The 1029664-nt window shown below is 37.4% G+C and overlaps 6 protein-coding genes and 1 non-coding gene across 11 annotated transcripts; 3 read left to right on the forward strand and 4 right to left on the reverse strand.

The window, feature by feature from the left end:
• Positions 1-114000: 114000 nt before the first annotated feature.
• On the forward strand, positions 114001-114834 carry LOC125227995. The gene has a single exon (XM_048132432.1). It carries the CDS (start codon positions 114001-114003, stop codon positions 114832-114834), a length of 834 nt encoding a protein of 277 aa, XP_047988389.1.
• A 29498-nt stretch (positions 114835-144332) lies between these two features.
• Positions 144333-144407, reverse strand: Trnap-cgg. Its single transcript has one exon. It is a non-coding gene; the product is annotated as a tRNA-Pro (tRNA).
• A 131919-nt stretch (positions 144408-276326) lies between these two features.
• LOC125227776 (disintegrin and metalloproteinase domain-containing protein 22) lies at positions 276327-947192 on the forward strand. The gene is made up of 27 exons (XM_048132103.1): positions 276327-276408; positions 504467-504517; positions 557226-557374; positions 571260-571310; positions 629234-629313; positions 697581-697650; positions 747138-747284; positions 854212-854354; positions 875099-875312; positions 890013-890185; positions 902700-902848; positions 903761-903945; positions 905740-905907; positions 907055-907181; positions 909025-909199; positions 909883-910002; positions 910250-910427; positions 932926-933079; positions 935189-935327; positions 936949-937098; positions 937295-937306; positions 937833-937907; positions 938498-938556; positions 939095-939303; positions 940020-940390; positions 940867-941070; positions 942224-947192. Exons 1-27 carry the CDS (start codon positions 276333-276335, stop codon positions 942429-942431), a joined length of 3837 nt encoding a protein of 1278 aa, XP_047988060.1. The 5' UTR covers positions 276327-276332; the 3' UTR covers positions 942432-947192.
• On the forward strand, positions 724822-725709 carry LOC125227775. The gene is made up of 2 exons (XM_048132102.1): positions 724822-725183; positions 725274-725709. Exons 1-2 carry the CDS (start codon positions 725181-725183, stop codon positions 725706-725708), a joined length of 438 nt encoding a protein of 145 aa, XP_047988059.1. The 5' UTR covers positions 724822-725180; the 3' UTR covers position 725709.
• A 25-nt stretch (positions 947193-947217) lies between the features above and the next one.
• On the reverse strand, positions 947218-948917 carry LOC125227773 (dynein axonemal assembly factor 3 homolog). Its single transcript, XM_048132101.1, has one exon. The coding sequence runs from the start codon at positions 948915-948917 to the stop codon at positions 947514-947516; it is 1404 nt and encodes a 467-aa protein (XP_047988058.1). The 3' UTR covers positions 947218-947513.
• A 596-nt stretch (positions 948918-949513) lies between these two features.
• Positions 949514-956704, reverse strand: LOC125227772 (adhesion G-protein coupled receptor G2-like). 4 transcript variants are annotated; one of them, XM_048132098.1, is made up of 7 exons: positions 956665-956704; positions 953953-954294; positions 953521-953673; positions 953160-953261; positions 952593-952827; positions 951549-951757; positions 949514-951089 (listed from the first exon to the last, which is right to left on the reverse strand). In XM_048132098.1, exons 2-7 carry the CDS (start codon positions 954292-954294, stop codon positions 949530-949532), a joined length of 2601 nt encoding a protein of 866 aa, XP_047988055.1. In that variant the 5' UTR covers positions 956665-956704; the 3' UTR covers positions 949514-949529. The 4 variants fall into 4 exon arrangements, with proteins under 4 accessions (XP_047988055.1, XP_047988054.1, XP_047988056.1 ...); XM_048132097.1 differs by lacking the exon at positions 956665-956704 and adding an exon at positions 956016-956426; XM_048132099.1 differs by lacking the exons at positions 953521-953673; positions 956665-956704 and adding an exon at positions 956016-956426.
• A 12140-nt stretch (positions 956705-968844) lies between these two features.
• On the reverse strand, positions 968845-1019479 carry LOC125227986 (adhesion G-protein coupled receptor G2-like). 2 transcript variants are annotated; one of them, XM_048132421.1, is made up of 12 exons: positions 1019311-1019479; positions 987864-988009; positions 984436-985206; positions 983492-983667; positions 981739-981939; positions 980978-981428; positions 976791-976972; positions 974329-974604; positions 973628-973726; positions 972516-972756; positions 971908-972113; positions 968845-971728 (listed from the first exon to the last, which is right to left on the reverse strand). In XM_048132421.1, the coding sequence occupies exons 5-12, from the start codon at positions 981793-981795 to the stop codon at positions 970547-970549; spliced, it is 2694 nt and encodes an 897-aa protein (XP_047988378.1). In that variant the 5' UTR covers positions 981796-981939; positions 983492-983667; positions 984436-985206; positions 987864-988009; positions 1019311-1019479; the 3' UTR covers positions 968845-970546. The 2 variants fall into 2 exon arrangements, with proteins under 2 accessions (XP_047988378.1, XP_047988379.1); XM_048132422.1 differs by lacking the exon at positions 974329-974604.
• Positions 1019480-1029664: the final 10185 nt, after the last annotated feature.

Here is a 1029664-nt window from a genome sequence, read left to right on the forward strand (position 1 = left end):
CCTTCCGTCACCAGCACACCGCATCTTCGTTGAGCTCTGGCAGCCTTACTCACCGGCAGGAACACAACACTATGAGTCGGGTCTAGTGCTATTTGGCTGCAGTCTTCTGTAAGGTGGAGGTATTTCCCCAGTTGGGCTCTGCTCTAGATTCGAGCGAGAAGATATCCGCTGTGCTGTGCCCTACCACACAAAGCGGAATAGCATTCGCTATGCCATACCTTCTACACTACGCTCTTCCGTATTGGCGCGATAGAGCCAGACTGCGTTTTGATCGGCGTCTAGCGTCACTGTCATTCGGCTAGGCCGTCTAAGCCTTAAGGCTTCGCGAGAGAGTCCAATTATGATTGGGCTTTAAGACCAAGTGTAAGCCACTATGGCCTACTATAAGCCAGCGAACGAGGCAGTCGATGCAAATTTAGAAGGCGAGTTTCAGTGAGAGTTTTAGCGAAATAAAAATGGGAAGCGTTTAAAATAGGTTGGTTTAAAATAGGAAAATCATCGTGATAAGTTTGTAGTAAGGTGTACTCGGGTAATTCCGAACGTCGAAAACTGTCGGAAAATTCCGAAATTCAAATGATAATCACCCGTGATTCCATAGTAATAAGGGTCCCTTTTCGGAATTTGCCGACGGTTTTCGACGTTCGGAATTAACCGAGTACACCTTACTTGGTAGCATTTTTCGGTCGACTAGGACATTTATAAACGAGTTTAAAACCATGACCAAATCGGGAAAATGTTGCAAGAAGGCCAAGTATAAGAAACGTTATGAAAGTCTGTGAAGCGAAAGTGGTTTGTCAGGATCGTAGTAATTGGAAATCCGTGATCTTTGCCTACCCCTCTGGGAAACAGGCGTGATTGTATGTATGTATGAATGTATGTTACAGCATATTTAAAAGCACGCAATGTTTTTATATCCATGATAAAAGACTGCAACAAAACTCAAATGGCAACATCGAGACGAGACAATTATACGCTACTACACAGTAAAATAAACATTCGTCTAAAATACCTAGATAAAGTGTCGTCACTCGGCAATTTGAATATAAAACCGAAATTATTCCAAAGCTCAAAGGTCCCACCAAAAGCGAGTAACAACGGCTCAGCCACGACATTGGTCTAAGCGCGACAGCGGCGAGCGGCGGCCATTTTTTTTTTATACTACGTCGGTGGCAAACAAGTATACGGCCCGCCTGATGTAGAGCGGTCACCGTAACCTATGGACGCCTGCAACTCAAACAGTGTCACATGCGCGTTGCCACCCCATTAGAAACTTGTACATTCCCTTTTGCTGTGTTAAGTACACAGCAAAAAGGAGTGTACAAGCTCTAAGGAGGGTTCGGGTTGCCGACGACTCAAAGGACAATAAACGGAACAAGTTAGTTCCGTAAGTCCTCCCGTCATCAGCACACCGCACCCTCGTTGAGCTCTGGCAGCCTTACTCACCGACAGGAACACAACACTATGAGTACCTAGGGTCTAGTGCTATTTGGCTGCGGTCTTCTGTAAGGCGGAGGTACTAAATACCCCAGTTGGGCTCTGCTCTAGATTCGAGCGAAACGATATCCGCTGTGCTGTGCCCTACCACACAAAGCGGAATATCATTCGCTATGCCCTACCTCCTGTGATATATCATACATTGAAGCGAGACACAGCGATGGGACTTTTCATTCGCACATATGGTTGCCGCTCACCGCTGTCGCGCTTAGACCAATGTCGTGGCTGGGCCGTAAGCCATGAGCTATCGGCGATAGAAACTGTTTTTAACCCCCGACGCAAAAACTGTCCGTCTGTCTGTCTGTCTGTCTGTCTGTTTGTCTGTCTGTGTGTGTGTCTGTCTGTGGCATCGTAGCTCTTGAACGGATGAACCGATTTCGATTTAGTTTTTTTTATTTGAAAGCTGTGTTAGTCGGGAGTGTTCTTAGCCATGTTTCATGAAAATCGGTCCACTAGGTCGCGGTCGGGGATTTTTCAAAATTTTAATTTTGTGGTTAGGTTATTATTGAATTCCGTTACCTTTAAAGGGAAGGTTCTTTAGATCAAATAGAATAAATTTATCTACGAAACTAGATTCTTAACTCTTACGGTTATTGAGTTATTGAAAAAATAAAAATAATTACTGGACACGTGTGTGACAACCTTTACCACTTCCTAATGTTATTTCTTTTGACATGTGCCGTCAATCACTTTAAATATTGGGGACACCTTACACAGATCAACTTAGCCCCAAACTAAGCAAAGCTTGTACTATGAGTGCTAAGCGACGATATACATACTTAAATAGATAAATACATACTTATATATAGAAAACATCCATGTCTCAGGAGCAAATATCTGTGTTCATCACACAAATAAATGCCCTTACCGGGATTTGAACCCGGGACCGCTACGCGCTACGCGCTAGGCCAGATCGGTCGTCGAATTTTTAATTCATTTATTAATGTATGAAAACGATTAATTAAAAGTGATATACAGGGTGGTTCCTGATAACGAACCTAACGACGTGTTGAATTTATTGGAAAACACGGTGTAGAGAGAGAGATGATATCGCGAGTTATAATTCGTCGCCAAGGGATGAAGTATAAATCGCTTGCTCTCTTTTATACTTACTCGGGAGCGACTGTCTTTTGTTCGTTTCTATCGCCGATATTAGCTCATCGCTAATCGCTTTTGTTGGGATTAGTGCCTTAAACTGTTCAAAGTTTATATTCCTTCGAATTCTCTTAGTTTTTGTAAAACTAATAAGTATTTTCTATAAAAGTTTGTGCAAATTCAATCAACGTTTAGCACTTGAGATGATTATGTTGCAGTTTGCGCGCTCTGCACTCAGCGTTCGGACGTGTGTGCTCTGTTAGATAACATAGGTTGTGGAACAATAGTAATAATAATGGTGCAGTGTAAAAAATGCAAGCAATACTTGTCGACGGACAGGGGAGATGTGATAAAGTGTAAGGGTTCATGTGAAGGCGTATATCACAAAAAGTGTATAAATGTGAAACAATTCCAGCAAAGAAATGATGTGTGTGAGAGTTGTTTCCAGATCCAAGAACACACTAAGACACAGTCACCTAAAATAAACATACAAAACGTGAGTGCAGCATCTGCTGAGACGGTTTTGGCCGAAGTAAATAAGAAACTTGAAATACTGTACAAAGTGGAGAAACAAATCGAAGAAATGACGAATACTGTGGATTTTTACGCAGAAAAATACCAGGAACTGATAAGCTTTAAAGAAAGTGCAGAAAAGAAAATAAGTGCTTTGGAAAACAAGAATGTTTACCTCCAGAAAGAAAATGAAGCGCTAGAAGAGAGAGTGGCTCAGCTTGAGCTTAAAGAAGTAGAAAAAAATATAGAGATTATTGGCCTGGAAGAAATCCGACAGGAGAGTACATCAAAAGTAGTAAAAGAAATCGCAGAAAAGCTAAATTTGGATCCTAATAGTATTGAAAGTGCAAAGAGGGTAGGAAGAGAGAAAAAAGATAACGGCAAGCAGAGGCCCGTTGTTGTCACGCTGTGCAACAAGGCCGCAAGGGACGAATGGATCTCAAAGAGAAAGACGCAAATAATCAATACAGATATCTTAAAAAATGGAAATATCAACCGCATATATATAAATGAATGCCTACCTAGACAGATGAGAATATTACTTTGGAATGCCAAGACATTACTGAAAAGCCAATATAAGTATATCTGGGTACAAAACCTTAAAATCTTAGCTAGGAAAACTGACGACTCTAAAATAATAAACATTCGCTCTGAGGCCGACATAGATAAACTTAGCGAATAGCAGCGTCAGGGTATTGCGATAAGCGCGTGAACACAGTGGGCGGTTTTCATCACATTTAAAAAATTCAACGATCCTACATTAAGCATTGTCGATGACGTAGAATATGACAAATTTACTCAAGTGGAAAAATGGTTGGAGTATATAAAAAATACTGAACAAGAAATACAAATTATATATTTAAATATTAGGTCGATAAGGAAGAATTTTAGTGAGGTACTGGTACTATTGAAAAGATGTGAATTCAGAATAGATATTTTGATTCTTAGCGAAATAAACATTAAAAAGTCGGAGGTCACATTATACAATCTAGACGGATACGAAATGATTTATTACACAAGAGAAAAAATAAGAGGAGGGGGACTGATTATGTACACTAAAACCAAACTATGCACGAAAACTATCAAAGTACAAACAAATGCGATGGAGATTTTATATTGTCAATTCGATATAACGAGTCAGACTAAAAACCAACGAAAAAATTGCATGTTATAGCTATATACAGACCACCAAATACCAATAAAGTTGGTTTTATTGAGGAGCTTAGTACTTTGCTTAAGCAAATACCCGATACCCATGAAATTGTTGTTATTGGGGACACAAACATAAATATATTGGAAAATAATAGTATTGTTGAGAGGTACAAAAACACCTTGTGTGGACACGGGCTTCAATGCGCTATCAGTGAGTGTACGAGAGAAGAGGTGGTCGCCGGAGTATTAACTAAGTCCTGCATCGATCATGTGTGGGTGCGCACCCAGGAGCGCGCTACGGCACACATGCTTACCTGTAAGATCTCAGACCATTATATAGTGGGGGCAAATATCATGGACGGTGCGTGTCGGTCAGTGCGCGATGTGACAAATCAAAACAAACTTTGTGTATTAAGTGATAAAGCCGTAAGGTCGGAGTTGTGCAAAGTAAAATGGAGCGAATTATCAGCGACGGACTGCCCCATTATGCTGTATGACCAGATGCATAATGTGTTTGACAAGATATACAATACATGTAAAGTTACCATAACAAGAAAAGGACGTGAAACTCAAGGTTGGGTTACTAATAGGTTAAAAATTATGATAAATCGTAGGGATGAATTGTTTAGAAAATGGAAGGCATCTCCAAAAAATATGTGTTATAGGCTCGAATATACGAAGCATAGAAATAGGACAAATAAGTTAATAAATAAAGCCAGAAATAAATACAGAAAAGAACAAATTTCAGAATGTAAAGGTGATTATAGAAAGATATGGGCAACTTTAAATGGCTGGCTGGGCAATACAAAAGAAAATTTGGACAGTGTAATTATGAAGTATCTAGGAAAAACCGACAATGTAAAAAACATATGTACAAACTTCTCCAACATCTTTACAACGGAAATCAATTCAATTAAACACGACTGCGATCAAAAATTTTTAGATCGTGCCGATTATGTAAAGGAAAGTGTCGTTTCAATAAGATTTCAAAAAGTTTCAGCACAAGAGATAGAAAAAACCATAGAACAATTAAATACACGGAAGGCCCCGGGTATCGACGGTATTCGAGTGCAAGACCTTAAATTCATAAAAAAAGAAATAAGTCCGGTGCTGGCGAAGTTTGTGAATATGTGTGTTGAAAAGGAAATTTACCCAGATACATTAAAAAAGGCTATAATACGACCCATATATAAGCAGGGAAGCCACCTGGAGTACTCTAATTATAGACCCATAGCCATATTATCTGCCATTAACAAGATAGTTGAAAAGGTGATAATTAAGCGCATACACTTATTTTTGGATAGCCATAACATAATATCTCCTGTTCAACATGGCTTTAGGAAAGGAAAAAGTACGTCTACCGCACTAGTACAATTTGCTGATGACATTAATGAAAAACTGGATAGTCGTAAGTATGTGGTTATATTGTTCCTAGATTTCAAAAAAGCTTTTGATACTTTGGATCACGATTTGCTGCTGAATGCCATGCAAGAGTGCGGAATTCGTGGTCCAATGAATCAATGGTTCCGTAGCTATCTTAAAAGCCGAACCTTACGTACCATGGTGAACGGAGAGACAGGGGTCGAGGCAAACATTGTATATGGGGTACCAACTGGCTCTGTGTATGGCCCTGTCGGGTACATCATGCACGTGAACAGCATGAGTAACGTGGTGGAACACTGCTCCACGTATATGTACGCGGACGACACGTGCCTGGTGTGCGCCGACAGGGACATGGCCGTTATTCAACAAAAACTGCAAAGCGACTTCGATAATATCTTAAAGTGGGCCCATGACAATGGCATTATCCTTAACGTGGCTAAAACGAAGTGTATGCTCATACATTCTCCTCAAATGAAGTTACCTGAGCAACGAGTACAAATAATCGGACATACGTATGAATGCCTACACAGGCAACAAGCCCCATGTACATGTATACCCTTGGAATTTGTTAGTAAGTATAAGTACCTAGGGCTCACGATTGACCCTAATTTTAATTGGAAACTCCATGTTGAAGAAGTGTGCAATAAGCTCAGAGTCATATTATGTAAACTCAAAAACATAAATAAAGCACTTAATAGACGCATTTTATACATCCTATACCACGCATTAGCAGATTCAGTATTAAGCTATGGGCTAATTGCATACGGCCGCACTTTCCAGACATATTTAAATAAGATTTATAAATTACAACTTAGGCTTCTAAAAACAATAGTGGATAAGAAAATAAAACAACGCTGTAAAGGAAACTACCACCTCCTATTTAAAACGTGTAAAGTGTTACCAGTATATTCAAAGCTTAAATACCTGCTTGCTATAGAACAATATAAGTGTCCCATATTTAAAATACCTAAAACTTATAATCGTAATTTTAGACTAGCAACTCGCAAATTATACTTGGAACCAAAATCTACTAATTATTATGGTGAAAGGACAAGAAAGTACCTTATACCTAGAATCTATAATAATATAATACCAGAAAACGAGTGCAAAAATTTAAATGTGTTTAAATCTAAAGTTAAAGACTGTTTAATGAATAGCTTCTTAAAAGAATTTTCCTCGTAAACCATGCTCTTGACCCAGTTATTTCTGCTGATTGTTAACTGTTTTTTTTGTGGCACACATGCGACGCAAAAACTAAACGGTCCTTACTTGCAACGCCGTGCATTCTTTGCTTATCGGACAGCTGTTGCTATTCATCGCCGCCGGTGTCGCTAACAGGAAAACCGGCCATAATTACCTACATTTAATAATATTTATTATTTCTTTAGTTTTTGCCTGACGTCTGTGTGTGTAGGAGTTTGTGTACTATCTTTAAAATAGTTTAGTCATTAAGGTCACACACTAACATAGCATAATTAAAACCTAAATGTTACTAACAATAGCTATACCTAAGTTACTTAAAATATGTAAAAAGAGTGTCTCTTTTCGCCAACAAACTGCTGTGCAGTTTGGCGAAGATTTAAATTTAAATTTGTGTTATGTGTTTTCTGTAATAAAATAATAAAAAAAAAAAAAAAAAAAAAAAAAAAAAATGTAAAACACACTTCGGAGTTTACTTTGCGAATTTAAGTGACGCCCTTTAAATTTTATTAAGAGTTCGAAAATTATTATTAAAGTTGATTTCTGTGTGCTGACAGTCTTGTTTTATTTCTACTGTCAGAATTGTCAATATTGTTGCTGACAGATTATAACATTTATAACAACAACAAATTAAGATTAAATTAAATAGGTAAAGTAATTAATACAAAGCCGTGGCGAGTGGCGGAAAACAGGGGAGGCCTTTGTCCAGCAGTGGGACACATAATTATAATAGACTATAAAAAAATTGGGCAAGTCCACTCTCGTAAATTTTTTTTTTTTTGCTAAAAACCCATGGAGTCACCACGAAAACAAATATTTTGTCTTCAGAGTGGAATCGATACACAAACAGTTGTGAACTTCTGGCATATAGATATATTTTTATTCTCTTCCCTTCGTTGTAAGGTTAATTAAATATGTAGCTCTTGAATAAAATTACTCTACTGTTAACTACTCATACAATACATCGCTAAATTATTTGATGCTTCTTGCGAAATGCTCTAAAAAACTACATCTATTATTTGTATTGTCTCCGGTCAACACGATAATTACACAATTATTACAATTAAATATGGAAACTGAAATGAAAATATAACACTAAGTTCTCGTTTTGTACACATTTTTTAAAGAAACACACGGGTCGATCGCGATAAAATAACAACAACAACATACAATCACGCCTGTATCCCATAAAAGGGTAGACAGAACACATGAAACTACTAAAGCTTCAGTGCCACTCTTGGTAAATAAGGGGTTGAAAGAAAACGAAACTGTGACATTGCAGTACAGGTTGCCAAAGCCACAATTTAACCCATGTCCCATAGTCGCCTTCTACGACACCCACGGGAAGAAAGGGGGTGGTGAAATTCTTAACCCGTCACCACACAGGCTAACATTTTTACCTTTTATCCAACGTTTCGGTCAGGTTGCACTAGCCGTGGTCGCGGAAGACTGACGTCCCAGCGCAATTTCAATGGAGATGTAAACAACACCAAACTATACAATATTCGTTTTCATAATCTTTATAAATGTTCGGAGTAGACCAATAAAAGCTCGGCCACACATGCGCGTTTTGATAGCGTATGCGGAGCGGTAGCGGAGCGTCCGCGGAGCGCAACGATAGCGGTGCGCCGGACGAACGCTACGGACGGCGCACCGCTATCATTGCGCTCCGCTATCAAAACGCTTTATGTGTGGCGGAGTTTTAAACGACGACCACGGCTAGTGCAACCTGGCCGAAACGTTGGATAAAGGTAAAAATGTTATTTTATCGCGTTCGACCCGTGTGCGTCTGAAATAAAAATACTTACTCGTACATCACACATCCATACTTACATTTGTTCGATGTCAATGTGTTTTATCACATGCCAGTACGCCCTCACGTAAACCTGTCTCATGAGCCTCAGGATTTGATGTCGACACTTATAGGCTTACTAAACAAAACAGTTTGCCGGAAAAAGGTATTGAGATATCTCGGGCTGTAGGAGGTAAACTTATGTAGAACGAAGAATTGTTGACAAATATTTATGTGAGAATCCGTAATGTTTGCCTGAAAAGAAATATGTGACTACTTACGTTATGTTTCGGAATTTCATTATAACTATTTTCTTCATTCATACTAATCTGAGCTTGACAATATAGTCCAGTTTTGTCGAGCTCCCAATAAGAATAATTAAGAATAAAACTATGGAAACGGATTAAATCGCGTATAATGAATTTAAAATACATCCCGACGTTTCGAACTCTTTACATGCCAGGCAGGCGCTGTTGGCGAACGAGCTCAAGATACCGCGTGTCAAGCAGAAGGCCCGTTTGAAGATCCCTACAGTCGAGCGCCGGCCTGCAATTCTCCCTTTTGTTAGAGGGGTCACAGATAGGATCAGCCACATCTTGAAACGGGCTTCTATTAAAACTTATTTCAAGCCTATGAAGAAGATGTCCCAATTCCTGAGGCCTGTGAAATGTCAAACTCCTCTACAAAGCGCGGGAGTGTACAGGCTAGACTGTGAGTGCGGCCTGTCATCACGAAACGCGACGCGAACGCTGTAAAGAGTTCGAAACGTCGGGATGTATTTTAAATTCACTATACGCGATTTAATCCGTTTCCATAGTTTTATTTCATGAGTAACTATCGCGGTAACCGAAGACAATATTAATTAAGAATAATTTATTGAAAGAATATAAGAATAATTTATTGAAAAAAAACCTTATTGCTAATATTACATTTATGCGTTTACTTATCTTACTTGCAGTGATACGTGCGCCCGAACTAGGAAAAAAAAACCCTGTATCTCGGGCAAAGAGGTAATGTCCTAGTTTAAAACACAAATTAAAATCATATTATATTTTAACTCAGTGTGTATAAGTATGTAAAATATATGTCTGTTTCGAAAAACTCAACCCACTTCAGACGAGCTTAATCTTAAAGTCGCTCTAAAAACCATGATTGACAAATATTACCTACATAAATCATAACTATGGCAACGCGCCCAACCTTCTGCAGTCCTAATTATAAAAGTTAAATGATAGTCTGCTTTGTAAACTCGATTTTCTTCAGAGTCTCATATCTTAAAGTCGCTCTAAAAACCATAACCGACAAATATTACATAAATCATAACCATGGTAACGCGCCCAACCTTCTGCAGTCCTAATTATAAAAGTAAAATGATAGTCTGCTTTAGTAAACTGGATTCTCTTCAGAGTCAAATCTTAAAGTCGCTCTATAAACCATCATTGACAAATATTACATAAAACCGTAACCACGGCAACGCGCCCATCCCTCGCTGACGTCACGCCGACGTCACGACGAAACTGGGCCGCGGCGGGTGTGTGCGTGGCGTGACGTCATCGCCTGTGCACCGTCACCTGGTATTGGTGTTGCATGCCCGTTGATTGCACAAGCTCTTGAGTCTGACTTTTCATAGGGAATGGGACTACTAATCAAATCAGCTTCTTTTTTAGAACTGTCATAATGATTTGTTACTTCAAATCAACGATTTGACCGCCAGTTTCAAGTGTTTTTTTTTAAATAAATGCATTATATTATTACACACCTATTGTCCCGGATTTGTAAGTTCACATTTTTGACACATTTGTTTTGAAGTATGTTGCGATGTGGCTAAGACGTATTGTTTGCCAAATCTAGCGATTAAAATCGAATTGGTTGAATCGATTAGGCCCTATGTATAAGGAGGCGCTTAAACAAATATACGATTTCTATCAACTTACTGAAATGTCATTTTAATCGAAATGACAGACTGCCACAGCACTCGTTTAAAAATAAAAATGAATGATAAATGACATACTTACTTAATAAGTAAATCCTGCGTGATAACTTAATATCGTAAAATACTCACTAACGAAGATCTGCAAAAATGTAACATGTGCTAGATTATGTTTAAAGTAAGCGAAATATTGTTTTTAAGTACTTGATTTTTAGGGTTCCGTACCAAAAAGGTACAACAGGAACCCTTATGGTGCGACTCTGTCCGTCTGTCTGTCCGTCTGTCACATTCCTAAATATCTCGAGAACTACTAATGATATCAACTTGAAATTTGGAATAGTTGTGAAAATTGTGAACCTCTACAAATAGAAGGTATAATTTTTTTAAATTTATTAATTTTAATTGTAGAAAATGGCCAAAATGAAAGGGGGGCAAACTGTAAATTTCAAGTTACTAGGTCAAGTGGGATATCGTTAGAAAGAGCTCAAATTGAACGTAAATAAACTATTTTTTATAATTTTTTTGTTGTGGAAAAAAAAATAATTTTGAAGGAAAATGTAAAAAAAAATACCGTTCCCCCCCTTATCTCCGAAGTTTACCAACGAAAAATTATGAAAATTTTATGAAACATTGATTTTATGCTAAATATTACAGGAAAAATATAATCGTGTTTGTAACTTGAAAACTTTTTTTTAATTCACAAAAAACTTTTCAGATTTTTACTTTAATTTACCCACCTTTGCGGATGTATATTGTACTTCAAATTAATACGAGATGTTACGTAAAATCATCTTCTTTCTAATAAAGTAAAAATTGTTTAAATCGGTTAACATTATAAAGAATAATCCCTGAAAAACCAACGTACTATGGTCGCGCTAATTAGTTAGCGAATTCACCGAGAGATGGCGCTATACACAATAATGCTCATTAGTACCTATACTTTTGTCTTCTAGTCAAGTCGTTAGAGTTATGTGAAAACATGAGATTATTTTAACTGGGGAGTTTGAAAGTTTGTACGGAACCCTCGGTGGGCGAGTCCGACTCGCACTTGACCGGTTTTTTATATATATTATTACAGGATTTTATTTATAATTTCATTAGGTTGCGCGTGTTTACGTATTGTGGACACTGTCATGTGTCAAAAAGAGGTTCTTACAAATCTGGGACAATATGTTTCTTGCCAAACTGTATTGCAGTCTATTGGTGAGATACCGCTTATTTTTAACTTTTACGTATATATATTTGTTAGGCACTTAATACTTAAGTACGTAATTTTAGCGTTATTCAAAATGTATCTTAATGGCAAGGATGATAAATAAAAACTAGAGTAGTTCCATGTGCTCTGTCTATCCCTTTATGGGATACAGGCATCATTGTATGTATGTATGTACCCATAATTAAGTCAGGGTCGACTGTACGATATGGGTTCAATCGTAGTGTGTGCAATGGGCTGGCAATCTGTGGCTGCTATATAACAATTTAGTTGTCATTCAAGCCCTTAAATGTTGCACTGAAGCTTCAGTAGTTTCATGTGCTCTGCTTACCCCATTTAGAAATAAAGGAGAACGAGAGTTTGTTTATGTTCTATGCTATTGAGGCCAATTAAGCCAAAATAGGTACATGAGATCTACTAATAAAAAGCATTATAAACATAAGAGTTTTGAATGATTTACGGTTATTTTCATTAAGTGAACGCAGCCGACGCGCGCGAAGGAGGGTAGATCGCGCGCTGTCTACGCAGCTTTAACATCCACCCGCCTTCATCAGTTTTCCGTGATCATGATGCATGCAACTGCGTCGAAATATCGGGAGCTCGACAAAAATCAAAAAGGTAATCACGGTCTATATCCCGGTCAATATAAGTCATTATAAACAATAAACATACTCTTATTTGTTTTAGAGATAACTAGTTCTTACGAGGATTTATTTAAAGCCGTTACACACAGCTGTCGTCGTCTAGACACAGCCATAAGACTTGCTTTTAATAAACTATCCGGAGAATATGATGCGACTTTGGTACTTTATAGCTTTTTATATTACGTCTGTTTTATTTAGCTATTTGTAGGGAGTTAACTTGCTCTTTAAAAGATAATCCTTAATTTTACCTACACTAATATTAATAGTATTAGATATTTAGATATTAAGTATTATCAAAGACATATACCTCTATAACTCCGTATAGACAGATAAAGTCTAAGAAAAAAACGAACCGCAGTACCATACAGAAAAAGGTACGGTAACCTAGATGGCATTACACCTTTGGGGTACGCTCAGCTAGATGGCGCTAATATTAACATTTGACATTTTTAAACATATCAAGCTAAGAATGTGGGCCAAATTGTCAAAACTAAGATTCAAAAGTTTCAAGCCTGTATCAAGAAATGGCAGTCTATTCACTATGATTACACATTTTACTTCGACAGTAACTCTTTATAATACTCGATCCTCTTTGGTAGAGTCTGGCTATTACTAATTTTTATGTCGTTATTCATTATTATTTATAGATTTCGCTGTTAACTTTCACCTAAATTTGTTAAAGTGACAGTCACACTGACAGATGACAATCTAAATATATAAAAGAAGAAGCTGACTGACTGACTGACTGACTGACTGACTGACTGACTGACATATCAACGCACAGCCGAAACCGCTGGTCCTAGAGATTTCAAATTTGGCACGTAGGTTCCTTATATAGTGTAGAGGAGCACTAAGAAAGGATTTTCCAAAATTCACCTCCTAAGGGGGTCAAATGGGGGTTCAAAGTTTGTATGGGGAAACAAGATTAGTTTGACTATTTTATTCGAAACTTCACAGGAAGATTCCTTAAGACATATGACTGAATACGTGTTTCAGGTTTTTTGAAAATTTAACCCCTAAAAGGGTGAAAAGGGGGTGATAAAGTCAAAAAATCAATATGGGTATCGTTTTTATGGTTTATCGGGTCGCTGATCACGATAAATACAACGTTTTTAAAATCTAATGAGGCGGAAGTGAAATACCTTCTCCCCTGTTGTGGTGCAATGGGGTTTCAATATCAAAAAAATATATAAAAGAAGATATTGACTGACTGACTAACATATCAACGCACAGCCGAAGCCGCTGGTCCTAGAGATATCAAATTTGGCACGTAGGTTCCTTATATTGTGTAGAGGAGCACTAAGAAAGGATTTTCCAAAATTCACCTCCTAAGGGGGTCAAATGGGGGTTCAAAGTTTGTATGGGGAAACAAGATTAGTTTGACTATTTTATTCGAAACTTCACAGGAAGATTCCTTAAGACATATGACTGAATACGTGTTTCAGGTTTTTTGAAAATTTAACCCCTAAAAGGGTGAAAAGGGGGTGATAAAGTCAAAAAACTAATATGGGTATCGTTTTTACGGTTTATTGGGTCGCTGATCACGATAAATACAACGTTTTTAAAATCTAACGAGGCGGAAGTGAAATACCTTCTCCCCTGTTGTAGTTCAATGGGGGTTTAAATATCAAAAAATATATAAAAGAAGAAACTGACTGACTGACTAACTGACATAATATATCAACACAGCCGAAACCGCTGGTCCTAGAGATTTCAAATTTGGCACATAGGTTCCTTATATGGCGTAGAGGAGCACTAAGAAAGGATTATTCAAAATTCTCCTCTTAAAAGGGTGAAATGGGGGTTCAAAGTTTGTATGGGGAAACAAGATTAGTTTGACTATTTTATTCGAAACTTCATAGGAGGATTCCTAAAGACATGACTAAATACATGTTTCAGGTTTTTTGAAAATTTGACCCCTAAAGGGATGCAAAGGGGGTAAAGTCAAAAACACAATATGGGTATCGTTTTTATGGTTTATTTCGTTTCGCTGAACACGATAAATACAACGATTTTAAAATCTAATGAGGTGGAAAAGAAATTTTCTCCCCTGTTGTTGTGCAATGGGGTTAAAATATCCAAAATAGCCATAAGTATAGGTTTAGTTTTTATATTTACTTCTGGTTCAAGAGATTTCAAATTGACACGGATGTTCCTTAGAGGACCACTAAGAAAGGATTTTTCAAAGTTCACCTCCTAGCATGATAATTTGACAGGGACAGGTACAGGGACAGGAACGGGATAGGGTTAGGGTTAGGGATAGGGATAGGGATAGGGATAGGGATAGGGATAGGGAAAGTATAGGGATAGGGATAGGGATAGGGATAGGGATAGGGATAGGGATAGGGATAGGGATAGGGATAGGGATAGGGATAGGGATAGGGATAGGGATAGGGATAGGGATAGGGATAGGGATAGGGATAGGGATAGGGATAGGGATAGGGATAGGGATAGGGATAGGGATAGGGATAGGGATAGGGATAGGGATAGGGATAGGGATAGGGATAGGGATAGGGATAGGGATAGGGATAGGGATAGGGATAGGGATAGGGATAGGGATAGGGATAGGGATAGGGATAGGGATAGGGATAGGGATAGGGATAGGGGGATAGGGATAGGGATAGGATAGGGATAGGGATAGGGATAGGGATAGGGATAGGGATAGGGATAGGGATAGGGATAGGGATAGGGATAGGGGATAGGGATAGGATAGGGATAGGGATAGGGATAGGGATAGGGATAGGGATAGGGGGATAGGGATAGGGATAGGGATAGGGATAGGGATAGGGATAGGGATAGGGATAGGGATAGGGATAGGGATAGGGATAGGGATAGGGATAGGGATAGGGATAGGGGGATAGGGATAGGGATAGGGATAGGGATAGGGATAGGGATAGGGATAGGGATAGGGGGGATAGGGATAGGGATAGGGAGGGATGGGACAGGGGGGACGGGGGGGACAAGGATAGAGATAGGGACGGGGATAAGAATAGGGATTGGGGTCGGACTAATCGGTCGGCAATCGATATCTAGGCAGTGTAAAATGCAGGTGGCTCAGTGCGAAGGGATTAGTAAGTAGGCATCGGCGAGTATCCTGCATCCGTAATAACTATTACATTCAATGTGCTGTAAGAAGATCGTTGTTTGCTTGCCTTTTATATGTTTACGTTTGCAATAAGTATAAGCAAAATGGAAAAAATTGTAAGCGATAATGCAAGGAAGTACTTTTTACCCTACCGACAATAGCGTCGAGATACTGGCTATGTGGGTTGTATGAAGTTTCCCCAGTATAAATATTTATATAGGTAAAATACAAACATATTCGTACCTACTACCTACGCTGTGGTCGCTGTGTAACAATTCTACAATCATTGCAAGAATTTCTTTTAAAACAATAGTAATATGTGTAAGTACTACAGTCAGCCAAAAAAGTGGTTTACCACTTTTCGATCAATAGAGTCGAAAAGTGGTAAACCACTTTCTTGGCTGACCGTACAGCAAATAGATCAGTTACAATGGCCCCCCAGTCGAGAATTGCCCCGCTTTACCTTAATCGAAGTAATCGCGGACAGATGTAGGTACCTACAAAGAAACCTACGGATCCAAATGAAAATCTTATTTTTTGTAAACGTTTCAATAAGAATACTTTTATTACGCGGGCGAAGCCGCGGGTAAAAGCTAGATTAATTAACCCCCGACGCAAAAACGACGGGGTGTTATAAGTTTAAGGTGTATGTCTGTCTGTGTACTGAGGTACGTTTTTTTCGGTTCCCCTTGTTTTGGCATAATTTTACAATCACGAATTCTTTTTGGCATAATCTATATTGGCATAATTCACCTTTCGCATAATCTGTTATGGCATAGTATAGTTACGCATAATAAGTTTAGGCATATTTTTGTTTGTCCGAATATATTTCGTGCATAAAGGTTATTCGCCGAATGGTTTTTATGCATAAATTATTTCTGCATAACATGGCTTAGTCTAAATTTACCACGCAGAACTTTTATCATAGGTACTTTATTAATGTGGCAGTTCTAACCTTTGTCAAGAATTTGTCTTTGAAATTCTTGTCAAGATGTTGTATTTCTTGAGGTCGCAGTACTCGCAGTTCTAACCTAACCAAACCGACTCTCTTGACATCATTTAGTATGGGCCGATATTCTGATTTTAATAAATATGCCAAATGCAATTATGTGAATTAATTTTATTCATTAAAACAATCGGCGTAAACTGAATTATGCGAACTTATTTTCGGACAAAGTAATATTCGTATTATTTTAGATTATGACAAATACGTTTTGTGCCAGATTAACATTCGGCGAAAATCGATTATGCGAAGTCTGTTATGCGAAAATTGTTTCGGACAATTAAAGTTATGCCAAATAGAGGGAACCCGTTTTTTTCTTAGACTTTATCTGTCTAGATGGAGTAATAAATGTCTTTGACTAAGCTGAACTAAACTTCGTGTGCTACACCCCTTTTGAAAAAACTCCCATTAAATATAACCAGCAGGTCCTAAGACGTAATTAGCCAAATGGCCCGCATGATGCATAGACTAATTTATTGGTAAATAAATTATGGCCGCTGAACCCGCGGCAAATTTAGGGGCTCATAAAACACGGTGCCACTGGAAATGCGTCTTCATTTGAGGCTGGAGTAATGACCGGTGAGGTAAAGAGGTATTGATTGTGGGCAGGAAAAAACCTTCAAGTTTTTTTTGTATACTTTTATGCGGTTACAGTATCTGCTAAGTGGATTTAACAATTTGAATTCTCGCTTTTTACCCCCGACGCAAAAACGAAGGCGTGTTATAAGTTTGACGTGTATGTCTGTCTGTTTGTCTATCTGTGTGTGTGTCTGTCTGTGGCATCGTTGCTTCCGAACAGATGAACCGATTTATATTTAGTTTTTTTTTGTCTGAAAGCTGAGTTAGTCGGGAGTGTTATTAGTCATGTTTCATGATAAACGGTCTACTATGTTTTTTTTTTAATTTTAATTTTGTGGTTAGTTTATGGACTTAGATAATGGCTAGTTTAACATTAGGGTGGAGCGAAAAAACACTTTTCTGGAATTAGCAAACCTAATAGTTATCAATCAATGCCACTTAGTCTATGAAGCCTTTGTGCAAATTTTCAGCTTTTTAAATCAACGTCTTCTGCCTCCGCATTAGGGTTGAAATTTTTAAAATCTCATACAAACCTGAAAATTCAACTTTTAGATAAAAAATGTTTTTCGGCAGTATTATGTTCAGTATACATTATTGATACATATTATTACAAGAAACTACCAAAAATTGCGAAAATAGCGTTAAAAATCGCCAATTTTCAGTATTTTAGCGGCTATTTTGGCGAATGTACTGAAACTAGACAAACTTTGGCGATTCTTGACGCTATTTTCGCAACTTTTTGTAGTTTCTCATAATTATATGTATCAATAACATATACTAAACATAATACTGCCGAATTTTTTTTTTATCTGAAAGTTGAATTGTATGAGATTGGTTTGTATGAGATTTTAAAAATTTCAACCCTAATGCGGAGGCAGAAGATGTTGATTTAAAAAGCTGAAAATTTGCAAAAAGGCTTCATAGAGTAAGGGGCATTGATTGATAACTATTAGGTTTGCTAATTCCAGAAAAGTGTTTTTTCGCTCCACCCTATTTAACATACCATGTTCATGTTCATACATCATGAGGGCTGTTTAACTAACTGCGCCATCTTTGTCGGACAGCCCTACGATTAACACTGAAGACGAATAGTATACTATGTTGACATGGCCATTTATAAACTTAATTAAGGTCAAGATTTTTTTTTTTATTGTAAACTGGCCAGTGAATCCAGTGATTGACCTTAATCGCACCTGATGGAAAGTGACGACAAGGCCGAGGTTGTAGCTCACTGGTTCAGTAATACTAGCCTCTTCACTCTTGACTTGAATACACCCAGATTGTATTCGCCCGAGAATATAGATGAGGACTTAAGAGGAGATGAGGAATTAAGGTACAGCGGGACAAATCTTCACTGTAACTAGTCCATTTTTTCCATGTTTTACAATGTTAGCATTATTAAATAGAGTGTCCACCGGTTATATTCTGGTAGGCGTGGTCAGTGGATACATGTAGAGCTCAATATCATAGTGTAATAATGGAAAAAATGGATCAGTTACAATGCCCCCAAGTCGAGGTTTGCCTCGCTGTACCTTAGGTCAAAGATTACAAATTATGACGTTTATGACTTTTTTCTGTCGACAATTTAACTTTGCTTACTTATTTACTAACTGCGCCCCTAAACAGTTACCAACTAGAAATGATAAAGCCATACTTTAATAATATAAAAGCTCTCCAAACGGCCTCTACGTTTTGATCTATATCTCCACGCACGCCTGATAAACGACCGGGCTCAAAAAACCCTAGAATTTTAATTTATACCAGAAGTAATACCTACAAAGGCTGATAATCTCAAAACAAAAAATGTAACTTTGAAATGGCCCCATGAATAAAACTGAGGCGGAGCCGAGGCCTACAAACATGAGTTCAGAAGCTTTCTTATTTACCAGCCAAGTTCTGTATACTATTTTTCTATTCGATGGATCCGGGAAGTGGTAATTCCATTTAGCGCAAGGGCCTGAAATTGGAAAGGGAAGACAAAAAACACAAAATAATATTACTTACTTTAATATAATATTTCATTGCAATGACATTAAATTTGGCGCACGACAAATGTTAATGACATTGCGAGCGTGCCCGTAGCATTGGTAGCGGGCTCCGCGCGCTCGTAGCGCTACGAATGCCGCAGGCCGTAGCCGATTCACACACGCCAGGAATGCGCCGTTCAGTTTTTATGCGTTGCCTGTTTTTTTTTTCGAGATCTTTTGCCTTTTGTGAAGATTTTTCGAGTTATCCCTCAGTCACTGCAGGTGGAAATGAATAAATCTGAATAGATTTAAACTGTAACTAAAGCGTCTTTTGTAATACCTATATCTATCTATAATATCTATATATTAGTATGACTGAAAAGTTAACAAAAACGTATTCGTTAATAGCAGATTTCTAGTTTTAGTCCGTCTTAGAAAACTAGACTAACATTAAAACACTTCGGGTAAGTAGCTGTAAAATTGAACGCACTCTTTTCACGCACTAGTTCGTGAAATTCAACTTCTCGCACGCTAAACAGGCAAAAAAAGGGCAGTTTTGAGCAACTATATTAGAAACTATTATTCTTTGGTACATTTCATTACAATAACCTTAAATTTGGCGCACGACAAATGTAAATGACATTGCGAGCGTGCTCGTAGCATTGGTAGCGGGCTCCGCGCGCTCGTAGCGCTACGAATGCCGCAGCCCGTAGCCGATTCGCACACGCCAGGAATGCGCCGTTCTGTTTTTGCGCGTTGCCTGTTTTCTTTTTTTGAGATTTTTTGCCTTGTGATTGCTCGGTGTGAAGATTTTTCGAGTTATCCCTCAGTCACTGCAGGTGGAAATGAATAAATCTAAATAGATTTAAACTGTAACTAAAGCGTCTTTTAATTGTAATACCTATATCTATTTATAATGAAGAGTTAACAAAAACGTATTCGTTAATAGCAGATTTCTAGTTTTAGTCCGTCTTAGAAAACTAGACTAACATTAAAACACTTCGGTAAGTAGCTGTAAAATTGAACGCACTCTTTTCGCGCACTAGTTCGTGAAATTCAACTTCTCGCACGCTAAACAGCCAAAAAAAGGGCAGTTTTTGAGCAACTATATTAGAAACTATTATTCTTTGGTACATTTCATTGCAATGACATTAAATTTGGCGCACGACAAATGTAAATGACATTGCGAGCGTGCCCGTAGCATTGGGAGCGGGCTCCGCGCGCTCGTAGCGCTACGAATGCCGCAGCCCGTAGCCGATGCACACACGCCAGGAATGCGCCGTTCAGTTTTTGCGCGTTGCCTCTTTTCTTTTTTTGAGATTTTTTGCCTTGTGATTGCTCGGTGTGAAGATTTTTAGAGTCCCTAAGTCACCGTAGGTGGAAACGAATATGCAAACATTGTTTTGTCTTAGCTTACTTATTATATTAAGATAATAATATCTGGAACGTATTTTCTTTCAAATAAAAGAAATAATTAAAATACTTATTTTATTAAAAGCGGTTCACGCAATTTAAAATTACCACCAAAAACCTACATAACACGTCTAGTTTGTATAAATTAGTAACCTAATTTCCCGAGAGATGGCGTTGTACTTTGGACTACTTCGCGCTTTTAAGATTTTTCCTGAGGTGATGGGGTCAGTCAGGACGGGTACGCGTATAAGGTATTAAATTGTCGAATTTTTCGGTTGGTCTCTCATTGTCATTGGTGGTATTTTGTTCTTGGTCGTTGTGTATCGTTCATTGTAACTCTTTATGTGGGGACGGAAAACTACGGAACCCTACACTGAGCGTGGCTCGACACGCTTTTGGCCGGTTATTTTTTTTTTATAAGAATATCTCACCTATTTTTATTTCATTGTAAGACAAATAATTTTTTAAACAAACAAAAAAACCTAAATCAATCAAAATGTAAATCCAATTTCGCTCACATAATTTCCGAAACACGTTTACAAAATACTCGGCCGTCAGGTATCAAGTATTTGATTGTAGCGGCGCCGACGGGCGATAAATCTTAATATAAACAATATTAGCGAGCAGCCGCTACCTGCCGGCGCGATTACCTGGTATGGAACAGGGATAAATACCTACTAGCTAGTATTAGTAAGTTTACCTAAGCTAGCTAATAATAATACCAAGCATAGGTAGTACAGTCAGCAGCAGAAGTTCCGTAACGAGCAACTTGACACGATCTTATTTTTAAGACAATAAGAGCGTGTTAGGATCATTGTAAACACCTTGCCCGTTACGGAACTTCTGCTGCTGACTGTACATATAAGTATTTATATTTGGTAGTATTTGCATCATTTTTAGGGTTCCGTAGTCAACTAGGAACCCTTATAGTTTCGCCATGTCTGTCTGTCCGTCCGTCCGTCCGTCCGCGGATAATCTCAGTAACCGTAAGCACTAGAAAGCTGAAAATTGGTACCAATATGTATATCAATCACGCCAACAAAGTGCAAAAATAAAAAATAGAAAAAAATGTTTTATTAGGCTACCCCCCTACATGTAAAGTGGGGGCTGATATTTTTTTTCATTCCAACCCCAACGTGTGATATATTGTTGGATAGGTATTTAAAAATGAATAAGGGTTTACTAAAATCGTTTTTTGATAATATTGATAGTTTTGAAAATAATCGCTCCTAAAGGAAAAAAAAGTGCGTCCCCCCCCTCTAACTTTTGAACCATATATTTAAAAATTATAAAAAAAAATCACAAAAGTAGAACTTTACAAAGACTTTCTAGGAAAATTGTTTTGAACTTGATAGGTTCAGTAGTTTTTGAGAAAAATACGGAAAACTACGGAACCCTACACTGAGCGTGGCCCGACACGCTCTTGGCCGTTTTTTTTTGTAACACATCCCTACACCGTAACAGCATGAAGGTACAGATACTACAGATGTAGTGCGAAAAGATTTGCCTTCGTATTTTTCCGGAAACGTACGAACGTGTCATGCTATTCCAGTCAGTCTCAGTGCAAGATGTACTGACATTGACTGAACTAGCATGACAAATACGATCGTTTCCGGAAAAATACGAAGGAAACCCTTTTCGCACTACATCTGTAAATATTTAATACATTTTGTTGTCAATTTCAGCTTAGATTACTCTTATGCTAAGTCGCTGTCTGCCATGTTGATTACGTACAGTCACCGGCATAAATATGTGATGATTACTGTACCTTGTCATATTAACGTTTTGTTTGAAATGTCATACGAAATTGTCTATTTACTGTTTAAACTTTATGCACCGAGTTAGTATGAAACAGTTGTATACAATATTTCAGTGTTCTTTGAAGCATTAGAAATATACTGCTAAAATATTATACGAATATTCGCTTGGTGCATGACAAGTACTGTTCTTATTTTTTAATGTTTTTTAAAATTAAATTCAACCAATGGCTGCCGCTAGCATTAGTATTCCATTCACATACCATCAGATTACGTGGATTGGTAACAATAAGGTTACGGTGACCGCTTTCCATCAGGCGGACCATATACCTATTTGCCACAGAGGTGGTATATAAAAAAAATGCGCTATTCTTTTAGGCACCTTAAATACTTATTCATATTCATATTCATATTTATTTATTTCGTAAATGCACAGATACATTACACGTCAACAGTTACAGTTCATATATTAAAATTTAGAATAAATTCATTTTCCGATCTGTTGCATGTTCAGTTAAATACCTAGTATGGATCCGGTATAAATACTAGGCAATAAAAATAACATTGTGTAAATTTTATTTAAGTTGATTGACTATTTGAACTCTGGCACGTGGATCTGAAATCAAAGTTTTATATATAATTTACTTCTGTCTTTATTATTGATTCAGGCCTGTTCTCATTGCCGAAGAAAACTAAAAGCAAAATTTTCCCACAAAATCCATACTAATATTATAAATGGGAAAGTCTTGTGTGTCTGTTTGTTTGTCCGTCTTTCACGGCAAAACGGAACGACGAATTGACGTGATTTTTTAAGTGGAGGTAGTTGAAGGGATGGAGAGTGATGTAGGCTACTTTTTGTCTCTTTCTAACGCAAGCGAAGCCGCGGGCAAAAGCTAGTACTTAAATAATGCTGTACTCAAGTTGTCTGATAAATAAACTAGTAAGAAAAGAGACGCGATGATAGCGTGAGCGAGTTATAAGTAGTTCGTCGCCGTAAATCGCTCGCTCTCTCTTTTATTTACACGGGAACGACTATCTTTTGTTTCTTTTCTATCGCGAATAGCTCATAGTTTAAATACACGCTTTTGGTGGGACCAGCGCCTAACTATTATGTCGTGGCCAATAAAGTCAAGCAGTAACAATTAAAGAGTGTTATCATTTTAGTCGTACATCAAGTAAGTCGCCTTGTAAAGATTTCTACTCTTTTTTGCTCGGCTGTAAAATCGACCTCACAGTAACAATTTGGACACCTAGGGCGGTTACTAAAGAGTTTAGTTTTGGATGAGAGAAAGGGACACAGGTATAGCAGTTACATAGTTCCGTCTCTCTCTTACCCTAAACTTCATGGTAGCCCTCCTGATTATACCAAATAGTTCTCAAGCACGCGCCATCGCCAAACAGTTAATAAACAATTACCCGAACAGCTCGCGATATAAATCAACCAAATCGAATTAATTCGCCCGAATTTATTCCATTCGATTCATCGTCATTTGTCCGATTTGAAAGTTCGATGAACTTCTACCACCGATTAGGAGTTTATCCTAGCTTTTACTATGTCGTATATCAACGTTGTTGCAATTTTAACTAAATTTCCCTTTGGATAGAATTCATTTTGCATTGGATGAGTGGAGATACTGTTGAGGTTATCAAATGCTAGTGGAGTTGTAATGGATTTAAGTTATTGCTTTGTGCAGACAAGGTATAAATATAGATGCGGACTATGTATACAAGACTTTATTGCTTATAATATATTATATGTTAAGGTTGGGGATACGTATTTTTGGCAAATTTTTGTGGCGCCATCTATTTATTTATTTATTTATTTATTATTCAAATAAGTTACACAGCATAACAGTAAAACCAAAGCACTGTGAAACTAAAAAATAAAAACAATAGGTATAGCACATAAATCAGTAAAAATCAGACAAAAAAAAAACAATATTCTATTTATTCTATTTAGGCGACGTCGTAACAGCGTGGCTCCGTTGCGTCGTCTGACACGGCGTAGGGTTCGGCAGGTTGCCCCGGAACCGCCGAAACAGCACGCCCTTCGGCCAGAAGTCTGCACTCGCGATGGTGTCCTGCAGCGGCCGCGGCACTCGCAACACAAACGAACTGAAGTGCACGTAGTGGCGCGACTGTAGCTGGAACACTCTCAGCGTGTAGCCAGTCTTCTGGCGAACGTACTCCACCACCTCATCAGCCCCGGCGGAGTAGTGCAAGCGCGACACGTAGAGCGCCCTACTCGGCGTAGCAATCCGTAGACCTGAATTCACAGGTTCCGCATTGCCACACATAGTCTTACGAGGCACCCTGCGCGCCTTGCTCTTCTTTTGCACCAATGTGAATCCCTCCTCATCCACTTTGGTGCGGGCAGACTTTTCCACAGAGCCCGTGATACCTTTACAGGTGCATTTACCCGGTTCGTTGCGACGGACTCACCGACAACGTCAGCATATGCACGCTGACGCGAGTTCGTTGGGACATGTGGCGGCCGGACGCGCGGGGGGCGCGCGGGCGGCGGATCGGCGCGTGCGACACATTTTACTGCGCCGGCAACAGGCAAACAAACCGACTTGTCAGCAGGTCGATTATCAGACTTGAAATTTGAAGCCGCTGTCTGAGTTGGGGCAATTCGCAAACATTTTATTTCTTCACGTAACTCAGAAATAGTAATTAGGCTAGCTTCAAACTTCGTATTCATTTCGGCTAAACTTGTTCTTAGGGCCACGATTTCCTTAAACAAGCATCTGACGTCGACGTCTATGTGTGGTGTAGTGTATGCGCGTTCTTAGGCGGTCGCATTTTAATGTATGGGATGGTTGATCTTCTTCTATTTAATCTATGCATGGCATGGCCATGCATTGGGGTAATTCCGAAAGTCACATAAAAATCACCATTATTTCTATCATATCAAGATTCCCCTTTCGGCTACTCATCCTATAATTTGTAAAATAAAATAAAAACAAATATTATTTAAACTCCCGTATGTTCTGATTTTCCCAAACTTAATAAGCTCATGTTTATGCGATGACCACTCAGTAATAAAATACAGTAATCTCATTTCGCGCGAAATGTTAAATGAACCGTATTTCAAGCAAAATGTTCGGTTTCCAAAAAAGACAATATAATAAAATGTAATTTCTGCTTGTATACAACCTGTTTTTATTGATTTTCGTTAACTTTAAGGGAAGGTTCTTTAAATGAGTTACAATTAATTTCTCTAAGTTATTAAAAAAAAAAGTAACGGTTCTATGTATAAGTTTTGTGCAACCTATATAACTTCCTAGTATTATTTTTATTTATTATGACATTCAGATACTAGACACTAACTTAAATATTATTCTTAAGGGTCTCTCACATTTAATTTATTATGTATGAAAACGGTTGCAAAAGATTTTTTTCGAATTTTAAAAGGTGTCGAATTTAACGTTAAACAAAAAGAACACGGTGTATAATAAAATATAAGGGCGCCATTTGTAATTTGTGCTTGTTTATAAACACGTCCGTTTTGTATTCTGACGCTAACTCGAGGTTAATACTCTCTGATCTCGCGTTATGACCCTTAACACACAGATTACTTAGCAGATACACCATGAAAGACGAATAAAATGGTCTTGGTACTACGCTTCACATTTTTAAAATACAGGTTAACTCATAGTAACTAGGCAAAGATTACTCTGTGCACTATGGACAATATACAACTTAGATACTTAAATAAAATACAATAAAAGACAATTTTCATAACACAAAATTTTTATAACACAACAAATGCTATTTCCAGGGTTCTAACCCGGGTCCTTAATCTGTTATGTACGCAGGGTTATTAAGCGCTTGGCTAGGACGCCTTTAAAGAACTTTAGGGTTAATATTTCAAGCTTTTATTCAACTTGCCTTGTTAGTATCTTAGTTTGGGTCAAAACGTAGAAGCTAAATTTGACCCACTTTCCGGTTTCCGATTGAGCTGGAATAATAATAATAATAAATCACGTGATAATGCAATATCATGGTACCATGGAGCTGATCTGATGATGGAGCACAAAGGTGGTCATAGGAACTCTGTTATGAAGCGTCGTATCCCCATCGAGTAAGGGGTTTTTAGAAACGTCTCGGAGAGCAGTAGAGCCAGTAGATGACTGTAGAAAGAAAGGTACACCAGCAATAAATGCTTGTTTGCTTGCTTGCAAAAAAAAGTTTTTTTTTTAACCGACTTCAAAAAAGGAGGAGGTTCTCAATTCGACTGAATGTTTTTTTTTTTATTTTTTTGTATGTATGTTCCTCGATATCTCCGAGAATTGTGGACCGATTTTCAAAATTTTTTTTTTGATCGAACGGGTATAACCCCGAGATGGTCCCATTGGCACCAAGTCAGGGTCTGATGATGGGATCCTGAAGAAATCGAGGGAACTCTTCAAATGTTATAGGCACATGTAATGTTTTCAGTGTATTTTTCAAAGGTAAACCAGTATTTACGCCTGATGGTAATAATTTTATGTGGCTGAGCTGATGATGGAAGGTCAACTCCTCAATGGTTAGGAGTTAAAGGATAATTCTTTCACTAGTGTACATGTATTCGGACTGATATATATAATATCAATAGGAACCACTAAAAATCAACAAATAAATAAACTTTTTTAACAAAAAATAAAACCGCCTTCAAAAATAAGCGCGTTACAAAACACGGAGAAACTAAAAAGCAAAAAATAATAAACCTTTGAATTCAGATTTCTTATCGTATTGCAATAATCTAAACATCCAAATTATAAACAAATCAATTATTTTTGGAGTCGGTGCCAGCCTGCGTATGGTTGGGTGGGGCAAACAGGCAATAGCAAGGCGACGAACAGGTCTGGTACCGACTGCAAAAATAATTGATTTGTTTATAATTTGGATGTTTAGATTATTGCAATACGATAAGAAATCTGAATTCAAAGGTTTATTATTTTTTGCTTTTTAGTTTCTCCGTGTTTTGTAACGCGCTTATTTTTGAAGGCGGTTTTTTTAACTTATTTTACCATTAAGCGAAACCTATTGCGTGTATTATAATTTGATAGGTATTTTATGGGAATTTAGTGCATCGTTTTGACAAAGATTTTTACCAATACACACCAAGGCATACATATAAAAAAATTCAACACCATCAAAGGTGTATCTGAAGACTTTGGCAATTGTAATTAGAATTACACATATTATATACTTAATGCTTCAAATCTGACCCTAAGCTGGAATTCCCTCTCTGCATACACATAGTACGGTGTCCTAAAGAGATAATCTATGCTCTAACGTACGAGCTAACATAATCCTTACCATACAGCCTTAAGGTCGGAATCACACCGTGCAAGTGTCATACTAAATGTGATTTTTGTCGTTATAGGTCCACTTAATGTTATGAAAAGGCGTGATTTGCGACGTTTGAGTTCAGGCGATGCTTTGAGCAATAAGCATTGATTTACAAGGTCTAAGTATGTTGAACTTGCGAAAATAAAAGTTTATGTTGATGAAGTAGGTGACAAATTAAATTATTTCAATAAATATTTTTTTGGCACGTCAGCCGCGATATTTGGAGATCCGGGTTCGATTCCAGGCTTCGCCACTAGTGGGCTTGATTGTTTTTTAACCCCCGACGCAAAAACGACGGGGTGTTATAAGTTTGACGTGTCTGTCTGTCTGTCTGTGTGTGTGTGTCTGTCTGTGTCATCGTAGCTCCCGATTTCAATGTTCACTTTCCTTACTTTGTAAATAAAAAGGTATCATAAAAGAAATAGAATATTCAAATAAACTTCTTATCCTTTTTAACTCCCGACGCAAAAACGACGGGGTGTTATAAGTTTGACGTGTCTGTCTGTCTGTCTGTGTGTGTGTGTCTGTCTGTGTCATCGTAGCTCCCGATTTCAATGTTCACTTTCCTTACTTTGTAAATAAAAAGGTATCATAAAAGAAATAGAATATTCAAATAAACTTCTTATCCTTTTTAACTCCCGACGCAAAAACGACGGGGTGTTATAAGTTTGACGTGGCTGTATGTGTGTGTGTCTGTCTTTCTGTCTGTCTGTCTGTCTGTTTGTCTGTCTGTCTGTGTGTGTATCTGTCTGTGGCATCATAGCTCCCGAACGGATGAACAGATTTGGATTTAGTTTTTATTGTCTGAAAGCTGAGTAAGTCGGGAGTGTTCTTAGCCATGTTTCATTAAAATCGCTACTATGGTCGCGGTCCGGGGGTTTTTTCAAAATTTTAATTTTGTGGTTAGGTTAGTTTACCAATGTATAGGTATGCAGACAGTGAATCTCATTTTATTTAATCAAATAAAATTTATAGATGTCAATATTAATAATTAGCATTATTTATATTACTTTTTACCGGAAACGGCGGCAAGAAAAACAGGCCTATATATAACTGTAACTACCGAAAAATATTTTCCACTAGAGTATGAAAGTCAAATTACTCGATATTACCTGTGAAATTTAAAGATATCTAAAAATACCTATAATATCTGTTTCATGTTTGAAGTATTTCCAAAGCTCAGTTCGTATTCGTATGACGGATATCAGTGGGAATCTTTTATTTCTATTTTTGCCCGTTATCCATCAATCCGCGAGTTAACTTGTCAGGCGGGGAGCAAAAACTGGGCCTCCGGAGACCACATTACGGTACCTCGGGTTATTTTACGCGCAGTATTGTGATGTACAAAAATACTACCTATACTACCTACTGCGTGCGTATCATGAATCTGGAAAAAAAGTAACGACGCAAAAACGACGGGGTGTTATAAGTTTGACGTGTCTGTCTGTCTGTTTGTCTGTCTGTCTGTGTGTGTCTGTCTGTGGCATCGTAGCTCCCGAACGGATGAACCGATTTAAATTTAGTTTTTTTTTGTCTGAAAGCTGAGTTAGTCGGGAGTGTTCTTAGCCATGTTTCATCAAAATCGGTCTACTATATCACGGTCGGGGGTTTTTACAAAATTTCAATTTTGTGGTTATTCTCTTAAAATTAATGAAAACAAAAAAAATCACACCTCCGGCAGGACTCGAATCTGCGACTTACTGGATTGCCCGTCCAGTTGCTCTGTTCCCGTGACTCTGTCCGTCCTCATTTGTGAATAAATAACCTATTGCAGCTCTGACCGACTTACCCACGGAGGCCAGCTGGTTTTGTGCGATTTTTCCATGCCTTCCCTTAATTTTTAAACGGCTTGGGGTGGCGTATAGCGACATCTAAAAATAAAACTAAATATAATATTTATTACTAGCATTTACCCGCAGCTTCGCTCGCGTTAGAAAGAGACAAAAAGTAGCCTATGTCACTCTCCATCCCTTAATAATATAAGGAACATAACTTTACAAGTATCTTTTATTGGGTCTTATTTCCATTTGGCATTAAGTCAAAGACTAGAAACCACCATTATTAAACATACATTACGTCGAATTGGCAACTTTATTCGTCTACAAAACTTTTACAATCCCCGTAAATATCCGCGAAACCTATGAAGTAAAATATATCGACAATATCGGGGACCGGAGAAACTAAAATCGTTCCGCAGATACGCAAATTGAATCAATTTTTCGTACGAAATTTTATCCGCGGAGGCCCGGAACGTAAGCACTTTGGAAACGCAGCCGTGATGGAGATGATTCTATTTAACAATTTTGATATGGTTTCGATTACAATACAAAATATGATTTTTGAAAAAAAAAAAACCCTGACTTCGTGGATCGATTTCCATCAAATATTGGCTAAAAACACTCCCGACTGATTGAGCTTTCAAACAAAAAAAACCAAGGGCCAGTTGCATCAAACCATCTGTCACCGTTTAAGCGTTCATTAAATTTTATTATAATATGGGAAGTTCCATAGACGTCTGCTGCTTGACGATGAAGTGTCTGTCAAATGTGGTTGATGCAATTGGCTCGTAATGTAAATCGGTTCATTCATTCAGGAGCTTACGAGCATACAGACACGTCAAACTTATAAAACCCTGTCGTTATTGTGTCGAGGGTTAAAAAATAGTGGAAAGTAAAAAGTATAACATTATAGTGTCGTCCCTTTCAAATCACTTTTAACGAGACGATAATTTTGCCACTTTTTAATTTCTACTCTTTTTTGCCAAGCAGGGAAGCGATTTTTGAATCTCGCATACGGGATTCTGTCACTAAAATACCCGTTGAAAACGGTGACTTGCTTATTATTTTCAGTGACAATTTTCTGAATTCGAACGCGTGAGACTCAAAAATCGCCCCCCTGTATTCGAGCATAGGTCTAATCCAAGGACGAATAGGTGAGACGACTAAAAAAAACTAATTCTAGTCCGTCAGTTAGATTATGAAATAATTTTAGACACGTATTTTTTATTTTTTCTCGTAAACGAAAAATGACGAGGGTACAGTGCGTTGAAGTTTCGCGTGACGTCACGACTCGATAAAATATCGGCCGTCCCTATCGCACTACAAATAGTGCGATGGGGACGGCCTGACGTCATCACGCGACCATGCTTCCCGTGTAGGTACAATTTTTACTTAGAAGTGACGTCACAAGCCCCCACTCTGGAACTTTGATGCTCTATATCTTTGTATTTTTTCATTAATTAGAAAAAGCGAAAAATATTTGTTCAGTATTTTTGGATAATCTAACTGACGGACTAAACAGAATGCCATTTTTTATGTAGTCGTCATCCCTCCGCCAAGGCCGCGGAGCAACATAGACTCACGTTTGTATTAATAAAGTTCGAATTCAGTTTTGGCTGAAGCTGAATCACAGCGTTTTGTGTTTGAAACGGAGTTGAAAAGGTTAATTTCCTGTACGGAAACTGTTATGGATTTAATCTATCAGCTGTCACCATTGATTGTAAAGATTTCAAATAACGGGAAGGTTGGGTGTTTCATTGTATTTTTTCAAGCATTGTGACATTTCTGAACCTCATCAAAGATTGAAATTAGAATATGGTTTCAGTCTCAGAGTCTCAGAGACAAGCCGCCGGAGGACGCGTCGCAGTTTGTTTGTTTGCGTGTTGACACGAGTCGCTTGTCGAAATGATGCGCGTGTATTGCACAATAGCCTATGCATTGCCGATCTCCTTCCTTCCGAATATCTGTGGTTATCTCTTGCATACAACACAGTATAATAAAGAGTACCTACTACCGTACAGTATGGTCACTCCCTGCTTTCCGCTGAAAGTGCCGCCCATCCGCTCTCGGCTACCTCCTGTCATGAACGCGACCTGCCACATCTCACTCATACAATCATGTTACGCGTTCGCGTACACGGGTTTAGACCGTGTGCGTAGGAACGCGCTTCTTTCATATAATTATTTGATCATTATTGTCCGAGGTGTGACACTAGTGTTACTATTAGGCCACATATGTCGAAACAATAATTAAATTTATAAATTTGTAAAAACCCAATCAGCCTCCATGTCGAAATCGAAGGACGGTTTTTAGGGTTCCGTAGTCAACTAGGAACCCTTATAGTTTCGCCATGTCTGTCTGTCCGTCCGTCCGTCCGTCCGTCCGTCCGCGGATAATCTCAGTAACCGTAAGCACTAGAAAGCTGAAATTTGGTACCAATATGTATATCAATCACGCCAACAAAGTGCAAAAATAAAAAATGGAAAAAAATGTTTTATTAGGGTACCCCCCCTACATGTAAAGTGGGGGCTGATTTTTTTTTTCATTCCAACCCCAACGTGTGATATATTGTTGGATAGGTATTTAAAAATGAATAAGGGTTTACTAAGATCGTTTTTTGATAATATTTTTTTTTTTTTTTTTTTTTATGGGATAGGAGGCAAACGAGCAGACAGGTCGCCTGATGGTAATATATATTTTTTTGGTATGGTATTTAAAAATGAATAAGGGTTTACTAAGATCGTTTTTTGATAATATTTTTTTTTTTTTTTTTTTTTTATGGGATAGGAGGCAAACGAGCAGACAGGTCGCCTGATGGTAATATTAATATTTTCGGAAATAATCGCTCCTAAAGGAAAAAAAAGTGCGTCCCCCCCCCTCTAACTTGTGAACCATATATTAAAAAAATATGAAAAAAATCACAAAAGTAGAACTTTATAAAGACTTTCTAGGAAAATTGTTTTGATCTTGATAGGTTCAGTAGTTTTTGAGTAAATTACGGAAAACTACGGAACCCTACACTGAGCGTGGTCCGACACGCTCTTGGCCGGTTTTTAAAGGAGTGACATTGGTTTTTTTTGCGGTTTTTGTTTGCCACGGTCAACGAGCGTCCACGGTTTTCGTCACCGAAATGTATTGGCTGTGTTTGTGTTGGCGCTACGTCTTCTACGTCACGGAATAAAGCATTTTATGTACAGAATTCGTACTTTTAAATGAAATCGTATTTAACCTTTTAAACCCTTTGCCTCTCGCGTCAAAATGTGGTCTACACGCCAATACCTCTACTAATAAATAATGAGAATAATTATTATCTGTCAGCGGGACGATTGCTTTGACAGCGTCCGCCATAGCAAGTTTACTAGCGTCGTGGGCACGACAGCAAATGATGCCTTTAGGGTCTTGGATCCACAACAAAAGTCTTCTTGAGCTTACCATGGGACTCAGTCAATCTGTGTAAGAACGTTCTATTATATTTATTCATTTAAATATGTCGCTGAACATTTCCATCTTCACGGCAGCCCTCAGCCGTACGTACAAACTTCCTGCCTTGCGCAGCTAAACTGTCGGCTACGTTATTTCCGGACCGAGACTGCCTTCAAGGCTTCTAAAAAAGAGCTTACTCCCATCTTAACCATTGGACCGTTTGAAATATCTTTGCAGCTCAATTTCGAAACGTCATTTTAACTCAATGCCTACGCAAACTCGTCCGATCTATTCTAATTAACGTCTACTTAACTAACGCGATACGCTTACGGAAAACCTTAGCCGCTTAAGTCCTTCTTGACGCGCACGATGCAGTGAGATAAGGAATGCAATGCACGGTCGGTTGTGTATCTACTTGAGTGGGTGCTATTTCATTTTTACCCGCTAATTTTGTAGTGTAAGTTATTGATTTGTAATTTTAATTTATCCTATGTATCACAATAAATTAAATGTAAAATGTATCCACGAATCGAGTGTCAACACAAACCTGATAGGGTTTCATGGCACTCTGGTGTATGAACAAATGTAAGATTTTTAATATAAAAAAAAAAAAAAAAAAACCTGTAACCTCCTCGAGTACAATTATTTGTACATATTAAAAAATCTTGAGCTTTTATCGAGTAGCAAAAGGTTCCAAATTCAAATGCTACCGGGACTTCTACAGATTAGTTTTTGTTTTATTTTAAATAGCCCACCATACCTACCATATGTTGTAGATGGATCTTAATCTTTATGTACATGCTGTATAAAATTATGTGACTTGTAATTTGTATTATTAATAAATATTTATGATTATGATTAGGTATGTGGTCGCTAATGGACTGAAATGTTAAAGGCTAATGTGAAAAGAGTGCAGACTATAACCCGATGCGTGAGAGGAGGTCTGTGCCTAGCAGTGGGACGTCCCTATACACCGTGTTTTTTTTTCGTCAAATTCGATACCCAGTTAGGCTCATCGTCAGGAACCATCCTGTGTATCGATTTTCGATAAATTCGAAAAAAAAAAAATTATTTTCCTTTAACAAAGTCAGCGGCAAATGTCAAAACAAATAACATAAGGACATTGTAAGGGATGCCATACCCGTGTTCAGTATTTTTTTTTAATAATTCGATAATCGTAAGTGTTATAATGCTAGTTTCTTAGAGAAATTAATAGTATTTAACCTAAAGAATCTTCCCTTAAAGTTAACGGAATTCAATAAAAACACGGTGTATATGCCCCATCCTTTATTTAATCGTACTTATTTCAGTCCTGTTCAGCCGTAACCTCATTACCAAGTCTGAATACAGTGGACTAGCTGCAATTATCAGCTGTAGCAGTGCAAAGAGAATTAGCCGTATTCTGTATTCGGAGCAAACGTAGGGTAATAGGATTTAGGTCCGAGCTAAGAATACTGTTTTAGCAAAGGGTAGCTTAGTGGTAAGAGCCGTGTGATTTTAAGTTTGAAGGTCGCGGGTTCAAATCCTAGGTAAGAACCTACTGGGGCTATATTTTTAACCCCCGACGCAAAAACGACGGGGTGTTATAAGTTTGACGTGTCTGTCTGTCTGTCCGTCTGTCTGTCTGTCTGTCTGTCTGTCTGTCTGTCTGTTTGTCTGTGTATGTGTGTGTCTGTCTGTGGCATCGTAGCTCCTAAACGGATGAACCGATTTCGATTTAGTTTTTTTTATTTAAAAGCTGTGTTAGTCGGGAGTAGGGATTGCAATCCGGTCTGATTTCCAATCCGGCCGGATCCGGCCGGATTTTGGTCCCAATCCGGCGGATCCGGCCGGATCCGGCCGGATTGGCCTTGAGGATAATTCAATTCAATTCATTTATTTCAAGGACCAACTGAGATCATTGTTGTTAGTACGCAATTACATAATAATTAAATATATGGTTAGTATTCTACAAAACTAAATTTTCTATCAATGTCATTACAAAATTAGAATAAATAAATTAATTGAAAACCATGGAAGCGAAATTAAATCAAATATAACTAAAATAAATGTCAGTAAAACAATATTAGTAAATTAATTCACGTAGAATAAAATAAAATATATTAAAAATAATAATAAGTTCCGAGATATAAAAATGTAAAATGTCAAATTTGATAAAATCTCACTTCCTCCTTTCATACATCACCTTAAAATTTTACGGATGTCAGTGTAGATATTTGACATCGCGGTTTAGATGTATATTACAACATCGGTTCAGATAAACACAGTCTGTCCGTTCAGATATCATCCTCAGAATGCCGTTGGTACTGGCGCGAATCCGGCGCACCAGGGATGTACATCGTTTTCGCATAGTCGCGTAAAAACAATCCACCTGCGCCTCAGCAAACATCCCTGATGCACTGCAGTATGGCGACAGCCCCATCAGCATCCTGAAGGCGTTATTGAACTGAACACGAAGAGCACTGTACCTTGTTACTGCAAAATTCGCCCATAGGCCACATGTATATAATGAGGTACAGTAAGCCCTGAAAAGAGTAACCTTAACTTGTTTAGAGCATTTAGCAAACCTCCGTGCGATCATGTTTGCTCTAACAGACAATGCTCTCCGTTCCCGCTCAATGTCTGTATCGTCCTTAAGATCAGATGTCACAATATGCCCGAGATATTTGAACTGTGACACTACATTGAGTACTTCCCCGTTTAGCTTTAGTGGTGGGATATCGCATGGGCAACTGTTTCTAACCTTAAAGACCATACATTCACTTTTTTGACGTTGTATTTCAAACCGTGACTGTTAGCATACCGCTCACAAATACCTATCAGCCTAGTAAGCCCACAGGGAGAGGCACTCAGCAGCACCATATCGTCGGCGTAGCTGATATTGTTTACGCACACCCCATCTATATGGCACCCGATGCGAGCGCTACTAAGCTCCTCTAGCAGTGCATTGACATACAGATTGAAGAGCTTAGGCGATGTTAGTCCGCCCTGCCGCACTCCGCACTTCAATCTGTATTCCTCCGAGAATGCTCCCGCCCACCTAACGACATTCGACTGATTTTGATACCAGTACTTCAAAACTTTACTTAAGTCTGGTGGCATGTTAATTTCATTCAGTTTTTGCCAGAGAATATCATAATTAACCATGTCGAATGCCTTCGATAGGTCAAGGTAGCATGCGTATACATTTGTTTGTCGGTCTGTGTAGTATTTGACAGTATGCTTTAAACTCAAAATTGCAGCTTCCGTGGACAAACCTGATCGAAAACCGAATTGATTATCGTGTAACTTTAGATATCTGTCAATATGAGAACCAAGCAGACTGTCAAACACTTTGGCTACTATGGTCGCAAGCGAAATCGGCCTATAGTTGTTTCTGTCGCTAATGTCACCGGTTTTGTTTTTTACTATTGGCACCACCACAGTCTTCATCATGTTGTCTGGCAGGAAAGCGTGTCCTATACAAAAAGTGTACAGCATGGCCAGTACTCGAGGAAGATGCGGCCCAGCATGCAGAAGGTGCTCAATACTGAGGCCATCATGACCAGGAGACTTACCCCTCGTCATAGTCTTAATGGCTTTCTTAATATCATTAGCCGTAAACTTGGTAGTAGTCCCCCGGCCATGAGTACCAGCATCCGGCACCCCTGGCGACTGTGTTGATGCCAAAGGTGACTCAACCTGAAAAAAGCTTCTAAACATGTTGGCAATATCTTCATTGTCACTGACACCCTCGACGCTCACCGGAAGGCCCGGCTTGGAATTGAGTCTATTTGTGGACTTCCAGAAACTCTTAAAATCCCGATTAGAATGGTGCTTACATAAAATATCTAACTTAATTTGTTCTTCATTCTTTTGACACCACTTTAAACGGGATCTAAAGATTCTTTTGCTTTCACGCATTTCCTCAAATACTTTCCCTTCTTTCGGTTTAGAGTACCATAACCAAACCTGAAACTTAAAACGGGCCGTCCTATGAGCTTCACTCACGTACTTGTTCCATCCAGCTATAGGTTTTTTCCTTTTAACGACCTTCGGCTGTCCACTTACAATTGCTGATTCAGTTAAGGCACTAATTATCTTATCGTAAAATTCCACAATAACTTTATTATGACTAGGTTCCGTACAGGTGTGATCACAACACTGAAGCAACTCCTGAGGGAAATCAATTGTACTTAATCTTTTATTGCATTCGCTGTTGTAGATTGCGACTTGCTCATAGTTTCGTTCGCCCCATACTGCCATATTTGACTCATTAGTTATATCCACACGACTTATTTTAGGCTTTATTGTTTGCAAGTCGCATTCCACCACCAGCGGAAAATGGTCTGACCAGACAACGTCATGACGTACATACACGTTCGTAACCGACCCCATTGCCGACACGCTAGTAAGACAGTGGTCCAGCCAGCTCGTCGACCCATGAGCATCACTTATAAACGTGTACATACTGGATTGTAAGCCCAACTTTTCAATGTCCGCACAAATCCATCCCTGGTCTACACAAAAACAACAAAGTTCATTATAAAACAATCCCCCGGGATGCGCGTTAAAGTCACCGAGTATGTACACTGACTCTGTAGTATTATTGTTTACTATGGCACTTACTGTACTCAGGCAATCCGTGAAATCCGTTAAGTTTTCGACCTTATCTGTAGGCATGTACACACTGAACACTAAGAATGACCTTTGACCTATAGCAATTCTTACGGCACATATACGCGGGTTACTGCACTTCACAACCGACACGTCACGAAATACACTTTTGTTCCACAATACGGCTACACCGCCGTACGGCCTGCCTCGCAGCATCCCCGCCGCCGTATCCACTGCCGAAGTTCCCGTGTAACCGAAATTCTCGTCGATACTACCAAGGAAACAAATATCGTCAGGCAATAGCCACGTTTCTTGTAGACTTATTACATCACACGTTTTACATAACTGACGTATATCATCCTTAGAGCGCTTAACATTCTTACAATTAAAAGTAGCAAATTTATATATGGATTTATCCTGCATTCAGTGCGTTATTTATGCCGCTTACACTCTGACTAAAACCGGTTATCTGGTTAGTCCGGTAGTTCACAAAACGCCGAAAAATAATCCCTTTTGGCCAAAGTGCATCGTTCAAAAACGTTTCGACTTTGCGCTCTAACACAAAGAACTTGTACGCGTTGTACCCTTTATCCTTCTTAAATCGGATTTTCTCTAGACTTACACACTCCTTAGTTTTGGATCGTATATAATTAGAGATATCCTCCACCGACGCTGCCTTGTCCACATTAGTGATAAAAATTGGTACCTGCGGTTCTGCCGCCTTAAACTTGCAGTCGATTGGATTATTACAGCCAGTTTTACCGGCATAGCGATACGCGTTTTTGTTTTTATTTCTAGACTTTCGTTTCTGGACTATTTTAAACTCACCACTATTATTTACCAGTGTATCCCTAAAAGACGGTCGGCTGGGCATAATATTATCACTTATTTCCTTGTCGTTTGTTGTACTTGGATTTATTTTAGGCATCGACAACAGCTGATCCGCCGCCGCTCGACCGCTATCGCTCAGCTGTGGCGGTGACGTCACCGCGGCCGTTGCTACCTGCCCGTCCGTTACGGTACAAACATCGACACTTGTTTTTGGCGAGCCCAGTGGGTATTCCTGAACCGATTCCTCACTATTTTGCTTAGGAGATGATGCACTTATTTCATTATAGGTATTGTAATTTTTGGTCGCATCTAGTTGTGAAAGTCCAGTAGGCCCGCTGTCCATATAACCGCCTCGCTTTGTGTTTACATTCATAAAACTACGAAAACGACTGGGCACTGATAACGGATCAGGTACTGTAGGTGTAGGTGTCAGCTTTAAAATTTCGCTATTGAGTTGATCTATTGTAACATATCTTTCTTTTATGTCCCTTATCTCCGTCTGCATAAGCACCAAGTCCTTTAACAACTTCGTAACATCCAGGTGATCGAACGTAACAGGGGGCAATTTTTCTAAGCTTCGCGCGACAAATATTGGTATCAGTTCCTGTTTCGTTCCTTTAAGTAGCGAAATTATGTCATTAAGGTCTCTGTTTTCCTTTCCTGTGTTTTTACGAGTGATCATCCTTTTTTCCGTTGGGAGCGATTCAAATAACAGCTGTTTCGATCGTTTAATTTCCTCGCTTTTAAATGCCGACACACATATTCGCGTCAAACTGTCCTCGTCAATAATAGACAGTTTATTTTGCAAAAACGCTAACAATTCGTCTATAACAATATTACACTTATTGCACTTAACAAACGACATCGTGTCGCGCGGTCGATATTGCACATCCGGTACGAGTGAATGCGTGCGCGCAACTCAATTAAGAACGGACATTATAATTGTGTTATTTTACAGTTAACTTTTCTCACACGCAAAGAAGAACTAAAAAAACTACAGTAGCAAAATTAAAGTCATCAAGAGTAATTGACCTTAGTATTATTTGCTATTGCTGAAACCACAATCTTACTGGATACCTATTAAAAATGTTCATATTTAAGCTTTGAACTTCTTATATCATGCTGAAAACGTTGTTGTTCTTGTAGTCCTACGTCACCACAGAGACGCAAAGCTCGCGCCATGCCTTCCTATCTTCAGCTACCCTCGTGGCCTTCGACCTCAGTGACATGTTAACGAAAAGTTTTGTCGTATGTCGTATGGCCCTTTGTCACTCTCCACTATTCCACATTTTGCATCCAAGCAAACAATTGCACAGATTTCATTACAGATTCAAAGACGGAAATTTTGACGCGTCACTTGAGCACATTATTTTACTTCCAAACGGCCTAGTAATGCAAAAAACGTACGTATTAAATTATTAGTCGGGAGTGTTCTTAGCCATGTTTCATGAAAATCGGTCCACTAGGTCGCGGTCGGGGGTTTTTTCAAAATTTTAATTTTGTGGTTAGGTTATATAGAACGATCACGATATTATAGTTATCGTAGTTAATCTATCTCTATCGCTCCAGGTGCCGTAGCCGAATGGCATTTCTGCGACGCGAAACGAAAATGAAGCGCCGCGAAAGGTAGTATGGCTCTGTCGCGCCAATACACAAGAGCGATAGAGATAGATATCTACGAGCGTTTCGTTTCGTGAGCGTTTTGTGAGCGTTTGTGCCATTCGGCTACGCACCCTGTTTAGATAAATCAGATATTATAGAAAAAAATGCCACGCCAGATCTTGGCTATTATGGCATTACTTATTATTCTTATTAATAAGCTGCCATATTAGCAGGGGCGGCTCACTCCGCGATTCTATCGCCGCGCTACAAGTACATTCTGGCGGCCGCGAGTTCGCGGCCTAATCAGGGGTGGCACGCGTTCTCACAGAACGTACGTTCGCACTTTCTGTTGTTACTTTACGCCACGAGTTTTTTTTTTCAAGTTAGCTTAGTTAAATATACATGATGAATAAAAAAGGACAATCTTATACAGATCTACTAGTGATTAAGTCCCACGGAAATGTTCAATAAGGTTTGTGATGCTGGGACTTAAACAAAAATATATAAATACTGTAATATATACCTAGGAAGTACCCAATACTGGAATATAATAGTATAACATTTTATCTGAGTATTAATTCGTTTTAATCCTCAGGCAACCCTATCGTCCGACGCTGCGCACGTGCAGCTCGTTTCTTTGTCAGAATTTTGTAGGCATTTAAAAGGCGGCATTTCGTGAACATCAAAGCAGTGGGCCTTCTGTACTTGTACTATTATATATTCTGTGATATTAGTGGCAAAAGCCAGTAATTAATTTGCCTGTTCACAAATATCATCATTATCATCATTTCAGCCATTAATCGTCCACTGCTGAGCGTAGGCCTCCCTTTGTGTACGCCACTTATCCCGGTCCTGGGCTAATCTCATCAAGAAGTGTCCCGCAGTTTTTCGAATGTCGTCCACCCAACGAGCCAACGGATGCCAGGCGCTTTAACATACTATAGCGGCCACCATTCGGTCAACATTTTGGTCCACCTGCCATCACCCTGCCTGGCAACATTCACAAATCTAATATTCAATATGTAAAGTGAATTTCCATCGATGACCCCTATTTACCGTATACTTACTGGCGGTTAAAGTTTACCGCGGCCGAGTCAGTATAAGTTCGGTAAGGGTTGGGTGCACTTGGAGTTATTATGTAATATCGGGGACAAGTAAATATTAAAGACTGACAAGCCGGTCGACAAACATTCCCAGTGACAAACGTGTCTAATGGTAGTTGTTATTCTTTTTTTTATGGGATAGGAGGCAAACGAGCGGACAGGTCGCCTGACGGTAAGCGATCACCGCCGCCCATGGACACCCAAAACACCAGAGGTGTTGGAGTAGCGTTGCCGATCTACTCGGAAAGGACCATTTTTAATGGATTTTTTCATTTTTATCAACCGCCGTTAGTATTCTTTTCTATTTTTATCAACCGCCGACGCAAAAACGACGGGGTGTTATAAGTTTGACGTGTCTGTCTGTCTGTCTGTCTGTTTGTTTGTCTGTTTGTCTGCCTGTCTGTGGCATCGTAGCTCCCGAACGGATGAACCGATTTAGATTTAGTTTTTTTTGTCTGAAAGTTGAGTTAGTCAGGAGTATTCTTAGCCATGTTTCATGAAAATCGGTCTACTTTGTCACGGTCGGGGGTTTTTTCAAAATTTTAATTTTGTGGTTAGGTTATAAACGAATTGAACAATTGCATTAAAAATGTGTAATTTGGTGAGATAGAACTCTGATGTCTGATTAAGACTAAAGAAAAACTCTTGTGATTCTTCTCAACTCGGTTTTAAATTGCTTGTTGGTTCTCTGTACAGACAAATAGCAAGCATATTCAATTGAAGCCTTCAGTGATAGGATATTAGGTTTGAGAATTGCGTTTATTTTATAGTCGTTAATATAATTGTATTATCTGTTAAATTTACATAGAGCGTAGCATCGTATAACCACATAAATAATAACCTAACCACAAAATTAAAATTTTGAAAAAACCCCCGACCACGACATAGTGGACCGATTTTCATGAAATATAGCTAAGAACACTCCCGATTAACTCAGCTTTCAGACAAAAAAACGAAATCTAAATCGGTTCATCCGTTCGGGAGCTACGATGCCACAGACAGACACACACACAGACAGACAGACAAACAGACAGACAGACAGACAGAAAGACAGACACACACACATACATCCACGTCAAACTTATAACACCCCGTCGTTTTTCAATAGTCGGGATTACGACATGTCGCGAACGTTTATTTGAATATTCTATTTCTTTTATGATACCTTTTTTATTTACAAAGTAAGGAAAGTGAACATTGAAATCGGGAGCTACGATGACACAGACAGACACACACACACACAGACAGACAGACAGACACGTAAAACTTATAACACCCCGTCGTTTTTGCGTTGGGGGTTAAAAATGTAAAACATTGAGTTTAGCGCCATCTATACTACAATGCTGAACATCATTAACAGGTCTCATGAGCATTGCCAGTCTTTTCTGTTTATTGTCTGTACCGTATAAGTTTAGTGTTGTGTAAGGGGTTATTAATATCTACTTGAGAGTTCATGGGTACTGAAAGGGGCGTTGGTTTTAAAGTGACTGACAGCTCGATTGATATTAACGATTCATAGCTCGGTAATATAATGTAGAAAGTACATAACTATTATATATGTTACTGTACACAAATAAACACATGACACATTTTCCGTAGAAAACTCCAATTTTCCGAGAAAGTTTTTATAAAGATCTACTTTTGTGATTTTTTTCACAATTTATAAACTTATGGTTCAAAAGTTAGAGGGGGGAGGACACATTTTTTTTTTACTTTAGGAGCGATTATTTCCGAAAATATGAGCTTTATCAAAAAATAGTTTCAGTAAACTGCTATTCATTTTTAAATACCTATCCAACAATATATCACACGTTAGGGTTGAAATGAAAAAAAAAAACACTCCCAAAGTGGGTGTAGGTACCCTAATAAAACAATTTTTTTCCACTTTTTATTTTGGCCCTTTGTCGGCGTGATTGGTATTCATATTGGTACCAAATTTCAGCTTATCCGCGGACGGACGGACGGACGGACAGACAGACATGGCGAAACTATAAGGGTTCCTAGTTGACTACGGAACCCTAAAAACCTAACTTAGAGTGCTGCCAGCAGCGGGGCAGGGTCCAAACTGCCGGTGGTTAGGGCTGCAGAGAGAGAAACCGTCGCGCGTCGGAAATTAATAGGCTCGCTCTTAGCCACAGACTAGCCAAAGGCAAAGACGTGGATCGTGGCTCACGATGGAGTGAGCTCGCCCAGAAGATGCCATTCCACTCTTGATTTGAAGGTTGCCGGTTAACACAATAATAAGATTATACTAATAATAAGAAAAAAACCGGCCAAGAGCGTGTCGGGCCACGCTCAGTGTAGGGTTCCGTAGTTTTCCGTATTTTTCTCAAAAACTACTGAACCTATCAAGTTCAAAACAATTTTCCTAGAAAGTCTTTATAAAGTTCTACTTTTGTGATTTTTTCAAATTTTTTAAACATATGGTTCAAAAGTTAGAGGGGGGGGGGACGCATTTTTTTTCCTTTAGGAGCGATTATTTCCGAAAATATTAATATTATCAAAAAACGATCTTAGTAAACCCTTATTCATTTTTAAATACCTATCCAACAATATGTCATACGTTGGGGTTAGAATGAAAAAAATATCAGCCCCCACTTTACATGTAGGGGGGGGTACCCTAATAAAACATTTTTTTCCATTTCTTATTTTTGCACTTTGTTGGCGTGATTGATATACATATTGGTACCAAATTTCAGCTTTCTAGTGCTTACGGTTACTGAGATTATCCGCGGACGGACGGACGGACGGACGGACGGACGGACAGACAGATATGGCGAAACTATAAGGGTTCCTAGTTGACTACGGAACCCTAAAAAGGAGTATATTGCCACTCAAATTTGAGTCGCATTGCGGACATAATAAATCGGATCGATTTAAATCTTATTAAAAATGGGATTTAGGCCACTAAGCCCAAGCACCAAGGACAGTTTTATCAGCATGCTAAACTTAATTTTCTACTGTCAGATAAGATAAAAAAGAGATAGCAAAAGAAAAAACTTGAATCCGGATGAGAGACAACGACATATTTAAAAACTTTATTACTAAGGCCCACTTGCACCAACCACTTAACTCAAGGTTAGTGGGCTGTCAACTGTCAAATTCCATATAAAGTGGTGGGTTAACCCTCCATTTTTGTTGGTACAAGTGGCCCTTATTAGTATTACTAAACGACTTCTTTATCTAGAACGAGGAGTTCTTGTAAACAAGTTTTTAAATTAATATTTAACGTTTACTCCGACAGCCACGGTCCAATTTTAATGATTCTTCTTGAATAAGGACGTTACCACATCAAAAGCGCGTATTGTAAAGTGGTGATGTGATGTACATTAAAGAGATAAGATCAGTATTATATGTTCCCGCAAATCGATCGGCTCAGCGATTGTGCCTTGTCGGCGCCTGTTGGCACATCAAGCTACTCGTCATGGATAAGACCTTCAATATAAACACGACAAGTCACGATTCGGAGAATACAATTTGATATGTGATCAACTATTTAATCATAGGATACCTTACTCGTATAACCTCTAAAAATCTGTGGAAATAAATAAATAAATAAATAAAAATAAATAAGTATTATTGGACATTCTTACACAGATTGACTGAGGCCCACGGTAAGCTCAAGAAGGCTTGTGTTGTGGGTCTCAGACAACGATATATATAATATATAAATACTTATATACATACATAGAAAATATACATGACTCAGGAACAAATATCTGTGGTCATCACACTAATAAATGCTCTTACCGGGATTCGAACCCGGGACCGCGGCGTAGCAGGCAGGGTCACTACCCTACTACTAGGGGAAATAATTCGTCTAGTTTTGTTTTGTAAACTGACACAGTTTATACCTACTTAGTAGTGTCCATGGCATTTCTACGACGCGAAACGAAAACGAAACGTCGCGAAAGGTAGTCTGGCTCTGTCACGCCAATTCGTAAGCGCGATAGAGACAGATATCTACGAGCGTTTCGTTTCGTGAGCGTTTGTGCCATTCGGTTACACACCCTGATAAACATACAAGTCCGTAGGGTACGCGTTGTGCTGGGATAATAGAAAGGGATTGTAAGACCGGCCTGGTGTAGTTGGTAGTGACCCTGCCTGCTAAGCTGCGGTCCTGGGTTCGAATCCCGGTAAGGGCATTTATTTGTGTGACGAACACTGATATTTGTTCCTGAGTCATGGATGTTTTTTATGTATATAAGATTTTTTTTTTCTACTTTAGTCATTTATTTATCTATATGAATTTATGAACTACAGTATGGGGCTCTTCAAAAAAGGAGTGTACAAGTTTCTAATGGGTCGGCAACGCGCACGTGACACCCCTTGAGTTGCAGGCGTCCATAGGTTACGGTGACCGCTTTCCATCAGGCGGGCCGTATACCTGTTTGCCACCGACGTGGTATAAAAAAAATCTATATAATTAATATGTATATTGTCGCCTAGCACCATTGAGGTATCCTAGCACACATAGTACAAGCTTTGCTTAGTTTGGGGCTGGGTAGATCTGTGTAAGGTGTCCCCCAATATTTATTTATTATTATTATTTATTTTACACGTTATTTCAAAAGCACCAACCAGTGTGATTGCTCGCTTTTTGCTAACTAAAAAACCGGCCAAGAGCGTGTCGGGCCACGCTCAGTGTAGGGTTCCGTAGTTTTCCGTGTTTTTCTCAAAAACTACTGAACCTATCAAGTTCAAAATAATTTTCCTAGAAAGTCTTTATAAAGTTCTACTTTTGTGATTTTTTTCTTATTTTTTAAACATATGGTTCAAAAGTTAGAGGGGGGGGACGCACTTTTTTTCCTTTAGGAGTGATTATTTCCAAAAATATTAATATTATCAAAAAACGATCTGAGTAAACCCTTATTCATTTTTAAATACCTATCCAACAATATATCACACGTTGGGGTTGGAATGAAAAAAAAAATATCAGCCCCCACTTTACATGTAGGGGGGGTACCCTAATAAAACATTTTTTTCCATTTTTTATTTTTGCACTTTGTTGGCGTGATTGATATACATATTGGTACCAAATTTCAGCTTTCTAGTGCTAACGGTTACTGAGATTATCCGCGGACGGACGGACGGACAGACAATCATGGCGAAACTATAAGGGTTCCTAGTTGACTACGGATCCCTAAAAAAGAACCCTTACAAGTGCCTTGTGTTGCTGTACTATCATATCCTTCATAGTTTCTCAAATCAGAATCCAGCTTGATGCCGTATCCATTAAACCAGGCTCCTGGCCGCGTGCCACGGAAACAATCAATCAGCCTCCAGTCGGCGCTGAAAACAATATACTGCCGTACATTACCGCTATAATGTACCACTATAGCTAATGCTGTCGGATAGCTGCTTAGCATCTAGGAAGTAGGTATATTAAAGCAAAAAACATATTTTCTCAAACATGCAATGAAATATTGTCTTTACGTTCCTTAAAATGGGCTGGGAAGTATCGCTTTTTGGGCGCAACAACTCGAGAGGACTGTAAAGGGATTTCATATTATTTTTCAGGCCTAGGCCTGCAAAGTAACTTTTTTTTATAAAATATTGTCCTTTAGAGCATTTTTTTTTATTTCATTGTATGTTTGAGAAAAGCACTATACATGCCTCGGCGTGAAAATGGATTCCCGGCCTCGTATCCCTATCCGGCCTATATACCCACTTGGCCGGAAATCCTCATTTTCCCGGCCCCTGATGTAATGTACTATTACAGCCAAGAAAATATAAAATTTCTAGAGCGTCGAAAACATCTTATAGCAGGTAGGGCATAGCGAATGATATTCCGCTTTCTGTGGTAGGGCACAGCACAGCGGATATCGTCTCGCTCGAATCTAGAGCAGAGCCCAACTGGGGAAGTACCTCCGCCTTACAGAAGACCACCGCTGCCAAATAACATTAGACCCTACTCATAGTGTTGTGTTCCTGCCGGTGAGTAAAGCTGCCAGAGCTCAACGAGGGTGCGGTGTGCTGACGACGAGAGGACTTACGGAACTAATTTGTTCCGCCTATTGTACTTTGAGTCGTCGGCAACCCGAACCCTCCTTGGAACTTGTACACTCCTTTTTGCTGTGTACTTACACTTAACACAGCAAAAGGGAGTGTACAAATTTCTAATGGGGTGGCGCATGTGAAACTCTTTGAGTTGCAGGCGTCCATAGGTTACGGTGACCGCTTTTCATCAGAATCAGAATCAGAATCAGAATATTTTTATTCGTTAAACATAGGTAGTACAAAAATTTGGTCTTATAAATAAATATGTCAGTAACACTATGTTTTGCCTGCTGGCGTACGACTATTTCCTTATATTAATCATGCGTAATTACAAGATATAATTCATGCTTAACAAAATACTATACAACCAGAAATTTATGCAAACGATATTGAAGTGCTAATACAAAAAATAATTGCTTCGTCAAATAGAGTATTCAAAATTAATAAATATATGTATATTATATAAAAAAAAAAAAAAAAAACAAGCATACGGTCAGGCGGACCGTATGCTTGTTTGCCACCGACGTAGTATTAAAAAAAAAATTGGGATCCCTTTGGGAGCGTAGATTCGGATCCTACCGGCTGCGCCATTCGGCACTGCACCCACCGCGAGCTAGTAAGCTATGAGCTATCGCCTATAATAACGAACAAAAGATAAGCACTCCCGTGCAAATAACACGCACGGCACGGCAGAGACACGGCGATTTTGATAGCTCACCGCTGGGCGAGTAGCATCGCCGTGTCTCTTTTATTTACACGGGAGTGATTATCTTTTGTTCGGTTTTATAGCCGATAGCTCAAAGCTTACTAGCTCGCGGTGGGACCATGCAGTGCTTTAGAGTATGTTAGGGCCGTTACAAGCGCACTGTAAGTTGCAACCCAAATATATATAACAACTCTTACGTAATAATATATCTACATGACATGTACAGTCAACCAATTGGAACCCTAGGCCACTCTACAACCATGTCAAAATGACAAGCAGTAAGAGATTTCTTACAATCTGATTTATAAAGTCACTGTGACATAGTTCTACAGTGGCCTATGGTTCCAATTGGTTGTATGTACCAAAGAGGTTCGAGTATTATACCGGGTGCCCGGTAATTAATGGACAACCTTTTAACCACCAAGAGGGCACCTGATAGTGGTCCAGAAAACCGACATTAAGGTTTAGTAAAAGTCGCCTGGTTTTCGAGATTTTCACAATTTTTTAAATTTTAGGTAAGTAGTATTAAAATTTATTTTGTATTTTTATTTTTGTATTTTGATATGTGTTAAAATGTCAAATATTAATATTAGCGCCATCTAGCTGAGCGTACCCCAAAGGTGTAATGCCATCTAGGCCACCGTACCTTTTTCTGTATGGTACTGAGGTACGTTTTTTTCTTAGACTCTATCTGTCTATACGGAGTTATATGTCTTTGTCTGTACATATAAGTGCATGTTTTATTTGCATGGATATTTTGTAAGCTAGGTGCTAACAAAAATCTCTACTTGTATTTTTCCAGAACCTCAGATCTACTCGTTAAAAAGACGAAAAACGGCCCTTAGCTATGTTACCCAAATATGTAAACTATTCTATGCTTTATATCCAGACTAATTAGTAGTTGTATTCGTCTGTAATACAAATTGGACATGGGTTTTGGCTCGGAGAACGTTACAAACAAACAGGTTTTCGGCCTTTTCGCTTCAACGCCTATACAAAAGCGGGAGTTGAAAACTCTCATTTGCTTTTTATTAGGGTTCCGCGAACATACGAAAGTTATGAGAATTATAATGCTTATTTCAAAGACAAAGAGTATTATTTTGTATCTTTTTGCGTTGAATCAAGTCAATGATCTCAGCGTAGGCACACCTCGGACACTGGCCATCAAATATACGAAAGACGCGCGTTCCTAGCAACAGTCTAAGCTGGTGTAGGTGAACGCGTACTATGCTTGTTGAGAGAAATATGTCAGGTCGACTGTTCGCGTTTTTGACAGGTGGTAACTGTTAGGTAACCGAGAGGGGGTGGGCGGCACTTTCAGCGGGAGCGGGAGTGGCCATACTATATCATAATACTCTTTATTATACTGTGGCGTAGGTTTGGTCCATGGGGTCCAAGCGCGCACAAGTTTTTCCCAGAAATAGCGAATCGTCTGGTTGACGTAACTGGGTACCGTAACGCTATTGGGAACGTATTTGGCTACGTAGCCAAATGCACAAACGCTTACGATAATATCGTTATCGTATTGGCGCGACAGAGCCAGACGGCGTTTCAATCGGCGTCCAGCGTCAACGATTGTCAATTCGGTTAAGCCGGCTGGTGACCGAAAAGCTTGGCTGTTTCCTCGCACAATATATCAGCATAAGTTTCAAGACGTATTGGTTTAATGTACGTCAAAGCAAAGACATATGTAATTCCGTATAGACAGCTACAGTCTAAGAAAAAAACGTACGTCAGAACCATATAGAAAAAACTTGCCAAGAGCGTGTCGGGACACGCTCAGTGTAGGGTTCCGTAGTTTTCCGTATTTTTCTCAAAAACTACTGAACCTATCAAGTTCAAAATATATTTCCTAGAAAGTCTTTATAAAGTTCTACTTTTGTGATTTTTTTCATATTTTTTAAACATATGGTTCAAAAGTTAGAGGGGGGGGACGCACTTTTTTTTCCTTTAGGAGCGATTATTTCCGAAAATATTAATATTATCAAACAACTATCTTAGTAAACCCTTATTCATTTATAAATACCTATCCAACAATATATCACACGTTGGGGTTAGAATGAAAAAAAATATCAACCCCCACTTTACATGTAGGGGGGGGGGGGCGGGGTACCCTAATAAAACATTTTTTTCCATTTTTTATTTTTGCACTTTGTTGGCGTGATTGATATACATATTGGTACCAAATTTCAGCTGTCTACTGCTTACGGTTACTGAGATTATCCGCGGACGGACGGACGGACGGACGGACTGATGGATGGACGGATGGACGGATGGACGGATGGACGGATGGACGGATGGACGGATGGACGGATGGACGGATGGACGGATGGACAGACAGACATGGCGAAACTATAAGGGTTCCTAGTTGACTACGGAACCCTAAAAAGGTACGGTGGCCTAGATGGCGTTACACCTTTGGGGTACGCTCGGCTAGATGGCGCTAATATTAATATTTGACATTTTAACACATATCAAGCTAAGAATATGGGCCAAATTGTCAAAACTGAGGTTTAAAAGTTTTAAGCCTGTGTCGAGAGATGGTAGTCTATGCACTGTGATTACATATTTTACTTTGACAGTAACTCTCTATTATAATTATAGTTAGAAACAAATTCATATATTTGTATAGGGGCCGAGCGTGTCAAATTTTGTACTGAAGTTGATTCTTGCCTGTAATTTTAAATATGTCTCAGGCTCTTGATTGTTCATAATTTTTGTGTTGTTGCAATTGAATATCACGTAACGAGGCATTTTTTATGTTTTGGTTGACTTCAACTTACAAAAATTAACGCCCGAAAGCTGCAAGCTGCGAGTAAAGACGGACAACTCAGTGGATTTTACTGAATTCATTTGACACGCTAAGTAGATACGTTTGCTTGATCTATGGTATATATGACATCTGTGTTCTTGATCCTCTTTGGTCAAAATTATGGGCTGAACAGTTTTATTTTTTGAGTCACCTTTAAGTAATTGAATACATAAGTATCTCTTTTTTTACCTGTGTGTCAAAATAATAAACTACAAATAAGCTGTAAGTGCATTTTTTTTGAAACTACATCGAAAATTCTGTACTTTTATACTAGTTATTATTATTTCTTTCTATTAACTATTTAGTTTTCACGGAATCTCTTAAGATGTAACTGTATATAATGGAGCAACATTAAATCGCTTTGTCACTTAGTCATTTCCATTTACTTGGAAAATAGTTAAAAATAAGAGCAGGAGCTCAGAACCCTTTCCAGTTGGAATCTTTTTTTTTCAGCATGCCCGTTGGCTCTTTGCTTTTTTTTTCTCTTTTTTTTTCTCTTTGCGCACAACACCGTGCTAATGTCGCTATGTTACATATTTAATTTCCTCGGAGTACGTTGTACTTGGGTTTGATTAAATTAGCTAATTGTTTTAGCCTTTTTAATAGAATAAGATAATTGCTGCCTATCTTGTCTGTGAAACAGTTTTTATACCGAATTTGGGAGTTAAAAACCGGCCAAGAGCGTGTCGGGCCACGCTCAGTGTAGGGTTCCGTAGTTTTACGTGTTTTTCTCAAAAATTACTGAACCTATCAAGTTCAAAACAATTTTCCTAGAAAGTCTTTATAAAGTTCTACTTTTGTGATTTTTTCCATATTTTTTAAACCTATGGTTCAAAAGTTAGAGGGGGGGGGGGGGGCGCACTTTTTTTTCCTTTAGGAGCGATTATTTCCGAAAATATAAATATTATCAAAAAACGATCTTAGTAAACCCGTATTCATTTTTAAATACCTATCCAACAATATATCACACGTTGGGGTTGGAATGAAAAAAAATATCAGCCCCCACTTTACATGTAGGAAGGGGGGGGGGGTACCCTAATAAAACATTTTTTTCCATTTTTTATTTTTGCACTTTGTTGGCGTGATTCATATACATACTGGTACCAAATTTCAGCTTTCTAGTGCTAACGGTTACTGAGATTATCCGCGGACGGACGGACGGACGGACGGACAGACAGACATGGCGAAACTATAAGAGTTCCTAGTTGACTACGGAACCCTAAAAACTGGACTGAACCGACTGAAAACTGAATCGAGCAACGTATAGTTAAAAAAACTCATGATAATGGCTCTAGTAGTAGTCTGAAAAATATGAGAAGGTAACAACATAGCTTACATGAAATGAAATGAAATGAAATATTTATTTTCCAAGTAGGCATATTACAATGCGCTTATGAACGTCAAATAAAGCTACGCAGGCTCTAATCCTACGCCTCAGCCTCGAGAAGATTTCAGTCCCCCCTCAGTTGGAGGGGGTATCCACTATGGGACCGGCAATAAACTCGGCGGGCTACTTCTTTTCAAAACATTACATCTTATAAATTAACATGCATTAAAAACGAGATACAATTTAATCAGCAAAAGTATTCATCAAAAAAAGAAATAATAACAGTCTAGGAACCTACTCTATGGAAATTCATTTCAGTAAATTATACAAAGTACAAAGCTACTATGATTAATAAGAGATGTTAGAGATGTATAGAGTCTCTAAGTGTTAAAGTACATCTAAAAAAAAAAAAATTATACATGATGAAGAAAAAAAAACGAACTGGTACAATTAAAAGATAACTAAAATAACTTGTAAAAGACTCTTGATGTCTCAACTAAAGAAAAAAAATAGATATACTTAATCTACTTTTTTCCTTGGAGATGTATAGGTATGGTCTCCAAGAGTCAGAAAGAAAATAAACAAACAAGGACCGAACAGAGAACATCTGCAATATGCTAGTTTCCTACTAGTCAAATCAGCTTCTTTTAAGAACTGTCAAAACGATTTTCTAATATGGAATTCATATGAACTACAGAGGAGTGACGTCACGGTCAATTCATTTACTTTATATCTTTCTCTTTGACTTCTAAATATAAATTATGTTTAAACATGACCACTGTCCATATTTTTCTTCTAAATATATAGTGCTTTATGTCGTGCACTGCATAAAATATTTTATTTTAATTATAGGAAAATAGCCTATTCTGCATTCAAAGTGCGTTTTTCGCGCGGACTGGCTGGTAATAAAAAAATATGTTTTTTTTTCTGGTCTTTGTTTTTTTTTCGATTGAAGTGCTAAATCGCAGAACTCTGATTATTTTATTAAATATAGTTGCATTTTTTTCTACCTTATAGTTCTAATTATATTATTTAATGAGTTGTAAGAGTGAGTTAGAGTGAGAAGAGACAAAAAGTAGCCTATGTCACTCTCCATCCCGTCAACTATCTCCACTTAAAAAACACGTCAATTCGTCGCTCCTTTTTACCGTGAAAGACGGACAAACAAACAGACACACACACTTTCCCATTTATAAAATTAGTATGGATTTTTCTTTATTATGTTACAAGAGGCTGGCAACCTGTCACTGCAATGGCACAGTTTCGTTTTCTTTTAACCCCTTATTTGCCAAGAGTGGCCCTGAAGCTTTAGTAGTTTCAAGTGCTCTGCCTACCCCTTTATGGGATACAGGCGTGATTGTATGTATGTATGTATGTATGTATGTATGTATGTTACAAGATTTAATTACGGGCTTGTTAGCCGAAGTAACGAAACTTGTTTATCTACTAAGTTATATAAGTCACATTTTTATATTTTACATACTTGTGCCGTAATAATATTCAAAAAATGTCTTAGTCGTATCGGAAATGTTAATAAATCACACAAAACAGGAAGATAAAGCAGTCGGATGCCAAGTTCGCTATTAATTAACGAGATTGGAGCACACACCGGGCAAATGGCGCGGGCGGCGAATACTAATGCCAAAGACATATGTAACTCCGTATAGACAGATAAAGTCTAAGGAAAAAACGTACCATACAGAAAAAGGTAAGGTGGCCTAGATGGCATTACACCTTTGGGGTACGCTCAGCTAGATGGCGCTAATATTAATATTTGACATTTTAACACATATCAAGCTAAGAATATAGGCCAAATTGTCAAAACTGAGGTTCAAAGGTTTTAAGCCCGTGTCAAGAGATGGCAGTCTGTGATTACACATTTTACTTTGACAGTAATAGTAGTAGTAGTAGTACAACACTTTATTGTACCAGAAAATAATACAACACACAAGAAAAAGAGCTTATCACTAGTACAAAGGCGAACTTATCTCTTTAAGGGATCTCTTCCAGTTAACCTTTGAGCAATTGAAGGAGAATTGGAGATGGTAATACTCGAACCTCTTTGCTAATGCCGATTGTAGGGGAACCTGCGGGGAGTCCCATCACTCGCTTGTAGAGGTTCCGAGCTGGAAGGCCCCCCAGTACTCCGAGGTGCCTTCAGCGGAGTAGGCTATCTAAATAGTCTGAAACGACGGGCCTCAAGGGCAACGCTGGCGGGGTATCGGAAGCCTACAACCGAGTGCCCGAAACCCTGCTCAAAAAGCGAGCGTCGGAACACCCCGGGGGTTTAGTCCGTGCGAGTCAGACATACCCACTGGCTCTCCCGGGCCAGTGGCATCCATAATGGATTCCCCCTGGGTAAAAAAAAAGGTATTTAAGTCAATCATGCTATAAAGTTTGACAAGCCTCTGGTTCTGGCTAAGGAGAAGCGATATATACCCAGAATGTTGCGAGAGGCCATTGAGATCAAGAAATATCCAAACTTTAATAGAGAAGATGGCTTTACTTTACCACCGGCTTGGGATCCAGTTGTACATCTGATAATGGAACAAGCACGAGGAAGGCTGTGAGGCATTTGTCTTGTATGGTGTTAGACATTTGCAGTTTGTTCTTTGTCAATTTTGTGTAGATTATGTGTTAATTATTTTTTAACATAGTAATGGTAAATTTTTTGAATATTGTATAACTAGCTTTATTAATAGTGCGTGAACCTGCCTTAGAAATCTATATTATTTGTGGTCATGGTTCGTTAATATTTCTTCTATGTGGGTAGCTTTTGCACATTGTAATTTTTCCTCAGTCACCCGTTGACCACGAACGCTGTAAAGAGTTCGAAACGTCAGGATGTATTTTAAATTCATTATACGCGATTTAATCCGTTTACATAGTTTTATTTCATGAGTAACTATCGCGGTAACCGAAGACAATATAAAGGTATTTAAGGGCAATCTGTTGGGTTTTTTTACTTATGAAATGCTGATTCTTATTTTAACCCCCGACGTAAAAACGACGGGGTGTTATAAGTTTGACGCGTCTGTGTTTGTGTGCGTGTGTGTCTGTTTGTAGCATTGTAGCTCCCGGCCAGATCAACCGATTTTGATTTAGTTTGTTTTTTGTTTAGAAGTTGAAGTAGTCGGAGTGTTCTTAGCCGTGTTTGATGAAGATCGGTCCACTATGTCGCGGTTTTTTTCAAAAGTAGAAGAAAACGTGCGTGTGTGTGTGTGTGTAGTGGTTTAAGCACGTCAGCCGCGATAGCCGGAGACCCGGGTTCGATTCCCGGCTTCACGACCAGTGGGCTTGATCGCTTTTTCTTTAGTGTACGGTATCTATTTTCAGTTAAAATATAATTAAATAAAATAAATAAATACATATTTGGGACACCTTGCACAGATCAACTTAGCCCCAAACTAAGCAAAACTTGTACTACGGGTGCTAAGCGACGAAATACATACTTAAATAGATAAATAAATACTTATATACTGAAAACATTCATCACTCAGGAACAAATATCTGTGCTCATCGCACAAATAAATGCCCTTACCGGGATTCGAACTCAGGACCGCGGCTTAGCAGGCAGGGTCACTACCCACTGAGCCAGACCGGTCGTCAATTATTTGTTTATTGTAAACAATGTTAGTAAAATGTAGTTTGCTGAATACATTGTGTCACTAAAAAATGTTTGAAGTTCTTGTCTGACCAATTAAAATGGTTTTCCCAGGCTAGTTTGGTTCTTTGGGTTTCTTCGGGTACCAGGAAATGTGCACAAATATGTACTGTTTAAATTCTAATTCTTTAAAATAAAAATAAATATAAATATTGGGGGACACCTTACACAGATCAACTTAGCCCCAAACTAAGCATAGCTTGTACTATGGGTGCTAATCGACGATATACATACTTTTAAGTATGTATATATTTAAAAATAGATAAATACATACTTATATACATAGAAAACATCCATGACTCAGGAACAAATATCTGTGCTCATCACACAAATAAATGCCCTTACCGGGATTCGAACCCAGGACCGCGGCGCAGCAGGCAGGGTCACTACCGACTGAGCCAGACCGGTCGTCAAAATCCTCCTTCCTTTCCTTGGTCCTTTTTGGGTTAACTTTTTATACATTACAAGTAAAATTCTAATTACTTTTCTTAATCCTAAATTTTACACACTATGTTAATAAAATATAGTCTGGTATACCAATTTTGTTTGTAGAAAAATATCAAAATTTTAACCTGATTGACGGAAATGGTTGATGTAGTGTGAAAAGGGTTCGTATTTGTCATGCTAGTTCAGTCAATGTCAGTAAAGAAAGAAAGAAAGAAAGAAAGAAAATGCATTTATTGCCACAACACGGAGTACAAGGAAAAGATTAAACAAGTTACTTAACCTATAAACTTAATACCTAAACTAAATCTTACTGTAACTTAACATTCTAAACATTTGTTGTTGTGACAAATGGTTTGAGCGTCAGCATGATGCTGAACAGCGTCGACCCAACGTGAGTGACACTGCAGCGCTGTTTTTCAGCCCAAACCATAATAAAAACTACATATTTTCGAGTTAAATGAAATTAAAAATTAGCTCCAAAAAAAAATACATTTTAAGCACCAATGAAAAGAAATAAAAACGATTTATACAATAAAAACATAAAAGTTCTGTGTTTAGCCATTTTTCATACCTCTAGGTACGTACATTTGCCATTTCCTTTTGTTTATTAAATATGAAATGCTTGCAGTACATATTGTACTGAGACTGACTGAAATAGCATGACACGTTCGTACGTTTCCGTAACAATACTACTTTTCGCACTACATCTGTACTTCAATAATTATGAGATAGTATTAAAAAAAGCTTTTGTACAGTCAAGTGTAAAAATATGGGTGTACACTAGGGATGTACCGACTAGTCGCCGACTAGTCGGGAAAGCCGACTATCCGGCCACATTTGTAGTCGGCGATTAGTCGGCGACTAGTCGGCAAAAAAGGCCGATTAGTCGGCACTTGATAAATGGTAGGAAAATAGTACAAAAATAAATTATCGGATGATTTATGGTCGTATTTATGTACGTATTCGTTATGCCTTTGTTAGCCAAAAGAACAAATTTTTAAAATATTTTAAGCGGGTTAGTCACGTATTAAGTCGATATAGCGTTCGACATGTTTCGATCCAATTTTCGAGGATCTTTCTCAAGAGTACCCGTTTAAAATATTTTTAAATATGTATGAGTCTCACGGGAGTTTTATGGTTAAAAAGAACAAATATCTGTAATCATCACAGTAATTAATGACCTACCTAAGACTATCGGTTTCATAGGCAAGACCACTATCTATTTTAAACTAAAAAATGGAAAATGTGTATAACTATTATCATAGACATTTGAACCTGAACAAAATATGAAAAGCGCGATAGAACCCAAAAAATTACATTTCAAAAATTCTGGTGAAATTAGTCGATAATTATGTTCTGGCCGACTAGCCGGCCGACTAATCGGCCACCCAAGCGCCGACTAGTCGGTAGTCGGCCTAGTCGGCCAAATCACTAGTCGGTACATCCCTAGTGTACACATCTTACTCAAAAACATGTATAGCATCTTAGTCTGATGTAATAAGAGCGTAGTACCATATTTATGAGACGATTATTTCGATACGTATTTTTGCACTTGACTGTACTAAATGCCTATTAGAAATTCATGCATTAAACTAAATTATACTAAATTAAGATATCAGTTTCACAATTTTAATAATAAAACTATCGTGAGACACTGACATATTAAACATGTAAAATCGGGTAACTCAAGTAAAATTGTCGAAGGTAGCTCGACATGTTTCGCTCCGTATCGAGGAGGATTTTCATTGAGCATGTCGAGCGACCTTCGACAATTTTACGTGAATTACCCGATTTTACATGTTTAATATATCAGTTTCACAAGTTAACAGCTATCTACATCACAATGTAGGTTTCAGATGTCTTCTTGGTATATACTTGACATGTCGACCTTCTTAAGTCATAAAACAGCAATTCATTTTTTTTTTATACTACGTCGGTGGCAAACAAGCGTACGGCCCGCCTGATGGAAAGCGGTCAAGGAACTTGTACATTCCCCTTTGCTGTGTTAAATACACAGTAAAAAGGAGTGTACAAGTTCCAAGGAGGGTTCGGGTTGCCGACGACTCAAAGGACAATAGACGGAATAAGTCAGTTCCGTAAGTCCCCCCGTCATCAGCTCACCGCATCCTCGTTGAGCTCTGGCAGCCTTACTCACCGGCAGGAACACAACACTATGAGTAGGGTCTAGTGATATTTCAATATTCGAAACACATCACTAATGTCGACGACTGCACACGTTTAAAGCGCGGTGTAAACTAGAGCCAGTTGTACTGCAATAAAATTTATTACATTGCCGTTTTGTGGACGTACAAATTCATTTTTACGGGGTGCGCTTTGTATCCTTGGGGTAAAATAGTTGTTTCAACTTTTTGTCATATGTCATATTATATCTCTGCAATTTTACTAGGAAAAAAATAATTAAGAAATGTTACAAATCGTTTTTCTGATATAATGAGATTGTTGAATAAAGCAGTTATTGAAATGCATTATGGTTTCTATTTTTACTTATTAATGTAAGTGAAAATAAAATAAAATAAAATAAAGATATTGTTTTGGGTGCTGCCTCGGCGTGCGTCCCATGATACGGGCAAGGGCATCATTTGCTCGGTGTACCTATACTACCTATTACATCCCATTAAAGTGTCAAAGGGCCTCTACATGATGGTTTCGGCTCCGTGCACGCCTCCCAAAGGTCCGGAATACCCGATGGTTTCCGTGATGGGAAAGACATGTTTTGTAAAAATTTGCATTTCAATAATTGGGCCATTGTTGCCCTTTGTAGCAGTAAACATGTCTAAATAAATAATGTTTCTTGTTAACTACTGTAGGCGACGGAACTAGCAACCTCCGTGCTGCACGCGTGCTGGCAGCCTGGCCGGTACGGATGCCGCTGCCAGCGCGCGTCCTTTGTTTTTTGTACATATTTTATCTTCTGTTCTGTCATGTCAATGAGCGACAAATGTTCTATTTCGCACAACTTTTGTAAATATTTGTGTAAATAGCTAGTTTTTTGTATATATTATTGTGTTTTCCTTGTGTGTGATGTGTACATAATTGTATTATACTGTACAGCTGAAGTTTACGCGTTTTTATTCACCATCGGCGGCCCGACAGCTGACAACTACATTAACTTATATTTTTCTAAAAAAGTGCCATAGGTTTTTAAGGTGAAAGGAACCCTAATTTCTAATTAAATTGTTGAAAGTTGACTATTTAGTTCAGCCAACTACTTAAACCAACTCAGTTTAAAAGGTTGGAGAAAATTCTTTTGCTTAAACTTTAAACTTTTCTACTTACAATTTGAATGAGTAATACTATAAAAACGAATATGTTCCGAGACTAAATGTTAAGACTAGTTTCTGAGCTAAAATATAACTCCTTTGTAAGATTGTTGATTTCTCAAAAGGTGTTTGGATTGCAACATTTGTCGATTAACCAACCAAATAAAAAACCAACTAAGGTACAGCGGGACAAATCTCGACTGGGGGGAAAATGTAACTGATCCATGTTTGCATTATTAAATAGTGTCCACCGGTTATATATGGTAGGCATGTTCAGTGGATACATATAATATGTAGAACTCAACATAATTGACAACGTTTCAAAATTTTCAGTGTCCCTAAATCGAAAACCATTTCATATACGCTTGTAGATCCATAAATAATTTTTTTAATTTTTTTTTTCTCATTTTTAGTATAAAAATCTTAAAAATAGTTTAAAGGGAAAGTGACGTCAAATAGCTGATTTAGAGCTGCCACTATACCAAAAAAATCTTCCAGTTGGGATGTCACTTGAGTTTGACAGTGACACTTATCACAGTTCGTAGCAAAGATATTAAAAATTTCATGGCTTAGTCTATGGTTCGTAGTCATTCACTATAGTTGACAGTGACACCTTGACAGTCAGACATACCGGACTGTTTGAGCTGACTGTTAAAACTTTTTTTTTAGAAATGATTTTGTCGTTTTCTTAGGTGTATGAAACAACACATGTGACGTCACGAAGCTGTGTCTTGACGTTTGTAACTTACGCTCTTTCTGCTCGAAGTAGTAATAAGAAGGGATTTTCTCATTAAAATAGCAGTTTTTGGAAAAATAAAAAATACGTGTATCTTTTAGTATTGAGTTCTTTCAAACCAATCAATAAAAAGTAGGTAGTACTCAAAAATATGAAATGTTGTCAATTGTATGATAATGAAAAAAATGGATTAGTTACAATTGTCCCCTAGATGACTTTCTTTAACCTTCTTCTTTGGTCGTCTAATGTTTTTGTTTAGCCTTATTCATGCAGCTTGAAGAGCCTATTGAGGGTAGATTTTTAACCTCCGACGCAAAAACGACGGGGTGTTATAAGCAGAGATCGGATTTTTGTGCGTCATCTCACACTACCGACGACCGGTCTGGCGCAGTCGGTAGTGACCCTGCCTGCTACGCCGTGGTCCCGGGTTCGAATCCCGGTAAGGGCATTTATTTGTGTAATGAGCACAGATATTTGTTCCTGAGTCATGGATGTTTTATATGTATATAAGTATTTATATATTATATATTATACTTATCGTTGTCTGAGTACCCACAACACAAGCCTTCTTGAGCTTACCGTGGGCCTCAGTCAATCTGTGTAAGAATGTCCTATAATATTTATTTATTATTATTTATTATTCATACTAAAAGTCATTTAAATGACGTAAGTCACTGAGAATGTCGCAAATCCGTCCGATCTCTGGTTATAAGTTTGACGTGTCTGTCTGTCTGTTTGTCTGTCTGTATGTCTGTATGTCTGTCTATGTGTGTTCTTAGTCATGTTTCATTAAAAATTGGTCTACAAAGTCAGGGATTATTTCAACATTTTAATTTTGTGGTTAGGTTATGTTTATATTTATTTAAATACTAGTTTTTCTCGCTGCTTCGCTCGCGTTAGAAAGAGACAAAATGTAGCCTTTGTCACTCTCCATCCCTTCAAGTATCTCCACTTCAAAACTAACGTCAATACGTCACTCCGTTTTGCCGTGAAAGACGGACAAATAAACAGACACACACACTTTCCCATTTAGGGCCACTTGCACCCACGGAAATGGAGGGTTAACCCACCATTTTATATGGAATTTGACAGTTGACAGCCCACTAACCCTGAGTTAAGTGGTTGGTGCAAGTGGGCCTTATAATATTAGTATGGATTTTAACCTTTCGCTATACCGTCTTGCTGTACCAAATAGCAAAAAAACCGGCCAAGAGCGTGTCGGGCCACGCTCAGTGTAGGGTTCCGTAGTTTTTCATATTTTTCTCAAAAACTACTGAACCTATCAAGTTCAAAACAATTTTCCTAGAAAGTCCTTATAAAGTTCTACTTTTGTGATTTTTTTCATATTTTTTAAACATATGGTTCAAAAGTTAGAGGGGGGGGGGACGCACTTTTTTTCCTTTAGGAGCGATTATTTCCGAAAATATTAATATTATCAAAAAATGATTTGAGTAAACCCGTATTCATTTTTAAATACCTATCCAACAATATATCACACGTTGGGGTTAGAAAGAAAAAAAATATCAGCTCCCACTTTACATGTAGGGGGGGTACCCTAATAAAACATTTTTTCCATTTTTTATTTTTGCACTTTGTTGGCGTGATTGATATACATATTGGTACCAAATTTCAGCTTTCTAGTGCTTACGGTTACTGAGATTATCCGCGGACGGACGGACGGACGGACGGACGGACGGACGGACGGACGGACGGACGGACAGACAGACATGGCGAAACTATAAGGGTTCCTAGTTGACTACGGAACCCTAAAAAATATATAGCTCTGTCTATACACCGTGCTACATCATCCACCCCCAATCAGTCAAGAACTCGGCACAATAAAATCGGAAAGTTTTGTATCTTGCGCGTTAATTGATAAACTTTTGCCTGCTTTTTATGGACCCGGCCGTATTTATCTTCCCAACTTCTAAATAAGGCGCCTCGGTTTTAGATTGAGTATTAAAATGAACAATGTTTCATGGTCATGGCTTTGTAAACAATGTAGAATTAATTTCACCGCTATTGGTATAGAAACAAATACAATTTTGCGAAATACTGGTAAGGGTCAATCAGTTTCCGCTAAATTAAACAATATTTTTCACATTTTTGATAAAAATTATAAGATTCCACAAAAAATTGGGCCCTTTTTTTTAGACTTAGATTTTTAGTTTTCATTTTATTTGCCTAGTTTATGATATTTATTGTATGGAATTTTTATTTAAGTGTTATTAATAAAGAATTAAATTTTTTTTACCTCAAGTTTATTGAGGTAAAAAAAAATTGATGTTAGATGTTTGCTGACTATAAAGTATTTTTCATCACACCCGCACTTTAAATGTGCTATTACACGCAGGCGGAGCGTGAATTATAGAAAAATCGTTGTCCCAAGGGAATAACTTTTTACATCTATTTACATATTTTTTACATTGCGAGTGTGATGAAAAACATTGTGTGTAACTCGGGGAGTATGAATATTACCAACTCGAGTCTTTAAATCGCTCCGGCAAGCCGTCGCGATTTAACTTCTCTCGATAGTAATATTCAACTTCCTCCCCTTGTTGCATAATGTAATATTTTTAGAGTCTACGTCTAATGTGCGTGGCAGAAAGTTTCTAAAATGTTTTTAAAATACCACCAAAATTCTACTTGATACTGAATTTATACCACTAAACAATCCAAAGCAATATAACTACATGCCTCTAAACATTCAACTATTAATGTTCTGGAGGCATGTCTTCCCAAAGCTAAAACTGCTTAAAGACCACACATTTCTACAATAATAAACATACTAGCTAATACTAAAAGATATTTCTACAATACTATAAACGGTCGGTTACGACATACTGTCTTATGACTAATGTTTTATGACGACGTGAATTTATGGGCATATTTAGTTTTACTACAGGGTGGAACAACAAGCTATGAGAAGTCGAAATGGCATAATTTTGACTTGAAACATCAAACGTAAACTAGACCCTGATTCTGATATAACAATAGTCATAGTCATAGTACTTTATTCATAAACAATATAGCATTGTGTCTGAACATATAAAATAGTTCATGAAAAGAAAGAGGAACAAAAAACACTTTAGAATCTAGTTAACATACAAACAGAATATTCAAAGAAAAACAATACTTAAACCTACACAAATCAACACTTAGGACATATTAAAATTAAATATTTCCTCTATGGAATAAAAACACCTCTCAATAAAAACTGTTTCAATTTGTTTTTGAATACATTAAAATAGAGAAAATGTAATCTTATTTTCTTTAGTCCTGAAGGGCTAATACCACCTCTTTTCGTCTTTCGTCCCATGGGTTTGGTAGACAGATGGTTGGGTATGGTAGGTAATTGATTTTGTTTTAGAACAAATGTTGGTTAATTTGACGACCGGTCTGGCTCAGTCGGTAGTGACCCTGCCTGCTAGCCGCGGTCCTGGGTTCGAATCCCGGTAAGGGCATTTATTTATTTGTGTGATGAGCACAGATATTTGTTCCTGAGTCATGGATGTTTTCTATGTATATAAGTACTAGCTTTTTCCCGCAGCTTCGCTTGCGTTAAATTCGAAAATTGCGGAATGTTCCATACAAACTTTCACCTTTTCAGGAATGTGGGGGGTAGGATACAAAAGTAGCCAATGTCACTCTCCATCCCTTCAACTATCTCCACTTAAAAAACCGGCCAAGAGCGTGTCAGGCCACGCTCAGTGTAGGGTTCCGTAGATTTCCGTGCTTTTATCAAAAACTACTGAACCTATCAAGTTCAAAACAATTTTCCTAGAAAGTCTTTATAAAGTTCTACTTCTGTGATTTTTTTCATATTTTTTAAACTTATGGTTCAAAAGTTAGAGGGGGGGGACGCACTTTTTTTTCCTTTAGGAGCGATTATTTCCGAAAATATAAATATTATCAAAAAACGATCTTAGTAAACTCTTATTTATTTTTAAATACCTATCCAACAATATATCACACGTTGGGGTTGGAATGAAAAAAAAAATCAGCCCCCACTTTACATGTAGGGGGGGTACCCTAATAAAACATTTTTTTCCATTTTTTATTTTTGCACTTTGTTGGCGTGATTGATATACATATTGGTACCAAAGTTCAGCTTTCTAGTGCTAACGGTTACTGAGATTATCCGCGGACGGACGGACGGACGGACGGACGGACAGACGGACAGACAGACATGGCAAAACTATAAGGGTTCCTAGTTGACTACGGAACCCTAAAAACACTTCAATTCGTCGCTCCGTTTTGCCGTGAGAGACGGACAAACAAACAGACATACACACCTTCCCATTTATAATATTAGTATGGATGTATTTATCTATTTAAAGTATGTATATTGTCGCTTAGCACTCATAGTACTAGCTTTGCTTAGTTTGGGGCTAAGTTGATTTGTCTAAGGTGTCCCCAATATTGATTAAAACAAAAATATTGAGCAAAACTCTTAATCTTGACGTCTTAGTAGTTCAATTAGTTACTGTTTTTAAGTAAGTGAATAACGTGATTTTGTTTTGTTTCAGGATTTTTTTACAATAATGCGGCAATCAATGGAGTCTAGCTTAGGCAAAACTAAAGCCGGTAAGTGATTATTACATATTCATATTCATACATATTCATATATTTATTGATAAAGTTAATTACAAGTCAAGAATAAGGTACATTTATAATGGTTTACACTTGTATATAAATATAAGTTAAAAATACATCACTAAAAACAGTTTACAATAATATCTATTAAATAAGATGTATATAAACAGGAAATACAATGTAATTTTTTTATCAATAATATCCAATAAAACTTACAATTAATTGAAAACAATATAAAATTATACAACATTTTTATTAGACGTATCACTATAAAACCAATTCACATTTCATTTCATGTTGTAAGACAGTGGATCAATGACACAAAATTCATAATTTAAAAAAAATCGCACAAGACTTGAACTTACGACCGTTTGGCTACCAACTACGCTAACAAAGCTTACCAAAAAATTTCGTTACTTTTTGTGATGTGCTCAAAAATAAACAATTATCTGTATTACTCAAGTTATAATTAAAAAGTAATATTTCCATTTTTTTATCGGAATACTAATCTGAAAATAAATTGACTGGTTTATTTCTGTTCAACTGTGAAAATGAATTGTATACTAGCATTTATCTCTTTGGAATGGTTTCTTTTTTACGAGTGAGACTACTGATGATAAATTGAGTTTTTTCGTGAACACATTACTTACAATGAAATTGTAAAAGTTTACAAATTGCCAATTACTGTTATTATTACTTATGTTGTGAAAAACATAGGTACCTACTTAGTTTAAATTTGTGCATACACATTCTCAATGGAAGAAATGTGGTCGTGAAGGTAGAGGGAGGAAAAAAGCGTATTTTTTTGTTACAGGAGGCAAACATGTAGACATTGTAGACAGGTCGCCTGGTGGTAAGCGATCACTGCTGCCCATAGACAGTATTTAAAGGCATTAGCACTTACCTAGGTAATATTTTTTATTTCAGTATACATAGTTGACAAATTTGGTTAGGTATTTACAATAGTATCACTATTAGTAACTAAAACTATGCAAAAGGGCGGTACTGGTGAAACGCAGTATAGATGCGAAATGTAGCGCGAAAAGGGTTTCCTTCGTATTTTTCTGGAAACGTTCGTATTTGTCTTGCCAGGCTCTGTTGCCGAATGGCATTTCTCCGACGCGAAACGAAAACGAAACGCCGCGAAAGCTAATCTGGCTCTGTCGCGCCAATACGCACGAGCGATAGAGATAGATATCTACTAGCGTTTCGTTTCGTGAGCGTTTGTGCCATTCGGCTACGTACCCAGCCGGCGTATCATGCTGCCAATTTTATCACTTATCCACGTGGATAAGACATCTGTCACTCTCACACTGACATACTTGCTAAAGCGTGACGGATGTTTTATCCACGTGGATAAGTGATAAAATTGGAAGCATGATACGCCGGCAGTTCAGTCAACGTAGCATGACACGTTCGTACGTTTCCGTAAGAATACGAAGGCAAATCTTTTCGCACTACATCAGGGGACCGATTTTTGAATCTGGAACGCATGAATTCGCCGTTCGAAAGTCGTAGCATTACGTTGTTTTCCACAGACTTTCGAACGGCGAATTCATGCGTTCCAGATTCAAAAATCGGTCCCCTACACTGGTCAAAAAGAGAAATAAAAAAGCAAAGTGTGATGTAAAGCTGCATTTTTGGTATGTTATTTGGGGTCCTTTGGGGAATGTAGGACTATATTTTGCAAGCAAAAAAATGGTGTGCTAACTTCGTAATTAAAAAAAAAAAAGTAAAAAATCAGACTTTTTTTCGTATTTGCCGTTATATTCAATAACTATGCATTTTTGGTCAAACATTGCTTTGTAATGTTGAAAGCGCATTAAATTCCAAACAGTTTGACATCTTCTTTATCAATGTCAGTTAAGTATTTTTTGAGATTTGAAGCGTCAAAAAAAGAGCATTTTTCCCCTTTCTATGAAAATATTCGTTTTGCTAATATTTTGAGACAGATATCAGCAAAACAACTCAGGCTATTACATAAATTATAATCGGTGGATGGTAATGGCCAAATAGGATAGTTTACATATATTTACAGGAGGTGTAGCGGAGAACGAATTATTATTATTTGGGGGCTGTTCAAGTATTACTCAGACACATATTTGCGTATATCAAATCAACATTTATTTAGTAAGTTAAGTTTATGGTCAAAAAGTCCTCTGGATCGCCGCTTGGCGGAAAAAAAATATTTACGAGTAGACAACCCTCATTAATTGAATCAGATTGTTCCGAAATTGTTCTTGTATGGACTGGTTTTTAAAGCATATCACTGAGGGTCAATAACATCGATGCAATCTCACGAGCGTTGTCGTGGATGTGCCCGAATCATAGTATTCTCCGTTTAACGAAATATCAGTACATAGTATGTGTTGTATTGCACGCGCAGGTCTCTCACCGCCGCGCAAGTGTAGTCGGACCATAACTCGACAGTATACTATACACGCTTGTACAAAAACTGAGGAACAGCTGTCTTTTTACACTGTCACTACATTTGGCGAATCTTCTAGCCAACATGTTTGCCCTTACTGCGGTGGCTCGCCTCTGCCTTTCTATGTCCTCCTGGTATTTTAAACTGGACAAAAAGATGTGACCAAGATATTTGACTCGTGTACTCTCCGCAATTGAACTCCATCACGTAAAAGAGGTGGTACATGTGTGGGAATATGTGCTGCCTCCATGAGCATAAATTCAGACTTGTCCCGATTGTATCTCATGTTATGCTGGCTGGCGTATCTCTCGCATTCTGCAAGTATCTTACGCATAGCTCCCACAGATAGTGCTAGTAGGACCATATCGTCTGCATATGCGATGTGATTTATCATTTGCCCATTGATGGAGCAGCCAACCTCGGTACTGGTCAAAGCCTGCGACAGCCCATCCATGTACACGCTGAAGAGAGCCGGAGACATACTGCCTCCTTGTCTCACGCCACAGTTTAGCCCGCTGGCTGTGGATAGAGTTGACTTCCATCTTACTACGTTCTTCTGCTGGGAATACCACTTCTCCAGTATCTTAATAATTGGCGTGGGTGCTTTCCGTTCCCGTAGTTTATTCCACTCCACAGCAATTGGTGGTCAAATACAACTCAAGTCGACTTTCTATCACTACAGGAGTTGTGCCATCAAGATGCAGAACCAGGACCCTCAAAAAGGAAAAAGTAAAATGTAACTAATTCTGTTTTATTTTTCTAATTTACTAAACTTCAAAATTTTACTGTATTTTATTTCTTCATTAGTAATAGTCAAATCGATGCAAAGTTAGCTTAGACAATTTTTTCAGATAAACGGATATCAAAGAAAGTAAGATCGAACAGATAGCACATTCAACCTATAACTTTTAGCGTAAACTATTTTACCTTAACCAATCTACCAGACTCTTGGCTTCTCTATTTATAGATTTTTTTTTGTTTACCAAAGTAACTATTCGTCTTACTGACCTTTATTTGCACTAAAACTAAAGCAAAATAAATTTTATACAATGTTATATTGCAATATATATCATATCATGAAGTATTTTGCAGATATATGTCTAAAAATATTGGCAAAACGCTACATTTTATAAATGCGTCAAAAATTAACCTTTTTTGACGCTTCATATCTCGAAAACTATTTGACGGACATTGATAAAAAAGATGTCAAACTGTTTGAAATTTAATGCGCTTTCAACATTAAAAAGCAACTTTTGACCAAAAACGCATAGTTTTTTAATAAAAAAATAAAAGCCAAAAAAAGTCCGATTTTTTTACTTTTTTTTTTAAATTACGAAGTTAGCACACTTTTTTTTTGCTTGCAAAATATAGTCTTACATTCCCCCAAGGACTTCAAATAACATACCAAAAATCCAGCTTTACATCACACTTTGTTTTTTTAGCCGATTTTCATGTAAGATTTGACCGGTGTACCCTGTACGTATAATTCTACATAAACCAAAGTTTGACAGCACTTGAAGGGTTATTTTGTCGTTTTCTCGTGTATGGTACTGTTCCTAATTTGTTGAGTTCTTAAATTCAAGTAACTTGTCACTACTCTCGGCAGGATAGTTTAGTCATCTGCATTTTTCCTTAAACATGTGACAAATAACTGTTAATTTATTCACGTTGATTATTAATCCATAGTCAAATAAACTTATCTCTAAGCCCCATAAACCATTAAAACCTAAATAAAGACCGACCACACGAAAACATCACAGGGCTGTCAAACGCACCACTCAAAGTCGCTCGCTATAAAAGCTGAGGTGAAATTTGATTTTGCGAGACGCTTTAAAAGCCTGGATGATTGATTGTCCCCTGGGCTTTTAATTACCTGTGTAGGGTAACTTACCCGGGATAAGGAGGGATAATGTTTAATTGGGAAGTCCTTGGTAATGTTTGTAATAAAATGTAGAGGGGTTCGTGGCGAGAGATTGCTTTTTAAGAAGACTTTTTATACACGGTGAAATATAAAGGGCCGTTCAAACTTTGCATAATGACTTTTGAGGTCACAATGAACAACGTTTCTATACACTGAGAGAAAATACAACCAGTTTTCATGTTCGTTCAACAAGTTTTTTGGTTAAAATAGCGCCTACGTGCTCTTTGGTTCAAACAACAAGCTACTTGTCATTTGAATCGGCAATATATTTGAATCAACAAGTCGATTTTAACAACCTGACACATATTGTTTTAAACATACGTTTGGCTGATTCAAACGGATAAACCGCAACAAGTCGAACTTGTTAAATTCACAATGCAAATTTCTCTCAGTGTAGGCACATCTCGGACACTGGCGATCAAATATATGAAATAGGCGTGTTCCTAACACACATTATAAGCTCGTGTAGGTGAACGCGTACCATGCTTGTATGAGTGAGATATGACAGGTCGACTGTTCGCGTTTTTTACAGGCGGTAACTGTGAGGTAGCCGAGAGGGGGTGGGCGGCACTTTCAGCGGAGAGCAGGAGTGGCCATACTGTACGATAGTACTCTTTATTATACTGTGCTATAGGGCCAATGGACCAAATGCTGTAATCGGAAGAAATGGGCTATTTCGACTGTCCTGACTCAGCTCATTTCTATAATTATGGTCCCATAGAAAAAGTTGTTCATTATGACCTCAATATTATAGTCGGTACGAAAAGTTTGACTGGTCATTTTAGTTTCACGCTGTATTTCACAGCGTTAGCTTTTCATTAAATTGGTACCAAGAAACCAAGCTTCATGCTACAAATAATACGAAATGAAAACTTAGCGTGTTGAGATATAACCACATAAGTGCTTTGGTGTAACACTGTAAACTTTTGTGTTAATGTTTTAAATAAATGTATTAAATATAAGAATTTCTATTAAAAGGAATTAGCGATATTATTCGGATTCTGAGAAAAAGCGAACACAGCGTGGTGCGAATTCATATGTGAGAACTTGTAGTAAAAGGTAATCTTGAAAAGGGTCATTACTGGAGCAAAAGCGCAACGACGCCAAAAATATCTCTTATCTATGAGTTCACTCGACTGCTTGTAAAATGAAGTAAAAGTTTCATCAGCACTGTGGCGTAGACAATAACTTAATGCGTTCATCTAAAATACTTAGACTTATGATAATATGCACTTTAAGACGCTAGAGGAGCAAAAATGCTTAAATAGAATGGAGCCCTCTTTTAATTTGGGAATTTTAGTTAAATAAGGTAAAATACCCCATAATGGACGGTGATGCCATTATGGACAAAAAAACACAAATCCTTAAAAATAAGTAGGTATCTAAAAACTGACGGCTAAGTACCATAAACTAGAGTTGTAGAGCTGTTTCATTTTGAAGTTTCAATTAATTCGGTTATTTCTGAAGGATTTGGCGACAAGATAAAAGTCACCCGTTTACTGAAAAAAATATCAAGACGAATTCTTAGTAAACATTTTTATCTTATCTTATAATTTATGTATCATTTTGTTCTACCTGTCCATTTACTCCCCAAATCACCCTATTGTGACGTCATCGCGACAACAATCCGGGGTCTAGTTATAAGTTTTACTGTCTGTCTAAGGCATCGCTTTCGAATGGATGAACCGATTTAGATTAGTTTTTTTAGTTTGAAAACTGAATTAGTCGAGAGTATTCTTAGCCATGTTTGATGAAAAACGCTTAACAATGTCGGGGTTTTTTTTTTTCAAAATTTAATTTCAATCCAGAAGCTATTGCCGGATATAAAAATTGCACGGCACTCGTGAAAATATCAGTTTTTTGGTACTGGTGATCACTGAGCTACACCGTATACATATATGGTGGTGATACGTTATTCAAGTATGTATATATAAATAAATAGTACTCAATAAATAAATATTATAGGCCGTTCTTACACAGATTGACTGTCTGACTAATTTGTACTATTTTATATTTATGTATGTCTATCCTATTATGTATTATCCTCATGTAAATTTTAGCTTTCTGGTACTAATAATGATTGAGCTAAATCGTAGACGGACAGACTGACTGACGGACAAACCAATATGCGGTATAAAGATTTTTAGCTAACTAAGGAAGTTGAAAAACATAATAGTCGGATCTCTATACCTTATTTTGTGTTTTTATATTTTAATATACTTTAATTGGCATACCGGAATAAGATACACTCATATAAAGTCGTGTACTTAATTACGGCAGTCAAAACGAAGGCTTTGTTAAAAGACAAACAAGATTGTTTTCTTAGTACATTGGAAGATTATATAACAATTATACTCAAAACATCGAAATAAGTAACCTTTGTGCTTTAATTTTGTGAAATAAAACAAATTTAATGTCGATGCCACACTCCAATATTTCGCACGTATTACTCAACGAGTATACATTTCGTACTCAATTATGAGACTAAAATCTAAGAAATATATGTACCGTAATTATGTCACTATAATCTGTAATCTTACTCAATATATTTACATCAAATATATAAATATACTTCACCGCAAATAGTAATGAAACAAAAAAACATTGCGGACTGTGTTTCCGTTATTCCGGGATACTCCCGCAATTATGTACACCGCGTCAAAATGGTGTACATTATTCCGGGAGCGGGTATTTTAATTAAAATATGCTTTAAATTAATTTGAAAAGATGATATAAATGTCTTTTAATAACTATAAGACAATTATGATACAAATTTAATATAAATAAACTTACCCGCATCACAGTAAACCCTTAAGAAGTTCCGCTGCCGCGTTAAGCTCACCGTCAAACACGCCCATAGAAACCACTGCGTGGTTGCGACTGACGCGTTTGGAGATACCTCACGGCTTCAAAAGATATGATAGATATTCGAAAATCGACTTTTTCGGTTCTATTTGATCTATAGTTAATAAAATACTGCCTTAAATTAAGATTTTACTGATAGTTTCCTTATTTTGCGACAAAAACCAAAGTGTTAGAGTAAAAACACCAGGATACCACTATTAATTATACAGTTTATTGAACGTTAAATCTCAAAATACAATCTTATTGACAAACGCTCCCAATGGAAGCTTCCAGTCCGTCTGACGCCCAGTTGACAGCGATGCCTAGGGATGGGGACCAGCGACTAGTGATGTCCTTACATTCGCCCATTCTGACCTTGACCTTTCGTCCCGAAGGTCTCTGCTATCCATGCTGCTACTGATGACTGCCGCAGTCAACGCAGCCGAAGCAGGCTGCGCCTCCAACTGGTGGCGGTAGACTTCATCTGTTCATTTGTTCTTTTCTTTTCTGCAAAGTGAACAAGAACTTTGTATACTCCAGCTATACACTCAGGCCCTGGTCCTTTGAAGTGATTAACTCGAGAACCGTTGGAAACGGCCGGTGTAGTTTAAGACTAACTTACACCAAGATATGTAATTGGTCTCATTTTATAGTCGAATCATAGTAATGACATAACTAAACTCAAGATTGCATGACCAGACTAGCCTAGTACAAGTAAGTCAGGTCATTATTTAACAACTCCACAGCCAGTAAGGCTTTAAAACTATTAAGGTGCGATGGTACGAAAAGTACATGTTTTACCGCCATGATCGATACTATATATTAGTCAAATTAATTATGTAAAATAGATGACATCTAGCGGCGGGCAGGTAATTACTGGTGTACAAAACACCATCTAATATTTGCTTGTAAATAACTTCACCCATCAATACATTTCATTTATTTTCAGGCAAGTATTATGCCATTTATGCTTTAAGTTAAGACTTACGGGAGCGGTGCATTCCAAACTAACCAACCGCTCAATATAATAATGATGATTGGCGTCGTTTAAATAGCAAATACATGGAACAAACTCACAGTTGGCTTCGTCACTGTAGGCTGTGAAGCTCCCCACATGCGCAAGAAGGCGTACAACTCGTGAGAGGTTAACATGACACACCCTATGCGTGATCATAGCCACCTTCCAACACAGCACAAGCTCTTGTTAAGAAGCTCTGTAACATACATGGGAAATACTAAGTTCCTTAATGTAACGAGAACGTGATATTTTTTCCTTGGAACTAAGCCAGTAGGTGATAGAATCAGTACAACACAACTGTCGTTCAAGTAACATGATAAGGTTACGAGAAATTAATGTACAATTGGCATAGTCGATGCTCTCAATTACAGATCCGGCTTACATAGCCGTTAAATAATTTAGTAATAAACAATGACAATCAATACAAAATATTGTCATGTAATTTTTTTTTTCATGAATATATATTAAGCAGAATACATGGCTGTTCCTTGGCAGGACCTTTAACAACCGCTGATTATTTTTTTCTATCAACATGATAAAATTAATAAATGGTAATAATCAATGTGTACTAGCCACCAATTTTGCTATAAGACAACACACATTACCATATCAAAGCTTCATACGCAAGCCACGGTGATACGGCTTCTTTCGTGGCTGTCAGCGCAACGACCGCAGAAGTTGGCCCTTCATGACAAGGTTGTCGCGCAGCCTGTAGCATGCATTCGTTCAGCTAGGCATTCCGAACAGTTGCTCTCTCCGCTCTATTGGAAACCGTAATTTCACCAGCGACCTCTGGAAAGTATGCATGTAAGTGATCCTTTCAAGGTAACCTTGAGATCATTACTCTTCAAGGTCATAAAACATGCTTTTGACAAACAAGGTCTCAAGCTAACCTCTTAAGGATATACCTCTTAAGGACTATATAACACATGATGGCATCTCTGAAGACCTTCATCACAATTAACAGAAGCAGAACAATCCTCTTAAGGATAGACTATATAGCACATGATGGCGTCTGTAAGACCTACATCACAAATAACAGAAGCAGACCAATCCTCTTAAGGATAGTCTATATAACACATGATGGCGTCTGTAAGACCTACATCACAGATAACAGAACTAGCCTCGTAAGGGTAGTCTATATAACATATGATGGCGTCTGTGAAGACCTACATCACAATAACAGAAACAGAACAATCCTCTTAAGGAAAGTCTATGTAACACATGATGGCGTCTATGAAGACCTACATCACAAATAACAGAAACAGAACAATCCTCTTAAGGAAAGTCTATGTAACACATGATGGCGTCTATGAAGACCTACATCACAAATAACAGAAACAGAACAATCCTCTTAAGGAAAGCCTATATAACACATGATGGCGTCTCTGAAGACCATCACAAATAACAGAAACAGAACAATCCTCTTAAGGAAAGTCTATGTAACACATGATGGCGTCTCTGAAGACCTTCATCACAAATAACAAAAACAGACCAATCCTCTTAAGGATAGTCTATATAACACATGATGGCGTCTGTAAAGACCTACATCACAAATAACAAAAACAGACCAATCCTCTTAAGGATAGTCTATATAACACATGATGGCGTCTCTAAAGACCTACATCACAAATAACAGAAACAGACCAATCCTCTTAAGGATAGTCTATATAACACATGATGGCGTCTGTAAGGACCTACATCACAAATAACAAAAACAGACCAATCCTCTTAAGGATAGTCTATATAACACATGATGGCGTCTGTAAAGACCTTCATCACAAATAACAAAAACAGACCAATCCTCTTAAGGATAGTCTATATAACACATGATGGCGTCTGTAAAGACCTACATCACAAATAACAGAAGCAGACCAATCCTCTTAAGGATAGTCTATATAACACATGATGGCGTCTGTAAGACCTACATCACAGATAACAGAACAGAACTAGCCTCGTAAGGGTAGTCTATATAACATATGATGGCGTCTGTGAAGACCTACATCACAATAACAGAAACAGAACAATCCTCTTAAGGAAAGTCTATGTAACACATGATGGCGTCTATGAAGACCTACATCACAAATAACAGAAACAGAACAATCCTCTTAAGGATAGTCTATATAACACATGATGGCGTCTATGAAGACCTACATCACAAATAACAGAAACAGAACAATCCTCTTAAGGAAAGCCTATATAACACATGATGGCGTCTCTAAAGACCTACATCACAAATAACAGAAACAGACCAATCCTCTTAAGGATAGTCTATATAACACATGATGGCGTCTGTAAGGACCTACATCACAAATAACAAAAACAGACCAATCCTCTTAAGGATAGTCTATATAACACATGATGGCGTCTGTAAAGACCTTCATCACAAATAACAAAAACAGACCAATCCTCTTAAGGATAGTCTATATAACACATGATGGCGTCTGTAAAGACCTACATCACAAATAACAAAAACAGACCAATCCCCTTAAGGATAGTCTATATAACACATGATGGCGTCTGTAAAGACCTTCATCACAAATAACAAAAACAGACCAATCCTCTTAAGGATAGTCTATATAACACATGATGGCGTCTGTAAAGACCTTCATCACAAATAACAAAAACAGACCAATCCTCTTAAGGATAGTCTATATAACACATGATGGCGTCTGTAAAGACCTGCATCACAATAATAGGTCTTATGCACATGGTCCGCCTCCTAAGGCCAACATTGCATAAACAGAACTACTTAAGAAACAATAATCAAAGTAACAAATGTATAGCAGACATTAAAGTAATCATTATAATTATGATTCACACTTTAAGTGACGGAAATCACTTCATTTTTACTTGTGGATATCACATTAGTTACACTACCGTGGATACCACAAGATTCAGGTACAATGTGCTTATCAGGAAACCCTGTGAACAGAATATATTATTAACATCATGTATAGGCAACACAACTCGGTTCTTAATCCGACGTGTATATATGCAATGGCAACTCGGTTCCTAATTTGAGAGTAATAGCACAAGCACAACTCGGTTCTCAATCCGGCGTGCATATATGTAATGACAACTCAGTTCTTAATCTGAGACTAATAAGGCAAAACACAACTCGGTTCTTAATCCGGCGTGCATATATGTAATGACAACTCAGTTCTTAATCTGAGACTAATAAGGCAAAACACAACTCGGTTCTTAATCTGAGACTAATAAGGCAAAACACAACTCGGTTCTTAATCCGGCGTGCAACTTGTCTTATTTTTCCCGTGCCCCTAAGGTAACACGCTTACTATATATACCATTATTGAAATACATTCCAGTCAACCAAGAATAATCTTATGGCACTTGGCTTGACTTATCGAGGTTTCACTACATTCAAATAATGTAATATTTTATCTATCATTGTTCACTTACCAAATGGTTCTTGACAAAGGTATTTATATATCATCATCAGGCATGATGCATAAGCTTAATAATTAAACCATCAAGCTTGCCAGACACACTAGAGAGGTGCTCCAGCTGTAGGTATATGTGCAATTTAAAGCACAACATTATCCATATAGCTGCCACCTGCACAACTACATAATTTTGTTAGTTGTGTTAATACTATGCATATGCAAGAATACTTAGTACAGGTGTTGAGTTTTTATAACAAAATATCATTATTTTTGATTCTTGCAAAAGTCACAAAACATGTAAAGTATATATAACAACAACAACATACAATCACGCCTGTATCCCATAAAGGGGTAGGCAGAGCACATGAAACTACTAAAGCTTCAGTGCCACTCTTGGCAAATAAGGGGTTGAAAGAAAATGAAACTGTGACATTGCAGTGACAGGTTGCCAGCCTCTCGCCTACGCCACAATTTAACCCATATCCCACAGTCGCCTTCTACGACACCCACGGGAAGAAAGGGGTGGTGAAATTCTTAACCCGTCACCACACAGGCAGGTAAAATATATATATTCTTGTGAAATCAAGAAGCAATAGAAGTGTACAGTTATTTTTTTTATATTTCAAGGAACAGAACATATTAAAAGTAGACAATACTTGTCAACTTCAAACGTTACCTGTTTGTCATGCTTCGGTTCAGAAACATTCCTTCGCAGTGAAGAAGCTCCAATTAAGTTATTTACCTCAGATTATTGCACATCTGTTAAAAACTTAACTGATTGGCATGTTTCAAGCCCAATTCCAAATCAAACTGATTTGTTGTAACAGACAAGTATAGCATGTAGACCGTTAAAGTCCATCAGGTCTATAAATATCAAAATCTCTTACCATTAGCTATGACAAATTTTACCAGTGTCATAAATAGTTCAATAGATATCCAGTTTGGTGTTTCCAGCTTTTAGCAAGATTTAACCTCAGAAACTTCTGGAATCATGCCTTATCAATGCAAGTATTTTCAACTTATGGTCAATATTCACCAGGTTACCGGCAGGCAACTACTGTAATCAATAAATTAATCTGGAAAGGAATGTAATTAAGGAACAAATTATATCACTGATAATGCATTAAATGGACACTGGACTATGTCATGATAATAAATGTTCCAAGTGTCTGTCTAGGGAATATATTTGTCTTTGGTTCAATTTAGAACATGATTACATTTCTTGTCAAAAATGTTTGCAATGCTAAACCAACATTATTATACACAAAACAGCATCAACAATACACTATACTTCAGTGCTATGCCCTTAATTTTGACACACATTATGGTTTTAACAAGATGCATAATTAACCTCATCAAAATATTATTATGTTAATATTATTATTATTTTCTCAACATTTTTGATAAATTTGTGCCATGTAATATAGCAACATGTTTCATCATTTAGAAAAATGCAAGATCATACAGAGTTTATATGCATAAGAATGTCACTAAGACAGATTTCAAAATACAGTCCCCGGTACAGGCCCCGGAGAAGTGTTAGTGAACTTATAGTCAACAGTTGTCAAAGTTTCTTATGCTTATTTACTCATCCCTTTATACCAACCTGTAGTGAATTTAAAATGTATTTACTGTCAGTATACTTACATAAGCCAGATGCAATGGTACAATATTATTGAGTAGGATAAATACCTTATTCCATGTCATTCCGGACAAACTTATATTTAATATGACAAATAGGGCAAGATAATGATCATCTCTCTTTGTAGATCATAAAACTCATAAAGTCACCTGTTATAAGGAATCATTTAGGTGCCATTTAGATTGAAACTTATCTTATATTTTGTTTCACTGTGACACCGTGACAATTGTCAATATATCACAAGTAGGTACAATATGTATTATGTATTCTGAAACATATCTGGAAGCACAAAAACACAACACACAAGGTGAGCTAATGATTATTCACTACAGCAGCCTCTCTATACATTTATACTCTGCCCGGAGCATTGTTGTGAATGACAACTTGGATGTGTTTTTAACGTCTCACCGTCCATGACTTACTGTGGTACTTATTGTGATACATTTTATGAGCACATCCAAGTATTAGTATCTTCAACATATACATAATTAAGTTGATCTGAAATAAAGAAACACAACACAGTATTCTGGATGTTGATCACTTCTGCCCCAGAGCACTGTGTTTGGATCACATTTACTTCCTGTTACACACTCATTATGATCAAATACTACTCCAAAGTGTGAATATCTCTTAAAGTGCAATGGATCTGAAAAACACAAGACACGCACGCCACTACACGGCATGTTCTACCTCTTTGTTGGTAGGTACAAATACGGACAACTATTTGCATCACATTCTTTGCCTCGTACACTTTTAACTGTAATATATGGTGCTAGTGTCTTTACTCGTTGAATCAGATCGACTGGTGTTAATTAAATACTGTTGGACGACAATAAATGGTTACGAGCGCGGCGCGAGAATGGCATTGTCAATTTCGGACAAATTTCATAGTACGGGCGTATATGGGTAACTTAATATCGCGCTTCTGAAACTGTTAGAGTAAAAACACCAGGATACCACTATTAATTATACAGTTTATTGAACGAAATCTCAAAATACAATCTTATTGACAAACGCTCCCAATGGAAGCTTCCAGTCCGTCTGACGCCCAGTTGACAGCGATGCCTAGGGATGGGGACCAGCGACTAGTGATGTCCTTACAGTATATAAAATTGACTCACTGAGTATCAGTTGGCTTTAAAAGTAAAATTTTAAACTTATTTCACTGTCCATAATGGGGGATCCATTACTGGAGATCTGCCGTCCATAATTGGAGAAAAAACATCTAGTTTTAATTTGTTAACTGTGAAGAAACCAATAGGAGTGTCTATTCTGCAATACGCTTGAAATGTAAAAGAAGGACAGGACATTCAAAATTTAACACGCTTAGCGGTAGAATTTTTACATTTATCAGTGAAATATCAGAAACAGACGAAAATTTGTCTTAAACTGTCCATGATTGGGTCCGTCACCTTATACTAGTGTTATTAACTAGATTTACCAAAAAAAATTGTCCATTCAGAACAACTCAGTTAAAAGATATTGCGAAAAAATCTTTAAAATCGAGGTTCCGCTCTCGACTGTTTCCTCCTTCAAAACTTAATGAATCGTAACGAAATTTGAGAATCTGAATAACAATGAAATAATTTGTGTCGAACTGTTTAGTATTTTTGGCTAATTGTTACCAATTTTGAATAAGTATACCACACCTTTTTTTGCGTCAAAATAAATAAGGCCGTTTTTGGAAATTTTTGATGGGCTCAAACGTCTTTAAAAATAAGAATATCAAAAAAACCAAAACGGTCCGATACAGATAAAAATAATTATAATCTGTGTTGAAAAAATCATTGCTCTATCTTGAAAAACCAGGGAGGAAATATTCGAGAGCGTTTGTATGGAGAATTGACCCCTTCTGTATCGTTTTAAGAGTATCTAATTGTAGTTGTACAATGTTTTATGCATTTTTATAAATTTTATAAATATAAAAATGTTTAGAATCGTTACAACGTTTCAGTTCGTTCCAAACTGTGGACTCGCTTTTTACGCACTCTCAGGTATTCAGATCAGTAACAGTTACCTGCTATTATTTTATACTCGTCATCCTAAAAGTTGGAAAACTGAGTTAACTTCGGCAGAGTCTATTTATTAGCTTCTATTTTCAGACATGGACACACAAAACCAGCAGATCAAAAGATACGAGCAAATAATAGGCTCAGATTAATATTCCATCCGTGATCATCCGCAATGCTTTATTAATAAACCACGCATGAGTTGTTACAAAACAATGTATTATGCTTAATATTGTCAAAATGAAATAAAACAAATCGTCGGGATGTATTTTAAATTCATTATGCGCGATTTAATCCGTTTCCATAGTTTTATTTAATGTATTATGGCTGTTTTAGTTTTGATTATAGATGTGATAACCTAACCACAAAATTAAAATTTTGAAAAAACCCCCGACCGCGACATAGTAGACCGATTTTCATGAAAAATGGCTAAGAACACTCCCGACTAACTCAGCTTTCAGACAAAAAAAACTAAATTTAAATCGGTTCATCCGTTCGCGAGCTACGATGCAACAGACAGACACACACACAGACAGACAGACAGACAAACAGACAGACAGACAGACATACACACGTTTTTGCGTCGGGGGTTAAAAAGTCGACGAGTAGAAAAAAATATTGTAATGAAATATTATAATTGTCAAGTGTCAAAGATTACCCAACACTGAAAAGTTAGCACTTATAGTTTAATCTGTGGTGTCCTAATTGACAGATAAAAGTCGACGAGTAGAAATAGTTAAATAATATTTGTCTTTGGGAGATACTTTTCATGTCTCATATACGCTCATGTTAGGCGTGCAGCGGGCCTGCATATGCCAATATGCATGTTTTTTTTAATTTTTTTTATACGATTCTACACATACATACATATAATCACGCCTGTATCCCATAGAGGGGTAGGCAGAGCACATGAACTACTAAGTTTCAGCGACACTTGGCAGTTTCAGTGACAGGTTGCCAGCCTCTCGACTACGCCACAATTTAACCCATATCCCACAGTCGACTCTACTAGTACTAAACGTAAATATAACACATCCAAAATATAAATTAAGAAATTAGAAAAAAAAACACTACCATTTACGAGCTTTTTAAACGCGGCCATTTTGGTGCGCTTAATCGAACGGAATCTGACGTCACACGGCCGCACCGTACACACGAGTCGGAGCGAGAAAAGAATGACTCTTTCTCGCTCTCACTTACAGATGTCAAGTGTATCATGACGTCACGTTGCGTTTTGAAAATTTGCGCGGGAATTTGAAAGAGCCACTTTTTGAAAATTAAATTTCACTATTAAATTACAATAAATTTCAAAAGTATTTTGTAAACGTAGGTATGTTTTTTTAGCAATAAAGATTTTTTAAACTACGTCGGTGGCAAACAAGCATACGGTCCGCCTGAAGCAAAGCGGTCACAGTAACCTATCGACTCCTGCAACTCAAGGAGTGTCACGTGCGCGTTGCCAACCCATTAAACTTGTACACTCCCTTTTGCTGTGTGAAGTACACAGCAAAAAGGAGTGTACAAGTTCTAAGGAGGGTTCGGCTTGCTGATGACTCAAAGGACAATATAGGGAACAAATTAGTTCATAAAAATAAAATAAATAAATTTGTTTTTTTTTTTATCATGCAGAAACGTCTGCGAGCGATATTACATATTTTTAAATTAAAGGAAAAATGGAAAAATTCACACCACCGGCAGGACTCGAACCTGTGACCTCTGGCCTTGCCGGGGCTGTCTCGCTTCCAACTGCGCCACTACGAATTTATCCATGCCTTCCTTCAATTCTCAACCGCCTTAGGGTCACACATCCAGCAGACCTTTTTTTTTTTTTTATAATTTAAAAAAATAAAATAAATAAATATTGCAAATAAAAATATTTTTTCCATGTTGGAATTACGTGCATATTCCACGTTCGCCCGTCCCGCTGCAAGCCCCACCGATAATGATGTGCAAGTTGAGGAAACTTTCCAAAAAAATCTTAAATTTCTTGAAAAATTCACGAAACTTTCACGAAATATAAAGGGAATTTAAATTTATGAAATGGAAAGTTTCCATCCATACAATTATCCATACAAAGTGTGGAAAGTTTCCGAAGTTTTCCTATGTGAAAATTTCAGAATTTTGGAAACTTTCCGTCGGCACATCATTACCCACCGAACTTTCCGCTCCGAGCGTGCACTCAAGCCTTACACTTAGAATCCTATCACACTTAAGTACACACTGGTTTGTCCAGACTCTGCAAGCTCCAAGAATAATAGTCCAGGAGACAAAGTGTCCACGTATTAATCCCCCCTCATAGCCATAATCCGGGCCATTCGTAAAGCAATAAACGTATAATACAGATTACTACGGATTCCTGACTTTTATACACATTTATTTAGCTTCACAGTGTGTTAATTTTTATATATTTCTGTAATTTTCATTTAACCGCTTCTTGACATTTAATTTTTTTTTATAGTATGAATAGGTAGACGTTTGACCACGATCACACCGATGTATGTTACCGATCATTTTCATTAAATTGAAATTTTCAGTGTAAAGTACAGCGGGGCAAATCTCGACTCGAAATGTAACTGGTCCATTTTTTTCATGTTTTACAATGTTTGCATTATTAAATAGATTGTCCACCTGTTATATATGGTAGGCGTGTTCAGTGGATACATGTAGAACTCAACATCATAGTGTAATAATGAAAAAAAAAAATGGATCAGTTACAATTGCACAAGTTGCAATTGGTTGTCTGGATGAAATCTCGCTCTTTAGCGATAAGACCGCCTCTTGTTTTACCTCTTAAGTATGTAGTTGTTTATACTTACTATGTTGTTTCCTGTATTGATGTGTGCAATAAAGAGTATTTGTATTGTATTGTATTGTATCGCAGCTGCCCAAAGCCATCCCGCGCACGCACGCAGTATCTTTATAACAATGCGTTGCCATGGTTATAGAGTCAAATAATGCGTTTTCAATTTTTTCGTTACTGCGTGACACTTTCTATACAAAACTGGAGTGCCGTGCGTCTTGGCTCGAACCCAGTCCATCGACTTGTGAGTCATCCTTTATTCCTTAGGCGATATAGTTGCAGATCTTTTAACCTTGTTAGCGTAGCTTTTGTACCACAAGAAAGTGTTCTATTTATCAGCGTTGGTAGGCCTTATGTCTTTCAGACAAGGTTTACGTCTGTTCAAATAAAAGTGGTCGAAAACTCCCCAAAAACGCTGTCAATTCTTTTCCCACATGCATTATCATGAGATTGATTGCCTTAGTAGCCCCGGCCTAATAGGTCTAAACTAAAATGATCAATGGGGGGCAAGAAAACTTGGAAAATCTTGTCATGTTCGCGACTTTCGACGAGCGTTCGTCTTGCAGACCAGTATAAAAAAGAAATATTTATTTAAATGAATTTGTTACAGAAGGATAAGTATCTTTAGGGTTCCGTAGTCAACTAGGAACCTTTATAGTTTCGCCATGTCTGTCTGTCCGTCCGTCCGCGGATAATCTCAGTAACCGTAAGTACGACTAGAAAGCTGAAATTTGGTACCAATATGTATATCAATCATGCCAACAAAGTGCAAAAATAAAAAATTGAAAAAAATGTTTTATTAGGGTACCCCCCCTACATGTAAAGTGGGGGCTGATTTTTTTTTCATTCCAACCCTAACGTGTGATATATTGTTGGATAGGTATTTAAAATGAATAAGGGTTTACTAAGATCGTTTTTTGATAATATTAATATTTTCGGAAATAATCGCTCCTAAAGGAAAAAAAAAGTGCGTCCCCCCCCTCTAACTTTTGAACCATGTGTTTAAAAAATATGAAAAAAATCTCAAAAGTAGAACTTTATACAGACTTTCTAGGAAAATTGTTTTGAACTTGATAGGTTCAGTAGTTTTTGAGAAAAATACGGAAAACTACGGAACCCTACACTGAGCCTGGCCCGACACGCTCTTGGCCGGTTTTTTTTATCACTAAGTCCGGTCAGACGATCGGTCTGGCTTAGCGTGTAGTGACCCTGCCTGCTAAGCCGAGGTCCCGGGTTCGAATTCCGCTAAGGGAATTTATTTGTGTGATGAGCACAGATATTTTTTCCTGAGTCATGGATGTTTTCTATGTATATAAGTATTTTTATATTATATATATACAACACAAGCCTTTTTAAGTTTACCGTGGGACGTGGGACTCAGTCAATTGTGTAAAAATGCCCTATAATATTTATTTATTTATTAAAAAAAAAGTCTAAATCCCTGGAACGCTGATATCAAAAATTTGCAACTTATTTATTAACCTGTGGTTTTAGCGCATTTTCACATTATCCGATCTGATATCGGATGTCGCAAGGATTTCAAAGGCAAAATTTTAAGATGGCGGTTCCAATGTATGGGATGTCGGTCCTTCGTCCGATATCGGATCGGATAATGTGAAAACGCACTTACGCTTCTGAAGTTTCAGGTATTCAAATTCATAGGCTCCTTGTCAGTGACTGACAATGTCATTTGATATTTGCCAGTCGCTTTTCGGTGAAGGAAAACCCGTGAGGAAACCGGACTAACAGTTACCCTTCGGGTTGGAAGGTCAGATTGCAGTCGCTTTAGTAAAACTAGTGCCTACGCCAAATCTCCCATGAGCCGCGGCAAATGTCGGGATAACGCAAGGATGATGATGATTTTTTACCATTTATTTTTATATCCCTAGGTCAGCTTACACAAGACACTACCGGCTGCTACATACTCGTACGCCTGCTGAACGTCTCCGGCGCGCTGTCAATAATTGATAATGGATGACGTCATTACTCGGTGATTGATGACGTCACGGACTGTCTGCGGTGACGTTTTATTAGCACGCCGAATTTTTAATTTTGAGTCCGGTCCGTTGGGGCATTTGTCACGGTTTTTGTAAAAGTTTAACTTTAAACATGCATTCATGAGGATTTTAGATCAGCATCTGCAAGCAAAAACGATTAGGAAGCTTTTTTATCAGTTACCTACTAAACAAAAATTGTAAGAAATACCTACATATGTTTCAGTTAAAGGAAAAATGGAAAATTCACACTTTCCAACAGGACTAGAACCTGTGACCTGCTGCATTGCCGACGTAGCCGATGCTGAACTGAGCCACGGAGACCTGGCGGAGGCTGAAAATAATTATGTAGTATCTCTCGGAGACGTTTCTGCATGATAAAGAAAAAAAAATAAAACAATTAGGAGGGTTAATTCGCATTAAAGTCTTAGCTTTAAACTACAAAAACAGTTTGCAATCCGTCATAGCTAACCGTAAATGTGTCACAATTAACCATAAGCAAAGACATATGTAACTCCGTAAAGTCTAAGAAAAAAACCGTATCTCAAAGCCATAGAGAAAAAGGTACGGTGGCCTAGATGGCGTTACACCTTTGGGGGACGCTCGGCTAGATGGCGCTAATATTAATATTTGACATTTAAAATAACACATGTCAAGCTAAGAATATGGACCAAATTGTCAAAACTGAGGTACAAAAGTTTAAGTTGTTATGGCAGTCCATGCACTGTGATTAGGATTACACATTTTACTTTGACAGTAACTCTCTATAATACTCGATCCTCTTTGACCATAAGTAACACAACTAATGTCTATGTCGCGCCAAAATACGAAAGAGGGATAAAGATAATATTAGGTCGCGGAGCATGAACAATTGTACCGTTGGCTACGGGCCCTGATACCTATTTCTCTTCTTCTTCCTACTCTTATCCCACGTTATATGGGGTCGGTACAACTTGGCTTCCTCTTCCATTCTTTTCTATCTTTCGTCATCTCAGTTTCTTTCTCAATCTGGGCGACCGAGCTTCGCTCGGTTCTATTTTAATGTATCACGTCTTTAGATAAAAAAAAAAACTCTTATAAATACAAAAACAAAAATAAAGACAAAAAACAAAAACTTAATTTCTGGCCGGGATTCGAAACCCTGACACCTACGATCTATCTGCGTACATTAGACCACCCTCGTACGACTGAGCTAAGTGGAATCGATGCGCGAGCGGCGAAATTACCGACCATATTTTACGTTTACTAACGCGAAAGAAAAACTCATGAAAACTCGAAAATTCGCGTTTTCCGGGATCTAAGGCTACGCTAGATCGATTTTTCACCCCCGAAAACCCCCACATAACAAATTTCAGCGAAATCGTTAGAGCGGTTTCCGAGATCGTCAGTATAAATAAATAAATAAATATACAAGAATTGCTCGTTTAAAAGTATAAGATATTCTCTTTCACACAATCCATCCATCGTTGTTTGGGTTTACCCCTCCCGCTCCAACCCTCAAGCTCAACATTCATCTCTGGTACCTAATTATAATTTTTTTTTTTTTAATTTATTGAAAACAAAGATTACAGTTATACAGTTTCTAGTTTTTTCGCCAAACTTACGTTTAACGGCGAAATGAAGCACTCATTTTCAAAGTTAGTACCTTAAATTATATTAAAAGACTTATTCTAGTGTTAATAGATAATAATATCTTATGAATTACTAATGGCGCTTTTCATTAACGCTTTAAAAAACCTGAATTAGCCAAAAAATCGCTGTCCCTATCTGTCATGTTGACTTATGTATATGTGAGAAAGGGACCAAGCACCCCTTTAATTAATCAGTTCAGTAACTATTTTAAAAATGCGAGGGTAATTTTTCATTCAGGCTTTGTACCTAATAGCAACTTCTTAATATTTGATTTAAAGATGTTTTTACTTCGACATTCGTCTTCTAATGTACCTAATGTGTTAAATAATCGCGGTGTGATGTAGCGGCGGGTCCGTTTGCCATAATAGTTGCTGGCGGTAGGTTCCACATATCGACGACGCTTTGTTCCTCTAGGCGCTCGGGTATATATTCGCGGGGTTTTAAAATCGGGATTGTTAAATTGTTCCGTTGCTATCAAGTACTTAACTTTATCATGCACTGGCAGGATGTTTAAATTCTTAAATAGGATCGTGTAATCGTTTCTACAATTTGTTTTGGTTTTTTTATCTATTATGTTTTTTAATAGACGCAATTATAAGTTTAATATGTTATCCAAATAGGTTTTAAATGTGCGTCCATAAGCTATTAAACCGTACCCAATTACAACGTCAGCCAGTGCATGGTATAACATTAGTTGCATATTTTACCCGGTTTTTAACCTCGGTTGGTTTGAAGAAAGTTGTTGGACAAACCCCAGTTTTGCGAATTTAATTCAAACATTAGCGAACTTGGATAATTTCATGAATTTGGGAACACAACTTTTAGAACCTTGCCCCAATTTGTTTGAAATGAACTTTTAGATTCAGCAATACGGTTGAAATTAGAGTGCGATTGTATTGGTCAGTTTTACGGGCTATGTCCAGCCAGCGTTTAGCACCTCGTTTGGGCGAGTCCAACTTAACGGAATAAGTAACTTTCACAAGCTCGTATCTAACTTTTTATATATAAACAATTGTCAACCGTATTTGTCAGCTAGATAAGGTACAAGTTAAGAGTGATCGGAGAAGTGTTATAGGATGATTTTGTGAGTGAATGTTGTTTTTAAATTTGGAACAATTGCGCCGTGACCGCGGGTGGGTGCAATTACGGAATTCATTTGTTGCTAGAATTCGGGTATATTGAATTAAATGTTTATCACTTTGGAGACACTTTTCGCTGTGAAACTTGTTTGATTTACTTACATTATTTTTTTGTCTATACTCATTTTATAAGTAGGAAAGTTTAACGGCAAAATGGAGCGACGAATTGACGTGATTTTTTAAGTGGAGATAGTTGAAGAGATGGAGAGTGACATAGGCTACTCAATGTCTCTTTGTAACGCCCCACTTCCCTTAAGGGGGGGGGGGGGGGGGTACGTTTCATGTTTGTAGGTTTGTGTCTCTCTGCCATTGATCTAGGTCATCTAGGTATATTAGTGTGACAGATGCATTCGTGCGCTACGAAGCGTAAAGGGTTGATACATTCAGTAGTCAACCAGTTAATTGCGAATCCGATCTTTCAAACAAATGCTTGTCATACACTGGGAGAAAAAAACCAGTTTTCATGTTCGTTCAACAAGTTTTTTGGTTAAAATCGCGCCTAAGTATGTACGTGCTCTTTAGCTCAAATGGCACATTCTACAAGTTACTTGTCATTTGAATCAACAAGTCGATTTTATAAAAGTAACATACTACTACTATATTGTTTTAAACATAAATATGTCTGGCTGCACAACTAGGGAACAAATCAAATTATTTTATGGAATATTTTTGATTTGTTATTAAGTTTTGTCAAGTAGTCACACTACTATAAATGTATATGCAAATTATAAATTGAAATGGATATCATACACGAAGGCAAAATAGTTGAAAAATTGTACCTCTTGACCATCGGCAAGGCCCACTGGTGGCCGAGCCGGGAATCGAACCCGGGTCTTCAGCTTACGCGGCTAACGTCTTTACCACTAGACCACACGCCCGCCCACCACCACCACCACCACCAGTGGGCCTTGCCGTTTTTTCTTTCGTGTATGATATCTATTTCAATTTATGTTTGGCTGATTTAATCAACAAGTCAATCTTTTAACAAGTTTGATCTTGTTGTTCGTACAAATTCTACTTGTATCACCAATATTGTGATTCATTCCGTTTACTAAAATACTTTTGTTTCAAACGGATTAACTTGCAACAAGTCGAACTTGTTAAATTCACAATGCTAATTTCTCTTAGTGTAAAGCCAAGTTTTCCATCAGTTAAAAAAATATGTGCTTAATACGCTAATGCCCAATATAATGACACCCTTCTGTCACATATTGATAATGTCAAGATTGAAATTGGCATTTGCTAGATCACTGTCGAGCACTGGTATTTATGCCTCAATACAAATGTAGTGCGAAAAGTTTTTCTTTCGTATTTTTATGGAAACGTTCGTATTTGTCATGCTAGTTCAGACAGCGTGCCGGAGATGTTTTGTACAGAGACTAACTGAAATAGCAAGATACTTTTGTAATTTTCCGTAAAAATAAGAAAAATCTTTTTGCCCTACATCTATAGCTATCTCGTACATTATGACATCGTACATCGTAATTTGCACTTGCTTGTAACAGTTTGAAAAACAACCGCAACCGTTTTTTCTAATTTAAATCGTCTTACGCTAAAACCTAAAAGTGTCCGTCATCTTTAAGACGTTTAAACGTGTGTCCCGAACGGAATGAAAGCTATCGCGGGAGCCTTTCAACAATATCGCCGAGGCTTTGTGCCGTGATTAATGTGCCGCCGATCCGCGGCGACACTGCAGCGGCAACTATATACTCGTATTTTATACTGTTACGATTGGGTAAGAATCGCGGTTGTTTGAGCAAGCGTTGAGTTGCTTTGACGAAAAACATTGGGAGGAAAAGATCCGTGTTTTTTGTCAGTAAAGAGAAGGGACAGAATAGGTACTTATAACAGAAATCATTTATTAAAGCCAAAAGATATAGTCAGCTTTTTCTCTTTAAGCTCAAATCAGCAATGCAGCTGACACAACGAACGTGGTTGACCACGGCACTGTGATTTTATGAAGACTATTTATAAATAGACTAATAGGACCTTTGAACATTAAAACATGACATATCTCTAGAAAAAGTTCATGACATATCTCTAGTTACCTACTAGTCAAATCAGCTTCTTTTTAAGAACTGTCATAAAGATACTATGGAATTACTATGAAATACTGAGGAGTGATGTCACGGTTAATTCATTTACTTTCTCTTGACTTATTAAATAGAAATTATGTTTAAACATAACTATTTCTGTCCATATATTTCTTCTAATTATGTGCTGTTTTATTTCGTGCACTGCATAAAATATTTTATTTTACGTATTTATAGGAAACTAGCCTATTGAGTCTCATTCTTATACTATTGGAATATGATGTTAAATACACAAACTTGATTTCAAAAGGACTGAACTTTGTTGCTAAATGATTCTTAACAACTATCTTAAATAAAAAGGACTAAGCGCCTTTAGATACGACCATTGTTATTACGTTTTGTAAAGATTTTTCAGCAAAGAGTAAACATGTTTACCCGTCAGCTACATTCCTTGAAGGAAATATGAACTATTGAAGTTTTAACGATTTCAGAAGTTGCATCAGATCATAAAGATGTTGGAAAGTTGTGGCGATATACAGGATGTTTCAATGAACGTAATACAAAATAAGTGATTCCGGCTCTATTAACGACGAAGAATATAATGCACGTATCCAAGTCTTAAATTATTATTTTTTAAATTATTATTTTGACATGATTTTGTAAATAGTAATTGCGTGTATTCCAAATATTTGCACGCCTGCATGCACGGATTTATTTATTTTGTAACACCTTATAACTGTCTGTGTTCTATGCAAATAAATCCTTTGAATCTTTGAATCTTTTGATTAAAACACTACGTAGTGTGGTAACTCATTGTGACGTCGGATTACCATTATCTTGCATAATTTTTTTTGTCATATTTTACCTTCGCATAACAACGCTTGGCAGAATCCTCTTTTCGCAGAATGACTTTTTGCATAAATTTCTTGGCATACTGTCTTTTCGCTGAATTATTTAAGGCAGAGTAATACAATGGCATAATGGTAAATTGTATAATCATAGTCGTATAATCGATTAATTGTTTTGTCAAAATTGTGTCTCATTCTTTGACTTGGCATACTGTCATTTCTAAATTCTTAGGCAGAATAATTTGGCATAATGTTGATGCGCAGAATAATGTCACTTATGTTTTATTTATTTTTAAACTTAAAAGGGTTTTCTGGTTTACTCACTGTCAACCTAACACGCTCCTCCAGTGAATTCGCTCGTCGTCGCACCTAAACCGACTCTGTGACATATAAGATTTCCGTGTCGTGTGAGTATTTTGTCTGGATAGGGGCCTAACCTAATGTACATTTCTGGCAACATGACAAAATAAATTCGGCGGAACGTCTATTCGGTGCTAAATTACAGTCAGAAACATGAGTATTATGCGACATAAAATGCTGCAAAATTAAAGTCGACGATATTAGCAGTATGCTATTACTAATTCGGTGAAATATAATGTATACTATATACAATTCTGCTATATTATAATCGACAATATTAGTATTCTACTATCCAGAATTCTGCCAAATGAATATGCGATATGACAGTTATGCTATTTGTACAATTATGCAAAAGTATCATTCGGGTAAAAATGTTTCTGCGAGAGCTGCTATGCCAAATGTATTTCGGACAATCGATATTCTGCAAGATAAAGGGAACCCGATTATTGTGACAGGTAACATGTCAGAATACATTTTATTCATAAAATGTCAGTCTAGATAAACAAAAAGGTGAGTTTATACTACAAAACTAGGTTCGAACTATTTTTCTTAAAGACCTAGGTAGGGTAACCATATGTTGTGACCAAAATAACAGGATTTAGGAAAACAATGATACTAATGATTAGGCTTAGGACTTTTTATGGCATATCGTGGTTCTAAAATCCGTGGAGTCGCCATATGAAACATTTTTAAAGTCAAAGTCAAATTGGTATAATTATTTTTAAAAACCGGGACTTAATCGCGTATAACTACATATTAAACTGACCTCCAACGTTTCAAGGACGGCGTTGTCCCCGTAGTCTCGGAGAATACTGGTTTGAAATGACATCAACACCTTCTGACAGCCGCGCAAGTTTTTCGAACTACCCGCACTTGGTTTTGATTACCAACTTGAACTGTTTGCGCACTAGGGATGTTACTCTGTCGACATACAACACTGACGATATTCGATTTAACGACTGTCGATATTATTTTCGGCTTACACTTATTAATGACAGGATTCCGATAATGTCAGGATGTGGATGAGATCCAAAAACCTTCGTCCCGATTGAAATTGCGATGTTTTTTGATTTCAATGGCTTCACGCACTTTCCTACTGTAGAAACGCCGTCCTTGAAACGTTGGAGGTCAGTTTAATATGTAGTTATACGCGATTAAATCCCGGTTTTTAAAAATAATTATGTGTAATAATCGTGAAAGCTTAAATCAAATTGGTATTATTATATAGGATTATGATATACTATTAAACGAGCAATTCTTGTATATTTATTTATTTATTTATTTATTTATTTATTTATATATACCGACGATCTCGGAAAAACGATTTCGCTGAAATTTGTGGAAAATGTCTGCCTTGGGTGAGGGTTGGGTTTGTCTCACCCAAGGCAGACATTTTCCACTTTTAAATTTATTCTAAGCCTAGTGGCATCGATTGCAGACATTTCTGCTAATCAGAAGTTAAAAATTATGATAAAATTTTCTAATAAATAACATTATTGGTTAAAATGAACTACGTTCGATTAAAATGAACTAGGTAACGTTGTGACAGTATGTATAAATATTTATATTTAATATGACATCATACTGTTGGACTTTGACTTTGACTTCGAAAATTTTTCATATGTCGACTCCACGGATTTTAGAACCACGGTATGCCATAAAAAGTCCTAAGCCTACTAATGATTATTAACTAGTTTAACAACACGCGACCAAACATAGTGTTTTATCAATAGGAAGACGAGTTTGAGAAACCTGTTTTGTATTACGTTCATTGAATCATCCTGTATTATGTCTGTCTGTTGTCTATTGTTTGGATCGCTTTTATTAGGCAACAATAATATAAAAAGTCATTAGTTTCGCTTTTTTAACCCCCGACGCAAAAACGAAGGGGTGTTATAAGTTTGACGTGTCTGTCTGTCTGTCCGTCTGTCTGTCTGTCTGTCTGTCTGTCTGTCTGTCTGTCTGTCTGTCTGTCTGTCTGTCCGTCTGTCTGTCTGTCTGTCTGTCTGTCTGTCTGTTTGTCTGTCTGTCTGTGTGTGTGTCTGTCTGTGGCATCGTAGCACCCGAACGGATGTACCGATTTTGATGTAGTTTTTTTGTCTGAAAGCTGAGTTAGTCGGGAGTGTTCTTCGCCATGTTTCATGAAAATCGGTCCACAATGTCGCGGTCGGGGGTTTTTTCAAAATTTTAATTTTGTGGTTAGGTTAGTTCTTATTAAACTGTCTCTATTATTACATTTGTACATGTACCTAAAACGATTTGGTCATTTTTTACGAGGTACGGTCAGCAAACATTCCATGTAGATAAATACTGTTTATTTGATAAGATCACTATCTCACAATTATCGCTTGAATCTTATCATTGTTTTTTTTACTACAGTAGCAGTAGTATGTATTAGAACGGGTGACATATAAATCTAATAATTGAAACTTTTAGATTTCTTTACAAACATGTAACTGAGTCAAAATATTCCCCACTGGTTCGAATACATAAAGTCAAAAGTCTATTACAATTATTAAATATTTACGAGCGACTGTCCGGAGATCGCTCATAACCGAGACGAGTGGAATTCGAAGTAGAAGGCCTTTGCCCAGCAGTGGGACACAGTTAGGGCTTATTTTTAAAAACCAACACCTTTAATTTTCATCCATTTATTTTTTTAATTTCACACAATGTGTAATTTGCAATAAACAATAACAAAAACAAGACAATTTTACTTACAAAAAAATAATATTTGTCTTTTTTTAGGGTTACGTACCACAAAGGTACAAAAGGAACCCTTATGGTGCGACTCTGTCCGCCTGTTTGTCACATTACTAAATATCTCAAGAACTACTTATACTATCGATTTGAAATTTGGAATAGCTATGAAAATTGTTAACGGCTATAAATTGAAAGTATTATTTTATTTTTATTTATCAATATTAATTATGGAAAATGGCAAACTAATAGGAGGGAAAACTGTAAATTTCAAGTTACTATTACTAGGTCAAGTAGGGTATCTTTAGAAATAGCTCAAATTGTACATATCAAAACTAAAATTTTTGATACCTAATTTTTTTGTTTAAGAAAAAAATATATTTTATTTCAAAAATAATATTTTGAAGGAAGGAATTTGCCAACGAAAAATTGTGAAAATTTTACGAAACATAGGCTTATCAATTGTTATTTGCTGTATGCTACATATTACAGTAAACATAAAATCGTGTCTGTATCTTGGAAACTTTTTGTTTATTGACAAAAAACTTTTTAGATTTCAACTTTCAATTTTACCACTCTTGCGGATGTATATCGTATTTCAAACTTATAAGAGATTTTACGTAAAACATTATCTTTCCAATAAAGTAAAAACTGACGAAATCTGTTAACATTATAAAGAAATTATCCCTGAAAAACCATCTTGTACTATATACAGGTCGCGCAAATTAGAGAATTCACCGAGAAATGGCGCTAAACAAAATAATGCTCATTAGTACCTATACCTAGAATACCTACTTCCAGTCAAGTCATTAGAGTTATACTGCGTGGAATTGGACGATGATCCTTTCGGGAAATGGGAGATAGTGTAGCCTTAGGACATTTTCCCCCTAGAAACTATACAATTTACTTTAACTATTTTCAAGTTATAGCCTTTCTATTTCCTATAATTTGTAAAAATGTACTAGGTGAAAACCCTAAGCAGGTGACAGGGTCAATGACCTTACTTGTAAACAATCGTTAGATGACAGAACATTTACTGGTGTTAATTTGATGTCGTATCATATTGGATCTGTTTCCGACACCGGTAACAAACGTCGCAGGATTTTTAGGGACCGTTCTCTTTGTGGCTCCATTTGTGTAATTATCAGATGAATGCTTAATGTTTAGGGATGTACCGACTATTGATTTGGCCGACTAGGCCGACTACCGACTAGTCGGCAGTTGGGTGGCCGATTAGTCGGCCGACTAGTCGGCTAGTCGGCCAGAACATAATTTTCGACTAAAATCACCAGAATTTTTGGTCATTCAATCGTAATTTTCATTATTTTTACAGGTTCAAAGTTCTATGAGAAATTTTTCCTTTTTTCGTCATTTTTTTTTGTCATGGATGTTTTCTATGTGTATAAGTATTTGTATATTACATTTATCGTTGTCTGAGTACCCACATCACAAGCCTTCTTGAGCTTACCGTGGGACTCAGTAAATCTGTGTAAGAATTTCCTATAATATTTATTTATTTATTTATTTTAACAATCGGTTTGGCGTAGTGAGTATTGATCCTGGTTATGAAACCGACAGTCATGGGTTCGAATTTAAATGAGGGCAATTTATTTCTGTAATGATCACAGATATTTCTTGTTTTGACTAACAAAGGCATAACCAATAGGTACACAATACAACTATTGCGGCTGTTAACTTATTTTTATCCTGTTTTTCTATCATTTAAAAGGGGCCGACTAATCGGCCTTTTTTGCCGACTAGTCGCCGACTAATCGCCGACTACAAATGTGGCCGGATAGTCGGCTTTCCCGACTAGTCGGCGACTAGTCGGTACATCCCTATTAATGTTACATACGTATTTTTAATAATATCAACAAAAAACTGTTCAAGTGACATTATATATGACAACCACTGACTACTAACCATAAACATGAAGGCGTAGACAGTTAAAGATGATATCGCAACCTCTTTCATCATGAAAAAAGTTATTTTTATCTTTATACTGATATAATGTAATAATTGGTATAACCGCTTTTCACATCACTGTTTTTAACGCCGGGCGTACATTTTTTCATGCATGACCTAGTTCTTAACTATTATTTGGTTCGCAAAATTAATAGGTTACATTTTCAATGACTAGCGAAACTCTTTGCGTGGTCGAAAATTGATAAGATGTTTGACGCTTGAAATGATAGGTATTGTCATTTCACCTAATGTCATAATTATTCAACTAAAATTGCCTATGTTAAAACATCGTGATTATTGAAATTTACTCTACGTGAAACTGCAATGGAACTGTAATGTGACTGATTATTAACAAAAGTAACAAACCAAATCCACTCTCGCATCAGGTTGGGCATAGAAAAAAATATTAAGTGCTTCTGATATACTTAGTCACTTAGATTACAAACTTATCCCAATGTGGCTATCACGAAAAAGCACAAAATGACCAACAAATCAACCCGCGGGCCCTGCAGCTAGACTTGATGAAAAAATACTGCGGTATTGTCGCCGGAATCCAGGGAAACATTAATTACATACAATATCATGTGCTACACTGTCACGGGACATCATGCATTTACCTACGAAGATGGAAGAACATTTGAACATCGTAGGATGTTAACGTGAAAATAGTGTTAAAAATGGTTAAAAGTGTGTAATAAAGATTAATAATCATATTTTTGCCATTATTTCATTTAAGTATTTGACATGCGTCATTCATACATCAGTGTATTAATGTCAACGCTCGGAAATAATGTAAACAATGTCCGAGATTTCCCGATAGCGATCCCTTAATCTAACAATATGGTATGTGCATGTAGGGTTACCACCAGGGCCAAAAGTTGGCGAATTTGTTAATTTTATTTTTTGTTTAATTTATCATTCCAACCTTCACCAATCTAATCTGCTGCACTTGCTGATAAATTTATTTTAAGTATTCATACTTTAAATTCAATGAGGTGCTTCCTTACATGAAAAGTGTCCGGGTTTTCCCCGGACACTTCTTGACACCCCGCCCGGACGGCCCCCGGACGGCCTCCAAACTAGGACAAATCCGGGGAAACCCGGACGGATGGCAGCCCTAGACACAGTATAGGCTTTTAATAAATAATAATAAAAATTTACGGGCAAACCTGTAAAAGGGAGTTGAAAATTGGAAAATCCTACATTTCTTATGCATTAGGATTTTGGATACTAAAAACATTCCCATATTAGATTCATCAAGGGATTACTCAAAACAGCACGAAAAAAACGAATAAATCACACCTACAATAACGTAGAGTAGATTTATGAGCTATGTATTAATTCCTTTTTTAAAACCTTTTTGTCGGCATTGACATATTTTTTTATTAAAATTTGGTGACCTTTATTCAACACGTTGAATTTGTTTCATCAAAATAAATAATACAGAAGAGACGCGATCACAGCGCGAGCGAGTTAAGAGTATGTAGCATAAAATGATGAACGAGATTTTAGATTCAAAAACATGATAATATAAGATAAGATAAGATAATATTTATTTGCAGAAAAAGGGTTAGTTACATGTCTTAATATTATGTTAGATAAAGTTCCACCTTTTCCAGCTGTCTTCATACAGCATGCAAGTTTTCAAGGTCAGTTCTGTTTAGCGTCACTGTTCTTGACTCTAATGTCGACGGTCTTGGCAGCCCTCCGACTGCCGACGCCAGATATTTGAGGTAATGAAATGAGCCGCAGCCTTCGGTGCCATTTGGCGTCGGCGCGTGTATTATTAACGCATAAATGTACGACAGCCAATAATACAAATTGAAAGGTTTAGTCTTACAGATTCTTTATTTTTAAGAAGCTATCGTATCTTATTTGAGACGAACACAGATATTAATTTCACTTTTTGACTTTAGACTGCCCCAAATTACTGTACTGTGCTTTTTAAAGTTCTTGAATCAACTGTATCTGGAGGTAATATTCCTAGGAAGGGCCTTTGCTCAGCCACTGGGTAATTCTCACGATTTGCTCACGATTCGTTCACGATTCGCTCACGAGTCGTTCACGATTCGCTCACGACTCGTTCATGATTGGCTCACGATTCGTTTGCGTATTCGGCTACGCAGACTGATATGATCATGATTATGATGAAACTGGTGGGCCAATAAATAGTTATTTTTCCATTTATTTTTTGTTGACATATTCTGTATCTAATATAATGAATATTGCTAAGATTATTGTGTATGACGCCTTTTTTCTTTTCCAGGTAAGAATTAGTGGCAGACATTATTTCCTGTTGGGTTTGTACTTCAGCTCTGCTATTATTTAAAGCACATTTCAAAGCAAGTTAGTTAGTTAGTTCAAGAAAGGAGACAGAGGCGAGAAAAAAACAGGTCAGCTCCGAGACCACGGGGACAATGCCGTCCTTGAAACGTCGGAGGTTAGTGTTTAAAACACAGTAATATGCGATTAAGTCCCGTTTGCAATTTTTAAATAAGTTACCGGTACTTTCAAAATTTAATACGTTTGTATGTTTTTTTCTCGCCCCTGTCTCCTTTCTTTTCCTGTAATATAGGAATGAGACAAATACTCAGAAATGGAACTGCGGTTACAAAATTTCGCTAGAACACACAACGTCCATCTCCAAACCTCTTGCACGATATTAACACGTGTCGTGCACGTAAATGCAATGCATTCGTGCATTATTGAGCACACCTGGGCGCACTGCCGTAAACAACTTTTATTCCAAATGCACGTGTCCTGAACAAAACAACCTAACCACCATTACCCTACCCTAAGTAACTACAAGTCAGTTACATAGGTTGATACGCTCTTTTGCGTCTGCGCAAGTTTTATGCTGCTGTGCATTTGGGCGCCACTGACACGGTAGCAGAGAGAGTAACACTTAAGTGCGAGGTATATTTGGGACACGTAGAGAATGTCCTATGTGCAAAAGGAATTGATATTTTTTTGTGCTGAATTTTGCATGTCGTTTTGTAAGTTTTTGAGGCCGAAGAATGGCTTTTATGGAGTCTATGTTAGCTCGTCTGTTGGTGGTATTGTGTTGTTTATACATTTGATGATAACTTATTTACTCAAATATGTTATATTGTTATTCGCGGGTTCGCGGATTTAGGTACATTCACTCAAACGAGTCAAATAAAAATAGAGGATTTGGCAGATTTACTTAAAACTATAACTATTCCTTTATTTTTTCCTTTATTTCAAGTGTTGTTATTGACACACTACTTAGTTTGTGTTGCGATCATACATGCGTCTGCTCGTTTGTTCGTTCGCTTTGCATCCTATCACAAAAAAACTCAAACCTGATCCAACAATCACAAGTATTTTCCGATAGAGCGTTCACGATAAAATAGGCATCAATCTTCCAAAATGACTGGCACGTCCGGTGTGACAGGCGCCCTGGGAGCTCCCAGACGAATTATGCCAGTTACCAGCACAATTCTGACATGCCGGCAATTTTGACAGGCCCGCCAGGCCAGAAAAGTTCAGATTTCCGGCCTGGAAATAAGAGCACAAACTGCCGTCCGATTTGATTTCTCTTTGATGTTCACACGGAATTTTACCGATGGGAGGTGCGTTAGACGCTTTCTGATTTTGAACGTTACTCTTGTGTAGCGATTTTAGGCAGGCATTTTAGTGGGTGTAAAGTTCCGTACAGTTTTTCCTAGTTGTTAGTTGATCTGCGGAATGGCACCTAAATGTTTTTGTTTACCGAAATGAAAATTATTATGTTGTGATGCGATAAATTATACATTGATTAATTGAACGTCTAGTTCTTATCTCTATTAATTAATATATTTTGAATGAAAATTTAAACAATTCATGATAATTTAACAAACACCATACAACATTTATTTTTTTGCTTCAACATTTATTTTGCGAACCGCCAAGGAGTGGAATGCCCTGCCTGAGTTTGTGTTTCCACATGAGTACAATCCAGGTCTCTTTAAAGTAAGAGTAAATAGGTATCTCATAGGTAAGCGTGCTCCACCGTAGACCGCATCATCATTTACCATCAGGTGTCATCGTGGTCAAACGTCTACCTATTCATACTAAAAAAAAAGTATAGCTTCAGTTAATATTAATAAGCCTGTTGCCTTTGAGCCATCTTGGATGTCGCTTTTTGTGGGGCCGATCTTGTGGGGACGAGTCACCGTCTGCCGGAAATAAAATTTGATACCGTTTTATTATGCAGGCGTCCGGTTTCTTATCCCATAGCCCAGTATTTAGTCCATCACTGTCATCCAATAGCCCAGTTCATTATAGATTCCATTAACTCTCAAATAGTCCTTACACCCTGGCGGGTGTTGCCTCTGCGTGTCCCGCTGCAACATCCGACTTACACATTATTAAAATGTCAAAAGGGCCTCTACGTTGTGGCTTTGGCTACGCACGCTTCCCAAAGGTCCGGAACACCATTGTTCCGTGATGGGAAAGACATAAGCCTAGGTAAGGACGTGTCGAATTTAACGAAAAAAAAAAAAAAAAAACACGGTGTATAAAACATCGCTAGCTCGAGGTTATGACCTTTACGTTAGTGATGCTGCTTTGATCTTATTATGGCGGGAATTATAGATCGCGTCCATGGCTGTTCCCGTCGCGAAGCTAGTCTGAGCTCAGACGAGCGTTTGATCTAAGGTGTATCTCGATATTCATTATTTATTTATTGCACAAAAGAAATCTGATACGTAGTATCAGACTGACTGAATGCTAAAAGACATTCTCTACCAGTCAACAAAGACTTATTGTCAAAGTAAAAAGTGTAGTCACAGTGCTTAGACTGCCATCTCTCGACACAAGTTTTGAATCTCAGTTTTGACAATTGGCCCATGTTCTTAACTTCTATGTTTTAAAATTAACAGATATTAACATTAGCGCCATCTAGCGGAGAGTCAACCAAAGGTGTAACGGCATCTAAACGGCCGTACTTTTTGATGATTTATTCTTACACTTTATCTGTCTATTTATTAGGAGACTGCTAATACTCTTTTGTGCTCAATAGCGAAGGCAATAGAGCCAGGATGCATTTTATGCTCGTCGCTTCCGAGTCACAGGCCGTCCTATTTATGGAGTCTTTAGCCCAGTCAACCGGACGCTTTGATACTAAAACTCATAATAATAGCCCTAAATAAAATATACTTGAATTTCTAGGTCCACTGGTAGCACGTTAGGTAGATGTTTTGTAAAGCTGCGTTTTCACTTAGGATTCTGAACTGTTTTGAGCTAGCATAGCGCAGAAAAGACTTAACTTCCAATAAGAGTTTTGAATGATTCACGGTTATTTTCATTAGACTTATACTGGCCGGGATATAAACCGTGATTACCTTTTTGATTTTTATCGAGCTCCCGATATTTGGACGCAGTTGCATGCATCATGATCACGGAAAACTGACGAAGGCGGGTGGATGTCAAAGTTGCGTAGACAGCGCGCGATCTACCCTCCTTCACGCGCGTCGGCTGCGTTCACTTTCAGCGTTACCACTGGTCGAAATATCGGGAGCTCGACAAAAATCAAAAAGGTAATCACGGTCTATATCCCGGTCAATATAAGTCTAACTTAACTTCCATACCTTTATCGGTGCACGAACGAACGAATGCTCGCTCAGAACTGTTCAAAAAACTAAGTGAAAACGCAGCTTAACGCGTATAGATCGCAAGGTAGAAACAGAAATCATAAACTAATGATCAGTGTTTCAGGCAAAACTAGTAAAGTGGTTATAGTTAAAGGCAATGCGATGACAATTTGTATAAATAAAAACGAGATAGTTTATATCGAGGATTATTTATATAGGATTTACATCCTATTAAATACTATCATAACTATACTGATGATGCCTACAAATTTATTTTTTTCAAAATGTGTATTGACGGGAAATCAGGATTTTAAAATAAAGAAATAATATAGTATAATAGTAGTGAGACTACTTAAAAAATACAAATTAAAATATTTTCTATGAGAAAATAGTTTAATTTGATCTAAGAATGTGTCATTTGTTCTTATAAAAAATAAAACATACAATAGCTATTAGCCTTGTCTCCCACTTGTACAAAATCTTTATTAAAATAATAGAAAGTCGCATCGGGGGCCGTCTTGATCGCCACCAACCACCCGAACAGGCAGGATTCAGACCGGGCCTCTCCACCACTGACCATATACATTCTCTAAACCAAATTATTGAAAAATGTCAAGAACATAAACTTCCACTTTATATCGCCTTCATAGATTATTCAAAAGCATTTGACAGTATCACACATGACTCCATATTCACTGCCCTGTTGAACCAAGAAATAGACCCACCCTACATTAAGCTCCTGAGTAATATATACGCAAACAGTACCGCCTCCATCAAACTGCAATCCTCTGGCCCGTCCTTCAAAATAGAGAGAGGAGTTAAGCAAGGAGACCCGCTATCGCCGAAACTCTTTACCAGCACTCTGGAACATGTCTTCAGAAAACTTGCGCCAAGTTGGGGAGAGAGGGGGCTGGCCGTCGGCAATCGCAGATTGACTAATCTGAGGTTCGCTGACGACATTGTCCTTTTCTCCTCAACAGCTTCCGAGCTGCAACAAATGCTTGAAGAACTAAGCACCGCAAGCCTCGAGATTGGACTAAAGATGAATATGTCAAAGACCAAGCTTATGACTAACAGTGCACCGCATGGCATAGAGATTAATGGAGAACCAATTGCATATGTCCAAGAGTACATTTATTTGGGCCAATTAGTTTCCTTCCAGGCGCGTCAGGAAAAAGAGGTCGAAAGACGGATTGAAAACGCCTGGAGGAGCTATTGGTCCATGAAACATCTTATGAAAGGTAATCTTCCGATGACACTCAAACGGAAGCTCATGGACATATGCATACTCCCAGTTCTGACCTACGGTGCACAGACTTGGTCTTTGACTAAAGCTCAGAAGTCCAAGCTCGGGGTTTGCCAACGTGCCATGGAGCGCAGCATATTAGGTGTCAAATTGGTGGATCGAGTCCGGAACACCACGCTGCGCTCCAAGACGAAAATTATCGATGTAGCTCGGAAGGCGGCCAAGCTAAAATGGGACTGGGCTGGTCACGTCTGCCGGATGCCGAACGAGTTGTGGGGCAGAATCACCACGGAGTGGGAGCCCGAAAACTCGAATCGGGGATCTGGCAGACCCCGACAGCGATGGCGGAACGAACTGGACTCCTTTTTGAAGGAATGGCCAGACACGGCTTTGAATAGAGAGAAGTGGAAAAATTGGGGGGAGGTCTTTGCCCAGCAGTGGGACACGACAGGCTCCAAATAATAATAACAATAGTTATTTGTTATACAAGGGGGCAAAGTTGTATTTTAACGCCGAGTGTGGAATTGAAAAACAAGCAAGTGAAAGGAGTCTATAGTTGAACCACAAGCGAAGCGAGTGGTTCGAGAATAGAATCCTGAACTTGCGAGTTTTTTAACACACGAGAAGTAAAATACATTTGCACCCGAGTGTAACACAAAACTTTTCCCCTCACTATAGCGAGGAAACTACAACGCAAAAAATGCGTTTATCACTGCTTCCAGTAGTTCCACAGGTGGTAAATCATCTTTATTACTGGATTCACCTACTTTTATCAATTTTAAAGCAATTAATTTGACTTTATTCAAGGTCAAATTACTTTACCCACTAGTGGATAAAATGCGTTTTTACCCGCTGGTATTAAAGGACAAAACACATGTTTCCGAGCTAGTGAGGGGAAAAAATATTTGGGGGAAATATGATTTTGGCCACTTCCAGGCTGCGAACAGCGCCATCTGGTTTTAAGCCTAAAAGGCCCATACGTTATAAAGAATAAAAGTTATTACAATTGCGTATGGACACTGGAAACAATTTTTCATTTTAATACCTATGTTGTCTTACCATACCACTATATTAGTTAAAAGCTTATTTTAACACTATTGCCCCGTAAAAAAAAGTGTATTCTTTTCAGTGTTCATGTTAGTATGAAAGTATGTATACATGTAAGTTTCTTTGTTACACCATAACAAAAAAATCTAGGCAACTGTGAACTAGACCAACTTAATAACTCTAGAAATTGTCCCGAATCAGTCCAATGAAAAACTTCATGGCAACATGAACGCTTTCATAGCTTAATCGTTGCCACAATATTTCAATTTATTCTAACAATGTTTTATCCCAGCAAGACATTAACGTTTTTTCTTAAACACCTTAAACTCCATAAAGTATGAACCTCGCCACTAATGACACAAGTTTTTCTATTTAGAACTTAGGCATCGCCCTCTGTTCACTAAGGCACTGGGGGGCTACTTAAGTGCTAAAGCCGTTCAGTTTAGGTTGAGAGAGAGGGACGGAGCTATGGAACTGCTATAGCTTCGTCCCTTTCTCTCAACCTAAACTGAACGGCTTTAGCACTTCATGGTAACCCCCCAGGTCCCACCAAAAGCGAGTAAACTATGAGCATCGGCGAGAGAGAGATAGTCTCTCTCGTGTAAATAAAAGACAGAGCGGGCGATGTAAATTTCACCGTAGGCTTGTGTAGGACATCACTGAGAGAAAATACAACCAGTTTTCATGTTCGTTCAACAAGTTTTTTGGTAAAAATAGCGCCTACGTGCTCTTTGGTTCAAACAACAAGCTACTTGTCATTTGAATCGGCAATATATTTGAATCAACAAGTCGATTTTATAAAAACAACCTGACACATATTGTTTTAAACATATGTTTGGCTGATTCAAACGGATAAACCGCAACAAGTCGAACTTGTTAAATTCACAATGCAAATTTCTCTCAGTGCATGTAGTAATAGTACAGTCGCCATCAGATATATAAGAGCGCCCGAGGTACTCAAAAATATCTGATGGCGACTGTACAAAAGACACGATTCCCTACACTGTACTAGACCGAACGACTCCCAAATGATTCCGCTCTCTAGGACATTTAGTACACTCACACACGCGCAATAGAATGGAAGCGAAAGGAGCAAAGAGCCGAGGAGTGACAATGACAGCAAAGCGATCCGTGTGATGTGATCCGACCGCAACCGAACTAAAACCGACTCGGACCGAGAGCGCGCGAAAACGGCCGATCAGCGTACGAGCGAGCGTTACTGTACGCCATATACACAATTTGTCTCTCGCTCTCTCGGTGTACTACTGTCCTAAATGTCCTAAAAGAACGAACTAGTACACTTCGGAGATCGTACTAGTTGGCAGCGATCTTTTCAGTGAACGAGCAGGCACAACTCTAGTTCACCGCTCGGCGGCGCACTATAACTCACTCGCTGCAGGCCTACGTCACTCGCTCGCGGTCGCGAGTTAAACACCTACACGCTAGCCGTTCATTCGAATGAACAAGTAGCCGAGGGGCGCCACGCGCCCACCTTTGTAGTCGCGTGGCACGTACCTACTATTCTTCTGAGTTTTACGGAGTAACTTACTACAGTGAAACCTGGATAAGTGAGACTTCAAGGGACGACAAAATTTATCTCACTTAAAGAGGTATTCCCCTTATTCAGGGTCTCAGTTAGACAGGCATAATAAAATGTTTGTCTCATTTACAGAGGGTATCACTAATAGAGGTCAGAATAGAGGGTATGTCAGTTATAGAGGTGATAAATAAGGTGTTTTGCATATAGTTATTATTAGTTGCATACTACTTAAAAGAAAAGGTAAATAAGCCTTGTCTTTAAATAAAATATAAGACTCTAACGTCATTGTGTCTTAAAACTTTTATAGATATATTATGAAAGTATTTTTTTTTTATATTTTTATGTAATTTATCGAGATTTTAGTTTTAATTACTTAAAATAACCAAGAAAACCCTTACACTCATCTGAACACAAAAAGGATCAGTCGCGTAATTTAAAGATAGGCTAAGAATTATTAAAAATATGGGAGTAGATTTTCAATGAAGTCCAAGTTACAGAGGTCATAGATTGACTGTATCTCAGATACAGAGGTAAATTCCTATAAAATTATTAACAAACAATTAAGTTCATAATTATACATTTCAAATATAGTCTCAGTAACAGAGGTAAAATACACACTCTGTCTCACTAATAGAGGGAAATGTGACTATAAAATCGAAAAGGCTAATCTCACTTATAGAGGTCTGTTTTGTCTCACTAATAGAGGTAAATCTGTGCGAAAGTGTCGGGACCACACCTTGGGTCCCAACTAAAAAGAGGTTTCTCACTTATCCAGGTCCCACGTAACCAGGTTTCACTGTATTAGTTAAATAAAGCGTAGGTATTAGTCGTTTTGCGGGCACGTGAAGGATTTGTTGCGTCTCTTTTAGTTACACGGGATCTTTTGTTCATTTCTGTCGCCGATAGTTCATAGTTCATCACTTACTCGCTTTTGGTGGGATCAGTGCCTAATTCACAAAACATCTCTTCTACCAGTGGCCCGTTTCTCGAAAGGTACAAGCCTTGTAGTACAAGTGTGTTTCCATGACAACCCATACGATTTGACAGTTCGCGCACTTGTAATACAAGGCTTGTACCTTTCGAGAAACGGGCCCCAGGTATTCCTATTATAACTTGAACTCAACTTGGCAGTTCAAGGTAATAAGAGATCGCTCGTTGACTGGCTGCTCTATGCGATATTAATAGATAAAACGATGAGAAAATAGTGTTGATAGATTCGAGTCTAAGCTCCTCGATAAAATATTATTATATGAGTAATATTTTTGGCACTATCAAACACGACAGGTCTGGCGCAGTCGGTAATGACCCTGCCTGCTACGCCGCGGTCCCGGGTTCGAATCCCGGTAAGGGCATTTATTTAATTTGTGTGATGAGCACAGATATTTGTTCCTGAGTCTTGGATGTTTTCTATGTATATAAGTATTTATATATTATATACATCGTTTTCTGAGTACCCACAAGACAAGTCTTCTTGAGCTTACCGTGGGACTCAGTCAATCTGTGTAAGAATGTCCTATAATATTGATTTATTTATGTGTCGAATCAAATATTCATGGTATTATTATCGAGATCTCAATTATAGAACTGATCTGGCCCCGTAGCCGTATAGCATTTCTACGACGCGAAACGAAAACGAAACGCCGCGAAAGGTAGTCTGGCTCTGTCGTGCCAATACGTAAGAGCAATAGAGATGAGCGTTTGTGCCATTCGGCTACGTTCCCTGATTGTCACTAGCAGCAGCCTGATCATTTGATTGTGATTTGTGCATTATGCGCCTTAACAGCGAAGTCACAGATGTAAAATACACTACTAGTATCCTACAGTGCCTGTCTGACGATATCGTCACTACTTTTAAAAAATCTCGTATCTCACGCTGTTCGTCAAAGTTAAAACGCAGTAAGTCTATATGCATTCCATACATACTTACTACAATTTTCTTTTCATTGACAAACGAAGATACAAGTTTTTTTAAAAGTAGTGACGATATGTAATTAGTTTATTTATTAGTTTTAAAACTTAAAAAAAATAGCAGTAATGACACAATAGGCTCATTAATTAATAAATAATGATTTATAAATTTCCACCTTGTTAACTCTTTTTGTAGTTAAAACCATTCTAGGCTGGTATAGTTAAAAAGAAGATTCTGATTGCTACATCTTTGACTTGTGTAATAACCTAACCACAAAATTAAAATTTTGAAATAACCCCCGACTGCGACATAGTTGACCGATTTTCATGAAATATGGCTAAGAACACTCCCGACTAACTCAGCTTTCAGACAAAAAAAACTAAATCTAAATCGGTTCATCCATTCGGGAGCTACGATGCCACAGACAGACACACACACAGACAGACAAACAGACAGACAGATAGACAGACAGACGGACAGACAGACAGACACGTCAAACTTATAACACCCCTTCGTTTTTGCGTCGGGGGTTAAAAATAAATTAAAGAATACGTCTCAGTACAAAATCGAGAGGAGTAATAAACATTTATACGTAGACCTTTGAAATGCCGGCAATACGAGATGCTGCAGACTTTACAAATAGACATCGGACTTGGATAAGATATACAAGGTGCTCGCGAGGAACCCATATAACTTTAACGGCATATTCTTGGTCACATTTTAAGACTAAAATGTCATATAAACTTTTCTAGATTTCGTCTAGTTTCAGAGTTGTTGCCAATTAAAAAAAAAAACATTCCTTTATTGTTACTCAGTACAAAAGGTCTTCTTAAGGTGGCTCGCTTTCCATACAAAAAACATCTACCATTTATTTAGTCACTGCACACTACAACTAAATAAAAATATGCGCATACATCTACTATACATTATCCGTCGTCGCGGTAGTGAATGAAATACATTGTTTCATACAGAAATCATGGACAAATCCATGTGAATTTTTTATTAATTTTACGTAAATGTGCGTGCCAAATTTTGTGTACAGACACAGAGCCGTCATATTTCGCGCATTTTTAGTTGACATTGTCATCAGTGACATTTGGCTCTTGACAAGTAATTATTTAAAGATATTGGTTTAGTTAACTCAAGCAGACTCAGAAATAATGACGCATTTTGTCAACAAAGATACATATCGTGTATTTCGACACTGCTAATGTAAATCGAAATGGCGTCTCGGTCAAACGACCGACTATGATGCAGAAGATCGTGGGTTCGAGTCCGAAGTTTTTTTTAATCATTTGAACTTTTATGGATTTATTAAGTATTTTTTATTTTTTTAATGGAATATTTGACTATTACTATATTGCTTTCCTATTTTTTATTTTCATACAAAACTACAATACAATCCTTTATTATGCCTTTGTTGATAAAATAAAATATTACACGTCTGGTATAATACATTATACATAGGTCATAGTGTGGGCATAGTATTAGTAAAGTATTGCATTTACTGAGCTGGTTGACCTATGTTATTGTTGTGTGAATGTTTTTCTTCAATAACTAAATGGTTATATACAAGAATATGGGTAGCTTTTGCACATTGTAATTTTTCCTCAGTCACCCGTTGACCACGAACGCTGTAAAGTGTTTGAAACATCGGGATGAATTTTAAACTCATTATACGCGATTTAATCCGTTTTCATAGTTTTTATTTTATGAGTAACTATCGCGGTAACTGAAGACAATATTAATTTAACTAAATGGTTACAAATATTAATTATCATCAATATAATCTGGTCCAGGCAGGCAATTATGGTCGCGCGATAGACGATAAAATATCAGGCCGTCCCTGTCGCACTATTAGTAAGTGCGATTATAGGGACCATGCTACCCGTGCTGTACTAGCTTTTGCCCGCGGCTTCGCTTGCGTTAGAAAGAGACAAAAGTAGCCTATGTCACTCTCCATCCCTTCAACTAAATCCCCTTAAATAATCACGTCAATTCGTCGCTCCGGTTTTGCCGTGAAAGACGGACAAACAAACAGACACACACCCTTTCCCATTTGTAATATTAGTATGGATTTGACATTATTATTTATATTTAAATAATTATATATGTATAGCCCAATTTCGTCGGTAACAGCGTGTTATGTAATGGCGTCGTTGGTGAATAGTCGTCTGTCACGCCGTGAAGGTGCGTTCGATTCCCAGGATTCTATAAACTTTTTATATTTTTTTGGATATAAATTTCGTATTTTTTATTGACCGAGCAAGAATGGAGAGCCGAAGGCCTGTATCAATTTTATCTTAGAGAACATATTGATTTTTTTATTGTCATTTTGATTTTCTATTTATTAAGTTGAGATATAAAACACAACTTTTGATACCCTCGCTAAATATAATATTTTATCGAAATTACTCCTTAGATAAAAAAAGTCCACTTGAGTTTTTAAAGCATTACGTTACTCAGTTAACTATAGCATGTTCATTTACTAATTTAAGATTTCAAAAGCGATTTGAATACCCTTGCTCCATCGAAAATAAACAATTAGAAAAAAGAAATCATTCGAATCGTAGTTTAGAAACTAAAATTTATCTATACTTTTTTGGAATTTTTAAAAATATCAGATTAGGATAATTATGTTAGAAATTCTGAGTTCGACGAACCCAAAAATTATTACCATGTAAGAGAATAGGTTTTTAATCTTTTTTGTGGAAAACGCTCAGTAACTACTGTACGAGTACATATACATTTATGTATAATAATAAAACAAAAAATAGTGTCTCATAGTGTTGTGTTCCTGCCGGTGAGTAAGGCTGCCAGAGCTCAACGAGGGTGTGGGGTGCTGACGACGGGAGGACTTACGGAACTAATTTGTTCCGTCTATTGTCCTTTGAGTCGTCGGCAACCCAAACCCTCCTTTGAACTTGTACACTCCTTTTTGCTGTGCACACGCAGCAAAGGGGAGTGTACAAGTTTCTAATGGGGCGGCAACGCGCATGCGACACTCTTTGAGTTGCAGGCGTCCATAGGTTACGGTGACCGCTTTCCATCAGGTGGACCGTATGCTTGTTTGCCACCGACGTAGTATTAAAAAAAAAAACAGAAAAAGTCCTGGATTCGAACCCAGTACTTCCATGCAAATCATGCGATGGCACGTATTTACCGCAAGGCTATTTAAACAAGCTGTCGCCGCGTGAAATTATCGACTAGAAGGAATACAAAAACACTGTTTGTATGTGTGAGTGGTACTTAAAAATAGTGTAAAATAGTAAATTTGTTTACATTAAGGGCATTAACGTTACAATGAGAAGTTGAATGTTTGTTGTAATACGTCAATTTTAATATTAAATGTTCGCGAAGCATAATTGAAAGTATATACATGCCTGTACGACTCCACAAAAAAAATAAGACCGGTAATTTGCAGATTAACGCCATCTAACGCAGCCTGAGCTTCGGGTAACCTAAGCGAGCCACCTTAACGGCGCTGATGCGCAATTGTGTCGCTTAACTTCAAACCTGAGTAAATCCATTTTGCTATAAGGTTGATCACCTTTCAGATCAATATTATATTTTTTATATATTCAACCTTATAGCAGAATGGATTTACCCAAGTTCGAAGTTAAGCGACACAATTGTGGAGCATAGTCTCACAGTGTCATTGATAGATGTCAAAATGTGACAAGAAAAACTTAAAAAAATTGATTTTTAGAAAAATAAATTAAGAAACTCATTTTACTTGCCAACTTTATGGATAAAAATTACTTTTTATGTGAAAATACGTCCAAAAAAGTAAAAAAAAAAAAAATTTTTTTTTCGCGAAAAATTTTCAAATTCATATAACAGTTTTTCTTTTTTTTGGCCTCAGAAACGCGTGGTTCAAGTTATGCGGGTTCCTCGCGAGCACCTTGTATAAAATTATGTAATATGGCTCAAAAGTTTTAATTTTATAATAATTCATTCCCCTTGCGTTATCCCGGCATTCGCCACGGCTCATGGGAGCCTGGGGTCCGCTTTGACAACTAGTTAGTTTTAATTTCAAATATTACCAAGATATTTTTTTAGTTCATATTCTACAGGGTGTAAACCTAATACGGGCGAACCTCTTAACGGTGGTGAGTGAGTATAGGACATAAACAATGGAATTAGATAACTTTTACTTAAAATTGAAATATTTTTTTATCCATACAAATTAATTCGGCCCGCAACGTAATGCAAACACACTCGCGTTAAACGCTCGTTGACAATTGTCATTGATTGTCATCGCAACCACGTTTACAGTACATTGCTGCTGGGAATTTTTTCAAAAATTAATTATGGGCTGAAACTTAAGAGTAACTCAAAAACACCTCTTAATTAATGATAACAATATTGAATTATATGCCTGGTTTCATTTATCGCCCTTATTACGTTTACGCACTGTATAATCCATACTAATATTATAAATGGGAAATTGTGTGTGTCTGTTTGTTTGTCCGTCTTTCACAGCAAAACGGAGCGACGAATTGACGTAATTTTTTAAGTGGAGATAGTTGAAGCACAGTATAATAAAGAGTACTATCGTACAGTATGGCCACTCCTGCTCCCCGCTGAAAGTGCCGCCCACCCCCTCTCGGTTACCTCACAGTTACCGCCTGTCAAAACGCGAACAGTCGACCTGTCATATTTCACTCATACAAGCGTGGTACGCGTTCACCTACACGAGCTTAGACTGTGAGCTAGGAACGCGCCTCTTTCATATATTTGGTCGCCAGTGTCCGAGGTGTGGTTGAAGGGATGGAGAGTGACATAGGCTACTTTTTTTCTAACGCGAGCGAAGCCGCGGGCAAAAGCTAGTTTAAACCATTTATTACTGATACTGCCCTTGGAGATTGTTATTATTTTTCTATAAGTTCCTAAGTAGGTTAAGTTTTTATCAGTTTGATTTGCGACCGTCCCGTAATTCAAGTAGGTTATGAATACACGCGAAATCTTGATAATGACCGATATTACTACCAAAGATAATTACCTAATCTGTTTCCATTCTAGCCGATAAGCAATCAAGCTAAAATTACAAAAACGTTTTAACTCACTCTAACTTTCATTCAAATTTCAGCAGTATACCAATACTAAGATGGTAAAAATTAATAATTAATTAAACCATTTTTTTATCGGAAATCTTAATAGTATTTTATGCAACAGGCGTTTAAAGGAGGTCAAAAAAGACGAGTGAAGTGGGTAACAATTTGAGGCGAAGCCGAAAATTGTTATTAAGGCGCCACGAGTATTTTTTGACTCGGTTAAACACCGTTGCATACAACGACCATTCACTTCGTTTTTAATAGTTTTCTTGAATAACTTTCGTGAAATTCACACTGTTTCCTATATTTTGACGCAAAGGTTTGCACTGTCAGCACAGCTGCCCAAAGCCTTCCGCACACGCGCAGTATCGTTATAACAATGCGTTGCCATGGTTACAGAGCCAAACAATGCGTTTTCAGTTTTTTCGATACAGCGCGCATGCGCGGAAAGCCGGCGGGCGCTGGCTTTGAAGAATAGTCTTTTATGTAGGGGTTTAAAGATCTATGCACGACCCTGTAAATGACGAATAACAGTTCGGGAGTAGAAAAAGTTATGTAGTGATTTTAACACGCTCTTTGATTCCGATAATGTATGGAATATCTTTCAGGAGCTCTTATCTTGGTTCATTTTGTAAAGCAAACAAATACCTTGAGGATAAGAATATAGAGTTCATATTTTGATGTATAAGGAGTAGACAGAATCACGGATGGGAAAAAATAGGTACTTCATTAGGTTAATCTTTAAAGAATGTGTTTTTAGCGCCAATGTTATTACATAAGATTTGTGATACTCAGGGACCGGAAAACCCCTTTTTAGGCTTAACTTCATCAATTTGCTTACCCAATCAATTTTCTTACTAAATAAAACGGTAAGCTTTTTTAAAGGTAACCTTTTAAAACGGTAAGCTTATTGAATCTGTTACTATGAGGTTACCATAACTACTAACTAAGTTAACTCCGAAACCCTATCGCGATAGGGTTTTTAAAACCTGTTTTCATTGAGTTATGGTAAGCTTTATCCGTTCCTTGTTGTCTTTCTACATTGAAACTGGTTTGCTATAGATAGAGCTTGTCTCAGACGCATGCACTTGAATTTGCGTAGTTATTACCATTTGACATGTACGTCATTTAGTTTCTGTATTTGATAGTACAATTATTGACCTACTCGTACTCATCAGTATATTATAAGGGAATAAAATGAAGTAGGTTTTTACAGCAAGCAAGGTTTTGTACCTACTTTTAGGGTTCCGTAGTCAACTAGGAACCCTTATAGTTTCGTCTGTCCGTCCGTCTCCGTCTCCGTCCGTCCGTCCGTCCGTCCGTCCGTCCGTCCGACCGTCCGTCCGTCCGTCCGCGGATAATCTCAGTAACCGTTAGCACTAGAAAGCTGAAATTTGGTACCAATATGTATATCAATCACGCAAACAAAGTGCAAAAATAAAAAATGGAAAAAAATGTTTTATTAGGGTACCCCCTACATGTAAAGTGGGGGCTGATATTTTTTTTATTCCAACCCCAACGTATGATATATTGTTGGATAGGTATTTAAAAATGAATAAGGGTTTACTAAGATCGTTTTTTGATAATATTAATATTTTCGGAAATAATCGCTCCTAAAGGAAAAAAAAATGCTTCCCCCCCCTCTAACTTTTGAACCATATGTTTAAAAAATATGAAAAAAATCACAAAAGTAGAAGTTTATAAAGACTTTCTAGGAAAATTATTTTGAACTTAATAGGTTTAGTAGTTTTTGAGAAAAAAACGGAAAACTACGGAACCCTACACTGAGCGTGGCCCGACACGCTCTTGGCCGGTTTTTTATCGGAAATCTTAAAGGTATGTAGTGATTTTAATACGCTCATTGATTCCGATAATGTATGGACTATCTTTCAGGAACTCTTATCTTGGTTCATTTTGTAAAGCAAACAAATACCTTGAGGATAAGAATATAGAGTTCATATTTTGATGTATAATGGGTAGACAGAATCACGGATTGGAAAAAATAGGTACTTTATTAGGTTAATCTTTAAAGAATGTGTTTTTAGCGCCAATGTTATTACATAAGATTTGTGATAAGCATTTTCTTGTATACTGAGCCAAAATCACAAATATTCACTGCAATATTTTATTTGAAACCACACAAACCGATTTATTTTTATTAATACCAGTCTAAATATTAAAGGCTCAATGATTGAAACTGCCGAACCTTATCTAGCTAATCTAGATCAATATATCTATATAATTTAGTATCAATATTTTACTCGTAGATTTTTCCCAGCATCACTTTCATGTTATCTCTTATCAGCAACTAAAAAGTGTTATCTTGTTCGCACAATACGGGCATGTCAGTCGAGATAACGAATCAGTGGCGATAACTCGATAACAGTCAGTTTTCCACCGCTATGACCACCGTAGCTGTCGTGGTCGCCGCCGATAGCAACCTCGGCTACCAAGTCCTCAAAAAACTCACAAAAACTTACAAAGGAAAAATATACTTCACCACGGAAGACGAATCTATCGGATACAATATACTTCGCACCTTAGAGAAGAATGCCACGAATCTACACTACTATCGCGTGGACATCACTTACACGAAAAGCATCATCAACTTCAGACACTACATACAAGATCAAAATGAAAGGATAGACCTGATAATCAACAATACGGACTACGTACAAACTGAGAAGAAGTTGTCTCATGCTGAAAAAGTTAAAAGAACATTAAGTGTGAATTTTTACGGGTACATCAACTTTGGGAAGCTGGTGTATCCATTGCTAGTTGAAAATGCTAAAGTAGTGAACGTGTCGGGACCCGCCGGTCTGTTAGCAACGATCGAAAATGAAGCGATTAGAAAAAGGATTAGTGACCCAAACCTGACGGAAGACGAGCTAGTAGCTGTTATTCAAGACTACGAAGAGGCATGTAGAAGAGGTATAGAGAAAACTGAAGGCTGGGGTTTAAGTGTGCAAGCTGTGAGCAAAGTGGCTCTAAACGCTGTCACCTTTTTACAACATAGAGAATGGAGTAGCAAAGGAATTGTAATTAACTGTGTCAACCCTGGCAGCCTCAATACTAAAGACGAACGAAAATCAACCAAAGTATTCCAAGACGGCGCCAAGGCAATTTTATATCTAGCACTTGAAGCACCTCTATCAATAAAAGGCAATTTTGTGTGGAGCAATTACTCAGTTATAGAATGGAACTGCGACCCTTACGTTGAAGTGACAACAGTGTGAACAGGGGACGATTAAACCAGTGTTATAACAATATTCCCAGTTATCGGATTTGGCCGCAGAAATTTTGCAGTTTGCAGCGAAATAGCTCCGCGCGTGATATTCCGAGATGATCCCAATTTATACATTTAAGTGTTGCGATGGCACTGGAGTATGTGAGCTACGTCGTCTTACATAGGGGAATTTCACTAAAAAAGCTGGCCAAAATTATTTATATACATTTCTGTAAGTGGTTCTATTGTGTGAATCCAAATATTCTACTTTAATTTATTTATATTTTTACTTATATCGAATAATATCGAGCTTGTTTAATGAAATACCCCTATGTGCGTCTATGACAAGATGTTAATAAACCTGAAACAATAAACCGAAGCTGGTGCCTCAATTTACCTCCATTAAAAGTTAGAATACTTAGACATTGGGTGTACTCAATTGTGTTTTATCGCTGACCTTTCTATAGTAAATATTAGTGGACTCGCAGAATTTGCATTTATTCGCGCTTTTAGTAGGTCATTATTTACGTTTGCCGTGGAAAGTGTACCGTTATGAATAATAACAAATATTACCGTTACCTGGCGCGGGCACGTTCGCAGTTCGAACGTGCTTTAGTTTGGAACTATCACTATTATAAATGCTCAAGACTGTTTCGTTTCGGTCGAGGCAAAACAAGATGATGTTCGTTAATAGTATTTGTAAATTATTTATGCTTGGATTATTATTAAATTATCGCTGTGTCGATAAATATTTTAAGAGAAAATCTAGCTTGTAGTAATAATAGTACATTGCTCCTGGAAAGTTATGTATGAAAATCTTGGCATAATTAATGGAAGATTTTTTTTGATTAGGATATGTATATTATAGGCCGAAGTTATTTTTCATCAACCCAAACCATCCCTCCCCCACTGCGTCACCCCTATTTCCCCCCATTAAATAGCCGAAAATGCGGGTTTTCTCGATTTCTGACAAAACCGTCGAAGATACAGAAAAAGCGTGCAGGAACAAAGTAATCCTTAATAAATTTACTACAAATCTGTCTTTGACACTTTAGTGCTAGCACTTATAGTTTTCGCGCGATCTGTCACGGAAGTTGCCCCTTTCTTCAATTTTCTATAGTGAATGTTAAGTTTTCTCCCAAAATGCTTACGAAATCGAGAAAAACCGCATTTTCGCCACTTTAAGGGAGGGTAAAGGGGTGACACAGAGGGGGGAGGAGTAGGGAGGGTTGATGAAAAATAACTTTGGTCTATAACGTACATATTCCAATTAAAAAAAATCTTCCATTAATTATGCCGTAATTTTAGCTAATTTCCCCGTACTAATAAGGGTTAGTAGAAATAACGGAATGCGTTAAGATGTTTAGGTTTCAGATAATTAGTACCTACCTACTAGTCACTTGCCCTAATTCTAGATAGACGTATAGATAACATGTGATATCGTCTTTCATTTTATCGTTGTACATTTCTTCTTAAAGGTATTACAGTAACCGACACGTTGTTTAATTTATTTTGGAAGTATGACGTCATATTGCAGACCGTCTCAGTTACTGATAAACACAATCGAGACGTTGAATCATACCAGAGTTATTCGCTCACAATGGTCCTAGTAAATTTATATATTTTGTGGAGTATGTAGAATTATTGTGTTTCTGTAGTATTGTTTGAATAATGTTATGTATTAAACTAGTATTAAATCTCAAACAGTTGCTGTACCTATCATTATCACAGATAATACTCGACATCATTTAAAATTACTTAACAATATCAAGCCGTGAAGAAAAACAAGTCGACAAGTAAATAATAGTACATTGTGCAACAAGGGAGGTAAGGGGGATTTTGACAACGGGTGTACGAGTTTTCAAAATCCTTACCTCCTGAGTTACACACAATGTTTTTCATCACATTATGAGAGGAAACACAGAGGAAAAAATCATAAGGCAAAACCTTCAACGGCGACCAGTAGTTTATCTTCACCTATATCGGATTCTTCATATAAGTCCATTGTTTTTTTTATTACAAACGCTTTTTGAGCACAAACAAGCACTAAAATACTGCATATAAATTGAATGCAATGTTCAAAGAAGCACAAAATCTGAACTTAATTTACGTGTCCGTCAAAAAATGTTGTCAACATTTTTTTCATTTTCTTATTGAAGTTTTTGTTGTACTGCCCGTTGCTATGGCAACGCGGTCAAGCACGAGTCGAGATGGCCATCACAGTTTCCTGTCAGATTGTAAATTATAACGATTTATCTGCGTGAAATTTCAAAATAAATGTAAAACACACTGAATTAATTGTAAAACATAAATAAAATGCAATTTTTAAACAGCAAACGTGATGAAAAATTATTCAATCAACACCGTCATCAGCGTTGAACGAACCCTGTCGAACGAAATCTGTAACTAGAACTTTTTAAATACATTTTGTTTTTATTTTCAACCAAGTCACCTCCTAAGCTAGAAATGGAAGCAAGGTGGTGCCCAATCAGCCGGGCCGGGGAGCTCAGGGGATTAATCGTTAGATTGCAATTCGAGGTGCCACCGGAGACTCAATCTGGGGAGATTTGGCGGCCAATTCATTTTTCTATTGTTGGCCTGTTTTGTGGTCATCCTTGTAAAGTTGCTTCGCGCCAGAGACAATATTTATAATTTGTTGTCAAAACAAGCTACGCACTATTATTGGTCTTGATCATAAACGGATATTCCCTTATAGAACTATAAAATACCCACATACATACCAGTCATAATCATAACCCTCCTTTTGCGTTGCCGTAGTCGGGTAAACAGAAAGAAAGGTAACGAAAAAAACATTAAAGGCACATGTAAGTCAGAATATATATCGAATAATCGAAATCAAAATCTAGAAAATTACTTTGCATTCAGTGCTAACGCCGTGTCTCTGCGTGGGCGACGGTCGCGCGACCGTCGCCGTCGCGTCTCATCGCATCGTCTGCTTCCATATCGATAAGGTTTGATTTCGTATGCGTCGCATCGCCGTCGCGCGACCATCGCGCGACCGTCGCCCACGCAAGCCACGGCGTAACCCCTTGTACTTAGTTGCGTATTTTTTACATGCAATGAATGATCCAACTCTCCTACCGCAAAAAATAAATACGAAAAATGTTAATTAGGTTTATAAATAAATATAAATAAATAAATATTGGGGACACCTTACACAGATCAACTTATCCCCAAACTAAGCAAAGCTTGTATTATGGGTGCTAAGCGACGATATACATAATTAAATAGATAAATAGATAAATACATCCACCAATATCATATAGCCGAATGGCACAATCGAAAACATCCATGACTCAGGAACCAATCGCTTTCGTTTGTCGCCATCATCTCATCACACAAATAAATGCCCTTACCGGGATTCGAACCCAGGACCGCGGCTTAGCAGGCAGGGTCACTACCGACTGAGCCAGACCGGTCGTCGTCAGGTTTAAGAACAGTAATGTGAACCTTATTTTAATCATATTGTTATCTTCTTTATCTAATCTATTTTTCTATCTAATATCTACAAAGGAGCATTTTTGGTATATCTATATACACCGGGATCTCGAACAGCCCTAACGATTTTGCTGAAAGGGTATGGCCGGACCGCCATAGCAAAATCGCCCCTGGCTGAATTTGAGATATTGTTATGCACGATTATTCGTTTTATTATTACATATACTTTTGGCGAATATTAATAATCATAATAACAGGCCTTTGCATCTATAACAGATGATTCAAGCAGCATTCTTGAAATTATCCATTAATTCATCCGTGAAAATTATGCCTCAAATGTTACCGTTTGCAAAAAAAAAAAAAATGTTTTTTTTTTCTTCAAAACCACGTATCCGATTGATTTGTTCTTTGGATATTTTATTGATACATTAGGGATACATGGAATAAAAAAAAATAACTTCCTGACTTTTTTTAAGTACATATTTTTTTCAGTTTAAAGTAACTAAAAAAACTTATCTCAAAAAAATACACATTGTCTCAAAAAAAGTCGGGAAGTATTTTTTTTTTACATTTCGGAGCTGAATATCGATGGTTAGTCTCGCCAGCGTAGGGTCGTGCCAACTGTATGGCATGTTTTCCATACAGTTGGCCCGACGCTTACGCTCGCGAGACGCTAGATGTGGGGTGGCTCTCACTCCGAGCTCGCCCAATGCGAACTTTCGTTTCCGAAAGTCGCCAAGGTACTTTATATTAGGTATGCTGCACCGAAATCTGATCTGATGTCTGATTAAATCCCTCAAAGGCAATTAAACAAACACGCCCAGTTTACCTGCCTACACCGTGGTAAGTCAATATTCAGACTAATTGACTACATATGAGCTGGCATAGATCTTAGGAAACCAGATATTGCGTTTAAGTACCAATTTAGATCAGTTACGACGGATTATATGTTATAATTATGCGGGTATTGAAATTTCACATGTATTGGATTCACAAGTAGTACCTCGTTAGAATATAGTTTATTAGTATCAATATAAACAACTTGCCAAGCTAGATCTACAGACGATAGGTCCAGTGCACTTCAATGGCACTCCTATTCCTTTCAGCTCGTGCGTTAAGGATCTGGGAGTGCACTTGGATAGCACTTTAAGCTGGAGACCGCAGATTGCCGAAATCAGTCGGAAGGTTACGGGCGCTCTTCAGGCACTCAACAAGCTCAAACACTTCTTGCCAGTCAAAACTAAAACACTGCTAGTTAACACCCTGATTTTACCCATTATCGACTATGGTGATGTATGCTGTCCTGACTTGAACGAGGAGCTTCTTGACAAATTGGACCGACTCCTTAACAATTGTATCCGATTCATCTTCTGTCTTCGAAAATTTGATCACGTGTCCGCATTTCGCTCACAGCTCGGCTGGCTTCCCATTCGTCAACGGCGTAATATTCGCATGCTCTGCACTCTTTATTCTATTCTTAATGATCCACACTCCCCTGGATATCTAAAATCTCTTTTTAATTTTTCTGATGCTTCGCGGGTCCGTCAGTTTCGCTCTACCGGCAATCTCACTCTTTCTATTCCTCTTCACCGTACGGGCTTCATGTCATACTCTTTCGCCATTCAGGTCATCCGCCTCTGGAACGGTCTACCACCTAACATTAGGAAATTACCCAACAAATACGTTTTAAAAAAACCAGTGCGCGACTTCTTTGCTGGCAGCTTAAGGTAGAATTGAATGTTATCTTTCTGACAGGTTAGTAATATTTATGTATATATATAATTTATATATATGAGTACCTATGTATTATAACCTATCGTTATTTATGTAAAAATAGTATGTGATTGTATGTACGTTAATATATTATATGTCTAAGCTTTTGATTGATATTTCAAAATTGGTCTCTTAATGCACCGCCTACAATCTTCTCTGCTTTGCCCAAAGGTTGACTGGTAGACAATGCCTCACGGCATTAAGTTCGCCTTTTGTACATTAAGTTGTTGGTTCCTAGTTGACTACGGAACCCTAAAAGCGTGCTCAGCGAGATGGACTGAAACGCGCTTCCAACCTTCTTGTATTTCAAGTGTTTGTGGATGACAGTAATTGCTTAATATCTGCCCACAGATATGCCCCCTAAAATGTATGGTAAAGGTTACTTCCAAATATGTTTCATTATTGCTATAATAAATAATAAAAAACAAGTTACAATACTTAAATATAAATACTATCTTTTCAGTGACTAAATTTTTACTTAAAAACTACGTAACTATTTATTATTATTATTTATTCTTTTTAAATTGGTTTTGCAAGAACCTCTGTGCAGGTAAAGGCCTCCTCCAAAGTTAGCCAGTGTTCCCTTATTTAGGCTGTGTGTTGCCAATTTCTTCCTGCTGTTTTTATGATCTCGTCTTCCCATCTTGCGCAAGGTCGTGCCTGTTTTTATTATTGCTACTTGAGTAAAAACACTAAAATTTAAATAATTGAAAATGTAAACTATATACGAACCCCCCTAACATGATTTAAGGCAATTTAGAATATGCGTAATCTTAAATAAAATTATTAGAAGCGCTGGTGGCCCAGCGGTAAGAGCGTGAGAGTTTCAATCCGGAGGTCACGGGTTCGAACCCCGGCTCGCACCAATGAGTTTTTCGGAATTTTATGTGCGAAATGTCATTTGATATTTGCCAGTCGCTTTTCGGTGAAGGAAAACATCGTGAGGAAACCGGACTAATTCCAATAAGGCCTAGTTACTCTTCGGGTTGGAAGGTCAAATGGCAGTCGCTTTCGTAAAACTAGTGCCTATGCCAAATGTTGGGAGTAGTTTTCAAAGCGGACCCCAGGCTCTCATGAGCCGCGGCTAATGCCAGGATGACACGAGGAGGATAATGATGATGTAATTTTTGGTTCTTTTCATTTTTTCACCGAATTTAATGTTAAACTCCTGTGGCCCGTTTCTCGAAAGGTACAAGACTTGTATTACAAGTGCGTGAACTGTCAAATCGTATGGGTTGTCATGGCAACACACTTGTAATACAAGGCTTGTACCTTTAAACGGGCCACTGGTAGCGGTAGCCACAACGACGTAGCATACGAGTATGTATCATAACGAAGGATCCATTTTCTAGAATAATACAGCAAGACAAATTCCAAATTATCTCTCAGTCAGCTAACGCTACTCTGTCGTACAAGCCATAGAGGAATAAGTAATGGTAGAGTTGTAACTTTATACATCAGTAAATGCGAGTATTTGTAGTGATATCTAGCGACAATCATGCGTCAATCACGCGTCAAATAGCGTAAATTATCAGTACTGCTAATTGTCAATAGATGTCGCGACGAACGAAGAGTCTAATGCTCACCAATTTTTAGCTAATAGGTATTCTTATTGATCTCTGTTTGGCCCAAAGGTTAGCTGGTAGAGAATGCCTTTTGGTATTAAGTTCGCCTTTTGTACATTTTTTTACTCTGCAATAAAGTTTAAATAAATAAATAAATTACAATAGCATTAATCAGTATTTTATTTTATCTGTTTTCAATTCCTTCTGCTCGTAATATAAGTTGTAAACTATTCTAATATTATTTTTTTGGCAGACGAGACACTGTTGACACCTAGTAGTATCGCGTAGTGGTACAGATAATTTACGCTATTTGACGCGTAATTTACGCGTGATTGTCGCTAGATGTCACTACAAATAACTCGCATTTATGATGTATGGAGTTACAACTCTTCCCTTACTCAAAGACCTATATAACTTCGTATAGACAGATAAAGTCTAAGAAAAAAATGTACCCCAAAACCATACAGAAAAAAACCTGCCAAGAGCGTGTCGGGCCACGCTCAGTGTAGGGTTCCGTAGTTTTTCTCAAAAACTACTAAAGCTATCAAGTTCAAAACAATTTTCCTAGAAAGTCTTTATAAAGTTCTACTTTTGTGATTTTTTTCATATTTTTTAAACATATGGTTCAAAAGTTAGCGGGGGGGGGGGGTGGACGCACTTTTTTTCCCTTTAGGAGCGATTATTTCCGAAAACATTAATATTATCGAAAAACGATCTTAGTAAACCCTTATTCATTTTTAAATACCTATCCAACAATATAATTATCACACGTTGGGTTGGAATGAAAAAAAAAATATCAGCCCCCACTTTACATGTAGGGGGAGTACCCTAATAAAACATTTTTTTTCATTTTTTATTTTTTCACTTTGTCGGCGTGATTGATATACATATTGGTACCAAATTTCAGCTTTCTAGTGCTAACGGTTACTGAGATTATCCGCGGACGGACGGACGGACGGACGGACGGACGGACGGACGGACGGACGGACGGACGGACGGACGGACGGACGGACGGACGGACGGACAGACAGACAGACAGACATGGCGAAACTATAAGGGTTCCTAGTTGACTACGGAACCCTAAAAAGGTACGGTGAGCTAGATGGCGATACACCTTTGGGGTACGCTCGGCTAGATGGCGCTAATATTAATATTTGACATTTTAAAACATAATAAAATATCAAGCTAAGAATATGGGCCAAATTGTCAAAACTGAGGTTCAAAAGTTTTAAGCCTGTGTCGAGAGATGGCACTCTATGCACTGTGATTACACATTTTACTTTGACAGTAACTCTCTTTAATACTCGATCCTCTTTCCCTTACTTATTTCTCTATGGTACAAGCTAACAAGATAAATTTAGCAGACATCAACGTCGTTAATGCAAGATGCATCGTGTCGAGAAAACCTCGCATCGTTTGTGTTTATATATGATTATAATATATGCAGATAATATGCACACTGGGGTTTCTTGATACCTGGGGAAACGGAGGAATGTTCAAACATAAACATACAATAAACTTACATATTGAGAGAGTTCAAACATATACATATTGTTGTGTATGTTTTCATTGTAGATTTTTTTTATACATTTTCTAAAATAAATACCTCCGTCGCGCCTTTCTGTGTGTCTGCCTGTATATTCGCAATAAATTCAAAACTAAGAAATGAATTTTAGACACCTATTCTTAGACATTCTTGAGATAGGTTTAGGTGTATATTTTTTTACAGCTGCTCTTTCTGTAAGCAGTGCAAAGCCGAGGCCAGTCGCTAGTTGAATATAACCGACCGTAAATTTGACCGTGAAATTTTATAATTGACCGTAAATTTTGGGAATTCTTGTACTGCCATAAAAGTAATAATTTCTTGCTTAAAACTCAAGTTATTGCCATAGAATCCTATTGTGTATAATACTCGTATAATTTACTGTCAGCTAAAAAAGTGGTTTACCACTTTTCGGCCTTATGACACAAACACATTTTTTTTTTTTTTTATATCATAAAGAAAATTACAAAAATCTTAAGAACTAAGATGCGCCACAGAAACTTGTAAGAAGTTTATGCGTGGTGGTACATAATGTTTAGAGTCGAGAATTGGTAAACAACTTTCTTGGCTGACTGTACATTGGACAGATTCGTGTTTTCAGTTCATTTTCACTGTGTTAATATATCTATAGGTCAATAGGTATCGGTATAGGTATAGGTAAAGGTCTGAATAGCGTTAGTTCATAAGAAAGTGCACAAATTTGAGCAGCAGCGGTTGGAAAACCTAGATGCTAAGCGCCATATCCGAAAGACGCGACCTAACGGCTCAGCCACGACATTGGTCTAAGCGCGACAGCGGTGAGCGGCGGCCATACATTGGAGCGAGACACAGCGATGGGACTTCTCATTCGCACGTATGGCTGCCGCTCACCGCTGTCGCGCTTAGACCAATGTCGTGGCTGGACCGTAAGCCCTCCTACACGTATACCCGCAACCCGTCTCGTCAGCTCCACTGTGCCACGTGTGACCGCATTTTCAAGTCCCAAGTTTTGGTTTGCGAGCCACATCAGAGCATTCCATCATCCGGACAATAATTGTTAATGGAGTTGCCTTTTTCGGATACGACAAAGAAGGAGATGATGATGAGGTACATATACAATATAATATCGTCACGACTTTGAAAAAATCTCGTATCTCATGCTTCTCCTCAAAGTTAAAACGCAGTAAGTCTATATGCATTCCATACATACTTACTACAATTTTCTTTTCATTGACAGACGAAGATACAATTTTTTTTTAAAGTAGTGACGATATATTATGTTTTCCCCTCACTAGCTCGGAAACACGTGTTTTGTTGTTTAATACCAGCGGGTAAAAACGCATTTTATCCACTAGTGGGTAAAGTAATTTGACCTTGAATAAAGTCAAATTAACTGATGTAAAATTGATAAAAGTAGGTGAATCTAGTAATAAAGATGATTTACTACCTGTGGAACTACTGGAAGCAGTGATAAACGCATTTTTTGAGTTGTAGTTTCCTCGCTATAGTGAGGGGAAAAGTTTTGTGTTACACTCGGGTGCAAATGTATTTTACTTCTCGTGTGTTAAAAAACTTGCAAGTTCAGATTCTATTCTCGAACCACTCGCTTCGCTCGTGGTTCAACTATAGAATCCTTTCACTTGCTCGTTTTTCAATTCCACACTCGGCGTTAAAATACAACTTTGCCCCCTTGTATAACAAATAACTATTATTTATTTATTTATTTATTTAAACTTTATTGCACAAAGCTTTGCTTTTGTCTGTCCGTCCGTCCGTCCGTCCGCGGATAATCTCAGTAACCGTTAGCACTAGAAAGCTGAAATTTGGTACCAATATGTATATAAATCACGCCGACAAAGTGGTAAAAAAATGTTTTTTTACGGTACCCCCCCCCCCCTACATGTAAAGTGGGGACTGATTTTTTTTCATTCCAACCCCAACGTGTGATATATTGTTGGATAGGTATTTAAAAATAAATAAGGATTTACAAAAATCATTTTTTGATAATATTAGTATTTTCGGAAATAACCGCTCCTAAAGGAAAAAAATTATTTGAAAACATATTTCAATAACATTACAGATAAATCCAATGCGCCATGAAACTTAAATTTTATCAACAGTAAATAAGAACACAACAAAAAAAATTACAAACAATAAAATTAAACGATTGATTTGGGCGATGACGTAACAGCGTGGTGGCTCCGTAGCGTCGTTTGCCCCGGTGTAGAATCTGAATAATATTATTCAGGATAGAGGCATTGTGGGTATCAAAATATAGAAAATTATAACGAAATATAAATATGTAAAATCGTTAATATATTCCAGTATAGTTGATCCATCCGCATCAGGATCATTGGCAATCACAAATCGATACCGTTTTGCGTGCGCCGGAGCGTACGATAATGCCCTCAAATTGGACAAAGGGTAGACCACCGACGTATGGGTACACTCAACCTCAAATTTACATGCATATACAATAAATTATTATAAAAATACTTCATAGATTTGTAAATGCATAGTAGGTAGGTATGTTTTTTTTTTTTTTAAGAGTTTGGACCTCGGCAAATAATAGAAATGGGTGATCAATTTTTCTTTGCCAGCAAAATTTTTTGTCCCCCCCCTCTAACTTTTGAACCCCATGTTAAAAATATGAAAAAAAATCACAAAAGTGGAACCTTATAAAGACTTTCTAGGAAAATTGTTTTGAACTTGATAGGTTCAGTAGTTTTTGAGAAAAATACGGAAAACTAAGGAACCCTACACTGAGCGTGGCCCGACACGCTCTTGGCCGGTTTTTTCGTTGAAGGTCGTATCGGAAATACGTTGTTAGTTTACTCCACAGTTTGTCTGTACGAGACAAGAAATTCCAAAGAAACGTAGAAAATTTAAACTCTTCGGGATAAACAGAAAGACTTCTCAAACGGGTACTTCTACCCGTTTGTACAAAGTGCTATAAAAGTTGGCGAGCAATCGCAACGGGCCTGTCTCTGTGCGATTGATTACTTCAGTTAACTAAAAACGAAACAGATAAATCAAAGGGATGAATTAAACTGTCTAATCGGTCGCAGGTGGCTGAATGTTGATTAGAAAAAGGTTATTGTAATTCAAAAAACCTTAATTAATCCGAAAATCAATGTCAAGCTCTTGTTGAGACAAATTTACAATTTCAGGCACCTAAGGGTGCCTTTCCACCAGAGATGTACTACACTACGTTGCTATGGATGCGTCTGATATCCACCAATCAGCTTGGTCGAACCCGTTCCCACTAGCGCTATGCTTTATGGAACAATGAACATGATTGGTATCCACCAATGATCGATGGGTATCCACCAATCATGTTCATTGTTCATATCAAACACATCCACGTAGCGCACTTCTGGTGTTGGCCTTCGACCAAGGCACTGGTCCCACTGTTTTTAGTTACTCGCCCAGCGGTGAGCTATCAAAATCGCCGTGTCTCTTTTATTTACACAGGAGTGCTTATCTTTTGTTCGTTTTTATAGCCGATAGCTCATAGCTTACTAGCTCGCGGTGGGACCAGTGTCCAAAAGAGCGAGCATTGAGTGCTTGCAGCCAAGACCAGATCAGAGAGTATTCGATGGGTACCACGGCAGTCGGAATGGTGTAGAGGTGTGCACATTTTCTGCATGGATGAACCCGTGTTAGGTTCCCGGAAACATAAAAATCCACCAATCAAATAAATGTTTATGTACCTACTTCATATGTTTGTTGTCAGAAAGACATAGTCTAAATGTCGCCAAAAAAACGATTCAGAATATTCTTATTATTCTAGTGGTAGATTAAGTATTCATTCACTTTATCTGTGTATCGATCGGGATGAGTTTTATATTCCATCTCCCTACATTTCAATGATCAGGCGAGTTCGCCGCCATCGCCATATAAAACTTGTTAACAAGCTTCTTTGACAACTTGCCTCTCAACTCGGCTGCTTCTCCGATTTTATTTGCATGCCGTGTCGAAGAAGTGCTGTTTAATTGCATGCTAGTTCTTGAGTGTGTTGATTGTTCAGTTATATATATACTTAATGTGTTAAAAAGTATTTTTAATTTAATTTTTCGGCATTATAAAAATATAATTTAATAAACTACTAAATTGTAATAGGAAACAAGTCATATTATTTGATCGAATCACTTTGTTTTACGTAAAAAGTATCAATTCCCAGGTAACAAATTTGTCAAACTGGTGGATTTTTATACTGTTGGATGGTTGGTGGCAAAAAAAGGCATGGCTCACCTAATGCTAAGCTGGCACCGTAGCCTAATACGCCTGTAACACTAGAAGTGTATAATGTGCGTTGCTGGCTTACACAAATACACACCGTACCCTCGTTGAAATCAAAAATCCCAAGTGAATGAGTATTCATAATTATTTACTGTTTCCGTGCATGAATTCAAAAGTAGTTAACTTAAAACGTAAGTACCTAGAGCATATTGGATCAAACAAGAGTAAACCATTCTCCAAATAAATCAGAGAATATGTAAATCCTTATGAACAAATACGTCTTTCAAATGAACCCCAAACGCGCCACCGTAGTTGTAGAATTGAAAGTTCCCTAAACACCAGCCCCTGGCTTGTTAGAGGCTTAATTACAACTACACGGAGCCAAAAAGCCCAAAAGTTTGCAATCGCGGAGGCTTTCAAAGATATTGTCAACGGAAGTTTGGTAGCCGGGCTGGAAGAAACTTTTTGGCGGGAGTAATGAAACGGGCGTGCTTTGCGAGGCTGTAATTGATACTGCTGATGATTCTTGGTAGGATTATTAATATGAAATTGAAGGTAAATACCTCTAGAATACAATAGATTATAGCAAAGACATATACTTATTACACCATATAGACAGGTAAAGTTCAAGAAAAAGCGTGCATTGGATCTTTGGCTGATTCTCAGCTAGATGGCGCTAATATTAATATTTGACAATGACAACACATACCTATCAAGTTAAGAATATGGGCAAAATTTACAAAACTAAGGTTCAGGTTGTGTCGAGCAATAGCAGTCTATGTATGAAGCACAGTCACTTGGTTACACATTTTACTTTGACAGTAATTTTCTATATTTGTGATCATGGTAGCACTTTTTAACTATAGAAAGAAGACATGGGGTAAAAGTGATTTACTCTTTATTACATGAATGTTTGACATTTAATTTGAATATACAACCAATTAAAAACGACAAAAGTTAAATATATCTAACATCCTACCGATTGCGCCAGTAGGTGGTGAAAAAATGTTTGTAATGTATTTAATATTCAAATCAGATTTATTAAAGTAACCAACTGTAATTAAACTGATGTATTTTTTTTTATTTTCATTATGTATGTTTTGATTTCATGTAAAAAAAGTTGCGTATTTTAAACGCTTTTCAAGGCATTCCAACAAAAACTAGGATTTTCACTAATGAAAAAGTAAAGCACATAATATTATAATAGAACCGAGCGAAGCTCGGTCGCCCAGATATTATATATTATATAATATCTGGGCGACCGAGCTTCGCTCGGTTCTATTTTAATATATCACGTCTTTAGATAAAAAAATACTTACAAATACAAAAACAAAAAAAAAGACAAAAAACAAAAACTTAATTTCTGGCCGGGATTCGAAACCCTGACACCTACGATCTATCTGCGTACATTAGACCGACCTCGTACGACTGAGCTAAGCGGAATCGATGCGCGCGCGGCGAAATTAACGACCATATTTTACGTTTACTAACGCGAAAGAAAAACTCATAAAAACCCGAAAACCCCCACCTAACAAATTTCAGCGAAATCGTTAGAGCGGTTTCCGAGATCGTCGGTATATATAAATAAATAAATAAATATACAAGAATTGCTCGTTTAAAAGTATAAGATTCTTTTATAAAATGTTAGTAGAAAAAGGAACATTTATTTAAGTGATTATCTCTCTTTCATAAATGACACAATATAATTTAAATACGCAACTGTCTTATCTCAAAGTAATAAATGCACCTTTTCGTTTTACCTTCCCTGCCCCGTCCCACTTGATTACAGAACCATAGACTCAACAAATGAATTATAGACGACCTCTGGTTTCTGGTTCACCGCACTGGCAGAAAACTAGTCTGATCATTTCTAACCCCTATTTTGTAGCAGTAATTTGAGAGTGTCGACGGAGATACTAAAATCAAAGTTACGGACAGTACCGCAAGTAATGAATAGAAGATGAAGTGTGCTTCGGCGCCGTGTTGCTAGTCGTGAAGTTGTACAGTTAATGCATTTTATAAGGTTTTCACCTATTGCACGCCAAGTATGCCTAATGTCAAATATGTGTCCCAATGACGCCAAGAATTTTATTATTATCAATGTATCAGAAGTGTAGTAAGGAAAGTTTTAGAGATTAAATATCGAAAAATGTAATACAGTAATAATAACTCTTCTAATGTGCAAAAATTCATCTAAATATATAAAAGAAGAAACTGACCGACTGACATATCAACGCACAGCCGAAACCGCTGGTTCTAGAGATTCCAAATTTGGCACGTAGGTTCCTTATAAGGTGTAGAGGAGCACTAAGAAAGGATTTTTCAAAATTCACCTCTTAAGGGGGTGAAATGGGGGTCCAAAGTTTGTATGGGAAAAGAAGATTAGATGAGTACGCAGTTGAAGCCGCGGGAAGAAGCTAGTAGTAGATAGTAAATATAACAGTGTGAAGTGAAGTACAAAGGCAAAAGAAAAATATAGTCTGTCAAACAGAAGAAAATCAAATTTAATAATTATTTTAAAATTTAGCATGAGATTTTAATTTAGATTAGCTGTTGCCGGTCTAGCACAACTTTCGCTCTTCGACACTCATACTCTTAATAGTCCATACTTGAAGTCATGTTTGGTGTATGAACTCGCGCGCGAGAACGCAACTTTTGCTGTACCATCTGGATTTGCAGGCGTCCATAGGATATAGAGACTGCTTACCATCGGACTGGTCATATGCTATTTTGCCGGTATACTCTTGGGTTGTCTCGTTCGTTTTTCGTCACGTTCATAAATTTGTCCGATTCTGCTTTCGTCAGCCATTCTTTATTCGTCACGATCGTCGATGGTCTTTCTCAACTACGGTCAATTTCGTTGTTCATCTCAGGTCGGTACCAACTTAGAATATGACCAAAAACGAAATGACGAAAAACGATTCAGTCGAAATAAGAAAAAGGCCTACAACTCATTATAGTCAAAGACGATAATGAATAATGACTGCAGACTAAGTTGACGAATGAAGAATGGCTGACGAAAGCAGAATCGAACAAATTTAGGAACGTGACTAAAAACGAACGAGTCGACCCAAGAGCACCCAAGAGTATACCATTTCGCCACTGACGTAGTATTAAAAAACCTCTGCAAAAAACAGAGGTAGGTTAGTCCAACAGCACAGCAGCGCTGCAAATAATGAATAGTTGATGCGGCAGAGTTGCCAACTTCTATCCTAATGAACGTTCATGCGAAGTTTTAAAAATGGCCGCGACGAGTGCCTAATGCGTCCCAAAGCTGCATTTTAATTTCAGGCTGTAAGTTTGTTCAAGACTAAGGCTGGTTTCCACCGGAATATGCTAGTTAATAAGTACGTAAATTTAAAATACCTTGTCTTAATACGTAGATTTCTAATATATTTGTTTTTTTTAGGGTTCCGTACCTAAAAAATGAAAAACGGAAGCCTTATAGGATCACTCGTGTTTCTGTCTGTCCGTCTGTCACAGCAATTTTTCTAATTTTAGGGTAACTCAGTCTATAAGTATCTTAATCGGAAATATTTGTTAAAAAAAGCTTCCGAATTGCGATAATATGTTTTAACTTTGCACTGAGAGAAAATACAACCAGTTTTCATGTTCGTTCAACAAGTTTTTTGGTTAAAATAGCGCCTACGTGCTCTTTGGTTCAAACAACAAGCTACTTGACATTTGATTCGGCAATATATTTGAATCAACAAGTCGATTTTATAAAAACAACCTGACACATATTGTTTTAAACATACGTTTGGCTGATTCAAACGGATAAACCGCAACAAGTCGAACTTGTTAAATTCACAATGCAAATTTCTCTCAGTGTGCAAACTTATTGCTTTACTTGCGTTTATTGCGTTACTCATCCAGCTTTTTTTTTAACTCTTTAACCATATTCCCAGTGGTCTTCCCAAGTACGCTCTCACCTTTAAAATCCAAATGCACACTCCTGTCCCGCCCCAGTGGGTAGTGGATTGGACGTAGTGATGAATAATGAAACGTGCAGTGCAGTGCACTATGCACCTTGCCGGTATGGGAGTATTTCATATCGGATATATTTTTGAAACTCCGAAATCAATATACCTGAACGTATTGATGAAATAATGTTTTTAGTAAAAATTAGCCAGCTCATTTCACGTTATTATTATTATTATATAGTTGACGACCGGTCTGGCTCAGTCGGTAGTGACCCTGCCTGCTGAGCCGCGGTCCCAGGTTCGAATCCCGGTAAGGGCATTTATTTGTGTGATGAGCACAAAATATTTGTTCCTGAGTCATGGATGTTTTCTATGTATATAAGTATGTATTTATCTATTTAAGTATGTATATCGTCGCTTAGCAACCATAGTACAAGCTTTGCTTAGTTTGGGGCTAGGTTGATCTGTGTAAGGAGTCCCCAATATTTATTTATTTTATTTATACACCGTGTTTTTTTGTTTTCCGTTAAATTTGACACGTGTCTAGGTTCATTATCAGGAACCACCCTGTATATCACTTTTACTTAAATTCGCAAAAAAAAAAATTTCATCATTTTCATACATAATAAATGAATTTATTAGTATGAGAGACCCTTAACAATAACATTCAAGTTAGTGTCAAGTGATTGACGGCACAAGTCAAAACAAATAACATTAGGAATTGGTAAAGGCTGTCACACACGTGTTCAGTAATTAACTTTATTTTTTTAATAACTCGATAACCGTAAGAGTTAAGACGCTAGTTTCTTAGAGAAATTAATTGTATTTGATCTAAAGAACCTTCCCTTAAAGTTAACGGAATTCAATAAAAACAGGGTGTATTATTATGTAGTACTACGCAGACATTTTTATACCAGGTGTCTATTCCTGATACTGTAATATTCCCAGTCGGCTTACCAAGTGAGCTCTCGACTTTAAAATCGAAAGGCGCACTTCTCAGTAAGTTTCTCTCTTTACATAAGATGTTACTTAGATTAACTTTCTTCCATTTGCGCACCGCTGTTCACTTTCTCCATACAGTGAATGTGAATTTCCGTGATGATTGAAGCTATCGAGTCATGTAGGTAAAATCAAAAACACACAATAGATCGTTTAAGTAATGACAGGTAAAACATGACACAGCGATTCCCATTTCAAAATACAGTGTATACCGGACACACACAGTGAAAAACAATTGAACACACACACACAATGGGAACCAATAAAGCCTCTCGCAACGGAAGCGGGTTCGCTTCCTGGGTACCACTTTATTGTTTGTATACTGATTCGTGTACCTGTCACGTAGATTACTTACTCATGGGCAAATTAAAAAAGTATACCATTTTAAATCTCGCGTTTTGTACACATTGCACACACACGGGTCGAACGCGATAAAATTACCTTTTTTAATTTTTTACCCTTTTTTCCAATGTTTCGGCCAGGTTGCACTAGCCGTGGTCGCGGAAGAAAAAAGGTAAAAATGTTATTTTATCGCTTTCGACCAATGTGACTGTGATGTGACTTTAAAAAAGTACTTATATTGACCGGGATATAGACCGTGATTACCTTTTTGATTTTTGTTGATGAAAATAACCGTGAATCATTCAAAACTCTTATTTAAAAAAGTATGTTATAAAACAATCGTGGAGGTACGTCTGTAAAGTCTAAGAAGCTACCGATTTATTGAAAATGAGGGTATCTAATTAAAATGTACAGTTTTTAACCCCCGACGCAAAAACGACGGGGTGTTATAAGTTTAACGTGTGTGTCTGTCTGTGTCTGTGTGTGTGTCTGTCTGTGGCATCGTAGCTCCCGAACGGAGGAACTGATTTTGATTTAGTTTTTTTGTTTGAAAGCTGAGTTAGTCGGGAGTGTTCCTAGCCATGTTTTATGAAACCCAGTCCACAATGTCGGGTTTTTTTTTTTAACTTTTAATTTTGTGGTTAGGTTAATTACATGTGCAGGTACGGGTCTAGGTAACTACAGACACTTCACGCCTTGCTCGAGCGTACTCAGTCGTGCACATACTAATTGAGCATTCGAGCTGTCATTATGCTCCATTTAATGGTGAAGTGATCTGTGAACAGAGCTAATTTCATACATGCCCACATACTTGATTTACTTGGATGCAATTAATTTGAGCGAAGTGACAATGGACTTTACATGGAAACTATGATAATTTTAATTAACTATTTATATGATTTGACCCGTGGTTTAGATGCTCATGCATGCACGAGAACCTAGGTCTCCAAGAACTAATAGAGCGCGTAGGAGAAGATCCAACAATCGTATTTGACATATTATGCCTCAATAGTACCATTATTATCTACATACACGTATAGATATACTACTAATACATATATGCACATAAAGGGGTATTTACGCGAAAAAAGATTCAAGAACTTTTTCTCTAAAATAGGTAAAATTAATGTTTTTCCTACTCAGACTTACGAGCCCTTTTCATCTTTTTCATACTAGGCTGAAAAAAGCGTCCCAAATTTTTTCCATATCGTGTCCATTTTTCAAACACTTTGTACAGCGGTTACAAAGTGGAAAGTGTGCAAAATAATAAAAAGTTTTGCGACCATTTTTGTGTCTCTTGTTTTTTGTCCTATATCGAAAGGGCTCGTGATTCTGAGTAGGAAAAACATAAAATTTACCTACTTTAGAAAAAATATTTTTGGTGATTGTTCTCGCGAAAATGCCCAAAGGCTTACACTGACGCCTATATCTCCAAAAGGGGATGACAGAACATATGCTCAAGTATCAGTGTCACCAATCTGTCAACATTTTGGTCCACCTGTCAACTCTGCCTCGTAATATTGTCCCACCCAATTCCATTTGAGTTTGGAAATGACGACACGTCACTAATTCCGGTTACGACAGTATAAGCCCCCACCCTTTTCATGGTTTTCCATTTTCACAACGATACTCCCTAAGTCCAAGGGAGTTACCAACAAGTGCTAAAGCCGTTCAGTTTAAATTGAGAGAGAGACGGAGCTACGACGGTGTCCCTCTCTCGATCTAAACGGAATGTCTAGTACTTCATGGTAACCCCCCTGGAATTGATTTCTCAAGGTTTGCGGAGCACCGTAAACAGCTCGATGGGTTCCGCGGATGGCCTCGTTAATTTTATGACCTCATAAAGGTCATTCTGAGGGTGGCCATGGTTTTTGTGAAGCTGAGATTTTATGCCGTGGAATATTGCAAGTTGCTTTGAGGGGTGGATTTTAGAGCATTGTGATGTACTGAATTTTGAACATGGATTTTTTTTTTTTTTTTTTATTATAAATGGGCTTACTCTTGACCACAGACTAGCCAAAGGCAAAGACGTGGCCTACGATGGAGTGAGCTCGCCCAGAAGATGCCTGTTCACTCTTGATTTGAAGGTTGCCGGGTTATATGAGCTCGGAAATATAGCCGCCGGCAAGGAATTCCACTCCTTGGCAGTGCGCATAAGAAAAGAAGAAGCAAGGCGCTTCGTGCGGATTCGTGGAATATCCACCAAGTAAGGATGGAGACCGGCCGTGCGTCTAAGAGTCCGATGGTAGAATGGGGACGGTGGAATAAGTTCGTGTAGCTCATGAGCACACTCCCCGAAGTGCAACCTGTAAAACACCGACAGACTAGCGACTTTCCGCCGATGGGCCAAAGACTGTAGCTTGGCCGTTAGCTTCTTGTCGCCAATCATCCTCCTGGCTCTGCGCTCCACTGAGTCCAAAGCAGCGAGTTGGTATTTGGCTGAGCCGTCCCACAGGTGGCTGCAATACTCCATACAGGATCGGACTTGAGCTTTATAGAGTTTTAGAAGCTGTCCAGGTGTGAAGTATCGCTTCACCTTATTTAGGATGCCCAGCTTTCTGGCCGCAGTTTGTGCTTTAGACTCAATGAAGGTGCCAAAGTTGAGGACAGAACTCAACTCCACACCGAGGAGTTCTAGGCTGCCGGTAATAGGTACAGATGCACCCCGGAAAGTAGGAGTCAGATCGAACGGACTCCGTTTTGCCGAAAACAGACACGCCTGCGTTTTGGTGGCATTGAACTTGACCAGATTGTCGTCCCCCCACTGGGAAACGTGACTAAGGGTCAAGTTCGCTCGCTCAACCATGGCCTCTCTCTGTGAATGTATGTCGTCCCTGCTGTCCCCTGCACTAGCTAAATATCTCTCAACAACCGTACTGTCGTCTGCATAGCCGACAATGCTGGGTTGCAGCATGTCGTTAATGTGAAGCAGGAAAAGGGTTGCGGAGAGAACAGACCCCTGAGGAACACCGGCGTCAATGGCCATGAGGTCCGAAGAGCAGCCATCAATGACCACTCTGATCGACCGTTCACTCAGGAAGTCAGATAGCCAACTACAAAGGTCAGCAGGGATGCCGTATGCAGGAAGCTTGCTAAGGAGACTTGCGTGCCAAACCCTGTCAAAGGCCTTCGAGATGTCCAGTGAAACAGCAAGCGCTTCACCGTTCCTCTCGATGGCTTCGCCACAGCGGTGCGTGACATACGCTAGGAGATCTCCAGTAGACCGACCCCGGCGAAAGCCATATTGACGGTCACTGAGCAGATCGTTTGTCTCAAGGTAAGTCAGCAACTTGCCGTTAAGTACCCTTTCCATGACTTTACACAGCATGGAGGTAATGGCGATTGGTCGGTAATTGCAGGGATCAGCACGACTACCCTTCTTGGGTACTGGCTGCACATTTGCAAGCTTCCAGGATTTCGGCACCACTCTTGTTTGGAGAGAGAGGCGGTACAGGCGTGTCAGTACAGGAGACAACTCAGGCGCACACTGTTTTAGAACACGTGCAGGTATACCGTCTGGACCATTAGCCTTATTCACGTCAAGAGTCTGCAGAGCTCGGCGTACCTCATTTTGCCGGATAGCAATTCCTTGCATAGAGGAGCTGCACTGAGGTAGCGTAGGTGGGAGTTTTGAGCCTGCATCTAGACGTGAATTGCTCGCAAAAAGAGAAGCAAACAAGTTTGCTTTCTCCGCCGCGGAGTGGGCCAGCGTACCATCCGGTTTCTGCAGAGGTGGCAGTGTGGGACGGCAGAAGTTGGATTCGACCGCTTTCGACAGGGACCAGAACCGCTTACTACCGGGAGGGTAGGAGGCGAGCTTGGCCCCTATACGACTGACGTGGTCGAATCTAGCCTTTCGAAGCACCCGTTTGCAGGACTTGGCAGCAGAGTTAAAAGCTTTCTTCCTCGCGCACACCCTCTGTGCTCCAGCTTTTGAGTCGCGGGCTAGCACCCAAGCCTGGTATGCAGACTGCTTAAGGGCCACCGCCCGAGCACAATCCGAACTGTACCATGCCTGGGCCTTCTGATCGAGCGATAGGTCGGAGAATGGAATAAAATATTCCATTCCCTGCCGAATCACATCCGCAACAGCCTCAGCAGAACACGAGGGGTCACCCGAGGAAAAACAGACCTGCTGCCAGGGGAAAGACGCATAGAAATGCCGCATCTCATCCCAGTCTGCTGACTCGTATCGCCATACCCTCCTCGTGCCCCTAGGGCAAAGATCAGGAGGAGAGTGGATCGACACGGATTTCACCAGACAGTGGTCGGAAGATCCCAGCGGAGCGGAGACCGAAACCGAGTGCCTGTCCGGATCAGTTGTCAGCAGAAGGTCAAGGCAATTGGGTGTATGACCAGGAACATCCGGTACCCGCGTCGCAACATTTATTAGTTGGGTAAGGTTTAGCGACACAGCAAATTTACGTGCTTCTCTTCCAGCGTGGCAAGTTTTCTCGTACGGGAACAGCCACTCCTCGTGGTGGGCGTTAAAGTCCCCGAGAAATACGAGTTGAGCTGTAGGGTACCGTTGTTGGGCTTTATCTGCCATCTCAGTAAGGTGATCAAAGAGCCTGGTTGTCTCCTGGTTTCCGCTGTGCGATCGGTAAACACAGGCATACAGAGCTTTCTCTGAGCCTGTGTCAACCATAATCCACAAAGTGGAAAACCCGGAAACCTCAAAGCAACGGAGACGCTTGCAGCAAATGTCGTCGCGGACATACACACAGACCCCAGCATGTACTCTAAACTTATGTTCAAGTGAGTAGCCTGGGTAGTTGAGGTACGTCGCGTCAGCTGGGGTTTTTATTTGCGTCTCCGTCAAAAAGAAAAGGTGCGGCTTCTCGGTTTCAAGATGGTGGTGGACCGGGTCGATATTTGAGTGCAACCCCTGATGTTAGTGAGGTGCACTTTCAAAGGGAGGAAGTGCCGCCGGTGTTTAAACCTATTCTTTTTGGAAACTTTCATTATTATTATTATTTTTTTTTTTTTGGAGTGTGGGTTGGGAGAAAAAATGGCTGTCGAGGTGTTGCATTTACCAATTGGATCACTTGAGTTAATCCGGACAGTGAGGAGCTCACTTGGAGACTGCGGGGACGCCCGAGCCCCCCTGAAATAGCCCACCGGGTCCTCCCGTCCAGTCGCCAACTGGCACGGTGGAGCTATTCCAGGATTTTTCGCTAGGTGGCGGGGCAGCCTCTCGCACGTGGCTGTCGTACGATTGGGCCCCCAACTTCCTGCGGTCGGCCACCGGCAAGACCGTGCCTCGGATCCCGCTACCCTCCAACGTGAGCTACTCGGCCCGACGTCACTCAAGGATCCAAAGACCGGCATTAAGCAACACGACTGACAACCAATCAACCCCCAAAGGCTCTGGTACTCCCGCGCACAGACGGAACGCAGCTAGGCTACTTGGCGCCTGACTCCGGCGGGAGGGTGGTAGCATACCAGGCGGCCCCTTGCGGGACCTACCACCGCTGGTTTGGTCGTAGTTTAAGGACATACCCGGGTCCAAATTAGTTTTTAGATTACACATACCGATTAGTTTAATGTGGAGGAAAAAATGTACATCAATGTTTTATAAAATGTTGTATTATGACTATTATGAGTGTACTTGTACATTGCAATATATGAACAAGAATAATACAAAATGACAATGACTTACAAATACGTATATATCAAAGAGGATCGAGTATTATAGAGAGCTACTGTCGAAGTAAAATGTGTAACCACAGTGCATAGACTGCCATCTCTTGACACAGGCTAAAACTTTTGAACCTCAGTTTTGACAATTTGGCCCATATTCTTAGCTTGATATGTTTTAAAATGTCAAATATTAATATTAGCGCCATCTAGCTGAGCGTACCTCAAAGGTAACCCAAAGGTTACAGGTAGGTAAAGGTAGGCCACCGTACCTTTTTCTGTATGGTATTGGGGTACGTTTTTTTCTTAGACTTTATCTGTCTATACGGAGTTATATGTGTCTTTGGTATATATATAGTATATTGATCCTTTGAAAACTTTCATATCATAGTATAAAATCTTCATATCGTACTTGTATGTACCTACGCGCGCAAAGAAGAGGGGAAATAAACCAACCATGCTATTGGACTTTTGTAATGGCATATTAGCCACTTTCCGTGTTTAGCAGTAACACAATAGTTTACTGCGACATAACGCATATTGCTCGGTCAGCGACAACCCAAACATATATATATATAGTCACACCTTTATACAATAAATGAGATTAATTGCGATTCATTACTTTACGCTTTATCTTCTACTCGTGTATATCATTTGACTATACTTCATACTGTGACGCTGCACATCCTCAACAGTAATATCATATTTTGTTATTACACTTTGATACACATGCATATTTGTTTAAAATAGAGATAAACGTCCCCGTGGGTGACAGGTTAAGAATTTCAACACCCCCTTTCTTTCCATGGGTGTCGTAGAAGTCGATTGTGGGATATGGGTTGAATTGTGGCGTAGGCGAGAGGCTGGCAACCTGACTGCAATGTCAAAATTTCGATTTCTTTCAACCCCTTTTTGCCAAGAGTGGTACTGTAACTTTAGTAGTTCATGTATTCTGCCTACCCCTTTATGTGGATACAAGCTTTATTATATGTTATGTTTATGTATGTATAGATGATCACAGTCTCTACTATGACTTTTGGCGTTTTAGAATGCGGAACTCATATAGACGTCATGGAAAATGACATTAATTGTGTGGAGAAAGCCAACAGCGTTACTGAACGGCCACTTATTAGAACCAAAAAATACACGTTTTTAGGGTTCCGTAGTCAACTAGGAACCCTTATAGTTTCGCCATGTCTGTCTGTCCGTCCGTCCGTCCGTCCGTCCGTCCGTCCGTCCGTCCGTCCGTCCGTCCGTCCGCGGATAATCTCAGTAACCGTACGCACCAGAAAGCTGAAATTTGGTACCAATATGTATATCAATCACGCCAACAAAGTGCAAAAATAAAAAATGGAAAACAATGTTTTATTAGGGTATCCCCCCTACATGTAAAGTGGGGGCGGATTTTTTTTTTCATTCCAACCCCAACGTGTGATATATTGTTGGATAGGTATTTAAAAATGAATAAGGGTTTACTAAGATCGTTTTTTGATAATATTAATATTTTTGGAAATAATCGCTCCTAAAGGAAAAAAAAGTGCGTCCCCCCCCCTGTAACTTTTGAACCATATGTTTAAAAAATATGAAAAAAATCACAAAAGTAGAACTTTATAAATACTTTCTAGGAAAATTGTTTTGAACTTGATAGGTTTAGTAGTTTTTGAGAAAAATACGGAAATCTACGGAACCCTACACTGAGCGTGGCCCGACACGCTCTTGGCCGGTTTTTCTGAGAGGTTAATGCTATCGACTGTATATTCTAAACTCACGGGGAAAGCTAAGGTTTTAAGGTAAAATTATTGTTTAAACTTTTACTAAAAGCAGATTTTTTTTCATTTTTAACCCCCGACGCAAAAACGATGGGGTGTTATAAGTTTGACGTGTCTGTCTGTGTGTGTGTGTCTGTCTGTCTGTCTGTCTTTGTGTGTGTGTCTGTCTGTCCCATCGTAGCTCCCGAAACGGAATAACTGATTTGGATCTAGTTTTTTTTTGTCTGAAAGCTGAGTCAGTCGGGAGTGTTCTTAGCCATGTTTCATGAAAATCGGTCTACTATGTCGCGGTCGGGGTTTTTTTCAATTTTTTTAATTTTATGGTTAGGTTATTATCGAAGTAAATAAAAATGCAAGTAAAAAACGTAGCTGCCGTTGAATACCATGAAATATAAATCGAATAGAAGCTGTAAAATCCATTTGGAATGCCGACGGGGGAAATGTTTGCGGGACAATGTTTCCAGGAAGCGCCCTGTGACACCACGGCCTCAATGGAGCTAGTTCAATTGGAAATTTCTACAAAAAATGTAGGTGAAAGATAAATGTTATTTACCACGTGAAGCGCAAACCATTTATTTTATGAATTTTCCTAAACATTATGTGTAACTGTTACTTGAAAAATATCTGCCGTCTACTTACGCGGAGGCGAGCTGCGTCGAATCGAGTCCTAAATACAATAATGAAGTACTATAAACTGTGAATTAAATTCGACGCGTCGCTACTTAACCCATTAACGGCTAGCGGTGCCATACGGCATCGCTTTTCCTGTGCTTAGTATTTCGCTGTCTAAGGTTACAATTATTGAAAAACTAAACAGATTTTTGATGAATTAGATACCTAAAGATACCAGTTATCACTATAACCACATATATTGTAGCAATTTGGATTATATCTACTAATTTCGAGTACCCAAAAATATAGTATCTAAAAATGGGCAAATTCTTCATGTTCGGTCTGAGGAAAATGGTGAAAAATGGTTTTATTTCTAGTAAAGTATAAATTAAATGCATTTTATTCTATTTTGGTATATATTATTGATCCGATGGTACTCAAAAACTATTAAATTTTAATTTCACTGTCCGTGTATAGCACGGCAAAATTTGTCGATGCCGTACGGCATCAGTAGCCGAGTATGTTGTCTTTTCAAATGATATAATATTACGTGTACTGTGTTTTAATTCCTCTTATGTTTTAGCGTTTTGATTACAGTTTTAGACTATTATTGTCCTATTTCAACATATCTAGTGAAATTGCTTCAAGAAAAGTAAGGTTTTGAGTTATAACATCTATCTTGGTCCTCTTGCCCATACAGTATATCAAGGTTCAACCCACTTGGTTATAAATTAATTTCTAACAACACTGGTTGAGATTAAGATAGGATGATGGCGTGGTACGATGATGCTTTTTACAGCTAAGAAATCTCAATACCGGTATCAATATAATTAAAAGCTTCATATAGTATAACCTTACACCGGAGCTTCATATACCTCGTTTTTAGCCATTATAGAACAATTAGGATGTCAATGCTACATTGTGATGAAGATTTTGGTCACTTAGTGGTTACTAATAATATACAGATATATTCAGACTGTTTCACAATAGTATATTATATAACGGTAACGTTATGAAGGCTATAAAAGTTGAGTACCGCGGTTAGGCCACGAAGGCTTGCCGAGTGGCCTAAGTAAGGTACGAGACTTTTATAGCCTTCATAATGTTACGATTGTATACTATACTTTTTCTACGACAGCCACATACATACTCGAGAATAATAAAATGGGTTAGTTACTTACTTCATGTAATGAATGGGAATATTTGTGTGGATCGTCGTAGCATTGAGTATTCTGTCCACAATGTTGATGGCGAGAACTTGTTGCACAATTCTTCAAAATATGCCAACAACGCCGTTTCAGAAAAAGTTGAAACATTTTTTTGCAATTTCCATGTCAAAACAATCATAACATTTTTGGTACGCTTTATCTGACTTTTCATGTAACAAATTGTCAGTCACTTTGAGCGCCCATAGCCTTGATTTCTTCGGAAGTGCATTTTTCACCAGAATCACTCATAATTACTTATGTTTTTGCACAATAACGTCGAATTAAAACAAACTACACACCACCGAAATAGTTCAAATAGTTTCGTGATAAGTTTACAAATGTCAAACATACTATAGACAAGAGAAATAGAAAATAAGCCGGTTTTCAATTACGAAAAATGTGGTTGCGTTCAAGAATATTTAAATGTCGAATGTAAAATTATTGGATAAACTTATGATTTTTACCTTTGTTTTGCAATTTCTAATATGTAAAACGCATTTAAGTTTATTTTTTCATCTTGATTTAAATTATGAACCTAAATATTATATTATTTATTAAAAGTTACTTATTACTGTAAATGAAAACATACCTGATAAATGGAAGTTGTGCTTTTAAAAAAAAATTAACAGAACTCCTATATTCATATGATTACTGCTAGCAGTAATCCTATGAACCTATAGACAAATAGACTTTCTCATCGTTACTCAAATGAACTTAATTTGGATACCGCTGACAATAATCTAATTGACAGATTTAAGTGCTGGAGTAGAAAAACGGTTTAGAACAAAATTAGTGAGATCAATATAAAGCAGTTGGCTATGTCTGGAATCTACCTAAACAATCAGTCATTTTCTGGTACCATGCGCTGAGGGTGTACCTCCTAGATGGGTCTTATAATAGTGTAAAAAACAATCCAGATAACGTAGTTGCCAGTACGATTTAGGCCTTTATCCTTAATGTACGTAAAACTTACAAGTTACATAAATAGGTATTTAAAAAATAACAACTTGTAATTGTTGACACGGTACAAGGCTAGAGGTGCCATACGGCATCAGTATTTTTCTCCAAAACTATTGGTCCGATTTAAATTTAAACTTTCGGTCTCTGATCCTGGAAAGAAATATAGTAATATATTTAAAAATTATCAAAATCGACATGAAAAAAATTCAGCCGTTAATGGGTTAATGGACGCAGATTCATAATACATGCAGAAGGCGAAATAATGAAATTCGACTCGGCGAGCCTAGTGGACGCCAGCCTTGACGCACTGCGCGCTGCCTGCGTCCATTCTGTCTTAGTTTAAAAGTTAAAATTATCCACTATTACTGCAAATCTATGATGTATAAGCTTTTTCTTCTCCAACCTGGAGTTCGCTTTGACAGCTCATCACAGGATTTGGCGTATTTATAACCTAGTTTAACGAAAGCAACTGCCATCTGATTTTCCAAATAAAGCATACCCCGCCTTTTTGGGATTAGGTCGGTTTCTCATGTTGTTATCCTGCACAGAAAAGCGATTGGTAAATAAAAAGTGACATTCAGAACATACTTATAAGTTCTGAAAAACTCATTGGTTAGGACTTTAGTAGGTACAGTGACCTGCGAATTGCATGGACAAATTTTGTATTTGTATTTGTATAAATCATGAATGAATTCATTGATGACTTCACCATGCACTTTTTCAGCTTACTGTACCTCCGGATTAAAAGACTCTTACCAGTAAGCCACAAGAGCTTGCAATAGAAATTATCAAACGTTTTGAAAACTCTATGTGGGAACTTTGTCAAAAAGTGGACTGTCCTCATCCTCAAACACTATAAACCTTCATTGTTTTTAAAGTTGTCAGATGGATAACAGTTATTTTTAACTGCTTCGTAAGACTTTCCAGTTACAGCTCTGTTTTCGACGCAAGTTTATTTCCTTGGCGAATACTAGGTCAATGAAGGACAATGTTGAAAGTTGTTGTTTTGAGCAATTGTAGAATAATTATGTTGCATTATGGTCTATAATGAAAAAATATGAAGTACCTCCCAGCTAAACTGTAGAATGAAATAACTTTCGGTAGTCCGGACCGATATGATATGACCTTCAAATCTTCAAGAAAAGAGCGTACAACAATCTAAAATGCCGAACCCTTTTGGTGTTTCGGGTGGCCATGGGTGGCAGTCATTGCTTATCATCAGGCAACCTGTCTGTTTGCTTTGTTCTTAGGATTTACCAATGCCGAACAGTGTCCCGAAATATTGAATAAATAGCCTCTTTGAAATTTTAGAAGAGGCAGTATGAGTAGTAGGTATTTAGTAGCACGTAGTAGTTATTAGTAAGTTGTTTCTGACTGTACGGACAAACTACTCCAGCCAAACTGTACGTTTACAATGTTCTGCATAAATATGTACCTATATTAAAAACTGGAATAGATACCATACACAAAAGAAAAAGCGATCAAGCCCACTGGTGGCGAAGCCGGGAATCGAACCCGGGTCTCCAGCTACCGCGGCTGACGTGCTCAAACCATTACACCACCCCGACCGCCGAGGTACCCGTCGAAACTCTAGTGTACGAGTATGTTATCTCTGAAGGCTAGGCGCCTTTGACCAACTCTGGGCGAGCAATGTGTGCTCGCACCTCCTATATGAATCCTTTTGCAGGATTACGATATAGCGAGAGAGATGGCGCTGACATCGATCGACGTAGAGAACAAATCAAATTATTTTATAAATATTTTTTTTTCTTTTTAGTAGTAACACTACTATATACAAATTACAAACTGAAGTAGATACCATATACTAAAGAAAAAGCGACCAAGCCCACTGGTGGCGAAGCTGGGAATCGAACCCGGATGTACCTATATGTTATTTTCATATTATGACTGTCATGTCATAGTTAAAATTGGCATTATATTTGTAACAAGTTACTTCAACTCGTAATGCAATTTGTTTTCACACTAGCCGTAAAATCATAAAAAATCACAAACCCAAAGTAGTTACTAAATCGAGTGTAATTTATCCAACCAGCCCGTGGCCTAGCGGCGCGAACTTTTAATAACTGAGGGGCGATAAACACACCGTATTTACATAAATCAATAAATACGGCGCAGGTAATGCCGCGCGACGTGTTTACGCAAAAATGCGAAACAATCTACTTGGGAGCCACTAACGGTTCTCGAACGAACATTTTGAAGTAATTTTTGTACAAATAAAATCCTTTGTTATTAATTTTGTGGCGGCTGGCTCGCATGCAAAGAACTGTGACGAGTGGCGGAAAACAGGGGGCATGTGGATAATACGTATTTACGCAACTTTCACATCAGTTTTAGAAGACTGAAAAGTCTTCCATGTTTCCAATTGACTATTCGCATCCATCGCAAATGTATTTTGTAACTTCAACGATACAAATTTAACCTTGAACGATACAACGATACAAAGCTTCTGCATGTTGCCGCTTGGTGGCGCTTCAGGCAGGGCATTGACAATTTGGTTTGGTCGCGTTCATGGAGAACGAAAGGAAAGCCGTTTTTTTGTAGTGTAGAATTATGAAATAAAACTATGGAAACGGATTAAATCGCGTATAATGAATTTAAAATTCATCCCGACGTTTCGAACTCTTTACAGCGTTCGTGGTCAACGGGTGACTGGGTGGTTGAGTGGTCGTCGGGATGAATTTTAAATTCATTATACGCGATTTAATCCGTCTCCATAGTTTTATTTCATGAGTAACTATCGCGGTAACCGAAGACAATATTAGTGTAGAATTAGTTTTATTTTATTTGTGTCTTCTTAAAATGCTATTTTTTCCTCCTTTAATTTTGTAGTGTAAATAATATGTTTTATGTGTTTTTTTTTCTTCTCGATCTCTTCTCTTTATTGTACTGTGTATGTTATCTGTCGTGGCATCACCGAATGGGTCCTACGGAAGACCAGCGCTGGCTTTCAGCTAGCAATATGCTGAGTTGGGTCCATTTCGTGATGCACACTTAATGCTCTGTTCTCTGTTTCTTGTTTTCTTGTTGCTTGTACATGTACTTACGTGTTGTGAATGTCACGAATAAATGTCTTTTATCTATCTTTACAAATTAGTAGTTAGATTCGTAAAACGAGAACCGTGGTAGCCCCGTTCGGGAGCTCTAACGCGCCAAATCAATTTTTACTCGAACATGTACACGACACGTTACTTTCATCTTTTCATTATTTCACCTCCACCGGCTTGCGGTTATTTTTAACCCGTTCAAAATTCACCCGCGGAAAAAGGGAATCGATTCGATTGCCACGCCATGAGGCGCATTTAAAGTCAGTGGTCAAAGATTATGTTATACAGTGTGTTAGATATGCTCCTTTAAAAACTGCCCACCAGCAGTCTTTGAAGGAGCATATCTAACAAAGATATTTAACTTAACTATACCTTTAATTTAGTAAATAAATAAATAAATTACTTAATTACCTTTCAAACAAAAATATTTGCAAGCAATGCACAGCGCATTCACTTGACAAGTAACTAAGATCAATGAATGCTCATAAGTATCAACGATGTAAGTAATGACAATTACAAAGTGCACGTAGTACATAAAAAGTGTGAATTTCGAAAAAAATATTTTGCGGTTAATTTAAATAATTATGATTTCCAGACATCGCAAACTATACGATGCACCGATTGCTAATAGATCATATTATTGTCAGTATTTATAAATGCCCGGGTGGTGGTAACACACTGTACATTTTTGTTGGCAGCCGATTGTAGGATCCAGATTATAAAGTTCATATTATTATGTAATGTTTTGACGGTAAGTAGTTTAATATAAACATTCCCAAAACAATGGTTGGAAAAGATAGGTTACCTATACCTATTTTAAATTATAATCCTAAGGAGCAAACTGTTTATAAGAAGTAAATTTATGGAAATAATTAAATTATTTCGGAAGTTTTTAAACTTTACAAGCTGGTGTAGTGTAAGAAATATTTAAACTTGCTTCAACGGATTTATTCATAAACCATGCACATACGTCTAGTAGAAAATGAAATGTTATGCTCCATCTGTTTTGCCTCACAGTTTCTCCGCATATTCCCATCTCTACAGTGAAATATACGAGCAATGTTACAGTGCTTGTTAAATAGCTCGAAACAAAGCTATTTCTCTGAACGTCCAAAATTACACCTCCATATTCAACGCACTAAAACAGCTGGAGCGATGCCTCACTTTAACCCATTTGATAACGTGTGAAAGAGAACTATGTTCCACCGCCCCATGATAGATCTGGGTGGCTAGCCGAATGGCACAATCGCTCACGAAACGCTCACGAAACGAAGCGCTAGTAGATATCTATCTCTATCGCGCTTGCGTATTGGCGCGACAGAGCCAGCGGCGTATCGCTTTCGTTTGGCGTCGGAGAAATGCCATTCGGCTACGGGGCCTGGTGCCGTAGCCGAATGGCATTTCTGCGACGCGAAACGAAAACGAAACGCCGTAAAGGTAGTCTGGCTCTGTCGCGCTAATACGCAAGAGCGATAGAGATAGATATCTACGAGCGTTTCGTTTCGTGAGCGTTTCGTGAGCGTTTGTGCCATTCGGCTAGCCATGCCATTCGGCGCGGGGGAATCCAGCTGGGGGGTTACCAAGAAGTACTAAAGCCTTTCAGTTTAGGTCGAGAGAAAGGGACACCGCTAAATCAGTTATATTGCTCCGTCCCTCTACTTCATGGTAACCCGAGACCTCGCATAGTAAATGACCAAAGCAGTACCTCAATTGTTGAATATATAAAAAATATAATATGATCTGAAAGATAATCAACCTTATAGCAGAATTGATTTACATACCCAGTTTTGAAGTTAAGCTACACAAAATTCTGCTCAATATTTTCTTTAGTGCCACTTTCTGCTAAAATTATGTATATTATGTCGCAGTAAGATAGATAAAGCCGTTATATAGTTATAACCCTAGGGATATAATTATATGTCGTAACATAGTTAAATGAAAGCGATTAATTGCTATCTTACTAGGAATATAACTATATTATGTTACTAGTTTAGTCATATAATTATATGACTGGATTAAGTTTAGTGAAATGATTGTAGGCAGGAGTGCGGCGGTGCGGCGGAGGTATAGTTATAACCCTAGGGAGGGAAGTAGGGATATAATTATATGCCGTAACATAGCTAAACGAAAGCGATTCTTTACCATGTTACTAGGAATATAATTATAATACGTTACTAGTTTAGTTATATAATTATATCACTGGATTAAACTTAGTCTAGGAATATAATTATAAGTAATACGTCTCTAGTTAAGTAATATAGTTATATTACCTAATTGTAGCAGTGTAGTGCTGCAAATTGCACTATTTGCGATAAATATCATGTTTATCTTGTCAGACTAAATTAAAACTGCCATCGCACAAATCCAAATGCAGATAAAATTTAAAAAATGAATAAATCGGATATTTTGAAAAGAACCGGGAGCACCGGTTCCTAAATTTTTGTCCCGGTTCTTTCGCCACCATAAAATTACCGGGATTTCCCACCTGATTAAAATCAAGAACCGGGAAATACCGGGAACTGTTACGTTTTAACTAATATAGCTTGGATTCGTTTGTTTAGTAACCAAACCTTGTGTACAGTCAAGTGCAAAAATACGTATCGATTTTATCCGCTCAAAAATATGTACCGAGACCTTATTCCGCCGACATAAAGTGCTATGGGACATATTTTTGATAAGTTGTACGCACCCATATTTTTACACTTGACTGTACTATGTTCGATACAAAATAAACTTTGTTCTAACGTCAGTGACGGTGTTTTTATTCCAAATCGTCCCGCTATACGTATTATAAAACACTGATTTAAACTTTCACGATTTTAAATACCGTATTATAATTATATTCCTAGTAAGATGGTTATGAATCGCTTTTGTCTATGTTACGGCATATAATTATATCCCTAGGGTTATAACTATACCTCCGCCGCACCGCCGCACTCCTGCCTACAATCATTTCACTAAACTGAATCCAGTCATATACCTATATGACTAAACTAGTAACGTAAATATTATAGTTATATTCCTAGTAAGATAGCAATTAATCGCTTTCGTTTAACTATGTTACGACGTATAATTATATTCCTAGGGTTATAACTATATAACGGCTTTATCTATCTTACTGCGACATATACACAACTTATGGATACATATTTCTGGCACTTTGTCCGCATCCATATTTAATAGGTATTAAATATGGACCTAGCGTTGTTGTGTTTGAAGCTGATTTGTGTAAATAATATATGTGTACGCTCAAAATCAATGAAAACAGTAAAAAGTAAAAATAATGTGTTTAACCCTTTTCTTGTTACTCTGAAGCTTGTGTACTCGTAACTTTAATCTTATTAAAAACTCCTTCAAACAAATAATTTAAATTTTATTTTATTTATTTTTATTTAATTTTTTTATTTTTAATTATTTTTATTTTATTTTTATTTTTTTATTTTTTTTTATTTGTAAATAATTTAAAGTGTTATTTTATAAATAGTGTCTGTCCTGTCAGCCTGTCATTATAAGGTATGATGGAGCATCCTCGGCTTATTGTTTTGATAAAGTACAATAAGATTCTGCGGGGTTATTAGGGTTAGCGCCATTAATATAGCTGGCGAGTTTAGCCCGTTTTGAAATACTGGATCAAAGTGAAAGATCAAGTTTAAAAGTCGTACGAATGAGAGTTTCCTGAATATTTTTTTTCGTCAGGCGGTACTGAGGCGCCAGGTTTTTCTGACAGCAAACTTCAAAATCTACCAATTCTATAAATGACGATTTAATATGATTTTTAATATGACGACCGGTCTGGCTCAGTCGGTTGTGACCCTGCCTGCTAAGCCGCGGTCCTGGGTTCGAATCCCGGTAAGGGCATTTATTTGTGTGATGAGCACAGATATTTGTTCCTGAGTCATGGATGTTTTCTAAGTATATAAGTATGTATTTATCTATTTAAATATGTATGTCGTCGCTTAGCACCCATAGTACAAGCTTTGCTTAGTTTGGGGCTAAGTTGATCTGTGTAAGGTGTCCCCAATATTTATTGATTTATTTATTCCAAATGTACGAGCCGCTTTAGAATTGATTGTTCATTAATCATTATTCTTATTATTGTAATGATTTCTCTGTCGTTTGGATGTATTCTAAATTAATTCTACGCAATATAATCCGTTCCCTATTTCTTAATTGGTATTATTTTATATTTCAAATTGATACTTTTGCCAGTTAACTATATTATTTTTTGTGCCACGATCAGGTCTAAAAAATAAGTCGGAAGCTGGAAAAATTGTTATTCAAATTGCCAAAAGCATACGCACATTTTACGCACAGCGTAACTAAAAACTTTCACCTGTAGCCTTACCATGACTTTTTTGAGTTAAAAAATACGTTACGTTTTCAGTGAGAGTTACGGAAAATGTATGGAAAAACTGAACAGCGCTCCAAGCGGAAACGCTCACGTACTAAAATTTTCATCGGTACCATAAGTTATTAACGTGTTTACTCCGAGTTTTCAATACGTTCCTAACTTTACAGCTAAGGCGCTCTCTTTCTGATTGTATGAAGTCAATAGAACCAGAACTATTTGACAGTCTTTAGTGAAAACTCAATACTTTACGTGAGTAATCATTGACAGTCACTAGCGTAAAAGTAAACCACCAATTCACTGTGATGTGTCATTACTGTCAAATTATATAACAATCCCACAACATTTTCTCGATTATATTTGCAATTTTAAATACAATTATGACTAATATGTATTAATTTATAATATTACGTGAAATTCAAGAACAGCTTAAATGTAGCAGTTAGTCAGTAGTTCGATAAAAAGATAAACCAGTTATGAAACCAGTGTTTGATACTTTTACAAAGGTAATGAGTTATATTTATTCATCATTTTGTACTGTTTAGCTACAGTTGAGATGATTATATTGGTTGCTTTCAGAAAAAGAAGATATTATTGAAAACAATATTTCCATGCCAGCCGTATGGTATTCAGCAAACCCAACGTAGAAGATTGTTCAAATTGATAAGGAATGAGGCAGTTAAGAATCAACTGATTACCTACAGCAGCAGGCAGTACCAATTCATGGGCATGTTAGTTCCTCAATGCACAATACTTGTACCTGTAGTCACCATAACACCATATCTCGTGGGTATATATTAGAAGTGAACCAAAGGAAAAAACTTCAAAAAAATTATCCTATTACTGAAATAAAGTATCTCATTCTGTGACTTTGTTTATTTTGTAATATTCTTGAGTAACAGGCTAAGTATTTAATAAATTGATGTGAAACGAAAACTAAAAACCTAAAATTCAGCGTTTTCGTACATATCAAACATCAATTACAACGACATCGACATAGGTAACGACAAAGTCTAAGGTAAGGTATAGAACTTTTGAAGGCGATAAGCCATTATGGGGTGTATAGTATATGAAGATTATAATTTGATACAAAAGTGAGTAGAAAAAGCATTTTGAAACAAGTAAAAATTGTATCTAATGTTTTGGCAGGGCACGTAGCCAAATGCACAAACGATTATGATTAACATCGTTATCGTAGCTTAGCTATCTCTATCACTTTTCCGTATTGACATGACAGAGCTAGACTGAATTTCGATCGGCGTTTAGCGCATAGATTTAAAGTCCATGGTTCAGCGTCAACGATTGACATTTCAGCTAAGTCCTAGTGTCAAAGTTGACAAAGCTATTTTTTTTTTATTTATTGGGAGCATTGGCAACTTGGCAATCAGCACAAACATACAATATTTAATACAACATACAGCAGAAGAAACAATTACAGGAATAACAATTACTTTGGTAATCATAAAAGTAATATTGCACATATTGAAATGCTAAACTTATGACTATTTAGTAACTACACAATACAATGTTTTATGAATGAAAAGAAGTATTTTTGAACAATTACAAATTATTTACAAAGCGCCAATAGTGTGCATAATAAATTCATAAATTATAGGGTTTATGCCTACAGCCTTCAAGTTCATTTCCCGGTTCTTTGCTTGGCGGAAAATCCCAACAAACCCTAATAGGGATAGGGGTAGGGTTAGGGATAGGGATAGGGGTAATCGGTCGGCAATCGGTAATTTTAAGCGATAATGCGAGAAAGTACTTTTTACCCACCGACAATAGTGCTCAGATACGGAGCTATGTGAGTTCTGTTGTACAATATGTAATTTCCTCAGTGTATATAGAATACATACCTACTCGTACCTACTACCTACGCTGTGGTTGCTGTGTAACATTTGTACAACCACTGCAAGCATTTCTTTTTTAAAAACAATAGTAATAATTATGAGTAATTGAAAAAAACGCAGACAAACGTCTGCATAGAAACCTACGGATCCAAATGAAAATTTTATTATTTGTATATGTTTGAATAAGAATTCTTTTAGTACGCGAGCGAAACCGCGGGCAAAAGCTAATTCTATATAAGATGCTATGTACCCTTTTTCTGTAAAAAATATTTCTATTTCTTTACTACTCAAGAACATCACAAATAAACAAAGTCAATTAATGAAATACTTTATTTTAGTAACAGGATTATTTTTTGGAGTTGAGGTTTTTTCCTTTATTGGAGCACTTCTATACATATACCTGTGATGATCATGGCCAATAATACCATTAAGTGCATCGCGGAACAAAAACACCTATAAATTGGTACTGCTCCCCTCTGCTGCCCTAAGGTTTTGAGTAGCGTAACTGCCAGAGTGCCACAGTATTAATATCAATTGAACCATCTTCCATGTTGACTGAATACCATACGGGTTTGTTCGGAAATATTGATTTCAATCATAGCTTCCGTCATCTTTCTGAAACCAAAAACTGCTTTGAGCAATATAATCATCTCAATTGTAAATAGTACAATATGATGGCCAAAAATAACCCATTACCTTATTTGATTTGTTCACTGGTTTATCTTTTTATTCAATTTTAGCTAATCTTGAATTTCAGGTAATATTATAAATTAATGCAATATGTTAGTCATAATTTTATTTAAAACTGCAAATATAATTGTGAAAATTCCGTGTGATTTTTGTATAACTTGACAGAAATGTCACGTCAGAATGACTTTGCCTATGGTTTGAGGCCTACTACCAAATACCGAAGTTATCGAAATGTGGACATGCGTCTCTTTTACTCTTATCAGTATAAAGTGAAAGAGGAAGAATCCCTCAGTGCGTATGTTTCGAAATTTGCAGTAGACCCTATATTGACAGATTTCGATAGGTAAATTACATTTACTTATGATTTTAGTTCCATCGCGTAAACACCAGAGGCGTAGCATTCGCCTATAGTTCTTTCTCCGTTTATTGATAAACTTAGAAAGGGATAGAAGCAGCTTCTTTGGCGTGAAGTTAGGCACAATATATTGTAAACAAATGTAAACTCACTTACTTTCTGAGTAAAGTAATACGGCTCTCACTTGGGCAGCCCATGGTAACGGTACTGATGGTTTTGACACTGACACCGGGGAAATCCAATCCAGATATCAAATTCTGTACTATTTTAAAGGTTCAGATATTTCAAAGAGAAATGAAATATTTTATGGTATTGAAAAACGTGATTATGTTCATTTGTAAATCTTTAAATAGGAAATCAGTTGTTTTTTGTGTCTTGTCTCCACTACCCAGAGGTTGTCTGGAAGAGATCGCTCTTTAGCGATAAGACCGCATGTTGTCTACCATAGTTAATTAAAATTATGTGATGTAATCTTGTTATATTGGTGAACAATAAAGAATATTTGTATTGTATTGTATTGTATTGTAACACTTGAGAAAATTTATTTTTATTATAAATGGGCTTACTCTTGGCCACAGACCAGCAAGAGGCAAAGACGTGGCCTACGATGCAGTGAGTTCGCCCAGAAGATGCCTGTTCACCCTAGATTTGAAGGGATGACATATTAACGTTCACGGACGGCTAGTGACGTCATCTATCACAGACCAAAGGAAACAAATGACTACGCGTATGCTATTGTACCTCTATACTTGTCCACTATGTTAGTATATGTATTTAAAAAAAGTCTAGTTTCTGTTCACATGCGCTAGTTTTTGTCCACTCATACATGTATTATACAAAATTAATAACGTTACCAGCATTTCAAAGAATCCATTGCTTTCAATTATTTTTAAAAGTATCACTAAAAGCAAGTTCACATCTCTCAGACTACACTTATCCAAAACACTCTCGTAGCGTAAACATACTTGTAACATTATTTACATATTAAAATATCAAAGAATCCGTTTGCAATTTCTCGGTCGAAATGACACAGCGCTCAAAGGGCCTACTTGTAGCAAATAATTTGCCAGAAATCTTTGGTATTCGATATAAAGATGTCGGGTCCTTTACTTACACTATTGGGTTATTTTGATATTTGGTTAGATTATATTATATTAAACTGGCCCTGAATTACACAAAGCTTGTGAGTTTATGCCATGAATTCAGACATCGGACGGATTTGCGACATTCTTAGTGACTTTCGTCATTTTAATGACTTTTAGTATGAGATGACGCACAAAAATCCGATCTCTGGGGGCCGATTTTTGAGTCTCACTGTCACTAAAATACCGGTTGAAAACGGTGAATTGCCTATTATTTTCAGTGACAATTTTCTGAATTCGAACGCCGTGAGACTCAAAAATCGGCCCCCTGATACACAAGGCTTACATATATATATATATTTATTTTCACAGGCTTGTCAGGCTTAGCACAAAGATCTGTGTGTGGGCAAAAGCCCAATATTTAGGACCGTCCATCTACTAATGTGTGTGCGTTCAAGAACGCGACAGGCGTATTTAATATAATCTCCTTCCTTCCTATATCCGTGGTTCTTATAATTTTAGAATTAAACGGGACTTAATCGCTTAAACGCTTACATTTATATTTGGCCCGATGTTTCGAACATAACGTTATGTTCGTGGTCACGGGTAGACCAACACGGTAGATGGGCCAAATATAAATGTGAGCGTTTACGCGCTTAAGTCCCGTTTACTTTTAAATTATGAGTGAAAATCTGTGGTTATGTCCAAATTTACCTAATACTAATAAATTATGAAGGAATCTAAAAAATCTTACGTAATACGTTACCACACAAACGTCTAATGATAATTAATGATGATCGAATTAATGATCCATTCGGATATTTTGTAAACAAACATATTCCGTATGCATCCTCGGGCCTCGTGGAATCCGCCCGCCATTATTATACAAATGCGATCCGCGGAAACATCTTAGATTGATGTTCGACGTACACTTGAGGACAAAATAAATATAGCTTTGGGATTTAATAATTATTTATGTGACTGGTGCATAATGAGAGGCATTAAACAACACCGCTTGTTTCGCCTCTCGCTTCGCCTTTCGGCTCATTTCATAATAAAATATAGAAAGTGTTTATGCCTAATTATGTACAGTTGCATACATAACTTTGTCTACATCCCTAAAAAAATCTACAATGTGTTCAAATATAGTCTAAATTCAGGTAAAAGATAATATCAACTAGTGATCGTCTGTTAGGTAATTTTTAAAACGTACGAATTTTAATTTAATGAGAAACAAACAATATGTACAAGCTAAAAAAGCTAGAATTGTTTATAATATAGACCTATAGTTTCTTATATGTAAATATGGTTTTTGAAGTTTATTCATTTATAACATAAACAAACACTTTATTCATTTATAACATTGTCTCCTATATTTTGCCACCGAGTGTATTTTCAAACATTCCTAATCTGGTATGGGCTGACCCTTCTTAATATTTATTTTAGCTATAAAACACAAATTCTTTACGAGGGCTCTCTGCATTAGATACGATTTTAAGCAGATATCGTTGTTTTATGTTGTTATGGTTCACTCACCGAAAATAACTTGGGGCCATACAGGGCAAGGCAAATATTTGTCTCAATATTCAAATAATTAATTTAAATACGGTTGTACTCACGTTATTATATTGCTATTGCTGCGACATGTTTCGGGCATGTTTCAATTAATTATTTGAATATGTCATTGTCTCACGAAAGTTTAACGTGTCTCAATATTTTTTTTTCATATCCTTACACAGTATTTTTAATGTGTTACGCATAATGTACAATAGTATTTTATACAATCGTGGTATAATACACAGCTTTTCAGTCGAGTACCATGTTTAGGCCACAAAGCTTGCTGAGTGGCCTAATAGTACGGTACGAGAGTGAAAAGTTTAATTATATCACTATTGTATACAATACTTTTTCTACGAGTCATTATCTTCATCATCAATGGACGGAAATATCATCATTAAAGTTAAAGTTAATGTTAATAGCGTCGTTCACATTTGTATCAACATCGAATTACCTAGCAACCAATTGTTTGTAATAGTCGTCTCTGATTGGCAGATAACACGACAGATAAAAAAAAATGTGTTTCAGATGCAGAAAAATTGGCCGGGTATCGCAAATTAGTATAGAAATTGTATGAAGTTCTATTTTTGAAATTATTACAGTTAACTAAAGTCAACTATAATGAGATTATTATAGTTGAGTCGGAACTGCCATAGAGTATCCAACACTGAAAAGTTAGCACTTATAGTTTAGTCTGTGGTGTCCTAATTGACAGATTACAGACGACGAGTAGAAAAACATGTTTTTATTATTAATGATTTTTAAATAATCTTATACGTTCACAGTCTCCGTACAAAGTATTTAGACGTCCTCGTAAGCCTATCAAATTTCTTCTATCAATATGTAATATGTGTGACGTAATCGGTAGGTACATAAAAATCTTTAGTGACCTATATATGTATATGGGGCATACTAATAGAGCTAGTATGTCGTAATACTAATATGGGACGATTGACTGTGAAAGTGTTTTTCTTAGTAAATACTTCATCTCATATTAAAAATACTTATTTTAAACGGGTTACTCAAAGTATTTTAATGTTTTCGAGTCTCACGAGAGTTTTATAGTTAAATAATACTCTTAGTAAACTAATACGTCTCCGAAACGCACGTTAAATAGCCATTAGCCAACCGTTGAAAGAAGTGAGCGCCGGCTCAGTCCATAACGTGTATTATAACGCGTTTGTCGTGTGGCAGTTGCGACAAACTGCGCGGACGTGGCGTGCGACTGAATCGAAAAAAATATGTCTGGCCACAGAGCTGGAACGAAGACAGAGGTTGTTTCGGTACCTAACGGAGATTATGTCCAATACTACAGTATAATAACGAGTATAGTATGGTCACTCCCGCTCCCCGCTGAAAGTGCCGCCCACCCCCTCTTGGTTACCTCACGGTTACTGCCTGTCGAAAACGCGAACAGTCGATCTGTCATATTTCACTCATACAAGCATAGTACGCGTTCACCTACACAAGCTTGAACTGTGTGCTAGGAACGCACCTATTTTTCATATATTTGATCGCCAGTGTGCCAATACCCTATTTCAGAATATTGACAATCGGCGCCCAACAGTGACACTTGGCCGTTCATTGCCTGTTCAACAAGGACATAAAAAAATGTTAGGTACTTATCAATCCAGAAATAGGCACAGAATTGACAGTGTCTAGTGTCAATGTCACTGGTGGTGAAATAGCCTACAAATGTTTTATGCTTTTAAACTGTTTTTGATATATATCTTCTTTGTGGTTGTCGCTTATCTAACTAACTGGTGACTTCCACTTCGCTCATTAATTTTTTTACGATTTTTACAAAAGGGAGATAAAACAATTCGTTGCGGTTTGAAAAATTAGTTGTACGCGATTCAGTCCCGTTTGTAATATTAAGTATGACTTTCACTTCGTAACCAGGAAGTAGGTGTAATAATTTTCAAGTTCCTATAATAGTAGGATTTTAACCGTAATAATTTGATTTAATATCTCAATTCATTCTTGTACGCAATTTTCACAGTACGAGAATTTTAAGTACAATTCGTATTTTTTTTTAGCTAACAAGTCTACAAAAAACTAAGAGGTACTTTAAGCAGCACGTAGTCACTTATGCGCTTTATTGTAACTCTTTGGCATGTTACTTGTAAGTTACAGATGTAAACTTGTAATAAATAAATGAATGCGTACTCTGTCCGTATTTCAACTCTGTGTGCCCGATGTACTTTACGTGAGAGACGATCGGAGATGCTTTAATGGTGCCGTGTATGTGAAGAGTAAGGTCACAAAATGTCCAGACTGCTGAAAGATAGATTGTGAGTACTATTTTAGTTTAGGTGCCATTGAATGAGCAGATGTTATCTATCTATGATCGATTATACTCGTATTTGTTCTTGAACAGAAACTTATTTGTCCACGATTGTTGGCTAGATTTGACCTTTAAGATACGTCGAACATTAGCTCTAGATTTTTTCAACAGACAAAAAACGTCACAAACGTTAACACTATCCGATCCATATCGTAGAGGTAATGTTTGACGTCGTAGGTATCTATCTTAAAGTTCAAAATGGGCTTATATCATTTCCACATATTAAGTAATTATTATTTAAAAAAAAAGTTTTGTTTTTTAATTATCTGTGCTTAAACACATAATAGGACTCTTTAGATAAGTAAAACTAGTAAAAGCCATTATTGTTTGGTAGCTCACAAGTTTGTTATGAGTTGTACGATTTGAATGTCTACAGGCCCCGTAGCCGAATGGCATTTCTCCGACGCCAAACGAAAGCGATACGCCGCTGGCTCTGTCGCGCCAATACGCAAGCGCGATAGAGATAGATATCTACTAGCGCTTCGTTTCGTGAGCGTTTCGTGAGCGATTGTGCCATTCGGCTAGCCACCCTGGTTAACTACATTAGGTACATTCACATAAAAAAAAAATTAAAGCAAGAAAATCTGACCATTGGCACATGAATGAGTTTACAGCTTTTACCTTTACCACTAGAAACAGAACTAGCTCAACGATTTTCATAAAACCTACTTACCCGCAATCTTTTAATCTGACGACTTTCGCAAGCTGCGCTCAGTAGTTACCGTCAATACTTGACCGTATTGACTTGCATGTACAATACCACGATGCTATTTAGACGCTGCGCCGGCCACCTGGCCGCATGCATTTAAATCGCCTATTACCGCCATCCGGTTATAACCGGAGTCTTGGACCGGTTACAGCTGATGTTGGAGGAAAAATGGAATTGCCACTGAGAGTGCTGTTGGAATAATAAATGGCCGTGATTCTGCTGTTTTAACACACTCGTAGGTACATTCAAGAGATCGGGATAAAAGAAATGAATATAAATGATGATGTTTGGTGATATGGCAAAAGGATTGAACGCCAAGCTAAGCCTTCCTGCCAAGCTAAGCGATGTTGCTTGCTGTTACATTTATTTATTTTATGAAGTGAAACTTCTAATGTGAAATGTTTAACGCTCAGTTCACAGTGTTGCCAACTCTAATTTTGAAAAAATGCTAGGTTGATGCCAGGAATATGTCAAAAATGTGCCAATTTTTGAAGTGATACTCTTAAACTTGTCTGTATTTAATTTGATGTTTGTTTTTATAATAATTTGAGCAATTACCAATTTAAAATATTTAAAACAGTCAAAAGATGGAAGTAACTAAACGCAAAACCTTGACAGCCACTTGACAGAATGTTTTAGCCAGGAATATGCCAAAATTGTGTCAATTTTTGAAGTGAAACTCTTGAACTTGTCTGTGTTTCTCTTGAACTCTCTTGGAGTTTATATTTATTTTTTCAATAATTTGAGTAATTAGCGATGTAAAATATTTAAAACAGTAAAAAGATGGAAGTAACTAAACGCAGAAACTGAACAGTCACTTGACAGAATGTTTTTTTGTTATGTTACGAATTATAAATTGAAATAGAAATCATACACGAAAGAAAAAACGGCAAGGCCCACTGGTGGCCGAGCCGCGTAAGCTGAGGACCCGGGTTCGATTCCCGGCTCAGCCACCAGTGGGCCTTGCCGTTTTTTCTTTCGTGTATGATTTCTATTTCAATGTATAATTTATATATAGTAGTGTGACTACTTGAAAAACAGAACAATTCAAAAAATATTCAATAAAAATAATTTGATTTGAGTTCTTTAGTTGTTATGTTACGAAGTTTCACTTCTTCCGCACGGAGGGACTCGCCGCGGAAGGTAGTCGGGCTTTAATCGTGCCAATACGATCAGAAACATTCATAACTTCAAATTAAGTTCAATCAGTCATGATGGCCTCGTTGCTAAGAGTGATCAGGTTTTCTGAAGGTCCATAGGCACAGAGCGTTACGGGGTAAAATGTAGGTACATTAGTGTGAAATCACGATCATTGGCGTGATGATCGGCATCTTAGTTGAAAACTGCCTAACGGACTTACTGTTTGAGGCATCTCCTAGGTTTCGTTCGTGTAGGTACGTTCGCTAGCTTTCGTCCATATAGGTTAGGCGTGGTAACGAAAAATAGTGAGACGTAGGTTATGACGTGTGCGGCAGATTTAAGCAGGAATTTTACTGCGCCACGTGACGCTCGTGGCATAAACATCATTTTTAGTTTTTTTTTTGTTTTAGGGTGTGACTCGGAGTCTTCTTTGTTACTGACCTGGCCCCGTAGCCGAATGGCATTTCTCCGACGCGAAACGAAAACGAAACGCCACGAGATGGTCAGAAGACTGAGAGTCTTCTTAACGTTTCGTTTCGTGACCTTCGCTCCACCCTGCTCCTTGTTAGCAGAATGGTGGCCGCTTCCAGGTGTAAGAAGCGCTTTTCATCCGTTGGCTCGTTGGGTAAACTGCGGGTAACAACTGGATTAGACTGGCTTAGGACCGGGACAAGTGGCGTACTAGAAGAGAGGCCTATGCTCTGTAGTGGGCGATAAATGGCTGATATGATGATGATGATGGCCCTTGTTAGATTCAATAACAGAGCTTTCGATTATGTCTAATGACGTAAACTTTTTGAAGGTCTTTTACTTACTAAATTACTTCAAAATTGTTTAACTTATAACATTACAAAATCAGTGTTCACCGCTAAACCGCGATGAGTAGTCTCGAGAATATAAAAAGGCCCGAGTGACTAGTGTTGGTAAAAATCGAGTCTTAGTATTTAGCTCAGACTCGAAATATTTTTTAGGAAAAATTTCAAACACAGAAATTGAACAAACTTTTTAAAGACATACGTAGGTATTTTATAGAGATTTATGAACTTTCTAGATATTTTTTACAATTACGAGTATTAGAATGAGTTCCAAAATAAGTTACTTAAAAGGAGATTGTATTTAGTCTTATGCTAAGAATACTATGCGCACGTTAATATTAACAAGAAGATATAATATACATACATACATGAAGGGGTAGGCAGAGTACATGAAACTACTCAAGTTCCAGTACCACTCTTGGCAAACAGGGGGTTGCATGAAAACGAAAATTGTGACATTGCTGTAACAGGTTGCCAGCCTCTCGCCTACGCCACAATTATTATTAGGAGGTATATAATATACCTTTAAAGTAATAGTTATAATTCATTCAGGCGTCTTTTTTACGATCAAAAATTCCCCTAAATTTTTCTATACAATTTTTATCAGGGTGCTATGGTATTCAAAAACTGTATATTCAGTCTTGTAAACGCTCCATCTTGTGATATTTCTCCAGGCCCCGTAGCCGAATGGCATTTCTCCGACGCCAAACGAAAACGAAACGCCGCGCCAGTTTGTCGGGCTCTGTCGCGCCAATATGCAAGAGCGATAGAGATAGATATCTACTAGCGTTTCGTTTCGTGAGCGTTTCGTGAGCGTTTGTGCCATTCGGCTACGCACCCAGGAGTGTAGAATATGAACTCTTAAGACTCGATTTCTCCACACTACTCGAGACTATTTTGTGAAACAAAAACCGCGCGCGGACCAAGCGAGCGACTCGTAAAACGGAACTTTTAATCAGAAACGCATAAGACGCCCGTGGCCCACCTGAATTTTTATTAAACAGAAGGAAAGTTAGCGGAGTAATCCGGAATAATGTCGCCGGAATTCTGAATTGTATTCCAAATGGAAATTGATAAATTATGTGCTTTGTGCGATTCTAGCGCCGAATGTATACTTGAACAACGTCTTTAATCTTTTTGAGGCAATATTCCTGAGCGTGTAGGTACGATTCGGATCTACATAGATATAATGGATGGGTGAGTATTGAATTATACTATTTTAGGAACTATTGTGTAACAACGTCCTAAAATAAATTATAATATTACGGGAATAAGACAAGTCAGTGTTTATTTTACGACTACGGCAAAATGTTCCCAAACCGGCCTTTTGTGTAATTTCACGGGCTACTAAGTCACTAGTATATATCTATTCTTTATCTGCCATCATCATCCTCCTTGCGTTACCCCGGCATTTGCCACGGCTCATGGGAGCCTGGGGTCCGCTTTGACAACTAATCCCAAGATTTGGCGTAGGCACTAGTTTTGCGAAAGCGACTGCCATCTGACCTTCCAACCCGAAGGGTAACTAGGCCGTATTGGAATTGGTCCGGTTTCCTCACGATGTTTTCCTTCACTAAAAAGCGACTGGCAAATCAAAAGTGAGCAAAGGGGTAATCAAATCTAGATTAAAAAGTTTTTTCCTCAGTGTTAAGTCATAGTCTGTAAGTTAGATAGATGAATCCTGCAATAAGTACGTTTTGAGCATGCTTAAATGTTTGTTTAAATGAAGTAAAACTATTAACAAGTTGTTAGAATTAAGTAAATAGGTTAAGTTATAAGCATAAAAATGAGCGCTAACTCGCCATCAAACGTCATAGTTTGGCGAGATATATAAAATTTGTAAAAGTGTACATGTTGTTGTGAATAATAAATAAAAAAAAAAAAATATCAAATGACATTTCGCACATAAGTTTCGAAAAACTCATTGGTACGAGCCCGGGTTCGAACCCGCGACCTCCGGATCGTAAGTCGCACGCTCTTACCGCTAGGCCACCAGCGCTTCTTTATCTGCCATATGAATGTATTAAAACAATGCTTATAAGAGTTATAAGATTTAAGAAGATGTGACATATCCTAAATTGTATTACTTGGCATTCACTATTCACTACAATTCAAACATTAAAAAATCCTATAGAAGGTAGCTACAGTCTGTAAAAGATTCCGGTCGTCAATGAATGCTCGCTTTCACGAGCATTTCCGTATTAAAACGCCCGTTCAAACACCATGGCGAACTCCGAGAGTTCTCAAACTCGATCCCGAGTTTAGAGCAGGTAAATAAATCACAGTAACGTACGTGCATTATTAAAGTGCGGGCAAGTTTGTCACATTCGATAATTTGCAAGTTTTTCCCTGCGCTGGATGTGGGTCAAGTGAGAACTGAGGGAGCGCAATTAGGCTGGGGGTACATTCAGCTTTAAGTTTTTCTTTCGTAAGGGGAAAATACATTTCGCATTCCACCCTGTTGCAAGAAGTGATCCAAGTGTTTATGTGGACTCTCGTCCCATAACCTTCTGACCACTTACTCCGCCTCCACATCGCTGCCTTAACACTCTCGAAACTAAGAACTCGCCTGGTAGGCACTCGTGAACTTTGCTCAAATGCCGGACAACCCGTCGGGCGGGTCGTCGCTATACTAGCGGGCGGTTATAGATAAACGCCCGCGCCATTTTTTGTCTGTTAGTGAATTTGTGAATGTTTTGGGAGCGGTTGTTTATTCATTCATTCATCCAAGCACCGGTGGTAGCCCACCTTTAATCTAGAAGCTCAACTCTCGACACTGAGCTACTTGTACATGTTGCTTATCGCCAGGAAGAGGCACAGACGGAGGAGTATCATCAATGAAACAATACTTTAAAAGTAAAGTCAATACGGGTAAGTGAGTCACAAGGAGTAGTTTGTCTGGCTTTCACATGGGCCTGTTTAACCCAATGATCAGTGTTAATAAGAAATCATACGTTTACCACTAATTGTAAGTAGCAAGTAGCAGAGGTATGAATGAACTAGAAAAAACCGGCCAAGAGCGTGTCGGGCCACGCTCAGTGTAGGGTTCCGTAGTTTTCCGTATTTTTCTCAAAAACTACTGAACCTATCAAGTTCAAAACAATTTTCCTAGAAAGTCTTTATAAAGTTCTACTTCCAGCCAGTTCCAGTTCGTTCGTTTCCAGCCTCAGGCCTTGGTCACTTTTTCTTTCATAATTATGTGTAATTTATTTCGGTTTTAATTTATATATATAGTGGTGTGACTACTTTAAGATAGCACAAGTTGAAATATTTTCAATAGAATATAATTTGACTTGTGTTCATTAGAAATTCTACTTTTGTGATTTTTTTATATTTTTTAAGCATATGGTTCAAAAGTTAGAGGGACACACACACACACACACACACACACACACTTTTTTTCCTTTAGGAGCGATTCTTCCCGAAAATATTAATATTATCAAAAAACCGGCCAAGAGCGTGTCGGGCCACGCTCAGTGTAGGGTTCCGTAGTTTTTCGTATTTTTCTCAAAAACTACTGAACCTATCAAGTTCAAAACAATTTTCCTAGAAAGTATTCATAAAGTTCTACTTTTGTGATTTTTTTCATATTTTTTAAACATATGGTTCAAAAGTTAGAGGGGGGGGGACGCACTTTTTTTTCCATAGGAGCGATTATTTCCGAAACTATTAATATTATCAAAAAACGATATTAGTAAACCCTTATTCATTTTTTAATACCTATCCAACGATATATCACACGTTGGGGTTGGAATGAAAAAAAATATCAGCCCCCACTTTACATGTAGGGGTGGTGCCCTAACGAAACATTTTTTTCCACTTTTTATTTTTGCACTTTGTTGGCGTGATTGATATACATATTGGTACCAAATTTCAGCTTTCTAGTGCTAACGGTTACTGAGATTATCCGCGGACGGACGGACGGACGGACGGACGGACGGACGGACGGACAGACAGACATGGCGAAACTATAAGGGTTCCTAGTTGACTACGGAACCCTAAAAACGATTTTAGTAAACCCTTATTCATTTTTAAATACCTATCCAACAATATATCACTCGTTGGGGTTGGAATAAAAAAAAATCAGTCCCCACTTTACATGTGGGGGGGGCTAACAAAACATTTTTTCCACTTTTTATTTTATCACTTTGTCGGCGTGATTGATATACATATTGGTACCAAATTTCAACTTTCTAGTGCTAACGGTTACTGAGATTATCCGCGGACGGACGGACGGACGGACAGACATGGCGAAATTATAAGGGTTTCTAGTTGACTACGGAACCCTAAAAATACCTGTGATAATGAGCAAGAGGGTCAAATGTGAAGGCCAGAAACATATGACACACTTACCGTATAGACTTTTCTTGTACTTTTTGCTTCCACTAGGTAACGGATTTCTTGACGACTCTCTCCGTGCGCCCCCAGCCTTACAACACACATTCAAATGACTGCGTAGTGTACTTACCATTGTGTATGTGTGCAGCCAAAGCTCGTGTGCATTGTTTGTTGTTGTGTGTGTGAAATACATCAGTACGAGGCACACTGATGCAAATCTGCGGTCATGGTACAGTCAGTGTTATACTCAGTATTATGAGTTCATACAAATGAAAAGTAACTCATTTGTCCGTCTTCTTTCAGTTAGGACGTTAAAGTAAACGTACCAGTACTGAACAGTGACCCAGTAGTGACCCACTTTAATCTTAACCCATTGTCCATAAATATGACAGAAGTATGTCATCTACGTACAATTAGCGTGCTTGACACTTTTACATTACCAATTTATTCTATAAATTTAATATAATTATCAATCCCTGCAATTATTCACTTAAGTGACAAATTAGTTAATCTTAGCGAAATGTTCACACCATTACTCTTACTCTCGTATTTATCATTTTTAGGAACTCTCTTCTTCTTCCTACCCTACCCCACGTTATGTGGGTTCGGTACAATTTGTCTTCCTCTTCCATTCTTCTATCTGTCTTTCGTCTTCTCAGCAATCACTTTTATCACGATCCATCCATCGTTGCTTTGATTTACCCCTCTCGCTTTATCCGTCAACATTCAGGACTAACATTCTTTTGCCTTTATGCATATCATCCCTCCTTATTACATGACTATACCACGCTAACCTGATACTCCCATCTTCTCCGTTATAGGCACTATCGTTCCTAATATTCATCCAAACCTAATAATCCAATTTAGCGTAGAGATGGGTGTATGAAGTCATAATACTGTAATCAGTATATTGTGACACTGGAACCGTTTGAGTTGAGGGGTGCACTGATGGATTGTTTTCCTACTGTGTGGTATAAGTTGACTGTCATCGTTTATTACTTGCCTCTATTTCTGAATTAACTACGATGCTATATGGAGAAAAATCCAACTGAGGGGCATATGTAGGTGTATCTGTGCTTAATAGTGTCAAAACATTTTTTTCCAATTATGTCCAAATCCAAATCCAAATCCAATCATTTATTCGTGATAAACAACATACACATATAAAACAATACAAGCACATTCAAAAGTTAAAAGAAAAAATAATAATTTTTAAAAAACAAAGAAAAAGAAAACACATTGATAGAATTGTTTACCACGAAAATCAATATCCAGAGAGGAAAATGTTTGTACTATTAGGTTACGATGTGTAAGAAATACGCAAATATGTACAAAGCATTAGCACCGATTGACTAATGGTATGGTGATGACAGTGGCATAACAGCCGTAACAAGAGTTAAAAAAAAATTAAATATCTTTGTCTTTTTGTGTGTATTATGTTGTTTTCCATAATTTGGTTCATGGCCTGTCGCGATTGTTTTTCACCGGATGGTTAAGTCGAAAGGTCAGCGCTGGAAGTCGCCAACAATATGTTAAGGTTAAACCATTTCGTGGCACCTTCTCGTTTTTATGTGTTCCTACTTGTAATATTTCTCTCTTTTGTGAGTTTACGAATAAACTTGCGTATTAGCAAAGTTATTTTCTAGATTTTGAATACATATATGAATATGAGTTGCCCAATAGGCGATACGACTAAAAAAACTAATTAGTCCATTAGTTACATTATCTAAGAATTTTAGACACGTATTTTTTTTCTCGTAAGCGAAAAATGATAACGGTACAGTGCGTTAAAGTTTCGCGTGACGTCACGCGTAGGTAAAATTTTTACTTAGAAGTGACGTCACAAGCCCCCACTCCGGAACTTTGATGCTCTATATCTTTGTATTTTTTCAATAATTAGAAAAAGCGAAAAATATGTGTTCAGTATTTTTGGACGATCTAACTGACGGACTAAACAGAAAGCCATTTTTTAATGTAGTCGTCATCCCTATTAACAAAATACCTACATTTGATACTAACAATTTTTTTTTCGTTTCAGATTCATGTCATGCGCTGATTTCAAACGCTATGCTAACTTTACGTGAGTAATAGAACTAATCTATATTATGATTATATTTTGGTGAAAAACATCAGAAATAGGTAAATAAGATCTAATTGCACCAATTATTCATAATATTCAATATTTTAGTTAAGTAATGATTTCGCAAAATATCATGGCAGTTAGTGTGATATAAACGATATCAACGTTCACCTGCTTGAACATTTAAAAATAAGCTAAATTACTACTATATTATATTATAAATAGTATAAAAGTATGCATATAACTTTACTCATATTAAAGATAAATCACGGCCAACTTATTTTAGAACAAATGTTTCTCTAGAAAATGAACCATTCTTTCCAATCACTTTGCAAGTTTCACAATATAAATAAGTAGGGGATTTTTAATTCAAATCAACTGTGTAATAAAAATACAGCTATACCGAGTAACTCACAACGAAAACTTTAAAAACATATTCCAAGTTTAGAGCCAGAACGAGTTTGTGACGGAGATCCGAGACGATAATTCTCTTCATTACAGTTGAGTAAAGTCTATTAGCAGCGTTATTAGTGGCAGTGACCTCAGGGTCTAGTCTAGCTGCTCGGTATGCAACGCATATACACAAGGCAGTTCATAAAAACAGATATCCATGACTAGTACAGTAAATAGCAGTACGGTTTGGTTTTTTTTTTTATTAAATTTATATTGACCGGGATGTATGTATAACTTGTATAAGTCTAACCAAAACACAATATGACTGAGCTCCAAATAAGTTAAACGGATAACAGATACTCATTATTTTGTTACACCTTATACCAAAAAAACTTGATGTTTTAAATACTTACTAGCCAATTTAGTATTTTCTTCTATTTCTCCCTCAGTTATTTATGTTACAAGAATCTTTTATCGTCCGGACCTGAGTTCAACGGCACTGAATAATATATGATGGGAGGTCGTGGTTTGATAGACGACAGGCCAAACACTTGACTGAGGTCCGTTGAATAAGCATAGGTAAGATGATCATTTTACGTCATGGAAACGATACTTAATATTGCAAAAAGTATATTATATAAAAGCTTTTAATACTTACTGTGCTCAGATATGAATCGGCGGGAGACCCTTAATTAAATAAAACAATTTGGAATACGCAAACATAAAACTGATACTGGTAACTAAAGAACGGTTGCCAAAGACAACATAAATTCCATCCTTAGTGTGCTTCCTGGGTACGAAGCGGAATGGCACAAACGCTCACGAAACGAAACGCTCGTAGATACATACATACATACATACAATCACGCCTGTATCCCATAAAGGGGTAGGCAGAACACATGAAACTACTACAGCTTCAGTGCCACTCTTGGCAAATAAGGGGTTGAAAGAAAATGAAACTGTGACATTGCAGTGACGGGTTGTCAGCCTCTCGCCTACGCCACAATTTAACCCATATCCCATAGATATCTATCTCGTACGCTCGTAGATATCTATCTCTATCGCTCGTGCGTATTGGCGCGACAGAGCCAGCCCTACCTTTCGCGGCGTTTCGTTTTCATCTCGCGTCGCTGAAATGCAATTCGGCTATGCCACCAGGGTGGCTAGCCGAATGGCACAATCGCTCACGAAACGCTCACGAAACGAAGCGTAGTAGATATTTATCTCTATCGCGCTTGCGTATTGGCGCGACAGAGCCAGCGGCGTATCGCTTTCGTTTGGCGTCGGAGAAATGCCATTCGGCTACGGGGCCTGTGGCCGTAGCCGAATGTCACAAACGTTCACGAAACGCTCACGAAACGAAACGCTCGTAGATATCTTTCTCCAGCCAGACTACCTTTCGCGGCGTTTCGTTTTCATTTCGCGTCGCAGAAATGCCATTCGGCTAGGACACCTGGTTGTCCAATGTTTCGCATGAATAATATAACGTCGTGGCTTGTGTGGACGACGATCGCACGACCGACGCCGTCGCGTCGCATCGCATCGCCTATCTAAGACGTCGCTCACGTAAGACACTTCTAAAGGGATCGAAAGTTTGATTTCATCGCGCTGCGTCGCATCGAATCGCCGTCGCGTGCCCGCCGCCTACGCAAGTCACGGCATAATGCATACTAATATTATAAATGGGAAAGTGTGTGTGTGTCTGTTTGTTTGTCCGTCTTTCTGGCAAAACGGAGCGACGAATTGACGTGATTTTTTAAGTAAAGATAGTTGAAGGGATGGAGAGTGACATAGGCTACTTATTGGCTCTTTCTAACGCGAGCAAAGTCGCGGGCAAAAGCTAGTATAATATATGTCAAGGATATTCAAACTTCAAACTTTCATTTAAACAATAAAGAGGAATTAAGGACAACCTTTTGAAGTCCTCGCAAAGAAACTTCCCTTTTCATCGCAACCCGCACCACCACAAGACACTAGTGACGTTCATAATTAACAAACGACAAATTCACTTCCGAAGTAGGTCAACTCTAATTTATTCCCTAAAAAGGTCTTAAGCGCCGCTTACTCGTAGGCTCTTACGACGTTTGTAAGTCGAGGATACTGTGCCTTGGGAGCTCATTACGATGTCTTAACCGTTGAAGACGCTATTTCATAATCGTTAGCTTGATTAGAACGCGTAACGGATGAATGAAATTATAATTGTGTTAGTGTTTCAAAATGGCCATAGATGGCGTTGGAACTATCTTGGTGACGTCTTGAGGAATAGCAGCTGTTTTACCGCTGAGGTACTTGTTTCTTCGTTTTGGATTTTTTTTTGCATTTTCGACAGGGAAAACAAATATAAGGACTTATACTATACTAGCTTTTGCCCGCGGCTTTGCTCGCGTTAGAAAGAGACAACATGTAGTTTATGTCACTCTCCATCCCTTCAACTATGTCCACTTAAAAAATCACGTAAATTCGTTGCTCCGTTTTGCCGTGAAAGACGGACAAACAAACAGACACACTTTCCTATTATAATATTAGTATGGATATTCATTCATTTTATTCTAATATTTTTTATCAATTACTTAAGAGTAAATATTGCTGCAGAAATTAAAGACATCTCAAGATGATTAATATCCTGATTCCTGCACATTCTATGTATGTAATATATTTGTCACTTCCTTTACACCACGCTGTCCATATTTCAGCAAGTAATTGAAGTTCATTATTCATTACACCACTGTACCATACAGCCAGTTTAGGTTCGAACCCTGTTTGCATATGAAAAGAACATACCTAAAGATCATCGATCGTTTCTTTTTTTGTCCACTTTTTTATAATATTTGATTACGTTATTTCTACTCGAATAACTTTTGCAGTCCAAATTGGTATGAAAAAGTGTCCTAATTTTTTATATTGTGTTACCATTGTTAACATAGTTTGTATTGTAGCAAAAAAATAAAGTAACAAAAATCTATGGAAATTCTCTGAATAGAGCTGACCTAATATTTACTAAAAATATTAGAATAAAAAAATACATAAAAAAAGAAACGCTCCAAGGAAACGCATTTTTTGTTATTTGTTGATAACAACGGATACGTAATCCATTTATTAGGAAACATCCCATGTAAATACACAGACTCCATTGTTGGATGTTTTTATGTTCGTTGAAGTTCAAGGTCACGTTAAAAGGAAATAGTGAGGACACTCGTAATTAACAAAAAATAAAACCGCCTTAAAAAATAAGCGCGTTACAAAACACGGAGAAACTAAAAAGCCAAAAATAACAAACCTTTGAATTCAGATTTCTTATCAGATTGCAATAATCTAAACATCCAAATTATAAACAAATCAATTATTTTTGAAGTCGGTACCAGACCTGTTTGCCCCTCCCAACCATACGCAGGCTGGCCCCGCCTTCAAAAATAATTGATTTGTTTATAATTTGGATGTTTAGATTATTGCAATCTGATAAGAAATCTGAATTCAAAGGTTTGTTATTTTTGGCTTTTTAGTTTTTCCGTGTTTTGTAACGCGCTTATTTTTGAAGGCGGTTTTATTTTTTGTTAAAAAGTTAATTTATTTGTTGATTTTTAGTGGTTCCTAGTGATATTATATGTATCAGTCCGAATATATGTACAGTAGTGAAAGAATTATCCTTTAACTCCTAACCATTGAGGAGTTGACCTTCCATCATCAGCTCAGCCACATAAAATTACTACCGTCAGGCGTAAATACTGGTGTACCTTTGAAAAATACACTAAAAACCTTACATGTGCCTATAACATTTGAACAGTTCCCTCGATTTCTCCAAGATACCATCATCAGACCCTGACTTGGTGTCAATGGGACCATCTCGGGGTTATACCCGTTCGATCAAAAAAAAATTTTGAAAATCGATCCAGGATTCTCGGAGATATCGAGTAACATACATACAAAAAAAAAAAAAACATTCAGTCGAATTGAGAACCTCCTCCTTTTTTGAAGTCGGTTAAAAAACACATTCAGTCGAATTGAGAACCTCCTCCTTTTTTGAAGTCGGTTAAAAACGCTGACTATTGCGGTCGGCTTTTGCGATGACTCAAGGAACGGAGAAATGCCCTCGAACTGTTTTTTTCGTAATCTATATACAATGCCATTAATGCTTAATGTTGTATGTTCTATAACTGCAATATAAACCCACTTTTTACATTAAAAAAAATTGTATACTCGGAAACAGCTACGTTGCCTACGTTTTATCTAAATCTAATAATTAATAATAGAAATTAGACGATAAAATGAGATGTATTTTTATTAAACTTATATTTTCATGAAGTCATAAAAAATTGTTTCTGAAAGAACTGGGTAGAACCTAGTCCCTAACCACTAGGTGTATAGTTCTCATAACGCAATTAATATCCTAAAAAGTCTTAGAATTTTATTTTATTTCAAATCAAAAACACATGAACCCAATACACCGTCAAAATACACAATAAAGGCATTTTTAACATTTGGGACCCCCCAATTAGCAAAAGTTATTAACAAAAATTAACTCGCTGTCAGTTTTGTGACGACAATTAAGCATAAAATCTGTCTAAAATTTTTCTTCTTTCACATTCTGATTGTAGATTAGTAATTAACACAAAACAATATTTTTATTTAAATTTCATGCTTAATTATCGTCACAAAACTGACAGTGACTTATTTTTTTTTGTTGTCCCAAATTATGAAAATGCCCATAATAAACTCCACATCCGTTCAAAATTTACCCGTTGGCCTAGCCGAAGTGACAATCAGTCTGTGTGTAGAGCCACTAGAAGAGCTATCTAAGATAGGGAAGAGTTAGCTAAGATACGCTTACGAAGCGTAAGGTTTACCCCAAATCTTTCGACGCGGAAGCCCTTGCTGACCAAAAGTCGCTCGTAGTATGAAGCCGCTTAAGCGTCGTCATCGCTGAACGCATCCGTATAGTCTGACCAAATAGAATAGAAATAAAAAGTGGCAACATTGTAGCACAGTATAATAAAGAGTACTATCGTACAGTATGGCCACTCCCGCTCCCCGCTGAAAGTGCCGCCCACCCCCTCTCGGTTACCTCACAGTTACCGCTTGTCAAAAGCGCGACCAGTCAGTCGACCTGTCATATCTCACTCATCAAGCTTAGTACGCGTTCACCTACACGAGCTTAGAATATGTGCTAGGAACGCGCCTCTTTCATATATTTGATCGCCAGTGTCCGAGGTGTGGCTTAAGCGTCGTCATCGCTGAACGCATCCGTATAGTCTGACCAAATAGAATAGAAATAAAAAGTGGCAAAATTGTAGTGTCATCCCTTTGAAATCAATATGTGTGGGAAAACAGGAAGATACTACGATGTTGCCACTTTTTAATTTATACTCTTTTTGGTCAGACTATTAGGAGGTACGCATGTTTATACTATACTAAAGAGCGATTTTTTGTCGGCGAAAGCCGATTCCGATATGTTTGGGGAGATCCTAAACGATTCTGTCGTTGTCTAGGTAAGCTGTAGCCTGTAGGTATATGGCAATCAAAGACGAAATTCGGCGCTCGAGGCGCGCGCCCCGACCCGTGAACGGGCAAATATTTTAGCCCTCATTACGTGTTTACTTGCCTTGGCTTGGCCGGATTTTTTGAACGTTATTTTAAGTTGCATCACGATGTTTTAAGTAAACACGACGTCAGTGGTTCCTGATGCAATTAGCGTTTTTCTTGTTGATTTTTCTTTTTTGGTATTGGAAAGGGAGACTTAAATATAACTTAGAAAGTGTGAAATATGTACACTACCTACTTTATGTATTTGTTAACGTTTTCAAAACAAACAAATAAGGTAACGAACCCAATCATGGACAGTTTAAGGAAAATTTTCGCCTGTTTTTGATATTTCACTCATAAATGTAAAAATTCTACCGCTAAGCGTGTTAAATCTTGAATGTCCTATCTTTCTTTTACATTTCAAGCGTATTGTAGAATGGATACTCCTATTAGTTTCTTCATACTTAACAAATTAAAACTAGGTGTTTTTTCTCCAATTATGGACGGCAGTTCTCCAGTAATGGATCCCCCATTATGGACAGTGAAATAAGTTTAAAATTTTACTTTTAAAGCCAACTGATACTCAATGAGTCAATTTTATATACCATAAATACAATAAGTTTGAGTTATTTTAACATAGGATTGTTTCTTGTAAATTTTGTTTTTGTAAATTGTTCCTTGTCCATCATAGGAGGTAGGCAGTTTTTCGGTTCCAGTAATGGACACTCGCAAAATAACGCCATTTTTTTATATCTTTGGAGCAACAAACTAGTATGTTTTATACCTTATCTCATGCTTAATGCAGTAAGTAAAACGCATTCAAGTTTACACCGAGTATTATTTTTTTATTATTTTATACATGAACTCAACTCTCTTAGCAACATTACTAAGAATTCGTCTTGATATTTTTTTCAGTAAACTGATGAATTTTATCTTGTCGCCAAATCCTTCAGAAATAACCGAATTAATTGAAACTTCAAAATGAAACAGCTCTACAACTCTAGTTTATGGTACATAGCCGTCAGTTTTTAGAAACTAATTTTAGATACTTATTTTTAAGGATTTGTGTTTTTTTGTCCATAATGGCATCACCGTCCATTATGGGGTATTTCACCTTACCTATTTAAATATTTAAGTGATGAATTGCATAGCATCTGTTAGAAAGAAGACATGAAATCGTTTAACTATCATTACGTAGACTAACTAACATAAGTATCTACCTATTACAAAATACAGCTATTTAATACATCTACACAACACGGTCATACTCCTTTGTAATCGTTACTTTTTGGAAACGTTCGTTTTTGTGACGTGTTACTATTAAAACTGGCGGAATAGCTTAGGTACACCACGTTCGTCCATTTCCATGAAAATACACTACATCTGTACTAAAGGCCCAAGGTTGTGCTATTTTTTCTAGTTACAAACTCATTAAATTAGTGAAACTAACGGTCAAACTAACCAAGATAACCTACAAGTTACCAAAATAATCTTAAACAGCACTTACACAATCAATATTTGAGCTAATTCCGCTCAAATCGCTGTCAGCGCTAAGTCCGCCCCGGGGGACAGATCCTCAGATGATGGATGCCGATGAATATATTATGCGGCGGTTAATCGATTTTGGGAACTTTGGTAATTGTCTTAGCCGAGGATTTGTATGACGCATTGTGGATCGCCTTAGTGCTGAGATGAGACCGGATGCGGCATTCGAACTCATTACTCAACAATTTGTGGAGAATCAACTACACGTATTAATTAATTAAAATTAAACTTATTTTTTATCATGCAAAAACGTCTGCTAGTGATACTACATATTTTTAAATTAAAGGAATGTCAATGCAACTTATGTGGGAGAGTGTACCGGCGCAACTTATGCAGCCTACCGTACACATATCGCATCATCGGGAGCCAATCAGCACCGATATCACGTCATGTACGCGGCGTACGCGCCGTGTGATTGGTCCAGGGTGTTGCTATGAAGAGGAGATAAGCCATCGAACCCCACGCCAGGCATTCGCTACTGACTTCAGAATTAGGTGCTTTTTTTTAATAAATGTTTTTGTACCTAATGTATTTCTTGTTGAGATTAAACTCATAATAAAATCATAAAAGGCGTCGTCTACATTATTTGCTGCTGATCCCGTTCCTGAGGCTACGAATTGAACCCTGAGCCATATCCACGCGCAACAAGGAAAAATGAAAAAAAAAAAAAGATGCCACGATGGTCACCGTGGCTAAGTTGGTTATAGTGACTCCACCGGTAATGCAGTAGGTCGCATGTTCGAGTCCTACATGTAATGTGAATTTTCTTATTCTTCCTTTAATTTAAAAATATGTAATTCCAATTAACATACACTAGAGAAATTTCATCGGGTACCACGGCGGGCCGGTGGTCTAGTGGTAAAGACGTTGGCCGCGTAAGCTGAAGACCCGGGTTCGATTCGGCTCGACCACCAGTGGGCCTTGTCGTTTTTTCTTTCGTGTATGATATCTATTTCAATTTATAAATTAATAAATTATTAGTATTTGATATGACACACAGCGCTTATATTTTCGACGTAAGGAGTTTGGCTATTGAACTGTAAATCTCTGAAAATGCTTATTAAATATTCTCAAAATTGTTGCCAGCCTAACTTGGTTTTTCTAGCACTCATTTTTATACGTGTAAGAGCGAGAATATGTGTCATGGGCAAAATGATATCAAATTTAGATAATATTACAAAACTAGGATCCCGCTTTAGTTTGTATTTTATGGCGGACGGAATGTTAGTCGCAGCTGTGTTCAAAAGCTCCTCCGTTGCAGGTAAAGGTTCCCATTTGTCTCCAATAGTTAATGGCATAGGAACATTTAATGCCAGCAAGTTTTGCAGGCCTAATTGGAATTGAGAGCAACTTAGTACGTAAGACGTTATATTTGAAATTAAAGCTTATAATAGTTATAATAGTTTCCTACTAGTCAAATCAGCTTCTTTTTAAGAACTGACAAAACGATTTGCTAATATGAAATTACTATGAAATACTGAGGAGTGACGTCACGGTCAATTCATTTAATATCTGTGCCCATCACAAAAATAAATGCCTTTACCGGGATTCGAACCCAGGACCGTGGCTTAGCAGGCAGGGTCACTACTGACTGAGCCAGACCGGTTAGTTAGTTAATAATTATATTGAAATATTCAGTTTGTTTTAAGTGGGATGCCAAAGCTAACGAAATATGTCGCATAACATCGTAGTTTTAAATGAAACATCTAAACGTAAACGCTTGCTCGAACACATTTGAGCAGAGACAGTAAACTATGTCCACAGATCACTTATCGCTGTCGACAGAGCATTCCAAAATAGTTATTTGTTATACAAGGGGGCAAAGTTGTATTTTAACGCCGAGTGTGGAATTGAAAAACGAGCAAGTGAAAGGATTCTATAGTTGAACCACGAGCGAAGCGAGTGGTTTGAGAATAGAATCCTGAACTTGCGAGTTTTTTAACACACGAGAAGTAAAATACATTTGCACCCGAGTGTAACACAAAACTTTTCCCCTCACTATAGCGAGGAAACTACAACGCAAAAAATGCGTTTATCACTGCTTCCAGTAGTTCCACAGGTGGTAAATCATCTTTATTACTAGATTCACCTAATTTTATCAATTTTAAAGCAATTAATTTGACTTTATTCAAGGTCAAATTACTTTACCCACTAGTAGATAAAATGCGTTTTTACCCGCTGGTATTAAAGGACAAAACACGTGTTTCCAAGCTAGTGAGGGGAAAAGTAATTAATATGAACAACACAAGATATTTTTTAATATATCGTGAATATCGCAAAATATGCAGGTACGAGTATTATTGCTAACGGATGATTTCCATGCAATAAATTATATCCATCTCAGTAAGATAAGTAAACATAAAATTGCACATCACTACGTAAATACCTACGTCTGAGTATCACCCGCTATCAATCAAAATTGTAAACTAGCGTTTCTGATATTTTGAAAAAAAAAAATAACATCAAAAATCAAAATCATCACAAAAACCAGCCAAGGTGACAAAACAATCACTTAGTAGTTTTAATTCACGAAAATCAGAGTCGTTAAAAAAATGAACCCTTAATAAGGAGTATTTGTCCCATCCTATTTTTGAGCTTTATCTATCTTTGAGAGATTTCAAAATTTACTCAATTTTGACATTTATATGCCCAATTAAGAGGGCATTCAACGAAAACGTCGTAATAATGTAAAATTGATAGTTTTAGTCGGCAAAATGCTACACTTTCCGTCATCTAAAAGACTTATTAAGTTCAGGATTCGATTAGGACATCTTCTTAACTTACATGTTGTGAGACTGGATTTTTAAAAACTAACTCACTTAATTAATTATGATTTTTTTTCTGGTGCATGTTTAGGAAAACCCGCGAAAAGTGCTGACTTAGTCCGTCTAATTTGTAAAATTTGGATAGTTTTGAATGCTTCAAGTGGTAAATTTGTATTATGTATATCCTGTACTACAATCTTCTGAGACTACTTCTTTGTTATAAGGCTTTAGAATAGAGTAAATGAGGATATGATGAATCCAATTTGTTTCAGAAATCACCTCAGAATAAGTGTCAATTTCTTCGAAAACTTACGTGTTTTTGAAGTAGTTTTAATATAAAAATAATCTGCAACGCTTACTCAAACAGATTTTATGCAAAAGTTTTCTATTAATTGCAATTTAATATTTTTGACGATTTTTTAAAAATGCCTCCTTATTACCGGTTACGCGCGCTTGCGATGTCAGTACCGCGGCAGAGCTTGTAGAGGCAGGACGTATGTTAGTCCGCTCCGCACGCGGTTCGACGATCGCGAAGTTATTTTGTCATTGTGTGCGGCACCCACCGTGTCCAAAACCGCACTTGTGTGCGTGTTTGGCTGTACTGTTGCATGTATACTGCGACCGAAAATTTTGATCCTTGGGTTGACGACTTTGGTAACTAACTAATTAACTTGACTAATATTTTTAGTAAGTATTATTTATTATTGAATATCATTTTAGGTTTCTGACTCGTCTCAACAAAATCTTTGACAATAGATGGTACTCAGGATCTGATGATGAAGTCAGATGGTAGTCATGAGTTCTCATCAACCAGGTCTTGAAACCATTTCGTGTTTGGGCTCGTTTGATTTGCCTCAACAAGATCTTTGACAAGAGGTGATGGTACCCAGGATCTGATGATGAAGCCGGAAGGTAATCATGAGTTCTCATCAACCAGGTCTTGAAACCATTTCGTGTTTGGGCTCGTTTGATTTGCCTCAACAAGATCTTTGACAAGAGGTGATGGTACCCAGGATCTGATGATGAAGCCGGAAGGTAGTCAACAGAATTCATCAACCAGGTCTTGAAACCACTCCGTGTTTGGGCTCGTTTGGTTCGTCTCAACAAGATCTTTGACAAGAGATGGTACCCAGGATCTGATGATGAAGCTGGAAGGTACTCAAGAGAATTCATCAACCAGGTCTTGAAACCACTCCGTGTTTGGGCTCGTTTGGTTCGTCTCAACAAGATCTTTGACAAGAGATGGTACCCAGGATCTGATGGTGAAGCCGGAAGGTAGTCAAGAGTATTCAACAACCAGGTCTTGAAACTCTTCTGTGTTTGGGCTCGTTTGATTCGTCTCAACAAGATCTTTGACAAGAGATGGTAATCACTCTTTTATACTCTGGCGCATCCACTGTCTCAGTGTGTCAACAGTCAACTAAAGCAGGTAGGCGTAGCGTAGAGTTGTATTTCCTTACAAAAAACTAATACATAGATGTGGACCTTCCTGTGCTCCATGCAATTAAAACAACATAATATTTAAAAACCGGCCGAGAGCGTGTCGGGTCACGCTCAGTGCCTACACTGAGCGTGGCCCGACACGCTCTCGGCCGGTTTTTAAAGCCGCGTTGGTAAATAGCCGCTCGGCTCTTCCGTAGTTTTCCATATTTTTCAAAAACTACAGAACCTATCAAGTTCAAAACAGTTTTCCTAGAAAGTTTATAAAGTTCTACTTTTGTGATTTTTAAATATTTTTTTAATACATATATGGTTAAAAATTATCAAAAAACGATTTCAGTAGTTCATTTTTAAATACCTATCCAACAATAAATCATACGTTAGGGTTGAAATGAAAAAAAAAACCACTCCCTACTTTACGTGTAGGGGGGTACCCTAATAAAACATTTTTTCCACTTTTTATTTTTGCACTTTGTCGGCGTGACTGATATACATATTGGTACCAAATTTCAGCTCTCTAGTTCTAACGGTCACTGAGATTATCCGCGGACGGACGGACGGACGGAGGGACAGACAGACAGACATGGCGAAACTATAAGGGTTCCTAGTTGACTACGAAACCCTAAAAACACATTTTAAATATAAAAAAATCTACTTAAAATTAAAGAAAACCGATCTTAGTTCCATTATATATATAAATATGTACCTAGAAAACATCATCATCTTCCTTGCGTTATCCCGGCATTTGCCACGGCTCATGGGAGCCTGCGGTCCACTTTGACAACTAATCCCAAGATTTGGCGTAGGCATTAGTTTTTACGAAAGCGACTGCCATCTGCCCTTTCAACCCAAAGGGTAAACTAGACCTTATTGGAATAAGTCCGGTTTCCTCACGATGTTTTCCTTCACCGAAAAGAACCTAGAAAACATATTATATACAAAATGAAATAAAAATAAGAAAACGGATTATATTCATTATACGCGATATAATCTGATTCCATAAATTTATTTCATGAGTAACTATCGCGGTGACAGAAGACAATATTATATACACAATTTATTATATTATAAAAGTTTTTTAATTTATTTCTTCCAAGGCTACACACGTATTAATAAAAAAAACTGTGATAAGTTTAATAATTAAACTAAAAGGTCAAGTATTTATACACGAAATCATGTATGCAAATATGTAATATATATGGTGGTGTTTTTACGCAAGTATCAATAATGGTTAGTCCGCAACGCTACTGACGGCGTGGCGGTACCGACCATGAATGCTATCCCTTTCGCTCTAGCCGCACGTAAGGTTGGTTCGAAGAGGATCGCACGCTATGTCTGTACCGCAGGCTACAATCGTTATGCTTCTGGTTATAGTGTGCGTCTGCACACAGGCGCACGCCAGCGCCGCCGGCGTCGAAATGCGAGCAAGCAGATTTTTTGAAAGCGCTCTTAAGGTTTTAACTTTGAACTGTACAGTGCAAATTTGCAACTGTGAAATTGCATAGAGAAATTATGAATGATTTTTTTTACACCACGTCGGTGGCTAACAGGTATACGGCCCGCCTGATGGAAAGCGGTCACCGTAACCTACGGACGTCTGCAACTCAAGGGTTGTCACATGCGCGTTGCCGACCCATTAGAAACTTGTACACTCCCTTTTGCTGTGTTAAGTACACAGCAAAAAGAAGTGTACAAGTTCCAAGGAGGGTTCGGGTTGCCGACGACTCAAAGGACAATAGACGGAACAAATTAGTTCCATAGGTCCTTCCGTCACCAACACACCGCACCCTCGTTGAGCTAGTTATTTTGCACGTGCCTTCTAGTGGGAAGTAATCCACGAGCCCGCCTCACATGCCCGAACGTCGCGCCGGAAGCTCCGTCGGGCCCGGAAATCGAGTAGGTCACGGCAGCGCTGCTCGAAAATTTAACAATCCATCAGCTCCTTGGTAGGCGGATTTGAAGCCATATTCGTATGGTGACGTCTGACGGCACCATTCAAAGTAGTTCTATACACCGTGTTTTTTTTGTTTTCCGTTAAATTCGACACGTAGCTAGGTTCATTATCAGGTACCCTGTATATCACTTTTAGTTAAATTCTCAAAAAAAAAATGTTTTAATCCTTTTCATACATAATAAATGAATTGATTAGTGCGAGAGACCCTTAAGAATAACATTCAAGTTAGTGTCAAGTGATTGAAGGCACATGTCAAATCAAATAACATTATTAGGAATTGGTAAAGGCTGTCACACACATGTTCAGTAATTATCTTTATTTTTTTAATAACTCAATAACCGTAAGAGTTAAGACGCTAGTTTCTTAGAGAAATTAATTGTATTTGGTCTAAAGAATCTTCCACCCCATCGTTTTTGCGTCGGGGGTTAAAAATTTATGGTCATGGTTGCGCTAAGATACATCCTTGCGAGATTCTCTGATTATGCGACGTTCAATGGCGTTTTTCAACGTATAAAATATGAGTAATTCTATAAGGAAAAAACAATCATTTTCTTTTCTGGTTGGTTGTCTATTAGAAAGTTAAGCTACTGATGGATCACAACAGATTTTGAGAAATCGGATATAAGTTGTAGATTTAATTATATATCACTAGCTTTTGCCCGCGGCTTCGCTCGCGTTAGAAAGATATAAAAAGTAGCCTATGTCACTCTCCAGCCCTTTAACTATCTCCACTTAAAAAAATCACGTCAATTCGTCACTCCGTTTTGCCGTGAAAGACGGACAAACAAACGGACACATACACTTTCCCATTTAAAATATTAGTATGGATAGATAGGTCGAATGTCGTCTTACTTAAGGTACTTATAGACAAGACGTCATTTGACCGATCTATGACACTGGACCTCTATCGTCAATTTGTAGTTTATTTCTTAAACTACCTGCGTAGAACGAAAAGTTTAAATAAAAACTCCTAACTGTGTTTATCTAATATTAAAATTAGATGGGTTCTATGTCCAACTAAAACAAGTTCACTTCTCAACGTAGACGAGATCAATTATTCAGGCAAACGTCAGAAAATAACATACAGCTAGGTAGCCTAAACATTTGTTTTGGAATGAGGCAACATTAGGTATACTCGTACTTTAAAGAATGTGCCACACTATAAATAAAAACATTTTTTAGATATATTATGTCGCTTTCTTTCTACGACCCTCTTAGAAACACTGATTTAAACTTTTACGATTTAACGTAGTTATTATGGCTGGATACGATACGTCTGCCGCATGCCGAGTGAGCTGTGGGCTAAGATTGCCACAGAGTGGCAACCTTTCCTAACGCGAGGATCTAGCAGACCCCGCCGGCGATGGCGGGACGACTTGGATTGCTTCCTTAATAATTGGCCTGAAACTGCCCAAGATAGGGAAGACTGGAAAAAGAGGGGGGAGGCCTTTGCTCATAACATAACAGGCTCCCAATAATATTATATTTTACACATAGGTGCGATACTATTTATACTACTGTTTAGTTATACGCGATTAAGTCTCGTTTACAATATTAATTTTATTTGAGTTTGGTTAGATTATTTTCCGCAGAAAATAATTATTATTCATTTATTTCTTAGTAAGGATGGCAGCAACCATCTAGCATCTGTTTTCGTAAGTAGTCCATACTATACTATATTATACTATATACTATATACTATACTATATATACTATATACTATATTATACTATATACTATATATACTATATACTATACTATATATACTATATACTATATATATACTATATAATATTATAAATGCGAAAGTAACTCTGTCTGTCTGTCTGTCTGTCTGTCTGTCTGTCTGTTACGCTTTCCCGCTTAAACCACGCAACCGATTTTGATGAAATTTGGAACAGACAATCTTTAGACCCTGAGACAGAACATAGGCTACTTTTTATTTCGAAAAAAAGGGATGAAGGGGTTGAAAAAGAGGTTGAAAGTTTGTATGGGATTTCTTAATTTTAAATGATAAAACCATGAAACTTTATATTTTAGCACTTGATAAGAAATCATTAAACATATATTTAAAGTCACATACAGGTCGAACGCGATTAATTAACATTATTTTTACCTTTAAAATAAACATGGTGGGAAATAAACATTAACTAAAAGCGGGTAGATTATATTTATTTGTCTACCCCGAACATTTATATAAATTAATATCGGGTAGTTTTGTGTTGTTTACATCTCCGGTGACATTTTGCTGGGACGTCAGTCTTCCGCGACCACCACGGCCAGTGCAACCTGGCCGAAACGTTGGGAAAAAAGGTAAAAATAATGTTAATTAATCGCGTTCGACCTGTATGTGACTTTAAATATGTGTACAAAGCGCGAGAACTTAAAGTGTTATATCATTAAACATCTTGATAAGGGATAGGGATAGCGATAGGGATAGCGATAGGGAAAGCGATAGGGATAGCGATAGGGATAGTGATAGGGATAGCGATAGGGATAGGGATAGGGATAGCGATAGCGATAGCGATACGGATACGGATAATATGGGTATCGTTAGCGGGATACGGATAATCGGTCGGCGGTCTCTTACAATCAATGTGCTCTAAGACGATCGTTGTTTGCTTGCTTGAAGATTACGTTTGCGATAAGTATAAGCAAAATGTAAAAAATTGTAAGGGATAATAGAAAAAAGTACTTTTTACCCACCGATCATAGTGTCGAAATACGGGCTATGTGGGATGTTTATAAAGGTTTCCCCAGCGTATATAGAATTACCTACGCTGTGGTCGATGTGTAATATTTCTACAATCATTGCAAGCAAAAGTATTATGTGCAATCGAAATAATCGCAGATAAATATACCTACAGAGAAACCTACGGTCCCTACGGATCCAAATGAAAATCTTAATGAATACTTTTATTACGCGGGCGAAGCCGCGGGTAAAAGCTAGTTATTCTTATAAACAGTTTGTTAGCGTTTGTTATACTCTGGCAAAGAATGACAGCTATCGCCATAATATTATTGGTACTTCAGACGCTTCAATCCATTCTTGAAATTGCTAACGGGACTTAATTGTGAAAACTACATTTTTGAACTAACCTCGTTTCAAGTTATATCACAGAATATATAATAGTACAAGTACAGAAGGCTCACTCCTTTGATGTTCACAAAACGCCGCCATTCTAAATTCTTACCTACATTAACAAACGGACCGCACGCGTGCAGACGACATTGAATTCTATTGCGCCGCGCGAAGGTCGTCGCCAGTGAATGGGCCGCGAACTCGCGGCCGCCGGCATGTACTTGTAGCGCGGCGAAAGGATCGCGGAGTGAGCCGCCCCTGGTTATATACAAATAAGTCCCATCCGCAATTTTTAGTATGTGTAAAAGTCGTGAAGGTTTTAAATTAGCGCTTCAGTCCTTATTCATTGAAGGAAATGAAACAAATACTTATTAAAAATGTGGTTAAAATTGGACGTCTAACCTAACTTTGCACCAATTTAAACAAAACATGATAACTCTTCGTCATTGACTTTGGCTAGTTTTAACTCAGTCAGTTTTAGGTTAAATATTGGTTTACTGTGGAGTGGCTAAAACTCTAAAAGTAATATTTTAACTCTAATACCTAAACATAAATAATGTAACATAGTTATTACCCAGAGGTACGATGTGCGTTATTATTATGTTAAGAGCAGGAATATTATTTATTAAACCTGCTTATCGTATGAGAAAATGGCGGCATAAAATATAACAATGTTGTTTATGGACGATACTTTACATGAAAACTAAATTTCCAAGAAGATCGTCTAAGTCACGTGGGTATTATGCGTCACATTTTAGAAAAGGTCACTTCTATCTATCATATATTATACACGGTGTAATATGAGAAAACCGAATAATTTTCATCATATTAGTCGACTAAAATGTCATATAAACTTTTCTGGATTTCGCCTACTTTCAGAGTTATAAGCATTAAAAAAAATAACAATTACTTACTTATTATTTCTCAGAACAAAGCGCTGTTTTGATGGCGATGATACCGTTATCGGAAGCAATATAACAACTATCCTCGTTGATAGATATCAAAAAGTAACTAGTGACTCATAGCCAAAAAGTATTTTTTTAGAAAAAAAAAATGTAAATATGTGAAAATATATCCAAAATAACTAAAAAAAAATTGCACACAAAATAAAATATTTTCGGCGTAATTTGCTTGACGTCATATTACATTTTATCTTTATTTTGCCCTCAGAAATGCGTAGTTAAAATCTTTCGGTGTCCTTATGTTACACCGTGTATAAATGCTAAGACTTCGAAGACACTGATACATTTGGCTACTTAAATTTAAAAGTGGAAAATCTCTTCCTTGGGTATCTAAGTAATACTTGGTCAACCAAGTATTACTTAGATACCCAAGGGAGTGATTTTCCACTTTTAAATTCCCCAGCCAGCCCAGTGACATCTATTTTAGACGTTTCTGCATTAAAAAGTTAAATCCGGCTCCTTATGCGAGTCTGCAATACTGGGAAAAACTTATCCTGCGTGTCGAGGCTCAATTTATTACCAATAATCTCTTGTTATGCCACATGAGGAAAAAAATCTTAATTTTGAGATGATACCAACAAAAACGAACACTGAACTTGATGCAAGATAATTTAAACTTGTCTAAAAGAGAAGATGAGGTAGGTATTTAATTTAATGTCACTATACTAAGAGAAATACAACCACTTTTCATGTTCGTTCAACAAGTTTTTTGGTTAAAATAGCGCCTACGTGCTCTTTGGTTCAAACAACAAGCTACTTGTCATTTCAATCGGCAATATATTTGAATCAACAAGTCGATTTTATAAAAACAACCTGACACATATTGTTTTAAGTAAACATACGTTTGGCTGATTCAAACGGATAAACCGCAACAAGTCGAACTTGTTAAATTCACAATGCAAATTTCTCTCAGTGTAACAGAGGTAGAATGCGATTAAGTGCGTTTTCACATTATCCGATCCGATATCGGATGTCAGAAGGATTTCAAAGGAAAAAATCCAAAATGGCACCTGTAATGTATGGGATATCGGTGCTACATTCGATATCGGATCGGATAGTGTGAAAACGCACTAAGGGCCGGTTGCATCAAACCGTCTGTCACCGTTAAAACGTTCGTTGGTATGGGAAGTTCCATAGAAGTCTGCTGCGTGACGATGGTGTGTCTGTCAAATGTGGTTGTCGCAACTGGCCCTAAATATCATTATTTTACCTTTTTTTCCGACGTTTCCAGGTTGCACTACCCGTGGTCACGGAAGAGTACAGAAGACTGTTAGTGACATTTTCTACTCCCGTAGTGTTATTCGCCATTTCGTCACTACTTTAAAAAAACTTGTATCTTCGTCTGTCAATGAAAAGAAATTTGTAGTAAGTGTGTATGGAATGCATATAGACTTACTGCGTTTTAACTTTGAGAAGCAGCGTGAGATACGAGATTTTTTAAAAGTAGTGACGATTTATAGTGTCGTGCATAGATCTTTAAAACCCTACATAAAAGATGCCACCCGGGGCCCGGCGCCCCGCGCACCCACGCATACGATATAGCTCTTAAAGTATTGTTAGGAAGCCTTTAATGGATATAGCGGAAGTGCGCGGGGTGCCGGGGGCTGGCGGCGGCGCGGGGAAGTGCGAGCGACAGGGTGAGTGCAGGAACAGACGCGTCAAAATACAGGAAACAGTGCGAATTTCACGAAAGTTATTCTAGAAAACTATTAAAAAGTAAGTGCATGGCCGTAGAAAAAGTATTGTATGCAACGGTGTTTAACTGAGTCAAAAATACTCGTGGCGCCTTTATTAACAATTTCGGCTTCGCCTCAAATTGTTACTCACGCCACTCGTCTTTTTTACCTCACTTAAACGCCAGTTGCATAAAATAGTATTAAATATGTGTAGGTATACCTATAAAATGAGGCATAACGCATGTTGTGTAATGTGTAAGTATACCAATCTTTTAAAAACATCTGACCTAATTTCTGAACAGCCTCACAAGCTCAACAGCTCGCTATACGTACGCGTATCGAATGCCTCAAAGGGCGCGGAAGCAACTCTTTCAGCCGCGGATGCGATCTAATAAAAGCGGCCATTGTCTAGCCTCTCCGTTCTAGTGCTGCCAGGATGCCAGTCGAGTGCTTTTTAAATACGTTACACCGTGATTTTGTGAGGCATGAAAGGTTGGGAAGTATTTTTTTAGAGAGGTAGCGATATTGCCAATTATAGTAGGTCATATATGATATCGTATCATAGCGGGTCGTCTTAGGTGTTTTTTTTTTAGTTCTTAAATAAATCTTATTTTTTTTAATACTACGTCGGTGGCAAACATGCGTACGTTTCGCCTGACGGTCACGTAACCTGCCCTTTATCGTCCACTGCTGAGCATAGGCCTCTCTTCTAGTACGCCACTTGTCCACTTGTAACCTGGACGTCTGCAACTCAAAAAGTGTCACATGCGCGATTAGAAACTTGTACATTCCCCTTTGCTGTGTTAAGTACACAGCAAAAAGGAGTGTACAAGTTCCAGGGAGGGTTCGGGTTGCCGACGACTCAAAGGACAATAGACGGAATAAGTTAGTTCAGTAAGTCCTCCCGTCATCAGCATGCCGCACCCTTGTTGAGCTCTGGCAGCCTTACTCACCGACAGGAACACAACACTATGAGTAGGGTCTAGTGCTATTTGGCTATGGTCTTCTGTAAGGCTATTTTGCTTTCGTCACCCACATCCCCCACGTTATTACCGTCAAAGTATTTGTTGTCTTTGATCGTATTTATTGTTTGCCTTTTTTTTATTTCGGCTCATTCGTTATTCATAATGATCTTCTTTTGGCATTTTTGATATTTAATTTATGTTGACGGAGACATGATAATCGGACAGGGGATTTTCGAAACTTCGATAGGTTACCTGTTCTTAGTCGTTAGGTCTGAACCTACTTCGAATAAGACCAAATATGATGAGACTTCAAATGAGAAGCTCCAAGTTGATACCGATTTTAGGGTTCCGTACCAAAAATTTACAAATTTATGGTACCGCTCTGTCCGTCTGTCTGTCTGTCTGTTTGTCTGTCTGTCTGTCTGTCAGCTGTCACATTACTAACAATGACTTAGTTGTTTTCTATTTCTATGCGAGCTTAAAATAAGTGGCCGGCCGGTTGTCCAAAATAAACTATCTCAGTAATAAAACTAAAAATACCCCTTGATAATAATATTATACTCCCGCCTGAAATATTTTAAATTTCCATCCCATATCAAATTATATGATTAAATTAAGGACGAGCCCGAAGCTGGCTCCAGGGACGGATCCACCATGTTACTACTATTCCACGTAATGTAACTCAATTGGTTAGTAATGTTACGTTTCTACGTTAGTTTAATGTTTGCCACAAGTTGGTACTTGAGTAGTTATGAGGGTATTTAATAGTTATCGTTAAAAGAAAAATTCAATACATATATGGATAGTAGCGATATTAAAGAATATATGCCATTTTAGGGGTTTTAGCTGAGATAGATCTCTTATTTATATCACCACTTAAAAAATCACGTCAATTCATCACTCCGTTTTGCCGTGAAAGATGGACAAACAAACAGACTCACACACTTTCTTATCCATACTAATATTATTAATGGGAAAGTGAGTGTGTCTGTTTGTTTGTCCGTTCTTTTACGGCAAAACAGAGCGACGAATTGTCGTGATTTTTTAAGTGGAGATAGTTGAAGGGATGGAGAGGGACGTAGGCTACTTATTGTCTCTTTCTATCGCGAGCGAAGTCGCGGGAAAAAGCTAGTTTGTAATATTAGTATCAATTGATATACTTAGGTACTCGTAGAAATGTCATTTGATATTTGCCAGTCGCTTTTCGGTGAAGGAAAATATCGTGAGGAAACCGGACTAATTCCAATAAGGTCTAGTTACCATTCGGGTTGGAAGGTCAGATGGCAGTCGCTTTCGTAAAACTAGTGCCTACGCCAAATCTTGGGATTAGTTGTCAAAGCGGACCCCAGGCTCCCATGAGCCGTGGCAAATGCCGGGATAACGTCAAGGAGGATGATGAGGTACTCGTAGATCGAATACCAGCTGTCATTGTTGAATAAGTATAATGCGACTTTTCTATGTATCTATTTTTTTTTTTTTTTTTTTTTATAAGTACGTACACGGGTCACAAGATTATAAATCGATATATTATGTTATTGAATTTCTTGTAATTTGACTTATATTTGTGTAATTTGACGATCCGCTACAGGAGATAATACTTAAACATTAATTAGATATTGTTAAATCGTTTATTTTTAGAACTAGGTATTATGAAATTATTTATATTATTGTATTTGACGATCGTAGTGTCGGTCATTTTCCATTGAAAAGTTAAAATGAAATCCCCGGCCGTAAAGCGCTTCATAAAGTTTATGTCACAGCATGGATCTTGTCGTTAATATTGTTGTGACTTGGCACATTAACTGTGCAATGAAATCATATTGAATGCTGTTTTATAATTTAAGACAAAATGTAGGAATAGTAAAGCGCTGGTAGCCTAGCGGTAAGTACGTGCGACTTTCGTTCAGAAAGTCGTGGGTTCGAACCCCGGCTCGCACCAATGAGTTTTTCGGAATTTATGTGCGAAATGTCATTTGATATTTGCCAGTCGCTTTTCGGTGAAGGAAAACATCGTGAGGAACCCGGACTAATTCCAATAAGGTCTAGTTTACCCTTCGGGTTGGAAGGTCAGATGGCAGTCGCTTTCGTAAAACTAGCGCCTACGCCAAATCTAGGGATTAGTTGTCAAGGCGGACCCCAGGCTCCCGTGAGTCGTGGCAAATGCCGGGATAACGCAAGGAGGAGTAAATGATAAAGACATGAGAGATGATGATGAAAGAGATATTCAATTAAAATGACTCAAAACATTACCAAGACGTAATTACTACATTTTTGTAGTCTAAGTTCTAATAATGTGTCATCATCCTCCTTGCGTTATTCCGGCATTTGCCACAGCTCATGGGATCCTGGAGTCCGCTTTGACAACTAATCCAAGATTTGGCGTAGGCGCTAGTTTTACGAAAGCGACTGCCATCTGACCTTCCAACCCGAAGGGTAACTAGGCCTTATTGGGATTAGTCCGGTTTCCTCACGATATTTTCCTTCACCGCGGAGCGACTGGCAAATATCATATGACATTTCGCACACAAGTTCCGTAAAACTCATTGGTACGAGCCGGGGATGGAACACGCGACCTCCGGATCGAAAGTACCTAGCACGCTCTTACCGCTAGGCCACCAGCGCTTCTAAGGTCTAATCAATAGAATAGAATAGAATAGAAATCGTTTATTCGTGGTAAATTACAATAGGTATTAAAAATACAAACATTTAATTATTAAAACATAATATAAAAATTATCGTTTACCACGAAATGGTCCCGCCTCAGCATAATGCTAACCATACAGTCAGCGCTGGTCTTCCGGCGACACCATTTGTGGGCATAATAAATCTGGTTTTATTATGGATCCCATCTGAATCCATTTCATAATTGGTTAATCGATGGAATCAGGCGTTACTTTGCGGAAATCCATGTTAATCGTAAACTAGAACTTTCCTTTGCTAATCCGCGAATAGATAACGTGCAAGTCAATCAGTGCTAACCTGTTATAATTACTTGCGTATTTTTTACATGCAATTAATTTTCCCACCCTCCCACCGCAAAAATAAAAATAAATACGCAAATAAATAAAACAACCCACCACCAAAAATACAAAACTCGACACGTGTTTCGCCTCTCTACGAGGCATCCTCAGGAGCTGATGTTGACGGTCCGAAGTCCCGTCCCGCAACTACAGTTGCGTGGGAGTGTGGGAAAATTAATTGCATGTAAAAAATACGCAAGTAATTATAACAGGTTAGCACTGATTGACTTGCACGTTATCTATTCGCGGATTAGCAAAGGAAAGTTCTAGTTTACGATTTTCATAATTGGTTATTAAAATCCGAATACTCATGTCAAAACATTCTCACTCTTGCTATCATAACATGACGCATGTATGTCACAAGCAAACATCACTATTATGTCAGAGACAAAGTGAAAGTTTTGACTATACTTTGACCCAAATAATAATTTATCTACTTGTGTGAACAGGGACCGTGTTAATTAAAATTCTAAACATAACACAAGTTTCCCTATTATTCTAAAATACGATTAAATATTGTTTCACAATCATAAAACTGTTTCGAAATATGTTAAAACAGAAGGACATCTCATAAACAAAACAGATGAAAACTAACTTTTATAGCACTGTAACTTCCGCCATAATGCAAACCTTTGCAACAGAGGTGAGTTTGCTCTGGCCGGCGGGTGTATTTGAATATTGTTAATTTCTTTTTAATTACTTTGGAACTACGTGCACTAAGTTACGCTTTGGAAATGAGCTTTTATAGTGGACGTATTGTACCTACTGACGGCATCAGCAGTGACGAATAGCATCATTCTGTTTTGTATCATACTTTATTAAAATAGGCATTAAAGGAATATTTAGTAATTACAGAACTTTGTATTATTTAAATGTGTTGCTTAACTTCTGACTTGGGTGAATCCATTCTGTTTTAATAATCAACCGGTATAGCACAATGGATTAACCCAGTGTTGAAGTTAAGTGAGACAAATGCAGATTTTCATATTAACGATTACATATAACTAATATGTGTTTCCTTGTAAAACTATAATATTATTGGTCGCTAAAAATAGTATGTGTAGACTAGAGATGGGCCGAATATGGACTTTGCCGAATACGAATATTCGGCCGAACATTCGGTTCAGCTCTTACCGAACCGAACATTCGGCCGAATATTCGGTTACGCCATGTTTTAAAAGGGGATGTTCATGAAAACTATTTAATGATTGATAATGGTTACATATGTTACTACAACTCTGTTTTTATGATTTAGTAGATAACTAAAACTTCGATAAAAGTGTTAAAACCGCTCTGAACTCTTCTCAACTCTTAAACTAAGGTTTTTTAACTTTTTTACAAAACAATTGTATTTATATTTTGAAGCATAGGTTTATCTCTTTTTAGTAGTTCCTTAAAAAGCTACTAAAATAGGAGCGTATTATCCAATGGATTACGTAAGATTTACATTAGTTATTTATTTTGTTTATTCGGTAAATATTCGGCGATGCAACCGAATTATTCGGCCGAATACGAACATTGAAAAACTTGCCTAATATGCCGAATACCGAATATTTACCGAATATTCGGGCCATCTCTAGTGTAGACTAATCTTCATACTACAAAAACGTGCCTATATACACATACATAAACTTACGCTTTTTTTTTTCTTAGCCTATTGGAGTGTCCCACTGCTGGGCAAAGGCCTCTCCCCTGGCTCTCCATAATTCCCGATTCTCCGTTACTTCCGGCCAGTTATTTAGGAAGTCGTCAACTTACGCTTACTATTACCAGTGCCATTCTGAGCAGTTCAGGGGTGGGTAGGAAACAAAATTGAACCCATGTCCCACAATCGACTTTTACGACAGTTACCTACGGGAGGTAACAAGGTGGTGAAATGTTTGACCCGTCACCACGCGGGCAAAAGAAGCGATCCGAAAATAATACTCCGTACTCATCAGTTGCGTTCGGATAAAGCTAGGAACATACTACGCGGACGTCCGCCGTCGCGCGACCGCAGACGCGGATCTAGACAATGAATATACACTTAACCGTGCAAACTATCGGTCGTCGGTCGTGGACGTGGCCTTGAGCGCACGGGCGTCCGATCGAAATCTGGCTCGCTGGATGTTTTGGTCGGCCAAAACCACGTCCCTAAGACCATGTACACTGATCAGTCGTGGTCGCGGTCGCTCGACGGCGAACGTCCGCGTAGTATGTTCCTAGCTTAAGCGTGCTGTGAATTTGGAAGTAGATTGCACTGTATGCTCGGTATTAGTTCTGCAGTTCAATCCAGTTTCGGTGACAGCTCACTGATGGGCGGTACTGCACGAGCATTCGCTTGCTTTGTCTACATCTCATAGCATACAGTTTGTTATCACTGTGCGGGCATTTATTAAAACTGATAATATTATGATCCTTTAGCAATAATTTGCGCATATCAGCAAATAATAGTTATTTAAATTAACTGTTTACTTTAAAGAAATAATTTATTTAGCATTTTTTTTTAAATGGGTCCATCAAGACATACAATAAATTGTGTAAACCTAATACGGGCGAATCTCTCAATGGTGGTGAGTATAGGACATAAGAAATGTGATTAGATAACTTTTACTTAAAATTAACATATAATTTTTATCCATACAAAATCGAACACACTCGCGTTAAAATCACGTTGACAGTTGTGAACCAGTGTTCATAAATATGATTAAAGTTCATAAATTGTCATTGACTGTCATCGCAACCACGTTTGCAGTACATTGCCGCTGGGAAATTTTACAAAATTGTTTATGGGGTGAAAATTAAGATTAACTCAAAAACACCTCTTAATTAATGATAACAATTATCACTAATAGCCTATTCAGTTAGCCGCAAATATTTTTAGTCGCATTTTACCTGGGTCTCATACTATTGTATTAATGGTTTAAAAAAAAAGGCTATATCACTGGGATATAATACGTGGTCAAATGGACATATATCATCAACATTTGCATTAGTAATATAATATTTTATTAGTAATATCAGTGATATGCACAACGAAGTTATATAACCAGGAGAAAACCTTCAAATGCGAAATGCATTTGCAAAACAAAACTAAAGTGCTAAAAAAGAAAATATCTATTGAGGTGAAAGCTACTACAGTGAAAAAAGGCAGGATAATAAATATACTATGTTTTATATCAAAAATCATACTACAAGAAAAAAATATTGTTCAGAAATTTTGAGATCGCGGCGAAACGCGAATAGAAAAAGCTATTTCGAGGTATACGACTAACAAATGCTGATAACGATCTTTAATGATAACATCAATATTATATACACGTGGTATACAGAAACTTAATAATGAGACTCAAATTGTTTTTATAAAGTTGCAAAAGTAGCTGATACGAACTCTTCTGTTTTTCATTTAAAAACTACTCCTAATGCAAGAACTAGAGTCTGACGGAAAATCCCCAGTCTTCGGGCGTTGACCGGGCTCTGGATAAAAAGCAAATTAGCGCAAACGAGGTATTGGCGTGACCCTGGCGCTAGTGGCTATGCACAGATAGCGTTTTTGCAGTCTTGGATCTTTAGCCAACAATACTATTGACCAGGTGGTCTAGCACAACTCGCGCTCTCGCCCGCGAGTCCATACTTGAAACTTGACGTTGCGTTTGATGTATGGACTCGCGCGCGAGAACGCAGGTTGTGACAAGACATATAATTGATCACAGGAAACTGAAGAGGGCGGTGGATATCAAAGTTGTGTAGACAGCGCGCGATTTGACCCTCCATCGCGCGCGCCAGCTGCGTGTTACCAGTGACTGTTACTTCACGGGAGGAAAAGGGGTGGTGACATTCTTCACCCGTCGGCACAACAGGGTTCTCTCTTTATCGGTAATGTAATTGTCTCTTCCGTATTGGTGCGACAGAGCCAGTTGCGCATCGTTCACCACCGTCCGTCAACGAGTGTACTCTTCGCTAGAGGGCCCGATAGCGTTTTTGCAGTCTAGGTTTTGTTGCACGTGAATTGCCATCGTTTGAGTTTTGTAATTTCATTGCGGTTTCGTTTGTGATGAGTGCTCGTTGCAGATAGAATATGAAATAGTTTTAATATTATTTGAAATACTTTTAACATAACTAGTAATCTGGTAGATGCTGTTTAACACAAAATAGAAGATAATAAAATGAGTGCACCACTTTCTAAGTCATTTTTATATTTTAGACGTGAAATCGTCAAACATGGCAACAAAATGTACTTACATGAATTGTTGTTCAGTTCAATTTTATTTTATATTGCATTGTAAGTGAATTTAAAATGTACAGTTACCTTCAAAAGTAGCTCGGCTGCCCTACGCAGAAATCAAGTATCTCAAAATTTCACAAAAAATATTTTTTTACATTATTCGATTCATTTTTACAATATTTATTTTTATTTTTATAACCTGTATTATATTTTATTACTTCTGACCGTAAACTGCTCAGATTTGTCTGTACATATTATTATTATTGTCAATGATTATTTTTTACTATTTCGTATACATTTGACGATCTTTTTGTGAATTTGTGTTATTTTTAAGTTTAAATATCAGGCAATTCCCAATAAGAAATAAAGAAAATCGAATCTTATCTATTTAGAAAAGTTATTCAGTTAGATCAGGGGCGGCTCACTCCGCGATTCTATCACCGCGCTACAAGTACATCCTGGCGGCCGCGAGTTCGCGGCCTACTCAGGGGTGGCGCGCGTTCTCACGGAATGAACGTTCGCACTTTCTATTGTTACTTTACATCGCGAGGTTTTTGTAAGCGATGTCCGCATGTGGAATGCTAATAATATTTAGTTAAATAGACATATTGAATAAAATAAATACCATAGGACATTCTTACACTGATTAAGTCCCACGGAAAAGTTCAATAAGGCTTGTGATGTTGGAACTTGAACAAAAAAAGTACCCAAGACTTGAATATAATAGTATATTTTATGTAAGTATTAATTCGTTTGAATCCATTGGTAACCCTATAACCGGACGCCGCGCACGTGCGGCTCGTTTCTTTGTAAGAATTTTGTAGGTATTTAAAAAGGCGGCATTTCGTGAACATCAAAGCAGTGGGTCTTCTGTACTTGTACTATTATATATTCTGTGGTTAGATACTTTGGTACGTTGTTTCATCCGCTACTATTTACTCGTATCTATACTGACGCTACAGTATTCCAAATTCAAATTGTATCAAATTACGATAACGGCCTGCCAATGAAAAACAAAAAGCGACAGCTCCGTTATACTGACAGGGCGTTATCAACTGCCAATGACAGTGGCCTCTTTTTTTGTCCAAAAAAAAAAGATAATTTGAGTCATATAGTCGTATATTTTCATCACGGGCCCGGGTCACGGGTCGGCCGGAAGCAATCGCGATGCGTTGTACGCAACTTCCGGTGCGAGAGTTGCTGGGCCAACGTGTTTGGGACGTGGACACTGAAAAATTATTGATGGAGTAGTCATGTAACAGGTATAGATGTGACATTATTCTATGATGTGTTCGTTTGAGCTAATATCCTGGTAGTTTCCTGATAATAGTACATTGTGCAACAAGGGGAAGAAGTTGAATATTACTAACGAGAGTAAGTTAAATCGCGACAGCTTGCCGAGTTGGAGTATGCAATATTCATCCTCCCCGAGTTACATACAATGTTTTTCATCACATTTGCAATATACAAAATTGATATGTAAAAGGATCAAAAATAGTACATTACGATACAAGTGCGTAAAAAAGGAAGTTCGAAACGAGTGACGATAAATTAAAACACGACCGAAGGGACTGTTTTAAATCGACACGAGTTACGAATTTCCTTTTCGCACGTGTATCGTACGACGTTTTTCAGTACAGATGAGCCTCCGAAGTTTCGACCTGGCATATAACGAACCACTTCTCGCACTAGTGCGTAAAAAAACACCATCTGTACTGAAAAAGTTAAATACGCTACTAGAAATTTCATAACTCCCTTGGGAGAATGATTTTTCTATAACTCCCGATCGGCCTTTAATTTGTACGAAGCCAAGCTAGGCACCTAGTTACTAGTTTCTGCAAAATTACTACAATAAATTGTATGTATTTAATGAAAACATAACTTATGATAAAACTGTTTAATATTAAAGATCCTTACTTAGTTCAAGACAAAATAATGTTTATTATCTTTTGCGCACCATCTGCAAATTATCTGTTACTATAAGATTCTGCAAATATTAAATAACAAATTATTAAATTATGTTAGAAAATTAATCTGGTGAACAATTTCTGAAACCCGGTGTCAAAAACTTATACCTATGTATCTAAGTTTCTTATTTAAAAAACAACTTTATAGAGGTATGAAGATATTTCTACTCGAAAATAATATTACAAAACATGTGTTTGTTTATTGCTTTTGTATTTAAATAAATAAATTATTAATTTGTCCTATTTGTGGCAGGTCTTAGAATGCGCAAGTTTTATTAGTACAAAAGGTCTCCTTTAATATATAGAACAACTAGTTTTTGCCCGCAGCTTCGCTCGCGTTAGAAAGAGACAAAAAGCAGCCTATGTCACTCTCCATCCCTTCAACTATCACCACCTAAAAAATTACGTCAATTCGTTGCTCTGTTTTGCCGTGAAACACGGACAAACAAACAGACACACACTTTCCCATTTATAATATTATGGATGGATAGTAATAGTAATAGTTATAGTAATAAAGTAAAGTATGGATAGTTCTGCACTGTCCATTGCAAAAAGTCATGCACTATAGATTATGTGCAACAAGGGACGTAAGTTAAATATTGCAAACACGAATAAAGAAAAAGTTTATTCACCCTATTTGTTCCTGAGTTATGGCCAGAGTACCCACAATACAAACTTTCTTGAGCTTACTGTGGGACTCAGTCAGTCTGTGTGAGAATGTCCTTTAATATTAATTATTTTTCTAATGCTCTCCGTCGTCGCCACAATTTTACTGTCCAATTTACAAACCACTATTTTCCTCACATTTCAAACGAAAACTTAAAAGCGTAAACACCCCGAAACACCTGCCTGCTTCGAAAAACATTATTTCGCCGAATCAATCGAGAAATTTGAAATTTAAATGAAAAATTACGGGCGCAAAAAAATGATAACTGAAAACAAAGGGCCCGTTTGGAAACGACCCGGAGCACCTGAATTTTAATATAGCGCGTATCGATTTACTTATGAATAAGAGTTATTGGGAATTTTCAGTACGCTTCTGCATTCCGTAAACAATTTTTGCATTTATGTTTTGCTGGGCGGGATTCTGCCCGCTAGTTTGACCGTTAAGTTCAAGCCCTCTCATGTCAGTCCATATTGGACATTCTAGGAATTTTATTCCTTGTAAAATATGAGTATTTCGTCACTACTTTTAAAAAATCTCGTATCTCACGCTGCTCCTCAAAGTTAAAACGCAGTAAGTCTATATGCATTCCATACATACTTACTACAATTTTCTTTTCATTGACAGACGAAGATACGTTTTTTAAAAAGTAGTGACGATTTTCATTTTTGGGTAAATATGCGTGAAGAACGACGAATTTAAATATAAATATAGTTGACAAGAGGGCAAGCTTGTTGTTTAATCGTTATTGACATCCGAGCAAGCGAAAAGATTCTTCATTGAACCACTAGCGTAACAGTTGGTTCGAAAAGTGGAATCTTGAGCGTTGCGAAGGTTTAAAAGCACGAAGGTTAAACAAACTTTGCCACCGAGTGAAAACATATCATCAATATATCAAAATTTGATGACAAATCTACCGAATAGCTAAGAACATTTCGTTATTAAATATTGTATGAAATTATTTTACACTCTTGTGGATAAAAGGCAACTTTCTCATTCGTTTTTGATAAATCAAGAGAGCCTTTACCAGTTCATGTGGTTATAACATATATATACATAGTTAGGTGCCCGTTAGCTAACATCCCTAATTAATTAAATACTTTTGTGCAATAACTTTTTTTACTCGTAAGTCCTAATAAATTAAGTTACGGTTACGGTCATTTTCATTTTCCATTTGAAATATCGCAGTACCAATATTTCTGCACTCACATTCCCTTAAGAATTTTTCCCCGCTGTCAACTCGAAGTAGAACTATAATAAAGTTTCCGGAGCTCCGCGCCAACCATCGTAAACCTCTTTATGATCACGTCAGGTAAACGAGAATTTAAAATTCTGCTACAAATCGCCGAATGACTGACGTTAAATTACACTAAATATCGACCATTTTGTCAAAAAAGCACTGGTATATCCCAGCGGTAAGTACGTGCGACTTTCATTCCGGAGGTCGCGGGTTCAAACCTCGGCTCGCACCAATGAGTTTTTCGGAATTTATGTGCGAAATGCCATTTGATATTTGCCAGTCGCTTTTAGGTGAAGGCAAACATCGTGAGGAAAGCGGACTAATTCCAATAGGGTTTAGTTTACCCTTCGGGTTGGAAGGTCAGATGGCAGTCGCTTTTGTAAAACTAGTGCCTACGTGAAATCTTGGGATTAGTTGTCAAAGCGGACCCCAGGCTCCCATGAGCCGTGGCAAATGCCGGGATAACGCAAGGAGGATGATGATCGACCATTTTTCTGTCAAACGGGTGGAAAGCGTCAAATTACAAAAAATACAAAAAATCTTTATTCAAAAAATACAAGGTATGCGCTGCACTTGTGTTGGGAGGCACCGCTCTTCCCTAGGTTTGTAGGTAGACACTGTTTTTTTTTTTCAATTTACTACAATTTTTTTTTTTATTACTACTACAGAATACATGTAATTATACAAGTTTACTATTGAATTAATTGTTTTTTCTTTTTTTTTTACTTAATTCTACGACATGCAGTATAGCGCAACGCTCCATCCACTGTTTCCATTTACTTAAATGAGAAAATATAGTGTTATATTTAAAAGAGAACAAAAGTCTATGTGTGTGTGTGTGTGTGCGTGTGTGTGTGTGTGTGTGTGTGTGTGTGTGTGTGTGTTATTATATAACTCTAATAATCCGGTCTTAATAGTTTTTCCGTTTCCTCGTAACTTTTACTTTTTAGCCACTTTGTGAGATGCAATTTACATTCGTGATGTGATTTTGAATGAATGTCTAATTCTTTATTGACTTTATTATAGAGGTAGGACGACTTATGACTAAATTGAGATCTTGCAAAGTTAGTTCTCGTACGTAAGGATTTCAGGAGCAAATTTCAGGACGCTGCACGCTGTTCTAAACGAAGGTATCGCTTCGCAACTCCATCGAACAGAAAAATAGTATACACACCTTGGCCAGTATATAAGAATACATCAGATCACTTTCTTTTTTTAACCGACTTCAAAAAAGGAGGAGGTTCTCAATTCGACTGAATGTTTTTTTTTTTTTTTGTATGTATGTTACTCGATATCTCCGAGAATCGTGGACCGATTTTCAAAAAATTTTTTTTGATCGAACGGGTATAACCCCGAGATGGTCCCATTGGCACCAAGTCAGGGTCTGATGATGGAATCTTGGAGAAATCGAGGGAACTCTTCAAATGGTATAGGCACATGTAATGTTTTTAGTGTATTTTTAAAAGGTACACCAGTATTTACGCCTGACGGTAGTAATTTTATGTGGCTGAGCTGATGATGGAAGGTCAACTCCTCAATGGTTAGGAGTTAAAGGATAATTCTTTCACTACTGTACATATATTCGGACTGATACATATAATATCACTAGGAACCACTAAAAATCAACAAATAAATTAACTTTTTAACAAAAAATAAAACCGCCTTCAAAAATAAGCGCGTTACAAAACACGGAGAAACTAAAAAGCAAAAAATAATAAACCTTTGAATTCAGATTTCTTATCGTATTGCAATAATCTATACATTCAAATTATAAACAAATCAATTATTTTTGGAGTCGGTACCAGCCTGTGTATGGTTGGGTGGGGCAAACAGACAATAGCAAGGCGAAGAACAGGTCTGGTACCGACTACAAAAATAATTGATTTGTTTATAATTTGAATGTAAGTATAGATTATTGCAATACGATAAGAAATCTGAATTCAAAGGTTTATTATTTTTTGCTTTTTAGTTTCTCCGTGTTTTGTAACGCGCTTATTTTTGAAGGCGGTTTTATTTTTTGTTAAAAAGTTAATGGCTCATGTGTTAGTCATGTAACCTATATTATGTAAAATTGTAAGCTGTTTGTTTCCCAATAAAGATAAAATAAAAATAAAAATAAAATATAGTTATTATCTGCAAAATAATGGATCGGATATACCACTGACATAAAATTCACACTTTTTCAAGCAAAAACGAAAAAGTTACGTTTGACACCGATTCGTTATTGGCTATATTTGTATATTTAATTTTGAATTGGTCCGCGATCATAAAGCTGTAACAATTAAAACAATTGGCATAACAGCTTCATGCATGAAGTGGGTGACTCCATCCCTCCCCCTCCCACTTTAGGCCGCGGTGGGGGGCAGAGGGAGACAACTCCATGTACCGTGTTACACATCGTTTTACATCGCTGAATTGATTTAACGCGCACTTTTACGCCATTGTGGTGCTCTTTGGGCGTTTTCTGGATTTATTAACTCGATGTATGAACGGCTCTTTTATGGGGATTGTTAATTTATTTATTCGGTTGGGGATTATTGGCTTGTCTGTTTCATTATGGGGCTGTATGTCCGGGTTTGGTTTAGGCCAGACAATAATATAAGCAGATGATACGAGTCTTTTAACGAAATATTATTATTTATTTATTATTATTTATCAAGAGCCCATATTGTCCCACTGTTGGGCAAAGGCCTTCCTCGAATTCCTCCACGCATCCCTATCCCCTGAAGTCTCCCATCAGTCCTCGTCAAAGGCGTCAAGCTCGTCACGCCATCTCTGGCGAGGTCTGATTCTAATTTGTGGTACCCAACGTGTGGCTATCTTGGCCCACAGGACATCCGGCATCCGGCAGACGGGTTTGGTTCAGGACAGACAATAATGTTAGCAGGTGATACGAGTATTTTAACGAAATAAGCTAGAAATATAATGATAAGCTTCTTTAAAAAATGCGGTAGGAACTGGACAATTACGTCTTTCATTTCGTGTAAAATTGAATTCTGGATAAAATCACGCAGCTTCTTTGGACGCGTGGTGCTAATTACTATAATCTTATGAATGCTTTTTTGGTGTTCATAATGATTTTTTTATTGCTACATATCAATAATAAGTACCTTTACCATTTCACCTGTTAAATTAAAAAAAAAAACTATCCGTATATATATCTTTTAAAACTATCCGATCAGTGACATCTTTAGAATTGGGTTACCAATCTGATGTTAGGTATTTATTTGATGTTATTATGTTGAATCAGTTCTACGAATATAATTATTTAGCAATTTAATAGTTTAGTATTAATTAAAGTTTATGGTTAGTGTAAATTTAGCTTCATGTCCAATGCACTCAATGTACTTAATAACTTTATTGCAATTACATTGGAACATTCCTAATAACTATCGGTATATTTGCCTAATACTAGGCAGCCCATTCAAAATTAAATTATGATGGCAATTTGATGCTATTTTATTGGCATTTTCTCGTGAGTCACTTATATGAACAATAAGCCACTCGTCGTTATATGTCAAACTCCTCATAGGAGAGCGTTTTTGATTAAAGGTCTCGCCAGCGTGATTTTTTTCTGACTTGATGAGCAAATATCGTCATTATTCAATCAATTCACCCAAATATTTAACAAATCGTATACCTGAACAATAGGCTACTTGCCTCCTAGTCAAATCAGCTTCTTTTTAAGAACTGTCAAAACGAATTTGAACGACTTGCTAATATGGAATTTATATGAAATCGAATTGAGTGACGTCACGGTCAACTCAGTTACTTTGTATATTTCTACCTGACTTATAAAATAGAAATTGGATTTAAAAATAACTTCTGTCCCTGTTTTTCTTATAATTATCTGATGCTTTATTTCGTGCACGGTATAACATATTTTATTTTAACTACAGTCAAGTACCCTATTCCTTCATAAGTAAAAAATTATAATAAACCGTTTAGTAATTTTTGAATTCCTCGCGATTGAAACAGACACAGGCAGACGCAAGACTTCGTTTAGTAATGTTTTTTTTTATCATGGACTGATCGGCGATTGACACATGATGGACAATGAAGACAGAGTCTAATATGGAGATCACCGATTCAATAAGAGGCTATTCAAATTCACTCTTGTTTAAAAGACACCGAGATCGTATTTTTCAAGGAAAACAGATCGATGGTGGGATCGTGTTTCATTCCTTTGCACACTGAGAGAAAATACAACCAGTTTTCATGTTCGTTCAACAAGTTTTTTGGTTAAAATAGCACCTACGTGCTCTTTGGTTCAAACAACAAGCTACTTGTCATTTGAATCGGCAATATATTTGAATCAACAAGTCGATTTTATAAAAACAACCTGACACATATTGTTTTAAACATACGTTTGGCTGATTCAAACGGATAAACCGCAACAAGTCGAACTTGTTAAATTCACAATGCAAATTTCTCTCAGTGCAGTTGTTTTGATAGTGAATTCGATTGACATGTACAGTGAGCTGCAAAATTGCATGAAGATATTATGAATGAATTCATTGATAAATTTTCCATGCACTTTTGCAGTTGATAGTACGTGCGAATGATCACAAAATGACAATGAAATATTAGTTTTAGCAAGGAAAATAATTATAATACCGGCACAGATGGAGCCCATACAAAAAAGCGTCCTGTATGTATGGGCCTTTTAGGCTTAAAACTAGATGCGCTGTTTCGCAGCCTGGAAATGGCCAAAATCATATTTTCCCCAAATATTTTTTCGTGTTTTTATTTTTTATAAGGACGAATGACATGCTCCTTTATTTTTATATCAGGATATCAAGACAATACCTCATTTAGAAAAAAAAATTGTAGGCATCATCGGTGTAGTTATGATAGTATTTAATAGGTGGCGCTAAAAAAATGAGATACGATTCTTAGTCATTCTTGGCCAGAGTTAGCTCAAGATCGAGAAGAATGGAGAAAGAAGGGTTCAGGTTGTTGCTTTGCCCGTAACGCATTTTTTATGTGGTTGATTTCACAATAGCCTCATAATAATAATAACGATTCTTAGTATGAAGATTGAAAATCTTATGTAAATCATCCTTGGTTTTAGAGGTCTCGATTTGAATGTTGCATACATTGCCACCAATACAGTATGTAATCAGATGATTAACGGATATTACGTAAAACAGGCGCATTTGCCACAACATACAGTTTGGGAACGCGCTTTGAATAGCTAATTGAAATTTTATTGCACATACTCCATTTAAATTGGAGTAATTTGGATCGTGTATGCGTAATTTCGTTGTTATTAGATAAATAATATCTAATATATTTAGCCAGAGTAAACTTAATTGACAACGATTTTGGCACATATTGCGCATGGGCTCAACGAGGGTAAACTGGTAACGGAAAGACCTACGTACGGAACTAATTTGTGCCGTCTATTGTCCTTTGAGTCGTCGGAAACCCGAACCCTCCTTAGAACTTGCACGCTCCTTTTTGCTGTGTACTTAACACAGCAAAAGGGAGTGTACAAGTTTCTAATGGGTTGGAAATGCGCATGTGACACTGCTTGAGTTGCAGGCGTCCGTAGGTTACGGTGACCGCTTTCCATCAGGCGGGCCGTATACTTGTTTGCCACCGACGTAGTATTAAAAAATGGGTTATTTGAAATGTCAAAGTACTATTTGCTCTATCGAAATAGCTGTCTGCTTATACAGCTTGGTCTGACTTTACCCCGTTCGCGGTTTTTGACAGGCGGTAGCTGTTAGGTAACCGAGAAGGGGTGGGCGGCACTTTGAGCGGGTAGCGGGAGTGGCCATACTATACGATAGTACTCTTTATTATACTGTGTCTTAACTGTTTGCCACCAAATAGAATTCATCTATACGTCTCCTTAACGAATGGACTTTGCTGTAAATCCATACTAATATTGGAATAATGGGAAAGTATGTGTCTGTATGTTTATCCGTCTTTCACGGCAAAACGGAGAGACGAATTGACGTAATTATTTAAGTAGATAATCCCTATCCCATAAAAAAAAAAGTGGATATAGTTGATGGGATTGAGAGTGACATGAAGGTACCGTTTGTCTCTTTCAACCTCCCCACGTCCCTAAAATGGGGGATGGACATGGTATGGAGCACTCCGCAGTCTTCGAAAATAACGCGAGCGAAGCCACGAGCAAAAGCTAGTAAACAAATAAATACCCCTCCAGTCCATTTCTTTTAAAACAAGCATTAAAAAAAGGAAAATCCATGTCCATTTTGCCATGAAAAATCACAAATACATTTGTAATTATGACCTAATTTTGAATATGCAGTTTGAGTGCAAACATAAAATAAAACTGTCTAAGCCAACACATTTGTAAAACGTCACAGAGGGACCACAACCGCTGACAGTCGGTGAGGGTCAGAAAGGCTCGTCAAACGTCACTGCCACGTTATAGCTATCGATATACAATGTATTAATACATTTGTAATTAAGAACTAAAGACACACAATAATATAAATAAATAAATAATAAATAAATATTAAAGGACATTCTTACACAGATTGAATGAGACCCACGGTAAGCTCAAGAAGGCTTGTGTTGTGGGTACTCAGACAACGATATATATAATATGTAAATACTTATATACATAGAAAACATCCATGACTCAGGAACAAATATCTGTGCTTATCACACAAATAAATGCCCTTACCGGGATTCGAACCCGGGACCGCGGCGCAGCAGGCAGGGTTACTACCGACTGCGCCAGACCGGTCGTCAATGAGTAATGATACTTTATCATGTCTGGTGCAGTAATCGAATGGCATTTTTGCGACGCGATACGAAAACGCAACGCCGCGAAAGGTAGTCTGGCTCTGTCACGCCAATACGCAAGAGTGATAGAGATAGATATCTACGAGCGTTTCGTTTCGTGAGCGTTTGTGCCATTCGGCTACGTACCCTGATATTGCTCTTCTATATAAGTGCATCAATGAAAGTTGTGTCTCGTTCGCTACGGATTGTAAATGATTGGTATGTTGGCTAAAGCCTTTCTTTCGCAATCGACTCCTCCTTCTAGAGACTGCTAATACGGATACTGCAAGACAAACAATTCGTTTTGATACAAACCTCGGTCGTGCATAATTTTTACTTCGTTTTGCTTGCACCAATAAGTGAGTGATCAAACTATGACGACCGTTCTGATCATCGGTAGGACTCTGTACGCCGCGGTCCCGGGTTCGAATCCCGGTAAGGGCATTTATTTGTGTGATGAGCACTGATATTTGTTCTTGAGTCATGGATTTTTCTATGTATATAAGTATTTATATATTATATATATCGTTGTCTGAGTACTCACAACACAAGCCTTCTTGAGCTACCGTGGGCCTTAGTCAATCTGTGTAAGAATGTCCTATAATATTTATTTATTTATTTATTTATTTATATTTATTTTTCTAGGTCGTATCAATGGAAGGGGTCGCGGATGACAGGCAGGGATAAAAATCTTATTAAATTTATTTAAAAAACAAAACAGAATACCACTTAAGTTCAAGTTCACCTTCAATATTTCAAAGCATAGCTACTCTCAAGACCTTTTTATACATGTTTGATTTATCCAGCCTATACCGGCGCAGGTAGCCGGCAAAAAGCATTATTTATGACGGTTCCACGTGCTTCCGAGGGAATCTTTTTACGTTTTTTGTACCGCATTTTATTTCCTAAAAGGACATGATAATCATACACATTAGTTATTTTGGCGTCGGTGTTGAAAAATGTTTTATTTGGATTTACGATTGACAGAAAATGTACACATATCAAGGCGCAAAAGGCACTCGCAAATAATAGGCTACTAGACTCATATCTAATTAGGTACAATAAATGATTGTCTTAAGTAATATTTGACATAAGAAACCAATGTTTTGACGACCGGTCTGGCGCAGTCAGTAGTGACCCTGCCTGCTGCGCCGCGGTCCCGGGTTCGAATCCCGGTAAGGGCATTTATTTGTGTGATGAGCACAGATATTTGTTCCTGAGTCATGGATGTTTTCTATGTATATAAGTATTTATATATTATATATATCGTTGTCTGAGTACCCACAACACAAGCCTTCTTGAGCTTACCGTGGGGCTCAGTCAATCTGTGTAAGAATGTACTATAATATTTATTATTATTATTTATTTATTATAATGTTTATTGATTTTGGGTATTAAATATGTATTTTTAATTCAAAAATGTGTGTATTTTTTTTTAATTTTTGCCACCGAAAACGCGGTCGTGTAGTGACGTCATAGAATTCATGTCAAATCAATCACTGACATAATGAACTTTATGCCTCGTACCTCGTACTTAAAGTGTCAGAAAGAGTTGTTTTCGCACTGAATTACTTCGTTCACAGAAAATCTATAAATGAGATGGCTGATGCTGTTTTTGTCTGATTGCGTAAAAGTATTGTTTAAAAATATTTTTTGCGGTTTATAAGTCATAATAAAATATAGTGATATTTTTTTCGGTTGATTGGACAGTAAATAATAATATAAGACAAACTTTAAAAAAGGGTCAAGTAGCCTATTGAATACAAAGCGGTTGAAATGCTCGTTTACCGTATACCTTTTCAGTATGGTACTGAGGTACGTATTTTCTTAGACTTTATCTGTCTATACGGAGTTATATATGTCTTTGGTTAAACTAAAGAAAAAAAAAATCATCTATATGTACTACAGGACTACCTGTGACCTACGCCCTTCTTACCGCTCTGACCAAACGAGCCACTGAAGAATGTGTGCACAACCTTCTAGGTCTTTTCTCAATTTAGAAATGTGAGGTATCCTCTAACAGACATGTGTTTTATAGGTAGTAAATTATATTATTAAACTTTTTATACCAACTTTTATCACCGACTGTATTTTCTTACCAAAAATAACGTATGTTCAACGAGACCTACTCTGAAAAGACAAATATTATGACTAGCTTGTGTTGTTTCATCACAAATTTCTTACGGCCATCATTTATCATTATTTTCTTCAAATAATTATAATATCGCATTATCATCCGATTAACTTATTACGAAATTTCATCTTTATCGCAAATCGGGACATAGGTCATAATATCTATCTTTCAAGATTTGACCCAAATAACAACCTCGGTGAGATTATTAAAAGCTTACAGCGTGTTAAGAGAATACATCTTTAAAAAATGTAAATATTCAACGAAATCATGTTTTTAATGGTCTTAGTTTTATTTAGTAAGAGTTTTTTTTTAATAGATAATAATTATTTTTATAGTGCTTTATGTTATTAACAAAATAAATAAACCTCGACCATAACTTGTGCACAAAAAGATAAAATCTTAATATCCATTTCACATATTTAAATTGCACGTTGCACGTGTCATGTTCACTTAACTCAAAACACAAGTCGAATCCTATCACTCGCGACTCGCGTGCAGCAAGCGAGATTGAATTGCGCTCAACTTTTTTCTCAAAACTCACTTATATCTTACTATATTGCGTCGCTTTGTGAAATCAACGTGTGTTGCGAATTTTATTTGTACTACACTTGTCCGTGAAAGTTTAAAAATATCAAATAGGTCTAGGCTCGCCCCGGGAAGGGTGGGGCTCCGCGCATGCGCGAAAGCTACCACCCCGCGGGAGTTAATTTTCCCGGTATTTCTGGGACGATTTTTTTATTAAATCTAATCACTACAGCTATTTTTTTATACTTGTATTGACAAGTGGCTAAAAAATCAATTTATAAAACTTTTGAAATAAAAAAATTAAAAAAAATATTTTTTTTGTAAAAAAATACCGAAAATTATTTTAAGCAAAAAATGAAAAATAAATATGCCTTTGAAATATAGGTGAAACTCGTGAAATAAAACTACTAATCGTTTGGAATTTTTTGAAATAGTAGAAAATGGTAGAAAATTTAGACGACTGGCAACACTCATTGCTGAAACCAGTCGGCGGTTGGCCGCGGCGCGGGTGCCTGCGTCATGCCTCCCTTATGACGGACTCGCGATGGATCGCTGCTCAGTGAGTGCTTGAATCGGACTTGCAACTTTAGTGAGGATAATGATATATAATGTTCCATTTATGGTTTTATAGTGATCATCGGTGAGTTCTTAAAGTTAGTTTTATTAGTTTTTAGCGCGTGGTACGGTAAGTACGTATTTTTATAAAATAAAATTGTAAAAGTGTATTTAAAAAAAGTTTTGTAAATGTAATTTTATTTTTGTAAAAATAAAAATGAAGTTTTGTAATAAAATTTAAAAAAAGGCTAGCGAGTTTCCGTGAAGCTAAGCTGAGAGTACTAGGACCGCAGAAAGCGTAGCAATTAACCTACGCTCTTTGCCGTAGCGGGTCTACGCGTTGCAATTAGTGCTACGCCAGCAGGGTTACATAATTATGGCCGTTTAGACGGCGCTGGAAAAATGGGACGCTGATTTAGTTGCGGCTTAGTTTTAATTTTTAGTTTAGTTTTAATCACTTTTTAAATTTGAAAAAAAAAAAACAATGGTTGATAAAAATGTGTTTAATGATTTAAGTTTGAGGATTATAAATTACTGTAAAATGATAAATACTATACGGCTTAGTTTTAATTTTTAGTTTAGTTTTAATCACTTTTTAAATTTGAAAAAAAAACAATGGTTGATAAAAATGTGTTTAATGATTTAAGTTTGAGGATTATAAATTACTGTAAAATGATAAATACTATAAGCTTATAAAAAAATGTTTTTAAAATAATTAATCTACAATGACTAATAAATGAATGTAACAGCACAGTTAGGTACTTACGATTAAAATTTATATTTAATTTTTATTTTTAATAAAATTCTTAAAATATTATTATATTATTCATCGTCCTCGAATATAGAGGTAAATACATAAAATTTCGGGAAGTCCTTTCATATTTTGTTAAGTTATCCAGTACTATGCATTATATCGATTTTGATTTAGCAATTAGTCGAGATCCAATATGTTTTTAATCAAATAGTTGCATTGTTTGTCACGTTTTATTCACTAAACAAGTAAAAAAAGAAACCTCAACTAAACCTCATTATTCAACAAAACAATCCCGGACTAATCTCCGTAGCGATTAGTGCTACGAGCGTAGCACCCTCTACGGCGTAGCATGGTAATCGCTACGGGCCTTAATTACATACGATTTTATTGCTTCTAAATGTCACTAACGATTATGTTAGTCGCTGTTAGTTTTAGTTGGATGACGGTAGACGCGGGGACAAAGGGATGTGTCTATTATTTTGATATAGTTTAAAAAAGATGTAAAAGAGTTACCGTTGAAAATAAAAACCGGCCAAGAGCGTGTCGGGCCACGCTCAGTGTAGGGTTCCGTAGTTTTCCGTATTTTTCTCAAAAACTACTGAACCTATCAAGTTCAAAACAATTTTTCTAGAAAGTGTTTATAAAGTTCCACTTTTGTGATTTTTTTCATATTTTTTAAACATGGTTCAAAAGTTAGAGGGGGGGGGGCACGCACTTTTTTTCCTTTAGGAGCGATTGTTTCCAAAAATATTAATATTATCAAAAAACAATCTTAGTAAACCCTTATTCATTTTTAAATACCTATCCAACAATATATCACACGTTGGGGTTGGAATGAAAAAAAAATCAGCCCCCACTTTACATGTAGGGGGAGTACCCTAATAAAACATTTTTTTCCATTTTTTATTTTTGCACTTTGTTGGCGTGATTGATGTACATACTTGTACCAAATTTCAGCTTTCTAGTGCTTACGGTTACTGAGATTATCCGCGGACGGACGGACGGACAGACAGACATGGCGAAATTATAAGGGTTCCTAGTTGACTACGGAACCCTAAAAATGACGAAGTTGTAAATGCCATGCCAGGATAAGCTAAGTGAGTCTGCCCCCAGCGAGTTTTGGCTTGTATTAAAAAAAAAAATCTCAAATCTTTCTTCAATTTATTTTTTCTGTCTAGCTTTTACGCACTTTTTTTTCCTTTAGGAGCGATTATTTCCAAAAATATTAATATTATCAAAAAACAATCTTAGTAAACCCGTATTAATTTTTAAATACCTATCCAACAATATATCACACGTTGGGGTTGGAATGAAAAAAAAATCAGCCGCCACTTTACATGTAGGGGGAGTACCCTAATAAAACATTTTTTTCCATTTTTTATTTTTGCACTTTGTTGGCGTGATTGATGTACATACTTGTACCAAATTTCAGCTTTCTAGTGCTTACGGTTACTGAGATTATCCGCGGACGGACGGACGGACAGACAGACATGGCGAAATTATAAGGGTTCCTAGTTGACTACGGAACCCTAAAAATGACGAAGTTGTAAATGCCATGCCAGGATAAGCTAAGTGAGTCTGCCCCCAGCGAGTTTTGGCTTGTATTAAAAAAAAAAAATCTCAAATCTTTCTTCAATTTATTTTTTCTGTCTAGCTTTTACGCACTTTTTTTTCCTTTAGGAGCGATTATTTCCAAAAATATTAATATTATCAAAAAACAATCTTAGTAAACCCGTATTAATTTTTAAATACCTATCCAACAATATATCACACGTTGGGGTTGGAATGAAAAAAAAATCAGCCGCCACTTTACATGTAGGGGGAGTACCCTAATAAAACATTTTTTTCCATTTTTTATTTTTGCACTTTGTTGGCGTGATTGATGTACATACTTGTACCAAATTTCAGCTTTCTAGTGCTTACGGTTACTGAGATTATCCGCGGACGGACGGACGGACAGACAGACATGGCGAAATTATAAGGGTTCCTAGTTGACTACGGAACCCTAAAAATGACGAAGTTGTAAATGCCATGCCAGGATAAGCTAAGTGAGTCTGCCCCCAGCGAGTTTTGGCTTGTATTAAAAAAAAATCTCAAATCTTTCTTCAATTTATTTTTTCTGTCTAGCTTAATTTGACGTGCGTCACGTGTATTATGCATGTACATTTATTGGGCTTAGGTTGTCGTGTGCGTGTTCGTAGATGCAATAAATTCTCAGGGTGAGATACAGTCAACATGATGTGAAATGATGATACTACTCACATGTCTTGAATCATTCTGTAGTTAATTTATTAAAACGCATCGTACGCTCAACAACTCCGTGAAAATCTACAGTTAAATATACGTGTTAAATGTCTCCTAGATCACCGCATGTGCTAAAATACAGGGTGGGGCCTGTAACAAAAGCAAAAAATCAAACTGTAGGCTACACTCCTTAAACTGACCAACATTTGTTCAGTGACTTTTAAAAATTATGAAGACTTTAAATTTTTAATTTTTCATACAAAATAAATATTAGCTTCAATGTACGCCATTATTGTTGTCATTGACGTTGTCTGTCACACTTTAGACTTAACAGAATTCGCAATACATTACCTCTTAGAAAAAACTTTCAAGGGTGATAAAATTCAAAATACAAGTTATTTTTAAAAGTCGCTGAACAAATGTTGATCAGTATAAGGAGAATAGCCTACAGTTTAATTTTTTGCTTTTGTTACAGGCCCCACTCTGTATATGGCCCTTGCAATGAGATTTGTTCTATTTATTGCGCTTATAATTGTCGTGTTCGTAGTTGCAATAAATTCTTAGGGTCATGATGTAAAATTGTAATCCTGCTCACGTCTCCTGAATCATTTTGTTTAGTCTAACATTGAGATGTAGAACTGTAACGCTTTGCGCGTTAAAAAACTGCCAAATATGCTAGAACTTATAAAACAGAAAACTTATTGCATTTACGAACAAAACAATACGTAGGTATATTAAAACAATGAATATAATCTCAACTATAGAATCAAGAATGGCAACGCCTTTTACGCTCAACAACACCGTTTACATCTGCAGTTAAACTCTCGAGCTAAATATCTTCTACATTACCGCGTGTGCTAAAATATTTGGCCCTTGCAATAAGTGTTGTTCTATTTATTGCGTTTAAGATTGTTGTGTTCGTAGTTGCAATAAATTCTTAGGGTGAGGTACAGTTAGTCTCATCGGTATTTTTAGTACAAGATGCATTAGGGTAATTTCAATCATAGAAATGCTCGGGTAATTTCGAAAGGGGAATCTTGATATGATGGAAATAATGGTGGTTTTTATACAACTTTCGAAATTACCCTAATGCACCTTACCTCTAAAAACTGTATTATAAAGTACATACACATCATCATCATCATCATTTCCGCATTAATCGCCCACTGCTGAGCATAGGCCTCCCTTCGTGTACGCCACTTATCCCGGTCCTGGGCTAATCTCATCCAGAAGTGCCCAGCAGTACATACACAATTACACAGTACCCACCAATATTCTTTATAGGGATATATTTTTTAGTTAAACAAGGACGGTTCGTCTAGGAATTTGGTATGCCCTCTCAGAAATAAACTGCCCCTCCTCATCGTCTTCATAACATTATGTTATTTCTATTGTAAGGTACAGCAAGTGGGGCAAATCTCGACTGGGGGGCAAATGTAACTGGTTATTTTTTTCCATGTTTCACAATGTTTGCATTATTAAATAGAGTATCCACCATAACCATGTGTCCACCATATAGGCGTGTTCAGTGGATACATGTACAACTCAACATCTAGTCTAATAATGGAAAAATGGATTGGTTACAATTGCCTCCCCCCCCAGTCGAGATTTGCCCCACTGTATCTTATACAGACTATTAAAATCGTATTATTATAATAAACGGCGTGTTTTAAAATTTTAAGAATGTGTCAATACTATAAAACTCCCGTGAGACTCATACATATTTAAAAAAAAAATTTAAGCGGGTTACTCACGTATTAAGTCGTAGTGCGTCGCGCTCTCGACATGTAAAGGCGGGGTCGCTACTCTTGAGAAAGGTTCTCGAAATTGAACCGAAACATGTCGAACGCTATATCGACTTAACACGTGAGTAACCCGCTTAAAATATTTTTAATGTGTTAATACGTCAAAAATTACATTAAATTAGTTCGGTTTGATTGTACCTCCGAGTTTTAAGATCTACCAAATAAACTACACAGTGAATAAAATGTACTTTGACAAACAATTATCAGTCAAATCTTTTACGACTTAAGTGAGTACCGAAATGATTCAGTCGACTAGATCTGCCAAACTTTTTAATAACAATAAGAGATAAAAACAAAAGGTACGGTAATAAAACCAGTAGTAAAATCTGCAGGGCCGAAGATATTGGATAACTCAACAATCTCACATATGACCCCGTCATTGAAAATATCATCTTTATGATAGTTTCTAAGTACTTTCAACGTTATAACCCTATAGGTGTTACATATAAAACATTATGGGACATTTTTTTAGGGTTCCGTAGTCAACTAGGAACCCTTATAGTTTCGCCTTGTCTGTCTGTCCGTCCGTCCGTCCGCGGATAATCTCAGTAACCGTTAGCACTAGAAAGCTGAAATTTGGTACCAATATTTTATTTAAAAAAAATGTTTTATTAGGGTGGGGACTGATATTTTTATATTTTTATTTGATATTTTTTTTCATTTCAACCCCAACGTGTGATACATTGTTGGATAGGTATTTAAAAATGAATAAGGGTTTACTGAAATCGTTTTTTGATAATATTAATATTGTCGGAAAGAATCGCTCCTAAAGGAAAAAAAAGTGTCCCCCCCCCTCTAACTTTTGAACCATATGTTTAAAAAATATGAAAAAAATCACAAAAGTAGAACTTTATAAAAACTTTCTAGAAAATTGTTTTGAACCTGATAGGTTCAGTAGTTTTTGAGAAAAATACGGAAAACTACGGAACCCTACACTGAGCGTGGTCAAACACGCTCTTGGCCGGTTTTTTTAAAGTTGTCCACCCCACTTTTTTGTAACATGACGTGATTTGTTACGCTATTCAGCCTTAAGATGAATAAAGGAAATGTTAAGATAAAAGTTTGATGCGAAAGCTCATTAAGTACTTAAAATATTGTCCCTACTCACTTGAATACATCAAATTTGTCAAGTTTGATGAAAATAAATCACATAAAAAACATATCACATATTTGTACTTTCAATTCATGTAAGATTTATTCGCAGGCAGAAAAGCGCTCAAAAATAAATTAAATGCTAGCGTATTCAAACAAAGAGATTTCGATTTAAATATTTTGTTTATTTAATATGCGAGTACGAATACAAATGTGCAGACATGTATAAATAATACTTGGTTTTAATTAACAATATTTTCAACTAGTTTTTGCCCGCTGCTTCGCTCGCGTTAGAAAGACAAAAAGTAGCCTACGTCACTTTCCATCCCTGCAACTATTTCCACTTAAAAATCACGTCAATACGTCGTTCCATTTTGCAGTGAAAGACGGACAAACAAACAGACCAACACACTTTTCCATTTATAATATTAGTATGGATTCATACGGGCTGTAACTGTAATTTAATAACAATAGTTATTTGTTTTACAAGGGGGCAAAGTAGTTGCCTCGCAACGCTCAAGATTCCACTTTTTGAACCACTCGCTACGCTGGCGGTTCAATATTGGAATCTTTCGCTTGCTCAGGTATCAATATTGGCACGTGCGGTTAGACAAACTTTGCCACCGAGTGAAACACAAAATTTTTCACCACACAAAATACTGACTATAAAACATCAAAATAAATCAAATCCGTCAATTTATTCAATATTTATGATTCACAATCATCATTTATAGGTAAAATATAGCAGTCAGATTAAGACATCGAGTTAAAATTCGTATGAAATTACGGGCAAAGTAATACTTGTGGATAAAATGAAATTTTGCTATCTGTTTTCGAATAGCAAAGAAAGCCTACCAGTTGGTGCGGTGAAAATATTTTTTCTTGTGTAAAAAGTTTTCTACTTCTAATTATGTAAATACATGGCTGTTGTGGAATATTATTGAGATATAAATGCTCTAGGGCTTAATATCTTCTATCGATTAAAAGTGTTTATTTTTATCTATGTTTTGCGAGCAATAGATTTGACTTAAATTATCAAATTTTTTGACAAAGTAACATGTAACATTTGAAAAAATGTGTCAGAATTCGAAAGAGTTTTTATTTTTTTATTACATTTTGGGACACTTTTTATTTGTATGGGGCGTAAAAGTACAACCGATTTTGGAGATATGTAATGTAACTTTTTTTACAAAACGCTTCTGTATGAAATAATGCCAATCTAACCAAAGCCGATTCTGCCCAATCGAACACAACAAAAGAAAAAACAAATCAAAATAAAACCAGCCCAAACGCACGCCTACACTCGTCCACGTCGACAATTTACGAGCGGCCATATTAGCGCCCCTTCATCTTTTATTACGTCGCGAGATCGTTATGAAAACGACGAACAGTATGGGACTTGATTTATTCGGCCGCTCAGGTTTTGTGGGTATCTGTGTGGCACCATTGTAAATAATACTTAAGACTGTTTTGTATTTCTCTAAGTTAAGTGAATGTTATATTCTTTTTGGAGAAATAAATTCTTCTTCTTAAATTCTTAAACCATATTTATTGTGGTGTGGATACCTGTTTTATTGTTGAGTTTTATAAGTGGAATAGGGTGTGTCACTTTCGTATTAACAACTTAAATAAAACATATTAAAAAAGTATGATTGCTTAATACCTAGTTTTAGATCGCTCAAACAAGTTTTAAAGCGGCCAAGTTCATATATTGATTATAGAAACTGCTTTAAGTCAATAAAATGTTGTTTGGCAACTAATACTGTACAAATTTTTTACGTTTGTTTATATGTATAAAGAAGTACTTTTTTTTCGTAAAATTTTCCTGATTCCGCAATTCCGAAAAAATGGCTCACCCTAATGACGAATATTAATAGTTATTGTATGTCTTTATTTATGTATAAGTTATGATGAATGAGATGAAATTAAAACAATATTAACTTATAACATAGTTTTGTGGAGCACTGTATATTTATACCATTGTTACCTTTGATTATAATAATTAAATAAATAATAATAATAATGCAAGACATATGAATTTACACAACAAAAATATCTAATCCCGTTTTAAAATTGAATGGTAAAAGGGACCCCTGTTTTTATTACACTGTGAGAGACGAGTACGTCAGGTTATTCGATTTCTCGTTCGCGTAATTGATTACGAAATAATTAATTTTATTGAATACGGAGAATAATTAAGCTTTTCAAAGGATGATGTGCGAAGGGGAATTTGTTTAAGAGACGAGATAATAATATCAAGTAATGAAGGATGGAGGTAAATAAAATTAGATTTCATAGTATAATAACGACATATAATACAAACCGATACATTACTTAAATTACGTCAAACGTTACGTTTTAATAAAGACATATGTAACTCCGTATAGACAGCTACAGTCTAAGAAAAAAACGTACCTCAGAACCATATAGAAAAAGGTACGATGGCCTAGATGGCATTACACCCGATCATCGATTCCCGGCTCGACCAGCAGTGGGCCTTGTCGTTTTTTCTTTCGTGTATGATGTATATTTCAATTTATAACGTTTTACTTAGTCTCTTGAATGATATCATCTAAAATTTACTGTTAAATACAGTACAATGATTTGACATTGTACGTAACATATTATATTCCCAAACACATAACTTGTGACAGCAATTAATGCCTAATAAATGTCATGACAATGTCACGTCTGACGTGTAGCACGCCACACCCTCTGTATCGATCACAGCTTGGGGCCCTCACTGAGTGATAATCATTTATAATAAACGCCAATCAAAACTTACTTCAAAAATCTGCAAGGACTCTTGCGAGTCATTTATAATCATCTAAAATATTTCAATATTACTTACTGATTATAAGCGAGCGGAATGAAGCGTTGGTAGCCTAGCGGTAAGTAGCTGCGACTTTCGTTCCGAAGGTCGCGGGTTCGAACCCCAGCTCGCAGCAATGAGTTGTTCGGAATTTATGTGCGAAATGTCATTTGATATTTGCCAGTCGCTTTTCGGTGAAGGAAAACATCGTAAGGAAACCGGACTAATTCCAATAAAGTCTAGTCTACCCACAGAACTTAATTTAGATAGAAGAAACAAATTCATATATTTGTATAGGGGCCGAGCGTGTCAAATTTTGTACTGAAGTTGATTCTTGCCTGTAATTTTAAATATGTCTCAGGCTCTTGATTGTTCATAATTTTTGTGTTGTTGCAATTGAATATCACGTAACGAGGCATTTTTTATGTTTTGGTTGACTTCAACTTACAAAAATTGACGCCCGAAAGCTGCAAGCTGCGAGTAAAGACGGACAACTCAGTGGATTTCACTGAGTTCATTTGACACGCTAAGTAGATACGTTTGCTTGATCTATGGTATATATGACATCTGTGAGTCTACCCTTCGGGTGGGAAGGTCAGATGGCAGTCGCTTTCGTAAAAACTAGTGCCTACCTCAGGCTCCCATGACCCGTGGCAAATGCCGGGATAACACAAGGAGGATGATGACTTACTGATTATATGCATGACAGAACCCTTCAAATAAATTCACAATCGTTTACGATAATATCTTAGCTAGCTCCGTCTATAGCTCATTCGTCTTGGCGCGGTTGGTGTCAAAGGCATGTCAGTTAGAAGTAAGCTGTAAAATGACATCACCGAAGAACTGACAAGCCGTTGCAGCCCTGGTGCCGTAGCCGAATGGCATTTCTGCGACGCGAAACGGAAACGAAATGCCGTGAAAAGTAGTCTGGCTCTGTCGCGCCAATACGCAAGAGCGATAGAGATAGATTATCTACGAGCGTTTCGTTTCGTGAGCGTTAGCAATTCGGCTACGTATATACCCTGTAGACTGATCGTCACGTCGCCTTTAACACTTTCGAAAAAAGAACCCGCCTTGTGGGCACTTTGCTCACATGACGGAGAACCCGCTGGGTAGTCGCCGGGCGGTTATAGATTACGACCGGTTTTTGACGTAGTGCGCCATTTTTGTCTGGTAGCGTATGTGTTAAATCTGTAGTAGTAGTAGTATTAAAACACGCTCTTCCAGTTGGGACGCCATCATAGCGGTTTCGTGTCGTGAATAATTTATTTTTCTTTTACTCATTAATGTTGTTTAAAGTGTAATATTGATAGCTTATTATGCAGTAAACTAATGGTGTAGTGAGAAGCTGATGAAGAATTGTTCTCGAAACGCGTTTAGCCTCTTTTTTGTCGTAAACGACCGGTAGTCCACGTGCTCTTTTAAAATCTAGCTATCAATTTACAAGTGCTAAGTCACCGTACAATGTCGTTCTTACCGTACAAAAATTACCAATATTAGCTCATAGCACCTTGACACTGGCGAAATAGTCCCAATGGACTGAAGCCATTTAATTTTAAAAACTGAATTGAACTGAGTATTAAAACACTTGCACTAGAAAATACCACAACACACAAAATAAGAGCTTATCATTAGTACAAATCAGTTGTTCGCAATCTAAACGTACTTACACGGAAAAATTCTACTACATTAATATAATATAGCGATATAATTCTAATTGTGCCGCTTAACTTCAAACTTTGGTAATTCCATTCTGCTACAAGGTTGTTGACTATATAAAAAAATATAATATTGATCTGAAAGATAATCAAACTTATAGCAGTGTAAAGGAGGAGCGTTGATGGAAACAACTTGTTGGTTGAATGTATGATATATTACTGAAATATGAACCTTAAGCTACGGAATATATAGAGAGATTACGTGAAGGTGTGTGTAACGTACAGTGCACACTACACCTCCCCCCTTTAAAAAAGAAAAAAAAAAGTTCACATGTTTTTTTTTTACTGTAATACATTTTTTTGAAAACATATTTGATTGTTTTACATTAAATTTTCCATTTTATATTTTTCATTTCTAAACAACAATACATTTATCAAAAAAGTAAGCCGGAATAAGGTACACCATTATTTTTTTTAAATATTAATTCAGTATTGTTACATGTAAAACTTGACATAGAAAGGTATAACCAATAATCATAATAATATCTGTTTTCTGTTTACCTATAAGTAATGTTTACATACTATTGAATATTATTTTTATATAGGCATATTTCTTAGTGAATAACAAAGTTATGCACACATTGATGCTATAAAATTAAGACAAAATATAACTCTACATAGAAAAAAGTACAAGCAATTTTTTTTTACTACACAAAAAGTAAGCATTGAAAATTGGACTACAAATAAAACATTAAAACTCCACAAGAAACATTAAATTTAAAAAGACAAGAATAAGTATTACATTTTTTTTTAATATTCGTAGTGTATTCGTCAATACACTACGGTTTATTTGTCCTTTGAAGGGTCACTGTATTTTCATTAGTCATTATCATTAGGTACCTGTCATTTATCATTTGCATTAATACATTATTAATTAGGCACTTGCAAGCTTCTTTTTTAATTATTTAAGTACATAGTACATTTATTTCATTATGACGTCATTCCTTATTATTTATTTATATCTTTCACAAACATCAAGACTCAGTATTTATATAAGATCAAGGTAAGACCAAGGGTACGCAACGCTTTTACGCACGTGGTCGGCCGACCTTACAATATTTTTTTTTTTTTTATTTGCTCAGGGTACAAGGATTTTTTTTAAGCGCGCACACATACTATATATTTCTCATACAGGCAGTTCTTTTAACACTTCCATACACAATAACCTTCCATGTGTCCAAGGAGTCTTCACGATTGGTACTCGACCGAATCATGATCAGATCTCCAAGGATTCCCTACCTGTCTTGTACCCTGGCGTACCCTTGCTAATCGCTGCCTCTTGGGCCAACGATTTGCGATAGTCACATAATTATATTTGTTATCAATTAATTACTTTCACTCATCTTTCACAAAATAAAACAACACTCAAAAATGCAATCACTAATCTCACACTCCATGAAAACTTTAACATGTAGGAAATCCGGCAACCCTCAGTTGATCAGGCCAAGAGTCCTTCGAAAAACTTACGTGTTTAAATTTTCCCATAAATAAATTCTGTCTACAATCATTTCACTTCTTTCACATTCATTGCCTCACTGAACTTTTCCACAAGCATTCGATGACCTATCATTTTACGAAACAAACATTCCTTTAAATCATACTATAAAACTTGTACAAAAACAAACCTTACCTTCAAAAGTATTGTCATTTACAATAAGTACCATTATTTATTTAAAAAGTCATATCTGTTATTACTATACTTCTCCATTCCTTTGTTTATTAAATAAGTCAGATCCATGAATTAATAGAAAGTCTCGTCCGATACAATTTTACTTCGTCATAATTAAAAATAAAATATCTAATAAAAAGTAACGTTACAGATCTAGAAATCTAATTAAGTTACATTAAACACACATATTATATGGTTAAAGTGTTGCACTGTAGGTAATTACAATTTAATTTCATTCTTATAATATTCAAGTGATCTAAATGAGTGCACGAACTGTGAAATTGGAGATGAAATAACAGACGACACATGCCAATCCCTATAAGGAGTACACGCGCCGCCGTCATGTGCCATATTTGCTAGGTATAAAAGTATGCTGAGTAACTATTATATGAAATGTAGTACTTAATATGAAATTATCAAATGTATGTTAGAAAATAATAAGAAATGAATAAAATGAATCAGCGTTTTTATGCAATAAAATTAACTGGTGTAGTCATAACATTTTTTCTCGTCACAGATTAAAGACCATTTTTTTTAACCTTATAATTTTTTTTTCATCAAACGGCATTTATAACATTATATAAGTAAATAAACTTTAATACTAAACTTTATAAACTAAAAGAAAAATAAAGGAAACTGCTTCACTAAGAATGAGAAAAAAAAGTTTGTACCTACAGTAATTCGTGTACACTTTTGCAAACCTCACATTTCACTTTTGTTTTATCACAACCACAACCTTCACTTTCTTCTGCTGCTATCCTTGGACCTCCAGACGCCATGCTCGACCAAGGACACCAACAACTCCGCTGCTCCATATTCTTAAAAACTTTGCTCTTGGCAGTTGGTATTTAAATTTTAATTCAAGATGAAAATGATGAAAATTAGTCCATTTTAAAATCACTTTTTATATACGTTTCGAGTCTCCGCTGTTGTAAAATTTATGACCTTCACTGTTATTTTACTTTCCAAGTCCTGACAAAACTGTTCATTTGTAATTTTTCCGCTCCACACAGTGTCACTTACTCGCATATTTATTAATGTCCGAAATGTTTTATTTAAAATAACTTATATTTCACTTCACAACCTTGACTGGCAAGCGCAGCGCGCTGCCAGTGCAGCACAAGGCCGCACTGGCAGGGTCGCCATGTAAAGGAGGAGCGTTGATGGAAACAACTTGTTGGTTGAATGTATGATATATTACTGAAATATGAACCTTAAGCTACGGAATATATAGAGAGATTACGTGAAGGTGTGTGTAACGTACAGTGCACACTACAGCAGAATGGATTTACGCAAGTTTGAAGTTAAGCGAAACAATTATCTAAAAGTGACAATCACTGACCATCTGTAAACCTTATATCTTTATAATGTCTACAAACGATCAATTTACCGTCTATACTTCTGTTTACGCAGTAATGGGTCTACACTATCTTAATGATTTACTGCAAATGAGATCGAGTGCCGTCATTAGAAGCCTGAACCTGGCTATCGCGTGAGCGCAATGTGTGCTTTTATCGCGGTACCGGTATTTTGGTACCGGTACCTTTGCGGTCTATGTTTTTGTCTTCAGAATTTATTTGATTACGTAGTTGCTTGTGTTGTGGGTACTCAGACAACGATATATATAATATATAAATACTTATATACATAGAAAACATCCATGACTCGGGAACAAATATCTGTGCTCATCACACAAATAAATGCCCTTACCGGGATTTGAACCCGGGACCGCGGCGTAGCAGGCAGGGTCACTACCGACTGCGCCAGACCGGTCGTCAAAACAAGATAAAATGTAGGTATAAATTAAACAATCCAAATCGTAAATGTTTATGTTTATATGGCACACAATGAAATAAATAAATTGTGTTGGATGAATAGCAAAATCGAAAATATGCACGCAAGTTTAAAGCTTCAAAGATACGCCTCTGAATTGTCAAAAAATGCGTAGTTTATCAATGTTCAATCGTTTTATTTCGTTGTAGTAGTTTTTTTCACAACTGTATTAAAAAACGTTGTTCGTCACACGTGCGAGAATGTCATTCTTCACTCGTCCCGAAATTTGCCACTCGCGTGCCGCTCGCTCGTGGCAAAATGTCTCGGGACTCGTAAAGTAATGACATACTTCTCGCACTAATAACGAAATGTACTATATTGTGAAACACACTTATCAATCTCAAATATCATTTATAATTTATGAAGGAATAGGCATTGATTTTAATATACTTCTTTTTGTAATAATGTTAATTTTATTATACATGGCAGCTGATTTGCTACGATTCCACCTTCAACCGAAGTAATTTACTCATTTCGCTTCAAAGCTACTTATTATGTTCAAGAAACCTTTCAGTCGAAATATGATGTAACTTATTTTTACAAACTCACATTTAAATAAATATTACATTTATTAAATAATACATTGTATAATATATTGATAAAGGTTATCATAACGCACTTGTTTGTATTGTACACCGGAATCTGTAAATTTTATTAGAAAAGTTACGTGTCGTTTTGCTATATGAACTTTTTAACCACATAAGGCCTACCATAGATAGTTTTCCCATTTTGAATTGGAACCTTGTACTGTAAGTAAATTGGTAAGAATTTCGTTTGTTTCAAAAAACAATGTAACAATCGAAATTCAACTTTATTTGGTTCATGAAAGATTAAAATTAAGATTAAAATTAGATTGCAACCACTGTGTACATTGTAATGTACATTGGGCCTTACGAGGATTGATAAGTTTTCTCTCCAAAATTCAAAATCGCGTACCAAACGAGGCTTATCTAAACGTGAAATCAAATGAAATGTATAGGTACTAGGGGCTCATTGCACCATAGATTATACAAACCCGAAGTTCACGGGTACGTGACCACTTGTTCAACAAACATTGATATCCTGTAGATTATCCTTATTATTTTTCTACATTGATGATTATTTAATACAACCTCATTATTGCAACCAACTCCTGTTAGGTATACATTGTAAAAAATCTCGTTGAATATTTCTCCTTGTCTCCGGGGTGAGCCTGGAGATCTGTATTACAGGTTCACGCCTAGTTCAGACTCCAGTCTCTCACAAAGGATAATAAAACTAAGCTGTTCTAATTTTAGTTCAAATTGTTTGTATGTCCTTTGTGAGGTGAAAATAAATGAAATTTATTATTTAAATGAAATTTATTATCCTTTTCATGAAAAGATATTGATTTTTTGGAGAAAGCAGTGGTACGGCATTGATTGAAGATCGGGTAGAGAAGCTCCATCTATATCTTAAATTCTTCTTAAAACCTTCCATCTATATTTTATCCTACGTCTATCGATGGCATGATGTGAAGCTCTTACACCGGTTCACCCATGTAGCAGCAATCAGGGCGGTCAACGAATTACCTGACGTGCCCTTTGTTCCTTCACCCTCGGCCCTTGATTGCGATTGTCTTTGACGTGCCGTGTGACATGTAAAGGCTGTAGTTTGTGTGTTTGTAAGGGAAATTATGGGTTCTATTTGACTGAGTTATGTTTACATCATAAACATGCAAGTAGATCACTGGTATTACATGTCTGTAGTTTATTTTTCTATAAATCTGGCACGGATTGGAAACTTTTATTCTATGAGTGCAGCATTTAGTAGTGACGACACATTTTTATGTAATTTGTCTGTAAACCACGCGAGTGACAGGATTTCAAGCATTTGAATGTTACTGATATAAAAATGACACGAGTCATTCTATTTATTTTTACTTTTGCCGAATTTTGCCCCTAATATGTATGTAAAACATAAAGAAAGCTGTTTTTACAAAACCGCAAGTGTCGTGAGCAAGAAAAGTCCATGAAAAAGATCTACGATTTGTTAAATTAAATTGCAGAGGATTGGAGGCCTCAGGGGCTAGTCAAAGTCAATTAGTAATTTTTGGTAAGAACATTTGGCTGTGGAATTAAACGACTTTGGTCTTAAAGTTACCTTTAAAAAAATAGCGAACCTTTAAAAATGTAACCGACGCTGTTTACAACCCCCGAGGAGGAATTTTTCGTGTCGCGCGTTACCGAAACTGTTATGTCACGGTAAGTAGCCCCGTTTCGGACACTTTGGATCCAGTCCAAGTGTCATTCCAACCAGCCAGTTTGATCTGAACTCCCGCACCTTTTCCGCCACCCACGAAATCGAATGATCTGTTAAAGTCGAGTCAATGCGCGTGTCTAGATATAGTAGTCGAGGGGGCACTTAAGACTAAGTGGGGGTAGGATGGTGTGACATATTGTACGTTTCCGTAATCGTAAATACAGAGGTAACTGGTGACAAGCTTGGAATATGTTATTTGTCCTACATGCTTGAAGAAAAGGAAATCGGCAAAGCATTTGCTGTGAAAACAAATAAGAATGTTACTGTGAACTTAGTTATTTTTTCTACTACTTAACATTTTTTAAATACTACGTCAGTGGCAAACAAGTGTACGGTCGGCCTGATGGAAAGGAGTATCACATGCGCGTTGCCAACCCATTAGAAACTTGTACACTCCTTTTTGCTGTGTAAAAGTTCTAAGGAGAACTCGGGTAGCCGACGACTCAAAGGACAATAGACGGAATAAATTAATTTCGTAGGTCCTTCCGTCACCAGCACACCGCACCCAGCTCTGGCAGCCTTATTCAACGGCAGGGACACGCTATTAGTAGGGTTAGTGCTATTTAGCTGCGGTCTTCTGTAAGGCGGAGGTACTTCCCCAGTTGGGCTCTGCTCTAGATTCGAGCTAGATGATATCCGCTGTGCTGTGCCCAACCACACAAAGCGGAATATCATTCGCTATGCACTCCTAAAACATATTCTAAAATTTAATACTCTACTTGCAATATAATATTCAGTGGTATATATGAAAGGAATTTCATGCTAATATTATAAATGGGAAAGTGTCTGTGTCCGTTTGTTACCGTCTTTCACGGCAAAACGGAGCGACGAATTGACATGATTTTTTAAATGGAGATAGTTGGAGGGATGGAGAGTGACATAGGCTAGAAAGCTCTCTTTCTAACGCGAGCGAAGCTAGTATCTTATATGTATAATGTACAATACGGAGACATATTTGCTGGCGATCAATTTCTTTAGCCGTTTAAAAAAACGCGTTTAAAAAACAAGATTTACATACCTCTGTCGTGTCTTGCTGAAACTTTATATTTTTATTTAAACCTATATTTACGAAGATTCTCAACTATTCCTTATGCATTTTTCAGCAACAAAACTCACCACAGTCCCGCAAAATTTAATCTAGACGATGCCAAACACCGTCTTACGGACAAAGGGAATATTTAAATTCAAATCCATTCCGCTTATAACCAGATCTTACTTACCAGATGAAAAGCAAACCGTATCTACATGGAAATACAAAGTCTATTATGTCTTACACAAAGGGCCGGTTTGATACAATAGAAAAAACTTGTTTACGTTTAAGAGCGGATTGCGAATGATGGGAGGGGGGAGGGATGAGGCTGTATTCAGTGCTTTGACAGCATTTCACAGATTGTACGGCGCAGTGCGCTATTAATAAATATTTTGTATTACGTATACAACTATCTTTGTGGCTACTGACAGAAAATTGAACGCCTCCAAATATGGGCCTCTATTTTCATAACTTGGGACCCCCCAATTAGCGTAAGTTGTTAACAAAAATTAACTCACTGTCAGTTTTGTGACGATAACTAAGCATGAAACTTCAATAAATATTTTATTTTTGTGTTAGTTACATAAACTTTAAGCGATAATCTACGTTCAGAATGTGTAAAAACTAAATTTTTAGACATATTTTATGTTTAATTGTCGTCACAAAACTGACAGCGAGTTCATTTTTGGGGGGTCCCAAATTCAAAAAATGTCCATATACCTAGCCCGTAGGGCCAGTTGCATAAATGACAGTGTACTGTATACACTCAGCAGAAGTATGGAAATTTCCATACAAAAAGATTTGCTAACGCTGATTTCATTTTAAGACGTTAGTTGTAGCATATTTATAAATTTAAGTATAAATATTTTATAAATACCTTGTAGCGGGGGTGCGTGCGGGGAGACAAGGGAAAGCGAAGTATCGTGAGAGATGTATATTATGTACAATAACCCGTACAGTAGGGAAGCAGGGGACTATAAGTAAGTACTGTCCGTACCTATGATTCGATACATAGCAAGTTTCAAGCGGCGAGCCTAACCAAATCGTAAAAAATCTTAACACCGCGATCTACAAATACTATGGGACCTTGACAGCGACATCTAGCGGGTTTTTTGGTAACTAAACCGGTGTCGCCACTCGGCGTTGGTTGGTGTAGTATTTGGTGCTGTTACAACCTTACTTAGACCCACTTGCACCAACGACTTAACTCAGGGTTAATGGGCTGTCAACTGTCAAATTCCATATAAAATGGTGGGTTAACAGTCGGGTTAACCCTACATTTTCGTTGGTGCAAGTGGCCCTTAAAGAATAGAACAGTATACATAATTATATCCAGCCATCTTTGAGTTTACTTCATGGTAAGTGCGGTGGTATCCGAACCCCCACGCCCTTTCGGACTGATGGTGACCATAAACCAGACTGTTACTGTTTGGTATTTACATTAATTTGCTCTTGCAAAACACATAAATACTTATTATAATTTTAGTACATACAAAACAAAATGAATCTCTAATTCAACTATTCGCAACACACGTCCCTAGAGACGGCAAGATAAATCACAAATCATATACTATGTACCTCATTAGCGTGTTACAATAATCAAATGTCAAATCTAATTATCCTTTGAGGTATGAAAGCTGGCCTTTAATTAAGGCAATACGTCATTAACGATCACCCGAGTTGATCAGATGAGCATTTGAGCATATCGCTCGGGTTCTGGGAATTAGATGTCGCTAGGGATATGTATTTACTAATATACCATTGGATGATCAAAGATACATAAAATTTAAAATGTTTTTAGAATACTTATACCGACTTTCTGCCACGGCTTGAACCTGAGATCAGGCAAGCAAGCACGGTCGCGTGATAAACGATATTAGGTTAGGTTAGGGTAATTCCGAATGTCAGAAAAGCTCGGGTAATTTCGAAAGGGCAACTTTCGAAATTAGAAGACTTTCGGAATTACCCTAATGCACCTTAACGTTAGGCCGTCCTTTTCGAACTATTTGTAAGTGCGACAGGGACTCACCGTTGAGATAAAGTTTATCCTACTAGTGTGCTACGCCTTCTGCTTAGCAACAATTTTTTTTAATTGTGCACGTATTTAAATTAACGAAAGCAACTGCCTTGTTGAGATTCTGGGTTGGATTCGCGATGTTCGGATTCACAAAAAATGATGAAAATTAGCAAAATGATGTTTTGTACTTCCTAAAAGACTCGTTGATAATGTAATAAGGGTCAGACGCTCTTATCCCTAAGCCACCAGCGCTTTTGGCACTTCGGGTGTCGGTCAAACTTTTCAAAGGTCAAATTAATCGCAGTAGATGTACGCAGGTAAAATTTGATCTTATTATCTTCTTTGAATGCCACAAATATTAAATATTTCAATGTAAAACATGAGTCGAAACCCTGCAGTGCAAATATGATTCGCAACATAAAGGAATATCCCTCGGGTTGGAATAAAATTCCCAATTCGTCCCGTCTCCTTGTTTAAAAAGCACATCATATTATAACCGCATACAGTAGCAGCTCACGAACTGCCAGTCATTTCAATAAAGTCATGTGCAAGCCATTCCACAATCGTTGTAAAACAAAGATTGTGGTCTTGATGCATGCGGAGTTCGTTGGCTCCACAATCAGTTTCAACTGACGATGTCTTTGCGACGTGCAAACTGGTGTCCTATCACCATCGCTTACCCTAGCATCGCTTAGCCAGCATAAGTGGGAGCTCTCATTGCAGGTTCTTGTATAAATTCCTGGGTGCTTTTTATGTTGGTTGTGTCGTGGGACTTTGGGATTAGCAGCTGTTTCTCGTGATGTGCTGAATCGGGATCGTTTATGCTCGTTTCTTATCTTCTAGCTGGAATTGCTCCACTGAGGCGACCAGATAGGAATTACTGAGCAGTTACTCGAGAAGATTATGACGTGGAACGGTTGTGTTAATTAGTTAAATGTGTCTTGAATGTCGATTTCACTTATTACGATACTAAATTTAAATAGATTTTAATCTACCTATTTATGTTTTTTTTTTCAAATCAGACTTAGATAATAAATACAACTCTCAATAAAAAAAAGTATGTCAAAAAACCGGATTATACACTTGACCAGCCTGAAAGAACCATTCTGTTATTTTAATCGAATTAAGGCTAATTTTCAGTGACTACCTACCTGAAACCATTTCTCTATTTTGCTCCAGACCTACTCTGACTTCTATTCCGAAGGATTTTAGCGGAATAGTAAAGTAATTAAAACTTAATCTAACAGGCAAAGGTGAGACACCTCCACAGAATAAAGCTCTTCGAGGTTTCTAAGTCTAACCATTCATCCAAGCAGAAATACAAACAAGCCTGATTACGATTTCTCTTCGAGCGAATAATCAGGGCGTTTGTTGAACTGTGCGCGCAGTCCAACGCTGCTCTAGTTCCCTGATTGATTCCTTTGATTAGCGGCGTGGCATCGATGAATAACAAACACTGAGACGCGACTGCAGGGATTCAGCCGCGATACGGGAATATTGCGTAGACGTACTTGGAGTATATGCCGTTCGAAGAGATGAACATGTTCTATGTATAGAAGGGGTATTGGTGTCCTCATATTGCGTGTTATTTGAGTTTTGCTCCCGTATATTTAATCTTGACGGCTTTCTCTGAGCATTTTTGCTTTATAAATATTTCAATTTTGCTTCATACGAGCCGTGTACTCCGGTTTATTACGGCATGTTTACCATGTATTTCTTCACGATATTGTCTTACGTTTAATTTGGAATACTGGGTGGCTAGCCGAATGGCACAATCGCTCACGAAACGCTCACGAAACGAAGCGCTAGTAGATATCTATCTCTATCGCGCTTGCGTATTGGCGCGACAGACCAGCGGCGTATCGCTTTCGTTTGGCGTCGGAGAAATGCCATTCGGCTACGGGGCCTGTTCTAAGTGAAATTTTGAAACATGGAACATCTATAATGATTAATGTATACATTCGTGTCTTCTTTTTGAGTATGATAATGACGGTATTTTCGGAATCCAGCAGGAGTTTTAAAATTTAAAACATAGTCATTACAGTGGATTCATCTAAATCGGGTGTTTAATTTATTACGTATATACTCGTAATGATAGCTCTCACTGATGAGTGAAATAAAGACAAAATTGCGTTTCTCTGTAAAGACAAAAGATTTTATTTATAAATTGCGCTTACAATGTGTAACAACAAATATGTAAAGACAAAAGAAACAACATTTAAAGCCTTTACTTCAGGGTTTTGTTAGAACAAAATGCTTTTTGATAACATGAAGTTTGAATAACTTGCCTATCTCTGAGTACCTGTTCTAAATTGTTATTTAAGCACGATTTATGCGTATCAATGTCAAATGTGAGTGTGAATTTATACGTCTATCAATTATGTACGTAAGGTAACGGACCCAATCATGGACAGTTTAAGGAAAATTTTCGCCTGTTTTTGATATTTCACTCATAAATGTAAAAATTCTACCGCTAAGCGTTTTAAATCTTGAATGTCCTATCCTTCTTTTACATTTCAAGCGTATTGCAGAATGGATACTCCTATTAGTTTATTCATACTTAACAAATTAAAACTAGGTGTTTTTTCTCCAATTATGGACGGCAGCTCTCCAGTAATGGATCCCCCATTATGGACAGTGAAATAAGTTTAAAATTTGACTTTTCAAGCAAACTGATACTCGATGAGTCAATTTTATATAATACAATTAGTTTGAGTTATTTTAACATAGGATTGTTTCTTGTAAATTTTGGTTTGTAAATTTTCCTTGGTTTTTTCGTTCCAAATTGTTCCTTGTCCATCATATGCATCTCATCAAGTTTACACCGTTTAGTATTATTTTTTTATTATTTTATACATGAACTCAACTCTCTTAGCAACATTACTAAGAATTCGTCTTGATATTTTTTTCAGTAAACTGATGAATTTTATCTTGTCGCCAAATCCTTCAGAAAAACCGAATTAATTGAAACTTCAAAATGAAACAGCTCTACAACTCTAGTTTATGGTACATAGCCGTCAGTTTTTACTATAATTTTAGATACTTATTTTTAAGGATTTGCGCTTTTTTGTCCATAATGGCATCAACGTCCATTATGGGGTATTTCACCTTACTTTCGTTTATTTGCAAATTAATGAACTCGTATTCAAAGCTTATCGATTTCTAAACTGTCTTTATCATCACTCAACAATTTATTTCTATTCTTTGACTTATATCTAGACGTTATTCAAATTCAATCTCAATCCACAGTGCTCGCTCATATATGGTTTCCTGTCGCTCTTGTCATAATTCTACTATTGTAGTATTCCGGTAATACTCATAATCTGTACACACGAAGTATTAAGGCTGATTCCGAGGGCGGAGCTCCGGAATTGAGATGGCGGCCTCGGGGCGTGTGCGGCGCGAGACATAAGCTGACAGGTTCTCAAGTAAGACATAATTGTCGGAAGATAAAACTAGGCATTAGGTATTTTCCCAAGGTGCGGGACGTGGGTGACGTCATTTCCAAACTCAAATGGATTTGGGCGGGGCAGGCAAAGTGATGGCAGGTGGACCAAAATATTGACCGAATGGTGGCCGCTATCGGATGTAAGAAGACCGGGATAAGTGGAGTAGTCGAAGGGAGGGCTATGCTCAGCAGTAGGCGATTAATGGCTGAAATGATGATGATGCTGACGACCGGTCTGGCTCAGTCGGTAGTGACCCTGCCTGCTGAGCCGCGGTCCCAGGTTCGAATCCCGGTAAGGGCATTTATTTGATGTGTTAGCACAGATATTTGTTCCTGAGTCATGGATGTTTTCTATGTATATAAGTATGTTTTTATCTATTTAAGTATATATATCGTCGCTTAGCACCCATAGTACAAGCTTTGCTTTTCAAAGGCTAAGTTGATCTGTGTAAGGTGTCCCCCAATATATTTTTTAATTTTTTTTTGAACTTAGTCTTCTTTGGTTGAGCCATGATCCTTTGCCAAAGAGCGACTGGAAGGTGAAGGTGATAATCAAAACTTACTACTTTTACTTAAATGATTGGTTTGTAATTCTTGAAGTATGGTTTAAACGGGCTCCAGGATATTCATACATACAATCACGCCTGTATCCTATTAAAGGGTAAGCAGAGCACATGAACCTAGTCAAGTTTCGGTTCCAATCTTGGCAATTAAGGATTGAAAGAAAACGAAATTGTGACATTGCAGTGACAGGTCGCCGCCCTCTCGCCTTCGCCACAATTTAACCCAGACTCCAAATTTGAGTGAAATCTGCAAAACCGTAGTAGTAATAAGGTACCCTCTGCCCGCTTCACAGGCCTATCTGCTCCCTACTCACAATTAATTCTTTCTGGATTATTTAATTGTCCCGTGCCAAATTGCTTAAATTCAATAATTAATCGAACTAGCAATTTTGAAAACTATTATTGACGACCTTTGACGCTCAGTCGGTAGTGACCCTGCCTGCTTAGCCGCGGTCCTGGGTTCGAATCCCGGTAAACGGTTCGAATCACAGATATTGGCTCCTGAGTCATGGACGTTTTCCGTGTATATAAGTATTTGTATATTATGTATGTATATCGATGTCTGAGTACCCACAATACAAGTCTCCTTGGGCTTACCGTGGGGCTCAGTCAATCTGTGTAAGAATGTCATATAATATTTATTTATTTATTACTGATGCAATTTTAGTGCAAGTAAAACTAAGCAGTAAGCTACCCGCTCTCCGCTCCGCTCGTCAACCCGCTCCGGTCGCCACTCGAGCCGCTCTCGAGAGCCTCGTGATTATGGCAAGGCACGTGCTGCCCGGATTATTATGTACCGTGCCGAATTGCTTGAGGTCACCGTTTCTCACGAGGAAAGGTGTGTATTGCGTCGAAAGTTTGATTCTTAGGAATGTAATGGTTTGTTTCATTTATTTTAGGGATCACAAACAAAATCATGTGACTTTTTAGGGTTCCGTGGTCAACTAGGAACCCTTATAGTTTCGCCATGTCTGTCTGTCCGTCCGTCCGTCCGTCCGTCCGTCCGTCCGTCCGTCCGTCCGTCCGTCCGCGGATAATCTCAGTAACCGTAAGCACTAGAAAGCTGAAATTTGGTACCAATATGTATATCAATCACGCCAACAAAGTGCAAAAATAAAAAATGGAAAAAAATGTTTTATTAGGGTACCCCCCCTACATGCAAAGTGGGGGCTGATATTTTTTTTCATTCCAACCCCAACGTGTGATATATTGTTGGATAGGTATTTAAAAATGAATAAGGGTTTACTAAGATCGTTTTTTGATAATATTAATATTTTCGGAAATAATCGCTCCTAAAGGGAAAAAAAGTGCGTCCCCCCCCCTCTAACTTTTGAACCATATGTTTAAAAAATATGAAAAAAATCATCAAAGTAGAACTTTGTAAAGACTTTCTAGGAAAATTGTTTTGAACTTGATAGGTTCAGTAGTTTTTGAGAAAAATACGAAAAACTACGGAACCCTACATTGAGCGTGGCCCGACACGCTCTTGGCCGGTTTTTTTTAGCTGCCGTTGTTCTCACATTTTATTTACCTACTTAATTAACTGTTAAATTATTGTTTGAATCCGGACTTCCATTAAAGGTTATCTGCACAAACAAATATAGTTTGCACACATTCCAAAATGAAATGCCATCGTACATTGTAACCGTTCGCACGCAAACGAATAAATACCTGTCCGGACGTCGGGCGCCGGCGACAGACAACATAATCTGCGTGGAGCGTGCGACCTGCCCGGGCTTAGCGCAGTTTGCACGCCCGCAGCGGGTGGATTGATACTATCGTAGAATGGGGTCAGAATTTTTAAAATGTTTTTATTATGAATAGCCTACATAGTGTCCCTCTGCTGGGCAAAGGCCTCCTCCATGGATCTCCATCCATCACGGTCTTCGCGCATCTCCATCCATCACGGTCTTTATTCGCAATCAAGTAAACACCACAATTAAAAAAAAAAAAAAAACACAGCTATAGAGTTCAGACGCTCAAAGATATGCATCCACCGTACCCTATCTCTGAGCAGACGCTAACGATATGCATCCATTGTGCGTAACTGAATGCACAAACGCTCACGAAACGCTAACGATAATATCTCTTTCGTAGCTATCTGTCTCAATCGGAGCAATTTTAGCCCACCTCTGTGAGTGCATGCGTCAAAACTGGCGGACCGGCCAACAGAACCCCAGTAACCTGTAGTTGAGCGCAGCGTAGAGTAGTCAGCATTTAACTTCTGTCAATCCGTTTTACTCCTAGCATGCTGCGCTTCATATCTCTATGGTTACTTCAATTTGGTCATTTGCGTCTCGGTGAATGATGAATATATATTTTTGCTGCATTTATAAAGGTGGGCTAGTGTAGCTAACGAGTGGATGCCAGAAGTAGAGCGCGGACGCGACAAGCCCGGACGGAGATGGCGGGTTGACCTAGACATCTTTTTCACCAACTGCTCGAAAGAAGTAATACACCGAGGTTCTAAGTCTCAAAGGCCTTAACCCAGCAGACATTGACACCTGATACAATCTATTGCCTATTTTTGGTTTGATAAGTATGTTACTCAGCGTAAATATTTCTTTCTAGAACAGCCAATGAACGGCAAAGTTTCACTGTCCTGCGACAATTGTCACTGTTGTCAAATAGGCCCATGCTAGTAAAATTTAGATTGATATTTTTCATACAAAACGATTACCGTAAACTCTTGTGCCTACTGTATTTGTCTCCACTGGTATAACCCTCGTCAGCAAGGGTTAAGGCAGGTACAAAAACGCCGTCCCGCATCGGATATACACGTTTAATTGTGCCCATAGATTAATTAAAACTTAGAAGTCCTTGACTGCGTTGATTTTATCTACCAATACACGAGCTTGCAATAACTTTATTCCACTTTATAAAGGGCATGAAAGAGAGCTTATTAGAAAGAAAGAAAGAAATAAAATAATTTTATTCAGGGCGTTAACAATATTTGTTACGTCTATGATACACATTAATAGGTATTATATTAACGTCACTGAAAAGGTCTCCCCTCAGCATTTTGTCAAGTTACCTACCAGGTATCTTGACGCTGGTCTTCCGTGGAGACCTGTCCAAGCGATAGCGTCAGTACATATTTATAACAAAAATTAAACTTACGAGATCTGAAAAGAGATTATAAATATTAAAACTAGATATATGACCTACTGTTTTTATATTTTTTATTACATTAACATTGAGCATTAATTTATTTTTTAATTTCACCTATGTATGAGACTCATTAGAGTTTACCTACTGGTTGCATGGAGCGAAAATTAATATAAGGCAATAGTGGCATTGGCACTAGTAAGTGATCTATTGAACAGATTTCTGCAAATTTAAGTTGTGATTTTTGTATTTAACTTTAAAAAACAACATTGTATTAAGACAAAAGTTTGTTCTTGAGTAGTTTGTCCGGCATTATTTAGAGCTTAGGTAAATGTCCGTTGGTAAGGATACAATCCTTCGCACTCAGTGGCGACGCAATTGTCTGTTTTTTTATTATTATTATAAATGGGCTTACTCTTGGCTATATCTCTAGACTAGCCGAAGGCAAAGACGTGGCCTACGATGGAGTGAGCTTGCCCAGAAGATGCCTGTTCACTCTTGATTTGAAGGTTGCCGGGTTATATGAGCTCGGAAATATAGCCGCCGGCAAGGAATTCCACTCCTTGGCAGTGCGCATAAGAAAAGAAGAAGCAAAGCGCTTCGTGCGGATTCGTGGAATATCTATCAAGTAAGGAGGGAGACCGGCCGTGCGCCTAAGAGTCCGGTAGAATGGGGACGGTGGAATAAGCTCGTGTAGCTCTTGAGCACACTCCCCGAAGTGCAACCTGTAAAACACCGACAGACTGGCGACTTTCCGCCGATGGGCCAAAGACTGTAGCTTGGCCGTTTGGAATCAAATGGAATAGCCAATTAATGAGAAGTAGGTAGGAAACAAATATATTATGCGATTATAAATTTCATTAAATAACAACTGCTTAACAAGACGAGGTTTGCAGAGTACACGAAACTGATCAAGTTTCAGTGCTCATAATGACAATTGAGGGATAGAAAAAAATAAAACAAAATTGTGTTATTGCATTGACAGGTTCATAATAGTCCACATCGGCTACAGCCACGGGAAAAATGAGCTGGTGAAAATTGTAACCCGTCATCACATTTTACAATTTACAGCTCAAAAACTGCACATAGTAGCCAACAAACAAATAAAGCAGCAAAATCAGGCATTTTTGGCTGTTTGACCTCAAACATTCTAACGTCGCATTGATTGGCACATTCCCTGAAGCCCGAACCAGCTTCATTCCAAACGCTCACCGATCACAGTTTTAAGTTAATTGCACTATGTTTGTATATGGATTTCCAGGAATTTCAACTTTGTCTATCAAGTCGATAATCTAAGGCTCTTTATCTGAAGTGTTGTCTTAGGAACTCGAAGATTAGGTGTCGAAGGTGCAGAAAAAGTGCGACGCAAAAACGACGGGGTGTTAAAAGTTCGACGTGTCTGTCTGTCTGTTTGTCTGTCTGACTGTGTGTCTGTCTTTGGCATCGTAGCTCCCGAACGGATGAACCGATGTAAATTTAGTTTGTTTTTGTCTGAAAGCTGAGTTTGTCGGGAGTGTTCTTAGCCATTAGACTTATATTGACCGGGATATAGACCGTGATTACCTTTTTGATTTTTATCGAGCTCCCGATATTTCGACGCAGTTGCATGCATCATGATCACGGAAAACTGACGAAGGAATGAATGAATGTTCTTAGCCATGTTTTATGAAAATCGGTCCACTATACACTAAACACCCCGTCGTTTTTGCGTCGGGGGTTAAAAAAATGAGCACAGTTAATTTGGTCTGTCCAAATCTCGACTACCAATGCATTCTGAACAGCTAGCCCAACCGGGTTAAACCGCCCTAATGGACGCAACTATTTGTCGTTAACAAAGGTCGGATATTCGGTAAATATTCTAGGCAGCCCGTGCACCCGAGCGCACCGGTTGCGGGTTCGGTTCCCGGGCAAATGTTCGGTGTTCGTGTCTGGCGTATTGGTAATTAAATTGCCGTGTTTGCAGTTTATGATAACTAGGGGGACGGGCGGTATTTGAATTTTTAAATCGAACGCTATGAAATCAGTTCACGCGATATAAGAGTGTTCTCCTCGAATTGACCAACAGTTTCTAAGAGTTTTTGACCTTAATGTTATTTCTAAGACGTAATTATAAATCCATACTAATCAATACTAATATTATAAATGAGAAAGTGTGTGTGATTGACGTGATTTTTGAAGTGGAAATAGTTGAAGGGACGGAGAGTAACATAGGCTACCTTTTATCTCTTTCTAACCCCCCACTTCCCTAAAATGGGGGTTGGATTTTGTATGGAGCAATCCGCAAATTTCGAATATAACGCGTGCGAAGCCGCTAGTATTGTAACTTAAAGCGTGATAGGCAACGTCATTTATCACAACTTATACACCATTGAAGCTAAAATTTAAAGCGTGAAAAATTTTAGATTAAAATTATTATAATGTACCTATATATTTTTTAATATATAAAAATTAAAGTTGCTGAACAAAATTACGAAGTTTATGTTCATCAAAAACATTTTGTCAAGTGACCATCACGTCGTCGCGTTTAGTTAAATACGTCTAAATATAAAACACACACATTCCAACCATTCCACCGTTCTGTTCTGTCACTGACTGAGCGAATAAGTGAATGAATGGAATGAGTGAGTCGCGTTGAGCGCAACGACACTGACAGAATCTTACGCACTGAGTGAGCGGCATTACACGCAACGTAACGATGTCTGAGTGTTACGCGCTGTCAGTTGGTAGTCGCATTAGAAGTTAAATAAAATGATTAAAAATGTAATAGAAATGTAATGCTTTTCGAATAAGCACTACGCTAAGTTAATGTAACCCGCTCAGCCAATCGTGTGTACATCTGGAGTCGCATTACCTTCGAGAGACTGGCTTAGTGGCTGGCGACACGAATGTTACCGTAAATTGCGTTATGTTTCCGCAACAGAACTCAACCGCCGATCTGGCGTAAGGCTGTGGCTTGTAATGAAGCGGTACGATGAGGTTAAACAATTTTAATACAGATACGTTGCACAATATTTAATAATTATCTAATAGGTGTGAGAAAATTTTAGTAGGTTTAGTTTAGTTTTATAATGTATTATTATTTTTATAGTTTTACTGTCATTAAAATGAAGTACATAAACACTATAGACAGTAACAATTTACTAATTAAGTAATTTATTTAACGACCCATATCTTATACTTATACTCTTATCAATTCTAAGGTATAACATTTTTGTTTTATATAATGTAGTCATTTCACAAAATAAAAACCAGATCATTCGCTCGCCCTTACCCCAATACTACTTTAGGTCGTCGCAGAATGTATTTTTCTTTCACACCACTCTGTCGGTAAATATCAAACATAATATGCTTTTTTGTACTTAAACTCTTCAATGACTTAACTTTTTTTTCATCACGTATAACAAAAAAAACATTTAACAACATATCGACCGACGACCAGTCTGACCTAGCGCGTAGTGACCCTGCCTGCTAAGCCGCAGGGCAAGGGCATTTATTTGTGTGATGAGCACAGATATTTATTCCTGAGTCATGTATGTTTTCTATGTATATAAGTATTTATATATTATATATATCGTTGTCTGAGTACCCACAGCACATGCCTTCTTGAGCTTACCGTGGGACTCAGTCAATCTGTGTAAGCATGTCCTATATATATATTTTTTTTTAATTTATTTATCTAAAAACACTTATATAATATTTTCTTTACATTTGAACAGCGAGCGAAAATCGCTAACGGTTTATCTGCCGCCGTTGTCGCTCGTTTACATTGTAGGTATTTTTTACTTATTTATCGCTGTCACAAACGCCACATACCAAAGCATAACACCACGCGAAATCTCATATTCTCGCCGCGGTTTGCTTTGATGTGCTTCTAATGAAGACACCTCATGAGCTGAAGGCGCCGCGAAGAATCCGTATCGGCTTTCAGAAACGGGAATATTCGCGTGCTTTGAAAATACCCTGTTTAATTAGCGAGGCATTATTCTCTAGGTTTCCAGGAGGCCCTAAAAATGAGGCAACATTTTGAAGATACTTTATTAGTAACCGCGCTTTGTGAAATTAAAGTTAACCATAAGATAACGAGCTTAATGAAGTTATATATATAACCATTTACTACACACCTTTGAGTAATGTTTATGTTCTCTTTCAAATATTGTATATCAACTTAATAATTAAATAACAATAACGGTGCCAGGTAAAATTTGGCCAATAAAGCTATCACACCAGAGAGTTCATTAAGAAGTATATAATTAAAGTTTTTAATTTGCATTTGTATAAAAGCGCTCACCGACCATCAGTTTGTCGTACGTTTGAAATACTTAGTCAGTAGCACGGTGTTGCATTGCAACTTGTGCTAATTTTATTAAATTGTTTTCTTTTTAGGGTTTCGTAGTCAACTAGGAACCCTTATAGTTTTGCCATGTCTGTCCGTCCGTCCGCCCGTCTGCGGATAATCTCAGTATCAATCACGCCGACAAAGTGCAAAAATAAAAAGTGGAAAAAATATTTTGTTAGGATTTTTTTTTATTCCAACTCCAACGTGTGATATATTGTTGGATAGGTATTTAAAAATGACTAGGGGTTTACTAAAATCGTTTTTTGATAAAACTAATATTATCGGAAATAATCGCTCCTAAAGGAAAAAAAAGTGTGTGTGTCCCCTCTAACTTTTAAACCGTAATTATGTTTTAAAAATATGAAAAAAATCATAAAAGTAGAACTTTATAAAGACTCTAGGAAAATTGTTTTGTACTTGATAGGTTGATTAGTTTTTGAGAAAAATACGGAAAACTACGGAACCCTACACTCAGCGTGGCCCGACACGCTCTTGGCCGGTTTTTTCATACAAGTTTCTAATTCAAATTATGTAGACAGGTATTAATAATTTGTATGCTAGCCTGCGTGTGCTATGTTCCACTTTGAGTCCCAGTTCACGTAAACATTTAAACGCCCAAAGAAAGGTATTTGGAAAAAGAGGCTGGAATTAAAGCAAACCTGTCTAACCAGAGGTCGTAAACATGTCTGAAAAAGTAATGTACGTGTACTGAATAAACTGACGGATATTTATAACGAAAACCCTAGGAAAATAAATAGGTATAAATAGAAAAAAATCACGTTGGAGACAGATTTGACTATGAAGTATTCGCTTAAATTAAAAGGTAATCCACTTATTTTGAAGAATATTGCATAATTCAATTGCTTTTTTATTTAAATCCACATACTTTAATATCTATATTAATCAGTCAATTAATTAGCACATTTAAATATAAAAAGAATAACGAGCTTAGCTGTGATCTCACTATGTATCTTAAAATGCTGAAATCATCGAGATTAAATCGATAGGTCGTTGCAATTTGTGCCGTGACTAGGATCATCAAATGTTGATTTAAATGATTTTTACACATACTTAAAATTGTAAATGAGACTTAATCGCGTATAACTATGTTTTTAACACTGACTGACGTTTCAAAGACGACATTTTCCCCGTGGTCTCGTAGCTGTTTTAAGTAATTGCAAGTTTTATGTATTATCAAATGTTATGCATTAAAATTTAAACCGTACACTGATGGTAGCCAATTCAACGGCTATCAATTTACGTCCGCGTTAATTGCGCACACGTGGCGTCTCGTTAGCTGTAATCTTATGGTATATCCAAAAATACTGAAATCATCAATCGGTAAGTTGTTTCAATTGTTGCCGTGACCAGGATTATCAAATGTTATGCATTAAAATTTAAACCGTACACTGGTGTTATCCAATTCAACGGCTATCAGTTCACGTCCGCGTTAATTGCGCGCAGGTGGCGCTGCGCGCCTCCGAACAAATACCTCTCTATCAATCTAGCTCCGTCGGAATTGTTTTTGCAGACAACTCGAGTGGTTTGTTTACACGGGTAGCGTGCATTAGAGAATTGTTTAATTAAGGTACTAATTAACGGGTAATGAGGAATGGGTTAAGGTCGTGATGATGTAGGGCATTGCAAGGACTGTGTCGCGAATCACGCGAAACTTGTAAGTACAAAAAAGATCACAAAATGTCATTTTATCACAAAACATTTTTGCAATTTTTTTTGCGGTGCTAAATCTTACCTTGCGTTGCTAGGTTACTCTAGATAAATATCTTACAATCTCATAAAATAAAGTGTTTTTATAGTTGCTCTTTCCAGTGTTTGACATTATATATGTATTTAGTGGCCAAATAATTCTAAGCATTACACTATATGTATGTACAAATTGAAATTCTGGTTACACATTCAAATAAATAAAAATGGACCCATGCATGCTATGCCTGATATCTACTAAGATTAATGATAATACAAAGCTTGTAGAATGTAATAACCCAAAGCGTTAGCTAATACATTTATCCGCTAAATCCATAATTAGATTTGCATATTACAACCATATTTACAGTAATTAGTGTAAGGCGCTCCAAAAGTCACACAAACGGGGAGTAAGCAAGTTATTCCATATTGTTATGGCTCAAGTTGCTGAAGCAAGTATGATGTCTTAATTACTGTTATATCTGCTTGGTTTTTACTTTAAGTTAGTGTTCTGTTTTTGTTTATTTTGCAACCGAGTTGTTTTATTGGTGTATTCATTATTAAAGTACAGTCTCGTTAGGATTACGCGCGCCTGCTTTATGCTGTGTTTACTCGTATTGTATAATGAAAATGGGGGTTATAAACGTTTACGTCAGTAGTCAATATTGAAATAATTATAATAAAAAAAAAACAACGAAATAATAAAATGAATGATACTACCTATGGCCAAACAAAATTGTTGTCATACTTAGCAAGATTTTTTATTTTTTAGAATTGTTTTTATTTTTTTATACGATTTCGTATTCGTGTCGACATAATTTTGGTTCAATTTTATTATTTAATCGTTGAAAATTAATTTTTACTTAAAATCTTGAAAATGAAATCTCAACCTAAGTCTATATGTGCATCTAATACTTATTATCCCTTTTTTCACACTTTAATTTGAGCAAACATAAAGAATGTTTGCAAAATCCTTAAATAACAAAATTCCCATTACATGACGACAGTATATTCTCGTGAAATGCAACACCGTTCCCTCGCGTACAAACATATTTCCACGCCAGTTATTCTTAACGAGAAAACTGCATTCTAATTAAGTAGGTAGCCGAATTCGTGGCTGCAGGATGCAAGGATTCATCACCGGGAGAGGATGTGTTGGTAGTGTGCTGGCGTTTCTGGGCCATTTTTTTTTCAAAGTTGTCCACCCCACTTTTTTTTTTGATTTGGAAAGTCTTATGTGGTATCCAATCAGAATATCAAGCTCTTTCAATCCTTATGGGTAGAAAAAAAGTGTCCCATGGTTTTTTCCCATTCCGTTACCATTTTTTCTTACATTTTGTATGGCGGTAACGGAATAGAAGGTCTGAAAAATGTATGGAAATCTTGGGACATTTTTTTTCTCCTATCAGGATCGAAAGACCTCGCGATCCTGAGTATGAATCGCATAAAAATACCCATGTTACAAAAAAGTGGGGTGGACAACTTTGAAAAAAATGGCCCTTCTGTGCATTTTCACAAAATAAAATTTAAAAGTGGAAATATCTTCCTCGGATAAGTCTTGAACTTACTCCAGCGCTCTGCCAATTGAGCCACCAAGGCTACAAAATTTTCCTCCACTTAGGTCAATGACATCGATTACAAACGTTTCTGCTAATCAAAAGTTTAAAAAGGTTTTCATAAAAAGTTGGCCAAAATATGATTCTAACAAATCTTATATCTCTTTTCTCAGAATCGATAACACTCTGCAATAAAGAAAAACGTTCAAAAATTCATTCTAGTTACTTCATCCTGGCAGGCAATCATGGACGCGCGATAAATGATATAACATCGTTCCGTCCCTTTCGCAATATTTGCAACTGCGATAGGGACGGCCTGATGTTTTATCGTTTATCGCGCGACCATGCTATTGGTGCTGGTTTAGTTAAGAGGTTTTATACGTTTTCTGAATTTTTTATACAATTTGTTCTGACATTTTTTTATCACCGGAATAGCATCTGCTAGTAGTTCTGAGTAAAACGAGAAAACAAACACCAGGGTTTGTGAGAATCGGGTTTCGGAAAACGTGAATATTATTCTTAGAATATGAATAAATATTTTTTTTGTTAAACAATTGACGACTGTTTATTTAGTTTTGTTATCAAGAATAATACATACGATTTTTGTTTCTTAGACTGACAGTATAACAGACAGATGAATAAAATTGGAAACGGATGCTGTGCATTTTCGACGAAATCCTCATTTAAATTCGACTATATCAAATTGCACTCTAAAGGTTATAATGAGAATAGCGTCATGATTTAAAATAATACAGGTGATTCAGGAGATGTGAGCTTCTCTCTCTCTCTCTCTCACTCACGATCAAAAATACATAAAAATACAAAATTATTTATTTGTCCCACGTATACAATTGTACATAGGTTGTTACATTTCTATCAGTTTCACTATGTGGCGCTTTGCAAATTTTGAGAACATGCATGTCAAAATATAAATTAATTCATCATCATCATCATCCTCTTTGCGTTACTCCGGAATTAGCCTGGGGGTCCACTTTGACAACTAAATTTGGCGTGTGCACCAGTTTTACGAAAGCGACTGCCATCTGGGACCCATTTCTACTGAAAATTACCAGTTACAAGCGGAAGTATCTGCCCAACTTGACATATCAGACATTGACAACCACTTATTGTAACTTGTAGCTTCGAGAAATGGGCCCCTGACTTTCCAATCCGAAGGGTAACTTTGCCATTTTTTTCAAATTTGTCCACCCTACTTTTTTTGGATTTGGAATTTTTTATGTGGTTTCCACTCAGAATCCCGCTCGCTCTTTCAATTCTAATGGGAGAAAAAAAGTGTCCCAAGGTTTTTTTCCCATTCCGTTACCATTTTTTCATACATTTTGTATGACGGTGACAGAATGAAAAGTTCGAAAAAATGTAAGGAAATCTTGGGGCTTTTTTCTTCAATCAGGATCGAAAGACCTCGCTACTCTGAGTATTAATGGCGTAAAAATACCCATGATACAAAAAAAGTAGGGTGGACAACTTTGAAAAAAAAAATGGTCCAACTAGGCCTTATTCGGATTAGTAATTAAATAACTTACATATATTTTATATATTCTCGTATGTTCAAAACTGCGCTATCACTAAGTTATAAGCAACTGTGGATCTATCATGTCCGGAATAAAGTCTTAATAAAAAATAAATATTTGGTACCCGCATTTTCACTAACCTCCAAAAAACACGTGAAAAAAATTATTCAAACTCTCAATTATTCTCGTCAAAGGGCATATTTTTATTTTCTTGTCTGTTTTACTTTTTTCGATTCCGCATGAGAAAAAAAATGTCTCATGTTTTAATTTCCACTGAGTTCCAATTTCTCATACAACTTGTTTGATCGTAACTCAGAGGAATGCAAAAAAAAGTTTGGAAATTTTGGGACATTTTTGTCTCCTATTAGAATCGATAGAGCTTATGATTCTGTGTAGAAAAAGTGCAAAAAAAAACAGAAATAAAAAAAGTGGAATCGACAACAAAATAAAAATATGTCGAAAAATCGTTTGTTGCTTCCATATCCTCACAGCGCCACTGAGTGCGAATGGGGTACCATTCATTTCTCTAAATACACGTGAATTTCAGCGCATCGTACGTGACGCCATGATATATTAGTTGTTTCATTGAGCGAGGAATTTTCTTCGCGTTGACGGAAACGCTGGCGCGTGCTCTTATGTAAATGGGCGCGCAAGAGTTTTGCTGTGTCTACAGTTTTGAAATATATCTTAATTTGAGTGAAGCTTTTTGTTTATGGGGGAAGGAATATATGGTGATGGGTAGAATATGATTCTGAGTGCGGTGTGGTTTATTACAAGTATTTATAGTTTTATGTATTTTTTAGTAAATTATTTTGTTTTCTGGGAATAACCTGTAAGGTTTTTTTCCCTTGTTCTTCGTAGATAACCAAGTTTGATAACTGGTTATATATGAGGAAAAATAATTCTTCTTAGCTAACTGGGTTCTGAAATAGGATTTTTTGTTTACCTGTTTATGAAATGGGATTATTTTTCCTCGTAGAAAACCATTATTTTTTGCAGTTTTCTATGAAGATTTTTTTTCTTCTTATGGAATAAACTATTCCCCTTAGAAACCCAAATAAAATAACGGCTTTCTACGAGGAAAAATAAACCCATTTCATAACCGGTTGAGCCAAGAAGAAAAAATATGCTTCGTAGAAAACTGAACAAAATAATGGATTTCTACAAAAAAAAATCCTATTTCAAAACCCAGTTAGGTAAGAAGAATAATTTTTCTCATACAAAACCAGTTATCAAACTTGGTTATCTACGAGGAGCAAGGGTTTTTTTTTACATCCGTCACTGATTGGGGTTTTTTCCAGTTTATTCCGGCTTTATTAATTATGATCATCCTCCTTGCATTATCTTGGCACTTGCCACGGCTCACGGGAGCCTGGGGTCCTCTTTGACGACTTTTAAATTTAGTATGGTACCTAATAAAAATATGATGCATTTTATAAAAATCTGGGCTGGTGGTCGGCTTTCGTAAAACACCAAAGTAAAATGTGTAGATCTGGATAATTGCAGTCAATCAATATGGTGGTAATGTTTGACAAATTCTAGAAACTCAACTGTGCCTTTTAATTTGTTTTATGTGTATACAATAATAAAATTGGAGTACCAACATAAACAGCAATAATATTTAACCAAATTAGCCTGCAAGATAAGAGGCTTTATAATAAATTCACCACGAAATATTTTCACAACCTCAAGACGGTTACTACCGTACCTTTATCGTTTAATTTAACCGAACAACATTATGAAAGGGGCACAGCAGTTAAAAAACTTATTTATTAAGGCGAGGAGCGTCGTTTGCGGAATTAAGGCGATCTTTGCTTGCGACATCTTTGATAAGCTTACGGATTGTGGGGGCACTCAACGAGCGTTCTGAGGGTGAATTATTAGTTGATGTTTATATTATACTTGTTTTTGACACAGTTGTAATGTTCTTACAACTTGTAAATTTTTGACAGTGTTGGATACGATTGTGGTAAAATAATCGTTCGCGTAAAATTTGTCATGACGACCGGTCTGGCCTAGTAACCCTGCCTGCTGCTACGCCGTGGTCCCGGGTTCAAATCCCGGTAAGGGCATTTATTTGTGTGATGAGCACCGATATTTGTTCCTGAGTCGTGGATGTTTTCTATGTATATAAGTATTTGTATATTATATATATCGTTGTCTGAGTACCTGCAACACAAGCCTTCTTGAGCTTACCGTGGGACTCAGTCAATCTGTGTAAGAATGTACTATAATATTTATTTATTTTCCCCTCACTAGCTCGGAAACACGTGTTTTGTCCTTTAATACCAGCGGGTAAAAACGCATTTTATCCACTAGTGGGTAAAGTAATTTGACCTTGAATAAAGTCAAATCAACTGCTTTAAAATTGATAAAAGTAGGTGAATCTAGTAATAAAGATGATTTACCACCTATGGAACTACTGGAAGCAGTGTTAAACGCATTTTTTGCGTTGTAGTTTCCTCGCTATAGTGAGGGGAAAAGTTTTGTGTTACACTCGGGTGCAAATGTATTTTACTTCTCGTGTGTTAAAAAACTCGCAAGTTCAGGATTCTATTCACGAACCACTCGCTTCGCTCGTGGTTAAACTATAGAATCCTTTCACTTGCTCGTTTTTCAATTCCACACTCGGCGTTAAAATACAACTTTGCCCCCTTGTATAACAAATAACTATTATTTTATCATAAATGATGATACATTTTACACAAACGATAATTTTAAAATATGTTGAACGATAAACGTCAGAATACTTAAAAAGGCAATGTCTGTATTTCTTAAAGTTCAATTAAAATGATTTGAGTGGCTCATAAAGTCAAACTCATGCCTCCTTTTTAACATTAAAAAAACCACAACGGTGGAACACATAAAACATGCACATGAATTCATACAAGGCTGTAAAATAAAGTTGGCATAAACTAGAAGATACAAGCAAAACAATCTCACAAAATTGAATCTTTAAAATAAATACCGCTTCAAGTAAATTATATAAACCGAGACCAACCAGTAGATTATAAAACAAATTTTAATTTAAAAATAGAAGGTTGAAACAAAACCAAAGGTTTTGTGGCCCCCGTTCAGTTCCGCAGCGAAATGGAATATTTTAATCGGATTATTAAGATAAATAGGACGCAAGTGGATCGGAATTAAGCATTATTTCGTGCGTCACCGCCCTAATGCAGGACTAATTTTATTTATTCACCAAAAGCCTCTCTGAGTTCCTGAAGCCGATTCTGTTCCATGATTAAAAATGGTTTTAACTCAGTCTGATACGGCTTTCTTTGGAGCCGCTCAAATGTTGTCAGCTATATTCTCAGAACAAAACAAGTCAGGAAACGAGCGGTCGTAGCACACTCAGCATTATCGCATCGGTGCATCCCTATACTAAGGACTGTATCGTTAAGTATAAGGACAAAACAAACCTCGTCTAAATGTTGACATGTGCATAATTTTGTATTATTATGTTCCGAGAGTATGATCTTAAGGTATTGGTAAGTACTATTTGATATAAGAAGGTCTGATTTTTTTTATTTTAGGGACTTTATGGTACTTTCATTAAGGTCTAGCAAATAAATTTCGGACAACCCCTATCTGGCTTAATTTGAGAATATTTCAATGACTCTTTGTACGATTTCAACAAACAAAGGTTAATATGCTGCCAAAATATATTTTTTAAGAGTCCTCTTCATGGTTTTTCCAATTGGGTACTTGTAGAATAAATGCGGCGAATTTATATAATTAAAAAAAACGCAATTTTGAGCAACGTTCCGGATTACCGTAAATGTTTGATGCTAGCAGGATGAGAGAAACAGATAAAAAAATTAGCCATAGGCCAAAATCTAATTGACATTCATGGTGTTTGAACAGTGCTTAAACCAGATCGATATAAACAATGTATGATAGTCAAATTCGACATCAAAGTCGGAGTTAGAGTAAGCACCATGCCACATTCTCTAAATGGCCGCCATACACAGATCCTGAACTATATTTTTTTTAAATAACAGTGGCTAGACTATTTCCAGATATTCTGCTTTGTGGATCATGTGTCGTTGAGGTTCGCACCATACAATTTTTTTTCGCAATCGTATCGTCTTTTACGCACTTTGTGAATTTTCTAGTAGCATTTGTCCGGAATCGTAATTGGTACTCGGGAGGATTAAGTCAATACTGTCTAAACCGTATGCTTTACGTCGAGTTTCTAGGACAAAATGTGTACCTTATTATGTGCCTTATTAAGCCCATGGCTTGTTATAAGAAAAAAATATAATAGCAAATAAATACGGCTACTCAAAGTTGTCTTCATACTTAACGATACAGTCTTTATACTCTCTCATGGCCGATCTATTGCACTTCTGAATAGTGCGACAAGGACGGCCTGATGTGATAAGGTTTATCACGCTGTTAAGCCCTCAGATTTTCTACTTTAAAAAATACATTAAAATAAAGTGATAAAATAAGAGATAAAAATAGTTATTTGTTTTACAAGGGGGCAAAGTTGTTGTTTAACCGCACGTGCCAATATTGAAAGATTCTAATATTGAACCGCGAGCGTAGCGAGTCGTTCAAAAAGTGAAATCTTGAGCGTTGCGAAGGTTTCAAGGCACGAAGGTTAAACATACTTTGCCACCGAGTGAAACACAACACGAACAAAATACTGACTGTAAAACATCAAACTAAATCAAATCCATCGATTTATTCAATAATTTATGATTCAAAATCATCATTTATAGGTAAAATCTACCAGCCCGCTTAAGGCATCAAATTAAAATTTGTATGAAATTACTTTGCACTCTTGTAGATAAAATGCAATTTTGCTATCCGTTTTTGAATAACAAAGAAAGCCTTTACCAGTTGGTGTGGTGAAAAATAATATAATGACATGTAAGGGGCACACTAAGCAAATATTGCCTTAGCCCGTGTCATGGAATGTACGCAGAGGCAGTACAGAGACTTGAGAGTTGATGAAATCTAAAAAAAGTGGGCTATATAAATATCATAATCGTTAAGACAGAATAGGCTTCCAAGACTGTTAGTGTTATTGCCGTTTATTCCGTTCTATTGCCTGATTTTATCATGTTTTCCGTGTTGCATAATTAAGCAGTTCCTGCTTTTCTGGGGCTAAGTGGATAGAAAGATCAAGGAGATATAAATATTCAAGAAATCGAGGCAGACAGTTTATCTTTTGGCTATTTTATTTGTCACTCAATTAAATCTCAGACTCCTTACTGATTAATATTAAACTTTACAAATAAACCAGTAATGTCCATTAAAAAACTAATGCGTAAAATTAGATCTTTGAAACCCTTGAAATCCATCTAAAATCGACGAATTACACGACGCTATTCAATTCACAAAGGATATTTCAACATTTATATATTTCTGGGAAGTATACGTTGACCAGCCCTTGCACAGCCACCGAAACCTCCCGGCCCTCTAGCAAAGAATGCAACCACTGACGTCCCGTATCGTTTCGTAATTTTATCTCTCTATCGTTCCCCGTATTGGCGTGACAGAGCCAATTGCACATCTTTGCTAAGGGGAGCCAACAATTGTACGTTTTGCTAGAGTCCCAGATTCTTTATTCAAATTCCGAAATCTCTACACAGTCGGACAAAGCTGCGAAAGTCAGGGCTTTTGTACCGTGTAAATTATTATTGAGGCAAACCGGTACGATCGGCTCACTCCGAGATATCCAGGGATATAACTCCCACATTGAGTCATGGGATAAATGACCATTGTTGGCCGACTGGGTTTTACCGACTGCGCCAGTCATTGTGTGCTCTGAACGACTGGTTTGTTTTGACATGGTTTAACATTATGGGTGAATGGGTCATATTATACAGGGAGTCGCTGGTTTTTGCTGTGTTGATAGGCGTAGGAGGACGGGATGATGTATGAAAAATGTCGATACGCTTACCGATGCATCGACCGCATAAAACAATGTACGTTTTCATTCTAGCCATATAATTACGTATACGTAATTTTTTAAAGCTGTAATTATAATGAACTTTTGAAAACGAATTATGGCAACTATTAATAACAATCTGGGCAACCGAGCTTCGCTCGGTTCTGTTTCGTATCCTTGACATGTGTCGCCATCTAGTTCAAAAATGAATAGTACCTACATCGAGCGAAAGAATTCTCAGCCTTAACAACACAACTACTCCACACGAGATGGCGCGCATTTCGCCACAAAAACTCAAATAGTGTATTTTCTATTCGTTTTAGCCTTGACCTGTGTCGCCATCTAGTGTTTGCAATAAATAGTACTTACATCGACCGAAAGAATTCTGTCTTAACAGTACAACTACTGCACACGAGATGGCGCGCGAAGAAAAACGCATGAAAACTCGAAAATTCGCGTTTTCCGGGACCTAAGGATAAGTTAGACCGATTTTTCACCCCCAAAAACCCCCACATAACAAATTTCTGCGAAATCGTTAGAGCGGTTTCCGAGATTGTCAGTGTAAATAAATATATATATAAATAAATAAATAAATAAATAAATAAATATACAAGAATTGCTCGTTTAAAAGTATAAGATTAGGTGGAGTGTAAATAAGTTGGATTATGAAATTCAAAGCCAATACTTGATGAGATCAAATGAAATTACTCTAATTCGGAGTGTTAAAACTAATCAATGATGTGTAATATCAATCAGTTGGCTTTGTCTACTATTAAATGTTGATCTGGTTTATTAGGTTTCATATATTAAGGACTCAGTTTTAGAATTATGCGGAATTAAGTTTAGAAGACAAATAATGGAATGTTGCCTAGTAAATATTTTTCTACCTATAGGACGATGCATTGTTTTATTTTTGCTTTAGAATTCAAAGCATTTTTTGCATTTTTTTATAGTTTTACAAGATTTTTACACTATCTGATAATGGATTGCTTTTGAAAATCTACTCCAAAAATTGTATGCTTGATATAATGTTAATTCATTACCCATTTACTCCAAAAAACGCAAGGATAACTTGAGACTTGCAGTAAATAACGAATATATTCATACAGGTAAACCGTAACAAAAGCGTTTTTATTTTTATTTTATGCAATACTAGCTGTTGCCCGCGGCTTCGCTCGTATTAATTTCGAAAATTTCGGAATGCTCCATACAAACTTTCACTCCCCATTTTAGGGAAGTGGAGAGTTAGAAAGAGACAAAAAGTAGCCTATGACACTCTCCATCCCTTCATCTATCTCCACTTAAAAAGCCACGTCAATTCGTCTCCCCGTTTTGCCGTGAAAGACAGACAAACAAACAGACACACACACTTTCCCATTTATAATATTAGTATGGATATACAGTAGACATGTACAGATCAATTTTATTTCGTGTCTCGTTTTTATTACAAACCTGTAAGTATAAGTGCTTAGTATGCTGTGCCATCTTGGCTCTAACATTCATCTGTCTCGGTTTTGGGCAAGTTTAAAAAAAAAATCTGTCCAAGAAAAATATTTCACACCAGTAACTAAGAATATTCACATAAATTTAGAGCAAGTTACGCGTGCTGAGTCGAGTAAGTACAAGTGCTTAGTATGCTGTGCCATCTTGGCTCTAACATTCATCTGTCTAGGTTTTGGGCAAGTTTAAAAAAAAAAATCTGTCCAAGAAAAATATTTCACACCAGTAACTAAGAATATTCCCCCGTGATAAGGCCGATCTTGGTATATGGATGCGAAGCTTGGACGTTGACCCTGAAGGAGGAGAATAAGCTCCGAGCGGAAGATCTTCAGAAAGATTTTAGGCCCTAAGACGAGAGGATGGCTCTTGCCCTTGGAAAGAGCTAAACGTCATCGGCGAAGAATTCTCGTCTGCGAGCTCGGCCATGTGGAGACGTGCAAACCACAATAAATACGGCCGGTCGGAAGGCCCATTTTCCAGAAAGACCTGCGTGACCTTCAAGCTCAGATTGCACAGGATATGGCGGAATCTAGTTTCCACTTCGGGTCGCTGAGCCATCGCAGTAAGTAAGTAAGTAAGTAACTAAGAATATTCACATAAATTTAGAGCAAGTTACGCGTGCTGAGTCGAGAAATACCGGGAACTGGAAAATTATTTCCTAGAATGTTTTAGCGTAAGCTCCGACATGAATTAAAATGCTCTCAGCCCTTAAACTAACGTCTTACGAAGAATGTTAGCTTACCAAACCACAATATATATATTTTTTAGCTTATATTGTTTCCCACTGCTGGGCAAAGGCCTCCCCTGTTTTCCGCCACTCGTCACGGCTCTTTGCATGCTCCCGCCAATCGCCACAAAATGAGTTCAAGTCTTTCCGCCATCTCATTTATGGCCTACCTCGGCCTCGGGTAATTTGTGGTGCCCATTCGGTCGCTATTTTGGCCCATCTCTCTGGATGCATCCGACAGATGTGACCTGCCCAATCCCACATGAGCTTGGCTGCCTTTACACCCACAATATTATAATAGCTTAAAAAGTTAATGTTGAAAGTTCGTCTTGTTTAACACTTTCGCTACCAAGAACCCGACTGTCGGGCACACCGCTCGTAGAAGCGTAGCCGATTACATGGGTTTCCCCGTATGTAGCGAAAATGTCGTAGCGCCGCGTAGAGCCCGGTTTCGAAAGTGTTAAATATGGCGGTTTATAAAAATATCAGGATTTGAAAACAAGTTATAAAAGTACGCAGAATATGCAAATCGGCTTCTAAGCATTGAACAACATAAGATGTGTTAACTCCAAATTATCCAAAATCATAGATAAACTTCTCTCAAAGAGAGGCAATCAGAGTCGCGCGCCGCACAGAGATACCAATCAGGCCCCGTAGCCGAATGGCATTTCTCCGACGCCAAACGAAAGCGATACGCCGCTGGCTCTGTCGCGCCAATACGCAAGCGCGATAGAGATAGATATCTACTAGCGCTTCGTTTCGTGAGCATTTCGTGAGCGATTGTGCCATTCGGCTAGCCACCCTGGGTTCATAGCCAAAACCGCAATCACTTACGCGGCGTAAAATATCATATAGCGTTCTCTACGGTTCTTCTGTATTGGCACGACAGAGTAAGACTGCGTTTCCAACGCCACATATCGTCAACCATTGTCACTTCAGCTAGGCCGGCTGACTCACTTTCACTCGAACATCCAGAGACATCCTACCCTCATCGCTCATGGAATTTGCGTAATTTAATAGAAAAGTTCGCGGGTTGACACCATGCAAACACCTTCTGGCTCAAATTGTAAACAACATTACAAGTTTCGCATTACGACGCGTGTACAACGAGACGGGAGCGAAAAACTTGGCGACGATGAAACAATGTTGTTAAATTATACTTTGTGGTGACACGAAGAATTTCGGTTAACAATGAAACGTATTTGTTTTAATAAGATTTTGGGCTCTATATGAGATTGTTTGTTTTCTTTAACTACGGCTTTGTTTACGGAATTACTTAGTAGAAATATTATGATGTTTTTCCTTTGCGTTGTCATATAGGGTTCTTCATGAAAAGGGTTCTTAACGCATTAGTAGTTCCTCCATTATATGGTGTTCTATGTCTGAAAGGCCCTTATATGCTTCAAATGTAATAAGGTGCTTTCTACACGAAAATCAAGAACACCAATAATCTGCTACAGCTACTGAACGCTAATTATTATGGCTTAAACTTTCTCTCGCTGCTCGCCAACTCATTTTTAATTGATAACTTGTCGGATGTCGCTCCTCGCTCATCGTTCGCGGTATGATCAGTTATCAGAAGTTATATACATAACTCCGTACTCGACATTCTTCTAAAATGCCCGTACATAAAATATGGCCACAAGCAGGCCACTAGGCTTCAATCAATATAAAAAGAAAACAAAAACGGCGAAGAATGTTCGTCGCTCGCTCGCTGCTCCCAGGAAAGTGTGGTTTTACTTCGCATCTCGTTTTTCTTGAGTGGTAAATTTTGTGCTGATAAATTATCAGAGACTTGCTTTGTTTATGAGATTTTATTTTATCACTGTTATAGTAATAACAATCGAAGTGCATGTTTTTTTAGTTCTCTAGTTAATAAGGAAAGAAAATGCAAGCACTAAATGTTTAGTAAGCCAACTATGTCAAACACTACAGTATATGTAGCAAATAAAATATTTATCTTTGTCTATGAATAAAATTGAATAAAATCTTTATTGATGCATCGGAACGATGTTTAAACGGGTGTCACTATGCGTACAATAATTATAATTAAATATGTTTTTTTTTCCTAAACGTGTTTTAGTAACTGGAGAAAAAAAACAACGTAGCTTGTTCAAACCGTACCTTAAAAACAATAATATATTAAGCAAAAATATGATGAAAATATGATGAACTACAGTATGGGGTTCTTCAAAAAAGGAGTGTACAAGTTTCTAATGGGTCGGCAACGCGCACGTGACACCCCTTGAGTTGCGGGCGTCCATAGGTTACGGTGACCACTTTCCATCAGGCGGGCCGTATACCTGTTTGCCACCGACGTGGTATTATACCTAGTATGATAATGATAGTTTATCAATTTCAAGGAAGTAGCTTTCACAGGAAGGAGCTTTCTCTTTTATAGGATGCAGCTCAAAGCTAGCAAAGCGAATCTAAATATCTCTCCAAGTGTTCCAAGAAGTTGTATTGTACCAGTTCACTTTGAGACACGGATATTTGCTTTGAGCCATAAAACCTAATTAATGAATATTTCACACTATTCAGACTGCAATTTCAGTTGAAGTTATTTTATCATTAGTTGCAGATATTATGTACCCGTGACGCTGCGTACTGTATGTAATTTACCTAATAATACTAACTCTTGGTCTTCTCACGAGTTACACAAAAACCTAACATTATTTATTTATAAAAAACATGTTAATATAACCTTACAGTATAACCAATATGTCACGAAACTTAGATAACAAAAACAAAGAGAGAAAAAGACAAAAAAAAAGAGAATAAGAAAAAGAAAATTAATCAATTCATCTGGGCGATAACGTCACAACGTGGTTCCGTTGCGTCGTTTGCCCCGGTGTTGGATTCGGCAGGTTGCCCCGGAACCGCCGAAAACCACACCTTTCAGCCATAATATATATACATTTTACCACTCTTTTGATAGCTGAAAACCATGTGGAAATTAGATAGATCGTTTTTGAGGTTATCGCGAACATACAGACAGTATTTATTATACTTTGTAGGTTACACTTATTAAGGCCCCCACTGACTATCAGTCAGCCGGACGGCAACGGTCTGTCAGTTAAAAGTAAAAAGTGATAGCTGAAAATTGATTGCCGAACGGCAACTGTGGACTGATAGTCAGTTTTTAATAAATTAGATTTTGGCAAAATAATATTTACATATATTATCAGCTTCAACCTGACTAAATTAAACATATTAAACTAAAACCAAACTGCATTCAAATTTAACGCAAACTGCACCTGTCTCAGTACGTGAAGTTTTTAACAGCACGCAACTAGTAAGAAGGCAGTTTTGAATAAATTTCTCCGCGAACAAAGGAGCCGCGTATTATATTAATTAGGTAACTCGTTAAGAGTACAGCGAAATGCTTTTCAAGTTGGTTAGTGTGAACATTTGATCTGTAATGATGTTAAAACTTACGGAAGACTACAGTCTTTAACAATTCTTGAAATGAAGATTTAAAGCCACTAGTCTAGCGGAATAAAAAAGAGCCATATAATTTATTTTATTTGCTGTTTCTGTTTTCTTACTTGTGTATTTTGTAGTTATCATGAATAAATAATTGATTGATTGATTGATTGATTGATTGAATATGTACATTGTCCACTGCTGGGTACATGCCTCCTCTATCATTCTCCCATATAAGATCGACAATAACAGTTGCGTTTACTCCTCTACGGAGTGTGAACGTTTGCTAGAATGCGTAATTGACCAAGTAACAGTTAATAACCTAACCATAAAATTTAAATTTTTAAAAATACCTCCGACATAGTGGACCGGTTTTCACGAAACATACAAATCTAAATCTAAATCGTTGTTGTTTATACTTACTATGTTGTTTTCTGTATGGAGGTGTGTAATAAAGAGTATTTGTATTGTATTGTATTGTATTGTATTGTAAATCGGTTCATCCGTTCGGGAGCTACGATGCCACAGATAGAGAGAAAGACAGACAGACACGTCAAACTTATAACACCTCGTCGTTTTTGCTAATGATTACAGATTACATACACTTTTGTAGCTACACGCTTTCATTGGTTCTGTTTATGGCTTACAGTAACACTCAGGGATATTTGTACTTAGTTTTCCCCGTCTTAGCATAGTAAACAGATATTAAAGTTGTGACTGCTCGTTCACTGAAAAGATCACTCCCAACTAGTACGATCTCCGAAGTGTACTAGTTCGTTCTTTTAGGACATTTAGTACAGTAGTACACCGAGAGAGCGAGAGACAAATTGTGCATATGGTGTACAGTAACGCTCGCTCGTACTAGCCGAGAGCTGATCGGCCGTTTTCGCGCGCTCTCGGTCCGAGTCAGTCGGTTCTAGTTCGGTTGCAGTCGGATTCGTCGGATTCAGTCGGGTCGCATCGCTAAAATCGAATTTAAAAAAGTTATGGCTGTCGGACGCATCTTAATCTAAAAGTAGTATTTGCGGTTAGGTAGGTTGTGTATGTATGTAGGGTAGTCATAAAACTGTATTATAATTATGTATAACGTATTTATTTATATGATATAACGTCTATATTGCTATAGTTTGTAGGTTAGGTATAGGTTTAGCTTAGGAACGTCTACCGTCTCCAATTCTCCTTTAACTGCTCTAAGGTTAACTGGAAGAAATCCCTTAATGGGATAAGTTCGCCTTTGTACAAATGATGTGTGTGTTCTTTTTTTTTTACTGTGTGCGCCTAAGAAGGCGCAAAAACGAGATGGCGCCACTAAAATGCGTTGTTGCCATCGATTACTTGTAGATGGCGTTAAGTGCCACTTTCGACATAGATTTATGGCTCAAAAGTAACACTTAACGCCAATCTACAGGTAATCGACGGAAGTTCTTAGGCGGTCGCATTTTAATGTATGGGGTGGTATGATCTTCTATGTTACTTAATATATATCACAACTTAAACGAGGTGACAAAGACGGCAATCCGCTAATGGTTGCAGCGCCATCTGTTGAATAATGTAGGGAACTAGCGCTTTGTGCGGCGCCAGCGTTTTACGTAAGCGTCTAATTTGTATAATAAGTACGGTGTAGGAAAAATGGCGGCGATGGAAGACTGGGTAAATGACAGGGCAGACAGAAATTAACATTATTAGAGTGTTTGAATTAATTAACTAACTACTACTAACAACTTTACTAACAAAAAAAACCGGCCAAGAGAGTGTCAGGCCACGCTCAGTGTAGGGTTCCGTAGTTTTCCGTATTTTTCTCAAAAACTGCTGAACTTATCAAGTTCAAAACAATTTTTCTAGAAAGTCTTTATAAAGTTCTACTTTTGTGATTTTTTTCATATTTTTCAAGCATATGGTTCAAAAGTTAGAGGGGGGGGGACGCACTTTTTTTTCCTTTAGGAGCGATTATTTCCGAAAATATTAATATTTTCAAAAAACGATCTTAGTAAACCCTTATTCATTTTTAAATACCTATCCAACAATATATCACACGTTGGGGTTGGAAAGAAAAAAATATCGGCCCCTTTTTTACATGTAGGGGAGAACTCGCAATAAAACATTTTTTTCCATTTTTTATTTTTGCACTTTGTTGGCGTGATTGATATACATATTGTTACCAAATTTCAGCTTTCTAATGCTAACGGTTACTGAGATTATCCGCGGACGGACGGACGGACGGACGGACGGACGGACGGACGGACGGTACGGACGGACGGACGGAACGGACGGACGGACGGACGGACGGACGGACGGACGGACGGACGGACAGACAGACATGGCGAAACTATAAGGGTTCCTAGTTGACTACGGAACCCTAAAAATTCTTATTCTTTTGAGAAATAAAGATCTTTAAACCAAACAAATATAATCATATAAATGTGACGTTATCTAGGTAAAGGGACCTTATTGTCGATGGCGCTTACGTCCCGCGGCGTCGTATTTGTGTACGGACATTGCTCTTATGCCGTAAGCGAAATCGACGAATAAGGCCCCCTTACCCAGATAACGTCACATTTATATGATTATATTTGTTTGGTTTAAAGATCTTTATTTCTCAAAAGAATAAGAATTTTTTTGTTAGTAAAGTTGTTAGTAGTAGTTAGAATTAATTCAAACACTCTAATAATGTTAATTTCTGTCTGCCCTGTCATTTACCCAGTCTTCCATCGCCGCAATTTTTTTTCATCTATCTCCTTGAAAATAACATGGTATTTAACAATTTAAGATGTCTCCAAATAACATGAATTCACAAAAAGATCGTCAGATTGTAAAACATAATCAAAATTAATTAATATTTGTAAAATAACTACTTAACTAAACACACAACAATCAAAGAAAATCAAAATACAGCAATAATAAACCAAAAATGTAAAAGAAAAAGTCAAATACAGTAAAATAATAGTAATAAAAACGTTCGTTGTATAAAATAAAATAAGAATAAGCAATATGTAGAAATTTTGTAGCCATTACATACATTATATTGTAGGTCACATAATATAAATGTTATAATGTAATTTCTCATCTCATTTACTATCTAAACTGAAAGTAACTTACAAATCTTACAATAATATCTATTTTAATGTATTATTTTTAGACATATTTTACTCATATTCTCTATTCGAAATCGTCGAATCCTTTGAATATTTGAGACGTAACAAATTGAAATTGTGATGTTATTACGTACTCTGTCATATTCAATTTTATGAATCTCGAAAATTCTTGACATAAAACCAATAAGGTTTTATTTATTCAACTTGTTATAGTGGAATGGAGATTCTGTAATAAAATTTGGCTTGAACGGTATATAAAATTCGATAGATTTATATTTGATACATATTTGTTAATAATGAAAAACAAATTTAGCAGATATTTATTTGCTTAAATATATTTTTTTAAGATAAATATATATTTTACATTTTCCTTCGAGTAATGGTCTTTTTGTGAACGGTTTTGGTGCTGTAATATTCTGATTTACTGATGTTCCAACAGAAAGTTTCCAAAATTTTGAAATTTTCATATAGGAAAACTTCGGAAACTTTCCATACTTGTATGGACAATTGTATGGATGGAAACTTTCCATTTCATAAATTTAAATTCCCTTTATTTTTCGTGAAAGTTTCAAGAAAAATAATACTTTTTTGGAAAGTTTCCGCAACTAGCACATTACTATTCTGATTAGATCATTCTAACGTAAGTTGGATTAGTTTGTAATCTTCCTAATGTCAATTAAAGTTCAGTTAAGGTATGATAGTAGCGTGTCAAACCAAGTTCAAGTAACAGAACTGGCGAGTGTTATATTACACGAACCATTTGCAGCCACTTTTGACCCCCTCATAACTCAAAAACTATATTACATAAACGTGTCAAATTTGGCTCATATATTTGAGACTTGCTTCAAATCCCTTCAAAATGAGAACTCGCCAAGTCATACCTTCGGCTACAATGTATTATCTGCAGTAATAAGAAGAAATGATATTTTATTTTGTTATAAATAAATTTCAGGATGCACCATTGAACTTGGCACCCATTTAGATCTCACTTCTTTTTTCGTTGAAGTCAACAACCAAGGCATATAGGTAATTAGGTATCATATTATTGAACTTGGCTCTAATTTCACATTTATGTTTTTGATGGGATACGAATTTACCGTCGCATATAAGTTGAGCAGTACCCTATACATAATCAATCAATGTATCTTCTATAAAAACGAGTTCCTTTGAATATTTACGTAAATAAAAAAAAATCATTTTGTTCTTCGTTGGATTAAATACTGTCTGCTACAGTTTGTTTTGCTACAGTATACTTTGCTTGATTTAATATATAAACAACACAGATCCCAAAAGATCTATCACACAATTTACCTTCCCATCTGATTAACACAAACTTATCTCCGCTCACTGAATTTAATCACCCAAAGAAAATTTAATCAGTAGAAAAAGAAAATTCAATAATCAGCCCCACGCCATCTACCAGATAGGGGCCCAACTTTCCTAAAGACCCTAGTCGAGGAGTCGCTTATCTAGATGGTTACCAGAAGTTTCGATGGCCGAATTGTCTCTCACTTTTGTTTTTACCGAAGGAAGTTTCACGTTAACTGAATATGAATTAGGAGAATCGGGTTTTTGGGTCGCGGATATATCGATTCGGGGAGCATTGTTTTGAAGTTGAGATGTCTTGTTATGAATTGTCTCATTCGATTTAAAGAGTAAGAGTACCTACTCGTCGTAAAGTAAGTAGTTCGAATAGATCCAGATAAATGAAAACATATTGGCCGTGTCGTGTGTGAACAAAAAAATCCGAGACTTTATGATAAAGTTCGAATACATAAATTTCGGGAGATGTCTAAAACTGTGCATAGTATATACTAAGCGCCGATATACATTAAAGCACTTATTTTATGAAAGAAGACAATGACTTAAATTTATAAACATATTACATTAATAAGTCACGAGTCTATAAATTATCATAACAATAGCCCATAAAATATCAACTTTTAATAAATGAGCTTGTCATACAATAAAATTACGGTCTTAACTCAAATTTTGTATCTTATCTGAATTCATCATCATCATTCCCTTGCCCTTTTCCCATTATTTGGGGTCGGCGCAGCAGATCATCTTCCTCCATTTCTCTCTATCAGCCGTCATTTCCATACTAATACCTTTCACTCTCATATCGTTGTTCACACATTCCATCCATCTTTTCTTAGGCCTTCCCCTACCATTGTATCCATCCACTTTCATATTTACCACTCGTTTTATAACATTGCTTTCATCCCTCCGCATTACATGCCCATACCATGCTAATCTACTTCCTCTCAATTTCTCTGTCACTGGCGCTACTTTCAGGCTTCCTCTTATATACTCATTCCGAATCCTATCCAGTCTTGTCACACCACACATCCATCGCAACATTCTCATTTCATTCACATGCAGTCTTCTCTCATCATTCGTCTTGGTGGCCCAGCACTCACTACCATACAGGACGACAGGTCGGATAACTGATTTATAAATTTTCCCCTTCAGCCTGAGAGGCATTCGGGGATCGCAGGTTGTGCCTGTAACCTGTCGCCATTTCATCCATCCTGCGTTAATCCTGTGCTGAACTGCTCTGTCGATCTTGCCATCTCCCTGAATGACGGAACCCAGGTACTTGAAATCCGAGCAGGTAGGCAATATTTATTATCTGAATACTATCTGAATTATAAGTAGGTAAGTTATACTCATTAATTGTAACAGGAAAATTCATTGAAATAGCTCATATAATTTAAACAAAAGAAGAGAAGAATTTGAAATTAATTAAACATGCCAATTTTTAATACCCAGAACACTTCTATAACAGATTTTACGGAAACAAATGATTATTAAAAAAAATAATTTATAAGAAAACGAAAACTATCATACCTAAAAATATTTAGAGTGGCTACCTAACCGTGCAACATTTATGAATAAGGTGAATCGCAATGTAACGCAATAATTTAGTGTTCAATTGGTTTTGGCATCTCCAGACTCATTTGGATGAAATAAGTGGATCTGACATGCCCTTTTCATAAATAACGTCAACACAATTATATTAGTTGGGAATAATGATAGGAAAATAATCTGTCTTTGACCGACCTATTTTCGACAAGCCTTCTTTGATGAATAAGTATTGAGTTGTTGCTTAAAATAATTAAACTTTATAATTAAAGGACATTATAATATCCGTTTGATCAGACAAACTATAGAAGAGCTCTTTGGTTATACGATTTCATGATATTTAATGTATTTATATAACAGAAATACAACTTATTACACATTACTACTAACACGCAGCGACCATAAGTGAACTTTCACCAACACCAAAGATCGCCATGATTCTCTGTCTAAAGCAGCTGTTTCTGTTTGCTAGCACTATGTTTGATAAGTAAAAAAAAATACTTACATTGTATACACACACTCACTAGGACATTAACATCTTATATATTATATTAGCATATTTTGGAACAGTTCTTCATTCCACCTCACACTCGCGTTCTCCTTCAAACACCACTAACACACGTAGGTACACACACACACACACACACACACACACACACACTTAATATTCATAGTATATAAAATTCGAATCGATGTCCTAATAATAATATGATACTTAAGTAAGCGATTCGAACATGTTTAGAAACAATCAACCTTTGTAACATTGATAATAATAGCGGTGGTTTATTCCCTGATCCCTATATGACAGGTTAACCTAGTTTAGGGCTCAGGCCCCGTAGCCGAATGGCATTTCTCCGACGCCAAACGAAAGCGATACGCCGCTGGCTCTGTCGCGCCAATACGCAAGCGCGATAGAGATAGATATCTACTAGCGCTTCGTTTCGTGAGCGTTTCGTGAGCGATTGTGCCATTCGGCTAGCCACCCTGGACACTATTCCAAGGCTATTTTACATTAACTCCATTATTCATAAGTACTTTTAGCAATAACATACATCTCATGTAAATGTAATAAGCTGACACTTTGATACCTAAATAAAGCATTTTTCATTTTCATTTTCATCTCAACCCAATAGCCTAGTTTATTTTGTTTCTTTTCATTGCAATAGTTCTACACTAACCGGGGATTGTCCTTGGGTGCATTCTATAGTAAATATGGACAGGGATAATCGCCGGTTAATGTCACATTAATTTTTAGATTAAACTGTCTTAAAGGGCCTCTGCGCTCTTGGCTTCGGCCCCACGCACGCCTTCCAAAAGTCCGGGACCCCGTGGTCCCGAGATCTGGTAACGACATTAAAGCTTAATAATACATTAGGTATTATGACGACATATTATGGAAATGTCAAGTAAGTTGCGTGTGTATTGACAACACGGCTACTTCGAAATGCAAATACTTCGAAATGAGATATTTATTTATTTAAACAACACAAAATAACAACAAAGATACAAATGGCGGACTTAACGCCTTAAGGCATTCTTTACCTTTACATGAAGATTAGAATTATTAGATACAAGTCGATACTATTATAAAATCAACATGATTATGTTTTCAGTTTTTAATATATGCTGTACTTTAAAAGCCAGGAAAATAACCGAAAGTGTCTCGTACCCCAAGAATTCATAGGCAAAGACATTGCAATAACCAGAGCTTTATCCGCAAGGGACAGGTGCAGGCTCCTTTTGTCGCCTAATGAATGGCAGCGCGATCGCAATCGTGGTAGCGCGCAGTAGACGAACTTTGGAAGTAAGTAAGGAGTAAGATTGCATTGAAAGTTTAAAATGAGATTTAAATTATCCTCGTAAAAGTCCATAGCCAATTTTTTTCCAATTTTGAAACGTTAACTAGGAATTTTCTTAAATTTATAAAAGAGTAAAAACTCAAATTTAATTTGTACTTGTACAAGCACAGTCAAAGTCAAATTAAGGTGTGTATACATATTTTTAGTGGCACTGAAGCTGTAGTAGTTTCATGTGTTCTGCCAACAGCTACCGTATTCATTCCGGTATGTCAACGTTGAATGTGCAAACGTTTTACATATTGCATCGAGAAATTACGGAAAACATGTCTGGTAACTGCTTTGCTGGCTATAAAAAGAATGCTGTCATATTTTGCACGTCACTTGGTGACATCTTCTAAGAATTCTAAGCACATGAGGCTTACATAATGTTTATAATATGAGAAGATTCTTAAATAAGTAAGAATAGAAGCTCTCATTTAATGTACCTATATGTGATAAGTTTTAACCAGTGTGTAAAAGCAATACGATAAATAAAATAAATTGTCTAAGTAGGATTCAGGCTCGCTAGCACGGTGTGATAAAGCCTATCACGTCAGGCCGTCCTTTTCACACTAACTATAAGTGCGTTAGGGACGCACCGACGCGATAAGGTTCATCACACTAGTGTGCTATGCTCGCAGGACTATTTTATATTAAAAACTTCATTCCTCGCAATCGGTGACACCAGTGGTTTGCCATACTGTCACCCAGCTTCCTGTGGCCAGTCTCCGCCGGTCTCTTTGCCAAGACAGTTTATTTTGATAAAACGAACCTGCGATATTGAGACGGGGAGCGTAATTGATGGTTCGAGCCGCAATTGTGCTTTGTATGGAAATGGGGGCGATATTTAAACGGCTACCGAATTGTGTGAATATTGTTGGTGATAATGCTTAGTAGTAAGTTAGGAAGGGTTGGTTTACAATTTGAGGCTCGAGGGATGACAATGTTGTAGCGGTTTATGATTTATTTTCGATAAACTTGTGGTGTTGTAGGCCAAGATAGCCACGGAATGGGAGCCCCATGAGTCGAACAGAGGATCCGGCAGACCTCGCCGGCGATGGCGGGATAACTTGGACTCCTTTTTGACAGACTGGCCAGTTTTAGCTCAAGATCGAGAAGAATGGAGAAAGAAGGGGGAGGCCTTTGCCCAGCAGTGGGACACAATAGGCTCATAATAATAATAATAATTTCGATAAACTGTATCTAATCTTAAAGCTGCAAATCGGTCTTGGTACATCACAACCATAATATTAGCGACCATGCCATGGTAGTCGCGGAGCTTAGAATCACGAAACCTAAGCAGTCACCACGGTATATTTGTAAGAGATATTTAGATAGAATTAATATGGATCAATTTAACCACGATCTAAATTGCCTACCTTGGGGAGATATAATAAAACTCAATGGGGTAGACGAAAAGGTGAAGTTTTTTAATTATCTAGTTGCAACCTTGTTCGATAAGCACGCACCGGTCAGACGTTTACGAATAAATGATAAGTCGTATCCATGGGTAACGGATAATATCAAACTGATGATGAATTTACGCGACTCCGCGTGGGCTAAAGCGCAAAAATCTGGATCCCAGGCACATAAAGACTACTACAAAAACTTACGAAATTATACAAACGGAGCCTTAGAGCGTGAGAAAACAGCCTACTTTACTTATTTTGTTAATAAAAATAAAAATCATCCCAAAAATATGTGGGCACACATCAGGAACTGCGCTATAACGGGAGATAAAACGAAACCACAAATACCGCAACATCTATGCAATCCGAATGTGCTGAATGATTTTTTCTTGAAGTCCCAGGTTCCGGAAAAACAGATGCTGAAACACAGACATTCTTCGAGTGTAACAGATGCAATAGTTGCACGTTTAACATTGAAAAGGCCACGGAAACAGACATACTTAAAATAATACGCTCTGTTGAGACCAAGGCTAGTGGACACGACAACATATCAATGGACATGATACGACTCACTCTGGATATCACGCTACCTATAATAACACACATTGTAAACGCATCAATTGAGACAGGCATTTTTCCAGAGGATTGGAAATTAGCGAAAATACGGCCAATTCCTAAAAATAACAAAATGGAAGAATATAAAGATTTACGGCCAGTTAGCATTCTCCCAATTCTTTCGAAGATAATGGAAAGGATAGTATGCGAGCAGTTGGGCAGATACCTTGAGGAAAAGGAGTTATTACCTAAACAGCAGTCCGGGTTCCGCAGTATGCATGGTACAGCGACAGCTCTAGCGAAGGTCACGGACGATGTAATAACAGCAGCGGACGAGGGAAAGGGCTCAATTATCGTGCTATTAGACTTTTCTCGTGCTTTCGATTGCATCAATCCATCACTGCTACTCTCAAAAATGGCATACTATGGAATATCCCAACCGTCGCGTAAATGGTTTCAGTCTTTTCTGACGGGCAGACAGCAGTATGTGGAGCTACAAGTAGACCAGGGTGATATAGTTGCATCACAGATACGGCAGGTTAACAGGGGAACGCCGCAGGGATCTGTGTTAAGTCCGCTGTTATTTATAATGTACACGGCTGATCTCGTGCCTAAACTCAAGCACTGCAATGTGCACCTGTATGCAGACGACACGCAACTTTATTATTCCTTCAAACCACAAGAGATGAATATAGCCCTACATAAAATAAACGACGACCTGAATACAATAGCGGACTGGTCTGTAAAAAACAATCTGGTTCTAAATCCATCTAAGTCACAGTTTGTTGTAATGGGTAGTAAATGGCAAAGGCAAAAAATTATAAAGCAAAACCCCAAAGTTGTCATAGGTTCGGAGTCTGTGCCACAGGTGCCATTTGCTAAGAATCTGGGGCTTATTATGGATGGAGAATTAAGATTCGAACATCATGTTGATATCAAGATACGGAATGCATTCTTTCGTCTAAAAACTTTATACAGCTGTAGGAAATACCTGTCCGAAAAAGTAAGAGAAATCCTTGTGGAATCTCTAGTACTATCCCCATTTAACTATACAGACACTGTCTATGGTCCTAGGTTATTAGCAAAAACAAAAAAGTCCATACAACGAGTTCAGAACGCTTGTACACGTTTTTGTTACGATATCCCTAAGAGAGCACATATTACACCATATTTAAATGTCAAAAACATCCTAAAAATGGAAAATAGACGACACCTCCATTTATCGTGTACATTACATAAAATCTTAGAGTTGGGGAAACCGCTTTATCTTTATGAGCAACTGAAGTGGGCAAACGATGCAAATAAGCCAGTAAGAAGTCACAGACAGTACGCTTTGCTTATCCCTAAGCACAAAACAAAGTTCTTTAGGGGAGGTTTCAAATATGCAGCAACGAAAATATGGAATGATCTACCACCACCACTAAGAAATCCTATGCCGTTGCTGCAATTTAAGAAGTTGGTTAGAGCACATTTACTTAAATTACAGAAAGGAAATCTCCCTTAAAGAACTAAGTAAGTAATACATACCTATACATTTATATATACCTATACGCAATTTATATATGTAGCAACTTTACATGCACTTTGTACTTTACACACACATACATAATATATCTATATTTATACACACACACACACACACACACAACACACACACACACACACACACACACACACACACACACACACACACACACACACACACACACACACACACACACACACACACACACACACACACGCACGCACGCACGCACGCACGCACGCACGCACACACGCATGCACGCACGTACGCACACACACGCACAATAGACGGGGAAGATACGGGGTTCTGTCCTATGCATCCCGAAACTGAACGACCGACCCGTAGGAAAAGGGGCCCATCTGAAAACCAGCGCTGGATATATGTACCTATATATCTGGCAACAAGCTGAGACGGGTACCCATTGCCTAAGCCTACCAAATGTTTATCTGTAAATATAGTTTAAGATGTAGTTGATGTTAATTTTAGGTTTTTTTTTTTTTATTATTCTTATTTCTACTACTACATTGTTTAAGTTTTTTTTATCCATTTTGTTTCTAATTTTTTCTTATGTATTTGTGTTGGTAGTTATGGCAATAAAAATATTTTTATTTTATTTTTTATTTTTATTTATTTAATGTGATGTAAATCAGTTTTACTGTGATTTTTTTTTATTTTTTATTTTTATTATGAATGGGCTTACTCTTGGCCACAGACTAGCCAAAGGCAAAGGCAAGAGGCCTACGATGGAGTGAGCTTGCCCAGAAGATGTCTGTTCAACCTTGATTTGAAGGTTGCTGGGTTATATGAGCTCTGAAATATAGCCGCCGGCAAGGAATTCCACTCTTTGGCAGTGCGCATAAGAAGAAGTAAAGCGCTTCGTGAGAATTCGCGGTATATCTACCAAGAAAGGATGGAATTCATTCATTCATTCATTCATTCAATCCGGCCGTGCATCTAAGAGTGCGTCTATGATCGATAGAAACATAGTTACACGTATAGTTGCTGAAACATCATTTTTCATTCGCTGTTACACTACTGCAGCTGTACAATTATATTGACATAATTATTTTGATTTCAGAGCCATTATGCGTAAGTTTAAATTATTTTTTAGTTTTGAAGTAGATTAGTAATCGTAGGTACTATTCTTCTAAAGTTTCGTCTTTGAATCAGTTTCCAATATATATCTAAGTTTTTCAATCTGAATAACATGATATAACAGCGCCAAGCCACTCATACACACACACACACACACACACACATACACAGACACTATAAAGCGATATGTCGAGCTTCAAAACGAATTAACCCAATACGAATTAGTCTGGAACAGTCTAAACAAATATATCTTACAAAGTTCACTATCAACTCCAAGTTATCAAACGCTCGGAACCGATTAAGTAACTTGTCCCCAAGTAAACAGCCCCGTTGGTGCCCGCTAATGTAATTGCAACTGAACACTTCAATCAAACTTATGCGAAGTAAACCGTGCTTTAAGGACGTTGCTACTTATTGGAGTATTGGAGCTTGAACGCCCGAAGTTGAGAGTGTAGTAAATGTATGTTTTAACTACAAAATCACGTAAAGTTGTAATGGCATATTAGCCACTTTCCGTGTTTAGCAGTAACACAATGGTTTACTGCGACATAACGCATATTGCTTGGTCAGCGACAACCCAAACATGTATATATAGGCATACCTACCGTTATACAATAAATGCGATTCATTACTTTACGCTTTACCTACTACTCGTGTCTATCATTTGAGTACACCTCATACCGTGAAGCTGCCCATCCTGAACAGTAATAACATATTTTGTTATTACAAACTACTTATTTGTTGATAATGTGTAAGCCATTAGCATTAAATGTATAACTGGTTGGTTATTTCACCCCAGTGATATTGCTACTAACAATTTTATTGTTGAGGAGTAACGTAGGTACATACTTATCGACATATATAGCGTCATTGTGTCATTGTTGAATAGGCAATGAACGTAGAAGTGTCACTGTCGGGCGACAATAACTAGTCACTATGGTGAGACATATCACAGAAACGTCTGCTACTCTGTCTGTGTGTCTGACGACCGGTCTGGCTCAGTCGGTAGTGACCCTGCCTGCTAAGCCGCGGTCCTGGGTTCGAATCCCGGTAAGGGCATTTATTTGTGTGATGAGCACAGATATTTGTTCCTGAGTCATGGATGTTTTCTATGTATATAAGTATGTATTTATCTATTTAAGTCTGTATATCGTCGCTTAGCACCCATAGTACAAGGTTTGCTTAGTTTGGGTCTAAGTTGATCTGTGTAAGGTGTCCCCAATATTTATTTATTTACTCCTACACCAAAACTCTTAATAACCTAACCACAAATTTTAAAAATACAATGCCACAGACAGACATACACACAGACAGACAGACAGACAAACAGACAGACACGTCAAACTTATAATATCCCGTCGTTTTTGCGTCGGGGGTTAAAAAATTGTGATCTCATTTCTTTCGGTGATTTATACCTACCTAATTCTCTAAATCATTGTTTCTATCTTCACATAACAATATTTCAGTATTTCACAAACTATCACAAGATTAAACAAAAGACTCATGCCGTTTATTTCAAAATAGGCCATCAACTTTTGTAATACGTTATTGTATTTCTGAGATACCTTAAACCATCTTCAAAACGTTTTGAAGTACATTCGTATAAAATGTCGACTTAATCTGAGTACATTTGGGGTACACTCAGGCGCAGATAAGGGTGAAACTTTTTCTATAAATATCTCTGGCAAATCTTACGGAATTAAGCCGGGGCAGTTTGAGAATCTTTTCTTTTTTTCCGTGGAGGTGATTTTCGTAGGGGCCATTTTCAGTTGTGGCGCAAGTGACGAAAAGTTGTCCAATTTTAGTTGTAGTTAGGTAATTCGCTTTTTAGTATAAGAATTAAATGTCGACAAGAGGATCGAGTATTATCAGATAGGTACTGTCAAAGTAAAATGTGTAATCACAGTGCATAGACTGCCATCTCTCGACACAAACTTAAAACTTTTGAACCTCAGTTTTGACAATTTTGGCCCATATTCTTAGCTTGATATGTGTTAAAATGTCAAATATTAATATGAGCGCCATCTAGCCGAGCGTCGACTTAATCTGGGCCATGTACAGCGTATGGACAGTACTCGTTTGCCCAGACGGACTATGCTGTGCCAAATCGCATCAGGCAAGCGCAATGTAGGACGCCCACTCCTCCGCTTTAAGGACTGTGTAAAGCGCGATATGGTAGCTTTTAACATAGATTTTAACTCGTGGGAAGACCTAGCAGCAAACCGCGTCGAGTGGAGGGTCAGCCTTTTAAGAGGTCGTGAAACCCATGACAGGTCCTGGTTTCAAAACTTAGCCCGAAAACGGGCAATAAGGCATAACGAGGATCGCGCTCGTGTAGAGATAGAGACTAATTCTAGTTTTATTTGTGACAGATGTGGTAGGTTATGCCGATCACGAATCGGGTTATATAGCCACAAGCGCCGCTGTCCCTAGATCTGAGACGCTGCTTGAATCATCTGTAAAGATGTACAAGGCCTGATGATAGCCGAGCGTCCCTCAAGGGTGTATCACCATCTAGGTCACCGTGCCTTTTTCTGTATGGTTTTTTACGTTTTTTTCTTAGACTTTATCTGTCTATACGGAGTTACATATGTATTTGGGTGTCGATAAGTTATGATTTATGATATGAAAGGAATTGTTGAGTCATACCAAGCTTAGTTGGCAATGATTTTCAGATACATTCCTGTGCAAGGCATCATAATTTCATACAAGTTAGACGTTGAAAATATATTCGTGTCGCCGGAGCTGTCAAAATCGCCGTCAATATAGCTTAGTAGGACTCTAAGTATAATGAATATGATCGTGATTTATTTGTTAGTTTATTTGTTGCGAAGTCGGTCGAAAATTACATATCTTCAACCAAAATCTAATAGTTCCATTTTATTCTAAAACATATTTTTAAATTGACAGATCAGATCCAGATTTTGGACAGATGTAATTTTTACTATTGAAAACTTTCACTTTACTAACAGCGATAGATGAAAAATGGTGGTCTACCTCGCGGGCTACTTATAAAGTGCTGTTGTTTTTTTTTCATAGGCCTACTGTTTCCCAGCCCTCTTCAGCCTTTTCTTTGTACCACCGCCAGGGACCGGGTACTGTCCACGCGGGTCCTATAAACTGACAATTCAATTACAAATAACGTAAGGTACGGGACGCGGAGGGACCCCGACTTCCGTTACAATTGATTTACTTCTGATATTCTTATACTGTGCTACTTTCGGATTTTCTCTTTAATAACATGTTTAGAAAATGATAATGTTGTGAGTATGAGGTACTAAAAATATGTTGTTCAGATTATTACCATAATAATGACATTCAGTGGACTAATTCATCACATTGACACTTGGTACTGACAATTCTGTCCGCCTTACAGAAGACCGCAGCCAAATAGCACTAGACCCTACTCATAGTGTTGTGTTCCTGCCGGTGAGTAAGGCTGCCAAAGCTCAACGAGGGTGCGGTGTGCTGATGACGGGAGGACTTACGGAACTAACTTGTTCCGTCTAAGTATTGTCCTTTGAGTCGTCGGCAACCCGTGCCCTCCTGAGAACTTGTACATTCCTTTGTGCTGTCAAACTTCTGACAAATTGTATCTATGTCTAAACGGCCCGATCTGCTACAAAATCAGATTGGTAACTTGTTCAAATATGAAATGTAGATATGTAATTGTAATTTTAAATATATTCTTCACATTACATTCATTTAAATTAACAGTGTTTATTTTAAATACGTTTTATTTACTTGTATTGTTTACTTAATTGAGTATCTGCCCTGGGCCTTATCACACTTGCGATTTGCGGGCGATTTGAAAGCGAAACGAACGCGCAGCGAGTTCGCCGCGAGTGCGCAACGAGTTCGCCGCGAGTGCGCAGCGAGTTCGCCGCGAGTGCGCAGCGAGTTCGCCGCGTCTAGAGTCGAGATCTCATGCTGTATTCATCAGCAAAATGAATTTCTATCCACTTTAGTTTAAGTCGATATTTGTAGTAGTTTATTATCTACGAATGTGGACAGATGGACAACCAACAATAATGGCACCGTTGGAAGATTCAAATACTGTTGCAATGAATATCGCGACGAACACGCTGCGCACTCGCGGCGAACTCGCTGCGCGTTCGCTTCGCTTTCAAATCGCCCGCAAATCGCAAGTGTGATAAGGCCCTTAACGTCTAGCAGAGCCAAATCAGACACGAGAGTGAAATTCATCCTTCCATACTAATATTATAAATGGGAAATTGTGATGTGTGTATCTTTGTTTGTCCGTCTTTAACGGAAAAACGGAGCGACGAATTGACGTGATTTTTTAAGTGGTGATAGTCGAAAGGATGGAGAGTGACAGAGGCTACTTTTTGTCTCTTTCTAACCCCCCCTAAAAGGGGTGTGGAATTTTGTATGGAGCATTCCGCAATTTTCGAACTTAACGCGAGCGACCTACGGTGCTCAAACCTGGTCTTTGACGAAAGCTCAGAAGTCCAAACTCGGGGTTTGCCAGAGAGCTATGGAGCGCAGCATATTAGGTGTGAAATTAAGGGATAGGATCCGGAACACCACGCTGCGCTCTAAGACTCAAATAATAGACGTAGCTCGGAAAGCGGCTAAGTTGAAGTGGGACTGGGCTGGCCATGTCTGCCGAATGCCGGACGACTTGTGGGCCAAGATAACCACGGAGTGGGAGCCCCACGAGTCAAACCGGGGATCCGGCAGACCACACCGGCGATGGCGGGATAACCTGGATTCATTTTTGATTGGATGGCCAGAAATAGCACTAGACAGAGAAGATTGGAAAAAGAGGGGGGGCCTTTGCCCAGCAGTGGGACACAGTAGGCTCTGAATAATAATAACGCGAGCGAAGCCGCGCGCGAAAGCTGCTATAAAATTCATAATCGTCAAAAAATTGCTCATCCTTCGTAATAAATCGGGGTACCTCGATATTAAAATTCAAAATGAAATGTCTCCAAGCGAATTAGGTTTTATTAGATAGAGTTTTTTGTGGGGAAAGACAAATAATTGTCCGTTTTGGAATATTATGCGCCGACTTCGAGTTTGTCGGCTTTCATGTTTGAAAAGTACACAAAGTCCTAAATTTTAATTTGCGAATGGTCGCAGGGAGTGTTTTTAATTTACAGATTTATAATACGGATATAATAGTACATTTCGTTATAAGTGCGAGAAGAATGACATTCTCGCACGTGTGACGAACGACGTTTTTTAATACAGTTGCGAAAAAACACTACTACTTACTTACAACGAATTCAACGAAATAAAATAATCCGAACTATCAATTTTCCCATGGACATTGACGGATTATTTGACAATTCAAAGGCGTATTTTTGAAGCTTTTAAACTTGCGTGCATATTTTCGAGTTTGCTATTCATCTAACATAATTTATTTCATTGGGTGCCATAAAAACATAAACATTTACGATTTGGGACGATTGTTTAATGTACAACTACATTTTAATTTAATCGATCCATTTATGCCCCGACGTATTGCAAATAACGTAAAATAATTATGACAAATCGCGTAACATATTGAGGTTTTTTGAACGTGCATTAAGTTAAAACATGGTAGACGCCTCTACTTTGACAGTAGAAGACGCGTTTCGTTCCAATCATGTTCTGTTTACACGACTCATTATGACCGATTTTTCAAAGTATAAACCATTTTATAAATTATGTTTAGTATGACTAAAAGTAAACAATTACATATGAAATATTAACGTTTGAAATATTAATCACTTAATAGTATGTTTATAGTTTTATTCTGTCTTAGTAAACTAGACTAATATGAAAACAACTCGGTAAGTAGTCGTAAAATGGAACGTATATACTTTTTACGCACTAGTTCGTAAAATACAACTTCTCGCATGCTAAACAGCCAAAAAACGGGCACTTTTTGAGCAACTGTATTAAAAAATATTATACAGATATTTCATAAAAACGTTTTATTTCACATAATATCACCTACTCGGTGCATAGGTTTTCTGCAAATCTAGGGTGAACGGGCATCTTTTGGGCAAGTTCATTCCGTCGTAGGCCACGTCTGTTGCTTTTGGCTATTCTGAGGCCAGGAGTAAGCACATTTATAATAAAAAAAAATGCTTTGTAACCGGTGTAGGCTGACTCGTACTGGACTTAAAGCAGGACCAATATGTATATTTCTATAGTAGGAGTCACGTGACATTTATTATTTAAATTGAAAATTGCTCCGTCCCGTTCTGTTCTAGCATAAGTCATTATTTATCGGGCTTCCTCTTGAAGAGTTAGGAACAACATATAAAAAAATATTATAATTAAGTATATTGATGATGCATATAGTATTTATATAGTGACTAGTGACTTATATCTATTTAAATTTCTGTTTTATTTTCCGCACCAATTATAAGTTTCTGTTTGGTCCAATAGTTGACTGGTAGAGAATGGCTTAAGTTCGCCATTAAATTTGTACTTTATATTGTGCAATAAAGGTTAAATAAATAATAAATAAAATGTCTTTTGATATTTTTAATGATTAGATATGAAATGAAAGCGATATTCTAATAGTCTCGTAACAATTATAATATTCTTTTTTTTTTTTTATACTACGTCGGTAGCAAACAAGCATACGGCCCGCCTGATGTAAAGCGGTCACCGCAACCCATGGACGCCTGCAACTTAATCAGTGTCACATGCGCGTTGCCACCCCATTAGAAACTTGTAATGTACATTCCATTTTGCTGTGTTAAGTACACAGCAAAAAGGAGTGTACAAGTTCTAAGGAGGGTTCGGGTTGCCGACGACTCTTTTCTTTAATATATTTAACTTGAGCAAAAACCTTCTGCACGGGATCCATGTTTGCGCGATAGACGATAAAATATCAGGCCGTCCCTATCGCACTATTAGTAAGTGCGATAGGGACGGCCAGATGTTTTATCATTTATCACGCGACCGTGCTTCCGTGTTAGTATTCTTAAATATATAGTATTATTTACCAACCTTCATTGTCACTTTTCTTATTTTGTAAAGAATACGTAGATTTATCTCAAAATTCACCGAGTGGTACAATAATGGCGCTTGCCGCTTCAACGACGCCGAACAATCGCGACCGCTGCGCGCTGATTGGAATCTTCTAAATTATTTGTATTTTTTCCTTTTTAATACCTTTTATTTCAAAAGATATTAGAAGGGAAGTTAGGAGGGTACTTAAATATTTACTAATTGTGGAACTCTCCACTTATTTGAGGGTTTTCAAAGTATTTCATCTAGTTCGATGGTATTGGAGCACATCCAAATTTAAGAACGCAACGTCTAGCTAGCTCATCATCAGGATATGTCTTGCCAATCGGGATGTATTACACGGGAAGAAATCTAATTAAATCATTCAAACCGCACCTCCCACACTTGTCTTCTGGTGTTTTGGGTGTCCATGGCAGGCAGTGATCGTTCCATCGGATGACCTGTCTACTCGTTTGCCTACTATCATATAAAAAAATCATTCATAACTCTTGTCACACCTCGGACACTGGCGATCAAATATATGAAAGTAGCACACAGTCTAAGGCACTGGTCCCACCGCGAGCATGGTAAGCTATGAATTGAGCTATCGGCTATAAAAACGAACAAAAGATAAGCACCCCCGTGCAAATAAAAGAGACACGGCGATTTTGATAGCTCACCGCTGGGCGAGTAACTATAAACATCGCCGTGTCTCTTTTATTTACACGGGTGTGATTATCTTTTGTTCGTTTTTATAGCCGATAGCTCATAGCTTACTAGCTCGCGGTGGGACCAGTGCCTAAGCTAGTAGGTAAACGCGTACTATGCTTGTATCAGTGAAATATGACAGGTCGACTGTTCGCGTTTTTGACAGCCGGTAACTGTGAGGCAACCGAGAGGGGGTGGGCGGCACTTTCAGCGGGAGCGGGAGTGGCCATACTGTACGATAGTACTCTTTATTATACTGTGCTTTTGTGGCAGAAAGCGTGACTACACTGAGAGAAATTTGCATTGTGAATTTAACAAGTTCGACTTGTTGCGGTTTATCCGTTTGAATCAGCCAAACGTATGTTTAAAACAATATGTGTCAGGTTGTTTTTATAAAATCGACTTGTTGATTCAAATATATTGCCGATTCAAATGACAAGTAGCTTGTTGTTTGAACCAAAGAGCACGTAGGCGCTATTTTAACCAAAAAACTTGTTGAACGAACATGAAAACTGGTTGTATTTTTTCTCAGTGTAATAATAAATGTTTTGTGTTGCAGGTGAGGGGTACGGCGGGTGTGGGCGGCGGCGCGGCGCGGGCGGGGCGGGGTCGCGCGGCATGCGGCGGCGCCCGCTGCTGCCGCTGCTGCTGCTGGCGCTGCTTCGCGCGCACGGCCTGCTCGCCGCCTCTGGAGGTAAGCCCACTTTAATGACACCTAACAGCCCGGCCACGAGGTCTAACGGCCCAGCCACGACATTGGGCTAAGCGCGACAGCGGTGAGCGGCGGCCATATATTGGAGCGAGACACAGCGATGGGACTTTTTCATTCGCACGTATGGCTGCCGCTCACCGCTGTCGCGCTTAGACCAATGTCGTGGCTGAGCTGTTAATGACACCTAACAGCCCGGCCACGAGGTCTAAGCGCGACCACAGAATATATAATAGTACAAGTACAGAATGCCCACTGCTTTGATGTTCACGAAATGCCGCCTTTTTAAATGCCTACAAAATTCTAACAAAGAAAGGAGCCGCACGTGCGCAGCGTTGGACGATAGGGTTGCCTATGGATTAAAACGAATTAATATCAGATAAAATGTTATACTATTATAGTCAAGTTTTGGGTACTCTCTAGGTATATATACAGTATTTATATATTTTTGTAAGTCCCAACATCACAAGCCTTATTGAACTTTTCCGTGGGTATTACCCAATAGTGGATATGTGTAAAATTGTCCTATTTTATTCATGATGTCTATTAAACTAAGCATTAATTCCACATATTGACATCGCATACGAACCTTAAAAAAAAACTCGCGACGTAAAGTAACAATAGAAAGTACGAACGTGCGTTCCGTGAGAACGCGCGCCACCCCTGATTAGGCCGCGAACTCGCGGCCGCCAGCATGTACTTGTAGCGCGGCGATTAAATCGCGGAGTGAGCCGCCCCTGGCGCGACAGCGGTAAGCGGCAGCCAGACGTGCGAATGAAAAGTCCCATCGCTGTGTCTCGCTCCATTATATGGCCGCCGCTCACCACTGTCTTAGACCAATTTCGTGGCGTAATGAGTAAATTGACGAGACTCTGTCCTCAGCCGAGCACTCGGTGCCTATAAACATGACGTCGAGTGTTCGGCCGAGCGAAGGCGGTAGTTCGGCTCCCGTTATACAAGGCCAAGTATCTACCCAGTTTCCCTGCACTGTCTCGCTCACTTTCTTGGCTGGTCTGAACATCTTCTGTCACTGTCATTTTTACTATCGACTATCCCAAAAGAACTAAACTATCTAAATTTCAAACCACGTGTAAACAGTTACCCGCTTCCTCGATATTCCACTGCCTCACCCGTTTGTTCGGCACTTGTGATCAAGGATCACTGATTAATTAACGAGTCTAAGAAGAGCGCTTTTGTGGCACTTCGGTCTATATGCGGAGCTCGGCCTTTGGCCATCGCAGGCTTTTTAAACTCACTGGTGGGCCGAAACTGAAAAACAGTCAAACGTGATGTCTGTTTATTAATAATATAACCTCGTCAAATGAAAGTAAAAATAGACAATCACCAGATTTTTTATATTCTCTACTGCCGGCGTAGCCGAATGGCAATCGTCGACGTCAGATGCCAACAGAAATGCAGTCTAGCTCTGTCGCGCCAATACGCAAGAGCGATAGAGATAGACAATGGTGTACAGATGAACATAAGAATTTCTTGAAGGTAGGGGTTGGGAGTATATATGGGCGTTGAAGGTATTTTTTTCAGATTTGTGTTCATACTACTTATCATAACATCAGACGCACTTATACCATTAAAATGTACTCATGTCACATGATTATTATCGCCCTTAAAAACGTAGAATCGTCTTATGATAGAACATTTCTAACTAGCTCATAATATTCGTGTTGTGTGTTGCTGTTGCTTCTGTTATGCCCTCAAATCTCTACGGATCAGATTCTAATTACAAATACCTACAAGAGACAGTCCCACAGCGTATTCATCTACTTGTTAACTAGCCCTTTAACTGGCTTCGAGCATCTCGAAGCGAAGCTCAGTGATGTGTGCCTCAGCGTAATCCGGACAAGTCTGCCTCAATTAATATAATGCCTTGTGAACTGAGAGGGATTATCCCTGTCAGGTTTCAGAAGATCGTGTAGGAGGTTGCATTGCATTACCAAGCGTTCTTTGCACTTACTTGGCTATAATATTTAAGATAGTAACTAATTACCAGAGGCCCAGGTAGACCAAAGATGAGATGGCGGAACGACCTGAATTCATTTTGTGGCGGCTGGCGAGAGCATGCACAGAGCCGTGACGACTGACGAGTGGCGGAAAACAGGGGAGGCCTTTGCCCAGCAGTGGGACACATTATAGGCTACTAAAAAAAATAATTTACAAAAGTAGTTGTTATCCCAGCCTAAAGTTTTTAAGGCCTTTTTTTGATTAGATCGGTTGTCATACTATACTTTATATTACATACAAAAAAGTGAAAAAAGCGAATAACATTTCTAAAAACGTGCTGTAAGAAATTATTTTAAAATAAGATTAAAAGTAAAGGCCTACTAGTTTTAAAGTTCCACGCCTGATTACGTACTTACTTACTTCGTAAGAGCCAGGGAATTTGCCGTGATTCGGTTTGATAAGTTTTTTTTTATTACTAAAACAGCTTTATTTGTAAACTTTTGCTGGAATTCATTTCGAACTTTAAGAAGTATTTAAGTAAATTTTCATGTATGCTTCATACACGAAGCGTAGGCGCTTGTATTCTTATATTACTAATGGAACATTAGAAAAATATGCGCATAAAGTTAATGTTACGAGATTTTTAGCGACAAGGTTTAATATACAGCGTGTATGTTTGATATTACCTCAAACTTTAACCAGACCAAGGTTTTAGTGCTAAGAGCCCATACAACGTACGTAATTATTAAGTTTTGTCCTAACTATCAGAGCGTAATTCTTTTTTGTAAAATATTGAGCAGCAATGCACCTACTTATATTGTTGCGTGAACCTATTTGACACATTTGCGGAACTAATTTACAGTTACATTCACAGACGTCAAGTCACGTCGTTGAACAAAAATAAAATAATAATACATTGCGTGCTGAACTATTTTGTATGAAAGAATAAAAGCAGTATTTTTTGATTAAATCATAATGAAAATATTTCCCTAGGGATTTTACTAATGACCCTTTAAGTATGTGGTAATATCAAAAATACACGCTGCATACAATTACAATAATTACACCTACACACTGAATATTGATACATCAGCCACAAGACAGTGCACAGTGTTAAGACGCCTCGCGCATGGCTTAGTGGTCGACTGACAGGTCTGGTGTCCACGAGAGGTGTCATGTTTGGTGTGACGTTGCGTGTAAGCGCTGATAGATAGATAGATAGATAGAATAATCTTTATTGGCACACCTCAGCAAAAGATACAGAAAAAATATACAGTGGAGACAAAACAAATGATTATAAATAGAGGCAGACAACAGGCGGCCTTACCGCTAAAGAGCGATTTCTACCAGACAACCGTTTGAATAGATCGTATGTACTTAGATCTAAAACGAAGCTCTCGCATAAAGCTAAAATGAAGTGTGAAAAATGGGAGCTTGGTTCGATTTGTATACAAAACACTTTATATTTGGTACGGCTCTTTGGACTTCGGCATAAAATTATCGGAACAACATTATATTCTATACCTTATCAAACGTTTTTAGAAGTTATTCTAATCTATTCGTACATTCATCGCGTCCTTAATTGTTAGTTTTTTTTTTTTTAATACTATAAATGGACGAAAACGTGGCCTTTCGTCTTACCTACATAGAAATGTACTTAGAAATACTATGCTTTAAGTACCCACCCACACAGGTAAAAATGAATCTATACAAATTAGTCTACTAATACAAGCATATAATATAATATGCTTTCAACAAAATACCTCCACTTCTTTGCCACTTCTATTCACTACACATATGAGTAAAAAGAACCTTTGAATAACTCGAACCGCCATCTAAAAGAATCGATTATTCCTAAGAAATCGAATGTGATAAATGCTTTCCGTGGAAGTTAATGATGCCTCCACTCCCAGTTTTCTCAAAGCAGAAGGTATTAATGCAAATTTATGTTGAAATCAATATCAGATACCCTGATAAAATTCACGGAGAAATATTAACTCGATTCTGGAACGAGAATGCGATTTTATTGATTTAGAAAAGATTGTATTTAGTATGGGATACAGGCGTGATTTTATGTATGTATTTAGTATCAGATTGCTACTCCAATGTAAATAAAATAAATAAATAAATAAAAATAGTTTATTTGCCAAAAAGTGTTACAAAAGATTTTACCTTTGACCACCACACTAGGCTAGGCCTGTCTCGTGGAGTCAGTCCAAACATTACCATTTACATATTACATTAACTTTTCCTACGCTGAAGAAACAGTGTACCTATGTAATGTTTTTCGTTACTTACAGTACAGTGTTGCTGTCTATCATCTACCAGTAGTCAGCCGTATTTTATCTACATAATTAAGATAAACATCTTGTTAGTATTGTGCGTTCATTTGTTTTCAGTCTCCCGAGGGCCATATACATTTACCCTACTTTACCCCAGGGTCAAGGGGCGCATATCTAAGGGGAAGCTGCAAAGGCACAAGCCCTGTGTTACCATAAGGCACCAAAAAGTTTTTAATTTTTTTGCTATTGGCGGCCAAAGCTGGGGTATTAGCACGGTCGCGTGATATGGCATATCGTGTCGGTGGGTCCTTTTAATAATTTGCCGGGATAAAATTCGTAGTTGACGGTCACATCTCACGTCGCCCGCCAGATAGCCTGGAGGGATTAATTATGACGACCAAAGTTGAAGGCACGAGACCTCGGGCCCTTCTCGCTACTAGATGGTGAGTTAAAATTTCTGCACCCATGCAACTAAAACTGCACGAGGCCATGCACTTGGCGAGGAACAGATGCCTATGGCACACCTCGGATGGAGAAAGAGGCGCGTTCCTAACACAGTCTAAGCTCGTGTATTCTATGAAGTGACATATGACAGGTCGACTGTTCGCGTTTTTGACAGACGGTAAAGGTAGTTATTTCAGCGGGGAGCGGGAGTGGCCATACTGTTCGTTGGAGAGACTAACCCCTTATTCATAAACGTCCCAAGCTTTTCGTTTGTCCCTTTCCGACGTATTGGTGTGATAGAAAGGTACAAACGAACTTTATCGACTTGATAACTTTAGTGGACGTTTATAAATAAGGGGCTAGTCTTGAAAAAAATGACATGATGTCACGATCTTCAGCATTGAAGGAACGACTGAAGAAGAAGAGGGTTCTTTTCGCATTAAACTTATTAAAAGTGCAAAAAGAACACACTGGTGGGATGGGCCATATTACACTAAACTGCTGGGCTGGTAAGCCTTACTGATGCATAACAAGCTGATATATCAGCCAGCGTTATCGCGGTATAAATGCGTTGCGGACGACGACAAATGGGCCCGCCGTCTGCGCCGTAGTATATCAGCGGTTTAGGCTTACCTGGCCTGACGGGTGTGGATGACGACAGCGCTTTCAGTTTATACTGGAGAGTATAGGGTAGGGCCTAATTTTTCAAGGACCCTAGGTTTGACTAGGCAAGTTATGATGCTAGAAACTAGTATTATCTAAGATTAGTAGTCGCGTGACTTATTGATTTTTTGATTTAAACTATTGCTGAATGCTCGCTAGTATTATGCGAAACTTCTGATGGGAAGGCTTGCATTTTTAAAACCGACGAATGCCTTGATAATAAAATGTGTGCAGCTATTTGTGAGCCCTTAGGCTCTCTTATGTGTTAAAGAAAATCTTAGAATTATTTAAAATTAAAAATAGCTATACTCATTCTACTCCGTAATTTGTAATTATTATTATTTTTCAATTACCTGCGTCCAATCTACAGAAAACAGCAAGCAATCAGTTTCATTGAATACTTCAAATTCATAATGTAAAAAACAAATTAATCGACACCCTTTATTCAAAATTGTTTAGAAAAACAGAATAGTAACCTTGTTGAAAGGGATACATCTTTTGCTTCACAAAGAATGCGACATAATTTAATACCATTGTAGCAAACAAAAACACCAATTTACTCTCCTAACGAACTTTTGTATTCAAACCGATCGCCCGGGCACCTTCTAAGGAAGTTAATTAAAAGAAAATGAAAAAATTATGAGGAAAAGTATGTAAATTAGCTCAGGAAATTATACCCTCGGATTTATTTTAGAAAAGCCCAAAATAACGCTTTTTACTCGGGAGCCGTTCGAAGGAAAATGTTGGCCGGTAAAATATTATAAAATTCTACACGAAAAAGAAGGCATAATGCACAAAACGTTTTGAAAACTTTACTTAAGACATTGTCAAACTTTCATGAAATTTCCAACAATCTCTCAATGTTTTTGGAAAGGTTCCGCAACTTGTACATAAGTATGTGAGATATATTTAACATTTAAAAATATAATATATCTATCTAACACAGTGGCCATTCCTTTTCCCAAAATTTCAATCCAAGACGTGTTTGGACGTCTGCCAGGCGAGAGTGGGGGCGTGCCAAAATGGAACACAACGAAATTTGCAATGTAAGTGAAAACGTTAAAATGTTTTAATAACTTTAGCGACGACTTTACGACCTATTTGTTGGGAGGCACTTAATATAAACAAGTCGCTTTAATGCCTTGAGCGAGTTTGTTTCTGAGAACATGCTCTGGGCTCTAAAATTGTGAGCTTATGTAGGAGTTATGGGTTTACTGTTTGACGTTCGAGGATGCTGTTGACAAGGAAAGCTCTGAAACTTAGAAACAGACATGCAACAACTCTATGTTTGATCTTTGGTGAAGGAAAAACCGCGTATAATGCAATACGTAATACATAGCTGGGACAGGCAGGGTCGCCGTGTAAGTGGCGTCAATTGAGACAACTGATTGATTGAAAATATTGATGTTTCATCAGCTATATAATAGTATAATAGACATATAGTATGATGGTATGTACGCTCATGTAGTATTTGGTTTTAGCAAAATCTAGTCACCAGTTGTTACTAGTTAACTAACGTTTAGTCAGTACGGAACTTTAAACGCTTTTAATGTTGTAGTTAATTACACTAGGCAACATTTGCATTAACTGAGATAGAGTATCAGTGAATTGCTTTATACATTAATAATTACATATTTAAATCTAGCTTTATAACCCAAAAACCACATAATTCACTTTAATACGGAGCCTACATCCAAAACCTGATTAAAATAATTAGTTCCAACCCTCACTTAATCGAGTAAAACTAGATGCAGGATATTTATTCAGGGTTTTCGTAGCGTATACAGGATGCTCGGAGGAACCAGCAGGACTTTTATAGCGTATTCTTTATTACATTTTAAGACTAAAATGTCATGTCAACTTTTCTGGATTTCGTCTAGTTTGCGAGTTATTGCCAATAAAAAATTTCTTATTGTTAATCTGTACAAAAGGCCTTTTTAACGGCGTTGATAGCAAATTAGTCGCACAGTTTTTATTAATAGATGTCAAACAGTGACAAAAAAACTTTTATAACATTAGGCTTTTAGAAAAAACAATTTTAAGTGCCAATTTTATGACTAACATTTAGTTTTATGTAAAAAAGCCAAAAAAAAAAAAAAAAAAACGATTTTTTTTGCCAATATTGATTTATCATGATAAATGGGCTTACTCTTGGCCACAGACTAGCCAAAGGCAAAGACGTGGCCTACGATAGAGTGAGCTCGCCCAGAAGATGCCTGTCCACTCTTGGTTTCTATATCATACCTATAACATTTTTTATTTCTTTTGGCCTCGGAACGCGTGGTTAAAGTAATGTGGGTTCCTCGCGAGCACCCTGTATATTAATTGTGTATATTTTTAGTGGCCCGGTATGCAGATGAGAGGGATACGGCTTCGATACGTCGGGCTAATGGGCAATTCATGGTCCCAGGGAGCGATGGTATACGTCGGTTTAGATAAATTGCCTTTATAGATGTGCTTTTGGGAACTTAGAATAGGAATTCTAGGTTTGATTGAAATGTCCATAAAGAAACTCTAATCAGCAGTTCTCAAAAAGTTTGTATATAGCCACGTCAGCAAATTTTAATTGATCCTATGTTGTTACCAACATTTAGTGATATAAGTCAACTTTCGTAAGACATATACAGGATAATTGTTATAATATAATAGGATAATTGTTAACCTTAATGACCAAATAAAACTTACTAAAATATCAATTCATGAAATAAATCTTGGACTTAACAAAAAGGAATAAAAAAAAAACTTTTTCCTTAATTTTTGTACAAACTTTTCAAGAAATGCTGTAACAAAAGGTGTATTATTTAATACTCCACCTTGAAAGATGACCAATTTTAGCTATATTTTGTGAGTTTTATGTTTTAATGCTTCTCATGCACTATAGTGAATTATAAAAAAAATAATAGTACTATGGTGTCCACCTGAAAGCTAAAGTAATTAATTTAATTCCACTCGGTCTTGTCACAGAATATATAATTGTTCACATTCGTTGTCTTCAATGACGCCAAGGAGATCATTCTCACTTCGTTTATATGGCTTTACCTGCACATTTATCTCGGTCCCAACAATGGGCAGGGATCGACAACATAAACATAACGCACGAGCTGTCGCATCTATCTTCATGAAGCCAAGTAACATCATCGGCTGGTAGAGTTGTGCCTGCTCGTTCAATGAAAAGATCGCTCCCAACTAGTATATCTCCGAAGTGTACTAGTTAGTTTTTTTTAGAGGGTACATTTATTTAGTAGTACCCGACAGAGTGAGAGACAAATTGAGCATATGGCATACAGCAACGGTCGCTTGTACTAGGCGAGAGCTGATCGGCCGCTTTCGCGCGCTCTCGGTCCGAGTCAGCCAGTTCTAGTTCGGCTGCGACCGGATCACACGGATCGCTTTTTTGTCTTTGTCACTCCTCGACTCTTCTCTTCCATTATGTTGCGCGTATGTGAGTGTACTAAATGTACTAAGGAGCAGAAACATTTGGGAATAGTTCGGTCTAGTACAGAGGAGGGAATCGTGTGTTTTGTACTATTAGTACATTTACTACACAAGCCTATCGGCTGAGGCTATCCGTTATTAATTATTTACATCGGCCATTGGGCACGCATAATGTGCCTTCATCAGAATGGTAATGGCCGAGGGTATGCATAATCATTTAGTCCGTTTAATTGGGAAAGGTGCTGTCAGCAGCTGACCTAAAATATTCAGATGTTAAAGTACCTGTAGGAAAATAGGTAAGATCACAATCATACGCCTGTGGAGCAGTGTGATGTCTTTATTAAAAATTACATACCTACATTACCATTTTATTGTATTCATGTCCAGTATATATTAGTGCGACTTTCAATCTGGGGGCAACCCCGGCTCGTACCAATGAGTTTTTCGGAAGTTATGTGCGAAATGTCATTTGATGTTTGCCAGTCGCTTTTCGGTGAAGGAAAATGAGGAAACCGGACTCCAATAAGGCCTAGTTACCCTTTGGGTTGGAAGGTCAGATGGCAGTCGCTTTCGTGAAACTAGTGCCTATGCCTACGCCAAATCCTGGGATGTGACAACTATCACAGCGGACCCCAGGCTCCCATGAGCCGTGGCAAATGCCGGGATAACGCAAGGACGATGATGATGTCCAGTATATATTATGTCGATGGCCGATCATAAAGGTCCTGGGTAATTTTATGACGGTGGTCACATTAAACAGAAGATGGGTCAATAAAATTAGGTAGCATCAGATGTCTAAGGGACAACTACCCAAAATTAGGAGCCCCACTATGCGGGGCCCCATCGACTCAGCTAGCGAGTATATGATACTCGTAATTGAGTTTCTAAATAATTATGCTAAATAACTTCACAATCTGCGGTCAACACTCATCTTAAATATACCTTTAAATATTTATATATATACCGACGATCTCGTAAATCGCTCTAACGATTTCGCTGATATTTGTTATGTGGGGGTTTTTGGGGGTGAAAAATCGATCTAGCTTAGCCTTAGATCCCGGAAAACGCGAATTTTCGAGTTTTCATTCGTTTTCCTTTCGCGTTAGTAAACGCAAAATATGGTCGTTAATTTCGTCAACCGCGCATCGGCTTAGTACATGATCCACATACAACACGATCTGAAAGCTTTTTTATTCCATCCCGCTTTTTCGAGCCGATCGCCAATTACAGTATCGATCGCGTGTTCTCTACCCATCCATTAATCAAGTGAGTCGATGTAGGCCGCAATGGAGTGCGTCCATTACTTTATTGCATCGCAGGTGCGCGCTCGGCAGGATCCGTGGTGCCGCGGAACATTTATCAATTTCTATCTTTGGGTGTCTGGAGCATTGCTGGCCTGATGATTTATGTGGGACTTGGTGGTGATAGGGATGTGATAAAATAGGGCGGCTTTGCTTGAGGGCTGTATAGATAAATCTGAAGTTAATGAATCGCTACGTATAATTTGGTGCTTAAAAAGGGGCACCGATACTTAAACTGTATACTTATGTATGTAAACTCATGCACAATAAATAGTATTTACAACCACTTAAAGGCATGTTCGAAAGATCAACCATAACATTTATAGCATAGGTATCTAGTTAAATTTAATAAATATGGCTGGCAGATATGGCTATTGTTACCCGAAGCTAACTTACTTGCTATCTAAAACCGATATTCCAACGAAAATAGAACACGTGTAGTTTACAATTGGCTGCCCAGTCTTTGTACTTGTAGTTTAAATTTTCCATACAAGCAAAATTACCACTTTCCCCAATTTAACGTTTGCTTAATTATCGAGCAGAGCTGGGAAAATTTCATGCAAGAATTTCGCACGAATAATTCGGTCATAGACTAAGTCCCGATGCAAAGAAAATAACGCAAAATAGTGTTTACCACACTTACTAACTTGAATATTTCAACGTTTTAAACCTAAACTTACTAACATCGAAGAGGATACTCGTATTTAAAAATAACTGTCAAATCGATGGAATCAGGCGTTACTTTGCGGAAATCCATGTTAATCGTAAACTAGAACTTTCCTTTGCTAATCCGCGAATAGATGACGTGCAAGTCAATCAGTGCTAACCTGTTATAATTACTTGCGTATTTTTTACATGCAATTAATTTTCCCATTTTTTCATGCATTTTTTTTTCATTATTTATTTGCGTATTTACTTTTATTTTTGCGGTGGGAGGGTGGGAAAATTAATTGCATGTAAAAAATACGCAAGTAGTTATAACAGGTTAGCACTGACTGACTTGCACGTCATCTATTCGCGGATTAGCAAAGGAAAGTTCTAGTTTACGGATAACTGTCAAAGTTAAATATGTAGTGGCAAAGGCCCTGGAGGCTGCCATTCCCAAAAAAAAAAATGTAGTGACACTGTGACAGTGTCCATAGACTGCAATCTCTCGACACAGGATTAAAACTTTTGAACATCAGCTTTGATAATTGGCCATCTTTATAAAATTAATTAGAATAAGTACTTTTATATTGATTTAGACTAACACGATTTGCACTCATAATTTTAGAACAAAACGGGACTTAATCGCGTAAACACTTACATTTATATTTGGCCCGACGTTTCGAACATCACATTATGTTTACGTTTCGAACATAGTCGCCAGTCTACCCGTGACCACGAACATAATGTGATGTTCGAAACGTCGGGCCAAATATAAATGTAAGTGTTTACGCGAGTAAGTCCCGTTTATTTTCTAAAATTTTGTTTGCATTGTTTCAAACCTAAGCCGCGTGGCCTGTTAATCAGTAATTGCTTGGTTTCCGAGGGACAGGTTTCGCCTAGTGTGGGACCATAGAACTAAATGTCTGTAATGCGTTATGTTAAATAAATATTTATTAATATCAACGCCATCTAGCAGAGAATCAACAAATATCGGGAGTTTTCAAATAACAAAAAAAAAATAATGCGTGGTGTCCCTCCGTTCGGATGAAGTGTAACTTCGTAATGTGTCAATAAAAATATTATTATTATTTATTTAATTATTTAATTATTACAATCAAAGGTAACAATAGTATAAATATACAGTGCTCCACAAAACTATGGTGTAAGTTTGACTGTGGAGTCAAGAAATCAATTAATACTTCTAAGGTTAACAGTCAGTTAAAGATTCCCTGATGAGGGATAAGAGGATAATATCATCATAATCATCATCAAAGTTAACATTTGAGTACCCATAAACATTAAAATAACATAATTGCTGGAAGACGATCCCTTATAGAGTTTCTAAGAGATACTTTTTTAACCGTCTTTTGAAGGTATTTTTGTTTTGTTCTTGGAAGGGGTATTTCAAAATTCGAGTTGGAAACACTGAGAGTTACCGTTTAACGCTGTCAGTTCCAAGCTATATATCCCGGTCAATAAAAGTCTAATGGGTAATTGATCTATGATTCCATCCTTCGAATAATATTTCGGTCTCAGCCCAAAGTGGCCGAAGCTGTAGCCAGGGAGTGATAACGCTCACCGATCGTCGGTTATGTGATTAGGGGTTGCGTTTACCCTAAATTTAGATAGTTACCAGTATTTATACAGTGTGTAAAGCTAATACAGACAAATCACTTAACACTGATGAGTATAGGTCGAAATGTAATTACATAGATACATTTTACTTAAATTTGAAAAATAAAAAATATCTATACAAAATAAATCAGCCTACGGGCATAACATGAGATGTGGTGGTGTGTGGTCATGGGAGTGTGTTTGCATAACATTACGATGTTATGCAAACACACTCGCGTTAAACGCTCGTTGACAATTGTCATTGACTGTCATCGCAACCAAGTTTTCAGCGCTTACATTGCTGCTGGGGAATTTTTCAAAAAAATAATTATGGGTTGAGAATTAAGCGTAACTCAAAAAGACCTCTCACTTGATGATAACACTAATGAATTCGATGCCTGGTTTCATTTATCGCCCGTATTACGTTTACACGCTGTATCTAGGTTGGAAACATAACGGGCCTCGTTATATGTGGATACATCTGCAGAATATGTTCTGTGTAATTTAATCTTCCTGAAATCCGGTAAATGAAAATAAAACATAAAACTATCGGATACATAACTGTGTGGTTCGTTTTACGCTAGAGCAATATGTGCCAAAACCACAAAAACCTGCGATTCTCGTAATTTTTGGTAGCCATGCATTTTTGCAGGAATTCTGCGGTTTATATAACGTGATATTTTCATCATCAAGATGAAAAACATCGTGAGGGAACCGGACTAATTCCAATAAGGTCTAGTTTACCCTTCGGGTTGGAAGGTCAGATGGCAGTCGTTTCGTAGAAACTAGTGCCTACGCCAAATCTTGGGATTAGTTGTCAAAGCGGACTCAGGCTCCCATGAGCCGTGGCAAATGCCGGGATAACGCAAGGAGGATGATACTACAAGGTTTTTGTTTCATAAAACTATCCAATTTTTCTAAACTTATAATTACAACTATGACGACCTAAACTAATTAATATGGCTCTGCGATCCAAAGAAGATGGGCACGCTTCTTATCCAGATGGGTCGATCCGCGGCAAGAGTAACATGAGTCACGATTTTATGGCATGTTCCAATTATTGACGATGCAAGTTTAGGTGATAATCTATCTCTAAATATGTGTTACTTTCCCGATATATGCATAGATCCTTTCATTTGCAGATGTAGTTCAAATAAACACTCAATGAAGTCGTGACTCACGTTACTTTTACGTGCATTCACCCAGATCCTGCATGCTAAGCTTCCTGCCAATTAAAGGCTTGTGACTGACTGTTGAATGAAAACTATGACAATAAACTAAATCTCTCCTCCTCCTGTGGCATAGTACCGAAAAGTCTGATTGCATTTCTGAGCTAAAGTTTGAAGCAATTACGCTGAGCGAGAAAGCTTCGCCAGTTCTTCGGTATCCTGTGGACCCTATGGCGTCTCCAAGTCTCTTGAAGAGCTCGAAAGCATTAATAATCATTTTTCCAAGCTCACTTGTTTCTAAGAAATCTCAAAACCTAATTTTAACTTTGTAGTTAAGGCCAAGAGTAACCTATAATAATGAACCAAGTACCCCAAAATACCTCTTTGAACTCGATTTCCTCCTAAAATTCCCCCAACGCGACTTCACAAAACTCCCATTGTACTTCCCTTTTAATTTCAATTTGCAGTCAATAGTCTATTAGCCAACACCTTTACTACTTCAAAATGGCGGCCGATCCTGCCGTCATCCCGTTTGCATAATTTTTCACTTGAAATTTCAATTATTTCATAATTAACACGTTGGCAGCGTGTCAGTGTCTGCGTTAATGTGATGACGCTGGTTATTTTAGAGCCTGTACTAAGAGTTTTCGCAGTTTTAGAATATGTTACTAGATACCATTTTTTTTGCTCTAGTGACAGTTTTGGGAGCGCTGTTCGCTTTTCACCAATACATACAGGGTGAAATAAAAATAATCATTCAAACTTTGCATACTGACTTTTGAGGTCATTTTGAACAACCTTTATAATGGGACTTATGGGACCAATGCCGAAATCGCGAAATTTTTTTTGCTGTTTCATACATTTCGATTGCCATAATGCCGCTTATTTCTATGGAACAGCCAATTTTTTTTTCTCGATTTCAGCATTTGTCCCATAATAAAAGTTGTTTATTATGACCTCAGAAGTCACTATGCAAAGTTTGAACGGTCCTTTTTATTTCACCTAAACATTGTGAGTGGGCAATGGGCTATCAACCAGTCTTCTTTTGTCTTTCAGTCATAAATTTGCTAAGAAAAGCACTGAAACTTGGTCAGTTGTCTACCCCTTTTGAGAATACTAGCGCAACTTTATGTACATATAATTGTGGCATGGGACCTCTAGCGACATCTATCGTAAGATATACTTAAACAGATGGGCATTTAGGGCATTAAAATTAAGGGCAGTAATTTTCAACTTTTTTTATAAATGGGCTTATTCTTGGCCACAGACTAGCCGCTGACAAAGACGTGGCCTACGTAGGAGTGAGCTTGCCTAGAAGATGCCTGTTTACTCTTGATTTGAAGGTTGCCGGGTTATATCAGCTCGGAAATATAGCTGCCGGTAAGGACTTCTACAAGTAAGGATGGAAACCAACCGTGCGCCTAAGAGTCCGATGGAAGAATGGGGACGGTGGAATAAGCTCGTGTAGCTCTTGGGCACATTCCCCGAAGTTCAACCTGTAAAACAACGACACACTGGCGACTTTCCGCCAACGTTTTAAATATTATTATAAAACGTTAAAAACTCTTGGTAGTGGGTTAGGTCAGCTTAGTTATCGAGCGGGCTACACGTGTTGAACAATTTAGATTGTTTGCTCTACCGGAAAATCAACGGACTAAAGCCCAAAAGCTCCCAACTATAGCCCGAAATTAGTTACATCATCGTTCAAGTACCCTACCTCTATGACGTGTTTTTGGGAGTGTAGAAATAAAACAGAAAGAAAAAACTTGGATGAAACCAACAAGTACACTGCTATTTATTAGTAGGTACAGATTTACTTTCGTGATCTTACTCAGCACAGGGAGAATTGGAAAGGCCGAGAGGCCTTTGCCCATCAGTGGAGCACACAATCATCAGGCTAGCAAAAAAAACATAATATGTAATAATGTTGTAGACTATAAATAAATAACCATATCGACGCTGAACCAGTATTCGACATGGGCACTTCTGGTGTTTCGGGTGTCCATGGGCGGCAGTGATCGCTTACCATCAGGCGACCTGTTTGTTTGTTTGCCTCCTATCTCATAAAAAAAAATCATAAAAGTCAAATTTCAACAAATGCCAAGGAGTGGAGTGGAATTCCTTGCCGGCGGCTATATTTCCGAGCTCATATAACCCGGCAACCTTCATATCAAGAGTGAACAGGCATCTTCTGGGCGAGCTCACTCCATCGTAGGCCACGTCTTTGCCTTTGGTTAGTCTGTGGCCAAGAGTAAGCCCATTTATAATTAAAAAAAAAAAACAAATTTCAATATTTATTTATTTATTATTTATTTAAACTTTATTGCACAAATTTACAAAAAAAGAGTACAAATGGCGGACTTAACGCCTTGAGGCATTCTCTACCAGTCAACCATCGGGCTAAACAGAAACAGTTAGTTTGGTGCACGATTTATAAAATTCGAATTTAAAACTTAGTCATTTTGCGCATACGCGATATAATCCGTTTTCATAGTTTTATTTCATGTGTTACTATTGAGCTAACCGAAGTATTATATTGAGTGGCAGCCCAGGCCAAAACGAGGGGACCCGGCACGGCAGACCACGTATGCGATGGTAGAACGAGTTGGACTCCTTTTCGAATGGCCGAGCACTGCACAAAACCGGGAGGAATGGAAAGAGCGGGGGGAGGCCTTTGCACAGCAGTGGGACATAGCAGGCTCTCAATATAATTTTATGAATTATTAATCGACCATAACCTGACGTACTAAGGAAGTTTTATCACTTTAAAATACAAAAAACATTCTCCGTCCATTCTTCGCGCGTCCCTCATCAAGTAAAGTTGCGCGGATAATTTTATGATTCCCTTGGAATAGTTATCAGTGGACGGCATTGTGCAACGGCACAAGTTTTAATAACATCCCGGAGTTTGTGCAAACTTTTCAATTTGAACAATCTGAGTGGGAGCGATCGACCTAAGCGCGGTGGCCGCCATGTATGACTTCTTTTATTTATTAACTACAAGCTTTTACATGCGTAAAATTGCGGAATGCTCCGTACAAACTTCCACCCCCCAATTTAGGGAAGTGGAGGTTTAGAAAGAGACAAAAAGTAGCCTATGCCACTCTCCATCCCTTCAACTATCTCCAAATTACGTCAATTCGTCTCTCCGGCCTGTAATGTAATGCAGTAACGCTCGCTGACAGTTGTCATTGGCTGTCATCGAACCATATTTACAGTAAATTGCTGCTGAGAAAATATTCAAAAATTAATTATGGGGTGAAAATTAAGAGTAACTCAAAAACACCTGAATATATGTTTAACCTTCAAATATTTGCTTTTGCTAATTCTTTACGTTCGCATGTTACGACACGAAATTGTCGCTGTCGCACTAATATAGAAAAAAATAGAGAGACGCAAAACGTATCGTTTTACGTAGCGCTAGCGATTGTCACCTTGCTTAGGCAGTAGTTATCTCGTGATGATAGACTATCTTAAAACATCCAACTTAATTTCCTAAAAATAATCAAAGAAAATGAAAAAAAAATAAGGTGAAAGACTTTTCACTTAAAGTACTAGTGCTTGACGCTGAACTAGTATTAAACATGGGCACCCCAGATTTGACCACAAAAGTTATAAGCGTCTTGCTCTTTTTAAAATATGCTGCCCAGAATAAATAAAAAAACTGGGAAATAAAATTATTTGAATGCTTCTACGGCAGTAAACTTTAATAATTTTGTCGAAGATCAAAACTTGAAAATATCAAATAGAATTGTTCGTTTAATCAAGCGTTATTGCCAGTCATAAATAATGAAATGAAAGCGAAGCAATAACCGCCTATTGACTATTTAATATGTGATGTCTCATCCCTAATTAAACAGAGACGTCTTTTACAATATTTGGTTGACGACAATCTTAATTTCATTACGCTACTAATATGTGAGATAATTGTATTCTAATTACTAGAAGCTTCACTTATTTCACTGTGGGGATAGGCAGAGAAAGGCATTCTCCTCAGTGTACATATTTTTGTACATATTCCAAAATTTATTTTGATTTTTTATTGAGTAACAAAATGTTCCAAATTCAAAACAAGACAAATTCTACGGGACTCTGGAGGGTATGGCAAAATTGATCATTAGTTTCCTACTAGTCAAATCAGCTACTTTTTATGATCTGTTAAAACGATTTGTTAATATAGAATTACTATGAAATACTGAGGAGTGACGTCACGGTCAATTCATTTACTTTATATCTTTCTCTTTGACTTATTAAATAGAAATTATGTTTAAAAATAAGTACTGTCCATATTTTGCTTCTAAATATGTGGTGCTTTATTTTGTGCACTGCATAAAATATTTAATTTTAAGAATAGGAGACTGGGCTATTGATCAATTGTTGCTGTAATTGAACTCAAACGCTACCACGCTTACTATTATAAGTTATTATGTACCGTAAAACTACAACTGGTGAATGATCTCTCAATAAACACTGACCATTGTAAACAGGTAAGATTTAATATCTCTGAAGGCTAGATACCCTTTCGCGTATGCCACGACATTTACCCGTATTGACATTAATGAAATGTATGTACTTAGAACACATATGATTACTTATTATGATATTTATGATATACTTACCCATGAGGTTTAACCTAAGAAATACTATAAGCTTTAAAAAAGGTTGTAAAGTAAGTTAATAATTGATTACTCAAAATGGAAATGCTCCGTATTTATTAATATTATAGATTTATTTATGACGTATCCTCTTGGGGTACCGGCTTCCGGTTTACTTTAGACAAAGGCTTTTATTGGGTTGGTAAGAAAGTAATGAGCGAATCATAACCAATATTGTAATTTTTATTTAATTTATTATTTTAATCATTTATCAAAAATATAACGACCTTCGTTATCTACTACTTGTCTCCATCGTTCTGGTAAAGAATGAATAGCAACGGCGAAGAAGTTCTTAGGTTTAGATTCAAAAAACTCAGCTATGTACTGTCGTAGATGGCCTTGATCATCGAACTTTTTTTCATTCAAGGCATTGCTTAGCGATCTGAACAATGCGTAATCCGTAGGTGCCGAGTCTGGAGAGTACGGTGGATGAGGTATCACTTTCCAACCTAGCTCCAATAGCTTTAGCCGAGTCACTTTTGCAATGTGTGGGCGAGCATTGTCGTGTAAGAAAAAAACTTTAGCATGCTGTGGACGATTCTGACAGATTTTTTGGTTTAAATTTTTAAGCTGATTACAGTATACTGATGCGGTAACAGTCATTCCACTTGGTAGGAGTTCCCAGTGAATAATACCATGAATATCCCACCAAACGGACATCATAACTTTTTTCGGGTGAGGCTCTGTTTTTGGTGCCTCTATTCCTTTTTCGTTTGGAGCTAGCCACTGACGTTTGCGTGTGTGATTTATATATAAGACCCATTTTTCATCTCCAGTGATAAGATGGTCCAACCAGTTGAATGTGCGGCGAAAAGACAGAAGTTGTATGCAGATATCGGCACGGCGGTTTAGTTGATCTCTATCAAGTTCGTGCGGTATCCAAACACTGTATTTGTAGTTTTTTCCCAACTCGTGTAAATGTGTTTCTATGGTGACATGAGAGCAGCCTAACTCGGTAGCAAGAGTACGACTCGTTAGCCTCGGATCTCCTTCAATTAAGCTTTTTAATTTGGCTACATCAATCTTCACCGGTCGACCAGACTTAGGTTGATCTGATAATGAAAAGTCGCCACTACGAAACCGCTGGAACCATCGTTTCGCCGTGGCCTCAGGGCTCAGACACAACTTCAGGAGCAACACGCTGACATATATTACGCACTGCTTCGGCGGCTGAATGGCCAGACTGAAATTCATATAGTAAGCAATGCCTTACATGCACTTTTAATTCGTCCATTTTCTTCCTTATATTAGCTCGGCGACAGCTAGTGAATGACTGACGAGAAACTGTGCGACTCGCCCTTTATATACTTTCGACCATAGAAGATTCTAGAACTCTCTCAAAAATTTTATGTGGAATTCAATCGATCGCTCATTACTTTCTTACCAACCCAATAATTTGCCATTGTATTTTTAATAATTTTTATGAAAATGCGAAATCTAATGATGTAGATATTGCAACTATTAAAATTTTGGAAGTTTTTGATTTACAGTGTACATTGGTAGAGTGACGTGGGATAAAAGCGCACAGTAAATGCGCAATCCTAAGTAATTAGGGCAGTAATTAATTAATGGATGATGGAATTAATACCGACTTTTTGTCTCAAAGAGCATCTCTTCTTCGTGAGCCTCGAGAGTAATTGTTTTTTTTTTAGAACACAATAAAAGTTCAAAATATTTTTTGTAACACAATACACGAGGACTGAGGGGGAGACTAAGAAAAAATTAAACTGACATAAATCGCGAGCGTAGCGAGCGCGAATTTTTTTTCATAGTATTGCAATAATTTGAAGATTAACGCAATACCTACAGAATTTATGGATTTCATCATAGGGAATACGACAGGGACAAGGGTTGAAATTTCGCAGTCGCACCCTAGTATGGTTGTGGGGCTGACCGTGGATATTATGACATAAAATAACGAACAAAATGGAGTAGTATAGTGGCCAAGTCAGGAAAGCAAACTTGAAATAAAAACGCGAGCGCGGCGTTTTTCCTAAGTAACTAAAAGAGGAACAGATGTAAATAGTGAGCGCGAGCGAAGCGAGCGCGATTTTTTTTTGCTATTGACGCAATTTATTAGGACATCCCGCTAGCGGGGAAGCAGCGAGCTTTCAACCTTTGATCAACTGCAGAGCTGCGGTCTTTGGCATATTTTAGGGTATTTTGACTTCACAGCGCCTATGTTCCCGACTTTTAGGCCTTATATTTCGCCATCACTATTATAATTAAGACATTTATATGAAGTGAAGTGCTGAAATACTAGTAAACAATGATTTGCGTACAAAAATGTTTGATGTTGCATTTTTGTAGCAGAAATGAAGGTCTTGAAATTTCAAATATGACGTAATACTATTTTAAAATACGTAGTGCTTTCGTATGAGGTATCCAAGGGTTGCTATCTCAGTTCTATTACAAATTCGTTTCGATTTATCCAGAAGGAACCAGTTCGTATCGTGTTTTCCATATTTATTGGTTCTTTGACGTTCTAGCTAAATGTATGGATGGAACTTTCTAGGGTTCTGGGTTGTTTTTGGTTAATATGTCTTTTCTGCAAGTGATACTTGAATTTATGTTGTACCCTGTAATAATACTTCGGGGCAGGTAAGTAAGTAGTAGTTGCATTTGGAGTCATTTTTGGTTACGTGCATCAAAGAGGGAAAAAATGGAATTCTTATACGATTTCTTTGCTGTTCGTCTGATAGACGACATTATTTAGAGAACTCAAATATCACCATGAACTAAAATTGAATGTACTCGTAATTTTGTTTTGATGTGATATTTTTATTATTCTAACTGGTCGATCTCGTCTGGATTTGCCTTATAAAATTATTTATATTGAACATGCTCAGCTCTGCAGTTTAACCCAGCTAGGAATAATCCCTCACCTGAAATATTATGATTTGCTTTACAAAAACAAAGTGTTAATATTTCAATTTGAACAATGAACAAACAAATTGTGCACTATTCAAAGCAGAACAAGGTTGATATTTGGATGAAATGTATAGAGAAAAAAACTTTAGTGTATCATAAATGTGAGTGGCCGAAAAATGGACGAATAATCGACGTGAGATTGACTATGGTAACCACGACTCTGCTCGTTTCCTGAGACAGTTTTAATAATACGAACTCGTATGTTTCTGATTAGAGACAGAGTATTATTTTTAAGACAATACGGCGTCATACGAGTAATACGTTTGCATATAGCGTCAATATAAATAGTTGTTATGCTAATTTGTTTTCATGATTAAATGAGAAATGAAAATTGAAATGAAAATATTAACAAGAGAGAAAAAAAAAATGTTTACGGTGAAGACATTTATTGGATCCTGAACGAAGGATTATATAATTCAATCCCTGGGATAGCAAGGTATTTTAAAATAAAATTTTGGGCATTGTGGTATACATACATACAATCACGCCTGCATTCCATAATGGAGTAGGCAGAGCACATGAAACTACTCAAGTTTCAGTGCCACTCTTGGCAATTAACGGGTGGAAAGAAAACGAAATTGTGACATTGCAATGACAGGTTGCCAGCCTCTCGCCTGCGCCATAGTATCCCACAGTCGACTTCTAGGACTCCCACAGGAAGAAAAGGGGTGGTGAAATTCTTAATCCGTCACTACGCAGGCGATTGCCTTGATATGTAAAATATTTAACGAGTATCCAGACAGTCTCCTTTTTCTAGAAGCGCAAGGCGCCCCACTCACAAAACGACACCGTTTACGCGCGCTCGTTACGGACCGAGTATTATCCTTTATGGGCTCGGTAATGCGCCGTATAAACTGCTGGCAACTAGTGTTTTCTTAGAGATCTGAGATGACAAAAAAACTTAATGCATAAATAGAATTGGAAGTTGCTTAAATGCATAAATATTAGAAGTGCTTGTCCTTCTTACGGACCGAGTATAAGTTAATGCGCGAGTATTGTTTTCTTAAAAAAAAAAAAATAGGAACGCTTTCAATACCGTTGCCATACATTTCATTAGCGATCTTGGGGGCTTGTCGTCTTTCTCTAGTAGTATATACTGTCTAAAACGCAGTAAATTCGCCACTTTGTTAGCCAAAGCTTAGATAGATAGATAGATAGATAAGAACTTTATTCATTCCCACAACATTGGTAGATAAAACAAAAGATAAAAGCCATCTTAAAAGAGAAATTAAAAGCTAATTACTTAGTTACATTTTTAAAAGAATACTTTTCAAAACCATGTGTCGTGGCAGAGAACAGGCGCTGGCTCAATCAAAGCCACATATATTCTGCCAGGACCTTTTCTCAATCAACATAATAATTTTTTACCAATTTAATTATTTAATTTTTGTAAATCCATAAACGGACGGAAAAGGAGACTTAGGTGAAGCTGTTATCAAAGAAAGATTGTTAATGCTCCTTGCTCCTTGGCGAACGATACACAACTGTCCCTGTCGCACTAATACTACGATAAAGAAATGACTACGATAAACTATGGAGCGTTAATGATTTTACTCTTGGCTACAGGCTGAGTAACCGTAAACCAAAGGCCAAACAGAGATGTTTCCTCTTTGAACTTAATTACGCAGACCAATGAAATAAAGGGAATTTTATTCCTTTTTCATCCTTATGCAATCCTTTATCCTTATTTTATCCAAATTGAAAACTTGACTCAAACAAACGGTTAGCTTGTAATCATTTTCTCGTTTGCCCTAGGCCTGGATTAGAAAGTTAATTCAGGACGCAATCGCTCCGCTAATGACAATTTCAACGCAGAATTTTCTAGATCTTGCCTCCGAGCAGTTTAATATTTCATGAGTTGTTTTGCTAACTTCAGCGGTAATTAAAAAGATGAGATACTGAATAAAATTATAACTTTAATCAGCGGAACTGGACAAAGACATTTATTTTGTATATTATTTAATTGTTACATTAAATGCACGTGTTACGCAAAACATTGCTTTAAAGTTGCAAATACGAGGGTGTATTGTATATGTTATGGACCAAGTGATAAATCGGGCACTATACATAATGCCCATTGTGAGTGGGCAGTTTGATAATAACTATTCAAATAATTAAATTGCCCGGGCATTATACATAATGCCCATCCTCTATTGGGCAAAGTAATAATAACACAGCGAGTAGCTGAATTTTGCCCGGGCATTATATATAATGCCCACCCTCTGTCGGGCAAAGTGATAATAACATATCGAATAGTCGTATTTTGCCCGGGCATTATACATACTGCCCATCCTCTTTTGGGCAAAGTGACAATAACATACCGAATAGCTGAATTTTGCCCGGGCATTATGCATAATGCCCATCCTCTGTTGGGCAAAGTAATAATAACACACCGAATAGCTGTACTTTGCCCGAGCATTATACATAATGCCCATCCAGCATGGCAGAGTAATAATAAAACATGTAGCAAAGCTAATAGCTGGATTGGCGTAGCTTCAGCATACTTTCGTGCCGATCTGTTCAAGAAACTGTATGCAGTTTCATATCGAACAACAAAGGACGCGCAGCCGCTGCAACTTTGACATCCACACGCCGTCTTCAGTTTCCCGTGATCATGATGCATGAAACTGCGTCGAAATATCGGGACTTCAATAAAATTCAAAAAAGTAATCACGGTTTATATCCCGGTTAATATAAATCTTATGAAACTAATTGTGAATCATTTAAAACTCTTATGATAGATGATTTAGAGTTAAACGAAAAGTCCGATATAGGCCGCAGAGCAGAGTTCGCCTTGAGCCTTAGTGAGGCAAGGTCCATAGATGATATCGGGAGAGGGCAATAAAGAGTTTCGGTCCGTCAGACCAGCTTCTAGCCATAAGGCACGGCTACCGGTAAGTGCCATGATAAAAGTGCACTTTCACGAATGGCAAAGATGGTAAAACGCCTAGTTTGTTTAGCAGGTATGACCAATGATAGCGTCAAATGTGGCTCGACAGACAATATGGCCAGCACACTGGGAGAATACAGTCGTTGGGCCGCGGAAAGAGCTTCCTTCAAGGCAGTAACGAGGTTTGCAGACCTGTAGATGTAGCGAGAACATGGGATAATGGAGGCTATGCTGAGTAGTGAGAGGTCGGCCCGTGGTGAAATGAGTTCCCAGAAATTCCCAGTGCACTCGTACGAACGGCAAAGATAGTGAAACGCCGGTGTAAGCTCATCCCCCTCTTTCACAATGGATCCGTCCATTGCGCCACGAGGTGAGAGTCCCCTAAATCCTCCCCGGGTCAGGGGGATGCTGCATAACAGCATTCCGGAAAAGAACAGCTATGCTCGGTCAGTCACTATATACCTCTCACACAAGAGAGCAACCTGTGCCAAGCAGTGGGACGTAATATTTTTTTATATTCCCGTCCAACTGTAACCGCTATTTGAAATAGAGTCTGGCTAGCCAAATATTGTTGACAGATATTTCCTTGTGGTATCACCAATTGTCTATGGTTTAAAAAAAAGGCTAAAAGTCTGCTGTCAATTTATGTCACTTATTCAAATTGTTCGCGGGTTATTAAGGGTAAATCTTAAATATTATAACAATGACGATACCAAGCGAGGTCCGCAATTTGCTGTTTAAGCTAATAAATAATTACAACCAAGAGCGAAGTCGACGTGAAGCGGCATATAATGAAAAACTGCAATGTTTACAAGTCGTAAACAATATAGTAGGTTGGTGATCTATTAATATTTTGATACTTTAAGTACTAGTTCTAACATTTGCCTATAACTTTGATTAAGTATGTGAATATAATAAAACTTAAATCTCATAAACAGGAAAAGAGTGTAAAGACAAGGAGAAACTCGAAGCTCTGGAAAGCATTAATAAAATAAAAATATTGGAACGTAACGACTTACTTACGAAAAACCAATATTTAGAAGAAATCAGTGAAGTGACTGGTCAGTAGTAATTTGATATAAAAATATAAAAAATAAAATAAATAATATAATTTAGCCTATATACGTTCCACTGCTGGGCACAGGCCTCCTCTCATGTCTGAGAGGGCTCGGGCTATATAGTCTCCACGCTAGCCCAATGCGGGTTGGAGACTTCACATAAATCTTTGAATTTCTTCGCTGATGTATGCAGGTTTCCTCACGATGTTTTCCTTCACCGTAAAGCTAGTGGTACATATTAAATGATATTTCGTACGTAAGTTCCGAAAAACTCATTGGTACGAGCCAGGATTTGAACCTGCGATCTCCGGATTGAAAGTTGGGCGTCATCGTCATATCCACTCGGCCACCACTGCTTATATGGCAATAAAAATATAAAATATATAAAAATATCTTGGTGAAACATGTCTATATATGAGCGGCAAAAATGTCGATAGTGCATTTTCTTTACCTACCTACTTAACATATTAAACAGACATTTGAAATAAAACTCTTTTAAACGGAATAATCGCGTATATTAACATCATGACCTACGTTTCGAGCCCTTTACAGCACTCGTCTTCACAGGTTCTACCCCTAAGACAGACATTTGAACCTTAAAAAATGTCAATTACCACCATTAATTGGATCAAATGCTAACAGATTTTGTCAAATTTCTGTAGGTACATATATTAGCAATTTCTATTGATTTTCAATATAAGTGTGCACAGAAAACAAAAATATTTTCTAGTATCAAAACTATATCTCCTACTATACCAAATGTGACCAGCCCTAGATTTTTTGAATTTCCCGCCAAAAGTTGGGGCAATATTTCATTAGCCACACTCTATGTTTTTTTTTTAAATTATAGGTACGTTTTGTGAAACTGATTTAACTTTGATCATCTTTACTGACCTGACTAACTACTATATATTTGATCAACAACTTAATAAAATAATTTGTGTTCATTTTTATTATACTTTAAAGTCTACTTCAATTAAAACGATGATGGCGTACAATGAAATAGGTATTTAATTTGTATAAAAAAATCGAAAAACTACTAATTGTTCAAGTCTACTCAACAAAAGTACCTATCCTCATGAAAGAAGCACAATTTACATTTCATTATTTGTTAGGAACCACTCAGTATACTTAAAAAACTTATTATCAAATTTCCCAACGATCATGTGTATCATAATGACCGGGCAATGTGATAAAAAATGGCGTTTAGACAAACTTGTTAAACTTACCATCAAATTACCCAACGATCACGTAGCATTATCAAAATGACCGGGCAATGTGATAAAAAATGGCGTTTAGACAAACTTGTTAAACTTACCATCAAATTGCCAAACGATCACGTTAATCACGTAGCATTATCATAATGACCGGGCAATATGATAAAAAATGGCGTTTAGACAAACTTGTTAAACTTATTATCAAATTGCCCAAGGATCACGTAGCAGTATCATAATGACCGGGCAATGTGATAAAAAATGGCGTTTAGACAAAGTTGTTAAAACTTTTTATCAAACTGCCCAGCGATCACGTAGCATTATCATAATGACCGGGCAATATGATAAAAAATGGCGTTTAAACAAACCTGTTAAACTTATTATCAAATTGCCCAACGATCACGTAGCAGTATCATAATGACCGGGCAATGTAATAAAAAATGGCGTCTACACAATGATTAATCACTTTGCCCAATACAGCTAGGCATTATTCATAATGTCCGGGCATTATACATAATGCCCTTATTAATCACTTGGTCCATAACATATATACTGTAAGAGGTAAATAACAGAATAGATGTGGGGACCCCGTTCAAGTTCATCCATACTAATATCATAAATGGGAAAGTATGTTTGTTTGTCCGCATTTCACGGCAAAACGGAGCGACGTATTGTCGTGAATTTTTAAGTGGAGATAGTTGAAGGGATGGAGAGTGATATAGGCTACTTTTTGTCTCTTTCTAACGCGAGCAAAGCCGCGGAAAAAAAAACTAGTATTGAATAAAACAACTTGCTACTGTCTGTGCTAAGTAAAAGATAACAAGTCTTCTTTTTTCGAAGAGACTAGTCAATGATAAATAAAAAGGTAATAACGATTTTGTTATAAGACTTGTTCTCTCTAATGCTGGCATGTCGTTATTGATCTTCTGTAAAAAAATAGGGTGATAATATGAACCACATTAAAGAGAATAAATGTAAAACAAAAAAAAAACAGAACATTCTGTAACCTGATGCATAAACAAAATTCGTTTTTACTCAGAAAAAGGAATTCTCACAACACAAAAGTCATTAATGTCTTCATTACAGTGTGTTTCTCATTGTGAGCATTACATTGCGCGCTCCTTGAGTGGTCTGCCGTCAGTTTCGTATTCTGACGAGGCAGTTTACAGCGAATGATGGATGCTCCCGTTTCTTTGAAGGGTGCTTTGTAATGGGGTGTGGGTTGTTTGTTGACTTTGTGTGCGTTCTCGTTGTACTTATGTTTTGGGTAGACGAAGTCCATTTAGAACTTTTGGCAAGATTTTGACAGGCATTCAGGGCACCTTATCGTCTTTTCTATGTATAACCTTTAGTCTCTAGATACAGTTTAAATTTTATACATAAAAACAAGACATTTCCGACCGTTAATCTCAGACAATCCATTAAAAGTCGCTAGATGTCACTAGAGAACGTAGGACCGGACATTTTGGAGATCTTTGAGCCAGCCTTCGTTCAGAATTTGACATAATTACACTAAATAATATTTGAACCAATTACACTAAATATTATTAAATTAAAACGAGACTTAATCGAGTAAGACTGACGTTTTTATTTGTTTTGTAAAACGAGTCAAGCCAAACATAAACGTAAGTCTTACGCGAATTTGTCCCGTTTTATTTTATTTGTAAAAGAAAATCGTGTTAATTCAAATCAAACTACTGCGCTTGCACATAACAGAAGACAAGTATTTTATCCAAAAACTTACCGTGTACTCATTTTTTAATCACAAAAACAACTGTAATCCAGGTCCGCTTCAAAAGCTCCATATTCCTTTAATTTAGTTTGCCTACATTCAAGCTAAAAATAACCCTCTAGTAAAAGACACAATCTAAGCAACATCACTCTTTCACTCGGCGTCCCACTCAAGGAAACTAGACGGGGGAAAGTGAATAGTGTCATAACACCCATTAAACAAGGTTTATGTTGGGTTACGGACATGTTTAGACATGTTCTAGTAATGAAAGCTCTTTGGCTAGTTACGGTTATATATTGTTATAGTGAGACATGATACTTTTCTAGGATTCGTGACTCATGATTTACGCTAATGTGGACTTTTGTATTCTGTGGATGTCGCTCGGGTAATATCATGAGTGTAAAATACTAAATGCGATATAAAGTTTAACTAGAATTGTAATATTTAGATTAACATTTTGCGTGTATTAATAGTATAATATTAACTGTGCTAATTAAAAGTTCTGAATTGGCTATGAAGTTGTTAGAGTGTGAATTGTAATATAACAAGTTCTCTCATTTAATCTATTTATATGCCTAATTCACAAGTTAAATTATGTGTGAAGGATACATACATACATACATACAATCACGCCTGTATCCCTTGAAGGGGTAGGCAGAGCACATAAAACTATTCAAGTTTCATGCCACTTTTGGCAAATAAGGGGTTGACTAATTGCAGTGACAGGTTGCCAGCCTTCGCCTACGCCACAACTTAACGCATCATTAGGGGTGGTGAAATTCTTAACCCGTCACCACACAGGCACAAAAGTGGTTATTTACTATAAATAGGCTAACTTATGGCCCCAGACTAGGCGATGCGATGACGTGGCCTACAATGGAGCGAGCTCGTCCTTGATTTGAAAGATGGTTGCTTTTTTACGAATCTTATATTAAAGTCGTTTATGTATATTTAACATAATGGAGATAGTTTTCAGACGTTTAAAAATCAATACCGATTCCAAATTCAATATTCGTTATCCCTTAAAGTAACAATCAATACTACCGAAACGCTATCATTTAAAATAAAATCCTATTTCAACACGCGAACTCCGCATTCAACATTAAAAGCATTGAATCCCACAAGTGGCGTGTACTGAATATAAATTTAAAAGAAAACCAGGTCTTAGGGTAAATCCTAGACGCAGACAGCGAGTCGGCACTTTTGAGCATAGGAGATGAGGGTGGGGAATGGAGCTGTAGATGTGAGTTCTTAAGGCTTGCCCAGGCCAAGGTCGAATGGATTTCTCTTGTCGTTATCTTACTTAAATATACATTTTTTGATTTGGAGTATAATGTGACGATGAGTGTTCTTTTTTACAAGCTTTTATTTAACTAATTTAAGTTCACATGTCTCGTTGTCTGTCTGTAATCAAATCTTGCAAGTTAAATTTGACCCAATTCCCGGTATCCCATTGAGCTTAAAATTTCCACACATGTAAATCACAAGACAATGCAATATTATGGTATCATGGAGCTGATTTGATGATCGAGTAAATGAAATGAAGCAAAGCTCTTTATTTTACTGTGGTTTAGCTGTACGAGGCAGTCAATATCATAAGTGAGACATGGCGCCCAACGTGGGGCTTTATTCCGTGTTTCAAATTTTTGGGCTCATTTAAATAGAAAAATAAAAGCAACACTATTTGAATAGATGTTTCGTGGTACAATATGATAGAACATACCTCTTCTAACCAGTCATCAAACCTTCACGTTACCCACCGCTCAGCGTTTAAGTCAAAACTAGCAGGTACGCTGCCGAGCCAAGATACTCAAACTTACGAGCACGTACTTCAACTATCGGAGCAGTTTGAGAATCGCCCGTAATCAACGGACCAGATACCTTCACCGGCTCCACCTTATCGGTATATTTATTGAGTTTGCGATTTGGAACGGAATTCGCTTGGAATGGTCTGAAACGTTGAATAAAGGATATTTAGCCCTAATATGTCAGTGTCTGGAGAGTTTTCTGTATGTAAAAGTATTCAATTGATTGGGTCTTTGGGATGTTATATATTTATCATACAAACATGCAGTCGTAGGAATACTGCAGTCAATTTAATATAATTTTGTTAAAACATTTCACTGAATTTTCTCGCACCTATGTGTTATTGTGGTACCTAGTCACATAACTACAACAGGAACTTCAGTTTTTAACGTTACTTCAGCACCATAGGTAAGTTCAATTAAAGTTTACACACACAATTGACAAGAGTTCTAATCGGCAACGACAAAAAGTACCAACTAATTTTAGCCAACAAATAAAATAAAAAAATTGAAAATGGCTGGTTTAATTTTGACATTAGTGTCTTCAAAAATGAGTTTATATTTTATGAAGGAGACAAGGTTTTATGTAAGTATTGTGTAGAATTCTCTGTATTACGGGTATTCCCAGGAAACAATCTGTTTTGCGCATGGTTCTTTAATAAGACTGATTTATACTGGCATTGTTTATAAGGAAAATACTTAGTCAATGGGAGGGGAGAAAAAAGCTGCTGTCAATTTGATACAAACCAAACTGATAGCTATTGTTTCAGAGGATTTTTTTTACATGTATAATATGACGACCGGTCTGGCGCAGTCGGTAGTGACCCTGCCTGCTAAGCCGCGGTCCTGGGTTCGAATCCCGGTAAGGGCATTTATTTGTGTGATGAGCACAGATATTTGTTCCAGAGTCTTGGATGTTTTCTATGTATATGTATAAGTATGTATTTATCTATTTATGTATGTATATCGTCGCTTAGCACCCATAGTACAAGCTTTTGCTTAGTTTGGGGCTAAGTTGATCTGTGTAAGGTGTCCCCAATATTTATTATTATAATTTATTAAAATTAATAAATATCTAAATTAGACTCGGGCACATCGCGGACACTGGCGATCGAATATATGAAAAAGGCGCGTTCCTAGCACACATTCTAAGCTCGTGTAGGTGAAAGCGTACCATGCTTTTATGAGTGAGCGATGACAGGTCGACTGTTTTGACGTGTTTTTGAAAGGCGGTAACTGTGAGGTAACCGAGAGGGGGTGGAAAACACTTTCAGCGGGGAGCGGGAGTGGCCATACTGTACGATAGTACCCACTCTTTATTATACTGTGACTCGGGTGTGATGTGGATTGGATCGAATACGGTTACGGCTGATGGGTGCTCCTTATTTGACATCTTTTTACTTATATTTAAATACAAATATGTGATTGTTTCTCAACAGCATAAATATCACATTGCTAAAACCCACCGCTTTAAACTTCCTCTTATTTTTACTCGAAACCACCAAACGGATTTTCGCGGAAAAACGTCAACCCAACGCAGACGCTGCAAAAAAACCGCATCAAAACCGCAATAATGCAGAGCTTATGTCGAAATGAATCTCCATATCGCCGGCTGCACAATGTCCAGTGGCTACGGCAGATGGGCTTAGGGGTAATTGTACTCCAGTCAATTAGGGCGTTGACCCGACCGTAATCCTTTGTGGAAATTTTGCCGTATCAGTGGAGTGCAGCGGGAGCATATTAAAATACATTGCGTAAAAAAAATCCGGAAATAATTTAGTTTATCCGTACTTTTTTCAATCATATTATCTCAGATGAGTTAGAATTACACAATAATCACTTTTTTTTATCAATTGTGAGGCCAATTTTACAATTCTATTCTAATTCAGTCTCCTCAAACTTAAAATGATGAACCAAATTTGAATAAAACGTGGCGTGGAGAGAATTCAGGGTCTAAAGCAAAATATATATTTTATTGTCAATCGTTACCATGCACTATGTCATGCAAGCGTGTGTTTGGAATTTAGTCAACACACGATGGCTCTTTATAAGGAAAAATATGTCTATCAATCAGTTTTCGACATGAATACTCATTTAAATTTATTAACAAGACCGAAGATCTAACAACAAATCCTTTAAAAAAAACACGAGTGATGATCTGATCCTCAAAAACTTTGTCGTTTCGTCAAAAAGTAAAAACCTTATCAGTTTAAGATCTACTAAGTAATTTTTATCACCTCGCTAAGCTAGCTTTGATCATTTAAACATATTTCATAAATTTTAACATAAGTTATGTGTATTATTTTGATTCTAACTCCATCTCTTTCATTTTCAAAATAAGTAGGTGAGTGAAAGCCTCGAACTCTATTGGTTGGCTTATTAAAGAGCCTTCTATAGGCACCATATTGACTCTGCGAGGCATAGCTTATTAGGGCTCCGTAATAAACCGGATTTTCAGACCGTATGATACCGCTTCACGCTATTTGTACAGGCTTGCAGCTTTCTACAGTACAGAAAACAATTTGTAGCGTAATTACAAAGGAACAGGGAACAAATTTGTAAATATTTCTATGGCTTTGTAGGGACCTAAAGAGTTTCAAGGCACAGAATTGAATAAACAAACGTTTTAGACGAAAATTGAATCAAAGAGGAAATTGTACACTGTAATATCCATACATAGGATTCCGCGGAGAAATTATTTGACAAGAAGCTCCCTTCTTGTTAATTCTTATATCGAACGAAGAAAAAAGTAGTTTTCTCTATGCAACAAACGATGTCATTATTGACGTTGATACTATCGATTTAATCTAAAACTGATGGTATGTGTTCTGTTTGCTAGTTAGAACAATAACCTCAGAACCACAAAATAAAAAAAATGAAAAAACCCCCGACCGCGACATAGTGGACCGACTTTCATGAAACATGGCTAAGAACACTCCCTAACTCAGCTTTCAAACAAAAAAAAATCTAAACCGGTTCATCCCTTTGGGAGCTACGATGCCACAGACAGACACACACACAGACAGACACGTCAAACGTATAACACTAGAAATAAAATGAAATCTCGCTTCGTGTTCCGCAAACTACCCATAAAGAATAATAACCGTAAACAACAACTTGTTATTGGAAATTATTCACTCTGGGAACAAAGTGCGATCCGAGATGTATTGACGCATTTGAAATTCAGATGCGGGAGCGAGGAAATACTTCTGTCCCTTTCAGAGGCTCTCATTGGCTGAAGGAACGCGGACAAGGACGGATTTGAGTTAATTTATTTTTAGATTGTATATATCCATACTTAATATTATAAATGGGAAACTGTGTGTCTCTTTGTTTGTCCGTATTTCACGACAAAATGGAGCGACAAGGTGACGTGATTTTTTAACTGGAGATAGTTGAAGGAATGGAGAGTGACATAGCGGCACTACTTTAAAAAAAAACTTGTATCTTCTTCTGTAAATGAAGAGAAAAATGTGTTAAGTATGTATGGAATGCGTATATACTTACTACGTTTTGTCTTTGAGGAGCAGTGTGAGATACGAGATTTATTAAAAGTAGTGACGATAGGCTACTTTTTGTCTCTTTCTAACCCTGCACTTCTCTGAAATGGGGGGTAGAAGTTTGTATGGATAGTTCCGCAATTTTCGAATTTAACGATAGAGAAGCTGCGGCAAAAGCTAGTATAATATACTTAAAACTAAATGTGTGTGTGTGTGTGTGTGTGTGTGTGTGTTTAGTAAAACGTCCCACTTTGTCGGTTACTATTAAGGTGAGATTTACTTGTATCTTTATATGAATAAACTGACAAAGCGGCTTTATAGCAATCGACAGAGTCTCACGCGTTCGAATTCAGAAAATTGACACTGAAAATAATAAGCAAGTCACCGTTTTCAACCGGTATTTTAGTCTCAAAATCCCGTGTGCGAGATTCAAAAATCGCCCTCGTTTTCCCGTGCACACTCACAAATTATGCACTTAAGCATAAAAATTCAAGGCAAAGTATTTTGTTTTAAAAATCTAACCTTACTACCGTTGTTTACTTTTTTACCAAACAACCAATGTAAATCTGCGATTCGCAGTTCATATTTTACTTCTTTACTCCCCCTCGCGTAAACTATCATAAATACAGAACACAATACACACCTGACAGCGTAAACTGCATCCCTTAACCCTTGCATTCTTTCCAAAGAACCGTTATTTAATAACCCGACAAACTCCACTGACTTGCTCCAAAACGTAAAGTAGGAACAAAGAAAGTTATTAATGTTTGCGTCCATTGTCTTCAGCCTGAGAAGCACCAGCTTACTTTGACCTATCAAACTTCAGGGCCTACAAATAGAAGGTACATATGCGTGGGGGTCAACGCCAGTGGTCCTTCTTGTCTGTTAAAATTATAACAGCTTCATTGTGCCTTGGAAGGATATTCTTTTAGTTTTTGTTTATTATCTTTTTTTAGAATGATTGTTTAGGTCGGAGACAGTTGTAACTAATGACGTTCACCTAGTTTCACATTGATAACTATCTAGGAAAAGGCGGTGTTCAGTATTATGTCTGAGGAAAACATCTAGTGTACAAGTAAAGTGTATGTAATTCAGATGTGAGTCATTTGGTCATGGGTAATGTAACAAAATATGTTTTGTTTATTTTTTATTTAATAAAATGCTGGATTTCTATAAAAAATATTTCATCAAATCTTAAGCCGAATTTTTATACCACGTCGATGGCAAACAGGTATACGGCATGGAAAGCGGTCACCGTAATCTATGGACGCCTGCAACTCAAGGAGTGTCACCCATTAGAAACTTGTACACTCCTTTTTTGAAGAACCCCCATAATTACTTGAAAAACTATGGTTAGGCTAATTAATAATCTTACTTGCGTATTTAACTGCTACAATTTTAAAGCACCAACTTGATATTCAAGTTTTTAAACGAACTCTTACGACTTCGTATTGAATTATGCGTGCGCGATTATAAAACAAGTACGCTACACCGCATTCCCCTCAAAACTGTATACCTACTACCAATATCTCGTTACCGAAATTACATTACAACAAGGATGTCAAGGATACCCCCCGATATAATTAAAATTTGATACAGCCACCTAACCGAAGCCGTTGATATTACTCCCCCTTGGTAATGCCTAACTGTCTGACCTAGAAACTCCAAATCCACTTGTTAGTGAGCCTGAGTAAGCCTTCAATGAAAATTACTTCAGGCATTCTGTGATTAAAACTTTCTGAGTTATGAAAGGTGGCTCGAGTACTTATAAAGTTAGATTTGGTTATGTAAATCTGGTTATTTCGGTAATTTATATCGTTAGGGTAAAAACCTAGGTAACTTTGGTAACTCGGTTTGATTTAAGACGTTTCGGTAAAAAGAGGCAAAAATTTGGAGTGTGCACGGGAAAACGTCCCATTTTGTCGATTGTTATAGCCTCTTTGTCAGTTTATTCATATAAAGCTGCAAGTAAATCTCGTCTTAATGGTAAACGACAAAGTGGGACGTTTTACTAAACACACTCACAAATAAATGTTTTAGTACCTACATATAGTGTGTATAACTGTATAATGAGTTATTTTATTTATTTCAGCTTCAATCTATATAATAATAGTATTATGATTACTTTAAAATAACAAAAGTTAAAATGTTTTCTTTAGAAGATAATTAAGTCATTAAAATAAGCGACAACAAAGTGAAAAAACAAAAAAATAAACTAGCCAATTTTTCAAATCATTTAATTTCATAACCCCAGCTTATTTTAAACTCGTAATTCGCCTTCGAACTAGATTTTACAAAATGGCGCTCTGTTACTCTGGCATCGAGAACACTCCAGATCTCGTAAGATAACCCTTTCCTGGAGTGCCCTTCGGACTCGCGAGGCCCCTTTAAATATGCTTTTTTTCCTTTACGTTGGCTATATGTTTCACAGGCGTTAAATTGCCACGTCGATAAGTTGAGTGCCAATTTTAGATTGGCGGTGGGGAAGGCTATGGACATTTTATCAGTTGATTGGTTTTAGTAATTGGGATTATGAGTTTTAATTTTGGCGCCCAACGTGGGGCTTTCTTACGAACTTCGTATTAAATTTGTGGGATTTTTCAAAATAAGCGCAACGTTTTGTGATAACGATTAATTCATATCAGTGAAGTTTCGTATATCATCAAAATATTATAATTGTACAATAGCACACTGTCTTGTCCAAACCTATTTTTTTTTAATAAAGACAAAATAAAAATATTCTACGACACAATAATTCGTAAAGTACTGGCAATCAGTCAAACTCGTTTTTATTGAGGATCTAACGAAAGCGATACGTATGCCAATGACAAACTTCAAAAACAGACAAAAAGTTCCTTATTTAATCTCCCCGTATAATTTTGCAACCCTGAAACTCCGATAGCCATCTCCAGTTCACAATTACTCCCAAAACGCCTTAGGGCCGACCTCGGCACAAAACTGAAACGGAAGAAATAAGTAAACAAACGCAAGGACGTAAACAACCCTCAGATCATGTATCGTGTACTTGAGCCTTGATATTCCTCGGAAATATTTTGATGAGTTTCTAAAAATAAATAAAGATTGCAATAGGAAATTGTATTTTTCTGTTTTTCGGGAATAGATATTTATATAAGGCGTTTTTATTAAAACGACGGGATTTCAGATATCAGTGCGAATGGCAAGTTCTTTTTGGTCTGTGTATTGCTTGAAATGCGATAAGGCGTTTTTATTAAAACGACGGGATTTCAGATATCAGTGCAAATGGCAAGTTCTTTTTGGTCTGTGTATTGCTTGAAATGCGATAATTAGACTCAACCATCAAAAGTTCCTATCTAAAAAGATACAGACATTACAAAAATTGCACAACATTTTGATATTGTGGCAGTAGAGTCTTGACTAGAATAACCTATAACTAGTAAGTCGTCAGATCTATTTTATATTACAATTTATGACGCTTAACTTCAAACTTAGCTAAATCCATTCTGCTTCAAGGTATGATTATATAAAAAATATAAGATTGATCTGAAAGATAATCAACCTTATAGCAGAATGAATTTACCCAAGTTTTAAATTGAGTGATACAATTTGAATTGATATTAAAAATTTGGTAATCATCGCTTTTGGTGATCGCGTGCTTTTCTTTTAATTCTTCAGAGACGTAGCAAGGTCTAAACGGTGAAAAATTCATATCAGAATCAGCCCCTGACCGTATCTTGCATCACAAAACTGCAGCGCTCCGAAGCAATTAAACAATTAAGCAAATAATTTTTCACTCAACAGAAACGAGCTTAAAACCGCCTTCAATTTCCAACGGCGGCCATTGAAATTGGTGCACCGAATAATTACATTGCTACAATTATTATTACACACCGTGCCGTATTGGTAATATTGCCGGGTATTATTGCTCGGTAATATTCGGTAATGCGGTGCGATTAGTGGAATCGACGATAATTACCGACAGGTTTCAATAATGGCTCACCATTTTACTGTGCGCTGTGAATTTGGGTGGACCGTGTAACTTTCACTCGAGGATTCTGTTTAGATAGTTACGGGTTTGCTAGTATGTGATTTTATATGAACCATAGAAACATGTTGTATGTAAAAACGACTAAGTAGTTAGTAGGTCTTAGGTACAGTTTAGTAGAAAATGAAGTGAAGAGCGTTATAGTTGAGGTAAAAGTAATAATGATGTTTAATGCTGACAGAATGTTTGATGACAATTTTTCAGTTTTTTTGAATTTATAGTTTTGTAGAAATAAAAATCGCAATAAATTAGCAAAGTTTAAATATATATAAAGAATTGTTAAGGTAGTGAAATTCAGTACTAACCGTTGTTACAAGGACAGTTAACTGTAGTTAAGTGATTGTCCCCTCTGCATATAAATTTGTACGTATCGACAGAAATGCCATTAAATAGATTTTCCTTCCTCAAAATGACGTTGAGCTTTCGCTGAGTTTGCATTAAATCCCCAATCACTTACCCCGAAATCCACGTATTTGAGGCGGTACAGCTAAATTATAGATAGCACCGAAATGAGAGGAACGGGACCGAAATGAGCGAACTCATGACTGGCGTCCAGGGCGGAATTACTGTAGCTTACAAACCACAATTACTAACTGAACTATTTTATGTTAGATTTTGATGAAATTTCACCGTATGACTTACAAAATATTAATAATAATCTAACGTTAAGCATCTTACGTTAAGATACAGTCAATAATTAAATATAGAAAAAGCCAAAAACGCCTCGGGAAAAAGGTCTTGTATACACTTGGTTAATCGTGTCCATGTTTAATATCTTGACCTGTATATCCAAACTAATATTATAAATGGGAAAGTGTGTGTGTCTGTTTGTTTGTCCGTCTTTCAGAGTAAAACGACGAATCGGCGTGATTTTTTAGGTGGAGATAGTTAAAGGAATAGAGAGTGACAAAGGCTACTTTTTGTCTCTTTCTAACGCGAGCGTAGCCGCGGGCAAAAGCTAGTACTTTAATATATTATTAAGTGTCGAGTACCCTTTGAAAGAAACAAATGTAATCAATCTCAAGATGACTAAGTGACTGAAGGTTATACCTATTAATAGCGATAAAAAAAACAGTGTCAATAAATAGTAAATTAACAATTAATAATAGTAAAATTAATAATAGTAAGTATTAGTTAATAATAGTAATTAATAGTAAATTAACTATGTGAGGTGTGCAATAAAGAGTATTGTATTGTAAATTTAAAGCCTGGTTTTCTCGACAGACTTTCGAATGTAACTTTCACCTGAGTAACTATAATATTTGTTTTGTATACTCAACGGCTTTCCTTGCGGTGCTCCACTGCGTCACTTTCATTAAATATATTAAGAAAAGAGATGCAATTTGCCTTGTAACACACCACGTAGTGAACGAAAGAACTGTTTACAACGCTCGCGAAACAATTGGAATACCCTCCCGGAAAATTGGCCGTCCGTTGCGGCTTCTGTTTCTGACGTCGTACTGAAAATGAATATTGCAGCACGCTTAACTTGGATATTTTTCGTAATTAAATGGTGGTGGATTAAGGGTAAGAGTAAAAGTTGAATTTGAAGTAACTGAAGGGCGAATAGGAGGCTGGCATCTTAAAACTATTGCGCTCATTGAGGCCTGCAATGAGAGGCAAGGCGCTTAACAGAGGGTAGGCACTTTCTCTAAAAGCAAATTAAATTAATGAATATTAAAACAGGTGACTTTAATAAAATTTACATATAGATACGCAAAATATCGTTGGGACGATAAAATTGAGATAGTGTTTTTTTTGCTAAAATATAGTTCAAACGGATCCAAACAGGCTTTTAGTTTCTAGCTACAAAATTAAATTGAGGAGCTGAAATATTCCAAACTATAATTCTGTCACCAAAATACAAAAGTAGAAATGCGTAGTTCCCCGCAGCTTTGTTGAATTTCATTGTTAGACTTTGAAAATGGAAAACTGCGCGTCGTGGGAAATAGATGTGGTGTTAATATAGGTGAGGTCATATGCAGACAAAAAAATGTTTGTATGTCAAAACGAACTACGAGTACATGAAATAGTCTCAGTGAGACTATAGAGGTGAGACGGTCTCACCTACATTTACTTACTTGCTGATACCACTTTTATTTTGATCCAAGACATTATTTTTATTTATTTCTAATATTTATCTTTTAAAAGTCCTATGTTTGTATCAATGAGCATCGCTTTCTGAACAGGAATGAAATCCATAATTTCTAAGCATTCTCAACCCGCTTACGCCGCGAGCGTAATTTTAAAATACCTTTATTTTAAAAAACTCTATTAGAACCCGTTTAGCTATTAGGTCATGTTTAGTATCGTTTTCGAGTAAATTAATAACGTAGAATTTAGTTTTGGTACTAAAATGACCATTTAATGTTAAATGTAATTAAAAAAAAAAAATTAATTTTCTGTGAGTTGCAAATTCAAGTCACGATAAATGTCAAACGGTTTGCTTTTTCTATAAATATAAAAATATGATATTAAAGCCTATTCACAAAGGATAGTACGCGTTCACCTACGCGAGCTTAGACTGTGTGCGGGGAACGCGCCTCTTTCATATATTTGATCGCCAGTGTCAGAGGTGTGTTAATGCATAAATAGAAAAAGATTCATTATTATTGACTCTGGTGTCGACAACGGCAACACTCGGGTCGGACCACACGATCTAAAGACCGACTGTACCTGTTATTTATTCATTGTAGTGAATCCTGAAAGAAATTTATATAATAGTATTTTATACAATCGTGATATAATACAAAACTTTTCAGTCGAGTACCATGTGTAGTACGGTACGAGAGTGAAAAGCTTAATTATATCACTATTGTATACAATACTTTTTCTACGAGTCATCATCTTCATCATCAATGGATGGAAATATGTATCACCATTCATGCAAGTTAAAATTAATGTCAATAGAGTCGTTCATCGTTGTATCAACATCGAATTACCTAGCAACCAATTGTTTGTAATAACCGTCTCTGATTGGCCGATAACGCGACAGATAAAAAAAATGTGTTTCAGATGCAGGAAAATTTGCTAGGTATCGCAAATTAGTATAGAAATTGTATGAAGTTCTATTTTTGAAATTATTATAGTTAACTAAAGTCAATTATAATGAGCTTATTATAATTGAGTCGGAACTGCCATAGAGTATCCAACACTGAAAAGTTAGCACTTATAGTTTAGTCTGTGGTGTCCTAATTGACAGATTACTCATACTCATACTCATACTATACATTCCCTTCACAGAAACATAGCTGGGAACATATGGAACTGCATAAACAAGGCTCTACCCTCTTTATGCAGTTGCATCGGTTTTTGCAACCTGATTTACATTTACATCTTGTAACTTCTAAGCATATACTGGCCACTTCAGTGTTGTCTGATCAGTGTGGTACCCATTCGTCTCCTTCTTCCTTCCATCCCCAAGAAGACGGACTTGGCAAATTTTGGTGTGGCACCAACGCCTGACTCCAAACAAGAACGCCCTGAGTCCCATTTCTCAAAACTGAAAGTTACAAGTTACAAGCGGAAGTCTCTTTCCAACTTGTCATATTAGACATTGACAACCAGTTGAAAATTGTAACTTGTAGCTTCGAGAAAATTAAATGGGCCCCTGGTACACTGTGCGCAGTATATGCTGATCCAAGGCAGCCTCTGAAGGAGGTATGTTCTCCAATTGTCGATCTTTTCTGGTACCCAAAGAGGTAGGTACTTCGACCACTCATTCACCGTTGCGCAACGACTTGGTCTGAAACAATATGTGCATTATCATTTTAGAGTCTACAACTATCAAATTACAACTTTTTGGTGGATCACGTAACCTTCAGTTTTACCCACTTACGTTACGTACCATAGAAAATTATTACAAACTTTAGTAGAATCTGATTTGCCTCTGATATTGCTCCATCTTGTAATAGTTTGACACCTTGAGTGGCCTGGCTAAGCTTCAAAGCCAAAAGAAAACGTTTCTAGATTAGACATAGTATGGGATAGGTACGATAAACGCAGCTTGAAACGATCAACAAGGGAGAAACATGGCCACCCAAGGCTTCAAACTATTACGAGATGGAGCAATATCATAGATAGGCTAATCAGATTCTACTAAAGTTTGTAATTATTTTGTATGATAGGTAAATGTGTAATAGTGAAGGTGATCCACCAAAATGTTGTAATTTGATAGTTGCAGAATCTGTTTAAATAAAATGACAATGCACATATTGTTTCAGATCAAGGGTCCTTACGCAACAGTGAATGAGTGCCGGAAGAACCTCTTTACTAAAAAAGATCGACACTTGGAGAACATACCTCCTTCCGAGGCTGCCTTACTTCATAATATACTGCCATTTGTCTAAGACTGGGGCTAAAGACATGCCAACCACACCCTTGCTGCCGACGCATTAGGACACCACGGACTCCACTGCCAGTCTATTGCTGGCCGAATTTTGTGACACACTGCACTTAACGATTTAATCCGCAAGGCTCTCGGCACAGCGAACATACCGACAACCCTCGAACCTGTCGGCTTGTCAGCAGCAGACGGAAACCGGCCTGATGGTTGCTCGCTTTTGCCTTGGTTTCTGGGACGACCCTTGGCGTGGGGCGTGACCTGTGTGGATACCTTGGCTCCGTCCAACGTCTAACGCTCGGCCCAGAAACCAGGGACTGCTGCTGCAAAACGCCCAGTTTAAACGCGCAAATATGCATTTTTAAAAAACAACTACATATTTGCGGCAATTGCATTTGAAATATTTGGACCATGGTCATCAGACACCAAGCATTTCGTGAAGGAAGTTTCCACCAAACTTGTCTGGGTGTTTGGTGACATACGCATAGGCTTTTACATCATATTTTTTATTTAAAGAAAAAGCAAACGGTTGACATTTTTGTTTTTTAATTTATTTACTATTAAATTATAATTTTAGTACCAAAAATAAATTCTTTGTTATTAATTTACTCGAAAACTATATCAAACATGACCTAATAGCTAAACCGGGTCTAATAGAGTTTTTAAAATAGAGGTATTTTAAATTTACGCTCGCGGCGTCCCGACGCCGCGCGTCTTAAAGTAATTTTTTTGTGGAACTTAACGTTTGTGAAGGTGGATAAAAGTTATATTTTTTATAATCTATATTAAATAGGCTTTCATATTATATTTTTTATTTATAGAAAAAGCAAACAGTTTGTCATTTATGATGACTTGAATTTGTAAATCATGGATGAAAATTTCAAATTTTTTAATTTTTTTAAATTTTACTTACCATTAAATTATAATTTTAGTACCAAAAATGAATTCTACGTTATTGATTTACTCGAAAACGATATCAAACATGACCTAATAGCTAAACGGGGTCTAATAGCGTTTCTAAAATAAAGGCATTTTAAAATTACGCTCGCGGCGTACCGACGCCGCGCGTCTTAAAGTAATTTTTTTGTGGAACTTAACGTTAGTAAAGGTGGATAAAAATTATATTTTTTATAATCTATATTAAATAGGCTATCATGTCATATTTTTTATTTATAGAAAATTAATTCAGTGATCTTTAAAAAAAAATAAAAAAAAAAATTTATAGAAAAAGCAAACAGTTTGTCATTTATGATGACTTCAATTTGTAAATCATGGATGAAAATTTCAAATTTTTTAATTTATTTTATTTTATTTACCATTAAATGATAATTTTAGTACTGAAAACGAATTCTACGTTATTGATTTACTCGAAAACGATACCAAACATGACCTATTAACTAAACGGGGTAAGTTAGAATTTTTCAAACCAAGCCGGGTGAAGCGGTACTTTGACCCCCCCTCCCGGGCCCCAGGGGGGAGGCTCCCGAAGGCTCCCGATCTTAATCGGCTTATTTTGATATAAGGAACAACTGTGCCAAGTTTCATGCTTTGGTCAAAAAATTTAAGGTTTTTCAATAAACTCCCCAACTATAAAGCGAATATACGGGAAATTACTCTCAGAATTATTAACGCCATATTTAAACTTGACGAATCAAGTTGTCACTCAAGCGCGGTTTCTTCTTCACCCCATTTCATAGATATAGAACAAAATATAGATGGAAGGTTTTAAGCAGGATCGAATAATCTTACCTACTTATGTCACCCTGTACACTCTCATGAAGCATAGCTAGAAAGAAACATAGCTACTCTAGTCGATGTTCAATGACTACCGTGTGGTACCGCTTCGTCTCTCCAACTTTATGAAAATAATATTTTTTTTGGTGAGCAACTGGCGTATTATATGATTCTCGCAATGAAAAAGTTGTTCCATGATGACTGCACAATTGCACATACACGGAAAAAAAGGATATCTTCGGCCAAGAATAACAATATTCTTAACAATATTTATTTATTTTATTTTATTTAATCTTTATTGCACAAAAAAAAATCTTGCAGTACAAAAGGCGGACTTAATGCTTTAAGGCATTCTCTACCAGTCAACCTCAAGGCTAAGCAGAGAGACTGTGAGCGGTGCTACAATTTCAACAATAAAATCAAAACAAAGGAAATAAAAGAAAGCATACTAAATAAACTATTGTTTAAATACAAGTAAATGTTGTCTTGGTATAAGCATATATTTTTCGACTAAGACACCTTGAATACTTAAATGAAGAATAATATGCTCTTCATTCATTTTCTTATTTCAAGATAATATTCTTGATTGAATAAAATCATATTCTTCTCCGAAGACTAATGGAGATTTTACATGAAGACTTTATAAATTCTTGATTGAATACTATGTATTCTTCATTATACCTGACATATAGGTTTCAACAGTCTATGTTTTAGGTACACCCCATTTATATCTTCAATTGGCATCGTTTAGGTATTCCGTTTCACGACTTTCACGTGTCAGTCTGGAAATTTGTGAGGATTATTTGATTCCTAGGAAGCAGGGGATTATTTCCAGGCGATTTAATGAATGTCTTTGTCTGCCGTTGTCGGAACCTTGTTTGAAATCTGATTAAGCAAGTTATTTTACTGAACACAAAATTAAAAACCAGTACACGGTAATAGACAAATACTTATGAAGCCCAGAGGTAGACAAAAATGTGTTGTTTGGTTCAGTAAAATAGGTATTATGTCATTTATAATAAATACATTCTGCTAAAATCAGTCTTCAAAAGGAGTTTTTAAACAACTTTGTTAAAATGACAAAAATTAAACGAATCCGCAGCCATGATAGGTGGAAAGATATTTTCCCCTCACTAGCTCGGAAACACGTGTTTTGTCCTTTAATACCAGCGGGTAAAAACGCATTTTATCCACTAGTGGGTAAAGTAATTTGACCTTGAATAAAGACAAATTAACTGCTTTAAAATTGATAAAAGTAGGTGAATCTAGTAATAAAGATGATTTACCTCCTGTGGAACTACTGGAAGCAGTGATAAACGCATTTTTTTGCGTTGTAGTTTCCTCGCTATAGTGAGGGGAAAAGTTTTGTGTTACACTCGGGTGCAAATGTATTTTACTTCTCGTGTGTTAAAAAACTCGCAAGTTCAGGATTCTATTCTCGAACCACTCGCTTCGCTCGTGGTTCAACTATAGAATCCTTTCACTTGCTCGTTTTTCAATTCCACACTCGGCGTTAAAATACAACTTTGCCCCCTTGTATAACAAATAACTATTAAATCTCTGTGGAAAATCTAATAAAGTAATAATATTTGTAAAGAATTTATGTTCACTTGCAAATACTTACTTATATTTGCTGATATTGCACATCGTTAATAAAGTGTGGCTCCCAGTTTCTATTGTGTGATTTTTATCTAAAACACCGAGTCAGGGATTCACGGAACGGAGAACGAGCACGAAGTTCTCAAGTAAATATATAATAAGTGATAAATCATTTATTTATAAAGTTATGTATGGAAACTTAGACTAAGCATACAACTTAATATTATAATAATAGATTTACTGTCGTTATTCCTCATCTATAAAATTTGCTATTGTGGTGAGAGGTTCAGAATTCTACCACCCCTTACCCGCCGTATGTGTCGTATAAATCAAGAGATCCCTATAGGTCAAACTGTGTTTAGGCAATGGACTGGCAACCTGTCACTGCAAAATCATAATTTTTTAAAAGATTGGGACTGAAAATTAAGTGAGCATGTAACCTGCCGACTCGTTTTGGGAATACAGGCGTGAGTTTCTGTATGTTTAAAGAACTAAATACACGTTGTTACATTATTTTACATATCGAGCATATTTTTATCGATTCAATCGTTTCAAGACAAATAACAGCTATGCAATCGCTCCACTCTCCCCTCTCTCACCCACTAGCCCAGTTTTTAGCAAATACCCACAATAATATTGGCAAACGCCTTTCAGAGCGTCTATTGAACGGGCGCCGTTGGCGTCGGCTTAGCGCGGCAATGCACACACCTTCCGTTTGTGTGTTTACGTTATGATAGACACCGGCGTATTGAGGGTTTTAATAATATTGTGTTGTGTTGTTTTGTGAGCACAGCTGTTTTCTATGTATTTATGTCATATACTTATACATATACCCACATCAGAAGCGTTCTTGAGCTTTCCGTGGGGTCAATTTGTGTATGAATGCCCTATTGTATTGACTTGTACCACAGAAGCTTGTTATTCTCAAAATCAAAATTTTATTCTAACTTGTATAAACATATAAATTAATATAAATATTATAGGAAATTCTTACACAGATTGACTGAGTCCCACGGTAAGCTCATGAATGCTTGTGCTGCAGGTACTCAGACAATGATTTATATAATATCAAAAGTACTTATATTCATAGAAAACATCAACAACTCAGGAACAAATATCTGTGCTCATCACACAAATAAATGCTCTCACCGGGATTCGAATCCGGGACCGTGGCGTAGCAGGCAGGGTCGATGCGAGCTAGGCCATGCCGGTCGTCATACAAAACTGACTTGTACCTTGGTAAAGGACATTTCTTTGGCACTACATAAAATTGTGAAATGTAACACGTACCTACCTACCTCATAACAAACTCTAACTTCACGCAAGTATGGGGAAAAAATCAAATTATTTTTAACAATAATTTTGATTTGTGTTTTTTAAGTAGTCACACTACTATATATAAATTAAAAATCGAACTAAGATAATTTATCATATATTAAAGAAAAAAATGATGGAAGCCACCACCAGTGGCGAAGGCCGCATTCGAACCGGCGTCTTTAGCAATCCGCGCTAACGCCATGAACCCCTAGGCCACCCCGTCACAGCGGAAGCCGTCGAAATTTCTCTTCTATATGTCATCCTCATCTTTGTAGGACTAGGCGTCTTCGCCACTGGTGGTGTCCGTCATTTTTTCTTTAATATATTATGACATACTAGCTTTTGCCCGCGGCTTCGCTCGCGTTAGAAAGAGACAAAAGTATCCTATGTCACTCCCCGTCCCTTCAACTATCTCCACTTAAAAAATCACGTCAATTCGTCTCTCCGTTTTGCCGTGAAAGATGGACAAACAAACAGACACACACACTTTCCCATTTATAATATTAGTATGGATTATTTCGATTTTTAAATTCTAACTTCATTATTTATTTTTGTAACTTCCACGCTTATTTGTTTTTCTAAACATCTCAACGCCTGGTATACAGTATCGAGTACGGCCTTAAAATATTGTATGTTAACATCAAATTTCCACCTCTTAGCTTGCAACAGCATACCTCCACAGAATATCTTTAGATTCCACAATGCGAGCACAGAGAAACCATCGATGTAGAAAATCACATTTTCAATACGTTTTATTACGAAGAACATTTTTGTTCACATATTTTGCGTTGGAGATTTTGAATATTATTATTGAGTTCGATAAGAAGTCAGATGTTAGAAAGAAATTGAAATATTGTGAAGAACATGTAAAAATGTGAAAATAAAATGACATTTTTTTGTTCGAAGACATCTTTGAACGTTAATGCCCAAATGTTATTTAATAAAACAGTCAAATAAATAAAGTGAAAATATACACAAAACAATAATGATTTTAGGTAGGTACATATTATCACCCGTGTGGTGACGGGTTAAGAATTTCACCACCCCCTTTCTTCCCGTGGGTGTCGTAGAAGTCGACTGTGGGATATGGGTTAAATTGTGGCGTAGGCGAGAGGCTGGCAACCTGTCCCTGCAATGGCACAATTTCGATTTCTATCAACCCCTTTTTACCAAGAGTGGCACTGAAAGTTTAGTAGTTCATGTGCTCTGCCTACCGCTTCATGGGATACAGGCGTGATTAAATGTAAAAAAAAATAATAGGCTTAGAAAAAAAAACTTTTATTCATTATTAATATTAAATTTTCATAAAAGTAAGTGACCTATTTCAGGCTTAAAGTAACCTAATAGAAACGGAGATATATAAAACACGAAACCATTCAAAACGAAAAGATAAGAGAACGACATTGAGAAACATTTTGAGAAAGAAAATAATTCATAAAAAACAAGCTAGGGAAAAATACGTTTGGGTCGATACCCTGATATTTATCATTGGTAGGTACGTCGGTTTGAATTACTCCAACAAGAATGGCGGCCTAAATTTTATAATAAGGATGCTTTGACGAGTGTTTTATAATTTTTTATTTGTTTTATGTCTTCCTTCTAACAAATTGATAAACAGGGCCCGTAACTTTCATGCCGATGACATCAATTTGACTTGATTCAAATAATAGATTTAGATTTAGATTTCTTTATTTCATGATAAAAATTACACTATTGCTACATGTCAAAATTATGTTTATATTCTCATCATGATCGTCAAAAATTACATAATAAATTCCAAATAAATAATTGTGTCTCCCAAATGAGGATCGTCATTTACAAAGAAAGAAAATACACATGCCAAGCTAAATAAAATTAATAAATTAAGTTAATTATTCATCAATCAATTTAATCATGTACAAATGATTCCAAAAGTGAGCTACTCATACGTGAAATAATTAATACCTACTTGAGACGTGAAACGAAAAGGAAACAATTTTGTTTTGTTTTTATAATTTATTGAAATATGGTAACAAAACAATTTAATAAAAGGTATGTATAAAAATAAACAAATAATTTAATTTACTATTCACGTATCAAGTAGGTATTAATTATTTTACGTATGAATAGATTAGTATTGAAGTCATGATTAAAATGATTGATGAATAATGATTAATTATTAAATAAAACTCTTGAATCATCCTATATGCAGCGTGACGTCAAATTTATGTCATCGACATGAAAGTTACGGGCCCTGTTGATAAACGTTGACTTACTACAGGGTGGCTAGCCGAATGGCACAATCGCTCACGAAACGCTCACGAAACGAAGCGCTAGTAGATATCTATCTCTATCGCGCTTGCGTATTGGCGCGACAGAGCCAGCGGCGTATCGCTTTCGTTTGGCGTCGGAGAAATGCCATTCGGCTACGGGGCCTGAAGTCCGCCTAGCCGAAATGAGAATCGTTGACGCTAGACGCCGATCGACACGCAGTCTGGCTCTGTCGCACCAATAAGGAGGAGCAATAGAGATAGCGATAGAGATAATGTTATCGCATGCTACATTTGACTATTCGAACAATACTTCTTAGAGATCACTGATGCGCTTACGCGCTTTTATATCAATATGTTTGTGTCAAAATTGGCGCTTTTTAATAAAATCGTAACTATTGCAACTGAAACGTCCGTACCATAGCGCAGTGATTTAATACTAGCATTACTTATCATAAATTAATAGTATTATACGTTACATGAATGACATCACATCACCGACCATGACTACGAGCATGTATGAAAAACGTTATGATAATGTGTGAAGGGAAAGTGGTTTGCCAGGAATGTCATCGGAGCAAATGGAAATCCGTGATCTCTGCATACCTCTCTGGAAAACAGGCGTGATTGTATGTATGTACAGGCCGTTACTAAAAGAAACAAAGATGAAATTGAATAATTACTATGCGTGTTAAATACATTTCTCGTCGTTCTAGTACTAGTTGTAAAATTGGACCTCAGGGCCCCATGAGGTGACGAATCCCGGAATAAAGAAAGGAGAATGAGGATGTTCCAGTAAGTAACCGTTTGGGGGCACTGTTTCAGTCTCTCTATGCAATGCTTCTCTATTCTCGACGTTGTTGATGTCAATTTACATATTAAAACTCATAGTAGCTTCACTCCTGAACTTTGTATTTAATTTCACTTTAAAAACAAGTTTAATGAAGAAAGGTATATAATTATTAATTATTGGGTTGGGTCGTTGACATCCGGAAAACAGCGGGTCATAACTGGATGAGTCTAGTCCAGGACCGGGAAAAGTGGCGTACTAGAAGAGAGGCCTATGCTCAGCAGTGGGCGATAAAGGGCTTATATGATGATGATGATGATGATGATGATGATGATAGGAATAATTGGGATTCTCACATCGATCCACTTTCATTAACAACCATTTAAATTAAGTTTTAAATTTCCCCACCCGAACAGAAAATTTAAAATTATTAATGGAGACTTCGTTGATTGGCCTAAATTGGCAATTGTAATCCAAGCGGAATTTCCGAAAGAATTCTGACAATAATCCTCGAAAATTTCCCCGAAACAGTCTTTATAAGTTGGTAAGGAACAGATGTTTGACAAATTAATGCCGAGCCGATACCGCGCCACTTTGACGACGGTCGGAATAACGTAAGTATTGATATTTTAAGTCATCTTATAGGTTCACGGGAAAGAAGTTTTTGCAACAACTTTTTTCGGTTTCTTCACTGAGAGAAATTTGCATTGTGAATTTAACACCAACGAAAACAGTGAATATATTCATTTAACATATAATATTTATATACTAACATTTAGTAAAAAATAGGCCAACCTACCTCTATAAATATTAGATAACCTAGTGACGTATTAAATTTTTTACAAATAGTTTCTTATGCTCACTCAATCCACACACTTTTGAAAAGCCGAATTTTGATGAAAAACATAAGATTTAGATCGCTATTATATGTGTATAGTTTAGTAAAAGTGAAATGGGAATTTGTAAAATACAAAACGAACCACTAACGTGTCAGGTTTTTTTATAATAAATTTTTGTAAGTGCTCACTCAGTCCACACGTTTTGAGAAAGTTAAAAATGTAAATATCTTACGATTTGTAGCACCTAAGACACTCGAAAGTACTTCAACATTTAGTAAAAATTTTTACTAAATATCCACCATCTAATATTTTATATTCGTTGTCTGGTTTTAAAGATATTCAGACATAACTTTTCTCATACAAATGTATCAAGTAGGGTGACTACACTATGTCGGCTCCTGATTTTCCCCACCTTCCCATTGTCATATTGAGATTGGGGAGTTTCGTTCGTTCAATTTTGATAATATTAAACTAATACCATATTAATTATCCATCTGCAAACTGTTTTTAGGTTATGTTCTTGGCCTAGTGATGATGTGTATTGTGTAATTTTTATCGACGTCAGGATAATAACCATATCGACATGCATGCATTAAAAAGGACATGAATGATAATTGGTAAGAAACAAAGAATATAATACTTCACTAGTAAGAAACCAGAACCTGGTAATCTAATCGCGCTAACAGATGAGCGTACCGGATTTGTAAGTGGGAGCGAGAAATAGTTATTCTTTTCTCGCTCCCACTTACAAATCCGGTGAACTATTATCAAAATTGAACGAAACTCCCCAATCTCAATATGACAATGGGAAGGTGGGGAAAATCAGGAGCCGACATAGTGTGGTCACCCTACTTGATACATTTGTATGAGAAAAGTTATGTCTGAATATTTTTAAAACCAGACAACGAATATAAAATATTAGATGGTGGATATTTAGTAAAAATTTTTACTAAATGTTGAAGTACTTTCGACTGTCTTAGGTGCTACAAATCGTAAGATATTGACATTTTTAACTTTCTCAAAACGTGTGGACTGAGTGAGCACTTACAAAAATTTATTATAAAAAAACCTGACACGTTAGTGGTTCGTTTTGTATTTTACAAATTCCCATTTCACTTTTACTAAACTATACACATATAATAGCGGTCTAAATCTTATGTTTTTCATCAAAATTCGGCTTTTCAAAAGTGTGTGGATTGAGTGAGCATAAGAAACTATTTGTAAAAAATTTAATACGTCACTAGGTGATCTAATATTTATAGAGGTAGGTTGGCCTATTTTTTACTAAATGTTAGTATATAAATATTATATGTTAAATGAATATATTCACTGTTTTCGTTGGTAGTTTGTGAGAACTGAGTGAGCACATGTTAATGGCTGTATCTTTTGATTTATCTTTTTACAAATTCAGAGATTCGTTTTACAATTGTTTTAGAACTTTTACTAAATGATCAGCATATTTTTTTTATTTTCGGAAGGTGCTCACTCAATCCACACACACACAATTTAACAAGTTCGACTTGTTGCGGTTTATCCGTTTGAATCAGCCAAACGTATGTTTAACACAATATGTGTCAGGTTGTTTTTATAAAATCGACTTGTTGATTCAAATATATTGCCGATTCAAATGACAAGTAGCTTGTTGTTTGAACCAAAGAGCACGTAGGCGCTATTTTAACCAAAAAACTTGTTGAACGAACATGAAACCTGGTTGTATTTTCTCTCAGTGTTTTGTTTCAAATTGTTTTGCTGATAAATATTCTCCAGATTTCTTATCATCATCCTCCTTGCATTATCCCGGCATTTGCCATGGCTCATGGGAGCCTAGGGGCCGCTTTGATAACTCATCATCATCATAAGGCCTCTTACATCCTGATAGATGATTCAAGCAGCGTCCGCATGCGAGAGACAACGCCTCGCGTGACTATATAGACCTATCCGGGAGCGACATGCACATCCGCATTTCGTACACGTAAATTGAGGCCCCACCGCCGAGGAAAGAGTATCGCGACTGTGTCTTTTTGAACGCTTTACGGCTAAGTCTGATAACTAATCCTTATATTATGATAATAACAGTTATCAATAATGTCAACTACAAAATAAAATACTAAAAGAACATATAAAATTAAGCCAATATAATCATAAGCATACATATATGAGACAGGGTATATAAAATCACACCTACGCGTCAAAGTATACCTGCACTCCGAAATCAAAGCCTGGAAGTCGATTATGTTAACACAATTTGACAAGTTATTGATTTTAACCATTTTTTGGTTCCAGTATGTACCTTATCGTGTTTATGTTGTTTACTTTTTCTGTACAATGAACATTTTTTTCCGCGACTTTTGCGAGTGACGTTGATACTTATTCTGAAACATCAGAAATTCATGGATCAGGCTGTATAATACTTATTTGGTACTAGCTTTTACCCGCGGCTTCGCCCGCGTAATAAAAGTATTCATTAAGATTTTCATTTGGATACTTAGGTTTCTCTGTAGGTATATTTATCTGCGATTATTTCGATTGCACATAATACTTTTGCTTGCAATGATTGTAGAAATATTACACATCGACCACAGCGTAGGTAATTCTATATACGCTGGGGAAACCTTTATAAACATCCCACATAGCCCGTATTTCGACACTATGATCGGTGGGTAAAAAGTACTTTTTTCTATTATCCCTTACAATTTTTTACATTTTGCTTATACTTATCGCAAACGTAATCTTCAAGCAAGCAAACAACGATCGTCTTAGAGCACATTGATTGTAAGAGACCGCCGACCGATTATCCGTATCCCTCTAACGATACCCATATTATCCGTATCCGTATCCCTATCCCTATCGCTATCGCTATCGCTATCGCTATCGCTATCGCTATCGCTATCGCTATCCCTATCGCTATCCCTATCGCTATCCCTATCGCTATCCCTATCGCTATCCCTATCCCTTATCAAGATGTTTAATGATATAACACTTTAAGTTCTCGCGCTTTGTACACATATTTAAAGTCACAGGTCGAACGCGATTAATTAACATTATTTTTACCTTTTTTCCCAACGTTTCGGCCAGGTTGCACTGGCCATGGTCGCGGAAGACTGACGTCCCAGCAAAATGTCACCGGAGATGTAAACAACACAAAACTACCCGATATTAATTTATATAAATGTTCGGGGTAGACAAATAAATATAATCTACCCGCTTTTAGTTAATGTTTATTTCCCACCATGTTTATTTTAAAGGTAAAAATAATGTTAATTAATCGCGTTCGACCTGTATGTGACTTTAAATATATGTTTAATGATTTCTTATCAAGTGCTAAAATATAAAGTTTCATGGTTTTATCTTTTTAAATTAAGAAATCCCATACAAACTTTCAACCTCTTTTTCAACCTCTTTTTCAACCCCTTCATCCCTTTTTTTCGAAATAAAAAGTAGCCTATGTTTTGTCTCAGGGTCTAAAGGTTATCTGTTCCAAATTTCATCAAAATCGGCTGCGTGGTTTAAGCGGGAAAGCGTAACAGACAGACAGACAGAGTTACTTTCGCATTTATAATATTATATATTATATATAGTATATAGTATAATAGTATATATATAGTATTAGTAAGTATGGAGTATGGATATGGATGGATGGAACAATCAGCCTCAGTTTCAAGCAGTTAGCAGCGATGCACTGATTCTAGGTAATAAAATCAGGATTATTAATCAGGATTAAAACCTTATCGAACTGTTATATCAGAATTGGATTCATTGGCATTTGTGTCAAGTAAAACTGGATTATTCCCAATAAGTTTAATGTAGGTGCAGAAACGGCAGCCAGATGAAATGCGAGCGAAATGACATTTACTTGAAATAAGGCTTAAACGCAATTGGATGCATGCTGATTTACTTTTGTGATGAGGTTTGCGTATTTTTACTGGAAATTTTATATAAAGTAAAGGAGGAAATCATGGCTAGGGTAGTTTCAAGTAAGGTAATTCCGAATCACAAAAATGCTCGGGTAATTTCGAAAGGAGAATCTTGATATGATGGAAGTACGAGTAATGGTGTTTTCTATGTTATTTTCGACATTATCCCATTACACCTTAATGAAAATAATTTTCATGTTAGATTACAGTTTTATATTCGGTGTCGACTAAGTGTCAAGATTGTAGTCTTGTAGCTTAATTATATATAGGTATATTAAATACTGAAGGCATTTCATTAGATTATAATGTATCCAAATGAGAAAAATACGCTCGGATATGTCTAATTTAATTCAATACAAATTTTCTTTATAACCTCAGAAATAAATAAAAATGAAAACACGTTATGCATACATGTTAATAAAATGTACTACATATCTACTGATTCTGACAGTTACGAAGCTTAATTTCAGACTTGTAGGAGGTAGGGCATAGCGAATGATATTCCGCTTTGTGTGGTAGGGCACAGCACAGCGGATATCGTCTCGCTCGAATCTAGAGCAGAGCCCAACTGAGGTAGTACCTCCGCCTTACAGAAGACCGCAGCCAAATAGCACTAGACCCTACTCATAGTGTTGTGTTCCTGCCGGTGAGTAAGGCTGCCAGAGCTCAACGAGGGTGCGGTGTGCTGATGACGGGAGGACTTACGGAACTAGCTTGTTCCGTCTATTGTCCTTTGAGTCGTCGGCAACCCGAACCCTCCTTAGAACTTGAACACTCCTTTTTGCTGTGTACTTAACACAGCAAAAGGGAGTGTACAAGTTTCTAATGGGGTGGCAACGCGCATGTGACACTGTTTGAGTTGCAGGCGTCCATAGGTTACGGTGACCGCTTTACATCAGGCGGGCCGTATGCTTGTTTGCCACCGACGTAGTATAAAAAAAAAAAAAAAAAAAAAAAAAAAAAAGACTTGAATAAATTTAATCTAACATCCAAAAACCAAAACGTAACTTATTACTTTTTCTTAATATCCAAATTCCATAATCTGACAGTTACTTAAAACAACTTTTGTTATTATTTATTTCGTATCGTTTTAATAAAACAACTAAAAACTTTTTTGATGTAAAACATAATAAAAGTATCGAGCAAAGCCGCGGGCAAAAGCTAGTATACAATAATTAATTGCAAATATACACAAATATTGAGTCAAATTATATTAAATATTGGTTATGTTATGTTAAACTTGATACATTTTAACTTTTTGACAAGCAGATCTGTAATCAATGCCACTAGATGTCGCTACTTTGGTGGCTTGGTCTTGGTTGCTCAGTTGGCAGAGCGCTGGATCATGGACTTGAGCTTGGATGAGTTCAAGTCGCAGCCAAGGCAGTTCTTTTCCAGATTTAAATTTATTCTTAACTTGAAACATTTACTAATTGTGCGTGTATGAATCACACTACTTATAATGTTGTATTTTTTGTTTCAGGTATGTTTTATTACAGTAACACAGTTGAAAAGGGTAAGATTTTTAGCAAACCATCGACTCTTAATAAAAGTTTAAGGAAACTGATATTATAGATATTGCTTCAGAATGAAATGTAGAATACATATTTAGAGACAGGAATATATTGCAAGCAATAAAATCATACAAAAAGAATACGATTGCAAAGTATTCACAAATGGAACTAAAATTCCCATTCGCAAGGACGTCACGAGATAAATCGTCCGTCTTCGATGAAAGCCGCTAAATCTTCTACTGGCAGGCTGCTTCCCAATAAATTCAGAATCAATCTAAACTGTGTGCCAACCCTGGCTGTGTAACCAACGCTCACTATAACCACAACTTTAGAACGTCAAACAAACCATTGTAACCAAGACCTCTCGCTTACTTGCGAGTACACACGCTCAAGGAACGTCCTTAAACTGGTCACTCTCAGCCAGTGGCTGTTAGGCGGTCGGAACCAGTTATTGCGATTTAGACTCTTTCGACGACAATCCCGTCTTTATGTCTACATCCATCTCGTTCTAAATAGAGAAGTCTGTAAGGGATACAGTGATCGGTGACAGTCGAGCGGTTAGCAATAGGAGTGCCGCGGCAGTAAATCACAAAATGTCGAGTTGTTCGTTCTTTTTTAGTTTAGATTTTGCATTTTATTGCGGAATGTTTGTTGCATAGTAACTGTAGCATCCAATGTAGGAGACGGTCGTATGTTATACACATTAAGTAGGCAGCTTTTTTATACCCAAGTAAAACGAGCATAGGTCTAAGATGAATTTAAAATCGAGACAATCTTTAGTTCATGTTAAATTCGGACTTGAAATTGTAACATTTATGATCAATATGAAGTTACGGTAAGTCACATTCTAAACAATATTTGTGAGTAATTGCCATACCTATATAATGTATCATAATATAAAAAAAACATGTGAACAAATTATCCAGCGGCCAACATAAGGCTGATGTTTTACAAAGTAACATCATTGATAGGCTCAAACAAAAATTAAATTTGTTTCCTAAATGTTATGTGATGTCCGTTAATAATTCCAACGTACACAACATTTTACCACACTATAAAACAAATTCACTTTGAACTCTACTTAATAATACAGCAATTAATTCCCCGTTTAAACTGAAGCTTGGATTTAAAATTAAGAGGCTGTAAAGCGAAATTTTCATGGCTCTTATTTACGAGCCTAGCCGCTGTGGTTCAACTCGTTCGTTTAAGTGACATAACTATTTAAATATTAAAACTGGGAAATCGGATCAAATGTTATGACACAGTTTTTAAAACTGTTAGTCTGAAACTGAATTGAACATACTTATAAAAACTTATGTAATTACCTTTTATTGTTTCATAGTCGTCATATTACTAGAACGCATATTTTTCTATACATAAGTAAAAATTCGGAAAAGGACTTCAACCCCCCCCCTCTTCCCCTTCAAACCCCCTCTTCCCCTAAATGGCTGCGGGCTGTATGGCTGGGGACTTTGGTTATGAGGTCCTAACTAGCCCAAACAAAGTTACGACTTAAAAAATTGTGTTCCTCCATTATTTACGAGGCTGACCGGTGGTTCAACTCGTTCGTTTAAGTGACATAACTATTTAAATATTAAAACTGGGAAATGGAATCAATGGTGTCACAAAGTTTATAAAACTGGGTTTGGAATTTGTGGATGAAGTAAATAATATAATCTTGCAACTGTTTGTTGAAGGAAATATTATATCTACGATAAAAAGATTCGAATCTTTTATTCAGTTGCAATAAAAATGCCGTATCTCATTTTATGTAGAAAAATAGGTATATTTATTTATTCAGTGGTAACTCGCGGGTATTATTATTATTTTAAATTTGAGCAAACTACTAAACGATTGACGTTTGAAATAAAGTTGTATTGATCTTTGAGACGGGCAAAGAAACACGAGTAAAATTTTAGATATTATTTATTGAAAACTTTCCTCTCGCAAAATATAGCACGTTAAATAAAAAAAAGTATTACTTTTATGAAATATTGATCAGATTTTTCAAGAGCAGTTTGAACGGCTAAAGTCCCTAGATAGGAGCCTCAAGATTGCTAATCCTAGTTTAGGCAACCATAATTTGATCTAAATAATGCGGCAGACACACAACAGACAAAAAGAGACAGAATGAACGGACAGACCATTTTGGTTCAGAACCTTAAACAAGTACCTACTACTGCGGGATGCGCAGTAATATCACCCACTTTTTATTTTATACTACGTCGGTGGCAAACAAGTATACGGTCCGCCTGATGTAAAGCGGTCACCGTAACCTATGGACGCCTGCAACTCAAACAGTGTCACATGCGCGTTGCCACCCCATTAGAAACTTGTACACTCCCTTTTGCTGTGTTAAGTACACAGCAAAAAGGAGTGTACAAGTTCCAAGGAGGGTTCGGGTTGCCGACGACTCAAAGGACAATAGACGGAAAAAGTTAGTTCCGTAAGTCCTCCCGTCATCAGCACACCGCACCCTCGTTGAGCTCTGGCAGCCTTACTCACCGGCAGGAACACTTGTTTCACTTACTTGTAGACTTTGTAAATATAGCTTCAGGCGTCGATAGCAAAGCAAAACTTCGCTCTTTTAACTTCCCGCAGCTTAAAATAAATTCTATAAAAGCTATTAATAATCACCTGGATTTCTCCTCCCCTCATTGAAAACATCCTTAATTAACTAAATTATTAAGTTACCTTGTTTCTACTCAAAGGTGGCGTAACTATTTAAATATTAAAATACGCCGTAATAAGCTTAAGTATTATGAGAAAGTTGCCGCGCTGCATTCCGAATGTTAGTCTAAATTAAAATTTTCGTACTTAGCTGTTGTACTGTTGTGTTATTGTAGACAAATATTTAGGTAGCTTTATATGAAAAACAGAACAGTTATAAGAACACTTGGTTGTTACTTATGACTAAGAGACTTAATAATGTTTTTGACGACCGGTCTGGCGCAGTCGGTAGTCCCGGGTTCGAATCCCGGTAAGGGCGTTTATTTGTGTGATGAGCACAGATATTTTTGTTCCTGAGTCATGGATGTTTTCTATGTATATAAGTATTTATATATTATATATATCGTTGTCTGAGTACCCACAATATAAGCCTTCTTGAGCTTACCGTGGGCCTCAGTCAATCTGTGTAAGACATGCCCTATAATATTTATTTATAAAAAAAAAAAGTAAACTTAATCCATACTAATATTATAAATGGGAAAGTGTGTGTGTCTGTTTCTTTGTCCGTCTTTCAAGGTAAAACGGAGCGACGACGTATTGACGTGATTTTTTGATTGGAGACTTTCAGACTACATCTGTACAGTCAACAACACAACTGTGAATACAAAGTACCAAAAATATATATACGCACCTTAATGTACAGGCAGGGGCGGCTCACTCCGCGATTCTATCGCCGCGCTACAAGTACATGCTGGCGGCCGCGAGTTCGCGGCCTAATCAGGGTGACGCGCATTCTCACGGAACGCTGTTCGCACTTTCTATTGTTACTTTACGTCGCGAGTTTTTTTTAAGGTTCATATGCGAAGTCCACGTGTGGAATGGATAATAATGCTTAGTTAAATAGACATCATGAATAAAACAGGACAATCTTACACAGATCTTATTGATTAAGTCCCACGGAAAAGTTCAATAAGGCTTGTGATGCTGAAGGCTTAAACAAAAATATATAAATACTGTATATATACCTAGAAAGTAGTCAAGACTTGAATATATAGTATAACATTTTATCTGAGAATTAATTCGTTTTAATCCATAGGCAACCCTATCATCCGACGCTGCGCACGTGCGGCTCGTTTCTTTGTTAGAATTTTGTAGGCATTTAAAAAGGCGGCATTTCGTAAACATCAAAGCAGTGGGCCTTCTGTACTTGTACTATTATATATTCTGTGGTACAGGTGAGATGTATACATAGTTTTAACCCCCGACGCAAAAACGAAGGGGTGTTATAAGTTTGACGTGTCTGTCTGTCCGTCTGTCCGTCCGTCTGTCTGTCTGTATGTCTGTTTGTCTGTGTGTGTGTGTGTGTCTGTCTGTGGCATCGTAGCTCCCGAACGGATGGACCGATTTTGATTTAGTTTTTTTTTTCTGAAAGCTGAGTTAGTCGGGAGTGTTCTTAGCCATGTGTTTTTTTTTTAATTTTGTGGTTAGGTTATTGACACTATGTCTGTATTCACAGCTATGTTGTTGACTGTACCACAAACAACTAATTACGGAGAGATTCTCAACATAGCCACGTCTCACAAATAAATATTATGAGCAGTTAATAAAGCGCGACGAGATGGCGTCGTTAGGGCTTCATTGCTACCTCGTTACAGCCGCCCGCACAAGTCTGGACGTTGGGGAACAGGGTACACATGATAAAGGTATTTTGGGTAACTCATTATATCTATAGCCGTCGCAGTATCACAATTTGGTCTTCTTTAAAGAATCTCTTAATACACTGAGAGAAAATACAACCAGTTTTCATGTTCGTTCAACAAGTTTTTTGGTTAAAATAGCGCCTACGTGCTCTTTGGTTCAAACAACAAGCTACTTGTTATTTGAATCGGCAATATATTTGAATCAACAAGTCGATTTTATAAAAACAACCTGACACATATTGTTTTAAACATACATTTGGCTGATTCAAACGGATTAACCGCAACAAGTCGAACTTGTTAAATTGACAATGCAAATTTCTCTCAGTGTAGTTAGCCAAGAGTGGCGCTGTAACTTGAACCGTTTCATCTGCCTACCCCGTCTGGTAACAACAGACCTCATGCCTTTGTGTATATAACCGTTTTGTTTCTCAATCATGAAATTAATAGTGTAAGAGTAACGGAAAATATATGTTTTGTTTGTAGTAAGTAACAGCATTTTTAATTGAATTATGTGCGGATATGAATTTTAAAATGAAAATTGTACCTAATTATCGATATCGGATTCATGAGGAATTGAGGAAACTCCTCTTACCTTAACGGTATACGTATATCCATTTATATTTCCATTAAATAATCAAAGATTTCATTAAAGGTTCGCAACATTTCCGCAATCAATATAACAACAAAACTTTTTGAAAAAAACCTTTAACCAGAATCATAGTAAAGGTAGCGGTATTTTTCATGAACAATTATTTCACTTATAACAGCTTTCGGACAAAAATAAAAAATTTTCGGGTTCGAAAACAGACAGACCCCCGACCGCGACATAGTAGAGGTAGACCGATTTTCATGAAACATGGCTAAGAACACTCCCGACTAATTCAGCTTTCGGACAAAAAAAACTAAATCCAAATCGATTCATCGGGTTCGGGAGCTACGATGCCACAGACAGACACACACACAGACAGACAGACAAACAGATAAACAGACAGACAGACAAACAGACAGACACACACACAGGCAGACACGTCAAACTTATAAACACCCCGTCGTTTTTGCGTCGGGGGTTAAAAATCACGTCACCAAAGTCGAGGCACGCTCGCAAGAGTCGCAAGGGATTCGGGAGATATTATTCGCAAAATGACTAAGCTTTGATATATTTGATGATATGGCAAAATGTATGTTTCCTTATTTATTTCCTTTAAACGCGTATCATGAATGTTTTTAAAACTAACCTCCGGCGTCTCAAGGACATTAAACTTGAAAGTCAACGAAAACATAAAAAACCGGCCAAGAGCGTGTCGGGCCACGCTCAGTGTAGGGTTCCGTAGTTTTCCGTATTTTTCTCAAAAACTACTAAACCTATGAAGTTCAAAACAATTTTCCTAGAAAGTCTTTATAAAGTTCTACTTTTGTGATTTTTTTCATATTTTTTAACCATATGGTTCAAAAGTTAGAGGGGGGGACGCACTTTTTTTTCCTTTAGGAGCGATTATTTCCGAAAATATTAATATTATCAAAAAACGATCTTAGTAAACCCTTATTCATTTTTAAATACCTATCCAACAATATATCACACTTATATTGACCGGAATATAGACCGTGATTACCTTTTTGATTTTTGTCGAGCTCCCGATATTTCGACGCAGAATATAAGTCTAATGAAAATAACCGTGAATCATTCAAAACTCTTAATATATCACACGTTGGGATTGGAATGAAACAAAATATCAGTCCCCACTTGACATGTAGGGGGGGGGGTACCCTAATAAAACATTTTTTTCCATTTTTTATTTTTGCACTTTATCGGCGTGATTGATATACATATTGGTACCAAATTTCAGCTTTCTAGTGCTAACGGTTACTGAGATTATCCGCTGACGGACGGACGGACGGACGGACGGACGGACAGACGGACGGACAGACAGACATGGCGAAACTATAAGGGTTCCTAGTGACTACGGAACCCTAAAAATGCCTCGTTAGATGATGTTCAATTACAAATAACACATTATGCTCACTTGAACGTCAGAGACATAAATATATATACAGGGTGCCCGGTAATTATGCATAACCTTTTATCCACCAAGAGGGCACCTCCTTAGAGTGGTCCAGAAAACCGACATTAAGGTTTAGTAAAAAGTCGCCTGGTTTTCGAGATTTTCACAATTTTTAAAATTTTAATACTACCTAAAATTTTAAAAAGTGTCAAAATCTCGAAAACCAGGCGACATTTACTAAACCTAAAAGTCGATTTTCTGGACCAGTATGAGGTGCCTTCTAGGTGGTTAAAAGGTTGTCCATTAATTACCGAGCACCCGGTATATAGCAATATCTGTACAAAAATGAGACAATACCAAAAAAACATTATATATATTTTTCCTTTATTTACCACCGTTTACGGTAAAAATTGCTTATTCAATTCCGTTTCTTAATTATCATCCTATTGTCTTTCTCATTTCACCATTAAAATAAGCAAAAATATCCTACATTTTAACCCCATTCGAGAAAATTATAAATGATTGGCTCGCTTACGCTCTTTCAACAAGTGGAGTGACGGGCCAGGACATTTTCCTTCTTATCGTATTATTTAACAAATACAAATAAAAAATGTGTATTATTTAAATTCATTAATAGTCCGGTCACGTTTCCTTCACAGCGGCCATTTTGATTTGTTTACGTTATTTTTTACCGGAAAACAAAAGCGGTACCTGCTTGTGCCTGATATTTGATTATAAATTCGTTTTAAAATGAAGTGACCCAATTCGGAAATGTTTTTTCAATAATCATTTTGTGACAAAAAAACGAACCGTCCCAAACGTCATTGAGTGGACGACATTCGAAGAACTGCGGGGCTCTTCTGGATGAGATTAGCCCAGGACCGGGATAAGTGGCGTAAACGAAGGGAGGCCTATTGCTCAGCAGTAGGCGATTAATGGCTGAAATTATGATGATGATGACAAAAAAAGGATCTATAGAGACTTACTCTGATTGTAACGGGTTATGAATGCAATCTGATTGAGTTTGAATTTGTTTAATATGATATTTATATAAAATTACATCTAGAATAAATTAGGGGTTCTTAAAATTCTAGAATTTAAAACACATTTTTAAAACCCGATACGATACAACACAGCGCATGTTGTTGAATCAATAGTACATTACATCAGAGGCCGGGAAAATGAGGATTTCCGGCCAAGTGGGTATATACAATAGGGATAGGGATACGAGGCCGGGAATCCGTTTTCACGCCGAGGCATGTATAGTGCTTTTCTCAAACATACAATGAAATAAAAAAAAATGCTCTAAAAGACAATATTTAATAAAAAAAAGTTACTTTGCAGGCCTAGGCCTAAAAAATAATATGAAATCCCTTTACAGTCCTCTCGAGTTGTTGCGCCCAAAAAGCGATACTTCCCAGCCCATTTTAAGGAACGTAAAGACAATATTTCATTGCATGTTTGAGAAAATTGTATTTCAGGTAAGTGTGTCCCACCCAAAGCAACGTCAAATATATTTCAGCCTTTAGTATCTACCTCGTGTAATTACTCGACAAACCATTATAATCATAAACCAGTGCCGACCACTTAAAATGTAGGCCAAATTCGCCACGGGCTCTAATCAATTTGCACAAAGTGTCAGTCCGTGTAACTCGGTTACCCTTCTGGCGGACCGCTAATGCGCCATCCAGACCGTTTAGCGAGTCTTACTCTGTCACTTTGAGACACGGTTTCTGGGTCGAGCTGGTCACAGTGTGATTTTTAATCATACGTACGTAATTGCTTAATATGGAACCATAAGTTTATAAGCTAGGTTTATAAGTGCGTAGTCAAAAGTAGCCGGGGCCGGATTCAAACCGGCATGATTGACGCGAGAGTATCTCGTTGGGTACAGACTATACCCTGTGCTTGTATCATGAATAGTTACAATTAGAAGAAAACAAGTAAGATCTATGTATTGGCAAGATATCATCATCCTCCTTGCGTTATCCCGGCATTTGCCACGGCTCATGGGAGCCTGGGGTCCGCTTTGACAACTAATCCCAAAATTTGGCGTAGGCATTAGTTTTACGAAAGCGACTGCCATCTGACCTTCCAATCCGGAGGGTAACTAGGCCTTATTGGGATTAGTCCGGTTTCCTCACGATGTTTTTCCTTCACCGAAAAGCGACTGGCAAATATCAAATCACATTACGCACATAACTTCCGAAAAACTCATTGGTACGAGCCGGGGTTCGAACCCGCGACCTCCGGATCGGAAGTCGCAGGCTCTTACCGCTAGGCCACCAGCGCTTGTGTATTGGTAAGATACTCTCGCACCAATCATGTCCTAGAAGTGTACGACCCATAATGTGTTACCTCGGTTGATTATGCCAAGTTAAAGACTCGAGTTCCGAAGTGGCTCGGACCGATATGGCTCAAGAATGACGCGGTGCAAGTTATTTCGAATATTGAAATACAAGATATGTTTGCACAAGCTCAACATATAGATTTACATAGAAGTAAAACACATGTGTAAACTGCAATATTTATAGAGATGTGCATTAAAGGAATGTATAGTTTAGCAAACATGTCATGTTATGTTTAAATCTAATCACGTTAACAAATCAACACCAATAGTTTATTTCACCAGACTTACAAATAAATAAGGTAGCTAAATCACTTCACAAAATTAATATTAAACGGGGCGCTTGATTTAATTTACTGATAAACGATGTAAAAAAATCCGATAACTCAACAATATTGCCAGCAGAAAATGCCAGTCAACCCTTCGCAGGCGAAAACTCAAACGTTTACTTTCCGCCATTTGGCCTTAGGAAAAAACAAATTGGATTATAAAAGGCTCAGATAGAAAGAACAATCCCCCCTTTAAGGGGGGTATTATTTTTAAAGTAACAAATTGAAATGAAAGAGTTGTTGGGTCGGATGGCAAAGGAGGCACGAATTACGCTTTGATTGGTTGCAGTTCGTGCCTTGCTGAGGGAGGAAGTTAGATTCTTAATTAATTCGATTGGTCTGATTTTTGAAGAAGCTAATTATTGAGCAATGTTTTTTCGTTTATTGGAATTGAATAATGAAAATTTTAATTATTTAAGAGTTTAACACCCACCCGCCTTCGTCAGTTTTCCGTGATCATGATGCATGCAACTGCGTCGAAATATCGGGAGCTCGACAAAAATCAAAAAGGTAATCACGGTCTATATCCCGGTCAATATAAGTTTCATTATTTATTCAAATAGCCCCGACTGATTTAAGATCAATTACCATTAATCCGTTTGTTTAAAAATCTAGATGTTACTCTAGAATACTGAATTAAATTTATAACAATTTTCATTAAAGAGATATTAATAAACGTCAGCGAAACTTTCAGCTTGTATCGTTCATAAAGCTACAGAAAACCGCCACCAGCAAAGTTTAATAAATCTGAATATTATGCCTGCATAATTTACTGCTGCCAGAACTTTGTCTGCCACATGTGCCTCTAATTTAACTGAGAAAATTCAGTTCCCGCCAAAAATAACAGGACGAGTAGCGGCCGAACGGAGGACTGGGCAGGTTTAAAATCACTCACCCATCGTCAAACGTACGTAACAAGTATGATGTGTAATCGCGAAATGACTAGTACACACACACTTCGTCGATTCTTTTGACGTTGTAAAAGCTGTATCATGTCAGGCCTATATTTTAGGAAAAAAACCTATTCAGGGTAAATAAATAATAATAAATAAATAAATATTATAGGACAATTTTACACAGATTGACTGAGGCCGACTGTAAGCTCAAGAAGGCTTGTGTTGTGGGTACTCAGACAACGATATATATAATACTAGCTTTTACCCGCGGCTTCGCCCGCGTAATAAAAGTATTCATTAAGATTTTCATTTGGATCCTTAGGTTTCTCTGGTATATTTATCTGCGATTATTTCGATTGCACATAATACTTTTGCTTGCAATGATTGTAGAAATATTACACATCGACCACAGCGTAGGTAATTCTATATACGCTGGGGAAACCTTTATAAACATCCCACATAGCCCGTATTTCGACACTATATGATCGGTGGGTAAAAAGTACTTTTTTCTATTATCCCTTACAATTTTTTACATTTTGCTTATACTTATCGCAAACGTAATCTTCAAGCAAGCAAACAACGATCGTCTTAGAGCACTTTGATTGTAAGAGACCGCCGACCGATTATCCGTATCCCTCTAACGATACCCATATTATCCGTATCCGTATCCGTTTCCGTATCCGTATCCGTATCCGTATCCGTATCCGTATCCCTATCTCTATCCCTATCGCTATCGCTATCGCTATCGCTAACGCTATGGCTATCGCTATCCCTATCGCTATCCCTATCGCTATCCCTATCCCTTATCAAGATAACACTAAGTTCTCGCGCTTTGTACACATATTTAAAGTCACATACAGGTCGAAAGCGATTAATTAACATTATTTTTACCTTTTTTCCCAACGTTTCGGCCAGGTTGCACCGGCCGTGGTCGCGGAAGACTGACGTCCCAGCAAAATGTCACCGGAGATGTAAACAACACAAAACTACCCGATATTAATTTATATAAATATTCGGGGTAGACAAATAAATATAATTTACCCGCATGTAATTATTTACGACATCACATTAGAAACCTCAAAAATAACAGTACTTCTCCACTATTTAATGGATGTTATTATACATATAAACCTTCCTCTTGAATCACTCTATCTATTAAAAAAAACCGCATCAAAATCCGTTGCGTAGTTTCAAAGATTTAAGCATACAAAGGGACATAGGGACAGAGAAAGCGACTTTGTTTTATACTATGTAGTGACATTGCTATCCCTATCGCTATCCCTATCATTCATTCATTCATTCATTCATTTATTCCTTTATCAAACATAGTTTTACATGTCAACAAAATTACATATAAATACATTCTTCTTTGTTATTTTTTGTTATTAAGTGTCTACAGTCGGCACTTATAACTTACATAGTTAATGCAAACATGCTGTCGAAGATACATTTCAATTTTATAATTCAAAATGGTTGGTATAGTGAACCAGTTCAAGAGTGCACGTCGTTGAAAAATTCGTCAACAGTGTAATACGCTTCAAGCATAAGTTTATTTTTAAGTTTATTTACGAATTTACGATTATCGCTATCCCTATCGCTATCCCTATCCCTTATCAAGATAACACTAAGTTCTCGCGCTTTGTACACATATTTAAAGTCACATACAGACAGGTCGAATGCGATTAATTAACATTATTTTTACCTTTTTTCCCAACGTTTCGGCCAGGTTGCACTGGCCGTGGTCGCGGAAGACTGACGTCCCAGCAAAATGTCACCCCATGTAAACAACACAAAACTACCCGATATTAATTTATATAAATGTTCGGGGTAGACAAATAAATATAATCTACCCGCATGTAATTATTTACGACATCACATTAGAAACCTCAAAAATAACAGTACTTCTCCACTATTTAATGGATGTTATTATACATATAAACCTTCCTCTTGAATCACTCTATCTATTAAAAAAAACCGCATCAAAATCCGTTGCGTAGTTTCAAAGATTTAAGCATACAAAGGGACATAGGGACATAGGGACAGAAAAAGTGACTTTGTTTTATACTATGTAGTGATAGTGATAGTGATATAAATACTTATATACATAGAAAACATCCATGACTCAGGGACAAATATCTGTGCTCATCACACAAATAAATGCCCTTACCGGGATTCGGACCCGGGACCGAGGAGTAGCAGACAGGGTCACTAGCGACTGCGCCAGACCGGTCGTCAGGGTCAGGGTTATAATTAATCGACTTAAAAATCGAGTTTTCTGTTCCACTAGTGACAGTGAAAGATGCTTCGGTGTTATTACAGGCGCCATGGCATGAGGATGTTATGAATATTTGTTTTCTACTAGGCGGCGCTAGTGAGGCACCAGGCCCCGTAGCCGGATGGCATTTCTGCGACGCGAAACGAAATCCAAACGCCGCAGAAAGGTACAATACAATGCAATACAAATACTCTTATTGCACACCTCAATACAGGCAGGCAAGCGTGGTCCAGCGATTATTCTACGCCCGGACAGACGACGCAACGAAGCCTCGACGTTACGTTGTCACCTAAATTTAGATAATTTGTGATGTGTTGATTTTTTCTCACTTTGATGTGTTTATTTGTTAGGCTTTTATGTATTTTAGTTACTCAGTGCTTTGGTTTTTACTGTCATACCGTGTAACGTATTTGAAATAAAAAAAAATGATAAAACATCAGGCCGTCCCTTTCGCATTATCTGTAAGCGCGATAGTGACAGCCTGATGTTTTATCGTTTATCGCGTGACCATGCTATCGGTGCAGGAAACAACAAGAGGTAAAACAAGAGGCGGTCTTATCGCTAAAGAGCGATCTCTTCCAGACAACCTAGGTAGCGGAGAATAATAAATTTAACCTTGTAAGGTAGTCTGGCTCTGTCGCGCCAATACGCAAGAGCGAGTCCGATAGAGATAGTTTTCGTTTCGTGGGCGTTTGTGCATTTGGCTACGCACACAGGTGTTTTCTGAAAGCAAACTTTAAAATCTACCAGTCATATTAAATCGGCATTTATTTGATTGGTGGATTTTGAAGTTTGCTGTCAGATTCTCGTGGCACTACAGTGTCGCCGGTTATAAAAACTATTCAGAATACCCTGACTGTCACATTGCTTGACACTGACAATATAAATCGTTGGTATCAATGGCTCCATACTTCTTGCAGCGGAATTCATAAAGATTTGTCTCTTTTTATTAATATTTATTATCACATCTTTAGATAAAAAAAAAAACTCTCATAAAAACAAAAAAACCTTATTTCTGGCCAGCATTCGAAACCCCAGCGATGTGCTTGCGAACATTAGGCGCGGTCGGAAAAATTAACGAGCATATTTTGCGTTTACTAACGCGAAAGAAAAACGCTAGATCGATTTTTTACCCCCGAAAACAAAATTCAGCAAAATCGTTAGAGCGGTTTCCGAGATCGTAAAACAAATAAAAATAAATAAATAAATATACATAAAATTTCTCGTTTAGAGGTATAAGATAAAGTCTGTCACTTAATGGATTTATATATTTAAAGTCACACACAGGTCGAACGTGATTAATTAACATTATTTTTACCTTTTTTCCCAACGTTTCGGCCAGGTTGCACTGGCCGTGGTCGCGGAAGACTGACGTCCCAGCAAAGTGTCACCGGAGATGTAAACAACACAAAACTACCCGATATTAATTTATATAAATGTTCGGGGTAGACAAATAAATATAATCTACCCGCTTTTAGTTATTGTTTATTTCCCACCGCACGACACAGCACAGCACTCACAACATCCGCGCACTGGTCCGAAGATAGATCTTTTGGTTTGAACATTTGAATCACTGGTCCCCATGTTGGCGATAATCTATACCCGTCTTCCCTGTTAAAGTTTTTAGGATATTTTTTAATTTCGATCGCCTCCCTCACAATCCGGGGATAATAGTGTCGCTCGGTGGAAAGAACTTTGGGTTTGTGTAGCTCAATCCAGTGATTCGTTTCCGCAGTAAGCAAGTGCTCGGCGATTGCAGATTTGTGTATATGGCGATTTTTAACTGCCGCTATGTGTTCCTTCACCCTCTCTTGAACGCTGCGCTTTGTTTCAATTCAATTCAATTCAAAATATCTTTATTCATGTAGGCCTAGTTACAAGCTCTTATGAATAGTTCATTACATATATATTATGATCTTAATCTAACCTAATTATCAGAGCAATTTATTGTTGTAAATTATTGTTCATAATAATATTGAGTCTATAATATACAATTTCATATAAAAATAATCGTTAAACAAAAAATATATAATTAGGTATATGTATATATAAAAATACATGTCTAGAATATTTCTAGGAAAAATCCAATGTCCAAAAAAATACAATATTAATTTCATCAACAATAATAATAATAAAAAACGTAAAAATAAGAAACCATTTCGAATAACAATTAATCCCACGTTGTTTTATCATTCTTCTAGTCTTGTGTTGTAAGTATAATAAGCTTTGGAAATGAGTACACGCTTTACATGATTCTTATAGTTATTTGTTATACAAGGGGGCAAAATTGTATTTTAACGCCGAGTGTGGAATTGAAAAACGAGCAAGTGAAAGGATTCTATAGTTGAACCACGAGCGAAGCGAGTGGTTCGAGAATAGAATCCTAAACTTGCGAGTTTTTTAACACACGAGAAGTAAAATACATTTGCACCCGAGTGTAACACAAAACTTTTCCCCTCACTATAGCGAGGAAACTACAACGCAAAAAATGCGTTTATCACTGCTTCCAGTATTTCCACATGTGGTAAATCATCTTTATTACTAGATTCACCTACTTTTATCAATTTTAAAGCAGTTAATTTGACTTTATTCAAGGTCAAATTACTTTACCCACTAGTGGATAAAATGCGTTTTTACCCGCTGGTATTAAAGGACAAAACACGTGTTTCCGAGCTAGTGAGGGGAAAAATTTATTAATTGACAAGTCAGTAATATGATTCGGAAGTTTATTATAAAATCGAACACAATTACCCATGAATGATTTTTTAATTTTACAGAGCCGTGTGAAGGGCACCGCGAGTTTATGTTTATTTCTAGTATTTATATTATGTACATCACAGTTTTTCTTAAAATTACAAATGTTTTTATGTACATACATAATATTCTCATAAATATATTGACAATGCACTGTCATTATATTAATGTCCTTAAATTTATCTCTAAGTGAGTCTCTATGGTTCATGGTTTGGCCAATATACGCACGAAACGTTGGGAAAAAAGGTAAAAATAATGTTAATTAATCGCGTTCGACCTGTGTGTGACTTTAAATATGTGTACAAAGCGCGAGAACTTAAAGTGTTATAATGGATTTATGTCAATTATTGTCAAATATCTACTGCTTTATTTATCGTATGGCTTACACGTTGTTCTCTACTTAAATTTAAAAAAAAAACTAGACTTAAGATATTCAACGCTGATAGGAATTTATAGATAATTTTCAAAGCGTGACTGTTTCCGAAATGCTCAAAGTTTATTTCGTGCTTATATTGTAACTGGTATATCAGCACTTTAAACGGAAATTGTATTGTATACTTAGTTCTGCAAAGATAAACTTGAAAGCCTCCCTAATCGGTGTTTGAAAGTTTGGAGTAACTCGCTGACTTATCATTAAGAATGTAGCGTTTTGCGCTTTAACTAGAATAGTCTGTGCGGATTTGAAAGTCCGGAAAGTGTGGAAATTATCAACTTCATTAGGTAAGTAGGGTAGATAACTAGATAATAATATACAATTTAATAAGAAATAAAACCCGAATACAAAAGAAATATGTTTGTCTTTCTTGATAAAAAAAAAAACTATGGAAACGAATTATATCGCGTATAATTAATTTACGATTCATTACTATGATAAGCCTCTGGTTCTTGCTAAGGAGAAGCGGTATATACCCAGAATGTTGCGCGAGGCCATTGAGATTAAGAAATATCCAATTTTTAATATAGAAGATGGCTTTACTTAACCACCGGCTTGGGATCCAGTAGTACATCTGATAACGGAAAAAACACGACGAAGACTTTGAGGCATTTGTGTTGTATGGTGTTGGACATTTTTGCAGTTTGTTTTTGTCAATTTTTTGTAGATTAATTAATTAATTGTTTTTAACATAGTAACTGTAAACTTTTTGAATATTGTTTATGTAGCTTTATTAACAGTGTGTGAACCTGCCTTAAAAATCTATATTATTTATTGATCATGGTTCATTAATGTTTCTTGTGTGTGGGTAGCTTTTGCATATTGTAAATTTTCCTCAGTCACCCGTTGACCACGAATGCTGTGAAGTGCTCGAAACGTCGGGATGAATTGTAAATACGCGATGATGTGTTTGTACGCGATATAATCCGTTTCCATAGTTTTATTTCATGAGTAACTATCGCGGTAACCGAAGACAATATAAAAATAAATAGTTTTATGAGCATCACAATTCTGAACTTATAAGTATTATACCTAACTAGTTTCGCTCATCATAAATTATCACAGACCTAACATTTTTCTAACGCTGCCTGGAAGACGGTTGAAGTGAGCGAAAGAGAAGCTATCACGTACTATATGAACATGCCATGAGTGCAAAAGAGATAGACAAGAAATGAGGAAACGTGACCATTTTTTGCATCGACAGTGGCCGCTAGTGCCTTACTATTATTTTAATAATCTTAATTTTAAGTATAAAAAGTTGTATTCAGAGGATACTGAGGCTGATTTTCATGTAGATAAAACTGTTAGAACGGTAAATAATTTACGTACTCAAACATAAATATTTTCCTGATTTTAGTACTGTACTCAATAAGGTTGGAAAGTGAGACCGAAATCCAATTTTGGTCTCACTTTTCATATTTAACGTTAATGGCTTGAAACATGTCTGACAAAAAGAAAATGAAAGGCAGCCCCCAGGGATACTGTTAAAAGGAAAACGTAATATAAAACTTTGCACAGTATTAGCTCTCCGCATTTTTACACACCGCAAAAACACTGGACACATTAATTAAACATAAAAAACTTCTCGACATTAAAACAAAAATCATATTGTTTAAGCAAAAAAACATCCAAACCCAAGAGAGTAAATTAAATCTGCTAAAAAAGCGCTTGAAGTAGTTTGTTTTCACTGACAAATACATATTATTTGAGTAGGACCTTGGGTATTACAATAATTTTGAATTGTTAAAATGTTTCTTACTATTACCAAAGACCTATATAACTTCGTATAGACAGATAAAGTCTAAGAAAAAAACGTACCCCAAAACCATACAGAGAGAGGTACGATGAGCTAGATGGCGATACACCTTTGGGGTACGCTCGGCTAGATGACGCTAATATTAATATTTGACATTTTAAAACTTATCAAGCTAAGAATATGGGCCAAATTGTCAACACCGAGGTTCAAAAGTTTTAAGCCTGTGTCGAGAGATGGCAGTCTATGCACTGTGATTACACATTTTACTTTGAAAGTAACCCTCTTTAATACTCGATCCTCTTTGCTATTACTTACCGTGAAACTATGGGACAACACGTTTGAGCCGAACGTGGATAGTGAGGATAATAATAATTATGCACCTAAAAATAACAAACAGAAACAAAAGAAAAGAGAAAACAAAAGTTTGCTAAGAACTATAAATAACAGAAGACGAAAAATGCTTGGACACCTGATACGACACGACGAATTCATTGAAAACATACTAGAAGGAAAAATTGAGGCAATAAGGCAAAGGGGGAAACCAAGAAGAGCGTATATGACCCAAACAAAGGAAAGAATAAACGTTATGTCGTATCAGGAAGTCAAAAGGAAGGCAGAAGACCGGCACTCATGGAAGTTGCTTCACCGACAAGAGTCCAACTCTTAAATGATTGATGATGATGAAAAAACAGTGTTAACGTAGTATAGAGTCAGTATTAACTTTATAATTAACCCTTAGAGTCGCAACATTTTTTTTTAATGTAAAGCAGTTTTTAAATGTTTTTTTAGATTTATTATAGTGACAAAGTAAGTGTAAAAAATACAAAAAAAAATCTATAACTTGTAAATACCTAAATAATCTACGTATAGAATAATATACGTTGTCAACAACTCAACAAAAAACGATCCTGGGTATATGTATACTATTCTAAGCAATACTATACTTCCTATGCAATGCGATGGTAAGTAACAAAGCAGTTTCTTGTCTTCACGTAGCACAAATGCACATCACATTTCGTGCATTTTCTACTTGCCTGACCGTTCATAACGGATTTTTTTCAGGCGGTCATTTTGTTTCTTTATATTAGCCAGTTTATAAGTGACGTCGTCTCAGAAGCCATGCGTTATTGATACACGTAACTATATCAATAATTTGAGAAAAAATATTTAAGGTTGTACTTAAATTCAAATTATTGATAACGCATGGAAATTAATTTCGGTACTATACAATGCTATCAGCTTAGCTGTGAGATCCACCCCTCCCGTGGCGATTGTAATGAATGACGAACAGTTTGTCCTTTAGTACCGTTTCGTGACTAAAACTTGGTAACCGCGAAACGGGAAAAAAACCCCACTTCGTAACTGGCTTCAAATTAGGACTTTCCCGTTACCGATTTGTAACCACGTTTGGTAACCAGCTTCGAAATGGGAAAAAGCATCCCGTGTTGAAACTGGTTACAAAATGAGACTATTCTAATGAATTCTAATGAACACAAGTTAAATTATAATCTATTGAAAATATTCCAACTTGTGCTATCTTAAAGTAGTCACACTACTATGTATATAAATTAAAACCGAAATAAATTACACATATGAAAGAAAAATTGATCAAGTCCTCTGGTGCCTGAGGCTGGAAGAGACTAAATCATTACCGATTCTTATAGCCATGGTTGGTAACCAGCTTCCAAACGGGAAAAAAATGGTTACAAAATGAGAATTTATTACCGTCATGAATACCTACATGATTTATTCAAATAATGCTGACATTGAGTAATTTTTAGGGTTTCGTAGTCAACTAGGTTGACTATAGGAACCCTTATAGTTCGCTCTGTTCGTCTGTCCGTATCTACACCGTCTTAGCTTTTATTTTGTAGAAATTCCGATCAGTACCCAACTCGGGCCCAATACGTAACCAGCTACAAATAGGGAATTCTATATTCCCGTTCTGTAGCCAGTTAGAAAACTTAGTAACCAAACGGTAGCACGCTGGCCCAGTTCGTAACCGGCTACAAACCGGGAATCTTGATTTCCATTTTGTAGCCTACGCGAATAGGCAAATTCCCATAAAATGATGGGCTCTTTGTATTGAGGCCATTAAAATGCAGTTTTGCCTGGGTTTGCAATTAAACATAGGTATTAATAAGTCTAATAACACTATAAACAGTTTTAAAGTTATTTAGAGTGGTAGTCGCAACGTATAGTATGCCATACGGAACAAATCAGACTTCATTCACAGGAGTGTTGGCAACGTATAGTATACTAAACCGTGTTGGAAATATGACAATAAAACGTAACTACAATATATCCGACACAAAAATATTGCATTGAAAGATAGGTTATTATCATTCCCATAAAGGGCACTGCTTTCTTTGGTTGAATTCTAAGAAATTTTATTAAATTATGTTAATTTACCTTATGACTCCGCAAAGATTTTCTCATGGTCGCACAATTCGTCCAATTGTGTTATTATCGAGCACTAATACACGTCAAGGTATTTTAATGCAAATTCTACCCACCTTTATAAATTGTACTACAAAAGTCATTCCTCTTTAAACATTGGCGCAGTACTCTATTTATTTTTTTATTTGTTTTGTATAGCATGATATACAAAGTGACTCTAAGGGTTAATAGAACGACGAAATTGGCTGAGAAAATCTTACCTGGTAGTAGCTTTTCTGATGCAGGCACCACCGATATTACCCCTCCAATTTAATTTCAAACTTATTCTAACTTGGCTTAGTTCCCTTATTTTAGGCCATAATTACTTATCATTAGGCGGGCTAACATACATAGTACAGCTTCCAGAGTCCTTATATCTAACGCGATTTGAAGTATTGACTCGCGCGCGAGGGTGCAAGTTGTGCTAAACCGCCAGAATACACTAGCATCAATCTAAAACTTAATACAAAATTACGAAAGCTTTTTACTTCAAAAGTGAATTAGTGTACAGAATTCCATCCCAGTCTCCTTATGCTGATCAACATTTGTTCAGTGACTTTTAAAAATTATGAAGTCTTTAAATTTTTAATTTTTCATACAAAATAAATATTGGCTTCAATGTACGCCATTATTGTTGTCATTGACGTTGTCTGTCACACTTTAGACTTAACAGAATTCGCAATACATTACCTCTTAGAAAAAACTTTCAAGGGTGATAAAAATCAAAATACAAGTTATTTTTAAAAGTCGCCGAACAAATGTTGATCAGTATAAGGAGAATAGCCTAGAGTTCAATTCTTCGCCTTTGTTACAGGCCCCACTCTGTATAATTGGGCAACAAACTTGCCAAGCCTGAACAGGAAGCGGCTTTCGATAAAAGTCGCCGGATATCCGGCCCCGGCTCCGTATAACTAGGACCTCTCCAATGTTATTATGGAAAGGGCCCTCTGAAGGTTTCTTTTACATGTCGACATGCTCGAAATTAAATCTGCTTGTATCATGTAGGAAATGCAATTTGTTATGAATTGGCCGGTTGTTTGAGTGGATATGACAGGTAGCGCTATGGGAGCGGGTTATATGTATAATGCTTGTCTGGTTTCGCTTGCTTTGGTGGAAGGATATTGATGATACTTGGCTTTTGGACTTAAAAGTATGTGATTAAAATAGCTTCAAAATTTTAAAACAACTGACTAAATTATGATAGAAACTAACCTCTCTCGTTAGTTGTTACTGTCCCGTGTTACAGGTATAATAATATGTGTTTATGACACAGACCAACCCCTATAGACATCCATTACAAGACGACTCGCGGTCACCAGCCTTACTTGTATTTGCCATGATATAAGCGCGGGCGCTCGCCGTGCCCGATCAGTAACGACCAAGTAGTAACCGACCCAAAAGCAGCTCGTGTTTTTCGCAATAAAAAAATTTAAAAAGGGTATTTTGATGCCTTAAAGATGTCCACCTGTAGTGTGAAATGGTGTGGAAAGGTAACAAGAAGTTCAAATTTAAAAACGGACGGTATTTTTACATTCCACAAATAAGTCATATTTTCATAATTTATTCAGAGCCGGCATAGGTCAACTTACACTGGCCACTTACGCGACAGTAGAGGGACAATCATTATACTTCTGTCCCTTTTCATCTGGCGCGACTGCCTGCCGTCCTTGAAACGACCAATCGCGGCGCGCTAAACACATTCCCCTCCCGCTCCTTTAACTTAACTAACTTTTTTTATCAATAAAGGGGTAAGTCCCCATTCATAGTGTTGTGTCCCTGCTGGTGAGTAAGGCTGCCAGAGCTCAACGAGGGTGCGGTGTGCTGGAGGACCTACGGAACTAATTTGTTCCGTCTATTGTCCTTTGAGTCGTCGGCAACCTAAACCCTCCTTAGAACTTGTACACTCTAAGTTTCTAATGGGTTGGCAACGCGCACGTGACACTGCTTGAGTTGCAGGCGTCCATAGGTGACGGTGACCGCTTTCCATCAGGCGGGCCGTATGCTTGTTTGCCACCGACGTAGTATTAAAAGAAGTCATTTATTTCACAAAACCGGTTTACAAGTCGGCTTACATCCAGCTCTTGGTGTGAGCTAATTAGGAAGGCTAACATAATTTTCGCATTAAGCCTAGTCTTGTTAACGTCTCGTGCACGTGTGAGGTAAGTTGTTAAAAATACCTTTGGGCTTAGCGTTAAATTTATCTTAGCTTGCGTTATTTAAAATAAGTGTTGTAATAAAAATGTGATTATCGCTATTACGAAAAATACTACATTACGATTCAAGCGCGGAACAGAAGAAGTTCGAAATCAGGTGCCGTAGCCGAATGGCATTTCTGTGACGCGAAACGAAAACGAAACACCGTGAAAGGTAGTCTGGCTCTGTCGCGCAAATATGCACGAGCGATAGAGATAGATATCTACGAGCGTTTGGTTTCGTGAGCGTTTTGTGAGCGTTTGTGCCATTCGGCTACGTACCCTGTGCCGATATAGTATTTTATGCAACTGGCGTTTAAGTGAGGTCAAAAAAGACGAGTGGCGTGAGTAACAATTTGAGGCGAAGCCAAAAATTGTTAATAAAGACGCCACGAGTATTTTTTGACTCAGTTAAACACCGTTGCATACAATACTTTTTCTACGACCATGCACTTACTTTTTAATAGTTTTCTAGAATAACTTTCGTGAAATTCGCATTTCCTGTATTTTGACGCGTCGGCCTCCCCTCTGTTCCTGCCTCACCCTGTCGCTCGCACTCCCCCGCGCCGCCGCCGCCGCCAGCCCCTGTCGGCGCCCCGCGAACCCCGCTATATCCCTTAAAGGCTTCCTAACACTGCTTAAGAGCTACGAGTATATCGTATGCGTGGGTGCGCGGGGCGCCGGGCGGGGGCGTATCTTTTATGTAGGGTTTTAACGATCTATGCACGACACTGTAAATGACGAATAACAACACGGGAGTAGAAAAAATGAATTTAAGTCGATAGAATTTAAGTCGCCACGAGTTAGCGAATTTCCTTTTCGCATCGTGTATATCGTACTTACGGTGTTTTTCAGTTCAAATGGCCCTCTGAAATTTCTACCTGACAAGAAATCAAGCACTTTGCGCACTAGTGCCGGAAAAAGAACCATCTTTACTTAAATAGTACTTTACGATACAAATGCGTAAAAATGGAAGTTCGAAACGAGTGGCGATAAGTTAAAACACGACCGAAGGGAGTGTTTTAAATCGACATTAGTTACGACGTCTTTCAGTAGATACAGATGACCCTCCGAAGTTTCGACCTGATAAGAAATGAACCACTTCTCGCACTAGTGCGTTAAAAAAACACCATCTGTACTGAATTTTTTGTAGGTAGTCAAATGTGAGGTAAGGTAGTCAAAACCTACGTTCAATAAAGATTCCAATGATTGATAGTTTCTTGCGAGTCGTTATGCTATACATATATTTCATAAACGCGACATAATTGAGCATTTTTTTTTTCATATTATTAAATTAAATTAAAACGGGACTTAATCGCGTAAAACTTACGTTTTATATTTAACCCGACGTTTCGGACATGACATTACGTCCGTGGTCACGGGTAGACTGGCTGGGAGTTGTTGTATCAACATCTTCTAGCTGTACGAGTTTTTCGAACTACCCGCACTTGATTGTCATCAGTCACTTTTACGCTAGGGTTGCCACTCTGCCTACATACAACACTCACGACATCCGATGGTATGGGACGGGAAGTTTTCTCACGTTTACACTTGCTAATCACTGGATTCCACGAAGATGAAATCCCTTGCCCTTCATTTTGATTGAAATTACGATGTTTCCTGATTTCAATCGCTTCACGTACTTTCCTGCTATAGTAAAGACGTTCAGTTGAAAGGACTTTGGGATTATGCAGTTCAATCCAGTGGTTCGGTCCTGACTCTAGCAAATGCTCGGCAACCGCAGACTTATTTATTTGTCGTTTTTTGACCGCCGCGATATGTTCTTTGACCCTTTCCGCTATGGTGCGTTTGGTTTCTCCAATATAATATTTTTTTTTGCCAATAAAAAAAATTTTTTTTTTCAAAAATATCACACTTCATAAAAGTGGCAAAAGAAAAGAAATGCTCAATTTCATATAATTTTTAAACCATTCTGAGAATTGCGATTGGCGATTTAACTATCTGACTAAACCTTTTTTTAGATATTAAATATATCTTTTAGGTAGGTACGTATTTTTCTAAACATATAATTTAGTGAAGTGCTTTTGATAGCTTTTTAATCTTCTAAATGTTTACGTAAAGCTATATTGCATTGAAGTTTCTGTAATATTGAAGCCTCATCGAGTACCTAATGAGCCTTCATGCTGGTATTAACCGCTTGAGGAACGATTTTCGGTTTAAGCATGATCGTCTAGTATATATACCTACAACATACAAATATCAACATATACAAGGTGCTCGCGAGGAACCCATATAACTTTAACGGCATATTTTTGGTCACATTTTAAGACTAAAATGTCATATAAACTTTTCTAGATTTCGTCTAGTTTCAGAGTTATTGCCAATTTAAAAAAAACATTTCCGTATTGTTACTCAGTAGAAAAGGTTTCTTAACGGCGCTGATGCGCAATTGTGGAGCATAGTCTCACAGTAGTCATTAGATGTCAAAATGTGACAAGAAAAACTTCCAAATAATTTGGTTTTTAGAAAAATAAATGAAGGAACTCATTTTAATGGCCAACTTTATGGATAAAAAAAATTTTTTATGTGAAAATACGTCCAAAAAAGTAAAAAAAAAAAAAAAAAAAAAATTTTTTTGGCGAAAACTTTTAAAATTCATATAACATTTTTTCTTTCTTTTTGCCTCAGAAACGCGTGGTTCAAGTTATGCGGGTTCCTCGCGAGCACCTTGTATAGTGGTACTAGAGTAATAGGCTACTTGACTCTTTTTTAAAGTCTATTTTATATTATTTATTACTGCCTAATTAACCGAAAAAAAATTACTACCATATTTTATTACGACTTGAAAACCACAAAAAACATTTATTACTTTAACTTAATTAGGCAAAAACATCATTAGTCATTTTAATCTATATATTGTCTGCGCATGACGTAAACCGAATTGAACACAGAATTTTCTGACATTTAATAGTAGTAGTAGGAAACACTTTATTGTACAGAACAAATTACATGTACAGAGAATAAATAACGGTTATGTACAAAGGCAAGTATAAGGCATAAAGTTCATCATGTCAGTGATTGACTCGGCATGAAGTTAAGTTAGGTTCTATGACGTCACTACGCGTCTGACAGCGTTTTCGGTGGCTAAAGTTAAAAAAAATATTACACACGTTGTTAATCGAAAATACGTAGCCACCATACACTTTGAATACTCAAAATCTATTAAAATTGGTTTCTTATGTCAAATACTACAGGAAACAATCATTTATTGTGCCAAATTCGATAAGAGTCTAGTAGCCTATTGGCTCTTAGCCACTGGTCCCACCAAAAACGAGTAAGCGATGAGCTATCGGCGACAGAAACGAACAAAAGATAGTCCGTGTAAATAAAAGAGAGAGCAATAGATTAATTGTTCATCGCTCGGCGACGAACTATAACTCGCTCGCACTATCATCGCGTCTCTTTTATTTACACTGGCTTTTGGTCATGGGACCGTGCCGGCGCGTCTGCATTAAGGAAGAATGTTTGATCTAAATATGATAAAATAGTACATTGTGCAACAAGGGGAGGAACTTTTTAAATATTACTAACGAGAGTAAGTAAGACTCGAGTTAGTAATATTCATACTCCCCGAGTTACACACAATGTTTTTCATCACACTCGCAATGTAAAAAATATGTAAATAGATGTAAAAAAGTTAAGTACGGTACAAACATTTTCATTATTCCCTTGGGAAAACGATTTTTCTTTAACTCACGCTCCGCCTGCGTGCAATAGCACATTTAAAGTACGGGTGTGATGAAAATGTATTTTATCATCGTCATATCATCATATATCAGCCCTTTATCGCTCACTGTTGAGCAATGAGCATCACCCGGTCCTGAGCTAATCTCATCCAGCGAGGAAATGCTGCCAGCATCTTGGGCACTATGCATCAGGGGCCCTCTTTAGACTTAGATTTTTAGTTTTATTATTTTTTTTATTGCCTAGTTTATAATATTTTATTGTACCAAATTTTTATTTAAGTGTTATCTCATCCAGTTGAGCGCCGCAATTTTCTAGATGTCGTCCACCCGACGAGCCAACGGATGCCAGGTGGTTCTTAAATCTGTAAGCGACTACCATTTCGTTGACATTATAGTCCACCCTATCATTATTGGTATTTATACTAAAAGTGCTATGGAAAGCCTTAAAAGATTGGTAGCTATGTGATGTATATATTTTATAATATTACTCCATACATGAATTAGCTGTTTTGCGGTTTCGCGAGCAGGGGGATTTGGCTTGTCATTTCCTCCTTTTTCTGGAGCGGTTAGATATCCAAAAATAGACTAGTATTTGTTCAATGTAGGTATATGGCTACCGATAGCCACAAGACAATCGCTTATAGGTTCTATAAGGGATAAAATACAACCCCTTTTATTTATTTAGTCGTATGGCAAAGAACAGAAACATTCATAGGTTAAAATTAAGTAAAATCAGCCATTTATTGGCCTCGTCGCTAAGGGTGATCAGGTCTTCTGGAGGTCCATTGGCATAGCGCGACACAGGGCAATCCTCTATTATGTGCTGGATTGTTTGTGCTGTCTTGCCACAATTGTTGCAAGCCGGGAACTCCACCCATCCACATCGGTGTTTGTACAATATACAACCCCTGACTAGTTTTTTATAAAAAAAATATGACTCTGGAGCTCGAGACCGGGGAGGTCCCACCAAGCTGGATCCGCCTTTGGTCCACCGGCCCTTTCAAGGATAGAATATCGCTTGACTTGCCCAATTTACACTGATACCGTGCAGTTAAATGCACACAGCGAGCGAAATCGCTCCCCCGAGCGGTTAATGTGGACACAAAGGTCCATTTGGTGCTCGCTGGAGCTTCGATAATAATATATTATGCAGATGATTTGATAGTTCAAGAGGTCAGCGGTGTGGTAACGTGTAAGGTGTATTTAGAAGTGTTCGTAGTGAATAATTAGTACCAGCTTTGTATTTGAGACTTAGTCTGTGATTACAAATTAAGTTGCACTTTTTCATTGTTGATTGCGTTTTGCTGAATTCTGATTATGCTCTGATTTTAAAATCTAGGTACTCTAAAGGGAGCTGCACAATTTCATGTCCATATTACCTACGCCATAATGTTTGAATGTCATAACATATCATGAATAAATTTGGCCTAATCAATAACAATAACTATCACCCCTGAATTAACTTCTGCTTTATATTTTATAACTATGACTATATACGTCTAAATAAAATGTCTTTAATTCTTTATTGTTTAATCCCGTTCTTGTACGCATAAATTCATTGCTTTATCATTTCCAAGACCCATAATGGCCATAATACTTCGCTTCTACTGTATCATGCCTGACCAAACACTTAAGCAGAGCTCACAAAAGATAAATAAGCACCTGTTTTATTCATGTAATTGCTTATTCCATACGCTCCGGCGGCCTCACACGATCACCTTCGAGCACCTTCTAATTAAGTATATGAGCCCAAAAACATACCTAAATCACATTCGGATTAATAAGATTTGCCGAGTGAATGTGGCGTTTTTTATGTAGAAGTCCTTAGGCTTTGCACGTAATAAAGTCTCACAAAATTCTTATAAAATGGTATTTTACCTAGTGTACATAGGGGCAGATATTTATATAGTGGTCAATTTCCTTTTACGTCGAGCGCTTAAAATATTTTAAATAAATTCCCCTTTTTATGTTTACAGATGGAATCATAAGCTTTTTTGGTCCTAACACTTTTTATACTGTTAGAGCGGAACTCAGTGGATAACTGGGTAAACCTAACCTATTGTTTTGCACCTGTAACAAGTTTCATAAGGGCCACTTGCACCAATGAAAATGAAGGGTTAACCCACCATCTTATATGGAATTTCACAGATGACAGTCCACTAACCCTGGGTTAAGTGATTGGTGCAAGTGGGCCTAAGTGGTATAAATAATAACTCTTCGAATAACTGGCGGTTACGTACGCAGACATAAATCTTATTATGTGCTTATTAAATTTATCCAATTAGGAAGAGCTTTATGATTTTAAGTGAAATCTACAATAAAATAAAAAACTGTCTATAAAAAGGACCCTTCAGACACAGAACCTAACAAATGTAATAAGGGCTTTGAGAAGCGCCCTATTTTACGTCGAATTACTAAATTAGGTTCTCGAAAAACGAAGTTTGTTGAACGAAGTCTGAGCACAGAATATATAATAGTACAAGTACAGAAGGCCCACTGCTTTGATGTTCACGAAATGCCGCCTTTTAAATGCCTACAAAATTCTAACAAAGAAACGAGCCGCACGTGCGCAGCGTCGGACGATAGGGTTGCCTATGGATTAAAACGAATCAATACTCAGGTGAAATGTTATGCTATTATATTCCAGTCTTGGGTACTTTCTAGTTATATACCTCCATATATAGTATTTACATATTTTTGTTTAAGTCCCAACATCACAACACAAGCCTTATTACACTTTTCCGTAGGACTTAATCAATAGTAGATCTGTGTAAGATGTCCTATTTTATTCATGATGTCTATTTAACTAAGCACCATTAGCCATTCACACGCGGAAATCGCATATAAAACTTTTAAAAAACTCGCGACGTAAAGTAACAATAGAAAGTGCGAACATGCGTTCCGTGAGAACGCGCGCCACCCCTGATTAGGCCGCGAACTCGCGGCCGCCAGCATGTACTTGTAGCGCGGCGATAGAATCGCAGAGTGAGCCGCCCCTGGTCTGAGTGTGATTGTGAGTGTGGCGTCTAAATGTGACGTAGACGCTGTTGGGACATGTCTCAATTGAAAACGCTTTTGTTTAGTAAGGTGACCTATGTGGACAAAGGTATTGATTTTTTGTGCAGGATTTGACATGTTTTCTTGGTAATATTGTTACGCGTTTTAAATAATTTACTCATAATCTGTGCCATTATGTTACAATGAAACCCTTTAATAATGTAGACGCCATTTGCTTTACTTTTTTTTTCTTTACCGAAGTAGTAAGGCTTTTTACAACCGAAATTTTTATATTGTGCCTTGATGAAAACTAGTTCAACTAAGCAATACTTGTGAACCAAAAAGAATTTCTTATAAAAAAATAACGAAAGACATAATTAAATATATAAAATCGGTTCTTATTTATTATTATAAATGGGCCTACTCTTGGCCACAGACTATCCAAAGCCAAAGACGTGGCCCATAGAGTGAACTCGCCCATAAAATGCCTGTTTACCCTAGATTTGAAGGTTGCCGGGTTATATAAGCTCGAAAATATAGCCTCTGGCAAGAAATTCCACTCCCTTGGCAGTGCGCATAAGAAAAGAAGAAGCAAAGCTGGCTTTTTTCGGCCGCTCCGGTTAGCTATCAATCGAGGGTTATTTTTAGAACACAACTGTCATTATTTTCGCAGCACGCTTTACCCACTGCCTCGAGATCCTTTCCTTTCACGCCGCATTTAAAGTGTTTCCTACAATTTGTTTACAAACCTACATTTATTGACACAGAATCAAAATTAGGCTGACAAAGTGCCGATTGTTTATCGAACCTCTAATGGCGCGGTCGGTGCCAATTGTATTGCAAAAAAAAAAATAATGTCGGTTAAAAACAAAAGCCTAACGGTAAACAGTGTTCGAATTTCAATATTTCTTATTTACATGCCGACACTGTGTCAATAGTGGACCGGTTTTCATCAAACATGGCTAAGAACTCCCGACTAATTCAGATTTCGAACAAAAAAAAAACTAAAATCTAAATCGGTTCATCCGTTTGAAAGCCTACGATGCCACGGATAGACACACACACACACAGAAAGACACGTCAAACTTATAACACCGCATCGTTTTTGCATCGGCAGTAAAAACTCGTGTCGATTAAAAACAAAAGCCTAAGTGCGTTTTCACATTATCCGATCCGATATCGGATGTCGGGCCGATATCCCATATATGTACGCCGCCGTGTTTCATTTTTTCCTTTGGGATCTTTCCTACTTCCGATAATGTGAAAACGCACTAACATTACAAACAGTGTTCGAATTTCAATATTTCTTATTCACACGCCGACACTGTGCCAATTCTATTTAGCAAGAAAAAATAGTGTCGGTTAAAAACAAAAGCCTAACGGTTTAAACAGTGTTCGAATTTCAATATTTCTTATTCACACGCCGACACTCTGCCAATTCCATTTAGCAAGAAAAAAATGTGTCGGTTAAAAACAAAAGCCTAACGTTATAAACAGTGTTCGAATTTCAACATTTCTTATTCACACGCCGACATTCTGCCAATTCCATTTAGCAAGAAAAAAATGTGTCGGTTAAAAACAAAAACCTAACGTTATAAACAGTGTTCGAATTTCAATATTTCTTATTCACACGCCGACCCGACGCGGCGGAAACGGACGCGGCGGCTGTCGTGCGGGGCGCGCGCGCTTCCGCCGCCTTTATCTGTACCGCTGCTCTGCTGGCTGTTTATTTCCACGCCTTTTTACTTACGTAGCAAGTAAGAGGTCTATAATTTTGCTTTTAAGAGATATAAGAAGTCTTGTCTTCGGTTACCTCGATAAAGTTACTCATGAAATAAAACCATGGAAACGGATTATATAGCGTACCTATAATTTACGTTTTCATCCCGACGTTTCGAACACTTTCGGGATACGCGATATAATCCGTCTCCATAGTTTTATTTCACAATTGTCTATATTTTATACGTACACTAGCGATCTGTCCCGGCTTCGCATGGACATTCTTCTTGAATCACCATTAAAAAAAAAACACAGCAAAAAGGGTTGTGTTAAACACACACAAATTCATGCCAAAAACTTTCTGTTTCAGTGCAACTCAAGTTTCAGTGCCACTCGTATCAATTAAGGGGTTGAAAGAAAACGAAATTCTGATATTTCTGTGACAAGTTACTAGCCCATCGCCCACGTTACAACTGTTCCTACCCACAGTCATCTTTCAAAACAAACACGTGAACAACCCACCTCGATGTCCCCAGATTAATGGTAATAATTAATTCAGACACGTGTCCCCGTCATCGGCAGTAAGACGTCATTTCATTACGGCGCCGATCGGACGTCATTAGCGCCCCCATTAGTGTCTGCAGTTGTCAATTTGTCTCTGGCGTTGCAAGACTATTCAGATCGGAGGATTATAGGCTTGCTTGTCATCTTAGGATGATTATTGTACAATAACCTAACCATAAAATTAAAACGTTGAAAAAACCTCCGACCGCGACATAGTGAACCGATTTTCATGGAACATGGCTAAGAACACTCCCGACTAATTCAGCTTTCAAACAAAAAAAAACTAAATCAAAATCGGTTCATCCGTTCGGGAGCCACGATACCACAGACAGACACACACAGAGACAGACAGACAGGCAGACAAACAGATAGACAGACACGTCAAACTTATAACACCCCGTGGTTTTTGCGTTGGGGGTTAAAAATAGACATTTTCATCACACCCGCACTTTAAATGTACTATTGCACGCAGGCGGAGCGTGAGTTATAGAAAAGTCGTTCTCCCAAGGGAATAATTAAATTTCTTGTACCGTACTTAACTTTTTTACATCTGTTTACATATTTTTTATATTGCGAGTGTGATGAAAAACATTGTGTGTAACTCGGGGAATATGAATATTACTAACTCGAGTCTTTAAATCGCTCCGGCAAGCCGTCGCGATTTAACTTACTCTCGTTAGTAATATTCAACTTCCTCCCCTTGTTGCACAATGTACTATTACACGCCAGTCAATTGTTACGTACTTTAAATTACTATTCATGTTACAAAAGTACCTGTAAGACTTAAACTTCTCGTGTTTTGTACATATATTCAAAAGTCACTAACGTAATTATAAACATTATTTTACCACTTTATATCGCTTACATACTTTTATAAGTATAAAAAAGAGTTTTGCCTTATTTTTATACCTAAATGCTTTTGATAAACCAAATGGCATAAAATTCAAAATCAGATAACCTTTATATTTGTATAAATGGTGGATGAAAGGAGACTGGAATAAATTGCAAACAAGAGGTCGCAGTAAATAGATAAAAGTGGTTCTTGAGCGTCTCCAATGAACTTGATTTATCTTTCTTTGAAATAAACTATACTAATAGTACTACTACGAAATAAAAACTAAACCTAAAAAAAATGAAAAAATGTTTTGCATTTGCATAAAAAACCTTCAAGAAAGAGCACAGATCTTTTTTTGAAGGTTCCATTGTGAATTTTACTTCTTTCTTAAATGGCGGCAACACACTTTGCAGTCCTCTGGTGTTTCAGGGTTCCTAGCCAACGTCAAAATCGTTACTCTTTATAAGCGCGTCGTAGGACGTCGTTTGTCCTTTAGGACAAAACACGTGTTTCCGAGCTAGTGAGGGGAAAAGATAATAAATTATGTAAGACTACTTATCTGTTTGTTCGAACCCCGGCTCGTACCCATGACGACAATGACTTTTTCGGAACTTAAGTATGTGAAATGCGATATGTGATATTTGCCAGTCGCTTTTCGGTGAAGGAAAACCATCGTCAGGAAACTGGACTAATACTAATAAGGCCTAATTACCCTTCAAGATGGAAAGTCAAATAGCAGTCTCTTTTGGTCAAACTAGTGCGTACACAAAATCTTGGGATTATATTATTAAATTAAAACGGGACTTAATCGCGTAAAACTTACGTTTTATATTTAACCCGACGTTTCGGACATGACATTACGTCCGTGGTCACGGGTAGACTGGCTGGGAGTTGTATCAACATCTTCTAGCTGTACGAGTTTTTCGAACTACCCGCACTTAGGCTTTCACTTACCCGTGATAGGTCGGATGGATGGATCCTTGGCGCACACTGTCTACAGGAAGCCTACTCACACAGATAGATACCTCAATGCTCAGTCTCACCACCACCCTCGTCACCTACTGTCCGTCGTTAATTCCCTAAAGAACAGAGCACATGACCTTTGTGACCCTGAATTTTTAGAGAGTGAGATGTCACACATTCAGGAGGTTCTTAGGAAGAATGGGTACAGGGTGGATTGTCGGCAACCGAGACGAAAGCCTGCGAAGAAGCATCCGAATGTTGCAAGACGACCGGCATTTATGCCCTATGTCAAGGGAGTGACAGACAAGGTTGGTACCATACTAAATAAGTATTCGATACAGACTGTGTACATGCCGTTGTCGAGGGTGGCGGGGCAACTAAGGTCAGCAAAGGATGTTATTCCATATCAGACGCCAGGCGTTTATAAGATTGACTGTAGCTGTGGTAGTTCTTATATTGGAGAAACCAAACGCACCATAGCGGAAAGGGTCAAAGAACATATCGCGGCGGTCAAAAAACGACAAATAAATAAATCTGCGGTTGCCGAGCATTTGCTAGAGTCAGGACCGAACCACTGGATTGAACTGCATAATCCCAAAGTCCTTTCAACTGAACGTCTTTACTATAGCAGGAAAGTACGTGAAGCGATTGAAATCAGGAAACATCGTAATTTCAATCAAAATGAAGGGCAAGGGATTTCATCTTCGTGGAATCCAGTAATTAGCAAGTGTAAACGTGAGAAAACTTCCCGTCCCATACCATCGGATGTCGTGAGTGTTGTATGTAGGCAGAGTGGCAACCCTAGCGTAAAAGTGACTGATGACAATCAAGTGCGGGTAGTTCGAAAAACTCGTACAGCTAGAAGATGTTGATACAACTCCCAGCCAGTCTACCCGTGACCACGGACGTAATGTCATGTCCGAAACGTCGGGTTAAATATAAAACGTAAGTTTTACGCGATTAAGTCCCGTTTTAATTTAATAATATGAGTGAAGATCGTGTTAGTTTAAATCAATATCTTGGGATTAGTTGTCAAAGCGTACCCCAGGCTGCCATGAGCTGGGATAACACAAGAAGGATGATGACTGGTCTGTTTGTTTGCCCTTCATATCATAAATAAGTCGTCACGTGTGTCTGAATTAATTGTTCGGATCAAATTGTGACCTGGATCATCTGTCAGGGGTTTTATTAGCAGGATTGGCAGAGCCGTTTACCTCGCCGTTTATTACGTGACAAACACGGCCACGTGCGATTTAGGAATTAAATACATCGCTCTTGTTTATTAGTCCTTTGATTTTGGACAAGCAGTTTTTTTTTTTTGATAACTGTGGGGAAATGAAAAGCGTGTACAATGAGTGACTTTACAAAAAGCCTTCAGATTTTAGAGCGATAATATCGGAATAACTCAGTGACTTGAAACTTGATGATGAAACTTTTTATTTCTCTTTTTTGCTATCTACATAAATGTCGTGACGCTTTGGTTACACTGTAATGTCATGTAAACATGTTTTATTCGCACAAAAAGGTTGGGCGCCATTATCAGTGGCCAACAATCAAGCTTAAGGCGCAGACAAATTGAGTAGAACTTCCAAATCGTTTTATTTTCAATGTCAACCTTCTCCGCCACTAACTTTTACGTACAACTAGACCGCAAGATTATGCAGACGCAATTAAGGCGGCGCGATTCCATAGATAATCAAAGGGCATAATTTTGGCCCGCGATTATGTTGAGTGGGGCCTGCGGAAGAGGTGGCCCTCAGGACCGAGGCTCGAGAGCCGGTTTAATTAATGGAACCCTCGGCCCTCTACACGGATTTAATTGGAGGAAATTTGTTGCCGCCTTAAGTGTGTAGCCATGTAGTTATGGTAGAAGTTGGCAGCTCAGGGCTCTTTTTGACGTTCCGATTTCGAAAATAATGAGTCGCAAACAATGAAGGTGTAGGCGACGGAACGACCAACCTCCTGCGCGGCTTGCTGGCAGCCAGGCCGGTATGGATATCGCTGCTAGCGCGCGTCTTTTGTTTTTTGTACATAATTTTTCTCAGTAGGTAACCTACTGTCATGTCAATGAGCGACAAATCTATAATTTTGCACAACTTATAAATTATTGTGTAAATAGCTAATTGTTAGTAAGGTACAGCGGAGGGGGGGAAGAGGATCGAGTATTATAGAGAGTTACAGTCAAAGTAAAATGTGTAATCATAGTGCATAGACTGCCATCTCTCGATACAGGCTTAAAACTTTTGAACTTCAGTTTTGACAATATGGCCCATATTGTTAGCTTGATATGTGTTAAAATGTCAAATATTATACGTATTAGTACCATCTAGCCGAACGTTCCCCAAAGGTGTAACGCCATCTACGCCAGCGTACCTTTTCCTCTTGAGGTACGTTTTTTTCTTAGACTTTATCCGTCTATACGGAGTTACATATGTCTTTGTTTGTACTAAACTTATTCTCTAGTTTCGTCTAAATCGTGTTTGTTACCTGTTTGATTGAGCGCCTACAAAGTGGCGTTTTCGGTAACGCGGAGAGCTTTCGAATTATTCAAAGGACGTGGATTTGAGCTTGATAACATTCAAAGGTCTTGAAATTTGCTTAAATGCCCTCGTGGGTATCAAGTTTATATTAAGGACGGTTATTACAAAACTTGACCGCTAAAATACGAGTACATACTTGATGAGAAATGAGAGAAGTAAGATTTTTATTGATAAAATTATAAGTAATTTGACATGTCACTCCAATAATAAATAATTCTTATTAACTAAATATAGACTAGTATATTGCTAGGCCCAATTAGTGAGTTAGGTACATATTTTTATCTTATACTTAAGTTAATGAGAATAATGAGTTAGTTTATATTTAGAGAGTTTTTTTTGTGAACGTTTATGTTAAAGAAAATCCATTTTAGTTTGACGTAGTAGTTGTATAATAGTTTTCAGATTCATATGAATTCGTTTATTGTGATGACCGGGCTTGTATAATGATTTCTACTCTCTATACAGGGTGAAATAAAAAGAACCGTTCAAGCTTTTCGTAGCGACTTTTGGGGTCATAATGAACAACTTTTTTTATGGGACCAATGCTGAAATCGCGAAAAAAACGGCTTCTCCATAGAAATGAGCGGCATCAAGACAGTCGAGATGTATGAAACACCCAAATTTTTTAAAAGTTGTTCCGTAATAAAAGTTGTTCATTATGACCTCAAAAGTCACTAAGGTACAGCGGGTTAATTCCGACTGAGGGACTTTTTTTGCCATGTTTTACAATGATTGCCATTATCAAATCGAGTCTCCACTGGTTACATAGCACGCGTGTTCAGTGGATACATGTATAACTTAACTTAATATTGTGATAAAAAAATGGATCAGTTATCTTTGCCCCGCTGTACCTTATACAAAGTTTGATCGGTCCTTTTTATTTCAACCTGTATAAAATTATAAAGTAAAATTTACTTTTTAAATTATATGCGGCGTGTCCCAAAAAATAAAAGACTAGCTCATAAAGGGCGTAAATAAAATAAGAGCTTATTAATTTGTTTCTCAACTCCATATTGGGTGTGGCGATAAATTCATATTTGGTGGCTTAGCGTTTCGGGAGGATTTTCCCGCCCTGCGTTTGAATAAATGCCTAATAAATGTATGGTTTCGGATATTCGCTGGTTCCAAATCCTCTACTATAAGCTTGAAACATTTTGTAATCTTAAATTTTACACACATACAATCACGCCTGTATCCCATAAAGGGGTAGGCAGAGCACATAAACTACTCAGGTTTCAGTGCCACTATTGGCAAATAGGGGTTGAAATAAAACAAAATTGTGACATTGCATTGACAGGTTGCCAGCTTCTCGCCTACGCCACAATTTAACCCATATCCCACAGTCGACGACACCCACGGGAAGACAGGGGGAGGTGTAATTCTTAATCTTAAATTTTACATAAGATAAAAGATACAAGACATCTATATATATATATAGTCCTCCTCATCGTTTTCGATGACGGCGACCCTAAATAAGCCTTACGGACGTTTCCTTGCGTGTGCTCTAATGTGGCTGGCCAGGCCGAACTTGGTTTTAAATACTCGCTGGCACGGGTGGCAATAAAGTTCGCCAGCGGAGTTATACGTGTACACGACAAGACATCTACTGGGTCACTGTCGTGCACTGATACTTTTAATATCTTCCTACCTACCTATATAGCGTGAACTTTCAGAAAGGTCTTCAGAGCGCGCCAGACTACAACAAAATCTTTAGGACAAGTCCATTTTACGTAGTTATGCCCGATTTTACCCGAATATCGTACCTAGGCATTTTTAAAATCTCACGGGCAGTGTAACTTTTGGTTTTATTACAATACCTACATTATAATACTCTTTTTTACTCGTCGACTGTAATCTGTCAATTAGGACACCACAGATTAAACTATAAGTGCTAACTTTTCAGTGTTGGATACTCTATGGCAGTTCCGACTCAATTATAATAAGCTCATTATAGTTGACTTTAGTTAACTGTAATAATTTCAAAAATAGAACTTCATACAATTTCTATACTAATTTGCGATACCTGGCAAATTTTCCTGCATTTGAAACACATTTTTTTTTATCGTCGCGTTATTTTATTTTTATTTATTTTATTTTATTATGAAACAAACAGTCATCCAATGAAATAAGGTCACAACATGTTTTCTTAATTTTAGACTTACAGTTTCCAATATTGGTTTAAAGTTATTAATTATACAATGTGGCACGAGAATAACAATGTGATATACAATTTAAATGATTATCTTAATGATAATCTAACTAGCATAAATTGTGAATGTTCAAATTTCAAAAGTGTCTTTAGTGTAGTAAAGAGTGAAATCCTAATTACTCGTAATTGGGTTTTTTGAATACATTTTTTAATGAGCCTAAGGTTATATTAAAAATGTCTACATTTCTTACTACGTTATTTTCATTATATAATGTACATGCACGCTTAATAAACATATTTTTCGAATAATTTGTTCTACTACGAGGGATGGAAAATAGATGTTTATGTTTAACATGACATCGGCGTTCTCTACTACCAGGAACTCTAATACAAATTTCTTCTAATAAGTTAGGGGCATCTAATTGACTATTTATTAATTTATACAACAGAACTGAATCCACACAGTCTCGTCGACACTCAAGAGATTGCATTTTATGGCGATTTAATGACTCTGTATAACCTTTGTATTCATTGCCACATTTATAGTCAAGGTGTTTTAAAAACTTCTTCTGTAATCTCTCTATTCTCTCAATATGAACACTATATTGGGGTTTCCATACTGCACATGCAAACTCCAGTCGACTACGTACATAACTATTATAGAGAACTTTAAGAGTTAAACTATTCTTAAACGGTTTACCTATACGCAATATCATACCTAATTGTTTAAAAGATTTAGACAAAATGGAATCAATATGAGGCAAGAAAGTCAGTTTGTCATCCATAATGACCCCAAGATCACGAATCTCCTTCACTCTTACTAAATCCCTATTACATAATTTATAATTAAAATGTGTAGGTATTTTTTTCCTTGAAAAAGTAATTGCATTACATTTGTCAGGGTTTAAAAATAAATTGTTATGTTTACAGAAGGTCTCGAAGTTATTCAGATCTTTTTGCAAGAGCTCGCAATCTGTACCACTACGAATAACTTTATAAATTTTTGCGTCATCCGCATAAAGAAGAACCTGTGAGTGGGAGACGGATTTAACTATATCATTTACATATAATGAAAATAATAAAGGACCCAAATGTGATCCTTGGGGCACACCAGAACTTACGCATTTACTATGAGAGGTAAACCCTGAGACTACTACTGACTGTGTGCGATTTTCCACGTACGATTTTAACCATCGAAACAGATCACCGTGTATACCGAGCTCCCAAAGCTTACACAATAAGGTATAATGACATATTTTGTCAAATGCTTTGGCGAAGTCGGTATACACGGCATCAACTGAGAAACCATCATCCATAGCCTGCAGGATATCATTAGTAAAAGTCAACAAATTTGTGTCAACCGAACGACCTTTGTAAAAACCGTGTTGATTGGGTACAATATGGTGTCGAAATACAGCAGCTAACTGATCAGTAACCATTTTTTCCAACAGTTTGCTAAACTGACATAATTTTGATATGGGCCGATATTTTTCAATATCACGACTAACTGGACCTTTCGGCACAGGGGTTATCCATGCTTTTTTCCAAATATCGGGGACGTAGCCTTCCTCAATAGATTTCTTAAAAATTATAGCAATCGGGGCTGCTAAAGCAGAGGAACAACATTTGATAAGTAATGGATGTACTCCATCAGGCCCTGCACCCTTGTGTGTATTAACAGATTGAAGATATCTCTTTAAAACATTTTCGTTGATTTCAATTGAATTATCGTATCGCCAATTATCGGCCAATCAGAGACGTTATTACAAACAATTGGTTGTTAGGTAATTCGATGTTGATACAACGATGAACGACGCCATTAACATTAATTTTAACTTGAATGATGATATTTCCGTCCATTGATGATGAAGATGATGACTCGTAGAAAAAGTATAATTAAGCTTTTCACTCTCGTACCGTACTATTAGGCCACTCAGCAAGGTTCGTGGCTTAAACATGGTACTCGACTGAAAAGCTTTGTATTATATCACGATTGTATAAAATACTATTATTACACACCTCACATAGTTTACTTTTATTAATTAACCGTTTCGAGGAAATGTACTTTTTCTGTATTATTGTACGACCGGTATGGCCTAGCGCGTAGTGACTCTGCCTGCTAAGTCGCGATCCTGTGTTTGGATTCCGGGAAGGGCATTTATGTGATGAGCACAGATATTTTGTTCCTTAGTCATGAATATTTTCTAAGTATATTAAGTATTTGTATATTATATCATTGTCTGAGTACCTTCAACACAAGCTATTTTATTGAGCTTTAGCGTGAGATTCAGTCAGTCTGTGTAAGAATGCCCTATAATATTTATTTATTAGCTAAACTGTAAAATGAATTGTCGCCTGCGGCATTTCTGGACCGATACGACCCAAACCTTCAAGAATAGAGCGTACCTACACTACACCCAGCTTAAAAGGAAGGCAACGCACCTCCAACACTTCAGGTGTTTTGGGTGTCCATAGGCGGCAGTGATCGTTTGCCACCAGGCGACTCGTCTGCTCGTTTGCCTTCTCTCAAAGAAAGTTTATGCTATCGAGATTCTAAAAGCACACATAGTACGGGCTCAGCTGTCTGCTAGTTTCCCTCCTATCTCAAAAAAAGTTTATGCTATCGAGATTCTAAAACTTCAAGCACACATAGTAGAGGATAAGGTAGAATTAATGTAGTAATAATTCTCTGTTTAACGCGCAGTTGTCGGTGTAATGATTTCATTTCGCCGGTTGATTGTTCCGGTAATGGAGTGACGTTAATTGATTTAATGATTACAAGAGTTAATTAATCGATCTAGAGGTACTTCAGTAATGGAAATCATGTGTTTATCAGAAAGTTTAATTACCCAGAACATATGTGATTATTAATTATTTGAAAATTTATAGACTAGTATAATTTACAATTTATGCTGAAATCGTGAATTCCCAATTTACATTATGATGTTACTTTAACATAAATTGAATACCTTCTGCGGTCGGATCTGTCTAATGCCATGTTATTATTAACCATACAAATGTTTCACTAGTTTGTAAAATACCGAATAATTATAATATGTCAAGTTGGCAGAACACTCCTCAGAATAAAAAAAACACTCCTGACTTGTTTGTGATAGCAAAGACATATGTAACTCCGTATAGACGGATAAGGTCTAAGAAAAAAACTTATCTCAAAGCCATAGAGGAAAAGATACGGTGGCCTAGATGGTGTTACACCTTTGGGGAACGCTCGGCTAGATGGCATTAATATTTGACATTTTAACAAATATCATGCTAACAATATGGACAAATTGTCAAAACTGAGGTTCAATAGTTTTAAGCTTGTGTCGAGATATGGCAGTCTATGCACCGTGATTACGCATTTTACTTTGACAGAAACTCTCTATAATACTCAATCCTCTTTGGTGATAGTAAAAATACCTATTTAAAAAAAAAACTTCAAGGTAAATTTAATGTTAAGACATCCCGCTCTATTCATGAATCAGATTGAGCTCCAATTGAATAAGTGATCACCTAAATACTGTCCATGGATTAGTGGTACGTATTAGCCGACGTGCCTCATTACCGCGCCCCTTACCCAATCACATCACGTTTTTCAATCACGCGTCTCGCATCCACCTCGAAATCTCGACGCCGCACTACATCCCGGAATGACGGAGGGCAAATCCGGGGCTCTCCCGCGGTCATGCGTCATGTCTGGCGTCACTTTTTCCCGGGCTCCCGTCACGGCTCGGCCCTGCGTCACGATTGACGGGCTAAGCCGGTTTTTGCCCGGATATTTTGTTGGTCAATTGTAATCAGATTTAGTTTTGGGTAGTGGCCAGTTCGGAGAGTCTTTAGTTTGGGATTACGATTGAGAATTTAGTGGGACTAATATCTTTATTTCAGAAATGGGACTTGTTTGACCAAACGATGTTTTTAACAGTTATTCCATATAATAATTGACCTGTCTGTTTTTATTGCATTGTTCAATTTAGATACTTTAAAAATTTCAAAACTAAAAACAATTGCTTAAGGCACTGGTCCCACCGCGAGTTATTAAGCTATGAGCTATCGGCTATAAAAACGAACAAACGATAAGCACTTTCGTGCAAATAAAAGAGACACGGCGATTTTGATAGCTCATCGCTGCTCGAGTAACAATAAACATCGCCGTGTATATTTTTTTACACATCTTTTGTTCATTTTTATAGCCGATAGCTCATAGCTTACTAGCTCGACCAGTGCCTGAGGCTGGCTACCGCTTCTAAAGCTGTTTAAAATTACAAGGTTTCCGAATAACATTTCGAATAATTATTTTGTATTCCTTTGCGTTTGTCCTAAGCTATTAGCGTTTATTGCCTATCAACAAGTGTTATTTGGCTTTAAAACATCTGCCAGTCCTCATCATAAGCTTCAGTAGATAAGTCTTTCATCCTACTGTTTAGTTTACTAAAATTAAATTTCAAACTCTCTTTGAGCCTTAAAGAATCAGCAATTCCCGTTAAGTTTGTACATTTGGATCACGTCTCCGATTTTGATAAAAATTGGTAGACTGATAGAGTCCATGATGCTGAGCAAGATCCACTAGGTTTCCCAAAATGTCCTATGTAGTTTGTATGAAACCTTCCTTTTTTGTTACCAGATTCCTATACATTTTCGGTAACAAAAAAGGAAAGTTTCATACAATCAACCTAGGACATTTTGGGAAACCTATTGGATCTTGCTCAGCATCATGGACTCTATCAGCCTACCAATTTTTATCAAAATCGGAGACGTGATCCAAATGTACAAACTAAACGGGAATTGCTCGAATAATAAATTGTTAACAAACAATTTCCAACTGCGCTAACTGTTCGAACAATCAATAAAATACTGAAACATTCCGTGAACTGCGAAAGTTTAACCGCTTTTTATTGCAAATTTAATATTTGAGGTGAAAATACTCATAATTTGGAGCTCAAAATCGTACGTATGAACAATTTGCATTTGCGCTACACGGACACAATTCACACACACATGTGTGACATACGCGTAGTCGCGTACACTTACACAGCTCACAGCTTTGACCAAAAAGGTATTCATTGCAAAAACAGGAAAGGCGCGCACGATTGAGCACGGCACATATATTAAAACAGTGTTCATTACGCATTGAGCGGCAATAACGTAGCGAATTAAGTCCTCCGGCTAATGGGCGTAATGAAGACGAATGGCGCTTTCGTTCGGCGATAATGCGAATTAGTTGGTGTTGGCTACGGGGCGCTTGAAAATATGCTTGTTTTTGCGAATGCGAGTTTTGGAAGCTATCTCTTAGCGGATTATAATTTATTCTGTGATTTATACTCGGTAATTAAAGGGATCTATTATTGTTTTGTATCAGATTGCTGTTTCGCTTTTCCTTTGGTCCTTTGACAGTATGAGTAGGTACCAATATCAAGGGTTTTGTGACTCAATCAATTTCGTATGTGAAATCGTATAACTCAACCTCGTATCCCAGACCAAATATGCGATAAAAACGACTGTGATACAAGTTTGAGTGAGAATCACACTTTTCATTTTGGCATTTTTTTTAGTTTTTATGTAGGTTAATATATAATATATAAAAAAATGCGTTATACCTAGGTGTAGCTGAAAAGCTTTGTTTTTGGCTTCATATTACACGGACTATTCTCTCCAACCTATGAATACTTTTTTAATAAAATACTATATTCCTGTACAATAGAAAAGCTCTCACTGAAAATGAATATCACTATACACCGGATCAAATTTCAATTAGCTTAAAGACTAGTACGCTTCATTGATTACTCTCTGATTGGCTGACCACTGTTTTAAATTGTCGGGCTTAATGCGGTTCGCGAAGCTTTAGATAATAGTTATATTATGGAGCTATAGAAAACTTATACTAGTAGACTTTAATAGCCGTCCAACGCCTACTTTGGAAACTGGAGCTATAGAAAATCCCGGTAAGGGCATTTATTTGTGTGATGAGCACAGATTTCTATGTATATAAGTATGTATTTATCTATTAGAGTATTTAATAGCCGTCCAACGCACTACTTTAGTTTGGGGCTACGTTGACTGTGTTAGAAATATTTATTTATTTATTTAAATTACAATAATTGACGTTAACTTTAGAAGAAAGAACTAGTCCACTAAATTGTCAGTAGATACGGTCAACTAATTTCACACGTAGGCCACTCTAGAACCATGTCTTAATTATACCGCGCTTTATCTGCCATGGAAGTCACTGTTGATGCTTATTGTGAGAAGGTTCTACATCTACAGTGGCCTATGATTAAAATTAATTGAACACTTTAAAGAATTAACTTCTTAGGATTCAAGGATTATCATCATTATCTTCTTTCTTCGGAAAACGCTCCTGCCATCTACACTCCTTGACAAATATGACCTCGGTTCCTTTAAAATACGAGTGAATGGGCTATTACTGAAGTGGTTCTCTCAGAAGACTAAGGGCTAAAATTAGTGTATAAAAAACCCCTGTAGTAGCTACCCGAAGGCCTGCAGATTCTCATGTTAATTTGTCCTTATTTTTTATCATAGTAAATCTATATTATCTTCATATTACGTGTAAGTGTCTAAGATAAGCTTACTATTATTTGATAAACCCAATTTTCCAGTAGAAAAATGCAGCAAACCAAGAAAAATATTTTTATTTACCATCAATGTTATTTGTAGAACCAAAGAGGATCGAGTATTATGGAGAGTGACTGTCGAACTAAAATGTATAATCACAGTTAGTGATGTGCAAGTTGCGGAAACTTTCCAAAAAAATCTTAAATTTCTTGGAAATTTCAGGAAACTTTCACGAAAAATAAAGGGAATATAAATTTATGAAATGGAAATTTTCCACCCATACAATTGTCCACACAAAGTATGGAAAGTTTCCGAAGGTTTCCTATGTGAAAATTTCAGAATTTTGGAAACTTTCCGTCGGCACATCAGTAATCACAGTGCATAGACTGCCATCTCTTGACACAGGCTTGAAACTTTTGAACCTCAGTTTTGACAATTTCGCCCATATTCTTAGCTTGATATGTTTTAAAATGTCATAATATATTAATATTAGCGCCATCTAGCTGAGCGTACCCCAAAGGTGTAATGCCATCTAGGTCACCGTACCTTTTTCTGTATGGTACTGAGGTATGTTTTTATCTGTCTATACGGAGTTATATGTATATGTATTTGGTAGAACTGAACAATGTAATATTATATTGTCGTTTATGCCGTTCTACTCTAAACTAGTAACCAGCGCAACAAGTGCTTTAAAGGTAATTCCAAAGTCGCTCGGCTCGGTAAATTTTACTGCGAGCTTAGAGCGAGGACTAGTTTAGTCGTTTCATCAATACGGTTACACTATTTCTATTAAGGCTAACTATATTATGGTGCGGGCAGGGTGTGCTTTAATTTTGATTGAAAGCGTATTAAGTGGACTTAGGGATGATTGTAGAGACTTTCGCTTGCATAAGAGTAGTCAAGGTGCGCATAGCAGACGGAGAATATACCCGACCACTCCAACGCTACGAGCGTTAGAATTTCAAACGGACGCATATTAAAATTTATATTTTTATGAAAAACGTTTCGTTAGTTTCCTACAGACTTAATAACTTGTTTTTGGCTATGCAATCCTCTTTAGGGTTTTCATGTCAACCTGTATATTCGGAAATGTTTTACCTCTAGCAAATTAAAAAAAACAACAAATGAAATAAATAACCGCTATCGTGCTTTTTAGCAAACGGGCAATCAATATTGTACCTATCTATATTTTTAAGATATGTACAGACTAAGGAATTAACGTTTAGAACCCATTAAACGTGTGAAGAAGCATTAAATTAAGCATAAGGAAGTGCTCCCAAGGTAAGTGTCAAAGACTATCCAGCACTGAAAAGTCAGCACGTATAGTTTAGTCTGTGGTGTCCTAATTGACAGATTAAAGTCGACGAGTAGAAAAAAACTACATAATATAAAACATTCCATTAAAATGTCTCTTAAAATCACATCCTACTTAAATAAAACGGCTTTTATCCTATTTCCGCTCAGCATTCAGCGTTGATAAACGACCTCTAGCGGCTATCAAACGCAGACACCAGTTACTGGCACCTGATTTTAAAGGCCTTTGGAATCAATGGATCATTAATTTGTATTTAGATGTAATGGTTTTTGCCAGGGACTTCTATTACGTAAAATTTTATTTGTACTTAGGTATATAATTTTTTGTCTTAATTCTGTCGCGCGATTAAAAGTAGGTATGTTCATGTTGTTTATCTTCTTCTTCAACCTAGCGTTTTTCCGGCCTAGCGCCAGGGTCCGCTTCTCCACTTTGCCCGGTCTTCGATGTTCATATTGTTTATATCAAATTTTGTTTAAACAGTTAAAAAGAGATCAAGAATGCGATTAAACTAGCACGACGCTGCGGTAAGCATGAGCTGAAAATTACAATGATGTAATTTTCTATACATTCTATGACCGTAATTCGACCGTATGTGATGGATGAGCGCTGCGTTTATTGAGTAAAACAACCGCGCGCTTTATAGTATTTTATGCAACTGGTGGTTAAAAGAGGTCAAAAAAGGTGTGTGGCGTGGGTAACAATTTGAAGCGAAACGAGCATTTTTTGACTCAATTAAACACCGTTGCATACAATACTTTTTCTACGACCAAGCACTTACTTTGAAAGAAAATTATAAATTCAACAAATACCTACTTTCAGTCACCTTAGTTATCTACCTCTAGTGGACTACCTACCATTTTGAATATGCAGTTTGAGTGCAAACATTAAAATAAAACTGTCTATGGTATGGCTCTCTGAAGCCTGGCCACTAAGACGAATCGAGCCGCGTCGAATCGAGTTCTCATACATTTGAATTCGATTCGACGCGTCGCCAATGAACGCAGCAGAAAACGAACAAGACTCAACTCTGCGAATGCCAGGCTTTATCTGACATTCTACGGTTGGCAACAATGTATTTCATACAATATTTTAATTTTCTACGATGAAGTGATTGGTTTGTTAAGTTGGTAGCAATGTATTACAGAACTTTAACAGCTATATCGTGCTACTGCTACAAAATGTTTTCAGGGTATAGACTAGATAGACTTGTCCTGACATCTTTTATGTAGGGTTTTAAAGTTCTATGCACGACCTTGTAACTCACGAATAACAAACAGTACGGGAGTAGAAAAAATATTACACTTGCTATGATGATCAAAACTGTCATAAATTTTCAATTGTTATTTATTATTTAATATTTTACACACTTAATTATCTTAAAGGGTAGGTAAGCGTTTTTTTTGAGAAAAGTCGGTGGGCGTAACTGCCGGTCAAGTTGAATCAAACAATACTTAGTTACGTATTGTTTCATGTGTTACAAATGACAACAAACAACAAAAAACGAAAAACTGGCCTTGTACGCACCAAAACGGAAAAGCAATAGAGAACTAGGTACGATACGCTGCGGATCTTTGACTAGGCCGGCAGAAGCTTCGTTAATTCGGAGCAAAGACATATAGGTATAACTCCGTATAGACAGATAAAGTCTAAGAAAAAAACGTACGTCAGTACCATACAGAAAAAGGTACGGTGGCCTAGATGGCATTACACCTTTGGGGTACGCTCAGCTAGATGGCGCTAATATTAATATTTGACATTTTAACACATATCAAGCTAAGAATATGGCCCAAATTGTCAAAACTGAGGTTCAAAAGTTTTAAGCCTGTGTCAAGAAATGGCAGTCTATGCACTGTGATTACACATTTTACTTCGACAGTAACTCTCTATAATACTCGATCCTCTTTGATTCGGAGCGATAAAATCGTACTATGTAAATTAACTTTAAAATGCTTTCCAATATTATGCATATTTAATACTGGTCACACTACACTGGCCTCGAATACTCTTGCGGGGTTGTCTAATGATCACGTGAGCCAGATCTGGCGGCGAGCCAGTGCACTCAATTAATACAGTAATCATCGCGACAGTACACGGACCGAGTACTGATTTCAATTTTAGCCTTTTATGACCCGATTAATTTTTTTACACAGTATATTGATAAACGTGCGAAAAAGAGGAAGCTCGAAACGAGGGGCGATAAATTAAAACACTACTGAAGGGAGTATCTTAAATTGACACGAGTTACGAAGTGTATCGTACGACGTTTTTCAGTAGGTACAAATGACCCTCCGAAGTGTATACGTGTCATATGTTGTTAACATAAGTAAATAAAATTAATAAGTGATCGCATTTAGAATTAAATATACATATTGTACGCCTCCCTGAGGCAGGACATGAAGACCATTGTACATTAGACTAACATCTCTGTAACTCATTTTCAACAATAAATATCTTGATTGATTGATTGATTGATTGATTGAAGTTTCGACCTGACAAGAAATGAACCACTTCTCGCGCTAAAGCGTAAATAAAACACCATCTGTACTGAAAACATACATACAATAACGCCTATATCCCATAAAGAGGAGGCAGAACATATGAAACTACTCAAGATTCAGTGGCACTCTTGACAAATAAGGGGTTAAAGGAAAAAAAAAAGAGGTTCGGGCCACGCCTCAGGGTTCCGTAGTTTTTCGTATTTTTCTCAAAAACTACTGAACCTATCAAGTTCAAAACAATTTTCCTAAAAGTATTTATAAAGTTCTACTTTTGTGATTTTTTTCATATTTTTTAAACATATGGTTCAAAAGTTAGAGGGGGGGACGCACTTTTTTTCCTTTAGGAGTGATTATTTCCGAAAATATTAATATTATCAAAAAACGGTCTGAGTAAACCCTTATTCATTTTTAAATACCTATCCAACAATATATCACACGTTGGGGTTGGAATGAAAAAAAATATCAGCCCCCACTTTACATGTAGGGGGTACCTAATAAAACATTTTTTTCCATTTTTTATTTTTGCACTTTGTTGGCGTGATTGATATACGTATTGGTACCAAATTTCAGCTTTCTAGTGCTTACGGTTACTGAGATTATCCGCGGACGGACGGACGGACGGACGGACACCACACGGAGCATTAAAGGACATGAATACCATAATATATCCTACAATTTAATCACAGTCGACTTCTATCGGAGGTGTCAATGCCGTAATTGAAGTTTTTATTTAGTACTGTCATGTTCGATCCATATTTTATCTGTCACTTAAGTTTATATAATGCTTGATAGTAATTTTAGTAATGTTTTTACTGATAAAATGTATAATGTCACTGCACGTTTTGATATTTATCTTAAAATATATAGTATTACAACAGAAATAATCCAGAACGTTATTGATTAAACGAATTAGAAAGGGACTAGTTGGCATTACTAATTGTAATTTTCCAAGTTTAGAGAGTAAATCCAATAACTCTGTTTAATTGTTTGACGAACTCTATATTTTACTGAATAATCGTCTCCCTAGACGATAAAAGTTTTGAAATGTTGAAAGGTATTTTAGAAAAGCTATTAAAACTTAGAATTTCACCAAAAAAATTTGCAGATAATGTAAAAGAAAACTTGTAACTACTGACAAAGAAAAAATAATTTTGTAAAAATGGCTCTGTCATATGGAAAAACGAATTAACATAAAACTATGAGCCTTTATGAATACGGAACCTTATAGCAGAGCTAGTTAAATCGTGTTTATTACAGTATTTCTATTTTTTTTTATAAAAATCTAAAAATAACGCTATATAAACACAAATATTTGCCATTTACTTTATAATGAAAATATAACATAAATATAAAAATATAGCATAACATCTTACAACTATATGGCTATAGATACCTTTAAACCGGACCATTAAAAATCCAATTTGCATAGAAAAAATATCCCAGCGAATGCACTTAAAACTAAAAAAAACGCTAACAATAGCATTGCAGATTGGTCTCGACTAGATAACGAGTGTCGTTAATTGTCGTTGGCCACGCGCCAGCACCTGCATTATGGAATCAAATCAATTCTCATAGCTTTCATTAAAATTGTCAGGCATTTTTGGAGTGGTGTGAATAAAAGATTGGTGTTCAAGTGAATGGTGATAAAGGGGGGTTTTAAAAGGTGTGATATTTTTTAAAAATACATTGTCAAATAATGGAATAAATTGGTTATCTACGGTTATTGTTATTTTTATACGAAGTTTATTACTGATTTAAAGTGATATAAACATTTTTAATTGTTTTTGATTTCGTGTACCTACACAATATGAATTCCAAAGTTTTACGTTATCCTTTAAAATCTTGGCCTATTGTTGTTACTTGCAGAAAATTGCAACGTAATTAGAACACTTATTTTTCTTTTCGGTTATTCTGACTCCTCTAAGTGACGATTTTATTGCTATTTTGACTTCAAAATTTGTACCGTGAGTTTTGATGTTTTAGAAAATCTTAATCGATAGCGTTAACACCACAGAAAGTGATATTACATGGAGAAAGTAAGAAGAAGACGATTACTAACTAGAACCGAAATTACACATTTTTTCTATGACGTTACGCGAGTAATGAATTCTAAAACGTGATTGCGTGAAATATATTAATTTCTTTTAATACAATATTCTCACAGACCACTAGCAACCAGCTAAACCAATATACAAGTTAACGAGACAATACCTGCACAAAGTTTACATCGCTCACTTTACGGCCATTCTTAACTCTTGATGGCTATCGTAAAGATTACGATGACAACTTACTGCGCGCGGCGCAGCTTACTACAGTGAGTTCACTTAAATATGGATAATAGATTATTGTGCTTGGCTTAGTGAGGTCGTAGCTTGCATGGTAAAGCACGACGAACTCTGGTAGGATCAACTCAAGCAAAAGTGACTCCGCAGAGCTGCTGGCCACCCCAGGAGTCAATGCATATTTGTGATCGATGCGGCAGGAAATGCTGACAGGCCATTGGCTTGTAAATCTATCGCAGCCGATGTATATAAGCATAAATTAAATATAACAAGATCATACCATCCCGTACATTAAAATGCGACCGCCTAAGACCGCGCTTACACTCCACCACACATAGATGGCGCCACAAAAAAAATGTCTTTTAGCTTTCGATTATACTTGTAGATGGCGTTAAGTGTCACTTTTGACATAGATTTACGGCTCGGAATTGACACTTAATGCCAATCTACAAATAATCGGTGGCAACAAGGCATTTTTTGTGGCGCCATCTATGTGTGGTGGAGTGTAAGCGCGTTTGTAGGCGCATTTTAATGTATGGGATGGTATGATCTTGTTATATTTAATTTATGATATAGGCTGCCTCCTCAGTATACCTCCTTAGACATCGCAACTATCATCTGCACAGATGCTGTAGCCAATGAGGATGATGACTAGTGAGGACGCTGTTATGAGGACCTAAGATACCATTCCCAAGGTTCAAAATAGGGTGAACTGCAGTACAATTATTAAGTTAGTCATAAATAAATGCCAGAAAAAAAGCACGTAAAACCTATTTTATAACTGGAAGTCGATGTGAGGAAGACCATTCTTTCAGCGCTTTTTAACAAAGTATTATACACAAAGTCCACTTTGAGAAAGTCAGTAGAAGAAATAAAATAAATCTCTTTCGGGCTTCAATAAAAAATCAAATTATTTTCATAGAAAATACTAAGTAACCCAATATTGGTAGCTTTATAAACCAAAATAAATATCATATTCATATATAAAAATTAAAAAAAAAAAAACGATCAAGGTTCACAAATTCACAAATCCGGCTCTTGGTATGGAGGCTTTCTTCGTTTTTCTTTATATAGGTAATTATGGTATTTATGTCGGCTCTTTCTGACTATGTCAGAGTGAACACCTAAAGTTACGTACATGACATGTGACTCTTTTCTGCAATAAGTTATATAAGCTAATATTAATAAAGAAATGTGTCTACGCCGCACTAAGCTGCGACCTGGTTTTATCCGGCAGTTGGTCTTAATGCGCCTATAAGTGGAATCATTCCGCTGCCTCTCCCGTGTCTGTTAATATTTTATAGGCATTTCCGAAATGAATGGCGGCCTTTATACCGCTCTTTGCCGTGGGAAGATGACCGTAATGCACTCGTTTTATTGGGGAGTCGTTTGCAGTTGTATTTTGAGTACTTTACACTGGTATCTTACAGTACTACTTTTTGTAGATCGGAAATACTGTAAATGAAGGTTCTTTAGATTAAATAGGTACAATTTATTTCTCTAAGAAACTACCGTCTTAACTTTTACCGTTGTCGAGTTATTAAGAAAATAAAAATAGTTATTGAACACGTGTGTGACAGCCTTTAACACTTCATAATGTTATTTATTTGTTTTGACACGTGCCGTCAATCACTTGACACTAACTTGAATGTTATTCTTAACACTTTCGCTACCAAGAACCCGACTGTCGGGCACACCGCTCGTAGAAGCGTAGCCGATTACATGGTTTTCCCCGTATGTAGCGAAAATGTCGTAGCGCCGCGTAGAGCCCGGTTTCGAAAGTGTTAAGGGTCTCTCACACTAATTAATTCATTTATTTATTATGTATGAAAACGACGAATTTTTTTAAATAGAGTACGGTGATAATAATTCGAAACTTATTTTTGTTTCAGGTACGTAAATAAACTCAGGATGTAACGAGTATATTAGCCATTTTGTGTGAGTATTATGTTGGTATGAATTACGTTTGTGTAATGAAAACCGGAAGGATGGCTTATCACCGCCTCAGTTTCCGGTGGTGGGGACCGGAAGCTTATCATAGTTCCTACATCAGGCCTGGGTAGGTTTGAGGACAATATCGAAACGGTCACTAAACATGCAACATTATAAATAATAAATAAATATTATAGGACATTCTTAAACAGATTGACTGAGTCCCACGGTAAGCTCAAGAAGGCTTGTGTTGTACTACTCAGACAACGATTTTTTTTTAGCCTGCGTTAGTGTCCCACTGCTGGGCAAAGGCCTCCCCTCTCTTCCTCCACTCGACCCTATCACTCACATTTCCTCACCAGTTAACCACCACGATATATTTAATATACTAATACTCAGGAACAAAAATATCTGTGCTCATCGCACAAATTAACTTAAAACTAGTGAAGGTATGCTGAGGCGGATTGGACCCGTAAGAAAAATCAGTTGATATATCTGAAATTCATTTTTCTGAGTCTGTGTCATCAACCATAAGAAATATTTTAATTGTAATAAATTTTCAGTCTGAACGTTTCTTTGCCCTGTGATACGATGTGCTTCGCAAATGAATGTTGTTTCATTTTAAATGCAAAACAAAATCAACTCACCCTCTTCATCAAACTAATATATCTACTCCTAAATATGTTTAAATTGTAAAGAGATAAATCATGTAATTTTGTTATATCCTAACCACAGAAATAAAATTTTGAAAAAACCCCCGACCACGACATAGTAGACCGATTTTCATAAAACATGGCTAAGAACACTCCCGACTAACTCAGCTTTCAGACAAAAAAAAAAACTAAATCCAAATCGGTTCATCCGTTCGGGAGCTACGATGCCACAGACAGACACACACACAGACAGACAAACACACAAACAGACACGTCAAACTTATAACACCCCTTCGTTTTTGCGTCGGGGGATAAAAACTAAACATTACTGGCATGGCAATACGTACAAAAGGCACGTGTCATCGTAAAACACGATCTGTACCTAATTTGCAATCTATTACGTAAACATTAAAATCCCATCCCATGTCCCATTGGACAACACTTAGTTATACCTCCGATTAAACCAATACAGAATCCTTAATGAAAACCCTTCAGAGACCTGTGATTTGTTCAATTTTGGAATTCCACACACTCGCTCATACGTTCACGAAGAGAAAAGGATGGCAATAGAAATTTTGGATCGATTTTGCAACCGGAATCGGCCAGCGGAAATGAATTCCTAAACTTACGATACCAATTTGCTGTAAGCGGGTCGGCCGTACACCTTTTTGTGTTGGGACTTATTGGGAAAAGGTTCAAATGTATTTTATTTTAAACGTGATTTTAAGGTTTATTTTTAACAAGCAGAAACGTCTGCTAACGATTCTAAACATTTTTAACCGACTTCAAAAAAGGAGGAGGTTCTCAATTCGACTGAATGTTTTTTTTTTTTATTTTTTTTTTGTATGTATGTTACTCGATATCTCCGAGAATTGTGGACCGATTTTCAAAATTTTTTTTTTGATCGAACGGGTATAACCCCGAGATGGTCCCATTGGCACCAAGTCGGGGTCTGATGATGGGATCTTGGAGAAATCGAGGGAACTCTTCAAATGTTATAGGCACATGTAATGTTTTTAATGTATTTTTCAAAGGTACACCAGTATTTACGCCTGATGGTAATAATTTTATGTGGCTGAGCTGATGATGGAAGGTCAACTCCTCAATGGTTAGGAGTTAAAGGATAATTCTTTCACTACTGTACATATATTCGGATTGATACATATAATATCAATAGGGACCACTAAAAATCAACAAATAAATAAACTTTTTAACAAAAAATAAAACCGCCTTCAAAAAAAGCGCGTTACAAAACACGTAGAAACTAAAAAGCAAAAAATAATAAACCTTTGAATTCAGATTTCTTATCGTATTGCAATAATCTAAACATCCAAATTATAAACAAATCAATTATTTTTGGAGTCGGGGCCAGCCTGAGTATGGCTGGGTGGGGCCAAACAGGCAATATAGCAAAGCGACGAACAGGTCTGGCACCGACTACAAAATAATTGATTTGTTTATAATTTGGATGTTTAGATTATTGCAATACGATAAGAAATCTGAATTCAAAGGTTTATTATTTTTTGCTTTTTAGTTTCTACGTGTTTTGTAACGCGCTTTTTTTTGAAGGCGGTTTTATTTTTTGTTAAAAAGTTTTTATATTAAAGGAAAAAATGGAAAAATTTACGCTTCCGGCGGGACTTGAACCCGCATCATTTGCAATCCGTGCAAGGCTCTTAACCAATTCCGATTTTCAATGTCCGGCGCGGCTTCCGTAGCTCAATTGGTTAAGAGCCTTGCACGGATTGCAAATGATGCGGGTTCAAGTCCCGCCGGAAGCGTAAATTTTTCCATTTTTTCCTTTAATATAAAAGTGATTTTAAGGTTAATTGTTCTGGTATTTTATCATGAAATGCCAGAACAATTAAGCTTAAACACGACGGTCATCTCATTTTTATCAAAATTATTACTAAATTACTTTAGGAGCTATATAAGCGACCATTGCTGATCTATTGGTGTCTTCCAAATGACTTTACGATTATTTCAGTTTTAAGTAGGTATGTCTTTTTAAAATAGATTTTATACGAAGTAAAAAAGTATGAAGTGAACATTTTAGGGATTTTACAAAATAAATGTTATAAATAGCAATTGATTTCTCTTTAATACATGTATGTTATGTCTCGTATTCAGATCGTTAATGACATCGTAAAATTATAACACAGGTACTTTATAAGTCTGCTATACTGTCTTATTAAATAAACTGACACGGTCAAAGATTTTACATTTCACAAATCTTTGGGTACTTTGTTAATATTTTTACAACTCCTATAAAAGAGTTTTGTATGTCCGACCCCAAAGCCTTAGGGCTATTTAAAGCAACCCGATGGGGTAAGCGCGCTTCCAAAACTTTTTTACACTCTCGTCACGCCACGCCGAAGATGAAAAGAAAAACTCAATGACGTAAACAAGAAACGTGCTCAAACGAAACAGAATTATTAGAAACAAGAAAATCCATTATTTCGTAACGTTTGAAACGTCATTCTGCAACAAAGGGAAACAATTTACACCGCCAGTGCGGATTGAACCAGTCGAGAAATTAATTTGGAACTCATTTGTATGCCTTAATTATTTTGCCGAGTGTCGGGAAAAGTTGTTTTGGCCGCGGATTCGGCGAGTGTAGTGCAAACTGGAGGGACCTTTAATCTAACTCGTCTTGAGTTTGTAATTTGTTTGGTTTAATGAGTAATGGCTGAGTGGGTATTACCCACTGGGTAACGTGTCAATTAGGAGGGAAGTGGGTACAGATGCAGTGCGAAAAAGTTTGCCTTCGTATTTATACGGAAATGTACGAACGTGTCATGCTATTTCAGTCAGTCTCAATACAAGATATACTGACATTGACTGAACTAGCATGACAAATACAAACGTTTCCCGAAAATATGAAGGAAACCCTTTTCGCACTAGGTAAATCTGTACAAGTAACTGCTTTTCCATATAAACTTTGTCCAATTTTGTCTTGGATGTGACTGTATTTTATATGTTTTTACAATAGAAAGCGAGACATATGTGGGTATTTTTGACTTTGTTGTTGTTTTAATAAAATCTATAAGAGTCAGTAACTGAATAGAGGTTTATTCTGTCATTGCTTGTCGAAAACACGAGAAAATTAATACATAACTTATAACATGAAAGTCGCTGGAAGATAATAATATAAATATTAATAATAAATATTATAGGACATTCTTACACAGATTGACTGAGGCCCACGGTAAGCTCAAGAAGGCTTGTGCTGTGGGTACTCAGACAACGATATATATAATATATAAATACTTATATACATAGAAAAGATCCATGACTCAGGAACAAATATCTGTGCTCATCACACTAATAAATGCCCTTACCGGGATTTGAACCCGGGACCGCGGCGCAGCAGGCAGGGTCACTACCGACTGCGTCAGACCGGTCGTCAAATAATAAACTCATGCCCACATGTTATTTATTTTTACACGTGTTTTTTCGTCGTCGTATGTTATACAATGCCAGTATACTCGTATGGTTTCCCTAATATCAATCTCACAATAGTGTACTCTTTACCTACATATAATAATAGTCTACCTACCTATGTACGCTTTGATAAGTTATAATCCTTCTCATGTGACAATGGATCTTATCGCAAATTAGCTTGAGCACAAAATTCAAGCACGCGCAAGCTTAGCCAAACGTATCACGTCTCTCAATAGAACCTTCCAACTGTCCTGAAACTAGGTAGGATCATAGAAAGCCAGGAAACGCCCAAGGCGGACAATCTAGCATGTTGGCTCGCCCCGCTTCGCTCAAAGGTAGGACCCACAGACCACCTCGGCTACTAGACGGGGCAATCAAGCCTACTCAAAGTCACCACACAAGCACAGTATAATAAAGAGTACTATCGTACAGTATGGACACTCCCAGTCCCTGCTAAAAGCGCCGCCCACCCCCTCTCGGTTACCTCACAGTTACCGCCTGTCAAAACGCGAACAGTCGACCTGTCATATCTCACTCATACAAGCATGGTACGCGTTCACCTACACGACCTTATAATGTGTGCTAGGAACGCGCCTCTTTCATATATTTGATCGCCAGTGTCCGAGATGTAACACAAGCCAGACATTATGTTCCTCCGTACTCTATCCCTACTAAAGCCAACCTGAACGTAACATCTTGATTCAGTTGTGTTTAGAAATGTATAAATTGCAGAACATTCTCAAAATTTCCGTAAAATACTGGAAATTTTCATGAGAAATTTCTAATGCAACCTCTTTAAGATAGGGAATTAGGAATGTTTAACGCAATGTTTTGAACAGTTGACGATCGTTTCTTTTGATGTTTGAGTCACACTGGTGTTTATTATCGACTCATCCAGTGTGATAGAAAGTGACACTAAAGTTTGTCAATAAATGTGAAAAGAACAACCTCTAGAACTTTTCATGAGAATATTCGCAATTTTGGAAACTTGTCTCCTGTTCATTGCTAGTTGTGTCAACGTTTACATACAGCACTTCGAATATTAAGAAAAAAACTTTTACAGGTGAATTCGGGCTGTTTGTAATGGTGTAAGATACTACTCAATCGCGCTGCTCAAATCGTGGTATATTGCTCATATTGTGCATATGTCTGGTAACCATGCGCTCTTTGTAAGCGCTCTATAATGCGGCGTGTGTGTACTTGTGTAGTCTGTGGTAGGATCTTACTGTGGGCTTAGCCCTACATATAGGTACTTAGTTTCTATGCCGTTCAGTAATAAAGGGGACAATAGCTATTCAGGCACGGACTTTCGGCGATGGTATGTTTTATGAGAAGGGCGAACTACGTAGAATTAAATTATATTATTAGGGCAGGTTTTAAAATAGACCATAATTATGTCAGAAAAGTTTTTTCGATTCGATGATTATTGGTGATCAAATAAACTAAAAAAAAATATAGTAAAAAATGAAACTTAGTCACATAATTGGGTTGGTTTTTGAGGATATAAGTCTAAATTTATCTGTATATTTTTGCCTATATATTAAATTTTTTGCATATTTGTTATGATGTAACTATCGGGTGATGTCATCGGCAGATTGGTCGGTAGCAGTATCTTGTAGAGACGAGGCCATTTCATAGCACTTTATTTCTTTTTTTGTACTAATGCTTTTCTCTTTTCATCTATGTTTCTTTTATGAAATTTCTATTTTTTCTAAATATGTAAAGCCAAATACTTGCGCCAAAGAGGATCGAATATTATAGAGAGTTACTGTCGAAGTAAAATGTGTAATCACAGTGCATAGACTGCCATCTCTTGACACAGTCTTAAAACTTTTGAACCTCAGTTTTGTCAATTTGGTCCATATTCTTAGCTCGATATGTGTTAAAATGTCAAATATTAATATTAGCGCCATCTAGCTGAGCGTACCCTAAAGGTGTAATGCCATCTAGGCCACCGCACCTTTTCCTGTATGGTACTAAGGTACGTTTTTTTCTTAGACTTTATCTGTCTATACGGAGTTATATGTCTTTGCTTGCGCTTATAAAGACTGATAATAACACGCTGATGAAACTCTATTTATAAGCCGAGTCTGATAATTGGAAGCCTGTTCACTGGGGCGGCGCTGGCGCATCGCCAGAGCGTAAACCGCTGTAATAATGTTGTTAGCACATATTTGTGCAGGGTAGTTTATCTCTCACACCTCAACCTGGCCACAGTATAATAAAGAGTACTATCGTACAGTATGGCCACTCCCTGCTTCTCTCACTGAAACTGCCGCCCACTCGCTCTCGGTTTTTACCTCACAGTTACCACATGTCAAGAACGCGGCCAGTCGAACTGTCATATCTCACTCATACATAGTTAGTACGCGTTCGTCTACACGAGCTTGGACTGTGTGCGTAGGGACGCGCCTCTTTTATATATTTGATCGCCATTGTCCGAGGTGTGACCTGGCCTAGCCAAGATCGATAATCGAAAACTAACGCTGTGGCTTGCGTGGACGACGGGCACGCGACGGCGATGCATGCGACGAAAAGCCTTCGATTTCTGTGAAAGTGTTTTAGGTGGGCGATGTCGATAAACTATGGATGATAGGCGATGCGATGCGACGCGACCAGAGCCACGGCGTATTAAGGCACCATTATTGATTCATGGTCATTAACATTTTCCAATAAGGCCTAGTTTCCCATCGGGTTGGAAGGTCAGATGGCAGTCGCTTTCGTAAAACTAGTGCCTACGTCAAATCTTGGGATTAGTTGTCAAAGCAGACCCCAGGCTCCCATGAGCCGTGGCAAATTCCGGGATAACGCAAGGAGGATGATGATGGTCATTAATATTTTGCGACTCATACCTGATCTTAACACAGATGCCAACAGGAGCTTAGCTGATAATATGCAAGATGGCTACCTAATGATTCTCCGACAATTTTTTAGCCGATTATTGATTCGCCGACAACGATTCGCCGAATGTTATTTAGCCGAATAATCAAACTGTCGCTGTCACTTTTGGTCGAATAACGTTACGTAGAATCTTGGTTCGCATAAAGTTCAGTTCGCTTCTGTGCAAATTATCCGAATTATTATTGGACATTTTTCATTTAGCAAAGTAATATTTTCATTTAGGCCACGTTTTGTCGAATAACGTTTCACATTTTATACATTGTTAAAATAATTTCGAATGAATGAATTATCGCTGTTGTAAAAAAATTACGCACTTAGACACTTTTTTTTCTTAAACAATGTATAATGTGAAATTCATTTCGTTGCGGTAATAATTTACATACACTGGCAACATTATGTTAGAAATAAAAAAAATTAAAGTAAAAATTTGGTGAGTTGAAAACAACAATACATAATTTACTAAAATCAATCCTTAGAATCAGAACTTGATGATTAATATAAATAAGTAGTTGAAATAAATGTTACTCTATAAACGATCTAATCATCTAACAACTACATTTTTGAATCTGCAGAACAGTTTGTACGCAAGTTCCAGCCAACTCACCAAAAAAAAAAAAATACCAAATGATCACTCGACCTATTGTGTTTCGACCAATTTTTTGTCGGCCAATTTTTATAATTACTAAATGATTATTCGACGAAAAGTAAATCGGCGTATCAAATTTCTACTTACCGACTCCGTTTCCGAACGAATATTATGCGAAATGAGAATCTTCCAATCGTTATTCGGCCAAAAAAGACGTCGGCGAATCGTTGTCGGCGTACCGAAAATCGGCGTATTTTATTTCGGAATATCAATCGGGCACCATGCAAGATACTGTATAATAGTATATTATATAACGGTAACGTTATGAAGGGTATAAAAGTTGAGTACCACGGTTAGGCCACGAAGGCTTGCCGAGTGGCCTAAGTAAGGTACGAGACTTTTATAGCCTTCATAATGTTACGATTGTATACTATACTTTTTCTACGACAGCCACATACATACCTATTCGAGAATAATAAAATGGGTTAGTTACTTACTTCATGTAATGAATGGGAATATTTGTGTGGATCGTCGTAGCATTGAGTATTCTGTCCACAATGTTGATGGCGAGAACTTGTTGCACAATTCTTCAAAATATGCCAACAACGCCGTTTCAGAGAAAGTTGAAACATTTTTTTGCAATTTCCATGTCAAAACAATCATAACATTTTTGGTACGCTTTATCTGACTTTTCATGTAACAAATTGTCAGTCACTTTGAGCGCCCATAGCCTTGATTTCTTCGGAAGTGCATTTTTCACCAGAATCACTCATAATTACTTATGTTTTTGCACAATAACGTCGAATTAAAACAAACTACACACCACCGAAATAGTTCAAATAGTTTCGTGATAAGTTTACAAATGTCAAACATACCATAGACAAGAGAAATAGAAAATAAGCCGGTTTTCAATTACGAAAAATGTGGTTGCGTTCAAGAATATTTAAATGTCGAATGTAAAATTATTGGATAAACTTATGATTTTTACCTTTGTTTTGCAATATCTAATATGTAAAACGCATTTAAGTTTATTTTTTCATCTTGATTTAAATTATGAACCTAAATATTATATTATTTATTAAAAGTTACTTATTACTGTAAATGAAAACATACCTGATAAATGGAAGTTGTGCTTTAAAAAAAATTAACAGAACTCCTATATTCATATGATTACTGCTAGCAGTAATCCTATGAACCTATAGACAAATAGACTTTCTCATCGTTACTCAAATGAACTTAATTTGGATACCGCTGACAATAATCTAATTGACAGATTTAAGTGCTGGAGTAGAAAAAAAACATTGTATACTTACGATCAGAGAACCCGACTATCGGGTCACTGGCACTGCAAGTGTTTAAGTGCGCGCATGTTTTTTTTATGCGATCACGGAATGCATGAAAAATTAGTACTACTTTGTTATAAAGTAAATCTTATATTATTAATTACGAGTGTCCAACGACAAAACGAGCATTAGGTACCATATTTTATTACGACTTGAACCACCGAGCGAAGCATTTTTCGAGTATCCTTTCACTTAATCAGGCAAAAACATTAGCCATGTTAATCTATAGATTGTCATTGCATAACGTCAATCGAATTGAACAAAATTTTCCATTTAAAGTATGAGGCATAAAAAATGCGTTTATCATGTCAGTGATTGACCACATAAAGTTAAATCAGGTTTATTGACGTAGATTCATCGATGACAACGTTTTCGGTCAAAGTTAAAGAATATTAATTTTTTAATCGAAAATACATAGTCATTATAAACTTTTACCCAAAAGTGGATAAACATTGGTTTCATATGTCAAATACTACAGGAAACAACCATCTTTTGTGCCAAATTCGATATGACTCTAGTAGCCTATTCACTTAGGTGGGTACCGCAGCGTTATGTCATCTTCCCTACACTCAGTTGATAGTTCATCGCATAAAATCAGTCCACGTGATAAAAAAATAACTCGTTTAGCTCTCAAATATAAATTGAATTTATTTCATATCAAAGTTTAATAAAATGTCAATTTCTGACTGCCAACAATTATTTCAACGAAACAATTGTTACTTTTTATATAAACTTCTGAACCAAATCTAGCTTTACAAAATGTTTCACAACTATATTAATTTTCCTTTCCGAACTTATTAAAATACAGAAGTAATTTGTGGACAACTTTTATTTTACTTTGACAATTAAACCTAATCTAGTAAAAAGTTACCGCGCCCTAAGATTTGATTAAAAAAGTTCTAAGTAAGACTTGTTTGAGTTTTTTTTAGCGAATTCAGAATTTCTGTTGAAGTTGCAAGTGGGAATGATCGCTTTGGGAAATCATTGGGACATGGCACGAAGATGCTGCTACATAGTAGTCATGAGTTGGTGCCTTGTTGAGTGGACGACATCCGGAAAATTGCGGGTCATAACAGGATGAGACTAGCCCAGGATCGGGACAAGTGGCGTACGTGGAAGCCTATGCTCAGTAGTGGGCGATAAATGGCTGATATGATGATGAGTTGGTGCCATCTTATTTAGAAAACGATTTCGTTGTAAAATAGAATGAATGTTAAGTTACATTGTAAGAGCACCATTGGCAAGAGCGTAGCTGGCAGTTTTCTTGTTATAATAGTTGTAAACTTGAATTTTAGTATTTAATTGTTTCAGTAATGTTTCAGAAGTAACGTTTCAACTCCCAGATAATCTGTTAGAATATTTCTGAATTTGGTACCTTTTCTACGTGAAAAAATATTAGAATCTTATTCTGTTTTCAAGTATGCTTTGTGTGATGTAAAATGTTCTTACATTTCCGGGAAATTCGCAACTTTTAGGAAAGTTTTCGCTACTTGAATATTTATAGTTGAAACATTGTTTCAGTCGTCCTCCGAATATAAGTTACAATACCTGTGTACTGTACGATGGCACGATTCGAATTTATGACATATAGTTGCTAAGGATTTATATAGTATCTTGAGCTGGTTTTAGAGGGATATATAATAAAGTTCAAATCAGGCTGCTATTTTTAAAACTACTATCTTATTTTATGCATTCCTCAGTATTTTAATTTTTTTGTCTGGAATTTAAGATAAATAGCTTGATATTTCACTATCTTATGTATGTATGTTTAATATATTGTAGTTTAGCTGACAAAGTTTAAGCTCAGTTTGAAAGACTAAGACTATGTTCGTGTAAATGTGACATTAGTCTGGCAACAAGCTAAGGCGAGACATGTTAATAGCCATCTGACAATGTTTTATTATACAGCTTCATCAAGTAGAAAGACTAGACTATAATTTACATACATAAATAATTAGTTCATTAAAATGCTGGGACTGGAATGACTACGACGCGTTTTTTCAAAGTAATTTTATTAAAAAAGTCTCGTTTTGTGACTTGATATACCGAGTAGAACACATACAGGACTCGGGAAATACTATTCATATATGCTAGTAATAAAAATAAGTATGTAAAGAGCCAGATCGGTCGAAAAATGTTCACCTTATCACATGCTTACTCTCACTGTGATAAACTCCATTACCAAAATAAAGGCCACTAAATACACCCATAATAATATGTCATTGTGCCTAATATGATACATGCTAACCCTCCAAGGTGCCCTCGTACATCAACACGATACCTTCCAATTTAGGAGAGTACTTACATAAGTGGATGATAAAAATTGGATGCTGTACACCTCGCGTGATCACTGGCGCTCGGGGGAAATCAGGGATTGAACCAGCGATGTATGCTGCGTCGCGCGTATTATCGTGAAGGTAATATGGCATTAACATAAAGTTCGATCGGATTTGTATGTCCTTTATTTTTGCGCTGTGCCCGAAATTGATGTTTATCTTTGTTTTTTATTGGTAAGGGGTAAAGTATTGTCATTATCATACGTCTTTGAAAAGTGTATTTGACAGAAGCCTGCTTTTTATCAGTCTTGTGCTCGTGTAAGCAATCTATTTGAGTCTATAATTAGTCGGTTAGTAATTAATTTGGTTTTGATAAAAGCTGGGCATGTCTAGTGGTACGTAATTGACACATAATATTTTCATGATAAACTTTCAAAAGATATTACGACTTTTAGAAGAAATCTAATAATATTGAAAATGAAAGTCATGAATAACTAAAGCAGAAATGACAGCGGATTCGCTTGGTAATGGCCAATGCAATATTAAGTAGATGCTCTTTATTGGGGATAAAAAACTCTTTATATTTTTGCATAGAAATAAGAATAATAATTACAATTAAATTTCCTAACTGGCTCAAAATTCTAAAACCTAATTTAACGCTCAGTTGCAAATTTAATTCTTACTTCAGTTTTATTTTACCTAAAAAATACTGTGGTAATCCGACAAAAACCTGGCCTAAGCCCGCTCTCATAACCGTCAAAAATACCCATTTTCCGTGCAATATTTATCACGAAAAAGTGTTACCCAATTTTCTTAGATTATTTCGTGCCTCAGGGGATGAGAGGGTAAATTGAGGAATCCCTCCCTGTGATTATACCGTATCTTAGAATCCCTTAATATTGATGGAGAGAAATAGAGATTAGCAGCAGAATCGTCCGATCAAGTTGTCGCTTGCGTGGATTGGTCCGTCCGTTAGGGCTTGGCGATTGCATTTTGTTTCGGGTGCGGCCTTTTTGAAGCATTAGCGAAAAGCCGTATTTTAGAATTTTATAGCTTATTTTTGCGCAGTAAAATACTTTTGTTCAATTCTGTTTTAATACAGCCATTAGATGTGCCAGTATTTCCTTTATCTGATGGCTCTCAAGCGTTACTCGTATTTCCTTTATCTAACGCTCTTCGAAATAACCAGCTCTTCTGTATTTTTTCTCACTACACAAATACAGTGCTGGACAAAATGCATCATACACCGATATATAAAATAAACTTTCTATTATAATTTCTTTACCCATAAACTTAATATCACAGTTGTATTGGAAAACTTTTAGCTAATTTCATGGCGTATATACAGATAATAACATATCAATGATCGTACAATTATTTTTTTACATGAGTATAAATATAAATATCAGTACTTTAGGCTCTGGACAAATTTGATCATACAGTAATAGAAATACGAATGAAATGCAATGTAGTAGTGTGTATGGCTTTCATCTGCTTTAGATATCGCTGATTGTCATGGAGGAACATTTTCTGTTAGAAACTGAAGGTATTTATCTAACCCAAGCTCTTTCCTGTGTGTCTACTAAAGTAGGCAAAGTGGGTATAATTCAGAATGACATTTGATATTTTCTTTATTTTTCCAAAAACTTCCTTAAATTTTGGCTTGTTTTCCAACACAACTGTGATGTTAAGTTTAAGGGTAAAGAAATTATGATAGAAAGTTTATTTTATATGTCGGTGTATGATGCATTTTGTCCAGCACTGTACTCTCACGTATTCTAGGTATTTTAAAACTAATACAGAAGTATGAAAGTCTCTGTGCTTAGCGTGTTTAGATGAAATTTGGTATTAAGATACGTTATAAACTCGATAGAGGAAACGAAATAGTTGTTATGAGTCTTCATATGATGCAGACGAAGTTTCATGTAAATAATATCCTAAAAGAATGCACCAATTGACAATAACTCCTGAAAACATGCCCTTTATGCATCGCCGCAAAATTTCATTGTATTCAATTACTTCAATTTGTTTCACCCGCAATGTTTAAAGGTTATATTACATTCCTCGATTGTGTAACTTGGTTAGTGAAGTGGCTAAAGAAATGAAACTTTCATTTTGCTGATCCAACTACTGCACCGCTTGGACCTAAGAAATGGCGCACTTGGTCCATTCCCAGCCTGCCCGAACATGTCTATTACATTTAGCTATTGCATAATAAACGCTAGGGCACCCGCGGACGTGATCTGCCCGGCCAGAGACGTGAGACGACTCCCAAGAACCCAACGTCCAAGATAATGCACCTTCCGTAGTTCAAAGTAACAACCCAAATCGCACTTTATTACCATTTCACAGAGTCCGTTTTCATTTACTGGTAATTTGGAGTTGAGCCGCGCCGATCCGCATGGAAAGTTTTTTCAAGGCTCGGTTTGCCAACTTTCTGGGCAATTTCAGGTTGGAGGCTCGAACATTGTCAGTTTAGAGTGTGTGGCAGAAATAGTCACATGGGGAGCGTAATTTATGACAATTTGAAGGGTGGATTTGGAAAACCTCAGGTTTGGGCAAGCGAGAAGTTTTTGATATATTTGTAATTGCGGGTCGAGGACACGTTAAGTTTTGGGTTGAGTAGATATTTTTAAAGTAAAATTCTATAAGTAATATATAAAATTATAGGAGTATGCTAAGTATTTCGATTGTCAAACTTTTCTCTTAATATGGCATACAATTATACCTCTATTTTTCGCTAAGCGATCAATTTAAAGTTTTCCAGGTGGATTAGTTCTCCATAATTATGTTACGTGACTTTGCATGGAAACTTTTATAAGGTACAGCGGGGCAAATCTCGACTGGGGGCAAATGTAACTGGTCTATTTTTTCAATTATTACACTATTAAGTTGAGTACCACATATATCCACTGAACACGCGTGCCAAATATAAGCAGTGGACACTCTAATTAATAATGCAAAGATTGTAAAACATGAAAAAAGCGATCAGTTGCATTTGTTCCCCAGTCGAAATTGCCCCGCTGTACGTTACAATTGAACAAGGAAGTTATAAAACAAAAGCATAATTTCAATCATGGGAGCGGCTATTTGAGGAGAAGAGATAGTCTACTTACGCTACTTACAGAGCATTCATTCATTCATTCATTTATTTATTGATAAAATAATATATTTTACATGTCAATGTTTTTACATAACTTAATTTTAATTAAGTTTATATTAGGCACTTATTATAGCATGCATTTGGTCGACGCGCTCTGGACTATGATCCTAGCGACGCGAGGATCGAAGTAGCCCAACATTTTTCTGCTCAACAAGTTATCTCAGCTCTATTAAACCTAACTATAAACAGCGTGTATAAACAGGACGTATAAACAACCGTCAATCCAGCCCGGGCCCACAAATATTTACTCTCGTAATGGCAGTAACTCATCGAAACGAACAAACCCGCGGATATGCTTTTAAATCAGGGACTTGAGAACTGCGGGTTCGTTGATTTTGAGAAGTTGTGACGTAGCCATTATCTTTAGTTGTATACTTTTGGTTTGATAAGAACAGTATTTTAGGAAGACTTAACGATATTTTAATTTATGATTAGCAGAAACATCTGCAATCGATGCCAATTTAAAAGTGGAAAATGTTTGCATTGAATGAGACTTGAACACGGCAGAGCTGTGGAATATCTATCCAGAGGTCGTGTTTTTTTCGATTTCAATCCTGGAGATTTTCTTGACAGCGATATATTTTAGTCATCCATCCTACATTTAAAGTTCTTACCTTGCTATGCAAATAAATAATCATTCATTCATTCATTCTTTCATTCATCGTTCATTCATACCAGAACCACGTACGACGTGTTGTCTCTCTATCACACTCACCGATGACTTCACATATGCGATTGATTCCTTGATCTCAAAACGATAACTCAAACTTCCAAGTGATATTGGTTGCCCAAAATACAGTTCCTGTTCTTATCTAAACCTTATTTGATTTAATTTGTTTGCATTAGGCCCACTTGCACCAACCACATAACTCAGGGTTAGTGGGCTGTCATCTGTCAAATTCCATATAAAATGGTGGGTTAACGCTCCATTTTTGTTGGTGCAAGTGGCCCTTGATAGCCTAAATTCAGGTCAATCATATTTTCCAAAGAGTCTTTCCTTTTCAAATCTAGATATTGCTTTGCTATTCCGCGATCTATTTGGGGATTAGGAAAGTAATTTCTAGAATTGATTATTCCATAAAGTAACGCCTGATTCCATCGAGGCATTCTCTATTGAAAATACAAAAACGAATCACTCACGTCTGTTATGTAAGAACACCTATCATAGTTTATAATAGGATCAGTTAGTAAACTACCTTCATTAAAATGTTCCATCTAAAGTTAAAGAGAAGCTAAAAACCAGCATCACTAAACAGAGACGTCAACTATTCCTGTCCTGAATCATTCTCGTCGCCACCAAACCACAACTACGCGACTGTCCAAGGTTAACCAGTTTCAATGATGAACTGTGAGTACACATAGTTGCTACCCACAATGTTACAAGTTTAAGTGGTTGGTTGACGAGTGGAGATTGTGTTGTGAATGAATGGCATAATGAATGAAATTACGCGGTGTCACAAATGTATGGTAACGAAGGCTCAGTCGATGCTAATGGCGGCGTTTTGTCTGCGTTTTATGTGGTTTGAGATAACGGGTTAGTGGGGCGTCGGTTTGACACTGGGCGAAGTTTCACGGCGATTGTTTGTTGTTGTTTTCCTGTGGAATTCCTCAAGGTCTTTTATGAGCTGCATTCTTGCGCGCGAATCCATTAGAGTTTCGGCTCAGACAGCCTTACGTATTCACAATCACGCTATACCTTCAAACCTTTAACGACCATTTTAGTCTCGTCTTAGTTCAATCCGACCATTTCATACACTCATACTTACATACGCAATTTAAATATATACATAAACAAAGAAATATTATGCTTCATGGCTTGTAAACCTAAACAAATAGGTTTTAACCATCATCATCCTCCTTGCGTTATTTCGGCATTTGCCGCGGCTCATGGGAGCCTGGGGTCCACTGTGACAACTAATCCCAAGATTTGGCATAGGCACTAGTTTTACGAAAGCGACTGCCATCTGACCTTCCAACCCAAAGGGTAACTAGGCCTTATTGGAATTAGTCCGGTTTCCTCACGATGTTTTCCTTCACCGAAAAGCGACTGGCAAATATCAAATGACATTTCGCACATAAGTTTCGAAAAACTCATTGGTACGAGCCGGGGTTCGAAGTTCGAACCCGCGACCTCCGGATTGAAAGTCGCACGCTCTTACCGCTAGGTCGCCAGCGCTTTTTATGGGGTGGTTTTAACCATATTATATTATGAAATATTATTTCCTACACCTCAAACAGAAATTCCTGTTTACTATACAACAAGATTTCTATATAACTTCATTCAATACATGATTAAAGTGCTCTTGTCCCTCTTGTCCGTCCTTACATAACTTCCAGGAAACAATTATAACACTATATTCACCCCGCAAACGCCATACTTCAGCACTCGTAATAGACTGTATTGTCACTTCATATCCTTACTCTTATCCATTGCGATCACGTCCATTCGGACCTTCACACTACCCGGCCGAAATGGAGAGACCGCCGGAAATACCTACTCGCATGTTAGTGAATGTCTTTTGAAGTCGGTCGGATTATGGTAGTCTGTATTGTATCGGTTCATAAATGGGTACGTCGGAGCGTGTCCTTCTGTTTGTAGTAGCAGCACTGTGTTACTTGACAGGTTTATATCGGTCTAGTCTTGAATAGTGTCGATTTTATTTTCTGTATGTTACTATTACATGCCATCTTCCAGAAAATTTAACTTCCTTGATTGCTGAAAGGAAACCTGAGTTCCAGATATTTAATTAAAATTTAAGTGAAGTCAAATTAAGTCCATGTTCATTTCAGATGCGATCAAAACATGCAATAATAGCAAAAGCCTCTCAGCTTGAGGCAAGTAATAAAATCCGAACGGCATTCGACTCCCGAATAAAATAATAGCTGCTTTAAATCTCACAATTTAGACTAAGGCCTTTCCTCAACTCCTATCTTGTACTGAGCAATCTCGATTCCGAAAAAAGCCTTTGCTGTACGAGATATAACGTGAGATCCGTCTTTCAGAGGGCAGTATATTAGACGTTTCGCCGAACCGAAGCAATTTGGGTGAGATTAAAGCCGACGGCGGCCGAACGCGGCCGAGTCCGCCCGAGTGGATACGGGAGTAATTTCGCTGTTCAGCGCAAACTTTCGAGTGACCTTTATTTGTTTTTTGTGTCGTAGTTTATGTGACTGCAACATAATGATTTGAATGGTTAGTTATGTACAACTATGCAATGATGTATTGATAAATTTATACATATTACTTTATTACTTTATTTGTTGTTATGAACTGATCGGCGATTGACCCTAGTCACACCTGATGGAAATGGAAAGGAAGTAAGCTGCCAGTAATGTAGACCTTAAAATAAGATAAAGAAAAATTTCATATTTAAATTAAAACGGGAAATAATCGCGTAAGACATACGTATATATTCCATACCATCGGATGTCGTTGAGTGTTGTATGCAGGCAAAGTGGCGACCCCAGCGTAAAAGTGACTAATGACAATCAAGTGCGGGTAGTTCGAAAAACTCGTACAGCTAGAAGATGTTTATACAACTCCCAGCCAGTCTACCCGTGACTACGGACGTATTGTCACGTCCGAAACGTCGGGTTAAATATAAACGTAAGTTTTACGCGATTATCCCGTTTTAATTAAATAATATGAGTGAAGGTCGTGGTAGTTTAAATCAATAGTTAAAACTTGTTATGAAAAAGTTCCATCCTCTGTTGGCGTAATGACATGACGTAATGTATGTACAGCCAGAACCTATGGTTTCTGATCATACCAAGTGATACCATACAGTCAGTCAATATGCTTATCAGCATATATCCAGAATCTTTTACTACAACAATAAACCCAAAGAATCAAGGACATTGCTCGTACAGCAAATCCTAGGGAATATTTTTCTTCCATTACAATTACGACAAAGTCCTAAGTTACAACCAGTTTTGTATAAGATAGGTCTTTGGATTAGTAGGAACATTTTTATTGCACGCCTATCTGGCGTTTGGGCGATCAATCAAGTGAGTTGAGTACTTTTATGTGCGGAATGACAAATTTGTATTATCTGTCATAGTGTTTTTTATAAAAGTGAGAAATATAACCTCGCAATTTTTCATTGCTGTTATCGTTTAAAAATAGGATCATCTTTTCGTGCTAGCTGGATTTTTATCTTTGTAAATTCTGATATTATGGTAAGAATTTAGGTAATATGTATTTGGACGACCGGTCTGGCGCAGTCGGTAGTGACCCTGCCTGCTACGCCGCGGTCCCGGGTTCGAATCCCGGTAAGGGCATTTATTTGTGTGATTAGCACAGATATTTGTTCCTGAGTCATGGATGTTTTCTATGTATATAAGTATTTATATATTATATATATCGTGGTCTGAGTACCTGCAACGCAAGCCTTCTTGAGCTTACCGTGGAACTTAGTCAATCTGTGTAACAATGTCCTATAATATTTATTTATTTATTTATTTATTTATTTATGTATACCTAGGTTTTTAAAAACTATTTACTATTACTGAGTATTACTTGAAACAAAGTTTTAGTAAATAATAGGTGGCTGGATCAAGGGCTAGATGCAAAAGGCGGTGGTATTGGACACGGCGCGGATAGTCCGACGGTTCCTCTCTCTGCAGCCCTAACCACCGGCAGCTTGGGCCCTGCCCCGCTGCTGGCGACACCCTAGGTTAGGTTTTTTATAAATTCCAATTGGAACCCTAGGCCACTGTAGAACTATGTCATAGTGACTTTATAGATCAGATTGTAAGAAATATCTTACTGCTTGTCATTATGACATGGTTGTAGAGTGGCCCAGAGTTCCAATTGATTAACTATACTATCAGCTGCAAAAGTGCGTGGCGAATTTATCAATGAATTCGTTCATAATTTCTCCATGTAATTATGTAGCTCACTGTACTTTCAATTTTTACCCCATTGTAAATGTCTTTTCACCACACCAACTGGTAATGGCTTTCTTTGCTATTCGAAAACAGATAGCAAAATTGCATTTTATCCACAAGGAGGCAAAGTAATTTCATACAAATTTTAACTCGATGTCTTAATCTGACTGCTAGATTTTACCTATAAATGATGATTTTGAATCATAAATATTGAATAAATTGATGGATTTCATTTATTTTGATGTTTTATAGTCAGTATTTTGTTCGTGTTGGTGTGGTGAAAAATATTGTGTTTCACTCGGTGGCAAAGTTTGTTTAACCTTCGTGCCTTGAAACCCTCGCAACGCTCAAGATTCCACTTTTTGAGCCACTCGCTACGCTCGCGGTTCAATATTGGAATCTTTCGCTTGCTCGGGTATCAATATTGACACGTGCGGTTAAACAACTACTTTGCCCCCTTGTAAAACAAATAACTATTAAAATTGTTTCCAAACAAAGTATAAACTTTCAACGGTATATTCTATTCTCCGTAATTAAATTACTTTCCCGATAACTCGTATTACAATAACTAACCCCAGCTCGACATTATTAAAACAAATACCTTATTAACAATATTAATTTAGTTATACTAGTAATACAACAACAACAACATATCCCAATTACTAAAGCTTCAGTGCCACTCTTGGCACTCTTGACTCTCGTATTACAATAACTAACCCCAGCTCGACATTATTAAAACAAATACCTTATTAACAATATTAATTTAGTTATACTAGAGTGATATCCGAGGAATTGTGCCCAACATAATTGTAATATCTCGAAAGGCTGTCGACTATTATGCTCTGTTGGGAATGTCTTACAAAGAGGGTGGAGGGAGGGGGGGGGGACAGTTGGGACGGGATTGAAATGAGTACGGTTATAAGATACATGAGTATTTGTGTTGTAGTGTGGTCAGGCGTAAATAGTGGGTATACTTCGATTGAATAGCCGTTTTGTAAGATGTTTTAGATATTTGTGAACTGAAAGTGAGGTGATCTAAATAAAGACTAATAAGTATGTGTCGTTATGAGTATTTTGGGAGGAGACAGCACAAATTAAGTACTTCATAACTATATTCTTGAACAAGTAAATTATAAGAGTTTTAAATTATTCACGAATGAGGGTAGATTGCGCGCTGTCTAAGCAACTTTGACTTCCACCCGCCGTCTTCAGTTTCCCGTGATCATGATGCATGCAACTGCGTCAAAATAATATCAGAACCTCAATAAAAAAATCCTCAAGAAAGGTAATCACAGTCTATATCCCGGTCAAAATAAGTAAAAAAAAAATATCTAAAAGATTAATAGACCGCCTGGTACAAGTGCAGTTTGTTTCTTCAGTGAATGTTACATACATTACATCATAATATCTGGGCGACCGAGCTACGCTCGGTTCTATTTTAATATATCACGTCTTTAGATAAAAAAAAACTCTTATAAATACAAAAACAAAAAAAAAGACAAAAAACAAAAACTTAATTTCTGACCGGGATTCGAAACCCTGACACCTACGATCTATCTGCGTACATTAGACCGACCTCGTGCGACTGAGCTAAGCGGAATCGATGCGCGCGCGGCGAAATTAAGGACCATATTTTACGTTTACAAATGCGAAAGAAAAACTCATGAAAACTCGAAAATTCGCGTTTTCCGGGATCTAAGGCTACGCTAGATCGATTTTTCACCCCCGAAAACCCCCACAAAACAAATTTCAGCGAAATCGTTAGAGCGGTTTCCGAGATCGTCGGTATATATAAATAAATAAATAAATAAATAAAAAAATATACAAGAATTGCTCGTTTAATAGTATAAGATAAATAACATGAAATACTATTCCATATTAAGATGACAATTCTGCTTGATGTGATTTAAATTAACGTTTAGCTTACATTTGACAGAAAATACTCCCTTTAGTTGTACTTTGATTTATTGCCTCTGAATTTTCTTTTTTCGGCACTTGAATCGTAATTTACTATTTATATCGTAAGCTTATAAAGACTCATGAATTCAACTGTACAATTCCAAAGGTGTGCTCCACGAGCGAATAAAGCATTTTGCAAAACAATAAAAAACCGCATAATTGTATAATTATATCCTCTACATAAAAACCTGTAACAATGGACGTGCCGGCGTTTAGTACCGGCCCGGCCAAGATCGTATCTCCTCCGAAATAAATAAAGTCAGTACAGGAATTATAATTTTATTCAAATGTGAACCGTAATTGTCCGACCTTTTTTTATCTGATTCTGAAATAATGGCCTGTAGTAAATGTGTTACTGTGCAGAGCACTTACAGTTAAGAGTCCACACACAAGTTTTGAGCAGTTTAAAGGCTACAATATGATCGTATTTTGCGACCGATCGGGCTTAATAAGTAAAGTCAAACCAAGATGGCGTGTTAGTTTTTTTTATAGTCTAAATATTAAACGTGTTAAAGAATTTTTACGTCTGAAAAGACCATTTCGCGGTCCGCGGTATCAAAAACACTTGCAAATTGGCTTGGTCTCACTTTACATTATATGAAACTTACCTACAGAGCTAATCGTGATTGTTCCGGGTAAGAGCATTTACTCATTTGTGTGATAACCACGATCTCTCTGTTTGTGAGTTATGATTGTTTGGGTATGTCTAATCATCTATATTCGAATAGTTTTGAAAGGTAAACTTCGAAGGGTCACACTTACAGTCAACAATGAACCAATCGTTGACACTCTATAACCATGTCAATTCATTGACAAGCAGTAAGAGATTTCTTACAATCTGATTTATAACGTCACTATGACATAGTTCTACAGTGGCCTAGGGTTCCAATTGGTTGACTGTACAATCATTGACACGACTATAATTAGTATTGTAACCACAAATAAACGTTTAAGTATACGGAGTCTATTGGAGAGACTCCATTTTTCTGGGCTTATTAATACGAATTTTGTTGTCTTTATATGAGTTTTGCGAACAATTGTTTGTGAAATAAGCAAGCTGCTGTATAAAATGTCAAACGGGATTATTACATGCTTAGCGAAAATGTTATTCTTACGGGTCGTGTAGTTACATTTTGTTTTTGTAATGAGCAAAAAACCTTTTTGAATAAAGACTCGAATAAATACCTACGTTTATATTTTTTATATTAAAGGAATAATGCAATGAAAGTATTTAATTGCTATATATAAAGAAGTTATGCGTGATACGGGATAGAATCTTTTTTTGTTAACATTATAGTCAAAAATGATAGATGTAAGTATGTTTTAATACACGACCTTATGCCTGCACGACACTCGCACTTTCGACGGTAATTAGGCAAAAAAAACCTTATATTTTATAGAAAGCTGCTTAGATATTTTAATAACTTATTGACATGATATGTGAGTGTGCACGGAAAAACGTCACTTTGTCGATTGCTATAAAGCCGCTTTGTCAGTATATTCATATAAAGATACATGTAAATCTCGCCTATTGGTAACCGACGAAGCGGGACGTTTTACTAAACACACTCGCATAATGATTTAATAATATTTTAATACTTCATTAACAGTAAAGCGCTCACGTCGCAATAGCAGCCTTAATTCCGAGACACTTGCCCCTATTCCACGTCTAAATCTCGAGCGATGCGAAAAATATGCAAAGTTTCAACGTAACTCAGTGGTTTCCTTCAAAATGTCAGGGATCTACATTTTCATGCGGATTTAGATTTTGCGGATTTTTTGCGGAGAATTTGCGGAGTGGCTGGGAGCGTGCTAGTTATGCCTGTCGTGTGAAAATATTTTTTATTTTTTTTTATACTACGTCGGTGGCAAACAAGTATACGGCCCGCCTGATGTAAAGCGGTCACCGTAACCTATGGACGCCTGCAACTCAGTGTCATGCGCGTTGCCACCCCATTAGAAACTTGCGGACACTTGGGGTTATTATGTCACAGTTATGGCAGCTAGAATTTTGAGTTGAAAGTACCTAGTGCATGCAACTTTTACGGTCTAAACGTTTTGTAAACAGGCGTGTAACTGCGTGTATCGTATAAAATAGTTCATTTCGATACAAGTGCGAAAAAGTTGTATTTTAACGCCGAGTGGCGATTGAAAAACGAGCAAGTAAAGGATTCTATAGTTGAACCACGAGCCGAAGGAGTTTCGATCGAATCCTGAACTTACGAGTTTTTTAACACACGAGAAGTAAAATACATTTGTATCGTGTAACGAAAACTTTTTCACTGTAGCAGAAACTGGAACTCAAAAAATGCGTTTATCACTGCTTCCAGTAGTTCCACAGGTGGTAAATCATCTTTATTACTAGATTCACTTACTTTTATCAATTTTAATGCAGTTAATTTGACTTTATTCAAGGTCAAATCACTTTACCCACTAGTGGATAAAATGCGTTTTTACCCGCTGGTATTAAAGGACAAAACACGTGTTTCCGAGCTAGTGAGGGGAAAAATATTTTAATCAGACTGAGTATAGGTATTTTTTTTTCCTTAAGCCTCCGCCACACATAAAGCGTTTTGATAGCGTAGCGTTAGTGGAGCGCAATGATAGTGGTGCGCCGGACGAACGTTGGCGTTCCGCCTATTCTCTCAAACCGCGCATGTATGGCCGAGCTTTTATTGGTGGTTCATTAATTCACCAATAGAGTGGCAGCTGATGCTGACAACTTTTGACATTGTCGTTAACAACTACGAGATATAGTCTAGCGTGCGTAGCCGAATGCACAAACGCTCTCGAAACGAAACGCTCCTAGATATCTATCTCTGTCGCTCTTGCATATTGGTGCGACAGAGCCAGACTGCCTTTCGCGGCGGTCGTTTTCGCTCGCGTCGTAGAAATGCCTTTCGGCTACGGGGCCGGGTCTGGTTTCAAAAATCTATTTTAATGTCTTGTAGTTATTTACTGTATTAAAAAGCAACTTCCTAATGCAAAAAAATAGATGGTCCACAATTTTATTGTGTTTATTATTCAAATTACTATTTTTTGTCTACAGGTAAGCTACATTTTCTAGCAGGTTAACCTAAACTCTGTATGTAAGTACATTTTTTTTTTAAATATTTACCTATAATATGAATGCTTATTCTACAAGGAATAAAAGATGAAGAATATCTCCAGTAATAATCCTACTGAAATGAAGAAATGGATCTTGTGCTGTTCTTTTCATTTTAGAATTCCTACGCTTTACCGTTGCCAAGTTATTGGGCAAAGCGTTTGGATTCTAAAACGAAATAACAGCCATGGCTTCGATACGCTACGGCTGCGGGCTACGTCTCTACGGTGCTACGGTGCTACGAAACTAGGATGCTACGACGAAATTGAGGTGAAATGCTAATTTGTGAGTAGAAGATATTGCTTAAATTTTCAATTGTGTAACATTTTAGGACGTATTCCAGAATGCCTCTGATTTCAGAAATTTATATTTATTTGTCGCTGTATTTTTAAGGTTTTATAAAAATATATGACTGTAAGAGTTTTGAATGATTCACGGTTATTTTCATTAGACTTATATTGACCAGGATATAGACCGTGATTACCTTTTTGATTTTTGTCGAGCTCCCGATATTTCGACGCAGTTGCACTACTAGTAGTAGTAGTAGTAGTTGCGTAGTGATAGTGACACTGTGAGTGTAGTGTGTTTGGACAGACCATCGAGTGTGAACGCGACCAGTGGTAACGCTGAAAGTGAACGCAGCCGACGCGCGCGAAGGAGGGTAGATCGCGCGCTGTCTATACAACTTTAACATCCACCCGCCTTCGTCAGTTTTTCCGTGATCATGATGCATGCAACTGCGTCGAAATATCGGGAGCTCGACAAAAATAAAAAAGGTAATCACGGTCTATATCCCGGTCAATATAAGTCTAATATATGACTGTATTTTTAAAATACGAAGATACAAGGTAAAACTGGCTAAATCAGAGGTATATTCCATAGTGCCTTCAAAAAAAATTTACTAAATTAAGATTTATAAAAGGAAAATCTTTTTTTTTCAGAAGTTTTTATAACAAAGTGAACTATATTGAAAAGAGTCTATTCTGTATGTTTCGAAATTTTATTTTTATAGTATAACTGCTGCAATAAAGTTTTTATAATTTCATGTTTACTATCCTATTAAATCTTCAATTCCGCCGTATTGTCTCCATTGAATAAACAACTAAGTAGCGGCAATGAAGTTTAAATTTAAATGCATTTGAATGCGCCAAATTTACTCAATTGCAGCATTTACAACGGGACCGATTGTTAAACGGGCAGTAACTCTGGGGGCCGATTCTGAAGTTTTCAATTTGATATGACTTATATTGACCGGGATATAGACCGTGATTACCTTCTTGATTTTTGTCGAGCTCCCGATATTTCGACGCAGTTGCTTGCATCATGATCACGGAAAACTGACGAAGGCGGGTGGATGTCAAAGTTGTATAGACAGCGCGCGATCTACCCTCCTTCGCAATATAAGTCTAATGAAAATGACCGTGAATTATTCAAAACTCTAATTTGATATGAGTTTGACCTTTTTTTGATACAAAGCTGACCTTACGTCTACTTAAGTGCTACGGCGTTCCAGAAAAACGTTAATGCATTTTTTAACCATTAGAATTTAAACTGATATATCACTTAATATAATGCACACCCGTGTAGTGGCGGGTTAAGAATTTCACCACCCCCTCTTTCCGTGGGTGTCGTAGAAGTCGACTGTGGGTTTTGGGTTAAATATAAGTGTGGCGTAGGCGAGAGGCTGGCAATCTGTCACTGCAATGTCACAATTCAGATTTCTTTCAACCCCTTTTTGCCAAGAGTGGCACTGAAACTTAGTAGTTCATGTGCTCTGCCTACCCCTTTATGGGATAAAGGCGTGATTATATGTATGTATGTATGTATAATGCACATGAAGGTATGCTTATTCTCAGCAGTGGGCGATGAACGGCTGAAATGTTGATGATGATGATGATATATGCATACACTCCCTAGGAAAATGAAATTTTTGTTTAACGCTCACTTACTACTACTGTTCTGCCTACCCCTTTATGGGATACAGGCGTGATTGTATGTTAATTGTTGTTTATTATTTTTGTGTTGAAAAGGTAATATGTTGATAGACTGAACTGATAGGTTTTAATTTGGTACAAAGGTAGATTGAGTATCGGAGAAGGACGCAGACCATTTATGTCCTAAAACCTGTATCTTATAACGATATTTTTTCTCAGTTCCTCCCCGAAAGGTAGATAAGCGTTTTTTAGTAGATCTGCTTGAATGAAGTTATTATTGCCTTTATTTTTTATCAGGTGATAGCGATCCAAGTTGTTCTTTCCACACAGCACATAAATTTTTTTTTTTTAATAAAATTAAAACAATATCAAACCACGATAACGGAATCGATTTCATGGGAAGTAACTCTGTAATACGGTTTTATTGCTGGCTACCTTTCTGATTGAAAACTCTTTTTATAATATAAAGGAGTATCTTACTAATACGTTTTAATATTTTACTGTGTGCTAGTTTTTAAGACCTAGTCTGTAAGTGCTTACATTGCTGTGCCCTAACGGGGTTTATGCTGGAACTTAAATATGTGTTATAAAATCTTGTAAAACCCATAAAAGCAATAAATGAATTATGAATTATGAATTATGAATTACCTTCGGTCCATAACTTATGCTTAAGAGTACTTGTTTCAATGGAACTTACTGTCAATTTAACTGTTTATAGCATTTTCCAATAGGGAATTGTACTTTGTATGTGTAATCAAACTAAATATAAATAAATGAAAAACCTAAGTAACTATTGAATTTAAAAATAAACTTATTTTGGAGTAAGAAAACCATAACTTACTTTAGTCAAAATCATAATCGGCAAAAAAACCGGTATCAGTATTCTTCATATTTAAATTAAATTAAATTAAATTAAATATCATTTATTTCAGAAATAAATTTCCATATTGTATTAGTTATTGTGTTATTATTTAAGTGTAACACTTTTGTATCTTATTTACTTTTTGTCCCCTGGTTTCTCTGTGTTTTCGACTCGTTAGTACTTTGAAGGGAGGAGTGACGTCAGTGTGAGTAAACTGGCAGACTTGGTGGCGACGACCTGATCTAGATCTAGGCTTGTTCGGGCGTTAACTCTGATTGTTTTTGTCGACAAAGTGGCGACATATAGCTTTTATTGTTTTTACTTTCCATTAATATCTCTCAGTTTATTATCATTTATAAAGTATGACACTTAGGCCCAGTTGCATCCACCACAGTTAACAGACACATCAAAGACGCGTAGTATACGTCTATGGAAATTTCCGCACAAAAAAGTGCGAAGTCTAAATTCGGTAACAGACAGTATGGTGCAACTGACCTTGAATATTATTTGGGTAGATACTGAATACTACATAAAGTCGCCGTCAATAGAATTTGTGAACATAAACAAACCTTGTAGTAAAAAAAATCCAGTATCTGATGAGTCAAAATATCTCTAATTTCCATTCTAACTCATCAGATACTGGCTAAATCCATGTGTTATTTAATCATTTCATATCACATTATGATACTCAACCTTAGAAAAAATTAAAAAAAAAAAAAAAATCATTTATTTCAGATAAAAAAAATCCATATTATCATTATTATCACACATTTTACATATAAACAAACATTTAAACATAAAAAAAAATTATTTAAAATTATTTTTTTTTTATACATTTCTACATTAAAAATTAAATAATAATTATTACATTTAGAATAGATATTAATATTAAATACAAGTCACATTGTTGCCGCGATGTTTCACTTTGCCCTGCTGGCGATAGTTATAAACGTCTTAGTAATAATTTATTCAAAAAAGTTGAAACTAAAATCTCTGATGGTGACATTAAAGGAGCCGCCCGCCTCTTGTTTTCTGATGATGCAGTGGCACCGGCCAATTCGGAAACCCTCGCAGCTCTCGCCGCTAAACATCCACCTTCAGACCCGAACCTTCATCTTCCAGATCCCCCTCAAGCCAACCATCCCGCTCTGACCGCCTCCGCCGAGGATGTTCTCGGAGCCATACTATCATTTCCCAATGGCTCTGCAGGAGGCCTTGACGGTTTGTCTCCACAGCATCTCAAAGACCTCCTGTACTGTGGTTGCGGTGACACAAAGGAAAATCTCTTGAAGGACTTGACGGCCCTTGTAAACATCATGTTGGCTGGTCAAGTCCCTCCAGAGATTACAGACATCCTTTATGGCGCCAACCTATGCGCCTTGACTAAAAAAGACGGCGGCATTCGGCCCATTGCGGTTGGCTCCACTCTGCGTCGACTCGCAGCCAAGATAGCATGCCGCGCTATACTTAAGGACCTTGCCTCCGAACTGCAGCCTATACAGCTCGGTTTCGGCTCCAAGAGCGGCTGCGAAGCTGCTGTCCACGCTGTACGGACATATGTAGAGCGCCAAGCAGGAGATGTTATTCTGAAGGTGGATGTCTCCAATGCTTTTAATTCAGTAGACAGGGGCGCCTTGTTGACACAAATAAAGGATAAAATTCCATCTACTTATAACTTTCTCTGGCAGTGCTACAGTTCCCCCTCTAAATTGTTCTACCAAACTGACCCTTTGTTTTCTTCCGTAGGTTGTCAACAAGGCGACCCTCTCGGTCCAGCAATATTCAGTCTCGCCATTCATCCCATAATTAAAAATCTAAATTCTAAATTGAACATATGGTACCTAGATGACGGCACCCTCGGTGGTGAAGCAATTTCAGTTCTTGATGATTTAGAAAAATTAAAAACTGACTTAAAAAACATTGGCTTATCCCTCAACTTTTCGAAATGCGAACTCTTTGTTTCAGAGACTTGTCCAAACAAAGAGCAAGTATTTGAACAGTTCGAACAAGTAGCTCCTGGAATAAAAACTATTAACAAAGAAACGCTTCACCTCCTTGGTTGCCCCATCATGGACCAATCATTTAATAATTTCATAGACACAAAAATCGAAAATTTTAAAGCATCTACACATCGTCTGGCTCAAATTAACATACATTCGGCATATTGCATCATAAAACACTGTTTATTTGTACCAAAATTTACATACATCCTCCGTGGTTCACACCTCTGGAAACACCCTTCTTTGATCTCAAATTTGGATAACTTAGTTTTGGAAACTCTCACCACCATCTTCAATATATCCTTTGGCGAAAGAACATGGACCCAGGCTAGCCTACCCATCAGGTTGGGCGGCTTGGGCATCCGAAAAATTTCTAGTGTGGCGCTGCCTGCTTTCTTGGCTTCGGTACACGGTGCTCAAATCCTCATCGGGAAAATTTTAGCCCCTTCCATTGGGGTCCTGGAGGCTGCGCACTGTACCGAGGCCAAGAATGTTTGGCAGCTAACATGCCCCAACACAGACCCGCCTGTCAACCCATGTTCGCAGAGGCAATGGGACGAACCTCTCTGTCGTCTAACAAGGGACCGCCTTCTAGAGACGGCTCTTGATTCGACAGATCGGGCTCGCCTCCTCGCTACTGCGGAATGGGAGTCGGGTCTGTGGCTGCAGACACTACCAGCCATCACAATAGGTACATTGCTGGACAATACCACATTCCGGTTGGCTACCTGCCTCAGAATAGGGGCATCAACAAATGTGCCCCATCGGTGTCAGTGCGGAGTTATGGTGGATAATCTTGGCCACCACGGCCTTTCATGCAGCCGAAGTGCTGGGAGAATTCCTCGCCACGCCAGCCTCAACGATGTCATCCGGAGGGCCCTTGTTAGTGCAAAAGTGCCGGCCGTCCTCGAACCCAATGGACTGGCCAGGGTTGACGGCAAGAGGCCTGACGGAATGACGCTGGTGCCTTGGAGTATGGGTCGGCCGCTTGTCTGGGATGCTACTTGTGTAGATACCCTGGCGCCGTCCCATGTTCCAGGCACCAAAGTTGGTGCTGGGGCGGCTGCATCATTGGCTGAAGACCTCAAGCGTCGCAAGTATGTCACCCTCGGCAGTAGTTACATATTTGCGGCGTTTGGGGTCGAAACCATGGGGCCGTGGGGGCCAAGTGCGCGTTGCCTCTACAAGGAGCTATCTAAGCGCCTTATAGACGCTTCTGGTGACCAGAGGGCTGGTCAATACCTTGCTCAGCGGATCAGCATTGCTATCCAGCGGGGCAATGCGGCCAGCCTTCTGGGCACCTTACCCAACGAGCAAGACCTGGGCCAAATATTTTATTTATAAGTTTTATTGTAAGTTTTAATTTAAGTAAGATAATCAAGTAGGCATATTACAATGCGCATATGAACGTCAAATAAAGCTACGCCGGCTCTAACCCTACGCCTCAGCCTCGAGAAGATTTCACGACGGTTTGTTTACATTGTTGACAATTTCTATTGACATCGATTTTAGTTTTCGTGTTGATTGTCTTACTAACGTTAGTTTTTAGATTTTAAATGTTTTACTAACCATTTATAGACCAGAAATTAGTCTGAAGTACCTAATAGTACCTACACTATGTCAGACGCCGGGAAAGAAGGGCTTAAAGGCTGAGTAGGTATATAGATGACACGGATAGTGATATTACAAACCCTGTAAGCCCGTTTTACAGCTAGCTATGTATAATTTCAAAATGTGTTCGGACAAAAGTGATGTGGATATGGATTAAAAGTCCGGAATTGCGAGCGGAGGCAAAAGTAGACATGGGTAACTTATTGGCGTATGAAACTTTCTTAAAATGGTAGGAAAATAAAAAGAAATTCAAGGTCAGATTAATTCATTTAAGCTTATTTTATAGCAAGTTCGAGAAAATGATTTTTATTTATTTGTAAGACTTATTTGGCGGCAAATGCTTTATATTTAATAGATTCTGTCAACATTGCCGTCTTTAGACTTTAAAACATCGATCTGTAGTCTTTCAATATTAACTTTACGTAGGATTTACAAGTTATTTTATTATGTTTACTGCTATTTTAATAGAGTTTCGAATGAGAAAAGTTTTAACGACGCCTAATTTTATGTGGCCAAGTTGAACGAATTAAAAGTTTAGTAGAAAACAACGATTTTATGTTTTCTTAAAGTATGTTTATATTTGTATTGATGATCTTACAAATATATATGTATATTAAAGTTTATTGATACTTTGTAATCAATATAGATATTATTCTTGCTAGATAACGAGTAGTTTTTCGTTAGATGAAACGGAAACCTTGCTAATGACTGTAGGTACAATCGTCTCGTTTTATAATAACATACTTTAAATAGTACAGTCACTGACTTTAATTGTTGATCCACTTCTAGCTCATTTTATACTGGAAAATCATAGCTTAACTATGCTTAACTATGAGATGTCCAGTATAAAATGAGCTAATAACCATTTATTTTTACACAAAACACAGTAATTACATTAAAGTACAAAGGCGAACTTATTCCTTTAAGGGACCTCTTCCAGTTAACTTGCTGGCGGGTATATTTTCGAACTCATGTAACCCGGCAACATTCAAATCAAGGGTGAACAGGCATCTTCTGGGCGAACTCACTACATCGTAGGCATCCTATTTGCCTTAGGCTAGTCTGTGGCCAAGAATAAGCCCTTCAATAATAAAAATAATATAAAAAAAGGATCGGGTGACAAAATGAGAAGCGTGTGACAGATGCAGCATCATGTACACCAAGGTACCAAAAAGATCAATAAATAAATACACACCAATACATTCTCTGGAGTTTCTTATTTAAATAGAAAGCTCGAGTGTAGCTAAATCACTCTTAAGATAAAAATGTCCGGTAACTAACGATTTAAATGCATTGGCTGCTCACATTTTTCTCTTGAATGAACTACTAACGAGAAACTGAGAATAAAATGGCAGTAGCAATATTATAAGCTTTTGTTTTATAAAATATTTTACACGGAAAAAGTTCAACGCATAATGTATGTATTTTTATATTTAAAAACAGATGCCCGACTGAATTCAACCAGAATTTAATTATGTACTTATGAAACTCATTCTTTTTTATGACTACTCCAGGCAGACAACCATGCATGGTCGCACGATTAATGATATAATATCAAGCTGTCCCTTTCGCACTATTTGTAAGTGCATAAATGTTGATATGTTACATAAACTTTGTGCAACTATACTGGTTTCTGTCTGAGATTGCAAGGAATTGTGATAGAGCAAGAGCTTCAGCTTTACGATCTCTTTCAGCTCAAATTAACGCTCAACAAAATGAGTTATGGCGTTGACGAACTAACTAAATTGCAAAGAAAAAGACATATTTTAGTTTGGTGTGTTTTATTTCACCTCCTTCATTCCATTGTAATCTAGCATTATCTATGACTACCTAGTTATTTAAAGTAATTACAAAGCAATAGTAATTTTTTTTTCGTACGTACTTACCTCTAGGCCAGCGCAAGTGTATAAGCTACAGTTATAAAAATTATTTTCCCTTGTTACAAGCCAGACTCTTTAAGTTGTGGTCTACAAGCTACAACAATGGCCGTACATCATGTATCGGTATAATTTGTAGGGCATCCAAACGTATATTTTTGCCGGATCCAGTACCATTGTTGTGCGGCCCCCTATAATCCCCCCTGATTGGGGGATCACGGGATATCCGCGCGGACAACTACCAATTGCGATATTTTTCAAGGTACTGATTTATTTTGCTACATTTTATTTCAGTTTTGGAACGGACTATGAGATACAAGTTATTTATTAGTTTTGTGTAAAATTCTCGTTAAATGTAGCTTTTATAATGAATTTTATTTTAAGTATGAAAGGTAGATTCATGCGTAGTGAAAATATATTTTTAATCCTACCGCTAAAAGACTTATACATTATTTATTCAAATTTATAGATTTTATTAAGGTTAAACGATGTTTTTTTCTTTTCGAGTGTTGTTGATAGTACTTCATTGAAATTACATAAAGTCCGTTATATTGAAATAACATTTTCCATAATACAATGATGTGTTCCTAGTTTATAATAAAATTTAAAACGAGACATGATTAGAGGTAATTGGGTTTACAGGTTTTTCTTGGCGAAATTTTCTCTCAAAAAAATCGACTCGAACTTGCGACCTCTGGCCTTGCCGGGGCCATCGCGCTCCCAACTGCGCCACGGAGGCCTGCTGGATGTGTCCGAATTTATCCATGCCTTCCCTCAATTCTCAACCGCCTTAGGGTGGCGTTATAGCAAACATCTATCCGTAAGAATACATCTTAACAGGCACTGGAGTCTCAATTTACATTGAGAATTCGCCAGTAACAATGTGATAACCAGAGATCGTATTTTTGTGCGTCATCTCATACTAAAATCATTAAAATGACGTAAGTCACTAAGAATGTCGCAAATCCGTCCGATCTCTGGTGATACCTACTAAATTTGTTTTTTATCATGCAGAAACGTAAGGTAACATTTCTTCTGATTTCACGTAAACAATGTTGCAATAATGTGTAAGATCTCTGACAGTTTTATATCTGACTTTAGAGGGTCGTAAGTGAATCTTAATCGCTCTTATGTCGGAATGACTGCTATTATCCATTACTTTGTACCTTGAATATATTTTGAAAGATATGTTCATATATTAAGTAAGGTACAGCGGGGCAAATATCGACAGGGTGGCAAATATAACTGGTCCTTTTTTCCATGTTTTACAATGTTTGCATTATTAAATAGAGTGTCCATCGGTTGTATATGGTAGGCGTGTTCAGTGGATACATGTGAACTCAACATCAAAGTGTAATGGAAAAAATGGATTAGTTACAATTGACCCCCAGTCGAGATTTGCCCCGCTGTATCTTATGTAAATTTTACTTACGAAAATTTTTACAATCCAAAAATGTTGTCTGTTTTAAATAAGACGGGTAATATATAAAACTGAATACATAAACGGTGATTATTTCTTGTAATATTATTTTTGAAATTACGTTTTTTAAATACATTTTGGTCAAGTTTTAATAATACAACTGTTAATAAAATACAAAAAAATAAAAGAAAGACAAGGTATGTAGCCAAATGCACAAACATATAGGTACGATTATATTGTAATTGTCGTAGCTCTATCTGTATCGCTCTTCCGTGTATTGGAGTGACAGAACCAGACTGCGTTTTGATCGCGTTAACGATTGTCGTTTCTGCTAGACCGGCAGAAAAGATAGGTTATCTGCAAAGGAATATTAAAATATTTTAGAACTTCATTTGGTTTGAATCGGTGTCAAAGTGATTGACACCGATTGAAGTGACGACCGGTCTGGCACAGTCGGTAGTGACCCTGCCTGCTGCGCCGCGGTCCCGGGTTCGAATCCCGGTAAGGGCATTTATTTGTTTGATGAGCACAGATATTTGTTCCTGAGTCATGGATGTTTTCTATGTATATAAGTATTTATATATATTATATAAATATCGTTGTCTGAGTACACATAACACAAGCCTTCTTGAGCTTACCGTGGGGCTCAGTCAATCTGTGTAAGAATGTCCTATAATATTTTTTTTTTTTATTAATTCCGAATAAAAACATAAGACTTATCCACCCTATCATTGTCTCTCTCTGCCCCAATAAAGACCAAAAGAGATATTAAATTTAGGACAGTAAACTTTATGGCCCTTTACTTTGTGACGGAATGTTTTTCTCGATGGGTACAAAATGTTACAAACGTTTTTTTTACGTCTTTATAGCTGTTGGTCTCGTTCTTTGTCTTTGTGGGCTTATTAGCCTTTATTACTTATTTATGAACACATAAATTTATTTTATATTCCACGTTCCTTCACTTCTACAGAACAACTTGTACTCTTATCTCAGTTGACTATCTTGCGCCTATCTATCAGTTCTCACCAGTATCAGTATCTTGCGCCTGAGTGGACGCTTGGTGCGGAGCTTTCGGCGGGGCCGGCGAGCGAGGAACCCAAATAACTTTAACAGCGTATTCTTGGTCACATTTTAAGACTAAAATGTCATATAAACTTTTCTAGATTTCGTCTAGTTTCAGAGTTATTGCCAATTAAAAAAAAAAAAACATTTCCGTATTGTTACTCAGTACAAAAGGTCTTCTTAACGGCCCAGCCACGACATTGGTCTAAGCGCGGCAGCGGCGAGCGGCAGCCATACGTGCGAATGAAAAGTCCCATCGCTATGTCTCGCTTCAATGTATGGCCGCCGCTCGCCGCTGTCGCGCTTAGACCAATGTCGTGGCTGAGCCGTAACGGCGCTGATGCGCAATTGTGGAGCATAGTCTCACAGTCGTCATTGATAGATGCCAAAATGTGACAAGAAAAACTTCAAAAAAATTAGAAGAAGAAATTAAGAAACTCATTTTAATTGCCAACGTCCAAAAAACTAAAAAAAAAAAAACACATTTAATTTTTTTTTGGCGAAAAGTTTTTAAATTCATCATTGTTGATAGGTGTAAGTATTAACCTCGTATGGATTCTGTGGTCAGAAATAAATTATTTTTATTTTATTTTATTTTATTTTATTTTATTAACTTTTTTTCTTTCTTTTGGCCTCAGAAACGCGTGGTTCAAGTTATGCGGGTATCTCGCGAGCACCTTGTAACATACAGCGTCGACTCAGGACACTTGTATGAACTTCAATTGTTTTACAGGCATGCCACATGCTCAATATGAGCGTGCTTTCAGGCCCTACGCTTAGTAGTGGTAGTTATCGCATACTTCGTAAGATATTTTGAAATTGAAACTATAATTTCAATTTCAAAATATCTTACGAAGTATGCGCTTGAAAGAATCCATACCCGATATCCGTCAATTGTTGCTTGTATATAAAGTTTATATTTACGAGGATGTGTTTCATTTTCCATGTTGCGGTTTTATTTTATTTTTCAATGCCCTCTGAAAGGGTCATATTGGATTATATTCCAGATACTGCTCGGAAGATTTGAACGCTTTGAGTTTTTTTCTTTGCTTGAATCTCCTTTGAAACGGCTTGCGTTTCACCGTTATACTGACATGATAAATAAAATAAATACTAAAATAAATAATAAATAAATAATAGGTAAATAAATATTGGGGGCCAGTATATAAGGCCAGGTCAGAAGTACTCGAAACCGACGAGCATGTATGAGAAACGTTATGAAAGTGTGTGAAGCGAAAGTGATTTGTCAGGATCGTAGTAAATGGAAATCCGTGATCTCTGCCTACTCCTCTGGGAAACAGCCGTGATTGTATGTATGTAAATATTGGGGGACACCTTACACAGATCAACATTGATAAGATAATTCTTAGGGATTAATAACTTCTTAGTGATAAATTTTGACTAGAATAGAAACTTCAGTGTCATAAAATTAAGATGAAAAAAACAAAAAAAAACCCTATGTATAAATACTGTGTACCTAGCTATGAAAATTTCATGCAATATAAAAACGCAAATGTCTTATGTAAAGTTAAAAGTGTATTATTAGGTCAAGGGGTGCCCAGTTGAAGCAACGAACCAGGCTTGAATAGAAGTCCTTGCAAAATCTTCCACTTATCAAATTAATTTCACTTAATTCGTCGTTCTTTTGTCAAAATTAACACTGAAGTTCACAATGGTTTAATATCTTCCACGCACATACTCGTAATGGGGACAGATAATGAACCAAACATTTTATTAAAACTCAATACTTATTTATACAACACGGTAGCGGACTCCTAATATAATTTTTATACCATACCTTCGCAACGTGTGTCACTTTATTACAATTCGGGAGATAAATTACGCTCCTCGCGAGATAAATAAAAAAATCGTATCCCCGGGTCTGATATACGGAGCTGTTTTGATCCGTGTTATATTTACGACAATGGTCGTATCTTGTTACTGAATACATGACATTTTTGCGGGTTGTAAATCTTGAGTGACAGTTTTTAGGGTTCCGTAGCCAAAATGGCAAAAACGGAACCCTTATAGTTTCGTCATGTCCGTCTGTCCGTCTGTCCGTCTGTCCGTCTGTCCGTCTGTCACAGCCGATTTACTCGGAAACTATAAGTACTACAGTGATGAAATTTGATGGGAATATGTGTTGTATGAACCGCTACAAAATTATGACACTAAATAGTAAAAAAAAGAATTGGGGGTGGGGCCCCCCATACATGTAACTGAGGGATGAAAATTTTTTTTTTCGATGTACATACCCGTGTGGGGTATCAATGGAAAGGTCTTTTAAAATGATATAAAGTTTTCTAAAAAACATTTTTCTTAAAGTGAACGGTTTTTGAGATATCAGCTCTCAAAGTCGTAAAAAGTATGTCCCCCCCCCTCTATTTTTATAACTACGGGGTATAAAATTCTAAAAAAAATAGAGGTGATGCATGCTAATTAACTCTTTCAACGATTTTTGGTTTGATCAAAGTATCTCTTATAGTTTTTGAGATAGGTTGATTTAACTGTAATTTTGGCAGGTGTATAAATTGACATAATAAGTTTATTATATTTGCTGCTACGGAACCCTTTGTGCGCGAGCCCGACTCGCACTTGGCCGGTTTTTTTAGTTGATATTGATTCTTTGATTGTAACAGTTTTGAATGAAATGAGAGCATCGAGATTATACTTTTCTATGTATATAAGTATGTACTTATTTATCTATTTAAGTATGTATATCGTCGCTTAGCACCCATAGTACCTATAAGCTTTGCTTAGTTTGGGGCTAAGTTGATCTGTGTAAGGTGTCCCCAATATTTATTTATTTATTTTATTTTATTTCTAGATATCGTTTTTTGTATGTTTATTTTTTAAGTAAAACATGCTTCGAAACTGTATCATACGCCGGGTATGGCAGAGTAAAATAATACATAGTATTTTGATTTTTTACTGAAGTGATTAATTTTATAATGATATCAGTATCAAACAGTATAAAAAAGACGGCCGTAAAATGTCCAATATCTCCCAAGGGCCGATAACTTGGTTGACTAACTTCATAACCTAGTTTGAATATCCCACCTGGGCAGAAAACTGCAACTTCCCAATAAGCCGGGCATTATTTATTTAACTCACGCCATTAGACGTGCAGGCAATAACGCACGTAGCCGTAAAATGTCCATTACCTGCTGCTCCCGCGGGCCGCTTTATCTGAGGCAATCGCGCGTTACCCCATAATCGAATGCCATAAAGCGATAGGATATCGATAATACCATAATACCACGGTATTAACACCTAGGGTTAGGTTTATTTAATGATAGTGTTTGTAGCGTCTGGATTATTTATTAATTAATTAAATTTTGGGTGTTTCTAATTATTTATACTCATCATTGTGGGGCGTTTTCCCGTGCACACTCACAAATAGCCTTATATGAACGAACCGTACCATAAAATACAAAGACAATGAACATGTTTATTTTGAAGAAAAAAGTAAGTAAATTAAAAACGTGGGAAATAAGTAAGTAATAAATATAATAGTTTATTTTAAATGAATTACAAATATGAAGCATTGAGAAATAAGCTTTTTAACAAGCAATTCCATTCATAAGAGTTTTGAATGATTCACGGTTATTTTCATTAGACATATTGACCGGGATATAGACAATGAACATGTTTATTTTGAAGAAAAAAGTAAGTAAATTAAAAACGTGGGAAATAAGTAAGTAATAAATATACCTAATAGTTTATTTTAAATGAATTACAAATATGAAGCATTGAGAAATAAGCTTTTTAACAAGCAATTCCATTCATAAGAGTTTTGAATGATTCACGGTTATTTTCATTAGACATATTGACCGGGATATAGACCAGTCTATATCCCGGTCAATATAAGTCTAATTCCATTCATTTTACCAATTTCATTTATTTCACCGACTCCCTCTGCATTTGCCGTATGCTGCTAAAGATGTCAGAATAAAGCATTTAATAATATTTCAACCCTTAGACACAACTTTCATCTTTCAAGCAGAAGCGTTATATCAAAGGGATCTGTCTCAGTAATCCGGCGAATCAGGTGAAGTGAAATTATCTTACTTCACTTCACAAATGACCAGTCTTATGGATTAAAAGCTTTTAATTGGGACCTGAATGCCTATGATTTAGGTGAATCGGCTCGGGGAAATTTACTTAATGTTGAAGTGGGGAACAAAAGAGATGGTATACTTACTCGATTACTCGTAGACTAATCTAGAAAACCAATAAAGTTGTTTAAATATGGATTAAAACTGGGTAATATTCTATGTAAAAAAACAGTCGACTAACGGTCACCAAACGGTCAACAAACGGTCGCAAAATGGTCGTAGCGTACACGCGTGACCGAAAGCAGTGAATATTTATTGGATTTACAAAATGGCTTCTTGTATTCATCTTTTTCAGGTATCCTTAAACTTTATAAACAATTAAATATGCCGTACTCAGTTGTCTTCACTGAGGAAGATTAAAAAAAAATTGTAACGTGCGTACCGAGCTGCTGGGTTGTAAAGGATCGGGGATCATATTATTATGGTATTCTATAGAGCAACTAGTAATTTGCGGCATTTCACAATTGACACTTGTTGTCGTCAGGTTTTCATTAATATTACTATCAACATTAATTTCAGCGATCTGAACTTCTGTGTCATTTCTGCCTAAAATAATTAAGGTTAGAATAATACTAACTACGTTATGTATAGAAAATTAGAAATTTACTCTAGCACGCACTTCACAAGACATCTATTAATATCACACAAAATACTCTATTTCATTTGATACCTACTTTTATTGTGTAAAGCAATACTACACATCTTTTTTATCAATAAGAATTAAAAAATATATATCTAATACATTAAGTAACTACAACCTGCTTACTTGTATTATCGTTCTGTACTTTTCTTAACTTTCCCACATTTCTATAAAATGTCGAAGAGTGCTTAAATGGTCGTTGACGTTTATTTTTATTTAATTCGCTCATATTTAAATGATTCAAAGCAACCAGTCCACAACTTCACAAGACAGTTTGAGAAACCTTCGTATTTCAGATTGTCATTTGCGGATACAGTGATTTAGGAGCAGTTCGGTAATCAGACCTACACATGTGTGTACAAATTCTGTCAATCAGAACGGTTTCCGACAGTGACAATGACAGCCACAAATTCGTCCACATGTTGTTACCGTTATGTGTGCATACGTCAACAGCTAATAAAGTGTCGTTAAAAATCGTTCTGACAGTGACATTGACAGCAACAAATTCGTACACATTTTGTTACCGTAACGAGTGCACACGCCGACTACATTTTGTTATTGTATCAATACGGTCGCATTGTTTGCACGACATTACCACGCGTTATGTCACATTTGACAGTTAGTTACTGATTTGAAGATTTTGCGACTGAAATGGTTGTATAGGTAAGCAAAGAGCTTAAAAGCAAGCTTAAAGTTAGGTTATTAGAAGCTTGGGTGTACTAGTATAGAAGATGAAGGGTCTTAATTTTTTTTTTGTGGTTAATTGTACTAAAAAGAGTAAGAGTTTTGAACGATTCACGGTTAGTTTCATTAGACTTATATAGTCCGGAATATGGTTATTATTACCTTTTTGATTGTTGTCAAGCTTCTGATATTTCTAAGCAGTGCAATATAAGTTCATAGAGAAGTCACCTGTCACAAGTGAAAATTCTTCTGTACACGTATGTAGTTCACATTCCGAAGCATATTTTCAGCTCTGCTCTCAAGCTCTAACAGTACTTGTACTTTGCTACCAAAGGTTCTGTACATCCTTTCGCATGAGCTACATCACAGAATATAATAGTACAGAAGGCTCACTGCTTTGATGTTCTTTCATAATTCGTATTTCACATTAACAAACGAACCGCACGCGAACAGCCGACATTGAGTTCTAATGCGCTGCACTAAAGTCGTCACCACTGAATGGGCCGTGCATTCGCGGCCGCCGGCGTGAACTTGTAGCTCGTCGAAAGAATCGCGGAGTGAACCTCTCCTGGCATGAGTTACATTGAGACATAAAGCCTTTCGAGTTCAGAGGGTGCAGTTTTTGTGCATCGCTCGTTTAGTTGCATTAACCGCCTGCTTACGATTCTGTTATTCTCTATTTTAATGCAGTTCTGCTGCAACGGTGCACTTGCACTCGTGTGAAAGGTCTTAATAAATGTAGTGTTATAGAAACTTTAAACGGGTTTTATGGGTGAAACGTGCAGCGTTTTTAGTTTCGTTGAGTTTTGAGCGCGCCAGTATGAAAGTTATTACAGGAAAATATTCAAACTAACATTTTTGCGGAAAGTTTTTGAAGTCACTTCAGGTTGGGAGATTTTTTACTGTTTTATGTAGCTTACTCATATCAGGAGCTTCGCGGAATATTTTGACGGTTTTTACGATTAGTTTTAGTTTGCTAGATTTGTTAAAGTACAGTAAGCATGTTTGAAAAGATCATATAGCGAATTTACCAATAAATTCATCCATTCTTCATCTTCCTCTACGTTCTTTTTGTCACGACAAGATTGTTTTCAGATAAAAAATAAACAAGATTGATACTACACTAAAAGACGACACGATGTTAAGTTGATTATGAAGCAATCGCAACATCATCCTCGTAGATAACTCTCGAATCTCGTCTACGCAACATGTTGCACATATCGAAAACAGCTTAACCATCCTTGTATCCTATCATACTCACCCTCTTTTAAATTAGATCGACGTCTGGCCAGCTGCCAATCCTCTTTCAATCACTCGCCCGTATGATAACGCTTCTTACGATCCTCAGGCCCCGTAGCCGAATGGCATTTCTGCAACGCGAAACGAAATCGAAACGCCCGCAGAAAGGTAGCCTGGCTCTGTCGTGCCAATACGCAAAAGCAATAGAGATAGATAGCTACGAAAGAGATATTATCGTGAGCGTTTCGTGAGCGTTTCTGCATTCGGCTACGCACACTGATCTAACTTGGCAGGACACTCAGCATATCCGACAGCCCGGGGAACCATAAGCTTTATGGTAAAGGAATAAAATAGAGAGTCGGTAGGTTGTTGTTGACACTGCCCATAATCTAATCATGGAGTTCAGATGCTGTTTTAATTATTTTGACGTTAGGAAGTTTGAAGTTGTTATGAAAATGGATTTCTCGACAGTGTTTTGTTTTGGTTTAGGGATCAGGTCAGGATGAACTTTTATGTTAAAGCGGTGATTTAAGCCGGGTGCAAAGTTGTATAATACTGTCTTAATTATCTTTATGGACTTTTACTGTATCTGAGGCTATGTGAACTCAATGGTGTTACATACTTCCATTATTTTGTTTTGTTCGCAGTTTGCTAATTAATCAGTATAGCGAAGAAATCAAATAAATACCTATACATTATCTTGCAGGTACTTGTACAGCAAAACAATATGTACTATCAGCTGCAAAAGTGCATGGCGAATTTATCAATGAATTCATTCATAATTTTTCCATTTTGAAAGTACTTACGTAAAGGCGTAGGTATTGACAGATGTATACCTATTACAGAAAACATGAATGACTCAGGAACTAATTACTTAGATGCGCTTACTGGTATTCAAATTCAGTCACAAGTATCGTTCTAATATGGAAAAGAGAAAGACTGATTGAGTGACAAAGCAGAGAAAACGTTCGGCAGTTGTTGCAAAACCAAGGAAATATTTTCTTGATATAAATAAGTCCTGGAAGACAGCACCCCAATCACCAACAACTAACCCAGCACTATCCGTATCAAGCAAACATTTCAATAACATCAGCGTTACTTGGTGCCGCAGAAAATTTCAATCTACGTTGACAAAAGCAGTGAAGTTGGAGCTCTGCCAGGTTCTGAGAGCGAGCCTTTTGTCCCGCCCGGCAATCAGCGGAACCGAGTTAAAATGTAGGTTGTGTGCTTTGATGAGGATGTGCGGGATGTGATTGAGCAGGTGACAGCTTTTTTGGGACTTGGCTGGCTCTTTGTGCATTTGTTTCTGATTGAGAATCCAGACTGTATGTGCTTATGTGCTTTTTGTGAGGTCCGAAATAATTAGCGAACCCGAATCGAACATTCTTGACACTTTTTAGCTCATCATCATCATATCAGCCCTTTATCGCCCACTGCTGAGCATAGGCCTCTCTTCTGGTACGCCACTTGTCCCGGTCCTAGTCTCATCCAGTTGTAACCCGCAATTTTCCGGATGTCGTCCACCCAACGAGCTAACAGATGCCAAACGCTACTTAATCTGTGAGCGGCCACCATTCTGTTAACATTTTAGTCCATCTGCCATCACTATGCCTAGCAACATGTCCCGCTCAACTCCATTTTAGTTTAGTAATGACGATACGTCTTGCACCTTGGTGCGACGACGGATCTCGGTTGTAAGTATACAAAGTTCTGTAGGTATAATTTCATGTAACGATAGATAAAGTAATTTAACAAAATGTCATTGAAATATTTTATTATCTTATTTCTCGTCTCTCTATCCCGAACCTTCTTGATTTTTTTAATCAAAATATACAACGTGTTACACCATGCACTGAAAACCAGAAAACAGTTTGTTCAGAATCAAGAGTAGAATCGATTACGCTATATTTTAATGCAGGTTATTTTTTGTATTTAGTTTTCATTTTTTGCGTGCCAGGTCTAAAAGTTACAAAAGCAAAAGTTACTACTGTATCTCTGATAGAGGATTGCATACTTGGAAATGTTTTAATACTGGCTGTTCTTTTTATTAAAGATTGAATTTTTAAAATTTCGCTCTTCTGGCTCAGTGATAAGGTTCAATTTATCATGGCGAAAATACGACAGGTCAGTCCCTGTTACTACAAAGCGAATGTCAGTTGCCAATGTCACTACCGTATTTCAGGCAATAAGGGCTGTTTTTCTCACAATTTGTAACAAACTATCGCCTTATCGACTTTTGTTCTAAACCCAGTTTGTATGACTGACAATTGATAAGATACCTAAAGCCTTATGCCTTTGCAATAAGGATTACGAATTGCCAGTAATCTGTTTGGATCACGATGATACACTAACACGGCACGCATACGTAATCAACGAACGTAGAGTTACTAATCAACTAGACTTACGAAAATAAAAGAAACAGCAATATCTTTGGAAAAAATAGGCCGATTTAAGAATAAATTCTCTAGACTAACTCTAAATAATAAAAATCTGTTGGGGTGTCTGAGGTTTTCAGTGGTTGGTGTAACACGTTGTATATAGGTATACAAAGTCCTAAATTTCCTGTTTTAAAATGTAATATCAGATAAAACAATTTCATAATATGCCACCGAAATTCTTTCACGTTTATATTTTACAAAACGGTTATCACCCCTCTGTTCCGAGATAAGATCTTATCATATCATTGGGAGGGTTATTGAGCTCGGCAACAATGGGCAGGTCAAACAACAGAAGGGTTCGCCCTCATTCTGTACAAACATCATTTTGAATATGACCTGAATAATATGGCCACTCTTCTCACCTATTATGATCTCCTGGTCTCCGTGCCATGGTAGAAAAGTGTGTGTGTTTGTAGAGTAGTACGAATTAAGAATAATTTTTGAATTGTTGAATTAACCTTTGAGAATTGCTGACATTTTGCTTTTTGTCAAAGCTCAAAAAACGCGGTCATGTTATTAATAGAAATTGATACTTTTACGCACACTGTGCGGAAAGAAACTTGCCCGTTACAATTCTGTCAATCAGTGTAACTGTGTGGAAGAGTACACTACAGTCAATATTTTTTGATTAGATATGTCCTTGTTTCGAAATAAAGCTTTATTGTAAAATGTTGTATACTAGGTATGATGTACATGTGGTAATGTATGCTTGTTTCACACTTGTAATTTAAACAACTGTTTTAGTCATTTCAACCAATTCGTATGTGCCAGCAGCCATAAATTTTTGTCAATCATAAAACTTTTTTTTCTCTAACCTCGATAAACAATTTTGACCTTGGCGACGATTTTGACAATCTTCAAACTTTGTCATTTTCTAACCTTAATAACCTTCGTTTCGAATTACATTTAAAGTGTCCTCAGTGCATTAAATTCTGTTTCGGATCTCAATAGAGAAGGGACGCCTTAATCCTGAGGGGCGCCACTGAACCCTTTGGTCAGTGGTCGTTCAAGCGTCATTTGGACTTCAAAATGTGGCTAAGCTTAAACCAGATATAATTATAGTGAGTTGGTTATTAATGTTGCTTTGTTATCTTCTAAGAACTGTTTGAAGTAAATCAAGTCGAAACATGTTATTGACCAAATCATTACTTCCATGGTGTCCTTAACATCAATATTAAGCACTGTTACTATGTATTCGATATCAGTAACAGCCTTCAATGTCGCTTTCATAAAACCCAAAATATTTTAAAAATGGAACTGATAGATAGCACCGGATAGACTACTAAAGTGTGTAAATAGATATATATATATAGATAGATGATTTCTTTCACGAAAAAATTACATTATAAGTTTGCGTTTCTAAACAAAAATCCCATCATGATCGTCATAAAATTAAAAACTTAGGGATGACAGGAATAACATTAATAGATCATAATACATATTGTATCATATTGTAGAGTCATTGAATATGAAGGAAGCCCATTACATTCTAATGCCCTTAATTTTCCTGCACTGTGCAGTCTTCACCTCTAACCTCATCTATCTTTTTTAGGGTTCCTTAGTCAACTAGGAACCCTTATAGTTTCGCCATGTCTGTCCGTCCGTCCGTCCGTCCGCGGATAACCTCAGTGACCGTTAAATTTGATACCAATATGTATTACATCAATCACGCCGACAAAGTGGTAAAATAAAAAGTGAAAAAAAAAAATGTTTTGTTAGGGTACCCCCCCTACATGTAAAGTGGGGATTGTTTTTTTTTTCATTCCAACCCCAACGTGTGATTTATTGTTGGATAGATATTTAAAAATGAATAGGGGTTTAGTAAAATGTGTATTTGATATTATTAATATTTTCAGAAATAATCGCTCCTAAAGGAAAAAAGTATGCCCCCCCCCCCCCCTCTAACTTTTGAACCATAAGTTAAAAAAATCACAAAAGTAGAACTTTATAAAGACTTTCTAGGAAAATTGTTTTGAACTTGATAGGTTCAGTAGTTTTTGAGAAAAATACGGAAAACTACGGAACCCTACACTGAGCGTGGCCCGACACGCTCTTGCCCGTTTTTTTACGTAGGGTTATTTGGCTTTTGGCAGAATATAATTATGAACTATATATAACTTTTGAATTCTGAATACATGTGCCCCCGCATATTATGTTAAAGTTTTCCCATTCTATCGGCAATCAGGTCAATTAGGGAAGTGATTTCCTGTATTGTCCCGAGGCCTGGGTGTGACGGCACCCCGGATGTCTTGGCCCGCTATTATACAAGACATCCTATTTCGGAACGATAATTACTTTCGTTGGCATAGTTACTCGAAGGCCATTGACTCCACTTTGGATGAAGTGTCACTCTAATAAACTGAATGTGAAAGAGATTTTTTCGGTAAAATAACCGATGCTTTTGGTAAGTATAATGTCTTTTAGATATTCTTTCTTCTTGATTACATTATTATCTGCTTATACAAATGTGGCTATAGGTATTTTGAGCATAATTATGTTAAAACTAAAAATTTATCAAATTTCGGTTAGTTTCAGATTTAAATAGTATTATAACTTGAAACTGACCGTGAATCATTAAACTGTAATTGTTGAAAAGTTTCTACATTTTCAACAAATTTCTTTGTTGAGATAGTTCTTTGAAAGTTCAAAGTTCTTTTCAACAAAGTTAAAAATATGAGAAAATACCGTGTATGAATAAGCCAAACTAAGATTAAAGTACCTAATACAGTTAGATACATCAATAGTTACTGTCAAACAATTTTATAATATGTATTACTCCAGTGAAAATTTTGCCATTTCCCATACTCACTAAGTAATACTTGAATAAAATATTTGCGGTCCATATAATTTACGATCATAGTGGCTATCTTCTCTTGATGTTTGAAACTACCCTCATTTATTGGCTTTAAAATATTTTGTTGGCGATTTATGACTTATGGGATAACAGTAAATTTATAAGCGCATTTTCCAATATAAGTTATATGGATCCATTTCGCCAGTGTCAAGGTGCATCTTGGGCGATATATACAACATTAGTTTACTTTCAATATTACACTTTAAACAACATTCCAATATAAGTTATATGGATCCATTTCGCATCTTGGGCGATATATCTTTCGGGTGAAGAATGTGTTGCGTTAATAAAATAACACTATACTCTGTAGTTTAAGGTAAGTAAGTACTTAAGGTGCGGGACGTGGGTGACGTCATTTCCAAACTAAAATGGAATTGGGCGGGGCATGTTGCCAGGCAGAGTGATGGCAGGTGGACTAATATGTTGACCGAATGGTGGCCGTTATCGGATGTAAGAAGCGCCTGGCATCCGTTGGCTCGTTGGGTGGACGACATCCGAAAAACTGCGGGGCACTTCTGGATGAGATTAGCCCAGGACCGGGATAAGTGGCGTACACGAAGGGAGGCCTATGCTCAGCAGTGGGCGATTAATGGCTGAAATGATGATGATGATGAAGTACTTAAAAAAAAATGTTCACAGATAATTTATAGATTTTCGGGTAGTAACAATATTTGTACATTAACCAACCAAATACAAAACCAACTGGATCTGTCACTGAGCAACCTTTCTTTAACCTTTTTATTTACCCTGAACCTTTTGAAAGTAGATTTTCTTTACATTTATGAAAATACCCAAAGAAAGAAATTATAAGTCATATTTTGTACGGACAATAGTTCTTATGCAATTTACTATTGGTACGTTTTTATATTTTGATTGATATGAAAGTTAGTACATATTTACACTTAATCTATTGTAGATTGTTACCTAATAATATGAAAACTAAGAGAAGATATTTGAAGCTAATAATTTCATTTCATAATTTAAACAAAGTACATGTGTAGATTTCTTAATGCGCTAAAAATATGTTTCCTATTATCTTTATATATCTTTAAGTATATTATCTTTACTTAATTAAAACATTCATAAAATTGCTATTTCAGTCGTTTTCTTTTAAGATGACACTTTTCGCCTAAACGTTTATCCGAAAAATTTTTTACTGCCTAAAATAACAAATTAAATGAAATGTCCTTATAAAAAACAGAACCTTTATCAAACGTTCCGGCGACATCGTTGTAAAAGATAAGCTTGTTTTTACAAGATGTTTTGTTATCTTTTTCGATTCAAAACGTAAAAAATCCCTCAATGGCTCCCAGGGTAAAAAACAGCCCTTATTTCACGAGGGCTGTAAAATCATACGAAAATTATCGGCACTTACGTCAAAAGAGTTTCATTTGGGCCTGTCATATCCATGCCTAATGAATGAATACATAAAAATGGAGGGAACGAAGATGCATTGTAGTATTTCAGAGATTCAAAACTGAACTCTCAAATAAAGAGATATGCCACAATTTTGTGAGAAAGTATAAGCTACGCAAAAAGGTAAGCGTTTCATAAAAATTTGAAGCGTGCCTAAAAATTTTGAGAAATATGACTTAAAAGAATGTTGAATGCCAATGATCGTCCAAAAATTTGAAAATAAATAAATAAATAAATAAATATTGGGGGACATCTTACACAGATCAACTTAGCCCCAAACTAAGCAAAGCTTGTACTATAGGTGAAACTAAGCGAACACTATGATATACATAAAACATCAAATAAGATAAATAAATACAATTATTTATCATTTAGATTCAAATCATCATAAAAAAATTCCTACAGCCAGCTTTGAACATCAAGTTAAAATTTGTATGAAAACTTTGCACTTTTGGATAAAATGCAATTTTGCTATTGTTTTCGAATAGCAAAGTAACCCTTTACCGGTTTGTGGTGAAAAATATTGCATTTATATCTATAGGTACGGATTATAATATTGTATAGTCAAGTGCAGGACTATGAGTGTACAAAAGTTGCTAAAAATATATCTCTTAGCTCACACATATTGAGGTACGTGATTTATAAAAAAAGGGAATTCTTTTTACTAACTTTTTACTAACATTTAGGCAGCGGGGAAAAATGGAAAGTACGTTCGTAATAAAACTGTTTCAAAGTTCCCCGTATCATTAAAGAAATGACGCGAACAAAGATGTCATCTGAATAATTTACACATAACCCCCTCTGTCATTCAAGTGTCGCCTGATGAGCTGACGTATAAGTAATATCAGGGTCTGCAGCCAAAATTACAATTCTTCACGCTCCATAGCGCTTCGTAGGTATCCCTCTCTATCGCTCTCCCGTAGAGAGAAGTGCTTAGCGATAGCGATGAGCGTCAACGGCTGTAGTCTTGGCTACGGACCCAGGGGTCATGTCGGAGGTCGCAAAGTAAATCAATTTCACATTACGCTCGCTCCATTGGCGGCATCTAATGGATATTATATTTTGCTGAGTTCGTTTGGCACATGAGATATGTAAGGAAGTGGGTGAAGCATCCTTTAATGTTAATAAGTTTACTTGTTTATATGAGTACGTGCCTTTTATTATTGATCTAGTCGAATAAGTATGGTATCAAATATTCTGAAATGAAATGAAATGAAATTATTTAATACGCACAGTTTAAGGTACAGAAAGGTGAAAATATATATCTAGGAATACAAGTGTGTACTTCAGAGGTATCACTAAAACTACCTTACAGGCATGCATAATGTACTTACATTCTAATCTATTCAATAACCTAGCTTATTTATAGTTGAGAAATTCGTTTATACTATAAAAGCATTTATCCACAAGCCATTTCTTTAATTCTTTTTTGAATCGATTGAATGGTAAATCCTTAATCTCGACCGGCACTTGATTATAAATCTTTATACACATAATAAATGCATTCTTTGCTACGAGTGACAACTTTGTTGGAGGTATATACAATTTGTTCCGATATTGTGGACGTACAGGATTTCGATAAACTTCCTTGACTTGCTGGAAGAGATGGCCATGCTGATACACAAATATGCAGGCATTAAATATGTAAATAGACGGGAGCGACAAAATATTCTGATTTTTAAAATAAGGTCTACATGAATCTAAGGTTTTCAGTCCATAAACAGCTCTTACGCATTTCTTTTGCATGAGAAATGCATCATCTATATCCGTAGATCTACCCCACATAATTATGCCATATTGAAGAATCGGATGAATATAACCATAATAGGAAGTAAGTGCCGCATCTATTGAGACTACTTGCCTTATTCTCTTTAATGCATAAGTATACAAAACGATTCATTCTCGAACATAGGTCGATTATATGCTCTTTCCAGCTGCAGAACCGGTCAAGAGTTACACCTAAAAATTTAAAACTAGTTACTTCGTCAATTTTATGACCATTGTAGTTAACATCGAGATTTTGTGGTTTTCCCTTGTTAGTATAAAATTGCATTAACTTAGTTTTGGCTAAATTTACTCTAAGATTATTACACTCTAACCATTTTATTGTTTTTTCCAAGGTGTCGTTAATCAATCGTTCGTAAGTGGTTAGATTATCTGATTTAATAACAATACTTGTATCATCTGCAAATAAATAACATTGCTGTGTCAGAACATTTGGTAAATCATTGATGTATAATAGGAACAGTAATGGTCCCATTATGCTACCTTGTGGTACGCCATATTTATTATGTACAAAATTTGATCTGTATTTCATAATGTGTTTATTATTAGAACAATATTGAGATATCTCCACGCATTGGGTTCTACTTGTCAAATAAGATTTAATCCAATCATAAGCCAAACCACGAATGCCGTACCGATAAACTTTCTCCAGTAATCTTCTGTGATAAACGAAATCGAATGCCTTACTCATATCCATAAAAATAACGCTCACTGGTATTTTTTCGTTTATGCATTCAGTGACTGTTTTCATTAATTGGAAGATAGCAAGGCTTGTATTTCTATGTCGACGAAAGCCATTTTGTTCAGCTTTAAGCAAATCATTACTTTCGACTAAGTTACTAATTCTTGAATATAAGACTTTTTCATAGATCTTAGAAAATATGTCCACAAATAAAGCCCAGAAAAGACCAGAAATATATCGTCACTACTTTTAAAAAATCTCGTATCTCACGCTGTTCCTCAAAGTTAAAACGCAGTAAGTCTATATGCATTCCATACATACTTACTACAATTTTCTTTTCATTGACAGACGAAGATACAAGTTTTTTTTAAAGTAGTGACGATATGACTAAGCGCCATGTTGCAGAATTTCATAAGAACTATTTTCTTCATACTAAACTGAACTGTCACCCCATACATCAGAATAACAGCGCCCTCCTGTCAATATTCATATATTTCTGGCTAGGCTTTACCATACAGTGCGTAAACGTAATAAGGGCGATAAATGAAACCAGGCATATAATTCAATAATTATTGTTATCATTAATTAAGAGGTGTTTTTGAGTTACTCTTAATTTTCAGCCTATAATTAATTTTAGAAAAAATTCCCAGCAGCAATGTACTGTAAACGTGGTTGCGATGACAATCAATGACAACTGTCAACGAGCGTTTAACGCGAGTGTGTTTGCATTACGTTGCGGGCCGAATTAATTTGTATGGATAAAAAAATATTTCAATTTTAAGTAAAAGTTATCTAATTCCATTTTTTATATCCTATACTCACTACCGTTAAGAGGTTCGCCCGTATTAGGTTTACACCCTGTATACACCCAAAAAATTACAATCGGATATCGGAATCGAATAAAATGTATTTCCGTATTTTTTTTTTCAGAAAACAAATCGATTTTTTATTTTTTTTCCGATTTTCGATTTTTTATAAACTGATATCGCCTTTTGTTTGAAACTTTTCAAAAAGCACGTGAATCAAATAATTTATTTGCATAGTCTATGTTTGGTTTGTTGTATTTTAAATCTGACGGAGCGAAGCATTTTGTACTATGCGAAATTCAATTTTCGCCATGTAAAACATCAACTACTAGAAAAATATACGATTGTATTGTAATTATAATTTTGTGTTTTTTTTTCGGATCGGCTATCAGACTCCATCTACTAAAATATAATAAAATTCGGAAGCATAGCTCAATATTATTATTTTAGTTCGTTATCATAACATCTAACATCAGTATTTACTCACAGTATAATCTCCAGATTATCCAGAACATTCCAGAAGCCCGTAAAGGGGTCTCAAGGTTTCGTCGGCTAAGCATTTTGCGGCTAGGCTTGCCTAGCCAACGTTACAACCGCTTACGCGTCGCAGCTAGCTTTCCCTGTCTCTCCTCTGTAGTGGCGCGATAGCCACGATGGATGGCCACGTATAGATGGTCAACCAAAACTTTTCACTAAAAAAGTCGGCATATTTAATATTATACCGGCTTGGCTTATGACACAAACATATGAGGAAACTGAAGAATTACTTACCCTACTAACATATCCAGTTTAAAATACTACACACAAACAAACACACACACACACACACACACACACACACACACACACACACACACACACACACACACACACACACACACACACACACACACACACACACACACACTCACACACACACACACGAGGGATTTTGCCTGATTTTATATTGACCTGCTTTGAAGTATGGATTTTGAATGCTCTTGTATATTTCTGGCTCAGTAATTCTAAGTACCTAGTTTTAAATTTCATAGTTTAGAAACATTGTTTAAGAGGCTATTACATTTAAATACTTTAGTAGCACAATATTTGATAACAATCTTTAGAAATGGAAGAGCGGTACCTCCTGGCACAAGCTATAATAAAGCTTAAAAGGAGGTTCCAATCACCAGCTTTAAGATGAACATTGTGAAAGAAAATAAATATTTTTGATTTTTTTTTGATTTTTTTTTTGATATTTTTAAAATTACGGGCTAGCAACACTGGGTTTTAAATTGTTTAGAAACTCTTGACATGGTTATTGAAAATTTTAGAAATACGGATGTGCGTCCTTGTTTAGTTAAGTTTAACACCGTGGCAGGCAAATTAATACCGTGGCAGGCATACTAATATTCATGTTTCAGCGATGTGTAATGTTATAGTTATTGTGTCTCCGACTGTTTGACGTACATTGCTGCTTTTCATAGAGATACCATACTTTATTTTGCTGTTCATTGCTAGCATAATACTCGTAATCCGGTTGACAGAGTATATACCGCGCAGAGCGATCCGCACCGGACTAATATGTATTAAGTTCAGGGAGTCTTGAGTAAAGCTGACGGGTCCGCGCGGACGAGAACATCAACTTCATACAAATTAGTAGTGAGGGTCGGTCCGCGTGACACTAAAACCAGCCTAAGTACATCATCAACGGTTGACACTTTGGCTAGCCCGCAGCACTCGGAGACGGGCGCTGGCAAACAGCCAAGCCTGTCAATTCGAGTTTGTTTTTTAGAGCAGAAACCTTCTTGCGGTAGTGCTGTGCAGCTCGTGCGTTGCAAGGAGGGTACAGTCAGCAACAAAGCTATGAAAACAGACAAAGTGAAAAAAATATGTATACCGAGCTTTATTGTCTGTGCATTAAGGTGTGTATATATATTTTTGGCACTTTGTCTGTATTAAATCATTTACTTAGTGCCACCTAGTCCATTTTCTAGGTCTTACAGAAAACCAGCGTTGCGGAGTGTGCCATGTGGCCCATACCGTGACAGCTGAATAAGGACCATTTAGCGCAACTTATAATTTTTTGTAACTAGTGCTAATAAATGTTTTTTCTTCTTTCTATTTACAGCTGTGTTCAGTTGTTGACTGTACTTACTCACAATAGAAATAATTTGATTCGGTTTTCGTTACAGCATTAGATAAAACGATTCTCTTTCACAATGTACTAAAAATATTTTAGCTACGCATGTATTTTATTTTATTTTAATATAATTAATGATATTGTATTTATACCTACATTGATACGTAGCGTAGACATAATATGGTGTATAAGGATAATTTATTGTATTAAATCAATCAAAAACGATTGAATATTTCATGTTAATTTTCGAAACTAGTCGAAGTGTTTTGACATTCAAACATAGATTAGTTATGCTACAAAATTATGTTCATATTAGAGAGAAAGCTTGTCTGTAATACTAATTTAGAGCCAAAGTTATGAAATTTACGTAATAGAGTGAATGTGTTTCCAAAATAAACTCATTTTTCATAATATATTTTGAGAAGTATGCAAAATGTAACATAACAAAATAATTATAGTCTTGTAAGGGATGAAAACTCCGTAGAGGGGTGGGGCGTGCGCGAGAGCGTAGTGAAAGGCGGCGTGTAGCAGACTTAGGCTTTTATTTCCAGTCGGCACTATGCTAAGTACAATAAACTAGGTATCAAAGGCCGTACAGCGTCCTTGAGGACAGCAGTCGAGCGCTAAGGGAGCGATGATAGATTTAGTCAAATGGTCCACCAAAGTCCCGATACGGTACATAAGGTGTGCACGAATTGACTCCTAACTATTTCTCAAATTAAACATTGTTCAGTGGATGAGGTCGTTATCCCAGGAAAAATCTTAATAGCGACAACTAACTTTGAAATGCGCCACAGCACAGCGACATCTATTGAGCTTTGTGTGTAACAGACAAGTTGATCTTAGTACCAACATTGGTGTTTGTTTTTTACATGTGTGACTACTTATTTACAATCTTTACATTTACTAGTTACTTCAGTAAAATATACAAGTTACGGGAACAGTGTTCCATGATTTAAATATTTAAACATCGGGGTTCAATATCACAATATTGATACCCGTGGCGCCATCTGTTGACGTACGGCCAAACTAACAATTTGACGAATTTTATCTAAGAGTTACATATTGACATGGTTACTATAAAATTCTAGGCACCCGTTAACATATGTTGCACTAGGTTTTAGAATTTTAAGTCTACGGGAACACTTAAATATTTGCTAAGTTCACTCGGAAAACCAGTACCGGTGGCGCCATCTAGTAGCGGCCGGTTAAACTAAGCTTGTTTGCACTGAGTTTATACGTTTTGGTAAATGTTCGCGTTACAGTCTCCCCCTCTGGAACTGCAGTCGACCCGGCGCAGTGACAGGAAAGTCGACGTTGGGTTGTAGTCAGTGTGGGAGCACGTCCGCGTTCATTCCCGGTTGCTGGTACAGGGGTAGTCTCTGGGTCTCCCCCTCTTCCATAAGACTGTAGGTGCGTTCCGTAGTGCATAGCTACAGCACACATCGGGCAACTGCTCCTAACAACGCCTGGCGTTCCGCACCCATAACACGTGTTGACGGGCGGTGGCGGAGACGGCGCTGGCGCTGCTGTCGCAGTACAGGTAGTGGTTGTGGCTGGTGGCAGCACTTCAACTTTCACCGCTTCTCGAGCGGTCGCTTGTAGAGGCAAACTACGTATTGCGTCATTGAGACGTTTGAAACACGTAGCTGCTGTCAGGAACGTTTGCACGCAGGCTGGATCCCATTTACCGTCGAAGAAGAAAGTTGCCTTCACGAAGGGGCTATGCTTCACCGGCGGCGGAGCAGGACGTACAGCGCTGGTGATCGCCTCCAATAGCTGCTGGAACTGTCCTTCTGACATGTTAACAGCCATTTCTACACGTTGTTCCCGCAAAATCTTCGCTCTTCGTGTCTCGATAGTCATCAACCTCGTGACGTCACAGCACGGCCTCGAGTTGGGCGCCAGATGTAGGGGATGAAAATCCGAAGAGGGGTGGGGCGTGCGCGTGAGCGAAGGAAAAGGCGGCGTGTAGCAGTCTTAGGCGTTTATTCAGCCAACACTAAACTAAAACCTAATCTAACGAAGTGCCAAAGGCCGTACAGCGTCCTTGAGGACAACCGACGAGCGCAAAGGGGAGCGTGGTAAACGTAGTCAAATGGCTTTACAAAGGTCCCAAACGGTACACTATGTGTGCGCAATTGACTCCTAGCTAATTCTCAAATTAAACATTGTTCAGTGGATGAGGTCGTTATCCCAGGAAAAATCTTAATAGCGACAACTAACTTTGAAATGCGCCACAGCACAGCGACATCTATTGAGCTTTGTGTGTAACAGACAAGTTGATCTTAGTACCAACATTGGTGTTTGTTTTTTACATGTGTGACTACTTATTTACAATCTTTACATTTACTAGTTACTTCAGTAAAATATACAAGTTACGGGAACAGTGTTCCATGATTTAAATATTTAAACATCGGGGTTCAATATCACAATATTGATACCCGTGGCGCCATCTGTTGACGTACGGCCAAACTAACAATTTGACGAATTTTATCTAAGAGTTACATATTGACATGGTTACTATAAAATTCTAGGCACCCGTTAACATATGTTGCACTAGGTTTTAGAATTTTAAGTCTACGGGAACACTTAAATATTTGCTAAGTTCACTCGGAAAACCAGTACCGGTGGCGCCATCTAGTAGCGGCCGGTTAAACTAAGCTTGTTTGCACTTATACAGTTTATACGTTTTGGTAAATGTTCGCGTTACAGTCTTAAATTAACAAAAAACTTTATCGAGCTACATGAATCGTTATAACTCGTTAAATAATTTTAATTAAAGTCAAAAACGTGAGGTATAAAAGCAATCGACCGAAATCCACGAACACAAAAGTCCGTGAAATTTCAAAACTTTTAATTGTATTCCTCGTAATCCGATAAAAATATTAAACTCGTCATAAACAATCGAATACTTTTTAGTCTTTAAATAATGGCCGAGTGCTCAAACTTTATGTAAAAAAAAAGTAAAAATACCATAACTAATTGGCTCACATTTGCATGCCGTGCTAATGTGTGAGTAAGTAATATGGACAGCAACATATTTACCATAGTCACCAAAGTTGGGTAGTCACGTACTAAACGTTTTACACAACTTACTTAAGATTCTGCAGCGAGGTCTAGCAAATGTTTTGGGGTATATTCTAAAAGTGTGTTTTGCAGGGCTAAAAATTTGTGCCTCTTAAGCATTTGTCATCTTGCTTGTCAGAAAAAAAACGGCTTTGGTCTTCGTGCTCCTAATTCCTATGTGATTAATGCGAAATGAGACGATAGTCATATTATATAAGGTCCTAATTTATTAGTTGCAGATATTTTAACACATGATACTTTACATTAAAATAATTAACTTTAAATATAAATTAAGAAATCTTTTCATGTAACTTTTTTGATTTCATTTTCCTAACAAAAAAATTAATTATAGTTTCGTCTAAAAAAAATCATCATGTGCATTATCACATGTCACAATAACACTGTCTCTCATGTCAACAATTGTTTGTTGTAAACGTTGTAAATGTCGTAAAGGTTCGGCGGGAAAACTGCACATGTCATTGAAGTGGCCAGTTACAGTTAAGTGGTACGTAAAAGAGGTACTAGAATCTGTTCAATGAGTTTTCATTTAATAATCACATAAACAGGGTGTTTTTACGTAGCAAATTTGTTTTTCCGTTTTCTCCAAAAAAACATCGTAAAAGCTATAATGTTTCACGGTTTAATATACTCCAGAGACCGAGTACTATCAGCTGTAAAAATATCTGCATCTAATAAATTAGGACCTTATACAGCGTGTGGATTCCATACGGGCGAATAATGTACCCAGTAATAGTATCCGATGGTACGAATCGTATAGGATAATCATTTTGTTAAAAAGTGTTATTAATTAATAGTAATTAATTTTTGAAATCTGGCCAAGCAGCAATGTACACCATCCAATTAATTTGACATGACATAAACGTCATGTCGTAATGACGTTTAGGTAGGTACGCTAATTGATGTGGACATAATACATTGCGTGCTGAATTATTATGTATGAAAAAAAAATATCTCGCCTATTCAAAAAAAATCATGTCGTTGGGCTCCTTAGATCCGATACTAATCGTCATTAAGATATTCGCCCGTATGGAATACACACGCTGTATATTAAAAAATGGACACGAATGGACGGATGACATGTGGGCTAAAGCGACAACCAATACCCACCAAATCGAACCCGGGGTCGCGGAAAGCCTCGACGACGTTGGCGAATTTTTGACAAAACTGTGGGAAACGCTGATATTTCTAAGATTCTCAATTGATTCAAATTTAAAAAATATTTTTTTATTAATCTTAATACTGTACGCTGAAATGTTTTCATAAGCTGTAACAGGATTCCCGTTGCAACTCAAATTACATCTTCACGCTTTTAGGTATCTTGTTTTCAAAATGCCGGAATAACCGCCCGCCACCACGTTCGCTCGTGTGAACTGGCAGGAATCCAGATCTGCATTTAAGGCTGTATTTTCCACAAGTCTTATGATAAATTAGTTTTCTCCTAACAAGCGCATTTCGGGTCTTTTGGATGTTGCTAAACTAATTAGTTAGCAGCTCTTGGCATGGCTTAATTTGGGGATTAATTTAAATGTATTTTCAGCGAGGCGATATGGTAATGCCCCTTTATTAAGCGCGCTTATCTCGGTGAGACGGCATTTTAACTAACTAATATCTTTGTCAAAGGAATTCTTAAGTCTTATGCTAAATATTTGAGCGTAATAAAATAACTAGGGATTTTAATAAAATATATCAATCGTTGAACTGATAATTTCCTATTTTAATAGGATCTTGTTGTCTTATTGCTCTAAATATGCTCTTGATTTTTCCTTATTTAGTTTCATCTGAGACAAAAAGAGCTGTATGAGAAAGTAATTAGACATTTAATATGTTTCACGTTTTTGTTTTTTTAATAGTTCACTATGCTGGCAAGTTTTTGTTTTGTTTTAATACTGAAAGGTGCTCATGGAAATATATCATTGATACATTTGTCTCGTTTTCTTTTTCTAATTTGATGCCTTTCTATTACTTACTTCATTCATTAGCGCGACGACTCAAAGTGAGTCTTGGCCTCCAACACAAAAGCACGCCACTTTACGCGGTCCAGAGCGACCTCTCGCCAGCCCTCATTGACGCCGAGTTCACGGAGATCTGCCTCCACTCTATTTGTCCAACGATATTTAGGATGGTCAACAGGACGACGTTTAGTTGGAGAACCCAGATAGGCCCTCTTGACTGCCCGATCCTCACCCATCCTTATAAGATGGCCAAGCCAGCGGAGACGATGTGCCTTGGTGTCACCTATTATATTCGGTTCGGCTATTAGATGTTCAATTTCGGCATTCTTTCGGATTTTCCAACTGCCATTTTCTCTTTTTACGAGTCCCAGAATCTTCCTGAACACCTTACGTTCTGTTACTAGGAGGCTGTTTTCCTCCTTGAGTGTTAGTGTCCAAGCCTCACACCCATAAATTAAGATGGGGCGGATCACGGTCTTATAGATCCGTAGCTTTGTGTGTCTACTAAGAAGCTTGGACACCAAGACCTTGTGGAGCGCAGCACTGCAGCGTAAGGTATTTTGAGTTTGGATGTTGATTTCGTCCTCCCTTGTATGTGTATCAGTGACAGTGCACCCGAGGTATTTACCTCAATAAAACGCTAGCTTATTGTAACTTATTTATTTATTTATTACGTTCAAATATATCACGTTCCAAACCTTCGAAATCCGTTTTTAATCAATTCCAATATTTTATAAACAATTTGTACGCATGAGCGCGCACGCAAATATAATAACGCCAAGGAATACAACCCGTGCGACGGGAATCTGATGAAACGAAATGTTGTTCACGATTAATGCCATCAAAAACTCTGTGCCTCGAAATGTCGTATTACTGCGTAGGTAATATGATCAGGGGAAATCAAATGTAAATTTACTTGCTCAGTGCAATAAATATGGTATTGGTGGAGTAATTTTTTTATTAAAAACTGTCAATAAAAGTTCTGGATGTAAACATCTTTATTACTCGTATGCTTACTAAAAGGAAAGATGTAGAAAGTTTGAAGTAAAAAAAAACCAATGATTCGGAATGGAATAACAAGTTGCTCACTCAGAAGAACATACCTAATTTTTGCAACATAATAAAACGATATTAGAGATTAGTTACGGTTGTAATAAATACATTCTTAGGAACTTCTTCGAATTCTTCATAAGCAACTGCTTTAAAATTTCTTGCTAAAGTTTCAAAACTCCAATTTCTAAATAGATGTCAGTGTTTAAATTGTTTCATTCAGTTTTCGATGAATAAACAATTTCCAACAAATCTGCTGGCTCAGCAAGTTTATTTACGAATTTGCCTAATAACTCAAGACTAAGCAATAAAAATAACCAACGAAGCATATTAGGGAGGTAAAAAAACTGGATGTATCTTCGGATCATATCTCATTCGAATTAATAATACTGGCAGTTTTCCAGCGAATGATAAAAAAATGCCGAGCGGCCCAGCTGCCAAGGTATATGTGCTTATATTATATCCTCCTATTGTAGCATTCGTATTGTACACGTTGACCAGAATTCTGAGGCCTTCCCCATGCCCTGGCGGATATGTGCTCATAAATCACTTTGGCAAGCTCCGCGGGTCCAACTAGGCTGGTGAATGGTGGTTTGTGGGCCATCCCATCAGTTTCTTCATTACGGTACGAAAGAGAAATGCTTCTTGTCACAAATAACGTCATTTTTTACCGTCCATGTTTGTCTTGTGTACGAAGATCTGAATTGAACAAAATTTTCTACAAATATCGCCTGTAATATTTACTCAAGACGTAAAACGAATAATAATGATAACTAGCTAACGACTCGGAAATATGAATTTATAAATAGATAGATAGATAGATTTCTTTATTTCATGATAAAAATTACACTATAAATTTGCTACATGTCAAAATTATGTTTATCTTCTCATCATGATCGTCAAAAATTACATAATAGATTCAAAATAAAAATAATTGTGTCTCCCAATAAGGATCGTCATTTACAAAGAAAGAAAATACACATGCCAAGCTAAATAAAATTAATAAATTAAGTTACAATATACGAATTGGAACAGTACTCGAATTCTAAAAAACTTATTTATAACGATGGATCTGTCTTTACTTTAAAAAACATAAATATATCAATCATTTCATTTCATAATCTCGTTCATAAAGTTGTCCCACTTAATCTCATAAGTTCATAAACGGCAATAAAATTATCAAACCTTCTTTATCTCCACCCAGCTCTGTCTTCCTCATTGTGAGTAGGTATGTGGAATGTCTCATTAAAGAACCTACAGCACAATAAAGAACCTACATCTTACAAGTCAAACAATGGAGCGCTGCACATTGGGCAGATCTCACTTTATATCTGTTTCCTCTGTTTATCTATTTTCGTCTGAAATTTCGCCTTTTGGAGGAACTATTTTGTTTTTCGATTGGGTCTTGTATTGCGATAGTTGTATTTTATTCTGTTAGATGCACTTTGGCTTTAGAAGCTTAATATAAAATGTCTATTGCTCTTTGATCTCCTGCATCTTACACTTTTTCTCTCTTAGACACTTATTCGCTTGTTTTAATTAGGTTCCTGTTTAGTTGGGGTGTGTAATGATTGGTATAACTTTTTTTGGTATAGTAACATTTGATATAACAACATTTGGTATATATTTAAAGGATATAATCACTCATTTGACATAATTAACATTTGGTATAACCACAAAATGTCTACTTTTATTTTGTATAATCATTATTTCGTATAACACTTATTTATAATAACCGTTATATGATATAACTATCTATTGATATACGACTAGTATCATGATCGGTACGCACCCGTTTAGTTGTATGTAGTTGTAGCCATTTGCCAAACTGTAAATACATAGGTATCACATTTGCAAGATTTTTACAAAAAATAGATTTGAAACTGATTCTTAATTAAAAATCTCTGACATAAAATTCAGTGAAATCTGCTACTATTTAGTTAGTTACACACACTGCTTTGAGTGAAAGAGAAAAACTACCAAATTAGCGTGCAAAAAATAAATATATGCACACTCAAAGAGACTGCACGTTTCTCTTTGCTTAATAAAATCGCAAACAAACGTAGGTACAATAAAGAGCAAAGTAAAAATATACATCTTTTCCGTTTTCTGCGCCACGCTGAATTCCCAGCACTGTGGCATTGCAAATATTTTTCAATGGCGCTGAATTCTCCCGATGGAGACCACAATGCGACTCTAAAAACAAATCTCTTAAGGAAACAGTTTCAACTGAGGTTCATCCAAGTATATTTCTTCGAAAGGCTGTGGGATCCCAGCGCATTGTATAAATTTGACAGAAAACAATCGGTCACCGTCCAAACAAAGGAATCGTTCTTAGGCATCGGTATTGTTTACGATCTTGATCGATTACGCCTTATTGCGGAGTCGTAAGCGTCAATTTCGTTTAGTGACCGGCTGACCAGAGTGAATTTGCGTCTCATAAATATGTAGACGATCGGTTGAGTCGGTTATTGTTTAGTTAATGGTCGCAGGAGTAATGGCGTGGAAACCGTTTGCGTATTTGCTTTTTTCTCAATGTTTTGTGTACACAGCCTTTTTGGACGGGACTGTTTTATTAACATTACGCTTATGATAATCGTTTAATGGAGTCCTCGCTGGATTATGGTTGAAAGCGTTTGTTTTTAGCCTGTTTGCTCCTGACTCTTTTTTTTTTGTTATTTTTGCATCGTTGTGTAGAATCGGGCTGTGTTTTAGTCTTATTTTTGATACAGAATGGATTTGAATGCACTTCTAGTTTAAAATCGAATCAGTAAATTAAACTATAATTATATTACGATTAAAATAAAATGGTTCAAAATATATAGGTACATATAGTTCGTGATTTTGATTGTTAAATGTAATGACTGTTTCGACAAAACGATTATAATATTTGTTTCGAACTATTTAATACTATAATTTTAGAACAACATTCAACTTCCACTTTTATATCACACAAAATTGCAACATAAAAAAAAAACCGTTTTATTTATTTCATACATCCATACATCCACACAACACGTAGGGGTATTTCTACATGATTAAAAAAGCCGCCACCGAATTGAAAACTCAAAGTCGAGGCCCCACGTCCTTACCACGAACTTGTTCGAGTTTAAGAATCGCTCTCATAAAATTCCTGTCTTCATTAAACTTGGCCGCGGCACCAACTTCTGTTGGGTTTCCAACAAATCCAACTTTTAAACGTGTCGGGGTCTATCATTAAAACAGTTGGGAAGTTACGTGATTCCGTTGAGTTTTTCTCTTGAGGCGTAGTTTTTCCTCGATTAGCGGGCTTCATGCGCTAAGCGGTTAGATTTTTTTAGCAAGCGCCAGTGGGTACAGTAAAAAAATTACCTACTTTCACAATGTTCCTCTTAGAACTAGCGATTGTAACCTCTTTTTAAGCTTTCAACGGATATAACCTGTGTCAGGAGGTACTGCTTTTCCTTTTCTGAAGATTGTTACAAAAATTATGCTGCAACATCACAGCTGCACCATTTTTGTCTGCTGTATCAAGTATTTGTCTCGTATTTATTCCCGTGGCCGTTCCATTCCATGGTCGTGTTTTTGTCACTTGTCATATCATGCGTCACTTTCGCACTTACATACTTGTTAGAACGTGACAGACATGGTGACAAATGATAGACAGCCGTCCATCTTAGCTCTGCTGTTGTAAAAAAGATACATAATATGTATACGTTGATTTAGCCCGTCTACCCCGGCCGTTCTCTCTTCTTCTACATGGCATTATCCCGGCGTTTGCCAGAGTCAGCTGTCCTACTTCCTTTTCCCCCTAAGGTTGACGATTTTGCCTACTGTCAATTACGATAAAGTCGCTGCAAGACCAACGTATCACAACGCACATCACTCGTATCAAATCCCGTTCATCCCATTTCGCAAAGTCAGTAATCCGTTAAAGGAACCCAGTAAAAAAACGCAGGTTTGAATCGCAGAAGAAATGGAATGAGTAACTAACTGTTGGAAATACCTTTTATTACGCCTCTTTCCACTGTTCCTGGACTGAGATTTGAATGAAAAATTCATGAAACTGCCTCCGCCCAACGCATATTTTAAAACTCTTACTTTTCCTATTATACTGAGTGAATTATTATGGGACGTGGAGACATGCAAACAGCGTAATATAACATATTGTGTAATATATTATTTTTTACAGATTGATTACGCACGATGTTAAATTAGTACGTCAATATAATGCAAACAAACATTTTACGGACACAAAGAAGCATTTTTATAACAAGATTAAATATATCCAACGAAAGGGCATTATTTTGTACAATGTAATCCAACTATGTACTTTTAAATTACGTAATTCTGTAATTATCCGTTTTCGTAGACTTACTCGTATAATTTGTGTTTAAAGTAATATTATATTATTTAAAAATATTGAAAAATTAAAATTATTGTCAAAAACATGTTTACAGCTTTCCTACAATAGTTTTAAATCGCTGAATTCGCAACTATTTCCAACGACATCCCGTGTTTAAACTGCAAGGTGTCAGTATCACCTGTAAAAATAAAACAAGCGAACTATAACAACCAAAAAGTCGATTTCCACGGAAAACACCGCTCTGAATTGGGTGTCAAGCGCAGATCGTTTCAAATGCACTTGAGCGATAAAAAAATCCCCATTTTCATGTTGCGAATTTTTCCCGCGAACGTTTGACGAGTTCCGAATAGGAAAGGTCCCTTTTGATTTACATAAACACAGCGACAGATTGGTCCGGCTTCCAACTAGGATATCCGGTTTGGGATCGTGCGATCACGGATAAAGTTGTGACCAGCTGGCACTTGTTTGTGATGTAAATATGGAAGATGCAGCTATGATTCCGAATGTGAATACTTTGGTCGTGTACTGAATTTTCGCTATGACATGGGGTTCTTCAAGAAGCAGGTATTATTGCTTATGTCCGTGGGCGGCGATGACTGCATTTCTCATCAGGCGGCTCGTCTGCTCGTTTGATGCCTATAATACCTAAGGATAAGTTAGACCGATTTTTCATTATAGTGTAAATAAATATATATATAAATAAATAAATATACCCCTTCATTTTACGCAAAAACGACTGGGTGTTACAAGTTTGACGTGTCTGTCTGTCTGTCTGTCTGTCTGTGTGTGTGTCTGTCTGTGACATTGTAGCTCCCAAACGGATGAACCGATTTAGATTTAGTTTTTTTTGTCTGAAAGCTGAGTTACGCGGAAGTGTTCTTAGCCATTTTTCATGAAAATCGGTCTACTATGTCGCTGTCGGGGTTTTTTCAAAATCAGATGTCTCATAGTATGAGAGAAATTAAGTTCCCATAATAAAACCAGTTATGTAGGTACCTATAAATCCTATGATATGTATGATATCATACTTGATTACAAATATTCTTTAACGATATAGGCAACAAACGAGCAGTCGAGCCAGTGAGACATAGAAAATAGAGGAGCACCAGAGATTAAAGAACTTGTTTCATCTAATAGACGGACTTTCCCAAATTGACCTCAGCTGAATTGGAGTCACTATTTAAAAGTACGCTGAGGCTGCTCACCGAAACCTAAACGACCTACACTAACCAACGTGATGCAAATTTGTTGTCCACAAGTAATTTAAAAGACACTCCGGAGGCCCGTAATTAATTACCGACCCGAAAAAAAGGTTGAAAGTTAGGTCTACAACCGCGAGCCTCACATTACGGTGTCCCAAGAAAAACCAGTTCCGGTCATTTCACGCGAGCTTTAATACCCGGATTACCGGGTGCGCTTTGGCTAACTTCATCCGGTTTTTTAACCGGTTTTTTTAACGTACGTCCGTCACTTTGAGAGCATTTTTTAATTATTGAGGTAAGCGATCGCAAAATGAAATTCCCCGTGATGTACGGTCGAATGGAAATTATTAAAAATGGAAATTTTTAATTCGGATTTCCGTCATATAGCTCTAAGTGAGACCTTACAAGCATTTTTTTGGTGTTGGTAAAGTGATGAATGGTATTGCTTCTTAGCAACTCTTTTTTACTGTAAATGGGCTTACTAATTAATGACCACTGACCACGAGGCGAAGACGTGGCACTCGATGAAGCGAGCTTGTCGCGCGATAAATGATAAAAAACATCTGGCTGTCCCTATCGCACTTACTAATAGTGTTGTAGGGACGGCCTGATGTTTTATAATTTATCGCGCGACCATGCTTGCCTGCCAGAAGGTCCATAGACATAATTGAAGACACCAAAGATTTTTATAAGCATTGGAAGCATTTTTATCTAAGGCTGTATATTCATACCCGATGTGACGATGATCAATTGCTTTTGTGAGCTCTTTCAGCTCACAAAAGTGTCCAATAAAATAACATAACATGTGAAATATTTGACACCCCTATTTTACTCCCCCAAAAAGGTATTTTAACAAACAAACCAACGCGTGTTAAGGAAAAATAACAAACAATAATCCGACGTGAACTGGCGCGAATTGCTCCATAAAAAACACTTGGCGAACTATTAGGTGTGCGAACGACTACATTCTTTCATTCATTCGTTCACGTTATAAATTTCATCGCAAACGCGTGGTTTCAGGGCGGATTGTGCAGCCACGAAAACTGCTGGTGAATACCCATTGGGCTATTGCCCAAGCTCAGATTCATTCTTCAGTATCGATACTAATATTATAAATAGGAAAGTGTGTGCGTCTGTTTGTTTGTCCGTCTTTCACGGCAAAACGGAGCGACGAATTGACGTGAATTTTTAGGTGGATATAGTTGAAGGGATAGAGAGTGACATAGGCTACTTTTTGTTTTCTAACGCAACGCAATCGAAGCCGAGGGCAAATGCTAGTTTTTAATAAAACTCGACTTATTTTGACATACTGCAGAGGTCCATTTTTTGTAACTGTTCTTGAATATAATCAATATAAAATTAATTCACGTGTTCTTGGCGCTTTAAAAATGTATCTATAAAACACAATATTTTTTAATTAAACTTTATAAAATTGCCGAGATGAAGTTCGAATGAATGAGGGAATTGTAAACGGCGAAACGCCAAAATCCCAAAATATTATTGAGATGGCATTAGGTATGCCGTACCTTTCTCGTTTGGATTATTAGCTCAATAGGTAAAGTTAGATTAATTCATAATTATGTCTAGGCCTAGCACATGATGGCCGCGGGAGTATGTCGCCGCGAGATAGATGACACGTCTTTGTCTAATTGTATTAATGACATAAGGACAGGTAGTCTATCTCGCGGCGACATACTCCCGCGGCCATCATGTGCTAGGCCTGCTGATGTAGTTCGAAATGGTTTCACTTCGTATTTTGCTGAAACGTATGGACGTGTCGTGCGGATTCTATTTCAGTCAGTTTCAGCACAGAATATAATTATAAAAGTACAAGTACAGAAGGCTCACTGTCAACAACCTGTCAACGGACTGCATACGACATTGAGTTCTATTGCGCAGCGAGAAGGTCGTCAAACTTTATGGGCCGCGAACTCGCGGCCGCCGGAACGTATGAAAGAAACTCGGAGTGAGCCGCCCCTGGTTTCAGTACAAAATATACTGACACTTTCCGACGAACTGCCGAACGTTTCCGTAGTAATACGAAGGAAAACCATTTCGCTTTACATCGGTACAAAAAACACAAAAATTACTGCAAAATAATTATACACCCTGTTTTTATTAAATTCCGTTAACTTTAAGGGAAGGTTTTTTACATCAAATACAATTAATTTGTCTAAGAAACTAGCGTCTTAACTCTTACGGTTATCGAGTTATTAGAAAAATAAAAATAATTACTGAAAATGTGTGTGACAGCCTTTACGAATTCCTAATGTTATTTGTTTTGACATGTGCCGTCAATCACTTGACACTAACTTGAATGTTATTCTTCACACTAATTAATTCATGTATTATGTATGAAAATGATGAAAATTTTTTTATTGCGAATTTAACTAAAAGTGATATACGGGATGGTTCCTGATAATGAACCTATGTGTCGAATTTAACGAAAAAAAACCACGGTGTATAAAACTAAAAATATTTTAATTTTTATTAAGCAGAAACGTCTGCTAACGATTCTAAACATTTTTATATTAAAGGAAAAAATGGAAAAATTTACGCTTCCCACGACGCTTTTAGACGTCACCCCAAGACGTGTGTACAGAAGGAAAGGCATGGAAAGATTTGCGAAGTCCGGCGTGGCTTCCGTAGCTCAATTGGTAAGAGCATTGCACGGATTGCAAAAATGGTGCGGGTTCAAGTCCCGCCGGAAGCGTAAATTTTTCCATTTTTTCCTTTAATATAAAAACGTTTAAAAATATTTTGCTCGTAAATGTATCAATTCAAAAGTTACATTCAATAAATGATATCGACAAATCCCATCCGTCACGCCGCCGCAAAATCCCACTGTATTACAGTCAATTATCGGAAATCGTAAACCGCTTACGTTATAGGAAGGAGAATGCAATTTATCTTGTAACATTATGCAAGCGGGCACTTTAACAAATGATGTGCCCGTTTCTGTTACTAAGCTCTCTTCAATTGAACGGAAGATTCAGAGAGTATCTTGTGTACGAGCATTTATTGCAATTTTTATATACAACGTGTTTCCGGTATCACTCAAAACCTCAGACACCCCAACAGATTTTTATTTTTTAAACTCATCTGGAGTATTCATCTTTTAATCTGATGGCTACTTTTTTTAAAATTAAATTTTTAGATTTCTGTACAGGCCCCGTAGCCGAATGGCATTTCTCCGACGCCAAACGAAAGCGATACGCCGCTGGCTCTGTCGCGCCAATACGCAAGCGCGATAGAGATAGATATCTACTAGCGCTTCGTTTCGTGAGCGATTGTGCCATTCGGCTAGCCACCCTGCTCTACTTGACTTTAGCTCTACCTACACTCAATAAAATAATTGCTAACTACCATCATAAACCATAAAACTATTTATTTCTGTACGTTACTGTAACGACATCAGGTTTACCAATATACAGCTAAGATGTCATTGTAAAACACTTTAAACCTTTGTCACAGTAAACTTCAAATTGGACAGGTAATCGCTTTGTTATGACTTATGATAAACATTAAGATTAAACTGACAAACAACGTCAAACTCGTAGCGGAAAAAATAATCGCCCAAGTAACCAGCCAGTATTAATACCCCTAAATACTGAAAAAGGTAAACAACCTCTAGCAATGCGATATACACAATGTTGTATTACGAATACAATGGAATAGGCACGTAAAAAATAACTAATCATACTAATTTAAATAAAAATATTACCCCCATCAAGATAGCTCAATCGATTCTACTCTCGATTCTGAACAAACGGTTTTCAGGTTTTTAGTGTTAAGTGAAACACGGTGTATAAAAAACTAATGGGATTAATTTCAACTTTTCTTTTCTACTGGTTGTTGAGAATTTCTTTTGTCAGATATGATTTTACGGAAATATGAATTCTTATGGATTTTAATTTACTTACTTATTTCTGTTTTGTGGTTTATGACTATTGTGAAATTGAAAATTGAAATTGAAATTTCTTTACTGCCACAGACACGAATTAACAAATTAGAAAGTAGGTACAAAAAAAAATTAACTAAATACTAAATTAAATCCAAGTACTAAATTTTGACTAAAGTTTAGTTTTAGTTTCTTATATAATTATATAAATACATATGTTAAAAAACTAAATTAAATGTAGCTATTATTGTGATGTATTTTCTTCTATGTTTGCTTAGTGTTTAGTTTTAATACCAGTTTCGGAACGCATCCTAAATTGTTTACATTTATCATGTCTCGCTCTCACATCATTTTATCATATATATTTATCTCGTATGGGGAAATTACGGGCATGCGCAAATGGCGTTATCTTTAGAACAAGATTTAAACAATATGACATGAAAGAAGAAAAAGAATATGTCAGAAGATGAAGAAAGAAAATCGGTGACGTTCACGGCGGTGGTGAACTGCGGAAAGAAATAAAGAAATAAGAAATAAAACGGCGAGCGGAAAAACCGTGGATTTAATTAAAACCAAAAGTGCGGCAAAGGCCTATACGTCAAAGCGCGGGTGAGTGTAGGGCTTTTATTTATATATTTTTCTTTTAAGTTCTCCCCATTTGTTCGCATCCCGAAAACGGGTGCAATCTTCCTAAGGTGCCGATTTCCGGACAGAACCAGCGCCCTTTTGTCCAAAGAACCCAAACTCACGCCAATCGGGTGGCGGGGAGGTTCTCTGGTACATTTGGTCCTTCGAGCCGGATTTGCGGAAATTCGAGCTCAATTTTTTCGGCGCCTTGGAATATTTCACCCGTTTCATTTCATCAATTATATTTCGAGCGGTCGAAATATAATACTCATTTCATACAATTTTGGGGGGACATTTGTTTTTGAGTTCTCATTTTTTAATATATTTTATGTTTTGACTGGGGATTTTATTTATTACATCTTCGTTCATATCTCACATTTACAATTTCGTCTTTTGGATTTACATTTGCGGCTACCTACTAGGGTATTTTTTGGAAACTAATGTTTCAACATTGAAATTTATTACATAAATTCATTAGAAATTCAATTTCTTATAAATTTATTTTATCGTTGACATTTCAAATTAAAACAGTTTGGTTGCTAGGTTACTATATACTCCATATAGGAAACTATAGGACTATTTCGGCTAGGTAACCTAGTGCTTGATTAGCCTTGCGGTTCTAAGAGTGGTTTTAGAAGCTGAAGGTTGGGGGTTCGAACCTCAGCTCAGGTGTGGCTTTTTGTGTTTTTCTAAACATTTATATTTCTTACAAAAGTGGTATAGAGCATTATTTATCGGTATTTGATGCTATTTCGATACAAAATAAAATTTCAGGGGTCTTAAACATTTTCTTAAAAGTTTAAAACATAAACATTTTATAATATATTAAGGTTAGCGGTAAAATCTTAATGTATTATTTGCGGCTTGCGGGTTATATTTAACTTAAAATTTCAAGATTTATTGCGGTGATTTACTAGTGCGGAACTTTTAATTAAAAATAATGTGTAATTGTTACGTGTAGTTTTCATGTTGTGGTTTGTGTTAGGGTTTGGGATTCTATTGATTATATTGATTTGGGTTACGTATTCAAATACTACCAACGGAAAGATGGCGGCAGCTAGGCGGATACAGTTGTTGCAAATAAAACATCATACAGCGTGTCGTAGTATTGACGTATTGGATGCGTTGGCTCGGAATCCTGAATTGTCTCCAGAACAAGAAAGTGATTTCATAGTGCGGTTTCAAGACTTAGAAAAGGTTTATGAGACATTTACGGAAATGTTTTATGAACTTCAGCTCTCTGCTGCGGATATAGAGAGCTTTGATTTGGAAAGTCATCTTCAGGAGTATGACGCGTATAACAAAAAATACTATTTTATTAAACAACGGCATTTAGGGTTGACAAATTTAAACGCTTCAGCTAATGCGGATAATAGCTGTAGCAGCGGTAACAATAATGACAATCCTAAGAGCGCGCGGAATAGGGCAGTTCTCCCTAAAGTGAAACTTCCTACCTTTGCGGGACAGGTGGAAGAGTTTGTTCCTTTTATGGAATTATTCCAGTCGTTGGTGGGCAATGATGCCACCTTATCGGATACTGAGAAGATGTATTATTTAGCGGGGTCGCTTTTAGGCGAACCAAAGACTTTGACTCAGCATCTATCAGTCACAGGAGATAATTTTTCGGTCGCGATTGATTTATTGAATGCGCGGTATAACAACAAAAGGTTGTTAGCGGATCGTTTGTTGCACAACTTATTGAGTGCACCTCATGTAACTTCTAAGGGGGTAACTGGTTTAAAGATGTTTTTGAACACCTTGATCGAAAACACCTTTAAACCAGTTACCCCCTTAGAAGTTACATGAGGTGCACTCAATAAGTTGTGCAACAAACGATCCGCTAACAACCTTTTGTTGTTATACCGCGCATTCAATAAATCAATCGCGACCGAAAAATTATCTCCTGTGACTGATAGATGCTTTAGTACAGCCGCTAGTGTCATCCAGCTTAGTACGATATGAGAAACAGTCACTGCTAGAATCCCACTGAACGCCTAGGATTTTATAGAAACTAGGCCCATCCGCATTGTCAAATATCTTTCGAGGTTTTTCTAAATGCTCCTCTTCTATGTCCTTTAAGACTTCCTTACTGCTTGACGTCCATTTACTAAGCTCAAAACCGCCAGAGCGTAGTAAATCTGTCAGTTCCTGCTTCAACTTGCCTGCGTCTTCTATGGAATCGGCTCCGCCTAAAATGTCATCCATATACACCGAAGACCGCAGAAGTTGTGCCGCAGCAGGAAACTGCATCTCTTCGTCATCTGCCAACTGCCTTAGCGTCCGAATCGCAAGGTATGGGCTTGACTTCATTCCGTATGTTACGGTATTTAGCCGATACACACGCAAAGGTAAGTCTGGGGACTCCCGCCAGAAAATGAGCTGGAAACGCCGATCCTCCTCAGCAATCAAAATCTGTCTAAACATCATCCTGATGTCCGTTGTAAACACGTAACGATGTAGCCTAAACCTACATATAATTTCCGCGATATCCCGCTGTAGTTTTGGACCCGCATGCAAACAATCATTTAGCGCAACACCATTAGTAGATGCGCAACTAGCGTCAAAAACTACGCGAATCTTATCACAATCCTTTTTAAAAATTCCATGATGAGGTATAATGTAACTACCACTGGCGTAGTCGTTTGGTTCCCCTTCACACAGTGACATATGTCCTGTTTCGGCGTACTCCCGCATAAACTCCGTGTATTTCTCCCTGAAGACCTCGTTGCCTTTTGCAAGGAGCCGCCTCTCCATGGCTAAAAACCGCTTCATAGCTATGGGTACAGTGTTACCGAGTTCAGGGGCGTCCGATATAAAAGGCAACCGTGCTGAGTATCTACCCTCTTCAGTCCGTGAATGGGTATCTCTAAAAATGGTCTCGCATTCAAGATCTTTAGGGTTTTCCGCCTTAAACGGGATGTCTTCAACCTCCCAGAACCGTTCTAAGATCCGATCTGTGCTTGTGCTACAGAAAAAGGCCTGAGACGCACAAGGAACTCGAAGGGAAACTCCAATATTGACAGGACCTGACAAAACGTGTCCGAACACCGTTTTTGTCACCCGTGGAATGTTATCATGGATTTTGATGCGTCCGCTGAGTACAATGTCACAAAGTAAATCCTCACCTAATAAAATATCAATCTCTCGACTCACAAAGAACTGTTCATCCGCAAGATCCAGTCCCCGATAATTATCCGCCAACTGAGCCGGCAACGAATATCCAGGCAGGTTATAACTGATTTTATTTAAGACATTAGCCGTGGTCACCAGCACTGGCTGATCCGTCAGCCTAGGTGTCATGGTCAGATTAACTGCTCCCCTACAACCGGTTATAGGAGTACAGCCCAGTCCTGTGATTGGATCGTCAGGCTTAAACCGCTCTAAGCCTAACCTCTGCACACAGGACTCCGAAATGAATGTGCTCTCGCTCCCTCCGTCCAGTAAGGCCCGCGCCTCCTGGTAGCGTCCGCTGCTATCCAAAACTCTAATTATTGCCGTCGCAAGTAACACCTTTGGTTTCATTGCCTGTGATGCCATCAATCCAGAGACTCCAGGAACCGCACCTTCTGGATTGCCGCTGGTTAAGGGCGCACTGACAACAGGAACACTTGAAGAGGACGAGGCAGCATTGTGAGACTTCCCATTTGTAGCCACGTTTGACGTCAAACGTTGTTCACGATCTGAACCACTTGCCGGAATATCAAAATGCAATAAATAATGGTGTTTAGCCGAATTACACTTGTAACAATTCTTGTTATAAGTGCATTTATCAATGTTGTGACCGTTCAAACACTTGAAGCACAATCTAAGTGAAACGACCTGACGCTTCCTAGCTGCAGGCTTCATCTCCAAGAATTTCTCACACTTCGCAATAAAGTGTCCGCTTTTTCCGCATAATCGACACGACGACGCCGACGCCGAACCCGCACCTTGAAATGCCGCATGAGCCTTTACCGCCTGGCTCTGCCCACCACCAATACGCCTTCCCGCCGACGTACTGGCCTGTGGTTCCGCACTGGATTCCAAAATCCGTATTTCAGTTTCCAAAAACTTAATGAGGTCCGCGAATGTGGGTAATTCTTTGTCGGCGTGCTTGTCTTCAAAGTGTTTCTTCAAGTTACCGTCTAACTTTTGGAAATTGATGTAGAAGAGCAAATAACACCACGAATCCACCGGAAATTCCATTTTTCCAGCGCTTTTGTGTTTTCGATCAAGGTGTTCAAAAACATCTTTAAACCAGTTACCCCCTTAGAAGTTACATGAGGTGCACTCAATAAGTTGTGCAACAAACGATCCGCTAACAACCTTTTGTTGTTATACCGCGCATTCAATAAATCAATCGCGACCGAAAAATTATCTCCTGTGACTGATAGATGCTGAGTCAAAGTCTTTGGTTCGCCTAAAAGCGACCCCGCTAAATAATACATCTTCTCAGTATCCGATAAGGTGGCATCATTGCCCACCAACGACTGGAATAATTCCATAAAAGGAACAAACTCTTCCACCTGTCCCGCAAAGGTAGGAAGTTTCACTTTAGGGAGAACTGCCCTATTCCGCGCGCTCTTAGGATTGTCATTATTGTTACCGCTGCTACAGCTATTATCCGCATTAGCTGAAGCGTTTAAATTTGTCAACCCTAAATGCCGTTGTTTAATAAAATAGTATTTTTTGTTATACGCGTCATACTCCTGAAGATGACTTTCCAAATCAAAGCTCTCTATATCCGCAGCAGAGAGCTGAAGTTCATAAAACATTTCCGTAAATGTCTCATAAACCTTTTCTAAGTCTTGAAACCGCACTATGAAATCACTTTCTTGTTCTGGAGACAATTCAGGATTCCGAGCCAACGCATCCAATACGTCAATACTACGACACGCTGTATGATGTTTTATTTGCAACAACTGTATCCGCCTAGCTGCCGCCATCTTTCCGTTGGTAGTATTTGAATACGTAACCCAAATCAATATAATCAATAGAATCCCAAACCCTAACACAAACCATCATCATCTTTAGCTAGGGCATTTGATCCTTTGGGGTGGATCTGCCCAGTAATCTTTCAGGGTAAGGTCCTCATGCAACAACTCTGGCTGAAAAATTTGTCATGGGATGCAAACGCTCCTGATGACGTAGTTGCGGAATGGCAAGGCATTTTAAAAGATATGCCTCTTATTTCAAATCTGCGGTTGGAGCGCTTTATCTTATTAGACGTCAAATCGTGTTCTCTGCATGGTTTCTCAGATGCATCAGAACTTGGGTATGGTGCAGCGGTTTATCTGAGGACTATGGGACATGACGGAAGGGTCAAGGTTAGTTTGATGATGGCAAAATCGCGAGTCTCGCCGGTTAAATCGAAACTAACTATACCGAAACTTGAATTAAGCGGTGCGGCGTTGCTAGTCAGACTTTTGAAATACGTTGTTGCTGCAATCAGTGATGACCTGACGATAGACGGAATCTTCGGATGGTGTGACAGCACTATCGTTCTCTCGTGGTTGAAGACATCGCCACATTTGTTGCAGACTTTTGAGGGAAATCGAGTTTCTCTGATTCTAAATTGCGGTTTAAACATAGCCTGGAGACACTTACCTTCAGAAATGAACCCTGCTGATGTCGCGAGTCGCGGTTGTCGCGCGTCAGTACTATTGGAGCATCCTTTATGGTGGGGACCTCCTTGGTTATCAGGTGATGCGGAGACCTGGCCCAGGAATATAATGGACAAAGCGGATGATTCATTACCTGGATTGCGGAAAGTGAAGGTAAATGTTCAGGCCTTGATCGGGATTGTTGACAAAGACAATATTTTTACGCGGTTTAGTTGTTTAAATATGCTATTGGCGGTCGTAGCATATTGTTTCCGGTTTGTCAACAATGCCAGGCCTTTGTCCGAGAAACTTAGGGGGGTATTATCAGTCCCAGAGCGACGGTTCGCTTTGCAGCGGTTAATCAAATTGGTTCAGCAGGAGGAGTTTGCGGATGATATCCACTGCTTAGACCAGAATAAACAATGTTCCAAGCGGCTACGTCGGCTTTTGCCGTTTATTGCGGATGACGGTTTATTGCGCGTTGGAGGTCGTTTGGAGCATTCAAGTTTGTCTTTTCCACGAAAGCATCCGGTGATTTTACCAAAATCACATGCTCTAACGGTTTTGATCGTGGATCATTTTCATGTGACCTATTGCCACGCGGGGGCAACGGTTTTGATGTCGGTATTACAGCGGCAATTTTGGATTCTTTCTGCGGGACAAGTGATTCGTACACGAATTTTCAAGTGTATGAAATGTTTTAAAACCAAAGCCAGACCAACAGCGCCGATTATGTCAGCGCTGCCATGGGATCGAGTTAATTCAACTGGTGTGTTTCACACAGTTCAAACTGACTTTGCTGGTCCATTCAGCATTAAGCAGTCTCGTTTGCGGAACGCAAAAATTCTGAAGGCGTATCTTTGCGTATTTATCTGCTCTGCATCCAAAGGGGTTCATTTGGAGTGTGTCACTGACCTTTCGACAGAAGGGTTTCTTGCGGCTTTGACACGGTTCACATCTCGACGCGGAATGCCGAGTGTGATACGTTCAGATTGCGGAACCAATTATACAGGTGCCAACAGATACTTGGATGATGTGCGGAAATATTTGGCTTCTGAGGAAGCACAACAAGGGCTTAGCGACGGCGCGGCCAAACAGTCTATAACGTGGCGGTTTAATTCGCCAGCGGCGCCACATTTCGGTGGTCTTTTTGAGGCGACCGTAAAGTCGGCTAAGACACTATTGCGGCGCGTCATAGGTGAACAGGTTTTAACGTTTGACGAATTGGTAACGGTATTTACCAGGGTGGAGGCAGTCCTTAATTGTCGTCCTCTATGCCCATTGACCCAAGATCCTAATGAATTGGAGGTTTTGACGCCTGCTCATCTACTTATTGGAAGACCTTTGCTTTCGGTTCCGGAGTACAATTTCGAAGACATTCCGAACTCACGGTTGAATCGGTTTAACTTAATACAAGCTATGTCTCAACGGTTGTGGAGAAAATGGAGTGAACAATACCTCCATTCTCTTCAAATGCGTAGAAAATGGACATCTCCAACTGATCCGCCTCAGCTGGGTGATCTTGTCCTGATAAAGGAGGAGAATTTACCTCCTCTAAAATGGAAGTTAGGTAGGATAGAAGAACTGCTACCCGGCAAAGACGGTGTTGTTAGGGTAGTACGTCTTAAAACTTCTACAGGTAGCCTCACGCGGCCTGTTGTTAAAATTTGTAGGCTTCCTTTGGACGACTAAGCGGAGTTAGCGTTACCAAATTGTTTTAATTTAGTGTTTTATTTTCTTTGTTTATTGTTGATAAAGGCTTTAGCCTTTCTCGGGCGGGGGAATGTTTAGTTTTTAATACCATAAGTAGTTTCGGAACGCATCCTAAATTGTTTACATTTATCATGTCTCGCTCTCACATCATTTTATCATATATATTTATCTCGTATGGGGAAATTACGGGCATGCGCAAATGGCGTTATCTTTAGAACAAGATTTAAACAATATGACATGAAAGAAGAAAAAGAATATGTCAGAAGATGAAGAAAGAAAATCGGTGACGTTCACGGCGGTGGTGAACTGCGGAAAGAAATAAAGAAATAAGAAATAAAACGGCGAGCGGAAAAACCGTGGATTTAATTAAAACCAAAAGTGCGGCAAAGGCCTATACGTCAAAGCGCGGGTGAGTGTAGGGCTTTTATTTATATATTTTTCTTTTAAGTTCTCCCCATTTGTTCGCATCCCGAAAACGGGTGCAATCTTCCTAAGGTGCCGATTTCCGGACAGAACCAGCGCCCTTTTGTCCAAAGAACCCAAACTCACGCCAATCGGGTGGCGGGGAGGTTCTCTGGTACACTTAGGTACGGGCAATTTTTAGTGTAATGCTTATTTATTTTTTATTTAATATACTTTACCTATACTAGACCTACATATTATCCATACTAATATTATAAATGGGACAGTGTCTGTTTGTTTGCCCGTCTTTCACGGCAAAACGGAGCGACAAATTGACGTGATTTTTTAAGTGGAGATAGTTGAAGGGATGGAGAGTGATATAGGCTACTTTTTGTCTCTTTCTAACGCGAGCGAAGCCGCGGGCAAAAGCTGGTAAATTATAAATGTGACTGTTTGCTCAGTTTATGAGAACAGAAGCTGGCCAAAATTTTCAAATTATCTTTATTATATATTGTTCCATTACATTTTTAATTAGAACCATTTAACTGTAGGATAATTAAAAGGAAAAATAACCATTATGATGAATTTATTTTTGAGAATGTACTTACTCAATAGTGGTTTACAAAGTAACTTGTTAAAAAATCATTCCGCTGTTTTCCTGGCCACACGCGCCAGCCAGAGCGTGCCATCGTCTTGTTAGCCGGCGCGCGCACGCAATCGCGTGCCCGTCTATTTGATTAGCAGCGATCGCCGATTCAATGGCTCCATGATACCGTATTCTATTCTCAAATGGATTCGCACTGCTTGTTTGATCTTTGTCTTGTGTTAAGTTGGTATTAATAGTTGGGTTAAAAACTAGCGAATCGGTAAGTGCATATTATTCATATATTAACATTAAAAAACCCTGCAATTTCATGTGTTATAAAATGTGAAAAAAGAAAGTACCGTGGGCAACAAACATGAAAATAAGTAGAAAATATAAGTCTAATTTGGAGTAGGTGTTACATTTTTAATTAATTCTTAACTAATGACTAGCAAAAAATAAACCCTTCATTATTCAGCGAAACGATTTTTTTTTTTTTTTTCAATTTAATGGACGTGATTCTGTCCAATTTTGTATAATCTATTTCGAGTCTGTCTTTTTGCTCTCTAATCCTAGTATTTAATTTCCATTTTCCAATATCCATTAGGCGTAAAAAATGTAAATGTATTACTCCCACGCCCCACAAACGTAGGTCGTGTATAAAAAGTTTGAAACAGTCTCATTAGGGACGACATAACGACCTTTTTCTAATTAATCCGATAGGCACTAATTACGTCTGATCAAATTAAAAAATACTTCACTTTCTTAGATCACTCGCAGATAGCTTTCTGTTTAATGAGTATCTCCTGTTTCGCCGATTTCCAAGAAATTGACTTATCTCCATAAAGGGATTCTGGCTTTTGTGCCCTTTCATTCCATACTGACTTATTACGTTTAGAGACAATGCAAAATTGAACCTTAATTAGTTTTTAATCAGGTTTTTATCAAGAATCATTACTTGATGAATACTTGAATTTAAACTCAAGTTTTTATTCGTTCGTAATTGGAGTATGTAATGGGGATTTTATATTTCTCTAAAAGAAAGTACGTTTCTTTGTTATCAGATGTCACTATTATTATTATTAGACTTGAATATGACCATAACAGTAGGAACTTCTAACAAAAACACAAAGTTCTTAATGGTATGTATTTTTCAGATACTTTTTCGCTAGTTGTACTTAGTAACTGGAATCGCTTATGTGATGAACAAAGTTTTATAAAGTGGAACTAATTGAAAATAAAATTACTGCAATTTTCACGAAGCCTTTAGTACAATAATGAAGTCACTTTTCACTTTAAAGTAATCTGATAAGATATCAACTACTGACAAGTTATTGTCCGATCTAGATTGAAATTGATGCACCTCGATTGAATCTAAAAAAAAATCCAAAGCAAAAATGTCTATCATTCAGCCGACCACAACTTGACAGACGTGCACTCAGTTCGAAAATCAAGTTACGTTGTCCAATATTGATACAATTGTACCTATAACAACAACGAACTTTATATAACCTCAGAAGCTATTCGTAAAAATAGGTTTTATACTCTTCGTAATAAAGTTGAGAGTATTTGGAAAGATAACTGTAAGGGGGCAAAGGAAGGGAAGTAATTTCATTTCGCGACGATACTTCTTCGACCGGATCTTTGGCGGAAAGGCCGAATCTAATGGCAGCTCACAATCTAATGTTACTACTGTTGCTGGTACGGTCATGTGGAAAATACTGACAAAGTGATTTATTTTGATTGTCATTTAAATTAAGGCAATCAGAGATTTACAATTCATAGTTACAAGTATACAACTCAACATCAAAATGCATTCTTATTATGAAATTTGGCTAGTAGCTATGCCGCTATTACATATTAAATAAATTTAGCTATTAAAATAAATACTCACGAAACGAAACGCTCGTAAACATCTATCTCTATCGCTCTTGCGTATTGGCACGACAGAGACTACCTTTCGCGGCGTTTCGTTTTTTTTTCGCGTCGCAGAAATGCCATTCGGGAAATGCCACTAAATGCACCTGGAAGGTTAATCACACAAAATTTATAGAAATATAATTCGTAACATTTCCTTAAATACCTGAAAGAAGATACCGTTCTCTATATACCGTATAAGTTCTCATCATAATTTAAGATTCATAATAGGTAGGTATCACTTTTAAATAAAACCAAAAAGCATCACATCAGTCTAAATGAGTATCCTATAACTGTCAGTATTCGAGCTCCATCAGCTCCGCTCTCAGTAACCCGCTCTGAAGTCACGTAGTTAAATTTAATTAATAATTTAAACGCGGCCGACGTGCACGATGCTGACGCAAATTCTGATTTGATTCCGGTGCACATGACGTGGGTAAAAACGAGACTGTGCAAAAAGGGGTTTATAGTAAACGCTCTTGGTATGTATGTAGTTTCAAATAAAATAGAAAAGTGCACAATAAAATTGTGAATTGGTTTATTGTTGAATGAATAAAACTTACGGAGTGAAAAAAAAAACGGACAATGTTAGAGAGACAAAAACAGGAAAAGTTGAAAACTAATTAATTAAAAATGAGGATAATATATTTCTTTGTAATTAACGACGTAAACAAGGGTAATTCTTTGTCGCGGCGACATAACCTCGTCCCAAAATGTGCTAGGTAATCATTGTTGATAGTAAATTAGGCAATTTAGGCAATAGAAGTAAAATTAACGCTTGATTATAGCTAAATTTATCATGTATATAGAAGTTTTGTCTGACCTTGCAAACATCTTGACATTATTTTGAAGTCTCTTCTTGCTAGCAGTTCAACTTGCATTGTGCTTAGTTATCTTTTGAACTACGATAAGTAACAAGTTTGTAATAAGTAGGTTACATAAGTTTCTAATCAATAAACGACGTGCGTGTTCCCACTGACCGCCTAAATTCGCTACTGAGCAGGTAACAAATCATCCCCTACCCTATTGGGAAATTTCCCCCTTCGGCCCATACCCGAGGTGTATATCATGTCGTCCAATTTAATTAGGGGTATATTTTATATTTTGCTGGGATATTTTGTGACCTGGTTAAGGTATGGAATCCTAATGAGGTTGTGTGTTAAAAAATAGAAATTTAAAACATTTTGCAACGAATTTGAAATAATTGATCCTCTGAGAAATCGTATTTTTTTTTTGAACCAGTGATTGAGTTTTTTTTATCAACTTCATTAAATTTAAGTTATTGTGATTTTATGAAACGTGTGCTACACATAAAATTGTATTTTATTTAATAGTTACTGGCAATAAAATTACAAGTATATCGTGTGACCGCAAACCGTCGACGCGTACGTGCGGCGAGATTAACAGACAAATCCATTATTTTGATTAAAGTAAAATATTGCATTAACGCTAACAGAACAATGAATTGCGATGAAATGTGTTATTTGTGGGTTTAATTAATGCAATTCAAAGCTTCTTAAATTCCACACGTCCACATGGCCCCACGTTGGGCGCCATTTTTTGAATATTTTTTGTTCATGATATAAAAAGGTATTTTGAAAAGGAATATAAGTACTTATGTAAAGTGATGTACACGAAAAATATGACCGCAAACAAAAAGGCAGCTGATTGTGTCGCAATATGTAACAAGTATAATAAGGATTATGAACTCATTAATTCAGATTATTGTGTAAGCCTATTTCGCATGACATAAAATATCCTAACCATATATCTATTGTTTTACTTATATTGTTTGAATCAAGCTGTATAATATTGGATTTATATTTTTTGTTACTGATATTTAACGGTAAGGCCGAAGACGTAACGAAGAAGATCACTAATTTACTAGTAGCCCATTTTGCTGAGAAAGAGAAAAATAACAAGTAAAAATATTATAGTGAGCCGTCACCAAAACAGTTTGTAAGCATTTCAGACCAAAGTATGGGTTGACTTAGATCTTTGGAAGAAAATAAATAAGTATTTTGTTATTGTGAGAATCTTTGTTGTGATAGTAAGTACCTATGAGTATTTCTCTCCAGTAGGCCTATCACATGATGGCCGCGAGAGTATGTCGCCGCGAGATCGATAACATGTCTTCTTCTAACTGTATAAATGATATAAGGACGGGTAGTCTATCTCGCGGCGACATACTCCCGCGGCCATCATGTGCTAGGCCTACTGAAAGATCTTTATCCGAATTTGTATTGACATTTCAAATTTAGTGTAAAACTTTAATGAAGTAAATATGACCCTTTTGTCTTAAACAGCCACATATATTTCATTAACAACAACTCTGGACTCGATGCCGTAAATTGAGAATGTACATACCTACAAAAAAAAAACATGAAGTCCGGATGGTTACGGTCGTAATTATGTCAACAGCCGATAGGCCCCGGATATGAAATGACAAAAGACGTATCGGGTGACGCGATGTGATGGAATCTACGGGTTTACCCCGGGCTTTAGGGTTCCGTTGTAGTGTATAAAAAAATGATTTACTTCAAAATCTCACCTGCGTATTAAACAATAAACTTTAAAAAACAAAAAAGTTTTTTGATAAAAAAAACACTTCTCAAACACTTAAAACAAGATTCGTCAATTTTATTATCCTTTTTTTTAATATTTGAATGTCTCATATGACGTTAATCTGTATAAACCTGAATTAAGTCATTATCGTTTGTCTTTATTTGTCATGGTAACATATGTATTTCTGAGAAAGGCACAAAAATTTAAAAAATAATCAGAACCTAAAGGTTTTTATGAGTAAGAGAGTCAGCTGTCAACTTATAAAATATCAAGTTTTGACTAACTTTCTTAAAGAAAACAATACGTGCACTTAAATAATATCCAATACGAACACGAAAGTATTAATTTAAACTAACACGATCTTCACTCATATTATTAAATTAAAACTCATATTATTAAATTAAAACTCATATTATTAATTAACGTCGGGTTAAATATAAAACGTAAGTTTTACGCGATTAAGTCCCGTTTTAATTTAATAATACGAAAGTATTATACCCGTATGTCTATAGCTGTAAATTCTGCCATTACAGACCTGCAGAACCTTTCTGACATCACGTTCCCTCTTAACGCATCGTACGTTATCGCCGTGCGAGCGACAACGTGTCAATATTGGATGATTTTTGTTCCTCGTCGTAAAAAGGAACGGCGCTTTGTTTGACTCTATATTTATATAGAGGCGGATTAAACATGTGGTGCCTTGTGGGCGTGTCGTGGAACTAATAGTCGGTTACGGAAATGTGTCAGGTAGGAGTATAAGCAATAATGTATAGCTGTAAGTCATGTTGCCTATTTTTAAAGAATGTTATGTGGCTTATTCTATTGTTCGATCTGGACTCGGCGCTAGACCATTGTTACCCTACCCAGCTACCTGGCAGTGTCATGCACACCTTTTCCTTGTGTCTCATACTGATAGGTATTTTATAATTAATTTTTAGTATAACTTTGTAATCATATGGATTGCGATTCTAACCTAACCTAACCTAATTAAAATACCTAACTTTTCCATTCGTAACCTAACCAAATTTAATTAAAACCTACTCTTAGTTAACCTAAGTAGTCTAGACTTACCTTTATGAAGCCTAACTGAGTTTCACCTACTTTTACTTTTATTTCTATAAATGTAGGTATTTATGAAATGTATTATAATTACGTTTTAACTTAAGAACTTCTGAGTTACATTTAAGTTTATCCAAATACCTAAACTTAACGATCCTATCTAGCGTATCTTTCTTTTTCTCGAATATCTATATAATATAAAGCTACAACCCGACTGACATTTTTCCAAAAATAGGCAGAAGGGGGATTTGAAGGTGGCAGTGTTTGGTGTGGTCGTATAGAGTTTGGTCCTGCGACCCCGGATAGATCAGACCGTCGGTCTACCGGTTCCGGGTAAAAAAATGTTGGACGGCCTGGCCAAACGGCTGGAGTTAGCCGAGGAGTGTTCGACCAAATGTCATAGAGGACCCTGGGCAGTTTTAGACGCCGCCATTCTTTTTTCAAAATGGCCGACTTTTTTTTTTGACGATTTTTCAAGTTTGTCGTAGAGAGCTCAAATTTTGGTCGTAGAATCTCCAAGCGGCCTCGATTCGAATGAAATAAAAAAAAATTGAAAAGTGCTACAAATGTGGGAAAACTGGCCACTTTTATTTTGTATGGCAACTTTTAAACCGTAAGAGATAGCCGGGGGGTGCTCGACCAAATGTCATACAGGTATCCGAGTAGAAAAAAGTTGCATTAAAAAAAATTCAAAATGGCCGACTTTTTTTTTTGAAAATTTTCAAAATGGTCCTAGCGCGCTGAGATTTGGCACACGGGTGGACGGTCGCGCTAAGATTAGTATTCAAAAAGAAAATTTTGAAAAATTCAAAATGGCGGCCTTTGAGGGCCAATTGAAATTTGAATGGAGGTTTTTCTTTTAATTACCATAGCTCCGTAACGGTACAAAGAAGTGAAAAGTGCTCAAACAAATGTTATACAGTCACCCGAGGTCCATCGAATGGAATTAAAAAAAAATCAAAATGGCCGACTTTTTTTTTTGAAAAATTTCAAAATGGTCCGAGCGCGCTGAAATTTTGCACACCGGTAGACAGCCACCCCAAGATTAGTATACAAAAAGAAAATTTTGAAAAATTCAAAATGGCGCCCTTTGAAGGCCAATTGAAATTTGTATGGAGGTCCTTTTTTTAAATCCCCATAGCTCCGTAACGGTAGGAAAAAGGTTAATAGTGCTTGAACTAATGTTGTACAGTTATCTGAGGTCCATCGAATGGCATTTACAAAATTTCAAAATGGCCGACTTTGAAATTTTTTTTTTTTTTTCGGTCCGAGCGCGTTCAAATTTGGCACGTGGTAAGAACGGGGGCCAAAACTAGAAATGAGAAAAAAAATTTGGAAAAGTCAAAAACGGTGGCGAGAGGGGACAAAGTCAAATTTCCCTACCAGTTTGTATGGAGGTTTTTTTTTTAAATTCCCATAGCTCCGTAACGGCAGGAAAAAGGTTAATAGTGCTTGAACTAATGTTGTACAGTTATCTGAGGTCCATCGAATGGCATTTACAAAATTTCAAAATGGCCGACTTTGAAATTTTTTTTTTTTATTTTCGGTCCGAGCGCGTTCAAATTTGGCACGTGGTAAGAACGGGGGCCAAAAATAGGAATGAGAAAAAAAATTTTTTGGAAAAGTCAAAAACGGCGGCGAGAGGGAACAAAGTCAAATTTCCCTACCAGCCTGAGGGAGCGTTCTACAGCCCGACGGTCATTGCTCCGGTCCAAGTTCCGAGCTGCGTACAGACAGTGCTCCCAAGCAAGAAAATATAAGTAAAAGTGTCTAAAAAGCGACGCGGCGGGCCGGAGGCCGCAGGCCGGAGGTCCAACTTCCCTACAAATCTTACAATCCCCACAGTAACTACGCGGAGGGCCGAAGGCCCGGAGCGTGTCTGACAGGCTCCCAAGTACGCGAAGGCCGCAGGCCGAGCTGCGGGCAGAGTGCTCCCAAGCACGCGAAGGCCGCAGGCCGAGCTGCGTGCAGACTGTGCTCCCAAGAAAACAATAACAAAAAGTATCTAAATAAGCGAAGCGGCGGGCCAAAGGCCCGACGCGGAGCTTCGAAACCCAGCGAAGGCCGAAGGCCGAGCTCCGCGTAGGGCCGAAGGCCCGGAGCGTCCCTGATCGGCTCGCCGGCGGATCGGAAAGTTGGAGTTTAAACACGACCCAATAGTAAAAGTGTCTTAGAGAAGCGAAACGACGGGCCGGAGGCCGCAGGCCGCAGGCCCGTCGTGAGCTTCTCAAGACACTTTTAATATTGGGTCGTGTTTAAGCTCCAACTTACCTACAACTCTCACAGTAACTACGCGGAGGGCCGAAGGCCGGAGCGTGCCTGAGAGGCTTCCAAGCACGCGAAGGCCGCAGGCCGAGCTGCGGGCAGAGTGTTCCCAAGCACGCGAAGGCCGCAGGCCGAGCTGCGTACAGACTGTGCTCCCAAGCAGAACGATAATCAAAGTGTCTAAAAAGCGACGCGGCGGGCCGAAGGCCCGACGCGGAGCTTCGAAACGAAACCCAGCGAAGGCCGAAGGCCGAGCTCCGCGTAGGGCCGAAGGCCCGGAGCGTCCCTGATCGGCTCTCTGGCGGACCGGGAAGTTGGAGCTTAAACACGACCCAATAGTAAAAGTGTCTTAGAGAAGCGAAACGACGGGCCGGAGGCCGCAGGCCGCAGGCCCGTCGTGAGCTTCTCAAGACACTTTTACTATTGGGTCGTGTTTAAGCTCCAACTTCCCTACAACGCCCACAGTAACTACGCGGAGGGCCGAAGGCCCGGAGCGTGTCTGACATGCTCCCAAGCACGCGAGGCCGCAGGCCGAGCTGCGGGCAGAGAGTGCTCCCAAGCACGCAAAGGCTAAAGCAAAAAAGCAAACAAGCAAAGCAATAAATCAAACAAGCAAAGCAAAAAAACATAAAGCAAAGCAAAAAACAATAAAGCAAAGCACAAAAGAACACCGCGGGGCCCTCGGGCCCCGCTACCTTTAAAAAACTAGTCTATATAATATAAAGCTACAACCCGACTGACATTTTTCAAAAAATAGGCAGAAGGGGGATTTGAAGGTGGCAGTGTTTGGTGTGGTCGTATAGAGTTTGGTCCTGCGACCCCGGATAGATCAGACCGTCGGTCTACCCGTTCCGGGTAAAAAAATGTTGGACGGCCTGGCCAAACGACTGGAGTTAGCCGGGGAGTGTTCGACCAAATGTCATAGAGGACCCTGGGCAGTTTTTGACGCCGCCATTTTTTTTTTCAAAATGGCCGACTTTTTTTTTTGACGATTTTTCAAGTTTGTCGTGGAGAGCTCGAATTTTGGTCATAGAATCTCCAAGTGGCCTTGATTCGAATGAAATAAAAAAAAATTGAAAAGTGCTACAAATGTGGGAAAACTGGCCACTTTTATTTTGTATGGCAACTTTTAAACCGTAAGAGATAGCCGGGGGGTGCTCGACCAAATGTCATACAGGTATCCGAGTAGAAAAAAGTTGCATTAAAAAAAAATCAAAATGGCCGACTTTTTTTTTTGAAAAATTTCAAAATGGTCCTAGCGCGCTGATATTTGGCACACGGGTGGAAGGTAGCCCTAAGATTTGTATTCTAAAAGAAAATTTTGAAAAATTCAAAATGGCGGCCTTTGAGGGCCAATTGAAATTTGAGTGGAGGTTTTTCTTTTAATTACCATAGCTCCGTAACGGTACAAAGAAGTGAAAAGTGCTCAAACAAATGTTATACAGTCACCCGAGGTCCATCGAATGGCGTTAAAAAAAAATCAAAATGGCCGACTTTTTTTTTGAAAAATTTCAAAATGGTCCGAGCGCGCTGAAATTTTGCACACGGGTAGACAGCCACCCCAAGATTAGTATACAAAAAGAAAATTTTGAAAAATTCAAAATGGCGCCCTTTGAAGGCCAATTGAAATTTGTATGGAGGTCCTTTTTTTAAATCCCCATAGCTCCGTAACGGTAGGGAAAAGGTTAATAGTGCTTGAACTAATGTTGTACAGTTATCTGAGGTCCATCGAATGGCATTTACAAAATTTCAAAATGGCCGACTTTGAAATTTTTTTTTTTTATTTTCGGTCCGAGCGCGTTCAAATTTGGCACGTGGTAAGAACGGGGGCCAAAAATAGAAATGAGAAAAAAAAAATTTAAAAATGTCAAAAACGGTGGCGAGAGGGGACAAAGTCAAATTTCCCTACCAGTTTGTATGGAGGTCTTTTTTTTTAATCCCCATAGCTCCGTAACGGTAGGAAAAAGGTTAAAAGTGCTTGAACTAATGTTGTACAGTTGTCTGAGGTCCATCGAATGGCATTTACAAAATTTCAAAATGGCCGACTTTGAAATTTTTTTTTTTTATTTTCGGTCCGAGCGCGTTCAAATTTGGCACGTGGTAAGAACGGGGGCCAAAAATAGAAATGAGAAAAAAACATTTTTGGAAAAGTCAAAAACGGCGGCGAGAGGGGACAAAGTCAAATTTCCCTACCAGTTTGTATGGAGGTCTTTTTTTTTTAATCCCCATAGCTCCGTAACGGTAGGAAAAAGGTTAAAAGTCCTTGAACTAATGTTGTACAGTTATCTGAGGTCCATCGAATGGCATTTACAAAATTTCAAAATGGCTGTTTTTGAAAAATTTTTTTTTCGGTCCGAGCGCGTTCAAATTTGGCACGTGGTAAGAACGGGGGCCAAAAATAGAAATGAAAAAAAAAAAATTTGGAAAAGTCAAAAACGGTGGCGAGAGGGGACAAAGTCAAATTTCCCTACCAGTTTGTATGGAGGTTTTTTTTTAAATCCCCATAGCTCCGTAACGGTAGGAAAAAGGTTAATAGTGCTTAAACTAATGTTGTACAGTTATTTGTGGTCCATCGAATGGCATTTACAAAATTTCAAAGTGGCCGACTTTGAAATTATTTTTTTTTATTTTCGTTCCGAGCGCGTTCCAATTTGGGACTTGGTAAGAACGGGGGCCAAAAATAGAAATAAGAAAAAATTTTTTTTGGAAAAGTCAAAAACGGCGGCGAGAGGGGACAAAGTCAAATTTCCCTACCAGCCTGAGGGAGCGTTCCACAGCCCGACGGTCATTGCTCCGGTCCAAGTTCCGAGCTGCGTACAGACAGTGCTCCCAAGCAAGAAAATATAAGTAAAAGTGTCTAAAAAGCGACGCGGCGGGCCGGAGGCCGCAGGCCGGAGGTCCAACTTCCCTACAAATCCTACAATCCCCACAGTAACTACGCGGAGGGCCGAAGGCCGGGCGTGTCTGACAGGCTCCCAAGTACGCGAAGGCCGCAGGCCGAGCTGCGGGCAGAGTGCTCCCAAGCACGCGAAGGCCGCAGGCCGAGCTGCGTGCAGACTGTGCTCCCAAGAAAACAATAACAAAAAGTATCTAAATAAGCGAAGCGGCGGGCCAAAGGCCCGACGCGGAGCTTCGAAACCCAGCGAAGGCCGAAGGCCGAGCTCCGCGTAGGGCCGAAGGCCCGGAGCGTCCCTGATCGGCTCGCCGGCGGACCGGGAAGTTGGAGCTTAAACACGACCCAATAGTAAAAGTGTCTTAGAGAAGCGAAACGACAGGCCGGAGGCCGCAGGCCGCAGGCCCGTCGTGAGCTTCTCAAGACACTTTTACTATTGGGTCGTGTTTAAGCTCCAACTTCCCTACAACCCCCACAGAAACTACGCGGAGGGCCGAAGGCCGGGCGGAGCGTGTCTGACAGGCTCCCAAGCACGCGAAGGCCGCAGGCCGAGCTGCGGGCAGAGTGCTCCCAAGCACGCGAAGGCCGCAGGCCGAGCTGCGTACAGACTGTGCTCCCAAGCAAAGCAATAACAAAAAGTATCTTAATAAGCGAAGCGGCGGGCCGAAGGCCCGACGCGGAGCTTCGAAACCCAGCGAAGGCCGAAGGCCGAGCTCCGCGTAGGGCCGAAGGCCCGGAGCGTCCCTGATCGGCTCGCCGGTGGACCGGGAAGTTGGAGCTTAAACACGACCTAATAGTAAAAGTGTCTTAGAGAAGCGAAACGACGGGTCGTACTATTGGGTCGTGTTTAAGCTCCAACTTCCCTACAACCCCCACAGTAACTACGCGGAGGGCCGAAGGCCGGAGCGTGTCTGACAGGTTCCCAAGCACGCGAAGGCCGCAGGCCGAGCTGCGGGCAGAGAGTGCTCCAAGCACACAAAGGCTAAAGCAAAAAAGCAAACAAGTAAAGCAAAAAAACAAACAAGCTAAGCAAAGAAACAAAAAAGCAAAAAAGCAAAGCAAAAAAACAAACAAGCAAAGCAAAAAAAAAAACAAAAAAGCAACAAGAAAGACCGCGGGGCCCTCGGGCCCCGCGCACCTTTAAAAAACTAGTTAATATTATATATAGCTGCAAAACCACTGATTTCATATATAGATGTTTTATTTGGAAACGGGGGGGTTGGGGGAGGGTCGATGTGGGGTTGTATAGAGACGGTCCATGCGTGGTCCGGAAAAATATGGATATTCCTGAGGAGTGGAAGACGAGAAAAATGTTGGACAGCCTGGCCAAACGGTGGGGGTTAGGTGGGGGGTGCTCGACCAAATGTCATAGAGGACCCTGGGCAGTTTTGGAGGCCGCCATTTTTTTTTCAAAATGGCCGACTTTTTTTTTTGGTCGTTTTTCAAGTTTGTCCTAGCGACCTGAAATTTTGGTCATAGAATCTCTCTAGGGTCTAGATTCGAACGATAAAAAAAAATTTTGAAAAATGCTACAAATGCGAAAAATTTGGCCACTTTTTTTTTGTATGGCAACTCCTAAACCGTAAGAGATAGCTATAGGGTGCTCGACCAAATGTCATACAGGAACCCGAGTAGAAAAAAGTTGCATCAAAAAAAATTCAAAATGGCCGACTTTTTTTTTTTTTTTTTTTTTTTTTCAAGTTGGTCCGAGCGCGCTGAAATTTGGCATGTGGAGAGGTATGGGCCCCCAGATTACAAATGTCAAAAAAATTTTTCGAAAATCCAAGATGGCCGCCGTTATGGAAAAATCAATTTTTCAAGTAATTTTCGCGAGCCCGAAGGGCGAGCTTCAGGGTGGGAGGCCGAAGGCCGACCGCGAGAGGGCCGCAGGCCCGGAGCTCACCTTTGGGCTCCCACCCGGGCCAAATCCAAGTAATTTCAGGCGAGGCCGAAGGCCTACGCCGCGGGCAGAAAGTGCTCCCATACAATTTCCTTACAAAAGTGTCTAAACAAGCGTAGCCGGCGGGCCGAAGGCCCGACGGCGGAGCTTCGGAGCCGAGCGAAGGCCGAAGGCCGAGCTCCGCGTAGGGCCGAAGGCCCGGAGCGTCCCTGATCGGCTCGCCGGCGGTCCGGGAAGTTGGAGGTTACACACGACCCAATAGTAAAAGTGTCTTAGAGAAGCGAAACGACGGGCCGGAGGCCGCAGGCCGCAGGCCCGTCGTGAGCTTCTCAAGACACTTTTACTATTGGGTCGTGTGTAACCTCCAACTTCCCTACAACCCCCACAGTAACTACGCGGAGGGCCGAAGGCCGGAGCGTGACGGAGAGGCTCCCAAGCACGCGAAGGCCGCAGGCCGAGCTGCGGGTAGAGAGTGCTCCCAAGCAAAACAAAAACAAAAAGTATCTAAATAAGCGAAGCGGCGGGCCGAAGGCCCGACGCGGAGCTTGGAAACCCAGCGAAGGCCGAAGGCCGAGCTCCGCGTAGGGCCGAAGGCCCGGAGCGTCCCTGAAGGGGCCGGCACGTGAGCCCGGCGGGCCGCAAGGCCCGCGGGGCGAACCCACGCGGTCAAACTGCTCACCCCAAGTGTCTTAATAAGCGTAGCGGCGGGCCGAAGGCCCGACGCGGAGCTTCGAAACCGAGCGAAGGCCGAAGGCCGAGCTCCGCGTAGGGCCGAAGGCCCGGAGCGTCCCTGATCGGCTCGCCGGCGGACCGGGAAGTTGGAGCTTAAACACGACCCAATAGTAAAAGTGTCTTAGAGAAGCGAAACGACGGGCCGGAGGCCGCAGGCCGCAGGCCCGTCGTGAGCTTCTCAAGACACTTTTACTATTGGGTCGTGTTTAAGCTCCAACTTCCCTACAACCCCCACAGTAACTACGCGGAGGGCCGAAGGCCGGAGCGTGTCTGAAGGCTCCCAAGCACGCGAAGGCCGCAGGCCGAGCTGCGGGCAGAGTGCTCCCGAGCACGCGAAGGCCGCAGGCCGAGCTGCGTACAGACTGTGCTCCCAAGCAAAACAATAATTAAAAGTATTTAAATAAGCGAAGCGGCGGGCCGAAGGCCCGACGCGGAGCTTCGAAACCGAGCGAAGGCCGAAGGCCGAGCTCCGCGTAGGGCCGAAGGCCCGGAGCGTCCCTGATCGGCTCGCCGGCGGACCGGGAAGTTGGAGCTTAAACACGACCCAATAGTAAAAGTGTCTTAGAGAAGCGAAACGACGGGCCGGAGGCCGCAGGCCGCAGGCCCGTCGTGAGCTTCTCAAGACACTTTTACTATTGGGTCGTGTTTAAGCTCCAACTTCCCTACAACCCGCACAGTAACTACGCGGAGGGCCGAAGGCCCGGAGCGTTTACGAAGGCTCCCAAGCACGCGAAGGCCGCAGGCCGAGCTGCGGGCAGAGTGCTCCCAAGCACGCGAAGGCCGCAGGCCGAGCTGCGTACAGACTGTGCTCCCAAGCAAAACAATAACAAAAAGTATCTTCATAAGCGAAGCGGCGGGCCGAAGGCCCGACGCGGAGCTTCGAAACCCAGCGAAGGCCGAAGGCCGAGCTCCGCGTAGGGCCGAAGGCCCGGAGCGTCCCTGATCGGCTCGCCGGCGGACCGGGAAGTTGGAGCTTAAACACGACCCAATAGTAAAAGTGTCTTAGAGAAGCGAAACGACGGGCCGGAGGCCGCAGGCCGTAGGCCCGTCGTGAGCTTCTCAAGACACTTTTACTATTGGGTCGTGTTTAAGCTCCAACTTCCCTACAACCCCACAGTAACTACGCGGAGGGCCGAAGGCCGGAGCGTGTCTGACAGGCTCCCAAGCACGCGAGGCCGCAGGCCGAGCTGCGGGCAGAGAGTGCTCCCAAGCACGCAAAGGCTAAAGCAAAAAAGCAAACAAGCATAGCTCAAAAACAAAAAGCATAAGCATAACTCAAAAACAAAAAGCAAAAGCAAAAGCAAAAAACAAAAAGCAAAAGCAAAAAAACAATAAAGCAAAACAAAAAAAGAACACCGCGGGGCCCTCGGGCCCCACACCTTTAAAAAACTAGTCTATATAATATAAAGCTACAACCCGACTGACATTTTTCAAAAAATAGGCAGAGGGGTTTTTGCGGGTGGCAGTGTTTGGTGTGGTCGTATAGAGTTTGGTCCTGCGACCCCGGATAGATCAGACCGTCGGTCTACCGGTTCCAGGTAAAAAAATGTTGGACGGCCTGGCCAAACGGCTGGAGTTAGCCGGGGAGTGTTCGACCAAATGTCATAGAGGACCCTGGGCAGTTTTTGACGCCGCCATTTTTTTTTCAAAACGGCCGACTTTTTTTTTTGACAATTTTTCAAATTTATCGTAGAGTGCTCAAATTTTGGTCGTAGAATCTCCAAGCGGCCTTGATTCGAATGAAATAAAAAAAAAATTGAAAAGTGCTACAAATGTGGGAAAACTGGCCACTTTTATTTTGTATGGCAACTTTTAAACCGTAAGAGATAGCCGGGGGGTGCTCGACCAAATGTCATACAGGTATCCGAGTAGAAAAAAGTTGCATTAAAAAAAAATCAAAATGGCCGACTTTTTTTTTTGAAAATTTTCAAAATGGGCCTAGCGCGCTGAGATTTGGCACACGGCTGGAAGGTCGCCCCAAGATTTATAATCAAAAAGAAAATTTTGAAAAATTCAAAATGGCGGCCTTTGAGGGCCAATTGAAATTTGAGTGGAGGTTTTTCTTTTAATTACCATAGCTCCGTAACGGTACAAAGAAGTGAAAAGTGCTCAAACAAATGTTATACAGTCACCCAAGGTCCATCGAATGGCATTAAAAAAAAATCAAAATGGCCGACTTTTTTTTTTGAAAAATTTCAAAATGGTCCGAGCGCGCTGAAATTTTGCACACGGGTAGACAGCCACCCCAAGATTAGTATACAAAAAGAAAATTTTGAAAAATTCAAAATGGCGCCCTTTGAAGGCCAATTGAAATTTGTATGGAGGTCCTTTTTTTAAATCCCCATAGCTCCGTAACGGTAAGGAAAAGGTTAATAGTGCTTGAACTAATGTTGTACAGTTGTCTGAGGTCCATCGAATGGCATTTACAAAATTTCAAAATGGCCGACTTTGAAATTTTTTTTTTTTATTTTCGGTCCGAGCGCGTTCAAATTTGGCACGTGGTAAGAACGGGGGCTAAAAATAGAAATGAGAAAAAAAAAATTTGGAAAAGTCTAAAACGGTGGCGAGAGGGGACAAAGTCAAATTTCCCTACCATTTTGTATGGAGGTCCTTTTTTTTAATCCCCATAGCTCCGTAACGGTAGGATAAAGGTTAAATGTGCTTGAACTAATGTTGTACAGTTATCTGAGGTCCATCGAATGGCATTTACAAAATTTCAAAATGGCGGACTTTGAAATTTTTTTTTTTTTTTCGGTCCGAGCGCGTTCAAATTTGGCACGTGGAAAGAACGGGGGCCAAAAATAGAAATGAGAAAAAAAATTTTGGAAAAGTCAAAAACGGCGGCGAGAGGGGACAAAGTCAAATTTCCCTACCAGACTGAGGGAGCGTTCCACAGCCCAACGGTCATTGCTCCGGTCCAAGTTCCGAGCTGCGTACAGACAGTGCTCCCAAGCAAGAAAATATAAGTAAAAGTGTCTAAAAAGCGACGCGGCGGGCCGGAGGCCGCAGGCCGGACATCCTACAATCCCCACAGTAACTACGCGGAGGGCCGAAGGCCCGGGCGTGTCTGACAGGCTCCCAAGTACGCGAAGGCCGCAGGCCGAGCTGCGGGCAGAGTGCTCCCAAGCACGCGAAGGCCGCAGGCCGAGCTGCGTGCAGACTGTGCTCCCAAGAAAACAATAACAAAAAGTATCTTAACAAGCGAAGCGGCGGGCCGAAGGCCCGACGCGGAGCTTCGAAACCCAGCGAAGGCCGAAGGCCGAGCTCCGCGTAGGGCCGAAGGCCCGGAGCGTCCCTGATCGGCTCGCCGGCGGACCGGGAAGTTGGAGCTTAAACACGACCCAATAGTAAAAGTGTCTTAGAGAAGCGAAACGACGGGCCGGAGGCCGCAGGCCGCAGGCCCGTCGTGAGCTTCTCAAGACACTTTTACTATTGGGGCGTGTTTAAGCTCCAACTTCCCCACAACCCCCACAGTAACTACGCGGAGGGCCGAAGGCCCGGAGCGTGTCTGAGAGACTCCCAAGCACGCGAAGGCCGCAGGCCGAGCTGCGGGCAGAGAGTGCTCCCAAGCACGCGAAGGCCGCAGGCCGAGCTGCGTACAGACTGTGCTCCCAAGCGAAACAATAACAAAAAGTATCTTAACAAGCGAAGCGGCGGGCCGAAGGCCCGACGCGGAGCTTCGAAATCCAGCGAAGGCCGAAGGCCGAGCTCCGCGTAGGGCCGAAGGCCCGGAGCGTCCCTGATCGGCTCGCCGGCGGACCGGGAAGTTGGAGCTTAAACACGACCCAATAGTAAAAGTGTCTTAGAGAAGCGAAACGACGGGCCGGAGGCCGCAGGCCGCAGGCCCGTCGTGAGCTTCTCAAGACACTTTTACTATTGGGTCGTGTTTAAGCTCCAACTTCCCTACAACCCCCACAGTAACTACGCGGAGGGCCGAAGGCCCGGAGCGTGTCTGACAGGCTCCCAAGCACGCGAGGCCGCAGGCCGAGCTGCGGGCAGAGAGTGCTCCCAAGCACGCAAAGGCTAAAGCAAAAAAGCAAACAAGCATAGCTCAAAAACAAAAAGCATAAGCATAACTCAAAAACAAAAAGCAAAAGCAAAAAACAAAAAGCAAAAGCAAAAACAAAAAACAAAAAAGAACACCGCGGGGCCCTCGGGCCCCGCGCACCTTTAAAAAACTAGTTTATGATATCTTATACCTATTTCTATCATACATCTCTTTGTTGTATTACCAAATTTGTACATATGATTAATAAGTCAATTTTTTGATTACGTCTTAATAAAAGTTAATTTCCCATCTTATCAAACTTTTTTTTTTTACATATATTTCAATGTTTTGTATCTGAATAAACCTCGGTAATTTTGTGAAGTTGCGTTTTTGCTTAATTGCTTTATTTATTGTACCTTCTTTGAATAATTTACTTACCTATGTCTATTATTATTTTTTATGACTTGTGTATTGTTTAAGAGAATGCATACTTTCAATAAACTTGTTACGACGTGAGAAACTGAGAACCGGTTAAAACATGTTTAAGGCTAATTCTATGTGAATAAAAATGTCTTTTGTGCATTTTTAAAGATAATATATATTTATTGTTTCCGCTTATTTGAATAATTCGGGTTTTGGGTAAAGAGATCCTTCGACGAACATGTCAAGTCATGTCATGATACTTTCTATTCATATTTAACAAAGAGCATTAACTGGTGTAAACATGTTTTAGACTAACGCACCGGTAATTCTTGTGACTTGAATTTATTATTGTAACAACTTAGTTGCTTTATTATAGATGTTTATTGTATTGTAAAATGACAAAAAGTTTATTGTTTGCGTTCAGGTATAAGATGAACTGGTTGAAACAAGATTTATGGTACGTTCCCCTGCTCTCTACCATATTACGAGTATAAAAGCCAAAGAGAGTCGAGGCTGAATAAGTATTCCTGTAGAGGCAGCCTTCTGTACCAGAGCTCCTTGTATCTAGTGTGGTATATAGAGAAGTGGAGTGTGCGTTCAAAAGTGAAGTGTTTATAGACAGATCCAACAATGGACGTGAGTATGTTTTTCTTTTTAAATTACTGTAACCCATATTGCCTTTTTATAATATTGTTTCGTCTAGTGTTCTTTGTATTTAATTAATAGAATTGTTAATAGTGTTTAAAATATTGTCTTTCATTGTTTCAGTTCTCTGAAAATACTTTCAAGAACTATTACTACCCGGAAAATCAGGGTGATTCAACCGATGAGGAAGGTACAGCTGGTTTCAAAGTTAAGCAAGCCCTCGCAAAGAAACGTCCTGGAAATAATATTGACAGCTTCTTTGAACGACCTAAAAAGCAGTGTAAAACCTTGAAACGGTCTTCGAATGTAAGCAAAGGTTCGCCAGAAGGCGTGGCTAATTTATCATCTGGACAAGATGATGGGGCGTATTCATCTCACTTAATTAAAATAGAGATATATGATATGCAAACAATCAAAAACATCCCAGCCACGGAACACTGGAAGCACGCGGACGTCAGACTGAAGTATTTTGCGTTGGAAGACGACTTGGAATTACAAAATACGCGAAATATTGTATATAATATTACAAAACAATTAGCTTCTAAGGACACATGTGTAAAATATTTTATAGATAATAAGAAACAGTGATAAATATAATTTTTAACGATAGCAGTAGGATAGTGTTAAAGTGTTTCACATTTCTTATCTTTCCTTTTTATGATTTAAGTAAATTTCCTTGTAAGATATTCTTTTGCATTGTTTCACATTAAAAATGACGAAAAGTGTTAAGTCGATCCATTACATTTGTTAATATGTAATAACCCTCTTTGTTTTATAAAATGTATACTCTTTATTGAATTACTGAACGCAGAAACTCAATGTGGGGAGGCGGCCTCGTTTGACAATGGATTCTCTGAACTGTGATGTTTTTGATGCGGAACTTATAAGACTCTGTGAAGTAATCGAACTAGATGAAGAGTTATATGAAGCCGCCCGACTTGTGAGCCAATGTCACGGAGAGACGTAAGTTATTTTCACTTATAATATTCATGTTCCTGCATGTTCAAACCATTTAACGAATACCTGCTTCATGTTGAGTTCCAACTTGTTATGACCGGATCTTGTTTCTACTTGTAACGATTATTTCCATTACCTGCTGAACAATAGGATAGTTTTTTAACGAGACGATACTTGATCTTATTGTTACGTTGATGGTGAGGTGGGAGAGCCCACATATATAAACGGGGTATCTGAGATTGTTATCATTCAGTGTTTTACCACCGTGCTTCAATAATTGTAATACTTATTTGTGACGTTCATTTCCAAAATGGTTTTTACTTACTATCATATTGGTCCCACTTTACCTCGTGACAAGATTGCACAATTAAGTAAAGAATTTATTTTAAAATGTTTCCATAACAGTATAAGGCTCTGGTACACAGAAAATAAGTTACCTTCCACATTAGTGGATGATTTTGATATTAAACCATACTTTACACCATGTAGTGGTCATTATATCAACGATTCCAAGAAGAAAACTGTATCTGAAGATGTAATTGACGGTGTTTTAATGATGCAAGCCTATTGTCAGCAGTGTCGAAAAGATTTGAGTTAGTATAAATGAAGTAACATTTAAATATTTTTAATTATATCTCGCATCAGAGTATTTATAAATGTATATGTTTTCGTTGTTTTAGATCTTCTCAAATAGGAGGTGGATTGAAAAGGTCGGCTACAGTTTTAGAGACAGAAGAAGAAGTATCTGTTAAGAAAAGTCGCCTAGCTGTTGAGCCTACATCATCAACGTCATCTAAACCAACCCCTTCTGTCATTGTAAGTACAAATAATAATGCTGAAATTGAATGTTCTGTATGTAAAAAGTTAGTGTCTAAAAGATATTTTAAAAATCATTTAAACAGTAATCTCCATAAAAATAATGTTATAAGATCTGACTTAGAATGGATTGATGTTCAATTAATTGAGAATGCGTTTAAGAATAGGGTGGCCACTTATAGAATACTACTTAATGAAAAAGTTTACCAACCTTTTACACCTGAAACTATTTTACAAAAGAATAGAGATAAAATCTTTGCATTATTGGATCGTTCCCTTAGTAATCATTTTGCATTGAAAGTTAACTTTATTCTAAATGCCGATTTTACACAAGAGAGCAAACAAATCAATAATACTTTTGATTTCCAATTATGTAACAATATTATTGATACTAGTAGCGACAAGAATGAAATTTTCGAGTCCGTGGTTAAGGATATATTAACAAAATTATCTAACTTTGAAAGAAAAGACAGTGGGTGGGGTTTAGTAAAATTTAACTATCTAGATGTTAATGTTAACAAATTTAATCCGTTGCGCGGTTCTTCTTATATTGAGTTACCACGAGATATTCAAAATAAAAAAGCAGTTATTAATGTAAAAAATAGTGATCAAGAATGTTTTAGATGGGCAGTATTGTCAGGATTATACCCCCAACAAACCATCGTTCAAACTGTACTAAATCGTATATTGCTCATATAAATAAATTGAATTTTAGAGATTTAACTTTTCCAATAAAATTGGGGGATATTCCAAAATTTGAAAATAATAATAATATGAGTATAAACGTTTTTGGAATTGAATACAATTCTCAAAATAAAAAACATGATATAGTAGGACCATTGCATTTAACAAAGTGTAGAAAAGATATCCATTTGAACTTATTGTATATATCCAAAAATAGTAACGGACATTATTGCTTTATCAAAAACTTATCTAGATTAGTATCTAAGCAATTATCAAATACACAGCATGCTGTTCATATTTGCGATGGATGCTTATCCAACTTCACAACTCACGAAAATTTAATGAAACATCAAAGAAACGATTGTTTCCATGTTTGCACACATTTACCTTCAGAACAAGATAAAAAGAAAAACTGGTTCAATGAAAACGTTCCCACCAATGAAGTTACCTTCGATAATTACGAACGTAAATTAAGGGTGCCTTTTGTTGTTTATGCTGATTTTGAAGCCTTTTTAAACCCAATAGCAACACAGTCAAATAACCCTACAACATCTTCTACTACAAATATTCAAAAACATGAGGTATATAGTTTTGGATATTATATTAAGTGTTCTTATAATGATAAATTGTCTGTGTATAGAACATACAAAGGTAAAGATTGCACCCAGGTATTTATGAAGTACATAGAAAAAGATTTAAAAAGCATTTGTAAGAGGAATACTTTCGGAAAAACTCCATTGCCTTTATCCATTGAAAATAATAAACATATTGCTCAGAGTAGGACATGTTACATTTGTGATAGAAATTTAAATAGTGATTCTATCATTTCCTATAATTTCCATACTGGTCTTTACGAAGGCGTAGCACATACATTTTGTACTGAAAAATACAAAGCACCTCAATTTATACCTGTATTTTTTCATAATTTGAGTAACTATGATAGTCATTTCATAGTACATGGACTTGGTTTGGTGGAAGGGGACATTGAATTGATTCCACAGAACAAAGAAAAATACATTTCATTTTCTAAGAAGTTACAAATAAATAATCGCACAATCAAATTGAGGTTTGTAGATTCACTTAAATTTATGCCCAGCAGTCTTGATAAACTAGCAAAAAACTTGTTCCCTAAACAATTTCATGAATTAAAATTGAATTTCACTTGTGAGGACGATTTTAAACGCTTATTACGAAAGGGTGTGTATCCGTATGAATACATGACATCATACGATTCTTTAAAGTTAACTGATCTTCCCTCTAAAGACAATTTTTTTAGTTCTTTGACTGATAGTCACATCTCAGAAGATGATTATAATCATGCAAAAGATGTTTGGTCCCATTTTCGTTGCAAAAATATGGGCGATTATTCCGATTTATATCTAAAAACAGATGTTTTGTTACTGGCTGACGTATTTGAAAATTTTAGAAACCTTTGTCTTAAGACGTATGGTTTAGATCCCGCGCATTATTATACTGCTCCAGGATTAAGTTGGGATGCAATGTTATTTACGACAAAAATAAAATTAGAACTCCTAACTGATATAGATAAAATATCATTCATTGCAAAAAATATTCGAGGTGGCATATCGCAGTGTAGTAACAGATATGCGAAAGCTAATAATAAATTTATGGATGATTTTGATTCAAACATACCATCGTCCTATCTTATGTATTTTGATGCAAACAACCTTTACGGATGGGCTATGTCTCAATGTCTCCCTACAGGTAAATTTGAATGGGTTCATGTAGATACAGACTTCAATATAGCCGATGACGCTGATCATGGTTTCATATTAGAAGTTGACCTCGAATACCCTAACGAAATTCATGACTCACATTCAGATTTACCATTCTGTCCTGAAAACGTTTGTTTGGGTAATTGTAAAGAAAAAAAACTGATTCCTAATTTAAATAGAAAAACTAATTATGTAATTCATTATCGAAATCTAAAACAGTGTTTGAAGAATGGTTTGATATTAAGTAAAATACATCGCATTCTTAAATTTCAGCAGTCTATGTGGTTAAAAAGTTACATAGATTTAAATACCCACATGAGATCGCTGGCATCATCTGATTTTGAAAAAGATTTTTTTAAACTAATGAACAATTCAGTGTTCGGTAAGACAATGGAAAATGTTGCAAAACGTGTAAACGTCAAATTATTAAATCACTGGGAAAATCGAGGGAAATCGCAGGGGGTTCAGTCTTTGATAGCTAGACCTGAGTTCCACAGTCTATCCATATTCTCAGAGAATTTAGTAGCTGTTCAATTGAATAAAACTAAAGTCTTTTATAATAAACCGATTTATTTGGGGTTTTGTGTATTAGATATATCAAAAACTTTAATGTATGACTTTCACTACAACTACATGAAAATCAAATATCCTAACAAACTCAAACTTCTTTATACAGATACGGATAGTTTAATTTATCAAATTTTCACTGAAAATTTTTATGCAGATATAAAAAAAGATCTTAATTTCTATTTTGATACATCTGACTATCCTCCTATCAATAAATATAATTTTCCACTTATAAATAAAAAGCGATTAGGATTTTTCAAAGATGAAAATAATGGTAGAATTTTAAAAGAGTTCGTTGGTCTAAAATCTAAAATGTATGCCTTAGATGTTGAAAAATATGATGAGAATGATGACAAAAAAGGTAAATATGGTGTTTTATCAAAAGCCAAAGGAGTCAATGTATGTGTTACAAAGAAATTTACTCTAAATAATTTCAAAACATGTTTATTTAACAAAAATGTGCAACGTGCTCAAATGCTAAGATTTAAATCTATAAAACATGTAATATTCACTCAAAAAATTAATAAAATATCATTATCTCATGATGATACAAAACGTTACTTATTAGAAAACACTTGTGACACCCTTGCGTGGGGACATTGTAAAATAAAAAAATAATTTAAATTTTGTCATGTAAATGACAGAACATTCAAATTCGAATTATTGTTTGTAATATATATTTTGTATGTAAATTTGAATAGTTAACTTAAATTTAATTGTAAATTATATTTTAATTAATTGTTTAATTTAACATTTATTCGTGTTTTGGCAATAAGAATATTGTAAACATAGATTTATTGTTTTTTATGTTTAAATTTAAATTGGTGGTTGGGTATATAAAATGTAACAATAGATTATAAAGAAAAGTGTTAATATCAGAATAAATATACATATTTTTTATCAGTTTTCTTTTTTTTTTTTTACTCTAATTTAGTTTAAATAGTAATATGTTTATTGAATAGCACCATTTAATGTCTATCCGCATTCATATCAACACTGTTAAACATATTACAGCATTCAAAGATGATTCATTTTTATCATCCTTTCACTACCATTGTCGCAGGTCCCAGTGGGTGTGGCAAAACTCAATTTGTTACAAATTTTTTGAATAATACTAAAGAGATATGTAACATAGAATTTGATGAAATTATTTGGTGTTATGATGAAATGCAACCTCTTTATAATCTAGAAAATGTAAATTATAGTCAAGGAATACCAGATTTTTCAATTTTCGATGGGAAAAAACCTAAACTTCTAATAATAGATGATTTAATGAGAGAATCAGATGGACGAGTTGTTGATATTTTTACTAAAGGAAGTCATCATAGAAATTTAAGTGTTTTTTATATAACACAAAACATATTTCATCAAGGAAAAGGTCAACGTGATATTTCACTGAACACAAGTTACATTGTATTTTTTAAGAACCCTAGAGATAAAACTCAAATACGATACCTGTCACGACAAGTTTGTCCTGAAAATTCAAAATTCGTGGATGAAGCCTACAAAGATGCTACAAAGGATGCTCATGGTTACCTTATGATTGATCTGAAACAAAATACAAATGACATATGTCGTTTTAAAACAAAAATATTTCCATTTGATGGACATTGCACAGTGTATGTACCTAAAAAAGGATTTAAATATGATAAAAATCAACAAATTTTAGTCAGTTCTACATGATGCATGCAAGAGTAAACACATATAAACATTTATTAGAAGCATTGCACTTGCTTAAACCCAAATATCGTACTGCATTACTTAAATCTTGTGATGATGAAGAGATCAACATTATATGCGAGTGCATTTATAACGTTCTGAATGGGAAAATTCCTTTAGAAAAAAGGAAAAAACAAAGTTAAAAAAGTACAAAGACATATTAAGGAAATTAGTTTCAAAAGGTAAACATAAATTAAGAAAAACGGTTATAATTCAAAAAGGAGGTGCCTTTTTACCTATTATTTTAGGAGCAGTTCTAAGTGCCTTAGTTAACTCTTTATCATAAATAAACAAAATGGAAAACACGAAAAAAATGTTATTAGTTGAATCGGACTTTATTGAAAAGTTAAAACGCAATGAGAACCCTCCTGAAAATTCCTCATCTCGGCTAGATGAAGAGATGCAAAAAATTCTCAAAAGTAAAATGAACGATCGTGAAAAATGGATGCTTTATTCTCAAGCATTGCAGCGGTTTCTACATTTTATTGAAACAGATCGAAAACCGTTTAAGATACCTATAGTAATGGAGGGTTTCGATCAATTCAACAAAGAAAGTAATGATATCATAAATTCAAAGATACCCAAAAAGGAGGAGACAGAATATAAGGAATCAGCGAAAGGTGATGTAACTGAGATAGCTGCACCATCTTTGTTTAACACGACACCTGGTGAAATAAATCAAGAATCAATGCCGATCAGTCCATCAAAAATAATAGAGATATTACCTAAATCTTATGAAAAAAAGCTAGAACGCTATTAGATTACATTGTTTTAAGTAAACCTAAAATTTGGTGGAAGCAGACTGGTGAAGTTGTTATAAACAACCAGACTATTCAAAATAGCAATATTACTGATTTGGTGAGTGACACGGTTAGATGTCTTAAACGTCCTAAACCAATTGGCTGGGAAGTGTTTGCTTTACTTTTAAAAGATATCAAAGTTCCTAAGTCATGCATAGGTAATCCTACAAATTTAGCATTTATTAATGACACTCCTTTGATTGAGCCCTTTACCCCCTCTACTTCTATAAGAACACGAGCCTCGTTAGATAAAGAAAACAACACATCTACTCCTCTTACTACACGAGTACAAAAATCATCTGCAAAAACTATAAATTGGGAAAGATGGACTCCTTATTAGATATTAACAGAATCTACTATGATATCTCTCACCCCGCTGGTTATAGCAGTTTAAATAATTTAACAAAGGAAATGAAAGGTCAAATGAATAAAGAAGATGTAAAAAAATGGTTACAATCTCAAGACACGTATACACTACATAAACCTGTTCATAGGCGGTTTACTAGAAATAGATACATTCTATCTAACTTTAATGAACTTTGGCAAGCTGATTTGAGTGACATGAGTACATATAGTCAATTTAATGATGGTTACAAATATATTCTTTGTGTTATCGATGTATTCAGTAAATATGCTTTTGCAAGAGCCATGAAGAAGAAGGATTCAGTAACAGTTAAAGAATGTTTTGAAAGCATATTTACTGAAGCCAACTCAGTTCCTCGTCATATCCAATCTGATAAAGGTACGGAATTCGTTTCAAAGGTGGTAAGAGATTATTTCAAAAGTAAAAATATTAATTATTATACCACTAATAACCCTGATATTAAAGCAAGTATAGTAGAAAGGTTCCAGAGAACTCTTAAAACGAAAATGTGGCGTTACTTCACTCATAAGAATACATATAATTACATAAATGTTCTACAAGATCTTCTTTATTCTTACAACCACAGCTATCATTCAAGCATAAAAATGTGTCCAGTTGATGTTAACTCTAATAATATTATGACTGTTTGGTGTAATTTATATGATCGCAATACAGATAGACAAATCTCACCAGAAACTGCAAAACTAAACGTAGGAGATCATGTTAGAATCACTAAATACAAACATATATTTCAAAAAGGTTACGAAAGTAATTGGAGTGATGAAATATTTATAATTAATTCAATTATTAAAAGATCTCCTCGGATTGTTTATACACTAAGGGATTTGGAAGGCGAACGCATAATTGGGACGTTTTATTCAAAAGAAATACAAAAAGTAACTTACCTCCCCTCCAACGAGTATAAAATTGATAAAATATTACGTTCACGTCGAGTTGCTGGCAGAAAGGAAATACTAGTGAAGTGGCAAGGTTATCCTAATAAATTTAATTCTTGGATACCTGAATCAAGCTTAAAGAAAATATGAGTGATAATAGCTTTTATTTAACTTTGTTAAGTAATAGTTCATCCGATTATTACACAGATAATACGACTGCACATTTTTTAACAAAATTACCAAAGACCATTAAATTGGATGGAGAATGGGTAGTTGGTTTGGTGGAATTTCAATACCCTTGTTCTATGTATAATGTACAAGAGCATGAAAACATAATTTATATAAAGAAAAAAGTATTTTCGCCTGCTGACAAGACTTCAAAAATTGTGGATATAAAAGCTCATATACCAGCCACTACTTACGATAATATAGATCACTTTCTTCAAGCGTTTAATGAAAACCCTCAGTTAAAAAATAATGTTAAATTTCGTTATGATGAACTAACAAAAATGATAGGAGTAACAACATCAAATAAAGATATCACTTCTATCATAACAACTCCAATACTAAGTCTTCAAATGGGTTTTAAACCAAGAACAAATTTGAAACAAATCACATTGGGAAAAAACCCAGCAAATTTATATTTAGGTTTACCATCTCAAATATTTGTTTATACAGATATCATTCATCCACAAGTAGTTGGAGATGTTATAACATCGTTACTTAGAATAATACCTTTAGATCCAACTAAGTTCATTTATGGAGCTTATAAAACACATATTTTCTCACCTGCTCACTATGTACCAGTTTTACGAAGAGAGTTTGATACAATTGAAATAGATATAAGAACAACAACCGGTGTCAGAGTACCATTTCAATTTGGGTCTTCTTGCGTGAAACTACACTTTCAACGTGTAAAATGATGTATAACAGATCATCAACCTCTTGTCCTTACGAACATTATTATTCACACCAAGCCGGCTCTGGTGTAGGAATTGTCTATAAGGGAGTTCCATATCAAAGAGGACATGGTATAGGCAGTTTTTGGGAGGACTATTTAGATCCGTACTCCCTTTATTATCTAGTGGTTTAAGAACCATTGGAAAAGAAACTTTAGGAGCAGGAGTTGGACTCTTATCTGATATGGTAAATGCTCGCCCTATAGACAGTTCCATACGATCACGATTCAAGGAAGCAAGTGCAAACCTGAAAAGAAAGGCCGATGAAAAAATTGATTCCCTTATGTCAGGATCTGGGTATAAAATGTCCAATAAAAGAAGGGAACCGCTCATTGCTCTAAAAGCATCGCGACGAAGAGGAAGTAAAAAAATAAAAAAGATATAAATAACGATATATTTTCAAACTAAATAATGTCATTTTTACATAATCATTCATGTGAGTGTGCGAAATCTGAATTAGATATATTTGCCCTTCCATCAACTCAAACAAGCATTGAAAGCGGACAGTGGATTCATTATAAACCAATTTCATCTTTAAGCGATGACGGTCCAATCGAATTTCAAGTACCTGGATCAGGTGATGACTACATAGATCTATCACACACAATGATACACATTACTGCTAAAGTGTTGAACCAAGATGGTACTAAATTAAAAGCAGATGCTGCAGTTGGACCCACCAATAACTGGTTACATTCTCTTTTTAATCAACTTGATGTATATTTAAATCAAAAACTCATATCACCACCAAACAATACATATGCCTACCGTGCTTATATGGAAAATCTTCTCAACTACGGACCAGCAGCCAAAACAACTCATCTTACTTGTGGATTGTGGTATGAAGATACGCCGGGCTATATGGATACTGTTGACGTTAACAACAAAGGGTTTAACAAAAGGCTGGAATTTATCAAGGAGAGTAAGGAAGTAGAAATGATTGGTCATTTACATGGTGATATATTTAATCAAGAGAAATTCTTAATAAATGGTGTAGAACTACGTATTAAGTTAGTTCGCTCAAAAGAATCATTCAATCTTATTTGCCACCAAGATAAAAAATTCAAAGTACAAATAATGGATGCCAGCCTCATTGTAAGGAGAACGAGAATCAATCCTAGTGTTTTGTTAGCCCACCAAAAAGTATTAGCCACAACAACTGCGAAGTACCCCATTACGAGGGCAGAAGTTAAGGTTCTCACAATACCAACGGGGGTTCAGGGTAAAACATTAGATAATATATTTCTCGGACAAATTCCTAAAAGATGTATTATTGGATTTGTATCAAATTCAGGTTTTAATGGTAATTTAGCATTAAATCCGTTTAATTTTCAACATTATAATATGAATTCATTTAGTTTGTTCGTAGATGGTCATGAAGTTCCTTCTAAAACATTACAACCTTCATTTAGTTCTGGTACAATAGCAGCAGCATATCACACTCTATTTTCTGGAACTGGTATTCATTTCCATAACGAGGGTAATGGAATAAGCAGAACAGATTTTGGTCAAGGTTATTGTTTATTGTGTTTTGATTTAACTCCTGATTTATCTGCTAATTCAACTTCACACTGGAATCTTGTTAGACATGGTAGCGTTCGGATAGAAGTACGTTTTGATTCCGCTCTAACTAGTACCATTAATTGTATTGTGTATGCAGAATTTGATAATATAATTGAAATAAATAAAAATCGTGATGTATCTGTAGATTACAATAGTTAAGAAACATATAAATACCCCGTTCTCTTTAATTTATTTTATTTGGAATTCATCATTGTTTGCATGATCATCAATAATTTGTATATGTTACTTAACTATGGATACTAAAGAAATTCAATTTTGTATGAGGAAACTAAACCCATTGTTTAATTCAAATGTTTTTGCTGCCAACAAAATACCTATTCGGGTTAATCTACCTACCTTTATTGTCAGTAATTTGGACCCTGATTCAAAACCGGGTTCCCATTGGGTTGCTATACACATTGATGTAAATGGTGTAGGTGAATATTTTGACTCCTTTGGCAGGAAACCTTCCGGTTATCATAAGTCATTTCTAGATAGAAATACGAGACGGTGGTTTTACAATAATAAATCACTTCAAAACCATTTCACTTCTGTTTGTGGTGAATATTGTTTAGTTTATTTGTATTTTAAGTTTCATGGAAAATCTATGAAACATATGCTTAACTTGTTTTCTGATAATTCTTTATGTAATGATCTAGTATTACGAAATATGTTTAAGACCTTTTTTGTGAAATAAATAAAAATACGTGTACTGGTAATAATGATTTTTATTTTGAATTCTCACATAGTAACCTTTATAAAACTACAGACATTTGACACCATTTTATTTCTTATTTATTTTGTTTGGAATGTGAAACAATGCAAAAGAATATCTTACAAGGAAATTTACTTAAATCATAAAAAGGAAAGATAAGAAATGTGAAACACTTTAACACTATCCTACTGCTATCGTTAAAAATTATATTTATCACTGTTTCTTATTATCTATAAAATATTTTACACATGTGTCCTTAGAAGCTAATTGTTTTGTAATATTATATACAATATTTCGCGTATTTTGTAATTCCAAGTCGTCTTCCAACGCAAAATACTTCAGTCTGACGTCCGCGTGCTTCCAGTGTTCCGTGGCTGGGATGTTTTTGATTGTTTGCATATCATATATCTCTATTTTAATTAAGTGAGATGAATACGCCCCATCATCTTGTCCAGATGATAAATTAGCCACGCCTTCTGGCGAACCTTTGCTTACATTCGAAGACCGTTTCAAGGTTTTACACTGCTTTTTAGGTCGTTCAAAGAAGCTGTCAATATTATTTCCAGGACGTTTCTTTGCGAGGGCTTGCTTAACTTTGAAACCAGCTGTACCTTCCTCATCGGTTGAATCACCCTGATTTTCCGGGTAGTAATAGTTCTTGAAAGTATTTTCAGAGAACTGAAACAATGAAAGACAATATTTTAAACACTATTAACAATTCTATTAATTAAATACAAAGAACACTAGACGAAACAATATTATAAAAAGGCAATATGGGTTACAGTAATTTAAAAAGAAAAACATACTCACGTCCATTGTTGGATCTGTCTATAAACACTTCACTTTTGAACGCACACTCCACTTCTCTATATACCACACTAGATACAAGGAGCTCTGGTACAGAAGGCTGCCTCTACAGGAATACTTATTCAGCCTCGACTCTCTTTGGCTTTTATACTCGTAATATGGTAGAGAGCAGGGGAACGTACCATAAATCTTGTTTCAACCAGTTCATCTTATACCTGAACGCAAACAATAAACTTTTTGTCATTTTACAATACAATAAACATCTATAATAAAGCAACTAAGTTGTTACAATAATAAATTCAAGTCACAAGAATTACCGGTGCGTTAGTCTAAAACATGTTTACACCAGTTAATGCTCTTTGTTAAATATGAATAGAAAGTATCATGACATGACTTGACATGTTCGTCGAAGGATCTCTTTACCCAAAACCCGAATTATTCAAATAAGCGGAAACAATAAATATATATTATCTTTAAAAATGCACAAAAGACATTTTTATTCACATAGAATTAGCCTTAAACATGTTTTAACCGGTTCTCAGTTTCTCACGTCGTAACAAGTTTATTGAAAGTATGCATTCTCTTAAACAATACACAAGTCATAAAAAATAATAATAGACATAGGTAAGTAAATTATTCAAAGAAGGTACAATAAATAAAGCAATTAAGCAAAAACGCAACTTCACAAAATTACCGAGGTTTATTCAGATACAAAACATTGAAATATATGTAAAAAAAAAAAGTTTGATAAGATGGGAAATTAACTTTTATTAAGACGTAATCAAAAAATTGACTTATTAATCATATGTACAAATTTGGTAATACAACAAAGAGATGTATGATAGAAATAGGTATAAGATATCATAAATATTCGAGAAAAAGAAAGATACGCTAGATAGGATCGTTAAGTTTAGGTATTTGGATAAACTTAAATGTAACTCAGAAGTTCTTAAGTTAAAACGTAATTATAATACATTTCATAAATACCTACATTTATAGAAATAAAAGTAAAAGTAGGTGAAACTCAGTTAGGCTTCATAAAGGTAAGTCTAGACTACTTAGGTTAACTAAGAGTAGGTTTTAATTAAATTTGGTTAGGTTACGAATGGAAAAGTTAGGTATTTTAATTAGGTTAGGTTAGGTTAGAATCGCAATCCATATGATTACAAAGTTATACTAAAAATTAATTATAAAATACCTATCAGTATGAGACACAAGGAAAAGGTGTGCATGACACTGCCAGGTAGCTGGGTAGGGTAACAATGGTCTAGCGCCGAGTCCAGATCGAACAATAGAAAGGGTCGGTAATCCTTTTGTGACCGTCGTGCACAAGGTTTATTGTGTAAAGACGTATTCTGTAAATACTAGAAGGAGGCTTCTGAGAGCTTATTGTTTAGAGTTGGTATATCGATACGAATCTTTTTCAAAAGCAGTATGAAAATTTCGGACTTGTGCTCATATTTAAAGCATTATTGTTTGCATGTGTTTCGTTTTGTAGATACACCTCCTGTAGTAAGTAATCTTAAATATTCTTTTGATTTTTCGCCAATTTTTTTTTATTAATGTAGACTAGACAGTATTGTCTCGCACTTTTTTTAATTTACCAAGCAAACGTTAAATTTATCCTCGGCCAAGTTCTTCGCAAAACGAGCAACATTTAAAAAAAATCCCCATTTCGGGAACGACCCGTCAAAATTCATAAAATATGACTCAAGCGCGAGAGAGCGGAAGAAATCCGGCACCATTACTCTGATTGTTGCCGTATTATGAAAGAGGTTTTTTTTTTTTTGCATGCTGGTGTTCTAGACGCTTGATGTCATTTAGGAATATAAATGTTCTTGTTTTATTAAATATAATGAGTTTTAGTACAACCGTTATCTGAGGTATAGTAAGTAATAAAAACAAAGACTAAGTTGCTTCACACGATATTTATGATAATAAGTCAACACTTTGTCCAGAGTTTGGTGAAACAAAATGTATAATGGCTATGCTAGTCTAATCCCTTCTCAAGGTCACATAATATATATTTAAGTGCATTTTAAAAGAGCGTACACCCATCTTAAAGGCCGGCAACGCACCTCCAACACCTCTGGTGTTTCGGGTGTCCATGGGCGGCGGTGATCGCTTACCATCAGGCGACCTGTCTGCTCGTTCCTATCCCATAAAAAAAAAACTATATGTTTGTGCTATGATTCGATTTTCATTCATTGCCTTATGTTGTATTTAGGTAAATAATTATTGGTTAAGAAATCAGTTTACAAAATACAACTAATTTAATAAAATCTTTACTCATGCATAATGTTGAATATTTTGCATAAAAATCGCGTGCAAAAAACTGCAATTTGAAATGACAAATGGTCTTTGAAAACAGAAACGCGCCATTAACATGAATAGTTCAACAAATACTTAAAAATGTTAACAACGCTGCTAAATGTATGGTTTTAGCATAATGCGAACTGAATACAAAATGTCAGTTTTGCATGTTCGCGTAATTGCAAAATCTAATATGAACGTCATGTCACACATGTAATAACTTACTCACTGTAAACTACTAACTAGTTATGCAAATTTGTAAGCTGTTGTTTAACATGGTGTTTAAAGTATGCAGCACATTTTTTTCTTTAGTAATTATAAACAGTTTAGTACATAAATGAATGTTGCGTTTCTACGAGTAGAAGAAAAATAACTCTTCGTATTAACTTAATCTGTAAGAAAGCATTGCAAAAAGAATCAATCATGTCAACCTAAATCGTTTACAAAATCAGATCACTGAATACTAAAATATATTACCCTGCAGGGCTATTCTTCCAAATTTATCACTTATCCACGTGGATAAGACATCTGTCACTGTGACGGATGCTTTATCCACGTAGATAAGTGATTAAATTTCAAGCATCATAGGCCTGCAGCTCTAGAAACTAGATATTCAAAATGAATCGCAAAACTAAGCTTTACCAAGATATGGCTAGATCGAGTTAAAAAGATCTCAGCCCTGATTTCGAATAATTACAACATGGTTATATGATGCTTAGTGCTCAGTAAATCGTCCGGGTGGATTATTCCCGGGGCAATTGCTAGGGCAGGTCGGGCAGGAAGTCCCATTACTACAGGACACGGGAAGTGATTTAGAACGGGTGGAGTGGCGCCCAAACGTGGGGCCAGAATTGCGCATGCTCATGCGCATAAATGTAGATTGTTTTTTCTCTGAATATGAAAATAGTTTATTAGTTATGAAATCTAAAAATCCCGTTGATTTTAATTGTGTATTTTATAGATACCTTTTAAAGAAGAAACTGATTTTTAAATTAATATTTCTTTAAATTCTAAACATAAACTTTACAAGCATGAAAATGAAGTACAAGAAGATTAAAATTTATATATGAAATATTTTCTCAGATAATGTGGTTTGTATAGTTCGATTTTAATCAAAACTTAAATAATTTAAATCTGAACTTGTTATGTCAATACAGCGTTCTCATAATTTTCTTAACCATACCGTATGCTAAGTAAATTTATAGGTAAGTTATCCAAAGTAATTTGTAGTTAGATTACTTTGTTCTAGTTGTTGTTTCATTAAAGCGCGTTCACGTCTCACGAGTAGGTACGTCGATGACAATACGTGTTTACTTATATTATTACATAAGTACTTGTAAGTATAACGAGTTGGAACTAACAAGAGGCTCAAAATTTGGTTACGACTAAGTTGGCGCCCAACATGGGCCTAAAACTGTCGATACGATTTATCAAAACTTTACGCTAAGGTAAACTTAAACCTAAATGAACATGTTTATCTAGGTATTTATTTAAACAACATTACTCGTAATTTAACTGTCTGAAAACACGTATATATTTCGGTAAATTTAACTAATAATATATTGATTTTCATTACATCGATAGGTACTCACATGAAATTTCACACCGTTGACTTCGAACGCTTTCAAGCACGGGTTCAAAAAATATGGATATTATACTTCATTATTTTGATAATTCTGGATATTATATTTAATTCATTATACGCGATATAGTAAATTTCCCAGATTTAATACGCGATATAGTAACCACCTTCTTCCTTCCAGAAGTCGACTGTGGATAAGTAGGTTTCAATCTTTTCCTTCCTCTTAATTGCTAAAGGTGGCACTAAAACTTGAGCCATTTCATGTGCTTTTCCTACCCCTTTAAGGAATACAGACGTAAGCTTGTGTATGAATTACGTTTCCATAGTTTTTATATTTAAATAATTATTATTTGAAATGATTTTAAGATTAATATCTTTGGTATAATATGAAAAATACCTAACAAACATTTTCATAAACATGTTGTTCTAATTTTATTTTAAGCCCAAGATTCTTAAGAAAATATCGTTAACCTCGATGTCATCAGTCGCAAAATTAAAATGAACAACATCAACCCCTTTTTAGGGTTCCGTACCTCAAAGAGGAAAAACGGAACCCTTATAGGATCACTCGCGTGTCTGTCTGTCCCTCTGTCATTTCTCCGAAACTACTGGACCGATTTACTTGAAATTTGGCACACGTATGTAAACCTGTGGCCCGAAGACTGACGTGTAATATAATTAAATAAAATTGAATGAAATTTAATGATAGGGGGCACTTTTGGGGGTAAAATTGAAAATTAAAAATCAAAGTTATTAGAACTATATTGTGTTACATATCAAATGAAAGAGCATTTTATAAGCATCTCAAATATATTTTTTTTATTGTTTTTAAATTTAAAAGTTATTTAAGAATGAAACTACTTAGCGTAAAATTTTCAAAAAAATACACGAGATAATTCTAGATTACAGGAAAACCTATTAGAAATCTACAGTCAAGCGTAAGTCGGATTCTCAAATTGAGATTTTCGCTCACTGCCGCTGCAAAATACTTACTAAATGTTTTGAAATTTTGTGAGCGCCATGGACAGGTAGAAAGAAATTCATTTCTGTTTAACCTTTAATCGATGTCATCAGTCGCAAAATTAAAATGAACAACATCAACCCCTTTTTTATAATTGTCATCTTTGACGCTAAAGAAACTGGAGCCTTCTCAAAAACAATTATATAGGTACCGTCCAAACAAAGGAAAGTACTCAGGTAGTTAGAAAAACTTTAGATAAAATTAATCAACGCAAACAACGTTGTAAATGTCTCATTATACATTCGGTTTCTGTGAACTTTTCGGAGGCGAGGGGGAAAAATCAACAATCTAGAAACTGGCCGCCTAGCCGAAGTGACAGTCGTTGATGCCACGTGACGATCGAAACGCAGTCTTGCTCTGTCGCACCACTACAAGAGCGATAGGGAGAGAGTTAACGAAACGTTACGAAGTGTAAGCGATTGTGACGTTAGATGTACCCGGTGGAGATACAAAGCTTTGTTTGGGGCACGGTGTCACGGAGGGGCAGTTTCTTGGAATTGTTTTTTTTCCTCCCGAGTGGTTCTAATTAAAATTAATTGCATTCCCGTTTAGGAGTTAATTTGGAGACGCCCTCGGAATATTAGTGTATTAAATGAAGATGCAGTGGATTGAGATCGCGTGTAATTAGCCCCTTTAATTTATTTTTAAAGTTTAAGGAAAAATGCTAAAAATATTTTACGGTAGGAAGAAGAGAATTTCCTTAACCTACCGAAAAATACGAAACTGTTATTTTTGTTTACAACAATGGTTTGAATTTGAAGACTCCATTTTAAATTAGAAAAGATAATATAACTTATTTAAAACTAAAAAAAACAGTACCAAAGTCGACATTTTTAAACGCACAACTATTATTGGTCAAACATTCATTGTAATTTTTTTTTATTAATAAAAATAAAACTTAAATAAATAAGCTACATTAAAACCCATTTTGAAACAACGAAAAATAGAACAGCAGTATTTCATAGAGCAGTTCAATTTGGCTAGGCGCATAAATTTGTCTAGTTTGACAAAGTGGCATCTTATCGGGAATCTCATCGTAATTGGCCGGCGCGGCCGCACCGTCGCTGTTAATGTGTCACGCGCCGTAGTTTTATAAGTGTTGGAAGTTTGTTAAGAATTGGCGGAGTTGCTGAACGCTGCCGATTGTTTCTGCTTGAAGTTTTATATTGATTTGTTTTTCGGTCAATGACGCTGGCTTGAAAACTTGCAATATTGTAAATTAAACTTTTGTTATTTCATTAAAAAAATTCTTTGTTTAATACTCGTACATTTTGGCAATCTGAAAATCTGACCTTGACATTTTTTAAGCCAAAGAAATTTTTCAGCAATTTCTGGGTTAGTCTTTTTGGTTTTAGTTGCTCATTGTGACCGTAAAATGCAGGCCCTAAATTAGTAAGTTTACCAAATAAACATTTCGCCTAAAATACACCTACCGCCAACGATATTTACAGCTTTCCTGATAACCGAATCTCAAAATTGAATCTAAATTAAACAATTCAACTACCGGAATTGCGTTCGAAACCTCTGCAGGTCCAAATAGTAGATAACGAAATTAACAAGAATGTCCAAAGGTGGCAAGGTGGGTTGAGTGCCCGTTTTAGCTGTGGCGTATTCAATCGGACGGCCCAGAGTCCACTCTCGGATCAATGACCTTTTGTAATGGTTTGGCTTTGACGTACTGTAGTTGGGATTCTATTATTGCTGTTGATGGTTTTGAATTCTGTTTGGGAAACTAAACTAGTTTTTATGTGCTTAAACTTTTAGTACCGTTTCGTAACTAAAAATTGGTAACCAGCTTCGAAACGGGAAAAAAATCCCAATTCGTACCTGGCTTCAAATTGGGACTTTCCCATTACCGATTTGTAACCATGTTTGGTGACCGGCTTTGAAACGGGAAAAAAATCCCGTGTTGTAACAAGTTACAAAATGAGACTAAATAATTAACGATTTGGAGCCATGGTTGGTAACCAACTTTCAAACGGGAAAAAATATCCCTTATTGTAACTGGTTACAAAATGGGTTTTTTTTTTTTCCGTCATGAATACATGATTTATTCGAATAATGCTGACATTGAGTATTTTTTTAGGATTTCGTAGTTAACTAGGTTGACTAGGAATCTTTACAGTTTCGCTCTGTCCGTCTGTCCGTATGTACACCGTCCTAGCTTCATTTGGTAGAAACTCCGATCAGCAACTCGGGCCCAATACGTAACCAGCTACTAACAGGGAATTTTGTATTCCCGTTCTGTAGTCAGTTACAAAACTCAGTTATCAAACGGTACCACGCTGGCCCAATGCGTAACCGGCTACAAACCAGGAATCTTAGTTACCAAACAGTACTACTCTGGTCCGGGAATCTTGATTCCCATTTTGAAACAAAAGCTTTGCAAAGATACCTACTGAGCCTTACCTAGCTTTGCTAACCTATATATTTGTATGTATGATATCAGATAAACCGCCTTCAAAATTAATAAGTACTTGAAACTTTCTTGCGTCCCCCTTACAAGCCTCGTACAGTAAGCAACAAAATGTAACGCACCATGAACACACCGAATAATCTGATCTGGCCCCATAGCCGAATGGCATTTCTCTGACAAACAAAGCGATACGAATAAAGCGCGATAGAGATAGATATCTACTAGAACTTTCGTGATCTAACATTCGTTCTACGTTTGACTCTATTACTTAGAACATAAGGCTTGTACGAAAACTTCTGCATGTAATATAGATTCATAACCTTTTCTGCCTACAGTATGAGCTCGTACAATATTTGTAAAGTCAGCAAGACAAAAAGCTCTTATTGTGTCATAAAAGGTTATGATGCCGTCCCGGTATCATTATTGTTTAAAGGGTACAGTCGGCAGTAATATGATTATTATTATGTCTTATATATGATAATAGGAAATGGAAAGGACGTCAATTATGTTGCTGAACGCTACTTTTATTACGTGAGGTAAGTGAATTAGGTTTTATTGTAAATAATGAAAAAACCTCTAGCTATTTGTATTTAGTCTTGCTAGATAGATACATATATGTAGATGGAATACGTTTTAGATACAGAGATTACTTTTTAATATTGACATTCGTAAATATATGATTATTAATTCTGTTTGCTAGGTAAAACATAAATGAATGTTCAAACCTTATTAGGTAACGAATTAATACCAAGAATAATATTGTGTCTGAGACTTTTTTGTATATGTACTACTTTACAAAATTCATGAAAGCTTCAGAACCTATTAATAAATCGTTAATTTGAACCACGTGGAACCATTAGTTTCGATAGTAAAATAAATAATTGATTATTGAACGGATTCACCTTGTACATCTATTAAGTTGTATAACAAGTTGTAATAATTTTTCCCATCTCAGAATTTGTATACAATTAAACTATAAAAAGTCCAAATTTAAAACAGAATTAAACCTCCGCCATTTTGCCTGAAAATACTAACAAGGCAATCATAGCATAACAATGGTATACAAATGAATGACGTCATCAGTGCAACCCTCATTGTAATTTGGGTGCTGGTAATTATTTGGATGGTGATAAGCAATAATGTGTCAACCCACACGCCAACCATTTTGAGAAAATGGCGTCTAAAGATTTTTTCTCATTTTTTTGTGTTTCTCTTAAAAAACATTGTTTTTTATATAGATTGTTGTGTTTTTCAGCTATAATACGTTCAGTAGTAGTGATTATTGTAGCTTAATTTCAAAACAAACTTCAATTTGACGAAATAATGCCCTTTTCTTTTATTGCGAATTGTTCGACGACGTCAAACTTTTTCAAGACTGTGTTATGATACTTAACCCACTTTTGCTAATTGTTTAAAAATATCTATGAGTCTTAAATAAACATGTTAAAGCACATAAATTGTTATTGTAAAATACTCTACCTATGCATATTTTTAACTTTATAAGTGTTAAGTAACATATCAGTCATGGTCACTTATGTTATTAGGTATAAATAATAAAATAATAATAAATATTATAGGACATTCTTACACAGATTGACTGAGACCCACGGTAAGCTCAAGAAGGCTTGTGTTGTGGGTACTTAGGCAACGATATATATAATATATAAATACTTATATACATAGAAAACATCCATGACTCAGGAACAAATATCTGTGCTCATCACACAAATAAATGCCCTTACCGGGATTCGAACCCGGGACCGCGGCGTAGCAGGCAGGGTCACTACCGACTGCGCCAGACCGGTCGTCATGTAGGAATCAATACATTATTTATTAATCAAACCTTTTAATGATTTTTCTACTCCCGAACTGTTATTCGTCATTTACAGGATTGTGCGTATCGAAAAAACTGAAAACGCATTGTTTGGTTCTGTAATCATGGCAACGCATTGCATTAACGATACTGCGTGCGTGCGCGGGAAGGCTTTGGGCAGCTGAGCTGACAGTGCAAACCTTTGCAATACAGGAATCAGTGTGAATTTCGCGAGAATTATTTAAAAAAACTATTAAAAACTAAGTGCATGGTCGTTGTAAAAGTATTGTATGCAATGGTGTTTAACTGACTCCAAAATACTCGTGGAAAGTACGCCCCTCATATTTCTTGACCTCCTTTAAACGCCTGTTGAATAAAATACTATAAATTAACTATTAGAGTAATGATCATTTCTAGACACATATTTAAATTATCTGTGCTTTTTCAACAAAAAATCGTTACAAAAACCAAATAATCATCTTTAAAAAAAACAAACTACTTATCTAAAATATACAACAAAATATTTTTTTACGCTAAGAAATAGACTAAGTCATTTAAATTATGAATAACTCATGACTTGTACAAGAACAAAACATAAAATATCTTTAACAAAATAATAAACTACCATTCAGTAAGTATTCAAAAATCAAACAATATTTTTATGCATACATTAACACGTCTTAATGTAATTAGTAATTATAAAAAAATAGTAGCTTATATTAGATTTTTATATAAACACGTACTTGTAAAAAATGTTTGCAAATTATAATAACGAATATGTATATTCATGACTTAAAATGTTCAATTTCGTACTGAATTAACCATTCATGTGCAAAAATATACTAATGGACTAAGTCATAACTTATTTAAACATAAATTAATATGAACAGTTATATTTTACAATATAGTGTCATGGTACTTACACCAAAAACGAACAATTTATGACCCGAATATAATTTAACAATAATGACTTATGTTTTATAACACGGGTCGTAGCATAAAACAACGAATAAAATATCATTTTGCAATAATCATTCAAGTCTCATAGTGGGTAACTATGTCATTTTTTGCGTTTTGCAAGAATGAGTCAACTGTAAAAAAATCGTTGAGTCAACCCTCATAACACATTATTGTAATTTAAATATGTCTTCTGCCAATTACTATAATAAGCTAAGGTTCTTGACATATTAATGCAAAACAGGCAAAGTTTAAAAATCTGTTACGCGTTTTTTGCGTCGGTAATGATCTTTTTTTGCAGCCGCGCGATACTGAAAGTCATGCTTTAATTTCCTGAAGCAGTATTTGCTTGGTTAAGTAAACGTACGCCGGCAAAGTACTAGATGGGAATGATTTAGTTGGGCATTTACTTAAAATAAACTTGTTACTATAACGAGCCGAGGTTTTGAAGAATTCATTTTATATTTTACTAGACTTCCGTGAGTCTTTGTCTGTGTGTCAATCAGTAGTTAACATTGCGCTTGATAGGAAATTTAAAGCAATACCTAATAATTCAATTTAATCAAAAACCTACAATATTTTAACAGGCTGAGACACAACACAGCTCTCAATAATCTTATTTTTGGACTAGAATTGAGATCATTTATTAATTAACTCCTTAAAGAATGATTTTTGTGATAAAAAACATGCTGTATTTCTCCGGAACTCTACCTATCTCTTAACAAAATTTAAACAAAACTGTACGGTTTGCGCGTGGAGAGGCAACACACAAAAACCAATTAAGTAGTTTTTATTATTAGTATATATGGATGAGATAACAATCCACCTAATTTGTAACCTAATACGCACATTAGGTAACATAAGGTAGTACCTAAAATAAGACAAGGTTAACTTGCCAAAAACAAAAAGAATATTACTCACATGCCACGAAGTATCGCTGTCAGTCGTAACGTAACCCATTCTGTTAAATAAACAATGAAACAAAATACGCTTCTTAGGTTGCTAGTATTTTGCCCCAGAGACCTACGGGATATACAGTCGAATTCGCAAACAAATGTACAAGCCAAAGCCCTAAAAATATATTTACACGAATCTATACATCTTAGATTCGTTTCATTAAAGTACAAGTAGAATTTTGATTTTTAATTTATTTTGTTTGCTTGTTGCAGAAGCTGATTACACACTGGACGATTCATTTTGGAATGAAGAAAGCCCAGTCGGTAAGTGCCTGGTGTAAATATTGAATTCATATCAGATAAATCAAAGACTATTGAATTGAATATAAAATAAAATATAGTTATTTTCGCAAATATATGACCAAAATTACCAACACGTTAAAATGCAATTTTTCCGTGCCTTAGATCCGCTTTAATAAGTACATTTAATATACTTTTTAGGGTTCCGTAGTCAACTAGGAACCCTTATAGTTTCGCCATGTCTGTCTGTCCGTCCGTCCGTCCGTCCGCGGATAATCTCAGTAACCGTAAGCACTAGAAAGCTGAAACTTGGTACCAATATGTATATCAATTACGCCAACAAAGTGCAAAAATAAAAAATGAAAAAAAATGTTTTATTAAAGTACCCCCCATACATGTAAAGTGGGGGCTGATATTTTTTTTCATTCCAACCCCAACGTGTGATATATTGTTGGATAGGTATTAAAAAATTAATAAGGGTTTACTAAGACCGTTTTTTGATAATATTAATATTTTCGGAAATAATCGCTCCTAAAGGAAAAAAAAGTGCGTCCCCCCCCTCTAACTTTTGAACCATATGTTTAAAAAATATGAAAAAAATCACAAAAGTAGAACTTTATAAAAACTTTCTAGGAAAATTGTTTTGAACTTGATAGGTTAAGTATTTTTTGAGAAAAATACGGAAAACTACGGAACCCTACACTGAGCGTGGCCCGACACGCTCTTGTTTTATGAACTGATCGACAATTGACCCTAGTCACACCAGATGAAAAGTGAAGCAGAATAAAAAATGGAGCTCACGGGGTCAGTAATAAGGTTATGTCCTAATACTTTTCAAAAAAAAATTACGTAAACTAAAAATTTGTGCTAAAAGATCGTTGTGCGAAAAGATTGATCTCAAAAATCTACAATATAACTTATCAAAATACCCAATATTCAAAATTTAAAGAAAATATTACGAAATTAAGGGACCGGCTGCCATCTGGGCGATATCTGGTGCGTATAATGTGATTCTTGAAAAATTCACTGACTCGTTACACAAAATCATCTGAAATGCGAAATTTCCAGACACCATCTCTTATTCCCGTCCCAAACAAGACTAGTATACGTGTGACTTTGTGATTTGTTCCAGCTATACGCGACGCGGGATCATACTTTAAACTGGTTTTAGAAAAGCTATGATTTGGGTGAGACGGAGAATAACGGGCCAGACACCGTTCCTCAGGGAGAACGGAAAGTACGCTATAACCGTTTCGAAGGCTTAGTCGTCTGTCGTTGTTGATATTTTTTCATATTTCTCATAGCTTAAGCTTCAATGAGCTTGGAAATAATGAGCATTTTACGCATTAGGGTGTTAATAATGTATTAGTACTTAATAGTTATCAGGTATCGATGTGTAATGATATCGTTAAGAAGAAATAGGAGGAAAGTATTCGAAACATAGTTGCCAGGTGATTTTGAAAAGCTACTTACATATGAACACCTAATAACTGATCTCAGTAAGTTTGCTTAAAAATAAATTCATAGAACACGCCCATTTATGAATTTGCTGTAACCAAACCAATATTTTCGCGATAGACTAAGTATTTTTTTTATATTGCATCTTCTTCTTCATGTGCCATCTCCGTCCAGGAGGTCGGCGACCATATGTCCATATGTCTCTCTATTTTCAGTCATGCGAATTAGTTTGTCTATGCTCTTCACTTTTAACCAATCTTTTATATTCTTACTCCATATGCGCCTTCTACCACGGCTACTCTTCCCTTCAATTTTTTATTGCATCAAACATATAAAATCAGAACCAGCTGTAGTTGTAAGATGAAAATCCTAAAGTTCTGAACAATCAGAACAAAACAAAACAAAACTGCCCCGAATTCAACGCCAGCCGAATTCAACAAATAGTCAGCAGCCCATCAAAACCGCTTCAAACAGGGTTTTTATTCCAAAAACTTGCAGAGACAGGTCAGAGTTTGATTCAGGCATCTGGGATATGAACATTCTCGAAAACAACGTGTAATTTGAGACCACATGTATGTTGGTTCACTTTTGCTCAAACCTTCGGCTGCGGTTGATACAATTTTGGAATAACCCGTGCAGGTTAGGAGAAAACTAGTTTGGCGCCTTTGATGTGGGCGCAAGGAATTTAGATTCATACGAGTTCAGAATTATAATGAAAAGGAATGCTTTTTATGATGATTTGAGTTTTGTACGTGAAACACGTTTTTCTCGAAAAACACGGCTAAAGTAATTCTTCAGACCCACTAATGAAATAAGTAGCACGAGTGAGACGTGTCGAGAAAATGTGTAGCGTGTGAAAAAAAAAGTAGGTACATCATTTCGTTTTTAGGGTTCCGTAGTCAACTAGGAACCCTTATAGTTTCGCCATGTCTGTCTGTCTGTCTGTCCGTCCGTCCGTCCGTCCGTCCGTCCGCGGATAATCTCAGTAACCGTTAGCACTAGAAAGCTGAAATTTGGTACCAATATGTATATCAATCACGCCAACAAACTGCAAAAATGTTTTATTAGGGTACCCCCCCTACATGTAAAGTGGAGGCTGATATTTTTTTTCATTCCAACCCCAACGTGAATAAGGGTTTACTAAGACCGTTTTTTTTGATAATATTAATATTTTCGGAAATAATCGCTCCTAAAGGAAAAAAAACCGGCCAAGTGCGAGTCGGACTCGCCCACCGAGGGTTCCGTACAAACTTTCAATGGTTAAAATAACCATACTACTCATACTCATATTCATTTATTCATTCAACGCCATTTTACACGTCAAGATTTGATTTAAAAAAATAATATTCATACAACAATAATACTTAGAGAATAAATAGACAGAAGATTGAAATTACAAAAAGTTAGGCAATATTCACATAAAAAATGCACAAAAATATTTTTCTAATTAGGTAATAAAAAAATTGTCATAAGTGTAGAACGGGTGCTCGACCAGCCATTTTTTTAAGCGATAGGTACTTAAAGTTCAATTCAATTCAATTCAATTCAAAATATCTTTATTCATGTAGGCCTAGTTACAAGCTCTTAATGAATAGTTCATTACATATATATTATGATCTTAATCTAACCTAATTATCAGAGCAATTTATTGTTGTAAATTATTGTTCATAATAATATTGAGTCTATAATATACAATTTCATATAAAAATAATCGTTAAACAAAAAATATATAATTAGGTATATGTATATATAAAAATACATGTCTAGAATATTTCTAGGAAAAATCCAATGTCCAAAAAAATACAATATTAATTTCATCAACAATAATAATAATAATAATAAACGTAAAAATAAGAAACCATTTCGAATAACAATTAATCCCACGTTGTTTTATCATTCATGTAGTCTTGTGTTGTATAATAAGCTTTGGAAATGAGTACACGCTTTACATGATTCTTAAATTTATTAATTGACAAGTCAGTAATATGATTCAGAAGTTTATTATAAAATCGAACACAATTACCCATGAATGATTTTTTTACTCGATCGATTTTTTAGTTCGACACACTAGGCGCTTCAACCACATATTGCGGCAATTTATTATAGACGGCAGGGTCCATCACATGTGTTAATTTTACCGTAAATTGGATTTCGCCAATTTACGGTCGATACCTACTAACTTTCCGGCATTTCGAATGTTGTACTTGGAACACATGTTGTTAGTTTTGTCACAGAATATATGTATAATAGTACAAGTACAGAAGGCTCACTCCTTTGATGTTCACAAAATGACGCTATTCTAAATTCTTACCTACATTAACAAACGGACCGCACGCGAGCAGCCAACATTGAATTTTTCCCCTCACTAGCTCGGAAACACGTGTTTTGTCCTTTAATACCAGCGGGTAAAAACGCATTTTATCCACTAGTGCTTTAAAATTGATAAAAGTAGGTGAATCTAGTAATAAAGATCATTTACCACCTGTGGAACTACTGGAAGCAGTGATAAAAGAAAATCTTGTAGTACAAAAGGCGGACTCATGCTTTAAGGCATTCTCTACTATGTTGATCTTTCTTTTATGCGGGGGCTTCGCCCCCGAGCCCTCCTTTATATGCTCTTAAGGGTCTCAAGAAAACCCTATCCCAACTTATTTTAAATACTACGTTGATCTTTCTTTTATGCCCCCGCATTCGCCCTCGAGCCCCCTTATTCATGCTCTTCAGGGTCACAAGAAAACCCTATCCCAACTTACTTTAAATACTACGTTGATGTTTATTTTATGCGGAGGGCTTCGCCCCCCGAGCCCCCCTTTATTTCCTCTTAAGGGTCTCAAGAAAACCCTATCCCAACTTATTTTAAATACTATGTTGATCTTTTTTTTGTGGGGAGCTTCGCCCCCGAGCCCCTCTTTACTTGCTCTTAAGGGTCACAAGAAAACCCTATCCCAACTTATTTTAAATACTACGTTGATCTTTCTTTTTTGCGGGGGCTTCGCCCCCGAGCCCCCCTTTATTTACTCTGAACGGTCACAAGAAAACCCTAACCCAACTTATTTTAAATACTACGTTGATCTTTCTTTTTTGCGGGGGCTTCGCCCCCGAGCCCCCCCCTTTATTTCCTCTGGAGGGTCACAAGAAAACCTTAACCCAACTTATTTTAAATACTACGTTGATCAGTCTTTTTGTGGGGGCTTCGATCGCCCCTGAGCCCCCTTTTACTTGCTCTTAAGGGTCTCAAGAAAACCCTATCCCAACTTATTTTAAATACTACGTTGATCTTTTTAGTAGTTCCAGTTCATATCTTCCGGCTCCATCATCAGACCTTGAAACCTAATCGTAGTCAAAGTTCATTACAAGACTTTTCTAAGAAACCCAAAAACTACTATGATACGATGTTCTATCATGTAGTTCCAGTTCATATCTTCCGGCTCCATCATCAGACCTTGAAACCTAATCGTAGTCAAAGTTCATTACAAGACTTTTCTAAGAAACGCAAAAACAGCTATGATACGATGTTACATCATGTAGTTCCAGTTCATATCTTCCGGCTTCATCATCAGACCTTGAAACCTTATCGTAGACAAAGTTCATTTCAAGACTTTTCTAAGAAACCCAAAAACTACTATGATACGATGTTCCATCATGTAGTTCCAGTTCATATCTTCCGGCTCCATCATCAGACCTTGAAACCTAATCGTAGTCAAAGTTCATTACAAGACTTTTCTAAGAAACCCAAAAACAGCTATGATACGATGTTCCATCATGTAGTTCCAGTTCATATCTTCCGGCTCCATCATCAGACCTTGAAACCTAATCGTAGTCAAAGTTCATTACAAGACTTTTCTAAGAAACCCAAAAACAGCTATGATACGATGTTCCATCATGTAGTTCCAGTTCATATCTTCCGGCTCCATCATCAGATCAGTTCAACAGTACCATATTATTGTACTGTCATCAGAACTACATACAGCTGCCAATTATCATTACGCTACGATCCTTGGAAGATGGTTAAATTAGCCTCCGTAGATTCCATTACATAGTTAGTTACATACACGACGACCTAATAAAAGCGTGTTAATATTAATATTAGCGCCATCTAGCTGAGCCCTTCTTCTGTGTGGTACTGAGGTAAGTACGTTTTATTTTTAGACTTTATCTGTCTATACGGAGTTATATATGTCTTTGACTAGAAGTATAGGTACTCTAATGAGTATTATTGTATTTAGCGCCGTCTCTCGGCAAAATTTACTAAGTAATTTACGCGACTTGAGACTTGTGCGAACCGGCAGGCGTCCATATGTAACAGTCACCGCTTTCCATCAGGCGGACCGTATGCATGTTTGCCACCTACGTGGTACAAAAAAAAACTCTCGACGAATTCACCTTAAACATTAAAAACTAAATCAAAATCGATTGATTCGTTCGGGAGCTATGATGCCAGACAGACATGTCAAGCGTCAAAGCTATTATTATTATAATATTTTTGCGTTGGTGGTTAAAAACAAGAAACCTCCTTCAAAACTATAATAAAACAAAACTTTCTATGAAAATCGGTAAAGTGCAAGTCGGATTTCGACATTTCCATACAAAAAGGTCATGAGCGCCTGACGACATGTGATGGCAACGTGTACACTAGATTTGTACTTTAAAGATTTTGCGTATATTTTGGAAACTATAAGAGATAGAGCAAATAGACTTTAGATTTTGGTTGTCGGTGGCACAATTTTTTTTGTTTTCGTATATATACACCATTTTTTGGACCTATTAGGGCAATATTATGGTCAGTGCAGTTCTAAACAGTCGTAAGCGCCTATTTTTTAGTAGGAACTTAAGTCATTTTGGCAAATGCTTAAAATTTTTAACAATTTCTAAACAGAAATGAATTTCTTTCTACCTGTCCATGGCGCTCACAAAATTTCAAAACATTTAGTAAGTACTTGCAGCGGCAGTGAGTGAAAAATCTCAATTTGAGTTTTTTCTCTTAACTCCGACTTACGCTTGACTGTAGATTTCTAATAGGTTTTCCTGTAATCTACAGGTAGAGGGCTATCTCGTGTATTTTTTTGAAAATTTTACGCTAAGTAGTTTCGGAGATAAGGGGGGAATGGTCATTTTTTGCTTATTTTCTTAAATTACTTCTAAATTACCAAAATAAAAACTATAAAAAAAATATATTTGAGATGCTTATAAAATGCTCTTTCATTTGATATGTAGCACAATATAGTTCTAATAACTTTGATTTTTAATTTTCAATTTTACCCCCCAAAAGTGGCCCCTATGATTAAATTTCGTTTCATTTCATTTAATTATATTACATGTCCGTCTTTGGGCCACTTGTTTACATACGTGTGCCAAATTTCAAGTAAATCGGTCTAGTAGTTTCGGAGAAATCGGCTGTGACAGAGGGACAGACAGACACGCGAGTGATCCTATAAGGGTTCCGTTTTTCCTCTTTGAGGTACGGAACCCTAAAAAGTGCGTCCCCCTCTAACTTTTGAACCATATTATGTTTAAAAAATATGAAAAAAAATCACAAAAGTAGAACTTTATAAAGACTTTCTAGGAAAATTGTTTTGAACTTGATAGGTTAAGTAGTTTTTGAGAAAAATACGGAAAACTACGGAACCCTACACTGAGCGTGGCCCGACACGCTCTTGGCCGGTTTTTATAAATATTCCAAAACCATTTACTTCACATAAATTACCTACTGAGTTAAAATTATGTGGTTTGTGTTTGCCGTATTTAATGAAATCTGGTATACGCAAACACATTATATACTAACTAAAAAATAAGTAAACATCTGCTCTTGAAATCTTAGCATAATAATAAGTGTATGTAGAATTGAGATTTGTGGTTTGTGCCATTCGGTTACGTACCCAGAGACGTATATACACTCAAACGTCCCGTTTGCGACTATTGACTACGTCGGGGGATCTTAGTAGGTACTTTTGCCACTTTCAGGAATTTCAGGCAGTTTATTGGGTGCAAAAGCTGAGAGTTAATGAGTTAAGACATTTTAGAATACAAAATTTCCAATTCATGAGGACCATTACCTTCGTTACCAATATGAAAATATATTTTGTAAAATTATTTTTCTGTCAAACTCGTATCCGGTGCAACCATTTTTTTTGGCTCTTAGTTTTATGTTTACCTAATATTTTTGATATGATCAACTCTCGATTTCTACACAAAATTTCTAATAGCATAATTGGGTGAATCAACTTTTCTTTGCCAGCAAAATTTCGCATACTTCGACTACATGTGGTCAGAAAATTTAATTGGGATTTAGTCTAATTAATGTAGTATACTTATTATATTAAAGACAAATATACTAGCTACGCAATACAACATGTAATTATAGGATTTCCTATTTTATAACTTTGTTTCGAGCAGTGACCCAGTGGACATAGCTGTCCCTCACTTTTGTATGAAAAAAGTGTCTCTTCCACTGGGTCACATATTGTTTTAATTAAAAATTAATCGTTTTAAAATTTTTCCCTAATTGGTATACGTGAAATAAGGATCTTTATTCACGATGGTAAAGTTAAAATCACAAAAGTAGACCTAATAATAAGTAAGGTAATTCTTGAAAAAAGCAAGAAAAAGTTGATTCACCCAATTACGAATAATAAACGGTTCAAACGGCATCTTCAGACATCATTATTCGACGAAGTACATTCTTAATCCAATACCGCATTCACAGTGTTACTTTCGCTACGCTGTTCAACGTGATACGCCGTACTGGAAATGTAATTCCCAAACATGTAATCCTAAATTCAATATACAAATTGACCTGGCAAAATACGAGCGCTAACTGAAAATCCATACAAAACAGTCTCAAGCGCCGCGGCGCGTTTGAAGAGATATGCCATTTTGAAATGCGAATTTGCTCCCATCTTCCGTAGCTCAATCGTTTTTACGATAGCATTTGGCATAAATCGCGAGGTGAGCGATGTCGTTTGCATGCGACGTGTAGTCGTGTATACACGACACGTACGCAAACAAGTTGCCGGTACAAGTTGTAGATTAAATACAGCGTTTGACGTGACAGCGATGTATTGATCCGGTGTCACTAAAATTGTGATGGGGATTCAACAATTGAATTAGATGATTGCTAGAAACAGCACAAAATAAAATGAAAAGACTTCAAAAATGCTTCTGCTTTCAGCACGCTGCGCTAAACTTGCTGCGTCTTGCATGGGCGACGGTCGCACGACCGTCGCCGTCTCGTCTCATCGCATCGTCTACTTCCATATCGATAAGGTTTGATTTCGTATGCGTCGCATCGCCGTCGCGCGACCATCGCGCGACCGTCGCCCACGCGTAAAACCGCACATCACATGTTCGTTCATCTTAGATTTTATTTATTAATAAGTCTAACTAATAATTTTGATGTTACATATTAAATTATCCAACATAAATAAATAGGAATGAAAAAACTGATGCTATTTGTTCGTATTACAAGTATATTGTATACTTCACTTAGTAAACCAAACTAAGTATGCTCTTAAAGCGTAAGTACTAGGTACTATATTTTCCTACTTTATTACCTTTCAAAGATCAATATATCATGCAATGATCGGGTAATCAAGAACATCGCTTTAACATACATAATCCCGCAAAGCAAAATCTAGTGCTAGTGGAATTACACGCAGAGTATTTGCTCGAGTGAGGAACAAACCTATCCAAAGTGCATGCAATAATTATGAAAACTTCTCATATGCATGAGGATTGAATTGAAACATGACTTGGCCATTTGTTGATTTGTGTTTCTTTATGATTCACTGCTACACACACGTATGATTTTGATGGATCTGACGGATGGATATGACACCGGTCTGGCTCAGTCAGTGACCCCGTCTGCTAAGCTGCGGTCCTGGGTTCAAATCCCGGTAAGGGCATTTATTTGTGTGATGAGCACAGATATTTGTTTTGAGTCATGGATGTTTTCTATGTATATAAGTATGTATTTATCTTTTTCTTCTTATCACGTGAAGGGATCACAAGTTATAAACTAAATAATATTTTTCCAATATCTTTGCCACCTCCAACCCTCGGGGGGTAGCTTTTATAAGGTCTTCTGCAGTGCACTTAGCTGGACACAGGGAACATTGCATCATATGTTGCGTTGTTTGTATATCACCACATTCACATAGTGCATCATTTTGTCCCGGGTTGATTCCCCATTTTAGGAGGTTATCTTTAGATCGGCCTACCCCCGATCTTAATCTATTTAGTGATTTCCAGGTTGCCCATTTTTCTCTCGCACCAGGGGGCAGAATATGCTCGTTGGGTGTAATGCTTAGCGTTGTATTTATCTATTTAAGCATGTATATCGTCGCTTATCACCCATAGTACAAGCTTTGCTTATTATTATTTATTATTATGGAAAACTTCATGAGCAACACACTTTTGTGTATTTATGACTCTTATATACATATTTTTTATTCTTTCCTTGTCTTTCACTACTGATACAAGTGATAACACTGATAACTAAGTCATAAATAAGTTTTAAAAACTTCCTTGGCTCAAACCAGGACTTACATCCTCTGATTTGAAAGCCGGCTTACCGTTTCCTTACGAGTATTTCCATACTATAACTCCTACATTAAGATATTACGCGAACGAAATAAACAGTCGTGTTCCGCGTTATCACAATCGAAACACGGCAGTTCGACTCGCCTCCGGCATTTACATACCAATGCATGTAAATTCTTACATTCATACACGCGACCACGCGCCCGGGGGACGTGACGCGTCTGCAAATCGATTTCGAATCGATTTGGCGCCGGAATAAGGACGTATGACGATTGAATATACGATTTCAGTGGAATGAATTTATTTGAGTGATGGATTAATTCTCGTTATGGGTGAAGATTTTAAGTCGAGTACGCGGGGTGTAAGTAATTTCGAGATTCGAGTTCATGTGAAGATTAAGAACACTCAAGCTGAGATGATGACAATGAGCATCTTGCCGTCTTCAATGTAATGAATGTGAAGTCGTTTTCTCAAAGACGAGATATGCCATGAGGATAAATAAATTGCAGTTAAACGTCGCTCATGGCAGTCATAGGTCAAGTTCATAACCTGTTATTACAATAAGAATAGGTATGCTTCGAAGTAAGTAATAAGTAAGACAAAAAGAGCAATACTTTCTAAAACAACAATAATTGAGTTAATTATTATAGAAATCTATTTTATCTATTTTAATCTCTTTTCTGTGTACGCTAGTGGGTGTAAACCTGTGTGTGTACACATGTCAGTTTACCGAACTCCACGATCGCTACAGCGGGCGATGTTTGATATATTGTGGACGGACGAGCTTATATTTCCATCCATATAACATGTGTGCATACGATACGCTGTATACTTTGGTGAGAGTATTCCACTATTTCTATTACTTAGAGTTCGATTTGTGTTGGCTTTCTGAAAGCGTGTTCAAAATTTAATGCCGAAAAAATGCCGTTATCTCAGGAACTCTGACTCCATAGATACTTACGACGCGCTATGGCCCAATTTTTAAAGAAATGAAATCAATTGAAATGACGCGTTTAAATTAAGTCGATAATTTGATTTCATATCTTTGTTCTTTTTACAGATATAAATTGAAAAATTGAGAGTATTTTTATTACATACGTTTTTTAAAAGATTATCTTCATCATTTGAATATTTTTTATTTAGTTTAGTTAGAAAACTTCTGTAAAATACATTTTTACTTCCAGTATATAACAATGAAGTTCCTGCACTTAACTCGGTCCCTAAAGTTGAGAAGTCATAGAAAGTTCAATCACTTGATTTTACGATCGTCTAGCCAATCAGACTTTAAATATTCGATAGAATCCTTGAAGTTTTATTGTATCCTTTTGATGCGATGATAAAATTCATAAGCCAATTATTTTTATACTACACTTGGGATTATTGGATTTCATTGAAATCAATCATGGGGTTCTGTTCAAATTCAAAATATCGAATTGCATAGACGAGCTATTTTTATATAATCAGAGAACGATGATTCTGTTTAATCATAAAAATTCAACATATTTTTAATTCTAATTTACTATGTTTCCTTGAAAAGTTAATATGATTAAAATATTGAAAACAATGAAAATACTTTTTAGTATTTCACTAGAGTATTCGAATAAAGCTTTATCCATACTAATATTATAAATGGGAAAGTGTGTCTGTTAGTTTGTCGGTCCTTCACGGCAAAACGGAGCGACGAATTGTCGTGATTTTTTAAGTGGAGATAGTTGAAGGGGTGGAGAGTGACATAGGCTACTTTTTGTCTCTTTCTAACGCGAGCGAAGCCGCGGGCAAAAGCTAGTCTTAATATAAAATAAAACAAAAGCTTCCATATCCATCCGTGAAGATTTCAACAATTCCATCGTCTCTTCATTTCTTTTGTCTACGATTCTACATAACGCATGTCCATATAATATAAATAGCTTTTGCCTGCGGCTTTGCTTGCGTTAAATTCTAAATTGCAGAATGCTCCATATAAACTTCCACACCCCTTTTTAGGGGAGACAAAAAGTAGCCTATATCACTTTCCATCCCTACAACTATTTCCAGTTAAAAATCAATCAATCAATTATTTATTCGTGATAACTACAAAATACACAAGTAAGAAAACAGAAACAGCAAATAAAAGAAATTAAACATATAAGTTACCACGAAATGGTCCCGACTCAGCATAAAATGCTAACCCGAGGGTCAGCGCTGGTCTTCCGTCGGGACCATTTTGTTGGTCACGAACGCAGCTGTACGACGCGGACCTGTGACACAGTGAACGCAGCGCAAAGATAAAACTAAACGCAGCGGCGAGCGCCATCTTGTTACCGCTAAGACATCACGTCAATTCGTCGCTCCGTTTTGCCGTGAAAGATGGACAAACAAACACACTTTCCTATTTATAATATAAGTATGGATTGTGCTATCCGCTCACCCCGGAGATAACCCGTGACGTAACGACATAAAATTTTATGTCCCAAATTTATGGGATTAATAAACGATTACGATTACCGTAGAAGGCTTGCGCCCACACGTAGCCCGGAGATAAATTTGGCAATATGGCTCTCCGTGGCGGTTGAAGGTGAAATATTATTGTCATAAGGCAGTGGAAGAGTTCTGCAGTTGGTGATTCGTTAGGACGCTGTCCGAATGCCCGTTTGTCCACGGTACTTAGTGCACGGAAGAATTGATGCTAGTCTGGTGTATTTTATGATATTAAAAGTTATTTAATTTGTAATAGCAATTGCTATCGGATACCTAACAGTTATTCGTAATATATAACGTTATAATTATAAGTAAGTACCTGTGTGTATTTTACAATGTGAAAACATATTGTTTTTTTTTTTATATTTGTAACACTCATTTTTTTATTATTTTTGTGGATTTTTTTTTAATATTGGGGACCTTACACAGATCAACTTAGCCCCAAACTAAGCAAAGCTTGTACTATGAGTGCTAAGCGACGATATACATACTTAAATAGATAAATACATACTTATATACATAGAAAACATCCATGACTCAGGAACAAATATCTATGCTCATCACACAAATAAATGCCCTTACCGGGATTCGAACCCAGGACCGCGGCTTACCAGGCAGGGTCACTACCGACTGAGCCAGACCGGTCGACAAATTGTTTCTTAGAAATGTTTTTCATCCTTTGGCGTTATTTCTATGGCAATATTGTACTCTTTTTTATATTTTAATAAATGAGACCTCAGTTTGTAGTAGGTTATGTTAAATCTTGAATAATTTTAACTATAAAACTCCCGTGAGACTCATACATATTTAAAAATATTTTAAGCGGGATACTCACGTATTAAGTCGATATAGCGTTCGACATGTTTCGGTTCAATTTCGAGAACCTTTCTCAAGAGTAGCGACACCCCGCCTTTACATGTCGAGATCGCGACGCATAGGTTCTCGAAATTGAACCGAAACATGTCGAACGCTATATCGACTTAATACGTGAGTAACCCGCTTAAAATATTTTTAAATATTTTGAATAATAGCGTCGGACTGCGTTAAGTTTTCATGTCGAGTGCCATGCCAAGTATGGCGATCCTATGGGATATACAATCATACACGTACACGTATAACAACACCACCAAGTTTGGGCAAACTTAGCGAAGTCGCAGTCTATCATTCATATTTAACAAAAGTTTAACTTTGTAGAGACTAGAGAAATGTAGTTTACAGAAAAACTGCGCATAAATAAATAGGTTATAATAAATTGGATGAACAAAAGTTATACAAACGAATATAACACCTTATCTACGTAAAATTGTCACAAGGAGTTGGAAATATTATACAGATCAAATCAAGAGTGAACAGGCATCTTCTGGGCGAGCTCACTCCATCGTAGGCCACGTCTTTGCCTTTGGCTAGTCTGTGGCCAAGAGTAAGCCCATTTTATAATAATAAAATATAATAAGTTTACATTTTTAAATTAAATAAATTTAGTTGCATAGTTATAGACACACAAAATATATCTGTACACGATTCAACCAATGATTAAAATCCAGGGTGGAAAAGAGATGAATGATTTATATAATATAGGTATTGTCACACAAATGACATTAGATGAAAGGCTATTTAAAAATGTAAATTTGTATTTATGCAAATATTAAATAATCCTAATAGTATTTTATACAATCGTGATATAATACACAGCTTTTCAGTCGAGTACGGTACGATAGTGAAAAGCTTATTTATATCACTATTGTATACAATACTTTCTCTACGAGTCATCATCTTCATCATCAATGGACGGAAATATCATCATTCAAGTTAAAATTAATGTTAATAGCGTCGTTCACCGTTGTATCAACATCGAATTACCTAGCAACCAATTATTTTGTAATAGTCGTCTCTGATTGGCCGATAACGCGACAGATAAAAAAAATGTGTTTCAGATGCAGAAAAATTGGCCAGGTATCGCAAATTAGTATAGAAATTGTATGAAGTTCTATTTTTGAAATTATTACAGTTAACTAAAGTCAACTATAATGAGCTTATTATAATTGAGTCGGAACTGCCATAGAGTATCCAACACTGAAAACTTAGCACTTAGTTTAGTCTGTGGTGTCCTAATTGACAGATTACAGACGACGAGTAGAAAAAATGTATTTTTAATGCCAGCAAAGCATAATGCTATGAAGTTGATAGCCAGCCATACCTGCCCTTTAATACACAGAGGTGTATGACGCGCACAAAGGGGCTGCAGAGCTTGGCCCTTGACCACTCACTTTGTTTCTCGTGAAAGGGCTGTATGCCGCCCCTTCCTGACTACGTACTATTCATATTGCTTGTAGTGTTGTACGATCATTATTATGAGAGGGTGTCCAACTATCAATTTAGTCGCTTTTCGTTTGTCTATTTTGGCTTTTACTGCTGGGCAAAGACTATCTCTAGCTTCTATGGTCTCTAGCTTTTATGGTCAATTCTGTTGATAGTTTATAAATTCCCGTCAATAAAGTGCCTCAAGATTTTCTAGTAGTATGAAGAAGTACGCAGAAGGTATGTGAGTGGTAACGACATAATTACAACGGAATTAAATGAAATATTTTTGATTAGCTACATCTCACCACGAAGTAAGACCCAGGGCAATTTTTCCGATTTTGAATTTGAAACATTCTTTAATATCTTAAGGATTCAAAACTCTAATGTAATTTGTTCTTGTAGAAGTACGCCGGAACTTCTGAGGATGGAATTGCTTAAAAATATGGTCGTTCACGCCGTGTCCTGACTCAATATATGATATAAAACTAGTGCTCGGTGGACGTTCAGAATAATACCACGGTACCTCAGATTTTATGCACGTATTATTTTTAAGGCTTTGATGTGCATTGGATCGATAAAAGTTAACAATGAAAGAGTGTAGTGTGGTAGTTTTAGGCGTGGCTATCAGCTCTTTAGTTGGTATATCCAAAAAGCAATGTTCTTTTTACCTTTGCCATGTTTTTTATGTGGGTAGGTTTGTTTTGTAAGTTCGTCGTTCGTTCGTAATTTCTGGATGGTGAACGTGTTAACTGTTCAATAGTTTCATCCTGTAATCGTTGCAGTCCATTTACTGACTTGGCACGATATTTATTAAAGTTTTTTGAAAACATTGACATATACCGCGAGTACTCTGAGAGGCTTCTGCCACGGGTGCGCCAAAGTTCATATAAAATTGTTATATAGATTATTGCAGGTAGTCCGAAAATGTTTCTCATACAATTTTACATTATAACGATCATTATTTATAACAATTTTATGTTAATAACTATCGTAACTTCGAATGACTTATATTCATAATGTCATAAATATATACGTTTTATACTAATGTTTATGTTTATATACTTATTGATCATAACGATTGCGAGTAATATAATTTATCGTTATATTATTGTTAACAGAACAGACATCACATGTGACAGTCCAGTTAGGTGCGACGACGAGCGTAGCGAGGAGGATCGTGTTAGGTTGACCGTGAGCGAACCAGAAACGAATTTTTAATGTAAATTGTATATGTCACTGTAAAAGCTTCAAGCTTCTATAAATGGCACAAGTTTTTCATATAACTTCTCCAAAACTTTTTAAATAATTTTATGATGAATGATTTTCTTAAACACAAAATTATGAATGTTATTAAATATTTGTATAGAATTTATGATTAAAAATTTTCGACTAAATGATTATTATGAACAGTGATAGTAGTACTATTGATAATAATGAAACAAAATTATGATAAGTAAAATTATGAGAAATGATCATTCGGAGCACAAATCGGTATAAACAATAATTTTATAACAAATAATTTTATATGAGCCAATATGGACCCTTCTGCCACACAATAGGACCTAATCGACTTACGAATAAATGATGATGATGATGATGATTTCCATTCATCGCGGTCTAATCGGCCTTTTCCAGCTCCGCCCAGCCGAGGCCAACTGATGCCGCATCTTTTTACGAATAAATAACTGAAATAGTTGAATTGGTAACTATCTAAGAAATGAATGTTTGCAGTATACATACTTCATCATAAAATTTAGATTCTCACGGAACGCAACAAATTTCAAAGAGCAACATTCGCTTAAACGCTCATAAAACTACAATCGCAGAAAAAGACAAAGTACAATTTAGTTCCACTAAAACACTTTGATCTCCATCTTGAACTCGAGTTTTTTCCGCTACACTTTAAACGCACCATTTTATTGCGTTCTCAAGTAATGAGCTAATAACCGGAGTATTTTACGATGAGCATTCTTTATTGCTGCCCAGAACAAGGCTGTTTACTTTTCAACTCGGCAGGATTAACGGTTTTTACGCGGACTTTGCGCGGAGTTTGAGTTTTGTATTGCGGTGTCAAAGTTTTAGCGTAAATCTCGCTTTTGTTCCGAGTTATTAATTACAAGTAATGAGTGAGGTTGGGTATTTAAGTTTTTTTTTTCATGAAAATGATGGTAAATTAAACCGGCCAAGTGCGAGTCGGGCTCGCGCACAAAGGGTTCCGTAGCAGCAAATATAATAAACTTATTATGTCAATTTATACACCTGCCAAAATTACAGTTTTGTTGAAAAATAAAAGTAAATCAACCTATCTCAAAAACTATAAGAGATACTTTGATCAAACCAAAAATCGTTGAAAGAGTTAATTAGCATGCATCACCTCTATTTTTTTTTCATTTTATACCCCGTAGTTATAAAAATAGAGGGGGGGGGGACATACTTTTTACGACTTTGAGAGCTGATATCTCAAAAACCGTTCACTTTAAGAAAAATGTTTTTTAGAAAACTTTATATCATTTTAAAAGACCTTTCCATTGATACCCCACACGGGTATGTACATCGAAAAAATAAATTTTCATCCCTCAGTTACATGTATGGGGGCCCCACCCCCAATTATTTTTTTCTATTTAGTGTCATAATTTTGTAGCGGTTCATACAACACATATTCCCATCAAATTTCATCACTGTAGTACTTATAGTTTCCGAGTAAATCGGCTGTGACAGACGGACAGACGGACAGACGGACAGACGGACAGACGGACATGACGAAACTATAAGGGTTCCGTTTTTGCCATTTGATCACTGCGATCTTCTGCATGCATACCTACACGTCCGAACGGCCTAGCCGAATGACAATCGTACGCGCTAGACGCCGAAAGAAACGCAGTCTGGCTCAGTCGCCAATACGCAAGAGCGATAGAGATAGCTAGCTACGATAACAATACAATACAATACAAATCCACTTTATTGCACAACCTCAGAAATGTACATAGGAACACACACATTACAATAAATTTTATTACAGAGGTAAACAACAGGCGGCCTTATCGCTAAAGAGCGATCTCTTCCAGGCAACCTTTGGGTAGTGGAAAAATGGTATTCATAACTTTAACTAATTAGGAGGTGCAAAAAAACTAAATTAAAAGTAATTAATTGTAGCTAAAAAGCCTACATAATACATATAATACCTACACATACATATACATACATACTACTTACATATTATATACCTACATACATATATTATAATATTTATAATACATACAATACGATATAACGATAACGATATTATCGTGAGCGTTTGTGCATTTGGCCACGTACCCGTTTCTCAACACGTCCGGGGCGGGACACAACGACGGTTTTTCATGTCGTCCCGTGTTCCTGTCACGTATGTTTTAATACTTTGTGTAACGGTGTTGGAATAGTTTGTGTTGTGGATATTTTGTCGACAACCGGTCTGGCTCAATCGGTAGTGACCCTGCCTGCTGAGCCGCGGTCCTGGGTTCGAATCCCGGTAAGGGCATTTATTTTTTTGATGAGCACAGATATTTGTTCCTGAGTCATGGATGTTTTCTATGTATATAAGTATGTATTTATCTATTTAAGTATGTATATCGTCGCTTAGCACCCATAGTACAAGCTTTGCTTAGTTTGGGGCTAAGTTGATCTGTGTAAGGTGTCCCCAATATTTATTTATTATTTTTATTTGTACATAAGCAAGGCTTCCGGGGTTTATAGGAGCCAAAATTAGAATCCTGTCAGAGATGTCTGTAAAAGTATAATTTAATATCATAATTCGAATGTGAAAATTTCGATACTTGGTATGTAATGGTCCACTTGTAAATTTTATGTAAATTTATAGCTTTTAGATTTTACCTATTTTTAGAATACGTGTTACAAAGGTCTTCCCATCCGTCTAAATATTTTAAAGTAGGTATTCTCTACATTATAAATAAATAAATATTGGGGACACCTTACACATCAAACTAGCTTCAAACTAAGCAAAGCTTATACTATGGGTGCTAGGCGACGATAAACTTACTTATATACATAGAAAACATCCATGACTCAGGAACAAATATCTGTGTTCATCACACAAATAAATGCCCTTACCGGGATTCGAACCCAGAATCGCGGCTTCGCAGGCAGGGTCACTACGCGCTAGGCCAGACCAGTCGTCGTATATTTTCAAGGAATAAATGAAGGTAAAACTTGTGTCCACCGTATGGACTGTGTATGTTCCCCAACTTTTGCAAGCCCAGCCTTGCGTCCGAATCCATTTAGCAACAACATTAACACCTTCAACTTTCTTAAACTCTATAAAAAAACAAAAAGGCATAACCGCCTATACCACATACGTCACACTCTTTTTTTTTAATGTGTGCGTGTTCAGTTTCAAGCTTTTTGAGACGAAAGGTGACGGCCATTTTGGAACCGTGTTTCATAAAAAATTTGTCGTGGTCCGCCCTATATTGAAAATGTTTTTTTCTATAATATATGTACTATTTGATGTACTTATCGTAATCATAGACATGCACTACGTATACTACGTTGGTGGCAAATAAGCATAAGGTCCGCCTGATGGAAAGCGGTCACCATAACCTATGAACGCCTGCAACTCAAGGACTTTCATAATAATGGAAAAATTGAATAAAAAGGGATATAGCTGTTGTTGAAATATATTATGGTCACATTTTTAAATGAAATATTAAGTAGTAGCAAAGACATATATAACAGTATAGACAGATAAAGTCTAAGAAAAAAACGTAACTCAGTACCATACACAAAAAGGTACGGTGGCCTAGATGGCATTACACCTTTGGGGTACGCTCAGCTAGATGACGCTAATATTAATATTTGACATTTTAAAACATATTAAGCTAAGAATATGGGCTAAATTGTCAAAACTGAGGTTCAAAAGTTTTAAGCCTGTGTCAAGAGATGGCAGTCTATGCACTGTAATTACACATTTTACTTCGACAGTAATTCTCTATAATACTCGATCCTCTTTGGTAGTAGTAACATGCGTTCCTCATAGAGTTCGCCAGCCGGCGTATCATGCTTCCATTTTTATCACTTGTCCACGTGGATAAGACAACTGTCACTCTCACACTGACATACTTGCCAAAGCGTGACGGATGCTTTATCCACGTGGATAAGTGATAAAATTGGAATCATAATACGCCGGCTGTTTAATTTAAAAACTACCAACTTACTACAAGAAGGTATTAACTAACATGTTAAATCCTACATATATAGTCTGTTTCGTTTTAATACTAAGGTCGTTAATTAATTCCCGTAGTCCTTTATCCTCGTGGTGTCATTAATAATACCGTTGATCAAAACTCGGTAACAAAACCTATTGTATGGAGGAAAGTGGCGCAGTCATTGTGTCCTATGGCTGTCAGGGTTAGTGTAGTAATGTGGATTTGGCTAATTAAATTTAAGTGCTAGTTGATCTGTGAACTGTAGAACTTTGCGACATACTTCTAAATGCAAAAGGGAAAAGCACTTAGACGCTTTGAACAAATGAAATTAACTTTTTCTTTATTTTTAGTATTCTCACTAATATTTAGATATGTCACCGTAAAATTGTAAAAACCGTTAGTAATTTCACTAGCGAGATTATGAACTAACGAAATATTGTGAACCGTAACGTACAGTTGACAACTTGACGGATTGTTTTTACGTTAGATTTTAATCTAACGATGCGAAACCGTCAAATTGTAAACTGTCATGGCGTCGGAACGAAGCTAGCGCTCTGATTGGTCGGCTTTATAGTAGATCGTTCTGTGGCCATTGAGTGACTGACACAAATAGACACTACAATCACAGATGTCAGTCAAAAACCTCATTAATCTTTTATCATCAAAATTCGATATATGTTTAAGGAAACGGTCGAAGTTGCCAGAGAAACAAAATTGTCAGTTACTGTGAACTGTACGTTACGGTTCACAATATTTCGTTAGTTCATAATCTCGCTAGTGAAATTATAAACTAACGGTTTTTACAACTTTACGGTGACAGATATAAACTGAGATAAATGTCACACAGCTGGATCCAGTTTTTAACCCCCGACACAAAAACGACGAGGTGTTATAAGTTTGACGTGTCTGTCTGTCTGTCTGTCTGTCTGTCTGTCTGTTTGTCTGTGTGTGTGTCTGTTTGTGGCACCGTAGCTCCCGAACGGGTGAACCGATTTCGATTTAGTTTTTTTTGTTTGAAAGCTGAGTTAGTCGAGAGTGTTCTTAGCCATGTTTCATGAAAATCGGTCCACTATGTCGCGGTCGGGGGTTTTTTCAAAATTTTAATATACAAGTATAATTTTTTATTCGTATATGATGTTTATTTCAGCACTTAGATCTTTAAATCACAGTCTAATCACGTTGGTGTTGGTCTTATGCGTATACACGCTATTGCCAAACATGGTCAGGTGACAAAATCTGTAATTCTTGATATAATAAATAGTACTCCGTACTTTTTCTCCAGATATTGTGGAAGCAAGATCTAGCGTGGAAATATTTTAAGATTTTTTTTACAATCATCAGGTTTTTTTTGTTATTTTCTTTTATGAGAGAGGACGGTTTTCATTTTTGAATGTAGACGTTTTTTGATCCAAAATTTTACAATAAATATAATTTTGAAAAAAATATCAAACATAGGGTAAAATATGCCAAACATTCTTAAGATATTTCCAATAATTTCAATATATAACGAATAAAATTAAAATTACCTACCTTTGTCTGAAACATTATTTGTTTCATCTCGTTCTTAATTTATAAGAATTTACCTGCACCCACGTCAGAGTTAACTATTGGAGAGCAACTGTGCAGAAAAACTGGGACGGAAAGTAACTAACAACTTAGTTAGGAAGCTAATGTTACCGTGTTGCACAGTTTCGTTTCACAAAAGTTAACTGGGGCACCTTTAGTTAAAGACGCTATATTGAATTTCAAATATCTTACGTATTTACATATGATTAACTTCACGGGTACCCTGAGAAGTCGACAATCTTGGGTTTGAATCCCGGTAAAGTCATGTATTAATTTGAAGAACAGGGAAGTGTGTATATAATTGTATATATTGTTGCATATGTAGTTTTACATAAATAAGAAACAAGTTCATCTATTTGTATATAGCGGCCGCGTGTGTCAGATTTTGTACTGAAGTTTGTTACTTGCCTGTGATTTTAAATATGTCTCAGGCCCTTGAGTGTTCATAATTTTTGTGTTGTTGCAATTTAATATCACGTAAAGAGGCATTTTTTTAATGTTTTTGTTGACTTCAACTTACAAAAAGTGACGCCCGAAAGCTGCAAGCTGCGAATAAAGACGGACAACTCAGTGGATTTTACTGCGTTCATGTGACACGCTAAGTATGACATATTCTGTGGTTGCTTAGTAATTATAATAGGAAGAAGCTATGCCCAGTTTACGCCTAAATAGGGTATTATATGCCAGGTATACTCCAAAAATGTATCATACAACTTCTAAACAATAGTTATTTGTTATACAAGGGGGCAAAGTTGTATTTTAACGCCGAGTGTGGAATTGAGAAAACGAGCAAGTGGAAGGTGAGATGGCAACCCGTATTCCACATACGTGAATACGTGCTTTACTAAGTAGGTATAAATAGGTGATTAAAATTGCCATCGGTTAAAAGTAATAAATTTAAAATGGCTAGCCGAAAAAAAAGGGCGGCAATAAAAATAGAAAGCAGGCTGTTTCCCATTCTCGGATTGCTCAATATTTTAGTTAAAAGATATTCTATAGAAGTTTAAAAACAAAACCCATTATAAGATTTATTTATGAGTTTACTGGAACAACAGAAAAACCGCTATCGCACAATGCACCGTACGCCAAACCTATAACGTAATCATATTCTAATATGGTATATTATTCCATACAAAGTCTACTCTCCTTGGTAAACTGTTTCCAGGACATCTGGAGCCCATGTGTCGAGGCATTTGACCATGACCGTACCATTTGTTGCAAAAGGGACAGCGGGGGGTTGCTCTGATGCCCTGACCACGCCGAGAGAGACAACGTGCACCGCTGCAGTAAGAGAGAGCGAGACAGCGCACCAACCAGAGCCTTGGAAGGGATAAGGTCCCATAGAAGGAGCGTTTGCGCAATCCTTATATTATTGTTAATAAAGTTGATATTATCGTAACTATAAGTAAGTTGGTTTAGTAGGGATTTCAGTCAACACGAGGGATGAGAGTAGCAGGAGGCAGGACACTCTGATTTTAGACTCCAAGAAAGACCCAAGTCTTTCCAGCTTTGTTTCAATTTGTTCCCTGATCATGTATAATTGTAATAATTGTTAAAGATTAATTTAGTACTTCTTTATAGTAGAAAATAGATAAAGCCAGTGGTTCCGGATCCGGCGATAAACGAGCTAAGTACCTCTTTTATCAAAACAGCGTCTCAAGTTGTATTTTAAGTAACACAACATATTTTAATTATCTTTGTTCAAGTGCAAGGCAAGTTCAATTCTTGCGTTATAATCCGGATTTATTGTTGGGACAAATTCAATAACCTCGTAATGGTTAATTAGTATTTTAAAGTAACTGTATAATGTTTCTTCAGTTTCTTTCAGCTTTGTGTTACATATCTTGTATGACATTTTATTGATGAATATTAGTGCGAGTTCGAGCCTCGCCACTATGTTAAATATATTCCATATATATTTGTTGAAACCAGGATTCGAGTTCCTGAGATATCTAATGTACCTAAATACATTTCGTAAAGGATTGAAACGAGACGATCGATATTATATTGTTATATCCTACAGATTAAACATCATGTGCATTTATTATAACTCAAACTGTGTTTAGAGTAAACTGTCTTGGAAATTATGGAAATTCTGTTATTACAATTCCTGACGAATTATTGTATTGTTGTATTAAATAGAGCCTATAGATGTTATGTAGACATTGTATGTAGACGTACATTAATAAGGCGAAGTAAGGGTTTTAGCGGGTTTTACCTTACTTCATGAGCCATTGATTTAATAGATTGTCCCGCAAAGGTATGGGCTATTTGTATACACTTTTGTCTTATAACTTATATAAATATTTCAAGTGATAAAGTCCTAAATTGTTTCCCGCAAGTACGTATTTCTGTAGTGTATTCAAGCTTGCATTCATAGATTGTTTGATTCAATTTATATAACGAATGCCTTATAGATTTCTTTGATAGGAACGCCCCATACCTTAATAAATTTGCGATAATATATTTCAATTTTATAAATCGCCATGTGCCTTTCCTTACAACTACCCCATATAGTAGCTCAGACTCCTTAGATTCATCTACATCCTAATCAATCTAATTTATTTAATTCTCTAAAGCCTTCAGCATGGTATTTTAGGTCCCCCAATACCATTATAAAGGATTCTATAGTTGAACCACGAGCGAAGCGAGTGGTTCAAGAATAGAATCCTGAACTTGCGAGTTTTTTAACACACGAGAAGTAAAATACATTTGCACCCGAGTGTAACACAAAACTTTTCCCCTCACTATAGCAAGGAAACTACAACGATAAAAATGCGTTTATCACTGCTTCTAGTAGTTCCACAGGTGGTAAATCATCATTATTACTAGATTCACCTACTTTAATCAATTTTAAAGCAGCTAATTTGACTTTATTCAAGGTCAAATTACTTTACCCACTAGTGGATAAAATGCGTTTTTACCCGCTGGTATTAAATGACAAAACACGTGTTTCCGAGCTAGTAAGGGGAAAATATAATCTCTATTTAGCCCTTGACCAGCAAAAATTATGTTATAAAATTATATTAAGTCTCATGAAAACTGCCAAAAGTTATTTCATATGAACACACGAGGCATATAATGCGCCGATATGCACGGCCCAGTGACACCTTTGTGCAAACGTGGAGATGCGTGAACTCGCAAATTACCTGTTCAATTTAATTGACTGACAGGTCAATTCGAACCTACACTAATATAATATTGGCATTTAAAGGATATCATTAAAGTAAACGTTTGATTTTGACCTGTTTAACATATACATACTATAAAAATACATAACACATGCATAAGTTCATATACTCACGCCCGCATGGCCAAAAGGGGTAGGCAGTTCACATACAACTTAACTGCCCAACTTATCACATACATCTAGTTATATCACACTTTGCAACAAAGAGGTTGAAAGAAAACGAAATTGTGATATTTCAGTGACAGATTGCAAGCCCATCGCTACCAAATTTAAGCCATATCTCCCAGTCGACTTCTACGATAGACACGGGGACGAAAGGGGGTGGTGATATTCTTAACCCGTCACCACACGGGCAAATACAAAAAAAAACTTTATAATGTGGGAAATTTCTGCTTATATTATAGATTAAGTACCTATATAAAAATGCCATGCCTTTTTCTATTCCTAATCGTATCATCAAACTACATATCGAGAAGGGGGCGTCCATTAATCATGTCCCCATGGTGATCTTTGGTGATATTTTCAGGACCCCCCTCACCTCTCTCCCCGGCCAATATGACGTGTAATGTTTTGGTAGCTTAAGTAGACTTTTCGAATACGTGAACTAACGAATCCACCAAATCTTGGTACTTAAAATGGCGCAAAATTCACATTTTTCTACAGGAGTTGAACCGTCCTACATTTGAAAAAAAAATAGAATTCCGTACCTGAAAAAGGAAAAACGGAACCCTAATATAACTGTAATGATTTGATCTGCAACACCTATAAAAATGATACTCGCAGTTACTTACCACTCTAAAACTATATTTCCGAGCTCATATAACCCGGCAACCTTCAAGTCAAGAGTGAACAGGCATCTTCTGGGCGAGCTCACTCCATCGTAGGCCACGTCTTTGCCTTTGGCTAGTCTGTGGCCAAGAGTAAGCCCATTTATAATAATAATAAAAAAAAACTTATAATGTAGACTTGTAATGGTGAAAATGTAGCTTCCTTGCTTCATTTTACAATCCTAAACCATACAAACATGATATACACGACTTTCAGCAAACCCTCAAAGGAAAACTTCTAAAACTTGTAAAGCGAAGACTTAGTTTAACTCACTCTATTTAAAAGTTAAAACCGCGGGCGACAGGCAAGCTGTTGTCTAAAGTGTTTATTAAGAAAATCTTAGCCGCTTGTTTGGAAACACTTTAATCTAAACTTGGCGGAAAACTATTTTGTGCCGGAGCTCGTGTCACGATTTTAAAGGATTCGTTTGAATTTCAAAGTCTTTGACAACCAGAGAGAGTAAATAAGCGTGAACTTTTGTCTATGATTTTGATTAACAGCTGTGACGATCGGCTTATTAGCCTGGTGAATTTGATTTACTTATATTTCATTAGAAAATATTGACCGGGGTTATAGACCATGATTATTGTCGATTTTTGATTTTTGTCAGCTTGACGCATTCATGCATCATGATCACGGAAAACTGAAGGCGGGTGGATATCCCGGTCAATATAAGCAGGGGCGGCTCACTCCGCGATTCTATCGCCGCGCTACAAGTACATGCCGGTGGCCGCGAAATCGCGGCCCATTCACTCGTGACGACCTTCGCGTGGCGCAATAGAATTCAATGTCGGCTGTTCGCGAGCGGTCCCTTTGTAAATGTACTCGTACCACGTTACGTGTCTCCACTTAAAAGGCCACGCCAATTCGTCCCTCCGTTTTGCCGTGAAAGACGGACAAACAGACATACACACTTTCCCATTTATTATATAATATTAGTATGGATGTAATTTAGTACCTATCTACACCGCGGACTATTACAAAAGAGTGTTCTGAAATGCGATGCGATGCAATTTAATTATATAACATTTTAAAAGTTCTTCAATCCTTTAATTTATCCATAGCATTACACTAGTAACATATTTTCATAATTCCACCACGCGCTCGCGCGACGTCACTTGAATAATGCATCAGCCGCATTTAACCTGCGTGCACGCGATACCGGTACCGTGTTATTCATACCGCTACCGATGGTACCGGTAATTTCTATTTGCATATCTTCGCTGCTGCAGTTTCGGAATTAATTTTAATAATGACGTTTGCGTTGGTGTTGAGAGTTTCAGTTGATTTGTGAGAGCGCACGTCAACGTTTCGAAATAGCAGTTTTTTTTAATTCCTACATAAATAGGTACAGTCATAGATATAGACAATCACGTTTATAATGGACTTGGCAAAGCGCAAAGCCGTGACCCTTGAGTTGCAGGCGTCCATAATGGGTGAACTTTCGCATCAGAATGGACCGTTGCTCGTTTTCCCTTGATTTGAAAAAAATATGAAAAACGCTTTTGATAAAGGTTAAGCAGTGGAATAGATAAGTTTACTGAAATATTTTGAAATTAAAATAATAAAAGGACTTCAAATTACTGACTGTATAATTATTCATTTGTATACTATGTAAAATACACTCATATTCATTAGGAAATATTTTACAAAAAACAGATTCTTTTGAATCAATATTTGTTAAGTCTACTTCCAAGTATATTTCCGCGACGCGTTAGAAAGAATGTAAATTAATTTAGTGTTTGCACGAAAATGACAATGAAATCAATTTCGGTAATTACACATGTAAAAAAGTAATCTATTGAAAATAATTTCAACATGTGCTATCTTAAAATAGTCACACACTTATATAAAATTCAAACCGAAATAAATTACAAATATGAAAGAAAAAAACGGTTTCAATGACAATGAAATGTTATTTATGCATATTACAAATTAAAGTGAATATTTTGTTTAAACTGCAACTAATATAAAATCAGCAAAACTCTTACATCATAAAAATATGTTACAACTTTCTTGATAAGTGATCTTTCCAGTCCCTTTGAGCTCCAATATTGAATAATAAAATGAAATAAACCTTTTTCATAAAGTGCAACCGGTATTACGAATTCAGGCTCCATCTCGGAGCCCAATCGACGGGCGCGCCAACTCTCGTTACGGGCCGAACCGTTTAACACTTCATTTTCCATCTCATTTTAACACTTTTTATTTACATTGCTCATATATCAAGACGCAGTAGATGTCTAATTGTGTCAAATGTTAAACTAAAATCGTTTGTAAATTGGGTGCCTTTCAATACATTGATGTTAAATAAATAAATAATTGAACCTATAAAACATGAAAAAGGGCTCAGGGTGGCTAGCCGAATGGCACAATCGCTCACGAAACGCTCACGAAACGAAGCGCTAGTAGATATCTATGTCTATCGCGCTTGCGTATTGGCGCGACAGAGCCAGCGGCGTATCGCTTTCGTTTGGCGTCGGAGAAATGCCATTCGGCTACGGGGCCAGGGTAGCTAGCCGAATGGCACAATCGCTCACGAAACGCTCACGAAACGAAGCGCTAGTAGATATCTATCTCTATCGCGCTTGCGTATTGGCGCGACAGAGCCAGCGGCGTATCGCTTTCGTTTGGCGTCGGAGAAATGCCATTCGGCTACGGGGCCAGGTTAGACTAATGCGGATCAGGGACTAATACATCTTTGAATATCTACGCGGATGTATACCGATCATCTCATGATGTTTTCCGTCACCGAAATGCTAGTTTATCAAATAATATATCGTACATGAATTCTTAAAACATCATTCTACACATGCACTAGTGAAGATAAGACTCGGCCCATTGACATTTTTCATACTAGGTGAGAATTGAGATACCAGCGCGTTGATTTCATACCTTCTTGTCCTGCCAGCTAAGCGGTAACGGCCACCGCTCTCGCAATGCACTTGCCAGTAATTTTTTGAAGTTACGCAATGTAATGGACCCTGCTTCATAAAATGGATATCAAAGGTCAGCGATTATAATGATTACCCAACAAAACATAAATAAACGACATTTAAATTAAATTTAATATAGCTTTTGAAAAGACATGTCAAATTCGTATTAAAGCAAACGCGTGTTACCCTAAACAAGTACAGTAAAAGGCAACTCTGACACAGGACCGTCTCACTTCACTCCCAGATTGTTAGCAGTTGAAATTTTAAATTGCTCAAGTCGACAGTTGAGGCATCCGAGTACTTTCAAAGAGACTACCTTGAAGTTCTGAAGTCTTGAATAACGTAAGATTTAGGTACTTGAAGTATCTTGTCGAGTCTTTTATAGTGTTTGCACTTTGGATGTTGGAGTAATAGGGAAATTCTGTTGGCTATTATTTTATTTATTTTGTTCTTGAGATTGTGTAGGGCGTTGATTTGTTACTTCCCTTTCGAGTTGAGTGTTTTGTCGTATTTTGTTAAATGAATACTTGTGTCGCTTAACTTCAAAACTGCGTAAATCCATTCTGCTATAAGGTTGATTATATTTCAGATCATATTTTTTTTTGTATATTCAACCTAAAAGCAGCACTTAAATGTTTTAGTTTAGTTTGATGGAAAAATAACAGAGCTAACCTGAAATAAGTTATAATAGTTGGTAAATTTCTTTTCCCTCACTAGCTCGGAAACACGTGTTTTGTCCTTTAATACCAGCGGGTAAAAACGCATTTTATCCACTAGTGGGTAAAGTAATTTGACCTTGAATAAAGTCAAATTAACTGCTTTAAAATTGATAAAAGTAGGTGAATCTAGTAATAAAGATGATTTACCACCTGTGGAAGTACTGGAAGCAGTGATAAACGCATTTTTTGTGTTGTAGTTTCCTCGCTATAGTGAGGGGAAAAGTTTTGTGTTACACTCGGGTGCAAATGTATTTTACTTCTCGTGTGTTAAAAAACTCACAAGTTCAGGATTCTATAGAACAGTTAAACCACGAGCGAAGCGAGTCACTTGCCTGTTTTTCAATTCCACACTCGGCGTTAAAATACAATTTTGCCCCCTTGTACAACAAATAACTATTAAATCTTATTAAAGAGGTGAAATAACTACTATTATACGTTCTTTAATATAACTAAGGTTTATACCTAATATAAGGTTTATACCTAAAGTTTATTCGTTTGTAAAATATATATATGTACCAAATTTTAAGTTAATTGGTTCAGTAGTTTTGGAGAAAATAGACAGACGGACAGACAGGCGCACGAGTGATCCTATAAGGGTTTTCCATTTTGAGATACGGAACCCTAAAAACACTAAATACAGGTATATTATCAACTCTCTGTCAGACAAAGGTCGGCGCCAAAATCACCCAAACTTTTTTGTTTGTTCCTGTTACATCACTGAAAATCAATCTCAAATTATACATGGCGGTAAACAAGACCAAAAATACCATTAACGTAAGCGAATACGTTGAAATAAGCATCACATTCCGAAACACTTTAACGTAAAGTCTAGTCTAAGCGCTCTCTGAGATTATAAAAAGTTTAAACGCATCTCGAGATCTTACTATACTGGTAGTTGAGAGAAATCGATTCTCGCTCGTGGATCAATGGTAACGCTGCCTGGAGTCTCGTTTACGTTTAATGGAACAATGCATCATTCGCCGGGAGCGGCACTAGGCGTTCTCGCTTCGAGTCGCGGTTCGGGCGAGAAACAGAGCGTGAGTAACGCTGCGGGGCACAGATGGGAGCAGATGAGGTACTTTGAGGATGCCAGTAGCAAATTAGTTTAGGAATTGGATGATTCAGACATAATTTGGTATTGTCGTTCAGACATTCTTGAATTTGAATAAATAAATACCGGGGGACACCTTACCGATACCGATTTAGCCTCAAACTAGGCAAATTTTATACATAGAAACATTAACTTAATACATAGAAAATATCCTGACAAGAACAAATCCCTTACCGGAATTCGAATCCAGGACCGCGGCTTAACAAGCAGGGTCACTGACTCCAAGTTTGACTAAGCTAATTCTATAGATTATCATTGTAAAGCTTATATACATAGAGTTAGATTAAGCTAAGTTGGCACTGATTTCGATAGCATGGACTGTTATGCACGTAATTAGTAAATGTCATAATCTCATACAGGTTTGGCATACCCAAAGTAACAATATAGTTGTCAATCTTCATCATCAATGGACGAAAAATTAATGTTAATGGCGTCGTTCACCGTTGTATCAACATCGAATTACTTGGCAAGCAATTGTAATAAACGTCTCTGATTGGTTGATAATGCAATAGATAAAAAAAAAACGTGTTGCAGATGCAGAAAAATTTGCCAGGTATCGCAAATTAGTAAAGAACTTGTATGAAGTTCTATTTTTGAAATTATTACAGTTAACTAAAAGTGAACTGTAATGAAATATTATTATATAGTTGACTAAGTGTCAAAGACTATCTAAAACTGAAAATTCAGCACTTATAGTTTAGTCTGTGGTGTCCTAATTGACAGATTAAAGTCGACGAGTAGAAAAAAGTCTTTTTACTAGTTGATTTTATTTCATGTCACTGAAGCATCTGCCTCCGTCGGTTGTGCAGGTAATACCGCAGTCATTGTGACCGTAACTGGAGCGCAGCCGCCACTGACTCCCGCTGACTGTTTAGAAAACCCCACCCTTGTACTGAAGCATCTGCCTTAAGCTGTTCCGGAGTAGTTCATTGATATAAATAACTAGCTTTTATCCGCGGCTTTGCTCGCGTTAGAAAGAGACAAAAAGTAGCCTATGTCACTCTCCATCTCTTCAACTATCTCCACTTAAAAAATCACGTCAATCCGTCGCTCTGTTTTGCCGTGAAAGATGGACAAACAAACAGACACACACACTTTCCCATTTATAATATTAGTATGGATGGAGTATAATCTTACTAGATTTACTTGAACGATTCTAACCTAGTGAAGAATGTCATTTAAACATAATATACAAGCGTTTGCCCGCGGATTCGTTCGCGTTAGAAAGAGACAAACAATAGCCTATGTCACTCTCCATTCCTTCAACTATCTCCACTTAAAAAATCACATCAATTTGTCGCTCTGTTTTGCCGTGAAAGACGGACAAACAAACAGACACACACACTTTCCCATTTAGTATATTAGTATGGATTTTCAAGAACGATTTAATACTGGACTGACAACGCCCATACAAAAAAGCGCACTCCTGAAATGTATGGGCCTTTTAGGCTTAAAACTAGATGGCGCTGCTCCCAACCTGGAAGTGGCCAAAATCATATTTTCCCCAAATATTTTTGCGTGTTTTTATTTTTTATAAGAACAAATGACATATTTCTTTCTTTTAAAATCATAATATCACATCAATACACATTTTGAAATAAATAAATTTGTATCAAATTTGTAGGAATCAGCAGTGTAGTTATAATAGTATTTAATAGGTGGCGCTAAAAAAATCGAGGTACGATTCTTAGTATGGAGACTGTAAATCCTATATAAAATTATCCTTGATATTTTACATTAAAATCAACAGTTTAATGTTAGTGAAGACGCAATACCATATTGCGGATATTGTTTTGTTAATAGCATGAAAAGCAATGCCAATTACAACTATGATGGCGTCATTGACGCCAGCTTAATTAGTATAAACCCCCCCCCCCCAGTCGAAATGGCCCCACTGAACAAAAGTATTTATGTGTGACGAGTACAATCTGAGTTTTTTTTTACATAGGTATGTCACCGGAAAATGCGTTATGAAATGCCTATATAGAATTAAGAGGCCTCATGAATGTAGTTACGTTCAAAAACTTTTCAACGAAATGATGTCCTATGAATTAATATTCAATTTGAAGCACTCAAGACCCTGAATTGGTTCTCCGAAGTTTGTCCAAGTCCTAATCTTCTGCTGAAACCATTGACTACCGCCCATAGACAGCGCTTAGCAAGGTTTTTGTTCAGTTATAGGTTATCAATTTATCATTGTTTTCGATACCACGGGCCGTAAATTGGAATCATCTCCGCTCGATTTATTATTAAATAAAATAAAGACTTAAAAGAATGTCTAATAGATCTAATCAGCAAATCTAATGAAGATAATCCTACCGACTGCACCATTTCTCGAATATATGTACGAAAATCCTTCATACCTATTTGGAAACAAACAGTTTTCGTGAAAAAATATTTAAGTGATTATTTTGCCCACGTTCATAGTAAGAATAATATAAATAGACATATACATAGAAAAACTTTATTCAACATCACATGAAAATGTTACAAACAATGAAGAAGTGTTACATTAGGATTTTATAAAGTAAAAAACTTAAATTTAGACTAAACATCTAAGAAAATAATAGCACGCTACCTTAAGTCAAAAAGAGACAATACCACCTCAAATACTGCCAACGCATTTGAAACCTCTCCGGTGTTTTACATTTTTAAGGGTCTATCAGCCTCCCCCCTTTATTGCCACACGTGCCAGCGAGTACTTAAAAGCAAGTTTGGTCAGGCCAGCCACATTAGAGCACACGCAAGTAAACGTCCGTAAGGCTTAATTAGGGTCGCCGTCATTGAAAACTATGAGGAGGACTATGTATAATCTGCAATCAATGCTTCGTCTAGTAATCTGTGATCTGTGACAGAAACTCAAACGACAGGATTAGTCCGGTTCGCAGACAAATTCGGTTCGGGGGACACCTCCCTTGTAATGGAGATAGTGCTAGTCCAAACAATAAAGAGGAGGTTATCATTAAGTGGGATGGTGGGCAAAACAGACTCAGTCACCAAGTTCAATCAATTAAGGTGTTTAGAATATACAATTTGGTACAGTCAGCACCAATGCTGAGTTGGGTCCATTTCGTGATGCGCACTTAATGTTCTGTTTTCTGTTTTTGTTCTATTCTTGTATGAACATGTACGTACGTGTTTGTGAGCGTCATGAATAAATGTCTTTTGTCGTGTATCTTTTTTATCAATATTAGTAAGTGAAAAAACGAGCCGAAAGTAGGTATCTATCTGCCATTCTAGATAACTTTTTTAATAACCTAACCACAAAATTAAAATTTTGAAAAAAAAACCCCGATCGCGACATAGTGGACCGATTTTCAAACAAAAAAAAACTAAATCTAAATCAGTTCATCCGTTCGGGAGCTACGATGCCACAGACAGACAAATACACACAGACAGACAGACAGACAGCCAAACAGACAGATAGACACGTCAAACTTTATGACTATGACACCCTGTCGTTTTTGCGTCGGGGGTTAAAAAGAGATAACTGTATAAGTGCTTTTTAAAAGTATCTTTTGAAATATAATTAACAGACAATAATATTGGAACAGTCAAATATTTTGGGAAACGCTTATCTCATTTCACACTATTTCTTTATATCAAAGTTAATTTTGTCTCAACAAGTTTCATTTGCAAGCGCCTAAAAGATAATCATCATGATCACTTATATTATGTTCCTCAAATTTGGCCTCTTCTCATAGAAACAAAAAAGTTTTTTGTGAATAAAAAAAAAGTTTCCAAGGTACAGACACGATTTTATTTTTCCTGTAAAAGGCCATGCCAGGATAAGCTAAGTGAATCTGCCCCCAGCGAGTTTTGGCTTGAATTTTTTTTTATTGATTCGTCTTTGTATTAGTATCGAGTATGCCAAATTTCAGCTCCCAAAACTTTATAGTTTAGTAATTAAAAAAAAAAAACGAAATTTGAACTTTCTTCGATATTTTTTTTTCTGGGCAGCCGATTTCGACGTGCGTCACGTATATTATGCATGTAAGTAGGACAATTATATGATATTAATTTTGTGTTATGTTTCCATACAAAAACTCAAAAAAAAATTAAAAAAAAAAAACATTTTTTTTAAGTATTATCATGCAAGCGACACCTCCAGATTTTTCATCAAAGTAAGCCTCTTTAATAAGCTACCAAATGAATATAAATACTTAATTTTATCTGTGGTAGAACAAGGTGTTTTTTTTAATTGAATACATCACAATACATTTTACTCCCATACACGCTCGTTAAAATTGCTGACAAACTCCAGAGAAACGTGTACGTTGGTCATAAACACTGGCCACTAATAAAAATTTAAAAAAAAATATATATATGAATGTTTTTTTATAAAAAAATTGCGAAAAAAAATTCTTATACAATTTCTATGAAAAAAAAAATTTTTTACATGGTGTTTTTCTGATGCTAATCGATTTCATTCCTATTCAGTATCAATAGTTTCTTAGGGCTCAACTTCCGGTAATGTACTAAAAGCCGAAAATTGTAGGAAACTTTCCACATTTACCCCATAGTGTGTATATGTAGATATCTACAAAAATGAAACTATTTTTTACAAACAGTTTTTTTGTTGCCAATCGATTCCATTCTTATCCAGTATCAATACTTGCTTTGCATTAAAAACCCACAAATCAATGGATACATTTTCCATACATTTTGTTATGGGGTAAATGTGGAAAAAGTTTTCTTCAATATGTGGCTCTTTAGTACATTACCGCAAGTTAAGCTCAAAGAAACTTTCGATACTGAATAGGAATGGAATCGATTGGCATCAGAAAAACACCATGTGAAAAAAAATGTTTTTCATAGAAATTGTATATGAAAAGTTTTTTGCAATTTGTGACTTTTTTTTATAAAAAAAAACATATTCATATATATTTTTTTTTAATTTTTATTAGTGGTCAGTGTTTATGACCAACGCGCACGTTTCTCTGGAGTTTGTCAGCGATTCGTTTTAACCTTTTAACGAGCGTGTATGGGAGTAAATGTATTGTGATGTATCCAATTAAAAAAAACACCTTGTTCTACCACAGATAAAATTAAGTATTTATATTCATTTGGTAGCTTATTAAAGAGGCTTACTTTGATGAAAAATCTGGAGGTGTCGCTTGCATGATAATACTTAAAAAAAAAATGTTTTTTTTTTTTTTTTTTAATTTTTTTTTTGAGTTTTTGTATGGAAACATAACACAAAATTAATATCATATAATTGTCCTACTTACATGCATAATATACGTGACGCACGTCGAAATCGGCTGCCCAGAAAAAAATATCGAAGAAAGTTCAAATTTCGTTTTTTTTTTTTTAATTACTAAACTATAAAGTTTTGGGAGCTGAAATTTGGCATACTCGATACTAATACAAAGACGAATCAATAAAAAAAAATTCAAGCCAAAACTCGCTGGGGGCAGATTCACTTAGCTTATCCTGGCATGGCCTTTAGCATAAAACCAATATTTCGTAAAAAAAAATCATAATGTTTTGTTGGTAAACTTCGGAGATAAGGGGGGGGCGGTATTTTTTTACATTTTCCTTCATAATTATTTTTTTTCCACAACAAAAAATAGTTTTGACATGTACAATTTGAGCTCTTTCTAACGATACCCCACTTGACCTAGTAACTTGAAATTTACAGTTTGGCCCGTTTCCATTTTGGCCATTTTCTATAATTAATATTAATAATTAGGCATATTTTTAAAAATAATAGTTGCAGCTTGTAGAGGTTAAAAATGTTTATAACTGTTCAAAATTTCAAATCGATAGCATAAGTAGTTCTCGAGATATTTAGAAATGTGACAGACGGACAGAGCGTCGCCATAAATCCTTTTGTACCTTTTTGATACGGAACCCTAAAAACCATGTTAACGTTATACGCACACTATTTCAACGCTAATAATATGTTTTTGAGTGTCTACGAAGTTTATATTCGTCACAGAAACACAATTGCCAAAAATATAAATGATTTGGCAGTTCAATCTCACTTGTATGGCACGGGGGCGGAAAAGTTATAAATATGGCTTCCACATCAAAACATTATTGTGAAGTGAAGCACGTGTCGAGTTTTGTACTTGAGGGTGGGTTGCTACAATTTACATACATATAATCACGCCTGTATCCCGTAAAGGGGTAGGCAGAGCACATGAAACTACTAAAGCTTCAGTGCCACTCTTGGCAAAATAAGGGGTTGAAAGAAAACGAAACTGTGGCATTGCAGTGACAGGTTGCCAGCCTACGCCACAATTTAACCCAAATCCCATAGTCGCCTTCTACGACACCCACGGGAAGACAGGGGTGGTGAAATTCTTAACCCGTCACCACACAGGCAACACAATTACAATACAACAATTTACAATTTGTTGGTGAATATTTTTGCATGCGAAGAATATGTAATATTAATTTACATCAAATAACAAAATAATCTTATTTACTACTAGCTTTTACCCGCGGCTTCGCCCGCGTAATAAAAGTATTCTTATTGAAACGTTTACAAAAAATAAGATTTTCATTTGGATCCGTAGGTTTCTTTGTAGGTACATCTGTCCGCGATTATTTCGATTAAGGTAAAGCGGGGCAATTCTCGACTGGGGGGCCATTGTAACTGATCTATTTGCTGTACGGTCAGCCAAGAACCTTACACTGCTTTTTGGCTGACTGTACCTTACACATATTACTATTGTTTTAAAAGAAATTCTTGCAATGATTGTAGAATTGTTACACAGCGACCACAGCGTAGGTAGTAGGTACGAATATGTATGTATTTTACCTATATAAATATTTATACTGGGGAAACTTCATACAACCCACATACAGTATCTCGACGCTATGGTCGGTAGGGTAAAAAGTACTTCCTTGCATTATCGCTTACAATTTTTTCCATTTTGCTTATACTTATTGCAAATGTAAACATATAAAAGGCAAGCAAACAACGATCTTCTTACAGCACATTGAATATAATAGTTATCACGGATGCAGGATACTCGCCGATGCCTACTTACTAATCCCTTCCCGCTGAGCCACCTGCATTTTACACTGCCTAGATAGCGATTGCCGACCGGACTAATTTCCGACCCAAATCCCTATTCTTATCCCCGTCCCTATCTCTATCCTTGTCCCCGTCCCCATCCCCGTCCCGTCCCTGTCCCCGTCCCACCCCTATCCCTGTCCCCGTCCCCTATTTTTATCCCTATCCCTATTCCTATCCCTATCCCTATCCCTATCCCTATCCCTATCCCTATCCCTATCCCTATCCCTATCCCTATCCCTATCCCTATCCCTATCCCTATCCCTATCCCTATCCCTATCCCTATCCCTATCCCTATCCCTATCCCTATCCCTATCCCTATCCCTATCCCTATCCCTATCCCTATCCCTATCCCTATCCCTATCCCTATCCCTATCCCTATCCCTATCCCTATCCCTATCCCTATCCCTATCCCTATCCCTATCCCTATCCCTATCCCTATCCCTATCCCTATCCCTATCCCTATCCCTATCCCTATCCCTATCCCTATCCCTATCCCTATCCCTATCCCTATCCCTATCCCTATCCCTATCCCTATCCCTATCCCTATCCCTATCCCTATCCCTATCCCTATCCCTATCCCTATCCCTATCCCTATCCCTATCCCTATCCCTATCCCTATCCTATCCCTATCCCTATCCCTATCCCTATCCCTATCCTATCCCTATCCCTATCCCTATCCCTATCCTATCCCTATCCTATCCCTATCCCTATCCCTATCCCTATCCCTATCCCTATCCCTATCCCTATCCCTATCCCTATCCCTATCCCTATCCCTATCCCTATCCTATCCCTATCCCTATCCCTATCCCTATCCCTATCCCTATCCCTATCCCTATCCCTATCCCTATCCCTATCCTATCCCTATCCCTATCCTATCCCTATCCCTATCCCTATCCCTATCCCTATCCCTATCCCTATCCCTATCCCTATCCCTATCCCTATCCCTATCCCTATCCCTATCCCTATCCCTATCCCTATCCCTATCCCTATCCTATCCTATCCTATCCCTATCCCTATCCCTATCCCTATCCCTATCCCTATCCCTATCCCTATCCCTATCCTATCCCTATCCTATCCCTATCCCTATCCCTATCCCTATCCCTATCCCTATCCCTATCCTATCCCTATCCCTATCCCTATCCTATCCCTATCCTATCCTATCCCTATCCCTATCCCTATCCCTATCCTATCCCTATCCCTATCCCTATCCCTATCCCTATCCCTATCCCTATCCCTATCCCTATCCCTATCCCTATCCTATCCCTATCCCTATCCCTATCCCTATCCCTATCCTATCCTATCCCTATCCTATCCTATCCTATCCCTATCCCTATCCCTATCCCTATCCCTATCCCTATCCCTATCCCTATCCCTATCCCTATCCCTATCCCTATCCCTATCCCTATCCCTATCCCTATCCTATCCCTATCCCTATCCCTATCCCTATCCCTATCCCTATCCCTATCCCTATCCCTATCCCTATCCCTATCCCTATCCCTATCCCTATCCCTATCCCTATCCCTATCCCTATCCCTATCCCTATCCCTATCCCTATCCCTATCCCTATCCCTATCCCTATCCCTATCCCTATCCCTATCCCTATCCCTATCCCTATCCCTATCCCTATCCCTATCCCTATCCCTATCCCTATCCCTATCCCTATCCCTATCCCTATCCCTATCCCTATCCCTAACCCTAACCCTAACCCTAACCCTATCCCGTCCCCATCCCCGTCCCTGTCCCTGTCCTTGCCCCTGTCAAATTATCATGCTAGGAGGTGAACTTTGAAAAATCCTTCCTATAAGGAACTTCCGTGTCAATTTGAAATCTTGAACCAGAAGTATAGATAAAAACTAAACCTACACTTATGGCTATTTTGGATATTTTAACCCCATTGCACAACAACAGGGGAGAAAATATCTTTTCCACCTCATTAGATTTTAAAATCGTTGTATTTATCGTGATCAGCGACCCGATAAACCATAAAAACGATACCCATATTGTGTTTTTGACTTTACCTCCTTTAGGGGTCAAATTTTCAAAAAACCTGAAACATGTATTTAGTCATATGTCTTTAGGAATCCCTGTCCCTGTCCCTGTCCCTGTCCCTGTCCCTGTCCCTGTCCCTGTCCCTGTCCCTGTCCCTGTCCCTGTCCCTGTCCCTGTCCCTGTCCCTGTCCCTGTCCCTGTCCCTGTCCCTGTCCCTGTCCCTGTCCCTGTCCCTGTCCCTGTCCCTGTCCCTGTCCCTGTCCCTGTCCCTGTCCCTGTCCCTGTCCCTGTCCCTGTCCCTGTCCCTGTCCCTGTCCCTGTCCCTGTCCCTGTCCCTGTCCCTGTCCCTGTCCCTGTCCCTGTCCCTGTCCCTGTCCCTGTCCCTGTCCCTGTCCCTGTCCCTGTCCCTGTCCCTGTCCCTGTCCCTGTCCCTGTCAAATTATCATGCTAGGAGGTGAACTTTGAAAAATCCTTTCTTACGTTGTATTTATCGTGATCAGCGACCCGATAAACCATAAAAACGATACCCATATTGGTTTTTTGACTTTATCACCCCCTTTTCACCCTTTTAGGGGTTAAATTTTCAAAAAACCTGAAACACGTATTCAGTCATATGTCTTAAGGAATCTTCCTGTGAAGTTTCGAATAAAATAGTCAAACTAATCTTGTTTCCCCATACAAACTTTGAACCCCCATTTGACCCCCTTAAGAGGTGAATTTTGGAAAATCCTTTGTTAGTGCTCCTCTACACTACATAAGGAACCTACGTGCCAAATTTGAAATCTATAGGACCAGCGGTTTCGGCTGTGCGTTGATATGTCAGTCAGTCAGTCAATATCTTCTTTTATATATATTTTTGATATTTAAACCCCATTGCACCACAACAGGGGAGAAGGTATTTCACTTCCGCCTCGTTAGATTTTAAAAACGTTGTATTTATCGTGATCAGCGACCCGATAAACCATAAAAACGATACCCATATTGATTTTTTGACTTTATCACCCACTTTTCACCCTTTTAGGGGTTAAATTTTCAAAAAACCTGAAACACGTATTCAATCATATGTCTTAAAGAATCTTCCTGTGAAGTTTTGAATAAAATAGTCAAACTAATCTTGTTTCCCCATACAAACTTTGAACCCCCATTTGACCCCCTTAAGAGGTGAATTTTGGAAAATCCTTTCTTAGTGCTCCTCTACACTACATAAGGAACCTACGTGCCAAATTTGAAATCTCTAGGACCAGCGGTTTCGGCTGTGCGTTGATATGTCAGTCAGTCAGTCAATATCTTCTTTTATATATATTTTTGATATTTAAACCCCATTGCACCACAACAGGGGAGAAGGTATTTCACTTCCGCCTCGTTAGATTTTAAAAACGTTGTATTTATCGTGATCAGCGACCCGATAAACCATAAAAACGATACCCATATTGATTTTTTGACTTTATCACCCCCTTTTCACCCTTTTAGGGGTTAAATTTTCAAAAAACCTGAAACACGTATTCAGTCATATGTCTTAAGGAATCTTTCTGTGAAGTTTCGAATAAAATAGTCAAACTAATCTTGTTTCCCCATACAAACTTTGAACCCCCATTTGACCCCCTTAGGAGGTGAATTTTGGAAAATCCTTTCTTAGTGCTCCTCTACACTACATCAGGAATCTACGTGCCAAATTTGAAATCTCTAGGACCAGCGGTTTCGTCTGTGCGTTGATATGTCAGTCAGTCAGTCAGTCAGTCAGTCAGTCAGTCAGTCAGTCAGTCAGCTTCTTCTTTTATATATTTAGAAGATATGGAACGTCCAACCCTGCGATAATCCTCCTTGCTCCAGGCAAAATAAGCTATGTTAGCCTTACGCCATATAAATTTACGCAAGTTCATGGTTTTTTACAAAAAAAAAGTTTTCTAATGATAGTAAGAGAGTGACTGGCTTGGATGCCAGATAGCCAAAATTAATCAAAAATCTACTAAATACTCGTACCATATTTATTTACTTAATTCAATTTAAATGCTTAATACACTTGCAGTCATCTCCAATTAGGCTAATTCTTAGTTTAAACGTATTCATAGAATCATCTTTTGTAAGCCGAGCTGAGCTGATCACAATGGGCTAACCTCCCCCTCTTCCCCCCTCCGCCTCCCTAGTTAATTGCGCTTGGTATAATTTCTGTGAATGGAAAACATTGGATAGATTATTGTGATATGTACGAAAGGAGATCTATTGTTAGGTCTTACTAGTTTGAGCCTTGTAAGCCTAATTCGTCTTGAAAGCTGAATGAAAGGCAGTTTAAATTCAATTATCTTAAGGTAAGATAAGATAAGATAAGATACATTTATTGATAAAAATTTACATTTTTTACACGTCAAAATATTTCAATTATTAAATTATAGTTACAGAGCTACTTATCATCTTAATTAACAATTTTATTATAACATTTTAATATTCAAAAATCTTATTAACATTTTATACATTTAGGTATACAATTTAATTTGTTACATAGGTAAGTCTTATTAAAATAAAGAAATTACTTTTTAATTAATTACACATATTAACGATCCCTGAATAGAAATTCATTTACAGTGTAGCAACTTAAGTCAATTAACATTGCTTTCAATTTACGAGCAAATATGCTATCAGTCGTGGAGGCGATTATATGATTCGGTAGCGTATTATAGATCTTAACACCGATGACAGCGAGTGATTTTCGAGCCTTAGCGAGTCTACGGCGCGGGACGAGTAGCAGGTGTGCTCCCCGAGTATTCCTACCATGAGACTGACCGCGCGTCAGTCTTGAGGAATATATGTGTTACTAACTTGTCTCATCATCTTCCTTACGTTATCCCGGCATTTGCCACGGCTCATGGGAGCCTGGGGTCCGCTTTTGATAACTAATCCCAAGATTTGGCGTAGGCACTACTTTTTTACGAAAGCGACTGCCATCCGACCTTCCAACCCGAAGGGTAACTAGGCCTTATTGGGATTAGTCTTCCTTCACCGAAAAGCGACTGGCAAATATCACACATTTCGCACATAAGTTCCAAAAAACTCATTGGTACACTGAGAGAAATTTGCATTGTGAATTTAACAAGTTCGAATTTTCAAGTTTATCCGTTTGAATCAGCCAAACGTATGTTTAAAACAATATGTCTCAGGTTGTTTTTAAAATCGACTTGTTGATTCAAATATATTGCCGATTCAAATGACAAGTAGCTTGTTGTTTGAACCAAAGAGCACGTAGGCGCTATTTTAACCAAAAAACTTGTTGAACGAACATGAAAACTGGTTGTATTTTCTCTCAGGTTACGAGCCAGGGTTCGAACCCGCGACCTCTGGATTGAAAGTCGCACGCTCTTGCCGCTAGGCCACCAGCGCTTTTTTCTAGTAACTTGTCTGTCTATTACAAATAGTAGGTATCTACTTAAATACTAAAAGTTACTCGGACTGAACACTATTTCGTGCTTTGTTTTTACAAGAACTGCAGGTGTAGCCATTAAACGTAACAGTTTGGCAAGTTAATTCATGTACAAAATTAGTTTAAGTTGTTTTTTTTTCAAAAAAAAAAAAAAAAAAAAAAGATTTGCTTTCGTATTGTTACGGAAACGTACGAACGTGTCATGCTATTTCAGTCAGTCTCAGTACAATATTGGTTTGATTAACTGGGTGTAACTTTAATAGTCAATAATAATAAATTATAATCTAAAAATCGCTTGTGTTTCGTTTCGGCGTCGACTAAACCAGCCTTTAGAAAAACATAATTTTCACCTATAATTCAGAAAAAATAAGAAATAAAAACACCATGATACTTTCTACTAAGCGGAAAAGAAAGATCTTCCATATTGACTTTATTACAGTCAACCAATCTGAAACGTAGGCCACTGTAGAACCCTTTCATAGTAAAAGTCAAACTGACTGCAATAGCAAATAAAGCACGGTGTCAATACGACACGGTTCTAGAGTGGCCTAGGATTCTAATTGGTTGACTGTACTTCAAAATGTATGTGTATAAATTACTCGTAAGGTCGAATAAAATGTTTTAAATACAGAAAACACAACTTCAGTACATCAATATTCATATAGGTATGATTGTTATATGGAAAGTAGGATCAGTACCTGGGCCATTTTTTTTTCAAAGTTGTCTACCCCACTTTTTTTTTGGATTTGGAAATTTTTATGTGGTTTCCACTCAGAATCTCGAGCTCTTTTAATCCTAATAGGAGAAAAAAAGTGTCCTAAGGTTTTTTCCCATTCCGTTACCATTATTTCAAACATTTTGCATGGCGGTAACGGAATAGGAGGTTTGAAAAATGTATGGAAATCTTGGGACATTTTTTTTCTCCTATCAGGATCGAAAGACCTCGCGATTCTGAGTATGAATCACGTAAAAAATACCCATGTTACAAAAAAAGTGGGGTGGACAACTTTGGAAAAAATGGCCCACCTACTTAAAAATTATTTATGTACTTACTTACATAGAAATAGGGAATCAGTTTGATATTGCAGTGGCATTTTACTTTGACTTTAAAATGTGCCAAAAAAATTGTTATCCTCAACTAGAATTTTCAATAGAGCATGTGTGTGTGTATGCATAGCAAAAACTTATATATATATATAAATATTATACATATATCTAAAAACTATGAGGTATTTTAGCTTGACAAGTGTATGGGAGCCTCGTCTGCCAACAAACCACAAAGTGGTTTGGCAGAAGATATGTAATAGGGTTAAGCTTTACGTTCTGAATAAACGTTTTATTTATTATTATTATTATTTTTTTATTATAACCATTTAAGCAGCAACTTCCACTAAACCTTCAGAATCCGGTGCCTCAAAATCGCTCCACATTTCGTAGCAACATTTCCAAGTGTCAGGGCAGCACGGCGCTCAACCCCGACCCGTGTTTACAAAGGGATTTTAATCCATTTATGAAACGCGCATTTTGAAACCCTATTTAACCGATTTTGCCGGCCTACAGCGACTTTCAGGTTTTAAAAAGAATAAAAACCGGCCAAGACCGTGTCGGGCCACGCTCAAAGGTTCAGTAGTTTACCGTATTTTTCTGGAAAACTACTAAACCTATCAAGTTCAAAATAATTTTCCTAGAAAGTGTTTATAAAGTATTTTTTACATTTTTTAAACAGAAGGCACACTTTTTTTCCTTTAGCAGCGATTATTTTCGAAAATATTAATATTATCAAAAAACGATTTTAGTAAATCCTTATTCATTTTTAAATAGCTATCCAACAATATATCACACGCTGGGGTTGGAACGAAAAATAAATCAGTCCCCCCTGTACATGTAGGGGGGGTACCCCAAAAAAGCATTTTTTATTTTACCACTTTGTCGGCGTGATTGATATACATATTGGTACCAAATTTCAGCTTTCTAGTGCTAACGGTCACTGAGATTATCCTCGGACGGACGGACGGACGGACAGACAGGTATGGCGAAACTATGCGAAACTATAAGGGTTCATAGTTGATTACGGAACCCTAAACACTGATATGGATCTCGATTCGGATTTACAACTTGTTATTATTTTCATCTTATTTTGTGTAGTTCCATGTGCTCTGCTTACCTCTTTAGGGGATACAGGCGTGATTGTATGCACATAAAAACGATACATGCCAATTATCAAAAAGATCATGAAGTCTAATCGAAACCGGTTCAAATTAAAAACATGTTGTATTTGAAAATAGGTACTGAATATTGTTCCTCAAAAATTCTTGATTTTATCTACTTATGATCTAAAGAAGTCCAGTTTTGTCCAGTTTGAAAGAGAGAAAAAAATATCTTCTCGCTCTCACGCATGAAATGTTTTATCTGTGCAATGGACTAATAAGGTAGCGCTATCTGTCATAAACTTTGAGTGTGCCTCTTCATTGCTTGAGGTATTAAAACAAATGCAAGTTCAAACAGGAGACTGTAAGAATCAGCAAAAAAGGCTTTAGCAGCGATTATTTTCGAAAATATTAATATTATCAAAAAACGATTTTAGTAAATCCTTATTAATTTTTAAATAGCTATCCAACAATATATCACACGCTGGGGTTGGAACGAAAAATAAATCAGTCCCCCCTGTACATGTAGGGGGGGTACCCCAAAAAAGGACGGACGGACGGACGGACGGACGGACGGACAGACAGACAGGTATGGCGAAACTATGCGAAACTATAAGGGTTCATAGTTGATTACGGAACCCTAAACACTGATATGGATCTCGATTCGGATTTACAACTTGTTATTATTTTCATCTTATTTTGTGTAGTTCCATGTGCTCTGCTTACCTCTTTAGGGGATACAGGCGTGATTGTATGCACATAAAAACGATACATGCCAATTATCAAAAAGATCATGAAGTCTAATCGAAACCGGTTCAAATTAAAAAAATGTTGAAAATAGGTACTGAATACGTTCCTCAAAAATTCTTGATTTTATCTACTTATGATCGAAAGAAGTCCAGTTTTTGGAGTTGATGCTTTTGTGTGGAAGAGAGAAAAAAATATCTTCTCGCTCTCACGCATGAAATTCTTTATCTGTGCAATGGACTTATTAGGTGGCGCCATCTGTCATAAACTTTGAGTGTGCCTCCTCATTGCTTGAGGTATTAAAACGAATGCAAGTTCAAACAGGAGACTGTAAGAATCAGCAAAAAAAGGTTTGGTTTGAAATCGGTAGGTACCTAGTTTATAAAACTTTTTTAACAAAAAATAAAACCGCCTTCAAAAATAAGCGCGTTACAAAACACGGAGAAACTAAAAAGCAAAAAATAATAAACCTTTGAATTCAGATTTCTTATCGTATTGCAATAATCTAAACATCCAAATTATAAACAAATAAATTATTTTTGCAGTCGGTACCAGACCTGTTCGTCGCCTTGCTATTTATTGCCTGTTTGCCCCACCCAACCATGCGCAGGCTGGCACCGACTCCAAAAATAATTGATTTGTTTATAATTTGGATTTTTAGATTATTGCAATACGATAAGAAATCTGAATTCAAAGGTTTATTATTTTTTGCTTTTTAGTTTCTCCGTGTTTTGTAACGCGCTTATTTTTGAAGGCGGTTTTATTTTTTGTTAAAAAAGTTTATTTATTTGTTGATTTTTAGTGGTTCCTATTGATATTATATGTATCAGTCCGAATACATGTACACTAGTGAAAGAATTATCCTTTAACTCCTAACCATTGAGGAGTTGACCTTCCATCATCAGCTCAGCCACATAAAATTATTACCATCAGGCGTAAGTACTGGTTTACCTTTGAAAAATACACTAAAAACATTACATGTGCCTATAACATTTGAAGAGTTCCCTCGATTTCTCCAGGATCCCATCATCAGACCCTGACTTGGTGCCAATGGGACCATCTCGGGGTTATACCCGTTCGATCAAAAAAAAAATTTTGAAAATCGGTCCACAATTCTCGGAGATATCGAGGAACATACATACAAAAAAATAAAAAAATAAAAAAAAAACATTCAGTCGAATTGAGAACCTCCTCCTTTTTTGAAGTCGGTTAAAAATTATATTTACTCGTATCATCTGTAAAAATCTAATTGTCCTCTTGTTATATTGTTATATTATTTTAGAAACCTAACTCGATTACGCCTCTAAAATCTGTTCTGACGGGAGTTGAAGTTGAGAACTTTCAACTCGGCTTAGGGCTGACTAAGTGTTGTTTTCGCCTGTTCACTAATAGTAGCGCAAACTCTAATATTGGTTTTATTTTGCATAATTTTGTATGCTGAATTTCGAAAGTACTCAGTGGTGATTTTTTTTATGTTTTACTTACCTGCACACAATTCCATGTATTAGATATACAAATAATATAATATAATATTATTAGACGTCTGGACTACCTAATACACTTTGAATATTTATTAACAAACAACAGTGGATTCCTTCTTTAAAAAACAGGTATTATAGAGAAAACTCGTCTGATTTCTTTAATGTAAAAATTGCTAAATATTTAGAAGACTAGTGAGAATTTTTATTAAAAATATCATAAATCAGACATGTTTGGGGTTCACTGTCTCTCGGCAGTTTTGAAGACCCAATACTTTGTCCAACAACATACTTACCCGGCGTATTGGTGTGATAGAAAGGGACAAACGAACTTTATCGGCTTGATGACTTTAGTGTACGTTTATGAATAAGGGGGTTAAAATTTGTAGCAGTTTCTGATCTCTCTCCGGCCATTTTCGATAATGCAGAACCACAGACTACTACTGAAGTGCTCACCTGCCATTTTCAAGGACTAATTTTTTTTAAACATACCCTTTATTATCCCAACGTAATTAAATAGCAATTAGAATAAACAAAGACACCTAACAACGCCGCTGACACATCAATATCCAGGCAAACTCAATGAAAGGCCTCCTCGAGCTGCCAATCAAAATTAATTGCGTGAGCAAAGTGATGCTAAATTAATTTTGTTCAGAGATAGAATCCGATATTGATGTACGGGGAACTGTCGCAAAAATATCGAGTGGCGAGAAAATTGCTCGCGTATTTAATTAGGTGCTGGGGATCTTGTTTGCAGTTGCGGGAAACGAGTTTTTTGACCTTATTTTATTGAGAGCTCACTCTTTTACACAGATGATAAATAATTAAATATAATTATTTATCTTCATCATCATCATCTCCTTGTGCTGCCTTAACAAAATGTACATATATAGGTACATAAATACAAACTCGTCGGTTAGAAAGAGACAAAAAGTAGCCCATGTCACTCATTATCTTTTCAACTTTTTCATTTTCATTTCTTTCAACAACTATAATATTAAGAATGAATATTTTAGCTTTGTTAAAACATAATAAGTCATATTACTATCTCCAAAGGCCATAGCCATCAGATTTTTTTGGTCAACACCACTTTTTTTGTAACATGGGTATTTTCTGCTCGATTTATACTCAAAATCGCGAGGTCTTTCGATCCTGATATGAGAATAAAAGTGTCCTAAAATGTCCATAGATTTTTCCAACCCTCCATTCTGTTACCGCCATATAAAATGTATGAAAAATGGGAACGGAATGGAAAAAATCTTGGGGTACTTTTTGGACATATAACAACAGCTTTGGGACACATAAAAATTTGCAAAATCCAAAAAAAAGTTGGGTGGACTTTGAAATAAAGGGCCCAGCTATCTTCCACGCACGTTGTCAATACCCAAAACCTACATTTTTTTACAGAATCCTGAGATTCGGAAGCGCTTTGTAACCAACTCTTTGTATTTTTATTTCTATTGGTAGGTGACGGGTTTGTGATTTTTGGCCGGCACGTGTTCCGCTGCGAGCGTTGACGGAGCTGAGACATATTTCTTTTTTAATTAAGCTCGGCGTTCGTTTGTCGAATGTTTTTGACGTGAATTAGGTCACAGGGAATTCTGTTTCTTTTTTTTTTCATTTTGTCGACTATTGAAATTATTACTTGCGAAATTTCAAACATATTTTTAATTATTATTAGGCACGAATAAATAGTATTGAAATTGTAGCACCGCTCACAACCTTTCTGTTTGAATGGTGGGTAATTCCTTAAAACAATAAGTCTGCCTTTTTGTACTGTAACAATTTTATTTTGTACAATAAAGGTTAATTAATTGAAGAAATAAAAATTGTTTTACTTTTAACAGACGGAGTATGTTATGACTTATATCGTTCCAAACACTTTCGCTACCAAGAACCCGACTGTCGGGTACACCGCTCGTAGAAGCGTAGCCGATTACATGGGTTTCCCCGTATGTAGCGAAAATGTCGTAGCGCCGCGTAGAGCCCGGTTTCGAAAGTGTTAAAAATATGAACAAATTGTACAACTCGAATGAAACAGGTACCTACAATGAAAAGTCTTACAGACTCCTACCCTACCTAATGCTCTTAACATAAAATAGTCTAAAACAGCTGTACTAAATTGCATAAAATATATATTTTAAGCACAAAAGTGTATGAAATATATGCCACTTTCAACACTACGTTCGCGCAGTCCCCTGTCGTGCTTGTTCCTTATTACATGGACTGGTAATCTAGCTGCTGACTAGCAACATCTAAAATACCTATTGACAAAATAAAAAATGTAACACAAAAATCTATGCACGATCTACTTTGTCATTTACAGGGTAATGACAAAGTAGAAAAAAGCATTTAAAAACCCTACATAAAAATCTATTCCCCAAAACCAGCTCCCACAGGCTTCCCGCGCACTTGCGCAGTAACGAAAAAATTAAAAAGCATTGTTTGGCCCTGCAACCATGGCAAGCGTGCGCGGGAAGCCGGCGGAAGAAACCTTTGCGTCAAAATAACGGAAATAGTGTGAATTTCACGAAAAAAGTAAGTGCATGGTCGTAGAATGTACGAGTATGCAACGGTATTTAACTGAGTCAAAAATACTTGTGGCATCTTTATTAACAATTTTCGACTTCACCTCAAATTTTTACCCACGCCACTCGCCTTTTTTGACCTCCTTTTTAAAATACTCCGGTTGCATAACTAAAATACTATTACAGAAGCCATAAAAATTTCATTTTATTTACCAAAATATCGTGGAAATATTTTCAAGTTGCTACAATTCCTGACTTCAATTGTAACAAAGAAGTTTATTACTCCACGGTGGCGTTCGCGACTCGCGATATTAATGGTGACGTTTATTGTAGATGCAAATTCAGAGACGGGGGCCAAATGTAACACTTTGAATGTGAAATAAATCAAAAGTTGAGTAAGTGATTCTGAGACATTTGGATACAATGTGAGAGTGGAATTCTTAGCAGCTGACTATTTAGAATGGAATGACGTTATAAGTTGCACTGTGCCATGTATGATTTAAAAAATATATCATTAGTTCGCATGTAAATACTATTGCCTGAGTATTAACAGAAATAAATAGAATAATAGTTTTAGCAGAAATTAAAAATGCAGGCAGTGCCCACCAATTTTTTTAAAACGTTAAGAAAATGGCTCCTTCTATGTCATAAAAGAGTTCTTTGACCTACCAACTAACTTATAATGGAATAACATAATTAATTATGTATAAAATCAAATTAACAAATCTAAATGACATATCATACGTAATATAATCAATGAATGCATCTTTCAATTTAATATTCGAAATTGTATTTGGACTGAAATTGTATATAATCTGAATTTAATTGCTGTTAAATAGTTTATGGATGAACGTGTAATATTTATAATATTATTAATAAAATGTCTATGTCTATGTATATGTCTATTTTACTTAGTACAGTATCTATGTCTATTTTACTTAGTACTTGTCGTTGTATTATGGTTATTATTTATGTTATTATATCCTGTAAATTATACATATTTGTTCCGTTTGTATGTAATGGAAGGGTTGCCACGGAAGACCAGCGTCAAAGTATCCAAAAGGTACCTTGACACCAAGCTGAGTGGAAACCTTTTTCAGTGACGTTTTATTTCAATTTTTGTGACATCTTTTTGTAATTTATATTGTTTAAGCGTCCTGAATAAAGTTTTTTCTATTCTATTCTATTCTATTATAAAAAAAATATGTTCTTTTTTAAAATTCGGTTATGAATTTATGTTGCCCAAGTTGTATTGTACTATTTACAGTAGGTACAGCTTTGAAAAGGAAACATAAGGGTTTCTTCAGAAATATTACAAAAGTAACCACCACCAATTGCAACAAAAATTGCATTGTCCTGCAACAGGCCACCTGCACATAAGCTGCGTTTACGGCGCTAAGCCGATTGAAACACATCGCGATCGAACGCGAGCTCACATTCGTGAGTTTTGACGGCCGTCGGTGATCCCAGCGCACCCACCTGTATGGGATAGCAAACTGGATTGCCATGCAGTGCGGCGTAAACATTGTTGAAAGTAATCAGTAATCATTTATAACTTTTTATAAAATGGATGTCTAGATCATGCAGTCAGATTTCTATAGAATTCCTATGTGTTGTCTTGGAAACGTCTGTTTAGGTTTTGTTCGAGTATGTAGTTATGTTAATCCTCGAGGCTACAGTTCTGTTTCATAACGGACTCTCGTCCCCATGTTTGTCGCATGTAATCACACCTGCCATAACTTGTGCGGATTCTCAGATAGTTAAATACCTAATGTTATTTTGGGAATTGTTTTCAATCAATCTGATAATGGTGTCCTGTTTATTACAACCATTTATTTGAATACACATAAACATTACTCTTATCAATATCAAGCTAAAGTGAGGTTTAACGCAGGCTACAGTTTTACCACGTCCAGTGCCCACCTAGGGCAACAGTTACAATTAACAAGTGGTAGTCAATGTCTTGACAAGTTGGAAAGAGACTTCCGCTTGTAACTTGTAACTTTCAGTTTTGAGAAATGGGCCCCAGCCGGCGTATTATGATTCCAATTTTATCACTTATCCACGTGGATAAAGCATCCGTCACGCTTTGGCATGTCAGTGTGAGAGTGACAGTTGTCTTAACCACGTGGATAAGTGATAAAATTGGAAGCATGCTACGCTGGCTGAACGGGATACCCGGTTGGGATAGTGAACCGGACTGATTTTTAATCCAAGCGAATCTGGCCGGACTCATACGGCTGTGTTGTAATCTTTACCTGTAAGTTGGTTCATAATAAATGAAATGAAATGAAATACGAATGTAAAAGACTTGGACCATTACTTATATGAACACAATTTCTTAGAAGGATAATATTTCGCTTAAATTATGTGCAACTATTAAATATCCCCTAAGAACTTCGAACAAGTCCTCTACTGTCTCCTAATTTTCTGAAGGACCTGCTCAAATCGAAATAGAATAATATTATGATAATTCCGAAGTTATGATCAACAAACAAACAAATTATGTTCTGGACTCCGTTTAGGTATCTGGTTCATTTAAAGTTTCTTCCTAAATAATTCCGAGCGTGCCAACTTATTTCTAACTCTAAGAAATGCGGAGTTGCACGAAATTGTTTTGTTTTTGAGTTAAAGCCCGGTGAAGTTTAAGGCTTGAGTGGACGCTCGGAGCGGAGCGTTCAGCGGAGCGGGCGTGCGTGCGTCTACCCTATGCAGCATCGACTCAGGACACTTGTATTATGTGCTTCAATTGTTTGACATACACGCCGTACTGCCCGCTCCGCTGCACCTGCACGCTCAATATCAGTCAGGACTTTTATTTATTCGGTTGTTGTTTAGCTGAATAAGAAAAAAAAACGTTTTATTGGGTTTATTCATATTACTGATTAACGTTTTAATTTTATAGTATTACACTTTGATTTTGACAAGAGTCTGCTCATGATCGGGACAGGTGGCGATCTCTCATTTCGGAGGCCAAGATTTACTTTGGATCACTGAGCCATAATAGTTAGTTAGTTACTTACATTTTATCTGTTGACCGGTTGTATGGTTTTTTGTAACCTTGCTATAATACAAAATATCTTTTGTTCTCAGGTGAAGTCGAGCGGCTACTACGCGAGTACCGACAGAACCAGGAGCTAGTGCGGAACATCGGAGCGCACTACTACCAGATCATCTACCCCGTGCAGCTGCGTCACCACGAGAAGATGGGCATTTCTACGCGCGAGGTCAACGCGCAGAAGGTGAGTTGTCCCCAGGTGGAGTGGGCAGTAGACAGAACCAGGAGCTAGTGCGGAACATCGGAGCGCACTGTTACCAGATCATTTACCCCGGCAGCTGCGTTACCACGAGAAGATGGGCATTTCCACGCGCGAGGTCAACGCGCAGAAGGTGAGTTGTCCCCAGGTGGAGTGCAGCAGTAGACAAAACCTGGAGCTAGTGCGGAACATCGGAGCTGCTGGCTGCATAGCGATTATGAGGGTACATAATCCCAATATTGATTTAATAATTTATTACTGTTGTGATCTGATGTCACAAATTTGGAAATTGAATATGCTGATTGGTGCAAGTGAAAACAGGAATCGTCGAGCGTGAGATGAATGTCAATCACGAAAGGGGTTATAAACCATATATTTTTTTATATTATTAAGAATTTTACTCCATTACCTTTCATGATTCGTCAGTTTCGATAGATAAGAAAAGTTTTGTCTCGTTTTAAGTACGAATTACAATTATAAATTTAAATAGATATCATACACGAAAGAAAAAACGACAAGGCCCACTGACACACAAAAAATATTCAATAAAATAATTTAATTTGTTCCCTAGTTTTACAAATTACAAGAATAACAAAATAGGTGCCTTAAGTATATTTGGCAGTTAAATAACATGGATATACTTACGTGCATTAAAGATACACACGTTCATGGCATGGGTACATGGGCAACATATACCTATCCATAAGCTTAAAATTTAACAAATATAACTAAGGCTAAAAAATCCATGCTTTGCAGCACCTTATCTTAAATTCTCAGTTCCTTAATGTTTCTTCGATTTAGCCATCTAAATTCTGCATACAATTTCAATACTAACACGAGCCATAAACCTATCTTAACCTTTCGTATGCGTCTGTCAAAAAATTGTCATTAATATATTAGTCATAATAACTACATGTTAAAGTTGAAACAATATGGAGCAGATCTGCTCCTAAGCATACGAGAGGTTAATACCCCACGAGTCGCAGAAACTCGTTACTTTCTCAAACGGCTAGCGAGTAATGGCGACAGTTTCGGTAAAAGTGTTCATAGTAGTCCGGGAGACATAGAGGCGATATTTGTAGTTACTCGAGCGCTTTAGATTAGGATAAGAGTGTAGCTTGCTATCCTTTAGCCGACTTTTAGCACTTTTAGCCGTCTATCCGAGCTGTTAGTTGCTAGACGGACGGACGGAATGGTTAAACGGACTGTTAATTTAATAATTGTAATTATATCACAATAAATCTAAGATACTTGTACGCATTCAGTTTTTTTTATTAATATAAATTAGGTACCATGACGTGCTAAGTTTAGGTAAAGGGACGGTTATGTAACTGCTATAGCTGTGTCCCTTTCTCTCAACCTAAACTGAACGTCTTTAGTACGTCATGGTAACCCCCCAGGTTTTAATTTGAAAATACGTGAAATTTGTAATCGTCAGCACTTTTCATGCAGATAATTTGTTGGATTTACCTATTACAAAAATAATACTTGGATAAAAATCACTAAATCTAAAATCTTTCTAATGCTTTCATGTTCGTTAAAAAAGAAAATTTTATTTAAACTTTTTTTCCAATCGTACGATTCCACTAAGTCTCTACGCCGTTCGGTTTAAGTAACTAAACATTTAGCGTCGCCGGCTCCCCAGCTAAACCGCCGCGATATTTAATGATTAATGTGCCACTCGCGGGACAACGCACGACTCGTAAGGGGCGAAGTTTGTTTCTGACGCGAGAACGTGATGGAAGCCTGTAGTATTAAAACTGTTTTTGTGACGGTTTTATAAGTTTTATTGTGACTTGCAACTGTATAGTTTAAAATTCAAATAGTTATCCACAAACATGTACCATCTGTGCCTAATCATTGTGGTTTCAAATAAATTTATTAGAACCTTTTCTGATAGAAAAATATATTTACATAAATACAAGTGAATAATGTATAAATACAAAAATACAAATACAAATAATTTATTATGAATAACATAAATGTACCTACATTGGTTATTCTTAAATACTACGAATTTTATAAGGGATTATTTATACAAATGCCTAAGCTAGGATAGTTCCTGTGTTTCAGGCAAAAACAAGGACTTAATTGGTAAATTATGCGGGGATGTTTTAGCCAAATGTATTTAATAAGTATGCTACTTTTAAATTATTAATAAAAACAGGAAAATCGAGTTTGCAACAGCGGGTTAGTCTCAATACGTACATACATACATACATATAATCACGCCTGTATCCCATAAAGGGGTAGGCAGAGTACATGAACTACTAAGTTTCAGTGCAAATCCTGGCAAAAAGAGGTTGAAAGAAATCCCAATTGTGACATTGCAGTGGTTGCCAGCCTCTCGCCTAAGCCACAATTTAACCCATATCCCACAGTCGACTTCTACGACACCCACGGGAAGAAAGGGGGTGGTGAAATTCTTAAAAACCCGTCAACACACTAAAACAGTATTTGCTCAATCACCAGCTTGTGTGTTTACGAATAAAAACTTTTCTATTCTATTCTATTCTATTCTATTCAATGTACTTACATATAATATTATTGTTGTTTACGTTTAAATTTTAAATTACGACAATACTTACAAAGTGAAAAGCAGGTAATTCTGCAATATTCTTGTAAATAATTTATTATATTACTTTGAGAAAGTGAAAAACAGGTAATCCTGCAATATTCTTGTAAATAATTTATTGTAGTACTTTGAGACTCTCAAGAAAATTCGTGAAAGTGTTAATAAGACTATATCCACAAACATTACAATATAAATGAAAAAATAATAGTAAAACACATCTTTCAAACGGCGTAGGTACTTTAAAAGAACAATTTTCGTATCGCCCTAACAGACAATAATAATAGAGGTAATTTACGAAATGCTGCGAAACAAAAAGAAAAAGCTATGATTAATAGCACATAGTTCCCCGGGGACAAGTGACGTGTTAGTAACATACTAATAATATAAACGACGTAAGAGCTAGTAAACATGTATGAAGTTACGACGTTTTAGCCAAGTGTTGTGTGTGACATGTTATATGGTCGCACTGTGTCTTTTGATATGTACACTTGTAGCGTGGTAGGCAATTTTTTAAGTTTTATTGTGAAATGGTTTACGATCCACTTTGTGTTGCTTCAAGGATGTGATATTTTGTGGTTTATTAATTTTTAGATGTAACTTTTTTTCGATATAAAATTATTGAATTGAATTTAATTGAATTAATATACATATGTGGCCGAAAAGCTTCAGTTTCAGTCCAGTTTCTAGTTTCGAATGAAGCTCACTAAAATGACATAAGTTATATTCGAGCTAATCCGATGATATTAGAGACAAATAATGACTAGTTGAATTCGGAATAATAACAATGTTTCCTATTTCTTTGTGTTTCATTCGCCTTAGTGTTTAGTTGCCTGTTAAATAAAATTAAAGACAAAAATATACATACATACATATAATCACGCCTTCCTATCCCATAAAGGGGTAGACAGAGCACATGAATTTCTAAGTTTCAGTGCCACTCTTAACAAAAAGGGGTGAAAGGAATCCAAATTGTGACATTGCAGTGACAGGTTGCCAGCCTCTCGCCTACGCCACAATTTACCCCATACCCCACAGTCGACAAACATATACCTGCAATAAATATTAAATTTGAAAAGATATGTTACCTAAACCAATCCCTCGAATAAGAGCGGCTCACTTTGCATTTTGTCAAACTTGTCAATAATGAAATGAATGATAAAAATAGTTATTTGAAGTAAAATACATTTGCACCCGAGTGTAACACAAAACTTTTCCCCTCACTGTAGCGAGGAAACTACAACGCAAAAAATGCATTTATCACTGCTTCCAGTAGTTCCACAGGTGGTAAATCATCTTTATTACTAGATTCACCTACTTTTATCAACTTTAAAGCAGTTAATTTGACTTTATTCAAGGTCAAATTACTTTACCCACTAGTGGATAAAATGCGTTTTTACCCGCTGGTATTAAAGGACAAAACACGTGTTTCCGAGCTAGTGAGGGGAAAACTTATTTAATATTGTCTTCGGTTACCGCGATAGTTACTCATTAAATAAAAGTATGAAAACGGATTAAATCGCTTATAATGAATTTACAATTTATCCCAACGTTTCGAACTCTTTACAGCGTTCGTGGTCAACGGGTGACTGAGGAAAAATTACAATGTGCAAAAGCTACCTACATACAAGAAATATTAACGAACCATGACAGGCAGGTTCACACATTATTAATAAAGCTAGTTATAAAATATCCAAAAAATGTACCGTTACTATGTTATAACCTAACCACAAAATTAAAATTTTGAAAAAACCCCCGACCGCGACATAGTGGACCGATTTTCATGAAACATGGCTAAGAACACTCCCGACTAACTCAGCTTTCAGACAAAAATACTAAATCTAAATCGGTTCATCCGTTCGGCAGCTACGATGCCACAGACAGACACACACACAGACAGACAAAAAAAACAATTAATCAATTAATATTTTTTTAGCCTGCTGGAAATTATATTTTATTGTAATAATTAGATTTGTTCTAAAAAGTTTATAATACACTCATAGTTATACATGCATACCTATTTCTCCATTTACCTTCTCGTGGCGAAAGAGCATCCCGAATTCCTCTCAAAACATCCTGGAGCCAATTAAACTTGGGTCACAAACGCTTACGATAATATCGTTATTGTAGTTAGCTATCTCTACCGCTCTGTATTGGCGCGACAGAGCCAGACTGCGTTTTGATCGGTGTTTAGCGTCATCGATTGTCATTCGGCTAGGCCGCCAGGTATCGAAGCAATTACGTCCTTAGATGGATTCTGTTTGGATTTGCATTGATTCGGTTTTAAAAGTTTGGGGCTTAGTGATCTTGTTTACAAATAAAGGCTCTTTAGATAAAAAAAACAGGTTTCAAAATACACTAAAAATATTACATGTGCCTATAAAATTTGAGAGGTACCCTCGATTTCTCTAGTATCCCATCATCAGGTCACATGCTGACAACAAGACCGCCTGGGAACATAGTATACCTACATACCTTTTTAAATAAAAAAATAATTTTCCAAATCGGTCCAAGCGTTTTCGAATAATCGGAGATCATACATAAAAAAATAAAAAAAAACATCCCGACGTAGAGAACCTCCTCCTTTTTTTGAAGTCGGTTAATAGATGGGGTCAGTGAGATTAACAAGCCTGACCAGAAGTACATAATTATGTATAATTATTACTACGCGGCATGTTGCGGATTAGAACAATTTTCTTCATACTAGGTATAATTGAAGGAAAAAGGCAAAGGGAAAACAATATAGGTAAGGTACAGCAGGGAAAATCTCGACTGGGGGGCAATTGTAACTGATCCATTTTTCTATTATTACACTATGATGTTGAGCTGTCCACTGAATACGCCTACCATATAGAACCGGTGGACACTAGTCCCCCCCCCCCCCTAGTCGAGATTTGCTCCGCTGTACCTTACTTAGATATTGGATGCAGCGCAGCAACAAAAATAAATTCAATTGACCAATACAATATCCAATTCCTTTCTAATCTATCATTCTAATTCTAAGTCTATTTTTAACACACGCACACGCACACACACGTTCGCACACACACCACACACAATAGACACATACACACACACACACACACACACACGTCCAACCAACATATTCTCTTAATGTCAATTTAAAATTTTGTACAAGAACAACTTACTTTATATCTACTCACTACTACTACTACTCTATTTTACTACTTTTTATATCTTTGTTTTAAATTTTTATTTCATTGTTTCACACTATTTTCAATACTTACCGATTAGAAACACACAGTAATGATGTAACCATTGTCGTATTGTTTTGTTTTATTTTGTCTTAAAACTTTCACTGCTTGTTAACACTTAGTAATTTTTACCTTTACTGTTTTTTCTGTTTTTCTTTTATATGTAAGAAGTTATGATATTATTTTAATTGATACCTAAGACTGAACCATCTCCTCCACGGGACAGGCATCTGCCTAGTGTGGAGGTCAGTTTAATTGTATACATGACTGTATTTTCTTGGAAATAAACAAATTTTATTTTATTTTTATTTTATTTATTATAATACAATCCCTCATTTAAAATCGAAAAGGAATCTACGACTCAGATCCAGCCTAATCTAAAAAGGTTTTAAGCCTACCAAAGCCAATCTCTTTGTGCAAACACGTCAGCATCGGACCAATCGATAACCAACTCTATTACTACATTAATATAGGCCTTAATTGGTTACGCCAGATTGCTGGGTGTGTTCCTGACAAGGGTGGAGGGGGTGTCGTCTAAAACAAAGGCGTCACCGGGATATTACATGAAAATCGTTTCCTTTTGATGTTCGGGAAATTTCGTTTCGTTTTTCTAGCGTCTGGTAAAAGTACAGTCAGGATCACAAGTGGCGGATCAAACGACGCTTCAAAAGTGTACGCTTCATGCAGTACTAGCTTTTGCCCGCGGCTTCGCTCGCGTTAGAAAGAGACAAAAAGTAGCCTATGTTACTCTCCATCCCTTCAACTATCTCCACTTAAAAAATCACGTCAATTAGTCGCCCCATTTTGTCGTGAAAGACGGACAAACAATCAGACACACACACTTTCCCATTTATAATATTAGTATGGATATGACTGAACGAAAAGCAAAATACTTAAACTTTTTATTAATGGGTAACCTTAAATGAATTGGCTCTTATTTAAATTTTAGTCGCGTGAAGCTGACATTTTATTTCGTTGCTTTATTTTTTTTACGCGATTTCAGTAGTGGTCTCATCATAGTAAAAGTTGCTCAGTGTTACTTCAACATTGACGGGTTTGGGTGTTTACTCTTCGTTCTGTTACATATTGACTGGATAATAAATAGAAACAATGTGTGTCTATAAAATGATGTTGTTGATTGTCCTAGGACACTCCATAGGTGCATAGGGCCTCCACAAGATCCTTTCACGCCTTTCTATCTTAAGCCACCGCCTTGGTCTCGTTCCAGCTCAGTCCATATTCCCGTAGCTTGTTCTCTACGCTCCGCTTCCAGGGGTGTACGGGGCGTTTGCGGGCTCGCTTTCCTCCTTGAGGCCGCCACTCAAACGCGATACTGGCGCTGTTGGAAGCACCTTTTCGAAGGGTATAATCGATCCATCTCCATTTCCGCAGAGGCACTTCCTGGGCGATCGGCGATCGGAGGAGGTCTGTAATTTTATAGACCATTTTACATTTGTATTTAAAAATTAAAGTATGATCTTCTAACCGCTACCTCGGATTTTCTATGCATAATTTTATTTCTGACTGTACCCACGGTAATTGCGCTATTGAAATTGTCTATTTTCGATATTGTGTTCAAAAACATCAAAGGATTACAGGAAATGTAAACGTTCGGACGTCGACGTACGATTGGTATTGCTTTGTTACGAAAACGTTTATTGTTATTGTGTTTTTGACAGGAGAAACGACTGGTTTCCTGTTATGGAAATAACATTTTGGTTTCATAGTAGATTACTTTTTTTTCTAAGGTTTGATTGCGCCAAACCATTCGTTACCAAGCGTTTGAAACATTTTTCGTACAGCGACGCAAATCTCGACTCGGGGACAATATTCATATTCATATTCATATCAATATCAATAAAATTGTAACTAATTCATTTTTTCCATTATTACCTACACTATGATGTTAAGTTCTATATGTATCCACTGAACACGCCTACCATACATGACCGGTGGACACTCTATTTAATAATGCATTGTAAAACATGAAAAAAATTTATCAGTTACATTTGCCCCGCTGTGCCTTATGGGAATTTCCCATAGACTTCTGCTATGTGACGTTGATGTGTCTTCTGTAGTTGATGCAACTGACCTAAGTTTTCTAATTCGTTTATAGTGCCTATTAAAAAAATAAGGCCTGAAGGCTTTCATTTCTCAATATCTGGTTAAAAGTTTCAACCAGCTTAAAAAAACACTGAAAATACAATATTTTATTCACTTGATGACCTTGAAATTCGATATTTACTTAAGAGTGACTCTTACGAATGTATCTAGTCCTGTTTATTAAAAATGTATAACAAGACACTTAAATTAAAAATCGAAATAAGTTGTCACATACATTAAAGAAAAAATAACGAGCACCACCACCACCAGTGGCGAAAGCCGGATTCCAACCGGCGTCTTTAGCAATCCGGGCTAACGGCATGAACCCCTAGGCCACCTCGCCACAGCGGAAGCCGTCGAAATTTCTCTTCTATATGTCATCTTTGTAAGACTAGGCGTCTTTGAGCAACTCTAAGGGCAAGCAGTAGGTGCTTGCACCTCCTATACGAAACCTTTACAAGTTTACGATATAGCTATGTACAGCTGGTGCTGCCATCTATACGCAACTCAAAAACACAAATCAAAATATTTGTTAAAAAATAATTTGATTTGTTCCCATAGTTGCGTGAAGACACTTAAATGTTTACCTTTATTAGTAATGAAAACACAAACCAATCTTTCCAAATACTGTACCTACGTTTATTTATTTATCCCGGCATTAATCAAATAAAATAAATTGTGCTCGTAACAAATTGGACGTTTACAAAAAATAACATGGCGTCTCCTCCAGGGATCTGTTTCGGCGACGCAATCAACGCGCCAGGCGTGGTCAAACAGACTATACCCGATTACGGATCTAAATGTGTTTACATGATGCATATTGATGTTTATTTTTACGTGTGGGACGTCCGTTTTTGTAAATTTATAAAGAAAAGTGAACCGAAGGCTGAATTGGAAATTTAATTTAAATTTTGGACGTTTGAAGCAAATTGCGTTTGTAAGTTGAGTTGATTTGATATTCGATAATTGACATTTACAGGAGGCTATCAGCTGTAAAAGTGCATGGAAAAATTATGAATAAATTCATTGATAAATTCGCCATCCACTTTTGCAGCTGATAGTACAATGGCGATTTGATGGTAGATAGATCGAATTCTCTTTATTGGCACACCTCAGTAAAAGATACAGAAAAAAAGGTACAGCGGAGACAAAACCTATATAATGTAATATCTTCTTCTAAAAATAACATCAATGACAGAACCAATATAAGTCTAATGAAAATAACCGTGAATATTTGTAATATCATGTTTTAAAAATAACATAATTGACAGAATGTACAAATAAAACGTGCAACATTACCGTTTTTTCAATGTAGTAACTTTAAAATGTTGCACAACACAGTTCGACAAAACAGGCGCAGTTCTAAACAGTTTACAGTCTTCCTTATCCACGTATCGACTTTGTGAGTTCAGTTCCATTCGCAGTGTAGCGGAAACCAATCAGGATTTATTGAAGTATATTCTCGAATATGCCTTTGTAACATGATTTGATCGAAGCGTGGCTGCATACAAACTTGGTATAAGTAACATCACGATGAGGAACATCTATCTACTATGAATTTTTGACGTTCAACTAAACGGATTTTTTTTGGGTCTAGTAAGTACCCGAATGGCGCGCTGTTTACGCCATAACGAATTAACGTAACGTAACGTAAAATTAAAATAACGAATTCTAAAACGCCAATAATTAAACAAGTTTACGAAAAGTAATCCTAATACATTTTTATAACTATGGAGGCATACCTACCTACTAGACATACATACATAACAGTAAGGGGGGCATTTAATATTTAGATCTTATGCGTTATGTATAGGTAGTACTAGGCGAAAGTTGCTAATAAAAAAAGGTATGTTAGCAATGCAATGTTAGCAACACTTGCCTCACAAACGTGTCCAACTCAAATTCCTAAGACCCGAACCCACCATTATACCTCTAGAGTAGATTACATTATATTGACCACAGATACCCCTACCCATTCAGGATTCCTATCCAGCTCGAAGTGGCACAACTAATAGCATCGTGTGCGGTCTACCATAAGCAGGGTGTTCCCAACCGTACAGCTAGTAATTGCTACTCGAAGCACGCTGTACAGCATGATCCAATTATTTGCATAACTTTAGAGCGTATATTGTGGAGCGATTGCAATTGGTTATAAGCTGATGAGCGCTGGTTTACAAGGTGTTTTATTAGCGGAATAGAGTACGTATGAAGGATTGGACTAAAGACACTGTATAATAAAGGGTACTATCGTACAGTATGGCCACTCCCGCTCCCCGCTGAAAGTGTCGCCCACTCCCTCTCGGTTACCTCACAGTTACCGCCTGTCGAAAACGCGAACAGTCGACCTGTCATATCTCACTTATGTGTGCACGGTGCCCATTCACCTACACGAGCTTAGACTGTGTGCTAGGAACGCGCCTCTTTCAGATATTTGATCGCCAATGTGTCCGAGGTGTGACTAAAGATTAGGTAGGTTACAGAAATGATACTTGAAACAGAGAAAAAATGACTATCCATTTATATTTATCCAAGCAGGAAATTGTAATGTTTCTTCATGCAAAGATACCAAAAGGCGTGTGTGTTGTTCATTGTTAATATTTATTATGTTTAAGTTATGCGTTTTTTAATAAAGTTCTTCCCAAGGGTATATCTTAAAAGTCGACTGTGGGATATGCGTTCTGGCGTAAGCGAGAGACAACCTGTCGCTGCAATGTCACAATTTCTCATTCAAACCTTTATTTGCCAAAAGTGGCACTGAAACTTGAGTATGGGATACAGTCGATACTGTATGTCAACAATGTATTTCTTTTTTCCTGCGGTATAGTGGGGTATTCAAGGATAGAATGTAAGGTCAGTGCGGGCACGACCGGTATTACTTTATTAAAAATAAAGTTTGAGTGGATAAAACTCGACAATTAGTCTGAAGTAATCCGCCTGAAGGATGAAAAACTGGTATACCTTCGGAGATGTAAGAAGCAGTAGATATAAAAACACTAAAGTTATATTCAGTAGACGGTCTTTTCCGGGGTAGACGGTCTTCCCAACACTGGCCTTATGTGGGTCATATGCTCCTATTAAATATCCCTTATAAAATTGTATTTATCACTTTAAATTATTTGCTCTTGTTAAAGGCCACACCCGGTAAAAGTGGATTGATTTCATAAAAAAATCAATCAAATGTGCCCTTCTCATCATCTTCCTTGCGTTATCCCGGTATTTGCCACGGCTCATGAGAGCCTGGGGTCCGCTTTGACAACTAATCTCAAGATTTGGCGTATTTTTTTACGAAAGCGACTGCCATCTGACCTTCCAACTCGAAGAGTAACCTAGACCTTATTGGAATTAGTACGGTATCCTCACGATGTTTTCCTTCACCGAAAAACAACTGGCAAATATCAAATGACAATTTGCACATACATTCCGAAAAACTTATTGGTGCGAGCCGGGGTTCGAACCCGCGACCTACGGAACAAAAGTCGCACGTACTTGCCGCTAGGCTGCCAGCGCTTCCTACTTAAATGTGTCCTACTATTATAAAGTAATACATTAGCCGCTCTCACACCTCCTCCTGTCTCCTTAGTAAAATTTCCAAAATGTATCCAGAAACTACGTCATGGTAACCAACTCTTGCAACGGGACGAGGGTAAGTTAATTCACTAATCTGTAATTGAAACGACTGGCGCTTACCAGAGCGTTTATGTGGTTACCCAACTTTCTGCCGTCTCGGGCTTAGATTACAGAGTTTCAGACATGTCACTCTTTAACGCCATAATCAGGGTGAATCCACTTAACAGTAACATGAGTCACGACTCATAGCGTTTATGTGGTTACCCAACTTTCTGCCGTCTCGGGCTTAGATTACAGAGTTTCAGACATGTCACTCTTTAACGCCATAATCAGGGTGAATCCACTTAACAGTAACATGAGTCACGACTCATTGCGTGTTTATTTGAACTACAACTGTAAATTAAAGGATCTATGAATATATCGGGAACTAACACTTTAAGAGATAAATTATCATTTGATCTTGCATTGTGAATAAATGGAACATGCCATAAAATCGTAACTCATGTTACTCTTGCTGTGGATTGACCCATCATGTTGAACGAGGCGTTTGTAAAATCAGTTGAAATGCAATTTGTATGAAGTTTGGTGTTGATTTGCAACCTTGCGCGTACTTTCACGGTTTTGACGGTCAAAAATAGGATTTTTGAGTGAATTGTGTCTATTTATCTTTTGCGATAACACAAAAGTATTCGATGTCGTATGTAAAGGATTTCACGCGAAGGTTATTTTTTTCTCCAAATTTTCCAATTTTAGGAAAAAAGTTTAATTTATTTAGAACACTAACAGTCACATAAATATTTATTTATAACATAAACATTTATTTATATTAAAAGAAAGAAATAGAGAAGCAGAGGTTGTTTACGGTCGTATAGACGGTGATAACATATTGATAGCTAGGCGAGAAAAACAAGTAAAACTGTTTGGTTTGATGGATATTCAAAATCTAGAAATTACTTTGCTTATCCGCGTATACCTCTATATAACGTGCTAGTCAATCAGTGCTAACTTGTATAACTTACTTGGACATTTCGTACCTACCACATATACGTACACATATTTGATTATCATGAATTTCCGCAGAGATAACGCCTGTTTATTTCACAATAGTGTCATTTTTGTCTGACAGTGACACTTCGCCTTTCATTGCCTGTGTTCAAGAAGAAAGTATTGACGCTGAGAAACAATTACTTATCAACCTAGAAATACCTATATTATATAGGTTTAGAATTGTCAACTTTAAGTGTCAATGTCACTGTGGAGAAGTAGCCCACAGATTCCATCGATTATTTGATGATTATATGAGATTCTCACTTTTTACATTGATGCTTCTACAGCAAGCTATAAAATCTATGCCCCTGGTTGGTTCATCTCCTTGTAATACTAAAGTTTCAGTGACAAAACTTCACCGTGAGAATCGGCTTAAGATTAGAATAGTACTATTTTCAAGTACTCGGTTCTAGAAAGTTCGCGGTTATTATTATTGGGAGCGAAGTTTTGATGGCGATGGCGATTTCGAGCTACGTTGGCAATGTTCCGTGATTCGGTTTTTATTGGTTACGTACGATTGGAACATTAACCTTCTTTTTGTCGAGTGGAAAAGTCGTTTTGAGAAAAGTTTTAAGTTGAAACATAGAAAAGTGTTTATGACCCGCCGGCAGGCCAAATATAGATCGTCATTTTACCGTATAGCGTCGCAGGTCAATGTGTGTTTAGAATCCTCCTACTTAGCATCTATTTCAGACGATTTATGGTGCAATGTCCGAGAGACATCGCTTTTGATGCAAGAGCGACATATTTTGCCACATAGCTGTTTAGAATAGGTTCCTCTTATATGCTGCATATCATTAATATATTAAGCACTAGTTTTTGCCCGCGGCATCGCACGCGTTAGAAAGAGACAAAAAGTAGCCTATGTTACTCTCCATCCCTTCAACTATCTCCACTTAAAATATCACGTCAATTCGTCGCTCCGTTTGGCCGTGAAAGACGGACAAACTTACAGACACACACACTTTCCCATTTATAATATTATTTAGTATGGATATTCACTGTGTAGACACAAGATGTCAAGCTATGTTTGTGCCACACATTATCAATTAATTAAGAGGATAACCGCCTCAAAACCTTAGATGAAAAGTGCCAATTACGAAAAGAGAGACCTAAGCGCTCCTACGTGTACACGTATAACTCCGCTGGCGAACTTTATTGCCACCCGTGCCAGCGAGTATTTAAAAGCAAGTTCGGCCTGGCCAGCCACATTAGAGCACACGCAAGGAAACGTCCGTAAGGCTTATTTAGGGTCGCCGTCATCGAAAACGATGAGGAGGACTATATATCAATTAATAAATATAAAAACTGTGTAAATCCAGTGTATTCATCTAACCTCCGTTTTAACCATTTTTTTTTCTTTCAGGGACGTGGCTATGGTTCAGACTATCAACAGGGCACTCGGTCGCGAGCTAGGGTAAGTGGTACAACAATTGCACATATTTATAAGAATGCGTTTTGTGCTCGAGATGTTACTCCCGTATTTTTTTTAAGCTACGGTCGTCGTGCTACTGCGTAGTAGCAGGGGCGGCTCACTCCGCGTTTCTTCCGTACATTTCGACGGCCGCGAGTTCGCGGCCCTTAAAGTTTGACAACCTTCACGCTGCGCAATAGAATTCAATGTCGCATGCAGTCCGTTGACAGGTTGTTGACAGTGAGCCTTCTGTACTTGTACTTTTATATATTCTGTGGTAGTAGCCAATAAGATAATTATTATTAACGTGCTTGGTATCATCATCCTCCTTGCGTTATCCCGGCATTTGCCACGGCTCATGGGAGCCTGGGGTCCGCTTTGACAACTAATCCCAAGATTTGGCGTAGGCACTAGTTTTTACGAAAGCGACTGCCATCTGATCTTCCAACCCAAAGGGTAACTAGGCCTTATTGGAATTAGTCCGGTTTCCTCACGATGTTTTCCTTCACCGAAAAGCAACTGGTTAACATCAAATGACATTTCGCATATAAGTTCAGAGAAACTCATTGGTACGAGCCGGGTTCGAACCCGCGACCTCCGGATCGAAAGTCGCACGCTCTTACCGCTAGGCCACCAGCGCTTGTTAACGTGCTTGATATATGGGAGATAAATGATTTCAATATATATTCGGTTTATATTGGATCTGTGCGGTATATGAACGAAAGCAGTATTTATGATCTGTGCAGTATATGTATACAGTAACTATAAAGTATCTGCGTGCAATGCGCGAGTAATAGTATTTTATGCAACTGGTGGTTAAAAGAGGTCAAAAAAGGTGAGTGGCGTGGGTAACAATTTGAGGCGAAGCCGAAAATTGTTAATAAAGACGCCACGAGCATTTTTTGACTCAGTTAAACACCGTTGCATACAATACTTTTTCTACGACCAAGCACTTATTTTGAAAGAAAATTATAAATTCAACAAATACCTACTTTCAGTCATCTTAGTTATCTAGGTGGACCGCCTACCATTTTGAATATGCAGTTTGAGTGCAAACATGAAAGTAAAACTGTCTATGGTATGGTTCTTTGAAGCCTGGCCACTAAGACGAATCGAGCCGAGTTGAATCGAGTTCTATACATTTGAATGCGATTCGACGCGTCGCCAATGAACGCAGCAGAAAACGAAGGAGTCTCGACTCTGCGAATTGGTTTGTTAAGTTGGTACCAATGTATTTACTGAACTGTAAAACAGCTATATCGTGCGACTGCTACTAAATGTTTTCAGGGTATAGACCAGATAGACTTGTCCTGACATCTTTTATGTAGGGTTTTAAAGTTCTATGCACGACCTTGTAACTCACGAATAACAGTACGGGAGTAGAAATAGTATTTTATGCAACAGGCGTTTAAAGGAGGTCAAAAAAGACGAGTGGCGTGGGTAACAATTTGAGGCGAAGCCGAAAATTGTTATTGAGACGCCACGAGTATTTTTTGACTCAGTTAAACACCGTTGCATACAATACTTTTTCTACGACCATGCACTTAGTTTTTAATAGTTTTCTTGAATAACTTTCGTGAAATTCACACTGTTTACTGTATTTTGACTCAAAGGTTTGCACTGTCAGCTCGGCTGCCCAAAGCTTTCCCGCGCACGCCCGCAGTGTCGTTATAAGGCGTTGCCATGGTTACAGAGCCAAACAATGCGTTTTCAGTTTTTTCGATACTGCGCGCATGCGCGGAAAGCCGGCGGACGCTGGCTTTGGGGAATAGACTTTTATGCGGGGTTTTAAAGATCTGTGCACGAACCTGTAAATGACGGATAACAGTTCGGGAGTAGAAAAAATAATAAAACAATTCTATTTTATAAAAATCGAAGCACATCTATGCATAACATTAATTATAAAAACTCTTTATTTACATGAACATATTTACATAATTATATAAGAAACTAAGACTAAACTTAAAAGCTAGCTAATGTCTAAAATAGGCTAGGCATTGTAATACTGGCGACATTTCCTCGCTGTATCGCAATGCTGATACGTTGAGCGAGGAAGTCGCCAGCTCTTCGGTCACCAGTTACCTCAACCAGACGCTTCAAACATTAATTGGATTTATTGTAAAAATGCAAGTAAAAAATAAATACAACTAGAACATGACGCCATTTTTACAAAAAAAAATACAAATAAAACCATTACTACATATCACGGTCACTAAAACTTTGGATTAATTATTTCAAGCCTATTTATTTTATTTATCGTACATTATATTAACATGACTGTCACTGCATTATACAATTAAAAATTAAACCTAGAAGTTCGTAAATTGTCCTTCTCCAAGCCTAAAGGAAGATCTATCTAAACCATTTAGAACACAATTTGCACATAATATTGTCTTCGAACAAAACGGATACGTTACTTGAAATAAAACTATTTGTTTCAACCATGGTGTTGGACATTTGGGAGTTTGTTTGTTTGTCAATTTTAGCAAATTAATTGCGTGAATTAAAACACCGAACAGAGTAATGGTAAATGTTTTGGCAATATTGACAACTAGCTAGCGCAAAGTGAATAATCAAGAACATAGTATTTGGGTCAGTTCGTTAATATTTCTTGCGTGGCTATCTTTGTTGATTTTAATTCCTCGCCAGTCACCCGTGACCACGAACGCTAATGTGATGTTCGAAACGACGGGATGTAAATTTAAATTCATTATACGCGATTTAATCCGTTTCCATAGTTTTATTTCATGAACAAATACATAGTTAGTCTACTGTCCCAGCCTATTTAAGGCGTTAAATAGCCTTTAATCATCCCTTTTAATTAAGGCGCTGTTGCCAGCAATCTCAATTTGCTATGTAAAACGGTTACATGCGCCCCTGTGTCGAGGAAAATTGCTCTGTTTCTGTCCATGTATGGGTAAAGTTGATGACAAAGACATGCATTTTTCAACACATATTTGATAAGGGCAAAAATGTGTTGTAAATTTCAGTATACACCGTGTTTTTTTGTTTTCCGTTAAATTCGACATGTCGTTAGATTCGTTATCAGGAACCAGCCTGTATATCACTTTTAGTTTAATTCGCAAATTTTTTTTTCTTCATCATAGTCATACATAATAAATGAATTAATTAGTGTGAGAGACCCTTAAGAATAATATTCAAGTTGGTATCAAGTGATTGACGGCACATGTCAAAACAAATAACATTGGGAAGTAGTAACTGTCGCACACGTATTCAGTAATTATTTTTATTTTTTTAATAACTTGATAACTTGGTAGAGTTAAGACGATAGTTTCTTAGAGAAATTAATTTTATTTTAACAAACGAACCATCCCTTGCAGTTAACGGAATTCAATAAAAACAGGGTGTATATGGCGATCTTTTACCACATAAGGGGTTTCCATAAACCGTAACCGATTTCCATAGCCGATAAAAACCGCTCGTTAGTATGAAGACATTACGAGTTGGAAAGCCGAATAATTGCACGCGTATTCATTGCATGATTTGAGCACGCATGTTCATACCAACAAGCCATTTTTGGTCGGCGAAATCTAATAGTTTTGAAGCTAAAATTTCTTGGGACCAAATACTAAGCCAAGCTATCCACGTATGCAATAGTTATTTGTTATACAAGGGGGCAAAATTGTATTTTAACACACGAGAAGTAAAATACATTTGCACCCGAGTGTAACACAAAACTTTTCCCCTCACTATAGCGAGGAAATTACAACGCAAAAAATGCGTAGCTACTGCTTGCAGTAGTTCCACAGGTGGTAAATCATCTTTATTACTAGATTCACCTACTTTTATCAATTTTAAAGCAGTTAATTTGACTTTATTCAAGGTCAAATTACTTTACCCACTAGTGGATAAAATGCGTTTTTACCCGCTGGTATTAAAGGACAAAACACGTGTTTCCGAGCTAGTGAAGGGAAAATTACTTTACTTACCTACCTGCTTAAAAATGACTTAAAACCTTACTTTACCCCTTAAGTGACATGTCAACATGTCTATTCATGTATTGGTCTTAAAAATGATGTCCTTAAATGGGACTTCACTTTATAAATCTGGCTGTAATAGAGCATTTTTTTTCGCCACTTTTATGAAATGTGATATTTTTGAAAAATTATGCTATTTCTACTTAGAATCACTAGCTTTTTCAATCCTCCAAAAAAATTGTCCCATACGATTTTTTCTTATTTTGTTACCATTTTCCGTAAATGTTGTGTGAGGTAACAAAAGAGGAAAGTATCAAAAATGTATGGAAATTCTGGGACACTTTTTGTCTCCCAGTGAGATTGAAAGTACTTGTGATTCTGAGTACAATTGATCTAAAATTCCCTAAAAAAATCAAATAAAAAAATGGCAAAAAAATAAGAAATGCTCAATTAAAGTCTCCCTGTCTCCTGTCAAGTCAAAACACCATAACTGGTCTTAAAGCTTTTAACGGCCTCGCATCAAATTATAACGCAGATTTTATTCAATACCGTCCGAGTTGTAAATCCCACCTGGCCATGGCCACACGTATACCAGTGGTATACATACTTCATCTGGCCTCATACACCCCAGCTGCTCCCAACTAATCACAAACAAAACTCCACTTTAACACCCAGACAATAGCACTTAGCATTGTTTGTGTGCCGCACACGTTTAATATTCGCATAAGGAGAGACTAATAGTTATACGCTCGAATTAATGTGTCTCCAAAGAAGCAAACACATTTCGTTAGAACGCGACCGTCTTGCGATGTCGCCTAATACGTTAGAGAAACTGCACCCAGTGTGAGTTATTGAATTTGGCTGGATTATAGGGAGCAATATGGCGGGATTCGCTTAGTATTCGAACGCACACTGGCTGTTTAAGCTGTCGCCTCAATGCTCGTAGCAAGCAATTTCTGGGACACTGTATAGACCGAAGTTATATGCAAATTTGTGCTGTGTACACAGGGCATGATTAGGCAATATAGCGTCCCCTGCTTGCTAAACGGCAAACATCTTAAAAAAGCATGTTTTCGAGATATCGCATGTCAAAGTTTTGACACGTGTCTGTGCGTCAAAATAGCTCTAATTGGGTTAATCATGTTATATTTTCTTCAAACGATACTGCTTCAATTTTGTGTTCTATAGAAACATTTCATTAATATGGGAAATGTTTATGGGCCATTTTTTTTTTCAAAGTTGTCCAACCCACTTTTTAGGGTTCCGTACCTCAAAAGGAAAAAACGGAACCCTTATAGGATCACTTTGTTGTCCGTCTGTCCGTCCGTCCGTCCGTCTGTCAAGACCCTTTTTCTCAGGAACGCGTGGAGGTATGAAGCTGAAATTTATATCAATTACTCAGGTCTACTGTCCCTTGAAGCTGTGAAAAAATCAAACTTCTAAGCCAACGCAATCAAAAGATACAGCCGTTTATGCCGCAAATTTTCGACACTTGCAAGGGAATCAAAACCTACAGGGTGCTTCCCGTGAACTCAGAATCTTGAAATTTGGTACGAAGCAACGTCTTATAGCATAGATAAAGGAAAAATTACGAAAACCATAAATTTTTAGTTACATCACATAATATATTTTTTTTTAATAATTTTAATGTTTGTACGGAACCCTCGGTGCGCGAGTCCGACTCGCACTTGACCGGTTTTTTTGTAACATGGGTATTTTTTACGCGATTCATACTCAGAATCGCGAAGTCTTTCGATCCTAATAGGAGAAAAAAAATGTCCCAAGAATTCCATACATTTTTTCAAACCTTCCATTCCGTTACCGCCATACAAAATGTATGAAAAAATGGCAACGGAATGAGAAGAAAACCTTGGGACACTTTTTTTCCCCTATTAGAATTGAAAGAGCTCGCGATTCTGAGTGGAAACCACATAAAAAAATTCCAAATCCAAAAAGGATAATAATTGTAATATGGGTCACATCTTCCTATTATAATAATTATGAGGACACAAAAATAGTTCTCATAATTATAACGGGATATTTGGATTTGAAAAGTTGTCAATTTTTGTGAAGATGTGGCCATATACATCTCTCCTTTAAGACTTTAAAGGATACTTTTTTATTTTTACCGAATTATGGTCGAAATTTGAATTATTCTGAACCCGGATTTGCAAAAATCTCAAAAATCTAAACTTTTGAGATGTGTCCGTTTAGCAGGCAGGGGAGGATAGAGTCGATGTAAGGATACGTGATCCAACTTTATTAAATAGCGAACGTTTACGGTTGAATATTTTAAAAGAGATATAGAGCAACTCGTTGTTGCAGAGGTTTATTTTTATTAAACATACCGCTCGTCTTGTTTTACGCGACTTCATTAACGTGGGAAATGTTGGGAAGTTTTCTTACTTGGAAATTGAAGAGATTTTTTTACTTAAAAACGGTTCTGGCATTATAAACTACGTAATAGAGCTCATATAGACAAAGACGTATATACAATATGTATGTATTGATATATTTATATATTGGTTAGGTACATATTTTGTATTTTATTCATGTACTCTAGCATGTAATTTATTGTATAGGGTTATTTTGTATGTATGTAGTTTATTTATTTGTTAGCAATATTTTGGATTACTTTTGACCTCTATTGTACGCTTATTCGGCTGCTTTATTGGCTAAGAACACTCCCGACTTACTCAGCTTTCAGACAAAAAAAAAACTAAATCCAAATCTATTCATCCGTTTGGGAGCTACGATGCCACAGACAGACAGACAGACACACACACAGACAGAAACGTCAAACTTATAACAACCCGTCGTTTTTGCGTCGTGGGTTAAAAATACGAAGGAACAGCTTGTCACATTTCATTCAGCACTACTAAGTCCTCACACGCCGAAGCCCCGGGGCCCCCAGGCCCTCTGGCCCCTGCCCCCTCTGGCCCCTCTTAATTACGCCCTACGTGATCGGGGTCGAACCTTGTCGTAATTATTTCAGCCTCCGCCATTTTCCTCCTCGGGAAAAACAGGTTCCGCGGCGATGACAAGAGTTGGGAGTTTTGACACTTGAGGGCTTGATCTGTAAGTTGGGGATTTGGAGGTTTTGAAGGCCAAAACCTTCGCTCTTTTATACCTAATGTAAAAAGGTTTGTTGAAATTTATAATAATATACATCCTGTTTTTATTGAATTCCGTTAACTTTAAGGGGAGGTTCTTTAGATCAAATGCAATTAATTTCTCTAATAAACTAGCGTCTTCACTATTACGGTTATCGAGATATTAAAAAAGTAAAAGATAATTACTGAACACGTGTGTGACAACCTTTACCAATTCCTAATGTTTTTTGTTTTGACATGTGCCGTCAATCACTTGACACTAACTTGAAGGTTATTCTTAAGGCTCTCTCACACTAATAAATTCAATTATTATGTATGAAAATGATGTTTTTTTTTTTGCGAATTTAACTAAAAGTGATATACAGGGTGGTTCCTGATAATGAACCTAGCTACGTGTCGAATTTAACGGAAAACAAAAAAAACGCGTTGTAGTTTATGCAAAGTAAAATATTTGCTCCATGTTTTTAATTTACTTAATAGTGGCATAATTTTGCCTGTAGGGTAAACTCGCCTCATTCGGTGACACGCCTAATTTAGTGAAACAACCAAAAATCGTCTTTCGGAATAGTGCTTCAAAGCTTATATCACCGAATTAGGCGTGTCACCGAATGATGTGAGTTTACCCTACCTATAATACCGGTAGGCCCCTAAATTCAATCACAAGGCCTGTATGTCGCGCATCAACCTCCAAGAGCTCCAACATAATTTTTACTCGATTTCTATGTAATGGAATCCATTCTTCCATACTAATATTATAAATGGGAAAGTGTGTTTGTTTGTCCGTCTTTCACGGAAAAACGGAGTGACGAATTGAAGCGATTTTTGAAGTGGGGATAGTTGAAGGGATCGAGAGTGACATAAAGCTACTTTTTGTCTCATTCTAACCCCCACTTGCCTAAAATGGGGGATGGAAATTTGTATGGAGGGTTCTGCAATTTTCGAATTTAACTCGAACGAAGCCGCGGGAAACAGCTAGTAAATAATAAAATAATACTGATCGATCACAGACCAACCCCTATAGACATCCATTACAAGACGACTCGCGGTCGCCAGCCTTCCTAGTATTTGCACTGATATAAGCGCGGGCGCTCGCCGTGCCCGATCAGTAGCGACCAAGTAACAGACCCGAAAGCAGCGCGTGTTTTTCGCAGTAAAAAAATTGAAAAAGGGTATTTTGATGTCTTAAAGATGTCCACCTGTAGTGTGAAATGGTGTGGAAAGGTAACAAGAAGCTCAAATTTAAAAACAGACGTCATTAAATTCCACATAAAAGTCATATTTATAATTTATTCAGAGCCGGCATAGGTCAACTTACATTGGCCACTTACGCGTCAGTAGAGGGACAGTCCCTTTCATCTGGCGCGAGTGCCCGCCGTCCTTGAAACGGCCAATCACAGCGCGCTTAACACATTCCCCACCCGCTCCTCGCACCCCTGGCACTGGTGACTCGTATCGCGAACAAAATATACAAGAATGCTACTCTATAGGAGGTTCTCTGTGTGATCGATAAATGATTATCGGGATATGAATGGTACGAAATTATGTGTCGTTCTGCAGCGTAATGATGTTGCTTAGTGGAAACCTTAGTGAGTTCGATGAATTGTTTGTTTGTATAATTGCGGTAGTTATTAGCTTTTGGTAATTTGAGACGTAATGTATTCCTACTATAATTAATGTGGTAAATATAAATAGTTACAACGCTTCAATGTTTTCCGTTTAATCGCATTAAATCGTCAAAAATATTGAACGATTCTTTACACATATTACGATAATTTTAAACATATTTTGACAAAGTCCCCTGCTCCTGATCGAAACTCCTCATTTTGGAGTTCAAGCATTCTGAGCAATCTCAGCTTACAAAGAATTTACCTAGGTTTCTAGGTTGGATCTCCATAACTAATCAATAATCAATTGTTTAGTTGTAAACTTTATTGTTTGTTTTTTTTTCTCTTTTTCATGTTCTTATTTACTGCTTTTTTTTAATTTAAGTTTCATGACGCATTGGATTTATCTGTAATGTCATTGAAATATGTTTTCAAATAAATAAATAAATAACTAGGCGCGCGGCAGGCGCCATAAGACTTCGATAATTGTGTCATACTTTTGAAAATTTCGACCCTTGCTTTCGTGATCCGATGGCCGAGCAGGCATCCATCCGGATAACGGAGTAGGTACGCTTGTTCGATTAAGGCTCAGAACACTTGAGGGCCTCGGTCACTTTTTCTTTGTATATGACATTTATTTAATGTTTAAACCTGATTATTTATTTATGTATTTGTATTTAAGGTATAGGCACCGCATTGGGGTAATTTCAAAGCACAGAAATACTCGGGTAATTTCGAAAGGGGAATCTTGATATGATGGAAATAATGGTGATTTTTATGAGACTTCCGAAATTAGACGACCTTCTATATTACCCCAATGCACCCTATTTATTTATGTATATGGTATATTTAGGTATTTATGTGTGTTTAGAATATAATAGAACATACTTTATTTAACATCAAATTAATTTAATTTATGTTTGGTTTTTTCTTTCTTCAGTTAGCTTTAGAAATACCCAAAACTTGTTGGAAGACTTCTTAAAAATTAATTATTAATGGTGCACTAAATAATAGTTACTTACTATTTATTTCGTCGAAGCACGTTGTTTATTTCAGCAACTGGTTATTTAAAAATTGTTCAAAATAAAGATTCTTTTTCTATTCCTGCGGCGGCGGGCTTAAATCTCACAACGTTTTTACCCGGTTTGCGCCGCTTCCATCCCGCATTTCTAAAGTTTGTTTAGAGAAAATAAACTTTACGAAATATCAACGCAACGTAACGGTTTTTCGTTTATAACGTTTTTTGCGTTCAAATTGGAACGTTTTGTGAATTTGTTAAAGATTTTTTGTGTTTTGCTATTTTGTGTTTTTAACAAGGTGTTATAAGTTTGACGTATCTGTCTGTCTGTCTGTTTGTCTGTCTGTGTGTGTGTCTGCCTGTGGTATCGTAGCTCCCGAACGGATGAACCGATTTAGATGTAGTTTTTTTTGTCTGAAAGCTGAGTTAGTCGGGAGTTATTATATTAAGGAATTCAATATTGGTAACATACACGATCGGTGTGTGTAAAGTCTCTAATCCAAATCAAGCTCTCGTGGCTGCTCATGGGCCACGTGCAGTGGGTCCTAAGACCCTTAAATATTCAAAATACATATTTGTAATGATGATCCAATAGTTGTTTTCTTCACATTAAAGTCTACCAGTGACCACCAGTGGGCCACCAGTGGGCCTTGCCGTTTTTTCTTTCGTGTATGATATCTATTTCAGTTTATAATTTAAGTCTAATTTTAAGAATTTTCGCGTTAGTGTTTTCGATACCAGTATGATAGATTTTATTCCGCTACTGTATTTGCAACTCCAGATTAGTAGATCCAAGAATTACATACCTAATATATGTAGGCCTTGTTCTCGTTGAGCTGGCCTAGGCGAAATGACAATCGTTGACGCTAGACGCCGATCGAAACGCAGTCTGGCTCTGTCGCGCCAATACGGAAGAGCGATAGAGATAGCATTGTCGTTAAGTATTTGTGCATTTGGCTAACTTAGTTTGAAGTAGATTGATGTTAGGAAATAGTTATTTGTTATACAAGGGTGCAAAGTTGTATTTTAACGCCGAGTGTGGAATTGAAAAACGAGCAAGTGAAAGGATTCTATAGTTGAACCACGAGCGAAGCGAGTGGTTCGAGAATAGAATCCTGAACTTGCGAGTTTTTTAATACACGAGAAGTAAAATACATTTGCACCCGAGTGTAACACAAAACTTTTCCCCTCACTATAGCGAGAGAAGTGAAAAGCGAAAAGCGCGTTTACCACTGCTTCCAGTAGTTCCACAGGTGGTAAATCATCGTCATCACTAGATTTTTACCAATTTTATCAATTTTAAAGCACAAAAAATTACTATATTCAAGGTCAAATTACTTTATCCACTAGTGGATAAAATGCGTTTTTGCCCGCTTGTATTGAAGAACAAAACACGTGTTTCTGAGCTAGTTAGGGGAAAAGTAATAACTTCACTTGCGATTTTAATATCTTACCAATTTTTTTTATTTTCGTATATTTTAAAATAGAGCAGCTACAGATTACATTTTCTGAGAATCGTTCAATATCGTTAGAAAATACCAATTTGTTGATTAATTCTAGCTAATAGCAAAAAAAGGTTTATCTCTTCGAAATTTATTACCCGGTTTACGGCATTATAAAATCAGTGAGATATTATTAGAGATAATTGGGGTTCCGTAGTCAACTAGGAACCCTTATAGTTTCGCCATGTCTGTCTGTCCGTCCGTCCGTCCGTCCGTCCGCGGATAATCTCAGTAACCGTTAGCACTAGAAAGCTGAAATTTGATACCAATATGTATATCAATCACGCCAAAAAGTGCAAAAATAAAAAATGGAAAAAAATGTTTTATTAGGGTACCCTCCCCTACATGTAAAGTGGGGGCTGATATTTTTTTTTATTCCAACCCCAACGTGTGATATATTGTTGGATAGGTATTTAAAAATGAATAAGGGTTTACTGAGATCTTTTTTTGATAATATTAATATTTTCGGAAATAATCGCTCCTAAAGGAAAAAAAAGTGCGTCCCCCCCTCTAACTTTTGAACCATATGTTTAAAAAATATGAAAAAAATCACAAAAGTAGAACTTTAAAAAGACTTTCTAGGAAAATTGTTTTGAACTTGATAAGTTCAGTAATTTTTGAGAAAAATACGGAAAACTACGGAACCCTACACTGAGCGTGGCCCGACACGCTCTTGGCCGGTTTTATAGTTAATAAGGAGGCAAAGCTAATATTAATTCCCAAGCAAAGGAAAGATTACTAAAATAAAATAAATATAATTATGATACAAATATTTTTTTTTAATTTATCTTACGTATAATAAAACCACTTTTATTATTGGGTTATCTGTCCGGTTTCCGTACCTGTCGGATGATCTAGTGGTAATAACGTTAGCCGTGTAAGCTGAAGACCCGGGTTCGATATTCGGACAGTCACCTGGGGACTTGATTGCTTTTTCTTTAGTGTATGATTAGACGACCGGTCTGGCCTATCGCGTAGTGACCCTGCCTGCTACGCCGCGGTGCCGGGTTCGAATCCCGGTAAGGGCATTTATTTGTGTGATGGGCACAGATATGAGTCATGGATGCTTTCTACGTATATAAGTATTTGTATATTATATATATCGTTGTCTGAGTACCTGCAACACAAGCCATCTTGGGCTTACCGTGGGACTCAGTCAATCTGTGTACGAATCTCCTATAATATTTATTTTTTTATGATATCTTAATAAATATTTTAGTTTACAGTGTACTTTATCTTTATATATTCTGTAATAAAATAAAACACAGCTTGTTTCACCCCGAATTATTGGAAAATCTTCAATAACAGTTTATCCAAATAAACAATCTTTGTCTGCATCTCTAGAAAGATTCAATCTTTGTAGACAAGGTCGTAGGTTCAACGGGGGCACGATCTGATGGAAATCAGACGTTCAACCAGATCACTAATATTAGACGGAGCAATATTTTGTAAGACTATACCTACCCTCAAATTATTTAGAGCCTACTTTAAACAAAAATGTAGTTAGGTAGTTAGTATTCGTTTTACTTTCTTTTAAAACAATTCACGTATTGAATAGGCTCCAAATTAAAATAATAATTCCGTGGTCGCACTAACACCTCTTGTGTTGAATGGGCCCCCTATAACAATTAAAATTTTTGTACAGTAGCTGTCATGAATGAATACATTTTTAGACCTTTTCCTGAAGTTTAGTTTATTGTTCTACTCATATAATTAAATGTTTCAATTCAGTAAGCTCAATCAAAATAGACTTAAGAGTATAGTATAGGATAACAATTATATTAATAGTTATACTTTTTTTATAAAGTAACTGTTATGTCTTACGTATGCACATCAACAAATCGTTTACAAAAATGCATGACATTGAATTCAATGAAAAATTTCGGTTCTTGTCTTACTTACTTACTGCGATGGCTCAGCGACCCGAAGTGGATCTTGGCCTCCGACACTATATTCCGCCATTCGCTTCTATCCTGTGCGATCTGATGCCACTCGGTCACTTGGTTCTTGTCTTACACAGACAAAATGTAACAATGCGCAGTCTTTTGCATGTAGTCTATGCACAATACAGATGTAAATCAGTCGCCAGAAACTAGTGCTACCTACTCCATTCGATGCTCAGCAATCAGATGTCCACGTTCAGACAAATGTTTCTGATTTACTTGCTTTGGCATTTGCAAGAATTGTTTTCGTGTGACCTAGTCAACGGTGAAGGTTAGGTATACGTGTAGGCGACGAGTTACTTATCCAATAGAGATTCAAATAGGCGATTGAACAAATCTTGTCACTCAAAATAGGCGCGAAATTCAAATCTTCTATGGGACGATATACCTTGTCCCCTACATTTTTCAAATTTTCTACCTTTTTAAGTGACAAGATTTGGTTGACCGTCTACAAGATCGAGTGAGGAATACCGAGATCCATCGTCGTACTAAGGTGCAAGACGTAGGTTTCGTTATTACCAAACTAAAATGGAGTTGGGCGGAACATGTTGCTAGGCAGAGTGATGGCAGGTGGACTTGAATGTCAACGGAATGGTGGCCGCTAACAAATGTAAGTAGTGCCTGGCATCCGTTGGCTCGTTGGGTCGACGACATCCGAAAAACTACGGGTCACTACTGGATGAGATTAGCCCAGGACCGGGAGAAGTGGCGTACTAGAAGAGAGGAATGATAATGATGATGAAGTATATAATTATACTTATCGTGTACACAAGCTTTATTTCTTTTCCATTTACTTTCACACTATCGCACAACCCCTCAAGTCCCGATTTTATTCATTTATTTACTGCGCTGTTACTAGATTTTTTTCCCAGTGTGACACTGCTAAACTTTTTATGGTATCATGACGCAAATCTCTTATCCATTCTATTTACATGTAAAGCACTACTAGTACTCCTTCTAGCCCTGATTGGCAATCCGGCTTATAATTGCCAAAATAGCCAGATTGCAAGCCAGCAATTAGGCGACCAAATTGTGTTGGGCCCCGCGACGCCGGTTTTACAAGGCACCAAAGCCGGCCATAATTGATTGTAATGGAAAATAAAATTGCGTTTCCTGTTTGTACTGTGTGTTTTTGGAGTGCTAAATTGAAGTCCCGTGCTTTGGTGGGGAATAACGAGTTTGATGCGAGGAATTATTTTGTGAAAAGGTTACTAGACATTTCTGTAATGTTTTTTTTCTATGAAGTGAGCTAAATTTTATGCGAAAGAGACATTTTTTATAAAACATTACGCACAAGTTAATAGTTTTACACAAACGCGCTTTTGTGGTATCCTGGTAATTTAACTTTTGCATTTGATTGAAACAAAAGTACCTATTAGAGTTTAATACAGGGTGTAAACCTAATACGGGCGAACCTCTTAATGGCGGTGAGTACACGACATAAAAAAAGGAATTAGATAACTTTTACTTAAAATTGAAATATTTTTTTTATCCATACAAATTAATTCGGCCCGCAACGTAATGCAAACACACTCGCGTTAAACGCTCGTTGACAGTTGTCATTGTCTGTCATCGCAACCACGTTTACAGTACATTGCTGCTGGGAAAATTTTCAAAAATTAATTATGGGTTGAAAATTAAGAGTAACTCAAAAACACCTCTTAATTGATGATAACAATATTGAATTATATTCCTGGTTTCATTTATCGCCCTTATTAGGTTTACGCGCTGTATATGATATAATCTACCACCCCCTTTTTACGGTTCCGTACCTAAAAAGGGCAAAGGATTCTACAAGGGTTTCCCGTGTGTCTGTTTGTCCATTTGTCACAAGTGTCACAACTAAATTACTCCGAAATTGCTCAAACGATAGTTCTTTTGTTACGGTTTACTCAAATGATGTCGCGGTACATATTTGATTATAATTAAGATTTTTGGGTTATTTTCTTCCCCCACAGTATGTTAATAGCATTTCAGAACTTACCTATAACAATAAGAACTAAAATTGGACAACTAATTTGAATGAATGAATGAATAAATGAATGAATGAATGAATTAATGAATGAATGAATGAATGAGACTTTATTCGAAACACATTTACAACAACATCAAAGTAGGCTTAAATCTAGGAAAATAAATGAAGTTACCGTGCTGAGGGTGGTTTCGGAAAAGGATAACACTCAGCATTTGTCGCAGCACAGTAGTGTTACGACGCTGATTTTCAGTGTACCCATAGACACTTAGAACAAATACAAAACAACATAAAACATAAAAAGCAGATCAAAACAGAAACAGATCACATTATAATGTACAGCTAATAGTTGTATGAAAACTGATATATATATAACTACATATTTATATATATTATTACTAATAAATACTCATACAATACATATATATATATATATAGTCAAATAATACAATATATACATAAACTCTAAAACTAAGGAGACAAAAACTGGTGGCGAAGACACTAGTAAATCATAGATACAGGTCGGTCGGCTAGGCCGAGTCAGCTTGTTCCTTGAGTAGGCGCAGTTTTAGCTTACATTTGAAGACGTATAAGGAACTGGCATTTCTAATTGGTGGAGGGAGATTGTTCCAGCAGCGCGTGGCTGCGTAACGGAAGCTGCCACGGAAACTAGCCGACCTATGTCTTGGACAGATTAGGCGGGAGGCGTGCCTTACATGTTTACGGGAAAAAGTTAGTTTTTCGTAGAGGTAAGATGGCTGTTTGGTAACTATGATCCCGAACAACAATGAAGCAAAATGTAGTTTTCTACGGGCCTCCATCTTGAGCATATTGCCACTATTCAAAAACGGTGTCACGTGTGTTCTTGGTGGAATCGGAAAGCAGAATCTGGCACAGGTATTTTGAAGCCTCTGTAGTTGGATTTTTGTACGGGATAATAAGCAGTTTCCCATTACAGTGTCAGCGTGGTTCAGTTTGGAAAATACGAGGGTGTCACAGAGCTTTATTCGCATGTCTACACTTAAATAGTCTACAATTTCCATTTAAACAGCTTCTAAGATTGTAACTTTTATTGAATGTCAAAAACTCAGTGAAGGTTACATTTCTGTCCCTAAAATAGATCACTAAAAACTCTTCGATGTCGAAGCTCAAAGACTTCTTCTAATTAGCGGGGGTCGAGACTGAAGTGCTATTTCCTATCCCACGCTGAGCTCCAGTTTCAAAAGAAAATATTTGACCTCGAGACGTATCTGTGTCGGATTGTAAAATCTGGCAGATCTACTAAAAGGCTGGGCCAGAATGTACCTTTTTGTAGGTACTTACAGGTTTATCCGACAGCTTTTCGCCCGACAATGATACTTTTCCGTTTATTGCCTTTTCAACAAGGAAATATTCACGCTGAGTGTTTGAGTAACAATGTTAGGTTAGGTATTTATCAACACAGAAATAGGCAGTGTCCAACTGTCCAGTGTCAATGTCACTGTGGCAAAATAGCCCACAGAATTTTGTAGAAAAGCAGCAGTTTGGATAATACAGATAGATGTAGGTAGTGCGAAAAGGGTTTCCATCGTATTTTTCCGAAAACGTTCATATTTTGTCATGCTAGTTCAGTAAATGTCACCATCATCATCATCATCATCATCATATCAGCCCTTTATCGCCCACTGCTGAGCATAGGCCTCTCTTCTAGTACGCAACTTGTCCCGGTCCTGAGCTAGTCTCATCCAGTTTTGACCCGCTATTTTCCGGATGTCGTCCACCCAACGAGCTAACGGATGCCAAGCGCTTCTTATATCTGTGAGCGGCCACCATTTTGTTAACATTTTAGTCCATCTGCCATCACTCTGCCTAGCAACATGTCCCGCCCAACTCCATTTTAGTTTGGTAATGACGAAACCCACGTCTAGCACCTTGGTGCGACGACGGATCTCGGCATTCCTAACCCGATCTTGAATCTTGATACCGAGCATGGCGCGCTCAATGGCTCTCTGTGCAACTCGGATCTTATGCACAGCCTTTTTAGTGAGCGTCTATGTTTCGGCACCGTAAATGTAAGTAAGTAGGTTGTACATCATGTACTGACTGAAATAGCATGACATGTTCGTACGTTTCCGTAACGACACGAAGGCAAATCTTTTTGTACTACATCTGTAAAAGTTATAAGGGATAATGTACACCGCTATTGTTTACTACAACGCGACTTTATTTTTTAGGTCAGTGACAAATACCTATGCAATGGTATAAAATAATCTTGGTTGACATCATTTTATTTTAAGTATTATACGGTACTTAATATATACCTATTAATATTGACAGTACACAATCACACACAAATAAAACTGAAGTATACGAAGAGAGGGCATTACGGCAAGATAATCTTATTTTCCTGTGGGAATAAAGATGTCCTCGATTGACCCTCTTGATGAATTGCGTACGGACAGCAAATAAATAAAGCAACATCATATATTTCATCCTCTTACTGAAGGTGGATACTGAGAAAATGATTTATATATATTTTAGTAACTCAATGTCGTAGAAACCTTTAACAGTTATTTGTTATACAAGGGGGCAAAGTTGTATTTTAACGCCGAGTGTGGAATTGAAAAACGAGCAAGTGAAAGGATTCTATGGTTGAACCACGAGCGAAGCGAGTGGTTCGAGAATAGAATCCTGAACTTGCGAGTTTTTTAACACACGAGAAGTAAAATACATATGCACCCGAGTGTAACACAAAACTTTTCCCCTCACTATAGCGAGGAAACTACAACGCAAAAAAATGCGTTTATCACTGCTTCCAGTAGTTCCACAGGTGGTAAATCATCTTTATTACTAGATTCGCCTACTTTTATCAATTTTAAAGCAGTTAATTTGACTTTATTCAAGGTCAAATTACTTTACCCACTAGTGGATAAAATGCGTTTTTACCAGCTGGTATTAAAGGACAAAACACGTGTTTCCGAGCGAGTGAGGGGAAAATGTAATACTTAACACACTATTACTCGCTTCGCTCGTCGTCACATTTTTTTTGGCTGAAACATTGTAATAACTAGTGAAATTTCATTTTCCCTACACAAATATTTTTTTCATTCACATTTCATTACCAAGGAACTTTGAAAAAACTAGTACAAAAAGTATGTTTCACAGTACGTAAGATATTAATTTGAAAAAAAAAACTTTTTTGTCAACCCTACGGTAAAAGCCACGTTAGTTAACTAAACCGCTGTAATGCTATTCTAAGCAAATGTCGCTCAACATATATCTCTGTCAGCCTAATGGCAGTCGAAGGCAGTTGGAGGGGGACGACGACATTTATAGATGCTTCATAATCACAATTGTGATTATTCTTATTCTGGTAACTGTATTACTGTTATTATGGCTTGCTGGGGTAGGGTTAGCAATTCAGTACGTTTACTTAAATAAATATTATGTATAGTTTTGTAGGTAGTTAGTTCTTTTTTTATGCAATTTTATATATAGCCGCAGACACATAGAATCTACCTATGTATAGGTTGGATAAAAATTAAAGGAAAAGTGGAAAAATTCACACCTCCGACAGGACTCGAACCCGTGACCAACGCTTTGCCGGAGCCGTCGCTATGACCAACTTAGCGGCCTGTTGCGAATTTTTCCTTTAATTTAAAAATGTGTCATATCGCTCGCAGACGTTTCTGCACGATCAAAAACGTATATATATATGTAGAACGTATAAAGTTTTAGTTTTCTGAGAATATGCACGAAGTTATTAAGAAAAAGACGTAAAACAGGAGTATGTTACACAAAAAGAAATGAAACGTGATACCCTAAAAAAGTGTATTTTATTGATACTGACACACCCCGAAGAAATAATCATATTTTATGAAGAGGTATAACAAATGCGTGGGAACGCAAAGTAATGGAAAGGATTGAAGTGGGATTGAACAACTTATTTACTTACATTCATTAAAATGTCTTGGCGACATTTACTCTCGTGGGTGGTATTTAATGTAAAAACCTCGATTTCAGTCGGCCTAGCCGACGTGACAGTCCTTAACGCTGCGTGGCGCTCGCAACGCAGTCTGGCTTTGTCGCGCCACTATGGAGACCGAGATTAGTTGTGACTAAGAAGAGTTGTGATAATGTAGATTTTTGGGAATTTATTAACTATTAGCAAAGACCTATATAACTTCGTATAGACGGCCAAGGTCTAAGAAAAAAACGTACCTCAAAGCCATAGATAAAAAGGTACGGTGACCTAGATGGCGTTACACCTTTGGGGAACGCTCGGCTAGATGGTGATAATATTAATATTTGACATTTTTAACCGACTTCAAAAAAGGAGGAGGTTCTCAATTCGACTGAATGTTTTTTATTTTTATTTTTTTTTTTGTATGTATGTTACTCGATATCTCCGAGAATCGTGGACCGATTTTCAAATTTTTTTTTTTGATCGAACCGGTATAACCCCGAGATGGTCCCATTGGCACCAAGTCAGGGTCTGATGATGGGATCCTGGAGAAATCGAGGGAACTCTTCAAATGTTATAGGCACATGTAATGTTTTTAGTCTATTTTTCAAAGGTACACCAGTATTTACGTCTGATGGTAATAATTTTATGTGGCTGAGCTGATGGAAGGTCAACTCCTCAATGGTTAGGAGTTAAAGGATAATTCTTTCACTACTGTACATGTATTCGGACTGATACATATAATATCACTAGGAACCAGTAAAAATCAACTGAGCTGATGATGGAAGGTCAACTCCTCAATGGTTAGGAGTTAAAGGATAATTCTTTCACTACTGTACATGTATTCGGATTGATACATATAATATCACTAGGAACCACTAAAAATCAACAAATAAATAAACTTTTTAACAAAAAATATTAAAATTAAAATAAGCGCGTTACAAAACACGGAGAAACTAAAAAGCCAAAAATAATAAACCTTTCAATTCAGATTTCTTATCGTATTGCAATAAGCTAAACATCCAAATTATAAACAAATCAATTATTTTTGGAGTCGGTACCAGCCTGTGTATGGTTGGGTGGGGCAAACAGGCAATAGCAAGGCGACGAACAGGTCTGGTACCGACTACAAAAATAATTGATTTGTTTATAATTTGGATGTTTAGCTTATTTTAGTTTCTCCGTGTTTTGTAACGCGCTTATTTTTGAAGGCGGTTTTATAACACATATCAAGCTAAGAATATGGGCCAAATTGTCAAAACTGAGGTTCAAAAGTTTTAAGCTTGTGTCGCGAGATGGCAGTCTATGCACTGTGACTACACATTTTACTTTGACAGTAACTCTCTATAATACTCGATCCTCTTTGCTATTAGCAAGTTCGCAACAGCACTGGTTTTTTTCTTTGAGTTTTGAGTTTTGCTGATATACTCTTGGGTCGACGCGCTCGTTTTTCGTCGCGTTCTTAAATTTGTCCGATTCTGCTTTCTACGATACGTTTACGATGCGTAAGCGATTGTGACGTTGGCTAGGTACTGAACTTTGTTTATTTTCTCCGCCTACAAGGACGGAACCACCATGATTTTAATTAAAGGGAATCTACAAATATTTGATACAAAATACCTTCTCTATTTCGGTTTGTATTTTTAAGACAAAAATACTCATATTACACTTGAAAACGAAGTTCGTCTTATTTTTGCAAGTTTGAGCTTACTTAGTTTTTTTTTTCTTTACACGAGTGAACAATAATAATTATGTTACTACAAAATTCGATAAACAAAGCAATCTCGAAGTAACAAATAACTACTTTTCCCAAATCGTATATTTGTATTTAGGTATAAGAAACTTTTTTGAAGAAAGTTTGATCGATCATAATTATAATTAATTTTAAGATTTTCCTAACTTTCGTTTTTACGGCTAAGGACATGTCTTGCTTTAGTTTTATCGTATAATTTTGAAATGTGTCTAGATAGATAGAAATTTTCATGTTTATTTCCTCAAAACAATCTCATTTCATTAAACTAAATATTGTGAAGGTACAGCGTGGTAAATCTCGTCTGGGGAGCAATTGTAACTGATCCATTTTTTCCATTTTACACTATGATGTTGTGTTCTACATGTATGCACTGAACACGCCTGCCATATATAACAGGTGGACACTCTATTTAATAATGCAAACATCTGGACTGGTTAAATTTGGTCCCCAGTCGAGATTTGCCCCGCTGTACCTTATAAGATTTATGATAATGCGGCTTCATGAACATTTCACAGTCAACATTTTGGTAAAACTGTTTCATTTGAAACTGCAAAAGTGCACATCACTGCACTGGCACAGTATAATAAAGATTACTATGGCACTGGCGAAGTAGAAGCCAAAGGCAACCAATTATGGCCGCTGACAACGTACAACTGTATCGGTTAGCACTAAATAACCCTCCGTTTGTCACTGTGCTGGCTCTGTGTTCCTATTGAAGGCGCGAGTGCGATGAATCGGTTGAGAGGTCTCGCCAAGATAAAATAATATCGATACAAAACTCCAGTGGAGACTTTATAAGGCCTACTACAGGGCGTCTAAATGATAAGTATAGAATAGAATAGAATAGAAATCGTTTATTCGTGGTAAATTACAATAGGTATTAAAAATACAAACATTTAATTATTAGAACATAATATAAAAATTATCGTTTACCACGAAATGGTCCCGCCTCAGCATAATGCTAACCATACAGTCAGCGCTGGTCTTCCGGCGATACCATTTGTGGGCCACGGACGCAAACGTGCAACACGGCCTTAATATAACTTGAACGCGCCCATTTGTCATTCTTGGGTCGACGCCATCTTGTTGCGCCTGCGCGCTGCACGATGGGTTAGGTGTCATGATGACATTCATATGACATTTGAGAACTGAGAAAACGAAAACCATGTTGCAAGTTTCACGATTGATATAAAATTACATTTCTACATTTCAAACAGTTCAATCTGCTAAAAAAGTAATAACTACATGGAACAAGCATAACGTTAACTCGTTACACGGAAAAATAAGTGCAATAATACATTGATTAAGTTCTTTGTTACAAAAGCGTTTAATAAGTCTGTTGTAAACACACTATGTTATAAGATTTTAAGCGCGTTTACAAGCATAAGAAAGCATAAGCACAGGTGAAAAGAAAGTAAAGAACTTAAAACATTTTTTTTTATTGAAATACATTACTAATTTGCTTCTACTTTTTTTATACACGCTGCTAAAGAGTGGAATGCCGTGTCGGTGTCTATATTTCCCAGAAAACTTCAAATCAAGGGTGAAGAGGCACCTTCTGAGCGAAAAAAAAACTTATACATGAATGAAAGTGACTAAGATTTTCAGTGGCCTAGGGAAATGATGTGCCATCAACATTGTTTTGATCAGTAGAGTTGTATCCGTAATGCCCCACAAAGATTTTTGTCTTTGTGACAACTCAAACTCAAGCTAAAACAAAATTATTGGACCATAAAAGCACTTACCGTCAATTATTCTTCTTCTTCAACCTATCGTTTTCCCGGCCTAGCGCCAGGGTCCACTTTCCTGCTCAGCCTTCTCCACTTTGCCCGGCCTTCGGTATCCTGAGGTGAGAGATTGTTCTCTTCCATGTCCCGCTGTCACGACGTCCAGCCAGCGCTTCTTTTCTTAGGTCTACCGCGGCCGCGTGACCTAGGGCCTTGTACGGTGAGGTTGAGGCATTCGTAAATTATTATCCTATGAAAATACTTTGGGTCGATACCTCTTTGATCCATTAAACTTGAAGTCTAGAGAAATAATGCGGATGATCTAGATAAAAAAAATGATTAATTGAGATACGGTTGTACTCACGTTATTATATCGCTATTGCTGCGACATGTCGCATGTGTGCGAAACATGTCGCAGCAATAGCGATATAATAACGTGAGTACAACCGTATCTCAATTAATTATTTGAATATGTCTCACGGAAGTTTAACGTGTATAAAAAAAATGTCTTGTAACCCGAGTGGTGAAAAAAAAGAGCTCGTTTGTTTTTGACCTTCGAAACCGGTTGGTTTTTAGTTTTCAAATGTATACTTCTATGTATAAAATTGCCCGTGTCGACGGTGACGGGTTAAGAATTTCATCACCCTTTTCTTCTTGTGGGTGTCGTAGAAGGCGACTGTAGGATATGGGTTAAATTGTGGCGTAGGCGAGAGCCTGGCAACCGTCCTGTCACTGCAATGTCACAGTTTAGTTTTCTTTCAACACTTTATTTACCAACACTGAAACTCGAGTATTTTCATGTGCTCTGCCTACCCCTTTACAGGATACAGGCGTGTTGTATGTACCTATGTACCTAAAAAAAATTCTAGACTACTATGGTTCGCTGAAGGAAACAATTCGGTCGTGAATCGTGAACAAAGCTATCGGAACGATACCGGAGCAGGCGCGTCGATGATTTGTGCGCCGCTCGGCTCATTTTTCACTCGCCCCGCCATCACTAAATCATGCTGACGGCTCGGTCCAACTATCCCACTCACACCTCAACCAATATTCACCCTCAACAACTCATAATACAGACTACTTTTCATTAATACCTACCAAAGGACTTACGTCCTTTGATCGAGACCCTAAATAATGATTTATTATTTGTTTATTGACATGTTTTTAAACCTGTTTGAAAAATTGTGGTTACCGTTTTTGTTTTTGTTTTATTGAAAACGCTTCCGATAAAGTGTTAGGTTAAATGAACTTTAACCCGTAAATAAAAATGGCTTTCTGTGTAATTTATCACAGAAAATGAACATAAAATAAAATAGGCTAGTTTCCTATACTTAAAATAAAATATTTTAAGCTGTGCACGGAATAAAGCACCGCCTAATTAGAAGAAAAATATGGACAGTAGTTATGTTTAAACATAATTTATATTTAATAAGTCAAAGAGAAAGATATAAAGTAAATGAATTGACCGTGACGTCACTCCTCAGTATTTCATAGTAATTCCATATTAGCAAATCGTTTTGACAGTTCAAAGAATTTTACCCGTAGTTCACATATTATACCTTTACTTACTGCGATGTTCTTCATGTACATTGTACAAGTAGTAGTAGTAATAGTAGTAAACACTTTATTGCACAGAACAAATTACAAATGTGTTTTTGTACAAAGGCGAGCTTATCCTTTAAAGGGATCTCTTCCAGCTAACCTTAGAATAACTGAGGGAGGAAAATAGGAGATGGTAGACAAACACAACTAAAAACTAAAGTGCATCGGCATATATACAAAGTACAGTCAGCAAAGAAAGTGGTTTACCACTTTTCGACTGTATTTCAAACACATAAGGTCGAAAAGTGGTAAACCACTTTTTTGGCTGACTGTACCTATCAACATACCTATACAGTCAGTTAGTATTTATTGTAGTATCCGTCATTACTTTCTAATAGGCAGATATTTATGTATTGCAAGAAAACAACAACCAAGTAACTTTCATCTTGTTTCTTCGTTAACTTCTAGTTAGTCTTTCATTAATTGATGGATGCCATAGTTATATGATATCATTTTAATAATAATTCTGAAAGAAATGCCCTTGGTGGTGTCGTCAAAAGAGAGAAAGGGCCAAGTTTTCCACGGTAAGTTTGACACTAAACATCACACCGCGATTCATTCCTCCTCGTTGAATGTCCTTACCACTACAGCCCCGTATCTGAATGGCATTTCTGCGACACCAAACGCCGCAGAAATGTAGTCTGGCTCTGTCGCGCCAATACGCAAGAGCCTTCGAGATAGATTGCTATACAACCTGATTTGCTACTCCTCATCTAAAATACTTAGTCTTTAAGAATAACCACTGTACACTAATGTTACTCATAAAAAAAATATTTGCATTTGTATTTTCTCCGTTATCGGCACTACTTTCAAACTAACTTCTCCTTATACAGGGTGGCCCAAAATTACGTTGACAAAAAATAGGGAAATGTTGAAAAATAAATAAATATCGAAGTTACCGAAAATATTTTTTGGGCCTATATATATTGTATATTTCTACATACACCATGGATATTTCAACAGCATTCATGTCCGTCCCGCAAGGTTTGCAATGCAGACCAATTGTGTAAAGACATTTTTCCCAGATTCATAAGCTCGATACGTTTCAGCCTACTTAAGTAAATTCACCTAACTTAAAACTATAAATTATAATTTGTAATTAATCTTAAAACCCTAGCCTGTTTACTGATTACAACAATTAGGATATTTTACAAGCTATACTTACGTGCAATAAGTTAGACGAAAGTCATAATAGAGGTGCAGCGGCATATCGTTAATTTTTTGTTCTCATATTTGCGTTTGTACTTGAAAGCAAAGGGAGGATATTTTGAAGAAGATTCGATTTTTTTGGTCAAAAATTATTAAGGTTTCACATTTTAATTTGCAGGACAATCATTCGTGCAAGGACAGAAAAATAATTATACAAACGTTTGTCAACGTATTTTTGGGCCACCCTGTATATTATTTTCTTACAAAATATTATCATCATTGGCCTATAATATTGCAGGCTGTTAAAACTGTGTCTTAAGAAGTAGAATGCATTGGGGAAATTTCGAAAGTCGTCTAATTTCGAAAGTCACATGAAAATCACATTAATTAATATGATAGATATAATGGTGATTTTGATGTGTGTGATCTTACGATTATCGAAATTATCCGAGCTTTTCTGTACTTCGAAATTACCCCAATTCACCCTAGTAAGAAGGCTTCAGCGTTTCGCGGGAGCGGCAAACACGACTACAAACTATGCAAGCGTAATGAACAAGTGTCGGGCTATACAGCGTGTGGATTCCATACGGGCGAATAATGTATCCAGTTATAGTATCTAATCATACAAATCATATAGGATAATAATTTTATTAAAAAGTGTTTTTAATTAAGAGTAATTAATTTTTTAAATCTGACCAAGCAGCAATGTACGCCGTCCATATTAACTTGACATGACATAAACGTCATATATTGCGTGCTGAATTGTTATGTATGAAAAAAAAATCATCTATTCAATAAAAAAACCATGTAGTTAGGCTTCTTAGGTCCAATACTAATCGCTATTCAAATATTCGCCCGTATGGAATACACACGCTGTATAATGGCTTAATATACTTACAAAATATAAGCATACTAAAATAAATCTAACACATGAGCTTAGGCTATGTGTAACACACGACACGATCCCGTTAATTCCTCGCTACCGAGCGGGATGTTAAATGAATTTAAAATTAACGCTCATTAAGTTGCGGCGGCGGCCACTCCAAAGCATCGGATAAATACACTTTAATGAAAATCAAAAAACAATTTGGCCGTTGGAAATTGAACGTGTTATTTTGTTGGGAATGAGCTTGTCGAATAACTAACAATGGAAAATAATATAATACATTTTACTATAGACTGGCGTTTTGTAAAGTTTTGTGTTTCAAATTTGATGTAAGATGTTGTACAAATGTGCAGCGCGTAACAGTTTTAGGTAGGTAAAATATGCATTTTTCCGACTCGACAAACAATTTGGTGGATGGCGTAAACAACTCGATAAGTCAAGATATTTTTTGCTGAAATTTGAATTTAGAACACTGCGACTGACTTATCAAGTTCTTCATGCTATACACTGAATTATTCTTAAAATATCTAAAATAATTCTTCGTACTAAATCACCAAAACGATATTTTTCAGCTGTTGTCGAAGAAATATTGGTAGTTAATGTTATATACAAATAAAAACACACTATTTGTACTTATATTATTACTATTGTTCTTAAATGTTTAGCGTAAAACGCAAATAAACATATTAAAAGAGAAATAGGTATTAAAAAATCTGCTACTCGGCTAGGTAATCAACCCAGCTAATATAGAATAGTATATTGTGCAAAGAGGTGAGGAAGATGAATATTACGTTTATTTGGTGTATTAAAACTTAACCTATCTTAGTCTATCTATAACACTTAGTAAGACTCAAGTTTGTAATATTCATACGCCTCGAGTTACACAGAATGTTTTTCATCACACTTGAAATATACAAAAAAATATGTAAAAAGATAAAAAAGTTAAATACGGAACTACAAATTTCATAATTCCTTGGGGAGAACAATTTTTATCTCCTCCCGCTCTGCTTGCGTGCAAAATCACATTTAGCGTGCGAGTGTGGTTGTTATAGTATTTTATACAATCGTAATATATTGGGTTAGTAAGAAAGTAATGAGCGATCGATTGAATTCCACATAAAATTTTTGAGAGAGTTCTAGAATCTTCTATGGTCGAAAGTATATAAAGGGCGAGTCGCACAGTTTCTCATCAGTCATTCACTAGCTGTCGCCGAGCTAATATAAGGAAGAAAATGGACGAATTAAAAGTGCATGTAAAGCATTGCTTACTATATGAATTTCAGTCTGGCCATTCAGCCGCCGAAGCAGTGCGTAATATATGTCAGCGTGTTGCTCCTGAAGTTGTGTCTGAGGCCACGGCGAAACGATGGTTCCAGCGGTTTCGTAGTGGCGACTTTTCATTATCAGATCAACCTAAGTCTGGTCGACCGGTGAAGATTGATGTAGCCAAATTAAAAACCTTAATTGAAGGAGATCGAGGCTAACGAGTCGTACTCTTGCTACCGAGTTAGGCTGCTCTCATGTCACCATAGAAACACATTTACACGAGTTGGGAAAAAACTACAAATACAGTGTTTGGATACCGCACGAACTTGATAGAGATCAACTAAACCGCCGTGCCGATATCTGCATACAACTTCTGTCTTTTCGCCGCACATTCAACTGGTTGGACCATCTTATCACTGGAGATGAAAAATGGGTCTTATATATAAATCACACACGCAAACGTCAGTGGCTAGCTCCAAACGAAAAAGGAATAGAGGCACCAAAAACAGAGCCTCACCCGAAAAAAGTTATGCTGTCCGTTTGGTGGGATATTCATGGTATTATTCACTGGGAACTCCTACCAAGTGGAATGACTGTTACCGCATCAGTATACTGTAATCAGCTTGAAAATTTAAACCAAAAAATCTGTCAGAATCGTCCACAGCATGCTAAAGTTTTTTTCTTACACGACAATGCTCGCCCACACATTGCAAAAGTGACTCGGCTAAAGCTATTGGAGCTAGGTTGGAAAGTGATACCTCATCCACCGTACTCTCCAGACTTGGCACCTACGGATTACGCATTGTTCAGATCCTAAGCAATGCCTTGAATGAAAAAAATTTCGATGATCAAGCCCATCTACGACAGTACATAGCTGAGTTTTTTGAATCTAAACCTAAGAACTTCTTCGCCGATGCTATTCATTCTTTACCAGAACGATGGAGACAAGTAGTAGATAACGAAGGCCGTTATATTTTTGATAAATGATTAAAATAATAAATTAAATAAAAATTACAATATTGGTTATGATTCGCTCATTACTTTCTTACCAACCCAATAGTACAAAGCTTTTCAGTCAAGTACCATGTTTAGGCCACGAAGCTTGCTGAGTGGCCTAATAGTATGGTACGAGAGTGAAAAGCTTAATTATATCACTATTGTATACAATACTTTTTCTACGGGTCATCATCTTCATCATCAATGGACAGAAATATCATCATTCATGCAAGTTAAAATTAATGTTAATAGCGTCGTTCACCGTTGTATCAACATCGAATTACCTAGCAACCAATTGTTTGTAATAACCGTCTCTGATTGGCCGATAACGCGACAGATTAAAAAAAAAGTGTTTCAGATGCAGGAAAATTTGCCAGGTATCGCAAATTAGTATAGAAATTGTATGAAGTTCTATTTTTGGAATTATTACAGTTAACTAAAGTCAACTATAATGAGCTTATTATAATTGAGTCGGAACTGCCATAGAGTATCCAACACTGAAAAGTTAGCACTTATAGTTTAGTCTGTGGTGTCCTAATTGACAGATTACAGTCGAAAAGTAGAAAAAATATATTACTAAACTGTCTTCCCATCTTTGCTCGCTCAAAATTTAAATAAACCGACATTACATATAGCCTAACTGCGCAAAAACAGAGAGACATGATTGCCTTTCATTGTTGCGAATGCAACACTTAGTAAGGCCGTTACTTCGACTACCGACTCTGACTACCGACTCTGGAAGAAGTTGCAGAACAACGAATGGCGCGCAAATGTAGAGGGCCGCAAAATTTGCGATGAGTCATGGTTTGCTGCACTCGCTGATAAGAGACAGAAGCGATGTCAAGTTGTTCCAGCGCCGGCGGTAGACTATGTCGGTCTCGCATCGGTCTAATAAGTCATCAAAAAAGGTGCTTCTCGAATATTACACCATAAATCGTCTGCAATAGACGTTAAGGCCAACGATGATGATGATTGATGACATGTATAGTAAATCTAAAAGACGCACTGCTAAACGCAATGAACATCATACGTACCTAGTAATCTTGCATGAACACTCCCTTCACTCAGCCTATTTATTTGTGCTCAACGGCAATGGGAACGAAACAGATTCCCTCAAATTCAGACCCATTATTTGCAGTGTTTTGCCCTCGACCCCCACTTTGCGCCTTAACCCCCCCCCCCTCCCCCTGCGCATTACATAGATTCAAATCAGTATGTATGGGAGTGCCTGTATTACTGGAATATTCTTATTAACAGCTAAGTGCCTGACTGTTCTTCCTGTCATAAAAATATTGAGCCTATTTTCGATGTTTGTTCTTGGAAAAATATTTCATATAGGTGGGTAGAGTAGGTATAAAGATAAAAATAACACGTTTCAGCATATTCTTTTTTATATTGTTTTAAACTAAATCTATCTATCAAAACGCAGCCATAAAAGCATTTATATGAATAAAACGCTAAAAAGAATTAACATAGGTATCATAAGCACAAAAATATTACGGGAATTAATATTGATTAAAAAAAATTTGGAGCAATATATTCTTATAGTTTTAGTTTCATAATCTTACCGGTACTCATGAAGTAATTCTCAAAAAAGGAAACCGAAGTCATATTTGCCGTGGTAACCACATCTATTGTAGGGAAAATGATCCCCTCTATTTGTGTAATGCGCAAATCCTTGTCGAAACGGTATCCCAACACCACCATCACCACCGGCTTGGGATCCAGTCTTAGTACATCGGATGACAGAACAACCACAACGAAGACTGTGAGGCATTTGTGTTGTATGGTGTTGGACATTTGCAGTTTGGTTTTGTCAATTTTGTGAAGATTAATTAATTAATTGTTTTTAACATAGTATTTTTTTTATTGTATAACTAGCTTTATTAACAGTGTGTGACTGTCACTCGTTGACCACGAACGCTGTAGTGTTCAAAACGTAGGGATGATTGGAAATTCATTATATGCGATATAATCCGTTTCAGTACTGTTATTTCATGGTATCCCAACAGTTTAATGCCTTCCGAATATTGGCTATTTCACATTTTTTCTTTCTTTCTTTAGCCTATTTGAGTGTCCACTTCTGGCCAAAGGCCTTGGCTCTCCATGACTCCCAATTCTCCGTTTCCTCCGGCCCGTTCTTCAGGAAGGCGTCAAGATCGTTTCGCCATCTTTGCCTGGGCCTGCCCGCCCACGCTTCTTCGTCGGCATCCACTGGGTGGCTATGTTAGCCCACCTATCCGGATGCACGCGGTAGACGTGGCCGGCCCAGTTCCATTTAAGCCTGGCGGTTTTTTGCCAACATCAGTAATGCGAGTTTTGAAGCGAATGCATGTTTCATATATATATTCTCCGAAATGTTTATCTGACATGATTGCTGTTCATACAGTCTCTACTGCGTCCGTGTATTACATCGCATTACCATACACGCTTCAGTATTTTTAAGAGCAAATGTACCTAAATAAAGCTACGCTCCGGACTGGCGACGCCTGACGAGTGTTTACAATATACATGTACAAATTTAATATACTCGGTGTTATTTCACGTGCTGTTAGTTTCTATGAGATTTATTGTATAGTTCAGTCTTGAGGTTTTAGTGTGAGAAAGATTTTACGGTTTTCTGGATATTACTTGAAATGAGAGGAGGCCTGTGCCGATACCGTGGGTAACTAAGATATATAATTACTTTTAAATTGAAAATTGTTGAAGATAGGCATTCTTTAATTGCGTTGGGCGGGACATGTTGCTAGGCAGAGTGATGGCAGGTGGACCAAAATGTTAACGGAATGGTGGCCGCTAACAAATGTAAAGAAGTGCCTGGCATCCGTTGGCTCGTTGGGTCGACGACATCCGAAAAACTGCGGGTCACAACTGGATGAGATTAGCCCAGGACCGGGAGAAGTGGCGTACTAGAAGAGAGCCTATGCTCAGCAGTGGGCGATAAAGGGCTGATATGATGATGATGATGATGATGATGATTGCGTAAGATATTAATTTTTGGAAGAAGAAAATGAGAGAGATATTGCAACTAAAATAAACCTGTAGGTCTATCAAAATGATAATCTCTTCTTCAACCTAGGGCCAGGGTTCGCAAAATGATAACCCTATGTCAATAAAATAATTGTTCCATCCAATATAGTTAGGTATGTAATGTTTGCAAACATTGTTTCACAGATTTGTACAGTACAGCACTGTAATCCAATATATAAATAGACTTATCCTTTTGATCAATTATTTCGCGACCTAAAATCCTTCAAATCAGTAAAACAACATTATCGGCGAAAAACTCGTGGGACATAAGACAATCTTCCAACCGATAAACTTCGCAATCTGAATCGAGAATCAATCAAAAACCAACTCACGCGTCAACTACTCGAGTCTCTTTGTCAAATGGCAACTGTCGTGTGCGCCAAAGGCGCTGAAAGTAGCCATGTTGCCAAGCAAAGTGGGTAAAACGGAAACATAGAATGCCTGCCTGATAAACAGCCACATCTTAAAATTATTGATTTTTGAATTTTTTGCAGATTATGGTTCAGAATCATTCAAATTACGACTTTAATTCGGAAAAAATAAAAATAGGCGCATTTAAACCCATTTTGAATGTGCATATGGCCACATCTTCACAAAAATTTGTCAACTTCTTTTCTGCAATATGACTTTTCGATCTACCCTCATTGAGTGCACTTGTGTTTTAATAACGATCCCATAGAATATTGCTTTAAAATACGTTAATGTTGTTATTGCGCAGTATAATTAGGAGTTTTGTGCTTAGTATAATACAAAAACAAAGTGGAAGTGTTATCTCGCAAAAATTTTTGTCCTATAATATCTGACTGACTATTTTACCAATACATAACCTCAAAGCGAAATTGTCAACCAGTGTTCAAAATGCCAATTTGTCTTAAATGCGATAAGGAAATACCAAGAGTGGATGAAAAAACCCAAGAATTAAATGTCATGGCTGTGAAAGGTTCATATGTGTTAAATGCAGTGGGTTGTTGGCTACGGAGTTGAGAGTTGTAGTGCTACAATCTCCTACACTTAAATATCTGTGTCCGGAGTGTGAAATGGGAGTACGGCAGTTGCCAGCTCTAAGGAATATGGTGACCCAGCTGAAAGCTGAAATTGAGGCCATGAAAAGTAAACAAAGCGAAGGTTCTAGCATGGAGTGTATTTTGGCAGAGATAGCAGAGAGGAAAAGACGTAGTGCGAACGTTATTATGTTTGGGATTGGTGAGTGTACGCGGCAGACTGGCGACGTCGCCCGGGACAAGGAGGTACGTGTTGCACATGATCTATCGCAGGTGCGTGCGGCTCTGGCGGACGTGCCGGAGGCGGAGGAGCCGGCGGCCGTAATCCGACTCGGCAAGCCTAGGACTGACGCCGTGGCCCGCCCACTCAAAGTCATCTTCGCAAGTAAAAAAGCTGCTCTTAAGGTACTAAAAAATAATAGTAAGCTTCCTAGTAACGTGTCGGCTAAAAATGATCTAACACCCTATCAGCGGGACTATTTAAAAAAGTTACGTGAAGAATTACAACAGAGAACTGACAACGGTGAAACTGATTTGACTTTGAAATATGTGAACAACTCCCCGAAGATTATTAGTACAAAAAAGTTATAAATAATGATCTGGGGATAGTAGAATTCACATTCTTATACACGAACTTGGCATCCCTAACGGCTAAAAGAGATTTGCTTATTATTGAAGTTAATAGATTAAAACCAACTTGTATTGTTATTACTGAAACACACTTAAAGCCATTGATAAATGATAGTTTGGTGGAAATTAATGGATATTCACTATACAGACACGATAGAGTTAAAGGAACGGGCTGGGGAGGAGTCGCTATATACATATCTCATACGCTCTACGGCAGACCTATACAAGTAATACCACACCCGGTGTATAACTCTCACCCCCAGGTTGAGGCATTGTGGCTAAACTTAAAGTACGAAACTTTTACAATTACAATTGCGGGAATATATCGACCAACTCATTACACATTTGAAGAGGCTGATCGTCTATTATTTGAAACTATTAGTCATGCTGCTATGGATCCCAACCCCGTGTTAATAATGGGTGATTTTAACTTGCCGGATCTCAAGTGGCCCCTGATTGATGTAGATACCGATAAGTACAATACAATACATGCTAACTTTCTTGATATGTATCTAAACAGTAATCTAACCCAACTAGTGACTGAAATAACAAGAAAGCGAAATAGCGAAGAATCTATACTTGACTTAATTATGTGTAACGAAGAAAACCTCTGTACCAAAATTCAATACTATCCCAATATAGGAAAAAGCGACCACTTAGTACTCCTAGCAACATTACAGATTGAGCTAAAATCGAACAGAAATACATGTATAGAACAAGTAAGAAGAAACTTTTATAAAGCGGATTTTCAGGAAATTATGAAAACAATTTCATTGAATACTTCATGCCACACCGGGCAGGTTAACGTTGAAGAAGCTTGGAAGGAATTCAAGTCAAAATCACACGCCGCAATCGAAACTCGTGTACCATTGTCAGCTAAAAACAAAAAGTTAAACATAAACAAACCATGGATTACAAAGCAAGTACTAGAAAAGGTTAACAATAAATTAAAACTTTGGAGAGAGTATACATTAAATGGCAGTGAAAAATCATATAAAGCTTATAGAACTGAAAATAATAAATTGGTGACATTGGTCAGAAAATTAAGAGCTGAATTTGAAAGGGGAGTAGTCAACTGTGGTCCGAAATCATTTTATAGTTACATTCGTAAGCAGCTTTCCTCTGAGGTGTCCGTGCCACCTTCACTGAGAGATGAGAAGGGTAATGTCACCAATGATCAAAGAGCTGTTGCTGAGCTTTTTGCTCATCAATTTGAGAGATCTTTTGTTTGTGAACCACCACACATCAGCATTCCAGACGTTCAGCTGCCGCGAGTGGAGAATTCAATAGAGTCAGTATGCTTCACGCCTGAGAATGTGGCAAAAGCGTTAGTAACATTCAGTGACTCTACATCAATGGGCCCAGATAGTTTGCCCTCAATTTTTCTTAAAAAGTGCAGGAGAGTGCTTGTTGATGAGCTGACTCTTATAATGAATTTATCCCTCAAGAATGGAAAACTACCGCGAGACTGGAAGGAAGCCCATGTAACTCCTATTTACAAGAAAGGTGATAAGTTTGTTGCTGCTAACTACCGTCCTATCAGCCTCACAAGCATAGTCTGCAAAACCATGGAGAAAATTATAGTCACTGAGTTGAGGAATTTTATCAATAAGGAGAATGTAATAATCGATGAGCAGCATGGCTTCGTACCCAAGAGATCTACCGTAACGAATCTTCTTCTATGCCTTGATAAGTGGACACGTGACTGGGACAATCGTCAGCCTACGGACGTTATATACTTAGACTACGAGAAGGCATTCGACCGTGTACCTATTAGAAGGCTTATTGCTAAATTGGAGCACTTTGGGATTCGTGGTCAACTCCTTGAATGGATATCGGACTTTTTATCTCACAGGATATTTAAAGTAAGAGTAGGAGAAACTTTATCTAGTGCTCACAATGTCTATAGTGGTGTCCCGCAGGGCTCAGTGCTCGGACCAATTCTGTTCGGCATATTTATAACAGACCTAAAGAGTGTAGTGCAATCAGAACTATCAATATTTGCTGACGATACCAAAGTTATGGGTAATCCACTTATAACTAATAACATTATCCAAAGTGACTTAGACCGCATAGTCCAGTGGACTAAAGACTGGCTCATATCGCTAAATCCTGACAAATGCACAGTTCTTCACATTGGGAAAACCAACCCGAAACTAGGTTACAACATTGATTCTGTTCCCCTGCAAGCTGTTACCAGTCAAAGAGACCTGGGCATCACTGTTTCGCATGACCTGAAATGGGGCACGCATATCACCAATATAACGAAGAAAGCAAATTCTATGCTGTATATGATTCGAAAGGCATTCCATGTGATCACTAAGGATCTTTTTGTTGGGATTTACAAGACATACCTACGTCCTTTGCTTGAATACGCTTTTCAGGTATGGTCCCCCTACTTCAAAAAGGATATTACACTATTAGAAAAAGTCCAGAGAAGAGCTACTAAAATGGTCGCTTCACTGAAAGATAAGCCATACAACGAACGGCTTCAGGAATTAGGTCTTACATCATTGGAGGATAGAAGAAAGCGTGGTGATCTCATTGAGACTTACAAAATCTTGTCTGGACACTACAATGTGAATAATATGAAAGACCTATATATACTAAGCCAGAACTCAAAACTAAGAGGGCATTCTAAAAAGCTTATCAAACCTCCATGTGCTAGCAACCCTAAGAAACACTTCCTGCCGAATCGCATAGTTAATATGTGGAACTCTCTACCAGAAACTGTTATTAGCGCGCCGTCAGTGAACTGTTTCAAAAATAGACTGGACAATTATATTAGAACTTTGAAGAGTGCAAAATAAACACAAGTGCAGTGATATACACGCATCAGCTCGAAGAGCTGCTAGTGTATCAAATAAATAATAATAATAATAATATCCACAAATCCCAATATCCCATTATAATATGATAATTATTTTTGAATCGTGACCGTATTGCACAAACTTTTGAGAATCTTTTGAGTTGCGTTCTCAATTTAAGTATATAGCTAAACGTGACCTATATTACAATTATCAAGAAACGTTTCTTATATGATAGAAATGTCATTTAATACTAGATTGCAGAACTTTTTTACTGACGCACAAACATTTGTCAAAACTTTGACACGTGATTTCTGCAAAAAAAAAATTTTTTTTGAGATGTGGCTGTTTATCAGGCAGGGGACGAGATGTTTAAAAGGGCAGAATGGAAAACGGGGCAGGTGTGTTGGAACACGGGGACGCATTCGAGCATTCTCTCTTCGGTGTTCGCTCGAACGGTCCCGTCCTTATTGGGAAAATATAGAGAAATAGAATAGAATAGAATAGAATAGAATAGAATATTTTTTTATTCGTAAGCACTTAACAACGACGATAACAATATAATATACACAAAAATTAACGACACACAAACAAGTAACCATACACACAAAGGCTAACAGAAAAAGTGCCACGAAATGGTCTCATCTCAGCATGTTGCTGGCGACTTCCAGCGCTGGTCTTCCGATGAGGCCATTCGGTGATAACAATCACGACAGGTAACAAAATAGGGACTATCGATCCGTGCGCGCTCGAGTCGAAATTCATCGTACATATAATAATAAATCAGTTTGAGCGGTTCGTTTGTCACTTGTTTTATAAATATCTAATAGTTGTCGATGCTGCGAATGGTTTCTTTGTATTTTGCGCAATACAACACAGGCCATCATAATAATTAAGCTTCTCTAGGTACTTACGATTTATTTCGTACCGTGATATTTTTTCCTGGCCTGAGTAAAGAAATACAAAATATAAATAATAAATTTCTACATGAAGTATCAGCCAGGAAATATGTACAGTATTGTGGCACCGAGACTGCAACATTTCAGTCAAACTGTAAAAGAAATAAAACTATATTGAAATTGCCTTGTACGTATTTAGATATTATCTACTTAAACATCACGCGTTTATTTTATTAGGTAATTAGAACAAAAAGTAGGTACCCCTGAATGTAAAAAACGCTGCACATATTTTCCGATCCGATGCATGCCCCACTAACCGCCCGAGAGACAGATATCGAATCCGATAACGAATAGCGAGTCGAACACGACTAGAATCGAATGCTCACACCGATTGTTCCAAATTCGAATTTGGAACGCGCCTCGAATAATCGGTGTGCTTAACTAAACCCGCTAATGCGTCTCAATCGGACGAAATACGACTTTAAGACGGAAACATAAAGCGTTATGTGACTACAGAACGGGAGGAGTTTTATCGTCCCATGCCTGCTACCTAAACGGCCACATCTCAAAAAATTTTGTTTTTGATATTTTTGCAGATTTTATGACCTCAATTCGGAAAAAATATAAAAAAAGTCTTTCTTTACAGCCTTTTTGGAAGATGCATATGGCCACTTCACAAAAATTGATAACTTTTTTCCTGCAATATAGCCACTAATCCAAATATCTCGGTATGATATGATAATTATTTTTGAATTGTGGCCATATTGCACATAAATTTCATCATGTGACACTGGACTGAAGCAGTATATTTTATGGAACAAACCAAGCACAAATGTAACATGATAAACATGTTTTTTGTTTGACACGTGATTTCTCAAAATAATTTTTAAGAAAAAAAAAACCGCCTTAAATGCATGCTGTTCCTTTAAAAACACAAAAATCACCATATGTATGCCTTTCAGATTTGAGGAGTTCCCTCGATTTCTCCAGGATACCATCATCAAAACTGGGTTTTGAGAAAAATGGGACCAATCTGTATGCATATACATTCAATCAAAAAATTTCCAAAATCGGTCCAGTAACGACGGAGATATCGAGGAACAAACATTAAAAAAAAAACATACAGACGACTTGAGAACCATCCTTCTTGAGAGATTTGAGGCGACGGTTAAAAATACAGACGAATTGAGAACCCCTTCCTTTGAGATTTGGAAGGCAGTTAAAAAAATTTTTTTTTTTTTTTAGAAATGTGGTCGTTTGGCAGTCAGGCGTTATACTCGTTCCGTTGAGCCACCGAATCGTCCGAATAAAAGTTAGTCACAAAGTGATTAGTTTTTGTCTTAACTAGAATTCGATTTGGAAGGTAGCCTTGGCGTAAATAACATTTTCTCAAACATGCAATGAAATATTGTCTTTACGTTCCTTAAAATGGGCTGGGAAGTATCGCTTTTTGGGCGCAACAACTCGAGAGGACTGTAAAGGGATTTCATATTATTTTTCAGGCCTAGGCCTGCAAAGTAACTTTTTTTTATAAAATATTGTCCTTTAGAGCATTTTTTTTATTTCATTGTATGTTTGAGAAAAGCACTATACATGCCTCGGCGTGAAAACGGATTCCCGGCCTCGTATCCCTATCCGCGTATATACCCACTTGGCCGGAAATCCTCATTTTCCTGGCCTCTGATGTAATGTACTATTTCCGTTTCATTAACGGGGTTCTTGGGCGATTTCATGTGCGTGGGGATAGTTTTTTTTTTCCTTTAAATACGTGTAGGTTACGTGGTGTGGTTTTTAAATACCTATAGCCTCGTAACTCCCACCATACAAAATGTTTGCTAAGGGATTTTGATTTTAGGCATACCTACTTTTTTTAAATTATAAATGGGCTGAGTGAAATTACTTGAAATTGAGTTGAGTTTCATTTGTGCGAAAAATTGCAGAAACAAAAAAAAATACTTTATTTGTTTACATGAAAGTAGGAATTTCTGATTGTACATTGGGCAGCAAGAGGATAGATATATTTCCGCAATAACCATAAGCCAACAACCACAAGTCGATTAAAAAGTAAATATGAGTAGTAGGTTACTACTACTAATATTTACTTTTTAATCCCTATTGCACAAAAACATATTAAAAATAACATACATTGAGATCTGAAGTACAAAAGCGAACTTATCCATTTGAGGGATCTCTTCCAGTTAACCTTTGAGTAAACGAGAGGAAACTTGAAAAAGGTACCATTAATACAGTGCATAAATAATAATATATAAATAAATAAATAAATACACATAGTAAATTCCGGAACAATAAAGAATAAAATGTATTTATTTTTATTACTTATTATTTTTTTATATAGTATTTTTATTATTAAAACGGGACTATTATTTTTTATATTAACCCGATACATGACATTACGCTGTTTAATCAACATCTTCTAGCTATGAAACGTACAATTTAATAATATGAGTGAAGATGCAATTATAAGTATTTAATTCTGTTTTAGACTATTTAGTTTCCGTATTTTCTGATACTGGGTAGATGAGTTCGTTTGCTACACCGTAGCACGTAGCAGTTCTATTTCAATTTTCCGTACTACGAGTTGAGAAGCGTTCAACATTGAACAACATGATTGTGTTCTTAATGTGATATTGATATATAACTTACTCTTACTTTTCTACTGAATTTGAGATATATGTGTTGTAGTGAGAGCGTTGAATGATTCGCCGTTATTTTCATTGGACTTATATGGACCGGGATATAGACCGTGATTACCTTTTTCATTTTTGTCGAGCTCCCGATATTTAGACGCAGTTGTATGGAATCCGGTGATTTGTTTGTGTAAAATACGTTTGTTCAATTCTGATTTCACCGGTTGTTACATTGTGAGTGTAGTGTTTTTGGATAGACCATCGAGTGTGAATGAGACTAGTGCCAGTGGTAACGCTGAAAGTGAACGCAGCCGATGCGCGCGAAGGAGGGTAGATCGCGCGCTGCTGTCTACACAACTTTGACATCCACCCGCCTTCATCAGTTTTCCGTGATTATAATGCATGCAACTGCGTCGAAATATCAGGGAGCTCGATAAAAATCAAAAAGGTAATCACGGTCTATATCCCGGTCAATATAAGTCTAATGTGTTGCAGCATGACGGCTGCGTATGATGGAATGTCAAGCATGGAAATGGTCTATACTTGAGTGTGGATGCGATAGAGCGTCTGTATGACTTGAAAAGCTGTTTAATGGACTGGTTCTTGGCTGGTTTTGATGACGTGTGTCCTGAGGGCATCCTGAGAGGAACCGTCAGTCAGATTTGAATTGGAAAGTATCGCAGTCAACTGTACTGCATTGCTTTAAAGATTTTTTGTGTCTATTTCTTTAATGAGGTTCCAGTCTGAGCCTCCGACTCCAAAAGTGGGATTTAAACCCACACCCACAAGTTAATAGGTTGTTATATGTCTATTTTTATAGTCTTTTTTAGGTTGCTGTTTGTTATATCACAAAATTTCTAAAGTAAACGTTAAAATAAATACAGCAGTGCCTATTTACGTAAACCGCAAGAACCCTTTCGAAAAGCATAAAAAACTATTCAAACAGACCCAAGAGTTTACCCGAAAACATTAGCCGAATAAGGTTTAAATCAATTCAGGGGCCTGATTTAAGTGCGTCCCTTACCCATGCACGGGTTATGGTGTTTAGGGGTTATTTCGACGGCGACAATTTGAAAAAAAAAAGTTTTCCGAAGTTTTCATTAATGACCTAAATATATTATATTATTATTATAGTTTTATGCTCAATGAAACTTGTAATGAACAATAAAACGAAATATAGAATAGAACTTGTGATGTTATGTTTAAGATTATGTTTTTCGAAACTAACAAATACAGCAAAATAGTTCCGATAACTCAATTCATTATTCAACTGAATAATATCAAATTTTAATGACGAATGAATAACATTTAGTATTGAAAAATCATAATTTTTATCACTGAAATATCTGATCCGTATCGTATAGTCAACCAATTAGCATCCTAGGCGACTCTAGAACCCTGTCGTATTGACACCGGGCTTTATTTGCTATAGAAGTCAGTTTGACTTTTACTGTGAAAGGGTTCTACAGTGGCCTAGGATTCAGATTGGTTGACTGTACCTAGACCTAATATTTGACGTAACGTAAGTAATAGAATCCCACCGCAAAAATACGTTTTCTGAATAAAAAAAAACATCTGCCTAAAGACTTGACAGTAAAAGAGAAAAACTCCACGCAATATAATCTTGTTTTGATAATTTACTACGCCCGTAAAAATTACTTGATAATTATTAAACAGCAAATAAGTTTCCGAATTTTCCCAAAATGACCCCAACGCACCCCCACCCTGCCCGTACCCGGGTACACGGGTCGAAACTGCGATCTTTTTAATTAGTAGAAGAGGCGCCACGCAGGGCCGCGCCATTGTTGACTCGCCGAGAGCTTCTGCCGTAAAAATAGGCGTTTTGTTCTCTGTATTATGTGTGAAGCAGTTTAACTGTCCCCACATGGTAAATATGATAAATTAATGAAAAGGACGAATTATGCGGGTTTTATAAAAGTTCCCTGAGATTCGAATACATTTAGGTACGTATTTTAAACGGGTTAACGTTTTAGAGGTTTACTTTTAATATTGGACAAGCAGAGCACGTGAAACTACTCAAGTTTCAGTGCCACTCTTGGCAATTAAGGGGTTGAAAGAAAAAGAAATTGTGACATTGCAGTGACAGGTTGCCAGCCTGTCGCCTACTACACAATTTAACCCATATCCCACAGTCGACGACACCCACGGAAAGAAAAGGGGCGGTGAAATTCTTAACCCGTCACCACACGGGCTACCGTATGTACCTATGCCTACCTGAAAACTTGTTACAAGGAAACAATTGTGACAAAAAGGGGCTACAAGGAATCTTCTTGTTTTATACACATTATATATGTTATCAATTCACAAGCGTAAAGACTATTAACGTTCACAAATTTCAACCTAAATCGCTACAAGAACGCCATCTACAACTCCCAATCTTCCCCCACTCCAATAAAGTCCAAAACAAAAGCCTGTCTCATCGACCCGATTCTTTTTTGTTTCAACGACGCGACAGCACAAACAACTTACTAAAGTTCCCTCCGAAAGGAATTTCTTCGCAGTTCGTTCCGAGACAATAGAATCTAAATTGTACAGTCGGCAACATCCGGTACACTTAGACGTAATAAATTGCTCTTGTTCTAATGCATGTACTTGAGGGGGAGTTGGTAAGAGGTCACGTTAACTGTACTAACAGAGCACTTTGGGAATTGTTTCCTTGTTCAAAAATAGTTTGCTTATGTTTCTTTAGTGAGATACAAGGTTTGTGTGTCAAGGTTTTAGACAATACAACGACCGGTCTGGCTCAGTCGGTAGTGACCCTGCCTGCTGAGCTGCGGTCCTGGGTTCGAATCCCGGTAAGGGCATTTATTTGTGTGATGAGCACAGATATTCCTCAGTCATGGATATTTTCTATGTATATAAGTATGTATTTATCTATTTAAGTACGTATATCGTCGCTTAGCACCCATAGTACAAGCTTTGCTTAGTTTGGGGCTAAGTTGATTTGTGAAAGGTGTCCCCAATATTTATTTATTTATTTATTTAATAGTACATATATATTTATCCGGTACAAATAGGTACGACGGTACTAGTACATTTGCTAGTCTAAAAAAGTATGATACGATCATTTAGGAGGATGTGTTCGGTTCATAAATGAATCTTAAACAATATACATTTAATGCTTATTTTAAATCGAGAATCGGACGGTGATGCTTTTGAAAAAGATGGTTAGGTGATAACAACAGTGTTACAACATAAACTTATTCGCATTATTACGAATAACACAGTATGTAAAATACACAGAATTGCAGAACATAACTTCGGTCTTGCATAGTGCATAGTGGATTCTGTTCTTATTTCAAACCTGTATTCTATTCCTACTTCCAATACTGTTCCATATTCAAATTGTTCAAACGAAAAACAAATGAACACAACGTTTGCAGCATAAAATAGTGTTCCCGTCCCGACGCCGCGCCGAAAATATACAGGACGTCCCAGGACTAAATATTGTAAATTGAATATTTTGCTGAAAGAAGATTTTATGTGATTTAAAAGTTAGTAATAATGCAACAGATAAAAATAATAACAATCTGTGTTGAAAAAAATCATTGCTCTATCTTCAAAAACCAGGGAGGAAATAGTCGAGAGCGTTTGTATGGAGAATTGACCCCTACCGTATCGTCTTAAGGTACTTTTCTTGTCTCTTATTCCACCTATAGATACTATTATCATCTATATTATTTTTGTTTTATTTTGAAGATTATTTTAATGTAAAGTTCACCCATGTAATGTATTTCATGTAACGTAAAAAATTATATGTATTTATTGTGCCTATAAACTTGTAAAACAGCCACAAGTGGCCTACTTGCTGAATAAACGTTTGTATTTTGTATTTAGTCTTGGCACGCCCCTGTACATTGTTTTCGTGTAAAATACACATAGCGCTAATCTCAGCGGAGATTTGTGTACGCTTTCCGGCGATGCGTCTTCTCGAAACACGGTTAGCGTTTTTGGGATATTTTTTCGTCCGCGAAAAGTAAATAGTTTGGCAAGTGTGTGGAGGTACGTTGAGATGTCGCGGGGTTGATGGATGATAATATAAAAATCAGCAGGACCCGTACAGTGGGAAAGAAAATTAATACGGAGCAAGTTGGTATGATAAATGGGGAATAGTACATTACATCAGAGGCCGGGAAAATGAGGATTTCCGGCCAAGTGGGTATATACGGCCGAGCGAGCGTGCGAGCGAGGCCGGATAGGGATATGAGGCCGGGAATCCGTTTTCACGCCGAGGCATGTATAGTGCTTTTCTCAAACATACAATGAAATAAAAAAAAATGCTCTAAAGGACAATATTTTATAAAAAAAAGTTACTTTGCAGGCCTAGGCCTGAAAAATAATATGAAATCCCTTTACAGTCCTCTCGAGTTGTTGCGCCCAAAAAGCGATACTTCCCAGCCAATTTTAAGGAACGTAAAGACAATATTTTGCATGCATGCATGCATGTTTGAGAAAAAGTTATTTACAATCGAATATGAACATTTTAGTTTATGAAAGTTAGGTTTTTTAAAAGGGCAGCTATCTGCCTAAACTTTTGTTTCGAATATCGAAGAGGTATGGCTATTTTTGGCGAAGAGGTATGGTTAATATTATATTACTATTTCGAAAATAAAAAGCGATTATTTAATTAAACAATAAACCGCTTGATAAAAAAAATACACAAAATCGCGTAATAAGTAGGTACATAACTTAAAGCGTATATATATAGCCAAAGCAGGGGAAGTTACTTAATTTTTATAACTACGTACCTACCTATAAATATGAAATACATTTTAATAACGACGCCTTTCTCATTTCTACTCAAGGTTGCTTCCATTGGGCGGAACAATATTTATACTGTGTGTTATTTCAGGTTACTATTTCCCGGCCTGTCCGGGGACATACCTTTTGTTCTTTTAATGAAATAAAAACAAGCTTTAAGACTGATGGTCGGAAACTAGAACTATGAATGTACGGAATACATCGCTTTTATTGTGTTTTTAAAGCTAGGTAGTATTTACCATATTTAAAATAATACGCACGAAATTTAATTAAGAACGGGATGAATTATATTATTTTTTACGAATATGTGTGTGTTTTGCGTTTCGCGTACTATAGTTATTTGTTATACAAGGGGGCAAAGTTGTATTTTAACGCCGAGTGTGGAATTGAAAAACGAGCAATGTCAAAGTTTCTATTTCTTTGAACCACTTATTTGCCAAGCGAGTGGCACTAGAATCCTGAACTTGCTTTAGAGAGTTACATTTGCATGAGTGTAACACAAAACTTTTGCCTCATTATAGCCTACAACGCAAAAAATTTTATCACTGCTTCCAGTAGTTCCACAGGTGTAAATCATCTTTATTACTAGATTTACCTGCTTTTATCAATTTTAAAAGTTAATTTGACTTTATTCAAATTCAATTAACCCACTAGGGATAAATATGCGTTTTTTACCCGAATATTGAAGGACAAAACACGTGTTTCCGAGCTAGTGAGGGTACTTTAGACTATTAAAAGAGCCCTTCTCATTTCATCACCGATCTCATTCTACATTTATTTCCACGATTTCCAAATGTAATTTCTAATACAATAAAGACCGATAAAACCCCTCTTTTCAACGGCCTGCATGTGAAACCCTGTAGAAAAAGTAAATGGAACCAATGTATACTTCTTTCATGTGCTCAATCCAATCTAAGGAATAATTTCGGGCCTGGGTACGTAGCCAAATGCACAAATGCTTACGATAATACCGTTCTGTCTCTATCACTCTTCCGTATTGGCGCAACAGAGCTAGACTGCGATTCGATCGGCGGCTAGCGACAACGATTGGTATTTCGGCTAGGCCGGCTGGATAGTATTAAATCGGTAGAAAGAACCGTAGGACTTCATTTTATTTTGCTTATTTGGCATTTTTTGGGGGAATCTTCGGGCGATCTATTCGTGTTATTTGTAAAGGGCATGGCTGGAAGTGGTTTGACATAAGTAATACATACATACAATCACGCCTTTATCCCATGAAGGGGTAGGCAGAGCACATGAAACTACTCAAGTTTCAGTGCCATCACTCTTGGCAAATAAGGGGTTGAATGAAAACGAAACTGTGACATTGCAGTGACAGGTTGCCAGCCTCTCGCCTACGCCACAATTTAACCCATATCTCATAGTCATAAGTAATGACGAATTGAAATACAATGTGCAAATATTTTGCAGTATTGCCGTGTTTTTTTTTTTACAAAGATCTTGTAATTTAGCATAACTTGAGTTGTCGCGCGTGAGTTTAAAATACGTCTAGCACAAGTTTATTTATGATATATGAATGGAGCACAAGAACGCAAGTTATGATAGCCCGCCGAATGTCAGTCATTGAATAAATCATAGTTCTATTTAGTTACATATACAATGACCTTTTTTCAATAAACCGTATTTTTAACCCCCGACGCAAAAACGAAGGGGCGTTATAAGTTTGACGTGTCTGTCTGTCTGTCTGTCTGTCTGTCTGTCTGTTTGTCTGTCTGTGTGTGTGTGTGTCTGTCTGGCATCTAGCTCCCGAACGGATGAATGATTTTTGTACCAAAATCATCACTTATTTATGCCGGTGACTGTACCATTGCTGCCTTTGTCAATTTCCTAGATAATGATTATGAGTGACATACAGAATGTCATAATCACGACAGTAACACAGAGTGCGCAGACATAATAGCACACTATAAAAGAACAACTACTACATACATCAAATAACAAACGCGATTCCGGATTTGAAAAATAGACAACTCAACGATTCAAAATAAAGTAGCTCGTCAATCGACGTCTTCACCAATTCAAAGTAACATAGCGAGTCGAAACCACCACAGAACAAAAACGTCATAAGTCCCACGACTTCCTACCACGATTTGTCCTTTCTCATTGAACCAAAAAGTATCGGGACAATTTGTAAAGAGTTTCTCGGAGATATCGTCTTGTTAGTCCTTTGTGTAGTTAAACAAGAGACTTTGAGAATCGGCAATAGTTCTGCTGGGGAATTAATTAATTAGTATTTTGCTGTCGAAGTGAAGACGGACAATTAATTTAAAGGAGAATTAATTGCGCTGTAGTTAATGAATGTGCAAGAAATACATAATTATTCGCGAAATAATATGTAGACTGTAAATCTTGTTTACACATTGTTTGATTACCTAATAGAAGCGATTGCTACACAATGAAAGCAATAAAATAAATAAATAAAAAATAAATAAATATTGGGGACACCTTACACAGATCAAATTAGCCCCAAACTATGCAAAGCTTGTACTATGGGCGCTAAGCGACGATATACATACTTAAATAGATAAATACGTACTTATATACATAGAAAACATTCATATGAGACTTAGGAACGGTCACTACCGACTGAGCCAGACCGGGCGTCAAACAAAATGGAGTCTGGGTTTATAAAAACAATTGAAAAGAGAATCATAAAAGGACGGAGTACAGTTTACGAGTATTGCATTGATACTTCATTGTTTTTAGGGTTCCGTAGTCCGTGGCCCGACACGCTCTTGGCCGGTTTTAGTTAAATGAAAAATAAAAATGGCCAGAAAAAGACTGAAAAAACGCCTTTTCTATTTTAACTTCAAAAAAAAAGCCTTTTATTCCAAATCTTACATTTAAAGTGTTTATGTATTGGTTAGTAGTTTCCTATAACTAGTTGTTAGTGTTAATTATTACGTTTATACTAGTGTAGTAACCCTAACCACTAATATACTTATATTTAAATTTAGTTAATAAGGAAAATTTTGTAAAGTGTTTATGGAATAAAAAGGCTTTTTATTTTTATTTATTTATTATTACTAGTGTAGTAGCATTAATACTAATTTATTTGATTTGGATCCCTCTTAGAGTGTAGGCCTCCTCCAACTCTTTCCATTTTTCCCTATCTTGGGCTTTGTTTAGCCAGTCTTTTCCTGCCGTTTCCTGAATATCGTCTATCCATCGTTTATATGGCTTTCCCGATTTCCTTTTGCCTACAGGGCCTCTCCATTTCGTTGCCAATATTGTCCATCTATTGTCTCCGTACCTTGCAATATGTCCTGACCAACGCCATTTTAATTTAAGGGCTTGAGTTAGTGCATCTTGTAGCTTTGTTTTTTCTCTTATGGATGAACTCTTTATTTTTTGGATCTTTTTTATGTTGAGCATAACTCCTTTCCATGGCTCTTTGGGTGGTTCTTATCTTTCTCTTTGTTTTATCCGTAATAGTCCATGTTTGGCATCCATAGAGAAGGCTCGGTAGAAGACATGTATCTGCGACTATCTTTTTTAGATCTAAGCTGTATTTGCCTTTTAAGATTTCTTGCAGTGACCAGAATTTCCTCCAGGTGATATTAGCTCTTCTTACTACCTCTTCTTCGTTGTTTGTATTTATGAAGGACAGCTGTTTCCCTAAATATATATAATGGTCCACATAGTCTATGTTGTTACCTTTGGAGCTTATTTGTATTTTTTGGCTATTTGTCATTATCTTGGTTTTATTTATATTCATTTGTAAACCTGCTTTGGTGCTTTCTTCGTCTAGTTGGTTTATAAGCGATCTTAGTTCCGTTGCAGTTTCGGCTACTATTACTATGTCGTCTGTAAATCTCAAATGGCTTATGAACTGTCCCTCCAAGTTAATGCCTTTTGATTCCCATTTGAGATTTTGAAATATGACTTCCAGGACAGCAATAAAGATCTTGGAATAATTGGACAGTGTTATGGAATAAGCGATCAAGCGACAGTTAGTTGAAATCGAGAAAATGAGCTAGAAAGATTTGAAATTTGAATCAGTTGTTGTAAGTTCATTTATAAAGCAAAAAAGTTAATTTTGACATTGAACCTATAAAAGTGTTCATAATTTAAATAGAAAAAAAAATAACACCATACCTATTCTAGTTTCGAAGTTATTAACGTTTTTCCGCTTGATTCTTTATTGAACTAATACTGCGATGAGGTTAATTTATTTCGCCGTAGCGTACTATGAGACATATTTTGTCGCTTGATTCTTTAATGCAAATTGTTAGAGGTAAAGTGAATACTGGAATAAAATAAAATTCCATATATTTGAGTAAATAGTGCTATTGTAAATAAATCAACAACAATGTTTTCCTCCACAATGATTAGGACTAATCCGTCTAACAATTTAGTTTTGTTGTGCAATCAACTTTTTTAATAAATGTCAAAAAAATCAGCATATATGGCAAAATTGGCATTGTAACTAATAATAATTCATTAGTACTAGCCAGGATTACACACATAAGATATTATGATATAACAAAACCGCTTGATACTTAGTTCTCATTAAGCGAAATATCCTGCAATTTCAAATATGTAACAACGAATTAAACGACACCATTAGGGCGGTTAAATCGATATTGCGTTTATAAATCATCAAAACTTTAAACCAAAACGAATTAATAACATCTTTATGGCGTTTAACTCGATTTTGCGATTTAGAATATACGCTTATTTTAATTTGTAAAAGTAAATTTGGCGTTCAATTCGTTTTTACGTAACGACTTAGTACACAGGGCCATACAAATTTTAACGTGTCGCTTGATTCTACCCCTTAAAATAAGGCTGTAAGCATGATTTTTCAACAAAGAAATAGTCAATACTATAGATTATCACATTTATATCCGAACTGCATTCATAACTTTTTTTTCGGATTTTGGCGCTTAGTTCGCTATTCCATAACACCGTCCAATTTCCACTCTTAAATATTGGCCTAACCTTACCCTTATCCTAAATTGAGTTATTTAATATAAGTAACCCTTCCAAAATTAATAAATCGATAACCTATTTCGTACAACTAATAAAACTCGATCACATTTCTAGTGCAATAGACGTTAGTTTTCAACAGAAAAAAAATCATGTGGGGATATGAAGTAAGTATAATAAGAATCCCAGTATAATTATGGGTTCTGAGGAGGGTTCCTGTCAATACACGTCTATGGGTCACGGGACGAGGGTCTGTAATTCAATAAACATCGTCGCGGGTCTAAATTAGTGCGGTGTTCATGATTTTACAAGCGTTTTGGGACATTTTTGGTGACTTTCAGTTGCGATGAAGGGAAGATAAGGTTTTCAGTTTGATTTTGTTTGTAATCGTAAAATCATAGCTGCTACAGACGTAGTGCGAAAAGGGTTTCTTCCGTATTTTTCCGGAAACTTTCGTATTTGTCATGCTAGTTCAGTCAATGTCAGTACATCTTGTACTGACTGAAATAGCATGACACGTTCGAACGTTTCCGTAACAATAGGAAGGCAAATCTTTCGCATTACATCTGTCAACGGCTGCGAAGTTGTCATAAGCGCTGTTACCGACAAGTTACATTATAGATATTACTAAACTAATTAAAGGCCACTTGCACCAACCGCTTAACTTAAGGTTAGTGGGCTGTCAACTGTCAAATGCCATGGTTCCTCCAAACCCGAGGTTAACCCTCACTTTTCTGTGGTGCAAGTGACCCTTAGTTGTTTAAGAGTGGAGAAAGGAAGGGGAGGCCCTTGCCCACCAGTGGGACACAATTTAAGCTACACAAAAAAATGTATACCTACGTATCTCTTCCACGTATTTGAGCCTTTTCTATAGTATAAACTCCTCGATAGCAATAGGGCCATTTTTTTTTCAAAGTTGTCCACCCCACTTTTTTTTGGATTTGGAAATTTTTATGTGGTTTCCACTCAGAATCGCGAGCTCTTTCAATTTTAATAGAAGAAAAAAAGTGTCCCAAGATTTTTTTCGCATTCCGTTACCATTTTTTTATACATTTTGTATGGCGGTAACGGAATGGAAGGTTCGAAAAAAAGTATTAATCGCGTAACAAATTACCCACGTTACAAAAAAAGTGGGGTAGATAACTGAAAAAAATGGCCCATATAAGTGACTTCTATGGAAAATAAAGCATGATGACAATAATATAGGGCTATAGAGAGACCTAGGATTCAAATAAAATTAGTTGACTTTATCTACTTTTAGGTTATAATATAGGAACCATTTTTGTGCTTTCTTCATACAGTCACCGACAATAATGTCGTACAAAATGAAGACTGCCTAAATACCTGACATTATTTTATGCCTCTTATATAACCGGGGCAACCTGCCGAACCCTGCGCTGTGTCAGACGACGCAACGGAGCCACGCTGTTACGTCGTCGCCTAAATAGAATATTGTTTTTTTTTCTCGTCTGTTTTTAATCTGTTTTTTACGATTTATGTGCTATACCTATTGCTTTTATTTTTTAGTTTCACAGTGCCTTGGTTTTACTGTTATGCTGTATAACTTATTTGAATAATAAATAAATAATAATAAATAATAAATAAATATATTTGCGTCATATATTTTTGCGGTGTTCTTTGGGTGCTATTTTATTGCCGTTGGCTGTGTGACGAAGTAATTCAAATATCGACAAACACTCGACGAGTGTGTCAATCAGCGTTCTAAAAAGTTGTTTAATAATTAATTCCCTTTCATATTTTAACGACATTAAATTCCGGGAACACATTTTAATCGACAATTTGCATCGTCCTCGCCTCGGGCGGCGCATTATTAAATTGCAACGCCGTACGATAATCCGACACCGAATACCCCCCCTCCGTACTGAATGGGGGGTATTCGTGATTGCATTACCTGTCATCACGTGAGACGTTTTAACGGAATATCGAAAATAATCGTAAATGATTTCGTGCGACGTTAATATTTCAAATTATATTTAGGAATGAAAAAGTTTTTTTAAATTGCAATTAAGGACATTGCAGAAAATTCTACGTGCCATAGTTATGGATCACTCCATCTAACAGAAACTGTCGTGATATATCGACGTCTCTGTGACTGAAGCTCGTATAGTAATATTCGACTTTACCACTCAAACTCATTATCATGATCACTTTAGTAAGCAGATTAATTTGCGATACGAGATGGAGTAATACAATTTTATTCACTTAATCAATCAATCAATCTATTACTTATTCGTGATAACTAAAAATATACACAAGTACAAGCACAGAAACAACAATTAAAATTGTTGGAGCTCGCCATCATGAAACTGTTCTATGTATTCAAATGTAATTTGAATGTTTTGACAGACTCCAATAAAAACAGTCCAAGAGGAATATTTGTTTTATTATAGGTTATAGGCCAAATAACTATATGAGTCACACAAGTCACATCACTCAATATGCGACATATTTATACGTGTTTTTACATAGAAACATAGGCTTTCAGCTCGTTGGGATTAGTTCTCAAAGCGGATCCCAGGCTCATATGAGCCGCGGCGAATGCCAGGATAACTCAAGCAGGATGATGATTAGGCTTTCAGCTCGTTGTCAGTCCTTTTAGATATGGAACACCAAGTACGTATACTCGTACTCAGAGTTGTACCTAAATATACAGTAATAGGTAATCGAGGTTGCTTCAAGTTTCAAGTGAAAGGCCATATGTGAAGGTATAAAGTAAGTAGTAAAAGTGGCTACTGAGAATGTCACTTACTTCTTTGACCTATAAAAGGTCATTCAAAGTCCATTTAGCTACTCTTGATCTTTGAAACAAGCCAATACTTGTTCCAATCGGAAGCACTCAAATTCGACATACTTATAGCATTTTCACGTAATTTTCTTACATATTAAGTATGTGAATATTTCAAACCATATCCAATGGGTTTTATGACGCATTTTTCCTAAAATGCTTTTTTTTTCTACCATACATTTGATAATAAGTTCGACGTCCCTCTGTTTCCTTTGAGTTTTTGCCTTTTGTTTCGTTCAAAGAAATGGGGGTGAGTGTAGGATTTCCTCATTACGTCGGGGCTATAACCTGGGCCCATATTTATGTACTTATAACTCAAAGAAATAATTTTACTTTGACGTGATTATGCCGTAATTTTGTGAAGGGAATATGATAACGTATTTGGCACAAGTAATCAGGTTATGTTGAGGCAGATTCTAAGTTTGTTTTACGAAAAGGAAATTAAATTACAAATAACATTTTCTGTTTTGCTTTAAATCATTATCATTTATTTAAGGAGTACCAACAGTGGCGTGGCCTACATCACAATAGTGACAATGGTCGCCTGACAGTGACACTTCGGGGTTCATTGCCTGTTCAACAAGGAAATATTGACACTGAGTAACAATGCTACTTATCAATCCAGAAATAGGCAGAAAATTATCAGTATCGAGTGTCAATGTGACTGTAGTGAAATTGCCCGTACCAGTGGACACAAACAATAATCGTCAAACATAAAAAAACCGGCCAAGAGCGTGTCGGGCCACGCTCAGTGTAGGGTTCCGTAGTTTTCCGTATTTTTCTCAGAAACTACTGAACCTATCAAGTTCAAAACAATTTTCCTAGAAAGTCTTTATAAAGTTCTACTTTTGTGATTTTTTTCATATTTTTTAAACATATGGTTCAAAAGTTAGAGGGGGGGGGGGGACGCACTTTTTTTTCCTTTAGGAGCGATTATTTCCGAAAATATTAATATTATCAAAAAACGATCTTAGTAAACCCTTATTAATTTTTAAATACTTATCCAACAATATATCACAAATTGGAGTTGGAATGAAAAAAATATCAGTCCCCACTTTACATGTAGGGGGGGTACCCTAATAAAACATTTTTTTCCATTTTTTATTTTTGCACTTTGTTGGCGTGATTGATATACATATTAGTACCAAATTTCAGCTTTGTAGTGCTTACGGTTACTGAGATTATCCGCGGACGGACGGACGGACGGACGGACGGACGGACGGACGGACAGACAGACATGGCGAAATTATAAGGGTTCCTAGTTGACTACGGAACCCTAAAAGCAATAGGGAACTTGACTGTAGTTGAAATAAAATATTTTATATAATACCATCCACGAAATAAAGCATCACATAATTATAAGAAAAAACATAGACAAACATTTTTTTTAATCGGTCCAGTAACGACGGAGATATCGTGGAACAAACATTAAAAAAAATAAAAAAAAACATACAGACGAATTGAAAACCACCTTCCTTGAGAGTTTTGAGGCGGCGGTTAAAAATAAACTAATGTAATAAACATGGCGGTTTTAATACTGAATCTGTGCAAAAGAATGCCATTTACTGACGACCGGTCTGGCTCAGTCGGTAGTGACCCTGCCTGCTAAGCCGCGGCCCTGGGTTCGAATCCCGGTAAAGGCATTTATTTGTGTGATGAGCACAGATATTTGTTCCTGAGTCATGGATATTTTCTATGTATATAAGTATGTATTTATCTATTTAAGTATGTATATCATCACTTAGCACCCATAGTACAAGCTTTGCTTAGTTTGGGGCTAGGTTGATCTGTGTAAGGTGTCCCCAATATTATTATTTTTTTTACTTTTTTTATTTTGCCTTCCAAATCCAATCCACTTCTTACACATTGTCATCTTTAAAAGGAAATTAAAACGCTTAACGAACTCCCGTTTCGAAGTCGCTTATCACCGTCAATGGCTCAAGCGAATATTCTAGAAGCTAGCGTGGGCGTCCGTGACTCATCTTAAGGTAACCACTATAAAGCTGATGGTGGTCGGTAAAAACTATACGAAAGTGAGTGTCTAGTTATACTGGTTATTCTGAGTGGTCTGGTTGTCTGTGCTGAGTTAGCAGTGAGAACGCGTCTCAGAAATGCTCAGCCGCGCAACACCGGGCTAAGTGAAGCGGCAAAAATCAATCCTCAATGTCAACTCCCGTAATTATGTTTGCTCTCTCCTAAATGCAAGTCAAATGAAATAAAATTTTCACTCGAACGCACCCCCAAAGACGAGTATAAACCGACCTATTTTCTTGGTCCTTTGCAAATATGCGGTAGGACCCTTTTTGGAAACAAATTCGGCTTGTTTGACCGTTATCAGTACGGTCTGATACTTTGCTTCACTGGGTACATAAACGCGGAGTGTCAATTTATAAAGTGACATGGAATGGTTTTATGTGTGGACGCTTTTACGCTCAGTTTCGTGCGTGTAAAACTTAATCCAATTTGAGGAAGCGATACCTCGAGTTTTGGTCTGAAGTAGACACTTGGTCCTTTTCTAGTAGGGTCCTTAAGAAGTGAAGTATATACGAGTATGTTAAATATAATATTCGTTTTATAAGCGTTTTAAATGATTTACGGTTAGTTTTTAACTTCTGATTAGCAGAAACGTCTGCAATCGATGACACTAGGCTTAGAATAAATTTAAAAGTGGAAAATGTCTGCCTTGGAGTATCGATCCAGAGGCCGTGAGTTCAAGTCTCACCCAAGGCAGACATTTTCCACTTTTAAATTTACGGTTAGTTTCATTAGACTTATATTGACCGGGATAAAGACCGTGATTACCTTTTTGATTTTTATTGAGGTCCCGATATTTCGAGGCAGTTGTATCATCATGATCACAGGAAACTGAAGACGGCGGGTGGACGTCAAAGTTGCGTAGACAGCGCGCGATCTACCCTCATTCGCGCGCGCGCGTCGGCTGCGTTCACCCTCAGCGTTACCACTGGTCGCGTTCACACTCGTTGGTCTGTCCAAACACACTACACTCACCGTGTCACTACGTTTGCTTAACTCTGATTGCAGTGATTTTTTACACAAATTTATCACTGGATTCACGGTCAATCACGGTCTATATCCCGGTCAATATAAGTCTAATTCGTTTTGTTACATAGAATACATATTAAGTATATGATTATGGTTATTAACTGAGCAAATCTCAATACCACATACATAGTTACTAAAACCAAAGAGGATTGAGTATTATAGAGAGTTACAGTCAAAGTAAATGCATAGACTGCCATCTCTTAACACAGGCTTAATACTTTTGAACCTCAGTTTTGACAATTTGGTCCATATTCTTAGCTTGTTACGTGTTAAAATGTCAAATATTAATATTAGCGCCATCTAGCTGAGCGTACCCCAAAGGTGTAATGCCATCTAGACCACCGTACCTTTTTCTGTATGGTACTGAGATACGTTTTTTTCTTAGACTTTATCTGTCTATACGGAATTATAATATGTCCTTGCTAAAACATACTAAATGCGGAATATATTATTCCTCGCTTGTTTCTAAAAGAGGTGCACTAAACAAATAAAAGCCTCCACACACAATGGCAAGGTACACTCTCATTAACGTATTTACTTGAGGGAGCGACGTGCATTTTTAAATGCACCGTAGCGTAGTAAATATATTCCTTGCACATTCTTCTTACCTACTTGCTACTAAAGTAAGAGACTATCTAATGAAACTTTCGGAATTTTCTAACGAAGGAGCAAATTGTTCATTAGATGTCCCTTTTCGTGATTTTATTCGAAGCGTCAAAAAGTCTAATCATATTGTATTCTAAAAGTTGACAAACAACCTTTTTAACCCCCGACGCAAAAACGAAGGGGTGTTATAAGTTTGACGTGTCTGTCTGTGTGTATGTCTGTCTGTCTGTCTGTTTGTTTGTCTGTCTGTCTGTCTGTGTGTGTGTCTGTCTGTGGCATCGTAGCTCTCGAACGGATGAACCGATTTTGATTTAGTTTTTTTTGTCTGAAAGCTGAGTTAGTCGGGAGTGTTCTTAGCCATGTTTCATGAAAATCGGTTCACTAGGACGCGGTCGGGGGTTTTTCAAAATTTTAATTTTGTGGTTAGGTTATTCTACACTTTTGAACTCACACACAAACACACACACCGACACACATAATACACAACTTGGATTATATTTGGTTAGCTGTCTTGATTAGTTTAACTTTAATTAATTGTAGGATGCCTCGCTGTTAATTACTGTAAATTCGAAAATTTTGACATTCACTCATTGGAGTCTGGCTACCTACGAGACAGGCTGAGCCTAGTGTTACCAGAGCAACCTGACCTGTAAATTTCTTACCTGTAGTACCTGCATTTGTTATTGTTAAATGTACATATTCTTAGGATAAGCACAAAACTTAGTAAATGTTTGTCTGTACCTTATAAATAAATAATTTTAATTTGAAAAAAATAATTTGAATTGGAAGATTGGCCTGTTTCATCATAGTGGCATGACACTTCTGACATCTTGTACCCATTTTGGGGTTAGTAATAAGTAACACTGGTACTCAGCATCAATATTCACTTGGATAGGCAAAAAAGGCGAAGTGTCACTGGCAGACGACAATAAAATTGTCACCATTTTGAAATAGGACACAGATAACTATGCTGAGTTGGTTGTGAAAATCGAGAATTTCTTTTTATACTACGTCGGTGGGAAACAAGCATACGGTCCGCCTATGGACGCCTGCAATTCAAGGAGTAATTAATATTATTGAGACTACAGCCATTTTTAGGGTTCCGTAGTCAACTAGGAACCCTTATAGTTTCGCCATGTCTGTCTGTCTGTCCGTCCGTCCGTCCATCCGTCCGCGGATAATCTCAGTAACTGCTAGCGCTAGAAAGCTGAAATTTGATACCAATATGTATATTACTCACGCCGACAAAGTGCAAAAATAAAAAGTGGAAAAGTGATTTATTACACGTAAAGTGGCAAGTGATTTTTTTTTATTTCAACCCTAACGTGTGATATATTGTTGGATAGGTATATAAAAATGAATAGGGGTTTACTCAAACCATTTTTTGAATAATGCTCATATTTTCGGAAATAATCGCTCCTAAAGTTAAAAATAATGTGCCCCCCCCCCCTCTAACTTTTGAACCATAAGTTTATAAAATATGAAAAAAATCACAAAAGTAGATCTTTATAAATTTTGACGACCGGTCTGGCGCAGTCGGTAGTGACCCTGCCTGCTGCGCCGCGGTCCCGGGTTCAAATCCCGGTAAGGGCATTTATTTGTGTGATGAGCACAGATATTTGTTCCTGAGTCATGGATGTTTTCTATGTATATAAGTATTTATATATTATATATATCGTTGTCTGAGTACCCACAACACAAGCCTTCTTGAGCTTATCGTGGGCCTCAGTTGATCTGTGTTAGAATGTCCTGTGATATTTATTTATTTATTTAATATTTATTTATTTATTTATAAATACTTTCTAGGAAAATTATTTTGAACTTGATAGGTTGAACAGTTTTTGAATAAAATACGGGAAACTACGGAATCCTACACTGAGCGTGGCCCGACACGCTCTTGGACGGTTTTGTTATGTCCTGTTTGTGTGTTTTACTTTCTCTACGGGACAATTCAAAGTCAGCTTTTCCTACTCTCTACGTATCGAGAGAGTAAAATGATGAATAATTTCAGAATTAATGGGTCCCGCGTGGTGATGCATCAAGAATCTCACCATCCTCTTTCTTCCCGTGGGTGTGGTAGAAGTTGACCATGGGACATGGGTTATATTGTGGCGTAGGCGAGAGGCTGGCAACTTGTCACTGCAATGTCACAATTTCGTTTTTTTTCAACCCCTTAATTGCCAAGAGTTGCACTGAAGCTTGAGTAGTTTCATGTTCTCTGCCTACCATTCAATGGGATACAGGCGTGATTGTATGTATTAAATTAACGATGTTTTCATTTTGTTACAGACTGGCAAACACTTCCACCGGACTTCCCTCCTCATCAAAGCTTTCAACCACAAGTTCAGATTAGACCTCGAGCTTAACACGTGAGTACAATACTATTTTATACAACAGTAATATAATGGAGCTTTTCGACTGCCGTGTTTAGATCGCCCAGTTTTAGTGGCCTAACGAGAACGAGGATTACGAGATTTCCATTTTAAGAAAAGAATCAAATAGGTACATTTATTTCTTACAACGTTCTGCATAAAAAAAATGTCATGCAGACATAAAAAAAACACCAAATAATTTGAAGGGTCCCCCACATCTAGCGTCTCGCGAGCGTAGAGTCGGGCCAACTATTATGCAGTTTTTACAGAAGGGATGGGAACTTTAAACACTCGTTTCTTTAGCAGGTCAGGGTAAGATGAGTGTTGTAATACATTTTGATGCATACGAATGGAAGCACGGAACAGAAATAATCTTCGGACACTCAGAACATTCGCCTGCTTATAAAGGTCTATAGTAGGATAGCGTCGGTGTTTACGAAGAGCAACCTTTAGCACCGCTCTTTGAGCTCTTTCCAGAGGCATGAGAATCGATTTTGCACAGCCACCCCATGCCAAGATGCAATAATTTATGATTGATTGGCATAGGGCAAAATAAACCAGTCTCAACAGATTCTCGTTTGCACAATTTCTTAAAAACTTCATTGTGTAAATGAATTTACGCACTCGGTTTGATGTAGCTGTAATGTGCATTTTAAAATTTAGATTTTCGTCCAGTACAACGCCCAAGTACTTGAGAGAACTAACCCTACGAATGCTATCGCACGAACACTCCGAGACAGTCGTCATAGATGAGGGCATACAACTTGATTCGTGTATTTTAAGGCATTTAATTTGGGTCGGTGGGCGAGATGAAGCGGTCTTATGAAAGCAGAGGAACTGAGTTTTAGCTGAGTTTATAGTTAAAAGATTTTGGTTTAGCCAGTTTGTAACTTTTTGCAGACCTGAAGTAGCCGCATCGCATGCCTCTTGCCAAGAGCCGCCATAGAACAGCAGTGCGGTGTCATCGGCGTAACATAGGGCTTTACTTTTATCTATTTTGAGTGACATAATGTCATTCATGTAAACAATGAACAGTGTAGGACCTAGGATACTTCCCTGTGGTACGCCAAATGACACGGGTCTCAAGTTGCTACATGCATTTCCAATTTTGACGAGCTGGCTCCTACGCGATAGGTAGCTGGTAAACCAGTCTAGGGCAACACCGCGAATACCAAAGGATTCCAACTTTTTGAGAAGCAAGGGAATGGAAACAGTGTCGAATGCTTTGGCTAAATCCAAGAACACTCCGATGCAAAACCGAACTGGTACACAAAAACAGAAAAACAGGCTTTGCCCATACAGTTGGCCCGACGCTACGCTCGCGAGACGCTAGATGTGGGGGGACCCTAAATCAGAATTGTAATTTCATAACTATATAAGTACTTACTACATACTCCGTGTTTTTATTGTTTTCCGTGAAATTCGACAAGCAGTTAGATTCATCATCAGGAACCACCCTGTATATCGCTTTTTGTTAAATTCGAAAAAAAAATTTTTTTTCGTTTCCATATTTATAATAAATGGATTAATTAGTGTGAGAGGACCTTAACCATAACATTAAACTCATTTTCAAGTGTTTGACGGCATATGTCAAAACAAATAACATTAGAAAGTGGTAAGGGATGTCACACGTGTGTTCAGTTTTTTTTTTTTTTAATAATTCGATATATATATATATTCTGGTCTATGAAAGAGCTAATGAAGGGTAGCCTTCCAATATCACTGAAGCGAAAACTCGTCGACACGTGTATCCTTCCCGTTCTGACTAAAGAATATTCCTTAAAAGTCAACGGAATTCAGTAAAAACAGGTTGTATATATTTTCGTTAACTATAGAAAAGGAGACCAAAATCTTCTAGGTCAATCGAATATTGTTTTTATTCGTTACAAAAAATGAGAAACAAATTACAAATCATTTATTCAGCAAATAGGCCACAGGGGCACTTTTACACGTCAATATACAAGTTGAACTGAAATTGCAATTGATAATACTAATTCTAAGTTCCAACTAAAGTATTTCGCTACTACAATGATTAGAGATATATAAGGTCTCTAAATGTCGATATTCAACTAAAATAATCATAAGAGGAAAACTATTATTTACAATTGTACCAAACGAAGGCTATACTCGACGCAGCATTTTCATATATCAGAAACCGCTGAAACGAGTGAAAACAATGTATTATCAATATAAGAATATCGGCCAAAAAACCCATAGATTATTCCATCGTCCAGGGAAAAATGAAATCATGGCGTATGAGGTTTGTACGTCGTTGGGGCGTTTCTCGTTTGAAGGTTTACTCGGGGAATTACTCTCCAGAGATCATATCCAGGCCGTGTTATTGGGGAGGGATATTATGATCCCCAGGAACGCAATATTCGACAGTGCAGGGTAGCACATAGAGTGAAAACAGCAGGATAATACCTAGGTGAACGAACAGTTAATAAATGATAGATATTCATAAACAGATAATAGATATTCCTCCCTGAATTACTGAAAAATTAGCAATATTTTATTGATTTTAAACCTGTTTCTCAATTACTCAGCTGCATATTTTCCTTAAAAAAGAAACCCAGGACGCGCTACATTACACACACTAAAACGTTCGAAAAAGTCTTTCCCCCAAGACACAAATTACACATAAACATACGAGTACCTACCTAATTATTCAACTTACATAAGTTGTGTTTGAACAATTACTTATTTATTATTCTATGTCTATTCTAGCACGTAAACAGTTAAACAAATTACAAAAATTTAGTGATTCCTAGCACAACGTATCAGCATTGCGATACAGCGAGGAAATGTCGCCAGTATCCTTGGTACAATGCCTCAAGGGCCTATTTTAGACATTAGCTAGCTTTTCAGTTTAGTCTTCGTTTATTATATAATTATATGTAAATAAAGATTATTTTTAGTTGATAATAACCTACATAAATTATAAATATATTAGGCCCCGTAGAATATATTAGCCCTGCATTTTTGCGACGTTTAGCGTTGCAATCTATCTCTATCGCTCTTGCGTATTGGCGCGACAGAGCCAGACTGGCGTCACAGAAATACAATTCGACTACGGGGCTAGTACTTTTATGCTACCCTACTGATATACATCCTTTACTGTATCGATATCGAGACATGTGTTATATGGATTCGCTCAAAAACCTCCTAACTCAACGCTCTCTGTTTTTTCTTCAAGAAACACGTAATTTATTGCCTCGTGATATTTATTAAATCTACGTAAGATCTTTTTATTCGGTTCACAAGTTTCATCTTACCGTATGATGGCATCTTCATCTTTGCTCGGTTGTTGAGGAAAAATAAACATTTCTGCATTTATTTATTTTACTTCTTCAATCAGATTGTATTTGTCGGCGCTGATGATTTCTTATTTACAATTTGTTTGTCAGTAATAAGTAAATGAAGCTGTTTTTACTGTTTTTATTTACATAATCGTTGTTTTATCACAGGGCGAATGCAAAGTAACTTGACTAATTTATTAATATTTACTTCTTTTTTACGATTAATTCATTCATAGGTGTGAGTTATGTTTTAATGTTCTCTTTTATATTATTGTATATTTTTTTCTCTTAATTTTACTAATCCATACTAATATTATAAATGGGAAAATGTGTGTACGTCCGTCTTTTACGGCAAAACGGAGCGACGTATTGACGTGATTTTTTAAGTGGAGATAGTTGAAAGGATGGAAAGTGACATAGGCTACATTTTGTCTCTTTTTAACGCAAGCGAAGCCGCGGGCAAAAGCTAGTATTATTTATAGAAATTAGGTAATAATGGCAATTTAACACTTAGCCTCCACGTGTACGATTGATTGTAATAGGAGAAAATAGAATGATGATGAATGGACAGGAGAAAATATTTATCGTTTGCCATTTTAAAAATGAATAAACACAACGAAATTGCTAATTTAGGACAAGCACGTGCCCGGTCATTTCTTTCTTTCATTATAGAAGAGGAAAAATTTCAAAAAAAAAATCCTTTAAGGTTTACAAGAAAATTTTATTCAAATGTAAAGGGAAATATTAAAATTTGCTTGCAAAATGTTCTAATTTAAATAGTCGAATGGTTTGTGTCGATTGTGCTTTCAACCGTTAAATAATCTGAGGGATATCACTTGTTCGTCCTTTCATCTTCAAAGGTATCGCGGGAGTTATAACTTGGACCGTAACGTCTTTTCCTTTATGAGATAAATCGGTGGAAATTATATTTTGTAGGACCTTCAAATATTAATTTCTCCAGACACTTGTAATAAAGTTTCGTATTTAGATGTCAGAAAGATATTTGTGAATAACTTGACGGATTCACGCGAAGCGGATAATTAAATGAAGGTTAAGTTTATAGAAATATTTAAATAGTACATTTCGTTTATAAGTGCGAGAAGTATGTCATTACTCCACGTATCCCGAGACATTTTGGCAGCGGCACGCGAGTGGCAAAACTCGAGACGAGTGAAGAATGACATTCTCGCACGTGTGACGAACGACGTTTTTTAATACAGTTGCGAAAAAATACTACTACAACGAAATAAAACGATAAACAATCCGAGCAACGAAAAGCAGTCATCGCCGCCCATGGACATAAGCAACATCAGGGGAGCCACTTATGCGTTGCCGACCTTTGAGAACCCTAAATACCTGCTTCTTGAAGAACCCCATGTCATAGCGCAAGGGAAACACCTCAGAAGGTAGCTCATTCCACAACTTGCACGTTCTGGGCAAAAACGAGCGGGAGGCCCGTTCCATTGACCATTGTAATTTATATAAGTTTCCTGGTCGCCATATTCTCTGCAGTAAAAAAATTGTGTAGCGCGACGTTCGTATTTACTTTGCAATAAATACTAAAAAAGTACCCGGTATTCCTTTTTACACAATACTGCGAAATACGTAATAATAACATACATACAACATACATACAATCACGCCTGTATCCCATAAAGGGGTAGGCAGAACACATGTAACTACTAAAGCTTCAGTGCCAATAATAACGTTCGGAAAAATTCTTACTCGCCGAATTTCCACGAAAACGTACGCCCGCCCTTCCGCACAATATGAATTGTTCATAAAAGCCGTGTACCGATGGCCTCAAAAATTTGGAACCCCTTATCAAACGTTTCCTATTCAAATATGTAGCCTCTGACAACTGCACAAGGTTTATTTCAAGAGTATGTATTTTTGTGGTTTCTGTCGGCTTAGCAGAAGTGACAATTGTTGACGCTCGTGGCGCTCGAAACGCAGTGTGACTCTGCGCAACTACAGAAGAGCGATAGAGAGAGTCTACGATACGCTTATGAAGTGTAAGCGATTCTGACGTCGGCTAGGTAGTGTTCGGATTGGACGCTCCCCAGAGCATGGAGTTGAAATTCAGAGGCAACAGAATCTGAGAGCAGAAAAACAGGCTTTAAAAGAAGCATAACAATTCTGTATTACAGCGCTGTGTGTAGTACTAAAGGTTCCGTAGCCGATTTGTATTATATCGAGAAAGTTTTTAATACAATTTATATTACCGTTAAAACATCGAATTGTAACCAGCGGGCCGATTTTTGAGTCTCACGCGTTCGAATTCAGAAAATTGTCACTGAAAATAATAAGCAAGTCACCGTTTTCAACCGGTATTTTAGTGACAAAAACCCGTATGCGAGATTCAAAAATCGCCCTCCAGGGGGCCGATTTTTTAGTCTCACTGTCACTAAAATACCGGTTGAAATCGGTGAATTGCCTATTATTTTCAGTGACAATTTTCTGAATTCGAACGCCGTGAGACTCAAAAATCGGCCCTCAGGTCTGGACTTAGACTATAGACATACATAAGGTACTTGTAAATGTCCCTCAACTACATGATTCCTACTTTGATTTCAATATAAAACGATACATTACCAATTATTATCTTCTGTATCTCTAAAATAGAAAAATAGACTCCGTCGCTATCCCCAATGTTTCATTTCCCAAGTTTTCATTAGAAGGAACGAGTTTTTATTTAAAAAAAATCGGAAAAATGGATCACTAATCTAACTATTAAGATATTGCAGTATTGCTATTATTTATAGGGTGTTTAGGAACTTTAAAAAAAAATTGAATCGCCCGTGTGGTGACGGGTTAAGAATTTCACCACCCCCTTTCTTCCCGTGGGTGTCGTAGAAGGCGACTATGGAATGGGGTAAATTGTGGCGTAGGCGAGAGGCTGGCAACCTGTCACTGCAATGTCACAGTTTCGTTTTCTTTCAACCCCTTATTTGCCAAGGGTGGCACTGTAACTTTAGTTCATGTGCTCTTCCTACCCCTTTATGGGAAACAGGCGTGATTGTATGTATGTTGTATATATGTATGCATTGAACCAAAAATTGTTCGTCGATGCAATACAATCAAAGGTCAAGAGTTCATCAAGCATAGAAGGAACCCTAAATATTTGATTGGCACACAAAGAGCTGTGTGTTGAGGTCGTTGAGGACATACTGCGACTTTGTGTTGTGCACCTCTTTTAATGAAGTTACCAGCCGTCGCGTCGCAGACCATGTGCGACTGAAATGCGATGGCGGGTACAAACTGAAAATAGGCGAGGTTTTAGTACTTAGAGGAGCATAAAGTACGCTAGAGTACCATCATAGCAACTAATTTGACAGCGTTTTTATTATTCCTGCTCGTTTGACTCCTATAGCATAAACGCCATGATATCATCATAGATTAAAATAACCATTGGGGTTGTCCAAATCGCTATAATCTTAGCTATATCTCAAGTAAGTAGTACACCATTGACATTCAAGTGAGGACCTTATAAATGATGGTATTGACTTTGATTTTTGATTTTCAACCAACCCTGTACATTGTTATAACTGTACGATTTAATAAAATAAATACTTATCAGAAAATTAACAGTTCTTTAACAATATTTCCAGAATTCTCATTGGACATTATAATATTCTACCCAAACGGATGTTACAGGTTTTCAAATGGTCGTCAATGCTCATGAACAACCTAAGCGGGATTAAGTATATTTACCTAATTAGAAACTTCATGCTTCTTTGTCACAAATGCAAATGATATTTAACAATATTCTATTCTTTATTTGATTCTAGCTGTCTCAAATAGCTGACTCAAATCAAATAACAACGCTGTCTACACAAGCATGTACTCAAACATATTCCGTCAACGAAGCAGCTGTAAGCAGACAATCTAAAAATAATTGACACAATCCTTGCTCAAGCTGCATTCGAGTTGCTCAACACAGCTAGAATTTGAGCTGCGATTCGGAAAATCGTGGCCGGGGGGAAATCGGCGCTTTTGTCGTGCACGACACAATCGAATGAGTGCCGAATTGATTTGCGTGAAGAGACGGGGGACGTGTTAAGGTATAACACATGTTTGAACGTGGAGAGCGTGAGTGGAGTTTAAATGTGGCAGATTGTGTTTAATGAGATGTTCTCGTCGACAATTTTTACATCAAAATCAGGGATTTTTTTCCAAAAGGGCTCATATCGTTCAATGAAATTTATACAAAAACGGATCCTCTTGAAAACGCTCCTTTAAAATGTATGGTTGCTGCCACTGTGATTAAAATTTGCAAAAACATGTCTTGTATATCTGTGGCCCATTCTTCCAAGCTACAAGTTACAATTTACAAATGGTAGTCATGTCTAATATGACAAGTTGGAAAGACACTTCCGCTTGTAACTTATAACTTTCAGTTTTGAGAAATGGGCTCCTGGTAGCAAGTTTTTTAGGGAAAAATAGACACATTTTACGCTTCATTATCTGTATTTAAGAGATTGAATTTAGATGTATCCAACGTTCATAAAAAAGAGCATCCGTCTGTCTAAAATTGAATCAAAACAAAGCAATATATCAACCTTAACCGCCCGCACTACGCATTGTGACGTTTTTCTGCCAAAAAATCTCAAACCGGTGATAATATTTCACGCCACTTTATTTATTATTTCCTCAACGTCCTCCGTAGGTTCTGGGGCATTACCGCCGGGAAGACCGTAAATTACCTACGTACTCCTTCAGGGCCCGAGAATTATATGATATTCTGCCATTCCTGGCCCGCAAGGGCAAGTTGGTAAGGAATGCTCAAGGGGGAAAATTATAGGATGACAAACGTCTGTGTGGCGGCTTGATGGCTGAAACGGTAGGCCGTAATGGGTAATTTGAAATTACGTAGCCTTTATTCATAATGTATTTGACAAAAGCGCGCGAGATGTTTGTTTAAAGTGGCAAACGCTCTAATTGTTTGACGCGTATATGGTTATAGATAGGTATTTACATGCATTTAGTGTTTCCGGATTATGGATAAATATATAAATAAATAGAAAAATTAAATATTAGTAGTCACTGGCCAAAGTCAGTAGTCCAAATAAATCTTGTACTTACATAGTCTTACTTATAGTTTTCTTAGTTTATATTCAAACTATCATAGTCGGTACCTAAGCGATCTTTGTGTGTTCTTGGTTTTGAATAAAGCAATTTTTTATTTATTATAAATGTATAAGTAAGCCCAGAACATCGCTTATTAGTAGTATTTAATAAATAATAAAGTAATAATTATCAGTAGTAATATCCCTGAAATCCCTGAATGGCGATGGGATATAATTCAAGAAGGTACAATTAATAGATTGAAGCCGTTTACAACTTTGTGTCAACTCATTGTTATCAAATTTATTTCAAAAAGTTAACATTACACTGGAAGCCCGCTTTCAAAGCAAGGGAAACCTCAATCCCAAAAAAACCAAGGGCACCCCTGTAGGATTATTTACATGTACGGGAAGGTTTAATGAGGGGTATTGTTTTTCAATCGGCCGGTCTCCTGGGCCGTGACGTCACCGGCATAAACAAAATGGCCGTGCGGTTTGCTCGCAAAATCGATGGCTCGCTCGAGGACTAAGTGTTTTTATGCAAAACATCGTGTACGCATTGAGTTTTTTTTTGTGAAAAAGGCTCGACTTGGTAGCTTTTTTTTTGTGCTTGGAATAATTTTGGTCGGTTTTATGCACTCCTTTTTTTACGATAGACCTTTTTTAATTTTCATGAGCTTTTAGAGATTTTGACGCTCCATCAGTCCGTTAGCTGTCTAATTCATAATTTTATACACAAACAATAATTTTAAACGGCATTAATAAATATAAAGCCTGGCCAGAACTATTGTCAGGAGGAGGCTGGACTATTGTCAGAAGGGCGCTGTTATTCTATGTTGGATGACAGTTCAGTTTAGTATGAAGAAAATAGTTTAATGAAATTGGCGCGTGGTCATATACGTCTGGTCAGGCTTTAATTTTGCTACTGGCTCCATTAAATTATTAGGCAATGTACCTCTATTTAGTTTACTACAATAAAAATGAAAAATATAGACAGTTTGAAGCATGTAAAGTAATTTCCTTTCAATCACAAAAATATTTTTACATTTATATCATATTTCATAAAGAAAATCAATCACTTTAATTTTCATATGGTTTCACGGATATATTTCCGCTTTAAAAATTAATACCTGCACGGGTAGCATGGTCGCGCGATAGACGATAAAATATCAGGCCGTCCCTATCGCACTATTAGTAAGTGCGATAGGGACGGCCAGATGTTTTATCATTTATCGCGCGACCATAATTGCCTGCCTGGAGTATACAGGTACATATTAATACTCGTGGTATATTAAATATTTTCCAATAAAACAAATGCAGTATTAAAATATCCTGAATCATCTCGAGTTCGTTAGTGCAAACATTTATTAATGATCGAAATAATTAAATGCATTCAATCATTTTGTTCAGCATTCTCACAAAACCCCGTCAAAATGATGGATGAGTGAATGAACTGTGTATGTAGTCAGGTGTGGCGTTATTTTCTGATGGTATATTAAATAATGAATTTATTTATAAGTTGTTGTTGGCCAACATGGAATACTCTGACAACACGGAGTGTCGTATGTGTGGCGAAGAGGAAGAGACCGTGAGACACCGGCACGTAGTGCAAATGTCACGCCCTCGCCAGACAAAGAATGAAGAACTTTGGACCAAGTTACTTGGAACCAAAGGACTTTAGAGAACTAACCAAGAGCCTCATCATCAAACTCATGAAGATGGTGAAGTTTCTGAATAGCTGAAGGTAGGGGGTAATTGTACAAAAGATCCCAATGGCTCGAAGGGGCCCCACAGATATAATAAGACTGTGTAAGTATATTGCAAGTCTACGTATAGCGGTGTGGGAGAGGCACAGAATTATTCATCCAAAATCGGTAACGCATATCACAGCGAATAACAATTATCATTTAAAATTGCCTTTGCTTTGTTTTTCAGTATTAATATCCTGCAGAATGATACGAACAATGAAACTGGCTGGTTATAATCCTCATTAAAATGAAATCTGCAACGAAACGTGAGCAGACGCGTGTTGTTTTATTGTATTAGTTTTGGAACGCAACATACTTAAAATTTGGAACTACATTATATTCCGTGGAACGGGAATTGTAATTAAGTTTACATTAATAAAGTTTAATGACATCCAGTTTGTCGGAGCAAATTAAATCTTGCGCCCGAGAAGAATGCTTTGATAAATAAATATCGGGTTCACAAAACGAAACGAATTAATTGTGTTGTGCCCGGTTTCTCGAAGGATCTTATTTATTTTCTTAAAGTAAATTTGACTTTTGATTTGAAGGTGGACGTGGTATTTGAGTCAGCATTTATTTTAATATTAAATTAAATTGTTTATATCTCTAGTTCAAAGAAATACGCGTAATTTAAGTAGGAGTTGGCAAGTGAAATTATCCTTAAGCACTAATTATTGACAAGAAATCTGGAAACCTCTTTTGTTGTAACTTTTATCTCGTTGAAACTAATGGACTGTAAAATGGACGAAGCAAATTATGAAAACAACCGAACGGATGATACCGATATCAAAACGTTACCTCCGGATACTGCATCGTGTAAGCGCACAGAAATTACTACCCCTTTAAATGCAAATGCGGTCATTTATTTAATTTTCCACTTTTGCAGCGATAAAATCTGACGTTTCAATCGCGCGACAGAAGATAAAATCGCGTTTTATCGCCGGAATTAACATAATTGCCGCGTTATAGGCATTCGATCTCTTTGCTAATTTCAATTCCGTGATCTGGGATTACTCTAGTTCGTCTCCGCTTCGTTTGATGCCAATTTATTGTTTTCAATTTTTTATATGGGCTCTCAAATGAATATTACGTGGAATATAGTTCAGTGAATTGGAATTATTGGCAGTAACTTTATGAGATTATTGAAGTTAGAACTCTAACGTAATATTGTTTTATAAGAACTTCTCTTCTAACAGTGATTGTTAGAATATTTATTATTAAAATTAAACACAACACTCAAAGAAATGAGCTGGAGAGTAATTTGTTGTATTATATGAAAATGATAATTAAGTATTTGTTTCCTTTATGTATTATGGTGGTACAGGTAATAATTATGATGGATATACGAGTACTTAATTTTTATTATTTCAACCAAGAATCCTGAATGTGGACTCCTTAAGCTAAATCTTGAATTTAAGCCAAGTCACCAGCACAGAAACTCTAACTGATAAAAATCGTAACTGTTAATCCTCTCAAATGTTGTATGGACCGCAAATGGAGGCCACAACGCTATCTGTACAGAGCGGTACGAATCCGGGGCCACCGGTAACCGTGTTTCGTGTGGCGCAAGTGCTGTGCAAATTCAGTTAAATGCACATATTCAAGTTTAACTTGCAAACAACAAAACAAGGTTTACAAAGTGTGTTCTAGGAAACTACCTTGTGGCACTCCTCAAGAATTATAATGTATCTTGTGTTCATAGTGAAATTTGTCAGTAAAGAGCCAAGTCCGCTATATATACTTATTAGATATTAGATTTATAAGCTTCATTCCGTTTCTAATACTTACAATAAAACTAAACATAACTTAAAAGGAAGTCTAATTCTATCGAAAGTATCTGATTAATAATATTTGTTATTTCATGCTCTGAAAGTGGTTCAGCGTTTACTTATGAAACGGGTTACACATGAAACGTTCCAATTCATGGACTGCTTACCATTTTTTTTTTTTTTTTTAGATAGCCCGTTTATGTGTCCCACTGCTGGGCAAAGGCCTCTCCCCGTGATTTCCACAGCTCCCGTTGGTGTGCTATTTCTGGCCAATTAGTCATGAAGGTGTCAAAGTCGTCCCGCCATCTCCGTCCAACCAACGTCGTCGTCGTCGTATTACCAATTTAAATTCGATTAATAATGAATTTTCTAATTTTTTACCTACTGATTTTTGTGTTCAGAAATTTCTTTGCAATTCGCGAAATAACAAAATTAATTTCTAGATCTTGAGTCCATGGTCCATGGATTTTCGTAAAGCCTGATGCCATCGATTATTCTGTCATATTTTTAACCTCTTTCAAGTTTAAACCTTCATTTCAAGGAATGTGCTATCAGAAGTAATTTAAGTAAGTTAGATAAAATCTTGTACCTAATATTGTTAAACATAGTAAATGACCCACTTGTACCACACGCTAACCGCAGACTTTAATCCCGGTTCCAACGTCCGATTGCGATCGGCCACACCTGCAACTGGAAAGGTATCATCGACATTTGTCACTGAATACTGCCAATAGAGCCCAACGATGTTCGTCAAATTCTCTTGCCTCGTCTAGTCTGTGGCTTGTCACTGTTGCGTTCGTAAAACATTTTGATGACAAACTGAGAGAAATTTGCATTGTGAATTTAACAAGTTCGACTTGTTGCGGTTTATCCGTTTGAATCAGCCAAACGTATGTTTAAAACAATATGTGTCAGGTTGTTTTTATAAAATCGACTTGTTGATTCAAATATATTGCCGATTCAAATGACAAGTAGCTTGTTGTTTGAACCAAAGAGCACGTAGGCGCTATTTTAACCAAAAAACTTGTTGAACGAACATGAAAACTGGTTGTCTTTTCTCTCAGTGCAATGATATCATAGAGTATATCCACTCATATGCTTTTAAGGTTAATATTATGTACATAATAGATTCCAGTTAAAAGTATATATGTTACCTAAGTGGCTATACATATGTATGTCTGTAGGTAAATAATCAGACCATTTGACAAATTATTGATGAAAAATATCACGTTGTTTACATTAAAATTTGACCTTGGGTCTAATTTTCAAAAATGTAAGAGTCATGACATAATATTGTCTTCGGTTACCGCGACAGTTACTCATGAAATAAAACTATGGAAACGGATTAAATTCTTCCCATTCATCATACGCGATTTAACCTGTTTCCATAGTTTTATTTCATGAGTCATAACGTAAGTTAGAAGCAGCATTTTGTCAATCTTCTATAAAATTATCATGTTTAATTAACCCTTGATCTAGCGGGGCTCTCAAAGTCGTTGCAAACATAACTTGTTCTGTTATAAGTATATAATTTGTTGTTTGTAAGTCTTAATAACCGTTCTTACCTATTTTCTGTATTTTATAATCTTTTTAGGGTTCCGTAGTCAACTAGGAACCCTTATAGTTTCGCCATGTCTGTCTGTCCGTCCGTCCGTCCGTCCGTCCGTCCGTCCGACCGCGGATAATCTCAGTAACCGTAAGCACTAGAAATCTGAAATTTGGTACCAATATGTATATCAATCACGCCAACAAAGTGCAAAAATAAAAAATGGAAAAAAATGTTTTATGGTACCCCCCTACATGTAAAGTGGGGGCTGATATATTTTTTCATTCCAACCCCAACGTGTGATATATTGTTGGATAGGTATTTAAAAATTAGTAAGGGTTTACTAAGATCGTTTTTTGATAATATTAATATTTTCGGAAATAATCGCTCTTAAAGTAAAAAAAAGTGCGTCCCCCCCCTCTAACTTTTGAACCATATGTTTAAAAAATATGAAAAAAATCACAAAAGTAGAACTTTATAAAGACTTTCTAGGAAAATTGTTTTGAACTTGATAAGCTCAGTAGTTTTTGAGAAAAATACGGAAAACTACGGAACCCTACACTGAGCGTGGCCCGACACGCTCTCGGCCGGTTTTTACTCAAAATAGGTACGTCAGTTATAAAGTCAAGCCAGTTAAAGAGCGACATTTTGAACACAATAGCGCTCAAGTGTATCAATAACAGCAGTTATCGCTTGACATTTGCATTGCCGAAGGGTCAGCTTCAAAAGAACCGGCATCCAATGCAAAAGAACGAAGCACTCAATGCGAATGAAATGAATTGTGACATTTTTGTTGAATGTGCCAAATATTTTTATCGGATTCGGTTCGAGGATTTCTTTCAGATTTTGTGCTGTTTTAATATTTAATATTCTTTTTTAATATTCTTAATTTAGTGTTTGTTACAAATGTTTTGAATGAATGCGTTCTTAGCTTGATCGATTATTTACATCTAACCTAACAATATTTTTTTTTTAATTTGCCGTAATGAGTAAAAATTTGGCTGTAATATCTAAGTCACAAATGACATCAAAGGCCTAAACTGTATATACTGTTTCAAGGAAATTGTACCATATTTGAACTTTATGAGTAGGTATGAGTGAGTCAAATGTTATATATCCATACGTATGTTACATTACTATGATAAGTAAATATTTACTCAAGTTTCTTGTCAATTCACCGATATAGATTTCAAGTGAATTTCCAAAGCGCTGCTTGGCGCAATATTTCCTATAATAACACACCTACAGTCTTTCTTTTAAACGTATTTTAATACATCTGCGAACAGCATAGTTTGACAAGGGAACAAATCAAATTATTACTATTTTTTTTTTACTTTTAAGCATAAGCAGAAGACACGAGTTAGATTCCTGGTATATTATATCCAATAGTTTATGTTTAGGCCAAAGCAAAGATGAATGGACTGTGTGAACAATGATATGAGAGTGATATGTATTAGTATGAAAATGACCGCTGATAGAGAGGAATGAAAGAAAAAGATCTGCTGCGCCGACTCCAATTAATGGGAAAAGGGCAGGGGAATGATGATGATTTCCCATAGTTTATGTATAGTATTAAGAAAACAAAGCAAAATGTAAACACTCTTACATCCCTTTGGAACACGAAGCTACAAGGAACATTAAGTAATTAATGAGTTCGTGCTAAAGCTTCATTTAAATCTGTCTAAGGATTAAATACCTAGCTGCAAGCAAAAAAAAAAGAAATCGGTAGTAAGCTCAAGCCAGTGGAAGCGATGGAAAAAGTTCCTGACCGTTTTCTTTTAGCGGCCTCTAAAACTTCGAGGTACGAACTACTTTCGCTTTATTTTTTTTAAGGTTTCTGGACCAAACTGGTCATACATCATGGAGCTTGTTGTTAGAACTTTTAACTTATAAACCTTTTAACACATTCGTGGACACGTATGCTATATTATCATACGCGTAATCATTTGTTTCCTTTGGTCTATGACAGATGACGTCACTAGCCGTCCGTGAACGTGTTAATAAATTTAATTTAAGACTGAGTTTAGATTACACCTATATTAAAGGTATTTTTTAATTTTTTTTATTGAGTAGATATTGGAATTTCTAGAATTTATGACCCCTATGTTTGAACGCCACAATCATTCGACGAAAGTGCGACGGTTAATTACACGTATCGACATTTTTATGGTCAATAATTGCATGTTACCGATACATAATTATTACATACACGATATTTATAGCCCACTTATTTGCATAAGTGTGTGTGTTTTTTTTTTTGTTTTTCGTGTATACTTTATAACATCGTTAACAATTAACTTTTAAAGCACTGTTTTCATCAGTAAAGTTTTTTTGGACCTTTTCCCTGTATTTATTTACGCAACTTTATAATTATGTTTTATTTTTCAAGATGGCCGACTTAGTGATATTGGCAGCGAGGAGCATCGCCCGTCACTGGCATTGAATAATGGAAACCTTTCAATCGATTCCTTCGTAATTCAAACCGAGGACCCTTGTTTTTATGCCTTGTTGTTTTTATAATTTAGCTTTTTTATACCGACTGATGATTACCTAACAATGTCATAGCTTTTTGAGTTTTGAATGATTCACGGTTATTTTCATTAGACTTATATTGACCGGGATATAGACCGTGATTACCTTTTTGATTTTTGTCGAGCTCCCGATATTTCGACGCAGTTGCATGAGTTTTCCGTGATCATGATGCATGCAACTGCGTCGAAATATCGGGAGCTCGACAAAAAACAAAAAGGTAATCACGGTCTATATCCCGGTCAATATAAGTCTAATGTCATAGCTTTCAAAGAATTGCTGAATTAAAACAATTCCGTGTTTCTTCTTTAACCTTCTTCAACTTCATTAGTTATTATCGAATCGATCATCATTTGGACTTTTCTATATTCCTATTTTGCTGTTTTTAATATATTACGCTATTACCGCTTATTTTTTAAATAATAAACACGTTCAAATGCTTATCGTTTATATTATTGTCAAAATATTCCTTTATTTCATGAAACAAAATGAGCGTTAGCAATACAAGCACAAAAAGGAGGTCACTGCGTAATTTTATATCATTCGTCCTTTCTCCTTTACTCTTGTTTTATGATAGAATTGATAGAACTGAGTGAAAGAGACAGCACGTTTGTATTCAATTTGAATCTTCGCAGTATCTGCCCCACGTTGGGCGCCAAATATCATTAGGTGAAACTCGGATCCTCTCCGATTAGAAGATTCGATTTACTTCCGTAAGATATACGAGTGTGTGCTTATCTCGATAAGTCTGGAGCTTGGGTTATATTTTAAGTCTGTAAAAAAGTGATTGATAGTTTCCTTCTTGGACATAATATATATTAATTTCGTTCTAGTAGTAATATTTTAGACCCCAATTAAAGATATTTGTTATTCTTCTGCTTCTTAAATATAGGTGTCACGTGAAGTGGCGAAAATTACATTTTTGGTTGAAGCAACATCCTATTCGTACCTAACTGATATATTTGATTCATATCTTATATATCTATCGTATCTTGAGCCATTATTTGGATTTTCTGAAAATTTTCATCGAGACAATTGGATAGCAACAATCTAATCCATAAAGCCTTCCTACGAATATATTTTTCTTGGTTAAATAATGCATTATCGTAATCGTTCAGAGTACCTAATATCGTGAATAATAAATGTATTTTGCCTGTGTGGTGACGGGTTAAGAATTTCACCACCCCCTTTTTTCCCGTGGGTGTCGTAGAAGGCGACTATGGGATATGGGTTAAATTGTGGCGTAGGCGAGAGGCTGGCAACCTGTCACTGCAATGCCACAGTTTCGTTTTCAACCCCTTATTTGCAACTGAAGCTTTAGTAGTTTTCATGTGATCTTACCCCTTTATGGGATACAGGCATTATATGAGTGGCACTGAAGCTGTAGTAGTTTTCATGTGATCTGCCTACCCCTTTATGGGATACAGGCGTGATTATATGTATGTATGTATGTATGTTATTTTGCAGGACCTATTTTGTTCCTTTACAGTGTAAGGTGAGGGTTCGGAGTAGAGAGGAAACGATTGTTTAGATTAAATGATGATTTAATACTGCTATCGTACATGAGTAGTAGTCCTTACATACATACATACAATCACGCCTGCATCCCACGATACGATACGATACTATATATAACTTATCAGCTATGTACATAATTATACCTAGTACACACTACAAGAGATTATGAATCAATATTTTTATATCCCATTCCTATATATTTATATCTCGATGCTACATTCATTAATCATCCAAAGGGCCTTATTACAGCCGAAGGTTGGTCTTAAGATCCATAATTCCGACCGAAATAGAAACAAATCCCATCAGTTCGCAATCAGCGAACAGTGGGTCGTCAAACATTGTTACAATAATCCGGTACCTCGGGCGTCTTTTCGGGTCCCTCGTCGATTTCACGCATCGCCGCTCCACCAGAGACGAGTTTTTTTACTTTTTAAAAGTGTAGTGGAAGCGAAAAAGTAAAATCATTAGTGCAGGGAGGTTATTGGATAGGATGTGTGCGTGGACGGTGCAATCTAAGGGGAAATAGGTTACTGTTAAGGGCAGTACGAAACAAGTGGAGTAGATCCGTATGTATCAAACTGTATAACAGATATTCATGTACCTTCCTTGGTATTACTTCTAAACCAAGTCAAATTTTACTCGTGTTTTATTAGTTTAGGGGAGGAAAGCTTGCTAGACTCATAATCTGATAATCGTTAATCACACCAAACTAAGAATTTATATTGTGAAGATTGTCAGTTATCAGTTCCAGTCCTTAACACATAATAATTTGAAAGGATCGGACAAACGCCCGTTATTTCAAAAATGTAACCCCGTACAGCAGCAAAAAAATTGTAAGTGTTTTATAAATTTATTGGACCATATAATTTATATCCAGTGACAAATTAGTTAATGATTATTATTACGAAAATTACTTTCGCCAATAAAATAGAATGACCAAAATTTTTTCTAAATTTATAACGATGTGAATTTAGGACCCATTTATGCGTTGAAAAAGTCCGTTTACAGTCTACGGACGTCATAGGGGCATATGTGTTTCTAAAGAGACATCGTCAAAAGCCTGACAAATGTGATCGAAATATTACGTATTTAATCTAAATGGCCAGTAGTAAACAATGTCATCGAAATGAAGTATGAGTATGTATTTATCGGATTTGATGATATCCTATATGAAGTAGGTAAATATTGATAAATTAGTTTTACTCAATAGATAAAAATTCAATATAAAATATTCATAATTGTTTGTTGGTCACAATCATGGTCATCAGAAAGGGTTGGGACCGTCTAAATAGATATTTTGTGTCACAGTGTTATTTAAAAAATCTTATAAAATAAAAAAATGTTAACATCATAAAATAAGGAAGTCTCTACTGTACGGAACAGAGTTACATTTTCGAAATGACGGGCGTTTGTCCGATCCTTGATAATTTGATACTATCGACTAATGAATCAACGGAAGAGGTAAATCAAAGAAAAGGCTAAAGAAAAGGCTGAAAATAATGACGATATAGAGATATGGAAAAGGAAGACTTACTGCGACTACCCCTAATGAATAGGATAAGGAGAAGCGAATGATGATGATTTACCAGTAATATGCCTTATTCTGATCTCTACGCTAAGACAAGTATTAACTAAAAAAATGTAGCGAAGAAATCAACGCTAATGTCGCTATTGTCGCTAAACATCGTAAAGGATATTACGTCAACTAAATTATACAAGTACCACTTCAAATCAAGACGCTAAACATTGCAACAGTTTACACGATAGTGACGTCTTGCGATTTTCGAAACTATCAAGTTAGAACACGTTCCAGTAAGTATTTCCCCAGGAGGGAACTTGAGCGAGCGCACGAGTTTACAGCGATATTAATGGCTCGATTTTATACTGAGCACAACGTTTCTAGACAAGCCGCAGTAGATAAATGGGAACAGTATAGAATTTTAGTTTAACTAGACAAGATGCTAGACGGGATTACGAGTAATGGCGCTTTGTTTGGGTTGTATTAAAATTCGCAGACGCCGGTTGATGAAACTAAAATAATTCTACTTAGTACTGATAAACTATTTTGGTGATGAAAAGCTAATGGTAATCGAATCAATATTTACGAAGTGAAGTCTTGTTCAGTACATCTTAGGAGGCAAAACGATCACTGCCGCCCAGTGAACCCGCAACACCAGTAGGATTGGAGGTGCATTGCCTGCCTTCAAGATAGGGTGTACGCTCTTTTCTTGAAGATTTGAAGGTCCTATCGATCCGGAAATACCGCAGGTGACAATTAATTCCACAGTTTAGCTGTGCGAGGGTTTTGCTGCCAAACCTAAGTGACATTTAGTGTCAATTTGTGAGTCTCCTAAAGCGCCATGTGATTATTCCCAAAAACATTCAGCTAAGTTTCAATTGAAACTATAAAATGTTCTTTGATAAGTCCTAAAAATTATAATACTTATTGACTTCTATTTTCTGGATATCTAATCTCTGTCACAGAAAAATCTTGAAAAAATCTCATCGTCTTTACGTTTCCTTTCGTTCACGTTTCCACTCATCTGTTAGTAAAACCGACGGAACAGAAGCAACCGTCACGCCACGCCGCGTGTGATATACACCGCTCGTTGCGCTAAGAGTCTTGTCTTTCATGATTTAATACCGCCTCTAGCGGGCATTATACCTGGCCTTCTAGCCCATCACTCACTAGCGCACGCTTTAGCTCAACCTTAAACTTGACCTACACAACTGTAACTACTACAAGTGAACGTGGATCAGACTTAAACTGGTTAATACTTCAGGGAATGCAGAAGAATATAAGCGCACACGTGTGGGCAATTTCTTTTATTCCGATGTAACTATAGTGTTTGTGGGTTAGTATAAAGAATTCACAGTGCCAAGTAAATCTATGGGCACTTATCTAAATGTGACAGATGTTATATTCACGGCGTAAACGATGTAGATAATAAAATTCTTGGGACGGGTACGAAAATCTGGGACGTATTTAAGTGGGATGAAACCTTAATTTTCTTAAATCCGTTATACGTGAAAAGGCGATAAACCAGATAAAATATAGATACTTAAATCTTTTTTAATAAAGGATAGTCTATAATAATATGTATATTTTGTTGAATTGTCCTTGATGTGTTGCTATCGCTTTAATTTTGAAAGTCACCCAAGTAGATTTAATAAGATATGTATATAAGTACTTGAACTAAATACTTGAATTACCTACTCTGAATGAATACCTTGTTAATAGCATTAACCCGTAGCTGCCTAAGCATCTAAGCGTCGTGGTTGCGAAATTAATAGCCCTAGCCACAAGCTGGAAAGATAAACCAACTCGTAACATGTCACTTCCAGACCTTGTTTAAGTTAATGAGTTTCTAGTATTTGATTAATTTTATTAATATTAAATATCTTATGATTTAAAGCTACATCATGAGATGCATACTTTCTGCAGCGAATTATTTTTTATTATAGGTCTTATTAAACTTTAAAGATCTTGTTTACTTTCTTAAACCCTTAAGTGGACAATGTTCGACCTGAAGAGCATAACCATTGACCCTCTTTTTATATTTTTATCCGAAACTAAATCATTAGAAATATTGAGACATGACACGACCATTCAATGATTATTAATCATTAGACTCGACCATGACTAGTTTGCACCAAATTAAGGGGGTTGAATTTTAATTTCAAATCAAAAATCAAATCAAATCGTTTATTTGCAAGAATACAGTCAAGTAGATGGTATCAAACAAATGTAAAGTGCAGTGTATTCAGCCAGCTAGAGGGCATGCAAAATCTTATAGAAAACTAGGTTCATACAGCGTTTCTTATAACTATGACTAGAATTTATGACTATCATGCAGCATGCATAATAAACATCCTACAATTACTTATACTTAATTAATACATGTGCGGCATATAGTTTAAATATTCTTTTATAGAGTAAAAAGCGTTTTGCACCAAAAAATCTAATAAATATTTCCTAAATAGCGGCATTTCAGATTCCCTTATTGAGTTAGGTAACTTATTGTAAATTTTAGGCGCCATCCCGTAAACACTCTTTGCACGCAAGGCTGTTTTGAATTTACACACCTATTATGGTAAATTAGTCATGTGGCAGAAGATGAAAGTTGGTTATTTTATTCAGGTCAATAAATAATATGGAGATTTCTTACAACTCTCTCTTGACCCGAAATCCTATATCCTTTCGCAATTTGTGCTCCAGTTACTTTGCGAGGCCGATTCAATAACTATTTCGGGTGAAATCAAATATCACATAACGACATTGCAAATACCTAATATAGGAAAGCTCATTTTTCTGTACAGAACTCTTTTGACCTTTGACTAAAGCACGCCACTCACCAGTGTTGCTCGGCAGAATATGGAAAGGAAATCTCGTTCGTACTACGAGTGTTTCAAACTTCTACCTTATAAATTATGAACATGGTTGAAAATCAAACAACAGCCAATGATTAGAATTTGCGCTGAGTCGAATTTGAACCTTTCGGATTATAAACAAGGTTGAAAAAACAGTTGCCAATGTTTAGGATTTCTGTTTAGTGGAATTTGGGCTTTGTGAATTAAAATCAAGGTTGGAAATGAAACTATAATAAACAGTGGTGCGAGTTTGTAAGAAACTTGATGTGTGGTTGACCTGTTTCAACGTTGTTGAGTAGCTTGTAAAGTTGTATGTTAGGATTTTTACTTATGTAAAGTACGATAGTACTAAATATTACAGAATAAATAAATTACAATTATGTATTAGGATTAAAGAATGTTACATAACATCTAGTACATTTTTGGTCATCAGTCATCACTAAAAATCACAAAAATACTTGTTGGTATAGGGAACAGGCATATTAACAATTGCGGTGCGGCAATTAAATCTAAATTAACCATACTTTGTACAAGGTTTTTCGACCCAATAGCTCAACGAACATGTTTAAAGTACAACGCTGTACTTTTCTTCAAGTTTTTTTTTTATACTACGTCGGTGGCAAACAAGCATACGGCCCGCCTGATGTAAAGCGGGGACCGTAAACTATGGACGCCTGCAACTCAAACAGTGTCACATGCGCGTTGCCAACCCATTAGAAACTTGTACATTCCCTTTTGCTGTGTTAAGTACACAGCAAAAAGGAGTGTACAAGTTCTAAGGAGGGTTCGGGTTGCCGACGACTCAAAGGACAATAGACGGAACAAGTTAGTTCCGTAAGTCTTCCCGTCATCAGCACACCGCACCCTCGTTGAGCTCTGGCAGCCTTACTCACCGACAGGAACACAACACTATGAGTAGGGTCTAGTGCTATTTGGCTGCGGTCTTCTGTAAGGCGGAGGTACTTCCCCAGTTGGGCTCTGCTCTAGATTCGAGCGAGACGATATCCGCTGTGCTGTGCCCTACCACACAAAGCGGAATATCAGTCGCTATGCCCTGCCTCCTACAGTAAAAGATCGATTCAATGTGCTTATTTGTATCTCTAAACTATACCAATGTTCCAAGCAAAATTAGAATCACACAGGTACCCAGTAACTTAGTCAATACAAACTAGAGTAGAGTACTAACACCAAACACATAACAGTCTAATCAAAAGTTACCCTCAAAAGACGAATACAAGTCTAAAGACAATTAAAGCTAACGTCACGTGTGTTATAGCGGCGCGCCGCGCTCCATAATAAATCGACTACGGAGACAAACAACGTACATTTACTTAGTCTCAACGTAAATTAACTTGTTAACGTACCTGGGTGACATGCCAAACTTGACGTCTTGCCTAATCATTTAAGTTTGGAGGTTAACCGTGACAATCTGTGAAGCTTCTTTGACTTTTGCGTGTGAGGTGAAAATTGTGAAAATGTCGTTGTTGTAATTGTGTTGTCAATCTTTGGTTAAATTACTACCTTGGAAAATTTAATGGATTTTCAAAATTTGGGATAAGCAAGGTACCTACTCTACCCCATTTTTAATTACATTTTTAGTTGTATTGCAATTTTAAGTTATAAAATAAGTATTGTGATGTTTCAAGAAATCTTAGATGAATATAATGTAACAGAGGCGCTTTTTAGGGTTCCGTAGTCAACTAGGAACCCTTATAGTTTCGCCATGTCTGTCCGTCCGTCCGTCCGTCCGTCCGTCCGTCCGTCCGTCCGTCCGTCCGTCCGTCCGTCCGTCCGTCCGTCCGCGGATAATCTCAGTAACCGTTAGCACTAGAAAGCTGCAATTTGGTACCAATATGTATATCAATCACGCCAACAAAGTGCAAAAATGAAAAATGGAAAAAAATGTTTCATTAGGGTATCCCCCCTACATGTAAAGTGGGGGCTGATATTTTTTTTAATTCCAACCCCAACGTGTGATATGTTGTTAGATAGGTATTTAAAAATGAATAAGGGTTTACTAAGATCGTTTTTTGATAATATTAATATTTTCGGAAATAATCGCTCCTAAAGGAAGAAAAAGTGCGCCCCCCCTCCTCTAACTTTTGAACCATATGTTTAAAAAATATGAAAAAAATCACAAAAGTAGAACTTCATAAAGACTTTCTAGGAAAATTGTTTTGAACTTGATGGGTTTAGTAGTTTTTGAGAAAAATACGAAACACTACGGAACCCTACACTGAGCGTGGCCCGACACGCTCTTGGCCGATTTTTTAAGTTACAAGGACAAACGGTAGTATTTTCTTGATAGATGAAATTAGCTAAACAATAAGTATATTTTCAAATAGTCAGCGGACCTGGCGTTCCTTAAAAAAATATTGTTGTAGAACTAATATAACGGAAGTTATTTGTAAAAAAATAGTAAAAAGAGATGTTGTTGCTATGAGTGTTTTATTTGAAGTGACGGCTATACAAAAATATATCAAAAAATAGAACAATAGAACTAGAACTTATAAAAAACGATATTTGTCAGCACAAAAGAGGTTACAAACTACAACAGCCGCCCTTAATCGACGTTGTGCTAGACAAACACAAAACAAGAACTTAAGTTTCTAATCCTAAGTTAAGTATACACCTTTTATGTACTATAGGCCCTAGTGGCTTAGTAAGTACATCGGCAGGCATATCACTACTTTTGATATATTCTAATTTCACAACATTATTAGAGACCTTCTCCCTAATGAAATGAAACCTGCAGTCGATGTGCTTCGACCTGTTGTGGTGTACAGGATTTCGAACGAGATTGATGGCACTCTGACTGTCAGAAGCTAAGTTAACTATATGCAATTTACCTGTTATTTCCTGGATAAATCGACGTAAATAGCATGCTTCCTTCGTGGCAGATGCTAATGCCATATATTCACTTTCGGCTGATGATAAGGCAACCGTAGGCTGCTTCTTCGACTGCCAGGATACAGGGCATCCACTCAACTTGAAGGCGTAACCCGTATACGACCTTCTGTCCATCGTACAATTGGCCCAGTCCGCGTCGCTAAAGCCTTTTAAAGGTTCTCCAGTCCTCCTGTAAACCAACGCATAGTTAATAGTACCCTTCAGGTACTGCAGAATCCTCTTAGCCGCATTCCAGTGTTCCTTTGTATAACACGTATTGAATTGGCTTAGATAACTCGTAGCGTAAGCGATATCGGGTCGTGAGTTTACCGTCAGATACATCAGGCATCCTATTAAATTCTGATAGGGATAAGACTCACCGACTTCACCATCTTTCCTCCTTTCCATATTCTTTTTAACCAAAGGAGTATCCACAGTCTTACAATCCTTCATGTTAAACTTTTCCAGTAAAGAAAGAATATAATTTCGCTGATTTATTTTAATACAGCCGGAATTGCACTCTACTTGTAATCCCAAATAACATTTTAATATTCCGAGATCTTTTAAAGAAAAATATTTCGACAAATCTTTCTTGACAATGTCAAACGTTGAATCACTTTTATAGAAGACAATTATGTCATCGACAAATATTCCCAATATAACGAGTTCCTTACCAAAAAGTTTCGTATATACGCAAGGTTCGGAAGGAGTTCCTGTAAAACCTATTTTTAAAAGCGTTTCATTCAACTTTTTGTTCCATGCTCGTGGTGCCTGTTTAAGGCCGTAAAGGGATTTCTTCAATAAACAAACCTTGTTTTCCTTGCCTTTTTCGATGAAACCAAGAGGTTGTTCCATAAAAACCTCTTCTTCTAAGTCTCCGTTTAGGAACGCGGTATCAACGTCCAAGTGCTTCATTCTTAACCCCATCTCTGCAGCTAACGCGAATAAAGTGCGAAGGGAAGAATGTCGAATCACTGGTGCGAATGTCTCGTCGTAGTCAACTCCTTCAACTTGATGAAAACCTTTGACAACGAGTCTCGCCTTATATTTCGTTACGTTACCGTATGCGTCCTTTTTTATCTTGTAGACCCATTTACATGGTATGACCTTTTTATCAGGTTTATCAACTAGGTCCCATGTGTGGAGCTTCTTCAGTGAACGATACTCATCAGCCATAGCATGTTTCCACTTGTCTGCATCATCGGCATGAGTAGCTTCATAGTAAGTCATAGGTTCTCTAGAGTCAGTCGACACATTGTATGTCAGGAAGTCTGGTGGTTTCCTATCTCTAGCAGGATATCTCGGTTCAGGAAGAGATTCCTCGTCCACACTAACTGGCTCTTCTTCCGCACTAGGCAGCCTCTGTTCAATGGAGGGCTCTGGCTCTTCCATACATACTGAATCTTCGGCGCTCTCTAGATTTATCGGTGAAGGTAGTGGTGGCGGTGGTGCAGGCTCGTCACAGTCATAAAAATGACAGTCTTCAGGCTCAGCTTCTCTTCTATCTTCGAACAGTAAGATAGAGTCTGACTGTGCCTCAGGTTCAGCCGACCTCTGCTTCAGCGCTGTGAAACAATTCTCAAAAAAGGTTGCATTTCTGGACGTAAACATTTTCCGTGGGTTAGCAGGATCCCTAAATATATAAGTACCTGGATTTTCTGAATAACCAACGAAAATCGCTTCCTGTGCCTTGACATCTAATTTCCTCCTGTGACACGAGGGTACATGGACAAGTGCTCTACATCCAAACACTTTCAGGTGACTGACATCACATCTGCGACCATACCATCTGTCATAAGGAATTTGTCCACCTAAGGCTCGATGAGGAGACCTATTCTTCAGGTATACGGCAACTTGAAATGCGTCTTCCCAGAATGCTTTCGGCAGTGAACTTTCAGCTAGCAACGTCCTCGCCTTCTCTGTAACCGAACGATGTGTGCGTTCCGCGACTCCAACCTGCTGAGGACTGTAAGGCGTCGTCGTTTGATGTTGGATACCTTTCGAAGCAAGATAATCAACAAACTCTTTATTAACAAACTCTTTACCTCCATCAGTCCTAACAGCTTTTATTTTCTTGTCTAATTGATTTTCAACAAAAGTTTGAAACAAACAGAATTTATTCTTTACATCAATTTTGGAAGAAATAAAATAAGCAAATACCTTTCTCGTATAATCGTCTACTATGGTTAACATATACCTATTTCCTTGAAAAGAGGTTGTAGACACTGGTCCCATGAGATCCATATGAATCAGTTCTAAAGGGGAAGTAGCCCTATTAAACGCTACCTTTTTGAAAGGTTTTCTCGCTTGTTTACCTTCCACGCAAGCGATGCAACTATTTTTATCTACTACTGAATACTTTACGCCTACCTCGTGATTCTTCAGTTGGTTCATGCCTATGCGACACAAATGTCCAAGCCTCCTATGCCAAAGTTTATAACTATCCTGACAGTCAGAGTGCACATCCTGTGTCATAAAATTATATGCCACATTCTCGGGAACATTGACAGTACCGTCTAAAACGTACAGTCCACCACAGGGCGAGGCATGAGCAACAGATTCACCTGTAAAACGAAAATTATCAGTTTTATAAAAATTACATCCATTTATATCAAAAACACATATAAAACCCTTCTGAACAGTTTTGTATACAGACAACAAATTAGCTTTTAAATCAGGCACATAATCAACGTCACTGATCTTGTTGACAACGTTCTCGGGTGTGTTTAAAGAAATGTTTCCAACTCCGCAGCACTTTATCTGTTCTCCGTTTGCGACAGTAACGGTAACTTTATTCTGTATCGTGAAATTTTGAAACCAATCTCGCCTAGAAGTCATGTGTCTTGTGCAGCCTGAGTCTACATAAATGACGTCCTTACTTGAGGTGCCAGAAGTATTAAGAGCTTTTGTTACCTCATTAGCTTTCTCTTTCTTCCTTCTCATTGGACAGTCTGGTCGCTTATGTCCAGGCATCTTGCACTCGTAACAAACTATTTCCTTCTTGTTTGACTTCGGTTTCTTCTTCGCATTAAAAACAGATTCCGTAGGTGTAGCCGCATCCTTGGACATCTCATTCAGCAGTTTTGTCTTAACTAAATCTGTAGTCACGTCTACATTGCAGTTTTCTAAAGCCATGATGAGAGGTTCGTATTTTGGGGTAAGACCTCCCAAAAGTATAGCAGCAATAGACTTATCTTCTAAGACTACATCGATATCTGCCAGATCCTGTGCGGTTGACATAACTGCGTTAATGTACAGTTCGATATTCGAAAAGTCGGACAGACTCAACCTGTACAGTTTTCGCTCTAAAGCAAGCCTTCGTCCCATTCCCTTATCCTCAAAAGCTTTCTGCAAGGATTTCCATGCTTCGGCTGCGGTTTTCGCACATCTCACATGAGTGATAGCCGCACCATCTACTGTCAAGCATATCTTTGCCAGGGCTTTCGAATCTTTGCGTACCTTAGTAGAGGCAGGGGTCGTGTCTTCCTCAGGGTAGCCACCGATTGTCTCCCACAAATCCTCGTGAAGTAGGTAATTGCGCATCTTAAACTTCCATGCAGGGTATCCCTCTTTGCTTCTCAAGCAAAACGATGGAATAGATGAGCTCGAATGGGAATTCGAAACACTCGAAGCATCTCCTGTTTCGTGTGACATATTTACGATTTTCAAATCACACAAACACTAAACTCAATTATTTTACTAATACACTTTTCACAATAAACTTTTCGTTATTAATTATAGCATTCTCGTGCTGATAACGTGTTGTAGAACTAATATAACGGAAGTTATTTGTAAAAAAATAGTAAAAAGAGATGTTGTTGCTATGAGTGTTTTATTTGAAGTGACGGCTATACAAAAATATATCAAAAAATAGAACAATAGAACTAGAACTTATAAAAAACGATATTTGTCAGCACAAAAGAGGTTACAAACTACAACAAATATATTGTTGAGATAAAGTCGGAAATTGCTGACGTTTTCATACTAACTTACGTCGTTTATTTACTAAACCAATACTCTAGCCGGCAACGCAGATATTCTAACTAGCCGAATGCCGATACGGGGCGAAGCCATGCGTCAACGGCGTGCCTTTGGCTGCTGAACCGAATGGCATACTCAGCATTGCACACGCAACGGGTTAGCTGCTCGAGTACTCAGTCACGCTGCGATGTTCTGATTCTGTTTCCATTTGCTTTTGTCCCGAATCAAATTACTATGTAAAAACGCCATTGAAGTCGATGTTTACACACAAAAAAGCTCTACTCGTACTCAAATACTTCATTCATCTCAAAACTTTGCTATAAAAACCGCGAATGACCCTCAGCATTGCCAATGAAAATGCACTTTATTTAACGCGATCAAAAGCCGTTCGGAAATCAAAACATTTACAACCCGCCCTCGTTACGCAACGGCGGGAAGGCTCCATAACGCAACACAAAACCTCACCTGCTCGCCCATTAATTTTATTTCATACATTATTGTAATGGTCATTCCGTGTTCAACATTTCGGCGGTCCGCATCACTCATTCCATCCGTCCCGGGATATCGTGCTCAACTCTTATTTTATGCCCGACAATCTCCGAGCCCTGATTGGCCGCGAAAACACAACGTCACCATCTAACATCTCCTATTGGCTGATTACGATCATAAGCGAGGGTATCACACGCGTAAAATTATAACAAGCTTTTTGCGAACAAAGCCATTTTTGTTTACGACGGTTTTGACGTTACAAAAAGCGAAATTGCCACGTCATAAACAGCTCTTAACTTACGTGCTCGAATCGGGGCTTCTAAACATAGTAGAACATAATAATTCCCTGCATTAATTAGGCCGAGTCTTGTTTAGGTCGGCGGCGAACACGCCCCGCTAAAGTTGTCGTGATTAACGACCGACAGCGAACTTGCGATACATACCTAGCGAATTATATGGAAACGTCACTCCCATAGACGCCTAGCGGTGAAGCTCTTAAAATAATTTCGAACCGCTCAAAAATTTTAACGTTGACCTATTTCACACTGCAACGCTGAAAATATTTCAACATTCATTATGGAAATTATACTTGAAGTCAAATTATTAAATAACATCCGCTCCCTTTATTATAATAGACGTTTGACCTGAGTGGATTAGCAGAAAAGAGAAAACAAACTTCAGCGAATCCTCCCTATTAGCATAACAACATGTCACTCTTCAACAAAATTAAAAATAGATTACGCTCTAACGAACCGCTTTAGCACAAGCGATTGCATACGAAATTAAAACACGGTCTGTTCCAATTTCAAAGTCCTCGTTTTGTCCAAGCACTTTTTTAGTTTCGCCTCGTTTGCGTATGGTTAACATTATTAAAAGCAGTACGGGACGTAATATTGGGTTCTTTTGCTGAGTCTGTACTCGGTACGTTCCGTTTTCCGCTGTGCGAGTAGAGTACTCTGTTATTATTCGTGTTTTGTGCAGTGAGTTTATGATTTCGCTTGGGTGCTACGTGTGTACTGTGTTATGTAGTACCTTGTTTGTGCGCTAGGAGCGTTCCATTGTGCGCGGGCAGATGCCGTTCAGCTAGTTTGTTACGGTTTTGCTAATGATGAGATGGTTTTAAATTAAAATAAGCCTGAGTTTTGAATGATTCACGGTTATTTTCATTAGACTTATACTGCATGCAGCATGATCACGGAAAACTCCGTTGCGTTCGTATTCCGTGATCATGATGCATGCAACTGCGTCGAAATATCGGAAGCTCGACAAAAATCAAAAAGGTAATCACGGTCTATATCCCGGTCAATATAAGTATAATGAAAATAAGCCTACATTCCTATTATACATATAATTTTATTTCCAGTTCCATTTGAAATCTAGATAACGTAATAAAATTTTGGATGTAATCTAGGTCAGTCAAACGTAGCGACATTTAGGGCCAGTAACACAGTTAACAGACACATCATCGTCACGCGGCAGAGGTCTATAGAACTTCTCATACAATAAAATTTAGCGAACGTTTTAACGGTGACGGATGGTTTGGTGCAACCGACCCTTAGTTAATTGATGTAATATACAGCTAGTAAACGTAATAAGGGCGATAAATGAAACCAGGCATATAATTCAATATTGTTATCATCAATTAAGAGGTGTTTTTGAGTTACTCTTAATTTTCACCCCATAATGAATTTTTGAAAAAAACGTGGTTGTGATGACAATCAATGACAACTGTCAACGAGCGTTTAACGCGAGTGTGTTTGCATTACGTTGCGGGCCGAATTAATAGGTATGGATAAATAAAATATTTCAATTTTAAGTAAAAGTTATCTAATTCAATTTTTTTATGTCCTATACTCACCACCGTTAAGAGGTTCGCCCGTATTAGGTTTACACCCTGTATAGATAGTCAGTATATAGGTTGCTTTGATCCGAAAGGTGGATAGGGATGATTTGATAATAACAGTTGGTTTGGCTTTAGAGTGGGCTGGTCGAAAGGGACTTCAGTCAACACGGGTTCACTGAACCTTACGATTAAATGTGATTTGGGTTGAAACTATGGGTAAGCAGGGTAAGATAGATAGATAGATAGATAGAATACTCTTTATTGGCACACCTCAGCAAAAGATACAGTGGAGACAAAACAAATGATTATAAATAGAGGCAGACAACAGGCGGTCTTATCGCTAAAGAGCGATCTCTACCAGACAACCTTTGGGTAGCGGAAATAACAAACATAATCAAAAAGAGTAGGTGCTTCGAAATAAAAAAAAACATAATTATTCTAATGTCCAACACACAAATTGAATAAACATACACATATAAGAAAATATAAATAGACTTACATAAACATACTTAAATAGTAATATACAACAAGCCAGATATATAGTATCAAACCAATAACAAAAAATAAAACCGCCTTCAAAAATAAGCGCGTTACAAAACAAGGAGAAACTAAAAAGCAAAAAATAATAAACCTTTGAATTCAGATTTCTTATCGTATTGCAATAATCTAAACATCCAAATTATAAACAAATCAATTATTTTTGTAGTCGGTACCTGAAACCTGTTCGTCGCCTTGCTATTGCCTGTTTGCCTCACCCAACCATACACAGGCTGGTACCGACTCCAAAAATAATTGATTTGTTTATAATTTGGATGTTTAGATTATTGCAATACGATAAGAAATCTGAATTCAAAGGTTTATTATTTTTTGCTTTTTAGTTTCTCCTTGTTTTGTAACGCGCTTATTTTTGAAGGCGGTTTTATTTTTTGTTAAAAAGTTTATTTATTTGTTGATTTTTAGTGGTTCCTATTGATATTATATGTATCAGTCCGAATAGATGCACACTAGTGAAAGAATTATCCTTTAACTCCTAACCATTGAGGAGTTGACCTTCCATCATCAGCTCAGCCACATAAAATTATTACCATCAGGCGTAAATACTGGTGTACCTTTGAAAAATACACTAAAAACATTACATGTGCCTATAACATTTGAAGAGTTCCCTCGATTTCTCCAGGATCCCATCATCAGACCCCGACTTGGTGCCGATGGGACCATCTCGGGGTTATACCCGTACGATCAAAAAAAAATTTTTGAAAATCGGTCTACAATTCTTAGAGATATCGAGTAACATACATACAAAAAAATAAAAAAAAAAAAACATTCAGTCGAATTGAGAACCTCCTCCTTTTTTGAAGTCGGTTAAAAATATACAGCAATCATACCAACCACAGAGTAAATATAGCAATACGATCACTAAGGGAGAGATAGATAATGTTCTTTAAGCATTTTTTTAAAAACAGAAAGAGGTTGAGCCCGTCTAATGCCCGGTAAGTATAGGGAGCTAGGGGAATGGTTTTACAAAGATACACAAACACCACTTTCTATGAGTCATGGCATCTATCCTGCTTCTTATTAATTGAACTAAGCCAATTCAAGTCGCATTTTGTGTAAGATACAGCGAAAAGAAGAAAGTCTTGAATCATTTTTAAAGTTCACCAAATACGAGTACAGTCATAATAGACAATTTAAAATCACCATTCATCACCAATCATTTCGTTTTCTTTCAACCCCTTATTTGCCAAGAATGGCACTGAAGCTTTAGTAGTTTCATGTGTTCTGCCTACCCCTTTAAGGGATACAGGCGTGATTGTATGTATGTATGTAAAATCACCACATCTCGGACACTGGCGATCAAATATAAATGAAAGAGGCGCGTTCCTACCACACATTCTAACGCCGTGTCTTGCGTGGGCGACGGTCGCGCGATCGTCGCCGTCGCGTCTCATACTTCCATATCGATAAGGTTTGATTTCGTATGCGTCGCATCGCCGTCGCGCGACCATCGCGCGACCGTCGCCCACGCAAGCCACGGCGTAAGCTCGTGTAGGTGAACGCGTACCATACTCGTATGAGTGAGATATGACAGGTCGACTGTTCGCGTTTTTGACATGGGCGGTAACTGTGAGGTAACCGAGAGGGGGTGGGCGGCACTATCAGCGGGAAGCATCTGATCCTTTTTTTCATGTTTTACAATGTTTGCATTATTAAATAGAGTGTCCACCAGTTAAAAAAGTAAGATAGGCGTGTTCAGTGGATACATGTAGAACTCAACTTAATAGTGTAATAATGGAAAAATGGATCAGTTACATTAAATTTGGCCTCCAGTCGTGATTTGCCCCGCTGCACCTTATGAGAAATCGCTCGTTAGATTGAACATGCGTACCTGCGCATGCTTTCAGCTTTCCGATGCGTAAATATCTTCATACTAACGAGCCATTTCTCATACTTAAAATGCAGCTCGATGCTAATAAATAAGTACATTACGATACAAGTGCGTAAAAAAGGAAGTTCGAAACGAGTGGCGATAAATTAAAACACGACCGACGGGAGTGTTTTAAATCGACACGAGTTACGAATTTCCTTTTCGCACGTGTATTGTACGACGTTTTTCAGTACAGATGGCCCTCCGAAGTTTCGACCTGGCATATAATGAACCACTTCTCGCACTAGTGCTTAAAAAATACACCATCTGTACTGAAAATTTACTTACATGATATGATATTTTTGATTTCAGTTAGTAACCGTTTGATCAGATCTGTCGGCGTATCATGCTACCAATTTTATCACATCCACGTGGATAAGACATCTGTCACTCTCACACTGACATACTTGCTAAAGCGTGTCGGATGCTTTATCCACGTGGATAAGTGATAAAATTGGCAGCATGATACGCCGGCTGATCTGAATTTTATTAGCATTGATATCTATAACTGGATTTGATATTCAATAGCCGTCTAGCACTTGTATATTATTACTCGAACCACCCTGGCCCCAATTTCATATAGGTGACAGGTGCGACAATTGTCACAAAATATTACATATGTAGAATTATTGGTTTCACCACGCTGACAGGTGCGACAATTGTAGAATACAATTGTCACGACTAACCATAGGGATAAATGTATCAAATTATGAATAGTAGTTGACTCAAATGGCAATAAGTAAATTTATTTAATGGATATTTTTATGTTTATTGGCTGACTATAAATATAAAAATGCCTTTGTTAACTTCGATAAAACTTATTTAAAACTATTCATTACCTAAATCCTCTCCCACCATTATATAATTTTCTTCGGTAACATTATTTATGTGTATCAAGTAGGCATTGGTTATGTGTTAGTATTTTGTTTCAAAAACAATATTGCAGTATGGATATAATAAGAAAGATGACTATCTTAAAATTGATTTCCGACCATAAATTCGTGTTATTTGATAAATTTGATAACAAATTAACATCCGCAATGAAAGTTAATACTTAAATATAAAGGAATAGCTCATCGTTTGATTGAAACGGGTGTATGGCAAAGAAATAGAAATATCTAAGATATATACCTAACTTGGCACTATACTAAGTATTTAATAAGTTTGAATTATTAATTATTAAGATATATAAAATTTATTTCTTATAAACGTGAATAAAAGAAGAATAAGTAAAAACATTGACCATTACTACAATAAAAATATACAAATAACAAATAAAACAAATTAAAACTATTCTAAACTAATAGTTAAAATGCTTAACTAAACTAAACATATTTGAATTTGGAATTCGGTGTACCTAAATACGAAGGTAACTCGTTCATTTAAAAACGCTCAAATTAATTTGAGGGTATTTGTGTAAAATAATATTAATGATAGCTAACATAGGTATGTAGTATTTTTTATGATACATAAGTTTAAAAACACAATTTAGTATAATAATATGTATTAACTAGTATGAAATCTCAAAAATATACCTAAGTACTAATAATGTTACGAAGGGTCCAATAGCGTTTACTAACAGCAACACTCTTAACTAATCATCGGTAGGCTTTATGCCCTTGTAATGAGGTACTAACATTGCTGCCGATGGTACAATGATAAAAATAAATTGACATATCCGTAGTTTGCTACAAATTTAATTTCATATTTACGTTGCATTATTGAAACTTATATCGACGGCGAAGTAACAGGAACTCTTAACTAAGTACGAAAACCTAAGTATTAGGTAGGAATTACTGTCACTATCACTAATAGTGTCACTATACTACTCGCATGGGCAGCCATTTTGAACAACGCGTATGTCAACCACAAATTACTACAATTGTCACACAATTCGACACATCTTAATCCTCCTGTCGAGATTCACCGACAATTCTACAAATATGTCGCCTAGAAATAATAATTATTGTTTCACAACATAATTGTAATACATACAATTGTAGCAAAATTCCTGTCATGTTTGTAAGCAATTCTATAGAAAATATTTTATAAAATTGTAATTTGTCACCTGTCATCGACAATTGTCGCTCGACATATGTCACTGACAATTGTAGCCTTTTTGAAACAGGGGCCAGGCACACATATTCATGAACAGTTCTCAATAATATCATGCAAGTTACTGTACCAATATGAACTAAACTCTCAAACGTGACCAAGCACCAAAACTATACGTGTAATAACAATAATCATTACTTCTATTCTAAGCCAAACATATTCAACCTTATTCCTACCACTGTAGGTATATGCACTATTAATAGTCCAGTGGTTATCAGATATATCGAAACAGGCATAATGATCAGAAATATCGAAACACGCTCGAGTAATACAGGAGTGTTCCGATATTTCTGAGCACTCTGTCCGTGCCGATATATATGATGGCGACTGTACCTCAGGGGTCAGTAAAGTCGGTATAATATTTGCTTAGTTTATACTCAGGAGCGGTTAGCCAAGGCGTCGGTTTCGGAGATTAGTTCGAGGGACAAACACCCTGTATAATTGTGTTTGTGGTGTGGTGTGTGATTACATGTATGTTGTAGAGTTAATTGGGTCGTGGAGTAAGTCGGCCAATCAGAATGCTTCTTGGTTGCCATGGTTACGTTTTGAGCTTTAAAACTTGTTCTGAAACCCATTATACTAATGTTTTCTAATACCTATTAGTAGTCCTCAATATTCAATAACGTTAAGACGATACGAATACAGGTCAATTCTCCATACAAACGCTCTCGACTATTTCCTCCCTGGTTTGTGAAGATAGAGCAATGATTTTTTTCAACACAGATTATTATTATTTTTATCTGTGTCAGACCGTTATGAATTTTTTGCTATTTTTATTTTAAAATACGCTAGAGCCAATCAAAATTTTCTAAAAACGGCCTTTTTCAATATGACTCAAAAAAAGGTGTGATACTCAAAATTAGTAACAATTAGCCAAAAAATCTAAACGGTCCGACACAGATTATTTCATTGTTATTCAGATTATCAAATTTCGTTTCGTTTAAATAAGTTTTGAAAGAGGAAACAGTCGAGAGCGGAACCTCGATTTTAAAGATTTTTTTCGCAACATCTTTTAACCGAGTTGTTCTTAATGGACATTTTTTCGATAAATCTAGTTAATAACACTAGTATATTTAACTGAAATTCCCAAATTGAAAGAGGGGACTCTTTTCCATTTTAGCATTTTCGCTCCCGTAGCGTCTTAAGTACTGTAATTTAGTTCCGAAAAGGCATGATACGAGTATTAAACAGGTATGTAAAATAATTTTCGTTCACACTTTAGTAATAGTAGCTGTACTTACAATATAATACAAATATTCTTTAAATAAGTCTATAAATTGACCGATGCCTTAAAGTTCGTTGCAAATACGAATATAACTTTACTGAGCTCATTATTTTCCACCGCATTTTATTAAATAAACCGCTCAATGATCATTCAAATACTAAACCACACTCATTTTATTGAGTCACCGTATTGAAATTAAATTAATTCATTTAATATTTAATACGGTGATAATTGAATCATTTTGAATGGGTATCCAATAGTATCCATATACCCTAGTAACCATATGGTAAGGCGTGAAGCTAACAACGGGTTCTCTTGTAACTAACCCCTTTTGTTATTTAATAATACACACAAGAAAACCGAAGACAAGATGGAGGGACGTAGTGCTAAAAGATATGGCTGAGTGCAGAGTGTCCGAAGACGACGTCAAGGATAGGGCGAAGTGGAAGCGGTTGACAAGGAAAGCTGACCCCACCACCATGTGGGATTAATAGCTTGGAAGAGAGAGAGAGAAACAAGATACAGGCATATAACGAACTAATTAAATATGCGCTGCGCTGGTGGATGGCCTAGCGGAAGTGCTGGTGGCCTAGCGGTAAGAGCGTGCGACTTTCGATCCGGAGGTCGCGGATTCGAACCCAGATCGTACCACTGAGTTTTTCTGAACTTATGTGCGAAATGTCATTTGACATTTGCCAGTCGCTTTTCGGTTAAGAAAAACATCGTGAGGAAACCGGGAACTAATTCCAATAAGGCCTAGTTACCATTTGGGTTGGAAGGTCAGATGGCAGTCGCTTTCGTAAAACTGGTGCCTTCACCAAATCTTGGGATTAGTTGTCAATGCGGACCCCAGGCTCCTATGAGCCGTGGCAACGCAAGGAGGATGATGATGAACGAACTATTTTAATATATTTTAAGCGGGTTTCACGCCATTTCCGAAGGTCGAGGGATAGGTCGTTCCTCTTGAAAAAGCTCCTCGGAAATGGAGTGAAACATGTCGATCGTTATATCGACTTAATACGTGAGTCTTCTTCCTTATCCCACGTTATGTGGGGTCGGTACAACACGCCTTCCTCTTCCATTCTCCTCTATCTTTCGTCATCTCAATACTCACATCTTTCTTCCTCATATCCTCTTTCACACAATCCATCCAGCGTTGTTTGGGTTTACCCTCCCTCTCCATCCATCAACCTTCATCTCCAACATTCTTTTGCCTATATGACATTCATCCCTCCTCATTACATGTCCGAACCACGCCAACCTGCCACTCCTCATCTTTTCACTCGACTTAATACGTGAGTAACCCGCTTAAAATCCATACTAATATTATAAATGAGAAATTGTGTGTGTCTGTTTGTTTGTCCGTCCTTCACGGCAAAACGGAGCGACGAATTGTCGTGATTTTTGAAATGGAGATAGTTGAAGTGATGGAGAGTGACATAGGCTACTTTTTGTCTCTTTCTAATGCGAGTGAAGCCGCGGGCAAAAGCTAGTATTTTAATATGTCTAAGTCTCACGGGAGTTTTATACACGTACTGACGAACATAACGAACTACTTACTTTGCGCACTAATGCGATAAAAAGTGATTATAACCTAACCTAACCACAAAACTAAAATTTTGAAAAACCCCCACCGCGACATACGTAGACCGATTTTCATGAAACATGGCTAAGAACACTCCCGACTAACTCAGCTTTCAGACTAAAAAACTAAATACCGGGTGAAACAAAATTTGTAATACAAAATAATATTTTCTGGATCTACTCATGACTACAGCCAACTTTTACTATGGGACCATCTTCGAAAACATCACTTCAAAATCTACATCTTCATACAAATTATGAACCCAACTTTTGATATGATTTATTATTATGTACCCATTTCTCCATACTAATTCCTTGCAAATTTGCATACATATTAATAAACTCGATACCAGAATTTACACATTTTTTTTGCCGAATTCGATATAAGTTCCATAGCAAAAGTTGATCGTAATCATGAATAGATCCAGAAAATATTATTTTGTATTACCAATTTTGTTTCACCCGGTATAAAACGGTTCATCCGACAGACACGTCAAACTTATAACACCCCGTCGTTTTTGCGTCGGGGGTTAAAAATTCAAAGAAAGACTCGAGATTACCACTTTTTATGGTTTTTTATTAGAACTTTTTTTTTATAAACTACAGTAGCAATAATTAAATGCACATAATTTTAATGTAAGAGATATAACACATAGAAAGCCAAATAATTATTTTCGTGCTAACAACCCTTTGAAGACTTTGAATAAAAGGAGACGATCCCACAGATAACAAAAGGTTCTAAACTATTTATGACAAACGGTCAACAAGTAATAATTCGGTACACGTGCGTGAAATAGTTATTGTTTTACAAGGGGGCAAAGTTAACCGCGCGTGCTAATTGATGCATGAGCAGGCGAAATATTCCAAAATTGAACCACGAGTGTGGCGAGTGGATCTTAATGTGATAAGTATATTGAGCGTTGAGGTGGTTTCAAGGCACGAAGATTAAATAAATTTTGACTTTAAAACATCAAATTAAATGAAATCCATCAATTGATTCTATATCACTTAATTTAATATACAATACATCATCATCCTCCTAGCGTTATCCTGGCATTTGCCACGACTCACAGGAGCATGGGGTCCGCTTAATATACAATACAGTTGTTGATTAAAAAAAAATCAAAAGGTAAATTCTACCAACCAGCTTAGGATAGTAATTTTTTATTAAATTACACTGCACTCTCGTAAATATTTTTTTAATACCACGTAAGTGGCAAACAGGCTTACAGTTACAGGCATACGGTCCGCCTGATGGAAATATTTTACCCTGTATAATGAGGACAGCATGTATTTGTAGAAAATGAAAACAGGATTTTAGAGAATCGAAGTTTAATATAATAATATAATAAATAATCGACATCACCATCCCCCATGATGAGAATCTCGTGAAAGCCGAGAAGGACAAGTCCAGTAAGTACCTAGACTTGGCTTACGAGATAACCGCCATGTGGGATGTTGATTCGACGATCATTGTCCCGATAGTCGTTTCAGCGAACGGTCTCATAGCGAAGAGTCTCGACCAACATCTCGAGAGACTCTCGCTAGGTGGTTGGATCAAGGGTCAGATGCAGAAGGCGGTGATCTTGGACACGGCGCGGATAGTCCGACGGTTCCTCTCTCTGCAGCCCTAACCACCGGCAGCTTGGACCCTGCTCCGCTGCTGGCGGCACCCTAGGTTAGGTTTTTTATAATGTGTTTATATGTTTTATATTGTTTTGTAAGTGTTATTTTTATTTTACTTTTATACTCATATTGTACAAACTTAAGTACCTAACATACCTAACTAACTACCTAACTTAAGAAGGAAGATACATAAAGATAATAATAAATAATAGTTTAAAGCACAGCCTAAAATTCATGAATCTTGTGCTTTTATCGAAGTCGTCGATGTTTATTTTCTTTTTGCGTGGAACCTTGTTTTATACTGGTGTCAATGATGTAACGGCCTCCTTATTTATATAAATATTGTTCACGCCAGAGCTACAGACACCTTAAATAAGAACAAAATAGTACATTACGATACAAGTGCGTAAAAAAGGAAGTTCAAAACGAGTGGCGATAAATTAAAACACGACTGAAGGGAGTGTTTTAAATCGACACGAGTTACGAATTTCCTTTTCGCACGTGTATCGTACGACGTTTTTCAGTACAGATGAGCCTCCGAAGTTTCGACCTGGCATATAATGAACCGCTTCTCGCACTAGTGCGTAAAAAAAACACCATCTGTACTGAAAAATATATTAAGCTAAATCGAAACCAAATAATCAGTACAGGAGAACCGCACTATAAATTGTCAGTATCGGACATGACAACAACCGATTTCGGAACATTGTTACCGAAATACTGTGAAATCCTTCATCTTTTTTTGTTGTTAGTAATGGTATCACGTTAAGTATAATTATTTTCACTTTTTTAAATATTATTTTGGGCATATTTGCGATGAAACCGTTAGAAAATTTAAAATATTTACTTCTCGTTTACATCACTGATAATACTGACATTCAATGACTTTCGACGACGGGTGTCAAATATTAATCCATGCCAGTAAAATAAATTAGTTCAGCTGAAAATCCGCAACGTGGCGAGGGTCAAATAAAAACTTGTCAGGCTATAAATAATTAACTACTCAAAATGCTTTTATGGGATCAATATTTCTGAAATGAACATTTTGACCATACAACATAAGTAAGAGCCACATAAAAATAGTCTTCCAAGATTGTTTAATGGCAGCCTATGCTTTTTCCACTCGTTCGTTTGGTATTCCGCCTTCTTTTCTACAGGTGACCCTTTTTCGCAGCAGTCTGTAACATAGCAATGTGTACTAAATCTGACCCACTGTGTACATGACCCAGATGACCCAGTGTCAACCCACACGCGAAAAAAATTAAATAATTAAAAACAAATACAAAAAAAATATTTATAGCGGAAAATGTTAAAACACACAATAGCTTTTTAATCAAGTTAGTAATAAAAACGATAACAAGACATTCAATGGCACATAATTCGAAATTATACGATAATATCCAACTTACGTAAATATGCTACCCGCGGAGTGATATCACGTTCACACCTGCACACGACGTTCTGTTCGCGCGGTCCCGTGGGCACTGAGCTAGTAGGTACGTGTTGGCCAGAGGTATCCAAGGCGCGTAATAAACTAATAATAGTGTATTTAGATTCGTCGTAGTGTGCGTGACCTATTGTGCACCAGCGACCCACTGTCAACCACCTTACCTACACAAAACCATAAAACTGAATAATACTCGTAAAATGCAACAGTCTCATCCGTTTCTGAAGAATAAAGAGAGCTTTTACCAGTTGTCTGTTGAAAAGAAACAGTCCTCATTGCGAACCTTCGCATAATTATAGCCACACCCGTCCCTCACTAAAATTTCCACTTGAAATTTGCCATCAAACGCGTCATACGTCGTTTTGCGTCACCGCGTCGTTAGCGGGCGTCACGCGTCGCCGCGTCGTTTTGACGCGTCACCGGCTCTTCTTTGACGCGTATCTGTGGGGTAGGTGAGGCGCGGTTGGCTTTGCCTGTGTGGCTATAGTTTTTATAATTATGTTACTCGATACATCAACGAAAATGTATGTGGGTAAACGGTTTGGGGTTCTTGACTTTCTCCATACTATGAATGTCTTTTTTATAAATAAATAAAATAAATAGATAAACATTGGGGGAGTCCTTACACAGATCAACCTACCCACAAACTAAGCAAAGCTTGTATTATTGATGATAGGCGACGATATGCTTACTTATATATATAAATACATAGGGTAAAGGCACCAGTAGTCAGCCTCAAATCGAAAATTCTATTTTCAAAGCCGTCTAATTTGGTCTCCAATAGACCGATTTGAATGATTCATGTTTTTATAGTTCAAGAATTTAATTAAGTTTTATTATTTTAAAAGAATAAATCTTAACTTATTGTTTGTTTTAGAAATATTTCGTTAAATATAATATAAGGGCGTTTTTGCCAGTACTCAGCCCCCTGAGCACTAATATACAGCCTACTAAGTATCCAGTTCCCAGCCCTCGGCTGACTAGTCGGTTCTGTGTTCGGTGACTTCAGTACCCAGTGGTCAACCATGGGCTGACTACCGGATATTTTATGTATGTCAAGCAAATATAGTTATAAGTGCATAAATATTTAAGGGTCATTGATTTATAGACTTACGTACAATTTGAAAACAAAAAGAAGTCTTAAATCCTATAGTCAGCCGGGGAGGCTGACTTCTGGAATTGTGACGTATTTCCTTGAACCCAGTGGTCAGCCGCAGGTGGCTGACTATTAGATTTTGTGTAAAAAAGTAGTTTCCAATAACCAGCCCCCTTAAAAATCTGGTTTTCACATACATTTTTATTATTTTTTTACTTTATTCAGATAGTTTAAGTATTAATTAAGCGAAAAAGTTCTTCTTCTTTAACCAAGAAATCATAATTTGGCTGCTAACATCTTAGCAAAATACCATGTGACATTCTAAAAAAAATGGCGAAAGCACAATAATGCTTCATGTCAGAAGACTGCACCTCTTTGAAATTTTTTTGTGCTTAATTCTTGAAATCAATTGTAAATCTTGAGATATTTTACAATTACCATTTAATCAATCTATGATTTTTATCAAATTTTTACACGAATTTGACAAAAACTTTAATAATTACAGCCCGAAATGTACAAAAAAGGCTGACCACTGGCGCACGGCTGGGCACTGGTGCTTTTACCCTACTTTTATAAGAAAACATCCATGACTCAGGAACAAATATCTTTCTGTGTTCATCACACAAGTAAATTGCCCTTACCGGCATTCGAACCCGGGATCGCGAAGTTGATTCTATCGAGTAGGTGATGTACTTATTAAAAACTCATAACTTGTGTACGCGATGTACTTTCATAAAACATCGAGAATGTTCGATATGTTTCGAGTTATATAGAAACCCGTTACCAGGCCACGTAGCCGAATGGCATTTCTGCAACGCCAAACGCCGCAGAAATGCAGTCTGGCTCTGTCGCGCCAATACGCAAGAGCTATGGAGATAGATTGCATTTCTACGGCGTCGCAGAAATGCCATTCGGCTACGGGGCCACGAATGCTCGCGGCGGATAGACTCCGTGCACTGTCCACGTGCACGTCTATAATAACCTAATCACGAAATTTAAATTTTGAAAAAACCCCCGACCGCGACATAGTGGACCGATCTTCATAAAACATGGCTAAGAACACTCCCGACTAACTCAGCTTTCAGACAAAAAAAACTAAATCAAAATCAGTTCATCCGTTCGAGAGGTACGATGCCACAGACAGACATACACACAGACAGATAGACAGACAGACAAACAGACAGACAGACAGACAGACAGACGGACAGACAGACAGACAGACAGACAGATATACACACAGACAAACACATCAAACTTATAACACCCCGTCGTTTTTGCGTCGGGGGTTAAAAAAGGTGTCAATCCTTCTGTCTGTCTGTCTGTCTGTCTGTCCGTCCGTCTGTCTGTCTGTCTGTCTGTCTATCTGTCTGTCTGTCTGTTTGTCTGTCTGTGTGTGTGTCTGTCTGTGGCATCGTAGCTCCTGAATGGATGAACCGATTTCGATTTAGTTTTTTTTATTTGAAAGCTGTGTTAGTCGGGAGTGTTCTTAGCCATGTTTCATGAAAATCGGTCCACAAGGTCGCGGTCGGGGGTTTTTTCAAAATTTAAATTTTTTGGTTAGGTTATAAAATGATAATTAAATTGCTTCATACAGAGCAACAGTATCACTATAAAATATCAGAAAAGGCAACCTTTATTGACAATCCAATTAACTGGCACTGTCTCCCGGAAACTCCAGGAATGTCTCTATGACGTCGCGTCCGGAATGCCAATAAGTCTGATATTTTCAAGGTTCCACTTGTCCGGGTTCCGATATTGTGAAACATGTTGAAGGGAGTATATTTAAGTAGTTTATTTTTTAAGTGGGCATATTACTATCGTCATCGTCCTTGTGTTATTCCGGCATTTGTCACGGCTCATGGGAGCCTGGGGCCCGCTGTGACAAGTAATCCCAAGTAGGCACGTAGGCACTTTAGTTTTACGAAAGCGACTGCCATCTGACCTTCCGATCCAAAGGGTAACAAGGCATTATTGGATTTAGTCAGGTTTCCTCACGATGTTTTCCTTCACATGACATTTCTCACATAAGTTCCGAAATACTCATTGGTAGAGGGTTCAGTTCGATTCGAACATTTCGAACCCCCGACCTCCGGTTTGAAAGTCGCACTCTCTTACCGCTAGGCCACCAGCTCTTAAGTGGGCATATTACTATAACATTATAAATGATAAATAATTCTACAGCTATTTAAATTCGGGTGCAAAACAAGCATACGGCCTAAGTGATGTTATGCAGTCACAGTAGCCTGCAACTTCAGAGCGTTGCTGACGTTGCCTTACACTGAGAGAAATTTGCATTGTGAATTTAACAAGTTCTACTTGTTGCGGTTTATCCGTTTGAATCAGCCAAACGTATGTTTAAAACAATATGTGTCAGGTTGTTTTTATAAAATCGACTTGTTGATTCAAATATATTGCCGATTCAAATGACAAGTAGCTTGTTGTTTGAACCAAAGAGCACGTAGGCGCTATTTTAACCAAAAAACTTGTTGAACGAACATGAAAACTGGTTGTATTTTCTCTCAGTGTAGGTACCTAAAAAGATGTTTCTGTGCTCCGGCTGGAAAGCGTCAAATTACAGCCTTATCGCTTCCCGGCTCCGTCTCCGTCTCTCGTCTCCGGCTACACACCTTGGCTAGTACCTAAATAAGAAAGCCTCAGATCACATGTTGACCTCGGCTCCGCCTTTCCCGCCAATTACATGCCATCTGAGAATTTTTTTCTTTTGACTTTTACAAAATATTACATCTTGTAACTAATACGAATTTCGTTTAAAAATGATTTGTAGGTACTAGCTTCCATAATTGAAAACAAAAATATAAAACACTAGGTTTTGCCCGTGGCTTCGCTCGCGTTAGAAAGAGATAAAATGTAGACTACACTATTTAACATAATTGCCGAAGATAAATCCTACGGCTTATACATTACTTTCTATAGTACCTTTAATTTTCATGGTGTTTATTTTAAAAAAAGGAAGTGGTATTCGTAACCGCTATTCGATACCGGTTATACTCTTAAATGGATCACCAGCATTAATGTTACACCCTGTATATCACTCTCCATCCCTTCAACTATCTCCACTTAAAAAATCACGTCAATTCGTCGCTCCGTTTTATCGTGAAAGACGGACAAACAAACAGAGACACACACTCCCCTTTATGATATTAGTATGGATAAATATTTGTGTAAACAGTTTTGAATATTAAAATAATCATGTAAGCTTATCAAATCCCGCTGTCGGCGTTGCAGTTCATTGAAAATAAATTATGCAATAATAATCCTGTATTTATTGAATATTAATGAATATCTATTTATTTGGTGTCAGTTAGTCATGATAACGTATTTATTATTATAGTTATACAAAAATACATCGATAAGTATAACGAGTGAACATTGATTGATGAGTAAATCACATTATTTATTAATCACATCACATTATTTAGTTAATTGGGTTTTCATTTTGTTACAATTAACCTTTTCCCGCCCACCATAGAATTTGAGGCATTGAAATTGAAACTAAATTAATTAATTAATATTATAAATTTTCCTTTATAACTGTGAGGTTTAAGTAAAAAAAACATAATTTCCACCAGGTGCCTAATTGCATAACAATGCACCTACAACTTGTATTACAAGTTGAATTCTCTTTCATATATAGGGAATTGAATGGGGACTACCGCTTGTAATATAGTTGTAAATTGTTATGTAGTAGACCCCCAGGCTTTGAATAATAATTTAAAAATTAGTAAATAATGTATTTTTCTCGTTAGTAATATTCAACTTGCTCCCCTTGTTGCACAATGTACTATTATTAAACACATTGCACATGACGAGGTTAATCCGCAAAGTAACACATAATACATAAATTAAAATGAAAAGTGCATGTTATACCTTGAGTCGATAATGGGTATATTATTTTTCTCAAACATGGTATGAAATATTGATGTTATGTGCCTTATAATTGGCAGCGAAGTATGACGTTGCAGGTGCGGCTAGGACGATTGATAGATAATGGAATTTTATACAAACCTTGCAGGCCAAGGCCGGCAAAGTCTTCTTTTTTAATTTCCAAACACATTTAATTGACATAACATCCAGGTATTTAGCCAATTAAAAAAAACTATAAGGGGCTTTATAGACGTGCCGACTGCAACTGGTACGGGCCCTAGACAATATTTGATTTTGGGTGCGTTTTCATACAAAAAAAAATTTTTTCGTTTTTTTTTACTTTTTTGTTTTTTTATAGGCGTATACGGGGTACTAAAGGGGAACGAAAATTCGATTATTTTTGCGCTACGACGCACCGTTTAGGAGATACAGCCATCCAAAGTTACTATTTTCAGTAGACTTTATTTATTTCATACCATGTTTGAGAAAAGCACTATACATACCTCGGCGGGAAATGGGCATTGTCCCGGCCTCTGTAGTAATGTACTATTTTTCTCTCTATCTGGTGGCCTAGCTGAAAGAGCGTGCGACTTTCGATCCAGAGGTCGCGGGTTCGAACCCCGACTCGTACCAATGAGTTTTTCGGAACTTATGTCTGAAATGTCATTTGATATTTGCCAGTCGCTTTTCGGTGAAGGAAAACATTGTGAGGAAACCGGTCTAATTACAATAAGGCCTAGTTACCCTTTGGGTTGAAAGGTCAGAACGCAGTCGCTTTCGTAAAACTAGTGCCTACGCCAAATCTTGGGATAAGTTGTCAAAGCGGACCCCAGGCTCCCACGAGCCATGGCAAATTCCGGGATAGCAAAGAAGATGATGATGATGTGTACCTCTATATCTCTTTAGTCCATACAAACAAAAGCCTATCGCCTAATGGGTTTTTAGTTGAGAACAATCCTTTTAAATTATTGGGTCAGCCCCAACTCGAACTATCCGGGTCGCTCCGCTCTGACCCTGTTTTCACTTGCAGAGGCAAGTTTGAAGTAACCAGTTTAGGCCTTAGTAAGGCTTCAGTGATGCTTGCAGCCGAGCGTGCAACGGCGAGCGTGCCTCCACCCTATCACAGTATAAACCAGTAATAACTCTTCTAACAAATTTTTGTGCCGCGCGGTTTGTCCTTGAGTAGCGCTCTGCGCGAGCGAGGTGCAGAGAGTAAATGCGGTGTAATGGCGCTGCCAAGGTCACGACGGCGCGTGCGAGCTCTCTCCAAATACCGATCGCGGGAGATTAACTAACGGTCGACTCAGCACACTTGTATGAGCTTCAATTTTTGACATATATACATAGACCTTAGGCACTGGTCCCATCGCGAGCTAGTAAGCTATGAGCTATTGGCTATAAAAACGAACAAAAGATAAGCACTGCCGTGCGAATAAAAGAGACACGGCGATTTTGATAGCTCACCGCTGGGCGAGTAACTATAAACATCGCCGTGTCTCTTTTATTTGCACGGGAGCGACTATCTTTTGTTCGTTTTTATAGCCGATAGCTCATAGCTTACTAGCTCGCGGTGGGACCAGTGCCTTATGGTGCTTTCGCACTGTTATAAATGTTATATATATAACATTGTAACATTGTAACATTGTTGCGCACTGTTATAAATGTTATATAACATTGTGTGATGGGGACTAGCGCGATTGCATTGACATTTTTATAACATGTGGGAGCAACAATATACTGCTTTTAAAAAAGTATATTGGTGATAATCACACCTTCTGGAGTCGCAAGCGGGCTACGGTAATTGCTTACTATCAAGCGGGCCATACGGCCCTAGTTTGCCAACCAGTTTCATTAAAAAAAACAGGCGAATTGTTTGCAAAATTTCGTGACGCGACCCTTAGTATTCTGTATTCATCGCTAAGCGTTTAGAACGACAGCTGTGAACTGTGGCATTTAAAAGCCCGTGGCGAGCTTCTAGACTGCACTCTTGTTTACAACCCACATGTAGAGGAAAGTAGTCATTACGGTACTTTGTCGTGGAAATGTAACAGATCTGCGGCTCGGAAAAGTCAAATAAATCCGTGTCGGGAAAAAGTGTGGGCCTGATTTTTGTTTTGTGGTCTTTTTATCGTTTGAATGCGGTAAAATGGAAGAAGAGGTGGTATTTTCTGTTATACATTTCTTTTTACCAGTATTTTATTTCATTTCAAACGTTTGATAATTCAACAATTAGGACCACTTGCAACTAAAATGGAGGGTTAACCCACCATTTTATATGGAATTTGACAGATGACAGCCCACTAACCCTGAGTTGGTTGGTGCAAGTGGGCCTTAATATCATACAGTTTTTGTCGCAACTTGTTATTAGTATCTATGATTATCCATTCTAAAATAAAGAAATTTGAAAAAAAAACAACAGTAGGTAAACTATCATCAGGGCTAAGATGGTCTATAACTGCCTATCGCTTATCACCATGTCTGTCACGTTCTAATACGTATGTAAGTGCGAAAGTGACACATGATATGACAAGTGACAAAAGCACAGCCATGATACGGCCACTGGTTGTGTATAGGTATATGAGCCTAAAGTGCCCCTGAATAACTAAGATGAAACAAACTCACACAAAAAGGTTACAGCAATACTACAAAATTAGTATCCCATAAAGGGGTAAGCAGAGCACACGAAACTATTCAAGTTTCAGTGCCACTCTTGGCATATGAGGGGTTGAAAGAAAACGAATATTTGTGACATTTCGTGACAGCTTGCCAGTCTCTCGCCTACGCCATAAGTTAACCCATATCCCACAGTCGACTTCTACGACACCCACGGGAAGAAACGAGGTGGTGAAATTCTTAACCCGTCACCACACAAAATTGATGTTTCTTTTAACACTTTCGCTACCAAGAACCCGACTGTCGGGCACACCGCTCGTAGAAGCGTAGCCGATTACATGGGTTTCCCCGTATGTAGCGAAAATGTCGTAGCGCCGCGTAGAGCCCGGTTTCGAAAGTGTTAATACAATGAGAAAACTACTGGTATATTATTATTAAAAAGCCACTTAATGATGATGTGCGCACGTCGATCATTTATCATTTTCCTGCAATGATAAATGACTTGCACAATAAAGATATGGATAAGTAATGACCATGATACTTAATATACTTATGTATAGCTGTTTTATAGATGAAAGAAAATCAATCTAGTAAAATAATTGAACATTATACAAAATACATCACATATAACAAACACTAAAATACATATACCGTTATTTTGCTGGTTTTCAATTCCACCTATTTATGGATTGTTGGAATAATTGTCACTATTCGGAGTTTGGTATTATCAATATATGTATTAATTGTTTAAACTAATAACTAAGCGATTCAGCGTGGTAATGCTGCGAGCGTGTTGGGCACATTGCGCCTGGGATGACGCGGGGGGGGGGGGGGGATTTTTGACTGATGTGGTGATGTTAGTTACGTTAGTTAGTTAATAAATGATTGGTGTTTTAATCATGTAATGTGTTATTTAATATCTAGCTTAAGTTAGGTTTAGTTTATTTTTTAATGCTGATATACATGATTGAACAGTTGTATGAATATTATGAATAAATCTGTTTATTACATTAATTACCTATTAAGTTGCAGTCACAAAAAAATTGAGATAACCAAACCATTATAGTGGTAGGTAGTAACTATGGTCCGACCGAGATTTCGGTGTCGGTCTCGGCCAAGAATGCCATTAATTCTCGGTCTAAGTCTAGTTCTCGGCCGAGACAAAAATGTCGTTCTCGGTCGGACCTTAGTCACATCTCGGACACTGGCGATCAAATATATGAAAGAGGCGCGTTCCTAGCCCACATTCTAAGCTCGTGTAGGTGAACGCGTACCATGCTTGTATGAGTGAGATATGACATGTCGACTGTTCGCGTTTTCGACAGGCGGTAACTGTGAGGCAACCGAGAGGGGGTGGGTGGCACTTTCAACGGGGAGTGGGAGTGGGCATACTGTACGATTATTACGTGATAAAAAGATGAGAGAACAAACTACGATACAAAAATTCTACTACATACATAGTACCTATTTTAAGTAGTTCCGTTTCCATCAAAACAATCAATAACTTCCAATAATAAGAAGTTGAGAAAATCCGTGCAACGCCCGATCTACCTATCAACGCAGACTTAAATATATTTAAATCGCCTAGACTTAAGTCTCGCAACCCTCCAGCCTTGCTTGCGCACGAATTCCCAACTGACTGGAACATCCAAACCACCTGGATGGAAGAGTAGTCAGCAAAAGGCGTAACGTCAGAACTATTCCACATCGAGCCCCGTAAATTTCCAAGTGGTTTTAAAGAAACGCGTCGTGTCTGGTGTTCCCTAAATCGCATACGAACCGGAATTGGTCACTGCGCCTATCTGCGGAAAAAATGGGGTTGGGCTGACACTGAGAAATGCGACTGCGGAAACCCTAAACAAACTGTGCACCACATCGTTTTCGAATGCCCCTTAACTAAGTACAAAGGGCCACCCTCGGACTTCAAAAACCTCACGAGCGACGCTATCGACTATTTACGGAATGCTAAATTTAAGTTGTAATTTGCATGTAAGATTGTAAACTTGCCATACGATAAATAAATAAATAATAATCCCTAAAAGCCCATTCTTTCCAACGCAATCAATATAACCCTACTAAAGCACAAAACAGCACTTCGCTCATCCCTACCAATGTTATTCAGCCTTCCACACTCTCATTATATGCTCCGTATTTGAATTGGAAATGGCTTGATTATCATATTAGGTGGTGACCTGGCTCCGGAATTAACATGGATTCCTGAGCAGGTAGACTCCTACGAAAATAATCTGGGTATACGTAGCCAAATACACAAACGTTTACGGTAATATCGTTATCGTAGCTAGTCATCAAATCAATCAGATTATAATTTTAGAACAAAACGGGACTTAATCGTGTAAACAATTACATTTATATTTGTCCCGACGTTTCGAACATCACATTATGTTCGTGGTCACGGGTAGACTGGCGAGGAATTACATTAACATCTTCTAGCCGCGCGAGTTTCTCGAACTACCCGCACTTGTTCTTGATTATTCACTTTTGCGCTAGGGTTGTCACTTTGCCTACACACAACACTCACGACATCAGCCGGTGTGTCCCTTGGTGTTTTTTCACGCTTACATTTGCTAATCACTGGATTCCACGAAGAAGAAGAAGAAGAAGTCCCGTTTTGTTCTAAAATTATGAGTTCAAATCGTGTTAGTCTAAATCAATACAATCAGATTATTTTCCTAAGAGACTACCTGATCAGTGTAGCCAACTTCAGTCGCTTATGATTCTTAAGGTACCTTTCCTTATCGCACATCTGGGTAGGGGAGACCGGGTATGGAAGTCACACGGGTTGGTTGTCACAGTTTAACCGGTGTCATAAAATATAGGATGTCATAAAATATTGCGATCTTTTGACATCGGTGAATAAACTCACTCGTGCGGTTAGTTGTCAGTTATGGCCGCTGTGATAACCAGCCCGTGTGACTCATATACCTGGCATTTCCTACGTATCCGAATGCACAAACGCTTACAATATTACCGTTATCGTAGCTAGCTATCTCTATCGCTCTTCTATTGGCGCGACAGAGCCAGTGTGCGTTTCGATCGGCGTCTGGCGTCGATGATTGCCATTCGGGTATGCCGACTGAGCAGCCCGCGTAGCCGAAATGGACGCGAAACGCCACCGAATCGCCGCAGAAATGTAGTCTAGCTCTGTCGCGCCAATACGCAAGAGCGATAGAGATAGATAGCTACGAAAGAGATATTATCGTGAGCGTTTGTGCATTTGGCTACGCACACTGGTAGACTCTTACGAAAATAATCTGCCTGCCTAGCCGACAATCGTTGACGAGACATGCGTGAACAGTCTGACTCTGTCGCGCCACTTCAGACGAGCGATAAGGATGCTAGGCTTAGCCGAATTACAATCGTTGACGCTTAACGCCGATCAAAACGCAGTCTGGCACTGTCGCGCCAATACGGAAGAGCGATAGAGATAGCTAGCTACGATATTATTGTAAGCGTTTGTGCATTCGGATACGTAGGAAAGGCCGGGTATAGAAGTCACACGGGCTGGTTGTCACAGCGGCCATAACTGACAACTAACCGCACGAGTGAGCTCATTCACCGATGTCAAGAGATCGCAATATTTTATGACATCCTATATTTTATGATACCGGTTAAACTGTATGACAACCAACCCGTGTGACTTCCATACCCAGTCTCCCCTACCCAGAAGTGCGATAAGGAAAGCTAACTTACGAATCGTAAGCGATTGAAGTTGGCTACCCTGAGCAGGTAGTCTCTTAGGAAAATAATCTGAAGCCGTTGCGTAATGTATACGCGGCGGTGAGATTTTACGCTAATCTAGTGTACAGATTTATGTGCAGTACTGGGAAAGTAATTAACATACGAATGTGGCGTTGCTTTTGGCATTTTAATTGATTTAAACTGTTTAACGCTACGCTCTTTAACAATTCTGGTTAGGTACAGTCAACCAATTGGATTTTTATTTTTAATTATGTGCAAACAAATTACCTGTCAACCAATTGGAACCCTAGGCCACTCTACAACCATGTCAAAATGACAAGCAGTAAGAGATTTCTTACAATCTGATTTATAACGTCACTATGACATAACATAACATGGATAAGGTTGTAGAATTTGTCCTCATACTAACAGATTGTATTTAAAGAGGATTGCAGATTAACAGTTCCTCGAACATTATTTGCCTGGCAGTTATTCGACACTATACATTTTTAACCCCCGACGCAAAAACGACGGGGTGTTATAAGTTTGACGTGTCTGTCTGTCTGTCTGTGTGTGTGTCTGTCTGTGGCATCGTAGCTCCCGAATGGATGAACCGATTTAGATTTAGTTTTTTCTGTTTGAAAGCTGAGTTAGTCGGGAGTGTTCTTAGCCATGTTTCATGAAAATCGGTCCATTAAGTAGCGGTCGGGGTTTTTTTCAAAATTTTGAAATGAAATGAAATGAAATGAAATGATTTATTTATGCATGTGGAGAATGGGTTACAATTAGGTTCTATTTGCTACTCAAGTAGTCTCACCAAAATTAATAATAATTAATACATAATTAATAATTAATTTTAATTTATTAGTTAATTTTGTGATTAGAAAATCTATAAGACGATTGTAAGGCCTGTTGTATTGTATGGATCTGAATGCTGGACGACAAAGGTGGAGGATGAAAGGAGAGTGCACGTAGCGGAAATGAGAATGTTGAGATGGATGTGTGGAGTGACCAGAATGGATCGGATCAGGAATGAGTATATTAGGGGAAGTTTGAAAGTTGCGCCTATAACGGAAAAGATGAGGAGTGGCAGGTTGGCGTGGTACGGTCATGTAATGAGGAGGGATGAGTGTCATATAGGCAAAAGAATGTTGGAGATGAATGTTGATGGATGGAGAGGGAGGGGTAAACCCAAACAACGATGGATGGATTGTGTGAAAGAGGACATGAGAAAGAAAGATGTGAGTGTTGAGATGACGAAAGATAGGGGAGAATGGAAGAGGAAGACATGTTGTACCGACCCCACATAACGTGGGATAAGGGTAAGAGGAAGAAGAGTTAATTTTGTGATTAGGTTACTATTATAGCCTATTCATACACGTCCCACTGCTGGACACAGATCCTACTCTACTATTTACTCCAACCCGAATTAGGGACTTCATATACACCTTTACATTTATTACTTTCAGTTGCTTATCTTATACTTTTAAACGAGCAATTCTTGTATATTTATTTATTTATTTATTTATATATATATTTATTTACACTGACGATCTCGGAAACCGCTCTAACGATTTCGCAGAAATTTGTTATGTGGGGGTTTTTGGGGGTGAAAAATCGGTCTAACTTATCCTTAGGTCCCGGAAAACGCGAATTTTCGAGTTTTCATGCGTTTTTCTTCGCGCGCCATCTCGTGTGCAGTAGTTGTACTGTTAAGACAGAATTCTTTCGGTCGATGTAAGTACTATTTATTGCAAACACTAGATGGCGACACAGGTCAAGGCTAAAACGAATAGAAAATACACTATTTGAGTTTTTGTGGCGAAATGCGCGCCATCTCGTGTGGAGTAGTTGTGTTGTTAAGGCTGAGAATTCTTTCGCTCGATGTAGGTACTATTCATTTTTGAACTAGATGGCGACACATGTCAAGGATACGAAACAGAACCGAGCGAAGCTCGGTTGCCCAGATATTAATCATTTTAAACTCCTTAAGATATAGGTACAACTTAGGGAACAAATCAAATTACATATTTTATTTTATGTTTTTTGATTCGTTATTTTTCAAGTAGGTAGTCACACTACTTAACTATATAAACGGGCGGGTGGTCTAGTGGTGAAGACATTAGCCGCGTAAGTTGAAGACCCGGGTTCGACTCCCGGCTCAGCCACCAGTGGGCCTTGTTTTTCCTTTCGTATATGATATCTATTTCAGTTTATAATTCTTAAGATTATCGTTGGAATAAAACTATTTTCGCTCATATTTTATTTCCAATTTTCTATGAGGTCACAATTTAGATCCGAAATAGAGAACTACTTCCTAGAAATGGTCTCCACCCAAGCTAATCCTCTCGATGTCATGTCAAACTGTGCTTAGATACTACACTGCGTTGCCCGAAACACTTTGAGCGGCCAATCGTGAAGCGTAAAATTGTCTGCTTTGATCGAGTTACATGTCACGGGTCTAACATGCAATTATACATGAAGTTCCACAGGAAAATCTACCTTACTGTGTAAACTATCAAGGTCCCTCTTGCAAGGACTATAGGTATAGCCAATAACTGTCTTGATCGATCTAAAGTGGATAGAACCTGCCCTTTACTAGTGACTACCGGCCTGGCGTAGAGTGTAGTGACACTGCCTGCTAAGCCGCGGCCCTGGGTTCGAATCACGATAAGGGCGTTTAAAGACAGTATCGTTAAGTATGAAGACAACTTTGAGTAGCCGTATTTATTTGCTATTATTTTTTTTTTTTCTTATAACAAGACATGGGATTAATAAGGCACATAATAAGGTACACATTTTGTCCTAGAAACTCGACGTAAAGCATATGGTTTAGACAGTATTGACTTAATCCTCCCGAGTACCAATTACGATTCCGGACAAATGCTACTAGAAAATTCACAAATTGCGTAAAAGACGATACGATTGTGAAAAAAAATTGTACGGTGCGAACCTCAACGACACATGATCCACAAAGCAGAATATCTGGACATAGTCTAGCCACTGTTATTTTAAAAATATAAAGTTCAGGATCTGTGTATGGCGGTCATTTAGAGAATGTGGCATGGTGCTTACTCTAACTCCGACTTTGATGTCGAATTTGACTATCATACACTGTTTATATCGATCTGGTTTAGGCACTGTTCAAACACCACGAATATCAATTAGACTTTGGCCTATGGCTAATTTTTTTATCTGTTTCTCTTATCCTGCTCTCATCAAAAATTTACGGCAATCCGGAACGTTGCTCAAAAATGCGTTTTTTTTTAATTATATAAATTCACCGCATTCAATTTGCGAGTACCCAATTGAAAAACCACGAAGAGGACTCTTAAAGAATATATTTTAGCAGCATATTAACCTTTGTTTGTTGAAATCGTACAAAGAGTCATTGAAATATTCTCAAATTAAGTCAGACAGGGGTTGTCCGAAATTTATTTGCTAGACCTTAATGAAAGTACCATAAAGTCCCTAAAATAAAAAAAATATCAGACCTTCTTATATTAAATAGTGCTTACCAATACCTTCAGATCATACTCTCGGAACATAATAATACAAAATTATGCACATGTCAACATTTAGACGAGGTTTGTTTTGTCCTTATACTTAACGATACAGTCCTTAGTTGTGTGATGAGACTGATGAGCACAGATATGTGTTATTGAGTCGTGGATGTTTTCTATGTATATAAGTATTTGTATATTAAGCGCTGGCCTAGCGGTAAGAGCATGCGACTTTCGATCCGGAGGTCGCGGGTTCGAACCCGGCTCGTACCCCTCGGGACGTCGAGTTTGTCTGAACTTATGTGCGAAATGTCATTTGATGCCAGTCGCTTTTCGGTGAAGGAAAACATCGTGAGGAAACTAATTCCAATAAGGCATAGTTACCCTTCGGGTTGGAAGGTCAGATGGCAGTCGCTTTCGTAAAACTAGTGCCTACGCCAAATCATGGGATTGGTTGTCGCAGAGGACCCCCTCACATGAGCCGTGGCAAATGCCGGGATAACGCAAGGAGGATGATGATGATAAGTAGGTATTTGTATATTATATCGTTGTCTGAGTATCCACAACACAAGCCTTTTTTTTTTTTTTTTTTTATACCACGTCGGTGGCAAACAGGTATACGGCCCGCCTGATGGAAAGCGGTCACCGTAACCTATGGACGCCCGCAACTCAAGGGGTGTCACGTGCGCGTTGCCGACCCATTAGAAACTTGTACACTCCTTTTTTGAAGAACCCCATACTGTAGTTCATCGGGAATACCTCGACAGGGAGCTCATTCCACAGCCGGAGCGTTCGTGGGAGGAAATTCCTCTGAAACCGCACGGTGCGCGACCATTTAGGTTGCAAGGTGTGTGGATGAGCGCCCTGTCGATGGCGAGCGGTGCGATGATGAAAAGTGGCCGTTGGCATCATGTCAAACAGTTCTTCAGAACACAACCCATTGTACAGGCGATAGAACACACATAAGGAGGCGAAGTCCCTCCTTAGACTTAAGGGTTCAATACCGCCTGTGAGTTTGGGATCGTCGACAATTCGTACAGCGCGTCTCTGGATCGAGTCAAAGGGTCCAAGCTGGTATCCAGGTGCTCCTGCCCAAAGGTGACAGCAGTACTCCATGTGGGGTCTAACTTGCGACTTGTACAAGAGCAGTCTTTGCCCCGGAGTAAAGTATCCCCTCGCTCTGTTGAGCACGCCGAGCTTTTTGGATGCCAACGCAGCTTTCCCTTCCAAGTGACAACGGAATTGGACGCTACTCGAAATGTCGACTCCGAGGATCCCAATACTTCCTGACAAGGTAAGGGCTGTGCCTTGAAACTGTGGAACCACAGTAAATGGGGTTCTCTTAGCGGTGAACGCACACACCTGTGTCTTAGTGGGATTGAAACAGACTAGGTTGTCCCGACCCCACACCGAGACTCCGGACAGAATCCTCTCGATGTCCGACACAAGCTTTTCACGACTTTCTAGCACCACTGAACGAGGGATATTAGCACGGCCCGTGTAAAATGTATCCCCAGTACTGTCATCCGCATAGCAATGGATGTCGCCGATAGACAACATGTCATTGATATGCAGCAAGAACAGCGTTGGGGATAGCACAGAACCTTGCGGGACGCCAGCGTTTATGTCCATGCTATCGGAGCAGCTACCGTCTACTACGGCTCGTATGCGTCTGCCGGACAAAAAGCTGGCAATCCATTTGCATAATCCCTCGGGCAGTCCATAAGATGGTAACTTCGACAAAAGGCCCCTATGCCAGACCCGATCAAATGCCTTCGCTATATCTAGGCTAACTGCCAATGCCTCACCTTGACTCTCAATGGCCGAAGCCCAGCGGTGAGTTAGATACACTAGAAGATCACCAGTAGAGCGACCGTGGCGAAAGCCATACTGGCGGTCGCTTATTAGATCGTGTTCTTCTAGGTATCCAAGGAGCTTCGAGTTAATTACACGCTCCATGACCTTAGAGAGAAGGGAGGTAATAGCGATAGGCCTATAGTTTGATGGATCCGATCTGTCGCCCTTTTTTGGGACAGGGTGCACAAGGGCCGTTTTCCACGAAGATGGAACTTCCCGTTTGCTAATAGAAAGCGTGAAGAGATGAAATGAAATGAAATGAAATGAAATGAAATAAAATGAAATGAAATATATTTATTAATAACAATTGTTACATGTCGATGGAATGGTGTATAAGTAAAATAAGTTATTATATTATATTATTAATTACAACATTAATTAATAAATTACAATTTATCAACCATTGGTAGACTAAAAAATTCGTCATACGAGTAGAATAACTCTTGCGTTAGCCACATCTTAAGTCTGACCTTGAAAGCCGCTGTGGAAACTGCATCTCTTACTGAGTTCGGCAGGCGATTGTAAATCGACGGGCCTATAATATAAGCTGAACGCTCGGACTTGGCGAGTTTGTGCTGTTCGGCGACCAACCTATTGTGGAGTCTATTGCTGCGCAGGTTATAGTTTGAGTTAATGCCCCTGCGCTTGTACATATCTTGGTGCTCGTGTGTAAAAATGGAGACCTGGTAAATGAACAAACAAGGCAGGGGCAGGATCTTCAACTCCCGGAAAAGGTCACGCGCCGGGGCATCCTCCGCCTTACCCGACATCGCGCGGATGGCGCGCTTTTGCTGAGAGAACACACGCCTCCAGTCAGAGGCGCGGCCCCACAGCTCCACGCCGTAAGTCAGAAGCGAGTGCACTGTCGCGAAATAACACTCGCGCACCGCACCTTTTCCGGCGGTCATTGTCAATCGCCGTAGCGCGAAGCACGCACTGCCCAGCCTCTTGCACAGTTGGTCGATGTGCGCCTCCCAAGTTAGCGCGCTATCGAGGTGGAAGCCGAGAAGGCGCGCGCCGGTCACGTGCTGTATAGGGGCACCGCCAGCGCACACCTTCATTGTCGGGCTTTTATGGCCATTTAGCTTGAATGCCATATAGCTGGTTTTTTCTTTGTTAAGAGCTAAGCCGTTGTTTTGGAACCATTGGTGTAACTGCTCCATAACACCATTTAGTGCCGCTTCCAATTCCCGTTCAACAGTAGTGCTGACGACTGCCGTGACGTCATCTGCGTACATGAATATATCAGCGCCTTTTATCGCCTTAGGCAAATCGTTCAGCAATATGCTGAACAGGGTATTGGAGAGGCATGATCCTTGCGGGACACCCATTAAATTTTGTAGCTCTGTGGATACAACTTTCCCCCCGTCACCAACCACCACCTGCGCTCTGTCAGTCATGAATGAGAGTATTAGGTTGGTGGCTGGGCCCCGGATGCCGTAGTGGTCCAGCTTCTTGGCGACGAGTGCGTGGTCTGCCGTGTCGAACGCGCGGGACAGGTCGCAACAGATAACGGCTACATGGCGTCCCGCCTCGCGCGACGCCACGTAGCCGTGTCTGGATGCGTTAGCACGGGACACAACTCTGGAGCACAGCGTTTGAGCACAACTGCAGGTATGCCGTCTGGCCCGCTCGACTTGTGAACGTTTAAGGACAGTAGCTCCCGCCGAACATCCTTCTGGGAGATGCGGATTTCCGGCATGGAGTGTGCGCACCGCGGTATGGTAGGTGGCACGGTGCTACCGTCATCGCTCATAGTCGAGTTCGAGGCAAAAAGAGTACCTAGAAGATCGGCTTTCTCTTTTGCACTATGGACCAGATTACCGTCAGCATTTCGCAGTGGTGGTAAAGACGACCGACAAAAGTTCCCCTCGGCAGCTTTGGCAAGAGACCAGAAAGCGCGACTCCCGGATGGGTAGCCTGCGAGTTTCTCACCAAATTTGCCGACAAAATCGAACTTTGCTCTGGCAATAGCTTTTTTACTAGACCTCGAGGCAGCGTTCAGCTTACGTTTCACATCAGTAACGTTCGGATCCTTATCAGCTACGGCCTTGGTCCAAGCCCTGTAAGCGGCTTGCTTACGTGTTGTAGCTTCCTTACAGGGCCGGTTAAACCAAGGTCGCTTCTTCGCTCCTGCAGCGACTAACGAGTTGGGAATGAAACAATCCATTCCCAGCTGTATTGTCTCAGCGACATTTGTCGCACAGGAGTCTGGATCATCTGATGCGAAACAAAGCTGCCTCCATGGGTACGAAGCGTAAAACTCTCGCAATCCGTCCCAATCTGCTGACCCGTACTGCCAAACGCGACGTAGGCTAGTTGGCCGCGGTGGATCAGGCCGCGCGCAAGGCGCTTTAGTCCGGACGAGACAGTGATCGGACGAGCCGAGAGGTGCATTCACTGTGACGGAATATCCGTCCGGACGCGTGGTCAGCAGGAGGTCCAGTAAAGAGCTCGTATGGTCCTCGATGTCTGGTATTCTCGTGGGAGAATGTACCAGTTGTGAGAGCCCATAGGCCAGAGAAAATTCATGAGCAGACCTTCCCGCAAAGTCGGTGGACCGAGAACCAAGCCACTCAATGTGATGGGCGTTAAAGTCCCCCAAAATCACCAGCTCTGCGGATGGGTACTGCTCAAGAACTCTGTCGGACGTCAATTGTAGGTGCTCGAAGAGTCGGTTTGTCTCCGTGTTGCCGCTATGAGACCTGTATAGGCACGCGTAGACACGGGTGTGGCCGCCGTAGTCCACACGCACCCACAGAACTGACAGGTCCCGGTCTTCAAAGGCTTGAAGACGGCGACAGCATATATCCCGCCGGGCGTACACACATACACCGGCGCGTCTCATGAACTTATGTTCAAGTGTATATTCAATATTCAATATTCAATAATTTTATTTCGGAAAAAATCCATAGTGTTAGTGTACATTCCCTTAAACCTATGTTAGTTACATTTACATATTATTTATTACATCTAAAAAAAAAAACTAAAACTATAATAAATTATACACTTGGCCTCTGGATTCCATATGTACACCATCCCAGTGTCTCCAGATAGCACAAGCAGGCGATTCCAACACTAGGCGCACAAGGCTGTTGGAGCTGTCTCGCACGCGACGCATCAGGGAGGCAGTTCTTTTGCGTATTATAGCACCGAAACTGTCAGTGCGGGCCTCAGCGAACATGCCTGACGCACTGCAATAACGAGGCAGTCCCAACAGCATCCTGAACCCATTGTTATACTGGATACGCAGGGCACTGAGGGCCTTTTTAGCATAATTTGTCCACAGGCTACACGTGTAAAAGGATTGGCAAAATGCTTTAAATAGCGTTATTTTGACATTCCCATTACACCGCGCAAACCTGCGGGACAGCATATTACAACGTACCGCCAATGCCCTGCGTTCCCTCTCTATATCTGTGTCGTCTTGAAGAGTATCAGTCACCCAGTGTCCGAGATACTTAAAACGCGTCACCCTTTTAAGAGCGGTACCACACAGGCTGACTGGTGGTAGTTCATCAAAGGCCTTGTTGCCTGCTTTAAAAACTAGTAGCTCGCTCTTACTTGTGTTGTATCTCAGACCATGTGCGACTGCATACTCCTCACAGATCTCCAAAAGCTTCACTAGCGCACTGACTGACGGACACAGCAGCACCATATCGTCCGCATAACTAATGTTGTTCACCGTGGTTCCACCTACTGAACATCCGATATTAGTGCTGCTGAGTCCGGCAATCAGCTCATCCATATACAGGCTGAATAAGCGTGGCGAGGAGAGCCCGCCCTGCCTCACCCCGCAATCCAACCTATACACGCCGGTATAGCCGGGGTACGATAGGTATGATGTGTCCGTCGGGCAGGATATCTGCGTCTCCGTGAGGAACAGTAAGGTCGGCTGCGCAGTCTCCAAATAGCAGTGGACTGCGTTCAGGTTGGAGTGTATACCCCTGATGTTGCAGAAATCCACTTGCGTGGATGGAGATTCCGCTGATGGACCAAACTTTCTTTTTCTACGAGCCATTTTTTTTTTGTGTACTTATTTCTAAGGAGGGTTAGAGGTGCCGACGACTCAAAGGACAATAGACGGAACAAATCTGGCGGGGGACTATGCAGGTAGTGCGGTCTGCAGGCACGGCGTACGGAAGGGCCCCCGGTCCCCCCCTGTGGCAGCAGCCGAGTCCACTCCGGTCTCCTTCTCCGGCACGACCTCTACCCCAGGGATTTTTCGCAGGTTGGTGGTTCAGCCTCCCAAGGCGGAGATTAAGGTAATCCCTGGGTTCGGGAACCCTACTGACCTGCGGGCGGCCAGCGGTCAGCCGTTTCACCGGGTCTCCCTGATAGCCGAGCCTGCAGTCCGCGCCTACACAGACCGAAGCCAGTATTATTAGTTCCGTGGGTCCTCCAGTCGTCAGCACACCATACCCTCGTTGAGCTCTGGCAGCCTTACTCACCAGCAGGAACACAACACTATGAGTAGGGTCTAGTGCTATTTGGCTGCGGTCTTCTGTAAGGCGGAGGTACTTCCCCAGTTGGGCTCTGCTCTAGGTTCGAGCGAGATGATATACGCTGTGCTGTGCCCTACCACACAGAGCGGGATATCATTCGCTGTGCCCTACCTCGCCTTATTTCTTCTTTCTTCGTCAGTCCGTTTATTTATTTATTTAAATACTAGCTTTTGCCCGCGGCTTCGCTCGTGTTAGAAAGAGACAAACAGTAGCCTATGTCACTCTCCATCCCTTCAACTATCTCCACCTAAAAAAATCACGTCAGTTCGTCGCTCCGTTTTGCCGTGAAAAACGGACAAACAAACAGACACACACAATTTCCCATTTATAATATTAGTATGGATTTGCAGCGCATTGTAGATTTTGAGCGTCCCGCACATTAGCTCGCAAGGTAGGAGATCAATAAGGTGGGTGGACTAACAAAATTCCAGGTAATCGTTGATTAAAGGCAGCCCACAGTTTGACCTATTATAGGATAAAAGATCCTGCGAAATTCCGGGAAATTCAAACTAATCGGGAACGTGGATAAAACCAGTTTGAATTTTAGGGAGAGAGAGAGGGAGACTATAATTTGTTTTCCGTAATCTTTGTCAAATCGACACCTTGTTGATTTTCTATGCTGTTGCTTGTCGGAACAGGCGTCGGCCTGTAATATTCTGGACTAGTGATTTTTGAGTTTTGTGCATTCACAGCCCAAAAGGAATATAACTGTCTCACAAACAAGAGAAGAGTAACTGAAACCCTCCCACAAATGAGTATCTACAGTCAAAAACTGCCAAGGTTAATGTTAGATTACGATCCTTCAAAAAATGCACACTTGCTGGTAACACATTGTGTAATTTGTATAAGGTACAGCGCAACAAATCTCGCCTGGGGGCAAATGTAACTGGTCCATTTTTTTCACGTTTTACAATGTTTCCATTATTAAATAGAGTGTCCAGCGGTTATAAATATATGGTAGGCGTGTTCACTGGATACATGAACTCAACATCATAGTGTAATAATGGATAAAATGGATCAATTACAATTGTCCCCCAGTCGAGATTTGTCCCGCTATACCTTACACATTAAGGGCCGGTTGCACCAAACCGTCTGGCACCGTTAAAGCGTTCGTAAAATTTTATTGTATGAGAAGTTCCATAGAAATCTGCTGAGTGACGATGATGTGTCTGTCAAATGTGGTTGGTGCAACTGGCCCTAAAACACGCAGAATCTTCGTAAAAGCAGTAGAGCTGCATAGAAAGTTAAATATTCAGTTTAAAAAAATAATAATCATCAAATTAAAAAATGAATATTCTAGATACGTTTAAAAAAATAAAAATCAGTTGGGGTGTCTGAGGTTTTGAGTGATACCGGAAACACGGTGTATAATAGTACAAGTACAGAAGGCCCACTGCTTTGATGTTTACGAAATGCCGCCTTTTTAAATGCCTACAAAATTCTAACAAAGAAACGAGCCGCACGTGCGCAGCGTCGGATGATAGGGTTGCCTATGGATTAAAACGAATTAATTCTCAGATAAAATGTTATACTATATATTCAAGTCTTGACTACTTTCTAGGTATATATACAGTATTTATATATTTTTGTTTAAGCCTTCAGCATCACAAGCCTTATTGAACTTTTCCGTGGGACTTAATCAATAAGATCTGTGTAAGATTGTCCTATTTTATTCATGATGTCTATTTAACTAAGCATTATCCATTCCACACGTGGACTTCGCATATGAACCTTAAAAAAAACTCGCGACGTAAAGTAACAATAGAAAGTGCGAACATGCGTTCCGTGAGAATGCGCGTCACCCGCTTCGATTAGCGATTGCGAACTCGCGGCCGCGAACTCGCCAGCATGTACTTGTAGCGCGGCGATAGAATCGCGGAGTGAGCCGCCCCTGGTAAAAGCAGGCGGTTTATATGCTAAATTTACAAGCGCAGGCTTCTGGTATATCTCACGAACACCCATATTTGCGTTCCACAACATAATCTCCGTTATGTGTTCATAAAATTTAAATTCCATATATTATAAGAGCCGGCACACACGAACAACAACCGAACAAGTATTAGGGCGTTTCACACGTGCGAGTTATTGGGATGTTCGTAGCTTTTAAACCTGTAAGCTTTCAGTATGTTCTCATTGTTCGCGAGTCTGGGCGAGTTTTCGAAACAACCAGTTAAAAATAACCTAGAAATCTGTAACCAGTATTTGTGATTGTAGACCTTCCTTTATTAGATTGTCTGAGTCTTTGACTGTTTTAGCAATGAGAATGTATTTGCTGTTCAAAGTCCTTATGTGACGTATTTTAAGCCTCAATAAGAAGGTTGCACGTGTAAAATATTGTACATGAAAATATTAGGCGATTGGCTGATTTTATAGGTTATACGAATACCGACCGATATAGGTTATACGTACTCGAAACCGACGAGCGTGTATGAGAAACGTTATGAAAGTGTGTGAAGCGAAAGTGATTTGTCAGGATCGTAGTAAATGGATATCCGTGATCTCTGCCTACCCCTCTGGGAAACAGGCGTGATTGTATGTATGTATCTTGAGCCGCCGTACCTATTGGTCTCGGTTCAGCTCAGTCCGAATTCCCTCAGCTCATTCTCTACGCTCCGCCTCCAGACCCTTTAGCAGAACTTGCCTTCAAGTATGGACTCGCGCGCGACAAGTTGTGCTAGAGGGGCAGGTATGTACGGGGCGTTGGCGGGCTCTCTTTCCAGTTTGAGGCCACCACTCAAAAACGATACTGGCGCTGTTGGTATATCTGATGCAGAACCTTTAACAATAACCTGGTATGTGTATTCAGAGCACACACCAGCAAAAACCTCATAACTATTGAAACGGGATCACACAAATACAAATCCACTATGACGGCCATGCGGCGTTAGACAATGGGAGACGTCAAGTTTACAAATCCAGACATAGCCGAATGTAAACTCTAGCTGGTAATTAATACGGATCGTTTTACAACGGCGTGTACGCATAATGTATTCATGAACACGCCAGAGGGCGCTAAAAGCACTATAAATGAGCTAAAGCTATTTGATTTGAGGCAGAGGCTGAAGCGGGTACGGTAGCGAGTTTATGCATTTAGTTTTAATTACTATTTAGTGCTGGACAAAGTTATTTGCGAATGCCGTAATAATAATAACTACATACGTGTGTGACGAAGCACTGAGGATTTAGAATATTTTAGATGATTACGGTTTGAATTTATAATTGACGGCTGAATATGTATAAATTTGACCACATCATCAATATCGAGACCAACCATAACTTTATTAAATATTTTGTGTGTGACATTTTCTAACACAGAATTAAAATTCCTACTGGCACTTATATACTAAACGTTATATGGCACGTTACACTTACAAACTGACAATAGGTATACAGATAACGACCAATCAAATATTTGTATCAATAAAAAACAACCCAATCCAATGAGCTGCGGTGTACGCCACTTAGACCAAAATAAAAGATCGCTTTTTACAGAACGTTCAATAGTTTATTTTATTATAAGCAGGTGCCCCGTGTGGATACGCGATATAAACTCATTTTTATAATATTGAAAAAATGGAAAAAAATACGCTTCCGGCGGGACCTGAACCCGCATCCTCTGCAATCCGTGCATTGCTCTTAATCCTAACCTATTGAGCTACGGAAGCCACGTCCGACTTCGCAAATCTTGTTAAATCAAAACGTTTCTGCTTGTTAAAAATTAATATGCTAGTAACTTGTACCACAGAAAACCGCTGGATGCTTGTCGAATATGATTACTAAACCCCATTGTTTTGAGAACAGCGTTAGTTCGGGCCCCATTCTGCTCATAATAACCTCTGCATCTGCGGTAATAGGACTGAAGCATTATGAGAGCATGCCATTCAACTGTATTAATTTCAAGCTATGGAATATTCTAGTAATGCTATATGAGTGGTAAACATAGAAAAAAATCTAAATATATAGGTAATAATACCACTCAATAAAATGCTACATCTGTGTACAATGCTTTGTTTATTTTTCATAAACCAAATATGGTAGAAGCACAAAAAGCATGATCGATTTACAAACCTTTTAGTAAATTACTGACGCGGCACAGATAACAACCCGGGTAGGCACTAAGGCAGCGCTTTCTGATTCCGAAATGTGATATTGTTTCCATATCAATCTGATTCGAACTCATTTTAAAACTAGCTGTTATAAAACAAAATCTAAAACATTCCATTGCTGATCCGCGAATAAAAATTATACGTGGGTTAGCAAAGGAATATTCTAGATTTTGATTAATATGGATGCGCAAAGTTATACTAAGCATTAGCTTTTATACTAAGACGAAGTAGTGTAAAGTTGTAAACATTATGTCATCTATTTTGCTCTAACTTATATAAAAATGCAATTTGAACCAAATATTAACTCAATATTACATTTCAAACATCAGAAAACTCCCCAAGGGACTAATAAATGGCCGAAAATTGCTCTAAAGCCCAAACTTTCCACAGGCAACAAATTATAACAAAACTGTTTGTTGGCGGAATCTAAGTAATAGCGGATTTAGGATCTCTCGACGAAATTTAATTTTACAAACGACCGACGTTTTGTTCAGTGTTTATATAAGATTTATTAGCAGCTTTGATTAGGATCTTCAAGTCATATGTAAGTTTAGAATATTGTGCATGGCTTTTTCTAGGACTTTAGATATTACCGGAATAATAGTAATAGGCCTATAGTTATCCATTATGTCTTTGTCATTCTTTTTGTGTATGGGCTTGACTATTGAGCGTTTGAGATTGACGGGAAATGTACCTTGTACGAAGGATAAATTTACTATGTGTGTGAGGGGAAGGGCGATTTCTTCTGCACAACACTTTAGTATTTTGGTTGCTATATTGTCTACTCCTACTGCATTGCTATTGTTTAAGGACATTATAATTTTGTATATATCTTGTTTCTCGTAAGGTTTAAGAAATATGGTTTTAGCGTTTACAGGATTGTTTAAATATGATTGGTTCTCTGATCCCCTGTTTGTTGTATATAGGTTTGTAATATTAATGAAAAAGTTGTTGAACAATTCTGCTATGTCTAGGGGGTCTGTGTACTTTATTTGATCGTCCTTGATACAGTTAATGGAATGTGGATCTTTGTACGAGGGGCCATTTATTATTTGCCAAGTTGCTTTCGATTTCGATTTAGCGTGGTTAATCAATCTACTATTGTGAAATTTGTGTGCTTTACGTATACAGTTCCTGAGCAGTTTTGTGTATTTACAGTATGCACGCTTATTTAGGTGTTTGTTTCCAGGATCTTGCAGGTATTTTAGGTACAGTTTCCTCTTAGTAAAGCATGAACGTCGCAAACCACGGGTTAACCATCTATTCGTGTTATGTGTGTTATGAATTTTTCGTCTAACTAGCGGAAAGCACAAATCATTAAACAGGCCTAATAGTTCATGGAGGTTTTGGAAGGCTGCATCCGTCTCAGTTTCATTTAAAACTTGAGCAAACGATAAAGACGACATACAGCTTTTAAATTTATTTATATTTTCAGAGCTATAATCTCTTCTAGTTGTATAGTAGTATATGATAATGTAATAGTATATGTATGTATTTTCAAAACTAATTCTTCTTTTCTCTTGTTCACAGGCAACTGCTAGCACCCAACCTGAAACAAACACACTTCCTTTCAAACGGCGTTGAAACTGAAATAAGACAAGTAAGTAACAAAAACATCAGTTTAAATTTATATTCCATTAGGTTCGTTTGCACCAAAGACATATATAACTCCTTATAGACAGATAAAGTCTAAGAAAAAAACCTACCTCAGTACCATACAGAAAAAGATACAGTGGCCTAGATGGCATTACACCTTTGGGGTACGCTCAGCTAGGTGGCGCTAATATTAATATTTGACATTTTAAAACATATCAAGCTAAAAATTGTCAAAACTGAGGTTTAAAAGTTATAAGCCTGTGTCAAGAGATAGCAGTCTATGCACTGTGATTACACATTTTACTTCGACAGTAACTCTCTATAATACTCGATCCTCTTTGGTTTGCACCAAACCGTCTATCACCTAATTTGGAATTTATATAGACTTCTGTTGCGGGACCTCTGTTGCAAATGACCCTTATTTTCACTTAGTTATATCGAAGTAGCCATGCGATGTAACGTGCTTCACCTATAATTATCAAAAGGATGAGTAATGTTGTTTTTAATAAAAATAAAAATAAACTTAAAAAATAATTACCTGGCTAGTATTAATATTAACATAAACTTTAAGTTTTTATGTTAAGGGACAAAAAATATAAAAATCTACGCTTCGGCGGGACTCGAACCCGCATCAACCGCAAACCGGGCGGCCGCTCTAAACCAATTGAGCTACGGAAGCCGCGCCTGATTCTCGCGATTCTTTCCATTCCTTTCTACAGCGTAAAAGTAATAAGGGCGATAAATGAAACCAGGCGTATAATTCAATATTGTTATCATTAATTAAGAGGCGTTTTTGATTTACTCTTAATATTCACCCCATAATGAATTTTTAAAAAAAATCTCAGCAGCAATGTACTGGAAACGTGGTTGCGATGACAATCAATGACAACTGTCAACGAGCGTTTAACGCGAGTGTGTTTGCATTACGTTGCGGGCCGAATTAATTTGTATGGATAAAAAACATATTTCAATTTTAAGTAAAAGTTATCTAATTACATTTTATACGTCCTATACTCACCACCGTTAAGAGGTTCGCCCGTATTAGGATTACACCTGTATATGCATACACACCTTGGGGATCCTTAAAAATTGATTAAATAAAAAACTTGACTTGAACCTGTTTGGCCAAATTTAGGTGCATAAAAATTAGATATGACACTTGTGTGTGACTGCATTATATTTTCACCATAAACTTTCATCCATACTATTATAAATAGGAAAGTGTGTGTGTCTGTTTGTATGACCGTCTTTCACAGCAAAACGGAGCGACGAATTGACGTGATTTTTTAAGTGGAGACAGTTGAAGGGATGGAAAGTGACATAGGCTACTTTTTGTCTCTTTCTAACGCAAGCAAAGCCGCGGGCAAAAGCTAGTAAAGTCATGAGTATAAAAGACAAGTAACTGCACAACTCTTTAAAACAATTTCACCTTTTACCTCCAAGGATAGTTACAAGAGTGAATCTCCACATAGGAAGCAGTTTTCCGTAAAGCGCCATCTAGCGCGATTTATGCAGAAACTTTTAATCGTGGGCAACAAAACTCCTGCACTGAGATTAAGTGCTGTAAATAGATTGCTTCCCCGCAAAGTGGAAAGAAAACTGCAGTTTAGATAAAACACTCTTGAGCGTCTGCGTGAAGCTAGCCGTTAGCACAGAATATATAATAGTACAAGTACAGAAGGCCCACTGCTTTGATGTTTACGAAATGCCGCCTTTTTAAATGCCTACAAAATTCTAACAAAGAAACGAGCCGCACGTGCGCAGCGTCGGATGATAGGGTTGCCTATGGATTAAAACAAATTAATTCTCAGATAAAATGTTATACTATATATTCAAGTCTTGACTACTTTCTAGGTATATATACAGTATTTATATATTTTTGTTTAAGCCTTCAGCATCACAAGCCTTATTGAACTTTTCCGTGGGACTTAATCAATAAGATCTGTGTAAGATTGTCCTATTTTATTCATGATGTCTATTTAACTAAGCATTATTATCCATTCCACACGTGGACTTCGCATATGAACCTTAAAAAAAACTCGCGACGTAAAGTAACAATAGAAAGTGCGAACATGCGTTCCGTGAGAATGCGCGTCACCCCTGATGCCGCCAGCATGTACTTGTAGCGCGGCGATAGAATCGCGGAGTGAGCCGCCCCTGCCGTTAGTGGGTACAGATTTTATAACCTCACTGTATAATAGTTTAGAGCACTGAACTTTGCTATGAACTTGATAGAAGAATGAAAACCTTGAGTATGAAATAACTATGGACATGGATTAAATCGCGTACAATGAATTTACAATTCATCCCGACGTTTTGAACACTTTACAACGTTCGTGGTCAACGGGTGGCTGAGGAAAAATTACAATGTGCAAAAGCTACCTCTTATGCAATGCTCTTTCCAATTTGCGCGTTTCGCATAACTTTCCCCAAAACTGTATGACGATCTCACTAGTTAAGTACTTATAAGTTTCTGAACGTATATCGAACTGCAGAAATATAGAATATTAAATATTAAAATTCACACTAGCGCCTGAGAGTTGAAAACATTATTCATGCAAAATGTAAATACACACACACACAAAAACACAGCACGGCGAGTAAAGAAAATTGCACAAAGAACTGTAGTTCAAATATAACATGTATATTTACTGAAGCAAGAACTAGCTGTTTGCAATAAAATCTAGAATGCTAAGACATTGATTATTTATTCACCTTGTAGATTGAGCATTAATCTTTGAGACTGGCATGTATAGTCGTCAAAAATCTTAGGCTCCAATCTCGGTTCTGTTATAATGAGCAGATAATATAGTTAAATTGTTATTTTAAAAATGAAATTAGATATACAAAGATCGAACTTGAATTCTTATGATGTAACATTGACAAGGAAATAGTTAGCACCTAAGCGCACAAAAAAGAACAAAAACCAACTTGTTCTCATCCACTTTTACCTAAAATTAATAAATGTATAAATTACATTTAAAGTTATATAAAGTTAGCATAATACCCGTATAATGGTGGCTACGAGAGTACGTATAACTTTGGACTTTTTTTTAAATACAAATTCCTATGTTTCCAATACCCGCGCTGTTTCCATATCGACTAGAGTTTAGTGTGAGCCCATTGAGCCCATACACATATTCTCACTCGCAACACTAGTCTTTGTATATAGGGATGATATCTTAAGACGATACGATACAGGTCAATTCTCCATACAAACGCTCTCGACTATTTCCTTTATTTATTATTATTTTTATCTGTGTCGGACCGTTTTGATTTTTTTGCTATTTTTATTTTAAAAGACGCTAGAGCCAATCAAAAATTTCTAAAAACGGCCTTTTTCAATATGGCTCAATAAAAGGTGTGATACTCAAGATCGGTAACAATTAGCCGAAAAATCTAAACGGTCCGACACAGATTATTTCATTGTTATTCAGATTCTCAAATTTCGTTCCGTTTAAATAAGTTTTGAAGGAGGAAAGAGTCGAGAGCGGAACCTCGATTTTAAAGATTTTTTTGCAATATCTTTTAACTGAGTTGTTCTTAATGGACATTATTTTTTCGATACATCTAGTTAATCCACAAATCCTTATCCTTTTTCTTTTTTTTTCGATCCTTATTGGGAGAACCTATTCATTTTATTATTTTCAATTTATAATGTAATTTTTGACGATCATGATGAGAAGATAAACATAACTTTGGCATGTAACAAATTTATAGTGTAATTTTTATCATGAAATAAAGAAATCTAAATCTAATAACACTAGTATTATTATTATGAGCCTATTGTGTCCCACTGCTGGGCAAAGGCCTCCCCCTTCTTTCTCCATTCTTCTCGATCTTGAGCTAAAACTGGCCAGTCTGTCAAAAAGGAGTCCAAGTTATCCCGCCATCGCCGGCGAGGTCTGCCGGATCCTCTGTTCGACTCATGGGGCTCCCATTCCGTGGCTATCTTGGCCCACAAGTCATTCGGCATACGGCAGACATGTCCAGCCCAGTCCCACTTTAACTTGGCCGCTTTTCGAGCTACATCAATTATCCGAGTTTTTGAGCGCAGCGTGGTGTTTCGGATTCGATCCCTTAGTTTCACACCTAATATGCTGCGCTCCATAGCTCTCTGGCAAACCCCGAGTTTGGACTTCTGAGCTTCCGTCAAAGACCAAGTCTGTGCACCGTAAGTGAGGACTGGAAGTATGCACATGTCCATGAGCCTACGTTTAAGTGACAGAGGTAGGTCTCCCTTCATGAGGTGTTTCATTGACCAATAGCTCTTCCAGGTGTTCTCGGTCCGTCTGTGAACCTCTTTTTCTTGTCGCGCCTGGAAAGAAACTATTTGGCCCAAATAAATATATTCATGGACATATGCAATGCGTTCTCCGTTTACCTCAATATTACGTTCTGTGCTGTTAGACATGACTTTGGTCTTTGACATATTCATCTTCAGTCCAACCTCGAGGCTTGCGTTGCTTAGGTCTTCTAGCATTTGATGTAGCTCGGATGCCGTTGAGGAAAACAGGACTATGTCGTCAGCGAAACGAAGATTGGTCAACCTTTTCTCGCCGACAACCAGCCCCTTGTCTTCCCAACGCGGCGCAAGTTTCCGTAAGACATGTTCTAATGTGCTATACACTAGTATATTTAACTGAAATTCCCAAATTGATAGGGGGACTCCTTTCCATTTTAGCATGTTCGCTCCCGTAGCGTCTTAAGGCCAACCAATGAGCTGTACTTATTCAGTAGCCGACTTACCTGGCATGACAGTTTATTGTTATGCCTAGTGACTCCAAGTTTGCTTGGTTCCATAATACGAGATTTATAGGAGGTAGTCTGTTAGCTTCGCATAACTTGCAATATAGAGTAATGAAGAAATATGAACTGAGCATTGGCGGAGCTGACACTGTCAGTAAGAATAATAGTGTAATGATAGGATATAAATTAAAATTAATGTCGGAATATAAAGAAGAAGGTAAAAATATTACTTATTTACAACACATTGAGGCGCTACTTAGTGCTTTAATTGCTTATGTCTTCTGTCTAAAATATGTATTAAAAGTGTTCACGGACGGCTAGTGATGTCATCTGTCATAGACCAAAGGAAACAAATGACTACGCGTATGCTATAGCATACGTGTCCGCGAATGTGTTAACAGCTATGGGTATCTGCAAACTTTGTACGGTACAGTATACATGCAAAATTATTATATCTATACATTACGATACAAGTGCGGAAAAGAGGAAGTTACTAGTGGCGATAAATTAAAACACGACCGAAGGGAATTTTGCCGTACGACGTTTTTTAGTACATGGCCCTCCGAAGCTTAGACCTGACAAGAAATGAAACCACTGTAGTAGAAATAATACACGGAGATAACTTTTCACTGGTTTATTATAGAATAAACTCAAATTAAATGCAACTCGCGACATGCGATGGCCACGATCGAACGAAGAAGGAAGAAAAATGTTGCCATGTTAAGAAACATAAAATTGGCCATAGATAAATTGTCACAAATAGACTTTTTGTTCTTGAACAACCACTTCTCGCACTAGTGCGTAAAAAAACACCGTTTGTTCTGAAATAGTACATTACGATACAAGTGCGTAAAAAAGCCAAGAGCGTGTCGGGTCACGCTCAGTGTAGGGTTCCGTAGTTTTCAGTATTTTTCTCAAAAACTACTGAACCTATCAAGTTCAAAACAATTTTCTAGAAAGTTTTTATAAAGTTCTAGTTTTGTGATTTTTTTCATATTTTTTAAACATATGGTTCAAAAGTTAGAGGGGGGGGACGCACTTTTTTTTCCTTTAGGAGCGATTATTTCCGAAAACATTAATATTATCAAAAAACAATCTTAGAAAACCCTTATTTATTTTTAAATACCTATCCAACAATATATCACACGTTGGGGTTGGAATGAAAAAAAAATATCAGCCCTCACTTTACATGTAGGGGGGGTACCCTAATAGCACATTTTTTTCCATTTCTTATTTTTGCACTTTGTCGGCGTGATTGATATACATGTTGATACCAAATTTCAGCTTTCTAGTGCTAACGGTTACTGAGATTATCAGCGGACGGACGGACGGACGGACGGACAGACAGACATGGCGAAACTATAAGGGTTCCTAGTTGACTACGGAACCCTAAAAAGGAAGTTCGAAACGAAAAATATAATTTTCACCACACCAACTGATAAAGCCTTTCTTTGCTATTCGAAAACAGATAGCAAAATTAAATTTTATCCACAAGAGTGCAAAGTAATTTCATACAAATTTTAACTTGATGTCTAAAGCTGGATGTGGGAATTCACGTATAAATGATGATTTTGAATCATAAACGTTAAATAAATTGAAGTTTTTTATTTATTTTGATGTTTTACAGTTCATATTTTCATAGTGTTGGTGTGGTGAAAAATTTTGTGTTTCACTCGGTGGCAAAGTTTGTTTAACCTTCGTGCCTTGATACCCTCGCAACGCTCAAGATTCCACATTCTGAACCACTCGCTACGCTCGCGGTTCAATATTGGAATCTCTCGCTTGCACGGGTATCAATATTGGCACGTGCGGTTAAACAACAACTTTGCCCCCTTGTAAAACAAATAACTATTTCATCCTTTGACAAAAATATCCCAATGAAAATTTCATGATATCTTTCCATCAATAGCCTAAAATATACTCGACTCACGTGTTTATTCCCATTATATTCCATTTAACATAAAACATCATTTTCTCATAATATTATTACGGGAAGGAAGGAAGATGCAATATTTGTTTACGTAAGTAAACATTATGAGGCTCCGTGAATACGGGCCTACACACAATTAGACGTTACGACGACGTGCCGTAGCACGTTGCGGCGTCGTGTGACGTTGCGACGTCGTGTGACGTTGCGACGTCGTGTGACGTTGCGACGTCGTGTGACGTTGCGACGTCGTGTGACGTTGCGACGTCGTGACGTGACGTTGCGGCGTCGTGTAACGTTGCGGCGTCGTGTAACGTTGCGACGTCGTGTGACGTTGCGACGTCGTGACGTGGCACGTTGCAGCGTCGTGTAACGTTGCGACGTCGTGTGACGTTGCGACGTCGTGTGACGTTGCGATGTCGTGTGACGTTGCGATGTCGTGACGTGGCACGTTGCGGCGTCATGTAACGTTGCGACGTCGTGTGACGTCGCGACATCGTGTGACGTTGCGACGTCGTGACGTGGCACGTTGCGGCGTCGTGTAACGTTGCGACGTCGTGTGACGTTGCGACGTCGTGTGACGTTGCGACGTCGTGACGTGGCACGTTGCGGCGTCGTGTAACGTTGCGGTGTCGTGTAACGTTGCGACGTCGTGTGACGTTGCGACGTCGTGACGTGCAAATCTACGCCGTGTAACGTAAAACATCACGTCACGGCGCCGTGCCGTGGCCCGTTGCCGCAACGTGTGTCGAAATTTGAAAAATATGCCGCAGCTGATCATTAGAGCCATGGACCGCACCAGACTTGTCTTCATCCAGCAACGTCCATCCATTTCTTTCTATCCTGAATAATGATGGAAATCATTTTAAGAGAAAATATAGTGCCCTAACGGCTCAGCCACGACATTGGTCTAAGCGCGACAGCGGTGAGCGGCGGCCATACATTGGAGCGAGACACAGCTATGGGACTTTTCATTCGCACGTATGGCCGCCGCTCACCGCTCGGCTGCCCTAAGCAGAAATCAAGTATCTGGGTTTTGTCAAATTTTACAGTAGAGCGAAAAAATGATTTTTTTTTTATTTTTCCTGATTATATGCTTATTAATTAATTGATAGCCTTTAAAACAGTCGAACTTTATTAGACTAGATATCATTAATAGTGTACTATAATTATTTTTTCAAAATTATTACCACAATCATTTTAAAATACAAAAACAGCTTTCTGCGTAGAATTAGAATGCAATAAGAAAATTTCAAAGCTTTTCTACAAGAATGCAAGTATCTTGAACTGTGTCATTTAGCTTTGGTAGGCTTGTTATTTTTAACTGTATCTAAAACACAAACTACAGAACGGATTTTCATGCGGTTTTCACCAATGAATATAATGATTCTTGGGAAAGGTTTTGGTATATAATTTGTTGAGATCTTGTTTGAATTAGTTGAAATACGTCAATTTTTGCTAATCAAGTCGGACAAAATTCTGCTGGCTGAGAGCTTTAATCGAAAACGCTGCCCAAACTGTTTGAGCTATATTAAAACAATGTATTGCGAAATTGTGTATCTTACATAGACATACAAAAAAATCTGTAATAGCATATGTCTATCTTTTAAGGATAAATTACTATAACCATTTTTATGATAGCCCCGTGCGCAGCCGGGGCGGACCGCTAGTATATGTTTCCAATGTATACATTTTAGATAGATGCCTTCAATGTAGTGTATGTCATGCTTGTGTAAATTAGGTTTTAATATAAATGCAATATTGGAGTAATCCACGGAAAAGAAGCTCTAGTTGTGTTTGAATGCAAGTTGTCTTAAGATTATATGTTTAAGAGGTTTTTCTGTCACGAAGAGTTCAAAAATACTCATTAAACTTAATCAATTACTCACGTTGTAGAAGACTATTTAAATAACAAAAAAAACCTCGAAAGCGATTTCCCGTGGAACGCACAATATTAATTAAGTGCAGTAGGTAGGTGCCTAAATACTCGAAGACAGAAAAAAATAATGAAAGTTATAGTCTTCCTTAATTATAATAATAGGAAACTGTAGTTAAAATAAAATATTTTATACCATGTACGAAATAAAGCATTATGAGCAAATAATTATGAGAAAACATGGACAGCAGTTATTTTTAAATCCAATTTCTACTTAATAAGTCAGGTAGAAATATATAAAATAACTGAGTTACCCGTGACGTCACTCAATTCAATTTCATATAAATTCCATATTAGTAAGTCGTTCAAATTCGTTTTGACAGTTCCTTCTTAAAAAGAAGCTGATTTGATTAGGAGGCAAGTAGCCTTGATCAACTTATTGATCAACTAACCAACATGCAATAATTATGTAAGTATGTTCGTTATATATATTTTCGTATTTTGGATAAAATAAGTTACATATTAAATAAGACAAGTTCCTCGTGCTTTTACTGTTTACATCTGGTTGTTTTTAATACTAAGGCAATTTCTACCTGAAAACCCAAATTAATACATGTATAAGCAATTACAAGCTTTTGACATCATAACAAAATGATAGACGCCGAAGTCAAGTAACTTCACAATCAATATCAATAGTTCTACGCTGAAGTCAAGTAACTTATCAATAAATATCAATATTTCTACGCTGAAGTCAAGTAACTTCGCAATCAATATCAGTATTTCAACTCTGAAGTCAAGTAACTTAGCCATCTAATTTGAATTGCAAGTATCTTTCGTAAGATACTTGATTTCAAGATAGAAATAGAGTAGATACTTGACTTTAGCGTAGAATACCCCGTTAAAAAAAGATACTTGAATTTTTTAAAGTTCTGTATTTTGAAAAATATAGATTATAAAAATTTCAAAAAAATACTGAAAGATGTATTTTGAAAAATGAATCGAACGATGTAAAAAACCATTTTTTGGAAAATTTTGAGATACTTGATTTCTGCGTAGGGCAGCCGCGCTGTCGTCGCGCTTAGACCCATGTCGTGGCTGGGCCGTAACAAGAGTTTATGAATTCACCAATTCGATGCGACATCAATCAAATTCGACAAATCGAATTTTGACATCAATTTCATGCGTAATTTTCCTTTACCTGTTGAACATCAAATGCGCCGACGCTGGATTATAACGTTAGTATTAACGTCATGACATCGTGACGTCGCACGTGCAACGGAACGGCGCCGTGACGTGATGTTTTACGTTACACGCCGTAGATTTGCACGTCACGACATCGCAACGTCACACGACGCCGCAACGTGCCACGGCACGTCATCGTGACGTCTAATTTATTGTGTGTAGGCCCTACGTCTGAAGCTTGGAAATATACAGACAGGATATAAGAGTAGACATGAGAATATACAATTACTTAAAGCGGAATAGCTACTAATACAATTTGCAAGTGGTTGATTTAACAAGACACATATTCATGAAATAAAACTATGGGAACGGATGCGTATAATGAATTTACAATTCATCCCGACGTTTTAGTTTTATTTCATGAGTAACTATCGCGGTAACCGAAGACAATATTAAGACACGTATTATTAAAAAAACAATTGTTATTTATGACATGTGATTGGTGCATAATAGGCAACTTTGTTTTAATGCATAATTAGTAGTAGTAGTAGTAAAGAGGATCGAGTATTATAGAGAGTTACTGTCAAAATAAAATTTGTAATCACAGTGCATAGACTGCCATCTCTCGACACAAGCTTAAAAATTTTGAACCTCAGTTTTGATAATTTGGCCCATATTGTTAGCTTGATAAAATGTCAAATATTAATATTAGCGCCATCTAGCCGAGCGTTCCCTAAAGGTGTAACGCCATCTAGGCCACCGTACCTTTTTCTCTAGGGTTTGAGGTACGTTTTTTTCTTAGACTTTATCCGTCTATATGGAGTTACATATGTCTTTGGTAGTAGATAATCACTTTATTGTATACAAGAGATTTATATACAAGAGCTCTGGTGGCCCAGCGGTAAGAGCATGCGACTTTCAATCCTGAGGTCGCGGGTTTGAACCCCGGCTCGTACCAATGAGTTTTTCGGGACTTATGTGCGATGTCATTCGATATTTGCCAGCCGCGTTTCGGTGAAGAAAAACATCGTGAGGAAACCGAACTAATCCCAATAAGCCTTAGTTACCCATCGGATTGGAAGGTCAGATGGCAGTCGCTTTCGGAAAACTTAGTGCTTACGCCGATCCATGGAGTCAGTTGTCTCCAGGCTCCCATGAGCCATATGGATAACGCAAGGAGGATGATGAAGAGATTTATACAGTTGTATGTATAGTTGTATAACTTTACCTACATCCAGTATTATGATGCACGAGCAGATACAGATTGTTTAATATACGGCACCTGCTTATCGAATAGGAACAAATGAAATAAACCAAAATATTGAAGTTTCCGAAAATATTTTTTGGGCCTATGTGTATTGTATATTTCTACATTCACCATGGATATTTCAACAGCATTCATGTCCATTTTGCAAGGTTTGCAATGTAGACCAATTGTGTAAAGACATTTTTTCCAGATTTATAAGCTCGATAAGTTTCAGCCTACTTAGTTTACCTAAATTCACCTAACTTAAAACTATAAATTATAGTTTGTAATCAATCCTAAAACACTAGCCCGTTTATTGATTACAAAAATAAGGATATTTTACAGGAACATTTATTTAATAAGAACAAAAAAAAATTAACGATATGCCGCTGCACCGCTAGTATGACTTTCGTCTAACTTATTTTACGTATAGCTTGTAAAATATCCTTATTTTTGTACTTCAAAGCCAAAGGAGGATATTTCAAAGACGATTCGATTTAATTGGTCAAAGATTATTAAGGTTTCACATTTTAATCTGTAGGACAATCATTCGTGTAAGGACAGAAAAATAATTATACAAACGTTTGTCAACGTATTTTTGGGCCACCCTGTAGATGTAGATAAATAGTCATATAGTTAAAGTAGTTACGATTAGGCTAGTAGTTATCACTCATAGATATTTTCTATCTTAGGGGGTTCAAAATTAAAGAAAATATACATATAAAATTTCTGATTCCTAATTCAATAATAACAGTTAGTGAAATTACTAATATTACTGAAATAAATGGTTTGAATTTAATTGAATTGATTGAAGAGCTGAAGAGAGCTGGTTGTACCGGTTGTGTCATTTATTTCAAATCTCAAACATTTTCTCATCCGATCCTACCTTTCTGCGCCTTCAATTATTAATTATAATTGGCCCGTAATTAATATTTATAAGGTAGTAAAAATACCAGATAACACGGCGACTTTTCAAAAGCGTAAGTAATTGAAATTAAACGAGGACCCTCCTTATTATTACTTGTATACATTTTCCATTAGACTTTGTTATTATTTTGTACTCAAATTGACATTAGAATCCGTAATTTTTACCCCTTTTTTTAATTATATGCTGCTAACGACGACTTTCTAAAAATATGTTGATTCGTTTTATTGTATGTTACAACTTCACAAGGATACCTACTATTATAGTATTCATTGCGATATCAAATTAAACTTTATTTAATTTTGGTAAATACTTTGTGCTGTTGTTGCCTAAACCTACAAAATAGTACTTATTTTATTACAATTTGTTATTAGGGTTCCGTACCTCAAAAAGGAGAAACGGAACCATTGTTATAGGATCACTCGTGCGTATGTCTGTCTGTCTGTCATATCAATTTTCTCCGAAACTACTGGACCGATTAACTTAAAATTTGATATTTAAGGTAGCGTATGTTTATATATGTTTATAAAACGATTATAAGTAAAACTAATAAGCTGACTATTTTTTTCAGAGAAAGCAAAAAATTAATCCGTTTCATAATAAAAATGTAATAAACGAATTAACAGATTTATACTTTTCCTGGTAAAAGACCAATTAAAAAAGCTTCATTAGCAAAACCTTTAAAACAATTCCCGGAAAAGTAGCGAGACTACTAAAAAACGACTGCGATGAAATTTAATACTTATTTCGAATAGAAATCTCCAGTTCACTTAACAGTCTTGTTAAGTGTTCTCCAGTTATAACGGTTACAGTCAAGTGTCCTCTCCGTTTTCAAAACATTTATTTCGCAACATTGTGTTGTGGAGTCTCTAGTGTGGCGGATGTTTTCGACGTCATGCTTGCGAACTTGGACCATTTTCTTTGCTGAACATTTTCTAGAAGTTCTCATGTAAATATTTTTCGATAAAAATAGAATAAGCCTACAAATTTGGGATATCTTAGTGACCGACCGATTAGAGTCGTATAGTTGTATTTTCGTCAAATAATCTTCGTTTAACATATTGTAGTCTCTGCTGACTTTGATCATTTTTGTTTTCTGTATTTTTCTTACAATACAATACAAATATTATTTATTGCTCACCAATTATCAAAAAACAAATTAAGCACATAACTTTAATTAACCATGGTGGACAACAAGCGATCTTATCGCTAAAGAGCGATCTCTTTCAGACAACCTTTGGGTAGTTTTTTTTATACTACGTCGGTGGCAAACAAGCATACGGCCCGCCTGATGTAAAGCGGTCACCGTAACCTATGGACGCCTGCAACTCAAACAGTGTCACAAGCGCGTTGCCCCTATTAGAAACTTGTACACTCCCTTTTGCTGTGTTAAGTACACAGCAAAAAGGAATGTACAAGTTCCAAGGAGGGTTCGGGTTGCCGACGACTCAAAGGACAATAGACGGAACAAGTTAGTTCCGTAAGTCCTCCCGTCATCAGCACACCGCACCCTCGTTGAGCTCTGGCAGCCTTACTCACCGGCAGGAACACAACACTATGACTATGAGTAGTAGTGGAGACAAGACACATAAAAAAACTAATTTGAGTATTCTTATTTCGCACATTCAATTCAATTCAATTATTTATTTATAAAACCACAATCGTTCGGTATTCGTTATTATTTTCCTTGGGTCTATACGCACAGAGATGGTATTAAGAATTAAGACGATTAACCTTCAAGCGGGCGCGCGGTCATTTATAATGGCAGCGGTCGCGCGTAACCTTAAAGACCGATGGGATATTTTAACGATTTAAAACACAAATTAATTAATACTAATTTATTTTTTTGTACATAGATACACTTATAATACTATAAGGACTCAATATGTTAAAAAAAAACTATAACTTGGATGAAAACTAATAATAAAATGAAATGACATGGGCACCTCGGATTTTCTTCGAATTAGAAAGTAACTTTGGCGACACAGTCAACACCTCTAAATGAAATTCTATAAAAAATAAGCGCGTGACAAAACACGGAGAAACTAAAAAGCAAAAAATAATAAACCTTTGAATTCAGATTTCTTATCGTATTGCAATAATCTAAACATCCAAATTATAAACAAATCAATTATTTTTGCAGTCGGTACCAGACCTGTTCGTCGCCTTGCTCTGTTTGCCCCACCCAACTCATACGCAGGCTGGCACCGACTCCAAAAATAATTGATTTGTTTATAATTTGGATGTTTAGATTATTGCAATACGATAAGAAATCTGAATTCAAAGGTTTATTATTTTTTGCTTTTTAGTTTCTCCGTGTTTTGTCACGCGCTTATTTTTGAAGGCGGTTTTATTTTTTGTTAAAAAAGTTTATTTATTTGTTGATTTTTAGTGGTTCCTATTGATATTATATGTCCGAATACATGTACACTAGTGAAAGAATTATCCTTTAACTCCTAACCATTGAGGAGTTGACCTTCCATCATCAGCTCAGCCACATAAAATTATTACCATCAGGCGTAAATACTGGTTTACCTTTGAAAAATACACTGAAAACATTACATGTGCCTATAACATTTGAAGAGTTCCCTCGATTTCTCCAGGATCCCATCATCAGACCCTGACTTGGTGCCAATGGGACCATCTCGGGGTTATACCCGTTCGATCAAAAAAAAAATTTTGAAAATCGGTCCACAATTCTCGGAGATATCGAGGAACATACATACAAAAAAAAAAAAAAAAAAAAAAAAAAAAAAAAACATTCAGTCGAATTGAGAACCTCCTCCTTTTTTGAAGTCGGTTAAAAATATCTTTGTCCGTCATCAAGCCGCAGCAATAAAAAGCAAATAAGTAAAAATAACAAATTAATTTGGCTTTACGAGATCAAATAATTAACATCAAAATATTCTTCAGAATCAGTTTTTTCTTCAAGATAACATTGCAAATTTTCAAATAAATGTCGCGTGAGGCATGGTGTGCATTGAGTCTTGGATTGCCGCTTTTTTTTGTAGGGCACAGTTCACACCTTTACAACATTATCTTCTAGTTCGATTTGCGCCAGTATTGCACTATCACATAACGGCCGACAATTAACAGATAATCCAGGAATAATAAAAAAAAACAAATAAAATATTATGATCGAAGATGTACTTAAAACACCAGTGACAAAGACGAAATATTAATTGGTGATTGGTGACTATTTAGTTTACTAATATATACAAATTTTAGATCAATAAAGATCAAGACGTATTTAATAGAATTTTACAACACAAACAAACAAAAACACACGAAGTACCTTCCCTTGATTTTAAAATCTCAAAGCAATAACCAGTAAACCGACCCAGGAGCAAAGAGATTGCGTCCTTCCCGCATCTTTGAAGTTTTATCGATACGGACCGTGTGCGGATCAGAATCGGCTAATCTTGCCTCCGACTGTGACGGAAAATGGGGTTACGTTTCATATCAATTCCAGGACGGGAAGTTGTGTTTACAAGCGTTCGTGTTTCTACAATTTTTTATTTTTTTAGTTTTTGTTTGTGCGTCGTAAAAATGGTGAAGGAATTGTCGGTTGTTTTTTTTTTGCGGATACATTTTGATCGTCATTTATTTATATCATCGATTCTAATCCACGATTTAAAGTGTCCATCAATTTGTAAACTAGTTTCTAGTGCTAATTTATTGAATCCATTTCTTAAGACTAAGAGATATTGAAACTCTCAATCCTAAATTTTAGAGGTAATTTGATCGTGTGTGTGTGGTTTTAATTAATAATGTTTAAAATCTAAAAGCATGTATAAAGAGGTTGAAAAACAGGTATGAAAGTTATAATTTAGGTATTTGAAACTTTATATTGAACATCTAAAACTGACCTGATTTAACCAATATTAAACAGATTTCACTCAAACTTAAACGGCACCTGATACTCAAACCTTAATTTAATTTTTCAAAAACCTTCACCCGCACCTAAAACGTATCCAATAATTAAAAGTTTATCCATCGCTCATTGCAGACCTGTCGCCCTGTCCTCCGGCCAATCATTCCGGACGTCGATAAAACTTGGCCAATTCATCAGCAAGACAATTAAAGTGTTGAGAAGGTCCTAATTGAGTTTCGTGGAAATTTTCGTATCAGAACTTGGCTTAAGAACTCCCGATTAAGACGGCCGATGCGCTGGTCTGATTGTTTTTCAATAACTCTCCGATTATGGGCTTTGACTGGGATTATTACAGCCAAGTTTGGGACGATCGAGATGCGAGTTTCATTAGGTTGATTGTCTTTTCGGTTCGCTGTTGCTGGTCTTTTCAGTTTGGTTGAGATACGTTTTGGAGTTTTGCTTTTGAATGTACGGGATGGGATCTAAAACTGTTAATTAGCTAAGAAAACTTTCGTACTCGGGAAATCGTAAGCGGTTAGCGGGACACCTAATCTTTTCTGGCATATGGTAAAAGAAACTTGAAATCGCTGACACACTCTATATTCTCTCACATTTTATCTTTATTTCTTCTCACATTGTAAAATTCGTTCTGTATCTGTCATTAAATTTAGTTTGTGTAGCGACCGTTGGCGCTAGTAACATGCGAACACTTACGCCGTGGCTTGCGTGGGCGACGGTCGCGCGATGGTCGCTGATGCGACGCATACGAAATCAAACCTTATCGATATGGAAGTATGAGACGCGACGGCGACGGTCGCGCGACCGTCGCCCACGCAAGACACGGCGTTAATGTCAAGCCACGCTGTGTCCGACCGGACCAATACAGGTTCGATCGCCACATCTATTATTATTGTCAAATATTTGTATTTTATAACTACTTCATGCTGTATGTTTCGTTATTTTTGTATTTCGTTCTTTATGCTTTGCGTTTCTCTATTTTTGTATGTTTCCCTCCGTGATTTTTCTCACTTAATGGTCTCACCGGAAGACCAGCGCTGGAAGTCGCCAGCAATAGATATGCTGAGGTGAGGCCATTTCGTGGCACTTTATTCTTCTATGTCATTCATAAATATTGTTTATTGTCTGTGTGTTTACGAATAAAACTGTTTTTATTCTATTCTATTCTATTCTACTTCTTAGAGTCTGTTTGGAAAGTCAAGAGTCGTGGAATGTATTGGACCCCATAACATTTCACGATCTTGACTTTCCGAACAGACTTTATTATCAAACTTGATGCCTTGCATAACCTTTTTCAGTATGTTATTTTTACATAATATAATTATTTGAGTCTAATTCACGCTGATTGAAAACAATCGACGTCTAAAATCATAGGAAATCAAAACAAAACTGGCAATAAGGAGGTTATCATAGGTCAAACCCTACGTGTTTCAAAAACAGATCGATTGCGACAACTTTAATTAAACCGGCTAAGTCTGCCGGTTTTAATTGCAAGCCCACAGTCTTTTTGCAAACAAAATGATGGTCCAGATTAAAAGTTTTATTCTCAAAGTAACTGCAGTGCAGCAGCGCTTGTCCATTTTTTGTCCGGTGTTTTTAAGGCTTCGTACTGCGAATCCCTAGATTGAACTTTACGCAAAAATTCTATGAAAGTGTGTCGAATTTTTTAACAGTAAGCATAGAAGAATTTTGAAATTAATCAATATTTTTTATAATAATATAATTATGTGAATTAGACCAAAATGTTACTTTATACTTTTAGGTACTTATAAAAATGTAAGCATTTGTAAAATGTAAGTATTTGTAAAATTTATTGTAGGAACAAATTTTGTCGGTTAACCAACAACATACAAACTCAATTGGATCTGTGAGCGACCTGTCTTTAACCTTCTCATTTGGTCGTGTCATTTTTCACTTGCCCTCAAGTGGCTTAAGGAGCCTTATAAAGGTAAATTTAGTTTATGTGTATGTAAATACCGAATGATACAGACTATAGAGTAATAGATAGCTGGGCATTTTCAGAATTTGGGACCCCCCAATTAGCGAAAGTTGCTAACAAAAATTAACTCACTGACAGTTTTGTGACGATAATTAAGCCTGAAATTTCAATTAAAATATTGTTTTGTATTAATTATATAAACTTAAACCGATAATCTACATTCAGAATGTAAATAAAGTAAATTTTTAGACAGATTTTATGCGTAATTGTCGTCACAAAACTGACAGTGAGTTAATTTTTGTTAACAACTTTTACTAATTGGGGGACCCAAATTCTGAAAATGCCCAGCTACACCATTTGACCCCAGACACAGAAAATTGAAACCCATAATTATTAAAAGTCGTGAAAGATAACACTCGCACAAAAAGGCCATCAATATTCATAAGTAATGTGACAATTTATGTATCTACTTATCCCTTATTCCCGACACTCAGAAACCCAGAAATTTCCGCCGAAACTCCCAAAAGAAATTAAGACATTAACCAATGTCCTTGCAATTTTTCGTCATCAGTGGCATTTCCGCGACAGTGATCCTATCAGCCCATATCTGCCTTACGCCGTCGATCATAAGTGCGATTTTAGGGTGTTTAGGATCGGCGTATCCGTCTATTTGATCCGGCGTCGTGTTAAATTGAGGTTCCCGTACTGCGATAGGGAAATGGGATCTGTGCAATCGCGCAAGCCAATCGCCATTTAATCCTGGACGATGAAATGAGAAATGTTTTCAATTTAGAAAACATACAGAATAAAAACGTTTGGGAAAACAATATGCTTTTGTGTCGGGTGAAGCTTCGTTGTGAGTTTGTTTTAATTTTAATTATGAGTCTTTGTTGTTTAAACCACGATTTCCTCGATTTTGTTATTGCCGACTTATAAATTAAAATCTACTGCAGTGGAAGTGGTATTTTTGATTGCCGTTGCATTATTGCGTCTTTATTTTCTTCGTGTTACTATGTTTCAAACTGTATTTTTTTTTTTTAATTTTTAATTTATTGAAAACACTCATTTTCAAAGTTAGTACCTTAAATTATATTAAAAGACTTATTCTAGTGTTAATAGATAATAATATCAGTAGGTGATTATTGGGAGTTTCAAATCAAAGATTTGAAAACTCCCAATATCACTTCATATTTAGGACTCGTACTCAGGTTTATTGGTGATTTAAAACTCCCAATAGGTTTTCAGATGATTTAAAACTCCTAATCGGCTTTCTCATGATTTGAAACTCTCAATAGGTTTTCTGATGATTTAAAACTCCTAATCGGCTTTCTCATGATTTGAAACTCTCAATAGGTTTTCAGATAATTTAAAACTCCTAATCGGCTTTCTCATGATTTGAAACTCTCAATAGGTTTTCTGATGGTTTAAAAAGCACACAAGGTTTACGATTGCATATTTAGAATTAGAACTTGTGAACTGTAAAAGCGCAATCAGATTTTTAACTTAACATTTCGGATTCGTTCATTTGATTGAAACAGATGAAGTATGGTGTTCGTTGTTAAATGGTCCATTTCGAAAATGTAAGCCGTAAAGTTAAGTTAGGTATGATATTAAATAGCAAAAGCTTAACGCAACACACTCTCCGAGGTGGCCAATCTCAGATGTGGTCTCTCTCAAGCGTTTGCTCGATTGACAGTGGCGTTTACACACAACGTGTCTGATCAGCTCGTCAGCGTCGCAGAACACGAATGGACCCCCAAAGTGTGAACTCTGGTGTAGTCGCGTTTTACATGCATCGATTGAGTTTGACCCCTCCGGGTATGGGATTCCATATCTATCGACCGCGTAAATACAGAGATCCCCAAGTCTCGAATTCAACACTACATGCCTCGGTTGGCCAAGCCAAGGAATGGTTTACGTGTTGAGGTTGTCGGTCGTCACAACCCCGACATACTACACATCACCATTTTTATTTATATGAAACATTGTAAAAACTTTATAAGTGTGATGTAGACCCAGTTATGCTATTGGCTGTTTCGGATTACGTACTCCCACGTCATATCTACTACGAATTTTGTAATATATGGTTTAAAATAACGTATATAAAATATGATCTTCTTTGACACCCATAACAAAGAGTTCAGTATAAATTAAAGGCTAGCGTATGTCATATACTGCACTTTGCAAAGCAGAACTTTTCATAAAGATATAAGGTTCAAATTTTGATTATATTAAAATCATGACATACATTACCAGTACTCATCCTGCAATCACGAAAAGAAGACCTAAAGTAAAACTCACAAAACAAAATAAGCAATTCCTCCAAAGCTTACGCCTATTAAAATGAGTATATTAAACTTAACAGAACCTTTTGTCTTTGATAATTCTATCGAGAGCTTTGAATATCATTCATATAAACCATACGTCACAAGTTTCAATTTCAACGATGAAATACGTATACCTATAAACCAACAAGATCTTTACGTACTACCATCAGCAAGTTCTTTATACATAGAAGGTACTATAACCGCATTCAATAGAGAAACAAAAGCCGAGGTAAAAAGTGTTCTTCTTACAAACAACCCCATACTTCATCTATTTCAAGATATTCGATATGAATTAAATGGAATCGAAATTGACAAAATTAAAAACGCAGGAGTTACAACAACTATGAAATCTCTTGTATCTATGAATGGGATGGAAGCATCCATGTCTAAGTTATGGGGATTTGATGTCAATGGTATAAAAAACACGGAAGGTACATTTTCTGTGTCTGTACCTTTAAACAAGATTCTCGGGTTTGCTGAGGATTACAGCAAAATCATAATTAATTGCAAGCATGAACTTATTCTTTTAAGATCCAATACTAATTTGAATAGTGTTAAATTAAATGCGAATGAATATATAGACAATATTACTATATCTAAAATAGTATGGCGCATGCCTCATGTTAAAGTGTCTGATCGTGAAAGATTAAATTTACTCAAATGTTTAGAAAGAGATCGTGCTGTTCAGATAGCATTTAGGACTTGGGATTTGTATGAATATCCGCTCTTGCCTGAGACGTCAAAACATTCTTGGTCTATCAAAACTTCATCGCAAATTGAAAAGCCGCGTTATATTATAATTGGATTGAAAACGGGACGAAAAAATGAAGCTAATAAAGACATATCACACTTTGATCACTGTAATTTGAGAGATGTTAAAGTTTTCTTGAATTCAGTTTACTTTCCGTACGAAAGTTTTGATGTTAGTTTTTCGGATGAAAAGTTTGCTATATTATACGAACAGTATGCGAAATTTCAACAGTCTTATTATAATCGTCTACAAGCGCCGTTGCTTAGCCCTAAAGATTTTAAAGATAAAGCTCCTTTATTTGTTATCAACTGTTCTCGTCAAAACGAAACCTTAAAAACCGGTTCAGTAGATGTGAGAGTTGAATTGGATTGTGAATCTGATATACCAAAGAACACTGCAGCTTACTGTCTGATTTTAAATGATAGTGTATTTGAATATAAGCCTTTAAGTAATATTACGAAAAAAGTATCGTAATGCAGCATATATTTGTAGACCTTCAAGGGTTTAAAACAAAAGAAAACGAATTTATTATCAAAGAATTTGCATACAGCACGCTAGAATACACTCAAGTTTTCTTAATAAAACCCCCTTTTCGATTTTCTAAATTGACGGAAAGTGAAGAGAGGCAGACAAAATGGATTGAAAAACATTTAGGTATTTTGTGGCACGAAGGTTATGTTGATTATAGAGAATTTAGAAGACTTATTTATAATCATATTAAAGATAAGATAATATTCGTTAAAGGTATGGAAAAAATTAAATGGATTAAAGAATTATATTCAAACTGTACTGTTATAGATTTAAGTGAAAAGGGTGCACCGAATTTACAAGAACTGTATAAAAAATATTGTATTAATGATTGTATTTTTAATTGTGTGTACCATAAAAAAACTTGTGCATTAAAATATGTAATATGTATGAAAAAATGGTATTTAGAAAATCACGTTCCTCTTTGAATAAATGAATGTGCTAAATAAGACGCATTTTTAACTATAAAACTCCCGTGAGACTCATACATATTTAAAAATATTTTAAGCGGGTTACTCACGTATTAAGTCGACTTAATACGTGAGTAACCCGCTTAAAATATTTTTAAAGACGCATTTTATTAACCTGTAAATTATACTCCTGAAAACAATGTTTAAATCAACTCATGATACGATATTGTACTCATAATACAGGTATACGATCATAACATAAGTATCCTGAGTTGATTTAAACATTGTACATAAATATGGTGGGTTTAAAAAGAAAAACTAATGTTTTTTTTTAAAGTTTATTTAATAATAATATACATACTGGCATAGCTAACTTAAAAAGTAAAGTAGGTGTTTACAAATTAGTTCCAAGTTTCCTTTAAAATATCACTATATAACTATATTTAGAAAAATGAAGCATGTCCCCACGCAAGTGTGTGAATATTGTCTTTTAATATTACTCGTTTATCATCATTCGAAGATAGTGCTACTTTATTAAGAGATTGTGTGAAAATTTCGTGTTTGATAGACTTAAATACTGCATTATTTTTTCGTAACAATTCTTTATTGAATAAAACATGTTCATAATCACTAAATTGAAGATCTCTGACCGCATGCTTTTTTGTGCCCTTTGCTTTCTTGAACTGTTTTTCTTGTGTTTTGAAGCAGTATAATTTCGACCTAAGTCCCACAAACTGATCAATTATTTTACCTCCTACCTCATCTTTAAATAACCCTAACACCTTTTTATTTTTTTGGCATATGCCGTATATATTATCCGCTGGGTAATTACTTGTATCTAAGTACCGACCAAAATGTAACTTTAAGTCTCTGTACAAATCATCTGTTTTTATTAAATACAAAAATGAATCGGTATCAGTATAGCACAAACTAAGATTTTCTCCATAAAACGGCTTCATATGAGAATAGTGGAAGTTGTACATGTGAGATTTAGATATTTCTAAAACAGTAAATCCTATGTAAATTGGTTTATCGAGCGTAATCTGTTCAGGATTCATTTGAATGGCGACTAAATCTTCAGTAAACACACTTGCACTATGAAAATTAGGACGTGCTATTAATACTTCGGCACTAGCTTTTTCTTAGTTTTGTTCTTGTCGTCAACCCACTGATTAACTAACATTACATTTGTCCTATTTTCTACAGATTCTAACGTTTTACCGAAAAGACTGTTATTGAGAAGTTTATAAAAGTTCATCTGAAATTCTGATTTTGCATTTTTCTCAACTCCGTGTTCAATTCAATATACTGCTGTATAAATCGACTTTGCTTAAATTGAATAACTCTATGTATTTTTTTTAATTTTAAACCATGACTCAAACAAGTTTTTAAATGCATATAATGAATAACATATTCATATTTGTCGTACAAGTTCGGAATCAGCTTGGGATTTTTCGAACCGGGGGGTACAAATCTTTGTGGGCAAAATGGAATATCATTATGTAAGTTATGTAGGTATTCTGGATATTCTAAATCTACTTCTAATATGAAACCGTACGGGCTATTATCTGGCACATCTAGAAAATTTATTTTGTCAATTTCATCTTTACTCAATAACTTGAAATCGCCATACGGTAAATTACTGCACATTGCGAAACCGTAAAGATTGTTACAGTCCATATAAAACAAGAAAGAATCCGGGACAGATGTGTCATAATCGGTCATGTATTTATTATTAGCACGTGCATATCTCGTAGAGCAAAGGCAAACACCTCCTCGAATTCCTTTTTGTATCATTCGAATTATTTCAAGATCATTTATGAGTTCTAATTTAACGTTAGTAATAAGCAACATTGCGTCAAAGCTTAAAGATGGAGTTGTCATGTAAAATGCGGGGTCTAACTTGTAGTTTAACATAGAGGTATGTCTAAAGTTTTCAAATATATCAGCCAATAACAACACATCTGACTTGAGGTAGAGGTCGGTATAGTCACCCAATGTCTTTATATTAAATATGTTCCAGACATGCTTAGCTCGGTTATATTCAGAGTTAGAAATAGGACTATCAGATATTGAGCTGTAAAAATAACGTTGTGGTGGTAGTTTGTTTTCTTTGTAAATATCCCAGCAGGTAATATATTCATACGGATAAATGCCCTTACTTCTAAGTAGCCCGAATTGAATATGATCAGGAAAGAAACTTCGTAAATGAACAAAGTCTTCATTATTCAAATCAGTCGCTAGTTTTTCTAAACTGGTTCCTAAAAACTTGAATGAATCGACAAAACGTACAGGCACAAACTCGTCTTTATTTATGTGGAAAAACTTAGTGAAAGAAATATAATTTTCTTTGTTTTTTGCTATGACCTTTAACCTACCAGTCATTTCTCCTAATTCACGAATAAACAAATGACAATCATAGCCCGATAAATTATGAAAAAATACCGGTATAAACTTTGGTAAACGAAATTGAATATTGCAAAACGAATGAGCAGCGCCTCTAAAGCTACCTGTGAGGTGACAATGATCTCTAACTGCATCGTCTAACAGCAATTTATTACAAAGAAAACAATACTTCGCATTTTTAAACTGGTTTTCTTCGTCCTTTGTAAGCTTTAATGGAGCAGGGCTATTATATATTTCCTTTATCTTAGTTACATCACTTTTCAGATAGGTGAGAAATTTACTAACGCAATCTAGCCCCTATAACTAACATATTTGTTGAGTGAGCTATCATAAGAACACACAATATAATACGCAAAGGCAGCCGGAACGTGTTTATGTAACGTGGTAGTACACTTTGAATTAAGCTCATCATCTGTTTTAGGTTGTAATATACATTCAAAATCGGCATATATTACAAACGGATTTAATTGCATTCGTTCAAAATGTTTGAACTGGATGTGAGTGCCGGGATCGGGTAATACTGTTGCAACACCACCACAAACATGCTTATTAAATTTATCCTCGTTGTTAAAAAATAATAAACACTCATCACAAAAATAAATTTTTCCATTATGTTTCGTTAACTGTGTCTTTAAAAGTCTACCTAAATTTTTTATCAAGCAATAATGTGATTGGTTACCCTTTTCCAGCATTAACAAATTAACATGATGTTTGCGTTTTGTCTTAGTTTTGTATAATGGTCCAACAACTTCATTTTTTCTTAATCCATAAACATTAATGCTTATATTTGGGTTATTATTTTCAAATATTTTGATATCAGAGAGGCCAACAGGGAAGGTCATGTTTTTTATATTGAGAAAGTTATCGAAATGAGGATAAGACGCTATACGATCCTGATTGTTTTGTACGGGAAATAATGCGGCAATTATGCTCCATAAAAAACAGAAATTGTCATTGTTTTTAATATTTACACAAGCTCTTCGATGTTTTATTAACTTTGGTAATTCTATAAATCTAGACGCTCTAAGAGGATTATATTTGTTTATGTTTATCTCGAGATATAAGTTTCGTAGAAAGCTCCAGCCACTGTCCCGTTCTTGAAATTCATCAATTTTCGTGCTCAATGTCTTCAAAATGGTTGAAAATATTTCTTTAAATTCGTAACTTTGATGTAAAATGATATTTTGCGTAGCGAATGATTTAATTTCACATGCTTCATTTTTCGGCAAACCAAATTCAGCAAACAGTTCAAAGTTAACCTTTATAGATCCAAAAGCAAGCCTTCTCGCTTCGAGAATATGTTTAATATGTCTACGAAGAGCGCACAGAAACTTTACCGGTGAGTCATGGAGGCTACTCTCTGGTCCACGCACTCTGTATGATGCTATTCTACTACGGAAAGCGCTGCTTATTTTTTCAATATCAGGAGTTAATTGAACAGAGTTATTATTTTTATGCAAGTTAGTGCGCAAGTGAGCAGAAAAGGCTTTACTTGGAATACTTATGTCACACACTGAACAAAATATGGAGCTATTATGAGGCATTTTGCCTATTGACATAGGAATAGACTAAATTAGACGTAAAAAAGATTAAAGATTATTGGCTTTTTTATCTGGGAAAAAGGTTCCTTCATCTGTAAAGTCGTCCTTACAACGCTTTAGAATCTTATTTATTCTATCTACTATATCCGAAACGGAATCCACACGATATTTAAAATTAACCAGCGCTTTCTCCCAACGGGCTTCAGATGGAACGTTTTGAATATCTACTACGTTATACAGTTTAAGATCAATAAAAAGATCACCGGTTAACGAAGCTGTGCGACGCACGTAGCCGCCTGGGACGCGACGTATCAGCACGGACGACAGAGAGTTGGCAGCGGATGCTCGACGCTGGGCTTCAACATGTCCTTCGTCACCCCAGTTTGAAAACCAGCCTGGCTTACAATCAGGTGTCTCTTTCTTCGACTTGGTTGTCGTACTGGAATATTAAAAACTTATTTATATTATCGAATACAACAAAATATAATTAGTTAATTAGGTAAGTACTTAACATTTAAGAATTTAAATACTATGGTTTAAAATGTTTAGATTCAAAGGCTAATTACAATTAGTTAAGTAAATATATGTATTACATATAAAATAACTGAATTGAATTAATTACCTTTTAGTTTTGTCTTCTTCATCAAGGTCAGTGTCACTGTCCTGCAACGTATCAGTTATTAACACGGACGATGCGTGCTTTTTCACAGTTTTCTTTGGTTTGATCTTCTTGCTGTAATATTAAAAACTTTATATTACTTCCAGTTCTCATAAATAAAGAGAAATAAATAAAAAGTTCGCATTTGTAGACAAGTTTTCAAACACAGTTTTAATTAATTACCTTTTACTAGCACATTCTTCGACGACGTTTCTGTCCAGCGACCAGCCCGCGTCACGTTTCGGGATCTGAGAAGCGTTTTTCCTTTTGGTTGTTTTCTTCTGAGTCCTACAATACATAGTGATTATCCATTAGATCATTAATAATAACAAAAATTAATAATAAGTCAATAAAATCTTAAATTTAATTAAAATACATACTTTAATGATCCAGGTTCATCCTCAGAGTCGAGGTCTTTCTTAGACTGGATTACATGATACTCAAAGTCAGACCTGAAAATAAAAAATAAGATTCTGTTATGTTCAGTCGAACGAGATTTCACAGTTGTACTTGTACCTCTCTCCAGCGAGGGTTATAAATTTTAAGTTAAAGTTAATACCAATACGCACTTAACTCGCATAAAACTGCTACTTAGAAGGATACTTATCGGTAAATTTAATCGAGAACAAACATCACTCAACACCATATTCAGAATAGTTTATAGCTAAATAAAATATTACAAACTTACGAGCATTGTTTCAAGGTGAATTTCTCCGTGTACGTAAAACTCGCACTGTAACACTTGCACTTGTTAGAAAATAGTACAGGAAATGAATAAGCCAGGGGTTTTATTAATAAAACGAAACTAACGTAAAGTCATGAGTTAACAACCTAAAAGCAAATTATAACTAACATAAACTACAACATTTGCAAAAATACAGTAAGAAACCAATATAATACAAAGGTTGATCATCACTGTAATATAATATTCAACTCAGCTAATTATTGAAAAACAAAAGTGTAATATTTATTTTGTTGGAAACAAGATCCGCATAAAGGTTCCGGCACTAATCAAACGAATGTCGCCGCGTTAAGACCGCGTTCAATGTGCAAGCTATAATAGCTAATAGCTATACTATATTTTGTTACTACGAAGTTATAAATAGAGCATTTAATAAATTAAAATTACAACAGTTCGAGATTTCAAGCCGGGTGCATTATCAGTTTCAAAATCAGAATGGTATGTATTTTACTTTTATTATATTCTGGTATCTTTGAGTACTTTTATTTGGTGTTGAAATATATTTAACTTGATATTTTTTTTTTACAGGGCTCGCAACCTATTAACCACGCTGCTGAAATGACTGAAACCACACCATTTTATTCGCAAGTTTGTGAAAAACCGAATGATCCGCTCAATTATTCTCAAGACATGGATGCGTACCTGAAATACCAGGATTTGCTCCTGAATCCATCTTTAGAAATTCCATTATCAGGTACACCAGCAAAAAGTCAGAAGAAAATCGCTAAGAAAGGAAAGAGGAAAATAAAAGAAATGGGTTTAAATTCCCATGTCATCAGAAAGGTTACAAAAGGAAAGCGTCTGATTAAAATCAGTATATCCGATTTGGAGCAATCAAATATCGAATCTAATGGGGTTACAGTACAATATGTTGTTCAAGATGACTATGATGAGTTATTAAATGCAACTGAAGGTCTGGTAGAAAAAATTGTAAAAAAGTTGAGTGAAGTGAGTAATTATTAGAAAATTTTATATGTTATAAAATGTACTTTACTTTTTAGTTAGTCGTCGTGCTTGTAATATTTCTCATTACTTAAATAAAATGGTTTCATGATAAATTAATTGTTTTATTTTTAACATACTAAAACATAGAGAATAAATACGATATTATTTTTAGAGTTTTACCACTCACAATATAGTTGAAATATGTATACTAAGATCTATTTTATATCAAAACCATTTATAATTCATGTAAATCGTGATCATTTTATAAGATAAACATAGCGAGTGAGCAACCAGGTAAACTGACTCAAATTACAACTAAATGAGTGATTGCAATTTCGCATACTGTTCAATGTATGTCATGATTTTAATATAATCAAAATTTGAACCTTATATCTTTATGAAAAGTTCTGCTTTGCAAAGTGCAGTATATGACATACGCTAGCCTTTAATTTATACTGAACTCTTTGTTATGGGTGTCAAAGAAGATCATATTTTATATACGTTATTTTAAACCATATATTACAAAATTCGTAGTAGATATGACGTGGGAGTACGTAATCCGAAACAGCCAATAGCATAACTGGGTCTACATCACACTTATAAAGTTTTTACAATGTTTCATATAAATAAAAATGGTGATGTGTAGTATGTCGGGTTGTGACGACCGACAACCTCAACACGTAAACCATTCCTTGGCTTGGCCAACCGAGGCATGTAGTGTTGAATTCGAGACTTGGGGATCTCTGTATTTACGCGGTCGATAGATATGGAATCCCATACCCGGAGGGGGTCAAACTCAATCGATGCATGTAAAACGCGACTACACCAGAGTTCACACTTTGGGGGTCCATTCGTGTTCTGCGACGCTGACGAGCTGATCAGACACGTTGTGTGTAAACGCCACTGTCAATCGAGCAAACGCTTGAGAGAGACCACATCTGAGATTGGCCACCTCGGAGAGTGTGTTGCGTTAAGCTTTTGCTATTTAATATCATACCTAACTTAACTTTACGGCTTACATTTTCGAAATGGACCATTTAACAACGAACACCATACTTCATCTGTTTCAATCAAATGAACGAATCCGAAATGTTAAGTTAAAAATCTGATTGCGCTTTTACAGTTCACAAGTTCTAATTCTAAATATGCAATCGTAAACCTTGTGTGCTTTTTAAACCATCTGAAAACCTATTGAGAGTTTCAAATCATGAGAAAGCCGATTAGGAGTTTTAAATTATCTGAAAACCTATTGAGAGTTTCAAATCATGAGAAAGCCGATTAGGAGTTTTAAATCATCAGAAAACCTATTGAGAGTTTCAAATCATGAGAAAGCCGATTAGGAGTTTTAAATCATCTGAAAACCTATTGGGAGTTTTAAATCACCAATAAACCTGAGTACGAGTCCTAAATATGAAGTGATATTGGGAGTTTTCAAATCTTTGATTTGAAACTCCCAATAATCACCTACTAATATCTTATGAATTACTAATGGCGCTTTTCATTAACGCTTTAAAAAACCTGAATTAGCCAAAAAATCGCTGTCCCTATCTGTCATGTTGACTTATGTATATGTGAGAAGGGACCAAGCACCCCTTTAATTAATCAGTTCAGTAACTATTTTAAAAATGCGAGGGTAATTTTTCATTCAGGCTTTGTACCTAATAGCAACTTCTTAATATTTGATTTAAAGATGTTTTTACTTCGACATTCGTCTTCTAATGTACCTAATGTGTTAAATAATCGCGGTGTGATGTAGCGGCGGGTTTTCTTATATTACGACATTCATTTCGATTCGTTATGTTCCTATACTTACTGCGCTGGCTCAGCGATCCGAAGTGGATCTTGGCTTCCGACACTAGACTCCGCTATTCGCTCCTATACTGTGCGATCAGTGTGCGTAGCGGAATGCACAAACGCTCACGATAATATCTGTTTTGTAGCTATCTATCTCTATTGCTCTTGCGTATTAACGCGACAGAGCTAGACTGCATTTCTGTCAGCGTCTGGCGTCGACGATTGCCATTCGGCTACGCCGGCTGATGCCACTCAGTCGCTTCAAGGTCACAGTTTTTCTAGAATTACTATAAATTTGCACAAGCCATGAGTTGTAATATTTTTAGATTCCACGTTATTTATTTACGATATAAACCGTGAATTAAATACAAATTAAATGCTATGAAAGCTATAAAATACAAATGGTATGTTATTTCCATACCGCGCATTGAACAGATAACAGATTTTAATCAAACCGTAATAAATAAATCAGCGTGATCCATTGAAAACATTTTGTTAAATATTTATGCTGCTTTATTCCATCTAGGCCATAATTATATATTATGTCATTGATATGTTAAATGGAGATATCCTTTAATGGCGACGGATTAATATAGCGTTTCAGTATTACGATTTATTTGATAAAATTACCAATTTTGTTACAGAGATCATTACCATGTATACCTAATAGGCTACTTGCCTCCTAGTCAAATCAGCTTCTTTTTAAGAACTGTCAAAACGAATTAATATAAAATCGAATTGAGTGACGTCACGGTCAACTCAGTTACTTTATATATTTCTACCTGACTTATTAAATATAAATTGGATTTAAAAATAACTTCTATCCATGTTTTTCTTATATTTATCTGATGCTTTTTATTTTAAGTACAGTCAAGTTTCCTATTATGTTACTGTATAAGCCCGAAGTACGGTAAATCGGCTGAGACTTCATACAATTTGTTCACGGCCAAGAATCTCGGTCGGACCATATTAGTTACCAAAGAATTGAAATTAGCTTGTTCACACAAATATTTTTGGAGGTCCATAGCTTCACCATAAAAAAATGGTCTCACATATATTTCCCCGGATTCATCTGCTTTGCATGGGCCCAAAAACAACTGGCAACACTGATATCGGAGTACAAATCGACGTATTCGCTTCCGAGGGTGGGCCTCAAATAAATTGCCGCGTTGCGAGCCACGGGTGGGGCGAGGTGAGGAAATTCAAATTGGATTGAAGGAAGTTTAGATTGGATTGAATTTTCTCGCCACCTTGTTTAATTTAGTAAGGGCGAGGCTGACGCACGACTCTTGTGTGAAGGATTCCTTGAGATTTCTTTTAGCCTATTAAACTGTGATACGAATTGGGTAAACAATTTTTTGATAGAAATTGAGATATATGATGTTTAATGGGACTGGCAGATCTTTGAGAAATTACTTTCAGAATTTCTGTTGCTTCAGCCTAAATTATGCAATACCTACCGGGAATAAACCATCAAAGAAAAGATGTTGAGATGTATAAAGAGTAGTCAAACATTTCGATAATTGGGTCAAGGAGATAATAAAATTACTTATATTTTGAACCGATGCGATGTGACCATAATGTGGGTAATAAAAGACAATTTTTAGTAAGTTTAATAATCAATCTCAATTTCAATGTTTTATTTGCAGAATTAATAATTGTTCCATCTTTATCATCCGCTATCTCAAGACAGCATGCAAATGTTCTACCTACTAATTCTTAAAAACTATCTCAATGAAATAAATTCATTCATTGAGTCACTGGTTCTGCAACTAATTTATCTTCATACTCGGTCCATGTACAGTAAATAAGTAACATTTTGAAAGAGAATCCAATTAAAAACCTTACATTTACATCGAAACCTTAATCAAGGCTCCAGGAACAATTTTCACGGAAATCTTATTATTCTAGGTCAGAATTTGAACTTTTACATCGCATCTCGATATTCCCATGCGACCCATAATTGGGTCACTCCGACCTCGTACTAAAAAGCAATATACCACTCGAGACGCGAGAGATACGATATTTTGATATCAAGTTACTAGCTAACATTACAATCGCTTACACTTTGTAAGCTTTCCTTCCTATCGCACTTCTGTAGCGGCGCGAGTGGCGCGACAGAGCCAGATTGCGTTTTTATCACCACGGAGCGTCAACGGTTGTCACTTCAGCTAGGCCGGTAGCGTCACGTCCTCCGCTGTTATCTTTCACTTTCCAATGTATCATTTCCGAAACCAGTATAAGTGTGCTTTCGATTGACACCTAGTTGATATAGTAGCAAAGGTCTTGCTTATACTGGATGATCTGTAGATACAGTACCAAGTGTTTGACAGTAACAGGGGGGCGATTTTTGAATCTCGCATACGGGATTTTGTCACTAAAATACCGGGAGAAAACGGTGACTTTCTTATTATTTTTAGTGACAATTTTCTGAATTCGAACGCGTGAGACTCAAAAATCGGCCCGCAGTTGTGGAATCTATTCTAGAACGGTGGCGTACATCAACGTGTAGCCTCTGGCTTGTTGGCTGGTCGTGTTTTTCCTATTTGGAAATCATGTACAATCCTGCGTTGCTTTGAGGAATCTGTAAAGAGTTAGATTTTCATTTGAAGGTATTTAAAATATAACCATACGTGAATTGATGATTCTGGTTTACAGTTAGCAGGAATCCAAAGCCGGTTGATAGTTGTCAATTTCTTTGTGAAAAATCCTGTTAACTTGATGGTATTGGTATGCTATTTTCGTGTCGTTACGTGGTAGTATTTGAAAACTAGAACACACTTAAACACTACATCATGAAAAACAACCAAATACCTACAAACCTTAAGTCCAAAGTCTTTAACTGTCCTTCTTCTCACGTATGGATGCCAAACTTGGGCCCTAACGGTTCCTTTGCAAAATAGCATGAAAGAAGCATCGTAGAATAAAGTTTACCATTAGTGATAACTGACGTAAATCAGACAATGAAGCAACTAAAATGGAAATGGACTGCCACCATGCTCCGAGATAAAAGAGAAAAATGGTCTAAGGACTCATGGTACCCAAGAGATGGTAAAAGGAAGGATGGTGGACAAAAAATGAGATGGGAAAATGAATTCAGAAAGGTAGCTGGAGCCTTGGTCTTCTATGCAGTCGTCTGCGGAGAAAGGCTAATAATAGCAGTAAGTATTTGAAAAACGTTAAACGTACATACAAAGGTAATCTTCTTCATCTTCCTCGGTTCCTCATGGCTGAAGGTCGTTATTTTGTGCACCAGAGCTCTCTATTCAGCACGGTCTTCTGCAGTCCTAATAATAGACGCCTGTATTAATCCCCGGCAGGCCTTCCTAACGCTTATATAGGTATTATATGAGCTGATTAGGTGATTTTTTACTCTTATGCACAGCTGCGCGCTTGGTGTCCTTAATTTATGAAGTTTTAAGTTTTTTTTTGTTAATTTAAGGTACACTTTTCGTAGTGATTTGATTAAATATCATATTCGGCTCTTCAAATATTGTCTGTTAAATAAATTACATCCTATATGTGTCAACAGCATTATTAACCATTTGTATTAACCACTAGTTATCTATATTAAACCGTAACCGTAAGTAAAAAATAGATTAAAATATATTCATGTCTGATCCAACTGAGCTGTTTTTCAACCAGTGAATTTTCATAAATGAAGACCTATTGTACAGACGTATTTTCAGCAGTTTCTTAGAAGCAGGTTAAAACACGTGATTTATTATATCCACTTGTGTGAAGCCAAGCCAGATTGAGAGTCATTATTCAGCCACTACATGATGTAATTACATAGCTCTAAAGCCGGCTAAGTGCCGCCGACAATACGTTTTAATTATGACATCAAAGGACGCAGACTTGCTTTTTGATATCAGAATAAAAGCCTAACGAAACATGCTCCTTTTGTTGGGTAAATACATAAGGCTATACATGGATTTCAGCTGTGATATATGTTACATATCACCAGGTACACGCAGACAATGTGTTATTGTATAGATATTGTGTACGAAATATCCCTTTTATTTGCTGTTACGGTAAAATTCGACGACAGTATTTTACGGAGATTTAATATAAATCAACGTCTAAATTTGGTGTGGGTGTTAGACCTAATTTTAGAATCATTTTATTTATAATACCTTGTTCGTAAATGGTAGTTAATTTTGATCTCTATTATATGAAATAAGAATAATATCAATGAAAAGTTGTTGAAAGAAAATGACGCCAAAAAATTTTTCTAACACAAAATGTTCGATGAATGGATGTAGATGAAATGATATTCGATGAAAGGTTTGTCGGCAAAACAATGGTATACCGTGACAAACAAATTCGCAGTAATATTGTTTGCAGTGGTTTTATTGATATACCTATGTTGTGCTTCATATCAGAAGCAAAAGCTGTTGTACTGTCTATTAAATTATGAGAAATGCTGCTAACAGTGCTAACTTTTAAAATGTGATAGTCGGTTAACCAACAAACGAGCCATGGAAATCATAAATCATAAATATTTTATTTGTAAACATAGGTACATATAGATCTTACATGGAGTTGTGTCAGTGTCGCTATGCTTTGCCTGTAGGCATACAAATATTTTTTTTTGAGGCGATTGAGCATGCAGCAAATATTAAACAAATAAGACCTGAGACTAAACCTAATCTTAATGATATTCTACAATTCAGAATCGGAGAGAAATTCTTTAATAGAATAGTAGGCTTTCCTTGCCAAAAATTTAAATAGACTTTTTTTAAATCTACCATGTCACCTAATTCTAGTATGTTGTTTGGTAATTTATTGTAAATCTTAGGTGCCATACCGAAAATACTTTTCGCAAAAAGAGCCGTTTTGATTGAACTTGTGTAAACTTGATTACATCGCCGAGCACTATTGGAAACAGAGAATTGGCTAATATTATTTTTGACATAGACGGCTGATTCAAAGATATACAGACAAGGCAAAAAAGGAAAGCTGATATCGTCAACCATGGACATAAGCAACATCATAGATGCCATCTAAGCATTGCTACTCTTGAGAACCCTATGGACGACATCCGGAAAATTGCGGGTCACAACTGGATGAGACTATCTCAGGACCGGGACAAGTGGCGTACTAGAAGAGAGGCCTATGCTCAGCAGTGGGCGATAAAATTCTGATATGATAATGTTGATGATGAGAACCCTAAAACCCGGTTCTTGAGTTGACAAAAATATTATGCCTATGACAAGTACTCATTCTATTTCCTAGTTTTCAAAAGTTCAATTCAACTTAACAATTAAACTCTTGTGCCATTGTCCAGGATGGAAACAAAATGGCGGCCGTTAAGAGAAATGCAAGGATGATTTTTAATACTTATGTTTATTGTAAGGCTATCGAAAATTAAGAGAGTCCCTATGTACAATACTTCTTATATAGCTACTGAACAGCGCCGCACTCGGCATAACTATGAACTAAACTTAAGGCTAAGCTATTGATTACTTATTTAAATACATATGCTTTTCGGTAGATGTCACTTTTACTTCCTAGTAATTTAGCGACATCTATTTGGTCCATAACTAATTAATGATTTGTGTTAGTTCTAGATGTTTCGCCCAGGTGGCGTATCAAGCGTCGGAAAAATAGGCAGGCATCGCTTTCTACCTATTTGTCCACCCTTGTTAAGATCTAGGTCTTAACAGCCATAATACCGCTATAAAATCTTATCAACACGGATGACATTTTTCATTAGTTTAAAGAATGGCTCGTTACTTTTATAACATTGTAAGCCTTCTCCATTTTTCATCTGAAGCGTCCGTTCCTAATTATACCCTCACTGTCGTCTTACCGAGATGACCGCCTATTCCTATAGTACTTTATTGCGGGCTCAGAGTCGTACTTTAAGGGCGGCCGCACATTTTAAGAATTTTTCTGTCAGTTGTGCGGTGTGGTATCGACGGGCGTCAGAAACTTTCTGGCAGAAAAATTCTTACAATATGCGGCCGGCCTAAGGCTCGGTTGTACAAAACCGTCTATCACCGAATTTAGCGTTCGCAATTTCTAGGCCTTAGACTGCTGCATTGCGTTGATGTTCTGTTAACTGTGGTTTATGTAACTAGCCCTACTCGTACATTGTTTTTACAAACTTTTTTTTACTTTCAATTGTTTGTTGACTAATTTGTAATGTTCTATTATATTTGTTGGGTCAAATCTTGCATGTCAAAAAAGCAAGACTCACTTGTGAGTTCAAAATTCACATAACATGAAAGTTGTATTAAAACGACATAATAATTATTTATGATGCCATCAACCAAATTTGATGATGATCACGAAACGTTCTGATGAAATAACGTTACCCTAAAAAATGCGGTAGAGATTATTAAATTATCTCGATAAAAATCTCGTTTTGTCGTGATAATAATTTTGTTTACACCACACCAACTGGTAAAGGTATACTTTGCTATTCGAAAACAGATAGCAAAATTGCATTTTATACACAAGAGTGCAAAGTAATTTCATACAAATTTTAACTTGATGTCTTAAGCTGGCTGGTAGAATTTACCTATAAATGATAATTTTGAATCATAAATATTGAATAGATTGATGGATTTGATTTAGTTTGATGTTTTATAGATCAGTATTTTATTCGTGTTGGTGTGGTGAAAAATTTTTGTGTTTCACTCGGTGGCAAAGTTTGTTTAACCTTCGTGCCTTGAAACCCTCGCGACGTTCAATATTGGAATCTTTCGCTTGCTCGGGTATCAATATTGGCACGTGCGGTTAAACAACAACTTTGCCCCCTTGTAAAACAAATAAAAAAAAAAGACAATATCTCTCGTCGGTGCAGTTCTTACCTTTCATCACATCTTAATAACCTCATTTATTTTATTTTCTGCTTGTATAGTCACTAAAACATTGGATTCGCCTACCCCCATAGCGTTATGAACAACGTCAGAGGACCCACGCATCGCTTCATTTTTCAACCCCGGCACTGCCCGTGCTCGTAATGAAAAGTAATTTCAGTTTTTCCCGGACGTTTATTAATTCTGACGCTTGTTGTAACACAGATTGGTAATTGGGACGATGCTGTCAACTTGAATTTTAGTTAAGTGGTAGGGATTAGACACTATTTTTGACTTTCACTGACTTTTTTAATGTGTTTTGAAAATGAATTGAAAAATACCACTCTGAAATTTCATCAAATTCATCATACTTATTACTTAAGACAATTTACTTTTCTCAAACATGCAATGAAATATTGTCTTTACGTTCCTTAAAATGGGCTGGGAAGTATCGCTTTTTGGGCGCAACAACTCGAGAGGACTGTAAAGGGATTTCATATTATTTTTTAGGATTTTAAATATTGTCCTTTAGAGCATTTTTTTTTATTTCATTGTATGTTTGAGAAAAGCACTATACATGCCTCGGCGTGAAAACGGATTCCCGGCCTCGTATCCCTATCCGGCCTCGCTCGCACGCTCGCTCGGCCGTATATACCCACTTGGCCGGAAATCCTCATTTTCCCGGCCTCTGATGTAATGTACTATTTGTTCATGATAAATAGTTACCAGCTATTTTACTGTTTGTTACCAACTATTTTACCCCACTTTTTTTGGATTTGGAAATTTTTATGTAGTTTCCACTCAGAATCGTGAGCTCTTTCAATTCTAATAGGAGCAAAAAAATGTCCCAAGTTTTTTTCCAATTCCGTTACTATTTTTTCATGTTACATTTTTATGACGGTAACGGAATGGAAGGTTTGAAAAATGTATCTTGAACAAATCTTGGGACAATTTTTTTCTCCTATCAGGATCGAAAGACCTCGCGATTTTGAGTATGAATCGCGTAAAAGGGTCATTCCTGAGAATTCGATTATTGATGTCATTCCAAAAAAATACGCCAAGGGAATGCCCTTGGCGTATTTTCTTTTAAACAAATTTCTTTATTTTTGTAATAATATATGAAATTATATTTAATCATAAGCATATTTATCGAATAGGCATCACTTTTAATGAATATAATCCAAAAAGCTTAGTAAAATTATCATTACCCTGTTTTAAAATCAGAGGGAATGAGAACCAGGGGAATGAGAAAAAAAGTATGTTTTTTGCCGATTTTGCAGAAACTGTAACTAATATGAAGATGGCTAAATAATCAATACATGCAGTCATTCATATACTATTATTATTACTAAATACGCTATGCTTATTGCAAGTAATACATTTTATACAAAAAATAAAGGGTAATGATAATCACAGTGAACCAAAGCCAGGAGAAATGATATATTTACCGTCATACCTCAGAACTTCTACGACTTGTCATGTCCCATCCCCGCGGTATTGGGAGCGTTACGGACGCTTATTAGGCACGGTGGGCTCAATTCCTTGAAAAGTGTTTAAGTAGGGATGTGCACGTTGCTTAGTGAGGCACCAAGGGAATGATAGCTAAGCTCCGGACAGACCTTTCATTACAGATGCTCAAGAAAATACAGTAAACACAGGCACCATTTTTTTATTGAAATCATAGACTAATGCTTTAACGATTTTAAAGCTATAGTTCATTTCAATCCCTGACTTCTTCTTTTTGTAATAGTTTATTCAAAAAAAAGACGAATGGACGCACCAGGGTAATGATGTTTCAGGTGTTTGATTATTTTTTAAGTTAATTCTACTAACCTTAAATAAAAATACATTCATGCCCCAGTTAGATAATGTGGTACTTTAATAGAAAAAAATTGTTTGATGATTATTTCAATGTTACGGGTACTTTTTTCCCGAGGACGGGGAATATTTACACTTTCAAGAATCACCCAAAAAATACCCATGTTACAAAAAAGTGGGGTGGACAACTTTAAAAAAATGGCCCAGGAACTTATAAAAAAAGTAACTAATTACGCAAAGTACAAAACATTTTTCCAGCTAAATATTTATGACTGAAAATTGCACCAATAATTTTCTTTGACAATTCGATGAAACCGATTTCTTTAATTTGCCTCATTAATGTTAGTCCAACTAGAAATTACGTTCTTCTTCTTCTTATTTTAAGAACTAATGTAGCTCTTGTCGGTGGAGTATGCGCCATATTTCCATATTCTCCGCTTTCCTCTTTAATAAAGACAATTTTCAATAATCATGCATTTTGTTTTATTTTAGTAAGTGTTAAAAAGAAGTGATGATTTTAATTAATATGACAAGGTACAGAAATCATCACTTATTTATGCCGGTGACTGCCTTTCCGCCATTCAGCTCTATTTCAGTTACCAATTCACACACGTAGGTCACAGTTTGAAATCTCTTACTGTTTACAAAACACACATGCAGATATCAATGACAACCGAACTCATTAGGGATCCCAATGCTAACCACAGAGCCGGACTCAAACACACAATATTGTATTACTACGGCTATAGTCCGGCCTTGGACGACAAAGCAACTATTCACGATTCGAATCCAATACGTATAATATTAACGAAATCCAGCGGAGCGACATTCTCGCACCGATGAGCAGCCCCTCAATATTTAAATGAAAAACCTTTCAAAGGAATAGAAATACTATATGGAAGAATTGGAAGAACTAGAAAATACGACCTGCTTTCTATAGTTTTAGGGTTGAAGAGTTGCAATGTGAGACATAAATTTAGTTCTGACGTTAATGTAGTTTCTAATGAATTACTTTTGCGCGCATTCATAAAAGTTCGTTAGGTTAAATGGTTTTGGTATCTCATTTCTCGTCAGTACGGAAGAGCGATAGAAATAGCTACTATAATGATATTATCGTAAGCGTTTGTGCATTTGAGTAAGTACCCAGAAGCGCCATCAAGGCGATATTTACATTTTCTTTTCTTTTTATGATATAGGAGGCAGGCTAGGAGACGAATTGCCTGATTGCCCACGGTCAGTTGGACAGACACCCGTAGTATTATAGGGGTTCTCTCATAAAAATATCCGACATCGTTGATACTAATTATTATCGGTCTATTTTTATTTGTATACGAACGTCTTTTATACATTTTCATCATTTCATAAATCAGTATTACTTATTAACAGCTCTTTAACTTGACCTACACTTCTAATTTAAACTTCGATCTGTTTTAATTCACGAAAAAACAAAACAATTCATCTAATCTCTCTCGTTTTCGTTGTATGGGTTATAATTCCTCAAGCGTTTTTCACATGCCGCTCAAAGTCCCCACGACAGACTAATCAGCGTCCCAAGCGATAACATTATTCCTCAAAAATCCCGGTAATAAATTAACGTCGCAACAATTCGGCGCGCATTAATCACGCGAATGTGTTCTGTGACGTCATAATGTCATCGCGGTGAAATTGTTTAAGTTTGATGATGAGCTGGCCTTGTAGCCGAATGGCATTTCTGCGATGCCAAACGCCGCAAAAATGCAATCTATCTCTATCGCTCTTTTTCAGCGGCATTTGGCGTTGCAGAAATGGTATTCGGCTACGGGGACTGTGGAGAAAATATTTATTTGTTTATTTAAAGGTTTACCAACTGTTATTTTTAAAATGAATCTTAATGCAGTTTTTACTAAAATTAAATACTTAATGTATAACTTGTTACAGGTAAACACAACATGCAAATATTTAAACCAATAAAGTCCACGAAAAGCTGACACATTTTGATCACCTTATTTCTATTGAAAAAGGAGCAAAGCGCATCCTTGAAGTTATCTGCTTAACCCTTTATAGGGCACTGGTCTCAAAAAAGACCACCCTGTATGACTATCTTTTTGTATTTTTTTCTTGTACAGAATTTTTAGGACTACAGGATGGCGATGAGGTTTGAACTCACGATTTTTTTGAGTCTTGCCCGTTACAGCAACTCACCTAAAATAGCTTATTTATGTCACCAGCAAGAAAATGCTTATGTGTATAGTTTTATTATGGATAATGCCTTGTAATTATATTCCCCATACACCAATTATTCTCAGCGTATGAAAGCATATCATATACTTACAAAGGATTTTACATAATTAAATGATGTTTGAAAAATTTGTGACACAATATTGCCATTTTATTACATGCAATATTTGTAAAGTATAGACGATGACGGGTTGCGGATGCCCATGGTACTTTCCGACTATACTTTCTTGTCATCAGGCGGTTCGTCACCTCATTTGCCTCCTACATACATACATACATACAATCACGCCTGTTTCCCAGAGGGGTAGGCAGAGACCACGGATTTCCATTTACTACGATCCTGACAAATCACTTTCGCTTCACACACTTTCATAACGTTTCTCATACACGCTCGTCGGTTTCGAGTACTTCTGACCTGGCCTTTTTGCAATATTTGCCTCCTATTATCATAAAAATATATGTTAATGTGATTATATCTGCTAGCCAGCTAGCCTGGCTACGGTGACGATCGCTTGCGTTACGAGCACGAAACGCTTCGTATATTTTTTATCATTCCCAATTGGGACAGTGATAGGTGACAAGCCTTTAGTTCTCTATGGGACGTTAACGAATGTCTTGCCCAGGCCCGTAGCCATGACAACAATTTTGTCGCTCCGCATCATATCGTAATTCTCTCTCTGCAGTCTCTATCGCTCTTTCGTATTGATGCTAGTGTAGTAGTTGCGTACCGTCACAATTTCAATTTCAGAAAAAAAGGGTTAGTATATGTAGGTCTTAAAATTAGGCTACTAAATGTTCCACCTTTATCCGCTATCTCAAGACAGCAGACAGTAGGTATAAACGTAGAAGGACGACTCAGTAGCTCTCCGGCAGCTGTGACTGTGACGCGAAACTTACCTACTGCGTTCGAAAGCACGCGGTTGAACAAAATTACTATAAATGTTAATTGACTTCGTCCAAAGTAAGATATTGTTATCTAATACTATTAACTAAAGTATTAGTATAAAATACAAAAAATATCATTATTCATATTATTCTTATCCACGTTTATCCAAATCCGCTTGCATGTGTTGCGTACGTAGGTACACAATGCGCTTTTGTGTGCACACCGCGCGGAGTTAGTACTTAGTTTGTTAAAATAGTTTATTACTGGTTTATATTTAATTGTGGTATCGTTCAGCGTAAAGACAACGATTGTATTCTTGGCTAGAGGCTCTGAAACGCTAGTTATCGTCTGTACACTTCACACTTGATCGCGTCCGCTCCATGTGGATGCTCCGATTTATCTCACAGTTTACTTGAGAAAACATAAAACGCTTTGAAAAATATTACGGATTGTTTTTTTTCGTATTTGATAACTGGTATAACTATTGGGTAGTTTAGGTACTAGTTCTTAAAGAAGTAACTACCTATTTATGTTGACAGCGGTGTTAAAAATTATATTTTCCGGTATCGCATATTCTATTTCAATGAATGGTGCTAAATTTTACCTTTTGATAATTGATTCTGAGTCTAAAAATTTAGTTAGCTTATAACCAAGTTTTTATGCATTTTTGTCTAAGTATGTGCGTTTTCATATTATCCGATCCGATATCGGATGTGGGACCGATATAAAACATTTAAGCTGCCATCTTTGATTTTTGCCTTTGAAATTCTTCTGACATCCGATATCGGATCGGATAATGTGAAAACGCACGCACAAATTGATATGACTTCAAATATTGAGTATACGTCGTATATAATAAAGTATTCGTTGTATAGTACTTAAAAAAAGTCTCAAAAACAAGACTAATCATGGGGCAACGATCATTTTATACATTTAGGTATCTTTACCCTTATTCCTTTCTCAAAAGATAAGTGTGCAACGTTAAACATTGATCAGATTTAAAAGAGGATATTCTCAAATAACCTGATCACAAAAACGAGCCACAGATAATCCAAAGAAACCCGAAATATGGCCCAAATATCATTGACGACTTCTGTATCCTTTTCATCTTTACAGCGGAACGAATGGAAAAAGCTTTACAATTTCTTGCGAGCGCGATGGCTGGTCTTTCATTCGTTCAGTCGTGCCATTCGCTCACTCCCCATAATTGGCGGTGCCGCAGAATGAAAAAAAAGAACGCAACCTAATTGCGAGCCGGGCTTTTAGGCTAAGGCCAGGAAATGGGCGGTTTAGGAAGGTCCTGGAATCAGCGGATATAGATAAAAATGTTTCTTATCCCTTTACCGCATATTGTTCCATATTTTGCCGTTATAAAGTCTGCTCTACTGACAGCTATAGTTCACATGCTGTAAAAGGTTAAGTACAGTTACTTTAGTAATTGCACCAACTAGCGTCATTCGTCAAATCTGCTGTGTTAAAATTAAAAACTGTTTATAATTCTTATAATTAACAACTAGGTACAGCATCTTGAGGCCGTTGTCGGAGAGGTTTGACTGCCAGTATCTGAACCATTGTCACATGATTCACATGCTGGTGGCAAAGTCCTCATGGACTACTCGTATTGAAAATTTAATTAAGTTAATTTTTAATCATGATAATTGTAAGTTAGGTCTAATTGTATGATAATTTAATGCATTGTAAATTTTATTTTTATTGTGATCTTATGTTATTGTAATGTACAAATTATTATCTTAAGTTAATCGCTGGATAAATAAATGAAATGAAATGAGATTAATAAATCATACTGTTTTAATACAAACACCCACCAATTTTGGTTATATTATGTATAAACTAATATTCTATAACATATATTTTTTTCAAAAACATTCACTTGGATCAACATTACCAAAATGAAGCAGACTTATGATATACCATACATTTATTGGACTTGATATGGCTAACTACAAGAATCTAATAAAAATAACATAAGAGCATCGTCAAAATAAAATGTCTATATTACAAACAGGAACACATCTAACTGGCCATCAGTAGGTCTTACTATGTCAATGTTAATTAGGTCTACCGATGGTCAGTTCAGTTAAGTTTGTGGTTGATGGTATGGTACAACGTACAACATAGATTAATGTCGCCAGATGTATTAATTAATACTAATCGTCATCACTATCCGTGTCAATCGTTACAATGAAGCCTTCATTTTGGAAAAGGGAACTGAGCCTTTCATTGGGGCGTGGAATTTTAGATAAATATCTGCCGTGTGACAGATAGTAAATCACAGCCGCCACATGCGAACAACAGCCCACAGTTCTCAAGCCATTGGCACATTCACAACAATACTGTTGTATTGTGTGAATGCCTTCAGCTTCAGGATCATATTTTAAAAAACATCTGTACACCTTTTTAGAAATGTGTCGTGACTGAACCTGTATTTTTAATAACTTCGTTTGATCTTTAACGTATGCCATTTTGAAAGTACCGTTTTCATCTAAAAGCTCAGCTAAATATGAAATTGCTTGTCCTAACTGGTAGCTACCAGTGAACAATAACTTTAATTCAGGCTCTGATAATTGGGGGAAATCGGTAATGTTATTGGATGAGAACATTTGGAAGGGTAGTTTCTTTCGCAACCAGCCTTTTTGTTCTACTTCCGCTGCTAAAAGGTTTTCTGAATAGTTTTTCGATATCATTTGTTCGTAAATCTCATTAGACATGTGAATGTCAGAAGTTAACGGCTTGCCAAAAAGATTTAATAGATATGAAGCAATTCTATATAAGCTTTTTATTTTGGGAAGCATTTTGTTGTCTAATGTTTGGTCAAGCAGTTTATATCTTTGTTTTAGGGCACCGTGTTTTGCTTCTACAACCCAACGAATTTTAGTAACACTTCGGGACTCGTTAGCCTCTTGAGCTGTTAATTGTTTCCTTTTACCTTTGATTGGGGGCATCATAACTTTAAATCCTTTTGATTCCAGCAAAGGAACGACATCCCGAAATCCTCTATCGAGAACAAATATGTCGTCACTTTGTACAAGGTTACTCATGCTATCAATGATTTTACGCATTATACTAGCATCATTTTCATTCGCATGGTAAGGCCCCAACATGTCCACAATGAAGCCATCTGACGTACAGATTGTAAATGGTTTACATAAATGGGTCTTTTTCTGGCCAGAGTATGACTTGCGTTGGTACTCGTTATTATTACTCTTTTGATGGTAAGCATAGGTACCATCAAAAATTAGAATCAAGGTATTTGTGGCTTTAAATATTTTAATGGCAAGATCGGTTGTGCGGTTCTCAATTAACCATTGTCTGCTAAGTGTATTTATCCCAAACTCATACGGAAGGACATCTGTTTCAAATGACTGAATTACGCTCGCTACGTAATCGGAAACAGCTTGTTCTCTCGAGAGCTGTAACATTGTTGAAATTAATTTATTGCTACTACCAGTACGTAATTTTACTAAAAAAACTATAATTGCTTGTAAAGTACTACGCTGCATGCTGTTTCGTAAGCTAACCAATTTATTTCGAATGACATCAATTTCGTTCCATGTAAAGCCTGTTAAAACTTTTAAATCATTATCTGCGAGTGCTCTACTTTGTATCTTATCAAATACATTTAATTGCGTTTGAACAGCCAAAGACTCAAAGAGTTCCGATATCTCTAATACATTAATTGTGGATGTGTTCGAATAAATTACAATCTTATTTAAATCGTCCTGATAAAACTGGCCATTTATGATGTGTGAAGGACAACATCTGTTATCTGTAGGTATATATATTTTTCTCTGAATGTATGCCTGTAGTCTAGCTTTTTTAGGTATTTTTTGTAGGTTTACCAAGTTAGAGCAAATACAACAACAGCGGTGTGTAGATATAGTTCTTTGGATTGGTAACTCAACGGATTCAACACAAATGGGATTATTCAGATGAACAGAGAAGGTTGGGTCTTCATCTTCGCTGCTGATTTCAAGGTCTGTATTCGCATCGACCACTGGTGTTTTTTTACGATAGGCTTTAGTTCGACAGGATCCACAAATAGAATCACCAATACTGAAACTCTGTACTAATGAAATAGAAAAGAAATCGACGTCTGCAGGTGTATGTAACATTTTCTTCTTACCTGATATTTTACAGTATTGTTTCTTACAGCTGTCGCATCTACGATTAATTGTCGACATTTAAATAGATTATTATGTTAAATTATTATTCAAACAAACACAACACCTCTACTTGAGTGATAGCATATATACTGAAGTACTTGAATTACAAATTAACAGGTATCCTATCTATTTTCCTACGCATTAAATATTGTCCTCTACATAAAACAACTTTCCTGCACAGAACTGACAAAATAATTCTTTGTATTCCACAATATAGCGTCTATAACCATCACTCTGTCGATGAAACTTGCAATGCGAGCATTGGTCAAGCAAAACAATTCCTTCTTCTTCCAGAAACACATCGCCAAACGACATAACTTCCAAAAACAGTGTTCTGAGCATATTTGTTGGAAGCTGTACTTGCTCGAAATATATGTTTTTTAATATTTCTACCTAAAAAGCAATATTTGTATCATTATTAATTGTAACTGTTAACGACCAGAGAGTTAATAAGTTTAATAACATAGGTACTCGGTTACTCTTACTATAAAGTCAGTCAACATAGGTACGTGTAATCGCCAAATTAATCATATGGCTATGATTGATTTAACGTACCTACATATTTGTTCAGAATTTACTTATATTATTATTGTATAAAACAAACAATTTTTTCCTCTTTATATAATAGTATAGATTGTTTTAAACCAAACAAAATTGTGTAACACACATAAGTTATCGTACAAAGAACTTAAAAAGAAGTGTGCTTACGTTTTCCTCTACGGACAGCAGGTTTTTTTCTATATAATCGATCGCATATTTGCGTAGCCGTTCGCTGATATTACTAAGAACGTAATAATGTAACGATCTTGGAGATTTGGAGAATATTTTGCGGATAATCTCCTTTTTTTCCATTGCAAAACTAATATTTAACGGAACAGAACTCCTTAATAAGCCGCGTTTCCCGCCTTTTTTATTTTTTAATTTCGTGACGTGACACCAACTAAGCCGCATACAGCCAATAAAAATATGAGTTATTCCTTTTGAGCAATTTGTCACGTTCGAAATTCAAATTCGTACAGAGCGGCGGAAGATCCGGGACCGGGCGAATTCTCCCTGCACATACACATGGTACTTTTACCCTGTTGATCCAAGTGAATGTTTTTGAAAAAAATATATGTTATAGAATATTAGTTTATACATAATATAACCAAAATTGGTGGGTGTCCCTATCACGGAAATATAAAAAAAATTTTTTTGAAAACTTTAAACTGAAAATTTCACTACTTATAAAGATATTTGGAAATTAATTTTTTTTAAATAATGCATCTTTATTGCTTACATAATGTGTGTAAGTTACAAAAAAATCGGTTTTGTAGTTTAGATAAAAAAAAATTAAAACCAATTTTCGATTTTTTTAATTTTCTCAAAAACCTGCAGCAATTAGGGTGTTTTTTTTTTATGAAAAAGCATCTTTCATTTGGGTTTATAAATTGGCAAAACGGCAATCGATTTGGCTTCTGGGGCCAATGTCCCATACAAACACGGCTATACCCTTTATCGCACAGGGTCTTTTACCTGCACGAGTTATTAAAGTTGATCTAATAGTACACGTCAATATAGACGAAGAAAATGCACTTAACGACTGGAACACAGTGCATTCAAACCTTGGAGTTTTCAAGTAAACGAAATTTTAGCTATAAAAATAAAACGCTAAAATTTTTGTCATTATCAAGTTTTTTAATTTTAAAATTTAGCCCATCAATTTCACTCGAAGGTACTGTGTTTACTTTCGATTCCGTTCTCCGCTCTTTCGCTGGCCCGCCATTACGTCTCCGTAAAAGGACGATACTTGTGAATGACAAATTAGAGCTTGCCGAGCGCAAAATTGCGCCCTCAGAATATTTTATTGAATTTCGTAATTTTTTAACGTAGCCCTGTCCCGTTTATTATTACCGATGAATAGATCTAGGGTCTTATTATATAGCTTTCGAGGTTTTGTCTCCAGGCCCTGAGTTAATAAGAAAGGGACGATTTTATATAAGCTGACATAAAACAGATCTGAATAACATTTTATTCAGATCTGTTTAATATTTCTGAGGTAATATCGTTCGGCGTTTATTATTGGATTGGATTGAGGCAATCTTGAGGTATTTTGTTGACCAGATTTTTTTACTTTAATAATTCTGAATCAAAGAATAATCAAAATATAATTCCGTATACAATATCACTGCTTGTGATTGAAGTTTACGATACGTTTATGACTGAAGAGACATTACTTCTGAAACTGACTGATGCGATTTATCGTACTTTGATATACTTTTCGACGTTGTTAAAATTAGATTACATCGAACTTTCATGACTCGTGTTTTTCATTTATAGTACTGCTCAAAGTACTATATCGTCACTACATACATACATACATACAATCACGCCTGGGTGGCTAGCCGAATGGTACAATCGCTCACGAAACGCTCACGAAACGAAGCGCTAGTAGATATCTATCTCTATCGCGCTTGCGTATTGGCGCGACAGAGCCAGCGGCGTATCGCTTTCGTTTGGCGTCGGAGAAATGCCATTCGGCTACGGGGCCTGCCGGCGTATCATGCTTCCAATTTTATCACTTATCCACCTGGATAAAGCATCCGTCACGCTTTAGCAAGTATGTCAGTGTGAGAGTGACAGATGTCTTATCCACGTGGATAAGTGATAAAATTGGCAGCGTGATACGCCGGCTGTTTCCCTTATAGGGATAGGCAGAGCACATGCAACTGCTAAAGTTACAGTGCCACTCTTGGTAAAATAAGGGGTTGAAAGAAAACGAAACTGTGACATTGCAGTGACAGGTTGCAAGCCTCTCGCCTACGCCACAATTTACACCATATCGTCACTACTTTTAAAAAATCTCGTATCTCACGCTGCTTCTCAAAGTTAAAACGCAGTAAGTCTATATACATTCCATACATACTTACTGCAATTTTCTTTTCATTGGCAGACGAAGATACAAGTTTTTTTAAAAGTAGTGACGATATTTACATTTGTTACAATCTGAATCTTTATTTACTATCTTCACTTCTTTAGAACATCCATAAACAAGTCATAATCATACCTAAACGAAACAGAACAACTCTAAAAATTAAATTAAGTTATTTTCATAGTAAATAATTTAATTGATATTTTTAAGTAGTCATACTACTATTTATAGATACTATAAACTTAAAATTAATGTTATATACAAAGAAAAACTGACCAGGGCCTCCAAGTGTCCCGAGCTGGAATTGAACCAGCGTCGTCCGTTGCCATATATATTAAAGAAAAAACGACGGACACCATTAGTGACGAAGGCCGGATTCGAACCGGCGTCTTTAGCAATTTGGGCTAACGCCATGAACCCATACACACCTCTACATACGTTACGACGTCCATATCATCATCCTCCTTGCGTTATCCCGCCATTTGCCACGGCTAATTGGAGCCTGGGGTCCGCTTTGACAACTAATCCCAAGATTTGGAGTAGGCACTAGTTTTTTAAGAAAACGACTGCTATCCTGACCTTCCAACCCGAAGGGTAAACTAGACCTTATTTGAATTAGTCCGGTTTCCTCGCGAAGTTTTCCTTCACCGAAAAGCGACTGGCAAATATCAAATGACATTTCGCACATAAATTCCGAAAAATTCATTGGTGCGAGCCGGGGTTCGAACCCGCGACCGCCGGAACGAAAGTCGCACGTACTTACCGCTAGGCTACCAGCGCGTCACATACATTACTACGTACCTATTCACACAAAATCTTTATCCACAGGAAATCGAGCACTGCTACTACCACGGCACAGTGAAAGACTACCCGGGCGCGTCGGCGGCGTTCCACACGTGCAACGGCGTTTCTGGCGTCATACACATCGGGAACGAGACCTTCGTGATACACCCCTTCTATGGAGGAGATCTCTCGGTCAGTGCCGTAGCAATAAGACTTTTATTTACTTATATAATATATTTATCGGTGATTTCGATATGAGACACTAGCAAAACTACACATTACTAAAAAACTTACCGTTGCGATGATGTTTCTGGCGTGGCGTCATACAACATCGGAAATGAGACCTTTGTGATACACCCCTTCTACGGAGGAGATCTCTCGGTCAGTGCCGTAGCAATAAGACTTTTATTTATATATATTTATCGGTGATTTCGATATGAGACAACATTGCTAAAAAACTTACCGTTGCGATGATGTTTCTGGCGTCATACAACATCGGGAATGAGACCTTCGTGATACACTTCTACGAGAAGAGGCTTTATTTTTAATTATAGTTTTTAGGTATGTTGACGGGCGGTATTACTTTGAACTAATTCGCATCGACACAAATTTTATTAGGAATTCTCTCGGTCAGTGTCGGGGCGATGAGTTTAATAATTTCATTGCAAACTCGTAAAACTAGGTTCAGAAATAAACAAAATAACGATAAATGAAAGAGTTTTATCGTTATTTTGTTCATTTCTGAACCTGAACGTAATACATTAAAGTCAACAGAACCTTACATGTAATACCTACTCATAAATCATAAATGAAATAAATTATGAACAAAAGTGGAAGTCAAACCCTAAATGCTTAATAAATTAATTAAACCTGGCTTTCCAGAAACAAATTGAAGTTTAAACCGAAGCCTACCATCCGTTACTGTCTTTCCAAATCGCAGTGAACATTCGTTAATTATCCACCAAAATGTTGGCTAAAATCCCGGAATAAGCCGATATCAACTAATTAACGTGGCCGAGTATAAATCAAAGGGTTATAAATGTATTTTTCCGGCTGTAACTCGTATATCATGGGCCTTTGGCTTAATTAAGTTAGCCAGTAAAATACGCACTGCGTACGAACAAGGGTTGCTAAGTCGATGTTCGAAATTGTCGCAGTCGAGCTAAAATGGCCGGTCCTCATCATCAATGGCCACAGTATTTTTAGTAGATGATTGTTGCAGCACTTGTAGGTTTATGGGAAGTATTATTCTGTGGTTTATGGGTTACCACAACATTTTCGATGGCGATATAGCCCTATAGCAGCACGGCATATCTTGCCACAACGATCGCATATAAAACGTTAGCCTGCTGGAGGTGGTAAACAACGACGAAGGCCGGTTCTAACTACTAAAAAAACCGGCCAAGAGCGTGTCGGGCCACGCTCAGTGTAGGGTTCCGTAGTTTTCCGTATTTTTCTCAAAAACTAATACTCAACCTATCAAGTTGAAAACAATTTTCCTAGAAAGTCTTTATAAAGTTCAACTTTTGTGATTTTTTTCATATTTTTTAAACTTATGGTTCAAAAGTTAGAGGGGGGGAGGACACACTTTTTTTTCCTTTAGGAGCGATTATTTCCGAAAATATGAATATTATTTAAAAACGATTTTAGTAAACCGTTATTCATTTTTAAATACTATATGTCCACACGTTAGGATTGCAATGAAAAAAAATCACTTTACGTGTAGGGGGGGGGGGGACACTTAACACTGACAATTCTGTACCTATTTCTGGGTTGATAAGTAACATAGTTAATCCGCGTCAGTTTCACTTTATTGAATAGGCATTGAGCAGCGAATGTGTCACTGTCGGGCGACAATTGTCACTATTGTGAAACCGGCCACTAGAAGCATTTATTTGGTTTTTGAATTACAGTTGTCAGTTATAGCCGTTATAGGTAATTAATCAGAGAAAACACACAAAATTAATAACTTCTGAAATGAGAGACTAAAGTTAAATTCGTTTTGATGACTAAAATAGACGGGTAACTATTTAACTAGTCAACTCCAACATACACTCTACCCTTGGCAAGTTCTATTTGTGTATACCTAAACTACATTTGTATACATACATATATTATATACCGAAATAGACTTTCTGGTTTAAAGCAACGTGTACATAAATTCCGTATTATAATTACCTGTGCGAGTTTGTAACTACAATTTAGACTAAATTGAGTTCACTAGCTGATAATTTTGGTGTTGTACTGAGATTGCATGAATATAGAGGGGGTACAGTCAGCAAGGAAAGCAGCGGATCAAATAACGATTCAATAGTAATCAAAAACTGGCAACGTCGTATTAAGTTTCATGTCGTCCCGTTTTCTCACACATGTTTGAGACGGATGACACTATAAAGTTGCCACTTCTTAATTTCTATTCTTTTTGGTCCGACTGTAACTGTAAGCGCTAAGCAGAAAGAGATGTATTACAGAATGGTCATACATAGAAAAAAACCTATGGAATTTGTGATCACGAACGGTACAGATTTATCAATATTTTGAATATTTATCCAGAATGTCAGATACTTTTGGTGCGTTGATTCATCGGCTACTATTGATGGTGACTGAACCTACAGTCAGCCACAAAGCTATGAATACAGCTAAAGTGCCAAAAATATGTATACAGAACTTTGTTGCCTGTACATTAAGGTGTGTATATTTATATATTTGGCACTTTATCAAACTGTCCTGCAGTTTGGCAGAAGATTTAATATTGTTAGAAAGGAATAAACCCTTTCTAACAATATTAAATCTTCTGCCAAACTGAGACTTTGAGAATAAACGATTTTTTTTTGTCTGTATTCATAGCTTGGTTGCTGACTGTACTTACTGACGCGTAACTGTGTGGTACTGGTTGGAAATAATTAAACCTGTGGTTATTGGTGATTTGCCGATTGAAGCACTGATGGAATATAGGTTACCCGCATTTTCACTAAATTTACAGTATGGTCTATAAAAAAATAGTCATGATTTTATGATCAAGGCGATGAATACTTACTTTTATGAAACGTTTTTAGCTGTCTGTTAAAAAAAAATTCTAATGATACCTATTCAAATCCCACTTATATAAAAATCACGCCAAAGGCTTTAGATAGATACAATATAGATCAGATTTTCCAAAATAAGTGACGTTTCTGGTAACAATAACATAATAATTGAGAGTGAGATTCGATTGACATTTTACCACAACTAGAATATGCCCGTTTTATGTAAAGGATTTTAAAATAACTTTCTATTATAATATAGACAATTCTACCTACCTTTTGGGAGCTAAATTGATGATCAAGGATCGTAACAATTGTCTTGAATGACTGAAAACAATAATATAACATTATTCTATTTACCCTCAATGCTCTTAATTCTAAAACTACAAATCAAGCCGTTTCCGTCTTAAAACAACTCTATTAAGGCTCACAATCAAATGATTCCTTAATAAAATTAAGTACTCGTTTATATAACCTCATATTCATCCGCCAAGCACTTATAAGTATGGGTTCACGGTTTAAATTCACTCGAATTGGCGGCAAAATAGGGAAGACAATGGTGACAATTGACTATTAATCTTACCCGACATCCAGGATTGTTGTTACAGAAACTTACCAAGCGGTAGCGAGACCCCTCATGAGTATGAACTTGAGGCCTACCGCGAAACACGTTCGATAAGACGCTTGCTTGTCAAAATTTAGTAGGAATTTACTAGTGCCACAGAGAGGAATGTGGTTCTTGGTAGGCCCGCTGCCTAGCTGAAATGACAATTGTTGATCGAAACGCAGTCTGGCTCTCTCGCACCAATACGGAAGTTCGATAGAGATAGCACGATATTATCGTAAGCGTTTGCGCATTTGACTAGGTACCTTGCTTCAAGCAGTAATTATTATATGTATTTCAAGATCTGGCTTGAGCTGTTTACTCGCTAGCAGCGGGAATACATGGTTCCTTTTGTTTGTGGGGGCCCATAGGATAGATAAGGACTATTGTTTGTGGGCCCGTGTCCATATTACTAAGACGGGTGGATTAAAAATGTGAAATGTTATCTGGAGAAATGGTTACTTGTTCTTAGAAAAATGATTGTTTGTTTTAGTTTGGTGAATTTTACTTTATCTCGAGTGTGAATTTTGTACAAATTTCTAATGTCAGTCTCTGAAGTCCAAAAACTATGTTGAGTTTATTACCTACCTACCAATTTTTAAGCTCCAAGGCAATCTAGATAGTTTTAGTTGAATGGCGAGTTAATTAAATAACGTATCCAAACGATTATAAAAAAATATATATGATTGTAAGAATAGTATTTTATGCAACCTGTGTTTAAGTGAGGTAAAAAAAGGCGAGTGGCGTGGGTAACAATGTGAGACGAAGCCGAAAATTCTTAATTAAGCCGATTCAGTTAAAGAACGTTGTATAAAATACTATTCTAAAACAACATAGAAACTTATGAAGGCATAATTTAATGAATAAAAGGATACATACATCTATTAAACATGGGTGGGTAAACTGGGGTACACACATCATGCCCGTAGGGACACCGAACATGTATATACTTGCCACATGTATATAAACAAACACAATGTCTGTCCGTCCGTCTACGGCTAAAGACATTTGTCAAGACGAGATAATCCCCGGCTTACCCTTAGGCCGCGCTTACACTGAGGAATTAAATGTAAACAACTATACAAATAATATATTATAGCTATTTAAGTTTTTGCGGTTCATTATTTTGATATGCTCTTTGACTGAAATATAAGAAAAATATTGGGCTTTATACTGCTATAGTGTAATCAGAATAGATTAAAATGAATCCATTCAAATATTAGCTTTTATTCAATGGGTGTTCAAATTAAAAACATTTTTTTCAGCGTGCAGTATTCCGACGAATATGATTTGAACATTATAGGTTCACAGAATTAAAAAACCGGCCAAGAGCGTGTCGGGCCACGCTCAGTGTAGGGTTCCGTAGTTTTCCGTATTTTTCTCAAAAACTACTGAACTTATCAAGTTCAAAACAATTTTCCTAGAAAGTCTGTATAAAGTTCTACTTTTGTGATTTTTTTCATATTTTTTAACCTTATGGTTCAAAAGTTAGAGGGGGGGGACGCACTTTTTTTCCTTTAGGAGCGATTATTTCCGAAAATATTAAAATTATCAAAAAACGATCTTAGTAAACCCTTATTCATTTTTAAATACCTATCCAACAATATATCACACGTTGGGGTTGGAATGAAAAAAAATATCAGCCCCCACTTTACATGTAGGGGGGGTACCCTAATAAAACATTTTTATCCATTTTTTATTTTTGCACTTTGTCAACGTGATTGATATACATATTGGTACTAAATTTCAGCTTTCTAGTGCTAACGGTTACTGAGATTATCCGCGGACGGACGGACGGACGGACGGACAGACAGACATGGCGAAACTATAAGGGTTCCTAGTTGACTACGGAACCCTAAAAAACAACAGAAAACCAGAATATACCTAGTACCAACGTGTTAATACAATCAAACTTCAAATTTTCAATGGGCGATCAAATTTTTCCCTACATTTTTTTGTCAATATTAGTTGATCATAATCACAGTCATAACCAAGATATTTATTCGCAATAAACTTAAAAACAACATTATGCATAAAGTAAGACTTAAACTATAAAAGTGCAAGGGATAGGTAAGTTTACCAAGAAATGGTCCCGTCTCAGCATAGTGCCAATCCGGAGGTCAGCGCTGACCTTCCCACGAGACCATTTGTGAGACCATGAACGCAGCCGCTTTTCTAAAGCAGCATAATTCCCCCAGTCTAAATTGGCCCGCTGTGCCTTAATATAAGTACAATAGTACATTAGAGATATTGTTTTTTTTACACGTAGTCAGAGTTAAATAATTCAAAGTGTAAGTGTTTTAATAATCCCCAGTGTAACCTAATCTTTACCTCCTGCGTGAATTCGAATAATGTCACAGCAAAGGCATGTGACTGTACATTGTCTAACGTGGGTTGTTTTGGTACCTCGCAAGGTTTCGACTTAAGCTTCAGTGGGTACTAAAATAAAGCTCGTATATATTATGTAGGTGTAACTATCATATGTAAAATTAATGCAAGAATAAACAGAAACTGAAGGACACAAATTACCTACACAGTAAAATTTGTTCTCGTCAGATTTTATCCTCATTATTTTAAATCTAGATTTTTTCAAACTTACATATTAAAACTGTTTTTTTTTCATAAATGCAACCTCCAATGTTTTGAAATAAGGCAACGAAAAACGTCTAATTATTTTCTATTACAAATAATAAATATTAAAAATATGCACTTCAAAATAAACAAACACAAATTACATTTTGACAGTTATTTAACAAAATCACTCCATCAAGGATTTTAATGAAGAATATGACGTCACATTACCATAACGACTTGCCATGGCCCCAAACAACATCAGATCACACGACAATACTCTCTAGATGAAGCATGTAGGATTTGAAGAGATACACTGCAGTTCCGGAATTATTCTTTTTTTTATCGGATTCAGTTTTTCCTTATACCTATAAGACAATAAATTTAACAAGACTTATATAAAAAATATTTCTATGATACAAATAACAGTAACAATTTAGAAGGACAAACTGAAAAATATACAGAAATTTAAACACAGTTTTTTGTTACAGTAAATATATATAAAAAAAGTAATTTATATCTAAAATTTGAGAGCATCTAAGTACTTAGTCTCGGATTAACTCAGATAATTATTACAAAGGAAATCTTAGTAATTTATATCTTTATAAAAAAATATCTAACCAATGAGCTGTCATCCTAAAAAAATCATACAAAATTCATCAACCGTCTAACCTCTCGTACCTAAAATTAATATAAAGTAATTTTTCACAATTCAATCAGAATCACTTAACATGTCTTACGAGTGCGAAACTTCCTAATAAAACCTTCAATTATGACATACGTGTTTCTTATACCTTATACCTGTGCTTAATATGTGTCAACGTCAAATCTACAGGAATCTATTAGAGGTAGTCTTTGCATACACCGAAGCGTAACCAAATTACAATTCGTGCCACGCTGTAATTAACTGTAATTCACTGTAATCGCTGTAATTCGCCGGCTTAATGCCAATTTATGACACGTAAATGTAAACAAATGTATGCGAAATTTTGAGAGCAAGAAGCTAACGTGAGATTTATACAGATACGTCGTTATAAATGGGGAAATAAATATAAAGTACAAGTTGTAGTGTCATTCGACTTAGGTTACATTTGAATATAATCATTAAATATATATTTGAAACAGATGCTTCATTTTCAAATCATAATCATCGTTGGCATTGTGTGAGGTTTAGTTTTAGAAGTTTAATGTTTACAATAGTTAAATACCTATTTAGATACTCCAGTATTACATAATACATTTATTGTAAACAGCGAAGGAAAATTAGAAATATTATAAGATTTTGTGGAGTAGGTAGGTATGAATCTCTTCTTCTTCTTCCTTTCTTCTTCCTACCCTTATCTCACGTTATGTGTTACAAGTTTAATCCGTTTCCACAGTTCTATTTCATAATTCAATGTAGTTTTAGAACAATATTGTTTATTGCATCAATAAATTGCTCTGATATTTAGAATAAGATGATAATTGTACATTGTTGATGATTTAAAAGTGCTTATTGTAAGCCTATTTGAATAAATAATTTATTGACTTTGACTTTGTGAATATTACATGTAATTTATCTAAATATATAAAAGAAACTGACTGACTGACATATCAACGCACAGCCGAAACTGCTGGTCCTAGATATTCCAATTTAGGCACGTAGGTTCCTTATAAGGTGTAGAGAAGCACTAAGAAATGATTTTTCAAAATTTACCTCCTAAAGGGGTGAAATGGGAATTCAAATTTTGTATGGGTAACAAGATTAGATTAGCGCGAAAGCCGCGGGAAAAAGCTAGTCATTAAATATTTAAACTAAGGATTTATTCAAACTTTTAATGCCTAATAAATCAATTTTTATTCTCTTCGTTATTTAAGAAAACAAAATTCTGGCGCCCAAAAACTAACGTTTTCTCTGAAATAAAGTGTTCGCAAGCGTTGCCAAGATTTATAACACGTCACATGCTTATGATATATTAATTGTTTGTCGCGTTGTAAATATTTCTTCGAAGATAGATGGCGCTTTGCGTAATCCGAAAGTAGTTAGCAACTTTGGCTATATTGGCAGATTGATGGACTCATGTTCAAACTCATTCAATAAATTTCACTAAATTCACAATAGTGACAATTGGCCTACTAGTCAAATCAGTATCTTTTTAAGAACTGTCAAAACGATTTGGAATTACTATGAAATACTGAGGAGTGATGTCACACGGTCAATTCATTTACTTTATATCTTTCTCTTTGGCTTATTAAATATAAATTATGTTTAAACATAACTACTGTCCATATTTTTTTTCTAATTAGGTATTGCTTTATTTCGTGCACTGAATAAAATATTTTGTTCTAAGTATAGGAAATTAGCACATTGTCACTTGACAGTGACACTTCGCCAGTCGTTACCTGTTCAACAAGGAAATATTTACGAGATATAAGAAACATTTTTTTCTTATCAACCCAGAAATAGGCACAGAATTATCAGTGTCAAGTGTAAATGTCTCTGTGGTATTGAACCAGTTAACACGTTCACTGCGTTACGGGGGTTTTTGAACCCCGTACGCTGTCATCACTCAGTGCGGGTGAGAAAAATCGTGTTCACTCCGCTGGTGCGGAAGCTGTATTTTGGTCATTTTTACAACTACGAAAATGACAAATATACATTTGGATTTCTGTTCAAAAGTATTATTTATTGATATATTAATTATATACGGGGTTTCAGAAACCCCGTACCGACCAGGGACAAAAATTACCTTCTGTGCGATACGGGTCTCCGTGAACCCCGTAAAAGAATTTTCTGGCCCGTACGGGGTTGTGGGCACAGTATCGCTAGTGCAGTGCTTACTGAAATACTTGTTATCGGCAAATTAAAAATGAAGCGCTCGAACCACACGTTAGAACTACTATATTCCAAAAACAAAGGTTATCCCACACAATAAACGTCAAAATCACCACAAATTGACATCTAATTGCAGGCAGGTAATTAAATATATGTTTTTAATATGTAAAAACGGTGGTGGTTTATCTTATTTTATTTCACTTTGTTACTTAATTATATTAACTACTTTCACAAAAATACAAGAGTGCGAAGTATCATATTTTTGATGTGTAATTTTTTTATTAATACAGCATATACATCGATTATTTTATTTCCCATCACTACTAATTTATCGACCTTAATATATTACATGCGTTACGGGGTGTACTAAGCCCCGTATTTTTTCAATTTTAGTGCGATACGGGGATAAAATAACCCCGTATTTTCTTTTCTATATAATTTTGTGAGTTTTTATCGTATCCACGTGCGGGGATAATGAGACGTAGGAAATTTCATACTCTTACAGTTAGTCGAAAAAAATATTGGAAAATCCAATATTTCAGGGACTTACAGCACTTTTAACAGACTTAGGCGTACGGGGCACTTTTATACCCGTAACGCACTACGATGTAAACTATTACGGGGCGGATTGGGCCTCGTAACGCACTAGATTTTGGGTTAAGGTTTTGGCTTGCCGCAGCGAACGTGTTAACCAACTTAAACTTTTCACTTCACATACTTAGGTTCGGTTGCCAAACCGCCTGTCACCGTTCGTTCGTTAAATTTTATTGTATGGGAAGTTCCATAGACGTCTGCTGCGTGACGATGATGTGTCTGTCAAATGTGGATGCAACTGGCCCTTAGATACAATCGACCTATACAACGGTCACTGTACCTATACAATTTTAAAATATTTAATTACCTTATAAATTTCCAAAAAAAATTTAATTTTCCAATTTCATTACGAGAAACGAATATAAATACCCCAGTGGGAGGCCCTTTTGGATTTCTAATTATTTACCATTATGTCCGAGCTTCTTAATCAAATTTCAAGAAACATTTCAAATAAATAATTCCATCTAACTCAAACTCTTTCTTCCCAAACAAAAGACGGCCGGTCCTCGTAATTGAAAAAGTCGCAACGAAAAGTTCCAAATTCTATTTTCACTTAACCCAATCAGAGTACATTTGAAGACGAGATTAAACATTTTAGGCTTCTATACATTCTGAATGCTTGCTAAGTATAAACCTACCAGTTTAAGATGACCCCTATTCGTATAAGTACTGTACGCAACCTCTAGATCCCTCAGTATGCAGGATTTTAGATACTATGTAAGATGGGGTAATATCGTCTACCAAGTTGGAGATAACGCCCATCAGAGTTGGGATAAGTTCCGCTGTATATGGGTGCTTACAAGTTCTCGTCATGGTTACTAAGGTTTCTGGATTATCGGCTAATTTGAGGCATTTTGTTAAAGGGCTGTAATGACTTACTTATAAAAGCAAAACTTCCATATTACCTACTAACCATGAAATATTGTATTAATATTTAAAGTCACACACAGGTCGAACGCGATTAATTAACATTATTTTTACCTTTTTTCCCAACGTTTCGGCCAGGTTGCACTGGCCGTGGTCGCGGAAGACAAAGCGCGAGAACTTAAAGTGTTATATTGTATTAATAGCTGTTTTTTTCATTCAAGAATAAAATAACTTGTTTTTTTAGAAAAATATCTAGAAACAATTCTGATAAAAAACAACGTACTTCTGTTATAAACAAAAAGGCATGTACGAACATCTCTTAACACGAACCTATTGCTGAGGTGATAAACCTTCTTCAAATTCTAAAGTGATAAGCGATCGAATCTCACCACAATCGAGTTCCCCTAGTACCGCCCCAACTTGGCTAAAAGCAGTTGAAAGTGCCAGTCACTCGCCCGCTGATTAATATTGAAACCATAATGACTGGTGTTTTTGTCCGTCTGCCTCTGCCTTTAGGTTAATTTCACTTTCCAATATTGTTAGTGTCTTAAGGATAGCCAATCCACTCTCCATATAAACTAGAATTAAGGAAGGAAAATGAGATAGACCTTGTTTTCCTCTCGGGAAGTTACCACTTCCCGACTCCGTCAAACGGAAAAATAGTACACCGTGTTTTTTTTTTTGTTTTCCGTTAAAATCGACACGTCGTTAGGTTCATTATCAGGAACCACCCTGTATATCACTTTTATTGAAATTCGCAAACATTTTTTTTATTATCATTTTCATACATAATAAATAAATTTAACTAGAAAGTGTCAAGTGATCGACGGCAAATGTCAATCAAAACAATTATTTGTTTTATTAGGAATTGGTAGAGGCTGTGACACACGGGTTCAGCAATTATCTTTATTTTTTTAATAACTCGAACCGCAAGAGTTACGACGCTAGTTTCTTAGAGATATTAATTGTATTTGATGTAATGGATCTTCCCTTAAAGTTAACGGATTTCAATAAAAACAGGGTGTATTGGCCAGTAAATGAGAAAGGTATAGTCCTCATTTTCCCCACGATCTTTAAGCAAGTTACTGCTTCCCACTCCGTCGAACAGAGAAATATTACATACTAGCTTTTGCCCGCGGCTTCGCTCGCGTTAGAAAGAGACAAAAAGTAGCCTATGTCACTCTCCATCCCTTCAACTATCTCCACTTAAAAAAATCACTTCAATTCGACGCTCTGTTTTGCCGTGAAAGACGGACAAACAAACAGACACACACACTTTCCCATTTATAATATCAGTATGGATATGTCACCGTAAAATTGTAAAAAGCGGTAGTTTATAATTTCACTAGCGAGATTATGAACTAACGAAATATTGTAAACCGTAACATACAGTTCACAATTTGACGGATTATTTTTACGTTAGATTATAATCTAACGAAGCGAAACCGTCAAATTGTAAACTGTCATGGCGTTGGAACGAAGCTAGCGCTCTGATTGGTCAGTTTTATAGTAGATCGTTCTGTGGCCATAGAGTGACTGACACAAAAATAGACACTGCAATCACAGATGTCAATCAAAAACCTCATTAAACTTTTATCATCAAAATTCGATATATTGTTTAAGAAAATGATCGAACTCGCCAAATAAACAAAATTGTCAGTTACTTTGCTTATTATGGGGCGGCTTAATTGGTATATTTCTTGTTATTTAATATTCAGTATTCGAAAAAAAAACCGCTAGTTTATAATCTTACTAGTGAGATTATAAACTGACGAGTTATGGTGAACCGTAACGTTCACAATTTAACGGATTATTTTTCGTTAGATTATAATCTAACGGAGAGAAACCGTCAAATTGTAAACTGTCATATGCGTCAAGAGCTAGTGCCCTGAATGGTCTGTTTTTTGTTAGATCGTTCTGGGCCCATAGAGTACTTAGTACTTAACATAAATGGACACTACAATCACAAATGTCAATTATTAGTACATTACTCTTCTTTCAGTCGTGTTTTGATTTATCGACACTCGTTTCAAACTTCCTCTTTTTTGCACTTGTATCGTTCGACGTTTTTCAGTCCATACATATGGCCCTTTAAAATTTCGATAATGGCACATAATTAACCACATTTCGCACTAGTGCTATAAAACTGCACCATGTGTACTGAAATATACTTTTCAGTACAGATGGTGCTTTTTTTACGCACTAGTGCGAGAAGTGGTTCATTATATGTCAGGTCGAAACTTCGGAGGGCCATCTGTACTTAAAAACATCGTAAGATACAAGTTCGAAAAGGAAATTCGTAACTGGTACCGTGGCGTGTCGATTTAACACATTAATTTATCGCCACTCGTTTCTAACTTCCTTTTTTACGCACTTGTATCGTAATGTACTATTTTAATACATTAATTGACATCTGTGATTGTAGTGTCTATTTATGTTAGGTACTGTATGGTCACAGAACGATCTACTAAAAAACTGACCAATCAGAGCGCTAGCTCCTGACGCATGTGACAGTTTACAATTTGACGGTTTCTCTCTGTTAGATTATAATCTAACGAAAAGTAATCCGTTAAATTGTGAACGTTACGTTCACCATAACTCGTCAGTTTATAATCTCACTAGTAAAATTATAAACTAACGGTTTTTTTTTTTCGAAAACTGAATATTAAATCACAAGAAATATACCAATTAAGCCGCCACATAACAAGCAAAGTAACTGACAATTTTGTTTATTTGGCGAGTTCGACCATTTCCTTAAACAATATATCGAATTTTGATGATAAAAGTTTAATGAGGTTTTTGATTGACATCTGTGATTGCAGTGTCTATTTGTGTCATTCAGTCTATGGCCACGGAACGATCTACTATAAAACCGACCAATGAGAGCTTCATTCCGACGCCATCATTCCGACGCCATGATAGTTTACAATTTGACGGTTTCGCTTCGTTAGATTATAATCTAACGTAAAAATAATCCGTCAAATTGTGAACTGTACGTTACGGTTCACAATATTTCGTTAGTTCATAATCTCGCTAGTGAAATTATAAACTAAGGGTTTTTACAATTTTACGGTGACAGATACACACCGTGGCCAGCCAGCGTATTATGCTTCCAATTTTATCACTTATCCACGTGGATAAGACATCTGTCACTCTCACACTCACATACTTGCCAAAGCGTGACAGATGTCTTATCCACGTGGATAAGTGATAAAATTGGAAGCATGATACGCCGGCAGTAGATAAGAAAGTCTCATATCACATTACATGTTTGTTGACTTCGGCTCCGCTGCGTCCGACAATTACATGTGGTCTGAGACATTTCTTACTTTACTGTTATGTAATCTACTACTTGTTACGCGGTTTCACATATTTTACGTATAGCGTTAGACTAAGAAACCTTTGTCACCATGACCCATGACGTCTTAGCGGCAACAAGATGGCGCTCGCCGCTGCGTTTAGTTTTATCTTTGCGCTGCGTTCACTGTGTCACAGGTCCGCGTCGTACAGCTGCGTTCGTGACCAACAAAATGGTCCCGACGGAAGACCAGCGCTGACCCTCGGGTTAGCATTTTATGCTGAGTCGGGACCATTTCGTGGTAAATTATATGTTTAATTTTTTTTATTTGCTGTTTCTGTTTTCTTACTTGTGTATTTTGTAGTTATCACGAATAAATAATTGATTGATTGATTGATTTGACAAAAATTTGTATAGAATCAGTTTTTTCTCCTGATTTTTACAGCAGTCAGAAAATTAAAAAAAATGTGGGGCCATCCTATACTTAAAATGTATCATATTTTATAAACATACATTCACGCATGTATCTCATAAACTAAAAGTCTCAGTGTCACTCTTGGCAATCAAAGGGTTGAAAGGAAATGAAAATTGTGACATTGCAGTGACAGGTTAACAGCCTCTCGCCTACATATACACCACAATTTAACCGAAATCTCACAGTCGACTACTACGACGCCCACGGGAAGAAAGGGGGTGGTGAAATTCTTAACCACCACACGGGCAAACAAAAACATAATTCATCCATATTCATAATTCCAGTAATGTCAATATCGTAGAAGGAAAATGATGACTTCCTTTGTGTGAACAGCCGGTTTTGAAACAGTAGTTCCCTTTCCGTCATAATGCTCTAAATGTATTAACCACTAGCCAAGACTTGGACTAACCTACACACACAAGCGTTTAATATAACCCTTGTCAAAATAAGGCTTAAGAGGGACTGACTATCAGTTCTTCGGAACTGTCACTTTTTACGTCTATCTCATAGCCGGTCCGGCAAACGATTAAGTGGGACTCTTTACTAGCAATTTGTTTACATAATTACACACTATTGCCTGTGTGGTGACGGGTTAAGAATTTCACCACCCCCTTTCTTCCCGTGGGTGTCGTAGAAGGCGACTATGGGATATGGGTTAAATTGTGGCGTAGGCGAGAGGCTGGCAACCTGTCACTGCAATTGTCACAGTTTCGTTTTCTTTCAACCCCTTATATGCCAAGAGTGGCACTGAAGCTTAAGTAGTTTCATGTGCTCTGCCTACCCCTTTATGGGATACAGACGTGATCGTATGTATGTATGTATGTAATTACACACTACATCTGAGAGCAATTTAAAACAACCCCCACATATTATGTATGTATCATTTGTTTTGTCTCCACTGTATCTTTTGCTGAGGTGTGCCAATAAAGAGTATTCTATCTATCTCTATCCATTATGTAACCCGCACGGGTAGCATGGTCGCGCGATAGACGACAAAATATCAGGCCGTCCCTATCGCACTATTAGTAAGTGCAATAGGAACGGCCAGATGTTTTATCATTTATCGCGCGACCATAATTGCCTGCCTGTACAGTATTAGTTATGTAACCTGACGTATAATTTTCAGAATTTGGAATCCAAAATTATCGCTAGTCGTCAACAAAAATTTACTCATTAGACTTATATTGACCGGGATATAGACCGTGATTACCTTTTTAGGGTTCCGTACCAAAAAGGTACAACAGGAACCCTTATGGTGCGACTCTGTCCGTCTGTCTGTCCGTCTGTCACATTCCTAAATATCTCGAGAACTACTAATGCTATCAACTTGAAATTTGGAACAGTTGTGAACATTGTGAACCTCTACAAATAGAAGGTATAATTTTTTTAAATTTATTAATTTTAATTGTAGAAAATGGCCAAAATGAAAGGGGGGCAAACTGTAAATTTCAAGTTACTAGGTCAAGTGGGGTATCGTTAGAAAGAGCTTAAATTGAACGTAAATAAACTATTTTTTATAATTATTTTGTTGTGGAAAAAAAGAATTTTGAAGGAAAATGTAAAAAAAAATACCGTTCCCCCCCCTTATCTCCGAAGTTTACCAACGAAAAATTATGAAAATTTTAGGAAACATTGGTTTTATGCTATATATTACAGGAAAAATATAATCGTGTTTGTATCTTGAAAACTTTTTTTTTAATTCACAAAAAACTTTTCACATTTTTACTTTTAATTTACCCACCTTTGCGGATGTATATAGTACTTCAAATTAATACGAAATGTTACGTAAATCATCTTCTTTCCAATAAAGTAAAAATTGTTTAAATCGGTTAACATTATAAAGAATAATCCCTGAAAAACCAACATACTATGGTCGCGCAAATTAGTTAGCGAATTCACCGAGAGATGGCGCTATACACAATAATGCTCATTAGTACCTATACTTTTGTCTTCTAGTCAAGTCGTTAGAGTTATGTGAAAACATGAGATTATTTTAACTGGGGAGTTTGAAAGTTTGTACGGAACCCTCGGTGGGCGAGTCCAACTCGCACTTGACCGGTTTTTTTTATTTTTGTCGAGCTCACGGTATTTCGACGCAGTTGTATGCATCATGATCACGGAAGACCCCGGTCAATATAAGTCTAATGAAAATAACCGTGAATCATTCAAAACTCTTAAAAATTAACTCGACGATAATTAAACACGAAATTTCAATAAAAGTATTTACATAAACTTTAAGCGATAATCTACATTCACAACGTGAAAAAAAGTTAATTTTTAGAAAGATTTTATGCTTAATTGTCGTCACAAAACTGTCAGCGAGTTAATTTTTGTTAACAATTTGTGCTAATTTTGGGTCCCAAATTCTGAAAATGCCCATAAATCCATTAATAAACTTCCTACACCATGAACGACCATGACCTTCACCAAACCTTTGATAATTGCATTTCACAATACACTCTCTCAGAATATACTTACGCAGGTAAATATCTTCTCATCGCTGAGATATCTTTAGTACGCGAATCAAAACCGCGATGATTTGCATATCGAGAACAATCGACATCATGCTGAGTATTTCTCGAATCTGAGTAATACTCCAAACGTTCGAGTCGACAGCTAGAGCTATTATGAAAACGTACAATGCGTATCGCCTCATTCACGGTAGAAGGTAATGTAATTTAAAAATTGCTGCGCGACTCGTATATTAAAATTGATTTATCAAAATTTTACATACATTTAAGGATAAGAAAGAAACAGAGAAGAAAATAGCTCTTAAATGAGAAGTTTACGGGATCACGTTCAGCAGACCGACACAGATTGCGAACTGCCTTTCAGCTGAGTTTAGACCAGCAAGTTATTGCTGCAAGTTTTGAGACGCAACTATAGGTAAGAGTGAGTGGTAAATATCTGCATCTCTTTCTTGCATATACTTCTGTCTCAAAACTTGCAGCAATAACTTGCACGTCTAAACTCAGCTTATAGACCAATTCGTAGGTACGAAACGTGTAAGTTTTGCTTGATTTCTCATGGTTATGTTGGCGCGAGTGAGACGCGCGATTATTATTATTTGTATGTCTTACCATATCTCGGGAGCATGGGGTCCCGGACTTTTGGGAGGCATGTGTGGGGCCGAAGCCAACAGCACAGAGGCCTTTTAGACACTTAAATATAAAGGCAAGGGATACACGTGGCGGATACCATCCCCGAGCGCACAATATGAAACATCGGGAGATGGTCCCCGCCAGGTGTAAAGACTATTTCAGTGCAGCACTTTTGTGCTGCGATGGGAACTAAGGTCATAGGCTATTGTTGTGCAAGTTGGATGGACTGGATAATGGTCTATGGGGAGAGACTATCGGACACCTGCCATGACAACTAGTCTCAGGATTGTAAAAGACAGGCGGTGACTCGCCAACTCATTGAGTAGGCCCTGCAAAACGGCCGCCTTATAATTATTAATTTTTATTATAAATGGGCTTATTCTTAGCCGCAGACTAGCCAAAGGCAAAGACGTGACCTACGATGGAGTGAGCTCGCCCAGAAGATGCGTATCTCAAGGATTGGATGATATCTCAAGACATCAGTGAAAGTTATAATTGGCCTGACAGCGAGACAACGTGTCAGCGAGGGCAGTGGTTAGAAGGAACAGAAACCACCTTTTGTCATTGACTTACCTTGTAGTTCCTTCAACTACATGCTCAGTAATAGCTTCAAAAACGTAAAATTGATAGGAGATCTTACATTCCTGGTTTGTCAGAGAAAACTGCGATGTAAGCAATGACAACTAAGCCCTGATTGGATTAAGTGGCGCGGCTGACGTAAGAGGTGTCATATCGAATTGTACGCCGGATTATTTCAACTATTCGGCCCAAGTTATCGGGTTTTTGCAATTTAACGCGTGTAAACTGAATTGGATTCTGTGAAGCTTTAGATTAAATTTGAATTCTACTTTGTAAGTTTTTATTAATGTTGGCAATGTTGATATATAAATTTGCTTTATAAATAAATGTGTAAGTATGTTACTCATTTAGTGTATTAATTAAGCAAAATTTACATATTTATAAATCAGTTAAAATTAGTATAGTATCAAAAATATTTTTTTATTGACTAATTTATGAATACTGAAATTGTTATCTAAATTACACTGACTTTTATGACTTTTTTAAATGACATTTTCTTAATAATAGCCAATATTGCACAGATTCACATTATTTTATTTTTAATTATGTGCAAGCAATACCTACTTATCTCAAAAATATTTATCAACTCCTAACATCTACAGATCTACATAGCAACTATCAAAACATGCATTTCCTAAAGATATTTAAACACTCAAAATGTAACGCTTTTCTGTCTCTCCAGTTCGTTCCAAAACTGCACTCAGCGTTTTAAAATCCTCTAAAATCCACAAAGAAACCGAGTAACAAATTAGTGCAAGTCTAGGAGAACTAATTTCGCAAATATTTTATTCCCTGACGCGGGACTGTGATCCTCTTACTCCTTAATCTGCTTGTGGACAAAACATTAACACTGTATGTACGAAGATATGTACAGTCCTATGTCGAAGATTTTGAGTATACAGGGTTACAAGTGAAAAGTGAAGATGATAATTGCTTGCAGAAGTCTAAACTGAACGCTTTCTGAACCGAAGAGTTTATTTTCGTTATCAAAGTAAATTTGACGTCATTATTGCAAATTTCTTTTTTCCTGAGCCCTGAGTCATGGGATTTTTTTTTCCTTCATCATTTTCTTAAATCTGTTACTCGATTGAAGTTGAAAATAAATTTTAAAGTTTAAAATATGTTCAAAAATTTGTACAGTCATCCAATTGAAACCCTACAACCGTGTCAAATTGACAAGCAGTTAGAGATTTCTTGCAATCTTATTTATAACGTCACTATGACATAGTTCTACAGTTGTTCCAATTGGTTGATTGTAATACAGCTCCTCAGTTCTCAGGAGGTTAATTTTCATTTGTGACAGTTATTTCCATCACGGACCTCAATATTACCCATTTCAATCGAGGTCGTTATTTCGATTTGATATATTATTCTAACGCCTCACTTTTACTAAAATAAATTTCAGTAAGTGTACCTAGAACTGATTTCTTAGTCATTTACAAGCACTCTGTATCTCTATGCAAACATTCATGAATCTTATATCTATATACATTTAAGTTCATGTGTGTTAAGGATTAAGGATAGCGCACCCGTTTTGTTAACATTAACTTTCCCAAGGTCGTATCAGCCGTATCGCTATGTTGCATTTCAATTTACTTGTAAGTCGAGATCACAATATCTCTACAGACCAACATTCCAAATATATGTATACATTACCTTATTCTCATTATTTGAGAGACGGTGTCTATAATAATTATATCTTTGATGTCTTGACTTGTACTTGGAAACGTACAATTAGAAAATAAATTGGAATCAAGATTAAATACTATAACATGGCACAACAAAATTCCAAATGAATTTGTTTTAGATTTGTATCGAAACATTCAAACAAATTACTAAAATACGTGCGACTGAGCCTTATAATTACAATCACACTTGTAAAAGGTAATATAAGGGTATAAATGCTTATGCACTTACGACGTTTTTGGTTTGAAATGACTCAAGACGTGGACGCGTGACTGCGATAATTTTAACGGAAACGGCCGTTGGTTTTAGTTTAGATCGCTATTAATACAATCGAAATAAACATGTTTAATATCAACTTTACTGATAATTGCAATAATTTAAGTCCTATTTTCGTTGACTCTCAACCATGAGAGATAGAATATAATATCAAATGTCAAATAGATACGATAGGTCTATGTTACTAGCCTATATTATAGGCTAGTAACATAGACCTATCGTATCTATTATAGGCTAGTAACATAGACCTATATTATAGGCTAGTAACATAGACCTATCGTATCTATTTGACGTTTAATTAGTGGAAGAAGATGTGGAAATGACAAAGTGTGGGTAAAATTTTGTTGGCCATTAGGTTAAACTGCATGGTAAATCGTATAATTATATAATGTGATGGAGTGATAAAAGTTTGTATTTAAATACTATAAGAGCATTCATAATAAACAATATTTACCTAGTTGAAAAGGACATTACACTTGTCTTAATGTTTTATAAATCGATGACTCCTTATTAAATTTTTCATTAATCCCTAACCCTCGTTCGTTTATTTTTACCCGAAAAACGGGGTAAAAAACTCTGATAGCAACTCAAATGTAATACACCGTCGTGAAATGAGCGTGACGTGACGTCACGTAAAGGCTGTTTGCCGACGTTTCCTACTCTAATGCTAATCGGGTGAAACATGCGACGTCAAACTAAATAAGCTGTGAAATTTAAATAACTGCGGTCAAGTTCAATGCCGATTCAATGCTGTGAAGCGTTATGTGGTAGCCCAATCGCAAAAGAAGATTTTTGTTGGAACTAGAGTGTCAAATTTAGGCATACTTAAGTGATGTCTTGCTACTCTTAGGTATTTACTTAAACGACACTATTGTCTATTTTGATCCGTAGGCCAAAAACAAATAAAAATATTTGAAGATTGATAAGTTGCTATAGTAACACGTCAGGAGATGTTAAAAAGTCAAAAATGAAAATTATTTTTATTCAAATAGGCATTCAAAAAGCACTTTTAAATCGTATACACGGCAAATTTAAATATGACGTTATCCTCAAACGTAAATTTAAATTTATTCTTATAAATTGGTATAATTATTCCAGAACTATAATAAAGTACTTCTACTAAGATTGCTTCTATGAAGATTCCATATTGCATAGTCAAAATGTCTTATTGAATCAAATCACACGCCGGTCTAAATTCAATCATACGTTTAGTCAAAGCTAAATTCAATCATACATATTGAGTTCGTAGCTCTCACGGTACCGCTACGAAGTTTCGTAGCTCGTAGCTCGCTCAGCGTAGCTCGTAATGAATAGTGTGTCTGTGTCAGGCTGAATCGATAGTTGCGAATGGCAACTCACCCTGCTTGCGGGCGCGGTGTGGTATGTTGCTGGTACACTGATTTATCACTAATCAATTTTAATTATTTTTTTCTCTTAAAATAATGTAACTAAACTACTGAATCAATTGATAGGACCATGCCTATGGAGATAGTATGTCGATCGAAAAACTATTGTAATAATTATAAATTTGTTTGTGATAGAACCAAATGCATTTTTAAGCAAAGTTACTAGTGACCTAGAAACACTGACTAGAAACACTGACTAGAAACCTGACTTGAAACACTGAAGACTGCTTTTAATTCCTACTTGCATAAGATAAGAAGTGTTTTTTATTCATTATCGAATCTAAAGCAGCGTAATAAAGTTAATTGGCATATTAATTTGAAAGTGGCCCACCGGTACCTGTTTAATGCAAACTCAAGTCCTGTAAATCATAAATACTTACATTAAAAGTACTCACTGACGTTTTTACTGCAAAATTAAATCTTTACATTTTAGAACCGTATTATCTAGTTTCTCTCATAATTCATTCATTTTTGTAAACAGACACAACGTCAAAAATCTTTCTTATTTGTAAATATATACCTTCCTAAATGTTTTCGATAATAAGCTTTTAGATTGATACGGAGAAACCCGACGCTGCTCAATCAACCTACAATAAACATTAATGGACAAAACAATTTAAACTTCCAAATCGGTATCAGTTTCGTCATTCTGTTATTTGTTTTGACGACAAAATAATGTTTGGATTTCTTTAATGAGGTTTCTGACATTTAGATGAAAAGCACCAGTTGTTTCGTTGTTGAATTAGAGGATATTTGATTTATTACATTTATGGTCTTCCATTTTGCTTTGAATAAATAATTAATTTGGTAATGACCGAGGAAAAAAGTACCTATAACATTTTTACTTTTATGGACTTAGGATGACATGTGCTCATTAATCCGCCTTTTGTAAACATGCTTCTAAACAAACAATATGGCCTATATTTTGACTATAATAGGCAAATATTGGTGTCCCTCTCTTAATCTCATGTCAGAGAAAGACACCAATATTACAATGAATACACGTTTGGAAGCTCGTTGTGCAATAAAATGTTGATAAATGAATAATAGTGATGGTTACATTTTGTCTGTAACTATGGCAACACAAAACTAGTATAATTAACGAAAATGATAAGAACTTTATAGTTCACTAACCCAATCAGAGTCTCAACAGATACATACAACACCGCAACCAACCCGTTCTCTGTCCGCCTTTAGATCTTTATCAATCAATTATCTAGATTCAACGATAGCGCATCCAACGCTACAGGACTTTTCCCCTCCCCCCTCCCCGTCTAATACAGGCGAGTCAGGGGGTGAGGTAGAATGAGCGAGGGAGCAAGCCGCGGTGGTTATAGTGATGTGGTGTTTTCTCGACTCCAATATTGGGTTAGGTCCTTATGATTTGTCTTCGGATTGATAATTTACATTAGGCTTCAAGAGGATACAAATTGTAGGTAAGGTACAACGGGACAAATCTCGACTAATGGGAAATTGTAACTGATCAATTTTTTCCATTATACTATGATGTTGAGTTCTACATGTTTGTATTCACTGAACACGCCTACCATATACAACCGGTGGACACTCTATTTAAGAATGCAAACATTGTAAAACATGGAAAAAATGGACTAATAAGATTTGCTCCGCTGTACCTTACGTGGTTATACTCTTCAGTTTTGTTATTAAGAATATAATGGTTAGGATTATGAATTAAATTGTTAAAAATGTTTTGAAAAGTAAAATCAGTAAAAGTTATAGGAAGAAAAAAAACATGGACTGCTTAAGAAACGTCTTATTTTTAATGCTTTCCCTATTCATATGGTGTTTACTCTATTTTTCACTTATTTAGAACCAAATTGGTAGGTACTACTTAAAATTCAATAAAATTATCTGGCTTATTTTAAGTCCTGCATGACCTAATTTGAAGATAAGTACGGACTTTTTGAACTTCTGAACTGGTCTTAAAAGTAATGTAACTTTCGATAAGAGATTGCTAGCCAGTAACCGTGCAATTCGGTCAACCGCTGATGTTTAATATGGAAAGTGGCCAGCAACGCTAATAAATAGTTAGTGCTTAAGCTGCTCGAATTCAAGATGTTTGTGATGCACGTAGGTAAATGTAAAAATATCTTCAATTAACTGGTTTAAATGTTTACGCGTGTCTTACTTACTTTGACGTGGCTTACTACTTGATTCTAACTTTAAATTTCGTCAAAAATTGACTCTAAATAGTAACTAGATAAATATGTATCGAATATGTCAGTGTTAACGCGTTTCAGAGTACAAAACTGGCTCATTTACTAACAATAATCTTATGGGCAGTAAGTATATTTAAACCTAAAAATTACCTTCGAATAATGGTCTTTTGACTTTCATTCAGCTGTGTGCGTTACAACTAACTCGAACTACCCACCTAAATAAGAACTCATTATTCAACTAGTACCGATGTCGATAGATACCTTAAACTATCGACACTCGACATCCGTATCTATGGTATACTCTTGGGTCGACACGTTAGGTTTTCGTCACGTTCCTAAATTTGTCCGATTCTGCTTTCGTCAGCCATTCTTCATTCGTCACGATTGTCGTTGGTCGTTCTCAACTCAACTACGGTCAATTTCCTTGTTCATCTTTATCTTAATCTGTCTCGTTCTTTACTCGTCATAATCTTCTTTCCGCATGCTCGATGTTAAATCTGTGTTTTTCGTGTTTTTTCGTAGTCTTAGGTCGGTACCAAATTATAATATGATCAAATACGAAATTACGAAAAATGATCGAGTCGAAATAAGAAAAGGCTAACAACTCAACGTGACGAAAAACGAACGTCCCAAAAGTATACCGTATTTATCATTCCCTCACTAGCCGACTTCTTTGCGATAAGCCAGCGAGCATTGTCTCCGTGATTTGTGGCTGATAACGCTGGCCGCTCCTTTCGTGCGATATCACATCGATTGTTGATCTAACCCTTATTTATACGGAGCTTATTACTCGCACACCATTCAGTTCCTGTTGGGTGGTAAAAAAATGACACAATATAAAAAAAGCTCAGTTGGTCAGAGCGGTTGGACATCCAATTCATGAGCTCGCAGGTTCGAGTCCTGCCGGAGGTGGAAATTGTTCCATTGTCCTTTAATTTCAAAATATTTAAATATTATAATCTCATAATAAAAAGCGCTGGTATAGTACATTTATTCAAAAAGTGTTTAATACACGATAAACATGTTTCTTGTTGTATGTAAGTATCAGAATTTTTTGTAAAACCAATTTTTGCTAAGACTGTTTGCTAAAACCAAATCTCACACATCTTAAGTAGGTATTGATTGTGCTTTTTACAAATATTTGTTAAAGAAAAATGGAAACTATAGGTCTAGATTAAGAAAAGAAACTGTATAAATATTTTTGTATGACCGTTTGTTTCATATCCAAATAAATAAATAAAAAATAAAGTAAGCCTAGCGGTAAGTACGTGCGACTTTCGTTCCGGAGGTCGCGGGTTCGAACCCCGACCGCTCGCACCAATAAGATTTTCGGAATTTATGTGCGAAATGTCATTTTGATATTTGCCGCTTTTCGGTGAAGGAAAACATCGTGAGGAAACCGGACTAATTCCAGTAAGGTCTAGTTTACCCTTCAGGTTGGAAGGTCAGATGGCAGTCACTTTCGTAAAAACTAGTGCCTACGCCAAATCTTGAAATTAGTTGTCAAAACGGACCCCAGGTTCCCATGAGCCGTGGCAAATGCCGGGATAACGCAAGGAGGATAATAATAAATCTCATACAGAAAATTAAATTTCAGTACGCAAACCAAAAGACTCACAGTCAGCTATATATGTAAACACTTTTTAATTTATAATAAATAATACACGAAGTACCCCTAAACTACTGTTTTATTCATAAACATTACATCTTCAAACAGGTAAACTAAAAATTAAAAATGATGACATAATAGACATAGCGCCTGATAAAGACTTAACGTAAGTTTAAGGAACTGAAATATAAATGTTTTCATGAAATGCAATGATTCAAAATGAGCATACCAATATTTATAACAGTGTCATGAAATGATCTAATAGCTAATAAATGATAACACGCTCCAGTTAAAATTCAACGAAATTCCGCACAAGAAACCTCCGATTACATTGTACCTACCGTAAGTCAAAAAAAAATTAAAATTCACAAAAAACTTTCAAACAATGACCAACATTTAACAAGTGACAAAAACCTTCCCAATAAGCTGACAACGGAATTGCCGCAAAAGGATAATCCTGACATCCACCCTTTGCTGCCATCCGTGATTTCCATTGTGAGTGGAACGCTTTGGGGACTCGTTAACAGAAAAAATGCCTAATTTGTAGACTCGTTATATTTTTAACGATGGCATTCTGTCGTCGGTTAATTGCCTTCGTTGTTATATGATATTGTTGGAGATTTTGGTTGTCTTAATTTTGATGAGCTGTTACGGAAAAGGAAAATGTAAGTTGGCACAAATCTTGCTATTAAATATTTGTACTTTTGTTACGCCTTACTTTATTTATTCTCGAGCAGCACAAAACATAATATAACAATAAGAATACAAGCATGTTTAACTCAAAAAATGACTTAAAGTACACTGAAGTGTATTTATGAATTATATTTAAAAGAACATTGAATGTGTGAATTTCTGAAAATTATTTTTGCAGTTATTTAAATACTTAAATACGCAAACGATTGCTAATGGATCATATTATTATCAGTATCAATTAATGACTGGGTCATTAGATTAATTAGATGTTAAACTTTTGAAAGACATATTGAAATATAAGCATGTACTCACGTAATGCATCATATCATGTTACAAAAATTTTAGACACTGTATCCCCGAATATTGAACACACGTATCCATTGTTAAGTGGCGGCACATTTTTCACCGCCGGATCTGTCAGCGCGTCATTACGTCGAGTGCAGGCTTAGCGGCCTACGGAACCAATTTATTTAATGTCCGCGCAGATAGACGTACGCTTACTCCGCGGGCGGGTTAAGGTGACGTTCAGTTGTCAACTGCAATGGGGACAGGGATCATTGTTGCCGAAGCTGTATCGGTGAATTCATGATTCATAGCCAGATTTGGAGTACAAGGCCCACAATCCTATTAAGTGATTATTCAATGTTTACTTTAAGAAAGCATCCAAAAAACTAATGTCTTCGGTTAATGCGATAAAGTTACTCATGCTAATTTTACTTCAGACTATTCTATTTTTTGTCAGTCATCTTTGATACCAGAGACAGATATTATTGCTTGTGGTATGATTTTTCGCCGATTTTTTACGCTATTCAGGATAATTGATTCAGAAGTTCTGACGAGATTTTTCCATGGCAAGTTTAGTGGCGGTTCGTTGAATCATTCAAGAGATATCAGGGTAGCCGAATGGCACAAACGCTCACGAAACGCTCACGAAATGAAGCGCTAGTAGATATCTATCTCTATCGCGCTTGCGTATTGGCGCGACAGAGCCAGCGGCGTTGAGAAATGCCATTCGGCTACGGGGCCAGTAGATAAATGATGCAATGTCCAGTTGAGATCACATGTGAAATTAAAATTTTAAATTTAATTTTAATATTATTCTCGCTTCTAGCTTAATTCATTAGCCAGTTTTATTAAAAAAAACCATCAAACTAATTAAACATCAAAATCCCGTAACTCTACAACCAATTTGTTGCAGATTTTTTAGTCTGTACAAGTCCCAGATCGCCTAATACTAGATAAAATGTATTGTTGTATAATGAATCTGTATAACTCGTGGTAACTCTCGCTATCATAAGATTCATAAAAATATAGTAAACGATAACAAGGAGCATAAGAAATTTAATTAAATTGAGGCAAGGCAGGTTACGATTGTTCGAAGTGTTCGAACGTAAAAAATATAATAATGAAGAAAATATCATAACAGATAATATTTATCATTCAATCTATTATTTCGTTACATTATTATATGTTCCTGCAATGTTTTTATGTGCTATTGTCTCGAACGGAACATGAATCTGATTTGAGAATTCGTTGGGGCTTTCTTACGTATTTTGATATGATCACAAAGATTGCTGATGTTGATTAGTGGAAGTGAAAAGTTGTTCATTTGTGTAGGTCTTTCAACATTATCCATTTGATAATTCAGCCATCGTCTAAGAATAGGTTATTCCAATGAATGTACCATCTAAAAGGTGCTACAATCCCCGTACATCGAAGAGGAAAACTCAACCGAACAAATTTGTGAAAATTGCTGGGGGACCGAGGGATTTACTCGCGATGAGTTGCCATATCTAAAAATAACTATACATTTAGAAACTTATGTTAGGGGAATACAATTCAAAATTGTTTACATAAGATAGGTTTGGAAGCTAGATAACCTGAATTCTGAATGTGCCGATATTGAGAAAGTTTTATTACATATACTAGCTTTTGCCCGCGGCTTCGCTCGCGTTAGAAAGAGACAAAAAGTAGCCTATGTCACTCTCCATCCCTTCAACTATCTCCACTTAAAAATTCACGTCAATTCCGTATTGCCGTGAAAGACGGACAAACAAACAGCAGACACACACACTTTCCCATTTATAATATTAATATGGATATTTTCAAATCAGAGAGAACTCAATGCTACTTCTCTGTCACTGTATCGTGGATTCAAACTCCGATATCTGACACATTCGGATAACCTGAGTACCTAGGAAAAGTCTCTGCCCAGCACTAAATATATAATTTAATGTATATAATATACTTTATTTATTTTATTGTCCAAAACCCTTACAATAGACAAGTAACTATAAGAATTAGAGACACATATTTTTACTTATACACTGTGTCTTTATTGAATTCCGTTAACTTTAAAGGAAGGTTATTAAGGTCAAATACAATTAATTTCTCTAAGACACTAGAGTTCTAACTCATTATTAAAAAAATAAATTAAATTACTGAACATGTATGGGGCATCCCTTACCCCTTCCTTATGATATTTGTTTTGACATGTGCCGTCAGATACTCGACACTGACTTTAATGTTATGATTAAGGTCATCTGACACTAATTAATTCATTTACTATTAGGGAAACAAAAAATAATGTATTTTTCGAATTTAATGAAAAGCGATATACAGGATGGTTCCTGATGATGAACTTAACTGCGTGTCGAATTTAACGAAAAAAAAAAAAAACACGGTGTATTTATGGCAAACATTAGACATTGTGTGGTAAAATGAATTATAAATCAAATGAAAATTGGAACGTACACTTGATACCAAAACGATTTCAGAATTTGATTCTTTGATCATTCTTGTGCTAACGTGGATAAGCCCAAGCGAATAAAGTCAGTTATAAATACATAAGCAATCGAATCAACACTCATGATATATTTGCCAAGTTTAACGAAACTACTAAATTTACAGGCGATAGATACATTATAAGTTCAAACATTTAAATGATGTATTTCCTGATACGTAACCACTTTGCTAAACAAATTTTAACTCTGTGTTCCATACGTCGTGGTAGTACCGTCTGCAGATAAATATAAGCTAATCATCATATAAATAAATAAATAAATAAATATTATAGGACATTATTACACACATTGACTGCGTCCCACGGTAAGCTCAAGAAGGTTTGTGTTGTGGGTACTCGGACAACGATATATATAATATACAAATACATAGAAAACATCCATGACTCAGAAACAAATATCTGTGTTCATCACACAAATAAATGCCCTTACCGGGATTCGAACCCGGGACCGCGGCGCAGCAGGCAGGGTCACTACCGACTGCGCCAGACCGGTAATAATAATCCTTGAGGATAATTGTCGTCCGACAGTCACACTTCGCCGTGCATTGTTCGTTCAACGAGGAAATACTGACGCTGATTAACAATGCTATTTATTTGACCAGTAGCCCTAGCATATGATTGCCGCGAGAGTGTGTCGCCGCGAGATAGATGACGCGTCTTCTTCTAACTATATTAATGACATAAGGATGGGTAGTCTATCTCGCGGCGACATACTCTTGCGACAATCATGTGCTAACCCTGCTGGGTACGTAGCCGAATGGCACAAACGCTCACGAAACGAAACGCTCGTAGACAGAGCTAGACTACCTTTCGCGGCGTTTCGTTATTGTTTCGCGTCGGAGAAATGCCATTCGGCTACGCACACTGAAATAGGCACAGCATTGACAATTTCAAGTGTCATTGTCACTGTAGTACAATTGGTAGCACAGATGGCACTGCCGGCCTGGCCGCGAGATAGCTAATAGCTAATTTATGGATAGCTAATACGAAAACGATTTTTCCCCTCACTAGCTCGGAAACACGTGTTTTGTCCTTTAATACCAGCAAGTAAAAACGCATTTTATCCACTAGTGGGTAAAGTAATTTGACCTTGAACAAAGTCAAATTAACTGATGAAATAAAACTATGGAAACGGATTAAATCGCGAAACGAAACGTCGTATGGAAACGTCGGGATGTATTTTAAATTCATTATACGCGATTTAATCCGTTTCCATAGTTTTATTTCATGAGTAACTATCGCGGTAACCGAAGACAATATCAAATTAACTGTTTTAAAATTGATAAACGTAGGGGAATCTAGTAATAAAGATGATTTACCACCTGTGGAACTACTGGAAGCAGTGATAAACGCATTTTTTGCGTTGTAGTTTCCTCGCTATAGTGAGGGGAAAAGTTTTGTGTTACACTCGGGTGCAAATGTATTTTACTTCTCGTGAGTTAAAAAACTCGCAAGTTCAAGATTCTATTCTCGAACCACTCGCTTCGCTCGTGGTTCAACTATAGAATCCTTTCACTTGCTCGTTTTTCAATTCCACACTCGGCGTTAAAATACAACTTTGCCCCCTTGTATAACAAATAACTATTATCGAAAGCATTTATACATTTCGCTACGTACCCTGCTCCCTTAGCCATAGCAATCCAATAGCCACAGCAGGGCTCGGATACCGGTTAAATATTCAAACCGTTATCATGTACTTGCGGACAAACCTTTAAATTTCGTTTTCGCTCGAAAAACCGCTATTTTTAAACCGGTTTTTAGAAGAACTCTTTCATAAAGGTTTCGTTCGATTAACCGGTTTAGAACAAAATAAACCGGTTTATTCCGAAGCATGGTAGGTAATACTGTTCTAACCAAACAAAAAACTCGCTGCGTGAACTTAGGTATTTAGGTGCGTTTCGCCGCTCGTCGAATAAACCGGTTTATTTCGGTTAAAATAAAGTTCTCATAACGTTCGCGTTCTTTAAAAATTTCGGAGTAAAATCGAAATAAACCGGTTTTAACCGGTGAAAAATAAACCGGTTCCGAGCCTTGAGTCACAGTTGCAAACAAGTGTTTTCCACTTTTTAATTACCTCTTTCCCAAGAAGCTTTACTTGCTGTCTGTACGCGAGGTAAACCTCGCGTTTACCGTTACGTTAATCGAATCTCCGATCGGAATCGAGAAACTATTTAATTCGAGTAGGAAATTAGATCGGGCCGAATCGAATGTACGAATATTTGATTTGGATTCACTTCGCCAAGTGTGAGTTGTTGATTCGGTTCTGTGGTTAAATTTAGTCATTAGGGTAATTAATGTCTTATTGAAGTTTTGTGATTATAAGTGAGAGCGCTTGAATTATAGTACACAGGCATCCCCTGCGATTTCCTTGTGAATGTCATAACGGTGTTTTGCTTTACCGAAAAGCGACAGGAAAATTATTTTTTTTTATATATTTTTTTTTATTATAGCCTTTTTATTCCTTAAAAACTTTACACATTCTTACACGTAGTTACATGATTTGCTTACATAATTTTCATTTTTTTTAGTAGGTAATACATTCTAACGTATAATGTTACAATAATAATAACGGTTCATAAATTAATAGAGTTAGAAAAGTAAAAATGATATTGAAAATTTTTACATCTGTAAATTAATGAGCACTTTCATTTTTTAAATTTAATTTAAAAAATATCTATCTAAAATTCATACCGAAAAGCGACAGGAAAATATCAAATGTAATTTCCTACATAAGTATCGAAACTCATTGGTATAGGTACATATATAGGTTAGGTACGACCTGGGGTTGGAACCCGCGACCTCCGGATTGACCTCTGCGCTATCACATACTCCATTATTGATTGCCTTCAACCATTATTATTAACAACAATACTGCTCGATTTCTTGTTTTGAGCAGAACTTTGGATTAAACTAAAATCCTGAATGCTCTTTATTAGGAAGCCTATATTTTGTTAACGCGTGACCTGCTTTTTTTTCTTCCTCGTGGATAAAATAAAATAAAATGACAATGTGATGAGTGATCAACATGATCCTGTGATTTTCGGGTTTCAACCGATCTTCATATTTAATATCAACTGAATCAGTTCAGCGTTCAAAGGACAGACAGTGTTACTTTGACATTTTTGTAACGTATATATCTATAGAAAGAATTGTTAATAATTATTGTCATAAATTAATTTAGTTTCATCCGTGAAGTAAATTATCCACGCTTTGCTTCTTCTTTTCTTATGCGCACTGCCAAGGAGTGGAATTCCTTGCCGGCGGCTATATTACCGAGCTCATTTAACCCGGCAACCTTCAAATCAAGAGTGAACAGGCATCTTCTGGACGAGCTCACTCCATTGTAGGCCACGTCTTTGCCTTTGGCTAGTCTGTGGCCAAGAGTAAGCCCATTTATAATAATAATAAAAAATCCCTGAAAGCTTTAAAAGTAATAAGTATAATTCAGTACAATTGTATAGGTACTTTGGAAGTTTGACAGAAGAATCAGGTAAAAAATCAAATAGGTTCACTAAACTTAAAGATATTATATTCTCCTCAAAATATTACCTACTCGAGGCCAAATAAAGTTTGTTTTATATTTGTAAGTATCGATAACCTTTTCTGTAACAGTTGTCAAAAGGTAAACTCCCTTATTTACCAAAACCAGATTAGTAACAATTCTGCCGAAAAGCAAAACGCCATAAGTCACCAGGAAAATATAATAATATTTGACTTAGGTATTAAGGTTTAAGATTGATCGTTAGTTTTTGTTAGATTCGACGTTTTTCCTGAAGACATCATGGGTCGCTTTGGGAAAACCCGAGCAGGTCATGAAGGCCTATCGGAAGTTTAACTCTCAACTTTATTTGTTATTGATATGACACAAACGGGGACATGAGAGCGAAAATGATTTTTTGTGAATCGTGCCCTGTTTCTTAACAATTACAAGTCAGGCCATGTTATGTGAGATCAATTTTGATTTTCCATTTTTTTAAATCTGAAATCATTATGCGATGGATATGTCAAATGTCAACCAAGGACCAACGGAAATGCTGAAACCAAGATCAATAGCACTGTTTTTATGGCCTTCGTGGCTGTCACATAATAACTGGTCGAATGCCTCTTCCCTGGCTCTTCGCAACTGACTTATTACATTCTTTGAGCTTCTTCCAGCAAGGTGATTTTATCACATTGACGTTTTCGAAGCTCTGTGGTAAACTGACAACAGTTTATGGTAAGGTTGACTGCAAATATAATTATTATGATATTTGTTCCATCTATTGTCCTCTGAGTCGTCGGCAACCCGACACAGCAAAAACGAATGTGCAAGTCTCTAATGGGTTGGCAACGCCCATGTGACACTCATTGAGATGCAGGTGCCCATAGGTTACGGTGACCTCTTTCCGTCAGGCGGACCGTATGCTTGTTTACCACTGACGTAGTATAAAAAAGAACTAAATGTAATGCTGGCACACTCTTAACATGTACGTATGTACCTACTACAGTTTTTTTGGGTTCTGTAATAAAGACCCTTTAGGTATGGAGAATATATTATTATACTTAAGTCGAGATTCCAACTTGGGACGGACCCCGAACGTACCCGAAAGTTCCCGAGCGGCCCCGAAAGTTGGCGGTTAACGAGCCGTTTAAATTTTTACCCCAGACTGATTGTTCCCGGCCTTAGGGTAATTTACAACTTCATTTGGGTAATTCTCGTTTGGGTTTTTATTGGTCGAGTTTGCTCTGCTAATGTGTTGGGTTTAGCGAGAGTTTTACTCTCTCATATTGCGTAAGTAACCACGTACCAAACATAAAAGTAGGTACTATTTGATTGAAACTAACCTACGCTAGTATTAGTAATTTGTATTTCTAAGTAGTCCCTTTACTATTATACTATAAACTGAAATAAATGTTATATACAAAGAAAAAATTACCAAGGCCTCCAAGTGTCCCTAGCTAGAGTCGAACCTGCGTCTGTTTACCGGACGGCTCGGCTCGTCCTTCGGGTCACGGTGGCATCGGTTGAAAATTCCAAGTAGTGCCGCCCCCTGTCAACCTTGAGGTAGAACAGTATGATTAGACTCCTACTTTTACGCCGTGGCTTGCATGGGCGACGGTCGCGCTATGGTCGCGCCACGGCGATGCGACGCATACGAAATCAAACCTTATCGATATAGAAGTAGACGATGTGATGAGACGCGACGACAACGGTCGCGCGACGGTCGCACGACCGTCACCCACGCAAGACACGGCGCGGCGTTAGTATTGCTGCAGCTGTGTTGCAGCCGGTAGTAATACTGATGTAGTCCATTACATTTCTGCATGAAATGTACACAAGTAACTTGCAGTAAAGAGTTTGGTAAAATTATCGTACCATATACATAGATAATACGAGTACATACTAGCATATAACACGTAATAGATACAGTCTCCGGCATAAATAAATTATTTTTGTACCTTGTCGCTTTTAATCGTTTGACAATTTCGTATGACATTTCAAACAAGACTTTAATGTGACATGGTACAGAAATCATCACATATTTATGCCGGTGACTGTACAGTGGCCAGTGATAGTTCCATACAGTGGCAGAAATAAGTGCCTACTGTTATTTCTATTATGAGTTGTGGATTGTGGATAGTTAGATATTCTTTACTGAGTTGGGTTAGATTTCCCAAAAAAGCCGACAGTACAACATTGAATAAAATTAACAATACATTTCTAGTGCATTCTGTATAATCCGTATACCAAAAGATTAACTCCACAATAGAAACATGATACGATTTGAGCACAATATCTCATGCAATGCGTCCATTAAATTCGTCGCTCGCAGCATAATCCTGCTAAAATCGCATTATATCGCTCGGCATAGCATGCTCTTTGCTACCCACTTAGCAATACAAACAACGGGTCTCAAATATCGTGGTGCATAGTGGGTAGATAATTAACAGTAAGGAAGGTAGAAGATATACGTAGCCTCGTAGCAGCGATGGTCAATCTGGCAAGTTTGCGTGCCAAGCTAAAATGACTATTCTCGAAACGCGGTCTGGCTCTGTAGCGCCAATACGGAAAGGCAATAGAGATAGATAACTATAATATCGTAAGTGTTTGTTCGTTTGGCTACGTAAGTATGTACCCTAGCAAGAAAGCCATAATTTTAACCCTTGGGTGAAGCCTACGTCAGGCAATAGATAGATGATTTTAAGTGGTGTGATGGAAATGAGTCAAATCACACGCATATTATAAGACGAAGAAGTAGAACTTGTAGAAAATGTAGAAATTTCCGAACGAGCAATCTGTGTGCAATCTTGCTGTGATGATGTTATTTTTATTCCTGCTTTCTTGTAGCGTAGCGTAAATATAATGTATAATCATCAAGATTTCGTAATGGTAACTTTGTGATGCTAAAATGAATATGACAGCAATTCAGTTATCCATGAAATTATTTTAACTTACATTTTCTGGCAATAACTTGATGGAAGTTATAAAGTATTCCTCGATCCTCAGTCTTCTAATATAAAAATATGCAAACTATTAAAATACTAGCTTTTTCCCGCGGCTTCGCTCGCATTAAATTCTAAAATTGCGGAATGCTCCATACAAACTTCCACATCCCATTTTAGGGAAGTAGGGGGTCAGAAAGAGACAAAATGTAGCCTATCTCACTCTCCATCCCTTCAACTATCTCCATTTAAAAAATCACGCCAACACATCGCTCCGTTTTGCCGTGAAAGGACAAACAAACAGACACACACTTTCCCATTTATAATATTGTAATGATGCCTTCCGTACTGTTACAACTCTGACTACTACTTTAAACCACTTCGAATATAGCTAATGTAAATGAGTTCCACAACTAGCCGTGGCCAGTGTGCGGATTAGTGTTCGCAGTTGCTTGTTTCGACTTATGCGGATAAATTATCATACTGTTTTGATAATGTCCACTGTTGGGGAACAAATACTAATGTTAACAAATAGTAACTCGAGTTTGGTAAATAAAATATGTGTATATGTTTGGTTATTTCCTGCTAGAGGTCAGGCCAAGTTATTACGCTAGAGGACTGCACTTTAGGTAGGTGTTTTTTAATGTTATTCAGGCCTTCAAACGTACTGACTCGTTTTACTCGGTTTGGAGAGCTCTTGTTAACTTGAAGATTTATATCAAAGTACATTTAAAGCATTCTAAGGTTATGAATCTTAAATGTACTTTTTAAAGCATTCTAAGGTTATGAATCTTATATTGACCGGGATTAGGGGTTGCCTATACAACTTAGACAGCCGCCCCGCCTTCTTCAGTTTTCCGTGACCATGATGCATGTAACTGCGTCGAAATATCTTGATGGGAGGTCAATATAATTAAAAACATTTCAAATCACAAACTTCAAAACTCATTCGAAGGTTAAGCTAACGTTTTCGGGAAATTTTGGCACATATATTGAATCTAATATGCAATCGCGCATACGCAATGAATAAGGCTAACGAAGGCCCTCTTAAATTACTTTTGTCTTAGGGTAACTTATGTATAGTTCTGCATTATTTTATCATTGCTTTCTCAACAGAGCGCTCCAGAACTTTAACTACGTGTTTATCCGCCATTCATTTAATTCCGAGCCACCGCACTATCCCACGGTATCTTCGGTCGTAAATCTTTTAAAAAAAGAAAAACAAGTCAGATAGCGAGCAATTACTTGGGTAGCGATGGCCTGAAATGGCCGGGTAGGCCATAATGGCCTCTCAATACGTATGGCCTATCTTGGCCGTTAGTTGGATGTATTTTTTCTTGCAAAGTTTGGGGCGCATTCTATTGTTTTTCACTCGATTTACTAGGTTTAATGTTGTCTTGGTTGTGAAGTAAATTATTTTTTAAACCAACACTAAGTAGTCTTCACTAAGTAGTTTCCCTATTTGTCCCTAAAGTTGACTGGTAGAGAATGACATGTAGCATTAAATCGGCCTCTTGTAACTGTATACAGTTTACCGTGCAATAAAGCTTGAATAAATAAATAACCTGTTTTTTATTTATTTACTAGCGACCCGCCCCGGCTTTGCACGGGTACTATACCTACATGTAAACCTTCCTCTACAATCACTCTATCTATTAAAAAAAAACCGCATCAAAATCCGTTGCGTAGTTTTAAAGATTTAAGCATACATAGGGACATAGGGACATAGGGACAGAGAAAGCGACTTTGTTTTATACTATGTAGTGATTAAGCTTTAACTCCAATCAATAAATTGGCTAGAGTACAAATTATGAAAGAGGTATATATTACTTCTAAATCATTCTATGTTACGTTTAAAAAAGGGTCTGGTACTTTTAAAGCGTAAAATATGGAAAACAAACAATTTCTTGGTAACGTCATAGAAATTTTTGAAGAGACGTGAAGTCTCCGTACAGAAAATAAGTATTCTCGTTTTCATAACATATTTACAGTCTGCCCGTGTGGTGACGGGTTAAGAATTTCACTACCTCCTTCCTTCCCGTGGGTGTCGTAGAAGTCGACTGTGGGATATGGGTTAAATTGTGGCGTAGGCGAGAGGCTGGCAACCTATCACTGCAATGTCACAATTTGGATTTCTTTCAACCCCTTTTTGCCGAGAGTGGCACTGAAACTTAGTAGTTCATGTGCTCTGCCTACCCCTTTATGGGATACAGGCGTGATTGTATGTATGTATGTATTGACAGTCTTAATGTCATAGGGCCCGGTAAAGCTAAAGACAAGTTAAACAATGGTGAAAAAAGAACTAGATAATTAGAACCTGAGGTATTTTGGCGCTCGAACTGAGCTGGTGAACTTTTCGAAAATGAGGAGAAATGAAAAATATATTAGTAACAACGCCTAAGTCCTGTTAAAAATTCTCAACGCGTCCAGGAACTTTTATTTCCGAATTCGGACTTATTACATGCGGGTATTTTATCCCCACTCGACCCTACTTATTACTTTACTGGAATAAAGTATGACTGATTAGAAGCGGATCAGGCGCACGATCCAAATAATTATTCCTACCGACCTTCAAAGAGATTTAAAATTATTGTATAAGTACTTGTTCCGTGGGGTCGTTTCTTTATAATATCTGACCGACGACCGAGACGACCGGTCTGGCTTAGTTGGTAGTGACCCTGCCTGCTAAGCCACGGTCCCGGGTTCGAATCCCGGTAAGGGCATTTATTTGTGTGATGAGCACAGATATTTGTTCCTGAGTCATTGAGGTTTTCTATGTATATAAGTATGTATTTATCTATTTAAGTATGTATATCGTCGCTTACCACCCATAGTACAAGCTTCGCTTAGTTTGGGGCTAAGTTAATCTGTGTAAGGTGTCTCCAATATTTATTTATTTATTTATTTAATATCATTCTTGTCCAAAAGTCTATGAATAATAACAGGGACTGGTAAAGGTATAAAGAAATAATTTGCATTGTGTAATTCACATTACTAACCCTGACCTAAGAAATGAAACTATAACCCCCTTATTCATAAACGCTCACTAAAGTTATCAAGCCGATAAAGTTCGTTTCTCCCTTTCTGACGTATCGGTGAGATAGAAAGGGACAAACGAACTTTATCGGCTTGATAACTAATAATGAACGTTTATGAATACGGGGGTAAGTATATGTGAATGGAATACATCACTTAGTATAATAAGGAGTATAAGGACATGACAAATGATTAATTTATCGAGTAACTATCGCGAACAGAAAACAAAATCAAACCCCCCGATTCCTGTCTCCGCCCTTCCAATAGTAGCTTTAACCCTTAAATGCATGGTGATGTATATATGCATCATATATTTGATGGCCTGTGGCTCAATATGTAGCTATCCAAAATGACATTTATAGCTTAATTATTATTCAGTATTTATTATTATTTAATAAATAATTAAATAATATTATGATTTACTGTTTATTATTTAAGGATAAAGATGAAATGGCGGAAAAGTGTGAAAAAACAGGCTGATGGCGATTTTTAGTATGTGATTTAGGCAGATTTTTTCGGAGTTAGTAATTAGTTTATGTTTAAACATTTTATCATGGGGGTTTCACTAATAGTGTACCTTTCTAATAGTAGTCAAACTTTGCAAATAAAACTTACCAATAATTTTATATTTATATAAATAAGTTTTGGCCTATTTAACTTCTAACACTGATTTAGTATTAAAATCGGTATTAATTTTTTTTTATTATTTTTCCCAGAGTCAGAAAACCATTGTCTATCAAATATATTAATATCTCGTTAAAAGAAAAATTCATGCATTTAAGGGTTAATTTGTACGCACATCTTTTACATATGTAAGCTCCAAAACAACTCATAAATTTGAGCATATTTCATTACCCCAGTCAAAAAAGTCCCAAGTCCCATATTAAAAGAAGTGGCCTCACGTCATTCTGAAACGGATGGTATACCTGCGTGCAAGACGGCCTAGCCAAATGGCAACCGTTGACTAGACTCCGATCGAAACGCAGTCTCTGTCGCGCCAATAAGTAAGAGCGATAGAGATAGATAGCTATTACGAAAGCGATATTATCGTGAGCGTTTGTGCGTTCGGCTACGTACCCAGGGATCTCATTTCCTCAATAAATCTCGTCGGATTGAATTAATGCATACGCCCTGAGACATCCGTCCAATGATTTACCTTCTGAGTTTTCAAATGATATTAATAGGCCAATCGGGAACGAGGCTGGATTGGAATTTGCCGTACGAGTTAGACGTTACAGGAAAGTATAGATAAATTTGTCAATACGATTCCTGGCGAAATCAATTTTGATATATTTATCACTTCCTATCTTTAATGATATTTAGAGGGAAATATCAGGTTGCTTGAAGAATTGTTTATCTTTTTTGAAAACAGTCAAATTCAAAATGAGATTGATCTAAGTCATATCTGATTAAGGAGTTTTATACCTACCTATTTATGTTTTCTATTTTTATAAAGTATTACCTGATATGCTCTAAGAATAAATTTAAGCGGAGAAGCAAGAGATTATCTGACAATCTTCAGTTAGTATAGCGAACATAGAGGTGTTTTGCTCAAATCGCCTATTGTTTGCCTCTATCTTTAGTTAAGTGATTCTTGTATGTTAATTTACTATCATAGAAACAGTACTAACATTTATCCACGAACTATAGTATGAATTATTGCACGTTAATTTTGTTTCTTTTTCGAAATATTAGGTACTATTCTTCGGACGTCCTAGAGATTCCAAAATTTGACACGTAGGTTCCTTATAAGGTGTACAGCCGGCGTATCATGCTTTTAATTTTATCACTTATCCACGTGGATAAGACGTCTGTCACGCTTTAGCAAGTATGTCAGTGTGAGAGTGACAGATGTCTTATCCACGTGGATAAGTGATAAAATTGGAAGCATGGTAGGCCGGCAGGATCACTAAGAAAGGATTTTTCAAAATTCACCTCCTAAGGGGGTGAAATGGGGGTCCAAAGTTTGTATGTGAAAACAAGATTAGATTAGTACGCGGGCGAAGCTAGAGCGGGAAAGCTAGTATAGCATTAAAAAAAAAACATTTATCGACGTCCCATACAGTTCAGCTACAAATAAGATGTCTAACAAGGTGACACAGCAGTATAAATGCAGACGCACCCGTTCTACGCTCTAAAGCGTCGACGCTGCAATCTTCGCAAAAGTTTAGTTGTTAAAATTTATCTCGCACGCTCCATTGCCGCGTAAATAGCCGGATGGCCGTAAATACGGTTAATTCAGTGGAAGATATGCAAGTCGTTTCGGTAATAGCGGGTTCCGAGTTCGAAGGTGACGGTATAGATGGCGTTGTGCGTGATTGAAAAAAAAATGCACAAATGACTGGGTAACGGCTGAATGGGTATCGCTGCCGCTCCACCGCGCTATTTTTAGGGTTCCGTAGTCGACTAGGAACCCTTATAGTTTCGCCATGTCTGTGCGCGCCATGTGTGTCCGTCCGTCCGTCCGTCCGCGGATAATCTCAGTAATCGTTAGCACTAGGCAGCTGAAATTTGGTACCAATATGTATATCAATCACGCCAACAAAGTGCAAAAATAAAAAATGGAAAAAAATGTTTTATTAGGGTACCCCCCCCCCCCTACATGTAAAGTGGGGGCTGATATTTTTTTCATTCCAACCCCAACGTGTGATATATTGTTGGGTATTTAAAAATGAATAAGGGTTTACTAAGATCGTTTTTTTGATAATATTAATATTTTGGGAAATAATCGCTCCTAAAGGAAAAAAAAGTGCGTCCCCCCCCCCTCTAACTTTTGAACCATATGTTTAAAAAATATGAAAAAACTTACAAAATTAGAACTTTATAAGGACTTTCTAGGAAAATTGTTTTGAACTTGATAGGTTCAGTAGTTTTTGAAAAAAATACGGAAAACTACGGAACCCTACACTGAGCGTGGCCCGACACGCTCTTGGCCGGTTTTTTGTGTTACCCTTACGAAAAGTATCCTTTAAATAAACAACTACAACGTTTGTTAATCGGTACTTAAAAAAAATTTAACGTTAAATTTATTAAGTTTAACAAGCTACTTATTATACTAATTGATAAAAAAGATATTATGTTCGGTTCAAAGCGATTCATTAATCTAACACCATTCCTTATCTACAAATCTCCGCAGAAAATTCGGTTGAAAGAATGAAATTATTTTAAGGGTCCATAACTTTATTGATTGGACTAGTGTCACCATAAAAACCGAAATCGGGTAACAAGAGCTTGCAAAACAATAGCGAGTCAAACATTCAACAATCCAGTTTAATATAATTTTTCCATCATTTCTCTCATCATCTCTTGCCCTCTTCCCATTATTTGGGGTTGGCGCAGCAGATCTTTCTCCTCCATTCCTCACTATCAGGAATTTTCCATTAGACATAAATGTCATGAGTACAGCAGGGCTAAGATAGACGGTTATCTATCGTTTGTTACCATGTATGTCCCGTCCTGAGAGAAGTAAGTAAGTGAGAAAGTGACCATGATATTATAGGTGACAAAAACATGAACATAGTGCGACCACAGAAGTATAACACCATTGGTGTAATGAAAATTTAGACTCATATGCGGTTGAATAATCGAAGAGAATACTAGATCCACGCCGTAATGATAGGACCCGCATAAACTAGCCAGCGATGGGCGAGATAGAACCTCGTAAAATCAGAAACGGGTTCCTCACCGCCAAATTGTGGTGTGGACACATGTATTTTTTTTTACCTTTCTTCGGCCATGGTTGTAAAATATCCCGGTTTACGGGGCAAATTGGAGCCAACAGGAGATAATGATCGTACAGCTAATTTATTGATGTATTCGTAGTAATAAATCAGAAACGGATTCTTCACCGCCAAATTGTGGACACATGTGTTTTACGTTTCGTCGGCCATGGTTGTAAAATATCCCGGTTTACGGAGCAAATGTGAGCTAACTTGGGATGATGATCGTACAGCTAATTTGTTGATTTATTCGTAGTAATAAATCAGAAACAGATTCTTCACCGCCAAATTGTGGACACATGTGTTTTACGTTTCGTCGGCCATGGATGTAATATATCCCGGTTTACGGAGCAAATGTGAGCTAACTTTGGATGATGATCGTACAGCTAATTTGTTGATGTATTCGTAGTAATAAATCAGAAACGGATTCTTCACCGCCAAATTGTGGACACATGTGTTTTACGTTTCGTCGGCCATGGTTGTAAAATATCCCGGTTTACGGAGCAAATGTGAGCTAACTTGGGATGATGATCGTACAGCTAATTTGTTGATGTATTCGTAGTAATAAATCAGAAACGGATTCTTCACCGCCAAATTGTGGATACATGATGTGTTTATACTTTTCGTCGGCCATGGTTGAAAAATATCTCGGTTTACGGGGCAAATTTGAGCCAACAGGAGATGATGATCGTACAGTTATTTGATGTATTCGTAGTAATAAGATGAATCTAGAACCTAAGCTGCTATTTCAATATTAATTTTCTCATAGACCGATGGATAACTAGGTAACTTGGAAAAAGTTGTGAATATGATTTCATTTCGTTATCGAGCGCGTCATTCTCGTCCCCGTATTTACTGAAATGTAATAATACGCACCCGTAATTTCTAATGTCTGCCATTAAGTGACCCTTGCATCAATATCTATAACTTCACATTGATTCCCAACTTATCACATTTTTCTCTCAGCAACAATGAGATTCAACCTTGCCCCAGGTCGAAGCAAGGTCGCACACATATGCCACATACCTTGATAATGATTTACACCACGAAGGGTAACAAAACCCGACCCGCAGGGCAAGTTTGCAAATAAATTTGGCTGTAACAATATACGTCTGAGCGAAATTTTAATATGCCGTGGAATAGGCAAATAAATTTACCTTTACAAATTAGCGTTAGGCCAGGGAGTTTGTTCATGATTTACATACTCGTATGTATATTTTTAGAGACCTAGAATATTAATATTAGGTCATTTCTCAAAATTTTGCCACCCCCACCTACGTTTATGTTAGAACTTTTTTTTTAGTATATAAATAAATTATCAATACATATTAAAAGACAGTTTTTACATAGAGGCCTGATGCTTTTGAAATCGATTTATTTTATATTAATGAAATAAATAATAATTGTAACTAAGTTTTGTCGTTCACCTTCCGTGTCCCAACGCGGAGTACTCATGTTTCGAGTTGTTAAAAGTACACAAATTATTAACTTTGCTTACCTTTATTGCTGTATTTTATTTGCATATATCCTTAACTTTTAAAACTAGACTATCTGATAATAATATTACACTTATGTTCCAAGTTATTTGGCTTTAAAGTTTGTACACGGCCGTTTTTGTCGTTGACCTGTCGAGACAAACTCGCAAGCACTGTGCGATCCCTACTCCACCTCTGCCGCCCCACCCCGCATGAATCGAAGCCGCCAGTATCGGCCATCACCTGCATGCAACGGCACGTGCTCACTACGCCTTGATTAGGAAATAGAAAATTTTAATTACCTCGAACGGGAGTTTGTAACGGGTAAGTAGTCGTTATTCTGTCAATCATAATTTGGTTATTGTTTGAGATACTGCATTAACTGTAACATATGTTTCGTATTTTGTAGCTTAATTTTAGGCACCTAAATATTTAGTTCGTTCGGCAAATACTTTTTGAGTTTTGGCGAAATAACTGGCATTTTGTCGGTCACCTGTGCATCGTTCACCTGGCTAAAATAGGCAAGTGAACGACATTTTGGGACAGGGTGACGACAATAATGATAAATTTACCAATCGTAATAATACTTTTTTACACCTTCAATATTTGTTTTGTGCGTTAAATGAGAAAAGTATTACTGTTTTATCGGTTTAGGCTGCATTTCTCAAAGGATTGTTGCTTTTTTGCGGTGTGTGTCCTTCACCTGTGCGATACAGCCAGGTGAACGACTCAGTGACAGGAAACCGACACGTCGATCACTTGTCATGAGCCAGATGAACCATTACGAGGGGCGATCAATCGGATCAATAAGTAATGATAACGAGTATTAAAACATAATCTAGAATATGAGTATCCTTATATTTTTATAATTAAGTAAAAGTAACTCTTCTGTGATTTATTTACATATTTTAACTTTTTCATTTGTTTTTTGCCCCCTTTAAATAATGAAATCTTAATTATACACCACCCTCGGCAATTTGAGGGTTCGGCCAATTTTTATTTGATTGTTTAAAATTTTGTTATTTTATTTAATCAATTTTTTTTATATAAAAAAAATTATATTCTTCTTTAATACTAAATATATACATTCAATAAAAAAAATATTCAAAATCGGTCCAGTAACGACGGAGATATCGAGTAACAAACATTTAAAAAAAAAACTGACGAATTGAGAACCCCCTTCCTTGAGATTTGGGCGGCGGTTAAAAACTATTATAATGCTGATGGGCAGGTGAATGACGTCCATATCAGGTGAATGACCACCAAACTACAGGTGATCGACTACGGACGCAGGTTAGCGACGCTTGTCGTTAACTTGTCATATGTGTCATACAAATTTGTACTAATTTGTCGTAAACCTGCTGCTGTTGTCGATAACCTGTGTATATTTATCCTTCACCTGATCATGATGTCGTTCACCTGAATTTTAATCCATCATAATTTCTAAAATAATTAATTGATATCGGTGCCTTTGACATTTTTGAAATGTTTGAGACGCATTCAAACGATCCCTACAAATTTTTTTTTTAAAATGCGACATTTAAAAAAAAACAAATCTTTCACCTGTCGGTGCCAAAATTTTGAGAAATGGCCATTACAACATCTAGGTATCTCATAGGTAAGCGTGCTCCACCGTAGACCACATCATCACTTACCATCAGGTGTGATCGTGGTCAAACGTCTACCTATCCATACTAAAAAAAAAAAAAAAATCTGCTCAAAAAAGCTATCTTTATTATATTGTTATAAAACTAATTTAAGTACGTTTCAGGGCTTGAACCTCCATACAAAATACTGGTATTATTACATTATTTAATTTGTTATTACATTTTTAATAGCACAATCGAATAACATACCTACTTACTTCAGTCCTACAAATATACAATACTTATCTAAACGGGTAGAAAGCGAAATTTTGATATTTTGATATGTTACTAGCTTATCGCCTACAGCATAAGTGAACCGATATCCCACAGTCGACCTCCAGGGAGAAAAGGGGGTGGTGAAATTCTTAATTGCTCACCTCACGGGAACACAGATTATATGTTTCACGTGCTATTTTCAATAAGTACTACAAGCTGTCTCACTGCGGTACACTAAGCAGTTTAAGACGCTACAGGAACGAAAATGCTAAAATGGAAAGGAGCTCCCCTTTCAATTTGGGAATTCTAGTTTAATATATTAGTGTTATTAACTAGATATATCGAAAAAAATGTACATTAAGAACAACTCAGTTAAAAGATATTGCGAAAAAATCTGTAAAATCGAGGTTCCGCTCTCGGCTGTTTCCTCCTTCAAAACTTAATTAATCGTAACAAAATTTGAGAATCTGAATAACAATTAAATAATCTGTGACGGACCGTTTAGTTTTTTTGGCTAATTGTCACCAATTTTGAATACCACACCCTTTTTGGCACGTATTTAACCGGGCGACTAAATAACCATAGAAATGGGTATCAAAAATAATAGTTTGGCGACTAAAATGGGGCCTCAAATTATTTCAATATGAGGTAGCATTTTAATGTCATTACGGCTACGGTTTATTCAGACGCGAGTACCAACTATTTATTTGGCAACTGAATTATTATATTGGAAACAATTTAAGAGATACAGTTTAATCGGAAAACGGCTATCTATTAATATAAAATATACAGTTCTTTTAAAATATTTATATAGCAAATTAACATAAAAAGTACATTTAAAATTTATACATCGGCACTCATCACCTGAGCTATCATTTTAATAAAAAAAAAGAATTCTTATAAAATATAATGGTCGACAAAATATTATACTTATGGGTAAGAAATTAGGTGTTTGGGGGTGCTGGCAACTTCGACTCTATTCAATGAATTTAACTTTTCATTACGTTTACTCTATCGAATCTAAGGCCGGTCTTACGCAGTCTTAATATCACTCTGAAAGATTCATTTTTTTGGCAGGAAAACCTTACTCAGAATATGTCCTTTCATAAATCGTTCCGCAGATTTTATAATATCGAATCTTATGCTAGCATAATGTTAATGAGCAAAATAATCTTCTAAATTAAGAGTATTTCCGTAGATTTTTGTTTGCATAATATTTAGGCAGTAAAAATTTGTCCATCTTCTTCCTATTTCTGTTTTGATAATGAGTCTTGTGTGTTGGGGATGCAGGATACCTAACACTCCTCCTCGCTTCGCTCGTCGTCGTACCTAACGGTGCCTCTGGGAATGTATTTCATTTCCTTTTTGCTATCGTTGTTTTGTTCATACAAAGTACCTAAGAATTATGCCATAGTAAATTTGGTAGGACTTATATTCTACTAAAAAAATAATCTAACCCTAACCCACTTTTCCGCTGGCAGAAAATAATTCTGCTCTTGTACCTCTAATATTATACTATACGATTATCACGGTATTTTTTTAAATACCATGTCGGTGGTAAACAAGCATACGATCGGCCTGATGGAAAGTGGTCACCATAACCTATGGACGCCTGCAACTCAAGAGGTATCATATGCGCGTTACCGACTCATTAGAAGGTTATACATTCCTTTTTGCTGTGTACTTATTATAAAATGATATGGTACGCGTTCCCTTATAGAGATATTTAAATACTACTCGTGGATTACGGGTCGCAAATACGATGTTTGAATAGAATAGAATAAACATATATTCGTGAACACAGGCAAGACAAAATACACATAATAAAACAAGACAGAAAGGAATGAAGTGCCACGAAATGGCCTCACCTCAGCGTGTTGCTGGTGACTTCCAGCGCTGATCTTCCGATGAGACCATCGGTACGTAGCTACCATCAACCCGTTTTCATTATAAAACGATTTTATATGTGTTTTTAAAAAAACATACTTCCCATTAATTTTTTTAGTTGCCTCCTTAATTTAAATACTACTTTAAACGATGAGCTAAGTATAATTATTTAGGTGCTAACATCTATATGACTACAAATATTAAAAATCTTACGCTTTACAATACTAGGTGCCAATTATTATTTTAGTCGCCAAAGTATTGTTTAACGTTCCTCGGAAATATTTTTGTCGCTTGAAATTTGTTTTTTCAATAATAATGATGCTTAATATTTGAGGCTCATATATTTTTTTTGTCGCCACAATATTAAAACACAGCCAAATTATATTATTGTATGCCCGACTTAACATCCCGTTTAATATTTTAGTTGCCCGGTTTATTATATGCCACCCTTTTTTACGCCATAATCAATAAGGCCGTTTTTGGAAATGTTTGATGGGCACTAGTGTCCTTAAAAACAAGAATATCAAAAAAATCAAAACGGTCCGACACAAATAAAAATAATAATGATCTGTGTTGAAAAAATCATTGCTCTATCATCAGAAACCAGGGAGGAAATAGTCAAGAGCGTTTGTATGGAGAATTGACCCCTCCTGTATCGTCTTAATAACGCTTATTTCCAAACTCCACCCTCACCAAAACTAATTTGAGCAGCAGTAGATAAACTCATGTTTTTACACGTGTGAACAAACAATAGCCATTAATCTCCAAGTGTGAACAATGTTATCCAATCATAGCACTATAAATACTGACCACGTGTCTCGTCGGCTTTCTGTTGTCGGGACACTATTCAGAATGTGTTTGTGAAATAGTATTTGAGCAAACTCGAGATGTGCTTCACAGTTACGGCATAATATACAGAATGATTGAGTTATATATTTTAAAAACCTTTGCGGCACGTAGACACAGAAGGAAACAGAAGTTTTTAATGTTGTTTGGGACGTGTCCATATTGGCTCATATAAATTCATTCTCATAAAATTTTTGCTAATACCGACTTGTGATTCGAATGATCATTTGTTATAATTTTATTTCTCATAATTTTGTTTCGTTATTATTTTTACTACTACTGTCGTTGTTCATAATAATCTTTAGTCTGAATTTTATTATTCATAATGTCAATGCAAATTTTTGATCAATATTCATAATCTTGTATTTAAGAACATTATTCGACATAAACTTATAACAAATAATTATTTGTACTCATATTTTTAAGGATAGGTAGTAATTATGCGTTTTAGTGTTCATTTAATTTGATAATACTTTTGCGTTGGGTTTTAATTTAATCGAACCTAACCTACTTTTCTGGTAGCAGTTGGATTACGTAAAGATTACAGTTCAAACCTAACCTAACCCACATTTCTTTTAGCAGTTGCATTATGTGAAGATCGCAGTTCTAACCTAACCTAACCAAATTTTCTAGTAGCAGTCAATTTAGGTATAAAAAGTGATATTCCTAAAAAAACTATGATGATAAATGATATAACTCGCAATCTTTATGTTCAGAAAGAATATAAACATAAATATTAGTATAAAAGATATTTATGTTAAATGATATTATGATTATTAGTTATTCGGCGTTAAGATAGTTATTAACATAAAATTGTTATAAATAATGATCATTGTGATGTAAAATTGTATGAAAAACATTTTCGGATTTCCAATAATCGAAGTTGCAATTTTATATGAACTTTGGCGCGCCCATTTGGGACAAATAATCTCCAAGTATGACAAGGTTATCCAATCATAACACTATAAATACTGACCAAGTCTCCCGTTAGCTTTCTGTTGCCCGAACATTATTCAGAATGTCGCAAATATGTTTGTGGAACGTCTGTATTTGGTAATGAAGATGTGCTATTCGTGTGCAGAACAATGCAGAATTATTGAATTCTGATGTGTGTGCTATATACTGAAAATTTTGACTTCCAAAATCGATCTTTATCGAATACTTCACATTTAACGTACCTATTTATTGTTGTACAAAATGTATGACAACCATTTCTACTTCTTTGATTCTTAATTCATACAAAATATTTAGCTAGCGAAACAAATCAATTAAAACTGTTAGGTTAATTTAATTTAACTCTTTTCTCTTCTCTTTTTATATTATAATCTATAAAGTGTTCAAGGTCTATTCACAGGTTTAGTAGGCCGTTATTAATTTTTTATTAAGAAAAAACAAAGCAAATCAATATACTTATTTATACCTAACAAATTTTATTGTCGCTCCGCAAATGTCGAGTAAACACAATTTTTCTTTGTTTTATTTGCGTTCGCCTTATAAATATACGATTTGTGGTCAACGTAGCAATAACAACGAGAGTCGTAAGTTATTTGAGGCCATTTGTCATGACTGTCGGCGACGCGGAAATGTTTAGAAAGAAAGAATTGTTTTAATACCTAGTTACACAAAGTTGTAGAAATAAAAGGTATATTTTCGAGAAACTTTGTATCTACTACGACTATGAGACATTGAACTTTGTAAAATTAATAAATGTTTGTGTCAAGAAATTTTCTGTCTTTCGGCCGATGCTAGAGCACATCTCGGACACTGGCGATCAAACATATTAAAGAGGCGCGTTCCTATCACACATTCTAAGCTCGTGTAGGTGAACGCGTACCTTGCTTGTATGAGTGATATATTTTTGACAGGCGGTCACTGTGAGGTAACCGAGAAGGGGGGGGGGGGATTCGATCACTTTCAGCGGGGAGCGGGATCCGAGTGGCGCCATACTGTACGATAGTACTCTTTATTATACTGTGGCTAGAGTGTAGCTCATCCCCAGCTCCCTTAAATAAAAAAGGATAAGTTAAGTTTAAAAAACGTCTAAAGAGTAGCACTTGCGCCATATTTAAACCTTTATCAAAGTAGTCTGTTCAGCCTACTCCTACATGCTTCAGGCAATAAATTAGAGACGCTCAAATTATAATCATGTAAATAATTGTTAATATTTATGAGTTCACTGCTTTAAGTAGGTCGATTTTATTCCCGAGTGAACTTTTGTTTAAAATCCTACGAAGATAAATTCAAACAAATAAATTCATTCATAACTCCGCACGTAGTGTTTGTGCCCTACTTACCCAATAGACTCGACCCTCGCAATAAATAAGTACAAAACGAAGGGTGTGATCATAAATCGAGCATCATTTGTCTTCAAATAGGGAACTCTTATAAACGTTCTCAAAACACAACCCCTAGTCCCTTCACACATAAAAAATAAACAATTCAAACTGTTTCACCCAACGCGCTTTCTTTCCCCTAAACAACGTATCAATGTATAGGTGATAATAAGACGCATAAGTCGTTCTTAACCAAGACATAAGATCCATTTACTTGAAGTATGCCCCAATAAATAGTGGATGTACCCGCTTCATTTCACGAATACCTACTGAACCTTTATGTGCGTTTGAAAGAACAATGCTATATACACTTTTAAAAAAGTGTCTACATACGCTCTTTTTGCACTAAAGCTGCGATATTTAAGGAGTAAAAAGATTGGGCCAGGAAGGATTATAATTCTTGTTAGGATATCTTTATGGAAGTTTTAGGGTTATTTATAGAGTGATTTTGGCATCTAATGCCGTTTTTTAAGAGTACCCAGCTGCGTTTGTGTCACTGGAATACTGGGTTAATTAATGGTTAGGGGTTTTTGGAAGAAAACTTTACATCTCGTGATAACGGATTTAGATAATCAGAATATCAAGTTTAATTTCATATTGTTTCAACCCCTTGTTGAATAGGACCTTTCTGTGATCTTGAAAAACGAGATTATATGTATATCTATATACAGGCCACTCGTAGCCCATCATATATCCAATAGCGGATAGCCTCATAAGATCTGAAAGCATTCGTTCTGTTTTTGAATTTCGAATTTGTTACTCACTAAAAGTTCTTAATAAATTTTGGAATATGAAATAAAAACATGGAAACGGATTAAATCGCGTATAATGAATTTAAAAATCGACGTTTCGAAAACTTTACAACACCACCGCCAACCAACACCAGCAGTTGAAAACGAATGCTGTAAAGTGTTCGAATTAAAATAAATTCATTATACGCGGTTTAATCCGTTTCCATAGTTTTATTTCATGAGTAACTATCGCGGTAACGGAAGACAATATTTTGGTATACTTATGTTCAAAAATTCGTACACGAGGACTGAGGAGGACAGGTAGTGTAGGTATTGTAAGCCTGGTTAGCGATGAGAATGGCGTGGCGACAATATTTCAGGCTGTCAACCGGCCGGCATTACCCAACAATGCCACGGTAATAATGTGACCGTATAAAAACGCAATTGATTGATGATTTGCCCGTTGTGTGCCGCAGAGACTGCCAGCATCGTTTTGGTATATTTAATCGGCTTATGTCTTATTCGTGGGAAAATTTATGTGAAATGCAAGAAGTTATAATAAGTATTTCACTGAAAAGCAGAAGACCTAGGTATCACGTACAATTAGATTAAGCTAGTTATAAGTATGGCAAGACATAGCACTGGATAGAGATCAGTGGATAAATTGGGGGAGGCCTTTGCCCAGCAGTGGGACACGACGGGCTCCAAATAATAATAATAATAAGTGTACAGTGTATTTTGTGCTATAAACGTCTCTTCTTCCTTTCTTCGTTTTTTATTGTTCCGGTGCAGATGGCGTTCAGTTACATCTATACTTATTTACAACATAATTTATATGAACTAGGTAAATAATTAAAGCCTTATTGGCTTGCATAACCTATAAATAACACTTAATAACAGACTTCAAATATAAAAATACTTACCTACAAAAATAATCCAGTTATAAAGAAAAAACCCTATTAGTGTTTTACCTGTCCAGTTTAGAAATATCCACGTATTTTCAGAACCAATATTAGGTACACTGAGAGAAAATACAACCAGTTTTCATGTTCGTTCAAGAAGTTATTTGGTTAAAATAACGCATACGTGCTCTTTGGTTCAAATAACAAGCTACTTGTCATTTGAATCGGCAATATATTTGAATCAACAAGTCGATTTTATAAAAACAACCTGACACATATTGTTTTAATTAAACATACGTTTGGCTGATTCAAACGGATAAACCGCAACAAGTCGAACTTGTTAAATTCACAATGCAAATTTCTCTCAGTGTACGATAACCAAACTTCATATATCTTATAATAACAGCGAGAGATTTTACCTAAGTACTCCATTCCGTGCGCAAACACATCGTACCCATACCGTAACGGGTTGTTTATTGTTTATAGAAAACACATCTTTGAAATAAACCACACAATTCCTCGAATTGACAATGCAATCCCAACACAGAAATTCCATTTTCATTGACAGTACCCTTCAGGCGGAACTTACTCAAAGCGTACTCTACCAGCATCAAAATAAAGTTTAATATACTATGATGAAAGGATTCCTCCTTTAATACCCAGTTCGGAATGAGACTTTATATTTGAGCTGGCAAAGTGCATTTTGATTCTAATGCAACCCCAGCCGGCGTAGCTGAATGGCAGTCGTCGAAGCCACAAGCCGACAGATATGCAGTCTGGCTCTGTCGCGCCAATACGCAAGAGTGATAGAGAAAGTTAGCTACGAAACAGATATTATCGTGAGATTTTGTGCAATTGGCTACGTACTCAGGTGTGAAATTACCGCTAAACGTGTGCCAATCTTGGAAGCAATATAAAATATGTGGGAAAATAAAATTTGTGCGCTGGCTTCTTTAAAACTAGAAATATAAATTCTAAGCAGCCAGTATTATTTTGCTAGAGACTGGAATTCATTTTTAAAATACAGGTAAAATGAAAAGTTCTGGTTTAACGGTAAATTTAGATGTTTTGACATAAAGTTTATGTTTTTGACGTACGTGACGTTTAAACACGTATACCAAAATAATATACTTTTCCAACTTTGCTATATAAAATAACTAGCTTCTGCCCGCGGCTTCGCTCGCGTTAAATCCAAAAGTTCGGCATGCTCCATACAAAATTCCACCCCCCATTTTAGGGAAGTGGGGTGTTAGGAAGAGACAAAAAGTAGCCTATGTCACTCTCCATCCCTTCAACTATCTCCACTTAAAAAAATCACGTCAATTCGTCGCTCCGTTTTGACGTGAAAGACGGACAAACAATCAAACACACACACTTGCCCATTTATAATATTAGTATGGATTGTGTCAATATTACCTATAAACTGAAATAGATACCATACACTAAAGAAAAAGCCCACTGGTGATGGTGGCGAAGCTGGGAGTCAAACCCTGGTCTCGAGCTATCGCGGCTGACGTGCTAAACCATTGCTACACAACCCCGACCGCCGTGGTACTGGTAACCATCGAAAATTATCTAGTGTTGTGTGTGTACCTATGTTCTAATTTGTTCCTTCTGTTGTCCTTTGAGTCGTCGGCAACCCGAACCCTTATTGGAACTTGTACACTCTTTTTTGCTGTGTACTTAACACAGCAAATGGGAGTGTACAAGCTTCTAATGGGTTGGCAACGCGCATCTGACAGGCGCATCCTTGAGTTGCAGGCGTTCATAGGTTACGGTGACCGCTTTCCATCAGGCGGACCGCATTATGCTTGTTTGCCACCGACGTAGTATTAAAAAAAGCGTATGTTGTTTCTAAAGGCTAGCGCCTTTCATAGCAGTGTAACTATAGTTACTAAAAAAGAATCAAAAAATATTTCATAAAATAATTTGATTTGATGAAATTTTCATTTCATTTCATTTCATTTAATTTGTTTCCTAGTTCAGTAACCGGCATAAAGAAGTAATGATTTCTGTACCTTGTCGCTTTTAATCGTATGGCATTTCAAACAAGATGTTAAAATGACAAGGTACAGAAATCATCACTTATTATTTGTGCCGGTGACGGTTCAATATTACCCATACTGCCCTCCTAAGCCGAAAAGCGCTATCTCAAAAGAAAATCCATAGAGCTAACTTATACGTACCTTTTTTTTTTTTTTTTTTTTTTTTTTTTTTTTTTTTTTTTTTTTTTAATTTATTTAGAACACAAACAGTCACATAAACAAATGAGTTGGTGTACTACAATGTAGGTACTAAGTAATTTGGATAAAAAAAGACCTGGAGGTTCATTACTGAATATAAAGATTGTTAACATACTAGAGTGTGGCTAATGAAATATTGCCCCAACTTTTGGCGGGAAATTCAAAAAATCTAGGGCTCCTACTATACCAAGTGTGACCAGCCCTAGTATTTTTTGAATTTCCCGCCAAAAGTTGGGGCAATATTTCATTAGCCACACTCTAACAAAATTAGGTATGTAAGCTAATAGGTAAGCAAAAGAAATCATGAACAGTAGCTAATACTTAAGAAGTTTTACAGTCATTAGACTAAATACATTTTCTTTACTACGATCGGATACAATTATAATTAATTTAGTTAGAGGAGGTAAATATTAGTTACTCATATTAAACCGAACAAAAATGTACACTTAGGTTTTTTATTTGTAATACTAGTGTTAAGTCTAAATCTAAAACACTTTTCGCTTGAGTAAAACTTTCAAACTACACAAAGAAGTGTTAAAAGGATCAATGTCAAATAGATACTTATTATAATAACTAGGGACTCGTCTGAAAAAAGTGTGCTTTGAGTAATTTTTACGAGCAAAACTAATATGAAATAGAGATCTAGGACGTAGGGGTGTCGCGGACAACTGAAGGTAATTAAGTCTAAAAGGTTCGGACACTTTATCACGCCTTTAAGAATTTTAAATAAAAACATTGCATCTAAATAATGCCTACGACTACTAAGGGAAGGGACACAAAAATGCTTTGCAGCAGACGAAGTTCGTTCGAAATAATTACCAGTTCTGTAACACAGAGACTTGAGAAAAATATTTTGGATCCTTTCCAGTCGATCAATATGGACCTGGTACTGCGGCGTCCAGACAACGCAACCAAACTCCAAAATGCTCCTAACAAACGAAAAAAATAATAGTTTATAAGTGTTGGGCCGCCTGAAGGGCTGGCCAATCCTAAGAATCATACCTAATCTTTTATACGCTCGATTACAGATATTATCAATATGTAAATTGTAATTTAATTGTGAATCCAGAGTAACACCCAAATCTCTGACTGAGGATACCCGAGTTATATTATTCCCTGAAAACGTATAATTAAAAATGAGAGGATCGTGTTTACTATTAAAGCTTATTACGTAACATTTTTCAGTATTTAAAAAAAGATGATTTTCAGAACAATAACGGGAAAAGTTATCGAGATCGTGCTGTAATGCATGGCAATCTGCCTCCGAGGATACAGTTTTGTATATTTTAGTATCGTCAGCGTAGACGAGATGTTCAGAGTTCCGGAAACAGGTTGCCATGTCATTAACATATAAGATAAAAAATAGTGGACCTAGATGAGACCCCTGAGGCACTCCGGAAGATATAGGAAGGAAGCATGAGGTAAAACCCTTTAAAGCAACTGCTTGGCTACGATTGCATAGATAGGACTTTATCCATCTGAGGAGGTCGCCGTGTATACCGAGCTCAAAGAGTTTTCTAAGCAAATGATTGTGATTTATTTTGTCAAAACATTTAGAAAAATCGGTATACACGACGTCCACCTGATCTCCAGAAGATATTTTGTTAATGATAAAATCGGTAAATGTCAGGAGATTAGTATCTACGCTCCGACCCTGACAAAAACCGTGTTGACTTAGCGCAATGTGTTGAGAGAAAGTGGAAGTAATTTTGTTGTATATGATCTTTTCAAAGATTTTAGCAAATATGTTCAGTTTACTAATGGGCCTATAATTAGTTACTAGGTGCGCATCGCCACTTTTGTAAATAGGCGTTATCAAGGCCTTTTTCCAACTAGAAGGAAAGTGACCATGGGCTAAAGACTTAATAAAAATTTGGGTTAAAGGTACTGCCAATTCACGAGCGCACATTTTAATAAACAGGGGGTGAATTAAGTCCGCACCGCTACCCTTCCTAATATCTACTCTCTCCAGAAACTTGAAGACGCACTCCTCCGAAATATCGACAGTACTAATATCAATAGGGGACTCATTAGCCACATGTAAATAATCAGGCAACACAGAAGAGCCAGGAACAAAAACAGAATTAAAATAATTATTAAAAAAGTTGCTAATAGTCGGTCCATCTTTCGAAATTTCCCCAAGATAGGACATTTGGTCGGGTACACAGTTACTAGGAAATTTTGACTTCATAAACGACCAAAAGTAAGTAGGATCACTGTGTATTCGATCTTCAGCTAATGAAATAAATTTGTTATAACATTCGGTAGATAGTTTGTGTTCCCTTTTTCTTAATAATTCAAAGTCTGCCCTATCAAGAGGGTTGCCATACTTTTTCCATCTTTTATGGACTGACAGCTTCTGCCTGCGAAGTCTTATTAGCGAACGAGAAAACCAAGGAGGGTATCCAGTATTATTATTAACGGTTTTATGAGGAATATGTTTCAAAATAAGTGTTCTAAGTACCGAATACAAATACGTAACAGAATCCTCAACATTCATATTATTCAAATGCGACCAATCAGTCTCCGACAGATCCTTGCGAATAAGGTCATAATTACCGCGGTAAAAAATCGGTCTAGAACACTGATTAGGCGCTAAGCATGGTAAAAAACTAGTCAAGTTTAGGGCCAGTGAAATATTTAATGCTTTGTGTTGAGGGTCCTCCGGCGTAAGTGGTGACAAGCAGGCGCCGACAGTGCAACCAACATTGGCCATCACCAGGTCCAATACACGTCCATTTATATTAAAACAAGTGTTAAATTGACCTACACAAGTCAGAGCTATAAAATCGGAGAGAACTGTGGCAGTTGGATCTTCACACGTTTCAATATTGAGGCGATGTGAATCGGCGCACAAGGACCAAGAGGCATATGAAACGTTAAAATCACCTACAAGAACGAAAATGTCATCCGGATAAGTGTTAATTAAATTAGCGGCATTATCAAAAAGACAACGCAGAGAATTGATGTGATTATCATTATGCGGGAAATAAACACAAGCGATGTGCAACAGTGGCGGCCGGCCGGCCGGTTGGCGATGGCGGGGCGAGGCGCGCGGAGAGCGGGGCGCGGCGCCGGCGCAGGCCCGCGGCTCCACGGTGAGCCACAGCTCCTCGTGCCGCGGCGACGCACACCACTCGTCCCGGCGCGACACACTCAGCCCGCGCCGCGCTGCCACCAGCACGCCCCCGCCGCGCTGCGCTGTACGCCCTGTTCTATCACGTCTATACACTTCATACCTGCTATCAAAATACTCACTACTATAAAAGTCAGGGTTCAGCCATGTTTCAGATAAACAAATGAGGTCATAGTTCGAATTAATGACACTAGATAAAAATGAGTGAGACTTGGTCCGCAATCCCCTTACGTTCTGATAATAGATTGAGATATTATGTTCTATTTTAGTTGAATTAAGAATTTATAATAATTAAGAAAAAATATGTTGTAACTTTTATTCAGGCGAGTCAGTAACAATAAAACTATAGATGAGATCCCGTAAATTGGAAAACTAGTTTCGTAACCATAGGGTTTATATTTTTTTTTTTTAACAATGACGAATCAAAAAGGAATTATTTATTGACATGAACGTAAGATTTTAGGTTTACACGTATAATACTTAACTATTTAATACTAGGTTTAAAACATAATACTAATAAATAAAAAAAAACCTTAACAATAAAAAACCTTAACAAACTACCTAAATTAGTCAAACAACCCACCCCGCATCGTTCCCGACGCAAAAGTGCCCATCACACTTGCCGCGTTTCCACGCTGAACCGCGATGGACAACCTCTGCGCCAAGAACGACCCGGAGCGGGGTTGAGACCCCTCTCCTGCAGACGACGCCCCAGCTCCCAGAGGAAGGTTTTGCCTCCGCACACCAGCACCCACTAGTCTCCACGGCCACCGGAACAAATAAATAATTTGATAAGGCCGAGTACTTGTCCCTTTTTAGGTCCGCCGCCTGCTCAGCAGCTCCTCCTGCCGTCCGCACGGTGCGAGCGAGGTGCGAGGCGGCAAACGTGCTAACGCAGGTGGCATCCCATAAAAGGCACTTACCTCTCTCCCATGGCACCAGAGTCAACCCATCCGGCCTCTTACCGTCCGACCGGCTAAGTCCAGGTGGCTCCAGCACACACGGAACGTTGGCCGACACCAGTGCTCTACGAATGATATCGTTCAAGGCGTGGTGCCGTGGGAACCTCCCTGCGCACCTGCGACAACTTAAAGCATGGTGCCCGTTGCTCTCCACCATCGAGCCGCAAATGCATTGATGTGGTTGACAAACATCGCAGCCGAGACGAAGAGCAACGGCCACCCGCAACGAGTCATTATCGAGGAGGGTGCCAAAGTTCGGGGAGGGAAGGGCATGTAACCAGGCCCCAGATTCCGGTGCCGAATCCGCCACCAGTCTAGCCCTATCCGCACCAGAAGCGTTGTTCAAGAGACTGGCGAAAAGACGTTTAATGCCTACCTCGTCCCACAAACGCTGCAGAAACGGCTTTTCAGGCACCTGCGCACCCGGGTTGAGAGCCTCCCAGACCGACAAGGCATTGGAAGCGAAAGGTATTATGACCTGGTCACGATTCAAAGATAAAATCCTAGTGACAAGGTCCACCACTCCCGCCGCCGACGCCAGGAAGGCCGGAAGACACACATCACGTACGCGCCGTATACCAATTCCACCGCTACGTACGGGTAACGAAGCCAAATCCCACTGTTCTGGACCCAAACATACATTCAAAATACCTTCCGTTAACTCTTTCACCACAAGGTCAAAAGAATCCATGTGGTCGGGGTGCATCCAGACTGGGGAAGTGCGCAAAAAGTACGTCACCTTCGGCACGGCGAAACAGGATCTCAGCAAAGTAAGTGCGACGTGACCCGAGAGCTTTTTTAACTTCTCACCAGCAGACCTCAGAAGCTGCTCTCTTACTTCGAAAGCTTCAGGTATGGCTGCGGGAAAAATCGGAGAGCCCAAAAGATAAAAATTCCCTGAAGTTAACTCTGTGAGACCAGGGAGCAAGGTTTCAAACTTGGCGAAGGAAAGCTGTGAGTTAGCGCCACACGGAAAAAACTCACATTTATTCGAGTTAACCTCCAGTCCTAACTCCCGAAAAAGTGGAAGGAGCACAAGCAGATCCCTCTCAACCTCCTCTGGGCTACCTCCCAGTGTGCCGTCGTCGAGGTACCAGACATTCAAAGGAGATCGAGAACCAGAGACTGCCTTTTGAATAGCCAGACTAAAAATCAGGGGACCAAGCGGGTCACCCTGTTGAGCCCCTACCTGGGAAGGAATGGGCGAACCATTATAAAAAAGCTTGGAAGGGGACGAATAAACCTGATGCAAGAAGGGGTAGAGAGTTGGAACCTTCTCGCGAACTTCAGATAAAAGGGTGTCGCGTTCTAAAGAATTGAAAGCGTTTTTAATGTCCAACTTAAGAAATTATGATGATATTAAGAAAAAATATGTTGTAACTTTTATTCAGGCGAGTCAGTAACAATAAAACTATAGATGAGATCCCGTAAATTGGAAAACTAGTTTCGTAACCATAGGGTTTATATTGAATATAATTGTTTAGTACACTAGTTGCGTAATTAATTTTATGAAAAGTGCTTATCGACATCCTCTTTAAATACCTAAAAGTTAAGTTAAACCACTTGATAAAATTAAACAGTCATTTTAATTTCTTAAGGTCGGCTTCGTTCGTTATGACATACACCTTAGAACTGTCACTCTTTCGCATGTATATTTTGCACTGCTTAACCCAAAGGTAATTGAAATTCAACTCTGCTTTCCTGTCACGAGCCCGCCTAAGTAGCACCTTGTTTACAGCCGTGAGATGCTCGTTCACGTAGATAGGCACCGCCGGGCCCGGGAGACCGGCATCCGCGCTGGTCAGGCCGCGGCGCGCGCGCGCCGCCGTCACCAGCTCGTCCTTGCGGCGACGCTGGCAGAAACGCACGACGATCGCCGGGGGCCTGGGGTCCGCGCGGTTACCGTTACTCACAGAAACCGGGAATCGACGTACGCGATGTATAGAATCGACATCAGTATCGAGCAGGCCAAAACCAACCTTAACACATATAGCATTTAGGATTGACACTAAATTTTCGCTGTCTTTTTGGGGAACACCACTAATTTCGACATTGTTGAGCCGGCAAAACTGATCTCTATCGTTTTCATTGGCTTTCAATGTAGCAAACTCAGTCTGAAGCTGCTTGAGATTTTCCTCAATCCCTGGGAGTCGGTCAACTTTATCCTCCGTGAGGGTAAGCCGAACATCGAAATTCTCGAGGCGATCCTCGATTAAGTACCTATCTATAACTGACAGTTCCATTTTCAAAATCATTTGGTTTTGAGATAGCGCCACTCGGCTTAGCAGGGCAGCATAGTTCTATCGACAACGCCCAATAAATACAATGAGTTCCATTAAGCATTTGACATGTTTTCCGTACTATCAAGAGTATCAAGGCAATTTAGCTTCAAAATAATGGGATTCAACGTGTGCAGCGCTGTATCTTTCTAATTTATTCGACGTCCGGATTACTGCCCGCGTTTTCACGTGCATTTTCGATTTGTCAGGCGTCATGATAACAGAATTCATTGGGTACTCGAAAAATACGACTGTTATATCTGATTTTCCTTTGTTTTCACGATGATGTTTATCAAAAGTTTATTACGATAACGGTATTCATTTTATTGGCATATTTGCAACGTAATTGTCACGATAAAATTTAGAGTAGACATCAAATATTATTATGACAGAGAAAGGTAACCCCTTGACAAGTTATGACTAAAGTTGTGTTCACCTTGTTCAGGGTACGTAGCTGAAAGGCACAAACGCTCACGAAACGAAACGCTCGTAGATATTTATCTCTATCGCTCTTGCGTATTGGCGCGACAAAGCCAGACTACCTTTCGCGGCGTTTCGTTTTCGTTTCGCACCAGGTATATAAAATAAATAAGAAAAACTTAAGGAAAGGAAAACTTAAGGGGAAAATCTATAAGACGATTGTGAGGCCTGTTGTATTGTATGGATCTGAATGCTGGGCGACAAAGGTGGAGGATGAAAGGAGAGTGCACGTAGCGGAAATGAGAATGTTGAGATGGATGTGTGGAGTGACCAGAATCGATCGGATCAGGAATGAGTATATTAGGGGAAGTTTGAAAGTTGCGCCTATAACGGAAAAGATGAGGAGTGGCAGGTTGGCGTGGTACGGTCATGTAATGAGGAGGGATGAGTGTCATATAGGCAAAAGAATCTTGGAGATGAATGTTGATGGATGGAGAGGGAGGGGTAAACCCAAACAACGATGGATGGATTGTGTGAAAGAGGACATGAGAAAGAAAGATGTGAGTGTTGAGATGACGAAAGATAGGGGAGAATGGAAGAGGAAGACATGTTGTACCGACCCCACATAACGTGGGATAAGGGTAGGAGGAAGAAGATATAAAATAAATAAGAAACAAAAATATATTTATTTTCCAAATCTACGTTACATAAAGCCTAAGTAATAATATAAAAACTCAGAATATTCTAATTATTATCTAATTAAGTAATTACTAAATTGGAATATATTTCCAGTAATAAATATTATAGCACGAGCAAGCAAATAAGGTTTCTCCGGTTTCTGATAATTTTAGGCCGTGAGCCGACACGAGAACGGAATTAATTCTAGCAACAGGTATCGGAGTAACTTGATACGTTTGCTTTAGTGGTTTCTGTATACTCAGTGGTTGAAAAATGTCTGAGTTTATTAGTTTGTAATACATAGATAGATAGATAGAATAACAAATGAAGCGCTGGTAGCCTAGCGGTAAGTACGTGCGACTTTCGTTCCGGAGGACCAATGAGTTTTTCGGAATTTATGTGCGTAATGTCATTTGATATTTGCCAGTCGCTTTTCGATGAAGGAAAACATCGTGAGAAAACCTGACTAATTCCAATAAGGTCTAATTTACCCTTCAGGTTGGATGGTCAGATGGCAGTCGCTTTCGTAAAAAACTAGTGCCTACGCCAAAATCTTGGGATTAGTTGTCAAAGCGGACCCCAGGCTCCCATGAGCAGTGGCAAAATGCCGGGATAAAGCAAGGAGGATGATGATGACAGATCCAATACTCTTTATTGGCACACTTCAGCAAAAGATACAGAAGAAAGATACAGTTGAGATAAAACAAATGATTATTAATAGAGGCAGACAGCAGGCAGTCTTATCGCTAAAGAGCTACATAATAAGTCAGCATTTATTATGTTCCATTGCTGGTAATATGCCTGCTTCAAAATTATGCTTAAATATTTGAATTTCTTCGCATATTTGATCAATACATATACGGTTGTACTCACTCATCCAAACAATGATGGATGGATTGTGTGATGGCATATGAGAAAGAAAGATGATTAGATGACGAAAGATAGAGGAGAATGGAAGAGGAAGACATGTTGTAACGACCCCACATAACGTGGGATAAGGGTAGGAGGAAGAAGAAGGACGTACACGGTTGTACTTACGTTATTACCTATATCGCGTGTGGCAACAGTCGCGATATAATAACGTGAGTATAACCATATATTGACTAAATATAGATCTGCAGGCTTAGCACACGATTGCCGCGAGAGTATGTCGCCACGAGATAGACTACCCGTCCTTATGTCATTAATACAGTTAGAAAAAAACATGCAATCTATCTCGCGGCGACATACTACAGAGAACAAGTTCATACGATATAAAAAAACTAGTGACAGCTAAAGACCATATTTGACTGTCACAATAATTATATTATTATGTCTTCGTGGTCTTTATTTATTTCTAAACAACTATGTTACATTTAGGTACGTAGAATTTATAGCATAACAAATATATAACAACGAAAATAGCAGATAAATATAATCTAAAAAATATATAGAAGAATAGATGAAATTAGAATATTAGATGTATTGTTCGAAGTTGATGTTAGAAGTTTGTATTGTAACAAATGACAAGCAGTAAGAGATTTCTTACAATCTGATTTATAGAAGAACATTTTGAGAAATATTTAACTATTTTACACAAATATTTACCTGATCATGTTGTTACCGTTTCCATTTCAATGCGTTGTCGACGCGCATGTATTGGTGCCATTGTCACATACGAATAATAGTCAATGGGAGTATTCTATATAAACCACATATCCCCGAGGGCAAGGATCAAATATTAACCCCCCGACCACTGATTTATTGCGAGCCTCACGTAAGACGTGAATGCGGTCTTTGTGTTCAACCCTTCCGACGCTGAATAAACCGATGAGGTCTAATGGACTTAACTTAATCATTGGATTTTGTATTTATGTGAACCTAGCCGCCCAGAGGGCAATAAAAAGGTTAGACTCTAATCCATTCTAATATTATTAATGGGAAAGTGTGTGTGTCTGTTTGTTTGTCCGTCTTTCACGGCAAAACGGACAAATTGACATCATTTTTAAGTGGAGATAGTTAATTGTTTCCCTTAAATGGTGGATGAGTAATCAAAACTACAAAGCGATCTATCAAATCGTAATATAAAACATCTTTAGAACGATATAGCAAGCTAATAAAATAATGCTAGTACCCGCTTTTGATATCGCGTGAAACTCGAGCAGTCTTAAGAAGCAGCAATATTTTCTCCTAAAACCCCAGCCCATATATCTTCTTACGGTTATCTTTTTAAAAAGATTAATAATTTAAAAAACAGTCTATTACGGGACTCCCTTAACGTTTAAGGAAGCGTGGCTAACTCATAAATATTGTGAGAAATGTGGCCTTAAAACTGATGATAAAGGCCGGTAAATTAGAGGGAGAAGTGTAAATGACTACAGCGTTTATCACGCCATTTTTTATCATTTTGTTACTTGGTGGTGGTAAATCTGCATAGTAAATGACTTATAGTTAATGATTATGTTCAGTTGTACGACTGTACGTGCAGTTTGCTAGTCTAGAGTGACTAGGTATTGCAAATGACGTCCACAGCTGATGGGCTGAGGAGGAGGAACGACTGGATTTAGTTCATTCATAGGGCCATCCTCTTGGGCATAAGTTTAGCGAGGAACCTGCATCTTGCCTTGGTGACGCCCATAACTTTGGCGTTCTGGTGCCGTAGCCGAATGGCATTTCTGCGACGCGAAACGAAAAAGAAACGCCGCGAAAGGTAGTCTGGCTCTGTCGCGCCAATACGCACGAGCGATAGAGATATATATCTACGAGTGTTTCGTTTCGTGAGCGTTTGTGCCATTCGGCTACGTACCCTGGTGTTAATATCAAAATTGTTTAATACCCTACGATTCTGAACACGCCACCGGTAAAATTTTAAGTTCCGTTTAGCTATTTAGCGTGCGCAGCAAGCATTTAAAGCAGCTCCTTTTGTTTTGTTTACCAGAAATGAAAGCAGTTTATCCCATTTACTCGAGTTATTTGTTACTACAGAATTCAGCGAGAAACGACTGAAAGTTATTCAGTACCGCATTCAGTAAAAAGAACTGGCCAAGCATTCACATTTTCGCTACAATGTCTCCTAGTTTTTAATATTTTAGTGGAACCAAAGATCGGTTAACGTTACGACTTACGAAATAGATAGGGAAATGTATCCCACAAATAAAAAGACGAACAAAGTTATCTCGATCAATAATTCTACATTAAGTAATTCAGATTTAAAGCATAATTCACCTCACTTATAATATACTTATTTATACGTGTTTGTAATGTCATTAAAATGCTAGCCGAAAAATCTATTCACATAAATACATATAAACAAAGATTATGTAGGCCTCGTAAAACTGGCGCCCAACGTGGGGCCAATGAAACATAATTCCGCTTTGAATGCAGATCGAAAAAATAGAAAAATGCTGTGCGGTCTCGCAACAAAATATCAGCCCAGCAATGCGCAACAACGCTTGGCTCTATTGATATTGCTGGTTTTTACTTTATGCAATCAACCGCGAGTTTTTTACGCCGTTTTTACAATTTGTCCATTGTAGCTTCACGGATGTGGAATTTGATTGTGCAGTTTATATTTAAATTGGCTGTTTTTTAATACATGACCGATGGCAGTGACTTGTTACCCGACTTTATAATGTAGGTACAATATTTTATTTTGTAATATTAATTTAAAATTATATCATGCACTCACAATCCAACTGTCAAACGTGTTATTGATCTCGGAGAAAATTTACTACGAAACATTTAATATAAAAACTGTATGACTCTTAATACAAAATTCGATTTTTACACATTTACACAATTTCGTATGAGTTAGTGTTAGAACATGCTTGCTTATTAAGTAAAACAATGTTTACCTCTAGTTAGTTTCACTAGATGAAACCATAATCATATTATATCAAAAATAAATCTTTAATATATTTCTGCTTTGCAAAATAATCCATACTAATATTATAAATGGGAAAGTGTGTGTGTTTGTTTGTTTGTCCACCTTTCACGGCAAAACGGAGCGACGTATTGACGTGATTTTTTAAGTGGAGACATAGCCTACTTTTTGTCTCTTTATATGCCCCCACTTCCTAAGAATGGGGGGTGGAAGTTTGTATGGCGCATTCAGTAATTTTCAAATTTAACGCGAGCGAAGCCGCGGGCAAAGGCTAGTAGTATATAAAGTGCGTCGTATCTTTTTCTTACTCAGTATCAGCTTCATAATAATACAGCGGAGAATATTAAGTTAAAAGAAAGTTGAAAGAAGTATTTCGCTTAAAGTTTTAAAATTCTTCTGTTATCTTGTGAGTTAACTGTGGAAATGCGAGATCCATGCTCTTTTTGTGATTAAGATTAAAAGGAGATAAATTTTAACTGGTTTGCGCTAAATATTATTTATTCTTGAGGACATATTTGCAAGGGTTCCCTGAAATAAATGCTATATGACTAAATCTTTTTCTCTTTCTGCTAACTGAGATGTAGTTTTTTTATCAATATAATTTAATAAACAAATAATTGGTGTTAGTACCGGAAAATTTCATATCCCATAGTCGCCTTCTACAACACCCACGGGAAGAAAGGGGGTGGTGAAATTCTTAACCCGTCACCACACGTACCGGAAAATTTCAAAATGTTCATTTTCATAAATAGCCAAACTGGAAGTTTACGTCAAGAAGGTAACGTCAACATTTTAAATATCACCTATTTAAGTTTAAATTTGAATGAGCAGCAGCATCCACTAAAAGGTTACCTACTTAAAACAAGTTGCCCGGTAAGCTAAAGTTATTTGAGCGTTCGTTTAGTGCTAATTAGTTTAGTTCCCGGGTCAGCCGCTAATAATGAATGTTAGGTCAAACTTGGCCAGGCCGGACTCGGGTAAGGGCACGTTTTGGAACGGGTTACACAAACGCTTCTTATAGGTAGTTGTAACAGCCTTTTGGTATCGCCGCTGTCCGATGACGCCAGGGCGCTGTGCAAACTTTATTGAAAGAAACTGTATATTTTCTTACTTATAATACTTTTCACAAAGACGTGTGCATATTTTACTAAACTCTATCTGTCTATTACCATTTACCACAAAATCAAAAGATTTGAGAAGCAAATGTATGGAAAATGATGAATATGAAAAAAATGATAGGAATAAATCATAAAATCTGTCTTTTTGGGCTATCTTGGATATCTTTTGTCCCTACTCGAGTCTGATAAAGGTAATTCAATATTTCTTTTATTACAGTTATGTGAACAAGACGTTATTCCATTCTTGTAAATTATTACTTCTATATTATTTCGATGGTCAATGGATAAAAATATAACTTTAAACTACCAGAAAACTGGCACTAAAACCTAGTTTGTATCGTTAACTGTAGTTCGAAATACCTTGCAAGACCGATTTTGACACAAAATGGGCTTTCCTGTAAAATTACTAAAATGAAAATTTCAGTGTTATACAACGTGTTTCCGGTATCATTCAAAATCTCAGACATCCCAACTGATTTTTATTTTTTTAAACTCATCTAGAGTATTCATATTTTAATCTAATGGTTACTTTTTTAAAAATTGAAATTTTAATTTTCTGTACAGATCTACTTGACTTTTAGCTCTACACTAGTCTACACTCAATAAAATAATTGCTAACTACCATCATAAACCATAAAACTATTTATTTGTGTACGTTACTGCAACGACATAATTTACCAATAGACAGCTAAGATGTCACTGTAAAACACTTTAAAGCTTTGTCACAGTAAACTACAAATTGGACAGGTAATCGCAGTAAGCAAATTTAAACCCAATATTCAAAATGACAAGGTACAAGTTCAATTTGTTATGACTTATGATAAACATTAAAATTAAACTGACAAACCACGTCAAACTCGTAGCGGAAAAAATAATCGTCCAAGTAACCAGCCAGTATTTAACCCCCAAATACTGAAAAAGGTAAACAACCTCTATCAATGCGATATACACAATGTTGTATTACGAATACAATAGAATAGGCACATAAAAAATAACTAATTATGCCTTTCAGGTACGGAGTTATTGTCTTAAACGTCGATTTATAATAAATTTCAATTTAAAATTGTATTATTTCATCAAAAACCCACCAGAAAACCAAACCAAAAAAAATTGTGCAATTCCGGAACTAGTTCCGGAATTCCGGAATTGAAGTCCAATCTCGAAAACCAGTTCCGGAATTGAAAATCGTCCGATATTGCAAGCCCTACTTAGTATAAGGTAGATTTAAACGGGGCTGACATATCACTGCGTGATGAAACCGCCTTCAATATTGAATAAAGATTAAAAGAAAGGAAACGTTTTTAAGCTTGGCGCCCAACGTGGGACAAAATAAAAACTATGTGCCCTAATGCTGAACAATATGTCACTTTTCACCATATTCAAATAATACCAATAAATCGCCTCCATTAAAGGTATAACCTATGAACTATTGAAATGATGTCTTCAAACTTTAGGGCGTTTACTTACAAGTAGACATATAGGTAAATAAAATTTATATCAGAATCTGATCTATTATTGACTACACACATACACACTACACAGGTTTTTTTTTTATTACGTAAAATTCACTCAATTATCAAAAACCTATCGCATGTCGTTTCTATTAGATAACATGGGATAAAATAAAAGCAATGTCATTTTATTGCAGCAGAGCTTACAGACTTATTCATACAGGAAATACTAAGTACAAAATGTGACTTTAAACTATCATATCGTTTCTATTAAGCTTACAAATCAGAAGTTTACAGTGTCAATGATCCTTTATCGCGTCCGCTGCCGCTGCGTTCAAGCCACACCATTACTATAGGTGTTCGTACTCGTACGTTGGCAACTCTAATCCGGAATGCAAGCAAGAAGTATTTGTGCAGTTAAACGGATAGTTCGCCGGTCTTAGTTAACGGCGGGGCTTGATTGTGTGGATGTGTCAGTGTTGGCTAGTTACTTCGTTTATAAAGAATCTTTATAGAATAGACGCCATTTCATGATTTTCGCGCTCTCCATAGCTTTTGTTCCTGTAAGTCTCTTAGTAGTTTACTATCGCATCATCATGTTTCCACAAATACGATTCTACAGCTATTTATCTTACCCATGTTCTGGTTTTGATGTATACACATGAAAGTTTATATAAAATTAATTTTATATTTTATTATACCTACATAATTTTCAATTACTAAGTACTCCGAAAATTTCAATCAGGCTTCATATTAATTCTAAAATATGCGTTGATTAAAAACCTTTGTCATTACAAAAGGCTTTTATTAATTTTACAATAAAATATTAATAACATGTGTTCATATAAATTCAGAATCATAATTAACTAATCCAACGTACACTAGCTCAATATAATAACATTTTACGGTCCAACATACTTGGTCCTACATAGTTTGGTCCAACATAGGTAATTGGTCCAACATAGTTGGTCCAACGTAGTTGGTTCAACATAATTTGCATGCGTGTTCGTCCGTTCAAATATTTCTACAACAACCCTTCAGGGTCCTATGACGTTATGAGTGGGGTTCGTTACAAATTCAAATGGTTGTTTAAGCAATTTGAACTGTATGTTAAGTGATAAGAGTTAAAATTTTATTGACGGTTGTTGTTTGATTATGTAATTTATGTTCTTTATAGTGATAGCATACTGTATAAATTAGTATTATTATTATTTTTTTTTTATTTATTTGGATATGAAACAAACGGTCATACAAAAATATTTATACAGTTTATTTTCTTAATCTAGACCTATAGTTTCCATTTTTCTTTAACAAATATTTTTTTAAAAGCACAATCAATACCTACTTAACTTAATCAATACCTAATTAATTATGTTGGAAACTGTATCTAAAATTTGTTTTTGACCGACACAAAACATATACCGTCAACTGATTCGAACCCTAGGCCATTCTATAACCATGTCAAAATGAGAAGCAGTAAGAGATTTCTTACAATCTGATTTATAACGTCACTATGACATAGTTTTACAGTGGCTTAGGGTTTCAATTGGTTGACTGTACATACCTACTTATAATACATGTTGTGTTTATTATTTACACAATAAAGTCATGAGACAAAGCACTGCTTATTACAGATTTGGCCTTAGTGTACCTATAATTCTGCCCCGGTAAAGCAATTAGCGGTATCTCAAAATCAAAAACATTTGAAAATGAAACTGTCAGTTAAAAAACATTAAAATTTTGCATTTAAAAGTTTGCATTAAAATTTTATTTGGGATACCACTAATTCCCTTATGAGGGCAGAATACTGCTGCCTCATTATATTCCATAATAAAACATACATTTGTGACATCAGCGTCACCTCCATTTTTAATAAGCGGTAAATTGCGTTAGTCATTCTCCTCAATATGTAGGATTCTCTCCTGCAAACATCCTCTCCATTGAGAGGAGGAGAGGAGGTATACCCTTTAAAAGAATCTAAAAGCAGTATCTTTCGGTTTTCTCTGTCAATGAAAACATATAGTACCTTTGATGACATTTTTTAAAAGCTGTTTTGAAAGGGCCATGGGATCTTGTCCTGGCGATAGTATCGTGACCTCGATAGCTCTAGTAGATCTGACCTGTCTTAGGGCCGGTTGCATCAAACTGTCTGTCACCGTTAAAGCGTTCATTAAATTTTATTGTATGGGAAGTTCCATAGACATCTGCTGCGTGACGATGATGAGTCTGTGCAATGTGGTTGATGCAACTGGCCCTGATTCCAGAGTATGTCCGCCGCAGGAACGCTTTTTTCTGCACTGACTTCGTATTCACACAACTTTTTAAAAGTACAACGACAACATAATCTTCTAGTTCATTTCAGTGACAAACACCTAAAGCAAATTATCCAAAACGTCAGCTTCAATTGAATTAAAATAACATGCTTACTCTGCCTTAATAAAAACGGTCACGAACCAATTTTAGTAACCATTTTAATCGTGAACCTTGGCCACGTATAGAATAGCGGGGTCATACTGTATTGGTTAGTTATAAGAACCAAAATCAGCACCTGACCGATCTACGATGGACGTTCTGTCTTTGAAATAAGGTTTGAAATTACTGATATCGGCGATGATACAAAATGTTTTGTAAATAGCCTGCTTGGTTCCCCAGAGTCCGCGCCGGCTTGACATTTTAAATAGTTTAATATATCTAATTATCCTTTTAGTGAATAAACCGGCACTTTATTAAGTATGTTAGTCGAGTAGTTTCTACATGCGAGTGATTAAATTATAACTGTCTGTAGGAATGGCAAAAGGGTATTTTAATACAGAAAATATAAAGAGAAAAAATTCTTACGCACAAAGAAAATATACGAGTGTTTTTTCAAAAAAGCTATATTCTACAAAGTAATGATGCAAACCTCGAAAAAGCTATAAAAAATTATACATTGAGTAAAGGTAAATTTATAACCGACCGCTGTTACAAAAATGAAATAAAACGGAAGTAAATAGTAATTATTTTTTAACACAATTATAGCCATGTTTAGGCATTATACGTCAAAAACTATAATTTTATGACACTCGTACCTAATAGTTTGTAATATTATAATAAATACATGTACAAGTAACAAGTTGCCTCAAATCGGCTAAATCCCAGCGTGGCACGTCAGACAGTTTCGATTGGCGTATTCGGAACTGACAATACCGGCATGTATACCAGTAAACTATGAATGGAATTAGGTATTATATTTATTAGTGGCTTATAGTATTTGAATAAATGTACGAGTAACGAGTTGGCTCAAATCGTTCAAATCCCAGCGTGGCACGTCAGATAGTGCCGATTGGCGCGGGGAACTATTGCGGGGCATTCGGCGCCCAGGGAACTGCATGTAATTATTCCTGATCGTATTCGGAACTAACATATACACGGTGTTTCCGGTATCACTCAAAACCTCAGACACCCCAACTGATTTTTATTTTTTTAAACTCATCTAGAGTATTCATCTTTTAATCTGATCGTTACTTTTTTTTTAATTGAATTTTTAATTTTCTGTACAGCTCTACTTGACTTTTAGCTCTACACTCAATAAAATAATTGCTAACTACCATCATAAACCATAAGACTATTTATTTGTGTACGTTACTGCAACGACATAAGGTTTACCAATAGACAGCTAAGATGTCACTGTAAAACACTTTAAAGCTTTGTCACAGTAAACTTCAAATTGGACAGGTAATCGCAGTAAGCAAATAAACTCAATATTCAAAATGAAAAGGTTGTAATTAGGTACGAGTTCAATTTGTTATGACTTATGATAAACATTAAGATTAAACTGACAGTCAAACTAGTAGCGGAAAAAAATAATAATCCAAGTAACCGGCCAGTATTAATACCCCTAAATACTGAAAAAAGGTAAACAACCTCTAGCAATGCGATATACACAATGTTGTATTACGAGTACAATAGAATGGGCACGTAAAAAATAACTAATAATACTAATTTAAATAAAAATATTACCCCCATCAAGATATAGCTCAATCGTTTCTACTCACGATTCTGAACAAAGTGTTTTCAGGTTTTTAGTGTTAAGTGAAACACGGTGTATACCAATAATTTACGAAGGAATCTTATTTCATCATCAAAATTAAAGTTGACTCAAATCGGCCAAATCCCCAGCGTGGCACGTCAGATAGTGCCGATTGGCGCGGGGAACTAAATATTGCGGGGCGTTCGGCGCCCAGGGGACTGCATGTAATTATTCCTGAGCGTATTCGAAAACGCACAATTTATACCAATAATGATACATAATTTATAATATTATATGAATTCTACCTACAAATAATCATGCTGAAAGATAATGAATCATGCAGCATCAAATAAAACTGGAACAATACAGACCAAACACATGTGAGTTTTTATTTATATAACGGAGTTGATCAATGAATGGATGCAAATCGGTGGCAAACAGGTACGGCCCGGCTGATTTAAAGCGGTCACCGTAACTGGACGCTTGCAACTAAGGGGTGTCACATGCGCGTGCCGACCCACTGCAACAAGAACCCCATATTGTAGTTATCACAATTCCGTTTTATTTTAACCCCTTGATTGCTAAGAGTGGCACTGCAACTTAAACAATCTCTGTGCTGGGCCTAGCTATCCCTTTTGGGAATACAAGCGTGAGTTTATTGTATGTATGTACATGTACATAAATACAGTACACGCATTAGATTAACATTCTAGTGTTGTGCGGATTTAGGATAAGGTCAGACCTTCGTCTAAGCTTGGGCAAACGTCTTCTCTGTTGTATATCTCCTCTGTTGTATATCTCAACCGATTTCCGTGAATTTTTATGAGCAAGTTCAGTAATTAAATACATTATTTAGATTTAGATTTAGATTTCTTTATTTCATGATAAAAATTACACTATAAATTTGTTACATGCTAAAGTTATGTTTATCTTCTCATCATGATCGTCAAAAATTACATTATGAATTGAAAATAATAAAATAAATAGTTTCTCCCAATAAGGATCGTCATTTACAAAGAGAAATACACAAAGCACAATAAAATTAACAAATGAAATAAAATCCGAAGTCAGTGTAAGTAATCAAATGCATGCTATCACAAATTCAATTCCATGTACTCATTTACAGAGTACAGAGGGTTATCTAACAAAAGGTTTCTCAATTTGCGCAAATGCTTCGTCACATGGCTCATTCCTAAGATCGGCAGGTAAGTGTTCGAAGTAATGACACGCGGGTTCTTTCTTGAAAGTGCCATGCGACTGGGTACTGTTCTCAGACGGCCTGTAGCTCGAAGCTGTTTGCCCGGCACTAAATTCCTATTTTGGCACTAAATTCCTTTCAATGTGGTATAATCAAGTAGTCGTATATTTTTTAAATGAGTTGTAACTCACAGAGTTACTAGTATCTCTAGGTAAACAGCTAAGAAATATTCAGCTATCTGTTCTGAAGGCTATTCGGCGTCCGGGGACACGGGGCCGCGATGTAATTAACGCTCCGTCTTGCGTGAGCGACGGGCGACGCGACGCGACGCGACGCGATGCGACGCGATGCGACGGCGATGGCTCAAGGTCATCGCGTATCCATCGCGCGAAACTTCGGCACTAGCATTTTGGTGATTAGAATCACAAGATTCGCCGTCTTTCACAATGTGCAAATGGTCTAGCGGGTTTGACTTCTAGGTGGAATCGTTTGCGCCATGAGTGTCGTGAGTTCGAATCTCGGCTCACGCAATCTTTTTGCATTTTTATTTACTTTTTTTCTTTTATGTTCTACTAGCTTTTGCCCGCGGCATGGGGTCTCATCCGGAACAGTGCAAAATTATTTCCAAATAGAAATCATAAATGGCGCTAAGTGTCACGATTGACGATTATTATTTTTTTATCAAATAGATTTAAAGGTATTTGAAGCGTCATAAATTAAGTACATTATAAATTAAATACAAACATCGAATACAACACAAATTTAATGCATTATTTTAGAAATTTTCAAAGAAATAATATCACGTAATATATTGCTACTGACTATGACGCAACAACGTGAACAACCTGCGCGCGACAGTATCGAGCTACCTAAATTTTATTGCATATTGTCACTAGATGGAGCTGTCACTATCTACAGTATACTGCCAACGAAACGGTGCGATTGTGTGCGTTCCGTTCATTGAGATATATGTACTACGTACTATAGGCGACGTTGCCAGACGGAAACTCTGCACAAGCTGACAAATGCGCGGAGTGCGCGAAGCGGTAATTTACGCGTAGAGTAGTAAGTCCACCATCAGATGTGACACATTATTATATTCCGCCTGTCAAAATTATTTATTTATTTATTTACAACTTAAAAAATACAAAGTAAGCGATCACTGCCGCCCATGGACACCCGAAACACCAGGGGTGTTGGAGGTGCGTTGCCGGCCTTTAAGATGGATGTACGCTCTTTTCTTGAAGATTTATCTTCTTCTTTAAAATACAAATATATACTTATATATAATAATATATATATATAGTGCGGTCAGTTTTTTTGGACAAAGCGTAGGTATCCATTGTTCTCTTTTTTCATGACCAGGCCAAAGAAAACAGCAAAAAGTGAGCGTGCTAAAAATACAATTTTACTCAATAACTGTTAACAATCAATAAACAAATTAACTTTTTTTTTATATTATAGTAACATAATTCATAAAGTAGTAAGTAGTTACCTAATAATTTTCCAAATTGAAATAAATATATTTCGCAAATCTATTAGAGGTGAAACACATTAGTAGGAACAATGAAAATGGCACATCTGCGCGGTTAACTTTTTAGTCTATGATTGCGTCACCAAAATCGCGCAGCCTCGCTCCCGCTCGCGTGTTCGTAGAATATTCAGCTGTCAGCCGATAATATTTGTTTGTTAAATAATGTAGGTATACGTTTGTAGTAGTGTGCGTGACAAAAATGTCGTCTATTTCTATTAAACAGCTGCCAATGATCGAAATTCAAATTAGTTGAACAATTTCCATTGAAAAAAAAAAGTTTGTAATGCATCGGTCCCAATTGTGGATACTAGTTTTATCATCTTTTAGTAGATACAATTGAATGTAAAATTATTTATTTTGCCTGACACTCTTGAGTATTTTTTATGCCGTTATTTTAATTTTACAATATAATATTTGGAATATAGTGCTTATAATTATTAAATATAAAACATTTTTTAAATACTTTTTGATACAAAATCATACTTCATTGATTTGGAACAATGCTTTTTATCGGACCTACAGTCAACCAATTGGAACCCTAGGCCACTGTAGAACTATGTCATAGTAACGTTATAAATCAGATTGTAAGAAACCTCTTACTGCTTGTCATTTTGACATGGTTGTAGAGTGGCCTAGGGTTCCAATTGGTTGACTGTACATCCGACACTATCGGAAGCGTTTATCGGATGTAGGATGTCGATCTGACACCCGATATCGGATCGGATAATGTGAAAACGGCCTAAGCATTAACCGTTAGTGCGTTTTCACATTATCCGATCCGATATCGGATGTAGGACCGATATCCCATACATTGAAGCCGCCATCTTTGATTTTTGCCTTTGAAATCCTTCCGACATTTGCTATATGCACGACCGATGCGATGCATGCGAAATCAAACCTTATCGATATGGAAGTATGAGACGCGACGATTGCCGACTGGCTAGGATTTCCGAACGCACACGAATGCGCGCTCGGTCGCCGATTTGCGGCGGAGTGGGCCTAGACCTCGACGCGACGCCGCACTTGCGTCGCGCGAAGCGCAACAGCATTTTAAAATCGGTGCGACTCTGTCCGTCTGTCTGTCCGTCTGTCACATTCCTAAATATCTCGAGAACTACTAATGCTATCAACTTGAAATTTGGAATAGTTGTGAACATTGTAAACCTCTACAAATAGAAAGTATAATTTTTTTAAATATATTAATTTTAATTGTAAAAAATGGCCAAAATGAAAGGGGGGCAAACTGTAAATTTCAAGTTACTAGGTCAAGTGGGGTATCGTTGGAAAGAGCTCAAATTGAACGTAAATAAACTATTTTTTATAATTTTTTTGTTGTGGAAAAAAAAAGAATTTTGAAGGAAAATGTAAAAAAAATACCGTTCCCCCCCCCCCTTATCTCCGAAGTTTACCAACGAAAAATTATGAAAATTTTAGTAAACATTGGTTTTATGCTATATATTACAGGAAAAATATAATCGTGTTTGTATTTTGAATACTTTTTTTTTAATTCACAAAAAACTTTTCAAATTTTTACTTTCAATTTACCCACCCTTGCGGATGTATATCGTACTTCAAATTAATACGAGATGTTACGTAAACCATCTTCTGTCCAATAAAGTAAAAACTGTTTAAGTCGTTTAACATTATAAAGAATTATCCCTGAAAAACCAGGTCGCGCAAATTAGTTATCAAATTGACCGGGAGATGGCGCTATACACTATAATACTCATTAGTGCCTATACTTTTGTCTTCTAGTCAAGTCATTAGAGTTATATGAAAATATGAGATTATTTTTACTAGGTAGTTTGAAAGAAAGTTTGTACGGAACCCTCGGTGGGCGAGTCCGACTCGTACTTGGCCGGTTTTTTTTTATGTAAAAACGATAATGTAAAAACGGCCTAAGGGTTACCAAGGCTCGATCGGCGCGCCTAGTGGACGCCAGGCTTAAATTGTCTGGTCTTGGTGTTTTAATAATTTTATGTGTTTATAGTCGTAATTTATTTGCGAAGTATTAATTTTATATCTGTATTTTTAAATTACACTATGTTGTGGTACCGGGAAGCATATTTTAACTTAAAAGGACGTAATGACAACATTTCATACCATGTTTCAGAAAATAAATAGTTTCGGAGTTTAAATTAAGTTTGCAGTGTTTGCACAATTTTATGAATAAAAATATTACTCTCGAAAATGTTTTATCAAATACGTACTTTACATTTTGTTCATTATGTTTACTACATGTACATTCTTAGCTATTATACTTATGTATTTCTTACATAATAATATTCATTTCCATATTTCTAATTAACTACGCGCCTGCTTTAGAGTGCTTTAAATTTTAACAAATCAATGCATCCTTTGGTCGGGGGCTGGGGCCTTTCAACTCAAGGTCGCCGGCGCCGTGGTCGCGGGGCGCGGGGCGTGGGGCGCGGGGTGGGGCGCCGCGGATCTCGTTCATTCAATTCCGCTTGCATGTGTTGCGGACAGAGCGAGTATATTAATATTATACGTACGCGGCGAGCACACATACAAGCCGCACGGCAACGCCATCTAGTAATGTTCGACTTTAAACGTCCATGTGACGTTATAGGTTTAGTGCGTGAAAGCTAAAACAGATGTCGCAAGATGTTGCAGTTTGATGACTATTTCGACGTAGGATACTGATAAGAGTTTTGTTGGCCACGCGTGGCTACTGGCGCCATCTAGCTCTTTGAGTGTGGATTAAATTTAGCCTACAGGTCTAGAATACTTAGGACGGCGCCCATTTTTAGTATGGGATTAGGTATCTGTACTAGTATTATTTGATCTGTGGCCGGACTATCGAACGTAGGTCCACTGTCTATGAGCGCTGGGCGCAGCGCAGACTGAACTGAGCAGTGAGCGGGCCCGTGTCAGCAGTGTATTTTATTCGAATTTTATGTGCTTTAAAATAGTACATTACGATACAAGTGCGTAAAAAAGGAAGTTCGAAACGAGTGGCGATAAATTAAAACACGACCGAAGGGAGTGTTTTAAATCGACACGAGTTACGAATTTCCTTTTCGCACGTGTATCGTACGACGTTTTTCAGTACAGATGAGCCTCCAAAAGTCCAAAGTTTCGTCCTGGCATATAATGAACCACTTCTCGCACTAGTGCGTAAAAAAAACACCATCTGTACTGAAAAATATCTATCGACACAAATGTATGTCTTATATGTATTTTTTTTTAATATGGCAACAAGAAGTTCTGGTTTAGGATTATATCTCAATAAATGCAGGAATCGCAGGAATTACAATGAACGTCCCTTAAAGAGTAGTCTAATTATATTTTTTTTGTATGGGTACCTTTCCTTGTTAGTATAAAAGCCGGAGTTATTAAAAATAAAATAAAAATAAGAATGAAGATTCTTACAGAAAGAAAAAAGTAAACAATCAATTAATAAAAAATAAAAGAAACAAAAATAAAACTGCAAAAGCACGCCTCAGCCGAGGTTCGAACTCACACCGCTGGCGCGGCGTCCAGACGTCGAAACCGCTAGGCTACGAGCCCGTTGTAATAACTAGTTAATTTTGTGATCCTATTCACCAAAGTCAAGTGCTAGTACATATATTGTAAGGTCATCGCACTAGTGTTTCATATTTTTAGTTCACACTTAAATTTTAATATTTTACACAGACAATCTCGTATCACCGTGCACATAATCAAAGGCTGTCAATACAAGTTACAAAAGTTGTAATTTCCTTACTTTTTAGGCACATTACTCCTTTGGTCAACTTATGTTAATTTGAATATTTTGAATTTTTATTATAAGAAAATATAAAGAATGAAATGTGAGACTAGTAATCAATCGTTATTTCTCTAGTCCGACCTCTCTACGTATTGAATTTGCTTCTAAAAATCAAATAGCTTGATCGCGCGCCCATCGCCATCGCATCGCGTCGCATCGCCGTCGCGGGCCGTCGCGGGCCGTCGCTTACGCAAGACGCTCCCATATGAACACAGCGGTTTGATCGCATCGCGTCGCATCGCGTCGCTTAACATTCGCATGTTCATCGCTAGTTCGTCGCGTTGCATCGCCGTCGCGTTCCGTCGCCCACCTAAGACAAGTCCATAGAGATAGAAGGTTTGATTTCGTCGCATCGCATCGCATCGCGTCGCCGTCGCGGGTTCGTCGCTCACGCAAGACGCGGCGTAACATGACGGACTCCTAGGCTATAAAGCGGGCAATCTTCCGCCGACCTTGAGACAGAAATAGTCAACGGATAGAAAGTTTAAATAGTGTTGCCGAACTAATTAACCTTTAAAAAGTAATACTAATATTACCTACAGATGGTATTAATAGTAGCGGCTGAAACAATTATTTTTAGTACTTAAGTACCTACTTTTCCGTCATCCTTGAATATTTTTCAAGTTGTGTTAAAGTAGGTATATTTCAATTAGCGGAGAGTTCATATTCAAAAGTATCTAATACAGCCTAACTGATGGTTTTATTCTGACATACCATATAACGGTAACGTTATGAAGGCTATAAAAGTTGAGTACCGCGGTTAGGCCACGAAGGCTTGCCGAGTGGCCTAAGTAAGGTACGAGACTTTTATAGCCTTCATAATGTTACGATTGTATACTATACTTTTTCTACGACAGCCACATACATACCTATTCGAGAATAATAAAATGGGGTAGTTACTTACTTCATGTAATGAATGGGAATATTTGTGTGGATCGTCGTAGCATTGAGTATTCTGTCCACAATGTTGATGGCGAGAACTTGTTGCACAATTCTTCAAAATATGCCAACAACGCCGTTTCAGAGAAAGTTGAAACATTTTTTGCAATTTCCATGTCAAAACAATCATAACATTTTTGGTACGCTTTATCTGACTTTTCATGTAACAAATTGTCAGTCACTTTGAGCGCCCATAGCCTTGATTTCTTCGGAAGTGAATTTTTCACCAGAATCACTCATAATTACTTATGTTTTTGCACAATAACGTCAAATTAAAACAAACTACACACCACCGAAATAGTTCAAATAGTTTCGTGATAAGTTTACAAATGTCAAACATACCATAGACAAGAGAAATAGAAAAAAAGCCGGTTTTCAATTACGAAAAATGTGGTTGCGTTCAAGAATATTTAAATGTCGAATGTAAAATTATTGGATAAACTTATGATTTTTACCTTTGTTTTGCAATATCTAATATGTAAAACGCATTTAAGTTAACCAATATCTATTTTTATTATATAGACTAACACTTTCTAAGCCGTCTGACATGCTACTTTTGAATCTAACACCAATCGAAGGACATTATACAGCGCGTAAACCTAATAAGGGCGATAAATGAAACCAGGCATATAATTCAATATTGTTATCATTAATTAAGAGGTGTTTTTGAGTTACTCTTAATTTTCACTCCATAATGAATTTTTGAAAAAATCCTAGCAGCAATGTACTGTAAACGTTGTTGCGATGACAATCAATGACAACTGCCAACGAGCGTTAAACGCGAGTGTGTTTGCATTACGATGCGGGCCGAATTAATTTGTATGGATAAAAAAAAAACAATTTTAAGTAAGAGTTATCTAATTCCATTTTTTATGTCATATACTCACCACCGTTAAGAGGTTCGCCCGTATTAGGTTTACACCCTGTATAATCTTCAGAGTAACTAACCTAAATTGTATCATCATTGCAACCTCTCATGGAAACTGCTATAAGTATTTGGAATTTCAAAAAAGAAGGTTTTAAAATGTATGGATCATATATTTATGGTATAATAAAACTGTTAAACATACTTAGGTTCAATTATTTTCGTGACAATTGTAAAGCATTAGTCCCAAAAGCATAAAACTAAATTAACACATCCATAATGCATGCCCTAACCCATGGATTAAAGCAGGCTTAGCACCTAAATGGCACCGCTCACGAAACGCTCATGAAACAAAGCGCTATTAAATCGCGCTTGCGTAGGAGCCAGCGGCGTTAGCACCTGCACCGAAATAAATTCACTCTGGAGATAGGGTTAGACCGCACTGTGCGTGACCGAAATCACAATCTGTTATTATGATTTACCCGCGAGTATTAATGAAGTCGCGCTGGATATGGCGCAGAGTTATGATCAATTTGATGCTAATATTCATTATGATTTACCGAATATATCTGAATGATTATGAGAAGCTACGATGATATATAGATACATTCATATATCACTTCGATTAAATTTTAGGATATATAGGAGAGCAGATTTTCTGCTGTAGATCTCACCGCAAATACATTTATGCCTGATTTCTGCCATGGATTACATTTTCTTGATTAGGTATATTTTAGTTAATGTATCCATGCTGAGGGATAACATTCATATTGAAAATATGAAAAGACGGCTAAAAATCTATGACCTCATTATGTGATCATATTTGTATAAGGTACATTTTTTACATGTTTTACAATGCTTGTATTATTAAATAGAGTGTCCACCGGTTATATATGGTAGACACGTTCAGTAGATACATGTAGAACTCTAATGGAAATAATGGATCAGAGATCGAGATTTGCCCAGCTGTACCTTAATATTATGTATTATTTAATAGCATTTACTTTTAATTTTATTTTCGCTTCATCCAACGAAGAATTGATACTTCTTATAATATTTATCGTAATATAAAGCTATAGCATCAACTAGACACGACTACTACGGCACAGAATCGTGTTTGGATTCTCGGGTCACACGAATTTGCATGGTGCAACCGACGTCCTTAATTACACCGAAGACCGTTAACACTAACAGATCAACAAAACCTTCGCAATTGATGCACGCAATATCTTCGCTTTCAGATTAAACTATTGTAAAATTGAAGTACCTAAAAGTTAGACGGAAACACGACACGCTAATTCCTAATAGATAACTCCTTCTATTCCATTTATTGAACATGACTTATGATAGTTATATTAGTTATGATTAAAAGTGGCATCTATTGGATCACTGTCCAGCATTGGTACTCTTACCTTGTATCAAAGTAATGGGAGTTTTAAATTATTCACGTTTAGTTTCATTAGAGTGACTGAAACGCAATATAGATCGTGATTACCTTTTTTATTCACTATTTACTACTACACCGGTCAAATCTTACATGAAAATCGGCTAAAAAAACAAAGTGTGATGTAAAGCTGGATTTTTGGTATGTTATTTGGAGTCCTTGGGGGAATGTAAGACTATATTTTGCAAGCAAAAAAAAAGTGTGCTAACTTCGTAATTTTAAAAAAAAAGTAAAAAAATCGGACTTTTTTTGGTTTTTATTTTTTTATTAAAAAACTATGCGTTTTTGGTCAAAAGTTGCTGTGTAATGTTGAAAGCGCATTAAATTTCAAACAGTTTGACATCTTTTTTATCAATGTCCGTCAAATAGTTTTCGAGATATGAAGCGTCAAAAAAGGTTAATTTTTGACGCATTTATAAAATGTAGCGTTTTGCCAACATTTTTGGACAAATATCTGCAAAATACTTCATGATATGATATATATTGCAATACAACATTGTACAAATTTATTTTGCTTTAGTTTTAGTGCAAGTAAAAGTCAGTAAGAAGAATAGTTACTTTGGTAAACAAAAAAAAAACTATAAATAGAGAAGCCAAGAGTCTGGTAGATTGGTTAAGGTATTAGTTTACGCTAAAAGTTTTAGGTTGAAAGTGTTATCTATTCGATCTTACTTTCTTTGATATCCGTTTATCTGATAAAATTGTCTAAGCTAACTTTGCATCGATTTGACTATTACTAATGAAGAAATAAAATACAGTAAAATTTTGAAGTTTAGTAAATTAATTTAATTTAATTTAATTTATTTATTATATCAGACAACAAAGGGCCCATAATGGTTAGTACTTATACATTATTGGATATTTTAAAAACTACCTGTTAGTATAACATATACAAAAAGTCGACACAATAATACAACAATAAAACACTCACCTAGTGGCCTAAATTAGAAAAATAAAACAGAATTAGTTACATTTTACTTTTTCCTTTTTGAGGGTCCTGGTTCTGCATCTTGATGGCACAACTCCTGTAGTGATAGAAAGTCCACTTGAGTTGTATTTGACCACCGATTGCTGTGGAATAAACTACGGGAACGGAAAGCGCCCACGCCAATTATTAAGATACTGGAGAAGTGGTATTCCCAGCAGAAGAACGTAGTAAGATGGAAGTCAACTCTGTCCACAGCCAGCGGGCTAAACTGTGGCGTGAGACAAGGAGGCAGTATGTCTCCGGCTCTCTTCAGCGTGTACATGGATGGGCTGTCGCAGGCTTTGACCAGTACCGAGGTTGGCTGCTCCATCAATGGGCAAATGATAAATCACATCGCATATGCAGACGATAATATATGGTCCTACTAGCACCATCTGTGGGAGCTATGCGTAAGATACTTGCAGAATGCGAGAGATACGCCAGCCAGAATAACATGGAGATACAATCCGGACAAGTCTGAATTTATGCTCATGGAGGCAGCACATATGCCCACACATGTACCACCTCTTTTGCTTGATGGAGTTCAATTGCGGAGAGTACACGAAGTCAGATATCTTGGTCACATCTTGTCCAGTTTAAAAGACCGGGAGGACATAGAAAGGCAGAGGCGAGCCACCGCAGTAAGGGCAAACCTGTTGGCTAGAAGATTCGCCAAATGTAGTGACAACGCAAAACTAGTGACAGCGCAAAAAGACAGCTGTTCCTCAGTGTATACTGTCGAGTTATGGTCCGACTACACCTGCGCGGCGGTGAGAGACCTGCGCGTGCAATACAACACATACTATGTAGTCTATGTACTGATATTTCGTTAAACGGAGAATACTATGATTCGGGCACGTCCACGACAAACGACAACGCTCGTGAGATTGCATCGATGTTATTGACCCTCAGTGATATGCTTTAAAAACCAGTCCGTACAAGAACAATTTCGGAACAATCTGATTCATTAATGAGGGTTTTCTACTCGTAAATATTTTTTTCCGCCAAGCGTCGATCCTGAGGTCTTTTTGACCGTAAACTTAACTAACTAAATAAATGTTGATTTGATATACGCAAATATGTGTCTGAGTAATACTTGAACAGCCCCCAAATAATCATAATTCATTCTCCGCTACACCTGTAAATATATGTAAACTATCCCATTTGGCCATTACCATCCACCGATTATTTCTGATCCAGTTATACTAGACTTACGATATAATCCTATTTTTTAAATAACTGGCACACTTTTGGGCTTAAATGAAAGCTAGTGAAATTTTCTACATTTTTATTTAACAATTTATGTAATAGCCTGAGTTGTTTTGCTGATATCTGTCTCAAAATATTAGCAAAATGAATATTTTCATAGAAAGGGGAAAAATGTTCTTTTTTTGACGCTTCATATCTCAAAAAATATTTGACGGACATTGATACAAAATATGTCAAACTGTTTGTAATTTAATGCGCTTTCAACATTACAAAGCAACTTTTGACCAAAAATGCATAGTTTTTTAATAAAACGGCAAATACCAAAAAAAGTCTGATTTTTTTACTTTTTTTTTAAATTACGAAGTTAGCACACCATTTTTTTGCTTGCAAAATATAGTCCTACATTCCCCCAAGGACCCCAAATAACATACCAAAAATGCAGCTTTACATCACACTTTGTTTTTTTATTTCTCTTTTTGACCAGTGTATACCGACAATCAAACTATCAGGAGCTCGACAAAAATCAAAAAGTTAATCACGATATACAAGGTGCTCGCGAGGAACCCGCATAACTTGAACCACGCGTTTCTGAGGCCAAAAGAAAGAAAAAATGTTATATGAATTTTAAAATTTTTCGCGAAAAAAAATTTTTTTTTTGTTTTTTTTTTTACTTTTTTGGACATATTTTCACATATAAAGTAATTTTTATCCATGAAGTTGGCAATTAAAATGAGTTCCTTAATTTATTTTTCTAAAAACCAAATTTTTTGGAAGTTTTTCTTGTCACATTTTGACATCTATCAATGACTACTGTGAGACTATGCTCCACAACTGCGCATCAGCGCCGTTAAGAAGACCTTTTCTACTGAGTAACAATACGGAAATGTTTTTTTTTTAATTGGCAATAACTCTGAAACTAGACGAAATCTAGAAAAGTATATATGACATTTTAGTCTTAAAATGTGACCAAGAATATGCCGTTAAAGTTATATGGGTTCCTCGCGAGCACCTTGTATATCCCGGTCAATATAACTCCAAAAAAAAAGTTATTCCAAAAACGTTGCGTAGCCTTGTTACAGTTCGCTCTAAAAATTCCCGTAAACCGTTACAATTTGGTGCCCTCGTTTAAGGATTCCGTGTGAGAGACAACCGGCTGGTTGTCGGTGTGTCAGGTGCATTATACATTCTCTGCGAGGCGCCTGCTAAATACATTCGATGCGACAAACATCGGCGTTTTATTATTTGTCTGTATTCCTCGGTTACGTGTGTCATACTCTTTCAATTAATGAATAGAATAGAATAGATGTTTTCAGCGTTATAAATTACAAAAAGATGTCATTGAAATGAAACGTCACGAAAAGGTTTGTGCACATAAGAGCCTGCGTTATCTCGGTCCCACGCTCATGAGAGCCTGTGATAACTAATCCCAAGATTTGGCGTAGGCACCAGTTTTACGAAAGCGACTGCCATCTGACCTTCCATCTCTAAGGTAAATAGGTCTTATTGGAATTAGTCCGGTGTTCCTCTATTGGCAATTATCTAATGACATTTCGCACATAAGTTCTGAAAAACTCTTTGGTATGAGCCGGGTTCCAAACCCGCGACCTCCGGATTGAAACTTGCTTGCTTCGCCTCCAGTGTAGCATTCAGATTGAGCTACTTAATAACAATGAATAAATTTGCAGTTTGATTTAAAAGCAAACCTTCAAAATAACTAATGGATTCTCAACTTCTTGCCATTACTGTTGCCTAGCAACTGACTCCTCCAAAATAGTCTGTAGATTAGAGCTAGCCTCGGGCGACGAATGAGCGTCTACCATGAGTACTACGACAATTTATTAGTCAATAGCGAAAACATCACGGAAATAATCATTTGGTGTATGAAGAATGTGAAAAGCAGCGTCTAAACTGATAATGATTGCCTGCTAAAACCGTAAAATTAAATACATTTAAACATCTACACACACGTACATAAAGTCAAGCTCGTAGGGGTAACGCGCCATGAAACGGACGGGTTATGAAAAGGACACTATCGATATCTTTAAAAAATCAGAGAAAATAGTCATGTCTTATGGTTATTGGCAACGCTGATGACCATAGGTAAGCCCACAATAATAACAGACCCCGACGGTCATCATCCCGAATGCGTAAAGGGGTAGCTAGGGTAGTCAAAGTACATAAAACCGCTGTAGCATCTGTGCCACTCTTTGCAATGAAGGAGAGAAAAAAAACATCATGAGCTACCTTCTGAGGTGTTCCCCTTGCGCTATGACATGGGGTTCTTCAAGAAGCAGGTATTTAGGGTTCTTAAAGGTCGGCAACGCATAGGTGACTCCCCTGATGTTGCTTATGTCCATGGGCGGCGATGACTGCTTTCCATCAGGCGGCTCGTCTGCTCGTTTGCTGCCTATTTCATAAAAAAAAACATCTTGATATTGCAGTGACAGGTTGCTAGTCTACCCACACCACAATTGAACCCACAGTCGACTTCTACGACAGCCACAGGAAGGAAGGGTTTCTAAAACCCTTGGCAGCGGCTCAGCTTGCCACGGGCGACGGACGACCTGACCGCTAACTTGTTTATGTACTTTGCAGTTCCGATAACAGCCTCCAGACAAATTTCTTCCAAAACTATAAGTTTCAATCAGTTGGTGGAATAATGTTTTTGTTTATTATTGCTAAGTTTGATTAATTTATGTGAATAGAAGGTTTAATTTCTTTTAGTGCTATTTATCTGGGTCATAACGACTTTAGCATAGCTCAACCCCTATATCGTGATAAATTGGCTATTTCATACGTTTTCTCAGTTTGACATTACATTTTCTTCTCGCGATTTTAGCCTTGGTTTTGTAAAGAATATTAGGTCAGTGAGCTATTTCACGCTTAACACTGACAATTCTGTGCTTAATTCTGAGTTGATAAGTAACACTGTTACTCAGCGTCAATATTTCCTTGTTGAACAGCCAATGAACTGCGATGTGTCACCGTCGGGCGACAATTGTCACTATTGTAAAATAGGCCACAGGTCATCCATACTAATATTATAAATGGGAAAGTGTGTCTGTTTGTTTGTACGTCTTTCACGGCAAAACGGAGCTACGAATTGACGTGATTTTTTAAGTGGAGATAGTTGAAGGGATGGAGAGTGACATAGACTACTTTTTGTCTCTTTCTAACGCGAGCGAAGCCGCGGGCAAAAGCTAGTAAAGAATATTATGACATCCACCCCATAAATTGCATTTGACTAAATAAACACCCTAACACTACAGCTACTATTCACCCTTCTAACCGCCATAAAAGTCCCATACTTCGCAATCGCAAGTTCCGATTGGCCGATTCCGATCAAGATACCGCGATCACCGAACCTTGCCCGGATCCGCCCAGCTTTGTCATTGTCACTATGACAGATTGGACTCATTCCGTCCCGGACGAAGGTTCCCACCTAGATTTTAAGGTGATTTAGTCCACAATCCTTGCCAGAGATATATAGCCTTCAATGGCAGGAAAGTGATTTTGAATAGTCAAAGATATTCAGGCTGATTTATGGTGGAAAACGGTGTTTTGAGACGGTTAAGGAGTTTGGATTTGGGATAAAGGAGACGGAGGTGTTTTATGGTGTGTGCTTTTGAAGTTTTGACCATAATTTCAAACAGTACATGCTGGCATTGAGCCAAGTATCTAAGAAGTTTATGAAGCAAGGTACAAATATAAGGGCAATATGTTTTGTTAAAGAAGAATGTGAATGTTAGGAAAACAAAGTTTCGTCTTTAGGCAGAAACAAAATCTGTATTAAATAAACATTTTTACCACATTTTAAATCATAATATTCATAGCGCAAAACTTGCATTAACCACAGCAACCACATTCTTTTGTCTTTTGCTCAGTTACTCTAAAAGTATATACTTAGGTATGTCTCAAATTCTGCTCAGATCTATGGAAATACATTTTACTTCTAATCTTTTTTTTTCTTAATTTACTAACTTTTTCCGTTTAACGTTTTGTTTCTATAGCTATAAATTTGAATACATCAATAAAATTTTCGTATTAATACCTTGAGCTCGTTTGACCCATGCCATGAATCTATAGCTTTCTTTTCATTTCTATAGAGTATCGATTTATTTTACTTGTACAAGTACGCCGGGACTTGCGAGGTTAATTATTGCTTAATACTTGGTAAAACTAGTGCCTACGCCAAATGTTGGGATTAGTTCTCAAAGCGGACCTCAGGCTCCCATGAGCCGTGCTTATGCCGGGATAACGCAAGGAGGATATATACTTGGTAAGTACCTACACCTTGTGTTTCACATCGGGTGAAAATGCATTCGCCGCCGTCGTAAATAAGCCGCAGGTGTCCAGCCAAGACCGGTGTTTCCTAAATTACATCTACTATCTCTCGATTGCAGAGATAAATCATGAGAGTCTGGCGATATGAACGCAAACTTTGGAATTTTCGGGTGGTGAAAACATTTCAAAAACATGTTTGTTGATATCTTTGTCTTTGAACAAAAGTTTTATTAAGTATACATAATAGGTATCTAATTTATTTAATAGAAACTTCGGAGTGTCACCTGTACTGAAAAGTGCCGTACGATACAAGTGCGAAAAAAAGGGGAAGTTCGAAACGAGTGGCGATAAATTAAAACACGACCGAAGGGAGTGTTTTAAATCGACACGAGTTACGAATTTCCTTTCCGCACGTGTATCAAACCGGCATTTTTCAGTACATTTGACACTCCGAAGTTTCGACCTGTCATATAATGAACAACTTCTCGCACTAGTGCGTAAAAAAATACCATCTGTACTGAAAAAAAAAATTTAGAAATATGTATCTGCTTTGTAATTTATTACACCACGTAATTGTACTATTGTATTCTTTGCACTGACAAACACAAGACAAAAGTACTTTTTTTTTTTATTGTAAACTGGCCAGTTATTGACCTTAATCGCACCTGATGGAAAGTGACGACAAGGCCGAAGTTGTAGCTCACTGGTTCAGTAATAGTCTATCATATCAAAATGGAAACTAATCTGCTTTTAGCCACAACTTTGAAGTAAGTAAGCACATCATTTGTAAGTTCTGTAGTGGCCGCAATGTGGTAATTTCACAGTGGTAATTCCACTCCCTCCTCAAACTTGCTCGCAGTAAATTGATAACTTTGACAAGATTCAACTTCGCACACGAGTAACTTCAACAGCTATATCACGAGGGTCACAACAAGAGCCATTTTACGTGTCCACACATATTTATTAAGTTTTGAGACTTTCAAGTCGCCGCCCAGATTACCTAGCCAACGTAACAATCTCTTATACTTCATAAGCGTCTCTCCTATCGCTCTTTTTCGCTGTGACAGCTAGACTGCGTTTAGATCGCCACGTCACCATCATCATCCTCCTTACGTTATCCCGGCATTTGCCATGGCTAATGGGAGCCTGGGGTCCGCTATGATAACTAATCCCAAGATTTGGCGTAAGCGTATACTGGTATACTGTAACCGTTCTTGTGAATTAAATTTACGAAAGCGCCTGCCATCTGTTCTTCCAAGCCGAAGGGTAACTAGGCCTTATTGGGATTAGTTCGGTTTCCTCACGATGTTTTCCTTCACCAAAAAGCAACTGGCAAATATCTTATTTTGTTCATATGTTCCTAAAACCATTGTTACTAGGGTTCGAACCTCGGGACCTCCGGATCGCACGCTCTTACAGCTGGGCCACCACCAGCGTTTTTAGATCGCCACGTACCGTCAACAATTGTCACTTCGGCTAGGCTAGTGTGGAGAATGCATACCTAAGGACTGTCGACTTGTGCAGCCAAACTTTCGGCGTAGCATAGTGTTATACATATGCTACTTCAAGCTGTGCTTACATTTCAATTTAAACAAGAACTGGGTTCGTAATTAGCTAATTTCATAAGCTGAGCTGGATATAATGTCAGTCTAGGTAATATCTTGAAAACTTTTTTTTTAATTCACAAAAAACTTTTCACATTTTTACTTTTAATTTACCCACCTTTGCGGATGTATATAGTACTTCAAATTAATACGAGATGTTAATCATCTTCTTTCCAATAAAGTAAAAATTGTTTAAATCGGTTAACATTATAAAGAATAATCCCTGAAAAAACAACATACTATGGTCGCGCAAATTAGTTAGCGAATTCACCGAGAGATGGCGCTATACACAATAATGCTCATTAGTACCTATACTTTTGTCTTCTAGTCAAGTCGTTAGAGTTATGTGAAAACATGAGATTATTTTTACTGGGGAGTTTGAAAGTTTGTACGGAACCCTCGGTGGGCGAGTCCAACTCGCACTTGACCGGTTTTTTTAGTATGACGGCTCAAGGTTGATGTTCGTACGTTGTTCGTTCTAGGTAACAATGTTGTATGTACTCGTACCTTCTTCATAGATATTCAAGGTTGTATTTCAAAATCAATATCAGTGACCTTCGGAGTACCTAATGTCAAGTGTCATTAGAATTGTATTAGGTATTTTCCTATTTATTTGCATTTCTGTAACAGTGTAATCCCTGCTATCCCTTAATTGATCATCTACTTAGAAAACACTTTCACAGATGTGTTTTCGTTTTCCTATCATAGATGTGTTTGATTCCTTTATTTTTACCATGCTGCACCGAAATTTTTGGAAACGTTACGATGTCTGATCATTACAAATTCATTGGATTCGCTTCTCTAATGAAGATATGTGTTTATATCCCGTTCTAATCTACAAGGTAGGTAACAATTTAATACTCTCAACTACTCTCTGGTTCGGGTTCAAGCGACTGCAATATTGTCTTCTGTTTTTACCGTTCCATTGGAAGTACATAAATTGCCGCAGTTAAAGAAACTGCAGTCGATTTGTTAGGACTCCGACCGACCGTTATGTATGGGTGGTTTGAATTTTTATTGAATTCGCTCTCTTTAACTTTGTTCTTGTGGAAAATGAATAATGTATTAAATGCCTTTTATTGGTTATCTTGTTATGGTTATGTGAGTGTTCGTTATTATTGGCCTTCTAAAAAGTATAATGAAATCATTTATTGCGGATAGTGTTCAAAGACTCAAAAGCGATCAAAAGAATAAAATTCAAAGATGATCAACATCTTGGCTATGTAGCTTCCCCAACCATGATCAGTCAAAACTCAGTAAAATTAAGTTGTATGCTTCAACTCGCAGATTATGTTAGTGAAGTGATGACTCTAATGTTTTATTAAATTATGCAAGATGTGAGTCGTATTTTAATTTGTTTGGATACTTTTGTCAGTTAATGTGGAAATCAAATCGGCTTCAGAACTATACTATTATAAATTCAATCAAAAGTGAACCCTGTAAGTCTTTAAATAAAATCTGGTTTTGGCTGCTGAGTTGAAGCAATTCGTATTGTTTACAAAACAGAAGCGAGTTCAGGACTTTACAAGGCCAGCACAGGGTTCTTCAATAACGAACAGTTTTTTTATGAATCTCGAGGTCAATTTACAGTAGTCCTCTCGAGGGTTAGACTGGCCGGCACTAGCGCTAGCAAAGATAACGTTTCGTCGCCATGGAACAGCAAATGCTACGATTCCGTATTTTCGCGAGTCTGTAATTTAGGAACGAACTGCTGGAACTGATGAGTAGGTATGCTATTAAGCATGGCCGGTTTGAAATTAAACGCTCTCTTTAAAGCACTTTGAAGAGGGAATTTGTTAGAACTTCGTAGAAACTCGTTAACCGTGCTTGTACAGGGTCAATAGCACCTGTACAACGCTAAAGTATTTGCTAGTTGCACGACTGGTGATGTCCTTATTTTATAAAATTTTCTATGTAAAATCAAACGGAGTGAAGTTTTGCATGCCCTTAGAAGCAGCAGCATTATTCGTTCGTTTGTGTCTTGTTTTGTATTTTGTAGTTTCACAGTGCCTTGGTGTAAACTGTAATGATGTGTTACTTTTTGATTGAATAAATAAATAAATTATTAATTGTATTTGTGACAATCAGCACCATGCTCCACCAGCTCTTGTTTAGAACCTGTATTAGTTAGGTTTAATGAAGAGAAGTTTATTAAGAACAGAAACTTGAGTTATACGAAAACGATAAGAAACTTGTCCTAGCAGCTATATAAAGATATTATGAAAAGTTGGGAGTTGCTCCCCTCGAAATTTACGTCAATTTTTTTGGCGATACCACTTCTTAAATATATAATGGGTTCTAAATACCAATCCAGCCAAGAAATCTCTTGCTCACATCACACCATTTTTATAGATAACTACACAATCGACTAATAAACTTCCATACGACTTGACACTAAAGTTAAATTACACCAGATCCATTTGTTAAACAATTCTAAATTCAATTCGAGTACAAATTCTCCCGACGAAATTATCTAATCGTCACATTTCATGATACGTCCACGATTTGAATGCAGAGCTAGTTCGCGAACACTAGTGGCTATAGTAATTGCGCTGTCAGCTGTGTCCATTCGCTGCACTTGCTTACACTGCATTCCAAGTTGCACGGACCCGGACTATAATGGAACGCGAAAATTTGAATTTTGCAATTAAAACTTAAGTGAGAACGATTGTGTTGTTTGGAATAAGTATTATATTCCATGCAGTCTAGCTGATAATATTCCATAGTGTTATACATAGTAAAAGTTATGTGTTTAATTTGTTCATGTTACTTTTTACATTAACGAGCAATAAAGAATACTTATGTTGCATTGTATTGTTGTACGTATATACATACATACATACAATCACACCTGTATCTCATAAATGGGTAGGCAGAACACATGAAACTACAAAATCTTCAATGCCACTCTTAGCAAATAAGGGGTTGAAAGAAAACGAAACTGTGACATTGCAGTGACAGGTTGCCACTTGCCAGCCTCTCGCCTACGCCACAATTTAACCCATATCCCATAGTCGCCTTCTACGACACCCATGGGAAGAAAGGGGGTGGTGAAATTCTTAACCCGTCACCACACAGGCTAGCAGGCATTGTTGTGTGCGACATAACATAATACCTTTCTGTAAATGTGTCATCTAAAGAATAGAATAGAAATATTTTTATTCGTAAGCACTTAACAACAATAACAATATAATACATATATACACAAAAAATAACGACACACAAACAAGTAATCATACATCCACACAAAAGACTAACAGAGAAAAGTGGCACGAAATGGTCTCATCTCATCATTTTTGATTAAATAATCTCAGTAACTTATCTCTCAACTCATCTCAATAACTACACATGCTAGTTAAGCACTAGCATGAAACCATGGTACCTGCTCGTATGTGTGTTAAGGAAAATGATACTTGCTTAAAAACATACTAACAGCGAGTGTAAACAGTTCATAAGCATGCTTATATTAAGCTTGATATTTAACAGCAGGTACCTTTACCAAATCCCTTTTAGCAAGCACGCTCTCTCAGCTATCTATATACGAAGTTACACAATATAGCAATAACAACTATCTACAGCAACCAGACTAGCACCTGAATTCGCCCGAACTTGCCCCGCGAAAATATTGTTCCACGTTACGTGTTTACTGGAATCACAGAAACTTGCATTGTTACTCAACTTGTCTCATTTTGGCCCGGTGCTGCGAGGAAGCAAGTAGATCGAGTACAGTTATTTGCAATATCACACAACCTGGTAATATATCATACTGGTAATATATCGAAAACAATAAATCGAAAATTCTTTAAATTAGACTTTTATATCACGTACTTAAACAACAATTGTATCATCATTACAAATACGTATTTGAATACTTACGAGTCTTATGAGCCACTGCACGTGGCCCGTGGGTAGCCACGAGATCCTGATGCGGATTAGAGACTTTACACATACCAATCGTGTATGTTACTAATATTGAACTTACAAAATATCGAATCCTGTTCACAATATGATATATAGATGGATTGATTTATCAACCTCAGAAGTCGTTGGTAGGAAACTTACACGACATCATTATTTTACTATTTGAGGACCACAGGGCTACCCTGCATAACTCGGGCATACGAATTGTTTTAAAAATGATCGTTTAGTTGCCCAAGTTATCTATTTCATGCGCACTTATTATTGTTAATTTCATCGACAGCGCAATAGCCGTTTTTAGGGTTCCGTACCTCAAAGAGGAAAAACGGAACCCTTATTAGGGTTCCGTACCTCAAAGAGGAAAAACGGAACCCTTATAGGATCACTCGTGTGTCTGTCTGTCCCTCTGTTACAGCCGATTTCTCCGAAACTACTGGACCGATTTACTTGAAATTTGGTACACATATGTAAACCTGTGGCCCAAAGACGGACATGTAATTTAATTAAATGAAATTTAATCATAGGGGTCACTTTTGGGGGGGTAAACTTGAAAATTAAAAATCAAAGTTATTAAAACTATATTGTGTTATATATCAAATGAAAGAGCATTTTATGAGCATTTGAAATATATTTTTTTTTTAATTTTTAATTTTTGTACTTTAGGAGTAATTTAAGAAAATAGACAAAAAATGACCATTCCCCCCCCCTTATCTCCGAAACTACTTAGCGTAAAATTTTCAAAAAAATACACGAGATAGCCCTCTATCTGTAGATTACAGGAAAACCTATTAGAAATCTACAGTCAAGCGTAAGTCGGACTTACGAGAAAAAAACTCAAATTAAGATTTTCACTCACTGACGCTGCAAGCAGTTACTAAACGTCTTAAAATTTTGTAAGCGTGATGGACAGGTAGAAAGAAATTCATTTCTGTCTTTTTCTTTTTAGAAATTGTTCAATTTTTTTTTTCATTTGCCAAAATGACTTAAGTTCCTACTAAAAGGAGGCGCTTAAGACCGTTTGTAAGTGGACTGAGCAAAATTTTGTTCAAATCGGTCCAAAAAAAGGTCTCTGTTGACGAAAACATAGAATTTGTGGCAACGACAGCCCAAATCTGAAGTCCATTTTGCTCTATCTCTTATCATTTCCGAGATATAATATACGTAAAGTCTTGTAAGTGCGAAAAGTTAACTTTGCCATCACAGTCGTTCAGGCGCTCATGAGTTCTTTGTATGGAAAAGTCGAAAACCGACTCGCACTTGACCAATGTTCATAGAACGTGTTGTGGTTTTTTACGCGGGTCCGCGACTGACGACGTTCGAATGTTTTGTTCGGAAATGTTTGAGGGTGGTTTCTTTGAAACGTCGCCGGTGGCGGGTGGTTCGACGGGCGAAGGTCACACGCCGCACGTGACGGTCTGTATTCGTTTTGTACAATAGCAACGGACGGCGGGTGGCGTCTTGATATGGAAAATGACTGACTTCACTAAAGATAATGATGAACTCATTGAGGTAATACTAGAGAGGACACTGCGAGCAAAACGTTTGCGCTACAAACATAAGTCCATTGGACTTATGTTTCTGCCTGCACACAAATAAAATGTAAAAATGCCTTCCTGCGCAACAAGATGCTGTTTAAGCCATACGAGAAAATCGAATAAAACTGACGTGTCACATTTCATCGGTTAGTATACACGCTATGTTAATCGATCTTTATTTAAGTAATTATTTCAATGAAGGGACGCGCTCCTCAAACGCGAAGCTATCGCTGCCATTTTGTTGAACGAAATCATAGATTAATCGCATCATAATCGCACAGACTTGACATGTAGGTAATGAAGTATAGTAATTGTGATTATATTCTGTTTGTAATATATAAAAGAGAAATGTTAAATTTATTTCACGTTATACTTATGAATACTACACAGTTCTAACACGAGTTGTAATCGATATTTTCATACAATAATAACCTATGATTTTCTTCAAGGGCAATTAAAGTAGGTATATGAAAAAAATCAATAATGTATTTTTGTTTCACTTAGTAGAATTTAAACATAGCACAATGTATGATAGTGCTAAAATTAAACTACTTACCCCCTTATTCATAAACGTTCACTAAAGTTATCAAGCCGATAAAGTTCGTTTGTCCCTTTCTATCACACCAATACGCCGAAAAGGGACAAACGAACTTTATCGGCTTGATAACTTTAGTGTGCGTTTATGAATAAGGGGTTAGTATTTTACAAAAAGTATAAAAAAGGCCTACACTAAGAGTGTCGCGTCTAGGTGGTCATTGGTCAAGTCTTACTCTATGACACGGTACCTCCCCACGCATGCGCCGCGCGCTGCCGGCCGGAGCACAGACTTTGTTTGGGGTGTAATTTCTAGTATGTTAGTACATAGTAATTCAATGGATGAATTGTACTTCTGTGATCTGTTTTCGATATACTTAATCGAATATATGATGTAAAATTTTCTTTACTACAATGAAAGTGTTTGAGTACCAAGTTAAAAATTTCACTTTCTTTTTGCCGGTTTCATACAAAAATATCGTTTGACTGTCTCTTTTTTGGGTAATATCAATATTTATATCTTCACAAAAGTAGACCTTAGGAAAATTGTTTTGAACTTCCTCAATATTTATATGGAAACGGATTAAGTCGCGTATAATCTTCTTCCTCTAAGGGCCACTTGCACCAACGAAAATGAAGGGTTAACCCGAGGGTTAACCCACCATTTTATATGGAATTTGACAGATGACAGCCCACTAACCCCGAGTTAAGTGGTTGGTGCAAGAGGGCCTAAGAATTACAATGTAAGTATTTTTGCATTAATTTTGATCAGAGCACAACACAACAGTTCAAAAATCAGTCTACCAGAGCTTCTGAGTTCCGTCGCCGACGACGGGTGACCAAGCGGTCTAGCACAACTTGCGCTCTCGCCCGCGCGTCAATACTTGAAGTCGCGCTTGATGTATGGACTCGCGCGCGACAACGCAAGTTGTGCTAAACCGCCAAGGGTCAGAAAACCCACGCACCCGCGACCGACAGAGTGTGGTACAGCGGCACATGCGGCTCACATCCAAACATTCCAAACGCCGCCGGGCGCGTGTGACGGGCCAGAGAAACCAGGGCCTTAGGGCTAGGTGATTATCACCGCGCCGCAGAGGACGCGCTGAGGGGGGGCGGTGCCTACAGCAGTTGTAGTTGTATGCATACCTAGCTCACGCACACAGACGCCTCCGCTGGCGCCGCCAGGGGCGGCTCACTCCGCTATCCTATCGCCGCGCTACAAGTATATCCTGGCGGCCGCGAGCTGTGGCCGCGAGTTCGCGGCTTACTCAGGGGTGGCGCACATTCTCACGGAATGCACATTCGCACTTTCTATTGTTACTTTACGTCGCGAGGTTTTTTAAGCGATGTCCGCGGGTGGAATGGCTAATAATACTAAATTAAATAGACATATTGAATAAAATAAATACCAAAAGATATTCTTATACAGATCTACTACTGATTAAGTCCCACGGAAAAGTTCAATAAGGCTTGTGATGTTGGAACCTTGAACAAAAATATATAAATACAGCGTATGTACCTAGAAAGTACTCAAGACTTGAATATAATAATATAACATTTAATGTGAGTATTAATTCGTTTGGATCCATTGGTAACCCTATCACCGGACGCCGCGCACGTGCGGCTCGTTTCTTTGTAAGAATGTTGTAGGTATTTAAAAAGGCGGCATTTCGGAAACATCAAAGCAGTGGGCCTTCTTTACTTGTGCTATTATATATTCTGTGGCGCCGCGCCGGTGTCCACGTGCGCTCTCTGCAGTGTGCGCTGCCGCTGCCACGAAACGTTTACCTACTCCGTGTAATACTGATAAAAGAAAGTATTGACATGAATTCACACGTTTCGGAAATGACTGTAGGTATTTTAAATATTTTAGCACTATATGTTTTTTGCCTCTTATTGCCTATTATACAATATAGGTATACATACCTACTATGGCAACTCTATCAAAGCGCAGAATATGCAGAAGCCACATGGTGGTCTGCGACAGAAACTCAATAGACATTTTCAGAGTTTTTAAAATAAGTACCTAAGTAGGTACGTGAAGTAACATGGTAAATTAAAAAAATATCATTAGATACTTATTGCGAAGGTGTAAACAATTTCCTTCGTTTTGCCACATATCAATAATTACCTATCTATATTAAATTCATTAATCCGTATACAACTATACATTACATTTTTACAATACGGTAATACTCACCCCATTATTCATAAACGTACACTAAGTTATCAAGCCGATAAAGTTCGGTTGTCCCTTTCCGACGTATTGGTGTGATAGAAAGGGATAAACGAACTTTATCGGCTGGATAACTTTAGTGTACGTTTATGAATAAAGGTGTTAAAATTTATAGCTACGAAATTTTACATAAAACACCTACTTTAAAATAAAATAAAAAATGTTGAATTTGGTTAACATTATAATAAACATTATAATAAAGCTGTGCTAATTAGTTCGCGAATTCGTCGAGAGGTGGCGCTAAACACAATTATGCTCATTAGAGAACCTATACTTCTAGCCTAGCCCAGTCTTTAGACTTATGTGAGTAACGTAAAAGTACCTAATAGTTTTGTAGGTACGGAACCCTCGGTGGGCGAGTCCGACTCGCACTTGGCCGGTTTTTAAAAAATAATGAAATAAGTATGCAAATGTCGCTTACCATCAGGCGACCTGTCAGCTCGTTTGCCTCCTATCCCATAAAAAAAATGTGTTCGAAAAAATATGATAGATTCCGCTACTGTATAAAGATTATACATATCATATATGAACTCAGTAAGTAATACTATTGCGCTTTAGTTTAGTAATAGGTACTGTTTTTAAAATTAAATTCTAGGATTTTTGCAGTTCTCGTTGCAAATATTCCTATACAGTTCTAATACAGTCGCACACATTTCTGACACAAACACGAAATACAATCTCTCTTAGATTGTTTTGTATACTTAACTATTACAATTTTGTTTGTCCAATTTCATTTCGCCTCGTCGATGGAAAAGCGTTGTTAGAATTTGTTTATTACACGAAATACACCTTAAACATCCGACCGGAAAACCTTTAACAAAATTATTTTCCCGCAGCTTTGAAATGTATTCAAATATAACGAGAAAAACTCTGCAATGTCCACTCAACGCACTTTATATAACTCTTCAATCAGCATAGCAATAAGCAGCGAAATAAATCTTAAACGTTTCGGGCGACGGGGAGACTCACAAATTTCAAATGCCTCAGAAAATCCTACGTATTTCACACGCCTTCCCTACACTCTGATCCATCTAAAGTCAACTCTAACATGGTGGAATAAGAGCCGGGTGAAGCGAAAACATATCTTTGGCAACATCCGCCAGAGGCGTTTTATACGAAATACAATATTAAGGGAATAATATTTCTTCATAAATCGTCGTAGGTGCACCGCACTCGCGCCGGGGTTAGAGGGTATAAAAGTAAATTCATATACGCTTACGGTCCATGGATGGCTAACGTTAGTGCCGTTAGGGAGCCAATGAAACTAAACCGGCATTGTATTAAAAATATGAATCATACCCGTCGCTTCAATGGGTCGTATAAAATAAATAATAGTTGCAGTGTTGCAGGCTATTTTTGTGTTGAGCGGCGGGATGAAAGCTGTATAAAATTTTTAAACATTTAACTTTTTCCTTTCTCTTTCCGTTTTATATTCATCTAAGCTTCTATTTTTAATTTAGTATGTACATATATGTAGTTATACAAAAAGACCCCGTTATAAGCGGTGATCTAATCGTAAATATAGCTCGTTCGCCTTTCTTGTAAGTATTTTTATCCAGCTTTAAGTAAAGAGGGGAAAGCACATTTTGTAAACACTATTTTCCTCGCTCAGTTTTCCGAGTTTAATGTTCTAAACACTCTGTTACCTACTCTACAGAACAAAATAAAATAATTTATGATACTTTAGAATCTCTATGAAAGTCAGGAATCACAATGAAAAGCACGTACTTAGTTAATTTAGGTACTTTGAAAACAAATTTACTGTTAAAACATTGTCTTCGAGTATATTTTAAAGTCCTACCTACAATTACAAGCACAACAAGATCGATTAAGACCCCGTGGCCGCTGTGTTCGACAGCCAATCTCAGCTGACGTCAACCGGCTGCCATTCCCGGCCGCCTATTAAAATCACTGTGAAGACGCTTCTGAACACTGTATTATGGTTATTTAAAACTGTATTATACACCTACTCATCGACCAAAAACGCTGTAAAAATCACAAAATGTCGGGATATGTTTGGTACAGTTTTATTTCGTAACATATAATTACTAATAGTTTTATACTTAATAGATTGGTGAAATTGGTCATTGGTTGAATAGGCATAAAATGAAGTCATAACTGGTTAATTTCTGTTATGTAGAAAATAAACGCATTTAGTATTTTTTGGCAATGTTGTCTGTAGGTATTGTGGAATGCACCCTTTATTTTGTCATGTCCTGAAAAGTAAATATTTGCATATCTCCATTCGAGATGTGTCGTTTTCATTATACTAGCATTTCCACATGGACTTAAGTCGACTTAGCATCTGTCCGTTCACGGTTGCGGTGACCGCTCTGTCTGCAACACAAACCAAACTGCTGCAGGCAATGCGAAACTTCTTGAATATGTACGTACATTGTACAGCTAAAAGTCCGAGCGGTTTTCAGAGGTCAGAGTTTACAGTTTGTGAAAGATTTTAAATAGTTTTAGCATTGACACGACTTGTGTATCTCGTGTGGACCGATATGTGATCGTTAAAACCTGACCAGAAATATATGACTATTGTCAAAGGACGCTCTTAAAGCTCGGCCACATATGCGCGTTTTGATAGCGTAGGCGGAGCGGTCGCGGAGCGTCAGCGGAGCGCAACGATAGCGGTGCGCCGGACGAACGCCGGCGGGAACTAACGAGCGCGGATTGCGAGCGGAATGCACGCGGATTGCGAGCGGAACGCCAGCATCATTGCGCTCTGCTAACGCTCCGCTGACGCTACGCTATCAAAACGCTATATGTGTGGCGGAGGCATTATTCTGATATAAATACCTATATGCGGTGACGGTTCAGTATCTTATGAAGAAAATATCTAGTTGTAATAAAAAAAAATCATTTATTTCAGATAAAAAATCCATATTATCATTATTATCACACATTTTACATATAAACAAACATTTAAACATAAAAATAAAAATTCCGCAATATGGCACGTAGTCATATATTTGTGGCTGAACAACTTTATATATGCATTTAAAAATCATAATCATAACAAAGACATAAACATGAATCAACGTTACGTTTCATAATATTCTGAAATTCTCATATTCAAGCGTGCGACGGATGAAATTTTTCGTTTTCGGCAGTACGACCTTAGAATCCCAGGGACAGACCAATCGTATTATTATAAGGATTTGATGGAGATTTTCTGTCATACAATATACAAAAAGACTTAGATACTCCTAGTTGGCTCTACTGAGCTACCCTACTGGGTGGCCATCGATCGGTGAGGACCGTTCCGTTTCATGCGTCACAGATATTAATGAGAGCCAAACAGCGCGGAAACTTTTATAGCGATATTCAATTTTTATTTCGACTAGCTTTGTTTTAAACTGCCACCTGTTGCTAGGAAAATGCGCTAAAATATATCGTACATTCATGAGATTATTACAAAAAGATTATTACACTAGATGCAGGTGCAGGTAAATTGTAGTTTCTTTTTGAACGATTTAAAGTAGTTGATAGACTTAGCTTTTTAATATTTTATATATACACATAAGTAGTTAATATTCGCGTAGGTACTTGAAGAAGTAAACATTGAAACCAGGTTTTTTCTACTACTACTACTACAACTAGAAATATATAACCACAAAATTAAAATTTTGAGAAAACCCCCGACCGCGACATAGTAGACCGATTTTCATGAAACATGGCTCAACAAGAACACTCCTGACTAACTCAGCTTTCAGAAAAAAAAACTAAATCTAAATCGGTTCATCCGTTCGGGAGCTATGATGCCATAGACAGACACACACACAGACAGACAGACAAACAGACAAGACAGACACACAGACAGACACGTCAAACTTATAACACCCCGTCGTTTTTGCGTCGGGGGTTAAAAAGAGAGATCCAAAGTCATAACCGTAGTTGGTATTGGTTTTGGTTTGTTTAATAAATTAAACGAATAATCAATAATAGAGCCTTATCAAGAAGTTACTCTCAGGGTGTAGGTTTCTCTCACTTGTAAGGTATTCCGTGTGGTGACGGGTTAAGAATTTCACCACCCCCTTTCTTCCCGTGGGTATCGTAGAAGGCGACTGTGGGATATGGGTTAAATTGTGGCGTAGGCGAGAGGCTGGCAACCTGTCACTGCAATGTCACAGTTTCGTTTTTCTGTCAACCCCTTATTTGCCAAGACAAGGCACTGAAACTTGGGCAGTTTCATGTGCTCTGCCTACCCTTTCATGGGATACAGGCGTGATTGTATGTATGTATGTTGTATGTATGTAAGGTATTATCGACGCTACTAATAATTCTAAAATATCATTCAAACATCCTTCATCCTACAGAGTGTAACAAAAATGGTGGTGATCCGTTTAAGGGCGTACTCAGTATCGTATTCTTATCAGGAAAAAGTAGAAGAAAAATTTTATTTCGCTAAAAAAATTTTCACTTTTGTATGAGCCGGGCCGCGCGAATCGGTCGAATCTCCATACAAAATTTTTTGCGAAAAAAAATTTTTATCCTACTTTATCCTGATGAGAATACGATACTGAATACGCCCTTAAACGGATCACCACCATTTTTGTTACAGCCTGTATATTGTACAGATACAATTTTAAATCTTACGACTACAAAGCAAAAATGCCTCTAACCGCCTGTTTGGAACACTCAAACAAAAAGCCGTGACCCGTACGGTGCAGCGGTGAGAAATATCCAATTTACCGCGTTTGCCCTCTAAATTGACGCCATTTTTTATTACGACCCGCCATGTTGCGCAGTGCTGCCACCGCAGCGGTTTTTTTAGAAAAAATCCTAGCGACCCGACATGGAATTAAATCCAGGCAGTGTCCGTCAGAAAATGTTGAATGTGTCCATAATCATTTTCAAAAACGTGCTTGCATTCCTTTGTTTACTTTTACTTATTTTAAGTACAAATATTAAATAGTTGTCTATTTTTAACCGACTTCAAAAAAGGAGGAGGTTCTCAATTCGACTGAATGTTTTTTTTTTTTATTTTTTTTTTGTATGTATGTTATTCGATATCTCCGAGAATCGTGGACCGATTTTCAAAATTTTTTTTTTGATCGAACCGGTATAACCCCGAGATGGTCCCATTGGCACAAAGTCAGGGTCTGATGATGGGATCCTGGAGAAATCGAGGGAACTCTTCAAATGTTATAGGCACATGTAATGTTTTTAGTCTATTTTTCAAAGGTACACCAGTATTTACGTCTGATGGTAATAATTTTATGTGGCTGAGCTGATGATGGAAGGTCAACTCCTCAATGGTTAGGAGTTAAAGGATAATTCTTTCACTACTGTACATGTATTCGGACTGATACATATAATATCACTAGGAACCACTAAAAATCAACAAATAAATAAACTTTTTAACAAAAAATAAAACCGCCTTCAAAAATAAGCGCGTTACAAAACACGGAGAAACTAAAAAGCCAAAAATAATAAACCTTTCAATTCAGATTTCTTATCGTATTGCAATAAGCTAAACATCCAAATTATAAACAAATCAATTATTTTTGGAGTCGGTACCAGCCTGTGTATGGTTGGGTGGGGCAAACAGGCAATAGCAAGGCGACGAACAGGTCTGGTACCGACTACAAAAATAATTGATTTGTTTATAATTTGGATGTTTAGCTTATTGCAATACGATAAGAAATCTGAATTGAAAGGTTTATTATTTTTGGCTTTTTAGTTTCTCCGTGTTTTGTAACGCGCTTATTTTTGAAGGCGGTTTTATTTTTTGTTATTAACAATACATTCAATTTCATAATACAACTAGCTGTCTGACCTACACATCAAAAAATGTATTCGCAACCTATTTAGAAACGTATTAAATTATTGACATAAGATGCTTTGATGCAAATATGTTATATGGTGTCGTGTGGTGACGGGTTAAGAATTTCACCACCCCCTTTCTTCCCGTGGGTGTCGTAGAAGTCGACTGTGGGATATGGGGTAAATTGTGGAGTAGGCGAGAGGCTGGCAACCTGTCACTGCAATGTCACAGTTTCGTTTTCTTTCAACCCCTTATTAGCCAAGAGTGGCACTGTAACTTTAGCAGTTTCATGTGCTCTGCCTACCCCTTTATGGGAAACAGGCGTGATTGTATGTATATATGTATGTATGTTGTATAAATTATTTCCTTTACATCTACAGACCTTGTTATCGTACAAAAAGCTCATCAATCTTTCTGTTCTCGTCAAAATTAAACGTGCATTTTCACATAAATATTTTCCTCTACATTACACACATAAATACCTATCTACAGTTTCTCTTAACCTATAAAAGTACAGAGCTTACTTTGGGACAAAGTCGATTTGTAAAAGATTGTCCCAGATATTTATTATTATCCACATTCAAGTAACACAGCAGGACCACCTTTCCTAAACCCGTCATAATTGCACTCCTACATTCCTGTAAACTAAATTAAATCGGAGCTCAAGACATACTGGTTATCCCTGGCGTAACACCTCACTGAATGGGGACTCATCGGTTCTCAACTCACGTCTAAGACGTATTTTATTGCATCATTAAGCCTGAACATGTCGCGTTCGGTCCATCAATGTAGCCAATCGAACACCCGTGTTGCCTTTTCGGGTTTAAAGAATTGTGAGACAGAACGTGGCACTTAGGTGCGCTGTAATTGGATGTGGTTGGACATGGATGGTTTGAGGAAACGTGTGTTCCTTATGTTTCCACTGAATCATACATACGTTCGTCTTGATTGATTACCTTTCTATAGTCACCTAACAAAAATCAATATACGGTTGTAAGGATATATGGATAAGCCGACGAATGACCCAACTGAAACAAAACTAAGAGATCACTGCGATACCGATGTGTTACCGATTTGTTCCTATTCAAATTGACATTCCAAAAACGTCATTTTTGACACTGACAGATTGCTACTTATTGACAATGAAGACCTTGTTCATTGTTCTCAATTTTCTGATTTGTAGTTTACTGAAATAATGTGTTTTGCTTATTATGATATGATCTAACAGTACCTCTAAGTGTCATTCAAAAACGTGACATAAAGTAAATTTTGCGATTTACGCCTCAGTTTTATTGAAGAGCGCTCCAAATGGAAGGTTTTGGAAACACAGCTAATCTAAACATTAAGTTTACTAAAAAGAAATAAAGATGATATTGACCATAGCTAAATACATTTCATAGAATCAACTTATATACTAACAATAAGTCCAATCAAACATAAATAGAGGGCACCCCGTAGTGACCTTATCGTAACAAATACGTTTGTAAATAAGAGAATAAGTGCGTCAATTTGTGTGTTTCGCAGACTGGAAGTAATGCGAACAGATTAACAGTAATGTGGCTTTTTGTATCGTCCAATAAAGCTCTTTAATATTAATTACTTATTTAATTCATTTGTTATGGTTGCTGATTTAACCTCGCCAGGGTCATGCTATTTTAAGTACAAAGAAAATAAAGACCCATTGTCCTGAAAATGGGATAGTGATTATGAACTTGACAGTTACAAAAAACAAGGTCTGATATTCTTTGGAACACTTCATTTTGTGAGCAGTATTCTGACTATTCCGTCCTAAAAATAGGACATTGGGTCTTACACGGATGCGACGGATAATGTTAATATAAAACGCCCAAAGCGATCTGATATTTTTGACTTCAATGAAAACGGTAGAAGCGAAAATAATATCTGCTGCACCCTCACAAAATGGTTACATTTGGTTGTACATAGATGTCGTTTTTCTAATACTTTTAGAATGTATTTTTGTGGCCTGTCTCTATAATATTATCTTATCTATGATTGAAACAGCCATCTACTAATTAACTACATTTCAAAGACAGGTCGTCTAAAAACGACTGGTAATCGATTTCAAGATCTATTCTTTAGTTTGTAAGGTTAATTTTGTTACTGATGCTTTACAAGAAACCCAATAATGATTTATTCGCCAACTCTGAACAGTTTTAATAGTTTTCGGGCGTTTTAAAATTAATGAGTGTGAAGTTTTGCAGTTTTGGCGCTACGCTAACCATTAGCGGTTCAAAATTACAAGTCTTTGGTTTAATTAAATCGTTAAAGCCATTACTTAAGGTGAATTATGCTTGAATCGATTTAAGGTTTACGTATGAAAATTACCAAAAGAAATATAACCTAACCACAAAATTAAATTTTTGAAAAAAACCCCGACCGCGACATAGTGGATTGATTTTCATGAAACATAGCTAAGAACATTCCCGACTAACTCAGATTTCAGACAAAAAAGCTAAATTTAATTCGGTTCATCCGTTCGGGAGCTACGATGCCATAGACAGACACACACACACACACACAGACAGACAGACAAACAGAGAGACAGACAGTTAGACAGACAGACAGACACGTCAAACTTATAACACCCCGTCGTTTTTGCGTCAGGGGTTAAAAATTACCACGAATCGTCTCACTTTTGTATTTATTATTTTTGAACCCCCGACGCAAAAACGACGGGGTGTTATAAGTTTGACGTGTCTGTCTGTCTGTTTGTCTGTCTGTGTGTGTGTGTGTGTCTGTCTGTGGAATCGTAGCTCCCGAACGGATGAACCGATTTGGATTTAGTTTTTTTTGTCTGAGAGCTGAGTTAGTCGGGAGTATTCTTAGCCATGTTTCATGAAAATCGGTCCACCATGTCGCGGTCGGGGGTTTTTTCAAAATTTTAATATATTTTTCAATACTTATAATATAGGCGCAACATTAATACAAGTACCATTTGTTCAATATTTATTTCTTAAAAGCTTTCCTACAAGTAAAACTGGAAAACGTTGGCTTTATTTAATGTTAAAATGAATATTAGTTGGCAATTAACTAAATAACAGTATTAAGTTATTTAATCTGCGTTAGACATTTAACTAAGACCATTTAACATGATCCCAATTAGGACTCGAGTCCTTTCAAATTCAATTAAGCACCTTTCAAGCAGCTCTTTGTAAACATATTAAAAACCACTTTAGTATTTACTCATAGTTCAAACAATTTAAAATACATAAAATGTTTAATCCTATGTTTTCTAATCTGAAATTAAATGTTCATGTCTCACACATTATCTACTGTACCGTTTAAAATCTAGGGTTAGTTTCCACCCGTTAACACTTTTTTCGCCTTGTTCCAGCAGAAGCACCCCCATGTCATCTTTGAGGCGCGAACGAAGGCGAACAAGGGGTGCGCCAACAAGCTCGAATACCGCCCGAAGAGCCGCCGGACCAAGCACGTGTCCTTCGTGGAGACGCCCATGGCTGACGACCCTATAGCTGTCGTGTGAGTATACACACAGATGTCATATACACCATAGATCGAGCAAACGCATCTACTTAGCCTGTCAAATGCACTCAGTAAAATCCACTGAGTTGTCCGTCTTTAATCGCAGTTTGCAGCTTTCGGGCGTCAATTTTTGTAAGTTGAAGACAAAAACATTAAAAATGCCTCGTTACGTGATATTTAATGGCAACAACACAAAATTATGAAAACTCAAGGGCCTGAGACATATTTAAAGTCACAGGCAAGTAACAACTTCAGTACAAAATCTGACATGCTCGGCCCCTATACAAATAGATGAACTTGTTTCTTGTATCTAAATCTAGTTCTGTAAGTATACATCACCATTTTGGTATTTAATCGGCCACTGCTGAGGAAAGGGCTCTTTTCGTGTACATTACTCATTTTGGTCCTAGGTTCCCCGCAATTTTTCGGGTGTCGCGTCGTCCACCGAATAAGCCAACGATGCTTCGTACATCCGAAAGCGGTCAACAATCTGTTAATATTTTGGTTCACCTGATATCGCTCTGCCTGACGGTTCCACCCGATCCGTTAAAATGTTAGCCCACCTACCATCACTCTGCTTGAAAACATGTCCTCCTATTCGATTTTTCAACCTTGGTCGATAAGGATTTTCGTATAGATGTAAACAGCAAAGTTTAAAACATACGTAACATATCCCCTAAGACTTAAGCCTTTGCCACTCATTTTGAATCCCATTAAAAAATCATGCATGAGCGCCACAAGCAACTTTTAATACAATTTAACAATCCCGAACTTGTATCCGAAACTTCCACTCCAGCAAACAAACACTATATCAGAATAGTTTGTGAAAAAAACGCAAGAATAGCGCTGGAACGCGACTAGTTACGATATTAAATCACGGACTTGTCCGGGAACTTTGAATAATGCAGTGTAAGTTTGAGGCAAAAAGTCCGGTTTTATTCTGAGATGCCGTGAACGTTGTAAGTTTACTGCGGAGACTGTTTTCCCGTTAGATAGAGCATATACTCACGACACCGGGCGTAGTTGAGTAATAAATCACCAGTCTGCAGTGCATAATTTAGAATTTATAACTTATACTTTCCAGTTCACGATTTTCTTTTATCGGGTGACGACGCCAATATAAGCTAGATGCCCTATTCCTCTTTTTAAAACTACTACTCGTAATTTAAAGTAATATTCTCAATAAATATATAATAGCATCTACACATTACTTGCAATGCTGGAAGATTTTATTGACAAGCGTTTTCTTGAAACAATTATATTTGACATAATGTGTGAATAACACCGAAGAATCAGCGATTGATTTTTGTGTCAGTATTTAGAAGTAGATGGACTCCATTTCCTGCGGTGGTAACAAAGTACCATTTTAAAAATGATGATGGGTACCGTGACACAGTTTTAGAGATGTTGCGCTTATAATAAAGTACAGATGTAGTTCGAAAAGATTTGCCTTTGTATTTTTACGGAAACGTACGAACGTGTCATGCTATTTCAGTCAGTCTCACTCAGTACAAGATGTACTGACATTGACTGAACTAACATGACAAATACGAACGTTTCCGGAAAAATACGCAGAAAAACTCTTTAGCACAACATCTGTATGTAGGATTTAACCGAATGAGCAAGCGTCTTGGTGCCTCTCCTGCATACAGCAGAGCTGCCGTCCTAAGGTAAAAGGCAGCTATTCGACAAAAGCTAGTTTTGAGATAATCGCAAAAAACCTTCTTTTTTGAATTTCTACAAAACGGATTAACTTTTTTCATTATTTCTTTTTGTATATAGTAGGTATAAGTGTTTACTTATTTTAGACATTATTTGTGTGTTTGTACAGCGACTGGTTTTTTTTTAATTCGATAAAAGCCTTTTTGCATAGTATTAAGCTTCAAAAATGGTAGATATTACTAGTCAAGAAAGCGGTAAAACATGCTTTATACGGTGTTCTAATCTAGGATTTTCTCTTAAACTAGGCTATAACGCCGTATATAATCACATACTGTCTTATTGCTTAGCAACAATGCCCATCTAGCACTCGAGATTCTAAGTTAAAGGCAGTATCGTAGTTATTCGGCCTTTTTAATTAGTATCCTAGTGAGTTTTCCAGATTTTCGACTGTACTGCTAGTCTAAAAGAACGCATACTATCAAAAAAATCGTATATACGGCTTTATAGATTAGTATATTTGGAAGAAATTGGAACAAAATGCAAATACGTCGTTTAAAAACGTATGTATTAAAGAAACAAGAAAACGCCATTCTGTCCCTATTTACTTAAAAAACTAGATCTATCGATTCTTTTTGGATAGTGATAAATATAATATAATAAACTTTTACAGTACACAATAATACCTGCTCTTTTAAATCAGTCAGTAAGTAGTCAATTATTAGTATCTAATCGTCATTTTTCCTCACAGCCTAGATGATAAGAGTGCCGTCTATATACTAAACATACGTGTACTAATTCGGAGTTTTGTGGAAACTTTCTTACGTTGCTAATGGAAACAAGTTAGTAAGTAATGATAAAAAAGGTCAATTTGTTATTTTGCTTTGAAAAAAAGGTCAATTTTTATATCATATGTCATATGTCAATCTATCGCGTCACTTCTGAGAATTGGAGGCAAAATAAATTATAATTATGTAATTTTAATGCCAAGATGAGAGGTAGAACAACAACGGGTTTTAATTGTGACCAATCTATCTGCAAAGGATTTGGATGACTATGAAATTGGCCGCACAAGATGTGAGTTAGAAAGCAGTTTACACTACCTACTACCAAATGGTTTCGCATGAATTATACATACAGTTTAGAAGAATTTCATGGTCGCTCCAAAAACCTGGCTCTTTTCTATAAAAAAATTTAGAGAAAAAGATAATATAATTATTATGTGACGAACAGTTTGCAAACAAAAAACAATTTTACCAATTTCTATTAGAGATTGTGCGAATATGTAGTAATAGTTCAGTAAGCTAAAGAGCGTCATTCACTGCGGCTGGTTATATACATGAAACAAATATATCCAAAACGCATCCAAACTCAGGAATCTCCCGTCAAAACTTGAGCTCGGAAGTTAAACGACCAAGAGGTACCTCAACCTCTGATAGGGTTCAAATACCTACGATAAAATGATTTTTTGCCAAAAATTTGGGCAAAAAGTGGTTTGGCAAGCAATTTGTCCATTCGTTTTTTGTTTAAGGAAACTTACATTCCTAGATTTACAAGAAGGAATGCCTTCATAAGCAGGTTCTGCTTAAGTATATGAAAGTACAGGGATCAAATATTCTTCTGGTCCGATTAAGCTGCTTTTCACTACGCTCCCCAAGTACCGGTCTGGTATCAAGAGAATGATGTCGAGTTTGTTGCGAAAACATTAAATCCGTCGAACTACCCTGAAATGAATTAAGCTAAGAAACAGATAACATCGAGCAATTCAGAAATGACTGGATTAGTAACCATAAAAATCTTCAACAATGTTACAATACAAAAATTGCGATCCAAAAGTTTATAGAGAGTATCAAAATCAAAGTCAATCAAAATAATTAGTCATAAATTGAATTCGACTACAACAAAATAGTAATTTAATGGATTTTCTGGAAACAGTGGCAGATGACCCCGTAAGTTTATTATATAGGCCTAACTTTCACACGAACATGCCTATGCTTTTTGATACTAGTTATCAAAAATATGGTTATTTTCATATTCAATTTCCTATTATATTCATATTAATATTCCATGTTTGTAAAATAAAACATAGTTGAAAATGTAGACTACTGCCAATACTTCTCCTTCTTATTCCTCATACCCTTATCTCATTTTATGTGGGGTAGGTAGAACAGGTCTTCCTCTTTCATTCTCCTCTTTCGTCATCTCAACACTCATATCTTTCTCTCTAATATCCTATTTCACATAATCCATTCATCGTTGTTTGGATTTACCCCTCCTCTCTATATCAACATTCATCTCTAACGTTCTCATTCATTAATTGCAAATTATTTACTTGTTTTACTGTAAATTAAACCAAAAAGGATAACGTTAAATACTTAAACCGTGGAATATTAATATACCTCATATAGTGTTTGCTGCAAAAAAAACTATATACGAACAACTTTCCCACCGCAAACTACGCTAAAAAGACGTATTTGCTTTCGAGCAATAATATCTGAAAATCGAGTTAAATGTTTGTATCTCGAATAAAAATGACAATAGAAATGATGTAGGAAATGTAAACAATAGTTATTATTGTTAAAACGTATCAAAAATGCAATCATTCAGTATTTTTCCTAACTTCGTTTGGTTTCGATCAATATTTCGCGCGAAAAAAGCCAGCTGCGCTCTCGTACTGTCAGCCACAAGCTGCGCCGGTGCTCGCAGCTCGTCACTGATGGCTTTTCCATAGCATAAAGTATCTTTCGGCTGGCGGGTGGATTGACAAAGGTTGGGGCATATACTGTTTTATAGGCTAGTTTGCAGCACTTTCACTCATTTTAAAAGTTTTTTTACGTTTAATATGACACCCATACAAAATAAGAAGAACGTATAACACTTATTCGTTTTTATAGACTAATATTGTGTTGTAAAACAATCGAGCGATACTAGGCTTAAATGACGTATTTGACATTTTTTACAGAAAAAATGTATATACGCTTTTTTAGACTAGTATCAGTTTAAAAATTTATCAAAATCCTACGCTAAAACTACGTATAACGTCTTGTACGTATTTTTAGCCTAGTTTTTCACTTTTACGTACTTTTAGGCTAGTAATACTGGATAACATGTCAACCTAACCAGAGCGTAAAAAAACGTATATCTGCATATACGTTGATTTAGCTTAGTTTTGTTAAATAGCTGCTTTTTTGGCTAGGAAATCTTGGAAAATTAGTGCAAATACTGCCTTTTTAGAGAAATTTTCTCGGAAACTAGGCAACATATCGAAAAACGGAAAAAAGTGGTCGATGCAGCTTAACCTGTACATTACGAATATTACAATAAGTCAATTTCGGCAAAATGTCGAATAGCTGCCTTTTACCTTAGGACGGCAGAGAGTGTCGTGAGCCCGTGTTTCACTTTATGTTCTGTGTAATCTACGAGAGGTAATCTATGTTTTACTGCAAGTGTGTTGCAACATAAAGTGCAGTGCTCACGTTTCCAGGAAAAGCGAGCGCGATGCTCACGCGTATTCATACTTGGCTTCAACGTAACTATTAGATTTCTATAGACATTCTCTTTTTGCTCAAGTCGGAAGATAAAGTTGGGTATAGTGTTAAACATGAACAATGTAAAGTTATTGTAAAAATCACGACATATTATCATTTATCTTTGCGACATATAAGGGGCAAATAAAACTCAAACTATCAAAGATATTGCAAGTAATTAATAGACTGTCATACATTGTTTGTAATAAAAGAAATATATCAAGCCCTCGAATAAATATTTGTGAGTAACACTGGTAACACAAGTACCTACGTAATTAAAATTAGGTACCTTACTGGGATTCAACCCTCAAAAGGTAGTCATCACAGAACATCAATCTCGATATAGTTGTGTGATAGTCACCAGCAGCAACTAAGCTAAACACAGTTAAATATTTGCAAAACCAAAAATTCTTCATGTAAGCCGCTTCCAAAATTTTCCTGTCACCAACAATCAAACAAGCTATCCAATCATCATCAGCACTTGCACCATTTATGAAACAAGCAATTCGAGCGACTCATATCACCAATAAAACGTAAAGGAAAAGAAATCCGCATTCGCAATACAACCGGCAGGTCATTACGACTGAGCTCGGCCCAATCCGACACATTCTACAACACTCACACAACCTCCTATATCTACAAAACCATTTAGGCTAATAGCATTCTTACCAAGCATGAAGTAGAGGTGACTTTCCGCTACTAGGTTAAGTAAGATAAGTATTTTGGATAGGAATAAATTGTTATTCGCCATAAATCATCCGGTCGCACCCAATTTGTCGGCGTGAACTGATGAAAAGGCCTTAGAGGCCCAAGAACCTCAATATACAGAATTCGTTTCATTCCATAGTCAGATTTTCGGTGTTTAAACTGGTTGAGGTCGATATTAGCGGAGTTTGAAAGAGATAGGAGTTGGAAAACTTGAAGCAATCGAGAATCCTTATTAGAATCTTAATCAACACTTCGGAATTTGAAAGTCTACCTTATATCCGTTTTGAGGGAATATGAAATAGGTATTTGCAGTGTTGGTTTTGCTCACTAGATTGACTAGATAGTCAAAAATTGAAAGAACAATTTATTATTTTATTTTCCTTTCATTTTGCTCCTATGCCATATAATAAAATACATTGTGTTGAATCAAAAACGTGATGCATCATTCTATATATGTAGATACAATGTAGATCTATTTCACCGACCCACATAATATTACCAAGTATATTTCTTTCTTGATTTTTTTTAAGATCCGACCCTCATCTCTCAATCCGTAACTTGCACCAAAGTTCAGCGGTATTACTTACGTTAAATTTCTCCTTTTTAACCAATCCACGAACCGATCGCCGCGCAGGCAGATCGGCTCGTAACACCCAACCTCGTATCAGATGATTACATTATCCTGAAAGGATCCTTTCCAAGAACAAGATAAAGTTCGGATTCGGAATTTGAGAAAATTATATACGATGATCGGAGAGTGAGTCGGTTAGATAAGAAAGCGCTTTATCCTTCCCATTTCACTTTGATGCCCTCTGGGGACATTACAATGACGCCTTTGACGTAGAAACTGTCGTTCTAAGCTAATGATTTGATTTCGGAACGTTAATGAGAACCCGTCTTTTAGTAGGGTTCATTAAAAAAGATAATCGGAGAGAAGGTCGGGCGTGGTGTCCTTTAATAATGAGGGGCATTTACTTTTAGCCAGTGTAACAAAATTTCAGGGCGCGGTGGTAAATATCAGAATAAGGTAGGTACCTATTTGTTTACCCACTGAAAAACACTGCCACATAAAAAAGCAAAGGTAATATTCTTGATAAAAATGTTCATTTGGTACAATAGGCTGCCATTTACTGAAGACTACGCAAAACTTGTTTACCCAGGGAAAGCTTTCCAAATGGTTCATAAAATTATAGTCATGAACGAAGAAGTTTTCTGATCAAATCACCATAAAACAATATAAGTACATAATAACATCAAATCAATCAACCATTTCAAAACTAGATCTAGATTCCACAAGTCTATTTCTCGAAGCTACGAGTTACAATTTACAAATGGTTGTCAATGTCTGATATGACAAGTTATGAGAGAGAGAGAAGTTGGAATGACTTCCGCTTGTAACTTGTAACTTTCAGTTTTGAGAAATGGGCTCCTAGTCTTATAAAAGCACTTGAAATCACAAGCCAAAAGACTAAATCAAATACTGGAAACGCTGACTTACCCGTAGCTTCACATCGTGAGCAAATAGTCTAAAATTAGACTCAATTAGATCAGATTATCAAATGCCCTTTTGCCCTCGGCTGATCACGTCGGCAAATATTTAGTGAAAGCTTGAATCGTGGTGAAGATTAAGATGAAGTCTATATTTTTAGTCCGGTGGGACGATAAAAAATTCAAATGGATAAGGGTATGCTTTAGTTTTTTTTTTTTCCTAGCCTATGTCCCACTGCTGGGCAAAGGCCTCCCCTTTCTTCCGCCACTCATCACGATTTGCCGCCTGCTCTGACCAGTCGCTGCAAAATGCGTCGAGGTCATCCCGCCATCTTTTCTATGCTTTAGTTGGGTTCGAATTATTCTTGTTATCTTATTTCCTGTCCCAAAATGTCGCAGATTTGGGTTAAATATTTGCATTATTTACCTAGCAGCAGGTAAAGTAACTTAAACCTTTGAAAGATATGAAATAAAACTATGGAAACGGATTATATCGCGTATAATTAATTTTCTCAAACATGCAATGAAATATTGTCTTTACGTTCCTTAAAATGGGCTGGGAAGTATCGCTTATTGGGCGCAACAACTCGAGAGGACTGTAAAGGGATTTCATATTATTTTTTAGGCCTAGGCCTGCAAAGTAACTTTTTTTTATAAAATATTGTCCTTTAGAGCATTTTTTTTTATTTCATTGTATGTTTGAGAAAAGCACTATACATGCCTTGGCGTGAAAACGGATTCCCGGCCTCGTATCCCTATCCGTATATACCCACTTGGCCGGAAATCCTCATTTTCCCGGCCTCTGATGTAATGTACTATTACAATTAATCCCGACGTTTCGAACGCTTTACAGCATTCATGGTCAACGGGTGACTGAGGAAAAATTACAATGTGCAGAAGCTACCCACATACATGCAAGAAATATTAACGAACCATGACCATAAATATAAACAATATAGATTTCTAAGGCAGGTTCACACACTATTAATAAAGTTATTTTACAATATTCAAAAAATTTACAATTAAATTAATCCACACAAAATTGACAAAAAAAAACTGCAAATGTCCAACACCATACAACACCAATGAGTAACTATCTCGGTAACAGAAGACAATTCTTTGAAAGATACTTACAGTAAAGACATAACAATATAATTGGCTTTCTGGGACGTTTTATTACAATTCCAAATCATAAACTAGAACATTCCTTTCCTAATCCGCGAATTGATAACGTGCAAGTCAATCAGTGCTAACCTGTTATCCTTACTTGCAAGTATTTTTACATGCAATTAATTTTCCCATCCACCCACCGCAAAAATAAAAATAAATACGCAAATAAATATAATAACCCACCACCAAAAATACAAAACTCGACACGTGTTTCGCCTCTCTACGAGGCATCCTCAGGAGCTGATGTTGACGGTCCGAAGTTCCGCAACTGACTGACTGAATTTCCGCAAAGTAACGCCTGATTCCATCGATTACAATTCCAAAGCTTAGAAAGATGGTATGTAATTTGACTCCGTAAAACGTGCAAGTCATGTTTGTGAAACCTAACTGCGAGGAGGAAATATAAGTAAAATTGTGTTTCCTTATCCATCAGTGTCAGACACTGACGGTTCGACTTCAAAAACGACTGCCGCAGACAGATAATTCCCCGGCTTTCCCTTTCTTTCATTCTGGATTTGAAAATTCGATATCTGCCGTTATTTTGATGAAAATGGATTTGCTTACTGAAAACAACATAATTCACGATGCCATATTAGAATATAGTGCCGCAACTTGATCGTTAGCTTTTAATACATTAACATGGTTATATGTACACCTATTTATTTATCTGCAAGGATAACCTTCAAGAACCAAGGGACCTTCAAGAAAAGAGCATACGGCCGGCAACGCACCTCGAACACTTCTGGTGTTTTGGGTATCCATGGGCGGCAGTGATCGCTTATCATCAGGCGACCTGTCTGCTCGTTTGTCTCCTATCCCATAAAAAAAACCCTCCCTAAAATGTTTATGGAGACCTAAAAATGAATAAATATATCTTCATTGTTACGAGTAACAGCTTTTAAGTTTTAAGCCATACCCCAAAAGGCCCCAAATACCCCAGTGACTTAGCTAGGAATTACACGTAAATAACAGTAGAGGCGGATCCAACCTGTTTCTGGCTGCCTTCACTTTGAGGATGTTATTTCGATTGCGTACACTTTGCTTCAGGGTACGTAGCCAACTGTTCAAACTTACGATAATATCGCTGTCTCAATCGTTCCTCCGTATTGACACGACAGAGCCAAAATGCATTTCGATCGTTGTTTAGCGTCAACGATCGTCATTTCGACTAGGTCGGCAGGTATGGGTAGGCGTGAGTCGCTATTATGAGTATTTATGGTTGGAAATGTTGGGATTAGGTGAAAAATAAGTTAGTGAGTTTATTGGGCATCGACGGCCGATTTGTGCGTAGGTACATACATGACTTGCGCCTCGGAGACTTACGAGCAAAATTCGCACATTACATAGCTAATATCAGTGTTCTTTCGAAATGCCAATCAATTTATCCTGTGTTGACCAGATTATGTGATGCATTACCTAATTAAAAGTAAATTGAAAAATAGAGAAAAAGAGAGAGATGAGAATAAAAGTACCTACCTACACTACCTAGTTAGTAGACGCCACTATCTGATACTCCCAACTCTTGATTATTCATACGAGATCAAGCTTTTGTTTACTTTTATATATGTTTGTTCAAAGTCAAGGAACTTTTTCAATAAAAAATTATGAACACACATTTTTGAGAAGATCACAATCTAATTAGCAAAATGTCTAAAAACAAAAGATCAACATCGTAGTCATAAGTATAAATTTGCTTTGTCTAATGGCAGACTCGTTGAGCTACCGTTTCTTAATTCCCTCAGAACAACATCCCTGACAAATACCCAGGAATCACGCGATTCGGGCACCTCCGCCGCTCCTCGAAAAATAGTCCCAAAAGGGATTAAATCTGCCGAATAAATTATCCGAGGGTTTGCTTTTTCCGAACGAGATTGTCTAAACAAATGTGCCGTGGCATCGGGCGGTGGAAAAACGGATTTTAGTTAATCCGCTGCTGTTTGGGCACTCAAGGAGAATACGATTATTGAAAATTTTATTTCGGATTTTCCGCCGTCTCTGTGTAAAACAATTTTGCAATGAAATATTGTCGTTACGTTCCTTAAAATGGGCTGGGAAGTATCGCTTTTTGGGCGCAACAACTCGAGAGGACTGTAAAGGGATTTCATATTATTTTTTAGGCCTAGGCCTGCAAAGTAACTATAAAATATTGTCCTTCATTTTTTTTTTATTTCATTGTATGTTTGAGAAAAGCACTATATATGCCTCGGCGTGAAAACAGATTCCCGGCCTCGTAGACGCTTCGGCCGTATACCCTTTCCTCATTTTCCCGGCCTCTGATGTAATGTACTATTGTGCTTGCGATTTGTAGTTCGAAATTAGTTTCCCTTTAAACGATAAATTCGGTTACCCTTTTTTATATCACTATTGTTAGCAAACCGGCACAACCCACCGTGTACGTCATTCTCAGTAACTAACCGCGGCCGAATTCTTGCTTCGAATGTCCAATTCTCCGAAAACTCTGACCCCGTATCCCAAATTCCCAAATGTGCAGTACCTAGTACAATCTAGTTCCCAGTTTACTAAATTTCACGTACAATAAATTTAGTAGTTTTAATCGGTATTAGTATAACTACATGGTGATGGGTATTACCACGTTTTATAACCTTATAGCCAAATAGCCACTAAAACTGGCTTTAAAGCAAGTAATAAAAACCGGCCAAGAGCGTGTCGGGCCACGCTCAGTGTAGGGTTCCGTAGTTTTCCGTATTTTTCTCAAAACTACTAAACCTATCAAGTTCAAAACAATTTTCCTAGAAAGTCTTTATAAAGTTCTACTTTTGTGATTTTTTTCATATTTTTTAAACATATGGTTCAAAAGTTAGAGGGGGGACGCACTTTTTTTCCTTTAGGAGCGATTATTTCCGAAAATATTAATATTATCAAAAAACAATATTAGTAAACCCTTATTCATTTTTAAATACCTATCCAACAATATATCACACGTTGGGGTTGGAATGAAAAAAATATCAGCCCCCACATTACATGTAGGGGGGGTACCCTAATAAAACATTTTTTTCCATTTTTTATTTTTGCACTTTGTCGGCGTGATTCATATACATATTGGTACCAAATTTCAGCTTTCTAGTGCTAACGGTTACTGAGATTATCCGCGGACGGACGGACGGACGGACAGACAGACATGGCGAAACTATAAGGGTTCCTAGTTGACTACGGAACCCTAAAAAGGCATAAAAGTCAGCAGCTTTACCAGTCCTAATCAAGTTTCAGCATCCGTACGTCAGAATCAGATCAGTTTCTATCAGACGGACTGCGAACGTTCGATTTGGATTTTCATCACAAATGCAAAACCAACATAAATTGACACTTACCGATCTATAGGCTGTAGTTTAATACACTTATAGCGTGATCAGTTTTTGTAGCGGATTTTCAGCTGAACTAATTTCTTTCACTGGCAAGGATTAGGTACTATTTGACACCCGTCGTCGAAAGTCATCGTGACGTGATATAGACAAGAAGTAAATATTTTAAATTTTGTAACGGTTTCATCGCAATTTTGCCCAAAATAATATTAATAAAAGTGAAAATAATAATACTGAACGTGTTTACTTACAACAAAACTTTTTTTTAAGGATTTCACAGCATTTCGATACCAATGTTCTGTAGCCTTACCATGACTTTTTTGAGTTAAAAAATACGTTACGTTTTCAGTGAGAGTTACGGAAAATGTATGGAAAAACTGAACAGCGCTCCAAGCGGAAACGCTCACGTACTAAAATTTTCATCGGTACCATAAGTTATTAACGTGTTTACTCCGAGTTTTCAATACGTTCCTAACTTTACAGCTAAGGCGCTCTCTTTCTGATTGTATGAAGTCAATAGAACCAGAACTATTTGACAGTCTCTAGTGAAAACTCAATACTTTACGTGAGTAATCATTGACAGTCACTAGCGTAAAAGTAAACCACCAATTCACTGTGATGTGTCATTACTGTCAAATTATATAACAATCCCACAACATTTTCTCGATTATATTTGCAATTTTAAATACAATTATGACTAATATGTATTAATTTATAATATTACGTGAAATTCAAGAACAGCTTAAATGTAGCAGTTAGTCAGTAGTTCGATAAAAAGATAAACCAGTGATGAAACCAGTGTTTGATACTTTTACAAAGGTAATGAGTTATATTTATTCATCATTTTGTACTGTTTAGCTACAGTTGAGATGATTATATTGGTTGTTTTCAGAAAAAGAAGATATTATTGAAAACAATATTTCCATGCCAGCCGTATGGTATTCAGCAAACCCAACGTAGAAGATTGTTCAAATTGATAATGATTGAGGCAGTTAAGAATCAACTGATTACCTACAGCAGCAGGCAGTACCAATTCATGGGCATGTTAGTTCCTCAATGCACAATACTTGTACCTGTTGTCACCATAACACCATATCTCGTGGGTATATATTAGAAGTGAACCAAAGGAAAAAACTTCAAAAAAATCATCCTATTACTGAAATAAAGTATCTCATTCTGTGACTTTGTTTATTTTGTAATATTCTTGAGTAACAGGCTAAGTATTTAATAAATTGATGTGAAACGAAAACTAAAAACCTAAAATTCAGCGTTTTCGTACATATCAAACATCAATTACAACGATATCGACATAGGTAACGACAAAGTCTAAGGTAAGGTATAGAACTTTTGAAGGCGATAAGCCATTATGCGGTGTATATGAAGATTATAATTTGATACAAAAGTGAGTAGAAAAAGCATTTTGAAACAAGTAAAAATTGTATCTAATTTTTTGGCAGGGCACGTAGCCAAATGCACAAACGATTATGATTAACATCGTTATCGTAGCTTAGCTATCTCTATCACTTTTCCGTATTGACATGACAGAGCTAGGCTGAATTTCGATCGGCGTTTAGCGCATAGATTTAAAGTCCATGGTTCAGCGTCAACGATTGATATTTCAGCTAAGTCCTAGTGTCAAAGCTGACAAAGCTAATTTTTTTTTAATTTATTGGGAGCATTGGCAACTTGGCAATCAGCACAAACATATATATTTTTTTTTTTTCTGGGATAGGAGGCAAATGAGCAGACAGGTCGCCTGATGGTAAGCGATCACCGCCGCCCATGGACACCCGAAACACCAGAGGTGTTTAATGTTTAATGTTTAATGTGTTTTTTTATAATATTTAATACAACATACAGCAGAAGAAACAATAACAGGAATAACAATTACTTTGTTAATCATAAAAGTAATATTGCACATATTGAAATGCTAAACTTATGACTATTTAGTAACTACACAATACAATGTTTTATGAATGAAAAGAAGTATTTTTGAACAATTACAAATTATTTACAAAGCGCCAATAGTGTGCATAATAAATTCATAAATTATAGGGTTTATGCCTACAGCCTTCAAGTTCATTTCCCGGTTCTTTGCTTGGCGGAAAATCCCAACAAACCCTAATAGGGATAGGGGTAGGGTTAGGGATAGGGATAGGGGTAATCGGTCGGCAATCGGTAATTGTAAGCGATAATGCGAGAAACTACTTTTTACCCACCGACAATAGTGCCCAGATACGGAGCTATGTGAGTTCTGTTGTACAATATGTAATTTCCTCAGTGTATATAGAATACATACCTACTCGTACCTACTACCTATGCTGTGGTTGCTGTGTAACATTTGTACAACCACTGCAAGCATTTCTTTTTTAAAAACAATAGTAATATGAGTAAGGTAAAATACCCCATAATGGACGGTGATGCCATTATGGACAAAAAAACACAAATCCTTAAAAATAAGTATCTAAAATAAGTTTCTAAAAACTGACGGCTATGTACGATAAACTAGAGTTGTAGAGCTGTTTAATTTTGAAGTTTCAATTAATTCGGTTATTTCTGAAGGATTTGGAGACAAGATAAATTTCACCAGTTTACTGAAAAAAATATCAAGACGAATTCTTAGTAATGTTGCTAAGAGAGATAAGTTCATGTATAAAATAATAAAAAAATAACGCACGGTGTAATCTTGAATGCGTTTTACTTACTGCATTAAGCATGAGATAAGGTATAAAACATACTAGTTTGTTGCTCCAAAGATATAAAGAAATGACGTTATTTTGCAAGTGTCCATTACTGGACCCGAAAAACTGCCCACCTCCTATGATGGACAAGGAACAATTTACAAAACCAAAATTTACAAGAAACAATCCTATGTTAAAATAACCCAAACTAATTGTATTTATGGTGTATAAAATTGACTCATTGCGTATCAGTTGGCTTTAAAAGTAAAATTTTAAACTTATTTCACTGTCCATAATGGGGGATCCATTACTGGAGAACTGCCGTCCATAATTGGAGAAAAAACACCTAGTTTTAATTTGTTAACTATGAAGAAACCAATAGGAGTATCTATTCTGCAATACGCTTGAAATGTAGAAGAAGGATAGGACATTCAAGATTTAACACGCTTGGCGGTAGAATTTTTACATTTATCAGTGAAATATCAAAAACAGGCGAATTTTTTTCTTAAACTGTCCATGATTGGGTCCGTCACCTTAATTGAAAAAAACGCAGACAAACGTCTGCATAGAAACCTACGGATCCAAATGAAAATTTTATTATTTGTATATGTTTGAATAAGAATTCTTTTAGTACGCGAGCGAAACCGCGGGCAAAAGCTAATTCTATATAAGATGCTATGTACCCTTTTTCTGTAAAAAATATTTCTATTTCTTTACTACTCAAGAACATCACAAATAAACAAAGTCAATTAATGAAATACTTTATTTTAGTAACAGTATTATTTTTTGGAGTTGAGGTTTTTTCCTTTATTGGAGCACTTCTATACATACACCTGTGATGAACATGGCCAATAATACCATTAAGTGCATCGCGGAACAAAATACCTATAAATTGGTACTGCTCCCCTCTGCTGCCCTAAGGTTTTGAGTAGCTTAACTGCCAGAGTGCCACAGTATTAATATCAATTGAACCATCTTCCATGTTGACTGAATACCATACGGGTTTGTTCGGAAATATTGATTTCAATCATAGCTTCCGTTATCTTTCTGAAACCAAAAACTGCTTTGAGCATTATAATCATCTCAATTGTAAATAGTACAATATGATGGCCAAAAATAACTCATTACCTTATTTGATTTGTTCACTGGTTTATCTTTTTATTCAATTTTAGCTAATCTTGAATTTCACGTAATATTATAAATTAATGCAATATGTTAGTCTATCTGTGAGATCCTGTAATTGGCTTTCTGAATCATATCTTGTTGTATACTGCTAGTTTTATAGCTGTTGGTTCTCCATAACATAAATAAATAAATAATTTTATTTAAAACTGCAAATATAATTGTGAAAATTCCGTGTGATTTTTGTATAACTTGACAGAAATGTCACGTCAGAATGACTTTGCCTATGGTTTGAGGCCTACTACCGAATACCGAAGTTATCGACATGTGGACATGAGTCTCTTTTACTCTTATCAGTATAAAGTGAAAGAGGAAGAATCCCTCAGTGCGTATGTTTCGAAATTTGCAGTAGACCCTATATTGACAGATTTCGATAGGTAAATTACATTTACATATGATTTTAGTTCCATCGCGTAAACACCAGAGGCGTAGCATTCGCCTATAGTTCTTTCTCCGTTTATTGATAAACTTAGAAAGGGATAGAAGCAGCTTCTTTGGCGTGAAGTTAGGCACAATATATTGTAAACAAACGTAAACTCACTTACTTTCTGAGTAAAGTAATACGGCTCTCACTTGGGCAGCCCATGGTAACGGTACTGAAATCGGTTGTTAACATGTCCGGTTTACCTGTATTGATTAGTTAGTTTCGCGTTTAGTCTAATATATTTTCTTAGCTCTGCCGTGAAAAATATTTATAGAAATTAGGAGGCCGTTCCATAATTGCCACCAGTACAAAACAAGGTCCCACAAAAAAAGAAAATAAACATCGACGACTTCGATTAAGGCACAAGATTCTGGATTTCAGGCTGTGCGAAAAGAACTTGCGAGTCTTAAAACCTTGCTTATTAAATTTTGATTCTCAAAACCATACATTAATTTTCTACAAATATTAACGTCTACGTAACCAGTACACGCTGTACCCATTACATATGACGTCGGCACATTATTGCCATATGAAAGCAGTTTGTAGCGACACTATTTCAGGGTCAAATAATATCTTGTCAGACTTTACTTGAAAAAGATTCCTTTCTCAAATTTTAGCCGATTTTCTCAAATTGAATAGATAACATTTAGTCTATCTACAACATAATTTGAGTTGATATCGTTGTAGGTACCTATCCCATGCTAAAATGTTCAATAAAAGCGTTCTACATTGAAACGTCATTGAGTTTGAGAACTTTCAACAAAAATAATTATCTTGCTACCTTGGGTGCAAGGGGTAAAATAACACCATTCCAAACTGGGCCCAGTTTGAGAAGTTAATCGATTTAAAGTCTCATGATTGTAGAACAAACTGTACTAAGGACAATTCGAAAAGTTAATCGGTTTACAGTCCCAAGAGGCACACGAAATACAGTATTACAAAATTTAAAAAAAAACTTGGTCTGGTCCGTTTGCCACAATTGTATGTTTCAATCAATCAATCAATTATTTATTCGTGAGTGATAACTACAATAAAATACACAAGCAAAAAAACAGAAACAGCAAATAAAAGAAATTAAAACATACAAGTTACCACGAAATGGTCCCGACTCAGCATAAATGCTAACCCGAGGGTCAGATGGCGGGAGGGGTTTCAGATGGATGGAAATAACAATACTAAAATCATTGGATTGGAGTCCGTGTTGAACTTTTGAACCTAGGTTCGGTCACACTAGGGCGTTTTGATAGCGTAGTGTTAGCGGAGTGGAATGCGAGTTGAATACGCTCGCGCGGTCACAGCTCGCATTGTGAGCGGACTTGTCAAACAAAATATGGATTAAATGTTAACCATTTATCAACTTTTATTTCATTTAAGTGTCATTAATAAAACCATTTAGCTAATTGTTTTCTTCCAAAATGTTGTATTGATTTCTTATGTGTCATTCAGTAATTATTAGAAGTTTACAGTTGCATTGCAAAATATAGGCTTACAAGTTACCATGTGCAGAACGCGCACGGATCGGCGGCGCATGCGGATCCGCTTTGAAAACGCTCGCAATCTGCATTTTGGCCTAGCGGTAAGAGCGTGCCCCGGCTCGTACCAATGAATTCTAAAAACTTATGTGCGAAATGTCATTTGATATTTGCCAGTCGCTTTTCGGTGAAGGAAAACATCGCAAGGAAACGGGACTGGACTAATTCCAATAAGGCCAAGTTACCCTTCGGGTTGAAAGGTCAGATGGCAGTCGCTTTCGTAAAACTAATGCCTACGCCAAATCTTGGGATTAGTTGTCAAAGCAGACCCCAGGATCTCATAAGCCGTGGCAAATGCCGGGGTAACGCAAGGAAGATGATGATGAGTTACATTTAGAATTTAGAATTTTGCGTGCTACATTATTGCCACACAGCTATCCTCAATGCACCACCCCTGAGTAGGGTAAGGTGGGCAACAGAGAACCAGTGGTACACAAGGAACAAACGGTTTTATTCGAAAATGCGACGCGACGTTGCCAAACTGCACTGCGAACATAGGCACGCGCCGCTAAGGTTCCCCCGCTCGCTCCCCAGTCGGCGGCCGGTCCGCGTTGAAATTGCACGTGTAGTGAAGTATTTTGTGATTTTGGACAAGAAAACAGAAAAAAATTAAGTATTTAGTTTTTTTATTTTCTCAGAATGTAGTTATGTTTGATTTATCTAATTAATCAGTTGTGCGGAGTGACTATTTCTCTATCTTTTTGACATTCACTGATGCGGCTTTCTTGTGCCGTTTATTTTTTACCGAATTTAAAAAGTGAAAATGTATATCTAGCACACATTGAACCACAAGGCTAGAGTACTCAATGAACCAGGAGGTTCTCTAGGTAATTCTCTAGTTAGCCTTTGGAAGGTCTATTTTGTACAACTTTTGCCATGTTTAAGAGTTAATATAAATATATCTAATATAACGTTACTATATAGTACAAAAATATATGATAATACATATATTATTTAAGTTTTTGAAGTGCAAGACTTTATTTTTCATATAACGAAGAATATTGTGACGGTTACATTAGTAAACTACTCTTAGTTTAAATAAATAAGCATTTTTGACATTGTAAATGTTGTATTTATTAAATTGCCCCATATTTACCTAAATCAGTTTGTATATTTTGCAATTATTTATCAAAAACTATGCAATTATATAATGGTAGGTTCATTGTGTACTAGGCCGGTTCATTGAATACATAGTACCGGTTCAGTCTGTACCAGAGATTGTACACAATGAGCCATTGTTCATCTTTTAAAAAAACTAAAATATCTCGACTTCTATTCAGTTTTATTAAAAAATAATGATGAAAATTTAGAGCTAGATAAATAACAAATGCACTGAATAAAAAAAAATTGAATTTGGACCTATTATGACTGACTTATTAAGATTTAAATTTTTGGTGGCTCATTGTTGGCAACCTCACCCTACCTATATTTTAAAGTTCCAAATAGAATTCTCCTTTCAGGAGACATATCGTAGAAAATGGATCGTTTGATAGAAATTTCATCTCAGAGAAAGCTATTTTCCGATAGTTTCTTTGATGGATATCTAAAAGGACGGCTTTGGCGACTAGCATATATTTTTAAATGGTTTTTAGATATGTTTTTTTTTATTTATAGCTGGGGATAAGGTCTTGTAAGGTCTGGTAATCCTTTTTGAATGTTAAACCTATATTGGCAATTATTTTAAAAATGAATGATAATAATAAACGTACAACAACGATGAGACGTCACATAAAAAGTGTAAAAACAAAAGCATAAAAATAAAAGTACCCATTTTTCACCACATCCCAATGACATAAATGAAAAAGCGTATACATATTTATGTGCCTGCACTGCCACAGTTTGGCGGAACGCGAAACTTTTTTAATAACTCACTGATGTTTCGTCGGTAAATAGTTCCTAGTATTATTCCCGACACTCACTCTCGTACCGGACAAACTAGTATTAGCTGACCTCGAGTGACGTAACGACTATGGTAGACCTGAGACCAAATCTAAACTAGTTACTCTATTAAGCAATTGACATAGGACAACAATCCCAGCTTGCCTGCACTATGGTTAAGTAGAAAAAAGTCATATGTGCAATAAACTGCTAAATAGATATAGCTCTTTTGGTGAGTCGGGTGAACTGGGGCGTGCGTTGTTCTGAAAATGAATACATAATAACGTATGCATTTGAGTTTTGGGGGTTCAACTAGGTAATGCCAATATGCTGAGCTAATATTGGATAATTTAGAGATCTGAATAGAGAGAACACGTCTCATAATTAACCGCTGTTCTTAACTACGGGTGCAACAATTATTACAAATTCGTCAATTTGAGAAAACAAGGAATATACTCGTAGTCAAAGCTATATAGTGGTGATTCGGCCTTAACTAATTATTCAGATGTGGGCCAGTTTTGTGCCTACAAATTGAACGTAAAACATGGACTATGGTGGTTGTAACTTTAGAAATAATTCTGGTCTGTTATAAATAAAATACTGAAAACTGTTTTTTGTCGTCTGATCTAATAACTAGTAGGTACTTGAATCGTATCAATGACCATATAACTCGCACTTTATACGATTATACGCGTCCCTGACCTGACTCTCAACATCATAATCTAATCGGTGAGCTCCATCTTAGACTTTTTCTTCACTTTCCAACATCAGGCCCCGTAGCCGAATGACATTTCTGCGACGCGAATCGCCACCGGAACGCCACAGAAGGGTAGTCTGACTCTGTCGCGCCAATACCCAAGAGCGATAGAGATAGATAGCTACGAAAGAGATTTTATCGTGAGCGTGTTGTGGGCGTTTGTACATTCGGCTAAGCACACAGGTGTGTCTCGTTAGTCTAGGGCAAATCGCCGATAGTATATGATGATGATGTGATCCTGTCATCCCTCATTAGGGACATAGGGCTCTTAGAAGAATCTTCCACTTTTGACAATCCTGGGCGACTAATTCAAGATCCCCCCAGCCTAGTCCACTTGCGCCAGCCACCTTCTCCACAGACCGAACCGTATATATTTAAAAAAAGACTGAAATTCTAAATCTATTTCTTATTACAGAGAAAGAACGCCACGCTCAAAAGAGGGCGACTGGCGGTGGTGGAAAGACGCCGGTCTCCGGGAGCTGAAGCGACGCAGAAGAGACGTCCGGGAGACAACGAAATACATTGAGACAGCCCTCGTGATCGACCGAGCGATGTTCGAGCGACGGAACGGCAGCACGCGCTCGGAAGTCGTGCATGACGCCATACAGGTCGCCAATATCGCGGATTTGGTGAGTATTTTATAAAAATAAGTTAAGTAAAATATAGTATAACGCGACGCAGGGGGGACATGTAGAGGACACGTTAGTCATAGAGAGACGGAACGCGCTCAGAAGTGGTGCATTACCTACGCCGTACAGATCGTTAAAATCGCCCATTTGGTAAGATCTTAATGAAACTGTAGTTGAAGCGACGCAGGAGAGACAAAACATTGACGAGTTTTGAATAATTCACGGTTATTTTCATTAGACTTATGTATATTACATTTAAGCAAAAATCTTTAGACATGTAGGGCATCAGCAAGACGTTTTCAGAAGTCAGGCGGCTGGGCAAATATTATGTAGGACAATATCTATTAGTTCCGGCGATACGACACAGACGTGCTGTACCTACATAACAACAGCACGTGTGCGTATATAATACTAGCTTTTGCCCGCGGCTTCGCTCGCGTTAGAAAGACAAAATGTAGCCTATGTCACTCTCCATCCCTTCAACTATCTCCACTTAAAAAATCACGTCAATTCGTCGCTCCGTTTTGCCGTGAAAGACGGACAAACCAAACAGACACACACACTTTCCCATTTATAATATTAGCATGGATACCCGTATGTATACTATACTTATATACAGATGTGTATGTATATACAGTTGATGTTTTCATATACATAATACATAAAGGATTCAGAAATTAATTTTGTTTTCGCGCTAGACGTCAATTATTAGATGTTAATACAATTTACGTCAAAAACATCGCTTTCTGACCCTCATCAGAAAACAATCTGAGTTAACCAGAACAACAATATTTGTTCCAATGAAATAAGTGGCAAAAGCAAAGGTCAAAAGGTAGACGTCCTAGATTTCAACACGCTTTCGTGTTGTAAAATAACTCACCTACATAAAAAGTATATAATTTATACCATTCTCTGACATGAGATAACAAAGAGATATATTATATTTCTCTTTAATTATAAAACTATTGCAGTTATTAAGTTTTAAAACGTGAACTGCAGAAATGTATTTCTATTTGAAAATCATACATGGCACATTCTTTCAATGAATTATTTTATATTCTACTTTTAATGCTACGTTGCTTAGGAACACAGTACCTTGTCATACACGTAGATCCGTGCTCTGGTTCGTAAAGTCGTTAAAAAAAGTTGTTTAGATTCAACAAATCTGCACGTCATCGTAAATGGCATAAACTTTCGAGGAAAAACAACGGCATCCACACGAATTATCTATAGATCATGATACCTTATAATCGCGTTCAGATATATCTACACGTTACGCAAAATATTTGAACACGCCTCTAGTTATGACCATAAAACCGCATTTTTTAGCGTAACTTTATGTATACATAGACGTAACAGAAGACGACAGTACACGTACAGCTCCCAAACGTCTCACTTCACTCTGTACTTTTAGGTACTTAATTAAAATAGTCGTCGGTTAACCAACCAAATACAGAACCACGCGGATCTGTCATTGACGTACTTATTTGTTCGTGTAATATTTTCATTTAACATCAAGTGGCTCCATTTTGTTGACTCAACCCAGCCTTCCTTTCATTTCACATTTCAGCCTCACTTTCGTCCTTTTTGTTAAGCTTCCGATATTTCGATGCAGTGATATGACAACTAGAATATTTCTCTATTACTCTTGTGGCCACCCTATAACAAATAACAACGCCTAATAAATGAAAATCACTTGACAGAGCTTGAGAGAGACCTCTTTAAGCATTATGACACTTTCTTGATGAATTGAACATTGCCACAATTTATCAAAGTACGAGTAACTTGATCACAATCAATTATAATTGGTAGGTACTCCGAGACAATAAAGAAATACCAGCAAGTCACAATCCAAAGAATCAAGATTCCACGTGCCCTAAATCTGTCACGGAAAGAGCACTAGAGCGCGCCACTGGCGCGGCACTCGAGTGCGCCAATAACAAGTCAATTGTTCGCGAACAAAGTCCACTCGGAGTCGCAAGGTCGTGGCGCCGGGCCAGCCATCGATCAAGTTTATAACAACGATATAAACCTATACTCTGTATCTTTAAAAACACGCTGGTGGCCTATCGGCAAAGTATACCTAATAAAGAAAGCAAAAAAAACAATAAAGAGTACTTACTATCGTAAGTGCGTGTGACATTCAATCTGGAGGTCGCGGGTTCGAACCTCGGCTTGTACCAATGAGTCAGAACTTATGTACGAAATGTAATTTTTTGCCAATCGCTTTTCAGTGAAGGAGAAAATCGTGAGGAAACCGTACTAATCCAAGGTCTAGCTACCCTTCGGGTTGGAAGGTCAGATGGCAGTAGCTTGCGTAAAAACAAGTGCCTACGCTAAATCTTCGGATGTAGTCGTCAAAGCTGACTAGGGTCAGCTCACGGTCAGCTCTTATGAGCCGTGGCAAGTGCCCGGATAACGCAAAGACGATGATGATGCTCGTTTATCTTTTACATAAAACTTTTATGTAAACCAACTTTAATATTTAACATGGAGCTCTTTAACGTCTAATGAATCAATCGACATTGATTTTCGAGCAAGCACGTAGCAAGAACCCTATTGTATGGAGATATTGTCATCCACCAACGTTTCATTGAGGCTGTGTAAACATTTTCTAGTTCACCAAAAAAAAACACAATATCATTTCTAAGAATGTAATTTAACTGTTAACCATTTAGAAAAGGTTCATCTAAAAGCCAACTTGTCCAGCCATGCCATTAAGCCCTCCTTTTCCACAGCTAGAATGTAACCTAAACTGTAAAGATGACTTTTTACAACCACAAACTGTCATCGCACACATTACGTGCAAGATTCTATGTTCAGGCCTCCATTGGATCCACTCGTTGCTTTCATCATATCTAGTACAGCAGGGTATTTGAAAAAGTAACTTTAGAATACACAAAATAGAGTTGATGTTTCAGGATACTGTAAAGGGAGATATGATGTTTATAATGCGAGGAGTCGATTTGCAGTGAACATATAACCGTTGGGATGAGCGTTAAGGCCGGGGTAACAATGGCCTCTGCGCGGGGATGGAAAAAGTTTATGCCTGACGATGGGAAAGGCCCCTTTCCCGGCGGGTTTCTAAAAAATTCGGACAAGTATTCTTAACCGTAATAATTTTACATTTTCTCTCTGTCTCTCTTGCTTTGCCACGTAGCTGAATATTGTAATTTTATAGCTTACCGTTCGTAAGTTATTCTTTGGTACTAAATAAATACTGACTGACATTTCAGTATTTATACTTCTGTGGTGTTCCAGCTATTTTGTGGTCAAGAGTCAAATTGTAGAAGTACAGAAACATTTTCTTGTAGGTACATAAGCGACTTTAACCCCTTCAGGGATCTCTACCAGATAACCGTTCATCTATGTGAACTACTGACTCAAGAACCTCGTTCGATATAAAATTTACACGATTGCTGTTTTTTTAACACCCGACGCAAAAACGACGGGGTGTTATAAGTTTGACGTGTCTATCTGTCTGTTTGTCTGTCTGTCTGTCTGTCTGTGTGTCTGTCTGTGGCATCGTAGCTCGCGAACGGATGAACCGATTTAGATAAAAAACGAAATCTAAAATCTAAATCTTGTTTGAAAGCTGAGTTAGTCGGGAGTGTTCTTAGCCATGTTTTATGAAAATCGGTCCAATATGTCGGATTTTTTTCAAAATTTTATTTTGTGGTTAGGTTATTACCAAAATTGAAAATAAATTGAACAGCAAAGTGCTTGGCGCGTTATTTCATCGTCATTTATTTCTAATATATATTTTGATGGAATATTGTAGACCCGTGTGGTGGGTTAAGAATTTCACCACCTCTTGTCCTCCCGTAGGTGTCATATAATCCGACTGTAGGATATGGGTTCAATAATTGTGGTTGGCGATGGGCTAGCAACCTGGCACTGCAATTATCACTATTACATTTTCTTTCAACCTCTGCTAACAGTGGCAGTGGCACTGAAACTTGAGCAGTTTCATATGCTCTGCCTACCTTTGGGAATAAAATGTGTGGATTTATATATCTATCTATCAATCAAATACCTTTAAACGACCATTTTTGTATATTTACTTGTATACCTCGACGATCTCGGAAACATATCTAACGATTTCGCTGAAATTATGTTCGGGGGTGAAAAATCGATCTACCTTAGTCTTAGGTGCCGGGGACCGCTTCTTTTCGAGTTTTCATGCGTTTTTTAGGGTTCCGTAGTCAACTAGGAACCCTTATAGTTTCGCCATGTCTGTCTGTCCATCCGTTCGCGGATAATCTCACTAACTGTTAGCACTAGAAAGCTGAAATTTGGTACCAATATGTATATCAATCACGCCAACAAAGTGGAAAAATAAAAAATGGAAAAAAATGTTTTATTAGGGTACCCCCCCTACATGTAAAGTGGGGGCTGATATATTTTTTCATTCCCACCCCAGCGTGTGATATATTGTTGGATAGGTATTAAAAAATTAATAAGGGTTTACTAAGATCGTTTTTGATAATATTAATATTTTCGGAAATAATCGCTCCTAAAGGAAAAAAAAGTGCGTCCCCCCTCTAACTTTTGAACCATATGTTTAAAAAATATGAAAAAAATCACAAAAGTAGAACTTTATAAATACTTTCTAGGAAAATTGTTTTGAACTTGATAGGTTCAGTAGTTTTTGAGAAAAATATGGAAAACTACGGAACCCTACACTGAGCGTGGCCCGACACGCTCTTGGCCGGTTTTTTAAATTATGAAAAATAGAACTTCGAGCGAAGCTCGGTCATTCAGGTACTGTGTATTTATAAAACCTTAAAAATGGAATTAAAAAGTACATTCACTGAACACCAGTGACACTCCAAACAAACGGGGACTTATTCTAATCCGGCCCGGCATTACGAAGGACCATTTTATTTTGACGTGTAAGGATGATGTTTGCGCGCCTAAAACAATAGAACATGATGAATTGTTTCATGTGAATTTAGGTCAGTAGGGAAATAGGGATTTGTGTGATTAGTGTATGCATAGTGTTTGTCACAATTTAGGACCCACCGGAACGCTTTAGGCGCAAAATACACACGGGCGGCGAATGACGTCTGGCGTGGAGTGGACGCCTGCGCCGCGTCGCTTGAGTGTAATAAACGTCTCCTCAGTACATTTTGTATAGGAAAGACGTAAGACGCGCCGCCTAGAGGCGCGGTGGCACCGTGGCGGCGGCGTCGCGCCGCGTCGCTTGAAGCGCGTCTTACGTCTTTCCTATAGAAAATGTACTGAGGAGACGTTTTTTAAATTACACTCGGGCGACGCGGCGTCTGTTCTGCGTCTTACGACATGCGTCGCCTGCGTGTAGACACTGTAGACAGTCCCTTACGTTACACAACCACCGGTTCGAAACCAGTTGCCAGAGATTTTTTTGTCCTTGTACGAAACCAGTTACGGTCCAAGAGATTTTATTCTTTGCATGAAACAACGGTAGGCAGAACACATGCAATTTCTCAAGCTCCATAACTGAATGGCATTTCTGTGACGCGAAACGCCACCGAGACGCCGCAGAAATGTAGTCTGGCTTTGTCGCGCCAATACGCGATAGAGATAGATAGCTACGAAAGAGATATTATCGTGAGCGTTTCGTGGGCGTCTGTGCTTTCGGCTAACAAAGGTTTCTTTCAAGCCCTTTGGAGGGGCCAAAAGGGTTGAAAGAAAACGAAATCGTGACATTGCAGTGACAGGTTGCCAGCCTCTCGCCTACGCCACAATTTAACCCATACCCCACAGTCTACGACATCCGCGGGAAGAAAGGGGGTTGTGAAATTCTTAACAGGGATACGTCACGCCTAGGTACAATTTTTACTTAGAAGCGACGTTACAAGCCCCCACTCCGGAACTTTGATGCTCTTTATCTTTGTATTTTTTTATTAATTATATAGAAAGCGAAAAATATGTGTTCAGTATTTTTGGACGATCTAACTGACGGACTAAACAGAATGCCATATTTTTATGTAGTCGTCATCCCTATTGTAACTATGTACAAAATACGTAAGTTTTTTTTATTATTGAGAATAATTAATGATATAAAATAAGGGAAGGATACCATTATATCTGTTAAGCTCTAGAATCAACTAGATAAACCAACCTTCTCTAGTCACTACACAACTAAGTACATATACTTTTAACTAAGCGTAAAACTGAGCAGCGGGGAGACAAAATGACTAGCATTAGCATGCAATTAGCCTTTGCCAGAGCCTGGTGCTTGATTACACATGCGGTTTGAGACAGGCACGGCATTATTAGCCGCCTGTCATAACATATGGCTCATTTCGAATTCGGATTGGGCCCTTTTTACTCGACTATGGTAGGTAACTCAAGTCATGATAGAGGTCTAGTCTATGCTGTTTATGAACAACAGTAGGTAAAACTTCGGATCCCTTTGTTTGACATAATGATTGATACAACTAGAGAACAAATCAAATTATTTTTTTAATATTTTTGATTTGTTATTTTTTCAAGTAGTACACTACTGTATATAAATTATAAATTGAAATGGATATCATACACGAAAGAAAAAACGGCAAGGCCTGGTGGCTGAGCCGGGAATCGAACCCGGGTCTTCAACTTACGCGGCTAACGTCTTTACCACTAGACCACACGCCCGCCACGCCGCCCACGCACGCCGCGAGGGCTGTTTCTTTAGCGGGGCAAATCTTGATTGGGGGGCAATTGTAACTAATCCATTTTTTCCATCATACTCGTATAACATTATTATGATGTTGAGTTCTACATGTATCTACTGAACACGCCTACCATATTTAACCGGTGGACACTCTATTTAATAATGCAAACATTGTAAAACATGGAAAAAATGGACCAGTAACATTTCATCACTACTTTTAAAAAATCTCGTATCTCACGCTGTTCCTCAAAGTTAAAACGCAGTAAGTCTATATGCATTCCATACATACTTACTACAATTTTCTTTTCATTGACAGACGAAGATACAAGTTTTTTAAAAGAAGTGACGATTTGCCTCCCAGTCGAGATTTGTCCCGCTGTACCATAACGAAAATGTGGACAAAATGATACATAAGGTAATGGTGCCTATTAACGTGGTAGTTAGGCAGATTTCAAAAGATACAAAAAAATTAAGGGTATCAAAGCTCATTAACGACCACAAATATTTTTTTTATGGAAGAGTATTTATTGAACTATTAGTTTTGAAGAGTTTTAGGTTCATTTTAGTTTATTATATGTCATAAAATGATTATTGAAGCCAACATACCTAAATTTTCTATTACCGTGGTAATGAACAGGTTGCAGTTCTATTAACGCGAATTGAGATTTCATTAACGAGGGTATGAATAACAGTGTTTTTCTGCCATCGGTAAATAGAAACCCATCTCAAAATTCGGAGCTTAATACCGACGGTTGAATATACAAATTATGACAAATACATATACCTAATACTATCCTCCTTTATGAATACCCACAGAAGACTCAGTTTCACCTAAGAAATCTGTACTTACGGTACACTAAATGTCATATTTTGATACAAGACTAATATGTCGCTCGGTAATAGATACTTCTATAGGAACCCATTACCGACCCAAACAAATATTGCATGGATCGGTAATAGATTCTTATATATTCTATTACCGAGGGTTATCTGATCGTACCATCGGTAATAGGCATAAATTGGAGTATTATAAAATCTAATTCCGACCCATAAAAACAAAGTCATACAGATGTATTTTCATTACAAATCAAAATAAAATATTGCAACCTTATATTAAAACCAAGTTTACATAACTGGTAAGTAAGCATCAGACTTTATGTCAATGTTTAAAAAAATTGACAAATTAACGGTTTTCATAGAAACTACGAAATCAGTCATGAAGTTTTTGCTAAAAATTAAGGTTTTGTTGAATAATTTTCATACCGCGTAAATAGTTCTTTGATAGCGTGAATAGATCAAGATTGAAACAACTGTAAGACATTATATAACTGATCACATATACTTAAAATAAAGCAAAAAGAACTAATATCACTACTTTAACTATTACCGTGGTATACCACAGTAATAGAATCTACTCACGAAATGGCGCCTTTCACCGCTGTCTTTTAATTTCCACTTTAAACACATTTCCAGGCTAAACAATACGTAAAAAGTACTCAGAAGTCATGTAGAAAACTATAAACAATAATTTGAAATGCATAACTTTCACCTGTTTGCCATAATTATTACGTAAACTACTAAATGAGATTGGAGTTCACTTATGTTTAGCGTCACACGTCAGTATGACACAACCTCTTCTCGCGGCCCCGTGGCAAAAACTGTCAAATAGCGAGCGTCTTCTTTCATTCACACTCTCTATCGCCTATATGTGCGTTAGTCAACTAAACAGGCTTCCTTTGTGTGAGTAACTTTTTTTAAGAAATTGATCGGTTTGCCTATAAAATGCGTATTTGCAAATGCGGCGGTAATGGACGTCGATTTCGATACCCGCGTTGATAGCCGCCGTTACCTTATAATTATATTATGACTTAAGACTTTCTAGAAACCAATCAAGATCCGAAAAACTTAAATGATGCCATATTAATGATAAAAACGACGGACACCTCCAGTGGTGAAAGCCGGATTCAAACCGGTGTCTTTAGCAATCCGGCCGGGCTTTTGCCATGAACCTTCTTCGTCACGTCACAAAACAAACATAGATTTCAATACATCATATATGTATCTATTTCATAAGTTGACAAAGACATCCAAAAAATATTATGTCGGCCGACTATAATAGATGGAGGAAGTTCCCCTAAAAAGGGGTTTCACAACCCGCCGTCCCTCGGGACTCAAGGAAATAAAGATATCCCCGCAAAGGCCTTCCGTCTCTGGTCTACCTTGAATTGTCGGCTAATGGGTAGCTCGCGTGTTCCGTTTCTCGAATTCTGCGCATTTCTGCAACCCTGGTAGTTTATCTGGACTAAGTATATCGTTATTACATGGAAGGGAATACCGATTCCATGGGTCGGTTTTTGAAATAAGAATATATATAATGTCTGTCTGTATTGCCAATGTAAGTTACTTGTAGCTCGATGGAAAAATATAGATAGGATAGAACTCAATCGTAACATGGATAAAATTAAAAACGAGATGTAAATATTAATGAACCTCACAGATCAAATATAAGGCTTGTAAGCATCCAATATCCATTAAATGAATATATTTAAAATATGTATCATTTAATAAATACATATATTTAATATACTTATGTAAGATAAGTAATGTATGACGAAGTAATTATTATTCCGCGTACAAGTAATTTCTCTATTTAATGGAGATGTCAAGACCTTTTTCTCAGAAAACTTCATTAGTGTTATTTCTGCAAAAAGCCAGAAATATTCCCTCATAAAAATTCTGCCAACGCCGAACACTTAATTTCCGACCTAGACGGCCTTTAGTTTCTTATGTAAGAGGAAAACCCAAACGTTATTCAGTATAACTTGAACAAGTCCGACTTCTATAGGTTGTAATTATTTTATTATAACATAATTTAGTAATTATGATAGGTACGAGCAAAGAGGATCGAGTATTATAAAAAGTTACTTTCGAAGTAAAATGTGTAATCACAGTGCATATACTGCCATCTCTCGACACGGGCTTAAAACTTTTGAACCTCAGTTTTGACAATTTGGGCCGTATTCTTAGCTTGATATGAAAATGAAAAAATGAAATGAAAATGAAAATGAAATATTTATTTTTCAAGTAGGCATATTACAATGCGCATATGAACGTCAAATAAAGCTACGCCGGCTCTAACCCTACGCCTCAGCCTCGAGAAGATTTCAGTCCCCCCTCAGTTGGGAGGGGGGTATCCACTATGGGACCGGCAAGAAACTCGGCGGGCAACTTCTTTTCAAAACATTACATCTTATAATTAACATGCATTAAATAACAACATACAATTTAACATGCAAAAGTATTCATCAAAGAATATGAACAGACTAGGTACTCTATGGAAATCAATTTCAATAAATTATATTATTGCTTAATAATACGTCGTTCTTCTTCAGAGAAAACATATCAAATTGTCATAGAAGAAAAAGATAATATGAATCTCAATATCATTAAATATGTAATTTACCTACACAACATAAAATATAAAATATTTGATGTGCTTTCTTATCTGAACTGTGTCCTCTATACATAATACAATTATTTTAATTGCTATTCGTTTTTTGTAGTTTCTGGTTCGGGCCATGCATGTTTGTCTGTCAAATAGTCCTCGACTCTGTAATAAGCCTTTAACATCAATGATTTTTTAAGTAGTTCTTAAGAGCTGGGAGGGGTAATCTCAAAGCAGTGTCAGGTAACTTATTATAAAAATGAATGCATTGCCCAACAAATGACTTCTGTACTTTACGGACACGAAACTTCTTTATGGCAAGCTTATTTTTGTTTCTAGTGTTATAATTATGGATATCAGAATTCTTAGTGAAACAGTCTAAATTCTTAACAACATAAATTATACTATCATAAATGTATTGGGAAGTTACAGTTAAGATATTAATTTCTTTGAAGAGTTCTCTTACTGATTCACGTGTTCCTAAGTTGTAAATAGAACGAATGGCTCTCTTTTGTAATACAAAGATAGTCTGTATGTCAGCTGCTTTGCCCCAAACCAGAATACCGTATGACATTACACTGTGAAAATAACTATGATACACTAGGCGAGCTGTCTCAACATTAGTCAGTTGCCTGATTCTCCTAACGGCGTATGCGGCTGAACTTAATTTGCTTGCTAGTTTCTTTATATGAGGACTCCATTGTAGATTTTTGTCCAATGTTAAACCAAGAAACAGTGTTGTATCTACCATCTCTAAGCATTCATCATTCAAAAGTATTTTTGTATCGATTGGTTTAACATTCGGCAGAGAAAATCGAATACATTTGGTTTTCTTAGAATTAAGAAGTAAATTGTTGACAGTAAACCACTGCAGTACATCAGCTAACGTGCTATTAATTACATTGTAATCCGTAGATTTTCGGTCAACATTAAAAAGCAGTGATGTATCATCAGCAAAAAGTACTATTTCACAAAAGTTTTTCACTATACATGGCAAATCATTTATATAAACCAAAAACAGGAATGGACCTAAAATTGAGCCTTGTGGCACTCCTAATTGGACTACAGTCCCGCTAGAGCGAGTTTTGTTAACAACTACTGTTTGTGTTCTATTGCTAAGGTAAGAAGACATAAAGTTTAGGGCATTTATAGACAAACCATAGTGTTCTAATTTCAAAATGAGCGTTCCATGATCCACACAATCAAAGGCTTTTGAAAGATCACAAAATATGCCAATTGCATCACAAGAATTTTCCCAAAAATTATATATATGTTTAATGAGTACCGAAGCAGCATCGGTCGTGGAACGGCCCCTTGTGAAACCGAACTGTTTGCTTGTAAGTAATCTATGTCTGTTGAAGTGTCCCAGTAGATCATTTAACATTAGCTTCTCAAAGACTTTACTTAGTACAGGAAGTATTGATATGGGACGGAAATTGGTTATATCACTCGAATCACCCGATTTAAAAAGCGGTATGACTTTGCTACATTTCATAAGATCTGGAAAGGTGCCTTGTGAAATTGAAATATTATATATTACGGCCAAGTAAGGTGCTATTATATCTATGACATGACTAATTACTTTAACTGATGTTCCCCATAAGTCTTCCGTTTTCTTTAAATTGAGTGACTTGAATGTTTTAACAATATTTACAGAGTCTACTTGACTAAATTCAAATGAATTATTACATTTCTTAACATTAGCACAAAGTAATGAATGGGCTTGAGCCGCAGAAGAATGTAAACATTTTGTGGTGTTAACGGCTATATTTGAGAAATAATCTTCGAATGCCGAGGCAACATCGCTGTTCGACACTATTTGTTGATTATCTGATACAATGTTGACTTGACAATCGCGTGATTTACATTTACCAGCTTCTTTATTTATAATACTCCAAGTTGTTTTCACTTTGTTGTCCGACACTTTCAATTTAGAACTAATAAAGTTTTTCTTGGCAGTTAAACACACTTTCTTGAAGATGTGTTAAAATGTCAAATATTAATATTAGCGTCATCTAGCTGAGCGTACCCCAAAGGTGTAATGCCATCTAGGCCACCGTACCTTTTTCTATATGGTACAGAGGTACATTTTTTTTTTAGACTTTATCTGTCTATACTGAGTTTTAGAATTATGTCTTTGGTACGAGTAAATAATTATTGGGTAATGTTTTTGGATGATCGAAATAGTAGAAAAAGTTAGGATGAATCCCACAGCCACAGTAGGTAGAACCTTTTCATAGTTTCATTTTCATTTATTTAACATTAAAGTCATGTGCATTACAGAAGGTGTTAGTTTGAGGTAGTCAGTACATGACACCCGGGTAGGGCGCATAATGTTAGTACTTATGAGGTACTTACTTATATAGTACGAAATTCCGAAAGACATGATATCGAAAATCAAAATTGCTAATGTACGAAATTCCTACAGATGCATGATCTATGGTTAATTGCCTTATTTTTATAACGCCGAAAGGACAATACTGCTAATGTACGAAAATACTATCAACAATTTTTCCTACGTTTAGCTGGCCTAATTTTAAAATTTATTAATTACGAAATTCCGAAAGATGTTTGCGTATGTTTAGTTAAATTAAGTTTAAAATGTAGGTACAAATGTACAAATACACCTTTATAAAGACATTCAAGCTAGTTGTGACCTATGGGAAACTATTACAGAACCCTGCAAGTCCCACACTGAACATGAAATAGATATGGTAATTCGTTTCGAAAAATAATCATTAGGATTTTTGAAAGTAGCAATTTTAAGAACTAGATATATCGACTTTCGAAGTATTGGTGTAAGGCATTTTGGACGAAGGAATATTGACTTTCGAAAATGAGATCGTTCGATTAAAGGTGTACTTAGTAGGACATGCATCTGTAGGAATTTCGTACATAAGCAATTTTGATTTTCGATATCATGTCTTTCGGAATTTCATATTTCGGACATTTGATTTTCGACATTTTGCTACGTACCCCTTTCAAAAGACAATTGACCCAATATAAATAAGATTATCTTTCGAGGTACTCGAGGTAATCTTCATTATAATAACATTTTTTTTTTCATTCCTTGATGACGCAAACAAGTTTACAGATAAGTTACCAGACAGATAAGTTCTATATCAAACTTGGATCTACATTTGATGCGGGCACCGCTTCTCAACCATGTCACACGATAATAGCAGCGTCTATAATAACAATAAAGACTATAATGCCACGCGCAGCAACTTATTTGACGATGCTCCGAACATGTGCTAAACTTTGTACATTATCTCCGTATGATTATGGGTTGCCTGTCAGAAATTCGCCCGTTATCTGACAAAGTTTTGTGCCAAAGCCCTTAAAATGTGAAGGAAATCGAGTTGTATTAGACTTAATATTGACCGGGTTATATTACCTTTTCAATTTTTGTCAAGCTCCCGAATCTTCAGCCGGCGTTATATTACCTTTTCAATTTTTTCAAGCTCCAGTGTGAGAGAACCTTCCACGTGGATAAGGAATCTTCAGTTCTCGACAAAAATCGAAAAGATAATCACAGTCTAGATTCCGGTCAGGTGCACCAAACTGTCTGTCAGCGAATTTACATTCGCTATTTTTTTCCGCATGACGTCACGGATTTGGGTACTTAGCCGAATGCAAAAACGCTCACGATAATATTATTTATTTCGCAGTTATCTATCTCTATCGCTCTTGCGTATTGGCGCAATAAAGCCAGGCTGCATTTCTGTCGGCGTCTGGCGTCGTCATTCGGTTACGCCACCTGTTAACTGGGGTTGATGCAACTGGCCCTTAGGCTAATGAAACTTACCGTGAATCATTCAAAACCCTTAATGTACAATATATTCTTCCGCACATCAAAGGGATTATAATAACAGTATAATGAATTATTGAAGAGGATCAAAGAAATGTAAAACAGACGTGCTTCTGCGTAGATCTGCTTTCAGGAATTATTTTAGGAACAGAGACGCTAAGGATGTCAAGGATATTTAGTTGGAGCCTGCTTTGTCGAAGACATTGACTATTCAATTTTATTTTGATAAGCAAAAATCAAAGACAATTCCGATTCTGAATTTGTGTCGCTTAACTACAAAACTGGGTAAATCCATTCTGCTATAAGGTTGATCTTTCAGGTCATATTATATTTTTTATATATTCAACCTAAAAGCAGAATGAATTTACCCATCAGGTTAGAAGTTAAGCGACACACTTAATAAACTCTCCGGTCTGGCCTAGCGCGTAGTGACCCTGTCTGCTAAGCCGCGGTCCTGAGTTCGAATGCCGGTAAGGGTATTTATTTGTGTGATGAGCACAGATATTTGTTCCTGAAAATGAAAATGAAAAAAAAATGAAAATGAAAAATTTATTGATAACAATAGTTACATGTCTGAGTCCTGTGTCAGTCCTGAGTCATGGATGTTTTCTATGTACGAGTATATGAGTATGTCTTCGCCTAGCACCCATAGTACAATCTTTGCTTAGTTTGGGGCTAGGCTGATCTGTGTAAGGTGTCTCCCAAAATTTTTTTTTATTATTATTTAGATATATAAGTAGAGGATAATTGATAACGATGAATTTTTAACCGCTCCTAATTTTATCTTCCTTTCTCCCCCAGTATTTCCGGACACTAAACACGCGGGTGTCGCTCGTGTACATCGAGTCGTGGCAGGGCGGGGACCAGGCGGACATCGACCGCAAGCTGGACATCACGCGCGCCATCCTCAAGTTCAACGACTACACGTCCAGGAAGCTGTTCAAGATTGAGAAGGACACTACGCAGCTTCTCACGTGAGTTCACTAAATAGGACACTAAGGAGTCGGGGCAGAGCGGGGACCAGGCGGACATCGAGCGCAAGCAGGACATCACGCGCGCCATCCTCAAGTTCAACGACTACACGTCCAGGAAGCTGTTCAAGATTGAGAAGGACACTACGCAGCTTCTCACGTGAGTTCACTAAATAGGACACTAAACAAGCAGGAGTCGGGGCAGGGCGGGGACCAAGCGGACATCGAGCGCAAGCAGAGCATCACGCGCGCCATCCTCAAGTTCAACGACTACACGTCCAGGAAGCTGTTTAAGATTGAGAAGGACACTACGCAGCTTCTCACGTGAGTTCACCAAATAGGACACTAAACAAGCAGGAGTCGTGACAGGGCGGGGACCAAGCGGACATCGAGCGCAAGCAGAGCATCACGCGCGCCATCCTCAAGTTTAACGACTACACGTCCAGGAAGCTGTTCAAGATTGAAAAGGACACTACGCAACTTCTCACGTGAGTTTATTTTTTGTCATATGCTCATGACAGGGACGACTGTGGACACTCTTCAGCAGTTCTCTCCAATGTGTGCCCATGCATTCATTTCTTCGCTTCTCTGGCCATGCGTCCCATGAATATGAGCTCCAGACTATCTGGTGCAGTTCTGGCTCAGATGGCCAAAGAAATGGCGCTCAGTCCATGAGATCATCCTTCACCAGTACCACATGTCGATCACGTACGTTTACTATATTATATTATAAGTAGGACTTTTTCAATCAAAAGATCGATTCCTATTGAAGCTGTTGTGGAAGTAGCCAAGTATTTACAACCGACAATTGATGAAAATGGTACAAATAATCAGGCTTTGTTTTACTTTCCTTTGTTCTATAGTACGTGTCATCCATGACGCGCAGATTTATCTAATCTTAATATAACTACGAGTCAAAGCGTGTCTTTCTGAACTTTACCGCCACCAGTAATGTGAGTGGAGAGTTCTGATCAAAGTGTTTATTTAATATAGTTCCCGGAATCTTGCCAAATAAGGTACCAAAATTGATGATGTGACGGAAAATCGCTGTCATATTGACATGTTTTTATTAGTCTGCAGGGTATGTATCTTAAAGAAAGATACAAGTCGTCGACAAGCCGAACCCTCCTTGGAACTTGTACACTCCTTTTTGCTATGTACTTAACACAGCAAAAGGGAGTGTACAAGTTTCTAATGGGGTGGCAACGCGCATGTGACACTGTTTGAGTTGCAGGCGTCCATAGGTTACGGTGACCGCTTTACATCAGGCGGACCGTATACTTGTTTGCCACCGACGTAGTATAAAAAAAAAAAAAAGATACATATACTAATATACGTATATGTATCTTAAAGAAAGATACATATACATTTATAATTTCAATACACGTGTGACATCGCAACAAGCTTAACGACTGAGAATACCCCACAAGTTATAGCCAACAAGAAGTTAGAACGAGAGTACAAAGTACACAATTAAATACAGAGAAACGTGTTTATATCATGTGTCAAAAGTATACTTGTTTACGTTCAGGACACGCCGAAAATGACTTGGAGTCATGGGCTCTTCTAATTAATTTACTTCCTGTTAACAGCAGTACCTCAATTGTTTCTAACTGAAATTAATTACGTTTGATTCGTCTCCCGAGTTCAGAACAAACAATTTCATTCCTATTGGAAATTATTCAAACTCCGTCAACTCGGGCATACTACTTGTACACGTGTTGATATTGAAGAAAACTTGAAGAATGCAAGGTTATGAAAAAATATTCTTATCGAGCTTACTCTTGAAACTTTCCTGTAATTATGACGTTGTGCAACTTATGCTCATAATTATTTAGAAACTGTTAATATCTTTTTGAACATAAGTAGCATCTGAACCGAGAAAAATTACAATCCTTATAGACCAGCTTGAGGGTATATTTACATTATTTATTTAATGAATCCTGACAGACAAAAAACTCTCCATCTTTTAACACCGCACAAGTTTTGACAGCTGTCACAATTTGTCACAACGATACGAGAAAAAAGTCGCTGACGATAATCGAGGTTGACATCTCATCGCTTCGCTTTATTTAATTTGTCTCCTGATCTGCGCCTTAAACGCGAGTCGATCTAACCACTATCCATACGAGCGGAAAAAAGCTTTGGAACAAATTTCGTTATGCCCGTGAATTTATTTAACGTCGAACACCTTATTCCCCGAATCTGCTTACCAAACCCTTTTCACTTTGAGGCAGAAATTGCAAGATAGACAAGAACCAAGCTCGCGCTAAACAGCTCGAAATTAATCCCGAAAACGAAACGAGTAGACTTTAATTCGGGCGATAAACGAATCTGCTTGCCAGATGAAAGGAGCTTTACCAGTTCCACAAATTATGAAGAGGATGCATCTGCAATTCCAACTGAGGGTGTTGTAAATTAAGGTCGAAAACTCGACGTTAGATTATTTGAAACTTTAGGCAGGGAATCGGGAAAATTTATCGTGTATCTGCGCTGTCAGGGCGCTTATCGCACTAATTTTCACAAATTCGGAGTTAGATATGTGATGTCGATAAAGGCTTCCGACACTGGGGGAAGTGGCGTCATAATTTAGAACGATTTAGTCGATATCGGGCTGAGGCACCTGACCCTGGCTTGTTACGAGTATTCTAGTTGCTCAAATGAGCAACCGCTTAATGAATCCAGTGCAAGTCTGACATTCAGAGATCCGTAGCAAAAATGCGCAATGAAACTTTGTCCTTATTATTATAATTATTATAAAGCCCTTTATTTATAACCAAACAGTTCTTTTTTTTCATGTTTTTGAATTTTAATTTCTTCTTAATTCTTTGCTCCAATTATGAACCCCTCTCAGGGTGTAGGCGTCCTCCAGCTCTGACCACTTTTCTCTGTTTTGAGCCACTTCCATCCAGGTTTTTTCTGCTGCCTGGACTTGGTCATCAGCCCACCGGGTCGTAGGTTTGCCTTGACGCCTTTTTCCCGGTGGCCCTTTCCATTCTGTTGACTCAATGGTCCATCTTCTGTCCGTATAGCGAGATATTGTCCTTACACTGGTTCTAAACAATGCGGCTGTTATGCGATTGGTAATAATAGGTTTGCCCTGATAGATGCGCTGTCGTAGTATTGTGAGGGTACGGATGGGAGTGTTCAGGTCGCATCCATCTCGCGACCCGGAATGAGTCGATACGAAAACTTTACGGATAATCCGGAGACATTTTTTGTGTGACAAATCCGTGGATGTGACAACGATTCTACTATTGTTTTCCCCCAAAGTTTCTCACGTCCCAACTACATTGCAGTCATAAAAGTTACGGGTTCGTTCTCGTAAAATGACAACTCATGTTAATTTGTGATTGTCTTTTAAATTGGACACTTTATAATGTCACGTTTTAGATAACAATACGTTGGTAGCTTTGGTAATTAAGATAAGAAGTCTTTATAGCTATAACTTTTCGGACTGTTTTAACTCCCACTTTAAAACAAAACAATGTTAATATTAATTTCATGTTCAGATACCGTGACACTTGCTACTTTAGGGTTGTCACACAGACTGTGATAACGGTTATAGAAATCAAGAATCTGACAATAAATGATTACTTACTTCATCACTTACAAGATTGGTACTGTTTATGATGGGCAGTTCCTAAAAATACTTCAAAGATATGTACCTAAGCTTATTATTCTGATTATGCTACTTTCTCATTTTCGTAATGCCTGAAGCAGCTCAGGGTCTATACTTATAGGTAAACCGATGAATAACTGCAGGGGGGTGAGTTTGCGTGATTGAAATGCTAATAATTTAAACCATAAAATTACTTTATTATAGACCCCGTCGAGATAAGCTAGCTCTTCAATCAGTTTCCCTTCGCCAAAAATCTAAAATCGGACTTTGGCGTAAATTCTCGTATCAGACTCGTTAACCGCTTAATTAGACTTGCAAACATAACTCAGTATGCAGCTGCAATATTGAGATGTATTCAAACACGTGTAACTCTAAATACAAACATGAGCTGAGCTGCGATCCGGTGTAGTCGGCAAATAAACGGCGCAATCTGATTAACCCCCGTCTGAACTCTGCGTTCACGATTCCCGATCTTTGAAAGAAAAACGACCAATAAACATGGTAATCCTTACCCACTTACAACCTTCTTCTTCTGAGAGTTTTTGCTCCATCAGAACAAGTTTCACGTTGTATTTCAAACCTTATGCATATCCCTTGAAGGTGTATGCTGTGATCTTGCGCTCTGCAATCTGAAGAAATCGAGAAACGGGTGGACCGTATGATCCTATGTTTAAGCTTAGTCATTTCTCTTCTAGAAGAGTTATAGGTTGCGTTTTCGGGATTCGTTCTCAAATAGTGACTGTATTGCTTTATAGATATTGAGGGTCTCTATAAAGGTATTGGAGGGGAGGTTTTGAGTATTTTTCTTGGAGTTTATGTCGATGGTATAAAGATCTATAACGTAAAAGATATAAATGATTACCTATGAGGAAAGTTTTTGCTCAACAGAAAGCGTAAATAAATGAAAAATGCATAGTGGTTTAGTAAAGACGGATTTCATTGGAATTTTTAAATCAAATAAAGACTCCCTAGGTGAAAAAAATGTCTACCCTGATACTTCGAATACCTACAGTCTGGTCCTACTTCTGATCCTATCTATATTATATTCCACCACCATACAATTACCGTTATCTATCACAATTTCAGCACCCTCTTATAATAATTATCAAAACAGTGTTGACAACTCCGCCGGCACCTGAATCACCAATTCCCGGTGCTATATCAAACGGCAAGTTTCCCAACTCCGTATCTTTGTTATAATTTCTCCTGTTTGTCGCTACTTGTTAGGGAACTTCGCCGTTGACTCTTTTAAATAGACTCCTGTTGTGATTTAGTTTGCTGAGTTTGTTAATGTTGGGAGTTAGTTGCGAACTGCCGGGCTAGCCGAACTTACAATCGTTGAGGTTCGCTCGGTGACGAACTATAACTCGCTCGCGCTATCACCGTCTCTTTTTAACACCGACGCAAAAACAACGGGGTGTTATAGGTAAGTTTGACGTGTCTGTCTTCTGTCTGTGGCATCGTAGCTCCCGAACGGATCAACTGATTTAGATTACGTGTTTTTATTTTAAATCTGAATTAGTCGGGAGAAACACACTCCCGGGACCGATCAACCATCATGTTTAATGGAAATCGGTCCACTATGTCGGTGTTTTTTTTTAAATTTATATTTACACGGGAACGACTATCTTTTGACCAGTGGGACCGATGGGACCAGTTCCTAACGCTACGTGGCTATTGAATCGCAGTCTGACTTTGTCGCTACTACAGAAGAGCGATAGAGGGTGCTAGCTACGAAGCATAAGGGATTGTGACGTTGGCTAGGTTCCCTGATGAGCTGCCGGCAGGCGTGGCTGCGAGAGGTATTGTCTGGATTTTCAAAACGTGGGTGAAGGAGGATTCGTTTTGTAGATTTAATTTTAAGTAGGTATTACAGAGCTTCAGCAGCAGCGCGTCTTTATGATACCTATAGTTATAATGTTGATGGAGACGTACATATTTAGGAGTCTGTTTATGTTCTATCCTCGTGGATCCCTGGGAAATTTTTGTGCTTTTGAATTTAGAACTTCCTTTTATTTTGTAAAAGTTCAATTCTTCTTGAGGACCCAGGAGACTGCTGCTGTTAATAGAGATAATTCGAGAATGCTGATAATAGACGCATTGTCTGACATCCGCGTTTTGATAATGATTACAAATCCTTACGTTCGTATTTGTATCAGCATCTGCAAATACATACTTACATAAGTACTAATATTATAAATGCGAAAGTGTGTGTCTGTTTGTTTGTCCGTCTTTCACGGCAAAACGGAGCGAGGAATTGACGTGATTTTTTAAGAGGGGATAGTTGAAGGGATGGAAAGGTTTAAGGTCTAGTTTACCCTTCGGGTTGGAAGGTCAGATGGCAGTCGCTTTCGTAAAAACTAGTGCCTACGCCAAACCTTGGGTTTAGTTGTGAAAGCGAACCCCAGGCTCCCATGAGCCGTGGAAAATGCCGGAATAACGCAAGGAGGATGATAATGAGTTGAAGGGATGGAAAGTGACATAGACTACTTTTTGTCTCTTTCTAACCGTCACTTCCCTAAAAGGAGTGGTGGAAGTTTGTATGAAGCATTCCACAATTTTCGAATTTAATGCGAGCCAAGCCACGGGAAAAAGCTAGTTACTGCATACACTAAACAAGTCTTTCCGCTACATCTCCCCGCCCTGTGACGTCACAACAATGACGTCGTCGTAAACTTGGCCCATTCTTCATGCGCCCCCTTTGTCGCTTTTCGCGAGTTCTTTGTTTGATGTGACGCTGTTATATTAGTGACACAATAGCGCGTTTGCATCCAGTGACCTTGGATGTTAAAGGGGAGAATGTTAAGAAGTATAATTGGAGTTTCATCTTTCAGAGGTGCTATAGTCTTTTAGATATTGAAATAAATGTAAAAAAATGGGTACAATTTTTTTTTCAAAAGCCACTCTTAACCCACTTGAGGGTAAATCTTATACCTTTAAACGAGCAATTCTTGTATATTTATTTATTTGTTTATTTATCTCGGAAACCGCTCCAACAATTTCGCTGAAATTTGTTCTATACGGGGGTTTTCGGGGGTGAAAAATTTATCTAGCTTAGCCTTAGATCCAGGAAAACGCGAATTTTCGAATTTTCATGGGTTTTTCTTAGTCTCTAGTAAACGTAAAATATGGTCGTTAATTTCGCCGACCAAGCATCGGCCGACCAAGGTCGGTCTAATGTTCGCAGGCAGAACGCAGGTGTCAGAGTTTCGAATCCCGGTGTACTACCCGAAAATGTGTAAATTATTTGTTTACGTTTTTTTAAGTACCCAAAAGTACCGAGTATGTAGAGGTTTGGTGTTTTACTAAGTATTTACCTATAGCCTTCGTGATTAATTTTGTTAAAGATAATGATCATGATAGTCTTCATGATGATTATCGATTATCATGATTATAATTTGCCTGTTTATCGCATCTAACGTCGGTATTTTTTGTTTTTCCATGACTAAAGTCAAACCAGCTACATTGTCAACGATTTTGATAGCCAAACGTATAGAGCAGAGATATCCGAAATAACCTCGTCTGTACAGTGTGATATGTGCTACCGAGACACTCGATCGAAACACGTGAACAATGTAATAGTTGGCGTTCAAGTAGACAGTTCTGAAACAGTATGCTAACAAACAATTCAAATATTTTTGTGACTTTCGTTTTTTTTTTATACTTTCAATATATGAGCATTCAGAATTTGGAACCCCCAATTAGCGTAATTTGTTAACAAAAATTAACTCACTGTCAGTTTTGTGACGATAATTAAGCATGCAACTTCTATTAAAATATTGTTTTTGTGTTCTACATTTAGAATGTGAAAAAAGTAAATTTTTAGACAGATTTTATGCTTAATTGTCGTCACAAAACTGACAGCGAGTTAATTTTTGTTAACAACTTACGCTAATTGGGGTGTCCCAAATTCTGAAAATGCCCATAATGATAGTTTATGACCGCAGGTGGTCGGGCCTTTAACTCTTCGCGCTTGGCGTCAAAATCTATTCGCCTCTGTTCTTCGAAAGCTTGCACTTTTGTTCTCCCTGTATGAGGTCATAAACTAATATTTCATCGGAAAGTTGCTGACTGAGTATGGTCGTATATTCACTGCGAAAATAGGCTACGTCAGCAACCTCTGAGAGCTCCCGACCGTCGCGCTCTATAGCCAGTCCACTGTCGCTGAGGCCAAAGCCAGCCGGGACAGTATGATGATGATAATGAGTGATATATATTTCGGTATTTTGTAATTCTTACTGAAGTTTACGTTTTCATATCAATCGCGTAGAGTCAACAATTGTCACTTCGGTTAGGCCGACAGTTCCCAACTATGACCTCATAGGTACAGTACTGTTCTCAAACCGTGCACTGTGCAAGTTCAAAATTGTTTGCTTCGTTACCGTATTGTACGCCGTTAGTTCATTATTTGCCGTCAATTCTGCGTTCCGCTGTCTAAAGTTATCGTGTAATTTGTGTGTAGGTACGTGTGCCAAGTCTACTTCGAGTAATAAAGGAGTTACAGAATATATACAGCGTGTGTACCTATTCCATACGGGCGAATATCTTAACAATGATTAGTATCGGACCTAAGGATCCTCATTACATTTTTTTTTATAGATGAAATATATTTTTTCATTTTGCCCGTGTGGTAACGGGTTAAGAATTTCATCACCCCCTTTCTTCCCGTGGGTGTCGTAGAAGGCGACTGTGGGATATGGGGTAAATTGTGGCGTAGGCGAGAGGCTGGCAACCTGTCACTGCAATGTCACAGTTTCGTTTTCTTTCAACCCCTTATTTGCCAAGAGTGGCACTGTAACTTTAGCAGTTTCATATGCTCTGCCTACCCCTTTATGGGAAATAGGCGTGATTGTATGTATGTATGTATGTTGTATTTTTTTCATACATAATAATTCAGCACGCAATGTATTACACAAATCAAAATATTTTTTTAAAATAATTTGATTTATTCCCATAGTGTACGCAACTTAATTAATAATACTTTTTAACAAAATTATTATCCTATACGATTCGTATGATCAGATACTATAACTGGATACATTATTCGCCAGTATGGAATCCACACGCTGTAGGTAATTAGATAGGCTACTAGAATTTATTCATTTTCAAACCTATATTAATGTCCATAACTTGTTTATTTAATTGTTGCGGTTGCTAACAAACGGAGTGGAGCCGCCGCGACCACTCGCGTGATGAAGGATTTTTGAATGATTCTAAACATGTCGTCAGTTGCGATAAAATAAATGTAATAAGTTCCCCCGTCGCATGGCACTTTCAAGAAAGAACCCGCGTGTCATTCTACTTACTTCGAACACTTACCTGCCGATCTTAGGAATGAGCCATGTGATGAAGCATTTAAGTGCAAATTGAGAAACCTTTTGTTAGATAACCCTCTATACTCTGTAAATGAGTACATGGAATTGAATTTGTGATAGCATGCATTTGATTAGTTGATTACACTGACTTCGGATTTTATTTCATTTGTTAATTTTATTGTGCTTTGTGTATTTCTCTTTGTAAATGACGATCCTTATTGGGAGAAACTATTTATTTTATTATTTTCAATTCATAATGTAATTTTTGACGATCATGATGAGAAGATAAACATAACTTTGGCATGTAACAAATTTATAGTGTAATTTTTATCATGAAATAAAGAAATCTAAATCTAAAATCTAAATCTAAGTTTAACCGTGTGTTTTCATTGTTTAAAAAATGTCAAAGTAATATCAGAAAGTTGCAGTTTATTTAAATAGTCAAGTTCAGGGGCTAATGATATGCGTAGGTATTCAAATTTCTAAAAAATTGTGACACAAAATCGTTGAAATCCTTCAATCCTCAATCAAACACGTTTAATAACAGCAACACAGCACTCTCAGATCTTTGATTAGATGACGCATGCACTACAGAACAGTGGCCATTCGAGAACTGTAACCCCCGGAGAAATCTAAGACGAGCAATCGAACTTACGACCGACGTCCGGGCTGAATTTATGCTAGGAGCAAACCTGACGAGAATATCTTGAATATTGAACAGGTAACTAGACTGAGGTAAAGTTATACGTATCTTTATGTTAAAACTATAGATCTGTTCTAGTGGTGAGGTAGAATATCTTGGCCACAATTTTACCACGTAGTTTGCATTTCTTCTTACGTACTTTTTGAATAGGTAGCATATCGTCACTACTTTTAAAAAATCTCGTATCTCACGCTGTTCCTCAAAGTTAAAACGCAGTAAGTCTATATGCATTCCATACATACTTACTACAATTTTGTTTTCATTGACAGACGAAGATACAAGTTTTTTTTAAAGTAGTGACGATATGTATTGGAAAATTACTTTGAAGCGCAAAATCATCTGTTTCTGACAGTATGTGGATAGTCTTTTACGATACTTACTGTGAAATGTCAAGGCTGAAAGAAATTTTTAAAGGCTCATGTCGTGGAAACGTGATCGGGGTCAACCCGCGGCAAGAGAAACATGAGTCACAATTGTATGGCATGTTCTATTTATTCACGACGCAAGTTCAAGTGTGTGTTCACTAAATAAGTGTTACTTTCCCGATATACGCATGGATCCAGCTGTAGTTCAAATAAACACTTAATGAAGTCGTGACTCGCGTTACTTTTACGTGGATTCTCCTTCGGCCTTTCGATTTGTTAAGTTATTGTCATTCCTGATAACCGCTTTGACCCGATAATGATATGACGTCAAATCTGCTCATTCCAATTCAGCACAAACGATCGGTTTATCTTCAATTAATTAAGGTTTTGCGATTTAATGAAGCACAACGTGTACACGTGTCCCAAAAGCCTGCATTATCAGCTCCACAGGGCCTCTAGCCAAACGAAGATTCGTCGCGAACGATACGCAACATCAGGCTTTGTCGCGCCAATAACACTGATTATTAATAAGTAACAGATCCTTGGCTTGCCCGCAAAACGACAAATACACACTCTTTATTTCACTAATACTAATAAGTTACTATGTAAAACTCAGAATAGTAGGTACGTGCCACGCGACTACACAGGCGGGCGCGTGGCGCTTCTCGGCCACTTGTTACCTCGAGGCAACTGCTAGCGGGTAGGTACTTTAACGCGCGACCGCGAGCAAGTGACGTAGGCCTGCCAATACGGTAAACGATAATTACGATATGATACAGAGGTATAACGATTACACTCTTGGCTAAAGGCAAAGCCCATTACTCGGCCGTTAAACTGTTTAGCCCACGTCCTTTTTAATACGGTTCGGCAAATTAAATATGGCCTTTTAATTTTTGATGGAAGTACAGGCCGGCACGAAAGTGTTTTGTTGGCCGCACCCGAGGGTGTCGTTAGACCCGTTTAGGGCGTTTAGTGAATTCAATGGGTGTTTAAAGACCGTATTTTGCGCCGTTTGTTGTCCCTAATTCTTTGAGTCACGGAAAAGATTCGGTGTTTTTGCGATTGGAGTGTTTTTTTAATTGTGTGTAGGGAGGTCGTGGGGATTTAGGTAGGTTATTAGTAAATTACTTCTCCTCTACAGGTAGCAATTCTCAACTGATTCTCGTGAAAACACTTTCAGAAATCACTCTCATACTCAATAAAAAAAATCATGACTCAATAAAAAAATTGTTGATCCAGATTTTGGAAATTGTTCAAAATTACAAAGTCGTGCGGCCTCGCGCCTTAACTATTAAGCCGTATTGATATCATAAAATTTTGTCTTTTAGATGCGTATGATTCAGTGCTTGGCAAGAAATTCAGACCTTTTGGAATGCGGGTTGAGACGGTATATAAATAAATATGTACAATTTATCCATGAGAACAAGTATTATGATTTCGCCAGCTCTCATAATTATGTCTATCTATGGCGTAGTTGTAAGTGACATTAGTGACACTCACCTCTCACTCACTGCCCTTGCATTCACTGTAGCAGCATAATTGATGCAGTCACATATCCAACGAAACTATACGAGTTCTATGATATGCAGAACAATATACCAAAGAACACCTCTCGAAATAAAGTAAAGACAAGTTCCTTACACTTGCTATACAACTCCGAACTTCATTTGCATACAAATACAGAGTAAAGCTAACAAAGTGCAGCGATCTCTATATGTACCTACATAAGATCTGCGCATATCATTAGCATTAGCTTGAACTTGAAATAAACTCCAACGTGGGAAAAGTTTTTCTCGTTTTGTGGATTTTCTAGCCGGATTTTTTTTGGTCCCACACAAGCTTTTGATCCTTGTTAGGAATGGGATCGATTGGCGTCAAAAAAAAAGTTTGTGAAAAATTACTTTTTCTCGCCACCGTTTTTCTCGTTTCAATTTTTCTCGTTTTTTGCCAAAATCTGTAAACGCCAATTTTCATAAATTAAAAATCGAAGGTAGAGGTCTTCTAATACCATTTTTGAATGGCAGCACGGGATCTGGAAGCTGCCTTTACTGACCCGCTATCAAAATACACCCTGTATGTGGAAATTAATAGGGACGTGTTTCATTGAACATGTGTACAAAGAGTATATAGGCATCACCAAATTTGACACGGATTTTATTACTAAACATATTTTGTATCAAAGTCTTGACAACTGTCCCACTTTATCACTTTCCATGAGGATTAATTTTGCTTGTAACTTTACCATTATACAAATAACCTGTCCAAGCTTCCGTATTGACAAGCATCAAAGTAGGACTCTTTATTTAGAAGCGGCATATCGTCACTACTTTTATAAAAACTTGTATCTTCGTCTGTCAATGAAAAGAAATTTGTAGTAAGTATGTATGGAATGCATATAGACTTACTACGTTTTAACTTTGAGGAGCAGCGTGAGATACGAGTTTTTCAAAGTAGTGATGATATTTAGTTTTGATGTCAACAGGTAATCTAACAGATCTTTCTCTCTTTCCAGTGGCCTGTCATTCCCCGGTGGAGAGTCGGGTATCTCCGTACCGGACACAGTGTGCACGCCCAAGTCTGTGGGCATCTCAGTTGACACCAACACATACGAGCCACATCTGCTCGCTGGGACCATGGCGCATATGATCGGCCATAACATTGGTAAGTGACCGGCTTATCAAACACTTAAGTATTAGACCTACAGTATTAGAAATGGCTTTTGCGAACCGCCAAGGAGTGGAATGCCCTGCCTGAGTCTGTGTTTCCACTCTTTAAAGCAAAGTAAATAGGTATCACTAAGCGTGCTCCACTTCATCACTTAATCAGGTGTGATCGTGGTCAAACGTCTACCTATTCATATTTAAAAAAAAAGGCTCTCTTTATAAATAGAACAATTGTAACATTAAGAAGAATTGCGGTCCATAGTGGCTTTTGAACCCTGAGGTACTCAATAACTAGGCTGATAGCCCACTATCATATGTCTATCATAGAAATATTATCATAGGCGACATGTCATCCTTTTTCGTCACGTTGGAGTAAAAGTAAGGCATACTTCTATGATAAACATACGATAGTGAACTATCAGCCTTAGAAAGAACAGCGGTCCCAGAATTATATTATGATCCTGAGGTACTCAGTAAAAATAATAGCGAGCTTACAGTAACCTCATTGCCCTGTGGTGCTCCGTGTCAGAAACAATGGTCGTACAGTCAGATCCTAGAGATATGATGGCGTCTTACTAGTAAGTTTAAGTACACCACATCACCTACAGAAAAGTGATGTTCAGTGACATGACATTAACGCAACTTTTCTTAAAAATTGACTTAAGTACATACCTGTACCAACGACTCCTTACTGTTAGTTTACATACTTTATTCAAGATTATGAATATTATGATACCCCGTATTCTTAATGATAGACGAACCTACTTACTGTCTTTTTTTTGTATGAATAGGAAGACGTTTGACCACGATCACACCTGATCACTGTCTTTTTCCTTCATGAATATGTACCTCTATGTACTTTCATCTTATGTCGTTCACCATCTCAACGATTATAACCTTGTGTCCCCAGGAATGGGCCACGACGACGGCCGCGAACAGTGCTTCTGCCGGGACTGGCACGGCTGCATCATGGCACAGACCATCGTCGGCCTCGACCACGTCCAGCCTTACAAGTTCTCCGATTGCTCGAAGAACGACTACATTAATGAGCTCAGGATAGGACAGGGGCTGTGTCTTCTGAATAAACCTAATGAGGTATGAATTCATATTCGTTTAGTCATCATTATCATCGTCATAATTTCAGCCATTAATCACCCACTGGTGAGCATAGGCCTCCCTTTGTGTGCGCCACTTATCCCGGTCCTGGGCTAATCTCATCCAGAAGTGCCCCGCAGTTTTTTGAATGTCGTCCACCCAACGAGCCAACGAGTCATCATCTGTGATTAAATAGTCACGTGAAAACCTAGAAATATCTGACTATTTATCATGGTCCAGGCAAACTCTGAAATCCAAAACAACCAGTAGAATATCTCGTAGAGTAAAAACTTAATGCACGTCTTATTCCTAACCGGATTTGTTATTAGCTGTAGTTGTAAATGTATTCGATACAAATTTTATTATAAAAACGATATAAGGGGAGTCAAATAGGATTTTATGTTTCATTTCTCATCATGTAGTTAACATCATTCTAGTAAGGAAAAAAGATTCGTTAGATTTTTTAAGCAGCCAAAATTCTTCAAGGTAAAATATCAGTGTTCAATTTATCACCATCAAAATAAACGCCGATCTCGTAATCGAACACTTCGCAACAAATTCTTTGTATTTACACGTAATCAAAGGACTTGAATTACTTTCCAAATTGACTTCGACGTCGAATAAAATCGTGTCTGTGTTATTTATTCCGTTCAGGCGCGCCCAGAATCAGCTTGTCACCTGCACGGAACGAAGTTCGATGTTCCCATTCGAGCATCACGGCATAGTTCAAATGCTAAACAGAATTTCCACGACGAAAATTAATCAGTACGCCGGCATTGTTTGTCGCTGAGCGCTCCTTACCCCACTCCTTTAATAAAAGTTATGGTAATACAGACTGGGCGTACAGAATTATCTCTTCGTTTGCGAATATATAATAACAGGAGAGCGCGTCCGGGTGGTTTATTGGAATAAATTTACATATCGCCCGATGATAATGCTTCGCCCCCACTCAGGCTTCGATTTGGCAGGTTTACATATTTATCGAGAGATGATTGTGTCGGTTGGTGAGGCTTTATTTTTCTCCATTTCCATTGGGACGTTTCGGGTCAAGGTCGGACGCGATTGGACCATTGTTTTAGCTTTGAAAAAGAGAAAATAAAACAAAGCAACATTACCAAGCATCTTTATCTGCCAAACTGTATCAATAAAACCAGAAATAAATGTCTGTTTTTATTAGGGTTCCGTAGCCAAAATGGCAAAAACGGAACCCTTATAGTTTCGTCATGTCCGTCTGTCCGTCTGTCCGTCTGTCCGTCTGTCCGTCTGTTATAGAAACTTTACGTGATGAAATTTGATGGGAATATGTGTTGTATGAACCGCTACTTTAAATAGTAAAAAAAAGAATTACCAGGGATGAAAATTTTTTTTTCAAATACCCGTGTGGGGTATCAATGGAAAGGTCTTTTAAAATGATTTTTTCTCATTTTTCTTAAAGTCGGTTTTTGCTCATCGTAAAAAGTTTTAGTAATAAAATTCTAAAAAAAATAGATAAAATTAACTTTTCAACGATTTTTGGTTTGATCAAAGTCGCTGTAATTTTGGTTAAGTTATTGGTTTATTATATTTGCACGGTTTGCCAGCCACTCGTTGGCCGGTTTTTTAATTTATAGAATTTCGTGCTACTTTATTACCAGCGAACAAAAACAATAGGAGATTTTTCGTCTGCTCATGATTTTAGTAACAAGATAAATTACATATTTGTTGTTATGTGTCGCTAATACACGGTGCCAGCCACGTGATCTTGATTTCTCAAGGGAGGGATTACTGTCGCTAATTTGTTATCTCTTTCACCAGCTAATCGTCCATCGTCAATGCGGCAATGGCCGCCTCGATGAAGGTGAAGAGTGTGACTGCGGGGCCATCGACGAGTGCCAAAAGACCAACCCCTGCTGCGACCCCATCACCTGCAGGCTGACCAAGGAGGCGCAGTGCGCTTCGGGGGAGTGTTGTGAACAGTGCCAAGTGAGTACAGCATGCTCAAACAATCCTGGGGGTTCCGTATAGGTTGAGAAAAAGGGACACATCTACACCAGTTATATAGCTCCGTACCACTCTCTCAAACTAAACCGAACGGCTTTAGTACATCATCGTAATCCCTCAGCACATAATAGAAGATTGCCCTGTAACGCGCTAAGCCTAAAAATGGATCTCCAGAAGACCTGATCACCCTTAGCGACGAGGCCATTAAATAGTCTGATTGGACTTAACTTGTACTTAAAAAGGTTTCTGTTTCTTGCCATACGATTAAATAAATAGTGTTGATACCTTTTCTTAGTCCATTTTCATTTTAAAAACTTAAATCGCTTCAAGAATGTCACATCACAAGCTTTTGAAGACATGAGTTATTTGACGTGTCTTGCCGCTCTTCTCTCTTATCTCTCTCGTCTCTTAAGGACGATTCGAAAATATTTTTTTAGATTGGCAATGTACGCGATGAATGTATGAAAATATTAGCTGTTTCATAGACAAATGCGATGGACTACATTGCGTATGCGAATTGACATTGACAGATCTGTCAGTGTCAGTTTGAACTGTCAGTTTGCATACAACTTTTTTTTAAGATTATGAATTTTTAAGACTGTCTGTGGCAAGCCTTTATCGATACTGGATACATAAGCCACTTTTTTTCTTTTTAGAAGTGGTAGTTCACGTAGTTCATTTTTTGCTTAGTAATACCGATATTGTATTAGTGAACTATGACACAGGAGATTTTTTCGAGTGTTCCTTACCTCAAGCAACTTCAGCACTTCTTGTACTTATGTAGGCAGATACTAGCGTTCTAGGTATGTTTGCTGGCTGGACGTGACATTCAATTAACGTAAGCCTTCAGCCAGCGCAAGTTCGCAAGTTTGGGCATGTTGCTTCAAGTGAGAACTTGTTTAAACAAGAAACCGTTATCATATATCAATCAGGAGTTATGTTGTAGCATATCCTAAGCGAATCCGTGATCAATAAAGTGCATGTGATAACTAAAATCATATGCAAATTGTTGAAAAATCTGTAAAGACCATTAAAGTATAAATAAATTCACCAAACTTTTAGAGAAAGATAAGCAGGTTCCTAATACTCATTTATTTAAACATTTGATTAAATTCCACAATTTTGACAGTTAAAACCACGCGGTGTGACTTGCCGTGACGCCGCCAACGAATGTGACCTGGAAGAAACGTGTACGGGCCTCACTGGTGTATGCCCGCCTGACGCGTACAGAAAGAATGGCGAACTTTGCGAAGAAGGTAAGGAATCTTTGCCGTTAACGTTATCTGCCGATGACGATAACAATCGTTGACTCTTGACGCCGATCGAAACGCAGTCATGCTCTGTCGCGTCAATACGGAAGAGCGATAGAGATAGCTATATTCTGTCAAACAAGTCTGTCAGTAAATAAGAACTGAGAAAACTATAGGTATCCTTTTCTCTAGCACCCTAAAGAAGAGGATGCATATAGTTTTCTTTGTTCTTATTTACTGACAGACTTGGTTGACAGAGTATAGCTACGATAACGATATTATTGTAAGCTCCGTACTTTGGGGTGATGTATACTTAACCAGTTTGGAAGCTAAATAAACCTAAACGTATGCACAATCAAAAGATGGTGCAGGATTTGTAGAGCTACGCACAAAACTATTCATGGTTCTTATTAAGGCAGTCGCACATTATCGTCTTTTGAGCGTCAGCGTGTAGTCAGCGCTATTGAAAATGGCGTCACAGCGCAGTTGCACCAACTTTGCTTCGAGCTTCCGCCATGAAGTTAGCAAGACGCAGACGCCGCAGACGCTAGTGCGACGCTTTTGAACTAAATGCCTGTATTTAAACTGGTTCTAGGTATAGGCACCATTCTGCAACCTATACCGGGTGTCCCTAAAACCCGCGCCAAAATGATCGCAACCAACAAAATAGGACGACATCACATTAAGCGAATTGGACCTTAATTAAAATTTCATGATTTTCAAGATATTGGTACTATCAAAGACATATATATACGAGTATATAACTCCGTATAGACAGATAAAGCCTAAGAAAAAAAACCGGCCAAGAGCGTGTCGGGCCACGCTCAGTGTAGGGTTCCGTAGTTTTCCGTATTTTTCTCAAAAACTACTGAACCTATCAAGTTCAAAACAATTTTCCTAGAAAGTCTTTATAAAGTTCTACTTTTGTGATTTTTTTCATATTTTTTAAACATATGGTTCAAAAGTTAGAGGGGGGGGACGCACTTTTTTTTCCTTTAGGAGCGATTATTTCCGAAAATATTAATATTATCAAAAAACGATCTTAGTAAACCCTTATTCATTTTTAAATACCTATCCAACAATATATCACACGTTGGGGTTGAAATGAAAAACAATATCAGCCCCCACTTTACATGTAGGGGGGGTACCCTAATAAAACATCTTTTTCCATTTTTTTTTTTTGCACTTTGTTGGCGTGATTGATATACATATTGGTACCAAATTTCAGCATTCTAGTGCTTACGGTTACTGAGATTATCCGCGGACGGACGGACGGACGGACGGACGGACGGACGGACGGACGGACGGACGGACGGACGGACGGACGGACGGACGGACGGACGGACGGACAGACAGACATGGCGAAACTATAAGGGTTCCTAGTCGACTACGGAACCCTAAAAATGTACCTCTGTACCATACAGAAAAAGGTACGGTGGCCTAGATGGCATTACACCTTTGGGGTACGCTCAACTAGATGGCGCTAATATTAATATTTGACATTTTAACGCATATCAAGCTAAGAATATGGGTTATATGGGCCAAAAAGTCAAAACTAAGGTTCAAAAGTTTTAAGCCTGTGTCAAGAGATGGCAGTCTATGCACTGTGATTACACATTTTAATTCGACAGTAACTCTCTATAAAAATCGATCCTTTTTGTTACTATTAATCCTTACGCTTTGTTAACCAAAACGGCCAATAATCTCAAAAACCATGACACTTTCATTAAGGTCAAATTCTCTTAATATAGCTAAATAATGAGATGTCCTATCACCCCTATTCGTTTTGGCGTTTTTTTAGGGACACCCATGTATATGTTTATCTACTAACTGTGTATCCATTTACCAGGCAAAGGCTACTGCTTTGCGGGCACCTGTCCCACCCTGTCCACGCAATGTGCCAACATCTGGGGCCCGGGAACAACGGGCGCCGACAAGGAATGTTTCGAACAGTTTAACTCCAAAGGAGCCGTGACTGGACACTGCGGGAAGGATGGCAATGGATACATCAAGTGTGAGATGGAGTGAGTACTCAGATCATAATATCAATTTAATTTTGTCCGACCGGTCTTGCTCAGTCGGTAGTGACCCTGCCTGCTGAGCCGCGGTCCTGGGTTCAAATCCCGGTAAGGGCATTTATTTGTGTGATGAGCACAGATATTTGTTCCTGAGTCATGGATGTTTTCTATGTATATAAGTATGTATTTATCTATTTAAGTATGTATATCGTCGCTTAGCACCCATAGTACAAGCTTTGCTTAGTTTGGGGCTAAGTTGATCAGTGTAAGGTGTCCCCAATATTTATTTATTTATTTTAATCTTAAATAATGCAAGGGTTACCACCCAGACCACGAAACAACTACAACAACGTAAGGAGTGCTTGTCACATTGCCGTAGTAGGTTACTTTTAGAATTAAAATTTTGAAAAAAAAAATTCAAAAAAAACTAAATTTTGATCGGTTCATCCGTTCGAAAGCTACGATGCCACAGACACATACACAGACAGACAGACACGTTAAACTTATAACAACCCCGAACCCGTCGTTTTTGCGTCGCGGGTTAAAATATATATACATATATATATATTCACGCTGAGAAACCAATTCTTGCTAGAATCAAAACAACATACTTAAAATTTATAAGCTATTTTTACTTGAAACACGTACCTGACTAAAGAATTAGCTCATAACATGTCGTTATCCCACAGGAACGTAAAATGCGGTTCACTGCAGTGTCAACTCGGCAACCGGTATCCAGTGGTTCAAGGCATGGACGAATACTACACCAGAACTGTTATTACCATCAAAGGGACCGAATATGAGTGCAAGTTAGTACTTAACATGCAGACAGTTAATTAGTTAGTTAATCAATGGCGAAAGATTAATACGGCTAAATTCATATGCAAGAAATTCCATACCTACGCGATTTTTTGAACTTGAAACTAAAAGCAATGGCTGATCAAATAAATAAACAACGGACGATTTGCCTAATGCTCCTTTGATAGCATAAACGGAAAACCGACTTCTGAAGTGTTTATTTTAGAAATAATTCACATGTCAACCAACATTTTTCAGAGCAACGACCGGCCTACCCGACCATCCTGAGATCAGCCCGCTGGGCCTAGTGAGCGACGGCACGCCTTGCGGTGACAACCTGGTCTGCGTCAACCAGACCTGCACTTCCATATTCCCGTACATCGACCACACCAAATGCCCCAGTGGGCATAACAACAACGAATGCTCCGGGAAAGGGGTAAGTTTCATCTAGTAGTAGTCGTCATATCTAACTTTTAGGTTAACCCTGGTCACGGCACCACGTGAGGTAACATTAACATCCTCGTCTGCGTCAACCAGACCTGCACCTTCATATTTCCGTACATCGACCACACTAAGTGCCCCAGGGGGCACAACAACAACGAATGCTCCGGGAAAGGGGTAAGTCTTGTGGGGTCGGAATTTACCTCTTGTATATAATTTGTATTTTTATAATAACCTTTTGTAAATTTCCGTAGGTAAGTAATTCGGCAAACAAATAATGTATCAAAATTTCAGTATACATTTAAATTTTATTACTCGCGGACAGACCGACCTTTTTATTATATAGATAGCCGCCCGCAGGCGCAGTCGGTTCTTATGGTATCTAGGATACCGTTGTTGACTTTTTTCCATGTCAAACATCTGTTTACTGTTAGATACATTTAATTTTCTTCTCGATGTTTATAATCTCATTTCTCCTTCTATAAATATTGATGTGAAGTAAATAATAAACCGCGCTACATTCAAGTTATCCAGTGCATATTATTTACCCTACCGCATCTACACTGGTGACCACGTAGAACACTGAAAATGAGTGATAACGAGAACGGTGAATTCGAGACGCCACCGACGAGCAGCAAAGCAATGAAAGGTACTCCTGATATATCTACGGAAATATATCGCATTGGCGTAAAAGTTCCCATATTTTGGCCGGAGAAACCTGCGGTATGGTTCGCTCAAATGGAATCTCAGTTTAGCGTTGCCAATATTACAGCCGACGCAACCAAATATAATCACATCGTCGCGCAGCTTGATTCGCAATACGCCGCCGAGGTGGAAGATATTATTGTTTCACCACCAGCTACCGACAAATACAAGAAGATTAAAGAGGAGCTAATCAAACGACTCTCGGTGTCCCGGCAAAAGAAGGTAAAGCAGCTACTTAGCCAGGAAGAGTTGGGCGATAGAAAACCTTCCCAATTTCTCCGTCACCTACGTCATTTGGCTGGCCCGAATATACCTGACGAGTTCCTTATATCTATCTGGACGTCGCGCTTGCCTAACAACTTGCAATTTGTGATCGCATCGAAGCCCAATGATCCTATTGAAGAGCTCGCCGAGTTGGCTGACCGTGTCCACGACATAGCAACTCCTCAAGTAGCAGCAGCGTCTGCGCCTGATTCACAAATGGCTATCCTCATGCGTCAAGTGAGTGAGTTGACTAATGACATGAAAACGCTGAAAAGTCAGTTTAATAGTGACAGGCCGTCGCGATCAAGATCGCGCGCCTCCAGCAGGAAGCCTCGCAACCGCTCCAGCTCTCAGAGGTCGCAGTCAAGTTACCGCAAGTTTCCCGAGTGCTGGTACCATGCGAAGTTCGGCGAGAAGGCTACAAGGTGCGTGAAGCCGTGCGACTATCAAGCGGGAAACGAAAGGGGCACTCGATAATGGCGACCGCCGTTTGCCCTCGTCCCGGTCGCATATTTGTTACGGACCAATTAACGAAGATACAGTTTCTCGTGGATACTGGTAGCGATGTCTGTGTCTTCCCGAGGTCCGAACTTAAATATCGGCGACAACCAACCAACTATGAGTTAGCCGCAGCGAACGGCTCACCAATAATTACTTACGGCTATATTCACTTAGTCTTGAACCTAGGCTTGCGCCGCGACTTTGCTTGGCAATTTATTGTTGCGGACGTGACTAAGCCTATAATTGGCGTAGATTTCCTGTCACATTATGACCTTCTCCCTGACTGCAGGAACAAACAGCTGATCGACAGGATGACTAGCTTGTGCGCCGTGGCTTTGCCTGGATGTTCGACGGACGAAATTTCATCAGTGAAAGTGGTGTCGGGTGAGTCAGATTATCATCATATACTACTTGAATACCCCGACATTACTCGACCACTTGGCGTTCATCGCGTGCCAAAGCACAACGTCCTCCACTTTATTAGGACTACTCCAGGGCCTCCTGTGTCTTGCTCTCCTCGACGGTTGGCCCCGGACAAACTGAAGATCGCCAAGGAAGAGTTCTCTACAATGCTACAAAGTGCAATAGCCAGACCTTCAGAGTCACCTTGGTCTTCTCCGCTGCACCTGGTTCCCAAGAAGAACAACGGCTGGAGACCCTGCGGTGACTACCGGATGCTCAATGCCAGGACTATTCCAGATAAATATCCTATTCGGCATATACATGACTTTGCCCACAGCATTTCTGGTTGTCAGGTCTTTTCAACCATTGACCTTGAGAAAGCGTACCACCAGATTCCCGTGAACCCAGAAGACACTCAGAAGACTGCCATAACTACACCGTTTGGCCTCTTTGAGTTCCCCTATATGACGTTTGGACTCAGGAACGCTGGCCAGACGTTCCAGCGGTTCGTGGATGAGATGGTAAGGGGACTAGATTTTTGCTATGCCTATTTAGATGACTTTCTGGTATACTCTAAAGACGAAGAAACTCACAAAGAGCACCTGCGCCAGCTGTTTGCCAAGTTCCAGCAGTACGGCATGGTGGTTAACATCTCCAAATGTGTCTTCGGTGCGCCAGAGGTAACGTTTCTAGGCTACAGCATTTCAGCTGGAGGTACCAAGCCCCTCCCATCCAAGGTCGATGCCATCAAAGAATTCCCTGTTCCAAAGAATGTGAGGGAGTTGCGCAGATTCTTAGGGATGGTTAACTTCTACCGCAGATTTATCCCTGGAGCAGCAGCAACTCAGGCTCCACTTCACGCGTTTTTAACCGGATCTGCAAAACCTTCTCATCCCGTCAACTTTAGCGCTGAAGAACAGGAGGCTTTCGAGCGTTGTAAGGACAGCTTATGTCAGGCTGCGTTGCTAGCGCATCCGAATAGTCAGGCTAGGCTGGCCGTTGTCACAGACGCTTCTGATACTGCCATGGGCGCTGCACTTCAGCAGTATATCGACGGAGAATGGCAGCCCCTGGCGTTCTTCTCCAGAAAATTGAGTCCCGCGCAACGTAAGTACTCACCGTACGATCGTGAGCTTCTGGCCATATACGAAGCACTAAAATACTTCAGGCATATGGTTGAGGCCAGAGACTTCACAATCTACACGGATCACAAGCCCATCTGCTTCGCGTACAACTCGCGCAAAGATAACTGCTCGCCCAGACAGTTCCGGCATTTGGACTTCATAGCGCAATTCACAACTGACATAAGACACATTTCTGGTAAGGACAACGTGGTGGCAGACACTCTGTCGCGCGTTGAGGAAGTCGCACAGCCGATCGATTTAGAAAGACTAGCGCAATCTCAGGCGACAGATCCAGAACTGCAAGAGCTTTTACAGAGTGATACTTCACTGCACCTGAAGAAGTTCAAATTGCCAGGTATACAGAGCGAGCTGTACTGCGACGAAAGTGACCAGACACTTAGGCCTTATGTCACAAAGGAGTTCCGAAGACAAGTGTTCCAGAGCTTGCACTCCTTTAGTCACCCTGGTGCCAATGCCTCCATTAAGCTCGTCACGGACCGGTACGTTTGGCCAGGCATCAACAAAGATTGCCGCGAATGGGCACGTACCTGCTTGTCATGTCAAAGAGCCAAGGTCACTCGCCACGTCTCTGCGCCACTTGGGACATTCAGACTTCCGAGAGCGAGGTTCATGCATGTACATATAGATCTCATTGGCCCCTTGCCAGTGTCTCAAGGTTTCAAATACTGCCTCACAGCCGTCGATCGGTATACACGTTGGCCTGAGGTGGTACCGCTACAAGAGATAACAGCAGAGGCCGTAGCCAGAGGACTTCTACACGGCTGGATATCACGGTTTGGCTGTCCTAACGACATCGTAACTGATCGAGGCAGACAGTTCGAGAGTTGCCTGTTCAAGCACCTGTCAGAGTTGGCCGGCTTCCAGCATCGTCGCACAACAGCCTATCATCCTGCGTGCAACGGCATCGTGGAGCGTTTTCATCGCCAGCTGAAAGCTGCCATTACCTGTCACGCTACTAGCAACTGGGTAGACACATTACCTTTGGTCCTGCTCGGTATACGTAGTGCGTTCAAACAGGATCTCAACGCTTCGACTGCTGAGCTCGTATACGGAGAGCCGTTGAGGTTGCCCGGAGAGCTGTTACACGCCAAGACGCCTGACGACACCATTGACGTGACTGATTATGTCGCACGCCTACGTAAGTTTGCCCATGATCTCACTCCAGTGCCGGCGTCACGCCACACCAGCAATAGACGAGTCTTCATCTACAAGGATCTCAAATCTACTAGTCACGTGCTGCTCAGAGACGACGCGAGTCATCCACCACTGCAGCCCGCGTATACAGGTCCGTTCGAAGTGCTCGAAAGAGGTGATAAAGTGTTTAAGTTACGTGTGCATGGCAAAAGTGTTACAGTGTCTGTGGATCGTATAAAACCAGCATATATGTTGGCTGATCTGCCAAATGTTCCTGTCCCATCCATTCAGCCTACTCCAGAGACCCAAACTACGATCAAAAAGACCAGATCAGGACGCACGGTACGTGTTCCTCGATTTTTATTGACTTAATTATTTTTCAATCGCCCTTGACGGTCTCTGGAGGGGGGTGATGTGGGGTCGGAATTTACCTCTTGTATATAATTTGTATTTTTATAATAACCTTTTGTAAATTTCCGTAGGTAAGTAATTCGGCAAACAAATAATGTATCAAAATTTCAGTATACATTTAAATTTTATTACTCGCGGACAGACCGACCTTTTTATTATATAGATAGCCGCCCGCAGGCGCAGTCGGTTCTTATCACAGAACTTTATTTATATAGAAGAAACAAGTTCATCTATTTGTATAGGGGCCGAGCGTGTCAAATTTTGTACTGAAGTTGTTTCTTGCCTGTAATTTTAAATATGTCTCAGGCTCTTGATTGTTCATAATTTTTGTGTTGTTGCAATTGAATATCACGTAACGAGGCATTTTTTATGTTTTGATTGACTTCAACTTACAAAAATTGACGCCCGAAAGCTGCAAGCTGCGATTAAAGACGGACAACTCAGTGGATTTCACTGAGTTCATTTGACACGCTAAGTAGATACGTTTGCTTGATCTATGGTATATATGACATCTGTGGTTCTTATGGTATCTAGGATACCGTTGTTGACTTTTTTCCATGTCAAACATCTGTTTACTGTTAGATACATTTAATTTTCTTCTCGATGTTTATAATCTCATTTCTCCTTCTATAAATATTGATGTGAAGTAAATAATAAACCGCGCTACATTCAAGTTATCCAGTGCATATTATTTACCCTACCGCATCTACAGTCTCATCTTTAGAATAGTCCTCATATCTGACTTTAAGACTAACGCTGGTCACGACACCACGTGAGGTAACATTAGGCGTCTGCGTCAACCAGACCTGCACCTTTATATTTCCGTACATCGACCACACTAAGTGCCCCAGTGGGCACAACAACAACGAATGCTCCGGGAAAGGGGTAAATCTCTTAGTAAAGATAAGCCCATATTTGGTTTGAAGACCAAGTTCAGTACACCTCCATCTTCTGTATCGATATCACAGTGAGTGCTCTAGAAAAGGGCGTATCATCTAACAGAGCAACAATTTAATATCCATGCTAATCCTGGTCACGGCACCACGTCAGGAGATAAGCTTTTATGCGTCAACCAAACTAGCACATTCTTCATCCCATCATCATCGTCAAATTTATCAGCGGTTTAACAAGTGCTCCGGGGGAGGGGTAAAGTAATACATAACCTCGCAGCTAATAGTCAATGGTCGCCTATTGTTATGTATAAGAACATTATCATTAAGATAGTGTTGATTTATAGGTGGGGTTAAAATAGCTTTGAATTTGTACGTAGATATAATTTGTTCATTACATCACTATATTAAATTGTTCATTACGACTTTCAACATTTTCGGTAATAAGCGGAATCAGAAAACTTAATGAATTACGTTAATTACTGTTCCAAATTAATATTCCGTAAGTACTGTTATTCTTTATATCCAAATGGATATATACTTAATCAACCATTACCTTGCTCATCAGAGGCTGATTCTTATTCATCAGTTTGATAAAATATGTGACGTCCCACGGGTAAACACGAACATCTACCAGCTTGCAGCTGAAGCCACACCTCGGACAATGGCGATCAAATATAATCTAGAATGAAGTGCGTTCCTACACACACCCAGTCTAAGCAGGGGTGGCTCACTCCGCAATTCTATCGCGGCGCTACAAGTACATGCCAGCGGCCGCGAGTTCGCGGCCCATTCAGTGGTGACGTCCTTCGCGCGGCGCAATAGAATTCAATGTCGGCTGCTCGCGTGCGGTCCGTTTGTTAATGTAGGTAATAATTTAGAGTGGCGGCATTTTATGAACATGAAAGGAGTGAGACTTTTGTACTTGTACTATTATATATTCTGTGGTCTAAGCTCGTGTAAGCGAATGCGTACCATGCTTGTATGAGTGAGATATGACAGGTCGACTGGTCGCGTTTTTACCAGGCGGTAACTGTGAGGTAACCGAGAGCGGGTCGGGAGCGGCACTCTCAGTGGGGAGTGGGAGTGGTCATAACGATAGTACTTTTTATTATACTGTGTCTATTGATATAAGATCGAATTATAATAAAGTTCATGAGTCAGAATCCGGCCGGTTCACTCGTCTGAATCTGTTCACCGCTTGTTCCCCGCATACCAGACGGTATGGAATATTTAATTGTAATAATTTCCTGTTTACGATTCGAAATATTTTTCATTAAAAAGCTTCTGGAAGCGTCGGGTGTCCGGATGATCGGGTGCGAAGGGATTTGCATTAATAAAACTATGGAATACGGGATTGTGAGGAATGAGTTATCCCTTTGCGGGTTTAAGTCGTTTTATTACGTGAGGCTTTTTTGCTTGAAAGTAAAAATGATTTCTTTTTTGACGAACGGTCTGGTCTTGCGCGTAGTGATGACCCCGCCTGCTAAGCAACGGTCCTGGGTTCGAATCCAGGTAACATTTATTTGTGTGATGAGCACAGATCTATTTGTTCCGGAGTCGTGGATGTTTTCTATGTATATAATATAAGTATTTATATATATTATATTTATTATTGTCTGAGTACCCCACAACACAAGCTTTCTTGAGCTTACCGTGGGACTCAGGCGGGAGGTCAGTCTGTGTAAGAATGTCCTATATTTAAAAAAAATAGAGCTTTTAAATGGAAACCTGCAAAATGCGCGCTAGTAACTAAAACTACATGAGATAAACCATATTTTTGGCTTAACCTCATTATAACTCTTTCAATTTAACGACCGGTCTGGCTCAGTCGGTAGTGATCCTGCCTGCTGAGCCGCGGTCCCAGGTTCGAATCCCGGTAAGGGCATTTATTTGTGTGATGAGCACAGATATTTGTTCCTGAGTCATGGATGTTTTCTATGTATAATAAGTATGTATTTATCTATTTAAGTATGTATATCGTCGCTTAGCACCCATAGTACAAGCTTTGCTTAGTTTGGGGCTAATTTGATCTGTGTAAGGTGTCCCCAATATTTATTTATTTATTTATTTTATTTTAATTTATCGCTAACATTACCTAGGGCTTTGTTCTTAATAATTTATTTATTTATTGTAAACATAATTTACAGCATTACAGTCGAAACCAAAGCACTGTACAATTCAGTTTAGATATTGTTAGGTGATTAACAAAAGAAACAAACATATATAAAATACGATCACCTTTCGTCCATCACCTCACAATACCGCAGACACATTTGATACACAATCATCCATCTGCTTGCAAACACATCACATTCTGGAGCCCATGACAGAAACGAGTTCAACTGATTTAGAGCCCGCACAGCTGGTGAATTTCTATGCGCTACAGTTCGTGTAATTGGGGCTGCTAAAAGGTTGTGCTTTCGCGGTCGCGATAATGCACAGTAAGGCAGGTACTTAAGCTAATTATAGACAAACGTATACTGTATTTCATAAAGTAAAAGTGCACCTTATCCTCCCCGCGCAGTTTAGTTACAAAAATCGAGTTTTTACTTTTTAATAGTTTAAGTGCCGGCGGAGGATGGTGTTATTAAATTTTTGCTTCAAACGTCTCTGTAACGAAGTTTTGTGCGATTGATGTGCATTGTTTGATGCGACATGTTGCAAATGACATTAAAGTGGTACATATGTTAGACGTAGTTTTGCAGTATATGTAGAGAGCTACATAAAAGAACAGGGTAGAAGTTGTAGTAAAGCATAATGAAATGAATAAACTACTTAACCTTCAATGGGATAATATAATATAAATTGTGTGATTCATTGTAACGTCTAAAGAAGATTAAGTATATTAACAAACGCATCAATTGACAACAACAAAATTGTCTTCGGTTACCGCGATAGTTACTCATGAAATAAAACTATGGAAATTTAAAATTCATTCATTCATTTGAGGATGAATTTTAAATTCATTATACGCGATTTAATCCGTTTCCATAGTTTTATTTCATGAACAACAAAATTGATAAACAAAAATTGATTTCTTCCCTAAGGCAAGAACGGGTCGGTAACTAATAATATAATATTTACGGATAGTTAAGTGTGTTGGAGATTGAACCTGTAACACACAAAAGCTGAATTAATGTCAATGGATTGCTTCTTCGGTTTATAATTGCTACTTGGTTAAAGGAAAATGTATGTTCACAAAAACACTAATCAACGTACAAAATAAGTCCCTAGAAAGGCATACTTACGTTGCAACCGAGCTTCAGTCATATTGACCTTTTGTATTTTTCTATACCTTTAGAAAAACCCTTTTCTAGCCCCATTAAATGTTATCCACGAATTGTAATCCCCGACCGATATATTCCCATTTGTAACCAAGGGCAACTTCGTTACTATTCGTGCCGTAGTCAGGAATAATCCGGGACGCAGCGAAATTCTTCCTGTATAATTGGAATGTCCATCCGTCACTAATTATAAGTTCGGGTTTTTCCTGGTCCGTTGTGACTGTTGTGAGACATTAAGCGATGTGCGAATGTCAGGAAATACCGTAGGATTAGATACAGATTTATAATTATACCGAAGTAGGTATAGGGCATTTTCGCACAAAAAGATTCAAAACCTTTTTTTTTTTCAAAATAGGTAAATTTAATGTTTTTCCTACTACGAATCACGAGCCCTTTCGATCCTACTAGGTATAAAAAAATCGTCCCAAATTTAATTTTTCCACTTCGTTACCATTTTTCAAACACTTTGTACAGCGGTTACAAAGTGGAAAGTATGTGAAATAATAGAAAATTTTGGGACCATTTTTTTACGGAAAACTACGGAACCCTACACTGAGCGTGGCCCGACACGCTCTTGTCTCTTGTTTTTTGTCCTAGATCGAAAGGGCTCGTGATTCTGAGTAGGAAAAACATAAAATTTACCTACCTTAGAAAAATATTTTTTTGTGATTCTTCTCGCTAAAATGCCCTTACAGACTTGAAGGAATTGTTCAAAACATTCAGAATTCATAAGCTAATAAATGTTTGGTAGCTATCGTGAAACGAAGCGAAAACTCCACACCCCATTTTACGTTCTCTTAAAACTTTAACTCTCACAACTGACTACCAACGGTTCCCGACCCCTATTCTCCGTCAAAGCACGAATGATTACAGTGTGTAACTCAAACTTTTCCCGGAGCACATATCGCCAACCTTTTTGCAACAACGAAATCGACTTGCCGAGCCGTGTAGCATGTGCAGGGGTAGCCAACTCTCGGTCGCAAACTCGATTGCGACGGCTTCAAATTCTGTTACGATCGTACCCTGATGGAATCATAGTCGGCACGGCTTAGCACTGCAGTGACCCTATTTGCATATGGATTAGGATTCCTCCCATTTGTAGACAAACCTTTCGTGGAATGTTACATTTCGTGGAGCACTGTTATTCTGTGGTTGTTTTTGAAATCTTTGCTGAACATTTACAAAACGTTGTAAGAGATGTTGTAAGATACAATTAAAAACAATTGTCATGCTAAACACTAACTATAAGCAAATTGTTCTATTTTTATACCATTTGTATAATTCGAAGTATATGTAGTTACGCGAAAACGTTGCAATTCACATGAAATTATCATTAAGTTTTAAACCTTGTATCGATAACCTAACCACAAAATTAAAATTTTGAAAAATTCCCCCGACCGCGACATAGTAGACCGATTTTCATGAAACATGGCTAAGAACACTAGACTAACTCAGCTTTCAAATAAAAAAAAAACTTAATCGAAATCGGTTCATCCGTTCGGGAGCCGATGCCACAGACAGACACTCACACAGACAGACAGACAGACACGTCAATCTTATAACACCCCGTCGTTTTTGCGTCGGGGGTTAAAAACAAAAGTCGTTAATTTCAAAGACAATATCTTTTGGTGTGGAACGTTCGTATAACTGGCTATATTCTGTCAAACAAGTCTGTCAGTAAATAAGAACTAAGAAAACTATAGGTAAGGATACCTAAAGGATTCTCTAGCACCCTAAAGAAAAGGATGCATATAGTTTTCTTTGTTCTTATTTACTGACAGACTTGGTTGACAGAGTATATATGTCCAACTTTACTATTTATTATTTCAAATCCCATGAAATCTTGCAGTTCTCATATTATTTATACTCGAATTTTTCCGAGAAAGTTTTTCTGTCGCTCAACCGACACTTGAAGCCACGATGTTTGAGTCTGTCAGTAAATAAGAACTAAGAAAACTATAGGTATCCTTTTCTCTAGCACCCTAAAGAAAAGGATGCATATAGTTTTCTTTGTTCTTATTTACTGACAGACTTGGTTGACAGAGTATATATGTCCAACTTTACTATTTATTATTTCAAATCCCATGAAATCTTGCAGTTCTCATATTATTTATACTCGAATTTTTCCGAGAAAGTTTTTCTGTCGCTCAACCGACACTTGAAGCCACGATGTTTGACCCACACATTAAAAAGGTTACCAGCCTGTAAGTTCACCTAAAAATATGAAGTAAGGTAGGTATGCCCGTGGTTTTACTTCAGAAGTACTTGACCTAATTCGTGGCCGTATTTCTTTTTAGGTCATTCCTTCCTTTGATATACTAGTTAGTACAATCAGCGCAGGAATGCCATATGATTCTCATCATCATCATATTTCTTGCGGTATCCCGGCATTTGCCACGGCTCATGGGAGCCTGGAGTCCGTTTTGACAACGAATCCCAAGATTTGGCGTGGGCACTAGTTTTACGAAAGCGACTGCCATCTGACCTCCCAACCCGTAGAGTAACTAGGCCTTATTGGAATTAGTCCGGTATTTGTACTTATTTCTATTTCTAAGTGTCACTGTCGGGCGACAATTGTCGCTGTTGTTAGCACAGGTCTTAAATTGTACAAATTAGTGCTGAATTAGAACTTCGATAATTACCTAGATCAATATATTTCACGTTTGCCGCTCTATTCGCAAGAGGACCGTTCTACCAGCGTTTTATAGAAAAACGATGAAATGCTGTATAATATAGATGATAGATAATGCCTTTTGTATTTGAATAGTATAGTTTGACGAGCTGGCTAAACTTGCGCGCCATCAATTGCCTAACTCTCCCCGGCATAATCCTGTGCCACAGTAAATTATGTTAACACAGTACTATCTATACGAACGTAAGTTAATATGTGTTTAAATTGACAAATTAGAATCATCTAGCCGAAAGTCAACCAAAATATAAACCTTATTAGACAAATCTAGCCCCAAACTAAGGAAAGCTTGCACTATTTATCTATGGGACTACTTCAGTAGCTTATGTTTATGTTTTTTTATCCTTAACACATAACTTTTATGAATATAGGATGTTTGCCACTCTATTATATACTCAAGCATATAATTTTATTATACATACATTCAGTGAAGGAAAACATCATGAAGATACCGTACTAGGTATTCCTAATAAGAACTAGTTACAGTCTGACCAAAAAGAGTAGAAAAAAAATGGCAACATTGTCATCCCTATCAAGTCAATATGTGTGAGAAAACGGGACGACACTACGATGTTGCCACTTTTAAATTTCTACTCTTTTTGGTCACACTGTACCCTTTTGCGTTTCGCTTTCGTAAAAACTAGAGCCTACGCCAAAATTTCGAATTAGTTGTCAAAGCGGACCCTAGGCTCCCATTAGCCGTTGCAAATGCCGGGTTAACACAAGGAGGATGATGACAAAGAGTGAATATTCATATTCATATATATTTATTGCACATGGTATTACCTCAATGAATGTAATGTTATGAACTAGAATTTCTTTATCGTACTGTTTTCGAACTATCCACTGCGGCATCGCTAGTTCAATTTGTAATAGTTTAATCTGATGCGATTCGATTCAGTCAGCGGATTAGTTCCTATGTCATAGAGTTCTATTCTCGATATTAAAAGCTAAGTTAGGCGCGCTACGAAAACTTAGGTCTTGAATTGAGTAGCGGATGGAAACGAGATTTATAGTATCCAACTTTTTGTGTTTGAAGATAGATTTATGTTCTGTTAAGTGTAGTGTTTATTCCATCACAACAACAAACGCAGCGGGGTGTGTTTATCTTTGTGTCTGTATGTTCGTTGTAAACTCAATAACTATGTACTGGACGGATTGTCATACTGTTTTTATTACCTATGAAAAGAGTGATTTTTAAAAAAGGTTCAGATACAAATATTGTATCTTGAGGTTTTGTATATGGCGCTATAAGATTGTTTTAAATATTTATGACCATTTAATCGAAAAAAATACGCTTGAACTTTGATCGAAATCACTGCCCGAGTCGTTTGAGATATAACAACATTGTATGATCAAATTGTCATTGGTCTACAAAAAAATACTCTATGTTGTATATTTAAGAATAACTTGCCATACCAATTTAAATGCTTTACCCCTGTGCGAAATCGGGGCGGCTTGATAGTAAATTACAATTGTCATTTTTCCGTTATCATCAACAGATGGATTTAGACTGTCCTCAGAAGTTCGGGATAGGCAAAATTTCTTAATGTGCGAAAGACAAACATGAGCTTACGGACTCGAGTTTTAAGTGACTCGATGTGCTGCCGCCAAGTCAGGTGAGAATCAAGCAATACACCAAGGTATCGTATGGTATTGGAACGTTCCAAGAAGCTACCGTTGTTGTGAGTGGGAGATCCGAGCAACGTGCTCTGCGGTCTAACCGTAATGTAAAATCCGTCATGCCGTATTATCTTTACTGTTTGCGAATTTCATATTTATTGCACTAGTATTGTAATGTACAATTATAACACCACTAGCCCAACTTTACTCAAATTCTCCCAACTATAGTCCAAAATTAACAGGTAAATAATAAATAAATAAATAAATAAATATTATGGGACATTCTTACACAGATTGACTGAGTCCCACGGTAAGCTCAAGAAGGCTTGTGTTATGGGTACTCAGACAACGATATATACATATACCTAATATACAAATACTTACATACATAGAAAATATCCATGACACAATAATCACACAAATAAATGCCCTTACCGGGATTCGAACCCGGGACCGCGGCGTAGCAGGCAGGGTCACTACGCGCTAGGCCAGATCGGTCGTAAATATTTCGTTTAGATATGCCTTTCACAATTTTTTTGTAGTTCTACAACTGACTAATTAACTAATAACTATATTAAATGGATGAAAATCTGACTACATTAAAAGAATCATTGATAATTAAATTCATTTTGAACTGGTGGACATAGTTGTAGTGTACTATTACGTGAGTATAGTTTTACGATAGGTATAAAGTAAATATTTGGCTCACCCAAATTGTGTTGTTAAGCCTAATACCTAATTCTTCCCGGATAAAGCGAAATAGATAATCAATAGTAACCCGACCTTAGACAAAGTCGCTAGGGTCATCTAAATTATGTCTATAGTACATTCAGAAACCAGAAAACTTTGTCAATATAATATATCAGTATAACAATATAATGTGAATAACAGCAGATGCAGATGCGCAAACTCAAAAGACTACAGGATTAAAGAATTCGAAATATATTTTAGCCGTTGGACCTTATATCTGAGTTATATATTACCTTATAGCAAAGAGGATCGAGTATTATAGAGAGTCACTATCAAAGTAAATTGTGTAATCACAGTGCATAGACTGCCATCTCTCGACACAAGCTTAAAACTTTTGAACCTCAGTTTTGACAATTTGACCCATAGTGTTATGTGTTAAAATGTCAAATATTAATATTAGCGCCATCTAGCTGAGCGTCCCCCAAAGGTGTAACGCCATCTAGGCCGCCGTACCTTTTCTCTATGGCTTTGACGTACGTTTTTAGGGTTCCGTACCTCAAAAAGGAAAAACCGAATCCTTCCTTAGACTTTTTCTTAGACTATCCGTCTACATATATACGGAGTTACATAATTATGTCTTTGGTTATAGTCAACCCAAGCTACTCTAATCTTGCCAATGGATTACATATGCAGTGACAGGCACATCACATTTAATAGTTGATTTTCGACATTGAAAACACTGTCACACTTTAATTTATAATGAGATTAATGACACTTCCTTATGTTATTAATACAAACTGGATTACATGCGTGCGAGAAACTAAATACACGTCAAAATTATATCAATTGATTAGATTCAGTTTAAAAGAAGTAATACGCTTTCATACCTTTGGACGCTGCTGCTCCAGCAATGTGTTTTCAATATAATTTCAACAAACCAATTTGTCAAGTCTGTATAAGGGCACGTTGTCGGATTATCGCCTAAATCGCTATGGACTTTCAGCCCTATTGGTCAAACAAAGTTAAATTGAAAGGGTTAAAGCCGTTTATTATAAGGTACGTTTGTTGGCCGCAATGTTTGTTTTTGGCTGCTTTTGTTATTTCTAATTAACAGTTGTGATTAATCGTAGTATTGTTTATGTAAAATATTTATGTATTCATATCGTCTCAAATACCACGTACCACACCACGCACCTACGCACGCACGTATACCTACTTTATAACATCTTTTGACACCATGGATGCAATAAATAAATATGAATATGAAAGGTAGAGAAACCCATGACAATACCTGGTTTCAAAGCTTAGCCGTAAAGCGTGCAAAAAGACACAACCGCGATACTGTCTCCTCGGCGATTGGATCTCAATTGAAATGTAAGAAATGCGGACGTTCATGTCGCTCCCGGAGTTGTCTCTCACATTCAGACGCTGTTTAAATCATCTGTCAAGATGTACGAGGTCTTATGATGATTTTCAGAATTTGAGACCCCCCAATTAGCGTAAGTTGTTAACAAAAATTAACTCACTGTCAGTTTTGTGACGATAATTAAGCATGAAATTTCAATAAAAATATTGTTTTTGTGTTAATTAGAATATAATAAAATAGAATTCATTTATTTAACGTCACAACATAGTAAATACAAAAAGAAAGCATGCGAACAAAACATACAATGAACGCTAAATAGGACCCTCACTTAGCATGATGTCGCGGCAACTCACAGCGCTGGTTTTCTGTGAGGACCTGACTACATCTAAGTGTAAATGTTTTTATTAGTACATCGTTCATTGCTTTAAAGAGTTTAACATTATTTAGTCGTATACAAATGGAAGCTGAAAGCGTCGAGCGGAACATATTATATTTCATATGTTTTCTCTCCACAACCTTGTTTGCCCTCGAAACGAACTCGTAACCAGACGGCCGGAAATTGAAAATCCAGCCCAAACGAAAACTTTTAATGTGCAAAACATCGATAACTTCTCTAAACTCATATCTGATCCAATCTATTCGATATAAAGTCTCCTCTAGCGCGTGCAGATTAGAATCGTCCCACGATAAGTTTGCTTGCGTGCCAGCGACGTCAAACTTTGATGAAATTATGACGCGACCCTTGCAGAGTCGGGGCTATTAAACGCAGACTTATCGTGGGACGATTCTAATGATGGCTCAAAAAGGTCATCGCGTATCCATCGCGCAAAACTTCGGCACTAGCATTTTGGTGATTAGAATCACAAGATTCGCCGTCTTTCACAATGTGCAAATGGTCTAGCGGGTTTGACTTCTAGGTGGAATCGTTTGCGCTTTCATGTGCAAATGGTGTCGTGAGTTCGAATCTCGGCTCACGCAATCTTTTTGCATTTTTATTTACTTTTTTCTTTTATGTTCTACTAGTTTTTGCCCGCGGCTTCTCTTGAAAGACGGACAAACAAACAGACACACACACACTTTCCAGTTTAATCAGTATGGATTATTTGATTTTGTTTACCTGCTTATTTCTTTCTCTAAGATTCTACTTTCTTATTTTTTTTTAAGAACTCCGGGTTTTATACTAACAAGGAAAGTTTTAAGTAGCACACAATAATACTGCATTTTGTTTTTATTAACTTAATGTATATTTTAATCTATACTAATATTATAAACGGGAAAGTGTGTGTGTGTCTATTTATTTGTCCGTCCTTCACGGCAAAACTGAGCGACGAATTAACGTATACTATTTACTTATAACGAATGCTATTTACTTAATGTTGAAATGAAAAAATGTCATACAGTGTAACCCAGTGTTTTTTAATGCTGCCATCTAGTGTCGACTGGCATAACCACTACACTAAGAGCCCTTATTCCTTAGAGCGTTCATCAATTTCGTGAAATAGCCATTGATAGATGGCGTTGGCGCTAGGTACGCGAGCCACCGGTAACGCAACACACAGGCAAGAATGATCTTGATAGTTTTGAATTTAATTGCTAGTAACAATTCTTTTGGTTTCATGTGTTAACTTTTTTGTAAAGTTTACAAGAGATAAGAATATATTATTATTATATGGTACCTACTAATTGTAAGTAACTTAAAATAAACAGTTTCAAAGAGCTGAGCTGTGTGCAAAAAATTACATGTGTTATTGGCCCGGCTAATGAGATCAAACATGGTCGAGTTACGATAAGTAGAATAGCAGTTCTGTTATTCATTTCCTGACTCGATCATGTGACCTTGGACATCATCGAGATCGACGCTGCTCATCAGCCCAAATGTAATAAGCCCAAACATAGTGGAGTTATTATGAGTAAAATAGCAGTTTTGTTGACCATATCCTGACTCCACCATGAAAACCAGAACCTCATCCTGGGGGCCGGTTTTTGAATCTCACATATGGGATTTGTCACTAAAATACCGGTTGAAAACAGTGAATTGCTTAGTATTTTCAGTGACAATTTTCTAAATTCGAACGCGTGAGACTCAAAAATCGGTCCCCTGGTCCCGAAATATAATAATAATTCAAACTCTCATCAGATTTCAAGTAAAGTTTCTTGGATAAAATTGCATGTGTAAAAATCAGGCGGACCGTATGCCTGTTTGCCACCAACAGGATCAAGATTTGTTTAGTCGCAGTACCTATACAGCACTTCTCAGAACTATCTAGCTGCTTACGCTTACGAGAGCACGGTGCGCCGGACTATCGAACGTAGGTCCACTGTCTATGAGCGCTGGGCGCAGACTGAACAGGCCCCGTAGCCGAATGGCATTTCTCCGACGCCAAACGAAAGCGATACGCCGCTGGCTCTGTCGCGCCAATACGCAAGCGCGATAGAGATAGATATCTACTAGCGCTTCGTTTCGTGAGCGTTTCGTGAGCGATTGTGCCATTCGGCTAGCCACCCTGAGCAGTGAGCGGGCCCGTGTCAGCAGTGTATTTTATTCGAATTTTATGTGCTTTAAAAAATATCTATCGACACAAAGGTATGTCTTATATGTATTTTTTTTTTATATGGCAACAAGAAGTTCTGGTTTAGGATAATATTATTATTTAAGAGTTACAATAAATGCAGGAATCGCAGGAATTACAATGAACGCCCCTTAAAGAGTAGTCTAATTATATTTTTTTTGTATGGGTACCTTTCCTTGTTAGTTAAGCCGGAGTTATTAAAAATAAAATAAAAATAAGAATGAAGATTCTTACAGAAAGAAAAAAGTAAACAATCAAATAATAGAAAATAAAAGAAACAAAAATAAAACTGCAAAAGCACGCCTCAGCCGAGGTTCGAACTCACATCGCTGGCGCGGCGTCCAGACGTCGAAACCGCTAGGCTACGAGCCCGTTGTAATAACTAGTTAATTTTGTGATCCTATTCACCAAAGTCAAGTGCTAGTACATATATCGTAAGGTCATCGCACTAGTGTTTCATATTTTTAGTTCACACTTAAATTTTAATATTTTACGCAGACAATCTCGTATCACCGTGCACATAATCAAAGGCTGTCAATACAAGTTACAAAAGTTGTCATTTCCTTACTTTTTAGACACATTACTCCTTTGGTCAACTTATGTTAATTTGAATATTTTGAATTTTTATTATAAGAAAATATAAAGAATGAAATGTGAGACTAGTAATCAATCGTTATTTCTCTAGTCCGACCTCTCTACGTATTGAATTTGCTTCTAAAAATCAAATAGCTTGATCGCGCGCCCATCGCCATCGCATCGCGTCGCATCGCCGTCGCGGGCCGTCGCGGGCCGTCGCTTACGCAAGACACTCCCATATGAACACAGCGGTTTGATCGCATCGCGTCGCATCGCGTCGCTTAACATTCGCATGTTCATCGCTAGTTCGTCGCGTCGCATCGCCGTCGCGTTCCGTCGCCCACCTAAGACAAGTCCATAGAGATAGAAGGTTTGATTTCGTCGCATCGCATCGCGTCGCCGTCGCGGGTTCGTCGCTCATCGCGTCGCCGTCGCGGGTTCGTCGCTCACGCAAGACGCGGCGTCATTATCTATTGTTGTATTTAGGATTTACCGAACCAACGTCGGTGTAAGTCCAAAGAGAACAATATTTATTAACATTTCGCTATTACCAATTGGCAGCTGGGATTTTTCAAGAGATTTTGGCGAACTTCGGTCTTTTACAGTAACATAATAAACTTACCCAAAAAATTAATAGTTGATAACTGATGCAACTAGCTACAGTAAAATTATTTTTTATCATGATTAACGGATTATCGATTAACTTTAACTTCCGTTAAATTTGTTGAAATGTATCGCTTTAACGATTAACGAAGTTAACTTTTATAGTAACGGATTAGCGATTATCGAAGTTAACTATTTGATTAACGGTGCCCAGCTATGAGTATAATTAATACACTTAATTGTTAAAATGTAATGTATACGGATTAATGAATTTAATATAGATAAGTAATTATTGATATATGGCAAAACGAAGGAAATTGTTTACACCTCCGCAAATAAGTATCTAATGATAATTTTTAATTTACCATGTTACTTCACGTACTAAATAAGTACCTAGTTATTTTAAAAACTCTAAAAATGTCTATTGAGTTTCTGCCACAGACCACCATGTGGTTTCTGCATATATTGCAGAGACATTGCAGAGAGCGCACGCGGACACCGGCGCGGCGCCAGTGGACGCGTCTGTGTGCGTGAGCTAGGTATGCATACAACTACAACTGCTGTAGGCACCGCCCCCCTCAGTAGATCGATGCGATAACATCGATTTAAACTTCCCTAGCCTCGTGGCGCCCACCATACAAAATTTTTACGTACTTGAGATTGAATTCAATTTCAGTTATTCGAAAAATTTTAGAAACAAAAGAAATTATATTTTATTTGTTTACATGAGAGTTAAAATTCCATTGAAACCATTATGTACTTTAGAAAGTACATTCGGCGCCACGAGGCTAGAGTAGATACACTGTCACCTACAGTCCGATCGCTTAGTTGCAAATGTGTGCGTCTAGTTGACAAACGAAAACTTCGCAATGTAGTAAAAACTACTTTCATTTTTTTACAAAAACAACGTTATTTCTTAGTAATTAAAGTTCAATTTCAAATGCAAGCAATTGGCGTGCACACTTACGCCGTGTCTTGCGTGGGCGACGGTCGCGCGACCGTCGCCGTCACGTCTTATCGCATCGTCTACTTCCATATCGATAAGGTTTGATTTCGTATGCGTCGCATCGCCGTCGCGCGACCGTCGCCCACGCAAGCCATCGGCTTATCAGTCGCGGTCGTCAGACGCGTCCCATAATTTGTTTCAAGCTTTATACACAAGTTTTCCTTTCAATAGCAATAGCTAACGTAACGCTTGGCTTGAGTAATAAAAACTGTATAGTTAAATTAATAAAATATGTATAAGTAGGATATTGAAATCTTCTTTCTTCGTTGAGCCATCACAGCTAACTTTAACTTACAAACGGTCTTAAGCACCTGCACTTCTGAAGGCGCTTAAGTCATTTATGCTAATAAAAAAAACCACAACGTTCTATGAACATTGGTCAAGTGCGAGTCGGTTTTCGACTTTTCCATACAAAGAACTCATGAGCGCCTGAACGACTATAATGGCAAAGTTAACGTTTCGCACTTTCAAGACTTTACGTATATATCTCGGAAACGATAAGAGATAGAGCAAAATGGACTTCAGATTTGGGCTTTCGGTGGCACAAATTCTATGTTTTCGTCAACAGACACCTTTTTTTGGACCGATTTGAATAAAATTTTGCTCAGTCAATTTATAAACAGTCTTAAGCGCCTCCTTTTTAGTAGGAACTTAAGTCATTTTGTACAAATGAAAAAAAAATTGAACAAGTTCTAAAAGAAAAAGACAGAAATGAATTTCTTTATACCTGTCCAACTCGCTTACACAATTTTAAGACGTTTAGTAACTACTTGCAGCGGCAGTGAGTGAAATTCGTAATCTGAGTTTTTTTCTCTTAAGTCCGACTTACGCTTGACTGTAGATTTCTAATAGGTTTTCCTGTAATCTACAGGGAGAGGGCTATCTCGTGTATTTTTTTGAAAATTTTACGCTAAGTAGTTTCGGAGATAAGGGGGGGAATGGTAATTTTTTGCTTATTTTCTTAAATTACTTCTAAATTACCAAAACAAAAAATATAAAAAAAATATATTTCAGATGCTGATAAAATGCTCTTTCATTTGATATGTAACACAATATAGTTTTAATAACTTTGATTTTTAATTTTCAATTTTACCCCCCAAAAGTGACCCCTGTGATTAAATTTCATTTAATTAAATTACATGTCCGTCTTTGGGCCACAGGTTTACATACGTGTGCCAAATTTCAAGTAAATCGGTGCAGTAGTTTCGGAGAAATCGGCTGTGACAGAGGGACAGACAGACACGCGAGTGATCCTATAAGGGTTCCGTTTTTCCTCTTTGAGGTACGGAACCCTAAAAATACCGTTCCCCTTTACCAACGAAAAATTATGAAAATTTTAGAAAACTTTGGTTTTATGCTAAATATTACAGGAAAAATATAATCGTGTTTGTATCTTGAAAACTTTTTTTTTAATTCACAAAAAACTTTTCACATTTTTACTTTTAATTTACCCACCTTTGCGGATGTATATAGTACTTCAAATTAATACGAGATGTTACGTAAATCATCTTCTTTCCAATAAAGTAAAAATTGTTTAAATCGGTTAACATTATAAAGAATAATCCCTGAAAAACCAACATACTATGGTCGCGCAAATTAGTTAGCGAATTCACCGAGAGATGGCGCTATACACAATAATGCTCATTAGTACCTATACTTTTGTCTTCTAGTCAAGTCGTTAGAGTTATGTGAAAACATGAGATTATTTTAACTGGGGAGTTTGAAAGTTTGTACGGAACCCTCGGTGGGCGAGTCCAACTCGCACTTGACCGGTTTTTTTCACTGGTTATATCTTAGGTGAGCAGATGATGTAGGTACCTAAATAATTATATGAAAGGCAATGTTAATTGGTTGATGGAAAAGTTTCGTTTTAATTCGGGAGGGGAGCGGAGCATTATGATTGAACATAATTGGTTGTTAATAAAGAAATGAAAAGCGTACAACCCTTGGTTTAACATGATTTAAAAAGCCAGTGAACTGGAAATTGCTATATTTGCAAGAAATACGTAATAAAAGTATATTGAGCTGGAAAATTACATGCCTAAAGTGAATATTTACAATACCTACAAATTCATTTTGTAACACTATGATCGCAAATATGATTCAAAACCATTTTTTTTTACTGACGATATGATGGACGATCCGGCCCGCTCATAGGGCGACTTTCAATCCGGAGGTCGCGGGTTCAAACACCCGATCGTACCAATGAGTTTTTCAAACTTATTTGCGAAATTTCATTTGACATTTTCCAGTCGCTTTACGGTGAAGGAAAATATCATCAGTCAGATGGCAGTCACTTTCGTAAAAAGTAGTATCTACGTCAAATCTTAAGATTAGGTTGTCAAAATGGACCTCAGGCTTTCAAGGGTCGCAGTAAATGCCGATGATGATGACCTATATCTTATGCTAATGCCCCAGACACTTGAATGGCATAATCTACGTTTGTTAGATGTGTGTTAGAGGAAAAAAAATACAACAGTGAACGACTTCTATAAACAACTTCATTCTTATCGTTATTCCGTGTTAGATTCAGTTCTTTTTATATTTTTATACAGATGTACTGATTATATGAACAAAAGAATATCTAGATACTTCATTCCCCATCTAACTTTCTCCTCGTCTCCATTCCAGATCTGCTCGAACGCAAACAAGTGCGTGTGTAACCGCGGATGGACGGGCCCCGACTGCTCGCAGCCCGACGCTCTCCCCCCCACCCCCACCGCCTGGGTGCCCGACAACGCCACCAAGGCCGCCTACAATATGACCAAGAAGGAAACACCGTATGGTGAGTCGATGCCGGTTATAGATACAACTTGGATTAGGTTAGATTTAGATCTATCTAGGAGAGTAGCTTAGAGGGACAGTACAGTATTTTATCCTCGTATTTATAACCCCCCCCCCCCCTCCCCCTGGTATAATGGTGACGGATTAAGAATTTCACTACCCCCTTCTTGCAGTGGGTGTCGTAGAAGTCGATTGTGGGGTATGGGTTAAATTGTAGCGTAGGCATCTGTCACAATTTCGTTTTCTTTGAACCCCTTGTTTACCAAGAGTAGCACTGAAACTTTAGTGGTTTCATGTGCTCTGCGTCAGGTGTGGTTTTATGTATGTATAAATTTATTTAATACATACATACATTGTACAATTATTATTTAATTTTGTCGTCTTCTAACTGACATAAGTCTTAACCTTTGTTTTTAGCAATTTTAGTAAGTACGTACTAATTTCAGATTCTAAAATGACATTTTAGTTTCTGGGATATCATTATTTTAGAACAGTTTCGGGATATCGACCTGTTGCACATAGTTTTAAAACTAAAAATAGAGCTTACGCTGACTAGCAACTAATTACACTGACTAGCAAGCGACACAGCTTGGAAGCTCCATCATTAATATAAAATTACATAAGGAAATGGTAACTTAATAGGTCTGTGATAACAGTTTTGTGTTTTATAAATCCGTTCTGTCCCTCTAAGCTACACGGATTGTTAGATTGAATTAGGAAGAAACTCATTCGAACTAAAACGCAATATTTTTTTCATATTTCATAAAAATACACTTGTAGCCTAAAAAAAATGTCTTCAAAGATATTATAATTCACATTCTGAGAGTAAAATTCATGCTACGTACAGTCCACAGTTTTTGACCATTTACATTATAATATTGCGTTTTGGTAACCTACTGAATATATAATTTGACAGTAAAAAACAAATATTTAAGTTACATTACCAATTTGGTCCCATTGGTTTACAAAGTAATTTTCTCCAAGACAGAAAGATATTCGTCAGTTTCTTGAGTAACTTTAATTTGTATAACTATTTCTTATGATTCCAGGTGTCTTGTATTGTGTTAATATTCCCCCTAACATAATTTACTGTTGACTTGAATTGGCCGCACAAATCCGAGCACTGCTTTCAAAATCCAAAATCACATTAATTCAAATTTAACTTACGTTCTATTCTCCAAGGAAATTATTCGGGTAGTGATGTTATCACGATGTCAAATATAACGCTTTAGCGTTTATAACTGAAAATGTCTGCAAAACGGAATGTCTATGACATTTGTAAATACAATGTTAGCGTAACATTAACACCGCTACACGGGGTTAAAGACAGCAATGTCATAATCAGAGGTTGATTTTTTTGAACTGAAATGAACAAAACGTTTCAAACCGTAAAAATTAGTAATTTTTCGATTCAGCGCTAAAAAAAGAAACGTCCGTAAACGCTGCCGCAACTCAATGTAGCTATACTAGTTATAGTTTTCTAATTCCTTATCAGCGAAATCTGTATGAAAAGCTAGAAGTGTAGATAGCAACAGTAAGCTAGGCAATCGTTATAACGTGTGAGAATTGAGAGCACTGCTCGGAGGCCCTCGGGCGGCGCCGGCGCCCTAACGCGCGGGACCCCTTTTCCAGGTGAGCACGCGGCAAATAAGATGAGCACCATGAACATGGTGATATTGTTGCTCGCGGTCGTGCTCTCAGTGTTCGTGGGGTTCGCGTGGATGGCCTACTGCTTCAGGTAACGGCCGGTAACTCGGTGTTGTCGCACTGTCTGTCGCTCGTGCCTGTCCTGTCGTGTCGTTTCGTGTGTTGTCGCCGGCGCCGCCCCGGCACGCGTAGGCCCGGCCCGCTCGCACGGATCGGAGCGCGTTTTAGCGGACTCGTTGGACTTGCTGTGCCATCAGGTAACACTGTTTCATATTTAACGTTTGTGAAAATGTTGTCATGTTTGAAAAAAATCTTAACGATAAACTTTACCTATTTTGAATTGATCCGTAACGCTAGTGTTGATGTGTAACACTGATGTCACTAAGTAAAACGAGTCCGCTAAAAACGCGCTCGTGAATGTATCTGTGTGAACGGGCTCTGACTCCCTTCTCTTTGGGCGCAGAGAACTACCACGGCTCGAACACGGTGTTCCTCGTGGCGGTGCTAATGTCTGTGGTAGGGGGGGTATTCATTGTATTTGCCCTGAGCGCTCTCTGCTACAGGTCAGTCGTAGTACACAAAAACTTCTCCCTGTGCCTAAGGTTAGTGAGCAGAATACAGACCAAAGGTAGTCTTTCAGAAGAAATTTAAATCGTCACCTTCGTATACTTGTATGTTTATTTTAGAAGTTAGCGTTGGTGTTTCTGTTGGTTTTTACATCGGCAAGGTTATTTGTTTTGTTTTATTTTTGGAGAGTTTTTATGTCGTTTACTTTGTGGTCGTAGAGCTAGAGTTGGCGGGTGGCGCGTCGAGGCGGCGCGCCACAACTGCATTTGATCTGTGGTTCTGTGTCCCGCTCACGCGACGGCGGCCGGACCGCGCGCACGTCACGCACCTCCCGCGCACACACACGCGACACACACACACAGCCGAGCGAGGACTCGCCGTCCGGCCGCCTCGCTGCATGCCGACAAGGCTTTCCTCGTTGTACTCGAGCGACACCTTCTCGACTCAAACCCTTAAGATTCTGGGCTCTTGGATGTATGCATTGGCTTATGTGAACTGTGACTCGTTTTCGTTTCCTTTCTTGGTCGCGATCGCGTCTATATCTTCCGATATCAGTGCCGTCGCCTAGCACCGCATTAACCGTATTGCACTTATGTACTGAACAACCGCAGTTACAGAGACTCACAAGCGTGACGTCCCTGCAAAGGATGGTACGTGGCAGGTAACTATCGTACCGCCACGCGAGGTATGTAAATACCATTCGGTAACTATTAACATAGGTACACAACTGAATTAATACACATGTTATGTCAAGAACTAGTAATATTACTGTGATAATAATTGGTCTAGAAGATGCTAACTCGGTAAAATACATTTTGGGGTCGTCGTGTTTGACAGTCGAACGACCAAAAAATACATTGTATCGTGTTATCGACATCTACATGTTATTATCACACAGCTGACCTACTTTTTACCGCAACACATGTATAAGTTGAGTTGTCTGTGCCTCTAACTAACGGGCTGTAGAACAATTGGCGAAGATATAGAACGCTCGACTCCAATGTCACCAATCACTACCACTACCACTAAAATCTATAACTATTTGCACGAGAAGCGAATGTGCGATGCACGGATTCTTCTTTCAAGCAGCTGTCTATCTAGTTAGAAACGCCTAATGTTACTTTAAGGAACCGATAGGCTGTTTCCGGTAAAAAATGCTTCAAACATCTTTAAACTCATTAACGGAAAACATTCAAAAATTAAGTTTGCATGCATGAGGCATTTCATCCATTCATTCAATCTTTATTTTACTGGAAGGAACCTATACATCTAAGCTAAGATCAATCTCTTGAAAATCTGTTTCCATGAAACATCAATTCCCATGAGGAATGAAACGAAAAATTCAATTAATCCAAATCAAAAATTCTCAATTTTTAGAAATATCCAAAAGCACCAGTTTTTCAAATCAGAAATAAAAGACACATGGCGAGGAACTGGACATGATACACACACAAACAAACAAAAATCGATACGACCAATCGGATCAATCTTCGACCTGATCAACTCCTGTTCCTCCCTGTTCGATTCGATTCAAAATTAGAACTTCGGAGATTCGCTCCCGTTCGCTTTTGGTCAGTAACTTCGTAATCGTGCCTTCATATCTTGTAAACGTAATCGATTGATCTGAGTGTGCGTTCCACGCCACGCCCACACCAGGAAAAAGAGCACCATGCCGAAGTACGACCCGCCGTACGTGAAGAAGCCCATCGCCAAGAGCTTCGGCGCCGGCTCCACCACCAGCAACAACTCGCAGGAGGACATCTCGCTAGAAGGCGGCAAGATGCACTCCTTCAACAACACCTTCAGGTAATCCCTTCTCCTTAACAATGTCCTTTCATTTTGTTTAAAATTCTACTTGTTTCTTCTCATTGTGCTTAAAACTGTCTTTCATTATAACCCCATTTTGACCAAAGATTTATTTTAGACAACTTTGGTATCATCATTATTTTGTATCCGTTTTAAAATCTCGTTTCCTCTTTTTATCGGGTCTGGCCTCGAACAGAAATCTCCTAAGGTACGTCACAGCTTGACGCTAGGTAGTCTTTGAAGCGTCGCACCGCTCTGCAAAGTTTTTCTTGCGCACAAACATCGCTTTTATTAAATACGCTTCCGTGCCAAAATGCTTTGGTGAAATATGCAGAGCTGATCGAAAATACTGTATTGGATTTTCCATGTGTTCCTAGTGTGACAGAGCACAATCACACAGTTAGGCGTTCAGTGACACGCTTTGTTTTCCAATCCTTATTTAGATCCATTTGTTTTACAATCTCTAGATTTTGGATTCTTGTTTGATTTTAGTCCACCTAAAGTTTGGTTTTGCACATTATAAATAGACATCACTGTCATGTAGCGCTTGGTCTGCTTGTCGTCAAGTGCCGAAACAAGTTTTGAATAGATTAGAGTGTGACCCACGCTATCAATGCAGAGAAAATAAAATGCTGGCACATTTAGACGAAAATGTATGGGGTGTTTTTGGGAATTAAGATTAAAATAAAAATTTAAAGCAATTTGACGAGTTCTGTAATTTTTGCCCTCTTTAGCCGAGGTGACTCCCAGCGAGTAATCTTCAGACACGGGAATCACATGTCGGGGCCCGGCAATACTAGTAGATATCCGTAAGTATCTACACCTCAAAATCTATGGGACAGTCTTACAAATCGATTTATATGAGGTATAAAAGTTTTTTTGCTAAAAAATAATTTAAAAGACTATATATTTGTCTTTCAACTAATTATCTACTCAAATAAATAAATCACTGCGAAGTGAAATAAGAAACCGAAAACTTATCATGTTTTCGTTAAACATCTGAACATCAAAACTCATGAATACATTTACATTTCAATCATTGATAAAGTTCTGTTCTTTAAATAGATTTTAGTGCATTATTTTTTATTAAATATTCACATTTCTGACTACGAGCCTAATAATATTATTAAGAGAATGAATTAAGATGGGTCTTAGTTGGCGTGAATAGTATTATATCATGATTCCCGCTTTTATTCGCGTAGTCTTCAGTCACCATCATCACACATGCCCAAACCATCGGGGCATGCTTTCATTTTATTGATGACAGTTCATTTAATAGCTATAGTGTAGGTTTGCGGAGTGACAATGATCCTTAGACCCTGTGCCAGTAGCTACGCTGAAGGTGAAGTATGTTCTGCTTGGTGATTGTTGGTTATAATGCAATGTTTGTCTGTTACAGAGATCATAAGCAAATGAAACGTGTTCATTCGGGTAGCGAGGATGAGCCTACGCATTCAGGTAATTTAATTAAATAATTTTGATCATTATTCGTTGAATTTTTAGTCTACGTTTGAAAGTCGATTGTCAAAATAACATTCTCAAGGAGGATGGTTGATTAAAAACCTAACCACAAATTAAAATTTTGAAAAACCCCCGACATAGACCCGATTTTCATGAAAGATGGCTAAAAACACTCCTGACTAACTCAGTTTTCAAACAACAAAAACTAAATCTAAATCGGTTCATCCGTTCGGGAACTACGATGCCACAGACAGAAAGACAGACAGACAGACACACGTCAAACTTATAACACCCCGTCGTTTTTGCGTCGGGGATTAAAAAGAATGATGCTTAAGGAAATTCCAAACGATGTCAGGTACTAATGGGGTTTACCATGGTAAAAACACTTGTATACGTCTTTAAAATTTTCCCAATTCCTTTTTTCCATTTTGCTTCGTGAATGATAATTACAGTCTATGAACCATCGCAGATGTTGCTCACAACTTCTTAAAATCGTTGTTTTACATTGAACTCATTATTTTTGCTCTCATTTCAGGCGAAGAAGACATCGCCTTCATCGACGTGCAAACCAACTCGATGGCCAAGGTTCCCGAGAAGGGGATCCTGAAGAAGCACGCGTACGGAGCGGTGGATGGCAAGGACAAGTGGGGGGATGACAGTCAGAGCGAGCATTTGGAGGCGGGCTCTCAATCTGACGGCCAGGAGCCGGCAGGGGCTGTGGCTGATATGGAGTATAAGTTTAAGGTGGGTTTGACACTTAGTGTGAAATGGCAGGTGGAAACCAACTCGATAGCCAGTGCCCGAGAAGACCCTGGACAAGTGGGGGGATGACAGTCAGAGCGAGCATTTGGAGGCGGGCTCTCAATCTGACGGCCAGGAGCCGGCAGGGGCTGTGGCTGATATGGAGTATAAGTTTAAGGTGGGTTTGACACTTAGTGTGAAATAGCAGGTGGAAACCAACTCGATAGCCAGTGCCCGAGAAGATCCTGGACAAGTGGTATGATGACAGTCAGAGCGAGCATTTGGAGACGGGCTCGCAATCTGACGACCAGGAGCCGGCGGGGGCTGTGGCTGATATGGAGTAGGTGGGTTGGTGACTTGATGGACTGATGGTGTCCACTTTTGAGTGCAAAATAGCTCGCCATTTTTAGTGCGATCAGCATTTTGAGTGCATCTGTCATCCTTTCATCAGTCGGTTTTATAAATCAGTTTGTTTGCTCGGTGTGTATGTGGATATTTTTTTACCAAAGTAGGGCCATAAAACAGTGAATAACCTCTTAGAAATATTCCTTTAATTTTTCTTCAGTTTTTTTAAAAGCTAGGTACTGAAAATATTTCTAAAATTAAAAAAGAAAACCATGGTTACCTCCTAACCTTCTTATGTTTATGTAAGACTTACTTAGTTTAATATAAAATATTACTCTTTATGTCAAAAACTCATAAACTACTTATTTTTCCAGGATTTGAACGGCTACCACGAAGGTATAATCGTGGCGCTAAAGACTGCAGCAGCGCAACGCGCAAGCGCCGGCGGCTCCGCCATCGGTTCCGGCGATCTGCGCGCCTTACAAGAATACGAATACAAGCGCGAGCGCGCCTCCAGCGCGGAGAAAATACACGAGGCAGAACTCAGGAGGCAGAGGGGCGGCGAAGAAGAAGAGGATGATGCCCCGTCCTGTGGGCCTATTAGGATCAGGAATTTGGAAGATCTGATTAGGCAACTGGAGCACCATTCGAGCAGGCACATGAGTCCGTCGGGCTCGGAGGACATTAGAATGTCCGAGACTGAGGCTGATAGGCACTATAGGATCGAGCCGGGAGAAGTGCCAGCGTAAGTTTTATCATTAAATTTCAAACAGTAATTATGTATTCTAGATGTGCGAAATACGTAAAAAACACTCAAATAAATATATATTTTGACCATAACCATAAAAAAAAACTAACAATACTCATTGTGTGCCGTTAAAACTCCCATTAATATCTACTTTAAATGTAATTAAATGGAAGAATTAACAAAAAATCATGCAATATTTGACTCAAGACCTCAATGTAAGTTTAGTTTTTGTTCGGATCCTACCGACTGCGCCAAGTACATCCACTTAAGTATTATGTTTTGTGTTATTATTTTATCAGTCTGAAACATATTAAAATACCTTCAATCAAGGTTTATTTAACCTTATCCGACACAGCAATATTTCTTAATAGCATGTAGACACCTCAATCAAGGTATAAGTCATCATACAACAAGCATCGTCTAAGCAATCGACTACTTATTTGCAGTCCCTAATAAAAATTATCTAATTCCAGCAACCGCTGCCGTGGTCGGATCCCCGGCGAGGAGGAATCCCGGTTCGGCTACCCGCGCTTCCGCGGCAGCGGGCGGCACCACGCGCCCCTCTTCGCGGGGCACGTTCACCCGCACAGCCCGCATGCGCGGGCGCCGCCCGACGACGACGCGCTGTACGAGACGGCCGACGCGGAGCGGCTGAGGGACGCGCCGGATAGTGAGAGGTGAGTGTGCGCGCTTTGCTGTTTAGGCTTCTCATAGGATTTGTGGAGTAGGCGAATCGGGAATTCGGAACTTACCCATGATTTATAGTGAATGGGCTTGTTGATGCCAATAGGCTACTTGACTCCTAGTCAAATCAGCTTCTTTTTACGAACTGTCAAAACGAATTTCAACGACTTGCTAATATGGAATTTATGTGAAATCGAATTGAGTGACGGTCAACTCAGTTTTTTCGTATGTCTTGACTTATTATATTAAATAGAAACTGGGTTTAAAAATAACTTCTGTCCATGTATTTCTTATAGTTATCTGATGCTTTATTTCGTACATGGTATAAAATATTTTATTTTAACTACAGTCAAGTTCCCTATTAAATGTGTATCCAGAATGACATACCGAACTGTCCGATCATGGGTTATACCAAAATAGAATAAAAACACACTTATGGTTTTTTGGTAACATTTGTATTTTTGTAACATTTCGGACATTTTTGAATATGTCACCATTGTAAGTTGAGGTTTCAGCAGTGAAGATTATAAAGAGCAAGTGCACGAATTTATTATAAAACAATAACTCCTTGAAAAACTTGTGTGTCTTAAAATTTTAAGAGTTTTGCCACGTCTTCGGGATCCCATTATCAGATTCTATTGATTACGAGGCGAGTATTTTTTTTAAACGTTTTGACACGTCGTGTAACGAAAACATTGTTCTTTATCTTCGGCAACGAAATTGATTAGATATTCTATGGGAAGCCTACATTTTACCCACTGAGATATACTCATTACATACACGAAACTCAAGCTTTGCATTTGGCTTTTTTCTTTTTCAAATTTTTTATTATCGATTTAACTTTTGCCCCTTAAATTAATAGAGTCGATTGGCCTTACGATTTCAATAAAATAATAAGTAATATGAATTCGAGAAATAAATTTCTAATGTAGTTATCGCTCATTAGATTTGTACATACACCATATATTAATGACACATCACAAACACGACATAACGCGGGCTCCAGGGTCTACACTACTAACTCGGTCCTAAAATTTAAACGAGATCAGTCACCAATTTTCAATTAGAAAACGGAAGAGCCGGGAGCCCGCGCCCACGGCCGACACACGCCTCGACTCTCCGTTCCTCTTCTCTATCATTTTCTAGTGATGAATTTATTCAAGCTCAACAACAGTTAGCCCGGTGGGCGAGTGAAGACGCGGTGCCGGCGGCGGCGGCGGCGGCGCGCGCGCGCTCTCGAGAGTACTTCCCGTCGCCCCCCGGCAGCTCCAGCAGCGACGCGACCCGGGCGGCGCCCGCGCCCCCGCCCCCCGCCACACCCGCGTCGTCCTCCTTCCCCGAGTACAAGCACTGACCGCGCGCTGCCGCTGCCGCGCCACGGAGCTGTGACCGCGCGCACGCATTCTAAACCTTCTAGACGTAGTGGTACGAGGTAGTCGCCTGCGCGGCGCCCGCCGTCGGGCGCCCGACTCCGGGCGTTGGCGATTTCGCGAGGCTCCCGGTGTTTCACTGTCGACGAGGTGACCCCGTTGAATCGAAATGTTCTAAAGTCTTGACTTGACGTTCGATCGAATAATAATGAAGCACTGCACTGGAAAAAGCTTGCAATAATAATTATATATGTATTACAAGATAAAAATGGCCAGCCGATAATGAAAACCATCGGAACGTTTCGTTTCTAGAACTTTGTTGGGGTCATCTTTTTGTCGCATGTTCATGACCGATGTGAGTGTACGTTATTTGAGATACCCGAGGAATTTTGTATTCAGACTACCTACGGTGGTACAGATTTAAAAAATTGGATTTTAGACTATATGTTGATCATGTGTAATAGAACATTGAATTGAAAATGAATGGGTCTAAAATTCTAGTCATATATTGTTTAGCTTTACTGACATTTAGGAGGCGCAATACTACAACCAATACTGCCAGTTAGTAAGACTTATTTGATGTGTGAAGTGGAAAAATGTGTGTGTCCAAAATGACTCAGTAATCTATCGTTATTCCGTATTAGACTATCTACAAAAAATAATAATAACTTGTGTTGGACGTTGGTGATCGAAAAGTTCCTTTTATTTCAATAAAAAATTATGATTCGCAGGATTTTATATTGTAAGATTTATCAACAAAGCAGGCGTTTGAATATTAGTATCAATATATGTAGTTAAAATTTTAATTTTACATTAAGTTTCCAATGGAAAAGGTCATACGAGCTACCTAATATTGACAGCTCATATAGCTTCAGTAGGTTTCAAAATATTAAAAAAACACTGTCCGAAAAATCGAGATTACTACTTTAAAAAAAAAGTTGTGTTGTACTTTTACACATTGCTATCTCTAGTTATTTGTACAATTTCGAAATTAATCGGAGTAATAATAGATAACTGTCCAATTGTCCTCCTATGTCTAAAGTCATCAGTTAGAATAAGTCGTATGTGTCTATTTTAATTAATCTTCAAGAAATCGCCAACTCTCGTGCTAGCCTCGCGGCGTGGCGCCGGGCTTGCGCCGGGTACCGGTGGGTACCCACAGGCACCACGGAGCTCGGAGCCCACAGGCGCCACGGCGCGGGGCGGCGAAGGCGCCCGCGGCGGCCCGCGTACGCCTTAGGCTAATTCGATGTAACATGTTGCACTGTTAGGGTAATCACGTTACGTATAGTTATCCGTTTAGAGACACAATAATATTTCACACGTAGCTAATGAAATAAATGAATAGCGAATGAATGTAGGAGGCGCAGCGCGGCGCCATTCCGCTGTGAATACGTATGTAGTTATTGTTAGAAAATCGTGTACATATACTGAAGTATGAAGTATTAAATGCACATTTATTATGATTGACTGACTATAGGAAAATTAGATTAAACTGTTGAATGTAAGTTGAATGAAGCGCGCCGCGCTCTTTTGTCGCAGTAACTGTTACGTTGAAATGTTTAATAATTATATTTGTTCTATTAATATGATACGCTTTATAACTCTTATCTCTGTTCGTAGCGGGGCTAGGGCGCGGGGCGCGAGTGCTAGTTGTAAGCGTAAGTTAGCGTAAGCTGGTCGTTTTATGGTAGCGTAAGAGCTGCGCGGTTTCGAGGTCCAGCGAGGCGTGGAGCTCGCGTTCGAGAGACTTCCGACCTTCGGAGCTCAAGTAGCTTTGATTTAGATAGGCTATTAACAAATTGAACACTTATTATTAAGCGAAGCTTTAATGTAACGTGTGTTAGTTTGAAGGATGTCGATATTCGATGCAGAAGGCGAGCTCAACGTCTGGCCCGATGGCGATGCGTTTCTTGGTTAGCCTAAGTTGAATAAGTTGTGAAGAGTGCTTGTCAGACTGCTCAGTGTGTGTCGAGTATCGAAGTGGGCGAAGAGCAACCGTCCCGGAGCAACCTCGGTGTCACACTGCCACGGTATCATTACTGTCTTAACTCTGAGCGGCCACACGCGTGTACAGCATCTGAAGTTACTTTATACTGATCGGAACAGTTCTGAGCGAGCAAACGTTTTGCTTAATGGAAAAGCAAGTTCCAATAGTAAAATGAAGAAACACACATTTTCTCAATGCATATTTTGACATTCCATTATAAAAGTGACCTTATGTTCCAAGTGGAAAGATTTTTCATATGAAATTCCATCAGAATATCCAAGGTCCTTTAGGCGAGTAACATCTCAATAGGCGAGACGACTAAAAAAAACTATAGTCCGTCAATTAGATTATCAAAGAATATTAGACACGTATTTTTTCTTTTTTCTCGTAACAAAAAAATGACGACGGTACAGTGCGTTGAAGTTTCGCGTGACGTCACGCCTAGGTACAATTTTTACTTAGAAGTGACGCCACAAGCCCCCACTCCGGAACTTAGATGTTCTTTATCTTTGTAGTTTTTCATTAATTAGTTAAAGATTGTAAAATATGTGTTCAGTATTTTTGGACGATCTAACTGACGGACTAAACAGAATGCCATTTTTTTATGTAGTCGTCATCCCTATTGTTCTCTCAAAACATCAGGTAAAGTTTGAATAAAAAAACTCAATTTGTTTATAACCTACATGTGGCCGGCAGGGTCGCCATGATGCCGTGGTCCGTGTGACGCCCCTCCGAACACGCCCCACTTCACACTGTGTCATTTTTACATCGCGTTTAAGGAATTTTAAACTAAGCAACATAACACCAATATCAAAATCAAAGTTCAAATTCCTTTTATACCCAGTTGTTGAGATTGACATGGCTAATTTTGAATGGACACATAATGTTTTATAAATGAAAAAAATATGGTGTTTTAACACTATGTAATATTTGGTTTATGTTAACTGTATCTAAACATAAATAATATTGGAAAAACGAATAACAAAACTGAGGAATGGTACTTATTTTATTTTCACTTTTATGACCGAATGATTTAATTGTACTAGTTTAATGAGTTTACTGGATTATGTCAAATCGGTTATGTGGCCATACGGTAGCCATGTCAACCGAACTTGGATAGATTAAGTTGTGAAAGTAAGAATCTTTAAACAAATCGATTTATCTAGTTAAACAAACAACACAACCAGAGATCTCGTACCGTGCACATATTATAGACGTAATAAACGTACGCATATTCTAAAACTTAATGTGAATTATAAAAGTTATCCCATTTTATCAGAAATATCTATTATTATTATTGTATTAAATAAACGAATTTATGCAGTTTAACCTGAAAGATATGTACGATAAAATGTGTTATAGTTTCGCGTTTATTTTATTGTAAACAAATTTAGAGAGTTATCGTTTCATTCGCGATTACGCTAGGTTAGGTGGCCCGGCCACGACATAACTCGTAGTCTACAGTAAAGTATTATAATATAGACGAGGCGAGAGTCGGCTATTATCATTCCGACGCGACGAACGCCGGGCTCAGCTCGAGCGGCGGGCTCAGGGCGCCATTTTACATACTCCGTTTTAAACTTTACAAATGCACAAAAAAATGCCAATTAACCTAAGCCTGTGTATCAACGGCCTCAACTCTGGGCTCGCCGCTTCCCGCGCCGGATTTCCAATATTTTACGGAATATTTGTTGTACTTTAAGTTAGTCTAAATAGTTACTATGAACACGTACAGGGTAGATGTTATTGCAATACTCTGTAGCTGGGTGTTGCACTCGCCCGCGCGGCGTGAGTCGACGTAGTTTACAAGAAGATGCTCAATTATTGTATCCAGAGAAAAACTAATCTTATGGCCACCCTAGTTCGAGTGCGTCGACATCGCGCCGCGCATGTGAATTGTACGCCGAACCAGACGGAGTCCTTTTTAAATATCCTATCTTTTTTCAGCTACAATCCGATCTTTATAGTGTTTCAACGTCGGCAAAGCGTACAAGCGAGTGCGCGATCCAGTAGGCGTCCCGAGCGCGCGTTCATAAACCTGCAAGCCAGTCTGTGCGATCACACTGGCACTCGCCCCGTAGGTAGTCGGGGGTCGCACAGACTGGTTTGTACGCGTAGGCCTAATCGTCAATTGCGGACGCGCCAGATACGCCATTGCTCACGGCAGTGTTCTGCTCGTCGCGAATCATTGCAACGGCTCGGGAAGTACCACTACCGCTAAGCCTCACTCATATCTGTAATTGTCTTAGAACGCGGCATACTTGAATTGTGACTAGTTATGCTAGATGCGTGTAAGAGCGTGTTATGTACAAAATGGAATGTTATTTTTCAGTGTTTAGAGATTTAGAGTTAGGAGCTCTGAAAAATGGCATCGTTTCATCCACACCGCTACCTATTGTAATGTGCACGATGGTCGCGAAACTTGCCACCTGATAGCCACCCTAACAGTGCGACAGTTAATTAAGTTAACATTGTATAATGTATTGCACTAAAATTGTAAATTAAAAATGGAGGTAATTGCTCAAACTGTGTACCGGTTGCAATGGTTCGCGCAGCCTGAGGCCGCGCCCTAACTAAATAATTAGTATGTTAAACTTAAGTGATATTATGTAATATAAAAATACGAATTTTAAACGAAAAACGTTGAAACGTCATTTTCTGTTTGGTTTTGTCCTTGTAAATATATTTGCTATATGATTTACTAAATGAATGTAACATATTATTAACAAGAAAAAATAGATGAAACAACAATTTTTCTGATTGTTTTATTGCATCCTTTATTCTAAATAGATAAAGAAAGTACAAGAATATGAATAACATAATTAAATAAGTAATAACAAATAACTAAACAATCCACATACTGTAGGTAAACACCATCATTCAAATCTATCCCCTTACTGGGATCCCATGAATTTCCCTAAAGTAAAAACTTCGTTAATAGCTACATCGTTATTGCACTTAAAAGGATAGTCCAAGATTTAGTAAAAGTTGGTTTAATTTCGCAATTAAATCATAATATGTTTATAGTCAGGTAAACCATCTTGGATACTAAACAATAGACAATAGTAGCTTAGAGTTAATCATTTGAAAAACTAACTTTAAGTACCGAGATCAAAACTGCCGCTAGATCGCTTAATGCGAAATTTGGCGAACTCATCCTTCTCGGGTCAAACGAGCCGAGCTTGTCGCACTGGGCCGCCGTCGCCGCCTGCTGCACCTGTTCTCCGTAAGCCTTCACGTCTTCCCTCTTCAGCTCCACCATGTACTTGCGCGACTCCATGATCACCACCGCATCGTCTCTAGCCATAGACCACACGCTCGGCTTCACCCGAGGCAACATGTTATGCCCCAAAAATACCCCGTGGAACAGACCCTGGAACTGCGGCTTGTGAGGGTAATGATCCAACGCAGAAAGCGACAAGAAATGCACTTTAGCGTAATCCACGTTGATATAAGTATCCCGATCTTCACGGAGGAGCAAAGGCGCTTCTGGACCACCTTGCGAGATCTTCGCGTCAAGCTCGCTTAATACCACCATTCCTAAGTTCTTTTGATTATCCAGATTCATCATACTGACGTCAAACTTCTCCTTATTCTCCACCTCATACAACATGCGCATGAGGTTGCGCTCAGATATGTCAGTTGCACGTTTGTAATTCACTCCATGGGATGATTTCAGCATGTCCTTGTCTTCGCAGTCTAAGCCGTAAGCTATGTACGGTGAAGCCACAATGTCACCAAGATATCCTCTGTGCAGATATCTATCCCCACACTTATAAACTCCAGCTGACAAAGTAACATTTGGTCGGCATACCTCAGTCTCCAGCCATGTAAATGCTATCCCGTGTTCTCTAAAATGCTTGTACTCTTGGAAACAGATTTGACCAGCTATCTCTTTCAGACGCATGTGATAATCCCAATCGTACACTCCCGCTCTACTGTCATATCTAAGTCCCAAGGAGTTTCTCAGTCGATGTTCCCATAACTCACACGCGTTAAATTGATTTGTGTTTCCTGTCGTCCAAAAGTTGAGTAGGTTTTCTATGTAATCGCGTTCACGATATTTCATTTGCTCTATTGAAACGCATGGTAGCAAGCAATTCATGAAATCTGGATTTGTGACCATGCCAACGAGTTGACGCGCTTTAGCGATTATGTACCTTGAGGTCGGAGGGCGAAGCAGCATATTCCCATACACTTCGAGGAACCGTCTTGTCTTTTCCATCAAACCACATCTTGTAGTCTTCTCCAAAGCCAGAGACATCAGCAGCAGCTGCCGGGCAACGATCTCCGGGCACCCGTCGACGACGAAAAGATTCATGTAGCGTCGCTCATGTCTGTAAGCTTGAGCGATGGTTTTGATCAAGTGTCTTGCATCACATCCGCCAATGACCAAGAAATTTAGTTCGTAGGCGCTTTTGTCTCCATGATTTAAGTATTCTTCTTGCAAATCGAGCGCTGGGCTGAGTCCCCAGAACATTTTTGCGAGATTTTGCAAACGTGTGTTGCTTTGATCGCTGGCGATGGAATATTGACAATGTCATAGCGACGTAAACAACAAGAGGCGACGGAGCGCAGGTTTCAAGGGGGTTGTCATGGCAACGGGTTATTTATACGCGTTGCCGCTCGGGTAGCGGCCAGTGCAGTCGACTAATTAATAGATAACCTTTGAAGTTAATGAGGTTTATTGATTTATCTAAGTTTGTGTGATATTACACAGGTGTGATAATGAGAAGGTCGATTTTTTTTATAACTACAGTCTTAATTCTTCAGCTTCAACACTGTTAACAAAAACTTGTAATTTTGTGATAAACACTTTTCATAGTTTTCAAAATCATTATGTCACTTATGTATTTTTAACGTGAAATAAATTATGTACCTTATGTTCGGGTGGTTGTATCAGAGAATAACAACTGAAATAAAAATTCGGTGTAAAAAAAATTATCTTAATTTTGAAATTAAATATATGAACTTAATTGATACTTAATTGGTACACGTTTTACTTAATATTCTGACATAAGCTTATTAACCTACTTTTTAGTAGAATTTAACTTAAACTAACTATACCTATAGAGGAAGGTTTACAAAATAATCAGCTTATCAACGATGCGTTTTGTGTTGCTACGTTGTATACAGTTATCTCTGGATTGATAAAATCCTCGTCATACCCTACTTTCTGACTAGAATTATCGCTTATACCATCTTTATTACTGGTTTCTTCATTATTTCTTTGCACTTCCTCTTTTAGTAAAGATTTATAGGAATGCAAAGAATTTCTTGAAGGAGTACCCGGCATTGATTTGTGTTTTGTATTTTTTTGTTCATCATCTTCTATTATATCAAATATGCCTTCTACGCTCTTAAATATCTCATCTTCACTGAAATTATCGTGTGATTTAGCAGTAATATAAGAATCTATGCTATCTTTACTAATATAATGCGAATTTCCAATAGCTGCCGAACTAGATGCCACATTATAAGCCACTGCTTTACCATCACTTGAATCACTCACTAAAGAAGTAACATTAGTCCGTGATGAGTTGGATTCAATAAATGGAGTTTGTTCAGGTTCGTTACTAATGCGGGCATTTTTACTAGTTATCAACGACGAGCTAACTTGCGTTTTAGACTTCTTTTTTATTCGTAGTTTATCGAGCCACATACCTCTAGTTTTCGTATTAATTATTATGAAAAATATAAACAATACAAAACCTTGATAACTTGTTGTTAGTGTGAAAAGGTATGCGGCAACAATATTGTAGGCAAACAAACCGAAAATCCAAGGCAATCCAAATAGAAATACTAGTAAGCAACTTACAGATGCGCGTCGTAGCATTTCACCTGAATCGCCATGTTTTTGTATCTTTTTTGTTCCAAATACAGACCGAAGTATCAAAGCGAAAAGAACCCAATTGGATATCACTACTATAGTAATTGGAGCGTAGACAGTCACCCACAGGCCTACGCCTGTAGGGTAACAAAAGGCTCCTGTAGGTGTATGCTCTTCAAATCTTTTTGTATAAGACTGTGGCGCCACTATCACAAGTATACCAACTATAATTAACGGAAACGACCAAGAGAAAGCTGAAGCTTTCAACAATCTTCGTCTAGGGTCCGTTGCGAATATTAAAACCAATTTTCTATACGAAATAACAGCTGCTACTAACATCCAACAAAACGAAGCTAAAACAGCATAATGTAAAATAATTCCCACCGTCATACAAAACGAGTTATAATCTTCAAATTTAGAGAAGACAATAATAAGAAAACTGATAACGTTTATCAAGAGGGCTAGAGTTAATTGTATCCAAATCTTGTTATTAAAATCGATTCTCCAGGATCTAAACATGATGGCAGTGAGAACAATCATTAGCAGTCCAAACAGTGACAAGAAGCAACCTACTAAGGAAATTACTTCTAAGGCAGATTCATTTTCTTCTGAGAACACATGTTTAGGGACGAGTACTTCCGCGAAGTGAGTGAGATGTGTGCAGCGGCAAGTGTCCAGGAAGCCGGTTGGAGACTTGATGAAGGTGCAGCCCTCTTGTGACCAGTAGCCAGTGTCGTTTTCAGCGAATTGCCAGTAGGCACAGGAGCGGGACATATTTCGGGCCGGTTTGTATACTGATGGTTTCAAGTAGATGTCAATGACCTGAAAGTAATAAATTGAATGTTAGTAGGCATAAATTATATTTAAAAATTACAAAGCAGTGTGCTCGTGTGTAATTGTAAAATGGATCATAGACTTCATCAAATTCTCCTGATCATGCCTCCCATGAACTATATTGGAATCGGTATTGTGCGATATGAGAAACAACCAGACATTTCGGAATATTCGGATAAGTGGATTACTTGTTTTTCTTTAATTTGATCCACCATATTAACACATTCGTGGATAGGTACGTAGTCATTTGTGTCATTTGGCTTATGACAGATGACGTCACTAGCCGTCCGTGAACGTGTTAATAAGAAAATCAGATGCTGTCACATTTTTCTTTTGTCTTTTCCAATAAGTAACAAAAACTTCTGTAGGTAAAGTTTCATGGTTGGGAAAATCCCCCCATGAAACTTTAATATTCTACATAATCTACAATCTGTTCCAATTTCTTACTTCTCCATCGGCCATCTGCGTGAAGTTCTCCACATTGACACTAATGATCTTACTGTTGACGACATACTGCTCTCGGTCGTGCCGAATGAACGCCCGATCTGACCGAAATACGACGAAGCTGACGCGACGGGAGGAGTCTGCTAAAGACGCTGGCAAGTTTATTGCTGCTTCGGTGTCTTCACCGGTTAGAGTGGTTAGATCCAGTTCATCTGAAAAAATCATTACATAATATTAACGTGTGTCTGTAATTTTCAACTGCTCGATTTTTTTTTCATGTTTTATTTGCAGTACTAACTTGACCTTCATATGTATTCACTGAAAACGCGAGCCGTATATATGACCAGTGGATACTATTTTAATAATGCAAAAAAATGTAAAACATGGACAAAAATCGAGTAAAGTACAGCGGGACAATTTCGACTGCGAGGCAAATGCAACGGATCAATTTTTTTCTCGATCGAGTGTCTACTAACCAGTGGACTATGCGTGGTGCGGTGGGTATACATGTGGTACATGTGGAACTCAACTTAATAGCGTAATAATAAAAAAATGGATCTGTTACAATTGCCCCTACTCGAGATTTGTCCCGCTGAACCTTAGCTGAAAATATGCCCCCCATTCGTAATGGTCTTGCTGTACACTTACATATGTGTGTGATGCCATTAAAAGGGAACTTTGACGTTTTGGCGTCCTACAACTTCTGATGTGTCTCTAGCGTGTTAGTCCGTTTTCACATTATCCGATCCGATATCGGAAGTCGGAAGAATTTCAATACAAAAAATCTAAAGCAATGTGACCTTGTCATGCATGTCGACCTGGTGCTGTAGCCGAATGGCATTTCTGCGACGCGAAACGAAAACCGAAACGCCGCGAAAGGTAGTTTGGCTCTGTCGCGCCAATACAAAAGAGCGATAGAGATAGATATCTACGAGCGTTTCGTGAGCGTTTGTGCCTTTAGGCTACGTACCCTGGAAAGTCAAAGCGAAGACTAAACGAGTGGGTAAGAATGAAGAGGAAATCGTAATCGTCGTCGTTGGTCGTTACCTGCACCCTGTATTAGTTGAATCCCTTCGTCAGTGAACCCGTCGACTGGTATCCTAAGCCCTCGAACAGGCCACCCAGGTAACGAATCCGCCATAATCACGGCCACGTTACGCCGCGCCGTCTTCACGGCGTCAGACCCGTTTAGGTCGGCACGAGTTCCGAGGGTGTCCAGAGCTGTCAGCACGGCGTTGGGGAATTCTAGAGATGAGTCGTCTGTTGATAGAAGGGCATCCATCTGTAACATTCAGATTTATTTATTAGGAATTTGAAAATTCTTCTAAGGTTAATGAGCTACGAGTGGCCGGGTTGAGCTGGAGTGAGGACACGAGGGTAGCTAAAGATAGGAAGACGTGGCGCGCTCGTGAAGGCACCTTTGCACCTTTGGGGTGCCTTAGGACTACAACAACAATTTTAAGCACTAGTGGCCTACACCGGTCGGAGACTTTCAATTCGGAAGACGCGTGTTGAACTCCGGCGCGTCCTAATGAGATTTTTGGAACTTATGTTGTACGAAATAGGTAATCAGTCGTTTGTCAGTGTGGGAAATGAAATATGAACGTATTTCACCTGATCAAACGCATTGGACACATCGTTGATGGTCACAACGGCGGAATCGTTGCTCAGTAATTCGTCTAGGCCCTCGATCATTTCATGCAATTCCTCTTCTGGCTGAAAAATAATACGAACACTTATTTAAATAAAATCTCGAACCTGAATATTTAGATATTTTGAACATGTATGCCCTTAGCTTGTTAAAGTTTCGTTCGATTGAATAAGAAATCAGTTGAAATTTTAGGATTTGAAATTTTTATACACTAATTGCAGCATTCTGTGTTTCCAAATTCAAGTCCTGTCCATGTTCAAATGGTTTTGTTTCATTACGAATTAAATAATGGTAACATCTTATTTTCAAGTCATATCCATTTACCGTTTTAGGTGTTTCTGGTAGTTTTACCGCTGAATCATTCACGTAGTCCTCATTAATACTTCCAGACTCGTTTGTACCGTTTGTATCATTTATCACGTCATCATTGACATCATCACAATCAGTGCAGCTATCCGCAGGGTCGACTGCTACATCCTACTTAAAGAAGATTAATCAAAAGTTGATGGTTGATTATTTCTTCTTAAAATATAAAATATTAGGTATAATCCTTTTACATACAAATAAATGTAAGAGGAGGAAGAGAGTGTTCAAAAATAGTACAGACTACAGACTAAATTCAATTTCGGATGAAACAGTAATGCCATTTGTCTACGGCACCAGCCTTTACACGTACTCATACTTAAGTAGCATTATTTTATATACGTAAGTATCATTCTAACTGACAGTTTTAAAAAGTACTCTTAAGAGACTTACTTCCTTATCACGCGTCGTATCATGTATGAAACCATCATCTCCGTCCATTTCAGGAGTTATTGTAGTCATATCTACTATATGGACAGTATTATCCGACCCGTCCCCACCTTTTACAGGATCATGTGGTGGTGGTGGTGAAATAAACTGTGGAGGGCCTTTCCATGGAGGTCGGTGTGGTCGATATCTCATATCATCAGTTGCTTTAACACTTAGTATAAGTGCTGCTATGAGATATATGGTGATAGTAGTGTTAAGTTGGAGGTATTTGAAAGATATTCTGTTTCTCTTTGGCTGATGTTTGTGCATAGTGCGTGAATAGGGTCTGTTTTTCTGGGACAGCATCTGAAATTGCAATATAATTATAATTGTTTTTTTTTTCACGCAAAATAGGCACAATGATTATTGGTTATCGATTTGTAGAAAATGCTCAATATTTCGAACTATTAACATATTGTTATTATATGTATAACTACCAATACTACCAAGTATAGCTACCAATTGGATGCCACAATTAGAGCGCGGACGCGGCAGGCCCAGAAGGAGATGGAGGGACGACCTAGACAGTTTTCTCACTAACTGGCCGGAAGAGGCACCAAACCGGGAGTCATGGAGGTCAAGAGACAAAAGGTAGCCTATGTCACTCTCCATCCCTTCAACTATCTCCACTTAAAAAATCACGTCACTTCGTTGCTCCGTTTTGCCGTGAAAGACGGACAAACAACCAGACACACACACTTTCCCATTTATAATATTAGTATGGATAATATCATTAACCAACTTTATAATATCAATATCGGCTTTTACTTTTAAATGTTATATTTGTTGTTTATTGGCGTGAGGATTTGCTAATAAGAGTTATAATACTTATTTTTTCTAACAGAACCAAATATTACACCGACCATTCGTCACATACACGGACATACTAGCGGCCTCCAACGACGAACGGCGACACCGTTTTAGTTACCGAAAACTCCGCTAGATGTCGTTGTCAAGGTTTCATAGAAACTGTAGATCGCGGTGTTTAGATTTTTACCGATTTGGTTAGGCTCGCCGCTTGAAAGTTATTACGTATCGAATCTAAGGTATAGACCATTATTAAGTTCACAGAGAACTATTGTCATGTTTCTTAACTATTTACAATTTTGCTGATACCCGTAGATTACAAATGAGTGATTTTGTCCTGGTGATTTTAGGATATATTAGTCGACTAACAAAGGTACGGTCAACCAATTTGAATCTTAGGCCACTCTAGAACCCTGTCTTATTTAAACCATGTTATATTTGCCATAAGAAGTCACATTGACGTTTACTGTGCAAAGGTTCTACAGTGGCCTAGGATTCAAATTGGTTGACTGTACATAAATTACATTTATTCGTTATCACTTATCAGTGACCGATCCAGTGAAGTGGATAATTCGATCCATTAACGTATCATGTTATCTCCTCGCAGATTAACATGGTTACTCTAAATGTTGGATTAGTTAAATACATTACGATTATACATAAGACCTTACATTATCCTGCGGTAACAAATAAAATAGACACCGCTAATTCCAATACAAAATACCTTCTTTCTTACTTAGGAAAGGTGCTCACTAAAGTCGTTACATACATAATTACATAAACTTTACGTTTAAATTAAATTTGATACAGTCATTGTGTTTCACTGGGTGCCGATGTGCCGAAATTAGTTTAACCTTTGCTTCTTGAAACCCCTGCAATGCTCAAGATGCCACTTTTCGAACCACTCACTCCGCTTCTGATTTAATGTTAGACCTTTCAATATATTTTTCCCCTCACCTGCTCGGAAACACGTGTTTTGTCCTTTAATACCAGCGGGTAAAAACGCATTTTATCCACTAGTGGGTAAAGTAATTTGACCTTGAATAAAGTCAAATTAACTGCTTTAAAATTGATAGAAGTAGGTGAATCTAGTAATAAAGATGATTTACCACCTGTGGAACTACTGGAAGCAGTGATAAATAACTATTTCATAACTAATGCTTTACCATTATCAGATAAAATATATAGGTACGCCAGATAATCAGTGTTATAATACTTACATTTGTTTTCTTAAATTCCAAGAAACACAGCACAATATCTATATGAAAATTATACTAAAATACACTACACACGCACTTAGATCAAACACAACTTAATAATAAAATCCTTTCTGTCAACTCGGGGATACACGTCCTGCCGTGTGTGTGGACGAGTGATCGTCTCTCGAATTGGGCTATACCCACGAACGTAAGTGTCGCAAGGATGCTGCTTAAATCATCTGATATAGATTCAAAGGCCTATTATTATTACACTACACAACCTACACAAGCACAAGGACCAAACACAACTTAATAATAAAATCCTTTCATTCAACTCGGGGATTTTCACTCACTGACACGCATCGTTCACAAGAAGTCTGACGCACTATAGTTTATAACACCTACAATCTGAATGACAACCTGACACACTTTAAAAAAGCCTTTCGTTCAACTTCTAATTTTATCACTTATCCATCGTTCATAAGACGTCTGTCACGCTTTAGCAAGTATGTCAGTGTGAGAGTGACAGATGTCTTATCCACGTGGATAAGTGATAAAATTGAAAGCATGGTAGGCCAGATGCAATACCTACATTACCAGGTAAATTTCATTAAATCACCTAAGTAATTATTATGCTATTAACGGAATATAGTATTAACTAAATACTTACTATGAATCATTTGTTCTCCACACCCACCTGTTGGTGTCGCCTTCGAACACTGTCGGTTATCTTGTCTTATCTGATTCGTAGACTCGATATAATCAGTGCTCGTTAGGGTTCAGTTTAAGGACTACAGGGTGGCTAGCCGAATGGCACAATCGCTCACGAAACGCTCACGAAACGAAGCGCTAGTAGATATCTATCTCTATCGCGCTTGCGTATTGGCGCGACAGAGCCAGCGGCGTATCGCTTTCGTTTGGCGTCGGAGAAATGCCATTCGGCTACGGGGCCAGAACCTTACTTACTTTGCTGGCGCGATAACTTAGAGTGAGTTTTGGCCTCAAACATCAGAGCATGCCACTTTGCTCGGTCTTGAGCGGTATCGCGCCAGCTATCGCCGACGCCGAGCTCACTGAGGTCTACCTCCACTCTATCCGCCCAACGGTCGTTGGACGGAACCTTAAAAAACAAAATCCTAAAATAAATAAATAATAATAAATATTGGGGACACCTTACACAGATCAACTTAGCCCCAAACTAAGCAAAGCTTGTATTATGGGTGCTAAGCGACGATATACATACTTAAATAGATAAATATTTACATTCCTTCTAGTCTTTCTCTTTAGACGGCTGATCTCTAATCATCAATGTCATGTTTTCTATAGAAAATAAGATATCGGACTCCTTTGGCTTCAACTTCGTCATTCCTTGCCGGGAGACAGAGCAGAGCTTCGGCTGATTTATTTTCAGCGATCCCCTGAGCCATATTGAACAGTCCTAAAAGCGCTTACGCCGTGGCTTGCTTGAACAACTTAGGTGAACGTCGTCGATGAACTATGGATGATAGGCGATGGCGATGCGAGCGACGTGACGGCGGCGGTCGCACGATCGTCGTCCGACGTGCACTAGGTGTTGTAGTAAAACACGCAAGCTAGTTCAACACTGATTTTATTATCGGAATGTAGGTAGGTACAGTATTTTACAAATACCCTTAACTAATATACTACATCTTATCCCTTTCGGAAAAACAAAATAAAACAAGAAAAAAAATACCAAAATCCTTATTAGGTACTTACATAATTTGTACCAACCTGGCGTCTAAAGATTAGTTCGCAATGAGTTTTAATACCTATTAGCACAAAAGTAAAAATAAATCGCTAGTTAAGTTTCTAAGTACTTAGACTACAAAATAAATCCATACTTAATAAACAATAACACATTTTAAAAACAAATCGCTAGTTAAGTTTCCAAGTACCTAGACTACAAATATAAATCTATACTTAATAAGCAATAACACATTTTAAAATGTACATCGCCATCTTAATACAATAATAACAGAAATTATACCGTAATGCCACAAAACCTTATACATACCTATTTTTATCTATAGCTATTCTAATGTCTGAAATGAATTAATCACCAAGATCACCATTGTAATCAGAGTCCTACATTTTAGCAAATAAGGCTCATTATTAAATGATTTAATACTGTAGGTGGTGATAGGTTCATCTCAGACACAGCAAATATCCGTAAATGAAACACGTTTCTTAGGATAGGTACCTAAAGAATACCTTAATAAGCTAATATTTTATTTTGAGCATTTAATTAAATCTTTGACTTTTTGCTATATTACATTAAAAGAGGTCGTCGATCTTTGCAATATTATATAATGCCTTAGCTTTCGAACGCGTGAGAGGCGGAGCAATGCGAGCTACTCGATCATTTTTAGCCTCCTTTTGGACCGTCTCAGCACTGGGACTGGGATCTGAGTGAGACTGACCTACTTCCGCCTTAACGAGCACCGGCTCCGTACTGGGGCCCGGCGCGGGCACCGGGGCCGCCGGCGCCGCCCGCGCCGCCTGGCGCGCCACCAGCTGCCGCCGGTTGCGCCGGTATCGCCGCCCCTGGCTGTCCGCTACCACGAATGACCGCGGTTCCGGTGCGCTGCCTATCACTGTAACCGGTTTTTTAACACTCCCGTCGACCAGTGTAGCCCTTTGCCCCGGGCATAGCGGTGACAATAGCTTAGCAGATCGATCATAATTTCTCTTTATGTTTTCCCTCTGTTGTAATAATTTTTCATAATTTAATTTATTATCAACGCGTTCATGTAACAATTCAGTTTTAATCGGTAGTTTTGTTTGTAAACGCCTTCCCATTAAAATTTGCGCGGGCGAATCTAAGTTATACCTAGGAGTTGACCTATAATTCAGTAAGCTCAAATAAAACTCTTCTCCCGTGTCTTGGCACTTTTTTATCATAGTTTTAATTGTCTGTACCGTACGTTCGCTTTTCCCGTTAGATTGGCAATATCGCGGGGATGACGTCACGTGTTCTATTTCCCAATCGCGCAAAAATTTTTTAAATTCGCAAGAGCTGTAAGCGGGGCCGTTATCAGTCACCAATTCCGAAGGTATACCGTGCCGCGAAAACTGTTCCTTCATAAAATTTATGACTACCTTGCTAGTTATATTACTTAGCATTCCCACCTCGACATAGTTTGAAAAATAATCTACTAAGACTATGTAGTATTTTTTTCTGTACTCAAATATGTCAGAAGCCAATTTAGACCATGGCAAATCCGGCAACGTGTGCTGCAGAAGGGGTTCGCGACGCGGCGTCGGTGCATGCAGGGCGCATGAGTCACAAGCGCGTACGCGGCGCTCAACATCGGCGGACATGCCCGGCCAAAACATTACCTCTCGCGCACGACGCTTGCATCTATCTATACCTAGGTGCCCTTCGTGTATTTTACATAACATTTCATCGCGTAAACTGCGGGGAATGTAAACACAATCATTTTTAAATATTAACCCATCTATGACTTGCAACGACTCGCGATATGGCCAAAACATACTAACGCATTTGCTAACATCCCACCTGTATCTTGGCCACCCGTTGCGAATATACTGAATTATCGTTTTACATTCCTCGTCTTTTGCTGTATGTTGTTTAATTACGTTTAGTTTTTTATCACTAACCTGCACACTTTCAATTAAGAAACACGTTTGCAACTCGACCTCGTCGGTGACGCGGTCATGCATCAGTTCTGGAAGCGGCGCGCGCGACAGTGTGTCAGCTATATACATGTACTTACCGGGCGTATATTCAACCTTGAACTCGAACCCCTGGACTCGCATCATCATGCGCTGGAGCCGCGCCGGCACCGCAGATAGAGGTTTCGTGAACAGAGGTTCTAAGGGTTTGTGATCAGTCTGAACTGTCACCTCGCGACGCCCATAAATGTACTGCTTGAACCTCTCCACCGCAAAACAAATGGCCAACATCTCCTTTTCTATCTGAGCATACCGTGTCTGAGTGTCGGTGAGCGTGAGCGAGGCGAACTCCACGGGCCGCCCGCCCTGCAGCAGCACCGCGCCCACCGCCACGCTGCTCGCGTCTACGGATATCACCACCGGGAGCTCTGTCGAGTACAGCGCTAACACTGGAGCTGATGCTATTTTAGCCTTTAATATGTCAACAGCATTGGAATGATTACTATCCCAATTCCATTCAGAGTCTTTTTTCAGCAATCCTCGCAGTATAGCCACCGAATCCGAGTAGTTCTGAATAAACTTTGATAAATAGTTTACTACCCCGAGAAATCTCTCTAAACCCTTCCGATCCTCAGGATAAGGCATTTCCATGATGGCACGAACCTTCGAATCATCTGGGCGCATCCCTTGTTCATCAAATTTATGACCTAAATAGATAATTTCTTTAACAGAAAACTTACATTTTTCTTTGTTGAACCTGATTCCTATTTCCTTTGACCTCCGTAGCAAACTTTCCAGTCGAGCGTCATGTTCCTGTTGTGTACTGCCCCATACAATGACGTCATCGATGAAACTTTCAACACCATCCAAATCCTCTAGATATTGTCTTAACTTGGCGTGAAATACCTCAGGAGCACAATTTACCCCATAGGGCAAACGTAGAAACTGGTACCTACCGAATGGAGTCGCGAATGTGCAGAGGTCAGCGCTGGCGTCGTCCAGCTGCACCATCCAGAAGCCCGAGCGCGCGTCCAGCACGCTGAAGTAGCGCGCGCCGCGCAGGCGCACTGCCAGCTCGCTCACCGTGGGCAGCGAGTACTGCGCGCGCCGCACCGCGCGGTTCAACGGTCGAGGATCTAAGCAAACCCTAAGGTCGCCGTTTTTCTTTGCTACCAAAACAATAGCGTTAACCCATTCGGTAGGGTGCGAGACTTTTCTTACGACGCCAATTTTCTCCATACGCTGTAATTCAGCATGTAACTTGTCACGCATACCTAATGGTATTTTTCTCGTCGGGCATACTACTGGTGGAACATTGACGTCAACTACTATTTTATATTTACCAGGTAATTTTCCTAAACCCTCAAAAAGTTCCCCGTAGCTCTCTAATTGAATTCCATCAACCCTACGAACCAAACCCAGCGTCACACAGCCTCTCAGTCCCAGTACATTTCGACAATCCAAATCCGCAACAATACACTTTAAATCATATTGCTTATTTCTACAAGTTAACAGCAATCTACACTTACCTACGACAGGTATATCGTGTTTTGTATATGAATACGCTCGTTTACGCACCGGTTTCAATTCATTTAACTTTAATCCTAATTTTAAGTACTGGGCTTTCGATATCACATTCAACATAGCCCCCGTATCTAGCTTAAACACTATGCGTTTGTTATTACACGTCATCAATTCTAGCCATTCCTTAGCCGGTTTAGACTCAGAGTTCTGGTTAACTACATCAACATAAAACATACCGTCCTCGTCGTCCGAATCGTCCTCCTCCAGATCACACACCTGGTCCCGCGTCACTTTGCGTTGACGACACACTTTAGCGAAATGCCCTCTTTTATCACACACATAACACATTGCACTGTATGCCGGGCAGTGCTCGCCCTGAGCACACCAGCCGCCACCGCACGTCGCACAGGGCCGGCGCGCCGCCGCCGCCTGGCGCCCGCCGCGCCGCGCCCCGCGCCGGCTGGCGGCGCGCCGCCGTCCGCCGGTACCCGCGCGCGCTCCGTCGCGCGTACTCGATCCCCACACGGCGTCGACTCGAACGTCCTTTGTATCTCCGTCGACGCAACGACTTTCCTCGCGCGACATCTCCGCCGCCTGACAAATTTGCACCGCCTTTGTTAACGTCAAATCGTCCGTACGAAATAATCTATCCCTAACGACATTATTATTGATACCGCACACGATTCTATCCCGAATGAAAGTGTCCGTTAACTTATCGAATTCGCAGGTCTGACTTAACACTCGCAGCGCTGTAACCCATTCGTCGATGGATTCACCCTCCTCTTGGTTTCGTACAAAAAACTTGTAGCGAGCCACTGTGATATTCGGCTTCGTTCCGAAGTGTTCATCGAACTTTTTCAAAACAGTATCGATGTCCTCACTCTGCTTTTCTGTCAAGGAAAATGCAGTGTATACTTCGTAGCCGGCCGATCCGATGAGGTTGACTAGCAGACTGGCCTGGACCTCGGCAGTCTCTTTGCTAACTCCGGAGGCTTTCAAAAACACCATGAATTGAAACTTGCTAAAATAAACCACAAACATACTAAATGCCAGCAAATTTAAATTAATCAGTGACCACCGCTGTCACCATGTAGTAAAACACGCAAGCTAGTTCAACACTGATTTTATTATCGGAATGTAGGTAGGTACAGTATTTTACAAATACCCTTAACTAATATACTACAGGTGTGTGTACAATTTATTTTTTATATCCTTACTAAAACTCATAAGTCGTGCAATGTGACGTATTGCCGTGACGCCTGTGACGTACTAATTATTGGTACTGTAAATATAAAATTGAGTCACCTTTACCTACACATTTTTGTGGTCAGAATAAGATACAAACATTTACGTTAATTGCATTAATTGTAATGAGTATTCTCAAAATACGTCACGCGTGGGTGCAACATACTTCAGTCAGAGAATTCAGTATGTGGCTGCCGAAATACAAAGAAACCAATAATTGTTTCACCACACCAACTGGTAAACGCTTACTTTGCTATTCGAAAAGAGATTTGCATTTTATCCACAAGAGTGCAAAGTAATTTCATACAAATTTTAACTTGACATCTTGAGCTGACTGGTAGAATTGGTGGTGGCTGGGTGAATGATGATTTTGAATCATAAATATTGAATAAATTGATAAATTTAATTTAGTTTGATGTTTTATAGTAAGTACTTAAGTATTTTGTTTGTGGTAAAAAAAAATGTGTTTCACTTGGCGGCAAAGTTTTTGTTTAACCTTCGTGTCTTGAAACCCTCGCAATGCTCAAGATTCCACTTTTTAAACCACTGGCTACGCTCGCGGTTAAATATTGGAATATTTCGCTTGCTCGGGTATCAATATTGGCATGTGCAGTTAAGCAACAACTTTTCCCCCCTGTAAAACAAATAACTATTAATTTTTAGAACAGATGGTGTTTTTGCCCGCACTAGTGTGCAAATTGTCTTTTCTTGTTATGCAAACAATTAATTGAATGTAAGTACATACAATTTAGCTAGGTCAGTTAAAGTATGAATTTTCTGAGATGGTTTTTTGGCTTTTGCCGTAATCTGTTAAACAAAAGGCTTTGTTTCTATTAGTCACAGTGGCTAGCTCCCGTTTCCACAGCACGTGCTAAAGTCTCAGTGTAGTTAAAAAGCAACTATCATGATAACAATAAGGTTCAAATCCATAAAAAGTCCTTTCGGAGATAACACGTTTTGTCATCTTCAAAAAAAGTTACCTGCATACTGTAAACTGTTTCATAAATTTGAACCTTATTGTTATCATGATAGTTGCTTTTTAACTACACTGAGACTTTAGCACGTGCTGTGGAAACGGGAGCTAGCCGCTGTGAATAATAGAAACAAAGGCTTTTGTTTAACAGATTACGGCAAAAACCCAAAAATTCATCTCAGAAAATTCATACTATAGCCAATATAAGATTACTTGACTCCTCTGGTAGGGTTTGAATTATGAATCATGAAATAAGTACGAGCAATAGCGTCAATACGATTGCCTACTTAGAACATCTTATTAACTGTCGGTTAAATAAAAAACATATGAAAAAAAAAGCTTTTTCAATTAGTAATGATTGTTTTTCTGATGCTCGTTTAGGAAAAACCGCGTGAAGCACAGAACTCGGAGCTCTTATTATGTACAATTTGATAAGATCACTCTCATAAATGAGGTAAATTTAAGTTCCAAATATCTTGTACTTAAGGCCCATTAAACAATATTTATCATTTAATCCTTTGAAATTGAGAAATTGAAAGTAAAACGAACTCAATTTTGTCTTGAAAATACATCGAAACAAGTGATCATTTCTCCGAAAATCTACATGTTATCGAAGTTATTTTAGTATATAAATAATCTGCACAATGTGCTTAAACTGTTGTTATCCATTTGTCGTTATAATATTTTATCATGATTTTTTGCCAATTTTTTGAAAACTAGCCTTCCTGTCGCTATTTTACCGGCGACGGACGCCTGCGATTTCAGTGCCGCGCCGGAGCTCGAGCAGGTAAGACGTATGTCGCTTTGGTCTCCGAGTTTTCATCGCAAACGTCGAGAATATTTATTGTTGTGTGGGTCGGACGCCTTGTTTCTACACGGGCTATCCTCGCATTGTGTGTGTGTAAACAGCGACCAACGAATTTGATCCTAGACCCGTAAATATTTGCTTTTGTAATACTTTGTTATGTTTGAATGTTAAAGTATTACAACGTTGTGATGATAAAAATGTGAAAATTACAATACGGTCAAGATGATAAGACACATCAAGATGGTACTCGGGATCTGATGATGGAGCCAGATGGTGGTCACCAGTACCAATGAACCATATAACTAAACCCAGAGATGGGGAAATCGTAATCGATTCCGGATTACACGATTACTTGATTTTACTTTGAAATCTGACACTACTGGGTGTCAGATTACTTGTAATGTAATCAAGTGAAACGGTAAATTACCATTACATGTAAAGGAATCACTAATCATCTATACAATCATTACTATTACCAATAATTCGGAATCATAGTCGATTCAAAATAACTGAAATTATTGACTTGATTACTTTCAGATTACGAATATGTAGTACCTCAGATGACTGTCACTTTGACACAAAAGTCATCATGGGTGTCGTAAAATAGGTTTTAGGGGTGCTGATTCCAAAATTAATGACCAATGTGGAATCTGACATTGCTGACTGTCACTTTGACACAAAAGTCGTCATGGGTGTCGTAAAATATGTTTTAGGGGGTGCTGATTCCAAAATTAATGACCAATGTTTAATCTGACATTGCTGACTGTCACTCTGACACAAAAGTCGTCATGGGTGTCGTAAAATAGGTTTTAGGGGGTGCTGATTCCAAAATTAATGACCAATGTTCAATCTGACATTGCTGACTGTCACTCTGACACAAAAGTCGTCATGGGTGTCGTAAAATAGGTTTAAGGGGGTGCTGATTCCAAAATTAATGACCAATGTTCAATCTGACATTTCTGACTGTCACTTTGACACAAAAGTCGTCATGGGTGTCGTAAAATAGGTTTTAGGGGTGCTGATTCCAAAATTAGTGACCAATGTGGAATCTGACATTGCTGACTGTCACTTTGACACAAAAGTCGTCATGGGTGTCGTAAAATAGGTTTTAGGGGGTGCTGATTCCAAAATTAATGACCAATGTTCAATCTGACATTGCTGACTGTCACTCTGACACAAAAGTCGTCATGGGTGTCGTAAAATAGGTTTTAGGGGGTGCTGATTACAAAATGAATGACCAATTTGGAATCTGACATTGCTGACTGTCACTTTGACACAAAAGTCGTCATGGGTATCGTAAAATAGGTTTTAGGGGGTGCTGATTCCAAAATTAATGACCAATGTGGAATCTGACATTGCTGACTGTCACTTTGACACAAAAGTCGTCATGGGTGTCGTAAAATAGGTTTTAGGAAGTGCTGATTCCAAAATTAATGACCAATGTTCAATCTGACATTGCTGACTGTCACTCTGACACAAAAGTCGTCATGGGTGTCGTAAAATAGGTTTTAGGGGGTGCTGATTCCAAAATTAATGACCAATTTGAAATCTGCTGACTGTCACTTTGACACAAAAGTCGTCATGGGTGTCGTAAAATAGGTTTTAGGGGTGCTGATTCCAAAATTAATGACCAATGTGGAATCTGACATTGCTGACTGTCACTTTGACACAAAAGTCGTCATGGGTGTCGTAAAATAGGTTTTAGGGGGTGCTGATTCCAAAATTAGTGACCAATTTGGAATCTGACATTGCTGACTGTCACTTTGACACAAAAGTCGTCATGGGTGTCGTCAAATAGGTATCCGGAGGTGTTTGAAAACTAATGACCAATTTGGAATCTGACACTGTTGACTGTCACTTTCACACAAGAGTGATCATGGGTGTCTTCAAATAGGTTTTCATGGGTACTGATCTCAATATTAATGATCAATTTGGAATCTGACATTGCTGACTGTCACTTTGACATAAAAGTCGTTATGGGTGTCGTCAAATAGATTTCCAGGGGTACTGTGCAATGTCAGGTTCCAAATCGGTCATTACTTTTTAAATCATTTCATTAATTTTGGAATCAGTACCCCTAAAAACTATTTGACTACACCCATGATTCTTTTTGTGTCAAAATGACAATTAGCACTGTGAGATTCCAAAATAGTCGTTAATTTTGGAATCAGCACCCCCGGAAACCTTTTTGACGACACCCATGACGACTTTTGTGTCAAAGTGACAGTCAGCAATGTCAAGATTCCAAATCGGTCATTAATTTTCAAATCAGCACCTCCGGAAACCTATTTGACGACACCCATGATGACTTTTGTGTCAAAGTGACAGTCAGCAATGTTAGATTCCACATTGTTCATTAATTTTGGAATCAGCACCCCCGCAAACCTATTTGACGACACCCATGACGACTTTTGTGTCAAAGTGGCAGTCAGCAATGTTAGATTTCACATTGGTCATTATTTTTGGAATCAGCACCCCCTAAAACCAATTTTACGACACCCATGACGACTTTTGTGTCAAAGTGACAGTCAGCAATGTCAGATTCCACATTGTTCATTAATTTTGGAATCAGCACCCCCGCAAACCTATTTGACGACACCCATGACGACTTTTGTGTCAAAGTGACAGTCAGCAATGTCAGATTCCACATTGGTCATTAATTTTGGAATCAGCACCCCCTAAAACCAATTTTACGACACCCATGACGACTTTTGTGTCAAAGTGACAGTCAGCAATGTCAGATTCCACATTGGTCATTAATTTTGGAATCAGCACCCCTAAAACCTATTTTACGACACCCATGATGACTTTTGTGTCAAAGTGACAGTCAGCAATGTCAGATTCCAAATCGGTCATTAATTTTTAAATCAGCACACCCGAAAACCTATACTCGTGGTATATGCACTTGAAATGTGAAAGTGAAAATGCTAGAATGACATGTAAACCACGAAGTTGTATAGTCATATTGTTCATTGGTATTGGTGACCACCATCTGGCTCCATCATCAGACCCTGAGCACCATCTTGAATTAATTAGAATTGTATTTGTCTTATTTTATCATCATATTAATATATACTTTACTCTAATACTTATCATATAACAAAAGCAAATATTTGGGATGGGATCTACTTTTATAATTATTACTTTAATTTTTTAAATAAATTTTAACATAATTGATATTATTTCGCGCTATATTCTCGTATTTTCGTACAAAATAATGTTTATTAGAAACCAAAAGTTTATATCGAGATAGTAGATTGTGGTTGTTATCAAAATTCCATAGAAAGGATCAAGATTGTTTTGTCCATTATTGTAGTGCGAGCGAGTGATAAGACGTGACGTGCTAGAAAGGGTCGGCATATTGGGCTCGCGCGGCGGGTAAAATACCTAATTTCGCCCGACGCCGAAATGTTATAACGCTCTTAAGTTAATGTTAGTTTTTTGGACACTTAGAGACCTTATACATCTCTGAGATTTTGAATGCCTACAAATTTTCCAGGCGTTTTTAAGATTTTAATTTTTGTCTTAACCGTTTAAGGGGCTACTAAAGGAGCGACTGACAGCTCATATGCCACGCTTGTCAATTTCCTCAGCCCCCGCAAGCACGCACACATAGAAGCGCCGAAATGCGATTCGCGGAGCAATAGAGCTCCATCTAGCTTCATGAATGTAAACTACAACTATCGGTAGTCAACCAAAGAAAAATATTTAGGCAAAATGACATACTGTAGCCAAATGGCTACAACTGAAATGGCATATCAGCCAATGTCAATTATAGACTGTGACGCATCGCATCACGCATAATTCAAAAATATCTAACACAAAAATATACTATAGGATAATATCCATACTTAATATTATAAATGGGAAAGTGTGTGTGTCTATGTCTGTTTGTTTGTCCGTCTTTCACGTCAAAACGGAGCGACGAATTGACGTGGTTTTTCAAGTGGAGATAGTTGAAGGTATGGAGAGTGGCATAGGCAACTCTTTGTCTCTTTCTAACCCCCCACTTCCCTACAATGGGGGGTGAAAGTTCGTATGGAGCATCGCTCAATTTTCGAATTTAATATCATAAGCTAGTATTATAATAATAAAACAATATCTAAATAAGTAAGTGGTACAACTTTATTTCAAATATAACATTAAATGCTTCGATTCTTACAACTAACCATAAACTATTTTAAATAAATATTTCTCTATATTCTATTAGTTTGTTCTGTCTGTACATTTTCTCATATATTAAAATCTAATTTTACAAAAATGTGTATTTACAAGAAACATTTCCCCTTACTATTGATGAAAATACTGCATAGGTAATTGCATATAGGTATAGTCAACCAATTGGAGTCCATTCTAGAACTATGGCACAGTGACGTTATAAATCAGATTGTAAGAAATCTCTTACTGCTTGTCATTTTGACATGGTTGTAGAGTGGCCTAGGGTTCCAATTGGTTGACTGTACCTAACAACTAACACGAAATCTTATAAATAGTTAAATATTTGGTAACTCTTTGCTGCTAATGAAGAAAATTATATAAAACAAGTGAAATGAAAATGAAAGTTAAAATCATTTTCAGACTAGATAAGACGTACGATATGATACGTTACTACATAGCTTACACCTACAGTTCTGCCCTCCATAGCTAACTTATACTTACGTATCTATAGCTGACAGTTCCATTTTCAAAATTATTTGGTTTTGAGACAGCGCCACTCGGCTTAGCAGGGCAGAGTTCATGTACACAAATTTAATAGATAGGGTTATGCAAAGTAGTATTGCATTTTTATGATAGTTATACTCACAGGTATATTTCAAATACGATGGTCCAATAGCACTCAAGCATAGATTATGAATAAGTTACTAACGTAGCAGATCCTTCTCTTGCCCGCAAAACGACAAAATATTATTATTATTATTTATTTAGGTTTGCCAACAGGTGTAATACAAAGATACTTATACATTAAAATTACTCTAAGATAAACTTGCTCGAGTATTCACCCAATTACAGGCAAACACGGCATGCATGCCTACGCTTAAATACCTACGCTTTATTTAACTAATACTAATTAGTTAGTAAGTTACTACGTAAAACTCAGAAGAAAAGTAGGTACGTGCCACGCGACTACACAGGGCGCGTGGCGCCTCTCAGTCACTTGTTACCTCGAGGCAACTGCTAACGGGTAGGTACTTAACGCGAGTGACGTAAGCCTCACTCAAGTGCTAAGTTGGTTGGTATTCAAGCTCAAGCTTGTCATTAGGCCTTAACAATAGGCTTAGTGAAAACAAAAGATACCTGGCGATGCTAGATATGCTTTATTTTCACTTTAGTTGTATGCAGTTTGCATTTGCACCGACACAGCGTGCCATTTTGAAGTGCTCCTAATTAAATAACAAAATGCAAACATCAAGCCCTTTGTTTGTTTCAAGTACTATCGGGCCTTCGTATTTGTAATAGGGTAGATATACACTTGGCATACACGAATAAACGCATCTCACATTTTACAATCATTTTTAAATTAGAAAAATCAACAACACGAACTCGCAACCTGGCACTCTAGCCAAAAGTGCTATCGTTCACACTCTGTAGTGTATTGTATGTAGTTGTCTCTCTCTACTGGCCTTGCGTATTGGTGCGACAGAGCCAGTTGCGTATATTTATATCGTTTGCTGCAGAGCATCAACGATTGCACTCTTGGTTATAGCCACCCGTCCAATCGCTTTAAGGATGACTTACGTTAGAACGGTACGAGACGGGATCATCGCATATTGGATGACGTAATATAAAAATTGACACATTGGGCCATCCCGTCTGGTTTTGTCCTGTTCTCTCCACAGATTTGTCTTTGAAAAAACCCAAATGTTAAACACATCTGCATTTGTATTCGATAATGTTTCCACCGTATTGCTAGTTTGAAATTGCTAACCTTGTGCTCACCCACAGGACATAGACCCCCGGTGTGTGTGGAGTATATAGTTCAAACTAAAAATACGCGTAGGCAGGAGGGTAAGGTCTTATTCAGTTATGCCTTTATTGAAAAACTGATTTCATGAACATGGCTTTGGTTAGCACAAAATTATCCATACATCTCTTTCAACTCATACTTTCAATCACTCTTTCTTAAAGCAAATAGGTTTATTAAAGTCAACGAAATAAGACTAATACTGAAGTCACTTATAATCTACAATTTACCTCGAATACATGTCGATCAAGTTTAATTTTCGTGACGATAAATCTTATAGTGAACTTTCAAATGAAAAAGTTACCAAAAGAAAATTTTAAAGAGGCGAGACTCGACCTGGCAAGGAGCTCTGAAGATCATCACTTTCTGATGTCTCATCTCTGTCAAGAAAACCTGGATTCATCAGGAGAAGAGAGAGACCTAGGCTTTGAGGCGTTAGCTTCAATAGTGGCAGGAGTAGATCGCCCTCCCCTCCACTCTGAAGCAGAGTGTTGGCTCTTATTATTGGTATAAGTCGACGATGTGACTGGTATCTTTTGAGTCTGCTTGATTTTCAGCTTGTTCAACCAAAGATCTCTAGTCTTTTTATTCCCAACTACAAAGAAAATAAAGAGAACGAAACCTTGGAAAGTCGCAGTCAACGTGAAAAGATACGCCGCGACAATGTTTGAAGCAAATAGACCGAAAATCCAGGGTAGACCAAATAGGAAGACCAAGAGACAGCTAACCGAAGCGCATCTTAAAGCTTCGTTAGAATCGCCGTGTCTCTGAATCCTTCTAGAAGCAAACACGGAACGAACTATCAGAACAAATAGCGTCCAGTTTGCGAGTAACATTATAGCAATAGGCGCGTAGACCGTCAACCAAAGTCCAAGTCCCGATGGGTAGCAGAAGCTTGAACTGGGAGACATTTCTTCAAACTGTCCTGAATAGGCATGTGGACTAACAGCAAGAAGAATTCCTACAATAGCGCATGGAGTCCCCCAAGAAAATGCGGAAGCTCTCAACAATTTATGAGACGCATCCCTAGTGAAAACTAAAACCAGTCTCCTATATGATAAAACAGCTGCCACCAGCATCCAGCAAAACGATGCTAAAACGGAGTAATGCAATAGGACACCAACTAACAAACATGTGACGTCGTAGTGGTCGAAATTAGCGAACACTACAACTAAGAAACAGATAATTAGAATGAAGATTGCAATGCAGAGTTGCAACCAAATCTTGTTACTGAAGTCTCTTCTCCATGACCTGAAGATAGCTGCCGTTATACCGACGCAAAGTAATCCTAAGATAGACAGAACACATCCTACGATGGAAATGAGTTCTAGTATCGCCTCGTTTCGCTCTGAGAATACAGTTTTGGGTACCAGGACCTCAGCGAAGTGGGTGAGGTGGTCGCAACGGCAGGTGTCCAGCTGGCCGGGCTGCGAGGAGGGGATGAAAGTGCAGCCGTCTTGTGACCAGTAGCCGGTGTTGTCGTCAAGGAAGTGCCAATAAGCGCAGCTGCGAGTTTGGTTCCGTTCTACATCGCCTGCTACTGGTCGGAGATGAATGTCTATTACCTAGAAAGATAATTAGAAATGGTTGAAGATACGCACCTAAAAGAACTCGGTCTTTCAGAATAACTTTTTATTTATGTTAAGTGTATCATGAGAATGATAACGTCAAGGAATTCACAAAGAAAAAAGTAAATAAGGAATGATAAAAAACTGGAAATCTAAAATAAAAAAAGGAAACTCACTTCTCCGTCAGCAAACTGGGTAAGGTCTTCAATCTTGATGCTAAGGACTCTGCTGTTGACAGAATAGAGCCCATGGCTGGACATGAAGGCGCGATCGTTTCGGAACACTACGAAGCTGATGCGGCGGGAGGAATTGGCGACGGATTCCGGAAGATGGACGACTGCCTCGCTCTCGTCGGAGTATAGGTGGGTGCTGTTTACCTCTTCTGTAATTTGGGAAGATAAAGTTGAGCTAGTTCAAATCATAGCAAACGTATCATGCTTAAAATAGCTCTGTTTTTGGCTCCATGAATTATGCTTATTGTATGCTTGTCTGTAAGTGGAGATGAATTAATCAAAGTATTTTTTGTGATATAAAAGAGTTATCTTCCTCTGAATCACTACTAGACGTACTATTTTTAGTTTATTTGACCTAAAAACAACTAGTCCTTGTTAAAGGTTTCTCACATGATTATTAAATATGTACTGTATTTTTCATGTACAGCCAGCCTATTTAAATATACTCGTACCATCGTTAACTTTTAGTAGCAAACGAAATAAAACTGGCTCTGTCGCACTCACCACGCCTGCATTTAGTTGCACGACATTGTTACTCCAAACGCACTTACCGGCAATAATCTCAAAGGCATCTGACGAAAACACTTCATTCCCAGAGCCCTGGGCCGCAATCCTCAGTCCTCTCACCGGGTTCTCTGGATCCGCGTCAGCCATCAGCATGGCTATGTTCTCGGCGATGGCGCGAGCTTGGTGAGATCCATTCAAGTTTACTCTGGCTGCCAGCTCATCGACCAGGTGGAGGAGCTGGCCGGGGATTTCTAATTCATCTTCTATGCTGAGGAGTGCATCGACCTGGAATGAGAACCAAAAATGTTTTAAAAATTATTTGTGAAAGAGGACAATCTCAAACCAGAGGATGCCGTATAGTTACCGGACAAAGTGGAAAAAGGCACTATAATCTGAAAATGCTGGGTTGAAGAAGAAGACTACTTATACTATATAGAAGAAACAAGGTGGAGTTTGAATCTGAATTATAAGACATAATTGATTGGGTGGAGGCGGGTCCCCTTGTTAGCAGCCCAATCAGTCCATGCTTGATGACATTATATACTTTCCAAATTGCAATTTAGACGGCGACCCGTAACATTTTGAATAACATTATACTAAGCCTGTCCTATTAATAAAGTTCCTTGCAATGGTTTACAAGAGTAAGAAACAGAATTATTAACGAAGATTACGCGACTTTTTTTACAGACTTTATAGTTATTTGTTATACAAGGGGGCAAAGTTGTATTTTAACGCCGAGTGTGGAATTGAAAAACAAGCAAGGGAAAGGATTCTATAGTTGAACCACGAGCGAAGCGAGTGGTTCGAGAATAGAATCCTGGACTTGCAAGTTTGAGAAGTAAAATACATTTGCACCCGAGTGTAACACAAAAGTGTTCCCCTCACTATAGCGAGGAAACTACAACGCAAAAAATGCGTTTATCACTGCTTCCAGTAGTTCCACATGTGGTAAATCATCTTTATTACTAGATTCACCTACTTTTATCAATTTTAAAGCAGTTAATTTGACTTTATTCAAGGTCAAATTACTTTACCCACTAGTGGATAAAATGCGTTTTTACCCGCTGGTATTGAAGGACAAAACACGTGTTTCCGAGCTAGTGAGGGGATTTTTTTTTATAAATGCTTCAGGATGATGAGGTATAATTGTAATTACCTGTTCAACAGCTTCATTGGCGTTTTCGACCATAATAGTTATGGTGTCATTATTGATCAGCTCTTCCAAATCGTGCAACACTTGCTGTAACTGCTCTTTCTGCAAATCGTAGATAAATCACTTTCGTATTAGATATACGGAATGCTGATTATAGTCGACATTAAAGTATGTAAGTTATTTTGTTTTTAAAACTATAAATTGGTGAATTTTACATTGTACCTTTACTATTCCAAATCTCTTAGTGAAAAGGCAATTATTTTCCTGAGAAACTCGAATCAAGATCACCAGAAGAATTAATTAAGACCCAATTTTGAAAGACGACTTTATGAGTGTAGGTTATTTAGTACCAACCATTTAGTAGGAATAAAATTAAGATTAATAAGCTATTCGGGGTGATATTGTTAATATTTCACATGCAAGTGTATTATGCGTGGATGAACATTCCATTATCATATAAAATATAACCTTTTGCAGAATTCTGAAAATCTGCACGAAAAAGCTCACCAATATTTTTGAGTAGGTTTATACATTTGAAAAGATTTCAAAATTGTAAAAGAACAACTCCCCATAAAGTTTATGTAAACAAAGTTATGGAAATGGAAGTCCTCCATTTCTTTTTTTATAATATTTTTCAAAATATTTAAAAACTTTTCCATAATTTTGGAATCTTTACACTTTGCACAGCACATTAGTAATCTTACCGGTGGTGGTCGCGGCCGCGCAGTATTAGGCTCAGTGGTAGGTGTCTCAGTGGTTGGTGGCGGTATAGGCGGCGTGGGGGGTGGTCGTGGGATAAACGTCGGAAGAATCGGGCTGGCCGTAGACACCAGTTCCGTAGTCGTGCGCTCTTCGTACGGTGAGTTGACTGTGGTGATTTGTGCAGGTTCCGTGGTGAATGTTGTGGGCTCTTCGGTACAGGGCGTGCTTTGAGTGACTTCGAGACTCTCATCCCGATTACGCTCTCGGTCGTCGCTAAACTATAATTATTTGGTTATTGTTAGTGGGCATGGTAATGGTATGATAAAGCTGGAGTGTTGTAGAAATTAATGTATCCTTTATTCTTAAAGGATAACCCGTGTCAGATCGGGGCGGGGCTTCTGGCGTTTTGTGTTCCATGGAAAACATCACTAATACCGGTCATCAGTCATACAAATAAAATGCTGGAAGCTCCGGCACTGATTCGGCCGGGTCTAACGTGAGTCAACCCATAGAGATGCTGGAAATACCTAGATGATTATTAAGTACTTCTTTCTAAAACACTCCAGAAATAAGGAGGGCATTAAGTATGTTAAATAGCGTTCATTTCTTGCATTGTAGATAATATTACATATTCGGCAGTGTGTTTATCATGCAAAGCAATATCGCTTAATTCGTTATCGTATATTATAGTTACCTAATACAAGTTGAATGAGTTATTTTATTATTCGTTCATGCATTTGTTTGGAGCAATTCATTGTGTAGTCATAAAGTAATACTTACATAATTAATCTAATTAAGCACAGCTGGCAAAGTCATAAACTACAACCAAGTTGAATGATGGTAAATCTGACGTCTTCTAAGTGATCGAACTAATACTTACAACCGTAGTAGTAATTTAAGACTCAGCAGTGAGCAGGCCAACTGTACGAATACAGTAAGTTGTGCGTACAGCCGCGCCTGTAAGATCATCGAGTACTCTCCGGCATACGTACGACAGCCAACGCTATCCAACTGGGCTTGAAAGATACTTACAGTCGTAGTTTTTTGGATGATCCTGATTTCGATTTTAGGGTCAGCCGTCGACAGTCAAATTAAATGGTCAGATTACCTACAATGGCGACGGTCTCTGATAAGAACGGCTTGAGTGATGACGTATGGGACGAAACCATAGTCCCCAGTATAGATAACTAGCTTTTACCCGCGGCTTCGCCCGCGTAATAAAAGTATTCATTAAGATTTTCATTTGGATCCGTAGGTTTCTCTGTAGGTATATTTATCTGCGATTATTTCGATTGCACATAATACTTTAGCTTGCAATGATTGTAGAAATATTACACATCGACCACAGCGTAGGTAATTCTATATACGCTGGGGAAACCTTTATTAAACATCCCATATAGCCCGTATTTCGACACTATGATCGGTGGGTAAAAAGTACTTTTTTCTATTATCCCTTACAATTTTTTACATTTTGCTTATACTTATCGCAAACGTAATCTTCAAGCAAGCAAACAACGATCGTCTTAGAGCACATTGATTGTAAGAGACCGCCGACCGATTATCCGTATCCCTCTAACGATACCCATATTATCCGTATCCGTATCCGTATCCCTATCTCTATCCCAATCGCTATCGCTATCGCTATCGCTATCGCTATCGCTATCGCTATCGCTATCGCTATCGCTATCGCTATCGCTATCGCTATCCTTATCGCTATTCCTATCGCTATCCCTATCGCTATCCCTATCGCTATCCCTATCGCTATCCCTATCCCTATCCCTATCCCTATCCCTTATCAAGATAACACTTTAAGTTCTCGCGCTTTGTACACATATTTAAAGTCACATACAGGTCGAACGCGATTAATTAACATTATTTTTACCTTTTTTCCCAACGTTTCGGCCAGGTTGCACTGGCCGTGGTCGCGGAAGACTGACGTCCCAGCAAAATGTCACCGGAGATGTAAACAACACAAAACTACCCGATATTAATTTTTATAAATGTTCGGGGTAGACAAATAAATATAATCTACCCGCTTTTGGTTAATGTTTATTTCCCACCATGTTTATTTTAAAGGTAAAAATAATGTTAATTAATCGCGTTCGACCTGTATGTGACTTTAAATATATGTTTAATGATTTCTTATCAAGTGCTAAAATAGAAAGTTTCATGGTTTTATCATTTAAAATTAAGAAATCCCATACAAACTTTCAACCTCTTTTTCAACCCCTTCATCCCTTTTTTTCGAAATAAAAAGTAGCCTATGTTCTGTCTCAGGGTCTAAAGATTGTCTGTTCCAAATTTCATCAAAATCGGTTGCGTGGTTTAAGCGGGAAAGCGTAACAGACAGACAGACAGACAGACAGACAGAGTTACTTTCGCATTTATAATATTATAGTATAGTATATAGTATGGATGACGAGCTGAACGTCAACGAGGTAAAAACGTCTAGAAAGATACTCACAACTGTAGTCGTTTTCGGCTCAGCTGTCGGCATTTCGTCCACAGTAATATTGATCGACCTGCTAGTGACAGGTTCTGAGGGAATAGAGCAGTTCTCGGCTTGGGTGATGACGAATGAGACGCCGGTGTTGAAGTCTCCTGTGCAAGTGTGGTTGCGGCAGCCATTGGTGATCACGGATTGGCCTGGAAAATTGCAGATTAGATAGTAAAAAAAAATGTAGATAGATAAGTAGAAAATTTGCACAATTTGCCGCATGATGCGAACTAAGACAATCTTCATAGATGATATCAAAACCAGTTGAACGTCGTAACATGTTCTTACGTCCAAATCAGCCCCTGTATGATAAACATGAGTCATCCACCCTAGAATGGGATAGGGGGAGGCGATTTCTCAAATTCCGACACAAAGTTTTTATTCATAAACATATTTAAATATAATAACAAAATACTTAAAACTATCTATGTCTGAACTAATCTATAACTAAATATTACTGGTTACTTCGGATTTTTAAAGTTTCGAAATTTATCCGCCCGTCCCGTTCCGTCCCGTCCCGTTCTAAAGTGAGTTACCTTATATAAAGGCATGCAAAGGGTTCAAGGCCTAGAAGTAAGCTATGATGAGACACAAGTCCATTTAAAAGTCAATATTTACATGAGATCACGTAACATTTACGTACGGTCAGCTACATAAATATCTATACACCTGTATTAAATTTTGAACCTTCTTCCCCAGTAATAAGTTTCGATACGTTTAGATATTATAGACGTGACAGTACTCACTGCGGACTAAAAAATTGCCTGCCTACAGGTGATTAAAACTGACAGCGAGAATGACAAATTAGTATAATAAAAAAGGTTGTAAAAAGATTATGAATGGTGGTTAGTCGTTAGGCCTAATATGGGAAACTGAATGTACAGTCATTAGCGGTATGCGCCGCGGAATAAGGAGGTACTTTATGGTAAGTTTTCTGAATATGGGTTAAAGGTACTAAAGTAAGTAAAGTAAAGTATAATTGTCTCTTTAACTGACAGTACCCTACCGTAGGTCGGTGTTTACCTTTGTGTACTTTGACACAAACTAAACTGACTTAGGTACTTAATTCTAAAGTGTATAATGGTGCTACCACACTGGGTTGTTATAAATCTTAAACCTATATCACCGCTCTAACGATTTCGCTGAAATTTACTATGAAAAATCGACCTAGCGTAGCCTTAGATCCCGGAAAACGCTAATTTTCGAGTTTACATGTGTTTTTCTTTCGCGTTAGTAAACGTAAAATATTATTATGGTCGTTAATTTCGCCACCCTCGCGTCGGCTCCGCGTAGCTCAGTCGTACGAGGTCGGTCTAATGTTCGCAGACAGATCGCAGGTGTCAGGGTTTCGAATCCCGGTCAGAAATTAAGTTTTTTTTTTGTATTTATAAGAGTTTTTTTTTATCTAAAGACGTTCGCTCGGTCGCCCAGATATTGTTACATAAAACGGCGTGACAACCAATAGGTAATGTTGAAACAAAATGTTAATTACGTTTGCTACGGGAATGGACAGAAGTCCGTTATTGTGTTAGCGCTCTTAAAAATCATAAGCGCCCTCCACACGCGCGAGTGTGAAGGGCGCTATACATTTACATTTTATAACTTAAAACATGCAATAAATCTATTAGAAAATGTACCTATATTTTGAGGATCTCGCGGCAACGTTCAACGCTTAAACGCGTACGACGCTTTCGATGAATTTTGATATAGATGGTGTTTTTTGAGAGCGAAATATCAATACATTTATATATTATATCTAGCAAGGTCCCCGTTTTTAGGGTTCCGTAGTCAACTAGGAACCCTTATAGTTTCGCCATGTCTGTCTGTCTGTCCGTCCGTCCGTCCGTCCGCGGATAATCTCAGTAACCGTTAGCACTAGAAAGCTGAAATTTGGTACCAATATGTATATCAATCACGCCAACAAAGTGCAAAAATAAAAAATGGAAAAATTTTTTTTATTAGGGTACCCCCCCTTCATGTAAAGTGGGGGCTGATGTTTTTTTTCATTCCAACCCCAACGTGTGATATATTGTTGGATAGGTATTTAAAAATGAATAAGGATTTACTAAGATCATTTTTTGATATTATTAATATTTTCGGAAATAATTGCCCCTAAAGGACAATAAATGTGCGTCCCCCCTCCTCGCCTCCTCCCCTCTAACTTTTGAACCATATGTTTAAAAAATATGAAAAAAATCACAAAAGTAGAACTTTATAAAGACTTTCTAGGAAAATTGTTTTGAACTTGATAGGTTCAGTAGTTTTTGAGAAAAATACGGAAAACTACGGAACCCTACACTGAGCGTGGCCCGACACGCTCTTGGCCGGTTTTTATATGATATGTTAGGAAAACTCGGATCCGTATATTTCTCATTTAATAAGTTCAACATAAACAAATTATAATCAAGTCTAATCTCTCCACACTTAAGCCGTAATAAATAGCAATCAAGATCTCGAGCGAGTAATTGACGACTAAACAAAACAGAATGAGAACGATTACGTGCGCTTAAGGTGACATTATTATGTATGTTACGCTTTGTCTGCTACTTTATTGCCGCATTTGCAATATGCTTTATGTATTGGATGAGCAAATGGCAAGAATGGGCAAATGTGTAGTTTGATGTTAGGCTGTATTAGTATATCTAATGTTAATTTTGTATCTACGCAAATTAATAGTAAGTAGATAATGGTGCGAATGGCATGGGAGCGGTCAAAGTGGTCACAAATATCTGACCACGCCTCTATCGTCAAAACGATAAGGCGTGCTCAAATATTTTTGCGTGCCCCGGGCGCTCAGATATATGTAATGGCGACTTTACAAATAATAAGGTAATTACAAAGCATTTAGAACTAGAAATGTATATTGACACCATAAACGACTAGTGCTGTGGCAGTCTGTCATTTCGATTCAAATGACATTTCAGTAAGTTGATAGAAATCGTATATTTGTTTAAGCGCCTTCTTGTACATAGGGCCTAATCGATTCAACCAATTCGAAATTAATCGTTAGATTTGGCAAACGATACGTCTTAGCTACATCGCAACATACTTCAGATCCGGGACAATAAATAGCATAGACACTCCGCAGTCCGCACTAGTTTTACAAAAAGGACCGCCATTTAATCCAGTAGAGAAACTACGAGTATGATCGGTAACTTTACTTTCATATTAATAAACGCTTTTAAGATAATAGAACTCATAATAAACTACGTATAAGCTATCATCTCCTTAATAGTGATAGATACGAGTAGGTAGTATAATTTTGCTCCGCGTCTGACCCTTGCCGCTCTGAACTTGGTACTCGGAACTCAATGAGATAATTTGGCGCAATAAGTATTAATATGGATGAGTTTCATGATTAGGTATAACACGAGTATTATCACAGATTTGGATAATTTCCCGCAGAATATTAGATAAATGGATGCTCTGGGAGCTTTAGACCTTCGACATGACTAAAAAAACGTATCCTTAGTTATTTTAGTCATTATTACAGTCACTATAGTTAATCAACATAAACGCTATTGGCACTGAAGCCCTTTAAGGCAATTTCAGAATTTTACAAAATTTCAAAAAAAGGATCAAAACAAAAATTTGGTTAATCATAGAATTACTGAATTTCATGAAAATCGGTTGAGAATTACGACCTGTAGAGGAGTACATCCGGACATACAAAAAGGAAATAGAGTTAAAACGTAGACCTACGCTGACACTGCGGTCAATTAATGCCAATCGGGATATATTCCTCTGCATGATGGGGTAAATGCCTTCTTACAATTTAACATTATATTGCGTTACAAATTGTTAGTCACAGTTAGTCATGTCAAGATTGTCAAGATAATAATATGAAGATAGTATAAAAGAATCCAGTGCAATTTAGCCCTATCTAAACACGATCTAATCTATAGGCGATAAGAAACATGAAATGGAGTGCCCGATAAAATTGATCGATATTATTTGAAGATATTACTTGAAATATTATCGAACAGAGATTGAATTCTTTTATTTAGCTGATGAGAAAGTTTAACCAAATTTTTCTGTGCTATATTTCTCTATTCACCTTCCAATTCGTAGGCCCTATTTGTCCAAACTGTAATATTGTTAACTTGAACTCGTAATAATCTTTGTTTAATTTATATTTTGTAAAAATCTCTTACCTAACGGCACTCGTGTAATCCCCGGCAACGCGTTTCCCGAACAGAAGAACGCCGGTCTCATATAGATCACCTCCAACCCCTCCCAAAACCCAGGAGGCACAACCCTCATCGTCGGATTCAACTGTACATGAAGCAACACAGTTCTCCCATCCAAAAACAACCTTTTAATCTTCACCATATAAATAACATCTGTCTCTTTAAACGACCCTTCTCCAGAATCATCCCCAGTAGACCTTTTGTAGTTCTGGAGAACCCCTTCCGCCGCATGAGCGTTAGCAGCAGTGATCTCTCCAAATCTTTCAAAGTATTTAGTTCTGTAGTAGATGTACTCTTTGACTTTTCTCTCCCACACTCTGTATTGTTTGTCAATGTTTTCGAATCTGTATCTTCCTCTCAGTGTTATTTTTATAGCGTAAAGGTTTTCAACGTGTTTCTCGCGGACGAAGAGGACCTGTATACAAAATATACTATAAACTATAGGTAACAACGAAATAAGGCTCAGATTTTCGAGATTATAGATACAAGAAATAAAACAAAAAAAAACTTTAGGTATGAATTATCTTCATATACATTATGTAGATCCAACAAACAGTATGTTGATTTGTTGAATCTATATATATGAAGGTACATTTTAAGTACGAGAATTATAAAATTATCGAAAAGCGAATGAATGGTCGGAAAAATTTACCTTTAGAAATTCCTGAACATCTAAATAATATAGTGCACGAACAGCAATTTATCAACTATCCAATTTTGATTACCTTATTAGACTGTGACACCCTGAAGTTCCTCGAATCCCTATGTATGCACCAGTACATGCCGTCAGATATGGTCTTGAGCGTGTACTTGTTGTCATCGATTGCGATCTTGCTGATGGCCGTCGGAGAATACAAGATGGCGTCGGTGTAACAGTGGATGTTGGACTCGTCCACTGAGTCGTTTACGAAAGGATAACTTGGTCGCTGAAAAAAAAAACAATCTCTTAACTCCTAGCCACCTAGTGACCAAATAAGGCGGCCTTTTCCGTTGGAGATTGAATCTTTGTTTCGATGATTATAATTGATTTTGTCTTGATTAAAAGTGATGTCCGGGCGGCTAGAGGTTAAGTCGTCGTCGTCCGCTTTCCAAAGATTTACATAATTAAATTGTGATACTACGCTAGGATCCGTCAGCGTCCATATACTTCGTCGGGCAAAGTCGGACGTACGAGATCCAAATCAGGTGCCCTCAAGGGTCCTAAGCTTGCGGTATTTATAATACGACTCGAGAGTTTCGACTAAGTATGTTTTAAAATTTTAAATCACGCGATCAATTTTATTAAAAATAAACTTAATGCAATTTTACAGTTGTTTACTTTATACAAGAATACTTAAACAGCAAACCAGGCATTAAAGAGCGGTAATGATGAATGGCATATTTACTTTAATAAGGCTTTGTCTTATGATTGAAACTTAATAAAATGCTCATAAATATATTGTGCTATTTCTTGTATTTAAGTAGGTATGTATTTAAGATCTCTAAACGTATTCCGACTGGACTTTTAAGATGAAATTAATAAAGAAGATTAACACAAATCTTATTCGTCTTATTGCATTTTTTCGAAAAACAATTTTACTTCTCTATAAAAAAAATTATGCCATTCAATATAACCAACAACACTATCGGCATAACAACTATACATACTAGCTGCAATAGAATAAAATATAATATATAAATATATACATATGTCCAGGCAAATTTTCATGGGAAACGTAATAAATTAGATAACACATGATCGATCTGCAAGCAATCTGTACCATACACGATATTGTGATTACCGTATCACTGAAGTGCTGTAACTATCACTATTGTAGCGTTTCTGGCTTATGAAACAGTATGGTAATTTTTGTTATCAATGTCTATAATGTCCTTCATGGTTCGTTCACACCAGAAAGTTATAAAAGACAAAAGACCTCACTAAGAAGAAGCAAATAGTAGCCTCAGTCCTCTTGGGATCGCGACTCGCGAGATCTGCCACCACTCCTCCCGAATGTATCACCAATCAGCCAATCACTTTATTTTCATAAGACAACACATAACAGCTTGGCAAATGACCACAAACTTTGAATTTTGAAAAACCCCGACATAGTGGAACGATTTCCATTAAACATGGCTAAGAATACTTCCGACTCATTTTTACCAGCCTGTACAAAGTATAACGTAAGAGATAATTATCTTCAAACTAACTAGCTAATAGAAGGGCTAACCACATACTATCACTGATAAATCACAAACTTTCTTGGAAGATTTTTTCAGGCATTGAGATACACCCTGGACTCCTTGCAACTGATGACAGTGACAGCATCAAGTTCTAACCTGTCAATGTTCACTGTTGTCATGTGTTGTGTTGTAGCCGACACAACGCACCAATCTGTCATCCTGAATAACCTTTCCGAATATTGATAAATATCAGTTTGTGGTGAAATCCGCAACTTTGATGCTGACCGTACGTCTTCGTAATCAGAATGGACTTACCCTTCAACAGTAAGGTTTAAGCTGACGTTCCTCAGATGTATGGACCTCTCGCAGATGACATCCATGAAGATGTAAGTGTTGTTGACTAGATGCCAGGCATCGCCGCGTAACGCCACCAGCGAATTGTTGCTTATGTATTCATCCTCCTCTAGACTCATGCTTTCTGATTCAGGTACCTAAAAACATTAAAGTTTTTCAGATAGCATACATTGAAGACAGTAAATTAATAGTTAGCAAAATGTTAAAGAAGTCCTGCCTGGATTTCTAAATATCTCATGTACAATCAGCTGCATAGATTACTAACTCCCCTCTCCTCTGCTTAAAAAAATACGATTTCTGCAGCTAGCTACTGATCTAGCTCTTTAACCTAACTCAAGTCACAAGTATCATCCTATTATTCTCCGAGTAATGTAGCAGTTTCTTTGGAATTTGTAAACATCGACTCACCAGTGTTTGGGGTGCGAGGAGCGGGCGGGGAATGTGTTAAGCGCGCTGTGATTGGCCGTTTCAAGGACGGCGGGCAGTCGCGCCAGATGAAAAGGGACAGAAGTATGACTGTCCCTCTACTGACGCGTAAGTGGCCAATGTAAGTTGACCTATCCGGCTCTGAATAAATTATAAATATGACTTATTTGTGGAATGTAATGCCGTCTGTTTTTAAATTTGAGCTTCTTGTTACCTTTCCACACCATTTCACACTACAGGTGGACATCTTTAAGGCATCAAAATACCCTTTTCCAATTTTTTAGTGCGAAAAACACGCGCTGCTTTCGGGTCTGTTACTTGGTCGATACTGATCGGGCACGGCGAGCGCCCGCGCTTATATCAGTGCAAATACTAGGAAGGCTGGCGACCGCGAGTCGTCTTGTAATGGATGTCTATAGGGGTTGGTCTGTGACATCGACGTAGTTAAGTAAGCCGTAAGATATTTAATGAACACTTACTTTAACATTGCCATCTTCATTGATAACCCATCTCAACTCATCCTCTGCCGTCGCCTCCACGCCCAGAGGATCGGTCCAGTCTGTCTTGTTTATATGCAGCAAAGGGTTATTGGCATACCGCCAACCTCGATGCAGGAGCGACCCTCCACGCTTCGAACACAATATCTGTGCTTGGCTCCAACTTGCTCTAACCTTCCCACCTTTCACTGTAACCGGAGTCAGGCAGGTAGCCTTTGGACTCCAAAACCTATAATAATCAGTCAATTCTTCGCATTTCGACAAGGTATCCTCATAAGGTTCTACCATGCAGTATCTATAATGCTTCTCTGTGCATCTTACAGCTGTCAAATTGTTGACGGGGTGTATGACTACACATAACTCTTCATCTATACCTAAGGAAGGATTATACTTTACGTCATAAGTACTGGTTAGGACTTTTCCAATAGACGGAGAGAAAGACCAATCTATGAAAGGGCCTCCCGGGTATAGGGACTTGTGGCCGGACCATAGTTCTGCGTTAGGTTTCGTGATGTTGAGACTATGATATAGCTCTGACGTGTAAAGATTTCCCGCGCAGTCTTCGAAGATGTCTTTAAAAGCTTCGGAGCCTTTCAATCGGTAACATATTGGCTTTTCATAATTTGTGTAAGCCAGATCGAAGCCTATTGGGCAGATGGGTGTATGCGTATCTTTCTTCGCTTCTCCTAAGGTTACGCTTAAACATATTAACAGATATATAGCTAACACGGTGTCCCGATGCGGCAGAGGCATCTGAAACAATAAAAATGGCGAATGTTTGATGTCCCCGCGTTATCTAATCGTGTTAACGAGCACAGATATCAGAAATCAAGCACTTAACGTATTCCAGTAATTTGTTTAGATTATGGGAAAACCGAATGTTTGTTAGTGCGCAGTAAATCTAAGTCTGAGTTTTCGCTATGCTATGTCGAAAAATTGCAACCTTAATTTTCCGACAGTTCTCTATTTTTAGTAATTGTTAAAATAAAGATTTTCTTTAAGATACAGCGGGACAAATCTAGACTAGGGAAATTGTAACTGATCCATTTTTTTCAATATTACACTAAGAATGTTGAGTTCTACATGTATCCACTGACCACGCCTACCATATAATTCTCTATTTAATAATGCAAACATTGTAAAACATGGAAAAATGGACCAGTTACATTTGTCCCCCAGTCGAGATTTGCCCCGCTGTACCTTATAAAGTTATTAGTCAGTTCTATAAATATTTGACCTAAACTTAACCGTGACCACAGATCATATAATACTCCGTGACCAAATTCACTTGAATCAACAAACACTGTATTTATATTGCTAATAACAAAAAAGAAACAATACGTGTTATTATCATCATTTTACTATTCAGTAACGTGATATTTCAAAGAATTTACATTTCGCGCGATTCACATACACGATACTTATCTGAGACTCACTAGCGCTAAAATCAAATATTCATTGAATTTAATTACTTCTCGCTCTTACATACTTGGTCATGCATGAGTGAGAAAGGGAGATATTCTGTATACATAATTTTCTACTGTGGTACTTCTTTACTAAAGGCCCGATACCGACGAGTGAACAAATTAGAGCCTTCTCATTGTCAAAATAGCTGCAAAAAACTTTGACCTTATTCGGAATGCGTGATTGGACCTAATGGTCTAATTATTTACAGATTTCTTTGGTGTGACGTCAAGTGTCATTATAATCCTCCTTGCGTTATCCCGGCATTTGCCACGGCTCACGAGAGCCTGGGGTCCGCTTTGACAAACTATTCCCAAGATTTGGCGAAGGCGCTAGTTTTACGAAAGCGACTGCCATCTGACCTTCCAACCCGAAGGGTAACTAGGCCTTATTGGAATTAGTCCGGTTTCCTCACGATGTTTTCCTTCACCGAAAAGTGACTGGCAAACATCAAATGATATTTCGCACATAAGTTCCGAAAAACTCATTGGTACGAGCCGGGGTTCGAACCCACAACCTCCGGATCGAAAGTCGCACGCTCTTACCGCTAGGCCACCAGCGCTGTGACGTCAAGTGTATTGGGGATAATGGGGATTAAATGTATGTAAGTAAACTAGCAAAAACCATTTACTAAAATCCGTTAATGTTCAGGTCATACAGTTGATAGTTAGTAGTAGGTTGATGTCTCCTTTGGGAGAGTAAATTTTTATTTTCAATTTAATGGTTGGTACCATACTAAAATTTGCTCAGTGCGACCTAAGCCCAAAATCTAGCGTCTCGCGAGCGTAGCTGTAACTGTGTGTCAACTGTATGGGAAAGGACGCCACGTCGGCGAGAAGTAGTCAGGCTTTGCCATACAGTTGGCCCGACGGTACTCTCACGAGACGCTAGATGTGGGGGAGTCCTAAGTATTAACGGGTTTCGGTAAATGGTTTTCGTTAATTTTACCCTCCTAAGGACCAAGGTCCTACCTATACTTCTTCAGTACGATGAAATTTAAATAATATTCAATTAGAACAGAGTCGCATTTGTTTTGTTTCGTTAAATTTTCACACAAAACCAAAATCAATTCTATTCCCCATGCGCGGATCCAGGGGGGGGGTCATGGGGGTCATGACCCCCCCTGGAGCCTAAGTTGGCCATACAAATAGACCACGTGACCCCCCCGACCCCCTGGGGCCCCGGGCCTTTACCACGTGACCCCCCCCTGGGCACGAAGCTGGATCCGCGCTTGCTATTCCCTGGACTAAAGGAATGGACGTGATGAATGTCTGAGGTTCAGCGAGATGATGGATGTTCGTCCTTCTTCTGTGCCATATTAGTGTTTATTGTATGTTAACTTTTTCCCGTTATGTATACAGCGCGTAAACCTAATAAGGGCGATAAATGAAACCAGGCATATAAATCAATATTGTTATCATTAATTAAGAGGTGTTTTTGAGTTACTTTTAATTTTCACCCCATAATGATTTTTTGAAAAATTTCCCAGCAGCAATGTACTGTAAACGTGGTTGCGATGACAATCAATGACAACTGTCAACGAGCGGTTAACGCGAGTATGTTTGCATTACGTTGCGGGCCGAATTATTTTGTATGGATAAAAAAATATTTCAATTTTAAGTAAAAGTTATCTAATTCCATTTTTTATGTCCTATACTTACCACCGTTAAGTGGTTCGCCCGTATTAGGTTTACACCCTGTATATAGGGATCATATATGTATTTTCACAGTGCTTTGGTTTATCTGTCATGCTGTGTTAATTATTATGAATAAAAATAAAATAAAAAAAATAAAGGTTCATATTTCAGTGGCGAATTCTGAATTTTTCATTTGTATGGCTGGGCCTTAGGAGGATAAACCAAGTTTCTACACTGTAAACCAAATTAGTCAAAGCCGAAAACTAAAAAAACAGTTGATTAAATTCATCAATTAGCATTAAAATCTACCTTTTTCACGTTCACGTTACTAAGCAATGCACGGAACGCCAGTTCAGCGCTGTGACTACCATGTCTGTTTGCGACTCTGCGCCTTGGGCATAAAGGCTGTTATTGCGTGCCGAGTCGAGTTCAGCTGGGTGTGAACAGCCTTGGACCTGTAAAAAAGAGGAAAAGGAAAATTAATTAAGTGTTTTATATTTAATTGGGAATCAATTTAAAACACTTTTTCTTGATAAATATTCAGTACGTAATACGTACATGCATGTATTCTTCCGTAGCATGATTCAAATTCAAATCTGTGATAAAAAAACACCTTAAAATGGACTTTCAAATATTTAAAAGTATAAGTTAAAAAAAAGATCACAACGAAGTTATTAATACTTTGAACGAAAAACTTAATATCCCTCATAGTTATACTCATGAGACGATATACCTATATTACCTATATTAAATCTGTTTATTCATCTTCATATAGTCATAAGTCCTAGACATAATGCATGTAAGTACATGACTGCAGTAAACCAAACCATATGTTTAATTTAACTTATAAGGTGATCTCAAAACAGAATCAGAATGGTTGGTGAGCCAAAGCGTTTCACATAAGTCGCTAACATAGGTTTTATTTGTAAATCGCTAACATAGGTCTGGCTGCTAACGCCGTGGCTTGCGTGCGCGACGGTCGCGCGATGGTCGCGCGACGGCGATGCGACGCATACGAAATCAAACCTTATCGATATGGAAGTAGACGATGCGATGACGATGAGACGTGACGGCGACGGTCGCGCGACCGTCGCCCACGCAAGACACGGCGTAACCCTTTGACCGACCTCTCGTAGAACAAAATTAGGGAGAAAAAAAAATATAGCGCTATTAAACCTTTAGCAATTTCCGACTTCATTAAACTCTGATTTTATTGTGTTGGTTGGCTTTCATCTGTTTTACCTACGTCATCTTTAGGCATAATTATTTTTCCAAATATGAATTTGAAGATATTGATATACGTACCTTCAAATTCGTCTTTGGCATCGCGTCGGTTCAGTATTTTTAGTATTGACCACGGGTGTTGACCGTACAAAGGATACGCATACTCGAAATGAGTGACAGACGGATACACAGTCGATAAAACGGGCTGCCGACGTAGCCGAATGGAAATCGTCGACGCCAGACGCCGCCGACAGAAATGCAGTCTGGCCGAAGTCTGGCTCTATCGCGCCAATGCGCAAGAGAGATAGAGATAGATAGCTACGAAACAGATATTATCGTGAGCGTTTGTGCATTTTGCTACGTACCCTCTGTTTACGAGTATCCCGGAGGCATGCTGTCAATCATCGGTTATTGGAAATGAACGTTTTTATTGAGCTGTTCTGGGTATTTGTTGACGTAGGAAAATTGTCGGAATCGATTAGGAAATGTGAAAGGAATGTGATATTGAAGAATAAGATAGATACTAATATACACCGAAACCGGATTTTATACCAAAAGTAGGTACATGTACATATAAATATAGCCTGTACATACAGGGTGTAAACCTAATACTCGCGTATAACCGCTCGTTGACGTTGCACTTACGCGGAATCGAACCGCGTCCATACATTTACTATGAATTGTGAATTCGGTTCGACGCGTCGCTAATGGACGCAGTTTCATAATAAATGCAGAAGGCGATTTTCATTAATGAGATTTGACTCGGCGAGCCTTGGACGACAGCCTTAATAAAATTGAAGTATTCTACAACCGGCCTAGGCAAAGTAGCTTCGGAGTGAACGCCGTGTCTTGCGTGGGCGACGATCGCGCGACGGTCGCGCGACCGTCGCCGTCGCATCTCATCGCATCGTCTACTTCCATATCGATAAGGTTTGATTTCGTATGCGTCGCATCGCCGTCGCGCGACCATCGCGCGACCGTCGCCCACGCAAGCCACGGCGTTAGCGATTAATAGCACGTTTGCCGACTCACCAACTAGTCAGTAACTTGCAGAGGTAAGTGCCCCGTACTGAAATTGTACAAGACAAAGCTTTTGTTGTTACGCAATTAGCACTACCCTGCCTAGACAGTGTTTGTCTTTGAAATTAAAGATGGAAAAAACGTTGATGGTTGTACCCAGTGGCCCAACTGGACTGGACTGAAAGGAAACTGTTGAAAGGTCAACTCAGATGCCAATCGCTTTCTTCTTTCTTTTTCATTAGCCTTAGCAAATCGTGTGTGCGTTTTTAAGACCGTTTTACGTGTTCTATAATTCCGGCACACTGAGTTTTGACAAAATATAAATTAAAGGATGACTCGCGCTATAACGGGACGTGACCGGGACTGGGCAACTGATGCTTCGTAGGTATTTTTTCTATGGAAAGCAATTTCATCACCGCAGTTTCTAAGTGGCCCGGACCAAAGCGAGTCTTCCTTAATGCAATTATAAAGAAGTTAAGATGAAATGATTAATCATGGCGTGATCAAACGCAATCGATCTGCAACGATCATCAACAGTCGCTACACTACACTACACTTACAGAACAATTACAGAGCTATTAAATTACACTGACTATTCACAGTTAAATATAGATGCAGCCAAAGTACCATAATATGTATACAGATGTAGTGCGAAAAGGGTTTCCTTCGGAAACGTTCGTATTTGTCATGCTAGTTCAATCAATGTCAGTACATCTTGTACTGAGACTGACTGAAATAGCATGACACGTTCGTACGTTTGCGTAACAATACGAAGGCAAATTTTTTCGCACTATTTCGTACACGATTTTATTGCTTATACGTTAAGGTTTTAGTTACATATATTTAGCCCTTTTTCCGCATCTATATTTATTACCTTGCCTGTACATAAATTGTACGTACTGCCACTGCCAGCCGGCGTATCATGCTTCCAATTTTATCACTTGTCCACGTGGACAAGACAACTGTCACTCTCACACTGACATACTTGCCAAAGCGTGACGGATGCTTTATCCACGTGGATAAACGATAAAATTGGAATCATAATACGCCGGCGAACAGTTAGTATTCATAAAAATATATGTTTTAGAGTACATATGGTGCTAATTTTCCACACTAGTATGCAAAGTAGTAATTTACTTGTTTATGTCGAAACGAAACTTCAAAGAGACATGTAGGTACCTACTGTAAATCGTCGTACACGTGCGAAGAGGGAATTCGTAACTCGTGTTGATTTAAAACACTCATATCGGACGTGTTTTAATTTACTCTATTCGTTTTGATTTCGTCTCGTTCTCCCATAAAGAAAATTTTGTGAAGGAACTCTTGACATGATGTAGGTAGATCTTTCAATCAATATTTTTTAACTGATTAAAATAGGGGTCCTAACTAAGACGACAATCGTTTGTAGAAAACTCTCTATCACTCTATAATTATCAGCGATATATAATATATGCATTATAGGGTTTTGTTTCGTTTCCTGCGGAAAAAATCTTAAAGTCTGTCGAAAAACAACTTTTAGTAATCAAATGCATGCAGTTAAAAATTAAAATAAATGACGAATTTATACCTAATTTGCTTCCGTTGTTTCGAAATAGACATATATTTTATTTCTCACGATAGTCATGAATGACAATAGAATTTTTAGCGTCAGATAAACCTTTCTTGTTCTCAGAGTCCTTACCTTCTGGTCCCGCTTAATATAAAAAGAAAAGAAACCATCGACACGAGAAGAAGAAGAAGAGTCCTAACCAATCGAGATATGATTAAGTTAAAATAACTGACACTATCATCGACTTTTGCACTTGTTGACTCACAAGCGATAACAAAACAAAAGACTGTTGAAATAATTTCACGCTCCGCCGATTGTCATTCGACATAAGTAAAGATTTCCCACAAAATATAAACAAGTTTCCTAACGTATAAAGCAAAAACATGTTATTAAACGATATTAGGCCGGCAACAGACAGTTTTAGGGACAAAATATAGGATAAATCCACATAAAAGTAACGTGAGTCACGACTTCATTGAGTGTTTATTTGAACTACAGCTGCAAATGAAAGGTTCTATGGATATATAGGGAAAGTAACACTTATTTAGAGATAGGGAACTTGCATCGTGAATAAATGGAACATGCCATAAAATCGTGACTCGCGTTACTCTTGCCGCGGGTTGACCCTATAAGCTAAAAAAAACAATGTCATTGTGCGGCATGTGAAACGCATTAAAGCAATAAGGCCAATAAATAAGTATAAGTATAGCGTGTTTGTGACAAATCTGTCATCCATCTATTGCATTCCCAGCACATTCCGAGAAGCGAGATCGTTCACATCATGACAAATGTGCTCTGTACTTCCGATCGTTTCTTATAAAACTTATGTCAAGGGGACAGGACTCAAATTCAGTTGTATAATCTTTTGGCTTCAAGAGAATATTGTGGAATGCATCAAAATACAGACAGTGATACTTTCACGCGTTGACAAATTATCTGCTCGTATAAATGTACCTTAGTACAGCGGGGCAAATCTCGACTGGGGGGCAAATGTAACTGGTCCATTTTTTCCATGTTTTACAATGTTTGCATTATTAAATAGAGTGTCCACCGGTTATATATAGTAGGCGGTTATACATATATTATATGGTATGCGTGTTCAGTGGATACATGTAGAACTCAACATCATAGGGTAATGGATTAGTTGCAATTCCCCCACTCGAGATTTACCCCGCTGTACCTTATAATATAACATGTTATAGGTACTTACCTTGTTAGTGTATAGTATGAATTTTTTCTGAGATGAACTTTTCGCTTTAGCCGTAATCTGTTAAACAAAGGCCTTTGTTCCTATTATTCCCGGCGGCTAGCTCCCGTTTACACAGCACGTGCTAAAGTCTCAGTGTAGTTAAAAAGCAACTATCATGATAGCAATAAGGTTCAAATTTATTAAACAGTTTGCAGTATGGAGGTAACTTTTTTTTAAGATGACAAAACGTGTTATCTCCGAAAGGTCTTTTTATGAATTTGAACCTTATTACTATCATGACAGTTGCTTTTTAACTACACTGAGACTATAGCACGTGCCGTTTAAACGGGAGCTAGCCGCCGTGAATAATAGAAACAAAGGCCTTTGTTTAACAGATTACGGCTAAAGCGAAAAGTTCATCTCAGAAAATTCACACTATACTAGAGCTCAGGGTACGTAGCCGAATGAACAAACTCTCACGATAATATCTGTTTTGTAGCTATATATCTCTATCGCTCTTGCGTACTGGCGCGACAGAGCCCGACTGCATTTTTGTCGGCATTTCGTGTCGACGATTGACATTTTCAAAAATCTGATATGAATCTGACATTAGCACCCACCGGGGTCTCTCATTCGATAATCTCTTACTAATTAAAACTATGAGTATATGAACAAAGTTTTCGCGGTCAAACTGAGAACCTATTTTTCTGAAGTCTGGTGAAAATTGGGTAAGCTCCAAATGTGCTTAGAAATCCCCATAGTAATTACAGATTTCCCCAATTTCTTGGCTAATTCCTGGCTAAGTCTGTTTCATTCCCGTACCTAAACCCCCCATATTGGTAACAGTTATTTAACACTTTCGAAACCGGGCTCTACGCGGCGCTACGACATTTTCGCTACATACGGGGAAACCCATGTAATCGGCTACGCTTCTACGAGCGGTGTACCCGACAGTCGGGTTCTTGGTAGCGAAAGTGTTAACTTACAGTGTAATTTGCTGATATTATATTGTATCAAAATTAGTTTATTGAACTCAAAATGTCGCTTCTCTTATTTGCCCGCGCGTGCTCGAGCAGCAATGCTATATAGTTACTCAACTGTGTCAATAGCCATGAGGTTAAAGATGACTTAACAGTTACTAAGTACCAGTGGCGGAGCGTCGATACAATTCGATTCCCAACGGGTTCCCTAATATTATCTAGTATCTGTAGAAGTCCATACAAAACAGATTCCAAAAACCCCTCCGGCTTTACCAACGAAAATTTTCACGCCCCGCCACTGCTAAGTACCACTTCAACACCATTTTATCTCTTTCGCGACTTCTATCGGCAAGGAACTATTATTACTCTACGGCAGAGCAAAGAGAGACAAAATCTCATATACCTAACAAAAATGTTAATAAAATCACAGCTAAGGTACCTACTGTTTTATCTTGTTGGGTGGACGACATTCGGAATATTGAGTGTTACTACTGGATGAGACTAGCTCAGGACCGGGACAAGTGGCTACAGGAGAGGCCTATACCTACTCAGCAATGGGCGATTAAAGGGCTGATATGTTCTATCTAGTAATTAATGAGGTTAAGGTTACCCAAGCTACCGTCGACCAAACTTGACATTGCCCTTGGTCGAAAAGCAAATATTTCACACGCAACAGCTAAAATCGCGGATTATCTTTAATATGCTCCTATTAAGTGTGTTACATTCATTTTGTTACAACTGCGCTGAATGAAAGCGAGAGCGTGGAAAAATCGTATAAATATTTTTGAAGTTTATTTCTTTGAACACTTCCGTTGTTTACCAGTTGCAACGCTTCGCCTTTTAATTTTATGTAGCCTGTAGATACAGGTACGTATACATGTATGAATACGCCACAGTATTTTATATTATCGGATTTAACATTCCGGATTATATTGCGCATTTTTGCAATTCTGCAATAGGTAAATGAGTTTTGATAGTGCCATCCAAATGGATTATTTAGCAGATAGAGAGGAACGGAAGCAAAAGACATGCCGCGCCAACCCCAAGTAATTGGGCTAAGGGCAAGCGAATGATGATTATAAGGTTTTTTTTTTCACAACTCCACCAAGCATCACCGACGACCATTGACGATCATTGACGACCGGTCTGGCGCAGTCGGTAGTGACCCTGCCTGCTACGCCGCGGTCCCGGGTTCGAATCCCGGTAAGGGCATTTATTTGTGTGTTGAACACAGATATTTGTTCCTGAGTCATGGATGTTTTCTACGTATATAAGTATTTATATATTATATATATCGTTGTCTGAGTACCCACAACACAAGCCTTCTTGAGCTTACCGTGGGCCTCAGTCAATCTGTGTAAAAATGTCCTATAATATTTATTTATTTATTTATTTATTTATCAACTATAAAAACCAAGAGGTTTTTATAGTTGATAAAGTGTTGTCCAACGCAATGTTATAAATAGACACTACCACAGATGTCATATATACCATAGATCAAGCAAACGTATCTACTTAGCGTGTCAAATGAACTCAGTGAAATCCACTGAGTTGTCCGTCTTTACTCGCAGCTTGCAGCTTTCGGGCGTCAATTTTTGTAAGTTGAAGTCAACCAAAACATAAAAAATGCCTCGTTACGTGATATTCAATTGCAACAACACAAAAATTATGAACAATCAAGAGCCTGAGACATATTTAAAATTACAGGCAAGAATCAACTTCAGTACAAAATTTGACACGCTCGGCCCCTATACAAATATATGAATTTGTTTCTTCTATCTAAATTAAGTTCTGTGGACACTACATTATACTTATGTGTACCCCCATACACGTCTCATACTCATTTTGTCATTGATTATCTATTCTACAGGGGCATAGCCTTTCTAGGCGCGTCGGCTGGGTGCAGCGAATGATAAACTCATCGCCAATTAGCTTCACCCACTCAGTTTTACGGTTATGCGTCTGCGTCACTATCTGTCGCATCTTATCAATGAGGATATCGTAGTCCGCCTTTATTGTTTGCTGTGACGTTGAGGCAACTTTCCAGTTCACGGAACAATGTGTTCCGGGTATTTGAGGAACGTACACGGAACCGTAAGGTATTATCAATATTTCGTCCCGTTTATGTTATGCCACTGTCACAGTATTCAAGGAGTCCCGGATTTTCCAGTACTACACTAAAATACCCAAACTATTAGCTATCCTATAAATATATCAGCCAGCTTCGTTTGACCACCGTGTTATTTGTAAAGTATGAGGGCTAAGTTATGACAACATGTACATATTAGCAATAAAATAACAAAAACCCAATTTAATTTTTTTTTATCCTATCGTTTTCGTATCAACATATAATTTTTAACGTCTATTAAAGTTCGAACCAAGCGGTAAGCAAGATTACAAATTCTACATAGCCTTTTACATAGACTACTTTATTCACAAGAAAACATTTTTAAGTACGAAAAATCACTCAATTTTTTTTTACAGGTATATCAACTCAATAAAATGTTCTAGATTGTAGTATGATTTCTCCTTCACTAAGCAAATTGTGGAATCACACTCACACATGCACATTTGCTGTACGACGATGATTCACTCCGCAGCGAAATTGTTTATCAAATAGGTAATTCAGTGTAAACAAGTTTATCAGGCTACCCCATGTTTGCTCTGAAGAGTCACGTTCTGTTGCTGACAACATGTAATGATAGTTGTTGATACATATACTATTGTGAAGGTCGTAGGTAAAAGGTAGTAGCTACTTGATGTTTTTTAGGTACATAAACATACTATGTATTGTACTTATACACCCTGAACTCCTCTTTAGCTTTAAGGGAAGGTTATTTAGATCAAATACAATTAATTTCTCTAAGAAATTAGCGTCTTAACTCTTACGGTTATCGAGTTATTTAAAAAATAAAGATAATTACTGAACACGTGTGCCTTTACCAATTCCTAGTGTTATTGTTATTTGTTTTGACATGTGCCGTTAATCACTTGACACTAACTTGAATGTTATTCTGAAGAGTCTCTCAGACTAATAAATTCATTTATTATGTATAAAAATTATGAAAAAAGCTTGTTTACAATGAGGAGGCACACTGACATTTTTATCCCGCATTGCAGTTTTGCCGTGAAAGACGGACAAACAAACAGACACACACTTTCCCATTTATAATATTAGTATGGATTGTATATTTTAAATGTTCTATATTAAACATCAAGATAAAGACTCAATCTTAAAAAGGCTTGATATTACTTTTTTATATGTAAGTATATGCAGCTTGTATAAAACATGAGCTATATCCTTTTTTAGTTGAGTATCTAGAAATACTTACATACTTTACAATAAGGTATAGCAATTTATATCCCTTCTTCATATTTATGTACCTGCATGTATATTTAAATAACCATAAATTTTAATAAAGGCAGCAAAAGGTTATCATTATCAAATTATTCAAATGTACACACCATGAGTAATCCTCAACTGACACCTACAATTAGTGTGACCTCAGTTGCTCAACGTACTATTATAGTACCTGTGCCCACTCTGTCTGTACTCTGTAGTGAGATGAATATGTATGGAAATGCTAAACGTTTAACCGATGGCGTCAACTCACGTAGAAACGAGTGTAGAGATAGTTGCTTAAATTAATACTAAACTTAAGACGCTGACAACACCCAATGGCCTTGATGCTAGCGTACACTGTCTATTCGCAGGGGAGTAAGTGAGAGCGCGATGTCACTAAAAGAGGGCGGCTTGATACAAAAAGTACGGAAAAATATTAAAATAAAATAGAAAGATGCATTATTTGTACAATATGCTTCGTTAGTGTTTTAGATATGTATATTTTTGTTATTGTAATTTTAATTAAAGACAACTAAGTGAATAATTGAACGACATAGAACCGTTTAATGACGAACTCGAGACCAATCTTTGCAATTTTTTTCTATCGAGCCGATTTCAGTAAGTCGTATATCGAGTACGGCTATGTTCGTTGACATATAATGAATAATGACATATAATTTACTTGCCTTACTAAAACTAACAGTTTGTCTTAAAAAACTGCGCAAGTAACATCAATTTTGCGCAATTGGGTTTTGTCAGCCCCTTTAAAGCTAATATCTAAAATACGTCCTTGAGGCATTGGACCAAGGATTCCTCGCACAACGTATTATTGTGCGAGGAAGTCGCCAGCTCTTCGGTCACTATTATCCGATTGAATAGTTAAGCTAGCTTTGTAGACAATTTAGTTCTATTTAGGATTGAATTATGTACATAAATGACTTACTTAGGTGTATGAATATGGAATACACTCTGACTTGACACGTGACGGAGCTTCTTTATTCTTCAATCAATATTCATAGTATTCAATGTAATTGTATGTAGCACGTGAAGACATACGTAATAAACCATAATGTACCTAAATAAACCAATAAACTAAACAGCAATACAAAAATTATATAAGTGGCAGCCGCTTCACGTTGCTACCGGTATGTATAGTCCCTTATGGTTTTCTTTTTAAATTGCTAAACAACATGATACCAACTATACACAAATACACATTGTGTACATTTTCAGAACGCAAGTTTCTTCAGTTGAATTTTATTATTTGCGAACACTTTAATCTAAGTGCGTTTTCACATTATCCGATCCGATATCGGATGTCGGAAGGATTTCAAAGGCAAAAATTAAAGATGGCGGCTTAAATGTATGGGATATAGGTCCTACATCCGATATCGGATCGGATAATGTGAAAGCGCACTTGGACATAATTTAACACAAGTACTCGTAGGTAAGGCATGTATGTACCTAAATGCAAGTTAATCCGTTTGAGATCGACGGTCGATAAGACGACCTAACCGTGTTTTCACGCTCGATCTACTGTGATTGCTATAGTAATCGAAACAAAATAAAAACATTGGCCGCGTTATTGGTTTTTATCTAAAAAGAAAATTATAGCTACATAACCAAACAATAGACCAACTCTAAGCCTGATTATTTTTAGTAATCTAATAAGGAAATATTAACATAACAATTAAGTAAATTATCTAAACGATTATAAAGAGGCCTATGTTATCGATGTAGGGAACAAATCAAATTATTTTATTAAATATTTTTTGATTTGTTCCCTACATACATGGCAGCACCATCTCTCTCGCTATATCGTAATCCTGTAAAAGGATTCATATAGGAGGTGCAAGCACAAATTGCTCGCCCTTAGAGTTGGTCAAAGGCGCTTAGCCTTCAGAGATAACATACACTCAGCCATACACTAGAGAAATTTCGACGGGTACCTCGGCGGTCGGGGTGGTGTAGCGGTTTATCACGTCAGACGCGTTAGCTGGAGACCCGGGTTCGATTCCCGGCCTCGCCACCACTGGGCTTGATCGTTTTTCTTTAGTGTGTGGTATCTATTTCAGTTTATGAGCCTAAGTTATGTTCGTCGGAACGAAACCCCTCTTTCCTGGTCCAAAAGTACCAATAATGCTAAGAATCATTGCCGCGTTGCACCGCAAGCAATATTTGCTGTAATAAGTAAGAGCCGGAACGGGGAAAATTTGGCCACTTAGCCACGCCTAGGTACGCTTTAAACAATCGTATTATAAAAATAACGTCTAATAATCACGGAAACTACTTCAAAGACCACTCAATTATCAGAATCACAAAGCAATCGTGTTGAAACATAGGAAGTGCATTTTCAGTCACACTTTGTTAAGTTGAAACATAGTTTGATAGTGATACCTAAATACATAGTTCAATGGTAGTTTCATAACATACAATGCGCTAACTATACCACAACAATGTTTTGTTGTGGTATAGTTAGCGCATTGTATGTTATCGGAAACTACCATTGCACACTATGTATTTAGGTATCACTATCAAACTGTGCAAGTACGCACGCGCGCAGTAGGTACCACATCAAATTCAAATTCAAAATATTCTTTATTCAAATAGCCTTACGCCGTCGCGTCTCATACTTCCATATCGATAAGGTTTGATTTCGTATGCGTCGCATCGCCGTCGCGCGACCATCGCGCGACTGTCGCCCACGCAAGCCACGGTGTTATATTATAATAAAACACTTTTAAACAATCAATGTACAATTATCATCTTATTCTAATATAGGAGCAATTTATTAGTGCATCATTTAGACATGCATATTTCGAATTTAAATAGAATTGTTATACAAGGGGGCAAAGTTGTATTTTAACGCCGAGTGTGGAATTGAAAAACGAGCAAGTGAAAGGATTCTATAGTTGAACCACGAGCGAAGCGAGTGGTTCGAGAATAGAATCCTGAACTTGGCGAATTTTTCAACACACGAGAAGTAAAAAATACATTTGCACCCATGTGTAACACAAAACTCATCCAATCAGAGCGCAATAGTATCTACAGATGTAGTGCGAAAAGGATTTCCTTCGTGTTTTTCCGGAGACGTTCGTATTTGTCATGCTAGTTCAGACAATATCAGTACGTCTTGTACTGAGACTGACTGAAATAGCATGACACGTTCGTACGTGTCCGTAACAATACGAAGGCAAAGTTTTTGGCACTACATCTGTAACTTGCTTTCTAAAAATCCTCTGACAAAACATAGAAGACATTAGGTACGTAGCGAAGTACTTTGGTAGGTATACCTAAGGTAGGTAAGGTTGGTAGGTACCTGTAAAACGAAAGTGACACAATAGAGAACTTGACTGTAGTTAAAATAAAATATTTTATACCATGCACGAAATAAAGCATCAGATAATTATACGAAAAACATGGACAGAAGTTATTTTTAAATCCAATTTCTATTTAATAAGTCAGGTAGAAATATATAAAGTAACTCAGTTGACCGTGACGTCACTCAATTCGTTTTCATATAAATTCCATATTAGCAAGTCGTTCGAATTCGTTTTGACAGTTCTTAAAAAGAAGCTGATTTGACTAGGAGGCAAGTAGCCTATTCTAAGTCTTGTTCAAAAATGCTATATGCCATGTAATATCGCCTCGCATATTTTACCTTAACTAAGTAATTGAACCGTACACGCTATATATTGCAATAAACAGGATGTTAAAGAGATTCCATCGGACAATGCTCCGGCTTTGCCTTGTTTGGTGCTAAGCGATCGTGAGTTTCATAAGATATCCAGTAATTCTACTTGATTGATAATATAATAAAATACATTAAACGTAGGTACAGTATACTAGTACATCTATCGGCTGGTATAAAAATGCTTATAAGATGTCACAGACATAAAAAAGTTAGAATTACGTCTATTCTTTATTGCTGAGTTGTGACACTTTCTGACGAAAGAGCTAAAGTTTGCTCCTAGAGTTTCTACGCCAAAAGGTACAAAAAGGTATTCAAAAAAGTTAGAATTACGTCTATTCTTTCTTAGGACACTTTCTGACGAAAGAGCTAAAGTTTGCTCCAAAAATGATTTGTATCTTCTATAGTTTGCGAAATCTCCGCTTTCAAAAGTTTGTATCCTCGTAAGGCCCAATGTACATTACAATGTACATAGTTGTTGCAATCTAATTTGAATCTTTCAAGAACTGAATAAAGTAGAATTTCTATTGTTACATTGATTTTTGAAACAAACTAAAATCTCACCAATTTATTTATAGAATAAGGTTCAAATCAAATTTAAAATGGGAAAACTACACTCTCATAAAATCCCCCATAAATCTCCTTTGATGAGGAATTTATTAATCAAAATGTGTCCGCATATAAATAAATTGCATAAGGACGTTTACAATAAAGATATAAAGGAAAAACCACAAAGTAATTTATATCTAGTCTAGCCAATACTACATACATGATGCCAATGTCATTATATTACCAGAGACCAATAGTTGTTAAGACAACAGCTGGCGAATTTATGTGTATAAAATTGCCGTGCAGACAGTCATTGAAGTTGGTATCCTCGTCCAATTTTTCTGGTTATTGAATTTGGAACGTCCTTTTACTTCTATAAGAATCAAACCTCGAATATAATATGTACAAGTACGCCTACGAGAGTATAGGTATTTACATAGGTATGTTAATAATGCATTTATAGACGGTAAAAAAGGCGCGCAATAAATTATTTTTTGTGTTTAAAATAATTGACGATTTGACAGTTCGCGCACTTGTAATACAAGGCTTGTACGATTTTTAATAAATATATATTATTAGGATAACTTGAGAAACGGGAATATTTTTAAAATTTTCTCACATCTTTTTCACTAAGAGTGTCAAAGTACACACACAGGTGTGCACACTTTCATGCTAGCCCGTGGACTAAGAGTTAGCTTTTTAAAGCTATGTCTACAGATAAATTCGTGTGAAAAAAAACTATAGTGCATTCCTGTGAAAACCATAGGTCAAGATCGTTATTTCGCACCGACAGAGCAGGCCTCAAAATGTGGTACAGGAGTAGGTCAGTATTTTAAGTCATACTCAACGCAGCCATCCGTCAAAAAGGTCATATCGTTGATTAAGATTAATCGCCTCTGCAATTATGTATTTGTATAGGTTGGTAATTGTTCAAATTGGTATTGTATTACAGATGTTATGATAAGTCCGTTACTTATACTTATAAGAAAACTAGCTTTTGCCCGCGGCTTCGCTCGCGTTAAATTCGAAAATTGCGGAATGTTCCATACAAACTTCCACCCCCCTTATAGGGAAGTGGGGGTTAGAAAGAGACAAAAAGTAGCCTATGTCACTCTCCATCCCTTCAACTATCTCCACTTAAAACATCAAGTCAATTCGTCGCTCCGTTTTGCCGTGAAAGACGGACAAACAAACAGACACACACACTTTCCCATTTATAATATTAGTATAGATGTATAAATTCCGCACCCAGTTCAGTTTCTAGGACAAAAAGCTATGTGAACCAATACATTCACAATCTAATCGAAATACGTCATTAGATTCGCATAAACCGGCTTGTTGATAAACCGCTGAACAGTAAAATTTTATAGTTTAAACGACATTGGTTTTTCTCGATCTTTTTCTGTGGTTACGCTTCGTAAATTCATTGATAGAAGGTTAAATAGTCACTACTTAAAGCGATACCTACTGAATGTTAAAATGAAATTTTAACATTCAGTAGGTATAAAATTAGAATTTCGTGACTGTACATTTAGTACCTAATCCATACTAATATTATAAATGGGAAAGTGTGTGTGTCTGTTTGTTTGTCCGTCTTTCACGACAAATTGACGTGAAATTTTAAGTGGAGATAGTCGAAGGGATGGAGAGTGAAATAGGCTATTTTTTTTTCTCTTTTTAAAGCTAGTATATAGTAATATAACAAAGATTTCACATTAATACTTCCATTCATAAAAATGCCGAGCAAACATGCGCAACGAAAAATTCCCACAATTTGACACCAATGTACTACTGTGACTACCATGACTTTTAAATAGCTAAATCGATAGCATAATCATTACGGATTTATATTCATTGTATGGCTAAAGTAAAGAACATGTCCAACCGTTTACTTACTAGAACCAAAAATTAAAGTACTTACCTAAATATCAAAAACTAATGTTTTGCCGCACTTGACAACTTCGAGCTTCGTACGCCCGTTAGGCAGACAGACAGACACGTCAAACTTATAGCACCCCGTTCTGCGTCGGGGGTTAAAAGGATACGGTAGCGAAAATGCTAAAATGGAAAGGAGCCCCCCTTTCAAGTTGGGAATTTTAGTTAAATATACAAGTGCTGTTAACTAGATTTATCGAAAAAAAAATGTCCATTAAGAACAACTCAGTCAAAAGATATTTCAAAAAAATCTTTAAAATCGAGGTTCCGCTCTCGACTCTTTCCTCCTTCAAAACTTAATCAATCGGAACGAAATTTGAGAATCTGAATAACAATGAAATTATCTATGTCGGACCGTTTAGTTTTTTTGGTTAATTGTTACCAATCTTCAGTATCACACCTTTTTTTGCGCCACAATGAAAAAGGCCGTTTTTGGAAATTTTTTATTGGCTCTATAATCTTTAAAAAGCAGAATATCAAAAAAATCAAAACGGTCCGACACAGATAAAAATAATAACAATCTGTGTTGAAAAAAATCATTGCTCTATCTTCAAAAACCAGGGAGGAAATAGTCGAGAGCGTTTGTATGGAGAATTGACCCCTACCGTATCGTCTTAATAAGAGACGCGATGATAACGCGAGCTCGCTCTCTCTTTTATGTATACGGGAGTCAGCTCAGCGTTTACTCGCTTTTGGTGGGCATGTGGCCTATCCATATTAGTGGTAACACAACACAACAGTTTGTTGCTATAGGTTCCTACTGTTCCTATCAAGTCTAGATCGTTCTCAGAATTCACGGAATTCCTAGCAAATCGCTTTGTAACAATCGCGTTGTCAATGGAGCAAGAAATCATTGTCTGGCATTGTCCACTCATAATTATAGATTAGCGACGTGGAAGCAAAAACTTCAATTTTGCAACTAATTGAACTTTGTACTATTTTAATTGTATGTCTGTGAATGGATTCTTTTGAAAGTCAGAATGTTAACAGCTAGTGGCGATGGAGTATTCCCACGGGTATAGGATGTCCTTTCTTCCAATGAGTTCTTTTTACATTATCTTTTAAGATATCTTTGTATGAGTATACGGACTTTCCCATTGCTACCTACACAATGTTGGACCAGCAATATTGAATCTACGTTAGGTCTCCAAAAGTGTTACTTATTCCATCTTTCCATATCATCTTCAATCTACGAGTATCCTCTAATATTGCTAATGCTTGCAACCAGCATTATATTTGGCAAAATGGCAAATGGCAATAACGGCAAATGTGACGACATTTATCAGATTGGTATTTGTCGGCTTGTATATAGGTAAGTAGATTGTTATCAGTGTACTTGTCTGGAGTGACTTAATAAGTGCTCCGAACAAAAGTTTGTCGACTGAGCAGCTTAGGGATTATTTCGATCTTTCAAAAACACTTTTTTTTCATGGAAAATGCTTGACTTAAAACTCTTAATCTCGGAAAATAGACAGAATCATGTTACACGTAAAACATAAGTATCATACGACACAGAACCATAACAATTACTCGCATGTAACATTTATTTACGCCACGGAGAAACGGTAACAAAATGTAGACAATTGGAGTTAATGTAAGTATAATTGGCTTAATTTGTTCCAATTTGCAATAAGCCGTTACTGATAAGTGTTTTTCTTACGCTTTATATTTATAAATAAACACACAATTTATCGATATAAGTCGATTAGGTATATCGATGTCTATTTTTTGCATAAGTAGTTGTTTAGCTCTTCGTGCTTTATGTTGATACCAAAGCAAGCAAAGCATATTCCTAATAAAACAACGAGCACAGTGAGTGGTTTAACAAATAAGATATAAATATCAACGATCCTAAATCATATGATTTTAAAACGACCATATTGAAAACCTCCATCACATGTATATTCTTCAAGTTTCTATTATATTTCATGGGAAGTCTGACAAAAATTTCCAGACACTTCTCCACAGAGCGGAATTTGGAAAGATAGACGATTCAATATATCTCCTATAATTACACCGCTCATAATGACTGTCTTGTATTGACGGAGCATAGACTTTTTGCTTTTACGCCAGTCACGCGTGAACATAAATATGCATTTGCTTTTACTTTGTGTCTGGAATTCGTTGGAATTTCAGTGTGGGAATTCATTAAATGGGTAACTCTGGTGTGAATTTCTGTTTTTACTGCGATTTTCTAGTTCACTTGATAATTTTGTTAGCACGCATGCGTCCGAATTGACTTCCCGAATACGAATGTATGTAATGTTGTTATATTTGTCTGAGTTCATTTATCTCTTTGGTGTTTTCCTAGGTCAGTCAACAATTATCTTTTTAGTAACTAACAGTAAAATTTTGAAAAGACATTATACTCTTTTCTTCTTAGGTACAATTCAATTCAGTTTCAATCGGGACTAAGGTTTTAGGATCTCATCCACATGGAATCCTGTCATTAATAAGTATAAGCGGAAAATAATATCGACAGTCGTTAAATCGAATATCGTCAGTGTTGTGTGTCGACAGAGTAACATCCCTAGTGCGCAAACAGTTCAAGTTGATAATCAAAACCGAGTGCGGGTAGTTCGAAAAACTCGCGCGGCTGTCAGAAGGTGTTGATGTCATTTCAAGCCAGTCTTCTCCGAGACCACGGGGACAACGCCGTCCCCGAAACGTTGGAGGTCAGTTTAATATGTAGTCATACGCGATTAAGTCCCGATTTTAAATATATATATGTTATACAAAACATCCGCCAGCTACGTTTACCTTCAAAGCTCCCTTGGAGTCTGGTTTTTGCTAAAATGTGAATAAAATCCCGCCTTATCACCTTATTGGCGGGTTGCCCACGCGCATCAGAAAGCTATAAACATCAAACCCACCATCGATTTTTGTGGCCTGATTGGTATTTATTTCCCTGAAAATAAAAGCATTCTTCGAAAACAACTTCCGCGGATCAAGCTAGGAACATACTACGCGGACGTCCGTCGTAAAACGACCGCGACCTATCAGTGTGCACGGAACAAAACATCCAGAGAGCCAGATTTCGATCGGACGTCCGTGCGCTCAAGGCCACGTCCGCGTCCGTCGACCGATAGTTTGCACGGTTATGTGTATTTCCATTGTCCAGATTCCCGTCCGCGGTCGATTCACGACGGACGTCCGCGTAGTGTGTTCCTAGCTTCATGCGCGTAATTCTGATATTAAGTAGGTCGTGTAGCAGAGGAGACGAAAAAAGTATGATAAAAATTTACTTATGTGCATCAAATGTAAGTAGGAATGTAGTGCAAAATGTTTTTCTTTCATATTTTCACGGAAATCAACCAACGTGTCATGCTATTTCAGTTAGTCACAGTACAACGAGTACTTACGTTGACCGAACAGGGTGGCTAGCCGAATGACACAATCGCTCACGAAACGCTCACGAAACGAAGCGCTAGTAGATATCTATCTCTATCGCGCTTGCGTATTGGCGCGACAGAGCCAGCGGCGTATCGCTTTCGTTTGGCGTCGGAGAAATGCCATTCGGCTACGGGGCCTGGTACTTAACTACGACAAATAGGAACGTTTTCGAGAACCTCTAAAATGGAAAATGATTATGCACTATACTTACATGTGTATTGACTTCGTAGTTCATATTTAGTGTTGTCGACAGTTGACATTACACTCAATTGATTCTTGATTATAATAAATACTAGCTTTTGCCCGCGGCTTCGCTCGCGTTAGAAAGAGACAAAAAGTAGCCTATGTCACTCTCCATCCCTTCAACTATCTCCACTTAAAAAAACACGTCACTTTGTCGCTCCGTTTTGCCGTGAAAGACGGACAAACAAACAGACACACACACTTTCCCATTTATAATATTAGTATGAATATGAATATTTAAAATAAAAAAAACAATTTACAATATGTACCAATACGGTTTCGATTCTTATGACAATAGCAAGAAAACTTTGTTATATTACTTGGACCGTATTTTAAATACGGTATTTATATATTTAGCGGTTATTAGATATAGGTCTCTCAAGTGTTCTCAAGAGCTATGCTTACTTAAGTTATGTTTCAAGTGTTTTCTAAAAGCCGCGTATAAGCGTTTCAATTACGTATATGTCTTAACTATGTACATCATATTACATGTGTAGGTACTCTTGCACATTTATGTTATGAATATCAATTGGAAAATACATTTAAAAAAATTGGCACGAAAATTGGAATTTTGTGCATTTTTCTACTAAAAAATTGGGTGTGATACCTAAGTACAAAATATTTTAGTGCAGTAAATAAGTAGGTAAATACGTGACTAAAATAATAAATAATGTATAGCTTTCAATGATTATTTTCTGTTAATTTAGCCAAGGATAATGTATATAGGATTTACAGTCTCCGTACTAAGAATCGTACCTCATTTTATTAGCGCCCACGAAATGGTCGCGCTTCATCAGCGTAATGCGTATTAAATACTATCATAACTACACTGATAATGCCAACAATTTTTTTTTTTTTTTTTTCAAAATGTGTATTGACGTGATATCATTATATTAAACTAAAGAAGCATGTCATTTATTGTTTTAAAAAAAAACACGCAAAAATATTTTGGGAAAATATGATTTTGGCCACTGCCAGGCTGCGAAACAGCGCCATCAAGCCTCATAACTTGCATTTTAATTCAGCATCTATATTTTCACAAAATGCCAATATTTTGTCACTAACACTAACATCAATAATATAGTTACCTACACTGCTGCGTTACTCAGATATATATTCCGTATCATTCCGTCGGCGGTTGCGTTTCTCGCCAACAATAACAAAGTCGGCAATGGCGCCTCTGATCTCTTCGTATTACACGGAAGTGCGGAAAAAAGAAAGGTCGAATCGAGTTTTTCAATACATGTGGCCCTCTGAAGTTTCGACACGACTAGACAAGAAATTAAATGAATGAAAAAAATTATCGCTTTGCACTCGTTCTCGAAATAGTACTTTACAACTCGTGTCGATTACAACACTCCCTTCGGTCATTTATCGCCACTCGTTTCGAACTTCCTTTTTTTCATTTTGCATTTATATCGTACGACGTTTTTCAGTACAGATGGCCATCCGAAGTTTCGACCTGATATAATGAACCACTTCTTGCACTTAGTGCGAAAAAAACACCACCTGTACTGAAAAGTCATTACGATTTCGAAACGAGTGGCGATAAATTAAAACACGACCGAAGGGAGTGTTTTAAATCGACACGAGTTACGAATTTCCTTTTCGCATATGTATCGTACGACGTTTTTCAGTACAGATGAGCCTCCGAAGTTTCGACCTGGCATATAATGAACCACTTCTCGCACTAGTGCGTAAAAAAAACACCATCTGTACTGAAAAGTCTATTTTCTGATCTACAAAATATTTGTTACGAAATTATTTTTGATACCTTAAATTACCTGCACGGGAAGCATGGTCGCGCGATAGACGATAAAATATCAGGCCGTCCCTATCGCACTTACAAATAGTGCGATAGGGACGGCCTGCTATTTTATCGTCTATCGCGCGACCATGCTTCCCGTGCTGAATACTAATATATCGATTTATTATGAGTAAAGGTTTTAAATTATACTGTTTTCACTCATATATACTACCTATAGTACAATCAACAACACAGCTGTGAATACAAAGAGCTATAAATATGTATACATATTTCTGTCCTAAAGTTTTGTATACATATTTTTGCCACTTTGTCTCTATTTACAGCTGTACCTATATGAAAAGTAAATATCTACCTATACACGTATTTGTGAGCCAATAAAGTAATACATAGTATAGGAAGTATGTTTCCTAAACCAGAACTAACCTGGGAAACTCTTAAATTTAATTTAACTTTTTTTCCATTGTTAACTCTATCTTTTTATGTAATCGCTCCGGGAAGTAAAACCTCGGATTTACGATAGTATGCCAGCAAATGGCTATGAACAGCTATTTATTATCCATTTTTCCATGGCATTTTTTTTTATTTGATTTTATCGTTAAATAGCTCTGTTACGCTGTCGTAAATCATTATATCGTATGTAACTAAAATAGTGCATTACGATACAAGTGCAGAAAATAGGAAGTTTGAAACGAGTGGCGAATTGGCGATATAGTAAAACACGACTGAAAGGGAGTTACGAGATTCCTCTTCGCACGTGCATCGTAGGACGGTTTTCATTACACGCACTGGCGCGATAAAATATAAATAACACTACCTATATATGTCACATCTTTACAAACAGTTATTTAATTTGGGTTTCACCGGAAAGAGATTGTTTTCTTAGTGACGTTGACTATAAAATTAATTTTGATAACAAAACAGATAAGAGACAATTTAAACTTAGTCTAATTATCAGCATACATTATTGATGATGATGATGCGAGGTATCTGTTGATTTTTATATCAAGCGATTTTTATTTATACTGTTGTTAAACAAAAGAAAATACCTATTTAGTTGTTACATGAGCAAAAAAACAAAACAATTACATATATAATATATAAACTTAAACTAAACAATTTAATATACCTCTATAACTTAAAATCACACAAATTAATATACATATAATTTAGGAGGTGATAGTGCCCAGTAGGCTGGCAGCGTTGCCTTTTTGAATGGCCAAACTTATTCGCTGGCCATAGTAGCTGCCAGCCCTCTGGTCACCGGAATTATACTTATTTTCAGATAACATTAGATACTAAAGTACTTACTATGGATGCTAATAGGTACGGATGTCAATATCTATCGACCGCCCAAATGGCACAAGGTACAAGTGTAGGTAAAGCCTGTCGGCGCAGCCGAATGGCAAATCGTCGACGCCAGACGCCGACAGAAATGCAGTCTGAGGCAGCGTCCCCACTTAGGCGTCGTGTGTCTCGCGGCGCGCAACGGACGTCTCCGCCACGCCTGAATGTAATTCAAAAAACGTCTCCTCAGTACATTTTGTATAGGAAGGACATTACGATTACATTCAAGCGGCGTGGCGGAGACGTCCGTTGCGCGCCGCAAGACATGCGTCTTATGAATGTGGATGGTCCCTGACTATGTCGCGCCAATACGCAGTAGGCCTAGCACATGATGGCCTCGAGAGTATGTCGCCGCGAGATAGATGACACGTCTTCTTCTAACTGTATTAATGACATAAGGATGGGTAGTCTATCTCGCGGCGACATACTCTCGCGGCAATCATGTGCTAACCCTGCAGGAGCGATAGAGATAGATAAATAGCTACGAAACAGATATTGTCGTGAGCGTTTGTCCATTCGGCCACGTACCGGTGACAGTTCAATATACTTACATAGTATGAAGAAAATAGTTCTAATGAAATTCCGCAACATGGCGGCGCGTAGTCATATATTTCTGGTTTATATTTTTTTTTTTTTTTAAAGTTTCGTTGCAATAAAATTTTATAAAATTACAAAATTCAAAAGCAAACAAATGACAAAACGAAATAAACCAGTGGAAAATCTTATCCAAAATAGATCTTTACATTTAACATGAGCGTGTCGTAAAACGAGGAAGGTCGCAGTATATTTATACATTGTACCTACTTCCTTCCTAAATTTAATTAATTAACTATTGTTTCCCACATCAACATTCCCAGCGCTAATAAAATCCCACTAAGTACAGTCATTCACATTTACATAAAGCACCGGTACACGGAAGACTTATATTATTGACCGGGATATAGCGTGATTACCTTTTTGATTTTTGTCTAGGTCCGGAGTCCGGATATTTCGACGCAATTGCATCATGAACACGGAAAATAATCCCGGTCAATATAACGCCGTGTCTTGCGTGGGCGACGGTCGCGCGACCGTCGCCGTCGCGTCTCATACTTCCATATCGATAAGGTTTGAATTCATATGCGTCGCATCGCCGTCGCGCGACTATCGCGCGACCGTCGCCCACGCAAGCCACGGTGTAAGTCTAATGAAACTAACCATGAATCATTCAAAGCTCTCACCGATACACAGATAACAAAAAGACGTAAGGTCAAACTATTTTAAAGGTATCCGGCTCGAAGGACCAGAAAATGTGACCTAAAGCCAAAAAGATGTGCGTGGACTGTAGATAAGTAGAATCATTTTATTACGAAGAAATACTGTACTGTACTACCGCATAGGAACTACATAGGTGGGCTGGGCGAGCTTACCGGGTGCTTAGACGGTACCTGCTGTTGGCAGAGACCTCTGCATCGGTACTATCAGTAGTTCTTCTGGTTTACTCTTGCTATTCAATGATAATTTTCGGCTGTTTCTCGTATCACTTGTATAGTTTTTTGATGACACTGAAGTTTTGACGTTTTGACATTTCTATAATAAGTTTTACTAGCAGGCCAGTAGCCGCGTTAGTACTAATGAGGTACCTAATACAGTTTTACTAAGGAAAAATAGGTTATATACTAAACAGAGAGATATCCAAAAAATGAATAGATTAGAAAAACGTTCTGATGTCATTCTACGTTTAAATTAGCGTATTTCGCAGTTATTGCTTTGAACTGTACAACATCACGGCCACGTGAGGAAATTAAGATTTTTTACCGAGATTAACAAACCGCGACTGCTAAAGATACTATTTTATAATTTTAGCCCCTTCCATTGGGGTCCTGGAGGCTGTGCACTGTACCGAGGCCAAGAATGTTTGGCAGCTAACATGCCCCAACACAGACCCGCCTGTCAACCCATGTTCGCAGAGGCAATGGGACGAACCTCTCTGTCGTCTAACAAGGGACCGCCTTCTAGAGACGGCTCTTGATTCGACAGATCGGGCTCGCCTCCTCGCTACTGCGGAATGGGAGTCGGGTCTGTGGCTGCAGACACTACCATCCATCACAATAGCTGCTGCTGCAATTGCTGGACAATACCACATTCCGGTTGGCTACCTGCCTCAGAATAGGGGCATCAAACAAATGTGCCCCATCGGTGTCAGTGCGGAGTTATGGTGGATAATCTTGGCCACCACGGCCTTTCATGCAGCCGAAGTGCTGGGAGAATTCCTCGCCACGCCAGCCTCAACGATGTCATCCGGAGGGCCCTTGTTAGTGCAAAAGTGCCGGCCGTCCTCGAACCCAATGGACTGGCCAGGGTTGACGGCAAGAGGCCTGACGGAATGACGCTGGTGCCTTGGAGTATGGGTCGGCCGCTTGTCTGGGATGCTACTTGTGTAGATACCCTGGCGCCGTCCCATGATCCAGGCACCAAAGTTGGTGCTGGGGCGGCTGCATCATTGGCTGAAGACCTCAAGCGTCGCAAGTATGTCACCCTCGGCAGTAGTTACATATTTGCGGCGTTTGGGGTCGAAACCATGGGGCCGTGGGGGCCAAGTGCGCGTTGCCTCTACAAGGAGCTATCTAAGCGCCTTATAGACGCTTCTGGTGACCAGAGGGCTGGTCAATACCTTGCTCAGCGGATCAGCATTGCTATCCAGCGGGGCAATGCGGCCAGCCTTCTGGGCACCTTACCCGACGAGCAAGACCTGGGCCAAATATTTTATTTATAAGTTTTATTGTAAGTTTTAATTTAAGTATTTATTGTATTATTTTTATGTTGTTTATAAATAAATAAACTGCACCTAAAGATACTCCGTTTTCATTTTAATACAAAAAAAATGACCACATGTCGCAGTTTATTATTATATTTTCTAACTGATTTGTTCTAACTGAATTTTGTTCGTTTCAATGTAACTCTGTGAAATTGACATAGACGCAAAACTTAACTGGGGCCCAGTACATACAGGGTGAGTCATGAGTCGTGAGCAGGAGTGAACAGGATACTGGGGAGGGTCACACTGAGCAACTTTCATAATGCGGCAACACTGAATTGTTTTTTTTTCTTTGCTAGCTGTTCACTCCTGCTCACGACTGTATAATAAAGAGCATTAGCGTATCTTGACTGGGGTGTATGTACCTAATGTGTGTAGGTTCGCCAGTAGGACGCGGGTCGTCAGGAAGAAACATTGCTTAAAAATGAAAATTCCTTCGAAACATTACAATATCTTTGAATTAATCGTTCTCAGATCGAGTATTAATTATCTACATGTTCAAATTCAAATGGTAATCATGATATTTTCCATTTTTAATTCTGTGCGTGTAACCCTGCTAACCCTTCTCGCCTCAATTCGACACGCATTAAAACAATTAAATCCGACGTATGACTTACTCGTATATGAGTCGCCAGTCCAGTCATGTTACGAGTAACTCACCCAGTGAAATCTACCTTGTGGATAGCAGTATCACAGCAAGATAAGGGCAGGTAAGGGCATTTATTTGTGTGATGAGCACAGATATTGGTTCCTGAGTAATGGATGTTTTCTATGTAAAGTATTTGTATATTATATATATCGTTGTCTGAGTACCCACAACACAAGCTTTCTTGAGCTTACCGTGGGCCTCAGTCAATCTGTGTAAGAATGTCCTATAATATTTATTTATTTATTTATCACAGATGCAGCAGGTGGTAAATGAGTACATAGGGCTCCCCATTTAGAATGTAGGGGATACTCACCTACTTACTACCCTAGCTTTAGTTACTAAAGACATGCACAATAGGCTAAGTTTCCTACTAGTCAAATCAGCTTCTTTTTAAAAATTGTCAAAACGATTTGATATTGAATTACTATGAAATACTGAGGAGTGACGTCACGGTCAATAAAATTCATTTACTTTTTATCTTTCTTTGACTTATTAAATATAAATTATGTTTCAACATGGCTACTGTCCATATTTTTCTTCTAATTGTTTGGTTCTTTATTTAGTGAACTGCATAAAATATTTTAAGTATAGGAAACTAACCTATTACCAAAGACATGTGTAACTCCGTATAGACAGCTACAGTCTAAGAAAAAAACGTACCTCAAAACTATATAGAAATAGACACGGTGGCCTAGATGGCGTTACATCTTTGGGGAACGCTCGGCTAGATGGCGCTAATATTAATATTTGTTTAATATTGGTATGTAAGACCATTTTGTAACCATATTACTGCGAATAAACCATTTGTATTGTATTGTATTGTCATTTTAACACATATCAAGCTTAGAATATGGGCCAAATTGTCAAAACTGAGGTTTAAAAGTTTTTAAGCTTTTGTCGAGAGATGGCAGTCTATGCCTTGAGACAGTAACTCTCTATAATAGTCTCAGTAAATCTCTTTGCAATGACGAAACAAATATTGTCTCCACATATGTGTTTCTGTTTCGAAGGGAACCCTAAAAAAGCTGGCCATTTAACAAATGAGTGCTGGTAATGGACTGGGCGCGCTCACGGCCACTGGATTTATTACAATTTACCAAATCTAATGAAAATGAATCTTCTTTAAAATTACGATTCTGTGGTCTTTAGCACAACACATTCATTCGATACGTGTAGGTATAATGTATAATTAAGTTCACAAACATCTTTCCAAGCCTACCTTTAAAAAATATACACCGTGTTTTTTGTTTTCGCTATGTGTGTTATTCGCTAAAAAAAATGTTTTCATCATTTTCATACATAATAAATAAACTAATCAGTGTGAGAGACCCTTAAGGATAACATTAAAGTAGTTTCAAGTGATTAACGGCACATCAAAACAAATAACATTAGGAAGTGGTAAAGGCTATCACACACGTGTTCAGTAATTATTTTGATTTTTTAAATAACTCTTTAACCGTAAGTGCGTCCATTCCGATCCGATATCGGATGTCCGATATCCCATACCTACATTACAGGCGCCATCTTGGCTTCCCTTAAAGTTAACGGAATTCAATAAAAACACGGTGTATTTATGCTAGTTAGGTACCTACACGATCTTATTGTACATGTCTTAGAAACATTTAATACTGCTGCTGCTGGTCCAACAGATGTCATTCAATAAATAAATAAATAAATAAATTGGCTAATTCAACATTTCATTGGCGACATTTGAACCAGGGTACATAGCCGAATGGCACAAACGCTCACGAAACGCTCACGAAACGAAACGCTCATAGATATCTATCTCTATCGCTCTTGCGTATTGGCGCGACAGAGCCAGACTACCTTTCGCCGCGCGTTTCGATGTCATTCGGCTACGGGGCCAAGGCGGTTAAATAATAACTTTGCTTTGTAAAAGAAATAAATAAATAAATAAATATTATAGGACATTCTTACATAGATTGACTGAGGCCCACGGTAAGCTCAAGAGGGCTTGTGTTGTGGGTACTCAGACAACGATATGTATAATATACAAATACTTATATACATAGAAAACATCCATGACTCAGGGACAAATATCTGTGCTCATCACACAAATAAATGCCCTTACCGGGATTCGAACCCAGGACCTCGGCGCAGCAGGCAGGGTCACTACCTACTGCGCCAGACCGGTCGTCCTATTATTCCCAACTGCACGCAAAATGCAGTGAAAGTTGTGCATGAGATGCACACCAATCAAGACGATCGTTAAATGTCTTATCAGTTAAAACCGTATCAAATGTGAACACTGAATAAGGCAACGGTTAGCATTGTAGGTAATAAACGTACCTATGCGCAAGGAAGATATGTTACATATACCGGTACTGACAAAGTCCATACAAAAAAAACGAGATACAATTTAACCAGCAAAAGTATTCATCAAAAAAAAAAGTGTGCCCTCTGAAATGTAATAAATAAGTAAACACTTTATTGTACAGGAAAAGAATACAAAAACGCATATAAATATAATGTAGGTAATAAACGTACCTATGGCCTTTATATACCGGTACTGAAAAGGAAGTATAGGCCTTTTAGGAAAAACCAGATGGCGCTGTTTCGCAGCCTAGAAGTGGCAAAACTCATATTTTCCCCAAATATTTTTGAGTGTTTTTATTTTTTATTAGAACAAATATGACGTAATATTTCTTTATTTTAATATCATGATATCACGTCAATACACATTTTGAAAAAAATTGTAGGTAGATAGTGTAGTTAAGATAGTATTTAATAGGTGGCGCTAAAAAATTGAGGTACGAATCTTAGTATGAAAGTTGTTTGAATGTATGTAGTTTTTGAAATTTCGGAGTGGTTCCATAGTAAAAGTTGCTATATAGCAAACTTTTAGGACCGCTGACACAGATGATTAAAAAGCTACCTGTATGTTCCCATCTACTTAGTTCTCCTTTTCACACAATATTTCACAATCATAATGGCAATAGGCCAATTAAACCTGCTACGGACCGTGCTCTAACGGTCATAGGTTCCGTCTTCACACATTTATTGTAAAAGAGCATATTTGAGTTTAATATTAATGTTACATAAGTCATTTTGTGTTTGAATAAGGCTTGTGAACTTTTATGTGGTTAATTATGGGAATGCAGCGCGGAAGCTTGCAAACAAATGAGCATTAAACAAAATACTGTTAGTCATTTATAAATATAGTTCAGTACTACTTAAGTATATTAGTTTAATGAATTCAAAAAGTTTTTTTCTCCATTTTCAAAGGCACCCGGCTCGATTCGAACGTTACGTATTTTTAAATCTATGTACGATATGAATTGGATACGTAGGTATTTATTTTTATTTTTATGCAACAAATAAACGTTTTTTCTTTCTTTCTTTCTTTCTTTCTTTAAAAAGTTTTTGTTTGAAGAAATTGCACTTTTTTCGTCGTGCGGTGACGGGTTAAGGATTCATGGCTTTTCACCATCCCCTTTCCTCTCGTGGCGTTTAGTTGACTTAACTGTGGAATATGGATTCAATTGTGTTGTGGGCGGAGGGCTAGCAACATATCACTGCAATGTCACAATTTCGTTTGCTTTCAACCCCTTTATTGTTAAGAGTGGCAACTTGAGCACATTCATGTATATGTACGTGGGTTAGTTTTTAATTAGACTAAAAGTATGACAACGCTAGTTTCAGACATTTTCCACGATTTCAGATTGTTCCCCTCTAATTAACTCCCTAGTGTTAACAAACCAGCTAAATAACCATTTGATAACGCTTGATAAGGTTTATTGCGGACACGTCACGGCTACGTGGGCTATCGCGAACGTAGGTAAACTGGCTTTGCAACTAGTTGAATGGCACTAAGGGTTTCCTCAAACCTATCGTTGCGGAATCGGTTCTAGACGATCAAAAATCGCTCGTTAGTACTTTACACGTCGGCGTCGTCGTGTCGTGTTTTGCGTTGTAGTTTCCTCGCTATAGTGAGGGGAAAAGTTTTGTGTTACACTCGGGTGCAAATGTACTTTAGTTCTCGTGTGTTAAAAAACGAGCAAGTGAAAGGATTCTACAGTTGAACCACGAGCGAAGCGAGTGGTTCGAGAATAGAATCCTGAACTTGCGAGAGAATTTCACACTCGGCGTTAAAATACAACTTTGCCCCCTTGTATAACAAATAACTATTTTTGTTATACAAGGGGGCAAAGTTGCTTTTAATAACTGTATTATAGTACTTGTACATTATGTACTTAAGTATATCTACTTTTGATAGGAAAGTTTAAAAAAAGAGTAAATATAATCGCTCGTTAGTACTTTACACGTCGGCATCGTCGTCGCTGAACGCATGTTCATACCAAAGAGGATCGAGTATTATAGAGAGTTACTGTCAAAGTAAAATGTGTAATCACAGTGCATAGACTGCCATCTCTCGACACAAGCTTAAAACTTTTGAACCTCAGTTTTGACAATTTTGCCCATATTGTTAGCTTGATATGTGTTAAAATATCAAATATTAATATTAGGGCCATCTAGCCGAGCGTTCCCCAAAGGTGGAACGCCATCTAAGCCACCGTACCTTTTTCTCTAGGGCTTTGAGGTACGTTTTTTTTTTAGACATTATCCGTCTATACGGAGTTACATATGTCTTTGTTCATACTAACGACCGATTTTTGGTCGGTGAAAGCCGATTCCGCGTCGATATGTTTGGGGAGACCCTAAATAAATAAATAAATATTGGGGACACCTTACACAGATCAACTTAGCCCCAAACTAAGCAAAGCTTGTACTATGGGTGCTAAGCGACGATATACATACTTAAATAGATAAATGCATACTTATATACATAGAAAACATCCATGACTCAGGAACAAATATCTGTGCTCATCACACAAATAAATGCCCTTACCGGGATTCGAACCCAGAAATGAATGAGTGTCAGTATAAACATCATATTGTTGTATAGAAATCAGCGTAAATTTTACCCTAAGCCCATGTGACCGGCAGCTAAATGACCAAAAGACACATTTTGACTTAAGAGTTGAAGTTGAAGGGCTTGTAGAGTTACAAGCTTGGTTCCACGTGAAAAGGACTAGCACGGTACTACGCGACTGTGCTTGCCTGCCCGATCTGATTAACTTTTTAACCGTCCGATCTCATCGTGGCCACACGAACATGATTTTGGTAGGATGATCTTGTTGCAAAAATTATCCAAAAAAGGTCTAAGTCGAAAAAGTTATCGGAGTTCCAGAAACTTTCCGGCGTCGCGAGCATAGTGAATACTCGTTTGCTCGAATCTATAACATAAATTTCAGCCGCACCATCAGGCTTCCAGCCATTACAATGGAAATATTATAAGAACTAGCATGAACTGACACAAACAGCTGAAAATCTTTTGAAATAAGTATTTAGTCGTTATCTAAGTCGGTACCTACATATATGGCATGGAATAAATTTAAATTATTAGTTATTAGAGTTAGAATAAAGTTCTGTTTTGTAAATGCTAGCCCGAGAATCTATGATATTAGCTAGTCCCAGGGAGATGAAAGCTGTTTGAAGTCTGCACCTCGTTAGACAACACATCGAATGTCATCCCAGATCAAGAGCAGAGCCCAACTAGAAAGCCTTCACCTTAAAAACCTCTATACCCAGATACATACCATCAGACAATACAGGCAGGTCGTATGGTTTTTAGCAACCGAGGAGGTATTAAAATATGAAATCATGATTCCAATCAGCATTCAATATCGGATAACTTTACCGTAGGTACACTTAGTAAAACTTTTATTGAATTTTATTCTGAAAGTTATGTTGCTTTTAATAACTGTACTATAGTATATGTACAAGTACATTATATACCTAAGGTGCACTAAGGTAATTCCGAAAGTCGTCTAATTTCGAAAGTCGCACAAAAATCACCATTATTTCCATCATATTAAGATTCCCCTTTCGGAATTACCAGAGCATTTTTGTCATTCGGAATTACCCTAATGCACCTTATATCTATTTTTGATAGGAGATTTAAAAAAAAAAGAATAAATATAAATAACAACAACATTGAATAATGTGTTAAATTGGATATTTTTCAAAGTTTTTTTTAATTTAAATAGTTTATTCTTACCGTAAACGTTACTGCCGATTACACAACAACTAGACACTGCTCAAACCATTAAAAAGCACAAAATATTCCAAAAACTTAGCACCTATCACTCAGCTACACTTCGAAAACTTTTAAATATCGAAATTCGTTTCTTTTCGCGCCAAGCGCTAAAGGCGACGTGCGTCCAAGACGGGGCGAACCACAAACTAAACTATTCAACTTTTTGCGCGGGAACGTAAGCCGGCCGAAAGCCGTAGCATATACAGCCAAGAAGTTTGTAAAATATAGCGAACCTTTTCACTAGGTTGTGTAATAATGCGTATGATTTGATTTGTTAACACAAGCATTGTTTTGTTTGATTAGAAGCTGTTATTAATGTCGTGTTAACATAACGTGTGTGAAAATATTTGTGATGTAGGTGAGTGAGCCCAAAACGGTTACCTGTTACGGAAAATTATAAATATACAAGCGTGAGGATGTGGTGAGGATACTAAGAGATATTAAAATATGTATAATACTGCATACAAATTTGTATGGCTGACTGTACATATACTGAAGTTACCTGCTTGATCTACGCATCAGTAAGAGACAGAATTTGTTTATTTTCCCGCCAAAAAGACAACAATATCTACGAATTCTACGATTCTACATCTTTGGCAATTACCTAAGTTGGAGCGAGGGTATTGCAACGAGAAAAGCCTAGATATACATATCACTCCGAATACATATCATGTTATCATCCATATTCTCGGAATCTCAAGAATTATCTTATTTCCTTTGCTTGCGTGGAATACCCGCAATCTACTCTCAATAGTGTCTCTTGATAAGCGCATTCGGCAAATACAATATATGATGTTAGTAGCTATCGTTAGATAAAAACGTTTTGATATAAACAGATAAGTCACCGTCTAAAATTATCGGTGTGACAATAACCACATTTCAACGTCTTTTCTGTATGAGAAGCAAAACAATCAACATCATCATCATCATCATCCTCCTTGCGTTATCCCGGCATATTGCCACGGCTCATGGGAGCCTGGGGTCCGCTTTGACAACTAATCCCAAGATTTAATTTATGAGAAGCAAAACAATCAACATTAAAGAAAAATGCTTCAAAATATCAACCCTAAGTGCGTTTTCACATTATCCGATCCGATATCGGATGTCGGACCGATATCCCACACATTACAGGCGCCATCTTGGATTTTTTCCATTGAAATCCTTCCGACGTCCGATATCGGATCGGATAATGTGAAAACGGCTTAATGCTTTCCAAAAAAAATTATAGGTACAACATCTTGTTCTTATGTAAGTAGACAGAAGCAAATCGGACCACTGGGAAAATCCGATCACTGATAAAAATCGGTTGATATACACGAGATAATTACCTACTTACTTTTCTTAAGCAGAAAGTGAATAGGGTCAACCAAATCTTGGCACAAAGAAATGGCGAGAAATTCTAATTTTCTATGGGAATAAAAAATTTGCCCCTACATATTAAATCATTTTTTAAGTGATTATGGCTCGTCGATGATTCCGACGACGTTAACGTTTAGGAAGGCACATTATTAAAGACATTGGCCGGTAAGCCCTACATTTTTCAAATTCGCCGCCTTTTTTAGTGCCAAGATTTGGTTGACAAATGGTTGACCGTCTATAAGGTCCCATGAATTATACTCCACATAATATTATATTAATATTTGTGGTTTTTTTTTTAATTATCAATATACATATTTATTCCAAGAAAATACTTACAACATTTTAATAAAAGGTAACTTAAAATAAATATTTACAAATAAACTAACTATTAAACCCCGCTCCTTATCGTTTCTGGTGCAAAAGTACCCATAATACTTATGGCGTTACCCCTTTCGATGGTTATGGATAACTTTTGCACCAAATAATAATATATTAATATAATTATGTTTCATATGTTATTGTAGGTTATATTTTGTTTAGGAAATGCGATACGGATAAGCGGACAATTTAAATCGGATAACCTACCTGGCTTACCCTAATTTAAAAGCGGCTTATGTACTCATAATACAAGGGGAGCAATTTAATCCGATCCAAGTCTAATTTTCCTTAACCAAGTAGATAATGAACTGTTAACTAAGAACGATGCAGTGTTTTATAAAATAGTATAAATGTGTGTGTTAGCGACTGATGTAGAAATATTACTTATAAAATATGTAATTTTGAACATATAAGAAAATATCGAAAGTGGCGCTAGTGTCGCCTCACCCTACGACTTCTGTAAACAGTTCCGTCCACTGAGTAAACTGTCGCCGCACGCGCATGCCTACGCGCACGCGATTCCTGCTAACTTGAAGTTACTCCAGTCAATTAAGATTAATATGTATAGGTATAATCTATATTAGGTACGGTCATGGTCGCGGAAGACTGACGTCCCAGCAAAGTGTCACCGGAGATGTAAACAACACAAAACTACCCGATATTAATTTATATAAATAGATTAGATTAATAGATAGATTGCAGTTATGGAAGTGCGTATATTGGCCAAACAAAGCGCAGCGTTCAAGAGAGGGTGAAGGAACACATAGCGGCAGTTAAAAATCGCCATATACACAAATCTGCAATCGCCGAGCACTTGCTTACTGCGGAAACGAATCACTGGATTGAGCTACACAAACCCAAAGTTCTTTCCACCGAGCGACACTATTATCCCCGGATTGTGAGGGAGGCGATCGAAATTAAAAAATATCCTAAAAACTTTAACAGGGAAGACGGGTATAGATTATCGCCAACATGGGGACCAGTGATTCAAATGTTCAAACCAAAAGATCTATCTTCGGACCAGTGCGCGGATGTTGTGAGTGCTGTGTGTCGTGCGGTGGGAAATAAACAATAACTAAAAGCGGGTAGATTATATTTATTTGTCTACCCCGAACATTTATATAAATTAATATCGGGTAGTTTTGTGTTGTTTACATCTCCGGTGACACTTTGCTGGGACGTCAGTCTTCCGCGACCACGGCCAGTGCAACCTGGCCGAAACGTTGGGAAAAAAGGTAAAAATAATGTTAATTAATCGCGTTCGACCTGTGTGTGACTTTAAATATGTGTACAAAGCGCGAGAACTTAAAGTGTTATATAGGTACGGTCAATTCAGAATCATAAACTAGGCAATTAAAAAGAAAACTAAAAATCTAAGTCTAAAGAGGGGCCCCTGAGGCATAGTGCCCAAGATGCTGGCAGCATTTCCTGGCTGAATTGCAATACTTATACGTTGAGCGAGGAAGCTGCCAGCTCTCTATATTAAATTACCTAATAGGTACAATTCTTATTCTTAATTCTTATTTTTTATAAATGTAATTACTTTGATACTTGACGTTCACTGAAAATGAAAGAACTACTTTCCCCTGAGAAATGATCCTCATTGACTGGACTACATAACGTGCCGCTGACGCGTGGCGTGTCTCGTCAAATTTCCTCGCGTTGAGGGGACACTTAACGGCATTTCCTAGCAAATTGTCCAGTTTAGACAATGCTGTTGTTTTCCTAATGATAGTCACAATTTCCTCAAGGTTAATTTTGCGTGATGCATAGCTCTAGGATCTAGATATAAATACTTTTTCTGTCGTCTGGCCGGAAAACGTCTTTTAGGCCGCTGCGCTAAACGAAGTTACCGCTTCCCAGCTTTGTCGAACAGAAAAATAATGAGCACCAGCTGGACCAGTAAATAAAAAAGTCTCAGATTACATGTTTGCTGATTTCGGCACCGCCTCGGCCGACAATATAGAATAGAATAGTTTATTTTCTTAAGGTTTTTCTAAAACAATAGATAGATTTCACACAATTATAAAATATAAGGGCTTTCACTAAAAATCGTCAAAATAAAATTATACTTAATTAAAATAGAAAATACAAATTGAATTACATGTGATCTGAGACATTTCATACTTAAGGCCCACTTGCACCAACCACTTAACTCAGGGTTAGTGGGCTGTCAACTGTCAAATTCCATATAAAATGGTGGGTTAACCCTCGGGTGACTGACATGATGAATACATTAGGCCACCATGGCCTCTCGTGCGTCCGTAGCGCTGGAAGGATAGCCCGCTACGCCAGCATCAACTATGTTATCGCCGGGCTCTTGTTAACGAAACTACCGGCAGTGCTAGAGCCCATCAGCGACCTGGCCAGGGACGACGGCAAGAGACCTTACGGGATGACGCTGGTGCCTTGGGACATAGGCCGGCCACTAAATAGTCTGACTGAGTCGGACGCCACCTGCGTTGATAATCTGGCGCCGTCCCATGTTCCAGTCACTAGCATTGCCTGCCGGCGCTGCGCTGTGGCATCCTCGGCCGAAGGCATCAAGCGCCGCAAATATGCCGCCCTAGGAAATATATAAGTATAGCTACATGTTTAGGGTTTTTTCTATGGGTGATAAACTTTCGCATCTACGTTTTTCAAATTTGCCGCCTTTTTTGTGGCTAGATTTGTTTGACCGACTATAAGGACGAAAAATTGACTTCCCATTGAAATTTCAATTTCGCGCCCTTTCGCACCGACAAGTTCTTGTGTATATAGAATTATAGCCTGACAAGATTTTATTTGACCCAGAAAGAGTGTCGCTACAAACCGCTTTCATATGGCAATAATGTTCGGACGTCATGTATGGGGAAATTAGCTAAAATTACGGCATAATTAATGGAAGGTTTTTTTTAAATTGAAATATGTACATTATAGACCGAAGTTATTTTTCATCAACCCTCCCCACTCGTCCCACCTCTGCGTCACCCCTCTACCCTCCCTTAAAGTGCCGAAAATGCGGTTTTTCTCGATTTCTGACTTCCTTAATACATTTACTACAAATCATTCATTAACACTTTGGTTCTAGCACTTATAGTTTACGCGTGATCCGTCACGAAAGATGGTCCTTTGCTGCAATCTTCTTTAGTGAATGTTAAGTTTTCGCCCAAAATGCATACGAAATCGTCGAAATTTGTTTGATAAAACTAAAATATTGTAACTCATGACTAAAATAAAATTAAGGGGGAAAAATCACTACCATGCCATGGGTGGAATTTCCAATATGTCTTGGAATTCCAGTAACTATTTAAGATGTAATATTTTCACGGTAGTAGTCGCTAGGAGTACCATTGATCTATATAGTGTATCTATGACTGGGGATGAGCTTTTGGTAGCTGTTGGTAGAGCCCTGGAGTATCAATCCAGTAGCTGTGAGTTCAAGTCCCACCCATGGTAGTGATTTTTCCCCCTGAAATTCATTTTGAGTTTATAATATTTTAGTAATATCAAACAGATTTCGTAAGCAATTACGGAGAAAACTTAACATTCAATAACCTCCTAAGGCCCAAGGCGAAATTCGGCCCCTAGTCATTGCGAACCACGGTACTACCAGTAGTACTATTGTTTTATACTCGTTCAGGCCCAAACATTAGGAACACATTTTTTAAATGTTATTGTACTTGTATGCCACCAACAGCTTTGGGGCATATTTATTATCAGTTTATGATGCCTTTTCGGATAATTTGATTTTAATTTAAAAAGTCCTACAGGAAGGACCATGGGCTTATAAAAAAACGTAATTTATATTAAGAAAATAAAAAAAATCACTTAAAGATTTGTTTCTTTTTTAGTTTTATTGAATGAATACAATAAAATAATAGTCTTATTTAAATAATATAATGCACTAATCACTTTTAATCAGTCTTTAGTGGTTTACTAGACCCAAAAATTAAGATTTTACGCTCTTCTTGGACGAACGTTACTCCACTGCGAGCCTGAGATCGTCCTCTTGTAGGCGCTCCTCGACGACGTCCAGAAGCTGCACGGCAAAATATCGGGTTCTGCCGTGGTTAGGCTTTGAAATTAGTTCTGACAGAGAAATATCGATATAGGAACTAGAGGAATCATACCGGGATCTTGTTTGTACAAATTTTTTTTCTATGAGTTTTATGTCGCAAAAGTCTGTTTCTTCATCTTCAGTTTCTATTTCTGATTCCCTAAGAGCGAATTATGTTTCTCTGTCATTTAATCCTACAAAAATAAAAGCAATATGTGTCAGTTTTTGCAACCATCACAAACATTATTATTAAATTATGTATTTGTATAAACCCGAGGTACTACTCATAGGACTTAACATTTTTACATCCCGTATTTCGTAAAATATAAGCAAAATCAAAGAAATTATTACTTAACTCCGTAAAATAACTAATAAAAAAGAAGATAATTTAAAAATTAGTAAAAAATTACTCAAGATTACATGAATAAAATTGGATTTACTAACCTCTCCTTCACGGAATACCCATGTCGCCGTCTGTAACTTGTCAGTTTGACACTTTGTTTTTATTTTTCAAGCTTATGAGTGTGTTCACATTCAAACTCAAATACCCCTCTAGAAAATCGTATACGTCAGTTTAGATTGGCACGAAATTTTAAATCAAAATTATAGCTTTTATAATAAGTCCTACTGGTAGGACCGTGGTACGCTATGACTATACAGTCGTTGAAGAAGCTGGGTATGAATGACCAACTTAATTATTACTATAGGAAGGACCTTGGGCCTTAGGAGGCTAAAGAAAATTGCAGTAAAGGACCAACTTTTGTGATGGATCACGCGAAACCTTTAAGTGCTAGAACCAAAGTGTCAATGATGAACGATTTGTAGTAAATTTATCAAGGATTACTTTTTTCCTACACGCTCTTTCTATATCTACAACGGTTTTGTCAGAAATCGCGAAAAACCGCATTTTCGGCTATTTAAGGGGGGAAGAGGGGTGACGCAGAGGGGGGAGGGATGGGGAGGGTTGATGAAAAATAACTTCGGCCTGTAATGTACATATCCCAATCAAAAAAAATCTTCCATTAATTATGCCAACATTTTCATACATAACTTTCCAGAAGCAACGGACTAAATGGGGACAGCGTGTACTGGTTTCGCGTAAATATTTGTAGAAAATGAAAACAGGGTTTTAGAGAATCAAAGTTTAATAAGCATGGTTTAAATACTCGCTACTTGTTTCCGTACAGCCTAAAATCCATGAATCTTGTGCCTTTATCCAAGTCGTCGATGTTTATTTTGTTTTTGCGTGGGACCTTGTTTTATACTGGTGTCAATGATGTAACGGCTTCCTTATTTCTATAAATCTTTTTCACGGCTGAGCTACAAACACCTTAAATAAAAACAAAAATTGGTTGTCTGTAAAGTCGGTTTACGGACGGTAGTTTAACGTGATAACGTCAAACATTACAGTAGTATAGACAGGGGCGGTCAGAGTATAGCAAAAGGGCCCGATTCTGGGACTTTTTTCACGTTTATTTATTTATTTATTAAAAATACACAAAAGTTAACAGTATTTCACCAAAGCACTTATGTGGTAATATAATTATGTACATGTTAAATTGACATAAATAAAAGCAAACACACTTAAAAGTTAAACTATGGTTATTACATTAATCACCTAAGGAGTGTAGAGTCTATGAACCTTAAGAGTTTTCTGTAAAACACACCAACACTATCAGCAAATATGTCAATATCGTCTGTCTCCAACATGATGCGGTTAAGAGCAGCTCGGGCTCGAGCGGTGCGCCGGCCGCCGCGAACAGGCGCCGCCGCCGCCGCGCCGGCACCGCGCCCGGCATGCCAACCACATGCCAACCACCACATTCGCTCTTGGCACTTGCAGCCCCATTCTCTCAAGCACGGATGCGTCATCTACTCTATGGTGAAACAGTTGGCGGTAATGCATAATATGCAGCAGTTTCCGTCTGGTTTCTAGAGTTTGAAGACCAACCATTCCTGTTACGAATAGAGATGGATACATATATGGGTAATATCCGTACAGTCGTTTGTAAATGTGCCTACAGAACTTCCTCTGCACTCTTTCTAGCATAGTGTTTTGTTCTTATTAGAAAGAATGCATTAAAATAAGCATCTTTTATAAATTAAAGTTTTTTTTAAAACCTACTAATTTAGGAGTTAGAGTGGTGCAAAGTTACAAAATTTTCCCGTAGCATTACTAAGGCGCCAGAGACAGAAAGCGATATCGACGGAGCCCCGCTTATTACAGAAACTGCACAGAATAGGAGCCTTCGGCCGTTTGAAGATACCTAACGAACCTAACCTATACCTATATAAAAGTCGTCATTTTGTATCCTAGACCGTTTGCGAGACACGCGTTAATTTTATTAAAGTGCTAGTGCCATTTACTAATCTTAGAACCCTAATATCTCAGTAAATATTAATGGAGAAGAAAAAGTTTATATAACAAAACATCCTTATTTAAACGTGTTCTACGAGGGCTGATTGAAAAGTTCGCGGCTTAAGTATGAAATCAAAACCAAAGTTTTTTTATAATATTTTTATTTCTCTACGTAGTCCCCGTTAAGGTCTTTGCACTTATTCCATCTGGATTCCAAAGCCATTATACCACTTTTAAAAAAAAATTCCTCCAGGCCTTCAAAATAGGTATCCACTTCAGCTTGGACCTCGTCGTTGGTCAAAAATTTCTTACCACCCATGTGTTTTTTTAAGTTTGGAAATAAATGGAAGTCCGATGGTGCCAAATCGGGTGAATAAGGCAGATGCGGCAATAATTCAAACCCGCAATTATGAATTTCTGCCATTGACTTTAGTGACGTATGCACGCGTGCATTGTCCTGGTGGAAAAGAACTTTCTTTGTCAGCACTCCAGGTCTTTTTACTTTTAAAGTCGACGTAATCGACGTAAAAGTTCGCAATAATAGTCCGAGTTTATAGTCGTACCTTTTTGGAGATAGTCAACCATTATTACACCCTTTGCGTCCCAGAACACTGATGCCATAACTTTATTTGCCGACAAAATGGCCTTTGCCTTTTTGGGTGGCGGAGATCCAGCACGAACCCACTGTTTTGTCTCGGGCGTATAGTGGTAGACCCATGTCTCATCCATAGTAACATATCTGTCCAAAAAGTCTTGAGGGTCAGCTTCATACAGGTCTAGACAGTCGCGTGAAATTGTTAGACGAGTGATTTTTTGTTCCACTGAAAGGAGCTTTGGAACCCATCTCGCCGACACCTTGGAAAACCCTAATTCGTTAACTATAATGTTTTGAGTTTTTTCATAGGAGATGCCTACGATGTCGGCTATTTCTCTCACTTTTAACCGTCGGTCTTGGATTATCGTTTTGCATACAGTTGCCACATTATTTGGATTGGTCGCAGTAGTTGGCCTCCCGGAGCGAGGGTCATCTGCGATACTGACTCGTCCCCGCTTGAATTCAGCTGCCCACTTTTTTACCATCGTATATGATGGACCGGATTGCCCTAATGTACACTGCATATCTTCATAAATTTGTTTCGCAGTCAATCCTTTTTTATGGAGATATTTAATTACATCACGTTGCTCCAAATTATCCATTGTGAAAAAACTGCTTACACGTATTTTTAAATGAGAGGAAAAACTTATTTTAAAATATTGCATTTAATTAAAATTTCGCGGGATGACAACTAAATAATGACAGTTCAAAATGACGGCAGAAAAAAGAAACTAAGTTTTTTTTTTTAATGGTCAGGCCGCGAACTTTCCAATCAGCCCTCGTATATGATTTATCAATATTAACATAGGTTATATTGGTAAAAAAAACCGGCCAAGAGCGTGTCGGGCCACGCTCAGTGTAGGGTTCCGTAGTTTCCGTATTTTTCTCAAAAACTACTGAACCTATCAAGTTCAAAACAATTTTCCTAGAAAATCTTTATAAAGTTCTACTTTTGTGATTTTTTTCATATTTTTTAAACATATGGTTCAAAAGTTAGAGGGGGGGGACGCACTTTTTTTTTCCTTTAGGAGCGATTATTTCCGAAAATATAAATATTATCAAAAAACGATCTTAGCAAACCCTTATTCATTTTTAAATACCTATCCAACAATATATCACACGTTAGGGTTGGAATGAAAAAAAATTCAGCCCCCACTTTACATGTAGGGGGGGTACCCTAATAAAACATTTTTTTCCATTTTTTATTTTTGCACTTTGTCGGCGTTATTCATATACATATTGGTACCAAATTTCAGCTTTCTAGTGCTAACGGTTACTGAGATTATCCGCGGACGGACGGACGGACGGACGGACGGACGGACGGACAGACAGACATGGCGAAACTATAAGGGTTCCTAGTTGACTACGGAACCCTAAAAATCATCGTAAATTTATTGTCTCTGGCGCCTTAGTAAATACTATGGGAAAATTCGCAACTTCGTACTGCTCTAACTCCTAAATAAGTAGGTTTTTCAAACAACTTCATTCTATAAAAGATGCTTATTTTAATGCAATCTTTCATGTTTTTAAATTACAAACACTCAAAAATAATAAACACGGGCGCGCCATCTGTCGCAGCTGTGGT

Source organism: Leguminivora glycinivorella, chromosome 7 (assembly GCF_023078275.1).
Source record: "Leguminivora glycinivorella isolate SPB_JAAS2020 chromosome 7, LegGlyc_1.1, whole genome shotgun sequence".
In the NCBI taxonomy this organism is placed as follows: Eukaryota; Metazoa; Arthropoda; class Insecta; order Lepidoptera; family Tortricidae; genus Leguminivora; species Leguminivora glycinivorella.

What these genes read in the sequence shown, in the direction of transcription:
- LOC125227995 (XM_048132432.1), top strand. Translation starts at nt 114,001, where the DNA reads ATGACCACCGTAGCTGTCGTGGTCGCCGCCGATAGCAACCTCGGCTAC.
- LOC125227776 (XM_048132103.1), top strand. Translation starts at nt 276,333, where the DNA reads ATGCGGCGGCGCCCGCTGCTGCCGCTGCTGCTGCTGGCGCTGCTTCGC. An exon ending in TATGATCGGCCATAACATTG is followed by an intron (nt 902,849 to 903,760) that starts GTAAGTGACCGG and finishes TTGTGTCCCCAG; the next exon opens with GAATGGGCCACGACGACGGC. An exon ending in AGTGTTGTGAACAGTGCCAA is followed by an intron (nt 905,908 to 907,054) that starts GTGAGTACAGCA and finishes CAATTTTGACAG; the next exon opens with TTAAAACCACGCGGTGTGAC.
- LOC125227773 (XM_048132101.1), bottom strand. Translation starts at nt 948,917, where the DNA reads ATGTTCTGGGGACTCAGCCCAGCGCTCGATTTGCAAGAAGAATACTTA.
- LOC125227772 (XM_048132098.1), bottom strand. Translation starts at nt 954,294, where the DNA reads ATGCTGTCCCAGAAAAACAGACCCTATTCACGCACTATGCACAAACAT. An exon ending in ATACGACGCGTGATAAGGAA is followed by an intron (nt 953,674 to 953,952) that starts GTAAGTCTCTTA and finishes TTCTTTAAGTAG; the next exon opens with GATGTAGCAGTCGACCCTGC. An exon ending in TGTCCAATGCGTTTGATCAG is followed by an intron (nt 952,828 to 953,159) that starts GTGAAATACGTT and finishes TGAATGTTACAG; the next exon opens with ATGGATGCCCTTCTATCAAC.
- LOC125227986 (XM_048132421.1), bottom strand. Translation starts at nt 981,795, where the DNA reads ATGTACTGGTGCATACATAGGGATTCGAGGAACTTCAGGGTGTCACAG. An exon ending in GGGTGTCACAGTCTAATAAG is followed by an intron (nt 981,429 to 981,738) that starts GTAATCAAAATT and finishes TTTTGTATACAG; the next exon opens with GTCCTCTTCGTCCGCGAGAA. An exon ending in AGCCGAAAACGACTACAGTT is followed by an intron (nt 974,605 to 976,790) that starts GTGAGTATCTTT and finishes AAATAATTATAG; the next exon opens with TTTAGCGACGACCGAGAGCG.